Source organism: Chrysoperla carnea, chromosome 2, assembly GCF_905475395.1.
Source record: "Chrysoperla carnea chromosome 2, inChrCarn1.1, whole genome shotgun sequence".
Classification (NCBI taxonomy): domain Eukaryota; kingdom Metazoa; phylum Arthropoda; class Insecta; order Neuroptera; family Chrysopidae; genus Chrysoperla; species Chrysoperla carnea.
Window position 1 is genome coordinate 52,806,406 of NC_058338.1, and position 1,095,364 is coordinate 53,901,769.

Consider the following 1,095,364-nt stretch of genomic DNA (forward strand, 5'->3'; position numbering starts at 1 on the left):
AACAATAAAATGTTTAAACTTTTCGCACTTTATATCTCGAAATAAAAATCCTGCTGAATAAAATCCGTGTTTATGATCCGAACTTTAAGTTTATCTCGAGTAAGAGACGGTCAATCGACTTCTTTGTATGGTAAATGTTCTATATTAACAACCATAAATCTCATGGTGCAAAATTAAAATGTAATGTTTGGATTTTGAAACTATACCTATTTTTTCTTTATAGAAGTCAAAGTCCGCCATACTTGATACTTAATATACTTTGCTATCTCAACACATTATACCACTTAAAATTTGAAGATGAGTCTACACAATTCAATGGGAAACGCACATTGCGTAATTTCTTTTGAACAAATACATAGTATTGTATTACACTTCGATTTGTAAAACGAATGTAACGATACATTAATTATCGAAATCCATCCAGCCGTTTGGAAGATACGAGATAATAAAGAAATTTTCAAATGATAATAGGGTAACAAATATGCATACATACATTCAAGGTACACGCGAATAGCATAACCACTCCTTGACATTCGGGTAAAAACGATCAGCTGATCAATACTGATTGGCTAACATAAATCATTGACAATGTAAACAACAACAACAAAGTTGACATCTAGTAAATAATAAAGAAAAATAGACACAAGGTTTTCCGTATGTATAAATATACTTAGGCAGTTCATAACGATGAAGATGGCTTTGTGATTGTAATCGAAAAATATAAAATCTGAGAAATTGGAGAATTTTACGTTTCAGTTTAATTTATTCTTCTATATAAATTCACAAAAAAATAATGGAACAAAAAAAAGTAAAACATTCGGTAAAATAATGTACCTGAAATATTTTTAAAAAGCGTAGAGAGATTTTAAAATCACACCCTACATTCAATCAACATAAAAAAAAATCACAAGAAAAAAACTTACCTCTAAATATAATTAGTAATAATTATAGTGAAAACATGCTATCAAAAAAACACATATTGACACATTTTCACACACAGTTACCCCTGCTGTCGTAAATTTAGGTAGGTGCTGAGTGAATAGAAACAATTTTATATAAAAGAAAAAATTAATCAAAATCGCCGCCGACTGTTAAAATTACTTTAATGGGCAAACAAACGAAAAATAAATAAAACGAGAAAATAAATAATAATTTAAAAAACGCGACACTTAGCTAAGAAAAACACGCACACTTTTCAAATCACACTTTCTTATTATTTAGTGTCTCCAGAGGGAAGTAAATAAATGTTTATTTTTATTTCTGTTTAATTACCCGTCAGTTGATATGAAGGGTGCAAGAACGAACACTGACCATTACACTTTTATAAATATGCAATGCAATAAATTAATATTACGTAGCACTCGAAGAATGAACTTCGTTTACAAACGAATGAACAATTTCGCAATGCTATCGAGAAAGTTGAAAGCTCTAGGATGCTTTTTAGTTACTTCTTCATTACTACACGGTAAAGTAGTCGGTTAGTTTAACGTTATTCAAAAAACGAATAACGTGTGTTTATAACAGCGATGTGTATATTGATAATACAAAACATGCGCGATTATGGACGAGTTTTAGCGATATTGTACGAATGATTTCAATATTTAGGTGAAAAACTTGACATATATTTAGCCTTATTATCCAATTGTACTGTTTTTTTTTTTTTTTTTTTTTTGAATGCGGTTAACGGTTTTTTTTACGTAAAGGAAATTGGTTTCGTATATATACATAAAATTTTTTGATTATAATCGATAGATGTTATCTCATAATTTATAAATAAATACATTTTCTATGTGAAGTACCTATGGGAAACAGTTTTATTTTGACATTGGAAAATAGAAAATAACATGTATATAGAATTTTTCTCCATTTTCGAATTAGAAAAAATTTACCCGAAAAAAATTTCTTAATCTTGTTACTTTTGCAAATGCTTATCCTTAAATAAGATTACTGTTTTTTATATAATATCTCCTTATGGATTCTGTTTATGGAAAAGATTTTAACAATACGTTAGGTTTTCAAAAAAATATTTCGAGCGAAAGTTGTTGGTATTTTTGTGAGAAACCATTCAGTTTCGAAACGTTTTGCTTTATTTTCAAAACAGCTATTGAGTTTGTTAAATAAGAAAACAAGTATTGTTATATCCTTAAAAGTTTACTTACAAAAAAAAGGAACAACAATGCTAGAAACATTTTTTCGCTGCAATCTTGATCGATGAGAGAGCACAAATGATTCAAAATTATAATATTAACTAAAATATTTTTAATTCAACTTCGTGAGAAGTACTGATTCTTGAATTCTGGCTTCTTCCAAAACTATTTTTTAATAATTATTTCTCCAAAATAATTTCTTCAGGAACTTTTAATTTTGATCCTTGGATTCATTAATAAAAACTGAATTTAATATTTATGTGTATCAAAAATTGACCCTTTTTAAATAATTTTACAGGGTGCTGTCAAGGTGAGTTGTCTCTCGGAGCACCCGGAAAATATTTAATAAAAACACAAGTTTTACACGGATGAAATCCACTATTCGAAAACAAAGAACATTTTACTTAAAATTTGAATTGTTTCAGATTTCAACTAAAAGTATTCATTTTTAGAAAAAATAGTTTCGGGCAAAAATTGAAGGCCTTATTAAGACGACTTTCTAATTTAAACTATTCTTCTATCTCTTGCCAGTAATGACTAAGAGTTGACTTTTACAAAGCCTCGTAAATTTAGGTCAATCGCATAAGGTCAATACTAATACAACAGTTGCAGTTCAGTCTCAAGTTAAACGGGTCACACTGTATCCTCTGATACATTTAAAAATAATGCAAATGTATTATTTGACCATAAATACGGAAATTTGTTCAAACAATAGAGGTAAGTAATAAGAAGCTTTTCTAATGGTATAAACTTTCAATTGAAATTCAGCACACAATATAAATAACCATAATATATTTAGTTCATTGGAAAGCTAATTTTATCTAATTTTAACTCTCAAACTAAAAAAAAAAGAGGTGTTAAAAGTTTGACCACTATGTGTGTGTGTCTGTCTGTCTGAGGCATCCTAGCGCCCAAATGGATGAACCGATTTTATTTTTTTTGGTTTTATTTGAAAAAAAACTAACGGAGAGTGTTCTTAGCTATGAGTTTAGTGTTTCGCACCCGGAAAATTTGTCGGGAGCTATTTAAATCATGTTAATTACACTTGTTAATTAAATGTGATTTACAAGAACACACCGTGACTATATCTCAATTAAAACGAAGAAAACAAAATATTTGCTATACCTGCAACAGTGAGGTGATATTAGGAAGAAAACAAAATTAACTTTATGAAATTTATGCTAGTAAAAGAATTCGAAAAATGAGGTAGGTAAAAAAACAATTCTCCGTGAAACATTGCTTCAAAAACATACACACAGGTACCAGCATCGTTACCTTTTATTCGCAAAATGTGTACAATAGATAGATATAACCTTAAATCAACTAAAAAGTTTTTAAAAATTTTCTTTTAAAAAAAAAATATATTTTCAATAATTTTTCAATTTTCATGTAAATTTTTCGGCTTAAACTTTAATCAAACATCGTAAAATACTTTTATCAAAAAACACTAATTCGTCATTTCATGTAGAAATTTAAAAGAAAAAAAAAAGTAAATTTTTATGTAGGTACATTTTTTCATCAAACATACTAAAATGATTACGCAGCCCCTATGTTCTCGTGTATTTTGTAGGTATAAGGTATAAGTAAGGAAGGGATGTAAATAAACTTTTAGAAAGTTTTCTATATGCGACATCATTAGATATTAAAATGTGAAAGTTTTTTTTCTACATGCTTCTTCCTTTTTTTAGTAATCCGCATATCAAAACGGTTTTCATTATTATGTGATCCAGGGTATAGTTTTTCAAGACAAAATTTTGTCAAATTAAAGATTATTACGAAATATATTTAGCAAGGATTGCGCACATGATGTATACGATAGGGACAATAAAATCGATGCCAGCGCTTCCAGAGAAAAATTTTGGCGTTAAAGGAGGCTGTTATGACTAATTTGCAATTCTTTACATGTTAATGTTATAGAAAATGTCCAATTAAAATTATTGAAAAACACTTATTAATTAAACTTAATGCATTAAAAATTGTGAAAATAAGAAATCAAATTGCACAAATATTATTTTTCAAATATAAATTATAATAATTATTTATTTAAATATGTGAGACAATAATATGAAATTTTCAATGTAAGTCATAACTGCAATCCATACAATTATATATGCATCCATACAATTCTATAATTAAAGTAGTGTACCGTTGTCATGGAAAGGAAACTCGTGTACGGTGCGAATAGATTTATACCTAAGGTAAGTGTACATTATTACGGGTTAGTACGTTATTCCGGGAGTTTTTTATTTTAATCAAAAAATAAGAAACACTAAATAAATTTTTAATTTTAAAAAATAACAGAGCCTCTAGCACTAAAATATGAACAAAAAATATCGACTTTTGAACAAATCAAATCACACTTAAATACTAATATCAATCGAAAAATTGATCGATCGGTTAACATCTGGTTTTATAACAAATATGTTGTCTGTAAACGTAAGATGACAGTGTTAGATTGTTAAGCTTTTTTTGGTTTATTGGTAAGTTTATCATTTTTAAATATGTAAAAATATTGATTAGAATGAATAAATAAATCGTTTTAAAGCTTTTTCAAATTATTTTAATTAATTATTTTCTTTAAATTATGATTCCCGGAATTATGTTCTTAAATCGGTGATAGTGCACCATGTATCGGGAGTCTACCGTAATTAGGGAAAATAAGAAGTAATTATTTTTATCTCTCATTTAAAATTGGTGTTATAATCATTAAAATATTCTTTACTGATTGAAGTGAATACCGTAGATTTTTGTGAGGTAATTACGGGATATGTTTTTTTTTTTTAAATTTGGCATAATTTATACCTACTTAAATACTTGACTTTATGATAAGTATATAAGGTGTTCTAAACTCCCGGAATAATGAGCAGAGTTTTTACTTATGTATACAATTCCGGGAGTATCACATTGTAAAGGAGAAAATTGAAACTTGATTTTATTTTATTATTTAAATTAATTTTTGATGATGATTAATGTTAAAATAACTTTTACTAATATAAAACAAATTTAAAAAAATAACAATTCTACTAACTTCTTATATGATAATACTCAATAATCTTAATGACATTAAACAAAACAATTTTTTAATTTACCTATGTTAAGTGTGTATCCCGGAATTATGTACTTTCATTCCCGGAATCAGGTTCAAAGCCAAATTTTATCACGGAATTAGAGACAAACTCGAAGTCCAGAAAATTAACGTTTAATACTATAAATTAAAGACTTTGGAGTGAAAAAATGATCAAAACTAATTCTCAATAAATCATTTTATACGACAAACCAATTTTTTTAGTGGAAATATTTATATTTATTTCAATAATCAACTTCAAAGTGCATTATGCCTAAACATCCCGCAGTATTTAATTGAATATTGCGGTAAATATGTATATCTTGTTTGGTATTGGTACATTTGCATTTTTGTGCAAAGTGCATTTTTTGTGCAATTAAGTATACCTATTATGGTACATTTACTATGCACCAACGCTTTAAAAAGCGCAATAAAAGTAATAAACGAGGTTAACAAAAAATCATATTGTCAATTGTTGTGAAATCAAAATCCCCAGTGCTCCCATTTGCCAGTCCCAATGTCAAAACTAATCGACTGTAGGATCTATGCAATGTAATCTGTGGGAGAGTTTAATTATGAAATCCATTTTACCATCACATTTCGGTTTTATTATTTATTTTTTACAGAACAATCAGTCCAGAACCTTTTTTTATCTCAGTTCATTACACACTCACCCGAATTTCCGACTTTTCTTTTAGAATTGAATTTTACGGAAGGCAAACGAATATTAAATAGAATGTAATAAGTAGATACATATATGTAATTCGGTTTGTTTATACTTTTCATAAAACGCCTACAATTCCAAACGACCAGATCATGAGTCCTAGTTGATCGATGCTTCTGTACAACAGTTAATATAATCTGAAAAAAATATTTTTGTACACAGGTAAGAATGTATTGCCAAGGATCAAAATTTACATTGTTTGTGTTTTGTTAAACTATTTTTCGAAATACAACAATGGAAAATGTCCCCCCTTATAGCAATAAAATTATAAAAATATATGTCCATAAAAACTAGCGATTCATGGTAAAATATCATAATGAACAATGATTTACACCTTAATGTGCATTGAACTGTTACAGACAGCATCACACAATGTATATGAATGAATCATTGAAAATCTGAAAGTTTCTTTTTTCTAGAACAATTGCTGTTTCTAGGGCTGGCTAGACAATCTCTGTGACGAACTTAGACCAGTTTTTCTATTCACTACACTAACTAGAGCTAGATTAATCTACATAGAACATATTAATCCATTTTGTAAAAGAAACCAGTGTTTTACTCTACGCTCTCTACTCTACAGCGAAGATCTACTTAGTCACCTCTATGTGCTAAAGCCAATCTAGCTCTAGATCAAATCTATACCAATAAGGACAAATAATTGTAAAATTTAGTTCGGGCCTATTATTATTTATCAATGGTACTGCACGTTTTTTGCTCGAAGTTACTACGTTATAAACAAAATACCCACCAATAAGTTATGATTTAGGTGGAAATTTATTTCCACGATAAAATATAATAATCAACTTTTAAAGAAAGAATCGTAGAATCTACATGTTTTACTTTACACTAAAAAATGTTATTTCATTGCTTGTCTAGTAACTAAACTTTATCTTCATATGCCTCATTGATAGCAATTGTTTCCGAGGTTCCATATTTTACCCTATAGCATTCTGGTATTTTAGTTACTTTTTTTAGGCAATATAAATTTTATAAAAATAAACTTTTAAATTAAGTTTTTTGACTTTGTATAGAAGCAAGATAAGAAGCTTTTAGGTTTGCGACACGGTTTATGATAACTCTAGATTACACTTTTGTTTACTTCAATTCGTGTTAGGTGTTATTTATTAAAAAGAATATCTTCCATTAACGTAGGACTTTGACAGAGGAAAATATATGTAAGAAATTTATTATTAAACCTCTACCACAGCAAGTTTTTCTTTCTTCAAGTCAAAAATTATTTAATTATTAATAATCCATTGTATGGTATTGAAAAGACTCTAAAATTGTTTTACAGTTCTTCGAAGTATCTAGAAGCAATGGTTTCTTTAATACATTTCCCAATCTTGTATTATCTTCTATGCATGTGTATTTTTTTCATAAATTATAGTTATTTTTCAACATTTTGTTTCAGAAACTCATTAAATTCGTTTAGTTTAACCCATTACTTCAATGATATTCTTAGATAGCGTTTTTCGTCTTAGTAGGATCACTTATATGTATATTTTCACAGAAGTTGCTTGCGGCTAATAATGAATAAGTAAAAAGATAGACTAGATTGCCATTTTTTAGGAAAATTTATTATATCTGTGTCCAGCATACGATGTCATTGATAAATATATCCCTGAAAATCATTGAATCGCTTAATGAGTGGCGCGTTTTTTTGTCAAAAATTTCTGGCTGTCGATTTATTCCAAATTATAGCTAGTTTTTTTTTTCCAACATTTATTATTAAATTAAATGTTATCATTGTTTTGATGAAAATAAAATCACTCAAAGCTAAACTCAACGATTGCTACATTTTTTATTTAATTAAACCACTTTTGCTCGCTGTCAATATTTATTATGAACCATACTTCTACACTAAACAACTCATTCAATAATTATTGAAACCGTTGAAAAACTTAAAAAAAGCACTTTGTTTTGAAAAAAAAAAAAATACTGGTCCAATTTTTCTTTTAAATGCCTTTAATTAAATAAAAGTCGAGACCTTCTCCGCTGATCCACTAGGCTTGAGCAGATCGTATAGCATGCCCGGTATAATATAGACTCAATATCTTTACTATATATTAAAACGTTATTGCGAACGAATGGAACTCTGATGCTTAAGAACTTCCGTTTTATTTTCCAACCTTTGGAGATGATACTCATGATAAGTGAAAGTTGTGGCCAAGAGGTCTGAAGTATATTAAGTGATCATTATCAATCGCTTTAACTTTCGGGAATGAAGATTAAGACCAAATTAGTTCAGAAACACTAAAGTGCACAGTTTTTGTTTATAATAATAACAATAATAGGGAAACCAAAAGTAATTCTAGTAGAAAAAAAATCACAAATTTAAAGAGACATTCGGTACAAAATATGTTTGTTTGAGTGAGAAGAAATACATTAAATAGAGAAAAATATTACAAAAAGAACAAAGAGGATCACAGGAGGATAACCATGTTGACTATTCTGTTTGATTTTTTTTTGTTTTTTGTATATTGTCTAGTAGTGAATGTGAACCTAATTTTATAATACAAAATCATATTATACCTACACGTGTATGAATCTGCCTGTTTTACAATGGTAGTTCGAGCTGAAACGCGTTAAACCAATGACAACAATATTTTCTTAATGAATTTTCCTGTTTCAATAAAATTGTATGTACTGATAAATAGATAAATAAAGTCTATGCACTTCACTCATTCAAAAGTGTTTTTTTTTTTTCTAAGAGTGTAGTATTATGCTGTACAATTATAATGTATAAAATTTTTTTTCTGTTTTTCAGCTCGATCTACCAACGATATTTTGTAGAAAATTGGGTCTGATTTCATAATTGTATATAATGGTCTCCAATGAAAACTTTAGAACTGTGAGTGTAGAACTAAAGCATAAATTCAGTAATATTAATACATTCGAGCGAAATCCTACTTTTCTTTGGTACTAAAGTCGTAGGTACTTTTTTAAGTACATTAACTGTATTTTAATAAAATAAAAAATTAAAATAATTAATATAATGTGCCCCGGTTTTAATAGGCCCCGACTATTAAAGTTGCTATGTAACTACTGGACTTGTTTCTTTCTTAATTATTCCTCCAGAAAATCCTCTAATTATACCATATTAAACCTTTTTAAACAAATTTATTATTCCTACTTCAATTTAAACGTTTTTTTTTCTTCAAATACTTATATAAGGACACTTGAGATTTGAATACGAATATAATAATTGGCGAAATCCATCGAGCCTTTTGGAAGATACTAGGTAATAAAATTTGACGTAAATATACATAGATTCAAGATACGCCCGAAAAACATCTCTTTGACAGTCAAACGTAATAATAGACAAACGTTTCAAATCAAAGCATGAAAATTAAAAAAAAAAAATAAAAAAAAAAAAAACCAAAATTAATATGAAAGGTTTGATTGTATTCTAAGCTGCTATTTTGTAATCATAGTGGTATAACGTAAATAGTTGAGTAACGATTTCTAATAGAAATTACTTCAATATAGCAGCTCGTTTTCTTATAATTTTAAAAACATTGAAATCGAAAACATTAATGGACGGCAGAATCAAAAAACCTAATAATTCAAATTGGAAAATCAGTAGAATGAATACTACTGAGTGGAAATTTAAGCTTCTGTAAACTTAAATTTTCTCATTTCTTATCAAACACCCTGTAAATGAATTGACACTTAGCATATTAGCTTAGCATATTACGGGCTAGAAATTAATTTAATATGTGCGTCAAACAATCATTGTAAATAGGACTTAGGTATTTACTGTGTACCTTCACACTCTCATGCATACATAAAACAACTAAACAAAATTATTTTGCCTCGATAATTCACAAAAGAAAATGATCAACAAAAAGTTTTCCAAGAAATGTATGTTCAAAAATTTTCTTAATTATGTATTATTATTGCTTATTTTCTTCTCTTATTGCCAACCGTGTACTAAATCGATTTCAACTTAGGATCGGGGAGTTAGTTAGTTAGTTAAGAAATCTGGAATTTCCCGAGGTTCTCGGAAACTTTCGAAATTTTTGGTGGCTGGTTCTTGGTTTTCCCGAGGTTGGATCTGGGTGTTTTTGGAAATTCCCGGAGTTTGTTCCATGGTTTTCAGCGTTGGTTCCAGAAATTTCAGAGTATTCAGAGTTTTAAGATTTTCCAGAATTAGTTATAGCCCTAGAGCCAAGACAGATAAACTTTATTTTCTAAAAGACAAATTGTTAGGCCTTGAGTAGTGTTCATATGTCAGTAGTACTGGGCTGAGACGGGCTAAACCAGTCAGAACAATACTTTCTTAATTGAATGTCAACATACCTGTCAATTTGTCAATGTTTAGTATTGTATTGTAAGAATATTTTATGGAACACTTTCTAGGTCCTACATTTTGTGTTTTAGAAAATAAAATATGTTTTGGAGCTCGGACAATAAGACTGACTGGCCAGTTAGAAGCCTATATATAACTAAAAATAATTGATATCTTTATTAAATAATTTAAGCCACCTGCGAGCTAATGATGAGTCAGTTTTAAAAAAAATATATCTAAGCGACTAAAAAGAAAATTTCGCTTTACAATTTTTGTATACTCAAATAAAACCAATACAGCGCTTTGCCTACAGGTCGCAACCTTCTTCAAAATCTTCGTAACATGGCCAATAATTTTACTTAAGCACAACATACTTAATTATGTGACACTAATTATTTTAAATTTTTATTCATATTTTCCCCGAAAATATAAACTTATATATCTTCTGCTTATACAAAGCCCTCCTACTAAAATTTCCTAGCTAGAGATGTTCGTTTTAAAAGGCTAAAAAATTTTCTTCTGGTTCTTAAAGAATTGTTGCTAATGGCTACTGGGGCCATTTTAAATAAAATTCGGATTATTGGACGTATCGATCTATTGAAGTGCCGACTTAGCGAGATTGTATGAATGTAATACTGTTTATGTATTTCCATGTAGTTAAGCTTTCAAAATGTTAGAATGACAAAAAATTTTACTGTTTATTTTTCATTTATGTCTTATCAAAGAACCACTGTGCCTTCACCCCAAATTGCGTAACGGAGTTGAAAATATGTGTGTTAGTTGAGTTAGAGTCAAAGAAGTTTCTTTCGAGTGTTTCAACTTCCCAGCCCATTTCCCCCTTTTTTATGTCGAAATGTCGATGGTTAAAAAGTTGTGTTAGAATTTGTCTTAGAATTGTGTCGTATTCCCCACCTTATCATATGAATAAATAAATGGTTCAAAAACATGAAATGACAAAAATCTCATTTCAATAAAAAGCATCTAATAATAAGCAGCATTTAATAAGAAGGAAATTTAACCTTAGGGATGGAGCTGTAGGTACTGTTTGCGAGTTTTTTTTTACATTTTTGTTGTATAATTTAGTATGTTTTGTTATGGTAATAAATCGTTGACTTACCTTTTTTTATTTAATTCATAAAAGCCATTTATTCTCATTAAATAAATATGTATTATTCTTTTAAAAAACAACACTAATATTAACCCTTCTTTTTCTAAACAGAAAGATAATAATTAATGTCTTGTGACGGATTATATACTTACTGTAACCTTAAATACCAGCACATATAATATGGATTAGTTTTAAAGATCCTTACTTAAAGCAGGACAACAGATTCAAAATTATAAATATATGTATGCATATATTTATATTCTACAACGTTTTCGACTGAAAATGTTATTTTTATTACTAATTTAAGTACGCGATGAACATAGTCTTGGTTTTGCAACTACAAAGCTGTCAGGTAGACGATTGTAAAAGCAGGCTTAACATTATGTTTGTATAATCCAGTCACCAAAACGATTTCACCTGTTAAATCTCAAAACGGATTTTCATGATTCTCAGATTTTCATGAATCTTTTTTTTACATTGCATGTAATCGGTAACATTATAATTGGGTATGCAAATTTTTGGCGTTTTCTGCTGTAAAAATGCATGAGAAATGAACAGTTTTTTTGCATTTTATACTGACACAAATTTTTGTTGACCTAAATAGTATATACAGTATAAAGGCGCAATTCTACTCTTTAGGCATCATCTATCCAACAGTCAACGGATCGGTGTGGCTTTTTGCATGCAATATGGAATGGACAAACGATAAAACTACGTCTTTTAGGTTACCATAATTCCCACGAATTAGGGAATAATAAAATCGCCGAATGCAAAGATAAAAGGATTAAAAACGAAGTTGTAACAAGTATCGGGTAAATATAATTATAGTACGGTGATGGATGTAAAAATGGTTTATTTAATAATTGTTAATTTATTTAAATAAGAACATGAATCCAAGAAGTCCAGGTTCGAGTGCTGGTTCGAGTGTATTTTTTTCAATTCTCTTTAATTAAGATTACTAGACAAGATATTTGTCAATATTTAGTTTACGCCTGTATGTATCATATTAAAAACATCAATTATAATCGAGAGACCATGATGTAAATAAATATCGTATGCATAATTAAAGTAAACAAAAACAAAAAAGTAATAATAATAAATAAGTGGATACACAAAGTAAAAATTCAATGAGTTGAAAAAATTTCACTCTGTGCCTAGCCTAACTCGAATAGCCTAATTGGTAGGGCGCTTGACATGAATGCAAGAAGATCAGATTCGAGTGTATTTTTTTCAATTCTCTTTAATTATTTAAATAAGAAATTGAACAGTGATGAAGGTAAAAAAATCAAGAATTTGCTTTTAGCATTTCATCGCGAGCGCAAAAAGCTTCAGCCTAATACATAAAAACGATGGATATTATATTAATGTGTTCATCGCTAACAATCTCACGCGAGTTGTTATTGCTACCCGAAAGTTGGTATCATATTTTTTTTATCAAATTGAGATTTTTCTAGTAATAAGTACCTACTGAAAATCTTCTTTAAAATCCGTTTGGAATTTCGAAATAAAGCATCATCGTCAACAACCAACTTGTTGAACAAATTATACTGAATTTCTTGATTATCGACATAAAACTCCCTTCTCCAATATCGTAACGTTTTTATTTTCCTTTTACGATTTTAAAGTGATTGCTCAATAAGCAGCTGCCGCGATTTGTGTAATAAAGTGATGTAACAAACTGTAGTTGCCTACATGAAATTGCTTAAGCCGCATGCGACACTCATGTACGACAAAGCGCATGCCACATGGGACAACAATTCCGCATGCGACATTTAATTGAATTTGTTGCAACATTATCGCACTCCTACAATAGGCAATACTTGGCATCAAATATCGAGCTACATGTCGTTCAGTGTTGCCTCAGTGGAATTGCAGCATTAGAACTAAATGATTTCACAGTTTATTTTTAATTACAATAACCCTACTATTCCATTTAAAAAACGTGCTAATGCAAATATGTACTAGGAACTACAAGTTTCAATATAATATACTTTTAGTGTGAAATATTTGGCTAATCAGAAACATTTGTGAGTATCTTCTAATGGTATTTAACAGTAAAAAGTATTTAAAAACATATGCCCGAAGATTCGTAAGTTAAAATATACCTCTCGGGCCTTTTTTAATAAAATATTCTATACAGAATCTCTTGTATAATAAATGTTTTCAATGTGTAAAATAATTTCTTGCACTATGTATAAGTCGTTTTCGCATTGTTTCTAATACAACAACTTAGAATAATATATATAATGTACACAGTTTATAAAACCGAATGTATCAGTACGATTTTTTTTTACATATATAAAATAATCAAAAATTTGTCGATTTTTTTCTATTTTTTACAATAATTGTACTCTTAGGCTGATTGCCGGAAAACCACATTTCAGTCTAGAAAATTAGTAATTTAATAGTAGGAGATTTTCATTTTCCGAGTTTTCTAGTTTTATTATAATATGCTGCTACATGGTACAGTTTGTCGAAAACTTTCGCCCCAGATTACAATTTTTCCAATTATATTGGTCTCTTATATTTAAAGACCATGCTTCCAATGGGGTCGAGTTAGCGCATATCGTCGAGTTTTTTAATCGTCGCGTTAACTCTGCTATTAAAATGATCCGGTGTTCTTCGTAAAAGTGATGCTTTTAATGAGGTCGAGTTAACACGAGTCTGTGTGTTTAAGGCAGTTTAGTTCCCTAGTGACTTTTAGGTGTTAACTTTATGATTTAAGCATCATTGCTGTGCATATAATCGCAGGATTTAGACGGAAAGACAAAACAATCTGCAGACTTGTGCTATCTCAACTCAATAGAACATTAATTTAAAATTGAAAAACTCGAAAAATTATTTTTGTTCCCGAAAACTGGAAATTTTATTTCCATCGCTAGATAAATTTCAAGAAAATATAGCATATTGAGACGTTTAGAAAAACACAACTTTTTCCAACACAATTGTGCGGAAATTTTCCTAGAAATCTATGGGCATTAGCCAAAATTAAGTAAGTTCGAGTTAACTTTTAAGATCAGAATCAAATTCAAAGTCTTTCATCAATGTCCCACTATAATCTCAACAACTTTTGTTTGAAAGATTTTTCTTTTCTAAGATGGCTGCTTTCTAAGACGTCAGAACTCTGTTTTTCAAGAAATATTAAGCTCCTCGTCCTAACAAGAACTTTATTCAGAATATGCTATAAAATATGAATCTATGTACTTGAAACATACGGTAATAATAGAATAAAATATTAATAATATTGAGAATAATGGTAACAAAACAACACTACTGTATTTTGGAGTAACACCGCACCATAACTGACTATCAAAAGTAACTTCGACTTTACTGTATATACTCATAACACTAATACTGCGACATTTTATAATAATACCTGGTGTACTGTAACCAAAACAATAAGGCCACGTTTACAAAATAACTATACAAATGTGTTATTCTCTAAGAGAGAAACGAACTGTGTGAGAATAAAGTAATAGGATAAGTTTAAATCTACACGAAAATTAAATATATACATACCATACATACATATTTAAAGTTTATGTCGTTTTAGAAAAATACAATATGAAACAGAAGCTGAATCATGTTTCATAGACCTGTGAACAATTGCGAGGCCAAATACAAAAAAAAAATTGATGCAAACAAAAAATGTATGAGTCATTGAACGCACGCTAAAAAAAATTTAAAATTTAGTTAAAATTTTGACCATTACCGAAAATCTACGCTACAAAATACAATATGTTCCATAGACTCCTAACCAATCAAAAAATAACAAAAGTTGTAGAGGGGACAGCATGTTCTGACATCAGATTAGTTTTTCGAGTTTCTTCAATAGCCAATTTAGATCCTTAACGTTAAGAGATAGAATAAAACTTTAAATTAGAAAGTTGATCTTCATAAAAAAACTAACATCATCTAAACAATTATATCGAAAATCGTCAGCTTTCGCAGGATATGTGATTTATAAATATTTTATTCTTACATCGAAAAAAAAACACTAACTGCGGAAAAATGCCAAAAATTGTCAAGGGCAATTTTGGCTATTCCCCTGGGTTCATGGCTTTAACATATAATTGTCGATAAACTTTAAACGTTTTTTCTTTCTATTAAATGCAATAATGACATTTTTTTAAGTCGAATTTCCTCCCAGTTAACGTTTTTCGTAAAAATGTTTTGAACAATAATTGTTAGTTTTTTCATGAGGATCAACTTTCTAATTTTAACTGTCTTGCTATCTCTTACCGTTTAGAATCTAAATTGGCAAACACTGATGTCAGAATATGATGTTCTCCATCAAACTCTACAATTTTTGTTTAAATTATTATTTGATTGGTTAACTACAAAACGAACTATTTGCCATTACAGATTAAAATGACCCACCCTGTTTAAAATATATTCGTTCAGCTCTTTGGTACATTCTATGAGAAAATTTTTAAACTAGTACATAATTATCTCAATAATCTCAACCAGATCTTGAAAGTGTGTGTAACAATTTCAAAATAAAACGGCTCATTGTTGCTGTCTCACGCTGTTTGTCTTGTTTTTATTTCACAATGTGCATATACACACCTTGAAGCTTTGATTGTAACAGGTTTAGCTTTATGTGACATAATGTAAAACATAATGTTTTTATATTCTGTTAGTTTTAGAAATTAAAAAGCCTCTAAGCAGATGAGAGCCTTAATTTGGGGATTTTAACAGGCGAAAACAAATAACTGACTTAGATAATTGTTGAAATACCATGTAGAGACAGTTTTACGTCATGTAAGTAAAGAAAAATAACCACTCTTACACACCAAGTATCTTACACATAAGAGTATCTTTCTTTTCACTTCCTCAGTGAACATATTATATGCTAAACAATGAATTCAGTAGTTTAGAGCCTTGGCTGTGTGCGTGAATTAAAAATTTATAATATAAAAATAATAATTTAATGAAAATAAGTTTTTAATTTTCCGAATTTAAAAAGTATGTTTAAAAATATCGTATTATTCAGTATCTAGATACATTTAAAAATTTACTGTAAGTATCTGCATCTATATATGGATACACTTTCAAAGTATCTATTACTGCAGCACTATCGTTTAGGTTCTTAATTTCTGACTACGGAGCTAGTAATACTGAAGTAAAAACCATACCTTCATTTATTAAGCAAGCCGTGGCCGTGGGGTGGGTCTGGTACGTCCCTTGAGATTCACAAGAATAACTTCCCTGTTAAATAAAGAATAAATAAAAAATAAAATAAACAACTCGACCGACTCGATAACTCGACGAATGTTACGAAATTATTTTCGTATCATAGGCCGTTAATACGCTTCGATCGACATCTTAATGAAGTCAATACCATTTTTAGTTTACGATCAGGAAAAAAATTACCACAAGCGTACACACACACACACGTACTTCTTCTAAAAATTGATGTTAATGCCTTGTCCTGACTATCAAACATAAAGATATGCAGAAAATTTTGATTTCGAAAGACGGGCCCATTACAATAGCTTTCTATACTGAGAAGTTAATAAATCGATTTAATTAACTAGGAATATATGAACTTGAAATGGTTATTAAATACCTAATATTTTTTATCGATTAGTTGTATAATACATTAATTCGAAAAATATTTAAAAGAACATACTCTAAAGTTTATTTTGCTCAGATTAAAATATTCCGTGAATTTGAATTTGAATTGTATAAATAAAATTAAATATTAGATAATTTCTTAATGATTGTTTTTTATGATAGGTGTACTTAGTCCATTGGGAATTTATTTTTTGGCCTTACAAAAAAAACGGTTTTAAAACATATAAAAAAAATGACAGTTTGTTAATTCATTTCAATTAATTATTTACGTCAGAATATTATTAAATTCGATTCTAAATATCGTTGGAGTTTTTATTTTTCTATTAAATTATGTTACAAAAACTTTTCACAAAAATAGAATGAAACTCATGACCTTAAAAATAATTTTATTAACTTTAATAACTTCTATGTTCAAGCAAGATAGCAAACAAAGTCTGATCGATTTCATCTGATTTTAAAATTTGTTTGTAATAATCAAAATTTATATTCAGAAAGGCAGCAAACAGGGTGACTAGTTTTAAACGTTCCTCCGCCTTTTTTTAGGATGCGTTTTGTTGTCCTTCTTTTTAGGAGATCGAGTATCCAACTTTTAATTTTTAAAAAGGCCACTATTTTTTTGTAGTTTTTAAAAATTGTTGAGCTCCTGTATAAACAACAACAAATTTTTTTCAATATCCCGTATGATTAAAAGTTATTGCACTATTGAATGTGAAAACAAAATTTCAAACTAACTCAGTTAAATCGTATTTTTTTTAAAACTGTTCAAGCTGAGCTCTATTCACGCGTAGCCTTGTCTTAAATCTAAGCTCCCACGCTCGAAGAAAGAGATTTTCAAATAAAGTAGTGATGAACAAATGACCGATCTAATGGCCGTGGCGTAGTTTTATGAGGATGTCTAAAAACTTTGGCATTTAGATCTACGAAAAACTCAAGCTTATCTAGAACATGATGTAGCAGCCATGAGTGCTGTTACAAATCGAACGTGGTAATCCAGACCTAAGAGTTTCCTAAGCCTGGTTTGAGATCAATTTGAACAGTTTCTTTAAGAAAATGAGGTAATTTTGATATTTAACTGAGTTAGATTGAATATTGTTTTTCATATTTAAAATTACGTCAGTATTGATTTGGAAAACAATATAGGGATAGAGTTTTCAAAATCTTTTTTTTTATGTTAACAGGAGCTAAAATAGTATAGTGGTCCATTTGATTGGTAATCAAAAGTTGGATGCTGTATATCCTAAGATGATGGATCAAACAAAATTTTTCATTTAAAATGAATTACAATAAAATCAATTAAATACGTTTATTTGATTTTTGAATAATTTCGCACTCAAAGAAGAAAAAGGGAGTGGAGTGTTAAAGTGCGCTTAGAATGTAGAAAAGTAGTTTAAGTAGTTTAGACACAATGAGAGAAAGACTTCAATCATTTTTAATGCATATACACTTTTCAAACTTAACAAAAATAATTTTTCTAAATATAACAATACAACATTATATACACATATATATATATTCCATATGGAAGTCCTGAACATATTACATATACCATATAGAATTTTAGTACAACACAATAATAATCCTGTAGGAACAACATGTTATGGGCGTGTTGACAATACAAAAGCGATAATATATATGATTTGTTAGTAGAACATTGTTGTATGGTTTTGGTTTCGTACTTTTATTTCCCATAACACCCACATGAAGAACAAAACCACTTTACTCTGAAACTCAAACAATAAGATACAGGGTGTTGTTTGGCCTATTTCAGAACAGGATTTCCGAAATCATAAATCCTCTAAAAATATACAAACAAAATGACCAACTTTATCATTTTAAAATCGGTTAACAAATCTTATGTATTTTTATCCGACTACGTGTCGCAAAGGAGAGTTAAATGTTTATCAGCCTATGTCTGTATGTATGTATGTATGTATGTATATATGTATGTATGTTTGTTTGTTTGTTTTGTTCCTTTGTGGTGCTCTAGAGACCAAACACGTAGACCGATTTTGATGATTCTTACGTCAATTGATTTGTCTTAACCGTGCGAGTTTCACTAAAGGAAATGGAGCTATTACTTTTGTACTGATGATGGAATTATCAAATTTCTTCAAATGTTCATCGATCCTACCAAATAGATGTCAGAATAAAAAATATTTTTGTATTTTTTGTTGTTACAGTTTCAAACAAAAAAATAATCTTGTGATTTTTTCTCTAGACGCTTAGTTTTTGAAATAAGAATTCTTGAAAAATTAAAAATGAAATATTCGATTTTCAGAAAAATGTGTTATTTTTGGTCAATCTCTGAGGGAATTCGCTTAGCTAACGCAGCTCCTGCGCTACGAACTTTTTTTGTGAATCATTGAAGGGATATTAAAAATTTTCCTAATTATATTTGTAAAAAGTGTTAAATAAAAAAGTAAATTTAAAAAATCAAAAAACCCTCTTGCGTAAAAAAGTAATTTTTTGTGGAGTTTGAATTCTTATTGAAAGTTTACTTTTACATTTAATTTTTTTAGTTTAATTTATAAACAAGTGAAATTTACAAAATTTAAAAAACCTCCGACAAATTTTTCGGGTACGAAACCCTAAACTCGCACTTGAAACATAGCCAAGAACAAGTAAAATTGGTTCATCCGCTTAGGCGCTACGATGCCACAGACAGACAGACACACTCAAATAGCGGTCAAACTTATAACACCCCTTTTTTTAGTTCGTGGGTTAAAAATATAGATTTCATTCATGATTGATTCACTTTCTCCCTTTCTAATTATTTATTTTCTTATTTTTGTGAAATATATCTAAAAATCCGTAACGTTTTTTATAAAAAAAAATTGCAACATGTTTTATGTTCTTCGTATTTTGAGATGTTTTGATCAAAAAGCAGCAAGATTTTTTTATTACCTTGATGAGTTATAAAAGTTTTAAATATTCCCAGGTGTAAAACAGATAGATCTTTTTGAAACGTGTACTACATTGTGTGGATATAAGTACATTATTCATGTACATTTATTTCTACTTTTCAGGGTATTTATTTTGCACTGTGTGCAGTGCGGGCCTAAAAGAAACAAACATTACTCCTAACCCCAAAGTGCAATAGTTTTATACTTCTTACTGGCCTAGTTTAAAAAAAATTAAAAAGAAAAATATGAATATTATTGAAGTAGAAACTCCTTTATGATGGTCATCGAATTACAAATCACTCTGTTTATATAACTGAATTATATATTATTTGAAGCTCACGAAAATTTTGAGTACTTTGACATGAACTTATTATTGTCTGAAACGAAGTTTTAAAGGTGTGAAAGCTGGCAGACACATAGATGAAGTTAAAACAAATACAAAACTAAAATGTTATATATGGTACAACTATAAATGGTTAGTTTTCAAGATTGTCAAAGTGTTCTCAAACTACACTTCGCACAAAGCAAAACGTGATACTTTTTTTAATCAAAAATACTTAGGTAGTAGTTATTGAAATAAATACCACGATACTCGAAATAAAATTGTATATTAAGAAATTCTATTTAAAAAATACAATTAAAAAACATATAACGGACTTACTTGTCACTAAAACCAAAAATAGGTAAAACATACCCCAAAAGCGACATGTTAATCCGTTGTATATTTTTTAATTGTATTTTTTAAATAGAATTTCTTAATATACAATTTTATTTCGAGTATCGTGGTATTTATTTCAATAACTATGTCTCAACTCGAAGTTAAAAAGAATTCATCCTTATACTTTAGGTAGTATTTGCTGTATAACTGTGTTGTCTTTCTGAATTCTAAATAAATGTTCTTGAATATTCGCTGGACTTGCTCTAAAACTCGGCCTTTTGTCGTGACAATCAGAAATACAAAACCTTTTGTAAAGAGAAAACAAAAAATATTTTAATTTTTATTTAAACATACGGCTCCTTTTAAAAAAACTGTTAAAACCATTTAGAAAACCTATTTTTAACCGCCGAACCAAAGAACGATTGTTATAAGTTTGATGGATATGTGTGTCTGTGTCTGTCGGTGGAATCGTATCGCCTAAACGGTTGAACCGATTTGAATTTTTTTTTTTGTTTCATTTGAAAGGTAATTTAATGGAGAGTGTTCTTAGTTATGTTTCAATTGCGAGTTTAGGGTTCCGTATCCGGTACAACTTAAAAAATAGGCGATGATCCTTAAAATCGGTTCAGTTTGGAGAAGGCTCGAAGCAGAATGGTAATTTAATGGAGAGTGTTCTTAGATACGTTTCAAATGCAAGTTTAGTGTCTCCTTCTATTTGACGTGAATTTTAAAAGCGCATAATTTTTCGTTCTGAAGATATGAGATATGAATCCTTCTGCAAAAAAAAATTGTTTCTATTTGAATTGTGTATAGACAATTGTCACATGCGATCGAATGTTTATCAAAGTTCGACGCAATTTGTCTCATATTCACCAAAATGAGCTGAATTCAAAACGGTTTTGAATAAAAAAAAATAATTTACTATAACTTTATTCTCCTATCTCCCCACACTTATCGAAATTAAAAGTGCATTGAATTTAAATGAATTCTAGAAATTCGTAGGAAGGCTTCGAATTTTCTTAATTTTCCTAATTTTTTATGATTTTTATGGTTTCACGATTTTTTTCTGACTATTAACGTCTTCAGCAATAAGTGAAGAAAACTGAGGTAAAATAATTAATTTAAAAACGTGGCTAAAAGGTACAAGAAATAAAAACGGATAAAAACCGTCGCGGCACAATAACAGCCAAGGAAAAATATATTTAACATTGGAGGCAATCCGCTGGAGTGAAGGGAACCTCAATATATTCGTCTTAGATTGCCATGGTTTATGTGTATATTGAATGCCAATTTTAACGTTGACCTTGGAGTATTTCCAAGGCTGGTTGGCATTTCAAACGTGATGATAACACTTGCACGATAATAAAACTGAATCGTGAAAGTTCCTTTCTCTTAAATATAACATAGAAGAGACGTGTGGTACCTGATGAGGGCGATGAAAAGCAACAATACTATAAAATAACAATTGCAGAAACTTACGAAACACATCGAGAGAACTGAAGTTAGTTTGTCTTCGAACATGCTTATGCAATCTGTAGTGTTGCATGGTATAAACAAAAGTTGTATATGATAAAATTATATATATTTTTCAATTGAAAGGGAATTAGAGAATTGTAAGACAGGTGAGGTTACTTGCAGATAATGTACAACGAAAATCCTGGAGATATAGTGATATAAATTTTTTATATCTTTATCCTGCTTTTATTTACCTTTGGAGCAATTATATTACTGTTCGTTAACCTTATTTGAAGGTATGTATTTAGAAGACTGTTGTACCTTGATTTATATATAATTTACTTTACATTTTTTAAGATATTTTTATATATCAACATAAAAAATACCAGAACTGTGTTAAAAGTTACACTACATTATACGCTATAGAAAACCAACAAAACCGAACCATGTTTTTCGAGCAAAAATAGACTGAGTTGTAGACAACGAAAAATTTAGGTGGTATTTAAGGTCTGTCAGGAAACAAAAATTTCTTCCAACATATCTTCGATAATCCTGTGTATATGGTCTCTGCTTATAGCACAATAGTAGGTTATTTAAATATATTTTTCATTATAATAAACTCACAATAAATTTTTCCTTATTGTTAAAAACGATTCTACCTTATGCATGATTTAGCTTAATGATTATTACACAATTTACAAATTTGAACATATTTGAAATACATTTTAAAATTATCTTCAGATTTCTTCTAACAAATTCTATGATATTTGTATTAGTTATTGGGATAAATCAAGCTTTAGATTAATATAAAAAAGATTGTTTCATTATTTATTTGAATAAATGTTATAATTATCACACAGTTACTATTTCAAAGTCGCCCTATTAGCTCAGTTGATTAAGGTGTAACCAATTCCGTCCGCGGTATGCTAAGGGTAGCGGGTTCGATTCCTGCCATCGCAACAAAATTAATTTAATTAATAGGGCTGGTGTAGTGTATGGTATATGCATAAAGGAGGTGCACTGAATTTGAGGAGCTTAGAAATGCAATTATCAGCGGAAAGATGGTAAAACACATATATGGTATCACAATGGGCTCTATAGCCTAAGTGTGTCTTTTTTGGAAAACCAATATAATGTAACCTAACCTAACCTACTATTTCAAAAGCCCGCATATGTGAAACGTTAGATCATGTTTGTACATTGGGAGCAACACCTGAATCAATAATATGCGAATACTATTGTTACACTTTCCAAACCATGAATTAGCTAAGAAATCACAATACAAATCTATGAAATCGCGAATAATCTTGGTTCAAATATTATTATTTTTACTAAATATTTTTTTCTTAAAATAATAATTTCTGTGAAAACTTTCTTTAAAATGACATTAAAATTTATATTAATAAATAATATATATATGTTGTTAAATTAAATTAAATACTATATATATTTTTGACATAAATCAAACAAAATTTGATTTGATTATATATTTCAACAAAATTGTTGTATTTTATTTCTCTAAGTATATCTTCAACACAGACTACTGACTACACCTACAAAATTAAATTTAACAACTTTTCTTCGCTCTTACAAGAAAGTAAATATTAGTAAAGTGAGTATATTTTTAGTTTTTTTTGTTTTTATTATATTATTATAACGAGAGAGAGAAGAGTTATTTAAACATTTTATTAAAAGAAAAACTTTTTGGAGTTATGCCATATGAGGATTCTCTTTAACTTAAATTAGTGTTAAAAACACATTTAATTTGTGAATTACATTTGAGAATCTTTTATAAATATTTCAAATGTGGAGTTGTTGCATAAATAAGATGGTGATAAAATAATTTTATAATTGGTAAAGAAGTTTTCTCTATTTTACTGCTAAATATAATTCAATTTTTTCTAAAAATTTGTGTATCTCAACGAAAATTTTTAATTATATTTTAAAATAACTAACGGGCAATTCACTAGATGCAGATTGCAGCTGGCACCATGGACAACGACTAAATTCCATCAGCTATTTTCTTCACTTTTTCCTAAAAGAAAACTGGATGGATCCCAATTTTAAAGATTGAATCAAATAAATAAATCCTTTATAAACGTTAGAAAATTGCCATAAATTCGTAGAAATTGACGCTTCTAGGAATGTTTTGAACCTTCCCGGTTTTCAATGTGATCTATGGTTCTAAAAGCCATCTTCACAACCTAGATAGCAACCACTTTTGCCGCTTTGAGTCTATCGACTTACTAGAGAGACTGCGAAAACAAGTCCAACTTTAGACAAACTACGCATTTGTGTTCATTTTTCATAGATATTCTTTCTTTATTGGATCCTAGTGAATAAGAGTTGATAAAGATACCTGGCAAATGCGGCGTGTAGAAATTGGAGCGTTGAAGTTTTGATGAAAAATAAAGTATCAAAATTTTCAGTTTCTTAATGTGAACAAAAAACTTGGTTTATTTTTTATCATTAGAAAAATTGTACAAAATTAATTAAACAATAATTTATACTCAAATTATTTATGAATGTGTATAATAATATTTAATTTAATTTAAGTGTCGGATAGTTCTTGTACGGAAAGTTCGTATTTAGTATCAAACCTAGACATATACTTTTTGTATCTGGGTGCATTTTAAGAGACTTTTGGTTTAAATTTTAATGACTCACCTTGTATATGTCGTTTATACACATACATCTTTCGCTACCGTAGTTTAAAAAACTGTAAGAACAAAAGTTATTTAACACGATTATTTGCATATTAGGCAAGGAACTTCCAACAAGTTTTTCTAATTAAGCGAGGGCTAGAATTTTCATATTCTAGAGGTATATCATATGTAAATAATCATTTTACAAATTTGTTCGTTTAAAAATTTTTTCATTTAAATTAATTTATTTTGTGTTGATATATTTAGCCCTTTCAAATAAAGTGTTCCGTATATAGATTTTACGCAATCTCATTTTAGGCATTTTAGAATAGGTTTTAGGCAATTTTACCAGAACAAATCAATTTTCATTCCTATTTATTGTACTAAAAAAGAATATAATAATTTTGAAATATAAATCGCTAATTATAACCTTGGTTTTATTGAACGATATAACCTAATAATCGCCTAATTATCTATAATGTTCTTATCTACCTGGTATTTGTTAATTTGCTGTTAAATAGACATTTAAAAATAAATTTAAGCTGATAAATACCGATTTCTTTGGATATGAACGAACAGTTTATAATCTGTGTTATTAGAAAATGTGCTTTTCTAAATTCACTATGGCAGGTCCGATATGATCATCAAAGAAAAATTATTTTGTTTTACGAAAATTAAAGAAGAATGTCAACAAAAAATATTATCACGGGAGTTTTATAGCCTGCTGAATATGATTTTGTTATAGAAATTGGAAAACTGAAAATGGCGAATTTTTTACGAACAATAATTGTTTTTAACGAAAGTAAACAACAAAAGTGGACTAAAATCTTCACCTGGGAAGTTTTAAAGGTACCTGATCACTATTTTAATGTGAAATATCCAAGACTGCGTTATTGAAACCGCCATTAGAATTTCAAATTTTTACATCCAAATCGTGATCAGTGACCACAAAAACTCGTGAGGATACATTTAATTCTACTCTCGTTACAAATAGAAATTCTTTGTTATTTTCAATTTTGACAATTTCAAAAATTTTGAAATTTAGGTAGATATGTTAGGAACCTATATCCTTAATTTTTATGGTTATTTTTATGGATATAGATTCTGAACTAAAGTTTGTCACAAATATTTTAAGATCAAAATCAAATTCCCACAAAATCAGTGCAGAAATCTAAATTTGAAGAGAGTAAATAAAATTAAAAATCCTAAGGGAAATTTTCAAGACAGTAATTCGTTTGCTTATAATGTTTTCTCTCCGTTTTTGTGACCAGAATATCTAAGCAGATAATGTATTATAGTACTTTACGTAACATTTTATTAATTGAATTCCATAATATTATGAAAAAAAAAATTATGTGCAGACATTATGACGACATAACGCGACAACTTGTAAACAACAAACAAAACAAAAATAAGAACGAAGTGAAATGGATATGAGAAGTGTAGATACACGAAATAATATAATCCTAATAAGATAAAACTCCCCATTACCTCCTACAGGAAGTTATAGATAAGGAAAAGGCACATACATTTATAGATAGCATGCATGCCGCGTTGTTGATGGTGATGCTTTACCGCCTACCGTCTTGTCTTGCCTTCTTAGTTTACGTAGTTAATTAGTTAAATGTTAACGTCATTTAAATGAATGTATTTCTAAGTACAATTCAATTCAAAATCATTTGAATCGATGTACATATAATTTATAGCCATGGAAACGAAGAAATTCGAAGTTCGAAAATTTGAACAGTAAGACAGAGTTGAATGTGGTATTCTGCATTCGATTCTTTAGCTCGTCAAAAAATTTTGTAACCTAAATTGATTGATAAGAAATTCAGAATATGCAATTTGCATAAATAATATGCAATTTTATAATTGCATTTTAAATTGACCGTAAATATACTAAATTCACAATTCGGTTAAAAGTGATAAAATGATTTCAAACTTGTTACTCTAAGGTTTTTGAGGTCGCTCATCACGAAGGTACTTGGTGTCCAGGGTGAACGATATCTCCGTCGTCCCTTCGAGTTTTCTGAAAATTTGTTATATGGCCAGTCCAAAATTATTACTCGGGGGCTTTTGGGATCGTTAAACACGAATAACGCGACAGAATTGGTCTCCGAGGTATCTGGTGTACAGGGTGAACAGGGAATACCATTTACTATAGGTGCCAGATAATTAATTCTAAGCCTCCTCTGGCGTACGTGCTTGTGTTTTCCTTGGGCTTAATATAAAAAAAAATAACCAAAATCAACTACTTTTAATTTATCGTAAATCCGCCACAAATTCATTGTATTCTTTCGAAAAACTCATTTAAATAACGCAATACTCGACACCCATTTCATTTTTCAAAAATACGTATTTTGCTTACCGCTGACTTTCTTAAGGAGGCTACCTTGAACCGTTTGAAATTAATTTGAAGGTTGTCGAACTTTTTCTTCTCACTGTGGTTCACTAAATAATGGGTGGAAACGCAAAAAAATTTTATCCATAGTAATTTTTTCGTATACATTGTACTTATTTGCGCTTCCACCATAATCATTATATAAATAAGTTATAAGTAAAATGTTACTAAAAAACTACAAACTGATTCATTAATATCGGTCAACGAGACAATATCCAGCTGTTAAGATAAAAACTATAAAAAAAGAGCTTGATTAAACATCAAAAAACTAAACCACGGGACATTAAATAACTTTAACTCAGAAAGACCATAAACTCACAAATACGTATCAAATTAGGTACTTCATATTGAGTACTCTTAAGTTTAGTACCCAAGGAATCAGATATGTAAAAACGGGATATAATGTATTTTTTGCTAAAATGACTCTCTGAATTTTATAAACTCACTTTTTTAGACTCACGTTGTCAAACCATAAACTCACTAATACATATTAAACTAGGTTTTTAGGTTTTTAGACATTCATATTTATGATACCTTAAAGTTTAGCTCAAAAGTGTGTAAATATACAATAGACTGGATACAATATACTTTCAGCTAAGAATTAGTGTTTAACTTCAGTAGTTTTATTTTTTTTTAATTTTAAAGTTTAGGAATTTATTCGATTCGAACTTATAAGTTCTCAAAACGCATATTCAGGATATTAATTTGTTTTTCCATCATTTATTTAAGAGAACCTGGATGACCGACCTCGATATTAATTTTAAATGAAACCCCTGCATACTAATTGTTGGAGGCGTTTCTCATTTCCCCTTCTAATGTACACGTCATGCTCTTTTATTAGATACCCCTCTTGGGTATATTTGAAAATATTTGTGATTATTCATCCCCACTTTCTCGCACCACATTTCCACCCCTCGAAGGTTAAAAATAGATAAAAACAATCCTAGAAGCTGGTTTTATATCTTGTTAATATTTTAGCTTAATGGATGCACAACTTTTTGAAGCACTTACTCTACTGTAGTATGCATGTATTATACATAAAACCCTTCCTCTTGTATCACTCTATCTATTAAAAAACACCGTATCAAAAACCATTGCGTAGTTTTAAAGATCTAAGCATACTTTAATACATATAATACAATATGGATTAGGGATTGGCAGGCGGATTGAATCGACTTTGTTTTATACTATATATTGATATTGATTAAGGCGAACACATACACAAAATAGATTAGAAATTAATTAATTTTTTTCACTCATTGAGGTTGAATTTTTTTAATCGAATGTGTACTTAAAAGATTCAAGAATATAATATGTGTACTTTACTTAATACATACAAGCTTTAACAAACTCGTATCAACGAAACTGTTATGTAAGTAATTGGCTGTAAGTTAATTAGTTCATTGAATGTTAATTAGGTTTTCGAGTGAATTGTAATGCTAACAACAAATTGGCAAATATATATATATAGATATATATTAAATAATACACATTTATACGATATATTTTCCTAATGGGCTTTGTTGTTATGCATTTATTTATATTGAGGTTGTACTGTATTAATAAATTAATGATTATTAATAGCTTTGAATGTATCCAAAACATGATCATATAGGTAAAAAAAATTAATGTTAGAAGTATAATATCCACTGTTAAAGGAGTTCTCAGACTATGATAGAACTCTCTTTCACTGACGACTATTGCAATCCTGAACAGTATGACAAAATACTTCCATCGCAATGTAAATTATGCCAGATTGAAAACCTTTATCAGCAGCCAGTCTGATACTTGCTCAGAGGCTTTTGGTCCATGCGATATTGCTATTTTGATCCAATTTCGTAACGTTAAAACCCACCTTTCCTGTGATAGTTCCAGTAGTTATTTAGACCAGCTTGTACTTATGAATTATTCCTTACCATTATAAACAACATTAACTGTTAAATTTTCACAACACTCCACATCAATTAAAGAAATTTTTTCAAAAAACATTTCTAGCCTAGTCTGGTAATTTCTATTCTGAGTGCCATCTATGTCAACACTTGCATTTATTTAATAGCGTTCCTTGTCTTAAATACATAAAAATCTTGACTCAATGTATCAGGTTTTTTTTCGGATAGTACAAACGGCGTCCAAAACCAATTTGCGGAAAAAACAATGGTTAAAATCATTATTTTTCGAAGTAAAGATAAATGTTTTTAGAGGTATTCTAACAATTTAAATGAGAGGAATTCAGATCAGAGTCTCTTTTTTCGGAACTTATCACACTTAACAATGATATGATGGCCACCTCCGAATCTCTTCAATTTTGAAATATTTTGTGTTAAAAATTGTAAGTGCAAAGGAAAAGTATGAAAAAATTGTACATACAAAGAAAAATTTTATTTTGTTTATGGGCAAAATCCATCAACAGGGTAAATTAAACTTACGTAGGTAATATACATTACATACAAGGCTACGTTTGTTTTCTTGTTACTTCAAAAAAATTTATGGTGCTTTTAACCGTACCGATTATCCTTAAAGGGGTTCCCCTGTGTAATAGATTAATAAAAATCGATTTTTTGTGTTTATAAATTGATTCTTTAAGTGTAAAATATGTTTGTAAAGTTTTTTTTTTAAATCCGTAGTCTTTATAAAGATACAGCAGTTAGAATAAACAGATGTTGGCAAGGTCAGATCAGTATTTCAAACATATTTTTCTCAAAATTGTGTTTTATAAACTTTCCTCCATCATTACTCCAGAACGGTTCAACCAATTCACTTATAAGGTAGACACAGTACATGTAAACGTACGGAATGAACTAGAATAATCAAGTAGTTCCCAGTATTTATATTTTTTTTCGTAACAATTAAGTTAAATCATGACCTTTGAAATTTTATTTTTTCAGAAGTCAACCAAAAGTCTAATTTTCAATATTTTCAAAGTGGGTGTCTGCATTGTGGCACACAACAACTAATGTTTGAAATTTGTCTTAAAATAATAATAAACAAATGATAAAAACCTCAAATTTCTATCTTTCATTGTTCGTCAAAAACAATTCCCAAAAACTGCTTGGGCCGTTACATAGGGTGAATCCTTAAATTAAAATAAAAGCACTTAATATTTTTAAATTAAAAGCAGCCAAAAACTATACATTTTTTTTACCCATGCAAAACAGGAGTGTTATAAGTTTAACATGCCTGTGTGTCTGTCTGGGGCATTGTAGATTCTTAACGGTTGAACCGAATATTATTTTTTTATCCAAATTACACAGTCTCTACTATTTTCAGTTCTTTTTTTCATCGGAGAGTACGGTAATAACACAAGATTCGATTTGAAAGTCAGATGGACAAATGAATCAACTTAAATAAAAAATAAAGATGCAAAGAATTTAATAAACTATATATTTCTTGTGCTGAAAGCTCCATTTAAATTCTCCCCTCATAAAAACACATTTGTTGTTTTAAAATATTCAATTTGAAAAAAAAATTATATTATCATCAATCATGTTACTAGAATACTAACCATGTAGCATGTACTAAACTGACAAACATCCTTAATATGTATTTACTATTTACTTCCTTTACTTATAATAACTGCACATGTCAAAATCAGAAAATTTATTTTGCGTTTTGTCATATATGTAAGTTAGCATTAGACCGTGAGTCCATACTCAAATGAAAATTTTATGGTTATTTTTGTATTGATTCTTTTGAAAGCATCATAAAAGTAAATTTCGTAATTATGTGATATTAACCGTCACCAAATTTTTCGATTTTCGAGTTTTGCGACGGTAGATTTTTGTCTTTTGTTTTAATCGAAAAAGAGCTGTTCTTTGTTTATAGAGTTTTAAAAAGAAAAAAAAAACTATCTTGCATTCACACTTTAGTTAGCCAAGAGTTGGTGGAAAATGTTTCGTTAATTTTTGAAAGTTTTTAATATGGGTGTGCACGCACTCTATTAAACCAAATAAACCGCTGAATTACGGAGGACATGTTGTCCATATGACCACGGCCCGATCAAAGGCCTTGTTAGGGCACTAAAGTGTTGTTACTAAAGCACATGGCCTATTGATTTCACAAAGGTTTATAATAAATGCGCCGTTATTGCAAGTCTGGGGTATATAATCAAATCGAGAGAATTCCAACTCCAAATTTGTTATTCCGTAACCAAATAGACAGCATATATTTTTCCCAAAAAAATTTAAGCATTTAAAATATAAATTTAAAAATTTAAGGAAATCACCGACATTTAAGCAGGTCTGAAAGAACTCGATTGTAAGGTTCCGGATCCAATAATAACTGAAAAAAGGGTGATGCTCTTCAAACGGCTGAGAACATTTTCTTGAAACGTAGCTGAGATCAATATCAAATTATCTAAAACCAAAAAAAAAAATTAAAATTGGTTCATGATACAAAGATACACAGCCACTTTAAACTTATAACACCCTTCTTTGTTGGTCAAGGATGAAAATAGAAGCCTTTTCAATTATCAATAATAATTCTAGTTTTTTCAAATAGTTCAAATTTTGACGAATTATTTGAATTTCATCCTGGCTTTTAATATTATTTTTATTAAACTCACAAACATGTCCAAAACCACTATAATTCAAAAAGTTGAGTACCATGAATTCGATGCACAGACTATGGTTAAAGACTGAATTTTAGTTGTTATCCAACTTACCTTTAACTGTCCAAAAAACAGGCGAAAAAACAATCATAGAATTTATGCTTCATCATGTGGTAAAGGTCTATATGAAAGTTTGCTTCTCCTTATTTCGTCTCTATATTTCTAATACACTTGTTCGCGTGTTTAAAATGATTGTTATTCTTTCGTCTTCCTTTTAACAGTATGATGAAGTAGGTTACAACTTATGATTTAATGGTAACGATGCTTTCAACAGACACGGATTCATAAGGAGGATTGCAAAAATACATGGGGGCTAAGGCCTAAGACTTCATGTCTTTATAATTGAAAAATAATCTATATGAGAAGTAAGTTTTTTTTTATTGATGCCTTGACCGATTGTAATAAGGTGGTGTTGAAAAGATCATCAAAAGCTACATGTAGAAGCTTAACAGTTGAGTGGTAGTTGAAGGGAATAAACTATACTATAATTTATGATTAATCATTTTTTGTGATAAGGACTTGCTAATCACAACGCCAATAAAATCTTACAAAAACAACTAAAATCGCAAAACAGAATGTAAAACTGTTTTTTTGATATTGTGAGATTTTGAAATTAGTTGAATATCATTTTGAAAGTATATTAAATTTGAAAAAATTCAGTAATGTTAAAATTTTGCTTACTAGAATGTCAAATAGAATTTTTTCGTAAAATCCATTTTCACTGTAAATATAGATTTAAATTAAAAAATTTTACGGGAAATTTTTGTTTGAATCATTTACCGAAATTCTGATTATTAAAAAGGGAAGAAGAAGATGTGAAAAATTATAATCGTAAATCCAAAAAAAAGTTTTTGCGAAGTTTTCGAATTAATCATTTTTATGTAAAATAATACGGAGATGATTGCTTGCACTAAAATTCAGGAAAACGGTCCACCCTTTTTAATATATAATCGGATCGATAAAATTCAAATAGAGTATTCTAAGCTCCCCTTCCTACCATTAAAACTTGTTCGAATTTCGATTTAACGCAAACTTCGGTGTATGGTTTTACTACATACATTCTAATTCTTAAGGCGAGTTAAAAATATAAAATATTTAATTAAAGACAATTGAAAAAAATACACTCGAACCTTCTAGACACGAATTTCTGTCTATAACTTGAATAGCCGAATTGGTAGGGCGCTTGACATGAATTCAAGAAGTCAGGGTTCGAGTCCGGATTCGAGTGTATTTTTTCAATTCTCTTTAATTCAGATATATGCATGCATCTGTATATGCATCATGTTAAAATATCAATGATAATCGAATAGATCATGATGTAAATAAATATCGTATGCATGATTAAAAGTAAACAACAAAAACATAAATGTATAATAAAATATTTATATTTGAGATAAAATCTATTTTCTACGTTAGCTCTAGGCTAGGTCTAATAGAGGTAAAAACCAAATAGAAGTATGCGACAGTATTATAGAATCTTCATTCGCTAAAACTATCGTTTAAAAGCTATGATTATAATATATAAGATCCAAATATTCTAGAATATGTGTTCTATTTATCTTTTCTAAGACAAAGTATTACTTACAGTAATTGTATGATATGAACACTTTTAGCACCAACTTAGACAGTAATAATAGTATTGTAGTATTGTAGAACTTCCTTTATCAATTATTTACAAATGTTCATACAATTTATCATACAACTTATAAACATTAATCTTTTTGGTAAAGACATAAAACGTAACTTCTTTCCTGCTATAACTTTTTTGTTGTTTGACAAACAACATATTTGAAGCAAAAAAAAACTTGATTCCGTTTTATTTTACAAAATGACTACCGTTATGGTCTAAGAGACGACATAAGGTCGATCTTCACCCATCTGATAATGAGACATATTTTTTATGAAATTTTATAGACTTTTAAATATGCCTATCATAGTTTTTCTATCAAAAAGTGTTCATGCCTATTTTTAATTTAATTTTATTCAATTTTTTCTATGAACGATTTTTTTCAGGTAAGCCTATACCATTAATTTTGTAATTAAATTATCTTTCTTCTGATAGGTACTAATTTCGATTAGTCAACAGATTGGTGAAGTTAACTCATCAAGTACGAACTGATAAGTCAATATAAGTAACTACACCTATCTGTTAGCCAATCGAAATTGGTATCAGAAGAAAGATAATTTTATAACGAAAATAATGGTAAAAGCTTGTCTGAAAAAATCCGTTCCTGGAAAAAATTAATTAAAATTAATGAATTTAAAAATAGCCATGAACACTCTTCGATAGAAAAAATATGATAGGCATGTTTAAAAATCAATAAAATTTCGTAAAAAATATGTCCCAACTGATTATCAAATGGTTGAAGATCGACCTTATACCGTCTCTTGTTCTATTATATTAGATGGTAGATCGATGTATAACCACACATGCTAGCGAAATATTCATACATCATTTGTGTCACGTACACATATTCATTAACACAGTTACCTAAAAAATTACACGCTTTTTAATAAGAACTATTGCCCGCGACCGTGTACTAAACTTTTGTTACAGCAATTTAATTTACTTTACAAAAAGTCTTTGTCTATGAAAATTTAAAATATACTTGCACATTTGTCGGTTAATGACTCCTTCTTTCCAATTTCTGTGTCGAACAGGATCGAGATTATTATCGTTTGTTCATATTCACTCTTAAAGTTAGAAACTACACCTTTCAAATCAGTAGATAAAGAATACACTGTGCGGTTTATTCTTGACGACTTTCAATATTTATATGTTTCGAATACAATTTTTCGATATCTGCCTTGGTTTACGAAATATCGAAAGCTAAATAATTAAACAAAATTTTCGATATTTTTTACTCCAGATATCGAAAAATTCTTACTTTTCGTCTTATATTGTCAAATTATAACATAACTCACCACCAAAATTGAAATAAAAATATTTTTTTATTAATTTGTTTTAACACTACCGTACTCATACATTCTTAATTAGTCGAGCATAACTGCTTTTTTTTTCTTCAATAATTCACTAGTTTTGGATAAATCTAGGAAAACATGTCATCCATCTACCGTGTTCCCATAAGACCAATGTTAAATATGCCTAGATTTGAAGTCATTTATTTATTTAATTAATCGGGCAACCTCCCCTAAAATTTTCAGAATGAATTTAGACTTAGTCCAACTTCATTAAAAAAAAAGTAAAGCCTTTTATCCAAAATTGCCCTGACGCTCGTACATAAACTTAAAAATTTCAAAATTGACTTTGAATAAACACATAAACACATAAACGTATATACACTCACGGGTACAGAACTTCGTCACAATAAAATTATCAAAAAAATTGTCGTAATTTCAGATACTGTCAAAATTTCAGCCTGTGGAAAAGCTGGAATAAATTTTTCTATTAATTTTTATGTTCTTAAAAAGTAAACGAGTTCAAAAATGATTTAGCGCGAAAATCGATATTAATTTTGATAAGATGTTCGATTTTTTAAAGTGCCATTCAGCGTTGTCGTACGAGCGTCTTTGAGCGACTTACTCATTGTCACAGCGAAATTGGCAGTTTTTTTGTGAAAGTACCGTATCATCTAAAATGAAATTAGAAAATAAATGACAGAATTGTATCCAAACATAAACAATTTCCCTATTGGGTTCGTGTTTATATGACTTAAAAATGATGATAGCTCACAGTATGTCGTTCATTTTGGTTTTTTCATATTTTTCTAGAAGAAAAATTATCGAGAAATTAATGTTTGAATTACCTGATGCACGAATTACCTGATAGTGTGGTTTAGAAAATTTTTTAATTGGCAATTTTGAATAAAAACCACATTCAAACTATTCTATTGACCTACCTACTAATTTTAATGTTTTTATAAATATTTTAGATAGAATATTTGCTATATTATTATTAATGATGGAATTAATATAACCAAAATAAAAATAATTAGTATAAAATACTATTAAATAATTCAATAAAATTACCAAATAAAATAAAAATTACTCAACAAACTGTGTTTACAATAAATGTTCAATAATTAATATTACTGTTGATTCGATTGATAGTTGTATGTTATATGGATTGGTCTATAATTCGTAAAAAAAAGTTATATATGGTAACATATATGTGTATGTACAGGGTGTTCCAGTTAACTACAGACAAAAGGACAGTAGCAATTCTAAATACAATTTTCATGCAAAAAATACCTTTCTAATTTTGGAACCGATGTACCATTATCGAGATGTCGTTTCGTTAATTGCTATGTTTTATTTTGCCAATATCTCGATTAATATTTAAAAAGATTGTGTTGAGATTAAAGTAGGCTTGCAAATAAAAAGTCTTTAACTGGTCCCAATCTTTTCAAGGTTCATTGGCTTTAAACATACTATTGTTCACCAAATTTCATGTTGCTGATTTGATGTTTCAACATATCACTAGATGCTTGAATTTATCTCAACGAGTTTTTTTCAAAGTAATTCGTCACACATCTAACACCACGTTACCTATTCCAGAAAAATAACCCTCTCCATAATATAATTTTTATCAAAATATTTTGGAAAATAATATTAAAATTCGTTGCTTGTCTTGACTATTTTTTGATAATGAACTAATATAAAATTCTTTCAGCTATTTGTGGAGCATATACGAGCGTCCGTTGAAGAAATATTTTAAGTCTATTTTTTTTTTTGCACATGCTCGTGAAACCCGCCCATAAGAAGGATGAGCCCCTGCAACTCCGCCGCGGCATTTGCCTTCCAAATTTTACTTTTTTTTTTAATCCCTCTCGAATAATTTAAATTTTTACTAGGCCAACTTCCAGAAAATAAATTAAAAGTTCGTTAATATTCATTTTCAGATGTCCCTCGAAAAAATCTCAAGTTTCTTACTTAGAAATTTTAAAAGATTCTAAGCGACCTTCGAATATCAACTTGAAATTGTAAGGGTCTGCTTCATTTTTATTGCAGAAAATAGTGCCACAAAGAGAAAAAAGAAATTTTTTTTTTAATCGATTTTCGTCAATTTTGGTACTATAAAATTTTGAGCGACTTCTTAAAAATTTTTTTTTTAGCTGTCCTACGCAGGGGGATCTTAAAATATTATAAACTAATATATTTCGATAAGAGACTGATAAACAATACAACTGACATTTAACACTGTCAATATAGAGTATTTCAATAATTAACTCAGTCACTTGTTTATTTTCATTTGTAATCGTTTTTTTTTTGTAATTTTATAATGTGCAAATTAAAATTAATCTTTAAGTAGCAGACAATCGCTTTATTTCCCCATTGTTTAAATATAATGTGTCTAATTAAGACGCATTTTTGATGTTTTGTTCAAATGAGTATATTAGCCAGTGATGAATAAGTTCGCTCGGTTACAGTTCGGGTACTGTCTCAATTGAATTAAGCATTACAGAAACTTTATGCCTACTTAAATGTCCATCTAGTCACTATTATGAAATAAAATATTTACAATTCGGAATAAATTATATCTTATATATTTAAACGAGCAATTCTTGTATATATATATATATATATCAACGATCTTGGAAATGGCTCCAACGATTTTCATGAAAATGAGTATGTAGGAGTTTTTTGGGGCGATAAGTCGATCTAACAATTTATCATCATTTATCAGAAATGTCGTTTTATCCGTCTTTTCATGAAAAACAGAAACATACAATGTAAAATAGGACTGTTGCTGACATCTATTGGTGTACCAAGGGATTCAAATTAGTAGTTATGTGGAGTTTTAAACGGTTCTTACATACAATGTAAAATAGGACTGTTGCTGACATCTATTGGTGTACCAAGGGATTCAAATTGGTAGTTATGTGGAGTTTTAAACGGTTCTTATGAAATTTGTCTTTTTAAGTAAAAAAACACCGAGCAAAGCTCGGTCATCCAGATATTTTCATTTAGTTATACAAATTTCAATTTGATTACTATTCTTTCAAAATTATTGCAAGGGAACTTTTTGAACAGAAAATACATTGTAGAATTGCTAGGCCATTCTGTACAAATAAAAGACATAAATTGTTTTTGTGAAAATAAAAAATAAATAAATAACAAGTGAAAAGAAACAATTGACTTAGTTAATTGTTGAAATACCATGCATAGTCAGTGTTGATTTCTTTATCACATAACACATACAAAAATGTATAGACAGTGTTGATGCGCAATTGTTTTTATTGACGTCACGTAAATAACAAAAGATATTCACTTTTAAATATACACACACACACACACTGATATACACCTATATTAATGCATACTATAAAATTTGCACCTAATTAACGCCCTCGTGGGTAAACAGTGATGTTTACAAAAAAATGTTTCAAACAAAAGTCTTTTATTTTTTTATTAGGAACATTTTTTACATTTAAACTTTTGTTCTATCTCTAACGGTTTACAAGATGGGTCGCACGGACCCAAGACCCAATTGACCTATGATGCTCATTTACGAACTTGACCTCACTTTTTACGTCCTGAGTACGCTGTAAAAATTTCAGCTCGATATCTTTTTTCGTTTTTGAGTTATCGTGACCACAGACGGACGGACGGACGGCCGGACGGACGGCCGGACGGACGGACGGACAACCGGAAATGGACTAATTAGGTGATTTTATGAACAGCTATGATAAAATTTTTTTCCTAGCATCATTATTTTTAAGCGTTACAAACTTGGGACTAAACTTAATATACTATGTATATTTCATATATGCATGGTATAAAAATAATTATAAATAAATACTAAAAATGTTATTTATATACATTATACGTATGTACGTATATATAATGGTTCCTATATAATATATAAATGTTGGATATGTATATAAAATAAATTTACAATTCTGTTAAAAACATTATATAAAACATGATTTGTTTGTAATGATACATCACGTGTACTACTCCCATAAACTTATATACTTCTGTGGCTTCATCAAAAAATCATATAATTGCCCTAAATGCCCTTAAAAAACCGGAAATATATTCAACATTCCATTTATACAAGAGAGTTGAATTCAGAGACGGCAAAAGATCGATCTTCACCCGTCCGATAACTAGATAAGACATATTTTTTATGAAATTTTATTGATTTTTAAAAATGGCTATTTAATTAATTTTTTCCATGAACTGTTTTTTTCAGCAAGCCTATATACCATTAATTTCAAAATTAAATTATCTTTCTTCCGAAAGGTACTAATTTCGATTAGCTAACAGATTGGTGAAGTTACCTCATTAAGTATGAACAGATAAGTCAGCATAAGTAACTACACCGACCTGTTAGCCAATCGAAATTGGTTTCAAAAGAAAGAGAAATTTATATCGAAAATAATGGTATAGGCTTGCCTGAAAAAAATCGTTCAGGGAAAAAAATAATTAAAATTAATGAAATTAAAAATAATTAAAATTAATGAAATAAAATTTCATAAAAAATATGTCCCAACTGGTTATCAAATGGGTGAAGATCGACCTTATAATGTCTCTTGTACTATATGGAAGGCATGTGGACCTACTTTAAAGAGAAGCAAGTGTAAACGGTCCATTGTTTTAAGATTTTCCGATGTATGGCTGTCTTTATCAGTTAATTTAACAAAGTTAAATATAAAAAATTATTTAGATTAGCATCTCTCTCGAAAGTTTCGATATTTCTACATAAAAGGAACCCCTCTATAAGAAATTTATAATTGAAAGCTGGAAATTCCAAATTGGAAAGAAAAATTCGATAATTCTACATAAAGGGTCAGTATTAAAGGAGATCATTCCTATGGTGGTATTAGATGTACCATTATGGGAGTGTGCAAAATAAAAAATTAACTGAATTTTTTGTGTACATGTAAAATATAATGTATAAACCAAATGTTGATATATTCATTGAAAAAACATTTTTAAATTTATTCGTATATATAATTCAACTCAATCAAATGTGTGTAACAAATATGTATCTAGCTAGCTATCTATGTATCTATTTTTATTGTACACAGTTAAATACATTTATGTTATTATGTAGTTATCATATGTTTCCGATGTCTTTTATCCGTTACAATATAATAGTGAATAATCCTGATGTCGAATTGGCCATATTACCCATAAAAATTTAAAATTAGACTTGATACCATGACAAAATTTGAAATTCGATACATTCGATTTGTTAAGATGTTCTCTTTTCGAAATTTACGGCATCCAGTACACATAATTTAAAGAAAAAAACAAGATAACTTTGTAAAAACTTTTATTTTAGTCATTTAAAAATAAAAATAACATTAAAACTAAAGAACTTTTACCTTTTTTTTTTAAAAAAAAATCTTCTTCTGGAGGATCTTGTTCGTTTGTAATTGCCCTATGTCTAATTATTAAATTCAAAAGGTGCCTTTCGATATTATTTCTGTAAACGCCATGATGTTGACAATACAGTGTGTTCATTTAAAAAGCACCTACCCTTAATAGCTCTAGGCCTGATGTTATAATTGTTTTGATTTAGATACCGGAGGGGAAGTTCAAAAATGGTACCTAGAGCTACTCCAACTTTGAAATTTCAAATAGCATCCCCTGCTTTGTGATACATCAAGTCAAGTATCAGGTGATTGGCTATAAGGAACACGAACAATTTATAGAAAGCTTAGTAGATTTTTATATTCAAGTAAGCATATTAGAGATTATATTGCTTTAACAGACTATAACGGAAAATCAAGCAATCCTTGCACGATTTCCCACACATCCTTGCCATTGAATGGAATTTTGTCCTCGATATCTTCTTTAATTTTACCCATCATCTAAATTACTTAATATTTCAAATATTTTGATGATAAGCCGTTTAGTGCGTGGCTCTGAAAGGCCTCTGCTCCATCCAATTTTTAACGAGCTTCAACCAGTATGTGCATATGTATACTTATGTATATTCGTTGTGTGCGTAGTCATGGTAGGGATAATAAAATCGATGCCAGCGCTTTAAGTGAAAAATTTTGGAGATAAAGTGGGCTGTTATGACTAATTTGCAATTATTTACATGTTAATGATATAGAAACTGTCAAATTAAAATGATTGAAAAACACTAATTAATTAAACTTAATGCATTAAAAATTGTGAAAATAAGAAATCAAATTGTACAAATATTATTTTTCAAATGTTAATTATCGTAATTATTTATTTAAATTTGTGAAACAAGAATATTAAATTTTAAATGTAAGTTTTCAATGCAATCCACACAATTATATATGCATCCATTAATTCTATAATTAAAGTAGTGTATCGTTGTCATGGAAACGAAATTCACGCTCGGAGCGAATAGACTATGCATAAATATATTATTAAAGCTACATGTAATGTATATTACAACTCTCACTAAAAATTTAATATACCAGGAAACATAAGTTGATTCAGAAAGTGCATGATAAAAAATTAGATTTTCCACTTACAAAAATTATATTGAGAATATTTCCTAGAATCCTAGAATTTAATAGAAAATATACATGTATAAAATAAGTTTTATAATTTCCGGTTAACTAAAACTTAAAATTAACGAAACCCTAACCTATTAACAGTGCATCAGATTGAAAAACGCCAGAGAACATTTCGTCTTAAAATTTCATTCCTTATTCGCCATTTTTCTAATATCCACCATTTTTTTGCACCCTGTATAAATACTTTTGGCTGAAAAGCATAATTTTTGTATTGTATTGCAAATCATTTTATTTGATCAATTTTAAGAAGAACTTTTTGTCTCAAAAACTCTTTAAAATACTGCATTAGTGTGCTTTATGGATTTATTGTGTCTAAGTCTAATGTTTATAAACTTTCGTAGTAAAATCAGGTCTAAAATTTCAGTTTTGAGTTTCGAAAATATACTCATTCATTATTTCAACTTAAAATAAACAAAATAAAATAAACAAAAATATTTCAATTTTAGACAGTAATACAATTCTAAGAAGAAATAAGTGTGCCATTCCTGGACAAAAACTTCAGTTTTGAAAAAAAGCACATTTTAATATGACTTAAACTCTTTTCTAAAATTGAGTAATAAATAGCATACGAAGAGCTACTCACTCTGGAATTGATCACAAAATCACATAGAAGTCTATAAGGTAAAACGGTGATCCTGGCAACCACTTTTCACCAAATTGTGTCCATCTAGCTTGAACTGAAGGCGAGGTATAGGTAAAAAAATCCCGTGTTTTTGGTAGAAAATTGATCCAGGCCAACAAAGCCTTTCCGGAATTATTACAATATTGGAAGTTTGAAAATACAATACAATACCCGTCCTTTATTTTGTTACGAAATCGAATCTTGGTGCATAGGTCGATATCTTTCTATTTTCAAAGTTGTTTCAATTTACTTTTTTGCAATGTATAGTTGGATTCGATATGTTCTAGAACAAATCAATTAAAAATCATCTGTATCTGTATTTGAGTAAATTCAAAATTTTATATCGACAAATGTAAACATATACACGGAAAATACACCACCGCTGCATTAAAGTGCATGATAGCATATTTATTTGTACATAAAAGCTATTATATTTTGTGCCTATTGCAATACACAACTAGTTTTTTTTTTTTTTTTGTAAAATTTTAGAAAAATATAAATGACGATGGTAGAGTATGCACATCTATGTACAATAAAAGCTCAACGACTATACATTTACGAGACAATGTTCGTAAAAGCTTGAAATGTTAGTAAGTTGATGTGTTTTGCCTCCACACATGTTGAACCTGTGCTAGACTCATGTGACAATCTAGAAATTGGATTATAGATTAAATCAAAAAGTAATAGTCTTAATAAGAACAAAAATATTGAAAAACTTGAAGAACAATAGTCAAAATCACATTTTTGAGAACTTAATACTCTCGGTAGAAATTGAACTAGAAATTATTGATGTTGCATTAGGTTTATATTTAACATAATCAGTTTTCGGAAAAAGGTTTCCAACAAAAGATTTATAAAAGTACTATTACTGATTTACTAGTGGGCTTAATGGTTGACCTTAACCATGTTCATTATTCAGTGAAACTCAAACTTTTTTCTAGCACCATTCGTTTTAACACTGTATTATTATACTATGCCCTCAAAAGGGGAATTTTATATCTTATGCGCATACCTGTCAAGATTCGCTATCTAACGTAACTGTCAATATTTCTATTTGACTCACATTTTTCAAATCAGCCGTACATAGTATAGACAGACTGTTGATTTTAGAATTCAGCCGAAATGAGTTTTCAAATGTTGCTTAGACTGCTTGTTTTCAGACAGTTCTTCACTAATACTTTCACTTACAGTATTTCACTACCCTACTATAACCCTCACGAGATCAATATAAAATCCATAGACCACGACAAATTTGGTTCAGATCCATTTGATCGGAAAAGATCCATTTCATCGGAGTCAAAGCTTAAAGCTTATCCAAATATTTAACATTACTCAAAGTCTATTTGCAATGGGAGATTTTTGAGATGGACACAACCATGTAATGGAGAGATTCTCTTCTGGAGACGAAATCAAACCGACAAGTAATCAATTAAAATTTTCTTTACGAAGAATTGTATTTGAGGTAAATTTTTCATGAATATTCCCACTCATCAAATAATGAAAATTTTATTTTCATGCGCGGCTATGTTCGACTCTACGATATCAGAGAATCAATCATAGAATATCTGGATGAAGTAATTATTTGGTCTCATATTAAATTTAAAAACCAATACAATTATGGCGAATTTTTCTTTTTCGCGAATCTTTCACAAGATCACTTTTCAAAATGGGTACACCAATATAGTTAAAAACCTGTTAATTTTATTTTAAAAGATTTATTCGAATTTTCCTTGACTGTTTTTACAACAAATTTATTTAAATTTTTTGGATCTATTTCTTTTATTGTTAATATGACTGACATTCGGACTGTTATCGTAAAGCAAAGTTACACTACACTTTCATGTTTTTGTTATACTAGAAGGATCCTTTTTTATACCATGCATATATGTAATATGCAAGGTATACTAAGATTAGTCCCAAGTTTGTAACGCTTCAAAATATTGACGCTACAGACAAAATTTTGGTATAGGTGTTTATAAAATCACCTAATTAGTCCATTTTCGGTTTCTGTCCGTCTGTCCATCTGTCCGTCTGTCCGTCTATCTGTCAACACGATAATTCAAAAACGAACAAAAATATCAAGCTGAAATTTTTACAGCGTACTCAGGTCGTAAATAGTGAGGTCGAGTTCGTAAATGAGCAACATAGGTCAATTGAGTATTGGGTCCGCAGGACCCATCTTGTAAACCGTTATAGATCGAACAAAAGTTTAAATGTAAAATATTCCTTATAAAAAAATAACCAACTTTTTGTTTGAAACATTTTTTCGTAAGCATCATTGTTTAACCGTAAGGGCGCAAATTAGGAGTAAATTGTATAGTATGTATTATATGGGATATCAGTTATGCATGTGTGACATGTATGTATGTGTAATGTGATGGAGTAATCAACACTGTCTATGCATGGTAATTCAACAATTAACTCAGTTTATTGTTTGTTTTCACTTGTTTTATAAATACTTTTTCGAATAAAACATCATTTTTTGATCAATAAAATTTGATTATACAAAATGTTTTTTTTCCATTAAAACTCAATTATTTGTTGAAATGCTGATATTAAATTCATATCGCGATATAATAATTATTACCTCTGAATCCATTTTGACTAATTTCGGTATGACGTATATACTTGTCGAATAATGTTGATATTTTGGATCAAAGACTGTTGGACACCTCCACTTTCAAGACATCTTGTATTAAAGGGGGATTTGTAATAAGACACAAAAGATCGCGGAAAATGATTTTCAAATAAGGATTTTTTTGTAATAAGCAGATAGCAAGAAAATATTTCAAACTATAATTAATTCTATCATCATTAGTGATAATACCATTAGTGATAAGCACAAAAGACCACGCCAAGACCAATTTGGATTTATTTATCTTACACAATTAGACTTGTACTTTGTTCGTTGACTTTCCTTTGCATTCACACATTACTTAAACCAAACAAGATCAAGCGTGACAAGCATAACAGTCAAATAAATTAAGCTTTTACTTGACTGTCAAGGAGTGGTTGATGTTTTTTGCGCATATCTTTTGTATATGTATTTACTATATTTGTTTATAAATTTCTTTATTACCGCGTATCTTCCAAAAGGTTCAATGGATTTCAACATTTAAGGTATCATTATATTTGGCTCAAAAACACAAATAGCCCTAGATAGGTGTTAAAAACAAAATGAGCGAAAGAGTAATACGTTCATTAAAAAAAATTACTATAACAAAAAAAAACAAGTGAAAACAAACAATTGACTGAGTTAACTGTTGAAATACCATGCATAGTCAGTGTTGATTTCTTTATCACATTACACATACAAACATGTGACGCATACATAACTGATAATCAAGTATAGTACATATTATAAAATTTCCGCCTAACTGGCGCCCTCACGGGTAAACAGTGATGTTTACGAAAAAATGTTTCAAAAAAAAGTTGTTTCATTTTTGATAAGGAACATTTTTTACATTTAAATTTTTGTTCTATCTCTAACGTTTTACAAGATGGGTCCTACGGGCCCAAGACCCAATTGACCTATGATGCTCATTTAGGAACTTGACCTCACTGTTTACGTCCTGAGTACGCTGTAAAAATTTCAGCTCGATATCTTTTTTCGTTTTTGAGTTATCGTGTCCACAGACGGACGGACGGACGAACGGACAACCGGAAATGGACTAATTAGGTGATTCTATGAACACCTATGACAAAATTTTTTTCCTAGCATCATTATTTTTAAGCGTTACAAACTTGGGACTAAACTTAATACACCATGTATATTTCATATATACATGGTATAATAATAAATTGATTTACAAGTTTTAATATAGTATAGTTAGAGGGTTTTTTAATTGTTAGGACACTAAAAAGTCTTAAATAAAATAAATAATTAAAAAGAATAAAAAAACTTCACTGCGTTAAATAAAATCTGAAAAGAAAGAAACAAGTCCAGTATTTTGTGTATTTTATGAAAGAGCCCAAAGATTAAAAATTATATATATATCGATATGTTTTTTGGAATGTAACATCCTTGGAATCAAATTTTGACCTAAACCTAAGTTTTTCTTTCCTTTTGAAACAAATTATGGCAGATACCTATTTTCGTTGAAAACCGAAATTTGGCCAAACAAATTTCGAAAAAGTGTTTTTGGATTAATTTATTTCCGACTTCCGAAGATATCATATTAATAAAATGAAGAACAATATGAAACGTTGCCATACTCCTTACAAGAAAGAAACAATCTATGATCATATGAATGTAATTCTAATACTCGTAATTTATTTTTAGAACAAAATTTTGTTCTGTTTAATCATCTTTTAAAGTTATTTATAAACTGTCATAAACAGGAGTGCTCATTAGCTTTCTTCTTCCACATCATTTGCTTAAAACAATACAATATAATTATGATCACAAAATAGAAGTTAATAATTATTTTACTTCAATAATTCATTAAATATTAAAAACTATTTTTGTCAGTAGCATTAAACATAAAATTTAATAGATCTCACAACTTAAAATTTACCAGGTCTCGATTCTTGGTATGAAATACATGTTTTCGGAAACAACTCTATTTGGAGCTATATATTAATCAGAAATTATTGTTCTATTCTATTCATGCTTGTGGCCAATGAGTTGATTTCCAAAAAATGTTTCGAACAAAAGTCCTTGATCAAGGACTTTGACAAGGGCATGAATAGAATAGAACAATAATTTCTGATTAATATATAGCTCCAAATAGAGTTGTTTCCGAAAACATGTATTTCATACCAAGAATCGAGACCTGGTAAATTTTAAGTTGTGAGATCTATTAAATTTTATGTTTAATGCTACTGACAAAAATAGTTTTTAATATTTAATGAATTATTGAAGTAAAATAATTATTAACTTCTATTTTGTGATGCAATTAAACGTTTTGCTCTATCTCTATAACGCTTATCGAATAATTTTCGTAATAAACAGATAGCATAATTGGAAAGAAAAGATTCAAAACCATTCGCTATATCCTATCATTTAAGAGTTTACAGAATGTAGTATATAGCAGATAAATTTAATTTTTCCCCGAGGGACGATATCCGAAGAGAAATTTTTAATTTTAATTTTTTTCACTTTTAGGGGTGATTTTCATGGAAATGCAACCACATTTAGTTGCTTTTTGACCTCAGATTCATGATAAGCGACTCCGAAAAACGCTGAGAGATTATTTCTGAGGGAAAATTCAGAATTTTCTACATTTTTTTATCATTGAAAACGTACAAATAAGAATCCTTGAAATCGGAGCTGTTCCACCACTTTTCTAGATTTTCCGGCTTTTTAAGTGGGTATATATGTATAATAATATTAAATTAAAAATTAAAGGAAAACCCTAATACAAAATCAGGTCTGATCGACTCGTTTGTGACATCGTAGCTCCTAAACGGATAATCCGATTTTGATTTTTTTTAATTGAATGGTAATTTGATCGAAATTATTCTTTGTGTAAAAAAAATCTGCTCATCCGTTAGATCGTCATCACTTCTTTTCCAGTTGTTATCAGGTACGAAACCCTAAACTCCTTAAAACATAGCAAAGATTACCCTCGATCCGATAGCCTTTCAAACAAACAAAATCAAATTAGGTTCATCCATTGAGGAACTACTATGCCACAGACATACACACAGATACACATATTCGCAGACACGTTAAACTAACACCCCTTTTTTTAGTTAGAAAAAGCGGTTCATAATGAAAAGTCAAAATTTGAGTATTAATTTATTATTATTTACCGCTTCCAACCTCCTCTATTTTAATTAATCGTTTACATTTTTCCTATTACCCAAATAAGCGTAGTTTGAAAGGGATTACATTAAAATTGCAATGATTCTCGAATAAATTCTCATTTATTTGAGCGGTACAAATTGGCACAAATTCAGATGATTATCTTAGTTTTTCATTTTAAATTTATAGTGATGTTTAGATTAGGGCCTTTGAGACTAATATGAAGCCAGCAGCACACATAATTTTTTTCGGGATAGATTCCACTGAAATGGTTTAGCTATAATAGAGGTTGGAGGTTAGAAGAGATTAGATAAATATCAGAAAGTCAAAAATAAATTAAATGGACAATATCATTTATACGCATGAAAATGTTAAGACGTGTGAATAATAACACAATTTAAAATTTGAAATAAAAAAATTTTTATTGATTGTTAAAAAATGAAAACGTTTATTATATTTTCCACATTTATTTATTTATATATATATATATATTAAATACCAACAATATTAGTTTTATCCTTTTTTTTTCTTAGGAGCCTGTTTTAATGATTTTTTCATCATATTCAAAGGATCTTTATTATATTTGGCAAATATTTCACGTTTAAATGTTTCAAATTGTTTTGCATTTAATGAATTTTGTCGTTCTCGCCAGTGTGGACGTGATTTTTTCTGTTGTAAGCCCCAATGACATGTAAATACTGGTGATAGAACATAAAATACAAATCCACGAACAAACATTTCATAAACCTAAAAATATATAAAATTTCAGTAAAAAAATAACTTTATTTTTCTTTTCTTTTTTGTACGGTCTTTTTGTCTTCTATAGAGGATAAGGCGTATTGGTGTACATGACAGAAAAAGTGAGTGTAATCAAAATCTATGCTATTTATTATAAGAAACATTCATACAGTCTCGAAAAGCGGAAACCTTCAGCTTTGAGAACACATTTCGTCTACCCGCATTTTCTGAACCGCTCTCCTCCAATCGCTCTAAATTGATATTGTTTGTTTGTATATATATACATTCATTGTTATGATTCTAAACACAGAATAGCATCTGTGCGGATAGTCTCACCTAAATACATTCAATACATTCAGTCCAATCCTATTTTGCTAGCTTTATTTTATATAATATAATAAATTTTTTCAAACAATACTAGTAATCAGAAGAAATCCGGTAATCGGGACACCCCTGATTTTTATTGAGTCCGGATTATCGAGACTCTACTTTATATGCATATCTTAAGACGGTTTTCTATTTTTGATAGCGTAGATTTTGATGCTACTATTTTTTTTCTATCATCTACAACACGTATTTTAAATTTATGAAGGTAGTGGAGGTTATTTTTTGGATTCTTCAAAAATTAATCTAGGTGTACTACTCGTAGTCCATAGGTAGTAATCCTAGATAGTTTAACAACACGTCCCTATATTCTTTTAATAAATGTATTTTTTTTTATAAATGTCTCTAACCGACCCAAAATGAAAGTATTTTTTGTATTCGCTCTATAAAAAAAAGTTGAAATGCTACAGAAAATGTAACATTTTGTACAAAATTACAGTGGAGCTAGTTTTTTTTTCTTAATATATATTATTTCATTAGGCACACAGTTTCCTCTCAGAATATATAAAGAAATCATCATATCATAGGATTTTTCGCCATTCGCGAAAATTTGGCCTTATCGATAACCTTCCTTTGTTTGTTATTTTTTACAGGATAACTTTCGAATTAAAAATTCCTCTTTCCACTAACGATTATAAGCTAATTGTACAATTTTATGTGTTGTTACGTGACAATCGATTCATAAACCCTAAAAGACACAACATTAAAACTCCTTTGACTCCACCCTCTACAATTTCACAGTTTCATTCGCTGTGTACCATTGTTCATAACAAGAGGCAAAAGAAAATTTTTGGGGGAAATTACCTGAGTGTTTCTTGTAAAACCATAGCCTAAAAATCTTTCATCGTGTAGAGGAGCTGTATCTGGTGCGACGTAGAATGGTTCGTAAAAAAATTCAAAATTTGTAACCTCATGGCTAATGTGTACGTCTTGTTTGCCGTTTTCGTTGATCATATCCGTATGTTCTTGCCATCTAAAATCATAAACAACATAATGGTCGTTTAATTTTTAATGAATCAATTTTTAAATTATAATTTATATACACTTTCAAGTTTAGGATTTCCAAACAATAAACTAGAAGATTTCGCAAATTTTTATAATTGTCTTAAACGTTAAACAAATCTTCTTCAGCTTCTAGTGGAATGAAATGGGAAAAAAATGTTTATATGCAATTTTTTACCAAAAAAATTTTCGTTCTTTTGTAGGATGCTATCAGTTTTTTAAGAAAAAAATATTTTTCTTTGGGAGATATTAGACAAAAACGGTGAATAACTGACAAAAAGCACGACTGGAATACACGGAAGCATTGTTTATAACTTTTAATTTGTTGTTCATCACATTCTAAGAGTTATATCTGCCCCAAATTTTTCCTGAGTAAAATTTTAGTTTTTTAGAATTTGGCTAGTAACTTCTTTTTTAACACGCCCAAAAAACATACGCTTCCAACCTCCCGAGAGTCTATAAGGCTGAATTCTTAGACTTTCTTTAGTGATGGGTTAATTTTTGTCGTTTTTCAAAAAGCAAGACCATTTTCACAAAGGAGGTCAAAAATTTCTGCCAAGAAATATAAAAACTTGTAATCTATGTCCCAAAAAACATAAAAATCAATGGTTTCCCCGACTAATACAGAGAATATATTTTACTGATATAGTCTCTGACTAATATATGGCTTATATACGATCGTTTTAGACAGCTTTATACTTGTGATAACTTCTTTTTTTAGATAATGTATAGATAGGATGGTTGTATTTTTTTTATCATTTTAAACAGTTACATAAAAAACATTCATAAAAATAATTAATTAAATTTTAAGTTTTAAAATTGACTCCAGTTAGACTCATTCAATCTAAACAAAATTCTTGGCAAGTCTTATTACACTACACTATTCAGGAAGTAAATTACACTTTACTATTCAGATGACACCCTAGACAAATTCGCATTTTTTTAACCCCCGAACTAAAAATAGGGGTGTTATAAGTTCGACCGGTTTGTGTGTGTGTCTGTCTGTGGCACTGTAGCACCTTAACGGATTAACGGATTTTGATTTTTTTCTTATTGTTTGAAAGGTAATTTAATGGCGAGTGTTCTTAACTATGTTTCAAGTGCAAATTTAGGGCTCCGTAGCCAAAAATTTTTTCCATAGAAGCCATTCGTTTCTAGTCCATTAATTTGTTTCAAGGACCCCGCTCATGCGACTCACAAAATTCTTCTTTTTTTTTTTGTTATTAAATATCGTTACCCTTACTTATGTTTTTTCAATTTTATTTTTCCAGTTTTTTTAGCAGAAACTAGCCAAAACCGAGCCTTCGGTTGGACACAAATTTCAAGTCCGTTTCTCTTTACGTTATACGAAGTATGTTTTTTTAAAATATCTGTTCCTCCGACTAAACTATTCTTAGTTCCGAGAATACTACAAGTAAACAAAAATTTTTTATTAAAAAACTTACTTTGAAATATTTGAAGCAAATTGGTTATAAATAAAAATTTTTTCATGAAAAGGTCTAGCTAATCCTTTGCTAACCAATCGTAACAAATCACTTTTATTAGTTGGAAAACTCACACGTTCATCCAATTCAAATGTTGGAATTACATATGCGCATAAGTTATTTTTACATTGTGCGATCTTCAAAAATTGATTCAAACCTTCAGCCAATCCATAACTTGGAATTATATCAATATCCGTTAAAAAGACATTATCAGTTTGACAATTTTTTCGTGCCAAATTCCGTAAATGGTTTTGTGGATATGGATTACGTGTGCGCCATTTAATTGTATTCGGTGTCCGTTGCTTGAGCAAAAATTTTAACGTTAAATCCGGATTCGTACAATCCAATACTGATAAATATGTGAAATTTATATTAATTCTGGTTGGTGCTCGATCTTTTGGATATGCCAAATGAAATAATACTCGATCATGAATTTGTGTAAAACATTTTTGTAAATAATATAAATATAGCAAAAGAATATTCAGTTCTTCATCACCGGCAGCGAATAAGCCAACCGATATTGGTCCACTCCACTGAAAGGCAACTTGGACCAATGACGATAATCGTTCCAATGAACTTTGTGTTGCCAAACAGACGTTATATGTTTGCGATAATGAAATATATTTCTGTCCAATAATTACATTATCGTATAATTTATACATTCGTGTTGCATCCCATCGCCCTAAATTTAGATCGAAATTTTTTAGAAAATTTGATCCATTCGATTGGAAAAAATTATCCATGTATACAGTTTCTTTTTTCGTCGTGTCTTCCAATTCTTGGATTGCTTGTTGTGGTATACAATTTTCCAATTTCTCCAGCTTTTCTCTAGCGACAACCACATGATCATTTTGATTCGATATTTGAGCGGCGGCAAGTGTTTGCTCTGAACTCGCTCGTATTTCAGAATTATTTAATAGTCGTATGGTTAATAATATATTTGAAAATGTTAATAGTAATATACTGGCTAAACTTAAGTTCCGTAAACGACATCGAACTTGATGATGTGTTCCAGTATTGATCATTGATAATATTTCCCCAATTATTATTTTGCAACCAAATTATTTTGTATGTGTAGACGATTCGGATCACAGTAAGTGTTGTTTTGATACTAAAAATATATACATAAAAAAATTAAATTGGTTCTCGATTAAAATAAACATTTTAGTGTCAGAATGCGTCGTGATTTACACAGAGTTATGCAAGTCAGTTTTCAGTCAGTCAAATTTATTATATTTAGGATATCTTTATTTACATTTACCTGCCTACAACAAACAATTCTGCCTGCTATATTACCGTACAGATTCGTACATGGAATATGCTAAAAGGTATATGCGACAAAATTAAACTTTTGGTGAAGTTACAACCAAATAATTAAGGCGATTGGGATGTGCTAACGGCCTTAATTATTTAACCATTTAGTCCAAGACTTTTATCTATTTACTTTTGTATTGTAAAGAATGTTTTATTATAAAGGTATCATCTTTAAATCGAAATTAAACACTTAAGAATATTCTCAATCTTCATGATATTTGTTCTTTGGATCATTGAAGTTCCGTACCATTTATGTTTCAACGTTTTAAATTATAAGAAACCAACTAAGAAATTAAATCTAAAAGCCGTATTTTTAACTTTTTACCAAGATACTAGAATACTTCCAATATCAATATCCCAAATGAAAATATTAAAATAGAACAGAATGCGGTTAAGTAGTGAACAAAAAAATGACGATTTCATTTTTTATTGGATTTTTACTTTTGGAGCAGAACCCTTATTTTTTTGAAAATAAAAGATTTTCTGAATATAAATTCAACACTTTCAATTATTTATCTCCAAGATCGTACAAATGCGGAAGGATTAAAACCTAAAAACTCCACGTTCTATGCATTTTGCGTTTGGAGTTAGATTATCTACAAACAACTTTTTTATAATTTTAACTTTAAAACCACTTAGCTCCCAAGCGAAGCAACTTGGTATAAAGCAAGTTTAGCTAAATCGGCTTAATTTGAGTTTTAGGTACACCCTGTATATCCATGCAATGCCTCCTGTCGATTTGCATCGTTTTTGAATTTTTTGGTTGACGCCGGCACCGAATTTGCGGATTATCAAATAAAAATACCATCTAGTTACGATCTGATCTTACTCTATAATTTAGCAAACACTATGGTCTAGGCGTTGGACAAATGAATCGTAAAAAGTATAAATAGAACAACCCTGTCAGAGATGAATTATATATTAGTTTTATTTTAAATACATACCCATATTAAATTTTTCTAAATTCCCATTTCTTAAAGATAATTCGTGTTACAACATTTTTTTTTTAATATAAAATTATTTTCTTGCATAAATTTTTGTTACATTTTTAGGTAATAAAAATATAAAAATATTCAACATTCTATAAATTATATGTATTAAAAACTATAGTCAATAAAATTTTCACCATTTCCCATTACATAAAAATAATTTTCACATTCAATTCATAATAAATATACACTAATAATTCAACACATTACGATAGAAAAATCATTTTTTATATGTGTATTTTTCTTTGAAAAATAATATTTGTTGTAAAATATACGCATGCGTATTATATAAATATGCGCTCATAGCACGTTTTGAAATAAATACGCATATGAAAATTGTATGTTTATAGTATGTAGAAAATCGATTAAATTTTACACCTGTTTTCAATTCTACTATACATCTGTTTTTTCATGGATGCAATACAAGTTGCCTAATATACAATTAGTACACATACAGAATGTATCAAAAAAAAGGAAAATAATTCTGTTGAGTAGCATCGTAACTATTTATATGAAGCTGATAACTACTATTACGGGTGGGGGTTAAATTTATGAGGGTAAAAGTACTCTCAAATAATTTCCAATCTTTTAAAAAAATTACTAAACTGGAGAAAAAAGTATAAAAATTACCCTCGATGCACCCTCAATAATGCAATATCCTCTACTTTAAAACTTCTCTTAATCAACTGAGACATTTCAATTGTATTTTTTAGTAGTAAATATATATGATTTATTTTTTAATACCTTTTTATTTAATTTTCGTTTTTATACAATTTATAATTAAATCATTTCATGGTAATTGATAAATCTCTATCTCTATATATTATAAATGCCAAAGTAAGCATGTTTGTTTGTTAGCTTGTTTGTTTGTTACGCTTTCACGCTAAAACTAGCGAATAGTTTTTAATGAAACTGTACAGCAATATAGCTGATATATCAGAATAATACATGAGATATAATTTATAAAGATACATTTTAAAAAAAATTAATTTAATTTGACATTACCATAAATTACAGATTTCTAGAAAAAGAAAACCACACATATATTTTACCTGTGTAAAACAATCCTTACCATAATTTCGAGTGTTATAGAAAGGGGATAATCGACAGCAATCTTTACTTTTAAACCCAGCGAAGCGGGTGGGTATTACTCTAGTAAAAAATATATTTTAACTCTAATTTTGATATTATCAAAAAACAATTGAAATAATACTACTTATAGAGGACCCATTATACTTCAAACACTCCTCCTGATAACGTAAAAATTGAACAAAATCAATTAAACAATTTATTTTATTTGAGTATTTATGTAAAGAAATGCATTTCTTTAATTAATTACCCCAGCGCTCACTTGACCGCGGGTTGGTATGTTCGTATGTTAATTGTTGTTACTATAGATTTGCTTTTGTATACATCATAATAAAAACTAGATATAATTTGATAACTCGAGAGGGAATAAATGTCATTGTGAGAATTGACATTATTGTCGTTTCTCTTTTCAGGTAATTAAATAATTAATTCCTTTATGTAATTAGTATTAAGATTATTCATGTAATTAATTTATAAAAATAAACTCTTTTCAGAGCAACACAAGTGTTTATTCAAAAACTGTCATTTATTTCCAAGATTCACATTATAAAACGACAATTTCGTCAAGAAAAAAATAGATAAACAAGAAGAAAGAAATATATTTATATATATACATTAAAACAATGGAAAAATTACAATTCACTTTCAAGCTTTTACCGAGCTCAGATAATAAGTCAAATATTATATGTGTAACTTCAATTGCGACTCCAGATGGGCGGAATTTCGAAGTGCCTGATGACTTAAAACCAGCAAAAAATCACACTTATGTTATTGCAACAAATACTTTTGAGAAAGTCAAAAACTCTTTAAAAAGAAGAAATCAATACAGAAAGGTATGGATTGCATTAGATGAAAATTTAAGGAGTACCTATTTAGATGATGAAGAAAATATTCAATTTGGAAATACCTACTTGGAAGAGACAATCATAGAAAATTCAGTGCAAAACATTTCAACCAATAATGGTGGTGATAATGAAAGCAAATTAAAAAATTTAGCTAAAGTAGCTGAGAGATTCACAATTAATAAATTTTCTAACAGAACATCAAACGCCTCACAGTGGTTGAAGGAGTTTGAACAAGAATGCACAAGGTTTGGTATAAATCAAGAAGGAAAAAAAATAGAAATCTTGAAGTTCTTATTAGAAAAACAATGTCACGATTGGTATAGCAGCATGCTAATAAAATATACCGTAGAGTCCAATTGGAACACATGGACTGCAAAATTTCTTGAAACTTATGAAATTAAAGGTTGGTCACAAGTTAAATATGCCTTTAATTTTAGATACCAGACAGGCCCAATATTAGAATATGCAACAAAGAAGGAGAGGTTGATTCTTGAAGTGAATAGAAACATAGATGATTCTACAATGATATACTTAATAGTAATGGGATTACCGGACAATATTATGAATAAAATAAAAAAAGAATCACTAAAGACAACCACAGATTTATTTAAAGAGATTAGCCAGTATGAGTTCTTAGCAAGGAAGAGAGAAACAGAGAAACAAAAAACAACAAAATCAGATTATAAAGAACCAGGTCAGAGAACTCCGTGCTCTATATGCAATAGATTAAAAAAAGGAGTACGTTATCACCCAGAGAATAAATGTTACTACAAAGAAAATGATTATACAAAAAGAGTTCAAACAGTAAACAATGCTATTGATGCAGAATTAATTGAAGAAGAACAAAAAAACGAATAATGCCATTAATTGCAGTCAAACTACTAATTAATGATATAACAGAGGTGCTAGGAGTATATGATTCAGGTGCCAATATTTCATTAATTAATTCAAAATTATTAAAAATAAAAGAAAATAAAAATAATAATAATCAGATTAATTTAAAGACAATTAATGGTAATCAAAAAACTTGTGGTTTGACTAAATTAAAAATTAAAATATTTAACATAGAAAAATTAGTTTGTTGTCATATTATTGATAATGAAGATTTCAAATACGATTTTTTAATCGGATTAGATTTAATAAAAGAGTTTCATTTAACTCAAGATGAAAACCTTGAAATAAAACAAGGAAGAGAAAAAGATGATGTAAAGAAAATTGATAATAAAGATATTACATCAAATTTTGAGAAAATAGAAAAAGAGTGTTTTAAAAGAAGTTCAGTGAACTTTAACGAGCACATAGAAAATACAGAATATAATATTGACAAAAATTTATCAGAAGATGAAGAAAGAGAAATAAAACTTCTAATCGATAAAAATAAAAGTTTGTTTGCAAAAGATAAATATGATATAGGCACAGTTAAAGAATACGAAGCCAGAATTGACCTAACGGTAGAAAAATATTGCAGCAAAAGACCCTACAGATGTTCGATTGAAGATAGAAAAGAAATTGAAACACAGATATCAAGATTGCTAGAGAGAGGACTAATAGAAGAATCGTACAGTCCCTTTGCGGCTCCGGTAACACTAGCAGAAAAAAAAGGTGAAGGTAAAACAAGAATGTGCATAGATTTCAGGGATTTAAATAAAATAATTGTTCCTCAAGCACAACCGTTTCCGATAATAGAAGATCTTATGGTAAAGACAAGAAATTGCAAATATTTCTCAAGTTTAGACATAAACTCTGCTTTTTGGTCTATACCATTACGAGTTGGGGATAGGAAAAAAACGGGATTTGTGACTCAAGAAGGACATTATCAATGGACAGTGATGCCATTCGGTCTAAAGACTTCTCCAGCTATCTTCCAAAGGATACTAAGTAATATTTTAAGGAAATACAAGCTGACAGAATTTGCAGTTAACTATATAGATGATATTTTGGTGTTTTCAAAATCCTTTAATGACCATAGGCAACATTTAGAGAAATTGTTTAATGCAATTAAAATAGAAGGGTTTAGACTAAAATTCGTAAAATGCCATTTTGCAGCAAGCTGGGCAAAATATCTTGGTCACATAATAGAAAATAATACAGTTAGACCATTAAAAGATAACCTAATAGCAATAAAGAATTTTCCAATACCAAAAACGCAAAAAAATGTAAGACAATTTTTGGGGAAAATAAATTTCTACAACGAATACATACCGAAGAACGCAATTCTTCTGGATCCATTGCATAATTTATTAAGGAAAAACATAAAATTTATCTGGTCAGATAAATGTCAAGAAACATTTGATAAGGTAAAGGAAATGTTATGCTCGCAACCAATTCTGGAAATCTTTGATAATGAACTGCCAATAAAAATCTACACAGATGCAAGTCTACTAGGTGTTGGAGCAACACTTAAACAGATACAACAGAATGGTGAAGAAAAGCCTGTAGCTTACTTCTCAAAGAAATTAAATGAAGCTCAAAAGAAAAAAAAAGCTATCTATTTGGAATGTTTAGCCATAAAAGAAGCTTTGCGTTACTGGCAATACTGGTTGATCGGAAAACAGTTTTTGGTAATCACAGACCATAAACCTCTAGAGGATCTAAACATAAGATCAAGACCAGACGAAGAACTGGGAGATATGACGTACTATTTATCACAGTATGATTTCAAAATAAAATATGCACCTGGAAAAAGTAACGTAGAAGCTGATTGCCTTAGCAGAAACCCAGTATTAGAAGCTAATGCGAATGAAGATGAACAACTTAAAGTTGTAAATTTAATAACATTAAATGAAATAATAATAGATCAAGAACAAAATGGCGATCTACAACAAAAAAAAGAAAAATTAATATTAAGAAATAATGTATATTACAAGATAAATAACAAAACAGAAAAAATAATAATATCGGAAGATTTTAGTAAGAAATTAATAAAACAGATCCATGAAGAGATGTGTCACATAGGCATTAAACAAACCCAAAGAAAAATTGGTACAACATATACAGCAAGGAATTTGACAACAAATATTAAAAAAATAATAAACAACTGCGAGATCTGTATAAAAAATAAGTCAAGAGGCGCAAAAAAGTATGGTTTAATGTCACATCTGGGACCGGCAACCAGACCTTTTGAAATAGTATCAATTGATACAATAGGGGGTTTTGGTGGATCTAGATCAACAAAGAAATACTTGCATCTTTTAGTGGATCACTTTACAAGGTATGCATTTATAGTGACATCAAAAACCCAAATGTCAAATGACTTTATAAAACTAATTAAAAATACTAATGAAACCGAAAAAATAGAAACACTCCTTACGGATCAATATCCAGGAATAAATTCAAAAGAATTTAAGAAATTCTTAAAAGAAAACAATACAACTATAATATTTACGGCAGTAAACTCACCATTTTCAAACGGATTAAACGAAAGATTAAATCAAACATTAGTAAACAAAATAAGGTGTAAAATAAATGAGAAAGGAAAAAAATTAGCATGGACATCAATCGCACAGGAATGCGTAAAAAGGTACAATGAAACAGAGCATACAGTTACAGGATTTGCCCCCAAATACCTGTTGAATGGCACAGATGTATCGATATTACCAGATGAACTTAAACATAATAAATCAAAACAAGAGTGGATATCAGATAGATTGATAGCATTAAAAAATACAATTCGGTCACATAAATATAACAAACAACAATTTGATAAACATAGAAAGCAACATGTATTTGAGAAGGGAGATTTGGTCTACATAGAAAATGGAAACAAACTAAACAGAAAAAAATTAGATGAACTGAAAATAGGACCATTCCAAATACTGGAAAAAATATCTGATTCCATTTACAAAATAAACACAGGGCGTGGAAAATTAGAATCTAATTTTTTTCACATAACTAAACTAATACCAAAAGATGTAGAATATGAAGAAGATGAAAAGAAAAATTAAGAATCAATAGAAGATAGTATTATATATTGAAATATCTTAAAATTTTACTAAATACGTAAAATTTTACCCAAAGGGGGGAGATGTAAAGAAATGCATTTCTTTAATTAATTACCCCAGCGCTCACTTGACCGCGGGTTGGTATGTTCGTATGTTAATTGTTGTTACTATAGATTTGCTTTTGTATACATCATAATAAAAACTAGATATAATTTGATAACTCGAGAGGGAATAAATGTCATTGTGAGAATTGACATTATTGTCGTTTCTCTTTTCAGGTAATTAAATAATTAATTCCTTTATGTAATTAGTATTAAGATTATTCATGTAATTAATTTATAAAAATAAACTCTTTTCAGAGCAACACAAGTGTTTATTCAAAAACTGTCATTTATTTCCAAGATTCACATTATATTTATAAAAAATATAGGTATTTTGAAGTTTGCCCGATTTAGGTTGAGTAATTTTGAAAATGAAATAATCTTAAGTATGGATTTAAACGTTAAAGCTTCACATGAGAAATTTTGAATATATCAAAAGTGGAAAAAGTAGGTACTTCTTCTAAAATGTGATAATATTTCAGGAAATTTTTATACTAAAAAGGCGTAAAAAACCAAAAGGTGCAAATTTACGGTAAACAAACAAACTACAAAAATTTTGAATATAATTTACAATTTGTTTGTGAAAAGTAATTTTTATTGTTCATTATTCTCTACTATTCCATACATTTCCCATGAAAGCAACTTGATAGGTTATTAAACTTCTAATGAACTATATTTTGCTCGAAATCGCTATTGCTTATACTATTTACAATAAATTTGTTTTTGTCAAACATAAAAATGTATTAAGTAATAAACTAATTCAATAAAATTAAATTAAACAAGTGAAAACAAACAATTGACTGAGTTAATTGTTGAAATACCATGTATAGTCAGTGTTGATTTCTTTATCACATTACACACACAAACATGTGACACATACATAACTGATAATCAAGTATAGTACATATTATAAAATTTCCGCCTAATTGGCGCCCTCACGGGTAAACAGTGATGTTTACGAAAAAATGTTTCAAACAAAAGTTGTTTAATTTTTGATAAGGAACAATTTAATTTTTTTTAATTTTTTTACACTTAAACTTTTGTTCTATCTCTAACGGTTTACAAGATGGGTCCTACGGACCCAAGACCCAATTGACCTATGATGCTCATTTACGAACTTGACCTCACTTTTTACGTCCTGAGTACGCTGTAAAAATTTCAGCACGATTTCTTTTTATGAACACCTATGACAAAATTTTTTTCCTAGCATCATTATTTTTAAGCGTTACAAACTTGGGACTAAACTTAATATACTATGTATATTTCATATATACATGGTATAAAAATGTCATTGTATTTACAATGAGTTCGCAAATAATAGCAACAGTTTTGAACATTTTAATTACACATAACAGCTAATTTAATTACAAGGGCATCCGAAGAATTAAAAATTTTTATATCCGAATAATATAAGGAATGTATTTATACAGGAATGTAGGAATGTATTGAATATTCCAGTTAGATTGGATCAAATTTGCCAGTGTTATCAAAAAAATCAAATTTTTTAACTTTATGACGCCATTAAAATCCAAAAATTTAATTTTGCTCTATCACATCCAAATTTTATCCAATTTTGATCAACCAGTATGTTATCCTCCTAAATTTGAGTCAAACTTCTCGAATTTGTAATCAAAATTAACCTGGCTTCAGTAGGTTTCAAGAATGTGGACTCCTGGTCCCTTAATTAAGCACAATGTGAGAGCTATCGAAAAACTGGCATTACAGCTGAAAAGAATGAGCCAAAATTACTGGTTTCAAAAAAAACTCCAATAAGATCAGATCAAATTTGAAAAAAATCGAATATTTTTACTTTATGACGTCATCACAACCGAAAATCGAATTTTACAAAATTCCTTGTATTTAATAATTGTATTTAATAAAGGTTGGTAAAATAGATATTTTTCATACAAAAACATAACTTAGGTATTCTTCTTTTTAGGATAACAATTCCTTCCAGGAAAATTTTAAGTCCTATAATCTAGATATACAGGATTGCAATAAGCACAGCAAGAAAAGCCACAAGAAAATTATAATAACACTAATGTTCCAAAGGATTATGTAATATTATCAGCTTATTATACAATTTACATATGAAATATATCAAGGTATACTAAGTTTAGTCCCAAATTTGTAACGCTTAAAAATATTGATGATACCTACATTACTTTGGTATAGGTGTTCATAAAATTTACTTCCGGTTGCCCTTTCGTCTGCCCGTCTGTCTGTGAACATGATTACTCACAGTGCTCAGGACGTAAAAAGTGAGGCTTAGTTCGTAAATAAGCAGCATAAATCAAGGTCTTGGGTCCGTAAGACCCATCTTGTAAACCGTTAGAGACAGAACAAAAGTTTAAATGTAATAAATATTCCTTTTAAAAAAATTAACAACTTTTGCTCGAAATATTTTTACGTAAACATCACTGTTTCCCTGTGCGGGCGCAAATTAGTTTAGAAACATTATATAGTATGTATATATACAGATACCTATTGTTTATATTTTTATACCATGCATATATGAAATATACATAGTATATTAAGTTTAGTCCCAAGTTTGTAACGCTTAAAAATAATGATGCTAGGAAAAAAATTTTGTCATAGCTGTTCATAAAATCACCTAATTAGTCCATTTTTAAATGTAAAAAATGTTCCTTATAAAAAAATAAAAAACTTTTGTTTGAAACTTTTTTTCGTAAACATCACTGTTTACCCACGAGGGCGTTAATTAGGTGCAAATTTTATAGTATGTATTAATATAGGAATATCAGTTGTGTGTGTGTCTATTTAAAAGTGAATATCTTTTGTTATTTACGTGACGTCAAAAAAACAAACGATTGCGCATCAACACTGTCTATACATTTTTGTATGTGTTATGTGATAAAGAAATCAACACTGACTATGCATGGTATTTCAACAATTAACTCAGTCAATTGTTTCTTTTCACTTGTATATTTATAAATTACATGTATTATGTATGTGTTTGTTTCTTTATCTTTCTTTACTTACATGATGTAAAAAAATAAAAACGAATGCGTAATCAACACTGTCTATACATGATATTTCAACAATTTACTCAGTCACTTGTTTTCGTTTGATTTCTGCACCATATATCTGAGATACAAATTTATTAACATTTCGAAATATTCTAGAAAACTATAAATATTCAGACTTACTCTGAAGTTTTACATTCATTAACTTAAACTCAACTGAAACACACCAACGAGTGTTCTTGCTTTATCGCAATTAAAACGGGTGTTAACTTGCTTTATCGCAATTAAAAAATTTTTTAAAAATAACATAACATACATAATTTTGTTCAATATCCTCAGTGTGTTGGCCCGAACCTAGGTTTTTTTTACTTAAAACTCTTGAGGGCTAGAAACATTAACAAGATATCCTTTTGTTTATACATGATGATTCATAAATACAATAAAAAACTGTAGATATTAGTTCCTTACATCAATGAAAAAAATAGCTCTTACATATGATCAAAGACTTCCCATTTTCCTGATACTCGAAGATAAAGTATTGAAACAATATGAAAATGGCCAGTTTATGATTTTTTAAACTTGATTTTAGATTCCTACATAAACATAAAAAACTAAGTTGCTAAATTCATTTTTTAGTGATTTCTAAAATTAATGGATTTATTCCGATTATTGGGATTTTAAGGAAAAAAATCATTAAAAAAAAAAATAAAACAGCATAACAATAAATCTTATATAGTTGTATGTATACACACACAAACTATAGCATTTTTGAGTGATTGCTTGAGCGGTGTGGAAAGTGCGAATGGATGGAAAATGTTCCGATTATTGAACGTTTCCGATTATCGAGTGTTCCAATTATCGCGGCTATTCTGTCATTCGCTGGTCTATCGCAATACGGCTCTCTACTGAAATTTACACAAAAGTAGTATAAAGCGATGAAAAGTCAAAACCATAAACTAGTTAGCGCCAACTATTAATATGTTAAAAATTATTATGTATAAACAAATTGCTCCTGAAATTCTCCTTCTGAATAAATTAGATGACAAGTTAATTTGACGTTTAAAACGTCAAATATTTTTAATAATAAATAACTAATTAACTATTAATTATTTAACTAAATATTTTTTAATTTTTTGATCAGTTTTAAGTAAAAAATTACTCTAGTGACTTTTTCTCTAGACGCTTAGTTTTCGAAATAGAAGTTCTTGGAAAACTAAAAATGCATTATTCCATTTTAAGAAAAATGTGTTTTTTGCAATCTCTGAGGGAATTCGCTTAGCTAACGCAGCTCCTGTGCTAGGAATTTTTTTAAGTTTTAAAAAAAAAAGCTTGATTAATTATTTAATTGATAAAAATTTATTTAATTAATATTAATTTCATTAATTTACAAAATAAAAATCTTAATAATTAATAAATATACAAAAATATTATGCTTTTGCTAAATATCGAATACGATTAAGCATCGTCAACAATGGTCTTAATAATACAATAATATGTACATAAATTAATAATGTTATACACAAATATTGCATAAACTTTGCACTATGTTGCACTGTAAAACCACTATAAAAACTTAATATAAATGCAACAGCACCAATAATCAAAGTACCAATACCGAATATCGAATGTACAAATTTATAAAATACTGTATTTTTAAAAAAATTTGTATAAACTCCACCGGATATTGTTAATGCTGCTAAAATGAAGAATGCTAAACCATATTGAGAATGATATGTCTGAAAATGATAGCCATCACGCTTAAATTTATTTACAATTATTATGATAAATCCACATAATAACGATAATGCTCCAACTGATTGTAAAATCCAGTGTAGGGTTACACGCCATTTATGTGATAAATCCCTAGTAACAATGTTTTCTCGTGGAAAAATTAGGATACCTTGTAATAGGAACACCCACTGAAATAAAATAATAATAAACAGAAATTAGTAATGGTTTTTTTACCGGTTATATATGAAATTTACTCCCAAGTTTGTAACGTTTAGGAATATTGTTGATGCAAACAAAACTTTGGTATAGGTGTACATAAAATCACCTAATTAGTCTATTTCCGTTTCTTCATCCGTCTGTCCGTCTATCAGCACGATATCCCAAAAAAAAACCCTGTCAGCCATTTTGGTGACGTAATATTGGTAAAAGCAATGCATTATTAATTAATGCATCTTATTTTAGCCTATATAATGTCTCATCATGGCGGCTCGTGTTTTAGGTCATGTGAAATACATATTAATAATTACAACTTTTAATTTTAATATAATAAAACAATAATGTGCTTTTATGACTTAAAATCAGAATATTTAAATATATTTCTACATAAATTTTAACATTTATCAAATTTCATAATTTATTTTTCACTACCGAAAGTACCCCATTGGTATTAAAAATTATCAACAGACCCTTGAGATTAGTCAATACGTCATATAAAATTTTTCCATTCAGCTAATGAGTCATTCTTAACAATGTAATTTAAATGGGCATCGAATTTATGTTCGTAAAGTAAATTTACTAATCAAAAAACTAAAATCAACTCCATTTTTTCTTATATACAAAATATGCATGCGTAAGAAATTATACAGTTGTTGAGTCGAATATCGAATCCAGATTCTGCAGGTACCCAACCGTGTAGAGTAGTGGTGAGGCTTAGACACCAAACAACTACGCCGAATATTCAGAGAACCCAGTTCAATACCCGGCTACTGTGTAAAGTTCTTTCTATTTGAAACATGAAAAACCTACAAAAAAGTTTTTTTTTTTTAAACTATATTTTTATTACATTTTATGATTTTTCTAATTAATTCGGGCCCATAAATTTCTAAATTAGCTAAACTTACTTAGATTATTTTAATTTAATGATGGTAGCATCATAAAAACCGATCATTATCGACTTCAAAATAAACTCTATAAATCAAAAGTATTCTAAACTTATAATAAATAAGTAAACACGTATGGAATTAAAATTAATATTTTAAAAATCCCGCGTCAACATATCATATTTCAATGTATCACATATCCGACTGTCATTTGATTAAATTATTATTCATATGTTTTATAAAAAAGTTAAATGTTAATAAGAATATGATATTTTTACAAATATAAAATAAAATACTTACACCAATTGTCAGCAAAATTGGATGCCAGGTAAACAAAGTAACCGTACTTGTAAAACAGATTACGAATATGAAACCCACAACAAATAATAAACACCCATGTGCTATCAATATCGATATATTAAATGCACGACTCAATTTTTTTTTATCGATCATATTTTATAATTTAAATACTGTTCATAGGCAATTTGTAAAAGGGACTCGAATTATTTAGTCGATTTAATTACATATTTCGTGTAATCCATACCACCAGGCATCTTTTTGATAAGTTAAGTATTTTTTATATCCACTGTACAGGTTCGGCTTCATTATTTTTAGAATTGAATTCATTTTTCTAGTTAGTTTTACATTCAAGCTAGAAACGTTAACATAATAAAGAACTTGGGTAAATTTGGGAGAAACAGATATTGATCAGAACTCAATTTTACTTTTTCTAGTGGGTATGGATATGGTTTCTAATAATTAAAATCACTTATTCGTTTTCTTTCTGAAATAATTTTAGGTACTGTTAAAATTTTTCTATTGTGACTATTTATAGCAAGCATGCAATATTCTGCCAAACAAAATTTTTAACGACAGCATTATAATATATCGCCCAAATAAAATACAATAAGCGGACATGGCCTATTACATTCAATTGAGATGGTAGAAAAATTAGTTACGTTTGCGCTCCATATTTCGCTCCGTTGATCACGATCGTACATTATTATAATACAGGTTACGCCTAATAATAGAACATAAAACAGGCCCCTAATAATTAAAATTAAAAAGATTGTTAATGTGTTTAAGAATCTGTAGTGGACACCATTTTACTTACCTGAACGAAAAATACTAATAGCATAACATTAAATAGTAGAAGTTTTTTTTAAATACGAGACAAGAAAACAGATAAGAAAAATGTATACGTTGTGTTATTCCATTTGACTAATATTTAGCGAAATATTCAAAATTTTATTCTTTAGCCTCTTGAAAACTTTTTTTGTATACGATTATGCAAAAGAGAAGAGAGACCCAACTAGTTGTTACAACAATCAAAAATTATCGGTCGGCGGCTCATCATTTTTCAGCTATGCGAGTACATACATGAGTATGATACGTCGTACTAACCTAACACCAAAATTAGATATGAATTCTCTGCGAAAGAGAGCAGATATTTCAAAATCCAAGTTTTTCATAATTACCTGCAATACCTTATTTAGTAACACTTCCAAAAATGGAAGCAAAAACTGTGCATTAGCTTGTTACGCCCCTGAAAATTTTTGGGGAAGTACATAAAAAATATGCCTATTATATTTTCAATAATGGCTAATTTTAGAATTTTCTTATGTAATGTAAAATGTTTACCTCTATATACGAAAAAGTAGAGGTTATATTTTCCATCTAAAAAATATTAATTTTGATTCTTCGGCGAATTGAGGGTGATTTATACTAAAAATACAAAATTCAAATTTATGCTTTATTAAAGCTTGAATAAATATTTCCTAGCTTTCTTTGAGACCCAAGCAATATCCAAATAAGAATAGAAAACTGGGAATGGACTTAAAGACTGTGAAAAGTGAGATATAGAAACAATAAGTCAAAACTGTAGAATGGAATTATCTACTACTCAAGGTAATTCCTCAAAATTGAATGTATGATTATACCTGAGACATTCTGTTTCGAATTTTATTTATAAATTCTGTTAGAACTCGGGAATAAATTAAGAGTAAAATTTTTCGATTTATACCATAGTTTTTGAAATATTTATGCCTATCACTTCTAGATTGATAACACAAAAATACATGCAATTTCAACACTTTAAATGTACTTTATAGGAAAATATTTGTCATAATTTTAACTAATAAATATTAGTTTTCCAAATTTTTCTTACAAAAAGTAGCCTTTTAACAGTCAATGCAAGTTTAAATTTAACACCGTAAAGGGATATTAAACAATTTACCTGCTGATAAATTGTTAATTAGCGCATTAATGAGAATGCATATATAGGTACACGATTTTTTTTTTGAATTTTTCTAAGAAAACACGCTTTTTTTGCCCTGCCCGAGGAACGTCTTTAAAGCACACATATGCACAAAATCAGGCTACAGATAAAAATCCCCAGCTTTCTTTTTTAGCCCTATTTTCTTGAAAATATAGACTTATTTATTTAGGTAGTTGAGTAATATATAAATAAAACTACATTCAAGTACAGATCTGGCAAATGCTATCGTATTTATCGAATCACTTTACAATATGATAACAAATTAATCTAATATAGATTAGGATCGTAATATTTTAATTTCAATTTACGTGCATGTTTAAATTTAGCATTATCTTGCCCAGGTGAATCATTCACACGACATTTACCCAATAAATGTTAATTTTAATTGTATTATTCAACCCGTCTTTTTTCTGGAATTGGGGAGTAATGTAGATAAAGAGCATGTTTAACCTTGAACTAAAAAAATTGAATAGCAGAAATTATAAAAGAAATATAAAAGTGATGCTCTAAATTATTGTGAAAACAAGAGTTGTTAAATGTTAAATTATTAATGAGGATAAAAGTTATAAAAATAAAAATACATAAATTATTTCCAAGGACATATTTTAAATATTGATGATAATATAGAAATCTGCATTGGCATTTTAAATATTTTAATAACAGATGGCATTAGTTGTTGATATAATTTCTACATTCAAACAGCTGTATAAAATATGTTTTTTTGTAATCGAACAACTTCAATGTCAAGCTTGTGAACTAGGCATTCTCAGTAGCTATACATATTAATATATTCTTTATAAAAATTTTTATACATTTTTGATTGGTGTTTATTAAAGAAATAATATATTTTTAATCAAAAAATTAATTAATTAACCTGACAGGCATTGCTTGTAAGGATTTAAAAATGTTGACTTGCAAGTGTTTAAATATTGTCATAAATAATATAAGTTCAGATATTGAAAAAATTGATTCAATAAATCTTTCTGATACGGAAAAGAATGAATTATTCTTTCAACAGGTATTTATTTTTAATCAGCATAATCATTTATATTTACATATTATTCAAATAACATGCCAAAGTTAGATACATAAAATTTTTTGCATTATTTTTGTATTTGTTGTTTTTGTATGAAGAACAAAGGAATTTGTTTTTTGGGGAGCTATTGAAATCATTTGTTTCTTTTTGTAAAATAGGAAATTGGCAAGGTGAATTTAGGTAATATTACAAAAGAACAACCGAGTCTAGTATCAACAAAAACAGTCGGCGACTGGATAATTCATCAGTGTTTAAATTGCCGATTATTCACTCATGCTTTACAAAAGGATAAGGGTGCATCGAATGTTTTGGTCAATCTAAAACTCTTGGTAATATAAACAAATTTCATGTTGCTGGAAAGAGATTTATAATCGGTTTTCAAATTTTAGGCAAACGATAATCAAATTCAAGCTTTAAGAAACAGTGAAAATTATTCAATTGCGTTTCGAATTGTTATCAATCGTAACGACATTGACTTAAATAATTCAGGTATTTTTATTTCATTTGTTTGTCTAACACAATATAATTTTCTATTTTGTTTTTGAAAGTTATTAATTTGTTTTATGAGAGTATATATATTTAACTAAGAGTATTAGCCATTAAGCAGCTTTTCGAAAAATACAAAATAAATTTTATACAAAAACTTGAGATTGTATATTTTAAATAGAGACAAAACTTTGAAGCTTAATTTCGTAAATCACTTCAATCATGCTCTAATCTAATTATTTATTAATAAAATTCCTTAAAATATCGTGGTTCATTTTGAATGCAAGTACGGGCAAATGATTTATTCCGTGATTATCATCTTGTAGGAGGCAAGTATTAAATTTTAGAAAACCTAAAGATCTAACCTTAGAGGTATATTGTTGTAAATTATTGCAGTACCGTCTCTTATATAATGCCTTTAAACTCAATTCTGAGATTTAATGCAGTCAGCACCTGAATAGTCAAGTACGATTTCCTTTTCTGTTAAAAACCAGTAAGCCCGGTGTTAATTTCAATATTTTCATTTTCCTTAGTTTGATTAAAAATCTCTGAAAATGGGCAGGTATTTTTATTATAATACCCTGGTGGAAAAAATATTTGAAAAAATAATAAGTCTTAGGAAACTCTGAAAAAGTTTTAGAAAATTTAGAAAAGTATTAAGAACTCTGAATAACTCTGAATTAGACTAGTCCGAAAACGTTGAGAAATTCAAAGCTCCTAAGACTTTTTCAGAATTTCTTATTCTTTCTTCAAATATTTTTTCTACCAGGGTAACGTAAAGATAAATGCGTGTTGAATATGAAAAAATTCTAAACATCTTCTAATCGATACAAAAGCTGAACGATTAATTAAAGGAGCCCAGATTTCTGAAACTTGCTGCCACGAATATTATGCCCTAATAACTTACAGCTAAGAGAGTTTTTGGCAAATAAGTTTCAGAAATTTATTTTCATTGGGATGTTATAAAGGAATCTGAAAGATCGAATCTTCAGTTACTAGTTTTATGCAGTGCCAAAACCAATACAACGTATTATATCTAAAATTAAGGCCCATATCGATTTTTTTTTCACATTAGTATAGGGACTGACATGCATTTTTATGTAAAAAACCTAAACGTTTGATGCCTGATTGGTTGGTAGTTGGTCATAAGATTTTTGTTTCCAGTATATTCTGCTGAGAATCCAGCAAAATTTTTCGGGATACTTGATCTAGTTTGGAAAACTGAAAGAAGTTAAATTTTTGCATCACTCTTAACTTTGTGTTATAGTATATGAAATTTAAAAAACAGGGTATTTCCCAGTCAAATGTAGAGGAAACAAAAATCTTGTCTTAGAGACCATCTATAAATTACGTTGCACATTAAGGGGGGAGGGTGGAGGTACTCAACAAAGTGTGACATCGACTGACAAGAGTCGAGGGGGGGGACTTTGCGACGTCACATGTTAAAATTTATAATATTAAAATGCGAAATTTATATGTAAACAAAAAATATATGCTCGCTGTCCTACCGTTCCGTTGTCTGTGAAACTTTAGACAAGAGACATCTTACGCGCCATTTGACTATGTAAATTTTATGAAAGATTATTTTGACTGAAAAAAATTTGAAACTATTGCTTTAAAGGCGAGGGGACAAATGTGACAAGGACTGAAGAGGGGGGGGCGTGAAAAGTATAAAATATGTTTGACGTAATTTATGGATGGCACCTCATCACTAAATATACTTTATTAAAGGATACCTAATTCTTTGAGGATAAATGATTCATCAATTTATCAATATCTTCACTACTTCTGATAAAAACCGTATATTTTTTATTCGATTTCAAATAAATTTTTTTGTAATGTTAATACAAATTAAAATATTTTTTCAGTTGATTCTTCACCAGCGCGTGTTTCTAGTGATAATTTAGCGTTTTGTAATTTACAACAAAAATTAAATGAAGTATTAAGATTAGAAACACAAGCAACAGAAGATCGGATTCGAAAATATTCAGAACAACAATATCTTTATCTTGATAATTTTAAAGAACGTGCGAAACAAGAACATCAGATTCTTACCAGGTGAGATATTTATCGAAGGTATTATTTAAATTTAAGCAAAATTTAAATTGTTTTATATTACGTCTCGAATTATAAAACCCTCACAATCCTTATAAAAAAATTTATTTAATGTTTAAGAATCAGTGGTCAAAGTTGGCATATACTGCTCTTATTAAGAAGTGGTCCTTTTGACGTTTTCTGAGTTCTTCTCATCCAATTTATTATAAATTTTTTACTTAGTAAAATTGTTAAATTTTTGTTTGGATAAGTTCATTACAATAATTGCAATACTTTTACCTGTAATTCCATGTAAATTAGGGTTACCAAATAATTTCGCTCAAAAAGCTGTATTTAAAAATTTGAGAACTCATCAAAATAATATTATAAATAAAATATAAGCGGAAAGTATTTATTACTAAAATAAATGTAGATTTGTAGTTTTACGATTTTGCTTGCAGTTTTTTATCGGTTGTCCGTAAACTAAACAATTGGAAAAATCGAAACAAATTTTATCTCTGTTTATAGATTTTCTATAATAATTAGAAATCAAAAGTAAGGAAAATCCAATTTATTTACGTATTAAAAGAAATATTTAAGAAATTGTTTGGAATCGGTCCGAGAAATTTGTGTCGATATTATCTAATATACTGAGTTTTATGGCAATCAGAATTTACGATTGTATGTGTAGTTCCGAGATATTGCTTAAAATCTTAGGATTTTAACCCGTAGCTCAGAAGCTACTCTCCCAATCGTGGAATGGTTCCAATTTTTGTATTTTTAGGGTCAAAATTAACGTATACACAGAGTTTAATCAAAATTAGAGACGAAACAATTTTTCTCGACATTTTCCAATTTTTTTAAGTGATAAGGGTATTTCTTTTTAAAATCACAAACAATTTTTTGTATCGGCATTTGATAAAACTTAGTATATAGAGCAAACTGATATCGAAATTTGAGAGAATCAATTTTTCTAGGGTAGAGTATATGTAGAGCCCTTAATTGACGTTAAAGATGTTACAGTTTTTTGCATCATTTTAATAAGTGGTTCGACTAATTTTTATGCAGTAATCAGAGCTCCCATATTTTTCTATTAGTGACATTGCATTAGTAAGGCTTATTCATTAAAACGTAAATAACATTCAGAACATTATTTAAAGCACTAAACTTTTACCAGATTGTAGTCAGGTACAAGGTTTTCAATTTTGTATAGGACTCAACTGATTCAACATGCCATGATTTTTATAGGACTCAACACGCCAATTCTTTTTGACAAAATAATAGGATCTTATCAGTTGAAAGCTCAAATAAAAAATATTTGTTAAATATAGTATTTTAGTCAGGGTATATTGTTCAAGAAAAAGGTTTGTCTAGAAAAATTGATTCCTATTAAAATTGAAAACCTTGTATCTGATAAAATTTAGTGCTTTTATACAGTATTTGAAAAGTTCTTAGCCAAGAAATTTGTAATATTAACTAGTTTGTTTTAAAGTAGGATATCTCAAAAATACTTAAAATGATCTTCAAATTAACTTGAGCTTCGTAATTTATAGAAAAGGAAGACAATTTCAAATAAAAAAATGTTCTTTATGACATAACTAATGTTTTTTCGCGAAACATTCTTTCGTCAAAAGTTAGATTTTTTATCAAACAAATTTTCGAAACTAAAATAGTAATATAATATATAAATAATCTTATTAAACTCGAATAATAATCTCCCGGTTAGACTAAATAGTCAAGACATAAAAGCTAGTGTAACCTACCATAAATATTGAAAAATACCCTTGAAATATGTGACGATGTAGATTTATAAACATTCAAACCCGAAATTGTTATCAAAACGGCCTTGAGTTTATTATTAAGCATTTATAATAAAAATATTGATAACGGAAAAAATTATGACATATAATGTTATTTTTGAATGATTTACAGATTAATATTAAGCCCAAAAAATAATGAAAATATAAATCGAATGGACACAAATAATAAACATTCAAACGATTTTGTCGAAATGTATAATACATCGTCTCCAGTGTCAATTTCAAATCATAAACATGTTTTAAAACCAAAAAATAATGTTGTAAATGTAAGTATTGATTTATTTCACTTATTTTTAAAAATATCGTGGACCACCCGGTAACCCGGCAAAAATTTCGTAGGGCAGTGTCGGACTATCGAATTTGTCGGATTATAGAGTACTGCCTAAGTTCCTTTATAGTTCGAAATTTTTTACAAAAGAATTCCTTGTAATTCGACAAATCACAAATCTAATAATAAGATTCTATATGTTGTTCTCTGAAATACAAATCATACTTAAATACAAAAACAATAGTCGGATTACCGGGGATCCACTGTAGTACAGTTACTGAATAATTTCATGTCTAACTAATGTTATATCTTATTCAAATTAAGATGAGCATTTCTGTGGGCTGTATTATGCATTTTGTTAAAATATATCCCCTTAAGGACCCACAATAAAATATTTAGCTAGATTATAAAATTATTAATTAGCTATAAATTATATATTATCTAATTAATAATTTTATAATCTAGCTAAATATTTTATTGTGGGTCCTTAAGGGGATATATTTTAACAAAATGAATTTTATATCTGATTTAAATTTAACCTTTTTTTGATATTTTGGTTTGAAATTGTCTCGAAGTCATTTACCAATTAATAACATTCTATTTTTCATTGGTTCCGAGAAATCTTCTGAAAAATTAATTACCAAATGTAGTGCATTAAGCTCTTTCTAATTATTATAAAGCTTCAAGTTATTGGTTTATTGTGCCTAATTTCGTACCAAACCGTTCTGATAATATGAAGGGGGAAAGGTGTTTTTTTCTAACCTGGAATTCCCACCTGTAAGCCTCATAATATTAACAAATGGAGCTGGTATAAAATTATGTCCTATGGATCAACATCTAGAAGCCACATACCAATTAGTAATAAGTATATTAAAACTACGCAATTTTGGAATCCCTGAGTTGTACGAAATCATTAACTATCATTAACGAAAAAGCACACATTGTTCTCTATATTTTATAGTTGACTCTTATATTTTTTATATTTTATATTTCAAATCAAATTAGCAAAAAAATTCCATATTATTCTTGATAATATTTGATTGAAGTTAATTACCTAAATTTTAAGATACTGTAAAAAAATAATAATATAATAATAATAAAATTTATTTCATAAAAACTATCTATACAGTTGTGAAATATGTACAATAAAAAGTTTGTTGCATTTAAGTTGAAGACACCCTCACACTTTCGTTCGATCGATATGAAAATTTGCACAGCAATATATGGGGAGTGGGTTATATCTTCTAAGATAGTTAACAGAAACCTGAACTTTAAACTCAGCCTACTACAAATAGACAAATAGGGCAAATTCTTAAAATTTTGCTTAACGCATGAGATGGTTAGAAATATCGAAAAAAAAAGTTTATTTTTTAATTTTATAACTATGGAATGTAAAAACTAGACAAATTGATAATTTAATAGTGTTATGTATTCAAATTTTTCAATAAACTTGTAATAATTTTAAGTGAAGACCCAAAATAATGAAAAAATTATAAATGCTAATTTTGGCATGAAACTCGGTATATAGATATAAAATAATATTCTAAGCTACTTTTTCTAATAATTTTTTTCGATATCTCTAACCATCTCTGGCGCTAGGCAAAATTTTAAGAATTTGCCCTATTTGTCTATTTGTTGTAGGCTGAGTTTAAGGTTCAGGTTTCGGTTAAGTATCTTAAAAAATGTGACCCATTCCCTTGTATGATTGTACAAATTTTCAAATCGATATTCCTATAAATGACGAAAGTGTGAGGGTGTCCTCATCTTATATGCGACACCCTTTATATTTGTATAGAATGAGTTTGAAAGTTAATTAGTTTGTTATCCAATGAAATATATTAAAATGTTTCATCGAAATTATTTTATATTTTGTGTAGAGTTTATCATCAAAATTAAAGCGGGATTCATCTCGAATATCATCTAGTAAATTAACAAATTCACTTCGTGCTGAATCATTTGATTCAGAAGGATTATTTCAATTAGAAGGTGTGATAGATGAAACCTTTTCATCAAATAAAACACAATCAGATATTGAAAGTGATACAGATGGTAAGTACAAAAAAAAAAGCTGAAACCAAATTTATTTTTGATTGCTAGATATCAGTATAACATCAATTAAGAAGTATTTCATCTTTTATTATATGATCCGGCCTCAAAAACGCACGACATAGCTTACCAGTTATCCACTGACTACCTCTATAGTTGAAATTAAATATTTTTACAGCTATCATTCAAGTAGCGGCTTACGTAACATGTGTTTACCAAATTTACATAAACAGCTGGTTTTTGTATTTTAAGAAAAGGTAAATTTTCTCCTTTTCAGCGCAGGCTTCTCTTATACTGAAAGTATAAGAGTAAATGGCGAAATTACAGCGTTTCTTAAAATACAGTAAATCGGTCGCCTACTAACTTTGTTTTTCTTATGCGTTTATCTCAAAATTACAATATTTAAAACGTTTGATTCCAAAAACTTGAAGACTTTTCTAATATACAAAATTTGTTGTTCTTAAAATGTTGGCCATACCCATCAAAAAAACTGAACGTGGGTGATTTTCAAAATTTAACTTTTACTGTATTTATTGATTTCTAATGACGAAAAATGAAAAAAAAAATCGTCTACATAAATGTTCAATTCGTCGCTATTTTGTCAAATAAAAAACGAAATGTTCGTACAACGATAAAAACATTTATTTTTCAATAAGTTATCTGGCATAATAAAAGTTTGGTATAAATTTTGAGTATATATATATATATATATATATATATATATATATATATACTAAAATTTTCTTTATCCCACCATTTAATAATAGTTCTTTCCGAGAAAAACTCTCATATCTAGACAGTTTTTAACTTGTCACAGAGCCTTCCTTCTCAGCAAGATTAAATATTCTATTAATTTTGGAAGTTACGGAAACAATGACAGTATCGTCGACAAAGGGTTAAATATCTAATCCAGCAAATGAACTTTTTGTAGATTCACAAGGAGGCTTTGATGATAACGGTCCACCTAGACAAAGAACGTACTCAACAAATTTAGCAAAGTCGCTGCCAATGAATGTCCCAACATTTATGTCACCATATAGCCGAAATGCAATTGACATCGATGATGATCAGGTACGATTTGAAATTTATTTTCTAATCATTTCATAATTTTTTCAAATAATATTGTTTTCTAGCAAGCAATCGAGGATCCGTTAGATATTGCAGCTAGCATTAAAGCAATTGCAAAAAGTGTCCACGGTGATGCTGTGTTTGGTGATCTTCCTCGACCAAGATTTAGCAGCCAAATTTAATAATTGTGTTCTTTTTACATATAAAAAAAATTAAAATTTAAGGCTTTCAGTCAAGAGCAGCGATTTTTTTTTTATTCAATTTTTTCTTAAAATGATGTATCAATTATTTTTTTAATCAATTTCGGCGCTTCATTGAGAGGATATTTACACAAATATGGAAGTACTGAGCAGCAATGGCCATACTTTTATTGTAAAATAAAAATAAATATAACTGCCAACATTATTATAAATACTCAAATTTTAGGATCCCGAAAGGAACGTAATATTTTGTGCCATCTATATATGGTTCTGATTTCTTACTTTAATGCTGCATGGATTAGAAATGGACTCATTCAATTTTCTGTAAGATATTTAATTGATGAAACAAGAAACTAATTAAATTTTAATCTTGTTATACAGTTACCTGATGTTTAAAACCTCCCAAACTACGAACTAATTCAATTTTTTTTTATTAATTTTTAAAATTATTAACTTGAAATATCCTGTTAGTCTAGGCGAGCCATTAGTTTTAAAATTTAATACTCTGATTACGAATATTGTGTAAGAATTTTAAAATTATTTATTACTCCCTTTATATGGCCCATGAAAGTGGGAATACAATGGAGAAAACAGCTTTATTAGATCAGGGATTTGAAAATATTGATTTTTCTATTACATTGTAAAAAAATATAATAAAGGTATTACACTTAATAAAGTGGGGCGATTTTTATTTACAAATTTAAAAGAATCAGATTCGAATCTTCTTTAGTAATAGATGGGTCAACGAGCGCTATGGCAAGTTTAGACTTGTGGTTGTAATTATTTGTACCTTATTTTAAACTTTGATGATGAATTTGGTTATAACTTCATGAATATAGACGAAAAATAAGAATACAATTTTTCGATATCTGCCTTGATTTTCGAAATATCGAAAGCTAAATAATTAAACAAAATTTTCAACTTTCGATATTTTAAAGATTACTCCAGATATCGAAAAATTTTACTCTTACTTTTTGACTTATATTGTCAAGTTATAACATAATTCACCATCAAATTGAAAAAATAAATTTTTTTTTGTTTTCAATTATTTATTAGTTTTAACTTTAATTTAAATAGTTTTTTTTTTTTTAAATTTCCACCGACTAATTTTGAAAAAAATTATGAAAACAAATCCACCTACCGTTTTCCCATAAGACCAATGTTAATTATGCCTACTTTTGAAGTCGTTTATTTATTTAAATAATCGGGCAAAGCTTTTAAAATTTTCAAAATTGATATAGATTTAGTCCAACTTCTTATTAAAATAAACGCTTTTTCCCGAATTGCCCTGGCGCTCGTACATCCTTAAGCTAGTACCTTAATGTTTTTATTTTGTTATTCAGTCAAGATTTTTTCCTACTGAAGCTTTGAAGTCAAAAAAATTCAAGTTAGAAACAAATATCAGTAACTTTTTTAAATAAAAAACTAAAAATTTTTTTATTTTTTTTTTATTTTGTTTTATCGATGAGTTTGTGTGCATACCAAAATTCAAGATACTGTAATAAGCTTTCATTTGATTCGAGATATTTGTAAAAATGTTTTTTAAATCTAAAATAAGACTGATTGAAGGGCAAAATTTTTCGAACATTTGATCATCTTTGCTTAAATTATTGAAAATGAGATTTTAAACAAATTTTTAATCCGCTGTAATTTGAAAATCTACACGTTACAACAACAGTCTTTGTTTATTCCTCGAAATCCGAAATCCTTGAATTTCTACTCAACTCAGTCCCAATAAGAAAACAATCTTACTTATTTTCAATATTTATACTTGATTTGTTTTAAATCAAACAATCTAAAAATCTTTGAGTTTAAAAATTAAGTAGAATTAGTTCGGAGTAAATAGTGAATGCGGTTGCGTTCAATGGGACTTTATAATAAATAATAAAATCGCATTGATTAATTTTTTTGATATGAATGAGTCTCTAGTAGATGTGATATTGATCGATTTTTAACAAGTAGAGTTGGTTTTCAGATAAATGTGCTTTAAAATTGGAGAAATAGTCATATTTTTATAATAAAATTAAGAATTGTACCCGAATAATGGTGATATACACGGGTGACGCATACGTCTTTATAAATAACGGGTATTTCTTCAGTAATTGGTTTATGCTTTTATTAATAATACTTAATGATATGTGGTATTTAAAATAATTAATTTTAAGTACACACATTTGTGTGGGGGTAGACAGCTTTGTATGAGAATATCCTACCAATTTTCGAAAAAAAAACAACCTGATTAAAAAAAATTTTATTTTTAAAATTTTGAATTTTTTTTTTTGTTTATTCAAAAGTAGTTGATAAGTCATTTTTTCCTGTTTTTTTTTTTTTGTTTTTTTTTTTTGTTTTTTTTTTTTTAAATTCGTAAATTGAAATGTTTGAAGTCAAACATATAATGGTGATAGTTTTCGTATGTCTCAATATCATTATACAGACGATTTGGTGATTGAAATCCTATGCTTATGGTAAATTACTGGATCTTTTAAAGTTAATAAGAATAATTTTATAAGATTGATATAAAAATATAGTCAATTGAATGAATTTTGATTATTGGGTAGCTTATAAGATTTTGTACAAAAGTTATGTACTCAGTCCAAAAAATGAAATTTTTCCAATTTCCAAAAATTTGCCAGTGCTAACTGATCAATTTTGTATAGAATCTCAAACACTACAAGCTCAAAAAAATAGTTATCAATTGATAGTACCTGTAAAAAAATCATTTTTTTCTGTATCTTTTTAAAAGATTGTTTGAAATGGTGGTACAAGGTTATGTTTCATTACTTGGACCATACCAGAAAAGATTAGGTGTTTGATACTAGTGGATAACAGGGCAAAAAAATTCTTGAATTTACTACAGCTGATCATTCGAGGATTGGTTTTAGTAGTTGAGTACACACACATACTGTGGTCAGTCAAGCGAACGATAGAACATGGGTCAGATATACGAATCGTTCAGTTTACATCTAGGCCTAGACGTGTATCACGAGTATGACAGTACATGCGTTAAGCAATGTATCTTAGTAAGAGGTCTTACAATTAACTCAACGCGTATCTAAGCTTCAACACATTTCTATAACACCTCTTTCTTCGATGCATTGCTTAGCGCATGTATTTTGTCATACTCGTGGTAGGCCTATGCCTAGATGTAAATTGAACACTAGGTATACTATCGACACGGTTATGATATGATGAACAATTTTGAGATTTAGTAAATTCATTTAAATACCACGGAAAACATAACTGTTTCGATAGCATATATCTGACCCCTGTTCTATCGTTCGCTTGACTAACCGAAATATGTGTGTGTACAAAACTACTATAACCAATCCTTAAATGATCAACTTTAGTTCAAAGAATTTTTTTGGCCTGCTCTTAATCCATATGAAAGTGAGTTTTGTATTTTAATAAATTACGTGACAATATCTAGTAAAATATCGGTCGGAATTGCCTGGACATTTGATATTTTGTGCGTTACACTATAAAGAATAAGTGATGAATAAAAATGAAAATTTCATTTCCATAAAAACTATCTTTATTATTTTTATTGCAAGTTTATTTTCTAATAGTTGCAATAAAGAACGTTTTTCAAAGTGGCTTCTTCTTACACTTAATTACAAATCTAGAAAACAAAAAAAATTTGTCTATTGGGTGGGCTATTTTCTGGAGCTGCATTTTGAAAATAAAGTACCTATTATCAATACAGATTCATTTCCAGTGTTTTTCATCATGCGTGTATATGTATGACTCAACATTCCAATTAATTACGAAAATAAAAACAGTGGTCACGAAAAATAAACCCTTTTTTTTAATAAAGTAGAATTATTATTTGAGAAATGTACAAAGAATTCTTCACTAATAATTACAAAACTAATTATTAATTATTATTAGTCTATAATTTATAAGTGTAATTAATAAATATTTTGTATTGCTATAAAAAAAGAAATTTAAAAAAAAAAAAAATTCAAACAAAATTCGAATTGTTATTTTGAGTTTATTATATTACTTGATAAGGTGTATTTTATTTCGGTTCATATTTTATTTTAAAAAAATTGTAAAAATTTATCATAAGGCTACATTTTTGATACGATTTTGTTGTGTTTCAAATATTATATTCTGGTTAGCAAAGAAACTGGAACAATGCTCTTCCAAAATACTTTATGAAGATAAATCGTGAATTTTATTATTAATAATACGCGTTTTAAAATAATATTCTTAATGGTAGAAAAACTGTATAAGGTCTTACACAAGTAGAGATGCATCTTGGTAAGGTGACGTTATCCAGTTTTATGCAGAAAAAGGTCAGTGGAAAACGGTGGTTTATGCATAGTGGGCTTCATATTGCTTTCTGTACAGTGAAGTTACGTTATAGTTTTTACACTGTGATTAAATAAAAATTCATGGAGTACGAATCGCGTCACATATTACCTCTATCTACGTAAAACTGTACCTTACCAAGCTGTCTTAATTTACGCCCAACCTAAATGTTTGATTTTTTTAATAATCTCTTAACTTGAAAGCCCAATACCTTAATATTGAAGTAGTCGGGTTTTTAAAATTCAGAAATATAACAATTCAGATAAAGTTCATGGTCTGTTTTTTTAATATTAATAAAATGGTCTGTGCAACGTTTTAAACTTGCCTTAGCATTAAGTGCTTTGATAACTAAACGGTTTAAGTTTAAATTTTAAAATGATTTTTTGTAACCTAATTCTAAACGAAAATGTTATTTTGCTAAAATTAGTTATGTTGACATTGCTTTATTCAAACTATCACGGTAATTTTGTGGCACATTGTTGAATTATTCTTAGCATACATTGGAGAATTTTGTTGTTCCATTTTCTACACGACTCAGTATATAAAAAATAGTTTTTAAGTGCCTTGTAAGTACTGTTATAATAATAAGATCGTGCTATTAATACAAAATTAACACTAGTCCAACCTGGCAATTATGTAATTAAAGGAGCCTGCACAATTCATATGGCAAATCAACTCCGGTCAAATTGGCTAGAAACGGATAAGCTGTTCTTTCTGCTTTTCTGATCAAAATATTTTGCGGATAAAATACAAAGTTTTCAAGTTAGAGTGCTTTGAAATTCGAGAAACGAGGACAATTTATCTACCTCACAAATGCTTTTTAACAAGCTAATATTATCTTCACTTGTAATCAAATAATGATGTAATCAAATCTTGGAAGTCAAACTTAACCTACTTCTAATGGACGGGTAATTTGATAATTTGCCCACAATTCAAGGTCCGATGGCAATACTATAATAATTTTATCCTAGTATACTGTCCAGGATCAATAATATTATCCTTTTTACTTTAATAATATCTTGAAATATTAAATTAATAACAACTTTAACGGCCAGATGGTGTGGTATCTGCTCTACATGCGGAAGGTTGTCATGTCGAAACCTAGTCACGGTAATAGGCTTTTTTTAAATACTATTTTGTTACGCAAAGTGTACATAATTTATAACAGAGCGAGACTAAAAAACTAAAAACTAAAATAACACGCTTTATTGGACTTTAGAATTAAAAAAGGTAGCATTTTATTCGCAAAACTAAGAAATACAAATTTTTATTCATTTATAATCCATTGTGTGATATATTTGAACGTATCTTGGACAAATGGGAAAAAAATTACGTAAAAATTTTTATTCCATTTTCAAAAACGTGGCAACAAATTCACATAATGGGTTGTAGTGCAATAAAAAACTGATACGCGGAATATATTTCCCCCTTTAAATGTATCTTTTTGTATTTTGAGCAGTGCAACCCTGAGAAAAATTGCCTGTTTCATTTAAAATTAACACCGCGTGATTTAAAAAACACAGGGTACATAACCAAATAATTTTATGTTTCTCGAATTCTTCATCGCTGTTATTTCGTTCATGAGAACATGAGAAAAAAATCCCATGTTTAACCAATGTGACCAGAGCCAGTTTTCTCGAACCATTGTGTCGGCTGCATTACGGATCTGGTTTCTGGCTTGATAGAACGGCTGAGTTTAATTATTTCGTAAGATTTAACTGCCTAGATTTGAGCTTCCTTTGTAAACCCCCTCTCAGTATTAGCAACTCGGTGCCAAATTACGTAAATGGAAGATCCATAATCAAATATTTGGTTAGTGTTACTTAATTTTCAACCACAAATTTTTTTATTTTACTAAATTTGGTAAACAAAATTCGTCCGTTTCAAATAAATGTTTCATTTGCATACATTTTACAAAAAATTTTGACCGTAAAAATATATAATTTAAACCGTCCCAAAACAACCTAAAATCATTTTTAATCGTCCTTGTTAAGATTTTGGATTTTAGAAGCATGATCATACAAAAAAGAAAGGACGCAATTTTAAGGCCGAGAAAAATTTTTATAATACGAGAAAAAACTGTTTTGTTGAAAAATAATGTGAAATATTTTGGTTTTACATGAAAATATTGATTTTAAGTGACATCGAAAATAATTCAAAATTTATTTTTATAATAAATGTGGCCGATAAATTTTGTACTATATCAGTGATAAATGGAATGATTTTACTTGAGAAAAAAAATGTACAAAAAATGTTATAAAAAGTAATAAAATATTAAATGTTTTTATGTTTTGTAATTTTTTCTTTTATATTTGTAAAATTTTAAAAAAAAAACCAATATTTCAGTATTCGCATTTGATCTAAACTGAACATATAAGTCGCGAACGCTCTCGTTATTTTCTTATACAGGTTGATCCATTTTAATCGGGAATTTTTCTTCTTTTAATCGAGCATGTCATATTTATATTTCTGCCACTGACGTTAAAAAAAGAGCGGCCATAGTAGGATTAATTAAAGAATTTGTTACAGGTGTAATTTTATTCGTTACTGACTAAGTTTTTGTGAATATGATAACTGATAATTTTCTTCCTTTTATTCACGAAAATCATCGCATACTTTTCACGACGATTGAAAATATACGTCTTTGGGGCTGTAAGGCAGCTATTTGGAATCGTCGAAAAGGTATAGTATGATGATTTTCGTGAATATAGAAAGAAAGTAATTAGTTATGAAAAAAATTAGCATTCTTTTAATCATTCTGCAATGACACCACTACGACCAATCCTGAGACCATGATTTTTTTTAAATAATTAAGTAAATCAACCTAAATAACGCCGTTGTCATACTGTTGTAAATTATCCGGAAATTTTATGTCTACAAGTCTATGGGTTCGGGAAATATATGTGTGTCGATATTTTAAGACTAGTCAAATAAGATTAAATCACATAAACTCAATCAAGAAGGAGACATAGACTTCCTAAATTGAAAAAAATGCATCGTGAAATGTAGACAGGTAGGTAGCGATAGACGAGTTGTCTTCCACTGCATCAAATTGCGTTCATATGCCTTCATCAAACTTGATAATTTTTTAAAATTTATTCTCTGATTGAAGGCAGATGGACGAAATTCGTCTTTATAACTCTGCCCATGTTCTCACCTAATTTGTGCCCCCCTCACGCGTAAAGAATGTAATTTTATGCAAAAATATTCAAACAAAAGTTATTTATTTAATTATAAGAAACATTTTTTAAATTTTTGTTCTATCTCTAACGGTTTACAAGATGGGTCCTACGGATCCAAGACTCAATTGACCTATGTTGCTCATTTACGAACTTAAACTCGTCACTTTTTACGTTCTGAGTGCCCTATAAAAGTTTCAGCTTGATAACTATTTCCTTTTGGAGTTATCGTTTTCGCAGGCATTCGTACTCAAAATCGAAATCGCAAAAAATCGCTTTTAACACCTTAAAATCAACAAAATCAACTCCCATTTCACCATTTCGAAGGTTCTCAAGTTTAATTGGTTTTTACTATGTTAGTTACACCTGAAACTAACAATTCGACCTAATCGCTGCAAGTTTTGTCAACAACTTTGGTCGGTACAATCGATAGTTTCCGAGTTAAAAAGATTTGAACAGTTAAATTGTTAACTTTTTGTTTGCACCACTTTACGAAAAATCTAACACATAACACATATTTGTAATCAGCGACCTAAAAGCCTTCAGAAAACTGCTCATACTCATCCCGATTTTACTTCCTACGAAACCCTCATCCCGCGTAAAGACTACAGGAACAAAGGAACATATGTAAAATGGACACATCATACTGTGATATCATCTTAAATTATATTAGGACACAAACAATTACAAAACATTATTTATTGACTTATGAAATCAAAATTATAAAGAAAGCAGCTAGGGGTAGCGATAAGACCTTATTTTCGCCCCATCTCTTATATGAATTCTTATAAACAAACATGTTTGTGTCGTGGTGGGCACTTCATTAAATTTATTTTATGCATTAATGCAATTAATTATAATCAATTTTTTAATCGTGAAAATCAATTTATTTATATTTATCTATGAGTGCATGATGGAAGCAATTTAATTTTTAAATATATTGTGAACTAGTAACATAAGAACTCTAAAATAAATTTAAAAAAAAGTGCATGCGCGAAATGAGGTGAAAATAAAGTCTTATCGATACCTCTCCTTTAATGAAATTATAAAAAGTTAAATATTCAATCCATAAAAAAGTGATGCCAAAATTTTATATTGACTTTAATAAACAAAAATTAAATTAAGTACGATTCCAAAAAACAAAAAATTTTATTTGATCACTGGACTTATCTTTGCTAGAAAATATCGCCATTCAACTTAAAAATTATAAAATGTGACAAAAAATTCACTTTTATTTTTTAATTATTTATAAAATTATAGTGCAAGAACAAATTTTATACTTTTTATTTAAAAACTTTTAAAATTAAAAAAATTGTATACGCATGCTCATTACGTGTATAATTAATTACCAAAATTTGTCTTTGCACTACACCCTTTTATCGTGGTCGAAGTAAGATTTTTTCCCTTTTTCTTTTGCAAAATTTACAAAAAAGGTGAAAAATGATGTATTCATACAAAATAGTAAAAATTTAATTAAAACATGGTTAAGCGGGAAACAAGGTTGAATAGAAACAGTGAAATATTTAGCAATAACTTCGTAAATGTGTTGGCTAAAAACCTTTGAAGTTTTACTGATGCTTATCACTTTTTTTGTTAAACCCCGCAATTTCCGATTCACCCGAAATTGTCCAGTAATAAATTGAAATGCAAACTCTTTATCAAATTAATTTAGTTAACGGTAGTATTTTTGTAAATTGTTGTTAAAAGTACCTACTTTTTAATATGGAAATCAAGAAAAATCGTTTATAACTACTTAAAACTTGGACTATTACTTAAATAACTACAATAATGAAATACCTGCCGTTTTAAATTTAATTTGTAGGCTAAATTGATTCCTATAGCAACCCTACGTGGGCAACGGGTTTTTTTTTTCGATTTTGTCAGTAAATTTCATTTTTAACGTTATAACGTTGACAATAATGATAGGTATAATCAAATTCCGTCAAAAATTATTATAAAAAATATTTTATGTCTAATAGAAAATTAAAATGTGCAAAAGTGAATGTGCCTTAAACTCCCTATTTTTGCTAAACAAGCTCATTATAAGACAAAAAACAAATTCAAGCCCGCTTGGTCAATTTTTTATTAAATTCGATTATTTGGGTCATTTTTTTAATTAATTTTTAATTAAAATTTTTATTCTGGATTAATACAATTAAGCCCACGATGGCTATAACATTTAATTTCTGCAGTGATAAACATAATTTTTCTAGCTTATTTTTCGTAGGCTTGTTATTATTTGTATTTTAAAATGTAAGGTGTTTTGGTACAGGTATTCGATATAATACACGATTATTTGAAGCTTGCATCCCTTTCTCTGTTTGTTCTTTACTTTTATAAATCATATAACCAGAATCACTGCAATATGGAATACATTTTAATAAATTTTTACCATATTCCAATACTTTAAATTTATCAGTTGCTGGACCACAATAAAAAAATATTACGTGTCCAGAACGGGATGGATACTCACGACCGGTGGAGCAAATTAAAGATAAAATTCCATTTAACTTACCTTCTTGATATAATTTGCAACAATGCTTCCATTTTTCATTAAAACCTTCCGTGTCCTTAAAAAACATGATCCATTTACCCCTTAAGTTTGTGAAGTTTGTGTATAGATCAGTATATAAATTCGAAATATTAATATTTTGATGATATAAATATAAATAATCCTGTATTTCAGTCGGTTTTATATCCTTGTCAACTTCAATAGGAGGCATATCTATTTTTCCCGCTTCCTCTTCGGAAAATACAAAAAATCGGTTTCCATTCAATTCTTCTTCAAATTCTTCATGCCTTGGAACAGTTATTCGGTATAAAAAATGAGTATATTGAATATTTTTTCCAGATTTATCCTGGCTTTTATAAGGTATAGATTGCGTATATTTTTCAGTTTGTTCCCTGCTTTTATACGACATATATCCATAATCAACACAGTAAGGAATATATTTTAACAAATTTTTTCCAAATTCCAACATTTTATCTCTATCGGACGCTGGACCACAATGAAAGAATATTGCGCTGCTAGTGATTTCAGAATAGGTTGGGTCCGTTAAACGATACCCGGTAGAGCACGTTAAATATCGTATTCCACTTAGTTTATTTTCATCGTAAAATTTGCAACAATCTTTCCATTTTTGGTCAATATCTTCATTCTTAATAAACATCATCCATTTACCTCTTTTGTTGGGAATTAGATAAGGAAACGTATTTTCAGTTTCCTTATTAACATGGTATAAATAAGGGTAATCCAATATTTCAGTTGGTTTCACATTCTCATCAATTTCAATAAATCCATTTTCATTTTCAGATTTAACAAAATATTGACTCAGTTTTGGTTTTTCCTCAACTGATTTATTTAAATTTTCACTCATTTTTTTTATATTACCAATTTGCCAATAAATTTAAAATAGTTTCATTCGTTAATCGTAATTTCAAAATATAAATAGTAACTAATTATTAAATATATTTATCGATAATAGTTATGTATATATGTTGTGTGTACTTTTTTTTATATGTTTGTCGCTTGATGGCATGTCCGGAGACTGCGCAAATTAAATGCATATAAATGTTTTTAATTTTTAAATAAAAGGAAGTCAATTGAAGATAAATATATTCACTAAAATCTTTGTAACTAAAAATAAATAGGGGCTGCATAAGTTTAGTACATCCTTCTTCAGTAAATCCACGGCCACTTTATTTGTTAATACTACTACATTCCATATCTTAGTTGTTTTTGTTTAGTTATTTATAGGTACTCTGCATATAACAGTCAATATGAAGGTGGCTCCCTAAGATTTAAGTTTTTTTAGCAACAATTCTTTTGCACTATGTACTAAAATTGAGTTTTACTACCGCAAAGTTAGATTGTGCAAATGGCTACTGATTTGTTGCAATTGATTGTAAAAATTTTTAAAATTCGAGTCTTGAAGGACAATAAAAAATTAAAAAAATGTTTTTGTAATTAACTTGCATATTTAAGGACTTAAATTAAATCAAAAAGCCAGACCAATAAGGCGAATCTAATTGTTAATCAGACTGTTGCAAAATTTTTTTTTAAACAAATGCAAAAAAAGTTCTTGGGACATTTTAGGATTTTTGGAGAGTAATACAGGTACTTAAAGACAAATAATCCCAAAAAGTCAAAATAATTTGATGAAACTTTTTCATCGGCCTTTCTCGAGTAGATCGAGAAAGGCCGGGTCAACAGCACTATATGCATGTAATTCCTTAAATATGCAACTTAAAGATATCAAAATTTCATATTGTCTCAAAAACTTTTTTTATAAAGAAATTTCCCTTAAAAAAATTTCAAGGGTTGATAGGGCGCCGCTACCCTTTAGCCAGGCCTCGACTATCTTATTTAGGGATCCTTCAAGGACAATTACAAAATTGTCCGTAGTGCCCCAAGAGCCTACTCCAAATTGTTTTCCACCTCTTTTACTATAAGTACCTACTTAAAATAAATATTTTTTATTCTTAATATAGTTAAGTATTTTTATATATTTATTAATAAATACTTCACAAAAATTATACCTACTTTAAAATGATCTAAACATATAAATATAAAAAAAATAAATAAAAACTAAATCTAAACATATAAATACAAAAATTATACCTACTTTAAAATGATCTAAACATATAAATATAAACAAGTGAAAACAAACAATTGACTGAGTTAATTGTTGAAATACCATGTATAGACAGTGTTGATGCGATAATAGACACACACACAACTGATATTCCTATATTAATACCACAGATATTTATTCATTAAATAGTCCAATAAAAAAAGTATATACTAATACCAATTACTAATTAACTAAACTATGGGACGTACCCCCATCCCTCACCAACACTTTTGGTAGTACCTAAAGTGGGTACTAATTTAAGCTTACATTTATGCTGGTTAGATTGCTTAGGTTCCGTTTGCTTTAGTTTTCAAAAAAATTTTGAAGTGGTATATTCTAAAAAAAAAACTATTCTTTTTCGAAAATCTTTTACAAAACTTTAAAGTCAAAGCTACCTAAAAATTTTTCAATCCATCTTTGTACTTTGCACCAAAGTTTGCTCCCTCACGGAAAAACAATGATATTTATAAACAAATATGCTTTTAACAAAAGTTGTTTATTTTTTTGAGGAATAACTTTTATATTTAAAGTTTTCAAGATTAGTCTTACGGACCCAAGACTCAAATGACCTATGCTGCCTATTTGTAAACTCAAACACTTTTTACGTCCTGAGCTCGCTATAAAATATTTCAGCTACATATCTCTTTTCACTTTTGAGTTATAGTGTGAAGACGGACAAACGGAAATGGAATAATTAGGTCATTTTATGAACATCTGTACCATAAACTTGGGACTTCATTGAATATACCTTTATATATATTTCATTTATACAGCCGGGTATAAAAAGTATATTTAGCTTAAACAATCCTAATCCCCTTTTTTATTTGGACTAAATAATTAATAGTTATTCTAAGTAATTGATAATGAATGTTTATTTATATATCTTTATTAATTATATTAGTTTATAAAGAGTTATTCTAAGTAATTGATAATGAATGTTTATTTATATATCTTTATTAATTATATTAAGTTTATATGGTATAACTAGCCGTTACATATATGCATCGCCGGACGATTAAAATTTTCCTAGAAAATAATTATCAAAATAATGAAAAAATGATATGGGAAACCCCTACAAAACTATAAACAAATAAAACTTTGTCCTATATTATTGACGATTCTACATACAATGACACTCTTTTTCACTCAATCCATTCTTTCGATCCAAACTATCCACTTTCAATTTTTGACGAGGTTGTACGCTCGGAAGTTGGACTGCAGTCTCAATGCTCACTTTCCTCGTTATATAGAATAAAGGGAGAAAAATCCCAGAACAATAGCCAAACTTAGAAATTAATGGCTTTAGAAAAATTTCATGTAAAAGCTGTAAAGCTAATGGATTTATGTAAATTGCGACTTTGAGAGTGCCCTTAAGGTAACAGTTAGAGGACAGTCTTAAATTAGAAAATTATTCCTCTTTAAAAATTAAACAACTTTTAATCGAAATATTCTTGTGGAAAATACTTTTTAACATTGAGATTCTCACAATAAAAGTAGAGAAAATTTTTAAATTACAAACAGTGTACCTTAATGTAAGACAAAAATGTAAAGTGACTTTTTCGTCCATACAAATTTTTTATAAATTTCTGGGAAGTTTTTCTTGGGTAAAAATTTTCCTACATTGTTTTTAAAGAATTTTTACAATAACACCCTTAGCAAAAGCAAAAATTTTCAAAATTAGTAGTAAAAGTTACGTATTAAGTTTAAAACAAATGTTGGTTGTCTTTGACTTGTAATTTCACCGAATGAGGGATCAACGGTGATGGGATTCAGTTTAATTCACCAATAGGAAGGTTGTATCTATAATTTATTATATTTATGGTGGAAACATTTGGAACTTGTTTTAAAATCAGAAAGTATTCAAAAGTGAAGTAAAAATATTTATGAAATTTCCTCCATAGTCTTTGCAATCAAACTATCGCAATATCCAGATTAAGAAAAGCGATTTAAAACAATTCAAAACCATTAAAATTTTAACGTAATTTTCATAATTTTTTAATAACGTCACTTTTCTGAGAGGATTCAAAAAGTATCTAGATGTAATTCGAAGATAATGTTTTATTAAGGTATGAAATTTATTTATAAAATAATTACAAAATTTAATGTTTGATTAATTCCAGTTGAGCTTTTGATACTTTTTTCATACCAGTTTGTATACCAGATAAATTTTGTTTCCATAAATATAACAAATCACGTAATTGCTGCCATTGCGCACGCCCAAATGTACGATGCATTGTGCTTGAAATGAATACTTTACGTGCTGCTTGATCCATACGTGCACGCACTAATTTTGTTTTTAATACATCGATAATGAATGCTTCCACTTCATTCTCAGTAATTTGTAATTCTTCTTGTATCAAATCAAAACTCATTTCAGATTGTGTTTCAGCCAATTGCATGAATGTTAATAAGCGCATTTTCTTTAAGTTTTGTTCATGATTCAAACCTTGTGATGTCACAAACACCTTATGTTTTTCATAGAAAGAAATGTATGCTGGAAGTTTTTCCGATACGAATACTGATAACAAATCGTGAATGAGTTCACCTTCTAAAAATCGTACAGGTTTCAATGAGAGCAAAGGGTCCAGCAAAAATGTTTGAGGATCAGCTAGAGCAGATGCAATACATCTAATAGCGTCTTCACGAGCATGTGATGCATTCTCAGCAGTGTATGTACCTAATAATTCGTACATTACTTTTGCAGCTTGTTCACTGTAAAAAAGGTAATGAAATTTTGTAATTAAGGCGAAACTAGCGGGTTAAAGAATTTGGCTATTTGTTATCTTTTGATCTGTGGTCACCGTAAATAGCAGCAAAAACTTTTATTTTAGAAACTTTATCAAGTCATTATGTATTGTTTTGTAAAAATTTATTTTTATTGCCGGAAATTCTTTGGAAAATAAAAAAAACTTTTGAGGACCTTCCTGATGATTATACATAAACCGACCAACCGTCCCGCAAAATGACTAATACGTCACATTATTTGCATAATATAATTCTATTTTCTGCTATTCCTATGTTATACGAAAAATATAGTGTGTTGACTTGATTCGTATGATGATAACCCTCGTTTTGCTCGAGCAGACAACTTTACCTTCGTTTGAAAATAATTTTATTTCATCCCTTGCCACACAATATACTATTAACGTTTAAAAGTACGTTGAAAAATAAATATAATGAAATATTTCCTGTTGCTCAAGCATTAATTGTTACTAAAGCAGCTAAAAAAGAAGCTTTTTTTTATGTAATTAAAAAAAATTAGACTTCTTAAAACGTCATATGGTGCGGGAGCACCATTCAACACTATGACCACCTGCAATTTTTAATAAAAACTATTTTCTTTATTTTCAATGGTTAAGCAGTTATGAAACAAATCTATTTTCGGACACTATTTCCTAAATTATTGGCCATTTTTAGTGACTTTTAATTTGCTCATTAGGAAGGAATACTACACAACATTTATACAAAAATATGCAGTGGTACTATTACTTTTTTTTTGCAAATCTCATTTTTCTTCTACTAAAATATAAATTTTTATTTTAAGTAACTTAGTTTCAGTTAAAAGACTTTGGCACATTGTTTGAACATTCATTTTGAGACAGTTTAATTACGTAAATTATAAGCATCACGTATTTATTCAACAAATGAAACAGATTCATCATAATATGAAGTTTAAACGTAACTTTTTAGCATTGAAATTTAAATTTTTACCGGCAATTAAAACTACAAACTTTTCAGATAAGTTAATATTTATACTGGTAGTTTGCTTAATTAAGTACAAAACTTCCGAATAGTCCGATTATAATCATTGTGCAAGCAAATAGTTTTAAAAACAATTTTATATTTACTTTATGTAAAAACTTACCTTTGTCCGCTAGCTAAAAGCACCTCATGCAATAATCGATATAATTTTTGCATTTGTTCAATTGATGGAGGACATGTAGCAAATTGTTGTTTTAAATTATCTACATCCTTGAATACAGCTCGAACTTGATCGGTTTGTTTCGCCACTTGAACCAAATGATAATACACATGATACCGCATTGGCGATTTATCATCTAATGATTGGTATAACAGCCATAATCTATAAAACAATTTTCGATTATCATCTTATTAATATTAAGGCCTTCATGAAAAGAATTTTAACGGGACGGAATTTAGTCGGAGCATCATAACGACATGTAAATGATCGAAATCGATTCCAACGGAAATCTTCATAACTATGACGCCTTTATTAAGTAATACACAATTACAAAAGTTTATACTTAAAATGCAATTCCATATCGTTAAAATTTTCTCAATGAAATGAAGTTTTGAAAGTATGGTGTATTTAAACTCACGCTCTTAGGGTAACCATTCCCAATCTGGTACCTGGAGCTTTTGTTAATTTCTCACAAAATGCAAGAATTATATTTTCTGCGCGTTCTAATGGAATCTAAAATATGAAATAGAGTAAATACTAAGTAAACGATTACGATATTAAAAACGATGAAGTACTTACAACAACCATAATGGAAACAATATCATTTAAAACTTTTTCGACTTCTTGTTCGGAACCTTCTTTGAAACACGCATCACACACTCCAATAATTTTATGGAGATCATCTTCAATACCTTTCGGTGATTTTTCTTCTGTGATTTCAGCACCCAATTCTTTCAAATATACACGCAATTCTTGAACCTAAAACAGTAACATATTTTTTTAATGAAATTTAACCTACAAATTTTCCAATATTTTGAACACAAAATAATTAATACCTGGTCTTCGAGGGCCAAGTCCATAAACACCGGAGGGCCTTGCATGTTGGAACTTTTTAATTTTAGAAAATTTTAGCAAAGAATATGACAATACGGCAGTTTTTTGTAATTAAAACTTTCTTATAAAGGAGTGCTTTTTAATCCAGCAACACCTCAATGTACATGGGGTGAGTTCATAATTTTTACCGGTCAAGAAAGTTTTTAAAACTTGGAAAATCTGTTTTAATTGTGTGGGGAAAAAAATTATAAAATCAATAGAGCAGTAGATTCTGACTAATCGGAAAGAAATGATCTTTATTCATAAAAAGGTAAATTCTAAATTCTAGGTAAATGAAAGTTAATATTTTTGGAAATACCATAGACGTATATCATATATAGACCGATAACAGCAAATTTTTATTAGACCGATTAAGTGCTCAAAAGTTAGGAACCTATTCTCAAATGGAATCTACTTTTTTACATTGAATAAATTTAATTCCAGATTTCTAAAGTGTAAGCTTCCGAAACTCTTGTAACTAAATTTATCTGAATTTGGCTTTATCTCTTATTTTATTCTCAATAGATAAATTCGATCAAACGTCAAATTGTATCGGGTAGCACGGCTCATATAGAATTCAATTTCTAAAAGGAAGCTTAGTAATTTAACATAATTTTACGAAAATTTAGTAATGAACTATAAAAGTAGTACCTTCGATAATAATATGAACGATATCAGCTGAAATTACACCAATCAGTAAAATCAGCCGTTAACCCAGACCAACAATTTCATGGTAATTTATGTAGCGCTTTTATTGATAAATTATCGTAAATTTTATTAATATCTACAACTTTGGTAATAGTAAAATTTACTATTTAAATAAAATTACCGACAAATTCCATATTTTTCATTTCTTCTACTTCAAGTTTCACTTTCCTTTTTAATAACGCAAAATTTGATTGAAAATTTTTTGAAATTGGGTTCTTTAATTGTCCTGACACCGAACAAAGTTTCAAAATGTTCTCACGGTTTATTCGAAAAGGATGACGAGTAAAATATTTCCCAAACACGCAGCCATTCGCATGTTAAGGAGTTCTTTCGGAATTATTTAAGAGTGTGAAGAACGCCGCAACCTTTTAATGATGTCATTCTGTCATTTGTTACACATTATTTGCACATGTCTACTCTAACCTTTAATTTTAATATGAATTGACGTGTCTTTAAGTGCCACATACGAAATTAATGAATTAATGATAACATTTTAATTACTTTTATATTACTTATTAGGCAAATTTGCATAATTATTGGTAAGTTTTCAATCAAAACTTTTAAATACAGGTTATAAATATGATTTAACTTTTAGAAAAAATATGTCAAAACGAAGTCAGCCTAAGTGGATTCCCCCGTCCCCATCTAAACAACCGGTACTTAAATTATACAATAGTTTAACAAGACAGAAAGAAGTATTTATTCCGAAGAATGGTCGACAAATTACATGGTACAGTTGTGGGCCCACAGTCTATGATATTTCTCATATGGGGCATGCAAGGTAATTTTCAATATTTCCTAAAATTTTCAAATGTTTTAAATTTATTTCTCGTTTTAGGTCTTATATCTCGTTTGATATTTTACGAAGGGTTTTAAGTCAATATTTCAAATACGATGTACTTTACGTGATGAATATCACTGATATTGATGATAAAATTATTAAAAGAGCCCGTCAGCAGTATTTATTTAATAATTATTTAGAAAAATCGCATTCGTTAGAGCAAGTTTTAAGTGATGCCCAAGAAGTTTTATCACATTATTCATCGATTATTAAAGTGAATACAGATGCTGATAAGAAAATTATGTTAGAAAATATGCTATCTAGGTATGTACAAATCTTATTACAACTTGAGATCCCAATACATTAAATAGGCGTTATATTTTGCATAGACATTCTTGCTGTTTGATTAAGATACAGGCAAAATTTTCTTTTATCGATCTTAAATAAAACTAAGCTTCGACTGAAATGAAATTCTACTTGAAAATGTAGAAAATCCTTAAAAATTTCAAATTTTCGAAGATATATTGAAGCGATTAAGTAACTTACTTAAGAATGTTCCTCTAAAATCGCGTTTTGTTTGTATCATTATATTGTTTACATAGTAGACCATAGCCATAAAATAATTTCTTTAATTCATTGGTCTCGCGTTTCTGAATTAAATTGAGTCAGTTAATGAAAACAGAAGGCCGATATATTTTCAGTCTTCTATAATAATTACGTGCGAGTAATTTGATTCGAGTTAATCTAATTTTTCTTGTCTAGCCCGGTACAATTATTCTTGAGAGAAGTTGGTCTCAAGCTTAGTTAGGTTAAGTATTTGTAGCGGAAAATTCTTCGGATAAAATTTTTATATAATTAACGATTGTAATTTTCACGACCGATTCTTTAATATTTTAATTACCTTTTTAGGTTATCAAATTGTATTGACGAATTACAGACAGCAGTTAAGAAAAATGATAATGAGTTCATAAATGATGCGAAAAATAAATTTTTAAATGAAGCGAAAGATCCATTTTCTGAGTGGTTGGATTTTAAAAATGGCTCCACTGTTAAAGATAATTCAATATTTGTTGGATTACCTAGGCATTGGGAACAGGAATTTCATAAAGATATGGATGCATTAAATGTAAGTTTTTTCTCTGGCTTTATTTTAATCGACTACCGCCAATATTTCAATATGTGATGACCTTCAGAGTCATTTAAAAGTTAGAAGTGGATTCGAAATTTATAAGAAACAGAAACACTTCAAATTATAAAGATGCTCCTGTACAAACAGTATTGCCAGGTCATTTCGCCCACCTTCAAAAGCGTTAGATTTGATAAAAAGCAGTAGATTCGTATTTTTAAATAAAAATTTTATAGTTGGCTATAAATTTTCCTGAAATATTTGATACCATTACCAGAGAAATTACCAAGTTTTCCTACTCATTGGGATGCGAATAATGCTTCATTCTCCAATTATTGAAAGAAGTGGTTTTTCTACTTGTAATCCAGTAGAAGCTAAAGCTAAATATAGTCTCGTATGCATGTTCTGGTCCTGGGTCTTAACGGTAAATTTTTAATGCTTTTTGGATCGCTTAGTTTTGGTTAAAAAAATACATCAGATAATACTTTAAGACTAAAAAATCCAAAGTGGGTTGGAGTACGATCTAAAAACTCTTAATTTTGACATAATTCGTTAGTTACCAGCTCGACAACCACATTTTGGCCTCGGGGATGGATTAATTGTAATAAATACGTCAGAAAAGAACTTAATACTAACAAATTTTCATTTTTTTTCTGCGAACAATTACAATTTTCCCCTATTCTCTTATATCGCACTTCCACATTAACATTTTATATGCAATAATTAAAAGTGTTCTTCCGCCATCAATTATGTTTATAGTAGACCCTGAAGAATTTATAGTCTAAACAACATTTTTTGATTGATGACCGCTCTTAAAAAATATTGGCGGTTGTAAATTTAAAGTGATACACCCTAATTTCTAATATAATTTCTTTAAATTTAGATATTACGACCTAATGTTTTAACGCGTGTTAGTGAATATATCCCCGAAATTATTGCATTTATTCAAAAAATTATCGAAAACGGCTTTGGTTACGTAGCAAATGGGTCTGTTTACTTTGATGTAGCTGCATTTGACAAAAGTGATAAACACCACTACGCGAAATTAGTACCCGAAGCTTATGGAGATACATCGTCTCTTCTAGATGGGGAAGGTGATTTAAGTTGTGGCCAAACTAATGAAAAAAAATCCGCAAATGATTTTGCCTTGTGGAAATGTAGTAAAGCTGGAGAACCGTCATGGGAATCTCCATGGAGCTTAGGTAGACCTGGCTGGCATATTGAATGTTCGGCTATGGCTTCAGAAATATGTGGAGATTCTTTGGATATTCATACTGGTGGAGTTGATTTAAAATTTCCGCATCATGATAATGAAATTGCTCAAAGTGAGGTAAGATTATTCTAACCTAAATTTTATTACACTACTCGACTGCGTAAAAAAATGACGTATTTTACACTGAATTTTCAATTATACAGGAGGTAATTGTTTTAATGTTTCAGCCTTAAAATTTTAAAAACGGAATGGAAAATCAAAAAACGCAAAAACACGCATCCGTTCGTTTTTAGGGGTAATGAAAATATATTTTATAGTTTTTATATACGGGAATATCTTTATGATGAAGCAAAAGACAAACGTTTACTCTTAGTCTTTGATACAAAAGATGCAATTGTTGTTTGAAAATGTTTTTTTCTTAGACTTCAATTTTCGGCACCTGATTTTACCTAATTGTATGGTTAAAAAAGAATTTTAAGTAATGATAGGGTTAAAGCAAATATTTAAAGCGATACTTTTGGTTAAAAATTCTTATTCTTTGACGAAAAAAAATCACCTTTGTTTGAAAAATTTCTTATACTATTCCTACATTTTTTAGCTGCATTAAGCCTTAAAATTAACATTTAGGGGGAAAATTTGCTTTTTTCGTGACATAAAAATACTTTACTTTCATTCCTCCTAAAAATGAGCATATATTAGGTTTTTTTGATTTTCATTCTATTTTTGAAATTTTAGGATGGAAACTTTTAAAATTTGATAATAGACGATGACAAAACCAAGAATAAAATCAAAAATTTAAAGAAATCCTAAAATTAGATAAAAATTTCAGAAAACAAAAGAACTTGTGCTACTTAAAAAATCTTCCAAGACAGTTAAAAATCGATTCCGTAAGTTGATAACTAAATGAAATTGCATGCGTCACGCACACGAACAGTTGATGTGATTAGCTTGTAGCTCGAAGATAACAGCCTTTAGTTTTTGAGGAATGGTCTTATCAACTTTTCTGTAAGGTTTTAATTCATATCCACTCATTGAAATATTGTGTAATAGCTACGACTTCTGATAAACTGTCACTATTGTCTACATGTGAAGAGTTCTCAAGCAAATTCAAAATTGTCTTTACAGTGAAGGAATTGGTTCTGATCTTTATCAATTTTCTGCCAATGTATTGTTACACTTTCTGAAGACGTTGAGTAAAACAAACTCTTCGATTCGGAGTTACGTATTCAGCTCATAGCACAAAGAATTTCAAAATTTTCATTGTAAATTTAGTTCCACTCAAAATTACTGAAAGTATGGAGTCTAATAGTTTTTGTATCACAGGCACGGCCTTAAGAATACAGGTATTTAAAATGTAAGGGGGAGAGAGTACATGCCTCAAAACGACAATACAAGCTGAAATAATTTTACTAGAAAACCAGCCAATTGTTTTTTTAAACAGTGTATTGTTTCTATCTTATTAAAAATTTATTTTCGACAGGCATATTTTGGTCGTTCAGATTGGGTGAAATATTTCCTACATTCGGGTCATTTAACAATAGCTGGTTGTAAAATGTCCAAATCATTAAAAAACTTTGTTACAATACAAGAGGCCTTAAAAAAACATACAAATCGCCAATTGCGACTAGCATTTTTATTACATTCATGGAAAGATACTTTAGATTATAGTGATAATATTATGGATATGGCTGTACAATATGAACGTACTTTAAATGTAAGTTGAAAAACTTTCTTACATGATGATGCTTAAAAACTGTATTATTTGATAATGCAAATAACATTGGTATTTTTGGTAAATCAATAATTATTTTTTAGGAATTTTTCTTGAATATTAAATGTCTAACTCGATCCATGTGCGGGGAAACAACATTGAATATGTTTACAAAATGGGGGAAACCAGAATTGGATTTATTAGGAAAGTTAATAGAAGCAAAGGATAATGTTAATGAAGCGTTATGTGGTAAGTAAAAAATTTATTTTAAATTAATTCAATTGTCAAATACAGTTAATTAATTAAAAATTAAGTTGTTCTCTATTTTTTATCGGACTTTTTTCTGATAAAGAAAAAATCACTCCTAAATTTCCCAGTAGCATGAGTCGGATCTTTCCTTATTGAAGCTAAAATTTATTTCAATTTTTAGATAACATTGATACTCGAACGGCGCTAGACGTAATACGTGAATTAGTTACGACTACAAATATATATTTACGTGAACGAAAACCACCAGCCTTTACTTTATTGCATGATGTAGCCGAGTATATTACATACATTTTACAAATATTTGGAGCTGTGGAAATTAAAACTGAACTTGGTTTCCCAGTATCGAAAAATAAAGTTGGTGAAAATGTGAGTAATATAAGTGTTAAATCATTAGGCTTTGATTTTAATGTATATACATAATAATTTCAGATTGAATGCGTGATTCTTCCATATTTAACAATTTTATCTGAATTCCGAGATAAAATTCGAACACATGCAAGAGACATTAAAGCTTTGGATATTCTTAAAGAATGTGATAAATTAAGAGATGATATATTACCTAATGTTGGCGTCCGTTTAGAAGATAAAGAAGGTAAAAAATATTTGGTTCATGTAATATTCTACTCGGGGCGTTTGAAAAATATATAATCTTTTGAACCTTTTTAAAGAAAAACTATGAGAGCTTTAGGAAATAACTAAATTGAAAAAAGCAGAAATAAAGCCTTTGTCAAATGCAAGTCTTGATTATAGAAAATAAATTTTGTGTTTCTTTATGTGGGTTACTATGTTAAAATAGTAATGACATAGACCATTTAAAAAAATTGCCACCATTTTATGGGCCCCCATCAAGTCAAAATGGCACACAAAGATTATTGAGAATTAAATAATTTTGTTTGGTCAAAAAATTGTTGAAAAAAAAGTTTTCTTAAAATTTTCGCTCAATTGTTATTTTATATTTAATTAAAAATACGAGACATTTTTTTAGATTTATATATTATTTATATGTTCTCAAGTTACGATAATGCGCGAATGCGCAATTTAAAAACGTAGTTATTTCAGGAGAACATTTTTAAGATATTTTATCACCACTATATGAAAAAAAATTATTAAAAATCCCTAGAGTAGAAGGTTACCTTAAATAAATTTTAATGTCAGGTAACTTGATTAGTGTATATTTATTTTAATTTTTGTAGGTGAATCCAGTTTAGTTAAAATTGTTGATCGAGAAACATTATTACGTGAACGTGAATTAAAGAAAAAATTGGAGATGGAAAAAGCAGCCGAAAAAGAACGTAAAAAAGCTGAACAATTAGCAATACAACAGGCAAAAGAAGCTCAACGTAAAATACCACCAACTGAAATGTTTAAACACGAAACTGATAAGTATTCGAAATTTGATGCGAATGGTTTACCCACGCATGATCAAGAGGGTAAAGAATTAAGTAAAGGTTTAATAAAAAAATTACAAAAATTACAAACTGCACAAGAAAAGAAATACAATGAATATTTAGCAACGTTAAATTCAAATTAAATTGACGTGTGAAATGAACAGTGTATAAATTGAAAAGATACGCGTTTCTTGAAGTTTTCTTATATGGTCACTACATCGCCATTTATCTATTATCTAAATTTTTAACTTCTTTACTACATAACAGGGTTAGGGGGCGCGGGTGCCAACTCCCTGATGTGATTTCATCGTTGACTAACATAATTCAAATTCAACATAACTGAACTTTTGTGTAGTTAAAATGGGTATTGATTAATATCGATTTTGGCTGCGACATTATATATAATTAAGAAAATTTTAATAATTTTAAACGCGTTTGTTAAGCTTTCATTTCAAAATGCAGCAGAACATTAATGACAAAAATTTGCTTACATTATTTAATATATCATTAGCCCGCTAACCATCCATCAGTGATAAAATCTTTATTAATAAATACCCGACCGAAGTTGGCTACAAATGGAAAACTTTTTTATTATAAGCTTTAGGAAAAAAAGTTATTATTTATAAAAGTCTCTACTTTTAAAAATATTAACATTAAGCTATTAATTTTTGGCATCGAATGTACAGGGTGGCAACTAATTGAGAAAGTTCGATAGAAATGTTAATGGTCGTTTAGAAATGTAGACCATTTTGAACAGATAATAAGGGAAAGGGTTCAAGATATCACTCTCGAAGTATGTAGGAGTGTATTTAAACAATTTTGTAAAAGAACAATTACATGTATGGAACACGAAGGTGTATACGTTGAGGCAAAAACGAACTGAAGATAACTATTTAGGAATGAATTGTCAACGATGGGAAATTTTTGACCATTTCACTTTTAAATTAATCGCACTAATCGTGCGATGTACTACGTCGTTATCGTACTTAAAATGTTTATTTGCTAATTTGAAACATTTATAACAAAATAATTTACAAAACATTTATTTTTCATAGATTACGTTACAATTTTTATTGTTGATGTATCCACCTTCGCGTTCCATACATTATTTTATAAATTTGTTCAAACTCCTGCATATCTCGGGAGTGATTCTTCGTCTTGAATCGTTTCCTTTTTATCTATTCAAAATGGTCTACATTTTTAAACGACCATGAACATTTCTATCGAACATTCTGTACATTCGATGTCAAAAGTGAATAGCTGAATATTAATATTTTCAAAATCAGAGATTTTTATAAATAATAATTTTTTTTTTCGTTAAACTTATGATAAAAAAGTTTTTCATATGTAGCCAACCTAAGTAGTCATCACAGGGAAATGGTTTAACGGAGTCAATTATTTTATTGTATGGCAAGGATTGGAAAATAAATTAATGTTGTTTAGCGAGCACGTACTATTTATTATTTAAGACATTCATGTTTTTGAAGCGTTTGGTTAAAAAATTATCTATCCCTGCCATAGAAAAAAAATTTAATTATTTTTCGAAAATGTATTTTTTATTCTTTAAAAAAAATGTTTCATTTAATAACTGTAATTTGTTTCGGCCTGTATTATTAATTTATTTAACTTTTACATATAATATTTAAATTATTTAAAAAAATTATTTCTTATTTTAAAATAAATTGATGATAATCATTATTAATTTTTGTCAATTATTTGTGTTCCTAATTTTTATTTTTGTTACTGTGAAAATGTGTATCATTGATGGTTTTTCAATACAAGGAAGAATGAAAAATAAACAAACTTTCGAATGGTTTTGTTGAAAAATAATTAAACAAATTATTGTACGCTTTTACATTTCTCACCATTTCAACCCTCAGTACAAAGCGGCTGGGGGATATAAAAATTTTTGAGCAATAGATTCAAAAACTAGAAAGTACAAGTTTTCTAATGAACGTGATAAGGTTTTAGATGATGCCTTTTTTTATAAAATGCGGCCAGAAGAATAAAACGCCTAAAATATGCAAAATTATGTTTTTTGACGTGTTTTAAAAACGAAAAGTGGGAGAGTTTTTACAAAACAATATGCCAGGGCTTAAAAGAAGACATATTAATTTTTTGTACGATACGAGAAAAATTTTAGTGCGATGATTATTCCAGAAGATACAGTTTTAAGTCCATTAGGGTCAATTTTGTTTGGAAAGCAAATATCTTGGTCCAAAAAGCTCGTACGGGAATTTTTTATAGCTCATTTGCAAGAGAAATAAATAAGTTTTCAAATGTTCTTAACAAATTTGTTGCAAAAATAATTTTTAAAATTTGTTACGCTTCTAAACTTCAAATAAAATTTAGGGATAACATTTCTCACTTTTTCAAACCTACTAAAACTAGAAATAACAAGTTTTCAAATGAGCTGTTTCGGGTCCAAATTCAATGATTTTTCGCAGAGATACAGCTGTTTGAAATTTAGGTAAAATTTTGTGTAAAATTTGTGTTATAAATATTTGATTGTGTATATTCAATAATATTATAGTAGTTTTTTTTTACACGTTTATACTTATTGAAAATCAGTAAAATATGTGCGATTGTCTCAACTTGGATCAATTTTTTATTCAGGCAATCATTTCTCTTGGATAATACTTTGAACTCTACAATTTGGCATTGGTTTGATCACTATAACATATGGACCAAGTAAAATTGTGAATTTTGCAATAAAAGATTATTTCCCCCTCTCTTGGGGTCATACGGAATCTAAAAAATCATGGCGCTTATTCTTTACAAACGTGAATATACCATCATGCCTGAGGGCTTTCATCAATATAACAGATACCCTGGAAATTTTGCAGTGGATCACAGGCATAATCTATTTTATATCATTTACAGTTCTAGTTCGTAAGTCAATTAGTATAAATTATCTTTTTACTTCATCTTATTATTAGACGAATCATTTTAGATCAAAAAAGGCTAAAATGAAGAATTTTTATGTACCTCAACCTATCGGGCCAGTTTTTTTTTTAATGTAGGGGGAAGTCCATATATCAAAATCTAGATCTAACTTCTTGCCGTTAGAAAGTTTGGCCGATGCTATGGGCCAAAAAAGCCCATTATTATAATCCATTTTTGAGGTGATTTTTGAAAATTTCAAAACCTTGAAAATATGCAACAAAATGGGCCAGAAACGTACATTCGGCAGGTTTTCGGGATCGCTGATCACTATTCTGAAGTCAGAATTTCGATATATAAATTTTCAGCCAGTATTACTTTTATAGTTACAATATATCATAAACTATTTAATATATTAAAATGCAACGAAAATATTGCTTGATCAGTGGAGAAAATGGTGGAAAATTTGGAAAAACTCCAAAACTGTTCCTTATTTTTCTTTGTGCCCATTGAATCATTTATTCAGAATGCTTAAAACTACAACATATAGAAAATTGGCGCCATTCTTTATATTAATTTTTCAGCAAAAAAGTTGCTTAGAATATTTTTTTATATCCATACATCGCTTTTCATGACAAAATTCGCACTTAAAATTTTTTACATGTGTATTGAAATTTTGAATACATAACACTATTAAATTATCAATTTGTCCAGTTTTTACATTCCATAACACACTATAAGTTATAAACCTTTATTTTTTAATAACTTTCTCTATTAAGAAATAAAATTCTGCAATTACCTTTACTAGCAAAGTTTTTAAGTTCAAAAGAAGATGTACAAACTCGAATCAACTACAATTTGAAAAATTTGCATCTTTGGGGCTCTTTGGAGGGTATTAATAAATAAGTAATATTTGGACACTTTAAGAACTTTTATTTTGCCTTGAAAAAAAAGGCGTTAAACCGTAAAAATCATAAGAGTATCTTTTCGGTTAAAATTAGTTCATAATCAAAATAGGCGAGACGATGGAACATTTGAGATCGATTTTTTTCGGGCAAGACAGATCGAGATTTTTTGCATTCGATTCGGGAAGTCAGTTATAATCTTTGAATTGTTGTAAAATACAACGTGAAGGTCATAGTACCCTGGTTTCAGAGCTTATCTCCAGGATTTTTCACAAAATTTGTCACTAAGAAATTTTTTTGTAGAGATAACTTCTACAACTGGAATATTCTGATTCCCAGATACACGAAGGAGTATTTTTAACATCATATTCGTGACCAGCAACCTTGAAAACCCTCAAGTACATATTTTGGATACATTTTGTAATTTCTTTTTGTAAAAAATCCTGGATATGAACTCTGCACCCCTGGTCGAAAGCTCCCGAATAGTTACATTGACTGCATTTTATAACAATTTCAGAGCTGCAAAACAATGAATTCGTTCTACCGCTTGCCCACTGTTTTATTTCTGTTAAAGACTTTTGAATCCAGGACTATATACTTGCCAGTTAGTAAGGGATGTTTTTATATAAAAATGTCCACTGTTCTTTATCGTTTCTAATTTTTGCATCCAGCTCTCTATATATGTGTGGTTGCTATATTCCAGAAAAAAATAACAATGTTGATATGCGGTAGAAGCTGCAAGGTATAGGTTCTAACAAATCGAAGAGCTTGAAGAAGATAAGAAAAGAATTCACTCGGTTCACATATAAACTTGTAAAGGGGTGTCGTTTTAAGACATCACACATATGTGTACACATACGATATACATATATAAATTCTCTTATTTACTGTTTTCACAAGCGCGGCGTGTTATGCTGTAGTAATCCGGATGCTATTGACCTAGGTCGTTGTTATGTAGTAAATATATTGGGAAATGACGTCACATACATGTGTATACGCAGGAATACACATGTATGTGAATATATGCAACACATTCTTAGATAATATGGTATATTTTTATTTCAACTCGTAAATATATAAGAAATGTGTATATGTATATCATATGGTCATACGAGTTCATGGTTATATATTTTTATTCAAATATTATGAGATAAGAAACGATTCAATGATATATGCAACTTACTTAAATGCAGGGCTCGATCTAGCTATTTAGCCGCTTCGGGAAAAAATAATATTTGCCGCCCTTTACACTCATACCATATACAGTGTGTCATTTTTAAGTTGACATATGCTTGAAACTCCATAAATAAATTTGATCGAGGAAAATGCTTCTAACGAAAAATTTAGTTTCAACGCGACACATTTTATACCGGCATCGAATTCGAAGTTTTCAGGTTAACTTAAAACCTCACTCTGATTCATGATTGACAAACATTAGATGAACACTTTAAATAAGAAAGTTGTTCTTTATAAATACGCAAACATTTTTTGTTTGAAAATTTGTTTGTAAAGCGAATAGTTTAGACAGTATTTGATAGAAAAATCTAGCTTTTTGTGGGTTTGTTCATTCAATTAGAACTAAAATGGTCTTTATAGAAAAACGAAACACTTTTATTGGATTTATTGTAAAATTTTTTTCGAAGAGTACCTAGTTTTCGCAAAAACAATTATACAAATAACAATTTCGATACGAAAAAACAATTTTGGGTAATACTTTTCAATCCGTTTTAGCCTCAACTGTACGGTTTATGGAAAAATGTTTCGGGCATAAAATGTTACTTTTTTAACCAATAACAACTTTCTAAAGTATTCATCTATCGATTACTAGTTATGGAGTAGAGTGAGCTTGAAAACCTAGAAGTTTAATGTTTGCGTAATATGTGCGCCTACACACCCAACATTTGGCGCTTGAAACACTTTTATCGATAAAAATTATTTTTCGCGTTTCATGCATAAGCTAACTTAAAAAAGCATCCTGTATACATGGTAAATGTATTATATGTACAGTTTCGCATAAATACATAAATTTCAATGGGGTTTTTTTCAGTGTATTATTTTATTTATAATTTCCCCAAACAATCCCAGCTGATTTAATTACAAGTTCATTTTTATGGTTAATCGAAGGCATAAGCATCAAAGCTAAAAAGACCTTTACCTTTGCTGGAGATAGGAAAGACATAATCTGTTTCGCTTAAAGAGCCTCTGAAAAAAGTATTCTGTTTATGCACAAACGCCATTTATTTAATATTTAAATTTAGCGGAAAAAGTTATTTATAATAATTATCTTATACTTTTACGAGATGACTATGTAAATATTGGGGAAAAATTTTGTTTTCCGCGTTTTTGGTATATTCAAGGTATACTAAGGGATATCACCAATCTAATAAAATTTTTTATGTTAAATACTATCAGTACCTATACGAATTTTCATCAAAATTGTTTGAGCCCATCTCGATAAATATAAGACGCAACCTAAATACTTATCACCGGCGCTATATACCCTCGGTACGGCCCTGTACAATGTCATACCTAGATATTATCATGTCAAAAATGCGTTCGTTGTCATAACAAGCCATACATAAAAACATAAAATTTATACAAAGTTTAAAAATTAAAATATACATTTTTTTAAATTGCATGCCAACTATTAAAAATTGTTTGCCCAGAAAAACTGACGATTCAGGTCTAACGGCAATTTAGCTCTTTAGTTAAGGGTACACTGCTGATAATGACTCTGTTTTAACATTATATAGATGAAAATAAATCGTCCAAAAACACAAATATAAAAAACCCCATTTTTACTAACGCAACACTTAATCACGATTAAAACTCAATTTTCTAAATAACCAAATTTATCTTTATCAATTCTCAAAAGGCAGGTACTAGAAAGCATACATTTTTCACTGAGTAACGAGTTCACGATCTGAAAATTTTTACAATGCAGTACATTTTTAATGTGAATTATATTTAAATTAGCAGACTCCTCGTTTTATCTTAGCGCCGTTGTATGGCCAGGTTAATAATATATTGGCCAGGTTAATAATACATTGTACACATAGTTATTTGCGCTTCCACCATATTTTTTCAATTTTATTTGTTTGAATTAATACAGTGATGGAGTTTTAAATATTTAGATTTAGTGGAATTTTTTAGTTATGTTTTATGTGTTAATGTTGTGAGACTGAGACGAATACGGCTGATAGGCAGACAGGTTTTTATACCCTGTATATATGTAATATATATCAAGGTATGTTGGTATAGGTCATAAAATCACTCAATTCCGGTTGTCCGTCTGTCTATCCGTAAACACAATAACTCTATAGCGTGCTCACTACGTAAAAAAATAGGACGTAAAGACTTCGTATATGAGCAACGTAGGTCAATTGGGTCTCTAGTCCCTACGGACTCGAAAAACTCGGACTTGAAATTAAAATTGTTTAAAATTTAGGATTTCTTAAACCACTTTAAGAAAAGTGTAGCTACTTATTTTCTGGTAATATTTTCTGAAAAATTTATTCATCCAGGGCTTTTGAATTTCAAACAGATCCAATCTCTAAAACAATATAATTGCCAATTTTTGCATATAACTATATTTAGACATTAGTAACACGTCGAAAAAATGTCAAGAAAATCAGTTATTTGCAAAGATCTCGCTTTTTAATGACATACTGGTTGTACAATTTAAAAAAAAAACCGCTACATTTTCAATATACTAATTTTCTTGATTCTGATTTCTGACTTCTTGATTGAATAATTTGCGATTCGAACAATATTTTGAGTTCGTTTTTTGAGTAAATTATTTGTAGGTAGTGGCTAAATAAAGGTAGATACAAAATAAGTGAAAATAAACAATTGACTGGGTTAATTGTTGAAATACCATGTATAGACAGTGTTGATTATGCAATCGTTTATTTTTTTACGTCATGTGAGTAAAGAAAGATATCCACTCCTCTTATACACAAAATTCAATACGTGCATACATACTGTATGTTCCTAACCTAATTTGCGCCCACGCCCACGCGGGTAAACAGTTATGTTTACGAAAAAATGTTTCAAAAAAAAATTTTCAAAGTTTTTTTAAGGTTTACAAGATGGATCCAACGGATCCAAGTCCCAATTGACCTATGTTGCTCATTTCGAACTCGACCTCACTTAATTACGTTTTAAGCACGCCATAAAAATTTCAGCTCAACATCTCTTTACGTTTTTGAGTTATCGTGTTGACACTCGGATAGACAGATGGGGAGAGAGGCCGACAGACTTAGTATACCTTGATATATTTCATATGTACATGGTATAAAAATCGACTAACTTGTATTCTTTTAGAATTTTTCCCTAAGAGCATTTTTCTGTTGTTACATTATGTAGATATAGTACAAAAAAAGAAAAATAAAAAATATCCGCCTTCACATTTGTACGACAAGAACGATTTTTTTTTTAATAAAAAAAGATTGTTTATTGAAAATCATTGAAGTGCAATCTCATATTTACAAAATATTTACAAAAATATTAACAATCCTTTCTGTGTCGTTTGAAAACACTAACGCTCAGTTAAATTTATACAATATATTAAGAAACAATTTAACACTTTATGTCAATGAGTACAATAGCTTTAACAATATGCTTGCTTTGGTGTTTGCTTGCTATTCCTTAAAGATATATTTGTTTTGTTATAAATATCATAAAATCTGTTTAATCTCCTTGTTTCTTTACGTAGGTACATGTTTCTTATAAGAATAAAAGAGTTTTATGCTGAACAGTAGTTTGTATTATCGATTAAAATATATAATGCTAACGCCACACAACCCCTGTATACAGGCTTCGAGTGAAATCTGTGTTTTTTGGCGTATTGAAAATTTGCAGATGACGGAATTACCCGCCAGGCTTATATTTTAATGTTCATAGAGCAGGTTTAGGGTTTCTCATTTCTGGACCTTTTTTGTTTCCTGAGGCACGATAATTTAGATTTCTCGAGTTTCTCAAGTATCTTGAGAAATTTTGAAAGAGAATGGGTATGGATTAGCATGAGCAGTGTTTTCGTGGTCTTCAGTTGAACTGTAATTTACAAAAAATAAAAAAAAACACTAAAAATTAATTATTTTCGCGTTAGATGCTCGATATCTTGTTAAATAGTTTAATTATGAGAATGTATGAACCCCAAGTTCTTTAACATTGAATTTTGTATGATCATATTTGTAAGCAGCGATTGTATAATTTTACTAAAAGTTAACTGCCAAAAATTATTGATAAATAAAAGTTCGCTAAATCCGTTTCGCTCAGTTCTTGTGAAAAATACGAAAGGTTTTTTTTCGTATTAATTATCATTTTTTGCAGTGAATGTTGCGTTTTTCAAATCCATTTTCTACAATTTTTTTTCATACTTTGATAATTTTTGACGATATTTAGATATATTTATATTTTAGGGTATATTTTTTAGTTATCGCTTACAAAAACACTGATATAATACGCATCAAATTCCAGGGAAAATAGTGCTTTCTTAAGATCTTTTTCAAATGGATCTAAACTTCACCATTGCCTTCACGACAATTCCGGTATTGAAGGAACGTCTCTTTAAGGCCATTACATGTTTACCTTTAAAATGAATCCCGGATTCAAAAATGATCAGGAACAACAAAGTTACATGTGAATCAGTGTTTTACCTAGTGTTTTATAACCTCTGTACTAATATTCTCGTACATAGAGGTTAGTACATCCATATAATAGAGATAAAAGTATAATCTCTATGTAAGATTAATGTCGCTTTTTTACTTTGGCCTTACTTAGCCTTTGTTTACTGAAAAAAACTATTGTGAAAATTGAGTTAAGTAACACGATCAAATCTAGTCATGCAAAACAATTTATCAGAAGTGTTAAACTGAAAATAAAAAGAATTGCAGATAGGTATACTTACTTATTGTATAATAATCATTACTACAGAAATATGTCAGGTCCAACAGGTTCGAAAAGACGAATAAAAAGTAATTGTTAAAATAGTAATTAGAGTAAAAAACCGCTGCTGCATGAAGGTGCATTTATTTGATGCTACAAAGTAGTTTACACAAAGGTATCAAAAGAAAAATATAAGACAAGTTGCGTTAGAATTAAATATTACCTATTTTTAAAAATATATTAATTTTTTAAAATAGTGATGGATCAGATCTATCTATTAATGAGAAAATAAGAACTATTGTGGCCAGATAAGCATTGTGAACAAATGAATCAAATTTATTAGGTATATACAGGATCTGTAGTAATTAATTTTATTTTCGTCTTTATAAGACACAAAATAATTGTTCTTTCCTCCTAGGTTTAGTAATTAAAATTTGAAAATTTTTAGAAATTAGAAGAATCGAAACTTTTCAAAATTTCGATTATAGCCATACCTAAATTTCTTGGATCAACAATAGATGTTGGTACAAATACCTTTATATAATTATATCTTTCCTCTATCTCGAAAATGGCCGTTCTGATGCCTTTAATATGTCCCATGATAGAAAATACTCCACATCGACTTAAGAACTTACTTACTACACGCCAGAAAGTCAGGGTAATCCTAGAATGTAAAGTTTCTGTATTACTGTGGAATAAAATCTGGAGCGAGGTACAATCGACTTTAGCTCATACTCTTGGCCTAATAAATTAAAGTAATTTTCAAAATATCGAAACCTGTAGTAATTTTCAAAATATCGAAAATTGAAAATTTTGTTTAATTATTTAGTTTTTCCATATAAAAAAATTCATCATCAAAGTTGAAAATAGGGTACAAGTAATTTCAACCACAATTTGAAACATATCTTGGCGCTCGTACCATTAGTACAATAAATAAGCCGGAAAATGTGGAAAAGTGGTGGAACAGTTTCGATTTTAAAAATTTTTTGTGTACGTGTTCCTTAGACCTTTATGAACATTCAGCCGCACTAACCTTGGCATAACAGAAGCAATTGAGGAAATTAGGGTAGTTTTCTCATCCCCAGAGCATTCCAAATAGTAACAGAGAAAATAAATCAATATTTAAACTCGAAGATCATCTCTTGAGGGTTTTTGAGGTCGCTGATCATGAATTCAAGGTTAAAAATCAACTGAAAACGGTTGCAACCCCATTAAAACTACCGTGAACTGACAGAGACAAAAAATTTATTTAATTCAAAATTTTGTCTCAGAAATTGTCTCTCGTCGGTTTTTGAAGTCTTTGATAATGATTTTGAGGGCAAGAAGCAACTCAATGTAGCTCCAAGCCACCCCTAAAAGTGACAGAGAAAATATTTTTAATTTTGCCTTGAATATCGTCTTTTGGAGGGGTCATCAAAATTCAAAATATTTAATTTTGCTCTATTACATCGAAATTTTATCCAATTTTGATAAACCAAGAACCAAATTTGTGGTCAAAATTAACCTAGCTCTAATAGGTTTCAAGAATGTGGAGGTCTGCTTTCGGAATTAGGCACATAGGTGGTAACTAGTGGAAAACTGACATCACAGCTGAAAAGAATGATCCAAAATTAGTGGATTTCATAAAAAATTCCAATAAGATCGGATCAAAATTGCCTGTGTTATTAAAAAAAATCGAATTTTTGAACTTGATGACGTCATCAAAATTCAAAATATTTAATTTTGCTCTATCACATCCAAATTTTATCCAATTTTGATAAACCAAGTATGTAATCCTACTAAATTTGGGCCATACTTTTCAAATTTGTGGTCAAAATTAACCTAGCTCTAATAGATTTCAAGAATGTGGAGGTCTGGTTTCGGAATTAAGCACATAAGTGGTAACTAGCGAAAAACTGGCATCACAGCTGAAAAGAATGACCCAAAATTGGTGGGTTTCATAAAAAATTCCAATAAGATCGGATCAAAATTGCCTGTGTTATTAAAAAAATCGAATTTTTGAACTTAATGACGTCATCAAAATTTTGATAAACCAAGTATGTAATCCTACTAAATTTGGGCCATATTTTTCAAATTTATGATCAATATTAACCTAGCACTAATAGTTGTCAAGAACCACAGAGAGACAATTTCTGAGGTGAAATTCAGAATTTTCAATTTTTTTTATCATTGACACTTCTAGGGGTAGTTTAAATGGGGTTGAAACCATTCTCAATTGCTTTTTGACCTTAAATTAATGAACAGCGAACCTTAAAGCTTCACAAGAGACGATTTCTGAAGCAAAATTTTGAATATAGTAAAGTTTTTGTTTATCACTTCTAGGGGTTGTTTTAGTGGGATTGCAACCGTATTGAGTTGCTTTTTAGCCTTGAATTCATGATCAGCGACCTCAAAAACCCTCGAGAGACGATTTTCGAGTAGAAATATTGATTTGTTTTCGCTGTTACTATTTGGAACGCTCTGGGGATGAGAAAACTACCCTAATTTCCTCATTATTTTCTGTTATGCCAAGGTTAGTGCGGCTGAATGTTCCTAAAGGTCTAAGGAACACGTACACAAAAAATTTTTAAAATCGGAGCTGTTCCACCACTTTGCCACATTTGATGGTATTTTCTGGCTTATTTACTACACTACATATTAAAAAGAAAAATGAGAAAAAAATTGGTTTCAAAAGATCTCAAAACCTGAAACTCCAAATCTTTTGTCGATGATCGAATTAAATTTTATTTATCACTTCATATGAAAAATTTTTTTACTAATTTTTACTAGTATGCAAGATATGAACGTTTAAAATTCCTTATTAAACAAAGAGAAAGATACCCACTAGTGACGTCATGCGTGGGTATTGCCATAGAAATTACATATAAATCTTTGTTTTTCTAAAAGAAGACGGGCAACCTTTGAATGTAATCTTTGATTTGTTACTTTGATTACATCAAAATAGAAAAAGTTTAACAGGGGTCCTTAAAATTATTTTTACTATACTTAAAGTAATATAATATAAGGTAAAGTAAAAAGTTAAAGTCTTAACGTCAAATTATCCACAATCGTGAATATCCTCATATGAAAATAAATCGTTCTGAACATTCCTAATCTATAAATTTTCATTAGTATTCGCGCCAAATACAAAATCTAAAAATATACCTACATCAATTATAATTATCCATAACAGATTTAATGTGTGGCCTAAATCAAGTTAGTGTAGAACGTACTTTTTCATAAATTTAACCCACTTTAAATATTACCAAACTTTTTATCTTTAAAGGTGATCATTTAGTCAATTGTTAAGGCGCTTTGCTCATATAATAATATAACTGGACATAAAGAGTCAAACCAAAAAAAAAAAAAAAGAACATAAATTTCATTTTTCAAAAAAAATTCGGTAGCTCTGCATTGAATATTGAACACAAAAAGTCATTATTGTTACAATAGAACGAAAACTGAACTATTAATGATTTTTAACCAAATGTATTTTGTTCAGTCCATAAGTCACCCTTTTTTTTTCCTTGCAGTCAGCCATATCAGATATTATACAAAAAAAAAAACATATAACTTATGATATTAATGTCCAGTTTGAAAAAAATTTATGACCTTCCAAATAAATTTTTTGAAATGTGTGTAAAGAGTTCTTTCTTTAAAAAAAAGAACCCTTGCTTTTAGTGTTTTTTTTTCTTGCTATTTGTATGTATATGCATGCAGAAGAGTAAAAAAAACTTATGTAATAATTGTGACACATTTTGTAAAATTCTTTAATATATGATTATTTCTTTGGTTCGAGCATATGTGAAGGGATAAATAGGTAAAAATTGAGATGAATGGATGATAAATGGCTACCGGTTTATAGTTTAGCAATGTCCACTTTTTTTTCTTACAAAATCGATAAGTAACTCCTTTGTCAAAGGTTGAAATTCATTTATCATTAGATGCATCTTAAAAGTATCATTTACATAATTATACCATGCATATATGTAATATGCAAGGTATACTAAGTTTTGTCCCAAGTTTGTAATGCTTAAAAATATTGATGCTACCAACAAAATTTTGGTATAGGTGTTCATAAAATCACCTACTTAGTCCATTTCCGGTTGTCCGTCCGTCTGTGGGCACGATAACTCAAAAACGAAAAAAGATATCAAACTGAAATTTTACAGCGTACTCAGGACGTATAAAGTGAAGCCGAGTTCGTAAATGAGCAACATAGGTCAATTGAGTCTTGACCTATGGGTCTTAACGTTAAGTTGTAGGTTTTTAAGTTCTAAACAGGATTTTTGGGACCCGTACTCTCCCAGGACCTGGCAACCCCTCTCCCTATAATGAGACTTTTGAACCAAAATTAATATATTTTGATTAAATATTGGTTATAAGAGTTTTCGAGGGCAAGAATTACGAATTATGCAACTCAAAAATAATTTGAAAATATGGTGAGGTTGGATGTAAAGTTCGATCATGTTTCTAACATCTCGTATGTTTCGTAAAATCAATTAACAGAAATACAGCAGAGTGGCGCTAATCATATATAATATTTGAACATACCGAAAAGAGACAAATTAAAATTAACATCGACCAAGAAATACGAATAATATAAGCATTTAACTGCTAGTTTGACGTCATTTATTAAGCTTACCAAAAAAAATCCATGCTTAATTTTGTTTTGCAAGAATGAGATACAAATAAATATTTGATGGCTTTTATCTTTGCTGTTTTTATACATTTATTCGAAAAATAATTTTCCTCTGTTGCTTGTTTAAAGCCAATAAAGTTTTATCCTTATCGCGGAATTTCTTCTTTTTTTTTAATTTGTTCGTTTTAATTCTATTTTCGAAATATCTCAGTGTGACAGCTCAAAACTTGACCAAAATATCTGTCACAAAAGTAAAACATAAATAAATGCCGGAATTCTACCAGAATAAACCCTGGCACACTTAGTCCATATTGTACCTATCGTTAAATAGTATTGATTCATATGCGAAATTTCGAAGTGCAGTCCGTGTAAGTGCAGTTTTACTGTCACGGGCTCCAGGGATATATTTTAGAGTATGGATCATACGATTTCAGTCAATTTTTTTTATAGGATTTTGTTTGAATTTCTTAAAATCTTATTTCAAGATACGAAGGTATGAATTGTATTGTCTAATAAGGTTTTTTTTTAAAGTTAGGTAAATTTGCATACTAAAAAGTCATTTTTTACATTCAAAAGATCTAATATATATTTTGTTATAACCAAAATAGAATGACCTTGTTATTTAAAAATATGCAAAATAACTCACTACCAAAAAAATGGAGCATCATAAAATTATATGAAAATTAAATGTTTTTATTGCAAAAACATCAAGGCTACCCGGAAAAGGTTTACTTTTGGTTAAATATAACAATTGAAGTCATAAAGAAGGGTTTTTTGTGACTATTTTATTACCACAGAGAAAGTTTTTAAAAATTTTGTATTTATTTATGTTTTTTCTTGTTTGCTAAAGTTTTACGATCGTATATTTTGCATACTGTTTATTTTCTAATAGAAAGTTCTTGTTTGAATCCCGACAATTCATAATACACAAATGATACATTAATGGTTTGGCGTCTGCAAGCATTCATAGATTATATGTACATTTAAAAAATGTATGTGTTTGAATATCCACCAATCAAGAGAGAAATGTATGTTGGCCTATGATTGTCCTCAAATAATGATGTAATCGATTTACAAATTTAATGTCTGTGCTGTTTGAAACCTTTAATGCTATCAATTGGAAAATTGGGTTTCAGGAAAAAGGAATATAATAAAACCTAAAATATAGTATAGAATTTAGAATTTTTCGGTAGCCTACTGCTGATCAAATGAAAATATTGATCAGAAACAAAGTTGTAGAAAATAAATTGTCCTAGAAGTATAATTAACATTTGACTCTCTTTCCTTCAACTCTAATATTTACGATTTGTGGCTGTATTGCTTCTAGGTATAACAATTTACAAAATTAATTGTTCTTTTTAGTGTTTACTACGGTATCTAAGTATAAAATTTTTTTTAACGAATTATAAACGAATTATAAAATTAATTTATGCAGTTTTTGTATTTTTAAAATTTCAAAACAAATAAATTCTGAAACTTTTAAGAGTAGAGGCATTTCTACACATATGCTATATGGTTAATAAAAGGGAGGGATTATGGGTAAAATAGGAGAAAGTTGTTGTGCCTTCTAAAGCTAATTGATTGGAGTAGAAAATCCCATTCAGTTGGTCAATATAGGTATATTCGTATATGGTGATTGTTACAATTCGATGAAAGAATGGTTTCATTTTTGCAATTATTTCGGGGAAAACAAATTATTTACTTAATGAGAATTTTATTGATCCGTTCTCTAAGGATCATATCTACCACAATTTGTTACTTCCATTATAACTATAAAAGACTTATTTAAATTTGTTTGGTGGTGCTTCGTTGGAGTGTCCAATTTGTTATCAAAATTCTCATTTTTATAAATAGAAACTCAAATTGTAATTTGAAATCTATAGCTGTGTTAAATTATGATAACAAAAAGTTGTTATTAAGTATTATAAGATAAATTTTTAATAATGGAAGTCGAATGATGTAATATAAGCCGCTCGTGTGGAGTCAATTTTTACTACATTTTTGAATTAAATTTCTTTATTACATAACTGAATTTTTTATGATCTAAAATAAAAATTTGTTCTTACTACATACTTTTTAAGGCAATTAATTTTTTACATATATTTATTACACTAGTCCTTTTTAAGGATTAACCATCAAAAATATAAAATTACAGAGACAATTTTTCAAGTCTGAAGTAATTTAAATTTAAAATTATTTTTGCAAAAAGTATGAATTATACAAAAAAATTCGTTACTGAATAGAATTAATAAATGCATTTTAGTTTAACCCCTATCATACAATAGTTCGCAAAGAAGAAAAAAATGAAAACCCATTAAAAATCCAAAAACGAGGAAGTTACTTTTAAACCAACTGAAATGCCCCTCGATCGATCAACCAATTCTATTGAATAAATTTGTTTTAAATATGTTGATTTGGTTTTTAGGGTTTTGTAGAAAAAAATTATTTGTCCAAATCAAAGAAAAATGAGGTTCTGATTAAAATTGCGAAAAATGTATGTGAATTTACGCTCTCTCTCGAATTTCTTATATTTTAAATATTTTTACGGGAACACGGTGGCAAGATCTTTCGTTTTTATGACACAAGTTTTTGATCACCTTGAAGTTCGATTATAGTAAACCGAACTTAACTAATATCCTAGTATGTTTCAAATAATTTTGAAATATTAAGAAAGAATTTGAATTTTGATGAAAATCGTTTAATTTTAATATGCCATATGTAAACCAAAACGATTTGATCATTAAAATTGGTGTTGAATACTCCCAAAAAAAAAAAAAACAAACAAAAACAATTATTACCCCAGTAAGTATTTAGTATGATTTTTAACTTTGGTTTTGCTGAAGTTCATGATATTAATCTAATTGTCAAAAAAAATTAATTTTTATGGCTTTTTTTCTCAATTTGTCCCAGAAACTTTCATTACTTTTTGATAAAAAATTATTTAATAAGGTGAATCGAATGTAAAATGACATTGCATCAAATTTTTCCAAATTACTTTACCACCTTAAAATACATAAAAAAGCTCTATGGAAAATTCAGTATTACATTGACAAAAATTAATTGTTTTTTTAAGCAAATTAAATCGTGTTTTTAAGTCAATTACGTAATCAATCAGTAGGTCAAGTTTTTCACTTTCGTCTTTCACGTTTCTGATTCATTCAGTCTTAATAGAGCGGTGAATATTTTATCATTGCAAATACGCTGTGAAAACGTCTTATCAAAACAATTTTGAAGTACTCAAACAGCAGATCTGGAAAAAGTAGTTCGATATGTGTTGAATAAAATTCCTAAATTTAATTAAAAACACAACAATATAATTAAATAAAAATTTAAATTAAAAATACTTTTTAGAGCACAAGGCTTTTATTGTACTAAAAAGTAAAAAAAATTTTTTTTTATGAGTCGGTCATACATGTCTATTCGTAAAAGCTTAAGGCGTTCAATATAAAATATCAATAATGATTTGGAGTACCTCAATGTATGTATGTTCGGAGTACCTCAATGGACTATGTTTGTTCGTGTGAAATCTTGCAACTTAGATTTATATTGAGTGTCTCAAGCTTTTACGAATAGTCATATATGAGTAACGCATAGAAAAAATTATTTTCTACTTTTTAGTACAATAAAAGCTTGTGCTCTAAAAAGTAGTTTTTATTTAAATTTTTAATTTAAGACTTAATCTTTGAAACCCCAAAACCTCATGTATATCAAATATGGTGGAAGCGATGGGAAAATCAGGACGTCACTTATCTACAGCCCTACAGCTCAATCGGTTGACGATAACTGCTTCAAAATTGAGTTGCAAGATTCAATCCGGACTAACATACATACATACTTACATTGCAAGTTAAATAAAAGCTTGAAAAATATAATTAATTTTCTTAAATGCTCTTTTACTAGTTCAAGGTGCTCTGCCTGACCCTGCACTTTTGATCCACTTCCAAGACAGAATCGAGGAGATGGTGGACTATACACAATATACATAAACATTTCGGTTCTTAGTAAATATATAATGGTATTCTGAATCATTATTTTGTACAACATCCACACACTTGATCAAAATGAATATAATTTTTTTCTAAAAATTACGTAAAACCTTGCCTGTATGGTGCAGTAGTGTGTCATACAAAAATTGGCATAATAATACAGAAAAAAGGATACTATGTATTAGGTCAGTGTACATTTTTATTATATTATATACCTAAAAACGTATTTTATAGGGGTTAAATTTTAAAACAGCAGATGTATAACATTATAACCCTGGCTGGCTGCACGGATGACTATGGCTCTCCTCTAGCCCTGGACGAACGGATGGTCAACAAATGAATGGTTTTAATATGTGTGTTGTATATACTGGACGTTTTTATTTATTTATTTTTTTTTGTGAATTTATATGCAACAAATAAATTTTACTTACGCATAAACGGTCTGAAAGATACACTGACCGATGCAGAAAATGAAACAAGATAACGAAATATTATCCTTAATTTCTGATTCTTCAATCGGCCTGTTAATTTAGTTTTATTATATCATGTATATATAAAATATATCAAGGTATACCTACTAAGTTTAATCCCAAGTTTGTAACGCAAAAAAATATTGATGCTACGAACAAAATTTTGATGTAGGTGTCCATAAAATTCATTTCCGGTTGTCCATTTTGAATGTCTGTCCGTCTGTTCGTGGATATGATAACCCTAAAACGAAAACAGATATTAAGCGGAAATTTAGCATGCTTAGGACGTAAAGGGGACGTTAGGGGATAAGTTAAAAGTCGGACAATTCAGTCTTGAGTTCGTAGGACCCATCTTGTAAATCGTTAGAGATATAATAAAAGTTTAAATGTAAAAAAGCTTCTTTACATAAAAAAAGTTTTGTTTGAGACATTTTTTCCTAAACATCACTGTTTACTCGTGAGGGCGCAAATTAGATTAGGACAAATATTGTATGTGAACGTGGATTGTATTGTATCAAGTACACATGTTTTGTATATATGTATGTGTTTGTTTATTACTATGAACATTGAGGAAGTGAGAAGAAAAATACTCTTATTACTGTGTGTAAAAGTGAACACTGTCTATACATGGTATTTCAATTATTAATTCAGTCAATGTTTTATTTCACTTGTTTTAATATACGTTTAGGGTATAAATTGACAAAACGTATTCTCAATAAAAGGCAGTTCAAAATAAATCCGTGGGAAAAATTATCGTTTTCCATACAAATTGGTTTATATGATCTGGTTTAACTGGATCAGGTGAATACATATTTTAAATATTTGAATGGAATTTTTTTCATTTAATTTAGTAACTTTTTTTGCAAATTTGTTACTAGAGCAATCTGTCGGCCCGTTAATATTTACGTACATTTTTCTTTGATACGTATATATTTCGGTGTGAATGTCGTTATACATTAACATTCAACTATCCCAGTGCTTCCACAATTTAAATGAAATCTAAAAACAATTGTGTTGTACTGTACTTAAAAATCGAAGCCAATATCGCACTATGCAGTTTTATTTTGTACTTGTTTCTAGGGTTTAGCATGGTTTAAAAAAAAATCAAAAACAAACAATAAATTTGAGAATAAACCAAATATTGAATTTAAAATAATTTAGTCTTTTTAAATTTTGTTTCAATTTTTTGTACCGGTCAGTGTATATCGGATATAATCGGTTTTGCACAAATTTTTGTATTTTTTTTTACAAAATTGTATCCATTTTAGAGGACAAGCAACAAAAAAAATTAGGGTAATTTTTTTTTCATTGTGTTACAAATTTTATTATCAAAAAAATTATTTTTTGTTATAAATATACGATTTTTAATTCGATGGAATATAAATTACTTTTTTTCATTATAATTTTTATTTAAATTTATGTACTATCCTTTTTAGGGATTTTTAAATGGGTGATATTACAAAACGAAAAGTTAAGAATGAAGCGAAATTTCCATTCTATTGTTTGCCTTTTTGATAATTTCAAAAATTGTTTTCTATTTTTCATTTAAAATGAATTTTTATAATAAGTTTAACATCATCGTTAAATAAAGCATTTTGCTTGCCAATTTATTTTGCCAGCCAACGTTTTGTTTCATCATTGTATTCTTTTTAAGTACATGTACCATTTTCAAGTAAAAATATTTGATCTATCTACTTTTTTCTGCAGTGTTTTGGGTTTAAAATTAAAACGAATTTCAATATTATGTATATTAAAAAAATAATGTTACCACAAATGAACTAGCTGTAAGTTAAAATTGCTATACATGTATAAATGAGATCTTTATGCATTGATTGGTATTATCAAGTTTCTTTATATGCGATTTAGCTCATAGACTGTGCACCAAATTTCACAGCTTTGACTGAATTGAAATTCAGTTGAACGAGTTGAAATTGCATTTGTAAGACAGACATACAAAGCATTTATTTAACTTGTATTTTTATAAAAAAAATTTCATCTATGTAACAATTTTGCCTATATTTTTATATAAAATACTATTTATTTGAAAATATAGGCAATATTATTACATAAACGTGATTACAATTTGAATATAACTTATAAAGAAGGAGGTTATAAATATTTCCGGGTGTGGTGCTTTATTTCGTTGTACCAGCAACAAATGGGCTTAAAATCTAAAAATGGAAAACTTTTTGACAAAACCTTGTATAATGATGTAAATTGGTAATTCCAGAACTGAAGGACTATCAAAATTCCACATTAAATTATTTAAATCTTAATAGACTACAAATGGTTTCTAAAATTTTGCTATAATTTACCATTCTGTGTTATTTATTATTCGAAGTATCGTGAAAATAATAATTATAGGCCACACGGTAAAATGAAAACACAATACATATTCCCATATAAGTTACCATAATAATCATATCAAAAGTAAAATAAATATTCATGAATATCCCATGTTTATTGTTCTGAAATTCTGAGCTTGGAATTTTATGATGAAATAAATTTACAGAAATGTATACCTTTGTGTCTATACACCAATCTATATGATATTTATTCTATCTCTATACAAAGAAAGATGTTTTATCACAAAATTCCAAAGAAAATCCAAAACGATTTCGCTGAAATGCTGAATAATGAACATAGAATATTCATGAAAATTTTGCTTTTGATATGATTATTATGGTAATTTCTATGAGAATACGTATTGCGTTTTTATTTTATTGTGTGGTCTAGAAAGATTGTTTTTCTATATGCTGCACTTAACTTTACTAAGAGAAAGTCTATAAACTACGTAGCTCAATTCCTGTCTATTTGGATGCTCTTCCTTTCTCCATGAAGCCTACAGTATCCGTTACTATAACCCCCTCCCCCGGATGGATCGTAGTTTTTATTATCAAGCCAGGAAGACATTTTGTATTTTTGACACACTGTTATTACGACGTTGTAAGAAAATCGCGTGCATAAAATAAAAAAAGTCTTAAACGTAACTTGACTTTATTGCTACCCTCTACTGACGTAGCTGAACGTAGTTTTTGTACTAACCCAAAAGGGGTAAAGAATGGATGCTTTCAAATTTTAATAGCTTAACACCGCGAAAAAAAGTAGGAAAAGATACGAAATAAAATTTTTCAGATAAAGCGGTGGCCAGTGAAGCCAGTGAAGCATCAAAACTCTGGGAGATCAAAAATGTAAGAGGTTGCTCTTACAGGCTAAAATTTAAAGTTTTAAAAATTTAAAACTCTTACGATGGTGAAAAAGAGGATGAAAGTTTATGGGTATATTATAATAGATTGACTGAAAAACTACGTGACCGATTTTAATAATTATTTCACATATAGAAAGCTACATTATCAACGAAAAACAGGGAATGTTTCAAAAATATTAGGGTTCAACACCAAAAACTAAAACCAACAAAATTGTGAACAAAAGAGGAAAAAGTGACGGCAAATGAAGTTATGTCAAGCGAAGTGCTTGGTTAACAGCTAGTATGGTATATATAATATATTTCTGCATATCATTTCAAGTCAAGAAAGTTCAATTAAAGTCAAGAAAACAAATTTTATATTATTTGCACAAAAGTTTTTTGTTTTTGTATTCAATGAGGACATGCTGCGAACTTGTATTGATGAATTTTCAACGACTTTCACTTAATTGTTATGTAGTCATTGTTGATCGTACAGAAATCAATACGGATATAAATTTTTATCATATGTACTATAAAAGGCATTAGGCATCGTCAAAAAATATAATAATAATCAAGCGGTTTATTATATTTTAAGGTTTTTTTTTTTGTTTGATCATATTATATTGAGAAAATGAAATGATAATAATATTATTACTATACCTACAGCAGACCTATATCTATAGAAAAATCAGGATGATGGCTTACCAATTTTCTATTGTAGATATATTAAAACTTTATTAATAATAATAATATTATTATTTTGGTAATAATAATAATAATAATATAATAATACGAATTATACAATAAAAAATAAAGTCGCTAAAGTAGATATTATATATACCGATTGAAGTAATGCGTACGGTGTACGTGGTTTAGATTGATACTGGTTTGATGCGATATAGAGTGTTACAGGAAATCAGATTTGGCCAAGTATATAAAATATAACTGCACTGAATGTGACACTTTTTGTTTGCACACTATGCAAATACACCCACAACGAAATTTCCCGCAACAAATCATCCAAAAACAATACACTCGCAAATTTAAATATTTCATGCTATTAACTTAATTATTTAGCTGAATTAATTTTTTCAAATAGTTCTATTCTAAATTGAATGTTACAGGTTCGAGGTAATAGGTTTTCTTCAATTTGCCCATGCTTTTAATAGGGTTGAGGTAACACAGGATTTCGGGGTTTTTGGCCTTTGCGTTAAGTGAAAAATAGTAATAGGTATTCAATGGGTTGACAATATTTTTAATGGGGTCGAGTTAGCTCAGGTCTGTTGATTTTTGCGTAAATCTTGTGATTCAACCCACTCTTTATTTCGCGAGTCAACTTTTAATTAGCCTGCTCTGTATTTATTCCCACTGCAACTGTCAGCCATTGGCACACCAAACTTTTTGACCATACCTTAAATGGTGTCGAGATAGCACGGGTCTGTGTTTTTTATGACTCTTGGTTAAACTCTGTGATTCAATCCACTCTCTGTTTCACGAGTCAACTTTTAATCAGTCTGCTACGTATTTATTCCCACTGTTACCGTCTGCCATTGGCACACCGAACTCTTTTGTGCTTTATCTACCTAATTTACTATTTTTATCCCTACACTTAGTTTTGATTTTTGTTTGAAAATTTATACAGCTTCCTTATTATCCGTATCTAGTTTGGCAGATTGGTGCCCATGTGTAGTTTATATTTAACTTTAAACATTAAATTTCTGCACAGGCTATTACTACACCTAATTAATATCTCTTGGACTATAAACTAAATCAGTAAATAAAAATTAATAAGTCTCTTTTTTGGTATCAATATTCAAAGTTAAATTACACAAAGAAACTTACACAAAATTTAATTTAGAATTATAAACGTTTTAATTTCAATTTAAAACAAGTGAAAACAAACAATTGACTGAGTTAATTGTTGAAATACCATGCATACAGACAGTATTGATTACTCTATCACATTACACATACATGCATGTCACACATACATAACTGATGTTCCCATATAATACATACTATAAAATTGACGCCTAATTTACGCCCTCACGGGTAAACAGTGATGTTTACGAAAAAATGTATCAAACAAAAGTTGTTTTCTTTTTTATAAGGAACAATTTTTACATATAAACTTTTGTTCTATCTCTAACGGCTTACAAGATTATAAGGACCCAATTGACCTATGTTGCTCATTTACAAACTCAACCTCACGATTTACGTCGTGAGTACACTATAAAAATTTCATCTTGATATCTCTTTTCGTTTTTGAGTAATCGTGATGACAGACAGACAGATAACCGGAAATGGACTAATTAGGTGATTCTGTGAATACCTATTGGGAACTGACATGGAGGCGTGGCTTAAAAAAATGTCGGAAAGTAACTTACACTTTTAAATGTTTAACCCATGTGATAGTCAAAAAACGTTAAAAAAAACCTTTTTCGTTTTCTATTCGTCGTTTGTTGATAAAAATTTATTTATAATTAATATAGACTTTAATGAAAATTACGTAAAAATTATGCTCAAAGCTTTAAAGTTGGCGTTTTTTGAACGATTATTACATGAGGCGTGTTTACTCAAAAACAAAAATCCATCAATTTCAGAATAATTATAATAACCAGATAATACCTGGCAGTTACATTGAATGTTATGTAAGCGGCAGACAAAATTAGTTGCGAAATAAAATATAAACCAAAGTGTTTGCAGTCTGGAAACTGGAAAAACAAAGATTTTTATAGATCTTACTAATGCCCAAAGTATTACAATGTCGATAAAATATTTAATTAATTTATTATTATTATTATTATTATTATACAAATTTAACTTCAAAATAATTATTATAATATTTGTAGTAATAAAAAATTGTTATTAAAAAAATTTTCTAATAACACTGTACGATCGCTTGCTTTTGGAAATTTATGGAAAACTACGTATAAATTTGTATTTGCTTTACTCTTACAATCTCTAACTGCACAAGGTACTCTATTTTTTGTTTTAACACGTTCTGTAAAAATTCCAACTTCCATTTAAATTTTATTTATCGATAATTTATTATAAACAATTTATTGCTAATATAAAGAGTATGTATTTACTCGACAATTGTAACCCACTAATAGATTATATTTCTACCACCAGACTGCGTGCCTCGATTTGTCAGTTCCCAATACCAAAATTTTGTTCGTAGCATCAATATTTTTAAGCGTTACAAACTTGGGACTAAACTTAATATACTATGTATATTTCATATATACATGGTATAAAAAATAAGAATCATTTCTGATAAAAACAGCTTCAACGCCAATGCTAGGCGCATTTCACCCAACAATAATTATCCAAAATGATCTCACAACATACAGAATATAATACTTATGTAATAAAGAAACAACACAACAGAATACAGGATTGCAGAGGTTTGTATAGTACAAAGTGGAATGGTTGGTGGGTAAAGATAAAAAAGGGCATCTTTCTAAATTGAAAATTGATATCAAAGAAGTTCGTTTCTTCCTTTTTTGTCAAAACAGATAATTAAAATAGCAAAAAAATGTATAATATAAAAGTGAGTTATTCCTCCTTCGATGAGAATTTATTTATTTATATTTTTTTAATTAATAAAATTTATATAAAAAAGTTACGAGAGGAAAATGAGAATTTTCTTTTTCATTATTTTTAAATATTCCTGGTAAGAAGAGAAAAAATTAATCAAATTTTCCTTTTCTATGTGTTTTATATAAAAATATAGAAAACTGATCTCTGAGATAGATACAGTACCGTTCAATAAATTTGAGCATAGTTTTTACCTTTAATTTTGTTAAACAGATGTGAAATAGTTTTGTTACCGTACAGTTCAATTATTTTCAATTTTAAGCAATCAAATGAGATTTACCATATTAAGTGATATTATTGTATGATATGTTGCAGCTATATCACTTAGAATGGTAAAACTTGTGTAGCTTTTGTAACGTACCAATCACTTAGCTCCTACGATGCTGTTTTCTAGATGGAATCGTTAGGCTTATAAAGGGCGACCCTTGGCACCATCAGTGGAGGGATCGGTGTGGGTGATATAGTTTATGTTTTTAGGAATAGTGCTTTCAAAAAATATGCATTTTCACTTTAAGATTTGTAGGCCAAACACATTTTGTCACTGTAGTTTAAATTTTATTACTGATCAAAAGGGTGGTTTTCTATGGACAGACCTAGAGCTGCTCTATGAACAGCAAAGGTTGTTTTGTGGTCTTGGAGGATTTTCTGCTCCTGTACACTTTGCAAAATAGTAAGTATATTATACAGTTATATAGGCAAGAAGAGAAATAGCCAGGATCATAATCAACAAATAGGTCACGCATCATTTACTCAGATAGTCAGGCTGAAAATACAGCGTTAAATGGTTTCCATTCTGTTTTCTGTTTTGAGGAATGTGAAGAGTACAACGAAATGTTTGAATCGAATGTTTGAAGAGTAAAACGAAATCTGCAGTGTCGATATCCCGAACTAGAGTAATAAAATTTATGTTCTAAAATCTTAAGAAAATAATTTCTGAATGTATTGGAGCGGTGATTCGAGAAAATAAGCTTTGCTAAAAGCTACAAATATTTCAAACACAAAGATTCTTATTCCTACGAGTTGGAGTCAGCACTGTCTTTCTTACCAACTAGCTTATGGACTTTCAAGCTTTACTTAATTATCTTTGAATATAAATTTTTGAATTTGATTATACATAGTATGTATTTTACATATTAATGAAATTTATAATTTTTGCATATGATTTAATGTTTTTATGTAGTCAGTTAAATGGATAGATAATTTTCTCTTTGAGATGCTGATTATGACATAAAATTTTTTTTTTGTATGTGATTTTTTTTGTTCATTTATATTAAGGTAGATAAAAAGCAATTTTCTATACTTTTAATTTAATGTTAATAACTTTTCTAAGTGTAAAATATAAAAAAACCTTCGAATTTTTTGAAAATGAATTAAAATGTTATTTTTATTATATCCATAGCTATTATAGAAGCGCCACTTTTATTTGGTTTCCAAGCAGAGCTTTATTCTAGTTTCGTAGAAACTGTTCAATTTTTTTATAGGTAACATTCTTCATTTGTACTGTCAATTATTATTCAAACTTCTTTGAAAAAATATATCTGGTTACCTATATTTATTAAGTGGAGTAGATATGCGGTTTTAAATTCCCGGGTGAATACAAATATACAGGTATTTAGCGCGAAAATCGATTTGAGACTCTAATACTGATGTGATTCTTACCTAAAGACAGAATTACGCAAAAAAACATTTCTAGTCACCTTTGATAATTTTCATTGATATTTACTTCGAGTAATAAGGATTTACAGAGGACAAGAGTAGCTTATCTTCTATATAACCTGTACATTTTCCAGTATAATAACAAATTTACTTTTTTTTTATAGAATCGTATTATCCTGATAAAACATTAAAAAATTTCTGTTTTTTTCGCTAATATTTTTAGTGTTAAACCGGTACACATTTATGAAATATCATTATAAACCACCGTTACATGGTTAAAAATTTTAAAATAAAGTTGCATGTTTCACAAATTTAGAGAAACGAACGACAGATGTTGAATGCAACGGAAAAAAAAAATATTGCCAAAAACTATACACCAATTTAAATTTATATTTTTATTCTTTTATAGACAAAGGGTAAAATGAAATACATCAAAAGTTCTGTGTTCTATATATTTTTTTAATGGAAAAAATCAGTTTTTTTCAGAAAAAAACACGAGCGTTACTAATGTCCATATATACTAAAAATAAAATAGACATCCAATCCGTTATATTCGATAATGTATCGCGCGCACATATATCGAAAAGTAACCCCTCTTGTTGTAATGTTTAATTTATATAGATTTCTTCATTTCTACATCCCCTTCTTTTAGTTTTTATCCCAAAAATAATAATAATGATAACATTGTCCTCTCAAAACATGTCCGCCATTCTTGGTAGTAGAAGTAATAATAATACCGCCAAAATAATATCACGTTAGGTCCAGTCTTCTCTCCTTCAGTGTTTTTGTTGTCCAATTCATTCATTCAATTCATCATCAAGCATCCCCCTTTTTATCTTTTTATCCCTTACAATTTATATAAAATAGAAAGGGTAGCTGTTGAATTTTATGCGAACAATACAATATATATATTAGGGTGTCCCTTAAATTTCAAGTTCGAAATATTTTTACGCATACCCTCTTAAAACTTTAGAAATGACCCATTATTGCCTAGAAAAAAATATTAGCCAGTTTTATAAACGGTAACCCGTGCCGACTTGCGATTGAAACTTGTCCATACAAGTTACACTGGTAATGCGATGTGACCTGTAAATGCGTGTTTATTTTGCCATTTCATCAGTGATTTTTAAGATTAGTAGAGCGCTATTGTTTATTGCATAAAGATGTCGGTTGAATTACGGAGTGATAAACAAAATATTTTCCTTATCGGACTGCCTTGCCATCAAATAAATGGTGCAAAATTACCATCTAATCGACAAGTTCTCGCTGTCTTATTTTACAATATTCGCGAAGTCAAACTAACTGTCAGTGAAAGTGCAAATCTTGTGATTAGGGAGTGTATTATATTTTGGGAAAAAGCAAGAATTCCTACAAAGGCTTTTCCAAACTGTGTGAAGAAACTTGTTGATTTATATCATGTTTGGAGAGAAATGCAAAAAAATTGTAAGAAAACTCAAATTACGTTCAAAAGCCGTGAAAATAATTTTAAAATTGACCTCGATAACTTATTTGATTTTGCACATGCTGATGCCTTTGAGAGAATGAAAATAGAGGACAAAGTATTTTTAAAGAAACAAAGAGAGCCAGGTCGACCGGGATGTTTAGGTGGTATAGACAAAAAATTGGCGGATAAAGAAGAAAGAGCTAGGCAAAGACAATTAGAAGAAGAGGAAAGGAGTGTAAGACAAAGAGAGTTATTAGATGTGGCATCTACTTCCGCTACCAATAACTTGGAATGTCTAAAAGATACGGACGAAGAACAGATTTCGATTTCTGAACTCAACTTGCCAGACGTTCCCTGCCCTGAAAAAAGTTCAAAAAGAGGTAGAAAGAATCTCATAACACCTAAACTTGTCGCAGCTTTAGATCGATGCCAGTTAAACATAAGAGATTCCGTTTACATTCTTCATGCGGTCGTAGAAGCGCTTGGTCTGAGCAGCGATGATTTCCCTATTAACAAATCTTCGATTTAGCGAATTCGTACTCAGACGAGAAAATCCAGGGCAGAAGCAATAAAAACTGACTTTCAAAACAATATACCTGACGTAGTCACTGTCCATTGGGATGGAAAACTATTACCCGGAATGAATGTACGAAGTTCAAAAGAAGAACGTTTGCCAATTATTGCTTCATTTGACGATAGAGAACAGCTTCTTGCAGGGCCAAAACTAGAGAGTTCTTCTGGAAAACATCAAGCTAATGCTGTATCAACTGCTCTCTTTGACTGGAACCTTCATAATAAAGTACAAATAATGTGCTGCGACACAATAGCTTCGAATACTGGCCGTTTCAATGGAGCTTGTGCTGTTTTGGAGCAGACTTTAGAAAGAGAAGAGTTTTTTGTTATTTAACTTGTTTTTTATCTTTCAGATAAAACGCTGGATGATTTTGTATCAGAAAAGAGCAATTACTATCCCGACTGCAGATCGACGACAGTTTTCTTCAGGAAGATGTATCTTCCTGGGATGATAATGCTGCTTTTCTGGAAGCATAAAAAGGAATAAGTCGTTTGAAGGTTGTAAATGACACTGCCGAAAGGGCTGTCAAATTAATGCAAGATTTTAACGGACTTATCACGGCTGAAGAAGAGCAAAAACAATTCTTGTTGCGCTGTGTCCAGGAACATAGAAATTTGTATCCGGAGTGTAAAAAATCTACGCTTAAGAGAAGTTACCCTAGCTGATTTTTATTATTTTATGTTTTTAAATTAAAATTAATGTTTATCTTATTATATTTTAACTTTTATTCACTCAATTTGTTACATTTATATTAGTTTTACAGCAGACCGAAATATTCGGACAGAACATAATTTTTAATAAACTTTGTAGCTCGGTCGGCACGGGTTGCGATCATGCTAGAAAGATGAAATTTCATATTTGAGTATGTTTTAGCATTTATAAAAAATATAGAGGGTATGCATTTCAAATTTTGAAAAAATAAAAAAATATGTCATATAAGGGACACCCTAATATATATATATATATATATATATATATATATATATATATATATATATATATATATATACATCTTTTCTCTCATGTCCAACATTTATTTTATTTTTATATATGAGAATGAATTGTTTGTTAGTTGTTACTCACAACTCACAACTCCATTTAGGAAATTTACTAAATGTTCTTAGTTCAAAGATTTTCTAATATGGCCTTTCATTAAATATTTAGTAATATATTACTGACGCGTCCCATGAAGAATTTCGTAGTACAATACCTGTGTCTAAAAACAGGCTAGAGAAAAAATATATAATTGAGTAATTTAACTTCATTTTATTTATAGGCAAGTCTATTACAGATATGATATACAAATTTCATAATGAACAAAATTAAATGTTGATATTATTTCTCTAGTCTGTTTTTTTCCTAAGCGGAGCATTTTTAGACCATAAGATAAGCATAAGAATATTGCCATTTCTATTGGTTAACTCTGTTTTGCTATACTTACGAAAAGAAATTTTCTTTGTAAATATTTCTGGTATTTTCGTTAGTACTTTACCAATTTGATTAAATATTCACCAATATTTTGTTAATAAGTCAAACATTATTCGTTTTGTCTATAAACAATTAACGACGCTTGTACAGAAAATAAATTACACGAAATATTTTCCATTTCTCTTTTCCGAAAAATAAGATATTATAAAATGCCCTCTGTGTATTTAACAGTAAAATCGTGGTTGAAAGACAGGTGAATTCGCTTTTTAAGACTTAATTGCTTAAAGGAAATCACATGGGCCGTTTAAAAATCATTCAATCTTTCCTGTGTTAAATAAAAATTTGATAAAAGTTCTGGGATTAATAAAAAATTTGATTCTTTCCTCCATATTGGCTAGTTTTACATCGAGAGTATTCGAAATTCGTCACATAGTAATAAAAATGAAAACCAATAGAATCTAGTAATACGAAAAGCATTTATTTTATTTAAAAAAGCGCATATTAAAAAATCAACAATCCACGATAATTATAAAATAAGTTTTCTGTATAAATAAAAAATCTCTTCAAACATCATGAAACTTGTTTGAAGTTTTTAAAAAAACGGGGATAAAGATTAGTTTTTCTATCATAACAATCCATAGTCGATCTTACGAATCTTCACCAAAAGACTATTAAACCCTCATTGATGATAAAATGTTTAAAAAAATTTAAAAATAGAAATATTGTCATCTTATTTTAAATATGATAATAAATTTTATTATTCCCGTGCCACAGCGCACGTGATATCTATTTAAGAAGATCAAATAGTTCCCAAAAAATACATATTAAAAATAATTGATTTCTATTGTAGTTTTTTAAAGAGTATCAAACCAAAGTAAACTCGTGCCCAAAAAAAAAAAAAAAACTATATTTACAGTTAGTTTTTTACTTGACAAGGTTCATGAACTTAAGTGAGAGTGAGTATACATGTTTTTTAATCTTATAACAAACACATTACCACTACTATCCCCTAAATAATAAAAAGATGCTACTATGCCTCTTTTTTTAAAAAAACTAGTTAATACTATAGAAATAATATTTTTTTGGGAAATAAAAAAAAAACGAGGAACACGCGTTTAAAAATACGAGGTGTATTTACAGTACACAGTCTCGTCTTTAAACCCCTCTGATATACCGTAAGTGAAATCTAAATAAAAAAGTAATTTTTCAAAAAATTTTATACCATACGGCTACGCAGCTTACTCACAGGGTAAGTAACACGAAATATGATTATGTTGCGCACAAGCCACTAAAATAATATGAGAAAAAAATCCCTTTAATTTATTGTTTTTTATGGGTGCAGTAAAGTTAGTTAATATCCCTAATATTTAAGTTTTTTTTAAAGAACATTATAATACTTTTTACAAAAATAATTAAAACAAAGAGTGAAATAAATAATCGGTGGATGTATTAATAATAATAAAAGTAATAATTCAATTTCGGAGAAAAAAATTCCTTTTCTTAACAAATCTACATTTTGAGCATAGTAAAAGATTTAATTAAGCCATTTTTTAAATAATTTTACCCAGTATATGAAATAAATAAACCAATGTATATTAATTTTATCCCAAGTTTGTAATGCCTATAAAATATTGGTGGCACAAACAAAATTTTGGTATAGGTGTTCATAAAGTCAATTAATTAATCCACGCTATTATGTCCGTCACTCAAAAATGAAAAAAAGATGTAGAGCTGAAAGAGCTGTTAATCTGTAAGACTCATAAATGTAAAAAGCATTCCATGTGAAAATATAACCAATTTTTGTCTGAATTATTTTTTCGTAACTATCATTGGTTTCCTGTCAGGTCATAAATTAGGACAAAACTTCAGTCTTCAAATTCCCCAAAACTGTAAAAATTTGAGAGTTGAAAATGTACGTAGCTTTAAAAGAATCAAAAAGGTTAATTTTCTAAAAAAAATTTTTATGTTTTTAAAATTTGAGTGAAAGCATTTTTATTCGAAAAAAAAGTTTATAAAATAGCTCGAAAAATTACCGAAATTTTGAAATGGCGGCAAATTTGCTATTTTCAATTTTTAACAATTATGTTCTCAAAAACTAACATCGAAAAGGAAAACCTAAAACATTAATTTTGAAGCAAAAGTTGTACCAAAGGCATTCATGACGGAAACATAGAATGAAATTAGTTTAATAGGAACTTTGGGGTGTTAAGGTTTCTGCTTTGATTTCATGTCTTTTACTATAGATTGTGTAGGGTAGAATTATATTATAGATTTGAAGGAGGTATGGAATGAAATTAGTTTAACAGGAACTTTTGGGTATTAGGGTTTCTGTCATGATTCTATTTTTTTACTAGATTGTGTTAGATAAAATGAAGTTAAAATTTATGTTTAGGCATATAAATAGTCCAGAAGTATATTACGTATAACAATTTTTGATATTGAAATCAACTTTTTTAGGACTTTGATTATCTTCCAAATTGTGTAAATATCTAGTGTACTTTAAATAGTGAAGTAACAAAAAAAATTATTGAATTGGTCAACAAATTGTTTTAAAAGGTAGGAGAAACAAGCTTGAAGTATTTTGCAATAGTCAAAAATATGGCTCAAAGATAATGCTTACAGTCTGACATAAGGTTTTATTATAATCTATATCGAAAATTATAAGGGAGTTCATATCATTGGAAAGCTGTGTCGAACTCCAGTCAAATCATTTTTTGTCAATTACATGTCTAATTGTAATTGACTGACGAACATATGTTAGCTCCAGTAAAAACGAACTGTAATTACTTTCTATTTCATACAGGTAAATTGTAATTACAGATTACACTATTGAGAATGGGTACCTATTTATCTTTTAATTTGTTTTTTATTGTATTTCTCGATAAACCAATAATTAATAAATTTACTTATATTATTTAAGCCATTTTTGTGACTTCCATTAAAACTCTTTGTAAATGTTTATATATAATTTAGAAGGTATACAGATATTTTTAATGCCTTCTGCTTATTCTAATTGCAAAAAATTCGATAAGTCGCTTTGACGTTTATCAGTACGTTTGTATTTTATATATGAATCAAAAAAGCATTTAGTTGTATAGGTCGTTCAAAATGAAATGAAATATTATTAAACTTACACTGCCTATACAATGTGAAATTTTGGATTAAGAAGTATTGTAAAATCTACTTATTAAATAGTTTTCAGGAACGTCTTTAGCCCTTTAGAGGCCCTGAGATCCAAAAGGACAAAGTCGCGGGACAAAGCGATCACGGGGTCCTTGTGTATAAAAACATAAGGGTACATAAGTTAAATTTGAAAATGATTGAACAATTGTGTGTCTATTACTGATACGTTCACTTTTTGTGTCAGAGTGTATAAAAAAATGGATATCTTAAAAAATTTTCTGTCATAAAATACAAAATATTAGCATTTAGTGTAATCTGTGAAAATAACAAATTCAGATATCAAAAGTGTAGTGGTATTTATTTGTAAAATCGGTATTGTCATCATGAACCGATTAAATTATTAGTTGATATATATTCTTTTTACTGGGGACGCAGAAAGGTCTCTTTTACTACGCACTTTATAGTGAGAATTTCAAATGGTTTCAAATTCTACAATTAGCATTTATGTTTAATAAATTTGGTGGAAGCGCAAGTAAATGCTATGTACATAGTGAAAATAATTGACACACAGCATAATTCAACGGCATTTATTTCGTTGTTTTACTGTTTCTTTTTGATTGGACTGCAACTATCACTACTAACGAGACTCGGAATTTTCGATACTTATTGCGATCGTGTAAGAAAAGTCATATTAAATAAGATAACGAAGTAATTATTTATACCATACTCAAGAAAGATATAGAAAGATGTAATAATGGAAGTAAATAATTGAAGGTAATGACGAGACGCATACGGTGGTCAGGTCATTTAATACGACTTTGAACGGTTTTGTTCAAAGCAAACAAACGTCACCACACATACACAAGACAAAACAAAAAAAAAACTTGCATACAACTGATATAGGAACTTCTTAGAGAAAATAAAAAATAATTACACGTTTAAAGGCTATTTAGTACATGAGTTGCTTATACTTATTAATTTGTCGTCTACACCCATTTCCGTATTATTTTTTATTTTTTATACTGATAAATATAGGTTATATTTTGTGTATTGTGTGTGCAACGAAATAAAAATATAACATAAAATAGTGCAACGATCAACAAATCGATCGATCTCTTCAGAGACTTTTATATATACTTTTGAGGGTATTTCTAAGAAATGTTAAATAGTTAGATATTTTTGGTAACTTCTATTATTGTATGAATCTAAACGACTGTGACGATAGGCATTTTTGAGTCTGTTTTCTACATACTTGATTTTGATTTTTTTCATTTTAGGAATTAAGGATGTATGAGCACGGTAGTGAGGGCACAAATTTAAAAAATATATATTTTCAATTTTGATTTCTTTAAATTTTTTTTGCATTCATTCCAAGGTAAAATTATCAAAAACTCTCCATAAGAGTCAATATATATTACATTACGATTTTTAATGATTTTTTTCTTAAAAATTTGCGTGGTTACCTATACTGAAATTTTAACCACATATTCTTTGAGTAAAAGTCTACCTATACAAAAATTTGAGCCTTTAAATTAAACATTGTTGCCATGCTCATACATCCTTAAAGGCTAATAATTGGTTTTACCTGATTACTTCTGAAGAATGAAATATCAGATTTTAAGAAAATTTTTATGCTTTACATATTTATTATATATGAAAATTAAATAAACTTAAGTTTCGAAAATAAATCAACATTATTTAGGAAAGAAAAATTGAAAATAAAGTACTTACTTGAAAAAAGCGTTATTGAAGGTGTCACGCTTTTTAAATTCTACTGTGTAAGTAAGATTGAAATCTTATCGGGATACAAATAGTTTGCTTTGTTGAGTGTCGGAAAAATGTTGAAAGTATAGTAGAGTATTATTTTCTTATTAGCTTAAAACTAGTTTTCCATTGCTCCTAGAGAGTTGCAAAAATTTCCATCTCGCCTCCAAAAATTTTAATTTCGGGTTAAAATGTAAATCGTACTTTATCGGAAAATATGCAGTTCAGAAAATTTTTTGAAATACAAAAATTGGCATTTGAAAATACGACAAAATCTCGGGGATGATTTTAGAAATTAAAAAATGGAAAGTACTATGTAAAAATTGATATTTTATCGTTCTATTCAATCAATATCGATACATCAAATTCTTGTCGCTCTAGATACGTGCCTGCTCTTCCTGAATTATAAATACGGGCCTGCAATAAGTATAACTTAGTACAAAGTAAAATGTGATATGTGGAGAAGGCAACAAGAATTCATTTTAACTTTGTTTGAGAAAACTGTTTAAATCTCTCTTAAAAATATTTTTAAAAAAAATTAAGGTAAAAAATACTTATAAACAAGCTTTTATTGCAATCAAAAGAAAAAAATAAATTTTTTGCCAGAAGCCACCTAAGGCTAAAAATGATCAAGAAAATGTAATCGTATTTTTGTTGTTGTATTTTATCTGTACCTTATATCCTTTATTACAGTCATTTATCTAGAAGTCTCGGGAAGAAAGTCGTTTTTATTTTTCCGAACAATAAAGATTGTATGTTAAAAAGTAGTTTTTTACTCATAGGTTTTTGGTTGACTCTTGCCTGTTAAATACCTTCTTCAAGTTCCTTCAACGAATATTAACTGATTTTATATTCAATGAGTTCCTTTTTGCAGTTTTATCACATACATACTTTATACTAATAGTAAGGTCGCTTAGTTATGGAATGGAAGTGATTTGATGTATTTGAACATAGATTATTTTCTAAAAATAAAAAATAGTTGGTTTTAATGTATTATTTTTAAATTCGTTGTCCTACACAACAACTATTATGATTATTGCAATATCAAATTTCGTATCTTGTAATATTGTGTGTAGATTCTGTAGGTTCATATAATTCGGACGGAGAAATTCACTATTTTGACAGCAGCTGATTGTATGTATGAACAATATTATTAAAAATATTTTCAAAATGAATATACAAAAATACAATTAATTTCATAAATTTGTAAATAATATCTTTTTTATTTTTAGCACAAAACAGATGGTCGCAGCCCGTTTATAATATACCAGTTTTTGGATAAAATTTAATATTTTTTGTTTTGTGGTATCGTATCTGAATGATGTTTTGAAAACTAAAGTTTTTATCTATATACGTTAAGAAAATATTTTAAAAAGATATATATAGATCTTTTTCTTATTTCGTGTCTTTAGAAAGGACAAATGTTTTTCAGTTTCATCATGCGTCTTAATTTAGTAATAAAAAATCATGAAAATGATTTCAACAACTTTTTAAAATCAATTCTTGGTAAATAAATATCTTGGGATTTATGAATGTTAATTGGAAAGTTGAAACACTGTGTTTGTTTAAATTCCTTTAACTCATAATTGGGATTTTGAAACAAATTTTTTAAGTTTTGTAACAAAACTGTTTTTATTTTTTTTATGATAATTTTATGGTTACAGTTTTAAATAGCATACACTGTATACAATGATTAATTGACATTATGACGTTACACGATCTTTTACGAACATTTTTTTTCGTTTCTCTTTTGAAAAGTTCTTTTAAAACTGCCTGTAACTTTTATAAATTAATTATTCAAAATTAAAAGTATTAGTTAAACTTACATTGTTCCTCAAATTACATGTAAAGAAAATCAAGGGAAGGAGAAGTTCAGGAACTATTTAAATATGGCGGTATTCATTTTTATGATGATCGGATTCATAGTTTATTAATTATAAATAATTTTGTTTAATGAATGCACAGGAATAATGTGTATTTTTGGTGTTGGCGCAAGGAAGTTGTCAAATTAACTTCCAAATTGAACTGATATATCTCTCTCACCAGGTTATGAAGTTTAGATTGTATTTATTATATTTTGTATTCTTAATTCATTGTTCTTTTAAACTAATGCTGAAAAATTAGTAAGTAACTACGTAGCTAATATTTTAGTGCCTACCGACTTGAATGCTGTTAATAGTAGTGAAATTGAAGTAACCTTCGTATTTTACCGAAGAGATTGACGCGAAGAATAAGGGATCGGACTATATTTTTTTTTCACTTCAGATGAAGAATTCTCACTTCATGAATAGAAAAGTGAAGTTGGTTTTTAAAAATCTTTATTGTATGCAAGTTATGACTGTTTAAAATTCCCAATTAATCAAAGAGGAGGATACCCACTAGTGACGTCATACGTCGGTATCGCCATAGGGATTACATATAAAACTTTGTTTTGCTAAAAGTAGATGGGAAAACTTTGAATGCAATCTTTGTTTGCTTAAAACTTCTGCGTTTTTTAATAAATTTTAATTTCACTTTCAAATTTTGTTATGGTATAAAGTCCTGTTTTACATTTTTATAGGTAGTATGAACAATACGGTAATATGGGTAATATGGGTTCATTTTGACATCAGAATATCTCCTATTATTGGTCACCAATGTTTTTTTAAGTAGATAATCGAATAAGTTTACCCATTGCTCATTTTAAACAAACCAGTTAAACACGTCTTCAGATAAAAGTTTTTTGTAAAAATGGCTCAGAGATATATCAAACTTTGAGCTGTTTGTTATTTTATAAAGTGTAAATCTCTAATTTAAACATTTACTGTGTTTCAAACCATTTACAAAAATTAGTTGAATTTTCAAACTTCTTGAAAGGCCCGGTTTCTGTGAAACTGCTAGTAACTTACAACTTTCCATAATACCTTTTCCAATTGTAATAGTGACTGTCAATGATTGTGGTACATACTTCCACGAGGTCGACTTTGTATATAAAGGAAGAGAAACAAATATCCGTGGTATAAGTTTGTAAAGAAATATCCCTTTGAAAAAAATCCGATGAAAGCAGATATGTATGTGGTGCAAAAATGGATAGTTATATGTTTAACTTCTGGGCCATTTAGACTAAAATCGTGAAAGGAGGCATAAAATTAAAATTTTGTACTTAAAAATAAAACAGACAGTGCTCGCGGATTGAAATCGAAATTACAAAAACAATATTACAATTTAATTCTTTGCAATTAATTTCGTGAGTTTAAAACAACATAAAAACCGTTCGAATATATTATTTTAACCCCTTGAGATCACCTTGCAACCACTTAAAAATTGTTGCAAATGCAGGTGTGTTGTATGTGCAGTTTGGAATATACCATATATATATAAATGTTTATATTTTTGTACAAATTTCAGTATATATAAGTGGATAAAACATCATTAGATATGTAAGGCTTAAAATTTTTAAAAGGATATTAACCCCTTATGGTGTTTGTGGATTATACCTTAAAAGTGGCATTTATTATTTAAAAATAGCAGGTGTATGAAGTATTACAGTCAGTTATTTTTGCGTAATAAAAAATATGTTAACCCATTTTTTATTAATATAGGTTTTATATTTTGAATAAAAAACCGATAAAATTTCAACAAAAAACATTTGAGTAATTTTAATATCAATTAAATTAAGTTTATTCATTGGCTCACCCAAGATGAAATATTTTTTTGGTATGTAATTATCGCAATAACTAAAAGGATATAAAACTGTTGCAGTAACCAGAAATAAAAATAGAAAAAACTTTATACTGTCTTAAACTGGGTTTAAAAGTGATAAAATTAGCGAGTAGATAAAATCCCACCAAAAAAACATTTATTAGAGATTGAAATTGTAGAAAATATCTCTAGCGTGCTATGGTCGGGTTGTAGAACATATAGGATAAGACAGGGAACAAAGTTATAGTTTAAATTCCAAAACAAAAACCATGTTAAGTTGAATTGAGTTCAAATTTTGAAGTTTTTTAACCTGAAAAAGATTCTCATACTATTAAGTGCGACTATATATAAATTTTTAATTTAGTTTTGTTCAAAATCAAATCAAATGCAAAATGTGTTATAAAACATGGCATCAGAGTTTATTTCCATAAAAAACTTCTCCCCATTTTTATGGGAGTAAACATTAATTAATGTATTAAATCCCAGATATTAACCCTAAAATTTCTCCCTTAACAAAATTTTATAACAAATTAATAAACACCAAAAATAAACCCTTTTTGTAATAATATTTTTCTACCTAATAAATTTCTAACAAAAAGAATACACAAACAACTTTTTTAGCAAGTGAAAATTTAACTCTTTCAAAATAAGGGTTACGCAAAAGGTCTAAAATAACAATGAACCAGGTAAAATTTTTTTTTTCAGTTTCGATTTAACTCTTTAGCAAAAAACGAATAAAAAATGTAATTATTACTAGAAGGGTAAAAAAATAATTTGTCTATTTTTTAAAGGGTAAAAAACTAACTCTAATAAAAAAATGGAGGAAACAGGTAGTTAACTTTTTTTTCAAGTCTATTTACCCCTTTTCAATTATTATTAGTTTTTTAATAGTTGGCACACGACTTGGGTAATAATTTGACGAACCCTAATTTTTATAAATGGTTGGATTGCTGCGAGATCTGTTTTTTATTATTATAAAGAAATGCTCCTAAGATGAATAGATATGTATCTATGTGTGTTTTTTTGGCTCGCGTTCATTGATATACCACCGTTGGCGTTTTTTTATATTAAATTACTACCTATAATGTCGTTATAGATCTTTATTTTTATACCTGGAAACTTGAGATATTTCTGCTATAATAAAAACAACAAATGTTTAGTGTTTTTATTAATCAATTATATGCCAAAAATGTGTACCTTAATTTCTTAATTAAATTAATTTCAAAATTTCAAAATTTTTATGACGGTATTTATAAATGAGGAAATTTAACACAAAAAACGTCAAAACCGCGAAAATTTCTAAAGTAAGGTGGATCGAGATGCGGTTTTTTGCGTTAGATTCCAGAAGGTATTTATAAATTTTGGGAACAATATAAATTATGTAGAGATAATTTTCCTCGTTTGTGCATTAGCAAAATGCATGTTTTGTGATGCACTATTTTAAGCAATTGAAAAAAATTATTATTCCGCCAAATGTACTAAATGAATTGAAAATGGTTATTCAGGGGTTTTTGGCGACACGGAACACGAATTCTATGTAAAAAAATAATTTTTTGGAGTACTTAGGGACCTGGGCAACCTGATTTCAAAAGCAGAACTTCAAATTAAATATTTTTTTATTTCATAAAATGCTTGTAAGAATGAAACGTTAAGTTATTAAACAAAATTTTGAAAAAAATTCATTTTCTAATCATTATTTATTATTATGTTATATGTACAAAAAAAATTGTAGAAAAAATGCATTTTTTAATGCACAAACGAGGAAAATTATCTCCCCATAATTTGCAATGTTACCAAAGTTTATAAATACCTTCTAGAACCTAATCTATCTTAATTTAGAAATTTTCGCGGTAAAATATTATATTTCCTCGTCTATTAAATACCGCATTCAATTTCAATTTTATTTGATCATCGCATTGCATAAAATAGAACAGGCGCAAGATAGAGTTCTTGTAATTTTTTCCTAAAGTTCACCGTTTTTGGAAAGATTATTTTCAAAGCTGAAAATTAATGCAAGTAAATAAAATTTTTGAGCTTTTTTAAAACTTAAAATCATCTTTGAACATTTTTTTATAAAGTTCTGGAGAGTAATTACAGATTGTTTGATTCTAAAGCCTAAATTTTCAATTGTTAAAAATTGTTTAGAAGATAACAGTTCTCTCGACGTTCGTTTAAAAACAAGCATAATATTTTCTCTCAGTTTCTCATTTTATATGACGTATCTCTATTTTTTATTCCATTCAGTCAAAATGAATGAAACTAGATATTTGGCTATTCCAAGATATGGTAAGATGCGGTAAAAGTCTTCATTTTCTATTGCAGCCGTTCAAACTTTGGCATAACTAGGATCAAGACCAATACTAGATATGGTATTTATTATCTGGCATTTATTCTATTATGGATTAGTGCAGTAGTAAATACCTAAGAAAATACATCAGGTTTTAAAATAATTCTCCCGTCCGGTTTTTCAACGGAAAAATTTAGGAAAATCTGTTCTGATATCAAATTTTTGCACTTAATGATATCTTTTTGTAAATATTTTTGTTGCAAAATAAAATAAGGTTTTCGCATAATTTCGAAAATGCAAAAATAGGTGCTTCGGAAAAGCCGTGCGCTATCAGTAAGGAAGAATACTCCGAAATTTTTTCGTATTAAAACCGTATTTTCTCGTAAAGTTTCGAAGGGATTTGACGTTATCTAGGCTCACATTTGGGTTTTTTTTAGCTTTAGAACCCTCTATTTTTTGTTTTTTTTGTTTTTATCAAAATCCGTTTTCCGTTTTTTACAAAATAACGTTTATTGCACCTTTACGATTTTTTCCAAAGTATGTTTTCTAATAAGATACTATTTTTCTCCTAAGTATACCGTTGAATAACCAGACAGGGGAATTATTTTAAATTTTAAATTCTTTGGCTGATATCAAAGAGGTATTTTGGTTATGTAGAGTCTTAGATAACCGAGGCTAATTGTATTTTAAGATGGGCTTAAATTTTTTTTAACCGTTTTATTTAAAAACGTAGCAATAAAAATAACCTTAAACGAGTTATCACAAAGGATTTTATCAAATATAAGTTTATACAATATTTACACTAACCAAAATTATATGATTTTTTTGGGGGTAGTTCTAATATTTGCTAAAAACCAAATTCTCACTACGATAAGATATAATTCGTTATCTAACATATACTTTACTTTTAAAGGTAACGTTTATAATCATTTCCAAAAAAGAACTTAAACAAAATAAAATAAATTATATAACCAAGTTAAACCAAATGGGGGATGGATGTTTGATAATAATATTCACTGGTATGATGCATTTAATATTTGCATTAGAGTAAATTTATTTTTTCGGGTTTTTATTATTAGTTGAGGGTTATAAAACAGGCGCGTTGCGTTTGTTAGTTGATTACAAACAATGTTGATTACTTATACGTAGGTTTGTGTTATATGATTTAATATGTATTTTTATAATCTGGCAAACTAACATTGTTCGTCTTATAAATTTGATTATACCGAGAGATAAAAAGTAGGGATACCCAAAATTTCTCAAGTGGGATACTCTTAAAAAAAAAACGAGAAAAGTCGTGGGACACTCGGTAGGAACTATATTCCTATCACATCTTCGTAAATTATAAATGTAGCGCTTACTTTTTTACTTACAATTAGATTTGCTTTGATTTTTTTGCTAGTTGGAATGATTGATTATGTACATGTTAAATTTTGTAAGATCATTTTGTGCTTTTTTCTTCTGTCTATATTTTTAATAATATTCAGCGCGACTTGTATTCTATTTGTTTGTATATCTGTGCATTGGTAATTCTGAAAATTTAATGTATTCATTAAAAAAAGTCAAATACATGTTTTATTGTTTAAGGAATTGAATATTAAAGCTACTTTAACTGTATATATATTTCTGGTTTATTGTCAACCCAATATGTGAGATTGTGAGTACATTACCCACAATTTGTTTGATCAGGATATTTAATATGACATAATATAAAATTTCCTTTAGGTACTTAATTTAAATTATCTCTATTTTGTTTAACTTCTGACAACTCACAACTCATTTTATTGGATGAAAAAACATTAATTTTGGACAAAAATACAAATTGACAGATTGTAAAATATTTTTGCATTTTGTCAAAGTTCATGACAAGCTGAATCGATAAAAAAAGTTTCAGTTTCGTAGGTAACCTACATGTCGGATTTTGGGGTCGTTTTTATTTGTTGCACTTAGTTTTACCTCCCAACCAGCAAACAAGTATAGCATATGTAATATGCATAGATTTACATACTTTATTATTAGCTATAATTTATTATAATTACAAAATTTAACTTCCTCTCCTAAAATTATTTTTTTAGAAAAAACTCTGTAGATAGTAATGTGAAATTTATAAATACAATCAAAATATACCTAATCCAATTTTTGAAAATGTTTCCGAGACAACAAGATAATGTAACTAATTTGTCTTTACTGGATAATGAGCTTTGTTAATTACCATGCCTTAGGATTTCATAGGATTTCAATGCTTTTTCGTTATTTTCAAGAGCTTCTGAACGCTTAAAATTTTCATAAATTATGTAATATTGTATGCATACCAGCTGAGTCGTCGACGAAGGAAATAGAAATTAAGAAAATTTGTATCTTTTAATTTGTGTGTTCATTGTGTAAGAAAATAAGGGTATTAAAAGTGATACGTGTGAGCACCGTTGGGATCTAAAAAATTAAAACCAAATGTACCCATTTCCAATATCTATCATCATGATTTTCTTTGAGTCAATAATTTTTAAACACTTTGCATTATCAAAAGCCATTTAAAATACGCACATTTTTAGTATTTCATTTATCATCAAATGTAAATTGCAGATATTGTAGTAGATTTATTTGATTAAAATAACGACAAGAAATGATTTAATACTGGCAGCAATCGTTTTACTACAATGAAATGGTAACATTTCAATGTTGAATTATTATTATTTATTCAGTGTTTGGGATGATAATAATTTAGTTTGTTAGTAAGCTGGCATACTTAAGCGTAAAAAAAAAACATAGAAGGTATGCATATCATTCTATTTCACTGAAATTCATTAGTTGCTCAATGTTTTTAGCCATTATTTTTGATAGACATTGTGAGATTTATTATAGTGCGTAGATAATAATGTGCATAAATACATCAAGCTGACTTCTATTATACTAATTGAAAGCCTTTTTAAGCTTGATTGTAGAAAGCTATAAGCGGAATTTCTTGAAATAAGAGAGGGAGTAGAAAGATAAAAAGTAATAAACTTCTAGTGTCCAAGCTGTAACATGAGGATTATAAGTCAAAATGTATAAAAATATGCCAGGAGTCTTCAATGCTACAACATTGGCAACAACTCATTTTTAGAGATTACATCCGCGTGAAGGTAATTTTTAATAGCTGGAGAGCTGAGTGGCTTTTTTGAGTACATATTTGAGGCACATTGAAAAAGTTGATAACTTGCGAATGTGTGGATGGTGAAATCGACAACCTGGCTGGGAGGTTGGGGGGCGTTAGTGACTCATGTAATTTTTAATTTGCAATTTTTCCTATGCAAAAAATGTTCTTGATGCACTTTGAAACTTACACCATTTTAAAGTCTAATATTCAATCATACGAAATATCATCGCCTGGCATGATTTGGTGGGGGCTAAAATAACCTGACAGATGATTTTAATTTGCAATTTTTCCTATGCAAAAAATGTTTTTAAGACACTTTGAAACTTACATCATTTTAAAGCCTTATATTCAATTAGACGAGCTATCATCGCCTGGTATGATTTGGTGGGGCTAAAATACCCCGGCAGATGATTTAATAGTGCAGTTAATGAATGTAAATTCAGAGTCGACTACCTAAGTCTGGCAGGTGATTTTAATTTGCAATCAAAATGCAATTATTTTTCTTAGGTGTATTACAATTCTTATACTTTTAAAAGAATGGTACGGGAAATTCATTTTGCTGGAATGATTCAATAGATCAACGTTGTTGTGTTACAAATTTGTTGTTGATTAAGAACTCTTTGAAACTTTTATCTTATGGAAGTTAACAATTTAATAATGAAACTAATTTCTAGATTACTACAATCCTATTTTTTTCGTAAATTAAAATGACATCGACCTTTTATAAAATTCTTAATACAAAACTTTTTTTGAAATAAATGTTTGACATACAATATTTTCTAAATAGATAAATTTTTCAAAATATTAAATTCAAAATTTCTTTAACCACTTTAAAAATGAGTAATGTTCGTGGAATGACGAATCTGATTTTTGTATTATATCACAAGAGGTAAACCAAAATAATATAAGATATAATAAAATAAAAATCACTTCTTTAATTCAAATAATAATTCTTCTTATATTGTAACGGAAAAAAAAAACTTGAAGGTGTCACACACATCTTCTAAAACGATATATGAAAAACAAAAACATTATGTACCTATGTGTGTATAATAATAAAATAATATTTTCCTTTCTTACCAGAAAAAAACATTGTCAAGGTGCAAAATAGTATTATGATAAAAATGGTAACAAAATCAAAAAACAAGATACAAAAAATTATGTAGTTAAATATATAATATTTACCTTACCTAAAATAGAAACGGAAACGACAGCACGATCCAAAATTTATTTAACACTTAGACCGTGAGTCTCGCTAAGTAACCCGATCATCTTAGTCAAGATAAGTGGTCAACCACTTCTGTTATGGCTGTCTATAACAGAAAATAAGATGAGACAGAGTTGATTCACCAAAATTAAGCGCCATTGACACAAGAACCCATTTCGGAATAACATCCTTTGGCTGTGTTAAAGCAAACGGTATTCTTTATTCAATAGTAGGCAAACTTTTATTTTATTTCAAATCGACCTCGGCTAATTGTGTTTCTTATTATTCATTATTTGACTGGATATAAAAACTATGTATTTCACGTCGCCTCCACCATATTTTATTATTTTATTTGTTGAAATAAGATTAATTTGCAAAAACAGCATTGGAATGTTGGACGAAAAGTGCAGTTTCGATTACTGGATGTTTTAGATTATAGAAAGTTCCAAATATCGTATTACTCTCCTGTAATGATGAAAATATTGCGCATTAACTCTTAAAAAGAGTAAAAATATCTGTCTTTTCAGATTCCAACTTATTTCGCAGTTGCTCAAACATTAAATTCTCGCCATTGAACGATTGGTCACTAGGAACCTTGCCTTGGCTGATGGAGGCGACAATATTTGTGTTTTTAAGATTGACGCCCCATCAGTTTAATGGAATCTCAAATCATATGCTTTTTATTCCAATACAAAAGCAATTTTTTGAACAGAACCGACGTATTCTGATATTTCATCCTCAGAACACCTGGTGAATTGATGCGAATATACGTAACAATCCTAGTGTGATATTAATAATCACCATGTATAACATTTATACAAAAATACAAACACGATTTCACTATCATTCGGTTACGAAAAAGATAAAATTTGAATACAGTGAGGGGGTGGTGTTATGCGTTATTTTTTGTGAACCAGTATTTCAGATCTAATTGAAAACTACACAAGGTTGGTTGTGTTTTTTATGTAAAAATTTTGATACGAATTATATAAAAAAATAAACCGTGATGTATATGACTTTTAGATCACAGATAAATAACTTTCTGTAAATAAAAACATTCATTGATGAATTATAGTAAAATTTATTTTCTTAAATTTTGCTTTATTATTATTCAATATTGTAAAGAATGATTGCATTTTCAAAGCTACACAGTAAAAAAGATTTACTTTCTTACCTCCCACCCTGTGATTTTATATCATGCGTCTCATTTTAAACATTTCAGCTAAAACCTACTCCAACATCAGGTTTTTCGGAAATATGGTCCAAGCAAACGGAATTCTACTTCAATAGAAGTGTCTCACAAAGGACTTTTGACTATACACTTGCAAAGCCAAGTAAAAATCAGCTCTCGCTCGCTACTGATTTGGGTGATGGGGGAAAATTTTTAATGAGACTGTTATTCTTTATAAATTGTCATATAACTTTTGTTCGAAACATTTTTTCGTAAACCTTATAATTTTGGCAGAAATAAAAAAAATATATCTGCATAGACTAGTAAGAAAGTTGGTATGACGCATTCAAGTTTTGGTAATGAAAAGAAATAGGAAAAAACTTCAGAACAGAGTTTATCTTTATAAAACGACTAACAACTTTTGTAGGAAATATTTTTTGCATTCATTGTGATGTTCCAATATTCGATTTTGTAAACATTATGGATGTGTTTTGATAATAACATTCACAAAAACTTACGTGAATAAATTGGCGAATTTGTTTATCTATAAACAATTTTCTAATCATACTGCAAAATAGTAATTTTATACATAATAGTCTTATGTTTGTTTTTTCATGGGAACGCGAACTAATGTCTAAATGTGGGGCTGCTGGGGGTTGATTTTGGAATAAGCACACAAAGTGGGTCTTTGTGACATAATTGGCCTTTTAAATTTAATGATTTAATTTCATTTAATGATAATTTTGATAAAATAGTGTGTTTAAGTTCTACAGTTATGATTTCCCGACACTTCCACCATTTCTATTTCATATAGTATTTTCGAGAATAATATAATAATTTACTATCAGAAAGTTAAAACGGCCACATATTATATAAATCTGGTGCGCATATAAGTTAGTGAATGGTCTGAGTGAATTTAAGGTAGAGAAGTGTTTAAAATAGATTATATTATTTTTGTGATGTATATTCAGCAGGAACAGGAAGGGTCTTCTACTGTTGCTTTTGCTTACGAGAACTTGCTACATTATATAATAATAATAATAGTTATATTTGCTTGAGGATGTTGACCCAAGCCAAAGCAGCACGAATATAAAGAGGAATAGCTGCATATACAGAGAGAGAATGATGATGAATCTCTCAGGTAGTTGGTAGGTACTATGTTAAAATTTAAATAGAAGATGATTTTATAATATGATATAACGTATATTTACTTTATAATGTTACACAAACAAAAATTTAATGTCAACCCTCATATCCGTGGTTCTCCTGGATCTGTTATTCACTTTGTATTATACAAAATTCGAAATGTCTACTTGTGTATTTTCTGTCTATTGATTGTGACATACTCTTATTACCGTGAGTTTACTATATATTGAAAGTTGTATTCAATTCTTATTCTTTACCTTGCAGGTACAGAGTGTTTCATAAATACCCCGATCAAGTTCTAGATGTATCAAAACAAACATTTTTAGCCAAAAAATTTAGTTGACAAAACACTTCGTTTTAAGGAATTCCAAGAAAATAATTTACTTACCATTGTCATATTTTTGTGTCAAAACTTTGCCACATTGTATTTCGCAAACGAAAGTAAAATGTGATATCATGATAAGAAAAATACTTTTTTTGGAAGTAGAGAGAACTTACTCGTTTTTGGAAAATTTAAAGCATATACAAAGGTTCTCAAAGGGAGATGGAAATACACATTCGAAATATAATTCTGCTCTGGTTAATACTGCTTTTTTTAGCAGTCACATAGTTTCGTTGAGCTTATAAAAACTCTTTTCGTTTTTGAGTGAGCGCATAGACGGGACAAATGGAAATGGACGAATTCAGTGATTTTATGAACACCTGTCCCAAAATTTTGGTTATAGCATCAATTTTTGTAAGCAACCAACACATTTTTGTTCCGTGTACGTAATATAATAATACTATTTTGAACCTTATTAAGGCAGTACGAGCGCCAAGGCAATTTTAGACTTTAGAGTTTGCGATGAATTTTGTTATAACTTTATGATTGTATAAAACAAGCGCTCGTACATCCTTAAGTTTATTTCGAGCATTATTAACTTTGTTTAGGACCTTATTAACTCATATAGCGGCCATAACGACCAATTGTCTTAAGAATTAATCAGCAATAAGGATCAACATGTGTACATAGGCATATGCTTCTACTTTAATATAAAATGTACATATCGCTTATAACGACTATCTTGTTAAAACGACCAAAATTGTTGGTTGTATCAATGTCATTATAACCTATTTTGACTATATTTCTATTTTTAGTAGGTGTTCAAAAATACAGCAATCTGTAAATAATAAAACTAGAATACAATTTTATTAAAAATTTTTTGCATTTTGATACCAAATTATTGATTTGGTTTAAAAATATTAAATAAAAAGGCACCAAATAATACGTCATGTACTAAAGTATAGGCGTAAATTGCTATACCTACGTTTTTTGTTAAACAATAAAATAAATGAGCCTTAACTCCATACCTTATGTCTACATAAATTTTTAAGTGCGTTTAAATAAACGAATTCTATGAATTTATATTACTTGTATTATTTATATAAAAAAATGAAATATTTGCATATTTAATGACTACACATAAGAACCTATGGAATACATCTTGTAACTTCCATCACTGATATACTAAAAGAAAGAATTTGTTAGCAAAAGGTTATTGATCGCTGTGAAAATTGTAATTTCTTGACTAAATTATCGCAATCAAAATTTAAAATATCTTGTAAGCTACATCTCAATGAATATATACTTTTAAGAAACGTTCTTTTGATTTTTGAAATGTTATTGCCAGAGGAGGAAATGCATTTCGATTGTTATCAAAATACGGTACCTACTACCCAAATTGGAAATACAAAGCTCAGCGTTGAAATCCAAGGGTTATAATCCAGTATTTGTTTGCTAACCCGTATCCAAGTCTTGAGTAATGAACTAATGTTTTTTAATATTGTATGATAGTAGCGAGAATGGCGTCACCATTCGTGCCGTGAGAGTAAAGGCGTCAAATTTACAGCTATAACAAATACTGGTTAAAGTCCTAATATCGATGGCTAACCTGTTTGTTGAATATAGTACATATAAAACTAAAAGCGAATTAGTACGCGTAAAATCATAAAGCATACTGTAGATCATAATTATCAGATTATAAGATTTGATCAAAAATTAAATTTTTATCACAATTAACACTACCACCTGTTGTTGTTGAAAATTTTTATTTGTTTGTATCAAGGTCTGGATTAATATCTGACGCACAAAGTTGAGACGAAATTAATTCAAGAATGAGCCAGTCTTGATAATTTTCTTTGTCTTCTATTAATCACCCTTGGCTCGGATGTTATTTCTTCTATCGGTAGCTGCCAGGCAAACGTTGTATGTCGGTCTGTACTTATATTTTTGTTATTAATTTCCTTTAACATGCTGTTTATAAAAATAGTAATACGTTAATCGACATCAGCAGATATTTTAGAAATAATTTCAAAACTGAATCCTTAATCTTTGAATTTCAGTCTCCCTCGTATAACTTCAAAGTATCACGATAAAAAAAGAAAACAATATGGCCCTGAAGATACTTGCAATAACACATAATATAAAAAAAAATACAATTATCAACAAAATGGTTGTTATTGCAATTGTAAGCTGGACTGCACATACAATTCGAATGTTGACAATTCCTTCCCTCCTACATACCCCTCGAGGATCTCTATACTCATTACCATTATAAAAAATTGAGTAAAACACAAAATTCCCCTAGTATCATCAAACCACTGCACGCACATAAAAACAATACCAAAAAAAAAAAAATTGTTGTCAAGACTAGATAAGGATAATATTTTTAGGGTGCAAAAAGAGTAAAGAGTAACTTGCTGTGTTTTCGATGACCATTATTCTATTTATTGTTTAGAGAAGCGGTGATGAACATAAGCAGAGCAATCCAATAAGATCTATGTATATATACCTTCAGCTTTAAGCTTTGTGTATGTATGTATGTATGTATGTATGTGACGGGTTTAAAGATAGGGTGAAATGTTGTTAGATGTTTTTAGTTGCCATTCCCACAGGAACTTGATGACTGTACCTATGTACTATACTACTGTCCAGACATTTTATCATATTTGTTATTTGTTGACCCGTGAGTTATTGAGTTGGTAAAATTATAAAAAAATCTAAAACGTCATATTATTCATTTTTGGAATTTTTTAATCACCAGAGCAATTTTGGATAAAAATTTTGATTTTTTTTATATGAATTTCGACAAAGTCCTAATCATATCTGAACAATTTAGGGGGAGGGGTTCTGGAGTAATTTTCTAGATATAGAAAATTGAAAATTTTGCTAATTACTTAGCTTTCGGTATTTCGAAAACCAAGGCAGATACAAAAAATTGTATTCTTATTTTTCGTCTACATTCATGAAGTCATAACAAAATTAATTATCAAAGTTCGTTACTCGTTTATAAAATAAATATTCATGTGTAGTTTTTCAGTCATAGTTTTTCTATCGAAAAGTGTTCATGGCTATTTTTAATTTAATTAATTTTGTCATGAACGGTTTTTTTCAGACAAGTCTATACCGTTATTTCGTAATTAAATTATCTTCTGATACTAATTTCGATTAGATAACAGATTGCTGAAATTACCTCATCAAGTATGAACAGATAAGTCAATTTTAGTAACTACACCGATCTGTTAGCCAATCGAAATTGATATCAGAAGAAAAATAATTTTATAGCGAACAAAATGGTACAAGCTTGTCTGAAAAATACCGTTCATGGAAAAAATAAATTAAAATTAATGAAATTAAAAATAGCCATGAACACTTTTCGATAGAAAAAATATAATAGGCATGTTTAAAAATCGATGAAATTTCATCAAAACTATGTTTAATCTGGGTATCAGATTGGTGAAGATCGACCTTATCTCTTGTACTATTCTTGTACCAGTCTCTTGTACTACTTAGTCTTATTATGGAAATACAAACTTGACAATATGATTATTGCATATATCACATACATAAAATAATATATAATACATATAGATGGACATAATATTTAGCAGAACGGGTATAAGTCTAACAACTGAATGTTATTTAGGGATTAATAATGTGAGTGAGGTCTTTTTTCTTTCCCCTTTTTTTATACTTTCTATCCACATTCACATATATGTGTAACTGATGTAGAATTGTATAATGACCAATACTATATAACAATAATACACATAGAACAAGAAGAGCCACCACCATTATGAAAGTGTAGAGAGATGAGGGTTAGGGTTATACTACCATACAATCAATATAATGACCAAGAATTTGTACACGAAAAACTCAAATATAGGGTAAAATGTGGTTCCTAGAGCCAAATATACCTTCCATCTTGTGTATTTTCTCGGCAAATATTGCCACTTATTAGACAGTGTTTGTAAATGTATGTATTTGTATTGAAATGAGGGTATTTTATGAAAATGCAGGTAGGCTGAACACTGATTGTTAATATTGTTCTGTTTACGAATAAATTAAAAACAAAATTTTTTTGCAAAAAATCAAAATTTTTATTTATTTCGACTGTCTATTTCCAAGCTGAAAGCTCAAAGCTTTACAAGCTTATATTGTATATTGGTGATTGGCGAGAAATTTGTTATACAATATTCCATTGATGAACATAACGTGAAATTTCGAGGAGGTAAAGTTTCAAATACTGCAAGTCTAATAAATGTTAGACTTGCATCCTAATGTTTTATAGACTTGTATGCTAAAGTATAAGTAAGCGAAGTATATAATTGGGAAAAAAATCTGTAGAGTCTTCAATGTTTTAATGATGCTTCTGTCCAGAGTGAACCGTAATGATTAGGTACATGTGAAAAATAGTTCTTTCAGGTACAATCATTGGGGATTCAGGTACAATAGAGAAATTGCTTTAATTTTTTTTTGTCACAAATTCATATATAAATGAAATAATAATTTATCTAAAGTATATATTTTAGTAGTGACGTATTAACCTCCTTTAAGACTTTGAACCAATCGGTTTCTATGGAAATTTGCGTTATGATATAGTGAAATCCAGTTGAAAGACAAACCATTTATCATTACTCATTTTATCATTTCTCCGTGCGATGGCGTTATGAAAGCGAGGTGTTGGCGTCACAGGCGAAAAAGAAAAAAATTTTTCAATTGTAAAATTACATAAAAAACCAATTTAAAAAAATAATTTTTTTAAATTTTAATTTTAGGTACTACAACTTTCCTTACTACTAAAATTTTGCCCGACGTATTTTGATAATGTTCATATATGTATGTACAGTTTAATATAGTTTTTTTTTTTTACTATTTATAGAGCAAGAGGAAGAGATAAATGGCCATGTCATCAAAAAAAATAAAATTACTTCTAAGTCACTTCAAAAGAATGAAAATGTGTTAGAAATGGAAATGAATTTGAAAATATTTTTTTATACATTATATTAGTATATCATAGTTAAAAAATGTAAAAACTAACACAGTTTCAAAGGGTTTAAAAGCCGAAAAAACGATTAAAAATTTTTCTTGGTTGTAGAATGTTAATAGGGTCTAATATTTTTAAGCATAGTACGTAAATAGAAATTGCAGGAAGAAAATGGTGCGTGAATTTAAGGAACAAGTAAATGATATATTAATCCTTTTTTACACATCTGTTGAAAATGTCTTCCGTTCAACATGTTCAACAGGCAAAAAAACGATAAAATACGAAAACCGCCGAAAAACTGGTAAATGAGTTTGTTTAACATCACAATTTTGGCCAATCTCGAATCTGGACCTAAAAGGGATTAGTTGATCAATCGAAAGAGAAATTACTGCCATAATGAATGACATAGGCTTTTAAAGATGATACCTGTAAGTGCGTGCTCTTGAAGGGAAATATAAAAATACTTATTATACATAGAGTACGTCATGGCCCAAATTTGCGATATGTTGAATGAGAGAGAAGCCTGCCACTTAGTTTCTATGTGTCCTTGTTTAATCTGTATGTCATTGGCTACATATTGTTTACATTACACAAAATCTCTATGCATCATATGATTATGACATATGACTATGACAAGGACACATAGGAACTAACTGAAAGTCTTCTCTCTAATTCATCATATCGCATCCACTTACAGGCTAGCATATCCTTCGCGTTATCTATGTGTTATATTCTATGCTTTAAACACTTATTAGTCAGGGCTTTCATTATTTACCTAATATCGATGCTCCTAAATTATTGATCTCGTTAAAAACATTGAAAAGATTCTATAAATGAGCCATAAAGCAAATTGTAATGCCTACGCAGTAAACAGAATTCATCACCATGCGTACTGCACAATTTTTCTCAGAGTATCTTATATTGTGCTACATAAAATATCTGATCTTAGGTTCCATTCATCATCATCTATTTCAGTGACCTAAAATAATAGAGCTATTTCGATCAAATTTTGCTTAAAATTTGTCGAGCTATGTTTTTTTTTTATAAATGAAATTTTTATCGAAAAGTAATTTCACTTGCTCATATCTATCTCCAAAACAAGGTAATTTTATGAAAAAAAGGTAAGAGAACATTATTTTGTTTAAAATCAGTTTTTCAGACGATTCCAGATATAAAAAAGTTAATCATTGGAAAGGGGGGATACTCGTCCGCAGTAGCTTACCGGATAGTAAGCTTTATAGTTTATAGCTTTTTATCTTCAGCTACATCAAGGTGATAGCAAAAGTTACCTACTAGTAAAAGTTGAAATTCATTTGAGAAGGTTAACTTATCTTAAATCATTCATTTCATGGGTGGCTAAAAAGTAAATTGGTTCTGTATAGCCAAAATAATATTTTTGAAACCACTATCAGTCAAAGAATTATTTCAACTTGGAAATTTCAAATGACACCCGGTATTTAAAATACAAACTAATTTTTTCCGTTCCTTTTTTTTTTCAAAAAACGTAACGATATTCTTTTACGTACATCCTGATTAATCTTTCGTGCTGAGAATCGTTTTTGGCATATAAACCATGATCATTGGATAAAAAGAAGGGTGATATTACAAATGTATGTATAGGGTAGGGTTTAGTATATTTGATGGTTAGTTTGAAACTTGAATTTACTACAGAAAAAAAAATTGGAGGAAAAACTGCATCATCAAAAACATGTGCGAATAATGACTATTATTCAGCGTGAATAATATATATTTTATGTGTTTGCGATGGACGAAAGGGCATTTTATACATTCGTCTCTCATTGGTGATAAATGGTCAATTATTTTATTTTTATTTTTTTGGATACAATGTGTGTGTGTGAATTGATGTATTTCTTTTATTATGCAAATATATTATTAATTTTTTGATCCGAAAAATAAATTGTGTAACTAAAAATATTATTGAAATTATAATATTCTCATATTATTATAATTTTAATAATATTTTATTATGTATTTGTAGCGTTATAATCGTAATTAATGGCCATAACAGTCGATGAATTGTATAGAATAGTTAAAATTATTAAATGAACCAAAATATCAATTACCTACTGAGAGTTCTAATTCTAACTAACTAACAATTACCATATTTATTTCAGTTTATTCTACTGTTACAAATGAAATAATGACAAAATATTTAAGGCAGTTCAATCGTATATGTAATGGTCTTTCTTAGGAATGTGATAAAATTGAAATATAAGATTATTAATAAATAAAAAAGGAAATTTTTTCACCGTCTGTGGAATAATGTTGTTGAAAATGAAAACAGAAATATGAATCACCAGGTCGTTACAAATTCAAATCCATAACTTTCCAGTTTTAAGCAACCAAAATTTAAAACGTCTTAGCGTTTTCTATTAATTAAAAAAAAATTAATAAATCTCGAATTAGATGTTAACGATTATGCATAATATTAATTAATCCGTTCAAAACTTTTAATAATCAAATTTTATGTGTACCTTCAGAAAGAAAGAAAACATTAAAAATAACAAATGTTTAAAAAGAATATGCACGATGCCATTTAACCCACCAATATCGCGACGATTGTAGCTGTTCAAACTAAAACAAGTGAAAACAAACAGTTGACTGAGTTAATTGTTCAAATACCATGCATAGACAGTGTTGATTACTCTATCACATTACACATAAATACATGTCATCCATACTTAAGTGATATTTCCATATAATGCACACCATTCAATTTACGCTTAATTTGGGCCCTCACGGTTAAACAGTGACGTTTACAAAAAAATGTTTCAAACAAAAGTTGGTTATTTTTTATAAGGAATATTTTTTACATTTAAACTTTTGTTCTATCTCTAACGGTTTACAAGATGGATCCTACGTACTCAAGACTCTCGACCTCACTTTCTCCTTCCTGAGTACGCTGTAATAATTTCAGCTTGATTTATTTTTTCGTTTTTGAGTTATCGTGTTGAAAGATAGACGGACAGACAACCGAAAATGGACTAATTAGGTGATTTTATAAACACCTATACCAAAATTTTGTTCGTAGCAATAATATTTTTTAGCGTTACAAACTTGGGACTAAATTTAGTATACCTTGCATACTAAATATATGTATGGTATAAAAAAACATAAATAAAGAACACACAATATAAAAATATCATCTACGCGCAAGATATAAATGTTACAGAGTGTTCCCCAAATTGTACTGTGTAGACTATAGGGGATATAAACCGTTGACTCACTGCAGCTACTCGCTTCGAATAAATAATGTGCTAAAGAATTCATTGAATTATTTCACCCCTTTCATTTAATTCCAACGCCATTTTGTTAAATTAAAAAACTAAGTAAAAACAAACTCACACTACATTGTTATGGTAAAATTAATTACAATAACATTTTAATAAATAATAATATTAAATAAACCACGCCTTTATGAATTCATACGATTTGTTACGCGCATGGCGACGCCCTGACGAGAGATGATCATCATCAAAAATAAAAGGGTTAATAAATATACAACTCTATACTACTACCTTGTACTATATACATCACAAACCCTTTCCCTTTCAATTATTACATAACAGAAGGGTTGAAAAAAATAAACGTATTACCATAGCAACACAGGGTACTGTATGTGTTTACTATCTCTCTTTTTATCTGGTCTCATTTTCTGCTTGTCAATAATAATGTATAATATGAAAAGGGTTGTAAGGGGTAACAAAACAACCCTTTATGAAAGAGTTATACAGATTCATACATATATACACACACATAAAAATACCTGTTTTGTTAGGTTTAGATAATAATGATCCTTATAATCCTTTTGGTAAATATTATTTTTGTAATAGTATAGTAAAATGTGGAAGAATTTTATTTTTTTTAACAAAGGGTTGATATTTTTTGTGTGTGTTATTGTATGCATTGCAATGGTAACAGGTACTTCCAATTAATCATACTTATTTTTAGGCACATAAAAGCGAAAGTTCAATTATTATTAATAATTATTATTATTGTACATTATTTCCTTTTTATCCTTTTTTTTTGTATTATATTTTATTCCTGTTAAATTAGGTGCAAATATTTTATTATGTTAAGGGTTAAATTTATTTATTTTTAATTGGATTTCGGATATTTTTAAAGAAATTATAGGCTTTGAAAATCGTAGTTTATTTATTTATTTTTATATGATTAATCTTTTGGAATTGATACCATAAAAATTTCAACTTCCGGCTGGTTTCAATACTTTTCCTACAGTTAGATGTCTTTTCGCATGCTTTTGCTTAGTAAAGTTTCTTATGATAGAATTATATACAATGGTCTTATAAGTAGAAAATAGTGAAAAAATTACACGGCAATCGAGCGTCCTGGTCCTCGGTGTCTTACTTAAAGCATAAGAAAAACAATATAGGCTATAAGTAATGATAAATTCATATATAAATTCAGGAAAATGGGACAGTTACAGCGTTTCCAAAGTAATGAGAATGACATACAATTTAATTAATCAAATTATATACATGATCATATAGGCCTATGAATTATAATTAACAATCGATCCAGACTGGCGTTTATCGTTATAGCTGATGTAATTATAACCGTTTTTACTGTAATTTTTTGGAACTGTGCTCCTTATTGCACGTTTTGATTTGTTTGCTGGTTTGGGAGGTAAAATCACAAAAAGGGCAACAGACACCCAAATCCGATATGTAGGTTAGCTAGGAAACTAAAACTTTTTTAGTCTATTCAGCTTGCCATGAATTTTGAGAAAATGAAAAAGCATTCTCATTCAAAAAATGAGTTGTTAGTTATCAGAAGTTAAACAAAATAGAGAGAATTTAAAGTAAGTACAACGAAATTTTATTAACCAGCTAACCAATTAAATTGTGGATAATGTACCCACATATTGGGTTGACTACTAAATCAGAAGTATGTCTTTTTTAATCTAATATTACAATTACTTCATGAAGTATTAAAGTAGTTGCAATATTTAATTCTTTAAACAATAAAACAAGTATTTGACTTCTTAAATTAATACTTTAAATTTTCAGAATTGCCAATGCATAGATATGCAAACAGTATTGTGCAAGAACAAATGAAAAAAAAACAAACAAATTAAACCTAAAATTACCAACGCACAGAAACAAAAAGTATCGAGAGAGAAAAAATGCAAGTTAGCGTACCACAAAACGAATATTTATAATTAATTACAAATACAGTTATTTGTACGAAAGGGACATAGTTCCTACCGGGTATTTCATGACACCTGTCGCTTTAAAAAAAATTTACTATTCGTAAACATGTAAACATTTACAGAATATAATCATATTTTATTTAAAATGAATAATTTTTTGCAGAATGCCTCATCTCGTGTTTATGGAGGCCCTTAGTACAATGACTTTGCATTGATAATATAAGAGTATAGAAGTAGGAGCATTTGTCGTAGGTGAATGAGTGTGTGATATAGTATGTGTATAATTATATTAACTTCGAAAAACTTCTAGAATGAAGTGAATGGATTTACGTTCTATTTAATTTGACTGGGTCTGAGAGGAAGTGATGGAGAAAATCTCTTCATAATACGTTGGTTTCTGAAGAGAATTTCCAAAATATTTCTGAATATTATAAAAAGGACTCACTAATTCGGAAACAAAATATGCTAGGAAGAAAATTTTAAAACATACGTGGAAACACAGCATTAGAGTCAGTTAATGTATCAAACTATCCGTACATTTCAGAAAACGTTTCCCATCAAATCGAATCTTTAACGTATAAAACCACTCTTTATAAAATACGTTAAAAAGTCCCTGGCCATCAATAAATTGGATAATATCAATAGCACTTTAAACGGTATTCTATTCAAAGACGTCTTTAAAAGACAGGAAATAGTCATGACTGTAACGAACTCGAACAAGTTTCAAATCACAGATATAGGCCTTATAAATATTATATCATCAAAAGTCCTATTTTAAAACCTGAAATAGTACGCGGAAATATATTTAAAGGATATTGATCGACATAACCCTTGTCCTATTTCTTATAAAAAGTCACACTAAGGATAAATTAACAGTTTATACATAAAACGGATATTCAGATCTTGGTTAGAAAGGTTATTAATTTGCGTTTAAGGGTTATATCACTGTTGATTTTTTAAGCAAGGGAATTTATTGTATAAATAAAATACATCGCGGTTTTTAAAATTCATTTAAAGGGTATTGATCTGTTTGAGAATGACTGGTTTTACGCAAGGTAAGTTGATTCTTCAAACAAGGGACTTCGGGGTCAAAAAATAATACATCGCGGTTTTTTTTTAAGTATGAAAGGGTATCTATTGATTTGTGACAACTTACCGTTGCTTTACTTATAACTGGATCTTACGCGATAAAAATATCGTTGGTATAAATCAATAGATATATATTTTATAGAAAAAAAACAAGCCTTTGAACCTTTATCAATTCAAATAGAAACGAACTGATTAATACAATATGTGAATAATTCTAAACTTGAATTTATTTATTTGAAATCAAAGTATTATTTTCAATAAACAAGTTTCGATTACTTGATCAGGATATTTATTCATTATTAGAAACTGGTCGTTCCAGTTCATATAAAAATAAGGTTTATTTAACGTGAAGGATAATACTTAAGCATAACTTCCTATAACTTTTTCTATCAATTGATTGAGAAAATATTTTACAAAGTCAAAATTATTTAAAATTAAATGTAACGAACTGATCGACAGTACGTAAGCGATTATAAGATGTCGCATTTAAGATGTAGACACCCTCACATTTTCGTTATATATAAGAATATCGATTTGAAATTTTTCACAGTCATATTCGCACCGAGCGTGAGTTTTATTGGAGGTGTTTCCATGGTAACGTTATACTTTAATTATAGAATTGTATGGATGCATATATAAGTGTATGGAATGCATTTATGACTTGCATTGAAAATTTAATATAATTGTCTCACAAATTTAAATAAATAATTATGATAATTTACATTTGAAAAATAATATTTGTGCGATTTGATTTCTTATTTTCACAATTTTTAATTCATTAAGTTTAATTAATTAGTCTTTTTCAATAATTTTAATTTGATATTTTCTATAACATTAACATGTAAAGAACTGCAAATTAGTCATAACAGCCCCCTTTTATCACCAAATTTTTCACTGGAAGCGCTTGCATCGATTTTGTTGTCCCTACCATGACCACGAAAACAGCGAATAGGGTGATTGGTCATATTTTATATGTTCCTTACCGAAATCTGAACTTAAACTTTCTTAATATTTTGCCTAGCGTTATCAATTGTTTTAGTATGTGATCTTGATTAATTTATGGAAGACTTTTATTGGTATAGGTAAAGTTTTAAAAATAACTTATCCAAACTATCCTTATAATTGAAAAAAATGTTGTTAAGTATTATTTAACAAAAATATTCCCATAAAATCAATTAATACCTGTTAGGTACTATCGGTATTCTTAAATATTTATAAAAACGACGAACCCTTTTCTATATTATTTTGACATTTTAAAAATTGTATGGGTCATTTTTGAATTCACTTTCGTTCAAATCTATCTATTTATAAGCAAAAGTAAGAGTTAAATAGTCAGAGTAAATGCGCAAAAATATTTTTCATATAACTACCTGTTTTGTGTGTGTGAGGGGGTTTAGTTCAATCGGATCCATATGGGTTTTTGTAAATTTTGATGAATTATAAAAATAATATTTACGTATATGAGATTGAATTACATATTGGTTCCCACGGAATACAACACAAATAAATTTTTTGGTCAAAATATTACTTATTTTTGTGTAATATTTTGTTACGTTTGAATCTATTTGTTTCCTTATTGTAGGTGTACAAAAAAAAAAAGGATTTTAACCCAAAATAATGAAATCGGTATGTTATTTGTATTATGAAGAAAAATTTCATTCAAATTACGTATATTTAAATATTATTTTGAAGTCATGGGAAAAAAAATTGTATCATAGCTTGGGTAATAATATTTTTATATAAAAATGAATTTTTGAAAAGACAAATTTCCCATAATATCTTCCGGGTAGTTTTAAACAGGTGAAAGTTGATGTTTAGTAATATATTTGTTTAATGTATTCTATAAAATACAAAGATAACAAAATTGCAAATATATATTTTAAAAATTGATGACTGACATTTATTATAGATTACTTTGCCTGATTCATAATAAGAACGACTTGCAAGTTGTTTCAAACACTCAATAAGACACATCAAGGACATATTATGAGTTTTAAAAAATTCACAAATCAGAATTGGAATTTTTAACCAGTTATTTGTTGCAAATTGATCAAAAACTTTAAACAGTGTTGAATATATCAATGTTATTGATATGGTTCAATTGAATATAGCTATTTATTGTGCTTTTGTAGGTATCCTCAAATTTTGATTCAATCTACACCTTTTTTGATTTATTTTGGTGGTAGAAATTTTATCATTATTTTTCCAAAGAATTTTTTTTTTAAACTGTGCAAAGGTTTTAAGCAAATAATTTTTCATTTTGAATCTTTTATTGAGGAGAAAATTTAAATTTTGATCACCATAAAATTTTGTATCTAACTGTATCTTATCAAAGAGGTGGACTAAAGTTATTCCACTAGTATTTAGTTTTATGACAATGGAATGCTTAAAACAGCGCGTGAAATCATTATTGTACCAATGAAGAAACAAAATGTGAAAGTAAGGTTGTTCGTTTGTCTGTACTGAATGGATTTGAACGAAACTTTACAATGTTATAGCTCATACTTTATTAAAATAAATTAATTTAAAAAAATTAAATTTTTCTTTGACATTTCACTGCGCTATCTATGAACATCGTTTGCGGTTTCTGTAAGAACGGTGGACGTGATACAATTTATGGCCATCTGTTCTAATATACTTAATGACTATTTTAAATTTAAAAAAGAAATTGAAAACTATACATATATTTGACTGTGTAAAACAAACCCTGTCTCTATTTCCAGTATTATTAAGAGCAAGAGATTGAAATTAATTAATTGGGTAAATATTTTTTTTTCAAAATTTTTCCACTCTACTAATAATGGTGGATTTTCAAGGTTTTTTTCAGCTTTTTTGATTAACCCATTTTGTTGGTAATTTTCGGAGTGTTGGCAATTTCATACTTGTTTTTCTAGAAAATTATAGAAATGGTAGTTTGGAACTTTTATTTTATTAAAACTTCTCAATTAATCACCTCAAATTAACACTATAGAAGAAAATCTATCGTCTTATACACTGACAATTACGTGTAAAGGTTTTGGCACAATTTTAAAAGTATTTAAAAAGTAATAATTTTAATATCGATCGTGATACATATTGATTCTTAAAGATTTAAGTAATACATTTAAGTTTAACAAATTAACACCAACGATTACATGTCATTCGTTACAAATTTATAGAAAAAATGTTTAGTTAATAAAGACATATGTTACAAATAAATTGATCATTAATAACAATTTGGTTATAACTAAAGTTATTACCTATTCAAATTGATATGTATTTGGTTTTATTTCTATTATTGTTGAAATTATAACAATAAAATTATTACATATGTTTCCATATTGAATAACATTTTTATTACTTAAGTAACATAAAAATTTTGACAAAAAATAAGTGTATTGGGTTGACATGTTAATAATAATCAAAGCCTTTTATTGTAACACACGTTTTGCGTGTATTCAAAATGTTGTTTGTGGCTTGCGAAAAGCTGTCCCTAAATTTAGTCAAATTTGGAATGAATGTAAGTTATAACAGTATTTTGTTCACAGAAAAATAGGCAAGTACCAAACAAATAATACAATTTCTAAATGAATACAATCCATTTTTATGAGATATTTTAGCTCATTTTACACTAAAATATTAGATTTTGTACTGATGATTGAAAAATTCTTTTGTACTTTGCGCACTCTTCCATCCCTTGTTTATCTGTCGATTATTCTCATTATTAAACTTGACCTTTCAAATACCGACACAATTTATGATACTAAATTTTATTCAAATTGGACTTAAATTCTTATAGTTACTAGATTGCTATAGTTATTATGATTACTAGATTCTTCTCTCAGTCTCGAGACATTAGTAAGTAGCCTTCGATGGTTTTTCAAGTTGCAAGTGAAATGCCTCTCAAATATATTCACGGCTAAATTGAAAGATACAATAACTTCTAGATAAAAATGAAATTAAAAAGAACTGCCAATGCTTAATTTGAGTCTATACTAATGTGTTTGTAATGCCTCTAGACATTTTCTATACTATCTACAGAATTTGAGACTGATTTATCTTATCTTATCTTATCGACTGAACAATTTTAGCAGCTCTACTTCACAACACAATATGAAGTATGCTCATTTTAATACTTTGAGGCGCTTGGTGAGATGACTTGTTGCAATTTTATTTAATTGAAGATCAGTAGGTATTGTTGGTTTATGTATAGCGGGGGCTTCTATCTTATATAGAGCTTGATGAACCAATCATGAATGAATAGAATAAACAACCGAGTTCTGATTTTGCGGTTATGATCCGGAGATCAGATAGAATGTTAATAAACAAACTTTTCCGAAGAAAATCATTTGACATGTCAAATTAAGGGACTCGTTATATGAGTAATACAAACATATAGTATTGTTTTCCCAAAATGTATGAATTGGTGGGTCTAAATATTTTTGGACAAATACATTGTGTATTCTGTTTAATTCGGGGAAAATACCCCCCAAGTTAAACCTTAATACACAATATACCATCATATAACCGCAATAAAAGAAAATACCATATGGGGCTACTTTCTTAGGCTTAGTGAAACTTTTCAAATTATAAATACCATCTGTTAGAGTTTAATTAGGAACACTAATATATATTATAAATATAAATTTGTGAAAATTGACAAATCTGCCCCTTTTGAGATGAAACTACTATGAAAATACTGAGATGATGCAGTTTCTGTACAATAACTACATAAAAACTGGCGGAATACAAACTGCGTCACCGCAGTGTACAAAAAAACTATCTGTAACTCACCGTATAAAAATCTGCGTTTTCTTTTAGCCTCCATCAACATAAAACTGCGTTATGTTATCTAACCGAGCCGAATCTCAATTTACGCTAGACCAACTATAATAAATAACGTGCATGGATATAATGCATGGTATTATACAAACTTATTTCACAGTTTTTTTTCAGATAATTTGTATTCCATTATTGAAAATTTTTAATTATTTAATATAACCAATAATATCGAAATTTTTTGAATAAAACATCCAAGACGTATCCGAATATCAAAAAGGATTTATATTTTTAAAGTATTGTCCTTTACAATACAAGTAATCATTTATTGAAAAAATTTAGGGAAACATGTGTAGAATAAAAAAAAAATTATACATACTCCAAAAAATTAAAATCAGAGAACAATTGGGTGAAATTTTACTACATTTTATGTACCTATTACGATTACAGTATTACACAATTCATGCAAAAATATATTACACACAAAAAGAAAAAAAAATCTCAAATTTTTAGTGAACAGGTAACCATCCAAAACCAAAAACAGACTGTTATGTATAAATTGATAAATTTTTAGTGAAAAGAAATAGCCCTATTATTTTGAATATTCAACAAGAATAAGAAAAGTGTATTCTTACATGCAAAAAACTTTTTTTTTTTTGTAAAAAGAATAAATATAATATATATCTTTAAGTAAATGAACGTTGCAATAATTCTTAATATATTATCGAAATGACGTGAAAGTATTAAAACCTATTCAGGTATCTAATTTATCTAAATATTTTATAGGTACATAAGGATTTTTGTCTGTTAAGGGTAGTTTAGGATAGGATTCTTTACATTTTACTTTGAAAGTGTAAAGTGTTTTATTATTCTAAGACTTTGCTTTTTGTGAAAAATACATATACATCGATTACTAAATAGGTAATGACCTCTCGTTAATTTTTTTGTTACCATTTCTATTTTAGCCAAATGTCTTTACTAAATAGGTAATGCAATCTGCTGCAGGAGGGAAAAAGTAAACGAGCGAAGCTCGGTTGCCTAGAAATATTAAGGTTTAAAGTAAGTAGTAGATTAGTACTTGCATATTTGTTAATTTGCAATTTTTATTTTACAAGTTAAAATTATTTAGTACAAAACAATGTTTTAACAATTTGACTATTATTAGAATTTTAGCTAACGAACCGCGGAGATGTAAGTTTCCCATTCAGATTGACTGATCACTCCGCCATATGCCATGTGGAAATTACGGCCATTTCGATAAGATGGGCCGATCTAGCATGCATTAATATCTTCTGTTATAGACACTCTTCTGCAATAAGATGTCGCTCTATGAGCATACTGGACCTGTTCCACTTCGAACCTGGACTGACCATACATTTAGCTGGTTAAGTAAGTATTTATGATTAGATTGGATTTGGAACAAAAATTTCAGATTGGACCAAAATCTGATTGAGCCCAGTCTTTTAAAGTAACAGAGGACAGCTGATCATCTCTGATGCAACTTTTAACGAGTGAAAAAGTCTGAATATTTTAGCGAGCCGCAAAACCATGGAGAAGAAACATTAAGAAATAATCAGATGTAACCCGTGCTATTTTCATACTACTGCTATATTTCAACCAGGGTATCACTATCACTGAGCGTGACACAATGAGAAGAAAGAGAAAACCTTGACTCACCTTCTCTGTCACTTCTCAGCTTTTGAGTTTTGTATAAGAAGAACGCCAACCACTGTTTAGCTTTTTTTACGAACTATCGAAGTTTCAATGTGCTGATGACTAATCATATGTGATTTTCCGTCAATTCCAAATAGTTTAAGATATAGGTAACATAATAGACGGTATAGTTTAAGAGTGCACCGTTAGTCCATTATAACCTAAATAATTCAGTTGCTTAAAGCTGCTCAAGAAATAGATTCTATTCCTATTAAACTTTTTATAATAAATTTTTTAATAATTAATTTTACTGTTTTAAAAACATATTAGTACAAGATATGAATTAGGGTGAACCTTCCTTCACATGATATGTAAAATATTAACAAATATCCTTGATATGGGTTGCTTAAAAATTATGGCCAAGATTACTTTTAATAAAAATATTAAAACTTGGAATGCTTTATTTAGATATGCGAGTCAATGAATTAACAGATGAACGTACCTAATTGCTATTATCAACTTGAATATATGCGATAATAGTGAACGAAAAGCTTTTCGTGTATTTATCTGCCTCGAGGCAGATAAATCAGTTGCTTCAAATTCCTTATGGTTTTTACTTTCGAGAAGACCAAAATTCGTTAGATATGCAAGTCAGTGAAAATATATTTGTTAACATTGTATATATCATAAAAAATAACTTTCATTCGGTAAGCAGATGGGTGAAGGTCGATCCTAATTCAGACCTTAAAGTATATCGACAAAAATGAGAATTATGATAAGCTGAAGACTATAAATTGGAAAAATTCTTTTTACGACTGCGGTTGGTTATTTTGCAATAGTTGTGAATCCTAATCTTAAAAAAAAGACAAATATATAATAATCATAATGTATAACGTTTTAGTTTAGTGTTACATGTCCGTTTATTTTTTCTGTAAAGATGATGATACACACAATGGGTTACGAAAATACAGGTTATTATTATATTATATTGTATTTGTGTTGTATTATATATTTAAAAAGAACTATATTTTGGAATGGATTGGAATGGAATGGAATGCATGGTCATCGTTATTAATAATAGTTTTACACTTTTAATATAACTGGCAGAAATGCAATTATTCATAATAAAAAAGGTATTTTTAATACACACACACACACACACAATTTATACTCCTTTACTAAAAAGAAATTTTTTTCAAATTTATCATACATTTTTCGGTAATATTTTTATACCTTGGAGAATACTATATAAACTTTTTAACAAAACAAAATTATGTAATTAAATATATGTATTATTATACAATCTATATAATGTAAATAACTATAATATTTTGGTCGATTTTTATAAACAAAATTTATTATTAAATATTGATTTAGGTTTTGCAAAATTTTAAAAAGAGTAAAATTGTATTATTAAAAGACTTTCAGCAAAAATGATTGATCTTATTTAAAAAAATAAACCAGTATAAAATAATCAACACAACTATTCCTTTTATTTCCTTAATACATTTTTAAAAGTGTTATACATAAATACCGCTAAATAAATAATTCAATAACTAGGTATCCGTCTATTTAGTTGCAGAAAAGTAAGCGACAGATTAATATCCTAAATAGGAAATAACAAACGGTCCAATATCTTTTCAAGAGATTGTTGGGTATTGGGCCAAGCTTGAAAGAGAGTAAGAAATGGCCTAAGATTGGATTCCATTCTTGTCTAAAAAAGAGTTCGTCAGAGAAGGGGCTTGAACTACTGTATATTCTGGATGTACAGTCAAGGACTCTTGCTCACACGCCCAATCTTTCTACTAGCACAACTGCATCAGAATAAATATAAATTAATGACAAATTGGATCATTAGCGTTACAAAGCTTGGGCAAGGGTTGCTCTCTCAAAACTAACCAATGCTGGCCTTTTCTTGGAAAAGCTTTGGGCAAGGATTCGGAAACCAAAGCTAGATCAACTAGCCTAGGCTTAGACCAGGGCAGGCAAACCAAGGCTTGTAAGCTAAGGCTGGTAAACCAAGACTTTGCAAACCAAAGCTGGCTCAACCTCAATTTAATCGTCAAGTAAGGCATTTATTACATTGAATGTTAGATATTTATCATTTATAACTATTTAGTCATATTCTATAAAGTCATGTTGAGGCTACTAAATAACACTGTTAAAATGGACGGGAAATTAAAATACAGTTTGGGAACTCCGTGAATTTTTTCAGGTGATCCAAATTATCAAATGAACACAAAAAGTAGTGACTGTCCGAAAGAGAAACGAGTAAGATATTCAATGTGTGCATTAAGATGCAAGCCATGGCACATTACGATATTGTGCGACGTCATATGCTGTGGTTTACACTGCTTTATCGATAGTTGTTTAATATATAAAATTGCTAGAAGAATTACATAGTATTGAGGAATAACAGCGCTCTAAATAGAATTCTTATTGTGACATTTTATTGCAAAGCCTTAAAAGTAACATAAATGTAAATTTTGAATCTAGGTACTACAATAAACAAATATACTTGTCAGTACTAACAAAAACAAAATTTCTATGTGTTCTTCTATGTATTATCGACCATTAACAGGATTAAAAATAATCTTTTCAAGCGATTCTGAAGTCCAAAGTAAGGATTAATTGATGTCATCTATAAGCTATGCAAATGCTACCTTCATATATGTATATTAACTTGTCTTTGGATAATGCTTTTTAGATAATGATAAAAATTTTAAATAGAAAAAATTCTGCAAGATAATCTGAGCACGATATTTTTTTAATTTTGTTGTTAAAAAATCAAAGTTATAAAACTCTCTCAAGAAGTCTAATGGAATCGCACATAATCAAAATTAAAAAACCATTATTTTTTTTAAATTTCATACTTCCTCTCTGCTGTTAATAAACCAGATGGTGGTCAAAACATTCAATAATTAAACAATTATTAAAAATTAATTAAAATATAATTTGATTGATAACATCCATTACAATTCGATATGCAGCAACAAATGGGAAGCCAAACTTATTTCGTCATAATGACCAAGTATTGACATAACTTCCTAGAAATTGATGAATAGGAACCAAAAAAACAACGAAGATTTAATATAAAATAAAATATCAAATACCATATTGAATCCATCATCAATTCATTGCAATACTTTTTACTTCTATTATACACGGAGATGGAAGAGATCAGAGGAAAAAATTCATAGGATTGGGCAACGATATTTTTTATTGATGTTTTTCAAAGTTGTAAAAAATAATTAATAAACTTAGTTTAAGATATACATCCTACCAAGACTCGAAATTCTTACAAAAAGCACAATTTTGTGAAAAATTCAAACAAACACACATTAAAATCGGTATGGTAGCTAGGAATATTAAGGGACAGTTAAAATGAAAATAAAATACAGTTTTGGCGGAAGATTTGGGAACTTTATTTTTTGTTTCAAATAAATATGTTTAATAAACTTATTTGCGTTTCCACCTTTATGAGAAATTTATTTCAAGCTAGATAATTATAAAATTTTTCAACGCAAGATAAAATAACAAGTCAAATGGGAGTTAAAAGTATCAATTTTGATTAAAATGAGGAGGAATTTGCAAGGTTTCCTCGTTGCTAACATATTGAAAAATTAGTTTTTCATTTTTCGAAACATTTACGTCTTTCTCAACTTTGTCATATTTACCGAATGAACAATAGAACTTAACTTTGGATAACGATTTTCATCCACCCTAGAGTGGCAAGTGATAAACAGTTTAAATAAAGACCGGAAATTGAAAGAAACATGGCAATTTGCTATGTTTAAGATGTGAAATATGGAAGTGGATTCCATAAATTTTGCCAAAAAGTATACTAAAAGGTCGAACTAATATTGTAAGAGCTTTAAAAAGAGAATACGAGTTTTTACTTAGTTATCCATGCTGTCTATTCTTAATTTCCCTTCATTTTTATCAATACTGAAACTGTTTTCATTCACTCCGAGCTAGAATCAAAAAAACCTGCCACTACTTCTAGTCTATTTAGCTGGACAAATTTTCATCAAATGCAGCTAAGAATACCAAATGAGCCTCACAAAAAGATTTTAAACTTAGCTCTTCTTTGGATTTGCCAACCAACCTCAAGCTAAGCGTACTATTTTTTTTTGAGGAAATGGGTTTTTGAGAAAATTTTGAATACTTAATATCTTGGATAAATCAGCTTTGCAAAGTTTTTCTGTAGAGCAGCTATATGGTGAATGTTTTCAGAGAAATAGCTTGATTAAAAGGCTAGTAGTTTCTTAATAGCTGTGTCTTTTTAAAATAGTTAGAAAATATTTCAAGGGAAAAAGGTTTGCGTTTATATCTTGGGTGTCGTTTGAGCCCTTAAGCCCTTATTCTTCAAGTACTCAATCAAATATCGATAAAAACTTTTAAAAATGACCAAAAGAGTTTTTTCGATGAGTCAATACTTTTTGAGAATTTTTTATTGAAAATGGCGTTTGAAACTTTTTCGATAGCCTAATTTGCTCTGTACGAGTATACTGCGATTATTTACTATATTTTTGTGACTATGGTACTTTTAAATTTTCTTTAAAGTAAAAAAAATCATTTATAGATTTGAATTTACTTCACTTTTGTGAAATATTTCAATATAGCGAAGACATTTAAGATAAAAACTTATGGAAGTAATAAGAGAAGATTTTAAGTGTATTAATGGATAGTTCATCTCATATTTAAAACGAAAATACAAAACTATATTGAATATGAAAGTGTGTACCTGAGGTGTGTAATATTAGAACATTTTTAGTTCCAAAAACATAATTTTTTTCCCAAAAAAACAATTTGCAAATACAGAAAAATAATATATAACCAAATTAAATTTCATTTCACACGCTCATAGACTATACTACCGCTTTTAAAATATCGTTGTTCTTGTTGAATAACATATGTAGGTGTATTTATCTATCCTTTATCAATAATTTTTGGTCATTCTTTTTATTTCATTTTTTTGTTGAAAATAGTTTTATTTGCAAATGGGTTTATATAAGGTTAAGGTACCTGATATGAGATAGTTAAAAGGTTTTGTAAACTGAATTTCATATATTATTATACAAAACAATTTTTATGTTTCTGAAGTGTTGTGTAATATTTATCTCATTTTTCACTTTCATATTCATGTGTGGGTGAACTATGAACGTATTCAGTTTTTTTAGAGCCCTGATTGTGTAAAGAACTTTTAGTATGATATATAGCTTGATATTCAATTTCGAAATATTCCTATTAATTAAATCCTATATTCGAATTTGAACGTCAATAAAATAATGAAGGTTGCGAATAATGGTACGAAAATTTATCATATCTTTTATTGTGAAATCATAATGACTAGTTATGCAGAAGAAACTTTTAGTTTAGTACTTGAAATTAAATATACACTGAAGTTAATTTTTCAACCCTGTTTACATTTGACGTAAACATGGTAGTATTTTAAGATCAATTTCATATCTGATTAATGAATTCTGAAAATTTACTAAATTTTGAAATAGACACTTACTCAATAGATGATGTCGACATTCTTACGTACGATATCGAATTGATATCCTACGATACGATATCTTACAATATCAGAAAATAATCTTAAATTGCTTAAGAGGGTCTTTAATACGGAAACTATCATTACTCTAAACAATTGCTAAGTCTCAACATACTAAAAATACCGAAATGTTAATATAAGAAATATTCCATTTTTCTCAAAAGGGCATGCTTTTGGTGTTAATTTCTTTCATTTTTGCTTCTACTATCGAGGTAATAAGTGACGATAAAAATAAATTTTAAAGCAACATTTAAGAATTATTTAATACTTTAAAAAAATACTTTATACTAAACCCAACCCTGATTTTAAATTTCTAGAAATTATAAAAAATGTTTTTTTTTTAACAAAAAACAGCTTCCAGGTTATATCTAATTTTAGCCTTTTAAAGTATAATTTTTTAAATAACTACTCACCACCGTGAAATATTGTACCATATTGTTATAGGTAGGATATTAAAAAAAAAAAAAAGAAAGGGAATTCGGCGGTCAGCTTTACATTTAAAAAAATAAAAAATAGACAAAAACTTTTGCTTTCATTAAAAATATAAAATACGAAACTGCTGTGGTGCATTGACCTTTTTTATGTGTATATTTATTAATTTTCGAGTAAAAAATACGATTTTTTTTCTTCTAATATTTGATTTGATTATTTTAGAAATGCTTTGCAAATACTTTAAGTACCTAACATCTGTTGTTGATCAATATATAATCATTGTAAAACGTACTTCTTATAAGTGAAAATTCCAAAATTATTTGTTTAAAGCCTTGAAATGAATTTTCGTGAATCTTTCAACATTATTATAAATAACTAACTTAAAAAAGGTTTTCTGAAATGTATGAATTTTTAAAATTTGTTCGAATAAAGAAAAAATTTCAAATGATTTGTGCCTTCTTTTTAATAAAATAAGGTCAACTGTTAAGAATTGAGCTTACTACAGTTAAATTCCAAGATTTGGGACTAAATACGAGATGACAAATTTAAAAAATTTGCCAATCAGTAATACCTACTTTAATCGAGAAATTAATATTTCAATGTTAGAGAGATGGTCTATTTAACAAAAAAATTCAATGAGATCTTCTGATAGGGGCAAAATTAGTGTATTTTAAATTTAACAAAATTAATTCATTTCGAATTAAAATTATTTTTTATTTGCTGCGATGGAAAGCTGCCCAGAACCGATGGAAACATTGAAACCAAAATACATTATTCGTAGAGATCTAGAACCTGAAAATATTTTATTGGATGGACATTTTAATATTTTAATCATGGATATTGAATTAACTAAAATTTTGAAAAAGAACCATTAATCAACAATACGAATCAAATTCAGAACAGCTACCAAAGCATAGTCTTGTGGGAACTGTAAACTATGTTAATTCAGAATTGTTAACAGGCAAGTTTATCACTCATGATTGTGTCATATATCAAATTCTAATCGGTAAATTATGATTTTTAGGCGGAAAGGGATCATTTAATATTCAAAGTACTACTCTAAGAGGATCTAAATGATATTACCTAACCAGGGTAATGTGGAAAACAACGGTTAATGGTAACAAGGTTAATAAAGGAAACAAATCGTTCGGAAATTAAATAAAACATTATTGAATTATTGAGTAAAAATTAAATTACAGTAAATTTGACAGTCTTATCTTTGAAAGCATTTTGGTAAAATCTTAAAATGCTAAATGGAAAAATATTTTCTAATGCTGCAATTGGAAACCATATGTTTACAATAAATGAACAAACAGTCCTCTCGAATCTATACGATCACCTTTACTAAATATAATATAATTTGTATAAGATAATAAGATAGGAGCAATCATTGTTATTTGTATACATAATACACATTTAAAGTTGATTTTTTATCGAGAACAGAAATAAAATATTAAAAAATTTGGAAAATTAAAAAAAAACTTCTTACAGTATATGTACGTATTCACTCATTCATATCGGATGGAATAAGAATAAAATAAATAAGAATTTTTGTTAAGTGCTGTACATTAAAGGTCTCTCTTCCGGGATAGTGAATATTGTCGTTCATATCTAAACTAATAACTCTTATGGCATGGTGGACGGACGCCTTCCCCTTGCATAATATAACAAACAACTTGCATAATATCATCATATCGTCATCATAACCAAATATTAACACTTCTCTAATTTAATATATTCCTTTTCCTGTATCTCCAAAGACCTTTTTTTTTTTTGTTCAATGTGTTTGTTCTTGAATACATAACATATATTTATTTAAGCAGTTTTTATTTTGCCAAAAAATCACTTGAATATATGATAGTATCAGTCTGAATTTTATAGTTTTTGTAATTTTTAAATTACCCATTCCAAATATAATTTAGGGTACTTATTCATAATAAAAGTTATATGATGTCTTCTTTAGTTAATAAAAAATAGAGAAGGATTCGGATGTATATATATTTTTTATAGAAACCACATTTCTGTATTTGTTTACAGATTTCATTAATTGGTACGATATAAATTTTGTCTGGAACTATGACATTACTTGAATTTTATATTGTTTTTAAATTACAAACATATTTACAATTACATTTTTGATGTGGGTGGAGTCGGTTACTTCGTTCTTATCCAAGCGATGACAATGTGATCAATTCTAAACTCCCATTAATTATAAATTGTTCACACTGCCGCTGCCTGGATTCGAACCCGCAACCTAAGTCTATAGTAATAATAGTCAAACGTTTTAAAACTAGCGCCTTAGACCGCTCGGCCATTTAGGCTCTTGACCACTCACAATGATGTGGGTGGCCTCTGTGATTAGACATTCGTCGCAAAAACGGAGGTTAAACCCCCATTATTATTATATATTGTTTTTAACCTTAATTATGGGAAACAGTACAACTTTAGTTTAAAAAATAAATGGAAAAGAATAATAGAAATATTGTCTTATTATTTAAATAAATAAATTACTGCAAAAGTAGGTGTATTTTTAACATTAGTCTTATGTGAAAACGGTAGATTGGTGATATGTTTTTATAGATTTCTCCAAAACTGTTGGTGGAAATTAAACAAAAACTATTTAAATTAAAGTCAAAACCTTAATATATTATTGAAAACAAACAAAAAGCTGTTGTGCTCGATAAATTAAGAATGTATGAATTCGGTACTGGGGACACAAATTAAAAAAAATGTATTTTTTCAGTTTGGATGATGAATTATGTTATAACTTTACATAGTAACTTGACAATATAAGACGAAAAATAATAATAAAATTTTTCGATATCTAGAGTAATTTTCAAAATATCGAAAATTGAAAATTTTGTTTAATTAGTTATCTGTTGATATTTCGAAAACCAAGACAGGTATCGAAAAATTGAATTCATATTTTTCGTCTACGTTCATGAAGTTATAACCAAATTCATCATCAAAGTTGAAAATAAGGTACAAATAATTTCAACCACAAGTCTAAGAACAACTTACTAATAAATTACAGCAGTACGATTTTTCTTTTTCGCGAAATAAGAAAGTTGATTTTGCCCAACGTTAAATGTTACATTTCAAATTAAAAATAGGTGCTTAAATTGAGGTATTCTCATTCATATTCAAATAAATTCGACAATTCTGAGCAGCTTTTAATTATAGAAAAAATTGAGTACCTACACAAAATATCAAAATCGAATATCAAATATCGAACAGTATTATAATTCGGTGGTATAATTTGATTAATTTCACTATCTCCCGACTTTTTGGTTTATCTTCCGATTTCCCGGAATTTTGAGGTAGCAACCCTATTAACATTTTACAAAATCTTAATTCTCAATGACTCAGTTTTTACTATTACGTTTTGGTTATTTTGTTGTGTTGCTATTTTTTTGCAAATAAAAATACACCTCAATTTGTTTCGATTTGCATTATTATAAGTATTATCCACAAAAAAATAACCACTTTCAATCAATTTAACGAATCCTGTTGTCTACTTAAGATCCCAAAAAAAAAAAAATTAAATAAATGTCAACAACCCAACACACTGAGACGATAATACAAATAAATGAATAGAAATTGTAGGGGGATCAAAAAATATTAAAAATCTTCGAATTAAAAGTGCAAAACGTAGAGAAAAAAACATACAAATCACTTTATTGAAATATAAAAATTGTTATTTACAAAGACCATTTCTGTGAATAGAAACAGAATTTATGATAAATAATAATAAAAACAAGTGAAAAGAAACAATTGACTGAGTTAATTGTTGAAATACCATGCATAGTCAGTGTTGATTTCTTTATCACATAACACATACAAAAATGTATAGACAGTGTTGATGCGCAATCGTTTGTTTTTATGACGTCACGTAAATAACAAAAGATATATACCTATATTAAATACATACTATAAAATTTGCACCTAATTAACGCCCTCGTGAGTAAACAGTGATGTTTACAAAAAAATGTTTCAAACAAAAGTTTTTTATTTTTTTATAAGGAACATTTTTTACATTTAAACTTTTGTTCTATCTCTAACGGTTTACAAGATGGGTCCTACGGACCCAAGACCCAATTGATCTATGATGCTCATTTACAAACTTGACCTCACTTTTTACGTCCTGAGTACGCTGTAAAAATTTCAGCTCGATATCTTTTTTCGTTTTTGAGTTATCGTGTCCACAGACGGACGGACGGACGGACGGACAGCCGGAAATGGACTAATTAGGTGATTTTATGAACAGCTATGACAAAATTTTTTTCCTAGCATCATTATTTTTAAGCGTTACAAACTTGGGACTAAACTGAATATACTATGTATATTTCATATATGCATGGTATAATATATAAAATGATAAAAATATAAATAATTATGAATGTTCGAATACCATAACGAAACTACAAGAAGTTGTGTGTGCACCTTTTCTTTGGTAAAGTTAACCACTTATATCAGTTTTTTTATTTACAAGAAGTTAAAATCAATTACGCATAAGAAATTTGTTAAATTTTTTTGCTTAATAATAAATGTCACTTTTTAAAAGTATTGTTTGTAGGTGTTTGTATCCTCAATCCGTATGCTTAAGATTGTGTCTGGTACACTAACTAAACCTGTATTAAGTCCAGGTGTGTCTGTTTTGACTTTTAATTCGTGGATTTTGTGTATGATTACGAGTATATTATAGCAGTGTTTGAACAGGACAGAGCAAAGTGCCTCATTTCCTCGCTTAAATCTTAAAATGTATTATAGTTTTAAGAAGAATAAAGCAAAATTTCAAAACGCTTCCATGTGAATGTATTGAATAATGCGTATCCTATTTTTCGAAATGCTAAGATAATGTTAACTCTGCCATATTTTTTGAATGATCTTTATGATAGAACCTGTAGTACGGAAAACAATAGACATGGAGCATTGCATGTAGTAAAAAGGTTAAAATAAAAAATTGGTTCTCGAAGAAATTTTTAACTTTCTACGTTTAAGAAGTATACTATCAACCGAGTAGTACGAAAGCGGATGTCCTGAGCCTGGGTGTCTGTTACTATCTTACAATCTTGTATATGATATACATTAATAGTGTTGCTTTTTAGCGAATTTGTGGAAGGAAATGGAGCTATTGCTTTTGTACTGATGATGGAATTTTGAAAAAATTTCTTTAAATGTTCATCGATTCTATATAATAGATGTCAAAATTGACCATCGTTAAAATTTATATATATAATATATATATATATATATACAAAGCATCTATACGTTTATGTGTTTTGGAATTTGAAAGGTCCAGTTCGATATTGAGAAAAATCGACCGATAAACAGGGGGTGGGGGATGTGCAAAGTACAAAATTTGGAATATTTTCAAAATGAAAATATTTGTTTATCAGTCTTAAGCTAAAAATTCTTAAAAAATTAAAAATGCAATATTCGATTTTAAGAAAAATGTGTTATTATTTCAATTTATGAGGGAATTCGCTTAGCTTATTCAGCTTCTACACTGTTATTTTTTAATTCAAATCTGATTTTTGATCTAAGAAGAAACACGAAATAAATAGACTAAATGAAAAAACTTCTAAGAACTTTTTTTACTAAAACTGTAACATTTCATATGTATTATTTATTTGCGCTCCCACCATATTTACTAACTTTGATTTATATAGCGTTTGGAACAGACAATTAATGAATAAAAAGGGTAAAAATCGTTAGAGAAAAGCAAGTTTCAATTTTTAGGTTTAGGTGTTGAAACAGACACCTATCATAAAGTGTGTTTGATCCAGGTATACCATCGATACATCAAAATGAAGTATTTCGATTCATTAAATTTATAAGTCACGTTAAATGTTCATAAGATGCATTATTAAGATAGATCACATTTTTTAAGCAATTAAATCGTTTCGATTTAGTTATCCTTTTCTAAATCTTTAAAATTTTGATTAATTTTGTAAAACGTATAAAATGATTACGCACGAAAATATGAAAAGTATTTATACACCTTTAAGATGGATTTTTTTAAATGTAATTGAAGTGAAAAGAATCTATTTAAAGGGATAAAAAACATCCTGTTTGGACATTTCTAGTATTGCTATTATAAGATTTGATATAATCGGATATTCTTATTATCCTGACAAAACTAAACTTCAAATTCAAAATATATTAAACGTAAAAAATCAAAATTATATACTGCAAAATTACAAGGTAAGCATGCAACAAAGCTTTGGGGTAAAAGGTTCTATTTGAATAAGCCTTAAAATAAACTCAAAGATGACCAAATCACTGCGTGAACTACAAAAATGAAATTTTTTTAAATATCCACTTAATAGGTACTTGAAAATGTCGAAGAATTGACTTACTGGAATAGCCTTTCAAAGAAAAAATATTTTTAAGAAAAATGTAATGCTAATCACCTGCGCCTACTCAGAAAATATTAAAATATCAACACTCTGAGCATTCAAATAAGATTTCTAGTAGATTACAAGTTTATATTAATAATGACTGAAAAAATTTCTTAAAATAATGTAGGATATATAAGTATTTGGTCATGAAAATGAGGCGAAAAAACAGTAGTAACAACAAATTAACCAAAATTATGATGAAAATTCCAAAATCTCTAGCCAGAACATACTAATATAATAATGGCAATGATATTCTATTTTCAATTCCATGCATGAATCACAATAGGAGTTCTCCAAAATTAAATTCAAAACCGTGAGTCATTGAGGTTTTTCAGATGGACTATCCAGATAGACAGTCAGATGGACTATCACGTGAATAAAGATTATTAAAAAAGAACTAATGGAGAAATCTACTAATGGAGAAAGTTACATTGAAAGATTCCCTGACATTCATATATTCACACAAGCATTATATATATCTGTTTAACAGTACGCTCGGACTAAAATGTACAAAAAATCTTTACCTATAACTTTTACCAATTTTTGCTCAGTTTTGTGTACTATTGCGGATATAAGCGATATACAAGTTCAATTTGCTAATCAAAATCATTTGAATCGTTAATAATCGTGAATGAAAATAATCGGAGTAAACTAAAGGTATTATTTGAAGAATCCTAACAATTGATATTAATCGAGTACAGGTCAGCGTTCCGATTAATTTTCCGTTTAAAAAACTCGTTCTATTAGTTTGCGTTTAACTTTTATATTCATAAAGACATTTTCCTTACAAAAATATTTTTCGTTGGTAATTTTTATAATTAATTTATATATCCTCGATTTTTAGCCACATGCCAAATCAACCGGAAAAATAAACATATCATATACAATAAAATGCCTATTTTTTTTCAATCTTAAAAAATATTGAAAAAAAAATAGAGTTCAACACCATATACACAAAAAAAAAAATATGGAGAAAAAAATTCAATATTATACGTAGGTACATCCATTGACCAATTGTCAAAAGACTGTCACAAACAGAAAATAATTTTTTTTTCTCTTCTTAGAAAATAATAATATTTTTGGCGTATACACCCCGCAAACAAGGAAATATACAACCTATTTGATTCTATATGAGGGTTCTCAACATTTATACACAAATTTGAAAATCATCATACATTTTTTGACAACGTTTTTCTATGAAAATGAAATTGATTTGGAAAATTGTTTTTGACCATCACAACCTAATGATTAGAAAATATTTTAAATACCTACTTGTATGATGGAAATATAATATTGTGAGGGAGTTTCGATTTATTTGTCTACTTGAATGACATTCATGTTTTTAGTGTGTCATGAACATGTAATTCTACTTCTAAGGCTATGCATTTTTTTTATAGTAATCTTCAACTTTACTCATCCTTCTTGATTTTAGGAGCAATATTCATTAAAAATAAATTTATTTCAAAAGTTCAAAAATTAAGGTAAATGTACCATATTACGGGATGTTTAGGCAAAATGTACTTTGAAGCTGTTATTGATATTAATATAAATATTTCGACAATAAAAAATTGATTCGTCGTACAAAATACTTTATTAAGAATTAGTTTTGATTATTTTTTCACGCATAAATGTTTAATTTATAGCATTGAACGTTAATTTCTGGACTTCATGTTTGTCTCTAATTCCGTGATAAAATTTGGCTTTACACATGATTCCGGGAATGGAAGTATTTAATTCCGGGATACACACTTAATATTGGTAAATTAAAAATAATTGTTTTGTTTAACGTTATTAAGTTTATTGAGCATTTTTGTATAAAAATTTTTTTAAAAACAAAAAATTTAATTAGAGATAATTGAAAAAAATACACTCGAGCCGGGACTTTTTGGATTCATGTCAAGCGCCAAACCAATTAGGCTATTCAAGGTTCAAGTACTGGTTCGAGTTTATTTTTTTCAAGAGACCATGATGTAAATAATAAAGTATACATGATTAAAAGTAAACAAAAACAAAAAGTAACAAAAATTTCTAATTTTTATTAAATAAAAAATTTAAAAAAATCATTACATATTATACTGCTGAATACTAATGGTAATAAATCACAGGTATTAATGAATATATTCGATATTAAATTAATTAAGTTAATAGAAACTATTATTATCTTCTTTTAATAATATTGAAAGTAAAAATTATTATTCAATAGCTTAGAACTTTTAAGACAAAAAAAATGTATCTATTAAGCGGAGAGATTAAATGAGAATAAATATTAAATTGGAGATATTCTCAAAATTACAGACGATAAGTAACTAATAATAAATCTTATCTCGTTAATCAGACCTAAAAACCGCAAAGTAATTTTTAATACGATAAGGCACTTTATATAACATACCAATAAGGTTGTCTTTAATCTACTGAGAGCTCTGGGGCACTTTTTCAATGAATCTTCACTACATGGGATCCTTTTTTTCTGGCCCAGTCAATTTGCAATACACCGTGATTTTTTTTAGTGTATTGGAAGCAATTAGAGGGCACCATAGATCGCAGAGCTCTGGACAAGTACCTAATGGAAAAATGGGGCTCGTATACCTAGTCCATATTTATCGATAACATTTATTCTTTTGACATTATAAAATACTGTTGCACACATTATGTATTGAGCATTGGATTTCCAGTATTTTGATTAAAAATTATAACAGTATTTATAATATAAAATCTATTCATTCATTCACTTCAAATCAAATATAATCTAATTCAACTGTTTATTATTATTTGTTCATCACAGTCAGTCCACAAGAATATTATGTTTAGTTTATAGGGAGTGATTTTAAAGATACGGTTGTCCGTATAGTGAAGAAGTGATTGGAAAACGGTCAAATTGTATATAATACTATTTAATATCTCTGTGTATGGATGTATGTTTTTCTTTTGTATTTCACCTTTATATGTCCATCAAAAAAAAAAAAAGATATATATATATATAAAGATATGGGCACAGTTGTACAAGAATATACTTCGTTTTGACAAAGATATCTGCTACAATTATTGTTGTTATATATAACGAATTTATTGAGTACTATATGTATTCTATATCTTCGTTACAGCAGGTGAAATACATCCTACAATACTTCCATTAGTGTTTCGTTTGTATTCTCACCTATACTTGAGTTTTTTTTATCGAGGACACTTTTTAAACTTCAAAGTGTGTTTTCGAGCTAATGGTACAACTTAATTGATTCAAATTTATATTTTAAAAATTAAAAGATCGAACTGCTTAAATTAAACTGTATAATTCAAAAATATACTTTGCTTTTTTAAATGTTGGCCTCGATAAAAGAACTCAAGTATAAATTTCTTGTAAATCAAGCTACGATATATTTTTAAAAAAATGACCTGCAGATGGAGACAAACTTTAGTGGACCACTTCTGTCGTTAAAGATGCTCAAGAGTAGTCATCTATAGTATATCGAAAAATGTATTTTTAATTTTTAGTCCTTTAATCTTCCTTGACCAATCACATCTCTATACCAACATTTCTTATGGGCCTTAGGCTGTCTCCATGAATTCTTTCGATTGGCGAATATCTCTAAAATTCAGAAAATTTCTAGGTGTGCATGTTTATTAGTAGGTTTGCATTTTAAAAAACCAGGTCCACATATCAACCCTTATGCCAATTAAGGATTTTATAATTAACTTCATTCAGTTAAGTCGGTAGGGCAGCCAAAATTGGGCTGTTTTGAAAATCGAAACTAATTTTTCCAACACTCGGTAGTTTTTATAGTTCAATAACAAAATTGATTAACTTTGCGTTATTATTTCTCAACAATGAAACGGTTTATAATTTTGTTTTTTTTAACATAGAATAATTACATCATTGTTCAGTTAGTTTTTTGAAAATACCTGAGGATTAATAAAACACACTACTACGCTCTATTAAATTTAGCTCGAGTTAGAGAAGGTCAATCGACTTCAAATTTTTATGGTGATTACAATATAATATCCCTAATATTAAACTTGTAATTTTAGAATTTGTTGACACTAGACCCAGCGCTAGGGAACAGTCTCAATAACAAAAAATAAGAGAAATAATGTATTTCTTACAAACCACCTTTTTAAGCTAAAATTCCCATAAAAAAATTGACTTGGATCCACAAACAATTATGGAAGTATCCTGTATATTTCATTATATTTACTTTTTTTTGTTAAATCTAGTGGTCAAACTCACCCCTAATTCATATTACACAATCCCTTTTGAAGTTTTTATACGAAAAAATAAAAAAGAGGAAAAAATCTGTTTGTTTTCTTCTTTTAACATATAAACTATAACCTATCTCTCACTACAAAATATTCCTGAATCTTTTAAGAAAGCATGTGTGAGTCTTATAATATTGAAAGGTATAAAGAATTATTCAAAAATATATATTTTTTTGAGGGCTTAAACTTTCATATATAGATCAGAAAAAATAAATACAAATCTTACACTTTGATCTAAATCGTATGTATGTAAGAAGTATTGAATAATAAAATATTTATTGTAAAAATATATGCAATGATCAATCCTACAGGACGTAGTAGCCAGCCTGCTTACCTTTGGGTATAAGTAAGAGGGGTACTCTTTATTAAAAAATTTTTTTTTTAATATTATATTTTTAGTATGACCATTATAAATCCAAAAAAGGTTTTGTTGTTGTACTATTATTGTGTCAAAAAAAGATTATTTTTTATCAAAAATCGCGTGCTATGATTTTTTTTCTCCTGAATCTATAATTAACGCTTGAATTGCCAATTGAATTTCTTTCTGTCGGTCACCAATAATAATATTTTTACAAACATCTGTTCAATATTTTTTTGGTAAAAAATTATTATTCAAAAATAAAAAAAATTGATACACATTTTAAAAATATAAGGCGAGTAGTTTTGAATTGATTTATGTTAAGGATATTTTTAATCGTTTTTGATTTTATCGATTGAAATAGTCGAAGGGTCAGAGTAAGGGTAATTCATTCATTTATTATAGGTTTTACCCCTGTCCACCAAGATTTCCGTTAAGTTACTTAAGACAAGTTTTAGAAATGAAAGTTGTCTATTTGTAAGAAGGAAACTATTTGATTTTTTTACTATTAACACGTAGTTAGTAAAAAGACAACTTTTCTGACGTAGCTGTCTAAAGTTCATGTTTCCTTCAAGAAAAAATAGTCTCTGGGCGGTAACCAAATAGCGTATTGTGAAGAGACATATGAAGCAAGCATGTTATGAGATTAAACAAACCTAGGATAAAGCAAAGTTAGGGGAGAAAAAAAAATACGCATGGAATAATCTGAGTAAAACAAAGACGATTGCCATGTAGCTCGAACAATTTTGCAAGGAAATGTATTAGAGAAAATTTAGCATTTGACATCTACAATTTCCGAAGTAAGATGGATAGAGATGCGGTTTTTTTATATAGTTTTTACCTTTTTCTTTGAATTAAAATATTTAGTCTAATAGGCTCGAAACTAATCTATATTCTTGATTGAAATATCTTCTTTATTGAAATATCTAGTGTTTCTATTATAGCTATTTAATCCTTTAAAAGAATTAGTTTTTAAACTTACTCAAACAAAACCTGTAACTTAACCTGTAAGAAAGTAAATATAAAAAGAAAGAATATGAACATCTTCTGAGCTTTTATGATCTTCAACAAATCTTTCATTAACAGAAAGATTATCTATGACACTTCTTTCTACATCACCTGCAGCTCTATATGTTAAATGTTAGCAATCATCAAAATAAATAAAAAAAAATCAATCTTACTAATTGGTTTAGACTTAGAAACACTAACATAATATTTAGAGTCGAATTATTTGATTGTTGAAAAAAGTTACCTAGTCACAAAGCTAAAAGTCGGAGCGCAATGATAGGGCGATTAATCGAAAAACATCATATCGTACTTTTTCCCTATGCTAAAAAGCTGTCATACCGTTAAAAAGTTAAGTGTTGGCTGCAGTATTCTGACTATTTGAAGCCATATGGTATGATGGTTTTCACGAACGACTATTCGAAAAGTAATCAGTTAAAAAACTTGCCTCCAACATATGCTATGAACATCATTCTCTCTTCAATTATTGCGTGATTGTTCCTTTCAAGTTTGTCATATACAGGATTGCAAATATGTTTTATAAGTAACCCTTTATTAAGGAAATATATGTTTTTTTTAAATGTCTCTTTATAACCGTGATTAATCAACTAAAATTACTTACGACTTATGAGACATATTTGTCTTTAAACATGTCAAGAATTACTATACAACATTAATTAATTATCATATGTTAATTGAACATACAAATACTAATTAATTTCAAATATTATTTGAGAAAGTTTACTTATCAAAATCTGAAGGACTACCACAACAAATTAGGGGTACATAAAGACATGTTAAAGTATTAATTTAATAATTATTACACCTGGACACAAAATCACCTTGAAATATGATTGTATAAATCTAATTAATGTAATGTAATAACTGTGTCAATACCTTCACTAATTTCTATTTATAAACTATAGAACTGTTATCTGATTACTTGATTTTAGATTACATGGGGTAAAAATTATATTATTCAATGCTATTATTTTAGAATTAACATTCAGCGATCAGTGGTTGTTTATTCCCCATACTAATCAATTTGGTTACAAAAATTCAGCCAAAATCGATTTTGAATTTGTAATTGAATATAAGCGGACTATACAAGGTTGTGATAGGTTTAGTTTGAAATGGAAAATGTTGTAAACGCCAGTTGTGGAACAAAAAGTGTGGGATCTTAAAAAGATCTTGAAATTAACTTTGGTACTCAAGATCTTCTAAAAGTCAACGCAAGCTTGAAAGGGGCAAGAAGGATAAATAATAAAGTTGTTCATTATAAGCAGACTTATATTTTATGTTTAAATTTTTTTCTTAATCAATTACGTTCAGTAATAATTAGAGAAAAGTTCAGCAAAAATTAAATTAATAAAGAGACTGAATTCAGGACACATACTACCCGACTCCTCCACCAAATTTTACTTTGCAAAAGTTTTAGCAAATGGTAGTTAAAGTAAAAATAAACCAAATGACTCTAAGGTAATTTAAACTAGATGAAAATTTAGTCGTTAATACCCTTCTAAAAATAATGTCTTTAGCGAAACGTTTTTTCCAAACATCTATTAAAAAAATTTTTTGAATGTATGCCAAACAAAATGAATGAAAAACAAATACAGGCAGTTTTTACGTACCATTCGAAAAAAGTATTTCCTTCCCAAATTGTGAGCATTATTTTACGAATAGTAATTAATCTTAAATTTCCATTTACGGATAGCTTTAAGAACCTTTACATTTATTAGCATTTAGATTAATATTACTGACGGAGTATTATACCAATGGCTTTCTATATGCAAATAGGATAATAATAATTTTAATCCTTTGCTTACACACCTAAAAATGGGCGGTTTATTTTGAATTTTTGTAATTATTTTATTATGGATTAAAAATCCTCTACTGCCATCTAATATTTTACAAATAACTCACCATTCAGGGTTGCCAGGTTGTGCTACTTATCGCAGAATTAGGCTACTTTCGACATACAAACATACAATTGCTATGAAATTTTTTTTGTATTTTACTAGTTTTTTAGGCTATTTTTGAGCATTTGAAATAAAAAATACAAACACTAAAAAAAAGTATCACATTAGGCTCTTTTGAACGTAGTTGGAGCAGCTGAATATTTTTCTAGCAACCCTGCACCATTAAATATGGTATGAATAATTGAAATTTTAAAATCGAAATTATTAACATACAAGCTTAACTTGGTCATTTTTCGCTTTGGCTTTGCCTGATGTTAATTAGTAGGAAGTAAACAAAAATAGCCTAGAAATATATTTGACATTTACATCACTTTCATCTCTTTTTTCAGGTATTTTTTAATATTCGTTCCCGTGAGTACTTTGGGATGTAAATTAGTATGAATAAAAACTTTTAGGTATAAATGCAACGGCTTGTCAAAGTTTCTAGTCAATTTATCGAAAGATTTTCGAGTTTTGTGGTCATAAACATACGGAAGCTAAATTTTTATTTATAAGATATACTATGATTATAAAAAACGGTTATATATAATAAAAAGACAACAGCACATAATGCTCTAAAGCGGTCGCAACCTTTTCGACGTAGTATGTATGTCATTATAATAAAATCGCCCAAGGCGGTTAAAGAAGGTTTCACTTTGAAAACTTTGAAAGAAGTTTTCACTTTGAAAAGAACTATAAGCGTTGAAATGCTTTTGATGTTTTACTAATTTGTGCTTACAAGATTTTACTATCTTTAAAAGTAAAAAATAATTTATTTTCCCAATCACCAGTAAATGACAATATATTATGTATATACATAACAGCTTTCTTGAACTGTAATTGACTCATACAAAAATTTAGTTTTTTCATTTTATTCCAATAAAATATTTTTTATTAAAATTTTTTCAACCCAAAATTATATTATTGTTAAACATTTAAATTTTGCAAAAAATTGAAGAAAAGAGTTCAACTTCTATTGCAAAAGTTGAGTTTTAATTACCTATGAAAAATTAGACCGTCATATTACAATAAATACCTTTATATTGTAAATTACCAAAAGTCGGTAAAAGCTACAAAGATCAAAACTGCCTATATATAGTATATTATATGCCTATACCTAGGAGTACTCTCTATATCTAATTTTAAACTTTTAAACTTTTAAAGGATAAAAGTGAAAGGTTTACATTTTTAATCCATAATAAAATAATTATAAAAATGCAAAATAAACCGCCCATTTTTAGGTATGTAGGCAAAGGATTAAAATTATTATTATCCTATTTGCATATAGAGAGGCATTGATTGAATCCTCCGGCGGTATTATTGATCCAGTTGTCAATAAATGTATCGACTCGGCTTTCTTTTGATCTTTTAACCTAGTAAATTTTTAGGGTTAAAAAAATCAAATAAAATGTAGGATAGTAGTATTTTTAAAAATTATGTAATGACTGGTTTTTACATTTTATATACCCTGTGTTTATTTAATTATCATAAATTTAATATACATACCTATTTCTAACCCCGACTAAAAAGGAGGTTTATAAGTTTAACGCTCTATTTGTATCGGTGTATCTATGTGCTTGTCTGTGGCCTCGTAGCTCCTAAACGGGTGAATCGATTTGATTATATGTTTTATTTGAAAGGTAATTTGATCAACAGTGTTCCCAGCTATGGTTCAAGAAAATCCAAATATGTCTGGGAGATCACGGGCTTAAATTTTACGAAACAAATAATCCGTTATCAAATTGGTACGATAATGGTCGCCAGTGACAGCTAGGTTTTACCGGATGTCTTTTTTGAAGAAATATGGAGATAACAGCAAGCATACCAAACCGTTGTTTTGTCTGGGTGTAATGGCTGCTCTTTGGTATATCCAGAAATTAGTAAGAGTAGGAATGAGCCTCATCACTAAACAAAATTTTTATCGAAAATAACAGCTTTCGTCAAGCTTTCAAGGAATAATTTTTAAAAATAAATGTCAGAAACGGTTCTTTTATATTATAATAAAAAAAATTCGATAAATTTGTCTTGTTTTGTTTTTTCGTTTTGATAAAAGTACCTGTAAAGAAATCACTCATTCATTACAAACTTTCTAGTTATCATGACCATTAATAAAAGACGTTCATTTATCAACCTGTTTTGCTATGTGCATTCATAGGAAAACAAGAAAAATTTTTTTAAATACTGATAAAAGTTTAAAAAATTATTAACTGCCAAAAGCTTTAAGTATAGTTATCGATAATATTTCTGAGAAATATCGATTTATATTTTCCATCTTATCCGAGTAAACTGTGGAAAATTAGCATGAATATTCCATTTTTGGTATCGGTCAGTTGGTCCACAAAAAATGCAAAATAATGTTAATTGAAAGAGTAAAATAATTTGGGGTGGTTTCTATCGACATTCTCATAATTAGTCTACCTTTTTGGCATTAAATTTTTCATAACAATTATAATCATAGTATAATTCTTAGCTCACATTTAAATAAAAATGTGTTTCACAGTTCTTTAATATTGTTTATAAATATTTGTAAAAAAAAGAACGAGCCATCTATTATTGACGTAATACGGACAGTAAAAGTTCACCTTATTTTACACCTTAATGTTATCATACCTAATAAAATACTTTCGATTTTTCTGAAGCCATATACATTGGTAATAGAGGTAGATATTGCCAACTTTAAAAATATATTGTAGTTTATGATATAGTAACAAGTTCTAATAAATATAAATATCAGTTTTTAGTTTATTGATTAAAATCAGTAGACATAAAAACAACTATATACATTTTATATATATATTTATAGTGACAGCCATGTCTCGTGTCTGGTATTTCCTTTCGTCCCTTTCATTATTTAAAACTAAAAACATTCACTTTTGTTTTTTCTGATAAAAGTTTTCAACAACACAAAACTTTGTTATTATTGGTTAACCAAACATTTAAATTATATGCGATATTAAATTTTAAATATCATTATTCTATTTTTCAAATAATATTATAAAGGCGATTTTTAAAATTAGGTCACTGGAAAACGAATTAAACTTGAGCTACAGAATTTGAGACGCATCGATTCAAGAATATTTATTTGTTTAAAGGAAAGAAACGTTGGAAATATAAGTGATTGTCGTAGCACTCTAGAACGCAATTAAGTGAATTATCGTAGCACAGAGAAGAACTTGTAATATATGATAACTTATTAAACATTGTTAAGCTTCCAATGAGTAAAAAAAAAATTTAAATAACAAAATACTTTTAAAAGCACAAGCTTTTTATTGTACTAAGAAGCAGAAAATAATATTTCCTATGAGTCCCTCATACATCGCTATTCGTAAAAGCTTGAGGCGCTCAATAAAAATAATAACAATGATTCGGAGCACCACAATGTATGTTTGTTCGGGTGGAATCTTGCAACTTAATTTTATATTAAGCGTCCTAAGCTTTTACGAATAGTCATGTATGAGTAACTGATAGAAAAAAGTATTTTCTACTTATTAATTCAATAAAAGCTTGTGCTTAAAAAACTATTTTTTATTTAAATTTTTAATTTAAAGAACAATATGTATATAAAATATGATGGAAGCGATGGGAAATCAGGACTTCACTTATCTTATCACGCATTGTCATCCAAATTAACCGTGCATGTAAAATTTCAGCTCAATCGGTTGACGATAACTACTTCAAAATTGAGTTGCAAGATTCTACTAGAACAAACATACATACTTACATTGCAAGTTAAATAAAAGCTTGTAAAAATCATAATTATTTGAAAAATACATTCTTTACATAAATTCTATAAAATCAATTTCTGAAAATTAAGATTCGATGATTCTACTCTGTTTTATTAAAATATCCAGCAAATATACTACTTACGATTAAAAGTGAAAAAATATCAACCTATAGTAAGCATAATAAATTTTGTTAACAAGGTCACCTAACTCGATTAACGTTATTTATGGCGAAATGTTTGCTAGATGATTTCGAAAATGTCATATATAGCCCTACTAAGTACATAATTAATATTAAGGTTTTCAATGCTTTGTATCGATTGGAAATTAGTTATTTTCAAACAACAAAAAGCTAACTTTAAAAAGAGGATTACAAATTAACTAATTTCCTAGCTTTTCTATTTGCTATATCGAAAAATTAGAATGCTTATATAATAAGAAGAAAATCAAGGCAATACACTTCTGGTATTTATTTATTCACTAGTGTACATAGTATATAACAAAATATAACGAAAATAGTAGCTTGTAAATATCCTAAGTAGATCAATTTGGTAAGAATAGTAGAATGAAATAATGATAAATCTTGCAAAAAATCGAAAATTGTCAAAAAATAAACCAAACCGACTTGATTATCTTAATTTTAGTGAATAAAATTTGAGCCATAAAGAACGGTGAAATCCTACAAGGTCGTTAGCCGTACAATACTGATGATAAATATAATTCCTATAACTGCCTACATAATGAAAAGTACAAAATAGAGATGATATTTTAAAACACGAATTAAAAATCAAGCTATGCATAAAAAGTACAAAATAGATTTTATAATATACATTAAAATTAAAATGTGAATTTTATGTGCAACAACAAATATAAATTACAAAAATATAATAATACCCTTAAAATCAATATAAAGTGCTTTTAAAAGTTATAGTATTTTCATAAAACAATTTCCATTTTTAATAGAGATGCATATCAAATCTTTTTACTACAGAAAATTATGGAAAGTATTTGAAAATCACAGGCAAGAATTGAGTTTTTCAATTGCCTAAGAAAAAATTTGTTGGAAAATTTGTTAGTTCAAAAACTAAGTTAAAAAGTTTTTGACGAAACATCAATGTTGTTAGTTGCGACATATTTGAGATATAACAATAAGAAAATTGAAAAGTAGCTAATGTCTTGTCACTTCTAGTACATATTTTTATCATGTAAAAATCTCGGATACTACTTATTTTAGGACATGATTCGATAAGAAATGTTTGGTTCATGGAATGGAAATAAGTTGTAACTTTTCTGATAGTTGAACCGTAGGAAAGAAGATTTGTTACAGCATTCCCATCCCCTTCATTGTGGCGAATCTTCGAAGAGAATACTATGTAAAATTTCTGACCATAACAAGAGTAGTTTGCTATTCGGGAAGAGTTCATCGAAAATTTTGTGTCATTTTCTGACAAAATCATCAGCTTTAAATTCATTGGAATATTTTATTTAGAAACGATCTAGAGACCTATGCTATCCTAGAAGACAAAGAAACCGAGCCTAGAGATTTTATAGCAGCTTATAAATACGTCTTTATTGAATGGATACTATTATAGTATTTTCTCTGCCCATTATATTGGTATTATACAGAAATATTCGTGTATTAAATCCTGCACTTCTTCGATTACTACATTTACTCGCACATTTAGAGCGATTTCCTCAATCGCTCCATTCAAGTACTTTGCTCTTAGATTGTTTCGTATGACGGTCTCATGCTTGCCAATAATGGCATGGCATGTTAAGAAAGGAAATCATCTTTTATTTACATAGAATTGTCAACTGTATAGCAACCTAGTTAACCGATAAATTAAGTCCTCTGGCATTAAAAATAACCAAGATCTTTTTGGCCCGTTTTCAATTTGATTGCAAGCACTGAGCACAATGCATTGAGAGTCGAATATTGTAAAATGCTTTATGCTGGCTTTTTCTGGCTAGCTCGCGAACAAAAATTACAAAATAAACATTGAAAAAAAGTAAATATTTTTAAATCCAACTCTGTCTTTTTATGTAGATGAATTTTAATACAATAATTATAATGAGTCTCGAAAAGTATGTTTAATAATTCATATTAGAAAATGTTCAATGTACGAAGCTTGAGAGTTACTAAAAACGTCCCCTAATTATTCGATACATATTTTATGAGCCACTATTTACACTTTTTGTTCGATAGATAGTTTTTGGGACTTTTAGATTTTTTTTTCTTTGTAATACTTTATTTCTCATTTAATTGACAATTAATTCTTAATAGTAATTATAAATTGAAGTATATATTTACTTTATTCTTGACCTATTGATTGATTATGATTAAAAGTTAACTTATTTAATAAAATAGTTTTATCAACAATACAAATAAATATAACATTTGATAATTTCGAACAAAGGTTCAAATAATACTAAATAAATATATAAGTATTTATTAATTTTAAAGTAAAATTATTCAAGTATTATATAATTAGTTGTTAAAGGTTTAGTTAAAAAAAAAACTAATGGACAATAATATTTTAACTTTATAATATTCAATAATTTTACCATTGATTTTGTTTAAATTCAGTATTTTCAACAAAAATGGATGGCCTTTTCTTAGAAAATTTATGCAAACACGTTTAATGAGAAGATAAACAGAAATGTATTTCTATGATATGTAAGGCACGTTCTAATTTAGGCATTTGCGAACCCTTATCCGTTTTAATATGAAATATGAAAACCTAAATAAACAAGAACGAGAGTTTCCGTTGGACACCCGGTAGGAAACAATGCTCAATTCTTTATAAATTATGACTTCTGATAACTCACTTACACCACTCATTTTCTTTTCTTTTTTATTGTTCATTATGCATTTAATAAAAAATGATTACAAAAAAAATCATAGCGTATAAAAATAGTTTTACTTAAACCTGATCAAAAGTACTTTTCACAAGAGTACTTTTTTTGTTTAAACCTGATAAAAAAATACAAAAATATTTTGTATTTTGAAAAAATTCAAAATTTTGTAATTTGTGAATCACTCCTCTCACCCCTTGTTTAACGGTCGATTTTTCTCATTAACGAAATTTACCTTTCAAATACCAAAACTCTTCTTAAAACCAAATTTTATTCAAATCGGACTTAAATTGCGACCGCTGGAGACTTTACAGACACATAAACACAAAGATACATATGTATATACATATATGCATACTAGCTGTTACCCGCCCGCTTTGCGTGGCGTAAAATATACCCGCTTTGCTGGGCAACATCCCCACTTGCACCCCTCCCTCCACATTTCCTCGCGTTGGATAACATTTTTGTAATGTACACGTCATGCTCTTTTATTTGATACCCCACTTAGGTATATTTGTAAATATTCGATATTTCCTTCCCACTTTCTCGCTACACCTTTCTACCCTCCGAAGGTTAAAAAAATTTCTAAATGTAATTTAAAACATTCTGACCAAGTTTTGAACTATTAAAAGTCATAATTTAAAAATATGAATTTTTTATTCATGAACACCCCCGCAACCCCCCTTGTGGGTGGAATTTCGTAAAATCCGTTCTTAGCTGACCTCTACTTGGCAAAAGGAATATTCCTGCCAAATTTCAAGTCTCTAGGTCTTATAGTTCCAGAGATATCGTGATGAGTGACTATCTATCTATATAGATCTATAGAAAGTCTCCTATATATTTATAGATTACTAGCTGTTACCCGCCCGCTTTGCGTGGCGTAAAATATACCCGCTTTGCTGGGCAACATCCCCACTTGCACCCCTCCCTCCACATTTCCTCGCGTTGGATAACATTTTTGTAATGTACACGTCATGCTATTTTATTTGATACCCCACTTAGGTATATTTGTAAATATTCGATATTTCCTTCCCACTTTCTCGCTACACCTTTCTACCCTCCGAAGGTTAAAAAAATTTCTAAATGTAATTTAAAACATTCTGACCAAGTTTTGAACTATTAAAAGCCATAATTGAAAAATATGAATTTTTTATTCATGAACACCCCCGCAACCCCCCTTGTGGGTGGAATTTCGTAAAATCCGTTCTTAGCTGACCTCTACTTGGCAAAAGGAATATTCCTCCCAAATTTCAAGTCTCTAGGTCTTATAGTTCCAGAGATATCGTGATGAGTGACTATCCATATAGATCTATAGAAAGTCTCCTTATATTTATAGATTATATATAAAAAAAATTAACGATGGTCATTTTTGACATCTAGTAGGTAGGATTGATGAGCATTTGAAGAAATTTTTCCAAAATTCCACCATCAATACAAAAGCAATAGATCCATTTCCTTTGGCAATTCGCTAAAAATATTTTTGCATATTTTCAATATTGGCAGCAAACTAAATCGATTCAAAAAAGTTTTTGTTTCCTAGATTGCGATGTTATGCTTTTCTGTTACACAACTTTTTTGCTACGCATTTTTGTTTTAGCCTCCCAACCCAAAAAGAAATCAAACGAAACGTGCTGTAAGGAACATAGTTTCAAAAAGTATTAAACATTAGTTAATAAAATTCTTATGTTTTTAAATCGAAATTCCGAGTGATTTATCACATTGATGACAAATAGAATAATATTTGCTAATCAACAATAAAAATTTATTATCAAATATTTTACCACAAAAATAGAAAAACTACTTCAAAAAACCATTGATATAAAATATCACTTTTTTATAGAAAAAAAATACGTTTCAACCCTTGCTAAATATATCAATTCTGCCTAATTCATAACTATGATTATTATCAGGGTTGGTACACCCTTTCCTTTTTTTTGTAAAAAATACGTAAATCTAGAATGAAATAAACATTTGTTATTATAAAAAAATAATAAAGAGTTCGTGGGCAAGTTTACCTAAATAATAGAAAAAATATATATAATTTATTATATCTAGACTAGATAGATTATTTTGTAACAAATTTCACTATTGTTGTTGTGAATTTCTACTAATCGGTAGATTTTTTTAGTTTATAAAAAGCTTTATTATTTTTACTTCGGATTGTATTTATTATCTCAAATTACAAATCTAAATTCATAACTTCTTGTTCGAATATTGCGATGATAGTTAAATTAAATATTTTATCATTAATTTGAAAATTTATTGATATACGTTCGAGTCGTACTTTTTAATAAATCGTGATTAATGTTAAATTACTGATTACAGTCTTTAAAATATCAAAGAAACGGAACAATTACTTCTAATCTAGTAGAAACGTACTTTTTACCTGGAAAATATTTAATTACCGAAGTTAATGCAATTTTTACAGGCTATTTGGGGTACTCTAAGATGTCTATTCAAAGTTTTAGACCACGAGAACCCTGTGCTAACTGGAGGGGAGCCAAAAACGAACTATGCATGAGAAAATAAGTGAGATTGTCCATCGAAGTAGGCAAGTTTATGGTAGGGGAATTAATAAAGTTAATATCAAAATATAATCGAATTTAAAACCTGTATAAAAAAAATTCTGCGTTGGATATGCATTTACACGATGTTCTTGAAAATAAAATTTTACTATTAAATAGACCGAATATATAGTACTATACTTGAGTTGTTTTATCTAGGCCAACATTTAAAAAAACGAAGTACATTTATAAAGCACATAGTTTAATTTAAGTAGTTCCATCTTATAATTCTGATTTAAAATAACTTATATTTAGCAAAAATATAAATTCGAGTCAATTAAATTGTACTATTAGGCTCGAAAACACACTTTAAAGTTAAAAAAGTTGGCCTAGATAAAACAACTCAAGTATACAAACAAATTTGGTGGAAGCGCAAGTAAGAAAAATGAGATAAGTTCAAATGTTTCAAACTTGTACACTAAAAAAACCGCTATACACTGATCAGATCAGAGATTGGTAATAAAAGCAAAATTTTTGAACAAATTATTTTGCTTAAAAACGATATGTTTTCTCAGTGTGTGATGAGATCTAAGAAAATAGATTTATTAAATATTTTGTTTTTATAACTTCCGTAAAGTTTATTTTTATTTGCGACCGTAGGTAGCATTATGTTTTAGTCGACAAAATATCTTTAATAAAACTTTTTGTATGAAGATTGATGACGATTTTCCTTGACCAGTATTTTGATATATCGACGAAAAATGAGGAGGGCAATATATAGATTAATATAATTTGAAAGTCAATTTTCCATCATTTTTCCACATGGAATTTAACCACGATAATCAAATTAAATTGTTAATAATCTCAGTATTTGTTTTAATTTTCTTATTTTCTTTAGGCTATCTTTCAGTTGTTTTATTCAGTCATATTTTTAGGCGAAATTTTATATCTTTTTCTTTTCTCTGCCGTTGATATTAAATGAAATTAAATGAATTGTGGATTAACCTAACATGTAAAAATATTATTTTCGTGTTGTAACTCGTAACCAACACGAATTTTCTAATCTAATCAAACTAATTATAATTCACCATTTATTAATATTCTAATAGATACTAAAAGAATCATAAAAATATAAATATAAATTTTTATTTCAAACGAGTTCACGGATCTATAAAGTAATAACGTGTATGTATCTAAGAAAATTTATAAGTATTTTCGAAGAAATGTGCTAAGACTATGCAGCTTTAGTCTTATATCCGTTCTTCTAATCCAGCCAATGTAAGCGAAAATAAAATTGATTAAATCTTTCCAAGACAAAAAATTGTTATAAAAAGAATAAACTTTTGTTATTCAATACGAGAGCTGAATAAATTTTTAAAATTTGCACCCAATAGAACAATAAAATTGTTTATATACACATATTAAGTATTATTACCGTAGTCACACGGGGACAGTGAAAATCACTACTAACCAAAATTTATACATAATACATAAAAAACCCAACAACCCATTTAAATTGGTACAGATTGATTCCATCTTATTCTAATCTTAAAAAAAAACAACAACCATACACTTAAAATAGAATATGTTTATATTTACTATCCCATTTATGTATTATTTATATGTCGTACAAATAGTAAAACAGGACCATATAGATACTCTTAAGAGATGCCACCTTAATAAAATAAAAAACTATAAACCTCTAAACAGATTCACTTCACTATAAAAAACATATACACACGCATATATAACTACACTGTCACAAACTAAACAAAGACAGATGATAGTAAATTGGGCACACTTATGGCTTGTGTCTTGTGGAATATATTCGTCGTTAAAAAATTAAAGGCAGGTGGCAACCATTCTCTCATTTATATAAACTTACTGTGTGTTTTTTATGGGGCGCAAAAAATAATAGTTTATTTTTTTAGTAAAAAATGCAAAATTTATAGATTTTGAGAGAGGGTAGTATGTGGTAATACCTACCCCGATTGACATCGGAGTAGAACACAGTTCGAATAACATAACAGCAGTAATTTTTGGAGAGGGTGTTTTTTTTCATGTTTTACGTATTTTTGGATTTTTTTTAAGTAAAAACTGCACGGGTTTTTTTTAATATTCTTTATTTTTAGTAAACAATTATTACTGTTGTCATCATGATGACAATGATGACGTATTTGAGGGGTGGATAATTTTTAACTTTCATGTATATGTTTTGATATAGAATGTTAAATAACTCCTAAATTTTAGAACAGGGCCAAATTCGAATTTTTTTTAAACAAAGGATCCTGCATTTCACTTATGACAGGAAAAGGCTTTCAGTCAAACTTCCTGAAACAATGAATTCTGGTAGTCCTTTATAAGTAGAGCATGAAAAGTGTCTACATACGTAAAACTTTAAAAATTGGAGGGGATTCAATCAATAGCAATAATACCCGCCTTGGGAAGTGTCTGTCTGAGCAAAAATGTAAGGACATCCAACGTCTTTGCGAATTAAAAAACTTCCTGAAAATTGACGGAAATTTTCATCCGTCCATTTTATGTTGGAATCTTCTTTTCTTGTACGAATAAAATTGAAGTATAAAACATTTTTTACTCACCTTATTGTTTAGGCTATTTTCGATTAGGACTTTAAAAATACACAATCGCCTTCCAGTGACTTGTCTTCTCAAGCTAATCTTGCCCCAAATACACTCTGTCAGTGGAGATTTTCTATCTAATCAAGAGCCATCAAAATAAATAGTTTCAGATAAATTTACTTAATCACAATTCGCATGTAAAAGTGGATATTTGTTATGCTTTCACGCAAAAACTAACGGTTTTGTTCAAACTTCGCAATATTATAACTTGTACATCAAAATAGAGCGTAGGCTATAATCTTGCTACGATAACAGTGACCGGAGGTGTAACGATAAAACCACATTTATCACAATACCTACGTAGATATTATACTTATATATTCTAAACTAATGCATATACTACATTGCGTTTAATTATCGAAGAGATTATTAAAAAACGGGCTAAGCGGAGACAAGTGGGTTGCAAGATAGCATGTGGTGAATTTGCGAAGTCGGCATTGTCTAAATTGCTAGTAAAGTTGAAATTTGCAAGGATAATGACGGGTAACTGTTAGTTTTGACCAATTTCAAATATGCATTAATACTGGGCGATCGAAAAAGATGATGCCTGTCAGGTAAACATGTAGTGTTTTGCATTATCAATCACGTACGTTAAACGATGTTGCTCCCAAGAGTGAACTGTAAAAATTTCATGTTATCTTCAGGTTTAATAACTGCCATGTGATCTTAGGAAAATTGGAATGTGAACAACGGTACATTCGGGTATAATATAATAATATTTAAATTCTTAAAAATTATTTAGTCCAGTATTATACAGTAATAAAAGTTATTGAAGGAGAGATTTCCATTGCAATATAAAATATATAAAAAAAAATGGCTTAAGACAGCATATTATATGTAAATGTTGATCTCTGGTACTTCACTTTCCTTTATTATTTAAAAATATGCCTTTCGCTTCTAAATAGTTAACTCTAAGTGCACGCATTTCATAGAAAGAATAAGTTAATGAGTTATAAATACAATTTCTAATAAGTATACTGTTAAAGATGAAAGTAACATGAGTTTTTGTAACTTTTTTTTTGCTTTGTAATGAATTTCAAATGTACTCAATGAGTTATAGGAGGCAGGGTGCTTTGATTGGATAGATTTAGAATTTTTTGTACTAAAATATCAAATGAGTCTGTTCGTTAAAAATTTAAGAGTTATTTAGTTATGTTAAAATTAGGGAGTTTTATATTGTTTTTTAAATTGTGCATAAATATAATTGTTAAAAAAGTTCTCACTTCCGTAAATCTTCCACATTTTTACATACGATTTGCTAGACTGAAATTTTGACCAGATTTTCTAGTTATTTAAGTAATGCATAGTATGTATCTGACTAAAGTGATTCAACAACATTTTTGGAAAAGTAATCTGAAAGATTATTAATAATAAAATTATGCAAAAACTTGAAAGAAAAATAATTATAATTAATTTTACAAAATTCGAGTTGGTCTAATAAGTTTCTCAAATATCCGGGGAATTCTTGGAGGTTATGGCTCTACTGAGCTATATTAATATCGAAATTAAACACATGAAAATAATGTCAATGATTAGTTTCACCCAAAAACTAATTTTATATCATTTTAAACATGATTTTGGGCCAAAGCGCACCATGGCTGGCCAGAATTCAAACAATACATGATTACACTGATTTTTCACAATTTTTAATGCATTAAGTTTAATTAATTAGTATTTTTCAATAATTTTAATTTGACATTTTCTATAACATTAACATGTAAAGCATTGCCAATTAGTCATAACAGCCTCCTTTAACGTCAAAATTTTTTCACTGGAAGCGCTGGCATCAATTTGATTGTCCCTACCATGACTACGCACACAACAAATAAGTATATACCAATATATCAAAAAGGGTAGCGGGTTCGATTCCCGCCGTCGCAACAAAATTAATTTAATTAATAGTTGTGATGGGCTGGTGTAGTGCATGGTATATGCTTTGAGGAGGTGCACTCAGCCTCTGAAATTGAGGAGCTAATAAATGAAATTATCAGCGGAAAGGTGGTAAAACACATATATGATATCACAATGGGCTATATAGCCTAAGTGTGTCCTTAGTGGACACCCAATATAACTTAACCTAACCTATTGTTGAAAATGCTTTTTAATTTGAAATTTGTCAGAATTTTAACAAATTCAAACTAGTTGTTACGGAAGTTATATTTTATGCAATATATTAATCGTATAAGTATTAAAAATGGTAACCAGACTTTTTTTAAATTTGTTGTATTATATTAAAAAAAAAAACAGCTTTTTTCTTTTGTTTTTTATTGAGCGAAACATAAAATAAGTTTATTTTAAACTGAATGTTTTCCTGAATATACTGCAATTTTTATTGGTGTAACGAAAATAATGATTACCTGACGTAAATACAACTTTAATCAAGTTGTATTAAAAATTCTTTCTCAAAAAAATTGTCAATTTAACCAATGTCATTTTTTTTAACTATTTCCCAGAACTTTGCTCACAGTTGCTTAACTTAATTTTATATAAATTAAAAAAGAAGTTTATAATTATAATATTATTTCCTATTGAATACATATTGAAATGACATAATTGAAATCTAATCGTTTGAATTAAAATTGGGAATAAACTGTGCAAAACTTCAACTTCCTATCCTTAAAAAAAATACAGTTTCCGCTTTTTATCAGAATTTTTTTTAAATATTGAATTATTTAAGATTTTGATAAAGTGATAGAGATGATAGGAACTCATTAAAATGGGTAAAAGAAATTTTAATGCAAGAGATAGTTGTTGTTAGTGGGTTAAACTGTCTGCCTATCTTAACCAAAAGTTCTTTTTGTGAAAGAGGTAATTGAAGAAAATTTTTCATGATTTTGTTTTTGGGCTATTTATAAACAAAAACTTATTTTATTACTACAAAACGTAAAGTCGAGATACAATTTATACTTGAAAATGATCACATTCACTGAAAAATAAATCACATTGTAATTCGATAAAATGATATCAATTAGGCAATCAAATTTTGATAAAATTTGTATTAGTTTTTTAATAATCTTGACCTCCGAAAATAAAATACTTTTAACACTTCTTACATTGTAATAAACGATGTCAGTGTGAAATTCATTTAAAAAATCCTATTTAAATGCTTGCTTAAAATCCATATCTTTGTTATGCCAAAGCTGAAAACTCCATCGAATTTCCAGGTATATTTTTGAAATGAAGGCCTTACTTTGGAAAAGTTTATAAGTTTATGATATTATTTCATGAATCCTACCATAATCAAACTAAGACACGTAATTTTTTAATACCATGATTATTATTAGTTGTAGTAAAAATTATTTAGAGATTTCGGGAAGTAACCTGTATTCTGAATATATATTCTAATATCCGTCAATTTTGAATATTTAACTGACTAAACAACATGTATTAATTTTTTTTTCGGTAAAATTTTGTCTACAAGATATCATCCCTAAAATATATAGGAAATCCCTTATCCCTTAACAACACCCCTTTTTAATTTATTAATGAAGTATCCAGCACATATGTTTTTCAAAAATATGTAAATTATAACTTACAAAAACAAAAAAAACAAAAATAAATAAAATATTTAGTATTTAAATTTTAAGGATAAATTTAGTTAACTAGAAGGAAGTAAAAGTGTTTTAAATATAAAGAATAAAAAGAGATAGTTAGATACAATTTAGGGGTAGTTTTTTATATAATAGAGTAAGATAAAATATATTATTATGCTCCAATTCTCCCCGCTACAAAATATATGTTATATACACATATTATAATACACACAAGTAGGGGTTTGTGAAACATTGTCAGTGTCGGACACTATACTACATACAGGGTAGTTTATGATGTAGTGGGGATGAAAAAAAATATTTTTAACAAACAATATAGAAGCGTTGGGTTAGGTCATACAGTATTAAATGGGATGTTATCCATAAAACATCTCGAAAATCATCTTCCACATGGTGACAACAAATGTATTCGATAATCAGATCGCAATGACATAACATCGCATGTTCTGATTGTTCAAAATTTTAAATCAAAATTCCAAATTTTTTGCAAAACACGTTTTTGAAAGTATATATTTATCGGACATTATCATTTCTTTGAGTTTTGGCGTTTTCTTTTGGGCAGTGATTTTTAAGTGATTTATTTTTAAATTTTAAGAGTGCACGGTTTTTATGTTTTTCTATTTTGGAACTGTTATTTTTTGAAAAGTGATTTTATTTATTAATTTTCTTCTCAAATGACAACAATGCCGTTACTACAAGAAAGTCAACCTGGACGAGGTTTGTATTTGTTTACTTATTTTTATCTCAACTTGTTGCGTACGAAAAATTTAAATGTGTCTAATTTAACCACTTTTTGAAGCGATAGGTTTATTGACTCCATAAGTATGTTTTTTATATTTTTTAAAGGTCATTTTTTGTTATTGTAAAGTCGATAATTTTTTATAACCCTTATTATTGTGTGGTTAAGAACCCTTATTAAAGAAATTATTATATTCTTGTTAATTTCCTGATTTTTTTAAAAGATACCAAAATCATAAAGCTAATAGACTTATAAACGATGTTAATATCTTTTTTGATTGTATTTTAAAGACTTTTTAATCAAAGGGTTGTCATGTTTAAGATGTAAATTATAAAAATCGTTGTATAATTTGCTTTAAAATTTGGAATAATTTCTCCAATAAAAACCGTTAGGAAATCAATGTTATGAATACGAGTAAAGCAATAATTTTAATTGGTTTTGAAAAACTTATTCACGAAAAACTATGTTCCTTCTTTTTAATTGGATTTACATAATTCAAGCTTATAATTCAATTTAAATAAGCCATTTCCTTGAGTTTTCTTATAAATGTTAGATAGAAACTAGTCGAAATATTATTATTGGTAATTACTTCCTTGTTATGAATGTTTATATTTGTACATAAACATTATTTTTTTCGTCCACATTTGCATATGTTTGTTTTACTTCTTCCCGGCGGATCACAAGCCGGGTAAGCAAGCAAGATATATATGTTTTTTAATGGTTTCTTTTCAATTTATCTACTTTGTTTACTAATTAGACAGATATATAATATAATAAAAAATTTTTCGACTAATCCCAAAGATTTTCACCATATCCATATGAATTTTAGAACCTATAAATATGCTTGACGTTAATTTTTTTTAAATTAACGTACCATAATTCGATTTTTATTAACAAAAGACCGCCAAATATTTCACTTAATCACATGCTGTAAAATTTTTTATAAAATTTCATTAAACATTTGATTCTTACTAACATTTTCTTAATAAGCTGTGTTTTATGCCGATTTAAAAAAAAAAACAAAGCCACAATTTTTGTTAATTTTAATAATTTCTGAATTCGACCTAGGCATAAAAATAATCTAAGCTTTATTAAGATTGAGACACAATTTCAACTGGATGCAAATGTGCGGCAAGCCGTGAAAGCAATATTGTATTATATAGATACAGGAATTGTTGAAATCGTACCTTTCTTTAAAACTATAGACTTGCATAAAATACCTATATGAAAATAATCCAAGAGTGAATCACTTATTCCAAAGGGATTGGAAGCTTGAAGCAGTTGTTTTTATTATAAGAATGATTTAATTGGATTGGAATCTATTTTGGCGAAAATTAGACTAGTCGTTTTAAAATCAGCATTTCTTTTTATAGTTTATTTAGTAGGTATATAATGACTGGTAAAAAGATGAAAGCGTTTGGAAAAATAAACTGGTTATTTTTTATTCCTTCCCGGCGCTTCCATAATAAAAATATAAAAAATTATAAGGCTTAAGCAGAAAGATTTGCTGTTTTTTCCTCTCAGTATTTTTATTTTTGCAAATTTAATCGGTATGCAAGGGTTGCATACTCATAGCATTTTTTTCAAGCAAACATGTAGTCTGTTAAAATCTTTTTGGCAAGTTCTCAAAAATTGCAATCGTTATCATCAATTATTTTCTATTAAGAGGTTAACTCTTATGGGTTAGGTAAGTCAATCAATACCAATTTTTTGATTATTCTCTTGGGCTCTCAATGAAAGGGCTGGCCAATATTACACGTTAACGAACTTTTAAATATCATAATAAAATCGGAAATCGAAATTTTGAAAGGAAATAATCATATAAAAGTCAGTAGCCGGAAGACTACTGACTGTCATCATTTTCGCCGCTCAAAGTTTCTTTTTCTTGTATAATTAATTTCTTTAATACAAAGTATAAAATAGTCTGTGGAAGTTTGTAGACTACTGGCTCTTTGACTATGAGACATTTCACTTTTTAAATAGAATCATTTTCATTTGAGTAAAAAAAAATCATTAAATTTTTTTCATTGAAGATAATTTCTTTAGCTAGATATCATAGAAAGTATATCTTAATCTTCTTGGAAAAAATTTAATGATAGGTTTAATTTACATATTTTTTACTTGTTTTTCATTTCAATTACGATTTTAAAAAATAATATCATAATTGAACAAAGATAGGGCTACACACATCTACAAAATTTATTCAATAATTTAAGTGAAAAATTTACATAGCATACAACAACATACCTTGTGCTTGTAAAAAGAAAAGCGAGCGAGAAACAAATGACCATATTAAAGAAAGATACAAACACCATTCTGTATATATTAAATAAACATTAACAAAGTGGAACAAAGATAGATAGCTTTTAGAATTTTCACAATTATAATATTATCATCATCCAGTATCCACTCATGTTTCAACCCTTAGAGTTGCGTAGCACTAATTATTACCAGAAACTACGTCATTATATCAAGACTACTACAACAGAATTATATTTTATGAATGCTACGAAAAACGCATGCGTTTTAAAACTATACTATCGAGAATTTACCTTCAAAGTGAAAATATTTTCAATGTGTGAGAGCACAAGCAAAGCTTTATGTTTCACCACGACGATGCTTGTTTAATAAAAGCGGCGGGCGTCGCGTGACAAAGATAGGAATAATATTTGTGTATATATTTTTAATTGATGGTACAAATAAAAAAAACGAAGAAGTACTTTGTTTAATTAGAATAATGAAGGGGGCGGTATCTTATTTGAATTGCGTCAAGATTATTTTTTTGTAAGTTCGCGCGCGCTTTTATTATATATTATTATATATTTTATAATTAGTTTGCTTATTCTAATTTCCCAAGTGATTTTGTCATGATGATACTACTAACTGGTAACTGCTAACAGTTGTACCTCTTACCATTTTTTTTTATTCGTTGATAATAATATTTGGCCACCTTCAATCCCTTGGAATTTATTCTTAAGATAAATATTTACGTATATTGTTCTTTAGAATAGGAAAATTATTCGAAAAATTTTGTATTTAAATTATTTCATAATTTCTGAGATTTTAATTTAATTTGTTTAAGGAAATTAAATAGGGTGGAAAAGTTAAGTAAATTTCAAGATATAATCTATTCAATTTATGTTAAGAATTTCTGTTAATTTTCTTTTTTTTGCCAAAATATTTTTACAACCTATATATATATATATATTTTTACAACATCTATACAACCATTTTTTGAGTTTTGATAATCGAATCTATATTTCTTTGAGAAATGAAAATTCTTTGGTATCCAAACAAATAATCTTGAATAACTTACTTTTTAAATGCCAAGCTTTTACTAAATGACGAAAATTTTAATTAATGAACTACAAATTTGAGTATAATTTTTTCATTTTGCTTTTCCATGGTCTGTATTTATTTTGCTAAAATATATCTCTTTCGGGACCCACAATTAAATTTTATAACTTATGATCGATACCGGCTTCCTACATGAAGGTGGTTACCAAACGAAATATATATAAACAAAGGGAATATATTTTAGCAAATGGCATAGCTTTTTCTTTTAAATGTGCCATGTAGTTAAGGTTTCAACGTTCAATGTTTTTTTAAGCGGCAATTCCTAATTCAATCCTTAGCATTTTAAATGTTTACGCTTCCTTTCTTGCATTTATAACTGTACAGTTTAATATTGACGAAAATATTAATGAAAATTAATTTTCAATTTTTTTAGTACACAAATCGTAACATTTCATAATTTTGCATTTTCATGACAATCAAAATTAGTAAATCTGGCTTCTAAGAAACTCAATTTTGATTTCTTTGTAACAGTAAATAAACAAAGTGTAATAATGAAAGAAAATATGCTGCATGCTATCTAATGATAAAATAAATCTCATTTTCTAAAATAAATTTGATCCTATTAAAATAATTTCTAAATTACTTTTTGATAGACTTGGTATAAAATATAGGATAAATCATTTCTGATGTCTAATTGATGCCATAATTTATCAATCAATTTTAAAAATAAATGGAGTTAATAAATTTTTATAATTTTTGCTAGTACAGTACCCGTTAAAAGCACAGTGGAGTTGAACAAAAGACAATTTTAACATGTTGCAAATAATTCTAAAAACGATATTTAAACAATTAACTATGATGGTTATTATATTTTTATCAATATTAATTTGTTGTTGTATTTGTTACAGGTTTCAACAAAATGAAAGTAGAACCTGACGATTCAATGCCAATGTCATCTAGTCCAGTAAACAGTCCATTCTCTGGACTACATCATCATGCGAGTTCATTGCTAACACCTAGTCAATTATTAGCAGCAAGTCAAACGGCTGCCTTAATGGCAGCATCAGGATTGCCAGTAAGTCTACATGCTACCTTATCTTCTAATCCAGGTTTATTTCATCCAAGTTTATTTGGCCACGTATGGTCAACAAACGCTAGTAACAATGTAATGCCACCAATTCAAACACCACCCACACCAACGGGTGGACGTGAAGGTGGTCTTGTATCTCCAATATCACCCAACTCAAAAGCACGTAAGCACAATAATAATAACATCGTAAGCAGCAGTAGTGGTGACTTAATTGGGCACAAAGCTGAGAGGTCAAGAAAAACTGCCAGAAAACTGCAAGATATTATTGATCGGTCTCCAATTATGACTGATATCACACCATCATCTGGGCAATTATCACCACCGACTAGTGGATCATCACCTCCTAGTAGTACTGGCGAGATTAGTATAATCAAAGATAATGGTGCTAATCGAGGCGATAAACAATTTATCTGTGGCGTGTGTAATCGATCGTTTGGCTACAAACATGTCTTACAGAACCATGAACGTACCCATACCGGAGAGAAACCATTCGAATGTCCCGAATGTCATAAACGTTTCACACGCGATCACCATCTTAAAACTCATATGCGGTTACATACTGGGGAGCGTCCTTATCACTGTGACCATTGTGACCGACATTTTGTTCAAGTGGCAAATTTACGGAGGCACTTACGTGTACATACCGGGGAAAGACCGTACAGTTGTAAAGAATGTTCTGCACGATTTTCCGATTCCAATCAATTGAAAGCACATGTACTGATCCATAAAGGTGAGAAACCATTCCGTTGTGATCGATGCCAAGGACGATTCCGTCGAAGGCATCATTTGATGCATCATAAGTGTGGATCTACAGATCCAATTTTAAGTCCTACATCCGATGTAACGGAATTGATGCCATCTCCACAACAAGATGATATTAAAATTGAACGCCGTATGAGTTTAGATGACGAAAGCCCTGAAGATTTATCACGAAAGTCACGTGATGTGCGACGAGTTGTATCGCGTATGTTACCCTCTTCAATAGTACCACCAATAATCACACTACCCTTACATGTTACACTTCCGGAACAAACGGAACCAGAAGATTTATCAATGAGTACTGGACATAACCATTCATCGAGTAGTTCCCCGTCCGCTTGTACATCCCCATGTTCGGTAGCAGATACCCATCATGAGGATGATGATATGGAGGATGAATTAGATGATGAACTGGATGAAGCTGCAACCTTATTTTTAAAAAGACAACAACAGATAAATGCCACTGACAGTAGACGAAGGGAAAATTTACAGAATTCACACCATCGTATGACGTCATAAAGACATATTTTTTAAAAACATAGAATTTATTTTATTATTTATTATTAATAATAACAGCATCTAAATATTGATTTGATGTACGGCAACCAACCCCCTCAATTCCCTATAAATACCACCCCCAATAAACTGTTTTTCTTTCTTTTATATTTTCATATCATAAATTTCATTTTGATTTTTTTAAATTAAATTAAAAGAAATTTTTCATATCGAAAGTCTTTTCGAGATAATAAATTTTTTACCCGATTAACTTGGTAACGATGAAGAATACAAAGAGTTGTAAAATTATTGAAGGTGGATTTTTTTACTTAAAGTAAATATTAATGTATTCTCATTTAATTGGCAAGAGATCGTGTAAGTATGATATAAGAGACAAATTTTTCAAATTGAATATTGCAGCCAGTTTTTTGCTCTCAGTTTACTATAGATTTATTCTAAATAGGCCCTATTTTACACATTAACATTAGAAAATTCATGTACTTCTGAAGCGGCGCGTTTCAATTCAAATATTTTAAAAATATCTCGAGAATCTGTTCTTCATCTTTTCTGAGGGCTTATATTATTGTCGATTAGAGCTAACAATAAGTTTACTTTCAGTAATTTGTTAACTCTTACTATTTAAGAAAATCAAGCTATAATTTCTCAAAATGTTTTTATAGAGGTATTGAAGCCTTGTTTCTTATTTAAATGTGGTAGAGCTATTTACGAACACCCAAATCGGTTGAGGATATTTGGGGGTTGGTCTAAAAGATATCTGGTATATTTATTATTTTTAGTTACCGAAAAAATCTTATTTTGGATTTTTTTATGATTATCTCAGATGGTACTTGTTTTATTTTGAACATAAGAAATATTTTTTATATCAACAAGCTACGGGTATGTGCCAGAAAAAGGCATATAGTCATTAATTTTTAAGTATATTTATATTTAATATTGTATTAATTATTATAGTGAAAAACCTTAGAAGGAGACACACAAACAGACCAAATATCAAAAAAATTTCCCTCAAACATATCAAACTTTTACAGTGAGTACCAGAAAAAAACTGAATATTTTTTATCGGGTCTGTAAATAAATAATTGTGCCAAATTATTATAAAACGTCTTTTTGGCGAAAAGTTTAATCTCTGTAACTGGATGACAGTATTGCGGGAAAATTTTCCAAAAAAAGAGCTTACAAAAATTTGTATATTTAGTATAACCAAAAAAAAAAAAATATTTTCATGGAAAAATAAAATTAAGGTAAAATCGATTTCTATAAAATTAAGATAAATGTTTGAAACTAATTTATGTTCTTCAAAAAATTGTGCTCTAAGACTCTTTGGTAATTTCTTTTTTTTTTGTATAGTCCGGTATGCAAGTTCCTCTAACTATTAGTAATCACCAAAAATTTTTAGCTTAATATTTTTAAGTTGCAATCAACCAAAAATCAGTCTGTTTTCATAGGACGAATGAGATTGTGGTATGAATGAGTGAAAAATTTTTATTATTGTTGTATGTTTTTTTTTCTTCAAAATTCTTCGGCCTCTTTGTATATATTTGATAGGTATGCTATTGGATATGAAAACAGATTTTTAGTTTATTGGAAAGATAAAATTTTATGTTGGACCTCCTGGCTACTTTTTTGTTTTGTAAAACTGCTGTCTAAAAACTTCCTTGTACGTTTCATGGAATTCGGTATTGTTATTTGCAAAAATTTATTATTTGAAACGACCTCAAAAATTAACAAATTTGCATATACCTGTAATACAAAGAAACACATGCAAATTTTTATGAGTTTGGTTATAATTGTTACGGTTTAAATCACTTCGACGACCTTGTTTTTTATTCACAAAAACCTTTAAAAATTTAAATAATAATTTGTACTTTCACATAAATTGATTTTTTGACTTCAGTTTATTTATGACCGATCCTAATTGTTTTTTACCGTTATCATAAAAAATGGTTTTATTCAAATTTTTTTTTTTTTGCAAATACCAATTTGTATAATGTGCCAAAAATATTTGAAAATAAATTATGCCAATGTAATTTATCCCAAAAAAAACGATACCAAAATTATTGTTACCAACTTAGAATTAATGAAAAAATAAACTTTTGTAAATAATTATATGTTATCAAAAAATTTTGTCTGGATATTTATTTCGGATAACTTTTTTCTGGTGCTTTCTTCATGTAGATACAAATTAACATAATGTTTGGATGATTAATTTTTAAGCTGTGCCAAATAGTTTAGTCTCCATCTTCAAAAAAGTGTTTGTAAAACGCATTTCATTCTAAACCGGATGTTTACCTATACGAAGATTAAATTTCGAATAAAAAAAGAAAATCAAAAGATAGAAAATAGTTTTTCCGCGTAGGTTTTATAAAATTTTTTCCTTATTTGTGAAAAATTCATCTTAAATTTTGCAATATTAAAAACTGTTTTAATGTTCATTTTAACTGCGAATACAAAGTTTTTGAAGGTGATGACCAAACTAAAACAATTATTTGCAGATTTTTAAATCTGTAATCAAAATTTGTCAAAATTAGTTTAAACAAAATTCAAAATTATTACAACAAATCTACCTCTTTAAAGAGTTTGTTTAAGACTCGAACCGCGTTTGGATCTTGAATGTGATCCAAAAATAACTCGTAAAGATAAAATAAAAATACCTCTTAACTGTCTACTATCAAAGAATCAAAATAAATAAATTAGATTAGAAATGAAAAGATTTTTTTTTATTATTAAAAGTAATATTATTCATTTTGTAAATAGTTTAAGAACAAAGTTGTTATTTAGTTACAATAATTTTTATACGGGTATGGTTTCCTATTAGTTATTTAAGTTGAATTTTTTTTTATGAATTAATATGATTCTTTTCAGAATTTTTTGATTTTTATTATTTAATTTTTCGACAAAAAAATGTATTTAATGATATATTTTTTATTTGATATTAAATTAATTAAAACATAACAGGGTTATCCAAATAAATAGTTTTATTTTATATTTCTTTTGTAATTTAATTTATATTTTTAACAGAAACTTTTAATAGATTTTTTTTTTTAAATAAACTATTTTAACAAAATTTTGAGGAATTCTAATATTTTCTATACTACGTCCCTATGCATGTCTCATGAATCCATGCTACCAGTTTAAATATACGTTTCCATCTGTACAATAATATTCATCTCAAAGTAATCTTTACTTATTATTTTTTCATAAAATAAATCCCCAATTTGTTAATTTACATATATCTAGTTTTTTTTACAAAGTAATTGTCTGTAGCCAAAACGCGAACTTAAAATGTTCAAAAATGTTTCCTGTATATGAATTCCTATCCTGTACATGTTAAATATCAACAACTTTGAAAATTTATAACACCTAACAAAGACGTATGGCTCTAAATAATGTTTACATCTTGATGGCGTACAAAACCACATCTTTGTAATTTTTCCTGTGAAAATATTAATAGTTGCGTGTCGTTAAAAATACTTTAAACTAAAAGTAAATATTATGATTAATACATCAAATGATCTCAGAAAAAGTTCCTTAATTTTTTGCTGGAATAGTTTGTTTATTAACTAATTTCTTTATAATTTTCTGACGCAAACAATGGTACAAAATGCTAACATAAATAAAAGATTTATATACAAATCAAATCTACCTCAACGCAGTTTATCAAGAAAAACAATTAATACATGAACAATTAATTAATTATTACATTAAAATTAATGTAATTAATCAAATGTAAAAAATAAATATTAAAAGATAAATTATATATATTATATTTAAAATATTTTCCAAAAAGAAAAAAGAAATTTTTGTAACAAGACTGATTTTCAAATAGTAATTTTTACGCAATTAGAAAAAAAATTGATAAACATTATTACAATGTTTATTGTAACTTATAAAAAATACAATAAATTGAGAAAAAACAATATTTATTAAAAAATAATGGATCGTCCTCATTCCTTCAAAGAACCCTTTTTTTTTAAAACCTAAAATCGAATAGTATACCTTAAGAATTTTAATCTTGAAAATGCGATCTTTAATAAACTATACTGATCTCATTATCCCTTAACAGGTCTAACTGTCATTGAAAAGTAACCAGCCTTTTCATGTTTTTATCCTTTAAATGAGATGTAAAAATGATAAAAATTAAATCTTAAATAAAATAAATTCTGATTCAAGAGTTATGCTAGCCTAGTCTCATTTTTATAACCCCCTCTCCCCAGCCTCCTAAACTGTTGATATAAATCCAAGTAACGTCACGTAATAACGATCTAGAATCAATAAAATTTCTTTTATTGAATCTTATTTTAAAAAATATCGGTTTGTGGACGATACCATTGTACAATATCATTTATTTTAATGCAATAAAGTTTACTCATCTGTTTTATAATTATTTATTTAATTTTTTCAAATAAATACTTATAAAAATCTCAACAAATATCAAAATTGAAAAAAAACAAAAAAAATTGTAAATAACTTTATATTTGAAAAAATTGTTAATGTGATTTTGTTTGGTTCGAAAAAGACGCTACTCCTTAAAAAAAAAAAATATAAAAATTGGGTGTTTATTTACCATAAAAGGTAGCGAATTTTTATCAGAAAAACTAATTAAAAGTTTTACATTAAAGTTGTATGAGTTCCAGATAAATATGAAAAAATTTTCTTTATCCTGTATTAAGTACAAAATTATTGCTTTCTGAGGAATTTTTTCAAAAATTTTAATCAATCTGAATTAAATAAAATTACTATTTGTAAAATTTTTTAATTACTATAGAAAAAGTTTTTTTTTATATATTTGTCTGATAAAAATTCATACCGTTTTATACCGAACACCATAATCATAAACGCGGCAACATTTCTCAAAATTTTTAATTTGAATTGTACTTTTCTGTCTCTATCTAAATTATTATAAATAATTTAATAAAATATTAAAGACGAAAATTTTTAATGTAAAATTGTTAATACAAAATTTTTCATGTTAAAAAAAAAAACACAAAATTATAAAGCCCCAAAAAATTTTGATGATAATGTTTAGGTATATAATGATATATAATATAAATATGAACATATTTACATTTCCAATGTGATTTTTCTAAGCCCTCACACAAAAATGTCAATGAAACACCCCCCACTCCAATCTTTTGAAAATATTATGGTCTTAAAATTTAAAAAGATAACAAAATTAAATGTAACCCAATTTTTAGGAATAATTAATTATATTATTGTATCACAATATTTGAAATCTATGGCTATTTTTCTTATTAAAAATGTTCGTTTACAAAACCATAAATTAACAGTTGTTTTTATTTATGCTAATACCTGCCCCTAAATTAAAAATTGCAATTAATTTGTCAAAATGGCATCAAAGATGAATCATTTGCAGTTTGGTGTAAAGAGGTAAGTAGTGATTTTAGTTATAATTTGCATGCAAAACAAAACTAAAAAACATTTTGTGTAGGTAAGTTTGCACATTGTTACGCCTGTAGATAACGAGAGTCGCTATTTGGCCAAGATCACCATCGTTTGCCAATATTTGGATAACAGGAGTCTTGTACAGGTTATTAATAATGCTACTTATCCCACTAGTATCGTAAATTACTATTCACTTATGTATATTTTCCTCCCTTTTTTAAAATACTTTTAAAATATTCAAATTTCAATCAACTGTTTAGGAATAATATATTGTAGTGTTATTATTATTTGTTATCAATAAAAACATCGAATAATATTAACAATTGGAACGGAGATGGATTGGAGATATGTGATAAAATTAAAAATTAGCCTGGAATAAAGACTTTTGTGACATATTTCACTATTTTATTTTTATGTGAGCCAATTTTGGAGTTTTGATAAAGATAAGTTTAATAACTACCAAAATTGAGGATTTCTGATTTATTTATGCATTGTCTATTTATAAAATCGTTCTCACTCTACGTAAATACGTAAAAATATCGAACAAAATTGTCGAAAGAATTAAAAATGAAATCAAATAGTAAAAAAAAAAAAATTACAAGCTTTTTTCAGTAATTGTAAACTTTTTTTTTAGTATTGTTTGTGATTTTTTTTGTACATCAATCCTCCAAAAAATAAAAAAACGATTTTCATAAATACAACTCTCGAGTTAAAGTCAACTAAACACTCAATATTCTTTATTACAAACCTTTACCGATTCTCTAGAAGATAGGTATAAATTTAGATAATTTTGCGATAATGTTGCGTGAAATTTCCATGCAGCTATTCAAGAATCAGTTGCATTTAGTATAAACGGGCAGTCATTGTGAATAACCTAAAGAAAAGAGTCCAGGATGTTTATACGATATAATCTGAGGATATGATAAAAGCCACCACCAACAAAACGCAAAATGATTGACATCTAGTGACCGAATATGTTATTAAACCGTAATTAAAATCTATATCGATATACATTATACATTGTTAATGAAACAGTTAATAAATACAATATATAAATAAGTGATTTAAAAAAATTTTTAAATGAAATCTTTGATGGCATTGTTTTGTGAGGGCATTCGATTATTTGCTGTGCCAGTTGGTTAAAGTTATTTTCAAACAAGTGAAAACAAACAATTGACTGAGTTAATTGTTGAAATATCATATATAGACAGTGTTGAATACATACATTTCACACATATATAACTGATATTCCCATATAATACATTCTATACCATTTGTGTATAATTTGCGCTCTCACGGGTAAACAGTGAGGTTTACGAAAAAAAATGTCTCGTACAAAAGTTGTTTATTTTTTTATAAGGAACTTTTTTTACATTTAAACTAACGGTTTAAAATATGGGTCCTACGGAGCTTAATATCTCTTTTCTTTTTTGAGTTATCGTGACAGACAGACGACAGACAGACAGACAACCGGAAATGCACTCATTAGGTGATTTTATGCACACCTATACCAAAATTTTGTTCACAGTATCAATATTTTTAAGCGATACAAACTTGGGACTAAACTTTGTATACCTTGGTATATTTCATATACATATATGGTATAAAAATGTTCATTTACATAGAATTCGCTGAATAATATTATTATAGAATACAAATATTGAAACCCGTATCATCTTCAATCACACTATTTTTCATCCGAATCAAAACAAGCTCCCAAATTCATCTAACATTAATTATTTAATAATATTAATTTTTTATTTAATATCAGAACCATCTCGCTTAATGCAATAATTCATAGTTTAAAATATAAAAAAAATAATATAATAAATTATAAAGTAACATTTATTTTTCAACGACATTAATATGTAAATTTAGATAAAAAAAATAAATTAAAAATAACAATGACTCAGACCGAATAAATTTAAATATGAACATTTATCAAATGCAAAGATATTCAGAATGAGTTAGAGAGTAGTTCGTTTACTGTGCACAGAGCTAGGCCAGCTACTACCTTCTACAACAGTATGGCGCAAAAAAAAGTAAATACCTGTAAAAGTAAATGCGGCTTAAACCTTTGTCTAAAGTTCAATAGTTAAAATAGTTGCCCTTTTCTTAATTTTTTGTCTCGCTAAATTACAAACCTAAGAATAGTTAAAAAGCTAGAAGTAAAATTAAATTCAATCATATATTTATCGAACTGGCGGTGACAGACAAAGCGTGCTTTATTGCCCTTTTCTTAATTTTTCGTCTCGCTAAGTTACAGATTATGTACTTTTTGAGAAAGAAAGTAGAATTTAAAAATCTATTAACGTCTGTGTTTCGACCTGACGATCATCTGCATGTTGAGCGGGTATCTATTAATACTTCAAAATAATATTATTCACGTAATAAAGATAAGATCGTTTATTCTGGTGATTTTGGTTAGCATACTATTGTATTGACGTCGGATCTTGATATGTGTGTAAATTAAGCTAACCGCATAATAGGAAGTTAGTTAAATTTGACTTCTAAGATTTTAATACATTGTTTGCTAGTTACAAGTGAATAAGTCATATTTAAAATATAAAAGGGAAAAAACCTTATTAATATTTTAGTGAAAATTTTTGTTTGGGATTGTTGAACATAAAAAAACTTTTAACAAAAAGAAAAACAACTACAAAAGAAAAACTTTTCCAAAACAAATTGATATGCACTAAAAAGTAAAAAAAATAACGATAATATAATGTAGTTAAAATAACAATAATTTTATTTTTTTAACTATATTATATTATGGTTATTTTTTTACTTTTTAGTGCATATTAATTTGTTTTGGAAAAGTTTTTCTTTTGAAGTCGGTTTTCTTTTTGTTAAAAGTTTTTGTTTATTTTTGGTTTTAGTGAATCTGAAGTACACTAAGTAATTTATCACTAAAAAAACAATAATCGAAATCGGTTGGCGTTATATTGTGTTAATCGTTCTCTAGTCGTGCGTACTTAATGCAAATTTAATACTTTTATGGTTTTCTCATGAATACCGTAGTCAGAACTGCACCAAAATGGGACCACACGGGAAGCACCAGCTTTCAAATAAATAAAGAAATCATCGGTTCACCCAGTCGAAAGTTCTGAGGTAACACACATAAAAATAATACAGTCGAATTGATAACCTCCTTTCTGTTTGAAGTCGTAAGTTTTTTTGTTTGAAGTAAGTTTGTTTAAAAAGGAAAAAAAACTTTATTAATATTTTGGTGAAAATCTTTATTTGGGATTTTTGAACAAAAGATTAAAGACTTTTTTTTAAAATATACCTACATAAAATAGCCATTTTTTGATAATTTAGAAATTTATCGTGGAAATTGCATTTTAATTGCATATTTGAACACTATAATATTTGTACACTATAATAAAGTACGGAAGTTTTTACCGAAAAATAGATTGTATTCGTAATTTGTATACTCTGATTCTATACTGTCTCTGAAAAATTGAGAAAACGATACCGTATATCAATTTTGTTAAAATTTGGTATCTTAACAGATATTCTAGTTAATAGTATTCATTCATTAGCGTAGAATGTAAAAAATTTTTCTTTTTTGTAACATTTTGTAACTGTATACATTTGCCATATTAATGATGAAATTTCCTTATACTGAAGGAAATAGAGAAGCCTGTTACTCTTGTCTATAATGCACCCCGAAAAATTACTCGGTTTTTTCTTTCAATTTTGTAAATTTCACTTGTTTATAATTGTCTCTAGATTAATCGACTTGTGTAATAGGTAATCAAAATTTAAAATAATGATTTGTTTATATTTTTGAAATTTATATATATATATATATATATATATATATATATATATATATATATATATATATATATATATATATATATATATATATATATATATATATTAACGTACTTCATATAAAGAGCAAGAAGAAAAAATTTTTCATTGGGGGAGAAAAAAAATCACCTTTATTAATAAGTACTAAATCGTAGAATAAGTTATTTTCTTAGTAGTTCAAATAGTGACACGTATTTTTGAGACATTCTGTTTATAAGTCTGTGTATATGTGTTTGTATGTACGTGTATGTCTGCTATCTTGTTAATATATAAAAAAAAAAATAAGGGTAAAAAAAAACGCGAGGGTAACCCTATCACCCCGTAAGACATCACAGTTGTGAGGGGTGATGTAACAGTACCATTCTCAGAGAATACAATAAAAAAATAATGTTTTTATCTTTTTTTAACTCACGATTCAATGATATTATTTAACTTTTTTTCGAGCTTGTAATTAGAGTGAAGAATTTTGTCTCATTTTTTTTAGAATCGATATAATACACCCGAGCACCAACACAACTCTTCTTTCTTATTACGGTTCGGTAGTAAAGAGTGTGGGGTGGTAAAATGTGGGTGATTATGTGAAAGTGGGTGGTTGGGTTGGGTGATTGGGGGTGGTTGAAGGATTTTAAACAGGGTAGCCGTAAGTTTTTTTTTCTTTACGTTAGGGTTAAAAGGATGAGAAATATTTTTTTATATTTTTTTTCTTTAAAAAGAATTTTAATCAAAATGTAGTGAATTGAGAGAGTGTATGCGTGTAGCAAGGCACCAGCTATGCTCTGAAGGAGATGGTTATGAGAAAAAATATTTAAATCATTTGTTGTAGAATGTGTATCTGTATATAGTTAGTTGTATCTTACTCTTTCTGTTTTCTTTATTTTAAACGATTATTATCATTCAAAGGAGTGTAAGATAAAAATTGTAATTTTTTTCTTGTGATGTGAAATATTCGAATTTCTAACTAGCTCTGTACAACCAACAAACCTTCCACCCAGCCTTCGGAAATATTTTATTAACGTACTGTTCCACCATTTAAAAGAAAGTGTTCACATTGATTTGCATTAAATCCAGTGGATTAAGAAATAAACTATTGAAATTGAATTAATTGAAATTATAAATGATTTCGCATATTTAACATTGGATTGGTTAAGTTTCTTGAAACTCTAGATACAAGACAACATTGTTATCCTGATCAAAAGTTCAAATGAGTGGAGTTCTCTAAAACTATTCGTTTCGGAATCACTAAATATTGCATTATTGTAGCTGAATGCATGCAAACTTAGGCATTTAATTTTCAGTAGGTAATAACGTAGATTTAGGAAAGGACAAAAACTTTCTCAAACCATTCTTTTAAGGGTTTATTACAAAAAATACGGCAAAAATAAGTTTTACGTATTTTCACATGAATATGGAGATAATTTTTAATAAAATGTGTTTAGTTATACAAATCAACATTTTTTAGTAAAATCCGACTTTATTTTACTATCAACATTGATAAATTTTTAATTTATTATGGTTTGTGTATTAAATTTTGATTATTAATTAATGTTTATATAACGATTCAACGGCATACACTACCTTTCCCATATTTTACTAGCATCTTCACCACATAAATAAATCCAGAGTAGGTACTTGAGAAATCCAAACTTTGTGTTTTGGATCATTAAAGTCATATCTAAATATCTGAAGAATATATTTGGTAGTACATTTCATTGCCTTTGTGGTAAAATATGTAACTAGATTTATATAACCAACGGATATTCACTCGTAATTTTATTAATAACTGGATGACCCAGAGAACTTCGTTTCGCCTACAATTTATTAAGATGTAACTATTGTTAAGCAATTATAAATATTATCCTGTATATTACAAATTATAAACCTTATTAGCCCGCGAAGTCCATTAAGACCATCCAAAAGCCCGCCCGCTAAACAAGAACTTTAGTACTATCTCTTGGACAGGCCTTCTGACTTCGGCCTGGCTGAAGTCTTCGACAGTGGCGTTCACTATTCTCGCATATAACTCATAGTATTGTATGCAAATGTATCAATAGTATTCAAATACCTGTTCACAATTCTAGATAAATATGGTGGGAGCGCAAATAAATACATATTACATATTAAGATGTGATGTAAAGCATAATTTATATGCGTTTCCACCATTTATTGCATTTAATGTTATATCTTAAATTTTCTAATGTTCCGCTCAACTTTCTTAATTTTTTCTTTCATGCAAGCCTTCCTCTGACAACAATTAACACAACAAAAAAAGAACTAGCGAAATTGTTCCATCCGTTCACGCGTGATTCCATTATCTGAAAAAATAGAAACTATGTTAAATTGAAAACGTCTAATATATTATTGTAGATACGAAGAATCCGAAATACGAAGAAAAGAGTTGTATAAGTCTTTTAAGTATATAAGAGACTATTGTATAAGTCATTTTTTAATTCCTGATCGCTCTTCGAAAATATGCCCTAGGCCATTTATATCACTCTTTGTAATTTTGAAGTTATATTTAGATACTTTTTTAAAAAGAAGTTTTGGCTGATTTTTTTCGTGAAAATATCAAAACATCTTTTTCAATTTAACACGATTGTTCATTTCTTACACATAATTCAAAAACCCATAAAATCCAAATATATTAAAAGGGTTTGTTTTATTCGCTAATTTAAACATGATATCCATAACTAATAATTTTTGGATCTTTGTAATTTCCGTTCAAACATTTGTATTACTTTTTTCTTGTAGGAGGTAAAATATTTGATATCCGAATTTTAAATCGTATTAATAGCGTAAAATTATCTATTCAAAAGAGAAATTATTAATATAATTGAATTTAAAATTCCAAAAAAAAAAAATCAATGTCTCCTAAAAATTTTTTCCTTTAAAAATGTCTTTAAAGACATGTTTTTGTTAACAATAGAACTTTCAATAATATTGTGTACTCTTGATTCAAAATTGACAGACGTAAAATAAATAAATAAGTAAATAAATTTTATACAGAATGAACGTAGAAAATTGCAGAATATGTCTGTACACGAAATATTATTTTATTACGTTTATACATGTACGTAATTTCTTTAAGCGAACACTCTCTCTCTGTAAGTTAAGTGCCTCGAACATTGCTAATCTATTTTAATTTTATTAATGTTGAATTTAAAGAAGCAGCTTACGCTTAAAAAAGGAGTGGGATATTGCATAACCACATAGAATAAATTATAGTTAAATAAAACACGATTTATTGCACTAAATTCTAAGTAAAACGAATTGTTGCGCCATAGCCACAGTGCCATTCAATCGTTGAAATTACTATCTTATATTCCAAATAATATTATAAGTTATTATCGATCGTTTACCCTGATGATCCTCGTCAGGATACTGGGATAAAATTATTAAATTATTTTCTTATTGTAGTCATTACGTGATTAAAATTGGCTTCTAAAATATTAAAAAGGCCTTTACACAAGAAATTTTTGTTGAACCAAAAATTTAAGCGAACTAAAAAAAATATTCTTGAGGTAAGATGAAACTTACCCGTGACAAGAAAAATTTCAACAAGAAAGTTTTTTCTTGCTTGAAGAAATATTTGCTTATCTTTTAATATTCTTGTGGGAAGAAAACCATGGCCTATTATTTATTTAAACAAAAATTAGCTTTTCGCAGTACCTTCAAAGTAGAATAAAGTCAGTTAAGTTTTCGATAAGCATACTGTACGTATCTATATACTCTAAAAAATAACCTATGTTTACATGTCTATAGTTTTTGTATGTATTTTGTATTATATTATCCTTTTAATATGTAACAAAAGGATAAAACGAAGATGCTATATGTTACATTAAATTTTTTCAATGTTCCGTATCCAAAAAGAAATTTTTTCTCAAACATCGTTCAGTGCCTTTTGATAATAGTGGTTTTGTACATATGAATAATTATGCCCTGTATATTTGTAATGTATATCAAGGTATATAAAGTTTAGTCCGCCTGTTTATGGACACGATAACTCAAAAACGAAATGAGATATAAAGCTGAAATTTTATAGCGTGCTCAGCAACATAGGTCAATTGGGTCTTGGGTCCGTAGGACCCATCTTGTAAACCGATAGAGATAGAACAAAAGTTTAAATGTGAAAAATGTTCCTTATAAAAAAACAACATTTATTTGAAACATTTTGTCGTAAACTTCACTATTTATCCGCGGGGGCGCAAATTAGGACAAAACTTTAGTGTCCATTTTCTCTAAAACTATAAAAGGCAGAGAGTTGAAAATTTGCAGACAGCTTCAACTAGTGGTCTTGTGAAACATTCTTGAAAACCAAAAAAATTCTAGAAAATACTTTCGATAATTTTCCGCTTAGCCAGTCTCCTGTAATAACCGCAACGTTTTTGCCTATCTTCGGAACTCCTACCAAAGTATTCTGGCCATATGCGTCTTGTAGTAACACATGTTCCTCAAGACTTTATTTATGATTAATGAATGTGAGTATTTTTGTCCATGTGAACCACTTACAGTGTGGTTGTTTAATGGAAAAATTTGTATTTATTTATATTTTTATATTTGTTTAATCATTCATAAAAAACGAATTGTATCGATTGACTTGAAGAAGGTACAACTTAGACACTAAACTATTCAATCTATGTTGGAACATAATATACGTTTGAATAGATTCTTTCTTGTGAAGGAGTATGCCAAGACATTATTCAGCTGTACTTGTATATCTTGTACGGACAACTGAAGTCTGACTATTTAATACACTACCTCCTTAGTAAATGGAAACACTAAAATTTAAATATATGGGCAAAATAGCATATCAAAATATATGCTAAAACGCTCATTTCACCATTTGTACAGTTTTGTAGTTTTTGGCCTTTTCGACTTTTCTTCTACTCTTCAAGAACTAACTTGATTTACAATCTTTCCAAACAGATTCCAAAATCGTTTTCCATAACCAACAGGATAATGTATGATTTTAAAATGTATTAGCCGTAATCTGGCAAAAATAATAGATTATGTATTCAAAAAAATCTAGACAGTTCAAATGAGGAAATTTTATAAGAATGCAGGTAAACTAAAGACTGATTGTCATGTGGTTTTGTTTTCAAATAAATTGAAAATAAAATTTTTTGCGAAAAATTCATCAAATACTTTGAATTTTCTATTTACAAGCTGGGAATTACATATTGGTTTTAATTTTACAACATTATGTACCATGGGCACATGCTAATATACCTGCGCTATATGTATATTACAATTGTTATCTTGTGTTTAATACATTTTCAAATAATGAGTAAACGAAGTATAAGTGGGACAAATAAGTCTCATCCCCCATGAGTCATAAAAAATACCAGTTAAAGCTATTACTGAACGCTTAGAACGCTTCTATTTCTTCTATTTTTTAATCACGTAAATTTTATGATGCTATTCTCTAGAGTGAACTGTAACGATTACATGTTGAAACGAGCGTCTTCAGGTACAATCGCTTGGTGTGATACATTGTAACATAGTTCACACATCATGTGCCATAATTGACAGATGTTTATCGATAGTTAAGTAATTAAATTCTCAAAAAAATATATATAGTATTGAGGAATAAAAGTGCTATAGATAGAGACCATTTCCATTGTGATATTTTAATGCAAGGCTATAAAAAACACATAAATGTAAATTTTGATTCTAGATACTACAACTTCCCTAATATTTCATAAAAAACAAAATATTTTTGTATTTGAAGATACAGTAAATAAATGGTGAAAGCGCAGTTAAAATATATGTTACATATATTCTCCATATATACTAAACATTTACTTGCGCTTCCAACATATTTTATTTTTAATAGAAGTTTCAGCTATTCGATTTTTAGCTATATTCTGTGTAATAGATACTCCTTCCCATAATACGTATTTCAATTTAAATATTACGTCTAAATTGGTTTAATAGCTTAGATTAAATAAGCGAACATACTAAAAGGGTTTGCTACCAAAGATATAACGGCAGAATTACAATCAATGATAGATTACTTTTAAATAATGACAATTTCCCAATACCTACACTTATAGCCGAGAAAGCTTCCTTTTTTAGAAATTTTGGGTAAAAAATATTCTTTTATGAATACTGCGAAAATATTTTCTTAGAAAAATCGAAATTGGACTGTATAAGCTACAGATTCCTCATAATTAAAATATTATGATGATAAATTGCGAAAATCAGCTGTCATATCATACCGTTTTGAGAAAAGCTAAAATGAAACAACGTGTCAAATTTCTAACTCTTTCTAAGGAGTCAGTTTAAGAATATAAATTCACAATAATATCCTTTGTTTCTATCATTTTTGAATCTAGTATAAATACTCTGACCGTCGATTATATTTCCAGTTTCGATGGAGAAGAAAATAGAACCCTTATGATTTTAGAATTTAAAGATTCAAAAAACTTTCGAAATGTAAAATGAAACAATCTTAGCTAAACTGAGTGGTTGTATATAAAAATGAAAAACATACGTTATTGTTATGCAGAAAAAATCATATCAATATTATTTGTAAATGAAGGACGATGATTCAACGACCGATATTTTTCATTCATTCATATATTCAGTGATTCTATATGTGTTTTTTAAGCCAGTGTTAGTACAAACTGTGTATTAGATACTTAGGCATTATTGTATGAAGACTTCAAGTTTAAAAACCGATCATCAATATCTTCTTGGGTCTCTTTATTCATTTAAATTTATTAAAAGTGTATATTTGCTACCATTCCAGTGGCCAAATAGCTCCCAAGCCGATTAATCGATTTCGACTTTCGATGAATCGGTTTCTTAATAGGTTTTCAGTTTGTTTAATCTTGAATTTTTGTATTATTTCATGTGTTTAAAGCTCGTAATTACAATCACTTCTAAAAAGTTAACAGCTAAAACATGAGGAAATATATGGCTTATTATATGGTCCAGGTATGGCTGACTAATGGTAAGCATATTAATAATATACATTAAAAAAATATTTAAACGTGATATTACAAAACGGTTCTCACGGCTATAAAAAAACAACTATTTGATTTGTGGAACTTGTCGAAAATAGCTAAAACCAGTCTCCAAATGTTAAAAATCAATCTGAAAAAAAAATTTGTTTATTGCTATTTTTATATCAATTTTTTTACCAAAAAACCCGTTTTTTTAATTTTTACCACAAAAACATTTCCATTTTTTTATTATGACTAATTTGTGAAATTTAAGGTCTAGAAGATGATATTAAATAAGAAAATGTTTTTTGGTTTTTTAGTTTCCGACTACTAAAAGTGATGCTAGGGACCCGATTTGCGTCTCCTTTTTAGAACTATCAAAGTGTGGTAAACATGTGTTTTTATGTTATACTCTTTAATACTTACATGATATTATGTAATAATTTTTTTGCCATTTATTAATAGTGTTTCTCCAAAAAAAAAAAAAACCAAAAAACTAAAAAGGCCCCATAATTATGAAACATATTTGGAGAAAGTGACGCTATTGTACCTTAAATGGACCAAGTTTTTTTGTAGTTTGTGCAAGAGTAGAGTGCGTGAAAATATCTTCAGTACGTTCATGGGCGTATTGAGTTTTGGGCTAAAGGTATACCAAACAGGAATTTTTAGCGTAAAAAGAGGTAAATAATAAATGAATATTTCATTAATTCAATATTATTTTGGCATAAAAAGCGCAAGCAACAAAATCTATAGTAAGTTCACATCTAAGAGAAAGGGATCAATCCTGGCATATCACCTATCTCCACTCGGGGCGACCATTAGTAAATCTTTATCACTGCGGTATAGATATACATATAGATAATGAACTGGTGAAATGGTAGGTTTAATAGTGAGAAGAGGCGCAAAATCGTCGAGTTTTACTACTTTAATGTTTGAAGTGTCTTAATTAGAAAGTTGAATCCGTGAACCATAACTATCTTATCCGCAAAAACAACTTCTCATTTACACTTAGATATTTCAAATACACAACCTATACAGTGTAGATAGATATAGGATTGTTGTAATGATACATATAATAAAAATTGAATGGAAGAATGTTTTCTAACTCACATAGAAGAGTTTTTTTACGTATATGTGATGTCAAGTCTCTTCTCCATGACTGACTGAGTGAACTAACTATACATGCCAATAAATTGTGTTCTTTAGCATACATACATACATAAAAAAGGTTGTGAATATCATTCATTCTATTTATTAATATTATCTATTTTGATGCGTGTTTCATGTTTAGTCAAACAGTTCTGTACAGCGTGATTCAGACTTGGAGATATTGACAAAAGATTTCAAACCATTTGTTACATTGTGCAACAAATATGTGGTGATCCGCAAAGTAGATAATACCGGAAAGAAAATAAACAAACGATTGCAGCGCTGGTTGTCGGAGCTCAGACGAAGGGGCAACATTTTCCTTTCAAAAATTTCGTAGTTCGTCCTTTCAAAAGCTATATTGTAAAAAATGGTTTTAAATTTTTCGCCGGAGTCATTCGAATCTAGGAAGTTTTTGTTTTTGACTACTTGTCCGTTCTAAAATTTGAAAAATTAATAAAAATTGTATACTCAAATTGCCAAATCTCTTTTTGTAGCCGAAACTAAAAAAAATTCCTATAAACAAAAAATTTGGCTAGAATATTTTAGGGTTCCGTCAACAATTCGAAGATGAAAAAAGAAACACTTATAATTTCGTAATGATGGTCTGCGACGGACCTTTATAACTTCTATTTCTTCTTCAATTTTATAAATAGCACGCCGTTGGATTGCTTGCTCTTTCAGAGAAGAATAGAAAGATTCAAATACTTTTTTTTTCAAATTAACAAAACACCAGAGACAAAGATTTAGAAATCTAAAAATGAGTAGATATTAGTGATCAATTTTCAACGAAAATTATTACAAATATTATACGCGAAAAATTTCAAGATAGTATGGACGATGTAGATTTTTGAGTGAAACAAACTGGCGCAGAGACGGAGTTAAATTTGTTGTTCCTTATTGATATCTTTTTGACATTCCAGAAGTCACTGAGCGTTTGTAACATTCATTTCTTTACATTTTCTACCACAGTTTTCAAACAATGTCATAATTTTCTAAAATGTCAACCCAAAAACGTGTCACACTTTTCTAGCCCCTGTTATATCATTTGATACGAATATCCTAGTCTTATCAAACGTGAAATTTTTGTAATTTGATAAACTAAAAAAAAAAATTTAAGATAGTGACCAAAAAACTTTGTCACACGGATTTTCTTATGTCTATAGAATGCCAATAAGGGAAAAAAATTCAATCCCCGTTTCTGTACCGATTAGTTTGACCTAATGACTTTTTTTTGAGACTTAATATATCTATTCTTCTGAGAATTTATTTAATTATTCTAATCTTGTGATTTATTTTGCTGAAGTAAAATTTGCAAACACTGAATACGTGTACATTCTTTGAATATTTTCAAGTAATGGTTTGTCTTTTATTAGGTAACTGAAAAAATAATCAAATAAAAGTAGTAGGTGGCAAAATTTGTTACATTTTCATTTTATTATACAACTTTCCACCATTTAAATTATCAAAATCGTTCGCAAGATTAATGTCTTTGCTACATCACATTATACTTTTAAAACTTAATCATTGATCAAAATTTGATCTATATTAATCAAAAAATGGCAACGATATCATCAACAATTTGACAAAAAAATTGCCTTATAATATAACCGCGCTGTATGTACTAACGGAACATATGCGTGTAGTGTTTTGTTACCTTCTCACAAAACGTAACACTCGATAAAGAGCAGACAGAGTCTTTTTTTAAGAGTTATGTAATAGTATAAATATAAATGGTTTTGTTATATAAATACCATATATGTTCTTTCAACCTATTATGTATATATAAATATATATGTTATACACATGAATTTATTTATTGTTTTTTTCATATAAATTGATCATAGATAATTTTGTTCGTATCGGAATACAAGTGAAATTTGCAAAATTTAAAAAACCCCCGACAAATTTCTCGGGTACGAAATTCTAAACTTGCACATGAAACATATATAAGAACACTCTCCATTAAATTAAAATTTTCCTTAAGCATTTTGAAGATCGTCGCCAATTTTTTTGTTTTTTTCAGGTACGGAACTCTAACCCGCACCTGGCTAAGAACACTCTTCGTTAAATTACCTTCCAAATGAAACCAAAAAAAATTAAAATCGGTTCATCTTTTTAGGCGCTATGATGCCACAGACAGACACACACACATAACGGTTAAACTTATAACACTCCTTTTTTTTTAGTTGGGGGGCTTAAAATGTTCTCAATCAAGTTCGGTTCGACCGTTTAGGGACTACGATACCTCTGAGAAACACACAGACGCAGAGATTAACACTTTAAACTTATAACACTCCTTCTTCAATCAATATCAAAGTGATGGTCAAGGACATCAGATGAAATGAAAGGATACTTAGAGAGCTATCATTTTTCGGGGGTTAAAAATAAAGTACTTCAATAAAAGTTTTTGCAAATACAATAAAAACAAATCTCTAAAGTTATAGACGCGCTCAATGTTTTATTTGATAAATTTTTTGAATAATTCACAGGACCAATTGCACTAAACTAACTGAATTTTATCTGGAATTTTTAAGGCAGTAATTTTTTTTAGCTTTTATATTCTTGGTATCAAAGTTTATTAACACAAATAATTAGTTTCTCGTAACTTCAGTAGATGATGTCAAATAAAATTTCCACCTGTTTGATCACAATGTTCATTGTATCTGAAAAATACTTTACATAATATCAAAATGTCTATAGATTCAAATAAAAAGTAAAGCATGCATTTATTTAACATAAACTTTTACGTAAAAGAAATAAAACAGACTTCTTACTAAGTATTGCCAATTCTTACTTTAAAATTTTGATATTCTGATTTTTGAGACAAAGAAGTTTAGGGTATAAATCGAATCGCAATAGAAATGAAGTAAATAGATGAGAAGAAGTCGTGTAGTAAATTTCAAGTAATTTCTCTTTTTCGATCTATGTCATATACCATTTTAAAGATCTACCGTTCGAAATTTGAAAATTGATTTAACTTTTTTATATGACAAGTAAGAAAAATGCTTCAAAATAATGAAATTTGTTTAAATTGTATTTCTTATTATGGCTCGGGGGTTTAATGGGAAAAAATCTTTCTGAGATGCTTGAGTGAAAAATTTAGAAACCAAATAAAAATATTATCCTATTTCGTGGCCCCAATAGAAGGTACCTTTTAAAACCAAGGCAAAAGATACTCAAACATAAGCCTTCCCATATCGTCTACCATTTCTTTCATTTTCTTTTAACAACAAAATAATGATAATAATAAATTGAGAGATTGAATTTGAAAGACGAAAATTGATAAATTAGATTTTACGTTATGTGTTTCAACAGTATGACTTAATATACCCCAATCATTAAGTTTGTGGCTGCACTTCGTTAAATGTATCAATGTTTATCGCAGAGAATCCCAACAATGTTATTGCGAAATAAATTTCGATTTATGCCACAATTTCCTATATCAATTTTTTGTATGATATAAATTCGTATTTCGACAACGAAGTAGTCATCATTACTGATGATGATCCTAGAGTTCTCATTTATTATCTTTGATAATATCTATAATGATATTGCCAATTGATTCTTAGAGTTAATAGCCACTTTTTAGTCAAAAGAGAACACAAACAATTGGGGGAAATTGAAATTATATTTTATAAATCAAGAACTCTCATTGATTATCGATCATATAATCCTTATGTCAGAAAATATTAAATCCAAAAAATGAATTTTTAGGTCAAATTTAATAAGTATTGACACAAAGTGATGAATCAAAAATGTAAAGAAACATGCACCGTACAACATGCACCTTGATATCAAGGTACCCAACAACAACAAAAATGCACAACGGGTTCTTTATAATAAATTTGTAAAAAAAAATCGAAATTATTCACACACGAGCAACAACACTCCAACAATAATAAAATAAAAAAAAGGATCTTTTCGTTATCTCACTGCATTTTTTTTTTGTTAAATAAAAAATTGCCTGCACACTTCAAGTTAAACCAAATAAATATTGTATATAATTTTTAAATATATTATAAATTGAATATTTCATATGGTTGTTTGGAGATGATATTTCACCCCCGCTGCTGTTACTGTTAGTATGTGCTGCATTAATATGCGAACGACATATAACATACGGTGGTTGTTTTTTTTGTTCAAAATATATAGGCCAAGTTTGCAGTTTCCTGAATACCGCCGCGCAACATATGTGCATCATTATATTTACAAAAAGTATACATGTATAGGTATAGACTTTTAGTATTTCAAGGACTTATCCTTTATTTATAAGTTTTTATCTTTCCTTTTCTATTTAAGAGTAGTTTTTATAATGTATTATTAATGTTAACAAAAAAAAATGTGAATTCCAAATAAATTATCAAAAAATTAAAATAAAAAACAAATTAATTTCTTTAAGTTATACATGTATACTGTGCCCAAAAAATAAGGTGACTATGTATTTATTTTGAAAATTCTTTATTTATTCTTCCAAATCAATTTCATCCCCTTCAAAGTAATCTCCTCCCGATGCAATGCACTTATGCCAACGGATTTTCCAATCTTCGAAACACTAGTTGTAGTCACTTTCCGGGATTGCCTTCAGTTCCGTCTTCGCTGCGGCTTGAATCTCGTCTATCGTATTAAAACAGTGTCCCCGGAACGTTCTTTTAAGCTTGCTGAACAGCCAGAAGTTGCACGGTGCCACATCAGGTGAACACGGTGGTTGCGGAACGATATGGGTTGAGTTTTTGACAAAATGATCACGAATTATGATTGCAGTATGGGATGGTGCATTATCGTGGTGTAAAAAGCATGAATTGTTTTTCCACATTCCGGCCTTTTTAGGCGGATAGCGTTACACAAATGACGCATAACATTCAAATACTATTCCTTGTTGACTGTTTGGCCGGGCGGAAGGAATTCATAATGCACAACAAACGCGCACAGTTTAAATTCAAATGTCACCTTATTTTTTTGGACACAGTATGTATATCTGATTCCGAACTTTCAGCTTTGCAGATTTGATTATTTTATAGTTTTCAATTTCTTTTATTTGTTGATGATAGTAAAGTAGTCAAATTTCAAATTTATTGAAATTATATTCTTTAATGATAAATCATTTGCTATTGGGTTTAATTGTAACCACACACAGGCAGGCCATTTCGATCGCAAGCTTTTACATTTAGTAGGCTATACTTTGTATAGTTTAATATAAATCAACCGCAATCAGTCTCGAAAAAATTTTGAGACAAAGTTAATATCTACCCCATGTTTTTTCATTTTGCTCTTTTAATTTAAATTTCATTCGTGCATTCATTTCTTATAGATTTTGAAGCAACATTTCTTATAAATTTTATCTTCTCGTGAATTTTTACTTTAATAATGAAAACAACCCATTTTTCGTTCCCATCACCTTCCATTATGAATGATCGTTACTAAAAAAACTATTCTTCTCTTCCAGAGAAATTAATACTGGTAATATAGAAGCTCGTTACTCTTGTCCATAATGCACTAAATTATAGGAGTAATTTTTTGTTTAAATAGGTTCAGTATCAAGTAAATAATGTAAATCCTTAAAATCCTTACAAAAAAGAGGGCAAAAGAGCTTCCATTTTAAGAAAAACCTCAAAAACATTAATTTTAGAAAAAAAGTACGAAGGAAAAATTGTAAGAAATTTCATTTTATTCTTTAAACAAGTATTAGAAGAGATATCGGCCAAATAGTGTTAATAAGTAAATCGTCATAGTCGCACAAGTCATAAACGCTTATTGATACAAAAAAAAATGATTCCCGTGATGTCCCAGAAAAATAGAGGCAGCTATCAAACAAATCTAGAATATAGAGCTACACTCACAGATGATTATGTTCATTCTTTATAAAAATGAACGATCATTAATAGAAACAAAAAATTCAGCGTGTCTTGTTAATCTGAAAACATTTAGATATATTAATCTCAAATTTGTTTGATTTGCACGTGCTTAAAATACAAGTCAAAGAATTAAAATAAACTGAGTATAATCACTGCAAAATTATGGGATGATTGATCCCGATTTTGTGACTAGTGGCTACAACATATCATACTTACAAAATTTTTCTTATTTTTTGGTGATTTTAAGAATAAACAATATATAACATATTCTAAGTATATCTTCCACAGTTGATAAGAAATTGCCATATTAACTTAATAGATTTTCATAAAAATGATGTATATCCATTTTTTAATTCTTATTTTGAATAATGGATGCAAAAATTCTTTTCTGGATACTAGACAATACGGCGCGGGCGTTTCTGACGTCCAAGGCAGCGAAAATTGGGTGTCAGATAACAGACATTCTGTCTTGTGGTTAAGAGATTTATTTATTCTATACTTCGTTTTACAATAACAAAAAAAAAGGATATTAATCAATTTTAAGCTCGTGGTGCAATTAAAAATTTGTCTCACATTAGAAGTTCTGCTTTTTCTATAGCACGCTTGCTCTTGACTGTAAGAAGTGATTATGTTTTTCACGCGTATTTTGTATATATGTACATTTTTTGTAAATTTCTTTATTATCTTGAATCTTTCAAACGTCGCGATAGGTTTCGACAGTTAGGGTATCGTTATATTAGTCTAAAAAACTCAAGTGTCCTTGGATTCCAAGACCAAACTTCTAAAACTGAAAATTAAAAGGTGATTACAATAATTAAATATTTCAGGGTGGGTTAGAAAAATATAAATAAGTTGGTATAATATTTTAAAACAATTTAGTAAGTACATTATGATCTTTTGCCAGAAAAAATTAAAATCCTACTTTTTTAAAAGTAATTCCTGTACGATATAACTCTCAGTAAATTTATGACTCCGATACATTTACAACTAGTCTTTTCCTACAGAAAAAGTACATAAAGGGTGCTACATTTTCTAGGGAGTATCCGCAAGGAGAATCAGGTAACCAAGCTCTAAGCTCAGTTATATAAATTATTAAAATAAACAATTTCAAAACTCAGCCCGTCTAGTTGCCTTATTATATCTACATTATCAAACTTACATTTAATTACTAAGCATAAATGACCCGAACCTTGTTACTTGTTGCCACAGACATAATAGCACTATGATGATGACTTATGACTTTTTTTAGCGAACAAATGTAGGCGTTAAATGTGGAAACTAAATTCATGTCTAATAATTTTGATGCATAAATTTTGATAAGTGTTTTTTATTAAAACCTAACTTTTTTTTGCATCTTTTGTAAAAAAAAAAATCATAATTATACTGCATAAAAGTTGATGATATATCTGCTTCATAAAAATACCCCCATGCTCGAATTCATCATATAATAAGAGTTTTGATAAAATATGCATACAATAATTTTTCATAACGTAATTTAGTTTAAAAAAAAATTGTAATATCAAATAAAAACTGAAAGCATGCCAAGAATAAGGATTAAATACATTTCCATTAAGTTAAGAATAAAAAAAAAGTATAGTCGTCTATAAAGAGGGAACGGGGTACACGGGAGTGGTTTTTTATGCATTGAATATACACTGATAGGTAAATAAATATATGCAATAAAAGCTTTTTATTAAAAAACCATAAAAAAAATTTAATACTGAAAATAAATAAAATAAAATTGTTGGAACCATGTGCCTTATCACTCTTTATCGTTCTGATTTGTTTGCTGGTTGGGAAATAAAACCAAAAAAGTGCAAAAAAAAAACGAAACCAAAAACCGACTATTTTCATCTAGGTTATCTAGGAAAATAAAACTTTTCCAATCGATTCAACTTGCCACGATTTTTGAGCAAATGCAAAAATATTATTATAATTTGTATTTTTTGCCAAATTTTTTTTATTTAATAAAATGGAGTTGTGATAGTTATCAGAAGTTAAAGATAACAGAAATAATTTAAAGTAAGTACAATGAAATTATTATGTAATGTCATAATAAACATCCTGGTACGAAAGGATTATAGTTCCTATCGGGTGTCCCACGACACCTCTGGTTCTTTTTTTTAATGTTATAGTTTTGTTTAATATAAAAAGCATGGCGTGGTCGATAATCTTTACAATAATTTTTCTTCGATTTGAATTTTGGTTAAAATCTGTTAGAGTATAAGTGATTATGAGGACTCAAAGACGAAAAAGAGTACTAATGCTTACCCATTTTGAGATCATAAGAAATCTTTACTGAAATTAGATTTAGGTAAAATGGATAGACTTATTTTAACGGATGTAAAATTTTGGTAAATGCCAGCAAGATTTATGAATTTGACATGAACCTGATAATCTGAGCCTAATGAATCGAATAACTTGAAATTTTACTATTTCCCTGTGAGATTTGAACTATCAACTTTTTTGTGTAAGGACACTTTACTGCAATAGCCACGCTAATTTTTTGTCAATGTTGACTCACTTCCATTACCGGTTAGTGTACGTATATATACATTTGTCATCAGTGTACACATATAGTAGGTTACATATACACTGGCCCATGATGATGATGGGTAAAATCGTGGAGTATGAGAAGACACTACTGTTGTGTGATGTGAGGGTTGTGAAAAAGAGTTAATATTGATCCGTTTTTTTTTTTATTTGAGTCACCCCCACGATTTTTTTTTTACCCTCGCGTTTTTTTTTCATCCCCGGATGAATGTTTCTATAGCAACACTGTGTATAGAGAGTACAGCAGGTGCCAGGGAACACGCAACACTATAATATACGAATATTATTCTTTTTATATTATTATGAGTCTGTTCGTTTGTTGTCTGGTTCGTTGTATATGTGCGTCTGTATGTATATGTGTCTGTTTGTCTGTCTGTCTGTGTGTGCATGTGAATGTAGTATATTATTTTGGTTGTTTCGTACTGTTATTCGCGTATCCTTTTTTTTAAAATAATGTATTATTTATTAAATATTTATTTATATTTTATTTATTTACAAGGATCATAATAATGAACCAATTTTTTTGTTTTATTCTTTTAGAATGAATTTGATTTTTGAAAATGTTTCGCGGCAATTTCTAAAAATTATTACACAGTCCTGTAACTAAAAAACTGCAAAGAAATCTTTAACTGCTGCTTAAATCATTTTTAGCCACTGAAACTGGTTTACATATTAAAAAAGTAATAGGTATAAGTTACTTTGTAAAGCTTATTTGAAAAATAGAAAATTCGGGGAAGTCAGGGGTTTAATATAGAGGTGATGACTAAGGAGGGAATCACGCAGTCTGAGGAATTATCTGCCCATCATATTCCATCAAATTAACCATACCTGATTAGTTATAGATAGCCCAAATGAAAAAAGAATATGCATCAAGAAAACAAAATTTCAAAGATAAAAATTGGTAAACTTGTTTCAAAGACAAAAAAGACAAGCTGAAAATGCAATTTCAGGGATTGGTATCATCCCTGTTAGCCCTCTCTATTAATCACTGTTGTTGTTACACCAAGCAATAAACTTTACTTTCTGTTTTCCGCGATAAAAAGTAAAAAATGAACAAATAGATGCAAAAATCTATACAAAAAATAATTGAATAAATACGACCTTTTTTGAACATAACATATTAATATGTAGATTATATACCGATTAAAACTCTTTCCTTATATTTCCAAAACAGACGGAAAAATCCTAAACCGCAAAAACATGTATGGACTCATTTTCAACAGGAATGAATGGTCAAACAGGGTCATATTTTTTGTAGCGGATTATTTGTGTTTGCCGCGGGAAAAAATGCGATAGTTGATTTACGGTTATTTAAAGCTACAAACTGTATAAATAGCAAAGGAAAAAATTTTTGTAAACAATTGTAACTTGTTATGATAAGAATCTGAAAAGGGAAAGTTAAATTTTCTTTTTTCGCCAAAAAATAAGAAACTGCTACAAAAAATGTGACTTTTATTTAACAAAACAAAGTTGATCTCCGTTTAACCATGAAGTCGTCTCCACACAAAATAAATTAAATAGTATGTCTTTATTTCCACTAAAAATGGGCCGATATATGTCTTTGTTCTTTCTTTTTCCGTTCCGTTTACGAAATATGAGGGTAGAAACTTTTTAAAATATCCCCGCACAAATTTATTTTAAAAATGACAAGAATGGAAATTACAGGAAAATGCAGCCAAATATTCATCCAAATAATATTCAGCCAAATAATATTAAAATGGACCTGGGTTGTAAGAGCGACTTTAAATAAACACACATCTATTGATAGACACACATCACTCCCATCGCTTAAAAGTTAACCTTGCAGGAACTATTTACTTACTGACAATTAATGACTAGAATTTTATAAACTAATTAACAAACTTCTGAATTTATATTAAAATTCAACCATATTTGCGAAATAAATCCAAATAATAGAGGAGGAATACAATTATAAAATTTTTCTAATAAATATCATATAAAATGCAATTGAAAATGATTTATCAAAAATATACTAAAATTATACTATGAATAATGATTGTATAGATGTATATTTACTACCCTTATGAGTATTAAAGGGATGTTTTTTATGTTTAAAAAGTTATTATGCTATTCGTTTATAACATATCAGAGGTATTATTCTTCCGATACTTAAAATAATTGTTTTGCGTAGCTTGAGTAATATCGCTGTTAAAACGAACCTTTCATTTATAATAATAATAATTGATCAGAAAAAATTATGCCAAATAAAACACATTTACATTTTGTAACTTATAGAATAACTATGTTGGCTTTTCTGATAATTCAAAGAAAATGAAAATTGCAACAATCATTAAATAAGATTTCAAAGGCTGCGTAAACTATCGAGAACCGTGATCAAGAGAGCATCCTTCAAGTCACAATCTTTTTGAATTTTTCACATGTTTTTTTCTTTTTTCTTTTCATCATCCATAGGAATCAGAGCTTCTTTTTTTATTTAATTTTAGTACGGGCACTTTCTTTCATCCCATATAACTAAGAATAGAATGCCAAAAGTGGCCAGATAATCATTTTACTGTAATCACCTCCTGCAGCAAATGAGCCCAAGCTTGAATAAAAATGATCTCCTTTTTGCTAAACTCATTTCGGAAATATAGCTCGAAATTCAGAAAAAATGATCTTACTATCGCTGTCATACTTCTAGTTCTTGTATAAGTTACAGTAAGAGTTGATTTTCCAGTGAGAGTTGACTCCTAGGTCGACTGTTACTGGTCTTTCTAGTAAAAGTTGGCAAGATATTAGGATTGACACATGTATAGCTAGGTAGACTGGTCTGTCTTGAGATAGCAAAAGATAACTTTTTACAAGGAAACGGTCTACCAGTTAATAAAAAACAAATAATATAGCCAAAATACCCTTTATTAATAAGTGTACATGGAATAGTTTAAAAAATAACTAATAAAAATTAGTATATGTATGAAAAAAAAAAAAAGGGTGAGGCTTTACGAACACTATCATGTGTTTAACTCCAGGATCACGTTAATATAATTTGGAGTAGATTATTAATGTTAAGAGAATATTTTTTGATCTTTTTTCAGATTTTTCGAGAATCAGAGAATAAACAAGGGATTTACCAATAACTTAAAAAATCCGCAGTTCCGTGCTAACTCGACCCCATTAAAGGCATGGCCAACCCGTGAATCAGGGAATTAACGCAATTACACAAAAAAGGTATTAGTTTTTCTTCAAAAAACTTAGATAATATTCTGTTTAGGCTAATTATCTACTCCAAATTACCTTAACAAAAGAATAACGTGATAGTGTCCGTACATTCTTACCGTAAAAAAATAAATAAACCAATAGAAGTGTAAACTTATTTGATATAACAAGGAATCTGTCATAATTATCACACTTACACTAAATTTTACTTTCATCAACTTTTACTAACCCACTGCAGTCACAGTTAACTCTTTGTAGGAAAAGTGTGTTTATTCATTATTAATCAACTGATGTTTTTAATGAGAATTTACTCTGCCTAGGTAAAGAGTCCATTCTTACTAACAATCGACTTCTCCTGTAAAATATATACTTATTTAATTGCTTGAAAACAATTTGTAAAGAATAATACTCGATAGATTAGACTTTATATAGAAGACAAAATTGAAATTATTTAGAGAGTGTTCGATTTTTTTTGCCCAACGTTGACTAAAGAAAACAAAACAGCAAATTGACAAAAATCTCAAACAATTTAATAAAACTAGAGTAAATATATTTGTTCATGCTTTAACATCATTTACCCAAATTTTTAAAATGTAATTAACGTTTATTCACCTTCTTCCCCCAACTGACTAAAATAATTAAAATGATGATGTGATGTGTATATAACACCAAAAATATAAATCCTTTAATTAATTTTAAAATATTAAAATAAACACTTCATGGATTGTTTGATGACATTCACATTGCATGACAATCTCCTGTGATTTTTACTTACCCAGTTTGTTCATCATGAATTTAACAAACAAATTAAGGGTTAGGCATTCAAATACTAATTAGATAATTAACAAAAAAATTTATTATAAATATTTTATTTAAATAACTGATGGTATAAGTGAACGAAAACTAATGCAAAAAAAATTGATTTTACAGCACAAAAAAAAGATCAGAGGAATCCACTTTTGTATAAACAACATTTGATTTGTTTTTGGGGAAAAGCAATTTTAAGTAATAGCCAAACCATTGACCTAGTTTTGTGATTACAGTAAAAAAACATTTATTAAATATTTGTCCATATTCTTTGAACGAAGTTTTTCGAAGCATTGAACCGTTTTCTTTTCTTTTACAAAAATTTATCGACAAGCGCTAACTCGTTTGCTAAATGAAGCGAATATTACTCCACCGAATATTACTCTAGAAAAAGAAAACATCTTTCATTATACCGGGTCTCTCTTAAAGATCTGTACAACGCGAAAAACTTTTGGAAGTAAAGCAGTCCTATAGTTCAATTATATTTGTTAAAATTGGATATTTAACCTATTATCAATGCATTGAAGTAGAACGGGGGGTTTTTAGATTTTAAACTCCTCTGTTTCTACGTCCACGGAGATAACAGATTGGAAGTGTTAAATTTAAATTCAATCAGTTGTGGCACTACAAGAAGGGCACTCTTATTAATAATCGTATATACTTTTGGTTTACTCGAAATCAGCAATATCAGCCCTTGAGCTCGTAAATGAGCAATACATGTCAATTGGGTTTTGGTTCCGTTGGATTCATCTTATACATATTATAAATCGTAAAAGATAGAACAAAAGTAAGTCATAAAATAAGTATGTAATAAGTAAAGAATCAAATAGTAAATCTGTTGATTCTGATTATATTTGAATATACAGTAGAACCTCGATAACTTAAACCTCGGTAACATAAAAACCTCTGTTACTTCAAAAAATACTATGTTCCCTTCCCATCAGAGCCCAAAACCTATATAACTTAAAATACGCAACCTCTATAACTTAAATAAATAATCTCTGTATAGGCCCTCAGTAACTACATAGAAACATGTACATACCTCTATATTAACTAGGGTACATAGAAACATGTACATACCTCTATATTAACCTTTACCTAACATAGACCCTTGATAACTTAAAACCTCTATAACTTAAAATATTTTGTGTTTCCCTTGGACTTTAACTTATCGAAGTTCTACTGTATTAAGGGAATCATAGAGTTAAATTTTCGATAAACATTCAGCACTGTTTATAAAAGGTTTTTAAACAATTAACTCAGTCAATTACATTATTTTCACTAGTTTAAACCTAAAAATTATGTTTGCACATGTAAATATGCAAATAGACCTGTAATGGATTCAGATTTTAGTTAAGAGAATTGTTAAGAATTGAAAACGCAATGATTTCACCTCTGTGTATTATGTGGTTTTTTAAGTACTCTTTAAAAGATGTTTTTAAATGTATCCATCTCTGTGTCACAAGAAACGCACTTTATAATATATATACTTTATGTAAAGTCGTGCATATTTTTTGACACAAAAATACAGAATACATTCGAAATAATTGAACTGTTTTTTTACGATGATTTTAATGCTTTCGAGTCAACCATAGAGATATATATACCATTCTTACAAAGAGAACTTTTTTTTGTACTACACAAGTATACCTACTGATATTAAAATTTCCGTTAAAAATAAAACCATGGACAACTATTACAATGAAATTAAACATGCAAAAGAATATATGGAAAATCAGTTGCCCGAATAAGTTAAACCCATGGCTGGCATAAAAATAATATAAAGATGCATATCAATTTAATATCTCACCTTATCTATTCTAGATCCATTAAAATCAGTTCTATCATTAAACATTTAAAAAAAAAATATAATTTGTATTTGTATAAAACGATTTAATTATTTATAAATCTACATACCAGTCATCAGTCCTTGTTGTTTTTGATATTTTTCAATTTCGTCTTATCTTTTTAAAATGAAAATGAGGAACAAAAAAAAGGAAAATTAAAAAAAAAAACTGAAGAAGGAAACATACATACATACATACACACAACGTAAAAATTCTCATTTACAGCGTTTATCTTTCACTTGTTATTATTATTATTAAAATTAAAATACAAGAAAAATATAAAAATACAAGAAAAATGTTTTCACTACAAAGAGTTAATGATATATTTTTTAATTTGTTTTCCATCTTACATGAACATGAAGAAGAAGAAGAACTCAGCAGCACACTTCTTGAATGTCTTTGACATTTACTTTAAAATATCTCTCATGTTTCTTCAATAAAAAAAAAAAAACTTAAATGTTCTTCGTTTTTCTTAGCATACCGTATCCAAATTATGCATAATTAATTCCAAGAATTGACCAATATATTTGAAACAACTTTCTGCTCAGTAATCACACAATTACATTGTTTGATATGTAGGTTTGAAAATGGTAAAAGTTATTATCTATTTTTACCCCGACTATATAATGGCGAGGGCTATGTTTGACCCATATGTATGTATGTTCATCTGTTCTCACCTAGCTTCTAAACTAATTATCATAATTTGACAAATGAGGTATCGTTAGAAGCGTGTTGATCGCCCGCTGATTATAGGCTAGTTATTAAAGTCATTACAGTCGCTGGACCTCTAATATTAGACAGTTTTCCACACGAGCGAAAAGAGGTACCCCGACTGTAATGACGATTTTACTTATCATAACAATTTCAGATGAACAGCTTTTATTGTTTTCATACTTTTAAAAGCGCGATTCTGTAACTGTTGGGGTTTTAGTTTTCGAACTTTATTTTATTGGATTTTGGCTAATTTGGAGGCTTTATTTTTGAAGTGAAAACTTCTTTAGGCGCGTTGAGCACTTTTTTGGGTGAACAAAAATCATAGAACTCGCGTCATCTTCACGCGTCACACGTTGCACTCCACCACATTAAAAGCAACGCCTATCACTCGATCACTGAAGTAACTACATTGACCACACTTAGTTCAAGGATTGGGTGACCGCTTGAAAATACTGTATGGTTGCTTTTTTTTAATATTTATAATAGTTTTGTATACTAATAATTTCTATTTACAAATTATGAAACTTTAATTATTTATACTAAAATTATTTAAAAAAAAGTTATTTCAAAGTTTTAAGTTTCCACTTCCGTCGACAGTCCCCATGTCTGGCTATCTTTTTTATTATTTATTTGGATGTTTATTTTGGAAGATCTTATATATTCGGTATAAATTAAAATTTTTTGAATCGAATTGAACAGTTTGAATGCACCAAAAATCAAGACAAATTAATGCCCATACTACAACAAACCGATGATATACTTTACAATACTTTTAAGCAGATTTTGGAATTGGATATTAACTAATCGATGTAGCTATGAACATGGTAAATTTCGAAATTATGTTTTGCAATATTGAGAGTCTATATATTGATTTACATTTTTTGACGGGAAAAAACAATGCATAGGTATTTAAATTAAAAATTATACAAAAATAAAAACGAAAAAAATGTCTACGAGCGTAAGTACGTACGTTCATATACAAACACACACACACAAACATATATCTTCTCCAAATTGATGTGAATACTTTGTCCTAACTATGAAACGCAAAGATATGTTGAAAATTTCGATTTCGAAAATCGCATCTAGTACAATTACTTTCTATTCTGCGAAATTCAAAATGATTCAATGTAAATTATTGCCGCTAACTTCAAATCATCAATATGGTAAAAGTTTTCCGAATTAAACATCTACAACATCTTCGATTAATTGCAACAGAGTTAAGTATCCAGTAAAGACTTGACCGACACTATATACAGATATATGTATATTGTATATAGTGAACTACAAAAAAGCTTTTTAATTTTAATTTCCTCCTTTCCACTTTGTTAACATGAAAGGTAAAACAAAATATATATTATATCTTGTATAAAATATAAATTAAAAACAACTTCACTTGTATTTTCTACTATATAAGTATATACATGTATATGTTTTTAACAGTTTGTGTGTTGGTAATATTATTATGTTGATCATACTTCCATCTAAATCTCTCATTCTATTCTTGGCCATTATCAACAAGAAAAAGAAAGAGCGAATATGATGGAAGGCGAAAAAATGTGTGGTGATGTTCTTCTGTTTTGAAAATGGTTGTATGTGTGACGTAAATACAGTTGTATTCTAAAAAATTGGTACCGCTTTTTCAAAAGAGTTAATAGAGCTTTTACTTCAATATAATAGTAATTTTCTTCTAGGGACTGTTTAGTAAATCAACACGATTTGGTATCCCTTCTTCGGTACCCAAAATACTATCTTTATCTCTTTTACCTCTCGGACATAGTATAATGGTCCAGTACACTAGCGTAAATCGTAGAGGGGTAGTGAAAAACTCACGAAAAAATTTGTGATATTGAACACGAACAACTTTTTTATCAATCGTACCGTATACATTAACATGGGTTTGAAGATAAAAAGCAGGCAAGTCCAACAACATCAAAATCATCAAAATTGAATGAATAAAACGCAAGATATGGGTCAAAACCCGCAAAATAAGATTTAATGTCTCCAAACAACTCCCTATTGAATGAATGAATAAAAAAACCTAGTGTCAAAACTTTTGGTTCAGTCCGTAAGTGCACTGGACCATAGATTAAACTTACACAGTACTTTTGATCAGCTGGAATAATAACTAAATTCCAAACAATTTTATTCAAAACTTCTTATTAATTTATTTTTGATAAACTTTTAGAGACTAAGCTTTGAACGATTGTCAAATAGAGAAAGACTGCTTCCAACCCTTGGAATATTACTAGGCTTAATTATAATTAATATTGGATTTTTTAGTAAAGCTGGTAACGTTTAGGACAGTTAATTTTAAGACAGCTGAATTTTATCGTCCTCAAATGCCTGGTATTCTTCTTGTCCTCTCAATTTCAATCAAAAAGAAGTATCCAAAATCTAGTCGTCTAAAAATCAAATTTTTCATGACTCGCAAAAAAAAACAAAACCTAAAATAACCTACAGACGACACCGTTTAAAATCCTGTTGCACTCATTTTGAAAAAGTTAAAAACAAAATGTATTATCATGGATTGTTAGTGAAGCTATTTAATATATATGAGAAATTATTTTTTCTTCTTAATACAAGCTCATATTCAAGGAATTATTTAAAGAGTAAAATTTGTAGTAAAATAAATTCTTATTCTTTAAAGAATATTTTTCAATTTTTATTCTTTAAAGAGTAAAATTTGTAGTAAAATCAATTTAGTTTTTATGCTATTTCTTGTGAAAATATGGAAAAAAAAAACCTTTATTTTACAAATACACCAAATAGAACCAATTATTTTTTAGAACGCGTCCATTATAAGAAATATGTTATTATTTCATTCGGAATTTTGAATTGTCATCCAAATTTCGGAATTAGAACAGGAAAGACAGGCGGACATGAAAGAAATTGAAATAAAAACTTTTAAAAAGAATTTTTTTTTTGTTTCAGTTCAAATTTAATGAACCCAACCATACAGCTTTTCGCTTAGTTCTTGCAAACTCATTTTACTTATGAATTAATAATGTTTTTTTTTTTTTTTTTGTTAATTTATTCTGTTTTTCTTTATATTTAATTAAACATTTTTTTAAACAGTTGTTTTGAAAATTCTCATCAACAACATGATCATCAGTTTTGTGTGAAAGAAATATACATTTTCTTAAACAAGTTCATCAACCATCTTACCTTACTTTACTTGAACATTTTACTTGAAAGCTGCTAAATAACTTATGTTTTATATGTTATGTAGCTAGCTGGTAGGAACGTACCTCTCTCATCAAAGAAAAGTCACCGTTTTCTGTGTTAATTCACGTAAATTTCATTTTGTTTTAATAGAAATTAAATTTTTATTTTCTTAAATTAAAAATTGTGTTTCGTCATACATATTTTTGAACAATTAATTTTTCTTTGTATGAATACATTTTTTGATATGATGTTTTAATTATGTTTTCTTTTTCATCTTTTTTAAAATGGAAATTAGTTGTTTAATTTGTTTTTAAAATGTTTTTTCTTATCAGTAGAAAATTCAATTTCATCAAGCTTTAGAAAGGTGAATACATAGTTTCTGATGAGAAGGAACATTTATGCCATTATATATAATGCCATTATATTATCTGAACTTGCTTTCAAAGAAATAAAAGCTCAGCTTGGCAAGGAGCTCAAATTCGACTTATCAAGGTATTATCAATCTAATAGTACAATACATAGGTCTTTTTCATTCCAATTCAGAGTTCTTGTATTATCGGACTACCAATAATAAGTTCGATTAAGAAAGAGGATACTTGTTATCCATTTTATCACATTGATTATCAATTCTTTAGTTCAAAACAAAAGTAAATGGTAATTTTCATATGAAATGGACGAGTTCATATCAATCTAATTCTTCTTAGTTTTTAGTTGACTGTTTTTGCAATAAAACATTTTGTACATGTTTTTATTTAACTTGCAATGTTTGAATGTTGTTTGAAAATTATCAACCAGACAAGTTACTTTAGTTTCTTTAAAAATCCAAGAGGGTGTTGTGAAGTTCATTTTCATTAGAAAATCATTAATAACAAAAGGTATGTCCGAGTGGCAAAATAAGGACTTTGTTGTGAATATTAAAAGTAAAGGATGCTTAGCTTAAACTGACAAATTTTCAATTTTTCTAAGTAGATGTTTATGAAATATTTACAATAACATCCTCTTTTCCCCAAAATTTCAACACAAAATCTAAAAAAAAAGCCACTTTATCATCCTTAAATGTCATGGATGAGGTGGAACTACTATATGACCAGCAATGGGTAGAAAATTTTGGTACTTGTATCCAGTATGGTCATTTAAATATAGGTATTACTTATAATAAAAGAAATCACGCATATTGTACTCACAAATTGATGTTTAGTTAAATAATACCTTGTTAATTCTAAAAATAAAATTTCCAAGGATGTTTCTTGGGATGAGTGCCGACAAAGAAATTCTGTGCATACTATCTAATCGTTCGTTCAATTTCTACAATTTTTACAAAATTAAAAAAACCCACAAAAAATTAAAAACACTTTCCATTAAATTACCTTTTTTCTTAGAGCCTTCTCCAAACAGAACCGATTTCAGGATCATCGCATATTGTTTAGTTATTTCGGGGGTTAAAAATTTGTTACACCCCTTTCTTTTGTTTCGGGGGTTAAAAATTTGTCACTAATAGCGTATTATCTCTCTAGAAAAATACTCTCCCAATTATTTTCTTTTAATACATAGCTTAAACAGTTTCTGGAATGTTTTTGTGGGACCTTTAGGACCAGAAAAAAATGCCATAAACCAATTATAACTCCAATGAAAAAATTGTAACGTAGATTAGAAAATAATAAATTTCCACCGACTAATGATGAAATCATATCATCCACCTACCGTTTTGCCATAAGACCAATGATAAATATGCCTACTTTTGAAGTCATTTATTTTTATAAATAATCGGGAAACTCCCCTAAAATTTTCAGAATTGGCTTAGACTTAGTCCAACTTCATATAAAAAGAATCAAGTCTTTTATCCAAAATTGCCCTGGCGCTCGTACATCCTTAAAATCATGTGTAATAAAAATCAATTTTCCAATACTCTTTTTAAGATTTAGTTATTCAAAATCACTGTTGAGAGAATTTGTTTGGCTACGTTTATGAATTTGATAATTTTTTTAGACTTCTTAAATTCAAATCAGTTTTAAGAGATTCGTTATGTCAATTAACTGTCAATGTTCTGAGTTACGAATGAGTAGTTTCATAAGGTAGCCAAGTCTAGTATCAACTAAAACCGTTGAGAAAATCTTTAAAAACTTTCACGGTCGAATAAATTTTATAAAATAAGTAGATGCTAAATAGATTCTTCAACTGTCACAAAATCTTTTTACATATTCGATTTTTTAAATTTAAAAAAATTATCCTGGTCAAGTTATTTTTTATAACATATTATACACACAAAAGATATATTCGACTTTTATTCACATTTAAAAATTTCATCCCCGTTAGTAAGTATTAACGGACCACATCTATATGAAGATAACATCTCAAAATGAAGTACCCTACTGTTTAATATTTAAAGCTACTTATTTATGCAAAACTTATAGTATGATTTTAATTTAATTTAAGTAATTTACATTATTAAAAAAATTATTTTTTTTCAGATGATTGGCACAGTGAACTTGTCAAATCTCAAAAGAATATGCTTAGAAAAAAAAAAACGATATTGATTGTCACCCAAGTATCAAAAAAAAAAAAGTGAATATATTGTCGCTTCATTAATTGTGCTGATCAGATAAAAATATTTTAAATACAATTAATTTTATTTACATAAAAATATATATTTTTATTTATATAAAAAATATAATATTACAGGATGAAAATTTTAAAGTGACCGTTGTGAAATTAAGATTAAAATTAATGATAACATATTGTTTATCGAACCTTGTACCAAATTCCAATTAATTTTGATACCTTTATGCAGCTTACAGAAAATTCGAGTTTTCAAATTAAACTAAATATAGGTAAGTTGGACTTTTCGAAATAAATCTATTTATGGTCGATTTTGTTGCGAAAAGATTAAATTTTATTTGTGTTAACTGTTTGACACAAGTAGGACTCGAATTTTGTTTAATGATGTAAATCATTGATAATATATAAAGAGAGCAGATGAGAAAATAGGCAAAACCTTATATACCCTGATAAGTCTTAATCGGTTTGTCAGTCACCTTTATTGTCCACTTTTGTACCAAATTATTTTATCTATCTCCTACCTTACTTTAACTTTTGTAAGTTAATATTAAAAAATTGCAGCTATTTAATTTTCAATTTCTGAACATTTTTACATTTTGTGGAAGTTTTGCGAGAGCTCTAACTTCAAAGGGAGGAGAGTAAGACTTTGTTATGAATTTCTTATAAAATCAGCAAAAAAAAAAAAACAAGTGAAAACAACCAATTGACTGAGTTCATGATTGAAATACCAAATATAGACAGTGTTGATGACGCAATCGTTTCTTTTTTGACGACACGTAAGTAAAGAAAGATATCCACTTTTAGATAGCCACACATTCATAACTGATTTTCCCATATAATACATACTATAAAATTTGAATATAATTTGTGCTCTCGTGGATAAACCGTGATGTTTACAAAAAAATGTTTTAAACAAAAGTTGTTTGATTTTTTTTATAAGGTATATTTTTTATCTAAACTTTTGTTCTATCTCTTTTAATGGTTTACAAGATGGGTCCTACAGACCCAAGACCCAATTGACCTATGTTGCTCATTTACGAACTCGACCTCAATTTTTACTTCCTGAGTACGCTGTTAAGTTTTCAACTTGATATGTTTTTCGTTTTTGAGTTATCGCGATGACAGACCGACAAACGACAGACAAGTAGACAGACAGACAACCGGAAATGGACTAATTAGGTGATTTTATGAACACTATTGAAAATTGAAAATATTGTTCGTGGCATCATTATTTTTAAGCGTTATAAACTTGGGACTAACCTTAGTATACATTAATATATTTCATAAACATGGTATAAAAACAAAAAAATGTGTTTTTGACTTCTGCTTTAAAGGACAACGAAGTTCTAAATTCTTATATTTTCCATACGAAATGTTTTGAATTAGCAATCGTGTATACAGTAAAAATAAAACTTCACCTGTCCATCCAAATGATTACAATAACAAAAAAAAAAAACGCACAAAATGAAAGTGAGTGATTGAAGGTGGAGGCATAAAATGAAAAGGAGATGACGATTTTCTTATAAAAAATATATAAAATAAGCAAAAGAAAAACAGGGCCGTTTTGCTGTCAGCAGCAACAAACATTGAAACATCTTCACCTCTCCATTTCAAAAAATACATAAAATGTGATTCTCATTTTTTAATGCTACATATTATTATATAGCATTCATTTTGTTGAGAAAAGTCCATGATTTTCTTTCATTTCACTTTTCACAGATTTTCTTTTAATGTTTGCCTTTTAATAAATTAGATACCCATGATGGAACTAAAGTATTCATCCATATACATATATAGTTCAACATTTACTGCGTGCATCAAAGTTTTATCTACTATTTTTATACCATGTATATATGAAGTATACAAAGTATATTAAGTTTAGTCCCAAGTTTGTAACGCTTAAAAATATTGATTGTCCGAACAAAATTTTGTTATAGGTGTTCATAGAATCACCTTATTAGTCCATTTCCGTTTGTTTGTCCCTCTGCCCGTCTGTCCGTCTGTTCGTCTCTCTATCAACACGATAACTCAAAAACGAAAAGAGATATCAAGAAGTTTTTATAGCGTACTCAGGACGTAAAAAGTGAGGTCGAGTTCGTAAATGAGCAATATAGGTCAATTGGGTCTTGGGTCCGTAGGACCCATCTTGTAAACCGTTAGAGATAGAACAAAAATTTAAATGTAAAAAATGTTCCTTATAAGAAAATATAGACCTGTTTACCCACGAGGGCGCTAATTAGGTGCAAATTTTATAGAATGTATTAGTATGGGAATATCAGTCATGTGTGTGTGTGGCTATTTAAAAGTGGATATCTTTTTTTATTTACGTGACGTCAAAAAACAAACGATTGCGTCTTCAACACTGTCTATACATGATATTTCAACAATTAACTCATTCAACTGTTTGTTTTCAATTGTTTATACTAATTTTAAATTATTTGATTCAAATTTATTGTTTAATTTTCTGTTTTAAATAGTTCACTTTCGTGGTTTCATATTTTTTATTGTACCGAATACAGTCGCAAAAACCTTAATCTAAAATTGAATATTAAGATACTGGGCAGCTAGTTAAATATTTTTTATTGTTTGACAATTTCAAAAGAGCTAGAGAGTTTATACTTTAAGAACGCTATTGTAATCAGATTGAGAGTTGCCAACATGAAGTAAGAGTTAATAAATGTGATATAATACCAAATTACTTACTTGATAAATATAAATAAATTGAATTCAAATCACTAAAATGTTTAAATGTTTAGTCACTTTTTAAACGTTTCAGTTATACTTCAGCAGTATGAAGAGGATTTCTCGAAGAGAAAGCGCTTTTTCAATATTTTCAAAATTATGTTTAACCCACAGCCTTTCCAAAATGAGCAAGAGGATTGAAAATCGATATGCAGTGTTTTAATGTCAAGGATGTGCCTTTTGGGTGTGTCATCTTAGCCTCTTCTCCCTTTTATGTGTTACAAAATCATGATTTTCCTGGTTTTTAATGCTTTGCTCACCTACTAAGCTCACGCAAATTCACAAATAGGTTGCAAATTTATTTGAGAATTGAGTTAATATGTTAAGGTACTGTCATTTGAATGATAAAAAAAAAAACAATTTTTATTCAAAATTTAATTTACTTTTAACAGCAGCTGAGTCACAAAGCTTCACATCGGAGAGAGGATTCAGTGTTAGCATCCCACGGTCTTCGGTGTCTAGAATACATAGAATATATATGGCGTAGTGTTATAATTTCTACGCCAAACCGAATGGCTCATATTTTTAAAGTGCAGCATCTCAAACTTTCCGTCGCTCGAAATAATTGAGGAGTGAGGAGTCAAGAAAATCGATAAACTGATTTGATTAGAATTTTTTTATCGTTTTTTTCTATGACTTCTACTTAAAGTTAAAAAAATGAATAAGGATAAACCTAAGATTTTTTTTTTTTTGACACACCCTGTAAAAATTTATAGAAATGAATGAGAAAAACAAACCTCTTAGTATTATCAAACCATGCAAACGTATAAATACAAGAAGCGAAAAGGTACAATACATACCCTACACCTTACATATAGACCATTTACATACACTTGAATACAACGAATTGAAGGTACAACTAAACTGTGTAGATACACACAGACTTCCGGTTGTCACAACTTTTCCAAGACGCATCATCATCATGATTTTATATTATTATGAAAAGTTAAAATGTCAGTTGTAACAAATGATAATAATAACGAACAAAAGGGCACCACCAACCAATGTAACAGCGACGAGGTAAAGAGATGGATGCTTTTTGTAAGTCCATTTTCATCTGAATTAATATTATTTATAATAATCATCATAACAATAACATATCACTTTCACTATAGTGACTAGGTGATTCTTTATTTGTGAACGTACCGTACATTCAGAGTGAAAGTATATACGTAGAAAGTTGTTTGGGTAAGGAAGGAAGAAGTACCCATCACTTGAACGTAAGTAATACCTATATAGGTATATATTTGATATGGGATCGGATCGGTCTGACTTTGTTGTGTATATTACATATATTTTATTGTTTGTTCATCAAAACTATGTTATAAATTTAAAGCCATTTTAGTGAATGATAATAAATAAATATACGATTCAATAAATTTTGATAAGAAATGAAATGATCATTTACATATTATTGAAAATATGATTTTGGTGCTTCATCTTATTATTTGTGAAAGAATTGTACAGGAAGTTTTGTAAATATTGAAAATATGATCGTCTATTTAGATACCTATCAACATAATAACATTATAATGTTTCCATTTATAAATACCTACTTCTCAGAAATTATTGTACAGGAGGCCTTTTTCCCAAAAGTCTTAATTTACTTTCTTGCTTTAAAGTAGTACGAGCGTCATGGCAAGTTTAGACTTGTGGTTGAAAGTATTTGTACCTTATTTTCAACTTTGACGATGAATTTTGTTATGATTTCATGAATGTAGACGAAAATTAAGAATTCAATTTTTTAATATCTGCCTTGGTTTTCGAAATATTGAAAGTCAAATAATTAAACAAAATTTTCAATTTTCGATATTTTGAAAATTACTCCAGAAATCGACAGATTTTATTCTTACTTTTCGTCTTAAATTGTTAAGTAATAACATAATTCACCTTCAAAAGTAAAAATACATCTTGTTTTTTAATTTATGTCCCCACAACCGTGGTCTTACATCCTTAATTAATCGTGCACTACGGGTTTTTTTTGTTTTCAATAATTTATTAAGGCTTTAGCATTAATTTTAATAGTTTTTTATTTTAATTTCCACCGACTAGTTTTGGAGAAATTTGTGAAAATATATCATCCACTTATCATTTTCCCAGAAGACCAATTTACAAAATTTTGGTATAGTTTTTCATAAAATCATCTATTAATTTGTTCATTTCCGTTTGTCCGTCCGTTATCATGATAACTCAAAAACGAAAAGACATATGAAGCTAAAATTTATACCGAGCCTAGGACGTGAAAAGTGAGTTTCAGTTCGTAAATGAACACTATAGGTCAATTAGATCTTGGGTCCGTGGAACCCATCTTGTACACCGATAGAGATACAACAACAATTTAAATGTTAAAAATGTTCCTTATAAAAAAGTAAAAACTTTCTTAGAAATATTCTTTCGTAAACATGATTGTTCACCTAGGCGCAAATTAAAACAAAATTTTTGTGTCCATTTTCTCCAAAACTATAAAAAATACAGGAATTTGAAAATTTGCTGGTAGCTTCAACTAGTGGTATTGTGAAAGGTTCGCGAAAAACGAAGAAGGTTTCTAGAAAATTCTTTCAAAAACTATCGGAATTTTCGAAAGCCAAAACAAATAATTGTGTTGGTTCTTATTTATTAATAATGCAAGCACAGACATACGTATTTCAACAATTAGCTCAATTGTTGTTTTTCACTGATTATGTACTATTTTCTATATCAATATTCGCGTATTTTCTATATTTTAACAATCTTAACCAGAATAAGAAAGACGAATTTAATTAATTAACTTGAGAAATAGATTACCACAGATTAAGGCTCAAAGTATCAATTTAAATTAAGTTCGAGGACCTAGTTATTGCACCAAATTAAATGAAATTTTGGTCTATTTTTTCTTATTTAATTATGTCTTAACAAATAAGTAAGCAAAAATTATACTGTTTCATTATAAATCCTTCATTAAAATTGTAATTGAAGTAATATTAATCTCGTTCGTGTATTTAAACTTGTCTACACGGTATTTAACAAATAACTCTGTTAATTGTTATATTTCTTGACTACAGATGTAATGTCTCAATGAATTCATAAACTAACATAATTTTTCTTGGCTATATTAAAAATTCAAACAATAAAATATACTATTTTTTCTCTTTGTAAATATCATCAAAAACTTTACATATATATACATCGCGAGATTAAACATTACTAACTAAAAATACACAAAATTTCGTCTACCTTTATAACAAAAAAAAAAATAGTTGCCGGTAGCTATAAAGCTATAAAAAACATACCTAAAGCACAGTCGACATTTCTTTTCTGTGCTAAGATCACGAATTTCATCCTTTTTAAATGCCCATAGTATTTTTTCATTCTCTTTATTTTTTTATTTTATTTTATTTTTTTGTATAAGGAAGATAAATTAAAAAATATAATTACGCCAGCGCCTCCCTTTTAAAATACATTACCCTGCTCTACACTGTTAACTCATTTCGCCAACTCATTCCAGTACATTCTAAGATGCCTGCCACCTATCTCCCATAGCCCCAAACCTCCTGTATATATCCAAAACAACAATGTGTATATGTCTCGACTCGGCGTGGTACTTTAAAATGTTAACCTGCCACCCAATTCTTTTTTATTTTTTATAATATAGAATCAGTGGTCCTGAACTTTTATTTTATGATTCTATTATGCTTTTGTTTCATTTCAAATAGTTGAGAATGTTGGTGGTCATGTGCATTACTAATATAATTTTCGCTTAGCGACAGTTAATGTTTAGAATAAACATGATAGAAAAACATTCTATCATAATAATACTTCAAAAATGATCTTTGACCATATGTTTATATAAATTTTTTCTTATTTTTTTTATAAAGAATATCCTAGAAACTAGTTTTTGTGGTTATCGCATTATTGTTTTGAAGCTTACATCTTGAAAATGAAAATTTTAACATCATGTTCATGAACTTTTTTGCGTTTTTTGAAGCAAGGAAGCCATAAATAGTATCTGCTTCAAGTTTTTGTTCATCCCCGTAAACAATGACAAAAGAGACAAAAAACATTTTACAATTTTACTTTCTTAAATTTTACATAATTTTTAATTCTACAACTAAAAAAATTTTTTGCGCAGGAGCTGCGTTAACTAATTGAATTCCCTCAAATATTGAAAAAATAACTCATTTCTCTTAAAATCGAATATTGCACTTTTAATCTTTTTAAAATTTGTATTTCGAAAACTAACAGTCTGGAATTACAAGAGTACTTTTTTGCTTAAAACTGATGAAAAATTCAAAAATATTCGTTATTTTGAAAAATTCAAAATTTTGTACTTTGCGCTATAAGAAGCGCGTTAATTAGGCGTTTAGGCGAAAAACTACAAATTCAACAACCATAACCTAGCATGTTAAAGATTATTCCTACATATTTTGCAGTGTAGTCAATTATATGAACCAAAACTGTATATAAGATTTCAATGCTCTAACTGAATTTTTTTAACTCAAATTTTTAACTCGCTTTTCCCTTTAAGGAGGATCAAGAATTTTGGTTTTTATGAAATCGATAATTTCATAGTACGTAATGTACATGTTCTCCATAAAAGTTGGAAATTTGCTCTCGATGTAAGCTTACAAATGAAAAAACATGTAAACTTGCCTATATTTGTAAACTTCCATATGCAAAAATGATTGGTCGTCACGATTTGATATCATTCAAGACGCCATGACACTCTACACTGTTTAAGAAGTAAATTTGAATTGGTTTTTATAATGAAAAATACACCAGTAAAATTTACAAAATTTAAAAAACCTCGAAAAATTTTGGAGTACGGAACCCTAAACTCGACTTGAAACCTATCTAAAAACACTCTTCATTAAATTACCTTTTCCTTAAAGCCTTTTCCAAACTGAGCCGATTTTGAAGATCATCGCCAGTTTTGTTCGGGTACAGAACCCTAAGCTCGAACTTGAAATATAGCTAAGAACACTCTCCATTAAATTACTTTTCCAACGAAACAAAAAAAATTAAAATCGGTTCATCCGTTTAGACCATACGATGTCACAGACAGACAGACAGACACGCACATAGCGGTTAAACTTATAACACCCCTATTTTTAGTTCGGGGGTTAATATGGCAAATAGTATTTTTTTTAAATAATACTTTCTTGGTGTAAATCTAATGTAACGTATAAACCAATTTCTTCAAAATTAGGACAAAAGCCTATTTTAAGAAATACAATTTTCGTGAGATATAACCACCATACATACAACATAATTTATAAAAATTAAAACGATTTTAAAAGCTTCGTACAAAATTTTAAAATTATAAATTATTTTTCTACACTCTACCTATATTGATTCAATTTAAACCAAGTACTTAACAAAAAAAATAGAAACAAATTAATATTTTAATTAGACGACAATTAGATGAAACAAAAATTTCTACAATTATTATAAAAATATTTTTTATAATTAATTACTAACGAAAAAAAAATGAAGAAAATAACATTCTTAAAAATATGCGAAAAAATTTAAACTAATTAAACAATAATTATGTGTATAAAAATACATTTATTTTTTTCTAAATATAATAATTAATGCTTTATATATTCATTTAAATTTACAAATTAAAAATTTTTACATAACAATTAATTGAATATAATTATAATATTTAAAAAAAAAAATCTAACCGTTATTAAAACTCTGTTTTTTTTGTTTATTACTTTTTTTTTACAAAAAAAAATTATAAATAAACTATGGTAGTTGAGTAAAAAAAAAATATTTTAGCCTCCTTCAAAATTTGGAATTGTACATTTCAACGGCAGTAAAATCAAATTCAATAAGCATATATTTAAAGTAAACTGTTTTGTTCCCAAAATTTATTGCTTTTTTCTTATGGTTTGGAGTTCTACTTTGTGGAACATGTTTTAATTAAATCAAAAAACGCAATACTTTGCTTATTTATTCCACTGATTTTATATATATTTATCTTGTGAAATCAGTGGAATAAATAAGCAGAGTATTGTGTTGTTAATTTTAATTATTCCTTTCTATTTTTGAAATCAATAAACGTAGCAGAAAAATCGTTTAGTTACCCTTTTATGCGGCACTTACGCAAATTAAGTATTTATACATTGTTCGCCAATTATAATACCAATTTTGACAAATCTATTGACATTCCCGGTGGCATAAACAAAGTAATCGTTAAGTGAAATCTCCCAAAGTATCAATTAATGACGGAATTTCTAAATGTTATTTTCGGATCGTAAATAGTCATGACAGAAAAAGTTCTCTTTTAGAAGACTCAGCGAAGATTGGAATGTATCATCTTCTTTCAAATCTTCTTTAACACTTTTTCATATCGGTAGACATTAATCCTTCGAAGCTTTTTGGTCACTAGTTTCGAGTCAATAATGTCTACAGTCGTAATAAAAAATATAAAAACATAATAATAAACTTTTGTTTAAGCATTTACAAGTTTTTTTTAATAGGTAAAGTATAAGAAAAAAAATGTTCACATAAAAATGCAAAAGCTGCCTGCCTCAGCATAGCATCATTGTACAAGGAACGCGCGCGACTACTATACATACATACCACTGTATAAAAAAAAAGCAAGTATAATATTAAATAGAAGGGGTAGCAGCAGCCAAAGCATATAGCACACAGTGTAGTAATGGTACACAAGACCGGTAGTAGGCGAATCGGCACCCCAGGGATGTTAAAATAAAAAAACTCTTACCCCTAATATCTGGACTGTGAATTGTAAGGATTCTTAATTTTTATTATGTTAAAAAAAGTCATTTCATTTTTAATTGAATATATAATAGTAGAATATTTTTCGATAATAGCTATTATTTTTGACGATTTTTACAGTGAGTTTCTAGATATCGTATTATTTTTGGAGATAAATCGCGAACGGAATTTTTACCTACCTAAAAATTTTCGAACAAGATAAAAAGGGACTAAATAATAAAATAAGGACTAAATTTTCACTCCTCCAAATCCATTACAAGAGCAGAATTTTTACTTTACTTACAAGTAAGTGAAGTTGGTTATGGAAAAATCCTTTAAAATACGAAATTTTTGAACGTGTAAGACTGCTATTTAAACAAAGAGGGCGGTGCATAGAAGTAGCATTTAAGCCTATATATGACAATAATTTATTTTTAGGTTGTTCAAATTGGAAGAGATTTCTGTTCTTCGATTTCCAGAAAAAAGATGTTCAAGTAAGTTTAAGACGCAACTAGTTTAAGACGCGATATTACGTATTGTATTATAGGGAAACGGCAAAAAACACACTAATTTAAGTCAAATATAACTCGGAAACGACAGTATAACCAAAAACTAATAGTCTTTAAGTTTTATAAATAACTGTGCTCGTTATACTATTAATTTAGAAAAAAGATAGTCATTCATGAGAACTGTCGACGAATGAAAACTTAAAACTTTGTAATAACTGGAGCCTTCGGCAGTGGAGCTCACTGCGCTCGTATATAGCTCTAATAAATACCTATTCACAATACCTGAATAATAATCAATAATACCTGAATACTATTCAAATAGCTGCTCGTAATTCTAGATAAATATGGTGGAAGCGCAAATAAATATATATAAATAGTATGATACAATGAAATATTTTATTGATATGCGTTTCCACCATTTGCTTCATGGGCTTGAATATTTTTGTGCGGAACTCTGAAAAACATTTTGTAGTGGACCGAATTGTAAATCTAAACCATAATTGCATCCACTTGAACACACACACAAAATTTCATCAAAATCAGTACATCCCTTTAGGAGAAATTTGGTGGAAAGTTAGGAGTGGGTCAAAATGAGAGTGATAATAAGCCATTCCACTTTCATAACAACCTTATTCTGCCTTGAAATAATAATACATATTCTGTCTTGAAATAATAATAATAATAGCAATGAAAATAAGACCAACGTTAGAGCAATTGTTCTAAGTGAAACTAATATTCTGAACGGTATGTCATCTTGGCTATATTGGTCAACGATAGATCCTAAGACGAGCATCCATTTTAGGGTGTGAATTAAAAATTATTTTTTAATTATTGTACGGGTTACGATTGTGATTTACTTATAAAACTTGTTTAAATGCCTTTGAGTTAAAATCATTTAAATAAATAACGACATAATTCATATAATTCATAATTCATTTTAGTAATTCATATATACAAGAATTAGCATTATACAAGAATTCATCATATTTTGTTTGAGAGCTAGGATTTAAAAATATGCTTCAGGCGGCTTTAATTAATTTGTCAAAATAGCATACACCTTAGCTTCTTGAAATAAATTAACTGGTATCATTGTTTGTGAGTATTGCAGACTATAAGTATGACACCAAAATAACTTTATTAAAATACTTATGATGGCTTGTTGCTTAAATAATAAATTATGATAAATGTTCGCACTTTATGCATCGGTAGCTGACCAAGTGAAAACAGCAAACATAATGAAATATATTTTCGTACAATAAAAGCTTAACTTTAAAGACTATTCTATACTTAAACTTTTAACTTAATATTAAAAAATTTGTCAAATCAATTTAGTTTTACAATACTTCCACCATGACTGTCATAATATTTGTCGTCTAATTTATATGTTCTCAGATTGTCAGTTCTCTGCTATTACGTCGAAATATAAATTGATTTTCAAATAATTAATTTGATCCTAACAAACAAATATACAGGCAAGAAATCAAATGTGAATAGAAAATTATTCTGTACTATATACAAAAAAAAAATGTAAATAATCCAACCACACACAACCCAGCCACACGGTTAATGCGGAAAAAAAATCTACATAAAAAAGCGTAGGCAATTTCTGAAAACGGCTTCCATTAGCGGGACGTGGCCATTGTTTAGCGCGCCAAATTAATTTAACCCGAGGGGGTGTGTTGTGTATAAGAAACGTAGCAGTAGCAAGCAAGCAACAACACAAGAATATGATGAAGCAGAAGAAGACAATGTTCGTACAAAACGAAGGACATCTCTTCGTTTTTTTTTCTTCTACTAACTCCTACACCCCCATTCTATTCTTGCTTGTTGAGAGGGTATTAGATACTAGATAGATAGATGGATGGTTGCTGAATGAATGAATGTGTACCTACCAAAGGGGGTGTTGTGTAAAAGAGTAGTATTACTAATAGTAATGTTTTCAGTGAACATCATCTCCAAGGTGGTGGATAAAAATAAACGAATTCAACGAACAACGAGAACGTTCAGTTTCCTTATACACCATATTAGTCGTCACATCGCTTACTTGTTTTTAATTTTCTAATAGAAAGTTATTGTTTGGACACTGAAAATCAAAATTGTTTGTTATCTATATATTTAAGACGTTTCAAGCAATTATAAAATCACAAGCAATTATGTATAGATAGAAGTGCTCATGATTTTGACTTATGGATGGCATTGTATCAAATTCCGTTCATATTAGATTTCATATCAAAATATAAAAGTAAGAAACGAAAAATTTGGAATATCGGTTAATACTAGTGAAGTGTTCATTTTCCTGCAAGTCTTAAATTTATTTTTCTCCACTCCGAGCGAAAAGTGTCAAGTTTCCTGTCGCTGTGTAAAACGAAGTTGCCGATTTCCACCTCCACCTAGCAGAAAAATAGTATACATACCACGGGAGCAAGAAAATAATGTCTTAGATCTCATGACAATAAACATGAGAGATTCATTGCTAACCTCTTTCAGGGATACTGGAAAATTTTCCATTTTCCATTGTTAATTCAAATGGAAGTATAATTGATTATCAAGTTACAATGTTTAAAAAGTCGGATTACAGTAACTCTGTTATTTGAAGTTTCGAGCAAAATGATTGTCTTAGTTGGACAACAAATCTCTCATTTTCGTGAGATTTTTTTTGAGATATTCTAAGGATAATTTCTCCTGGAATCGTGAAGTATTGAAATATTGTACCTTTGTTTGAATTTTTTCCTCCTGAATATTAAAACGTCAAATTTTAAAACCTTTGTGGACAGTGTTGAGGTGCAAATTAGAAACCATAATTATAAAAAGGAGAAATTCTTTGATCATTTTGCAATTATTTCAGAATGTATTGCAGGTTATTGTACTTAAATATTAGGTCATATTCACGACGGCTTGTTTTTGCTTAACGAGGAGAGAAGGGGATGTTCAACTATTTACTGTCTTCTTCCTTCGTTTATTCTGCATCTTTTCTGGATCCGATCCCGATGATGAGAATGATGAACACTACGACTTTTCTCCGGTTATTTTTTTTCTTACCTTTAATATGTATATAATTTTATTTAAGTATATTATTATACAGAATTTTAGTATTTATGTTATGTTGTACCTCTAGCTCTTCCTTGTGCTGGTGCTGCATGATACACAAAGAAATTACACCACTGAGAGAAAATTCTATGACCTAAGAATGTATTTCCGGAATCTTTTATTACAATAATTTATACAGTTTTGTTCTCAATTGAAAAGGTTATTTATTACGTACTTGTAATTAAAGTTTTGGTGGCCTTGTAAAAAACAAATAAACGCTACCAATAACTTTTACCTTGAATATGGCTTTAAATTTTTCATGAGGGAAAGTTGACGAATTTTAAAGTCTAGAGTTAGATATAAACTTTTGTTGTCAAAAATCTCAAAGAATAAGATAGCAAAAAGAGGTTTTAACTTTCAAAAAATGGATGACATTAGAAAAATACCTTTGAACTGGATCCTGAAGGATCGCAAAGTTGAATAAAAATCAATATGCAGAAAACTACGAAAAAGTTGAATATAAACTTTTGTTGTGTATAAATTCACAGTGTTAAAATTAATTTTTGCAATAAGTTCGCCTTTACTTATGGTATTAATTTGCTGTATTATAATTTAGCGACACGGTCCGGTCTAGATGTATGGATGCTCGGATGACGTTTGTGTGTATACAGTGTGATCATTGCAATGAATTTGATCTATTGGTTCTTAGAATAGATTACCCAGAAGGTTGAATTCATACCCTTCATCTTCTGTGCAGTCTATCTTCAAAACCAACATATCGATTAGATTTTTTTATCACAGTTAAAGAGACAATTTTAAGCCCTTTGAATAAGGTATCACAAAGTAGGAAGGGCCATTTTAAATTTCAAAGTTGGGGTTGGTTGGAGTGGAGAAATGAAACCTACAATTTTCTAGGTACCATTTTTGAACTTCCTCGTCGATACCTAAATCAACATGTTTTCACTCAAAACAATATTCTCATCAGGTCAAGAGGTATTAAGGGTGGATACTTTTGAAATGATCACACTGTATGTATGTATAGAGCTTTAGAATTTATTATTTACACAATTAATGAAAATTTAATTAATATGTACCTACTATACATAAAAACCATTTCGGAAAAAATTATCCACACGATTGTAAAAAGCGTTTCAAAATTCGTTGCATGGTTTAGAAGCAATTTGCAATCTTACATAAAAAATTATTTCCACAGTTTCTCACATTCAGGTTCGAAGTGGAACATTGTGCCTTATTAAGACAATAACTATATTTGGATTTTAAAAACACTAAACTTGAGTGCTATCAAGGAGAGTTGAACACGGTTACACCTTGGTAAGGTTTGAATAATTATGGAATATTTTAAAATAGTTGGTAACTTTAAACTTTTGCATGTGACTGTATAATTACTGCATCATATTATTTTATATATTAAGTATATAAAAAATAGCAAGATAACTAAATTTATAAAAAAATAATGATTTCAATTAAATTTAATTTTTTGGAAAATCTTTTATATCATGAAAGTAAATTTATTACATTAATAATATAAATATAGACATATTACATTAAGTCTTATATAGGATGTCCCAAATAACTACAGACAGTAAAAGACCAACAATTCCAAATTAAATTTCAACCAAATAGCTCCTTTACAGATTTTGGATCCAATGTACCATTAACGAGATATGGCTCCGTTAATGTTCATTTTAATCTAAAAATTTTCTCGATTATCATTAGGTTTGGCTAGGTTATATTAGTTGCACACGAAGTACACACACAAGTATTTATGTTTTATCACCTTTTCCGCTGATAACTTCATTTAACAGCTCCTCAATTATTTTGAGAGATTGAGAGCACCTACTTCATGCATATACCATTCACTAGGGCGACCTACTGGGGTCGACTCGGTTAATATTAGTTATATTATAATAGTTATTTTTTTAATAAAATAAAGTTGCAGAAAATAAAATTTAGTACAATTTATTTCCCAAAAACATTTTTTCTTTCATTTTTTCGGAGATGATATTAACGTTTAAAGTTCTAAAATACAATATTTCAAATTTTTCGACAAAAAATCGAATTTTAGTTTTAAGATCGAACATAAATGTATTTAAAATCGAAACTATCTCGAATATATTTTCATATAAGTCATATCTCGATAGGAAATGGTTAATCGGATACAAGCTGTAAAGGAATTTTGATGTGTAAATTCGATGTAGACCATCTTGTTCTACCTGCAGTTATTTTAAAGTCTGGAACACGCAGTATAATATATTGACTATGTAATGTAAATAAATATGGTTACTTCTTCACTTTTAAGTATCATTAACAACTAATTAATAAATATATCAATAAACATCAAGTTTTGAAAGTGATATTCTTACCTACATCTTTTTAATTAAGTATCATTAAAAATTAATTTACTAAGAAATTAATTACATATTTTTAATTAATTAGACAGTGGTTACAAAACTAACTGTTGAACGACTAATAAAAATAACTCCTCAATATTATCAAGCTGTACGAGTTTTCTGTATTTCTCTCGAATTTAACAGCATAAAATATGAAATTTTTAATTTTTTTTTAAATTGTTTAAGCACATAAATTTTTCAAAGCTAGAGCTGTTTAACCCTGGCAAATTTTCTTCAGCAAAATGTGTAACAGGATTACTAATTTTAATTTATTTAGTAACGTTTGTTAATAAAGCATTTATTAAAAATTAGTTTTCTAAGATGTGCAATTTTTTAAAATTCTCGGTCTACATTTCAAAATTTTCTTTAACCAAGTAAACATTTTGTTCTGTCGAAGAGTGGTTCCAGTAGCCCAAAACTAAATATCTCAAAACACCTGAATTTCGTAGTCAAGTTTAGAGGAAACAATAGCTTTGTCATTTCCTCAACTATGTACCTACGACACTTAGAAAGTTCTTAAGGTATTTGTCTTTGTACAATATTGTAAAAATATTGCACTATATATCATACAGCAGTGGTATGTACGTATAGATATGCTTAGCACACTCAAATAAGTATTAATTTTATCATGCTTATAACTCGACTGTCCATTTATCACGTATTCTGTATGATAATAGCATGATAATAAACATCTATAATTCTGTATATAATAGACATCTCTCTTACACTACTTATACTCTGAATATATTTGTTTCTGTTATACAAAAAATTTAAATAACTTTGAGTGACTATATCTCAAGAATGAAGCGGTCACTAGTTTTGGTTTTTTTCACTCATATGCACAAATTCATGAATGTTCAGTTAGTTTTTTGAAAATATTTTAAATCTAGTTTTTTTCTAGAATTAAAAAACTTGTTAAAAACACAACAAGACGCAACCTATCCTATGCTCTCCATGTTAATGATCCGAACTTTTATTGTATTTAACTCGAGTTAGAGACGGTTAATCGACTACAAATTTTTTTGGTTAATGTATTATTATATTCCTAATAAGTTTTTTAACTTTTTAATTAAAAGCATTTTGACCAAAAAAGGTAATATATTTGAAATGTATTATTATATGAATTGAAATTTGTTATATCCCACACACAAAAATTTTCGTTGGGGAAAAGCTGTTGTGCTAAACACAATTAAGAATTTCTAGAGGTGTAGTTTTCGATATTATTGAATGCTTACAGGCATAGGGACTATTATCAAAATTTTCTCATTAAAATTCAAGAAAATAAATAATTTTTATGAACAATTTTCTTTTCATTTTACACAAGTACAACCCCTTTTACACATTTTAAAAATATATTCGAAAATTAATGTAAACATGTAATTGATAAAATATAATAATTTGGTATAAGATATTTAATACAAAACAAAGATAATTATTTACGTTAATAAGTGCTTGTGAACATTTTTGATTGCAATAACATGAATAAATAAAATAAAATAATATAAAATATACAGATAGATACTACATAGCGAAAAACATGATATTAATTGACGAAGGGGAGAATTCAAATATAAACCCAAGAAATACGATCAAAAAAATTGAACAAATCAGAGAAACAAGTTGCAGTAAAAGAAATCAGTAGATGAGGAAATTTAACACAAAAATCTTTTTCATCTTTAAAGTAAGATGGATCGAAATGTGGTTTTTTGTATTAAGTTCTAGAAGGTGTTTATAAACTTTATGTGATTGCAGATTATTGGGAGATAATTTCCTTCGTTTGTGCATTAAAAAATGCATTTTTTGTGCTGCAAATTAACTGCAATGGTACCTGGTGTGCCCAGGTCACTGATATCAAAAACAGAACTTAGACAAAAATTTTGAAAAAATTCAAAATTTTTTTTATTCCATAAAAAGCTTGTAAAATACTCATAAAATGTAAGGTATTAAAACTTTTTAAAAAATTCATTCTGTTATCATTTTTTACTATGTTTTATATACATTTTATAAAAGTAGGACTTATACTTATGCTTGTGTTAATGCACATAACGAGGGAAATTATCTAGAAGCTAATGCAAAAAACTGCAACCCATCTTGCTTTGGAAATTTTAGACGTAAAATCTCCTCGTCTATCAGTAACGAATTAATAAAGACATGTAAACAATATTAAATATGTTTAGATAATATTATTTAAAATTCAGTGAAAACTAATAATTGACTAAGTTAATTGTTGAAATACCATGTATAGACAGTGTTGATTACGGAATCGTTTGTTTTTTTCAATCATGTAAGTAAAGATAGATAGCCAGTCACACATACATGGCACACACACATGGCTGGTATGTATTATGTATAATATAGTATACAAAGTTCGAACATAATTTGCAGCCTCACGGGTTAATAGTGATGTTTTCGAACAAAAGTTGTTTATTTTTTTATAAGAAACATTTCTTACATTATACTTTTGTTCTATCCCTAACGGTTTACAAGATGACCTATGTTGCTCATTTGCGAACTCGACCTCATTTTTTACGTCCTGAACACGTTGAGAAAATTTCAACTTGATATATTTTTTCGGTTTTGAGTTGCCAGGCGGACAGATAGACAACCGGAAAAGGAATATTAAGTTGATTTTATGTGCACCTATATAAAAATTTTGTTCATAGCATGTATATTTTAAAGAGTTACAAACTTGGGACTAAACTTAGTATACCTTGATATATTTCATATACATGGTATAAAAATTAAATCCAAAAATGTTTAAATCCACGATAAGTTTGCAATATAATCCACATAGATGATACAGAGTATTTTTTTTTTTTAATTTACAGGCTTATATTTCGAAAACGAAATAGAAAATTTAAAAACGCAAAAATATGTATCATATTATTCATAGTTTTTAAATGAACCTTTAAATTGAAATTGTCTTGAAACTTTTAACGGTGGTAGTTTCAAGACAATTAAAGTATACTATGCAAACAAAAACTACAGCTTTCAACAACAGTTCATTTCAGATTAGTTCAATTTTGTTCAGTATGATTTCGAAAATAAATATGAATAAAAAAGGATAAAACATTTTAGAATTTTAAAATGAGAAAACATTTTTCATTGATTAGAGTTGATTGCCACAGTGCTAACTAACTAAATAAAATGTATAGATTCTATTATATGTTATTACCGTTCATAATATTTGCAAATAAGAATTTAAATGATGATCTTTATGTATATAGAGAGAAAAACCCTATTTATTTAAAATTTATTCTACGACCCCTTCTTTCTTACATAAGTAAATCTCCGAAACACGAAATAGAATTTATCAATATCTTCTTTATACCATCGTATGCGTACAATTTATTTAGTAACAATGTGTTAATAATAATAAATTTATATAAATAATAAATTTTATTTGATTCAAGACTTTACAATCTTTTTACAAAGAGTTCCTACATTAATTAACGAAAACAAAAATTATTCGATATAGTAAGAAAATAATAATAACTCAGTCATAACTTTCTAATTGCACATAAACAAATCATAAGACTTTAAAAATTAAAGTACACTTACAGCATTAACCTGTTTATTCATTTAGAAGGAACGACCTAATCATCAGAATTGTTCGAAGGTAATAAAAAACCTTTTTAATATGGGAAATATTCTCACCGTGTAGCACCGTGTAAGTCACACAAGTTACACTTATTTTGCTGCTCACGATACGTAAAATAGGGTTGTTATCTCTAGCGGTTTACTAGACCCAACTGATCTATGTTGCGTCCTGAACACGCTATAAAAAAATTCAACTTGATGTCTCTTTTCGTTTTATAGTTATCGTGTCGAAAGACGAACGGATAGCCGGAAATGGGTTAATAAGGTGATTTTATTAATACCTATACCCAAATTTTGATCTTAGCATCAATATTTGTATGCGTTACAAACTTGTGAGTAAACTTAGAATATCTTGATATATATTTCATATTATACATGGTATAAAAACTATATATTACCAATGAAAACTCCCAACATTTAATACTAGAAAGCCTAAGGACATTCACCCCCCCCCCCTTTAATTACTTAGGTGGAAAATTTTAAGGACATGCCGTTTAACTATTTTAACTCCGTATCATATGATCAGCTAATCATATTTTTTAAATTCGGCTAAAGGCTCAAAAAAGCTTCAAAAAGTTAAAAAGGCTCCAAACAAAGGCATTGCCTGACAAAGTACTGGCCAATCGTTCTTTACCAAAAAAAAAGAATTTCCCCACCAAATATAAATCACTAGCACCTCAAAGACTTAGTGCGAGGATACTACAGGTAAGCATTCCATATGAAATCATCCTTAACGGTAGACATATGAAAGTATAATATGAGTATTTCTGTTTATGAATAAAGACTCGTATTTATCGTAAAATGGATCAAGAACGTATTTATGCATATATTTTACATTTTAAATGAACTTGTGTTTTCTCTATTCATATTAATTACTTCATTAATATTTACACCAGTAATTGTTTATACAAATACATTTAATTTATATTGTAATTTGTGACTTAACTCAAGTTTTTTTTTTAATTCATTCATATACAAATCTTCTTCCTTAGTCATTTATGTAAATCTCCATTCTAAATGTATTGAATCTGTTATTCATATCCAACATACATATAAATTTTTTTTTGTACTCGAATTTTAACTTCCCAGTAGAGAAAATTATTGTGATGAATCCGATTTTCAAAATCGAAATTTTCTACAAATCTTTACGTTTCATGGTCAAGACAAGGCATTGACACCAATTTAGAGAAGACGTATATACAAACGTACGTATGTTTGTAGTCATTTTTTTCCTGAGCGATATCGCGCGAACAAAAAATGCTATCGACTTCCTTGAGGTGTCGATTAAAGCGTATTAACGGTAAAATGATCCGAAAAGAATTTCATGACATTTTTGGAATGTTATGAAATTAACGCGGCTTCCCATGGTAACCAAACTGGCAGAATTCATCACGTAACAGTGTGTGATATGCTTTGTGTGTGTGTTTGTGTGTAGTACATGAATTTTGCATTTTTATACTATTTGCGTCCAAAACTAGTAATGAATATTATGAATATGCATAACTAGTTTTGAATGTAAAGGAACTTCGTTCCTAAGGGAGGTCACACGACCGCAATCTTTTTTTTTAAACTCTTTATTATACTGGGAAGTTGTTCGTGTGGGCCATCAGACCAACCTCACGGTTTGTTTGAATATAGAGTCACATGACCGTTTTTGCAATAAAAAAGAATGGGCAAGCATAATGGTAAACAACAACATTTTAAATTTTGAACCTCTAATCAATTGGTATTTTCAATGCTTTCTTTAGTGATGATTCGAAAATACAAATTTTGCTAATTAGTTCGTCATATAACTCCACCAAGACAGAATTTCAATTTGTAGAAATTTCCACTTCCAAAGGATAGAAAAACCAGGACTGTTTGCTTGAAAATACGATAGGCAGAGAATACTAAATGAAAATACTTACAAAATTGATAGCACTTCGGGTACATTAAGTTTTTTTTTTTTTGTCAAGATTAAAAAGGATAAAAATAAGGTATTCGTAGGCTGATGGTTTAAAATTATATTCAACTAATATCGATCTCTGGATCGGAAATCTTTTGGGTTCAAAGAAGTATACACCTTGAACATTGATTTTAGAATCTCTAAAATCACCATCAAAACAAAAAGTTGTTTCTTATAAAAAACAAACTTGAAGGCTGACAAATTTCTTCGAATTTCGCTTATATCAAAGATGGCATAACTTTCAAAGCTATTATGTGTGGACATTCAATAAAGTTTTTATTGCCTGCTCTTGAATGTGCTAATGCAAGAAATCAAGTTCACGATCAAAATTTAGTAGTCTTGGCTCTTAAAGGATTATTTTCAGTGAAAATGTTGTAAAATTTTTCTATTTTAAATGGTGAAACATTTTTTATAAAGATATTTCTAGAAAATTTAATAAGAAAATTTGAATATTCCTTTAAAAAATTCATATTAATAATGACGATGCTTTAAATATCTTTAATATGATGAAAATATATAATATAGGTACATTAATATCAAATTACCAAAAAAATATATGGAGTTTAATACATAAAAAAAAGTTTCTTCATTACATTGGTGAACGAATGAATTCTTTTCTTATCCTAAACCGACTGCCGCCGCCCTAATGATTGATCACTTGTAATGAGTAAAGTTTTTGAGGAAGGTATATTATTTTACTAATTGTTTTTGCTGCCTATATATATAACATTAAAAAGTTTATGGTTGGAACTTGGAACAACATTAGGTATGATATAATGTAATCTAATATTTGTTTATAGAATTACAATGAAATGGAAAGTTTATCATTGTATTTTCATAAAACTTTTTAATAATTTCTTTAAATATTTATTAAAGCATCAAAAATTTACTATCAAATTCTAGTATTTGAAGAAAAGGTAATTTTTTGCTATTTGTTGACCTACACCTGCCATCCGTAAGTCAGTGGCTAACTTTGATTTTAATCGATAAATTATTTAATTATTAAATCTAAAATATTTAGACAATATTGTAGCTTATAATAATACGATAAAAATATAAGGTTGTCGATGATATAAAAAAAATTTTTTTATTTAATTATGAGTTCATCGAAGGTCCATTTGATGAACAGAGACGATTATAGTTAGAGTATTGATGATTAAAGAGCGATATTTATAATATCAAATTTATAAGCATCACTTGCACACAATATATTATCTATTTTTATAGCAAAAAATAACTCATTACTTGACTTAAAAGCATGTATTTGGTTAATATATGTACCGTTCAATAAACCACAACTTTTTTACAATACTGTAGGTTTACAATCACCTCAAACATCTATCGATAAAACGTGTGACCCATGGTACAAGATGATTGTTCCATGGTATGAGATCGTAATGTATTACACCCCTATATACCAAGAATTATCCAAACTGATTTTACCTGATGAACGTCCTTCCAAATGTAATCTCTTACACTACAGGCATTATCTTCTCTGCTTAGTAAGAGATTAAATGATAATTTTATTAATTTGGAATGAATGAGACTTCTTTTTTACTACTTGCACTGTGAAAGCATGGCAAAGGAGACAATAATTTTAAAATTTAGTGTGTATCTGTTAGCATCAATCTGTGGTACAACGCGTTGGTTGATCTAAGGTACAAGATGATGACTGTTTTCAAAGTTTGCCTTCTCAACATTTTATTTTATGTTTAAAACAGAAATATAGTACCAATGAGTAGTGATTAAGGTGGAATGTTTTGACAAATTACAATATCAACTTACCTTACATGATTTAAACGAAATTAACTAGGATTTATACTTGTTTACAATCTAAAATCTAAATACATTCTTTTTTTTCGTCCTGAGCTTGTCATTTTTGAACTGCTCTATTTTAGTTTTAAAAATGAAATTTTTGAATGTGCCAGATTACTCCATTCCAAAGCCCTTATTTATAGCGATAGAAGTTGCCAGCCCGCTTCGTTGGACGCAGATAAAGTTGCGCGGGTCAGCTAATATTGGATAAAATTGCATAAATTCAGATGCATCTAATACAACGGATTCGAGTAAACCCCATTGTATCACTATACTCATTAGTCCAAAATTTTGTGTACTTGACAGCTGTTAAATCCCAATCGCGTTCAAGTAAACAATTCTATCCACTCAAATTTGAAACGACAAGTGAACTATATCATATCTTAAAATACTATTAGTAAAGAATACAATCCTTTATTAATTGATCGATCGACAAGATAAGAGTGAAAGTAATAAAATTGTACAAGAAATATCGAATAGATTTTTAACGATATCACACACACATTCATTCATCGTTTAACGGAGAGTGAGTTTTTTAATTCTTTTTTTTTTTTATAAGGCTTTAATAATACCATCAGCGTATACACTTTTTAAAAAACATTCACCCCACAACAGATAACTTCTCTGTCTAATACTAATAACACATTTGATATAAAATATTTAGTAAGGTATGGGTTACATATAGCGGTAGTATGTATGTATGATTATCATAACTACAATCGCTGTCTCTTTTTTAACCCCTCACATCATATAGCAGAATGTCACTAACTTAAAAAAAAAACTGGTTAGTGAGAGCTAGCGAGAGACGGGCACGTGACTCCCTTAGTTTTTTTTTCTACATGCGTAAGTTTTTTTTCTGATGAGATATTTATTATACAGGATGGTTTGAGTGTTGGGTTTTTTTAATCCTTTTAGTTAGTAAAGGATTTTGGGCGAACTCTTTTTTTGTAATAAAAAAATATATAGCAATTACTCCACTTTCTGTGTTTCTTAAATAAAACTAGGAGCTACTATGATTCGGTTTACTTTGAAAATAGTACTTTTCTTTGTTGATCTGGTTGTATTTCTAACTGTAAACAGATATTTGGATGTGTATGTAATCCATTTTCGACAGCTTTCAGTAAATTATTTTTACTTTTTTTTAATTTACAATCTTGTTACTTAAATTTCTACTTAAATATATTCGATCTAGTGTTAAGCGAGGTTATTTATGATCTAAACTTCTCATTGTAGCAACTGTAATTTTGGTCGAGTTTCCTAAATAAATATGCACTGATTTTGTTCTAACAAGAGTAAATATTGCATCTGAATTTATCTTATTCTAAACTAATTAGCTTGAACAAGATTTCAGCGTAGCCCAGTGTGATTTTTATTTAAGACAAATCAAGAGTGAGGTCTGTCAATGTCTACATAGAGGATATCGACTTTTAAAAATGGGGAAAGAATTATGTACAGTAGAGGTAAAACCTTACGCAAGAAAAGAAATAGTGATTCTTGACTTTTTAAAACGACTTAAGGTTGCTCTTAACTAGAAGAGGAATGTTGTAATATAGTCGCAGAAACAAAGCACTGAAGTTGGAAAATTTGAAAAGTAAGACGGATTTGAATGCGCTTTTCTGCATTCGATTCGTTAAAGCGTTCTTCCGTAAATATACTAAATTCACGATGCATATTTTTAATTTCTTATAAATCAATTTAGGTCACAAAATTTCCAGACGCTCTATATGGAATCGAATTCAGAAAACTGCATCCAAATTCATCTTACTGTTCAAACTTTTCGAACTATAACTGTTTTTAGTGTTTTGTTACCGGGACTAATATACTGAAACACTCACGCACGAATCAAAGCTTAAAAAATAACAAGATCATGGGCGGTGATAAATTGTCTTGGTTCAGTTTTCAACCAAAGCAATTTGAAGGGAAACATGGAAGTAGTAATACTAATAATGTTAGCAATGGGAAAACAGCGTATAGCACCGATTAAATCACTATAAAAATTATAAAAAAAGCCCGAACAGATACCATGGATGATTTTGTAGCTAACATTAAAATCAAGTTCATAGTGAATAATAAAGAGAACGCAACTTGCAATAATACATGTGAAACTATAGGAATTTATGCTGACAGGATAAATTTCAAAGAATAATAGTGTATCGTAGGTCCTTCAACAAAACCCAGCCAAACCAACTTAGACTCATGCTCAAATTTAGTCATTTTAAGTTTAGTCATTATAATCAAATTGTGTAAAATAAAATCAAACTGTCACATCCTGTATATAATAATGAATTCATATAAAAAATATATTCTTTTTTTTTTCGTGTATGTCACATTTTAACCCTATACAACCCTTTCGGGATACGTTTTTTTGTTTATTGATTTTTACAGATGACGACACAAATAGTTTTGTTATTCAGTATTTTTTTTTTCATGTTTAATAATATAGCAAACGAGCAAAGGACTAAATAATTTTAGGGTTTATTTACTGCGGTGAAAGAGTTTTTTTTATACCAAATGTTTTATAATCCAAAGAATTGATAGAGTGTCTTTGACAAATAAATTGTGGAAATGACATAAATTTGACCCTTGCAAAATTAAATTTATATTTTGCAAATACGACAACAAGTGACTCAGCAATTAAACCGATATTGTCATTAAAAAACTTATAAAAGATTTCACAAAGGTTTATTATTATTTTTTTAACTAAATAAGGATTTCTTGCTAGTTTCATATTATTTTCGGAAAGTATTTGAATCATTAAAGTTATTATTAAAAGCAACAACGCCAAGAAAAAGTTAATATTATTTATTACTTATAGAGTAAAACATTTTATCTTGCGACAACCATTAAAAATTAAACAACAATAACTGGCTTAAAACTGAATTTCATCAGACATTGAATAAATAAATAGATATTAAGAAACCATAGTAATTTACAATAATAATATGCAATTATACGAATGAAATGTTTAATAAAGGGTAGTCCTTTCTTTTTATTTCAAAGGTAAAGTCATTCTATAGACCATTGCTTTTTTTTAAGATTAAGGGGTTCCTATAACTGTCATATCGACTTCTTTACGTCTTTTTCCCACAATGACAAAGATTCCTAGGATTAATTTGAAAAACTAATATTCATCGTCTAAAGAATTGATATAGAATATTTTCCATATAGAAATTTGTCTTATCTTTTTTGTCAAAATTGTTAATGTATTTGGATTTTTTGATATCTTCGTTATAAATATTGATTTATGATGAATTGATTATAATTTGTTCCATTGAAATATCTAGTTTTTTTTTCTAAACAATAATTTCTTCTAAATCTTCAGAATTCAATACACAGGAAACTAAAATAGGTTTTTTTTTTAAATTTACTCTTAATTTTTACCAAATTCTAAGAGATTTCTTCACCAAAATTGAAAACCGTTAAATATTATCAAATGCTAACCGAAAAACATAATAAGAAGTTCATTTCTGGTACTGTGTTGCGGATGGTTTGTATGATCGATAAATTGTACTTTTCAATCTTTTGCCATTCGAAAATCAGGAAACAGACAACAGTACTTTAATTATTTCTTTTGTGAAAGTACACACAAATATTAATTAGACTTGTTTTTAATATATAGATATATTTAAAATAAATAATATTATTTTATTCGACGAAAGATTACAATATTATTGAACATGACTTTACGATACAAAATTCTAATTTTCCAAAATAATTAACAAGGTATTTATACAAAAATTTTGTGTGTCCACACACAAAAAATGGAGTATTATTTTGATAAATTAAATTAAAAATGCTTTCTTGAAAATAAGCATTTTTTAAATATTAAATACACTTTAATAATAGGATATTGTGAAATATTTTATTGAAATTATAAAGCAATATTCGATCGGGTCATTGCATTCTAAATTATAATTGTTGGACAATTTATATTGTAAATTTTAGGGATAATTTTGGGGTTATGGGTGATGGCCTAACATTTTAAGGGCACAACAGTACCCTCATTAATAGATTCTTTTCAAAAAGAGTAATCTAAAATTAAAAATCAAACCAACTCAATCACATGATACTCATTAATATATTCATATATAAAAATTTCTTTCTATTTATGAAATTTAAAAATATAAAAGAGAAAAAAAAATGTTACACTTTTAAGGCATTAAAAGATGAAAATATATCTTTTAGAAGAAAAAAAAAGTGCTCTATATGCCCATAATATGTTATGCAACCCTCCTATACATCCATCCATACGTTCTACCGTCAGTCATATCAATAAAAAGCACTGTTACATAATGTCATTATTTATTTATATATTGTACGTAAAAACTTTTTCTTAGTTCTTATATTTTTCCCCTAATAATAATCAAACCTTCCTTCGCTGTGTACTGGCCTTACCCCGGTACTCCGCGTATATATAATATGCATTTTCTTCGAGTCCATTATAAAACGGTCCTCCGGGCTTAGAAATTGTTCCAAGATTATATTATTTTTACTTATTGAAAAAAATTATATTCTTCTTCAAATGTGGAATTTAGCATCCTTAGCTATAGTTGCATGATACATAATAGAGATCCTAAGCTGAGACATATTTCAAGAAATGTTTAAAAACTTTTTTTGTAAACTTAATTTAAGAAATGTTTTCTTGAACAAAGAATATTTTTGCATTTTAACTTACCATAACAATTTCAGATGAAAATTTATTATTGTTTTCATACTTTTTAGAGCCTGATTTGGTTTTCGTGGGGGTTTTAAATTATTTTGAGATTATAATTTCGTGATAAAGTATAAGAAATTATATATATTAGAAAAGTGTTAATTCCGCCTTTTCAATTTAATGTGACGTCATATATCCTATAACTAGCAGAAGATCAAGACGCTTTCAACGATACCCCATTTATCAAACTATGATAACTGGTTTAGAAGCTATGAGGGAACTGATGAACAACACATACATACCGATCAAACACATAGCCCTCGCTATCATCGGGGACTTAATATTTTCTATTAACAGAACGTTAAAACTTAACGAAACTGAAACAAGTTTTGAATCAGAGATATGTATTTTATTGAAAGATTCTAGGCATTCAGAAAAAGGAGTATACTTAGGTATATACATGAAATATATCTTTTATATTGTATCTGCATTTCTCTGTTCACTCTAATAAAAATTTTTAAACGGTAATCTCATTAAGATAGTCTATGACACTTTCTACAAAGGCAAAATAGTAAAATTTTCCCGCTGACAGAAGTCTTTATATTCACATATTTGTAACTTCTTTTTGGAGCAAAAGATGTTTTCGTGTTTAGTAAAAAATTTCGAGCGTAATAGGAACCTTACACAAAAATTGAATTTTATCAGTTTTTGAAACTGCTGCGCCATGTAATTCTGCACTAAAAGTACCTACCGTAACATGTATATGGGTATAACTATAATGCTTTATACATTATCTTAAAAGTAATGTGAAATATATGGCAAAGATGAGATGCTGCTAGCCAAACTTTTGATGACTTATGAACTACAAACAAATCTGTTCAAACCTTGGTACTACAATGTTAAGGATTGGCAACTTTTTTAATATTCTTCTTCAAATAAATTTTTAACTCTCTAAAATTTCTTTCTATAAATATGCAACTTGCAAAACGCTTACTAAGCCCTATCTCTCATAGCTAAACCCGTCCTAAAAAGTACTGAAAAATACTAAAACTAAACGAGAATTTATAAGTGAAAATAAAATTTGAAAAAACTTATGAAGCTTCTGGGTACGATTGTAAAAATTTATGACAAAATCACCAAAAGAGGAACGAGAAGTGTCGTGAAACACCCGGTAAGAACTATATTCCTTTCGTTATAAATTAAGAGATTTTATGTCAAAAGCCATATACAACGTGTTCTGTTATTAACTGCAGAAACCTAACTTCTCAAAATAAGCTCATCAAGAGCAACAAAAAAACTCTTTTCCAAATTTCGATCTGAGCCTTAATTTGGGAGCTACAGGTATGACAAAAATTGATAAATTTGATTATTCACTGACTGTCATTGGATAACCAGTAGCCAATGATAATCAAAAGATATTAGTAAATTTTTTTTAAATAATATTCAACTGAGGAAGGGATTTTTAGAAATTATAACATGATTTGATTCGATTATATTATTTTGCAAAAACATTAAATTATTGTACTTAAACAAACAAACTATGTGACAATGGGTGTGGTTTGCTTGTTTACGTCCAATGATAAATTGTTTACTTATAAGTATTATTATTTTCTCAGAATAATAAAAAACAAAAAATGTATAAAATTATTAAATTGTCCCACTTTTTATAATTTAAATATTTTTATTCTATTATTCTGAGAAAATAATAATAATTATAAGTAAACAACTTATCATTGGACCTAAGCAAGCAAACCACACCCATTGACACATAGTTTATTTGTTTAAGTACAATAATTTAATGTTTTTGCAAAATAATATAATCGAATCAAATCATGTTATAATTTCTAAAAATCCCTACCTCAATTGAATATTATTTACAAAAAATTTACTAATATCTTTTGATTATCATTGGCTACTGGTTATCCAATGACAGTCAGTGAATAATCAAATTTATCAATTTTTGTCATACCTGTAGCTCCCTAATTAAGGCTCAGATCGAAATTTGGAAAAGAGTTTTTTTGTTGCTCTTGATGAGCTTATTTTGAGGAGTTAGGTTTCTGCAGTTAATAACAGAACACGTTGTATACACAGTAATCAGAAGTTATTTAACGAATCTATAAAACAAATTAAGCTTTAAAACAAATCTATGGACATGGATGCAAGAGTAGCGAGCACCGTATTCACAAGACTATGGCCTCATTGAGAATAATATTCATATTTCAAAGTAGTATTAAACTATAAAAACGAGTCGAAAAGTGTGTTTTCGTCTGGCCTCCATCCGCCGAACGCATAATTAGGTATATATTTCTAAAAATCTTCAATTTTCTTTATTTCCATTTTTAACCTTAATTATAAACAAATATGTAACATAGTTATCCCTTCGCTGTTATATATACAAAGGTTTGAAAAACATGGCACGAAAATGGTTCAGCTGGAATATCAGACACATCTTACAAAAAGGGATAAATTTTCCACCTTAAATATATTTTATTAAGGATTCATTGAATGCATTAGTTATAGGCTCATTGCTGGTTGGTTAAAAGGGATTGCAGATTGTTTTACGTTAATCATTATATTTTTAAGAACGAAAAAAACATTAAAATGATTGCCAATATGCGAGCGAGTAAGAAATGTATTTCCCATTTAATAGGTGTATCGTAAGCATTTTTATTTCACCCCCTCTTTAAATATATAATTAGTACAAGAAAATGATATCGAATATTATATTGGATAGGGACAAGTTGTGTACCTTTCAACATTTAACAAATATTTTACTTTGAGAGTCTTTTTACCCGACTGCGCGGCGAAAAGGAGTGGTAATAATGTTTATCAATCTATATATATGTATGTATGTGTGCCCCTTTCAGGCACCCTAGAGATCAAAGGACGTGGGCCGATCTTGATGATTTTAACGTCAATCGATTTTTATTAATATTGCGAGTTTTCTTGAAAATATGGCACTAATGAAAATTCAATATGGCAATAACCTGACGTCATATTGTGAAAAAGAAATAAATGAAATTCGACGAGCCATGTTTAGCGGGGTATCATTGAATAGTTTAAATAGACAAATCGATCGTTTTAATAAATAAGACAAATCGTTTGAATAGATAAGAATCATTAAAATTGGCAAGCAAGTTTGGTCTCTAGAGCGCCACAAAGGACCGAATATACAAATATGAAACTGAAAATGAAAGTCGACGAACTATGGTAAGTGAGGTATCATTGAAGAAGTATTTGAAAATCCTAACTAAAAAGTTTAAAAGAAAAAAAGCAAAAATCCGATTCAGTTTAATATAAACTGAAAAGAATAAAACAAGTCCTGAAGTTTATTTAGTGATATAATAGTCCGGGTCCATTAAAATATTGACGGGCTAAAATTTTCTGAATATTGGGTAACTGTTAAGTCGCTATGTAAACTACCATATTTGTTTTTTCTTTTCAGTTTTTATTTAACACAGTCGGGTTGTTTCTATTTTCTAGAATTTTACCTTTTTTTTTTTAAACAAGATTTTTTATATCCCAGTGTTTTTGTTCAAAGTTACAATGCATATATGCAGTATGTACCTTTGGTTTAGGCATGCGTAATTGTATCTAATAAGACAACAAGGCAAATAGTGTATAAACTTTTTTGTAAGAACTATTCTATATACATTTTTGATTGGAGAAAAATCATTCTTCGATTAGCGTGAAACTTTATATTTTTTTTAAGAATCCTCTTAAATAGTCAATGGTGGAAAAAAAATTAATAAAGAATGAACGCTAATTAAAGTACAACTTAAATTGTATTATGGTATTAACTTGAACAGAAGTAATTGTGTTGAAATTTGGAAATAATACTGCCGTTATTGCTTTCCAAATGTCAGAGACAGTAATCGATTTCAAGATATGCTTACTTAAAAAAAAAAAAAAACCATGTTTCATCTTGTTAAAATGACTCTGCAGTAAGGAGGACTTCTCTGATATTTTGAATCGAGGTAGCGTACTTAGTCTCTAGACCAGAAAAAGTTTACTTGGCGGAGAGTTGGTAACATTCTCCACTGTAGTTCTGTAACCCAAATTATATTTAATCGTGGTAGTAAAGTAATTATGAAATGTTAATAGTAGTAATCGTGTTGAAATTAGGAAATAATATTCCTGTTAATACTTTCCAAATGCCAGAGAAAGTAATCGATTTAAAGTTTTGAATACTGTTCAAAGGTATAATCATCCAAAGGTACACAATTTTCCCCCATACTTAGCATCATTTAGGGTTTGCATATTCAATATAAGTATACACTTTATATACTATGAATGAAAATTCTTAAATAAAAAAGGAATATTTGACACAGTATACATTATATTGCCATGTTAAAAAAGAACATTAAAATTTATTTTCCATGTTAATATTGGCAACGTTAAACTATTAATATTGATACAAACCTATTAAATTATTATATTTGGTTTTTATTCTATTTTTTTACTTTTTGTTACAGAATGGCAATAATAAAAACAGGTCTGGTAGGCAGTTTGTTATATCAACGATCTTGGAAATATTTTCATTCTACAGGCTTTCTAAGCTTTTCCATCCGTAATGATTTTCCAAGTTTTTGAACGTGGCTTTTTAATTATGACAAGCACAATACATTGACTAAGAACTGGAAGCATAAATTACAAAAAAACTATATGTAAAATAAAAAACTTAAATGACAAAATTAACGGATTTAAGATGCAGTTGATTCAATGTGAACCAAATTCCTTTATACTATGGCTCCTTGATTAATATTAACGATTAAAGAATTGTAAGATGTGAATCTCTTAAAAAAAAGTAGTCAGTCATAAGGACTGCTGACGAAAGTGAAAACTTAAAAATTTGGAATAACAGACTTTTTCTCTTGTCTTCGGCCTGGATGGAGCCTTCGGCAGAGGCGGTCGCTACACTCGCATATGGCTCTAATAATTACCTATTCACAACACCTGAATAATAATAAATAGTACATCAATACTATTCAAATAGTTTACAATTCTAGACAAATATGGTGGAAGCGCAAATAAATACATTTGAATAGTAAGATGTAATGTTATATTTGATTTATATGCGTTTCCACCTTAAAAACTTTGAAACTTTCTTTATATTATAGCTCCCTTAATTTTCATACAAATGACTTGAAACTTTCAAATATCGTCTCATTTTTCAGTTATTTAACGTTAAATACGGATTGCAATCGCCAATAACTCGTAAATATTGACTTTTCGAAAGTATTGACTTTTCGAAATATATTAAATTATTTATTTGTTTGAATTTCATCGTTTTATTTCTTTTTTCAACATATATTTTTCGACTCTTTAGAAGGGGTGGTTATCACCTCCTGGGCAAAAGCATCACTAGGCACCATATTACTTTTGATCTAAAGGGTGAAAAATGGTTAATCCCAAATTTTCATCGAAATCGGTGCTATTGGTTAAAGTTTAGAGATTTCGTCTTTTATACCATGTTTATATGAAATATACATAGTATATTAAGTTTAGACCCAAGTTTGTAACGCTTAAAAATATTGATGCTACGAAAAAAATTTTCGTATAGTTTTTCATAAAATCACCTAATTAGACCATTTCCGGTTGTCTGTCCGTCTGTCCGTCTGCCCGTCAACACGAAAACAGATTTCAAACTTTTTATAGCATACAGGACGTAAAAAGTGAGGTCGGGGTCGTAAATGAGCAATATAGGTCAATTTGGTCTTGGGTCCGTAGGACCCATCTTGTAAACCGTTAGAGATAGAACAAAAGTTTAAATGTAAGAAATGTTTCTTATAAAAAAAAAAAAAAAAACTTTTGTTTAAAACATTTTTTTGTAAACATCACTGTTTACCCACAATAACGCTAATTAGGTGCAAATTTTATAGTATGTATTAATATGGGATTATCAGTTATGTGTGTGTGGCTATTTAAAAGTGGATACCTTTTTTATTTACGTGACGTCAAAAAACAAACGATTGCGTCTTCAACACTGTCTATACATGGTATTTCAACAATTAACTCAGTTAATTGTTTGTTTTCATTTGTTTTCTCCTCGTTTATTAGAGTATAAACCATTCTGCGTTCTACACCTCATCCATCGCTGCCTAAAATTCTACATCGATCATATTTTTATATTATAATAATATAATTTCATATATAATATATTTACACACATTATTATTATTATTAAATATAAAAATAAAAGCACGTTTAGATCATATAAAATAAGTGTATTTTATATTTATAGTTAGATACCTTTAAAATAATAACAATAATTTATTATTATATATACGTATATGAGGTATTTGGTCAAAAAAACACAACATAATATACCTACCAAAAACCGATAGCGATACCGTTGACAGAGTACTTGGAGTGATGTACTCACCAAGGAGAAAAGAAGAGCTCTGAGGATGGTGGTGGCTGTTTGCTACTTTCTTTTTTTCTGTAAATAAAAGTCAAACGTCATAAATCAAAATCTATAAAAATAAAAATTATTATTATATAGACATTATATATGTTTGTAGCTACATTCAGATAGGTCACCTATGTATGTGAGGTTTTCTCTTGTATTTTTCTAAACGGACCATACACACAACGGTTTCAGAAGTTAATATAGTTTAAGACGGTTCTTCACACATTTTTCAATGGCGTGTAATCTTTATTTTTATTGGCGTGAAACATTATAATTTTTTTAAGACTCCTCTTAAACATTCGTAGGTGGAAAATAATATTTATAAAGAAAAGCGGTTTTCCAGATAAGAATGGTTAAAGTTTCAATTGAATTTCAAGCACTACAATTATATCCTTTACTCTATTGATTTGAAATTTGGTTATTTTAGAGATACTCATATTCTATCTGCCCTGGTTACTTTTATTTTTCAAAAATCCTGTTAATTTTCACAATTTTCATTGTTTGTACTTAAGTACTTTTTCGTATTTCACTATATATAGATGTGAACAAAAAAATTGTGAAACTTACCAGGATTTTCGAAAATTAAAAGGGCAGATAGAATATGAGTACCTATATAACATATCCAAATTTCAAATCGATGGAGTAAAAGGTATAATCGCAGTGCTTGAAATTCAATTGAAACTTTAACCATTCTTATCTAGAAAGCCGCTTTTATTTATAAATATTTTTTTCCAAAAACGAATGTTTAAAAGGAGTCTTAAAAAAATTATAAAGTTTTACGCCTATCAAATAATGATTTCACGCCGTTGAAAAATGTGTAAAGAACCGTCTTAAATGTCCTGTATATAGCTAGTTGAATCTTAACTTTCGATTTCTAAGTTGTGAAATTGTAGGTACTCACCTAGAATAGTTTTATAAAGTCCTTTTTTGGAATTATCATAATGTAACTTGTCTCCGTTTATAGTACTGTCATTCCTCAACTAATATGTATTTTTTTCAATAATTTAAACATTAAAAAACTATCGATAAAAATAGGTGAACCATAGTACGTGAAGTGTGACCCATGGCACAATGTCATAATGTACCATGGTTCACACTCGAATATATACTCAATGTTACAAAAAATGTACGGATTACGTATAGTATTACATGAAATCCGTTCATTTTTGGTGACACTGAGAATACCTAGGATTATTATCACTAAATCATTGGATCTGAAGGCACTCTCTACTTCAAATAACCATTACAGTTCACTTTAGAAAATTGGTTCATAGAATATATGTGCTTAAAATAAAAATATTATGCTTTAAAAAATTGCATCGCTTGCTAACATGTTTAATATTTTTAGAACAAAACTACTTTAAAACAAATGAAAACAATAATTGACTGAGTTAGTTGTTGAAATACCATGTATAGACAGTGTTGATTACTCAATCGTTTGTTTTTTTCCGTCATACAAGTAAAGATAGATAGCCACACATACATACAAGTCACACAAATATTTATTAGCGCCTAATTTTACGCTATCACGGGTAAACAGTGATGTTTAAGAAAAACTGTTTCAAACAAAAGTTGTTAATTTTTTTACAAAGAACATTTTTTATGTTTAAACTTTTATTCTGTCTCTAAAGATTTACAAGATTGGCCTATTTTGCTCATTTACAAGCTCGACCTCACTTTTATGTCCTGAGCACGCTTTAAAAATTTCAGCTCAATATCTCTTTTCGTTTTTGAGTTATCGTGGTAATGGACGGACGGACAACCGGAAATGGATTAATTAGGTGATTTTATGAACGCCTATTCCAAAATTTTGTTGGTAGTATCAATATTTTTAAGCGTTACAAACTTGGGACTAAACTTAGTATACCTAATATATTTAATATATATACACGATATAAAAATTCACTTGAAAGTTTTATTTTATTTCTATGCATTTTTCAAGTTTTTACTTTATAAATATTATTAATTTATATTATTTTTAAACGATGTCAAAAGCAACAGACTTTTTGTGGGGTGCTCAGACAAAAGGTGAGTTCCAAAACTATAAAAAATTGTTAGTCGAAAATTTGCAGGTAGCTTCAATTAGTGTTCAAAAAAGGATTCTCGAAAAAAGAAAAGAAATTGAAGAAAATTTTTTCCAAAATCCATACAAATAAATGCTTTGGATTTTTAAACATTTCTAATTAATTAAAAATAATGCACTGACATCCCGCACTTTCTACACAGGTTATTTCAACAATTAACTCAGTCAATTATTTTTTCACTTGTTTTTAATTCTCTTTGCTTAAAAATAACTGGAAAAGCTATTTGTCTTCATAAGTTCCCATTTTATCATAAACATTAATAATAATCAAAAATCGATAAATAAATTAATGCTTTTGATTTGATAACTAAGTTAATGCTGGCAAATAAAAAAAAACAAAATCGTTGAATTGGAAAAACTGCACAGTATACGTAAAATATACACGACTCAGTTGGTAAAGACACTTTGCATGAATCCAAGAGACACGGGTTCGATTCCTGATATATGTGTATTATTTCCCTTTAGGTATTTAAAATTGAATCAATTTTCAATCGAGATGCTTCTCAAAAACTAAGAATATAAGCCTAAGTACAGTATTGCTACGAAATGTTTTTATATTTTGCTTATTTTGCATAATAAGGTTCTTGTTAATTGCTTTATTTCCGACAATGATATTGAAATTGAAATATTTTCGAAAAATAATGATTAACTATTTTCCCAAAATCACAAAGTGTAAAGTAGATACCCTTATTTGATGTAACCAAACTTTGTAGTACGGATAATAAATCCAGAAGGTGAATGAATGGACCATTTTAAATAATCGTCATCAAGATGATGTTTTTAACAGTAAAAAGCATCATTTGATGACGGGCAATAATATAACGGTCTATAAGCACTCAATAATATAGCTAGGTATAGGTACGTTTATCACATAGGCTTTTTGTATATTTGTGTGATGTGTGGTAAAACTGAGTGTTTTTCGGTGCTAAAAAAGTTACAACCAGTTGACGATTACAATTCGTCCAAATAACTCCAATAAATACATAACACCCAAAATATTCTTAGCCCGCTCTATTACTCTCTTCACTCAGTCTTCCTCCCTATGTCTCAAAGGTTCAAGTTTTTAAAACTTGTTTCTATATGAAAATATCACTCCCAAATACGAATTTTCATAAAGTTCTGATTGAAAGTTATGGTACAGTTAAAAATTTTCACATCAGCACCCCTAGATGCAAATTTCCATGCAAAGTCCAGATGTCTTTTCGTTTGAAAATATTTTTTCGACGTTTAAATTTTTGTTTGTGCATCTTCCAATTTTAAGTTATGAGGAAATTAAAATTTACTTCAACACCTCCAAATTCGAATTTTCACAAATTTGCAGATGCCATTCGTTTGGCAATGGTTTGTTCACATTTTTCCATCCAAAATTTTTGTTTACCAACCCGTTAAAATGGCAAATGTATGACAAAAATAAACTTTTACTCCAGCATTCACAAATTTTAATTTTTCTTCATGACAAATGTAGACAAATGATGGACAAACCAATCCAACCAACATTTTATGAATATTCCCATTTGGGGGTACTATTTCCACAGGGGTCTGTAGATGCTTTTAATTTACTTATCGTAGATTAATAAAATACAAATTAATTTGAATAGGAACCGTGTAAAGTCAACGTTCGTAATTCAGTCACAAAACAAACTTAAAATATTAAAATCTAGAGACTTAGGAAATTCTTGCATTTTCGTCACGCCATATTCTATCGACTCCAAAAAAGGGAACGGTTATGGAAGTAAAGTAGATACGACACATACCACCAAAAAAAAAACAAAACACGATCGGCATGATCATGTCATAAAATAACAAATATAAACCATACTACTAAATGAAATAAAGATAGCTATATATAGTATATATACTTAAAATCAAAAGTGATTGGATATATATGTTTACATACAATATTTCAATGTGAAAAATTCCAAGAGTTCGTAAAATATTGAAGCTACTTATTATACCATGTATATATGGAATATACATAGTATATTAAGTTTAGTCCCAAGTTTGTAACGCTTAAAAATAATGATGCTAGGAAACAAATTTTGTCATAGGTGTTCATAAAATCACCTAATTAGTCCATTTCCGGTTGTCCGTCCGTCCGTCCGCCTGTGGACACGATAACTCAAAAACGAAAAAGGATATCGAGCTGAAATTTTTACAGCGTACTCAGGACGTAAAAAGTGAGGTCAAGTTCGTAAATGAGCATCATAGGTCAATTGGGTCTTGGGTCCGTATCATCCATTTTGTAAACCGTTAGAGATAGAACAAAAGTTTAAATGTAAAAAATGTTCCTTATCAAAAATTAAACAACTTTTGTTTGAAACATTTTTTCGTAAACATCACTGTTTACCCGCGAGGGTGCCAATTAGGCGGAAATTTTATAATATGTACTATACTTGATTATCAGTTATGTATGTGTCACATGTTTGTATGTGTAATGTGATAAAGAAATCAACACTGACTATGCATGGTATTTCAGCAATTGACTCAGTCAATTGTTTGTTTTCACTTGTAATTATTATAAGGTTTGACAATTCTAAAAAATTATTGGAATTATAACGATGACACATTGCATTGAATACCATTCCACATTAAACTATACTCGTCTACTGGAAACTGGAGAGCTACGAGCTCAAACTTCAACAGTGGCAATTTTTATATTTTCAATAATGGAGCAGCTAACTTTTCACTTCGGTTACTTTAGACTATTAACATCGACAATACACCAATATGATATACCTACATACGATACAATAATTTAAAAAAAATATATAAAAAAAATTAGGGTAGTATGCGTCAAATTTGGTATTTCTGATTTTTTTGTAGACTTGTATATAATCTTGGTTCAATGAATAGCCCATGTTTGTGACCTCGAGCGCCGAACGCAACTTTGCCAAAAATCGACTTCGCAACTTTTTTTTAAACCCTGAAACTATTGGATTTGATGCAATCTCTGATGTATAAAGTTACTGAACTGTTCGGGATGCTATCACTTTTAACATTTCTAGATGCACATCACGCAATATTTATTCGATGTGTTACAGCAAAGATTACGACTGTTGAATCTGGTATAGCAATGAAATCTCATTTAAATGGTGGTCAAACTTAGGTAATACTACGCTACGCAAATATGTGGAAAATGCATACTTTCGGGCTGTGGCACTTTAACTGGTTGATATCAAAGAAAACAAGTGAAAACAAACAATTGACTGAGTTAATTATTGAAATACCATGTATAGACAGTGTTGATGAAACAATCGTTTGCTTTTTGACGTCACGTAAGTAAAGAAAGATATCCACACTTAGATAGTAAAACATTCTATAAAATTTGCACCTAATTTGCGCACTCGTGTGTAAAAAGTGAGGTCCGAAATGGACTAATTAGGTGAATCTATGAACAGCTTAGCCAAAATTTTTTTCGTAGCATCAATATTTTTAAGCGTTACAAACTTGGGACTAAACTTAATATACTATGATATATTTCATATATACATGGTATAAAAGAAGCGAAGTATTTTCTAAATTGTAAATTATTGTTAAAAACTGACAACAGGTTCATCGAAAATAGAAAAAAGGGAAAAATCACAAGAAATAATTTAGTCTTATCGGATGGGCTGTTGCTATGGGGAGAGTTGCACAATAATACACATTCAACATTTTCCAAACTCCATGTGTTTTTGCTGCTATTATATTATTATTATATATAGGAAATTCATTGCCTCGTAAACTGTGCGGTTGATGGTTAGCAAATGGGTAGTAATATGAGGTATACCCATCATCTAACAGTACTATAGTACTATATAGTCATCGATATATTTTACAATGTAATAATATTCTCTGTTCTTTTTTTCGTTCAGAGTATAAAAAAAGGACATTTTCGGTTATGGCCACATAAAATTAGTTTAATACATGATGCCTTCCTTTGTGTATGATATGGATGTGTGTATGTATGTTGGTTGTATTAAAAACATCACCACTCAACACTCTTCTTCACAAGTGAAAACAAAAAGAAAATTTGTCGTTAAGCATTGTAGTAATATTATCCCTTAAATGGTTCTGATTCCTTAAGCTCTTAAAAAATGTAAACTCATTAAAATAGTGAATAAGAGAAATAAAAAATCTAATTTTCTCATATATTCTGTGGTCCCTTTATGTTAAAATATTGATTGAAATCGACAATTTGATATGGCTTAGCGATCTTAAAGAAGTTCTTAACGTCACTGGATCTACATCAAAGATTATAAACATGAAAATCGAAAAAGATTTTTTGGTGGAAAATTCATTTATTAATAATCGTTAATTCAGTAGCATTTTCTGGATGCCGCTCCAAAGAGAGGGGGAGAAGCAAATTAATCATACCTACGTCAAAATCCGGCCATGCGAATCTTCCCTTCTGTCTGGTAGCCCCGGTTTCATTCCTTGGTCATTCGTGCTATGTCAGTGGTAGGATTTCGTGTTACCTAGCCAATTTGATTTCCTGTGACATGGCACTCTGAACGTTTATGTGAATGTAAACTCTATAGCGGTTGCAATTTAAGCCCGATTTGAATGAAATTTGATATCAAGAAACGTTTTGGAATGTAAAAGATCAAGGTAACAGATAAACAAGTGGTAGAGGGCTACGCAAAGTACAAATTTTTGAATTTTTTCAACAACAAAAATATTTTTGTATTTTTTGATCATTTTTAAGCAAAAAAGTACTATTGGAATTTTTTTTCTAGACGCTTAGTACTCAAAATAAAATTTTTTGAAAAGATAAAAAAGCAATATACGACTTGAAGAAAAATGCTAACGCAGCTCTTGTGCTACGAACTTTTTTGTAGCTGAGTTAGTTAAATTACGACAAAATGTTTCCCGAAACTATTAACTATTATAAACTATGATAAAAATTAGTCCATGTCACTGATTTGTTTTGAGACACACTTTATAATTTATAATTTGAATTTTATGAATTTATGGTTCCTAGACCTATTTCAAATTACGAAAATCATGTGTGAAAATATTTCCCGAGAAAAAATAAAATCATTCGAAAGTCTTCTGTTTTTTTTTTTTTTTTTTTTTTTCGCAACAGAACCCATATACCCGTAAAATTAAGTGAGTGTTATATTAGGTATCTAAAAACATATTGTATTAACGCACAAAATTCACGTAAAAGTATATATAAAGTATATTTTAATGGTTTACGAACACATATAGAAAATTTATTTGGGTAATGTTTAGTGGTTTTATTAGAACGTTTTTACTTTAATTGGTCATTATATTTCGAGATAAATATTCTTCGATTTAAAATAAAAAACTTTATTTTTACATACATATAACTTTTTTACGCATTAGGGAAATATTTCCCAAACCTTTTGGCAAGATATCTTTCTATAGGATAAAAAGGATATCCGTCCGTTCGGGCATATTAATAACAAACAAAATATATATTGCCTTTATACAAAAACTAGCTTGATACCCGCCCGCTTCACTGGGTTTAAAAGAAAAAATCACCGCGTTATAGCCTCCACTTCTCTTGATCTCACTTATTCCCCTTCCATAACACTCGAAGGAATTGCTTTACACAGCTAAAATATTTGGGCAATTTTCAATTTTTTAAGTGTAAAATAGTCATAATTCATTCAGTATATTTGAAAAACAGGTCATGAATTCTTTGACATTTACTATCATAAATTTTTAATTGATTATCACAGATGAAGCAGTCAAATGTCAGAATAAATTTAATTTTTCTAATTTTTATTTTTAAATATATTTTTATAAATCATAGCTCATGTGTTATTCTGATGTATGAGCTATATTGTTGTACAGTTTCATTCAAATCCATTCGTTAGTTTTTGCGTGAAAGCGTAACAAACAAACAAACAATCAAACATCCTTACTTTCAAATTTATAATATATAGGGATCATAATGACAGCTACATTGTGCTATTGATAAATACACTTTTGCTTTGGTGGAGGACGCTTTTCCAAGTTGGACGTTCTCTTCCGAGAATTTTAAATTTTCGGAAATTTTAAAAATGTATGTATGTCGGTTTTGCTAATTTGCTAATAGAAAAATATTTAATTACAATTGCAAACAAATTTGTGTAGAGCAATTTTTGAAATTTTAATTTGCTATACTTTTCGTACAAGAGGCATCCTTTGCATCCTTTCTTCCAGGGCAAATCGAGATCTTTTCTTTCAGAAGCCTTTTATTTCATATAAACAAAATCATATTTCATAAAAATGCACGTCTAAAAATTTGTGTGTGACTTTATTATGCTTAGCCAAACATTATTTTACTCAACGTAAAATTTTTTAGGCCAGAAACAGTTTAAATAAATAAACAAAATCTTACTTCATGAGAACGAAGACGAGGCGTCTTCGGGTTGGATGCGCTCTTAAAATCAGATGAAGCTAATGAATTCTGTCGAAGCCAGACGCCACACAGAAGGTCCACAGCTTTTCCATCGGGATCTCTCTCACGATAGATGAAGCCAAGGTTTCGGACCCAAACATTCTGAATCTAACGTCCTTCAGATTTCTGCAGGTGCAAATATCATGTATGGAGGTTTCGTTATCCTCCATACAGGCTCTCCAAGTGGGATCATTAGAGAGCCCCATATTGTGAAGGTGATAGTTCAATCGGCAGTGCCCTGTCAAGAGTCCAACCACCGCTCCTATAAGTCTATATTTTCGTGGAAATGGATTACTAAAAACGAAAAGAAAATCATAAATCAAAAAAATTGAATTAAAATCATCATTTAAAATAAAATTTAACAAATTTAGACGAATGTAAAATTCAAGGTTATAAGCTATGCTGCACTGTATATTACAATTTAATATTTATAAATCAGAGGGTATAAAATTGAGCACAAATTGTTGTTCATTCAAATGATTAAATAATAAAAGGATTTTTTTTTTGTTAAATTCAATTTTTTTACAAAAAAAAAAACTAGAGTAACACGCGCCTAATGCCTTTCAAATAAATAACCTATCCCGCTATATGTGAGTGAGTATAACTGTATATATGTGTAAATAGCGGGGCTTAGTTTTTTAAGGGTAGGTTCTTTTTTTTTACTTAAAACTGGAAAAAATAACGTGTACACACCCGTGTTGTCAAATTTGGAGTGTGTTTATGAGATGGAATCAATGTAAGTTTTTTTTTATATAAAAAAAATAGGCCTTTTATTATGATGAGTGTATTGTTTGGTTTTGGTGAACAGTTATTTTTATAAAGGTTTTTTTTGTTGTTGTAGAATTTGATATTTATAAGTGAAATGTTTTGAACTATTACAAACATTGACTGCATCAAAGAAACTGGGACAGCATTAAATATGAATGAAAACAAAAAATATTGGGTTCATTTTTTATGAGCAAAATTGTTTTAATAATTAATAATTTTATACGAAGCTAAATTCTGTCTGACATCTTCTTATAATTATTATCTTTCATCTGTAAAGGTGTAGTTACCTATTTTGACTTACCTGTTAATATGACATGAAAAGATTTACATCGATCTGTTAACCAATCGAAATTGATATCAAAAGAAGGATAATTTAATTACGAAAATAACGTTATAGGCTTGCCTAAAGAAACCACTCATGGAAAAAAATTGATTAAAATTAATTTAATTAAAAATAGCCATGAAAATAACCGTGATAAACACTATAACAGTTTTTCTATTTTTGGTAGAAAAACTGTGAAATTTAAAAATCAATAAAAGTTCATAAAAAATACGTCTCAGTTCCGAATTAGCCACGTAGCAAGAGTAGCAAATGCTACGGGCAAAGATCTTAATAGTAATTAAGATCTTAGCGTAAAATATCAAACACCTGGACAGCGTTTCGAAGTTCAGGTGTTCTCATTATTGATAACGTAATGTCTGCTTTAACTAAACGTATAAATGCATAATATATATAGATTACTAGTGTTTTTGAGGTATTTCGACAGCTAAAATCTCTTTCAACAGAAGAGATTTCCAAACTTAGAAATTGCCTTGCGCATATACTTGTCTCTCATGATCTGGCTAACGTCCTTTTTCAACATTAAAATGAATTAAGGAACACGATGGGCAAAGCACAACTTAATCTTAAGAATATAGAGCATGATTTACTTAAAGAAGTCGATATTGAAAGTGTTATTCCTAAATTTTCCCATATTAATTCCAGAAAAGTTTATTTGTAACAGTTTTGTTTTATTTAATACCCTAAACTTGAGAACCTAAAGCAAACCAAGGGCCCCTTGACAGATTTTGTTACAGGCCCCGCGGTAGCTTGATCCGGCACTGTAGATGAGTGAATTGTTCGACCTTATACCGTCCTTTGAACTATTCTGCAAATAAATCCCCAAATCTACAGTTTTTTCACACAATCAAATAAAATTTGTAATTAATAAATAACATAAAGTAATTTTTATTTAGACATTGCAACAAAAAGCATTTTGAACTATACACCTTTTTTTTTAATTAAAAATCATATTGTATGATAAAAATTATTAATTTCAGGGTAAAATTTCTATTTTAACAATAAAATATGTTAATTAAGCTTATACCCAATTTGGGGTATGAGTAACGACATTATTAATTGATGGTATTGAATAACACAATTAAAAATTCTTTTAATCGTATAAATTTTAAATGAAATACAGAAATTTCTTAAAAAAATTTGACATGAAAAAAATATTGAAATTCTTTTTTTAAGACTTTTTTTTTAAAAAAATTAATGTAAAATTTTTTCCTATAAATAGACCCAACTTCATAAAAGTGCACAACAAAGAAAAATTAATTTTTTTTTAAAATTCATACGCCCATATACAATTTTTCGTCGATACGCCCATAAACAATTTTCCGATCGATTTATAAGTGTCGATCGATTAGTACGCTCACAATGAAATTAATGGCTTGCGATGAAGAATTATTATATTTTTACGTGTTTGTGAATTTTTCTCTGTTTTCTTTCTATTTTTCGGGGATTTTATTAATTTTTTTATTTATTAATATACAATATGACTTCAATGAGGTACATATAGAGAAAGCACAGAACCTTTGTTTTCTGAATCTTCTGGTAAGATTATTTTAATGAAAGAACCGTAAAAATCTGTCAGTATTTTCTAAATCTAATCGTGCATACAAACATGTAGGGAAAATGATCGTGAAAAGCAAAACCTCGTTTTTATATCGGTTAATTTTGTAACAAAATCTTCCCATAAATACAATACTTGCAAATAATCCTCTTTTTTTAGTCGGTTAACTAATTTAAATTATTAATTTCAGGGTAAGATACCGACCCTAACAATAAAATATGTTAATTATTGTTATACGTGAAATTGCCTTTTTATTGTAACTAAAATTCGAAAAATATTAATTGATAGTATTGAATAACAATTTTTTTAATTTTAATTGAAATAAGTAGATAAATTGACATATATTTGACGTTTTGAAATTTATTTGTTAAGACATTAGTGTATGAAAAACTATGTACAGGATGTTCCCGAGATACAAAGCCAAACTTGTAGTACGTTTTATTCGCTCAAACTTATCCTGTAAAAACGTCGGCTGACAAATTTTTTTCAGATCTAGTTTTGACATTCTGCAAGTGACAAAGATCTGAGTTGATTGATCAATTTACCCTACTATTAGAGCAAGTTGAGCAAGAGTATGGAGTAAGTTGATAGCAAGACAAGAAAGGAGGGGTATCGTTGAATACTCATTTCCACCCCAGTAATACGAAAAATTGATGTTTTCTTTATACAATGTGTCGCATTTCAGATGAAGACACCTTCATATTTTCGTTATTTATGTTAATATTAATTTGAAATTTTGCACAATCATACACGGGGATGAATCACTTTTTTTAAGATACTTAAACGAAATCAGAACTTTAAACTCAGCTTACTACAAATTGACAAATATGTCCGATTTTTAATATTTTTCCTAGCGTCAGAGACAATCGAAAAAAAAAACTATCAGAAAAAGTTGCTTGGAACATTTTTTTTATACCCATATACCGATTTTCATGACAAAATTCGCATTTTAAATTTTTTCATTATTTTGGTCTTAACTCTAATTATTACAAGTTTATTGAAATATTTGAATACATAACACTATTAAATTATCAATGTCCAGTTTTTACATTCCATAGCACTCTAATTATAAAAGTTTATTTTTTAATTTTATAACTAGTGTGTTATGGAATGTAAAATAGTCTTAAAGGTGCTCAAGTTGTCTCTGATGGTGTATCATTACACTAAGTATTTTAATTGGTTTGTCAAGCAAAATCAATTTAAATTGTCAAATTTTTTACGAAAATACTATTATTTCTGCACCTGAACTATGTTAAACGAACTTATTATTTGAAATATTTAATTAAATAAAGTATTCCTGTACAGTGATATTGATTTCCTTTTCCTTCACGAAAGTTTTGCATAACTTCTTTTTCCAGAGTTTAACTTTGATTTATTGTGCCGTCAAAAAAGTTTACTGGAAAATTGAAGAAAACATACAACTTTCGTCGTGGCATCGAAACACTTTTTAAAGACGCTTCTGTGCTTGAACATATTTTCCTTTATGGATTCGATGCCGTCAATCAGCTATTTGTCAGGCGGAAAAAAATATTAGGAATCATCCATTAATTACGTTACAAGTTAAAGGAGGGAGGGGGGTCAACAAAATGTGACATTGTGTGATAAGAGATAGGGGATCAAAAGCTTTGTGACGTCCTGTCACACGTTAAAATTTAAAATATAATTGCAAAATTTAAATGTAAAAGCAAAAAAAACTAGCCCATAACTGTGAAGTAATTTATGGATGGCCTCTTACACGAGTAAAGAAAATGATATTTTTTTAACGATCATTTCAAATAACAAATCTTCAGTTATTTCATATATATACAATACTGTATTTTGTGTATGTTTTTAATTGAGTGCCGTTAAATTTTGTGTAAATTCAAAATCAGAATCGCAAAAAATTTAAAAGGTAAGTATTAGAAAAAATAATTAACAAGAATATAAGGACATTTTTTTGTAATCTTTATGTAACAAAGTCAATCAATTTTGTATTTAAAGTATATCAAAAGGTGGCAAATGTCAATCAAACATTGACGACAAAGAATACTTACCGGAAATCAGTATTGTGTTTAGCCAGTATTCATTTTAGTGTAAATTGCAACATTTCTTTTTATAATTATATGCACAAATATTATATTTTTGCAAAAAAGTGGGTTTTTCTAAATTTTTTTTTATTTGAAATAATTAGATTTCTTTAAATACCGTTACAGAAATTATTTTAAAGAATAATTTTGCATATATTTTTGAAGAAATTTTTTTCTAGATTAAAATCGAGGACCACTACAATCTATTTCTCTGTGTTCTTTCCTTCCAAAAAAAATTTGCATCTATTGTTTGTCCATATGCTTGTTTTCTAAAAACAATAGCAAAATTTTTAAAGACAATTATTATATTTGTTAATGAGAATTAAGAAGGTCTTTTCACTTTCCATCTTAATTAAAAAATATTAGATTAGAAGGAAAATAATTTTTTTATTATAGTTTAAGTCTTTATCTATCATATAGTAAACTTTCAATCATACCTTACCGTGTAAATTTTTGTGAAAAAATTGTTCAAAAATGTTAACATTTGTTGACAGTCTTAGGAGAAAGTAAGGCCCTACCAACTTTTCTTGAAATTCTACTACTAGTTATCGATTAGATGGAGTGAAAGAAAAACTGAATATTAGTTTTTCGATATATTCAGGTTTCTGTTTTTGCTCTAAAATATATATGTTGCCGTGATATTTATTGAGAAATAAATAATAAATTGAAAAAAAGTACTTGCAGGAAAAGTACCCGCTATATCAGATTGGAAAATGGTTTATTATGAAACTTTTTTAAACCACCCCCAAAATGTTCTTCAGATCGTTGTGATCAAAAACTCTTACGGCCACAAAACTTTTTTACAAGTAGTTTTCGAGCTACGGGCGATTAAAGCTACAAATATATTATATTTATGGTACCTATATCACTAGGCAAATGGCTTTCTGTGAAACTTTTACAAATCAACCCCAAAATGTTCTTCGGGTCGTTTTGATCAAATCTATCACAACCACAAAATTTTTTAACGGGTAGTTTTCGAGCTACGGGCGATCAAAGCTACAAATACATTATAGTTATATAACCCGTGCTCGAAAACTACTCGTTAAAAATTTTCTGACTGTGAGAGCTTTTGACCAGAACAATCCGAAGAACATTTTAGGGGCGATTTGAAAAAGTTTCTCAGAACTTCATTTTCCTAGTCATACATAGGTATTATAAATATATGTGTAGCTTTGATCGGCCGTAGCTCGAATACGTAAATTTGATTGAAATCAATTTAACAGATTTTGTCTCGAACCTACGACACCTCATACACAGTGGTATAAAATCATAATCACACACATATTGTAGGTACCTTATATATGCACTAATAAATAGATTTTTAATATACTTGAATAAATAATGACTTCAAAAAACTATATTTTTAAATTTTGACAATTAATGTCACAATACAGGAACATGTCAAACTTTTTTTTTTGTTTCCAAATGAATAGATATATTTAGTTACAATTATTATTTTCAAGTATATAGATTTTTTTTAGAATACTTATCCACAAAAAAACATTTTTAAATAAAAGTTTAGGTTTAGAATCTAATCACTATGAGCATAGCGTGGTGTGGAACCTCAAAATCTGCATTTCTTTTGTTATATTTGATTTTGATTTTTGATTGCATATAATTGTAAGGGTCACTATTTTTTTGGTTTAAATTTTTAACGACTGTAGTAATTATATTTTTTATAACAAATATAACAATTTAATTTAGTATCAAGTAACTGTTCGTCTTTGTAAACGGTAATTTCGGTAAATAAATTTTTCCCTTATGAATCGGATTTTAACTTTTTTTTAACTTTGTTATTAAAAACGGTCAAAGTGAACTTTATTAATATAGTCATTCTTCAACTATTTCTATACAAACATATCAGCCTTACCGTTAATATATTTCCAAAGTCGCAATTAAACAAAAGAAAACAAACAATTGACTGAGTTAATTGTTGAAATACCATGTACAGACATGATGACACAATCGTTTGTTTTTTACGTGACGTAAGTAAAGATAGACATCCACTCTTAGATAGCCACACACACATAGCTGATATTCCCATATAATACATACAGTAAAATTTGCACTTAAAAAAGTTGTGTATTTTTTATTAATAAAATTTTTTTACATTTAAATTTTTGTTCTATATCTAACGATTTATTCCCTAACGATACAAGATGGGTCCTACAGACCAAAGACCCAATTGACCTATATTGCTCACTTGAGAGCTCGACGTCCTAAGCACGCTAGCTTGATATCTCTTTTAATTTTTGAGTCATCGTGTCGACAGATGACGGACAGAAGGACAGCCGAAAAAGGTCCAATGAGGTGATTATATGAAAACCTGTACCAAAATTTAGTTCGTAACATCAATATTTTTACTAAACTCAGTATACCGTTTATACATTTCCAAAGTCACAATTTAAAAATTTTAGTTTGGATAAAGTACAAAAGATTCTTTAGGCTTTGTTTCAATCTTTACCAAATATTTACTTATACTTTTCTCCTGTTTTCGAGAATTTTGTTGAATACAACAAAAGATTTGAAATGTTACTTTTTGTATCTTACATATTTTATTCATATTTTTTCATAGTTTGCGTCCTTTAAATCAATTTATTATTATACCATGTATATATGAAATGTATCAAGGTATACTAAGTTTAGTCCGAAGTTTGTTACGCTTAAAAATATTGATGCTGTCAGCAAAATTATTTTTAGTTTATTTGCAAACAAAGCCGCGCTGACAACCAGTTTTCAGCCTACCTACATTTTAATAAAATATCCCATTCCAATATAAATTATGCGCAGTAGATTTAAATATCTGCCAAAATACTACAGAATGATTCAAGGCACATCGTATTCTAGATACTATATCTCACCCTACAGAACAAAAAGTTTGTAAATATATTTTATAACTGATACTTAAAAATCAATTGAAATTCATTTAACCATAATTTAATTTTCAATAAAAATCCAAATGATATCAAAACTGACCAATATTAATCAGATGTTATCAGTGTATCTATGTCCCAAATTTTTAAGATTAAGCTGATACGAAAAAGATCTTAATTTTAATACGGTATCGATTTTAACGGTTCACGAACAAAATTCGTTCTCATGACCGTCGTTTTGTAATGAATTGAAACTTTAACAAAAATATTATTAAAGAATTTATTCTCTGTTCGTTAGAGAATCAAAATTAAAACTTCGAGAAAAACGAGAGGATAAAACTTAGGACAAAACTTTGATGACCCTTTCTTCAAAACTATAAAAGATAGGGAGTTGAAAATTTGCAAGTAGTTTCAGTTAATATTCAAACCATAATTGTGTTGTTAATCATCCCTAGTAACATCCAATTTTATTTCAGGAGCTGGTATCAGCCTTAAATGCTGATTTAGCTCCCTTATAAACATATAATCTACCAAAAATATGAAGTTGAAAACAAAAATTAATTAAAGAGATAGAGAAGTAGGTACTTTAAATTAGAAAATTTTTCATTTCAAAAAGCAATATTTATATAAAAACAGGTTAAATTTGTAACATATCTTATGTAGAATCAGAAAATTTTTTTAATTAATTAATTTTAGACGCTTAATTAATTTCACAGCAAAGGCGAGACATAAAAACGGGAAATTAATTTGTTTTTAGGAATATTTGTGAAAAAAATACCAAAATCTCTTAACAAAATATAAAAAAATTAATTTTATTTTATTGATAACATTAATGACTATTCTTAAAATATAACATTAAACCAAATCCTCACTCTTCATCCGTCATATTTTTTCTCAAAACTTTATTCTTTGATGGATTCGGTCGATGATGAAAATCATTTTTTTTAAATGTATTGAAAAATATAAAATAGATCGAGTAAATATAAAATGAAAATAGGAAATATTAATGTATTTTTTTTATATTTTTAATTCATTGTTTACACCGTTATAACAAAGTAAAAAATATAAATACTGCTGAAAAATGCTGTATTTAAGTGTAAAAAATATTTAAAATACATTATAATTTTGAGATATTTAAACGCAGTTTTTTGGCGCTCTTTGTTGATGATGTATAAGTACGTGATCTGTCAATTGGTGACAGTTCAATGTATAATTTACACTTTAAGAAAATGAATTTACAACACATAATTTATACTCGTTATTATTAAGTTTTCTAATAAAAAGTCGTAGAATAGTATAATTTAATGAAATATCATGTAAGTAATTAATATCATACAGTATGTCAACAAATTTGACAAGCCCGTACTTTGATGTCACGTCCGTATAAAAATTTGAATTTCCGTTTGAGAAATTTTTAAATGCCCTCACTGAATTTGTACTTTTGTTAATTAATTTTAAGTAATTAAAAAGATCTAAAATAATGGTTTAGTTAAAATGTCCAGTCATTAAAGTTACGGGAGAAAAATATTTGAACCAAATTTAAATTTCATGAATATTCTCTATTGTATGATGCTCTTTACTTGTCTTTTCGAGGACTAATAAACGGAGGTAAGTTTGGAAATAGAGAAAGTTTTGATTTTAACTATATATACTTATAACTTTATTTATCTAGTATTGATTATAATAGAACATGAATGGAGATCGATACTATCGATACACTAGAAAATTTAAAAAAAAAAACAATTGACTGAGTTAATTGTTTAAATACCAAGTATAGTCAGTGTTGATTACGGAATCGTAGGTTTTTTACGTCATGTAAGTAAAGAAAGATAGCCGAACGTAGATAACGACAGAGAACTGATAGATTTTATAAAGAACAATTTGTACATTTAAACTTTTGTTCTATCTCTAATAGTTTAAAGTTGACCTATGTTGTTTATTTACGAACTCGACCTCAATTTTTACGTCCTGAGCACGCTATAAAAATTTTCAAATAGATAAACTTTTTTCAAACCCAAGACACAATCGTTATACACCAGATTCTTAAACTGCATTATTAATAAGTCGTTATAATGAAAACTTCGTAATCGTACTAATTTTTGTGTTTATTATTACATTTTTCCTTAATTATAATTAAAAATTAAATGAAGTTTTAATTTTTTTTTTAATAGATCCTTAGTTAAAATATTTTACCACATCATTGATTGTGCTTGTAAATCTGATAAATTATAAACACCGCGCCTTGATCGACCGAATCCACCAATTTTTAAATGTCATTGTTTATCCACCGACGAATTACTTTTCATATGGTAATTCTGACGAAAACTTTTACTTAATGTGTACGCATCCAAACCATTATTATTATTACTGCGTGGTAAATTAAATCGATTTCCAGGTTTTTCATTTTCATAAATATTTTCAGCAATGTTATGCGTTGATCGTGAATCATTTGAATTTGAATTATGATCATTTAATCGTGAACGATTTACTCGTGTACAAGCTAATAAAATTATTAATAGCACAAAAAATTCTATCAATATAACAAATATTCCGGCGATAAAAAATGATCCATATTGTTTTTCATACCATTTTTTTAATTTATTCGAACATCCCTACACATAAACGAGAATTTTATTAGAAAAATAAAAAAATAATATCAATTAAGACACTCTTAAGGATGCACGAGCGCCAGGGCAATGTTGGATAAAAGGCTTGATTTTTTTTATATATAGTTAGACCAAAGAGTATAGGGTAGAGGAGAAGCAGCCCATATGAGCTAATATAAAATCGTAGTATACGAGTTTCAGCGCCTCTACCGAGTAAGGCTTTTAAACTTAATAGATAGTAGTCGCCCCCGCAAAGTAGTCAAACTAAAAGTCATACCCGCAAAGGCCTACAAACTTAATAGTTGATCGCCACAGACTCCAGATGTCACTTAAAATTATATTCCTGCTTCTTCTCTACCCTATACTCTTTGAGTTAGACTAAGTCTAATTTAATTCTGAAAATTTTAGGGGAGTTGCCCGATTATTCAAATAAATAAATGACTTCAAAAGTAGACATATTAACATTGATCTTATGGGAAAACGGTTTAGATGGATGATATATTTTGATAGATTTCTACAAAACGAGTCGGTGGGAATTAAAAAAATAAAATATTTAAATTAATTTATTTAAGTTAAAACCTTAATAAATAATTTAAATATTTTTAAATTTTGATGGTGAATTATAGTATAACTTGACAATATGAGACGAAAATTAAGGATAAATTTTTTCGATATCTGGAATAATTTTCAAAAAATCAAAAATTGAAATTATTAGATAATTATTTAGCTTTCAATATTTCGAAAACCAAGGCAGATAGGCATTAAGTTATATCAAAATCCATCATCAAAGTTGAAAATAAGGTACAAAAATTTCAACCACAAGTCTAAACTTGCTATGGAGCTAGTACTAATTGATTAAATGCCATTCAAAAATTTTATCCAATAATCAAAATATTTTACTAAAAAATAATTTGTAATATTGGGTATTGGGTATTGAAAATCAAACGAGGAAAATGCAGTAACATGTGTAATAAAAAAATCGTAGCACAGGAGCTGCGTTAGCTGGGCGAATCCCCAGATAGAATCAAAAAAATTGTTCTTAAAATCGAATATTGCATTTTTAATTTTTCAAGAATTTTTATTTCAAAACTAAGCATCTAGAGAAAAAATCACAAGAGTATTTTTTTGCTTAAAACTGATCAAAAAATACAAAAAAAAATTTCTTTTTTAAAATTACTCTATAACTTGAAAACAAATTAAAATCGGATAATAACACTTCTGGAGTTCGGTGCATTCTTCACGACTCACCCTGTATATACTTCTGAATAACTATTAAAAATTGTTTTATATCATCAAACTACACTTGCAAAGGCGAGGATTAATATTTTGCTCAGTGCGATCATTCATTAATTATGTCTATATTAACATCAATCAAAAATTTCAATATGTTTGCGTTTTACTTTGGGTACACCGAAACCAATGAAGGGCGAACAAAAGCTCCAATACATTGATAATAGGTAAACACGCAAATAACATAACAGTGAATAAAAATGTTACAAAACCTACTTCTTGATGTCTAAACCCAACATTTTTCTGCGCTTCAGAAATCTGACATTTAGTTTGATTCAATGGTAATGGTCTCATATAAGCCATTGGATCATGAATATTTGTTATAATGCAACAAGTCATAGGAACACCATTTTCCATTTTTGCTACACCATGTAATTTCCATATGGATGCATCATAATCCAAACTCGATGTGATACCACAACAATTTAGCTACAAGTACAAATGTATATGTTTTAATAAGAGAGAAGTAGATTTCCCCCAATTTTAATACTTACGTTAGTTTGAGCATAATCCACAGCGGCTGTATATTGTTCAAACCCCGTTTTGCCATAATTTCTTTGTAATGTTCTTGCTAAATACGTTGGAGATACAGTTAACCCAATACATCCAGGCCATAGCCACAACATTCCATAAATTATACATTCGCTTAGTAATAATATTAAAACTAATAAAAACGCCTAAAAATATCCAAAAATTAATACATGAACCAAAATAGTATTAGTTTTGGTGTTATACATGAACCGCACTCAACACAATAAGCATATGCACAAAATCAATCTAACAGGAAACGATCTCTACAAATTTTGAGATTCATGAATAGATCCAACTGATCGCCGTACAAAAAATCTTCTAAGACTTACTCCTAACTCAAACCTATTGCAAAAACTATTAGGTAGAAAAGTAAGTCATATATGTGCCGTAAGCTCATATTAAGCAAAACTTCTATGAGTATTGTCAGCCATTTGTGAGAATCTTTTTCTATGAGTATTATTGTCATCTCTTAGTATCAAATTTAAAAAAAAAAAAATTCATGCTAAAGAAAGTTATTGAAAACATAATAAAAGGGTTGAAAACCCATTTCGAAAAAACTCGAAAAATTACATTCTATTTTTCAACTCCTTCGACAGTTTCAAATATCCTGCCCTTTGTTTCTACGTATTATACTACAACAAATAAAAATAAAAAACAAAAATAGGTATCAAATTTTCAATTTTATCCCATTATCGTTTTAAAATGTGAATAGTTAAGGCAATGTACAGCTGGTTTCGGACACAAGAACACAGAATTAGTTTCATTATTACGCTTCTTAATTTTCCGTTTTCTGTCTCAGTATCATCCATTAAGCTTTCTTCGCCTTGAGTTTTTTTTTTTTTTTTTGCTCTTTGCTGTCACTAAGCTGCTAAGCTTTTGGCTTCTACTGGTATAACAAGCTAATCACCAACAAATACAAAAAAAATTGCGAATTTTACGACCATTGTAAGATAATCGATAAGATAAGATAATAGGAGGTTGACGCTAGCTTCAAATCAATTGTGCTTACCAACCTCGCATCGCAACAATAGATTGTAAAGTTATAAGGATCACATTCTCATATGGCTGTTTGACTCAAAAGGTGTCCACAAAATAGCATTAAATAAAGGGTTTGGAATGGCGCTCGTTTAGCTGAGAGTATGAACTGTATGTAATTGTATGCATGGTCTTCTGGTACAGCATCATCATTTTAATTTAAGACTATTTTGGTGCCACTTTTTGTTACACAGAGATTGTACTCCTTATCTCTACCCTCCATAATCCCAACTTGCCATACATCTTGCACCATTTTTCCTTTTTCTTTCCTATCCCATGTTTTTGTAATTCCTTTGTAAAAGAGGATTAATTAGTTATTTGAATTTTTTTTAAGCTTGAAGTGGGAGATTTCAAATTTAATTGATACATATAGCTAAGTAAGCATATACCTAAATTTGCTTAGATTTACTGTTTACTGTACTTTTTATGGTTTTTGGAATTTGTTAATGGAAAAATAGATGATTTTTAAATTTTAACTTTCTTTTTTAATTCGATAGAGATTTAGACCCATTTATGATTTATTCAGTGCGATTAATGTATACATCCAAACTTAATTGTAACTTACAATCGTTAAAATAAAATAATTAAAAATACAAGCAGACCAACATCCCAATACGGCTGCTGAACATATTATCAATCCAGTACCAAGCAGCACTAAGGCTGCATAATATAATGGTGGTTGCGGTAAATTTTGTGAACCCACAATCGGTAAAATTAATCGTGATAATAATACTTTTGGCCAATCGCATAATATCAAAAATCCAGATATTATTAATGAAATTCCACACAGCTGCAAAAGATATATAATTACTTTATATAAAAAGCACATTTAAAAAGGAAGATGTAGGTCATTCATTTAGAGAGACTTTTTGGTTGGAAATTTGATGCACAATTGAATCGTAGTTAAAAATTTAAAGCTTTGAATGGAAACATTTAAAATTAGAGACAAAAATGCTTAGAGGATAAATTGCACTAAATTTAATTTCCTACAACTTTACTTATTAAAAAATTTGGATATGGTTAAAGTATTAGTCCAGTTTTTTTCAAATTCCAATCAAGGGATTAGTAACGAAATCATATCTCATTAATGCCATTTCGATATCAAAAATTGCAAAGGAACTTTTTAGATGAAAAGCTCGGTATTCTTCAATTTTGTTGTTATCTATTACTTTCAAATTTTTTTATCTAATGATTATTTGTTTTCTTGAAATATTAAAACTAACAGATGAATGCTGTAATGGTAAAATTAGCAAAAGACATATGGTACCTAACGGTACGATTTATGCTATAAATGATCGTGGTGTAAGAATTTTTCAAAGAAATTGGATTTTTGAATTTGAAAACATTTTCTTAACATATTTTAAACAAAAATATTGTTTGTAAAATTGTTCTAAAACCATTATTTTCACCGAAAGAAAATTCGCAAAGATCAATTTTTGGTTTGATTTTGTATATTTTTATTAACATATTATAAGAAGTAAGTAATATTTTTCGAAAAATTTAAACCTTTTGTAAGCATCCAAATCAAAACAGTTGAGTAGCCACTGAATAATAACAGATAAAATGTCTACTTTATTTTGTTATACATAATTAAATATACCTAAGTCAAAGAATCTAAACATTTTTCTGTTAAAAAATCCATAAAATTGAATTTTTCCCGAAAAATTTGGAAAGAAATTTTTGAATGGTTTTCAAGAATCAATTTTCGAAATTCAAGAAACCCTCTGACGACCATGGAAACATTTCTATGAACTAGAACAACATCACGAAAACAACAAAAATACTCTTCAGTTAAGTATGTTATGATTTTATTCGGTATAATATTATGCTGAATTCACATTCGCACTTTGTTGTTGAACAATTGAAATTTGAATTCGATTTCAACAGGAAGGAGTCGGAAAATCTTATTGGTTTTTCCGATTGAGACTCATTTCAAAGTTTCAATTTTAAATAGAATTCAAAAAGAGTTGAAATTTTGCGATCAATTCATTTTAATAGGAAACCAATTCAAGATCCAAAAACCCAATAGATATGCCAAAATATTAAATTCCATAGTTTATAAGAAACAATAATCGCCTGTTTAAATAATTAAGTATTAACAATTACTTAACAACACTCACCATGAGCATAAAATTACATGTTAACAGAAGTACTCTCGTACTTATAAAAAAAGACAGCTTCATTTTTGAAATACACTTTTCCAAAACACAAAAGCACTCAACAATATGAAAATAAAAAATCCACGAATAAAATCAAATTATTAACTCATATGTTTTCAGGAGTAAAATTTAGTAAACAAGTTATTGGTCATGGATGTTGACAAAAGTGTTGTCGCTTAACCAGTTATATTTTTTCGTAAATTATATTCTAATATTACCGTGCGTAAATAAAAAATTAAAATTGGAAACAGGAAGGAAATAGTATGCATTCAACTATAAAATGTTCAGTGGGAGTGTTTGGCTTGTTAGTTCACATTCTATTATTTGAATTTTATTACAAAACAATGGATTCAACATTGCTTTTTTAAATTCATTGTTTAATTTAATTGTTTTAGAATAATTTGTCTGGGGGAATAATAAATTTCTCATAAGAGGACAAATCAACGGAATATATTGTTAATATTGTTATTTATATGACAAAATTTACAGAAAATTTATTCTTTTCAATTATAGTCGAGAAATTTCAACGTTTTTACGTTTACCGTATAATAAAAAACTTTAATTAATTGTAAAATGATTAATGGAAATTTTCAATTTTAATTTATATGGAGGAAGTACAATCATCTAACTTGCATGTATTGAAATTTGACCGGCATTTTAGACTGTGCGTAGACATCTGTTATCAGTATAATAAAGCTATAAATATTCTTTGCGTATACTTTTGATAACCACGTGTCAAACCAAAACATTGTTGTTTGGGTAGTAGTTACTTGTTTTAGGCATAGATGGTCATTTTGAAGAATATATTTGTTTTTTTTATACCATGTATATATGAAATATATCAAGGTATACTAATTTAGTTCCAAGTTTGTAACCCCAAAAATCCCCTTATACGTCATTAAAAGTCTGAATTTGCAAAAAAAATGGTCTTTTTCAGAAACTTTCAGAAAAGTGCCATTTTTGACGCCATTTTGTTGGTTAAAGTTTCGCTACCCGAACTTTTTATCCATATAACAACCTTTTTTTCTTAATTTTATCCCACTAGAAGGAACCTGATATTAATTTCATAACTCAATTTTGTTTTTGATATTTAAACTAATAATTAACGCATTTAAGACAATTAATATAAATAAAATTTTTGAAAGGGCCAAAATTAATATAAATATTAGTTGTATAAAAATATTGGCCCATGGGAGGATCGAACTCACGACCTTCGCGTTATTAGCACGACGCTCTAACCAACTGAGCTAATGGGCCACTGAAATTTGACCACCAATTTATGCATAATAAAATTAATTACTCGTATTGCAATATTATATGCCACCTAATGATCGTCTTTTGTTTGATGAGCACGTAAAATCCTAATATATCACTTTTAAAAGCAAATCCGACAACGATATCGATATAAAAATAACGAAACGATAAAGATATCGGTATCAATTCTATCAGAATCAAACAAATGAACCATTTATTTAACGCCCATAATACTTATTCCTTATTTGAACGCCCTGAATTTTCCTCCGAAAAGGTTGAATCTATCAGAATTTATCCGTAACTTATATGCGTGTATTATGTGCTTACGATTTTTAGAATCTACAGGATATACCATTTGAATATATTATGGCTAATAGCTCGTTTCGTAGTTAACCAATCAAAAAATAACTTTAAAAAAAGTTGATGTAGAACATCATGTTCTGACATCAGATTGGTCCTAGTTCTCTGGGATGTTTTAATAGTCAAATTAGATCTTAAAAGGTAAGAGATAGAAAAAACACTTTAAAAATCGTTTTTTTTCAAGCACTTTTATAAGTACCAAAAAACATCTAGAACTAAGTACCAATTTTTTTTAAACCATTCGATAGCAATATTGACAAGGAATACAAAGTTTGTAATTATTTTTAGTAGTTTGCCAATTACTCATCCAAAAATACTAGTTTCGGTAGGCTCTATCAAACTTTACTTTTTAAAATAGCTAGAATGATCGGGAGAACAAGCCCTACGAACTTTGGATTTTTATGAATAAACATTGTATTTATAATGTAATTAAATATTTATACACGATTTTATGGTTGAAATTAATGGTGATTCACACATACGGATAAATATATCATCAAAATTTCGAAACTAATTTCTTAAAACTATGACGCAAAAAAACTTTTAGAAATTGATTTGTGTGATTATTTACCCTAATCTTTCCAGAGTCGTAGAATCGTTTTCCACGATTTTTCAGATTGCTGCCAACTCTGGGTGAATAAGCAATATTGTAAAACTTGCATATCTCTATGAATATTCCCTGTAAGTATCAAGTAGGAGTCTCAGTAGTTTGGGTACCATAAATAAACACTTAAAAAATTAAAAAAAAAAAAAAAAAAACATAACGTTATAAAAAAAATTTATTTTTGTACATAAAAAGAAACAATACAAAAATATACACAAAACAAAACAAATTTAATTTCCTTTTTTGTAAATTTCATATCTTCATCGATCACAGTTAGAAATCTAACTTCGATTGTTTTGAGAAACTTCCACAACCAAAACTTGGTGTGCTGTCATCTTGTTCACGCTGTCTTGATTCTGCTAATTCTATAATTGTTAATATTGATAAAAACCAAATTATTAAATCGAAATAAGTAAAACTTTTTAAGGTTGTACGAGCATTACCATCACATTTATTTAAAATGTACAAACTAAAATACTGATGTTGATTATTGCTAGCAAGTGCTAAAATGTCAATTTTTTGATAAACCAAATATTAAAATATGTTTTTGCTGCATTTTGACCACAATGTTTTTAATTTAAAATAGTTTCTAAAACCTCTGAAAAATAATTTTTTTGCCCTGAAGTACTGAAGTAGTTACAATTACTCCTTTTAACAAGGTGCAAATATTTGAGCATATTCTATTAAAAATGAAATCAAAATAGCATATTAAAATAGTCAGCATATTTTAATATGCTGACTTTATAAAAATTTAAAAACGCAATATTATGTCGGCCTAGCGAAGCTTTTTTATCGAAAAGCCCCATTATTTTAAAAATGTTAACGTCTAAAATCCTAGCATAGTCTATGTCGACAGCCTGGTCCAATGAATTTACTAAAATATTACGTAATTTTTTAAATATTACGTAAAAGAACGAGCTAAATTAAGAGATGAAACGTACCTTTAATCTAACTTTCTATCTAACAATTATAAAGCAGAGACATAACAAAATTTCTTTTAATTTAGATAATATAGAATTTCGAAAAAAGTCGGACATATTTTTACAATATATGTAGATTCCAAAAAACTATAATAAGAATACTAGCGTTTAGGATTCCACTTTTTTGTACTTTTGAATGAGTAACTCTTACTTTCCGTAGGAAATAAAGTTTTTAAAATAGTGTTAAGAACTTTTAGAAGACATTGGAAAAGAATATAAATCTAAAACGGTGCAGCCAAAATGTGAGCAAACATTTCTTATGCTATATTTGATTTATGAAAAATGATATTTTGTTGTGTCAAAATGATGTTTTGACACTTACAGATAATAATTACTACAGTACAACCACGTAACTTCTTCAACTTACGGGAACACATATCGAACCCGTAGGTGCTATCAAATTGTTGTCTTTTTACTTGGCCCCCTTTTAATATGATTACTGATAATAATGAAGTGTGTACATTTGTTATGCCTTGATAAGAAGTAATGATAAATGCACATTGCACACGATTAGCGACGAGCGAATATTGAAAGATTATCTATTGAACTCTATGAAATTATGATTGAGCTATAGATTTGCTCAATCATTAATCATAATTTTAGCGAGTTTAGTGGACAATCTGTCAATATTCGCTTATCGCCCGTCTTCCATCGTGATCAGTGTGAATTCACCATAAGAACAAGTCTGAATATTTCCTTTATAGGAAAGTAAGTTATGCGGACGGACAGTTCTTTGTATATCGAAATAAGGTATAGTTTCTTTTTCTAAAAAAGGAATTTGAATTACAAATTTTTTAATATTGAAATAAGGTATATTTTTTCCTAGAAAAAGAATTTAGAAATATATTTTCAGAATATTTTTAAAAGTTTACCTTTGAAAATATTTTGTTTATAATTGTTCAATAATCTACGACGGCAATGCCTCTATAACCTTAAGTATTAAAAAATTTATTTACCTGGAGGTAAATGTAACTTTTCAATTACAAACTTTTTTCTACGTAACTTAAATGCCAAATCCAAACTAGCTGGCTGTATTTGTTCAACAGTATTAATTGAGGGTAATTTTGTTAAATTTAAAAAGCCATTGTAATCCGATAGTGCTGGGTTTTTTTCATTTGGCGTTCCCATAAATGTTTCTAATCGAATAGCTGTGTCAACATTATGAACGCATCGTGCCATACAATCCTAAAAAATATAATGCAAGTTCAAATATATTCAATATTAAAGTCTATCTATATTGTTCATTAGAAAAGCGCTAGTGGTACAGATAGATGCAACCAGCATTTAATGCCCAAAACAACAAAATATTTAAGCTGGAATTTCATCAACATTGTCTATACATATAACATGGTATTTCAACAGTTAACTCAGTCAATTGTTTGATTTCACTGTTTTTTCAATAGTTTGTGTTAAAAATTAAATTACACTCATACATTTATTCAAAGGAATAACACCTAGTTAAGACACAGTAAGTAATCACTTGAAGTTGAGTAATGAATGTACATGGATTCTACTTGAACTCCAGCGAAGATGGTGTCATCTAGTTCTTAATTATCCGAGCGAAAAAGATCCATTATTAAGGAAAAATTACAAATTCTTTAACGTAGACAGGATTTAATTCCACTATTTTAATAAAATAACCGACAGACGCGCTATTATTTTTTCAAAAATTTTTTGATTAATTTTCATTTCAAAACGCAACAAAATATATAATCAGCATACATTTTTTGTACAGTTAAATTTTGTTAATTGAACGTTGAAATTATTAAATAATAAATTTTTAACACAACCCTTGACTCTCTGCTAACTATTTTATTTCTACTTACTTCTGTTATCATACCCGTGGGTACAGTAATAACAGCAACAGCATAAGCGGATCTCATTAAAGCTTTCAAACAAAACATAAACATATCCAAATCACGATTGCGACTTATTGGTCGTATAGTTTCATTAGGCGGTGGAATTGGAATCCAAAACGGTGAACCCAAACTATGTAAAGCAACACGTAAAATTGTACGTTTTTCAGGTTTTGCATTTGTTTCAAATTCAAATTTTTTCAGCACATTTTTTATATCTTGCAATAGTTCGTGGTAAATAGGATTTGAAAACGTATTTGGAGCTGAAAAATACAATATAAATTAAGAAAATATTAGAAGCAAAATAGTGTTTTTGAAAAAATTGAGACAGAAAAGTTTTTTGTAAACTGAAATAGAAATATGGGTCGATTATAAAAGTAAAAAGTTGGATGTGTACCTGCCTGCTGACTATCTACGAAAATTTAAATGGCGTTATATTACCATCCTGGACCTCTTTTTAAAATAATTTTATAGAATAAAAGTTGTAGAAATATTATGCATGAGTTTTTTATTTCAATACATAGTATAAAACAAAGTCGCTTTCTCTGCCCCTATGTCCCTATGTTTCTTTGTATGCTTAAATCTTTGAAACTACGCAACGGATTTTGATGCGGTTTTTTTTAATAGATAGAGTGATTCAAGAGGAAGGTTTTATGTATAATACATCCATATTATAGTAGAGTAAGGGGTTGAAATAGGGGTTGAAAGGGATATGCTTCAAAAACTAAAAAAGTTGTGCATCGATTAAGCTGAAATATTGACACGATATACAACCAGCTTCAAAGATCTATTGTTTTTATCTACTTTTAACCTTCGGAGGGTAGAAAGGTGTAGCGAGAAAGTGGGAAGGAATTATCGAATATTTACAAATATACCTAAGTGGGGTATCAAATAAAAGAGCATGACGTGTACATTACAAAACTGTTATCCCACGCAAGGAAATGTGGAGGGAGGGGTGCAAGTGGGGATGTTGCCCAGCAAAGCGGGTAGTTCACAGCTAGTATTTTATATTTAGCATTGTATTTAACATTGTAAAAGATTATGTTTTAAATCTATATTAATAAAAGAGCGCAAGAGCTACATCATTCATATGTAAAATGATGACATATCATGATAATCAGTTTTCTCGCCGATAATTTATCACTTTTAATTAGATAAACGAGAAAATTTTCTTGATTTCCACGTGCTAAAATATTGATAAATACATCTTTAATTTTTCGAAACCGCTACAATAGTCAGACCTGCCTTGTTTTACTGATTGAATTAATTCTATGATTAAACCTAGAATCGGAAAATGATTGACAAAAATAATTGAAATAGAGATCGGAGAAAATAGAAGTTTCTGTCAATGAAAAGAATTTTTTGCCAACTTCTTTACTTCTTGCTTAGTATATACTGTGAGGCACACAAAATTTGGGATAGTCAGCGAATGATCCAGTAATATTATGAACTCGAAAAATAAAATACGAATTTCTCGACATGATAATCGGTGGTTCACTGCCGACGAAAATTCTCCATCATTTTTGTCGGCTTACGGTCAATTTTTATTTTAAAATTTTTTTCTATAAAACTAAGGCTATGTAACAAAATATTGAACATTTTGAAAATAAGCTTTTGCCTTTTTTCGTCTACTAAAGACTAAAAATGAATAATTCAAAGATGTTCTGCAAATTTTTGAACCTGAAGTTTTTCGAAAACGAATAGGAATGGTAATATATCGCCATTTATTTTTTTCTAAATGGATAATAAATTCAAATTTGATTTTTTTTATTTTACCCTTAAAAATGGCCTTTTTTCAATATAGAAAAATATCTCCTGTCTTTATAACTTTTTCTTAATCAAAACATTACACTAAAAAAAATTGTAAAAATTGAATAGAAGGCAAAAGAACAACGGAAAGTTCATTTTAAACCTTTATTTATTTTAATCCACTAAAAATACGTGCAAATAGTGAGTAACGCAACGCAAAGAACCTTCTCACAAATTATAACTTTCCGATAAAAGTATTCCTAACAATTGATTACAAACACCATTTTCAAGATACTTCAGAAAAATCGAATTTCATTTGCTTTACAATTAATCTCGCGCCACTTGGATTTGGATGGATGTAGACACAGATTACAGTTTTAAATTTAAAACAGATCTGCAACTCCCTGTAAAATGTTTAGTATTTTCGTTCTCTGAAGGTTCCTTTCTCTAGGTGGCTGTACACGTTATATTCGTATAGGGGCATCTATTAGTTTTGTTTATAATTTATCCAATTCAATAGTTGTTGGGGAAACAATATTTTATATATTTTTAAATAAACAATACGTCTTTCAAAATTTGTTTGCTTGTCATTGAAATTCGTTAAATTTCTTTGTGTGTATTCTCAATTGATTGTCTTTATTAACATTTTGTGGATTTATTAACATTTTGTGGATTATTTGAATAGTGACATTATTTAAGTATTTTGGCCGTTTTCATTATGCCCCTGTTCATCACAGCCCACAGAAATGCTCATCTTAATTTGAATAGTGTAATTTAGTCGTTTTAGGTGTGTTTATTTTATTTTTCGATTTTTTTATGGTATCTACTGAGTTTATTTTAGCGCTTAAGTCTTGTTAATCGTGTTGATTACATTTAGGTAGTGTTTAATTGTGATTATAATTAACTATTAACGAAATATAGTGGTTTTACATTGCATTTAACTTACATCATACTAATAATTAATTGTTATTAATAATGTTAATTTTAAAATATTATTTCAATTATTGCAATAAATTATTATTTTATTAATATTTGTTTTTTTATTTAAAAAACTTCACTTTATTTAGTTAGAAGACAAATAAATACAAAAAAATTTAATAAAAAATGATAAACTGAATAGAAATATTACAAATGGTACCTAATTCCCGCCATTTTTTTAAAATAGTTTACTGTAAGTGTCTTTTTCCAGGGGCTTTTTGGACAACATTTCATGTATAGTAGAGTTGCCTATCTATTTTTGTAATAAATTATAATCTGTGGATGTAGATTTTTGACATAACCCTTCAACAGTAATGTTAAGCGTAAACTAAATTTCTATCCTGTATCTATTTTTTCAATATTAGCGTCTAATTTCTTAAATTTTTGGATACAAGGTAAAATTAGAATTTGGAAAAAAAAATGCTCTAAGTTAAAAGTTATTTTCTTACGCGTATTGTTTATTAATTTTTCATTATCCCAATGATGAATAACAGTATCTTTAAGGAAGCTTTGATCCATTGTTTTTGATAAATCATAATAATGACTAAAAGTTAATTTCTTTTGCTCTGTTGTCGACAAATGTTGGTATCTCCATGCTATCGACATTTTTATATCTTTGTTTTTATCCTTCGTTTCATTTTCAATATCCTCATCATTAATCAAAGCTGGTAGTTCTGATACCTATAATTTATTAAGTTTTGTAGAACTTATACATTGTAAATTAGCGAAATATGTACCAATTTTGTTGTTCTGATATCTTTACTTGCAACATATAATGTTTGTTTAGAAGCAACACCTTCAGCCAAGAAATATTTAAGAAAAACATCGCCATAACAACCATAAGCGTCATCCTCTAAAAAAATTAATAATTCTTTTAAAAATACATGTTAACTTTAAGGTATTCTAAACATACCAATAAGCATTACTGTTCCTACTGCAAGTCCTCCACCTGAAAGTAATGAAGAGTATGTTTAAAATTTTAGAAAATGAAGACTGGTTTCTTAATATATACCTATTAAAAGATCCAACGAAGGAATTCCTGTCGATATTAAAAGTTGTGCATTTTGTACATTGGGTTTAGTTCCAGGTATACTTAATACTCTAGATTTAACTACCTTTTCCGTGTTACTTTCATTTTTTGTACTATCCATAACTTTTTAGAAAAGATATAGATATAAATTAGTAACAATTGAAATGAATATTTAGTTAAATTTTGAATAAATTAGGTTAAGTTTATGTTACTTTTGTTTCTCGTGTTGTATACAAAACTTGAGATCATATATTTTAATACAAAACAGACATTTAGACTTATACATAATCATGGAGGTATCTACCTCCATATACATCATCTCCATGTATAATATATAATTCATGTTATAACAAGTGAAAACAAACAATTGACTGAATTAACTGTTGAAACACCATGTATAGACAGTGTTGATTACGTAATCGTTTGTTTTTTATGTCATGTAAGTAAAAAAAAGATAGCCATTCTTAGATAGTCACACATACATACAAGGCACACAAACATAATTGATATTCCCATATAACCATAGAGATATGTCCTTGTCTAATACATATCACATATGATTATGACAAGGACACAGGGGAACTCTCTGATAGTCTTTTCTTTCATTCAACATATCGCATCCATTTTCAGGCTAGCAGATCCCTCGCATTCTCTATTTATAATATATTCTATGCATATAGCACGTACTATATACCGTGTGTTTTTGAAGCATCTAGGGATAGAACTATGTCTGTAGTATGACTGAATACAGAATACATTCATTAAGTAATGCATCTAAAAGAGAGGTATTATATGCATGCATTGGATTACTTGGAAGACACTTGGAGGTGGGAGTTATTTAGTTACAGATAACTAGTAAGTTTGTCAATCATCAGTGCTACTGACTTGTCCTATCGTATCTGTTTATCGTATCTGTAGTCCTTACTCTTTTAGATGCATTACTAAACGAATGTATTCTGTATTCAGTCATACTACAGACATAATTCTATCCCTAGATGCTTCAAACACACACAGTATATAATTTGCACCCTCTCATGGGTACATAGTTATGTTTACAAAGAAAAATTTCAAAAAAAGTTGTTTATTATTTTAAAAGGAGGACATCTTTTACGTTTTAACTTTTGTTTTGTCTCTAACGATTTACAAGATGGGGCCTATAAGGATCAAAGACGCCATTGGCCTATGTTGCTCATTTGCGAACTCGACCTCACTTTTACGTCCTAAGCACGTTATAAAAATTTCAGCTTGATATCTCTTTTTCGGTTTTGAGTTATTGACGTTATCGTGTTTACAGACGGAACAACAGACTGACAACCGGAAATGGAATAATTAAGTGATTTTATGAACACCTGTAGCAAATTTTTGTTTGTAGGATCAATTTTTTTTAAGCGTTACAAACTTGTGACTAAACTTAGTATACCCTGATATATTTCATATATGCATGGTATAAAAGTATTCTGTTAGTAGGTGGCGTACAAAACAAATACAAAAATATTATTATATATGTCAAAAAATTGGTTCTAATTTTTAAGTAAAAATCAAGTAAAAACATTCGATTAATTTATTCAAATATGAATTTTCCTCAAGTGTTGATAATAAATGATAGCCTTACTGGCTACGAATTAAAAAATTCATTTAGCGAAAAATTCGTAAGTAAAACTAACCTTATTACAATTTCAAAGTTTTACATGAAGTGGTTATTTTTTAGAATATATCAGAAAATGATTTTTATCTTTTGCAAAATGGTAAAATAGTAAAAAGTGACACATTGGTAAGACCAGAATGCAACATTCATGTAATATTACGATTAATTGGTGGCAAAGGTGGGTTTGGTTCTATGTTACGTGCGATTGGGGCTCAAATTGAAAAGACTACAAATCGTGAGGCATGTCGTGATTTAAGTGGACGCCGTTTACGTGATATAAACGAAGAAAAACGGTAAGTTCAATCGCAAAGCAATTGTAAGTCTTTTATTTACATTTTTGTATTTACATTCTAGATTAAAAAATTGGATTGCATCACAAGCCGAACGAGAACAAGAGGCTTTAGATCGTAAACAAAAAAAATTGGAACGTTTATGCTATCAACCAAAACATAAATTTGAGGATGCTGAATATGATAAATTACGTTCACAACTGCCAGAAAAAGTATCCGATGCCGTCGAAGAAGGATTCAAAGCAGCTGCTTCAACTGTTAGTAATACTAATGTTGTATTAAAACGTAAAGCTGATAATAATAAAACAAATACCACCAAAAATAAGAAAAAGAAATTATGGTATGCTTTTTATTTTCAAAAATCTGAATAACTTCAGAGAACAAGAAATTTTATCTTTTATGTATTTTCTGTTATTTACAGGGTTGATGCAGATTTGAGTTGTTCGGAAGATTCTGATTTGGATTCTGATGACGATTGTGAAAAAGCAACAAAAAATGAGAATACAGTGAAGCCTATTCAAAAATTAGAAAAATGTGAAACAGTTACATCAGCTACTTGCTAAAAAGTATTATTCGGTAATTAACATAAAATGCATGTAATTTATGTTATTTAAATAAAATATTATTTTTTATTATAAGAGGATATTAAATTTAATATTGAAGCGTGGCTTACAAAGCTGTTCGAATTCTTTTAAACGAACGCGTTAAATTAATTGAAAGAGTACAATTAGTAACTTACTAAAACAACTAAACATAAAAAAATTAAAGAAGAAAATAGTAATTACGTGAAAACTTAATTGTTCTACAATAAAGTCAAAATCACATAAAAATATAAGAGAGCTTGCTGTAGAAAATTTCTAAAAAATTTTTATTACACCTTCAACTCTGAAAAACTTGTGACTACTTTCTTGACATTTAACTCTGAAATGCGACGGGATCAAAATCCAAATAAATAGCTTCCAAAAAATGTTCAATGAAAAATTAGTAATAACCTTGGTAGAACTAGACAAGGTATGCTCGATGTAGGACGAGTTTTGGTTCAGTAGGTATGTACCCAGTCGAAGCCATTTTAGCTTTTACCCGCTTCCTGATTCAAATATTGTAAAAAACATGAATACGTTTGTGTGAAAAATAGTTCCTGACAATGAATAATTAATGATTAATGAACTTTTTCCGCCTCAGATTTTTTCAATTGCTTGAGAACATGCACTATAAATAAATAAGCAATATGGCGCTGACTGGGTTTCGTGCAAAAGAGTGAATGTCCCCATCCTACTCCTACCTACAAAAGATCATACCTTGTCTAGTTCTATCAAGGTAATAACAAATGGGTAGTTTATTCACTGAAATAATTTATTTATAAGTTGTATTGCTTTGTATTTTACTGTTTCTGTTCAATCCAATGTTCCTTCGAGGCTAACGTATTTAGAATGGCACATTTGATACTTACGTACGGCGACGTGGCTTACAATAGTTGTCATATTCTTTTACTCATTATCGCTGCAGCAAATTTACATGCATTAGAAAGTAAAGACAACTAATAATTATTCGAACAAAAAAAGGCTATTAATCTCGCGCAGATTGTCGGTTTTATGATACTCTCTTTGTTCTTGTTTCTAATTACATATATTTAATTAAATAATTTAGTTATTAATTTAATTATTTACTCATTGAAAAGAATATTTTATAAAAAGAATACATTGACGGTTATTAAAAATTTTGTTAACAAAAGATGTGATAAATAGAACTCCATTAACATGGTTTATTACATATAAATTCATAGCCAATGAATTCTCTAGCAAGTTTTAAACCAATTAAAAAAAATACAACACTCTTTACAGTCGTCCATTGATAATTGTTATTATACATGCATTCAAACCAATTCGTTTTAGCTGGTGGATGATGAGGGGTGTGTCGTTCCATTTTCAATATTTAAAATTTTCCTAATAATTTGATTTTAGATATGTATGCGATATACTGCAGTTGTTATCTGTAATATGTAAATGTTTAAATATATTTATTTATTCATTGATGTTATTCTTATTTTTGGGTGACTGTTGAAATTTTTCTCTTAATTAAAAGAAAATCGATCGGATATTGTTAATACAGAATTTCATTGAGTGAATCAGAATAAGGAAACTAAAAATAGTTTTCATACGGCACTTTAGTCAAAGTGGCAAAACACGATTTTTCATTAATCAAATTTTCATACATTAACATACATAAAAAATATATTAAATTAAATAAAAATTATATAAAATATTCGATATAATCATAAAAAATGAAAAAAATTATTTTTTAAATAACAAACTTTAAAAAAAAAATAACAAACTTGTTAAAAATAATAGAAAATTGAAAATAGAAATGAGGATACATTGACACTAGGATGTAATACACGGAATTGAGGAAGCCACTACTGAGACCCATCTAAGCTAGGAAAAGTTCACAAAAATACATATTGGTCATGGATTGTTAAACAATAGAAAAAAATTAGTGTGACATTTAATACAGACAGCACAGTGTATTTTAGAGGGGGATTTAGACAGCGATGTTCGAAGATTTAAGGAATATGTATTAAAGCATAGCTATTTGCTGGGAAAGTAGGGGACACTCAAGGAGTTCGCAATTTTCAACACAACAATCGTGACCGCATGTACAATTATCATTATTTTTTATTTTTATTTTATGTAAATGCGTTAGTAAACCGTTGTGTCCACTGTCCAGTACGTAGTCTACCAAAATTCACGATTGTGTGGCGGTTGTACTGGAGGCCGTTGAACCAAGGTTTAAGAATGGGTGCAGATCGTAATGCGGCTATTGCAGCGCCTTTTATTTTGCTGTTATAATCCCATTCTCTTTTCCACTTCTCTATAATCTGAGCTCGACACTCTGTATACGCTGTATGATGGTGAATACACGCTGTTTTCTCCATTGAGCCCCATCTTTACCTAATAAATCCACCGTTTCAATTCTTCGTACGCTGATATGAGAGGGACATCAAATAAAACAAAAAGAAGTGTAATTTATTGAAAATCAAAATACATGTTTTTTCGTTTTTTGATTTTTTTGTTTTTTCAAAAGTTATTTAGGTGTATCCAAACTTTTAGCATACTCCGTATATTTAAACATACAAACAAACTGCTGAAAAGTCCGTGAACCCTTTATGAGGTAAAAATTAGAATTTGTAAAAATCCAGTTCCTCGACAATTATTTTGAAAAAAAGTCAGTACGTATTGACAAAATGGCAACACAATACGGTCAAAGATGGCAGGCCCCGATAATCTTACAATAAAAATGAGGAAAATTTCAAAGACTAATTGAGTTTTTCGGATTTAAACTTATATCTCTACAATCTGACAGCATGGTAGTACGAAAGCCAAATTTCTTAATTAAAGATTAGATAACACTTTATACTATGTAAAAAAGTTCTTACATGAATTTTTCAAAATGGAACATCTACAGCCTAATAAAAACAGTATTTCACGTTTAATACAGCACTCATTTTGAACTCAAATTTTTTTAAATTAATTTGTTAATTATTTTTCCAAGCATTCTTAGATTTAATATCATTAAGATAATTTTTTGAGCAGTTGCTTGTCTTTCGTACAACATTTAATTTTTTTTATAGGTACTCAATAATGGTTGATATTTATCGTAAGGTAATCTACCATTAATCTTCTCTTTTTTCTTACATTTAGAATTTGTTACAAAAATTGTTAATAGTTTGCCAAATATGGCCATCAATGTTTTATGGATGGTAAAAAAGATGTTATTTGGAAAAAATACCCAAAGAATAATTTTTACTCGAAATTTTTACGGGCTTTATTTCGCTTAATATCGGTGTCGGATTCAATTGTATATGAAATAAAAACATCTCTATTACGAAGTCATGCAGCTGTTCAAAATGAGAAGAAACGTCATTTAAATGAATATAAAACCATAATACACCCTTACAGTATCGCAAGGTAGAGTAAAACTTTCGTTGATTTTATAATTTTTAATTTGCGATTTTCTGGTCTCTCTCAAGTTTAAGCGTAATGGAAAGCTAATTTTCCCAAGTTTGAAAATTAACATAAATTAACCTAATTATAGTCCATTCCCGTTTGTCCGCCCGTCTGTCGAGACAATAACTAAAAAAAAGAAAAGAGATATCAAGCTGAAGCTTTTATAGCGTACTCAGGACATAAAAAGTGAGTTTGAGTTCGTAAATGAGCAACATAGGTCAATAGCGTTATGGGTCTATTGGACACATCTTGTAAACCGTTATAGATAGAACAAAAGTTTAAATTTAAAAAATAAACAACTTTTGTTTGAAACATTTTTTCGTCAACATCACTGTAAGGTCGTAAATAGGGCTTTTCATTTACAAAATGATTCTTTTTTGTTTCGGACTGTTTTCAATCAAGTAAAGACATATCTTATATCTTCTATCCTTGTCAATAAGCGCTGATTGAAAAATATATAATATATTTAACTTTCTTAGGTTGAATAGTTTTTTGACAACTGTCCGAAACAAAAGCAAATCGATGAAAAGGTCTATTAGATTAGAACATTACATGTATTGTATGTATTTTAAATTTATACGTTAGGAAAAATGGCGACAGGCAGGCCACCATAAATGTGTTTATTTTAAAAGCTGAACTAATTTATTTAAAATAATGCAAGCACTGATATCCAACATTGTCTATATAGGGTATTTCAACTATTAATTCAGCCAATTGTTTATTTTCACTTGTTATACCATGTATATATGAAATATACATACTATATTAAGTTTAGTCCCAAGTTTGTAACGCTTAATAACATTGATGCTACGAAAAAAAATTTGGTATAGGTGTTCATAGAATCACTTAATTAGTACATTTCCGGTTGTCTGTCAGTCTGTGTGTCCGTAAGCACGATAACTCAAAAACGAAAAGACATATCAAGTTGAAATTTTTATAGCGTGCTTAGGACGTAAATAGTGAGGTCGAGTTCGTAAATGAGCAACATAGGTTAATTAGGTCTTGTAAACCGTTAGAGATAGAACAAAAGTTTAAATGTAAAAATTGTTCCTCATAAAAAATAAAAAACTTTTTTTTGTAAACATCACTGTTTACACACGAGGGCGCTAATTAGGTGCAAATTTTATAGTATGTATTAATATGAGAATATGAGTTTTGTGTGTGTGGCTATTTAAGAGTGGATATCTTTCTTTATTTACGTGACGTCAAAAAACAAACGATTGCCTCATCAACACTGTCTATACATGGTATTTCAACAATTAACTCAGTCAATTGTTTGTTTTTACTTGTTTTTATTTACAGTCAATTATGGATGATAATTATGATCATTGTGTATAATATATACTTTTGGACATTACCTTATCAAATTTTTGTATTAAAAGATAACACGTACATTTTTGAAAAATATTATATTTATATATTTTTAATATTTTCTTGGATGGATGTAATAGTCACTTTTAATTCTGGTTTTATAACATCAACCCAACAAATAATATTAAATCGTTGTAAAATTGCTAAGTAAGTACCTAATATCCGACCTTATATTATCTGCGTAGACAATCAAAGTAAGACCTGTTATCTCATAGATATTTCGATTCCAATAAATAACATGCAGAAAACACACTCGTTTTAAGAACAACGATTTAAAACAATTCAAAATCATTAAAATTTTATTAATATTAAACGGTTTGAAATCGTTTGTCGATTTTCGAAATGTTTTTAAAAGAAATAATTTTTGATCGTTTCGTATAGTTCAGAAAAACAAGATATTACCGATTAAAACTATTCAAAAATTTATTATCATTATAGAAGGATTAGCAACACTCGCGATAAACGAACACATCTCAAGACTGACAACCTCCTTATATTTTTTATACTGTTTTGGTGCGAGGTCACCTGAGCGTAATACTTCACATAATAGAGACTAGTAATTATTGTTGAGTATATCGTGGAAATTTACAGTTAGGAGTTGAAAAACGCGTACAAACAAGCCTTGCATTAGTAATATACATACTATACTCCATAGATGCAAGTACAGGAAACAGATATAGATCGATGCCAAATCTTCTCTCTCAGAAAAAACTTTCTTTTGAATTTTGTCATTTCCGTAGTAGTAGTATCGATCTTGCAGTTCTTGCAAGGCAACCAGAAGGTCAAAGCCAAGACAGATTTTGCTCACACTACTTGAACAATAAATTAGAAAATATTGAAGGTTAATGTAGTCATTTAACTGTAAAATTTATTTAAATTTTTGCAGGCATTACTTAAAAACTTTTTTTGTTTTTGATGTAATCTTATATCTAGCACTTACTTTTCCCGAAATATATCCAAGATTTCATTTGGAGTATTCAGATTTAGTATTTCGTGTAACAAGAATGATATTTGTATCCAAATACTTGTGTGTTACATTAAATAATGATTATAAAAGTAATGCTATTTTTAAGGTAAGTCTACAGTTATGAAGGGTTTGTTGATAGATATCCAAAATAGTAATGTGCTGGATTAGCAAAAATAAAGATCCGCGGATATGGATAAAATTCCATCTACATATATGAATAGGATACTGATAATCAGTGTGAAGATCCATGGATACGGATCTACCTTAAGAGCTAAAAATTTTGTTTTCTTTTTGCATGTTGTTATATGTCGAGTGTTATTGATTTATACACTCGCACATGATATAAAATCCCAAAAAATTATACAAAATATTCATATGAGATTCGCTAAAAAAGAAACGGATATAGATCTTTTATTTATGGCGAATATCCGAGGATACGGGTACAGATATCCGACACATCACCAATCGAAACTAAAACTTTAAAAAAGCATTCAAATAAAGGAGCCAAAAGCTAGTCACAAAAATTGATAGTAAAAAATTAGAAAGGCCGCATTCTAGCCAAACCTGCGATGATTATGATTGGCGATATTTTGAAGAGTTTTTTAAGGTATGTTTTATGGTTGTGGATATATCGTTTTTTATGAAATGTAATTTATTCTCCTCATCAGAAAGGCCGCAAATAGTACATTCGTGTAGGAAAATTTACTACTGAAAGTGTTATTCAACGGTTCTCTCAGATGACTGGAAGAGGGAGAAAAACATAATAAAAAAACTTTTTTGCTGATCCGTGCTTTCTAATTTTCGACTGCCATTTTTTGCAATAGCTCTTGTCTGTAATGATTTATTCTAATAATCTATTTAGGGAGTTTTTTAAGAAAATTTTCTTTATTGTATCCAACATATTTTGAAAACTAATGTGTTCTATTAATTTAATAGAAATTTTATGAAGGTTCAGCTGCGAATGTATTTTTTATGGTATATGCATATCTCATTTTTATTCATTCAGTGATATGTGTATGTTACATTCTCCATAAGCATTATGAAACATATTATGGTCTAAGAATGCCAGCTTATAATTCATTTACTAAGTAAGAAGCGTAAGAATTTATTTTGTTTACTCAAAATTGAATTATCTCGGAAATTAATAATATAGTTCTCACATCTGTAACACATTACGTCATAAAACATCTAAAGATGAAAAAGATAAAACTGCATGTAATTGAACTAAAATTATTTTAGGTATTTTATGAGAGCATTTGTTACTACTCTGGGAGATAAAAGGGATGAGGGGGTTCATAATATAAGTTGAACTAAATACAGTTAATTTAACATGAAAACAAGCTAATTTTATGTTCTACGAAATAGCTGTTAGATTCAACGTGATGTTAAATTATTCAAAAATTGATCGTTAATATACTTTAATTATTTGGAGATAATTTCTCTCCACCAGATTTGTTTTTGAGAGCTCTCACATTAGATCACTGCACCTGGTGAATAGTGTTTCTTAAACAACTTCTTAGATATTCTAAAATTTTTCAACCTGATAATAATCAACAATTTTTGTTGATAATTTTTTTAACAATATAGATCCTGGGAATTAAGGCAAACGCCAGATGCAAACATTGGAATGCAATATGTATATTTTTTGTACGTAGCGCTGGTACTGATTACAAAAAGAGGCGACTTAAATGAGTATTATGAGTATTCTACATTTTCTTTCTTTTCATCTATTGTGTGGGTATTTTCTGAAATTATGAATATAATTTATATTGGTAAGTTACACATTTGTAATTATAATTTAATAATTTAGCCTTCTTTTTAAAATTTTTCGACATAAAGGGATTGAACGTTGTATAACTTCAAAAATAATTCTTTAACTATATATGTGTAATCATTTGTGTTATTGGTTAAATTTTATAATACACACAATTTTTTAACTATAAGGCTTAAAAAAAAAGTATACAAGGCACTTTCGACTTAAATTTATCAAAAGAATGCACTCTTAAACCACGAGACACCCTGCATATTCGTTCTTCGGGCGGTTTGTAATCGACGTTTATTGATGAACTTTCGATATAAAAAATCAATTTTTTTTAAAGTGTCACTGATCAAATATTTTCGAGGATTAACATCATCACAATCCAAATACAATCGTATGATTCATCAAGTACATCAATATATATGCCATGAACAATATCCAAAAGGACTCGATGATCGCATATCAGAATATTATGATTATAAATTTCAGAGACGTTATTTTCGTGAAGATGAGATAATACGTTTAATTTCAGGGCAATTGAAGCAGGTTAGCAAATAAAAAGCTTCTTTTTGTATAACAAACATATATATTTTAATATCTACACTAATTAGATAAAGAGAAGACTTTTGATTGTTTGTTTTTTGTTTGTAAGGGATAAATTCCAATAAAACTACTGGATCGATATTAAAAATTCATTCACCAATATAAAGCTGTATATCATCAGCGAGATACTGAAAAACTATTTTTTTTTAAACAATGTTATTTACCCCAAAAATTCAAACGACTGTAGTTACATCAATTATTGAGATTTCGGAGCGAATAAAAAATCTATTGAAGACCGAAAAAAATTTATGATTCTTAGCTTTAGCTATGAAGCATGCTTTTCGCTACAGTAGAAAATTGACCAAATATCACAGATTTTCTGCCCGATCATTCTTCGTTTATATTGTTTTGCGATATCAAATATTGCACTAATTTTCAGATATAATCAAACCTAACCGATTCGAATTATTTATTCGCAGATTTAAATAAACGAATATTTTTGTACTAAATGATTTATTAGAAATTTTATAGGAAATAATATTTCATACTTGTCGGCATTTGGTTGAAGGCGTGGAGATATTTAGAGATTTATCGCTTCCAATATTAATTCGAATTATTTCATGTTTGAAATCTGAAATATTTTTAGCAAATGATATTATAATGCTCGTAAACACTCCAGGTGATATCATGTATTTTATTGCACATGGTACCGTGGCAATATTTGCCGCAAATGGTATGTATTTTATATAATTTAATCTGATAGTGTCAAGATTGGAGTTCGTAGATTATACTCCCCTGATTTTTTAAATAAATTGTTTGAATCGTTCTATCGAGTACTTTAATAGGATTTTAAGATTTTATAATGATTCTCGAGTTATCTGAAAAAGTAAAAAAAATAGCCTGAATATTTGCTACAAATGCATTTTTGCTACATCCAATTGTCCAATTTTTTCGGAGCCAATTTCGTGTTAGAATTCAATAACAATTTGACATTATCTGTAAACGAATTACATGCAACATTTCTTTTATATTACTACATTTTCTACTTTTAGAGCCTCGTAGGCAAGGAATTTCATTTTATACATTGAAAAGATATCCTCAGCCTGAGTACAAGTTATATTAATGCGTAATTCAGCAAAGAGCTTTTGGAAATTGGGATTGATAATTTTTATTTGAATTTTCAAAAGCGCTACATTAAATTGCGCAAACCCCTAGACCTCAGGATATTTTCAGCCTGGAGACTATAGAGAGAACGCGACTTTATGTTCGCACATTTGTAATATTGGTCGCGTTTTTTGTCCGCAACGATCCCGCTACTAACTCAACTTACAATAACTACCACCCTCTATTATATATGCTCAATCAATTCAGAAGTTCGGCTCTGTCAAATTTTAATGGGAGTCCTTATTGAATTGTTTATTATTATTAATATTATTTCTTATTTGAATTTTTTCGTTAAACTTTAGGCAAAGAGATTTGTCATTTGAGTGATGGTGACCATTTTGGTGAGATTGCATTAATAATGGATGACGGTAAGCGTAGTGCATCTGTTTTAGCAGTTGAAAACTGTGAATTATACAAATTACGACGCAAAGATTTTATGCGTGCCATTCTACCATATCCAGAAATAGTAGAACGTATTGAGCGTATTGCAAGTGAACGAATGTTTCAAAATACTCGAATTCTTGAAACAGAAGAAGAAGAACTGTAAAATAAATAATTTAATAAATAAAACATTTAATTTTACCATATTTGTTAATTTTTGAAGAACACTTTTTATAAATGTTTCGGCAGTTGAGTAAATAGTTTGAGATGAGCTGGGAAACTTGATCAGCATATTTTTGATTTGCGGGGTTGATAATTAAAATTTCGAGTATACTTAACAAATATCTGGTCCAGTTTTGAATGTTTATTCTTGTATATCGCAAAATTTTCTATCGCAGGAAATACTTTAAACGACTTTTATTTTTAAATACTTATTCAAGAAGTCTGACAAAAGATTATTAAAAACATTATACTTTTAAACAATTTAAACAGTCAAAAATTATCCAATATCTCGTACAAATGGATCTGGGAAAATTTTCGCCATTTTTGATTAATGGCAAAGGATGGCGCACAAACCTTATGGAAATTGGTTCCCAGATAAATTTTCTAAGTTTTGATATGCTGTTCTAAGCATTCTGAATAAATGTCTCAATGGACACAAAATCATTTTGGAATTAAGCATTTTTCTCCGTTTACCAAGCAATATTTTATTCTCATTTCAATATAAGTAGTTAATTCTCTTTTCAAAATGTATAGCAAGTGGTCCTAGTGCCCAGAAAATTCTCTGCTGCGTTTTCAGACCGATAGCTTAAATATGACGTTATCATGCTAAATTGAAAATGCACCATTTTCGAAAAAATCGTAGACAGAGAGAAAGTTTAGTAGTAGTTTAGTTCTCGCCAAAAGGAAGCCACTTGCTAAGTTTCTATAGTATTTATTGATCATTTAAAGCAAAAATGGTGCTGTCCCGAGAACTATAGGTCGCATTAATATAAGGGGATGCATGTGGCGGCACATACAACTTTAATATAATATATCAGGACTCTTTGAATGAAACACTCAAAAACGAGAAAATTATAAGAAAATATGGGTGTGCCACAACCCCGTTTTGAAAAGCATCACTGGCTTTATTACAAATACAATAACCTTTTGCAATGTCTCATACTTAAGAATATCTTTTTTCTCATATTTCAACAGCCTGTATCCAGAAAGGCATTTTCCCTGCTAAAAGTGCATTGAGATATAGTTTGGTAACCATAGAAAGTAGTATTTCCAACACATCATTATGCATATAGTTGCAAATATTTCAAAATTAGGTACTATTGTGCCAATTTAATTAAATTTTATAATAAATACTATAATAAAATAATGATCTATACAAAAATTAATAAAGTTATGTTAATATTATTAATATTATTGGAAATCAAAAATAGCTTTGAATATCCAAAATTATTTCGTAAATATGATATAGCTTCAACAGAAATCATCGATAACAAAAACATTAAACATTATAAAAAATTAATAGAAGAATACAAAAAATTAGAACCAATAAATAAATATGATCAATGTATATATTTAACATTTACATTATTTAGAAAACGGCATTTATTTTGTTTGATACCGAATCAAAAAATGAGTAATATTAAAATATCAGTTGTTATGGACAATAAAAATGTTAACGAAACAATGTTAAAACATGGTGGAACATTTGTCGAAGGTTTTGATATGAGAAATCCATTTACAAGTTTTGTAAACGGTTATATATATTGTAACTGTTTTTATGGTCGAATTCAACTTGAGCTTCATAATTATTATGTGGAACGTTTACATAAGTTTCCTTCTATTATGAAACACAGTAAAATTTCAGATACAAATTTAAGGAAAAATTCGAGGTACAGCACAGAATATTTATTTAGTTTGGGGGAGAAATTACGATATCCGCGGCGCCACGATTTGACGATGAAATATTGTTAGCAAAACCATAGTAAAACAAATCGAAAATGAGTAAAAATTTTTAAGTTTCGGCTTAGTTTTCGAGTTATTGACTCTTAAAGTTTACATTTGAAATTACACATGCTTTAATTTTTATATAATTTTATATAGTTGTTTGGGGGTATCAGAACTTTTAGTTCGGACAAATAGCAAAATGCCTCGTCATCTAATTAGTGACGCACATGAATGGATTAAAATTGGATTTTGTTAAAATGCATATAAAGTGGAAAAAGATGATTTTATTAAAATTGCATAACTCTGCATTAATCAAATATAAAATATCCATTCTTAATAACTTTTGATCTGATGTGATTATTTTTTTGAGTGAAAACACGTCGATTTAGATATCGAATTTTAGGTTTCATCCCTTCACCACTAGTCACCCCAACTTTGAAATTTCAAATGGCACTCCCTACCTTGTTACACTTCATTTTAAAGGGCATATAGTTACCCATTCAACCATGATAAGAAAAAGAAATAGATCGATTGGTTCTTAAGTTAGTCCATTTTAAGAACCAATATCGATTTACTTTTTTTAGCATGGTAGAAAGAGAGAATTTTATGACCTTTGAAATGAGGTTTTGCAAGGTAGGGAGTGCCATATGAAATTTAAAAGATAGAATACATAGAAGATGGAAGGTATGAAGTGTACTTATCTTCGAAAATACTGATGCCGTGTGTATATACACTGACTTCTTATTTTGAGTCTCTTTTACTACACTCATGTGTTCCTTGGGCCTTCTTTTCACACTACAATCCAGAGTTTCTAATGAAAAAGTTATTTCTAAGCCACCCTCAGTCAGGGAGAAATTTGAGTTTCAAATTTCGACTGTTTCCTCAAAAGATCCAGTGTACGCACGCAGGGTTAACGAACCATTTGTGTGTTCTGAAATTCAAATCGTCATAAATCAGATAGTGGATTAAATTGAAATACTATCATGCGATTGACTGAAGAAAAAATTTGATCGGCGTGCTGGATTGGATTTTAGAACAGATTAAGTTATATTTTCGTTATTTACTCTTTTAAGGTACATACATATTCATTATAATTTCGTTTACACGCTCTACCCGCCCCGATGACCGACGGTGGCTTCCTTCGTAAGTCGAATTTGCTATTATTCAACTAATTTATTAACAGATAACATGTAAACGTATCTTTTAAATGTTATTAGAGCAGCCCTAGCTGTAATAGCTGTCCATAAAAATAATAAAGATTCATAAGTCTAACGGTAGCCGATGATTCCCCATACACTCTCTCAAGTTAGAAAGGTATATATAGCTCGGTATATTATTGATCTTTCTTTAATATTTCCTATTTTAGGTGTAATTGTTCTTTAAGTATTATATATGATGAACAGGATTATATTGGTCCTAGAGGACAATATTATGAAGGAAATATACCGCTGAAAACGTTAATAGAAGTAGATCAATTTGAATTAGTTAATGATTCAATTTCAACTGAACTGTATCAAAGACGTCGTGTTACCAGAAAATTAAATCAAGCGCCTGTCGGGTGAAGTAAAATTTTTATTTCTTTAATTTAAATTCATTGCTACTATAACAACATTATTGCCAATATTTATAAGTTCAACCAATCTACACAACCAGCATTCTTAATATAAATCATTTATAGATAGTCTCATGGGATGAGCGATAAAACTCATAGAGAAAATGTTCCGTGATTATAATCCTAAAATATTCATATAATATAGAAATCATACGAAGTCTATTCGAGAATCTATATATAAGTGAAACTGCTTTTTACCCTAAACCTTTATAACTATAATCGCCTTGCAGCTAGTAACTATCCGTAAACGTATATATAACATTAATCTTCAAGAGATCCTTATAAGTAAGCTTGTCTTTAAATGTCTGTCAGTATTATTTAACGTTTGTGCAGTCGTTATTGAAATTATTTGGCAAGCGGCAGAAATTCTTTTCAGTTTTTACTCACTTCGTTTTACAGCAATTTTCAGGAACTATCCCGCGTTTGATTTCAAAAATCGCACTTGAGTTTATCCGGTTAGGATTTACTTTTTTCCGATTTAATTCAACCGCCCCCCCCCCCCCCGAAACAGCTATAAAGTTTTGTCTGCCGCTATTTTTCCCTGTTTATGAAAAATGAATGCTTTGACCTACCGTTGCTTCCAGACGGTTAGGATCCACTTTTTTCCCAGATTTCTACATCCTCCTCTATATGGCCGAAATATGGCCGTTCCGCCATATATATGTTCTATGAGATTAAATGTTCCACATCGACTCAGGGACTTATTTATCACGGGGCAGAAAGTTTGGGTTCATGGATTTGACACGCCACGCCATATCCTAGAATAATTGTTTTTCATCTCGATCCAGATTTATCAATATAAATTAATTTTAATTTTAGGAAAGTTTGTAGTGTTTTATTAATGGGCGACAATACATTTTTATACAGAATTGCACAAGGAGATATAAGTTTGGCAACACTTGAAATGATATCATATTTACAAGAGGCTGAAACAATATTTCGATGTACTGATTTCAATGGGGATGGTATTAGTGATAACATTGGTTTTAAAATAAAGTATATCAATGTTTTAAACAATGTGGGTCCAAATGACCCAAACTTAAAAACAAAAGCACTATTACATCCAAATAATTATTTGTTATCTTTAACTCACTTAACAATATTAGAAGATGTTTGTTTAGGGATTACATTCACAGCTAGATCATTTATGAATCATGTAATTGGAGTCAGCTTTACAGCTGCGGATCGTGTATCTCAAAGTGAACAACTTCATGCTGGTGGTATTTGTGAACGGCCTACAATTGAAGGCAGTCACTTGAATTTATTGGCCATTTCAACTGTTTTGGATTCTGAAACTAGATTAACACAAGTAAGTTAAAAACATTACAAAAAGTCTACCAACTTGACACAAAACATTATTATATTATTGTGCCTATTTAAAAATCAACCCCTGTACTTCTTCAATAAACTTATTTGGTCGGTTTACCATGAAAAACCAACATTTAGAAGTTACCAAAACATTATCAACGTTCTGTCGCACGCCGTCCTGTGATTACACTAATATGTTAGAGGTCTTGTATTTTAACAGTTGCATAATTTTTTAACAGTTATATATTTCTGTCACCCTATTAACTCAGTTGGTTAAGGCGTAACCAATTCCGTCCGCGGTATGTTTAGGGTAGCGGGTTCGATTCCCGCCGTCGAAACAAAATTAATTTAATTAATAGTTTTGATGGACTGGTGTAGTGCATGGTATATGAATGAAAGAGGTGCACTCAGCCTCTGAAATTGAGGAGCTGATGAATGAAATTATCAGCGGAAAGGTGGTAAAACACATATATGGTATCACAATGGGCTCTATAGCCTAAGTGTGTCCTTCGTGGACAGCCCAACGACGTGTAACCTAACCTATATATTTCTGGAGACTTTAGATAGATTAATTATCAGGCTTATGTCTCCACTCTTTCACACCACTTCCACTACCAGGCAGGGGCAATTAAATAAATAATGGTATTATACATTTTTCACTATTATCTCATTAAAATAAATAAAAAAATTTGAGAAAGCCAGAATCCGTAATTAATTTTCAATAAGATAATTTTATTTAGAGACTAATACAAATAGCACTTGCCCATGAAATTGGTCATAGTTTTGGAAGTTTTCATGATCCAGACACATCAGAATGTGCAAATTTTTTAATGTCAGCAAGCAGTAAACCGGGATATAACCCATCAAATTTCAAATTTTCATCATGCAGTCGCAGAAATATTGCACCAATCATATCTAAGAAATCCTATGGTTGTTTGGAGCCCGATGATGAACCGTATTGTGGAAATGGTAAATGTCAAATTTTTATAGTAATTATGATTTTGGAATATTAATATAATTTTTTTTTTCCGAAACTTAAACACCAAAATTCTTGTAGTACAGTAAGTCAAGCTTTTCAAGCATACTCGAATTAAAGGGAATGTTTTTTTATATTCTCTTTAAATCAAAAGCGAGGAAAACTATCATAGATATTATTTTTTTTAGATTTTATTAGAATTTTTTAACTTTTGAAAATTTGTCATAATTCGTGAACATTTAATTTTTGTTGTTGTAGAAATTATTGATATAAATGAAGATTGCGATTGTGGGCTTTATACTAACTGTGTAGAAAAAGATCCTTGCTGTTATCCACGTGGTTCAGTGTATCAATGTCACGTCAAAATTGATAAACAATGTCATCCATCACAAGGCTTATGTTGTTTACCAACTTGCATTTATCGCGACTTGAAATATATGGGAATAGACTGTGGAATATCGACATCGCCAAAACGATGTCCTTGCAATCATACGAATACCAAACGTTGTGCTTGTGGATACTTTGGACAATGTTTGGGCGATGAATGCCATAGTATTGAATGTACACGGATTGGTTTAACTGAATGTGCTTGTTTGGAACCAGAAACATCATGTCGAGTTTGCTGTTACTTAAACCATACCCATAAATGTGTTCCAGCTAATGAAGCTACATATTATATTTACAAAAATTTAACACTTTTACAAATTTTACAAAGTCGCGAATGGTATAATACATCAGAAAATTTATTACACGATCAATCACTAATACAAGAAAGACAGTATTGTGTCGATATTGATAAAAAAGATTGTTATCACTTTGAAAATCACTTTTGGCCAATTGATGATTTTTGTGTGTATAAAGGTAATTTAGGGGAATGCTCTGCCGAGGGTAAATGTTTAACTGTGCCCTCTTACAAACAAATTTCACCAAGATTTGCAATGTTAAATCTTCAAAATGATACACATAATCGTGGCAGAATGTTACATTCTCATTATTATTATACTATTTTTAATATTATTTTATTCATTTTATGTTTTAAAAATGTCGCTATATAATTATTGAAATGATATGTTTCAAACTTCTACAATATTATTATTTTAATAAAGTAAAATAAGTATTATTATGTAAAATAGCCAAAATGTTGGATAACAAGTGAAAACAAATAACTGGCTGAGATAATTGTTGAAATACCATGTATAGACAGTGTTGATTACGCACTCGTTTGTTTCTTGACGTCATGTAATTAATGGCATACATACATATGTCGCACACACATGACTGATATTCCCATATAATACATACTATAAAATTTGCACCCACACGTGTAAATAGTGATGTTTACGAAAAAATGTTTCAAACAAAAGTTGTTTATTTTTTTTAAGGGACATTTTTGACATTTAAACTTTGTTATATATCTCTAAAGGTATACATAAGATGGGTCCTACGAACCTTAGACCCAATTGACCTATGTTGCTCATTTACGAACTCGTCACTTTAAATGTCCTGAGCACGCTGTAAAAATTTTATGAACACCTATACCAAAATTTTATTCTTTACAAACTTAGGACTAAACTTACTATACCTTGATATTTTTCATATATACATGGTATAAAAATAGTACAAAAATGGGTTAGTAGTAAGTTTATGAATAGAGTTGATAAAGTTTTGTCTGAGTGTATTTGCAGATTGGGTTCCTGGATGGTTTAGATTGACAATTGGTTTTAAAATTTAAAAAACGGTGTTACAAAAGATAACAGTCTATTTTTAACATTCGGCAAAAAAGACGATATGTCGATGAGTACTTTGGGGGAGAAGACTGAAGGATTCTTGAATATTTCGCGGTCGCCTGAGATTTTACTACTTCTTTGCACTTAGAGCAAACTGAAGTTCAACGATTAGTCCATCGATATTTGGATTATCAAAGCTCTGATTATGCTATCAGGTCTGATATTTTTGAGGATTTCTTCAATATCTAAAAATACTATCAAATATATTATGGTACAGAGATTATTAAAATAAACGTTTTAATAATCAGGTATTAATCCGAAAAAAAGGTTTGTATCAAATCGCATTTTCCCGAGATGGTGATTGAATCGGTCTAATCATAATTTTATCAAAAATTCCCTAATTGTTTTTAAGTCTCATAATTATACGAAAAATACAGAAATAATCTATTTTCTTCATACTCTGATAAAAAAATTCAGTAATCGAATTCAAAAAAATTTACTATTAATATTTGAGATATTGGTAAAGAATGGCTTTATATAATTCTCACTCAGAGACCCTCAGAATATGTATTTTTATCATTTTCCCTGGCCGAGACAAAATGAATTCTTTTATAATCCATAATGAAATTTCCCTGGCATTTAGAGGTTTTCCACATCAGTGCTTCGTTATTATCTATTTTCTGGTCCAAATCGGCTTCGTTTTGTCTCTATTCATCTCATCTAACAATTCTATCAACTTCGGGCATCCATCTTAACTTAAATTATTTCATTTAACCGTGTTTCATTCTCGAGATTTAAAATTTAAAAAATTGGCCTTACTCGCTGAAGTCTGGAAAGTCTATTTACGTGTAAACACTCAATGGTCCAAAATTTTGTCCAACGGAGTATCAAACCGAACAACTCGAGTTAGTGTTCGCCTGATAATTTGCGATGTAAGCAAGGTATGAGTCGCAGGTGCCTACCTATTGCTAAATATTAACAAAAAAACTCAAAAGACCTTAAAATTGGTTAATTTTAAGGACGCTTTGATTTCGGGCGTCACTTACATTAATTGGATTATATATGGATACATTTTGACAATTTTACAATCTAGAGCCTAGGTTTTTGACCATTTTTGACATTTCCCTAATCATGTGTCATAGTCATACAAAATGTCCAACATAACAAAATTATTAAAATTAATAAACAAATTTTAAGCTTAGTAATTTTAATGAATCATTATTAAAATTATTCTTAAAACATTTAAACATAAAATTCAAAAGAAAAAAATTAAATTTTTATTCGAATATTTTTGCTATATTTTTCCTATAATTTTAAATTCTTCTAAAAATTTTAATGATTCGAGATAGAATTAATTTTTGTAATTTCAAAATAGTTATTGTAAGAATTAAAATATTAATTTAAAAAATAAATAGTGGATAATTTTTATTTCAAAAATTTCGCTTAATTACAATCAATGTTTGCAATGCGTCGTTTATCGATAATTATGGCATCTACATCTTCTTAACCATTTGATAAATAGAGATAAGTAATTGAAAATCAATGAGTTAAACAAGCAAAATAACACATATTTATTACTGTCTAAGTTTATTTAGTTTGAACTTTAAACATTGGAGCCACTACTTATATTACCTACTATTGAGTAAAGTTTAACTAAATAAATTCAACGTGAACGTAATTACTTATTCAGTTACTATAGTAACTCTTAATTTCCTCTTTTTCTCAAAGAAATCATAACAAATTTGAAATAATAATTATCGTTAATTTTTACATTTTGGAGGCATAGATAAAGTTTTGTACAATATACGTTGTGCAAATTTCGCTGGCGTACGTTAATAATGCTGTTATCCCACTCGTAAATAGTTATTAACACATTATCGCTCGTCAAAGTGTGCGTGTAGCTTAAAAGAACGTTTAGAAGTTCTGAATTTAGTCTTGTAACCATGTTTTTTTTTGAAATGATAAAATCATCAGATTGCGCAATTTAAAAACTATGAAAATTTAAAATAAATTGAAAATTTTTTATGTAATAATTTTAAAATAATTTAGTCAATATTTTAACACAATCAATATACTCAAATTATTATACACAATTCAAAGAATATTTCGAATGAAAAATATTGAATTCCAAATCCATTAAAATATTCAAAGTCGACTATATTATTTTCATAGTATTAGTAGAAGAAAGAAGCTATTTTCGTATATGATATGCTTTTAATGTGGACAGTGTCGACCTCGCACAGAGCGTTGTTATGAATCCAATATGGCGATAATGAATGTTTTGTTCAATTGAATAAGCAAAAATGTAATGTACGTCAATATCTAATATTGAAAATAAATAGATAACTACACCATTAAACTGTTGAAAGTGAATTAAAAATGTTTGATCAAATATTTATAATCAATAGTATCAAATATATCATATATTTATGTGCATAATGTGTGCATTTACGAGAAGGAATTAACAGAACAACTCTTTGATTTGATTTGTTGTGTGTGAATATTTGTGAACTCATATTTGTGTGACTATCGCGATTTACTTTATTGAACATTTTTTTTATCATATTCATTATTTTTATCTCCTGAGATTTTCATTTTTATTTATTTATTTTTTATTTTTTTCTTGGATATTTATGTTATTTGACATACAAATAAATATTTTAGAAAGGTCAGGAAAAGTAAAAGTGAATAATCAGAAAAAATTGTTTTTATTTAGTACCGGTTTTCAAAATTGAAAACCATCGTAAATTTCAAATGTAAGTATTTCTTTTTGCACTTAATTTTTAATATAAACGTTTCCAGTTATGGATTTACAGAGCAGATTTATTCACTGAAAGTAGAGTCTCGAAAAAGGGGGACGAACCTTTAAAATATCTATATCGTGAAGAATATTTGGAAAGTAACATTTTAAGAAGAATTAATATTTTGTATAATAAGGAATAGTGAAAACAAACTCTCTCTGTAGAAAAAATGTACTCTATCGGACAAATATTGGATTTTTCCAGTTAGACATTTGCAAAACAGCCTAAGAACTTTATTTAAGTCGTGTTCATCGCTTTGAAATCGAATATACTGACGTTTTCACATTGATTTTGAAATAACCTTTATTTGTTGATAAAAGATTTTCAATGAAATTGAATATTGGCAAATAACTTACAAACTTATCTATAACCTTAAATAATACCCCTCAAATGACAACGGCTAAATTCAAAAATCGATAATACTCTCCAAGTAAATAGCCTAAAGTATTTTTAATTACAACCTTTTGTAAGATAATTGAAATTGAATCTTGGTGACTATCGCAAAACGTAATTATTGTATATTTTCCAAGGTTTATTATCAAATTATTTACTAAGATTTTTCAGCCGCTATATTTCAAAATTAACTTTATTTCTAATTTTTTTAAACAATAATTTTTGTTTTTTTTATAACCTTATTTTGACATGAATCTGCTTTCGAAGAGAATAAATGCTCAATATTTTAATGGAAACTGAAATAATAAAATTGAGTATTAGTGTTTTAGGTTAACATTTTGAAAATGGTCTGATTTTAGGGACCATATAACCATCATCAATTTTGTTTAAGAACGAGAAAAAGTGTGTTAAAACATAAAGAATGACTGACACGCGACGACGCGTAAAATTATACGCGTTAAATGCAGATCGACAATGGGACGATAGAGGTACAGGACATGTATCATCGTCGTTTGTAGACCGTCTGAAGGGTATCTCACTATTAGTTCGAGCAGAGTCCGATGGAACATTATTACTAGAATCCAAAATTCAATTAGATACAGCATATCAAAAGCAGCAAGATACATTAATTGTATGGTCCGAAGGTGATAATTTTGATTTAGCGTTAAGTTTTCAAGAAAAAGCCGGTTGTGATGAAATCTGGGAGAAAATTTGTCAAGTGCAAGGTAAAGATCCGTCTGTGGAGATCACCCAGGATATTGTGGAAGAATCTGAAGATGAGCGATTCGATGATATGTCAGATAGTGCCCCACCAATTGAATTACCAAGTTGTGAACTAAGTCGTTTAGAGGATATCAATGAATTATTTAGTAGTAGCCTAACTTCACCGATGCGTAAGGAAAAACTCGCAACAGCTATCGAAAATGAAGGTTATATACGAAAATTATTAAATTTATTCCATATGTGCGAAGATCTCGAAAATCATGATGGCTTACATCATCTATACGAGATTTTTAAAAATATATTTCTGTTAAATAAAAATGCATTGTTTGAGGTGATGTTTAGCGAGGATATCATTTTTGATGTGGTGGGATGTTTAGAGTATGATCCCTCTCAAAGTACTCCAAAACGACATCGACAATATTTAAAACAACAAGCACGTTTTAAAGAAGCAATACCAATTCGCAACAAGGAGTTATTATCAAAAATCCATCAAACATTTCGTGTACAATATATACAAGATGTTGTTTTACCAACCCCTTCAGTATTTGAAGATAACATGTTATCAACTCTGTCAAGTTTTATATTTTTTAATAAAGTAGAGATTGTAACACTTCTACAAGACGATGAAAAATTTTTAACAGAATTATTTAGTTTATTAACCGATGAGACAACACCAGATACAAAACGTCGTGATTTGGTATTATTTTTAAAAGAATTTTGTAATTATTCACAAAATTTACAACCACAAGCGAAAGAACAATTTTATAAAACGTTAACCAGTCTAGGAATTTTATCAGCATTGGAGATTACATTGGGTATTGATGACCCTCGAACTAAAGCTGCCTCTATTGATATATTAACATATATTGTAGAGTATTCACCGTCTGTTGTACGAGAGTACACGTTACAGCAAGCTAATACTACGGATGAGGTAAGATATTTTTCTAAAACTTTATAATTTTTAAAATAAAGTTTTTTTTTCTGAAGTATTGACTTTGAAATAAAACACATAAAAATTGTTAATTGGCTTTAAAAACAATTTTCTCTCTTTAGAGTGTTTTGTTATCTAATACGTATCGCGGATAGTTCGAACGAAGTGTAATCTGAAATTACAATTTTATATTGTCTATCAGTAATTTAACACCCCGAATGTTAACTTCAAAATGATCCATCTTCTATCATTTATATCCTCAAAGAAAATAATCCATAGGTGTGAGATAACATGCTAAATTTCACAACCTATGATCGTTGTTCTATCCAAGATAGATTAGTGAAACACACCTTTCCGAGTACCGAGTACGAACTAAATGTCAAATTAAGTGTTTCTTGTCCACGCACACTTTGAGCCACATCCAGTCTTTTAAATCAATAGAACTGAACTGCCTCTTTAACTTCTGCGAGGGGAAATTTTATCTTGGATTGAATCGTGTAATCATCCTCAAGCCTTCCATAATTGCACACTATCTACTGAGTTCTATTGACCACGTATACTCTTATGTCATTGAAGTCGTATCAGTTGTAACATTGTAAGTGTTATTACTGTAACTTTACTTTATGTGATGGGTTCCCATATACCTTGTTTTAATTTAGAAAAGAATATAGGTCAAAATTGTGTGTTAAGAAATGTATCTTTTTTTTTTTTTAAATACATTCTTTAACTGTAAATACAAAATGGTTGTAATAAAAAAAATTTAATAGTTCTTAACATTTAAATGGGCTATTACTGCCCCTTTTTTTTATTGAAAATAGCCATTTAACCTATATTATTTTTTAAATTAAGTATAGAATGCTTTAACTGATGTGATTTTGATGACATAGAATATATTTTGTTCTCTCTACCAACTTTGGGAATAAGTTTTGAATAAAAATATGTACTAGGAATCAAGAAAAGGACTGAGTGTTTGTTCGATCGAATGGTATGGTAGTTCAAACTGATATTATTAGAAGGAAGTGACAACCATTGTTAGGTATATGAAAATACATATGTCCTACCGACTGCCGATTTCCTTTGAATGATTTGTGGATAATCGTTAAAATTTAATAATGGTGCCGAGTACTCGGCATATTAGAAGGAATTATAATGTCAGCAAGCTACAAATATGGTACAAAGCTACCTGAATCAAAAAATCATTAAGAATCTTGATATCTATATATTCTTTACAAATTACAAATTATTAGTGACATTTTACCTTAAATAAATGCAGCGTGGAAGCCCTTAACTATCAATCATTAATTAATGTACGAAAAACCATTGATTGTCACATGTTTGCAGCTTCGTTTTTCATGGAATAATTCTGCGCACTTTGGCGCGCTAAATTGTTACTAAACATGCCCTGTTTTATAGACCACAAGCCCATGCTGAAGTTTTTCGGGTGAAATGACCCACCAGGAATCATGTTGAAAAAGAGGCTACTATATGTAAAGTTTAAGCACAACGGCGTTATTTTTACGCGGTACAAGTAAGAATAGGAATGTCACACCCCTTGCTGTCTCTCAGCTGCACTACTAAATATGTACGGCGTTGCTGGATACTAAACTAAAATTTAAACTTATTTTTAAATATAGGAGCATCTTTTTCAACATGATTCCTGGTGGATCATTTCAACCGAAAAACTTCATCATGGGCTTGTGGTCTTTTAATGATAGTCCAGTATTTGGCCCGGAAAATGGATCTGAAATCTGTTTGCACTGATAATGTTTACTTCGAAAAATAAAGATCAAAGCACCGACCCATTTTTCAGGATAAATACCGGTCTATAAATATTAATATTAATTGAAGAGACAATTAGACCAATGATCTGATTTTTTTTTTGGTTATAAGTTGAACATTTAAATCCGATGCTGAGTATTATATTCGTATAGATTTATTTTTTAAAACGATACTTAAGTATACTCTCATTTAATTAAATGTAATTCACTTTGGTGATAATCTTATATATTTAAACGAGCAATTCTTGTTTATATATCTATATATAAAAGAGATCTAGCTAGGTTTCATTTTAAGAATACGTTGTTTTCTTACGGAAACGGCTCTAACGATTTTCATGACATTTAGTATGCATTAGATTTCGGGGTCGAAAATTCAATCTAGCTAGGTTTATTCAGAATAAATAACGAGCAAAGCTCGATCATCCAGATACTATTAATAACTGCGTTAACGGTTGCACGAACCTGTAAACACTAAATCAAAATTTACATTTAATATGCGAAAGTCAATTGATTATATAATTTCTTTTTCTTTAGGATCAAATGTTATTAAATGTAATAATGGAACAGATGATATGTGACACCGATCCAGAATTAGGTGGTGCAATGCAATTAATGGGTGTATTGCGTATATTGTTAGACCCAGAAAATATGTTATCTGCAATAAATAAATCTGAAAAAACAGATTTTTTAAATTTTTTCTATAAACACAGCTTTCAAATAATGATCGGTAAGTTTTAAAAAAGTTTTTCACTTATCCCTTTAAAACAATTAAGCGAAAAATAAGTTTAGTGGAATTTGTATAAGCAACAATATGTCTCATTAACTGCTATTTTCCTCCTCGGGCTACAAATCAAGTATATTTTTCAGAAAATGTTCAAAATTTTACAATGTTATAATTTTATTTTATGTATGTCTGTTTATACAACTTTTGACCTTATTTTACCGCTGAAATAGTTTTCAACCTCCTGTCAGACAAAAGCGTCAAAATATTCACCGAAATTTGTTACAAATTTTACAGTATAAGGAGAATATTCAAGCTTAATTTAAAAGAAATCTTTTTAGGCTATTTGCAAAATTTTGATATTCAATATATTTGATTTATTTTTTTTTTTATTTATAGCACCATTGTTAGCAAATACAGCACATGGAGAACCAGAAAAAGAAGATTATCAAACAGTACAACTATTAGGATTGATCTTAGAATTATTATCATTTTGTGTTGAACATCATACATATCATATAAAGAATTGCATTTTAAATAAAGATCTGTTACGTCGTATACTTGTATTAATGAAATCAACACATAAATTTTTAGTATTATGTGCATTACGTTTTATGCGTAAATTGATTGCATTAAAAGATGAATTCTATAATCGTTATATAATAAAAGGCAATTTATTTGCACCTGTTATTGATACATTTGTACGAAATAATGGACGATATAATTTATTAGATTCAGCTATATTAGAAATGTTTGAATTTATTAAATTGGAGGATATTAAAACATTGTGCACACATGTTGTGGAGAATTTTGGACGATTTTTAAATGATATTGAATATGTACAAACATTTAAAGCATTAAAAACACGATACGAACAGCATCAAGATAAGTTTAAGGATCGTGAACGTACTACATCTTTAGAAAGGTATGTATGTTTATGATTATTTTGTTGACTTGGGATAATCCAATAGACGTTTTGCAAGACGGTCGATTAATAACTTTTAGAAATTCAGTTATATGATAGTCCACAAAATACATATGAAAGGAAGAAAGTATTGCTTAGCGTAATAAGAGGCCATTCATTAGTTACGTAAGAATAATTTTGACGATTTTTGAAGTAGCCCTCCTCTCTCCCATCTTACGAAAGATTCAATCTCGTTTAACCGAATAATAAAACGTTGTTAGAAAAGGATCAGTTATACTAAAACTCACAGTTTGATGTAAATTATGATAATTTTTGTACCTGATTTGTTAAAATTTTTACAAGTACGAATGTCATAAATAATGGATGCGTCAAGAATTACACGAAGGAATAACTTTTCTTTTGTTTCTCTATTTTAGTGTACCATCAATATTACGTAGTGGCCGTTATAGACGTGACCAACGACAACTTGAAGAAGAAGAAGAGATGTGGTTTAATGAAGACGAAGATTTTGAAGATGGTGAAGCTGTTGTACCAGCTGCAAATACGGGTGGTGCCACTACAGATAACATCAACACAAATACACCACCAGGTGGGCATAACCATTTAACATCATCACCAACAAAATCAACTAAACTAGATGCAGAATTCGATACAGCTATTGGTAAAATAATAGATACAAATAAAGTGAAGACTGAATCAACAAATGGACCCAAAAATATCTCAACAGGTAACAACAATAATAACAATAACAATGGCGGTCAAGGTGCTCCAAGTCTGTTATTATCGGGAATTAATACTACGGGTTCAGAAAAAGAAATTGATGCTCAAAGTGTAGATGATGTTGCAACAACCACCGTAACTAGTTCAGTGCAAGTAACACCATCGTCAACAATAGCATCAACTCCGGGTGCGGGTGAATGTCCTCCATTAAGTCCACCAACTAGTCTGTCAATCACAACATCCTCGTCATCTTCATCGGTTGTTGGTAGCGGAGATGTAGGTACTGCAGCTGTAACCGTTTCATCAACAACTTCTGTGAATGCTATAAATACGTCTACGGCGGCTGCCATTGGTAAAACTTCATCATTATTTAAGAAGGTATGATTTTAATTGTTTTCTATGTCCTCGAATATTTCGTTTTCGCTTGCATATATTTAGGTAAACATTTAATGTTTAGTATTCCAAGAAAATATGGAAACATTGGCTAAATTTTTTTTCTAGGTTAGGTTAGTTTATAGTAGTTGTTCACGAGGGACACCGCTGATAATTTTAGCTCCTTATTATTATTATTTAGCTTTTTACACTTTTTTGCATATATTAAGCAATACGCCAATCCATCACAACTATTTATAATCGGTAACCGAAAACGCTATCGCAAGCATGCGGCGTAAGGACTTGGTTATGCCTTAACCAACTGATTCACTAAGGTTGACTTTTTTTCTATGTAAAGAAACATGGTTCTTACAGAGATTATTCATTGTTTCCGAATCAAATTCAGCATCACACGCAGCAAATTCTATATCTTTCTATAATATTAAAAATATTAGTTTTTAACAAATAAGTTCTAAATTTAAAGTTGTACCCACAAACCGCTGTCATCGGGAATTATTAGAGAATATAATTGACCCAATATTGTTCTTATAGATAATTTTTTCAGTAATAAAAATATATTCTACAGGGTCTTGTCGATTACGAGGGTGATTCCGATGAAGAAGAAGAAGACGGTGAAGTTGTATCACAGTCACCAAAACGCCAACGACTTTCATAGTGTTCACATCATCACCAAGTTCATTATTATTATAATAATCATCGTCATCAACATCATCAGGTTCACTACTTTTTCTAGTGTTAATGTTGTGTGATTTTTACATAGTGTTCACAAAATGAAACATTTTCTTTTTGAACACTAACCGAAAGACTCTTGAATATGAAAAACAAAACTTTATAATATTGTTCGTTGTCCTTCTGCTGTTTTGATTTATTTCTTTTAAAAGAATAATAATGATGGTAAGTCCAAAATAATTACGTAACGTAAAACAAAAAAAAAGTCCCTCACGTAAAAAGAAATCCGTAAACGAATTTTTTAAAACAAATACGCAACAAGTGTGATCTCAAAGTGTTTTTAAATAGGAAAAACAATTGAATAACTACAATACGCGTCGTTTTCTCGTTATTCATTTTTTTTTTTTGCATATATTAATGATTCATTCAAGTCAATACCGAGTGATTTATTAACTTTATATAATTATATATATAAATAGTAATATTCTAATCTCATTTCTTAAAATATATATATATATATATATAGACTTATAAAATATATACTAGATAGAATTCTCTTTCATATTTTAGAATCATAGACGAGAAAACATTTCGTTCATTTCTATGCTAATGAATTAAATGAGGTAGATAGATTTATAATAGAGCGAGAGCAAGAATGAGACAGGCAAAATGGTAGAATTTTTCTTTAATTCATAATACCCACGAGTCGTACATTATTTGTAAAGAAAAAAAACCCTTTCAAATTTATTAAGAAGTTTCAATATGCAAATTATATGATATTTAAGAAGTATTTAACCCAATAATATTTTTTATTATCTCAAACTTTTAACAACAGCGTGTACCAAAAATATTTAAACAGATGTGAGGGTCAATATTTTTACATCAAAATGAGGAAAAAATTACTTTGACTTTTAGTTTATTTTTAATACCCAGAAGTTTTCAATATATCTTCTTTCATTTCTAACCATAAGCTTTTTTATGGAGCTGCCACTTTTCTAACCCTTGATTTGGAAATATTTCAAATGTTAATCTCGAAAACAGTATTTTTGATTATTCAAACGAATTTACAAAAATAAAATGAATTTGAGTTGGTTTCCAGTTGAGACATGATTTTCAAAAGACATATACAATAACCGATACAAATTTGTTATTAGAAATTTTTTAAATTCAGAATTTGGTTCAGTATTTGATCTATCTATAACACAAGTTTATAGTAGTAGAATCACTTGAATTTATTAGTTTATTTCATAAATTTTAACATTTCCATGAGCCGTAAACGGTTGAACCCTGAAACCTTACTAGCTTGAATTTATTTTGAAAATGAGAACATTTTCCACTACTTTGCATTTAAAAATAGATGTGCTTGGGAGGAATGCGGTGGTTTTTTTTTTCATTTCAAAATAAATTCACTATCAATAAGGAAATTGTATGAAGACATGTACAATAATTTTTTTAACGAGTGTTTTCGAAATTTTTTAGCTATAACATTTGCTTTTTTACTGTGGATCTATCTACTTCAAAAACTATTCGTTGTAGCCTATTATTATTCATAAAAAGGAACATATCTTGTAAAATTCATAATTAATTTAGTTGGTAAACGGTTCGCTAATGCTTTTAACATATTTTCATTACATGCAGAAAATTTCAACGAGATCCCTTCCATTATCTCGATTCTTTTTACCTTGAATCCCTTTTTCTTAAAAACAACATTTAAATACACAGTTATATTCTTGAATCTTTGTTGAGGGTTTTCTGATTTTTTTTCTTAAGATTCTTCAATTCTTACACAAAATGATCAAATAGTCAATAGTTAGTGTACGTTTGCTAAGATCTAATTCAATACTGCCATGTGAAAATTGAAATTGCCAATTAGACGATTCTGTTCTCATTTTTACTTTATTTTGATGTGAAATCGCTCAATATTTTTGAAACACTCTATATGCAATAAATTATGTTTTAATCTAGTTTGATGTAAAATGTCAACAGAGTTTGGGGGATAATAATTTTTAAATAAATGGGTGAAATATTTTTTTTTTTTTTGAAACTGCTTAATATATTTAATATAATACGCATAATAATAATAAAATCAGGTTATTTATTAATTAATTATAATTAATGAATATTAAATATACAAAAATATACACTTTTAAACATACAAATTTTCTATTTTGTTGGGTCAAATATATTTTATTTATATATATTTAAAATAACTAATATAAAATATGCATATACCAGCGTAAGTAATAACTTTAATGAAAAAATAATTGGTACATCCCGTACTTACTGTGATGTTACACAGGAGATTTAAAATGTCGAAATTGATATCAAGATTCATAAAATTTAAACTTTTTCTCCGTTATAATAGAAAGTTAACCAAAAAAAAATAACGACTGTGGATCCGATGAATGTGGTTATAAAAACTATTTCAAATTTAATAACAACAATTGAATCATGTTTGTCGAATGCATAATCTCTCCCGAAAATACATTTTTTCGGAGCAAAAATTTGCAACGATCATATATTTTTCCAATATTTCCGTGATAGAATGGATGTTAATTGTTTATTTATTAAATCCATAATTCCTATTCGACAGGATAATGGATATTCTGTTGTTTTGTGCGATTAACTTTGTTTAAAAATTAAGAAACAATCATTATTTTACTACCAATATTAAATCACGCCATAAGTACCGGTGGTGCAAATATTACGACGGGCATTATGAGTACGAACTTCCAGCTATTCTTTACTTCAGTACATTCTTGTAAAAATGTCATTTGGCTCTGAAATTACATGAAATGGATTTTGTAGATTCTCACTTTTGTTCGTTTTGAAAAATCGAGTAACAAAATGCCAAATTAGTTATTTTTTACAATCTTGTCGAAATTTTTGCACCACTCTGTAATATTCAAAATAAAAGGTGTATTAAAAAATTATATATTATGTAAAAATAACAACTCGTGTAATTGTTTTAAATTACACGTTAATCAATTTAGTTTGATCTAAGATTTTCAATATTTTTCTTACCTTCAGTTTCTTACACGTGTACGCTCGATAAAATACTTTTTATCATAATTCACACACGTAACCGTATCGCCATTTTATTAATACAGACTCACACATAATTTTGCAAAAATCAATTTTTATTTTTCATAATTCGATTTGAGGTAATTAGATTGCTAATGTTGACAGTGTTCCTATTTAGTTTCAAAATGTTACAATAAAGTAAGCGAAGTTCAATCACGAACTATTTTCCTCTAAGTCTTGCGCCTAACCAGTTTTTTAGCCAATTTTATCTTATTCAAGTTATTGAAAATTTAATTCTGTGACAAACCATTTAATAACTCGATTATCACACGCTGAGAAGATTATTAGGACGAGAACGTTAAAAACGTCAAAACTGATGACCGTTGTTAAGATCAATGTCTATCAATCTGTTAAATACAAAAAACTCACAAATGAGTTTTATTGAGTTTATTTATTAAATCTAGAAATTTAAAAAACGGGGGTTTTTACGTTTGTCCAGACAGATTGGGAAAATGAAAACTTCATGCGTCCAAAATGCACCTGGTTAGAAAAAATATCATTAAATTATCATACCATGTTCTCAATTCTTAAATATAAAATCGTGTTTCTTTTTATAATGGTTGTGATATTTTAAATTAATCGACAGATGTAGTTGAACTGATTGTATTATTGAAGGAGAGGCATTTAAACAAGTTGCCATTTTTAAATATTTGTCCAAAAAAAATTATTTTATCAAAAAAAATATAATCAAAAAAATTCACATTCATGGGTTTAAATCATGAGTTAGACCCGTCCAAAACGAACTATTCTAAACTCGTGGTATGGGAATACCTAGTTCTTTTTTTTTTGATAAAATAAAGTTTCAATAAAATTTTATGTGTGTGGATTGAATTGTGCGCATGCATGTGCATTGAATTGAGCGTTCCGTATATATATTTTGTATACATTCTGCGCACATATTTTTAAACAATAAGATTGACGAAATGTTGAGATGAGTAGTAAAATTTTATTCAAATAACTTAATGTAAATATTAAATAATAATTTAAACAAAAAACTATTAATTAGTATAAGGCAGCGTGTGTTTTAATCATTTAGGTGGAAATGCACATTTTTCTTCAGTGTTTTTATTTTTATTTTAACGTTAACAGTGATTTATTGAATTAATTGCATTGTCTTGTTTTAATAGTATGTCTAGCGATTACCTATTTTTGTAGTGACGAATATAATAGTAATTTTCTTTTTGTTTTTCTTCTTAAAGTTTAAATGTTTACAAGAGGAACCATTTATTTGTATTAATACACCAGGTCGCAGACCACAAACCAGAAACTATAAAAACTCGGAAGGGTTTTGGAAATCTAAGAAGTATAAAAAAATCCTGAAAATAATCCAACAATAAAATGTATCTTTGTTTTTTTTCTGTTATAATTACGTTAGCAAATAATTTTTATTCAAATCACGAACAAATCGATTTTACAGATTTTGTTTTTGGACTTTTTCGCTTAAAAAAGTACCAAGAAATTTAAATATTTTGTTGTCTATATTTTTGAACTTTGGCGCTTAAAAAAGTATCAAGAAATTTAAATATTTTGTTGTCTATATTTTTGGAAAAGTAGATAAAAAATGACACAAAAATTCAGTTCAGTTTACGATGAGATGAGTAATTATTTATCGCCGAAAAGTCTGTATAAAATATAGAACTTCATAAAATATTTCGATAATGTTCAAAATACTCAACCAATCGGCAAACCAACTTCATTTTTATATTTTTTTGGATCAAAATACGATATTTATCGAAGTTTATCATATTAGTAAACAAAATTTTTAAACGGATGTTGCTTAAGAAAATATATAAAAATTGTTTTACTCTGATTTCGATAAAAAGTACACATAGTAATTTTGACCCACAAATTGAGTTCATTTGATTATTGGATGTATAGTGTCCGAGATATTGTGCAAATTGACATACGAAGAGTGATTTTTCGAATATATTTCAGACAATTTCGTATTGTTTAAAAATTAAATGTAAAGAATTTGTTTGTCAAATATTGTTGGGTTATTACTCTGAAAATTCATAATTCGCCCATGTGTCCATATTATTTTTCTACCTTCTAATGACGTTAAGCGTCAATGTAGGTCTAACCTGTACGAATTTCTATGAAATTAAGAAATAAAACTTGTAAAAATCGAATCAAAATACATTAAAAAAAACAAAACATCCAAATAATGTTGGCCATTCTTTTTTTTTTCATTCTAAAGCGTAAATTTATTGCTTATAAATATATTAAGATACTTGAATAATTAGGATTAGTGATTAACCCGTCGATTATCTAGAAACGCTGGACATTCTGTTAAACAACTTTTTACTTATCAATTTTATGAAAGTAATGAATTAATTTAATTTTTTTTAAATTTTGATAAATCACTTTTAATTACGATTAATTAATATAAAATTGTTGTATAATTTTTACCAACTACATAATAATATAAAATAGATTATAATATAATTAATAAAACTGTAATTAAACCTATAAAAAATAAACTATATAAATTAGTACAAAACTGAAATATTTTATAAAATCATTTTTATAACAAATTTTTTTACATAGATTTATTCATAGCTAATAAAGTAGTTTGAATGTTTGTCTGCTGAGACTTCCAGTTCTTCAAGACGAACAAATATTTCATTCAACTAAAACAAAATACATTTTCACAAAAGTTAGACAACAATTTTATATTTTTGAAGAGAAAAATAAATGTAAAATAGTGCATCGAGAATTTTACACTCATTAAAAGTTTATTTGATTCATATACACGACTTTTATGGTTTGATTTTGGGAAAGAAATTTAGGATAAAGGAATATTTGGTGAATTTGTTAAGATTCATTAAGATTTGTTAAGATATTAAGGTAATCTATAAATGTTATCAAGAATCGGCGCTACTAGTACCGAAAACTTTGTTCGCTCGTTCACTTAGAAACATTATTTTCAATTTTAAACTAAGTATAAACCAGAAATGTAGTAGTACAAGTTTTGCCTAAAAAAAGTCCTCTGAAATTTTAATGCATCACTTCGTCTAAGTTTGTATCTTTAAAATCCAGAAAGTGCACCAACCTGAATTTAAGGCGTGAAGTTAATAATCTCGCTAAATATTAGTTTTACGTTAAAAATGATGGTGGAAAAAATCGTTAAGAATAACATTCTTAACAACTTTTGTTTGAAAATGTAAACATAAAGTTGATTTCGTCAATTACTGACTTATGTTTTTGGATTAGCAGTCTTTTTTTTAGTTTTATTTCGAAACTATCAATCCGAGGCGAAAAAAACAGAACTGTACCCTGTAACGTAAATCACTTTTGTGGTATTTTTGGTACAACCTCAGGTAGGCAGCGTATAAAGTCGTTCTATACTGTAAAAGATAATTTCTTAAAACCATAATTTATAAAATTATAATTTTGAAAACAAGTGTCAATTTTTTGGAAAAACTGTTCTCAACATTTTAGTCGCATCAATGAATGTTTTTACTCAAGAGTCCTCAATAACAGCTCCGATTTGGATGATTTTTTTTTCATCAGGCGTCGATATATCAGTCGCGACATTGCCCATTTCACCTCCAGATTACTTTCCCCCCTCTGAAATGTTTCTGATTTTAAATAATATACAAAAAGATTCATTTTGAAAAAAAATTCATCAAAATCAGAGCTGTTATTGAGGACTGCCTAAGAAAGGCTATTTTATGCATTCCTTTATCCGACTATTTAGAGAGATTTCTAAAATCAAGATGGGAGACATCGTTTGTGGAACAAAAAGGGAAACTTGTTTAATTAGGACGGTAATAGCGAGTTGGTACAGGTAGAGAATTTTACATAAAGGCCCCTTACTTATCATTAAAATTACGTCGAACTTTATTAAGTTTCAAAGCCCTCAAATTATTGATTTTAGCTCTCATTTTGTACTTAATAGCCGTTTCAGCGGTTTATAAAACGCTTATTTTTTGCTGAAACGGATTTCTTTATTAAAGTTTAAAAAAGGCTTGACAAATTTATTTATAAATCTCAAAATATAAGAATAAATAATTTTCCTCGGGAAACTTTGAAATTACAAGAGAATATCATGTTTTGGTAAACAGTAAATAGCAGGCGAGAATTAGGGATTTACTTTCTAATGCATAAAATATTGACGTAAAAGTCGTATGTTTTTATTATTTTGATACTGTCTTAATTATTTTACTAACAAACTAAATAAAAGCGAAAAAATAAACATTTTTTCAAGTTTAGTGCCCTTGTTTTAGAAATCAAAATCGTATGAATGCAAGAAACACAACATTGAATTATGGTGACGTCGTATGTAATTTCTGTGGATCCATCCAATAAAATAAAATATACATGTTGGTGAATCAACGTTCTACACACATGGACGAAAAATAATCATTTATATGTTTTAAAATAATTTATTTTGAACAAAAAAAAAAAACTGTTTATTAAAAAAAAAATAATACTAATAATAATTTGTGTTTTTAGTTAGTGCTTTTATCAACAACAAAAATTATATATTATATGAATATAAAGAACATCTTTTTATTAAAAAAAAATGTGTGTGTAAAATATTTGAAAATGGTTACGTAATTTTACATAGAATAATTATTCTACGTATCTAAATTTTGAACTGATACAAAAAATATAAATATTTGTAATTTTTAGTATTTTAAATAGAACAGGAAAAGATAAATTTATATTAACTATGCTACTATGAATATCCGAACTTATTCGAAGAACTATAGTACCTTGTACAGCTTAGAAAATTTTCTACAGATTTATGTTGAAATACTTCAAATTCTTTGTTTCATATTTGTATTTTTTGCTAGTTGCTTGACATGACGGCATTGTTGCTTGTTTGGTTACAAGCGGGAGATAAAGTGTTCATCATTATCACACGAGTCGATGAACACCTGTGTGTATTTAGTCACTATTTTCAATGATGGCAGTAACTCTTTTATTATATTTATTTCTGCTCAATGAAATTTGAAATTTTGGAAACCTTGTATTATGATTTTTCACTGAATGCGTACTTTGAACAATATGATAAATCCAACTCATTAGGCTGCCAAATTCAATCTATCATGAAAATTCTTTGAATATCGCACACTAGGCAGTAAAAGGCTCTGCTGCCAAAATGAAACAATTTAAAGCTTCCTAAACGATCTTCTCGCTCATTTCGTATGACACAACGATCATGACTGATCATATTTTCTGGCTATTTAAACCATGCCACGAAATGGACGTTGGCTCTTGAAATATTATCGTCGGATATTCATGGTACCATAAACATTTATGGGATATTTAAATTTTATTTTTAATTAATTAAACAAAGATGTAAGTAAATTAAAGCCTGTAACTTCAAAAGTAACTTTAGGAAACCTAAATACATGTGATATATAAAATTATTGTATCGTATTTGTATCTCAATCGATGCTATAATTGATTTATTAGAACATTTTCTATCTCAAATCCCAATTTATTGATATTTCATGATTTTAGAATGTTTTCAAAACACATCACTTCAAAATATTAACGTATAATCATTTTGGGATTATAGATGGAATTCGGAACTTATGAAAAAAAAATACTCTGTAGTTGTTAAGATTTAAATTCCTAAAGTTAATTTTAGCAAATGAAAGGTAAATCCTTTGAATTACTTATATATTTGTTTAATGTATGTATTTTTATTTTGAAAACATTTAAGACACAATACAAATTTTTTAAATTCAGTCATATTATCTCAATTTATAATTGGGTATGACTGATACTGAATTCCATTGTCGATCTTCTTGCGAAACGTCGTTTTATATGAAATGTATGGCAATACATAGAAGTGACGTCATTTCTAAGTATCGCTCTCTTTGTTTAAATAATATTTTAATTTTTATATTTTATGTATTTTTCTGAGATTTTCATAAACCATCTTCATTCTCCTGTACATGAAGTAAAATTCTTCACTTGGGCTGATAATAAAAATAAATAATTTATCTATCATCCCCATTGTTAAGAGGGTATTCATAACAACGGCCAATCAATAACAAAGACGGAAATAGATCCCTTTGCTGTTTTTTTTATTTAGAATAAGAGATCCATCTAGTGGATTCTCGATAACAAATAATGCGATCTGTCTATCACAACTTTTTGCCTGCTTAAAACACCTGGTTTAAGTTTGCCAAATGCAGGCTTTCTATGTCTTAAATGTTCTCAAAATTTTTAGAAAAAACGAAACATCTTGAATAATTTATAATTCAGAATATATTTTATCCATCTACTGATAAACTATATACCTATTAATTTTTATTTAACAATTCATGTTTGTGAAAATTTTTCATTTATGAAAGATTCTTTCATGGAAGTAGCTGCCATTTTTTTCCTTACTTTGTGTTATTTGTAAATGACAATATTCTTATTGATTATTAATGCCGAAAATAAAGTATTTGTCAACTTAACCTGCTAGAATTAGTTGCAAACGTCAAAATTCTTAGGCTATCAGATTTATCATTAAAAACTTTAATATCTTCGATCTTAGAAAATAGCCAATCATAGAGAAATAGTAATTATGCTTTTTTAGGCCCTCGTGTCCTATATCCTTAATTTATTCCATTTCTGCTCGGTTCCTAGGCAGCTACCTTTGTTTTCATAGGTGCAAATACAGCATACATTTTAAAACATCTTTGTAACTCATAAAAAGGGAAATTAGACTTGCCTTTAAGCAGTTGGAACCCTAGGCAGCTACTTAGTTTGCCAAGGTATAAATTCGGCGCTGATAATAACTTTGCGCTATCTTCGTAAGCATATATTCTATATACTAAATATGTCTATGTAAATTTTTTTTTAATTTCCTGTAAATTTTTTTTATATAATTGTATAATTAATTAAATCTTCTTTTCCTAATTAGAATTTTTTTAATGAAAATGTGCATTTCCATTTATAGACAAGAACAACACTAAATTTTGTATGTATAATGAGAATAAATTATATAATAATGATGTAATACACACCTTTAAGAAAAACCATCTCCCCCACTACCATTACCAACCAATCAGCCCCTTCAATTGTATCTACAGAGTGCTCAACAAAAATGTTACGCTTGAAATTTATGCTAAAATTAGATTGTATATGTGTCGTTGTAAAATTGTAACTTTTCTTCTAAAAAAATTCCAAAAACTACTCCAACCCGTACTAACTCAACCCAATATAGTTAGATGGATTTAGTTAATAAAGGTTGGGATTGGTACTTCGTGTGTAATCGTATTACATTTGAACTACGACATGCATACACGTAGAGGTATGAAATTTGTTTTAATCTAAATTTGACTTTTTCTTCTAAATTAAACAAATGCCAAATATATTATTTAAAAATTATTTTTATTAACCTTTAAAATACAATAATGTTTAAAATAATTAAAATTTAATATCAATTTTTAATTTTCTCTTAAATTGAGAACGAAAAAAGCATTGTCGATGAAATTGATTAGACTTTTATAAATTAATCAATATCTAAATAATTTAAAGATTGCGCTTTCGAATACTCAAAATAGAGACAGTTTTTAATGCGAAATTTTTTGCGATTCTAGGTGTTCGATAATCCAGGGGTCCTAAAAAAACCTCATGCTCGAAACTGAGTTAAAATTTAACTATTAGGACGTTATAGTTTATAAAAGAACAAACTACTTGTTCGAAACATTTTCCCGTAAACATGATAAATTCGGCGGAAAATGTTTCAAAGAACAGTCGTTTTTTATTTTATAAAGAATAACGTAATATAAATTTTCCTTCATTTTTACCAGTTCGAAAAAGGGCTTTTATATAACCTGGCCGCATAAAATTTCACATTTTATGCGCATTAAATTTCGCAAAATTTTGAGTCGAATTTTAGTTATAACGGTTAACAACACATATTAGTTATATTGTTGGGAAGGTTATAAAAGATTTATAACAACATAGAAAAATGTCGTGATTTTATTTTGGAAAAGAGGAACATTTTTGGTGGCCGCCTGTATGTTATATTATACATAATATATATAAAATATATGACTGTAATCATAGATTAACAAAATAATCATTGTTCGATTTACCTTTTGATTAAAACGGATAATGCAAATAATTGTAAAATATAAGTCTATGGTTTACGTTATATATTATAAAATTGTTTTGTAGTTACGTTTAAAGAAAATAAAATAAAAATTAATGATGTGAGATTACAGTGAAATTGAATGATTGTGAAAAAATGGATGAAATTGTATAAGCTATTAAAAATAATTAAATAAAAATACAATAAAATGTATTTATGATTAAAAACAAATTTCAATTTTTTTTTAAATTATAAGAATTACCTGTGCAATCTTAGGATTGTTTTTAGAGGAAATTTTCAAGAAAACATTTGAAACGATGACATTTTCTTCATGGAATTAAAGACCCTCAGTCTAGAAGGCATCCAAAGTATCGAGAAGATGGAGTATTCCAATGTACTCTTCTCCCCATGTCTATTTAATGAATTTTTTGAACAATTTGTTGAAATATCAAATATTTACACAAGTATCAAGTTTGCGCTGAAAACTTTAATGGTCTTTGTGGTTTTAAAAATAATTAAAACATTTTTGAAATTGCACAAAAAATATTTTCTTTATTAATTAAACATTAGGTGTGCTGGACCGATAACACGTGGGTATCAGCGGTAAGTTTAACCCGCATTATATGGAATTTGTTTCTGATTGTATTGTGAATTTATATCCGTATAATACGAGCTTTACTTGAACAAACGCCCGTATTAACATTGTTAATTATATATTAAATAATATTTCATATTTAATCAACTGAAAATGAATTATAAAATTAGTGATATCCAAAAAAACTAAAATCTATTACCAAAAAACTTAAAGAACTGTATTATAAATTAATCTTTATGACTGACAACTTCAGTACGAAGTCGTTCAGCTAATGCTCGTCGTATTTGTAATGATTGTGTATCAATTTTACTACCAACACTTGTAGCCAAAACTGCTTCAGCAACTTTAGCTGATTTTGGACGTTTCTCTTTACTGGTCTCGCCATCTAAACTTGTTTTTAATTGTTTTTCACGTGCTTGTTTTTTTAGTGCTACCAATTTATCACGTTGTGCTTTTAAATATTCCTGTCGTTTTTTTAATTCCAACTCGTCGATCTGTCAAATTAAAACAACAAAACTACTTTACATTTGAAATCTATTGAAGAAACTTAGGTATACCGAAACTTATTGGTCCTAGGCCATACAACGAAAACTTAAAAATCTTTAAAAAAAAAAAAGCTAGTACTACCATTGATCTCACCAGAAGTAGTATTTATAACGGTTCCGCATGCACCAGAAGAGATTAGTTTATGCATTATCTTAACAGGTAAGTATACCTATCTCTTGAAAATTGTCATAGAAAAATATAACCTTGCAGAACCATTGTTAAAGAAGATTGATTACAAAATAACTACTACTACCTATCTATTGATAAGAGGGGGGGGGGTAGTGGAGGTCAGTGATTAAGAAGCATCAATAGCGTTGCTTACATTTACTATTCTATTTAGAAGTGAATATAATATTATACACATATTATCTACTAATTTATTCTTTACATTTATTTCAATTATTAATAACATTCTTTACATTTATTTCCATTATTAATCATTTACATGAATTTGATTTTAAGTTGTATTTAATGGCATAAAGTATACAGACCACGAGTCCTTTGCAACTTGCATTGGCAGTGGAAAATAATGTGTATAAAGATCTATAGGTTTGAAATTATTCAGCAAAGTATTAATACATTTTAAGGTGGACAAATTTTAAAATTTTTTTGTGGGTCCTGAAGAGAATATATTTTAACAATATTCATAATACAGCTCACAGAAATGCTCATCTAAATTTGAAGAATAACCAATATTCGTTGATAGATTTTTAATTCATGCACTATTTTTAAAGCGCCGTGAATACACAACAAACGGACAAAATTTTGTTTTTTCTTACTTTTTTAAACTTAATTGTGTTGTCAGGAAGTGGTACTGCTGTAGTTGTTTGTGGTGGAGTTGTTGGCTCATTATTTGCTTCTTCAGATTCAATTGGCGATGGAGGTTTTTCTGTTGTATAATTTGAGGCTGATTCTGAGGAAAAATTTAATATTCAAGGCAAATGAAAGTATTCAAGTATCTATACATAGGCATGGTTCGTCCGGTGGCAGAAGAAAGTAATACCTTAAGGTAACCTTTTAAACAAGTTGATATTTAAGGACTGTTTTAAAATAAACTTTATCAAAAATTATAAGCAATTTGTACATATTGATAAGTATAGTTAAAACACTCATTTTGTAACATGTTAGCTTTTTGCAAACCAACTGACTCTAGATCAGTTTAATATCCAGTTAAACTGGGATTTTACACTGAAAAAATTAAAACAATTTTTTCGCAGTAATCAAAACAAACAATTCGAACCTTATAAAAAGTTAACTTGTATTATAAAATACCTGCAATAGCTGACTCTAATGCACTATCAAGCTCCTGTTTCTTAATATTTAATTCAATTTGTAAATTCTTTTCAAAATCTGTAGATATTTGATTCAATTCTTCATCGTTAATATTTGGTTGTGATTCTCGTTGTTCTGCAGCTACTTGTCTAGATAAAAAACATAATAGTTCAGTAACAGAAACGCTGCGTTGGAACTAGGATCATTGGCGCACAAGACGAGATTCCGATTTAGCGCCCTTTTAATATTAATAAATATACGCATTGCAATGAGTATATTTACGCTTACAATGTGCTAGACAAATGGAGGGTTTGAGTCCTAGACGCTAGTTTCAGCTAGCTTCATTTCTGAAATGCCGAAACTAATTTCTGGCTAGTCCTGCAGCCAGAAATTAGTTTCGGCATTTCAGAATTGCTTTAGAAAAATCATTCTTTAATTTTAGGGATAATCAATCAACAATCGTAGCAGAGTGGCCGTAGTAGAAGATGGTTTTTCTAAAATAAATCCCGATTTCTGCTGATGCATGGGCTAAGAGCTAATAAATATTTTACAATCAAAAGTCGAAAAACACATTTTTTAATTTAACCTTCCTTTTGTTAAAAATCTAAAAAATCCACAAATAATATATTCTTGTAGATGATGTAAAGTTTTGACAAGAAAATTCTAATAGGCCTTTTCATCGATTTGCTTTTGTTTCGGACAGTTGTTTGTCAAAAAACTATTCAATCTAAGAAAATCTAATTTATTTTATCTTTATCAAACAGCGCTTTTTGACTAGGATAGAAAATATGTGATATATCTTTACTTGATTGAAATCTGTCCGAAACAAAAAAGAATCATTTTGTAAATGCTAAGTCCTATTGCGATCACCTCAAACCGGAGGATTGGGGGGAGGGGGTCCATAGTAACATAAAACAACGTACTTTTTAATTTCGTTTAAGATGAATGTGTTTTCGGCATCATCGATTTCATTTGTGTCAGCTGTTGTTGTATTAATTAATGCTTCTGATTTAAATAAATTATCAAATGTTAGCCCATGTTTTGTTTTTATCAATTCTAAAGCCTGTAATTGTAATTCAATATTTTTCTGACACATCATTCGTACAAACACATTGTAATCATTTGCTGCCCATATTTGTTCGAATAAATTCTGAAATATTAAAAAAAAATTATTAAGATCTATTCAAAATTTCCGAAATAACTATTATATTAGGTTTGGTTTCTTTATTTCGACTTTTCTATGTCTGAAAGACGCTTGGCGCATATGCTCCAATCGTATACAAGGAATTAATGATACTCGGATAATACAATGTACCTAATTTGAATGAAATATTTATCCCTTGTAAATATCCTGTTTATTTCCAGAATACTCAACCGGCATTATAACGTTTGATTGGTCTGATGAATAGTGTTTTTAAATTATGAAAAGAAAATCCAAACATAAGATAATCACTGTGTGAAATGTCCAAACATTAAAAAAATCATTGTGGTCTCGATATTTACAGCGTGCAATGATTGTGGAATTAAGATTAAAGTGCAGTAAATTCCTAATTACCTATGCGGTAGTGAGTGCATATCTAGATACACACTATAAATTTAGTTTATGCTATAAAAAATTATACTATATGTAAGCGTGCAAACACCGTGCAAAGATTGTATAAATTACGTGTAAAATCAACTCTCCTTTTATATATATATATATATATATATATATATATATATATATATATACAGTAGAACTCCAATTATCCGAACTCCGACTATCCGAATCGCCGATTATCCGAATCACTTTCAGAAAAAAATTTGTCCAAAAAAAGTCTAAGTGCGCTATTATTCTTCCCCCCGCGAAGCCAGTGTTTGCGCGTTCGCTCACTATTGTCCTTCCCTCCGCGAAGTCAGTGTAGGCACAACACGTGGTATGAATTACATATTTAAAACATGTGAAAATATCATGTTTCTTTCATTTAATTCAATAAAAAAATAGTGCAATATCAAAACGTAGCTTTTTTTCTCTCCAATGGCAATTGTTTTAAAAAAAATCCGATTATTCGAATATTTGATTATCCGAATGGGTCCCGGTCCCCATTAATTCGGATAATTGGAGTTCTACTGTATATATATATATATATATATATATATATATATATATATATATATATATATATCCTATAAAATTCTCAACGACGTAAATTCGCATGAAAAAAAATCCCCAAAGCCACAAGTCAAAGAAATACAAAATGCAAGGTTTTAAGATTAAAAACCCGATTAACCTGCGACGCGACGGAAATTGCAATAAAAGCAATAAATTTAAACAGCGACGAAATCATCAAAAGACTATTATAATTATATATAAAGAACATTTTAATTATTTGTCAATACTATGCTAAACAAAAAGATTCAAAAACAGACAAAAAAAATTTTTAAAACGCCATTAAATATAAAAAAAAAAATATTAATTAAATAGCTGTTTAAAAAATCAAACTGCAAAATCCAATTAAGCTCGCGTTGAATAAAAAATTAAGTATTTAAAAAAAAAACAGGATTCCGATAACTCATCAGTTAGACTAACTTGATTTAAAAAGAAAAAATTTTAGGGAGCGACGGTAATCGTAATAAAACTAATACAGCAATGAAATCAGCACATTTTTTCCAATACTTTACTGAAGCTGTTCTGTACATTTTAAGTAAAAGACTTACCTTATGAAACTGTACCGGTAATTCACTTGTATACTGTTTACTACAAGCGGTTTCAAATTGTTCTGGGGTAATACCAATATCTTCCATATATGTGCCTAACATTAAATCAACTAAGTTTTGAAACTCTTCAAAAACAATTTTATATTCCAGATTATTCTGATCATTACTTAATTCAAATACTAGAAAAAAAAATGTCGGTCAATTAAAAATGTCGAAAACTATATGCCGACTCATTTTCGATATTTACTTAATGATTTTTCTTCAATAAATGATTTTAACGGTGCTGTCCATACAGGACCATTTAAAAAACAAACTAACGAATCAAATATCCATGAACTATCATCTGTATCCATTTTTGTAAACCGATGAGATTTATGATTCCCAATTTTTAATGCACAAAAAAAACAACAATTATTCTGGTAATATTTGTTATCGGTAAACAATATTGGTCTATCGTATAGTATCGAATGTCGATGGACGATGGTTTCTTCGTGCTTTTGACCAATAGAACATATTAATGGATTTTTTAATCAACATACCAGCACATGAAGGGGCTGCGGTATTTTCAAATATACAAACACAATGGTTGCCATAGGATACCGACAATAACATGTTAATTTCTTGGTAAATGGTGCAGTACTTTTGAATAATATAAGGGTTGAATCCTACATACTTCAATTATTATTGTAAATATTTATTAATTTGAAATTATTTTGCAATTTATTGAATGATAGATATTCAAATTAGCCAAATAAATTATCCACAAATAGAACAATATTTATGTATAGATGTACTAGTGTAAATAATGCTATTTTAGTTGATCTTATCAAATTTTGAAATATAGGAAGTATGATATGGGAATCTTTACAAATTGTTTAAACTGTACCAAATATTCCTGTTATTATTGTTATCTGATTTGACGAAATTAGCGAGAATCGAATATTCGCCCTATTATGTTTAGTATGTATATTCAGTATGTTTGCGTATTCAGTATTCATAAAATGCCCGGAAATGAACAATTAACTCGAGAAAATCACTTCGTTTCGAAAATGTTCAGCATTTGAAGATACTGACTGATATCAAGGGACAATAAAATCACAAATTACTTTTGGAATTTTGGACAAAATATGACTACGGGATAATGACAAATCATAAAGTATGATTTCATTCTTTTCTCTTGCTCTTTTCGAGCATTCAATGATTCAATGGCTATAATTTTAATCTCCCTCCTGTATCCATTTATTTATCTCTCCGCATACAAATAAATCTTGAACCTGCAATAACTTAATATATGGTTTCTCAGTATAATTTCCTACATAATATCCTATATGCAGTGATAACGGTAGGTATCAAATTTATTTTCTCTCTCCTGACAATGCCATGATATTCTAACAAAAAAATTGAACTTAGTATTTTCGCATGATGAAGTGTAAAAATATAGAGAGACTTAACATCGAGAGTCGAGTTTATAAATCCAGCTCTGCCACAACAACTTAATTGTTAAAATAAAAAGGTCATATTTTCATTATGGAATGAAGAATCTAAATAAAACAGTATAATTAACAATTTAGGTAATTCGTGCTTGTTTATACATTATACAAATAAAGCTAAATGTTATTCTCTAAAGACAAATAAATAAAATTTTGTTGTAATATATACCTACATTTAATTGCCATTGTTGTTATTTAGATTTTAATTATTACATATACAAAATTTTCATGCAAAGTAATGAATTTAAATTATGCTATGACCTTTTTGGGTACATTATAATATCAAGTTCATGGTCGAATATTTAGAGCTTTTGTTAAATAAGTATATTAACGATAAATGATAAGTTATTAGAGCTTTTATATAGCAGTATATGATGCGTTTTAAGTATTGAAAATTCAACGGCGCCGTGGCTTAGTTGGTTAAAGCGCCTGTCTAGTAAACAGGAGATCGTGAGTTCGAATCTCGCCGGGGCCTAAGATATATTTTTTTTAAATCACAATATTATAAAATATTTATTAATTACTAGCTGTTACCTGGCGCTTCGCTGGACGATTTCGATAAATACTGAATGGATTTTAATGAAACTTTACAATAATACAACTAATACATCCGAATAACACATACTATATATTATTATAATGGACTATATATTATAATGGTGAAAAAATTTTCTTATAATATATAGAAGATTTATATTTATTTGCAATTAAATGTGATCGCAAGTTTTTCAAATTAAGCCCCCCATAAATACGCTAATAATATAGCTGTATTCACTTTCACGCCATATTGAATACAGTTACAACTTCGAAAATTGAAGGAAAAGTGTCGCTAAATGCGTGGTGAGAGTACAAGAAACATGAGAGTGCAAAAACTAATTAAAATGACGCCCTTCAACTCGCTTCCCTTCAAAAATTGAACATACACAAATTTTTTTGGATCTTTCTTTACAAAATTTGTATCAAGAAAACCATAAGAAACAAGTGAAAACAAACAATTGACTGAGTTAATTGTTGAAATACCATGCATAGTCAGTGTTGATTTCTTTATCACATAACACATACAAACATGTGGCACATACATAACTGATAATCAAGTATAGTACATATTATAAAATTTCCGCCTAATTGGCGCCCTCACGGGTAAACAGTGATGTTTACGAAAAAATGTTTCAAACAAAAGTTGTTTAATTTTTGATAAGGAACATTTTTTACATTTAAACTTTTGTTCTATCTGTAACGGTTTACAAGATGGGTCCTACGGACCCAGGACCCAATTGACCTATGATGCTCATTTACGAACTTAACCTAAGTTTTTACGTCCTGAGTACGCTGTAAAAATTTCAGCTCGATATCTTTTTTCGTTTTTTTCGTGTCCACAGACGGACGGACGGACGGACGGACAACCGGAAATGGACTAATTAGGTGATTTTATGAACACCTATGACAAAATTTTTTTCCTAGCATCATTATTTTTAAGCGTTACAAACTTGGGACTAAACTTAATATACTATGTATATTTCATATATGCATGGTATAAAAATACTTTTTAAAGTACAAGTACCCCGTAACATTGGAAAAGCGACGACACAAAAAGTTAATTTACAGGTAAGCCATCATATTGTTTAAGCAAAAAAAAAAAGCTGTCTCCGATAACAGATATCGTGTTATCGATGATCTTTAGTTCAACTAATATTAGAGACCCTCAAGTAATAAGAATCTGGCACTCTGATATTCGTAAAAATAAAATAAGACAATTTGGATTTTGAAAAAAAAGTTTAAGATATTGATATTCGCAACGTGGATATCGTATCGTCTCAAAAATAAAGAATTAAAATTTTTTATGATTGTTGTTGTTTTTGATATATAGAAATTATAAAAAATATTTTTATACCATGTATATAAGAAATATACATAGTATATTAAGTTTAGTTCCAAGTTTGTAACGCCTAAAATATTGATGTTACGAAAAAAATTTTGATATAGGTGTTCATAGAATCACCTAATTATACCATTTCGGGTTGTCTGTAAGTCGGTCCGTCTGTCTGTCAACGCGATAACTCAAAAACGAAAAGAGATATCAAGTTGAAATTTTTATAGCGTACTCAGAATGTAAAAAGTGAGGTCGAGTTCGTAAATGAGCAATATAGGTCAATTGGGTCTTGGGTCCGTAGGACCCATCTTGTAAACCGTTAAGGATAGAACAAAATTTTAAATGTAAAAAATGTTCCTCATATACACTTGTTTGAAACATTTTTTTGTAAACATCACTGTTTACCCACGACTGCGCTAATTAGGTGCAAAATTTATACAGTATGTATTAATATGGGAATATCAGTTGTGTATGTGGCTATTTAAAAGTGGATATCTTTTTTTATTTACGTGACGTCAAAAAACAAACGATTGCGTCATCAACATTGTCTATACATGGTACTTCAACAATTAACTCATTCAATTGTTTGTTTACACTTGTTTTTTTATTGAGTAGAGTACCAAGGCTGGAATTTCATAGTAAAATAACAGTAACATTTATTGTATTATTGTTTTTGCGTACTGTAAAACAGGCTTTACATAGCACTGTTAGTAGAGTTAAAGCAAACTGTATAATATTATCTATGAAGCAAACGCAAAGTGAGCTATCAAAGTGCCATCTGCATAAAATGTTATTGAATTATAATTTGCTGTGCATTTTTATTTTGATTAAATATTTATAAAAACTTTTAAAAAGTCTGAGTAAAGTTTAAGAAATCTGTTAATAATAATAAAGTTTAATATCAATTAAAGTAAAATATAATTATTTCTTAAGAAAATTAATTAATATAAATTTAAAGTTTTTTCATGATGTTTAATGTATTGACATTATAATATTGACATGTTTATGATAGTGTTATGGCCTTAGAGATTATGGCTGAAATCTAACTAAATTAATAAAAATAGGTAAAATATGTATTAATAAAGTGATTTAACGACCCAAAAAATAAAAAAATAAATAAAAATAATAATAGACAGTGTTTTCTAGAGTCGTAATTCAGGTTTGTTTTGTTTTCTAAACTTATTAGCTCTTTAAAAATTGATTTTGTTTTTCGAGCCTATTTTAATTTTTACAAAAAATCGCTTCATTTTAGAATAGAAAATAAAATGACTAAAAATCCAGTTGAACAATTAACATCAGAGTTTGATATAAACGATGCACCATTAAGTGCTCGTAATCTGTTAACTAGAGGACACATTCAAGATGAAATTACACAGATATCAGGATGTGCAGTGACAACTCGTGGTCGTTATATGACTCCGGTGGAACGATTAAAAAATACGAATGAACGAGCTCTTTATCTGTATATACAAGGTCCAAATAAAGCCAGTTTAGACAGTAAGTTGTAAAAATAAATTAACATCGAAATTCTACATGTTCTCTGTAAAATAGATTCAAAACTATTGTTTAACGAAGACCCGGATTTTTTTATAAACTTCAAGCCAATGATAACTCCAAAACATTTCGACCAAATTCAATCCGCCAAGTTGCGGAAAACACATTTAAAGTGTTTTAAGATATTTTATAATTTTTCAATGAATTTTATAATTTATTTATTTATTTTATAAGCAAAAATTGATTTTTTTGTTCACATCGGGAAATTATGTTTTTAGTTTGCCTAGCCTGACCTTAAAACACCGATCTTAAGATAAGGTTTATTATAAAAATTACAGCCTTGGGCCAAAACTAGCTTTGGGCAAGATTTTGATAATATGTGGCTTTTTAGAGCCCCATTCATGAATGTAATAAAAGGAGTTTTATTAAAGGATACTGCTACTGCCACCAGCCACGGATATCCGTGCCTTTAAGAATCATAGAGTGGACGAAACCACAGAGTGAACGAAAGGTCCAAAAACACGCAGACCTGTGTTAACTCGATCCCATTAAAGCCATGTCCATGGATCATGGGTGGTAATAGATACTCCATTTATTAAATGTCAATGACGAATTCTAGCGCTAAAAATAATACCAATCGTACGCTAAATTGACCATTTAGTTACGCTATCAACCTCTAAAAATGATATTTTTTTCAGTTGCAATACAAAAAATTGATGAAATTATTCGCACTGAACAAATGAACACAAATAATGGCCCCAACAATAGTAACACCATGAAACAATATCGTAACAGTAATCAATCACATTACCAAATGCCTACACCACCGACGGTAACATCCGTTGAAAAAGTTTATGTAGGAATTGAAAATGTATCACCGGGTTTTGATTTACGAGGCAAATTGATTGGAGTACGTGGTACAAATTTAAACTACATCCGTAATGAAACTGGCGCAATTGTTACGTTGCGTGGAAAAGGTTCATTATTTATTGATCCACATTTAGGTACAGAATCCACTGAACCGTTACACTTATACATTGAACATTCAAAGTATGAAGGGCTTACCGTTGCTAAACAATTAGCACTGAATTTAATTGAAACTTTACAACAGGAAGTAGCTCAACTCCAACCTCAAGTTGTTATTCAACCTCAAACGCAGTTACAGATTTATTCAAATCAACAAATATATCCAGGAGCTCAACAAAATACAACATCACCGAATATTATTAATTTTAAACCAAATGCACCCCCTCCACAGTTAAATATACCACCTCCAGGTGTTCATATTCCACAAGGTCCGTTAATTACTCAAACACCACCGATTACTCTGTTAAATACTACTGATATGGTTGGAAATGGAGGTCTAGGTATTACTGGCGGTAACAACATGATTATTACAAATACAGGCGGACAATTAATGCAAACCACAAATCAATCATCAATGATCTATAATAATGGTAACAATCCATACCAAACGTTACAATTTCAAATACCAACGAGTTCAGCGCAAACGCAATTACGACCACAACAATTTGATCAACAGCAACAGCAGCATATTGAACAAGGACAACAGCATAATTTTAATCAACAGAATAATCAGTTAATTACGCAATTAATACCAACTCAACAGATGATACAAAGTGTGCCGCCCCCACCGAATACGGGGACACAACAAATAATCGGTGGAAGTAATGGTGCAGTTGGGCAGCAACACGGCACAGTTGTTACAGTTCCAATGCATTCACAATTCCAAATTCAACAGCCTGGTACTACAACAACACAATTACAGGTGAGTTTTAAATACTAGATTCAGTACGATAATTTGTTTATTAGAATTAGCAGGACACTCGAGAGAACGTGGCAGTGGTTTCAGTTGTAAGGGCGCTTCTTAAAACTTTACTTTTACGTATACTTGAAAATTACTTAGGGTAATTAGGACGCCAAAAACATTAAAATCGGTCTCACGACGATTAGATGTGATGAGAGATATATTTAGAATCGATCAGAAATAAAAGCTTTTCGTACAGGATATTAGCTGATATCTCAAAAACAACTCTCTCATTCGTTAAATGAATTCGATTCAGTCAAAATCACGCTTCGTCAACAAATTCCGAAACAAATTTTTTTATCTTCAATTTTGATAAAAATCAGTAATTTTGACAGAAAAAAAATCGGGTTTCTTTGACAACTGAGCAAAATCATATACGAAGACGATATCTCGGACAAATTTCTTGTTAATTAAAAATGTATGCTATTTTTATTACTGATATGGAAATATTGTTACCATGATTTATTGTAGGTGAATCCTCAAACCGGTCAACTGCAACAAATTAACACAACAATGATACCAACATCACAACATCATCAAGTTGCATTTCAAATACCAATACAACAACAACAACAAAATGGTGGACAACAATACATTCAACAACAATCACAATTATTATTACAATCAACAAATCAACAACCACAACAAACAATTCAGTTACAACAAACAAATCAACAACAAATTCATCAGATACCAATACAAACAACTGGCGGCGCTACTGTTGCCAATACAGCCACCATACAACAACCAATGACAATACAACAGCATCAACAGCAAAATCAACAATATATGACGCAAGGTGGTGGACATCATCAAATTTATGCAACACAACAAGGTTTAGTTTTATTACAACAAAATTCAACAGTGCAGCAACAAAGTATATCGAATTATACGACCACTATACAACAAGATCAACATACACATGGTACACATCAAATACCAATTGTTACAGCAAATATTAATCAACAACCGTCAACAATTAATCAACAATCAACAACAATTAATTGTATACAACAGTCACAGCATGATCCTACCGGTGTGACTACAATACAACAACAAAAGACATCGTCTACAGATCATTTAATATTGGAACAAATGAATCAACAGCATCATACTGTTATGAGTGCTGGGGCGAACCATCATCATCAAGGAAGTGGGGGGATTATACAACATAATCAAACAGGACAATTAACATTGACTGCTGCGGATCATCACACAAATCAAACAGTTGCAACAGGAACGTTTGGTGGAAATAATCAGTTGGTAAGTCTTTTATAGTTTAGTTCTCCCGAACGTTAGATAGGTTCCGTTAAGTTGAAGAGATCGGTTGGTACTGCCTACGTCCATTCGGAGAACTGTGAAGTATTTTCAACAATATTTTTCTTTAGCCATTTCCTCCGCCCCATTCAGATCAGACACAAAATATTGCTCCAACATTTAAGAATGTCTTTTTTCCGACATTCGCTTTCAACATCGACACAGAAAATATCCAATTGTTTCTTCTTCCTCATCGCATTGCCCTTATTTTTGAGATTCAGCTTGTATATTTTTTGCCCGGTTGAGATAATTTTGGAAGCCTGAAATAAATATTATAATTTCATATAATGAAAAAAAAATCGACGAGGATGGGATTCGAACCCACGCGTGCAGAGCACATTGGATTAGCAGTCCAACGCCTTAACCACTCGGCCACCTCGTCTTCTACAATATAACTATTTTTTACAAAAATTACCTACTCGATCCGTTAATGAGAAATAATACATTTTTACAGATAAAAATTCAAACAAAAATACGCGAAAGCTTATTAACAATTTTTTAAAGATCTTATTCTTTTGATTACTATACTATAGATTGCAGTTTCGATCTTTTATTGGTAACAATCAATGCATATTTTTAGATATATTTCGAAATTTTTATCGTTCGCGTTTGGAACAAGTAAAGAATAAAGAAAACTAATTCAAATTTCTGTTTATGTAGCAATTATTTCAACAATCCCAACAGCATATTTTATGCGATCAAAATACGACACAAAATCAACATCAAGATTTACAACAATCAACTAATATTCAACAGCAACATAATTCAATACAATTTATCAATCAAAACCTTCAACAAATACATCAACAGCAGAACGATTTACAAAAACAAAATGTACAACATCAACAATCGTATTTATTTATGCAGCCCACAATACAAACAAACAATCAGCAACAACATCAAATTACAGGCCTGACTACATCCGGTGACGGTCATCCAGCTGATCAACAACACCAAATTACATTTATCCAGAGTGGTACACCGTTGACATCAGCAAATGGCCAACAAATACAATTTCAATCAACATTCCCAATTTCCATTCAACAAATACCGTCATCTTCGATAGGTGGCGGAATCATAAATACTTCGAATACAATTACGACAGCAACATCTTCGATAGCATCTGGTGAACAATTAGATAATGCTACGCTAATACAACAACCTATTGATAATAATATGATACAAATAAAAGAAGAGACAGTGATACCTCCATCTGCGCCTTCCACTGGTAAGAAAAGAAAATTGTCTGAAACAGATAATAATACATCATCTTCAGCTGGTAGTGGCGGTGAAATGATGACAGGCAATGGTATTACGAAAAATAATTTGATATCGTCGGCAGCATCTTCAACGGCAGAATTATCATCATCGTCTTCGCCAACTATGAAAAAATCTGGTGTTGGGTAAGTTTATTTATTTACTTTTTTTTAAATAATATTTTAAAATTATTATTAATTCACCTTGTAAGTATGGATAATTACCAAGTCATTTATGTTTTTTTTTTTCATATTTGTAGTATCGAGTTAGGACTGATTTTACGTTTAATTCAATTTAAGTGATTTTTGGCTAGGTACACTTTTCTAATTTGGTTTAGTGTGATTTATAAAATGATATGTAGTTATAAAATAAATAAAATAAGTTAGTAAATTAGTTTTAGCCCTAGTTAAAAGCCCGCACACCGCATTATTACAGAGATAAGTATAGAAGTTTTCCAATAGATCCATACCAATCATGAATTCAGAATCGTACATGCACCTCTTAATTAGGAATAGTAAAAAAATATCGATATTTGAAAATAGGAACTCCAATTAACTCAAAGTCGATATTTCTTAAACAATATCGGTACTTGTCATCCCTACTTATAATCAGTGTCTATTGAACAAAAAAAAAAAAAAAAAAAAAAAAAAAAAAAAAATAAATATATATATATATATATATATATATATATATATATATATTTCTCTATAAATGTCAATAAGTCATATTTCGGAAATCGATTTTACGCAGACTGGAATTTCTTGACTAATAAAAACACAAATTTAATCTCCCCTAATTTATAGTTAAAATATCATTACTTCTTTTTCAAAAGTATTTTATAGCTGAAATAATATTTTATTGTATTTCTAAATATATGTCTAACGATACCTGGCACATTAGTATGCACGAAAAAAATGTTAACTCTCAGTTTTATGGATGAAAAACTACATTTTTATGACACGCACTTTAAAATTTTTATTTATTTCCAAAGGAAAATATTTTTATGAGATATTTTGGAATACAATTTTTATATTAAGCTTGTCATTTTCAAAGTCATTGTGGTTCTAAAGTTTTAAAAATTTTTAAGTAACAAAATAACAATGTAATTTTTTATGATTATTTTATTATGTCGATTTTTCGTAAAATGAAATAAATCTAAATCAATCCAAAACGTCCCATTCTTTCGATAAATCAGCAAATATTCGATAAATCTTTTAGTCAAATATCATTAGTTAGAAACTCTTTTATGTCAACTATAAACACTCAATTTGTGTTTTATTTCATAGAATTATATATAAGGAGCGCACTCAATGGCGTAGAATATCAAAATTACCGTTTAGAAATTAAAATCGATGAATTGAAAGTGTGATTATTTGTATATATATAATAAATTATTAAATAATTAAAACATAATAAAAATTTTTTAGATCGCCTATTAATGGCTCGTTAGGTCTATTAGCCCATTTTCAAATTGGTGTACGTTTACATGTATATATGTGTGTATGTGTGTTCTTGGGAAGTATGTCTGTTGCACATTCACTAGTATGTTATTATTTTAATTTCTCAAAACTAGAAATTAGATTATAAAAATAATTAATCACATTTCTTTATAGGTAATTTTGTTGTTGTTATTGAATCTTGTTTTTATTTAAACAATCAAACAAAATAAAACAACAAAATCTAAATAAAACGCAAAAAAAAAACCATTTGTTTTTGTAATTTCTTCTTATTTTAGCATTGATCAAATGCACACAGGAAAACCGCAGCAGGCGACATCAAATAATAATTATAATAATCAACAAAAAGGGAATTTAACACAATGTTCTTCTTCAACAAATACTAGTAGCATAACATCGTCATCGACAGTGGCTGTTGCTGCAGGTATCGTATTATCACACACTCGGTAGATTTTTTTCTTATGTATTGTATAAAAAAAATTTTAGGTGTCCTAAATATCAAATCAGTATTTAAATAGCTACATACAAAATGAGTATTAGGTTACATAGCGGTCCATGAATGGAATATCTGATCGTTTTTATTTTACTAGATTATAGCTTATTTTATGACTATTTAAATCAAAGATATCGCGCTAAGAATTTCGAATCGATTATTACGAGAAATTAGCAGAACTGAACTGAATCCCAATAAATTATCTATATAAGAATACTGCTACCTATACCAAGATCGGATATAGCAATAAATCATGTCGGAATTCTCCGGATATAACAACTGGCGATAATTCTTTCTTACTAAAACAAAACATGATATTTAACATAAGATAATAAAGTATAATACTTATGAGGTTAGTTACAGAAAACTTCAATTTGAATCTGACGGGTTCAGCTTTAGTTCACTTAACCTTCATGTCCTAAGATTACTTTTAAGAAGCTGCTAGTGCTGCCACTGCGATAACACTGGTAGAATACGGTGAAGTAGAGTTTAAGGATTTACCCCGAAAACATTTGGTTTGAAACATTTTTGAAAATATGCAAAATACAAAAAGTCGTAGAAAACAAATATCTCTACAAAAAAAAAAGTTGTTAACAAAATGTTCGTTTTTTTTTTCAAAGGAATCGAATAAAACGCGATTGAAAAGTTGTTTGTTGTATGTATAAGATTCCCGTCTTAAAGTTTTTACTTTAATTTTGCATTAATGGTTTACTAAACCACGGATACTAAATTGGAACGAAAAAACAAAGCTTTTCATAAATATAAATTACTATCTTCACTATTAAATAATTTTACTTGAATATTCTCGATTTTTTCACATGAAAAAACATTTTCTCCAAATTAGATATTTACTATTGATTTGATAAAAACCATTTTTACATAATTCCCCTGAATGGAGTTAGCTGTTTTAATTCTATATTGGCAATAATTTTCCAAAGCTGGTAACTAAGCTGAAGACGAGGAAATGGAGGAGGTTAATTGGAAATTATTTAAAAATGTGTTCACTTCTTTTATACTTTTCGATTTTAGGTAAGAAGCTGTTGTTGGAGGAAAGGAATCCTGATCTCAAGGAAAAAATGGCTATTAAATTAAAACTATATGCATGTAAACAATTTTTTTTACTTCATTTTTAAGGTTACTTTAGAGCTATTTCGTGAGACCCACCGGAGCTGTTTTGGATTTCGAATACAAAATTAATGTAGAATAATTTTAATTTTTTCTGAAAAAATATTTGAAGGGTTATACTAATTTTTATGAAAATTTAGGTAATCAAAAAAGTCAAGAGAAATCATCACCTCAAAGGCATCTCTCAAATCAACAATGGTCTCAATCGAATAATGGGAATAATAAACCTCCATCACAAATATCCTCTGGCGTTGGAGGTATTATGTTACAAGATGGTAATAAATGGCAAAATAATCAACAATGGATGTCACTTACAACAATGGCGGTAACAACGACTTCCACATCGCAGCCAACAAATACAAATGGGGGACGCCAACAAAATATGGCAAATCCACCACAAGTACAACAAATTAGACCAAATTTTAATCAACAGAAATATCAACAATATCTGCCTGGTAACCAATTAGCTCCAACTACACCTGGTCTTAATACAGGTATATTTAATAACACTAAGGTTTTTTAAGAGTTTTTGTTTTCTCAAAACAAAGGATTGGACTTTGTTGATAAGTTGAAGTCAATCTCGAATCCTGTAAGATATTTTGTTACCATGTATATTGCTTGCAAAGACGCTCTAAGAACAGCACGTGGATTTGTCCAATTTATATTAAGTTATTTGTTATTTTAGTGGTGAGAATAATAGCTTGATACTTTCTTGACAAAAAGCACACCATAAAAACAGCATAATTTGACTATAACTGGCTCGATACAAACCACTTTCTTTTTTCTTTTTTTTTTGCCAAAAAGCACACTTTTCGAATAATACAATTTGACAACAATAATTAGTTTTTGATTAACAATGATTGATGTTCTTGCTGCTGAGATTTAAACTTTAAAACAAAATATGATAGATACCACCGTTTCCCATAAATCGTACAAATGTAATAATCATAAATTTCTTTGGCAATAACTTCCTATTTACCATAAACATATCAATACAGAATCTTGAAAATGAGACCCATATTCGTACTTGGCCTTTTTTTTGTGTTATAATTTGTATGAATCTGGCTCCTTATAAATAATTTTGATTTTATTAGGATACCAACAAAAAAATAATCAACAAAGAATGCACTATAACAACAATCAAATTAACATGCAACAAGTACCAACAACTTTAGCATCGTCGAGGGTCGCACCGTATCCTAGTGCAACAATTGCTGGGAACGTAAATACAAATCAACATTATTTACAAACAATGAATTCTAGGGCACAGCAGCAACAACAAGGCAATTGGCAACAGCAGCAACAACATCCAAATTCCCAATTTAATAATCCATCTCAACAAACTGGCGGATGGATGTAAAATAAAATATAACATTGAAAAGATTTGCTTAGTCCAACAATGGAAATTCCACAAGTGAGATCGCTATTTACAAATTTTAAGTATGTTCGAAAAAATATCAGGTTTACGTCCACGCATTAAGAGCTTATTATAAAATGCTGTTTTTAAATGTTTAAAAAATATGTTTTTTTTTAATTTTAAATTTAAAAATGAGTTTGTTTTATATAATGAAAGGATAGAAATTTGGCTAAAAATTACTGGACGAATTAATTTTTCTTAAATGGTCTCGCACATTCATGTTGATTTAATATTTAAATGTATGAATAAGTTAAATTTGAATGATGGTCTCACTTATATAAATCACCCCACATTTAAAATGGAATAGCAATATTTTGAAAAAAACTGTATATAATTGTAAAAAGAGTTGTTTTTAATTTGTAAAAAATATTCTAATTTATCGGGTTATACTTGTTGAACAATTTGAGAATGATTATTTTTAAATTAGAACGACGATCTTTAAGATAATTAGAATTAAGAAGAAATAATGTAAATATTATTTATAATTAATATTATAAGAAAATGTTTTTTTTTTTTTCGATGATAAATAAAAATATATTTAATTTTATGTGATAAATTTTATGTATTTCCCAAAAATTAATCTTTTGGAAGTCTTTAATTGGATAAATTTAATTTATTTTTTAATAGCAGCTATTATATTAATAGGTAATGTGGGGATAAAAAATGAAGATTTTGAAACAATAGCTTCTAAACGAAATGAATAGGTTGCCTAAATTCTCAAGACCGTAAAAATTAAAAAGGCCATTCATTCATTACGTAAGGGTCGCAAAGAGGGGGGTTAAAAAATCACTAGATGCTCTTATCCTGGAGGGTGGGGTTAACGTAATATTTTGTAGATCGAAATTTAATATTAGAAATATGGTTACATTTCGGAAGCCAATTGGTTTTCAGCATTCTATAATGTACACTTCGATTCACATCTTATTTTATAAAGTTTTGCGGTTCGAGAAATCTTATGTACCCTTATAATGGATGGGTCAAAAATCGCCAAAATCATCCTTACGTATTTAATGAATAAGAGAACATTTACTTTTTGGTCGAATTTAACACAACGCATGGATATAGGTTATCTGGCCTACGAAGCTGCAATAGTGCATGCAATATCGCGATGTTAATCATTCAATTTGTTTTTGTTGATAACAAATTGGATTGTCTTTAATCAAAACTTTTTTCATGTGTATGCGTGTTTTCGTAAACATCAAAAAAATTTTTAGTGACCATTACCTGCATCATAATTTTTTTGCTCCGGGTCAAAATCAACAAAAATATTATTTTTAAGAAAACATTTACGCCAACCGATTTCGATGATTCTTTTTTTAGTGAAAAATTAGTTAGTGTACCACAGATTCACTCAAAATCACAAAAAAAAAAAAATTGTAACAAAAAGAAAAGCGACTTGAAAAGAAAAACTATTCCAAAACAAATTAATATGAACTAAAAAGTTTAAAAATAACTAAAATATATAAAAAGAAAGATTTATTAAAAAACTTATCAAAATATGTATATATGGCATAGTTCGTATAATAGGAACTGATAATTGTTAAGAAATAAAAATCACAGATGCCTTAGTTATCACAAATAGCGATTAATGAAGTGCCATGTACAGAATTTCTTATTTCACGACACACGATACAGATTTAATGAAGACATCCAATATAACAGCACAGTAGAAAGTTGCTAAATAACTTTCATATTATTTTCAAATAAAACGCTTTTTAATCGATCTGTTAATTGTAATGATATACGATTTAACGATTGGTAGTTTTCCTCAACATTTTTATCCAAATTCCTTTTTTGTGACATTAAATAACTAAGAATATCTATTTGTTCTGTTGATCGAGGTGTTATTGTTTCTTTAGTGGATTTTTTTGGCACACACACATGTCGTTGAATATTTAACGAATGGAAATTTGATAAATGTGTTTTAATTAGATCATTTTCTTTTTTTACCAGTAACGGTGGTGGTTTGTGTACTTCTAATTTCAAGAGTTTTATAAAATTTTGTAATTCTTCTCTGTGATGTATTTGGATTGAATGTGATGTTTTATCGTTTACCTTTTCATCAAGTACTGTGTTCTGAAAAAGGATAAAATTTTGTTAATTTTTTAACACATAACTTCATAGCTGAGCATGCTGAATAGTGTTAATTTCAACTGGTAATTTCAGTTGGCCATTGTCTGAGGTATAAGGCGAAATAGACCGTGAGTTCTAGTAATTTCTCACTTCTGCTTCATAGAGAATTGAAGAATGTATCAGTTTTGGCTCAATAAATATTTTTTAAAGGGAACTAGATTACTAGATTAACGGGAATGTTATTCGTGAATATAAGTTGGCTATTTTTTATGTTTTCGATTTTATATCAAAACATTGCTGTCTAACTACATATTATTAAATTTCAAATTTTTGTGATATTGTTAATGGCTTTTGCTATCTCAATGCCTATGAGGATGAGACTGTACACTTCGCTAAACGATATAGAATAAAGACACTAACAAATTACATATAATTTGAGTCACTCAGATAAAACAGGAGTGAGGAGTGATTTCTTTCTATTTGTTCAAATGAAAGTATGTAACGTGATAGCAATGAAACTTACCATCCATTTCCAAAATGATCCCTGGCATTCCTCCCATTTGTTTCTAATTTCAAGTAAATTTATGGCATCTTGATTATCATTTAAAAATTGTTTTTGTCTGTTGGGCAGGTCATTCAGTGTTACGTCATGTATTGATAAATGTGGAATATCAATATCATACTTTGTAGCACCATGAATCTAAATAAAAAAGAATCCTTGAACTTTTGTCTTAGAATATAAATTAGTATGTTCCATAAGCCCTTAATCACTCCTTAATGATAACATGTTGGGCAGAGGTTAGATACAGAAAAATGTTATAAATATAAGTTGTTGGGCTCGAAAGAGAGTTTGAGCCCCAAACTCACTGATATGAGATCACTTTTTAAATCAGAAAGTTGTTCGTTATAAAAAAACAAATAAACAGAACTTGAATACCAAATTATCCTTTAAAATCAAATTAGAACTTTCTTTGATTTATGAAAAATTGTTTCAAACTAAGAAACTAAAAAATAAATAAATATGGTAATCAAAAATATTGATATACATCAATTTCATAAGTCTTTTTGATTATTCGGAATTTTTAAAATTTTTTTATTCATTTCAACGGTTTGTTATCGAATATCGATTTAATTCAAATACTAAACTTAAGTCGGTCTAATTTGAAAGTAATTTTAAATATAGTAGAAAAAATTCACCTTTTTCATGTTATGTATAGTTTTTCTATCACAATCATTTATCACACGTAAATTATTATTAATTTTTCCCATTAATAATGAAATGTATCGTAGTGCGTCCTTTTCATTTGATAAATTCATTTTTGATTCAATTTCCTTTGGAAATTGTTTTTCGGGAAACTCGTAATTAATTGTGCAGTTTGATAATTTCTGTTCAACCAATTTTGATAAAACATTTGTATTTGAAATCAACCATGCTAATGCAATTAATAATTCACGGCTACTTGAACTGTAATCTTGGGGCAACGCATAAAATTCCACACATTTATAATTATTTACAGCAAAATTTAATTTTACACTTTCAACTAGTGTTAATGTGTTTACATGATTTAGTTTCGGATGTTCTAAATGGGATAAAATCTGCCATAATTTATACACCTAAAAAAAATAAATAATTTAACCAGAAATATGGTATTTATATTATACAAATAATTAAAAATAGAAATAAATTGGCACTCAGTTACTAGTATATAATTGTAAATTTTTGATATAGTTTCGTATATCCTCCAGATTACCCAAAATATTTACAAACAAAATAGATACGTTTGTCTCTGTGAGGGTAGTTTAATGTTTTTTCCCAAAAAGGTTGATGATTATTCCTCTTGATTCCAAAAATAACGTTTTTAGCTTTTGTATGTATAGGTAAATGTATGTATAGCACCAGATTTATTCTTAGCAAAAAGTGCTAGAATATTCAAATTTGCATAAGACACAAGTGCGGATTCAGAGTGACAACATCGGAGCAGTTATCCCTTCCGAAAAGAAAGTTAACTATTTTAAGAAATTAATACCTGATAGCCCCGGACCTAGCCATTATATGTAGGTACAGTAAAATTTTTCAAAAAAATTTTGGGAACGAATATGCTTGCGTTTTAGGTCAAAAACTAAAAATCATTACTAGAATAATTCTGACTCAAAAATACAACAAATTAAGTTTTCTTTTTTTGAAAATTAGGTGAGCAGTTTCTGAGATATCGACTTAATTGTAAACAAGGAGTGATATTCCGGAGCGATTTCTTCAGTCGATATCTTAGAAATTTGTCATTCCATTGCAAAATCAATCAGATATTTGTGTCTATCGATTATTTAGGTTAATCAGGACTCAAAACACATAAAACATAGCTCGTTTAAAGTTTAAATGAGTATTTTTTTTAGATATTTTCAAAATTACCCTGAAATAAAAGCGTTTCGCAATGGATCTTTGGGAGATATATCAAAACCAACTCACTCGATCGTTACATGAATGATTTTTGAATTTTTTGGACCAAAATTACCCTAAATAACAAGTTTTGTGAAATTCCGAAACAAAATGTTTTTTGTAATTTTCTAAATTTTTTTAAAGGGACTCATTACGCAAATTGTAAAGAATCAGGAAAAAATGTTTTTTTCTTTTATTCTGATTTGGATAAAAATCACCTTCTAGAGTTATTTTGACCCAAAAAACAAAAAATCCGATATGAGCAGTATGAAATATAGAATAAATTGCATCCAAGGAATGATTTTTTATCAATGCATCAGAAACTTTTTGTTTATTTTTCTGCCGATAGCACAAATTATTAGAATCCAAAAAGCATAAAAATAAACTTAATTAGACGCTTATTTGACGATTAGAAAATTTTATTATGCTTCAAATTCCTTATTTCATTTGGTATAAAAGTGTAGGGGAATATTGATACTAATGATAATTTGATTGGTGGTACCATGATATTTGATTTTTCGCTCGATAAAAGTGTTAAACGAGGAATAATGAGCACCTAAACTGTATATTACATTTTTAAAGCCTTTAACTACTCAATATTTTTTTTACTCATACTATAAAACTTTTTTTTGAGTTCACTATCATTGTTAACGAAGTTACTTTTTAGTTCAAGAAGATGTAGAATTTTAGGATAGCTGCTATCGCTTTTAGTTATTTTATAGAATTATATTACGTATTGGTTTATTATTTAAACTTTTAAAATATTTAAATTATAATTTTGACGTAAACAGTACAGCTCTAATATATAATTTATTTTTTCGATGTTATACCTTTAGTAATGCTACGCTCTATTTCTAGTACGTATAAATTCTAGAGCCTTTCAACCATTATAAAAAGTATTGGCATAACTAAACTATTAAATAAATTAAAAAATAAACTTGAGAGCTGTTATCCAGCCAAATTACACTTTGAAGGTTACAAAAATTCCCATAGAGCTAAAAATTGATAGGAATGTTCAGAATACTATTATAAATGAATTGTGAAAAGTCCCCATCAATCCCCCTTGTGCAAAAAATTTTATTGAGGGGGGAAGTTTGCAAAAATAGGTTTTTCGCATTTTTCAGCAAAACGGTGAGTCTAACAGCAAAAATTGTAGATCATTCAATTTGCTACAAAATGTGTGTGTGCACCTTTTTTTATAAGTGCTGTCATTTTCGTTATATAGCGGTTCAAAGAATTGAAAAAATTATTTTATTCTTAATATGCACGTTTATATACACTTTTGAACCGTTATACGAGTAAAAATGGTGCCAATATCTTATACATACAAATTTTAAAATTTTTAGAATATAAATAAACGTCAAGAACTCCGTGCCTATTTTTATTTAGTAGAATGGCCTGAGTAACATCTGTCTTCCATTCAATTGTCAGCGTGGTGATGCTCGTATACCTGCCTCGTTTCAAAGGTCCATACTTCACAAAATACTATTAGTCGTAAGTATTGAAAGAGGTGGTGAATTTTCGGAGTACCTGAAAGACCAGACATCTTTAACAATTCATGTGCAGTGTTGAAAAAATTATACTCAAAAGAGTAGCATTGACGCCAAGAAGATGAAGCTGGTTTATCAAAAATATGCCTCATATTTTTACTCGTATAACGGTTCAAAAATGTATTGCGAAAAAAATAATTTGTTCAATTCTTTGAACCCCTTTATCACGAAAATGGCAATACTTATAAAAAAAGGTTTAGAGACACTTTTGGTAGAGAATCGGGCTATCTATAATTTTTGTCTGAACTTTTTTTGCTGTGAAACTCATCGTTTTGCTGAAAAACGCGAAAAATCTATTTTTACAAACTTCCCGCAGAATAACATTTTTTGCACAAGGGGGATTGATGGGGACTTTTCACAATTCATTTATAATAGTATTCTGAACATTTATACCAATTTTTAGCTCTATGGGAATTTTTGTAACTTTACTTTTATTTTATCGACTAATTTGACTGGATAACTGTGGGTTTAAATAACGTTTTAATTATAGTGTATACAGCGTGTTTCCATGCAGTTTCCTTGAACTAAAATTATTATTATTAGGAAATAGTAGATATTGTAAAATTTATGGCCATTTAGTTTCGAAAAAATTGATTCATTCGCTTATATTTGTTGCATAATATTTTTGCTTATTTCGGGTTTTGAAACTAGACAAATTTTAAACTGTACGTACTATATCATAATCCGTTTTGTTATGTTTTGCCAATCGTAAATATTCCGGCTTTAACAAATCCTCAGTATTCCAATCAAAGATACAATTTATATATTTACAAAAATACCCAATGACATTTTTTATATCACCCATAACTCATAAATTTTCTAACAAAATATGACCCACGTAATAATTCGGAAAATTGGAACTGTCACATTAATTTTCAAAACGAAAACTGTATTGACTGTACTGTTTTTGTAAGGTTATGTGTGTGGTGTTTTTTTTTTTTTAATTTTAAAATGAGTTATCTATTTATAGTTTTAGGGCTGAATTGAAAAATAAATAATAATAGTAAATATTCACATTGTACCATATATACAATGAATAAAAAATCCACACTGAATTGTAAAAAATGTTTCAAATAACTTTTATAATTGCATTAATTCATGTTATTTATTGTCCATTCACCAAAGTGGAAGAAAGTTTTAACCTACAAGCAATACATGATTTGTTATATTTAAGGGAAAATTTTACACAGGTAAAGGCACACTTTTTCATAATTTTCTTTATTTGCAAAATTAAAATATAATATTCTTTTGTCTAGTATGATCACCATGAATTCCCGGGTGTTGTTCCTAGATCGTTTATCGGTCCATTATTTATATCATTTTTATGTGGACCAATTGTTTGGGGTATTGAATTATTAGATTTAAGCAAATTTTGGTCTCAATATATCGGTAAGTAGTCTTTTATTGTTGAATATGTACTTTTAAAATGTGAAATATGTGAATGTGTGGCAAATTAATGATCTATTATGAGTAGTACAGACATCTGTCGGCAGATCTAATTAGTTATGGCATGTTTATCTTTTGGTTGTTTTCTGTGCTCAATAAAAACAAATGAAAATGCAATATTTTTTGTTTTCCCTAATTATTAACAATTTGTAGAACAAAATTAGTTAAAATTAGTTTAAATGACCCATTTAAAGAACTCGAAACTAGTATTGGTAATTTGATTAGATACAAATATTTATTACTTCCGAGCAGGGGCGGATTTACGAATTTGCCGCCCATAGGCAGGCATCAAAGTGCCGCCTTTTTTTTATAAACAAAGATCTGTTTTATTTATTTGGAAATTGAAAAATATTTAATATGCTTTACAAAACAAAAAACAATTCATTTTTCAATTATTTCAATGTACATTTTTACGCCAGACTTTTTCAACAGCAAATGTATCGATGATTTTGTTCAGATCAACTTGTAGCAAAGTTTCAAGTTCAATACACATTATAGCCAAAGAATTTAGTCGGTTCTCTTTCATCGTGGAACGCAAATAAGTTTTGATACGTTTCAAGCATGAAAATGAACGTTCCGCAGCACAATTTGCTACTGCAATGCAAGTATACATTCTAACAGCGATATCGATCGTCGGATACACCTGGTGCAAGGTCTGTTCGCGCAACCATTTGCCTAGTGAAACAGGATTGGTTGGTTTCACTTTTGGATCAAGAGTTACAAAGTGAGACTTCAGACTTAAAAAAAACAATTTTAATAATTGAAACGAATTTTTTGTCGCCCCATTTTTTTTGCCGCCATAGGCACAGGCCTACTTTGCCTACGCATAAATCCGCCCCTGCTTCCGGGCAGATTGGACAATATATATGGCAGGATAAAACTGAATGTATACATTTTTATGAATGTATACATTTTTATCTTTTTGAAAATACATAATGACTTCGCCTGGCCGTAACCAACGCTCAACGATCTCTAGACATGTTGTATAACATGTGTCGTTAATTTATGAAATAATAGATTATCGATATTTATGGTGCTAAATATCTCGAGATGGCTTAGTAAATTAACTGAGTGCTCGTATTAGAATAAGCTCGAATATTTTGCTAATAGCGCTATTTTGTTAATAAGTCAAAATAAGCCGTTTTCTCTATAAATATTTGTTTTTTAAGTCATAGTAGCGCTAAGATTTTAACTTTAAAAGACAATATTCGATGAATACTACGAGTTAAACGGCAATAAACAAATGAGTTTTGGATAGTAATGATAAATTATGTACAAAGATTGCTGCTAAGTTTTTTAATTTGAACAAGGCGAGTTATTTCGAAAACTATGCGGCTGCCCCTATTATTTTTTCGTTTTCAGCGAGGCTTTTATATTACTTTCTCTGTAATTTTTGTAAACAGAGATTTTGAATAAATGTTTAACACTTTCATTTGTAACTAATAATTAATGTGTTTCAGTACGTTTAACATTGGCCTGTTGTGTTCTTGCATCATTATATATATTCCTACGTACATTAAAAAATATTTTTGGACAGAAATGGGTAAATTGGTTCCTTACAATTACTGTGACTCAGTACCATTTTATGTACTACTTAAGTCGACCACTGCCAAATATAATGGTATTACCATTAGGTAAATATGCTTGTATTTTGTAATTAAATTGAAAATCTAAGCAAATTGCCTAAGCTTGTATTTCCGAATTCATATGTTTTATTTTTCATATTATAATTATTACTACATCCACTTTTCGTAGATATACATCAGTTCAAAGCTATTGGATTTTTTGCAAAGTAAATAAACTTTCAAATTGGAAATTGGCATATTCCCAAAATGTATACATATATCTATTTCATTTTGAATTAAAATTTTTGTTTTTCATATAAATTTTATTTGTTTTTGATATTAAATACATTAATAGCCAACCTGTTGGAAAAAAATATTTAAAGAAAGAATAAGTCTTAAAAACTCGTAAAAAGTCTTACGAACTCTGAATAACTCTCAATTTCTAAACGTTTTTGGGCTGTCTAATTCAGACTGAATATGTCTGGATAATTCTGAATTAGACAGTCCGTTAAAAACATTAAAAAATTCAGAGTTATTCTTTAAAAAGTCTTAGAAACTCTGAAAAAGTCTGAGGAACTCTGAATAACTCTTAACTTCTAAACGTTTTTGGACTGTCTAATTCAGAGTTATCCAGACATATTCAGTCTGAATTATACAGTCCAAAAAGGTTTAAAAATTTAGAGTTATTTAGAGTTCCTAAGACTTTTTCAGAGTTTCTAAAACTTTTAAAGAGTTTTTAAGACTTATCAAGACTTATTCTTTCTTCTAATATTTTTTCCAACAGGGCACTTCTGATATCTAGTGTCGAAATAAAAACAAATGTGTGAATTTCGATGTTAAAATCACTGAAGGCACTGTATTCTTTGCTTAAGGCTTCAATTTGCTTAAATTATCAAAACTACCATTATTTTCTAAATTACAATTTTTACTTTATATTTTAAATTCTAAATTTTTCTAGTTCTATTGGCTGCAAGTAGTTGGATGAATCGTCAACAGGCACGGTTTATATTTTTCTCAGGCGCAGCAATTATTATTTTCCGTGCAGAATTAGCAATGTTTTTAGGTTTTTTACTTTTACATGACATATATTTTAAATCAATGTCCATTAAACGGTAAGTATTTTTATAAAATCTGGTAATATCTCGACTTACGTGAATTCAGAGGTATGCGAAGTCTAAATCTTCCTGATATATCTGTGTAAGTTATAAGGTTTCACTCCACTCATAAAAAAACCTAAACTACCTAATTTAATCTGATTATTCAGTAAAAAAAAAACGCATTTTTCTAAAATGTGAATTAAATTTTTGGATGAAAAGAATCTATCCGTCGCGTGACATGCGTAAAAAAAATAGAGAGCACAATCTTAACGGAATAATGGAATCATAATATTAGCATTACCATATACTAAATATTTTTTTTCGTTACTAATTGAAAATTTATTTACAGACTGCTTGAGTTAACGATTCCAGCTGGTATTTTATTTTTATCAATAACTGTTATCATTGATTCATTTTTTTGGCAACGTTTACTATGGCCAGAAGGTGAAGTATTTTGGTTTAATACCATATTGAATAAAAGTTCGGAATGGGGTGTATCCTTTTTGTTTAATTATTTTTAATTAAATTGTAAAATTTTTGAAAGTTTTCCTGAATAAAATTTGTAGACTCAACCATTTTTATGGTATTTCTATTCAGCTATACCTCGAGGATTGGCTACATCTGTCTTCCTAGTTCCAATAGGTTTTTTCCTCGATTTAAGAGTACGGCGATTGGTATGGCCTGGTGTGGTTTATATATTTTTATTTTCATTTTTACCACACAAAGAACTTCGGTTTATAATTTATATTTTTCCATTACTTAATATTGGGGCTGCATCTGCTTGTCATCGATTGTAAGTAAATACTTTCTGTTGCAACATTGGGATTTTTTTTTTGCTGAGTTTCTATCAATTTATCTCAAATGAAGCGGAATAACTGTATTTTGTTTCTAGGTGGGAAAATCGTGGAAAAAGTACATTAAATACATTTTTAGCAGTAGGAGTATTAGGTCATATTGTTGCTAATATATGTTTTACATTATTTTTAATGTGTGTATCTAGTACAAATTATCCGGGAGGTGCAGCTATGTCTAGGTTACATCGAATTGCAGCAAATGATCAGAATATTAGCGTGCACATAGACGTGCTGACAGCTCAAACGGGGGTATCAAGATTTACACAAATTCGATCAGATTGGGTGTACGTATAAAAAATGCTTTTCTTTTTCGCCCGAATTACAAATTCAAAACTTTCGTTTATAGGTATAATAAAAGTGAAACCCTCGAGCCAGCAACTCCTGATATTTTACAATTTACCTACTTACTAACAGAGGCTAGAAGTAAATACTCTCCAAATTTAAAACCATATTTACAAACACACGAAATTATCGAATCCATCGATGGATTCTCACATATTTCATTGAACTACAATTTTCTATCACCAATAAAAATTAAAACAAAGCCAATGATTTTCATTTTAAAACGTAAAGAAAACGCCACGATAAATCTGAACGATAAATTTAATTTGGAAATTGATGAGTCTGTTGAAATAAATTCAAAGGATTTTGAGGATAAATCGGACAGAATAATTATTGAGTCACCAAGTTCCCAAGAATCGAAAGAATCCGAATTAATTAAAATTGAAGAAGTAGACCAAAACAAATCTGAAGTTGATAAAGAAGAAGGACCGCCGGATTCGATTGAAGAAATTTTAATACGTGAAATGAAAAGGCAGGAACAGAATGAAGAAAATCCAATAGAAGAAGTTCGATATGAAGTGCCATCCAACATTCCTGTAAAGAAACCGAAAAAATTGGATAAAACTAAGCGACCTGAAGCTAAATCACAAATTAATTTTGAGGTAGAGTCAATTGAACGAAGCTTAACGAAGGAAAACAAAGTAAAAGAAAGTAAAATAAAACGAGAGAAAAAAAAACGCACTGAAACAAAAATAAATACGCCTTCAAATGATTTTCCAGAAATAAATCAGACTAAAATTTCAGAAAATTCTGAACTAAATATTTCCCAAGAACTCAATGCTTCAAAGATAGAAATAGTGGATAATTTTGATAGCGAAGAAGTTTCAATCCAAGATGACACGTCTGAAGAGATAATTGAAACTGAAGAAAATGCTGAGGAAATTGAGACTATTGAAGAATATATAGAAGAAGTATTAACTGAAAAAACAGACCAAGTTTCAACAAAAACTGATAAAAAACCTAAAATAGATAAACAAAAAATTAAGAAATATTTAGAATTAAAAATAAAAAAGAATAAAGATAGAAAACTTCCAAAAACTTCTAGTGTATCAACAAAGGAAAATATTACAGGTTTTACCAATAAAACTACAGTGGAAGAAATTGTCCATGAAAATGATCTCGAACAACAGTTAAATAATCTCTTACCATTAGATCAGCGGAAATTAAAAAAATATTTAGAATTAAAGAAGAAAATTAAACAAACCAATGATATTCCTATAATCGAAGCAGATGAAGTAGCTCAATCAAGTCATTCAAATTCAACGAATAAAGACAATTTAGAAGTTTCAGATTTAGAAGTTACGGAGGATGAGTTAAATCGACTAGATGCTAATGATCAATTAAAATTACGAGAGTTTCTTGAAGCCATGGGTAGAAAATTGATCTTGAAAGAGTTAAAAAATATCAATCGTGAAAAACTTTTAGACGATTTACAAACGAATGAAATTAAGTCTGAAAAACACAAGACGAACGAGACTGTTAAAATTTAATGAGAATATAAATAAAGTAGTTATTTTTTTGGCTTTGATAAAGATGATTTTTGATCTAAGAACATTTCGTTTATAAGATGAGATTCAAAAATAAAAAAATCGTTTTTATCAATCTCCCTTAAATTTGTAATTGTGTGTTTTTATTAAATAAAATCGTTTTTATTATCAACATTTTATTTACACTGAATACTTTTTGCGAACTAAAATCAATGTCAGTATTTTACTTTTAGTTTATGCCCTAAAATTTTCCTATATACTTAAAAATTTTACGTTTATAAAGGGTTATTCATAGGAAAACTCAATATTTTCCACACTTTGTTACAATATTCCCTATTTAAAAAATAATCTCTGTGAAAGTTATTTAGTTAAAAGGGAACTGCTGATGGTGCAAAACTTAAATGCAGAAGTTATTTCTTATAAAATAACTAAAAAGTTTTGATCGATTTAATTTTTCGAAACCTGAATAAAAAGTTGTCATACTCATTTAAAAGATAAGTAACTGGATAATCGGGCTTTGCTCGGTATTTTTTGAAGACACAAAAACCCTCTGCATATTAAATTTCATGAAAATCGTAAAATATATATATATACAAGAATTGCTCGTTTAAATATATAAGGAGACCAATTTATAAAGTTATAGAGCAATTTAAGTTAAATTATCATATCTTGAACACTATAGGCAATATGTATTACATTATTGTAAACCGATCAAAATGTATGATTTTTATGCCCATAAAGTAATGAATTTTCTTTATAATTTTCTTATGTTTGATAATTATAATTTGATAATATTGCACAGAGATGGGAGATTCTCCTGTTGACAAGTGCCGTTATAGTTAAGTGTTCCCAGAAATTCTTCTCTCAGAAAAGGATTGAAGTATCAAATCCACATATTTTATGCGTGAATATTGACCTAAATCTAGATCAGCCACACTATTATTTAGTGCCAGACGGTTCAGTTCCTCGAAACATTCAGATAATACTCTATTGGAACGCTCCTCTATCTTTCTAAAACTCAAGTTGTGCGGGCACAGGTACCATTTATAAAAGTGAAGGTACAGTTTCACAGCCTCCTCAGTACAGTCGCATCCCTTGTTTTTGCATCACTGTTAAAAACTCCGATATGTTTTCATTGCTTGCTTAGAGTTGCTTTTATGACTCCATGGACTTGAAGGAATACAACTCTGAGCTGAAAATTCCTCAGAAATGGATTCCAATAATTGGCTTATTTGGCAAATAGTAATGGCCAAACTTTCTAGAGGCACCATGTGTAGATTTTGATCTGTGCGCACTTTCCAGAATATTAAAAAAAAAAAAATTGGCTCGATAGGACGGGGTACAAAAAAATTGCATTTGAAATGCTAAAATGACAGGACTAGGTATTAACCTACTGGTTGGCGTCTCCTGGTATAAACACGACACACCTTATTTTCGTCTGGGTGTAACAATACCTAACTAATTGATTATTAGTTGGCCCTTTATATTAAACATCATAGAAGACTGTCGAAGAATTTATTTTATGAAATTGGTAAATAAAAAATTACAAAAATTATATAAAGAACTAATATTTTGGTGGCGTACTTTCTTCGACGGGCGGGGGTGGTTCCTCTGGAGTATCTAAAGTGTATTGATACTCATTCTGTGGAACGTCATAAGCCATACAATAAATCGTATAAAAACTCATTACAGTTCCAATTGCAGCTAACACATTAGTTAATTGGAACAACAGTTTATCTGCTGATCCTTTTTTTATAAACACAGGATTACCATCATTTACCTATAAATCAATTTTAAATATTAGTTATTTCAGTTAAAAAACTCTTTTTTGGAGATTACTCATGTATACAAAGGCCTTCCAGCCAAAGATAATAAGCTACAATTTGTATCTGCCATTCAATGAGATCTGGAAGGAATTTTAAATTTTTATAATATTTTTGAAGAGGTACTCAGTGTCACAAAAAATGTACGGATTACATATAGTATTATATGTAATATGTGCATTTTTTCTCAGAATACTTGGGAAAAAGAAAAAAAATTTTGTTTTAAAGACGTGTTTTCCAAATTATATTCTTATTAACCGAACCAAAAAAGGGGGTTTTATAAGTTTGACCGCTATGTGTGTCTTTCTGTGTGTCTGTGTGTTTCGTTTGAAGAGTAATTTAATGGGGGGTGCTCTTAGCTATGTTTTAAGTGTGAGTTTAGGGTTCTGGACCCGGAACAACTAAAAAATAGCTGATGATCCTTGAAATTGGTTCAGTTTGTAGAAGGCTCTAATAAAAAAGTTAATTTAATGGAGAGTGTTCTTAGATACGTTACAATACCCAATTCTCGGGGGTTTTTTGAATTTTGTAAAATTTACATTTCGGATTAATTTGAAAAACTATGATGCATTATTAAAAATATGAAAAATATTTTACTGTAGAAAAGTTATACAAGCGGAACTCGTTTTTTCTTAAAATATGTTTAAAATGTTTGCTTTATCTTTTTATCAAATTGATAATAAAAATCTTGTTTTTTTGGGTTTGTGTTCCTACATTATTGATTAGAGTAATATTTTTATCATAAATTTCAAAACGGCAGTATCAAATATATTAAAATGGCGATTGAAGAGAGTGTAAGCATTATCTTAGAACATAAAATTAAATGACCAAAGAAGAAAATTACTACGAATTGACTTTGGAATTAAATTATTAACGTACGTATTGTAATTATTAACGTACGCGTACGAAATTTACACTACGAGAGTGTAGATAGAGTTGGGCGATCATAGTGGTTAATAATGCGTTGAAATTGTTTTTTTATCTCGATGTTCTAAGATGATTTTTAAGAAAAGTGGTTAAACTGAACTATTACCGTTTTTTTGAATATTTCTATCAGGGACAGAAATTAAAAAAATTGTACCTGGTCTGTATGCCTCAAATCTCGATGGTGGTTACAATTTTTCGAATAAAATAAACAAACCTGAAATCTTTCTTGTAAATTTTTTAATCTTTGAAGTTTAGCTGCTTCTTTTGAAAGTAGATCGGTTACTTTGGGTGCAGTCTCTTTACAGTCTCCTGTAGGATCAAAACCTTTATTACCCAAGTTTTTAACAAAATTTAAATTGATATTTCGAATATATTTCAATAACTAAAATAAAAATTAAATTTCATTTTATTATGGAATTAAAATTTTCAAAAATTAATCTTACAGTTGATCCATTCATTTTCGATATTTTAAATATTATATACCTATATTTAAATATATACCTATATTTTGATTTCAATCAGCTTTTTTGTCAAAATGAATAATTTTTTGTTTTTTTATTTGATACAAAATATTTTCAGAGCTCACTTCAAATTTTACAAATTCGAATCTTCATAGTAAATACTGAATGCTCTAAAAAAGACATTTATAAGTTAATTTATTACTAAGCTATTATATATTTTTAAGTTTGGCGACTTAATTGATAGAAATAATTATTTCAATCAATAGGACGTTTAAAAAAACTTGAAGCAGACATCATTTCGAACAGTCATTCACGAAAATCATCATATCGTACTTTTCCGACGGTTTGAAATATGTAGGCATCATTCATGAAAATCGTAAAGTCATACACTTTCGACGGTTTCAAATAACTGTCTATTTGGAACCACCGGAAAAGTTTGTGAAAAAAAAACAAGCAATTTTCTGAAAAAATTTTAAGAGCTTTTTATTATGTGAGAGATCTAAAAATTTGAATTTTTGATATCTTGTATTTTGTTCGTTTACCGTTTTTGATTAAGTTACTGATATACACGAAAATATATATGTGTTCTCGATGGAATAAACGTCTTCTAGAATTATTTAGTGTTTTAATTAAGTTACTTACACGATAGCAAAGAAGTGTCTTATCGAATTATTTAATTTGGGCGAAATTTTTTATCGAGAAATGTATTTGATTTATACAGGGTGTTTCCTAAGTACAAACAATTGGGTAGATGACTGATACGAATGTGCCATATTGCCTATAAAAATGTAAAAGAAGAGATGATACAATAACAAAATTTGAAAGTTAAATTTTAACTGATTATAAAAATACGAAGTTATAAACTTTCAAAGATTGTTGCCTGCCTCTTTCTTACAAAACTGAGTTTTGTATCGATCGCTCTGGCGATATTCAACAATGACGTCAGTTTTTAAATATCTTTCTCTTTGTTTAATTAGGAATAATTTTACTTTTCTTTTTCGGTGCTGTGAGAAATATTCACCTTAAGTGATAAAAAAAAATTTAGTTAGCGTCCCCACCAATTTTATGAAATAAAGTTCATGCAAGGATCAAATGCTATGTCCACAAATGCTTTGTTTCCAAGATAAAGGGTTATAATAAGTTTTAAGAAAAATATCACAGTGAATATTCTTGTGAAATTTGGTACCTACACATATTCATCCGGAGGTGTATATGCATTTGGAGGTATTTTTCGGTGTACATAAACTTTTTATATTTTTGCTAGTGATTTCTGACAATCGGTAACGAGAGCAGACATACTCAAGTCAAGACTCCTAAATTTTTATACTTACTTCCTAGAAACATCCTGTGTACTGTGTTAATTTTCCATAAAAGTAATTCAAATAAAATACCTTTAAATTGGATGGAAGTTCTTGGAAATTTGAGATGATTCCAAAACGAAATGACATCAAATTTTACAAAAATATTTACTGTTTTTTTTATTTTTATATTCATTTTAAAATTTTAAAGCTTTATAGAACCGTTACATAAAGACGAATTAATTTCCGTGAAGCCTCTAGCTTACAAATTACTCAGTATATTTAATTCTACGAAATATTTAACAGGAATGGCTATAAAATTGAAGTTGGAAAAAATAAATACTTAATTGAAACATATTTCAAATGCCGGTATTTTCATATCTAAGAAATTCAATAAAAGTTTATCAGGAAGACGCATAAAAACTAAAAATAATTAGATTCTAGCAAATAATTTTATTTCCTCTAAACGTGAATAAAATAATTTTTAGAAATCCGTTCACCAAACCATCGGAACATTTACCATCGGTACTTTTTTTTAATTCAAAAGGAAAATTCTATAATTTTTTATTTTTTCAAATAAAGAATTATTTTAATTAAATAATGAGATAAAAAAATTGTTCAGTACAAAATTTTATAATTAGATCAGCGTTTCAACATGACATGATTAAATAAGACATAATGAGGCCCCCATTTAGTAACGGATTCCTCTCCTTTGTGGAAATAGATAAAATAAAAAAAAATCATATATCCTGTCTCGATATCAACACAAAAATGAGTGAATATTGTAGGTTGAATTCTATAGAGTGTCCTTCAGCTATCCGTTCAGATATTTGAAAGATGAAAATATTTTAATAACATTTAATAATTAATAACAAATTTTATGTAGGAAGTAGCTATTAATTTCTTTAGTGAAAACAGGAAACACTAACAGACATATGGTAGCAAGTATAGGTAGTTATTTTTTTAAAACAATATTTCCCCCCTTGAATTTATATAATTTGGAAAATACGATTTCACAACTTGAGATATATTTTTATTATCAATTTAATTGAAATTTTCTTTTCTATTATTTTTGTCTTACCACTATTTGAAAAAATGTCTTCACCAAGATCTCCCTGATATCCGAAATTTCCAAATATTACACGTTTCGCCTTTTTTGAAAATGAACGGAAAAGCGAGCTTATTTTTATTACCACTAAATATATTTATGTCTCTTCCCATTTTTTTGACAATCCTTAAGGTCCTTATAAATGCTGAAATGGTCCTTATAACAAAATGTAGCTATATAGAATAATTTTATATAAACATTTTTTTAGATAAAAATTGTTATCCTTGACTTTTAACACACCGGTAGTCAATGGACACTCTGTACAAAAACCGGATCCTTCTTCAACTCATCAAAACGGCAGCGTCGTCAAACGAAATTTAACATAAATCGAGGATAAAAATTGACTTTGGTCAATTATTTTTGTACCCTGTGTAATTTTTCGGTAACTTTTGTGTCAAGGATGGACGCATGTATTAATTTCTCAATCAATTTTTGTTAAAGCGTTAAAATCTTTGAAGTACGCTGTAGTTTGAGCAGAATTTATTTTTTATTCAGTTTTTATTATTAATTCTAACGAGCGTTTAAATCAACGTGTGTTAAAATCGACGCTCGTGTCACATGAAAATTACTGGGTGTAAAATCTGGAAACTTTCAAAGTGACTACTTTTTTTTATTGATTAACGTTAATTAACAGTTTGTTGGCGATTAACTTACAATGTGTTCTTAACGTAATTATCTCTGCATCAGGTGATTTTGAACATCAAGGTCAGAGCTTATGATTTTTCAGATAAGATAAAGTATTTAGAAAAAAAGTTGAATTAAAAAAAATCTACAATTCGAGGATAGAGCGTTTAGTATACGAAATGAGAACCCATGGATGTGTCCAAACGTTAAAACGTTAATTCTAGTCTCCGTTATAATTAAGAAGTATTTCTTTTTGATATACGAATTTTGTAGCCGTAAACTTGAAAAATTATTTTTAAAGTAGGTACAATATTGTCAAATATAACTACAAGAGGTGCTCAATTATATTTAATTTAATGTAGTCTTTATAGTATAAGCGCCTCAAGCTTTTAGTATCATATCATATATGAGTGAAAAATTATCATATAGGTATGGGTATCGTGGTGTTTATTTCAATAACTAGACTTTAAACACTTTAGAGTACTTTCTACAAAAATTTTTACTTAAAACTAAAAAACGTATGCGCACCTAAATTTGCTGAAAGCAATGAGAAAAAAAGAAATTTGGTTTTACAGTGCTCCCACTATATTTATAATATTTTTATGTCATATTGTTTAATTTTCTACACCTGTTTTGCGATTAAAAGATATCTAAAAATTAATAGAAGGAGAATTAATAAAATGCTTGCTATTCAAAACCATATTAAACAAGGAATTGTTTTTTATTCTTCGGATCATATAAAAATCTTTAGGACTTAAGGACTTTAAGTTTTAAGCTAAATCAGGCAAGAAAAATAGAAAAAATTTTACAAGTTTCCAGCAGTTTAAACTTCATGAAGTTATAATAAATAAACCTCAAATCGCGTTTTTAATAATTTTCAATTTGCTTTAACAGAACTTAAAAGCTCTTCTAGCTATCTTTGTAATGGATGCTATTGGTGTACATATTTAAGTTAAAAATGAAATTTTGGCAGGCTTTCACCACGGTTGCCGTTTTGATTGTCATGGTTCAGAAAGTTTGAGGGTACTTTTCCAAAATATTTTATTACATAATACATTGTATTATTTTTTACCCGACTGTTAAGGAGTAGTTATGTTTTTCGCACGTATCTTCTATGAATGTATGCATGTATGCAAGGTATCATTATAGTTGTCTCAAAAATCCAAGTGTTCTTAGATAGGTGTTCTAAAAAAACAAAACAAAATAGCGGATTTTTGGAGCGAAATAGTAATATGTTAATAAAAAAAATTAACAAAACCTATCGAGTAGGGTATAAAAATAAAGGAAATTAAAAGGGGCTTACAAAAATATATATAAGTTGTATATTAAAATTTAATTAGGAATAATAAATTGGTTTAAAATTTTAATATAGTATAGTAAGAGGATTTTTTTAGTCTTGGGACACTAAAATATCTAAAATAAAATAAATAATTAAAAAAGTTACAAATCCGACTGCGTTAAATAAAATCTGAAAAAAATGAAAAAATTCACGTACCCATGAAAACCTAAATCGAATCAAATTTTCCCATTAATGGACCCCGACTGTTAAAGTCGGTATGTAAACTACTGGACTTGTTTCTTTTTTCAGATTTTATTTAACGCATTCGGATTTTTTATTTTTTAAATTATTTACTATACACAGGGTATATAAAAAAATCAAATCATTTATTAGTATTGTTTTAACAAAATATTTTTAGAATATAATAAATACATAGTGGAGTCTCTCTAACTAACATACTCTGAGATCTGATAGATCTCTTAGTTCAGTTTGGTGGTGGTAAAAACTTAAAGTCTTCAGAGAGTTGCTAGGTCCATTATAGACTCCAGATTCATTAAGCGTACGGTGGTGTGTTCGTTTACGTTTATAACAAACGTTTGGTTTTTTCTTCTTCAACAAACATTTTATTTTATTTCTGTTGTGTGCTCGTCAAAACTTTTTTTTCGCTACAGACAATAATTCAATTGTTTCGATGTAATTTTTTTTTTTTTTGCAACGCGTCTGAATTGTGACTGAATTTGTGTTTATATTATTGTGAATTTTTTTTCAAATTTTAAATGGATCTACATCGATTGTTAAGGTGAGAATAAATTTTGCCGGCCGGTATTATATGTTCAATAAATTTATTTTTGCTGATTTAAATTTAAACAGTTTTTTAATGCTTATTTAATCAGTTAATTATATAGTGTAGTTATAATTTTTATAATTTAATCTGTAATTACAAGGCACGAGCGCATTTTTTAAAATAAAATTAATAAATTGTAATTTATTTTTAAATGTATATAATTATTGAATGAATTAACTACATTTTGAAATTTAATTGTGATGATTTTAAATCTTTGAATGCAAAAATTTTTGTCGTTGAATTAATTTTATCATTTTGTCGTTTTCATAGAAATGGTTGTATCTAATTTTAGTATTATAGGAAAAATTTCTTTGCCATAAATACACTGCTATTACAAATAAAAAGTTAGCTATTTATTTTTTGTGAGCGTGAGTTCTCAAAAGGAACATTTGACCTAAAATGTGATGGGTAGAAAATTTATTTTCTTGGAAAATGGTTGGGTTTTTTTTCTGTAATCTCTCACTTCCTGCCTGGGAAATAATCAATAATTGTGTCGATCACATTATATTTTAAAACAATTTTATGAATGTTTTTTTAGATAAACATTTACAAACTTAGTTAATTAGAGAGTGTTGACTGTAAAAACTAAGGAAAATAATGTTTGTGTTTTGTGGCTGGGTTCGGCTGTAAAACCATTCAATTTTGACCCACGATTATTTTGTGTGAGATGTTATATTTTTCTTGGAATGCGACCTTTGGAGCCATGTCGAGTATGGAGATCATACTATTAAGCACATATAATGTTTCTTATAAAAGTAAAGTTTTCCAGAAATCAAAGAAAAATCAGAAATTAGAATTTAGGAACTTTGTTCCAAGTTTTTTGTTCTTCGTTTAGTCCTTAATGTTAGGTATTTGCGACTGCGTATGTCCGTCTTTAATTCACATAATTTTCGTAGTTATAGTCAATGATTGATTATTGATTAACAAGAAAACATTGAAAAATGAATTGGAATCGTCAAAATCGAAATAAATTAAATATAAGTTATTTACAAAGATTTACAATTTTTTATTGTATTAAAAATTGAATATGTAAACATTTTGCTATTTGTTAAACAGTAATTTTTATGAAAAAATAGTAAATAAATTAATATAATCATCAATTATTTAAAAAGATTGAATAATTTAATTAATCGTCACTTTTTTATGTATTTTTTTGTAAACGAATCAGAAAAATTTATTATTTAAAGCTTAAATCCATTTTATTCATAAAAAATAAAAATAATTATTAAATATAATTACGAAACATGTATATTAAAATAATATACGTAAATAATATTACTTAAATGAAGACAACAGCAGGTGATTTAGAAAAATTTATTTAAGTATAATAATAATAATAATAATAATAATAAAATATTTAATTAATTTTGATATGTTTATTACAATTTAAATATTTATTTGATATTATTTAAAGATTTTTAACTAAACAAATAATATTTATAAAATAATTATTTAATAATTTTTTTCAAGTATTTAATAATTGTAGGATTTTTATCTTATAAAATTGGGATTATAAAAATATTCTTTATTTCTTAAATTTAAAAGTTTTTGTAAATTACCTCATTGTTCTGAATAATTTTGCAAATAACAATTTATTATTAACTAATGCCACGGAATTCAGTAAAAAATGTGGGAGACCGTACCTAATGCTTAAATTGTAGGGAAATTTTTTCCTTTATTTTTTATAATTAATTGTTTTAAAAAAAATTAGAAAGAAATCTTTTATTGAAATTTTCAAAATAAAATAAAATTTGTTATTTTTTGATCAGTTTTAAGCAAAAAAGTACTGAGTAAAGTAAAAGTAAAAGTAAAAGTATGATTTTTTCTCTTTTTAAGAAATATGTATAATTTTTTTTTTTTCTATCTCTGAGGGAATTCGCTTAGCTAACGCAGCTCCTGCGCCACGAACTTTTTTAAGGATATAATGTATTTCTCCCCGTCATTTTCACCACCATTTTTTAAACTTATATAAATTTGTTTTAGATATTATAAATTATGAGAAATATTTCTTGTAAATAAATGTATAGCAATCGCAACTTCGCCTGTCTGTGGCATCATTGCGCCTTAACGGATGAACCGATTTTAATTTTTTTTTGTCTCGTTTGAAAGGTAATTTAATGGAGAGTGTTCTTAGCTATGTTTCAAGTGCAAGTTTAGGGTTCCGTACCCGAAAATTTATCGGGGTTTTTTTAAATTTTGCAAATTTAACTTGTGGACTTTTTAGCTCGTATGTCTATTAATAAAGTATGTTTTTTAAAACTATATTTTCTCATTGATTGCTCGAATACACCACATTAAAATTGATTTCAATAAACTATTAAAGTAATAAATTAATTCTACATATAAAAGTTTAATTAATATCGAATACATTTTAATTGAAATTTGACTGTCAATATCATTCAAAATAAAAATACAATCAATCTATTCATAATACTACTTTAGCACGCCTTGTATACTATTGCTAAATTTTTAAAGCTAATAAAACAACCTTATTGTCAGATATTACAAATTAATAACTATAATAATAAAAAAGTAAAGTTGTTTATTTATTTTTAATTAATTGTATTTCAATTTTATTTAATATAATGCAGACTAATTTGCTATTTAAGAAAAAAACTATTTTATTGAAGATGTATCTTTTAGCATCAATTCTCTCAATTGGATAGGAAGCGACAGAAGGTTCAGAGCCAGGCTATGGGGATAATTTAAAAAAAATATACATCTTCAATAGAGATATGATAAAGGTTAGGTAACGAAAGTAATAGGTTGATATATTTTCGAAATCATGCCAGAGGAATGGAATTTTTGGCATTCGATGTGAAATAATTGGGTTTTTTATGAAATAAAATAAAAAACTATAACTTTCACTATAATTTTCCAAGGAAAATCGTCCTTTTTCCGGAGATGAAAAAAACTTCACGTAATTTTTTTTCTTTGCAAATTTCAACCCATTTACAGTCATGGTAGATGGATGCCGTTTACATTCGACGCGGAATACTATATTTTAGAAATGTCAGGCTACTTAAATTTTCCCAATATAAGGAAAAACGCCAATAAAACGTAGTAATTCACTTAATTCAAGATTACTAAACAAGGTTAAGAAAATTATCTCATAATACTGGAAAATACAGTAAACTTATTTGTGCTAAGTTTATAAAATTATTTTTGGTGGAAGCGCAATGAAATTAAACATTATGAAAATGAACAATGACAAGTGAAATTTACAAAATTGAAAAAACCCCCGACAAATGCGATTTAATTCTTGGAAACCGATTTTTGGAAACTTAGTTATAAAATGTTCTCAATCAAGTCTGTTCGACAGTTTAGGGCCTACGATGCCACTGAGAAACACATAGACGCACAGATAAACACTTTAAATTTATAACACTCCTTCTTAAATCAATATCAAAGTGATGGTCAAGGACATTAGATGATATGAAAAAGATACTTAGAGAGCTATCATTTTTTGGAACAAATTTTTTGAAATATTTCAATTGAATATTTGAGTTGATTTTGTTCTTTTGAATTATTGTTTTAAATTTCCTAATTATTTTACCATTTCAATTTTCGAAATGAATTGAATTAGGTTTATTTGACAATTCATTTCCATAGTAATTATTTATAGGCCATGCCTTTTTCCTAACTGAATCGATTTAGAAGATCATCGCCAATTTTTTAATTTTTTCGGGTACAGAAATATAAGCTATCACTTGATACATAGCTAAGAAGACTCTCCGTTAAATTACCTTTTTAATAAAACAAAAAAAAATTAAAATCGGTTCATCCGTTCAGGCACTACGATGCCACAGACAGACAAACACACAGACAGGCACACATGGTGGTCAAACTTACTAATTTTTTTAGTTTGTGGGTTAAAAAACATAATATTTTTACTATTCCCTGCGCTTCTAAATTGTATTAAAATTTTTAATTTGTGGATAAATATTGACAGTAGGCAGAGCAACAAACTTATAGATAATTTATTTTTCGGGGATCTAAAAATGATGCAAGACCTATCGATCGAAATATTATTAAATGTTTCATCAGAATTCCTTCTATTTAAAACCGTGGTTTCTGAAATCTAAGTAAATGAATAAAATTAGTACTTTCGAGTATTTATTTGTGTATTATTAATTCTGAGAATTTTTTTGAATCTTTTCCGTTTTCGAGCATTGCTGTCTACTTATTGTATGCCAACGTATTGTTTTTTTTTTTTTTTTTTTTTTTTTTTTTTTTTTTATAGTTGACTAGACACGATTATTAATTGCCATTAAATTATCATCATTCATCATATAAAAATGTCTCCACTTATTATTTATTTATAGTGTTTATTGGTTTGAACAAAAAAAAAAATTATGATATAAAACAGTCACACAAATTAATTTCTTATTTATGGCCTTAAAAATTATCCCTAGGGTCTGTATGTCTCGACTCTGGATATTAAATGTTTGTTTTCAGTTAAATAATATAAAAATTTTCAAATTAAATAGATGGAAATTGATTATAAAATTTGGAATACAAACATTTGACCCAAAGTACCCAAATGTTGTCGTACCCAAAGACAGATATAGGTTAGATGTCGCTTTTAGCCTACTTCAAAAGGCATTTTAGCCTCTGTTTGATACACACGTACATGTTCAATAAGTCTGAAATCAATCCAATCCTCGTCTTAATTTTAATTTTGCGGTTGATTTTTGTTTCTAATTGAATTTAAAGGTACTAGATCGTGGAATAGAAGACTTCTTTTTGGCAAGTCTACCGTACTTTGCTTCTATGACTTTCCAAAAGTGCTGCGTTTTCACATGAGCGCGATAACGGCATATTTAAGCTATAGTTCTGAAATAGCGCGACAGGGAATTTGTCGGACACTATGACGCACACTTGATAACATTAATAATTATTATAAAATAAAACATTTAGTCCGATAAAAAGACTGCACCGATGTCTACCACATAGCTTGTCTACCACATAGAATATGCCGTACTTAAGTATTTTTCTTTTTGAATACATATGTAGTTCGCTTTTGCTGAATAATTATTAATGTTATCGAGTGGTGACCGACAAATTCTCTGCTGCGTTTTTTCAGACCGATAGCTTAAATTATCCGTTATCTTGTTCATGTAAAATCGCAACACTTTCGAAAAAGTCGTAGAGAGAAGTTAGATAGACTCGCTAAAACGAAGCTACTCACGAAGTTTTAAGAAAGTATTAATCATTATACAAAGCACCCTTTCTGTCTCACGGTCTAAACGTAGGTTTGTACATTATTCAGGAATATGATTTCACTAAAATCTGTAAATCTAAAATCTGTCATTTTAGGCCTTGACCTATTTGGTCTGCACATAAATTTGACTCTGACTGAACGTAAAAATAGTTTTTAACTTTAATACGGGCGGGTATTTAAATTATATAATTTTATTATAATACCTGGGTAAGATCATATAAATTCCATTCTTAAAAAGTGATAATAAAGTTTATCATTTTTTATCTTTGTTGAATATACTTTATTATATAAAATAAAAACTATTGGATTATTATAATATTAAGAGTTGAATATAAAATAAAAAAATGTTAAACAGGGTGACTCGAGTTGAATGAGCCTATCAGTTCAGTTTTTTATGCAAAAAAATAGAAGACAATGAGTTTGTTTATATTGTTATTAAATCATTATATCTATCACAATAATGTCTACTTCTTTTGGTAAAATTGTTTTTTTTAAGAAGTATTTACCTATTTATGTAAATAAAATTAAATATTGTTCATTAAATTTATAATTTGAAAACTAAGTAAATACTTGTTGATTAGTTAAAAATGTGTGAACATTTGACAAATTTAAATAAACAAACTGATTTTTATACCCTGTTATTTATGTAATATATATCAAGGTATACTAGGTTTAGTCTCAAATTTTTATACTCTGTTATATATGTAATACAGTAGAAACTCGATAGCTCGAACTTCGTTAAGGCTTAATCCTCAGTAAGTCGGAAAAAAACGGCGATTAATAAATCAAATTTCCAATTTTTTTGTAGTCTTGCCTTTACGAAACTATTATATTCTATACAGAATGTTAGATTTACACCTAGGCATATAGATATCATGAGTATGATAGAGTAAATGCGTTAAGCAATGCATTTAAGTAAGAGGTATTATAGGTGTTATATGAAATTGCAAAAGTGACTTGCATCGTGGCTTATCTATTGCAGTTCATCTATTCAGCTAATAAACTCCCACTCTCTAAGCGTCTTACAACTATCTCAACGCATATCAAAGCTTCAACACATGTATACCTCTCACTTAGATGCATTGCTAAACGCATGTATTCTGTCCTACTCGTGATATTTATATGCCTAGATGTAAATCGAACATTCTGTATATTATATATCATGTATACGTGAAAGAAAACATAAATTAAGCTAATAATCAATATAATAAAAATAATAGAATTAAAATTAATAAAATTAATATTGATTGTAATTGATTGTAGAAAAAAAAATTAAAATTAATATTATTAATTATTATTATTATTATTAATAAATAAAAAATGACAAAGTGTGGACAAGGACATTCACCTTGAAACAAAATATATATAAGAATACTACTATACAATACATAGGTACCTCACATATAGCATAGGTGTGTTAATTATAATTTGCATTTACTAACATTGCAAGTAAGTACATTAAATGCAGTTAATAAAATAATGCATTTAGACCGTGAGCTCATAATGAAGCTAAATTTTAATGATTGTTTTTGTCTGCCTTCTTGAGTACTGATTTTGAGTTTTGTCAATATATAGTATAAAACAAAGTCGCTTCCATCTATCTGTCTCTTATCCCTATGAATGCTTAGATCTTTAAATCTACGTAACATATTTTGATGCGACTTTTTCTAATAAAGTGATTCGAGAGGAAGGTTATTATGTATAATACATGCATTAAATAGTAAAGAAACACTGATTATTTTAGAAGTTAATCGAAATTATGAACAAAAGGAGGGTAGGTGACGGCATATGAAGTGAATGTAATAACACAATAATTATTCTATTTAAAATTGAAGTTGCCCAGCAAAGTGGGTAATTCACAGCTAGTAACTAATAAAATTTTTATGGTTACATAAAGTTTTTCAATTTTCGTGTTTTTCTACAAATTTTTTTTGTCGGTAAAAAATATTTTATTGGAGTGACATGTGATAAAATGGTAGATAGTTTGTCGAAATGGTCTAAAAATGGTTTTGTTCATTCTTCTTCATTACTAAACTTAATTTCAAGCCTCTAAAAGGCAGGCAAAAAGAATAATGGAAATTTCACTTCATTGTGGGCTTAGGATCTGTAATACCTATATATTTTATATTTATACAAATAACCACACATAAATACGTGGATTATTTTGTCTGGAACATAGTATAAATTCATGGAAAATTAATTGTATAAAATTTATATTACATTAAACTTAAAGACGACTCGTATTTATTATACCTAAAGTTGAATATTTTTTAAAATTATTTTGTATTGCAAAAATCATTTGTTTATGCAAAAAACCCGGGGGATTAAAATAGAACCACAAGCGTTAAATTGGTTTTAATAAGGAGTTGAATACAAAGATGGATGTTAAAAACCATAGTAACTTACAGCAATATCATTCAACTACTTAAAAAACTCTGCTACTTTTTTTTAAGATTTAAGCCGTATTGACTGCTTGAAGTCATCAGTGATTTTCCCAATAATCAATACAAACTTTAAGGTAGTGAAAGAACAAATTTTTTGACTACTATCTCGAAAAAAAACTGAAAAGTATTTCAGTCTTGGCTAAAGTGAGGAAAAATTTACGTTTGATACGTGTACATAGCTTAGCCAGAAATTTGTTCATTTTTTGAAACAGTAATGATTTTGTATGTCTGCTTTATTCATATGATTTTGTTTTTTAACTTTATTCACTCAAAGAATTCGATCGATCTGTCTATGATTCTATTTACGATTAGAAAACAAAGAAACGAATGAACATATCTATAATAAAATTGTATAGAGAAGAACAGTATTATAGGCTAAATTAATTCATAATCTTACCTTAGATAATATATTTTAAATAGATAAGCCCAGTGTATACCAAGTATATATATTTTGGCATCACAGAGTAGATTAACAAAGACGAAAATACAATATTCAAACAGGTGACGGAGAAACACGATTTTGGAAGCCTGGTATTCAATGCGCATGATCGTATAACCGGAATCAGCTGCTTCAATGATGTGTTTATATTTCACATTCACATGTGCTTGAAATAAATAAATAAAATTTTATTTTGTTTTAACGTTCAAACGAGTAATATTGTTAGATAATTTTGTGTTAATTCTATGAAAAAAAATTTTAAAAATGGTAAAATGGTAATTTGTTCAAAATATACTGTTTTAACTTTATTTAAAAGTGGTATAATCTTATTTTAAATACGCGCCAGGATATTATGTTGTATATTAAGACATGCGTATTATGACCAGGCCTCGACATTTATTATCCTTGTCAATCTACTTTGAGACGTGGTTCTCACTCTGTTGGCAACTCCAGTAGTGAATTTTCAAAGAATCTTACGAATGGTTAATTTACAATTATTATTTATTTCTGAACAAAACTATAAGTAAACCACCCCAATATGAAATTGCTAACCGCTGTGAGTGATAAAACAAAACATTGTTTTCAGTTAAAATACCGCTTGTAAAATGTCAAATAAATCTATCAACACTTACGTAACAAGACCAAAATAAAAACTACCCTTAAGTTATAAAACAAAAATAAACCACTAGTTTCAAATTTCAAGTAGTGTTAGGTTAGTTATAATGTCAGTGCAATAAAATTAATGTAGTTTTTAATGGTTTAAATTTTTTTTAATTTCAATTTGGAATATATCAAATTTGTCAAGTAGTTTTTTATTTATTGGATCGACCCTAATAATAATGACCGTAATTTGTATTTTTATAAAAATAATAATAAATTTCCCATGATGGGAAAGTAATAATCTCATAATAGTTGATGTAGTTTTTGGATCCCTTCTGCTACGTTATCAGAATATTGGAAAAATGGTTGTAGTATACCTTGCAAAGAACAATGCAAGTTCCGTTTCAAAAGGCGATTGACTCAGTTCATCCCATAGTTATACATTTTCCCAACTTATTTGGGTTGGTTAATATGGATTTGTCGCATTAGAAATGCGATTTGGTAACTAGTATTTAAAGTGTGATATACAAAAATATTTTTTATAATAGCTCAATCATGAGGCGAAGAAATGGATAAGGATGAATCACTTTGGAAGTTTTTAAAGTCATTTATCAAATATTTGAAATTAAATTAAAACAAACGAAAACAAATAATTGACTGAGTTAATTGTTGAAATACCATGTAAAGACAGTGCGGATTACGCAATCTTTTGTTTTTTTACGTCTTATAAGTATAGAAAGATAGCCACACAGATATACATACATGTCACACACACTTGACTGATATTCCCACATAATACATACTATATAATGCGCCCTCACGGGTAAATAGTGATGTTTACGAAAAAATGTTTTAAACAAAACTTGTTTATTTTTTTATAAGGAACAGGTTTTTTACTTGTATAAAGTACTATTGTTCTATCTCTTACGGTTTACAAGACCCAATTGACCCAGCTTGATATCTTTTTTCGTTTTTGAGGTATCGTGATGACAGACAGACAGGCGGACAAACAACCGAGAAGGGACTAATTATGTGATTTTAGGAACACCTATACCAAAATTTTGTTCGTAGCGTCAATATTTTAAAATAAAAACTTGGGACTAAAGTATACCTTGATAAATTTCATATGCATGGAATAATTAACTTGTTGAGAATATTAAAATCAAAATATATATATAAACTGCAAATGAAAGTGAAATGAAATATTTCAGTCAAAGTAACAACATTCTATTTTTCTTTTGATCAATGGATTTTTGATATAATTAATCCAGTTTATATATTTTGTTTAAAAATCAAAAACATTTTGAATATAAACATTTATTTTAAACTCATATAACGAATTGTTATTACAGTGATAGGCATTGGAAGTGAAACGATAAATTTGACGTTAAGAAGCTAAAATTCGTGATAACGAGTAAAACGACCTCCCAGGATTCATATAGCGAATGACATTCTTCCAAATTTGTTAAAAGAAACTATCAAAATTCTGATTTAAAGTGTCAATTCTGAAGAATGCCTCTGTCTACCTGTGAAGTAGATTTTCAAGCTATGTGGTTGAATTAATTCCTCTACAGCGCCGGTAGAGTTGAGTTTTCGGAAACAACATGTTTTATAGGGGTTCAAGAAAAATTATTATTCAAGGGGTGAATGATAGGGTGAAATGTAATCTTATTTATCGAAGATAAATCATTAACTCAAGAATAGCTTTCAGTATCATTGGAAATGAAAAATATTCAACCGACCAAGTGATGATTTCAGATATGAAGGCACCTTTTAGAATTCTGAGATCTCGTATTACTGAAAATTAATAAAGTTGAACTGATAGCGAAATTTGGAACATAATATATTCCAATAATTTCTTTACCTCCTAATCTTAATATTTATGATTTTCAGTTTATGTTTGTTTATATTAGTCTACATAAATCTTATAATTACAATTAATAATATTATTGTAGGCATATTTTTGTTTCAATTTAGAATCTAATAATAATTTAATTATTACTTTTATAAATTATAAATGCAAAAAGTTTATTTGCAATAACAAAATAGAATATATCTGTTTAATGTTTGATTATGTGTTTAATATAATAAACACTTAGACTTACTTCATAGATATAATAATTAAATTTAAAATTCAATTTCCTCTTTCTAAAAATTTGATTTATGGTTTATGGTTAAAAATGTGACTACACTTTTTGATGCGAATAATAAACATATTTAAGAACATTTAGGTTTTAATAATTTCATACTAACGACGCTTTTTAAAAACCTAATCGTGGTTTATGAAAAATTTTCTTTTTAAAATCATTCCTGTTTCAGATTACTTTTTAAAATCATCAAGTTAATTTTTAATTTGAATATCTCCATCTCAATTTTATTTTAGTTAGGCTTAGGTTTTAGGTTTAAAGTTGTTATAACTATAAGTATACTTTAGTAAACAAACGAATAGATAAATTTTGTATTCCGGCATTATTTACACAAACAAAAATTATGTTACACAAATAAAAATGATAATCTATAAAAAGTTAAAAGTTAGTTAGCTAAATAAATTATTTGCTGAATTATTTGATGTTTTCAAAAGTGACTGTGAATTTGATTTAATTCAAAAATATCTGTAGCACTTAGGTACTTATTTCTTTATATAAGCACAAAATTTTTAATAACAATAGTTTCAAAAATTTCATATAATATCTTTGAAGTGTTTTATAATATTTTTTGAAAGCCTTTTTTGAATTACTATATAATGATATAAATAATATAAATTAAGGGGAGTTTTTAGAATATAATAATACCAAATTAGAACCAGTTATATTAGAATAAATCTTTTTTAAAAGATAAATATTATATGCCAGATTTATATCCAAGCATCTCACTAGATTTCACACTTAAAGATTTCAATCAAAATATTTATGAATAAAAAAAAAAATGTATCTTATAAAAATATTACCTACTTATAGAAGAAAGAAAGGTATGTAGCCTATAATTAAGGACCGTTTCTTTTACTCACCATTATAAACAGTGTTGGCTTAATTCTAAAAAAAAGCATTTGGATTGCTTAGAAAAATAACACCTACTTCTAGAACTTAAAAATGAAATAGTTAATTTCTGTAGATATTATTAAAAGAAGCGGAAAGTAAATTAAAAACTGTGATCAAATACAACAAACCACTGATGCTATCACCTCCGAAATATCCATCGAAATTTGCAAATATTTCTCAAGATAATAATTTGTTAGTTTTTATATGCAAATAAATATATCTTTGTCAATAGGCAATATTTTTGATTGAAACAAATCGTGACTTTTGATATCCCGAATACATTAAATCAGTATGCTATTAGGCAGAAATTGCTTAGCGTTGTTTAATTGTATATACAAAGGTAATAATTTTTCCAAAATGTGTTTCGAACCAAATATGTCTTAACTATATTATTTTACTTCAATGAGGCTTTCCATGATACGGTGTTACTAATCCCAATCTATTTCGCCCCATATTAGGTTGTTATTAGAAAAGTCCAAGGAATATTCGGATTGATGGCAATGACCAAATCAAAATGAGCAAGTAGTTACTCAGACCTAAATGATTTTCCGCCTTTAGGTAGTGTGTTATTAGACCATTTTTCACTTATAATGTTGATACTCTTACTAACGAAATAAGCCAGAAATTTAATTCCCACGAATAAAACAAGTTTTCAAAATTTGCCGCGTTTCTGTTCTTTCCTCCCCAGATACGTGCCTACTCTGCTTGTACTCTAAATTCGGGCTTGTACTTATTATATAGAAGTAAAGTATACTAAATTAGATAGTAATGTTTGGAATTTCTGAGATTGAACCTGATTGATAGCCTGAGAGCCATATCTACAGATTTGTCGAGTATAGTGTAGTGTAATTGTAGTATGTTGGAAACAAATTGACCAATGGCGTGGCATATAGAATTAAAGACTGATTTCTATTACCTACGACCAAGGACTTTCTAATGTAAGATTAATGTATACGGTAAGAAATATATGGCGTTTACTACAATGCTGGTATGGTATAGAGACAGATATTATAGAATCTATGGGCTTGACGCCCATACTGCATTGACTCGTCCACCATAAATATTACCAATGTTATTATTCCCTCAATGGTCAAATCAGCATGGCATTCACACCGATATTGACATAGTGATATCCACAAAAAAAATTCTTACCGTGAATTAAATTAAATTGTGGATAGAAACATCCTTTTAGGAAAATTTTAGGTATTTTTGATTGAAAATCTTACCCGTTATATTACCTACTTTGCTTTCCTAATGAAACCGCTTTGGAACGTTCCACATATGCTGACGTTGAAAGAAGAAAGACTCATATTTTAAAAACTGTATTTATCTACATAAAAACAATTACTATTTAAAAAAAAATATCAACTTCTCTTGATATTGATTATTGAAAATTGATATAAAATAATTTCTTAAGGCCATTTTATATACATTTTATTCAATAAAACTTTTATTATTATTATTTTTTTAATAAAAAAATATTATATTCTATTGTTCTGTGATATAAATAATTGTAATATCCGATTTTGTTATCAAAAAATTATAATAACTACAGTATTGTTATATTTTTTTTTCTTAATTTAATAAAATAATATTTTATCAGATTTACTGCATAGTTAGATCACCACCCCATAAAAGTATCTTACTTTTTTAAGTTTTATGTATTTATCCCTTGAGGTTAAAGCACACTTCAAAACAATAACAAAACAATAATGCACTTTTAAAATATGTTGTTATTGTTCGGTCGGATGAAGTCACTTGTTTTAATAAAAGCCAGTGATTTTTTTCCAAAGATTAGAATACAGAGTTATTATAGAGTAAAGAAGGCTTGGCAATTGATTTCTTAACTTTGGATTTTATCTGAAGAGGTAATACAAATTGTAAGAAAAGTGAACAATTTTAAAATTTTTTTTAAAGTCATAGATTCTAGATAAATAATCTAAAACTTATTAAGAAATGTTCTAAAAACATACTGATATTCACTGTTAACCATCTTAATCCAAAATGGAACACCTAATGTTTAAAAGAAAATAGTTTGAGAATCGAAACTCAACCTGTCTTCTTAGGTTTTGCTGCTATCAAATTTAATCTTCAAAAGTGAACAGTGTCGAAAAATGCAGGGATGAATTGTGTAAAATTGGAACTTCATTATGAGCTCAAGGTCCAATAGATTTAGTTTATTGACGGAATTATTGTTTCTCTCAGTTGATTGGATAAAATATGAAAATAATTTAAAGTGTAACTCGAAATCCCTGTTTGCGAGTATCATAGCATCTAACAAGTAGAACTTGACTATTTGTAAAAATTGGAGGCGCTCAATTTAAAATATCAAGGATGATTTGGAGCCTCAAGCCTTCACTAATAGTCAATTATGAGTGACCCATAGGAAAATTTATTTGTTACTTTTAGTATTATAAAAGCTTGTTTCTTAAAAAGTATTTTTTGTTTAAGTTTTTTTAGATCTTTAGAATATTCATAATCTGCTCCTGTCTTGAAGAAATTACAGTCCTGGTGCATATGACTTGTATATTAAAACTGATATATTTATATTATTTATTGTTTAAAAGAACTGACCTATTTATGATAATACTCGTAAAATCTTATATTAATGTTAAAGTTAGTCATTCAACTTGAAGTAAATCTCATGCATAAAGTTATATCACTATTGTAAATTAAATAAATTTTTAATTGGAATTTTATTTAAAACAGGCAGTTACCAGTCCGCTCATAAACAAATATCACCATATCACCATATTATATTTACTCTCTAACCCCCATTAGACCTGATTTCGATCTTCGGCTTCAGGGGATAGTTTGGTGGAAATATGGTAAAATGAAAAAATAATTTACTTGTTACCTTTAAAGGAAGGTCGAAAAGGAAAGAGGTAGGCAATGAGTTCATGCTCAGAGCTCTCGCTCCCAAGTTTACCACACTATCCGGAAGGGGCTGATTAATAAAGCAAAGGATCATCGTGTCTACAATGAATTTGATTTCAATCGGCCTCAATCGCAAACAGGCTGACACCAACGATTATTTTATAAGTATATAGAGATTTTATGTATATAGAGATGTGGTAAGAATTTTTTAAAATTAAATTTTATTATTTTTATTGCTTCAATCGACATTCGTTATCGAGGCAAAATACCATGTGTAATCAATTTTTGGATAACATATCACAGAAAGAGATTGAAATAACACGAGGTGATGTCGCATATCTTAATTATCCCCTGTTAGCAACGCAAAGGAGTGGTAATGTGTTTATTAGTTTATGTATGTGTGTTCCTATATTGCACACTGGAGGCTAATCGCGTCGGCCCATTTTGAAGATTCGCACGTCAGTCGATTTTTCTTAACAGTGAGAGTGCATCTAAAGCTGTGGTGGTAATGAAAATTCAATATTGTGGCCACTAGACCCCATATTGTGAAAATGATGTATGTGTGCCCATGTGGCGCACTAGAGATAAAACGCGTGGGCCGATTTTGGTGATTCTTTGGTCAATCAATTTGTTTGTATATGGCAATAATGAAGATTCAATATGGCGACCATCAGATGCCAAAAAAATGAAAGTCGGCGAAATATGTCAAGTGTGGTATCATTGAATAGCTATTATATAGACAAATCGATTAACGAAATAATCATTAAAAACGTTTCACTCGTTTGGTCTCAAAGGACCAAACATACATTCATAGGCTAAAAATGAAAGTCGACAAACTATGGTAACTGGGATATCGTTGAATAGGAATTTGTAAATCCTAACTAAAAGAACTATTCGGACCCATTAAAATCAACACCAGCTCAAATCTTCCCAATAATGGGTCGCGACTGTTAAAATCGTTATGAAAACTGCTGGACTTGTTTTTTCCTTTTGAGTGTATATTGAACTTAGTCGGGTTTTTTTATTTTTCAAATAATTCTTAGAGATAGGTTAACTTAAATTTAATGAATACTTACGTGTAAAGTTGATTTATATCTCTTACTCTTGCCAACAACACTGTAGGCAATTTTCTTGATGACATGCTAAAATCATACAACATCTTATTTATTATTTAGGAGTTATTAACTTTGCGAAATTTTTTTGTGGATGATGATTGAACAATTTTAATGATTTTATGAATGAAATATGACACAACTGTTGAGCACATGTCTATAACTATAACTAAATAAATAAAAAAAATCTTAGAAATAAATCATAAAATTTAAATGAAGTTATTGAAAAGCATATCTCTGTGTGTTTGTGTTGTCCGCATTGTTTAAAATATATCAGTCGGTGGTATTTTTATATTTTTTTGTTTAAATTCAAATCTTTAATATTTGAAAAAGCCTAGACATTGGAAATCACGTAAATTCATTCAACGATATATATATAACCAAACCATCTGTGTGTGTGGTTAAGTCTTCTAAGTCTAGGCTTAACGGTATAATATCAAATATAAATTATCTTAACCATTTGTATAAAGATGTTCAAATATTTGTATGTTATATAAATGTATATCTAGGTGTAATATTTATATATTACACAAGTTTTGTTTATCGATATCAAAATAGAAAAAGGGTTCTTCTTCGAATTCTTTTTGATTTGTGGTAAGGAACATGATACAGATATAGATAATAAAATTTTAAGAAGAACAGAGTAGCCATCTGGCAATATCCTTCCAAATTGAGGACTATCTGTAAAAAAAAAACTATAGATAAATGGGTCTTCAACTTCTAGGCCAGGGTAAGTTTTTGTAGTTGATTTGAATATAGAATTGAGTAATAATAAAACTACTAGTGGCTTGAATTTCTAATGACCAATAGACCCTGGGAAAAAAGGGTGCTATGTAAAAAGATTATGATCTTTGTAAAACGATCTTGAGTCGCTTCCTTTTGGCGAGTCTACCAAACTTCTTTCCCCGACTTTTTTCGGAAGTGCTGCGTTCTCAAATAAGTACGATGACGTCATATTTAAACTATCGGTCTGAAAAAACGCAGCAAGACAAAAATACAGCACCGATGGGCTTGCCGACGGCCTCGCACATGCCCAGTATTTTTGTCGTACGTAATTAATACGTACGTAATTCATTTTTGCTGAATTGTATAATAATTATTAATGTTATCAAGTGGTAATAGTGTCCGATAAATTTCTCGATGCGTTTTCTTGACCAATAGCTTAAATATGACGCCATAGTGCTCATTTGAGAACGCAGTGCTTTCAAAAAAAGTCGTAGAGAGAAGTTTGGTAGACTCGCCAAACTTCTTTTGCTCGCCAAAGTATCATTTTACAAAGCATTCTTTCTGTCCTACGGTCTACAAATAAACTACAGTTGTATTCAAGTTTGATTTGAACTACTTACCCTAGTCTTTATAAAAACTGAATGTTCGAAAATCGATTTTTGGGAAGAAAACATAAAATTATCAATTAACAATAATGGTAGTGTAAAATTATAATTTTACAGTACAATAATCTATAAATATATAGGAGACTTTCTATAGATATAGATAGTCACTCATCACGATATCTCTGGAACTATAAGACCTAGAGACTTGAAATTTGGCAGGAATATTCCTTTTGCCAAGTAAAGGTCAGCTAAGAACGGATTTTACGAAATTCCACCCACAAGGGGGGTTGCGGGGGTGTTCATGAATAAAAAATTCATATTTTTCAATTATGGCTTTTAATAGTTCAAAACTTGGTCAGAATGTTTTAAATTACATTTAGAAATTTTTTTAACCTTCGGAGGGTAGAAAGGTGTAGCGAGAAAGTGGGAAGGAAATATCGAATATTTACAAATATACCTAAGTGGGGTAGCAAATAAAAGAGCATGACGTGTACATTACAAAACTGTTATCCAACGCAAGGAAATGTGGAGGGAGGGGTGCAAGTGGGGATGTTGCCCCGCAAAGCGGGTAGTTCCCAGCTAGTAATATTATATAATTATAAAAATTTTGAACAATGTTATCTAAGATTTAAGAGTATTTTTTCCATTATTTATAAAAAAAAAAAGGTTTTTTAAATGTTTACTGAGTGAGTAAGCGTTTTTTCTGTCTGTTTTTTGTCTACTTATTTCCTTTGTTAATTCTATCTATATATTCATTAAGTTTTTAGAACAAATAATCAAAGATCATCCCCTTGTAAGAATTATAATAATAAAGATGTTACCATTGTGTTTCTTTTGTTGTTAAAGAAAACAATTAATTGTCTATTTTTGTAAACATTTTGTTGATTTGTGTTTTTATTTCTTAAAATATTTTAAATCCCTTTTAATACTAAAAAGAAACATCGATAATGTGTAAGCTATGCTTCACTCCGGGATTTCTATATTCGATTTATGTATTCCGTAAAATATATAATCGGGATTATTATATTTGTTTTTAGACCCAAAAAATCTAGATCAATTTCCATTTTCAAATTGATTTGAAGATAGAGCGCTGCTCTGTGAGCTTTCCACTTTTTCGGTCCCTACTTTTTCGAAAAACAACTGCGAATTGCGTGGACTCTTATTAGAGATATCTTTAAAATCAGAATAAAATTTGCTACTCCTTACCTCCTCGGGTGAGCATTTTACCAGTTATACATTTCCGAAGCCGTGTAAAATTGTTTCTTTTAATTTTTAATTTTTGGAAAGTATTTTATAAACAAATTATCAAACTTTCTGGGGTATAAAAGTATTCAAGCTTATTTTAGACAAGCTATCAAAGAAAGCAGATGACACTAGATCAGAATCAACGGAGTTTTCTTGGATTTCTTTTATTTTCCTGGCTATGATTGGAATCACGATATGAATAGTTTTTAGACTTGAATTAATGAACCTGGTTATTTCGATATTTTGTGGCATAGTATGTGTCATTCCGTTTTTTTCATTGATTTTATGATGATGATTAATATGCTCTAATTTCATAGTTCAATTGCAACATGCTTTTTGAAAGTTTCAATTGATCAATATTTTCAATTGGAAAGTATTGTGATAATTTACAATATTGTAGATTATCAATAAATAATTTAAATATATTTCATTCGACAGAACAATTGTAAAAACATTTAACATTTAGTACAAAGTATATTATGTATATACATGGCTTTCAGCAAAATAAAAAATAATTTTAATGTTCATCTTTTTTATGCATGGGGAGTATTGACAGTAATTGTCTTGGTCCAAATCATGTACATATCAGAGATAGCTTAAGTCATTACCTTGTTATCTCGGTCATACTTTTGGTTGCTGAATATTTGAGACATAAAATATGTCAACTGTTTAATATCAATATTTCAAGCTTTGTTTTCAAAACCGGTGTTATTTTTGAATTTATATTCGGGAAGTTATTTTATGCGTTTTGAATAATTTCTGGGATAGTCCTTGTTCATTTCATTTCATTCCATTTCTTTGTTCAAATTCATTAATTATTTCGTTTTCTTTTTAGTTCAAGACACATAGGTAATAAAAGCTTCATTTCCCGAACTTTTATTCGTTATTTATTGAATTTAGTTTCATTGAGTAGCCTCATTTCTCAAGTTTAAATTAATGGACAGAAATATACTTCTCTATAACTGATTTTAAATGTAAACTTAATTTTTTTGGTATCCAAATCTTTTTAGTATGGGTATTTTAATTACACTCGAATTTTTTTTTTAATTCAACCGTTTGAGGCTTATCATCATTTGACGCAGCTTTGTAAGGTAAAGTAACGTATTTTTATGTAGATAGACGTCAACGGCTCGTCAATTGATCAAGCTGCGCCCCCCTTCCCATTTGTGCTCGGATTGAAACATATAAAAGATGAATAAGTATCTGATTAGCCTCGTGTAAATTAATAAAGCCGATACTGTTGTAAAATTATTTGAACTTTTGCACCTACAACTTTTTAAAATACAAAACAATTTACCTCCTGCGATCGTAGACTGGTTATTTTCATTTACCTATACGACCAATTTTATTGCAAATAGTTTAAACCGACAGACATTTAACACCAATTTAATGTAATTTCACTACAATATCGATAAAAATAATATGAATTACATAAAAATCGTAAGCGTAAATTAAGTTTGATATTTTAATTTATTTAGTGTCAACATTATGATATTATTTTAATGTATTTACATTATGAAAAGGCAATTAAAAATAAAACTAAAAGGTTATTATCTTTACCTAATGTTACTTATATTAAGATTTATTTTAAGGCACTTGGATTGGCATTATCTATGAAGTTAATTAGTTTTATATTGAAAGAATATATACGATTTAAAAAACAAATTCTATTTATACCTTTAATTATAGTTACTTAACCGAAGTCAACGGGTCAATCTGCGTTTATTATCATTTGGAGTTTAATAAAATATATTTTTGGCAGCTTATTTCAATTAATGAATATACAGAAAGGAAAAAAATTATTTCCTTGGTTGCTATCTATTTTTCAATAAAATATAATTTTAAAAGCTAAGAAAAATACTTAATACAATTTAAAATATTTTTTATTGTTTTTGACTTTAGTCTAAACTAATTCGTGAGATTGTGGCTACTAATTGGCTTCTTGGAAAATTGTACTTCAGAAGCATGGATATTTATTATAGCCTGCCTGCTGACCCAAAAGCATCGTGAGTATTTTGAAGTCCCCACAAACCATCTATTGAGAGTCCTGGCATTTGATTCTTTCCAGGGTAATGGCCAAATTGTTGTAGTTAGTTTTCTTCCATACGCACAGAATAACCCTTCGCGCTAATTTATTGTGCAATGATACTACTTTAAGACTAGTTTTATAAATTATTACTATAAAATACTATATAATACTACTTTAAGACTAGTTTATGTTGTTACTAATATCTATGAAAACCTATGTGATAGAATGTTTTGAATAGTTTTCCTGTTTTTGGGAGGTCAAAATCTATAAGAAAATGTAAAAAATCTTATGCAGTTTTTTAGTCGCAGACCTGTGTAATGCTACAGGGTAAAAAGTATACTAATTTTGTTGAATACTTTTTTTCTTTTTAGAACTAATTTTCGCATGTCATAAATTGATCAGTAATCCATTTTAACACCCAAGTAGTATATGAATTTAATTAATGAAAAAAAAAAAAAAAACACGTGATTATTCATTCTATTAAAAAATAATTTAATAATTATATTAAGTAACGTTAATGGTTCGTATTTTAGTTTTATAAGAAATATTTAACTAGTCACGCACTTAAAACACACCACTCGGGTTGTAAAAAAAAACCATCTTGCATGTTAAATAAGATATGTACGTTTTTTTGTTTCGTAAATATTGCCGTGGAGAACTGATCAGATATCATTATAAAAAATCTTTACCGCGTTTTAACAAAAGTGTATTTAATCACCAAAATATTTATCATATAATAATTATTTTACGGAAATCACATTCTCGACAATAATTTTGATCGTGTTAATAAACTTTTAAATCCTTTCCCCTTTTGTTGGAATTCCAAAAGAAAACGGGACTTTTTTTTATTCTTATAATAGAAACAATTTGTCTAGTTAAAAATTTTATATTTTGTTAAAATACGTAAATAAGAAATCTGTGTATTTTCTTATTAATGTTAGTGAGTCAACGAAAAGGGGTTTGATCTCCAAATCCCAATCGAAAGTAATTTATTGTCTCAAATCCATATACACGGTGATGTTTTAAGAATTTTGTACCCTTGTATTTCGAAAACGGAATGGAAAATAAAAAAAACCTATCGAAAATAGGTACGTATCAGCTCATTTTTAGGGAGAATGAAAATTTGTTTTTTTATATAGAGACGTCTTCATGGTCAAACATGGGTTTTTAAAATAGAACAGTATATTTTTGTTTAAGAATTTTTTTTATAGACTTTTAATTTTAGCACTCGATTTTACAGTTTTGTAGCTCAGAATTGTATAAAAATTGTATGCCAAAAAATTGGTTCGGGTGAAAAGTTGTTTTTTGATTAAAAATAAGAATCTGTATGAAAAGTTTTTTTTAAAGACATGAAAAATTTCCTTGTGAAAACGTTTTAAGAAAATAAAAAAAGTTGATCTTGATTTGACCATAAAGACGTTCCCGTATGAAAAAGAAAATGTTTTATTCGCCCCTAAAAATGAGCTGATACATGTTTTTTTATTTTACATTCCGTTTTCGAAATGCACTACTATTTCCAAAAATTTATCTTGTATATTCTGCACCATAGCAATTGAATAATACCAGTTTAAAAGCAACAACATAGATTGTTACTAACCCATATCTCCTATAAAAGAGGAGTATCTCCTATGTTAAAGTATGTTGCTTTTTAACTAGAATCTTCAAAAAATACGCTTTTTACGGGAAAAATTTATAGAACATCTTTACTAAAAATAAATTATTACATAGATCTTATTAGATTTGCTTTCCTTATTTTTTTGCCTATATCCCACATATTTTTCCAGATGTATGAAACCCCCTCTCTCTAATACCAGAGTGTCTATTGATTGAACAAATATTTTAGAAATAATTCTTAACAAAACAAGGCAGGTACTTTAACATTTTTTATGATGTCTTTACAAGTGTCTATAAAAATCGATTGTATATTATGATTTTTGTCCGCGCGCGATCGTTAAACAGTCTTCTTGTGGTCAATATTATAGCGTATAACACACAATGCTCACTATTATTTAATGTCACGAACGAACGAAAATATTTTTTTTTTTCAGATAGGTTTCTTTTATACAATCGTTAAGTTGTCTAATAATATTACACAGTCAGATTAGATGTTACACGTTTAAATAAAATATTTAAACAATTTTTTATCATTACTGTAACTCTAAAAGCCTTTAAATTATTATTTAAATTTTATGACAAAAAAAAATTCTGGTGTAAATAGCTACACAACTTTTATATAAAGACCAAAGGTTTCTGTGCTAGGAAATAATGAAATTATTTATTTCAGGTTTTCGTTTCATTTGCATTCAAAAATAGCATGTTCAATTAATTTAGAACAAAAAAATAGAGTCAATCATGGTGACTGTCGACGGAAAACTTAATAAATACCTTTTCACAATACCTGAATAATAATAAATAATACCTCAATACTATTTAAATAGCTGTTCACAATTCTAGGTAAATATGGTGGGAGCGCAAATAAATACATTTGAATAGTAAGATGTAATGTTATATAAGATTTATATGCGTTGCCACCATTTATTTCATATGTTTATTTTCATTTTTTTAGTGGATCCAATTTAAACAATCCTCGCTTTCACTTGAACACTCACAAAAAATTTCATCAAAATCGATTCATCGGCTTAGGAGTAGTTCAATTACAAACACACGCAATGACGGTATTACATGGCGATTTTTTTTATGAATGCTTGGAAAAAATGAGACAGTTGTAATATAATTTGTGGGACTAAATTTAGACACCTTCGATCTAATTTGGACGCCAGTAATAAATTTGCTTGCAATATCATATAGATACTGAGCTTTAAACTAGTTCAGGGGGACAAATTAAAGAGGTTTGTGGCTTACTGCAATTCCTGAATTTGTAATACTCCAGATTATTTACTTTGATTTGGTCTTAGAACGCAGGTTATTAACAAGAAACAGCTACTTGTAAACTAATCAGCAAGACGAATTTAAAATTAAATTTGACACAAAAATATTTTCACGTATGAAAGGAGCCAAACAGAAAACAAACAAAAAAAAAAAAAAAAAAAAAAAAAAAATTGAACTCTTAAATAAAATTGGCGCCCACTTATTAAAAAACCGCATATATAACTTAAAATATAGTTTCGTATGCATTAAAAAAAACTTAGATAAGTTGTTGCCGACGTTGCCGAACAAAAGAATAATATTACATAAATTATACAGTTTGTTCACAATACTAAAGCTCCAGTCAAACTATCCATCCATCAAAAATGAAATACTCTTTGAAATAAATATAAATTGCCAGATATTTTTTTGTTTTAGTTAGTATACATATTAAATACTATATTTACTATCGATAGTAAAAAACCTGTATTTCTATTGTGTTACAGTTTCGTTTTTTTATTTAGTTTTTACGAAGTGTACCAACTATAAAATTGAACATTGAAAAAAGATTGACTTGTTCCTGGTTTTTGCATTCTTGGGCTGAGCAATTACTTTATTACTATCTTCATTTTAAAATATTTATCTTTAACCAATATAGGTTAGGTTACATTGGCTGCCCACAAAGGATACACATAGGCTATAGAGCCCATTCAAGCCAACATAATATTCGAGGAAATAAATCCGGAAAATATTTGCCTGAGTGTACTCAATAAAATCGTGAAAATTGCTACGAGTCAAAAAATACTTTTGTAAATCTAATAAGAATTTCCCAAAATATAATATCTAATGGCTTTCAAACAAAATTTTTGCCCTTAACCATAAAATAATGCTTATTTTCTTCAATGACGAGTTTTGGCAAAAGCCGAATTTTTTTTAAACGCATATATCCCGAAAACAATGAGGTTAGGTAAAAAATGTCAGAAATTAAAAATTCTGGGAATATTGTCCATAATATAAAATACAATTACTTTTTTAAATGTAAAATAAAGAGAATGTGGTGTCCGGAAGTAGGGTATTTCTATCTCAACCTATGGGGGTTAATCGAAAAAGCAAAAGTTCGCATGAATATGCTTTTTTAAAGTACACTTAGGCAAACATTTTCAAACGGCCCTCATAGAAATCGCTTATAGCTTGAAAAAAGCTTATACTTGAAAACGAAAAACAACATCCCGTACAGATTATTGTTATTAACAATGCTGGAAAATTAGCAGCTTCAATCTAGTAAAATCTTCGTTTATACATAAAAGTAGCTGGGCTGTTTTTGTATTTGTGCAGATCAATGAACGATAAATTTCCTAACCTATCCAATTTTGTGAATGAAAATTTTCATTTGCTTCTAATGAAAGACTTAGTGATTTTTCAGTGATCGTTACATCATCAACATTTGAAGGAAGGGTTAGAGGGGCCGATAGTCAAGTACTGAATCTTGGAACAATTGTTTTTTAAATACTTGATATAAACTAAAATTTTTTTTCTGTAGCCTATAACGCTAATGATGGAAAGATATATTCATTCTTATTATTTTTATGGTGGAAGTGCAAGGAAGTAATATTTATTATTAATTAATATTGTTTTACTTTTCTCTTTTATAATATATTTGGAAGTTTTATATAGTACTCTTTGAATATAAATTGTATGTTTTTTCTCTCCCAAAAACATGAATTGAACGACCTAAAAATATATGTATGTATCGATAGATATTCGATTGTGTAAATTTTACACACATCCATGTTATTTTTAAGGGATCATTAAAAAACAATATCTTTGTGTTGTTACAATATTATAAACAATGATGTTTTTTTTTTATTTAGTAGCACAGGCAGGTAGTTTGATGTAAGATAACTTTTTGAGTCTTGCCCTTTTTTTGTCTCTAATTAGAAGGTATAACAACATCTTCTCATACAAATTATCGGATTACTTTAAATACATATGAAACGAATATCTTTAAAACTAAATTCTTCCAATTCTTTAATGTTATGTGTATAAAGCCTATTTTATATAATAAAAAGTCTACCGAAAGGTATTTATGATTAAGGGTTGAGGACTTATAAAGTATTACTTTATTAACACCCTTATGAATTTGAATATATTTAAGATAAAATCAATGGAATTTGTAAGTATGCGAAAGCTTAAATTTTTACAACAATTATTCTTTTGGATATTGAACCGAATTTTATTTTTATACATATTGTAACGTGTTATCCCGTAGGTTCGATGCATGAAAAATACCACTGGATGAATTCTTTGAAAACTTTGATATATTTTACTGCTCAAAAATGGTATATTTAATTCTTAACAAAAATCTTGATTTGTAATCTTGATTTCCACAAATAATTTAATAATTTCAACTTTTCAGGATGTTTGCCTGAACTTCATATTGAGTAAGAACAGCCTTTTCCTGCCCATTTGTAGTTTATTCTTTATTGTACAAATTAAATAATAGATATTTCGTTCTCGAATTTAAAAGTCAAGTTTAGACTAAAGTTTGAAATGAATAGTATAAAAAATTGGATGAAGTTTATGAAATGACGTAGTTATAGTTATAGCTCCGTTTTACATATCCGCTCAAAAATATGGAAAACGAGGAGAGAGAGAGATAAAATAGTTCGTAAGCAACCAAAATTGAGGTTTGCTTTGGTGGTCCAAAATTCACTACAAATATCGATCGATCTGCAAGTAAGAAAACGCAGCCTCAAATATTCTCATAATATACGTCTTTCGTACTGTAATTTTTTTCTAGATAATTTGCCCTTACGATCAAATAAATTTTGAAAAAAAAAATTGAATCGTAAGCTAAAGTTCTATGTTTGATAACACAAACATAGAACTTTATCGATGTTTATCGATTCCATTCGAAATATTTTTTGATAAACACAGTTTTAACGAGTTTAAGAAATCAAAACAAGCGTGGTAATTTCATGAAGACCAAAACATTAGTTTTTGACTTTCTGGAAAAAAATTCTCATAAATTATAGAAAAATTATAATAATTGTTCAAGTACTTTAAGTAAATAGCGCACACGACCTTTTTTAACATAAAATAATAAAATAATGCTTTAAAAAATCCATTTTATTATTATACAATTCCATTACGTCGTTTTTTGAATAAAATAATAATATTCTTCCCTGGAATGAAATAGAACAGGTTTTATTTTATAAAGTGAACACTGTGACTACAAGAAGACACAGGTGTATGTTGGAGGTTTCTTTTTTTTTGTAGTAGTAGTTTTTTTATTACCTCCATGCACCTACTAATTGTAATACAGAGATAACGTTTAAGGAGATATGCAAGGATTAATAAAACTTTATAAATACATATTTTGATTAACAAAGTTTCCAAAAATCATAAAAATTTCCTAAGTCATCTGGCTTTTTATTATTGTTTTATCGTTCAAAGTTGGCTGGAAAAATAATTAATCATATAGGTTATCCTTTTCAATTAGATATTTTTATATCAACAAATTTAGAGAGTGTGTTAAAAAAACTATCTAAAATATTTAGACAATCTTGTAGTTTATAATAATACCATAAAAATATAAAGTAGTTGTTAATTTAATTATGGTAGTTGTTAGTTCATCGAAGATCCATCATTTGATGAACAGAGACGACTATAGTGAGAGTATTGATGATTGAAGAGTGATATCTATATTATCAAATTTATAAGCAGCACTTGCACACAATATATTATATATTTTTGTAGTTGCGTAGTATTGCAAAGCTAAAAGTAACACACTATTTGACTACAAAGCATGTATTTGGTTTATATTTATGTACCGTGCAATAAACTAAATTTTTTTTATAATATTGTAATAAAAATGAATGAATTACGTTTTAGATGTCAAAAATGAATGAATGGCTTTCACTAAATTTTTTCCAAACGATGGAAGCTAGTTCATTTAAGTTTATTTAAGTATTAAGTATGAAAAAAACTAGTGCATTTAAGTATTTTGCATTTAAGTTAACTATAGAGCAGAACAGAACATAGAAGAGTATTTTTGTGGATAAGGTTTTTGAAATCTACAAGTTTACAAAAAAACACCTTTCAAAACAAGTTTTTCTCTGGTAAAAAGTAGGTATTTAGGAGTTTTTGTTTTTAAGGATCGACATCGTTTAAAAACGAATTATTACAATTATAATATTTCATCTACTAAATTTTATTTCATCTCTTGGATTTAAAAAAATATTGAATATGTTTTTCCTACCCAAATATATTTAGTTAATGCTAACGTATACGTTATCCGTATATGGAGGTCGTGTGGTGTTCACACCAGATTTTTTTGAGAAGCGATCAAGATCATATTTATTGTTTGGTTAATGGTTCCTTTAATATGTATAAATACAATATTCAAACAGTGTTATTACAAAGACATTAAAACAAAAAAGATTTTTATAATATCAGAAAGAATCTTGGGATTCAAATTTTTAAAAGTTCATTTGAGTACAATAACAGGCATGAGACTGAAGAAAGGTAATATACAAAGATATATGACTCAAATCTGTACACATAGAATTGAAGTAGTTGAATTGCTGAGATTTGAACCTGCACTCCAGCCTTTTTAAGCTTTTGTTTGTTTTTCGGATCGAATTATTTCATAAAAACTAGACATTTCTTCATCGAATTCATGTAGTCAATTTGCCATGATTTTGACCTGCAACCTGCTATCTGGCCTTTTTAAACACCGTTTTTATCTTTTGGCTGACATTTCTTCATTTCTTTGAAAAACTTATCATTACTTACTTAATTTACTTAAAAATTTATTAATTCTACAATGAAAATATTTGTGATTAAAATCGTACCCATTTTCAAATTTTATAATTTTTAATCTTACTTCTTAAATTCTTTTACCAAAAGTAAAAAAAAAAATGGAATTTAAAAAATGGAAGCGTAAGTACATAAGTACGTAAGTATTTGCCACAAAAAAATATTCAATTTGAGTTGGTTTGGTAAAGCTCTGTGGCAAGCTTTTGCAATTAAATTTTTTAAAGTCTAGGTTAGGCAAGGTTAGGTAATATTGGCTGTCCACGAGGAACACACGTAGTCCATGGGGAACCCATTGTGATACCATTATGTGTTTTACTATGCTTCCGCTGATAATTTCATTTGTCAGCTCTTCAATTATTTTATATTCTGAGTACACATACCATACCTCACCAGCTCATCACAGCTATTAATTAAATTAATTTATTAATTTTTATTGTGACAGCAGGAATCGAACCCGCTACCCAAGAGAAACTATAACCAATTGAGTCACTAGGGTTGAAAGACCAGATATATCTACTTTTGAATGGTACAATTATATTTACACCTAAAATTGCTTGACACTGAGACGATTTTTATTGGTTAAAAATTTTACATATAATATTACGAATTAAATTAATTTTTTATTAATGTTCTAAGTGGCATTAAAGTATTTAATAAGGCAATTTGAAGAACCGGCTAATTTAAATATATAGTCAAGAAAAGTTAGTAACGACAAAAATATTCAGATTATTTCCATTTCTATTATAATACTTAATCTGCAATAGTGCATAGGTTTAAAGTGTCAAATATAACTACAATTTATAATTTTATCGTCTATTAACTTTGACATTAATGTATTTGTACATATATATCGATTGAAAATATATCGATTCACATAAACACACTTACATAAATACACATATACACATTGTTATAGATATTTTATAATAAATTTATTACTATTTATTCATATTTTATTTATATATTATTTAAAATCATTGAGCCATGTATACCTAGTTTAGTTACACATTTTAATATTTATACATTTTTATATACATTAACTGGCTTGATACCGGCCCGCTTCACTGGGCTTAAAAGTAAATACCACCGCTTTATAGCCTCCACCTCTCTTGATCTCACTTATCCCTCTTCACTTGAAAGGATTATTTTATACAGCTAAAATATATGCACAGTTTAAAATTTTTTTTAGTGTAAAATAGTCATAATTCATTGAGTATATCAGAAAAGATGATAATTAAGTATGTCAGAAAAGACGGCTATGAATTGTTTGACATTTACTATTATAAATTTTTACATAAATCTTTAATTTGTAGTTCAAAATGATGATCATAGATGGAGCAGTAAAATGTCAGGTTAAATTTATTTTTTTTAAAAATATATCTTTATAATATATATACATGAGCTAAAAAATTATAGCTCATGTGTTATTCTGGTGTATGGGCTATATTGTTCAGTTTCATTCAAATCCATTCGCTAGTTTTTGCGTGAAAGCGTAACAAACAAACAAACAAACATTCTTACTTTCACATTTATAATATATAGGGATACTAAAAATCTTTATTATAAATTAATGTAGTGCGAGTGCCAAGGCAAGTTTAGACTTGTGGTTGAAATTATGTGTACCTTATTTTCAACTTTGATGATGAATTTTGTTATAACTTCATGAAGGTAGACGAAAAATAAGAAAAACATTTTTCGATATCTGCTTTGGTTTTGAAATATCGAAAGTTAAATAATTAAAAAAAAATTTTCAATTTTCGATATTTTGAAAAATTACTCCAGATATTGAAAAATTATATTCTTACTTTTCGTCTTATATTGTCAAGTTATAACATAATTTACAATAAAGAAAAAAAAACAAATTTTTTAATTTGTGTCACTATCGTGCTCAAACATTCTCAATTAGATGAACTGTAATTTAAATAGTGTTTTTTTTTAATTTCCACCTACTAGTTCTGGGGAAATCTATGAAAACATATCATCGATCTACCGTTTTCCCATAAGACCAATGTTAAATATACCTACTTTTGAATTTATTTATTTACTTAAATAATCGAGCAACCCCTCTACCCTCATAAATTTTCATAATATATTTAGACTTAGTACAACTTCATACAAACAAAAATTTGTTATCCGTAATTACCCTGGCGTTCGTACACTAGAGATTGTTGAAAGATGCAAAACTTTGTAGATATTAAGTACCTACACTTCTAATAAACTGTAAAATCCACGTCTAATAAATATTATTTTCTGTTACAGGTATGTTTGAATTATAATGCTGCTAAAGTTATGCAATGATAAGGTAACTTAATTTTATAAGCAAACGACAAATCTTCAATAAATTAACAATATGATAACACTTCTGCATAAAAAAATTTACAATGGCAATCTCATAGCTTTCAACTAGTATTTTCGTTGGTTGCATAATGTATAGCAATGTTTTTAGTAAAGCGGTACATAAACACTATTCAAATATTAATGTATTAAATGTTTAAAAAGTTAATGCAGACTTTTATGCCGTCTATGTTTCGTGAGTGCTATGAATTCAGAACTATGTTAAAAATTGTGATTAATATTAATGATTTACAATTTTAGTTTTCTTCTCAAGGAAATTATCTTAATTAAGACTTGCCTTTAAAAAGGTATTTCTAATTGGAATTTTTTTATTACAATTTTTTGTTTAGTGACATTAACAAAATGTCATTAATTTTTTTTTAATGGTTTAAAAGATTTTAAAATAAATCGCTTGGATAATATTTAATATTACGAAGCAAAAAGTAATTGAACCATTATTATTTATAAAAAGTAAGATAAATAGTTTCAACAATGAAATTAATATTGTCAGGTAGATACAACAGCTTATACTTAGATACAATAATTCAAAGTGACTAAATCATTTGATTGGACATTAACTCTGCGGGTAGCCTTATGATCAATAATAAATATTGTAGATATTTCTTAATCATGAATCTAGAAAAAATTCGTATACAGTGTTATTTATTTAGATTTAGACAGTTACCGAGAGTCAAGTACATCGAGCCCTCTTAATAGTTTAATATACATATGAACAAAGTAAAAGTTTTTCAAATTTAAGGGCCGCAACCCCAGGCGATCTAATAAAATGAAATTGTATTCAATTTAAACAAAATATCGGTTGTTGCGTAAAATTTTCATTAAACTCAGAGTGACATCAAATACTTTTGACGAGTTGTGATACTGATGATCCACATCATCAACTTTTCAGTGATCATCGAACATTCTTGTAAAACAAATTTTCTACAACTTAGAGATAGTGAAAAAATAAAAATTTAGTGTTTTTACAGGATTGTGTACGTGTCGTTTTGCTAGTAACTTCAGCATTCGTTTTGCTCAAATAATCTCTTCAAGAGAGTTATATAATTGATATTGTGTTTAAGGTATTTCGAGCATGGCATTTGCAGTTTCTTTGCTAAAACTATGGTAAAATGCACTTTTCGACATAATTTAGCGAATTTTCACATTCTAAGAATAAGGTTACTAATAACTCCCAAAATTTCAGAAATTTTGACCGTTTAAAACACGAGATAATTAATGCCTACGTTCTCAATTTGATGGCTATGTCTAAGTTAATAATATCTCGAAAACAAAACGATGTGGTGCTATTTTTTTTTTCAACTCTCCTACTTTTTTTCCAATCCTATCAAAATAATTTTTTATATCGTAGAAAATAGCAGGGTGGACATTGAGTTTTACATGCTTGATCCTCGAAATCCCGAAATTTGTAGCTCATTAGGCCTAATCTGTCGACAAGTGTTTTTATGCTGGAATTACCTTATAAGGTAGTGATGGACAGCTATTTTTATCTTCTACGAAAAAATACATTAAAACATTTTTAATTTTATGTTCTGGGTAGTTGGTGGTGTAGACCGTAAGGGTTACAATCACAAGAATGGCATGTTTATTTAATAAATTCACTTGTAATAGGCCAACAAGGAATTGTTAGCTCATCTTTTTATGTTATCCCTTTTTATGGATCTTGGGTATTGTAAAACAATACGGGGTCTATACTATACTATATTTTTGAGTTAAATGAATAAATAATCCTATACATTTAAAAAATATTTTAACAACTTTAGTGAATACCTTTTAACAACCATCGATGCGATGGTTTAAAAATATTTATTATATTGTTCGCTCTCATACTTATTATTACATACTTACAAAGTAAGATAATGGAGCATTTTCAGACCCGCACTCGTACAGACCTACACACAGACAGCATGTTTAGCTTAATGTTCATTATTATTATTGTTATTATTATATGATTATTGTAATTTTTATGTCTTGTTTCTTGTTAATAAATTGATACAATATTAACATCTCTGGTTAACGAACAAAAAATAATAATAAATACTTATACACATTTTTATAAACATGATTTTATTGTTCTTAAAAAATAAAGTATTCGTTTTTAAAACGTTCGTTTCAACTTTTCGATGATACAGAATTCTTCATACTTAATTTTTGAATTAAAGCAAATTGAAAAGAACGTCCACTTTCTTAATAGAAAATGTTTCTTGATTTTAGTAGTTCTTGATGAAAAGGTAAATAGTTATTCTCCACAGGAGAGAAGTTTAAATAAATCGTGTTTCAGAGGAGTCAAAGGCACTATTACCTTCGAGAGCCTCAACCTGGCAACATTTCTGGCTCTTAGAGAGGAAATTAACTGGAACATTTCTATTCTATTTTTAAAAACCTGGACAACAAGCCAATTTTATAGAATTTTCTTACATAAAATTTAAGGTTTGAAAATAATAATGAGTACAATGCCACAATGACCGGGATTGATATAACAAACAAATTTAGAACATTTCTTATTTTTGATCCAAAATTTAAAAGAAATGCACATTGTAATCTGTTCTGTTTCGAGAAATAAGAATTGCTGAAAAGTCTGAAAATAATATAATAATATCTGAAAAATTATCAATATTTATTAATAATTTATTAATATTAATTTAAATACCATGTCTATATGTAATATATCATGGTATACTTAGTTTATTCCCAAGCTTATTTTGCTTAAAAATATTGATGCTACAACAAAATTTTGATATAGGGGCTCTTAAAATCACCTAAAGAGTCCGTTTTCAGTTATTCGTCTGCCCGCCTGCCCGTCTGTTTGTCCTTCTATAAACACGATAACTCAAAAATCCAGCTGACATTTTTATAGCATGCTTAGGACGTCAAAAGTAAGGCCAAGTTCGTAAATGAGCAACATAGGCATAGGTCAATTGCATCTTGTAAAGTTAGAGATATTTTTCGTAAACGTCATTGTTTCCGTGAGGGAGCAAATTATGACAAAACTTTGTAGTCCAATTTCTCTAAAACTATAAACGTAAAAGCTCAAAATTTGCAGGTAGCTTCAACTATTGTTTTTTGAAACACCGTCATTATTGTGTTGGTTTTTTAAACTCTTTTAATTAAAAAAAAAAATAATGCAAGGACTGATATTCAACACTTTCTATAAATGGTTTCTATTTCAACAATTAGCTCAATTGTTTGATTTCACTAAGTCAATTGCTTGATTTCACTTGTTACAGTTATCTTGAATATCGAAGTATCCAAGATAATTGTAAAAATTAATCTAGTTTACAAAATGAAACCAAGATTACGCTTTTCAAAGTTGTTGCCATTAATTTCTAATTTTTTTGTTTGCAGTGCTGAATTTACTTTTTCTTGAGTTCCCCACCAACGACTAAATTAAACAAACACTTCATTTCATGCGTTTTGCAGATTTTCTCTCTATAAAATTGCATAATAGATTTTCATGATTGGATAAAACAAAAATAAGTTTTTTTTATTTTTATTAAAATGTTTTTAACTGCAATTAGAGAATTCATCGTATACTTATTTATGATAAACTAGTTTGATAAGTACCTATAGATACATTTTTACCATCATTATCGAAAACAGGCTGAAAAATATCGAATTATTATTATCCCATAGCACGTTTAATATATACAGGTTGTTTTGTTTAAGTTGATATATGCTTGAAATTCAATAAATAAGTTTTATTGATAAAAATGCTGAAAGCAAAAAGTGTTAGGTGTATAGGTGTATAGGTGCACATTTAACGCAGACATTTAACTTGACCTAGATTTTCAAGCTCAATGAAAAACTCAGTCTACTCTATAAATGGTAATAAATAGATGAACACTTTAAATTAGAAAGTTGTTATTGTTTAAAAAAGAAACATTTTTTGTTCGAAACATTTTTCCGCAAACCGTACAGTTTAGTCAAAAACAGACAAGTTTTACCCAAAATTGTTGTTTCATGTGATTGTTGTTGCGCTATGTAGGCACTATTCGAAAAAATTCCAATAAAAGTGGTTCGTTTTTGATCAAGTTGAATGAAGAAACGCGCAATTAGGTAGAGTTTTGCTATCAATTAGTGTCAAAACTATTTGGTTTACAAAAAAATGATGCAAACAAAAAATTTTTGCATTATTATAAAGTACAACTTTCTAATTTAAAGCGATCGTTTAAAGTTTGCCAACCATGAATCAGAGTGAGGTTTTAATTGAAACTGAAATCTTAGATCGAATTCAATACATGTATCAGATGTGTTCCCTTGAAACTAAGCTTTATAGTTTTAAGCACTTTCCTCGATTAAACTTATTTTTCGAGTTTCACGTATATGCCAAGTTAAAGAAAACATTCTATATATTCATCTTGTTGATCATATACAGATGTTTCGTAGAACTACGTCATTTTTTGTTCAACGTTGATTAAATTTTGTAGAAACCACAAGCGTTGATGAATTTTCAAAAAGTTTAGAGATTTTGTTGATTTTTAAATGCCATATTAAAATCATAGTATGGCTTAAATAACCATCGTTTCATTTTATTTGTAAATTAAGATTGAAATAATAGTCTGTTTTCATATTTTATGGGCTACAACTTACAATAAAGATTGTATACTAAATTGAATATCCTGCCAAGATTTAATAAAAAGAAAACACTTTTATCTTTAGATCATTTTTTTCTTCTAGTTCACCCGTTATGTTATATTTGATTTACTTCTAATTTAGGACTATTATCACCTGTTTTAAGACGAATCTATTGAAAAATTAAGTAAAATTTATTTTTTAAACGAAAAAACGTACCTAGCACTTATTTCCTAGAAGCTCAAGTTATTTAATATGAGATAATGAATAGTACGCAATATACTTAATAATTTCAAGAATATTAAATTTTAAAAATTGGGTTGGTTAAACAAATCGTATCCTCTTGAAAATCAAAAGTAAACACTTTTTAATGTTTTTGTAATAAAAATTTTGCATACACAATTGCGTGATCATTTTATTATTAATAAACAATAAGACACTCCTCTAATTCATTTATTAACTAACATTGCAAGTGATTATAAGAAATTCAGGAAAAATCTTTTTTTATAAATTTGAGTAAAATGAATATTTTTATATGAATCCACTCATCTTAGTCAAAAAGGGGTCAATCTCGGAAAGACCTTATTAAAACTGAAGTGAAGAATTTAATTTGAACAATATGATATTCTAAACAATTTTGGAAATTACCCGAGCAACGCAGGAAACAGATTATTTATTAACATTGTATAAAAGAACCAAAATATTTTTGCATACGTTTGTTTTACCAGTTTAAACAATTTAAAAATGAAATACTTAAGTATTCTTAAAATATTAAATTAAATATCTTTTCCTTGATGGATCATAGTCGGAATAAGATGAAAAGTAAATGTTTTAACAAGGCTTACATATAATTAGAGCAACTTTTCAAAATATTAGACAACATTTATGTTATACACATGAGTGTTTGGATCATAAGATCAAGTCATTTATTAAATTATTATTACCTACAAAGAGCCCATCGGAGGTGTCCATATAGGACAATAACCTGTTTTATTTTAATTTTTGATCAAATACACTTCTCAACAAAAGTTGAAATTTAAACTTTTTTTTCAAAATGAATTCAATCCATGATTTTGGAAAAATTGATTTGAGCCCTCCTTTTAGACGAATATTATCGGAGGAATGATTTTCAATAGCTTTTTCGTGAATGCCAATAAATGCACACATTTCGCTTAAAGAAGAGACATGCATACATAAATACATAAATTTAGCAAACTACTCTATACCCTAAATATTTACTAGCTTATTAAGATTTTTATAAAAGCCTATTAAAACTCTAGCCATAAATTTTTAGTAAATGTTAGGCACTAAACAACAGAAAATATGAAGATTAGACATCTGAAAAGACATACTAGTGTTGAAAAGTTGATTTTGTAAAAAAATCCTCAAGAAAAGTAAAGAAATCGGCGAGAAAAACCAATCTTCAGAAGGATGAAGAAATACATAATGTGTTCACTCAGTTGGTTAAGGCGTAACCAATTCCGTCCGCGGTATGCTTAGTGTAGCGGGTTCGATTCCCGCCGTCGCAACAAAATTAATTTATTTAATAGTTGTAACGGGCTGGCTTAGTGCATGGTATATCCATGAAGGAGGTGCACTCAGCCTCTGAAAATGAGGAGCTGATAAATGAAATTATCAGCGGAAAGGTGGTAAAACTCATATATGGTATTACAATAGGCTCTATAGCCTAAGTGTGTCCTTCGTGGACAACCAACCTGAGATTGGTTTTGATAAATGATACTGGGGAAGCAGCATAATAGATGTCGGATCTAATGATTAAATAATCACAGAATTGAATTTTTATTGTATTGATAAAAGATTGATTTTTAATTTTGGACTACAGAAATATGTCCAAAGGTTAATATACTGTTAAAATTTTGTCACATAAAACATGCTTAGTCACTTAAAAAGACGATCATGAATCTAAGATAACAAAAGAATACTATATATATATAAAATCGTGTTTTATTACAGAGAGTTATTATCTAGAAGTTTGTATTTAGTATCAAATTATTCTTCTAATTTGTTCTTCTTGTATTTATTAAAGGGAACAATTAAAATCATTGTATTCAGGAGGTTTATAGCTTTTATTTCGTTTTTAAGATCTTTTGTCCTCTATGTACAAACTACAACATTAGCTACCAGTAAATAAAGGAGGGCATTCGAGGGGATTCGATGTTGACTTAGAACTTTCAATTTAATTTGTTTCTACGTTAAATTTATATGGAATCTTTCTTCGAGAATCTTTCTACTTTCTTTTTGTTTTTAATATTTTTCACCACCTTTTCTGTTCCAGTGTCTACCTTTCAATGCTTTGAGGTGCCCTTTTATATTATGTATTACCCATCGCATTTTCTATGTTTTATTTAGATTTCTTATTAGTCTACAGATCTATCTATTAAGTATCTTTTGTGTAAAAACTCGGTAGTCTATTTTTTGTTGTATTTCAAACGAATTAGAACAGTTCTTCCAACGCACAGATGCGAAAGCGATCTACAGAAAGAAAAGTGAAAGTTTAAAATTAAGTTATGGGTTATTAATGTTTTCAATTCTCACACTGTATTGGAAATTTTTGGAATTTTTTCAAGGTATTCTTAATAATGATCTTAGCAAAATATGCTCAGTAATTTTAACATTTTGAGGTTTACATATTATTGTAGGCTTAAAAGAAGCAATGAATTTTTTATTTCTATGAAATTAAATTTAAGAATACGGTGAGTCACACAGAATTTGCTTAATTAAGACATTAAAATTACCCCAGATACCAACAGCTCTCTTCGGACAGCATAACGAATGTGGAATTGTATCTACGTGTTTATTAAACTGTTGAACCAGAAAATATACTTCGAAAAAAATGTATTTTACCGTAGCATCTATAATTATGGTACGATGTGTATTTACCAATAAATAATATTTCTTAAAGTTTGGGTGGTGTAACATTTTTTATGAGTATAAAATAATCTTTGTAACAAAATCATCTCATAACATGCATAAAGAGTATTAAAAAAATGGATATATTAGTGCACGCAAGGTATACTTGACTATATACACGAGCCTGCAAATAAAGACTATATTGCTTTTGATAATTTGTAAAGATGTGACGATGCAAAATATAGAAAAAAATATCGGTTAAGAGTTAATCGGACTGGCTCAGTTGAGGTTCCATTTTCATAAACGGAAAGTCTATATAATGTTAAACCATAAGTCTTACACATGGTTTAAGATTTTACATTTTTCTACATATATTACCAAATTTTTTTTCAGGATTTTTTTTTTTCAGTCAAAATTTGAATTTTAACGTGAAAACTAAATTGTAATTTTTGAGTTTTAAATTCTAATGATTTTGTGTTATATATGTCTTCAGCCCAGTATTTTTTTATGTTATACAAAATTCTTTAAAGATTTAGACTTTTTAGAAGTTGTTTAGATTTAGAAGTTTTTTTTGGGATATTTTTGAATAAAGTTTATAACTATTAATACCTGGTATCACACTTAATCGAAGTTAATAACTTGGTAATAAGAATTTCATTGCAAAGGATTTTAATTTTCAGGTACAGGATCCTAAAAACGAGCTAAAATGGGCATTAATGCTTTGTACAATACCTACCTATATATTGGTTTATTTGATTGTTCCAGACAGTATGTAGATTTTTATGCATGCAAAGCGAATTGTGTGCATATTGAGAAACATTGTGGAATATTTAAGATGTATACAAGAATGTTCAAAATTTTTTATATAATTTTCACTGTCTTCTCAAAAAAGTTTTCTTACACTCATTTCAAGCGTGAATATAAATGGTGTACCAAAAACAACGACCTATTCAGTAAGAGTCAGTTTTCAGTAAGAAATAAGTTGCAGGGCGTTGTCCTAGTAGCTCACTTGGCTAAGACGTTATCAATTCCGTCCGTTGTATACGGGTTCAATTCCCGTCGTCGCAACAAAAATTAATTTGATTAATAGTTGTGATGGGCTGGTGTCGTGCATGGTATATGCATGAAGGAGGAATTGAGGAGCTGATAAACGAAATTATCAGCGAAAAAGGTGGTAAAAAACATATCTGGTATCACAATGGTCTCTATAGCCTAAGTGTGTCCTTCGTGGACAGCCAATATAACATAACCTAACCTAAGTTGTCAGGGTGCGATATTCATTAAATCAAAGCCCTGCTGACCAAGCAAGTACAGTTTACCGCGGTACCTTTTGTTCATGGTGGACGCTGAGATATAGACGAGAAACATGCGATTACCTGTCGCAAGTGCTTACAAAAAATTGAATAGAAATGAATGAATACACGCCATAGAAAATACTATGGCGTGGAAGTTTTTTTTATAATTCACATCAAACTCTCATAAAATATTTCTGAGAATCTTTTATATTTAGGGGATATTATTTTTTAAAATAAGTGTAAAAATATCATATGTATCTTACGTATATTCATTTATTTATCATAGTAAACGATCCAATATTCAAACGTTTAACATTTTATAGCAATATTCTCATATGATCAAACAAAATATTTTCGCATGTTTTTTTTTTTTTTGAACTAAACTGAATTCTTTTTCGAAAAAGGCTTTTGATACTTTGTAAAAAAGATCCCATAAAATAAAAAAGCAATATAATAATATATTTTGACGTGAAACAAGATAAGTGAATTATAAGCTGTAGAAGAATTAAGCGTTTAATAAATACATTTACAAAAGTCGTAGATTTATCGAATATTTTGACCAATGGTATTTATTTCAGCTCGTGACTCAAAAATTTTAATTTTAGAGAATTAAGAAAACATGCTTGTTTGGAATGTAGACTGCAAAGAGTAATTTCAAAGGTCACGTAAATTTGAATGCTTTTGAAATTTTTTTCCTTTTTAGGCACGAAAAAGTTGATGGCTGTATTTTGAATATTTATTTCTTTCAATAGTGAAACTAGGTAAGAATGAAGTTCGTTTTGCATCTAAAAGCGGTTTACACTGCGTTTACCGGTTTAGATGCTTAGTATGCATTCCTGAAAAAAGTGGACTACTGATTTTAAAGTCAATTTAAGAAAAATTTTTGAAACCATTTCGCATATATTTGCATTTGCCAGCTCTTGTATTATTAGTTCAAGTTTTTTACATTCAAAGTGTAAATAAATGATGTTTTCTGAGCTTTTAAAAATTATAATTTTTAATTCTAAGGCTAAATGCCAGTGCTATCGTATACGTTATTTATGTCTTCTCGTTCCCTCCACCATATTCATATTTCGTATCATATATATTACACCATGTATATATGCCATATATCAAGGTATACGAAGATTAGTGCCAAGTTTGAAACACTTACAAATTCTGATGCTACGAACAAAATTTTGTTATATGTGTTCATAAAACAATCTAAAGATTCCATTTCCGATTGTCCGCCCGTCCGTAAACCGATAACTCAAAAACCATAAGAGGTATGGAGCTGAAATTTTTATTGAGTACACGAACAGAACGTAAAAAGTGAGGTCAAGTTCTAAATATTCGAATTAAAGAAAATTTAAAGAAAAATGTGTTTTTTTCAATCTCTGAGACAATTCGATTAACTAACGCAGCTCCTGCCCTACTTTTTTATTACTATGTTCACTGAGAAATTGAGAAGAAAGATACTCTTATTACTTTATGGTGTAAAAGTGGCAATCTTTCTTTACTGGCGAAAAAAAATTAACAATTACGTAATCAAGACTATCTACATCCGGTATTTCAACAATTAACTCAATTGTTTGTTTTCACCTGTTTTAAATTTATTTTGATATAAGATGAATGGATAATATTATTGTAATGAGATGGATTCTTGATGGGTGAAAGCTGAAGATAAAATATTACATTTACTCATAAAAGCCAAAAACACTTTTAAAACAACAAAAGCTTGTTAAAACCACATTACCTGCAAATAAGGCCGTAGAACGTATTCTTACTTTTATGGTGCTATTTTCTAGGCATAGAAGTAGGATGAGTGTAACCCATATTGAATGATTGAGGATGAGAAATGAGAAAAAGTTTCTCATTCAAGTCGCTGACGTTAAGTAGAATTTATATATTTAAAGTTTTCACTTTAAACTAAATAACTGAATTATTACAATTTAATTAAATTTGCATATGCATGGACATAACTAAACAATAAATAAAATTTCAAGTCAAGTACTTCTAATTATTTATTATTTTAGTTATTATCATTAAGATTAATTAAGAGATGGATATTTGTGATTATTATAGATGTAATAATTATGATAAGAATTATATGTTTTTGGCACACCTAAACTGACGAATAGGAAATACAATATGTTGCTATTGTTTTAAATTTGTTTATAAAATTATTTCTATTACAACTAAATATTCTTTAACTATTTATTTTTGTAGGTGTGATGGATAAGCCCACTTTATTTGAAAAATGTTGCTACCAAATTGTTTAACAATAGACAATCAAATCTTTTTATAAAATTCTGTCTCTCATTGAATAAAACAAAATTGGTATTTCTTGTGGCTGTGATGGACAAATATCAAGAGTAAATTTTTAGTTTCCAGCGAAAATTAAAGACTTTATTCTTTTTACGCGAATATCAGAAGTTTCTCGGAGTCGATCTTTTGTCTGGCTGTGTTGCTGCAGTTCACAGCGTTATTCAAAACGCGGACCCTTGATTAAAATTGTTCTCGCTGCGAGTGTATATAACAAGAAAACGCTGGAAAATAAGAAAACGATGATGATAACTTATTCCGGAAATTAATGTCGTATTGGGATAAGTTCCCCTCGATCAATTTCCGTAACTTTTCTCATAGCTATTGAAAAATACACATATTAAATAAATTCACTGGTATTCGAGTGGAAAGTTTCTTTAGTCGATTTTCGTTTAAATTGATTCAATTATCTTACATTTGTTGTTGCAAATAATTTTATTTCAATTTTTCCAAATACTGCGATACTGTTAGGAAAACTGGCAGATTGAATTGCATCCGGAGAAAATCTTTTAAGTTAATAATTATAAAAATATATTTATTACCAACAATACATAAAAAAATATTAATTACATAATTAATAAATTAATTACGTACTAAAAACACATAGATAGTTTGAAATGGGAAATTATTAGCAGATTTTGCAAATATCAGTTTAATTAGTGTAGGTACTAATTATCATTTTATAACTTAAAAAAGAGATAAATATATTTTATTGGTTTTTTTGACGTTAAAATAATACTCTTCTGCTTCTTTATTCTTCTGCTTCTGGTTTGATCTACGCCTTTGCACGTATAAATAATGTGTGGCAACATCTTTAAAAATTATTTCTATTTTTTTTGCTACGCTTTCACGCTAAAACTAGCGAATGGTTTTTAATGAAACTGTAGAGCAATATAGCTTATACTTCAGAAAAACACATGAGATATAATTTATAGAGATATTAATAAAAAATTAAAAAAATTTTAAAAGGAATTTAATTTGACATTACCATAAATTACAGATTTCTGTAAGAGTAGTCAATATAAAACTTCACGGCAATCTTCTCTCTGATATACTCAAGGAAAAATTACGACTATTATACATTTAAAAAAATAGAAAACCAAACATATATTTTACCTGTGTAAAACAATCCTTACCGTTATTTCGAGTGTTATAGAAAGGGGATAAGCGAGAGCAATCTTTATCAATCTTAATTTTTAAACCCAGCGAAGCGGGTAGGTATCACTATAGTGTCTACGTATAACCTAGATAAGAACGTATCGTCTACTTCACAAGTTTTAACTAAACCACAATAGACAAAAATTACAAATAATTATAACAATCATATAAAAAATTAATGACCCGGAAACTTTATCGTAAATAAATAATTCAAAAAAGTTCAATAAACGATCATGTTTTATTCGAGCTACTACACCTTTAGAAATTCCTTTTACACTGTTTATTAGACATTAAAATAACGCCCACAAAAGTTTTTTTCTGCTATTTTGAATGTCTACACATTATAAATTATTTTAAATAAATACTATTAATTTATTTTTTTTTCAAAATGTATAAATTGAAAATATTTCAGAAAAAAATGATAATTTAATAATACTATTTTATTTTTTTAGAATAATAATTATAACGATGCATTTCAAATAGATCAACTTGATCTTGCTTGAATATCAAAGTGTTTCATCTTTAATATAAACTAGTAATATTACTCACGGGGATAGTTTAATTAATATCAAAGAAATAAATATTTTATTATTTTTAATAATGTGGTTTTTTTTTAATTACATATATTTTTTAAGCTTTGAAATAGCGCTGTTAACAAGTTTCATCGCATTATTTTATTATTGTATACCTAATGATTTGTTATTAATTCGACGTTTAATTGAAGTTTAACGGCGTTCTCATGAAAAATTAGTGCAAAGAAAAATTTTAAATTATTATGATTTATATTATTTAAGTTGCACATAAATAGTCAGTGGCGATCGATCTTGAGAGTATCAAAAAAACAATAAGATAGATTGTTTTTACATCTACGTTTATCTCTGAAAAATAGTTGAATTCATTATTCCATCCCCTTTTCTTTTAGAATAGTGGCATCCATAATTTAAATGGCGTCTTTAATAGTGAAAGGATTAGAAACGTTAAATAAGTCGTTGTATATTCCGTAAAATTGGCAAAACTTCGCTTTATGAAACGAGCTTCGCATTAACCAATTAAGCTGTGAACACATAATAATTTTTATATGAAAATTTTCAAAACTTTTAGCATATATAGCTAATATTTCATTGTTTTATCTTTAATGCGTATATTGAACTATATTCACTGAAATAAAGAATTTGAAAGCGCTTTTTCTGAATCGAAAAAAGAGTTTTTACTAATCCGTTTATAATAATCTACTCAACCAATTTTCCCACTTTTCTTTGGAGTAACGACATGTATTTTTGTAATGTAGTCACTTATTGAAGCTACTAAAAAAATTATATTTCAACGGTTATGATTTTGATACTTAAGCGCGGCTCGTATCACCTATTTTGTTTGTTTCATAGTCAAGTTATGATATTATTAGTATCACATTTCATTTAATTACTGTAAAGATTTTAATAAGTTGCAAGCAATTAAAATTAGTAAAAAACGATATTTTACAAAATAATTAAATTTTATGTTGTTTAGAGTTTAAAAATAATTATTTATTTAACACAATTAAGTAAACTTTTAATGAAGTTTTTAATTAAAAAAAAGGAATAATGTGCTAATATATTTTGCAAAAAGTACACGATAACTTTTCATTATCTATTTAGAAAACCTATAATCACGCGATGCATATAAAACAGCGGAATAGTATGCGATTTTGATACAAAAACAGTTAAGTAGGTAAATATACAAAACTAACATGATGACGTAGGAAACTACACGCTTACTTCTTCATTTTACATTGTAATAGTTTAATTTTGATAGATAATTATCAACTTGTAAGGGTTACCTCGTGGGAAACTTTTTTAAACCTAAGAGGATTTGTTATAGGTAAGGAGTATTTAATTCCTAAAGTAAAACATTTACAGCCAGCCCTGCAACTGATATGATGTTGATTATTGTAAATTTGTATACAGGTTTTTATTCCAACCGAATTAGATAAATTTCGCTAATTTTGAGAGGTGGGATGTGTTTTTGGAATAAGTAGTTATTCTCCTTTTTGTCAAAAATTTGTTAATGAATTTGAAACTCAAATAGTAACATTACATTAAATAAATGCCTTCTGCGATAAAAACAGTTACACATATCACATTTTTACTACATTTTAACTACGATCTTTAGGAACATAAGTAAAAATTTTAATCACCCTTTTACTTGTAGCAACTTAAATCACCTGCATATTTGTAGGAAGTTTAAAAATTTTCCGTAAATATGGTTTTGTTAATTTCGTATTATGAGTATACAATGATTTCAGAATATTCTTTTTGCAATTAAGTTCCACTGGTCAGTAAAATATCACAGAATTCATATTGTCTTTGGTACAGATCTTCTCAAACTCAATGAAGAACTATTAGTACTAACATAGATATTATTGTATCGTTCTATTATTACAAGAACATTCACCATAGTTTAAGTTATATAAGATATATTGATTTTAAAATCTAACAAAATTTTAATGGTCGGGATATGAAATATTGAAGTTTTTTGATTCTATCAAACTTAGGCAACTAAAAAATCGACTGGGTCAAATGAATTCTGCTGAAATCTCAAAATTTTATTTGTAATTTTTAGAAGATATTGAGTCTTGTAATTTTTAGTTAAATAAAAAGTCTGAAAAGCGGAATTCACTTCTCAGTTAAACAGGATGTGGCGAATCGAAAGTGATGAAAGTACCAAGCGAAAAATCACTTTATTATTCTTTTCACGGTGCTGGAGGAGAAAATTTAAGAATTTAAAACTGGGTTATAAATTGGCACTTTACCTACCACTCTTGATCAAGATGGTAACTTGGAAGTGTGGATCCTTTTCTCTTTTGAGACCCTTAAAGCTATGGAGTTGCTATAATACATATTATTGTGCAGATGTAAAAATTATATTATAGTTTAACTGTTAAACTTTAACAGTAATAACCATATAAAATATCTTTGTATAACTTTTCAATTATATTTTACAATCTTCAATATGTATTTTTAATGTCTGTTTTTTATTAGTTTTATAAAACCTGAGCATATATACGTATACAGTTTACAATGTTCAAACATATGAGACATTGTTGAGTTTAAAGTAAATATTAAATGCATACCTAACAAGTGAAAATAAACAATAAACTGAGTTAATTGTTGAAATACCATGTATAGACAGTGTTGACGACCCAATCGTTTGTTTATTTACGTCATGTAAATATAGAAAAATATCATCCACTTTTAGATAGAAAGACACATGTAACTGATATTCCCATATAATACATACTAAGAAATTTGAGACCTCGCGAGTAATCAGTGATGTTTAAGAAAAAATGTTTTAAACAAAGGTTACACAAAGGTTACATTAAACTTTTGTTCTGTCTCTAACGGTTTACAAGATGGATCCTACGGATCCAAGACCCAATTGACTCTTGATACTCCTTTACGAACTCCGAAGCACGCTATAAATTTCTACTTGATATCTTTTTTCGTTTTTGAGTTATCGTGTTGACAGACAGACGGACAGATAACCGAAAACGAACTAATTAGGTGATTTTATGAACACGTGGACCAAAGTTTTGTTGGTAGTATCAATATTTTCAAGCGTTATAAACTTGGAATTAAACTTAATATACCTTGCATATATTTCATATACATGGTATAATAATATTCTATTTTATAGATATACAAACAAGTGTTTTATAAATGTAATGTTTAAAAAATTTTTTAAATAAAATATAATATTTGAATATTTTTATAGCAATACAAACTATTAACTTTGGCACGAAATATATTGTAAAATTTTCTATGCCTTAGAAAATTGGATACAGTATTAAAAAATCGAAAGTTTAACCCAAGTCTTCGGTAGTATAGTGGTCAGTATCCCCGCCTGTCACGCGGGAGACCGGGGTTCGATTCCCCGCCGGAGAGAGATATTTTTTTGATTAATTGAAACAAAATTTACATTAAGTTTTGTGTAGCTAATTCTCAATTACCAATACTAAAAAATTTTACTTATTGATATACTAATAGTTTAGAGAAAAACTGGAATATGATATAATAAATAGTAGGACCAAATACTATATGATTTATTTAATGAGCGAAGAATTATGTTGTTAATAGTAAATCGGAAGCAACAAGATCCCATACGAGTTTTTAAAGATATGAACATAAAAAGCTGATATTTTAAAAGTATTAAATTAGTCATTAAATTAGTTCATGAATCGTCGATGAAACATTTTAATAACTAGAAACAAACTGATAATCTTTAAAAGTTCGTTCGAAGGGAAACAAGTTATTTCATTTTGCCATCATGTCACGTTAAAGTTATAATGCACGAGAAAGGAGATTAAATTAAACGTCTTGCTGAGAAAAAATTATTTATTTAGTTCATAGAACCAATTGCAGTACATTTCTGTCATGCTTTTAGAAATTTATAATAATGACCTCGAATTCAATAAATAATAATGTGATAATGAATATATGTGCTAATTTAGTTATTTATTTTTAGCATATATATTTTTATCTAATACTAATTTTGTTTAAAACATAATACTCATCAAAACGCTTAATCATTTTATTCATTCATGAGTGAATTTAAGTTTAAATTTAACTCAAGGCCATTTTAAAAATTTAATAAAAAAAAAAAATTTTCTCGCATATTTGTAATAATTCATTAGGTAGGCGTAAATTATTATATAATAAAGTTTCATTATCATCCAAACCAAAAAATTTAGTTCACCGGAAGTAAATAAGTGTTTCCTTCTTCATGTCAGTTTTTTTTTCTGTTGATACACGCATCTATATTATACAAGGATACTTCATTTGACTTCCATTATTTAAATGATATGTATCGAAGTTACCTAGGATATTAGTTTTGTGAAAACATTTTTATTCAGATTATAGAACTTTGAGTTCGAATATATCTATTTACAATTGTTATACAACTAAATTTATTTAATTGAACAAGCCTTGGAATGTAAGACACTTCGAGACTAACCTTTTCATTGAGAAATCGAATAAAATTTTATTTTGTAGAACTTCCCAAAATTTTATTTTGTGATATACTGAGTTGTTCAATAAGATGTTACCACCTACATGGTTGTACACAATTTTTAATTTTTTTTTCGTTATAAACTATAAATGGTTACCCAATTGACTTTGGAAGTGAGAAGGAAAGAAGCAGATTGGAAGCTATTTTGCTTCTCTCCTTCATATTTAATCAGGTAGCTATATTAAGTATGTAACGATAGAAATAACGATAATTATGAAAACGATAAAATTATATCGCTGTATATTATATCGCTGTTATTGTCCATGTTTAATAACATCATAGAAAGTACGTATCAATATGTCATGTCTATAAATGTTCGGTAATCTTTAGTCACGCGATAAAAGATTTGCTTGCTCGTTTTGCGTCTAAATGCGTCGAATACTTTGCGCGTAAAATATTCTTTAACTTTGTAAATCATAACCTCTGCATAATATTATATAAATATTATTATATTATTTTTTAATGCCCTCGCTAATTAAAAATAGCTTGACTACGTGATTATTGAATAATGTTTGAGAGTGAAAATATTAGAGCAGAGAAGTGTTTATAGTTCACTGAGCAAAACTTATATTAAACTAACGAAAATACACGAACAGATCCGAAAATTTCCGAAGTTAATATTTTTTAACACTTTAACTCTTGTGATGAGAGAAGTTCTCACAATTTCTGAAGAACTTTAAGAAAATTAACTTTTAAAAACTCTAGATAGGTTAAAAAAAATTGGAAAATTGGAAAATAGATAAAATTATATGAAAATAGAAATAGTTTCTATCAACCACATATGTATACCACTTGAAAAATAAAAGTCTTAAATCGAGCGTGAAAAAAATACTAGATAATTTCTGACGAATTAAGCAAAAATTTATTTACGTTATATTGCTGCATATATACTCAATTATACAAATTCCAAAAAGAAGCAAATATTTAGTTTTTAAGTTCATGGAAGTACGTATTAAAATTATCATGTAAGCTCCCCGCTATGATTCAACAATTTTCATTAAAATATTTGTTCATCATAAAATTAATTTTTTAACTTTTTTATAACATTCATCTATTTCGTAAGTTGATTGCGTAAGTTTTAAAGTCAAATATTTAAACTACAATTAAGATAAAATTATACATACAAAATTTTATCAAATAATATGATCGAGTTAAAATAAAATTTTACAGTGTCAATGTCCTATGGAAAATTTCGTTCCTGTAATAAAATTAAACTAATTACCTATTAAAGCGTGTATATCGTTCGGTCGATTTTGGGGAAACGAATAATAAATAAAAGCCTTAAGTTTGTGTGAGCGATTATATTTTTGAATATGCATTTTTCATGATTAAAACTTTAAAAAATATCATGCAGCTATTTATTAGCTGCAGTTAAAATAACCTAAACAGATATTTTATCATTGTAAATTTATCAAACACAAATTCAAACATAATACGGTCGTTGTCCGATGTCGAATTTGCCATATTACGCATAAATAAATAAAACTAGACTTGATACCATGACAAAATTTGAAATTAAAATTGATTAAACAACGAAGAAGCTATAAGCATTCAAAGATGATTGCCCATCTCCTTTTAGAAAAGCAAAGTTTTATATGTATTTCATATGTATCTCTATGGTGATATCCGGCAATGGCGTCACTAACCTATATCTTCCTCATATATTTCGTTCATATTTCGCGTACTTCTAAAAATTTTTATAAACGAACTTCACTTTTTAACTGTGCAGTGAGAATTATTCACCTGAAGTAAATCAGGCTTAGCTTTGAACCCTTTTCCACCACAAAATTGAAGTTTATTGTTATAAAATGTATAGGAAAATGTTCAGTCCTGTTAAAATTTTGATAGGCTATATGATCAGATGCACTACTTTGCAACTTTTCAGATAGCGTTGCTTTTTTTTCACATAATAGCAAACGAATACTAATATCAGTAATTTCGATGTTCAAATGGCTTCAATACTCTAAATACTCCAATATTTTACTAGATAGAAATTTTTGCTATAATGAAACATGGTGTTTTTATAGTCATATATGTATGTATTTCTCCGTATACAGATAAGTTAAACAATAAATTAAAATGGCAAATATTTTATAAAATAATCGTTTGCGGCATTTTAATTGACCAGATAATGAGAAATAATTAAATATAAATCATAATTATAAATTATAAATTAAGTTATTAATAAAGATTTTTAGTACCATTCATTTATTAAGAATATCGTTTTATTTAAATTTATGAATGAAATATATTTTATCTGTAACAGCATTTCCTTTCCTCTAGAAATGTAAAAAAAAAAGAAATAATGAGAATATGTTTAAAATGTCGATAATGTAGAGGTCATCGAACAAATTCCCTTTTCAGAACGTGGGTATCATTTGTTTATTGTAATGAATAATTGAATTGAGATCATTGATATTTCTAGGCTTGTATGATTAACTTCAACTATGATCATTTTCTAATCAATTGTCATAAATACAATTTTGTTGTCTACAAACGAATAAAATTATTTAAGTCAGGAAATAGTTCAAATAATATGAAAGGTTTTGTTTGGTAATTATACGTGCCAAAGTGGCTCATATCTATATATTTTGAGGTACGGACATAAACTCACACGTAAAGGTCTCGAAAGGGGTGAAAATCACAAAAAATTATTTTTCGAATATATATCAAAAGTTCTGGGTCCTGAACTCGGGTTGAGTTAATGCACTTTTTCTTGTTTTCATCTGACATATATTTGGTAGTTGTGAGTAAAGGTACACGTAATATTGAAATTTTGTGAAATTCAGAAATTTATCACGAGGTCATGGTATTCTGGTTCAGTTGACTTGGTACATTGGTTAGAAGTCTCAATGGCTGTTTTCTTAAAGTATGTGTTAAAGCCTTTTTAATTTAAATTTGGTTTCACAATTCATAAATATCATTTTAAAATTTTTTTTGTCCATTTTGAACCTTAATTTTGTAAACCCAAAACCTATAAATTTCAAGAATGTTCACATAAAAAGGACAAAAAAGCGACAGATTGATAACATGTTGTATAATTAGGACTGGCAACGGAGCCCTAAATAGTATTTCATATTTAACAAGTTAATTGTGTAGAAGGTTAATTAAAATCTGAAATTGCCTTAGTTTAAATTTTTATTTTGGATTGCGTATGTCAAAAGATCAGATGGCAAAACAAAATTTAAATTGTTTTTTTACGCAACGTATCTGCAGTCAATAAATTGATTAAAAAAATTTAATTGTTTTTATCGTAAAATAAATTATTTCTGTTTATGTAAAAAATAATTGAAATGCCAAAATTATAAATTGATGAAGTTAGCGATAAATTATTATGATAAACAGAAAAGATACTTTGCTTGAATAAATTTCAGTTCATTGACTATCGAAACTTCAGTCAGTTGCATAAATATTTATGACTATAAGCGATATCTTTGATCAAAATCACAAGAGGCAATCGAAATGTAATAAAAATATATTGTTTTTGAATTTGAAAATAAATGAAGGCTTGATGCAGTGTATATTGATGATGTATGGATTAATTCAAAGTAATAATTCAGCTAGGATTTGTTGCTAAGTTGCTGTTAGAACTTTTGCTAAAGTTTAAAAAATTAAAACGTTCTTAGGATCGCTATCATTTAATTTTCTAGGACTCTTGGACATTTTTCTATACAGTTTTAGATACAGTTAAAGATATACTTCATAAAGGAAAAAACAATCACATTCTGTTTCAATTTCAGAAAATAGTTTAAAACTCCTTTATTTTCAGGTGTTTTCCCATCGCCTGCACCAAAAATAAACTTTATCTACAAACCCCGCCACAAAATTGTTAATAAATAATTATTAATAACATTTATAAAAAAATGAAACAAATGAACAGGTTATATTCAGATAGTTTACGAAGCGATCAAGTTCAGAAGAGCTAGAAATCGGTAACTAATGAAACAGAAACTAATGATATAAGAGCTGGCATCATCACATAAAAATTGATTCTAAGACGGATAGATTTTAAATATTTCTTAACTTATTGTAGTTAAATGTGAAGTACATCTGGCACCTTTTTGAGTCCTTTTAGTAATAAATAATAATTGCGAGATAATTTCTCTGTTGCTCACACTGCGCCCAATATTATTCGAATAAAGAAGTATCCGTTCTCGAATCAATTAATTGTGATTGTAAAAATGATTTAGTTTTAGTATAATTAAATTTAATTTTAATTTGCTAGACAGGCTACTTGAAAGTGACTGCGTTAGTAAACTCAGCCTCCTTCTATTAAGACACTTACTTTGTTTAGCAACAATTTTTGTTTAGCAAAGAAAGAAATATGATGAAGGTTTCCATAACTTTATATGACTTAAATAGTAGGAAAAATCGATAATTTTTTCCGCTTTTTTTTTAATAAAATGTGAAATGCCGTAAAAGAGATGACAAAAAGTGAAATTAAAATTTAAATCAGCCAAGAAAAACGGATAATAGGTATCAGCATTTTAAACTACTACTTAAACACATATTAGACAGAGAAATCGGATATAGTATTTCACGTCATATACTATGTATGCTTTAGGACTCATAAATGCTAAATTCTGTTTTACTAAAAAGAGATAATCTTTGATCTGTTTTATCTTTATTCTTTTTACAGTTATTCGAAAAACAATTTTTCTCTGCTCTTTTCTTCATTGAATGAGCTTTAAACAATAATGGATATTCCCTATTATGCCTTTCGTGTTGCTTTCAAGTGATGTAAATAATTCAGATGAGGATGTATGTATTATCAGTAGCTATCCTTTTATGGTGGATATATGTCTTTTAAAGATAAATATTGAATTCCATATCCCACCTAAAATGGCGGAGAGATCAGTGTTGTTCATTCACTTACTACAGAGAATTGTTTTGTTCAAACAAAATCATTTTTCATTTAAATTAATTGAAAAGATATTGAAAGTGATTTGTTGTGGTTTTCAAAGGTTAGGAAACAAAGTAACTGAACATGTTATAAGATATATTAAATTGAATATACAATATGACTTAAGTATATTAAATTTTTAATAAATAAAATAAATAATAATGTATATATATGTTTGTTTGTTTGTTTTTTTTTTTATCATGCTGAGTATGTTTACATAAATGGGATATCAATAACTTAACTCAAAACGAATGATATTATTCTAGTTTTGTTGTTTTATTTCATGCGGTTTCCTCATCAATGTTTTTTTTAGTATTTTTTTTTTTTATATTTATAATATATGGTTTGAAACTAATCAATAAGGCTATTTTTTTATATTTCGAAATTATAAATTGTATGGTAGATAATTCATAAAAGTAGCTCAATATACATTGGTTATATATATTTTGGTAAGGGAAATACAAAAGAACTTTTAACAAAAAGAAAACCGACTTCATAAGAAAAACGAATAACTCAATTGGCTGTTTGAGTTATGGCAGTATTGGCAGTTTGCTACATTGGCTGACATCGACTCCAAAAATAACATTAATTTTAACTACATTATATTATCGTTATTTTTTTACTTTTTAGTGTATATTAATTTGTTTTAGAAAAGTTTTTATTCAAAATAGTCGGTTTTCTTTTAGTTAAAAGTTTTATTTTATTTTGTGACTTTTAGTGAATCTGAAGTACACTAACTAATTTGTCACTAAAAAAGAGTCATCGAAATCGGTTTGCGTGATATTGAGTTATTCGTCCTCTTGTTGTGTATACCTAATGTAAATTTAAGACTTTTATGGTTTTCTCATGAATACCGAAGTCAGAACTGGACTAAAATAAAATGGGACCACACGGCAAGCACCAATTTCAAATAGATAAAAAATCACCCAAATCAGTTCATCCAGTCGAAAGTTCTGAGGTAACAAACATTAAAAAAAAAAATACAGTCGAATTGAAAACCTCCTTCTTTTTTGTTTGAAGTCTGTTTAAAATTGAATGAACAGAATGAAATTTTATTTGTTCACGCTATATAGCCCCAGTCCTTATGCTTATTTATAATACATTTTTATAAAATATGCATTTAAAAATAAATATATAAAAATGCTGAGGCCTTAATTTATTTTTAGACTAATTAACTGGAAAGAGTTTTTGTTCCATTCGTAAACTATCTAGATATAAACATATTGATTTTCATCATAATCGAGCTAATATTTTAAATTTTTACTAATTTTCATAACACTTTCCTTGTGAAATTTGCAGAAACAATGACTTGGTTTTCCGTTGGGAAGAAATCTTTACCAAAATTTTGTTCGTATTATTAAAATTTCTAAGCGTTACAAACTTGGAACTAAAATTAGTATTTCTAGTTATATATTTCATATATACAGGCTTTAATTATTTTCTAGACCAAGTTTTCAAATTTCTCTTGTTATGAGGTTTGAAATTTAAAATATGCATTCTAAAGAATTATAAATTAGTATATTGTGTTTTCGGAGCATGCATTGCTTCTAATATCGTTCTGTCTTTTTATAGGCTAATCAAGCTTCATACGATGTTTTTGATAAATCTTGATTGCAACTATATTCATTTTGAAAAGAAGTAATGAAATAACAGCAAAAAATTAAATATTTTCAAAACATCGCAGGGTTTTGAATTGGAAGTGTTTTATGAATGAATGTTTAAATATGGTCTTTGAAAATAAAACTTGTATTTTATTTAAAAAAATTATATGAACAGTAACTGTAAGAACGTTCATTGAATATTTTATTTGAATTTTTACAAACCAACATGATTTTTTCATGAATAATGCCATAACGTATTCAATTACGTGATTGAAATTTATTCTTTGTGTAATTTATGAACAAGATTCACCAATAAAAATTGTCCACAAAAATTGGTTTGAAGGTAAACAATTTTAACTGTGGTTTTTTTGTAGGATTACCATCCAAATATCTTAAGAATAACGATATAATTAAACGTAGAATGTAGAAAATAGAATATGAAGAGAATTATCTTTGACAAAATAAAGGAATATTATTATTTGAAAAATTGATTCAAGACCCTCGCCAAGACCCAGGTTTTTGGTTTGAAGTACTCGACTCAAAAACAAAGTCAAAGCAGATACCGAGCTGAAAATATGTATGGTAATCTGATTCGTTAATGGAAATGCGCCTCATAAATGGGTGTATTCACAGGACTATATTGCTAGTTCAAAATTACATCTATGTAGACAGATTCTCAATGGGATGAACCCTCAAAACCCCTCCCTTCTGCACGGATCTGCAATACTTAGAAAAAAGTTTCAAAAAATGGATCGTACTTAATTTCAGAAAATTCCATGAGGTAATTAATTGCCTCATTAACAATAATAAATCTCAGTTTGAACTACAAACAATTAAAATTATTAAATTTTCAAAATGAATCAAGGTTTATGACTTTGAGGAATGTTTCCAGGGAGTGATTTTTTTTTGCAAAAAAATAATTAATAAAATATTTTATTTTTGTTTCAGGTATGTTTTTGATTCAAATTTCGTGTCTTTAATTATCATCCTGTCAAAATTGATATGACAAGGTAATCTAGTTTAAAATTCAAATTCTATTTCATGCATGTGTATTTTTAAATTAAATTATACTAAAAAATGTAAAAATTATTCCAGTTCAGGGACTTTTAAGTTCAGTTAAGTTGAACATTCTCGCTACAAGATATATCAGCTTGTATAATAGCTTTAAAGTTTTAATTTACATTTCAATGCGCAAATAATTAACATTTGTTGTGATATGAAAGCTTTCGTTAACGTTATTAATGTGAAGCGGACGTTAATGTTGGATATTCCGGGCTGAGTCTATCAGATTTATTTTGGATACTTCTGCACTCTGCTTCGGGAATGTTATTCGTTGTGTACAAGGTATACAGCCTTTTGAAACGTAGCTCTCGCGTACAATTGGTTTCAAAAGAAATTTTACTGTAAAATTATTATTATATTTTTAATCAAAAGTTTAATTAAAAAATTACAAACAGTTTTGTAATGATAGCTGGTTGTTTATCATGTCAATATTTGAGCTTAACCGATGAACAACTTTTTAAGTTTTCGAAGCACATCCCTTTCAACTCCTATTTCAACCCCTTACTATATTATGCATGTATTATAAATAATAACCTTTCTCTTGAATCACTCTATCTATTAGAAAAACTTCATCAAAATCCGTTGCGTAATTTTAATGATCCAAGCATACATAGGGATTAGGGGCAGACAGACGGAAGCGACTTTGTTTTATACTATGTATTGACGATTATACCCATATCATTGGCAATTGGTGGATAAAAAAATTTAATTTCTTTTGGAATGAATGAGTCAAATGGAATACATTTTTCCCTTGTTTGAATTTTAACCTTTAAAGTGCATGGAACTCTATGTCAGTGATGACTCTTGATCTTCTTCAAAACTAAATCTGTTTCCTAGGCTGTCCCTATATAATATCTACCAGAAAGAATTTACTCGGATCGAGTAGTACAATTCTTTTGATAGTTTGTGGTATTGTCTTCTAGACTTTAAGTTATTCACCGCAATTATTATTAAAAATTTTTTATTATAAATATGTGTTTACAATTATTATATTTCGTTCTGAATCTATAAAAATTCCATGATGGTTTTAATTATTGGTAAAATGATATCATCGAAATTATTAAATTATTTTGAATATCAAGGCTTTAAATTAATTTTATTCCATTTTTTTACATATCACTAAAAATAATTTTAATGTATTCGTTGTGTGCGTAGTCATGGTAGGGACAATAAAATCGATGCCAGCGCTTCCAGTAAAAAATTTTGGCGATAAAGGATTCTGTTATAACTAATTTGCAGTTCTTTACATGTTAATCTTATAGAATGTGTCAAATTAAAATTATTGAAAAACACTAATTAATTAAACTTAATGCATTAAAAATTCTGAAAATAAGAAATCAAATTGCACAAATATTATTTTTCAAATGTAAATTATCATAATTATTTATTTAAATTTGTGAGACAATAATATTAAATTTTCAAGTCATAAATGCAATCCATACAATTATATATGCATCTACACAATTCTATAATTAAAATAGTGTATCGTTACCACGGAAACGCCTCCTATAAAACTCACACACGGTGCGAATACATACAAATGAATGCAGAAAATAATTGATGTATTAAAATATTTTTGTTTGATAAAATTAATTAAATATTTAAAATCAATCAAGTTGTTGACTCAAATCAATTATTTAATTATCATTTTTTTCATTAAATATATAAAAAGTCGTTTTTGTTTCTTGACCACCACTATATAAACTTAAAAAACATTGACATGAATTTTCAAACAATTATTTTAGCAATTTTGTTCATAGGTCGAATTATTGATTAGTCGCCGAGGAGTAATCGAAGGTGAATTGAAATAATTAAATTGTTCTAGGCGAAATTATAGTTGCTTCACGCTAATCATTCAATTATCCTTCTCCAATTAAAATTTATCCCTCCGAAAAGGAGTAATTTTGTGGTAGAATAGAAAAATAACGGTCATAGGCCAAAATAGCGACAAGTTCAGGTTCCAGGGAACCAAAAAACATGGGATCATTTCAATTGAGATAGAGCAGATATTGTATTTTAATTGCTATATTTATTTAAGTGAATATTTTGTGCCATAGAAGCTTGTAATAGAATGAGAATTGACGCTGGGCTTTATGACTAAAGTCAGTCCCGCGCTATTTATTTTAACTAATAATTCTTTTGTAGTATATTTCTTTCAAATATTTATTCAACCACAGGTTAACTAAACTTACAAAAAAATTTAATTATTATTTAAAAAAAATAAATTGTTCAATAAATTATGGTGTAAATGTAGTAATAATTATACATTTTATAAGAATGTTAAACAACATAAATTATCGATCAGAAATATTGAGTAATTTATTGCTTCTGTGCGTAAAACATTTATAAACATACGATTATTTAATTGATATGCATGCTTTTTATACCGTGCATACAGGGTGAATCATTTTAATTTTTTATGGCTAATAACTTGTTTGGTAGTTAACTCATTAAATATTAACTAAAAGTTACAGAGTTTGATGGGAGACATCATGCTTGGGTATCAGTTTGGACCTAGTTATCTATGTTGCTTTAATAGTTAAGTTAGATCTTAAAAGGTAAGGCATAAAAAAACAGTTTAAATTATAAAGTTGATCTTCATAAAAAAACTGGCATTTTTATTTAAAATATTTTTTCGAAAATCGTCAGCTTTCGGAGGCAATGCGAAAAGCACAAGCTTTAGAAAAAATCTTTTGAAGATCAAGTTCAAACGACCTTAAAACTCGAGCTTCAGGACAAAGTCATGGATACAGGCGAATGCCCTGTATTTAAAACTGTTTGCTGAATAATTTTTCTGTATCTTGCGTGTTTTTTTCAGTCAATTTCTGATTTCCGTATAATATATTTTTAATAGCGTGCTCAGGACGAAAAATGTGAGTTAGCGCACTTTTGTATACTTCCTCTAATTTGCACTACTCTTTTCGTTTATATATATCGTTAATTCATTCGTATAATATGCAAATAACTTGAAAAACGATTGGAGCAGAAGAATGAAACTTTTAATTTAGAACATTTGGTTTGTAATATTTAGCTTTGCACCACCCATTTTTTACTTTTCTGTTTGTAGCGATATCAAAAATTTTCGATTTCAAAATGTTTACTAGCTCTGGTTTCATTTTGATGGGTTCAATATTTTTTGGTTCGAACATAATTTATATGTTTATAACTCTAACATACGACAGCAAATATAAAAGACTTCCGTCATCCGTGTGTCTATTATTATGTATCTTTCTAAAACTAAAAATAAGCACATCACAGCTATTACGAAATCATAATTGTTTATTTTTATAATCTAGTTAATGTGTAAAAAGAACTGATAGATTGAATCATATCTATTATTGATTATGTAAATATACAACATATAATAATATACATACAATGTATTATGTACAAGATCATCCAGTGTAAATGATAGGTATGTATGAAGATGAATTTTCACCTCATTAATAAATTCATTCTAAACTTTTTATGACATAAAATTAAGGTACAACAGTTTCATTTAATCAGGGGTTCATTTCAGTTAGGGATTCAAATTGATGGATGGTTTTCATCTGTCAAATATTTGGTTTAAACTTAGAGAGCGAATTAAAGGATCCGTTACTTTAATCAAAATGAAAAAGTAGGACTTGTCAATCATTTGTGAAAAAATAAAGATTATGTTAAGTTCAAACCAAATTTTAAACCTGGAGGTAAGCAACGGAAAAATAGAGATGCTACCTCTTAGTGGAAGGCCGTCATCTAGGTTTAAGTTTGTTTTTTGCAATAACTGCTACACTATTGAATTTAGTGAAAAAAGTACCCAGAGAACTTTTAGAGAGAGAAGAATAAAACTACTCTACAAGAAAGGGCCTATGCATTTTTTGCGTAAGTCAAATATTAAACAACACCCGTCTTTTCAAATTTAAACTTACCTTTGACTATCCTAACCGTTACCAAAAATTTTGGCTTCTTCCCAAAAATTCGATTTACTATATAACATTTTGGCTTGGATTACTGTAATATTAGTGTTTTACACTTGTATCATCCAAGTTCTGCTGAGGACTTCATTTTGTACATTTTCACCTGTCAATAGTGAATTAAAAGTATGTCAAGCAAACATTTATCGGAACTGTTTAAACATTAATTTCTAAAAAATCCGTTGTAATACGGCTAGAAAAAACAAAAGGAAAGTTATTAAATCCATAGCGAATATCTGAAACGAAATGGCTTTGTAAAAGGTAGACTATGTACAATCACAAGAAGACAAGAAATCACTTATAAATAAAATAACGCCTGCCGATTTGATTCATTTTCTCGTTGGCGGAACAGCTACCGGAAAGTTGTTTAGACCCGCTCATATAGCTGATCAAATAGTTTGAAGTAAACAAAGATATATGAATAAAATTAATGTCGTTTTGCATTTTAAAGATTTCTTTAAATTATACTTGGGTTTTTCAGAATACTGTTACGCAATATAATATAATTCCAAAAAATAAAACCTGACGTCATGTTCCAAAAATTTTGTTAAGTAAATTATATTTGAGAAATTATATTTGAAGATTTACTGTGTTTTTAATAAACAAATAATACATTTTGTTTACATTATTTATATAAATCATTATTATTATAATCATATTATGAATAATAAAACACATATACGTATATGTATAAGAAACTCAGAACACTGTACAGAAGCAGGTCCTTTTACTGTCACGTACACCCAAAAAATACAAACAAAATTAATTGTACAAATATTCATTCTAAAGTGTTTTAAATATTATTTTTACTATCAAAATCTTCTTTGATGTTTACTGAATCTTATACAGAGTGTTAGATGAAGTATGTATAAACATTAATAAAAATATTAATAAATTAACAAATCCAGTGGAATTGTTAATTTTTCGTCGGGTGCTGATTTTTATTTTGGGTTATATCGATGACCTTAAACTAAATTTATTTTAAAAGCGATTTGTACGCAAGCTAAGTGTTTTTTACATCTGTAGTATTCGTAAGTAAATTTTTCATGGAAAGTATTTTAGTTTTTTGCAGATAGTTCCTGGATCTATAAAAACAATTCCTTTTAAACTTGGTTAAAGCTTCTGATCTGTAGAGTGTTAATAAGCTAACTGTATTGAGTAAAAAGTAAACTATAACCTCCGTTTCTCGGACCACGTCTATAACAGAGAGCACCCACATAATTATTTTTATTCTTAATTTATTTGTTGAACTACCTAGTCAAAGCAAGTAAAGACGCCTTAACTCGCTCGGGGACTGAGCCGGTTCTAAACTTCTAAACATGAACCATCATTTCACTTTATCTAGTCTTAGTTGCATTTCATTTTGAGCATAGGTCACAAATTTTATGGCAAACCATGTGCAAGTACTTTTACAATACAATACGAGTTAATAAAAACAATTAAACTATACAAATAAATATTATTTTATTTATGTACAATAAAAATTAATAAAAATTTTATTATCCAGAATAAAACTTCCTTATACTGCACAGTTTAATTAAAAGTTACTATCATTATTCTAAACAATCGTCGAAGTTAAAGTGCGGAGATTTACATAATAAAGTTCGAGCACAATATTATATATATATCGATATTTTTAGTTTCGACAAAAAAGTATAATGTTAGCAGTTTCAACCTTTGGATGTCTTTGTCTGACATATTGTCAACACGTGTAAAGGACTAATTTGAATCAGATTATTTATAATTAATTTGAGGGTACTTGTAGATAAGTACGTTTGATTAAAAGATTCAATGGTTTAAATATTTTCTACCTTTCCTAAGTTAATATGTGACTTTTCATACAAGTTAAGTGTAACGAAATTGAACGTATCTAGAACTTCCACAAAAATTTTATTTAATCTGTGTGTTTCAGTTTAAAGCTTCATAGAAAAAAATATCGGGGTGGTGTTTCTGTATAATTTGTGGAAAACCCTTCAGACATTTAAAAATCAAATTTATCATCAGCTACTTAGTTTAAGGGTGGGTTCACCCCTTCCCCATGGCACTACAGTTCGTGAAGAACTTCTTCTGTCCTCCATTCTCCTAAAGTTCTTTTTCTGGTCATCGTTCAACCCGTTCGTTTCCTTCTTCTCCCCTCTGGTTTGACAATGAACACTCTCTTACATGCCCTATTGTCCGGTATATGATCTGCATGTTAAGCCTAACCTATTCTTTTAGCGAATTGCCGAAAGAAATGGAGCTATTGCTTTTGTAAAAATTGCGCTATTGCGCAAAGTACAAAATTTTGAATTTTTTCAAAATAAAAAATTTTTGTATATTTTTTTATCAGTTTTAATCAAAAAGTTAGTTTTCGTAATAAAAATTCTTTGAAAACTAATAATGCAATATTCAATTTTAAGAAAAATGTGTTTTTTTTTCAATCTCTGAAAGAATTCGCTTTCTTTACATCGACCACGTACTTTGTCATTTAGATGGTAGAGCGTATTATTCCTTCTGTCATGTGTCAAGCTTCATATTCGAAAAATGAACCGAAGATATTCGTTAAGATGGGAGTATCTTAAATATTGTGGATTTCATCTAATTTTAAGCTAATGCCGATTTGATAGAATCATGAACTTGGGCCCTTTATGTATGTTATATTTTTACTTTGTAAACTTGTTACTGCTGAATTTAATATTCTGTAAGATATGGATGTGTCAGATGGAAATCTGGTTAGCTAGAAGTGTCTTATAAGAGATAACTAGTTGTATCTAAGTTGTGATGTATTTAGATATTAAAATTAGTGATGCAGTTCAAAACTATAATAAACCTATTTTACAATTATTAATAATAATTTTAAATTATTATTTCTCCGCTAACCGTTTAGATTAAAAGTATTAAAAATTATAAATTTCGTAGAATATAAATAAAATAATTAAAATAAATAGATTTTATATTTTATATTCTACTATTTTATGGATTTTTTTCGAAGCTCTCAAAATTCAGCTTTTTTAAATTTTATAGAAATGTTTAAAACTCTTTATTTTACCGCTGGAGAGATTTGTTTGAGATTTGTATGTTGCGATTCCCTATATTCTTCTGAGGCACCTATTGTAACACAATTTTTTGTCTAATCCATCCTTATTTTGCGAGAAAGTCTTCTAATGAAAATGGCTCTGAAATAGGGACAGATTGCGAACTTGAACTTCTTATTTCTGCACCATCTTCAAACCTTTGAAAAGTTCCAAAATACCTGTCGTTTTTCTTACGTTTTAAGTAGTCAATTATTTACAAACAAAAGCCATGGAAAAGCGAAAAGAGAACTTGTTTTTAATAAATTTGTCACTTGAGGCGAAGCTAAAATTTCAATTTACTTCATCTTTCATTCAGAAGGCTGGCAAGAAGCATCATAGAATTTTTGATTGATTAGGCTCGTTGATCATCCAGAATGCTCATGATTTAAGAGTGGATATTAAAGTATATCTAAAGTTTCTTGTTTGTAAAAACCTCTATAGGTATTTTTCAAGTAGATTTTGAAACACTGCAACTTCTTTATCAACTCTAAAATTATCATCTTTAACAAATGTTTCAAATATGTGTAAAATAGAATACATAAAAATGCATATTTCATTTTTAAAAATTCCAAAATGTCACTGACTGTAGTTTGTTTCACTTCTTTATAATATTCAAATTATATATTTTTTCACTTTGGATTTATAATATATTGTCGTTTTTAGTTCGTGTGAGGTTTTCATACGAATGTTTCTTTTTAATTTGAAGTTGTTGACTGCTATAATTAAAACATATTTTGTTTGATATTATTATGTAACGCATACTTGACACTTAGCTTATGCAAAATTGTAATTTGAGAAATAACTCTCCCAGAATGCAAATACATTTGCATATGTTCGATTGATTATTTCATAAAATTGTACATTGGCAGTAATAGAGCAAAACGTTTCGTTGGATGTAAATCATTCAAGCGCTGCCAAATAAAATTATTTTGATAATTTTAAAATGCAGAATGAAATATAAAATTTTTAAATCTATCTTAACAAAGGTGTGATTCAAAGATCTTTAAATTAAAATAGGACGTCTTAATAAAGCGTTTCGATATCAAAACGAAAGTGTTTCCAAAAAACTGAAATTGACACACCAATTATTAAGTATTTTAACTGCCTTCTGTATAAATTTCAAGTTGATTCTCTGTACGGTTTACGATAAATTAACTATTAAAAAGAGCCCTTTTCACATTATGGTATAAGAAGTAATAAATTTTGGCTTTTAGTCAATAAGTGCTTTTAAAAATGTTACCATTATCATAAAAACCTTTTATCAATATTCCTCAAGTTTTAAGCTTTATAATCATACCAAAATTAGGAACTGTTCATAAACCGTACAGAAAGTCGATATGAATTTTTCATAGAAGATTTTCAAATTTGTGGTAGCAGTTTTACTTTTACGTTATCGAAATACTATTCCTTGTCCAATTAGCAATTAAGGGATTAGATTTTTCTTTTCGCATCTTCAAAGGGACCTCACTTATCTAGAAAATAAATTTGAATCCAAATCGTAAATAAATTTATTTTTTCGATCTATGGAAAAAGAAGGAAAATTGCTCCGAGATACGGGAACAGTAGTAAAAAGTTATTATTTTCACTGAACTGCTCATGTAAAATGTATTATAATACCACATTTGCTTCTAGAGTGCCATGAAACAAATCAATATGATAAATTACAAACTATTAATATTATGTTATAATGTTTCATGGAAGTTATGTGTGATGTATTTACATAAATGATAAATAAATTATTATGTGATAATAATTTAAACATAATTTATAATATTGTCGGAACAAAGATTATAAAACATATAACTATAGTAATATTTTGTTTTTTATATCACAATACTTCTTACTCAGTATGCATGTACACATTTGACGAATGATGATGCTTTCCATACAGATAAATTGATGAAGACGAACACGCTGAAGGAATAGACAGACTTTTAGTATTGATAATATCATATGCGAGATGATAAATGATCTGCATCATTCATGAGAGTTAAATCTGCATCTCATATATACTAATTGCTTGTATCATTATCATCTTCATATCATATTTATAAAACTCAGCATCAACAGATGCACAATATAATTATTCTTAAAATTCATTGCACTTTGTAATCTTATATGAAGTGTATGTCATAGAAATATATTATGTAATGCAATAAATTAGCTGAAATATCCGGGTATTATTAGTTGGTTGCCCTAGCATCGTTTCTCGTTGCGTCTGCTTTGTCGGGATAAACTATAGGATGCCTGGAGATCAAGGTTGAATACGAATATTCATAAAAAAAAAACGCTTTCCATCCATTGTGATAAAGAGCGCAAGTACCACTTTTCAAGTAAATTTGTCTATATTTTCCATCCAAACTTTGCCTCCCTAATTCATTTTTTATTGTTGTTTTTCTAAAAGTTAATCCACTCGAACTTTCAAAAAAATGGTGAAATACGTTTAAATACACGTATTTCATTAATTTTGTGGAAGACTGCGGAAACAACTTTGCTATCCCTTTTTTTCTTCAAGGGATCAATTTAAAAAAAATCCTTTTTGAAATGGTACCTACACAATAAAAACAAAGAAAGCCTCCAAATGATGTTATTGTATATATATTTATTCGATCTGATCTATAACAGTTATTTTTCTGGCTGCGGTTTTTATTAGTCTTGGATATTAATTCAAATTTCAAACACAGGTGTATCAGTTTTAAGAAATACAAATTAAATATTTGTAGCTAATTTTTCAAGAAGTAACCATTAATATACACCATTTTGGAAAACGAACCATTTACTCTCTCAAATATACTTACGATTTCCTTCAATTTAAATCATTTAATATTTATCATAATCTTCTAATTTTAATATTCCGTAATATTATTATTCAAAACTAAAGAATCCATTACCCTCCTCGATCATTAGTCTATATTAAAACTTCAGGAATTGCAAACTGTTAGCTTACACAGTTTAAGGATTGAAAACTGTTGCTTGTATTTCTTAGCCGATCTTCCATTGATTCGTTAAGAATTTGAGTTTAAACCTATAACTAACTTTTTACAATTGAGTTTAAACCTATACCTAATTTTTTAAATAAAAAATATTTGTAGTTTTACAGATTTTCTACAGATTTTGGTGTTGGCGCATGGAAGTTTTTGGTGTTTTAACTTGCTGATATCTATTCTGAATAGCCTAAAATTGTTTCTGAGGTGTTTTCGAGTATCATTTACTTCGAATCCTACGAGAAAAGTTAAAATTGGCAGGTTTATATACAAAAATACTTATTCCAACAACGATGAATTGGCCTATTCTATAATTTCATGAGTATTAAGTATGAAAACATAATGTAGAAACAACACACCTGTAGTAAAAAGTAAAAACATTCAAAATCAAGCTGAATTGGCTGTTTTATATTTAATTAAAATTCATTGTTTGATTTAATGGTAATTTAAAAAGATACTTTTATATTAAAATCATTTAATATAGGTGTCAAACTATCAATCACACCACAAAATATATTGACATTTTAATGTTGAAGATGTTTATTGACTGTACAATCAGTGAATCAGAAATAATTTTATAAATTTTCCCTGTCAATTGTTATATGTATATGCTATTATAATTATTTTAAATTATTATTAAATTGCAATTTAAAATAAATTACAATTTAAATACGATCGAATTTATTTATTATTTTATCATCATTAAAGCATTTACAAATCTTTAGGCATTATACGTTCAAATATAGGCGTTCACTTGCGATAATTAAGTTACATATTCGAATTCAACTTGTTTTTTGTCCGCAAGTGCTGATTATTTATTTTCTTTATATATTTGATAATATATTCGATAAATATATTTGATAAAGAAACTTATCAGATTTGGCAAATTTTCGTTTTGTACTGGACACATTGAATTATTATATAGTGATATCGCAAACGGCATACACCATTAATGAATTTAATGAATTTAAACATTGGCTTAGTTTCGAATCTCGGTATTTCTTCGTCTTAAGAAACCCAGTAATTTCAAAAGCATCTTGCGCAGAAAAATTTTAGCGACATAATTTTAAATAGTGGTCATAATCTCTAATACCAATATCTCTAGAAGAGGGTTGAAATTTTTTAAAACAAAATAAATTCTGACATGTCTCAGACCACGTCTATAGCAGAGGCCATCCAGATTATTATTTTTTAATCTTTATTTATTTGTTAAACTACATTCGATCATACAATTAATTTTATGATGTGAGCGAAGTCTGTAACTTCGTTCTTATCCAAGTGACGACAATGTGATCAATTTACCGCCCCCTTAACAAGTTTTGTTCACTCTGTCGCTGCCTGGATTCAAATCCGGAATATCCCAGCCACTAGTCAAAGCAAGTAAAGACGTCTTAACTCGCTCAGCTACTGAGCCAACCGGCTACTTTTATGTATCTTTATCCGTTGAGTTGAACTTCTTAAAACGAAAATAAAGTATTGCAAAGCCAACATTTAGCTTGAAAACTAAAAAGATTTCTAGCTGTAGTAAAATAGACTTTTCGGTTTTTACTAATAAAATTTGGCAGGTTCGTTTCTTTTTGTATTAGAAACTAATTATTCACATGCTAATAAAATATATAGGTTATCAATTTTGTTTTATTATCTCCTTTCTACTCTTGAATGGCCGTGAATGATTTTCGAGATCGATACAGAAATCTGGCTCATCATTTGAAGCGATATAAAGAAAATCATTCATTTTCCGGTTCCATCACCACAAAATAAAATATTAAATCCTGTAGAACAACACTTATTTGTTATAATTTTTGTTTCTAGATTATAATAATACGCTATACATGTTTAAACAAATAATTAATTTGTAACCTTTAACTGGAGTTGTCGTGGTCTATAAAATAATTGTGTAAAATTGCTATAACTTAACCGTCTCTAACTAATCGTGATTAAAAAATATATTCCACTGAATTTCTCATCTAATAAAAGTACTCAACATAAAACTGAAATGAATCATATAATAAAATATAAAATTACATTTTTTTGAAGATTAAATAACGTAGATAAATTTATATAAATAGTTGCAGTTTTATAATTAAACTTTACGTACGATATGCTTATACTATAAGTTTATTAACCTTTAGACCATTTGTCAAGGTTGCTACATTGAAATATAAATATTTTTACTGTATAATTAGTTTTAAAATTTTAAATTAAAATATGATTTTTTTTTTTTTGAAATATCAAATAGAAAAATTTAGAAATATGAGGTTTTGATTTTGTAGAGCATTTTGTCTTTGCCCTACACCAAGTTTTCGAAAACTGTTTAAAAATTTTTAGTTTTGAAATGAATTTCATGCGATGTGTTTTTGAAATCTAATTAGATTTGTATTTTAATATTTAAAAATCCTCGAGTTTGTTTCTTTAAGTAGAAGAAAATTTTAATTATCCTTAGATTTGGTTTCAGGGTTCAAGTCCCGAGACAAGAGTGGCTCGCTGTGGTCCAAAATTATACAGAGATCGCGTGGTCGGTCTATTCTGTGAGAGTGATGTCTTATTCAGCAATTCTTCCCGTTGCTTCCACCATTAAAGATATTTTTAGTAGAGCTATTATATTTTAGTTCAAAGCTGATTATTATTTACTGTCATGGCCTTATTTAAACTTCTCTTATATTTTTAGACCCATCGGCTCTAAAGGCTCATAACGAACGAAATTACTATGATTGCTTTTGTCATACGGTTTTTCCTATCTCATACATTAAAAGCCTAAATATTTTACTAAACTAAAAAAATTACTTTTAAAAGTAATCTACTAAGGCTAATCTTTTACATTGATAAACGAGAAAATTTAACATTTTATCGCGAAAATTTCTAAAGTAAGATGGAGCTTGATTTTTTTCCATTAGTTTCTAGAAGGTATTTATAATCTTTGCGAACATTGTAAATTACGGGAGGATAATTTTCCTCGTTTGTGCATTAAAAAATAAATTTTAATAACCATTAATCTTTATTCCCAGGTCCCCAGATACTCCAAGAAATTTTATAAATAATCGAATTCGTGTACAGCGATCCCAAAAACCCCTGAACTTTTTTCAATTGCCTATAATAGTGCATTTTAAGAAATAAATTTTTTAATGTGCAAAGGAGGAAAATTATCTCCCCATAATTTTCAATGTTCAAAAGATCTTATAGAACCTAATGCAAAAACCGTATTTTAATCCATCTTACTTTAGAAATTTTCGCGACTTAGACCTTTTTTGTGAAAAATTTCACATTTCTAAAGAAGGAACAACTTTAACAAAACTTTAGCAAAATATTGTACATAAATCATTTTTAAGCATGTGAATTTCCTTGTAAATGTCTCATTTTAAAATAAAGTGCACAATTTTACCGATTACTATCTAATATATTAGACAATACTATTATATAAAAAAAACAACTGTTGTTTATTCATTGTATGGGCTATTGACATGTTTAAAATATAAATATAAATAACTCGCGCCATGCAGTCTATAAGGTTCGCGTAGCTTACTTACATTATTTTTACTTAATTTAAATCACATATGTGATATTATTATTGTATAGTAGTTGAGTAGGTATACAACGAAACCAGTTCGTATATTAAGTAATGCTTTTATCTTATTCTTGTATAAATAATATTTTTAATACACTTTACTTTCATATATGGAATGTAATAAATTTCTGGTTTTCTGAAAAGTAAAATATATTTCAGTTTACTTGAACTTGATTTAGTCGATTTACATAATTCAGTGACAAATATCAATCTCCTCTCTAGAATCGGTAATTTAGCTAGTATAATGGTTATCGCATTAGTTGATAATCGGCGCGTAAACGATCCAACGTGTTTAACTATTATTCTTTAAGACTAAAAAAGCAACCCACTATAGTAATTCTTCCCAACATTTCCCCTATAACTTCGAAATTTATATTGGTTCATTTCTTTTTTAACCCCTCATTCAAAAATAATAGTACAGTCGAATCTGGATAACTGAAAATTTCTGACACTGCAATCTCTTTTTCGCTGATGGAGATTTTTCACTAAACCAGTTGTTAGCTTAAACAGATACGCGAAGGGTTTTTCTCTCTTATAGAGGTTTTAGACACAAACAATGTAAGTTAGTTCCACGAAATTGAAGAACAAATAGTAGGGAAGTAACAGTCTTAATAATAGTGGTTTAAGAGAGATGGGGGAAAAACGACTTTCTGTGAAACAGGTTCCTAATTCTCAATTACAGAGGTCTCAGGAGGTTAAAATATCGGGATCCGACAAGTGCATCACTCGTAGAGTTTTTTTTCTCACTTTCCAAGTTTTGTACTAAGGTGGATTGTATAGGTATGTATGAGTAAGAAGTGTATATCTGCCTGTCTCTAACTGCGATATTGTAATTTATTTGAAATTACAATACCAATTTAGCCAGATTTGAAATCAAGGTAACATTTATCCAGATTTCTAAATAATCTGATCAATCGTATAGAATCTCAGATTCTCGGCATTTTCAGAATCTCAAATGTTCATACTAAGAACTAGTGAAATTGCAGATGTACGACCTTTTGAGTCTTATGGTGGCGAAATGTCAATTTTATCATATTGAACCTAAAATACAAATTAAAGAAAGTCTAAATATTTAATTATTTTACGATTTAAAAGCATTTGTCTACGAATTTTTCCTCTTCTATTAAACTAGTGGAAATAATATTAAACATTTAGCAGCCTTTTCTACTCCGCTGATGGTTTGTCTAATTTTTTGTAAAAAGAAAATTTTTGAGTACTTGGTATTGCTATTTTTGTTCGCTTTAACATATTAAATTTTTATTCATTCAAGTTTAAGGTCTAATTTTTTAAGTTAACTACTTTGCAACAGAGATAAAAAACTAATGGGAGTACCTAAATGAAAAGTTTGTGATTTTCTAGGAAGAAATTACATAAATCTAACTTATACTTATGTGAAAAACTAAAACTATTACAAAATAAATTTGTTTGTTTAATTGCGATTACAAATTGCACTAATTGCTTCTCCGTCACAAATCAGCAAGAATGCCTTCTTACAAAACCAAAAGTTTTAATTCATTTTATGTAGGTACACTTGCTTTTACGAGTGTTGTATTTCTGCTGTTCTTTGATATCTCTCCTTTTATAAAGTCTAATTAATTAGGGCTATCACTTTTTAGGTTTATATTTCTATAGTTAATAAATGGAATAAAATTTACTTTTTAATTTGAAATTATCGATTAGCTCAAAAAACTAGACACTAATTGACTCTTTTCTGTCAATCGAATGTAAATGTGATTTGATATCACACTAAATCAATTGTTTTTAAAATACATGTTTAATACATGACTGAATTACATTTATAAACAGACATCGATTCCTAACTTATCTTATTTCAAACAGATCAATTGAAACAGAAATTATTATTATCGCACAAAAATAAAATAAATCTATATTGAAGGCTGTGTCTAAAATTTAGTTTAAACCGTTACTGAATGGTTTTGATTTAATCCTATTTCAATTTTTAAATCAGAGAGAGTGATCGATAAGGCCCTTTGTAATACCTTATGGGAAGAAACCTCACGAGTAATAACTTATGGGAAGAAACTTTGTTCATTTTTCATTTTTATCTAGAAAGTTAAAGGTTTTCTCCGGGTGACTCCGAAAATTTTGATTGCGGCAATCATAAAATTGATAAAAAAATTTAATCTTTAATCGTTACTCTAACATAATTAAAAAGTAAATAATAAAGGGAAGGGTTTTGATAAATTAAAAACAAGGTCCCATCGACCGATATTCAAATTTTTAGTTTGTTGATTGACGGACTCTTTTATTATTAAATGTCAAACCTCTTTTATTATTTAATTATTTCTTATTAGAATAACAATAAAAACGGTCTTTTACTGTTTTTTGGGTTTAACTTACAATAGTCGTTTCGTGACAATATCATGAAATTATATTTTCTAATATGAGTACTACTAAATTGCCAGTTCTACCATATTGTGTATTCGATAATTAAATGATTGAAAATTGTTTGGAAATATAGCAACAATATTATATAAAAGAAACGATTGCTTTATTGAATTATTTATTCCTATCATGATTTGAGCCACAGCCATTAATATATTCAAGTAATTCTTATTTCTTTTGGTTTTTATTCAAAACGGATTCAATTTCATTTTGATTGATCAATATAAATAAAATCATTAAATTGAATGAGAATGTAAAATAAGTCAATCAAATAAACTCTGTAGAATTTTAAGAACTGTATTTTACACCCACTTTTGAGCATTTTTATGTTTAACTTGGGAAAGCTTTTTTTACGCTTTTTGGGATCATTGGTTTTGGTCAACATATGATAATCCACAAAAAAACGTGACACTTTCAAAAACAGTTTTCATTTGTGATTTTCTCAATATTTTAAATATTTTTGTAAGATTTGGAGAACAAAAATAAACTGAAAACTTTTATTTTTAAGTTTATATGAACAAACTATCTATGTAAGCAAAGAAAGGCCTGTAAGAAGTGTTTTTGTACAGTAGCTAAAGAGTCAAATTTCATAGTAATATTTCAAGAAAGTTTTGAAATATTCAAGTTCATGTTTTATAAAAGCCGGTTTTCATTAAAATATACCTTTCCCTTTCTCTATAGGTACTAAGCAAAATTAAAAGGTTATCATTTTTATAACTACCATCTATCTATGAAATATATAAAGGTATAAGTTTGTAATTAACTTTTTGTTTTGTTCTAACTTTTTGTTTTGTTAATAAAGTCATCTAATTAGTCCAGTTCCGGTAGCCCCCCTGTCTGTAAAAAAAAAAAAAACGATTGCGTAATCAACACTGTCTATACATGGTATTTAAACAATTAACTCAGCCAATTGTCCAGTCAATTGCTTTTTATAAACTATTTTTTTTAATGTATGTTAACGAATCGAGCAAATTCTAAAAGTTTTAATTTTTAAACTCATGTATTGAGAAATATCTATTCACAATACATGAATATTAAGTACCTGAATGACCTGAATAAACTACCTGAATCCTGGCTAGATCGAGATTCCACCCCCAAAACCTCCTGTATAATAAATTTCATGAAAATCGTTGAAGCCATTTCCGAAATTAGACGACCTTAACTAAAAATGAAACTTAGATAGATCGATTTTTCGCCCTAAAAATCCCCTTCATACTAAATTTAATGAAAAACTAAAATTTAATGATAATTGTTGTCGTTTCCGAAATTTCAGAATTATATATATACAATAATTGCTCGTAAAAGATAAGATATTACCTCAATACAATTCAAATACCTGTTCACAAATCTAGATAAATATGGTGGGAGCGCAAATAAATACATAAGTGCGTAGTAAGATAAAATAATGAATTAGGTATATATTTCATTGGTTTCCACCATTTATTGTATTTAATATTTTGTCTTAAATTTTCTAATGTTCGCTCAACTATTTAAATTTTTTTTTCTTTCATAAAAACCTTCTCCCGACTCTAAAATTTGCATTTATAAAAAGTGTTTAAAAATGGTATTTAGAAAAAAGGCTGTTTCAATTTATTATAAGATGATAGATAACCAATGGTTTTTGGAATATTACGTTTAAAAAATAACAAGTACAAACAAACAATTGACTGAGCTAATTGTTGAAATACCATGTATTGACATTGTTGATTACTCTATCACATTATACATACATGTCACACATGCATAACTGATTCTAATATTTATTCATACTATAAAATTTGCATTTAATGTGTGACCTCGTGAGTAAACAGTGATGTTTACAAAAAAATGTTTCAAGCAAAGGTTGTTTATTTTGTGTTAAGGAACATTTTTTTTATTTAGACTTTTATTCTATCTCTAACGGTTTACAAGATAGGTCCTACGGAATCAAGACCCAATTGACCCATGTTGCTCATTTACGAACTCGTCCTCATTGAGTCCTGAGTACGCTGTAAAAATTTCAGCTTGATATATTTTTCCGGTTTGAGTTATCGTGTTAACAGACAGACGGACGGACAACCGAAAATGGACTAATTAGATGATTCTATGGACACCTATACCAAATTTATTTTCGTAGCAACAATATTTTTAAGCGCTACAAACTTGGAACTAAACTTAATATACTATGTATATTTCATTTATACATGGTATAAAAATATTACAACGGAGCATCAAAAATATTTAGTTGTGCACCTGAATCATTCAAGAATCTAAGATTTATATCAACATTGGATTGAGAATAATAATAATTTAAATAATTTATAATACAAACATTTTAAAAGTAAATAAACCGTTTTTGAAACATCTTGTAGTTGAAGTTAAGTACAGTAAACTCGTTTTATATATAACGCACAATGTTACTCAGTAAAACGTTAAGTGTGTGTAACTATTGCTGAAGTAACTATAACTCAGTCTTTGAATTGTATATGCACACATAATAATGTAATTCCACCATCTCACATGAATCATTTTTTTTAAAATATATAAGACGATATAAACTATCCCACGCTTAAAATAATTATTCAATATTCTTACCAGTGAAAGTTCAATGCCATAACAATTTTGACGTTTTGTTTATTTTATATACCTAAATGCTTATTCGAAAACAATAAAGTATAATTTAATTAAATAATTTTTTGTTGATATGGATCGGTGAAACTTAATTATTTTATACTTAATAGAATTATTAATGAGAAAATGCGTTATTAATTGATTTCTTTTTTGCATTACTGGCTTTATCTCAAAGCTTGTACAAAATTTTGTATTGTGAATATATCGAGTATAATGTAGTCATCATCAGTAGATATGATAAGCATTGTTAATTTGGCGAAACTTTATTATACGTATTTTTGATAAAAAAATTTACGTACGCATTGATATAGATTTGAACATACAGGGTGGAACCTCATGATTCTAAACGGTAACAACTAGAATAACACTTTAAAATAGAAAGTTGATCCTCATAAAAAAACTAACAATTCTTGTTTAAAACATTTTTTCGAAAAATATTAGCTTTCGGAGGAAATGCGGCTTAAAAATATATCATTATTGCATTTAATCGAAAGAAAATACGTTTGAGGTTTATCGATAATGTAGGCCAAAGTCATGGACACATCGAAATGTCCTCTATTGCCCCTGAAATTTTTTGGATATAGTAAATTTTTCCGTAATTAGCCTGTTTTCTTTCAATAAAATGCAATAATGACATATTTTTAAGCAGCTTGTCCTCCGAAAGCTAGAATGTAATTTTGCTATTAAAGAACCCGAATAACTAGGTCCAACTTGCTGCCAAAACATGATCAAGTTGGACCTAGTTCCCATCAAACTCTGCAATTTTTGGTTAAGTAATTTTTGATTGGTTAACTAAAAAACGAGCTATGTAGCTGTGAACCATTACAGTTTAAAATGACCCATCTTGGATAGGACGCTATAAGAAATTTTAACAGGTATGTGCATGACTTAGATTTCGTGGTATCCAATTTTGCATATCAATAATATTGATTTCAGGAATGTTATATTTAGAAATTTTAATGTTTTTGAATTCTTTTTTGGTTTTAAAATAATTTAATCCCATAAGAAAAAAATTATGGATAACCGCAAAAATATTTGTCCAAACATCATACGATATTCTTGATATACTTCGGTAAAAAAAAAACACGTGCACAGCAGAGCTCCACCATTAAGGTCGTATTTTTCCCTCATTAGACGTTTCTAAGTTACTGAACAAATGAAAAGGAGAGACAGGTAGTCGAAATTAATAAAAGGCAATTTTTTTAACATTAACTCAATTTTAAGAAAATTTTTTATCTCTCTACCGTAATTTAGTGAAGTTGTAGAGCTTCAAAGTCTTAAAAACCGAAAAAAAACAATACTATGATATAAAAAGGGGTAGGCTTTCTGGGAAAAATGTAGAAGGAGATGTTGGGCTGTAACAGCCTCAAATGGCACTTTTATGTCATTAACTGAACCTACATACCGATTTTGAAAGCCGTTACCTCATTATGGAGGATGCGTAAAGCCTATATTAGAAATCTCCAAAGCCCTATAAGAGTTATAAGAGTTATATAACAAATTTATGACACACAGTCTCGCCTCTCCGTTGACCTTCGTAACGGTGTATAAGTCTTTATTTTCAGGAATAATATGATTATAAATTATATAGACTAATTTTTAACAGAAAAAATTACGAAATTTGATACTTTCATTGATAGATGCAAACGATAAAAATTATATACTAGAGTCATCTCTCACTGATTGCTTTATTATATAGGTACATTGAATCTGTCAAAGTTAAAAATAAACATTGGTTTGATTTTAATTTCATACCTGAAAAATTGAAATATGCACTTTATATAATACCTTTACGATATTTTTGTATTGATATTTTGACCTCAAATTAAATTACAATATTACAGTTACAAACTACGATCAAATTACTAACAAGTTTTTTTCTCGTATTTCTTTCAGCAAATAAATAATCAATTTTTAGGGTTTCGTAACAGATTATTTAACGAATTTTACTAAATACTAAACTATAATTTTACTTTGGAATAAATCTTCGACCAGTACCATCCCTCTTTGGAACGGATGACGATTCCAAGTGGCGAAATTAATCTCAAATCAATCCCGAATCAACTGTTTTTTGTTTTCTCAAAAATTTTGTTTTCTCTTTTAAGATAAAAATCACCATATTAGGTAATTTAGACCTAGAAAAACTTGTGTTAGTTTCACAAGTAAATGATTAGGATTTGTGGTATTTTGTCACAAATCATTCCAGAATTTCGCTTTTCGAATATTTTCAAAAATGATTCACTCAATTATTAAATGAATCCAATTTTACTTTTTTTTTGATCATACAAATTAGTAAATAAGGCGTTTTTGGTCCGGATTAACCTACTTCGAAGTTTCTTCTTACCGAGCTTCCATTCTTATTACTCCGAGCTTTATTACTAATCGAATTATTCAGATTTTTCTCAAGTCAAAAGTTAATTTTTGGCTTGAATTCTAGACTTCCTGAAAACTTGTTTCTGATTGCTATTTCAAATATCCGAGTACCGATAATATTGTACATGTTTTTTTGTATTTTTTATTATTTTATCCTCTAAATATTTTATTCAGGAATATTATATTAGATTATCAAATTAATTTCGTCTCTTGGAAGTTAACTCTTTCTTTGCTTTATCAAGTAATGAGTTATTTTTGGTTTTACAATATCACGCAACTACAAAAATATATAATATATTGTGTGCAAGTGATGCTTATAAATTTGACAATATCGATATCGCTCTTCAATCAGCAATAGTCGTCTCTGTTCATCAAATGATGGATCTTCGAATTTTAATAATTGAATTAAAATTTTGTTATTATATCATCGCCAACCTTATATTTTTATGGTATTATTATATACTACAAGATCTTCTTAATATTATAGATAGTTTTTTATCACACTCTCTAGATTTTTTGATATAGAAATATCCAATTGAAAAGGATAAACTATATGATTCATCATTTTTTCAGCCAACTTTGAAGGATAAAATAATAATAAAAAGCCCGATGACCTAGGAATTTTTTGTGATTTTTGGAAACTTTGTTAATCAAAAAATATATCTATAAGGGTTTATTCCTTGCATATCTCCTTAAGTTAAAGTATCTAAAGCATATAGGAATGTATTATTTATATTCTAGCATTACTTACATAAAAAAACAAAAAATGTTTAAAACAATTGTTTGTAACTATAAATTAAGCTTTTTCCCAATCGTTTTTAGGACATCATTAAATGTTGAAGTATAAATTAAATATAAATAAAAAGCAAAATACAAATTATAAAGAGAATTGACTGAATGAACGAACACAACGGATGTAATGTTCATTAGTATGATTCACTTAACAAACTCAAATGTCAAATGTGAATGAAAAACAATAAAAATTGTTAAATAAACTGTGAAAGAAAATGATTTTAAAAAAATGAAATAAAAAACATGTTTTACTTCTTGTACAAAAAGATCATGATGGTATGCATTTGTATATACTATATGGTACTATGGTACACATAAGCATTCAACAATAAAACATGTGTTTATTGTTTTTATTGTAATGATTGTAAATAGACAGAATGTACCATAAACACGAACCAATTTTTTAAATACGTTGAATACGGAGATTGTTGGCAAACCAACTGAAATTCAAGGAAATTTTCATACGAATATGTACAGACAGAATTCTGATGAAACTTCCAACAAGTGAAATTTACAAAATTTAAAAAACCCCCGACAAATTTTTTGGCTACGGAACCCTAAGCTCACACTTGAAACACATCTAAGAACACTCTCCATTAATTTACCTTTTTCCTTAAAGCTTTTTCCAAATTGAGTCGATTTTGAAGATCATCGCTTATTTTTTCGGGTACGAAACCCTTAACTCGCATTTGTAGTTAGTTGGAATATATAATCGTGTAAATAAAATGAACCGATGAGTTAAAAAAAAATTTCCTGCGTTTGCTTTAAATAGAGGATTTGTTTATGATGATCGCATATCTATCATGTCCAGTCCATATGTGATTGAGCCAACTACATGAAGATGTTGTTACTAACTTACAGAAAGTTTGAATAAACTTATTGAACATTTTTATAATATATACTATTTTTGTAATTAATAGTAATCCATATGTTGCTGGTTCAAATCTGTCTCGAAGAAATCTAATTTTTTTTAAATAAATCTATTAGCAGTATAAACCTTTTATTTTGTACCTGCTCATGTAGTTGTGACAATCACATCACTATTTTGTTATAATATTTATAAGTAGTACACTCAATCAAAAAAGATTGTTTGAAACTATGTTGCATTTCAAAACACAATATTTGAAATTTTTTGGGCAGTATATTACTTTTATACAAACAACTCATGTCTTTATGTCAATTTCACCACTAAACCCCGTACGGTATTTGTGTCATGTTCGTGGCACTATTTGTCATTTTACATACTTGATCTCGTGATGAGCTTGAGACAACCTCATATCAATTGATATTAAGAATTTTTTTTCAGTGTACGCTTACAAAATTTATTGATTACCTCACCGTTGAGACTTTTTATATGTTCTTTATCGACACTCAAAAAATTGCAATTTTCAAGCTTCAGTTTTTCATCATTAAGCTCGCAAGGCATCTGTTTGTGGTCTATATTTAATTGATCCATTCTGTACTTTTTAATATTCATTACAAGAAATATTTTATTGTGTGATATACTGCATAATGCACATACATACATATTATAAGAATATATGAGTACAATAAACATTTACAATTGTATTTCTGTTGTAAGATCTCCTACATATGAATAATTTCTGGTTGAGAACAAAATGTTTATATGGATGCAAAAAATGAATAAAAAACTTAGCGTGCAAAATTATTTTATGATACCTGTGGAAGTGACAATTTTCTATGGTTTTTATAATTTACACGTAATTTGTACAATTTATATATCTTATCGTTTTTTAATGGTAATTTAATTCGATAAATATACCAGGCGCTTTTTGGAAAAAAAATCAGCACAAATTTTCTATGATTTATGAATAAAGGAACAAAGAAAACATTTCCAGTTCCAGAAAGTGAGAGATTGATATTTTTAGTTTGGACAAAATTTCTCAGAATTAAATTTTTTATATAAAATTATGAGACTCTTGAATATCTTCAATAAAAAGGAGAAAGAAGAAGTAAAAAAGCTAGATTCAATATTTTTGTTTTTAACACGCTTTTATTAGGTTCATACGAATGTTAGTATGTTAGTATGTAACGGAAAATTTGAACATGATCATCTTCAAAACGTCGAATAAATTTGAAATTTGGCAAGATTTTCAGGATTAATTAACGATTTCAATATCTGAAAATATATACATTTATTTGCGCTCCCACCATATTTATTTTTTGATAAAAAAATCTAAAAAACACACAAAAACGCGTTATTTTCAAAATTTTTCAAATCTCTATTTAAAATTGTGCAATAAAATAGATGGCCTTTATATTAAAGACATGATGAACAATTTATGCTCCAGATCTAACCTTGATATCTAAAAATATTTGCAATTAAAATCGTAAGTGTTAAATTTTTTCTGGAATGTAATAATATAAACAAATATATATTTATTTAGTTTAATCATATAACAGATGCTCTTAAAATTTCCTGGTAACAGAAATCTTAAGAAATAGTATATTAACGTAGGCAGTAGTTTGATCAAGCTATTCAATACTGATTCTTCGAAGATTTCGTTTCATTATTAAAGGATCATAAAACGAACCAAATAAAATGAAACAAGGGCTAGTTTGCATGAAAACAAGGTTGAATTTTTACTCTTTTCTTGGATATCGGATTGGCAAGAAACCAATGGTGAAGAGGTGTATTTTTATAAAATTTGCAAAATATCATGCGTTTTATGTAAAACAGGACTTATTTTCAATTGTTTAAATGTAAATGCTATAGTAAATGTAAAACTAAAATTTTTTAATGCAAATTAACATAATTGCTTATTTCATCATGTCCATCCATACAATTGTATTAATAAAGTAGTGTGTCGTTACTTTGGTAAGTTCCTGTACTCTGCAAAAATCAGTAGTTGCAAGAAAATATGTCATGAACATGAGCCACAAAGATTTTCTTGGTTCAAGAACTTTTTTAAATCAAGTATTGATGTCGTTGAAATATTTACTTGTTATTTGAAGTTAAAATTTCAGCTCACCTAACTAAATAAATTTTTCTAAACAATGTTTGGGCTACAGATAGTCAACTTTTCAAAAATTAGAAAAATAAAGAATTCAAAGTTCAAATTATTAAATAAGAGATCTTAGATATTAGTCATTTAAGATGATTAAATTGAAACAAAACCCTAAAAATATTTAAATATATAATCATATAAATGCCTAATTTAAACAATTTTTTTTTTTAAATAAATGATTTTTCAATAATGTAAACAAAACTTATTCTTTTTAAACAAGAACTGCTTAAATGATTTTATTATTTAAATATTTGTTTAAAGAAAAGTTAAAATTAATGACGATTCATATTCTAATAAATGTACCCATATTTTATTACGAAAACTTATTCCACCTACTATATAAATGGTATGGTCCAAGAGCCAGTGACCAGCAGATACGATTAAATCAAATAAAAAAATGGATAGTAATGTGTTTAGGGTTCATGTATTTATATGATTTTCTTTGTGCCACCATAACTTCTAAATGACGGAATAGATTTGGATGTATGGATTATCATTAGAATCCTTAAATCATGCTATAAATTGAAATAGACTATAAATATACTCGAATAATTTAAAAAATTAAAAAACACCTCCATCCTGCCAAAAAATTAACTAAAAAGTAAAAAACAAGAAAGTAAAAGCGAAAAGACTAATTTTAGCCTTACCTTCAATAATCTTTAATTCTCTCTACTCATCACAAACGGGCTATCGCAAAAGTAACCAAATTTACGTATCTATGAATTATTAGGAGTAATTAGTGCAAAAAAAAAAAAAAAAAAATGAAAATCTATTTCATTTGACGGTTAAATGTGTATTTTTCGAAAAAATTGGATCGTTCTCAGAGGGGAAAATCTTTTGGGAAGGTAAAATAATTCCTTCATCAATTTCCTGTTCTTTTTTATTTTTATATCTTTTCAAAATATGATAAAAGATTCAAAATTAAAAACCAAACAACCTCACACCCAAACATGTTATTATGAAGTAAAGTATGTATATATCTCATTGAACAAAACACCATACAAAATTGTATTCTCATGGTACTTAACCGTTAAAGTACCTTCTCAATACCTATCATCGTTTTTTTTGTCTGCTATAGCCAGCCACACCGTGTATTTAAAGGCCACCTACGTTGGTTAATAGATGCACATATACAAAAAATAAAAAACAATTTTTTAATTTAAAGAAAAAGACTTTCTTTAATTTATTAGACAATTATTTTTATAATAAAATAAATGGATAACAAATAGACATAATTGTATTAGTTGAAACTCGTTGAAAAGTTAAGCATATAAGTATAAGATATGATGAGAGTCAGTATTGAGTTTATCGAGTGTATCAAATTCAACTTTCTTTTAATATGTACGGTAAAAATCATGATTATCGAAAAACTCGATTGAAACCTCGCTTTTATTTGTAACCAAACTTCTTTTTTCATCTCCAAATGGCAGACAATAAGGATTATAGAAATTTCACTGTATTAATGAACTTAAATCATCAGAGAGTCAGTCTATAATGAAAAATTGCAACTTTCTAGTTAAGTTTTTTCTAGAAAGGTCAAGAAACTTGAGATTGACAAGAATAAAATTTGTATTACCTATACTTTTATTGAAATAACATATTTATACTACAACTACAAATAGTATTTTAAATATATTTTTACTCTTACCAAAACTTAATTTTATCAATCACCCCTATTTAATACAAAAGAATAAATACATTTCAAACATCAATTCGATTAGTATTAAGTAAAACTAAAACAATTCAAATTAAAATAGACTTTGAAATTTCAAAAATCAAAAATGAAAATTTTAGCATAAAAGTGTAGTATAAAGCAAGAAAGTAGACTATTTTAACGAAAATTCTATGATTCGCTTTACCTGGAATTTGAAGAATTGATAAAGGCAAGTGTGGGGAATTGCGGGACTAAAGATTTTAAACACAGTGAGTGTGCCACTTTTATGGTTACCTATTACCTCTGTTTGTGGCATATATTAAAAGAAATTAATTAACCTCAACAATGAGTAAAACTATGGCAGAAAGATTGCAAGTGAAAAACGAATAGGGTGCATTAGTATATTAAGGTAAATTTTTCGACTCTATCGCCAAGATTTCTTCCATTTTTTAATCTACGACTTTCTTTAATAGCAGTAAGAAAAGAGTCAAATCATTGATAACAAAAAAATTGATAAACTCGATTTCTATTAACGTTTAACTTCATGCATGTATATTAACAGAAAAACAGAATTTTCATTTCATTTTAGGTTTATTGGTCTATTTGTAATCATAACAGATTCTTATGGTTGAAACTATATCTTGGATATATAAGATATGATTTTATTTCTATGAAAAATTTTCTATAATTTATTAATAAGTTTCAAGTGATTTATGAATAAATTATAACTTAAAATGTTATGAATTATTCTGAATTTAATAATAAACGAACAATTTAATCTATATAATATTTACACGATGATCACACAATAATTATACATGCATTTCATGATCAATGATCATCCTCTAAGAGTCAATAATCAATCATTTCTGGCCCATAAATCTTAGCTGATATCTACTTTTATAGATACTATAGATATACCTAACTATCAAATTGATATAAATCAAAAGCTATCGTTTACGTTTATAATAAAACTGTGGTGACCAACTGCTATTGAAATCACGATTTTAATTTTTACTGCATTATTCGAGTAAGATGATAATTTATTTGAATTTTTTATGATAATTTTCGTAATAAATTATACCTACCAATCAAGTAGCAATCGTAGCTTCGCTGAGTAGCCTGATGTTATTTTTGCTGGGAAAATTATCATGTAATATTAATATTACATGCAATGTTGAACAAGAGCTTCTTTCTTTGAGCTTCGCATCGTGTACCACATTCAACAAGAGATGACTATTCATTGTTTTTCATTTGGTAAATAACTGGTTCAATAAATATTCAGACATAATGCGTAAAAGTAAGCGGTACCTTTAATAGTAAGCACAAACAATAGAATCGTTAATATGCAGTTGAATTATGCAGCTGATGCAAGCAAATAATATAATTTAATAATCCCTTCAAAAAATTACATTTCAGCAGTCCCAAAGGAAAAATCTTTATTTGAGCGGAAGGATTGAGTAGTAATATGTTCTGCGTTTTAGGCAGGATGCGAATCTGAATTTGGATTTTTCGAAATACGAACCCGATTTGAATTCAAGGATTAAAAACTGTCAACCGTTCAAGGTATTCCATTTAGAGACCGAGGTAAGACTATCATTTAGAACTCGAGCGAGGTGGTGAACTTGTGAAAAAAAACAACATAATAAAAAATATAAGGGCACTGTAAGTGCAAGTTGTAAGAGAAATTTTTACTATACATTTGAGACAAAGCTAGCTTTATATTCAGCCATGAATATTAAATTTATAGGATTAATATAACATTAATATTATTGTTATAAAATTTAATAAATAAAATTTTATTATTTAATATTTGAAACATATCTATCATAAACCTATACGTATATGAAATGATTTAATACTTAATTTTAATATTTATTATACATAAATATTAGTTTAAAACATTTAATACTTGTATTAATAGTTTCTTTTACATATTAGGTGTTATTATAATGCGATTTGACATTTTATTTTTACGTCCATGTTCACGATAACATATTATCATATTTCAAAAATCGTGTAGCCTCTCCCAACTTCTGATATTACCATAAATCCTCTTTTGCAAATAAAAAGAGTTGTTGATTATATGTCTCATATTCAGGTAAATTTGACAGTTCTTAGCATCTTTTATTTCGAATTTTATATAGAAACAAAAAATTTATATAAAAAATAATTTTTAAGCAAGCTTTTATTGTACTAAAAAGTATAAAATAATTTTGTAGGCGTCGCTCATCCATATGAGTATTTGTAAAAGCTTAGGACGCTCAATATAAAAATTGAGTTGCAAGATTCTACCGAAGAAAACATAGTTACATATATACATTGAAGTGCTCCGAATAATTATTGATATTTAAGTCATGTATGATTAACTCATACAAATATGGTGGAAGCGATGGAAAAATGAGGACACTACTTTACCATGCATTGCCACCAAAATACTTTACCATGCATTGCATATATGTGACCACAAAATTTCAGCAAAATTGGTTGAAGATATCTGCTTTAAAATTAAGTAGTAAGATTCCACCTATGTATATCAACGCATTGTCATCCAAAATAAACATGTATACAAAATTTCAGCTCAATTGGTTTCGAAAGGTTCCACCCAAACAAACATTGTTACATACATTGCATACATACAAGTTAAATAAAACCTTGTAAAAAAATATATTACTTAATAGTGTTCGGGATTTTCTTATTGAACATCACTTAAGAACTTTTCCATTTTTGTATTTTTTCAAATATTAAACTGCCGAGTCAAATTTATAACCAGTTTTCTGTTGTCAAAACTTTAGTCTTTATTTTTCCCGAGTATATAGAGATCGTGTGATGCTCATGATCATTGCAGTTTATTTCAAAATTGCATTATATTTACATGAAATTTTTATGTCAAATCTTAAGATTATAATTTGTTTTCTAAGAAATATGTCGCGATATATATTTTAACCGATATAAAATATACCGATAAATAATTATATTGCATTATATTAAATAACACTAATTACTTGTGTTGTGTATAATGCCTTTTAAAATGAAAATAAATTTATGATGTACCAATAATCTATTTTAAATGGTATTTTGGATTAAAGATGATTATATATTTATTTATTATATAATTTTTGAGACATATTTGAAATTTGAAGAAGCTTTATCTTATTTATATATCACTTTCTAATATGATGGCAAGCAGGAACACGCCAATTAGGAAACAAAATGTGTGGAAATTGTTGAGATCAATTCTGATTGTAACAGTGAACTCAATCTTAATTTTTAGAATTTTTTTTGCCAACTGATGCTCGTGTGAACATAGAGAATCACTTCACATTACAAAGTTTCCCCTTATAATATACATAAGGGGAAACTTTGTAATACTTTTTCGAAACCTTTTAATAATAAGAAACAGCAGTATTTTGTCAGCTTTTCCTCTTTTCTTCTAGATTTATAAATAAGAAAAAGCATTATTTTGTTAAATTTTCCTCTATGTTTTCTCATTATCACAAACTTGAAACAATACCATAGGTCCATAAACCATAGAAGCAAATAAACTTTTATATTCGATTTTTGTCAAATCCAATATGTGTTGATGGGTTTCAAACAAATTCTGTTAGTTTTTAGGAGCAGACTTTCATAGGATCCTATATCAGGAGCAGAATTTATTGAAATCTACCACTTTCTCAGTTTTTTGAATATGCTAACTTTAATATACGGTTTTTCATCAAATTTAAATAAATGATATGTGATCTTATTGAATAAATTTTTCTCTTTTGATTAGCTAAGTAACTACTTTAAAAAACACCAATATATGATATTAATTCTATTTTAAATTAAATTTTTTTTATACAAATATGATTTCTTGCAATTTATATGCCAAACATCTAATAAAATTCGTTACGTTATGAATACTTATTAATATCAAAGTTGATATTATACATTAAATGAGCTAATGGAATGTCCAAAAAGGGTATGTGTAGTGTCTAAATTCTTCTCATATAACTAAATACCCAAATATTCGAAAATAAAACCCAAAAGAAAAACTGTGTTGTCTTTGGCCTTTAAAGACCCAAACTGTGGCCTTTAAAAACTCAAAAGAAAAACAAAAGACGAACCTACAAGTTTAAAGAAGGACGGAGTTATTTTCCACCTAAGGAATATTTTTTGTTAATATACCTGCATCAATTGACTAATTATGTTTGTGTTTCATTACAGCTGCTCTGTTTCCAATTTCAATAAAAAATTCTCCATTCCAAATGGGGATAAGAAATTCGTTTTCAAATTGATCGTTGATGGTCTTTAACCTTCCTTCATTTTTTATCCCTTAAATGAAATAAAAAATAAAAAGTAAAGTATAGTACCTATCACGAACGATGCAAGCACATTTTGAACAAGCAAGAAAAAATAAACAAATGACAAATGTATAAAAATAAATTGAATCTGGTGCGACCCTCGAGGTCCACACGAAAAATTTCCTAGTATAATAAAAAGTTATAAAAAGGTCTTGTTAACATTTATAGATCATGTTTCGAACATGTTTTGCAGCTTATGCTGGAACGATCATTATCTCCATCGATAAATGATGAGTTTCCACTTTTCAGATTCTGTTTATCGAGTTTTTTCAAGTTTTTTATTACCATTAAAAAACGGCTCAACCAATTCTGCTGAAAACTCTTAAATACGCGATGAACTTTATTTTATGAACTTATTTCAATAAAAGCTCTGTCTTCTCTATTGTTTGGTAACTGAAATTTTTTACTTTAAGACATTATACTTCCTTTAACATTCTACATTTTTCACGACGCTTCCACCAGATTGTTTGCTATTTCGATTTATTGAATTTCATAATGATTTAAATATTTTGTTAAGCTCTTTTGTTTTATTATTAATAATTATATTGTTAAAAGAATTTCAAATATATTTTTCCATTTTGTTCTTTGATTTTCAACGAGTTTTCGGTCGCTTACATGTATACCCTCTAATTTAATAAATAATAATACTATTTAATATTATTTGTAAAGATAATAATATAGATTTTGCATAATATATTTTTACTGCAATGTATAAATATATATTATTGATTAGATCATACTTTATTTCATTGTAAAAAATAAACAACACCCAACAACAGTTAATGTCGTTTTGCATATCAAAATAAATAAAAAATCAAAATGCAAATCAAGATTTATGATGCATATTTTGATTCATATGCTATCTGCATATTATGTGCTTTGCATATTTGTTAATCATTTAGCAAAATAATTTTGGACAGGTTTTGTATTAAGTCTTAGCCAAAAATTATAATTATGCAAAATTTTAGAATAGTTAAAAAAAATGACAACTGGCTGATGTGAGTCACTTGCAGCGCTGATGAGTAAGCACAGTTTTATTTGTCGTTGATTTCCTGATCAACAATTATTAAACTGACGAGAAATTGTGAGACAATATTAATATATTTACGGGCGAATAAACGTTAAATATAGTTTTATTGTGAAACTAAATGTAAATACATTTGTTTCAAATTTTTTGTGTAATTTTCCTATAGTTTCAAGTTCTTTTACTTGTATAAAAAGTACAAAAAAAATTAAAACAAATATACGTTTAATTTCATAATAAAAAAAAAGTGAAAACAAACAATTGACTGAGTTAATTGTTGAAATACCATGCATAGACATTACACTATCACATTACATATACATACATGTCACACATACATAACTGATGTTCTCATATAATACATACTATACAATTTACGCCTAATTTGCGCTCTCACGGATATAAACAGTGATATTTACAAAAAAATGTTTCAAACAAAAGTTGTTTATTTTTTTATAAGGAACATTTGACATTTAAACTTTTGTTCTAACTCTAACGGTTTACAAGATGGGTCCATCGAACCCAAGACCCAATTGACTTATGTTGCTCATTTACGAACTCGACATCACTTTTTTCGTCCTCAGTACGCTGTAAAAATTTTAGCTTGATATCTTTTTCTCGTTTTTGAGTTATCTCGTTGACAGACGGGCGGAAAGCCGAAAATGGACTAATTAGGTGATTTTATGAACACCTATGCCAAAATATTGTAGCATCAATATTTTTAAGCGTTACCAACTTGGGACTAAATTTAGTAAACTTTACATATTACATATATTCATGGTATAATATGAAGTTTGTATTACCTAAATCACTTACTTATAACAGAAGAGATTTAGAGGCTACCTTCTGGACCGGATACTTAAGAGATCCCGGTTCGATTCCAATTTCTGTGTAACTTTTTCATTTCTTTTAATTTATTTAAATAATTAGTTAGATTTAATGAATTAAAATAATATTAAAACCCTTAAAAAACAATTTTTTGCAAGTCACTACATGGTTATAGTACCTACAAAAAAAAAACATTATAATAATATGAAACTAGCGTAAAAAACCACAAAGATATAGCTTTGTGTTATAAAATTGTGATTACATTTGTATTACATTGAAGCGTTCGCTGTTGATTAAGATGATGAGTGAGAATCATCAAGTGATGAACAGCTTCTGTCCGCTTAATGTGTGGTCCTTTTGTTATTAATGATGAAGTGGTCTTACGTACGATGGACAAGAAGACCACAAGCATAGAAGAATAACGAATATTATCCAGTAAAAAAAATACGGATAAAACGGATGAAGGTTTGAACAATGGTTGATGTTATAAATCAAAATATATAAAAATTATTATTATTTATTTCTAGTAAATTATTGCTTTTTGAAGGATGTAGTAAGTAATATCTTTTGTTCTTAAAAATAAGTTTTCAATTTTTTAACTGAAGTGAATATTTATTCACTTTATATAGAAAGGGCACGGAGTAGCTTTTACAGTGTAAAAGTATTTAAAAATAACTGGTAATTTTAAATGAAGCTATCAGATTGATTGATTTTTATGTATATGTAAAGGGAAACCGTGTAATGGCTGGCTGACTGACTGACTCATTTTGAACAAATAGTTCTAAACGGATCACCTCTAAACGAACTGAGCTCTGAAATTCAGTTATTATGAAGTAGACATCCGATAAAAATCCATCCAATTTATAAAATTCAACCGCAAAAGTAACAATGAGGTATTTAATTGCCTAAAAATCAACATAAGTGTCATTTTCCAAATTTGTCGAGACGTTGATCACTTAATTTTGTTTGTTTGTTTTTTTTTTTTTTTTTTTTTTTTGTAGATACTAATTCCTGATTTGAAGAATATTATCTATAGAGAAATTTTGTAGATGATATTTTTTATTAGTAATATTCTTTGAATCTAAATTAAAACGCTAAACTTAAAACTTATCAATAAGAATTAAACTTGGTGCAACCAAATCCGCGGACAAAGGCTAGTAAATATATTCTTCATTAATTTTAAATAGAGTAGTTTTCATAAATAGAAAACATCAACCTTTTCTAATATCGTAGTAATTTTTATTGACAGACAAATCCAAAGTTTGGAGACAAATATAATTATTTATAATTTCTTTCTTATATAAGTAGAAACTGAGAGGTATATGCAAAGTTTCTCGATTTCATAGAATATAACTACTGCCAGGCTAGAAAGCTTCTATGGGTAGAAGTATTGAATTTGGGTATGTTTTGAACGCCATCTTAATTGTGTGCATGTAATCCTGGATAAGAAGAGCATGTTCGGGGCACGAGATATAGAAAAAGCTGTTAAAAATATATCTGAGACGATTTCGAGGACAGGTAAATGGTTCCCTGTATTGATAAAATCCTAAAACTACTGTGAGAGTATATTGCATGGGAAATTAATATTAACGTAGTGCCTTTTAGATTATTTAACTGCGAAGTATACGGCTTCACCTTGAATATAATTGTTTCATTTCTATACAGTTAAAATTTCAGTACAAAATAATACCTTATTTTATACTCTAATGTGAAAACTCTCCCATTAAAATCACATAAAATTATAATCTTAAACTTATAGCCGACTATGGACAAGGCGTTCGTAAATAAAGTCTTTATTATAAACTTTACTTATAACTCCATAATAACTTATAACTCCATAATACAAAATTATAAAAATTTTTTTATACATGCATTCTTGTAAAATCAGAATCTGCTTTCCTTTGACACTAGATCTCAGTTCAAATGATTTAAGTTTAGATAATATCTCGATGTAGGTAGACATTGTTTGAAATGAATTGAGATAGAGAGATAATCGGATATCAAAGGCTCGTGCTTTCTCGAATCATGGCTCTTTTTCCAAGTTTGCTGAGCCTTGCAAATTTGAAAATAAAACTTAAGAGAAGCAAATATAAGCTTGAATAATTTTAAGGTATTACAATATTTTTTTAATTGCATGTGATTTCTTTTACCTCGTGCCCTTAATTTCAATACTGGTACCTAAGTCATCAAACGGTATAAAATAACTTTAAAAGTAATTACAAATTGTGGGTTGATATTTTCTCAACTATGTAAGTGTAATACTGCTCACTGGCTTTCAGTGAATTCCGAACAACTCTTTCCCAAAATGATCTAGAGATCGAAAGATCTTCACAAGAAGACATGGAAACATGGAAAAGCCTGTGTACCTTACTGTTTTTGTCTTTAAAACATTTTCTGGTGCTGCTTGTTACTCCTCCAAACACGCTTTCGTTTCTCATCTGCGGTTTCTCACAATCAGGTATCGTTAATTTGTTTGGATATGATTCATTAACAATTTCCAAGACTGTGAAGTTCTCTCTTGAATCAGAATCTCCTTTGAATTTTCGAATTTTGACGAAAGTTTGTTAATATATTACCCAGTTTTAATGGATAAAAATCTATAAGCAGCTTTTTAAAAAATCCTTTACAGATTTTTTTAGCTGTAGATCTATATTTAACGACATCATCATAATAAATAATCGTTACACACAGTAGATCTTACGAAGATCTCGAATTTCATAGAATGACACACTTTTTTTGTGTCTTTCTCTTCGAGTATTGTAAGGAGCAATCTTTAAATTCAAATCTTCGACTCATATTTAGCGATTATTAAATGTAAAAGGAAATCGTCTAGTTATAACATTGTAATAATATTATTTAATGATTTTTTTAAAATTATTGTGTGTGCAAAGTGTTTTGTGAATGAATTAAAATGTCATAAATTTTATGAATAATACCAATAAACTGATTTGTATACACGTCAAAATTCTTGAAAAATTATTACGTCTAGATATTTGTCTGCGTTATTATTGTTGTTGTTTTTTAAATATAATTAACATATTTATTATACGTAGAAATACTCATTAAAATATGTACTTAGGTTTTTATTATAATTTATTTTAAATGCTTTACAGCTGGAATAATAGTCTGTATAAACGGGTCATTTCATCAGAAATTTTTCGATTGATCTGATTGATAAAAAATATGATAAAACATTAGTTATAAATCAAATTTTCCTGAATTAACATGCGTTAATTCAGAACATCATGACACGAGTTCCATTTTTAATTTGGATACTTTACCGACCCTGATGCGCATCTTAAATTAAATTTATCCGTCGTTTATCCAGTTTGTGTCTTGCAAAGTCTGGAATCATCTTTTTTTTTTAAATGATACAATAATTTCGTATATAATGCGTTTTAGATATTTAACATTTACTCGAAATGCTTTCAATTCCTATTTTCATACAATGTTTGTTGGCGAAATTATGTATATTGTATATATTTTATGATTTAGTAAGAATTTCGTAGATTCAATTAATTAGAAGATTAAAGTATCCTATTATTTATTGTAAAATTAGATAAACAATAACTTTCTCTTAAAGACATTTTTATTTCTGATTTAAGGATGAAAACATTGTTTTGCATCTATTGGAACATTGTTTCTTTGCCACTTAAATGTTTTGTGGGAAAAATAGTGAAAACTTAATCACGCTTTCCGAAAATCTTCACAAACTTTCGATTTGTTTTTCTTAAAGTTTATGTCAAGGTTAAATCATTTCATATTAAACATGAAGATATTTTTAATAAAATTTAGTCCTCTTGGACGAACGGTCAACTTCAGTTCTAACAAATTCGTATCAAAGTTTTTAAGTAAGTAAAATTCAACAGGATAACCCACTACGTGTACCGAATCTTTTACAGTTTCAGAAAAATATTTTGCCAACAAATATTATATAACTCCCTGAAAGTTTTGAGTAACGTTAAGATCTAAACAGTGAAATTATAATCAAATGTATCAAAGTGCCATCATATCCATCAAATCAGTTTTTAAACATAAAATAAAACCAGTTTATGTCGATATATTTGTTTAGAATTATGCAGTAGTGCAGATTTATTCAATGCACTACTGGTTTGCGCTTCCACCAATACGTCACTAAATAAATCTTAATGTCGAATCCTACGTTAAAACATTTTGTCTCAAGCTACATTTTATCCTTCAATAATTGAAATCTTTAAATCAATTTTTAAGTAACTAAATTAATTAAAAATTTTATAAAAACCTTTTCTCAAAGTATCTTCTTCTATTTTATTACATAATTTGTTTATTTTATTTGTATTTAATTAGATATAAAGACGACATATAGGCCTGCTACAAATTTAAATAACGATTTTTAATGATGATAATTCGTTTACCTTGACTTGTTTTATTACAGCCTAATAGAAGATATGTAAGTGGTATACGTGTCCATATGCTTTTTAAAAACGAAGATATAATAAAACTTCAAAAACATTTATTTGATAAACTCATAATTATGTAACTATATTAACAAAAACTGAAGGAAAAAACTTTCTAAAAAGACTCGTTTTCTTTGAAATTTATTTCAAATAATTTTTTGAAAAAGAATTTTTAAGTTTAGAACGTTAAGGTTGTACAAATTATATTGGCCATATTCATTAAATATGTACCTAATAATTATTACAATCGTGCTACTACAGAAACAAAGCTGGAAATGAATTTTCGTCTCTCAAAACGTCTCTAAAATCAAACTTTACAATAGAAATATTTACTTTTAATTCATTTTTCTATAATCTACGGCAGTCAGAAATGAAAAACTTTAAAATTTTTACATACATACACCTGTGGTTAAATTTGTTGAAAAAAGTAGGTATGTCTAAAGCACGAACTTTCCAGTTAACTTCGACACGGATGCAAAAAAGTACATTATCGTGATGCAATGGAGATCTTCCCTGCATCAAAATCAAAAATTCACTTTTTTTGTTATAAAATAAAGAAGAAAAAGGTTTTGGGATATAATTTTCACCATGAAAATCTATTGTGTAAAGATTCCATTGCGATTTGTAAGACGAAAAAATAAGTGAAGAAAATCAAGAATAATATTTGGCGAGAACTGACTTAGTTTCCAAGATATCGACAATGGAAATTTAGTTATCATTTTACAGATAACGACGATAAAAACAAAAAAACTTTGGGAATTTTGTTTTATTAATTTCCCAGTATAGGAAGGAAGTTATTGTAATGGGTCCGATTATCGAAATTTTCAACATACCATTACCTTTCAAGATCAGGATAAGGCATGCGTGTGTTTACGTTCGTACGTACGTTCCTGGTCATTATGGTTCCTGGTCACTATAAGTTGGTCGAGTTTTTTTTTATTTTTTGTATAATTTATTATTATACTGGGAAGTTATTCGTGTGGATCTCAAGGGTCGCATCAGACCCACCCATGGTTTTTTTTTGTCTTGATTTTGGTCTTATCACTTACCACTTAATAGAATTGTTAAAACAATATTCTTGACCAGATTTTTATACTACTCTATGTACAGTGGATGAAATGCATAATGCACGACTTCAACGCTAGTTGAAGAAATCGAAGTTTTACTATAGTACATCCAACAATAAATTTAATTAAAAATTCATTCAATAAATAACAATAAATTAATTAAAATTAAATAATTTATGAGACACAACAAAATAATAGAATAGAAAATTAATTAATTAATCATATTATTTATAGTTTTTTATTAATAGTATCTCATCTATGTATGTAGATAATTTGTTTATAACATTAATAAAAGATACACCATGTTATAATATTATAATGTATGTTGTTATCTTATTAAAGATCTATTATTATTAGCTATTATACAATGTTAGTTAATAATTGTGCTATAATGCTAGTCGGCTAGTCAGTCACTTGACCATACATACGCACGCACTGACTGCACTGCACATTGTTTTACAAAATATGTCTAAAGTAATAAAATGCCACTAGTTATTTGTATTATTTTAAAGGTAATGTATACAGTGGTTTCAAGTAACCACTGTAGCAGTAGAGAGGTATATTCTGGTTTCCAAAATTTTGAAAAGATATTGTGATTTTGAAAACTAACTTTTACTTAATTCTGATTATCAGTGTATAAAATAATAAGAATATAATATATAATATATAATGAAACAATCTAATTATCCATGAAAAGAGGGTGAACCTTTTATCAAATCACGTATGTATGTTTTTTTGATATGGTATGTAAAAGAAATGTTAAAAGTTTTCGACCTCGGCAAAAGCTCGGATCATGCCGAAAAATAAGAAAAATCTCAATAATTTTGATCTTATTTCAGTTTTTTTAAATTTTGACCTAGATGGACTATTTTTTTCATCAAAAACTGTAGTATTTATTTTTAAAGAAAGTTAAATTTGCAACAATTTTTGTAGAACCAATAGTTTCGGAGCTACAGCTTTTCGAAGTTCGTCTATTTTTTCAAGCTTTACGATGTTTCGCAAAATTTCATCTTGTAAAGAAAATTTAAACATAAAATATATTCCTTATATAAAAATAAACAACTTTTGTTTGAAACTTTTTTCGTAAAGATCACTGTTAACCCGTCTTTTTTCTCCCAAACTATAAAAGATAGGGAGTAGAAACATTTAGGAAAAATAAAAAAAATTATAGAAAGAAAAAAATTTTCGAAAATCTGAACAAAATTCAACATTTTGCCCGAAATTTCCATTCGACTTTTTGTTGAAGGAAAAAAATCGTATACCATCGTGCTGAATGAGATTTTAGTACAAGAATCATTGTTAAAAACGATGTTTTGTTTTTAGCCGATTTTTTTCTTAAACAAAAAGTAGTTTGGATACTTTGGTCAAAATATTGAATTTTGCCCACAGAATTGACAGTTTTTGTGTGCATGTTTACTAAATATTCAAACAATTAAACAAATGAACGTGTCTATTAGGGACAAAGAAAAGTTTCCATTGCCAGCCTTTTGTTAATCAAATTGTATAAGAATTTAAAATTTTACCATCAATCTCTTAGAAATTTAAACTAATATATGATAGTCTATAGTAGATGGGTAATAAAGCAAGTTAAGCTGCAAGCTTTTAAATAAGTTATACAGAATACATACACTCGCCAGTGACTTAAATCTATGTAATTTTAATATATTTTTAGAAATCATCTTGTATGGGTTTCTTTTACTATCATTTTTAATCCAAGAATATTGAAGCCACTATACTTTCATTCATCTTAACTTCAATACTGTTCTATTAATATATAACATATATAAATGCATTTAAGAATTTATATTTAAAATTCCATTTCATTATTTAATAAATAATAAGTATTACATATTCTATGTAATAAATATGTTTGGTTATTTGACACGCAACAATCATGATGAACTGCGATTGAAATAATAGTAATAATAATAATATTGTATATTAACTTATACAAAGATATAAATAATAATTGTTTTAACATAACTTATAACACATGGATCATGGAGGACATACAGAACTTATAAGACCACCAATTTAATCACGATAAGATTGAAGGTATTATTTGTCTATATTAGGTCGGTCATTAGAGCCAAAAATACGCTATAATGTGGATGTTGTTATATTTACACGGACATTTTTCACTACTGTAAGGGAAATTGAATAGTTTCATATAAAGGAATGAAGTTTTGTAAATTGCCATATTGGATTTTCGAAGCAAATATTTTTATTTCAAGAAAATATTTTTTTTCGTTTGAATTCAAGATAAAAATTTACTTGGATTAAAATGAAATTTACTTTAATTTTTTTTCTATGTACACCTTTATTTAGTTTGTCTAAACTTTATTTTATATGTTATAACTGAATTTTGGAAAGATTTCAATTTGATCGGACTAATGGGGCATTAAAATTTCGAAATCTAAGCCGTCTTTTATCACTTTTATCACTTAAAAAAGATTTAGAAAGGTTATTATGGATTAACGAAGTAATAAATGTTTCAATTCCTTTTATTCCCTGAATAAATTAAATTTCATTTTCAAAACTTTGTTTACGGTCTTGCTTAGAAAGTTTAGATAAAATTGCTCGGTAAGGCGAAAGGGATCGTATATAATAAAATATACTATTTTTAAATCAGTTTCATTCCATAACTTCCTTTCTCGGAAAAGATGATTTAATTTATTATGATTTGATTTGATAATTAAAGAATGCTATAGAATTAGTTTACTATGCAAGAGCGCAAACAATTTTTCGAAAACTTTGCCAGCTTGCGTTCCTACCATTTGCCTTGAACGATAATATTTTTTGACTGGACTAAAGTACAATTATTTTAACATAAATTATAACACATGGATTATAGAACTTAAGACCACCAATCTAATCACGATACAATCGAACTTCACGATTGAAGCTATTAATAATTAATATGAGTGCGTGTGTAGATATTCAATAATAATTAAAAGAGACAATCAATTTTATCCATAGGGGTCTCAAATCCATTCTTATATTTACAATTAGGTCATTAAATTATGTAATATAATGAAAGTTTTTGAAAAATTTCATTAACACTTTCACAATTTATTTCAATGAAATGGAATTTTAAAAACTTCTATTAATTTTTTAATAGATTTTTCTTAGAAAATAAAATTTTTTTATGAAACTTTCTAGCTCTTTGATAAATTTTTCTGATTAAAAAATAAATTTTAAGTATAAAGGTTTGTTAATTTCTAAATTTACCCTGTTTAAACTTTCAATAAGTTGAAAAATTTCGAGAAACAGTTTATTTCAAATCAGTAGCATTTATTGTTTTGTTTTTTTACAATTAATGTTGATTGATTAAAAACTACATTAACTAAAATTTAATTGTCAATTTCCCATTTTCTTTACAAAAGGTAACGTAACTTTAATTTAAATGTTTATTTTGATTATGAATTAAATAAAACTTATGATATATATTATTAATATTTGATGGCATTTCATTATAGTACAATTCATAAACAGGTTATATGTAATCTAAGGAATTTTTACAATTCAAATTTGTGCGCATAATGCTTTTTAATATTTCCTGTTAACAGAGACAAAAGATTGATTTGTCTATTAGAAATAGTTTTTTAGAATCAATTGTGCTAAGTTTTCACAGAATAATAAATAATTTTCTTAATAAAAATAATCTCTTGGGAGTGACTATAATCAGATGTTGTTCATTGAATTTTATATATTTTAAATTCTCTAAAATAAATCACTACCGGAGGGACGCTCTTATCTAATAAAATGTTGAACAGTCAGTATTAAATTCCTCATTACACCTACACACTTCCCATAAATTATAAAAATTTTTCATGGCAAATTTGGTTACATAATATTTGCAAATCCTATTTTAAACGAACCGTTTGAATAGTCACTGATTTACGAGTATGAAGCCTAGCATACATACGATAAAATTTGTATAAAACGGAAACAACAATAAAATTTTGTGGTGAAAAAAAGGCGATATAAATTCTATATTTTATTCCTCCCACTTGTTTCTATATTTATATATTGTTCGAAAAATTTTTAACTGGAAGAGAGTTGATATCAATTTAAGAAATTTTCTTCAAATGTAGCTAGGTCAAGACATGAAAAAAAAAAACAAAACAAATTTTGATTCGTTTGGGATATCGCTGCCTTTCATATCAAACGAACTGTAAATTCGGTCTATTTATAATAAGCTTTTATTTAGATTCACCTGTCCCGATGTCTGTCTGTCAAACATTTAGTTTGGATGACAATACATGTTTAGGTTGTGGCGTTCTGATTTTCCCATCGCTTCCACAATATTTGATAAGTATACATTTTTTTTAGTCTTAAATTGCAAATTTTAATAAAAAATTCTTTTTAAGGGACTAGCTTTTATTGTACTAAAAAGTAGAAAATAATTTTATCTATGAGCCACTCATACCCGACTATTTGTAAAAGCTTGAGGAGCTTAATATCAAGAATGAATCGAATATTAATTAGGCATGTGGAGTAGATGAGGCGTTCCGATTCATTTTTGATATTTTAAATTGAGCGCCTGAAGCATTTACTAAAAGTCGGGCATGAGTGACTCATAGATAAAATTATATTTGCTACTTTTTAGTAGGTACAATAATAGCTTGTCCCTTAAAAAGTATTTTTTTTGAATTTTTTTTTTTTTCTGATAAGAATACAATAAAGTATACAGAAAGATGTAATGTATACAAAAATAAATTATGATTAATCAAAGTTTCGTTAATTATCAAATTTAATATAAAAAATAAAAGTAATAATCCTTTTTCCCCCGTAATACCTTTTTTCACACTTATAAATTCAAGAAGGTATTTTTGAAGATACCCTTTGTATTAGGCAAACATATTATATTCATGTAAATGGGGTTGCAATATTTAAAATACCATACCTAAAATAGTATTACAGCGTCGAATCTAAAATGTTTTCATATCGATTTTAACCAGAGCAGGCTTTGAAAGAATTTGTTAATTTGGTATATAATTTATAAAGTCATATGTTGTATCAAAAAATGGATTAACGTTATTAATTATTGTAAAAATGTATATAAATTTAAAAATTGAAACTCAGTGTCCGATCGAAATGAAATTGAATGCATTAATTTGGTTCTTAGGTTAGGTTAGGCTATATTGGCTGTCCTAAAAGGGCACACTTAGGCTATAGACCCATTGTGATATCATATGTGTTTTACCACCTTTCCGCTGATAATTTCATTTATCAGCTCCTCAATTTTAGAGGCTGAGTGCCCCTCCTGCATGCATATACCATGCACTACACCAGCCCATCACAACAATTATTGAATTAATTTTGTTACGACGGCGGAAATCGAACCCGCTACCCTAAGCATTCCGCAGACGGAATTGGTTACGCCTTAACCAACTGAGCTAACAGGGCGACAAATTTGGTTCTTATGCCAGTACAAAATTATTGCACCATTTATTTGATTGTTAAATGGAATTCGAAAATACTCTATGCAGCAGTAACATGGTAGCGGTGTCGAAAAGATTATTCAAAAGTTCGAGCTTGGTTTTTTAAACGAACGATTTTAAATATACATTGTTTACCATATTCTGACATCAACCAGAAATTGACTGACCAGATTTCCATCAAACTTCACTTCCAAATCAGGCCTTTAAACGAGCCGCATACAAGAAACCATATTGAAATCGTTGTATCTATTTTAGAGATACGATGCAGACAGATAAGGCTCCAAACTTAAAACACCCTCCGTTTGAATTGAATTTTGTGAAATACAACACTGATTGAACATAAAATATGCACCCCTAACGTAAGTTTATAACTATCGTACACCAACGAATCACATCAAACCAATTAAGCCCTATATATATATAGGTATGAAAATATAAGGGGAATTAACATAGATAATGATTAGTCACTAATCAGATGGGTGTACCTTTTATAGGCATGTTTTTAATCCGCCTCTTAAACCTCCTGATAAACTAAAAGGATAATGTAGTTAAAAGGTTAAGGATAGCATTGGTCGAATTTGTATGTTATACATATTTTCCTAATAATTCACATGTTACTTTAGTATATTTTGTGACCCGATACAAGGTTATTTATTACCGTATTAAAATATATTTTTTCATAAATAACATTTTCCTATTTTCCTTCCTGATCTGCGTGCGCATACCACTGGGTGCCACATACTGTAGGCAGCAAAAATAAGGTAGACTTTTCAAATTTCCAATTAATTTGTATTAAATTGTTTCGGCCTTCTAAAAAATTTTTTAAAATAGAAGCATCTATAACAAAATTAATTTTGCAGTAGATAATTTGCCGAAAACTTATTCGAATGGAAATACTTATGAATTATAAATATTTTAAAGTGTGCATCACTTTTGTTGCCTACAGTAGAATTAATATAGTATACATGAAGAAAATCAATAAGACTTAGTGTTTCTATTCTCTTCGAAAAACTTAGAAGAGAAATATAGTTGTGAATAAAGTAAAAGATATTTACGCAAGGAAATGATCGTAAATTTTTGCGCTTATCTCTTGATAAAACGCGGTGCAACTTACTTCTATTTTTAAAATAACATTGAATTTCCTTACAGTTATTTTTCAATTGTATTTTCAGAATACAGACTTCTACAAGGAATGTACAGAATAGGTACTATATTATCATTTACGCTCGATTATTTATCATGCAAATATACCAAAAGTTAGTAATTTTGTTACACACATGATAAATAACACTTGAAAACAATTACGATATCAAAACACTTAACCGAATCATGTTATGTGTAAACGACAATGCGTTATAAAAGTAGAAACATCAAAGGAAGTGATTTTTTTACACACAAATAAAAATTATTCTAAGAAAATATGTGGTGTGTTCTAAAATAACTCACGATTACATAGGTACTTGTTTCCACAGTCTATCATTCTTGATTAAAAAATCTTAATAAAAAATAATTTAATAGTATTTGATCAACCAATTAATGGAAAGCAGTTCTAGCAGTTTGGGATATATATTTTTTGAAATACTGCAATTTAAATTCAAAAATTGTTTTCCAAAAATACCAAAAAAATGGCATTATCGATAAATAACTCGAAAAATAATAAAGTTTAAACAGAAAAAATTTAGCTTTTTTCAGCAAAATATTTTACCTTCTTAACTTTATTTATTTTTTTTCGAAATATTTTTTTGCATTTCAATTGCAACATTTTAAAAAATGTAGGTATATCTGAATTTGCTCAAACTTTTTGAGCATATTGTCAGTACCCATATAAAGTTATTTGGAAAGCGACAAGCATTAATTTTAGATCCCGTGGTATTATTCAGCAATTTTTGTATTGAATAAAACAAAAATAAACAGATAGGTACGAGCAACTTTGTTTTCATTATAACTTCGTCAATTTTCATACAAATGACTTGAAAATTTTCATTTTCATAGCATTTTATACTGTATTAAATAATGCATGATATATTTTTTCCAAAAAACGTTTACAAATTTTTCAGTTATTTGATGTTAAATACTCCGAATTTCAATCGAAAATAACTTGACTTTTCGAAATATATTTCAATGTCTCTTTTTGCTTAGACTTCACCCCTCTATTGATCCTCATTGTCATTCCCAACATAAATTTTCCAACTCCCGAGTAGCCACCTCCCGACAAAATGGTGGCTAATATCCACTGGTTGTGATCGAAAAAAGAATTTTTTTTTCATTTGTAAACAATGTGCTAGAGCAGCTTTTGATAAAGATAAATTAACTGACTTTGGATTCGGAAATTCGAAGATATTTAAGCTTTACGAATCTCTATTAAATGTGAATATTTGCATGCAAATGGATAACCCTTGCCTGAAAATAGAAAAGAAATGGTTCATTATTTATTGAGATCTCTGGCTCAAGATAGAACATAGTTCATGTCTCTTTAGTGCTTACTAAATATAATAGTCTAAGAGCTGAGTAGCTTTTTTGAGTACATATTTGTGAAATCGAAAACCTAGCTGAGAGGTTGGGGGCGTTAGTGACCTATGAACCAGCCAGGTTGTCGAGTTCACCATACACACATTCGCAAATTATCAACTTTAATATTTTCAATGTGCCTCAAATTTGTACTCAAAAAAGCCACTCAGCTCTCCAGCTATAACGTAGATAAATTTCTGATTTCGAATTTATTATAAATCGCGCAAGCATGCTTTTTTCTAATTATTCGACCATGAATTATCCGCCCATGTTCTGAATCGTGAGATTGGTCTTTTACTGTTCATCTATCTGAATAATTTAATTTGTCTTTTCAGTCCCGTGAGATGAAAAGCGTTATTATGAAGTCCTAACAAGATACATAACTATATAAATTCATAAGCTTGTAAGATAGATGCTCTTTATAAAAATATTTTTACATTATCTGAGCTCAACAATAATCTCGTTTTGAACATTTTGTCAAAATTAGAAAGTCAAATTTACAAAAAAATACATGAAAAAAACATCTTCAATTAAATATGAAATAAAAATATTTTTGATATCATTTTTTGTCATCTAAATTAGGTCAATAAAACAATAAGAAAAAACAACTTTATTATTTCTAACGAAGTAAGTAACTGGGTACCTATCTAATAACCGCCGGAACAAATTTAAATTAGATAAAATTATGGTTCTTTTTACATGCATGTTATAAAATTAACCTATGATTTCTATTTTTATATAACTTAGCCAAAAGGTAAACCAATTATTAAAATGTTAAGGTTATTCGGACATTACCGTTTAATTATATCGGTATAATTATATTAAACTTCTTAAAAGTAAATATTATTGAATAAATACTTAAATACTAAGCACTATATTATTATTCGCCAATAACTCAAGATAAATGTTAATCAATTGTTGGGATTCCTTGCAGCAACAACTCTAGATAATTCTGAAAATTAAAAATTTCGATAGACCTGTCTTAGGTTTTCTTGGTTCTTAAGATAGGCTACACAGAAGATGGAAGATATGAAATCCATAGTTATTAGCAAGATATATAAAATACATTCTTTTTTCGAAAGGTGTGTTTTTGTCTAGCAAAATAATGGTCGCCTTTTCGAACATGTCATAAAATAATTTTTTATGACTGTAATTTAAGTCAACAGTATATCCAATCCACAATGTTTGCTAATAATAATAGATTTACTATCTTCCATTTTTTGTGAAGTTTATCTTAAGAATAAATCGATCGATTTCATTTTTATATCATGGTTGAATAGAGACTGCTGTGCCCTTTCAAATAATTCGAAGTATCGCAATTTTGGGCCATTTGAAAATTGAAAATGGCGGAGGCTGAAGAGATGAAACATAAAACTCCCTAAATACCATTTTTGAACTTCCCCGCCTATATCTAAATCGAATTGTTTTCACACAAAACACTAATCACTGGTCAAAATTTATTAAAGGTGGATAGTTTTGAAATGTACTGTATGGAATTTAAGATTTTGCATTAGATTCGTAATTATATGGAAAATTAATAGCGCGTGTTAAAGCTATAAGCCCTAAATTAATCTTAGAACCATTTTTATCAATAAAACACTGAGAGATCCTGATTAGCGGTCTATTAAATGGATTGTTGATCTGTCACTAAATTATTTTACAATCCACCCAAAATACGTACAAATTTTGACGGTTTTTATAAATTTGTGCTCTTTATCGTTGATTTGAAGAGAGAATCTTGAATGATTCTATAAAGAGAGATAAAGAATCTGAAGAAATCCACACTACTGATACTTAGATCAGATTTCCAACCCTTTTTTGGACTGAATACCGACCTATCAGTATTAAACATATTTTCTAAATACTAATTTCATTTTTGTTGCATTCGAGTATAACGTCTGTGATATATTTTTGTCACAGTTCATCAAACTTTCTTTTAAACAATAAAAGTATATTTTATTTATTTTGTTTTATTTTTTTTAAATAAATAATTTAAGCATTGTCGATCGAGAATGTCTCCTTTATTTATCTATTATTAAAACTAAACTATATATTATTTTAAATTGATTTTATTTAGGTTTCTTCGATGATTTATTAATACACATTTCTATATGCTCGGTATTTAATAATAATCATTGTGTAGGATTGGAGACAAAGAAAATATTTATCAGAAGAAAAGGGTACTTACTTCTACTTCTAGATGTCTGCATACATACAAAGACATTTGTTTTGATTCAGATTTTTAAAACCTAAAAGGAAGTTAATGTTTAAATCGAAATAAAATATATTTTAATGATTTCAATATTTATAGAACTTTTATACGCTATACATACTGTTGGGTTCACTTAGAAAGAAAGATCCACACTTGATCCGTTATTTAAATACAACAATACAATATCAACTGATTATCATTGGATACGGGTTATCGAATCATAGTCAGTGAATGAACAAATGTATCAATTTTTTCCATACCCGTACCTCCCAAATTAGGCCTCAGATCCAAATTTGGAAAAGAGATTTTTTTGTTTCTTTGACGTTGTATATATATTTATGTTTTTATGTGTACCCTCTCTAGCGGTCGCAATTTAAGTCCGATTTGAATAAAATTTGGTATCAAGAAGGGTTTTGGTATTTAAAACGTCTCAAGTACGTTAATGAGAAAAATTGACAGATAAACAAAGGGCGGGGAGGTGCCCAAAGTACAAAATTTTGAATTTTTTCAAAATAAAAATAATTTTTTTTTTTTTTTTGGTCAGTTTTAAGCAAAAAAGTACTCTTGTAATTTTTTATCTAGATGCTTAGTTTTTTAAATAAAAATGCAATATTCGATTTAAAAAAAATGTGTTATTTTTTCACTCTTTGAGGGAATTTGCTTAACGCAGCTCCTGCGCTACGAATTTTTTTTAGGTATATGAATTTTTTAACATATAGTTTTGCATCTGTCTTTTAGAACTTGCTTGTAGTTACGTACCTGATGATTTCAAAAAATTTCGATTTTCTATAGAAAATGTCCATTTTATAACTAATTGTACAAGAAAATTGTATGATGTCGTCATCATGTTTTTAATATTCATTTGTTTTAAATTTTACTTAAAACAATTCTTTTTCATTTCGAGTATTACAATTTCTGCAAGAAAATAGTACAAGCTATTCATAACAATTGAGAAATTGAAGTTTTTCCTGTTTCCCTGATAAATGTTTTTCACATTTCTTACTCGTGTATAGCAAAAGTAACATGACTATAAAGAAAAACATTAGAAGAAAAGTGAAAGTAAATCAATATTTTTTACATTATGGTTTATAAAATAGATGTCTCTGCTGTTGTTTAACTTAAGGTAGTACCAGCATGAAATCACTTTTCGACAGATTTGGCCGAATTTTTTTTCTCGGGTTTATAATAGCTTTATTTATGAATTCCTAAAATTTCATAATTTTTGACCGTTTAGATCGCGAGATATTTAAAGACAAAGTTCGCGATTTTGAGGGTCATGTCCCATTTAAAGCATGTAAAATGTCCGGTCTCTCCAACTATTTTTTATGATATTATTATATATTGAAGAAAAAGTAGAAAAAAATGTTTATACAATAAAATTCTAAAAAAAAAATTTAGAAATTAATTTTCACTTTCGAGATATTAATTTTGACGTAAATTAATCGAAATTGGGACGTTGGCATAATTATTTCCCATTTTAAACGGTCAAAATTTCTGAAACTTTGGGAATTAATAGTAAGCATTATTAAATTCTTAAATTTAATTTTTCGTTAAATTCTGTCGAAAAAAAAATTGTACCATTGCTTTAACATAGAAACTGCAAATACCATGCTGGAACATCCTTAATAGAGCGAGATACTTATAATAACTATGAAGGTTAAACGATATAATTATTCATTTTGGGGGAGCGTAATGTATAATCGTTAGATCCAAATTTTGTTTAAGTTGTCCTTACCCTGATCGAGGAAAAACATGAATGTCTACAATATTTATGCTATAATATTCAAATAAGAGTACAAATTTATCCAAAACAATTTATCCAAAACTATAAAATATGAAAAGTTGAAAATTTAAATAGTTCACCTTATTCTCTCTTTATTTTATGAAAATTTGTTAAACGTGTACCTAAAAGAGGAAATACTTTTTATTCTACTTTTAAGATATTATTTTTTAACTAAATTTAAACATTTTTAAAATAATGCAAGCACTGATATCAATTCCTTAACAGGGTATTTCAATAATTGTTTATTTCTACTTGTTTAATTAGTAATTTTATTTGGGCAAAATTTTGACTTTGAATTTAATAAGAATTTCTATACGTTTTCCCACACTAATACATAATTTTGTTGTATAAAATATCCAATTAACTAATATTTTTTATCGTAATTAATAATATTTTAATGAATTTTTATTAATAATTTATTTTATTTTATTACAGATCACTGGCCCTGCTTACATTTGTATTAACAACATACTTTAGTACAGTATTATCCAGACATTATTTTATAAACGTAAGTACAAAAATTATAATATCAAATTCTAATAATTTAATATATATAATTTTATTAATTATTATTATAAAATTAATATGCATAATTTTTAATTTGATTTAGTTTATAATTTTATGTAAGAATTGCGGTGGTCACTGGGATATAGTTTCATATCGCATTAAATAGATTTATTATAATCGCTATACAACCAGCGCCCAAAAAATACTTTTTTTTTTTAAATCCATACAATAATAAATTTATTGCGGAATGCTTTTTTCTGCCATTTAGCGCCGCATAATTGTGCGTTTAGTACCAATATTATCATAAACCACTTGCTAGCCTTGTTAGTGCCTGTTTATATAGATAGTGCACTAGTTATTTAAAAATAATAGTTTAAAAACACGTAACAAGGTTTTGTAACAAGCTGAACCAAAAAGTAGAAAACAATTTCTATTAGTAAAGGAATGGAATGAATGAGAAAAGAAAACTTTATCGTAAAAAAAGGTGGGGTGCTATATTTCAATTATTGTTAATATTTTATTGGCAATTTTGGTAAAAGTAGAGTTTTTTTCTTAATCACTCTATTTCTTTAAAACTTTTTTTGTGTTTTTGAACTATTATTTATTAATATTATGGAATGTTATCTGCGCTTCCACCATTAAAGATTTTTTTTAGTTGAACGTTAATCCTGATGATCCTGATCAGAATAATCGGACAGACTTATTATATTATTGTATTTTCATATCGGCCTTTTATAGGTGTGTACAGTTTCAATTCAATCCGACGTTTCAAAGAGGTTGGAAATCACGTTCAAAGATTCTATTATATCAATAAATAGATGCATAAATAAAAGCGTGTTAAAAATTGATGGATATCAAAATAAGTTTAATTTAAAATTAGGAAAAAAAATTCATATATTGTATTACGCATCTCTGAAAAATTAATTAAAATGTTTTGGATACAAATACCTTTATTATAATAAGTAAGTCAAGTGCAAATAGAATATCCGCTATGAAGTTCTTTAGTTTTTTTTATAGGAAGTGTGTGGGTTTATTTCTATTCCCTGAGTAGAATACGAAATATATCTAATAATCTGATACACAGCCTTAAATGAGAGAAAGGAATAGTAAACAATGTCACCAAGTTTAATAAGGCGGCACCCAGAGAGGGGTATATAAATCCTATTGATCTCTCAAAAATATAAAGATATCAACTTTTTAAATAATAAGCAAATAACTCGCGTACCGAATCCACATAAGACAGTCGGGGAGCCCAGAAGCCGATTTTATATCATGAGCATCCTAGGCAAACACTTCATTGGCACCCGGGTAGCGGCCATATAGTCTAAATTTTATCTAATACTTATATAATAACAAGCATCTTTCTTAAAAAAACTTCTACACGGGGGTCCGTTGTAACCTCGCATTGCTAAGCACGTACCTAGTTTGCCTTACAGATAATCCATCCTTGGGATAGCCGATTACTCGAATGTAGTCGCTAGTAATCAAGTTTAATTCTAGTAACCAGGCATAGAATCTGGATCAGTAAGAAACGAAACAAACTAAAAAGTCAATCCCGAAATTTATAAAATTATTAAATACTCAAGATACGTTTTTTAGGCAGAAGATTTCAAAAAGATAGTAATTTAAGTAAATCAAACAGTAAGTTTTTTCTTTCAATAATTTTTTCTGCATTTCAAATCACAGTCTATCATAATTGCTAAAAATTGTGACGGTTATATTTATAAACAATACTAGAAGGTAACCGTCGAGTTATATTGTGTGTTCCCTCCATTTAAGAATATTTGGCGATGTAGTGATTAGATTACTTTTTTAATTGCTCTACAAAATTTGAAGAAAAACTTGCTGTTGTAGTTGTAATTCTTGCATTTGCATCCTTTTAAAGAATAAGAAGACTTGAACTTTAGCTTGCTATTTAGACAATATTTAAATTAACATGCCAGTCATTTTGAAAGACTCTGTACAAACATGTCTATCATAATAATATTTTGTATAATCATTAATTATTATAATTTGTCATAATAAGCGCGCGTATACTCCGCAATTCTATTGTAAATGTGCTATAATATTGTCGGCACTCGACATGTCTCTTCAACAACATCGCAACATAAGTATTTAATTTATAAAGATGTAATAATTCATAGTCATACGTCATACAAATGTCAACCAAATAATTTATCAACCTATTAAATTGGGTTTTATTGTTTTCCTTCACTTAATTCATGAATCACATATTGTAAATTATTGCAAAAATATTGTTTGTTTCAAAAGTATACAGTTGTGTTTTGATCTTTAACCACAGAAACAGAAAAATTTATACCCATCAAAAAATATCTCCTGATTCTTGGCTACTAGACTATCTTAAATCATAGCTCTTAAAACAATGGCCGTTTTAAGTCGGCACTAAAAATTAACTTGCTGGCTCCGACTTCAAAAGATCATAAAAAAATTATTAGGTAAATTTGGTTATTGAGTTTCATTATTTTTGTTTATATTTTTACGATCCACAAACAATTAACGGTTAATTCCAAACAAATTTGATGTAAATTTGATCAGTCATGTTTCATGAACGTTTTATCAGCCGTGGATCATCATCTTTTTTCTAAGTTGGAAAGAAATGTTACACGTGGCTGTGTAATGTAGGGAAGCGAAAATATAAATCTTTGTAGATATAATAATCTCTTGACGCCAGGCTGAAACAAGTTAAGTTAGTTAGCCCCTTTCACTATAGAAACCACCATATTTCTCACCCCCGAACTAAAAAAAGGGGGTGTTATAAGTTTGACCGCTATGTGTGTGTGTCTTCTGTCTGTCTGTGACATTTTTTGGTTTCGTTTGCAAGGTGATTTAACGGAGAGTGTTCTTAGCTATGTTTCAAATGCGACTTTAGGGTTTCGTACCCGAAAAATTTGTCGAAGGTTTTTTAAATTTTTAAAATTTCACTTCAAATAGAGATGTTAAACTTTTGACGAAATTGAGTGATTTTGTTGCATATTGTAGTTATTCGTTTTTTGTACTTATAATATTTTATACTGACTGACGCACTCTCGTTACTCAGTTAATCTAAACAAATGATAACAATTTTCAATATTATGGTATATACATTATTACATGAGATCGGGCAATGACATTTTACGCTATAAAATTACCGAACACTCTTATTTTACATACGTTCAAACAGGAGAAAGTAAATTAGACACTTTTAACCTCTGCATTAAATTCTGAGACTAATTTTTCTCATAACCTATCACTTTTACCCACAGCTTCGCAGATTTTGTCAATCAATTCAGGCTGTCCGTCGACACATGAAAAAATGAAAAAACAACGATTAACTTATTTAATTCAGGTCCTTGGTCAATACAGATAGAGATAGAGATAATTTTTAAGACAAACCTACGACAATCTATCCTTCTACCCTCTTCCTCTGGTTATCCCACTTCTAAGCACCAACATTACATCAATCCAATTAAGTATAGGCCGTAGTTTAGAATATATATTTATATAATCCCTGTAACTACATTAAAGCTCATAAGCTATTCCGATGAATCCTTTAAGCTATAATACTGTGATGTTTCATCAAAATTCATTCAATGGGTGTTGTATGAAATGGTAACAAACAATCAATCAAACAAAGTCACACTGGGATTTATAAGAGTTAAGGTATCTATGTTGTAGACCACTTTCTTTGTATACGTAAGAATTTTAACTTTTTACTATACTTTTGAGACTTTGTAGTAGCCTCGTTAAGGCTGGTTCTCAAAAATTCTCTACTTTCTCGGGTGTTTTTGTTTGATAAATACGTATTTCGACTACAATATTCATCAACTCAGCAACAGTGTGAACCTAAGTCTTAATTTATACTCTCTTGTAACAATCTTATATTTTTTCAAGAGAGATATGTTACTTGTTGCTCATTTAGGCTTTCTTCAGTGATGATAATTTTTTAATACTGTAAATCTGTTTTCTGTGGTATACAATTCCATAACAGTACTCTCCATAGGCTGGCATTCTAATAAAGTCAACACCAACGAAAACACTTTCAATTGTATCAACAATTGTTGTAAACTTTCAACAAAAAAATATCTGCTGCTATCGTAATATTTTCAACAGTTAAAGTGTAATAGAGAACATAATAATTATCAGTTACTACAAAAATTAGTTATTGGCTGACATCTTCCAACAAAATAATAAATCACAATTAATTAAAACTATTTAAAATTTTATTAAATTATTATTTATTGTATTTATAAATACTAGAAATTGGTAACGTTTTTTCTGGTAATTGTTAACTTTGATGTATCAAAAATTTTTCTTTCAAAATAACCCAATAAAATTGGTCTATTTTCTCTCAGTTCAATACTGTTAGTATGGATTTTAAACTTGAGTTTTGATTGAAACTGACTTGCAAAAGCTCCTCGAAAAATATTCAAACGGTCAATCTCACAGAAAAGACACTTCGTGTCTAAAATAATGATAACTTAAAATTAAAATACAGATTTTAAATAAGCATTTTACATTAAAGTAGTATTTCATTTCGTGAGTCATGTATTTATTTTTTGCATAATAAAATAATTTTTTAATTTATTTAATGGATTTTATTAATGAAGTAATCATTTAATTAATGAATCAACACACAACACTTCTGGTTGACAAAACATGTCAATTGCATTCAACAAAAATATTATTTTATTACAGTTTATTTTACTGTTTTAAATATATAAAATAATAAATATTTATTTTATTAAATAATGTTTTGTAAATATCAATTTTTTTTTTGTAATACACGCAATATTATTGTATTATAATTTCCTTAAATTATTTAGAGCTGAGTGCGAGATTTCTACATCCTTTAGCGAAACACAATTCGTCAAATTTTTATAAACTAAAATTTACAAAATATTAAAATAAATTTTGTCCATTTTTCAACAAACATTTAAAAAGGCAAGATATTTATCCCTAATAAGGGATCGAGCTAAATTTTTTTTCTCACTTCGCGAATAGAAAAGTGAAGTTGATTTTTAAAAATCTTATGTTTAAAATTTCTAATTAAACAAAGAGGAAGAATATACCCACAAGTGACGTCCTACCTGGTAAACACCATATAGATTACATATAAACTTACTTTTTGCTAAAAGGAAATGGGCAACCTATGAATGCAATCTTTGGTTGCTTTTCTTCGTTTTTTAATCAATTTGAATTTCACTTTCAAATTTTGGCATGGTATCAAGTCCAGTTTTACATTGTTATGGGTAATATGGCCAATTCGACTTCTGGATTACCCCCTATCAGTTAATGTAGTAAATAACTTTTTTTTACCTTCTTCTTCTAATTCTATTTCTAATACAATTTATACAATTATGGTGGGAGCGGAGAGCAGATTTAAGCTAAGAGTAAAACAATTTGTTCGATGTTATGAATTGAAAATGCTTAATCATCGCGTCAACATTTCTAAATTTTCCAGAGTGTAAAAAGCCGCTATACATTCTTTAGTACAAAATGTACTGGAAGTTTTTGATAGACGTCTGAATAATATATTCATGTTCAGACAAATTTTATTTATAAGTGAGACACTCATTTGCACTTTTTCTAATTTAATACAATTAAATTAGTTTAAAACCACGATGAACATTAAAGTTAATAACCATATAAATATCATATTAAATAAAGTTTTACAATTCCGCATTCCAATAATACTTATACGTTAAAATAATTTTATTATTTCTTATATTCGATTTAACGGGTTGCATTACAGAAATTTAAGGCTAATCGATTATTTACTGTTTTAAGTATTGACGAATGGTTGTAGAAAAAAAGATTAAAATGAAATAGTCATTGTATTTGTCAAACTAAAAAGGAGCTTCGAATGATAATCTAATTATAAAACCGTTAGAATAATTTTTGTTAAAAATATAGCTAACATGTATCTCATTATCCATTTTATCAATATTCCTCAACTTTGAAACTTTAAAATCATACCAAAATTAAGAACTGTGCATAAAAATGAAAACCTTTTTGGTAAAAACACTAACTATGATAGTTAATTTAATGAGATTTATTTAATATTCAACTAAATTTCAATATTTGAGGTTCCTAGGATCTTTCTTTACTGATTACGTATTTTTCTTTGTTACAGAATATAACAGATGAGAATCTTATTGAAGCGAATCGATTTAAATCGCTACATTTAAGATTCAAAAGACAACAAGGTGCAGGATTATACTTACCAGATAGCTATGTAACTGACACGGGTAGAGATGAGCGCGAAGAAGGGCCATGGGGGCCATGGAGTGGACCTAGTGAATGTTCTCGAACATGTGGTGGTGGGGTATCAACACAACGACGTGAATGTACACCTGGATATCGGTGTACGGGACCAAGTAAAAAACATTTTTCATGTAATACACAAGTAAGTACATCAATAAACTATCTATAATTTTGAAACTCACCGCATGAAGAGACTAATTTTTCGAAAATATCAAAACATTACGTGAAGGAATTTTCCGAAAATAATTTTTTAATCTTTTCCGCTTTAATAAAAATTGTTAAGCTTAGCCATAAAAATAATCAGGTATACTGGCGAGAGACAGCACAAGGACCAAGACAGTAAAGTATTCAAAATAATCAGAATGAGATCTGTGAATTGAATAGTATCCTTGAGACTCCCAGGAATCGTACAACTCATCTGTCCAATTTAAAATCGTGGCTACTCCCAATACTTCTTACGGTGCTGTATCAATATTGAAAATTTCAATAAGTAATTTTTTTACTCAAGTCAGGAGTATTATTTTTTGCTGTCTAAGTCAAAATTGTCAAACTCAAGTCGAATGTATTATTTTTTGAACTCTAGGCTGTACAAACTTTAGAATAGCATGACGAAAAGAAAAAAATTCGTCCTACGAATTTTCAAAGATTACTTAAAGTCTACTTTTACATACAGGGTGGGCCATTTGAATCCCCCAAAGTGTACTTTCTTACACGTCATATACTTTAACTTTAGAAAAATTTATATCCTCGTGCCTTAATACATATAGGTAATAAAGCCTCTATTCATTTTTAAAATACGTAATTAAATAAATATAGGCTTGGCTACATATTCTATTTTTTAACCTAATAATATAACCTACTTAAATTCTTTTATGTCTAATAATAATAAATCTTTTATTAAATCATAAAAATATGTAATAATGAATATTTCTTTTATTTTATAACAAGATATTCAAATAACCTAAAGCACACACCATATATCTACATACTCATGGCTGTCTATAACAGAAATTAAGATGATACAGAGTTGATTCACCAAAATTAAACGCACTTTTCCATAGACACAAGAACCCATTCCGGAATTACATCCTTTGGCTGTGTTAAAGCAAACGGTATTCTATATTTAATAGTAACAGTGGACAAACTTTTTTTATTTCAAATCGACCTCGGCTAATCTTGTTTTTTCTTATTCTTTATTTGACTGGATATAAAAACTATGTATTTCACGTCGCCTCCACCATATTTTATTATTTTATTTGTTGAATAAGATTAATTAATATTAATTAATCAAAAAACTTTGGCAATTTTGGTATTCGAGGAGGAAAGTAGTTAATTTCAATGTTATAATTTAGTTATACAATAATGTAACTGTCTAAAACTGTCGAGACTTCACTTACAAAAGCAATACCCGCAAAATTATTTATAAAAAAGATGTATTCCTATTTTTGGAGTTATTATCTTCATAATCTCGTTATGTACATCCTTTTGTTTGTTTAAAAATAAAATAAAGTAGAGATCTTCAATTATAAAATATTTGCACACTATGTGTCCTTTTAACCACACGATTCTAAAATCTGGAAAAATCAAAAACACTAGCAGTTCACACATATCTCTAAGTCAAAATAACCGCAAGGTGTAAAAGATTCTAAGTGTCATTACTATGATTCACATATAATTTTATAGTTATAGTACTCAAAATGGTATAACACGTGCATTTTTTGTGACACCGTGGTACTTACGTACTTTCAATGACATGGTGGCACTTACGTACTTTCAAGGAAAATTATTTTGAAGATATATTCACGCACTATATTGTACGAGGTATTGAACACATCTATGAACAAGAAGTAAAAGCTTTCACAGTTCCGAATTACTCGTACCTTAAAAGAGACTCATTTTGCATAAAAATGAAACAAATTTGTATTTTTGTTTTGCATAACTTACAATTTGTGATCTTCTCTGATTGGTCACTTCGTTTTTTTAACTTTTGCGATCATAAAAGGCGTTCATTCTAATATTGACTAGCCCTCAATCCTTTTCACAAAGAAATAATAACAATGAGAGATTTCGTTTATACTTTCGTTATACTAAAACCTAAAATATTTCTTACTTGGTACAATTTACGAAAATTTAAGGTTTTAATAAAACATTTATAAAATATTCTTTCCCTGTTATAGCGCCTACTCTCCTCGTCAGTAATCACTTGTAAAAAAGGGCCTTGTACTGAGTACTGGAACTGTTTTTATTATGATTTTAGCGATATGATTTTTAGAGGATCACCCTATATGTATATATTACATGGATCATCTATTATAATTACAATGAAAAGACTTTCTTGAACGAAATGATAATTATAAATATTATCTAATTTATATTGTAAACAAAATATTAGTTTACATATTTTTATACCATGTATATATGAAATATACATAGTATTATAAGTTTAGTCCCAAGTTTGTAACGCCTAAAAATATTGATGCTACAAAAAAAAAATTGGTATAGGTGTTCATAAAATCACCTAATTAATCCATTTCCGATTGTCCGTCCGTCCGTCCGGCCGTCCGTCCGTCCGTCTGTGGTCACGATTACTCAAAAACGAAAAGAGATATCAAGTTGAAATTTTTACAATGTGCTTAGGACGTAAAAAGTGAGGTCAAGTTCGTAAATGAGCAACATGGGTCACTTGGGTCATGGGTCCGTAGTACCCATCTTGTAAACCGTTAGAGATAGAATAAAAGTTTAAATGTAAAAAATGTTCCTTATCAAAAATTAAACAACTTTAGTTTGAAACATTTTTTCGTAAACATCACTGTTTACCCGTGAGGGCGACAATTAGGGCGGAAATTTTATAATATGTACTATTCTTGATTATCAGTTATGTATGTGTCACATGTTGGTATATGTAATGTGATAAAGAAATCAATACTGACTATACATGGTATTTCAACAATTAACTCAGTCAATTGTTTGTTTTCACTTGTTTTTAATAAAAATTATTACCCATAAATAATAATTATTTAAAGTGTAATAATAAATGAATTTTAAATTAAGTTGTAATTTATTGCTTATAAATTTAAATGGGATATACTCGGATATTCTAAACACATAATGACACACGTAAATGATCACAAAAAAATATTTTTTGAAAAACGAATGCCTGAGCTTTTGTACATTTTTAATTATTTTTTTTCTAAACCGATCTACTTTATTTGAGGCTTCCAAAAAATCATTTTTGTTAGAAAAAATACATATTACCAACGAGATAAAGACTATTTAAAAATGAAAACATTGGGTTAAATTCTATTTTATATGTATATCTATTTAGCTCTGGAGATATGACATAAACTAAATTTCTTCAGTCGATATTTCAGAAAGTTGTCACTCCATCAAAAAGATCCAAATTTTTGTGTCTTAAGATTATTCAAGGTAATTGGAATCCAAAAACTTAAACATTCAGCTCATCGGAATATTAAATTAATAATTTTGGAAATATCTCCAAATCCCCAGAATCGCTCCTTATAACAAATTTTCAACAAATTATCCCATATAAGGAAATATTCAGCAAAATTCTTTCAATGGGGAATTTGTTCCTTACTTGGATAAAAACATTTACTAGAGTACTTTTGATCCAATAAATACAAAAATCGGGAAAATTCGGGCGAGTTTCGGAGCAATTCTCCAGTCGATACTTCAGAAACAGGAAATTTTTACACGAAGGCTATCTATGGCTTTAACGAATTTAAAAAAACTTCACTTTTACAATGACCATAGAGTAAAAATCAGTTCAGGTGCTTAAGGTTTGGGGCTCAGTGCCTGCACTAAAAAATAAATTATATAAAATAATATTTAGTTAGGGTTGTAATAACGCGGCGTTTGAATATTTATTTGATTACTAAATAACACCTCTTGTTTATAAAAACAATGTTTATTAATGTCCTGTAAGTTTTTCAATTATTTGAAGACGCGACGCGCTACATTATAATAAAATACCTGCTGTGTATTTTATTTAAATTTAAAACAAAAGTCAAACTTAATCGTATGCGTTTCATAAATAAAACGTCTTTTGTCTTAATAAATTTGTTTTAGAACCTACTAACTATTATCTTTGAAAAAATTCCAACCGAGTCCAAATTGACTACAGTGTTACTCGTTGATGATCATTTTGATAGGTATAGCATATTAAAGTTTAAATTTTATTAACCCTTACTTCCTTGGTACTTTTAATTTTAAGTTAATTGTAGGGTTGACCACGTTATACGACACGGAGAATTGTGGCTGAACGGCTGGATTTTGGCAAGCTTTTCTTTCAGGGCTGGATGGAGAGTTATTGACTGTACATTTTAGGGTTGTTTTCGTGATATGCAGAATAACCGGAGGCGCGGAATGAATCGGGGTTGTGTTTTTTTGGTTATAACAACCTGTTTATAATATTTTCGTTTTCAAATTCTGCGATCAGAATAGGAGTGTTTTCGTTGGGATTTGCCTCTCTAAACTTCATGGGTTTCGAAATATTCGGTATTTTCTGAAATTGTGATGGCAATTTTGGGGTATAATTTCTCAAGACTTATATTATTTTTTCGGGTCAGGTTTGGCTTGGAGTCTGCTTATGGATTGCGTTTCTGTCGTAGTTGTGGATGGTTGAGTTGCGTACACAGGTTGTCACAAGGTTGTGATTGGGGAGTTGCAGGTTTTGAATGATAGTAGCTTTTTTGGCTAGGGTGCTCCACATGGTTTGTGTCAGTAGCAAGTGTGAATTGTGGCTGTTGACTAAGGGGCGCACATTTTTTGATTCGAACTGATTTTGACAGATTTTATTTTCATAAAGTTTGACTAAAGTATTTCAAGTTTTCAACGGTGATGGACTCATGTAATATTACATCATACAGGTGATATAGAAATCCTTCATTGTACCGACTTTAGTTGGGAATAGAATTTTCTACGAGCTTCTATTATTAGTAATACGGACTTTTGCACAGGTTTAGATTAGTCGTAGAAGAGATATAAACAAGATAGAAAGCCTGCACAGGCAAAATATAATTGAATCTCTATTAAAGTCTTTTTAGTGCGGACTAATCATTACTTACTCAATTTTTCGGCTTCTGTAAAAAATTTTCTAAAGTAACGAAATTTCAATTGACCAAAATATATTTTTTCAAATGAGAGTAGCACATATAACAGCAAATTAACTACAAACGAAACATCTCGTGCAGGCCTGAAGCAATTGCATGAAAATAAAAAGAATTAAAAGTATTTCCATTGAATTTTGATAAAATCAAACGATGCACATTCAAAATTCTTTGAAGTTATATCACAAACTGATTTTAAAAAAAATATAAATTTCAGGCGGCTTATTATTTTAATAAAAAGATACATAAAAGTCTCATATTTAATACGAATCGTCAACGTTATCCATATATGATAATTAATGTGATATTTTTAATAAAATATTTGATACTATAAAATTATAAAATAACAACGCCTCTTATAAAATACTATCTCCATACAAAATTCAAAATATATTTAGAAAGTTTTGAGGCACAAATCTTTTCTAACATGCACCTACTTGTTAATTTTAGCCTTCGCTACAAATATGCCGAATTAACGAAAAAACGACGTCGTTGAAGTTGTAAAAATTTAAGCTCTCAGGATATTCGTTGTAAAAAAAAAAAAAAAAAATTGGCAAAATGTATTAACAATGTACGAGCCAGAGCAATTTTGGATAAAATGCTTGATTTTTTTATATGAAGTTGGACTAAGTCTAAATCAATTCTGAAAATTTAAAGGGAAGTAACCATGAAGTCATAACAAAATTGAAAATAAGGTACAAATAATTTCAACCCCAAGTCTTAACTTGCCTTGGCGCTTTTGTTAATAAAAATTAGCCTGGCAAATGATTTTTATTCAAATCGGCGACAAAAAGTTTCTTGCTCGTTTCTTAAGGAATGGTTAAATCGCTTTATTTTGCTTGCGTCCAACGTCCGTCAGCCACAAGACGGCTTACGGCATTCATTGCCGTAGATTGGGTTAAATACTGATTTTCTAACTTATAAAATTTAACAACAAAAACAATTTTCATTGTTTGTAAAAATAACTTAGGTTAGTTGGTGGTGGCGCAGAGCAGTAAACAAAAATTTTAAGTGAGCAATTCTGGTATTTATTAACGAATTTTTGAATCATTATTTAAGAATATAGTATACTTTTAAAAATATCCAGAACAATATTTTTATTTATTTTTTTTTTTTTTTAATAAAATATTTCGATATTTTAATCTTGATAAAAATAAATAATAGGGCCGTTTAAAAATATTATTTTAAACAGAGGGATGTCCCTAATTGTTAATAACTGAAAGCTACTTATTGTTTAGGTATAACAATACTTGTGCAGGTATTCGAAGAAGCTAAAAACAATAGATCGCACGCTTATAAACGTTTTATGGTTTATAATTAATATTTTGGTTAATAAATCATACACTTAAAACACATTCTTTGAAAGGGAATAAATCACTTTAGGCAAATTATTCACTAGAATTTATGAAATAAATTAACTCAAAATATTTTTACTTAATCCTTTAACTACTCTTATTAGCCACCCAAAGAATGTTAAGTATTATGTTCGACTTCCCTCAATTTCAAGTGTCTTCTTTCTAATAATATTCCCTACTATAGTACAATTTAAGATTAACTTTTTAAAGACTTAATAATTTGTTTTTGGTGATATAACTCGAACCGTATTGCAACTCGAAAATTTGTGTACCGTCATACTACCCTAACTTTCACCAATTAATGGCCTCTTTTCTATTCCTACGGTTTCAATCATTTCCCACTTCGCCCAAACATCATAACTCTTTTCATTATCTTCGCTAAATACTCTCTGTTCAAAAATCTTCTTTTATTCGGGTGTTTATTTTCCAACGCTGTAAGATGGAGTAAACTCAGTTTACAGCTTGCTCTCATTATTGCTATCATTGTGCAAAAATAACCGACCCTCTGTTTTGCCTGTTGATTACATTTGTCTCTTTCATCACGCACCACAATTTCGAATTGTGCGGTAATCTCGTGTTTCTGCCATATATGGTGTTTCGCAGAAATATAGCCTAAAAAACCCATTCAAAAATTTTTCGGGTGATATAACCCACCAGGGATCATGTCGAAAAAGATGCTCCTATATGTAAAAGTAAGTTTAAGCATCATAACGTCAGTTGTGTGCGATACAGGGTTAGTACAGGTAAAAATTGAATGTCACACCCCTTGATGTCCCACCGCTGCACCAGCAAACATGTACGGCTTTGCTGGATACAAAATTTGCATAAATAGTTGAACGAATTACATAAATACCCTACAGAAATAAGCACGTAGGGCTTCGAAAATTGACGGGAGATCAAAATTGACGGTACTACTTACGGTAATTTACTCCGAATACTTATGCGGAGTTAGTATCCAGAAACGCCGTACATATTTGCTGGGGTAAAAGACATCAATGGATGTGACATTCAATTCTCACCTGTACTCACCCTGTACTTAGCAAAATTGACGCTATGGTAGTTAAACTGACTTTTACATGTGGAATAAAATTATTTTACAAGCATGGGCTTGTGGTCTAATATTCTACTGGTCTTCTGTTCTGGTCGGGGAAAGTAAGAAGTCGATTTCTCCGTATACTTGTCTCTGCTAAAAGCTTTGCTAGTCCATCTAATTTAATGTTCTTCAGTTCTTCTCATTGCTTCTAAGCAGTTATCACTCAAAATTTGATATATTACAGAAGTGGAAATCATTATATTTTATCAAAACAATTAATACATTTTATCAATTATGATTGAATGATTTGGAAAAACCTTATGGTTTTGTGCTACAAAATATTAATTCTAATTGTAAGAACATTCTTTGGTAATTGGCTTTGCAATTTTCAGAAATTCTGTCTAGATAGTACGTGAGAGACTATGTTCTATTACTAGTCCTTAAGTTTATTGCCTAGTTAGTGATAGATTTTGAAACGTTACAAGAAATCTATTTTAATAATTTAATGGATAGATAGTATAGTTACATAAACACAAATACCTAGACACAGAGTTCGATAAAAAAAAAATTAATGTGGGCGTTTTAAACAACTAAATCCATATATGGTAAAAGCATGTTAGATGAAGTCGTTCTTTTTAAATAATTATTATAACACCAAAAATCAATCACTTTCAAATAAAGAAGATATACATTTGATAAAATTTATTCTATTATTATTTCGAGGAAGTTAATTGTGTGATACATAAGTTTTTATTTAATATGTAGAACACACGCCCACACTCTTTAATTAGATATTGTTTGTGGACATTTAAATTTTGTGAACTAGCCGGTTTGGAGTATGAGCACTTTTTGATCGTTTTAAAAATTATATAAAACTAGCTGTATCCCGTCCACTTCACTGTGGGACATTATGGTTGTACGGAAATAGATGAAAATTTTATGAAATTTGATAAATCACCGATAAAAGAGAGCTCACTACGTTTCTTGTTACACTTACTTTACTTTAAGCGCTTTTCTTTTTGTTTGCATAGGATTTTTAAAATTGATAACGTATCTCAATAAACAAATAATGAAACACTTACAAAGAGTGGGTTTTGCATACTTTGGAGGCCTCTTAAAAGAAAACAAAAATAAAAACGGACATTGGTTTACACTCATTGAATTTTTATTCAATATCTAACAAAATTTTAAAAATTATTTAACAAATTTTGTTACTAAACTACTGTCCATTTCATAAATTAAATTCTTTGTTCTAGGATTGTCCAGATGACGCAGATTTTCGGGAACAACAATGTGCAAAATTTAATTCAGTACCTTTTGAAGGAGTAACATATGAGTAAGTAATACATATTTTGACCCTTCGCACTACATAATTTCTTACAGTTTGACTTTTTTTTGAAGCAGAAATGTAAAAATTCGTTTGCAATGTGATCCGCCTATAAAAAATTGTTTTTGAGACCAAAAGTCGTTTTAGATATAAATTTTAACGAATTATATCGTTTCATAGCATGTAAATTTTAATCAAATTTTATATTTTTTTCTAAATGCATTTTTTTTATAATCTCCATATTTTGAAAATAGTTTTCAAATTGTTTTTACCTTAAAAAACAAATTTAACCCCCTTTTTCAGCTTTTTCAAATTATATGTGCTTTGAAATGTAAAACCCCCTATTATGAGAAAGGATCAATTTTTTCCCACACTGCAACAGGATTACAATTAGGAATCTAAATATATCATAATAGATCTTAAAAAAATTACTGAAGAAGAAAAAGGCCTATTGAGTAACAAAAAGTAAGAAAATAAATAATACAATTTCTTGTTTGATTGCATAGTTGGATACCATATACGAAGGCGCCGAACAAGTGTGAACTAAATTGTATGCCTCGCGGTGAACGTTTTTACTACAGACACAGTATGCAAGTCATTGACGGGACCCGATGTGATGATGCTTCACTCAATGTCTGCGTTGAGGGTCAATGTCAGGTATTATACGAGAGAGATTTTTTATTATAATACAGTTTATTTGCTGCATAAATCATTTTGTGTTTTTTTATTCAACCTTTTTTTTTTATTATTCAACCACTATCCTATTTATTTGCCGCATAAATTATATTTTATTATGTCTCCTTCACTACATTTTGCTTACAAAATTTCAAAATTTCTGTAAATGGTCTGTTAATCTATTGGCAAAGTTCCCTAATTACTTAATGAAATTAATAAACCACCTCCTGGCCCGAAAAATGGCTAGGTACTTTGATCCGGGCGCCATTCACAACAATTACCTACTATAAAAAACAATTCTTGCCCACTCCGATAATTTTCACTCACGCTTACTTCGAAATATAACTATTTAAATTTGTTGTCTTAGATCTGGGCGCCGTGTATGTCAATACAAAGCTGAAAATGTTTGATAAGTAGCAATAACTTATTAAACTTAAAATTAAAACCGATTCGAAAAAGGACTTAACCATAATTTTTTATATACATTGACTTTTGCTTAATAGTATCACCCTAAAAAAATTAGGAGTGCAGGATCTACGTGAGCTAAGCGACTTTCCCCAGAGATTGAAAAAATAACACTTTTTTTTTAAATCGAATTGCATTTTTCAAGGATTTTATTTCGAAATCTAAGCGTCTAAAAAAATCATAAGGTTATTTTTTTGTTTAAAATTGACCAAAAAATTCAAAATATTTTTCATTTTGAAAAAATTTAAAATTTTGTACTTCGCACCTCTCACCCCTTGTTTATCTGTCGATTTTTCTCATTAACGAACTTGACCTTTCAAGCAACAAAATCCTTCTTGATACCAAATTTTATTCAAATCAAACTTAAATTGCGACCGCTTTATATACCTATATAAATTTTAACGATGGTCATTTTTCACATATATCAGGTAGGATCGATGAACATTTGAAGAAATTTTTTCAATATTCCATCATCCGTACAAAAGCAATAGCTCCATTTCCTGCGGAAATTCGCGAATATGAAAAACCCTGCTATATCATTTAATCATTTATTCATTTTGTTTTACTTTTGCACAATCATTCAATCGTTATATTTCGAAGTAAACGTGAATTAGAAATATCAAAATAAACTTTAAATGTTTTTTGGAGTGGTTCTAACAAATGATGTGAGTGGCGTCTAACTCCCGACTTATTTTTCAGACCAAAAACTTGTCTATAATATTTGTTTTTAATTTTCTTTCTTTCCCAAAATTACAAATAGGTAATTATTTAGAATAAACACCCCAGCGATCTCAAAAAGCTTGTAATTACACTATTTTCCTTTTTAAATTTTGCTTATTTTAAGAAAGCTTTTTTTCAATAAAGCTGTTGAATAATATAAATATTTCTCCTCTAGCCAGTTGGATGTGACATGATGTTAGGTTCACCAGCTCGAGAAGACAAATGTAGGCAATGTGTGGGAGATGGATCATCTTGTAACACCGTAACAGGACTCTTAGATTCTCAAGACTTACAGGCTGGTCAGTTGAACTAAAATTAATTCTAACTTAAAACTAAAGCGATACATAATTTAATATTTTTCCCATTCAAGGTTACAATGATATTTTGCTAATACCAGCAGGAGCAACAAATATTCATGTATATGAAGTACGACCATCAAACAATTATTTAGCAATTCGAAATGCAACCGGTCATTATTATTTAAATGGTAATTGGCGCATAGATTTTCCAAAAACCATGCGATTTGCTGGTACCTTATTTTTATATGAACGAAATTCACATGGTTTCCCAGCACCAGATATTATATCATGTGTAGGGCCCACCACCGAAGCGCTTTACATAGTTGTAAGTAATTTAAATTAATTTTTCAAACATAAAATCACAATTTTTTTAATCTATTTGCTGATAAATTTGGAACCTATAATTCGAGGTAAACTTTTCAAAAGACACACAATTTAAAGATGTGGAGAAAATTTAAGGGATAAGCAAATAACTAAATAAATAAATAGGCTTTTATTTTAGCTGGGATTCGAGCTCGCACGTTTGAATATTGCATCATACACCTTAGCCGTCTGAACTATTCACTTTCCCATACTTCATAATCTGAGTATTTATCGTTTATTCAATAAGAAAGTGACCTAATGCGGATTTTATAATAATCATTCATCAAAGTATATTCGTAGCCTAAACTTTCCCTGTAATACAAGATCTCAAGAATCATTTGAGCATTGTGCAATATTTACGTGGGTGGGTGTTTACCCTGCTAAATTATTCTCGAATCAAAACGTATTTTGGCGATCTGTGCCTACTTTGGTCTTTATATTACATTACAGGATTTCCTCTAATTCTTCATTAATAAAGCTACTAATTGTTTCGCTAGTATTTAAATTACCCATTCTAAATGTATTCGTTTAAATAAACGACAAACGGAATCAACCACAAATTTATCAATTTTAGCTATTACTATCAGATGTGAACGTTGGAGTCAAATATGAATATAGCATTCCAAAGGATATTTCAAGTAGTCCAATTTCTGATACGTACAATTGGATCTTCGATTCATATTCTGATTGCAGTGCCTCGTGCGGGGGAGGTAATTTTTGGAAATATTTAATCATTAAGAAGAGTATTTCACAATAATAATAACTGGAATTTCTTAAAGGTACTCAATCACGACGAGTTTACTGTGTATCACGTCAATCATTAAAACCAGTCGATGATAAACTATGTGATGCTGGGAGTCGTTATCCAGAAACTCAAGCATGTAATACCGAAGCATGCCCAGCAACATGGCGCGAAGGGCCATGGTCAAATTGTACAGAAATTTGTGGATCAGCAGGTACACAAACTCGAGAAGTTGTATGTGAACGAGTTATAGCCGATGGTATAGCAAGTGTGGTTGATGACAAACAGTGCTCAGAGCTTGGATTAAAACCGAAAACGGCACAAGAATGTAATCGAGAAGTAGAATGTCCTAAATGGCATATTGCACCATGGAAGGCGGTAAGTAAAAATCAAAATCAATTTAATTGGAATTTTATTGGCATACATTTTTTTAGTGCGATCAATTATGTGGCAAAGGAAAAGAAACGCGAGCAGTAACCTGCTATAGAAAATTAGAAAATGGACGTATTGAAATATTGGAAGATTCAGCTTGTGAATCAACTGAAGCTGGTAAAAAACCTGAATCTGAAAAAGAATGTGAACTAAAACCATGTAAAGGTTTAGATTGGATAACAAGTGAATGGTCAAATGTAAGTATTAGATTTTTATATTCAAAGTTTTAATGCCAAAAATTTGTTCATATTATAATAATTTTATGTAAAAACCTAAATATTTAGTGTGATTCAAAATGTGGACCAGCTCAACAAACACGCAGAGCATATTGTGCAACTAATGACGGCGAAGTTTACCCAGATGATTTATGTACGAATCCAAAACCAGAACTTGTTCAAGACTGCCCGACGGAACCAACTTGTGATGAATTTTTATGGTTCAGTTCTGACTGGAGTGAGGTATTTATTTTAATAAGCTTCACCATAATTTTGTATATAAGGTATTAACATTGTCACTTGGTTAGTGTTCAGCAAAATGTGGTCAAGGTAAACAAACGAGAATTGTATTTTGTGGATCCAAAGATGAAGATACAGTAAAACAAGTTGAAGCTGACAAATGTGATCAAACCAAAAAGTTGGAAACTGTTAAAAATTGTACCGCAGAAGTAGATAAATGTACGGGTGAATGGTTTGCTGGACCATGGTCAACGGTGAGTGTTTTTTTATACTGCCTATTAAAAAAGTTTCTACTTAGCGTTTCTTTTTACTCTCTAGTGTTCTAAAGAATGTGGAGGAGGGTTACGAGAACGTAAAGTTTTATGCAAATCAGAAAACAAGACTGTACATGTAAAGGAATGTAATTCTGTGGAAATTTTATACTCCACCGAAAGTTGTAATACACAAAGCTGTGATGAAGGTTTGTGTCTGAGCAAAAACTCGTCCTAATTTTTACTTTAACAATTTTGTAAATCCTATTTCAGATGAAATAATATCAGTGGATGTTACAAAATCGATTGCGTCTACGACAGAACCTCAACCGGATGAATACGAAGTAGATATTAATGAGGAATGTGATGAAGGCTATGAAAGTGATGAAGACGAGAGTTCTGAAGAATCTGTAAGTTCTTTTATTTACATATTTTCGCAGTTATTGTAAAAGTTTTAATTTCAGGAAGATGATGACTACATTATCACAGTTACTAGTCCAGTTATTGAATCAAGTAGTGAAACACCATTCGATACTTTATCATCATTGGCTTCCGAACAAATGTTCAGTGACGCTGCATATTCTTCCAGTGTAGATGATGAGGAAACTAGTACTGAAACGAATATAAGTGATTATGATTTCAGTGACTATGAAGGATCTGGTGAAGAAACAACTGAAAGTTTAGATAAAACATCTGAAATTGAATCATCCACATTAGAATCTGAATTAACGAGTGAAAAGTCTTCAGAAAGCTCATCAGAATCATCAATTTCTAGTGAAAGTAGTTCACTATCCGGCAGTGAAGTCTCAACCGAAAGTGTGAGTGAAAAATCATCTGAAAGTTCCGAGTCATCAGCGATCACCCCCTTAGACAGTTCAACACTAGCAGTAAGTGAAATTTCATCTGAATCAGCCAGTGAAAGTTCATCTTTGTCAATCAGTGAATCATCATCAGAAACCGTTAGTGAAAGTTCGTCAGAATCTGTTAGTGAGAGCTCGTCAGAGTCTGTTAGCAAGAGTTCACCAGAGTCTAGTAGTGAAAGTGCATCAGAATCTGTTAGTGAAAGTTCATCAGAATCGGCTAGTGAAAGTTCATCCGAAGCTATGAGTGAAAGTTCCTCACTCAGTAGTGAAAGTACATCGGAATCAAGTAGTGAAAGCTCAACGGAAACTTCCGTTACAGAAAGTACGTCTGACATTACTACGGATAGTTCGTCCAGTGATTCTTCAAGTCCGTCATCAATCGACAGTTCAGATTTGACTACAACTAGTGACATATCATCCACGTCTGATTCAATTTCCAGTACTACTGATTCGAGTATTGATATTTCAACTGAAACTAGTAAGTATAACGCTTCCCAAGCAAATAATTTTTTCGTTGTTATTAAATGCATTGTTTACAGAAATTCCCGGTGCTGATGCTGAATTAGATCCAGAAGATATAGCTGAAATTCTAGAAAAATACAAAAAAGGTTTAACAACTGAATCATCAAGTGATGGAACAGGTTCTACAGAAACATCAATTACATCAGAAAGTGAAAGCTCTTCGCCTTCATCAGAAACAACAGATAGTTCTCTATCGACAGATAGTTCCATTTCTTCAGAAAGTTCTGTGCCATCGGAAAGCTCAGTTTCATCTGAAAGTTCAACATTGGAAGTATCCAGTATCTCGGCAGAAACTTCATCAGAACAATCCAGTTCTGTGGAAAGTTCCTCTGAAGTTTCAACAGAAAGTTCGCCAATGGAAACATCTACCTTGTTAGAAAGTTCTAGCGTTTCTTCAATTAGTAGTGAAATTTCATCCGAAACAACTGAAAGCACATCAGAAAGTTCTTCCTTGAGTAGTGAATCTAGTTCGGAAACCGTTTCTTCGGAATCAGTACCAACTAGCAGCGAATTTACATCAGAATCAAGTTCGGAATCTAGTGAAATTACATCTGAAACCGTATCACAATCATGGGAATCGACAATATTATCAATTACCAAAAAACTTACTAAAATTTGCCGTAAAAAGAAATCACCTTGCAAAAATACTAAATTTGGGTGCTGTTCAGATAAAGAGACACCGGCAGCAGGACCATTCCAAGCTGGATGTCCAACACCTAAAACATGTAACGAAACGAAACATGGTTGTTGTCCAGATGGTGTTTCTGTTGCTAAAGGATCTAAAAATAAGGGATGTCCAAAAATTAAATGTGCCGAAACATTATTTGGTTGTTGTCCTGATAATGTCACTGCTGCTGAAGGCAATGATAACGAAGGCTGTAAGAAAGAACCACCTCCACCAGAATGCGCTAGTTCAAAGTAAATAAATTTGAAAGTAATTTATAGGTCGTAAGATGATGACAGTTCAGATTTCATTTTCTCGCTTCCACAAGCTTTTATCAATTTTAACTAAAATAAAGCAAAGTTTGAGTTCCGCGTTAATAATTTAACAATAAATTTATTAGCCATTTTTCGAAAAAATTACGACTGAATTCTACGATGTTACAGCTCTGATATGTTTACTGAAGGAATTGTACGAATGAAAAGCTTAAAATTAAGATCAATCGAAATTATGAAAGTGGGTACGATGAGGCTCCCAAAAAATGGGTACTTTGGTAGAGCAAGATGATTCAAATAAGTAGCGAGAAAATACTTACCGCAATCTGCCTATATCATACGATCTATTAATAAAAAAAACCCAAATATTAAATTTAATTTAATTTCCAGATTCGGTTGTTGTTCTGACAATGTCACAAAAGCTTCCGGACCTGACGAAGAAGGCTGTCCAACGAACTGTTCTACAAGTGAATTTGGTTGTTGCCCAGATGGAATACAAGCAGCTATTGGTGAAAATCAAGAAGGTTGCTATGAAGAAGGTAGTTCTACCACTGAGTCTGGTGTGTCAGAAACTCCATGTGATGCTACACCATTTGGATGTTGTCCTGACGGTGGAAGTGCTGCTACAGGTGAAAACTATGATGGTTGTGGAATCATTAATCATGAAAATTGTACAATATCTTATTACGGATGTTGTCCAGATAACAAAACCGCAGGTAACTTTAATTAAAAATATCAATTTGTCATTTTATTAAAACGATCTGTGTCAAATTTAGCGTTGGGAGTTAAAATGGAAGGGTGTAAAGTTGCATGCGATGATTCACCATTTGGTTGCTGTCCAGATCTCGTTAATCCAGCTCATGGTCATAATCAAGAAGGCTGTTGCCTTAGCTCTCCGTTCGGATGTTGCCCAGACAACACATCTCCAGCTCGTGGACCAAACCAAGAGGGTAAACTTTGAAACTATGAACAATTTCCATATATTCTTATGGCTTTTTTAAATGTAACCCTTTGTACAATTTTTTTTATAGTAAACTAGCATATCTTAGAGTTAGTCACCATTACGATAGAATCATATACTAATGCATTTATTAAATCTAGGATGCGATTGCGAATACAGTCGATTTGGTTGCTGTCCTGACAATACTACAGCTGCTATTGGGCCAAATAACGAAGGATGTGGTTGTGAACAAACACGATTTGGATGTTGCCCTGATACATTTACTGAAGCAACTGGTCCCAACTTTGAAGGGTGTCCTTGTCATAGTTTCCAATTTGGTTGCTGCGATGATGGTGTTACAGTTGCCAGTGGACCCAGAAAACAAGGTTGTGGATGCCTTACTACAGAATTTAAATGCTGTCCCGATGAAAAAACACCAGCAAGTGGTCCAAACTTTGAAGGATGTGATTGTACAGCATCTAAATTTGGTTGTTGTCCAGATGGTGTAACAAATGCTGAAGGTGACAACTTTGAGGGTTGTACGGATGTGCCAGTCAATCGACAAGAAGCTTGTAAATTGAGCAAAGATCGTGGAAATGGACGCAATTATACAGTGAAATGGTATTATGATATGGAATATGGTGGTTGTTCAAGATTTTGGTACGGTGGTGAAGATGGTAACGATAATCGATTTGTATCACAAGAAGAATGTCGAAGTGTTTGTGTCGAGCCACAAGGAAAAGATGTATGTAACTTACCAAAAGTAGCTGGTGCATGCGAAGGATATTATCCTACTTGGTACTATGACAAAGAACGAAAACAATGTACACAATTTATTTATGGTGGATGCCTGGGTAATAATAATCGATTCAAAACACGTGAAGAATGTTTGGAGCTGTGTGCTCCTGCTGATATTAAAGATGTTTGCCAATTACCTAAAGAAGAAGGTCCTTGTAATGGACGTCATGAACGATGGTATTACAATGCGGAATCCGATAAATGTGATCGATTCCTTTACGGAGGTTGTAAAGGAAATGGTAATAACTTTAACACTGAAGATGCTTGTAGCCAAAAATGTTTGAAACCTGGTGAACAAAAAGGTAAGACTTCTTTTTAAAAAATTTTAAACACATTGTTAAAAATGCATGCGGATGGTTTTTGGTAAAATTAAGATTCATTTCATTATCGGAAAAGTAGATTTCATATCATTATTTAAAATAACATTAATCAGATCTGTAAAAATTCACAAAATTTATTATTGTATACCTCCAAACAATAATATCACGCAGAGATGAAACTAAAATTTGCGACGATAACTTACACGAAAAAGCAACTAGCGGCTTGAATTTGTGTATAAAAAAGGAATATTACTAAGCCTCACAGTTTATCAACATTTTTCATGATTATAATGATAAAATAATTCAGTGAAATAATCAGTCCTCAGTCTGCTAAATACTAAAATTTCTAAATCTAAAATTTAATTTACAATTCTAAAAATTTATGAAAGGCTAGTTGGTAAACATGCAAATATGCCAATTTCCATACCCAATCTTCATTTAAGATTTTCTACAAAAACAAAACGCCTTCCTGTGAAAAAGTGTGATAGAATCATTTGGCACATTACTCTTGTATAATATATTTTTGTGGTCAAATTTTCTCAAGTCTGCAGGAAAACATGTTTGTCTTCATTCTTTCCTTTCTGCAGGAATGAATGCCCATGTATGTCCGATTGTAGTATTATTTTAATTTCATATCATAATTTCATATCATGTTTAAAAAATTAATAAAAAAACATTTGCATGTTATACAAAAAAACTTTATTTGGGTTACAATTAATTTGGTGAATGGTGTATGCCTTTATTTTTATTTTGCATGAACTAAACAGCTAAATGTCAACTACCAAACGAACAGGGTAATTGTACAGAAAAATTACCTCGTTGGTACTTTAATACTAAGGACAATCGATGCATGCCATTCTATTATTCTGGATGTAGTGGAAACGATAACAACTTTGTGGATAGAACGTATTGTGAAAAAGATTGTCCACCAAAAATACGTAAGTAATTCGAGTACTGAAGTTCATATTTTTATATTTTTTTAAAACTAATGTAGCTAATTTGTAAATATATTCGAATTTTCAATTCAAAAAATTGGTAACAAAATTGGCTAATTTTTTTGCTTAGCTTCATTCGGTCGAAATATAAGAACAATTTTTCAATAATAATTTTACTCCAACAGAATTGGATCTCTGTCATTTACCTGCGGAAACTGGAGAATGCTACCAATACACACCTCGATGGTATTATGATACAAAAGAACGTAATTGCAGACAATTCTACTACGGAGGTTGTGGAGGTAATGAAAATAATTTCCAAACACAGCAAGAATGTGAGGGACGTTGTGAATTCATACCTACAGAGCCACCAGCAGTTACAACTTCTGGACCATTCAAAACTGGTACTTTTTAAAATTCCGCAATGTTCTCAAATTTTTTTAAATCTATTTATACTATTATTTCATAGAATTTTGCTTCCTGCCCAGCGTTAGTGGATCATGTTCAAATCAAACTAGACGCTTTTACTACGATAGTCGTGTTGGAGTATGTCAGCAATTTTTGTACACTGGTTGTGAGGGCAATCAAAACAACTTTGAAACAATTGAGGAATGCCACCGAAATTGTGCTAATTCTCAAGGTAAATAAATAATTAATTATAGCTAGAGACATAATTTAATTCCGAATAGCGAGAAAACAAATTCTTATTAGAATCAGTCTATAAGTAAGTCTTATTGTTCTACAGATCTTTGCACTTTACCCAAAGTGGAAGGACCATGCGATGCATCATACGATCAATGGTATTATAATAAGGGCACAGACCAATGTGAACCATTTGTCTACGGTGGGTGCGCAGGAAATACTAATCGTTTCAATGATCAACAATCATGTGAGCAACGATGTCAACGGCGTCGGGCTCCAGACAGCCCTATTGAAACTACAACAAGAGGCTTATTATCAACTTTAAGACCTAGACCTGAACCACAACCACAAATAAATAGGACAGTAGAAGCATTATGCTATTCTAGAGCTGATCCAGGTCAATGTTCGGATAATATTTCAGCGTGGTTCTATAATCCATCAGCCCAAAGGTGTGACCAGTTTGTATATACAGGATGTGGTGGAAATGAAAATCGATATGAAAGCGAAGAAGCTTGTGAACGAAGTTGTGGACGCTTTAGAGGTCAAGGTAATGGATTTAAACAGATTGTATTAGGCCCCAAAATTATTGAATGATCAGTGTTATAAATATTTATGTTGTTTACAGATGTATGTAGATATCCTAAAGATACAGGAACTTGTAGAGCTCTGATACCTAAATATTATTTCGATTATGCCACGAGTTCTTGCCAACAATTTAACTATGGTGGATGTGGAGGGAATGGTAACCGATTTAGCAGTCTCGCTGAATGTGAATCAATATGCAGCGCTCCAAAACAAGAAGTTCGTCCTCCAGTCACACAAGGGCCAGCACTTAGCCGCGAAGGTAACATAATTATTAATTCTTATTTAAAATTTATATACTTAATCACATTAATATGGCCGGAATCGAAGTTATTCAACAGAAATTCCGGCTGATTTTTACGTTATATACATTTAATAATCATTTAAAAATAATAAATAGTCCTATGTACGATGCCACTGGCCCAAGGAAATTGTGGAGGAGGCTATAAACGTTGGTTCTATGATGATGAACGTGGCAATTGTATTCCATTCATTTATACTGGCTGTTCTGGCAACGAAAATAGATTTAGAAGTTTTGAAGATTGTATAAATTATTGTGTAAACTTCACGCAAGTGAATGCACCAACACGTAAGTTTAAATTCAACGTTGTAAATTGCGCACCAAAATAATATTCACGCACAAAATATGCACAAATATTCGTTGCACACCTTGCACTTTATACTCATACTTTATTTTCAGGGAGACAATTTTTCTGCACAAGGTCCTTCAAAATTTCGAACTTCAATCTCAACAAAGACATTGTTTTTATTTTTACAGAGGTTTTAACAACCGAATCACCATGCAGAGCTCAAACAGCACATTGTGAGTCATTAAAATGTCCTTATGGTGTTGAACGGCGTATCGATGAAATTGGATGCGAAGAATGTTTATGTTACGACCCTTGCCGTGAACAAGTTTGTCCATCGGGTAGTCGATGCGTTGTAGACTTAAAATACGAAAATCGAACAACAATACCAATGCCACAATGTCGATTGGAAAGCAAACCAGGACAGTGTCCTTTATTATCTGCTCGATCATCAATAGCATGCGAACAAGAATGTTATACAGATGCTGATTGCCGTGATGAGGATAAATGTTGTGCAAATGATTGTGGATCGGCGTGTGTTAGCCCGACTGCCCCAGAATTTGCAATATCAACTGAAGCTCAACCAGCATACACTGAACCACCAGTATTAAGCGGCGGTAAGCACTTTTTATAATAGTCCGGGAGGTAACGTTGCAAATATAAAAGCCATAGTATGCCGGCTGATATTGACACGTAAAGTATAGTAAGCCGGATAAAATTTAACTAAGTGATTATTTAAATAAATAAAAGTTCGAAAACAATAATCAACTGCGTATTTAGCGGTAGAAAGACCGTTAGCTGACGCAGTAAAAGACTTACAGAAGACTTACAGTATGCCGGCTAAAACTTTTTTCATAAATAGTTTACATCATACTGCTTGGTTCACATATTACTCATTCAAGATCTATTGGCAACGCTACCACCCAGACTATAATTACCTCTAATTGAAAAAAATTTTAAGTACTATTTCATTTTGAACAGTTCAAGCTCCAACATTTGAGGAAACGGAACCACAACTTGAAGCAGAAGAAGGATATTATGTAACAATACGTTGTGTTGCTCATGGATTCCCTATACCACGAATCACTTGGAGAAAAGGTGCTTTTGTAGTAAGTGTGAAAAACATGCATCGATCTTATATTTCTTATCATTAAAAAAATTTATTTGTTAGTTTGACAGACCAATGGCTCGTATACGACTTTTGCCTGATGGCTCTCTACAAATTGTTAATGTACTTCGATCGGATGCTGGTGTTTATATTTGTGTAGCTAATAATGGCGTAGGACATCCATTACAAAAAGAATTCGAATTGCGAGTAATCGGTAATTATATAGTTCTTTACTTTGAATGTGTTTTTATGGGTTTGTGGTGTATGTACTAAATTAATGAATTCACAAAATTTTAGATTAACATTGCTAATCAATATTGCTGGCATTTTAAGAATAAATGAAAGAATTATACATCTAAAGTATATTTAAGTAAAATTTTTTTAAATTAATTTTATTAATCATTAATAAAAAATAGTTTTTTTTAATAAAAAAAACAAAAAAAAAACGGTAGTGACGTAAATTTACACCCCTTGACGCAGTGAGCCAAACAGAATCACGCTAAATTTACATTTTTCTGCTTGTTTCTATGGAATATTACGTTATAATATATTGAAAGCAAGCTTAGAAACAAACCATTAATGATTCTGCATGTTATTTTATCATTTCTCCGCGCGGTAGCGTTATTAAAAACGATGTGTTTTCGTCACTGGCGTTTAAATTTATAATTAGAAAAACCATTTTCAATTGTAAAATTACATGAAAATAAATTTGTGAAAAAAAAATTTAAAAGTTTTTGAATTAGCAAAACCGTAGGTCTAAAATTTTATGATTTTATTGTAAATATTGCATTTTTTCGAAGTTTGTTCGAAAATCTTTGGTTTAAAAACTATCTTAAAATATGTTTTTGTTTATGTATTCTATTGAATGTTTTCTTGCATGTTTCTATGTTTTCTTCTGTGATGTTCTCTAGCTCCAACCCAACCACGACCAGCTAGAATCTTTGGTGATGAAGGTACACAACCTGTAGCAAACTTAGGCTCTCCTTATACTCTATACTGTTATGCAATGGGTTGGCCAACACCGCATGTACAATGGTGGCATGGTGATCGAATCCTTCCATTAGATAGAAGTCCTTATGAACAATCCCGATATTTCTCATTAACAATTAATCCTGTTGAATTACATAACCTTGGTACCTATACCTGCCATGCTTATAATGGTTTTGATAGAGCATCATCGTGGGATACGACATTATTTGCTTTGGGTCCAGTTTATTCTAATAATCCTAACGATATTAACTTCTTCCAATATATTAAAAATCCTCCAGACACTACTAACCAAAATGAAACCACTGCTATTCCTACACAATCCACAATTGAGCCAACCACTAATGCTACGAAACCTCCACGAAGAGTGTATAAAGGTAATTTAGAAAGCACTTTTTTTTTCATTATATATTTACTAACCAAATGCTTTTCTTTAAATTTTTTTCAATATTTTTAACTAACAACTTATGAAATATTTACTAAACAAAACTACTTATTTATTTCTCTATAAACATGGAGCAGTAATATTAACATTTTATAAGATTAATAGTATTTTTTTTAATTAAATGCCCTTAAAATAATTTTTATGCTTTAAAAACCGGCCAACTTTTAGTCGGACACGAAGGATTCCGTACTATCGTACAAGATATAACACTGTGTACTTGGTAAGTACTTTTGTAAAAGAAACAAGAGAGGCGCTATGATAATATGTAACTATTCATATAATGTAATATGTTTACTTATGCAACACACACTACAAGTATGCATTATAAATAAGCTACCATATATAATTATTGTAATATATGTATAATGGTCGAAACTTTCAATTTGTATGGCGGTCATTCTGGAATTCTTCCCTTTTATTTGTCGCTGTAGTGGCAATAGACACACTCTATCAAAATTTCAACGGTCTATCAATTGCGTTTATGAGGTACAGCTCACTAACAGACGGGCGAACAGTGCCATCTTACTAATAGGTTCTTCATGGTTATTCATCGTGCATGGAACCATAAAAATTAATAAATAAAATGTTTAAAAAAAATATAATTTTACCATTAATTTTGTCCACACTCATAATTATTACAAATGTATTAAAATATTTGAATACATAGCACTATAAAATTATCAATCTGTCCAGTTTTTACATTCCATAGCACACTAGTTAAATAAGCTTTAATAACTAGTGTGCCATGACATGCAAAAACTGGAAAAATTGATAATTGTAGTGTTATGTATTCAAATATTTCAATCAACTTGTAATAATTTTGAGTGTAGGTCAAAATAATTAAAAAATTCAATATGCGCATTTTGTCATGAAAAGTATACGGGTATAAAAAAATATTCTAAGCAACTTTTTCTAATAGTTTTTTTTCGATATCTATTACCATATTTGACGCTAGGCAAAATATTACGAATCGGCTCTAGTTGTCAACTTGTAGTAGATTGTGTTTAAAGTTTAAAGTTCAGATTTAAAAGCTTAAGAAATTCCATTTAAATTCCAAATTATATTTAATTTTTTTAATTACTACAGAAATCGAAAATATAATACTTCTTTAAATTAAACGATTATAAAAAAAAATTCTTTTACATAATATTTCTCGCTAATTAACAATCTATCTGATTTATAGTACCAGTACGAACGAACATTACATTAACGAAGATAACGTACGCTGTTGGTGAAGAAATTTCGATACCATGCAACGTTGACGGTTATCCGATCCCACGTGTACAATGGTTTAAAGATAATCGACGAATCGAACCATCAACTCGATTTAACATTACTGGTAATTTTTTTGAACTGGAAAAATGAATTTTTACTTCAATTAAATTTTTAATATAATTTTTACTTTTTCACAGAGGGAAATCGATTAATGATAATTGATGCAAAAGTGAGTGACTCGGGTGAATATCGGTGTGAAGCCGAAAATCAATATAGTAGAAATTCTAGTTCTGTTGACATTCGAGTACAAGGTAAATATTACAATTTTATGGTAGAATTAAGGATAATTACTGTCTGTAGCTAAGAATTATAAGTAGCGTTCAGGGCAATTTCATTTCAATTTCCTAACTTTTTTATATTTGAATGCATCTATTTATTTTGGTTTGAAAGACATATCCATAGATAAAAATCGATTCAATGACGTTCTCTTAAGAAATAATTAATTACTCACAAAGAAGTTATTAATAGAGCAACGATAAGGACGCCCCAAAATAATTTTGACATAAAATTTATAGCATATCAGATAAATTTCAAAGATTTGATGGCACAAGTTTTTTTTTACGAAATTTTCCTTGACCATTTTACATGAATGTAACTGAATAGTGGTGAATTTTCTCCCTTAAGGCGTGAGTGGTCGCAGACTTGTTGTCAGAAACTTCAGACTTCAAAAAACTCCATGAAAAAAACCAGATAATGTTAAACTCTTAGACCATTAAATACATGGCCTGACCGTCAAACGATTTAAATTGTGCCAACAACTGAGGTAATTGCTTGGGTCAAATCTATCATGGCGGCGATATGGAAATGTCAAAATAAAGTGTTGTTGTCATAAAAAAAATGTAAAATGATACGTGATAAGTATTTTTTTTAAGTCAAAAAGCGAAAATGCTCCTATATTCTATAGATAAATGTCCCAGCTGACCCAAGCAATTACCTCAGATGTTAACACACCTCTTACTGTACGGAAATATAGGCGATGCTCAGTCCATGTACTTAATGGTCTAAGGTTATCCTTTTTTATAAAATTTATATTTTCACGCTTGATAAAGCTAAATCACCTTTTCAACCATTATTTTATGAAAATCGCGAGCTGTAGCTGCTTAAAAATTGTTATATTTTTTTCAAAATATTTGATACAAAAATTATTTGACTAAATTTTTTATTTTTTTATTTTACAGGTATATATGTACCACCAGGTTGTAAGGATAATCCATTCTTAGCAAACTGTACATTAATTGTAAAAGCAAATTATTGTAGTCATAAATATTATCAACGTTTCTGTTGTGAATCTTGTGTCTTAGCTGGACAATTATGGTTACCACCAAAAGAAGCCACGGCCAGTAAACGTGACGATATTACGAATATCATCTAGTATGAATGTTTTCAACTCATTTTGTACACCACACCACTGCCTAGTCGATAAAAAATTTTCATTTATTATGATGAATTGTTACTTAATATAAAAAGAGAGAGTATTTTGAGAACACTGAAATCAAAATTTTTTTAATTTTATTCTAATCGAATCAATGAAGTTTAAAATAATTAAAATTTTTTATGAATCTGATGTATACTCAATGTCAAAAAAAATGCTCGTTTTAAAACATTCTAAGTGTTACTATTATAACATAACATATGATGAGTACGCTTAGAATGTTTTAACGGTGGCATTTTTTTTGACAGTGAGTATACATTCACTTTACAAGGCTGGACACTACCAACGAAGGGTATAGACATATACCTATTTCGAAATTCAGGTAATATTACTCACCTAAGAAAATTGGTAGAGGATATGTCAAGACGTATTACTTAAGTCAAGTCATCATCCCCGTTAAAGGTTTTATTAACAAGATTGGATAAAGGTGAAGCTTACATTATAATTTAAATCTTTTATTGTACTAAAAAGTAAAATACAATGTTTTCTATGTGTCACTTATACACAACTATTCATAAATGCTTGAGGAGCTCAATTTAAAATATTAAGAATGAATCGGAGCGCCACATCCACTCCACATACCTACTTATTTTCCGATTCATTCATGATATTGAGCGCCTCAAGCTTTTACAAATAGTCGTGTATGAGTGACTCGTAAAAAAAATTATTTTCTACTTTTTAGTACAATAAAAGTTTGTCCTTTAAAAAGTATTTTTTATAAAAAATTTTAATTTAAAACTAAAAAAATATATATGTATAACAAATATAGAGGAAGTGATGGGAAAATCAGAACGCCAAAGTTTCTGCTCAATCGGTTGACGATCACTGCTTCAAAATTGAGTTGTAAGATTCCATCCGGACAAACATACATACATACATACATTGCAAATTAAATAAAAGCTTGTAAAATACAAAAGCTAAAAAAGTTCAGAACGCCAAAGTTTCTGCTCAATCGGTTGACGATCACTGCTTCAAAATTGAGTTGTAAGATTCCATACGGACAAACATACATACATACATACATTGCAAATTAAATAAAAGCTTGTAAAATAGAAAAGCTAAAAAAGTTCAGAAATATAAATCCTTGGCTTTAGACTATCATACGGTGGGTTAGATTGGCGTGAATAAGTCCGATATGCAAGAATAGTTTGATTCCGGTTCAAATTATAAGTTTTTTTAAATCAGATATGGATGTCGGCTAACTTTAAAAATTATCAGAAACATAAGTGAAATTTTAAAAGTAGGTATTGTTAAAATTTGAAAACCTTCCGGATAGAGAAAGCAATAAACATTTGAAATCAAAATGCGCACCTTACCAGACACACAGTAGCCATTTATTTGTAAAAATTTAAATCCAGGCCAAAAAAATTTTTTTATTCATCCCACAATAAACGATTTTGTTGTCGATTATAAAGATATAAAACTCTTCATTGATTCGATCATTCAAATTAATTTATGTATTTTGTACAATTTTTTAGCAAGTTTATTTTCAGTGATTTCTCAATAACTGCCAACTTTGTGTCATAAAAATTTTTAATATTTAATTTTTTTTTACAAACATGTGGCATTAGTTTAATATTTTTTAATTTACAAAAAATGATGGTTCTATAATCATATTTTAGAAAAATACATACTCAAACACAGCAATTTTTATATTTAAGGTAAATTAAAGCGAAATTGGAATTAAAATCAAAGCACCGAGATTTTTTTTGTAAATATGCTTCTAGAACCATATAAAAAAAATAATTTAATATTTAGACAAACAAAAACTGTACATATAAATAAAAAATTATTTAAAATATTATAATTATAAATATTTTCCTACCATTTGTGATGTCGTAATCTGAAAGAAATCCTTTTATACTTACCATATTATAATCCAATTTTAATCAAATATAAAGATATAGTGATTGAATATATACCAAGATACGATTTAATTTTATATCTACAAAAAATATTAAAAATAGATTTTTATAATCTATGAGTTTTTAAAAGAATTATTCGATTAATACTTACACATTAATTTACACACAAAAATTGCAAATATTAATTATCGTAATAGCTTTTTTTATTTCCAAAGTTAAATCTTGAGAAGCTGCAACCCGGATGAACAAAAATAAACCATAAACTAGTTACCGTAAAATATTAATATTCGAAAAAAAAATTATATATCAAAACATTGCTCCTGAAATGCTCCTTCAGAATATAGGTACAATTTCTCCACTTAAATAATTAATAGTTAATTAGTTATTCATATTTAATAATTTTTGAATCCCGATTGTCTCTATTTCATATTTTAATTGTTAATATTTAAAAAAAAATCAAAATGACGTTAGTGGGGATTTAATGACAAATTAATTTGATGTTTGAAATATGTAATGTAATAAATAATTAAAATAATAAAAATTAATTTTATTATTAGTGTTTTATTTATTTATTTATTATAATATAGTATGTACTACCAAAAACCTAATATAAATTCAATCAATGTAATGTAAATTGAGATAATTGGGAATTCATATTTTTTAATCATGAATAACTAATTATAAGTATTAATTATAGGAGCAATTTTTGGATATATAATTTTTTTAAATATCAACATTTGGCGTTAACTAGTTTATGGTAAAAAATAATCATAAATGGTGTTTGGAGGCGGAGAGGATACAATTGCAGAATTTCCAATCATTAAATCAGAGATTATTTTAAAATAATGAATCAATATATAAAGAAAAACTTATCGAACATTTAAAATTTCCCACTAGGTTTGTCGAAACCACAAAATAATGTATTTCTACTGTCACTCAAAGATTTATTTGCTATAAATAAAAATTATTGAAAAATTCTAATATTTTTGCCGAAGATTTGCCGCTTTTGGGTGACTTAAAACAGACATAAGTACCTATACAACTTTTTATTTGTATATTGAACTATTTCAAATACATCTACCAAGCATTCTCATTAAAGATTTTAAAATTGAAAAGAATAATATTTTTATTTAAAAAAAAAAAATATTTTGATATCTTTTCTTCGCTCCGTTAAACAAAGTTTTTACCCGGTATTGGAAAAAAGCTACACTTAATTTATCAAATCTGTTTTTACGGAGGCAAAAATGACCTATCAAGAATATTGATCACTATATTGACTATTTTACAAAATTCCAAAAACAATGTTTAATTTTGTTTCGATTACGATATCCTAAAATATATTTACGCAATAAAACCAATATTTTAAAATATTAAATATACTCATTAGAACTTATTTTACAGAGTTAGTTTAAATTTTCAACCCATATAAACCCTTAAATGTTTACTTTGCATTTATATACTTAAAACCAAAAAAAAAATGATTTTGTTTTTTCAAAATAAAAAAGATTTTATTTTTAACAGTTGTACACAATTTTTAAAACAACTATAAAAAATACTTTGAATATAAGTATACGAAATAAGTTACATAAATAAAAAGTTCCCAAAAATAATTGTATTTTTGTACCGTTTGTAAATATATTCAAAATACCTATTATTATTTTTTTTTAAAACAACATGACAATTAATTATATATTTGATTTTAATAAAAATATTTTCAATTAGTATGTTAATTTGTTTCTTTTTTCCTAGCTTTTATTATTACGTACCAGAGTAATTCCGTACAACAAGTACAAATAACTTGTAGACTTTTACTTGCAAAATTGAAAAAAACTTAATGTAAGACTCTCATTCATCTCTGTCGAGTCAAGCCCGCTAGCCAATTTGTGGCAATCCATGATTTGTCTGGCGAATCGCAATGTTGGTTGCATATAAAAATAAACTTTTAATATCCTTTAAATGTCTACCTGTCTTATAATAAGTATTTACATTAGGTACATATTAAAGTAGTCCGGCTGTTGTGTAGTTAACTGTCTATAGTCAAGTAGTGTAGTTAACTGTATGTAGTAACCGTCTGTTGTGTAAACAAGTAGGTAATTTGTAGGTCGTAAATGTATAAAATGCTCTAAAAGTATCTTAAACTAGGCAATTTGGATGACGTTAATATAATTAATGTAAAAGTATCGTAAACTAGGCAATTTGTATGACGTAAATATAATAAATGTAAAAGTATCCTAAACTAGGCAATTTGTATGACGTAAATATAATAAATGTTAAAGTATCGTAAATCGTAAACTAGGCAATTTGTATGACGTAAATATAATAAATGTAAAAGTATCGTAAACTAGGCAATTTGTATGACGGAAATGTAATAAAATGCTCTAAAAATATCGTTAAAATTTCAAAAACCAAAGTTTTTTTACGTTTTTTTTTTTTTTTTTGGAAAGCGCCGTAAGGTAATGTTTTTTTTTGCATAAACAGAATCTGTCATAAATTGTTTTCATGATGAAAACTTTTTTGAAGCTCAATCACCGATTAAGTTTTGTACAATTACTTAGTACTTCCACAAGGTACTTTGTTAAAAATCACAATTTTTAAATGAAATAATTCAAAATTTTGCCTCGCAAGAGGTTTCAAAACTGTGTTTATTGTGATCAAGGGACTTTGAAATATCATCAACCGCAAAAAAATGAACATTCATCGAATTTGCTCAAACAGCCGAACTACCTTAAAATAATATACAGTAGTGAACGTGACTATTTATGAACTTGACTTACCCACCAGTTTAAAATAATAATGTAAAAATTAAAATCGATAACTTTTTGCAATAAACATAATAACAAGTCGTAAAATATGCAAATTTGTAACAAAATTATATTTTTCATATTATTTTTTATCAAATAATATTGGGTACAGTAGGTAATAATCGGCGCATGAATACAAACAACTACTCCACCTTATTTTTTTATACGATTTTTCTTCAAATTGTCCTAATGATGATATAAATGGATGTTTCCAAGCCAGAAAAGTGGTCGGAAAATTTTTTAATAATTTTCCTTACTACAGTTGTGACAATTATTTATTATGCCAGAGTTATTGGACGATTTTGTACGTAAAAGGTCTCTTACAAATTTTCTCTACACCTGTTACGAAAAAATGGTGTTTGTTATTTTATAAAGAATAACTTTCTAAATTAAAGGTAAGATCTCTTTATGATCGATGATTTTTAAAACATCTTGCAAGTTATAAAATTTAAGGCCTTTGTGATATGCTCCCCTCATAGCAGAAAAAATTATTTATTTCTTTATTTTATTTAAGGTCGCTTTTTAACAACAGTACAACTTTTATTTAGGTCCTTTTGTAATAATTCCTTCGTAAAAAAAATTTCCAGGTGTATTAGTCTAATTTATACAATCATTATTACATGGATTGTATGATAATTGCCTGAGTAATATTGAGAAACACTTCTTGTTTTAAGTAATTCGCCCCTCTTTTAGGATTTTAGCATGGCCAAAATAAAATATTTCCACGTGAAGTCGCGGGTAACAGCCAATAAATATAACTAACTAATTATTTGTTGACATAATTACACATCATAATACTTTCATTTTTTGTTTGTTATCATTAAAATTTATAATATAAGCACTTTAGAAAATATTCAACTATAATTCATTTGATGTTTATAATACTCTCCAGAATAATGGAGAGCTACTGCTCTTGTAAATGTATAGATATTGAAATCGAACTTTAGATATACAAATTTTATCAATACACAGATAATATACGTTTAGATACATTTAGTTATTTATTAGTCACAGGAATCGAAAAAGTTCTGAGTAAACTGAGCACTTTTATCAGTAAATAAATATGAGAACAAGTTAAGAATAAAAATAAGCCTTTATAGCAGGCATGTGCTAGTTATTTTAAGTCAAAGCCACCATTGTTATAACTTTATTGGGTGCCATAAACTTTATTGTATGTCCCTTTATCCAAGACCGCATTGCTCATAGAGGAGGAAGCGAGACGGGTATACGACTCGTCTACCTATCTCAGTTTCTCTTATAGTAATGTGATAGGTAGAAAAAAAATGTTGTCTCTTTGTCTTACTTGTATTTTTGGTTGTAACTGGTTAGATTGTCACTGTCTTACTCGTATTTTTGATACAGAAGTATGAGTGTCTTCTCTAAGGCACGTTTGCCCATGCATGCTTTATAGTCGCACAAACTAAAAACGGTCAAAGTTCGAAAAATTTGAACAGTAAGTCTGATTTGAATGCGGTTTTCGGCTTTCTTTCGATTCGTTAGAGCGTCAGGAAGTTTTGTGACAAATTGATTTATATGAAATTAAAATTACGCAATTTGCATTTTATAATTGCATTTTAAATTAACTGTAAATATACGAAATTCACAATTCACAATTCACAATTAGTGATGAATTCACAATTCACAATTATTGGTGATGAAAATGATTCCAAACTTGTTACTTGAAGATTTTTGGGGTCGCCGAACACCAATATTGCATCAGAACTTATCTCCGAGGTACATATTGCTCAAGCTCTCCGTTGTCTCCTGGAGTTTTCAGAAAATTCGTTATATAATCGGTCCAAACTCGTTACTCGGAGGTTTTTGGGGTCGTTGAGCACGAATATCGCGACAGAATTGTTCTTCGAGACATCTGTTAGCCGATTCCGTCGCAATATTCGTGTTCAGCGTCCCCCGAGTAACAAGTTCGGAATCATTTTCATCACTATTAATCATTGGTTAATTTAGACATATTTTTTAGGCAAATTGCATATTTTTAATTTCTTATAATTAATTTAGGTCACCGCAAGAAAACCACATTCAAATCTCACTTACTGTTCAAATTCTTCGAACTTCAATGCTTCGTTTCTACGAATAAAAATATTTTAATAAAATGGGGTTTATATATTTGAAGATGTAAAGTTTCATAAAAAAATTATAATTTCAATAAGTTTCAAAAAAAATCATTTCTATATTTTAGGTATCTGCCTTTTAACAAAAACACTCGGGAGTGAAGATTGATACAAAAGCGGTCAGATAAAATTTTGTTAATGAGCTTTTAATTTGTGATGGTATTTTCAAATAATTTAGGGCCATTTCAGTTTTAAATGAAAATGAACACATCTTTGGTTATTTCAATGATAACCTTTATATATTGTGGCATTTTCAAGTTTCTATTTTTTTTAGTTAAATTTTTTATGCGCCTGATGTCTTCTTAACATTTTTTATGAAAGATTTTTAGATTGGAGTATTTTTTCGATGATTATTGCAAAATTTTTTGAATTAGACGAGGTCAGATTCATGCATTTGTATAGGTATTTGTCTCACAATCAAAATGCTTAAATCGTCAAAGTTCTTTTAACGGCACTTATTGAGTTTTGTTGGACTTACTTACATTTTATTTTATTAGTTTTGGGCCCTTTTTTAATGAAAAATAGCTGGATTCTTCAAAACCATTTTTGATCGAAGTTTTTATTCTTACAAGTGTAGGTGATAATAAGACCGTTGTGTTACTGTAGATATTTACAGCTTTATACACTGTAGACATTTACAGCAAACAGCCTGACTTTTTATCACGATCGCCCAGTGAATTTATTGCTCTTAATTAAAATAATAAAGGTACCTGTATTACACATATATACGCATTATAGGCTGTCCATATTGAAGTGAAAATTCTATGATGAATTATATTTTTGTCAGCCATTTGGATTCTTAAAAAGTTAAGTTTGTTAATAATAGAAAATGAGGTAATAATCTTGGGTGTTTTGTTGTTTTTCACGAAAAATTCGTCCAAATTCGCCCCAATGCGTAGATAAATTTTCGTATTTTAAATAGGAATTTCAACTACGATATATTTATCACCAGCAGTTACCTACTGGCTTCGCATGGGTAACTTCAACTTTAAATACACACAAGGGTTTAAAATATAACGAAGATTCATATAAAATTGCATCCCCTAATTTATTCCCTGAAATAATAAATATTCATATAAAATAAACTATTTTCTCAAACCATGAACACGAATATCAGATTTAACATTTCTAACTTCAAAAATGTCAAAGTTTCATATAAACTATCCTCCCTATTTTACCCACTTGGGGAATGAATTTTTTGAAAATAGTCATGCAGTAAATTTTTGTTTTGAATCATGAACTCATTTTTTTTCACATTTCTACATTCAAAATTGACCAAGTTTCATTCAAACTTTTTATCCTCATTTTAACCCCTTAGAAGATGAATTTATTTAAGCAACTTTTGTATAAAATTTCAGGCTTCTAGACCAAGCGGTTTCAGCTGTGCGTTAATCGATCAGTCAGTCAGTTTTTTCTTCTATATATGTAGATTAGAATGAGTTACCTAATAATAATTTTTAATGAGTAGAAAGTTTAAAATTACCGAAAGGTCTAAAACTGATTTTGCTTATAATTGCAATCAATTTTTCAACCTTAAAGCACGAAAAGTCGTCTCAATGGCAAACAAAAATGAATAATAGAAATATCACTTCGTTATGGGCTTACGGTCTAATAGGATACCCTTGTTATTATTATTATAATGGACAGTATTAAATTTTGTAATGTTTACAATTTATAAAACATTGTTTACTTATTAATTGAAACATAATTAAAAAGGATTTTTTTTAATAGCCGGACTTTTTTAGTTTTTAACATTATGCCTACTATTATCTATGAACGTTATTAATAATTTTGTGTAATAAGTGGATATATGTTTCACTTCTGGAAAAACCTTTTTGGAAAAAGTTTAAAACTTATTAAACGAAAATTATGAAATTAAAAAATTCTCGATGTAAATGATATACCTACACTTACTGTGGTAAAAGCGTTAAACCAATGCATTTTAAAAATTTTCATCAAACTACAGCTAAGAACGAGTTAGTTCAAAATAACTGCAATTCGAATTATTAAAACTGCATTACAACCGATCTGTACAATAAAGAAATACAATGCCATCAGCTTTATGATAAATAGATATATTTAATCCACTCACTGACTTGTGGCCTCATTCTTATAAAGAGGCTTAGCGAACTCGAACAACAAACCAATTCCGTAATCAGGAGTACGCCAGGGCAACGTCCCCTGGAAAATTTAGAGCCTGCCCTAAGGGAAGTTTGCAAATAAATAAAACTTTCTTTGGAAAAGATTTAATTTTTGGAACTATTCGTAATTATTACTTATTGTTGTTGTTTACTTTTAATTATGCATACGATATTTACATCATGGTCTACTAGATTATTTTGTTCAATTCTCTTTAATATTCGTAATTAGTTGCGTAATCAAAATTCAAAAAAGTCTATCTTACTTTTTAGTAAACAAATTTTATCTAGTCTCAATAAGTTTAGTACTGAATTTAGCCTCTGAGTATACCTTAAACGATTCTCCAATAATCAAATGGTTGAATTATTTTGTAAAACATAATATAATGAATTTTTGCCAGTAAATAAAATCAAAAGAAAAAAATTTCTATTTATCCACTATCTAATTATTATTTTTAATTGAATATTTTTTTCATAACATGTTTTCGAGGAAATCACATTAAATAATTTTTATTCTGTAGCATAATTTCAAATTATAGATATATTTCATTCGTGAATTCTACTTTTGATTCTAAAACTAGAATCTTGGTATCGTGTATTTGAGAAAGTATTCTATATGTTTATAAAATTAAGAAAAAGAAAATTCCGTAATTTCCTAATTTTTAAGCGATTATATCAATTTCGTTAATATTACTAGTATTGGCATTTACAATGCCAGACAATAAAATTTAATCTTCCTAACTGATTACTACAAGCTTCCTGTTTTATCATCGTATCAGTCAAATGTACATGTTTCTTTTTTGATTTAAGTAAATTCACCAATCTAAAGTCTAAAATTGTCTCAGAGCAAAGGAAATTATTATTGAGATTTCTAATATACCATCGCACAGAAAGGGTTAACAAAAATTACGAACGGAGTCAAAAAAATTAACCTGAATGAAATAAATTTACGCCTGTAACAAATGCTTTCGATCACCCTTCGATAATACCCCGTCGACTAACACTATGCCCATCATCATCTTTCAATAATCTAATTCGACCTATTAATGGATCACCACACTATCAACCGGTTAAAAGTTTGTGCCGATGTCTCCAAGTCTACGGTACTACAATAATCACAGATTTGTTTTTTTTTTTTGAGTTTACTAAGAAATATAAAAAATTATCTAACATAAAAATATAGAAGTGATATGTTTAATTAGTCATAGATATATCTATCCCTAATTACAATTTCATTACATTAAAATTCGTCGAGTGCATTTTTAACAGGAAAAACTTCTATTCCACACAAAATTATTAACAGGAAAGAAGCAAGATAAAAAAATGTATATTGTGATAAGAAAATGCTTGTTATAAAAATTTCTAAGTAATTCAAGTACTCATATTGACTTTCATATAATGTACAAATAATATACGAATATTGTGAGGAAAAGAAAAATTATATTCTGGCGCCAGTACAGCTGTAATAAATGTTTTGTATGTATAAAGACATCAATAAATAATCATAAATATATTATCAAATGTCTTTATTAAAGGATCTATGACCTATCTAGTAAATGACACACATTTTTAATTTACATTAATTTTAGATCTTCACATTCCGTACCATACGCAAGTTTTAAAAAATGTTGCATTTTATAAATTTATTGAATACTTACTCAAACCCAGTAGTTTAATTACTTCAATTATCTCATACAAGTCAGTTATATGCTTAATTATTTAAGCATATTTCTTGTCTGATAAAGGTAATGATAATATTATTTACCCTTTATTCATTTTCAAGCTCTGTGTTGAAAAAGTAAGTATAGAGCTTTAATCGTCTACTTGAACTTATATCCTACTCATTTTCCTGTATAATTACTAGGTTATAAAAAAATCATTTCTATATTTTAGGTATCTGCCTTTTAACAAAAACACTCGGGAGTGAAGATTGATACAAAAGCGGTCAGATAAAATTTTGTTAATGAGCTTTTAATTTGTGATGGTATTTTCAAATAATTTAGGGCCATTTCAGTTTTAAATGAAAATGAACACATCTTTGGTTATTTCAATGATAACCTTTATATATTGTGGCATTTTCAAGTTTCTATTTTTTTTAGTTAAATTTTTTATGCGCCTGATGTCTTCTTAACATTTTTTATGAAAGATTTTTAGATTGGAGTATTTTTTCGATGATTATTGCAAAATTTTTTGAATTAGACGAGGTCAGATTCATGCATTTGTATAGGTATTTGTCTCACAATCAAAATGCTTAAATCGTCAAAGTTCTTTTAACGGCACTTATTGAGTTTTGTTGGACTTACTTACATTTTATTTTATTAGTTTTGGGCCCTTTTTTAATGAAAAATAGCTGGATTCTTCAAAACCATTTTTGATCGAAGTTTTTATTCTTACAAGTGTAGGTGATAATAAGACCGTTGTGTTACTGTAGATATTTACAGCTTTATACACTGTAGACATTTACAGCAAACAGCCTGACTTTTTATCACGATCGCCCAGTGAATTTATTGCTCTTAATTAAAATAATAAAGGTACCTGTATTACACATATATACGCATTATAGGCTGTCCATATTGAAGTGAAAATTCTATGATGAATTATATTTTTGTCAGCCATTTGGATTCTTAAAAAGTTAAGTTTGTTAATAATAGAAAATGAGGTAATAATCTTGGGTGTTTTGTTGTTTTTCACGAAAAATTCGTCCAAATTCGCCCCAATGCGTAGATAAATTTTCGTATTTTAAATAGGAATTTCAACTACGATATATTTATCACCAGCAGTTACCTACTGGCTTCGCATGGGTAACTTCAACTTTAAATACACACAAGGGTTTAAAATATAACGAAGATTCATATAAAATTGCATCCCCTAATTTATTCCCTGAAATAATAAATATTCATATAAAATAAACTATTTTCTCAAACCATGAACACGAATATCAGATTTAACATTTCTAACTTCAAAAATGTCAAAGTTTCATATAAACTATCCTCCCTATTTTACCCACTTGGGGAATGAATTTTTTGAAAATAGTCATGCAGTAAATTTTTGTTTTGAATCATGAACTCATTTTTTTTCACATTTCTACATTCAAAATTGACCAAGTTTCATTCAAACTTTTTATCCTCATTTTAACCCCTTAGAAGATGAATTTATTTAAGCAACTTTTGTATAAAATTTCAGGCTTCTAGACCAAGCGGTTTCAGCTGTGCGTTAATCGATCAGTCAGTCAGTTTTTTCTTCTATATATGTAGATTAGAATGAGTTACCTAATAATAATTTTTAATGAGTAGAAAGTTTAAAATTACCGAAAGGTCTAAAACTGATTTTGCTTATAATTGCAATCAATTTTTCAACCTTAAAGCACGAAAAGTCGTCTCAATGGCAAACAAAAATGAATAATAGAAATATCACTTCGTTATGGGCTTACGGTCTAATAGGATACCCTTGTTATTATTATTATAATGGACAGTATTAAATTTTGTAATGTTTACAATTTATAAAACATTGTTTACTTATTAATTGAAACATAATTAAAAAGGATTTTTTTTAATAGCCGGACTTTTTTAGTTTTTAACATTATGCCTACTATTATCTATGAACGTTATTAATAATTTTGTGTAATAAGTGGATATATGTTTCACTTCTGGAAAAACCTTTTTGGAAAAAGTTTAAAACTTATTAAACGAAAATTATGAAATTAAAAAATTCTCGATGTAAATGATATACCTACACTTACTGTGGTAAAAGCGTTAAACCAATGCATTTTAAAAATTTTCATCAAACTACAGCTAAGAACGAGTTAGTTCAAAATAACTGCAATTCGAATTATTAAAACTGCATTACAACCGATCTGTACAATAAAGAAATACAATGCCATCAGCTTTATGATAAATAGATATATTTAATCCACTCACTGACTTGTGGCCTCATTCTTATAAAGAGGCTTAGCGAACTCGAACAACAAACCAATTCCGTAATCAGGAGTACGCCAGGGCAACGTCCCCTGGAAAATTTAGAGCCTGCCCTAAGGGAAGTTTGCAAATAAATAAAACTTTCTTTGGAAAAGATTTAATTTTTGGAACTATTCGTAATTATTACTTATTGTTGTTGTTTACTTTTAATTATGCATACGATATTTACATCATGGTCTACTAGATTATTTTGTTCAATTCTCTTTAATATTCGTAATTAGTTGCGTAATCAAAATTCAAAAAAGTCTATCTTACTTTTTAGTAAACAAATTTTATCTAGTCTCAATAAGTTTAGTACTGAATTTAGCCTCTGAGTATACCTTAAACGATTCTCCAATAATCAAATGGTTGAATTATTTTGTAAAACATAATATAATGAATTTTTGCCAGTAAATAAAATCAAAAGAAAAAAATTTCTATTTATCCACTATCTAATTATTATTTTTAATTGAATATTTTTTTCATAACATGTTTTCGAGGAAATCACATTAAATAATTTTTATTCTGTAGCATAATTTCAAATTATAGATATATTTCATTCGTGAATTCTACTTTTGATTCTAAAACTAGAATCTTGGTATCGTGTATTTGAGAAAGTATTCTATATGTTTATAAAATTAAGAAAAAGAAAATTCCGTAATTTCCTAATTTTTAAGCGATTATATCAATTTCGTTAATATTACTAGTATTGGCATTTACAATGCCAGACAATAAAATTTAATCTTCCTAACTGATTACTACAAGCTTCCTGTTTTATCATCGTATCAGTCAAATGTACATGTTTCTTTTTTGATTTAAGTAAATTCACCAATCTAAAGTCTAAAATTGTCTCAGAGCAAAGGAAATTATTATTGAGATTTCTAATATACCATCGCACAGAAAGGGTTAACAAAAATTACGAACGGAGTCAAAAAAATTAACCTGAATGAAATAAATTTACGCCTGTAACAAATGCTTTCGATCACCCTTCGATAATACCCCGTCGACTAACACTATGCCCATCATCATCTTTCAATAATCTAATTCGACCTATTAATGGATCACCACACTATCAACCGGTTAAAAGTTTGTGCCGATGTCTCCAAGTCTACGGTACTACAATAATCACAGATTTGTTTTTTTTTTTTGAGTTTACTAAGAAATATAAAAAATTATCTAACATAAAAATATAGAAGTGATATGTTTAATTAGTCATAGATATATCTATCCCTAATTACAATTTCATTACATTAAAATTCGTCGAGTGCATTTTTAACAGGAAAAACTTCTATTCCACACAAAATTATTAACAGGAAAGAAGCAAGATAAAAAAATGTATATTGTGATAAGAAAATGCTTGTTATAAAAATTTCTAAGTAATTCAAGTACTCATATTGACTTTCATATAATGTACAAATAATATACGAATATTGTGAGGAAAAGAAAAATTATATTCTGGCGCCAGTACAGCTGTAATAAATGTTTTGTATGTATAAAGACATCAATAAATAATCATAAATATATTATCAAATGTCTTTATTAAAGGATCTATGACCTATCTAGTAAATGACACACATTTTTAATTTACATTAATTTTAGATCTTCACATTCCGTACCATACGCAAGTTTTAAAAAATGTTGCATTTTATAAATTTATTGAATACTTACTCAAACCCAGTAGTTTAATTACTTCAATTATCTCATACAAGTCAGTTATATGCTTAATTATTTAAGCATATTTCTTGTCTGATAAAGGTAATGATAATATTATTTACCCTTTATTCATTTTCAAGCTCTGTGTTGAAAAAGTAAGTATAGAGCTTTAATCGTCTACTTGAACTTATATCCTACTCATTTTCCTGTATAATTACTAGGTTATTATTGAAACGGTATTTCCATGAATTTTTCCCCAATGCTCTTGTACTTAATTGTAAACAATGATTTTATCATTTTTATGTAATAATATTGTCTATATTCTTCAGAAATGGTTTTTTTTATAGTGAGAAGTTGGTAAATCATCTCCACCTCTGGCACTAGTCCTATTCTGTACCCAACGAATACGGTAGCTGTGTAACATTCTTCCAAACCTTAAGGCCATGAATTTTACTTCCTTTATCAGCACTGCTGTCAAAATTATTGGCTTATTATCTATGCTATACGTATATACACAACTATAGGCTACAACCAAGTTTTGTTTACTTCTTACTGTAGTATCACTACTACTAATGAATACAATACAAGTAAGAAATGCATATATATAATAGGATGAAATGATGAATAATTTTCATTTTTGCTAATGATTCGAAATATAATATTCTTTCAAATATAAGTTATTTTCATGTACTAAAAAAGCCATTTTTAATTGCAATTATCTCATATTAGGCTTTGTAAATTGTCTAGAAAATTTTAACAGCGTATGCATTTAGCTATTCATTACTTATATTAAAAGTTTTGAAGTTTTTTTTTTTTTTTAATATTTTGCTTGCGTGCCTCTTCTACCTTAATACCCATTCTTAATTATATTTTAAACTAACATCTATCCATGTTATTGTTAAATAGTTCTTAGAGAGTTTAGTAAAAATAGTTCTTACAGGGTGTACTTTTGAGATAATTGTCGGGATCAAATCCGTCTTCATTGGCAAAAATATAACTTTGTTAAACATTTACTAACAAGAGGCGAACAAACGTTAGATTGTGAGGATCCTAGTTCAACCCAAAATGTATCGCTAACTAATCCTCAATCCTTTATCAACTGTATCCTAGTTAGTTTTATCTTAACACAGTTAAAGATCATATAGGTAGGTATAGTTATGCCTTACCCTGTCTTGATTGATTTTGAAATAAAATCAACATTAGCTTTTGTCTCTGGAATGTAAAGAGCAATTTTTATGGCTAGATTGCAATAAAAATGCAGATATATGCTCCGTTGTAGCTGTTTTTGCTACTCAGACATCTCGGAACAGAGCTAAAATTTCTGCTTGGTAAATCGTCATGTACCTAGTAACAAAAAGAAGTTTCCCACACCGTTCAATTGATTTCAAAATCATAATATCTAAATGCATTTCTGGTAATTGAAAATGGGAAAGGATTTTAAGAAATATTTCGCACTATTATAGGAGCATACTACAATGTGTGCAAGACGGCGGTCATTCTTTTTAGCAGCAACCTTATACTTTTGTCTCAAAATGAAGTGAAATACATTTTTCAGCTGCTTTTTCCAATTATTATGAACATTTAGTACATAACAAAGTATCCGGTAAAATTTTGAAATCCTTTGGAAGATTTCAGTATTCAATTCTTCTGTGATATATCTGAAAAAGTTAACTTTAATTATAGAACTGATATAAGTTAGCAAAATTGTTTTTAACGTAAATTATAAATGACTTTTGGTATATTAAGAAATCTATAGCTAAAATAATAATTACTTAGCGTAATGGAAGTGGCATGATGTAATTAACTCCTGCGCTTATAATAAAACAATATGATTACAATAATAATCAAAATAAAGTCACATATGAGAAATATATACAGCTTAACACAAAACACTACACAAAATTCCTACAAAAAATTATAATATATACAAAATTTATAACAATGAACTAAAAATTTATCTATCAACATAAAATGCGATTAGTACCTATTGGACTGATAAATTATTGAACTAAAAAACACAATTAATTATTATTATTATTATTAGTTATTAAAATGATATCAAAATATGTCTTATACAATATTATGTAAAATACCTACTAGTTATTTAACATAAATATTATTTTATTATATCCAAAAAAAAATCGGATTTTTAACAAAAAAAAAGTGTGCGATATGTGGTGAAGTTTTTATTTTAAATAAATATGATTTTTAAATGGAAAATAATATTTTTTTATAATCATGCAAAAGTTTGATGAATGGCCATAATGTTTCATAGAAGGTTTCATAATCAAACACTTCAAATTTTGCTAATATTTTTCGTAATATTGAATTTTTATCAATATATTGTTTTTATTCAATGTGCTACTACTGATAATGATTCTAATAATGCAGTGACAACTACAATTGAAAATCTTTCGACAACAATATTAGCAGGTTTGTTTCAAATTCCATTCTATTTATTTTAATTCTAATACTGAAATTTAATTTTTAAAAATTAACGAATAAACGACAAATTGTATTCGCCAGAATCACATTTCTCAATTGTTTTTTCTACATACGAATTATATAATACACAAAAAAGAAACTCTTCTTACTTTTCGAGTCTTTTCTGAATTATAGAGGTACCTACAGTTGAATATACAAAATTTAATACAAAACGGCGTCGCCAAGAAGGAGGAAGCGATGTAACCAAATGCCATATCGAATCATTTTTCGCCTTCAGAAGAGCAATACGATGAATTTGGTTTTTATATTATACATTTTACAAATTTTATCTGTTTACCATTCTGGCATTCCCTGAGCTACTAGCTGAAGACAACCTTGTTTGAAGATCTTTTAACAAACCTTTGAAAAGAAATTACAGATTTATTCTAGAGATTCAATTTAAAAACGTAAGTAAATTAGCATCTAACTCGTAAAAAGTAAACTTTACGAAAAAATAACGCGATAACTTTTAGTTGTTGAAATCGTACAAAAAACAATGGTACAGAAAAACTAAAATTTATAATGTGGTGAAAATTTCTATTTGCAATTTAATTTTATCCATACAGCAATGTGATTTTGTGTATTTCTTACCGCTAAAATACCGCAAAATAAATTTTATGTTTGATTCAATATTATCAAATTTGCGAAATTTGACATGAAATTATACTTATATACCGGGTGTTCAAGATAATCCGTACAATTGCCAGTTTTTACATTCACATTCTGTTGAATATATTTGCTGAAAAAATGTTTACAACATTAATAATTTTAAAAGGCACAAGTTTCGAATTTAAAGTATTCCTCTATCAATTCCTGGTTATGGAAACGAAACCGAAGAATACCTCCGCGATACCTCCTATTGGAACCGAAAGTTAAAAACATGTCTAAATGATTCCACATTGTCGATTTACTAATTAAAATTTTCACTTCAAGACGAGTGGTCTTAGATATACGGGTGGTCTTAGACTGTATTCGTTTTAGACTCTCATACGTTTTACACTCATTGTCAGTGAAAATAGAAGAAGGATAGTGCTATCTATCATTTATTAATTACATTGAGTATAAAACAAATCAATCCAAAGCGTTAAAAACAAATACAGTTTAATAATATACTTTTTGTATTATTACCACATGGAAAGTACACCTTACAAAAGATTTACAATTTCACTGCACAAACACCAAAATACAAATTATTATTGCACACAATTTTTATACCATGTATATATGTAATATATATCAAAGTATACCAAGTTTAGTCCCAAGTTTGTAACGCTTAAAAATATTGATGCTACGAAATTTTGGTATAGATGTTCATAAAATCACCTAGTTAGTCCATTTCCGGTTGCCTGTCTGTCCGTCTGTGTACACGATAACGATTTTATAGCGTGCTCAGGGCATTAAAAGTGACGTCGAGTTCGTAAATGAGCAACATAGGGTCAATGGGCAATTGGATCTTGGGTCCGTAGGACTCATCTTGTAAACCGTTAGAGATAGAAAAAAAGTTTAATGTAAAAAATGTTCCTTATAAAAAAGTAAACAACTTTTGTTTGAAACATTTTTTCGTAAGTTACTGTTTACTCATGAGGGTACACACATATTGAGTTCGATAATCATGAAAATTAAATAGGATTCTTTGATAGTTTACTTTTCAAATCGATGTAATTAAGTACAAATCGTCATCCAATTGCAGTGGTACTAGTTATTTATTTATCCATATTTCTTCTTATGCACCCCACTATGTTAATTATTACTATTATATTAAGTTTGACTAGTACCGACTTTTTAAACAAATCACCTAGTCTTAGATGGAAAATGTTAAAGCAAAACAACCTTTCCGTGCTGCTTTGTATAAACTACATAAAAGGATAGTAACAACAGAGGGCATCTTTGCTCTCCTTGAGAACGTCTCGTTACCGACGAAGTGCGTTTACAAGTAGAATGTGACTTTTCAAGCAACGAAGCAATATGATTTTGAATTCCGAAGGCAGCACTGAAAGCTCACAGCTTTTTTACCGGAGTTGTCCCTAGTTCAATGTATCCAAAATTATGGATCCAAACATTTTAGAATTTTCGACTCCCTGCAGGCTTATACAAGTACAAATAATACGTCTGTATATGGAGGATTCACCTTCATTCATACAAGTGAAATTGTCTGAGATTCTCAAATCATGAGTATGGCAGCTCAATCGACAATGCCGTGTCAAACCGTGCTCTATTCCAGTCAGTTCAATCGACTGCAGTCAAATGGATTAGCTGTGGTTATGCACTTTGAATATGTCGTATACCTTTCAAAAAATTCCATTAATCAAGATCCGTTTACCGTAACCAGTTCAGTTTTTCCAAGCAATAAGTTCTTCCATTAATCAAGATCCGTTTACCGTATCCACTGTCTCGTTCTCAATTACCCAGTTCCCTTCTCATACGCAGATCAACCTGACTATGTTATTCATTGCCAAGCAGGTCAGTTCTTCTAAGCATTTATAGTAAATCCCCAATTGGTTTTCTAGGCCACAATGGTGCAAAGTGGGATTTAACTATCTATTTATAAAGGTTTTAATTTAATTGCTATAAAATATTAAATGAAAGTTGAAAAATAAATGACGCATTTACTACCAATATTCTTGACAGTGCCAAAAAATACTATAGTCATTCCTTGAAAGAGGTTTCTACTCTATTGTAACCAAAATATTACAGTTTTTAAACAAATATATTTCGAATATTTCATTTTCAGAACGTTTCAGTACGACCATTGCATCTTCAACCTCAGACAATGGTACAATTTATTCTACATCGCTAACTGAAGGTATTACAAATACTGAATCGACGAGTAAAGAAACTACTGAAATATCAACGACAACTGAACTTGACAATGGAACAACAAACCCGCAAATATCTACACCATCTTCAAAGAATCCAGAAGAAAACAGCACCCCAGTAGAACCAACCACCACAACTTCTGAAAAACCAGAGACAACCACTGCGTTTGAACTTTCTGAAGAGAATTGTAAAGATAAAGTTAAAATAGAAAAATTTAACGTTACAAGCTCTACATCAGAATCATTATTCGTTGAATGGAAAACCAGTAAAAATTATAAAAATTGTGTTGAAACAGTGAATATAACATGGGTAGATGACGATGATAATGAAAAATTCCATGATTCTAATTTTAAACCAGGAGGTGGATCATGGAATATAACCGATTTATGGCCGTGTCGCCGGTACACCATAATAATAAAATTAATTGGTGGAGAAGAAAATTTTATTGTAGATCAAGCAACTAAAGAAAAGGGAACCGAAAGTGTTGGTGAGTTTAACATTTAAGGCTACAGTCAACCGAGAAAATTTTTGATACCATTTGATTCCATTATTTATTTATCATTGTTTATCTCTCCTGGATTTTAGTTCTAGAATACGCTATAAAATTTCTTTTAATTAGATAATTTTAGGAACACCCATACCAAATAGTTTCTATACCTTAAATATTTCTATGCCTTCTGCGAAACTTTTTCTAACCCACCCTTAAATGTTCTTTGGATCATTCTGATCAAAAGCTCTCACGTCCTTAAAAATTTTTAACTAATAGTTTTCGAACTACGAGCGATCAAAGCAACGATGATATTATAGTTTTGGTATATGACTAAGAAAATGGCTTTCTGAGAGACATTTTCAAACCACCTCAAAAATGTTTTTCAGATCGTCCTGATCAAAAACTCTCACGGACACAAAACTTTTTAGCGAGTAGATTTGAGCTACGAGCGATCAAAGCAGGAAACTCATTGAGTGAGGTTTATAATTTTTAATAGCAGGATCTAAATAAATAAAGAATTTTTTCTGAAGGTCGCTCAGGTCATACGGTATAATTTAATTTGAATTAATTTTTGCTGGTAAAGATGCTAAAAAACTGTAAAAGATTTTCTGTACTTTATATTATAATTTTGTATGTAAAATAATGAATATTAGTCTCTACTCCAAATCTGGGACACAGTGAAACAAAAATTTGATAATGAAAGAGAACCGATGACTATAGTTAGGAAACATATTTATTAAGTTTGATATTACGATTTTTAACGAAAATGCCAACTTTTAATTTGTAACACCAGTTTTTAATCAGGATTAAAATTTCGTTTTTAAAAGACCAAACACTTTTTCCATGCTACTCTACAATTGGCCATTAAAAATTGTATTTCAACCTTTTCTACATAAAACCAATAGCTAATTTTCCTCATAAATGAAATTCGCTAATGAAAACCCACTTCATTAGTTTGCTATAAATAAATCCAAGCTTACACATTTAATAGTCGTCTATCTTATCTAGTAGAGAAAAGTATCGATTTTAAATTAAACACCGTTTTATTTAAATTTATAGTTCCAAAAGCTGTTGAGCTAATTACACACGATCCCACCGTAAATTCAATTGAATTATCATGGAAATCTACTACTGAAAAAGATAAGTATTGCTTAACTGGTTATAATATAACTTATCATCAAACTGGAGATCCGGAACATACAATAGAACCAATAAACTTACTGCCTAATACAACAAAATATTCCATTGAAAATTTACGTCCATGCACTCAATATGAAATTACTATTACGTCAATTGGAATTGACAATAGAAAGGGTGGCGAAACTTCTGAAGATGCTCAAACATCATCAGTAGGTAAGTAATACTCCACTTTTTTTCGTGGTTTGATGTTTTGAGCGAATGAGCTTGTCTACAAAATTTTATTGGGTTTAAGTATCAGTCAAGTCATTTTTTCATGTTTTACTTTTAAATAGTGGACAGGCTCGTTCAATTTCATGTTGGCATACTATTTTGAAAGTAGTTATTTTATTTTGTGGGATTGACAGCTTTTGACTGATGTTTTTTCTCATTTTAAATCAATTTGTTGGTGAGTTAATCAAGTAAATACGTACAGTTATAATAGACAGTTAAAGTTTTCATCGCTTCCTTTTTATTTGTGTTACTATTTTATATTGTAACTTTTACTTCAATTTTTCTCAAAAATTTTAACTTGAAACAACGGATTTAGTTGCAGATTTATTTCCTACTATCGAGATCATTTAAATTTAATTTCTAATTAAGTGTATAGGTAGGTACCATCCTTCAAGTTATTACTAAAGTGCATCGTTAGCAAATATACAGACTTTAAATTCTAAAACTTTTCATTTTCACGATACATATTGATAAAGTTTTAAAATACAAGTGAAATTTATAAAATTAAAAAAACCCCGAAAAATTTTTCGAGTACGGAACCCTAAACTCGCACTTGAAACATATATAAGAACACTCTCCAATAAGTTACCTTTTTCCTTAAAGCATTTTGAAGATCATCGCCAATTTTTTGTTTTTTCGGGTACGAAACCCTAAACTCGCATTTGAAATATAGCTAAGAACACTCGTACTCCCTACTTCTTCTACCCTACTTCTTCGAAAAACTTTCAGATCACACGATCATATGAACTTGAAAAATAGTATCGTCCAATGAAAAGAATAGTATGACCTAGCGTCAATTAGTCCGAGAAAAATTTTACAATATTATTTGTCCACAGCCCCAGCTACTGTCAAGCTGAAGTTGACACCCACAGAGAATACAATAATTATGGAATGGACTTCTGATTCCCAAAAAGGAGTGGAATGTTTAAAAGGATATCAAATTTCATATAAGTTGCACACAGAAGGAAATTATCAAATTATTGATGGACTTGTAGACAAAACTGAAAATAGGTATTTGCTAGACGATTTACTGTATTGCAACGAGTACGATATTGAAATTCTACCAGTTGGTGAAGAGAAAAATGGAACAGTGGCTAAAGAATCGACTACAACTGATTTTACAGGTTTGATGATTTGATTTTATAACAAATTAGTATGCCAATGTGAAATTTTCTTAAAATTAAATTGAACAAACTATAGTATTCGTTGAGTATAGTATAACAGGCGTCATGGTTAGAAAATTAAAACTTAATACATTCATAAGATTTTTAAAAATTATATTTAAAATACAAGTTACATAAATGATATAACTTTTTTTCTCGGAAAAAACACAACTAAGCTACATCACTTATGTAATATACAAGTGAAATTTACAAAATTTAAAAAACCCCTGACAAATTTTAAAACCCTCTAATAAGTTTAATTATGTACATAGCACAATGTCCCTAAAATTTAAATCAGGCATAGACGAGTTATTTTAAGTCAAAACCACCATTGTTAAAACTTTATTGGGTGCCATAAACTTTATTGTATGTCCTTTTATCCAAGACCGCATTCCTCGTAGAGGAGGAAGCGAAATGGGTATACGACTCGTCTGCCTATCTCAGTCTCTCCTATAGTAATGAGATAGGTAGAAAAGGAATGTTGTCTCTCTGTCTTACTCGTATTATTGGTTGACACTGGTTAGGTTGTCACTGTCTTACTCTAATTTTAGATACAGAAGTCTAAGTGGCTTCTCTAAGCCACGTTTGCCCATGCATGCCCTAAATAACGTTTGTAATCTGTGAATTTTTTTATGTATTCTAGTCATTTTAATTAATACATAGCTTTTAAAAAGTTTTCTTGGCGAAGTTCAATATTATTTATGTTAAAGAATCAAAATAAAATAAAATAAATTGATTATAATTTTGTTTAACAGCTTAATTATATGTTTATGCCAACAAACCATTGAATATATGAAATTTATAGTCTAAAATTAATTATTTGCCTCCAATTAAACGAGAATTTTTTGCCTTGCTTCCATATTGATCCAAAAGCAAGTTAACGCCATGGTCCATCAAACTTATAACTGTTAAGAGATAAAAATACATTATAATTTGTAAAAGTAAATTCATGATTTTTATTAAAAATAATTAAATTTAAGATAAACTGATTTCATTTAAAATAAATATTTTTATTTTTAGCCCCATCTGCAGTCCAGAATTTTAGATTAAGTACTGAAAAAGATACTATTACAGTTAAATGGGAAGCACCTATAAATGCTTCCGAATGCGTTGTTGAATACCAAATAAGTTGTCATCTTGAAAGTCCTGAAGGAAATTCGGAAACAATAATTTATAATTCAAAAAAATTTTCACACACATTTGAAAATTTAAATTATTGTTCTACATACACAATTGAAATTAAGCCTTTAGGTCAGGAAGGGCAGAGTGGTAATAGCACTTCAAATAGCATTGAAACTGAATCCATAGGTATTATTTTTATTTGTGGCTTTCAATTTAATTTCTGGTGATTAAAACATTAACAAAAATCATTTTTTTAGATATGGTTGATGAAGTAGGTGATTTAAAATCGACCCCTCATCCCAATTCAATATTTGTAGAATGGGAAGCTCCATCACATTCTGCGTGCGTTGAAGGATACAAGATTTCGTATCTAGCTAAAAATATTGTTACTCCAATTGAAGATAATACCACAGACTTAAATTTTAAAATATCAGATTTAGAGCCATGCATTGAGTACAATATTACTGTTCAGCCAATACCAAAATCTGAGATAGGATCAAAACCTAGAAGTACGGTGTCCACAACGTCAGCAATTAGTGAGTATTTCACAAGACATATTTAACAGTTCTCAGATTTATCATTATGACACCAAATCGGAACTAACTTCGAGTATTAACTTGATCCGCCCTCTTTATTGTTCCGCTTAGAAACTGAAACAAGTGCTTCCAGTTTCAATAATTTAATATAACTCGGATCAACATTACCATAAAATAATCTACTTCAATTTGTAAAATAAAATTACAGTTTTATAATTGTAATTTATACAAGTAACATATTAACACCACCTTCCCCTCCCCCTTGATACATTTTATAGAGTGAAATATCAAATACATTATGTTTAAAAAATTTCAGAACCATCGGAAGTAACTGATATACAGATAGATCCACAACAATACGCGTTGAATATATCTTGGAACCCACCAGAAACTGCTAGACACTGTGTAAAAAAATATGGTGTTAAAATTGACGATACCACGGAGGAATTCACGGAAACTGTAACTAAAATGATGCGAAATTTAAATGCATGCGCTGAATACAATGTTACAATAACGCCAATTTATGAAAAAGACCAGAGAGGAGAAGCATCATCGCCCAAAAAAGAAAAAACATTACCCTCAGGTATTTTTTTTTTCACTTTATAATCACAAAAAATAAATAATATAAAAAAATTACCTAATTTTAGTAACGAATGCTCCAACTTTAATAGAAGCAATTGTTGACAGAAAATCCGCAACATTACACTACTCCCTTGACTTAGGAAAGAATTTCTGTAAATTAGAAACTGCTACAACTATTTGTAATAATGGAAAACAACCAATAACAAATTATACTTCACTTAATAACACTTGGACAGAAATATATACATTTGAAGTAGAAATCACAGGGATGACAGCATTCACCGAATATACGTGTTCAACAAATATTAAGAATGCTGCTGATGGAAAATCAGAGGAAGATACCACATATATTAAAACCAAAGCAGATGGTAAGTCAAAAAATTTCAAAAAGAAATGAACCATCCTTTAAAATGGTATTGTGAACAAGGCGCACTATATCGCTTTAGGTCTTTAGCTTCAAAAAGATTATATGGCTTAATTTACGTTTTATACGTGGGTACATACATATTTTAAATAATTTTTATGTTAAAATATTAAAATTTGAATTTTAATACAATGCCCTAATGAAGAAACCTACCTACCAGACCTTGCACACAAATCTTTTTATACTTCCGTTTCATATCTAAAATCTTCGCTTCTTTCATTTTTGTGTAGATTGGAAACTGAATTCAAATGAATTATAAAATAAGCCTTGGAAATATGTAATAAGTACAGTTGAAAAATGTGTTTCCTCATGGAGTGTGTTTCGTAGGTATCAAATATCCTTAGTATGGCGAAAATGTTTCTATTTGTTAATAAACAAAAAATTTTTAATTTAATAAAACGGTAAATGTTAAAGTTGACTTAAAAAATTAATAAATAGGCAACTTGAATTACGAATACGTTATACATGTATAAGAGTTTATTTTTAGTTTAACATTTACGCCATACAAGTTGCCTATTTATTAATTTTTTAAGTGTACCTGAACATTGGTCGTTTCATAGATTTAAAAATTGTTTACATTTACGACTCTAACTCATGCCTCACTAATGATATTTGACAAATAAGAAACATATTCCATGAATTTTTAGCAAAATGCGAACAGTTTCTTTCATTTTCCTTTATTAGCCGATTTTTTTAACATATTTTACTGTACTATAAATGCTAATGATCTCTAAATACGGAATGATAAGATGCCGTTGGAGGTCTACCTTATGTTTTTATAGTTTAAGAAGAGATTCGAAAACCCTTCGATTACATTAGTAACGTCTGTCAAGGAGGGTGGCCAAGGGAGAGGAGATGATTATTATTGTCAAGTAAAGACTCATAAGATTTTTATTAACATTGATTAATGTAACAGTGGCCCCGGAGATTCCTGCATCTCTGTCCTTATGCCGTTGCATAAGGACAGGGAGTGTATAAAACAGACAAAGTAACAGTCTGTTTTTTCTTATTTTTTAAATTTATGTAGGTATTGTATTTGAATCCGGTTATCTTTAATCCTAACGAATAAAAATTAATTAATGGACTATACCATTCCAAAAGATTATATTTTCAATAAAATTTTTGTTTTCAGTTCCAAGCGAACCACTTATCGAAGATGTAATTGAAATAAATTCAAACTCGTTTAAAATCATCTGGCAAAATCCGGAAAGTATTCCTGGTGAAAATTATTCAGAAACTTTGGAAATTATTGAAATTGGTCCGAAATTTTATATACCTTCTGATTGTAATACGTCAACACAAAACAATACCATTATTCCTGAACTTGAAAAAGGCCAAAAATCCTATTACTACGACCAGGCAAAACCATATACAGAGTATACCATAAAAATATTTGGAACTACAGAAGCTGGAAATGGACCTCCTACGTATAAAACTATAGTGACCAACCCAAGTGGTAAGTCAATTTACTACAATTATAATAATAATAATAATATGATATTGTAGCGGGCTTAACGAAAACAAATTTGTGTAATGAAAAATTGAACTGTCTATACTCAAATAATTATACGAATTTTTATTGTTAAGCTTTTTTTTTACTACATACAAATATAATACAATTCACAACACTTTTATTTTAATGTTATTATGATAGATCAGTTCTTCACTCGTTCTGTAGTTAACTTGAAGAGTGTGTATTGTAATCTAACTTATTGTAATCTGTGTCGACGTTATTGCAGTCGTATCGTCTAGCAAATTCTAGAACTGCCACGAATGTTCAATTTCATATATGTTACTAGTAATTGTTACCATACAGTCTAGCAAATTCTAGAACTGACACGTATGTTCTATTGCATATATTTGACTTGTTTGTTTCTTTTTAGAATTGTCTAGATTACATTTGTTTATAATATAGTATTACTTACACGCATGTACTCTGTCATACTCGCGGGAGATACCTATGCCAAAATGTAAATTAAACGCATGGTATATTGTTTGGTAATTCCCTATTTTCGTTGCTGTTTGGTGTTTGCCTTCGTATCTGACCGTATCATAATAAATAAAATAAATTTGAGTATTTATTATTAAAATGTACACTTTCTAGCTTCTGAGCCAGTACGAGACTTGAATGTTTCAATCATTTACAATAAAGACAAAAATTATTCGTATCCATACGATATACAAGTTAAATGGCAAAGCCCATGTAATTCATCGGGTAAATTGCAAAGCTTTTTTGTACAAGTGGGTGAGAATGAAGAATTTTCTATAGACGCTGTAGAAAATAAAACATCATACAGTACATCCTTAGAAGATCTGAAACCAGAAACAAATTATATGATACAAGTTTATGCTCAAACATTCAACAGCCCTGTTTCTTCTCCGGCGCCATGGGATTTTATAACTCCAGCTGGAGGTAAATATTATTTTGTTTTAATGCAAATGTATTTAATGTCCATTCAAGTAAAAAAAGTGTATACAAACAAAAAATTCATCTACAAAAATTCGCTTGTGATTGTGAGTGAAAATTTTTATACATTAAGATGTTACTACAAGTGAGAGAGAATGCGATACCTTAAAGACAGAGAAAAGATAGCTCTCTGAACAGTAGTTGTATTAGTGAAGTAAATCTGGCAACACGCTAACATATTGATTATCTGTGCACACCACCCACAATTAGCACATGCCACAGAAGTGAATGATACAACGTTGCCGCTTGTACAATTTACTTTTGGATTCGACTAAATATTCGTCAAAAATTAACCTTTGTTTATTGTTTTTTCGTAAACGATAAGGTAAATTAATTACGCTTGCAAAATTTCAAAGTTTGCATTAATTTTGTTTGCAAAGTTTCTCTCTATAGCAAAAAATCGAACTAACAATGTTCGAAAATTTCTGCTAAACACTATGGATTCTTATCTAAATGCTTCTACAATTTTTTTGAAACTTTTTGTCGTTGTAAACTACCTGTTTTCAAAATTTCGTGCAAACTACTTGTAGTCTCAAGTTTTTAGAAGTACCTTAATGTGCCTTTGCGATAAACATTACCAAAGTTTTCAAAAATTTCACCTAAAAGGGGTTTATATTATATAGAACCTCTAGGGGTTGAATATGTTTATATAATAATAAGTTTTTGCTATTTTTGTGTAAGTAATGCCAAAAAAATTTGCTTAATGCCATTATCATTTTTTTCTTTTAAAACTTTCATCACTCTGTATCACGAAAGTGAAACGTTTTGGTACCTGAATTTTCGGTGACAAAAGTTGTTTTTGATGTCCACTTAACCACTAGAACACTTCTGTACATTTAATGACTATAATTTTATAAAAAATATTTTTTAGTACCTAGTTTTACAAAAGATTACTTGAATATATCAGTGGATCCACATAAAACAAATAGTCCAGAACATAAAGCTGAAATACAATTTCCTCAAAGTATATTTGGCAACGAAATGGGTACTATAAACTTTTATTCAATAATTATATCAAAAGCTGGATTTGAAGGACCTCAAAAATTTGAAAGTTGGAATGATACGGGGGATAATTGGGTAAACGATGTGGAAAAATGGCCAAATAATCGATATCAAGCTACGCTAGTACGATGGAAACCCTTATGTAGAGGTTAGACATTATTAATATTAAACGTATGATTTTAAAAACTAAAATCACATATTTTTCAGTCGGAATGCCTTGCAATTTCATAATCGGTGTCGACGATTGTAAAGATCTAAATGTCAAAGAACAATACTGTAATGGGCCATTAGATCCAAACACTAATTATTCTGTACGTATACGAGGTTTCACAAGTAAAGGTTTCTGTGAAACCCCATCGATTTATTTCCAAACAGGTATAATCCAAATATAAATGAAATGAAGTGCAACACAGAACGGTGCACAAATGTGGAAAATATTCTTACAAAACTTTTATTTGGATTTTCTTGAGGATAGTCAGTAAAGTAAATAAAAATCGATTCGAAAAATCATTTCCAAATGATGCTTCGGGTGTAACTGACAGATTGAACAGGTTACTTCTTCATCCTAAAATTTTCGGTGGATTATAAGTTATTAATACTTCTGTTTTATTCTAATGATCCGCGATGTAGATAGTAATATTATATTGTAATAAGATAACATCGAGTTAAAAAGAGATCCAAAATTGAGTAGCATGAAAATTAATCTAAAAACATTAAAATATTTTTCATTGAAGGTGTGTTCGATTAATATTAATCTATCAAATCTGAAGTTTTTAATTTTCTGAAAAAATAACAGTCGGAATATTTTTCAAACTAGTGCGCTGCTTCATATCAAGCTTTTAACCAAATTTAATCTAAATGAATTTACGCTTTCAGCTGTTTCATTCAATGTAGGAATTATAATTGCTGTTATAATAAGCCTTTTTATATTTGGAACTTGTTTATCATTTGCGATATACTTTAAGAATGGAAATGCGTCAGTTTGGTAAGTATGCCAGTTAAAAAGATTTGATTAAAAATATCAAAAATTTTTGTAGCCAGAAATTTAAAAATATTATATAAAAAAAATTTAAATGATTATATTTAGAAATAAATGCGAAAGAAAATTTTTGGAGTAGACTAGAAACGTTGTTTACTCGGTGGAAAAAATATTTGAACAAATTTAAGTCTTAGAAACTCTGAAAAAGTGTTAGGAACTCAATTAGACAGTCCAAAAAGGTAGAGAAGTTCAGAGTTATTCAGTGTTCCTAAGACCTATTAAGACTCCTTCAAATATTTTTTCTACCATAATTAATAAGAAATAAGAAGAACATTTTTTTACTAGATTATAGTTTATTTAATGGAAATTTTCGGGACAAAAGCTACATTTGGGTACAAAATTTTATCCTCTTTCTGATTTAAGACTCTTTTTAAATAAAGATCATTTCAATATGACTATTTATGAGTATGTTACTATTTTCTTCTTTCTATATCAGGGTGAAATCAATTTTCCTTTGCAAGGATATAAGTACAAGTGCATCACAGAATACAGTAATGCCGCCAAGGATTTCAGTACAAAATTTCCCAGCACATTGTATAATGTTACGATCAAATGCAAATCAATTAAGTAGTGAATTTTCATTATTGGAAACACTGAGTGATGATATTGCGTTGTTAACATATATAGGAGATTTACCACATAATCGTGTGAAAAATCGGTATCCAAATATCAAACCATGTAAGATTTCTTTCTTTTTTTTCAATTTTTAGCTTTATAACAGGAAAATTTTTCACCCCGAAAACTAAATCGAGACTTTTTTTATTTATGTTAGCCTATATGCTTGTAATATATGCCTTTCGTCGACTGTGTGTGTGTGTGTGTTTTTAACCCCCGAACTAAAAAAAAGGGAGTGTTATAAGTTTGACAGCTATGTGTGTGTCTGTCTATCTGCCTGTATGTCTTTCTGTCTGTCTGTGGCATTGTAGCGCTTAAATGGAGGAACCGATTTTGATTTGCCTATATGCTTGTAATATATGCCTTTCGTCGACTGTGTGTGTGTGTTTTTAACCCCCGAAACAAAAAAAGGGAGTGTTATAAGTTTGACAGCTATGTGTGTGTCTATCTGCCTGTCTGTCTGTCTGTGGCATCGTAGCGCTAAAATGGAGGATCCGATTTTGATTCTTTTTGTTTCGTTTGAAAGATAATTTAATGGAATGTGTTCTTAGCTATGTTTCAAGTGCGAGTTTAGGGTTCCGTACCCGACAAATTTGTCTGTGGATTTTTAAATATTGTAAATTTCACTTGTTATCGATAATTCTTAGAATCGTTTTGGAATACATACAATAATTGGATTTTTCAGGAAGTTATTGACCTGCAGACCAGTAAATACACAGCTTTTCATTTAAGTGATTGTGTTTTTTTATTTTAGATGATGTTACGCGGGTCAAACTACGTGTAGTTCCAGATGAATTTTCGGATTACATAAATGCATCATATATCAAGGTAAAAGCACAAAAACTAATTGTTTGGTTTCCAATAACTACCTACCAAATTTAAGAAATAATATATGTTGGGTTTTTTCCAACTTCATTCTTTGTCATAGGCAGTTTAAATTCAGAGAGTAGTATTAAGTCGTCTAGAAGTTTTTCCGAAATATTGTAAGTCGTACCGTAATGTTATCGAATTTGTTCGCCGTCACAATACTTCCTCTACATTGTACAAGGAAGAAGTAAATACTAAATAAAATGTACAGAAAATTGAACTTATAGTTTAATAATATATAGTTTAAAAATGAGCGCTCTAAACTTTTTATGCTAAGAAAATCCATTTTTTAAGCAAAAAAATTGTATTATACTCACTTAAGGTTTCGAGTCCATTTTTTAGGGTTACAGCAGTGATGTTGAGTATATAGCAACACAAGGTCCTAAAGAGGAAACAATTGATGATTTTTGGCAAATGGTGTATGAAAATGACGTAAAACAAATTGTAATGGTTACAAATTTAACGGAAAAAGGGAAGGTAAAGTAAAATATACTAGAAATTTCATTCAAACTTTTATAATTTCTAATGGATTATTTTCACTTTCCAGAGTAAATGCTATAAATATTACCCTGAAGAATTAGATCCGGTAACATGTAATAACGGAATTGAATTAGAATGTGAATTTATAGAATTTAGGCAAGCATTTACCATACGTCACATATGCTTAAAGAAGGTAAATAAAACTATATTTATCTAATACGCCGCAATTTTTTTAATTAGAGTATAATATTTGTAGAAAAGTAATCCATATTTAATTGAAAGGAAATTAATACATTTACAATTTCATGAGTGGCCTGATTTTGGTGTACCTCAAAGTACAGATTCAGTATTAAAATTATGTCGAGAAATTCGATCTCATCAAGCTCACAATTACGGAGTAGTTGTTGTTCATTGTAGGTAAGTAATAAATTATAAATCTTATTCCGAAGTAACCGGAATATTGTCAAATGCACTATTATTTAAGTCGCTTTGCTCGCAAGGGGGCTCCAACCCTTCACTCCCGCAGCGGTTTTCGGCCTTGGCTCCGCGTCACAGAAAATAACATTCAATGAATTTTAATGTCGGCAAAAAATGCCTTATTTTTTCGATAAAAAAATCGAATTTTGAAAGTCTACGAGATTCCGTATCATTTTTCGTCTAGGACATCGCCGGAGGGAGGGAGATATAATCGAATTTTGTAAGTCCGAAGGGTTCTGCCTCACTTTTCGGTTTCTTGAGTCCTTAAAATTATTTTTTACTAAAAAATATTCCAAATTTTACAAGTATAAATTTTAAATCTGTTCGCCATCCAGCCTCTCCCCCTAGCCAACTGGCTGACGACGCTCTTGAGAACTTATAATTTTTTAATATTCTTCAAATATTGATTTGAGCAATAATATTTTGATTTTAGTGCTGGAGTCGGAAGAACAGGAACTATAATTGCAATTGACATTTTGGTGCAAGCAATTCACGCTAATCGTAAAATCGACGTATTTGGAACTGTACATAATTTACGAAAACAAAGACAGCATATGGTAAAAAATGAGGTAAACTTATCTTAAATAAAAATTGATACAAAAATTTTTAACAGTTTTACTTTACAGGGGCAATACGCATTCATCTATAGTTGTTTACGTGACGAAATATTAAATCCCCGTGTGTTTCAAGGTAATATCAATAGAAATATAGTTATGAGTGGACAACAATCCACTCTTACACCAAGTAAATATTTTAGGTACAGACCGACATAGCAGCAGTTATACATCATTCTATGAACGTGGATATTATAATTTTTACGATGATGGTGATTTACGGAAGTTATCGATTGAAAGTGCTATGTAAATAATCCCAATAAGCGAAGAGACTATCATACAAATATCTTAAGAAAAAAGTAAATGAAAAATTTCTTGAAAATGTATTTTACGACTAGAGAAGATGAATGAACATGAAATCTAAATTATTTTTAATTTTTTTCGCCGCCTGCTTACTCGTATTGCGTTTGAACGTCAAATTTATCAGATATCGACTAAAAAAATTACTCCGGAATATCACGTTTCGTAAAAAAAAATTGTTTCAGAATTTGCTGAAACTTATTGTAAAGAGTAATTTTGATCGAAAAAATTACAAAAATCGAATTTAGTCTCATCTAATTGTCAAGTGAACAAGTGTTTTGGGTTCTGGTTATCCTAGTACCCTACTATTAATCAAAAGATAAAAAATTTTGGTTATTTTGAATAGGAAATAGATATATAAGAATTTAACATAAATATATTGTCTATGAAGGAAACCCTCATTTTTTTGGCAGAAAAGGGAGAAGTTTTATAATTTATATCCATAATTTTTTCTAAAATACATAATACAGTAAGTTAAACTTAGAAAATTTTTCATTTACATTCTTCATCAGATATTAAATCTATAATTGTCGCCTGACCATTAATATAAAATGAAACTAAACCAAATATTGTTGTGATACCAAGAAATAAATCGCGATTCTCTTGCATTGCTGGCTGTTGCAGTCATATATATTTTTTAGTTCTATTAAATTAAGCCAGCAACAACAATTTCTGCACACACAAAATCGAACAGTGTATTAAATTGATGCTAATTTAGAACATCAAAAAAATTTTATTACTTTCATTTTCTTTAAGATATGAGTATGTGTGCTGTGCTAGCTTAATATTAAGCTAGCACATATGATATAACAAATTTTAGCATACAAAAAATTGAAAAGTGTATTAAAATCAAGCATATTTAGTGCTCATTTAGTACATAGAAAAAAAAAATGTATAACTTTAATATTCTTAAAATTATCGGCATATTATGTTATGTAGATGCTAACTTAATATTAAGGTAGCTTTTCAATTGTTTAATTGCTAAAATTTGTATGCCATGTTTGCTTAATATTAAGCTAGCACACACACTCATGATTTTAAAACCATTAAAATTATAAATTTATTTTTGATGTACTAAATTAGCACAAACTAGACTTGATTTAGCTTAATATTTAGCTAACACCTTCATTCTCATATCTTAAAGAAAATGAAAGCAATTAATTTTTTTTTTTGATGTGCTAAATTATAGCGTTAACTGTGTTTAAATTTATTTAATTCACTATCCGATTTTGTGTGTGCAGGAATTGTTGTGCTAGCTTAATAGACCAATTTTTATTTTTAAATTATTTATATAATACAGTAAGCACTGAGAAGATTATAGGCTAAAAAAGCTGAATATACGTACGTGTAAAATGTCAAAAATTTTATTAATTTATTTGAATTTATTTATTTCAAAAGTTTATTATATATGTACTTAAAAACAAATAAAATTTTTAAATATAAAAAAAGTATATATTTCATAATCCATTTGCATTATTAGAAGCGGAGAAACCGCCGCACTATGATACCATTGGCTGCAATGATATGGCACTCAGCACTGGAACTGGAACCCGTAAGGTTATATATTCTATCACTGGAACCCCTACTATAGAATTATTCTACTATAGGATTCAATAAATGTAGGCAGAGAATATATCGGTAAATTTACTGATATAGTCTCTGATGTAAGTAACTAATCAACAACTAAACATAAACATCAAAATAAAAATAATAAAATCGACGACAGTGATTCAATTAAACAAAAAATTACAAAGTAAGTTAAACTAAATGGGGAATTTATTGAAGAACACATTAAATTTTAATAGCAAATAGACCTTTATCACATTTTTTTTCTTTTTTTTTTTTTAAATGGAAGTAAATGTCTTGGTAAATGAGCTAATTTTTTTCCCCGATTTTTTTGAAGCCATATGACCGAGAAAACAGACAATGAAAATCATTAAAATTCAAATTGGCGAAAACGATCCGGAAACACACGATGTTACACGAAGATTGGTCATTTAAAGTTGATAATAATGATATATTATTACAACTGTTGACACTGTTTTATTGTCATTGCTTGTCGGATTGACATCACAGATCACGTGTGCGGTGGAGCCAAAAAAAATCGTTTTAAAATATTTCAAATATTGTGACTTTTGAATAATTTTTTTCATAATGTTTTTATTGTTAAAAATGCGTAATTTTTGAGTTACAGGCTCTACTCGACCTATATTTTCATAAAAAATTATCAAAAAGCATTTCTGTTTTTCATGAAAAAGGTCTATTGCACATAGAAGTAATTATTAAAGAAGTAAATATTAGGTCAAAATGATATAAATAAATGTAGGTAAAGTAGAACGCTAATTTTTAGTTTACTTCGTTCCTCCTTAACTGTGACTCTCGATACTGCCATACTACCTTAACATGATTCAAATAATCAAATTAAACATAGTAACATATAAACATACAAAAAAGTGACAATTAAAAACAAATTATAAATCGACAACAGTGATTTAAATAAACTTTAAATTAAAATGGAGTAGTCTCTCACAATTTTTTACTGTTGAGTATGTTTTTGAAACCTCAATAAAAGCATCCAATTAACTGTTAAACATATTTTAAGTGACTCATCACATCAACAGACTAATCTGAAAAAATTGTATTTTTTGTGATTTGAATAAAAAAAATGGACCGTAGTAAACATAAACATCAAACAGAAATGACTATTAAAAATAAAATCGGCGACAGTGATTCAAATGAACAAAAAATTAAAACGGAGATTCAACTAAATAGGGAGCATATCAAATTTGAACAGCAATTACACACAGAATTAATTATTAAAGAAGAAATATTAGATGTAAATGATATAAATAAAGAAAAGCAAACAGAGAAAAAATTATGTCATGATGTTGGCGAGAAAGGGATTAATATCAAAAAACAATTACACACACAAGTTAAAGATGAACAACCAGAAAATCAAACCGAGGAAACATTCGATTGCTTTAATGATGACGAACACATTAAAAAAATACGAACTAAATCTGCGAGAAATAAATTAACAAGGCATAAACGAATTCATTCCGGAGAGAAACCTTTTACATGTGACGTTTGTCATAAAACATTTAACAAACAGTTCGGTTTAGAACGTCACAAACGAACACATACTGGAAAGAAACTTTATTCATGCGACGTATGTGATAAAACATTTAATTATCAAAATAACTTGCGTGTCCATAAAAGAAGACATACTGGAGAGAAACCTTATTCATGTGGTGTATGTGATAAATCATTTAGTCAGAAAAATAGTTTACTTATCCATAAACGAATACATACTGGAGAGAAACCTTATGCTTGTGATGTTTGTGGTAAAACATATAACAATCAAATCGGTTTAAATTTTCACGGACGAATACATGCTGGAGAGAAACATTCATGCGATGTCTGTAATAAAACATTTAACTGCGAAAGTTACTTAATTGTCCATAAACGAATGCATACTGGAGAAAAACCGTATTCATGCAACGTATGTGATAAAAGGTTTAGCCGGGCACATAGTTTAGTTAGCCACAAACGAGTACATACTGCCGACAAGCCTTATACATGTAACGTTTGTGATAAATCATTTAAAATCGAATTGAATCTACGAAACCATAAACGAATTCATACCGGAGAGAAACCTTATACATGTGACGTCTGTAATCAAAAATTCAGGCTACAAAGTAGTCTACATAGCCATAAACGAATACATACTGGAGAGAAACCTTTTTCATGTGATTTCTGTGGTAAATCATTTGGCCAAAAACATAGTTTACGAATTCATGAACGAATACATACCGGAGAGAAACCTTTTTCATGCGACGCTTGTGATAAAACATTTATCAACAACGACCAGTTACGTCTTCATAAACGAACTCATACTGGAGAGAAACCTTACTCATGCGACGTATGTGATAAAACTTTTGGCCGACGAAATCATTTAATTTGTCATAAACGAGTACATACTGGAGAGAAACCTTATTCATGTAACGTTTGTAATAAAACATTTAGTCGTCAAAATAATTTGCGTTTCCATAAAGAAATACATACAGAGGAAAAACCATATTCGTGCGACGTATGTAAAAAATCATTTTCCTGGCAAAGTAATTTACTTTTCCATAAACACATACATACTGGAACGAAACCTTATTCATGTGAAGTTTGTTATAAAACATTCAACCAGGAAGATAGTTTACTACGCCATAAACGAATACATAATTTAAAGAAACCTTATTCATGTGATGTTTGTGATAAATCATTTACCCAGAAATACAACTTAAAATATCATATACAATTGCATGCTGGAAAGAAACCTTATTCATGTAACGTTTGTGATAGAACATTTTCCCAAAAATATAACTTAATTCGCCATGAAAATCTACATAGCGGGGAGAAACCTTATTCATGTGACGTTTGTGATAAATCATTTGCCCAGAAAACTTATTTAGCTAAACATAAACTAATTCATTCAAATGTCTAACCATTTTCGTTTTTAACTCACTCACACCCACTTGATAACTAAAACAAACCCAGAAGCATGCCCAAATTCTGGAGCAATACTGACCGCCCAACATATAATGGTGGAATGCGAGAGCCTCCAACAGCAATGAAGAATCTACCGTCTGTCAAAAATTTTGAAAATATTTATTAATCAGGCGCAGTGTCTTTGAACCATCTTATTGAATAATATTTAATTTATTATAGTTTTGTAAATAGTAATTGATGTTTAAAAAAGATTTAAATTAAATAAATAATCAGTCAATCAATAAATTTAAAAAATAAAAAATTAAGTTTATAAAATAATAATAGATGGTATAACAAAAATTGTATATGTATATAATCATAGAGAGCAATTTTGGAATTAAGCTTTGTTCACTCTCTAGTTCAAAAGTTATATGGTGGCTAATGGTGCTTTTGACCAGGGAGTGGGAAAATATATATTTGAAAATGGCAACGGGAATCGATAGAGCGATGAAATCTGAAAAAAGTATAACATACACTTTTTAAAGTACTACCCTTGAAAATGAAAAAAGTTTCAAGCCATTTGCCCGATATTTATACTTAAACTTACATATTTACATATTAAAATCTACATACTACATATTTAAACTTTTGTTCTATCTCTAACGGTTTACAAGATGGGTCGTACGGGCCCAAGACCCAATTGACATATGCTGCTCATTTAATAACTCGACCACTCTTTTTACGCCCTGAACACGCTAGCTTCATATCTCTTTTCGTTTTTGAGTTATCGTGTCTACAGGCAGACGGACAACAGAAGCTGGGCTAATAAGGTGATTTTATGAACACCTATGCCAGAGTTATTTAGTAACATTAATATTTTTAAGCGTTACAAACTTGAGACTAAACTTAGTTTATCTTGATATATTTCATATATACATGGTATAAAAATACATATAGTTCCATATCTGATATGATGGTACGGAACCATTTGTGTGCGAATCTGAATGGCACTTGACCAAGTAGAGATAAAGAGGACCATCTTTGTATATAAAAAGTGTCCACGAAAATCAGAGTAAAATATATGATCTAATACATATCAAACCTTTTGCTAATAAGTGTCATTTTGACCAATTTTAGAAGTGTTATTTTGGACACTTTTTACTTTAAGGGTCTTTTTTGATGATGACGCTTGACGCTGAGGATAAAAAAAAACTTTAACGATTTGACGCTGCTGAAGTGACTTCTTTTTCCCAGACACGTATACTCGGGTGTTTTCGAGTTCGCTGATCAGTATTCCAAAGTCAGAATTCCGATATAATCCCGCTGGTCCGAAATAGCAATATTCCGTAAATATTCAACAAATTAGGCCAAACAAGTTTTCTCGGGGAATTTTGGGGTCGCTGATCATAGTTCCGAAGTCAGAATTTTGTAATACTTCCTCTCTTTTGGGATAAATTGTCCCCGCTGCTTCAAAACATCGGCTTAAATATTCGACAAAATTAAGAATAATGCCAGAGATTAAAATACTCAAAAACAACCCCAGAAATGGATACCTATATTTGGCCTATTTGGCCAATAGCAATGGCCAAACCTTCTAACGGCACCAAGTTAGATGTAGATTTTGACCTATGCAATTTCAAGAACATTTTTTTAAAAGATTGACTTAATAGGTTGAAGTACTAAAAATTCTCATTTTATAATTTTTTCGTCTATTATGGATATAGTTGGTTATCATCACGTTATCATTACCATGTGTCTTATTAAAAATGAGGTTATGGATTAATAAACTTTGTCGCTGCTTTTTACAATTTGACGGTGGGCATAGTTCTAGTTGACGCTCAAAGTTAGCGTCAAGACTCATGAATTTACATCTTAAATATCGTCCTTAATTCACTTAATTTGTTTGTATTTATTTGTTCTTCACTGATAAATAAATCAGTATTAACGTTTTGAAATGTATTACTCGCCATTTTGTTTATATTAATAGAAGATTCTTAGATGTAACCACAGCAGGTTATAATTTATTACATAAATCTTAGATCATATATTTTAAATAGATAAGCCCATTTGGCGTCACAGAGTAGATTAACAAAAATGAAAACACAATATACAAACAGCTGACGGAGAAACACCATTTTGGAGGCCTGGTATCCAATGCGCATGATCGTATAACCGGAATCAGCTGCTTCAATGATGTGTTTATATTTCAAATTCACATGTGCAAAATAAATAAATTAAATTTTATTTTGTTTTAACGTTCAAACGAGTAATATTATTAAATACCACTTATTTTAAATACGCGTCAGAATATTATTTTGTATATTAAGACACGCGTATTATGACCAGGCCTCGGCATTTATTATCCTTGTCAATATACTTTGAGACGTGGTTCTCACTCTGTTGACTATTCCAGTCATGAAGGTTATAAGGAAGGAGAACGATCGCAATAGAAAATATTGTCCCCAATATTTTGAAAAAATAAGTGAGGCGCTGGGATCGCTAAGTTGTATTATTAAATGCGGGCTGTTGTGCGTTAATACACTACTTACCGACGACAGCACGACTGGTGGCTGAAAATGAACTATAAATTCTACAAATTTTCAGGGACAGGTGCGCTAATGCTTTAGTACATAGCGATCGTTCTCCTTCTTTATAACCTTCATGATTCCAGTAGTGAATTTTCAAAGATCTTTATTCATTATATAGTATTTCTATTGGTCGAAATTTCAAAAAACATGGCTGCTTTAAAATAAAATTATAAATGAGTAAGATATATAGATATTATATTGAACCAAAAGAGACAAGTATATTAGTAATATCAATACTGCCAACCCACCGACATTAAAACTAAATATACCAACCTAACATTATAAATGAATTTTGTATCATATTCTCATTGATAAAAATTCTTATGAAATTTTTTTTATCTGACAATGAGATATTCGCTCCGTGCGTGAGTTTCGTTTCCATAATTGTATGGATTGCATTTAAGGCTTACATTGAAAATATAATATTATTGTCTCACAAATTTAAATAAATAATTATGATAATTTACATTTGAAAAATAATATTTGTGCATTTTGATTTCTTATTTTCACAATTTTTAATGCGTTAAGTTTAATTAATTCGTGTTTTACAATAATTTTAATTAGACATTTCTATAACATTAACATGTAAAGAACTGCAAATTAGTAATAACAGCCTCCTTTAAAGCCAAAATTTTTCACTGGAAGCGCTGGCATCGATTTTATTGTCCCTACCATGACTACGCACACAACGAATAGACGATTCTGATGTTATAACCAACCGCATTTATGACACTCACTCATGATAATCAGAATAGAACTATTACTTCCCATAAACTCAGAGAGCTGTAATTTGGTACAAAGATAGGGTTTAATGGGCAAACTATAAAAACTAGGATAATCGAAGATCTGGAGTACATGGTGACCCTGATTAGAAAACACAAGAGCCCAACCAAACTATTAGAGATCGACATACTGCCTTTACAAAGGTGTAAATATAGAACCCTCCGGATATAAAGCACGTAGGCGTAAATACCTATAAAAATAGTTGCTTCTGTACAAGAATCAGAACCGGAAAATCGTGCCAAGTCTAAGGTTCCTTACTACTACTCTGATTTCTTTATTATTTAGTTAATGTTGTGTGACTGAGCCGTTGAAGGGCACACAAGGGTACAAAACTTGGCTCGCTTATACATAAGTATTATTGAAATACTAAGCTTTATCAAGCCTACAATTGACTGCTTATTGAATCCAAGTGGCAATTTTCCATCGTTAATGGTTAGCGGTTCTGGCGACAGATTGGTGCAATGGTGTCATGGAGTACCTGGTTTTGTATCCTTGTGTACCCTTCAACGGCCAAGTCACACAACATTAACTATAATAATAAAGAAATCGCAGTAAGGAACCTTAGACTTGGCACGACTTCGTCTAGATTTCATTACTTTTTAGAGATAAACAAGCAGCTCCATCGAGACTTGGCTAGTTTTTAACAGAATGTTTTTGGTGGAATAAATTTTATTTATATTATGTAATAGGAGAACATGATTTTTTTTCCACCCCCTGACAGAGTACTAAATAGTTAATTAATTGATAATATTGTTAAATCCTTGAAAAATTAATTGATAATATCCTGAAAGAAAAATTAGGATAGGAAAATTTAAAAAATAATACAAAATTTACAATATCTAACGATTTTTATTTATTTATAACAAAAGTAAACGTTTTAAATTTTCATGGAAAAGGTTTTTCACCTATATGAATTCGTTCATGATGAATTAAACTGTTTTTTTGTGTAAATGTTTTATCACACAGTTCACAGGAAAATGGTTTTTCCCCAGTATGAGTTCGTTCATGATAAATTAAACTGTTTTTTTGTGTAAATGTTTTATCACACATGTCACATGAAAAAGGTTTTTCCCCAGTATGAATTCGTTCATGTACAATTAAATCGAGTTTTCTTTTAAATGATTTATCACACAATTCACATGAAAAAGGTTTTTCACCTGTATGAATTCGTTTATGTTGAATTAAACTAGAATTCCGCGTAAATGTTTTATCACACATGTCACATGAAAAAGGTTTTTCCCCAGTATGAATTCGTTCATGTACAATTAAATCGATTTTTCTAGTAAATGATTTATCACACACTTCACATGAAAAAGGTTTTTCACCTGTATGAATTCGTTTATGTTGAATTAAATTACTGATCTGTGCAAATGTTTTATCACACATGTCACATGAAAATGGTTTTTCACCTGTATGAATTCGTTCATGATGAATTAAACTGTTTTTTTGTGTAAATGTTTTATCACACATGTCACATGAAAAAGGTTTTTCCCCAGTATGAATTCGTTCATGCCGAATTAAATCGAGTTTTCTTTTAAATGATTTATCACACAATTCACATGAAAAAGGTTTTTCACCTGTATGAATTCGTTTATGTTGAATTAAACTAGAATTCCGCGTAAATGTTTTATCACACATGTCACATGAAAAAGGTTTTTCACCAGTATGAATTCGTTTATGTTGAATTAAACGAGAATTCCGCGTAAATGTTTTATCACACATGTCACATGAAAAAGGTTTTTCGCCTGTATGAGTTCGTTCATGCCGAATTAAGTCGATTTTATAATTAAATGATTTAACACACACTTCACATGAAAAACGTTTTTTATCAGTATGAGTTCGTTTATGGCTAGTTAAATGGTGTTTTTTATTAAAAGTTTTATCACACACTTCACACGTCAAAGATGTTTCTTCATTTTCAATATTATGAAATTCTAAATCATTTTCATTAAATATTTCATCTTTAATAATTAATTCAGTATTTAATTGCTGTTCAAGTTTAATTCGTTCATTCTCCATTTTAATATCAGTTTCTTCAAGTATTCCTTCTTCTTTAATTCCTTCTTGTCCACCTTTGAATGGTTCTTTATAATCTATTGAATCACTTTCACTCACATCAAATATTTCATTTTTAATAATCACTTCTGTATTTAATTCACTTAATTTGTTTGTATTTATTTGTTCTTCACTGATAAATAAATCAGTATTAACGTTTTGAAATGTATTACTCGCCATTTTGTTTATATGAATAGAAGATGCTTAGATGTAACCACTGATCACATGTTAATTCTCTCTCCTACTGTGATGTAGGCTTTATATATTATTTTGTTTTGTCTGAGGCTTTATACACGCTTGAAAGAATAATATCTACAGTAACTATTATTGACAAATGCAGTAACTGCGGCTACTCACACTGTTTAAAAACGTGTTTGTTGATTTAGTTATTGACAAAACTAGGAACTAAACAACGAAAATTTGTTCAATACTTTATTGAAATATATTAGCCAGAATGAAGATTGAAGAAGTGAAAAGTACGGCGAAAATTCAACGAATTAGTGCACACAGTCATGTAAAAGGTCTTGGTTTAGAAGAAAGTGGTTTTGCTATTCAATCCGCTGCCGGTCTTGTGGGACAAGAAGCCGCCAGAGAAGTAATTATTATATCTTTTAAAAATATTTTGTCTAACCAAAATCTTTTGTTTTTCTTTTTGAACTAGCTAAAACTTTTTTTAAGATAAGTTGCTTTCTAATACCTTGTTTTATAAGGCTGCAGGTATTGTCGTTGATATGATTAAAAGTAAGAAAATGGCTGGACGTGCTGTGCTGCTCGCAGGACCACCCGGTACAGGGAAAACTGCTATTGCTTTGGCTATATCACATGAATTGGGCTCCAAAGTACCATTTTGCCCGATGGTTGGCTCCGAAGTGTACAGTGCCGAGATTAAGAAAACTGAAGTATTAATGGAAAACTTTCGACGTGCTATAGGTTTACGGATAAAAGAAATTAAAGAGGTTTATGAAGGCGAAGTTACAGAATTGACACCAGTAGAAACAGAAAATCCTATTGGAGGTTAGTAATTAAATGACATCCCAATTAAATTTTAAACAATCCAACTTAATGTTTTACTTTGTTTCACAATACGATATACTCACAATACAATATTTTTACTGTAAATCACTTTGTTTCGTAAAAAAAGAAATTATTTTCGAGTATGTCCTGCCCTTTAAAGACAATAAGTACACTTTCAATATTTCACCTTGTGATTATTCCTCCTACTTTCTTTATTTTGTTATAATTACTCATTAATTTTATCAAATTAGGCTACGCCAAAACCGTAAGTCACGTTATAATTGGCTTAAAAACCGCAAAAGGAACAAAACAGTTAAAACTAGATCCAACTATTTATGAATCATTACAAAAAGAAAAAGTTGAACCTGGTGATGTTATCTACATTGAAGCAAACAGTGGAGCTGTAAAACGTCAAGGACGTTCTGATACATACGCTACCGAATTTGATTTGGAAGCCGAAGAGTATGTACCTTTACCCAAAGGTGATGTACATAAGAAAAAAGAAGTTGTACAAGATGTAACTTTACATGATCTGGACGTAGCAAATGCAAAACCACAAGGTGGTCAAGATATTCTCTCAATGATGGGTTCTTTAATGAAACCTAAGAAAACTGAAATCACTGATAAATTACGTGTAGAAATTAACAAAATCGTAAATAAGTATATTGATCAAGGTGTTGCTGAGTTAGTACCGGGTGTACTATTTATTGATGAAGTTCATATGCTAGATATTGAAACATTTACGTATTTGCATCGTGCATTGGAAAGTGCGATTGCTCCAATTGTTATATTTGCAAGTAACCGTGGACAAACTACAATTCGAGGAACGGGTGATATTATTTCACCTCATGGAATTCCATTGGATTTAATTGATCGTTTGTTGATTATTCGTACTTTACCATATTCCAAATCAGAAATTGAACAAATCGTAAAATTGCGTGCACAAACTGAAAGCTTGATTTTAGAACCAGATGCTTTGACTACACTTAGTGAACTTGGATCAAAAACTACTTTAAGGTAGGTTTATATACAAAGATACGAAAATTAGAAGCTAAAAATTCAATTTTTAGTATACTAAGACATTCCATTAATAAAAATATGCAAAGTGAGATCACAAACTTGGAAATAATGGGAAATATACGATTGTTCGGGAATTATTATAGAAATGGGATAATCCTAAGAAAAAAAATTTTAAGAAACTATCTTATGAATTTAAAAAAATTAATTTATGTTGTCTTTTTATACCATGTATATATGAAATATACATAGTATATTAAGTTTAGTCCCAAGTTTGTAACGCTTAAAAATAATGATGCTAGGAAAAAAATTTTGTCATAGGTGGTTCATAAAATCACCTAATCAGTCCATTTCCGGTTGTCCGTCCGTCTGTGGACACGATAACTGAAAAACGAAAAAAGATATCGAGCTGAAATTTTTACAGCGTACTCAGGACGTAAAAAGTAAGGTCAAGTTCGTAAATGAGCATCATAGGTCAATTGGGTCTTGGGTCCGTAGAACCCATCTTGTAAACCGTTAGAGATAGAACAAAAGTTTAAATGTAAAAAATGTTCCTTATCAAAAATTAAACAACTTTTGTTTGAAACATTTTTTCGTAAACATCACTGTTTACCCGTGAGGGCGCCAATTAGGCGGAAATTTTATAGTATGTACTATACTTGAATATCAGTTATGTATGTGTCACATGTTTGTATGTGTTATGTGATAAAGAAATCAACACTGACTATGCATGGTATTTCAACAATTAACTCAGTCAATTGTTTGTTTCACTTGTTTAAATTAAAGATTGTTTCTTTTTCAAAGCCGTTAGTGCTAGCAAATCAATTTAATAAAATTTCTTCATAAATGCAAATATAAATATGTCAAAAACTACTAAAAAATTTCATTCGAATTATTATTTCTGGAGTAATAGTCTCTCAAAAATTAAAAGATCTTCTATTAGGGATGCCATCTCTCCGATTTTGGAGTTATATTTATTTGTTTTTTTTATAACAATATTATTTAATTTAATACTGTGATAATATAAATGATTTGTCAGGAATATAAATAATTAAATAAAAAATTGCATAATTTATCCTTCGTATATTTGCGAAGACCAAAAAAGAGTCTTATTTTCTATTTAAGTCTGTCTCATATGGCGGCTGATTTATATTAGCTCTTAAATTTTATTTAAATATTCAAACTACCTTATGAAAACAAAATTTTAGTAATAGACATTTGTCTTAATATTTTCTGTAAGAAAATTTTTTATTTTAAAGATACGTGGTGCAATTGATGACTCCAGCTGCAATTACAGCTAAAATAAATGGACGTACAAGTATTGTGAAAGAAGATGTGGATGAGGTTGCATCATTGTTTTTGGATGCTAAATCTTCAGCGGAAATATTATCACAATTTAAGGATAAATACATGTCGTAAAAATTAGTCATTAAAATTATACTCTTTCCATTTAAGTTTAATGTTATTTTTTTTAAATGTAAATAAATCTTTTCCTTTCTAAATTTTCGTTTCTTTATTTTTGGTTTGGTTTTTAATATTTAAGATGCCTGTCGTTCATTTTCGAAAATATGATTTTGAAGTAAGTTAAATAATCCCAAAAATAATCTTTCGAAAATTAGTAACGCGTTGGTAGATGACGGCAAATCAATTAGAAGACATATTTTCTTATCACAGTACTATATTTACCTGATTCTCTATTAGCGAGAATTTTTAGCTAAAATAACAATACACATTGACTTTTATGAGGGTATCCAAAAAAATAAGCGTTCGCTTTATTACAGCTTGACTTCTTTCTTCCGAGGATGAGGATTATAAATAATTAATATTTTTTAATCATTATTGTGTTTTTTTTTAATAAAAAATATATTTTAAATAAATACTTTTTGAAAAATAGTAAAATTTTTATAATATAGCAATACAAATTATTAAATATATTTGTTATTAAGGCAGTGTGAAATTACTATCTAATATTAATTTTGCAAGTTGTATTTTCGAACCTAAACGTATGGTTTCAGAATTATCACGACATACATCATGGTATTTAATTTTAAGACTTGGTTCAATTGCTCGAAAATAATGCAAATTTTCATTATTTTTTAACATATATTCGAATATATTACGAAATTCTGAATAATTCCCTTTCATCATATTCGAAATATCTTTGTCAGATCGTACAATCGGTACTAATTTTTCAGTTTTCCGCCGTGCTGAAACAATTAAAAAATGGTGTTTAATACGAAACTCTAATTAATAATTAGTTTGGAACAATACTCTAATTTATTGTGAATTTGTGAATTCGAATGCTTGGTGATTTGCTTTTCAACTTGATCTTCAAACATCGCAATAAATGTATTGGCACATTTCTGTGTCAAATGTCCGCTGTAAACTGTATTTATACATATTTAGACATATTACAAGCCAAAAATGTTTGGCAATGTTTGAAAAATCATTTATGTTTGGCATTAATGTTTCCCATAATAAGAATTCAGATGTCACGTTCTAGTAGTAGCGGTTAAGTGCTTTTTCTATTATAAAAAAGCCGTGAAGAATGGTAGTGCTTTAAAAAGATTATGTCCTTTACTTACTTTTTACGTAATCCCGTCCATAAAATGAAAAATAATTATATTCATTTGTATCAAATTGGCCAACATTTTTATTTACATCGAAATCATCTCGTTCTGAAATTTTTGGATTGAATTGTACAAATGGTATTGGAAAGAATGTTTGATACTCTGATATGGTGTTCATACGAACCTAGAATTATTTTTGAAAAATCACACAAAATGATTATAAAATCTAAATTAAGGATCTTACTCGATTTAAAAAATCAAAACGAACATCTGCAAAAACATCCAAATACAAAACTAAAGCATCCAAACCAATTTTACGTAAACTTAAATCCAAAATTGTAAATATTGTTCGTTTATCATAACGATTAATTTCATTTGATGGAAATTTAATTGATACCCAAGCAATACCAGACAAAGTTGTTTTCGATTTTTCGCTAATTTTTAGTGCTGCTTTTTTAACATCCGCAAATATATCTTCATTTCCTTTGCTGGGCGCATCAATTCCATATAGAAACACTAGCATTAAATAAGTTTTCTCGCGCCGTGGCATAATATTTTCCATATACATATTTATAAAATTTTCCGCGGATAATCTTTCACTTTCTAATATGGGTAAGATAATTGTGACTCTTGTGTTTTCCGTTACGTATGGTACAGGCAAAATTTCAGTTTGACCTAAAGTTTTGACAACTTCCATTCTAAAGTATGAAAATTAAATAAATAAACGTGTTAGAAATTTTGATTTTTTTTTAAAACGAACCGTTTAATGATTTCTTTTCCATTGCTTGAATTTTTTAATCCCAAATCGACGATGTAATTTAGACCTTGACTCGGATCAAATAAGCGATACATATTCACTAGTCGTCGATACTTTAATTGATTTCCATATTTGAAATTTACTCTTGAAATAACGGCATCCATTATTCCCTAAAAATAGTATCGGAAATTTCCTAAGCTTACAATCACTAATTAATCCTATCGTATTCGGCGAAATTGGTATATTTTGCCTCTACCTATCCGATATACCTAAAGTGATTTGGATACAAATAATTATCTGAATGATTAAAACTAAAAAATCAGAAAAATTAATTTTATTGCTGTATTGTTCTTAAAATTTCTTGATACTGCTTAAATTTTTGTAATAATTCTTGGCCAAGCGTTTACAGCAAAGTTTTAATTAGTCAATGATTTTGATCCAAATCACAAATAATCAACCCTCTTTATTAATTTTTTTTTTTAATTTTCACGATCGCTGACGGTTATTATCTATACTCTAAAAAAGTACCAAAAAATGTTGGTTCTATTTTTGTAATATATTGACAAAGAGACTTAAACCCAAAAATCTAAATTAATCTAACTAATTAATCAAGCAAATTCAAAAGAGCAAATTAAAGTAAAAATCAGCTAAATTTTCTATTTAACTTGAATAAAAATCAATATTAAGGGTAATTAGTACCCAAAAACACGATCATTTTACCATTTAATATTAAGTTTTCGAAATACCTTTTACTTTCTCAACACGTTAAATTTCAGGGTGGCTTTAAGCTGCATGAGTTTCTAAAATATCAGGGGAATTTTAAAAGTTGATGGCAATTCGAAAAGAAATCTTTCAAAAGTATGTTGCATATGTTAGCGAAAAAATGGTGAAATGAGTACAAGCAGTGTTGTATTAAGTCGTAATTTTAATAAAATGATTATTACTTTAACATCTTGTTTTTCCGATGGATTTAATTCAATAACACTTTGAAAATCATCGCGCATAAACGTATGCGTCATATTAATTAAATCGTATCGAATTAAATCATATCGACTCAAGGGTTTCGCTCTTTTTTTATCTCCAATTGGCCATGATATTTCTGAAAATTCTGGTGGATGCAAATTTGATGTTTGTAAAATACTTTGTCGTAAATCATTGATTTGTTGCTGAACATCGATTAAAGTTTGCTGCAAAAAAATATTAAAATTAGTAAAAATTCGATTTACTTGGATTTATGGTTACAACCTTGGAAAAGAAACTATGCAAAATATAAATATCTTCTGCATTTACAACTGGATACACAGATACAGCTTCGATTAATTCTGGTTTTTCTACTAAGTCCTTTAAATGTTTCTTAAAACTGAAAAATTTTGCTTTGTAACTTTTAAATTGTTGTCCCTTAAAAAAATTGAACAAAAAAATAAAACTTCGAAATCAAAATGAAAAGTACAACCAAAAAGTCTTACTTGAACACTTTCTTGGCATTCTTTGTCTATAGCATAAACGGTACATCTCCCAATATTATCAGTATGTTCATTCGAAACAGCATTTTTGATACACCATTCAAGATTGTTCTTAATTTTTCGAACAACACTATTACTGAACAGAATTCCAGCATCTAAAGAGAGAATTGTAAAATATTAAGATACTCAAAAATGATTTAAGCTCGGAAATAAAACGAACCTAGCGAACAATAACTACTCTCCTCAACTTTTACGCCCGTGTAAATATCCTGTGTTACACTGATTTTACTAAGCATATTTTTTAATTTATTTCCATTAATGTAAGCTTTATCAGGCATTAAAAAGAAAAAATCGTAATCTTGAATAAAATTATCGACAATATATTTAAATATATGAAAGGGGCGATGCGTTTCTCGAGGATCAGTAAAACCAACGACATTATTTAATGAAATATCTCTTGCTTGGTTGTGTAAGGCTTGTACGAAATATTTTATCTAAAAAATTCAAAGTAAAATAAAAAATTTATTTAGTTTTGATCTGAAATAATTAAATTTAAAAGAAAAATAAAGTAAGATTCAACTTGGAAAAGATAATATACGGAATCAAAAATTAAACATTTATATAATAATTTACGAGTCGGGGATGTAATAAAATTTTCTGTTTTCTTGTTTCTCAAAATGATTGCCTTTTGTATCGTTTCTGATTATTTAATCTAATTCAATATTTCTGTTAGCTATACCCATCTAGCACTTTAATATGACCCATAGACAAAATAAGGTTTTGTCTAGGAAATGTTTTCTACCAGGCATATTTCACCTACAGGCAGTCACTAACTATCAGGAACCTTACACATCTGAATTCATCAGAGTCATAATTCGGCTTCTGATGCAAGCTGGACGCATAATTAACGGGATTTCAGAAATATTTTGATTAGAATACTGAATGGAGACTGACTGGAGACACCATCAGATTTCTGTTTAGATCTTAGATAACGGCAGAAGGTTCTCATTTTGTGTACTGGCATGCTTTCTGCCTCTTTTCGGAACTTTTAAGATAAAAATTCCTATTAGTGTATTACTAAAACTTAACGATTAATAATTGGGATTTTAGAACTGAATAAACGATGATTTCACAACCTTACGTTCTTGAAGTTCTGGTACCGATTATATACGTCGTCTCAAGCGAACTTTGAGGCATAAGTTTCCAAGCAGTTTAATGGAGAAATGCTAAAGATAGATTTTATTCAAACGATCCACAAACAATTTAGGACCTTAAAAGGCTGAAATTTGTGAAAAAGTACTTAGAACATAATAATTTATTGAAAAATTGAAATAAAAGAATGTTCTATACCCCCAAAACAATTAGCTAGCTTATCTTTTCCTAAATAATCGTCACAAGCTTACTGTAAACCAGGTTTAGATGGTCAAAATTAAATTGTATACATTAAATACAGTCCTCCGTCATGAATAAATAAGAAAACAAGTTTATTAACTGCTTAATTCTTAATGACATGCAACAATTTGTTAGTGTAGTTTGAATTTTATTCCGAAAAAAGTTTACCTTATTTACATATTGTCCAATTGAAACATTAATTGAAATACCAACAGAATCAAGATTCTCGAAAGATGTTAAAACACCAACAAATAATTTTTCACGAATACCCAATTCTGTTGAATAGTATCGTGGTCGGACAATCGGTTTTACCAGTTTTTTTGGTATTAATGGTTTTTTAGCTAAATTAACTTTGGTTTCAATAGGAAATTCAATTTTATTTTCACCAATACTATCAACATTAATATAATCCATACATGACGATGAGTTATCATCATCCGTAGAAAAATTTAAAGATATTAATATTCCAATTATAATTCCGAACCAAAAAAATGATTTTGTTTTTAAATGTATATATATGTAACTGTACAGAAACATTTTATACAACTTTTATGTAAATCTTATTTTGTGTAACAAATTATGTAAAATAAATTTAAAAATATCATTTCAATATCATTATAAAATCATTTAAGTAAAAATTTGAAGTTACTTAATTAATTAAGTAAATTTTTTTTATGTCCAATGGTCGTCAAATTTAAGATGCCTTAAATCTTCATATAGCTGTGACATCTATTGTAAAACTTATATAAATTAACTTGATTTTTAAAATTTAAACTTTTTGAAGACAATTTTAACAATACAACTTTTGAAAAAAACGTAAATGGTAAATTGTAAAGATGACAAAGTTCTTTGAATTAAAAAAAAAGAAGATTAATTCAACTTATTATTATATTTAGTATGCTTTATATGTACTGCTTTCAATGATGATACAAATTAACTATTTAATTAAAATAGAACAAATTCAAAAAATAAATGGAAACATTCAAACAAACGACAATTTCTGTATCTATTTCAACAATTTCTGTTAATAATTAGAAGTGGATAAAGGAATAAAATTGGAAAATATTTCGGATTTAAGAAATTGCTCTTGCTTCGAAAACCTTGAGGATTTTTAAGACTTGTAGGTTTAACAATACAGTGCATTGATCAGTTATCATTCGCGCTAATTTAAAATTTGTAGATCAGATAAAAATTGTACCAACTTGGAATAATCATTTATGCAAAGATATCGCAAGTATAACAAAATTATGTTATATATAAAATTATATTACTTAGAATCGCAGTAAAGATTTTTATTTTAGTTTATTAAAAAGGCCATAAAAATAATAAGTTGCTATCATCAAATTAATGGTAATATTTTTCTTTAACTTCTTCTTAACTTAGTTTCGATAGTATAATGTACAGTTACAAGACGGTAAGGAAAAGTTTTAAAATCATTTTCCGTTAATCGACTTTTGGGTACCTTCTCAAATCAGGAAGCGTCTGGACTAACATAAATCTATTAATTTATTAGTTTTTTATAGAGCGATCGCGGTTGGGCATGATATTTTAAAATTTGTATAATTTTATTTTTGACATTTTCGTAATTTATTTTGGTTTTATATTTTAAATGTGTTTTTCGTTGTTTCTTAACACAACTTTTGAATGAATTGCACACAGATGTAGACACTGTTCAATCAGTTGCAGTTCCATCCGTGTCAAGTTTTTCTCGTGAGAACTAAATTGAAAATATCACACAAGAAAAACTAAATAAATTATCATGTTCAGAATATCAGGGGCAGAACGGCCAGATTTGGCATTAGAAAAGAAGAAAATTCGAGAAGCTGTTATTAGTAATGTAATAATTTTTGCAGCTTTAATTATCTCATATCGTATTGGTGAGTAAATCTAAAACTAACCTAAAAATTATTTTGCATTAGAATTGATATTAAATTTTTTCTATTTTTAGCGCCGGTGTTACTAAACTGATATACAATTCATCCATTCGAAATTTTGAATTTCAATGTCCAACATCGAATTGTTATTGATTGATGTAATAATTACATTTATAAAATTATTTTGTGAACGACTGATATTAAAGTAAAAATGATGCCCCCAATTTATAATTACATGGAGACAGAACGTGCTCGTTATTTAAAATATTTTGTTATTTAGTTTTTTATTATAGAATCATTTTCAATGTAAAAATGTTCCTTTATTCGAAAAATTTTCAAATGTCTTGAAATAAAATTTTAATAATTTCTATGAAAATTGTTTTATTTTTTTTCAACTGAAAAATTAATGTTAATTGAATAATGAATTTCATGGATAACAAATGTTTTCATAGAAGTTTCATTGTATTGATTACGCTGATTCTTTCGCATTTTGATATTTATATCTTAAAAATCGAATACATAAATGTAAGTATAGAAAGAAAAATGCGACTATGAAGGTTAAGTTTATTTTAACCACAAAATGCTAGTAAAATCCTCAACAAGAAATATAAGTTTTGTATGCACAGACAATATTTTACCAAAAAGTTTTTAAATATATAGGCTTTTGTTTTATACAAATCAAAGGGGATAGAAAATGTTTCTTAAAATTTTTAAATATTGGTTTTTCGTCTCAAATACAAATTTTTTTCCTTTTATATTATTTTTCTGAGGAAAAAGTGAATATTTTCGTGAAAATGATATTACTCTCATCAAACTTGATGAAGTATTAAAAGAGCAAAACAATATGGAGATCACAGGCCTAAATAAGCCGCAATAAGGGTTCAAAAAACCCATTTGATGATTTTATTTGGTATTTTGTGATAAAAATAATACATGAACTATATATTTAATAAGAACATAAACTATATATTTATATCAGGTTTCATAATTTTTTAAAAAAACGCATATATACAAGCTTGTCGTATTTTTTTCCGAAAAACCATGTAATTTTTTAATTTTAAACCCACTTTTTTCTATGTGATTTCTGGATAGAAAAGAACAAACAAATAAATAGCGATCGAAAAAAAATTATAACTGCCTAACATGCTTTTTTATAGGAATACGTTTAACCGCCGATAATTTTTTGTTGGAATGGAATAAAACACGAATAATTGGATATTAGAAATGTTAAACGAGCCTGAAGCTTCTTACTTTTAATTTTGAATTTTTATTTTAAGTGATAATAATTTAACTTAAACTTTAATAAAAACTGAAATTTATAAATTAGTGTACTCACGAATTACTATATAATAAAGTTTAGTATAGTCAGATGAATAGAGATGGCAGAGTTCTTGTATTAATTAAGAATCTTGAGTTTAAATATTTGTTGGGTTGACTCTTTCTTATTAATTGCAGCTTTAAATTCCGATTTTTATAAAAAGAAAGCATTCAAGTAATGATCGAGTTAGAAGAAATAATTTTTAGCAATTTTGTACAATTTTATGCGTCAGATTCAAACGGAAAAATTTGTAAATTATCAAGAAAATTATGGATACTTTCATGTTCAGGACAAAAAATTAAATTCTAATTTTTGTGAAATAATGATTTTTAATAAAGAAAAATATTAAAGTGAAATAAAAATTTTGGGTATAAATAAGGCAATAAGTAATGTTTACAATTCTTGTTGTAAATCAGGCTAGTAAAACTGGAAAAAAGTCTCAAACGCTAGACGGTTATATCATTATTCTATGGTTATATCTTATCACTGAATTATGACTAGGATTTATGAGTGTGTACATAGGGTGGGAGAGCTATATTTTCATCGTGTAAAAACAATAGTTATCATCGACCGTGACAGGACTCGAACCTGCAATCTTCGGATCCGAAGTCCGACGCCTTATCCATTAGGCCACACGGTCTTATGATTGATATGTTAAAAAATCAGATGGATTGTCCAGACCAAAATCAACATGTAGAACTAGAAAGAAACTAATTAGAAGAAATCTAAATTACAAATCGAAAACAAATCTTATATATAATAAATATAATTTGTTATTATTAAATTTTATTTTTGTTTGTTTTAAAAATTGGAGCCTTGTAGGTATTAGAAATATCAAAATTTACAGTTTTATAAAATTAAGAACATAATTTATTCAAAGTGCTATAAAATATATATAATAATTGTGCGGGGGTTTATATAAATCATTATAAGAAACATTATTAAATTGAAAGCTAATCGAAATTTTATTAAAATGGTGTAGGTGATCATTACTCAAAGTTCATAGAAACCCAAATGAAAGTTATATTCCGATTTTAAGGGCTAATTTATGTGGTGGGGGGCTATGTGGTTTATTTATTAAGGGCATTTTTTCAAAGTGTATCATGTGACATATTATCAAGTGAATAACTCTTAATGAGGACCAGAAATATATATTTTTTTCAAATAATTATAAAATAAATAGTTTTGAAAATTTTAAAATCAAATGTGAGCATTCTGTTCATTATTATCGAAACGGAAGTACTAAGTCCTTAAACTTTCCAGGAATGGAAAATTGTCGTGAAAGTTTGTTTATTATACTTAACAGAAGTTAAGTTTTCTAATACTAAAGCCTATATAAAGCATAGCTATAGCTTATGCTTAGTCTCGACAAAGTAGAATTAAAAAACAGACATAATGTGCAGGCGCAATTTTTCATTACAGTGTAGTTCCATTCACACTTTGTTTTTGTTACACTAAAAAAATTGAGCCAGATTTACAATGGCTTATGTGGTTATGGTAGTTTATAATTCGTGGCAGAACCTTCACCATGCGAGTTCAACTCGCATCAGTGTTTTTAAAAATAAAATAAAGTTTTGGTAAAGCCAAACTGTACCAAGTATAATTAATTATGCATGCATTAATTAATCATTCAGCACGCATTATTGATTACCAAATAGTATTATTTATTTGTAAACATTAAACATCCCCCAATATTATAACATCGAAAAAAAATTAAACTTTTTTTTTTTATATGCGTGCTAATGTCATAAGATACAAAACGCACATAAAAACTGATTGACACGAAGGTGTAAGAAATGTGTAAATGAACAATACCCCTCATAAGAAAAAAATATTCGTCACGCAACACATGTTTTACACGAAGAACGGGACAGTATATTTATTAACATTTCTGACAGAAAGCAATTGTTTTTACTCCAAAAATGGAACTTAAAAAATATGTTATTTTTTTTTTACATTTTCTAATACTTTCTCCCATGTGCAGTGACATTACTATCTACACCGACAGATAAGCAGCGCTAAAATCTTTCAGCTCAGCCTACCTAACTTCAAAGGTAGCAATGGACTGCCGAATGTCCTTAAACTAGCTGGCGGAACAAATGAATGGTAACCCGGTATTTGTACCTGGACACTGGGATACTCTGGGAAATTATGAAGCATAATGCTGCCGGGAAAAATCATCAATAGACATCCGAGAGTTCCATTTACGAACTGCAAGTTGCTCCTCAAAGAGGATACTTTAAAAAAGGCCAATCTTAAATGGAGGGAAGAACGTACTTGTTGTACTACAAGGCAGATATGGTCTGAGTATAATCGTAGGCATTCCGAATAAAGCAAAATGGTTGCGGATATTACAGGACACCGCCGGAGCTGTCACAGTGAGGAGGAGTAAAAAACGATATCTCATCTTCTCTGTCACTGTCCAGTCATATTTTTAATTTCGAATTTAAAAAAAAACACCTCTTTGTTGCTGTGTCAGACAAAAGTCGACAGTGTGGAAGAGTCGATTATGTTTTTATTAGAGAATGGAAGAAGACAGATATATATCTATTGTACGTTGGGAAGGCCTGAATATTTGCCTAGAACTTAAAAAAGCGCAGCTTTTCAACATCTCCCTTAATCAAAAATATAACATCATAAAACCAAAAAAGCATTCCCTGAATATTGATCTGTTGCGGAAAAGGTAATAGTTTTTACATCTTCCCTGCGCCAACACCACCGATACATATATTATTTTTGCAAATACTGATAAAAAATTGTCTAAAAAAATTTGAACAAAGGAATGAGAACTTTTCTAACAATGGAATTGTTAAAAATCGACATCCAATTTCGATTTTTTTCAATTTTTTTGCACTACCCTTGTACTTAATATAAGCGACGTTAAAGTGGAAACTTTAATAATGTACATAATACTTGGCTTAATCAAAAATTTATTGATCTGGCTTCTGAAGGTCATATTCACTTCGATTGGTTCATGTAGAAAACAAAACAGAAGGGGTTGGTTTTTTTGTTTGTAAAATTTTTTAAAAATATATAAAACTTAAAAACATATACACAAATCGACGCGTCGCTTGTCGACATTACTTCGTATATACTACACATATGAATGGAAGCAAAATACAAGCAGAGTGGGGATAGTGTATTCAGTGAGCCAGACACACGTTGGAAAGTTTGAAACCATCAACGAGTAATATATTATTATTAAGCGCAAACGACGAAACGAATTCACAACAAACAGAAGAGGACGCGCGTCGTATTTGAACGCGGGAACGATATATAATCATATATTATTTTAAATTTTCGTTTTTCATTAAACTTTGTATTGTGTATAGTTTTGAGTTTATGAAGATTGTGTGAATTTGTTTTGAATTTTGAAAGTTTGATTGAGTTTGAGAACTGTGTCTGGGAATTATTTAAATGTTGGCCATAAATATTTTAAAGAATTTTCGGACTTTTAAATTTATTAGAGATTTCAACGATAGTAGTGCTGTTTAAATAATTAAAATATAAGTGTATGTTTTTGAGTTTTGTAAATAGTCTGTATGGGGATTAATACTATTTCGAAGGTAAATTTTCTAAATAAAATTTTTCTAATTTTTAAAAATTTATAAGTTTTTCTATTCGAAAAAATTTCATAGTTTTTATTTAATTAAATAAGTGTGTATGTACATGAAAATCATAAAAGTTTATAATTTTATTTAATGAAACTCGTTGAAAAATTAACTTAAAAATTTATCTGAATGTAAAATTATATTTATTATTTATTTTACGTATATGTTCGTAATCAATTATATATTAATTTAATTAATAAAACTAATTTTAATAATAAGCTTAATTATTGATTATAGTTAATTAATAACGGATGAAAGATTATGCATCTTTTCGAGACTAGAATCACCGAGCGAGCTATCGATAGCCAGGCAGAAAAAATTGTTTGAATGTGCGTCAAAGTCTGAATAAGTAAGCAAAATATTAAGTTCTTTCAAAATATTTGCTATGGTAAATAGCGAACTAAATTCTGCATTGAACGCTAATTTATAATGATGAAAAAATTATATACCTATCCCCAGAACTCGTATACGTCGATTATAAATTATAGGTTATTTGCATATTATAATAGTAATATTTCCTCTTAAAAAGTAAAGAAAAAGTATTCTTCTCATTATAGTGAAGGAGACAAATTTTTTTGAACCCATTACCACTTGTTGCCTGGAAATGGCTAAATCAAAAATGCTCCATTTTCACAAAACCTTATGTATATTTTACATCATGTAAGTAAACAAAAATAGCCACTCTTACACACAAAGTAATAAGAGTATCTTTTTTCTCACTTCCTTGGTGAATATAATAATAAACAAACAAACACATACATAATATATGTACGTATAAATTTAAAATATTTAAAATACCTGTGTATTATTTTTGACCTAATTTGCGCCCTCGCGGGTTAACAGTGATGTTTTGATATTTACGAAAAAATGTTTCGAACAAAAGTAATTTATTTTTTTATAACGAACATTTTTTACACTCAAACTTTTGCCCATTTACGAAATCAACTTCACTTGCTACGTTCTGAGTGCGCTATAAAAATTTCAGCTTGATATTTGTTTTCGTTTTTGAGTTATCGTGCTTATAGACTGGCAGATGGACGGATGGACATGCAACTGGAAATGGACTAATTTGGTGATTTTATGAACACCTAAACCAAAATTTTGTTCGTAACATCAATATTTTTAAGCGTTAAAAACTTGGGACTAAACTTTGGATACCTTGTTATATTTTATATACACATGGTATAATAACAGAAGAAAAAGGGGAAACTTTTACCACATACTATTACTTATCCACATATATTGCTTTCAGAAAAATTTAAACGTGAAGTATTACTTTCTCCTCCTAAGTTTTTTAATCAGTAAATAAATATATTTATACTTTCTTTATTTACCTTCGCTTCCACCATTTTAATAAAAAATAAAATTTCTTCATTCACTCCCCCTTATGTACATACATTACTACAAAAACTTCTTATTATCAAGATGAAACCAAGAACTACCATCCAATTATCTATCAAAACCGTGAATCGTAGCAATAAGAAGTTGTGAGGAAGTCACGCCAAGGGAAGAATTTTTTTTTTTCCAACAAAACATTTTGCTTGGCTTTTTATTTCCTTTATTTACAAAGACTCAAATAAATAATTTTCAGTTTGACTAAAATAATATATTTTTACATTTTGGCCCCGATACAATTTGGACCTTTATGCTCTGCAAACTCTTGTCCAAACATGCATGTATCAATAATTGAATGGGAAATTATTATCCAACGAATGCGATTATATCTTCTGGTCTATATAGTCCCGGAAAATTCCGTCAATGAGCATGATTATTTTTCGCATGGAAAATTTTTGCTGGTAACTAACCCAGTAGGATATTGTTTAAACTAATTTTTTTTAAACAAATAAGTTGACCGAATGTTGACCGAATCACTTCGGAAGAAAGATGGGATTTTCGCCAATCTAAATAAAATCAAATTAACAGAAAAGTATGAAAAATTGAATTTTCCAAAACGAAACTCCCGGAAAATTGGAAAAACGGTTTTTCAAACTTTCCGAGGGGTTGCGTTGTTGAAAATGTTAATTTTTGAACTTTTCTGTTAATTTGATTTTATTTCAACTCGATTGGTGAAAATCCCATCTTTATAGCTTGAATAAAACAGAAAATCGTTATTTTGGGGTGGTTTTTCGAGCGCTTTTTTTAACAATTAACAATCAAGCACTTAAAATGCAAGTACGCCAAAATTTTTGCAGATTGTTGTTGATTAAGCTGCACACACTACAAATAAAAGTTTAACATTAAAAATCAGATTTTTTCATGCTTTTTTGAGGGATGAAAACCGTAAAAATCATGCATATGCATGCTCTATGACAGATTTTGCTGGGACTAATATATTAATAACCAAAATAATATTTTCTGTTTGTTCTTTGGAGGTCTTTAAAACAAAACAAAACAAAAAAAAAAAGAAAAGATTTTTAAGTAAATAATTTCCATTTTTTTAAAAAGTATTTTTATTTTATTTATTTTTGAATGTGTTGTTTGTTGAATAAAGCAAGGTAATCGCTCACTGTGTTGTGTTGTAAGTGTAATCAATTGATATTCTGGGAAGTATTCATTAATACTTTTGCCGCTAAACTATTAATATTCAATAGATAACGTCTTCTAATACCTTCATAATGTATACCTTTGACTGTGCTGGCCTGTGCCTGTGCTCTTTTACACAGTATTGTTGTACAATATAGTTTTATTCAATAATACAAAAGTTATTTTTTTTTTACATTATCAATAATTTTATATGATGGCTTTAACCGTGTGAAATTTTCTAGCCAATTATCTATTTGATAAACATTACTTACGGAATAACCGAGATTATTTAGAAAATATATTTTTCCCTACGCTTCCACCATATTTTAAATTTCTATTTCGTATCGATTTTTTGAATTCCATTATAGGTGAACCGTAAGATGGGGAGAAATCGGGTTGCCCTATTATATCAATTCTTCCTCGGAGGATGTTGGAAAGTATTTCAGAATAATTTGGCTTCTATTTTTCGAAACAGCTACCATTTCGCCGCCTCTATACTATGATGCATTTCAGTATCGCAAAATGATAGGGATGAAGAGGGTGAAAGTCACAAAAATTTGAGCAAAAGTCTGCGATTGAGGTTCGAAATTAAGTGCTTGAAAAATGGACGATGAATTTTCGATTCGTTATTCATTCGATTTGTTTGCAAATTTCCCTTAAATTCAGCTTTCTCCGAAGCAAAAGCGGGAAAATAGAGTCTTACAATGTGATGTTCTAATATTAAGTAAATAGTATCTGGAAATTTTTTTCAGTAAGTGAATTTGTTGACTAACCTTTTGTTTTTTTTTTTCTGAATAAGCTGAGAAAAAAGAAGGAAATCTTCTTTACCAAATTTGGATCTGAGGCCTAATTTACGATAAAACCTACTCTTATATTATTATTCTTCATACGAAAGTTCTGTAGTCAATTATATAGAACACCCTGTATACTACAAAGAAAAATTTATTTTTCTTTTGGGCAAATAATCTCCCTAAATTGCGTTTCAGTAGTCGTTGAATAAATAGATGGATATTAAAAAACCAAAATAACTTACAACTATACTATTCAAATATATGAATGAACTGTCTAATAAAAATTTACCCACTCTTTTGCTTCAAATACATTTATTCACGCTCTCAAAATATTTTTTTCTTGCTTTCAAAACGCAAAAATATTTTTGGTTCTAGGATGGAAATTCCTTGGTTCAAGAAAAAAATCTGTGTGTTTTACTGTGTGCGGTGATTCTAGATAAAATTATAATTTTTTTAAGTAGGTATAACTGATATGTCTTATGTGTCTACTGGCTGATGTAGTGCACCTGTTTTAAGATGATGCCTTGTCATAATTTACTAGTTTACAATTTTTGTGTGTTGATAAAATACACTACGGAAGTAACAAAAATATTAAAAAGTAACATCCAAAATAAGTAACAAGAATTCTTGGTATTTGGAATAATTATATATTAAAAACATATCCAAATAAAGGATGTTCCAGTGTATATAAATATACACTTGTACACATTTAGGTAGTTAGGTACCATCACCATTCAAGATAATTTGTGCGTAAGCGTAACTATTGTACGCATAATACATACATAATGTAAATTAATTAATTTACGGTGTTTTTTAATTGATAAATTAATCCAAATTTTTACAGACTCCCAAAAATAGATATCGCTTATATTAGTCTAGTCAACAAGTTCAAATTGGGGGAAAAAATGGGCCTTAAAATGCTTGTAATGCGTCGTTGGATTCAGAATGATGTGTAGAAAAATGTGCCAAAAGCGTTTTTCAGCACATAAAAATTTATAAACAACACTTCGTAGAATTTTTAAAACCAACAGAAGCACCACCCGTACGTGCGCTTGATTCTCGATGGCCATTACAGTCATACCAAAAATATATTAATTTAATAATAAAAAGTGCGCAATTATCAAAGAAAAAAGGCGAATATAATTTGGAATAATATATTCCAAATAACCTGGAGCCTAAGTAGGTAGATTCACGCTTTTGGAGATTTTTTGTTTGATGATATTTTTGTGAAGGTTCCTAATTTTTGCTTTTTTTATTGTTTGTATTATCAAAGCTAAGTAATTTTCCAAAAATTTTATGCTTTTTTTATTGGGATAACTTTTTTTCTTTTCTAGTAATTAAAAAAAAACTGGTATTCCAAATATACTTCACATCCTCTACTATCCTTCCGAAATTTTTAATGTTCAGGAAACATTTCCAATGATAGTTTGTCTACCGAAAAGTGTCCATGCCTTTTTATAATTAAAAAAATTTTAATCATTTCCACGAACGGTTTTTTTTTTACAAAAAACCAGGCCTATGATTTAGTATTACAAGAAAAGGTGTTTTATAAATTTTCACGATGTTAAATTAATACCCTACAATGTTTGAAATCTCTTCTGTTGGAGGTAAAAAATTTTTCTTCAAATTTGATTCAATTAATATTGGTAATTTATTGACATTGTCAAAATCAAGCATATATATCATGTCTTTTGAAAAACAATTGCCTGCATTTCCGATTATGGTAACAAGGAGTGCCCAAAAAAAAAATGAAGTTGTTTATAACCAAAACGGTTTATTCAATTTATCAAGTTTTATTTGATTTGCTTTTACGTAAAATGAGATGAACTTTACGGATAACTCATATATTTAGGTAATGGATTTATTATATATTGTTTTTGAAACTAGTTTTACTGTATATGGATTCGTCTGTATAAAGCGAATATACCAAATTTAGTAAATAAATAATATTAATAATAATTTTTCTGTGAAACGACTAAATATGCTATTTTTCTATATGTAGAGTATACAATAATACTAAAAATATTATTATACTCTTAAAATAATCAAGGGGATAACAAATCTCATATTACGAAGATTTAATTGAAGAATCACCTGCGTTTCAATTGAAGGAAATTTTTGTTTTTATAAATATTTTCAACGTTTTATCTGAAGGACTGAATTAATTCGTAATTATCTAATCTGTTAATTTGAATTCGTATTAACTAAGACAATGATCACTTTGAAATTGAGTATAGTCCCTACGAAATTGGTTACATTTTAACTGGTCCACTTGGAGCGACTCCTCCTAACTTGATAATAGTTTCTTTTTTATAGTTTATGCAATCATAAATAAAACGTAAAAGCCTCCAGGACAGAAATTTGTGTCGATGTCAAAATATGATAATCAATTTTCCGAAAAGAAGAAAAAATTGTACTGTTTGGCATAATCTTATAGTATCAAAAATTCCACTCCAGTGAGTGTGGAAAGCAAATTTAAAGGAAAGTATATAATAATATTTTTAGTTTATTTTTATATTGATTAATATTATTAATGAGCCATCTGTGTGTTTTTTTTTTGCTGATTTAATTAATATATCAATATTGATTAGATAATTACTTAACCCACATTTGAAGCCATTATTATTGTAAGTATCGTTTTATTGACGTCATAGTAATTGAGTAAATGAATTTGAAAGTGCATTTTAAAATGTTGCAATTAATTTTTATTAATTAGCGACTAGGTGTATACACGATACTACTTTTACAAATTATAATTATATTTATATGTTTTTAAATTAAAACATGAAAAATATTTTCGCGTATTCGGTTGTATAATGTGACTAAGTACTAGTGCTGTAAAAGTAACAAGAAATTGAGAACCCGTATGTATTAGTTACAATACTTAGTACCCGTTACTATCGTATCGTTACGTTACTCGTTACTTTTGATACATATTACCAAAAAAAAAATTTCAATTGGTAAGATTTTATGTTAGTTATGGTTCAACTGGATAAGTTAAAATGTATATATTCTGAATAAGAAATTTGAGCTAAACTAAAAACTCGAGTAATGAGACAAATTCTTAAGTAACATTTCAGTACTCGGTACTAGATGGCGTACCTGTTACTCAGTATTCGGTACATATGGTTTGTTACAACCCGACTAAGTACAACAATGCATCATCGGAATAATGTGCTATTTTAGCTGAAAATCGTGTTCGAACTAAAATTATTTATTTTACTACACTTATTTATTATTTATTTAAAAAAAATACATTAAATACGTTTTAGAAGGGTTAGATATTTGGAAAAATTCAAAAACAACTTGTAACGATAAAAAGAATGTGTTACGAACTCTTATTTTGAGTCTAAATTTCAAATAATTTCCTTTAAAATTTCATTTCAGCTTCCAAGGTAATCATACTAACGACCAAAAAATTTATAAAACCATGGTATTTATTTTATTATATTTATTATAAACAAATTTTGTATAAATTCATTTAATCTCTTGGGAATGAACGCAAGTTCGAAAATTTTTGAGATAAAATAAAAAAACTTGTAGTCATATACCAATAATAAAATTATTTTTTATTATTTTAATTATTCATTGTAATATAGTATGTACTACCAAAAACCTGATATAAATTCAATTAATAAAGAAGATAATTAAAATAATTGTTAATACATTATTATTTTTTATTTATTTATTAAATAATAAATAATTCCTTCCTTTCACCTATAATATAATAATGATACTACGGAACAATTATTATTATTATTATAATACGTTCGCATACATAATATTATAATTCTATTATTCGATGTGGGTTTTAATAGCATTAAAATATATATTTATTATCGTACGCTACACCTATAGTTAGTTATAGATAGGTAGGTGGTATGTGTTAGTAATATATTATTGGTATTTTAATTATTGATTTCTTTGCAAAAATACTTTCGCATATTAATTTAATTATATACACATATCATTGTTAATAAAATTTATTATTATTGTCAAATGTGTCTTTTAAAAACATTTTTAATGGAGCTCTGAGTAAAAAAAACCGCTCGAAATATATTGAATAACAATAAAAATAATAATAATCTCTGTTGTATGTATAGAGTGTTTTTATAATTAAAATTTCCCATCGGCGAGGATGGATGCTAGTGATTACATAAAATGTTTCATAGTTATGGGTTTGGTTGAGCTTCTGGTCATGATCTAGAAGCACCAAAAGTAATCAATATCATCTCCAAATAAATTGAATTCCAAAAGATAGGTATACTTTTAGAAATGAATATTTTACAATAAATGCTTTTAAAATATAAAATATAATAAAGAAAAAATTCTGTCAATCAAAAAATTTAATTATATTAAAATATTATATACGTAAAAAATAAATATAAAAAATATTAAACACATTTTAATTTGCATGAATATGAGATGTAATATATTTTAACTTGTCAATTTTTATTTAATATTATTCATAATTTAATTTTTTAAATTACAATTTGTTTTAAACATAAACCAATCATAATCTGATTATACAAATCATATTTTATACTCGAGCCAGGCAATTAATGAAAATTCCAGTCTAGTCGACAATAATCTTCTAGTCTTCTTTTGTAATCTTCTAGTAATTTACGAGTCTGTTTATCTGCCAATTCCTTCTAAAGCACGCAACAGATTTTGAAACGGTTTTCACCATCATGTAGATATTTTTTTGGGAGCTGGAGCAAAGCCGGGAGCAAACTCGTTCTGAAAATACCTATTGGAATGACATACAGGGTGAACTATTTTAATCTATACACCTAAATATTCCGTTTTGTGGCTAACCAATTAAAAAATAACTTAAACAAAAGTTGGAGAGTTTGATGAAGGAGATCATGTTCTGACATCATGGGACCTAGTTATTCGGATTTCTTTAATAGACAATTTAGATCCTAATCGATAAGAGGTAGAATAATACTTTTAATTAGAAAGTTGACCCTCATAAAAAAACTAACAATTTTTGAACAAAACATTTTTTTCGCAAAAACGTTAGCTTTCGGAGGAACTACGATTTAAAATTATGTCATTATTGAATTTCATCGAAAATACGCTTAAAGTTTATCGATATTTATAGGCGAAAGTTATTGACACTAGCGAATGTCCTCTATTGCCCTTGACAAAGTTTGGCTTTAGCATTTTTCCGTAGTTTGCGTGTTTTTTTCCGATTAAATGCAATGATGACGATGCGATTTTAAACGTATTTCTTCCGAAAGCAAACGTTTTTCGAAAAAATTTTTTAAACAAAAATTGTTAGTTTTTTATGAGGACCAACTTTCTAGTTACGAGTGTTATCTCTTACCGTTTAGCATCTAAATTGGCAACCTAAAGAACAATGTCTCATCTTCTGTCCCTTATTGATTTGTAAAATAACTCAAGGCTATTAATTGTGTAATTTAGTTACTAGACGTTATCTCCGAAACTATAAAGAATAGAAGGTTGCTAATTAGTATAGAAGGTAATTAATTGGTAGCTTCTTTGAAAATCCTTTTGGTCATATTTTAATTTGATTATGCAAATGCCATGTACAAGCAGTTCGTTTAATCCGAAAGATTTTATAGCTTAGTACTGCTTAGTTAGCTTATTAAATCAGACCTTACAAAAAATTTCTTTAGGGATCTTTTTACTTTTGGAAAAAACGAAAATATCTTTTTTTGTATGTATACCTACTAGCGATAAATATTCACTTATGCAATTTCACACGTTTGAACTATTTGAATTACCTATCATTTAATTTGGTAGTGGATTTATTAGTTAACATGACTAACAGCAAATAATTTTGTGGCTAATTAAAAAACCATCAATACTCGTCTCTTTGAAATATCAATTGATTTATTGTATTTAAATATATCCATTTATAATAGTGAAGAACATTTATAGTATTGTGCTTGCTTAATTCCCGTTGTTAACAACTATTTATTATACAGAAATTGTCTCGTTGAATAATAAAGTAAACACTGCGCAGATTATTTAATCCAAACATTCATGCACTTTCTTGCGAAAAACAGATGGCATGTAGTTTATTAGTTTATTGGATGTAATAACAAATTTATGAAAATAATGGCTTTAATTAAAGATATAGGAGCAGATTAGTAACTTTCAGTAAAAGCCACACTATAAAAAAATATATTTTTTGATGGTGAAGCATGTTGTACCTTGACAAAAGTTTTGGATATCTGGCGTAATTTTCAAATTAAGGAAAAATGTTGTTCTAACAAAAAGTATCATCAAAGTTAAAAATAAGATAAAAGTAATTTCACTAAACACTAAATCTACCATTGCTAATATTAATTAATGCATAATATCTATTAAAAAGTTTTTTTTTATTCGCGTTTTTTAATTCTAAGTGAATATTATCACAAACTTTCTAAATATTTTGTTTTTTGAGATTTCTCCATGAGAGCATGAAAATTAAGAATAAATAAAGAATCCGATGAGCCTCCTTTGATAATTGATTTATATATATGTACCCTGCTACGAAATCCAAATTAAATAAATCTTAATAGGTCCATAGATTTTTTTAATGGCTATTGGTTACGATAATTCGTTACATATTGGTGGAAGCGACGGGAAAAGTATGTTAAAGTAGATGCGTAACTTAAATTAATTTTCTAGTTTTTTATTTAAAAGAATAACATTTAATAGAATAACCTTGTTGGCTTTAAAAGTAATTTTATAATGTGAAATAAAAATTAATGTAAAAATAAGAAATTTTCCCATGGTTATCTCATTTAAAAAAAATTAAATCATCAAAAATTTAGGGAAGAAGTTGAGGAGGGAAAACAAAAACGCAAAAAAAACTATCTTAAAATACATCAAATAGCAATTTACAAAATTAAATTAATTTGTATTTTAAGTTAATTATAAATAGTATTTTTTCAACTTAAATTGTTTTTGACATAAAAAAATATTCAAGAAAATTACCTAAATGTAACTGAGGTAACTGAGTTCAAAAAATAACTCCGGTAAGATGTACATGCCTTTATATATTACCTTCATGTACATAAGACCGAAGATATAGTACATCGGACATTTATCGAAATGGTTTGTGATCAGTAAATTGTCGTCTTGTTCCAAGTAACAATACCAAAGTTGTAATAGTTTTGATGTAAATGAGACAGACAACAGCATCAAAATGTACATAATTATAAATTTTGTGGTCTTGTTCGAACTATTATTGTTATTGTAATTTTAACTGTCACCCATGATTATGTTAATCTAGTTATTGTCATAATTTGTGGTTTTGTTTAATCATTTATTGAATATTGATTTAAAAAAATGATGTTCGAGTGGTGGTAATAATTACGGTACCAAAGTTGGCTATAGTGTGATAAAAAACTATCTCAAATATTTAGACAATCTTATAGTTTATAATAATACCATAAAAATAAAAGGTTCTCGATGATATCAAAACAAAGTTTTAATTTAATTATGATTATAATGAACAGAGACGACTGTAGTTAGAGTATTGATGATTGAAGAGCGATATCTATATTATCAAATTTATAAGCATCACTTGCACACAATATATTATATATTTTTGTAGTTGCGTGGTATTGTAAAGACAAAAATAACTCATTACTTGACTACAAAGCATGTATTTGATTTATATGTATGTATCGTGCAATTAACCAAAACTTTTTTACAATACTAAGTTTACATTCACCTTAATATTTGCATGATACTATGTAATCTTTTTTTGACCATAAATAATAAAGCTTCTAAAAAAAAATCCAAGAAACGTCGACTTTTTGTTTAAAAAACTAAGAAGATCCCTAAAGGCCTTCATTTTTACGTTTTGTTTGGTAATGCTCTGTTATACCTTTTTTCTTTCTAGTTCATATGATAACCGTTTTTGTCACCAATTCGTCTGGAATAGGTAGAGTATAAAATTTACAAGAATACACAAAAACCTTGTAGAGAAGAAACCTACTATTAAATATTGTGTATTGTTTATTATCTATATGGATATATTCAATTTGTTGGTTATAAGAATCATGAGATGAATTTAAAATTATAAATAAATAAAAAAATAAAAATATATTATGAATGCCACAAAATCCTCCATATCCGATGCTTCTTTTTAGAAAAAATATTAATCACATATGATCGAACTGAACTTTTATTGATAGTGACTTTTATCAACTGCAAATGATAGAAGTGAACTTCATTTATAGATAGAAATATTAACGCACTTCGAACCAAAATACGTAAGCGAAAGTATCCGAGCAAAATACATTTGCAACAATATTTTATCGTGTTATACTTCCAAAAATATTTTGTTTAAAAATATTTCCCGTTAAAAAATTTAAAATACTCATATGTAAGGAGAATTTTTCTACACAATTGCCGTAATATAGTTATCGATAAGCTTTGCTCTTTACGAATATTTTAACAAAGATGTTTTGCCTGGCAACAAATTTTTCTAAAATAGATCAGATTCTTAATGAAGATGTTATATTAACAAGGTAAATTTTTATTTATTATGATATATTTGCATGGTGGGCCAAAAGTCGATACTTATTGAAAACATTTAGGTAATTTTGATTGTGAATCAAAATATTAGACTTTTTTCATAGAATTATAATACCCTAACGATGCGTGTGTTTAATATGGGCAGTGACTTTAGGCCAACCCAACATAGGCCCATCCATAGTAAAATACAAAATTTCAAATAAATCGATAAATTTCAAATTTTATATTTAAGAATCTGGAATTTAATTATATTCAAGGACAAGAAGCTTCTCAAACCGTTCATTTAAGGGTTATCCTTAAAAAAGTCAAAAATAAATTTTGCGTCAAAAATAGTAGTGGGTATATTTTAATAAATACAAGTGTGGAACTACGTTTGACTGAATTTTCTCGTTTTTCTTGGGTTCAAACTACCTATTTAAATTATTCTTACCAGATTCAGTTACAAACTAATTTTCTCAGTTTTTTAACGTCTAGGAAGCCTTTTAAAATATTTGATAATTTCGAATACTATAATTTTTCACCGGCTATAATAATAATTGGTGTTTTTATGTTCAATCTGATTCGAAAATAACTGATTTATTTGTATTATAGTTAAATTAAGGAAAATTACTATTGAATAATGATTTTCAAAATTATTGACTAAATAACTAGTCGTATTCACGTATTCAAGTAGTTGAATTCATACTTGCCAGTTTTTAGGCGAAGATGTAGAAAACATATCTTAAAAACTACAATTCTAGCGTTATTTTTAACTGTTAACTTTCTTTTTTCTTAGGTTAGGTAGTTACCCAAACTAATTTTTTTTTTCTTGGGTTAAATCTTATCCAATTCAGAAAACAAACACATATTCCCGATTTTTTCGAAATTTCTTCTGGGTCTCTTAAAAATTCTTCGATTTTTATATAAATTAATTTTTAGGATTATTTTGATCAAAAAATTGCAAAGCTTTTCAAAATAATTTATTCTATACGCATCCAAATCCGCTCGCTTTGATTTTTAATCTAGATAACATTAACGTCCTGTATCTAGAGCTTCAAGAAATTTTGTACTAAAAGAAAAATTCAATGTTAAATGTTGGTATCTTTTATTATTTTCTCAGTTATGACATTGGTCGGTCAAAGGCGATCATTGCGGGATATCCTATTTGTTAGTATATACAGACGTTATTATTATAAAAAGACGTTATTATTTTACTTATTCAAAAATATACTGATAAAAATAATATTCCTATATAATATTATGTATATGTGCTACATACAACTACTGTGGCTGTTTCTTTTCTATTGCTATCAACAAAATAATACAACAAATCATTGGCTTGATTGACTCGATTCACTGACTGAATTGACTCTTTGAGATGTTTATGTGTATATTGTTCGCTATGAGTCGTGTTGAGAACAGTAGTAGATACTTCAATTACGATTCATGATTATTTTTATTAAAAGAGACTATCTTATTAACAATTACTGTTATTGTTTATATTTATATGAACTAATTCTGGGACGCGTTTTTTATGGGGTAAGTTACTTTTAAACTTAAGATTTTTGAGTTTCAGTGAAGAATTTAGGACTTACTGGATCTAGCGATGACAAAAGTCAAAAGTTCTAAAATTAGTATTAGCGTCTAATTAGAAAAAAAGCAGTTTCATAATGCAATTTACTGCAGAATTTGTTTTCGTATTGGAATATGTTTAGGGGTATCCTCCGAGTGTAAATACAACTTGGCGAGACGCAGGGGCGTGAGCTTCAACCACCATCTTGGAAAACACATTTTATCAAATATCTCATGAACCGGTCACCGTACAACAAAAATGGTAGGGATCATTTTCATAGAAAATAACATTTTCTATAAGTTACATACACAATAAAAGTAATTACGATTAGCTAATTCATACTGATGATGACCATTTTGTAGTCGAAATACGTATTTATATATAATATTTAACACTTTCTAAATTATTTGATTGAAAAATTTAGATGATTTTATGTATACGTTTGTCCATAATATCTGTGGGACTATTTCCCCTATATAATCTTACGAGTGAATTGTATGAGATGAGATGAGATCACCATCGTTAGTTAGTTCTAATGAATATACTTGGTTAGACATTTGTGGTGTATAATAAGTTAATGTGTAGTATTATTCGTGTGGATTTACTTCAATTATCTCAGTATTTCTTAATCATGATGATGTTATATTATCTTCTTTGATTTAATGCGTCAAGTTATATTATCTCTACATTGTCTGACAAATCAAATGAAACAAGAATAAAAATATTTAAGTATATATTTAAACGAGCAATTCTTGTATATTATACATATATTATATATCAGCAATCTCGGTGCTTATATGTATTAGTGATAAAATTTGTGCCTAACCCAAAAAATACCGAGTAAAGCTCGGTCATCCAGGTACTTAAAGGTTAACAGCAACGTGGTGAAGAAAAAATACGAAGGACCTAATTTCAATGAATGAAATGTTAAAAATGGGAAAAATAAAGCATATGTGTGGCAATCGTTTACAATCCGATTTCAGGCAATCAGCCAGCTAATTATTGCCTTTACTAGAGTATCCACTACAAAACCGTTTTTGTTTAAACTATTGTCAAAACAGAATTGAAATGTGCCAAATATGACATTTATAATAGAACTAGCTTGATACCCGAGCGCTGCGTTGGGTTTGAAAGTAAAGACTGGCAAAGATCACCGCGTTATAGCCTTCATCTCCCTTGTTCTCACTTATTGCCTCTTCCCTAAAACTTGAAAAAGGACTTGGCCATAAATTGTGTTTTTACATTTTAACGTTTTAACTTTTACCAAAAGAATAAATGTCAGACTAAATTTAATTTTTTTAATGTTATAAAAAATATATATATTTTTAATATAAATTATAGCTTATGTGTTATTCTGATGTATGAGCTATATTATTGTAGAATTTCAATCAAATCCATTAAGTAGTTTTTACGTGAAAGCGTCACAAATAAACAAACAAACAACTTTACTTTCACATTTACATAGTATAAGACAAAGTCACTTCCGCCTGTCTGTCCCTAATCCCTACGTAGATTTTTAAAACTAAGCAACGGATTTTGATGTGGTTTTTTATAATAGATAAAGTGATTCAAGAGGAAGGTTTTTATGTAAATTGTATGCATAATTTACTAGAAAAACAGTGAGAATTTTAGAGGTTAAAAGAAATTGTGAACAAAAGGAGGATAAGTGACGGCATTTGAAGTGAAGGTTATAACATAGTAATCTTTGAATTTAAAATTGAAGTTGCCCAGCGGAGCGGATAGTTTACAGCTAGTATACGGATAAAAGAAGAGCTGAAGTGAATTATTGCAAGCTAATAAACAAAAAAACTATAACAAAATATTTCAAGATACTATATTGAAACATATATAAATTGAAAGTGCTGCTTCTCTCTCTCTTTTATACTGAACCATTAGCTTTAAAAGGTATTATACTATAAACATAGGGTTGTCGCCCTGGTAACTCAGTTGGTTAAGGCGTAACCATTTCCATCCGCGGTATGCCCAAGTTAGCGGGTTCGATTCCCGCCGTCGCAAAAATAATTAATTAAATAGTTGTGATGGGCTGGTGTAGTGCATGGTATATGCATGAAGGAGGTCCACTCAGCCTCTGAAATTGAGGAGCTGATAAATGAAATTATCAGCGGAAAAGGTGGTAAAGCACATATATGATATCACAATGGGCTCTATAGCCTAAGTGTGTCCTTCGTGGACAGCCAATATCACCTAACCTAATCTAACCTAACCTAACCTAATCTGACCTAAACATAGGGTTTATATATAACATTAGGTTTATTCATTGTCCTTACCTTGCTTGGAGTAGCAAGGATTAACTTCGATTAACAATTAACGAAAAGAGTATCTTAAGTCATTTTCATAATGCTCTTATAACGTTTCAAAATCAGTATATTTCTTAATTCCTGCTGTTTTAATTTCTTTGCTCGTCAGTGTATATTATTATTTAAAGATAGTAAATGGACTGGCTTTATTTAAATAACAAAATTAGTGAATTAAATTAAAATGGTTTTAATATTGTATCTGTCTCGAGGAACATACTTATGTTGATAACGGTATAATATTAACGTATAATTCCATTATTTTTTGGTAGATTATTCTCTATTATATTATTTTAAAAACTAAGTTATATATGTATTTATGAAATTAACTGAATTAACTGAAACTTTATTCTTTATTTCCTTTGCAGAAAAATGAATTTATATCATTATTTTTATCAATATCTCGAAAATTCGAATGAATCGTCATAGTTTATTCCCCTTTCCTTCATTATATTTTTTTAATTTTTAAACTTATAAATACTTAAAAATCTTTTTATCTATAATAATGCTAAACAATGGTTGATGAATGATAAATATGTCGACATGCTGGGAAGAGGTAAAGAGATTTAAATTTCTAGATTGCTAATTCGAATGTCTTCAAAATTTCGCTTTTCTGATTTACGTGAAGTTTCTTCTTAGATTAATTCTTCATGCGTACTTCAGTATATACTTTCTAGCGCCAACATGGTAACGATATGGTAACGAAAATATTCAATTTTAAGTATTTAAAAAAACGATTTGAATTTTTTTTATCTTACCGCAGATACATTGACTTATCTTTAATAGCCTCAATCATCCAAAAACATATAAAAAATCAGAAATCTATTTTTGATTATGTTTTGATAAAAATGAGGATAAATCGTTATTTTTTTTAAACAATCGTGAATCAGAATTTTCGAAGTATTCAACCAATGTGTTCTAATGGAACTGCAAAAATTGGTGTTAGTGGCAGCCGGATTAGTCTCGAACCCTTTTTTCGGGGTAAATATAAGGAGTTTTTATCTTTTTATACATAAAATAAAGTTATGAAAATTTTATCAGTGATTTTGTTACACAATTAATTTTTAAGAAATGTTTTTTAAGAAACCTTGTGTGTTGAAATAAATTATATTTATGAACACGAGAAATTATTACGAAATAGAATCATGATTGACACCAAGAGAAAAAATACAAAAATAAATCTATTATCGTCATGTTGTAAAAAAAAAAAACAAACCAAACAAACAAGTGGAAACATACAATTGACTGAGTTAAATGTTGAAATACCATGTATAGACAGTGTTGATTCCTCTATCACATTACACATATATGTCACACATACATAATTAATATTTCCATATAATACATACTACAAAATTTGCATCTAATGTGTGCCCTCGTGAGTAAACAGTGATGTTTACAAAAGAATGTTACGAACAAAAGTTGTTTATTTTTATTGAGGAAAATTTTGTTCTATCTCTAACAGTTTACAAAATGGGTACTACGGACCCAAGACCCAATTGACCTATGTTGCTTATTTACGAACTCGACCTCACTTTTTACGTCCTGAGTGCCCTGTAATTTCAGCTTAATATCTTTTTTCGTTTTTGAGTTATCGTGTTCACAGACGGACGGGCGGACGGACGGGCGGACGGACGGATAACCGAGAAAGGACTAATTAGATGATTCTATGAACACCCATACCAAAATTCTTTTCGTAGCATCAATATTTTTAAGCGTTACAAACTTGGGACTAAACTTAATATACTATGATATATTTCATATATACATGGTATAAAAATATTATATCACGATATATACAGTGTTTTCGAAAACAATAATGCTATACACCATAACACAAACAAAAACAAACGACCCAAAGAAAAGTATAAGAAAAAAAGTACAATTTTTTCTTTCAATTTGGCACGAAATGTGAAAAACATATAAACAAAATCTTTACAATAATAAGAAACTTGAAAAATATAATGTGTTTCAGACATTTAGTTTTTAATAATCAATCGTAAATGGGTGGATATGGGGAAAAGAAGTTTAGGAACCCAGAAGTCAAAGAGAGATATTCAAAAGAAATTTGAGAGAAATAAAGTGGGTTAAAGATTGAAGGGTTGGTGACATAGAATAATGTTTTGTTTATTATTTAGTTCTGTATATCTTCTTATTCATTTTTTTTAAATTTTATCCCGAAAAAAGTATTTACTTGTTATTTTATTTTGAGGGTGATTTATTCAGTTTAAAGGATTATGTTTAGATACTTAATTTTTGTCCTTAATTCCCTAATGTTTTTTTTGCCTTTTCCTCATAGCGTCAAGATAAGAATTAATAAACAGAGCAACAAAATGAATATCGTTTCTTTACTGACACCATTGGTTGAATTTCCGCTATAGGCAATACTTGTGCTGTATTTTGTATATATCTTATTAGCCCTTACTGGGGAAGATATATCTCGCATAGCTCACTTTATCAAGGAAACTGTGAAAACAACCACTATATTTTAGAATCATTAAATATACTATATAAAATTCTCGAAATAAGAACTTCTCGAAATTTTGATTGCAATTAATTTCTTTCATTTATTGGAAATTATTTTTCTTGAAACATATTGTACATGAATTGAAATCATATGTGTTGATTTTGGCAAAGAATTCGATTTTTTTCTGTTCAACTATTTTATAAACCTCACTACACCATTAAGTAAGGCCATGGTCTCAATTTTTTAATTAATGAAAAAAAATTTTAATAAAAGTATTCAACTAAATTTCCAAAATATTAATACAGAAATAGCAAAAAATTAGTTTAAAAATCTTATACAGTATTTCACAGAAGTCCTTTGTCACCCTTTAATAGGATCTTTGCTTTGAGTTCAGTCGAATATAAAAAAAAACGAGTGGATCTCATGAACACCTTGGATTATCTTCGACCTTTATAATCAGTTAAAGGTCAATTTGTTTTCTTTATTGGTAACAAATAGAAGAAGGATTTTTTGGGTAAAAGATTAATATCTTTTGTTTTAAACATATTTTTGAATTATAAATAGAGTAGGCTAAAATTGAAATAAAAATTCATCCAATTACCTTGGAATTTTAAAACTCTGTTTAGTTATGCAATAAAGTTTATGGGATGCTCTTTTGAATGGCAACGTGCTTGTTTTCTAAAACTTCCCCAAAATCCAAATAGGAGCCATAATTTAAAATTTAGAACCTATATTTAACAGGTTAAGTAGATTTCCACATTCAGTTTTTGGCGAATCTTTTGTTTATATTAAGAAAAAATCATTTAAATAAAAAACTCTAGTTTTTGTCTATATAGAACAATTTTTTCTATTTTAAAATGCACCCGTTTATCTTTTCCTGTAACAAAAATGAGTCGACCTTTTATTTACGTTGAAGGTTAATTTCCAATCTTATCTGAAAAGAAAGATCTCATTAATTAGTGACTAAGGACTTGTGAGACATGCTAAATTACTCACATGCATATTTTTAAAACCATAGAGCGTATTATGGAAACTTATAAAAACTCTTATTCGCACCGTGCGTGAGTTTTTTTGGAGGCGTTTCCATAGTAACGATACACTACTTTAATTATAGAATTGTATGGATTCATATATAATTGTATGGATTTCATTTATGACTTACCTTGAAAATTTAATATTATTGTCTCACAAATTTAAATAAATAATTATGATAATTTACATTTGAAAAATAATATTTGTGCAATTTGATTTCTTATTTTCACAATTTTTAATGCATTAAATTTAATTAATTCGTGTTTTCAATAATTTTAATTTGACATTTTCTATAAGATTAACATGTAAAGTATTGCAAATTAGTCATAACAGCCTCCTTTATCGCCAAAATTTTTCACTGGAAGCGCTAGCATCGATTTTATTGTCCCTACCATGACTACGCACACAACGAATAGAAACATATTAATATTTTGATATTTTGAATAGATAATCATACGAAAATTTTTAAATAATCATTTTTTATAATAATAAACTTTGCTATAATTATTTATTTTAAATAGCTTAAAGCCATTTTTGTGATTGAATAACGGCAAATTGACTATAAATGTATATTTTTAAAATTTTATTATCTTAATTTTGTTATACCAAGATTATATTTAGTATGTAAATAAATGTATTATTTCATAGACTTCGTGATATTTATCTTATATAGGATGTTTCAATTTTACTATACATTAAAAGGCTTTTAAAGGAAATTAATTTCTGAACAAAAGCTTATTCCAAACTGAATTTTTTTCCCAATTCTTTGGTACATTGAATTGTAACACTAGAAATATTGCTAGCGGAATCATTTCGCTCAAATTGTGGCAGGGAACATTTTAAAAGCAAATAAGTCTTATTTTTATATTTTTTGGGTGAAGACCAACCTTATATATTGAACCCGATTTTTGAAGGTACAATTTAATTCATATAATATAGAGTTTTATCAAAATTGAAGACAACAAATTTTCTCGATTTTTTCCAAATTTCTTAAGAATCTTCCCGTAAATCCCTTTGAAAATGACAAAAAAATCGCAAACAACTTTCTCTTTAAGAATTCTTAAAAACTTGGAATAAAGAGTAATTTTAAAATTTTAAGTAATTTTTAAAATAACAAAAAAGGGTTTAAACGACCGTGACAGGACTCGAACCTGCAATCTTCGGATCCGAAGTCCGACGCCTTATCCATTAGGCCACACGGTCTTGTATATTTTATGTAAAAAGTTACATCCAAACTAAGAGTGTTAGCAAAGTTTTTGGTGTTACAATAGTACTCCTACAATCTGAACAGTATATACAAAAATAGAGTTTAAAAAAATTTAACGCGTATGGGACTACAACTCCTTGCTTTTAGAAATATTCTTTTTTTTATTCATCTTCTTTCGCAGAAGCAATTTTATAAAAATTTAAGCAAGCGTTGAGAATCTACCATTAGCTTTTCTTCATTATAGGTATATGTGAAATTTCATAGTGGGGGTGGCCAACCTTATCAAAGCCAAAATCTGTTTACTGACGAAACTTGAAAATCGATCAATAAAGATCGTTTTCCTTTTTGTTTAGTTGTGGTGAAACTACCGTCGCCATTTTTTGTTTATGGTCGCTCTTTACAAAAAAAATTTGTTTTTGCGCTTACTCTTTTCTGCCTGGCAGTGTATCACGACTACTGCAGGAGCTGTCATAGTGGTGAGGAGGAGGAGATAATGCCTCATCTTCTCTGCAACTGCTCAGCTCTTGTCATGAGTGTCATGAGGAGATGGATTTACTTGAGCCAGCCTCTCTTTGGACAACCTCTCCGACCTAAAGTTCGTCGACGTCAAAGTTCTCCTGCTGTTCTTAAACAGCTCCAAATGGTTCATGGAATAGTGGCCAGGGCCAACCCTTTTTCGGTATCACAACGGACCCTATGGTCTAAGTGTGTCCCACCCCAGGACAGCCACTGTAACCTAGCCTAACCTTACCGTTTTCTAAGCCAACGAGTATTTCATGACTATTTTTTTTACCCGTCGTTTATCCGTTGCCTGTTTCTTTTATCGACGCCGCATCAAAAATTTTACCTTAACTTAATATATTTAAAGGTTTGAATTACTGTACAGACTTCCATTACACTTAGATTTTAAAAAATTTCTGATATTATTTCTCAGTCATATATAGAAGCATGCAGTATGGGTACTTACTATTTTATAGACATCATTATATTTATATTTATATTTGTATTATATGAGGAGAGTGTACGTACGTAGTATATTAATAATAACATTAATTTATTTATAGAATAAATATAAACAAAAAGATACAATTGATTAAACAAACAAGGATAATAAATTATAAATTTTAAACATATAAAATAAATAAATTTATAGTATATTATATTATTATTAAGTGTAGTTTTTATTTTTATCATGTAATTATCATTGTTTTAAAAACATTTATTAATAATATTTATTTATTTATTTATTTATTTCATATTATTTTATTTATCTATAATTGCATTAAATCAATGATTTACTTTTGTTATTAAAAATAATAAATAACATATAAATACTGATAATCAAAATAACAGATGGAAAAATTATTAAAAATTTTATATGAATTCACTCAATGAATTGCAGCAATCATTAAAAAAATAACAACAAAAAAAACCCTTTCCATGAGTTTGGGGCTGTATTGAAACATTTCAATTTGTATCCATTTTCCATCATCAAAAAACGTTTTGCATTTTGTAGTATATTACTAAATAGTCCCCGGGTGATCGAGCATATGAAAACATCTACTTATAATTAAAACATATTTTTGAAAAAATTACTTTAGATTAATTAACCCATAAATTAACTCCATAAAATTTTTCCCAGGAAGGTGTTTAAATTGTTAGGAGGTGTTCTTTGATGGTCGGTCGCCCACGTTGTTTTTTATAATATACTTCAAAATGGAGAAGTTGTTGGAAATGGAAATTGGATTCAAATTAAAAATGAGTAAAGATAGATTACGATCAGAATATTTCTCCGAATAGGTTTATCAAAGATTGCAAAATTAAAAGCAACTTATAGTGAACGAGGGCTTTTTATATACATTGGTATATGTACATTAAATATAGCAAAAATAAAAGAACATATATTGTCGACCGTGACAGGACTCGAACCTGCAATCTTCGGATCCGAAGTCCGACGCCTTATCCATTAGGCCACACGGTCCGCTATTAAGCGAAAGATTCTGGAGTCTGTATAAACTCATAAAGATTTATAAACAAATTTCCTAACATAAGAATAATTTATTTTTAATTTTCTTTAAGTGATTTTCTACAACTATTCGTATATGAGTTTTATTGGACGCGTTTCCCTGGTAACGAAACACCAATTTATTAATATAATTGTATAGATGGGCATTGGACATATAATTCTATAGATTGCATATATGTATAACATTAAATATTTAATATTATTAATAATATCGCCCTTTAACGCCAAAATTATTCACTGGAAGCACTGGCCTCGATTTGATTAAAGTAAATGCTCGAGACGGTCCGATTAATTATTGATATTTTAAATTGAGCACCTTCAGCTTTTACAAATAGTCAAATAGTCGTGTATGAGTGACTTTTTGATACAACTTTTTATTAAAATTTTTAATTTAAAACCAAACCAAAAATAATAGGTGTATCAAATATGGTGGAAGGCGATGAGAAAATCTTTTTATGCTTGCCATAAAAATGCATTTTTCTATCGGTTGAAGATATCTGTTCCAAAATTGAGCTGCAAGATTCCACCCGAACAATAACATATACAATATACATTGCAAGTTAAATAAATGCTTGTAATATTTTCCAATTTTCTATTATATACATATTTTGAGAGATTAGATGGGAATTAGATGGGAACTTAAATGTTTACTAAATATAATAAAAATGACATGTACAATTTTGCAAGAAAATAAAAAATCAGTTTTATTTATTTTCTAAAACTTACACAAGTTAAAAGTTAATTATAACAAATGGTTAAGAATATAAGTAAAAGCAAGCGTGAAGCGTTATAGACATGCATACATCAGTTTTTTCATTGATAAAAATTATTTATTTATATTTCTACTTACTTACACTTGAAGTTATTTAAAGAATGTTCTACTATATTTATTTATGTTATTATTTATTGTTCAATGCACAACACACAACATACAAATACATTGAATTAAACATACTGCATACTGAAACTTCAAAAGTTGACTCAACTTGACTAATTTATTATCAAGAAATCTATATTTTTTTAAAATATTATGGTTGGAATTAGACTTAAGTTCCATATATAGCAATTATTGAAATTTTCAAAGTGTTGGAGGATACACATGCAGTTTTGTGATAAATGTCCGAGATTCGATTATGCTCCTATTAAAAAAAAAGATATTTATCAATATAGAAAAGGTAAATTTTAACTGGGTTCAATAATAAAATTGCAACTTACCTGGCCCATAACTTTAAAAAGGTAACTCTCTCAATACCGCACTTACTCAGTTGTTTTAGATTACCCCAAGTGAAAATGAAAAAATGAAAGTCCAAAAAAATGGAAGGTAGATATCTTTTTATCCTTTATTTTTTTAAGTTTTTTCGAACTTTTTAATAATGGGAATACCCTCTTTTAATGTGTTTAAGGTAGTATGAGCGCCAACGCAAGTTTACACTTATGGTTGCAATTATTTGTAACTTTTTCGATACCTGCCTTGGTTTTGGAAATATCGAAAGCTTAATGATTAAAAACAATTTACTACAGATATTGAAAAATGTTATTATTACTTTTCGTCTTATATTGTCAAGTTATAACATAATTCACATCAAAATTGAGTATATATATTTTTTTAATTTGAGTTCCCACTCTCGTGTTCATACATACTTAATTAGTGGGACACAAAGGATATTCATTTGTTTTCAATAATTTATTAAGGTTTTAACTTTAATTGAAATAGTTTTTTATTTATTTCATTTCCACCGACTACTTTTGGAGAAATCTATGAAAACATATCATTCATCTATCGACTTCCCATAGGACCAATGTTAAATATGCCTAGTTTTGAAGTCATTTATTTATTTAAATAATCGGAAACCCGCTCTTAAATTTTTAGAATTGATTTAGACTTAGTCTAACTTCATATAAAAAAAATCAAGAATTTGCCAGCGCTTCCAGTGGAAAATTTTTGCGATAAAGGAGGCTGTTATGTTAATGTTTTAGAAAATGTCAAATTAAAGTTAATGAAAAACACTAATTAATTAAACTTAATGCATTAAAAATTGTGAAATTAAGAAATCCAATTGCACAAATATTATTTTTCAAATGTAAATTATCATAATTACTTATTTTTTGTGAGACAATAAATTAAATTTTCAATGTAGGTCATAAATACAATCCATACAATTAAATATGCATCCATACGATTCTATAATGAAAGTAGTTTATCGTTACCATGGAAACGCCTCCAATAAAACTCACACACGGTGCGAATTCAATTATGTTCATTTTAAATTATTATGATAAACTTCACAGCTTTTTGCTTGGAAATAAGTATCAACTTTTTTTGAATACAAGCATACTCTACACAATAAAATAAATAAAAAAAGGTGTACATAATACGTTTGTGTGTTTTGCTTTAGCAAATACTACGTACGTTTTGTATAATACTTATTCAGCAGGTACGTATTTTTACATAACAACTCGTAAATGAAAACGGTACAATATTATTAAAATAATATTCATAGTTCTTTCTACTTTTTACTTTAACTTTAAGTATTTAAAATTAAAATGACATTAAATCACATAATGTACAATATTATTTTATATATTTAGTGTTTATCAAACATATTTTAATATTATTATGACACCATCAAAACTTGAATACATTCCATATGAAACCTGTTGAAAAATCAATGCTCAATCGCAAAGAGCGTCTTATATGTTATCTATATTATGAGTCCGAATACCGTTAAATACCTCTACCAATAAGGTTGAATTTTTGTTCACACAAAATTTCTACTTTTAGACTATAAGTCCATAATGTCAGGTGAATTGTTTATGATTTCTTTTAACTGTCTTTTGTAAAATTGATAAAGGAAAATTTGGTTACAAAAGCTGATTAATATCATAGCGATATTAAATAATACGACACACAACATAAATTTGGTGGGAGCGATGGGAAGAAGTATGTTTGGTTGATATATACAAACCTAGAAATTTTTCGACGGTTTTTTTTTGTGGTTTTCGACAAGGAGTTTGTAAATGTGCGTTAAAAAATTGAGATATAATTATTATAAAAGAACCTTTCATTTTTCTTATATATAATATGCTAATAGTTTTCGTTTACCTTATACGGCAGACATAAAACCAATAGTCGAAAAACAATGAAAATACGAAAACTCGATTTCTATGTATTCGACACTCGAGTAACAGTTAATTTCTTTATTCACAAACTTACCTTTATCAGTCCTCCAAATGACAGACAAAAATAATTTAAGCAAAACTAATATCCCATGGCAAAAAGTCGATAATATTTCATTTGTCTTTTGGAATATTGATAAAGTTTTGAGTGATTTTTTATTTGATTTTTGTCTTATCATGATTACTTTTTATCAATCCTCTAAAAGTCTAAAAGATAGTTTTTCAAATATTTTGTGTCGCAGGACATCGGACATTGAATAGTTAAAAATGTTTATGAATGATGTGAAGGTATCCAATGGTCTGATGGTCCTGACTTAGAGTACTTTTTTGTTTATATATGTGATCACGTTTGTAGAATTTTTAATTTTGAATTTTTATTCTTTATTTCTATAAAGTTAACAAAACGTATGAAAAAAATTGATTTGAAATTTCTTCAAAATTGTATTTCAAAATTGTAGTTGCACTGTCATGTAGTTTTACAATAAAATTATCCGATAATTCGAGTCTTTGTAATTAAAAGTCAATTTCCTTCGATGTATTGTCCCCCGTTACTAATGTAATACGTGCTGAAAAAGAATCAGCTCACCGAAATTAAATTTTCGGAAACAAATTTCTTAATAACATGATTTTCTAATAATTAAGATAAAATATTTTATAAAATATATGTTGAATTGAATAATTGCATTTTTTTTGTTGAAAACCTCAACAACAATCAACTTCTTATTCTATACATTTGAAATAAAAGACTTAAAAGTTTATGACTAGAAGAATCTTCTTATACTGTGGAGGAAAACGTTTTTAACTCACCATATATGTGGACCATCTTTGGGTGGATCTTTTAAAATAAATTATGGATTCCCATGTGGCTTTTCACCTCAGATGAACATTATGGCAAATATACGCTCCCAAAGGTGCGTGTATTATAGCTTCTGATTGTACTCTGACTCCAGAAAATGTTTTTAACTTTATGTATACCTCTACTTAAGACCCACAGTTCCAGAAATCTTGAGAGAAAGATATTCCATTCATAGAGATGGTTGGGGATTCTCTATCATAAAAAATGATAAATAATTGAACTTATTCTCTTATTAAGTTTTCGCTTCTCTAATAAGCTTTCATATAATATTTTGTTAATCTATCTTTTTTTTCTTGAGGATCAGAAATTATCATATTAAAGTAATAACTTTTTTTTATTGATCTTTCGTGATTTTTTCAAGGTAAAACGTTTCGGTTGGTCATATTTTTTAAAAACAATAATAAAATCAAACAAAAAACACTTTATATATGATTTTATAATAAGTTGCTCCAAATGCATCTGTCGAGACACGTGGCAAAACTTGTTTTTTTAAATGGTTAATACTTAAACCATTTAATATTCAATAAAATATAATTAAATGTTCACAACGCGTGATTTTTGTCTCAATTTCTTTATTTAAACAATCTTTTATTTATTCAATATTGTTATAACATAATGGAATGGCCACCATATGTTTTTTTTTGTTCATAAAGAAAATCATGCGTAAATTTATTATTACATAATCTGAAAATAAAAATCTTTCATTAAATCATAAATTTTTTTACGTTTATACAAACTACCAGAGAATATGGTAAGTACCGCTTTCAACGCCATTTCGTTTTTATTAGACTTTTATACGCACATCAAGAAATTCAACTAATCCTAAAACTAAACTCATTTAGATCATCATTAAGATCCTCAAATTTTTTGAATTTTTATGACAAATTTTAAAGATATGCCATGATAAATCATTTTAATAATAAATTTTTTACAAAAGGTTTGATAAAAGAAATGCCAACATTTTGGTTTTTTATACAGCCTGAAAGATTAATTAAAAAATGGTGAAAAAATTGTGTTAGTTTACGCATTTTTTAAATTGTAACAAAACAAATTGTTCCCAATATACCCAGGTTTCATATGTATTACCTAAGAGATCACATCTTTAGAAAATAGAAACCACCTATTAAATAAGTGAAAACAAGCAATTTACTGAGTTAATTGTTGAAATACCATGCATAGACAGTATTGATTACTCTATCACATTACACATACACGCATGCCACACATACATAACTGATATTCCCATATAATACATGCTATAAAATTTACGCCCTCATGGGTAAACAGTGATGTTTACAAAAAAATTTATCAAACAAAAGTTGTTTTGTTTTTTATAAGGGACATTTTTTATATTTGAACTTTCGTTCTATCTCTAACGGTTTACAAGATGAGTCCTACGGACCCAGGACCCAATTGACCTTTGTTGCTCATTTGCGAACTCGATCTCACTTTTTACGTCGTGAGTACGCTATAAAAATTTCATCTTGATATTTCTTTTCGTTTTTAAGTTATCGTGTTGGCAGACGACAGAGATGGACAAATAACCGGAAATGGACTAATTAGGTGATTCTATGAACACATACACCAAAATTTTTTTCGTAGCATCAATATTTTTAAGCGTTACAAACTTAGGACTAAACTTAGTATACCTTGCATATTATATGCATGGTATAAAAAACGATAGCTCATTAATTGAAATTGAAAATAAAAATTGTTACCTACAGGTCATGTTAGTGACCTTCGATTCTAATTCTTCGTATTCTAAAACACTTCTCCTTTTTTCTAACGTTTTTTTTTGTTTTTACTCGATTTGTTTCAACAAAAAAATAAAAAAATTAATCAATCGACAATCCAATAATATAAATCGAAAATGATGAAATTTGATGCCAAAATGAACCGGTTACAATGCAGACAAATTAATTATGAATAATTACCAGTTACTTTTTTTTTACTGTAAAATTTCCTACAATTTTATAATGTTTAGCCCTGAGACATTTCCTTTAAAAAAAAAGATGATCAAAGTATTTTTGTAGTCATTAAAAATGAATCTTGCATTTTGACACGAACTAATTAAAAAAAAAAATATACATACAATTTTTTTATGAACAGGAAAAACGATATAAAATAAAAAATACAAAATTATATATAAAGACTTGCTGGGTTAGCATGAAATAAAGTTAAAGAACGAAGTATGTGATAAATTAAAAAAGTTTAAAATTAATTAATCTATTTATAAATTATTACTGTAGCAGTTAATCGTTTTGTATATTAAAAAAAATAATAAATATAATTATTTTTATTGTAAAGTTTTCAAAGAGTTTATAGTTTCAATTCAATTGACTTTGTATATGTTTTCAAGTTTATAAATAAAACTTTTTTTATTGAATGGCTGCCTCATCAATTGAATTTGGAATTTATATAATAAAAAATGCTCAGAACTAGTAACTCTATATTAATTAATATTAAAAACGAACGTAGTGAATCTTAACACTTTAGGGGAATTATTTGAAAAATAGTTGTATAGGGATAGTCCTTAGACCGGAGCTAAAATACCGGCGACCAAGAGGGAGAGCTTCTTATGATCGGTGATACAAAAACGACCAACAAGCTACATGAAATCACCATTTTTGATTAAAAAATTTTTTATGTTGCTCGACCAAATCATATTTTCAATCCGCAAATATTTAATTTCACCGTGAACTGTAAATTGATTAAAATCTTTTTTTTTCTTTATCTAATTAGAAGATAATTGGAATTTTAAACCAATATTTTTTCTTAATAAAAATGGAAAGATCATATATAAGTTTTATAACAAAACTGTTTTAATTTTTTATTTTTTCATGATAATTTTAAAGTAGTTTAAAAGAGAAACGAAAACGCCTGACAAAAAAAATGTTTGTAAAACATCGTTGTGACGTAATAATGTTAATTGAATGGTATCCACTGTATAAAATTATTAATTAACATTATGACGTTACAAGAACTTTTACGAATGTTTATTTTGTCTGGCGTTTTCGTTTCTATTTTGAAAAGTTCTTTTAAAACTTGAAATAGCTCGCTAATAAGATTCAAATTTTTGATTTGTTGCAGATAATATTAAAAAATGTACGCTATTTTCTTAATTATACGCAATTTTATTGTTTTACCACTAGTTCTGATCGTCTATTCTCCGAGAAGGAACTGAATTCGCGTTTTGGCACTATATTGTATATATGAGTTGCATTAAAATCAATTGAATGAAGTTCACTGTTGTAACAGTTGAAGAGTTTTTATATGAAAATAGATTTTACTGTGTAATCCATTTAAAATTTATTTTATTAAATTTATAGTATTCATTTAAAAAATAACTCTTTTTTCCTAAAACTCCAGTAGAATAATGTTTACTTTCTATCAAAGAATTTTGAATGAAAATTATCGGCGAAGAATTATGTACTGTTGTATAGGGTCGAAACGATTTTGTTTTATTCCTTATTTAAAATGAAATATACAATCGTCAAAAATAATACAAAGGACAACAAACGCAATTTCTGTGAATTTCAAAATTTCTGAAGCTATGAATTCTTGATTGATAATTCTTAAATCTCCCTAAAATGGGTTTTTTATATATGAGATGTCGAAGTTCAAATAAAATTAATGTTGTCATCGGGAAATTATGTATTATCAATATAAAAGAAAAGTCACCAGAATATTATTGAAGTGGAAACTTCTTTAGTACCGTTATTTTATTTTAGTAGACCTGACGCCCACACTTCATTGGCTCGTCCGCCATAACTATTTCTAATGCTACTATTCCCTCAATGTGTTAGTTACCGTGGACGATTAACTGAAAATTTTTGATGGTGGAAGCGCAGATAACTTTCTATAATATTAATAAATAATAGTTTAAATGACCAAAAAACACGCTGCTGTAACCAGCTGAACTAAAAAGTAGAAAATAATTTCTAGAAATTAAAAAAAAAAGAATGATTAGGAAAAAAAAAAGTTATCGTAACAAAGCGTGGGGTGCTTTTTAAGATATTTTATAATGGCTTGCCTTTTTCCACTACTGACATTAAATGACTAATGATAATATGAAATTACTTCTTTCTTAATTCATTGTTTTTAACTTATAGAAATTGGTTCCTACTGTTTAGTTCAGCTGGTTAAAAGAACTTGTTTTTTAAGTTGTTAAAACTATTATTTATTTTTATTCTATTTTTGAAGGACTATTCCAACCATGGGAAAACACAAATTTTGAGTGAAATATTTATATTTATATACATATTTTATTTATAAATGCATTGGTAGAAGCCTTATAGATCAGACGAAATAAACATAAACCGTAAATTTCATTTGGTACAACAAGTAATGTTTACTTTTTTCTCAATCACATTTTATCGACAACGAAAAACTGCTTAACAAGCAAAATGTTCAAACAAAAATCGAACAAGGATAGAAATGTTTCTTTTCTATTCGTATTTGTGTGATAGATGTAATATATGGTCTTATAATGACTTTTTGTATGTACATTATTCATAATATCAAATACTCACATAAAATTCAATTCAAAATGGACTTGTATAGTATAGCAAGCTATATACCTTACTTTTTCTAACACCTACAATTGTATGTAATACAATAAAGTTCAGAGTCGAATTAAGACATAAATTCAAGAAGTTGATCTGAACTTTATACAGATATTGTATATACAAAACTTTCTGGAGCTCTAATCGAAAAACTACTCAAAATTTTAGCTGAAATGTTGTTATGAGTTAATACATCTTGTGGCTTCTCATAAGAAACTAATTGTGTTAAAATGAATTATCAACACAAAACAAAACAATTATTACTCCGATTGGAATAATTCAGACGTGAAACATTACTTAATTTAAAGTGCAAGGTGGGATAGAAAAATGTGCGCTTTAGAAGAAAAAAAAAACCAAAATACAATTAATAATTCACCTGAAAATACAATTTATATAATTTTCATTAATGCTTTTTTATGATGTTAAAAATATTTATTTGAAAATATTGATGTGCTTTTGTTTCTTTTCTTCTAAATCGCACAATCTTCTATCCCACCTTGCACTTTAAAATTAAGTAATGCTTCACGTCTGAGTTATTCCAAACGGATTTTATTGTTTTGTTGATAATTCATTTTAACACAATTAGTTTCTTATGAGAAGCCACAAGATATTCGTGTTTTATTTCTAGAAATAGTTTCGTCGAAGATTGAGATAATAATTATTTGCTCCAAATTACAGGTCTAATACTTTTTTACTTGTTTATTGATTAATACGATCCTGGTATAAAGTGAAATATTGTATTTAAAATTTTTCAATTCTAAATCAATCAGTCCGTCTACTACAAGAAAGACACTATTATTAAACTCAAAGCAGCATTAAATAACTTAAGATATAAATCATTGAATAATATTACTTAAGTTTGTTTCTTATTATCGTTTTAAAATAGGTCACATTTATCGATGATGATTATCCATCATAAATCACATAAATTATCACTAAAGTAGTCATTAAAGAGACAATAAGGCTTCAAATAATTCGATAAAGTGGGAATCGAATGTAAAAATTATCATTTTATCTGTCTTTGAAAGAAAATTACATAAAAAATATCAAATTAATAATTTTCGTTAATTCCCTTATGAATTTGTTCTACAAAAAATTTTTTTCATTTTGAAATTGAAAATGTAAATTTTTTTTGGAACCTGTTTTGTTACTTAAGATTTTTCTGAGTAGTTTAGGAGAAATTAACTATCAAAGTCAGTTTTTATTTATCAAAAAAGGGCACATTTCTCATAAATCGTATAGAGAATTGATATCCAACTTTTAAAAGATTTCGATACAGTAAATTGAAAATGATAAAAAAAATTGAAATTTTGTTAATCAATTAATCATCATTTTATATGTCTTTAGTGGAAAATTCATATGGATTCTCTAGCGTACGGTTTAGGAGAAATTAACTTTCAAAGTCAGTGTTTTTATAAAAAATAGTTTTTAATTTTTATGCACAGTTCTTAATTTTGGTATGATTTAAAGCTTAAAACTTGAGGAATATTGATAAGTTTTTTATTGTAAATGGTAAAACATTTTTAAAAGCTCTCATTGACTAAAAAAATCAAAATTTATTAAAACTTTATATACCACCATGTTAAAAGGGCTCTTTTTAATAATTAATTTATCGTAAATCGTACAGAAAATCGATTTGAAATTTATACAGAAGGCGTGTTAAATACTCATTAATTGACAAACAAAATTTCAATTTTTTGGTAACATTAGTGTTTTGGAATCGAAACATCTTAAAAAGAACAAACTTAACTTTAATACTTTATAAATAAATCGTTCGTTTATTTAGGGCAGTAGCACAGAAGAATTAATAATAATCACTTTTATAAATTATGATTTGTAGATTTTTTTTGTTTCACAGAAAAATAATAATTTTTTCGTGATGATTAAAAAAGGTTATAAATAACTTGTTTGCCATGTAAGAATTAATTTTTTTTCATACTACCCATACTCAGAATCAGTATCAATCGACCTTCAGATTTTATAATGCATATTGAAAAATTGGTTATTCTTATTTAAAAAATTTATGGGGCATGTACCATAATTTAATGTGTAGGAGATAAGAAATTTTTTAGGTTTTATAACTGATAAGAAAATTTATGTAGGTAATAAAAAAGTGTGCCCGTTAGAATAATAAAAACTTTCAGAAACAAACAATTATCTGGACAATTTTGGGACAAAACGTTTTTTTGTAGAAATGTACAAAAAGTCCAAAAATTAAGCGACCCGTTTTTGGAACTATCATCCCTGATCAGGAACATAATATTTATATTTTCTATAATGAGCACTGTCGAAGACAGGGCCGGATTTAAATTTCTGCCGCCCTGGGGCACTTTAGAAAATGCCGCCCTATGACTGAAATTTTATTTTAATAGTTTTGATATCTTATTTTAAAAAAAATAGAATAACTAATTAATTGCAGAAAATTTATTATGTATTACATATTATTTATTACTGTTCTTTTAAATTAAAATTAATTAGTATTATTTGATAATTCTCCAATTTTAGGAAAATTCATTGATCAATTAAAGTTTCTGTTATCAAAAAGACATACATAATTTGAAAATATTTTTAATTCTTCAAAAAAAGTATATTAATTTATCAATTCCAGAAAATAAAAATATCAAATTTTATTTTTGCAAACCTTTATGGAAATAAATTAATTAAACTATTTTAATAGTTTTCACTTAAATTTCCCATATTATAATATACAAAATTTTGATTTGATACATAATGCATAAATTATATTTCTTGAAAAATAAAATGTTTATTTAAAAGAATTAGTTAATTATATATAGTATAGAAAATATTTTCTCACATTCCAAATTTTGCCGCCCTAGAAAATTTGCCGCCCTAGAAAATTTGCCGCCCTGGGCACTAGCCCCGACTGCCCCTAGTGTAAATCCACCACTGGTCGAAGAGAGAAGTACTAACTATCATTTATTATTTTACCCAAAATGTCTAGGCCACAAATCTGTTAGAATAAACCCTGACAACAATTGTTTAATTGGCTATAAATATTTTTATGCTTATAGCTAAGTAGTTCCACTTCTAAGTTACAGACTTTAGGATCATACGTAAAATTAGGAATTGGGGTTTATTTTAAGTTTTAAGCAAACTTCTTCAATCAAATGGTAGTTATAAAAACGAGGGGCTTAATTTTTTACCTTTAAACAACAAAATTTCTTAATCCAAAATTGTTCAAATAATTACTGCAACTCCTACTTTTCGTTCTAAGTATAATACCTACCTTATTTATATTTTCCAAACACCAACAAAAAAGTATTTTCGGATACAGTTTCAATACAAAATTTGTATTTTCCATTAAATACACAATCAAAAGGTAAATTTTCTTTTCTGAATTTAATATCATCAAAAAGTAATTAAAAATAAGTTTTGTTCAATTCATGAATAAATAAAATTAATGCTAATTAGTTAATTAACGCCTTAAAATAAACGAATATATTTTCCAAATAAAATGTAGTTCTGAGAATTCTTTTCTCGCCAAGATTAAAATACATTTTTAAAATGATGATCTTAAAATAGTAAGAAAAATGTTTTTGGTTGAACAATGAATAAACTATAAAAAGAAGGTCTGGGAAGGTTTTTTCAGCATAAAAAAAGTCAAACGAAAATTTTATATAATAAAAATCCTATAGACCGTGGGACCGGTTGTTTTTAATGATGAATACATACTTGGAATTTCGTGAGTGGATTCTTTTTGTCGAGTCTACAAAACTTTTTTCTACGAATTTTTTTTCGAAAAGGCTTCATTTTTAAATGAACAGGATGATGTCATATTTGAGTAATCTATTTGAATTCAATTCAATTCAGTAAAAGTGAGCAAAAATACATAAGTACGGCATGTTCGAGGTGGTAGCTCATGGGCGCCGTATTTTTTGTCGGACAAAATATTTTATTGTTTAATAATTATAAATGTTATCAAATGTTCATAGTGCCCGATAAATTTCCTGTTGCGTTTTTTCAGAACGATTACTCAAATATAACGCCATCACGCTCATTTTAAAACACGCGGTAACCAGTAACAGTATATTTCGATCAGTTTTCAAGTAGATGTGGACCCCCGTTTCAAGTAATATACATTTCTGCAAGAATAAAGTGATTAATTTGATTAAATTTTAAGTCCATTGTAAACTAAGGGACCTATTGCGCTACTTGTCTTCTTATCTACTCATCCAGCTTTGATCGACAATTTAAATTTTATTTGGATATCACTTTATATTAAATTTACATACAGACTGACTTTTAAAAAGTTTCCGCCGTTACATTTCGAAACCAAATCGCAAAAATATGCATCAGCCAAGTGAAACTACATATATTTTATAGCAAGTTTTTCTTCTATTCTGTAAAAAAACAATTTTGTTAGGAAAATATTTTTTTTCTAGAGGTCAATTTTCGGTACCTGATTTTACGTTTTTTAGGATAGAAATTTTGAAAAAATTTTTCCGTGGAGATATTTGAACCATAAATATAGCTGAAACCTAAATGCAAAAACCTGAGATAGGAAAAAAATTAGTGGTTCCAAAAAAATAAAAATTGACTCCTGTTTGACTATTCCCATTAAAAGAAGACTTCCTCATATAAAAAAAATAATCATTATATTTTCATGATCTTCCAAAAGAACTCTTTAACTTAAGTCACTGCATGTTTTATAGTTTTTTATTTATTTTCATCTTGTTTCGAAATATAAAGGTGGAAACTTTTTAAAAATTCACTCTGTACAATCAATATATCATTTACGAAAATAAATCATATAACGCTAAATTATGTATACATATATATAGATAGCTATGTGAAACAATGTTAATGAAAATGATGAAAACTGACATTTTTCTCATGGAAAATTATAAATTAATGATACATGTGTATCATCAACGAGGGTAATTATAGATATATAATGATTTTATATACGCATTCATTATTGTAACAACGGTTTTAATATTAATTACCCTTTTTTGTAGATAAATACTAATTGCAAAATAATATCAGTATCATTTCCTGTGGATATCATTATTATACCTGAAGGGAAATAATTTATGTGTTCCATGTTCAGTTCTTTTTTTTTTTTGAATGTTTGTTTCTTTGTGAAAATTTATTACATTTAAAATAAAAATTCATTTATTCCATCATTGATATGCTGGGAGTTTGTGAAGTTTTTCTTTCATTAAAATAAAATTAACATTTATAAATGGGGTTTTTGATTTTATTAAATTAAGGTATACAATAGGGTATTCTACTATATTTGAAAAAGTACTTCAAATTGTTGATTTTGCCAAAAAAAAGCCATCAAAAATTTATTTCGGAAAAATACACACGCATTCTTGCCAAAAACTTAAATTAAATTTTAAACCTTTTTTAATCTGTCGCATCCAATTTGGTGACGTAATATCGATATCATTGTACGAAATAACACAGATAAGTTTGACAGATATATTCACAGACAACTAATTATAATAAATATAATATTTATTATCTACTAATATATTATACCCACCTGTCTACACTGAACTAACTGATGGTGTATGGTTAATACCGATATGATATCACATCAGGGCTTGTCCGCGTTTTAGATGACGTGATATACAGTTTAAAAATTACGATTTTTAATTTTAATATTATAAAAGAAAAATGTGATTTTATGACTCGAAATCAGAACATAAATTAACTTTTTTCAAATTTCATAATTTATTTTTCACTACCGAAAGTACCCTATTATAAATGGGGCTTTTTGATTTTATAAAATTTAGGTATACAATTCTCTTATTGGACCTCCGATGATCTTATTGGAATTAAATCTCGCTCTTTGCTCATATTGTAAGGCCTTGTAGACCTTGGCATTTTAATGTGACATATGTATGATTTTGTACTTTGCCCTTGATCAGCAACTACTCAAAATTCAATTAAATAATTAGTTGGAGTTATTTCTGTGTCTATTAGAGAAATTTATAGGTTTTTATTACTGTCTCAGAAAGACTTAAAAAAAATTAAAATGTATAATATCGGGGATTCAAATGAATTTCTTATTACAATCTTTTTAAATATTTTTATGTAAGAGAGGTATGCAGAACATCAAGTAGACAAACGAACGAACAATTTTCAGTGTATTTTCTTTAACAACAGAATAAGAAAGAAAAGCATACTCAAGTAAAAAAAAATCGCAGATAGCAGATATGTAAAAATTTATGACGTGAATATGTACTACAATAGAGCAGAAAATACATTAACCAAAAACTGTCACATACGAAAAATTAATGGTTCTTAATTGTCATACACATTATAAAGTAAAATACCAATTATTCATATTTCAAAAGTATTATGTGTTTATATTTATTTAGACGTTTGTGATCATAAAAAATAGAACCTATCTAAATTAAAAAAAGAAAAAGTGAAAACAAAAAATTGACTGAGGTAATTGTTGAAATACCATGTATAGACAGTGTTGATTGCTCTGTCACATTACACATACATACATGTCACACATATATATCTGATATTCACATATAGTACATACTATACAATTTGCGCATAATTTTCGCTCTCACGTGTAACGAGTGATGTTTACGAAAAAATGTTTTAAACAAAGGTTGTTGATTTTTTTTAAAAGGAACATTATTTGCATATAAATTTTTGTTCTATCTCTAGCGGTTTACAAGATGGATCAGACCCAAGACCCAATTGACCTATGTTGCTCATGCAACGCTGTAAAAATTTCAGCTTGATATCACAGACAACAGACAGACAGACAACCGAAAATGGACTAATCAGATGATTTTATGAACTTATTTTATGAGCTTTGAGATTTGTAGCCAATGGCTATTTTGATCCACTTGTAAAGTATTACTAGTAATACTATTTCGACTGAGATGCCATCTACAATTTAGTTATTTCCACCTATTTATTGTAATGTAGAAACATACATTTATCGACTTCCAGCAACTTACGAGCTAGAGTTTGGTTTGGAAGTCCTCTTGTTTTGCTTTTGCTACAAGAAGCCTTAAGGGTAAACTAAAGCTTGGACCGAGAGGATGGTTTTATTTAACTTACCAAAGTCGAAAAACTTGAAGTTTATGTCTCGCATGACAGATATCTCACATGATTAATTTACCTAACGAAGTGTCTCCATACTTATCGATTTTATTCAACTCACTTTACTATATGTAAGTTTCAAAGCTGTACCCAAAAGTACAGTATCCAAAAGTGTACCGATCGCAGTTATATCCATTTCGGGGGAAAAATTAGGAATATTTCATTTTATTGAGTTTCTGAAAATTGGATGCAAAGTTTCAGAGCTGAATAGTATCTAAAACCGAACAGATGACACTTATAAAAGATTGATTCAATATTTAACTTTCGAGTTTACTTGTATTATTTTTGTTGCTACCTTTAGAGTAGATGTACCTACTATTATTAGCTACCTTAAAAGTTTACGTATATATTATTGACTAAAGTTTTTATGTTTCATACACAAAAGTTCTAATTCTTTGAATAAACAGATACAAATTGTTTATCTGTATGTAGAAGCTTTGTGTAAATAATACAAATCATTTTGGTGTTAAATGTCCGTCCATCCAATGACGATGTCCAAAGTATTAAAAGGTCTAAAATTTTGACATACATATTAAATGGCTACAGTAATACAAAATACAAATACAGTAGTATTAAATAGCTTTGAAAAAGGTGGCATTATTGTATTTAATGTTCTTGTGATTGATTGACATTTTGAATTTAGTAAAAACATGTGTAGAAAATAATTTTATTAATATCTGAGGATTAATAAACTAAATAACGAATAAGAACTTTACATTTTTGTTATACCGGGTCTTCAAAAAATGTTATGTCATATTGATAGGATAATCGATCAATGGAACCTTGAAATAGAAATCCCATGGATAAAAGAGAAAAAAAAGTGTAATTTTCAAAATTAAAAATTCCCCCAACATAGATTCTTCTAAAATATAAAATATAACACTGCTTTGAAATTGTATCTTGTATTTGAGATTTTCGATTCTACAGAGGCACGCTAGGAGGTCCACGCTGTCTCCAATTAAAAACAGTATTCGAAATAAATTACGTTGAAAGCATTTACGAAAGACTTTTGTGCATATTTTTTGAAAGACTTTTGTGCGTTATCTTGCCCATTAGAATTTGGGTGAGATTTAATAGTTTCAGACTTCTATTGAATTTGGGATACCATATATTACTGAATTGCACCACATAAGATAGTTTTTATGGTTTATTTTTATTAATAGCAATTTTTTCATACCACGAGATTGAAGTATTAATAATGTTTTATTTTTTTCCAGGTGATGCCTATGGGCTTCCCATTCACGGCCACAAGATTTTTTACGGTTTCATCATATTATTGTATATTCACATTAATTATATTACAACAAATCAGTGCATTACGATGTCCACCCGGTATCCAGTATTGGAATAGTGAATTAGACACATGTTTAAATTGTACAAAATGTAGTGAATTAGCGCCAAAAGGTTATTTGGTTGTACTGCGTCCATGCCAGGTACATCGCGATACACAGTGTGGACCAATATCAAAACTAAGAACAATCTTTAATTCTGAATCTTCGGCTGCATCACACTCATTATCATCGGACACAGTACATCGACGCCATCATAATCATCGATTTACGGTCGATGATGAGAATGATTCGAAATCAACAACACAACACGATGCTGAGGCTGCAGTGCAACCGCATCGACGACATCGTTTAAGTAAACATCATCGATATCGTCAACATCATAATAAACATGGCGATGAAAATTGGCGACATGCCAATAACAATACACGACATCATACTGAATTGGATCGCGAACAAAATAGCATTGTGACAGTATCATCTTCAACAAGTAGTTATCCTAGTGATATGAATGAAAGTGTTGAAAGTAATAGTGTGCGTGGTAGTGATCTACTTACTGTGAATCATCAAAAATTGATTTGGACACAACAAGTTGATCAAACACCGTTTTCGAATGTGGAAACATTAGTTTGGGACTGGCAAGCGATTGTATTAGCTATGGCCGTATGTGCATGTATATTATTTTTTGTTGTGGCCGCTGTGTATTCAGTACATCATGCAAGGCAATGGAAACGACTGAAAGATAATTTTGAAGCAGGTAAGGGATCATAACTGTATTTTGATTTTAATGTTCTTTGATATTTAATAGGTAAAAAAGCTGGTCTACATTTTTTGACTTATTTCAAAAGTTTATAATATTTGTGTGGTAAGATTATCCTTAGATAATCTTACAACACTGAGTAAGAGCGATATAGAAAATGAGCAATATTTTAGTGAAAAGGTAATCAAATTAACAAAGGCACGGTGGATTGACACGCAAGACACTGGTAGGACACTAAAAATGCATTTTTAAAAATTTCAAACTTTACAGTGTCAAACTATGGACACGTCGCTTTGTTCAGTGTCGGATGAAAGCGGATTGGAGAGTCGGTTATCTTCTTATTAGAATAAGAACTACAAAAAATATTCGACAATTTTACTTTGGGGAGAAAAGCGTATGCTCTCTTAATATTAGCTTTTCTGAAAGTTGCTTGACTATCACTCTGGCGTGTTTACTGAATTAATTCGTTGTAGAACCAGCATTGGAAACTTAAAAAGGTGCAAATGAAAAAAGTTTCGAAATGCAGACTAACTCTTTAAGCAAACATGAAAATTTTTGCAGTTTAGAAGATTTTTTAGAAGATTCTGCTTTAACTGTTTTAAAAATCTGAAATAAATTGCCTTTGGGAGTGGAAGGTCGCTGCGCTTGTATATACCTATAATAAATATCTATTCACAATACCTGATTACCGCAAATAAATACATTTGAATACTAAGATGTAATGTACTATATGCGTTTCCACCATTTATTTCATGGGTTTTAATTTTTTGGTGCAACCCACAAAAACATTTTGTAGGGGACCGAATATTGAATGTAAACCATCCTCTCATCCACTGAAACAAAATTTCATCAAAATCGGTCCATATGGAGGAGTTTAATTACAATCACCGATGACGCAAGTTTTACGAACCAGCGGCAATTGATTTTATTGCAATAGATTTTATTTCGATTGAAAGGTTATTTTCTTAAAAGCAAAGCTCTTTGATATTTAAGCTGCCATGCAAGATCTTAAAAATAAAAGTGTGAATGTAATTAAAAATCACCTGACTTTTTAATTACAGCGTACGTATTAAACGTACTTATAGTGAGTTTTGCGGGTAGATCAAAATGTTTCATATTTATACTATTCTTTATGTATACTATATAGTAAATAGGGGGAACCATTGACTATTCAATTAAAATCACCTTTAATTATCTAATTTTGTGCTGATTTTGTAACTGTAATTAAAAGGCGGACTTTAATGAATATTAATGACTATTTGCTGATGGCGGTCGATGGATTTTGTAGCCAATTACGGTTATAAATAACATTTATTGTTATTTGTGAAAATAAACTCATTCATTGTAGTAGGTATATCCTTATAAAGGGTATACGCAAAAAACAACGATAGTTAAATGAATATTGAGAAAAGTGTAATACAAATTCCTGCTATAATCTTTTTGTAAATAACTTTTTTAACTCATACGATAGGCAAAAAAAAAGTCATAAAATACGAAAATCGATTAAATTGATTTCAATAAATTTGTAGTTCGAGCCACGATTGATCTTCGGTAATAATTATCATAATATTCATTGTTAATTCACGGTCTATATAATATCTCAATTGCATAAATAAGCAATAAAACACAGTTCTGTAAGATCCTATCGAGGTTGAATACTCGCTTTCTAAGCTGGAGGTACTGGGATCAAACATCAGAACTTTAATACTGTTATACAAATTCACAAAATAAATTATTGTAAATGTTAGTTTTATAGAAAAAACTTCCACTTTTTCCACTTTTGGTGGCACGCAGAAAAAATGCCCCATAAACACATTCATTTTTCTCTTTGCTATTCAAAATTCTTCTTATTAAAATGAGAAAAAATCTAAGTCATCAATTCACAAATTGATGCATTTGTGATCGCTTCAAACATAAAAAAGCTGGATAATTAAAAATTTTCTCGAATAAAAGTGTTTCAGTTTCGTCTAAACGTAGTTGCGTACAGAGTTAAATATCCATTGCCAGGCAAAATTGATTTAATCAATAATAGGGACTATATAAATACATATAAGATTAAAATAAGACTCATTCTTAGTTTTAAACGTGTGGCCTTTCCATTGTCAACGTAACGTGTATATTAGAACAATGTTTAATTAAAATTTTCACTTCATAAAACAATTTCTATGTTATACATGAACATCTATTGGAAAATTCTCAATTTTCATCACTAATCAACAGTGTTATCGTCACTTTCATCACTAATCAAGTTTTGTGTGGGTATATGTAAGGAAAAGTCAATTTTAATTGAAATTATGAGGTTTTCTGTCACGTAATAATATAACGGAGATATGGATACAAGTTTTAATTAGTGAATGCATTAAATGTTGTATATTTTAAAATATCCAGTTAACTAATTAATAAAATTTTGCACTTCTTTGTCAAGTGAAGAGCTAACCTCCACTTATCTCAAGACATATCTACTTTAGTCAGTTATAAAAATTCTATATCAAAAAGAATCAAAAATTTAGGAGTGGTTTCGTGAAATGTAGTATTTTTTCGAAAGTGTTTCTGTCGAAATCGCCTGTTGAAATATTTATTATATTGATTAAAAAATTTATTTTCCTACAAAATTCTTATAAAAATTTTACATTTTCGCATCTGTCTATTTGTCACACAGAAAAAAACGATATTATTTAATCGATATATTCGGATATCTGTCGGAAGAAAGTACGTACGGCTCGCGAAATAGAAAAAAATCTTTTGTGTTTTTAAAAATTAAAATTGCTCAGCGAAGCGGGAGGGTAACTGCTCGTTTACTATATAATGATATACTTTTTAAAATACAATAAGACTTGAAGATATTATTTATTGTTCGAAATTAATCTAGTCAAGAGACATTATTTTATTGTTTCATTTGTTTGTGGGAAACAATTTATTATTCTTGATGAAAAATCATCAAAATACTAATAAACATAACAATCACTTGCTTGTCCATTCTTCTACAGACTGGCCCATCGTACACGGTAGGAATTATCACCAGAAACACACACAAGTCTATGCATGCAATTAGTCTTTACAAAATTTTTTTAACGAAAGCCTTTTATGTCGATTATTAAATACTATCATATTATTATTTTGCAAGGGTTAAAAATTAGTACTCAGAGTTTTTTTTATTCATTAACCCCCGAAACTAAAAAAAGGAATGTTATAAATTTGACCCCTATGTGCGTGTGTCTGTCTGTGGCATGGTAGCGCCTAAACGAATGAACCGATTTTAATTTTTTTTGGTGTCATTAGAAAGGTAATTTTACGGAGAGTGTAATGCTGTGTCAAGTGCCAGCTTAGAGTTCCGTACTTGAAAAAACTAAAAAATTGGCGATGATCTTCAAATTCGATTCAGCTTGGAAAAGGCATGACGTATAATTTCAACATATAAATAATTAGGTACTATGGAGGTGAATGGTCAAATAAACCTGGCTCAATTCATTTTGAAAAGTGAAATGGTAAAATAATTAGGTAATTCAAAACAATAATTCTAAAGAACAAAGTCAATTCAAATATTTCAATTGCAATTAAAATATTTCAAATTGTCCCAAAAAATGATAGCTCTCTAAGTATCATCTATTTCATCTCATCTGATGTCCTTGATTCCTACAAAACTGGAACACTAGATCGAGTAATATTTTTTTATGCTTTATTATTATAGTAGACTAAGTTGATTGTCAAATTTTAGAAAATTTTAGGTTTTTTGTCATATAAACAAATAATGACGAAATTGCAATTTTTAAATATTAAACAATGTTTAGCAAAATTAATTTGTCTTTTTTAGAAATTCATTTAATGAAATGATGGGCCGCCCTGTAAAAGAACTATAATGTTCAAGAATTAACTGTCTTACTTGACACTGTTGATGTGAAATATCTTTCAAGAAAAAAAGTAACAAGAAATACGAAAATTGTTTGTTATGTAGAAAAACTTATTAACTCAGCTTGTCAACACGATTTGTATAGAAGATTTGATCGATGCTTCATATTTTTCCACCCAAAAAATTAGTTTTTGGTTAGAGAATTCATTATATAAATTTGCGCTCTCGTTTATATGCATGGAACATTATTAAAAATGAATACGCGTTTAGATCTAAGCCCCTATCTATATATGATGCGGGGGTATCTAGAATAAAGGAATTGATTCCTCTTGGTCAATATGCATCAGTTTTTCAATCAGAAATTTTCGTAAAGCTAGAAGGTACGCAGATCTGCAACACAAAAGGTTATAGTGAAACACATATCAATATCTTCTCAGAAAGCACTAAATAATACAGTCAGACTGATCTTTATATCGCTAATGGGAACGTAGCAGCGGACTTGCTGACACGAAAAGGGTCGTCACAAACGTCCCATTCACCTGAGCCAGTCATTTTTCTTAGCAAGATGTTCCGTTATTTACCAAACCAAGTAATGTCTACGCCAAGCCCATCTTGAGTACTGGGACTTTGCGTAGGGTATGCGACAGTCCAAGTTGTGTATAATCACAGCTAGACCATTCAGCTGAAACTCACTAAAACACAGTTGAGAAAGATGGTGGGACTCTTAACAGAACACTGCCGATTCAATTACCACCTTCATAACATGGAGATACTTCTGGCCTGGACATAAATCTATACCTTTATCTACTAAAAAAAAAAAAAGCCTTGCATCACTTAAAGAATGAGAAAAAATTACAACATACAAATTTCTTGAATAGGGTTTCACATGAGACGAGATTCTATTGATAATGAATCGTCTCGTTCACGTAAAATTTATAATTTTAAAATTACTTAAAAATATAATTTTAACATCTCTTCTATTTAAAAGTATCAGTTTCATTTCAAAACCAACTCATGAAATTATGGATAAAACCATCCTATCGGGTGTGTAATTTTAATTTCAGGGGGGCTAACACACAGTGTCATTCCTAATTCTCTTTTTTTTTTTTTAATGAAAACAATAAATTTGTTTCTCCTTTTTCGAACTCCCAGTCCAATTTTATTAATTGTGTATAAGTCAAGAATTAATAGACAAACTTTAACCACTGGATATATACATATTTGTAGTAGTCATATTTATATCACAATTTTTTAATAGGTTAATGCAGCACATGCTTTAGAGAATAGAACAGGAGAACATTTTAATTAAATCAGTTTTATAGTATGACTTGAAATTAAGAGAGATTAGGTTATAAGATATGTACCTACAACTGTGTTTAACTCTAAAACTAATTCAAATATGTGTTTGTAGCTATTAGTATAGAGGTACATACATAACTACATACATAATAAGTGTACTGCATGTAATACCTACATACAAAACGCTGAAATACACGGGTAATTTGATTATTGTTCTATGACCCCGAAACACATATATATATGGAAGTACAAAATATTACCTTTTATACCGAGAGTTTGTGAACGATTCAAGATTAATACCATTTCTTAGTTATAGCTCGCTGAGTTTAGTCAGGAAATATGTTTAAAAATGGTTTTTGATGTATTGATGCCTAAAGATTTAGAATCTATAGAAGAAATGACATACAAGTGCCATTAATTGCATCACTTTAAACGTATTATATGGACAAATGAGTGCCGCTTGTTATAATTTTCTTTACAGGAAAATATTTATCGTGCCTTCAACTAAAAAAATGTTAGTTTTTTAATTAATCGTAAGAAAATTAGCTTTGTTACGTAATAAAACATACCTACCTTTAAAAGGGTTTATATGTTAAAACGCAAACTTTTTCAGCTCAAATCAAAAAATTTAACACCGTAAGGGGTATTAAAAAATTTACGTGCTTATATAAGGGCATTAATGAGAATGCATATACACGATGTAAAAATGATTCTCAAAAAAAGTGATTTTTTGAGAGCGTCCTTAATAAAATGGCAAATATCCAGTTTATTTGACAAATCGATGATTAAATCTCGATCTATCGCTTAAAGGATGAAAAATATTCAACCTACCGCCACCTTTGTATTTTTTCTGGAGTTTTATCGAAATTCGAAATAAAATGTTTTTGTGATTTTTTCAATACAGAAAGAAAATTGAGAAAAGGTCGCGAAAAATTTGTCTACCTCAATTTTGGTACAGCACAAAACCAAAACCAAAATCGGATTCATAAGACCATTAAATGCATAAGGATCTATTAAAATTTCTTAAACAAAATGCTTATCGGACCCATTTCAGACAATTTCTTAGAAAATATTTGTTTAATTTTTTAACTTTGTTTTAACAATTTTTTACGAATTTATTTACTTGCTTTTTATATTTTATTTTCGTTTAGAATGAAAATTAACACTAACTGTATTTATTATCCAGAAAATATGACTATTTGACCATCCATAGTGCCTGGAATTCTAAGAAGAAAAATATAAAACTCAACCTTATTTGATCACTCTGAAAGGTTAACTTCTTTGAAATACACAGAAATTAAATGACATTAAGCATTCCTTTGTATTACTTTCTTTACTCCAAAGCAATATGTTTCCTGCGCCAACACCAACAAAATATGATATTTATGTTCCAAAATAACACATAAAATTTGCCAAATTTTAATTTATATTTAATAGACATTCAACTTATTACCAAATAAAATTGGATTGTGCTAAAACAAATCTTCCACGCTTTGAATAAAACTGTATTGTGCTACGACAAATCTTCCACTCTGAATATTTTCAGAACTTTCTGTAAAATAATACCTACGAATGCCAGACCATAGCATAGCTAATCCATACCACAATGAATAAAATACATTGTTTTGTTTAATCTTTAAGTCTCTCTAAATCTTAGTCCATAGATTAGAGATATCACATGTTTGTATATATTTGGGTTAATATCAATTTTATAGTATATGTACATTAGGGCTTTAGATTAAAATATCTTAGAAGATTTAGAAATGGCTTTTTTTCTATTTTAATCTTTTTTTTTGTCGTTTTGAAAGAAGTGCTTACATAGTGTTTTTGGCCGAAGGTCGTTAAGAAATGTATGGGAAAATTTTTCAGTATAGTAATTCCAAAAATGCTAAAATTACTTTTCTGTGAACATAAAAATTGGGTGCAAAACGAATAAGAAAATCTATTAAATTAGTAGAAATAAGTGTATAGAAAAATGCTGGCGAATTCCTGTCTTTTACGGCACTTTGAATTGTAATTTCATATTTTTTTGGAACCTTTCAACTAAGTTTTATATAAAAAAATTTTATTATTCGATACAATTTATTAATTAATTCAATAAAATTATTTAAAATGTTTATTTTTCAAATATACTTTTAAATCCAGAAAATTAATGGCTTTTCCAAATTCCTTTATTGTTTGGATGTATGAAACATAAATGAAAAATGTTGGATTTCAAACATTTTTAAATCAAGTTGCAATACAAATGTGCAAACAATAGTTCATGTGTGCCATATGCAAAAATATTTAAAAAAAAGTAGTAGTACGGTGGAGTTCAAAAAGAAAGACCCGATCTCTATGAAAATCACACGAAAGTTAACCAGTTGAAATTAATTGTATTCTATCAAGAAATAGAACCGACAAAAAATGCATAAACTAGTAAACAAGTGAAATTTACGAAATTTAAAAAACCCTCGACAAATTTTTCGGGTACGAAACCGTAATCTCTCACTTGGAACATATCTAAGAACACTTTCCAATAAATTACCTTTCAAACGAAAAAAAAATCAAAATAGGTTCATCCGTTTAAATTGTACGATGCTACAGACAGACAGACATACACACATAGCGATCAAACTTATAATACCCCAATTGGTTCGGGGGTTAAAAATAGTTAATAATACCGACTCCAATTTATAATTTTCTTGTGAGCAATTACGTTTTGAACTCGACGCTAGCCATATCCTTAGCTAAAAAAAATCGATTCATTGACGTCCACTACGTCCTCTTCAATTGCTCACAAGGGAATAATTGATTGGAGTCGTGACTTTAAAATTAATTTTTAGTTCCCAAAAACAATTTCTAATTATTCATTAGAACTTTATATAATATTGTTCAAACATCATTTTAGGATTTTGTTAAGGTCAAAAATTAAATTTTTAACATTCAAAATGACATTTTTGGAATTTTCCCAAACGTTAAACTGTCAATAACGTAGCTTTAATTGGTTCAAAATATAGATATATTTGAATGTTTCTTTGGAATGGGAGAGGGTATACAAAAATTGGAACAATAGGTTTTTTTAACACATACGAAATATAAATCTGTAAGATTTTCTGTACAAGATACAATTTGCAAAATAAAATACCTCTGACTCCAGGGATATGAAGGGAGGAGTCTAATTTATAATATGTGTTTTAGCAGAATAGCGTAATAATAATCGAAAAAGGTGGTAATAATTTGATAATTAAATAAAGAAAAAAAATTAAATCATTTTAAAGTCTCTTTCATAGTTTCATGTTATTAAGTGACTCTTACTACGGTCTACTGACGATCATTGGTGTTGTGAATGAACAAATTTTGCCATACACATATCTTCCGAATAAGCCCTCAGACCGAAATTTGGTCAGGAGCATTTTCTCTCTTTTTTCTTCAGCTCTTTCCGAAAATGAAGAAATCTGCAGTCAATTATAGAACAGCCTGTATACATATAATAATAACAATTATATTTTTATGTTTAACTTAAGGCTTCCGATTGATGAATGATAATCAGTGATGTTATTATTTTTCTAGCCTTGATTTTATTTTAATGAACATTTGTGTACTATAAGAACCAAATATTTTAATTTAAAATTTATCGATATTTTGAAAATAAATCGGTATAAAGTTTATTTATCTAAATCTATATATATACATATTTTTTTTACATGTTAATTTTTACCATATTGCAGCTTCTGAGTGTGCTTTCTCAATTATAAATTTATTATTTTAAATTAAACAAAATTTTCGATTTTATCAAAATATTGTTTTAAATAAATTATTACCATAGTTTATATGCAATTTTCAGAAATAATTTTGCTTTTATATATTATATTGCTCCTGTGTTATGGTTGCTATATTTAACTATTATATGTTGAACATCTCTTCTCTATATATTATAAATGCGAAAGTAAGCATGTTTGTTTGTTGGTTTGTTAGTTCTTTTGTTTGTTTGTTACGCTTTCACGCTTAAACTAGCGAATGTTTTTTAATGAAACTATACAGCAATATAGCTGATATATCAGAATAACACATGAACTATAATTTATAAAGATATATTTAAAAAAAATTGAAAAAATTAAATTTAATTTGGCATTTGAAATTACCATAAATTACAGATTTTTGTAAAAATAGTCAATATAAAATATTTCAAGGCCATCTTCTCTGATATACTCAATAAATAATTACTATTATACATTTAAAAAAATTATGTATTTTACCTTTTTAAAACACTAAACCATTATTTAGTGTTATAGAAAAGGGATAAGCGGGAGCAATCTTTATCAATCTTGACTTTTAAACCCAGCGAAGCGGGTGGGTATCACTCTAGTAATTAATAAATTTTCATTTGTGATTGTTATTATATTTCCAATTATTTTAAATAATAACTTTATTATTATAATATTTTCAAATATTTTTAATTGATTTTGAATTTGTAATAATTATTTTTTATTTTAAACAAACTCAACTGGGCCTCTCAGCCCACTCTAATATATAAATAGTTTTGAGTTGTAAATTAAAATTTTAATTTTCAACTGACGAAACAATAAAATTGTGTTTTCATTTCAATGATCATTAAAACAATCGTTTTAATTGCGGGGAGACATAAGATTCATATTAAATATTATTGTAGGTCTCCCGATCAACGACTCTTGCCTGCACAGTTTCGTGTGGTCGCTCATTTGATATTATAGGCTAGGTTTTTCTTCTGATTATTAATGGGCCTTTGCCCTAAAATTTTTTTATTGCTTCTAAGTTCGTTATCGAGCCAAAATATCGTGCGAAATCAATTTTTGGAAAACATCAATAACCACGAAAATATGATGGATTTAAATGTACAAATAGAAAGAAAAAAAATAACAATTGGTGACATCCAAACCCGCAAATGCCATATAGATTATATATCAAAAGTTGTTTTGCAAGAATAAAATAAAAAAACTTATTTAATTGCTGAAGTCTCTTATGTTATCAATCGATGTTTATTTTGATTCCAGGTCTTGTCATAAACATTTTGAAAGGGCAGTTTATATTGTAGGTCAGGCATGGGCAAACGTGGCTTAGAGAAGTCCCTGAGACTTCTGTATCTAAAATACGAGTAAGACAGTGAACCTAACCAGTGATAACCAAAAATACGGGTAAGACAGAGAGACAACATTTTTTTCTACCTATCTCCTTACTATAAGAGAGACTGAGATAGGTAGAAGAGTCATATACACGTCTCGCTTCCTCTTCAATGAGCAATGAAGACTTGGATAAAGAGACACACAATAAAGTTTATGGCACACAATGAAGTTGTAACAATGGTGACTTCGATTTAAAATAATTCGCCCATGTCTGCTTTGGGTACTATTTAAAAAAAGGTCATGTCTGAATTTTATCTCCATTCCAAGATTCTCTAATTTATTATTTCGATCAGTTATGCACTGTGAAGTACCTCATTCTACGAAAATAATTAAGTAAATTGTTTATATTTTAACTCGATATTAATTTTCTAACAATAAAATTTAAATAGAATGAAAGCATTAATAATTATTATTTATTAATAAATAAAATAATTATTATGATTTTAAAAAGTAAAAGCAAAACAACGTAGGTAAATAATTATTGTTTGTATATTACTATTAAAACGAAGGCATTGTATTTAAAAATCATAAGATGCGTGGAAGAGTGAGTACATTCACATTTGAATAAAATTAAATAAATAAATAAATATAAATAATAAAATAAAATATGTAGTATTTATCGGAACAATTGAGAAGATGCCAGAATTGTAGAAGAAAACTATAAGAATATAATAATGAACAACTAACAGCAACTACACAAAATACATATAATAAATATTATGTGTTTTTTTATTAATATTTATAATACTACAAATCTATACGATTGGACAATATCATTTATTACTAAATGAATCGTGTGTATCCCTAGATATATTTTATAAATGTGAAAGTAATGATGTTTGTTTGTTTGTTTGTTAGGCTTTCACGCTAAAACTAGCGAATGGTTTTTTATGAAACTGTACAGCAATATAGCTCACATATTAGAATAACACATGAGCTATAAATTAAAAAGATATAAATACTATAAAAGAAAATTTTGTTTAAATAAATTTAATCTGTCATTTACTATTTTAAATTTTTACAGAAGTCTTTAGTATATGGTTCAAAATGATTATCACAGATGGAGCAGAGTTATGATTATCATTTTGAACCATAAAATTAAGATTTCTGTAAAAATTGTTAATTGTAAATGTTCATTCATGGCTATCTTTTCTGATATACTCAATGAATTATGAAAACTTTGCAATTTAAAAAATTGAAAACTGTGCATATCTTTTAGCTGCGAAAACAATCCCTTCAAGTGTTACGGAACGTTGATAAGTCAGATCAAAAGAGGTGGAGGGTATAAAGCGGTGGCTTTTACTTTTAACTCAGTGAAGCGGGCTGATATCAAGTTAGTTTGATTATATGTCAAGCTGCTTAAAAATATGACATGACTTTTCATAAATGAATAGTAAAAATTTTATGAAAAGTTGAAAAGTCAGTCAATAGTGAAGTGTTTCTTTGATCCTATGGATTTTTCAACAAGAGTATCTATTTCAAAGATATGGGGTTTCGGAAAGGCGCCAAATTTAAGTGAGATTTTTAACTTTTCCGGTTTTTAACTTTTGATTTCGACTATACCACTAAACCAAATTTTAAGTTTTATATGTTTATTCGACGCAGAATTTGATCGTCTTTAATATTCAAAGGATGGCATTTTCCGATCGTCGTACCGTTTTGTGCTACAACTACAAATTAAAAAAAGGCAAAAATTTTGCGGTTATTTTGTGCAAAATTTTAAATCAATACTCCTATAAATAACGACAATATGAAGGTGTCTTCATCTTAAATGCGACACACTGTATCTTATAAATGTTTTACTCTAGTTATATAGATGGTTCACTTTTTTAACCAAAATATGAACTTTAAATTCAACCTACCACAAATTGACAAATGAGGTCGATCCTTAATATTTCGTCTAGCGTCAGAGATGGTTAGGGATATCGAACAAAATTATAAGAAAAAGTTGCTTAGAATATTTTTTTATACTCATATACCGATTTTCATGACAAAATTCGAAATTTTAATTTTTTCATTATTATGATCTTTACTCAAAATTATTAAAGTTTATTGAAGTATTTGAATACATAACAATATGAAATTATCAATTTTTCCAGTTTTTACATTCTGTAGCACACTAGTTGTAAATTTAAAACATAAACTTTTAAACTTGTGTGGTAGGGAATGGTAAAACTGGACAAATTCATAATTTAATAGTGTTATATGGATTCAAATATTTCAATAAATCTGTAATAATTTTGAGTAAAGACCACAATAATGGAAAAATTAAAATCCCGAATTTTGTCATGAAAATCGGTATGTGGGTATAAAAGAATATTCTAAGCAACTTTTTCGATATCTCTAACCATCTCGGACGCTAAGCAAAATATTAAGAATCGACCCTATTGGTCAATTTGTAGTAGGTGGTGGAAATTAAGGTAGAGGCGCATATAAAGTGGATTGATTATAAAATTTACATATTTTATACTACGTTCTACAATAAAATAAAATACGATTCATTATTAATAAATTGAAATAAATATAAATAAATTTTATACAATATTTATTGCTATCAATATAAATATGTTTTAATAATCAACTCACGAAAAGCAAACCTTGACTTCCGAGCTGCCTCTCAGGAAGTGACGTACATGTAGCATGATAGTTCTTCGTATACAGGTACAAATAAAAAATATTATGCTTAGGTATATAACTTACTATATAAATATTACTACTATACGCGTAGTATAGTAGTTTTTAGCTTCATAACTTTCCTATGTTCGTACGCATATATTTACTTACTAAACGAAACCCATCGAAAGATTAATGGGACAATAACTATCCATTTATTAAAAGGTTATCTTTTAAAAAAGGTATACTTGATCAATCGAAAATCAATGGTATAATTATATTTTTTTGACAAAATAGTTTAGTCGCAGAAACGAAACACTAAAAACGGTAAAAGTTCGAAAAATTTGAACAGTAAGTCGGGTTTTAATGCGGTTTTCGGCATTCGATTCGTTAGAGCGATAGGAAATTTTGTGGCTTAAATTGATTTATAAGAAATTTTAAATATGCAATTTGTATAAATAATATGAATTTTAAAATTGCATTTTAAATTAACCGTAAATATACTAATTTCACAATTCAGTTATTATACCATGTATATATGAAATATACATAGTATATTAAGTTTCGTCCCAAGTTTGTAACGCTTAAAAATATTGATGCTACGAAAAAAATTTTGGTATAGGTGTTCATAGAATCACCTAATTAATCCATTTCCGGTTGTCCGTCCGTCCGTCTGTGGACACGATAACTCAAAAACGAAAAAAGATATCGAGCTGAAATTTTTTCAGCGTACTCAGGACGTAAAAAGTGAGGTCAAGTTCGTAAATGAGCATCATAGGTCAATTGGGTCTTGGGTCCGTAGGACCCATCTTGTAAACCGTTAGAGATAGAACAAAAGTTTAAATGTAAAAAATGTTCCTTATAAAAAAATAAAAAACTTTGGTTTGAAACATTTTTTTGTAAACATCATTGTTTACCCACGAAGGCGTTAATTAGGTGCAAATTTTATAGTATGTATTAATATAGGAATATCAGTTGTGTGTGTGTCTATTTAAAAGTGAATATCTTTTGTTAATTACGTGACGACAAAAAAACAAACGACTGCGCATAAACACTGTCTATACATGGTATTTCTACAATTAACTCAGTCAATTATTTGTTTTCACTTTTTAGTGATGAAAATGATTCCAAACTTGTTACACGGAGTTCTTTGGGGCGCTGAACACGAATATCGCGCCTAGGTATCCGATGTACCTAGGGCCCAGAGTAAACGGTATCTCCGTTGTCTCCTGGAGTTTTCGGGAAATTCGCTATATAGTCCAGGTACCTAGGATATTAATTCTCCCACGATATTCAAATCCCAAAAAACACCGAGTAACAAGTGCAACAAATTTGGAATCATTTTTATCACTGTTAGCCAAATTGTGAATTTAGTATATTTACGGTTAATTTAAAATGCAATTATGAAATGCATATTATTTATGCATATTGCTTATAAATCAATTTAGGGCTAAAATTTCCTGATGCTCTAACGAATCGAATGCCGAAAACCGCATTCAAATCCGGCTTACTGTTCAAATTTTTCAAACTTCATTGCTTAGTTTCTGCGACTTGTTAGTATCTATAAGAGATGTCATACCACATTAAACGACAGGTGAGACAATTAGAGAGAAAATGAAACATCGCTTCGTTTTTTTTATTGTAGTATTTTCTTCAATAGCCGCGACGCATTGGTACGGACAAACGTTCTGCATGTTTGCCTCCGCACAAGTGTCATATAATAGCTTAGATACTTCCTAGATCTTTCAAAGGCATAGACATTTCATTTTCGCAACACTAATAAAGTATCGATAGAATGTACTGACCATTTGTAGCTAGCAATATCACAAATACATTACTCTCTCCAACTAATAAAGACCTTTTTTTATATCGGATTGTTTGTAGTTTTAACGATCCTACTGGCTTTGCAATTGTCTGAAATTTCTTCGATTATTGTTCAACTTATTATCAATATTTTACCTGGATGATATCTAGGAGACCCGGGGTCATTTCTCGGTACCGAAATCAATTATAGGGGCTCTATACATATTAACATAAATTGTAGAGAAACAAATAAAACAACCAGAATAAGATACACAATCGGAGAGTTGTTGGCGTAGCTAAAGTAATCTATCGGATATGGTAACCATAGATCTAATTGATCTTGTTAAGATTAATTAGAAATAAAAATCACTAGGTCGTTACAAATCAAACCAAGGGGCATTGAACAGATAATAGTCAAGACAATTGTTAATAAAACAAAAAAAAATTAACACACAATATCATCCTACCCTCTTACATCCCCCGTTTTAAAGATTTATTGTTCATTTGTTTAACCTTACTGGTGTTTGTAAATATTTTATGTACTTGTATACAAAGAGGACGTACCTTTACATTAAAGTAAGGGTCAAGTTTATTTTTTACTTCTTCAATTCATCTGGGGAATTTTTCCAAGGTGTATGTGGGTTTTTTATTTTTATATTACAGTTACACGCTATGCTGTACAAAAGAAAAAATTGTTGTATATTCTCAGGGGTAGATTAACATCTTTTATTCATTAATTTTGGTTGTTTGAAAAATAAAATTGAATAATTAATTTTAAATGTTGGTTGATTGTAAAAATAAAATAAATTTTTGCTTGATTATCAAGAGATTTTATGGTGAAAAAAGGTTTCATGAAAAATTGATATTCTAGTCAGTGACGAATATCCGATGCTTTTCGAATTATTTCATAATCCCAACAGATTTAGGTTATGTTGTTCGATATTTGCTGCGTATATTCCGTTTAAAATGATAATAAAGGTTATCTGTAAAGGTAACAGATTTTCCAAAGCCCCTCGGAGAAAACAGATATTTGTTGTGTTTTGAAAATTTGTGATTTAATATCCTTAAGGTGTACTTTTATGATGAAATAGTTTCCGCTCAACCAAGAAATAGCTTTTTGTTTTATAAAAATTCATTGAGCTACTAGAATTTTTTTCTAGATTCTGAATTTGTATTTAAAGATTCTCAAGAGAGATAATATTCAAAAATAAAACATATCCTTAAAACTTTCTTTAAATTTTCCTACGGAAATGAGTTTCCATAAATAGTGAAAATTAAGTGGAGATAGATTTTTAGTTTAAAAAAGTTTAAATAAAAAACACACTTCCGTCAGGAATTAAGCCCCCTCCCCTTCCCGGTGGTTCTTCTTATCGCGGTAAATATCTTTCCGTTTGCCAACGGATGCAAGTAATATAATAATGAGGACCAGCCTGAGCAATCTAGTTAGTATAAATTATAATAAAACCAGTCAAGTGCGAGTCGGACTCACACGTGATGGGTTCCGTAGTCCCCTCATACTCAATACCAGCATGATATTTTTTTTAAAATTTGCTTGGTGTCGTTTTTAATTTTCCACTTTAGTTTTACTATTATAGCGTTATTATTATTTTTGTTATAGCGGCAATAGTTTAATATACACTCCACTGAAGGGTTTCGTCGGTTACCCTTCGGATGTAAAACTTCAAAATTGTGAATAACAGTTAAAAATATAGAATTGTGCACATCCATCGTACTTCTCAATGATTTTTTTAGTAGGAAACTGATCCGGAAAGAAAGAAGTTGTGGATTCGATCTTTGCTTGAGTGTTCTGTTCACTATGTCAGTAATAGAACCTAAATTCTGCTATTATCCATCAATGAATTTCGTCCCTATTTTTTATCTTCCGATGCAAAAAGATGGGTGTTTGACCACTGTGTGTGTACGGCATCGTAACTTCTAAATGCATGAACTGATTTCGATATTTTTAAAGGATAATTTAGTGGAGAGTGTCCTTAGCTATTTTTTCTAGAAAATTTGCAAGTTAGGGGAGGGCTACAGGTTTTTTTTTGTTTTCATTAACTTTTCTTATTATACCCAGCTGTTATTTAGTTTTTTCTCAAATAAATAAACAATCGCTCTCAAATATTGATACAAATTAAAAACGTTTGTTATGCAACTTTAATAGAAAAACAAATTGACCATTCTACTCACTTCTGCAAAAAAAAAAAAAAAAAAAAAAAAATGTCACACACACAAACTCTTTGATCATTTTCAAACCAATAAAATTGCACACCCACTCATATTTTGTAACAAAAATACTTTTTATAATATTTTTAATTCATAGATATGTGTCGACATAAATGATTACTGACAACTTGTTTATAAATTTTTCAAACAAAATATATAATTGACAGGCTTTAATGTATTATGGAATAGAAATTTTCATTTCAATTTTCAAAATAATTTATTCACGTCTCTATAAAAACATGCTGGTTCAGATGATTATTTTTTATTTAAATTTTAACTATCTCAATGTCACAAAAAATGCACGGATTACATATAATACTAAATATAATCCGTGAATTTTTTGTCACACAGTATACATGCTTCCGAAAATTCTTGGTTTAGAGAATTATCTTATTTTGTTTAAATTTTCCGTTGCCTAACAATTAGGAAGCCTTGGAGAAAAACTTATACTGGAACTTAGTGTAATTAATTCAAGAATTACTCCTACAGTAAGTTTCGATTTTTTATTAGCACAAATAAAGTATCTCACTCATTTTGTTAAAATAAATTCCCTTCAGGACTTAATAAAACAAAAACGAGAGGGGTCGTCGGACACCTGGTAGGATCTATATTCTTTTCGTACGCTGGTACATTAAAATGTAGTGCTTACTATTTTTTTTAATACAAAATATTTTTCTGAAAATTTAAGGTATTGATTTTAGAAGTCAAATACTTGTTTGATTAGTTAAAAAATTTAATTATATAGCTACTTTTACTTTATATTGTATGAATTAATTGTAATATTAGTTTAAAAAAGACATTCTGCTGATTAAGTAGTCAACCCAATATGTGCGTACGTTTAGTTTGGTCAGGATATTTATTATGACATAACATAAAAATTTCTTTGTACTTACTTTAAATTATCTCTGTTATCTTTAACTTTCACAGCTCAATTTTTAAATGATAAAATATAAAACTTTGACAAAAAGTTACAATTTGACAAATTATAAAAAAAGTTTTGCATTTTCTCAAAACTCATGGCAAGTTGATTGAAAAAGTTTTAGTTTCCTAGGTAACATAAAAGAAAATAGTCAGTTTGGTGTGTCGTTTTTTTTGTGGCACTTTTTTGATTTTACCTCTAATCTCTTACCTTCTTAACAAATCAGAACGATAACGTGCAATGAAGAACATAGTTCCAAAAGGGAAATCTTTTAATAAAATGCATAATACAGAGCCCAAATAAATGCTCATTTTAAATTGAATAATAAATATCACTCATATTCCTTTTTTCCCGATTTCGGTCTTACTCCACCTTAAGGAATATCTTTTGGCGTGCATGGCTGCTTATTCCGCATACGAATGGCTACTTAACCTCAATGGGGTTTCTCTGACATATGCCTTAACAGAGGCCAGCCACATCATTATTTGTTCATCTTTATTTATTTAACTACATTCGTATATATACAATTCCATTTTATGATGTGGGTGGAATCGGTTACTTCGTTACGACAATGTTATCAATTCTGCACCCCCATTAATTATAATTGTTCACACTGCCGCTGCCTGAACTCGAACCTCCCAGTCAGTAGCCAAACGGTCAAAGACTAACGCTTTAGTCCGCTCGACCACTGAGCCGGTGTATATTTAGATGCGAATAGGTATCAAAATTTTTGTGAACCATCCATTTTGAGAATATTAATATCTATTGAATTCTACATAAAATATTATTGGGCAGATTTTCAAATAATCCAGGAAACGTAAACACATATGTACAAATGATTTCCTTTCAGAAAATATTAAAAGTTTTTTTTTTATTAGAAAAAAAGCAAAATTTTCATATTTAATTTTATGAATGACGTCAAATAGTCGTTAACAAATTGCCATCTTCTTCGTTTTAAAATTAATTATTTCCACAAAATTATTTCAGTTTTTTTTTAAACAAATATTGTAAATGTAAAAACACCCACATTAAAAATTATAATTTTAAATCCGGTGATGTCCTAGTTACATAAAAATTTTAATCATGACAGTCATTCAATAAATAGGATTAAATAACTCACTTTATTTTTATATACGCAAATAATTATTTAGGAGTATGAAGAGGGAACAAACTCTCAACTCAGAAATAAGGAGACTTCATAAGATGGCGTATGTATCATTTTATCTACTTCCTATTTTGTTTGAACCATAAAAATGTCTCTTTTTAATTTTCGTTCCTGGGTTCAAAATTAGTATTTTTATGAAAACCTTTAGTTTAATTAACTTTATAATTTCAGAAATGAAACACTAAATCAAAACTTGATTTGTTACTCGATTAATTATTTGGTAAATCTTCAAACAATGAAAAAAGAGATTTTACTTCGAAAATCGAGTGAATGAATTTTAAAAACACTATTTTTAAAATACGATTTATCATTCTAGTACTGTGGGCTACTTTTTATACAAATCACCGCCTCAAAGGAATTAAACTATGGTTTAGACTTTAGAGGAAGTACACTTTTTTATTGAAAATAAAGTGTTTTGTTTCGAGTCTGAAAACAAGGAAGGTATTTGTATGTATCAGGTGGGCCTAAAAGAAAATTTTTTCTGTTTCATAAGATCTTAGAAGAAAAGTTTGTTATAAAAGTCCAGAAAAGTGAAATTTCGTATGACCTTTGATAATATCGTATTCGCACCGTGTATGAGTTTTATTGGAGGCGTTTCCATGGTACCGATACACTACTTTAATTATGGAACTGTATGGATGCATATACAATTGTATGGATTGCATTTGTGACTTACATTGAAAATTTAATATTATTGTCTCACAAATTTAAATAAATAATTATGATAATTTACTTTTGAAAAATAATATTTGTGCAATTTGATTTCTTATTTTCACAATTTTTAATGCATTAAGTTTAATTAATTAGTGTTTTTCAATAATTTTAATTTGACATTTACTATAACATTAACATGTAAAGAATTGCAAATTAGTCATAACAGCCTCCTTTAATGCCAAAATATTTCACTGGAAGCGCTGGCATCGATTTTATTGTCCCTACCATGACTACGCACACAACGAATAAATAAGAATGAATTATAAATTTTTCGAATAAAATTGAATGATCGACTCAATCTAAAGTATTCTCATCTTTCCTTTTATTGAATTAGTTTCGAGTAATTTGTATAAATATAAATATTCTCTTTCAATTCAAAAAAATTTATATATATATTTTGTTTAATGTAATTTACAAGAAACGTATCCCAATCATTTTCATTAAAAAACATTTCCAAAAATCAAACATTGTATTCAGACGCATTAATCGCTTAAAATAATTAACACGTTTATATATTTACGGAAGTTATTAAATTTAAACGTGCCTGTATGATCTTTAACAGTAATTAATTAAAATTAATGAACAAATATGTGTTATTTTAAATAAATATTTTTTTGTTTGTACAGTAAAATGAATGATAGGAACAATCGAATTGACACCCACGCTTCCAGTGGATAATTTTGGGGTTGAAAGGCGCTGTTATGACTAATTTTTAATTGTTTACATGCAAATATTATAGTAAATGTGTAATAAAAAATATTGACAATTATTAAACTTGTTGCATTAGAAATTGTGAAAATAAGAGGCGAAATTGAAAATATAATTTTTTTGATGTAAATTAATATAATTACTTACTTATTTAAATTTGTTAGAAAATAATATTAAATTTTCAATCTAAACCATACATGCAATCTATATAATTATATGTTCATCCATAGAATTATATAAATAATGTAGTGTATCGTTACAATGTAAACGCTAACAATAATACACATACACGAAGCAAATAAACACAGACTTCTCCAGGAATCTTTCTTTAAGAGACAAATAAGTTTCTATATTATAATAATTATTGAGTCGAAAAAATAATTATCCAAATTTAACAAAAAATATGCATCTATAGAAATTAGTAAAGATAAATGACCCTCGATTTATCATTTTCATTATACTTACCAAAATAATTACCATTATTTGGAGGTCATGGAAATCGGATGGGATTTTCAAGAACACAGACAGAAAAATAGATATTGCTCCCTGAAACAGATACCTTATTTTATCAGAGAAACAAAAAATTCAGTTAATAAAGCAATATATTTCAGTTTAAATTATGCAAAAATATTTCTGTGTACTTTAAAATTTAATTTTCGATATTTTTATTCACACACTGGTATTTACTTGAGAGCCAACCTATACTTGAAATTTACGTATTAATTTAGTGAAAACAATTTGTTATGTCAAATGGTTAAGTACAATTTATATTCATCTCAATTGAAAAGGGTTTGAAATTATGTGACGTATAACTTTAGAAGGAAAAGGATGATTCTTCTCAGGTGTGATAAATACATAGTTTAATCCATTTGTGATTGGAGTATTTGTTGTCAAAGAATATACGGTTGATTGATATTTTTGTTTCATTATACCATGTATAAATGAAATATACATAGTATATTAAGTTTAGTCCCAAGTTTGTAACGCTCAAAAATAATGATACTAGGAAAAAAATTTTGTCATAGGTGTTCATAAAATCACCTAATTAGTCCATTTCCGGTTGTCCGTCCGTCCGAAAAATTTGAACAGTAAGTCGGGTTTTAATGCGGTTTTCGGCATTCGATTCGTTAGAGCGATAGGAAATTTTGTGGCTTAAATTGATTTATAAGAAATTTTAAATATGCAATTTGTATAAATAATATGAATTTTAAAATTGCATTTTAAATTAACCGTAAATATACTAATTTCACAATTCAGTTATTATACCATGTATATATGAAATATACATAGTATATTAAGTTTCGTCCCAAGTTTGTAACGCTTAAAAATATTGATGCTACGAAAAAAATTTTGGTATAGGTGTTCATAGAATCACCTAATTAATCCATTTCCGGTTGTCCGTCCGTCCGTCCGTCCGTCTGTGGACACGATAACTCAAAAACGAAAAAAGATATCGAGCTGAAATTTTTACAGCGTACTCAGGACGTAAAAAGTGAGGTCAAGTTCGTAAATGAGCATCATAGGTCAATTGGGTCTTGGGTCCGTAGGACCCATCTTATAAACCGTTAGAGATAGAACAAAAGTTTAAATGTAAAAAATGTTCCTTATCAAAAATTAAACAACTTTTGTTTGAAATATTTTTTCGTAAACATCACTGTTTACCCGTGAGGGCGCCAATTAGGCGGAAATTTTATAATATGTGTACAAACGTACAAACTATACACTAAATGTCGGTCGGTAATGCAGAAACCTATAAAGTCACATGTTTGTATGTGTAATGTGATAAAGAAATCAACACTGACTATGCATGGTATTTCAACAATTAACTAAGTCAATTGTTTGTTTTCACTTGTTTTAATACTACGTTTAGAATAGTATTGATTCCAGAAAATAATATTTTAACTTATATACGAGTGAAACAGTCCGGGTTCACGTTAATTAGTGTCATTCAATATGTGATACTCTATGATGTTTTACACCAAGATTAAATCTCGTACACCCAATCAGAAAGCAGATTTGAATCCCTGAAATTGACATAAGTTCGAGGATGTTTTTTTGAGACATGACTGCATTGTGAAACATGAAGAAATAGGTATTGATAGACATATACTCTACCTTGCACCAAATTTCGACCACCCATCTTCATTCGAGCCCCGATAATATTACCAAAATTCATTGGAGCCTTGTAGATGAAATTTTGGATTTCATCAGTGAAGGTGGATGAAATTTAAGTGACTGATTGGTCTGTCGATAGGTACCTACGTATCTGTCTCCCCAGAATTATTTCAATTTTGCGAGATTATATTTCCAGGGCTACTAGATCGCGCCTTGGTCTGAAAAACAGCTGAAATGATGTATGTTTTACTGGCATTAATCTGAGTTCTGGAATTAATCAACAGTTTTCAAAAATCAAAAAGATCGGCTTAATTAGTATAAGAAACAATTCAGCAATATAAAAAGCCGTGTGCTTCAAAAAAATATTTTTATTGAGAAGAAAATAAGATATTTCATTTCGACATTTCGTTTTTTGTATTCCCTTATAGTGTTATTACATTTTGAAACCATTTCAATATTGAATAGTGTTAATAAATTTTAAAAATAATTGAAATTATAGAAAGAAAAAATTTAAATGTAATAAATGTTAATAAATTTTAAAAATAATTGAAATTATAGAAAGAAAAAATTTAAATGTAATAAATGTTAATAAATTTTAAAAATAATTGAAATTATAGAAAGAAAAAATTTAAATGTAATAAGAAACTTAAAATAATTATTATTTTAAAATATGAAATACCTTGTAAGCGAGTAAATTTGAGTGTATCTATATTTTTCTGGATAATGAGCAGGTAATATAAAACACTTTGTAAAATGTATATAAAATTTAATTAGTAACAAAAGAATATTTCCTTTTATATTTAATATAGGAAACTTCTACATATTAGACTTTAATAAACTTCAATATATTCTAATAGGAACAAAGTAAGTACTGCGTTTCAACATAACGAAAATATACAGAATACATAAAAATATTATTATACATTAAATTCTATCTATGTGAAATTCATAATCGTACGTTTAAAATACAATTTAGGCACAGTGCCAGATTTAATTAGTGTTTACGTAATTTAAAATGTAGCTCTAATGTGCATTGAAACCGTTGGATATGTGCAGGCCTAACGAACGAGACTCGGCTTTTCCTAGAAAAAGGCCTGTAAATCGGAGCCACGAAACTTTTGTTTTTTTGTTTTTTACTATGAAAAAACAAGTGGTTTGATAAATTTTTTCTAATTGCGTAAGTTTCAAACGCATAGTTAGTTTCAAAGTTGAAAGTCAATTTTTATTAAGTAAAAGCAAATTTATATCAAGCATATTACAATAATTACTATGTTATAACAACATATTGGCGATTCATAATAAGAAATTAACTTTTATTTAATAATAATTGTAAAGTAGCATCATCAATTTTTGGTAGTTAAGACTTCCTGTTTCAAGTTCAGTCGATAGCATAATAAAAATTGCTAGATTTGGGCTGATATTTCTCTCTTTATAATTTTTTAAAATTTATGGCCACGCAAAACTTTTTACGAGTTGTTCAATTTCGAGAATTCTTAAATTATTGGATAGGTTGTACTTTGAAGTTGGTATCATATAAAAAGCACCCTACGCATTTTTTAGAAATTATTTTGTATTTTTGATGTATAAAAATTATTTTCTACTTTTTAGTTCAGCTAATTACAAAAGCATGTTTTTTTATTATTTATACATTATAGTTATTATTGCGATAATAGTGGGATAATAGCATTATAAAGAAACGCCTGCGAAATTTGCACAAAGAGGGCGTAGCACAAGTTGGACAATCGCAGAAGTACGTTAAGAATGCGTTATCACACGTATATTGAACAAAACTTTAGCTACGCCTCTAAAATATGAAAAAATCGACAATTATTATTTAAAACTTGTCATGGCTTATTGAGAAAAATAGAAAATTAAAAAAGTTACTATAGTATTACGCCCTATTCATGTGCAATAATATTTGTATAAAAGTTGTATAGTCTTGAAGATCATATGAATAAACGTTTCATTGAAATATATCTTCCCTACATGTACCGTCGTAATAGAGAGTGATAGACGTAATATTTTACAGTATTATCCTTCAATTTTATACTATGTAAGGAAATAATGAACATGTAAAGTATACAGTTAATGTAATCAGTTCGACTTTTTATCAATTTTTTTATCTTAAAGAATACCTACTCCGTACCGTCAAATTTGAAAAAATTATAATGTAGAGCTTTATTAATTGTAGAGAGCTTTACTTTGTGAAACTTCATAATTTAGCATTTGAAGAAAATTGGTTTTTTCTTCCTCCTAAAAATAGTATAGAGCTTATTAATATTGAAAGAGACTTCGTCATATGCTCTGAAAATAAATATTTGTATACAATTTTTTACCCGACATCAAGGAGTGTGGCTTTGTTTTTTGCGTTTTGTTTGTAAATTTTTTGTTTTAAACTTTATTACTTCGTATCTTCACAACGGCTCAATAGATTTCAACATTTAAGGTATCACTATATTAAAAATCTAAGTGTTCTAGATAGGTGTTCAAAAAAACTAAACAAAATGACGGATTTTTGAAGAGAAATAGTAATACGCATAAAAAATTAACAAAACCGAGTAGAATATCAAAATATTGAAAATTAAAAGGGAATTACAAAAATATATATAAATAATAAATTGGTTTTAAAGTTTTAATAGAATATAATAAGATGTTTTTATTAGTGCTGGGACATAAAAATGTTTATAGGAAAGTAAATAATCAACAAAATTCAAAAACCCGACTGCGTTAAATAAAATCGGAAAAGAAAGAAAAAAGTCCAGCACCTAGTTTACAAAACACAAATTTTGCCATTCATGGGCCGCGTCTGTAAAATACTGGACTTGTTTGTTTCTTTTTAGATATTATTTAACGAGGTCGGGTTTTTTATTTTTAATTGTTCTGTTGTTGAATTTTTTCTCTTATCCTAGCTGCTTTTAATAAAAAACTATCTTTCAAAAGTTTTGGAAGTCCTTTTCTACCTCTATATTAAATTACCTAACATCGTTAAACATGAAAAATAATATTGAGAAAATAAAAATACAAAATAGCTCATTTAAAAAGAAACAGTACCTTTTAAGACAGTTTTATTTCTAATATTGAATTTAAAATAATGAGTGTGAAATTATTGTTAGATAGAAATAATGATGCATGTATCACTTACACAATGCTTTTCCCTGATGTAAATTGTGTTTATTTTTAAAAGAAAAAGAAAAAACTTTGAAAATCAAAGAACCCTTTGTTAAATACATTTTGTTCACACTTGACTGATTTTATTATATTGAAAATGTTTTATGAAAATTACAACATATGATGTAAATGTAATATAATATTATACAGTGAAAAGCTTTTATTATATAATGTTGGTTTATGAAATTATAACAAAAAGATTTTTGTAATAAAACTTTTCTATAGTTCGAACCTGTATTGTTTTTTTTAACCTTATATTCAGAAAAATTATTTAAAAATTAATTGAATACATCAATCCGCGTAAAAATCATCCCTCATAATTTTAAGTTTTTTTCTTACGATATGAACGAGCTATTGTTAAACTTAAAGAACCCCGTACAGTTAACATTGGATGTGCAAGCTCTTTTGATTAAAATTTCTTGAAACTCTTGATACAAGACATTATAGTTAATGTTATCCTGATCAAAAGTTCCGGGAAGTGCCCGGATTTGCCTACTTAAATTGTAATTCAGATAAAAATTTTTGTTTCTATTCAATTTTGCGATCAATTTGACCTTAAAAAAATTTTTCGATTTTCTAAAATTTTTGAAATTGGTACCCCCTTTCTTACAAAAATCATTTAAATAGTTAATTTGAATCTGAAAAAAACGAAAAATTGAATCAAAGGTATGAAACTATATATTGTCAGGCTTATACAGTTTCTACGATATATATTTTTTACAACTTGGCCTAGGCAGGGAAATACAAAATCGGGTAAGTATACCTATAGCCAATTATTTTGGATAACCATAATTCAAATCTAACTTTTAAATGTATATTCAAATCTAACTTTTAAGTATATTTTTTGGGCCAAGATGATCTTTAAATTTATTATGATTCAAATCAGAAAAAAACATTATTTTTCGATTCTCTCGAATTTTGTAAGGCGCACTTAAGAAATTTCGACAAATCGAGAGAGAACATTCAAATATTGAAGGCTTTTTCATACCTTGTTATATCATATTTTTTCGAATTCATTGGTAATATTCGAATATGATCTAGAAATTTCTTCTCTTAAACATTTTCGTGAAATAAAAAAGTTTATACTACAAGAAAATTCTTTTTAATAAAAACATTAACAAAGTAATTTAAAATAATGATGTACATAATGTGTGAATGCAAAAAAAACATTTTGAAACATCATTAATAGGCTGGAGACCACACACATAATAATTTAAACAATTTATTAATTTATAATAATGTAATGGTTATGCTTGTCTATAGTCCTGAGTAAAATTGATAAAAATGGGATTCATATCAAAAAGTTCCCCCATTTGACCCCTTTTTTAGTTATCACTGAAGCTTGAACATACACTGCTTAGACTACAAACGCTTTATGAAGAAACATTCTCCCTCGGTTGATAAAAACTACTCTCAAAGCCTACTGCGTAGAAGGATTCTCGAAGTCTAAGAGATTCATATCGATGGGATTGTTAAATTTTATGGAATTTTGGCTTCTTGCAGAAAATTTATTGGCTGTTTGGCGTTTCCATTAGTTATAATATTTTTTAGGAACAAAGGAATCATACACAGTGATATCATATTGCAACTTATGTGATTCCAAATTATAAATAGATTTATTCTAGTATATGGCACGTAAAAAAATCCATGAACCCTAACTTTTTGCACGCGGTAAATAAGATCCGGAGCCGCTGTGGAGATTTTTCTCGCAAAGGACACATATATGGCAGAGCAAGCATTTTCTAAATAGAGGGACAGGGAGACATAAAATGAGTAAAAATTAAAAAATTTTCTTCTTCTTGCCAAATAAGTTCTCTAACGACCGCACAAAATTTTGATAATGCTAGTAGACATATCCCTCTTTCCTTCGCGACTAATATCCTTGTTAAAATCATGTTACCCTTTTTGAGGAGGAGAAATTTCTGCCAGCAGTAAGGGGCAGAATTTTGCTCAATTCTATTAATTTACAACTCGGTAGAAAGGTATAGTTCATGGATTTTTTTTACGTGTGATATCCTAGAATAACTTTCTAGAGTGCTTTACTTAATCCAGTAATAATACTTATCCAGTAATAATATAGTCTAGGATCTTTCCCTGTACACAAATAATAATCTATTAAATGTTTTAATTAGTAACTGTACTTGTATGTGAACATTATAAACTTTTATGTGATAGTAATATATGTTGTATAATAATTGCATACCAACTAAGGTACAAAATAATTGTTATTACTTATTAGAATATAATTATTTTATTAAAATATAAATATGAAAGCATTCATTATCTTCGATATGAGAAATGAAACTTGAGAAATGTTAACCATCATATAGGGTGATTTATTATCTCTGTGACAAACCTTGAAGAATGATATAAACTTGAACATATAATTAAATCAGCCTATCACGTTTCCCCGTTTTCTTGTTTTTGCTTTGGAAGAGACTGGAAAATCTACTAGTTTTAATTAAATTGAGGGGATTTGATAAGGTTGTATGAAGTACAATCGAAAATTTCATTTCATTTTAGTCGACAAGAAAATACTATGTAGTTTTGTTTGGGACAATTGAAGTAGGGAGAAAATAAGATACAGTGTAATATTATATACCACTTTCTTACGGTGTTATTTTATTAATTTTAAAAGTTTCTATGTGTCGTGTAATTAACCGATAATTATTTTTAATGAAAGCATTATAATTACAATTTTTTCTTTTAAACAGAGCTACAATTGGCCAATTTTTGTGACGGAACTAAATCAAACAAGTCGTCTATATGAAGTGCAACCTCCCAAAATATGGAGACAAAAAATTAAATATGTTTTTAAATTATTATTTCGCAGATTATGAAAACAGTTTTCCATAACTGCCTTAAACACAGCAATTATAATTATTAAATTGTAACCACGATGTAAATGCTTAGAGACTAAACACGCCCTTTCTATGCAAGAGTATAACATGCTTGCGTACATGTAGACATACAGGCATCAAGCTACATTGTCCTGAATATTAAAAGTAAAGATTTGTTGAAAATTTTAATTCGAATCCATTACAATGACTCTCTTGCACTGGGAAGTGCTCTTTAAAAAAATCACTCTGTATAATCGTGATTTTATGCAATTAATTTGATGGAATTGTATAAGAAAGATATTATTGTTAATACCTATGTGTGATTAAACAAATTTATTATCTTTGTTTAATCTATTCATTAAAATTCATTTTATGTTATACTTAATAATAATATTAATATCTTTTATTAAAAATAAAATGACTTTCTGCAAGAAATATTTAACTCATGTATCATTTTTTCGCGAAGAATATAAAATTTTAATAGAATATAACTCTGAATAGAAAAGATAAAATGAGATAAATCTGAATTGAAAAAAGATTTATAACGTCTGAATACATTTTCATAAAATATAGCTAAGATAATTTTCGTTTGGTTGCCGTAAAGTCGATCGAATTTTTAATCAAAACAAAATACGGATTTAACAATAAAATTATCTTTGAAAATTGCCTACGCGGTTCTGAAAATGAATCTCAACAAAATTACTTTCTCAAATCATGTAATCTAAAAAAAAGAAAGGAACATTAATCTTGTCAGTTTTCCTTTAAATTGATTGTGTAAATGTATGTGTATTTATTTTTTTTTGTGGTTTCCCAAAAAAACTGGTGAACGCAAGCTAATAATAATAAAAACCATTATTCAAACCCAATAAAACAACATAAAATTGTTTCTATACCAATTGTACATAAATATTTATAGAAAATTTACATTCAATATAAATAAATAACAATCGGCGCGGACTAGATGTACATTGTATATGTGAGAGAAATCTTCTTGACATGGGTGATTCTAAAAAACGTGTACGAAAATGTCACGAGAAATAATTTTGAATAATTTTTTAAGTGAAAACTTCTTTTTATAATTGAACTTCTCCTAAACGGAAGGATCGATTTTTTGTGTATGTTCAAGTGTACGCGAGGATGATTTAGATTCACAACTCGATCCACTGCAAAATTTTTTCGTGCAAAATTAAAACCCATGAAATTAATGGTGTAAGCGCATATAAATAATATATTACATTACATCTTACTATTCAAATGTATTTATTTACGCTCCCACCATAATTATCTAGAATTGTGAACAGCTATTTGAATAGTTTTGAGAAATTATTCATTATTTTTCGGGTATTGTGAATAGGTATTTATTAGAGCTATATACGAACGCAGCGAGCTTCACTGCCAAAGGCTCCAGCTAGGACAAAGGCCTAATGCCAGGCTAAGGTCAAAGTCCAGGCCAAAGGCCAATTTATCCAAAGTTTTAAGATTTCACTTCCGTCGATAGTCCCCATGACTGACTATCTTGCTTTTTTAATCATTCTTCATACTTGCAATAAGTCAAAAGCTCAGTGGTATTTACCAAAAAGGAAAATATTTATAAACAATAACAAATAATCGTCAATATATCCCATGTAGGAACCGCCATAGTTGAACGACGGGGCCTAGCCTGGTCCAGTACTGGGGATCCCAGCTTTGGCGCCCCGATATTGGCCCATGCTTGAGCCAAGATGAAATAATTAGCATTGGCCGACCCAACGATTGCCCGAGCCTGGGACAAGGCTGGGTTGGCCTGCCTTGGCCGATCCAATGATTATCCAAGCCTGGGCCAACATGGGTTTGCCATAGAACGGCCAACGCAAGGGAGCCCAGTCTTGGGCCAAGACTAGGCATCCTAGCCTTGGCCAATCCAATGATTATCTAAGCCTGGGCCAACATTGGTTTGCCATAACACGGCCAACGCAAGGGGGCCCAGTCTTGGGCCAAGACTAGGCATCCTAGCCTTGGCCAATCCAATGATTATCCAAGCCTGGGCCAACATTGGTTTGCCATAGAACGGCCAACGCAAGGGAGCCCAGTCTTGGGCCAAGACTAGGCATCCTAGCCTTGGCCAATTCAATGATTATCCAAGCCTGGGCCAACATTGGTTTGCCATAGAACGGCCAACGCAAGGGAGCCCAGTCTTCGGCCAATACTAGGCATCCTAGCCTTGGCCAATCCAATGATTATCCAAGCCTGGGCCAACATTGGTTTGCCATAGAACGGCCAACGCAAGGGAGCCCAGTCCTGGGCCAAGACTTGGCATCCTAGCCTTGGCCAATGCAATGATTATCCAAGCCTGGGCCAACATTGTTTTGCCATAGAACGGCCAACGCAAGAGAGTCCAGTCTTGGGCCAAGACTAGGCATCCTAGCCTTGGCCAATCCAATGATTATTAAAGCTTGGGCCAACATTGGTTTGCCATAGAACGGCCAACGCAAGGGGGCCCAGTCTTGGGCCAAGACTAGGCATCCTAGCCTTGGCTGACAATATTCAATTATTGAAGGGAAATCGCAGAATAAATCGTCATATTATTATTATTATTATTATTATTATTATTATTATTAAATTAATTAAAATAAAATAAATTTTAAATACCTAACAAAAAATTGCATATACAACCAAAAGGTATACAATGCGCATGTGTAATACTGTTTATGGAGTAGGTACATGTACTTACAATAACTTCCTCCTTCTCTGTCTTTTAGTCACTATCCTTTTTACAAAATAATATTTATTTTTAAAACCTCTCACTAGTAAGATGTTCTAGTAAGGTGTATATAAACATACAATGTAATCGCTTCTCGGCTTAGTGAGCTAAGATCAACGTGTAGTTGATCTTATCAACTCAATATCTGATACGCCTCGCATTGCGAGACCAGTATATTAAACTATTATTTGGAACACGGTAGATTGTTAGGAGCTTGCTCCTCTTCTACCGCGGGTTGACTCAGTGTTGCAGTACAGCTGGGATTGGCCCTGTCAAATAAATCACAAAATAGAATTCTTCATAAAATAATCTTAAAACTTAACTATGACCTAGCCCTGCCAACCAGGCATGGGCCAGACTTAAAACTTAACTATGGCCCAGCCCTGCCAGCCAGGCATAGGCCAGACCTAAAACTTAACTATGGCCCAGCCCTGCCAACCAGGCATGGGCCAAACTTAAAAATTAACTATGGCCCAGCCCTGCCAACCAGGCGAGGGCCAGTCGGGGTAACCAGTCTTGGGCCAGCATTATCATTCCAGACTTTACCCCAGTCTGGGCCAAGTCTGGCTTACAAGTCTGGCCCAGAGTTCTGCATAGTTGGATCAAGCCTGGGCCAAGCCTGGGCCCGCCATACTTTCCTACATGGGATTCTCAAAGAAGAACTTAAATAAACTACACTCAAAGAGTGATTTTGAAATTAATATTCAGCTTCGGTGTCATTTGAGAATCAGATCATTTCCTTAGCTTGGATTTTTTCATAATATTCATCTAAAATTAATTATTTTTAGACATTTTTTTGTTTATTACTGCGGACTTCTTTAGTGAAAATGGGTTAAATACTCTAGTGCATTCACGGACTGACCCAAAAGTTTTGACACTAGATTTTTTTATTCATTCCATAGGGGGTTGTTTGGAGATTTTAAATCAGATTTTGCAACTTTGGAAAATTAACCCTTTTGCCGCCATCTTGGAAGATGACTTTTTACGGTTTGGACCATACCTTGCGTTCTATTAATTCAAATTTGGTAATTTTGATGAAACTCACGAAACAATTTTTGACTTTGAACTCGAATAATTTTTTTTTTATCAATCATAGCGTGTACCCCTCTATGATTTACATGAGGGCACTGGACCATTTTAAACACGTTGCGATATGTTGTTAAATTAAAGCTTTACAAGGACAATTTTTTTAAATTGATATCTATAAGGATTCACAGATGGAGCACGTTATTCTGGCACCTCATATTGCGAATCATGCTGTTTATAACATATAGCTCAGAGCGTTTACAAATGTTATATACTGATGATGATAGTATTATTGTGGGTATTGTAAATATAAATTCGAAAGAGATAATGTAGCAAAGTGAAGTTGTCGTATATATATAAATAAATAAATACCAGAAAAAAGGAAAAACGAAATAAAACCATATAAATGAAATTTACAAAGAATGAGTACTAAATCAGACTTATTATTTTAAACCACTACTATTTTACCGGGTTTGAATATTTTTTCTATGTATTTTTTAACATTACAATTTATTTATTTATTTATCATTTTTTGTTGTTGCAGTGTTATTTTTATTCGTTCATTTCATAGAAATCTCTCGCATTTGAATTAAGCTATTTTTCTAAATACTTTATAAGCGAAAATGGGATTTAAAAAAATACATTATCATATCTTTCAAATTCATTCGTTTTTTTTTTTAAAATTCATCTTAATTTTCTATTTATTTTGGGATTTATACTCAGTAAGTAGAATTCGCGATAGAATGAATTTTATTCAACCTGTGATGTTTGATCAAAAATCGGGTTTTTGTGTTTGGTGACCTTTCAGAAATTTGATCACCATCTTATAAATATGTATGTGAAATCTCGATGTATTGAACCCACAAAACAAGAAACACTAACCTTTTTATATTTTTTCTTCATCTATATCTGAGTATTGATTTAATGATTTCCAATCTTTGTAAATATTCTCAGGACTAAAAATTAATAGAGGATATGTTATTTTAACATACAGGATTGTTCGATAAGAGGTTGCCACTTATATGATACATAATTTTTAATTTTCTATCGATGAAGACTAAATATGGCCACTAGACTGATTTTGGAAGGAAGATGCAAGGAAAAATCTTGGCCGATATATTATTTTTCTCTTCCAAGGTCAGTCAAGTGGCCATACTTAAAAGTCTGCAACAAAAGAAAATTTAAAATTATGTAATCCTATAAGGATGAATTTTACTTGACTTCTAGTTGGGACATAGTTATTAAAATAAATACCGCAATACTCGAAATAAAATAGTATATTAAGAAATTTTATTTAATAAATAAAATTAAAAAACATACAACAGATTTACATTTCGCTAAATATCCATATTTCGATTGCAATGCAGCCATCGTCAGTATTTTACACATATAAGACCAATTAAGAGTTTATATACATAGAGAACGCGAGGGATCTGCTAGCCTGTAAGTGGATGCGATATGATGAATGAGAGAGAAGACTGTCAGTGAGTTCCCCTGTGTCCTTGTCACAGTCATAGGTCATAATCATATGATGCATAGAGATTTGCATATTCTCATATATGCGGCCACAGTTTTAAAAAGTAAGTAATAAAATAATACCTGTCGATACGTTATATATAATAGCAATAATGTAAACAATATGTAGCCATTGACATATAGATTAAACAAGGACACAGGGAAACATACTGGCAGTCTTCTCTCTCATTCATCATATTGCAAGTTTTGGGCCCTGGCGTTCTCTAGTTGTATAAACTCTTTGTATAAAACATTTCAAACATTTTTTACAAACTTTGTAAAAAGCCTCTACTATTTTGTAAGAACCCCTACGCTGCGACTCTGGACAGATTTGATAGCTAAAACAACCAAAACGCAACTTGTCTACGAAAACTAAGATATCGCCGTATCAAACGTGAATATAATACTGGTACAAACAATATTTTTTACATCTGCATACGTTATTCCACATGTACGAACAAGTGTAAGCTCGTATTTTGTATCGTTTGTAACATAAAATGGCTTCTTTGTTGTGTAATTGGTTCATATAAATTTTAAAACAATAGATGTAAAATATAAAAATTGTATACCTTATTTGAATAATATATTCAAAGTAAGTAATAATACCACCAATACGATATATTTATTTAATTCCTATTTCTTTTTTGTAAATTTATTTACGATTTACACTTCATTTTAATATATTACTTACTTTTTAAAATAAATGAAAATAGTATGAGATTTTATCGATTTCATTCCTACTAGAATAAAAACATTTGTTCTCATTCCTATTGAAATGGTAAATACAATAAGTGAAACAAATAAGTGACTCAAGTTGAGCTTCATAACTTAACTAAAATTATTATTTAATTCAAAGTATTTTATTTATTTTACACTATTATTTTAATATAGTGTAAAGATATTGGCTCTTTCGTGAATACTTGGTCAACTTTAAGGTGTTGACTGTTTATTCATTTTAGCCTAAAATAACTTCTACACTTTTTGCCAAAACTCAATTGTCAAGATGCTGTGAGACATATAATTCCAAAGTAAATATATCAATTAGACATTGACTGGTATACAAATACACCATTTTACATTATATTTGTTTACTATTATTATATTGTATTTGGATCAAGTTCAGTGTACTGGCAGCGTAGTATTAATTACTCAACAGTTTTCTTGGCCATTTGAAATAAATGTGGGAAGTGATTATATCACTTTACCTGTAATATCATACACAATTAAAGGTAACATCTCATAATTATAACATCAGCAGAAGGTGTTGAATTGCAAACTTTTTTTTATATTCATTTGTGGCCCTTCTTCAAATGAGTTGAGTACTATGTTATAAAAACAGAAATGATTATTGTGGTCGTTATATAAATAAGTTACATGATTATTATTATTACACTTTCTGTTACTTTCGAGTATTCTTATTATTGTATGAAACTTGCATTAATAAAATTTGAAAACTGTTAAGTGTGAGTAATCAAAACTGTAAATGAGATAAGAAGTCGTTATATTAAAAATTAAAAATTAGAATATTATTATGTATTATTTTTAAAAACTGCAAATTTTTAAAAAAAAAGCTAAAAAAGCTGATAAATGCTTGTTTTTTTGTGCAAATATTAAGGTATTTCGATATAAATAAAATGATTCAAAAAATTTGAAATTTATTTTATCAATTAATATCATCCTTTTATACGTCTTTGGTGATAAATTCATCAAAAACAGTTTTGTTACCGAAAAAAGGCCACATTTTTCATAAACCAGAGAATCTATATGCATTTTTTTACAAAAGACCTATCTAAGGATGATTAATTGATAAATAAAATTTAAAATTTTTGTTACCATTTTCATTTTACCTCTTTAAGGTATTTCGATACCGTAAAATAAAAAAGATACGACTTTGGCGAAATTAACTTCATTGTTTTACCATATTTCTTCATCAATAATAGTACAAGAGACGGTATAAGGTTTAACTTCACTCATCTGATAACCTGACGACATATTTTCTGTGAAATTTTATTGATTTTTAAACACTCCTATTATAGGTTTTCTATCGAAAAGTGTTCATGGTTATATTTAATTAAACCTATAACATTGTTTTCGTAATTAAATTTTCTTTCTTCTGATATCAGTTTCGATTGTTTAACACATCGGTGTAGATCTGTGCATATCATATGAAGAGGTATGCATACATTTTAAATTAAGTTTTTCATTTAAAGCTTAAAACTTGAGGAATATTGATTAAAAAAAAGTCGATTTGAAAGCAATTTTCACCTTAATGTTGACCCATTAATTGAATAATAATAATTTTTTAATGGTAAAGGCATTGGGTATTATATAGGCATTTCGGAAACTATGTTGGCAATACTAGAAAACTGAAATTTCTGATTTTTCTCGCAATGTGAAAGAACTAGGATATATAAACAGTTGGTGCAAAACCCATCGTACCAGTCTTTCGCTTTTAAATCAGAAAATAGCCTTATGTTTCAAAACCCGATGTTGATCAAATACTTGTATTTTACAAAGAGTCTTAAACAAAATATCAACTCAATTGGCATTTCAAATTTTCAAAAAGTTCATGCGATCAGACTCTCTAAATAATAGTTTTCTTAAAATATTCTGTGTCTACATTTGTAATTTTGACTGTTTCATGAGTCGTTTTGATTCAACGATACGATCAATATTTTACATTTTCGAAATGGTATACTTTCCTTTTTCTTTCGATGTCTAAAACAAAAAGATAAATAAATTTAAACATCCGTAAGGTATGCATGTATCTCTAGAATCGTAGTTCCCAAACGGAAGCGGAAGTTTGGTGTTTTACTTTGGTGTCTTTGTAGATTTTGAGAATTACATTTGCTTAAAACAGAAAGAAAAGAATTTTTTTGTTTCAGTAAAAGAATCCTTTATTATAATCATGTTTTCAAATACATATTTCTCTGGTAAAAAATATCCGGTTTTATTTTGTATAATACTTCAGAGGAAATTCTTTGACGTACACGAATATGAAGTACGGTATATATTCATAGAAAAATCTTTTTAAAAGTATAAAATAACAAGTACAAAGCTCAATAGGTTGTCGCCTTCAACTACTGGAGTACCTAATTGGAGTATGTCATTTCTATATATATAAGAAAGATATAATATACACACAAAGATTTCATAAAAATAAATATATATTCAAAATTTTTGTGATTGCCTTTAGGGCGTTAAATATGTTCTGATTACAACAAAAATGTTATACATAAATATATTACATACTCTTTTATTCAAAATTATTTTTTTGTTTTTTACATTTTAGTTTCACAATTTACATTTGGATTAAATTTTTTTTATATTAAGGTTGTTCGATACAATTTGACAAAGGCAAAACCACAAGATATTTTTATGCTTTTACCTACTCTGAATGCTAAAAATTACTTATATGCTTAATTCTATATTTAAAGGAAAGGATATTAGTTTAATATGATAATAAAAACTTTTAACGCTCTTTTAATCGATGGGGAAGAAAATTTAATTACCTGAGAGAAATGTGATGTTCAGTTTTGTGAAATTGACGTTTAAAAATTGAGTAGATATTTAACAAGTTAACCACAGGGATAAACTTGCAGGCAATGTTTATGAAAAGAATGCTCCAAGAAAGTTTAACCTAAAAAAAAGGGAAGCAGGAAATAAAGTCTCAATTAAAAAAATTCGAGAACCTATGTTTGTTTCATTTTAGTAAAATTATATAACTTAAAATAAAAAATATCTTATCTTAAGGCCGTAGATCTTGGTTAATGTTGACTTTAATCTAAATATTTTGAGGATCATTTGAAAAGCTGTTTAGATGAGGACAGATATTGGGATTGAAATATAAATACATTTAAGCAATAATAAATGAACAATTATTGTAATTTCAAAAATTACTAGTACCTAGTGATTGATAGATTTGTACAAATCATATTTCATTTCGTCAAAATGTATTAAACATCCTTAAGATAAATAAATCTTAAATCTGAGTTATTATTATCATTTATATTTAATTTTTTTGAAATGCAAAAAATTCCCTAAAACTATAAAATAATAATTATAATAATCACTACATTGTTGATTTTTTAATATGCTATGGCTCTTAGTAATATTCTTAATAAAATGTTTTAGTTTATTTGATAACTTTCCATTTAATTAGTTATGTTAATTAAATTAATTATATTATTATTATTTACAAATTGTTTTCAAACGTTTAAAAATAATTACAGACAACTATTGTGGTCAAAAAAATTTTCCCAAATCGTGTTTTTAAATATTTAATGCTTGTCACTCCTATTGCTATTTAGAATCGGATCTTTTTCTTAACCTTAAAACTTTTAACTCACCCTCAAATATATACCTTGTTATTCGTAGCAATTTCATCAAGCGATTTTTTATTTCATCATACGATCAGGTCTGTAATGGTTAACTGTTATTGTAATTTAATCGGAAATGAATTAAATCGTCATAAATATAGTAGAATCTCGACAGCTTAAACCTTGTCGATAAAAAATGTAAAACCCTTGCATTACTTTGTAAAAATCTTGTCTCTCAGAAACTAAAATCTCTTTTACATAATATACAAAGAAATATAATTAAATATTTTGATTTGAGTCATAAAAGCATATAATTATTTTATTAAAATTAAGACTGTAATTTTTAAACTGTATCTCATGTGACTTAAAACACATGTGATGTCATATCGGCATTAACCATAGAATATTATACATTGATAACGCGAGGGATATGCTAACCTGTAAGTGGATGCGATATAATGAATGAGAGAGATGATAATTGCCAGTTAGTTCCTATGTGTGCTTGTCATAGTCATATGTCATAATTATATGATGCAATATCTGGCCAATGACATATAGATTAGACAAGGATTAGACATATTAACTAATTGGCAGTCTTCTCTCTCATGGCAAATTTTGGAGCATGGCGTTCTCTATGTATAATATTCCATGGCATTAACTGCCAGTTCAGTGTAAGCATATCTGGGTACATATCTACCAAATTTAACTGTATTCTTTCGTCAGTGCATTTCATTTGTACCTATTTATTTATTAAAATGCTAATAATAACCACTAAGGATATGATAAAAAAGAAGGTAAAAATTGATGAAGGCAAAAGTACTGATACAGAACAGAAAAAATAAAAGTTACTAATATCAATACTTAAAACATGAAAATGATTTTGTTTGCAAAAAAATTAATATGCTTTCATTATATTACCTAATGTGTAGTAAAAAAAAGCAATGATTGTGATAAATTTTTGACACAAATAGCACATTTTTTTAATGACGTAAATATAAGAAAAGTAGAAAAAAAGAGACCAAGAATCAACATAGAAGTGGATTATGGTACGAGTTCAGCTATAGGGAGAATGAATTACTGTTTCGAAATGTTTTGATGTAATGACTGTTGATAATACCAAAATTACGTCACCAAAATAGGTGGCACCGTTTTTGACAGAGCAAAAAAGGTTTAATTTAATTTTATGGCAAGAAAACGTATTAATTTTGCCAGAATATAATTTTTTGTGGTTTTGTCTTAGATAACACGGGTTAATTTTTTCAAGATTATATGTTCTACTTTTATGGACCTTTTTGTTTATTTAAAATAAAATTTGTAATAATTCGTTTATGTTGGAAATATTTACATAATTTTGCATATAAAACCTAACCCTTTATATAACATCATAATGGTGCTATTATTGCTAACTGGCAGTAGGTGAAATGAATAATATTAGCTAGTTGTAGCAAAATGTATTAAAGTAGTACGAACACTGAATTTTTACTAAACAAATGAAAACAAACAATTGACTGAGTTAATTGTTGAAATACCGTGTATAGACAGATAGATGACGCAATCGTTTGTTTTTTGACATCACATAAATAAAAAAAATCTCCACTTTTAAATAGCCACAGACACTAACTGTGATGTTTAAAAAAAATGTTTCGAACAAAAGTTGTTTATTTTTTTATGAGGAACATTTTTTACATTTAAACTTTTGTTCTATCTCTAACGATTAACAAGATGGGTCTTACGGACCCAAGACCCAATTGGCCTATATTGTTCAGTTATGAACTCGATCTCACTTTTTGCGATCTGAGTACGCTATGAAAATTTCAGCTTGATATCTCTTTTCGTTTTTGAGTTATCGTGTTGAGAGACAGACGGACAGATGGACAGACAACCGGAAATGGACTAATTAGGTGATTCTATGAACACCTATACCAAAATGTTTTCGTAGCATCAATATTTTTAAGCGTTACATACTTGGGACTACTCTCAATATACTATGTATATTTCATATATACATGATATAAAAATTAAAGCATGATCCTTAGATGAAAGTGTTCAGTGGAATTAAACCCGAATTGATTTTTTTTAGAGAAATATTTATTTTAAGAGTTTTTATTTCTAGAACACAATTAGGCATAACTTAATGTACGTCCTTATAGGTACAAAATAAGGCATCCCCAAAAGGCATTTTGTCTAGATACGAATATGTAAAACCTATATTGCATACGAAAAAGTCTTCTAATAGTCTTCTATTCCCAAATAGTATTAGACTAGGAATTCTGTACAAATATTCTTCTTGCACAAATCCTGAATTTATTTTGATCAGTTTATAAGCGTATCAGAGAAGCCATGTGGTATTCTTCGGTAATAATTCGTCAATTTTTGTTTTTAAAATAATGATAATATTGATTTGCATTGTTTTAGTTTTTAGTTTTATAAGGCATGCGAAAATAAACATGCGTATTGTGTAGTATTGACACCTTTCCTCTGTTTCTGTGTACAACTGTCATCAATTGGTATGGCACGGTGTCATAAATCTACCTTTGTACAATGTTTATTGATGTGTATAGAAATAGAGAGATGTCAATTAGAATGGATGTCATACAAGATTAGAGAATCCAGTCTCTCATAAGTACCGTGTGGGTACTACCCTAACTAAAACATTACTTTACAGCGTATGTCAGCAACTTTTCATTGTACACTATATACAGAGTGACCGTTTGTAAAAGGCTGTTGTTAGGGTTTCAAATCTACCATTAATAATTTTTTTTTCAGATTTTAAGAATATTTGGGCTCCTAGCACGAACAAAAACATTCAAAATATTTTATGTTTTTCTAAAGTAAGAGTTATTTAAATGAGAAAATATTCACACTAGCTTGTTTTAATCTCAGAATTACCTTATTTTATTTAAAGAATCTGTTTAAACAGAGCTTCACCCACCCTTAAGCAAGCGTTAGGCCTGAAATTCCAAGCTCGATTTGTTACAGCTCGTATAGCGGCCTCATCAAGATCTAAATAAGCTACTAGTAGTTCCTAGCAAAAAAAAAAAACTGCTTCAAAAAAAGACTATTCCAAAACAAATTAATTTGCACTAAAAAGTAAAAAAATAACGATAATGTAATGTAGTTGCAATTATTGTTATTTTTGGAGTCGGTGTCAGCCAAGGAAAAAAACTGTGACAAAACAGTTTGCTACATTAACTTGGCTGACATCGACTCCAAAAATAACAATTTATGTAACTACATTATATATATTATCGTTATTTTTGTACTTTTTAGTGCATATTAATTTGTTTTGGAATAGTTTTTTTTGAAGTCGGTTTTTTTTTTTATTAAAAGATTTTGTATTTTGTGTTTTTTAATGAATCTGAAATACACTAACTAATTTGTCACTAAAAAAAGAATCATCGAAATAGATTGTCGTGATATTGAGTTATTCGTACTTAATTGTCGCGCACATACTTAATGCAAATTTAAATGGCTTTCTCTTGGATACTATTGCCGAGACTGGACTAAATTTAAATGGAACCACGTGGGTTCCATTTCAATTTAGTCCAGTCCCAGTGGTGTCGAAACACCACCTTTCAAATAAAAATCGAATCGTCAAAATCGGTTCTCTCAGTCGAAAGTTCTGAAATAATACATATTGAAACAAAACATACAGTCGAATTGAGAACCTTCTCTTTTTTTGACGTCGGTTAAAATAGTCCTCATCCTCCCAAAAAATAGTCCCTTGGGTCCTTTGGGCTAAGTTCGGAGATGAAAGTGTCACCTGGATTGCACCATGGATAAGTAAGCCTTGCTAAGTATGGATGAAGCTCAATCTGAATAAATTCCTTGTAGTTTCTGAGTTAGTTTGAATCGGAAATAAAATATAGTGATCAATTTGAAAATCAAGTTGGATGCTGTATAGGACTAAAACATAGTTTTTTCGCTTTAAATGAAAAAACTTTAATTAAATTTTTTCCAAATTTTCACAACCTAAGACAAAAAAGAAATGGATCATTAAAAATTGGTCAGTCTGTATATATTTCATATGCTAAATAACCGTATAGTGTTTGGAGCTAGTAGTGTTATTATTAAGGTAGTTCCTCCGCGACCGTCCAGTCAAAAAGTTTTGGACTAATACTATCATTCAGTGCATTAACTGTGCTATGACTATTATACATATACCATATATTATTTTCACAAGACTGTAGTTCCTCACTACTGTTTCTAGTATACATATAAACACACACACTATGACATATGCCTTTAACATTAGTCTTCATATCTTTTCCACAAAAATCATCGCTAAAACGAGTTATTTATTTAAGTTTTTTATCGAAACTATATGGTAAATAATTTTTATTTTTATTTATATATTTTCTAAATATAGTATTCTACATTATATTAGTTTTTCATAGAGATGGTGGACGTCATTCATTGGTAAATAAATATAATATTTGTAAATTTGTGTATTTTTATACACTTCTCCCATGTACACGTACAAATTGCGTCACTTTTAATTGCTAATATCTCATGTATGGCATGGTAAATCATCTTCTAATTTTAACAGCAAGTGTATTATGAATTAAATATTTTATATTCTGAGTTTTGAGAAATTCTTGGAATATCACTTTCGTGTAGGTACTACCTTAATATTATTATTACTAAATGAACTGAAAATATTTTAAGTTCATTCCACTTCTTATATTATTATTTATACATGTATAGATAGATATACATTCACACAATGTATGTATGTGTGTGTATGGAAGTCAATTCAAGTGGAAAATTGTTATTACATATATGTTTCATAATAAATATTTGTAAGTACGGTCTTACTATACTACAATATGTAAGTATACATTCTTGATGGTTTACAAAAATATTCAATGAATTTTGTTGTTAAAAGTCAAAAGTTTATACACAATTAATTTTATTATAGAGGGAGTTTCAACGGGTATGTTAGGTGTAATTTTTTTTTGAACACTATAAATTAATGCATAATTTAGACGTTTTTACTAACTTGGCATATGCTTGTAAACCATATCTTTAGCCATTTATGTTAAATGCAGTAAGAAATTTTGTTACGGACGTTCTTATGTATAAAACAAAGAGACATTGAATATATGTATACAGCCTGTGTTTGAAGCATCTTGGGATATAAATATGTCTGTAGTATGACTGAATACAGAATACATTCGTTTAGTAATGCATCTAAAAGAGAGGTATTATTCATGTATTGTAACACTACAGATACGATAAACAGATACGATAGGACAAGCTGTTGCGTTGTATGCATGCAGAGAGTGGGAGATTTGTTGCATACTAACTTACTAGTTATCTGTAACTAAAAAACTCCCACCTCCAAGTGTCTTCCAAGTAATTCAACGCATGTATATAATACCTCTCTTTTAGATGCATTACTAAACGAATGTATTCTGTATTCAGTCATACTACAGACATATTTATATCCCAAGATGCTTCAAACACACACTGTATATGAATCCAGCCAGATAGATTTACTACTTGAAGTTGTACAAATACAATACCCATCACTCTCAGTAACACATAACCATAATACACCATACACACAATACACATTCCTTCTTTGTCTTATATGTGAGAAAGGCCTTTAAAAACTCTTCTTATTTCATATATTTTATATGGCTAATGAGATAGCTTGCAATCGGTATGTATCTTTGTATCTATATGTATCTATATAACGGAATCTTTGAACGTCATTTCCACTTATTGCCAAATGTCGGACTGAATTGAAACTTCACACACTTATCAAGAAGGTAAAGATGACAATACAATTTAATAATTTTGTCCGATTGTCCTGACTTTGATCTTCAGGATTTACGAATAACTAAAAAATATTTGATGGTGGAAGCGCAAATAACATTCCATTATATATATAATACATATGCTTGCCAAAACAAATAATGAATATGATCATGATTCAATAATATGTTTTACAATTTTCCATGTTTCCTTTATTTAACATTAATTAGTTATTCTTTTTGTTCCAGGTATGTCTGTGATAATTTCCTCACCAATTCAGGAAATATTAGTAAGTCTTACTCTAGATTTGAACTATATTTATAATAAATCAGGACATAATTATATTTTCATTATAAAAATTCATTCTCCTTGTTTATGGTACGATTGTGACCCAATTATTTATCAACTCTAAGTTTTGTGGTACAGATTTGCATATATATTTTCAAGAACTGCTTCAATTTACATAATGACTTTTTTAATTATTTAATTTATAAGTAAACTGAAATATAGAAAAAAAAAATTAAAAAATATAAAACTTAAGAGCTCAAGTAAATTATACTAAATAACGACGAAATATTAATTTTTTGTTTTTAAATTGGACAATTTCTTTTAGTAAAATATTTTTATTTTGTTCAACAAAATATATTTATAACGTAATAATAGGGTAATGTAATTTATGTAATTAAATACTTCATAAACTTCGAGTAGGTATAATATTAATTTAAAAATAAGAACACTTTTTTATGCTAGGTATTTACTAAAAATATAGAACTTTTTTCTTTACAAAAAATGCAAAACCATAACATGCATATATACTAACATATATAAGTTGGGTAAATCTACCCGATTTTGATAATCAATTCCGAAAATTTTGTGGTAAGGTTAATTTTTTCTAAATAGGTTTCTTCCGTTGTCAAAAACACAGAAAAAGAGTTTTCCGGTTCCGGAACGATTCTGCACGTGGTTTTTGGACAGTTAATCTCTATATTATTTTCTTTGATGCTGCTTCTATTGCCGGATTAAGACGAATAACAAAAGAATTGTTTGTTATGGAATTTTGCATCGACTTTGCTTGCTACTGACTCCTAAACATAGCAAATTAACCTCCAAATGCCGAAGTAACCGCAGTAACCTCAAGACGCCCGCAGTAACCTCATATTTTTAACTTTCTCTGATAACTTTTTGAAATATGAAAGAACTGAGTTGCAATTCTGAAAAAAATGTAACTTACGATCATAAAAAAGGGTGGAAAATTTTGACCCGATACATAATTCAGGCTTCTAATTGAAAAAAATGTATCGAAACCGTGCAATTTATTATGTTTGTTCCATAAATTAAAGTGTAAAAGCAAAATTATCTGCTTAAAATTATCGTGAAGAAATTGAATCGTATTAAAATTGTTCATTGCTTTTTTTTTTAATTTTCTTCGAAAAAAGATCTTATTTACAAAATTGTATTTAAGATATTTCGTTTTACTTTCGTGTGGTATTAATGATTGAAGTTGATTGACATCTTGGTTTTATGAAAGTCATTTCAACAAAAGTATACGCGTCATATTGTATCTACGTACCAGAACGGTACGATAAAAATAAATTGAAATATCTTAGCTATTATATTATTATATTCTGTAGGAAAGAACCGATTGTATTCAAAAGGTTCATTGACGGATGGTGCGGCATAATGTTTTTTTCTACGTATTCTAATTATGAAAAAAATCTCATAATAAAAATATAATAATAATTATTACAGAATGGCTCGTAAAAATATTATACACACATCTAATTATTACCATCTTTAATACAACAAATAAATTTACCCCAGGCATACACATAAATAACGCGTGGATTTTTTATTACCTAAAATGTCCACTTAATTTTTGTTACTAATGTTTTGTTCATAATGAGTTAAATCTGTTTAATTTTTTACTACAATTTTGGCCTTTATAGTACAATTAAACTAAATATCTAAAAGGAAAAAAATTCATGCATCTTTGAAATATCCCACAGTTGTTTATTATTAGGTTTTAAAAATTTCGAAAAAAAAGTCGACCTGTAAGAGGCGTACCTAACTCCCATTTTTGGGGAGTAGTTCGGGGAGTTAGGTACGCCCCTTATACAACAAATTATAAAAAAACTGTGCATTAGAAAAAATTCAAATAAAAATTCAAGCTGAAGCTCAAGCTCCTGAGGAGTCGACTCTTTTTACGAAGTTTTTACAACCTATTTGACAGGCCGAGCTAGAAGGGACTCTTGTAGGACTCTCGAAGGGATTTTAATCGGGAATTTCTTAAAAGTTTAGAGTGTTGTTTTTATTTAAGTTGAAATTTTTTTTTTACCAGAAACTATTGAAAAACTACTCGCCATTACTAAAAAAATAGTTTTAGAACTAATCATACAAGAAAATTTGATCTTAACAAGATATTCTTGTAGCAAGTAAATATAAATTATCTTGGTTCAAAAAAACTCTTCAACAGTCAAATACTGATATTTTCGATTCTTAAGCTTTGAAATATTTACTTTTTAGTAAAATCGTTTTCTCCAATCCAGTAGTTTGATTTTAGTGTGATAAAACCTTCTATTTCCATCAAATTTTATAATGATTCGTAACTCCCTTTAAACGTTAGAAAAGTCGTTTGGTGAACTAGTCTTATGTAAGATCACAAGCTTACGAGTAACATTTTCGAAAACCATTGAATCGGAACTTAAAATCTATGTCAAAATCACTCAAAGGGTAATGTGATTTTCATGATTGCCATCCATAATTAATCAGCTTGATTTGGCTGCTTTATACAAAAAGTGTACCTATCTAGGTGCTTCAATGAACGGCAAAAAGTTAATTTCTAGTCGGTTGGGCAAGAAACGATTATACGAACGTAAATACTTCTATCCTTGATCTCCGCAGCGCCCCCAACTGTACAAAAAGTATTATTGTTGAATAAAAGCCGGCTTCGTATCATTAAATTTTTGTTACACAAGTTTCTATGGAGATTTTAGATTCAAATGCAGCTGAAAGAAAAAATTGTGGTGGTATTAGTTACTAATCCACCCGGCATATTTTCATTGTGATACACACAAAGCAAAAAAGAAAATAAATATTTTTGTGTAAAAGTTCCGTAAATACAACACATTCTTAAACGATGTTTATTATATATATTTAATAAAATGGTACAAAATTAGTTTCATGTTCATCATCTTTAATATTAAATATATAATTTTTGTTTATAAATAAATATAAATACATACATTTTTTTGCTTTATATAAAAATATAATACTGTTATTGAACTACTCGTGAAGTTCATTCTATGGACATTGGCCTCGGCAAGTGATTTTTTTTAATCTCAACCTCAACTATAAATGATTTGTGTATTCATACACAAAAAATTCTCTTATTTTTATTAAAATTTAGTTTATTTAGTTTATTTTTTCATATATAATAAATATTAAATCGATCCGTTGATTGATTGACGCGGTTATTGAACGTTTTAATTAATTTTTTTTAGTTAGTTTAGTATAAATAATAATTTTTAATAACTACAAGTGCTATCTTAGAAATTTTAATAGGTCAATAGACGGAGAAAAATGTATGCTTATATATAAAAGAATGTACCTATACAATTATGAGATTATTTCAAGTTGTTGACTCCGTCCGCGGTATGCTTAGGGTAGCGGGTTCGATTCCCGTCGTCGCAACACAATTAATTTAATTAATAGTTATGATGGGCTGGTGTAGTGCATGGTATATGCATGAAAGAGATGCACTCAGCCTCTGAAATTGAGGAGCTGAGGAAATTATCAGCGGAAAAGTGGTAAAACACATATATGGTATCACTATGGACTTTAGAGCCTAAGTGTGTCCTTCGTGGGCAGCCAATATAATCAATCAACCAACCAAGTGGTTGATTGATACCTACGTCATTAATTCCCCCAAATTTTGTCAATGGGATTCATCCTTATCATCAAAAAATAATAGCAGAGAAAGTGCAAAAATTATTCAGTCGATAGGAATCAAGCATTGGACCTCTCATTTTTGCGACGAGCAAAAGGGAAGAGTGAATAAGTTACAGTAAACCATAGCTGTAATTTAAGAACATAGTAAAATTGAAATCGATTTCCACAAATTTGCCACTCGGGATACGGTTAAAGCTTCATTTTTAACCCCAGAATTAAAAAAGGGGTGTTTTAAGTTTGACCGCTATGTGTGTATGTCTGTGTGTTTGTCTGTCTGTGAGATCATAGCGCCTAAACGGATGAACCGATTTTAATTAATTTTTGGTTCGTTTGAAAGGTAATTTAACGAAAAGTGTTCTTAGCAATGTTTCCATAGAGTTCTGTTCTCGAAAAATTTTAAATATTGGTGATGACCTTCAAAGTAGATTTAGTTTGGAAAAGGGATGACGTACAATTTTAACATATAAATTATTAGTTAGGAAATGAATGGTCAAACAAACCTGGCTCAATTTATTTTGAAAAGTAAAATAATTAGGTAATTCAAAACAATAATTCAAAAGAACAAAGTCAACTCAAATATTTCAATTTCAATTAAAATATTTCCAAAAATTTGTCCCAAAAAATGATAGCTCTCTAAGTGTCCTTTTCATCTCATCTGTCCATCATGTCCTTGACCATCACTTTGATATTGATTTCAGAAGGAGTGCTATAAGTTTAAAGTGTTTATCTGTGCGTCTGTGTGTTTCTCAGTGGCATCATAGACCCTAAACGATCGAACTGCCTTGATTGAGAACATTTTATATCTAAGTTTCCAAAAATCGGTTTACAAGGAATAAATTGCATTTGTTGGGGATTTATTAAATTTTGTAAATTTCACTTGTTCATATGGTCGATAAAAAGAATCATATAAACTCAAACTAATTAATCAGAGAGAGAAATATTCATTTTATTTTATCTGCATGAATAGTTAATAAAACAATGCATATTTGCAATGAAAATTAATTAATTAATTATAGCGATGAATCCATCGGTTATCCAAGTATTAAAATACATTTTTAAAATAATATTAATTACGTATTATTATCGCAATAAATTTTATTTAATGAATAACGAATCATACGATACAGGTTGGCAAAAAAAGCAAAACTGTAGAATTATCTCCAAATGTGTTATTGTGCACTTTGAGCAGGCTGTATTTTGAGCATAATAAAATATACAGGTTGAAATAATAAATAAATGTCCAAGTATTATTAAAAATATTTGGTAGATGATAAATAATGGTCTTGTGACAATGTATAATAGATCAGGCATGGGCGAGTTATTAAAGTTATAAAGTCGAAGTCATCATTGTTATAACTTTATTGAGTGCCATAAACTTTATCGTGTGCCTCTTTATCCAAGTCCGCTTTGCTCATAGAGGAGGAAGCGAAACGTGTGTACGATTCTTCTACCTTTCTCAGCTTCTCTAATAGTAATGAAATAAGTAGAAAAAAATGTTGCCTCTCTGTCTTACTCGTATTTTTCGTTTCAAATACGAGTATAAGAAGATTAATATTATTTACTATTCTTTTGTAAGCAGTCTAGCGAGTGACAGTCCGTGTACTTTTATTTTCGAGAAAAAAAATGTATAAAAAATGAAAAATGATCTTGCTATTTGTCAATTTGTCAACTTAAAATTCAACAAAACTAATTTGATAACAGTATATTTTATATTTCTTAAATCATTTAAATTTTTACATTATCATAATTTTTTTTATTACTTTTTGTTTTTGTTTACTTTTAATCATGCATACGATATTTATTTACATCATGTCTCTCGATTATAATTGATGATTTTTAATATGATACATACTGCGTAAACTAAATATTGACAAATGTCTTGTCTAGTAATCTTAATTAAAGAGAATTGAAAAAAATACACTCGATATAATTTTTTTTTTTGACTATTAACAAGTCTCAAGAATGTACGTCTTTAATTAAGTTAAAAATCACTATAATTTGTTATGCTAGTATTCAGTTTTAAGCATAACATAAAACTTTGAGCAGATAAGGTTTGAAAATGCACTGTCATAAACGAAGGATCAAAACAATATCCTGTATCCCCGATCAATGACAAGCACTTAGTGTGGCAGTTAATTGGCCCTTTGTTATGAGTCGGCCTGCTGACCTACTCCAAATCAATGAAATATATTTATTTGAGACTATTATACTGATCGATTCACCAATAAGACAAATTTGTAGATTGATCTGTAAAAAATGCATATTGAAGAGAACGCTCCCAGGTTCAATCGTTAGTGATGATCAATGGTGCATGATGGTCTTGTCCCTTACCTAAAACACATACTACAAAAATGTAAATACTTGTATCGTTTATCCAAAATAAATTTTTAAGATGTGATTAGAGTTTAAAATTTTATTCCACTCGTATTTTTCTTAGAGAACAGTAAGACCACTTAATTAACACCATGGAACTATATTTTATGTTTCAACTTATACATTCAAAAACATGACAATATAGGTACAGTAAATCCAATTTTATTTACATAAATGATAGCTTGAACATTGTTGAATAATGAATTACAATATATAGCCCAACCAAACACCCTCCATTCATTCCTCGAATTAATAATAATGTATATTTACTGATGTAATAATTAGGTTGGTTTATACAATAGTCTAGTCGACAAGTTCAAATTGATGAAATATAGAAATGCTGGTTATAAAAAAAATTTGAATAAAAAATACCTTATAAGGAACAAGCTTTTATTGTACTAAAAAGTAGAAAATAATTTTATCTGAGTCACTCATACCCGACTATTCGTAAAAGCTTGAGCTTTCTTGAGATATTAAGCGCTTCAAGCTTTTACAAATAGTCGGGTATGAGTGACTCATAGATAAAATTATTTTCTACTTTTTAGTAAAATAAAAGCTTGTCCCTTAAAAAGTATTTTTTATTAAAATTTTTAATTTAAGGCTAAAATATATATATATGTATATATATATATATATATATATATATATATATATATATATATATATATATATACATATATATATATACATATATATATATATATATTTTAGCCTTAAATTAAAAATTATAAATATATATATATCAAATATGGTTTAAGCGATGGGAAAATAAGAACCTTACCATGCATTGTCATCCAAACTAAATGTAGGTACATGCAAAATTTGAGTTCATTCGAAAACCGGGAAGTGGACCAAATTTTGCTTGCAAGATTTGAGTACAAACAGGCAATGGGACAGGTGAAACTAAATAATAACTTGTAAAATACGTGTGATAGCGCGTTGGATTCGGAATGATGTCTAAAAAAATGTGCCAGAAGCGTTTTTCAGCATATTAAAAGTTGCAAAAGTTATACCTACAAAAAAAAAGTATTCCGTTTTCGATAATATTTCATAAAATATTAATATTTAAGAAATTGAAAAAAAAAAGATTCTTAAAGAAGTGAAAATTTCCATTATTTATAATTTTAATTTAACTCTCACACTAAATAATTTATTTAAGATATTAAAAATTAATTAAAAAATTTGAAAAAGTTTCAAGCAAATTTAAAGTTTTGGTGTGTTCTACATACATTAAATTCCCATTGGGAATTTATCTTTGAGTTAAATTTTTCAACAAGTTAGGCAGTGTTCAATTAAAATTATTAATAAAGAAGATGGACTTCTTGGAGTGGGAGTTTTTTATTGGAAATTTTCTCCTCTTTAGAACTCTATTGGCGAAAAACGAAATAACTTTTTTTCATCTTTAATTGTTTATAACTTTTGCAATTTTTTATGTGCTGAAAAACGCTTATGGCAGATCTTAAGTGTCATCATCATCATTACGAACCCAAACAGTTATCACTCGTATTTTTAAGACTAGTATTCCTATATTTCACCAATTTGAACTTGTTGACCAGACTACAGATCATATACTATGTGCAGGTACCTATACCACATTAACAAATATATTATTATATCATGTAATATCCATGAAGCTATCTATCTATGGGCACCTTTTGTTATTTTACAACTTTTCTGCAGAATTGATATAATAAATTATTTCTGTATCCATAGTGTGGATATACGATGGCTTTATACCATACTTATTTACTTGATACATAGCCAATATTTTTCGAAGGATAGGATTGGATATAGATCTCTTAAATAAAGGGGAATTCTCTGCGGAAAAATATTCATTTTTTATTATTAACAAATTTTGATAGTTGTTTGAGCTAATAACTTGAAACTATCTAAATATTAACAACTTCTTGTGTTTTATAGTTTCGAAAAGAAGTTGATTCGTTTTTTCGTGTTACCTTTTCCTGTGTAAAATTTCTACTTCTGCAATTTCGACAAATAGCCAATAATGGAGTGAAAATTCTTGCATTCTATTTGTCCGCTATTTGGAGGGTTGAATTGGAAATCGAGTTTTTCGTTTTTGTCTTTCGACGTGCTTTGTTTTACGACCATTTTTTTGCATGCCTTTTATGAAAGTCATTGATAGCATATTACGTAGAAATAAACGTCAAGAAGTTTCTAACCGTTGAGAGCGTTGAAAAATCTTAAATTATACATTTCGTTTATCAAACCTTTCTACATTTGCAAACTTTCTACCATTTGATTTTATGTATTGTGTTTTAAATAACTTTAACTTGAACGTTAGACAATATTAAAATCAACGAAAAATAAAAACTCGGCTTCCATATATTTGACACTCAAGCCACGATAACAACAAAATTTTTCTTATTACTATACTTACTTTTATCAATTCTCCAAATGTCCGATAAAAAAAATCATGGAAATCTAAATGCAAAATGTGCTCTCTGTGCTTTTTGTATATGTTACAGTTTTTCGATGTATACTAACTTAACTCAACAACACCTAAATCAACAAATTTCTTACAACTTATACTTTATACTTTTTTTTCTAAAATTAATTATTATGAAATTATTACGTGTTCAATGTTGATAGTCTATGATCAATAATTTTCACAATAGATCCAAAACTAATATTCTCCTAAACTAGTCGAATAATATTTTTAATAATCATGACACATATACTGTAGTTAATATGGTTGACATTATAACAGTGACAGTATAGTGTTGTAAAGTAACTTTTATAATATGCATTGTTGTGTTGTTATATTGTTGTAACATCAAATTAATGTTGTTTGGTGTCATTATATAAGCTTATGATTTTATAATGATAAATATTATTTATTATTCAACTATACACCATCAACAGCAATGAGAAATTTTGATTGTTATTCATTAGTGTTCCATATTACACTAGTTACATGGTTTAGTAGTACATGGTTTTTATCCTTTACGTTTAAAGGAATAGTGTTTTTCCTTAACAATTGAGGTACACTAAGTTTTAGCAAAATTATGAAAAAAATCTAGTATGTAACGTTTCCAAAATATTTATTATTTTTGTTTTACAAAAAAAAAAAAAAAAAAAATCGGCGCCTTAAAATTTAAAAAAATATTAAATATGTATCTCCTTAGCATTTTCTTGTATTTTATTTATGTCTCTTCAAATAGACCAGCAATTTTTCCTTGTGTCTTTTAAGCTAGACCAGCAATAATCATCTAATGTGGTCTGTTCCCAGTATCTTTCAGAAAGGTTTGGAAAAATGGAGCTTAAATGCTTAAAAGTTTTGCTATACCTATCTTTCAGAAAGGTTAGGAAAAATGGAGCGTAAATCTATACTATACTAAAATGCTTAAGAACTATGCTAGTATTATCTAAAACATTGACAAAATTTAAAAATAAACATTAATTAAACTAAAGTCTAAAAATAATATTATGTGATGATAGCTTTGATTCTTTGACGTAATAAAAATTAAACAAATATGTATTTACATTTAGTTATTGCCACTAAATAAAACAGTATGAAATTCACTGGAAGAATATGACTTAAAGTTTATTATTTCAATCAGTTAGTACTTTCTTAAATCCAAGCGGAACTTTTGGTCTAAAAAAGGGATAAGGTTGATCTTTACCCATCTGATGAGACCCATTTTTTATGAAATATTATTGATTTTTAAACACTTTTATCATAGTTTTTCTGTCGAAAAGCCTCCGTGGCTGTTTATTTCAATTAATTTTAATGAATTTTGTCCATGAACGATTTAACTGTATTTACTTTCCTGTTCATATGTTATGAAGAAATCTGTTAATCAAAAATGATATCAGAAGAAAGATAATTTAATTACGAAAACAATGGTATATTATTGCCTAAAAAGCCGTTCATGGAAAAACTTGATTAAAATTATTTTAATCAAAACTAAGTATGAACACTTTTCGATTAAAAAAAACTATGATAGGAGTGTTGAAAAATCAATAAAATTTCATAAAAAATATGTCTCATCTGATTTTGAAGATGGGCGATGATCGACCGTCTTTTGTATTTAAACAACTTATTATCGAATTTTTGAAGTAATACTTGTATACTTGTAGTAAAATTTCGTTAAAGAATACTTAAACTCATCACATTTGTACCCTTTTTAAATAAGGAACAACATTCTTTGACGTAACTGTCAGAATTATATTCTTGATTTTATTTGCTGTATAATTTTATTTGGAACACATTACAATGGTGGGATAGTTTTAAGAGGAAGCCTTTTTTAATATACGAAAACCATACTCCAATTTATTATTACAGCTCATGATATATAAATAATAATAAAAAAACCTCACTATGTATACTCTTACAATGGTAAAAATTTTAGATTTCAGAACATGCCCAAACCAAACCCTGATAGTACGGAGGCCATAGAAAATTACATTTGATCCTATTATCTAAAAAGATTAAAAAAATTTTTAAATAAGCAATTTGTTGAAATTTGATTATACCTTTTACACTTTTACCAAAAAAGATGTATAATTGATGGTTGAACTTGCATGTGGGATATATTAATTTATTCATACATCAATTCTTATCAATATTAAGATTTTTTTTGGATTTTATTACTGAGAAAGGCTCTCTCTAGCGATAATAAAAAGTACTTAAGTTTACAACGTCCATAGACACATAATATTTAACAGAAATGTTTGTTTAAAATCTCGTAAACCATACGCACATACACATATAAAAGACGTTAATGTAACAATTTTTACACCACAAATTATGTGTAAAAAATTAAGATAACAAAACAAACTACATACTTTATATAAATAGTAGGAAAACTATCACAATTATAAAAGACTCGGAGAGCAAATATGGCACAGCAAATTCAGATGTATAATGAAGTAGGCATCTTTAGTCTTTTTATTCAATGAAATAATCAGCTGAGTGTTTAAAGTATGGTTTGCATTTATCTTAAAATCGAAGTAAATTTGAAATAATTTTTAGAGTTTTGAAAATAAATATACTCATGGACTCCACTATAATTATTAAGTTAGAATAATTATGTAAAGATAGCGTAAATTTTTTAATTAACTTAAATAAGGACACGTACAACATGACACTTATATTCGAAATTTTAAAATTACAAATCGAACATGAGGCTTAAATTCAGATTTGTGCAGATTTAAGCCACGGAGATCTGTTCTATATGTAAGCTATTTTTTATTTAATTTTTACGATCTAATAAACTCAATAATTAATTAATACCTTTATAACCAAGTACAAAACCAGGACGCTTGACACCATAATTTTGATACCAGCTGCCGGTCTAAATATAAGTACAAACTCCTAAAACAATAAAATACAAATAAAAATCTGATTTTCATCTGACTTTTATCTACAAAAATTAATACTTTAGTATTTTCAGCATGTAATACGATAAAATTTTATTTTTATTTTTCGTTCATGCCTCATAAATTTTTGTGGAATAAAATTTCGCATCCTTTTAAAAAATAATATGTAACCCTTTTTTTTTTTTGTTCTTTTAAAACCAATTTTAAATGGTTTGAAAAAGATCTTCTTAAAAGATTATTTCTATAAAATGGAAATAAAATAGAATGGTCATTTTTATTATTTCGGTGTGTTCATTGTAATTGATTATAAAATTTGTCTATAGGACTTTTTATAATTTTTTGTTTGTTTTTGTTTTGTGTTGTCTTTCTTTAATTAGCTTGAAGTTACTTATTTAAAAAATCAAGGGACTCAAATTTTCACCATTTAAACAAGCAGTTCCCATACTATCTTTTGTTTGCCACCAATGTGGTTTTTCATTAAAAAAATCTTTGGTTAAAAATCAACAATTGGTTAAATATCATCAGCTTTTCTTCTAGATTTTCTAAACAAAACGAAAAACTGAATGTTCATGACTCCACTAAAATTTTGATTTATCAATCTATGCATTTTTTATATTTATCTATTCTATGCATCTATCAAATTATCTTTGTTCGTATACCCATACAAAGAATGATTATCGGCTGGATATTGGGCCATGAATGGCGGCCAATGTTCCATAATCGGCCTAGGATTGGTTCACATAAGTGGCCAAGGACTTGCTGATGATTCTAGGCTCACGCTTGGCTCGGATCCTAGGCCAATGCTTGGCTTACATTTTAGCCCCATGCTTGGATGGTATCTTGGGCCCTTGTTTTGCCAATTAACGACCGTTGATTGGATAACATTTATTGGCCAATGATCAGTCGTAATTGCATGCCAATCATCAACCAATTTACGGAAGTTAATTGTACGCTAATCTAAATACGGATAAATAGGCATTGATCCACCGGATATGGCCCAGTTTAAAATATTGTGATCGGCCGATTATTGTTAACCAGGCATGGGCCAATATACGGAAATTTTTCGATGGTTGTCGATTTTGTTTTGGTTTTGAACTCTGAATTTTTGGGTACCTACTGAATAATACATACTATTCAATTTGCGCTCTCACGGGTAAAATGTTTCAAACAAAAGTTGTTAAGTTTTTTATAAGAAACATTTTTTACTTTTAAACTTTTGTTCTATATCTCTAACGGACGGATTACAATATGGATCCTACGGGCCCAAGACCCAATTGACCTATGTTGCTCATTCACGAACTCAACCTCACTTTTTACGTCCTCAGCACGCTATAAAAATTTCAGCTTGATATCTCTTTTCGCTTTTGAGCAGTCGTGATGACAGACGACAGACGACAGACGTCAGACAACAGACAGACAGGCAACCGGAAATGGACTAATTAGGTAATTTTATGAACACCTATACCAAAATTTTGTATACCATAGTATCATGATTTTTAAGCGTTACAAACTTGGGACTACACTTAGTATACCTTGGTATATTTTCATATACATGATAATATATATCTTTTTAGGAAAAACCTTTAAAATTATAAATATGAATCAATTTACAGGTTTAAAAATAAGTACATTAACCTATCTTGTTTTTACAGAATTTAAGTATCACTTGAATTTGCAACAATTTCATTTTATTGGTAGCACGTAAGAAAAGAGAAATTCATCAAGTGTGTTTGTTTATCATTTTATCCAGCAAATAAATTTCTGAATCACGCGAAGTAAATTTAAACGTATGTATAGAACCCTTGATGGATGGTTTTAAATTGACATTTTTATCATTTTTTATTTATATTTATTTTAAATCAAATCACGCATTAAAACTCATCAACTGTAACAAATATCTTACCTATTTGAAAGTGATTGAATTTCAAATGATATTTTTTATAATACTTTATTTGAATAATTCAAGTATTTTGTAAAACATTGATTTGGCTCGACAATAAAATATTCAATTTATTTCTTATCGATTGAATAAAAAGTCTATTTTTATAACTATAAGAAAATGATTTGTTTATGATTATTTTTGCTTTCTTGAATTATTATTAAAACAGAAGTATTGGATACAAATAGTATAAGGGAAAGCAGTGCAAGGCAGATGCGTATGGGTAAAAATTTACCTTCGTCATTGAGAGTATTAGTGCAATTTTGTATCGCGATTTATTATGGACAATCTTTTCTGGCAAATATAGTAAAATAGTCAGAAATATATAGTAAAATAGTCCAAAATTATATAATTTTTGTATAATTAATTTAGGTACTTAAATTTTCTAATTATTAAATTTTGTTTTATTCGAATTTTCACAAGAAACTATTTTAACTAAAAAACTAACCTGTGTGTGAAAATTAATAATAGTTGCGTACTAAAAACAGTCAAGATTCGTAAAATTTGAACAGTAGGACGGGTTTGAATGCGGTTTTCTGCATTCGATTCGTTAGAGTGTCAGGAAATTTTGTGACCTAAATTGATTTATAAGAAATTAACAATATGCAATTTGCATAAATAATATGCATTTTATAATTGCATTTTAAATTGACCGTAAATATATCTACTAAATTCCCAATTCGGTTAATAGTGATAAAAATAATATCAAATTTGTTTTTTGGGGGTTTTTGTTTCCGCTGAACATGAATATCGCGCAAAATCGTGCACCAGGGTATCTCGGGTAAGTACCCAGGGTATTTCGGGTAGTTTGGACTGCTTTTATAGAACGAATTTCCCGAAAACTCCAAGGGACGTCGGGGATACCGCTCACTGTGGGCACCAGGTACCTCATAGACTTAGGATCACTAGGTCACTTTCCGGGATTGCCTTTAGTTCCGTCTTCGCTGCGACATGAATCCCCTCTATCGTATCGAAACGGTGTCTACGGAGCGGTCTTTTGAGCTTGCTGAACAGTCAGAAGTCGCACGGCGCCAGATCAGGTGAAAATGGTGGTTGCGGAACGACATGGGTTGAGTTTTTGACGAAATCATCATGAATTAAGAGTACAGTATGGGATGGTGCATTATCGTGGTGTAAAATCAATGAATTGTCTTTCCACAATTCCGGCCTTTTAAGACAGATAGCGTTACGCAAATGACGCATAACGTTCAAATATTATTCCTTGTTGACTGTTGGCCGGGCGGAAGGAATTCATAATGCACAACAAACACGCGCAGTTTAAATTCAATGTCACCTTATTTTTTGGACACAGTATGTATATAAAATTACTTAATGGTTTGATAAAGATGTTATTCCATTTTTATCAATGATTTATATTTTTTCCTATCGTATATTTTGAACTGTTGTACAAAGCCATAATTTGTAATAAAATAAACTTCGCATGTATGCATATAAAAACTTTGAAAAGAAAAACAATTAACTGATTAAAACATCCATGAAATATTCGTATAATTGTGAGAACAGTAAAAGTGTAGAGATACGGTTTCTCTACAGTCTACTACGGTGTAAATTTAACTTACTAACAATGAAAGAATGAATTCAATAATTGCATTACATTAGTAAAGTTCTACTACGAGTACGATATTTCTAGAAACTTCAACTAAAAGTAAATATTTTTCTATTGTAAATGCTGTTATGTAGAAAATTTTTATTTCCTAGATTGTTCTTTTTATATTTTTCCATTTTCATATTATATATAGTTTTTATTAGTTCATATTAAAGTAGACTTCGTCTGTGAAAGCCAACGTTCGAAGAGCATCAGACGTACGAGTAAGATGGGCGTAGTAATTCATCGTGTTTAACTACATATACGTACAGAGTGGAAGTTAAACAAAGTTGTAGTGACGTGGGTCATTTAATCTTGGTCTTTTTTTCAGGGATTGTAGCCCTCTTTCATATTATATCAATTTTAATGACGAAATTCGTATTTTTAATTTTTGCATTACTGTGGTCTGCACTCAAAATTATTAAAGGTTATTGAAATATTTGAATACATAACATAAAATTATCAATTTGTCTAGTTTTTACATTCCATAGCACACTGGTTATAAAAATTAAAAAATAAACTTTTATAAATGGTGTACTGTGGAATGTAAAAACTGGACAAATATTTCAATAAACTTATCGAAATGAGTACCTAAAGACAGACGTAGTGCTTTATTTAAAAAAGATTAAGATATGAAAGCAAAGTATAGTTTTGTGTCCTATTTGATAGTTAACTGATAGCTAGTTGAAATAAATTTTCTAAATTATGTGGGTCAGACGTTGATGGACACCAAATAATCCCAGGTTACATTTCAAATGATAAGAGAAAATTGACTTCTATATAAGAAGGCGTTATTAACTTTGAATATATTGTAACGATGTAAGAAGGCTTTGCTAACTTTTTTTTTTAAAAAAAAGCACTCTGTATAATGGTATTTATGTGCAACTTACCTTCTATCTTTTTCTAAGCTTTTTCTAATCCGTTTCTATTTTTATTTATAAAGACTTTTATCTGTATTATTAGTCGCATCAATGAATGTTTTTACTCGGGAGTCCTCAATTACAGCTCCAATTTTGATGATTTTTTTTTTCAAAATGATTCTTTTTGTTTATTATTTAAAATCAGAATCATTCCAGAGAAGGGAAATAATCTGGAGGGGGAATAGGGGTATGTCGAGACTGATATATCAACGCCCAGCCTAAATCGTTAATGATAGAATTTTTGAGGATTTTTCGAAATTCATCCTCTAAAAGGGTGAAATAAGGGATGAAAGTTTGTATGAAGTCATTTTTGAGTTCACTAATTATGTTAAAAATCGGTTTAGTGAAGAACTCAAAAATGAAGATTTGTATATATTTTCATACAAAATTTTTTCCCTATTTGACCCTTTTAGGGGATGAATTTCGAATAATGATTTCTTATGTGACACCTACTGTAAAAAAAACTTCTATCAATAGCGATTTAGGCTGGGCGTTGATGTACTAGTTGGGACATTGCCTATTCCCCCTCCAGATTATTTCCCCCCTCTGAAATGTTTCTGATTTTAAATAATATACTAAAAGAATCCTTTTGAAAAAAAAAATCATAAAAATCGGTAAACTGTTATTGAGGACTCCCTAAGAATAGCTATTTTATCTATTCCTTTATCCGACTATATATAGAAAAGAATTTAATATATTTATAACAAATTGTTCTATAACTTTTCTAAATACCTTCGAATATACGAATATATATCGAATATTTACGAATTATAAAAATACTTGTAGTAATCATTGACAAGTTAAAAGTCAATAATTCTTACGATTTTATGTCAATGAAAAATGATGACTAATATTATTTTCATCACTTCAGGTGAATACTTCTCAATGCATGGACATAATAGTGAAGTTGGTTTTTGAAAATCATTAGATGGACACAAATTATGAAAATCTTAATTAAGTAGGAAGACACTTTAAAAGTGACATGACCATCATTTAAATTTTACTTTCCAATATTAACATTAATTTTAAGGTGCTTGTATATTGGGATCGATTACTAAATAATTAGATAGAAAAAGTTCTTAATTTCGTTATCATAATGAAACTCACGACCAAAAAAATATAAATTAAACTTTTCCATATAAGTGGAAACGTTTTTAAATGTACTTACTGACTTAAAACCGTCATTTTTTACCATTCCTCAATAAACTAGCATGTAAAAACAGTTTTTTAAATCAATATCTCGTAAACCATACAGAGAATAGACTTGAAATTTTATCAGATAAGCACAATTTAGAAATCTCTCCAGTTTAGTCTCGAAACTTCTTAAATTAATTGAGATGTAGTAATATTATATTAGATACCTAGTGTTTATCATATTTTATTATTTTAAACTGTAGTAGGTATAGTTTTTAAAACGAAGGACATAAAAAATGTTATGAAAAAATTTAATAATGCTTTATCTAAGAATACCATTTTCACTTCGTAGTTAAACCATTAAAACTTCGTACTGTAAGTAATTGTCTATCATTCTTCATTAGAGGCGACACGATGATAAAAGGACGTCTCGATGTTAAGTTTTCATTCCCTTCTTAACTCCTTGGGAGATGAATTTCCAAAAATCCATTTTTAGTGCACACTTGCGTTATTTAAGGAACGTGCATACAAAATTTTCTTCTTTTATATATTTATAAATTTGTGTAAAAAGTTGTTCAATCAGAATGAATTAAAGTAAGCGTTTAAAATCTTTTTAAGTTTTATGCAGTGTATAAATTCAGCTTTATGTATAAACAGTTTTCGTTTAAACAACTGACTTTTCACAGTGAAAATGTATTATTATTATTTTCCATCGTGCTTTTAGTAATTTTTTTTTACTCCAATAATAACCATAATAAAGGAACTAAAAGTATTACTACACAGGTAAATTAAATAATAGCAACCAGAAGCTTTACTCCACGTAGAGAAAGCTTTTCCACATATATAAATACATACAATTTTCATAATTTTCCTTTTTCTAATGTATACATATACTAGCTTTTACCCGCAGCTACGCCTGCGTTTTTATCTGTAAATAACTGGCAAGATCTTTAAAAAATGAAAAATAGCGAAATTTATTTTATTTGCTGAAAGGTGGCATAAAAATGGAAAAGGGCATATATTGTTTCTTTCATGTTTTATGAAATGCAAATAACTAGTCAGTTTTCAATTTTTTTTTTAAATGTAAAAAGTATGTCTAATAGCCTTGATTGGCAGATGTCCCCTTCAAGTTGTCTCCTTCATCCCTATTTATGAAATGTGCAAAAAATAAATTTAAATATTTTTATTTTGTTTTAAAAATATATCTTTATAAATTATAGCTCGTGTGTTATTCTGATGTATGAGCTATATTATTATAATGTTTCATTCAAATTAATTCGCTAGTTTTTGAGTGAAAGCGTAACAAACAAACATCGTAACTTTCACATTTATAATATATAGGGATACATAAAAATACAGGATGAATAATATCATAATTATATTTTTTCTTAAGAATCTTAATTATTGTACTTAGTAAATTTTTCGCTTATTGCAAACAATTATAACCGTGGAAGTCACTAACTTTAAGACACAATTTGATAATTGCTTATGGAGGAGAACGATATAACATAATTATTAACTTGAAAAGCAACAAAAAAGTAAAAATGATCAATTTTTTAAGTTATTAACAATCAAGTATTTGTCGAAAAAAAATCAATCTCACATCGAAGTTATTAACTAAAAGAATTGTACTAAAAAAAACTACCCAAGAAAGTAGTTATGCAATTGACATAAATTGATGTTTTTGAAAAAGATCTAATGAACTGGTAAAGTAAAAATATATTTTTAATTCTCTGAGCCAAAGAGATCAAAGCGGGGTCATTTCTCTAGATATTGTACAAATACTAATATTTCAACAAATATTTTATTTTAGTCGAGATTTCACCAATTTTCCGTTTAAGTTTCAGCATTGTAATGGATATTTATTTCATTTACACCGCTCTTGAAAGATACCCCGTTTAAATTAAAGATATAACAAGTTTGTTATAATAAATTTAGGATATTCCTTCAGCAGGCAGGTTTATTTCTATATTTTCAGAATGAAGTGCACAGAGTGAATGAACGAAAGTCCGAAAAAAGCAGCCAACGAAGCTTCTTGTTACACCTTGTATTTATATTATATGAAAAATATATTCTCATTTTAATTTGTTAAAACGATTTTATTAACCGGAAATTACATTTACTTTTAATGCAAATAACTTAAATCCGTTTTGTTTTTATAGAATGCGATGATGGTATGTACTAAGTTGACGGAAATCAATTTTTTATTTTCTTAATATGATGGAAAGAAAATTGTGTGTATTGCTCAACGTTGCCTGACAATTTCATTACTAGACATTACATTAAAAACTCATTAGTAACAACACTGCTCTTAGGAAATTTACTTTATAAAACGGGAACGTATCAAGTTGGAATATCTGTTTAAATAAAAGCTATTTTGATATACGCCCGATTTTTAGACGACGAGTTGCTAGAAATTATAGATAAGTAAACCTTTTTCCGTGAAGTAAAATAAAGAACATTGTTCAAATTTCCATTAAACGTAATATTTTCCAAGGAATAAATATAAATTTGATGGCGGCGTTAGAAAAAAATCAACCAAACAAGTTTATTTATCTCAAAATAAAATTGTCTTATTATAATTTTCTAACAATTTTCCGGTGAATAATTTTGACCAATAGGTATAATTATAAAAAAAAATGAAAATAATATGCTTATTCTCATATATTGATAATTTGGATAATCTATAATTCTGACAATTTTCGGTTCTAATGCTTCCCTTCTCTATTTATTTTCATAACAAGATTAGTGATTGGACTATGGATTTTAGTAATAGCACATGGAACATAAAATACAGTAAAAAAGGTCAATTAAAAATTTCACACTAAAATGGTTTTTGAAATAATTTAAAACGATTTTTTTTGGCCCCACCGCACACGTGATCTGTGACGTCAATTCGACAAGCAATGACAATAAAACAGTGTCAACAGTCGTATTAATATATCGTTCATATCAACTTTAAAGGGGGTATTGTCTATATTATATCATTTCTGAAAGTGAAGAATAAAATGCCACCAAAAATCGACCAAGGATTTTCAAAGGCAGATCAAGGAAATCTACCGAAAATAAGTATTTTTATGGTATGGGAGTTTTTAGTGCAAGATGACAGGTTCAATGCACCCGAAGTTCGTGAAGTAAAAGCAACTTTGCTTGTATTAATTTTAATAAGAAAATGAGTAATTGTTAGGTCTTCGATGGAGAACTATGGGGACTTTTGTAGCATGATGAATTTTGGTTAATTTCGTCATGTATAGTAAAAGCAATGACAATATTCGTACTGTACTTACTACAAAATGATCTTCGCAACAATAATAATTTTCCAATCGGACCCTTGCGATGAGCACAATCAAACCACTTTTTTCTAATAGCCCTATCCATTGGAAACGGAAAAATAGAGTTTTTCTGGCTGTTTCGAATTAGTGTTTTGGCACAAAAAGCACAAAACACGCCCGATATATTTTTATGCGCGATTTTTCATCGTTAATATTGATCGATTTATCTGTCATTGCCGGTTTATTTCATTCGCAATTCCTATATTCGTAAAACTTCGTGTGTTTCTGGATCGTTGTCGCCAATTTGAATTTTAATGATTTTCATTGTCTGTTTCCTCGGTCATATGGCTCCTAAAAATCGGAGAAAAAATTAGCGTATTTATCAAGACATTTACTTTCATTTAAAAAAAAGAAAAAACAATGTGAAAAAGTCTATTTTTCCTTAAAATAATGTTCGATTCCATTTATTTCAAACAATACAATAAGCAAATTTTCTGTCTAGTGTAAATAAATTTTGTGCTTTCTACTTCTACAACTGTCTTATATTTCCTAACATTATGTTCGTTTACATTTGTGTCACACGAACAGACAATTTAATTGAAAAAAAAATCTATGAATGAATAACATGAAAAATAGTATTAAAAGTAGTCATTCATATGACTGGCACAGTCTCTCTGTTCATCTGTCCGCTCCGCTCACATTTCAGTTCATATAGGTCGCTAGTGATGTGAGTTTTTGTGAGTGTATTAACGGATTACAAATATAACATTTTTCATCTAAATTTTTGTATGTTCATAAATTTAATTTATTATCCTCTTTTACAGTTATTTTCTTGTATTTTTCATTTTTTTTATTATGTTTAATAACATGATGTCTGGAGATTTTTACAAGGTGACGCAAAAATAATCACCGCACTTTGGGCCGTAGTATCTCATTGCTATTAGAATAAACTATTAGTAGAAGAGTCGTATTTTGTCACTGGGTAGGTTACCACTGTCTTACTCGTATATTAATTACAGAAGTCTGAAGGACTTCTCTAAGCCACGTTTGCCCATGCCCGATCTATATCCCTCTTCTAACGTGTGTCATAAAATTTTAACCCGTAATAACTCACCTCTATATAGTTCAATTCTTTTCACAAAGATATTTTCAGTGCATTTTCATTCCTCGGATAATTTTTCTTGCAAGTAAATTGTAAAGTTTTTTGGATAATAACTTTTACGTTGCTTTGTAAGTGTATGCAGCTCTTATCAAACTGACTTATATAACAGCTGCATTATTAAGGATTACTTAATTATTTATGTTTTTAATATCATGTTTTTATTCCCATATTTGTTATTAATTTTTTTATCTTTTAGTTTTTACGTCCACAAGAAATTTCAACGAATTTAACCTAGTACCAGAAAATGTTTTTACTTTCCACATGTCTAATTTTACCCTACAATATAAAAATTTGAAAATAGAAATAATTTTTATACTCTTATTATATTAGACTTCCTTTTTGTGGATAAATGAAGGTTTAATAATCAAGAAAATCACAAGTTTTATTGTACCAGCGACTCAAATGTCGAATGTATCGAAATCGAGATTTCCGTTGTTTGTGGGTTTCGACAATTTGTTTTTGGTAAATATTAAAAGAAAGCCATTTACGACACAATAATAAAAAATGACAGGGAGACCTTTCGTAGTCTTTCGAAACTTGCAAGATTGAAAACTTTCGCCTCGTATTGTGTTGTCAATTGCTTTCTGGTAACATATATCCTAGCAGACAAAAACAAACGATTTCTATAAATTTAACACGCAAGTCACGCAAGCAAACTTGCCTTTACATATCTTCAAAAGGGAAGATACAAAGACTTAAGGAAATTTTTTGCTGATTTGCCTTAAAAAACGGGTTCTTAATAGATTAACGAGATTTTGAAATTTAAACGAGATTTTAATATTGGAAATATTTATGACAAGTTGACTATGGGTAATAACAAAAGCAATAAAACTAGATTTGAACAAATTGAACGTTTTGTTTTTTTATATGGTAACCCAAAAAAAGTAAGTACCTACCTAAGTTTAATATTAACTATGTTCTAATAATATAATACAGTTTTATGACTCCAAATATCATATAAAGTATAGCACCTTGTGCTTTCAGCATAACAGTTTTTCTAACTAATACTAAATATTTTTACGACCTAAGTAATTGTTTTTTTACGCAAGGTTGAATAAATATTTCATCAAAAAATATCGTAATGTTTTTGATAATGAATTTTATAATTTTTAGGCTTAAGTCGAGCAAGATAATATTCTGTTTTTATTTTATGAAAACATTTTTATTAACTTTTTTTAGATTAAAAATCAAATCGTGAAGTTTGCGGCTCAATATCAGCCTCAAATCTCAATCCTTCGAAAAATTGGGTAGCCTTTCTACACAGATCTCTGAATAACTATATATTGTTGAATTCACATTATGGTTTGAAAATTTACCTCAAATAATCTTCGCTCAACTATTAAAAAGTTCACTGTTATAGTATTTCCGTTCTCAATACATTTGGGTTCCAATGCAATTCATACAGAATTAATTTTCAAATCAACAAACGCATAATTTATTTAGAACACTACTTTTAGACATGAAAATGACGTAAGGCAATTAAAATTTAGTTTTGATTACAGACAAATAAAAATTAACATATTAATTTAAAATGGGGAAAAAATTTAGAGGCACTTCATCGCATTGTTCCCTAAAATATACACACATGTATTCATGTTTGCAATGATGAATGAGAGAAAAATTGGTATGTTTTATACAATATGCATAAAGCAATTATTAAATTCTTACGTTATCATACATTGTAAGCCAAACACTACAGTTTGTAATAAAACGGTGTAACATACCTCCACCATTTTGAGTGTTCTGTTTGTATGAAATTTAAGACTCGGCTAGATGAAAACCTGTTGAGAAATCAATAATCAAATCAATTAATTTTATTTATTCAAGTTTTCGTTACTTATTAAAAAGGGCAAATAATTATTAAAATAGGGTTCACTTAACGAAAATGGGATTATTTTGTGAAATATTGCCTAAAATACTAAAAGAATTTTTTTTCGCGTGATTCAGAAAATACTTCGAACTATACTGTAATTATGAAATCAGTTGAATGCCAATGTTTTTATACGATAGATCCAATTTTTTAAATCCAAATTACCCTGAATAATCCATAGACATACAAATGTGGTTAATGTTTTGTGATTGAACGATTGTTGAAGTTGCTAAAGTATTAATTTGAGAAATTAATTGAGGATAAACAAGTTTAGTCTCGTTCGTAGAAGAAAACCTTTGAAGAATTGAACAAGTAGCCGTCCAATTATCAAAGATTTTTACTGGATTAATTCCGATTTTAGTTTTTTCTTGAAAAAAATTGCTCGAGACATGATTTTAGTTCAAAATTTTTTTTAATAATTTGATATTTTTTGAAAAAATTTATAAAATCAAGAACAAATTTTTATTTCGAAACAGCAAACAGTATACACGGAAAATTTAGACTAAAAGACGATAATTGGTTTTATGTTACGATTGAGCTAGTACTTAATGAGATATTCTCTTAAACTCTGTACGAAAAGCTTTTATTTCAGAGCGATTATTGCAAAAAGAAAGAAAGAAATCATTGAATCGTTAAATGCGCTATATGTTTATGTTTTTGGGTATTAATTACCCAAAAGAATCCAAAAACACGAAACATTGGGTGATTTTGCGATTAAACGGTCAAGTTTCTGAGGTGTCGACTAAATATTGCTTCGGAATATCGACCTTTGTATAAGATTTTAGTCATTATCTCAGAAATTCAGAAGATAATTTTTTGAAGTATCACCTAAAACCATGTGTGAAAAACTATTTTTACAGGAAACCAAGCTGTTACCAATATTTCTCCAGGATATCACTCCTTTCTTACGAGTCTATAGTCGATATCTGAGAAAACTTTCGCCCAATCGTAGAATGGAACTGATTTTTGTATATTCTAGGTCAAAATTATTCTCGTTACTTCATTATAGGCTCTCCGCCTATTAGATTTTTTCATATATGAACGAATAACTTGTTCGTTCGAAACAACGGATATTAAAGACAATTCTATGAATTGATTGTTTAATGATTGTTTGAGTATGTGTGGTGCAATAAAAGTGTTGTTGATTTTAATTAATTACAAATTGATGACACGAATTGATTGAATTTATTTTTGTATTATTTTAATAAATAAATAAATGCAGCCAGCCATTTAATATGGCAGATGTACAAACGTGTACAAATAATTAATATATATTGAGAATTGTATTTTACTTGAAGGTCATTTTACAATTACATCCATCCATTTATGTGATGGAATAACATACATCATCATCATATTACTTCCATTATTTTTATCATGTGCAAGGAAATGATAAAGAATAATTTTGTGGTAGTTTCCATATGCATCGAAAACGGAATTTAACGCCAATTAAAAGAATTTGTTCCTTCTACGCAAGTTAATAGACAACTAGTTGTAAGACGTATTTCCTGAATTATAGATGCATTGATAAACTTATGGAAAGTTTCCTTTCCAATCTTAGGTGGAGTAGCATCCTCGATTTATTTTAAAATTTATATACATAATACTTAGTTTCCGTTACTTGAAACGAAGTTTGTTCAGTGAATGACGTTTTTGTAATCAAAATAGAATTAACTAATTTTTTTGTTTTTCGTTTCAGGTACGTTTTTGGGGGTAACTTTTATTATCAATGCTGAAGAAACAGTGAGTTTTGTCAAAAATTAAAAAGTAGTTAAAAGTAAGAAAAGTAAATCTAAAATTTGGTTACCAATCTCGAAATTTTGCTAGATATACAAAAATTTTACTCTCAAATTTCGTCAAGTTTTAACGAAATTCATCATCAAAGTTGAAAATGCTCGTACAATCTCCGTATGAATAATAAGATAACTAAAACATAGGTAAGTTATTTAAAAAATCTAAAATTCCATGTTTAAATATTCAATATACAGTAAAGACTCGATAATCGAAAACGTCCAGCAAATGGAACATTTTTCCACAACGATCTTTTCTAATCACTCAAAAATGATATTGTTTGTTTGTATATACATGATATATGAGTCATGTTTAATGCTGTGTGTACAATTTGCTAAATTATATATACTCTATTCATATCTACATCGATTTACTGAGAGCGTAAGAATCTAATTTTTAAAGTTTGTTAGACGATTTTTTATAAAAAATTAATGGAGGGCTTTAAGTTGTATAATTATTTCGTATCGCTGATTAATTCGTATTAATTTACCGATGTATGAGTATAAACACTAAATAATTTTAATATATTTATTTGACACAAAGAACTTATTATAGAATATGAGGAAATATCTCAAAATTTAAAATGGCTAAAAATTACCACAAATTTTCATATAATTCCTTAAAACTGTGTTTCGGAAAGTGAATGATTAACGCAAAAAATCATTATGCAGTAATCAATTGTTGATAAAATACCTACTATGAGAAATAATCGTTAGAGATTTTGAAAGTGGTTCGGATAAAAAAGGGATATTTCAAATTTTCAGAGACAATAATCATAGAATGAAAACAGACTTTATGTATTTGTTCAAATATGTACCGATACAAAATAAACCGTACATCTATTGGTTCATGATCACTAATGAGTGTTTGGAATGCAATTGGTAACCATATATTACAACATTTTAAATGAATTCACTAGCACAAACACCTGAACAAAAAGTTTTTTTAAATCATTATACAATATTTTTAATTTATACGGGACGATAATTAATTAAGAAAATATTCTTCATTTTATTAAGAATAATTAATATAAAAGAAAAAATTGTCTGCGATTAAAAGCATCCGGCTTTTAGCGCGAAAATTTCAGTAATTCGGTAATAAACAAGGGGTGGGGTGGTGCGCTAAATACAAAAATTAGAATCTAAAAAAAAATTGTTTTCGTTATTTTTTGATTTGAAGCAAAAAAGTGCTCTAATGATTTTTTCTCTAAGCGGTTAATTTTCGAAATAAAAATTCTTGAAAAATTAAAAATACATAATATTCGATTATATGAAAAATATGTTTTTTTTTTTCAATTTCTGAGGGAATTCGCTTATCTAACGCAGCTCCGGTGCTACGAATTTTTAATAAATTTGCCTCATATACCTACATCGACGTTTACTACGAAGTTTCCAGAATATGTTAAAAATTTTGATAAAAACTGGATAATGAGACCAAAGATATTTTGAAGACGCGATATGTTCTTAGAACGATGTGCTACCGTAAAGTCATCTTTTGTCATCTATAATCTAGTGTATGATGACTAGTTTCATGTGTTTTTCTACTAGATTTTATTAAAATATGCATTTTATCAATTGGTAGAGATTCAATTGAATTCGAATCCTACACAAATATTGTATTTCCGAGATTATTAAATTTTTATTTGTTCAAATAATTATTTGTTGTAAAATTAAATTTTCAAATAATAACGACTGTACATTCCATTGTATTCGAAATTATATTTAAGAATTATTTAATATATTTATTATTTCTAACACTAAATACAAGTAATAAAAGTGTATTAATTTATTTTTAATTGTTCATATGTTGTTATGATGTTTAGAACGTGTCGAACCGTTCAATTCCCAAAAATTTATAATTATGTATTTACCGTTGAAAAGAAAATATTATTAAATCATAAACTTTATGAGTATGTCGTAAATATTATAATTAGATATTATTAAATCATTTTCTAAAACAGCTCAAAACGAAATTTATATCCTCTATACTTAAACAAAAGAATGGAATTTTTGGTTTGTTTTGCTATTGTAGATGTTAATTCGTGTGTAGAGAAATTACATCTAATATGTATTCAGTGAAAAATTTTAAAAGATGATGAAAAAAAAAATAAAAAAATAAGATCGAGAGGTATATCGTGGGACACCCAATAGGTACTATATCCCGTTCGTACCTTGGTACACATTTTTCTGAAAATTTAAGGTATTTATTTTAGAAGTCAAATAATTTAATTGTATATCTACTTTTAGTGTTTACTGAATAAAGTAATTGTAGTTTTAGTTTAAAAAGACATACTTCTGAGGTAGTAGCCAATCCAATATGTTTGCACATTACGTTTGGTTTGATTAGGATATTTATTATGACATGACATAAAAATTGCATTTTACCTACTTACTTTAAATTATCTCTGTTTTAAATTATCTCTGTTGTCTTTAACTTCCCTGTTTACTTTAAAAATACAAATTGTTAGTTATAAAAAGATTTTTGCATTTTCTCATAATTCATGACAACCTGAATCGATTGAAAAAGCAAATAAATAATGTTGTGATTTATTCTCTAGACGCTTATTAGATGCAATATTCGATTTTAAGAAAAATATGTAATTTTTCTCTGAGGAAATTCGCTTAGCTGACGCAGCTCCTGCGCAAATTTTTTTTGTATGGAAATACCTCAAATAAAACTCTCTAATTTTTTCTCAGTAAATATTAAAACAGATCTTTTGATGACCATGAATTTAATCAGAAGAATATGTACAATATTTTTAAATTATATTATTGATTTACCCATTAATATATTTGTTGGAGTAAATTAACAGTACCATTTTTTATATAGATATACTCTAAAATAAAGACCTATATACTCTTAAAAAAAAAGTAATATCTGCCTTTTGTTTACTTTTTAGTCCACCTATTAATAAATCCATCCCTTTGAACGGGAATCATAAAATAGGAATAATTGTATCAGGGAACGGGTATTTACAAACTGGCTTTACTCACACCTTACATAAGAACAAATACATATTTTTTTTCATACAAAGAATATTTATTACAAATATAATCACTTGATTAATTGAGTAGGTTGTTACCAGGAATAATAAAATATATAAATCATACTCATTTTAAATTTTTTATGATGAAAAATATAATTATTTCTATGAATTTAAAGTACAACAGCTATAATAAAAAAAGAACAAAACAAAACAAAACACTTACATATCAATTAAATATCAAAATATGATTTATCTGTATTACTACAGTCATTTTGAACACAGTTTATTTAACTTACCTTTAAAAAATAAAAAAAAACCTTTAAAAAAAAGAAAACCAACTTCAAAAGAAAAACTTTTCCAAAACAAATTAATATGCGCTGAAGAGTAAAAAAATAACGATAATATAATGTAGTTAAAATTATTGTTATTTTTGGAGTCGGTTTCAGCCTCAACTCAGGAAACAACTGTGACTAGAATAGTTTGCTACATTAGCTTGGCTGACACCGACTCCAAAAATAACAACAATTATAACTACATTATATTATCGTTATTTTTTTACTCTTCAGTGCAAATTAATTTGTTTTGGAAAAGTTTTTCTTTTGAAGTCGGTTTTCTTTTTGTTAAAAGTTTTTTTTTTATTTTGTGATTTTTAGTGAATCTGAAGTATAATAACTAATTTGTCACTAAAAAAAGAATTATTGAAATCGGTTGGTGTGAAATTGAGTTATTCGTCCTCTTGTCGTGCATACTTAATGCAAATTTAAGACTTTTATGGTTTTCTCATGGATACCGTTGTCAGAACTGGACCAAAATGAAATGGGACCACACGGAAAGCACCAGCTTTCAAATAGATAAAAAAACATCAAAATCACCCAGTCGAAAGTACTGAGGTAACAAACATAAAAAAATAATACAGTCGAATTGAGAAGCTTTTTTTTTTTGTTGAAGTCGGTTAATAAGTTTAAAATGATAAGGGCATGTGGATGTTACCAAAAAAAAAATTTATTTTTTTCTGTTCATAAAAGTAAAATTGTACCAAGAACGATGGAAGATAAAGAATGACTCGTATAATTAAGCTCATTAGATTTTGCTGCTTACACAAGACCGCCGCCTTAATTATAAAACTTTATGACCGTCATTGTTGTCAAACATAAGCTAAATAAAAGAAGAAAAAACGAGGCTTTTGTACGTATTTAATTTAGTTTAAATGTTTTCATTGGGTAACTAAAGACAAATATTTTATCAGACTGAAAAAAATTTGAATTAAAACATTTTTTGCATTATTTATGTTTTCCAGATAGTAAATGTTTGTATAATCGGTGATCGCGCAATTTAAGTGCAAAATATAAGACGGGGATACCCACATTATTCATATACAGGGTGTCCTATAAATACCGTACGCTTTTGTTACATCAGGTAGGAAATACAACGCTAAGACGAAAAGTCCTCTTCCATTCTTTGATCCGATGCACGGATAGTTAGCTCTTAATTAAAATAGGCAGTCAATCAGAAACATTGTAACTAAAAATTAAAACCATTCGACTGACTAATTAATTATTTTTGATGGATTAAAAATAAATTATCAAATAATTATTATTGTTATCTAAAAAAAAAAATAAGTATTCAGTTTGAGTGTCGAAAGCTTTAAATTTATTGCTATCAAAATTAATTACGCAATACATAATAAATTTTTAATTAAAACAAGTATTTTTTGAGATACAAAAAGCCAGAATGATTGTAGTTTTTGTTTGATTTAATTGCATAACAAGAGGAGAGAAGTACAAGGTTTTATTTTTTATTTGGTTTTAGATAACTAGCAAGCTACCAAATAATAAAACAATGTGATATTAATTACAGTGCTAAATAAAAAGTGAACTACCTTGAAATATGGGAAAAGGAAGATGTTATTTATTGGCAGATATATAATTCGTTTAAATACATAATTTAATTCAAATCTCATAAAAACTTTTATATAATGAGCTCCAATCCGTTCATAAAATAGGCATTTTCAAAGTCAGTGAATTAATTAAATGAAAATTGAATAAAAACAAAAGAAAATATAGTTATACATCAATTTCTTTTATCTAAAAAAATTATATTTAAATTTTTATGAGTAAATTTAAAATTTGGCCATGTAGTGAAAAGTATTTTCTTTTATTTGACCACTAAGCTACCTTGCGATAAAAAAATTGTTACGTTGACAATCGATAATTAGTAATAAATAATTAAAATTATGGAATTTGTCAATTTCCATTCAATATACAATATATATTTCCATTCTAATCAAAAAATTTTCACATGATAAATTTATTACGTATTCCTCCCCTCCCCCTACTTATTATCCTCGAAAATTATTAAAAGCTTTTTTTGTGGCTTGTAGTTTTTTAAAGGGGCTTTAACAAAATGTTGTCCACCCCGTCATCTAAAATTTATTTGTTTATTGATACTTGATCTGAAAGAGTTTGTATTCGTTTTACGTTCCTTGAACTTACCAAGGTTTTAGATAATTATAAGCTAAATGTCGTCAAACGATTCAATTAGAGCGTCTTGCGGGAAGTCGCTCCCTGCCGTGACTGTGAAGGTTATAACATTTTTTTGACTGGCAAATTCTAATGATCTATTCATAATTTAAATATTGAAATTATCAGATGTAATATAGCTAAAATCAATTATTTGTATAAATAGTTATTCAATCATTTGATTAGCTATTTATTATTATAACTAATTATAAGGCATATTGATAAGTTCATAGCCAATAAACATACAAATATGGTTATATGACATTGAAATATTTTTCCAAATTAAATTTTAAGTGTATGGACATAAATTCATTTTTTAAATTCAAGCCACTGTGTCAAATTATTTTAAATTATAGATAACATTCAGTATATTGTTTTATAGAAATTATTCTTCGGTATTGAAAATAATTATTTACTTACAATAAGTCGTATTAACATATTTTTTCTTAAATTTATTAATTCTCAAAATTATTTATTTTATATCATATACTTTGACTGATTATTTATAAATATTTATAAAAAAAATTTAACAAAATACGGTCAAATTTTTTTGTTAATTTGAATTTGAACCATACGGATAACTGCGGTGGTAAAACCAAGTAGTTATACCTAATTTTGCTTAAAATAAGAATTTTTGCATGGGGGGGGGGGGGGTTGGAATAAAATAAATTTTTCATAAGCATGCTAACCAAGTGCCGATTGACAGTATTTTCACCGAGAAATTCCAACCTTTTACTCTAATATAAATAATTGCACACATAAAGAATTATCCCCAGATATTATGAAAAATTATTTAGAATAATATTGCATGTTTGAAAAAAATTGACCGATTGGTCTTGCTCTTACGGCTTAAAATTTTGTGTGTCCATTAGGTTTGACGTCATAAATTTTATTTTGCTTCGCTGTCTTTATTTAATAATATTTACTGACAGATATACATGTGAAAATAGACAAAAAGGTGATTTTATAAACTTCTGTACCAAAATTTTGTTTTTACTGTCCATATGTCTTAGCGTTACAAAAAAATTACTTAGAGTTAAAAATCAATCTTTTGCAAGTTTTATTTCTAATTCTAAGAATAATATTTCCTTCACTTGAACTTTTTTCTATGATTTTTCGTAGAATTAAAAAATTAATCACACAAACAATTTCATTAAAATTTTCCCTCAAGATAATTGCAACATAAAAATATTAAAAAAAAAAAAATTAATTTTATTATAACTCCCCGGGAAAATTGACGTAATACAATTTATGCGGTAGTTTTTATACCATGTATATATGAAATATACATAGTATATTAAGTTTAGTCCCAAGTTCGTAACGTTAAAATATAGATGACACGAAAAAAAATTTGATATAAAAATCACCTAATTAGTCCATTTTCGGTTGTCTAACTGCCTGTCTGTCCATCGGTCTGTCTGTCTGTTAACACGATAACTAAAAAACGAAAAATGATTTCAAACTGAAAGATTTACAGCGTGCTCAGGACAAAAAAAATGAGATCGAGTTCGTACATGGGAACCATGGGTGAAATGGGTCTAGGACCCATTTTGTAAACCGTTAGAGATATAACAAAAGTTTAAATGTAAAAAATGTTTTTTATAAAAAAACAAACGTAGAAACATTTTTTCGTACACATCGGTGTTTACCCGTGAGAGCGCAAATTAGACACAACTTATAAAGTATGTTATATATGGGAATATCAGTTATGTATGTGTGACATCTATGTATGTTTAATGTGACAGTGTAATCAACACAGTCTATAGATGGTATTTTAACAATTAACTAGTCAATTGTTTGTTTTCACTTCATTGAAAACAATACATAAAAAATCCATTAATAAAATTTGTTTAATAATATGAGTTTTTAAAATATATATATTTTTTTTTTATAATTTATATACAAAAATATTAATTTAAAAATAGAAATAAATAGTCTGCAAATGATGAGACATAATTGACGGTTTGTTGGCTGGGCTGGGCGTAAGTGCAAACAAAAACATTAAACAAAATTAACGAGAATATAAAAACAAAATAATGGTGGAGTTAATTTGGTGCAAAAATATATCGCATCAAAATTTTATCGTTTAATATAAAATGTAGAAAAAAAAAATTTATTCACTGTGTGCTGTTCATAAATTTTCTAATTTCATTGTTTTGTAAATAAACGTTTCGGTTTGATTTATAATGTTATTGGTTGTATTAAAATTACATTAAACAGTTTATATTGTAAATAATGAATGTAAATCAATTCGATTTTTAAGTTTTAAATATTTATGTCTGCTCCACACAATTTAACGTCTGTTTTCTGTGCTTTAAAAGCAAAAAAAGTATCCCTATCCCTATACATTATGAAAATAAGCATGTTTGTTTGTTTGCTTGTTACGCTTTCACTTTAAAACTAGCGAATGGTTTTTGATGAAACTGCAGTACAGCAATATAGCTGATATATATCAGAATAACACATAGATATATTAAAAAAAAATTTAATTAGACATTTACCATTTTTCAAACTTTGACATTTACTATTTTGACAGAATTATTTAATTTATGGTTCATAATAATGATTATAGATGTACAAGATCTATAATTTTGAACCATAAATAAAAGAATTCTGTAAAATTTAAAATAATAAATGTCAAACAGATCAGGGCCAACTTTTCTGATATACTCAATGAATTATGACTAATTTTATTTAACAAAACGGAAAACTGTGTATATCAAGAGAGGAAGAAGCTTAGTTTTCGAAACAAAATTTCTTGAAAAATTAACAATGCAATATCCAATTTTAATAAAAATGCATTATTTTATGCCACCACTGATGGAATTCGATTAACCAACGTAGCTCCTGCGCTAATAATTATGCATGTGGAGTAGATGAGGTGTTCCGATTCATTTTTGATATTTTAAATTGATCGCCTAAAGCTTTTAAAAATAGTCGGGTATGAGTGGTTCATAGATAATATTATTTTCTACTTTTTTGTCCAATAAAAGCTTATTCCTTAAAAAGTATTCTTCATTAAAATGTTTTTTTCATTGCAATATATGGATCAGGCAGATGGTTATTGACTTGATTAACATATCTGGTTTATATTAAAATAAATCTTCTTTTTTCTTTTCAATGTTTCGAGAATATATTACAGATGCAATTGAATAATAAAAATCGGTTGCAAAATTTATTTATAAACTTGTATTTTACGATTATTTGAAATATACAATAAATATACTAATTATTACTTTTATTTATTTTTAAATATAATTATATTTTATTTATAAATTATTATTAGCATTATATTTGCCAAAGAATACGAATATTTGCTTAATATGCATTTTATAATTTATATGCGAATTATATTTGGATTATTTAATTAAAAAGGTTCATAACGATTCAAGTTGATTGGCTGACGTAAATCATTATTATATTGTTCTTAATATAATATTTTTGGGATGCAGATATTTATATAGTAATTATATGAAGTCGACGCCAAAAATAATGCTTCTATTACCATCGGGTACTTTTTTTTATTCTACATTTATATTATATGATAAACTAGCAGTTACACGGTAGCTTCGCTGGGTAATTTTAACTTTAACTACTGCGTTATATAGCTTTTACTGGGTTTTAGCTTTATTTCGTGGTTTATATTTTATCCATTACAAACAAACAAAAAATCAGAATTTACTTCTTTATATATTCAGTGTAGATAAGAACTCTATGCAGAAAGTTACAGAAGGTAGTCTAAGGGAACTGGAAATGGGCTTGGAAATTTTTTGTTGTTTATTTTTTTATAAGGAACATTTACACTTTTTACATTTAAACTTTTGTTCTATCTCTAACGGTTTACAAGATGGGTCCTACGGACCCAAGACCCAATTGATCTACGTTGCTCACTTACGAACTCGACCTCATTTTTTACGTCGTAAGCACGCTATAAATAAATTTCAGCTTGATACCTCTTTTCGTTTTTGAGTAATCTTGATGACGAACAGACAGACGACAGACAGACAGTATGAACACCTATACGAAAATTTTGTTCATAGTGTCAATATTTTTAAGCGTTACAAACTTGGGACTAAACGTTGTATACCTTTGTATATTTCATATACATGGTATAAAACTGACTAAAATTGAAAAAAATGTTTTATGAAACTTTTTAGCAAAAAAAAGTTAGTACTATTCTACACACAAGGTAGGTTAGAGTGGTTGTCCTGGGATGGGACACACTTGGACCATAGGACCCGTTGTGATAAATACTTTACACACAAGTAACTGTACTAAATTTTTTGTACAACATGGTTCATAAAATAGAAGATAATGTTTGAAAACTGTACAAATTTTGTGTCAAAATATATTAGTTTTAGGATTTGTAAACTTTACTAATATTTTTTGAAGTTTTTTCGGTTTATTATTATAAATCTTTATTGGATAGAAGAAAACTAATATTTTGGATTTAAAATATAATTTTTCCAAAATTACTGTTATCAGCGTTCTATATACAAGAAAATTGTGGTGACAAAATTAAATATACGTTCGAAATTTGTATCCGGATTGAATGGTAACCATTCGGTAAAAATGAAACATCATTAAACTAGACTGATGGGTACCAGAAAGAAACATAAATACCCCCGTGTACAACGTAACAAACACATTTCTGATGTTGTAGTCTGCAGTGTTAAATAGTTTTTGTAACAGTACAACTATTTACTCATCGAAAAAGTTTGTGAAAAAGTTTCTGAACAAAGTTTTTTTTTGCACAACTTTTTTATTGTATTCTAGTTTTGTTCGAATACTCTTTCATAAGAATTCCGTACCATTTTTCAAATGCCTACATATCAAATAAAAACCATTTTGCGTATTAAATCAAAAAATTTTATATTATGTATTTAAATATTAAAATCTCTTTCATTTAACTAAGGTGTAAATAAAAGATCAATTTAAAAAAATTTTGGATTCAACAAAATCATAAATTTACTTCGAACAGAACAGCTGCATTCTGCCGTTTAAAAACATGGTGGAAGCGCAAGTTATTTATAATAAAATTAAATTTATACAGTGCTTTCACCAGAATTATGTTGTACAGTAGCGTCTCGTTAGTCGGGACTCAATAAAAACCAGGGATGTTTCAATTACTAGATTTGTTCCGATTACTGAGATCATATGGAAAATAACAAATAGAAAATGTAGTTAGGCTTACCAAGCTTAATTCGAATCTTACTGATTTGGTTGTGATCACGGAAGATTTCGTAATTGACGTTCGGAATTGGAAACCTTAGCATAACGTTGGAATTCTTAACTATGCACCTAGCAATGAAAATCCCGGCTAGAAATTTGATTCAGGCCTTTGAGGAAGGCATTCCGAGGTCTTGAATGAAGCGTTCCGAATTCCCCGTTTGATCCATCACCTGTCTAAATTGGAACCTCAACTTAGTCGGGGTTAAGTTCATGTTTCTATTATTTACTTTTGGCTTTCTAGTTCTCTTTGTCACGAAAATAAATGTCAGTGAGGCATTGGTTCGGCTTAAAAAGAGCATACCGATTTCCAAACTTACGGTAAGAGCCAAACTGCTGCCTAATCAGGAAGCCAAAATAGGGGAACTCGCATCTGAGCTATTTCACAAACGTGGGCCTGTTTTGAATGCCTAACTACGTTTAACATTTGATATCTGCCTTGGTTTTTGAAATATCGAAAGCTAAATAATTAAACAAAATTTTCAATTTTCAATTATTTGAAAATTAATCCAGGCATCCAAAAAATTTACTCCTACTTATCGCCTTATATTGTTAAGTTATAACATAATTCACATACATCCTTAATTAGTCGGGCACAACAGGTTTTTTCTGTTTTAAATTATTTATTAAGGTTTTAACTTTAATAAAAGTTGTTTTCTTTTCTAATTTCCATTGACTAGCTTTGGAGAAAACTGTTAAAATATCTCATTAATCTATCATTTTACCATCAAACCAATGTTATCGGGCAACCCCCTGTAAAATTTTAAGAACTAATTTAGACTTATTCCAAAAAAATCAAGCTTTTTATTTAAATTGTCCTGGTGCTCGTACATCCTTAATCTTAGCGACTGTGGTAGATTATCTACAACTAACCTTTCAGCAAGTTATTGTCAACAGATCCCTTACAATTTAGTACAACACTTAACTACACCTAAGAATATAAGTGTAATAAAACATTTAAAAAATAAATTGTTTTTACAAGGGAAGGAACGCAAAAAAAAAAATAAACACCAACCACAAACATTGGTAAGAAAGAAAATAATACAAACAGTACAAAAAGCATATCATGCCTACTTAACTTAGAACAACTTACAGACAAGACAAGAAGAGAACAACAGCAAAATAACATACAACCTTAAAATTCGTGGGAGCGTTCAACCGTTGCAATACTCAAAACACGTTTTTTACATATTCAAAAAAAATAAAATAAAACTATGCAATGAAATATTGGCTTTGTCGTATTGTTTGTGTTTGTCTGTATTATTAAGTGCACAAATATTATTTATCTAGATAGTATAATTGAAAAGTAAATAAATTCAAGTAGCTGTTTTAGTCCTTTTTAGTGAGAAAGAATTTAAAAAAAATTAAACCCACATGTGGGGCGGAGATTTTGAACTTGATACAGGATAGACCATTTTAATCGACACGAAAATTATTTTAGGGAAGCTGATATATAGAAAAAATTATCATCTAAAAAATGTTGCGCTCCAAGAGGCAAATTTTTCAAAGAGGCAATGGACTCGTTACTGAAAACAGATAGAAGAACACCATAATTAAAATGCTCAAAAAAAGCACAAACATAATATTTTATTCAAATCTTTCTTCGAGGATAAAATAATCATTGCAGAAATGTGGATATTTATTACTTATCTCTGTTTTCTTTAACTTCTGATAACTTTCACAACTCAATTTTTTATACCATAAGTTTAGTCCCGAGTTTGTAACGCTTAAAAATATTGATGAGTCGAACAAAATTTTGGTAAAGGTGTTCATAAAATTACCTGATTAGTCCATTTCCGGCTCCGTCGGTTTGTCCGTCCGTCTGTTAACACGATAACTCAAAAACGAAAAAAGATGATCGAGTTTCGATGGTCGAAAAGTGAGGTCGAGTTCGTAAATGATCAACATAGATCAATTGGGTCAATTGCGGAGGGTCTTGTAAATCGTTAGAGATAGAACAAAAGTTTAAATATTAAAAATGTTCCATATAAAAAAATAAAAAACTTTTGTTTGAAAAATTTTTTCGTAAATATCACTGTTTACCGGCGAGGGCGCAAATTGTATAGTATGTATTATATGGGAATATCAGTTATGTATGTGTGACTTAAAGACATTGTTTATTTCACGGATTTAGATAAAAATATTTACGTGAGAATCATTTACGCCAAACAAAAAACAACAGAATTTTTATTATTGTGTCCATAATTAAATTGCATCAACATTTTAATGAATCTTTTTTTCACTTGACGTCTCAAATTTTTTATTTAAATTTAATATAATAAAAAGTACAATTATATATTTTAATGATTCCACGAAATAAAAACTATATTTTAACATATTTTTAAATGTCCGTACATATAAAACACGGACCTTTATAGCGAGCCTGTTCTTATACACAACATCAAGTAATATCATCAGTATCATATTACAAGTGTTTTTCATTCTGCGAGTGTCAAGTGACTATTCGATATTGCTTTACGAATTATTAAGTTAGTCAAAAGTGTTCATATGAAAACAGACTTCCGAGTGCTTTATTTGGATTAAGGTACATTACTTGCAAAATAATGTTTGGGGCCTACGCTTTTACATTCATAAAAAATTAAAAACCAATTTTCATGCTTTCTGCCCTGCACACAAAATGGAGTTGACAAAAACTTTTAAGCTATTGAATGTACCTTCAAAAAGTAAGAAGGGTATGCTTTCGAATAAGCTGTAGGTGATCCAAATTTGATCATTTATAACAGATATTTTTAATAATTACAAGCGATCAAATCCTGTCTATAAACATTGGAAGCGGTGGAAAAAAGTATATTAACGTGAAAGCCTTCATAATTTTTTTTTTTCAAAAAAGAATAAAATAAATAGTAAAACTATTTAGGATAGCAAAAAACATCCACCATTTAATTACATGAAATTAAGATTAAAGCCTTAATTCATTAATTTACAGAACCATTAAAACCTAAACATTCATGTTCATCAAAATATTTGTTTTTTTTTTAATCTGTCAACATTCGAATGAAAAAAACCTATCAAATTCAACTAACTATCTACTAATATGTGAGAATATTCATTTATTTTAAATGTTAATACAAATTAATGTGAAAGGTGTCAGTTTTTAGTAGACATCCGGTGGATAGAAACATATTGTATGTCTTTGTAATCAATGCAAAAACTTAAATAATTAAAGATACCAGTCTTTTTAAATATTTATAGTACTCTGTTTTTGACTGAAAATGAATTAAAAATTAGGTAAGATTAGGTTAGGTTATATTGGCTGTCCACGAAGGACACACTTAGCCTGTATAGCTTATTGTGATACCGTATATGTGTTTTACCACCTTTCCGCTGATAATTTCATTTACTAGCTCCTCAATTTCAGAGGCTGAGTGCACCTCTTTCATGCATATACCATGCACTACACCAGCCCATCACAACTATTAAATAAATTAATTTTGTTGCGACGGCGAGAATCGAATCGCGAAAGGAATTGGTTATGCCTTAACCAACTGAGCTAATAGGGCGACAAAAATTAGGCTATATCGAATATTTGAAACAAGCGTAAGTTTATTTTCTTAACAAAAATGTGAAGTTTATATCACTTAAATGGGAAATGTGAAGTTGTACACGAAACATACCGATAGTATAAGACACGAAGATATTACTCAAATAACTTAGTCCATACTACGTATAACAGTAGTGAGAGTGAGGTAACGTTCTAGACCAGATATCTAGAAGTTCGATTCCCAGACACTGTGTAATTTTTTCATATCTTTCTGTTTGAACACGTAATGAGAGAATTTTAAATAACTTTTATTTAGAAAATTAGTTCATAAATAAAAATGTTTATCATCTCGTTTTTATGAATGCAAACAGATACTTCTGAAAACATTTAATAAACTTCCCCTTGATTTTATATTCAGCTTCAAAATCTGTATATTATCTGATGCATACAAAACTGTATTTCATTAAAAATTTAAACAAAAACTATAATGCTCTTTTGAATAAAAAAAAACTTTGCATAAAAAATACATATTTTTGTTTCATTTTTTAGGAGTCCGTACGTTCATCATTTTTTTCTATTAAAGTTGCCTCCTATAAATTTGCCTAGAACCGAAAATAGAAAAAAAAGATTTTTTCACGCAGAACCAGATTTGAAGTTCCTTAAGGCGAAAGCCAGAATGAAATTAACAATCTAGGCCCCAAGCAATGTAGGATAAACAAGTGAAAACAAGCAATTGACTGAGTTAATTGTTGAAATATCATGTATAGACAGTGTTGATTACTCTGTCACATTAAACATACATACATGCCACACACATATAACTGATATACCCATATAATACATACTTTACAATTTGCGCATAATTTGCGCTCTCACGGGTAAACAGTATTGTTTACAAAAAACGTTTTAAACAAAAGTTGTTTTTTTTTTATCAGGAACATTTTTTACATTGAAACTTTTGTTCTATCTCTAACGGTTTACAAGATCGATCCTGCAGACCAAAGACCTAATTGACCTATGTTGCTCGTTAACGAACTCGACCTCACTTTTTATGTCCTCAGCACGCTATAAAAATTTGATATCCCTTTTCGTTTTTAAGTTATCGTGATGACAGCCGGACAGACGACAGATGACAGACAAACAGACAACCGGACTAATTAGGTGATTTTATGAACACCAATACCAAAATTTTGTTCATTTGTATACCTTGGTATATTTCATATACATGGTATAAAAGTATTCAATTTGAGTGAATCTTTTTGAGAAGGAATCATGGGATAATTACAGAGTAAGTTCGTAAGCTCTTTTGAATTCACTGCATATAAGGTATTAATATAATTATTTACACACCAGGTAAATATCAGCAAAATACGGTTTTGTATGCATCTATTTGACACGTGATATGTAACAGATTCCTAGACTATGAACTCTTAGAAGTATAAGTTAAACTCTTGCTTGGTAGTATTTTACACTTGCAGTTAAAAGGAAAGAATATTTATTTAAAAAATATCGTTTATGTGGTTTGGAAGGGTTCTAAAAAAATAAAATTCACGTAAAATGCATTTTATTTATTTCATAGAATTTTCCATTTAGATACATAGTAATAGGGATGCGTACAATCCGATTCAAAAACAGTCATTCGATTAGTAAATTAATGTAACTGTAACTGTTATTAATGTGTGTTTTTTTCAATTCTCTCTTATTAAGATTACTAGAAAAGATATTTGTCAATATTTAGTTTACGCTGTTTGTATCATATCAAAAATCATCAATTATAATCGAGAGACCATGATATACATAAATATCGTATACATGATTAAAAGTAAACAAAAACAAAAAGTCATAATGTAACCATGTTTGAATCGGCTGTGAAATTTAATTTATTATAATTTTTTATTTGTTTTAATGTAATTTATGAAATGAATAAGTGTTAATTTAATTCGTTTCGCTTTTTGTACTAGAATTAGAGGCATTCTCAGGTTTGTGAAACAGATAATTACATATAACCATCAGATAATGAATAATACTTTTGTTATTTGTATATTTAAAGAATTTTTTTAGCTCAATTCGATGGATTTTGATGATATTTTTATTTTTCTTAGTCGTATAAATGGAGGTTATAGTAATACATGTGCAGATCCAACATTAACGTTTAATAAAGATACAAGTTTTCTTAAAATATTTAAAAATTATCCGTGAAATTAAGTCTGTGAGAAAAAGAATGTTTTCTTTTTACCCACATTCAATTTTTTTGAACTAAAGTGTTTAAATATGAACAATTTTTCAAGCTAAATACATTTCTAGAAATGTATTTTATAAACACACATCAAATAATAAAAAAAAATTTCACATTTACATAAAAATAGAAATCTGTTGAATTTTTAATGAATACTCAATTTCGTGACCAGTTGACTATGGATAAAATTCTTTTTACATACTGTTACATAGAAAATTCTTTTAAACATGTTTTTTCCTCATTTAAATTATTTTGAACATTTTTCCTGGTAGTTTTTGAAAAATAAACAAAATTAATTTTCAACATACATACTCAAAACAATGATAGGTCACTCATATGGAGACTGTCCACAGAAGTGAAAACTTAAAACTTTGGTATAACTGGGGTTTTGATTTTGGTATTTTTTAATTAATTACAAAAATGAACAATTAAAATTTCATAATTTGTAAATTGAAATTATTAACGTGGATAATGAAAACTATTATAAATATAAATAGTTTGACTGGGTTGAGTTTCGAATGAAGGATTTTTGGATGGTAGTCCATCAGTGATACCACTTATTCCGAAAGTGCCCAAACTCCTAAATTAAGTTTTCACTTCTAAATTAAGAAAAAACAATTTAAAATTAACTTGTCTCTACTTAAATAAATTTTTCTTTTTGTTATAGGTGGGTGTCAATATTCTGCATTTATTTTTCCCTTCAAGGGCTATATTTCCTAGTAAGTTTTTTTCTATTTCTGAATAAAAATGTTGGATTTCGACATCAAGAAGTAGGTTTTTTAACATTTTTGTTCTTTGTTGTGTTATTTGTGTGTTTACCTATTATCAATGTGCTGGAGCTTTTCTTTGCCCTTCATTGGTTTCGGTGTACCCAAAGTACAACGCGATCATATTGATATTTTTGATTGATTATAATATAGACATAATTCATTTATGCTTAAGTGAAGGAGTAGACTCAGCAAAATATTAACCCTCAGTTTTTCAAGTATAGTTTGATGGTTTAAAACAATTTTTGATAATTATGCAGAAGTTTATATAGGGTGAGTTGTGCACCGAACTCTAGGAATTTTGCTATCTGATTTTAATTTGTTTGATCAGTTTTAATCACAAAAGTAGTCTATTTTTAGCTCTAGATGCTTAGTTTTCGAAATAAAATCAAATCAATGTGTTATTTTTTCAATCTCTTAAGAGGGAATTCACTTAGCTAACGCATCTCCGGCGCTACACATTTTTATGTTTTATCTCTTTCCTCATCGATAAATCGGTAATAAGACCTGATCACTACGCTGTCTACAGTACTTTTTAACTCCCGAACCAAAAAAAGGGTTGCTATAAGTTTGACTGATATGTGTGTGTGTATCTGTCTATGGCATTATAGTACCTAAACGGATGAACCGATTTTTATTTTTTTGTCATGTTTGAAAGGTAATTTAATGGAGAGTGTTCTTAGCTATGTTTCAAGTGTGAATTTAGGGTTCCGTACTCGGAACAAATAAAAAATAGGCCATGATCTTCAAATTCGGTTCAGTTTGGAGAAGGCTTTAAGAAAAAAGGTAATTTTGAAGAGTAATCTTAGTTATGGTTCAAGTTCAATTTAAGGGTTTCGTACCCGAAAAATTTATCAAGGGCTTTTAAAATTTTTTAAATTTCACTTATTTATTGTAGTGATCAAATACATTACCAGAATTATTATTAAAATTAATGGAACCGTTTTTGGAATGGAAAAAACTGTTGAAACTGCTGATTCTGATAAACAAAACAAATTTCGATAAAAAAATACATGCAAATTAAATAAACAATAATAATTTTATTATTAACATAAATATTTTGATAATTTACTGCAATGCAGCTATGATTATAGGTAAACCTATTTGGTTTCTCATCAAATATGAATGAAATTATGTTATGTATAAGAGTTTACACATATGTGAAACTCAACTATATTTCAAAGCATCTATAGAGATGTATATAATCATGTATCAAGGAACATTTGAACAGTTCCTTTTTGTAATCGTATAAAGGTATATATAATGAACGGTGGAATTAAATCATGTCCGTCTGAAAATTCAAAAAGTTATTCAAACAACTAACTAGATTTAATGGTAAAACGTTTAAGTATTGAAATTATTAGCATTAAGTTATTAGACCTCCAGCAATGGGGTTGGGATTTGTTAATAAATATTTAATTCAAAGTTATTTTTCCATGTTCATGACTGCATAAAATCATAGAATATACTTGATAATTGTTAGAGAAATCATCATTCCTTCTAATCGTCCAGGCTAAAAGTTTCACCAATAGTTTACAACTGTCGAAATGAATTAAAAATGGAGTACAATTATAAAAAACCGAAATCATTTTCAACCCTTTCGGTTGTTGCAAATTACCTCTCATTTTTTCAAGTATTTTGTAGTCAATAACTTTCTCAACATATACTGTAGGAAATAAAATAATTATCTTTGACTTTTTAGAGTGCCAGCACTAAACAAAATCTCTTATTATACTATATTACAGTTAAAACTATTTTCAAACGAAGAAAATTTTCGTTCATCTTTTTTGTCAATTTAAGTGCCATATGTGAGCGAAATCTGGGGTTCATTCAATTATAATTTCTCATCATATTTTAAACATCAACAGCTATGCACATTTTCCATTCGGATGTAAAAACATAGATGTAAGATCATATCAATGTCTACAGCATTAGTTCATTGTTTTAATTGAATATCATCACAGTACAATAAACATTAATTCTAAGCAACAATTATTATAAACATAAATAAACGAAAGTATATGTTACAGAAACAGTTGATTCTCCAGTAAAAGGTGACACTTTCTAGGTAAAGTCGACTGTTTCTTGTCTTTTCAGTAAAAATTGATTAAAACCAAAATGTGTTTAAATTTGATTATAATTGATTGGCATATACTAGTCAAAGTTAACTGTAGCTAGGTAAAGTATACTCTCTCTGTCTTGAGATAGTAAAATTTGACTTTTTACAAAGAAACGGTCTATCGACTAATAAGAAAAAAGATGGGCAAAACCATTATTAATAAGTGTGCATGGAAAAATAACTAAAAAGTACTGTAAATTTTTCGGGTACGGAACCCTAAACTCGCACTTGAAACATAACTAATAACACTCTCCATTAAATTACCTTTTAAACAAAACAAGATCAATATAGGTTCATCCGTATAGGCGCTACGATGCAACAGACAGACACAAAAACATAGATGTAACTCATTTTTGTAGTTCGGAGGTTAAAAAAAAGTAATGAAAACTATAACATCCCTTTTTTTTAATTCGGGGCTTAAAAAAAGTAATAAAAATTACTTTATAATAGATAAAAGCATGAGGTCCTACAGCCACTATGGTGTGTTTAACTTCAGTCTCACGCTAATATAATTTAGAGTAGATGATTCGCGTGAAGAGAATATTATTAAGTTTTTTGAATTTTTCTCAGATTTCCTGGGGATTAGTGAATGATCGTAATCAGAGTGTTAACTAATAAGTTAAAAAATCCGCAGACCCGTGCTGATCCCATTAAAAGCATGGTCAATCTGTGGATCAGTCAATTAACGCAATGGCACTCAAAAAACTTAGATCATACTCAGTTTACACTAATTATCCACTCCAAATTATCTTAACATGAGAATCACCCTAAACACACGATAGTGTCCGTAAATCCTTACCGTAAATAACAAAAACCAATACAAATGTAGACTATCATTTGTTACCACAAGGAATCTGACATAATTATTTCATTTAAACTAAATTACTTTAAACAACTATTTCTAATTCACAGCAGGCATAGTTAGGAAATAACTAGGGAAAGTGTGTTTACTCATTTTTAATAAACTGTTGCTAATTTTTTTTGTTTACTCTGCCTAGGAAGAGTCAACTCTTAAAAATAATCAACTTTTCCTGTAACCTATACATATATCAGTAAATGTTTAGACTTTCAACATTTGCATCAAGCCGCTTGTGTCAAATTCAATGTCTCAGCAGTGAGCTTTAAAATTTCACAGTGAATATATAGAACATATTCTGATAGATTTTAAGTATATGTGGTATTATAATATCAACAACATCGGTTTGGTTATTGAAATGAGAATTTAGTTGAAAGCTCTCTTGTGAATAGGAGTATCCACTTATAGTATTTGAAATGTAATGGTTGTTATATACACGAATTAACAATGATCGTGTATATCTATTGGAAATTGTTCAAATAAAGTTTTGAATAACTAAAGTTTTAAGTACACGTTTTGTAGAAACAAACTATAGTATTCAAAAAAAAGCTCTAAATCAAGAAGAAAGGACATTAAAGAAATTAAATTCAATGAGTTCAAATATATCTAGTAAAATACCGATAAATGATAATAGATCTTCGAGAAATCGATAATTTATTAAAAAAATTTTACTGACAAAATTTTAATAATTATATTTTCAAACTCAATATAGAGGAAAATAGCCCATTCTGTAGTGATACATACTTCATGTCAAACATTTTTTCCCTAGTGTTTTTTATCACTGGTGCTAAATGTGCTTTATAATGGGGTTAGGTTTTAAAAAATAAAAGCATTTATAAGATCAATTTTATATAATAGTTTTAAGATACTCCGATACCAAAACGAAATTGTGATAAAAAGACTGAAACTTTGCGTATCAATGAATGAGTTTTTAATACGGCCTTCTGTATAAATGTAAAATCGATTCTCTGTAAACGATAAATTAATTATAATTAATTTATCAATTACAGAGAATCCACTTCTTTCCAAACATCATTCCAAATAACTGGTCATAATTACCATTTGTTTAATTTCTGGGCATTGTATCTTTTATAATTAAATATATAAAGAATAGTTGAATAAATTTACTCAAAAAAATATTTAATATCAGACTTTCAAATTAAACATTTATTACCTACATTAAGTATATTTAGTCTGGAAACATTTAAAATTATACATATAATAATTTCTTTGAATATATATATCTTTTTACTTTTTATTAAAATCTTTTACATTCTAGTTGTACAGTCAGAGTAGAGTATTGTGCCTTGATGATAATGTTCTTTGGATGACTCTTCAATTTCTTTAAGTATTTATTGATTTACTATTCTACCTACATGTGCTTATTTCAAACATTTTGTTGCAAACCTTTGGTTAAAACATAGATTTAGTACGAAATACATAAAAAATGTAAGAATGGTTATAAGATGTACAGATTCGAAAACATGTGCATTTTCATTTCCAATGTACAAGATATACATTTGGAATAAGTTTGGAGTTGGGGCCTCTTAGCCTATCAGAGCTGTTTAATTTTTTTTCCTTGAGTCAACTGTAAAGACTATATATTAAAAAAAGTACCCCTGTATTGAATAATTGCCAATGATCCTAGATACACAGAGTATGATCCATAGTACATTATGGTCTTGTACCATATATAAAATATTAATAATAGTTTTATTGATATCTCTTCAGTCTTTTTCGAAAAATTTCTAGAGGATAGAAATAATCACGCAGTAAGTTTCAATTATGATATTTTAAAAAAAGCTCTAAAATACGCACAAATGTAAATTGTGATCCAAGGTACAGTTCTTCTCCACATACGCAGAAGATGACATCTGTGCAGAAGGTAAAAAGATTTTTTTTAATACTCTTTATATACATTCAAAATATGAAATACAAATATTAAAATAAATATATATGTATATAAAATGATATTTTTAGAAAATGTTCATTAGTTTTATTTTCTTTAACTGTGTACATATACAACAAACAGTAGGTACAGCCTTTAGTGTTTAAGTATGTTTCTATTTAAAATTTGTATACAAAATAATCATGAAAATATACAAACAAAACGTTATATTAACATCCAGAGTAAACTTTAACATGTTAGAAAAAATAATGCAGTGTTTGTAGATATATGAATATATGCAACCTCACGTTTTAATGTTTTTTAAAATGCTATAAAATAAATATTACTATCATACATAGACAAGTTATGTAAGTGCTGGAATAAACTTAAGATAACTTTTATTCTATTTAATTTCAACGAAACCCATCAATTTTTCTCATTTTTATATGGTCTCCAGAGCTATATATTTTACAGTAGAGGGCATATTTTATCAGTAAAGGGCATATTCAACATAGTCATTTCAAGTAGACACATTTAAAAATTACTTGTTAGTCACATCATACTTCTTGAACCAAAAATTCTCAATTTTTAAATAAAAACCTACAGTGGATGTCAAAGGTTTTCGATCCCTTCTAAAACCCGATGGAAAACAATTTTGAAATAGTTTCGTAACCGTAAAGCTGCTTTTTGGTATGTTATTTGGCCCCCTTAAAGGAGTGTGAAACTACGTTTTACTAACAAAAAAAGGTTGTTTTACCTTTGTAATACGTGAAAACTCCAAATTTTTCAAGTAGCGCAACTTTTTTTTCTTGCAAAACGTAGTTTCACACTCCTTAAGAGGTCCAAGTAACAATCTTTTTACCATAAAAGCAGCTTTACGATTACGAAACAATTCCAAAATTGTTTTCCATCGGGTTTTAGAAAGGTAAATTTACTTACTAGATGAAGTTATCTACAAGTTTTCGCCTCTCGATTTTTTTGTATTTTTGGAGAAAATGAAATTTCTTCCCGAGTTTTCTCTCTCACGAGAAATCAATGATGTTAACGAAAAATTGTTTCAAACAAAAGTGGTTTATCATTTTATGAGGAACATTTTATACATTAAAAATTTTGGTTTTATATATGTAAATAAAAACTGAAAAAAGTCCGAAAATTTTGCAGTTTTTTTTACGTATTACGCAGGTAGCACAACTTTTTTTTGCTTGCAAAACAATTTTTTTAGTTTCTTTAATTTTAATCGAAAGAAAGAATAAAAACAATAGCTTTTTATCTGAAATCCTTTTTTGCTATATCTTTAATAAAAAATGTTTTTAAGTAATTTTTGGCAAGTCTGTGTTCATGCAGATAAAATTTGTGTATCATACATTGATATTTTAGCTTGATTTTTCATTCAAAATTAACCAAATCTCGACTTTAATTTAATTATAAATATAATTTACATTAATAAAATAATGAATGCATTTGTAACATCGTCTTCACGATATTATTTACGTAAAATAGATGTTTGAAATGCATTGGAAACGAAGCAATGAACGATATGCATTACAAGACTACAAACCCGTTGAAATAAATTTACTTTTCTTAACTTTTTCCTAACCTATAGTTTTCGTTACCCGACCAACACAATCTGTTATGCAATGAATTTCATGCAGTGCCTGACATAATTTAAATGTATTACTTCAATGCGCTTCCACCATCAAAATATTAAAATATTGCCAATTAAGATCCTTAAAAGTAAGTGATAGAATAACAATATAAATTAGAAAATTGACCCTCATAAAAAATCAACATTTGTTATTTAGAACATTTTTTCGAAAATTGTTAGCTTATGGAGGAAATGCTTAAAAATATGTCATTATTGCATTTAATCAAAAGAAAACCCTCTAGCTTTATAGAAATGTTTAAGGTAAAAGTTGCCAAGGGCAATAGAGGGCATTCGCCTGTGTGTCCATAACTTTGACCTACAATTATCGATATATTTTAAGCGTATTTTATTTCAATTACATAAAATAATTAAATCATGGAATTTTAGTTGCATTTCCTCCGAAAGCTAACGATTAACAAAAAAATGTTTTAAATAAAAAATGTTGGTTTTTTATGATGATCAACTTTCTTAACAAGTGTTATTCTAAGTCTTACTGTTTAGGATCTAAACTGACTATTAAAGCAACCTAAAGAACTAAGTCCAATCTGATGTCAGAACATGTTGTCCTCTGCCAAACTCTTTAACTTTTATTCATGTTATAAAATCGTGCATGTATCGTGCAATATATCATGTATATATCGTGCTTAATCCTCTGGTTCTGAAATTTAATAGATAACGCTCTTATTTGAGAGTTTTAAATAACCCTTAACTTTAGAGACATTCATCAAAATTCAGATATGCAGGATATCCAAGACAGTTTTAAATCGGATGATTATGGCAACCAGTCAAATCAAATAAAATGAAAATAAAGTCACTCATTTAGATCGGCCAGCTGTGTGTACATTCAAACAAACTTATAAACTTGCTTTTTGTTTTATGATTATTTTAAAAGTTTTACATATGTGTGTTTGTGTTTGTGTTTACTGTATGTGTGTTTCGAAAACATTTTAAAATGCCTAAACGACATGATATTATATGAAACGAAAATGTTATATATAATTTATGAGGTAAATATACTTTGTACAATTTGTAAATAAATACAATAAAAAGGTTTAGTTAGGTATTTAATGCAGGTGATTTCATGCTGTCCAGAGTTTAAGACTTTGAGACATTTGAAGGTATTATATTCAAAAGAAGCTAAAAAAATAACAATTATCTAAAGGGTTTTCCATTAAGAGTGTTTAAACTTAAAACTTTAAAAAAAAAAACTTTAAACTTTTAAACAATTATTGTATATGCTATGATTTTCTAAGTGAATTTTATGTTCATTTGTGTGATATGACACCAGACAAATGAATAGGTAATTCGTTCCGTAAGAAATTTTAATTCAACTGTTTCGGTTCATAAACAGATAAAATGAGAAAGTGATTGAAACTTAAGGTTTGCTCGAATAGTAAATTCCATTCTATTTTGCACACACGTGTTTTGCAGCAAAACTGCATTTCATTTAGTTGATTTTCTAATCTACACTTTCTATAAAATATTCATCCAAATAAAAAATTTGCATACAAAAGTTGTTTAATTTAAGTTCTATTTCTCTTAGTTACTATTGATTTTTTAATTCTATATAAAGTTTTGGTTTTTGCACAAAAAATTATTTCTTAAAAAAGTTTTCGCTATTGACATTGAAAGAAGGGGAAAATATGCTTAAAATTTGGATTTACAAACATCTCAAAATAAATGAAAGATTTTCTAAAACCATTGTTCGCATAACATTAAGTACATTGGTTTTATTGCAAGAATAGTCTTGAAAACCACATTTAACTAAAAAAACAACGACAGGTATTGTGCAACACCCGGTATGAACTATAATCCTTTCGTAGCTTGGTACATTATAAATGTAACGCTTACTTTTTTTATTTACAAGATTTTGTAAACATTTAAGGCATTAATTTTAGAAGTCAAATACTTGTTTGTTTGAGTTTAAAGAATTTAATTTTGTAGCTACTTTTAATTTTTTCTGTATGAATTAATTGTAATATTAGTTTAAAAAAGACATACTTCTGATTTAGTAATCAACCCAATATGTACGTACAATACGTTTAGTTTGATCAGGATATTTACTATGACATAAAAATTTCATTGTACTTACTTTAAATTATCTCTGTTACCTTTAACATCTGATTACTTTCACAAATCAATTTTTTTAAATGATAAAACATAAAATTTTGACAAAAAGTTGACAAAATTACACAAATATTTTTGCATTTGCAAAATTCATGGCAAGCTGAATCGATTTAAAAAGTTTTAGTTTCCTTGGTTACTTAGACGAAAATGGTCGGTTTTTTTGTTCCCCTTTTTTTGGTTTTACATTCCAATCAGCAAACAAATCGGAATATAGTTCCAATAGTTCCAATTTTACAAATAGATCTAATTCCGGAATGGAAATTTTGGTGGTGATGAAATTATAGTTGAGGGACCTATAATCAAATAATATTACACTTAACAAACAACTAAATACACGGAAGGTGAGGCAAAAAATCAAATCTATCTTATCGAAAAGCCATAAGTTATTAGATACTTCCTTTGTTACTACTCTTTAATAAGTTGAGTCATTCAAGTTGACTTGTTGAACTTAAGAAATTGACTTATGTTTAATGTTGTGTAATGCATTTTTATTATATCAATAAAATTAATTTGTAATTCATTTTAAATTGAGTTTAATTATTTGTTATGTCAATGTTAATCAAACAATTAATTTTATCGCTATTTCATGCATGCTTTAAAGAATATTTGCAATCATTCTCATGCATGAAAAATAAATTTTTAATTATTATTATTAGTACACACAAAAATATTTTTGTAAATTATTTAAAATAAATTGTTTATTGTACATTTTTGTTTGCGGTCCATCATTTCTTTTCGTCCCTTTCTAAATGGAATTTGTAATTTAATTATATTATAATACGGTTATTATAAATTTTCATTAAAATATTTTACTAAAATTTATGAAATATTTAGAAGAAGTCAAGAAGGTTATTCTCGAACGTAAAATATTTAAAACAGTAGGTCACAATAAACTGTACGTATTATAATTAATTATATATATATCTTAATATATATATTTCTTGTGTGCGTGTGTATGTAATTGAACTCCTCCTAGACGGCTGGACCGATTTTGATGAAATTTTTTGTGTGTGTTCGTGGAGATTCGAGAATGGTTTAGATTTACAATTTGGTCCAGTACAACTGTTTTTGAGGGCTCCGTACCAAAAAAATGAAATTTCATTAAATGGTGGGAGCGCATATAAATCATATCACATTATGTATACTATGTGTACTATGTATTTTTAATAGTATTCAGGTATTGTCAATAGGCATTTATTAGAGCCATATGCGAGCGCAGCGAGCTCTACTATCAAAGGTCAGGCCAAAGGTCGAAGGTCAGGCCACTCCAATAAATAGGAGTTAAATTGGGGTTTAGCGGACAGGCTAAACGTAGTATAGGTATTCATGAATTGGAGTTACGTTTTTACGGGACAACGTCCGTCGGGGCCGCTAATATATATATATATATATATATATATATATATATATATATATATATATATATATATATATATATATAATTTTTGATTTTACTAAAATCATATTTAAAAACCCATTTTTTCAAAGAACGGGGTATCTCATTATTTTAAACAAAGTTTATGTAGGAAAATAGATCACCCGATGAACTTGGTTTTACCTAGAATTTATTTATTTATAACTATTGATCAGCCATTATTAATCTTAATTAACCAGCAGCTTCAATTCATTAATAACTACTACTAAGCTTAGCCAGCTTTACTCCTATCTCTTGGAGAATTAAATCTATCTCTTGGAGCTCGTTGCGGTCGCATTCAGCTCCAATTCAATAATTGCTGTTTTGTGGCTAGTCCCGCTAAGTTCACCCGCTATACACAAACTTTACTTTCATCTCTTAGTTAATTAGATTAATTAGATTCGTCCTGGCTAGCGCTCTAATAAATACCTATTCGTGATACCTGAATAATTAGAAATAATACCTCAATACTATTCAACTATACCTGTTCAAAATTTCATGTGTTTTATTTTTTTTTTAAACTTAACTGAATTTTGAATCTAAACCATTTTTGAATCCACTTGAACACACAAAAAACATTTTCAAAATTGGCCCAGCCGCTTAAGAGGAATTCAGTGACATACACACGCACAGACGAATTATATATAAGGATATGGAACTTCTTTCAAATCTAGAAATCCATGCACAATTTAATTAAAAAGTCCCATTTCTATACGTTTTTAAAATATCTTAATAAACAATTTTCGAAAAATAAACCCAGGGCAAATACAAAATGAATACCTATAACATATCCAAATTTCGAGTCGATAGAGTAAAGGGTATAACTTCAATGATTCTTATCTGGAAAACTGCTTTACTTTATAATTTTTTTTTTTTTCATTAATGAATATTTAAGAGGATTCTTACAAAAGTAATAAAGTTTCACGCCAATTAAAAATTTATACATGTCTCCAACTCTTATAGGCTTCCTATGTAATACTTTGATTTTGTCATAGACTCAACATGTGATTTATAATTTTTATTCGTTGTATAATTTAGCAAAGCAACAAAATAACCCTTATGTTTAAAGTATTAAAATATAAATATGATATCTTTCAGTCACAGTATGGCTTGCAGTCTCTGATGTATAAAATCGTTGACATAAGGACGGTAACAGATAGACACAAAAACGGACTTAAACATTGTCATATATTAAAATAAACAAAACAAAATTGTATTGTTTCAAGAAACATCTCCATAGAATTCTCTTTCAACAGAAAGGTATTTAGTTAAACAAAATTTAGACAATATGGTAATTTAAATAAATGGAATTTTATTATTGTATACGTACAGAATGCGTTAGGTTACTTTGTAACGAATTTTGTTAAATATTACAAATTAATTAAAGGATGTCTCAGTAAAAAATCGGTATTTAATTGTCATTATTTGAAAATGAAAGTTATTCATTTTCATGCTAATGAAAAATGAAATTGTGTTGGAGAGAATTAGATCATTTCCAACGCCAATATAGGTATTATAAATAAATTTCCAGTTTGTAGGATCGTGATTATAGGACGAAGGTCGTGAAACATTTTACAACTTATTTTAGCAAGAACAGAACTCCCTTTTCCTTCACGAAAATTCACAGAACCGGAAACTTCTTTTTCATGGGTTGCAATTTTTTTATTTCGCCTTAAATTAAAATTGATCTGCAGTTTAGGGCGATATCCAAATGAGAAGATTATTGTTTAGTAAATACAGAAACCTTTTTGCGTGACGTACCGTTCTGAATGACCATGGCATTATTTTTCAGTAATTTTCTTATTTGTGTATAGTTTTCAACGAATTTTCATCAATTTTCAGCTTAGAAAGGATAGCTCTAAGCAATGAGAATTTTCAAAAAGGAAGAAGTTATTAAGCGCGATTTTAAGAAAAACATTTCAAATCTCCGTTCACGCCAAAATGTCTTTGTATGAAAAATTAAATGTTTATTTTCTTCGATTCTATTTTACAAAATTTGGTTAGGCTTTACAAATACTTAGTACATCTATTATACATACATTATTTTACCTTCTTAAAACATGATGAAAAATTATTACTAAGTAACTAAAAAAAAGAAGAAAAAGTAAGTAGGTAATATACAAAGCCACCAAACATTAAAATAAACTTACAAAATAAAAAACAAAATTACATGAAATTTATGTTTCGTAATAAATTTAAACATGGTTTGTGTAGTTACTTATTTGTGGCTGACTTGGATGATGATAATATGACTTTTTCTTCAACGTTCAAAAACATAGCCACAATTTTTAACTTAAGGATGTGCGACCACTGGGGAAATTTTGGATAAAAGTCTTGATTTTTTTATATGACGTTGGATTCAGTCTAAATCAATTCTGATAATTACAGGGGGAGGGGGGTTCCCTAATTATATATACAAATAAATATGACTTCAAAAGTAGGCAAATTTAATATTGGTATTATGGGAAAACCGTAAATGGGTGATATATTTTCATAGATTTCTCCAAAACTAGTCAGTAGAAATTAAAAAAAACAACTATTTAAATTAAAGTTAAAACCTTAATAAATTTGAAAACAAAAAGGATCCGTTGTGCCCGACTAATTAGCTATCGTGCTCATACATCGCACGGTAGTGGGGACACAAATTTAAAAAAAGTATATTTTCAATTTTGATGATAAACTTTACTATAACTTGGCAATATAAGACGAAAAGTAAGAATAAAATTTTCGATATCTGAAATAATTTTCAAAATATCGAAAATTGAAAATTTTGTTTAATTATTTAGCGTTTGATATTTCGAAAACCAAGGCAAATATCGAAAAATTGTATTCTTATTTTTCGTCTACATTCATGAAATTATAACAAAGTTCATCATCCAAGTTGAAAATAAGATACAAATAATTTCAACCACATGTCTACACTTGCCTTGGCGTTCGTACTACCTTAACTAACTATATTCAACATTATAATAAAATGTCAGACTCATTTACAATCATAATTATCATATTGTGTATATAGAGACAGATATGAGTCTCCAGAGATTCATTAAAAATAGTTCTTAATGTACGTTAATAGATCTTATTAATGTTTTAAAATAAAAAATCATTCTGAAGTTATTATTTAATTTTAGTTATCTTGAATTATTTATTGTTTTACTTTACCCTTCAAAACGATGAAGATTTGCTTTTTCTAAAAATTTCTATTGTTTATTAACTTTTAGAAATTTTTTAAAAATTTGTTAAAATATTTCATATTTTATATTTGTTAAAACTACACTCTTTACGTAACATCGTTGTAAGTGTTACAGATATTGAAAAATCCACCAAGGCTCAATACCTTAATTTCTGCGAACTGAAATCGGATCAGATATATCAAAATATTATTTTTTAAGCATTAAATAACACAAGTCTCTAGAATGACGTATGTGAAACATAGTGACATTTTAATCTCAACGTGTTAAAATGTGCAATACTTTAAAAGCTGTCAAAATTATTTCTTGAAAAATATTTTACACTTTCGCAAGAAGCCTCAACCTAGACCGTCTAGTATTCCATTACAAAAAGAATGAACAATTTTTATTTTATCCAACTTTTCGAAATAGAATTTTACTCCAAAAGCCAACAAAAATCTTGGTCCCTTAAGGTAGTACTATCGGTAATAGACTTTGCATTCAGAATTTAATGAAACTTGGCATAGTTGTCCATTATTATATCAATTAACCAGTTAAATTTTTAGGGGCCTTCAGAGAACTGAAAAAAATATATTTTAACATTGATCCTTATGGGAAATCACAGATTTTATTTTATTTCACAAAACTGGACGTTCAGATTTTCAGTTTTCTGAAGGCCCCTAAAAATTTAACTGGTTAATATGATATAATAATGGACAACTATGCCAAGTTTCATTAAATTCTGAATGCAAAGTCTATTACCGATAGCACTACCTTAAGAAAATTTCTGAAAACAGTTTTTTATCCTGAAGTATAAAGTAGGAGGTTATAATTTATGATGCTAGAGGAACTTGAAAAATGAAAAGATACGGTGATACGCCAGAGATCGGCAAGAAGATAATATCGATGGGTATTCGAGTGACCGATAATATCCTTTTTAATCTCAATTAAATTCGGACCTTAGAAATAATTATTTAATCAGAAAATACCAAAGTTTGGTACAGTTTCAAAGCTCTTATATTTTTTACTCCCAATTCTTATTAAAATGTATCAGCCGACCGCATATAGTTACTCTTTTTACTGAAGTATAGTTAAAAGACTAAAGTTTTTCATTGCATTTGAAAATCTATAACAACTGAAGAGGCGAAACGATACGCAAAAAATTTTTCAATTATAGAAACGAGACGATAGTTTAATATTTACAACTCGAAACAACACTATTGAAACGCTAATTTCTTCACAACTTGCCTAACAGCAACATTGATGGTAGTGACGAATTCAAGTTTGAGGTGGTTTGTGGTCTCATCTCGAACCGAAATTTATTAACAATGATGTCGATTCAAAATCTTACAAGTAAATATTGGAACTATACGCCCGAACCTGACCAGAATTGAGTTTCAATTTCAAAAAAATAGAAAAAAAACATTATTTTTTGTTGATATTACTAACTATTTATTGTAGATAATTTTTTGTACTTGGCATTAGATCAAATAATATACTTGAACTTGTCTGACGAGAACCAAAATCGCAATTTTTCATTAAAATAATATATAATAAACATTTTTCGTACATAAGACATTTTAACAAATTGCTTTACTTGTTTCTGTGAAATGTATTATATTCCACTTATACTTTAAAGTTCTTGTAAAAGTGACCACATATCATGGATATATGTTTTAAAATTATTATTATAAACAAACATTTTATATTTTTGGAATTTTAAAATGAATTCTGCAACGAAAAACAAGTAAGTGTTTTTGTCTGTCATACGAAAAATTTTACATAAACATTTTCATAAATTTTCATGTCACAAATTAATCATCGTCAAACTATATTTAAAAGGTTTTTGTAAAATCACTAAAATATTTTCTATAATTGACTAATTTTATGAATTCTATATTTTATAAATGAAAGATGACATTCATACCAAGAGAAAATCGAAATGATTATCAAATAAATGATAATCTTAAAGCAAAAGAATTCGTGTTTAAAAATGGAATTACATATGATTTTGAATTTTATAAAATTTTATGATTCTTTCTAACAACCTTTTGGAGCAGACTCCGGAACGGAATGATTTCCTTAATCCCATAAATTAAACATTCGAGATTTGTCTTTTAACCATGTTAAAAATTGATGAGTTACGGCCTAATAGGACTCGGCTTTTATTCCAGGGCGGTAAAAGAAAAGTAAAAGTATATAACCGAGCTAGGCATAAATTTAATATCAAATTACATTAAATTATATTATTCCACTTTGAATTTTACAAAACACATATTGTGTTGTCTTTATATGATACACCCTCAGGACTATTTCTACACAATAAATGAAGAGACATTTATGATATGCTTCTAGGTTCGACCTAATTAATCACATTATATTTGTTCCTACAGGATAGACAACACACATCCATATATGTATAATACTTTAAGATGTGTTACAGTGCGGTACATCATAGATAGTAATTACAAAAATTGTTGGCCCTTGGCGTAGAATATGGCGAAAAAATGATTTGAGAGGGGGGTTTTATTTAATATCCAATAAAAATTAATGTATCATCCTTAAACTAGTAATAATCTATAAAATGAAAATGTTTTACGAAAAGGATGTACCTTGAGTTTTATGGCATTTATAGAAAAAATGGACAATTATTTTGTTATGTTTAGGAAAAGGATAAAACTAAAAATTTTCTATGGGTTAAAACTCTACATACAAATTAAAGCCCAATACACTTCCCTGGATAAATCTAGCAGATTTTGATAATAAACTCGATAAATTTTTACAAATGCCAATTTTTTTAATATGTTTCTTTTGTTGTAAAAAAATACAGAAAAAAGTTTTCCGGTTTCGGAGCGATCCGCGCGACATTCTGCACGCATATATATATATACATGTTCAGAGTTCGATAGCAGGCAAGGTCGATGCAGGAATTCTTCTTTTTATTCATCTCAATCCGATCAATAGAAGCAGAGATATTCAAGAAAACGTCACGAAAGAAAACAATGTTGGAGGAAAAAAACGCGTGCAGAAGGATCATTCCGAACCCGGTAAAAGGCTTTTTTGTATTTTTTACAACAAAAGAAACCTAAAAAAATTTATGAAATTCATTATTAAAATCCCCTAGATTTATTCAAATTACTGCAAAAGCCCAATAAACAAATTTTTTAAAACGTGTAAAAACTAAAAATGTGATGTGAGCTTAAAGCTCTAAATACAAACTACGGTCAAGCACACGAACCGATTTTATATAAAATGTTTACCTATCATAAAACGTTTATCAGTGCATGTGTCATCTTAACATTTTGTTTAGCAAGTTCAAAAAAATTTATTTCGTAAATTCACACAGACTTTTGTTATCATTTTTTTTTTGCTGGTTATTTTTCGTCAACCATACTGTTGATACATTTATAAAAGTATCTTATATCAACTACAAACGATACGATACGATATCTGTTGGTGTTGTTGTTAGGTCGTTATTATGTCAGTCAGTTAAGAGTTTCATTCATTCACTCACTTCAAAAAGTTTCCGCCGCCAAAACAAAAACAAACAAACAAATGAAATGATTGTTTGAAGATCACAACATCATCAGGAAATTATAAATAAAGTTGTTGAAAGTTACGCTGAGTGGAATTAAATTTTAGTTTGGAAACTCGTGGTTTTTGTTGTAAAAGTAATTATTCACAGAAATCTTACTCTTGAACAATCAGAAAATTAATTGTAGTGTATAAGTAAGTGAGTGGTAAAGTTAGGAGGTGCTTATGAAGGCAGTTTAGTTAAGATGTTTATTTAATGTATTATTGATTATTGTTTTATAGAATTAAAGCGGATTCTCGTTACCTCACCTACGTGGCTCATCATAATTCCAAAGTTATTTTCACTTTAAATGTTGTCAAATATTTTAAAAAGAAAACGTATATAAAAATCGTTGAAATCATGCATTAAAAATAAAACTTTTTGAAAACGTGTTCTTAATTAAATATCTGAATCATTCTTTCGTCAAAATTAGTTTTCTATACTTGAGAAATAGGTAGTAATATTTGTTTTTCCGCCATTTCCTGTTACAATTAATTAATTTCTGCTGCAGCATTAAGTTTAAGCATGTACGAGCACCAAGGCAATTTTAAATAAAAAGCTTGATTTTTTTGTATGAAGTTGGACTTTGTCTAAATCAATCCTGAAAATATAGGGGAAGGGGTGGGTTGTTCGATTTCGATTATTAAAAATAAATAAATGACTTCAAAAGTAGACAAATTTAACATTGGTTTCATGGTAAAACGGTAGATGGATGATATGTTCTCATAGATTTTTCTAAAACTAGTCGGTGGAAATTAAAAATAAAAACTTTTTAAATTAAAATTGAAATCTTAATAAATTATTGAAAACAAAAAATCCGTTGTGCCCAAATAATTAAGGATATATAAGCAGAGGTAGTGGGGACACAAATTTAAAAAAATATTTTTCAATTTTGATGGTGATCTATGTCATAACTTGACAATATCATACGAAAAGTAGGAACAAAATTGTTCCATATTGGTAGTTATCTTCAAAATATCAAAAATTGAAATTTTTTTAAATTATTTAGCTTTCGATATTTCGAAAACCATGGCAGATATCGAACAATTTTATTCTTATTTTTCGTCTCCATTCATAAAGTTATAACAAAATTCATTTCAAAGTTGAAAATATGGTACAAATAATTTCAACCCTAAATCTAAAATTTCCTTGACACTCGTACTACCCTAAGTTGGCTCACGTTGGCTCTGTGATTCTAGCTTCCCCATCAATACAAGATCCAACAATATTAATCCGAACACATGATTTGCCCAATATACGCTACTTTTCATCTTTTAACTATACATTCACTAATTGATTTGACCAATACGGTAGTTGCCTGATGTCGAATTTGCCATATTACGCATAAAAATGTAAAACTAAACTTGATACCATGGCAAAATTAGAAATTAAAATTAAAATTGATTAAAAAACGAATAAATTATAAGCATTCAAAGATGATTGTCCATCCCCTTTTAACAAAACAAAGTTTTATATGTATCTCTATGATGATATCTGATAATGACGTCACTATCCTATATCTTCCTCTTTATTTCATTAGGAATTTTAAACGTTCATATTTTGGTTACTTCTAAAAGTTTTCAAAAACCAACTTCTCTTTTCTGCTCGTGCACTGAAAATCGTTCACATGAAACGATAAAAAAAATTTTCTATAACACCCCATCTCAAAAGCTTTCAATTTGTTTGTAAGGTCGGATGTTATTTTTTGTATAGGTGAACATATTTCTACAAAAAATTGTTATGAAGTATTCGTATTACTTTTTATATACAGGCCTTCGTAATATTTTATAAATATTTCTGGATCACCAAGTCAAGCATTCATACTTTTATCACAAACGTCTGTCTATGAAAATAAATTTACGATCTACGCCAACATACCTCGAATTACTCTGTACACAAAATGAATATGAGTAAATGTATGTGTTATCATCAAAACCAAACACTATAAACTAAATAACCTTTTGTGATGTACTTATAGGACGGCGACGTATCCTAACAAATTTTATTGTGTCAAATTTAATCACAATTAAAATTATGAGAATCTTACAGTATAAGGTTGTGTTAATATTGTTGTTAAAAGGATGTCGCAAAAGGAAGTAATCGTTCATTTGTATATGTATGAACCAAGTACTGAGATACCCAAATACCATATTTGGAAAATTCATAGGGATGATGTTTGTATTTCCTTTCCATGGAGAGATAAAATAATATATACTTACAAGTATACATAATATTTTATAATAGTTAAAACTAGTAGAGTTTATGAGAATCTAACAAACTTGTTGTTCATAATAAGTTTTGAGTTAAAATCTGGGCTATTATACAATATATTATTAATTTAAAAAGCCATTTCTTTTATAAATTTGCAGCTATATAATATATTAATATCTTATCTAACAGACAAAAATACATATATGAGTTTAAGTCACAGTATTTGGCTGTACTGTGTGTTTTTAATTCATCATAAACTATAGTATACTTCACCATAACTCCAAATATTAATATTAAAAAAATGATATATCAAAAACTTGCTCCTGAAATGCTCCTTCAGAATATACAATTGTCCCACTTATTTAATTAATATTTAATTAGTTATTCATGATTAAAAAAATTTGATTTCCTAATAAACTCAATTTACATATTTAAATCGTTAATATTAAAAAAAAATTATATATCAATAAATTTTTGAATAACTTTTTTAGTACGAAACTGAACGGCTGCGATTGAATACCTAAATAAATACATATATGAATGTATTGGCTATAGCAACATCGATTATAACGACCTATCGGCTATATTGACCAATATTCATTGGAATAATAAGTCGAGGACACATCAGCTATAACGACCAACGCATGTATATACAAACACACCGTTTTTCATGTTAATAATTTTTCAGTTAAATCAGGTTTCCAAATTTTTTAATCTCATAGACCATGTGCTAGCTTTTTATTACTTAAATAAACTCTTTGCCACGCAATGGATTCGCCCCCCCCCCCCCAGAGATCGATATACACCACTATGGAAATGGCTAAGTTAAAGAAATCAATATCACAATCCTATTTTGCACTTAAAATTTCTTTTGAGTTTTATTAATTTTATTTTGGATCTTATTAACTCATATATCGGTTATAGCGACCAACTGTCTTTGGATTATTCGGCAATAAAAACCAATATGTATACATACGCAATTACATTCAGTTTAATATAAAAATGTACATATTATTTATAACGACTACCGGTTAAAAAGACCAAACTTCTTGATCCCTTTTATGACGTTATTACCGATATAGACTGTAAGTATAAATGCACTGGAATACCTATTTTTGCGTACAAAGTACATGCAGCATCAATAATTTTATAAAACTAAACAAAAAAAAACTCGCCTTGTAGATTCTTAAACTGTTGAGGATGTTGTATCGCGGAAGTATACTTGACATGGGCATTTAAACTATATCCTAATATTATTATGCATGCATAACTTGATCCTTCCTATTTTATCCTTATATTTTTATATAAAAAGTATTTATAACAGCCATACATCCTACTACTATACTAGTAAAACTAGACTTAACTAAACTATGAGAACTGCTGGTGGTGCTGTTGAATGATCATGTTTTAATCTTTGTGCTGGATGTGGATGTTGCATGCATTTTACCTAGGATATAATACCATCATATGGGTATTTTAACAAGTAAAACGTATAACTAACTATAATATTAAATTACACAAAAGACTATGTATGTTAGATACCTACCTACAATACTGCTTATAGTCGCAGAAACAAAACATTAAAAACGGTCAAAGTTCAAAAAATTTGAGGAATAAGTCGGATTTGAATGCGGTTTTCGACATTCGATTCATTGAGCATCAGTTTTTTTTGTGACGTAAATTGATTTATAAGAAATTAAAAATATGTAATTTGCACATAAATAATATGCATATTAAATTAACCTTAAATATACTAAATTCACAATTCGGTTAATAGTGATGAAAAAGATTTCAAACATGTTACTCGAGGGTTTTTGGGGTAGCTGAACACGCATATCGCGTCAAAATTGGTCCCCGAGGTACCTGGTACTCAAACTAAACGGCATCCCCGTCGTCTCCTAGTGTTTTCGGGAAATTTGTTATACAATCGGTTCAAACTTGTTACTCAAAGGTTTTTAGCGTCGCTGAACATGAATACTGAAATATCCTGGGCACCAGATACATCGGAGACTCAGCGACTTCAAAAACCCCCGAGTAACGAGTTTGGACCAATTAATAACGAATTTCCTGAAAATTCTACGACACGACGGTGTAACCTGTGGACCAGGTAGCTTTTAGACTAATTCTGCCCTATCCAGCGACCCCAAAAACCCCCGTGTAACAAGTTTGGATCCATTTCATCACTATTAAACGAATTGTGAATTTAGTATATTTACGGTTAATTTAAAATGCAATTATAAAATGCATATTATTTATGCAAATTGCTTTTTTCAATTTCCAATAAATCAATTCGCATCACATAATTTCCTGACTCTCTAACGAATCGAATGCCAAAGACCGCATTCAAATCCGACTTACTGTCCAAATATTTCGAATATCATTGCTTCATTTCTGCGACTATACTGCTTAGTGCTTATGTTACGGCTCGACTCGAGCCAAATACATCTGGTCTTGTATCGTAAGGTATAAATATTATAAAATGTTAACAGCTCCATATATGCTTTACAAAATATTATTACAATGTTTACATTACAGTATTTTTTTAGGGTCTTGTAGCATTATATTTGAACTGCATTTCCTTGAATTCTATTCAAGGAACATGATGATTGTTCTGCTCAGTAATATGCATAATACATTAGAATTCAGTATGAAAATGAGTCAGGCTGTCTTAGTAAATAGACTTTTTTCACATTTTCATATTACCGAGAAAACAGACAATGAAAATCATTTAAATTCAAATTGGCGAAAACGATACGGAAACACACGAAATTACACGAAGGTCGGTTTGACGTCATTTAAAGTTGATAATACGACTGTTGACACTGTTTTATTGTCATTGCTTGTCGGATTGACATCACAGATCACGTGATGCGGTGGAGCCATAAAAAATCGTTTTAAATTATTTCAAATGTTGTGACTTTTTAACAATTTATTTGATAGTGTTTTTATTGTTAAAAATGCGTAATTTTCGAGTTACAGGCTCTACTCCACCTATTTTTCATAAAAAATTAACAAAAAGCATTTCTGTTTTTCATGAAAAAGGTCTATTATTTCATCCCTCAGGATGAAATCATGCAAATTTCATCCCTCAGCTCCCCTACTCCCCTATTGTGCCTATTGTGGTATGCTAAAATCATTCTGCAGTTTAAACAACCCTTGAATGTTAACCGCATTTGATACTGTTGCCCTTTCCCAGTAGAACTTTAGTATATCGAACTTTTTTCACCACTTAACCGATTTAGTACAGTATTTTTTTAAATGTATGTATTTTTATCTCATATTACATTATTATTAAATATAGTATTTTCTTTATCTTCACATTGTGAACTAACTTACTGACTTACAATTTGTATAAAACAGAAGATGAGATGTAAACTCGTTCATAACTCTACTAGGTGGAACAAAAGTAACGAGCAAACCGATTTTCATGATCAACTATATTATTATAGTTCCAAAGTTATGACATTGAAATAAACCAACTTTTAGTCTCTCCTCGAATACATTTCTGCGCTTGAAGAAATATTAATGTAGAGCGAGTCAAACATTTTTTTTAAATTTGTTTAGCGGAAATCAGCGGTTTGATGTGATTACAGTCCCATGTAAAGCAATAATTTTGTTTAAAAAAATTCAGCGATCTTTTATATTCTGCTATATTAAGGTCGTATAAAAGTAAAGGCGAATCAATCCGCCTATTTCTGCTGCACAAGCTCAGCGACTATGATTTTTTAGTCTTGCGATAATTTCGAAGTGAGACATAGCTGCACACAGACCTACTTTAAATTGTGCATACGTACTCTTTGCAACGCGAAATTAAAATAAAGAAATTTTGTTTTCTTAAGGATTTTCGATAATAGGCTTGACTTTTTTTTAAATGAAGTTAGACAAAGTCTATATCAATTCTGAAAATTTTAGGAGGGGGGTTGCAACATAGTTCTTATGGGAAAACAGTAGATGGGTGATATGTTTTCATAGATTTCTACAAAACTAGTAGATGGAAATTAAAAAAAAAGAAGCTATTTAAATTAAAGTTAAAACCTTAATAAATAATTGAAAAAAAAAAAAAAACAAAGAAACCCGTTATGCCGACTAAAATGTATAAGCATGATAGTGGGGACACAAATTTAACTATATTATACACTATAACCTGACAATATAAGACGAAAAGTAAAAGTAAAATTTTTCGATATCTGGAGTAATTTTCAAAATATCGAAAGTTGAAAATTTTGTTTTGTTATTTAGCTTTCGATATTTCGAAAACAAGGCAGGTATCGAACCACAAGGCTAAACTTGCCTTGGCGTTCGTTCTACCTTAATCTATAACTGGTTTAAATTTTCTAAAATGACGCGAATTTCATATTTTATGACAGAAGGAGACCCAGCTACAGCGTGGGTCTACACGATAATTTTACACAGATTCCATTTCTTAAATTGATATTGAAACGGCATCGTATTGTCAGTTTTTGAGATGTTGAAGCTGTTTTTGTTGCCTAACTATTCGACTCCTTAGAATATTTGAAGCACTCGGTATACGAATGATATTTAAAAGTGAACCAACTATAAGTACTGTACTGTACTATAATACTAAAAACGATTTGTTTACATTATGACTTATGATGTTTTTTTATGAACTAATGACAAATTATTTTTAAACTTGTTATATTACATTTCTATGGTGGACAGATTTATTACATTCAATTATATTAATATCACACTTTTTTATTTATTATTTTATATTTTATTTATACGATTACATAAATGTTATTTTATAACATGATAATACAAACACCACCCATATCATTATTTTAATATTAATAATTTTATAAAATGCAATTTATTTATTTTTTTCTGCTATATTCTGTTTGTAATGTCATACATTAAGTTTATAAATTAATATTGTCGCTTTTTTCAATGCCGTGAAATAAATTTCTTGCTTTCCTAATTGTTTATCTTTTATTTTTGCGTTCAAAGTTTGCTTTTCTTATCCGTAAATTGGGCTGCCAACAGCTCCAAAATTGTATGCATTCTCTAATCTTTATTGTTGGAAGCCTTGGGTATATTAGAATAGTCGGCTCCCTATGGCAACCAAAAGCAAGCAAAACTTGGGGAATTATTCATCAAAACAAAGAAAAATTTTCATTTGAGTGTACGAAACTAGAACTATAGGGCCCTGGGCACTTTAGCTAATGGAATGATGGGATCTGGACCATCTTCGAATTTCAGGAAAATTTTCGTTCCAAAAATAGCTTAAATTGTTTTATATGATATGGCCAGCCACAATCACGATTTGTCGAACTTTAACTAAAAGATTTATATACTCTTTCATAGAGGGTACCTGGACTCGGTAAATAACGATGAAGTTGTTTAAAATGTAATTCAACTTCAATAATCTATCCGCCTAACTTTTTTTTCCTTAATCTGTGAAATATCGTGGTGAATTTTTATGATATTTTAATAATAGTCGTACCTTAAAGTGTCTTCCAGTTCGATTAGAAAAGAACCATTTACTATCTCTATATATATTTCAGCATGTTTTCTTTATCCAGTCCTTATCTTCCTAACCTTATCACCCCTCATTTTTAAGCTTATCATGTTGGCTTCTGATGAAAAAATATACTCACGGTCTAAAAAGTTCATATCCAAAAGCCAGGCTTCACAAATAATTTTTACGAAAAATATCAAAAGTTTAAATAATATGTGTATACGGCAAACATGATTCGAATGTAACAGTTTTCATAGATGTTCTCCTAATACTGAAGACATCATTAAGAAGTAAGTAAATAAATAAATCTGCAACTGTAAAGGATATTTCAAGTAAAACTATTTTTAAAACCTGTTCTCCTAATTCTTATTTAAGACCTTCTACGAAACTCTTATTCTCTCTTCTCTTGTTTGTTTTCTAGTCACGGATACAGGATATCCACGAGTTGCAGTATCAATGGGATCGAAATTCCTTACGGACCGAGCTAGTAAATCATTAATACAATTAATGTATTCATGTATTTTCGCATATTATCTGTTAGCAAACTTAATAATTATTTTAGCAGTTTAAAACTTAATTCTCAAGTATGTGCAAGATTTTTAAACAATCTATTTTGGTAGTTGTTATTTTTACTTTTTTACATTATCTGTTTAAATAAATTTTCTCTTTTAAAAAAATTATCGTATGTTGATTCCAAAAAAAAAGTTTTAACAGAATACAATAAAAAAAAAGTAAATAAATAGTATCAATAAGAATTCCAATCAATAATTTTCGAAATTAAAACATACACTCTGCTTTTCAAACAATTTTTAATTAAAATATATATTTTTCCATCTAAAAATGATAAACCTTAAACCCAGTAGACTAGTATTAAATTCCATGAACAGACTGCAATAACTCTAAAGTGCTATTGCACACCTGGGATCCTTATTCCTGTTGCTAGTTGGTATGGAGATTTTCTATGACCAACTATATTCATGTTGTTGATGTCTTTGACCTGCATTACACTACCATATGCATTTGTCGAAGGCGAAAAGCAATTCGGACAGATTTTTATCTGGCTATTGCACATAGATTACTGGTTTTTATACCATGCATATATGAAATATACATAGTATATTAAGTTTAGTCCCAAGTTTGTAACGCTTAAAAATAATGATGCTAGGAAAAAAATTTTGTCATAGGTGTTCATAGAATCACCTAATTAGTCCATTTCCGGTTGTCCGTCCGTCCGTCCGTCCGTCTGTGGACACGATAACTCAAAAACGAAAAAAGATATCGAGCTGAAATTTTTACAGCGTACTCAGGACGTAAAAAGTGAGGTCAAGTTCGTAAATGAGCATCATAGGTCAATTGGGTCATGGGTCCGTAGTACCCATCTTATAAACCGTTAGAGATAGAACAAAAGTTTAAATGTAAAAAATGTTCCTTATCAAAAATTGAACAACTTTTGTTTGAAACATTTTTTCGTAAACATCACTGTTTACCCGTGAGGGCGTCAATTAGGCGGAAATTTTATAATATGTGTACAAACACTAAATGTCGGTCGGTAATGCAGAAACCTATAAAGTCATTTACATATGTACTATACTTTATTAGTTATGTATGTGCCACATGTTTGTATGTGTAATGTGATAAAGAACAACACTGACTATGCATGGTATTTCAAAAATTAACTCAGTCAATTGTTTGTTTTCACTTGTTTTTTTTTTTTTTTTTTGTAACGACTAAAATCATGCCTATTGTACTATTTCTTTTTGCTTTTAAACAGAAATTTCTATAAGTAGCCAAAGTTTTACCACAAATTTTGCCTTCCTGTTTGAGTGTTATTAAACCAATTTCAATACGGCTTAAATGAATGAAATATTACTATAAAATTCGATAGTCTAATTAAAAGTCAGCATATAATTTAATTTCGTTTCGCAATTTACGAAATCGATAATTTATTTTGTTCACGAAACAATCTATGTCATCAGACAATTTTTTTCTCGAAGTAGTTTTTCTTGGGCATAAATAAACATCAAATTGTGAATATTTCCAAGTTTACTGAGTTTACAGGGTTGAAAAAAATCTAAAAATTTAAAAATGAAAACGCACTCGGTTAGCTTTAGGACAGTTGATGATATTTGACAGTTAACAGTTACAATTTACATTTGCTGTTGACATAAACCATGTGTTGTATTTAAGCCAAACAAGTTATTATCGTTTAAAACCTGTAAGTTTTTAATTTTGTGACAACCTATTTACGAAATTCAATTATTCACAGTTGCGACAAGAAACTCAATCGATTAGTAGACTCCAAGTTCAATTTGGTTTGAAAAACTGATATAAGCTTTGAGGAATTATATGTTAAAATTGCTATTATAATTTTAGAAAATCCATAGTATTTCGAAAACCGTGATTTAGACCTTGAAAACATCTTTATTTTGATCGTAGAATTTGAAAATGAAATAATCAGCAGAGTGTTTCATTTAAGGTTGTTGTTGCAATATTTGAGTAGCGTCAAAAATTCTAAATTTTTGTGCACTTACTAAAAACATGATTATACAATTACCCTTAAAATTTGAATCTGATTGACCGTCTAGAATCCGAGATAAATTTAATTAAAAGTTCGATATTTAACATGTATGGTATATACTCTTTATACTTTTGCACCAGTTATTAATTTATAAAAAACAAACTAACTGTCAGATATTTTCCAAAAACTAACAGTCTATTAATTGATTTGTTTCGATTTCAAAAAAAAAATAATAAAGCGAGTCAGACAGAAGAGTGTTAGGATTGGTGTTGTATACATACACATGAATATTGTATGTGTAACGTCTCCACGAGTACAGGCTTGCCTAAATATTATGGATCACTTAGCTACAAGCTCGTATACTTTTACAGCGCGTATGTTCCATAATATTTATATATATTGTACCACGACAACTACCTTAAAAAATATAATTTTGAAGCATTCGACCCTGTATATTACGAAAATAATTTTAAAATGCACAGTCAATAACCCTTCATCTAGCCTTGAAAGAAAATTTTTTTTAAATCAAGCCGTTTAGCCATAATCTACCGTGCCGGGTAGCGTGATCGTTCCTGTATGTATTGTTTGGGTAGTTTCTCGACATAGTTCTATGTATGATAAGAGTTTAGAATAGAATAGTGAGGTTGTTACTACACAGACACACATCAGGTGCAAGGTGCAACTACTAAAACCATGGGTAGGTTTTGTACTAGTACTCAGTAGTTGAATATAATAAATCCATACTCGGGAATACTCGCTGTACATGTATAGCTACTATATAAACGTATAACAAGTTAAAACCTCACCAACAATATGAATCCTCTAGGTGATTACATCACCAGCATATCATATGAACTAGGTGTGATATGACAGACAAATAGGTATGTCCGTCCACTTGTTAAGCATGTAAATAAAATTCATATAGGTGAAGCTGAAATTAGTCCGACGAAAATTTAATTATAATTATTTCAGATTTAGGGCAACAGATAAACTGATATATTGAAGCTCCGTTAGATTATAATATTATTCTAAAACTTATTCTTTTCTATTATGAAAGCGGCCGCCCAGCATTTTTATCGTTCATGAGATTCCTGAGCACCTATAGACTAATCGTAAAACAATTTATCGGAGATATGTATACCTAAATGAAAATGATTATTGGTCAACAATAATTTGACTTAAACAAATACAATTAATTGTAAATCAAGTTTTTTTCATCGTTGTCACATATACTTCCCGCCAGTCGGCACTGTGACCATTAGTTTCCTATTATTACGTAGTTCAAGATATTATATTGGTCGCCATACTTGAAATCCAAATGACTTGAAATTTTGCATCTCCAAGTTTTCGAGGATCCAATGATGATTTTGAAACTGCTGATTCGACCGACTTCCAAATAAATACAATTAAATTAACACAGGCGAAGGAAAGGAAAGGAAGGTTTTTGGCATTTTCTTGGAACTATGTTCTTTATCGCACGTTATCATTCTGATTTGTTTGCTGGTTGAGTGGTAAAACCAATATTACAATATTACAAACTAATATTACAAATATTTCATACAGTAAAAATTAAAAGTAGCTTTAGATTTAAATTCTTTAAAGAAAGTATTTGACTTCAAAAATTAATACTTTAAATTTTCAGAAAAATATCTTGTAAATAAAAAAAGTAATCGATAGATTTATAATGTCCCAAGGTACAAAAGAATTTAGTTCCTACCAGGTGTCCCACGTCACTACTTGTTCTTTCTTAAATACAGTCGAGCGTCTGTTACTCGAAAAGTTTTTTTTTCCACTACAAAACTGAAATTTTTGTATTTATCTTAGCTAGGAATACTAATTTTTATCTGTTTTGTTCCAGGTAAGAGAAATCAAAAGAGGATAACCCAAAGTTGGTAAGTTAAACACCAAAAAGCCACTATCCGGAAAAAATTCACTCAAACAAGAATATATCACGAGAATGGTTCCAAATTTCTCACGGTTAAAAAAATTAATGTAACTAAGTAATTCTAAAACAATTCTAATAATTAATTAATATAATTTAGGAATAGTTTTGAGTTTTCAGCAAAAAGGGAAGATTAATTCTGATGACTCAATCGGCATTTCAGTCGACTTTTTACAAGCTTGTAAGCTTAGCATGTTTGATGATGAATTTTGTTATAACTTCATTAATGAAGACGAAAAATAAGAATAAAATTTATACATATCTACCTACCTTAGTTTTGAAAACATCGAAAGCTAAATAATTGACCAAAATTTTCGATATTTTGAAAATTACTCCAGTTACCGAAAAATTTTGTTACTTTCACTTTTTTTCACTTAATTTTCGTCTTATATTGTCAAGTAATACCTAACATAATTCACCATCAAAATTGAAAATATATAGATATCTTTTTAAATTTATGTCCCGTTTTGTCTCTACCGTGCCCCTACAACCTTAATTAATCGAGCACAACGGGTTTTCTTTATTTTCAATAATTTATTAAGCTTTTAACTTTAATTTATATAGTTTTTTTTTAAGTTTACACTGACTAGTTTTGGAGAAAATCTATGAAAACATATCATTCAACTATCGTTTTACCATAAAATCAATGCTTGCTTTTGAAGTCATATATTTATTTAAATAATCACCCCCCCCCCCCTAAAATTTTCAGAATTAATTTAGACTTAGCCCAACTTCATTTTTTTAAAAATCAAGCTTTTTTTAAAATCGCCGTGGTGCTCGTACATTCTTAATGTTTACATGAACGAAAATTATCAATTTTGTGGTGATCTGAAATTATTTTTTGGAGATGTTTTCTTTCCCAACCAAATTTTCGGGCATGGATCTGGATAATTATAGAAGAAAATTATAATACCGATTCTACAGAAAAAAAACTTTTTAGATTAAAATCTAATTAAAGTTTATGTTATTGGATATCCATAACATTTAACCCGTGTTATAATATATTAAATACTATTTTGTTGAAGTCTGTAAAAGGACTCGACTATAAAATTTAATTTACGTTGATGTGTATACACTATATAATTCATTCACTTTTAATTTACATGTACAAAATTATATTTACATCAGTGTTGTAATTTGGTCTTTTAATGTAAATTACCTTGTTAAATATTTACACCTAGTTTGATTTAAATAATAATTTTTCTCTGGTTTAAATAATTTAATTTTTCTAATTAGTAAACTAATGGTTGATGCTATTAATTATTCAAAAATTAATTTTTATAATCAAATTGTTCTTTTATCCAGACATCATTTTATTTAAAACAGCGATAGTCAAACAGTCAAATAAAAAAGGAAGGCGTTGCTCGCATACAGAAAATTGAAATTTCTATTTTTAAATAATTCATTTTGAGATGTTTACATTTTTGTAAATTTGCACTGTAAAATAAAAATGACTGAATTGAAGTTTTACTGAAGCGTTTGCTTGGCTGATGATGTTCTTAAAACAAGCAATTATTTCTTTAGTCAACGATTTCAATACTTAATTAATTCAAGAAAATAAGTATTTGACCGATTAAAAATTATTTCAACTTGAAAGTATTTATGTAAAAAATATATTTTCTTTCAACTACTAATTTTTTCCCGACTGCGCGACGCAAAGGTAATATGTTTATCAGTCTATGTATGTATTCATGTATGTTTATTTGTTGGCGGCACTCTAGAAACTAAACATATAGACTTGATAATTCTTACGTCAATTGATTTGTCTTAATCCTGTGAATGTCACTAATGACATTGAGGTAACAAAAATTCTATATGATCACAGCCTGGTATCATACTGAGAAAAAGAAAAAAATTAAAATCGACGAAGTATGTTAAATGAAGTTTCATTGAATAGGTATTAAATAGGCAAATCGATTGACTTGAAGAGCATTTAGAATCGGCCCATGATTTGGTTTCTATTCGTTGCGTGCGTAGTCATGGCAGGGACTATAAAATCGATGCCAGCGTTTCCAGTGAAAAATTTTGGCGTTAAAGGAGTCTGTTATGACTAATTTGCAATTCTTTACATGTTAATGTTATAGAAAATGTCAAATTAAAATTATTGAAAAACACTAATTAATAAAACTTAATGCATTAAAAATAATGAAAATAAGAAATCAAATTGCACAAATATTATTTTTCAAATGTAAATTATCATAATTATTTATTTAAATTTATGAGACAATAATATTAAATTTTCAATGTAAATCATAAATGCAATTCATAATTATATATGCATCCATACAATTCTATAATTAAATAAGTGTATCGTTACCATGGAAACGCCTCTAATAAAACTCACTTTTTAAATACGTTTCATGAACTTACAGAAAATATTAGATACAATATTGAGTAATAGATAACATTGAAAACCTTTCAAAAAATTATTTTTGCATAAATAAAACATTTTATTTTCTTCCGAAAATAAAATCATCGTATTTTCATTTCTAATAATTTTAAAAGATATATTATTTCAATTTGACAATATTGAAAAAACATTTATACTATCGAAGAAAACAGTTTTTTACGTATTCGTTGGGTACGTATGGTTGGGACAATAAAATCGATGTCAACGCTTCCAGTGAAAAATTTTGGCGTTAAAGGAGTCTGTTATGACTAATTTGCAATTCCTTACATGTAAATGTTATAGTGAATGTCAAATTAAAATTATTGAAAAACACTTATTAATTAAACTTAATGCATTAAAAATGGTGAAAATAAGAAATCAAATTGCACAAATATTATTTTTCAAATGTAAATTATCATAATTATTTATTTTTTGTGAGACAATAATATTAAATTTTCAATGTAAGTTATAAATGCAATCCTTACAATTATATTTGAATCCATACAATTCCATAATTAAAGTAGTGTATCGTTACCATGGAATCGCCTCCAATAAAACTCACACACGGTGCGAATAAAATGCAAATCAATATTGCTATGTATATATCTATATGAAAAAATAAAGAAAATTATATTTATGCATATATTATATACTCTCAATATCTTTGTTCAGAATGATGTGGTTGTTGTGGGTTTCTTTATTAAATTACATTCAACGAATTGTAGGCGATATAACTACAGGCGGCATACACATATTACTTTACTTGAAAAAAATTGAACAAATAAACAAATAATTCAACGTATTAAAGTGAATTATGCTTTATTCGATGGTGTATTAGACATTGATGGTGTATTAGAGATTGAATTTTGTGCATAAAATATCGTTCAAATCACCACAGCAGTTTTAGAAGCACATAAATTTTAGTGTGGAATATTTTCAATTGCACCAATTCTATAGCACGAATTATACGTTTAATAATGTTGAATTTTAGTTTATTGTTTGAAATATACTCTGTAAGAGGTTACTCTTACATCTGAAAATGCTGAAATAAAATACGAAATAAAACCAAAAGAACTTTATTTGAGAATTTATTCCGCAATTATCTGGAGTACAAACAACCGGCGTTGCTAAGGTAATGTTTGTCTACAAAGCAAAGTCGTATCTATCGAATGTACATACAATCGATAGAAACGCAATTACAATGTCTTCACAACTCGCATCATATCCAATTATCAGATAAATTAAAAATTAAACCAATGCAAAACGCTCAATTAGTCTAATTTTTTCGTTAGGGATATTACACACAAAAAATTCAAATGAAGTTAATACGCCAATTCAATTCTACATCGCAATACGCGATGTGAAGCTCCTTTTTTGTTATGTTATTTGGATCCATTAAGGGAGTGTGAAACTACGTTTTGCAAGAATAAAAATTTTCTGCTCCAAATTTTCGGACTTTTTCCAGTTTTTCACCTTTTACACAGTTAGCACAACTTTTTTTGTTTGCAAAACGTAGTTTCAAACTTCCTTAAGGGGTCAAAATAACATACAAAAATTGCAGCTTTACATCGCCTTCCGAGACTGCCATTTGTACTAGTTTTCGAAAATTTTGAAAAATATTTTCTAAAAAAGTATTTTTCATAAGACTTCACTAGTTGAAGCTACCTACAAATTTTCATACATACCTATCTCTATGTTTTATATTTTTGGAGAAAATGGACACAAGAGTTTTGCCCCAATGAATGTTGTTTATTTTTTTATAAGGAAAATTTTTACATTTAAGCTTTTGCTCTATCTCTAACGGTATAAGCAAAACTCAAAATTTTAAAATTTCTGAAAATCATGTAAATATTTCAAGCATCGTATCTCAAAAACTGTTACACATACGGATCTGTGGATTGGCTTTAATTGTTTCAAATTCAATATACTTTCAAAATGATGGTAGCAACTAATGTCAAAGACTTTTAACTTTTGAATTGAAGATAGAATTGCAAAAACTGAAAAAAGTCCGAAAATTTTGAAGTTTTCACGTATTACACAGTGACACTCCTAAGGGGCCCAAATAACATACCAAAAAAGTAGCTTTACATTGAGTTTTGCGATTTTGGTTGAATTTTTTTGGATTTTACTGGGGCGTATAAAAAAAATCGTGGTCGACACTACATACATTTTCAAGATACTTTCACAATAAAACTTCAATGTCTAACTTCAAAATAAAATACAATTTAAGTTGATAAATTGGGTTGTTAGTTCAAATTCTAGAAAGTATCATTTTATTTGAAAGACCCATCCTATACAATTATGATTTAGTTGTGGTATTGCATGGCATAAAGTTTTGGATTAGCGTCTCAAAATGCAGTGATTGCCGATAGAACTCGCTGATATTCACTCAGCGTTTAGTTTACAACTAATTTCAAATTTTTTAGATTTGAGATCACAAAATAAAATTTTATTTCTTTAAGTTATAAAATGTCTCGATTAATATTTTTAAAAATTGGTGTGATTAACAGATTTTACTAAAATTAGAGAACTTTTCAATATGACGAATTCATTCGCTTAGCACCAGTATTAGTAAAAATATAATAATAATCATTTAGCATGTAAGATTTTTATGCGTCTTGTAATATTGTAAATATACACTACTTGGATTACAAAGGAACGAAAAATAAGAACATAATATAAGAAAGAATTAAGGTGTTTACTGTATACATTTAAAGTTACTGTATTTTTTTTCTCATTTTGGTTTGTTTTGTTGTATAAATATAGGTACCTTTACAAATTTGAAACTGTTTATATATTCAGTGCGTATCATACAAATAACTATTAAAATTTATTATTGGTGATGGTGTTTTTTTTTTTTTTGTTATTTATTCGTTGTATTCGATTAGGATTCCGTAAATAAAAATGTAGTTTCGTAGCCTGTAGAAATCTGCGCTAGTTGAGAAATTGGCAAACGTGGCCATACACAATTTTATCCTACCTCTACGACCTTTCTTATTATACCATGTATATGAAATATACCAAGGAATACTAAGTTTAGTCCCAAGTTTGTATCGCTTAAAAATATTGAGACTAGGTCGTCTGTCGTCTGTCGTCTGTCCGTCTGTCATCACGATTACTCAAAAACGAAAAGAGATATCAAGCGACGTAAAAAGTAAGGTCGTGTTCATTAGACCTATGAGCAACATAGGTCTTCTAAACCGTTACAGATCATCATCATCCTACGGACCCATCTTGTAAACCGTTAGAGATAGAACAAAAGTTTAAATGTAAAAATGTTCTTTATAAAAAAATAAACAACTTTTGTTTGAAACTTTGTTTCGTAAACATCACTATTTACCCCTGAGAGCGCAAATATTGTCAAATTGTATAGTATGTATTATATGGGAATGTCAGTTATATATGTGTGACATGTATGTATGTGTAATGTGACAGAGTAATCAACATTGTCTTTACATGGTATTTCAATAATTAACTCAGTCAATTGTTTGTTTTCACTTGTTTTTAAAGTGAATTTTCTCAAAGCTTTGAAAAATAAGACGAAATACTTGAAGATGTTTACAGAATCAGAAATATTTCAAACTGGAAACCTTAAAAGATAAATAACATGTAGAAAACCTCAAAACGGTCAAAAACATAATAAAAAAACAAAATACTACTACACCCAAGTTCAAGAATTCAATTTTGCACAGTAACACACTATTATCAATCTTCCACAAAAATGAAAATTTCCACCTGCAAAAAAGATTAAAGAATTATTCGTTCTTTGTAAAATCTGACAACGGATCCTCATTTTATGCGTGTTTTACTATACTTGTTACGAATTTGATTAAAGAAAGTTGTGGAGGTAGATTTTGTATTGTATATCCAATCCACTTAAATCTAAATGATATAAAACTTTTAAAATATAATCAAAGACATTTACAAAATTTATGGATCGCTTTTTTAGTTCCATAAAAACGTGTAGAAAATTAAATTAAGATGATTTTACTACTATAACGAAGATATACATTTTGGATCTATTTTGTTTTACATCGTAGACCTAAGATAAAAGTATCACAGGCTTCCGTAAGTTTTTTGTTCCGAACATACTTCTTAAAGCTTCAAAAAGGCATTTAAAAAAATTTTTTACACATAAAATTTTTAATTAGAAGAACGATTGAATAGAAACAAATTAAATTTTCTAATGCTCGCAATAATTTTTATATACCTTTACACCTCAAGCTTTTAACATAGTAATATATAAGTGGCTTTGGGAAAAACTTTTTTAATACTCTTACAAAATTGATAAAATCGTAATGTCCTCCTGGTGAGTCAAAGCACAACTTTGATCTTCTAATAAATAACATTATTAAATTCGTATTCGGTGTATCAAAAAACATTCATTCACCTTAACTCTTAAGTATTGAACTGAATAGATACATCACATTTTTTTTTCGTATGATATTTATGTTCTCAAACTACGAAAACATAAAAATCTCAGCATAGTGCCTAAATTACATAAGCACACAATTCTCTATCCAAAAATTTAGTTCTCTTTGAAATATAACTTATATCAAAATCAAACAAAAATTATTTAAAATTTATAATGAGAACGCAATATTTTTTACGCAATTTAAACATATTTACAACCTTCCGTGTTGCAATTTTAATTTTAAATTATTCAAGTTAAATCATATTTTGTTTATGTGTTCCTACTGTATACAAGATGATAATAATTTTAAAATAATCGTCACATCCTTGCAAGTGTTGAATTTTAATTTTGGTTCGTTTTATTTTTAATACATTGAAGTTTTTGATTAAAAACTTACAAACGAGACTTCATTTTTTTAACTTTTATATTTATATGGGTATATTTGAAAATATTCGATTATTCATCCCCACTTTCTCGCTCCACTTTACCAACCCACATTCAGAAGGTATAAATAAATAAAAATAATCCTTCAAGCTGGTTGTATATCTTGTCAATATTTAAGTTTAATCAATGCACAACTTTTTAAATGTTTGAAACACATCCCTTTCCACCCCTTTTTCAACCTCTTACTCTACTATATTATGAATCACTCTATCTCTTAAAAACAACTACATTAAAATCCGTTGCGTAGTTTTACAGATCTAAGCATACATAGGGACGTGATAGGTAAAAACAGCGGAAAGGGACTTTATTTTATACTATGTATTGATTGATATTCAACGTTGTATATACAGGTTATTTTAACAATTAACTCAGTTAATTGTTTATTTTCAGTTTTTAACTTCCCAGAGGGAGTTAATATAATGGGGCCGATTTTGAAAAGTTCTCCAGTTTTACATAATTCCGCGGTTTTAAGGAAGCAATATCCGAATCAAACCTTTTCAATGTGATGTCTGTGTGTGTGTGTGTGTGTGTGTGTGTGTGTGTGTGTGTGTGTGTACGTATGTGCGTATGTTCGTATGGTCGTTCGGATTCTTTCGCCTCGATTATCTCGCGAACCAGTTATGACATTAACACGTGACTGGACTTCGACGTGTAATCGCGTATTTAAGAACTGAAAGAGTTTTCAGCAGAATTAGTTGTGCCGTTTTTTATGGTAAAAAAAAAAATGGACAAACTGGAAACTGGAGAAAACTGAATAAACAGAATCTGAAAAGTGGAAAAAACACATCATTTATCTATGGAGATAATGATCGTTCCAGCATAAGCTGCAGTATATGTTTGAAGAATAAGATATGAAGACTACCTAACAAAGGCCTTTTTTTTAATGTTTTTTCCCCCTCTGGGAAGTTAGTCGTGTGGACTACAGGGGTCACACTCACACGACTTCAGTACCACACCGACTATGTACTGCCAATTTATTTTTTTAAATTTCTTACACCAATTTCGTATATTGTACAACAATTTTTGAAGTTTTCTAGTTAAATTGTAAATATATATTGTTCAGTTTATTTGAAAACACTACATGAAATAAAATACACTACTATTTGTCATATTTGAAGTTTTCCGTGAATCATGAATTGTTCATATAGAAAATATTGTAAAATTCATGTTTGAACTTTATAGTTTTAAAAACTATAATATACATAGAAACACTTGTGACAATAAGTAGTAAATTTTATCATTGAATCTACTCAAATATTTGTCACAATGCTATTATAATACAGTGCTAGCCAAAATTTTAACACTCTTAACACAATTATGTTACACGTTACATTTCAAGCCTGATTTATTTATTTTTTTATTAAATAAAAAAATTTTCAAACGCAATGATTCTGCAAAAAGGACCATCCCTCGGCAGTAATTTAAACAAAAAAATTAGTAGGGTACCTTACCGATCAATTAAGAGAGTAATTAACTAATTAAAAATACACTAAATAACATCCAAGTAATCACTAAAGCCATCCTCATAACAGGTTATGTTATTTTGTGTATTTTTAATTAATTAATTACTCTCTTAATTGATCGGTAATGTACCCAAATTTTTGTTTTATACAATAATATGTTTCATTAGCTATAACATGCTAAATTCGAATCGTTATCTATTAAGTTAATTTTTTCTATTACAGCCGAGTCATCTTCATTAAGGCACTGCGACTAAAACTTTAAAAACCCAATACCTAAGTAAAACCCACAATAGGAAAAGATTGAGAATATCAACGATTTTTCGCTTCTCCATTTATTTGAAGAAAGTATAAGTTTTTACGATATTTTTAACCCCCGAACTAAAAAAAGGGGTGTTATAAGTTTGACCGCTATGCGTGTGTGTCTGACTGTCTGTGACACCGTAGTGCCTAAACGGATGAACCGATTTTAATGTTTTTGGTACGTTTGAAAGCTAATTTAACGGAGAGTGTTCTTAGCTATGTTTCAAGTGTGATTTTAAATTTTGTAAATTACACTTGTTAGGGAACTGTGCAACTGTGCTTTCCGTTCAAACTTGACTTGAGGATTAGAGAGTTGAAAATTTTTCAGTGAATCGATTTGATGTCAATGAATTTATGTTGAGAGACTCAAGTTTTATTAGCCAATGACCTCCTTCGATTTTGACTGATGGAAAATTCAACAGCAGTGACGGATTAACCATTCATATATCATTTCTATCTTTTTTGTGTGCGTTATAGAATAGTTTACAAAAAGATTAAATATTTTATCTAATATTTGCAAGTTTTACAATTTAAATTTAATACAATTTTCACTTTCACAAGTTTTCAAATTCAAAAGTAGCAAACTATTGACTAACTCTGTACATGTATATATATATTATTATAAAAATATTATGAAGTTTATATCTATAAAAATATGACACTTTTATTACACAATGTCTGTACCTGAATAGAATGAATAATAACAGTCGTCAAATGCTTTTTAAAAGTTTTCTGGTCTGATATGTTAAAAATGTTTTAAAGGATCCAAATAATACAAACAAATTTCATATTGCATATAAAAATACAAAGCTCTATTAATTCTGTTTGCAAAACTTAAAATCCATACTAACACAGAAATAAGACGAACAATAAAATAAATAATTAAAAAAGAAATACCCAACTGTGTTAAATAAAATCTGAAAACGAAGATACGTCCAATAGTATACATAGCGACTTTAATAGTCGTGGCCCATTATTGGAAAGATTTGAGTCAGTCTAAATTTTAATGGGCCCCGATTGTTAAAGTCGCTATGTAAACTGGACTTGTTTCTTCCAGTTCAGATTTTATTTAACACAGTCGGGCATTTCATTTTTTTAATTATTTATTTTATATTAGATTTTTTAGTGTTCCGGCACTAAAAAAAGAACACTCTTATATTCTCTATTAAAACTTTGTAAACCAATTTATTATCCCTAATTAAATTTGAACATATTACTTATACATATTTTTATAATCCCTTTTTAATTTCCTTTATTTTGATATCCTATTTGATAGGTTTTGTTAATTTTTTTTTATTAACGTACAATTATTTTGCTCCAAAAATGCGCCTATTTGTTTTGTTTATTCAAAAACCTATCTATAAGAACACTTGGGTTTTTGAGACAAATATAAGGAAATGTTGAAATCCATTGAGCCGTTTGGAAGATACGAGGAAATTAAGACATTTACAAATATACATACATACATGCCACAAACGTGCGAAAACATAACCACTCCTTGACAGTCGGGTAACAATAGAAAAGTGAAGTACCTTTTTAGAATATTGAATCCAAAAGATAATATGGTGGAAACGCACGGCAGAAATATTTTAACAATAAACACGCATGTATTTCTGGGAATATATTTACATATACATATACAGTTACACTCTCTCTTATTCGGCCTTATTTCTTGTACGACCGATAATCATTTATAATTTTGGTTTTTTTTTTCAAGTTACTTTTGGCAATCGTTTAACGTTTAACTTTGACACCACAAATTTTACAAGTTTTCTTTTCAAATCGAAAAAAAAGTAAAAAAAATCAAATTATTAAAATAAATTTAAATGTTCTTTGCGATGTTTGCTAATAGTTAAACATTTTTTAATTAAATTGATTAATTTATATAGTATGCAATATATTAATATTTCATTAACAGCAGTAATTGTATTAAATAAATAATATTAACGTATGTAGTATATATGTACACGCATCAATAAAAAGCTTTTATACACCGATGAACTTTTCTGGTTGGCCATTTAAATTGCAATGTTGTATCTTGTATATACAGAAAACATGATTTTTTTTGTTGCCATATACAAGATGGGTCCCACGGAACCAAGACCCAATTGGCCTATGTTGATCATTCACGACCTTGACCTCAATTTTTACTTCCTAAACACGCTATAAAAGTTTCAGCTTGATATCTCTTTTCGATTTTGACTAATCGTGATAACGATTACCAAAATTTTGTTCATAGTATCAATATTTTTAAGCGTTAAAACTTGGGACTAAACTTAGTATACCTTGGTATATTTCATATAAATGGTATAAAAAATATTTTTTCTACACAAAAATGTTCCTTGGTGTTATAGGAATAGGAAAACTCTCCTAAAATTTTATGAAGAAATTAGAAATAGAAAGTTATAGTCATATGCGTCTAACGGTACCTGCGTATGATTCGAATCAGTTTCTTTAGATAGCGACGCGTCACTTTTTTTCATAAATAGTTACACGTCACGCGAAAGTGTTTTTCTCGAAACTACGTTTTTCAAAATGGTACGGCGCTTTCTCGTTTTTCTCGCTTCTCGACCTATCTTTAAAAACCAAATAGTTTTTGATTCGTTATAATAAAAACTAGACAATAACCTCTAAAAAGTTTGAAAACCACCCTTGCATTTTTTCTACAGAGATATATTTACCCCAAATAACGGCGTTTTTGAAATTTTAGGGAAAACGTATGTATAAAAACCATAAAAGGATAATAAATAACTTTTTTAAGATTTAAATTAAATGTATCTTTTGGGGGCGCTCTCTGCGTCGGTCAAATTGGACCAAAAATTTTTTTTATATACTATAAAACAGCTCAAAGCTAAACTAAACCATTAAGATATCCGAACATTTCTATACATGCTCGCCAAATAGATTACTAATATAATTAAAATATTAATAATTAAATTTTATTTATGACATTCTCTATGTACAAATTCGGATTAATGTTTAATTTAATAAAATATTAAATAATAAATTAATAATATATGTATATTCAAACTCATATACAGGGTAGGCCGCTAATACTAATCGTGATAAACATAGAATCGAAGATTTTTAATTTTCACATATACAATTAAAAATCTTGAACAAGTATGAAAATAGTTCTATTTTTGAATTTTTTACTTTTTGTTGAATTCCATATTTTGATCCGGAGCATTAAATATTTTTGAGATAGGATATTTCGAAATAAAAATTCATTCTTGGTATAACGTTTTTCTTATATTTGTTGAAGAGTGTCACCGGAATTTCCAGAAGTGGTCGATTTCGAAACTCACTTTGATGAAACTCAATCTAGCCTACATGAAACTACCTATTTTAAAGTCAAATTAAACTTACAAAAAGTAATTAAAAACATACGCAATTTACTCAAAATCAAGCATGGGCGAGTTATTTTAAGTCAAAGTCACCATTGTTATAGCTTGATTGTGTGCCATAAACTTTATTATGTATCTCTTTATCCAAGTCCACATTGCTCATAGAGGTGGAAGCGAGACGGGTATACGACTCTTCTATCTATCTCAGTTTTTCTTATAGTAATGAGATAGGTCGAAAAAAAATGTTGTCTCTCTGCCTTACTCATATTTTTGGTTGTCACTATCTTACTCGTATTTTAGATACAGAAGAATGATGGACATGAAGGACTTCTCTAAGTCACGTTTGCCCATGCCTGCTCAAAATATATTCTTTAAAACAAAATTCTAAAACCATTTTTATTTACGACTCCAATAATTTTTCTACTAATCACAATAATAGTTTTTATGGCATCATAAAAATCAACAAGATTCTAAGTCTTAAAACATTGTACACCCGGCAAGTCAGTCTCAGTCTGTAAGTAATCTACCTATTTTTAGACCAGAGATGTAGTATATTGACACATGCAAAATGCTATAAATTTGTAAATATTGTTTAAACATATAATAACAACTATGCAGGTCATTAAAAATGTTCCAATCAAATTAGAAAATACAATTTTTATAACTATGTTAAATTGAAAACAAACAAAGGGTCCATTAGTATATTGTTTGGTCCACAATGGCGTTAAATATTTTATCATGCTTAGTTCCGGATATAGCCATAGCTACGTATATACAGATATATTACAGACTTTAACCGGACATAGGAGTGGTTCTTTTTTCACACACAAGTAATCAAAATAGACGTTAATAATCAACTAAAAATATTCTAAATTTTATTATACGTACTGATTGAAAATTTACTTAAATAATATATTTTGAGCATAATGGAGCCGGTGATGGAAATTTTCGCAGAATTTAAGCAAGGTTAAGAACACATTTTAACCTAATACAATACATTGGGCTTCCAAGTATACGTTGCAGGGTTTAGCCGCTGGGCCCGAAATTCCGAAAAAAAAAATTTTAATGTACAATTTTCCAGGTGTTATGCATTGCAATAATAATTTTAAAATGTACAAATTGACCAAGGTTGAGCTTTTGTCAGTAGATGGTTGGCACAGTCTTCCATGAGCTTCAAGTCATTGTCTAGGCAAACAATATCCTGATGACCAACCTCGAATTGAACGACGGACACGTCATTTTGTGTGGTTGTATCTATAAATAATTCCGAGTAAAATTGGACATTTTAATCAACCCAGTTTCCTTCAAGAGTAATGCATTCAATCAAATCTTTCTAATTTTCCCTGACTTTTCAAAGCCTTTCTAATTCGTACCATTCAAGGTAGGCATTTGTTTTTCCTCGTAATTCACCAGTCGACGCAAATGTTTTTAGTATTCTTTAAAGTGTACATCAGGAAAATATGGTGAATAGTAATTCGATCTACAATTTTGGCAATTTTTAATAGAAGTACAAGTAATTTTGCTAAACTAACTATGAACTTGCGAAAAAAAACATCTGGATATGCTTCAAGGGCTGATTATAACCAGTGTTTCCGGATGAACAATTAAATCTCTTTAGTTAACTTACGATCGAATTGTTTTAAATTACAGAAAACATGTTTTTCCAACAAGAAAAACATTGTTGTAATTTAAATTTAATACCTTACTATCGTACGACTTGCCAAATGAAATGTAGCTAGGTAATTTACTAATTTTATTGTGTAACCCAATCATACTCACAAATTTTTTCAATTTTATTCTTCTTTTTATTTTATAAATAAAGAAATAAAAATCTAAATTATAAATTTAGATGTTAGTTCTCCACAAAAAATATAGGAAAAGTGATATACTTTCGTAATTTTAAAAGTAAATCAAAGAAGCTATTTAATTACTCTAAGCTATAAAATAAATGATCATTTTATTATGTTAGGTAGATATTTCGTAGTAGAAAAGTATGTTAAAACAATAACATAAAAATTTTGAATAAAAATACAAATGTTTTTAAAAAAAATAATCATATTACGTGAGTTATTTCGTTTAAAGCTTTTAAAATAATTATTACATGAAATGTATTAACATTATAAAAAACATGTTAAAATAAATGTTGATTTAAAGAGTTCAATGTATTTTAATGATGAATTTAATTGAATTATATTTCAAAAATAAAAAATATTTTTAAATAGGTAGTGAAAATGATTTTAAAAACAGTTGCTTCAATGGTCAATTGAAAAAATTTCCATGTATCAAAAGTTAATTTTTAGAGAAAACATGCAGCCATGGACTATGAAATGGCATGGACTAAATTTAAATTTTTTTATTTTTAAATATATTTTTATAAATTATAGCTCAAGAATTAGTATGATGTATGAGCTATATTATTTTACAGTTTCATTTAAATCCATTCGCTAATATTTTCGTGAAAGCGTAACAAACACACAAACATACAAACAAACATCCTTAGGTTAGGTAAGGTTACATTGGCTGTCCACGAATGACACACTTAGGCTATAGAACCCATTGCGATATCATATATGTGTTTTACCACCATTTGCAATATTATTTCCGCTGATAATATCATTTATCAGTTCCTCATTTCAGAGGCTGAGTGCACTTACTTCATGCATATACCATGCACTACTCCAGCAGCTATCACAACTATTAATTAAACTAATTTTGTTGCGACGGGGGGAATCGAGCCCGTTACGCCTTAACCAACTTAGCTAATATGGCGACAACAAACAAAAATCCTTACCTTCATATTTATAATATATAGGGATAGGGATAGGGATTACAAAATTTGAAATGAAAAATTTGAAGGTAAACAAAATCTATTCTACTCTAAACAGCATGATCCAAGTTATAAGAATTTTATAAAATCGTAGATAACCTTAAAATAATGATAATTTTTGATACACTTATAGCCGGAAAAGCGTCCTTATTTAGATACATTTTTATGAAATGGTCAAAAAGTTTGATTAGAAAAATTGGAAATTTGAAAGTATAAAAAGGATTATTAATTGTTGAGAGCTTTAATTTGTGAAACTTCATAATTTTAGGATTTGAAGAAAAACTTCCAATTTTCTTAGCTTAGCCCACTTATATTTTATTTTAATATTTTAATAATTTAAAACATGACATGTTTCGTCTAATATAGACATTTTTTAACTGTGAAAAGTATTCTTTATGATTAAAACTCATTTTGACTTTTTATCACGTTATGGAAGGATCCATACCAAATTTCCAATTTTTTTAACAGCCATTTGGGCAATTTTCACAATAATATCCTTTTATTCTTAAATTTCAACATTATAGGTCTAGAAAAGGATGATTTTCTGACTGTAAGTGTATTGAGAAATTATCATTATTTTAACTTTATCTATCACTGGATGAAGTCCTGCTTTAAAAACTTATACCACCCAATATACAATCCATAGGCAAAAGAGTCAAGAGCCAAAAAGAAAATTGTTAATTTGAACAGGGAAAACTATAAAAAAACAGATTTAACAAAACACATAATAAGAATTATTAATTAAATATCATGTCATTTTCATAACTTTCTCTCAATTTTCTTTTCTCAATATTTTAATACGTATTTTAAATAGTCTTTTTTTCATTTCGTAATGTATACATGTTTTTGACATATATTATCGACATTAAATTAATGTTTTTTAGGATTCTGTACCCAATTATCAACTTAATATGTCCCCAAAATTTAATTTCATAGCACTAAACCAGCTATCCACTTATCGATTAAAATGGTTTCCTCCGTATGAGTACGATTGTTTCATAATCACATTTATTCGTGAAAAATTATTGTTATTGCACTATAAACGTTAGTAGACAAAAAAAGGAATTAATTTCAAACTTATTTTCATATCACTGTCTTTACATGGTATTTAAACAATTAACAATTATTCCAATTCACTTGTTAGAAAAAAAATCAAGTACCACTATTTATGTAGCCTTCAATATAGCAGTCCAACTCACACTTCCCTACTGTTTTTATATTATTCGTTTTTTCAGCATTGTCGAAGAAAAGAGAACAAGTGTGTTGTTGATTATTCTCAATTTTGTGGGAGAGGCGAATTCTAATATCATCATCAATATGACAATCAATTCTTATTAGAATATTAATTGAATTTTTTTTAATATTTAATATTAAAAATGTCATTTACAATTTATGTAATTTAAAATTATTATTTTTAAATAATAGTAAATGAAACCCGTTAAAAAACTATCGATTAAACCACTAACCATATCTGCAATTTTTCTATGGAATTTTTTATATTTTTTAAGGGTATACTTCAATACATATATAATACTAATGAAGTCATAGTCGTAATGCGAATGAAGTCGTAAAAAACGAAGAGGAAGTGTCTCAAATTAGAATTACAAGTATATAAAACATTAACTACATTTTACAGCAAAATTTTCCATCATTTTTAATAACTTTAAACAACGATCATTTAAGAATATTATTATACCCATGATAAAAGTCTGCGCGTAACGTATATCGTAATGTGTTTATGATTCGATTCAATTTCAGTATCTATTTGGCATATAAAATGTACTAAAGCAGACCACATACACATGAATTAGGTATTCGATTATCTAACAGAATAGTTTGTATAAATGATTTAGCACAATTATCTATGATGTCCAAACAAAAATCTAAGTACTACGTTAGGTTAGGTTAGATTACATTTACTGTCCACGTAGGACATACTTAATCTATAGAGCCCATTGTGATACCATTTATGTGTTTTACCACCTTTCCGTTGATAATTTCAGAGTGCACTTCTTTCATGCATATAGCATGCACTACACCAGCCCATCACAATTATTAATTACATTAATTTTGTTGCGACGGTGGGAATCGAGCCCGCTATCCTAAGCATACCGCGGACGGAATTGGTAACACCATAACCAACTTAGCTAATAGGGCGAATCTAAGTACTAACTTGTCAGTATATAATCCAGCTAATTAAAAGCCTGTTGTTGCCTAGGTTGAACTGATAACTTTATTTATTTAACACTTAAAACTACCGCATAATACGCCGCCTGACTTCCGTAACCAATACAGCATATGACATGATAGGGAAATAATCCTATAATGATCCCACTAATAGAAAATGTAATTTATAAATCAAAGAAGGTACAGAGAAAAGATATTGGAAAATACCTAAAGAGTCCTAGACTTGACTGTATACATGTGTATGAGAACCTTTATAACTTATTGTAATAAAATTGTCATTACTATCAATTACATTTATTTTATTCTAATAGTAATACATAGACGACATTTCCTTGGTTCATAAATGACACTTTTATCTATCTCTTCTTAACCTCTTATCCTCGTTATAATATTGACTTTGTTTGTTCTGCGGTACAAAAAAATTTTTTGTATTTATTATATTTTGTCTATTGCATTTTTGTATAATATAGAATTTTCAAAGAAGACAAAAAACATCTACATTTGTGATTGAAATAACAACAATAATTATTTCTGAATTAAATTCTTACTGTGCCAAGTTTTATGCCAACTCTTGGCTGGCCATTGTTTTAGTTAATTCACAATTGAAAGTATTTATAAGTTCAATTAAAAATAGTTGTTACTGAGCATGGTGATTAAAATGAAATTGTTAGGGAATTCTTCTGTTAAACAAAGAAATTGTGTAAAGATTTTTGATTTTTTTTTTAAACATACATAAATTAATTTCATTGAAAATTGTGTTAAAATTTTTCGAAAAAATTTATTTGATTCAAACTTTTTCTGATTTATTTGAAATCTATCCTAGGATACAATAGTTACCAAAAGCATAATAGTATCTTCGGTCTATAATCTTGGGAAAACTTAATACTTAATGAAATTAATGTCGTTAAAAAAGTTTAAAATTAAAGATTCGCTGTTATGTACCAGAGTTTAGGTTTAAAAGTGGGCCTGTCTTTAACTCAGGCAGTTATTGGTAGGGAGCATAGTAGATGGAGGGAAGCAGCAAAGTCAACTGCAACGCTATCATCTTATAAAATTTGAAATGAATCATGTTTTATATTTTAAATATGACTAGTTTTCTGGAATTCTGGAAATATGAGACGAAATTGCATAAAAATTTTTAAATGTAAATTAACGAAATCATTTATTTAGATTTGTTAGAAAATAGTTTTATGTTTTCAACGTAAAACATATAAACAATCCATAGACTTATGTGTCCATCCATACAATTATATTAATAAAACTCATACACGGAGCGAATACATACATCGACTTAACAGTGGAGATGTCCTGTTTTTACCGATCGATCGTGAATCATACTAGCTATCTTTATTGGAGGTTTCACGCTGTCCTTGCCTGCCTTAACCTACAAAAATTTGATTTCACACGCTCAGCTCCATTGACACCATCAATTATCATATTTGATTTTGCTGTATTCCACAACTAATTACCACCTTGATCTTTTCAAAGAATATCAGACTATTTCAATTCAAATGAAATTTATTTGCTTTTAAAATTATTAAAAGACATCATTAGCAAAATGAAGAATCCACTTCATTTATCCCACTTAGATGCGCACTGTGCTATGTTTATTTTAAGGACTCTTCAAAAATTATAAAATCCTCCGACATATAATATGTATGTAGTATATGTGTTATGTATGCAAACACAATTTTAACTTGACTTTTTAAGATAGAATACCAACGAATAGAAAGAAATTTGTATAAAACATAGATATAGCATATTGTTATAAAAAATTTACTTGGTCAGGTTTTAATCTCTCCTCTAAAGGTGATATTCACCACACCTTGTAAAAAAAACTCTGATGTAAAAATAATTTGATCAAAATAATTCCATTCAACTTAATTAATTATTTAAAAAATAAACACGAACAATGCACGTTTTTAATAAAACTAATAATAGACTTTTTTAATTACAAAATGGTTGCCATTGAAATACAAATAAACGACCTTTAAATTGAATATTGAAATTGAAAAATAATATTTAAATTAAAAAATGAATATTATTTGCAGTAATTAGTTTACGTATATTAAAATATATATGTATAGAAGGTAGGAACACATTGGCAATGTATAATCAATTGTATCCTGTTTATTTTAACGTACCTACCATGTGTACATGATGTTCAAATCGTTATAAGATGTATGATTTTTCTGAGATAAAATATTCGTTGCCCAGAATTTTTAGGTTTTTCAATCCTTCAACTACCCTAAAACCAACAGCCAAATGCTAATAATTTTTATATGAAGCAGGTTAGGCTAGGTTAGGTTAGAGTGACTGTTCTGCGATGGGACACACTTAGACCATAGGGTTCGTTGTGATACCGAAAAATGGTTGGCCCATCCCCGGCCACTACTCCATGAATCATTGGGAGCTGTTTAAGAACAGCAGGAGTGCATTGACGTCGACGGACTCTAGGTCGGAGAGGTAGTTCAAAGAAGGGGTTGGCTCAAGTAAGTCCATCTCCTCATGGCAAGAGCTGGGCACTGACAGAGATTATGAGACATTGTTTCCCCTTCCTCGCCACTGTGACAAGTCCTGCAGTGATCGTGATACACTGTCAGGCCCAGGCGTTCAGCATGCTTGCCGCCCAACCAGTGTCCTGTAATAGAAACAACAACTTGGCTAACAGAGGCCCTTAGAAGGGATATTAGATCTTAAGATATTCTCTTTAAGGAGCAGCTTGTAGTTCGCGAACGGAACTCCCAGATGCCTATTGATGCTTGTGTCCGACAGCATTGTGACATTTCTAGCAAGCTCGTCGACTTCATAATTTCCTGGAATGTCTCTGTGTCCTGGTACCCATACCAAGTTTACATTCTTTTGTTCCGCCAGCTAATTTAAGGACATTCGGCAGTCCTACGCTATAAAATTAGATAGACTGAGCTGAAGAATTTAAGGGCTGCTTGACTGTCGGTGAAGATAGTAATGTTACTGCACCTAAAAGTGTTCATTCTTATACATTCACATACCTCATGAATATACATCACTTCTGCTTGATACACGCTTCAGTGATTCGGTAGCCGAAATGATGGACGCAGATTGAGATTTTCAAAAAAGATACCACAACCCACCCTAATAATACTAATTATATGAAGTAAAACGGAGATAATAATAAATTTTTACCGTCAAATTCTGAACTAAAAGCGATTCCAAAAATCAGATTCATTTAACGATTTGGTGAGTAGTTTTTGTGATGTTGTCTATAATACATTCCAAATTATTTTATTTCGAAGCGATTCGGGGACTATTTCGAAAGTAAAAGTACTACAATACAAACTAGTAAACATTTTTCGTCCGTTAGTCATAATCAAAAAGTCGTATAATAATTACCTCTTGAATTGAGAGTATTTTGTTCTTATGAATGGAGACTTATTTACTACGTTGTGTCTATAAATTAACTTTAATAAAAGTAATCTATTTTAAAATCACTTTATTACAATTGATTTTCAAATATATATTTATTATTGATCGAAATAGATCGATAAACACTTAATAATATATGTTGATAATAAAATTTTACAAAAACATTTTACGAAAAATCAATTATTTCATCGGCAATGTAGTGTGAATTGATTGACTGATTGCAAATATGTTAATGTGTTTTACAAATATCCGGTTGTATTAAAATAAAAATTTTATTTTCATCGCAATTACTATACTTGAAAAACAGATATCCAAAGTAACAGTGAACGGTTGTTTGGAAGAACGCAATGGAAAACGAAATTTTGTTGTGTCGCAACAGCTTTTGTATTGGACCATGCTGTAACATCTAGCCGGAGGCAAATTTTCTTTTGCATAGAATATGGTTTTTGTTTGGTAGCAGAAGTCATATTAATTATACTATGCGACATAATTTTTACATCCAGAATAATATTGCTATTTTATATATATTATTAACTATTTTCAATGAAATATAACTCGCGGTGGCTACCGAATTCTTCTATGACATGATAAAAAAAAATAAACTAAACAAAACAAAACAACTTGTGGATCAGTTATGAAAATTAAACCGCTAAAGCTGTAACAGAAACCATTTAACATTTAAAGACGTCGAAAAATGAAAATATTAATTGCAAGGCGTTATCCATAATTAGAGTAAAGTCTTGAGTAAAGTCATGAAGAAATAAAAATTATGTCATGTTACAATTTTAGTTAGCTAAACCTTTTCCCGTTCGTTACCTTCTATAATAAATAATTGAGGATATTTGAAAATAAAAACTTCCTAGTTACCTTACCGATAGCTATAACACGCTGAGCCAGTTACATGTTTTTATGTTCAGAATTAAGCCTTGAGCCTAAAAGCAGCTCTTCTTTTTTGAGTACCTGCCATAGTATATGAATGAGGATACCTGGAACTCTAAATTTCCCAATGATTCACCCTGGCTTTGACATTCCTTTAAAAATATTTTTATGTTCAGATGCACTTGACTAAATTTTTATCGAACTTCGTTAGCTTAATGCAATAACGAATAATCGAATTATTATTATTTATATATATATTTTTTTTAAAATAATTTCTAAAACTGTAAAAAGAATATTGAACTGAACAATACGCATGACGATAAAATTTCTTTCCTGAAACATTGGAGACTCGATTCAAAACGGATTCATTCTCGGTGTGCTTTTTTCTGTGATTCCATTGTTTATTTTATTTTTTCGCGTATTTTCTTTCCCGACACAGGATGAATTAATTTGTAACACGCCCTTTTATAGCACAAAGTAAAAATAAAGAACTTGTTTAAAAAAATATTTACTCGAAAAATATTCTAATGGAACTTCCGATAAAAGTTTCTGCTTTTAGTCTATCACTTACAGAGTATAGAGTCTGGTTGTGGATTTTATGAAAATCATTCAAGAAAATTAAAAAGATTTTCATTGTTAGAAAATTTCTTTTGATGTACAAAAAGGCGATCAATAACATGTTTGAATGGCCATCCGTGTTCAAAATTAAATTAAAACATAAAAATAGAATAAAATAATACAAAAATAAAAAGAAAGAATACATTTATTAAAAATCATTGAAGCAAATAAATAAAATGTTTAGAGCAGAAACTTTCTCATAAAAGAATGATTTTGACAGTTTTATTTAGTGTTCACTTTTGTGTTGGTGTGTGATCGATTAACAAATACGGGAAACGAAAGTGTTCTTTCTACATAAACAGTTTTTATAAACAGTTAAATTTACTAAACTTTTTTTTATCATTTAAGGGTGTACGATCATAGTATTCGCTAGAGATGAGCGACATCGAATGAGTAAAAGTATAAAACGCCTTGTTTACAAATATAGAATGACATTTTACATTATTTTCAAAATTACACACTTATCATATTTTTCGATATAACAATTTTCAAACCATCCCAGAACGTCTAAATAAGTTTTTAAAATAAATTAATGTTACTTTTCTTAATTCTCATAACCTTTGTTTTGATTTTTCGTGAGATTGCTACAATGGGAATGACTTGAGACATTTATAAATAAAAGAAACCCAATTAAAAGAAACCCAATCGAAAGAAATGTAATTGAAAGAAACCTAATTGAAAGAAAACCTAAACCTATCATGTCTAGTCCAAATGTGGTTTAGCCAACTACAAGAAGATTGTTGTTACTAATAGACAGAGAATTTGAAATAAACTAATTGATTATTTTTATAATAAGTAGGATGTTTTTGTACTTTTATAACAACCATTGAAAGCGCAGTTGGTAGAGCAGTGGACTTAAGGCACCAAATTAAATAGTAAACCATATGTTGCCGATTCAAATCCGACTCGAAGAATGTAGTTGTGACAATCACATCACTTTTTTGTTATAATATTTATAAGTGGTAAAACCAATAAGAAAAAAATTGTTAAAACTACGTTGTATTTCAAAACAACAATATTTGAAATTTATATTAAACAGAATACATATTACTTTCATACAAGTCATGTGTTCGTGTCAACTTCAAAAATCAACGCCGTACGGTAGTTAAAAAAAACTGGTCAGATTTCTATGTTCTCAAACCTTGAAATTTTGGAACTTTTTATGAGGCTTGCAAAAAGTTTCTCAGAGATAGGATCGGATCACTGTAAAAGAAATAACTTAAACTGTGATCGTAGTTCTTTAAGACAGTTTTTATTGTATAACTCGATATGTTTTAATACAGTTCAACAGATTGGTAACAAATTAATTTAATCAATTCAAATGAAGAAAAAACTTTTATTCAACAAGAAAGTTTGTAATATTGATTACAATGTTTTTTTTACTAAAGATTATTCAATCGGGAAATTTTAAAGACAGTAGATAAAATCTAAAGGATAAATTAAACTTTTACGCCAGGGTTCATTAGTTATATTAATTAATTCTAAAATATTTACCAAATCATAAAAATGTTTCAACTTTAGTTTAAAACAAAATATCGAATGGAAAAAAAAAAAATTATAGTTTATTTTAAGTGATTAATAACAACGGTAATCAATGGCGTTTTCCTTCTCTCGACATTTCACAAATTCCCGCTGCTATATTAACTCACTTCGCATTGCAAGAACAAATTTACTTCTTTTATTGAAATGACTTTTTAAAGATGTGAGATGACTGCAGTCTGTGATCATATTATCTTTAAAATAAGTGAAAACAAACAATTGACTGAGTTAATTGTTGAAATACCATGTATAGACATTGTTATTGACGCAATCGTTTGTTTTTTAACGCCACGTAAATAAAGAAAGATATCCACTCTTAAATAGCCACACATAACTGATATTCCCATATTAATACACAATATAAAATTTGCACCTAATTAGCGCCCTCGTGGGTTAAGAATGATGTTTACAAAAAAATGTTTCAAACAAAAGTTGTTAATTTTTTTATAAGGGACATTTTTTACATTAAAACTTTTGTTCTATCTCTAACGGTTTACAAGATGGGTCCTACGGACCCAAGACCCAATTGACCTATGTTGCTCATTTACGAACTCGACCTCACTTTTTACGTCCTAAAAACGCTTGATATCTCTTTTCGTTGTTGAGTTATTGTTTTACGGACAAACAGATGGACAGACGGGCAGACGAACTGACGGACAGACAACCGGAAATGGACTAATAAGATGATTCTATGAACACCTTTACCAAAATTTTTTTAGTAGTATCAATATTTTTAAGCGTTACAATCTTGGGAATAAATTTAATATTCTATGTATATTTCATATATACATGGTATTGTACAAACGTTTATTGAAAGTTTTTATTTTAAACCACCGTACAAAATCCAAATAGAAGGGTTTTTTAATTTTAAACTGATCTCTCCTTTGTAATCAATTGTGTTAGTTTCCAATTCAAAGTTCTAGATGTAAATGTATCTCTAACAATATTTAATAATCTTTGTGTCTCCAACAATGTTTAATATAAAAACATTATTCCATTTTCTCAGCACCAAAATCAGAGAATATCATTAATTGATTCATATTAATATTTTTTATGTTTTCTTACAGATGTTGAGGAACTGTCAGCCAGATTAAATTTAATGGTAGCTTCTGGTGATATTGCTGATAATTTGGAACCAAATTTTCATTCGCCAATCAATGATGGAAATTATCATAATAATCGATGTGTTTATTTAGAACAGCTCCTTGGTAAGTATTCCGTTAATCCATTGAACCATATGCGACCTACACTCGTCATGTATCATTAACGGAAAAAAAAATTAATATAAAATCTGTTTTATTTCACTTCAAATATTATTAAAGTTTCGATTGTAAACAAAATTTTAATATTCGGTCAAGTACTTTATGGAAAATTGTTATTGCGAGTATTGTGTATACTGTTGTAATGACTGACATTTTTGAAAATGTAAAATACCAAATCAATTTGCTCATATTCAAATACTGTAGTGGTATACAGGGTGCTTAATTACTTTAACGATTGATCATTATACATAAACTAATATGATATGAATTACTGATTCGCTAATAACACTTAACGATTCTATAATGATACCTATAATTGCCCGATATTCCTAAATGGTATCCATTAAAAATTAACTGTATCGAAAAAAAAGTCAAAACAAACAATTGACTGAGTTAATTGTTGGAATACCATGTAAATACATTGTTGATTACTCTGTCACATTACACATATATACATGTCACACATATATAACGGATATTTCCATATAATACATACTATACAATTGGCGCTCTCACGGGTAAAAAGTGATGTATACGAAAAAATGTTTGAAACAAAAGTTGTTTATTTTTTATAAGAAACATTTTTTACATTTTAACTTTTGTTCTATCTCTAACAGTTTACAAGATGGGTCCTACGGATGCAAGACCCAATTGATCTATGATGTTATGTGTCCTAAATACGCTATAAATTTTCAGCTTGATGTCTCTTTTCGTTTTTGAGTAATCGTGATGACAAACGGACAGACGACAGACAGACAATCAGACAACCAGAAATGGAATAATTAGGTGATTTTATGAACACCTATACCAAAAATTTTGTTCATAGTATCAATATTTTTAAGCGTTACAAACTTGGGACTAAACTTAGTATACCTTGGTATATTTCATATACATGTTATAAATACAAACTTGGGACTAAACTTAGTATACCTTGGTATAACATGGTATAAAAATTAAGTAATAATTTTCCCGCAATAAAACATTATTTTGGCGAAATACTAGAATGGTTAGTTTATAAAGGAGCCCTAATGTCGTGAATTTTCTATTTCTTCTTAAAAAATACATTATATTTGGATTTAAATAAGTTTAGTGATGAACGTGTGATAGAGGTTTCGGAGCAGACGATGGTTTTTTAGCAGTGGTAGCCACTTTTTCACCTTTTAAAAAACTGGTATCAATATTCGGTATTTTCTATTTAAGGCAATTTCAATTCATAAAACATTAAAATTCATATTTATAAGTACTCATATTACACTAGGAAGAAAATTCGACCTTAGTATACTGCAAAGTATTTGTATAAGCTAACAAGTCGTTCAATACAGTAATCGTATTATGTTTTTCAATCCAAGCATACGACGGAAAGATTCCCGATGTGTCCAGCTGGATAAACTCCAATACAAACGTTATCTATTATATATATACTTACATTACACTTTCAATTCAAAATATCTATTGCTACACTTTTTTGTACATTGTACATTTTAGCTATAGGTCATTTTGAAAATTTCACAAACACTTTAAAATTGTGTATTATAATTTTCTTTGATGATGTAATGTAAAGTAAAACTTAGTTGCCGATGATGAAATCTTTTTTCGATCGAAACTTTTTTAATCTTTCAATGTTATGTATACAAGCCAATATAAATTCTGGCATTCCTTCTATGTAATAGAATTTCTACTAATCTCTCTTCTTGTACTTTAATGACGATTTCCGCCAATATTCTCTTCTGTTGGTTTTTTTATTTCAGTCCTTGACTTTGGCTTCGAGATAATTGAAATGCAATACATATCCATTCTTCAATCGAGAAGTCGTTTAGAAGTCTATCGTCAGTAATCTTAACCATTCTCATGTACTTATTTTTTGCGCATTCATTTCTATCATTATTTTAGCACATTTTTTATATATTATTTTCGCTGCTCGTTAGTCTCATACTATAACATTTATGATGAACATGTTATAAAAGTTTAAATTTTTTCCTTGGCTAAGCTAATCTTGTTTTTTTTTCACCCCCCGAACTAAAAAATGGGGTGTTTGACCAGTATGTGTGTGTGTGTCTGTCTATCTGTCTGTGGCATTGTAGCACCCAAATGAATGAACCGATTTTTTTTTGGGTTTCGTTTGAAAGATAATTTAATGGAAAGTGTTCTTAGCTATGTTTCACATGCGAGTTTAGGGTTCCGTACCCGGAAAACCTAAAAATTGGCGATGATCTTCAAAATTGGTTCAGTTTAGAAAAAGCATTAAGAAAAACGGTAATTAAATGAAAAGTCTTCTTTGAAATGTTTCACGTGCGAGTTTATAGTTCCGTACCGGAAAAATTTGCCGGGGGATTTTTAAATTTTGTAAATTTCACTTGTAAGTTTGCATGAAACTCTTTGTTACTTTAAATGTCTGATAATTATTGAAGTTTAATGCTACCAAGAAAGATTTACAACGATCAACTCTTTTACTATAACATGAAATTATGAATGAACAACATAGTATATCCTTTATTTAACCTTTGACTTTTACAGGACAACCCTTGATATTGATAACTTAATGTATAATTAACGTTAAATGACACATGTTTTGAAATTAATTAGTTTTTCATTATCGAAGGAATTACGATAATGAAATTTGACCTTAGGCTACTATAATATCAATAATAACGAAAAACACTTTCCATTGAATTTGAGTCGTTGTCGTAAATGATAATTTTTTATTGAAGGTATTCCAAATAAATATTGAAAATGAACACATATTGAATTTATTATTGTAGTCGTTCAATATAATATAATATGTTCATAGTTTACATCGTGATCCTCATAATGTTGGAAGGGATGCTAAGAGGGTTGAAGTATGTGAAAATAGCCTTAAACAATAATATGGAATAAAATATACTGACTGGGTGATACATGAGAATTAAATATTTATTTGGATTATGCAGCGAACAGTAAAAAATTAATTTTTATACCATATATATGAAATATACATAGTATATTAAGTTTAGTCCCAAGTTTGTAACGCTTAAAAATATTGATGCTACGAAAAAAATTTTGGTTTAGGTGTTCATAAAATCACCTAATTAGTCCATTTCCGGTTGTCTGTTTGTCTGTCGTCTGTCGTCTGTCGCCTGTCCGTCTGTCATCACAATTACTAAAAAACGAAAAGAGATATCAAGCTGAAATTTCTATAGTGTGCTTAAGTCGTAAAATGTGAGGTCGAGTTCGTAAATGAGCAACATAGGTCAATTGGGTCTTGGGTCAGTAGGATCCATCTTGTAAACCGTTAGAGATAAAACAAATGTTTAGTAAAAAATGCTCCTCATAAAAAAATAAACAACTTTTGTTTGAAACATTTTCTTGTAAACATCACTGTTTAAGCATGAGGGCGCTAATTAGGTGAAAATTTTGTAGTATGTATTAATATTGGAATATCAGTTATGTGTGTGTGGCTATTTAAGAGTGGAAATCTTTCTTTATTTACGTGACTTCAAAAAACAAACGTTTGCATCATCAAAACTGTCTATACATGGTATTTCAACCATTAACTCAATCAATTGTTTGTTTTCACTTGTTTTCAACACATTTTTAAAACATAACGATTTCTCCTTAGCACTGATATGCCTCAACACTATGTATTTTACTTTATAGAATTTACATATTCAACAACTTACGTTACAAACGTACGATCTATGGTACAACAACGTAATGTACCATGGACTATACCATTATATACCTAGAAATACTCCCAACCATTGTATCTGAAGGTGCTTTCTGCACCATGTACTCGCTCTTATAATCCCTCTCTCTTATCTGTACTTTTACTATTAGGAATGAACGATACTTACGATTCTAATATTTAGAAGAGGAAAATTTTTTTTATCTCTTGAGATGAAGTGCTAAAAATTCCTAATTAAGAAAAGAGGAAAATACTAGTGGAGCCATAGAGATTACATATAAAACTTTGTTTTGCTAAAAGGAGATAGATGGGCAACCTTTGAATGCCTCGGTATTTTCGAACTTTATATTCTCAATATTTTACACGTTTATTTTCAAGTCGACGTTTATCATTGAGCGAAATTCTGCAATTAAATCAATTTTGCACAAGGATACTTAGCACAAGCAATAGTTTTAAGTTTTAAAAGAAATCTTTTTACACAAAAGCATTTAACCATTTTTATCAGACCATCCTATAGTATGATTTTATGAGGTAAAAATAGTTATATTTTTAGTATACTCGCCTGTTCACAAACAATATTTTCGCATACATTTTTTCGATGTAATTCTAAACATTTGGGAATATTATTAAATTTTTTTTTTTTTTTTTGTAATAAAAAACATTTTTTTGTTACTCTGCTGTTTTTTATTGTAAATTATTGTATTTCACAAAACTTTTTTTGTGTTTTATTGAAAATGAAAAGGTTTGGTCAAGTAGTTATATTATTTATGCAGATTACGCATGACAATATATATTCGAAGCACAAACTATCGAATTTTATTCGATTACCATTAAAAAATCATAAAATATTTTGTATCATTCTTTCGTAAACATCACTGTAAGCGTCATGAGGGCGCAATTTAGGGTACTATTATTGCTGAAAATGCGAATCGATCAATTTGTTACTCAAAAAGTACCGAATTTTATGTTAACCCAATATTTTATAAACCGAATTTTAGACATACTTACACAAGCCATTCTTGCGTAACAATAATTTATACCATCAGAAGGGAGATTATTTCAAGGGCATAGTTATCATTGGTTATTGTTCTAAGAAAACCCACAAAATAACCTTGAACTGTAAAATTATAGCTAAGAAATGTATATAATCGCTTACATTCATCAGTAACTAAATATATTAATTAAAGATTTCCGTTTCTGTATGAAATAGTTTATCAGGATCACATTCGTATGAATTAGATTGAATCCCATAACGCAATCCGCAGCAGAATTCTGTTTTAATCAATTTATTACACACCATTTTCAAATTATTGCGATCTTGGTTTTAATATTCTTTTTAGTTTTTCAGACTGGTGCACGGTTTAAAAATATTAAATTGAAGTAAATGTTTCATTTAAAATTCACGTAAACTCCAAAGCTTCCAAATGAACATGTAAATTAAACTGTGCTATCGAAACCACTTGTTTCACATACTGATTATCAACGATATATAAAACTGAAAATGATCAATAAATAACAAGAATACCTTAAATGCATTTTATTTATCTCCAATGTAAGAAGCTCACTATATCTATACCATATGCATGAAAATGGTATGCATATTGAACATTTTTATACCCTATAAGTATGAAATAATATCAAGGTATATTAATTTAATTCCCAAGTTTGTAACACTTAGAAATATGGGTCATACAAAAAAACTTTGGTATAGGTGTTCATAAAATCATCTAATTACTTCATTTTCGTTTGTCCATCCGTCGATCCGTCTGTCTGTGAGCACGATAACTCATAAATGAAAAAAGATTTCGAGCTGAAATCATATCGTGCTCTGAACGTAAAAAGTGAGGCTGAATTCGTAAATTAGCAACATAGGTCAATTGGGTCTTGGATCCGTAAAACGCATCCTGTAACCGTAAGAGATAGAACAAAAGTTCAAATGTAAAACATGTTACCTATAAAAAAACTAAACAACTTTTGCTTGAAACATTTTTTCGTAAACATCTCTTTTTCCAAAACAATACAAGATAGAATGTTGAAAATTTATAAATAGTTTTAAATACTTTGTTTATTGATTTGAACTTCACACCAAACCTGTAGAAAAATATGAAGGAAGCAAATAGGATATTTTTCCGAAAGTTCGGAAGGGTGGCCAGAAGATTACCATTTTATTTGACATAAATGTTTTTATTTTTTTTAAACTTTTCTAATTTTTTAATAAATTCGTAGCGCAGGTTCCCTCAAAGATTAAAAAAAATAATATATTTTTCTTGAAAAATTAAAAACTCTTGCGAAAATTTTCTACTTGCCCCCTTCATCAATTTTTATTTCGAAAATTAAGCGTGCAGAGAAAAAATCACAAGAGTTCCTTTTTTGCTTAAAACTGATTAAAAAATACAAAAATATTTTTTATTTTGAAAAAATTCATAATTTTGTACTTTACGCACCCATTCCGCCAATCTTTGTTTATCTGTCGATGTTTTTCATTAACGAACTTGACCTTTGAAATACCAAAATCCTTCTTGAAAAGCAATGGCTACATTTCCTTCGAAAATTCGTTATCGATACAAGGTCTGATATTCAACACTATCTATACAGGGTATTTCAACAATTAACTCAGTCAATTGTTTATTTCCACTTATCTGTCTTACTATTCTGGTATCAGTCTGTACTGAGTATTCGTAAATTGTCGTATGCTTCAGGGGATTAAAGCTATCATTGTTACCTCAAAATATTTTACATAAATCATATGCTTTACACTTTACATAAACTTATTTAAGATATGCTTACGCTAATAGTCCGAAATGAACAGGTTAAACAACACTTTCATACAAAAGTATATTCGTAAAATACTTATCATTTATTAGCAGTTATCGTAATTAAATGTGATCTAAATACTTTATTATGATTGGTCATTTAACGTTTGTTTCGACCTATGAATTTTCTTCTTAGATAAGAAATTTATTAGAGTAGGAGTTCTCTTGTATTTTAAGAACTAATAAAGTGTGTACAAGTTCGTTCCTCATTTATAGAAGAACTTTGCACAAATGCACGAGGCACTAACGTATAAACGTTCACCTTTTTTCCCGTATATTTCTAATAGCTAATGCGTTTCTGTGTTTGTAGGTATAATAATTAGAAAGAAGATCAAGAGAAAATCTTGAGGTTTTGACCTTAGCCCTAAACATTTTGTTTTGGATATGGGCTTGCACTTTTAAAATATTGGTCTTCCCCTTCTTCTTGAGCTTAAATGCAAGACTTTTGAAAGTCTATTAACTTTATAAAGGAGATTAAAAGAACATATGACGCCCAATTCCAAAATTTGAACTTTCACATTTTCAAGGGCTATAATTCGAAAATAATAAAAACTTACTGTTAACGAAACGTACACCACTTAATATTTTCGTATAGCTTCATAAATTTTAATCAATTTCACAAAATTCCATATTCGTGATATTAATTTATTTTTGAAATTAACAATAGTCACTTCTTAAAAGTTCTAAAAATAAAGCTATTTCAATCTGAGATTTGCAGTTATTATTCTTGGCTAAGTCTTTCATACAAGAAAGAAGATTTGAATGAAATATTGAAAAATTACAGAACTCAAATAGACCCTGTCAAAAGAAATTTTCTCAGGTAGAAGATAATTCAAAATAAATTTTAAAAAATGTCAACAGTAATTTAATTTAGGACTCACCAGCTTTGTTCATTAACACGGAATAAAGCGAAAAAACTACAAACCACTTCGTTTTTAAAGAGACTATGTCATTTTCGAATTAGAGAATTCTTATATTATTTAATGGAGATGATTTCAACTAAAAAATAAATTTTAATCACAAGGGATGAATACAATTATTACTCTCTAAATTTTAACAATACAACTTACAAACACCCTGTAAAATATAACCAAGTCGATCGAACGAGAAGAGAATCGTATATATTGAAGTCTCCAGAGATATTTCTCTGTAAATTTTATATGAATACCGAATGACATTTTTTATTCAAACCATATCGACAAGCTGGATGGATGGACTGTATATCTAGAGAAAAAAAAAACTAATATAAAAATTACTTAATAAACTGAAAACCATCGTATTGTTAAATAAATTTAATTAACACAAAATGTTTTTGTACAATATATAGGGTAGTAAAGTATTTCGTTAGTTACTGTAATAAAAATACGGACAAATGCAATTTATAACACAGTCATTTGAAAAAGGTGAGGTACAACAAAGAGTTTTGTGACAAACATACCTTAGTTATCACTGTTACTGATAACAGTAATAATTTGTTGGATACTAAAACCAAGAAAACAAGTTTATCCAACCCCTGAAGTATTTTTCAAACTCTTGAATTTTTGGTAGTTACTCCATAGCAAGATGTTTCGTAATTTACCGAATCAAAGAATGACTACGACAAGCAAAGTCTTGATTACTGCACACACAGCTAGGCCATTCGATTGTGCTCGCCTGAAACTTATTAGAACACAGTAAAGAAGGGTGATGGGACTCTTGACAGGACAGGACAGTACAGTGCTGAAAGTGGGACTTTCAATTTTCTATAGGAATTTTTTTGTTCGAAGCAAACGTGTTTGGTAGCAGTTTTTGGAGTAAGATAGAATAGTTAATTGAAGAAATCACAACAATTGATGGAAATGGGATCTAGATATGGTATTCAAAACATTTTTTTGTAATAAATGCAAATCTATTGGGGACATTACACTCTTGGAATAATCATTATATATTATTGAATTAAGAGCCAAGGCAAATTGAATTGAATTTACTAAAGCTGATCATTTGAGGATTGGATATAGTAGTTGTGCACACAAACATACTGCGGCCAGTCAAGCGAATAGAACAGTGGTCAGATATACGTCAACGAAATCGAAAATGTTTTACGTGGTACTTAAATTAGCAGCATTAATAAATTCATTTAAATACCACGGAAATCATAAATGAATCTTATTTATTAATTGTACATAAATAAGGGCAGACTGGCCAGCCCTATTCTAACATTTAACTGATAGACTGTCATAACTGTTATCTGTATGCAATATATAAGCTGTATAACAATTTTCAGCTTTAATAAATTTATTTAAATATTACGGCAATCATAACTTAATCTTATTTATTTATTGTACATACATAAGGGCTGACTGACCAGCCCTGTTCTAACACTTAACTGAATGACAGTCATAACTGTTATTTATATGCAATATACAATCTGTATATCAATTTTCACCGTTTCGATAGCATATATCTGACCCCTGTTCTACCGTTCACTTGACTGACCGCAGTATATGTTGTACACAACTACTGTAACCAATCCTCAAATGATCAGCTTTAGTAAATTCAACGAATATTTTTTGGCCTGGATCTTCCATTATATGGTTCTAATATTGTTATACAGTATGGTTCTAATACTGTTTGTAAAAATGCTTTATTTCTTTGTACAGAAAAACGTATATTTTATATTATCATTAACTTCTATATACTTTGATTCTAAAGTCATATAAATATTTTATTTAATTGGCATATTATAGAACTAATGCCCTTCAAAAATTCCTAATTTATACCAATAAAATCTTACTTTTAACCATGTGCAAATAGTTCAAAGAAATAAATAATATCAAAAACACAAAGAAACGATGAACCGAGTGCAAATTTTAATATAAACTTTGAAATATATTCGCGAACACACCCAGGTCCTACTGACTTTATGAAATAAATAATAATTATTTATGTTCAACATTTTTATTTCTTCAATGTTTACAGTACCAAAAAGTTATAAATCATAAAAAAATATAATAATAATTTATGATGAAAATAATGTATTTAAAAAAAATTTGTTAGGTATCTGCTGTATGTTCAGTTTGTATATAAACAAGTGAAAATAAACAAACGACTGAGTTAATTGTTGAAATACTATGTATAGGCAGTGTTGATTACTCTGTCACATTACATTCATACATTTCACATATATATAACTGATATTCCCATATAATACATACTATACAATTTGCGCTCTCACGGTAAACAATGATGTTTGCGAAAAAAATGTTTCAAACAAAAGTTGGTTCTTTTTTATAGGAACATTTTTGACGTTTAAACTTTTATTTTATCTCTAACGGCTTACAAGATGAGTCCTAAGGGCCCAATTTCACTTTTTTCCTCCTAAGCTAAAAAAATATCAGCTTGATATTTCTTTTCGTTTTTGAGTAATCGTGATGACAGATGGACAGACAGACGACAGACAGACAACCGGAAATGGACTAATTAGGTGATTTAAAGAACACCTATACCAAAATTTTGCTCGTAGCTTCAATATTTTTAAGCGTTACAAACTTGGGACTAAACTTAGTATACCTTTCATATACATTTCAATACATGGTATAAACATTGAAAGAGTAGCATTCATACACAACCTCAAAAACTAATATTATTTTAATTACTAACGGAGTAAGTAAACTTAACTAACCACCGATGCTATTTTTTTTATTTATATTCTCTTTAAATTATTATTATTTCAAATAAAATTATTATTTTATGGTTGTGAAGTAATTTCATAATGTATTTAAGGGCTCTGTATCAAAATAGGGTTTCTTTTTTGTAATATTTGATGGTTTATCTCAAAAAAAGTTCAAATTTCCATATTGATCCTAAATTAATATTAATATTCTTACTCATCTTTCCTTTATTGTATACTATAAAGAAGATCTAAAATATTTTTAAGCACTATTTTAATCTTTGCCCGATTGCTCAAAATTCATGAAAAAGAGTATCCCCGTTTCAAAAACATTCAAGCACAAATCTTTTTTTGGTTTAGTTTTTCCACATTCAAAACAACAGATACAACTTATCTCTTGCAAACTACCAAATCTCAAGTTTTATTTTTAAGTTAGGTGACTGTCTACATTGAGGCACATGCTTGGTTGAATCAATACCTTGACCCACCCAAGTAGGAAATTCCATGCTTGACGATGGGGTCGAGATTGGTTGCAAGCAAACGTTTTCCAGGTCTTGGTTTGTATTTGCTCAAGCTCTAGCCAAGGTTAATAAAGTAATTCCTGGTGTGCCATAGTCCTGATCCAAAGACTAGCAAGGCCAAAATTTCACTCAGACCATAGAGTCGTAATTGGTTGCTAGTAATCGTTTTCCAGCTCTTGGTTTGTATTTGCTCTAGCTAAATAATGCCTGGTCTACTAATCCTGATCCAAGGATTAGCCCAGCTAATAAATACATTCAGGCTTGAGCCAATATCTAACATTTCAGCTTGACTTTATCGTTCAATGTTAATTCAACATTGGACTAGTCTTAGTTTCTAAGCTTAGTCAATCTTCTTTATTCCCTATCAATATTCATTTAGACTTAGTCTGGTTATTATTCCTCTAAGGGCGATATGATACTTAAAATCGGTATCAAGTGACGTCATTTACATCGAACTAATCTAGAAAGCGAGGCCCGGATTTTACTTCAATATTTTTTCTATAACCTTTTAATTTGTACCCGATAAATTTACAATATATACAACTACGTAATTACCTTAAATGGAAGCTACGCAAAAGGGGGAATTATATCCTTTCACTTTTAATAAAATATCTAAAATCAATCAATAACGGAAAATTGATAGCTAGATCAAGCTGGCAGTTTATTGTACGAACAATTTTCCAGAGCTACAGTAATTGAGAGCAATTTTTATCGAACCTTTTTTTTTATTACTTGTCATAAACCTTTTATTTATACCTTTCTCTATTACTTGTATACAGAACCTCTATCAAAAGAATACTTTCAAATTCCACTTAACATTTTTATGTTTGATTCTGTTCTTTAAACACTGTAATAATTTAAAGTAAATATTATTTTTTTGTTTTATTTGAAATTATATATTTCAATTTATTTCATTCTTCAGAAGTAGGTATATGATTAAAGTAATCATAATTTTTTCAGAAATAAAATAATATTATTTTCAAAATAATTTATATATTTATTCAGAAAAATTTAATTATAAGTTATGTAAAAAGTTTAGGTATTTACACAAGTTTGATTGAAATATTCTAATCAGGACATTATTTTGAATAAAAATTCGCTCAGACAAGATTTTAATAATATTCCTAAAATTATAAAGCCATAACAACACACCTCACCCGCTAAGTACGACTTAGATTTCATGAATATTGAAATAATATTGCATATGGATTTAGCGAAATTAAAATACTATTCTGGTGGTTTTATAACAAAATAGATGTTATGTTAAATTTACTACTCTGCGCTTCCACCATTATAAATATCCTTCAACTCTCTAGGTTAGGTTATATTGGCTATCCACGAAAAACAAAATTAAACTATATAGCCCATTGTGATACCATATATGTGTTTTACCACCTTTCCGCTGATAATTTCATTTATCAGGTCCTGAATTTCAGAGGCGACGGTGGGAATCGAACCCGCTACCCTAAGCATACTTACCGCGGACGGAATTGGATACGCCTTAACCAACTGAGCTAATACGGCGACTACGCCCCTGAGAAAAGAAGTACTTTTCTGACTCAGTATACGTGGAAAAAATAGTTCATTACCGCACTAGGGAATGAATTCAGTTACTATAGTAAATTTTTAAATTTTTATTTTTCTCAACAAGCCATGTCAAATTTATTTTTCTCGACAAGCCATGTCAAATTTTAAATAATAATTATCGTTTATTTTCACATTTTAAAGGCGTAGATAAAGTTTTGTACGATATGTGTTATCAAAACTATTAACGAACTTCTACGACTCTCCAACTCGTGCTACGAACTTGTGCAAATTTCGTAGGCGTACGTTAATAATGCTGTTAACCCACTAGTTACGTAAATAATCATTATCACACATAACTAAGAACCACTTCAAATAAACCGGCCATCAATTTAAAAAAACTCACATTGAAATCGACCAATTCTTTTCGACCCATAAACAAAAGTTTCATTCTAATAACATCCTTTTTTTTAAGAGAATTATGGCGTCGAAAATTTGAACGTATGTTCCAATAGATATGTGTAGTTTTTCTGTTTGGACGTTCGTCAGATAAAAGTTCTACATATTTAAATTTTTAAAACATTTTCTTTGATTTAAATTGAATATTTACATTCAAAACATGTATATTTGTATCAATGAAATAAACTAATCTTCCCGTCTTCTAAACGGCCACACATTCAATAAAAATGGGGATCGGATATAGATACGGGGAGGAGGACAAATACAAAGTTATATAGAAACACACAAACACCTAAAATAACATTCTCTTACATTCATAAAATCTATGAATAAATTTTAACTATTTATAAATTATATTTAATAAGAACGGATGTTGTTTTATATTAATAAAATTTCATTAATATTTTTAGGTTAGAAATATTTTCTCAAAATTGTATTTGAAAAAAATTTTCTAAATAAAAACTTTCCAACTTAAATACCGTAAAATTTGTTAGAATCAAATTTTAATTGATAAAATCTGGAAATTAATTTATTCATTTTATTTTTGTGATTATACTTGCAATAACATTAATTACAATTCAGGCCTTTCCTTCTTTTTTGCTTCCTCTTCTGATGTTCTAACTCCTTTATGTGATCTTAAGTTTTCGTAGATTTCCCCTAAAACCCTAATATTAAACTTTGTGTATTACGAATTTTACGACGTTTAATATTATGATTAAACCGATTGTGTATTACGAAAGATTTTTTGTAGATATAAACTGAAAAGGGTAAAGTTCCTATAGCAGTTACTCTCAAATTTTTCGGTTTTTAAACCCCCGAACCAAAAAGGGGTGTTATAAGTTTGACCGCTATGTGTGTATCTATCTGCCTGCCCGTCTATGGCATCATAGCGCCTAAAACAATGATCCGATTTTGATTTCTTGTTTCGTTTGAAAGGTAATTTAATGGAGAGTATTCTTAGTTATGTTTCAAGTGCAAGTTTAAGGTTCCGTATCCGAAACAATTAAAGAATAGGCGATGATCTTCAAAATTGGTTCAGTTTAGAGAAGGCTCGAAGGAAAAGGGTAATTTCATTAAGTGCGAGTTTAAGGTTCCGTACCCGAAAAAATTGTCGGAGGTTTTTCGGCCTTTGTAAATTTCACTTGTTAAATAAACATTTCCTGTAAAAGGTGGCTTTTACTAACTAATTACCATGTTTCCAATTAAAATGAGACTGTATTTCCAATTAAAGTGAGACTGTATTGCCATTGCGAAACTTTATCTAAAATTAATTGGCCCAATCTTAACATTCTTGGCTTAGTACCTCTTATCATCTTCTCAAGTTATTCACTGAGTTAATAAATCACCCTATGTAAGAAGTGACAGTAAACGAATTCTACTGTATTTTAAAATTGAAATAAATCTTCGGTTGTCCATCCTTTTTTATATCAAATATTTTATATGAATATTAACTAAAAGAAACAGAAAATACACACAAAATAGTAATAATAATAATAATAATAATATTCGAAGTTATTTTAAACTGAAACCGATGTGTTACATTTCCTGTTTATTTATCTTTACACATAATACGAGCTTCCGCAATATCAACACTGTACATAATAAATACATATAATAATATTTATTATATGCTAATAGTTTGGATCGACTTAAATATGACAATGGTTTCAAAAGGTATGGAACCATGTAAACGAATATTGTTAGACTTGTTAGACCCAAAAATAAAAAAACCTACCTATTCTAGCATCGTAAGTCCCAAAAGTATTGCTCGATTCTATGCGGTTTTTTAAGAACATCGGCTTTAGTCCATAAAACCACGTAGATACAAGATCAGAGGTTTTTTAGATTTCACAGAAATGTTCTAAACTTTAGACATTGTTTTTTTATCACATTATGAGAAAAGGATTTAAAAGTATGTGAATTAGGTACTTCATATCATACTTTTTAATTTCATGATAGAAAGTAACTGCAGTTTTCCAGTCGTAAATTCGAATCAAAATTGAGTGTTATTGAATAAAGTAGAATCTCGATAACTTAATCCTCGTTATCGTAAAAACCTCTATAAATTAATAAATTTTTTTGGATCCCTGAGAGCCTCAAACCTCTTTTACTCAAAATACAAAGCGTTTATAAGTTAAACGAATAATTTCGGCATTGGTCTCAGTATCTTTAATTAATCTTTTCACGACCTCAATAACTAAAACATCTATATTTTAGACAGGAAGTTAAAAACTTGTAGGTAGCTTTAATTAGTAGTCTTGTGAAAGATTTTCGAAAAATGAAAAAAAATCCTAAAAATTACTTTCAAAAATAAAAAGAAATGGAAGCCAAAAGAATGCCATAATTCTGTTGGTTTTTTTAAACTTTTCTAATTTATTAAAAATAATGCAAGTATACTGACATCCAATATTTTCTATACAGGGTTTTTCAACAACTGACTCAATTAGTTACTGTTTGTTTTCACTGTTTTTCATAATTTATCTTAGTCCTTGCGTAAATTTCTTTCGTTTAGTCCCATAAAAATGTAGTTTTCAGCTTAAACATCGTACTTTATAGTCTGGATAACTTGAATACACTCATCTATCAAAATTAGCTAATCCTTTTGAAGAAACCACGACCTTATATCTCAAGATCTGCCCATTTTTAAGAGCCTGAAGGCCATAAGCTATAACATTAAATAATTTTAGAGGTCTTCAGTAAGGTCCAAAATTCTTTCATTTTGCGCATGGCCTTTTGATAATCGGTTTAGTCAAAATGATTATATAAGCTGAAGACACCAGGATGATCTTCGAAAACTTAAACAAAAAGAAAAAGGATATGCGACAAATTATTGGCCAAAGGGCCTCCAGCCGGAAGTCCCAGGTAGATTTATAAAGCGCGAAAATAAAAACAAATTTTCAAAAACGCTGAAATTGACCTATAAAAGCGAAATCGAAAAACACTTCTCTGCAAAGTTTCGCGTATGTACGTAAATTCAAGCACAAAATTTGGTTTTTATATTTATTCAGTTATTTAAATAAATCAACATGCTATTCTTTTAAGTATATCGACTACAATTTTCCCCAGAATTATTTTCTCTTTTCATATCCAAATCATTCTGTTTACAAACAAAAACTATGAATAAAATATTTACTTTTTAAGTATGAATACCTTTTTATGTTTATGAAATGTTATGTCGTTCTATATATTCTTCTTACCTTTGTTTTATAAGTATTCTATCGCTTATTGTTATGTCAGACATTACACCTTTACAAATTTTTATGAAAAGCCTTGGCGATACAAATATAAAATAACAATTTTTCTACTCGTTAAAATCAGGATTTCTTTGTTAGATACAATAGAAACAACTACAATAAATTTCTACAAATGAAACTTAAAATCACATTCACTTACTTTCTTTGAGCTTTCGAAATTTTATATTCTTCTAAATAGTAAAAAAAATCTGTAACATCAACAACTGATGTCAGAAGGATTATTAAACTCCGTATAAAATTTTTTTTGTCAAACACAGTATAAAACAGAGTTAATAATTTTAGGTTGCTTCATACCTAGAATCGCACAATAACACATAATTTTCACTTTTCATAATCGAAATTTTCTTACAAATCTGATTACTTACATTGAAAACAAAATTAAAGTTTGTAACCATCACAAGACCAATACACTACAATTGATCTATACAGGGTGGACTGCTTAAATCTATTATGGATAATCGCTCGGTTTGTAGTTAATCAATCATAAAATAACTTAAAATAAAGTGGCAGAGATTGATGGGGGGCATCATGTTCTGACATTAGATTGGATTTTGTTCTCCAGATGGCTTTAATAGTCAATTTAGATTCGAAAAGGTAAGAGATATAATAACACTTTCAATTAGAAAGTTGATTCTCATTAAAAACCGAACATTTTTTATTTAAAACATTGTTTTCGAAAATCGTTAGCTTTCGGATGAAATGTGACTTAAAAGTATGTCGTTATTGCATTTAATCGAAAGAAGATATGTTAGCTATAGAAAAATGCTTTAGCCAAAAGTTATCAAGGGCATTCGTCTGTGTTAATAACTTTTAAGCCCTTTTACCTTAATAACTTTTATTTCGATAAATTTTCAAGATCATTTAATGATTAATGCCCTTGAAGCTAGAATTTCAGGTCAAAGTCATGGACACAGGCGAATTGCGTCTATTGCTCTTCAACTTTTGAATAAAGCATATTTTTAAGTCATATTTTCTAACGTTTTTCAAAAATAAAAAATATTTGTTTTTTTATGAGGATCAACTTTCTTATTTAAAGTGTTATTTTATTTCTTATCTTTTAGAATCTAAATTGATTCATATTGCAAGTCAAAGAACTAGGTTCAACCTGATGTCAGAACATGGTGTCTCTCACCAAACTCTGCAGCTTTTGTTTAAGTATTTTGATTGGATAACTACAAAACAAGCTACTAGCCATAATAGATTAAAATGGTTCACCCTGTATAAAACACAATGTTTATTATAGATCAATGCGAGCTACGCAGAAAATTGACATTAAAACTTTGCAAGACTAGATATCATTCTTCACTTTTTCAAAAATTTTAAATGATGTACATAAAATCGATACACTCTCTTAAGGTATTCTTCTGATAGCAAAGTGGAGTGTCCAGCAAAAATTTACATGCTCTACCAATTTCAAATTCAATATTCAGTTTTTTGATACTCTAATAAGAAAGTAAATAAAAAAAAACAGTGATGTTTCCGTAGTCTCACATCTCAAAAGTGTAATTTTCAGAAATTCAGAACTGATACCCTTAAACTGTCAGGTATCGGTCAATACCTATATTTCAAAACGATCTTCATAAAGCAACATATATGTAGGTAAAATTACTGGTTTAATCTTCTAATATATCATATTTACATAATTACTTTCATTAACGATTCAAAACTCAGATTAAAATAATAAGAATCATTAAACTCCTTCCTATTAGCCCGATAAAATTTTATCCAAGCAATCGATATTTTTATAAATTGGTCATTAACGTTTTTTGGCAACCTATTTAATTTTTAATATAGATCAATAAAAAATAGAAGACGTGTGATTTATTTTGTTGTCTTAATGATACATTAAATTTAAAAATTTTATACAGATTATTTCAAATTTATTAACCATACAACCATAATCTACTAATCGAGTATAACGTTGAAATAAATTTTTTAGGTTTTTAATTTCAAATTAACAATAATTAGTCTTGGTTTTCAAACGCTTATTCATAAAGCAAAATTTCCAACATAAGTTTACTAATACTGCTGCATCCTTCTATACAAGATTTTTTAATCAACTTTATTTGAAATGAAAATACACCTTTTATCGAGAGACGTTCTACCTGAAGGTGAAGAAATGTTTTCAAACGGGCACAGAATATTACTGTGGCAATAAAAATTACAATATTAACGCTTTTATTAGCTTCATACGTATTTTAGTATGTTAGTATGTAATGGAAACTTGGAACATGCTTTTGACCCACTTTAAAACGTCGGATTAACTCGAAATTTGGCGAACTTATCAAGGGCCGATGACAATATTATTTATCCAGATTATTTGATTATTCTGATCAGGATTTTCAGAATTAACGATTTCATAATTAACGGAAATATATAAATTTATTTGCGCTTCCACCATATTTATACTGAATTTTTGATAAATAAATAATAGTCTGAAAAAACACAAAATTATTAATAGTTTAAAAAACTAAAAAACACGCTTTTCCAACTAGCTGAACTAAAAAGTAGAAAACATTTTCTTTAAATTCAAAAAAATCACTTTATTTAAAAAAAGCGAGGGGTGCTTTTTAAGATATTTTATAATGATTTTACTTTTATCAATATCTATCTATAAAATATTTACAATAATTGAAATTTAGCACTCAACGCTTTTTTAGATAAAATGATTTTTTGGAATTTAAGGAAATTATTTTCTACCTTTTAGTTCAGCAAGTTAGAAAAGCGTGTTTTTTAGTTTTTTTTAACACCGAAATCGTAAACATATATTGTCTAGTTTTTGTATGGACTTTCACCATTCCACTCATAACAATTATACATTGGTCCTACAATGAGACTTACACTGAAAAATTTTATTTTATTTTTAATACTCACCGTAAATAAACCTACACCAAAATAAAGTTTCAAAAATTTTGAAAAATTGCTCCAATTGTAAATGTTATACTCGCACCTAGAAATTATTAACTGTGGGGATATGTGAAGTCCCTAAGTTTTTCGTCGATAAACCACATCTATAAAACCAATTGGAAACATACATTTGCCGTGGTATTGCACGTATACAGCCCAAACAGTTTAAGAGTGTGTATCATATGAGCCAGCCACGCTCTCGTTAGGCTCAAAACCATATTTAAACACAAATGACATAAAAATAACTTTCTAATGAATCCAATATCATGGCAAAGTAGAGAAAAAGAATTTTATACTTACCTTAAATGAAACCAGTCTTAACCTTTTTAATTAGTACTTTAAGCATAGAAAAAAGTTTTTCACTTTACTTGTGAAGACTGACTTATGTTTTTTTTTTGCTTTGTGAAGTATAGACTGATTTTGTAGACGTTTTTTTTCAGATTTAAACTTCTTTTTAATAAGTTAAGTTGTGTTTCATTTTCGTCATCTTTCTGACAAACGCTTAATTAAACGATTATAGTTAAAGGTTCATGAACTCCATTGTTATAATGTTACGAAGCGCAATAAAGAACTAATTTACAAGACTTTTTAAATACATTGTACATGTGTAAAATAATAGATATGTCACAGTGAACACGCATTTAAATACACACAAATGTCCATCAGTCTGTCGCTACTTTGGTCCGTGTCCGTACGTTCAATTCAGTTAGTTCAACAGTCAATTCTTTAACAACCAGACTTGATGGCCTGACGGACACATTTACTATATAATACGGTTTTTATACCATGTATATATGAAATATACATAGTATATTAAGTTTAGTCCAAAGTTTGTAACGCTTAAAAATATTGATGCTAGGAAAAAAATTTTGTCATAGGTGTTCATAAAATCACCTAATTAGTCCATTTCCGGTTGTCCGTCCGTCCGTCCGTCCGTCCGTCCGTCCGTCCGTCCGTCCGTCTGTGGACACGATAACTCAAAAACGAAAAAAGATATCGAGCTGAAATTTTTACAGCGTACTCAGGACGTAAAAGGACAGGTCAAGTTCGTAAATGAGCATCATGGGTCAATTGGGTCTTGGGTCCGTAGGGCCCATCTTTTAAACCATTAGAGATAGAACAAAAGTTTAAATGTAAAAAATGTTCCTTATCAAAAATTAAAAAACTTTTGTTTGAAACATTTTTTCGTAAACATCACTGTTTACCCACGAGGGCGTTAATTAGGTGCAAATTTTATAGTATATATTAATATAGGAATATCAGTTGCGTGTGTGTGTGTGTATTTAAAAGTGATTATCTTTTGTTATTTACCTGACGTCAAAAAAAAACAAACGAGTGCGCATCAACATGTATGTGTGTGTAATGTGTGTAATGAGAGTAATTGACACTGTCTATACATGGTATTTCAACAATTAACTCAGTCAATTGTTTGTTTTCACTTGTTATTTACTGCTTGCACCTTTTTCTCATTTATAAAATTTTATTCAATGAATTTTGAGTAAAATATTTTGTAATTCATTCAAAAATTTTATTATTTTATTCCATTCGAAAATTTATTTTAGAAATACATTATTTTAAAAATTTATTTTTAATTTTGGGAGTAATACACTGATTTGGAATTTAGAACAAATAAATTTTCCTGAATGTTATCATTTATGTGAATTAAGCTTTTATTATTAAACATTTTGGAAAAATTTATTTTCATTTTCATGAATGATATGATATTTTTATTTTAATAAATATATTTTAGTGGATTCATAAGTATGCAAGCCAAAGAGTTTGTATGTCTAACATGTCCCTATCTTTATTTATTATAAATGCGAAAGTAAGCATGTTTTTTTGTTTTATTTGTATGTTTGTTTGTTTGTTTGTTACGCTTTCACGGTAAAACTAGCGATGGTTTTTAATGAAACTCTACGGCAATATAGCTCATACTTCAGAATAACACATGAAATATAATTTATAAAGATATATTAATAAAAAATAAAAATTAATAATTAATTTTATTTGACATTGCCATAAATTACAGATTTCTGTAATAGTAGTCATTTGACATTACCATAAATTACAGATTTCTGATATACTATCTTTTCTGACATACTCAATGAATAATTACGACTGCATTTATGCATTTAAAAATATAGAAAACCATACATATATTTTACCTATGTAAAACAATCCTTACCATTGTTTCAAGTGTTATAGAAAGGGGATAAGCGAGAGCAATCTTTATCAATCTTTACTTTTAAACCCAGTGAAGCGGGTGGGTATCACTCAGTATATTATAAATGTGATAGTAAGGATGTTTTTTTGTTTGTGTGTTTGTTACGCTTTCACGCAAAAACTAATGAAAGGACTTGGAGGAAACTTAACAATAATAGACCTCATATATCAGTATAACACATGAGCTATAATTTATGAAGATATATATATTTTTTTTAATTAAATTTAGTCTAACATTTAACTTTGCTATCATTTACAATCCATGGCCATCTGCTCTGATATACTCAATGAATTATGACTATTTTATATTTTTTTTAAATTGAAAACTGTACGTATATTTTACCTGTGTACAACAATCCCTATTTTGAGTGTTATGGAAGGGGAATGAGTGAGAACAAGAGAGGTGAAGGCTATGCCACGGTTTTCTTTACCAATCTTTACATTTAAACCCAGCAAAGCGGGTGGATATCAAGCTGGAACAGTATAATACCAGCATAAAAAGTATTTTTAACTTTTTGATATTATATCTTTTTTAATCCTGTTGTGTGAGTATATATAAGGGCGTCGAAGCTGCGTATCGTGCGACGATACCTCATTCTTCAATTTATGATAAGCAGTTTAAAAGCTATGAGGGAACAGATGAACTTACATACATTCGGCTAAAACTAGCAGCCCTCGCTGTTGTCTGATTAATAATTTTGTTAGAAACAAACAATATTAAACTAGCAATTAAAGCGAATTTGCAAATATTAAATTTGATTAAATATACTTTTAGTCTTATTAATAGTATATTATAATGTTTCCTCGACCCTCCACCAAATTTCTAATTTCTTCTTGTAACATATTTTTTAACACCAATAATACTAAAAACTTATTAAATTGTACAAAGTTGATAATAATATTCTCTTTTTTCTGATTTCAGTGCGAAAAGATACCAAAATGGAACCAAAACGTGGCGTTGGAAATGTGTATATTGAAGAAAAGAATGGTTCAAATACAGGCGGATCAATTTTAAATACAACGTCCTCCACAGAAAAAAAATCGAACAATGATTGAAAATAGAAAAACAGAAGAAATTTAAAAATATTCATTTAATTTATATAACTTAAATTTTATGTAAATATTAAAAAATAGCAAAATGGAATATATAAAAAAAGAGTGGCTTGGCTACACACAAACAGCCAAAAAAATTTATAATATTTTATTTAAAAATAATAATAAAAAAGTTTGCTCTAAATTATTTTAAAAAGTTTTAATTTATTTGCTTAGGGATTTTTGTATCTGAGTAGAGATTGTAGAAATATTATTAAAATCACGAACGCTTTTTACAAAATAAATTAAGTATTCACACAATAATTAGAATATTTAGTCAAAAAAGGCTTTGAAATTCCTACTAAATTTGTTGCAAAACCAGAAAAAAGCTTTATTATTAGACGATAGATTTTAAAACTTGTCACAAAATCACAGTTGAATGTTGTTTTTTTAGTTTGTTGTGTATTAGATAGATGTCAGCAGCTTATTACAGCAGTGAAAATATTAAATGTATTTTATTTTAACCGCTACAATTTAAATAAAAAATATTTAATAAAAAAATGGGTCAAATGTGTATTCCAGTACAAAATAAAAATAAAATTAATTCAACCTTATGTTTCCTATACGTTATGTTCAAAATAGTATTTTGTAATAATTTTTTTTTAATGTAAAAATACAAATTTTCTTTTCCATTTTAAAATAAAATAAATGTAATTTGTATATTGTTTTTTGTTTGTTTGTTTAATTGTATACATTTTTCTCTTCGCATGCAGCCACTTTTACACTTTTGAATAAAAATTTTTCAGATATAATTCAAAAAATGTATTTATAGAAATTTAAAAACAAAAATTACATTAAGAATAATTTTAATGTAATAAGAAAAATGCCTACAGTTATTTTTTTTTCTTTTGTAATTTAAATAGTGTTTTATTCGTTTTATTTTTATTATATTTTTTTATGTGAAATATTCAGCCAAAACATTATATGTACTACTTATAATTTTAAGTTTAAAGTGAATTTAAATTTTTATGTAAATTATGTTCTTTATATCTGTATTTATTGAAAATATCGGATTTACTTCCTTGTTTTTTTTTTTGGCCTCTATAATTAAACTAATTTGTACCCCCTATTAAGATAATTTATTGAAATATTATAAAAATTTGTTGAACTAATAATAGCTAAAGTATAGAACAAAAGAAAATCCAAAATGTAACTTAATCTTGAGCTTAGTCTCCGAATTTATCATCTATAATTCAGCTCTACGTGCTCTTTTTCAAGGGAGTTTTTTGGTCGAGCTTAATGCTATTTTTCAATTTTGAAAATTCTTACAGCAGCGAATATTATGGAAAATTGATAGTTTGCACAAACACGACCGATTCTGCAAGCCATATATAACCATCAAATTATTTGCAATAGTGCAAGTGGTTTGATGTTTTCTTAAGTTTTATACTTATCTCTATTTTGTAAATAATAAAAGCTTGAAATTTTGAAAAATTATAAACAGATATGAAATTAATCGGTAACCATTTTCTGGTTATCACCCACACGTTCATATACTAAGAAATCAAGTGACTCTTAAGTATCTTTTTTCAAGACTAAAAAAGATTGCAAATGAGGAAAGGTCATAGCTTACATATACCTTTTTGTAAATGTAATACAACTTCAACGTCAAAATTGATTAAAAACTTTAATAGATATCAATAAATCATTCGAAAACTGACTTTATCTTTAACGTTTAAACGAATGCGAAAAACAATAATTTGTTAAAGAATTGAACAGTTTAATAAAAGATGATCTTATTTCAAAAATTAAAGTTTTTGAACAAAAAAAAACGATATTTTCAATAATGCCAACTTGCTAATTTTAAAAATTAAAATTGTTTTAAATATTACAGAAAAATAATAGATTTTAATATTATTTATATTTATTTTCAATAAAACTAAGTATCAAAATATTTGTGGTAAAATTTTTTTTCTCACACAAAATTTATTTAACCAAGCAATCAGCGCTACACCTTGTCTTGGTTGAATATATTTACCCATTTCCGTTTATCTTAGCACATAAATTGTTAATTTTTTGAGTTTAGAATTCAAACGAACTTCTTGAGTCTGTGGAAAATGATTGGGCGACCAACAAACCCAACTCATTATAAAGGTTCTGTATTTCAAAATGACACCTGCTTCTTCGTTTATTCTAGAACAAGTGCATATAATTATTACATGCTATGTAACATTTTCTTTTAAAATAAAAGAGCGAGATACAAATTTGAAGTTCAACTCTAATGAATACATTTTGCATAGTTTTTATCGTTACTGTGTATTAATCAACCCATCTTGAGAAAAATGGGCTAAAAATCTATTTACATTACTCTTTAAAAAACATGGTTCCTGTACGCGCCATCACATCGGAACCGTGCATTTTTCACTGCAAAACATTATGTCAATTCTTTGCTCTATGAAAAATTAAAACAAATCTATCCCACGAAATCATACATTTTACCGGGATAAAGCCTATGTGCTATTCCAGACTATAATCTATCTCTGTCCCAAATTTCATTCAAATCCGTTCGGTAGTTTTTGTGTGAAAGAGTAACAAACATTCAAACATACATCCATCTCAACACCATAAAATCCCAACAATCGATACAAATTCAGTAATCTTAACACCCCTGACTTTTGTTGTGTCTCTATAATCGGGACTCTGCTGTAATTTCAAACTTTGTTTTTTATTAGAGCAATTAACTTACCCACATGTCTCTATAAATATTAAGCTTATTATCTATAAAAACAAAATCGAGAAACTTTCAAAATTGTGTTTGTCCCTGTCTTAATATCCTTTATAAACTTTCCAATTTTGCTTTCAAATACCAAAAGTATCGAACTGCAATTATGGCCATATTACAGTCCGTATAATAATACCTACATATTTCTTAGCGAAAGTCGTTCAATATTGAAACATTTCCATCTTTTAGAAATTTCGCTAAGAACGGAAATTTATTTCAAATCGTATAAAAAAAATAGATTTTAATATAATATGTGTGTATTTATTTTTAATAAAATTAACTATCAAAACATGGTACATATTTTTTGGGTTGTCCTTACACAAATCCTTCACACAGATAATGAATTGCCAGATGTTTAGTTTATTATACCTACACAAAAAGGAATACAACAGTTATGCCTTTGTGAACGTTGAAACATTAAGACTATGTATCCTCCATTAGAACACTTAATTAGAAATAATTTAAACCAGGTGTGATACGATCTACATATGACATATAGTTTCCGTTCCTTCATAAAAGAAATAACTTCCTTCCGACTTGTGAAAATATAACAAGAACGCTATTGACTTATGTTACAACTTTATTTTTGGCTCAAATACATTTTTAAAAATAAATATATCTAAATTTTTGTGGTATTACAGTGAACATTATTCAAAATAAAATTTTAATCGGATTAGTGAACTAATCACATCCAAATTTTATCCAATTTTGATAAACCAAGTATGTAATCCTACTAAATTTGGGTCATAATTTTCAAATTTGTGATGAAATTTTCTCAAATTTTAGGCTTCGTTTTTATTGTTATAGTAAGAAATATTATAAAAAATAAATAAAAAAACTTTGTTTAGTTTTTTAGTTCAAAACCTACTTATTTCTCGAGAACTTAGTAACTATAAGTTTCACTGTAGATACTTAAAATTACATCATACTGAAATATTAAATTGTGAAATAAATGCAATATGAAAAATATCATTTATTTTAATATTTATTTTTCAATTTCTCAATATCAACAATTCAATTCGTATACCGTTGCAAATTCTGCTCTGTATTTAAAAATTAAATGTTTTTATGTAGGTATAAATAAACACAACCTGATGGAACTAAATGCAGGTATGCTTAAAGTTAAAAAGTTTGATGAAAAAGCTAACGAAGGAGGAAGAAAATTAAATTACCAGACAGAAATCTAGGTGCAGAAGCTGTAATTAAGAGAGTGTATACAAATCTGTCTACGAATATTTGCGACACTTCAGGAAAATAGCATATCTAAGCTATGAAATACCATGTTTCCAATTATTACATTTTTGGAGTACATAATTACTTTATATTAAAACAAAAAATGTATAAAAGTGAGGTCGAGTTCGTAAATGAGCAAGATAGGCCAATTGAATCTTGGGCCCATAGGGTCCATCTTGTAAACCGTTAGAGATAGAACAAAAGTTTAAATGTAAAAAATGTTCATTGTAAAAAAATAAACAACTTTTTTCGTAAACACCGCTGTTTACTTGGTATATTTCATATACATGGTATAATAAGATAGGATAAGTGGAAGCGAATATAAATGGCTTGGATTTATCTATTTATTATAAAACTAAAAGTACCTAACGCTTCCACCGTAATTAAGTATATTTTTCATTTGTCTGCCAGTATTTTTTCATGACATTTTAACATCGGATGGACTGGTTTAAATGACATTTATTATTTGGAGACACGTTAATGAAGGATATCTAAGTACATTTTCTGATAATGCCTCTTAAAGTTTAAGATAATAGCCAATCTTAACTAATTGTAAGTATATAATTTTAAGGCACAAAAATGATATTGATATTTCTTGCTTTTTAAAGAATTATATACGTTTTTTTTACTGAAAATTGAAGTATCGAACAACCTAGCACAATAATTTTCACTTTATTTTCAATTTGATGAATAATAATATTTTGTTTTTCGTTCTAGAAATAATATGCAAAAAAATGTATAAAAATAAAGAATTGATGTATATGTTTATAATAAATTTTGACACGCGTCAGATAACTATAATTCTTTTTTCTTGTTCTTAAATCTTTTAAATATTTACATTAATGTTTAATAAATATAGAAAATATGGTTTTATGATAACAGATGTTCATATAAATATTGTATAATTATTATTTTTACTTCAAATATACTCTATACATGTAGAAATACAGAAATGTTAAAATATAGAAATTGTTAAAACATAGAATACAGTTTGAGAATTATTTTTTAAAAATTAAGTTTATAATTATTATAGAATATTTCTACAGAAAGTTCATTCTGATTACAAATTAGGATTTATCAAATCTCAATTTTTTATAAAATGACAATTCCAAATTTTATGGATCTCAAAAATTATTTTGTATAGTTGCAGAGAAAACAAGATATATTTTTGTTTTCGTTATAAGGATATTGACACGTATTTTCAGTCAGAAATTCTAAAATTTTCTATTTTTACTACTTTTTCCTGGTCGTATTTCGAAACCAAAAAAGTGAAAAAGATTCAATAAACTTGAAATTTTATTTATTATTAATCATCTTTATATACGTCTTTTGTGAAAAATTCATATCGATTATCCGTACGGCTTAGGAGAAATGAGCTATCAAAAAAAGTTTTTCATTTGTATACAAAGTTCTTAATTTTGATATGATTATAAAGCTTAAAACTTGAGGAATAATATTGATAAAAGTTTTTTTATGCCAATGGTAACATTTTTAAAATAACTAATTGATTAAAAAACCATATTAACTAGAAATATTTTTTACGACTTCTTCGTATACCACCATATGGGCTGTTTTTTAATAATTAATTTATGGTAAATCGTACAGAGAATCGACTTGAAATTTATACAGAAGGCGTATTAAATAATCATAAATTAACACACAAAATTTCAGTTTTTTGGTAACACTTTCGTAAAAAATTTTTTTGTTCATTTGTTCATTGAATTATAAGAATTGCTTGAATAAAATTTGTAAAAGACCTCGCACAAATTATATGCAATCTGCATTTCGCTCAAACTTTTTCAAATTTTGGGGAATGAGTTTAAGTCATTCTGAATAAAAGTTCCCATGGTCACAAGTCATGAAAATGACAGGATTTCAAGTTATCGCTAAATTAAAATTGGAAAATGTACTCATTTATGTAAAAAAAATATTGTAATTTAATTGTAAAAAATCATGTACGTATACATATAGCTGAAAATATTGATCTTAACTGAACATTTAACACTACTTTTTCTTCGAATTTCGTAGCATATTCTTCAAAAAAGCAAGAATTAAAAAACAACATCCTTAGATTAAAAAACACACATATGCATGTATTTATCCATATCTGTATATGTATTTGCCTATACACACATAGTTATATATTATACAAATAAGTACATTTTCCAACTTTAATTTAGCTATAACATGAAATCCTGTCATTTCCATAACTTGTGACCATGGGAACTTTTCTTTAGAATGACTTTAACTATCATTTGCCAAAATCAGAAAAAGTTTGACCGAAATGCAGATTACATCTACTTTGTGCGAGGTCTTTTTCCAGAAGTATTTATTATTTACGATAAATTTAATAAACTTAGCTTACGTCAAACTCACAAATATTAATAAGTATGATTAAACAGGAAACTTAATGAAAATTAATACGTACAGGAAACTCTTATTTACATTACCCTTTGAACTGAATATTAATTCCAAGAAAACTACAAAAATAACAATAAATTATATCTGAAGTGATTTATTTATTTACACAAATCTTTAAAATTTTGTATAAAAAGAAATTTATACAGATTATATTAAGAAAATGTAATGATTAATGAAAAAAAATATAAAGGAAAATTATAATTTTTGCATAGAATTTTGAAGAATTTTCCAAAATGTAATGTTAAATTTTTGTAGTTGTAATGAAAACTTCCGTTCGCATATTAGGTAATGATTAGCTTTAAATTAAAATGAATTGATTAATATTAAATGTTTAATAAACAGGGACGGATCTACGGTCTACGCCTGGTCCGCAAAAAAAAAAATTAAATCAAATTATTTGATCGTACATTTTTGGTTTAAAGTGCACAGCCATACCACAATAATGCCATCTGTTTAGTTAACAATGTACTATTGAGTTCAACTTCAAAAAGGTATAAGTTCAAACTTTTAAATAGATGCCAATGCTGGCGAGTTAAATATGCTTGAACCAAAGTGTTTTATTTTCGAAAAGAAACTCGAACAAAAGTAACTATGTAGTATTTTTTATGAGGAACAATCTTGCAATGTAGATTTTATTTACATGTCCAATAATTTTGGTAGGTATAAAAATTAAACCTTTACGTAGATAGCGTCAAAATAGCTCTAATTTTATTCGAAAATTTGTTTTTTATGACCTTGATCACAAAAAGGATTTTGTTAAACAAATGTGCTCTTGCGGTATTTCCTCTAATTTGAAGGCATCCCAATATAACCATTGCTAGATCTATTTGAAAAAATTCATTATGAAATGGAAATTTAATCCTTTATGCGAAAACTAGCCGTAAACTACCCACTTTGCTTGGCAACATCCCCACAAAATATCAGATAATTCATCCCCACTTTCACCCACCTCCCCTGAAGGTTAAAAAAAGATAAAAACAATCCTTGAAGTTGGTTTTATATCTTGTCAATATTTGAACTTAATCGTAAATTTTTAAGTTTTTGAAGCACATCAATTTCAACCCCTATTTCAACCCTTTACTCTACTATATAATGCATGTATTAAACATAAAAACCTTCCTCTTGAATCACTCTATCATTGAATCGCATCAAAATCCGTTTCGTAGTTTTAAAGATCTAAGCATGCATAGGGATTAGGGACAGATAAATGGATTAAAGCGACTTTGTCTTATACTATGTATGATACTATACCTAAAGTGTACATTTCGTTTTATAATTAAATCTTGTTTCACGTTAAATCACATGTTTTTTGAAAGATAAAACGTTTTCCTCAAGTGAATTTTTCTTTTGGCTTCTTTTAATGTGCATCTTCTTTACAAACTTAGTCTTTTCATGTTATCTGTTTCGATTTTCTTTTCCTGTAAGAGAGTACCATTTTATTATAATCCAATCATTTTGCCTAATCTGCATTTAAAAAAATTAAATCAATCAAGATTTTAAAGTGCCAAAGTGCCAAAGATCGAGTCTAAAATTCACTGTCTATTATCATTGTTATTATTATGTAAAAGTTCAATTTATCTTCTATATTGTATATGTATACAAATTACCAAAGTTGCGGAGAGACTGCTTTTTAAACCTTTATGCAATCATTTTTGGGATCATTTTAAACCTTATTTAATGACAAAATTGTAACAAATAACAACAAATCACTCAAACTAGAAACAGCATAAAGGCATAAATATTATTTGCCAGTGTAGGCAATATGTAATACATGTAGATGTTGTTATGTAATTGCCTACCATAGGCCAAAAAGTTTTGGCTTACTTAAAATCAAAACAAGACTCTAGTGCATAAATAAAATCTATTTAAACCAACCGAAAAATGCATCTCTATGACCATGAATTCGTATATGAGCCTGTACTTCCAAACATAGGTGTCGCAAAGGAGGGGAGGGCAAGTTAGGACAACAGTACCCCTCTAAAGATGTAAAAGACACCCCTCTAAGAAAATGTAGGTAATATTCTATTGAATTCAAGATCTCATTTCAAACTTTTATTGATCAAATCGCATTTCAGGTAAATGGTACAATAGGTCTAATTTTAAAACACTACCATTTTCACATTTTTTCTATCCTATATTTTGACTTGAGTAACTTGTCGAAATACTATTCAATGTGCTAGTATGTTCGGTAAACGTTGCCCAGCCATTTTCATTGACAGTGCGCTACTTAAAAGCTAGTGTGCAAGTATTAATAGATGTAATAAATGATTAGTTTTAGAGTGTTTTGCGGTATAAAAACAGTCGGCCCGTCCGTCACTGTAATCGAAATACACGGCTATTGAAACTCGTTTCACATAAGATAACAAAGAAACATTTGTCAATAAATGTAAACTTCCAAAAATTTTTAGCATTTCTTTATCTAAATATACAAAGAATCATCAAGAATCAATTAAGCAAAATGAACCATCTCTAAATCTGTCAAATGAAGTCACATGCATAAGAAAAGCGCAAAAAGTAAATTCACCCTTTTAAGAATTAAAAGGGTAAATTTACTTTTTGCGCTTTTTGGTTGGCGACGCCCCTGCTGCCAAATGTAAAATGTGCAACATATTATAATTAGATATATCAGTCAATAAATAATTTATCGATTTATTTTATAATTATTGATGAACAATATTTTGAAATGCAAATAACAATTTTAATAATAGAATTATGATATTTCAAGGTTATTTGTTAATAAATTTGTCAAAAAAAATTATTTATCAATAGTAATTCTCTGGTTTCAATCAATAATTTATGAAATTTTCATTTATCACTCATTTATAATTTAACATTTGCAAAAAACAATTACTTAAAAGTAATTTGAATTAAGATTAACATACAATTGCCCTGTCATACGCGTCAAAATTTCCTCAAAAGTAAGCCTAAAAGCATAAATTGTAAAGTGCGAATCGAGAATATTTGTTGAGGGGGGGGGCTTTTTTTTAATGTCTATTGATCTGTACCTTTGGTTTATTGGAAACTATATAAAAATCTGGTGAAATTTTCCGATTAAGCAGCCAGTTTCTGAGATACGGACTAAAATTCTTGTCTTTAATCATCGAATGGATTTCTTTTTTTCGTTTGATTTTTGCATTTCTTTGGCCAGATTTAGATACTCTGGAAAATGAAAAATTGAGAAAATCTCTAAAAATTTTTAATTTCAGAATTGTATTCATTTCTTTTATTTAACAATTGGATTAATAGTTTTTGAAATATCACGTAGAATCCTGTACGAAAAACTTCTATTTACCAGCGATGTTGAGGATAATTGAAAAACTCTTTAATAATGGTCAAATGAAATCCTTTTCTTTTGTTTTTTTGGGTCCTAATAATCTAAAGTCAACAAAGTCTGATATATTTTGTGCCTTAAGCACAAGTTTCAGAGCTTTCGATTGAATAAATATCATTCTTCATATATGATTTTAGTTGATAGATATCTCAGCAACTATTCTTCCAAAAGTCAAAGGCCCCAAAGGCCTAAAAAAAGCATTTCTATCCAAATTTTTTGCTATTTTCTAAAAGGGTTCGTAAAAAATTTTTGTTTGGGAATTTGATGAAATTTGATATACATGGTAATTTCGATCCATGATTGGGATTGAGAGGGTAGTTTTTTAGTTTTTGAAATACCGGCCAAAATCGTTTACGAAAATTTTGAGGATATTTCTAAAACAATTTTTATCTTACATAATCAATAGAAACGAAAACATGTTTGATTTTCAAAGTAAATGACATGTTCCTGAGTTATTGTTTGAAGAATTTCGATTTATAAGTATGTAGTCTCCGATTATTCTCATTCCCTTTGAAACGTTACAAAAAGCAAAAAATTGATAACATTTGAAAGTAAACAAAGAGTTTTGAAGTACTTAAGAGTTTTAGAATCCACTCAAAAGTAAATTTTTAATACCTTCACGCGGGAAATTTGCTTACAAATAAGAAATTAGTAATTCCTCTTTAAAGCAAAAACTATACCAAAAATTTCTAACCGCGACAAAGATTAAAACTTTAAAACTGAAGTCATAACCTCCATATTAAATACTTAGCTAGAATCTATATACGTATTATAGTGGTCAAAACGATTATGTCTCATTGAATTTATAAAAATTACTGTTATAATATTTATGCCCAAAGCGTTATAATCAATTCAAATACCTTTCAATGATCAATCAAGTACCTAGTCTAATTCTTCAACTTTCAATCTAAATAGACTAATTTGTTTAAAGACCATAGAAATTAAAAAAAATTTTTTCCAATTAATTGAATTACATCGCTACTATACATGGAAGTCAAATGAATACTCGTAATAATTGGACTCAAAAAAGTAGCTTATTTTATTATTTTAAATTTACAAATACAGGAAGAAGTACAACTGCTTATTTTTTGCAATAAACTAAATTAGAAAGAACGATTATCATTCACTACTTGGGAAAAATTACAGATAAAATCACAAGATGAACTAATTTCCTAATTAAATTACATTATAGTAATATGGAAGTAGCGTGAGAAAATATATTCACTGGATCGATTAAAAAAAAGATTAGGTTTTTTTTATTATATTCTGTAACTGACTTTTAGGATAACTTTATATAAAGTAGGGGGAAGTCAAAGTGTTTTATTTTGCAACAAGGGAACAAAAAAAGGATCACCCTTCACTATTTTGAAAAAAAAAATACACCTGCATACAGGTAAAAAAGCAGGTGTATTTTTATTGTGAAACAAAATGAACACAGTAAATGTATAACAAAACGAATTAAAGCGACCTGTTCTCCGTGTCTGGTCGTCCGTCGTGGAAACCAACCACATAATCAAGGAACTAACAACTAACTTTAAAGTCGCCACTAGTCTATACCATGCGACCTACTCATGTCCCGTTTCTAGACATCCCAATGATACAGATTCCTTAGAACTGACTACGTTTATGTACACATTAAATAAAGACACCAACATACCATTCCCTATGTGGCACACATATATTGGTCTTTATCTAATTTATATCCAAGGCGCACATAATATTTTATTAACCACAACAGGTCAGACTGAAAACTTCAATGGCCGAAAAGCGGTCAAACATAACTAAAGACAAGTGTTATAGTTTTTTGTGTTTTTTGTTTGTTAATAATTTAAGTTATTTGAAAAATTTCAATTACATTCCATACTAAATTTTAAGTTGTTTTTCTTTTTTGTAAACATGTAAGTAACATGAAAATTGATTTTGTAAATATTTTTAATTGCATTTGTATAAGAAAGTGCACTCATTTTTTTAGGCCAACACTATATTTTACGATGTGTTTAGCCTAAATAATTATTGATACTAAATTTTTTGTTGACGTATGCGTTAAAATAATATATGAAATGTTTATTATTTTGCTGATTTGGCCTGAAAATTTTTATAAAATTCATTTTTTTTACATATGTTACACATTTCTTTTTTAAAACCTATTTTTCCATTTCTCAATTAGGCCACTGTCGTCAGTGGTATTTTGCAATATCCAATTTTTTGTGCACTACTTCTTTTGAAAGTTATTTTTAAATTACACAGGTAATTTGTTTTAATTATGAGGTGAAACAAATTATTATTAAATTCAACAGGTGTCAAAAAGTTAGGAAAATTTAGTAGATTTTAATTAAATTTCTTAAACAACATTTTAGTAATTAATCTAGGTCGTGTAAATAAATTAGCAAAAAGTGGTAATCAAATCGGTTGTATCTGATTGCTAATTTTGATTTTAGTAATGACACTAACGTCATTAATCAATAACCATCGTCATCAACAGGCCATCTCCTGGAGGTGATTCACATTGGAAAATAGAGATGGCGGATGTAGCCGGTGAAGCAGATTCTGGCGGGGCACGAATTGCTGATTCCGTACCAACAAGTGATTCAGTGATTTCAGTACCGATTGTAACAACTCGTAGTCGCCATTTAACTCGGGCGGTTAGTGCAGCGGCCATTGCTCGTGTTGAAGAACCACAGGACAACGATGATAAAGTAACAGCATCGAGTAACTATGATTCAGCTGATGGTGGAGTCACTCAAATTCACAGATGCGATCAGTGTGATATATATGAATCGGCTAGTCATTCAGCATTATTAGCTCATGTAGCGCAATGTCACAGTCGGGAAGCTGAAACAGTACCGGAAACGGTGGTTGTAACACCCACAGTAATACCGACAGTAGTTAAAAATGAAATCACAACTGCAGTTATACCTCCTGTTATCAAAAATGAAAACAATAATCAGCCGGCAGATCGACCACATCGAAAATTATTCGAATGTGACGTATGTAATATGAAATTCTCAAACGGCGCCAATATGCGACGACATCGAATGCGGCACACTGGCGTTAAACCGTATGAATGTCGTGTATGTCAAAAACGATTCTTTCGAAAAGATCATTTAGCTGAACACTTTACAACACATACCAAAACACTGCCTTATCATTGCCCAATATGTAATCGTGGCTTTCAACGACAAATCGCTATGCGTGCACATTTTCAGAACGAACATGTTGGTCAACACGATTTGGTGAAGTCATGCCCATTATGTAGTTACCGTGCTGGATCTATGAAAAGTCTTAGGGTTCACTTTTTCAATAGGTATGTTTTCAAAATCGGTTAAAATTTAAAGTAAATTTTTCTAATTGAATCATTTTCGTATTTGCAGACATGGCATAGATTTAGATAATCCAGGTCCTGCTGGTAGTCAAGCATCATTGTTAGCGGCCGCTGCAGCAGCTGGTCGTTTACCACAAATGGATCCGGCCACAATGAATGCACTTAGTAACTTATCAGTGAGCGTTCAAAATTATAGTGATTCTGGTGAATCGACAGGAGCTCGATCCGCTGATAATGCAACACCTCCTATGCATTTCTTAACACCACATGTGGAAATATCTATGGCTGATGCTCCTGCCTCATTTTCACCGTCACAGGTAATTGTATAGAAATACTGTTTTCTGTAAATGTGGTTCATCTTTTCATTGACACTAAATTAATTTTCTTTGCCTTGAGTCATTCTATTATACTTAGGTTAAGTAGACATTTGATTATCAAGAGCATTACTGCCATCTCAAATGAATATTGCCACTGTTATATGTTTATATCTTTTATATCGCATTAATGTTGACCTAAGACGAATTTACCGACGCAAATTTTCCAAAATAGAGCGAATTTTAGGTTCGCTATACACGCATAGCTACAGGAATGATATCTCCTCTAACTTTTGCTGTACTTTAAAGTATATTTTCACATAAAATTTGAGATAGGGGAATTCGTAAGTCATAAAGGTGGTTACTGATTTGAAAAAAAAACACTAAATTTCACATTATGCATGATTTGTACCAATAAGAATATTTTAATAAAGCAGTATCCTACTTTGCACACATCTACTCATCAAAATAAGAAACTTTATACAAAAATGCTTTTTTCCAAAAGGTGTAAAATTTATTTTCCTGATAAAAAATTTGCAGCTTTTTATCCCTTGTTTTTCTAAACTTTTCATCACCAATTTGTTTGAATTATGTGCATTTAAACTTTTTTAGTGTTATTTTACCTAAACACTTCAAGTATGGAAGTTTATTTCAAATATCATTTTCTCTAAAGCCTATTTTTGAAGTTGAAGCATATGTTTGTTTTTTCGGGTGTCATATGCTGGACGCATGTGCAATATAAGGCATATTTAACAATTATATGACAAATTCACTGACATCTTACAGCAATTTTTGAAATATTATTAAGTATTGACAAGTTCATCTATAAAATCCAATCTTGAACAATTTTCAGATTATTATATTTTTTGATATTTGTGACTACACCTATGCTTCATTTCTCAATAAATGTCAAATATGGCTTATATTGAGCATGCGTCTTATAAACGACAACCAAATACGACTTCAATTGTAGAATAGACTGACTTAAAGCCGGGTAAAATTTCTCAACAAAAAAATTGGTTAAACATAGATTTTATCGCATTCCTTCAACGTAACAAATAAAAATGTACTTTTTTGTAATTTACAGCAAGGAGGAGAAGCCTCACAACAACGCGTAAACGGTGAATGTCCAAATTCACCTCAATCCGCCGATTCCAATTCAAATGCTCCGTCCAGCAGTCTGATGCATTCCAATCAAAATCATGGTGGTCTCTCAGAGACATCAATCACACCATCGATTTCACTGATTCCAATCAAACAAGAACCACAATCTGAAGACAATATGCCAACATTTGATACAAGTAAATTACGTGGCATTACATTAAATGGTCCAGTAAACTTATCAACATCGACAGCCTCTGGAAGCGTACAACTACAAACAGCAACATCAAGCAGCCTATCATCACTAATAAAAGTATCACCATTAAAATCATTGCTACGTGAAGATTTAAAACGTAAAATGGCAACACGTAACACCTCGACGAGAAACCGTACAAATAACATGTCACCAAATCCAGGCACGGCAGAAAGTGGAGGAGGATCAAATAATGATCATCCTTCCTCAAATACAGCAACCACAACAACCACTAATGGTATTATTACTTCAACAGGTCCAGAACATCCATCGGATTCATCAACCGTATGGCGTTTTCTTAGTAAGCGTGGTTTAAATGGATTGAATTGTACATATTGTGGTATCGGTTTCCCCGATCAAACATTGTATTTTCTACACAAAGGATGCCATTCTGATGCAAATCCATGGAAATGTAATATTTGTGGTGAACAGTGCTCAAATGTTTACGAGTTTAATTCACATTTATTGAGTAAAAGTCATCAGTAGCAATCAAAGCATTTTAAAAAGTCTGTCGCATTTTATAAACGTAAATTTATGAAAATGTGAGAATTTTGTTTTGCATATTACAGGCTTTTTAAAAATTCACAAATTTAATAAATCGAAAAAATCGATTGTAAGAAGTAGTTATTATTATATTTTTGGTGCTTGGCACATAAGTTTTAAAATTTTGTTTCGTAATCAGAAAATTTGGGTGAATCAATGGTCATTTTTAAAAGGACAATGTAAAAAATAAAAACTGTGTTAATATTCGTAAAAATCGGAGGTTTTGTAGTTTGAGGTTGTGACTTAAAAGATGTGAAGACAATATTAGGAATTAAACTGATTTTTTGACAAACATAATCTCACTTGCTTATCATGGCAGACAATTTTTTTCTCTAGAGTTTACAACCATACACGTCACAATAGACCTGTACTTTTGTTACAAAATATCTAAAAAGTAACAACAACACTTTTGATCATTTTAAAGTGACCAAAAGAGTAATGAAAATCTTCATTTCTGTTAACATGATTAAATGTTTAAAAGGGGACAAAAAAGTGTCCGCGGGATTCGATACAATTCGCTCTGAATCAATCACCTCTACAAGATGCACTAAATGTTATAATACAATGTGAGTAAGTTGTTACAGTTTACAATACTCAGAAAATAAATGATTCCATCAGATTTTTAAATTTTCTCCACATCTGTAAGTTATATCCTAAAAATACCATTTTATGCCCTAATTTTATTTTTTTGCTTGATTAAAATTTTATTAAAAAAAACTAAAAACTTTACAAATGTGCAAATAACAGTGCCTGGACAATTTTTAAACAAAAGTGTTGTAAATTTTTATTATTATAATTATAAAATGCCTTACAAAAGTAAATTATTTAATTGTATAAAAATTAAGGCTTAGAACGAATTTTGAGCTGTGTGCATTTAAGTATGCTCTACACATTCCGTCCAAGAAAATCTTATAGTTACAAAAAATATATTATCTATATTATATATATATAATTATAAATATATAAATATTAAAATTTTAGGAATATAAAGAAACAAATTTATAAATAATAATATATTATTTACTATTACTAAAGAACAGCATTTAAAATTATAAGTTTAAAGAAAATAGTATTGTAAACTTTTCGCACATTTTTCAGAGTAATACATATAACAAGAATTGATTCGGAAATTCGATATTTGGATTACCCAAAACTCTCGCCTTATTATATCTTGCCTTCGATTAATGCATTTTATCAATCATTTTGGAAATTTTGGGTGTTAAAGACGATAATAAACAGCGATTTTTGATTACCGTTGCCGGCTGCCTGCATACCTATCGAAAAAATAAGAGCATTGTTGATAACGCACACTTCCTTGTTTTACTGTTGTTATATTTTTGTTATAAAAAACACCTGTTAACAAGTCAACGGATGTTAACACTTTTCATTGTAAATATGAAATGTGGTATAAATAAATATTTTAAAGTTAATAAGCGAGTCCAAAGATAGTGTGTGAAAAGAGTGCGTTGAAAATAATGAGCCTATTTAGCTTTTTGTTATTAAGAAAGGTCCGGTAACGCACGAACGTTGAACATTGTAGACGTTGAATTCAATACGTGAAGAATTCTGCACAGTTACGTACGTTAATTTATTTAACGTTTATATAACGCCGATATAAACGTCAGCTAGTTGCAATTATTGCTTTCAAACCCAACGAGCGTTTTTTTTTAAGTCGTTGCTAATATGAATTTGATTAAAAGTTGAAAGTGTTCAATTAGAAGAAAACTAACATTATTCTGTATTTTTTTTATGTAGGCTCAATTTTTGTTGTTGAGATCTGTGCGTAAGTTTTCAATATGTATTTCACTATTTGCATTTGTATTAACAAGATAGTGAAATTTATGAATAGCCACCCTCCCCCGTAATTGTAAATGTTTTTTTACACAAAATAATCAGCCTTGCGCAACTTAAAACGAGAATTTTGCATTTATAGAGAAACTTAATGTCATTTTTTTTAATTTTTTTTTAGTTTTAGTAATGTAATGTATAAAAAAACCAAGACTATGTCATGACTATTTTTTAAGAAATTTTTTTATTTTATTATTTCTTTTTAGAGTTTATTAAAAAAAACTTACTAACATTCCATTTCGAAATTGTAGATTGACAAGAAACTTAAAAAGGCTAGAAGTTATGAATTTTTAAATGTAGTAGATTTAAAATTTGGGTCGAATAAAAGTGACATGTGTTATTGTAAGGAATAAGATTTCAATTTAAATCGACAGAGTATTTTTAGGATCGTTTGACAATAAGTTAATTTCAATTATAATTACAAACTACTCTGTATGTGATATAATGACAAAATTGAGGCAATCAGAAAAAATTTTTAAAAGCCTTTTTAACGAATGTTACCGAAGTGTACTACAGTCAGTGAAAATTTGATATGTACTCCATTGTATCTTTCAGTGTTACAAATTTAGGAAAAATCCTAACAAAGTGAAAAATCCTTTTTGTTTAACTTTTTAAACTTCAGGTTTTATTTTTGAATTTTAATTTTAATGAAATGTTAAATTGCTTCCAACCAAATTTCGTAATATGAATAGTAAATTTCTGGTTGGTTGACGAATTCCTATAAAGGGTATCCGTAAAACAGTCACATGTCTAATATATATTTGTTGTAAAATGAGCTTGAGACCTGAAATTTTAAATGGGGAAGGGAAGTATCTAGTTTTAAAACTTAACAATTTATTAATTTTCATTTTAATATTTACTTCAATAGATTTCTAGTCTGTTATTTGAAATTGTTGTTATAGCAAAGAGTTGCACATGAGTTGATAACACCTTTAATTAGTTTTCGAATACATATAAGAAATGATATTTTTTTGAATATATTTTGACAAAAAAAAATGCGGCCTGATATTTTTGTATTTAGAATTTAAAAAAAGAAAAGAAACGAGAGTTATATATTTAAAAAAAAGAGTTTTGAAAAAAGTATCTATTCGTATAAAAAAAATTTATATTTTTAGCGCTTAAAAAAAATTTAAAAATATTCTTTTAAGAGCTACGGTACCTAGAATAGACGAAACAAAAGTGCTTATAAAATTTAAATAAAATAGGAATTTTATTTGTTGAATATTTATAATTCTGCCTTGTAGTAGGATCAGAAAGGGCATATTACAAAAATACGAAAATTCGTATAAAGAATACTCAATTTGATTGAAAAAATATTTATAAATAATTTATGCCCATATACAAACATTCCATTAAGATGCATTTTCAGTAAAATTGATTTTTTTCTTAGTAGATTTTAAGAATTGAAAGAAAAATGCTTTGTACAGTATTTATTTATATATTTTCAAGTAATTTAAAAAAAATCGATTAATTCGTAAGTCACAGATATCATACTAAAATTAGATAGCTATATTGGCCGTTATATTTCCTGTACAGTCCCTTATTAGTATATCTCGTTAACATGGGCATTTGACTTAAGTGGAAAAGTACTCGCAAATAAAAGGGTAACAACTCAAGTAAAAGTAAACGTACGAACAAGTTGGTATAAGAAATTGCTCTTTTTACTCCCTTTCTTTTAACTCGTAGTGTTTGCCTGTATGCCGAGAAAACTTTGGATCGATTTTTAACCCTTTTCCCGTGATCCAATTGAGCTGAAAGCAGGTAGACTCGCAACAATAAAAGTAAAATAATTTATTTTAAAAATTTTGAACAAAGAAAAGGAGTAAAATATAAACTTGGTTTTTATGGGTTAGAAGAATGCAGAAAATTTCAGTTCCCTTTAAGCATGCTTTTTTCGAGTAACGGCAAATAACTAATGGCTATCTCGTAAGTTAAATGTACTTGATTGTACACGCAAATAAATGCCTAATTATGGATACAAGATTTTCTGACATATTTGGCTCGCTAGGTTCGTTTCCATAGTTGTGTTTATTTATTCAAGCCAATGGCAGCGCTCCATAATCGTGTTAAAAATTAGAACCTTAGCAAACCAAATCAGGTTTTACGGAATAAATTTCGCCCAATTTGCAAGTGTTGTTATCGTATAAATCCATCCTTGGTGAAAATGTACATAGATTAAATTAGTTATCTGTAAGCTACAAAATTGATTGTTACTGGAAAAAGGATTGCGAATTCGAAAATCAAAAACCTATTTGAATGAATATCTAACAACTGGTTATTGTTGCTTTTTGCTCTGCAACAAAGAAATCGAAAGAAACTTGCACCGAAAAGCAACATAATTAAGTAAGAAGAATATTATTATGACAAATAATAAAATCTGACATTACCCTCTTATTGTTGACTATGTTGCTAGCTATCTAAGTTTAGTGTAAGAAATCTGTGAATAAAACAACAAAAATTAAAAAAAAAAAGCCAGTATTGTTTAATTACGTTTTTCTAAAATTGAAAATCTTGTGTGTGATTTATTATTTTTTGTTTAATGTGCAATAGGTACTCCTTGTAAATAATAATTAACATATTTTTGACAGTGCCTTATGCGTCAAATTTTCCCGTTACTAATTTTTTTTTTCTTTTGTAATGTTAGACTTTTCATATCTTTGGATAGAATAATTATTTGAAGTCTAGCACGAAATATTATTTTCAATTATTTTATGTATGTTTTTAAAAAAAATGAAAATCATTCCTTAGATTTATATATAATTTGACCTTACCGTGGACTAAATGTGATTTGATAATTCTGTCAAAGGGTATAATAATTTATTATCAATATAATATGTTATAATTATTGTTATGGTAAAAGGGTTTTATTTTTAGATTAAATAAATTTAACAAATCTCTAATTAATTTTAGTATGTTTGATCTTATTTTATCACTACCTTCCATCTACACAACGTGAGTATTGTATAGTGTGAACAGTAAAGCCTTTCTTTTCAATAGGATCTGTAATGGCGAATAACGATACCTATGGCCGGTAGGTTGCTTAGTTGTTAGCTCAAATCATTTTGTTGATAATTAAGCTAGGCATGGGTAAACAAGAGGTTTTTAGGCTTATAAATACATGTCTAGCCAACTAAATCTGTAATGTGTTAAACTGTTAATGCCTTTTCCCCTTAGTTCTAAGCTTTTCCCTCACTCGGTTCGCAAATGAAGCTAGATAATAAATATGGATGTAATAAATTATCGTAACAATAAAAAAAGGTTTACATATCACCAAATCTAAGCATAGCATTTTTATTTATTCGAAAATGAAAAGGATGCAAAGATTTCATACAACAAAACAGAACTTTGAATTTTTTGGAGTTTTGAAAAAGATCGCATTATGTGGTTAGATAATTCATTTATAGAGGGCAACGTAAATAACAAATGACATACTGTAATGGCAAGTTCACATAGGACCAAAAGGCGATGATATATTTTAATGAGCCCTATTAAATCATGATATAACCATAGATTTTTCAATCATATATCATAATTTCAATTTCCTATTGTTTATTAGACTCGTGTGTATTCTTATTTGTCATAAGGTGATCTAAAAGGTTGTGTTTAAAACATCGAAACTCAGTTTTATTTTGCTAAATATTTTCGTAAATAAGAGAAATGTTTTGTTTTTTATATATTCGCCTGTTTAAGCATAAAATTTAAGAATTGGTGAAGTGGAAGTTTAAATTTAATTATCTAATCTGTGTAGCTGATGATCTGAATCAGGCTTTACATTGATTTTTTTTGTTTACATTTCAATTATTTCAACATGTGCTGCCCCGCATGACTATTTCTAATACTACTTTTGACAAATGAAGTGATTATTAATTCTTATCAGGTTTTCCTATAAACTAAAACTCTTGTTTTTAATTTGTTTTTGATACAAATCATTTTGTACAGGATGCTATAGTAATTATAATTATAACAGGTAAATTAGTTTATGAAATATATAGTATTATTTTATAAAGCGCTCATGTTATTCATGTAAATTAACTTTTTTGCAGTGATATACAAAAAACACCTACATTTTTTATATTTTAAACGTAATTATATATTAAGTGCTTATTTGATAAGTTATGGGTAAAGTTGAGACGCGTAAAGAAGAGTCTATACCAGGGATATCACCACAATCAGAGGCCAGTAAAATGTTAGAAGCTGCTTTGCTTCAAATGGATGGGATCATTTCCGGTAAGTATTTTAATATGTAAACAAAATATTATCATAGTTGAATGATGATTCAAAATAAATTAGAGCAGGAGTCCATCGTTTCAATTTTTGTAATTTCTATCACTACTTGAAAATAACACTTAAATGTAGTTTTTCCAGCTGTTCAGGATGACACTGTTAGGTGATTAATAACACCTGAAAACATGATTTCATTCGTTTAACTTTCCAAGCTTATAAGCTACGAATTTTTAGGAAAAATAGTGATTTTTAAAAGCAAAATACAGGCTTGTCACCTATTTTGGTTCAAAATTTTAATCATACGTTTCGCTTATTTAAAAGTCATTAAAATAATCATCATGAAAACTGTAGTATTTATTTTTTATCTTCCGAATATAATACGAAAAAAATGAATATCCTTCGAATCGGTCCACTTAAAGGAATTTTCAAAGATAAAAAGTTGTTAGGCTAAGCAAAATAAGCTACACAATAATTTCTAGAGGTATACTATCAATGAGAGTGTGTGCTGGTGGGTACCGGGACTATTATAATAATACATTTTTGGCTCCGAATTTTACGTCCAGTTATAAAGTATACCCTAAAAACCCTTTTCCACTATTTATAGAGAAATGTAGGATAAGTTAGGTATAGAAAAATGTTCCAAACCAAAGTTGTTGAGCTTAAAGTGGAATATCTCAAACGTCTTGAATTTGACATTGACTTCCATGGTCGACAAAAATCCATCCGAGTTTGTAACTGTTAAGAAATTGATAAACGCTTTAAATTCAAAAGTTGTTCCTTATAAAATAACAAAAATTATTTGCTAGAATATTATTTTGAAATATGAACACATTCTTTTTATACTTAACGAATAACTATCTGATTTAAAGTGGTCCTCTATCTCTTAATCGTTTACAAATCATCGTTAATTTTTAAGTAACCTTGGATATTATAGTCAAATGCAACATTTGAGCATTAAAAATTTTCTTTGGAACATTTTTTGTGTGCTTATCTTAACCTAAAATATTGCTAAATATTTTTGAGATGCACTAATTAAGACCAGTTAGTTAAGTAATAAAAACTATATTAGAGGTGGACAAACAATAAAATTAGATATTTATTCTAAATAATTAATTAATAATTGATTATTGTCACAAGCTGCAAGGATTAATGGATGACATTCGATTATACCCGAAATCCAAAAGGTATAGTTTGATGTTAGCGTTGTTTGAATGCACAATTAATATTAGTTATCAATATTTTTTAATATGCACAATTAATATTAGTTATCAATAACTCATACATTTACTTTACATAAATCACCTGTTAATAAATCATTTTCATGCAAATTATAATCAAATATGCTTTTTAATATCTAAAATTGACTTATTTTTTACAGTTTAATAATTTCGGCACTGCTACTGTTAAAGTTAACCAAATGAAATAGTTATGCTGTCTTGAGGTGCAAATGTCAGCCAAATATCCTCCTATATAATCCACAATTCGTATTAGTGGTATTTTTTATTGATTACCATACATTTAAATTACCTGTTTGGCAAATCAGATACATTTTTGATAATTTAAGGAAAGCGGCTTTTTATCTCAGCTGTTAAGATTGTATTTTCCTAAATAAAAAATGTGTGTCAATCCCTAGTAGCTCATTTGTTTAAAGCCTAACCAATTCCGTTCGTGGTATGCCTAGGATAGCGGGTTCGATTCCCGCCTTCACAAAAAAATAATTTAATTTAAGAGGGAATGGTAAATGAAATCACCAGTGGAAAAGGTGGTAAAACACATATATGGTATCACAGTAGGCTTTATAGCCTAAGTGTGTTCTTCGTGGACAGCCAATATAACCTAACCTAACTAAATAAAAAATATTCTAACCAAAACGAATTCATGTATGAAGTTTCGAATGTTTGACAATCGATAAAAATGATCACTAATGCTCACAGTGGTTTGTGAATCACAAAAACCATAAAAAGTGAACTAAAATTTAAAAAAATTGAAACCTTACAAAAGAAAAATAATTTTTGTTACAATTTTGAGTTGTTCTCAATGAAGGAATTTTTTTAAGCAATCATATAATTTGGTTTTTAGTTAACTTTAATGGCTACTTGGCAAATTATTAAACTTAAGGAAATAAGTGTCCTCGTTATAGGCATGATTAATTTAGCTTGCACTTTTTTGCTAATAAACGGAAAAAAGTATAAAATTACAGATCATGAAATTCTGTAAAATTATTTTCTATTGAAGATTTAGTGTCGTGGACTTTAAATATTTTTAATCTGGTTTTACTGTTAATGGTTAAGGAAATATGGCGGGATCGAAGGCATACATAATATTCTAGTCAAATCAGCAATAATTTTTTTTTCAATCTATTGTATAATTTTTTCCGTATTATTTGTTTTTAATTTATAATACTAATTTATAAGTTGAATCTAAAGCATTAATCTAGAATCTGGTTGAGTTCTTTTGTTTAAGACATTTTTTCGTATATATCTTTATTTTCCCTGAGAGTCAAATTTAGAGCAAAACTTAAGTTTCCATTTTCTCAAAAACTATAAACGTTTGAGAGTTGAAAATTTGTAGGTAGCTTCAAAAAGTTTGTTTAATGTTTTTTATTTCATATTAAACCCATCGGAAATATAAAGGCTTTGCTCGGAATTTTTTTTAGTTAAATTTTATCACTAATATAAGACCCTCTAGAATGTTTCCACACAAATACCAATTTGAATGTCCCGCTAATGTATTCTATTTCGTTAACTACGACATACACCAATAGATGTCAGGAAGAGTCATATTTTGCAGTGTATGTTTTATTTTTTCATGAAAAGACGGATAAAACAGCGTTTTTTAAAAATGAATCCTGGCTAGATCGACTTTTGCCCCCAAAAAACTTCTCTATACTCATTTAGATGAAAATCGTTATAAGATAAAAATATGGTTTCATCCAAAAAACCCTCACATATTTTGTTCAGAACTATATCTGCATTTCTTAAAACTACTAACAATAACGCCCAAGGTTACAGTGGCCTAAATTGATTCCAGTAGTTTTTCGAAATACCAGCGAAAAAACCGCCAAGTTTACATTTTTAAATTATATGAAACTTAATATTTTTGTTACAAAGTTTTATTCTTTTATTATCCCATCAAAACTTACTTCCTATCCAATTCTAAATACCTACTTGGTTTATGTTCTATAAAATATAGTCCTCTAATAAATAATTAATTTCTTATTAAAAGTATTAAAAAAAGCTAATAAAAAAAACTTTATGAACATTAAGTTAAATAATTTTTTTAATAGCAACAATCTTTATGTTTCAAGTTTTTATATAATCATTAAAATTAAAAATAATGAATATTAAGTGTTCTTGTAATACTACTCCGGGGAATGTACGAAAAAACATTATCTATGCTATCGGGAAGCAAAAAATTTGGCCGAATAGAAGAAAAATATCTTTTTTCAACTGGTGCAAAACATGAACTAAAAAAATTTGCAAAGACGAAAAAAAAAACAAAGCAATAAGCAATCTACAACAAATGTTAAATTAGGAAGTTTGTAGAGATTAAAAAAAATCTATCGAATGACAAACGGTACGATTTCTTTGGCTATTCTGTATTCTGTTTGTATTTAAAAAATTGAAAAATGCGCCTCTTACAGCGAATTTCTGATAAAAGTCTTTGTAAATTATTCATTGCTCAGGATTTGGATGGCCTAGAGAAACGATGAGGGGCTTAAATTCTCTGTAAAAGATTGTACTATTATGTGCGGCTGGAAATTCTGTAAGCTTAAATAAATACAATAAAAATCAAGATGATTACGAAAATGCCATTTTTCGTCATGTGGGATCAATCATTATTAATTTTAAATTCAATGTATTATACTATAATAAAATTTTGAAATCATCCTCATTTTTATTCGTTTTATTTAAGGTTATAAAATGATATAAAAACATTTTTCTAGCTGCACATGATAATACAATCCATTGCGAAAAATTTTAGCCCCGAATCGTTCTAGGCCATCCTAATTCTGGGCAATAATCACTTTAAAAATGACCTATTTCAGGAAATTCGTTGTAAAAGTTGCAATTTTCAATTTTAATTAAATTAATTAAAAATGCTCGTTTTTAATTCGGTAGAGGTAACACTTTGTTAATTGCAAATAATTATAATAAAAATTGAGCCGTTCACAGCTAAAACAAAAAACGACGATTTTACAATGAAATTCCGTGATTTTCTCGGGGAATAATAAACGAAATTGTATCTAGCCTATGTCATTCCATAGGTTATTTTATTCTCTATAATTTTCTCTTTTATTTTCAGTTGTTTTTTTTGTTTTTATTCCAATATTTCTTAGGTTATGTTCTACACCAGCTGAAAAAAATGCAAAAAGCTCTATCTTTCTTAGAATTTTTTCTTTTACCCGACTAAATTTTTTGCTTCTCTCATGCTTTATAATTGGGTCATTCATAGATTTCCTGGACTATACATAAAACTTATTGTTGATGGACACAAAACTTTAATATAAGTTATTATACCATGCATACATGTAATATCCAAGGTATACTAAGTTTAGTCCCAAGTTTGTAACGCTTAAAAATATTGATGCTAGGAAAAAAGTTTTAGTATATGGTGTTCATAGAATCACCTAATTAGTCCATTTCCGGTTGTCTGTCCGTCTGTCCGGCTATCCGTCTGTCTGCCAACACGATAACTAAAAAACGAAAAGAGATATCAAGATACAATTTTTACAACGTACTCAGGGCGTAAAAAGTGAGGTCAAGTTCCCAAATGAGCAACATTGGTCAATTGGGTCTTGGGTCCGTAGGACCCATCTTATAAACCATTAGAGATAGAACAAAAGTTTAAATATAAAAAATGTTCCTTATAAAAAAATAAACAACTTTTGTTAGAAACATTTGTTCATAAACATCAATATTTACTCGTGATTACGCAAATTAGGCTTAAATTGCATAGTATGTATTATATGGGAATATCAGTTATATTAGTTATGTATGTGTGACATGTATGTATGTGTAATGTGATAGAGTAATCAACACTGTTTATGCGTGGTATTTCAACAGTTAACTCAGTCAATTGTTTGTTTTCACTTGTTTTTATTAATGTTACTATACTTTTAATTCATTCGAACTTTTAAACCAGGTAATAATTAATAATGTCTTATATTACTTTGTAATTTAGCAGATAAAGCATCATTCTCTCTTCCACCACTCTCTACCAACTGCCGTTTAGTATAAATAAGCTTCCGAGGCTATTTCTAGCATTTTTCCAATAATATGTATAGAATGTTTAATAAATCGAAACCAATTGTGAAGGAGGTTATAATAGGGCTTATATGCAAGATATTTGACTAAGAAACCAGATATCGAAATGTACGGTTCTCAAGCCGGTGCAATTTTTTACTTGTTCGCCGCAACGTTGGTTATTCAGACAAATTGAGGCCACATTCTCTATCAAAGTACTCTGTAATAAATTTATTGATTTAGTAAAATAATTTTTAATTCATCTTGATAAGCTGAATAGGGTATTCTACTATTTTTGAAAAAGTACTTCAAAATGTTGATTTTGCTAATAAAAAGACACCAACAATTTATTTCTGAAAAATGCACACGCTTTCTTGCCAAAAACTTAAATTTTAAACCTTTTTTAAACTCGCAAAAACGCGGGCATCCAATTTGATGACGTAATATCGCTATCATTACACGAAATAACACAAATAAGTTTGACAGATATATTCATAGACATCTGATTATAATAAATATAAATACTTATTATCTGTGGATATATTATACCCAGCTGTCTGCACTGAACTAATTGATGGTCTATGGCTCATATCGATATGACATCACAGCAAGGCTTGCCCGCGTTTTAGATCTCGTGATATACAGTTTAAAAATTACGATTTCTATTTTAATATTTTAAAAGAAAAATGTCATTTATAATATTTAAGTATATTTTTACATAAATTTTAACTTTTTTCAAATTTCATTATTTATTTTTGACTAACGATAATACCCTATTCAGTAGTGTACTTTTCTGCTATCAAATCATTGAACATCCCGTATATATCTAGTTTTAGAAGATAACTTCGAATTTCAAGTAGCCTATGACATCTAAATCGAGTTGTCTATATACTTACGTCAAATTTATATGGATTAACTGAGTAGATTTTACTAAAAACGTGGCCAAACTTTGAATGTTATGTAAAAAAATATATTGATCATCCTTGGTTTATCACATATGTTAAATATAGTGATGCCTACATATCACGATCTGTAAGTGATATGCCAACTAAATTTTCACATTACAATTGAATGAAACAATAGACAGTCGGAACGAGATGTGTATATGTTTAAGTATTATTTTGTATGTGATATCTTTCCCTAAACAATATAAATTTCATTAAAACATTTTCTTTTATATTCGTCACACTATGAAAATGAAATGCTTTTTGTTGTTCCAACACATTCTATCATGTCCATATTATTTAGACAGTTTGAAGATACATCTGTACTAAAAATATTAATTTAATCTAATTTTAAACAAAAAAATAATTATTTTACAAAAGAGATACCTTTTATTAGAAATGATCTAGAAAGCTTTATAAAATATTCGATAATTTAGCATTTTTGTCATCGGATTCATTAAATGCAAAACGAATCAGAAGTAAAAAATTGAACTATATATAGTCTCTTCAAATAGCCAATTTTTTTAAAATAGGCTGTGCCGACATAGCTAATTTAAAAAAAATTCAATGTGACAAATCGGAAAAATGAAGAATTATCAGAGATTATGTTTAAAATCTTGGGAACTATTTAACAATAAAATAACCTTTTTTATGATTTTTAGGATTAAATTATTTTAGACGATATTTTTATCTAGACAACAAACAAAGTATTAGTTGATTTTTGGAATTTTTTCCGTACGATTATAAAAAACGTCAAAATGTTTGTTATTTCTATTTATAGATTACAGAGAGCAAAGAGTATCTCAAAAAATCAAAAATACACTTCATTTGACTACTGAATGACGCGATATCATCGAAAATACTGGTCTTATCATTAAATGATTTTCCTTGCTTTTGTATCAAAATTACTCGATGAATACAGAGTCTATCATATTCCAAAACAAAAAGTTATTCGTTATTTTTCAAAGTAATTGCTTAAAAAAACATAATTTTTACCCAAAATACAAAAATCGAATTTATTTAATGATTGTATGATGCATAATAATTTCTCAAGGAAAAAAGATTTAATCCTGTGCATATTTATTTTTGGTAATCCTGTAGTTGTACAATAATATTGTTGAAGAAGAATGAATAATAATGTTTTATTTGGTGTGTGTTTAGTATCCATCTTATTTTCATTAAATTTATTCATGTTATATGTCCTAGTTTTAATTTTTGAAATGCTTCAACAAAATATATTTTTAATATAAACAAAAGTTAAATTTTATTTTGGACAAAATACATTTTATAGTTCTAAGAGTACAAAGCAGAGTTATTAAAAAGTATACCATATGTGTACGCCATATAAAGAAAAAAAAAACAAATTTTATTATCCTTGCATGTAAAATTGGAAACATATACCATTGTTTATGCAATATATCGACATGAATGTGATCGAAAGTCGAAAAATTCAATCAAAATGGATTCTAAAATCTATTTGCCGTTATCTAACAAAATGAATTATTTATTTAAAAAAAAGGAAATTTTTTAAAGATGTTAATAGGCGATGGAAACGGCTTTTGACTGTCATTATTTGACTACAACATGATTGGCTGCCGTTGTGACGAAATAAAAAATTAATAAATACTAGAGTTAGAGTTAAGCTAATACTGTTTAATTTTTGGTTAGATTATATTTTTTTGGGATTTCGAAAATATGACGTGTTGAAGCAGTTTGCGCTCATATTCATATTCAGCACGATTCTATGACAAAATTTGTGTTAACCAGTGTAATATGAGATGCTTTCCAGAAACCACTCTATACTCTATTCAGAGAATGTTCGAGTTTTATTACGTTTTCCTAATTTATAAAGGTTAAAATACCCGAACTTTGAGAGAAGAAAATTAAAAATCCGCTCTCCTTTTGTATACGCAACTTCGATTACAATTAGTTTTATTTATCTGAGGAGAAAAAATTAAAATATTTTGTGGCATTCGTTTTTGTGATGACCGTTGAAAATAAAATGTTGTTAAATCAGTGGCATTTTTTTTTATTTGTTTGTTTACTAAACAATATCTGATGACGAGATATTTGTCTCTTATTTATCGCCCCTAGCACTAGCAGCATATGTTCAGATGACTATCATCACATGCATATTTTTGCAATATATACTGAATAACCCACTGATGAAAATCGTTTCGTGTATCTCTTTGAATTTCAATTTCAAATATATATATTATGCATACAGGGTGAGTTGCTAGCCGTAAAGTTATTTTTAAAAGGTGGCTAGGAGATGAAATTGTAAGAAAAATGTTATTGGACATTTTTTCACCAAGCCCACCGTTAATTAGACATTAATTAAATACATTAACCAATTACAGGAGCGTGCTAATGGAATAAAAATGGTGGGGATTGAACGCAGCGACAGTAGTGATACGTGAGATATGATTGCGTTCATTTTCCATCCGTTTTCTTATTCCGTTATAGCTTTTCTGTAATAAGGAATATTCATGTATTTTTTTAAATTTTTTAAATCATTGTTTACACCGTTATAACATAGTAAAAAATATAAATACTGTTTAAAAATGCTGTAATTAAGTACCTATAAAAAAATATTTAAAAAAAAGAATAATTTTGAGATGTTTAAACGCAGTCCTTTTGGTGCTCTCTGTTGATGACGTAGTAATATGTGATCTATCAATTGCACTATTTACTAGAAGTGTAATACCTACGTATGTAGTAATTATAGTATATATCCATGGTAATATCATACGAAATATAAGTAATTAATACCATATTGTATGTCAACAAGTCTGACAAGCCACATACTATGACGTGACATCCGGTTTAAAATTAAAATTTCCGTTTTAGAAATTTGAATTTCTCTCACTGAATTTGTACTTTTATTAATTAATTTTAAGTAATTAAAAAGATATTAATTACTAAAATAATAGTTTAGTTCAAATCCAGCCAATAAAATTACGGAAAAAAATTATTTGAACCAAATTTTAATTTCATGAATATTCTCTATTGAGTACTTTATTTAATTTATATCTAATTAAGGCTAGGTTAGGTGCAAAAATTTCCAGGGCTGTTCGTCATAGAATTTAACCCCTACCCACCGTTTCTTAAAACTCCATGACTTAAAACTCATCCTGTACAACAAACACTAATATTCATGTGCAACAACTACAACGCTGTTCAAAATAATATGTATGCAATTTTTTGCTGGAGTGAATGATAAATATAAAGTTTGTGGGAGCTTGAACACTTTTCTTTCTTATATTACACTTCAATAGTTCAGGACTTCTGTCCCTACTCAAGTGCCGGACCATATGTCATGTAAATTGAAACACGGATCTAGAAAATTTTTTGCGAAGCCCTTATAAACTTTTCATGAGCATTTTTTGAGTAGTCAAATTATTTTATCATTACTCAATTACCTTTGGCTTTCAGCCATTTTGAGATTGAACGACAAGCTCCAGTACATCATATCTCGTATACGATTTTAGTCGATATCTCAGAAACTATTTTTCCACTATCGAATGAACCCAATTTCTCTATTTTTGTGGTCAAAATTACTGTAAATAAGTGAAATTTGTAAAATTTAAAAAACCCCTGTTAAATTTTTCGGGTACGGAACCCTAAACTCGCACTTGAAACATATGTAAGAACAATCTCCATTAAATTACCTTTTTCCTGAAAGTCTTTTCCATACTGATCAGATTTCGAAGATCATCGCCAATTTTTTTGTTTTTGCGGGTACGGAACCCTAAACTTGCACTTGAAACATAAGCAAGAACACTCTCTATTAAATTAATGATTTTGTCATTAATGTACAAATTAGTGACTGAAAATAGCTTCGGCATATCACTCCTCGGATACGATTTTAGCCGATATCTCAGAAACTGTCAAAGGAACTCGGCTTTTCAATTTTTCGGGTCAAAAATATAATCAAAAATTGAACGTTCTACGATTTCAAAATAAAGATAATAATTTCATTCAATAATTTTTTTTTTTAAATAGTCCAAATTCATTTTTAATAGACTTCTTGATTAAACAAGGAACTACTTTGTTTTTTTTTTCAGACAGACAGAAAGACAGACATACGCACATAGCGGTCAAACTTATAACACCCCTTTTTTTAATTCGAGAGTTAAAAATTAGACTCTTCAAGTTGCGAGAAAGAGTGATTGACTCTAGAAATGCTGAAGGGGGACAGAGAAAAAAGATTTGGAAAAAAATACAGCGAAATAAGCGAAACACCAAATTCTTATGTTTTATCAAATTAAAAATAATTTTCCATATAATATTTATCCTATACTACTATTTTTCAAGTTTTAAGTTTTAGAAAACCGTAAAATCAATTGTTAATTAAATTCTAAAAAAATTTTTCAAACAAAATTTTGCTTTTTTGCAGCAAAGACTAAGAATTTGGTACAAAAAATATGTAATTCCATTTAGAAAAACAAAGCTGGACCCTATTTGACCATCAATATGTATAAAGAAAACCAAACACTATATTTTCTTTCCTTTTAAAAATGACCCGATACATTAATTCATTTTGATAATTTTTCATCTCGTTTTTGAAATATATGGGTGGAAATAAAAAAAAATCAGCTTGTATATACTAAAGACACAAAATCCTATGTACAATAGGGCGGTGCCGCATCAGCGTCCTGACGCCAGTTATCCTAGTTACATTCATCCCATTCTGTATATACATATGATTATGATGCTGATGATAGTATGAATGTTTTTTTCATCCTTTATTTGATCACAAATAGTTGAGTATAACTATCTTCTTTTCACACTATCATATGTGTGCCTTTTATTTCTTTTTTTGATATACTTGGGCTCATTTTCAACTTAATACTCCATTACATTTAACAATGAAAATAGGGATCACAAAAATAGTGTACTTTGTATGTGCATGCACGCTTAGTTGGTAATGTAGGGTGTCTGTAATGTGGCCCGTTTGTTATTTATTAGTAGGCTTTGTGTGCAGCTTCACTTTATGTATTGCAAAATTTCTATTTCATCAAGTTTTGTAGTTAATTCGATATACTCGACAAACATTCTAGCTATAAAAATTCATCTGTATAAAGTTTTTACCATTGATATCAATATTTTTTCTCCACCTAGGCTCAACGCCCACGTCCAGTAGTTTACATTGTGACTTTAAAGGCCCATTATTGTTGTTTGAAGATTTGAGTCGGTCTAGATTTTAATGGGCCTCGACGGTTAAAGTCGCTATGTTAATTACTGGACTTTTTTCTCTCTTTTCAGATGTTATTTAAAGCAGTTGGCTTTTTTTAATTATTTATTTTATTTTAGACTTATTATACTAATTAAAATTTTATACTAATTATGATTATTCCTAATTCAATGTAAACATATATCTTATATATATTTTTGTAATCTCCTTTAATTTCTTTTAGTTTGATATCCTACTCGATAGGTTTTGTTTATTTTTTTTTAAATTAATGTATTACTATTTCCAATCGAAAATCCGCCCTTTTGTTTTGTTTTTTCAAACACCTATCTAAGATCACTTAGGTTTTTGAGGCAATTATTATCATACTTTAAGTGTTAAAAGTGTTTACAAACAAATATACATACATACGTACAAGATAGGCACGAAAAACATGACTACTCCTTGACAGTCGGGTAAAAATTAGTTAGGAATATTACGCATCATGAAAATCAAAATAATTCCGAAATTAATACACAATTCTGGCATTCGTCAATGTTCAAGGAGGCAAAATGGAGAAGAAAAAATTGCCTAAAACTTACTGGAGCTTTACATAAATGACCGTATAAGGACTAGACATACTTTTAGTGAAAACTCAGACGAAAATTTATGGTAGTTTTGGTACGTAATGGTTTCAAAAATCGATGAAAAAAATTTTACTAGAACTGAATTGAACTTTATTAAACTTTTTTCTGTACCTATTTTTACACGTATTGACACTATTTACTTTCATTTCACCGAAATCTCAATCGGATCTATAAAAATTTTGTCCTCGTATTTCCCTTATTTATTCTCTCTCTCGAAGTCAAGTTGCCATCAATTGCCAAGTATCATGTACATATGTCCGAAATAAACAATTTCAAAATAAATTCAGCTTCTTAATTTATACTAACAGAACAGTTGCGTTTAATACCCTTAACTCAATTTGTCAAAGTGTTGGATGTTTGCCTACTTTGATTAGACTACGTTTATTTCATCACAAATTGATCCAACTTTTTGTAAACACATACAATATTTTGTTCAAAAAATGCAGTCTTTGGCTTCATTGTTGCGTCAATGTACACATTTTCTGTACGATTTATGTTCCTAGAAAATTTAAATATATCTGATTGGCTAGTTACTTAAAAAAGAATTTCAACACACGATCTGAAACAAATCGCTGTATTTTCAGCATGCGATTCGGAGCACCCTGTATATACATTTACTATTGTATTTCCTTCGAAGGAATTGAGATACAACTATTTATTTTCTGCCGAGGATTAAATAAAAGTAGATACCTAACAATTTTTTTTTTTTTGAATATTTCACTAAAATATTTTCATTTTCTTTTAAGTATTTCCTTTTGTGACCTTTTTTTTATAATGGTATTTTTTTTTCAAAAATTTTCTTTCCTTGATTTTTCTTGGTAGTCAATAGGTCATTATAAGAAAACTTTTTTATAATAAAATTTTATTTTTATAGCGCTAAGCATTTCTTTTCATAGTTGTTGAAAGCATCTTTTCCAGGTATATAGAGTGCTTCAGAATTGTAGGGTACTATTTTTGGTTTGTGTACTCAAACACAAAGTAAACAAAACATTTCATATAAACGTCGTGTCTCAAATTGATTATTTTCCGAGATAAGGAAGGATATTTAAAGTTATTACTTTGACAATAATTCGGAGTAATTTTTATTACAGCTTCCACGGTTCGATATATTACATTTTTCCGACCATTCAACAGGCCCAAAGGCATAAATTTTTATTAACTTTTTTAATTTCTTGGTGGAGAACAGAAACCTAGAAATGTACTTTGAAATTTTAAGGTATTTCTTTTGGAGTGAGAGATAACGTAATATCTGAGAAAGAAAAAAAGGCAGGCCTTTCATTTGGCAAAGCCACTTTCTCACATATTGCTTGTCTGCGCACGCATCATAGCCCAAAAGTAAATTGGTTAACATTGCCGCTTGTACAATTTACCTCTGGATTAGACTAAATATTCGTCTAAAAGTGATCTTTGTTTATTGTTTTCTCAGAAAAGATAGGGTAAATAAATTCTACTTAAATTTGAAATAATTAGTTTTTGTTAATTCTGGTTCACCACTGTGAGCTAAAATTTATTATCAGTGGGTAAACTAAGTCACGTAGGCAGTCTACCGCCTCCAATTTTATTCCGATCAAAATAAATTTTGATGTTTGACGTGCTGGGATTATCTTCAGAGACGGGAAGCCAAAATTAATAATTAATTGTAAATATTAAAATCAAGAATGTATATAATAAGAACATAAAACTCCTATGCCGAGCTATAAGCGCCGGAGGCTGAATTTGGTGTCTGCCTGGGCGGAGTCTATTCATCGGTCGTTGCGTACTTTGTACTGCGCATCAGGCTGTCTAAGTGATTGAACACATGTTTTCAATCACTTTCATTTGATTGAAAAAGACAAAAACCTATTATACCCTTAATACATATGTTCTTAATTAAAATAATTATAAATTCTGTAGTTGAAACTGATCGATTTTCGAGTTCTTTTTCTAATGCGTACTACGTCAGGAAAATAAGACACTGTATAACAGAACATTAGTAGAAATCGAAGAAGATGTTTAAACTAAATAATTCATTTCATCTTTATTCGGTTTCTTTTTATACCTTTTGCCACTATTAAATCGAAATAATAATATCAATAAATCAAATATATATTCATATGCTTATTGCTTGTATGCGTACGATTATTTATGAATACTTTCATTTTATTATCATGTACGTTTCGACTTTTCTGTCCGATGTCTGGATGACAATATCTTTAAAAAAAAGGTAGAGAAAATTGAAATTTGTTTTCAAGCCAAAGGAAAGTATTTTACAGAAAAATATTAAAACTATTTTCTTAGGCAATACTTAGACACAAAAAATTTAATAGTTAAATTTGGACTTTTTGTTCCGAGATTTTGAAAAATTCTTCTTGTTTCAATAGTCTAGTTTAACTTGTTCTAAATAAAATCAGAATAAGTTTAAGGATTTGGTCCGGAATACGTTTTATTCTCATTTGGGAATCTATCTTTTGTTATGATATGGGAACATTTCTATTGCCGTTCGTTTTTTATTTTCTTTTATCTGGTTTCTTTGAGTTGCTAATGCTTGAGAGTCACATTTTCTTTTTGTTTTGTAGGTATTTTTGTGTTTTAAAAGCTTTTCTAAGGGGCAAACCAAGTTATTACAATATTGTTGACAAAGGCAACTTTGGGTTGTCGGAAGACAGTGCTAGGTTGCATATTGACCCTATGTTGTCTGCATTCTAACATGGTAAAAATTAATCATTTTTACTTATAAAAAACTTTAAAAAAAAAGAAAACCGTCTTCAAAAGAAAAACTCTTCCAAAACAAACTAATATGCACTAAAAAGTAAAAAAATAACGATAATATATTGTAGTTAAAATTATTCTTGTTTTTGGAGTCGGTGTCAGCTAAGGAAACAACGGACAGAACAGTTTGCTACATTTGGCTGACACCGACTTCAAAAATCACAATAATTTTAACTACTATTATATTATCGTTATTTTTTTACTTTTTAGTGCATATTAATTTGTTTTGAATGTTCTGATTTTTAGTGAATCTGAAGTACACTAACTAATTTGTCACTAAAAAAAGAATCATCGAAATCGTTTTTCGTGATATTGAGTTAGTCGTCTTCTTGTCGTACATACTTAATGCAATTTTAAGACTTTTATGGTTTTCTCATAGATGTCGTTGTCAGAACTGGACAAAAAATGGGACCACACGTGAAGCACCAGTTTTCAAATAGATAAAGAATCATCACAATTGGTTCACCGAAAGTTCTGAGGTTACACAAAAAATATAGTCGAATTGATAACCTCCTCCTTTTTTTGAAGTCGGTTAAAGCAATGGAATGTTCTCATATAAACAGAATATTATCTTTCCGGGTGACACTGCAAATTTAATTTTTCGAGAAAATCAGCAGTTTGGGCCCGATTGTGATAAAAGCTTGATTACCCATTATTATCACACGCTAAGAAATGAACTTCTCTGTATTTTTTTTGACATCTTGAGAGTTCCAATTTCAATGATTTTGAAAACTGCAAATTAATATGTAGTTTTCGATTTATACCTCTTTTATCTATCTTTGAGGAATAATTTTTCGTTGTTCCGTTATACTACTTTTTCTATCAGTCAGATAATTTCATATGTTGCCGTTTTTAGCTCATAGATAGATGAAAGTGAAGAATCTGTTGTCTCCATGTTGTCAGAGACGATAGAATCGACCTTTCCTTGCTAACCCGTGGTTATGAGTGCATATTAGAGGCAACATCTGTGAGTTGAAATATGGTAACCTGATGAAGAGCAAAGACTTTTTAAAAAAAGTTTGTGCTTTTATCATTAATACTTTTAACGGGTTTCAACAAGTTTACTAATAATATAATATTTCAATGCATACACACTTTTATAATCGAAAATAAATATAATAAAATTTCTTTAACTCTGTTACCCTTAATGTAAATATAAAAATTTTTATATTCATATCACAATCTATGTGGAAGCCACCCCAAGACAGTGGCAGGGTAAAAATAGGAAATGTAAAGCGACTTTATAACTTATTATCGAGGGTGAGAAAGCACTATTGGAATATAAAATTAGATCTTATAGCTAAAGGTATAATAAATGCTTATAAAATGCAATTTTATACGATTCTAATTCACTTTTTTTTAGAAATTTTATTCTATTTTATTATGGAGAAATATTGGTTTTGTGATGATTGATTGAGGTATAATTTAAAAAAAAAAAAAGAAGATTTTATTGGTTTTGAATGTGGTTGTACGATTTATTGTTCAAATTGAATCCAAGCACTTAACAAATATTACTTGATCTCATAATGAAGCAAAACTTCTATGAGAGGTAAGTTTGTTACTAAAAAAAAACGAGATATTATTTCGACCATGTTTCTATCTCACCCCTTTATGGTAAAAGAAAATTGGACGACAACACAATAAGTACAAATAAATGATAGAAAGTTTGCGATTTTTTAAATATACACACAATGGTTTTCGTTTAATATTAATGGTAGATTAAAAAACATTCTCGAAATACGAAAACCGAAACACGAAAATTGCCAATCTTCATTTTTCTTTATTAACAAACTCACAAAAATAGCACTCAAAGTAATCAAAAAAATTTGGCTTTATTATGAGATAACGGTCTAACGGTTTACAAGATGGGTCCGTAGGAAAACTCAATTGACCTATTTTGCTCATTTATGAACTCGACCTCACTTTTTAAGTCCTAAACAAGCTATAAAAATTTCAGCTTGATATCTCTTTTCGTTTTTAAGTTATCGTGATCACAGACGGATAACCGAAAATGGACTTTTTGGTTGATTTTATGAATACCTATACCAAAATTTTGTTCGTAGCATCAATATTTTTAAGCGTTACAAATTTATAACTAAATTTAGTATACCTTGATATATATATATATATATATATATTACATATATATATGGTATAAAAATAAAAACTTAAATTTGTGTAATGGTTATTTGGAACATGTAAGATTCCAGTCCAAAACTGTTTTTAACTTCTTGCCTGAGAAAATCCACTTGACAGAGAAAAACCTGGTCAATTTTTAGTCCCCTAATTAAACAAAGAGGAAGATATATATTAGTGACGTCCTTGCACGGTATCACTAGACATTATATAAAACTCTGTTTGGCTTGAAAGAGAAAGGCATTTCTTTAATCAATTTTAATTTAACTTCAAATTTTGTTATGGTATCAAGTCTATTTTTATATTTTTATGGGTAATGTGGCAAATTCGATATCAGTCATCTATCATATTGCTTGAGTGAGTAAACCTAGCGTAAAAAGGAAATGATGTGTCCATATCAGGTTTTTGTTTCCGGTAGATTTATGTTCTTGATGGAAATAATTTTTCACATTGCAACTAGACCGTAGGGCACCACGGTTTTTTTAAAATGATAAATACATACTTGAAACTTTTTGAGTGGCTTCCTTTTGATGAATCTACCAAACTTTCCTCTACGATTTTTTTTCGAAAAGGATGCGTTTTCAAATCATTATGACGACGTCATATTTGAGTTATCCTTCTGAAAAAACGCAGCAGTGCACTGCGGACACTATGAGCACTTGATAATATTAAAAGTTATTAAAAAATAAAATATTTTGTCCGACACAAATAACTTCGATCATGCCGTACAAGTATTTTTGTTTTTGAGTACATTGTTCATTTTTGGTGAATTGTTTAATAATTATTTATGTTACCCAGTGGTCCTAGTGTCCGACAAATACCCTGCTGTGCTTTTTCCTTTTTGTCAAAAGGAAGCCAATCACGAAGTTTCAAGTATGTATTTATCATTTAAAGAAAAACCTTGATGTCCCACGGTCTAAATATTCAATTTCACGTTTTATGAATGCACCCATTAGAATCAAAATTTGTGTAGGTAACTATATCCGCTATGATTTTATAAGCGTACCACAATGTAGGAAGTTAGTTTAGTAATAACATACCTATTGGATACGTTGTACGTCCCTTTTTAAACGTGCACATGCTCCGCTTTCCAGATTTTCATCATATAATATACATTTTCCCTATATACATATCACAACTTGTTTATATTATTATGTTACTATAATATCGTGTTTCGAGAGAATCAGTTGACTAGCTAGTTCGGTTCGTTTGGTTAGTTTAGTCGTCGACAAGAACGTCGCGACGTCTCATAATATTATCATCATTATTCGGTTTACATATATTTTAACTGATAAATCAACTCAACTCTGTTCGTTCTCAACAGGTGTGTGACACGGTGTTCGTGTATCTGACAGTGTAATAAAAAAAGTGATATTATGAGTTTTTATAAAAATTGTGGTTTTATATAGTGATTTATTTTTCTTTAATTAAAAATAGTTTAATTAATTTTTAATAAATATATTTTTGGTAAATACCGGCCAAAATGTTGTATCGGTTTTATTTGTGCGAAAATTTTTATTTAGAATATTTATAACGGTAAAATAAATTTATGAATTGGTAAAATTTTTAAATGGAATTGTTGAAAAAATACTCACAAAACTATTGTACCGTTTTGTTGTAGATAGTTTTCTTATTTGTGTTTAAATTTTTACTTAAGGTTTACGAGCGCCAGGCCAATTTTTGGGAAAATGCATGATTTTTTTTATATGAAGTTGGATTAAGTTCTAATCAATTCCGACAATTTTAGGGGGGTTACCTGGTTATTTAAATAAATAAATAACTTTAAAAGTAGGCATTTTTAACTTTGGTGTTATGGAAAAACGGTAGATCGATGATATGTTTTCATAGATTTCTGCAAAACTAGTCGGTGGAAATTGAAAAAAAGACTATTTAAATTTAAGTTAAAACCTTAATAAATTATTGAAAAAAAAAAGAAAACGTTGTGCCCGACTAATTAAGGATGTATGAGCACGGTAGTGAGGACAATATGAGACGAAAAGTAGGAACAAAATTTTTCGATATCTGGAATAATTTTCAAAATATCGAAAATTTTGCTTAATTTTTAACCCAGTTATTACAAAATGCATTATCAAAGTTGAAAATAAAATACAAATAATTTCAACCACAAATATAAACTTTCCTTGGCGTTCGTACTACCTTAAATTGTTTCGAAATGTTAAATAGAAATTTCCAAAAGTGTGAAAAAATAGTAAAATATTGTTAAACCAAAATCGTCATATTTTTGTAGGCTTGGTTTACATAATACATAAGCAGGTTGTTGACCTATATGTATAGTTAAACTTTGATTAGCTCGAATCTGAGAAGTTTGAGTTACTGACCTTTTTACACGAAACTTCAATTTATAATATAGTAAATATGTCGGAAAAAAAGTGTCGATAATGGAAAAGTTGGGAAACCACCGATTTTAGTGAAATATTTTGTAACGTGTTTATGGGACCCCAAGGAATATTTAGCCAACTTAACCTAATCACAGAGGGGGGTTAAATTTCCCCAGCGGGAGAGATATGTAGTCCAATTTTTTTTGAAGTGCTTATTTTAGCTTAAAATTGTCATCTAGTACCTATTCTTTTAGGTAGTAGTTTCCAATTTAGACTTTTAAAATTTTGTGTCTATGATTCAATAACTATTTAACGTTTTCATGAATTGATCGAGGTTCTACTGTATTTGAAAATTGTCAACAACTCAAGGCGTTTCATTCATTTAGAAGTCCTCGATGGTTTTCTATATTAATAATTGTACGTTGTACTATAAACACAATACCAATTAAAATATTAGTTTAGCATATGTGAACTAATGTTTAAGATTGAAAGGAGAAATGCTTATTAAGGAACATTATACGAAATCTTATACAACTTAATTACTTCAATATAATTTACTTGTATTGAAATTTCTGGTTTGATAGTTTCTAACAAATCCAGGCAACCAACCAATTAAATTACGACACGTGTTTAAATAATATAAAACTACTCGTTATAGTATGTCGTCGCATAGTAACCCTTTATTTTCTTTCAATTAAATCCTTGTGAAAGGATTTGCAAATAAGATGAAAATTTTTTTAGCAAATTGCCGAAGGAAATGGTGCTATTGCTTTTGTAAAGGAATTTTGGGAAATTTCTTCAAATGTTCATCGATCCTTCCTACCAGATGTCAAATATATATATCAAGAAGGGTTTTGTTGGTATTTGAAAGATGAAGTTCGTTACTGAGAAAATTGACCTATAAAGGGGTGGGTGGATGCGCAAAGAACAAAATTTTTGCTGTTTTTTAATATAAAAAATATGTTTTTTTTTTTTTATCAGTTTTAAGTAAAAAAATACTCGTGTGATTCTTTCTCTAGACGCTTCGATTTCGAAATAAAAATTCTTAAAAAATTAAAAATGCAATATTCGATTTTAAGAAAAATGTGTAATTTTTTCAATTTCTGAAGGAATTCGCTTAACTAACGCAGCTCCTGTGCTACGAATTTTTGTTCCTTGGAGCACCCGACCCGTACACTCGCTCCTGTAATCCAGAATTTATCGTTGATTGTGAATTTTGAGGACTTTATTCAATAAGTCAAACATGCCTAATCAATTGAACATGTTTTCAGCTTAAGTTATTTCGAAACACGAACACATTTGGTAAAAATCGATGGTGTAAAATTTGATAAGAGTAAGCTTGTACTTTCGATTCACTATCGAGTGTATTCGTTTTTCGATAAATTGTTTTCATCAAAGGTCTATTATATAAGAACCAAATTTGTGACGTTAAGTATTTATTTATCTCTTCGACCGTCCATGAGAATACATCTGAATAAGCCACTTCGGGTCAGTATCGGAAGTTGAAAACATTTGAAATGGATAGAGCATGGCCGGTAAACCGCTATGAATTAAATGACGTATTTTAGATGAATGTACGGGACGGGAAGTTTAAGAAATTAAAAATAACTAATGTTCGGGTTATTTTTAATAATATAATTATGTACCGTCAATTTTTCTTTAACAAAATGGAAAAGATAAACAATTTTGATGTAGGGTTTTAATTTTTACCGAATTTTAGACTGCAAATTGCGTAACATCTATGATGTTGATTTAAAATTGTTTCAAATTTCATATAAAACTATTATTTCTCTGATCCATTTAGATCTATTTAGAAACTCGTGATATTCCCAAATAATACATATTATACAATTTTCGCCTAATTTGCGCCCTCGCGGGTAAAGTTCAAATTTTTAATTTGTTCATTATTTTAGCCCACACTCATAATTATTACAAGTTTATTGAAATATAATATTTGAATACATAATATTAGTCGAGTTTTTACATTCCATAGCACACAAGTTAAAGTTTATTTTTTAATTATATATTTAATGAGCTATGGACTGTAAAAACTGGACAAATTGATATATTAATGGTGTTATGCATTCAAATATTTCAATAAACTTGTAATAATTTCGAGTAAAAACCAAAATAATGAACAAATTAAGAATTTTGTTATGTAAATCGGTGTATGGGAATACAAAAATATTTTAAGCAACTTTTTCGAATAATTTTTTTCGATATCTCTAACCATCTTTGATGCTAGACAAAATATTAAGAATCTGCCCTATTTGTCAATTTGTGGTAGGCTGAGTTTAAAGCTTTGATTAAGTGTCTTAAAAAATGTGACGCATCATTTTGTAAGACTGTGCCAAATTTCAAGTCTATATTCCTATAAATAACGAAAGTATGAGGGTGTCTTCAACGCACTGTATAATTAATTTGATAAATGGTTTGTTTCTTTAAAGATAGAGAAATGAAAAAAAAAACTTTAACGGCCATGAAAACATTTATTGTTTTCACAATATATATGTTTCGCAATTGTGAGCGTAGTGTATACGTTAAACGTTTTAAAGGCTGTGCATTTTTTTTTTAATTTACACCAGTCCCACTTACTCTTTATTAGTGCATTGTTTATTATTAAGATGTTTCGAATAATATTTGCTCATAAAAAAAGTAAAAAAGGTATACATTTAACATAATTTCACGCTTACAAGAACAATTATCTGAAATGAAACTAAAATTGAAATAAAAAATTATTGTTTGTATTTGATATAAATTATTTCTATTTTAATGAATATTAATCAAATATTAATTGAAATTGTAATGCATTTGGAAAGTAACTACTCTACTATACTATACTGTGTACTGTGTACTTCAATTAATTATTAAAATATTCATGTAATACAATATAAATACAGAATGTTTCAGTACAGATGTTGTAGTAGCGGTATTAGCATAATATAAGTCGTTTTGGTTGTGTTATTGTACATGTCTTAAAGTTTAGAAAATAATTTTGTATGGCAACTTTGACTGATCCGGAGATTGTCTTTCAAAAAGTGAATTTCAATTGATTAGTTACAAAAATTTAAGGTTCCACATCAAAAAATTATAACCCATAAAATTATGAACAGGTATTCGAATAGTATTGAGGTATTTCTTACTAATTCAGGTTTAAATCCGATTTAATCAAGTTTAAATCCGATTTTGAGCTATATGTGAGGGAACCGACCTCCAAGGTCGAAAGCTACAGTCAGGCCGAAAGCCGAAGGTTTGTGCAAGAGATGTACGGGTGGGTTTAACGTTTTTAGCGGGCGGGCTAAGCATAGTATAGCTATTAATGAATTGGAGCTATTAAATAAATTGTAAGTGAAACGAAGTCACTGGATAATCTAGTCTTATATATAAAAATTTAGCTCCCGTAGGTTTATGACCAGAATGTTTATGACTCGAGAAGGAGTCGATGACGGAGCCTATCAAAGCGCGAATGTTAATATTTTGAATTATTGTATAAACATATGCATGTCTGTGTATTTTAAGGTAATACTACTGTGCCCAAAAAATAAGGTGACATTGTATTTATTTTGAAAATTCTTTATTTATTCTTCCAATTCAATTTCATCCCCTTCAAAGTAATCGCCTCCCGATGCAATGCACTTATGCCAACGGATTTTCCAATCTTCGAAACCTTGGTTGTATTCACTTTCCGGGATTCCCTTTAGTTCCGTCTTCGCTGGGGCTTGAATCTCCTCTATCGTATCAAAACGGTGTCCCCGGAGCGGTCTTTTGAGCTTGCTGAACAGACAAGTACGGAGCCAGATCAGGTGAATAAGGTGGTTGCGGAACGATATGGGTTGAGTTTTTGACGAAATAACCACCAATTATGAGTGCAGTATATGGGATGGTGCATTATCGTGGTGTAAAAATCATGAATTGTCTTTCCACAATTCCGGCCTTTTTAGGCGGATAGCGTTACGCAAATGACGCATAACGTTCAAATAATATTCCTTGTTGACTGTTTGGCCGGACGGAAGGAATTCATAATGCACAACAAACGCGCGCAGTTTAAATTCAAATGTCACCTTATTTTTTGGACACAGTATTTAAGACAGATGAAGACAGCTATACGCGTACTTTTTTCTATGTTATTACTTCTATGGTAAATTGTGATATTATTTGTATACCTATATCACTGGAACACTTTATATCATTACCTTTCACATATATCATAAAATGGATACTATTTGAAATAATTAACACATTTAACTCCCCAAAATAAAATAATAAAATCATGCTAATGTTTATTATATAGATTTATATTATATTCATAGTTAGAACATAAACTATAATTAATTTATATATTTCATTAATTAGTACATACATTTCTATTTATATTTTTTGTAATGTGATACAGGGATATTTGCGCGATAAATTAATAAGTGAATCATATTATCTGCGTAGGTATTATTGAAATATTATTGTAAACAACAAAACATCTATTATTTATACCTAAATCATAAAATAATATCTGTTGTTTAACATGTGTCTCTAAAATTTAATGAATATTGTGATTAAAACAATTATTCAAATGTGTTTTAAAAATGAATTTAATTAGAAGTTCCGTGTGAAAATTTTTGAAAATATTAAGGTTTGATGATACGTGATTAAAGTTTTAGGGAATGAATTATTTGTATTTTTGTTTATATTTGTGTTCATAAGTGGTTAATTGTTAGATTTTTTCATACGATGTGTACGAAATAAAAAGATTCAATCAAAATTGTTTTTATAAAAACAGTATTTCAGGTTTTTTTTTTTTTAACTTGACGTTTACAAAAAATTTATAAATATATAAAATACATGTTTTTTCGAACAAAAGTTTGATCATTTGGAAGTCTCGACCAATTCCAGTTTATTTTTAGGTGGATAGGGTCTTGGTTCAGTCAAATTAAATGGGGATCAATTTCATTTTTTCAAAGGTACCCCTATTTGTTTTGTACATGGGTACCCCTATTTGTTTGTACATGATTCGCATTTAATAGGGGAAAAATCATTTAAAACTTATTTGAGATTATATATATTTTCATACCAACTTTCATTCCCTATTTCACTCTTTTAGGGGATGAATTTCGTAAAATCCTTTCTTATGGGACATCTACAATATAAAATCAATATCTTCTCGAAATTCCAAATTTCAATCATAAGCGATTCAGGCTGGGCGTCGATATATCATTCGTGACATTGCCTATTCCCCCTCCAGATTATTTCCCCCATCTGAAATATTTCTGATTTTAAATAATATACAAAAAGATTTATTTTGAAAAAAAAAAATCATCAAAATCGGAGCTGTCATTGAGGACTCCTGACTAAAAAACATTCATTGATGCGAACCCAGTTACTCTAAATATTTTGTCTAAGACGTAGCCTACTCCCTTACGTCTGTTCTATGTAAGTGACTCAAATTATGTGTAACTTCTTCGTGCCTTTATTCTATTTGTATGTTTTTGTATACTCGTACAGAAAACACAAAAATTTCCAACTGCTACATGAGTGATACAAGTTACATATTTTTATAATGAAACTAAATTTTCATTTGATTCAAATTTTTGTGTACTTTATATGAGTCCAAGTTCCTCGTACAATATACTTTTAATAGCTTTTTCTATTTCAATACATTATACCACTTAACATAAGAGGGCGGAATTGTCATTTTTTGATCATTCTGTATTTAAAATATTTAGAAGACTAGGATTAGGGAAATATCAGTTTTTTCTCAAATAAACTGTATCTAAATCATGTAGAAATGCCTTAATGGAATTTTAGTGTTAATATTTAGAAACTATTGAATAAATATTTTAAAGGGTGCAAAAACGTAAATAATATATTCAGAAAAGTACTTTTAATGTGTAAGTTTTGTAAATATTTTATGTTTATACTTTCTAAACATTGTTGGGTTTGTTGCTTTAGATTTTTTAGTTCGATAGATTCAAAATTATTTTGTTTTCGATATCTATTATTGCTTTTTGATTCATTCAATTTTGTTCTAATATTTTAAGAAAAAGAAATAAATATCTAAAGCAGTCCAATAACTTTCTTTTTAAGTGTATTTAAATTGTTATTTTCATGAATAAAGTATAGTAAAGTATAATTAATATGAATCCATTTGTGCTTTCCTCTGTGGTGCCGAGCCTATGAATATAACTTCTTGAATCCTTCAGGTACGAGATTTTAAATTATTAATTCAACTAATTATTTTTCTTCCAACTGCTCTTTTTGTTCAAATCTAACTAATTAAAGCGGTTTTTATCAAATTATAATTGTTTGAACGCATTATATGACCAAAATAGGTTAATTATCTTTTTTTTTTATGATTTTTAATAATTCTTGAGTTTTTCCGATAATTTCTGTCACCTTGCTATTGGTCGTATAACTTTCACAGCCCCACATTTCGGTATGAAATATAAAAAAGATAATATGTATATGAGATATTATACATCTCGGTATACTAATTTTAGTCCCAAGTTTGTACCGCTTGAATGAACGATCAAAATTTTGGCACAGTTGTTATAAAATATTATATTATTCCATTGCCGATTAATAAAATTATTTCATTATTCCATTGCCGTTTATTCGTTCGTCCGTCCGCCTGTTTATATATTCCAAATATCTAAAACGAATAGAGATGTCGAGCCAAAATTTTTTTAGCTTACTCAAAACGTAAAGGGATTTGGTGTTCGTAAATGAGCAACAATGAGTAAGATAATCTCTCTTTCATCTGTAGGACCAATTTTGTAAACCGTAAGAGATAGAACAAAAGTTTAATGTAAAAAAAGGACCAACTTTTGTCTGAAATATTTTTTCGTAAATATTGTAATATATGTTTTTAACGTCGAAAACGTTTCTGGATTATCTTTAGAAGCCACTGTAAATCGCTCGAATATTTAAACTGAGAATACAGGAAAATAATTAACAAAAGTTTGATTAAAATATGTCCAGTGGCGTTCATGGTACGTAAGTTAACTTCCAGACAGTTTCAGTTACATTATTTGTACCTACATATAATTCTATATTATACATAAGTTTGAATGTGCTATGTTCGATGTGGAAGGAATAAACGTGGCAGTTTTAGAGTGATATATGTTTTCGAGAAAACAAAATATTCATTTCAATTTAAGGAAAATTAAAATTAATTAAAACATTTTTAGAATATAAAAGAAATATATCATTATTTGTTAACTAATTTGAAAAATAATTTCCTTATAATTTAAATTATTTATTCTCTTTTATTATTAATTCTCAGTTTCGGAGTCTTCTCAGTTTTAAAGTTTCATGTATTTTGTTTTATAACCCAATGAAAGTGCAGATATCTTAGAACACTAATTGTTAAATTTTGAACATGTACTGTTTAGTTTTGAACAGGTTTTCCGTCCCGTTTTATAAATATATGCAAAAACATACCTAATTAAAACTTTAAATTATAAATATAACACATTTTATGTCATCATTTTAGTAATTTTAAAACTTGAGAGTATGAAAGAGCTCTTAATGTGGTTTGAAATAACTTTCACGTATGCATAATCTTAGCCTAAGGGCTGATGATACAGTTTTGATTTCATATTTCAAGCTGTCTATAGTCTTCTATAGTTTATCTTCTTCTCGCCCGAACAGAATGTAAGCCTCATATTTGGTATGAAAATTTAGCAACGTCACAAAAAGTCGATTTCAAAACAGCTGATTTTAGATATTACTTTTCTAATAGGTAAAATGCATGATTTCTTTAATAAAAGCTCATTCATGTAACAAAATGCTGAGAAAAGTTACTTTTCGAATAACTATAACAACAACCAAGATAAAAAGCCATCAAAAATTTATTTGTATCTCTTTCTAGCAAAACAGAATTTAGAATGGAGTAGTTAAGCAATATGGCCATAGTAGACTATGACGTCACAGTTTATATCTGCTGTCTCTGTCCAATATCTGTTTAATTAGTAGTTTAAAATGCTTAAATCATCCGAATTTCTAGATCAAATTTTATTTTTATTTCTCTTTTGTCATCTTTGTTTATTTTGAAATCACTTTAAAACAATTTTCCACGTTTTTTTAAGCAATAATTACCAGACAATTTGCCGTTGTTAACATCGCGCCAGATACTATTCTAACAATTGCAAATAGACGTTTTCTATCATTTTAGTGTAGATGTTAATATAATTTAGTTTTATAATTAAAGTAATGTGAATTTGTCAGACAGAAATTAGTTTGTTTACTAGTTCGCATTTGGCGTAAGCTAACGCAATCGATTTCTGTTACTAGATGTACTTACTTCATACTTACTGAAATTCAATATAGAAAGAAATATTCGAAATGCAGCCGTTTTGAAATAAGCTCTCGAAAAGGTGGCCAGTTGTCGTACCAATTGTAAAGTCTCAATGTGTACTTTTCCTTATATCTCAGATTGAGGTAAAAAATATTTATATTGTTCAGACGTATTACTGAAATGTCAAACTAAGTAAGCGCTAATTCCCTCTGTGGGTAACGGTATACCCTATAAGAGTTGCAGTTCGATTTTCGCTCCTGACGTAACTATTTCATATATAAAATTGATTTAAAAAATGTTAAAGTTTGTTACACATACTTGAGGGTTCTTAAAATTTTGGCAACTTTGCTTATGGATCAGTCACCAACCAAAGAAAGATAGGATAACAAAGATTCGTGTTTTGATTACAAACATCGATTTTTTTGTAGCGAAGTATGAACCAAACCTAAAACTTTTTACTAGCTCTTGATCTATATTATTCTTGGGGAGGGTAGAGACAATGAACAAACCTCTAGAGCTTTCATTCTAGTGCATGTACCTCTAAAAGATATAATGACTTGCATCTCGTTATGATTGTAATTACACATAAGTTGTGGGTAAATTTTCAAGTTGTCTTTCGAAAGCTTTTTGTCTTCTATCTATATTATATTCTTTAAGCTTTTAACTATAAAATGTAAATGGTAACTTGTACATTGTAAGTATTTAATATTACCTCATTTACAATAATTTGTGATAACAAGTTTTAGATGAGATACTTTCTAATGTACAGTAGAAACATATTGTAAAGTTTTCTGTTTTTTCTCTACAAAAACTCTTGGATATGATCAACTGCGGATACAAGACTGTATATGTTAGTTTTTGGTTACATCGATATTTTCTAAATATTCAGCGAATCTTTATGTTTTATCGCCTGGTCAATGTATTAAGACCGCTTTTAGATTGGTTTCTGTGTGTATGTACTTGTGTGGGTCTTTGTGTGTTCGGGGATATTATTTCGTTCAAGATTTCACGTGAATGAAAGTTTATAACGATCTCGGATTTGTACCGTTGGTAACGATCTCGGATTTGTTCCATTTGTAATCGTTGAGTAGTAACATCAAAATTCTGAAAAGATTACCAAAAGTATCGTGAATAAAAGTTGGGGCGGTGGAATTGGGGTTAGGAGAAAAATAAAACTTGAATTTTTTGTGTGAAACTAATCGGCTCGTAGCCGTGCGAGTTAAGTGCAATTCACTTTACTCGTTCGGCTACTGGGTGTGTGGGTCATATGGGTTTGCTTATATCTAAGTACCTGCAAAAAAATGTTATTCTGAGTAGGGAAGTAAAAAAGCAGTTAATAATGCCACCTACTGAAGAAAATGCCACCATGAGAGGAAGCTAGATTGTCCCTTATTAGACGTTGATGTTTGAGAAATCGTTCAAATGAATACGGTAAAGCTCTTCATTTTCGAGCTCATTACAACTTAAACAATTTGTACCAATAACCAATTGAAAGAGAAAATTCTTTCTTTTTTGTTTTGTAATAGCCTGCCTAGGCGCTTACCAGATGGCAGGGTGGTAATATTTTTCAAAATGAAGAATGAACATTATAAATTTATATGATCTAGTTGTGTTTTTCACTGTATGGTAATTCACCCTACATGGTAGAGAAGGAATCAGTCGAACTTTATTTTTCACATACTGCAATCACACAAAATGCTTTTTGATTTTTGAATTGTTGGTTGTGTCCCGTCGAAGTGAGCTGTACTAAGCGGAAAGGTAGTACTGGCTCCACATATATATTATGAAAAAACTGGAGGAACTTACTCAGAGCTTAACTAAGCGCTTACCTAAGCTAGACGCAGCCATTTTTCTGCCACTTGGTGAATAAAGAGGGCAATTAAATATGTATCGCACGAAAAGGCGTGCGACTACTTTTTCAGAATAATAATAAAAGCAAATTTAATAATTTATACAGAAAAATTTATAAATAATAAAAATATGAAATTTTAATAAATTTAATGTACAAAGACTTTCAATAAAATTAATAAAAAAGAAAATGTAAAATAATTGTTTAAAATACTAAGAAAAAAAAACCATATATTTAAAATTTTAAATACTGGGTGGTTTTTGTTAGTGGTGTTATGACCCGTTGGTGGTGGTTTAATGTGTGTAACACAGGTCGTGGACTACGTGGTACCACTGTACCAACATCTAACAACAATGATGGAAGTGGGGGTACGAATAATGAGACCAGTGCACTTACTACACAACAACAATCAAATAATGTTACAACAGATGGTGGTAAGTAATATTTATGTGAGAAAATATGGGTATAATATTATTGCCAAGAAAATAATAACTTGCCTTACCCGCGCCACTCATTATTTTTTTGGTTTAGCTCTCTTGTACAAGCCGTAGAGTTTGTCTAGGCTCCACTCTAGGATTTTACGAAATTATCGCTTCATTCATCGCGTGGATTGCCTAGAAAAATTCATTTGCTTATGGTTCCAATATGTTAGTACTCTGAATGAATTATGTGAATGCTACTTCTTAAATTGTAGACACAAAATTTCACTTCCGATTTGTTCTATTCTCTCTTCACTTTTGCAAGCCATTGACATGGAGCATAGTAGGTGGAAGCGACAGCTAAATAGACCGAAGCGTTGTTACAAAATTTGCAATAAATCATGAATTTTATTTAAAATATGGCTAATGTGCAATTGTTCACATGTAAATGATATAGTAAATATCAAATTAAAATTATTGAAAAATAATAATTAATTAAACTAGAAATTGTGAAAATAAGAACGAAATTGCATAAACAATATTTTTTAAATGTAAATTAACATAAATACTTATTTAAATTTGTTAGAAAATAGTATTAAATTTTCAATGTAAATAATATATACAAATCATAAAATTATATGCCCACCCATACAATTATATTATTAAAGTAGTTTATGGTTACCCTGGAAATTAAAACTCATGCCATAGCCATAGCCAATTCGCTCCGTGCATGAGTTTTATTTCAGGGAATTACCATAGTAACAACAAACTACTTTATTAATATAGTTGTATGGATGCACAAATGTATTGCATATATGCTTTACATTTAATACTATTTTCTAACTAATTTAAATAAGTAATTATCAATTTACATTTAAAAATCATTATTTATGCAATTTCGTCTCGTTATTTTCACATTTCTAATAAGTTTAATTCAGTGTTATTTTTCATTAATTTTAATTTGAAATTGACTAAGAAAGTCATGCCTTTTAACATCATTCTAGAAATAAAATAAATGCAATCAATATAAGTACAGTTTTTTGATCATTAAGTCGAAATTTCTAAAACTTTTAACATAGTGAACATAAATACGATTTATATACTAGCATGCATACGTCTTTCCTCTCTATTATGTGAAATCAATTAGAAATTGGTGAAAATTACAGCATTTTATACAAAAACATTAGTTCGTAACACATTTTCATGATATTTAAGCGGAGAAGCCGAAAATTACTTAGTTTCTACCCATATATTAATATGATCGGATGTCCAAATCCAAATACCTTTTATAATAATTTGAATGCATTCGTTTAAATTCATATGTTTAATTAAAATTAAAGCCTTTGTATATTCAGTGATGTGAACAAACTATGCTGTATGTTACTGCTTGTAACTAGAAAGTGCATTGATTTACTTCTATTCAATAAGTATCCTCAATCATTCTGTACATGTAATAAATTCTCATATTATTTATGGTTGTTCCATAGGGAACCAATAGATAGATGTACCTGTACAGTATTTTAATACAACAACACAAACAACACTAAACACTGTATCCAGAATATTATTCAACATTCAATGAATAATGAGTCAATGATGCATAAAATACTTAGTTGTACAGTGTGAATTTGATAAAGGGGTGATTTAGTGATTACAAAGTTTGAAAGGATTTTGTAATTTAATGCGTTTAACACTAGTGGTTTTGCTAGTAGCTGTCACATCCATATACCTGACCACCTGTTAACGCCGGAGGGCGCAAATGGCGCTATACGTGCTAGTAAAAAATTCAAAAACTTTCCATTCTCGTTTTATAAACTAACCACCTGAGATATACTCCTTATATTATACATAATACTAGCTGTGAACTACCCGCTTTGCTGGACAACGAATTTCAACCAGTTTTGTAATGTACACGCAATGCTCTTTTATTTGACACCCCTCTTGGGTAAATTTGAAAATATTTGATTATTCATCCCCACTTCCTCGCTCTACTTTTCCAATCTTCGAAAGTTATAAATGGATAAAAACAATCCTTGAAGCTGGTTGTACATCTTGTCAATATTTGAGCTTAATCGATGCACAACTTTTTAAGTTTTTGAAGGACATCCCTTTCAACTCTTTACTCTGCTATATTATGCATGTATCTTCTATAAATATATAGGAGACTTTCTATAGATATAGATAGATAGATAGATAGATAGATAGTCACTCATCACGATATCTCTGGAACTATAAGACCTAGAGACTTGAAATTTGGGAGGAATATTCCTTTTGCCAAGTAGAGGTCAGCTAAGAACGGATTTTACGAAATTCCACCCACAAGGGGGGTTGCGGGGGTGTTCATGAATAAAAAATTCATATTTTTCAATTATGGCTTTTAATAGTTCAAAACTTGGTCAGAATGTTTTAAATTACATTTAGAAATTTTTTTAACCTTCGGAGGGTAGAAAGGTGTAGCGAGAAAGTGGGAAGGAAATATCGAATATTTACAAATATACCTAAGTGGGGTATCAAATAAAAGAGCATGACATGTACATTACAAAACTGTTATCCAACGAAAGGAAATGTGGAGGGAGGGGTGCAAGTGGGGATGTTGCCCAGCAAAGCGGGCGGGTAACAGCTAGTTATACATAAAAATCTAAGAAATCTAATTTAAAGATCTAAGTATACATAATGATTAGGGGCAGACAGACGGATTGAAGCGACTTTTTTTACTGTATTGATGAAGTATTGATTTTTGAATTTCTTTTTTGTCAGAAATGAAAAAATGTCACAAAAAATTTTATATTCAAAATATTGATTCAAACGTAAGATATAAATTACAAAAATCATATTTTTCGGCAGAAATATTTTTTGTGGATTTCAAGAGTTTCTTAAAAAAATTATTTTTTGAAGTTTTCTTGAAATATTTTTCATATTATTAACTTTTGGACTCCGTTTCCACCATTTAAAATTATAGGATGGGATTGGTATTAAATTAGGATCAATAAACATACAAGTGCTATGGTACGGAAGGGAGGGGGCCCTTCACCAATTGTACGTAAATTATCGAAACAATATTTTAATATTTTGGGTGTTTTAAAAAAAAAGTAAAGAAAATTTTTACAAAATTTTTCGCGAATTTGACTTCCCTGTAGCCAATCTTTTAATATTCTGAAAATAATATTATATATCAATATTTAATTTCATCCAGTAAAAGTTAATAATTCCTGAGAAGAAAATAAATTAAGAGAATGGGGGAGGGGGAGAGCTAAGCTATAACCTCAACTGCCAATCTCCTTTTAGAAACGAATAAAAAAGTTAACAATTTTTTTAAAATTTCACATTAAGTGAGAATTTTTTTAAATTAAGTAGTTAGCGTTATTATCTACCTATAGCCAAAAATTTATATATTTATATAAAACTTGATATAAATATATAAATTGATGAAAATTCGTTGAAGGATGATTTCTTGAAATTTACAATATAATAAAACTATTGAGACGTTCTTTTACATTTTATTTCTCTTAAAAGATTGTAGACAAACAAAGAATGAGAGTAATTTATGTATTTTTTAAACACCCTGGTACACATGAAAATTCACTCTACTTTTCAATGACTTCACTTTTCAACAAGGAAAATCATGTATGGATAAGCGTTTATTGATGTGGTTTGTAGATACATTATAATATATAGTAGAGTTACTCTAACTACTAAACCATTCATCCTCTCTTCTCCAATTCTTTGTACAACTAACACCTCATCAGTATGAATGCCTGCATTAGGAATAAATAACGCTTGATATACGCTTTTTTACAAAATTATAGTTACATGAAGTTAGTTTTATATGTAGTTGAATGATGGTTGAATATATTACAGATTCCTATATGAATGAAATTTTATAAATCTATCTCTTTTTAACTTGTTCGTTCATTGATCCCTATTTTTAAAATAGAGAAAATAGTATACAAGGTCCTCAAAAATTTTCGAAATGTCTATTAAGACCCAAAAAATCTTTCTTTTTCGCGAGTTTGACTTGCCTGTAGCCGACCTTTTAATATTCTGAAAATAAATATATATCGTGCCATTACAGTGGACTCGCGGTAATCCGACAAACGGTTTTCAAAGTGATATCGAATTATCGAATTTGTCGAGCTATAGAGTTCTGCCACAAACCCGCTGTATTCCGGAACTTTTTGAAAAGATTACCTTGTAATCCGACAAATTACATATCAAAGTGGTAAGTGGAGATTTTGAGTACAGTACAGTACAGTACAGTCTATTTCCTGGAGCACTCGGGAAAAAAGTGCTTTAATTTTGTGTTCAATATCAATTTAAGGATGTACGAGTACCAGGACAATTTTCGATAAAAGGTTTGCTTTTTTGTACTTGAATTTGGACTAAGTCTAAATCAATTCCGAAAATTTTGGGAAGGGTTGCCCAATTATTGAAACAAATAAATGACTTCAAAAGTAGGCATATTTAACATTAGTCTTATGGGAAAATGGTAGATGGATGATATGTTTTCATAGATTTCTTCAAAATTAGTCGGTGGAAAACAAAAAAAATCTATTTAAATTACAGTTAGAACCTTAATAAATTATTGAAAACAAAAAAACCCGCCTTGCCCGACTAATTAAGTATGTATGAGCACGGTAGTGGGGACACAAATTAAAAAAATTATATATTTTAATGGTGAATTATGTTATGACTTAAACGTTATAAGACGAAAAGCGAGAATAAAATTTTTCGATATCTGGAGTAATTTTCAAAATATCGAAAATTGAAAATTTTGTTTAATTATTTAGCTTTCGATATTTCGAAAACCAAGGCAGATATCGAAAACTTTTATTGTTATTTTTCGTCTACATTCATGAAGTTATAACAAAATTCATCATCAAAGTTGAAAATAAGGTACAAATAGTTTTAACCATAAGTCTTAACTTGCCTTGGCGCTCGTACTACCTTAAGTTATACAAAATAGAAGAAAGAAGAAGAGGTTTTTTAAAATCGATAAGTAAGTGTTCTCAAACTTCTGTCTATTGATATGTTAACCACATAATAATAAATACAAAACTTTTGGAATACCTTGTAATAAAAATAAATTTTAATATCATCATGTAATAATATATGAATAATGTCTTTTTATTGTAAAAAAAATTTTATATTATAGAAATGTTATTATTTGTTTTATCTCGTTTAAATAATCTTCAATATCTGATAAAATTTATTATTATTATGTCAACCGCAAGTACAATTTATAACTACCATAAATTTAAATCGAAATTTTATAACCCAATTTATAAAAATCCATTAGAATTTTGTATTTAGTTAATATGGGAAAAATTTATTAAAAGTAGTCTATTTTGGGTATCTTAACTTTTTTTGGTCATAAGTACGCTCGCTATTCGATTGTTTATAGGATTCTTATTTCAACGTTCATAAGGTGGAAGCGAGGAAGAAAACAGAGTATTACATTTTTTTTATTTGAGCATAAGAAATAAGTACTTCTCACGTTTGATTTCTTTGAAATGGGGTTCTCATCCGCCCGGATGGGATATACATACTATAAGGTCCACTATGCACTACTATTTCTTCAAGAATCGCATATTAGATTTGATGATTAATTTGAACTATATACGATAGGTCGTCAAAGAATGGTTGATTTAAATTAGATCGCCTTTCTTAGCAAGAAGTCGCCCTATTAGCTCAGTTGGTTAAGGCGTAACCAATTCCGTCCGGGGTATGCTTAGGGTAGCGGGTTCGATTCCCGCCGTCGCAACAGAATTAATTTAATTAATAGTTGTGATGGGATGGTTTTTATAGTGCATGGTATATGCATGAAGAAGGTGTCAACCTCTGAAATTGAAGAGCTGTTAAATGTAATTATCAGCGGAGAGGTGGTAAAACACATATATGCTGTCGTGGACAGCCAATATAACCTAACCTAACCTTAGCAAAAACTAGGCTGTGACAAAAGAGTTTGAATTCCATTCCATGGTGCTATAGAGTATAGAGAGTACTCTATTGGAAAATTAGTATGTTTCGATTACTTAAATAGCCGACCCTGATTCATTAAAAACATATAATGTGGAGGAAGGTTTAGTACCTTGGATCCAAATTTTCATTTGTGTGTTTTTTTACGTTCTTCGCAAAAAAAAAAAATATTTTTAATTTATTCGAATACATTGTCAATCAGTCTTCAGCCTATCTTCGTTCTCATTTAATACTCTTATAAATAGAAATATTTGCCGAGAAACTACAATAGATGCATTTTGTAGACAATGCATCCTACCTTTTTCGTAGAAATCTCGATATTTGAAAATTCGCAGTGTTTAAACATTTGAATAATTTTTTTAAGTAAGTGGTATATGAAACTCAACAACATATACGCCTGTATACTCTCTACTGCAACACTGCACCTGACGAAAAATTATCAATGATAGATTAAATTTTGTACACTTTGTACATTGTGTATAATCAGAGGATAATAAATTTCACTTAATTTGTCGAAAATTAATCTTAAGACATAAGAACATATGTCATCAACATAACACATGGTATTATACAAATGTCATACTTTTAGAAGATTGTGGTAAATATGAATTTCCACAAGAACAAAATATTTCATATTTATTATGAATATATAGGGCATTAAAGATTTTTCCCATAAAAAACAAAAAAAATCAGAAGATTAATGATTGAAAATGGGGGATTTACGTTACATATTTGAAGCAGTATTAACACACTTGAATATGTGTTAAGTAGTTTATACGATCATTTATCAAAGTCTCATTCTCAGAGTAAGATATTATTATACATATAAATTATGAGGCTTTAAATGGTATGAAAGATCGGACTTTTTTAATAACTGATGTATTAGTTCAAATATACAGTAATACAGTGAAAACTTTAAAAAGCAAAATTTAATGGGAATTTTATTTTAAGTTTAGTTTCAGTATATTGACCAAGCTTGAATTACTGGGAAAATAACTGATTCTTGTCCGTTGGGTCCTTATCTTATCGGTTTTTCAGAAAAATAAACCATTTTTCTATAAAGTTAGTGCATATCTCTAAAGCGTGAACTCTAAACCTATTTATGTTGAAAACCATAAACCACTAGAACCAAACCTTTTTGCTCATGGAGACTTTTGTTCGGGAGTAAGAACTTAAGCATATTCAAATTTCAGAAAAATTAACTGAAACCAGTTTAAAAAGGTGGAGGCAAATTAAGATTTCAACAAGCCTAAGCCACTCTCCAGTCTTCCAATTGTATATACAGAAAAAGTTGATCCTCCAGTAAGAGTTGACTCTTCCTAGGTAAAGTCGACTAATACTGGTCTTTTTAATAAAAGTTTATTAAAACCGAAAAGTGAAATTTGATCAACATGTATTAGTCAGAGTTAACTATAGCTAGGTTAAGTATACTCTACATTGTCTTGAGAGAGTTGACTTGTAAGGAAACGGTCTACCAGCTAATAAAATACAAATTAGAAAGGTAATACCCTTGTTAAAAAAGTGTTCATGGAAAAGTTTGAAAAATTAACAAAAACTACTGCCTGCGTAATCCTAATACGCAGGCATAAAAATTACTATATTATAAAAGACTGGTCAAATTATACGGACACTACCATGTGTTTAGCGTGAGTCTCGCGTTAACATAATTTACAGTAAACAGAATATTATAGAATATTAGTTTTTCGAGTTTTTCTAAAATTTTCTGAGGATTAGTGAATGAACGCTATTACAGAGTTAACAAAAAAAACTAACACTAAACACACGGTAGTGTCCGTTAATCCTAACTGTAAAAAAAATAAACTGATAGAAATGTAGACTATCATGCTACAACAAGGAATCTGGCGTAATTATTGCACTTAAACTAAAATAAATTTGTTTTAATCAACTTTTACTAAACCACAGCAGGCATAGTAAACTCTTCTTAGGAATAGTGTGTTTACTCATTTTGAATAAACTGTTATTGATGCTTTTAGTAAGAGTTTACTCAGGAAGAATTATCTCTAACTAACAATCGACTTTTCCTGTAACGTATATATTTATTAATTTTCAACGAGTTTTGTATTTTGTTTTATCAATACATTTTTCAACTTGAAGCCTTATCAAAAGTTGTTTTTTTATCACATAACTATAAATGATGTTGGTACAAAATAAATAACTCCTGTCTTTTTTTTCCTGGTTACTTACAAATTTAAGATTTTTTTTTTTCATGAAAATAAAAGTTTCTCGTTCTTTATGAAAAATATTATGTCAGAATGAAGAAAATTGTCCTTGTAATGTTCGTACACGAAATAGCCTGTGAGTTCATAATGAAATGTTTCTGTGGTTCTTTATGTAGACAAAAGTTAGATAAAAGAAAAATGAGGTTTTAATCGTGGCTTAACTTTATGGAAATCACGTTTTTTGATTTTTGTGACTCGGGATATTTGTATTTCTACGGTTTTTCTTAATACGCAGTAAGAAACAGCAGGAAGTTTGCAGCTACCGAAACTTCTTGGTTTTTGTTTCTACGTATTGTATAGCCAACAAATTTCTCTTAGCATAAACGTAAATACATGCAAACAAATTTGGCACATACTTACCCTTAACTACCCTAAGACAACCAAACAAACAAATTATAGAAATTTCGCTTAATTATAGGCTCACGGTCTAAAACATACAAATACAATTGGATGTAGCAACATATACGTATACAATTCTACTGTGTTTGGCATATAAATGTTGGAAATATTATAAGATTATTATCATCACATATGTGACATATTTTCTCTATGATATATCCGTCTAGTCGACTAGAAAAATTGCATATCATGTTAAAAAAGGTAATCTTTATCCATTTTTTAAAATGTAATTTTCAAATACCGACACTTTGTTCTTTTTTTTTTCTTGAAAATTATCAAATCGGTTGTAATTACTGAGAATCAAATGGAATGGACATGATTTTCGCGTTTTCAGTTGAATTTGCATGCATATATGTCGCAACCAAATAGCTTAAATATCCGCCCCGTTAACAACCAAGCTTTAACATTAAACGGCGCCGTTCACAAGCGGCCTGAATGTTATTCAGCCGTAACGTCTACTAAAAACATTTAATGAATCGGCTGGCTGATACTTATGCCATTCATACTATGAAGTGACCATTTGACAAAACAAGATGGAATATCTGGCATTAGAAGTTGTTTATTTATGTAATTTAAAATCTCCTTATATTATAAATGCGAAAGTAAGGATGTTTGTTTTTTTGTTTGTTTGTTGCGCTTTCACGCTAAAACTAGCGAATGGTTTTAATGAAATTGTACAGCAATATAGCTCATACTTCAGAATAACACATGGGCTATAATTTATAAAGATATATTTTTAAAATAAAAAAATAAAATTTAATCTGACATTTACTATTTTAAATTTTTACAGAAATCTGTAATTTATGGTTCGAAATGATGATTATAGATGAAGCAGATCTATAATCATCATTTTGAACCATAAATGAAAGTATTCTGTAAAAAATTAAAATTGTAAATGTCAAACCATTCATGGCAAACTTTTCTGATATAATCAATGAATTATGACTATTTTACATTTAACAAAATTGAAAACTGTGCACATCAAGAGAGGTGGAGGCCATAAAGCGGTGTTTTTTACTTTAAAGCCCAGTAAAACGAGCGAGTATCCGGCTAGTATAACATATTGTTATTTGGTAACCATCAGATCAAATAGCCTAACTCAATAACAAAACATTTGTTAACGCAAGTTAAACTCCACGGCAGAGGAGTATACGTATTAGATGGTCTGAGCTGGAGCTATCATTTTATAAGTTAAGCATTTTTTTATTTCGAAAACTGATTGCATAAACTGTTTGTTCATGTCTCATTCGTTCAATTATTAAGTTTCATAAAAAATTATACACCAGATGTCGCTTAAATTGAGTATAATCGAAGGTAAACAGTTAGTAAAAATTTTAAGCTGACCTTAAAATGTTAATTAACAAAAGTTGTTTATTTTTGTTAAAGGGAACATTATATCTGTAACGGATTACAAGATGGATCCTACGGATCCTAGACCCAATTGACCTATGTTGCTCATTTACGAACTCAACATCACATTTTATGTTCTGAGCACGCTATCACAAGACAACACCTATACAAAATGAACTACTTAGGTGATTTTATGAACACCTATACAAAAATTTTGTTGGTAGCATCAATATTTTTAAGCGTTATAAACCTGGGAAATGGAACTTCCCAGTATACCTCCGTATACCTTGATATATTCCATATATACATGGTATAAAAACTGTGTTTGCCATCAAAATTACTTCTTGCGTTAATTTTGGACATTTTTACTTCTATGATTTTTGCAATGTATAATTTCAGATCTCTCTACTCCAAAATACGAGGGCGATTTCACTCAAAGTGTGACACACTGTACATATATATTTACTTATTTCCAAAATAGTTTATTATTAACAATACTGCAAATATTTTCTAGTTGATGAACATTTACGAGTGTACCGTTTATAAATATAAATAATGCTTTGTTCAAGAGAAATATTATTGTTTTCCTTGCTTTTTACTTCATCTTACATTTTTTTTCTTATTTTTATCGCATTCTTAGAATTTTCTTTATAAAACATAATATCAATCAATAAATATTTTTCTATACAAGTGAATAATGTAGTCTGGGTAACAACCTTTTCAGAGTTAACAAAGAACTACAATTTTCTTTGCACAAATAATCAAGTTTATATATTTGTATATACAACAAACTCCTTTTTTTAGCAAACCATGATGAATATGGACTCTATTTCCCACACCATGACCTTTAGATTCAGTTACACCATGACCTTTAGATCCAATTAATGATTTCTTTGATCATTTAATTATTGATTTTGTGATTAGTTAAACAATATTCTGCGAGTTTTCAAGGATTGATATCTAGTCCCATTTAGTGTATGACAAGGTACGAGGCCAGCGAGGTTTTGGTATCACCTCGCCTCGCCTCGCTTTCTTTATAACTCTTAAAATGTTGATTAGCCTCGACTTGACCGAAGTAAAATTTGGTATCACACCTTTGGCTTCCGAATGAGTGTCGGCGTCGAACCTGACCTTCGACCTACCTAGCTGATAACTTTTTTTATACATTTAGTTTTGGTTACTTATATCTAGCTAACTTTATTCAAATTCCTTCATGTACACTCTAAAATAGAGTTTTTTGTAGATAGGTTTTAGGTTGTCGCATTTTTTAACGATATATAGATTCATTCCCTTTTATTCTGACCTTTCCAGTAGAAATCACGCAAGCTTGATTCGTGCCAATGTAGTCATGCCATCTCAATATACGCTTAGAGTGATTGCTATTTGTTCACTTTAAAAGCTCGGTAAAATAAATTTAACATTAGAATATCGCATGTTTAGAGATAAAGATATTTAAAGATGTCCTCCGATTAGTATCTTTAGATCAACGGAAATATCTTAATTTTCAAATATAAATTTGTACCCGAGAAACAGTCAGGCAAACCTTTCTTGAAAAACCCAACAATTATGGCAGAAATTTAATGCCAAAATAAAGTAGTTTTTCTAGCAAGTTAATGGCCATAAGTTAGCTAAAGGTCGTTGAAACAAAAGTGGCACCGAATACGAGAGAGTGCTGATATATATGTTTGTGCACTCATTAGTACACTCTCTTTTGTTCGGTGCAACTTTGGTTTGAACGACCTGTACAACAAAGTTTTTTAGTTTTTTGTCACCGGCTGTTTTCTACCTTCTCTGTACCTCTTCTTGTACCAGAAATTGAAAAAAATTATACTTCAAGTAAATTATTATTTTCACAATCAATTTTTGTCTACCACTAACGGATAAATGTTTTGAATAAAAAAGATACTTATGTTATTTTCTTAATGTTTTTTATAAGTAGCAACATTCTAATAAAATCGTTATTTTTTTTTAAATATTCTTTTATATCTTATCAGTAACGAGCTCGATGTGACTTTAGGACGACCCTGAAGGTCCATGTCAAATTCAAGATGTCTTAAAGGTGCCTCCCTTTGAACCCATCATTTTGCGTATGAAATATTTTTCTGTTTTTTAATTATTCAACGAAAATTTTCCATTTATGGATTAGAATAGTCATTTTGCAAAAAAAAAGTTTATTTTTTATAGTATGCAGCCTTTTCTACAGCCAATGGGCGAAATACTCCTAAGCGAAATACTCCAAATTTTATATAAGGGAACATTACAATCTTAAAATATCTTTGTAAATAGTAGCTATACAGAAACGCGATCATAACTTTAATTTTTAGTCAAATTTATTATCTACAGCTTATGATAAATATTTCGATTTAATATTAAACGTAAAATGTCCACTATATAAAAGTTAATTTAATTTTTGTATCTTTATTTTTTGTTTTTGTTTTCGTTTAAAGATACAGAGCTTCATTATTCTTATTCTACTTTCTAGAAAAGATTTGGGTGGATGCCATTCCACTGATAATTGCTAGCATTATATAATTTTAATCGTATTGCTAGAAAAATCACATCCAGACATAAAAATGATTTACTACTTAAATTTAAGATTATACGTTTTTTATGTTTCAAACATTTCAATTCTTTTCAAGTAAAAAGTATATGATATAGAAAAATATAAAACCTAAGCAAATATTGGGTATGACATAAAAATTTATTCCATTGTAAAAGACAAAGACAGGAAGATTACTTTTATACTCTAAAATCCAATAACAAATGTTAACATTGTCAGTTTTTAATTCTGAATTTATAGTACCTATGCCTTTCGCATGTTTCAGAGTTGAAACTAATGAAGAGAAAATCATCGTGTCCGAATTAATTTTGAGTGTTTATGAATTTATTTTTATTTATAGAAAAATTACTTCTTTTCGATAAATTTTTGTTTAAATTCTGAAATATCAAATTTTGATACGGAGATCTGATATTTCAGATAACATATACAGTAGAGTTCCACTAATCCGAGTATATTACAAACCAGGGAGTTCTGGATTTGTCGGATTGCTGGCACTGTATAGAAAAATTCATGTATATATATTTTCACAGACATGTAGGGGCTGGTGGGAAAAAGGCAAAATTGTCGGATTACTGGATTTAACGAACCACTGAATGATCGGATTACTGACATTAGCCAGAACCCAGATGTGACTAAAATTCGTAATTTTAAATGACTTCACCAGAAGTAGTATTGCAAATTACCGAAAATGATCCCATTAATAGAACTACTAAATTATGTAATTTATAAAATTAAGGCTAACTAAATAGTGTTGAATTAAAAAAATTTAGGTTAAATTGTAAAACGGAGCATTTGTGTAATTACCTCGGTGTTAGCTGCTTGTAATTCATAGATGTTTTTCTAAGAAACTTTCTAGGAGATATTTGATATAGAAGTAGATGATTGAAAAAACCTAGCACAAATCATGTTTGAATTTCGTTACAATTTTTATAACCTTGATTATCTAAATGTATCTAGATATATCTGATTTTAGGCTCTTGGATTATAAATAAGTATATAAAAACCAATTTCTAAAAATTATACTTTATAATAAAAATAGAGTTAGCAAATGCATGGAAAAACTATGAAATAAATGATAATCCTTTTAACGTTTCTGTGAAAAAACTTCATAGAATTTATAGGAAACCAACTATGTATGTATGACAAGTGTAACAACAGTAGTGTAGTGGTTTTAAAACCACTACATAAATGGCTCAAATAATGTTATAACTTTATATATTAGTGGTTTGCTTTTCTTTTTTATGCTTTTTGTTGTTAAAGTTTCATTGAACTAACTATAAAAAAAGGGTTTTGTTAGATAAAATATTTATCATCAAATGAGTTAGTTAATTTTATACACGGAGACAATTAGCCTTTTTCCTCTGAAGATTAAAAAAGATCCACTAGATGGCAACACTATCAGGTAGGTACATTTGTGGTGATTTCCCTATAACAGTAATCTTAAACGCATGTTTTATTTAAACGCATCTTTAAGCGTATCAAATGAGTAGATATGTGTAAGTACCTATAAATTTATAAAAGCTTATCTTTCAAATTTTTATATTTTAACGAAAAGATATAGATCAGAGTTTAAGAAGACAAAATTTATAAGAAATTATTAATTTGATCTTTGAATTCAGATTTTCAACTTTGAAACTAAACTTTAATCTGACCCATGCTTTTGCGAAAAACGGGAAATTTTATGTAGTAAATAAATGAAATGAAAAATAACCATTCAGTTTTTAATTCAGTTACAAAAAAATGAAATAATTAATTTAACGTGTAATTGACTTGACATTTTTTTCTTTTCCAAGGTTTTTTATAGTACTTTAAAAAGTTTATCATATACTTTCAAAAATTATTGACTTTTTGAAATATACTTGGATGAAACTTTTTGCTTAGATTTCATCGCTCTATCGATCTCCGTTGCCTTTTTCAACACATATTTTTCCATCTCCTGGAAGGGGTGAGTACCACCTCCTGGACAAAAGCACTACACGGCACCATATTAGGCACTTTTGATATAGAGTGTGGATAAAGCTGAATCCCAAATTTGCAAGTCAATCGGACCTATAGAGATTTAACCCTCGTTGGAGTAACATTTCATTAATGAGCGATTCCTGTTTTGGAGGATATATTTTTGAAGGTCTAACTTTTGAAATTGTACCACACACAAAATTTAATTTTTTCAATTTTTATTGTAAACACTCCTAATTTATATTTCGACAATAACTCTTCTGAGGAAATCACATTGTACTACTTTGGATGCCAGATTAGTTTTCCTTTAAAAATAATAGTAACAATTTGTCTAGAGCAGGCATGGGCAAACGTGACTTACAGAAGTTCCTCGGACCCCTAACTTAACATACGAGTAAGACAGTGATAACCTACCTCATTACTTTTAGAGAAACTGAGATAGGTAGAAGAGTCGTATACCCGTCTCGCTTCCTCCTCTATGATCAATGAGGAACTAGATAAAGAAACACACAATAGAGTTTATGACACACAATAAACTTATAACAATGGTGACTTCGACTTAAAATAACTCGCCCATGCCTGGTCTATTGCATCCATTTGCAAACGTGGCTTAGAGAAGCCACTCTGACTTCTGTATCTAACATACGAGTAAGACAGTGATACCCTAACCAGTGTCAACCAATAATACGAGTAAGACAGAGAGACAACATTTTTTTTCTACCTATCTCATTGCTAATAGCGAAACTGAGATAGGTAGAAGTGTCGTATACCTGCCTCGCTCCCTCCTCTATGAGCAATGCGGACTTGCATAAAGAGACACGCAATAAACTTTATGGCACGCAATAAACTTACAACAATGGTGGCTTTGACTTAAAATAACTCGCCCACGCCTGGTCTAGAGCTAAAATCTAATAAAAAATAATCTTTTTTTGCAGATTGATTTTTGTATTGATATGTCTACTATTGTCATTCGTCGCATATCGACATATAATGTTTACGACATGTATTATTATTATTTTCCTAAATATTCTAAATAAATTTTATTTACTTTTCTTAAAGTAAATATATTTGATTTTATATATAGCATATAATATATGTTTACTGAGATAAAGTAAGATTTTTATCTTATTGAAGATGACACTTAATATGATACATACATCATTATTACTATTGGAAATGTCGTAAGAAAAAGATAAATAATTGTAAAAGAAAACAATTTTTGAATAGAAAATGTTTCTTTAGTATATATCATTCTACGTTTTACCATTGTCTGAGATAGTACATGTCATATAGAGAGATATATTTTTCCGTTAGAAAGATGAATATCAGTTGATTTTATATAGTTAATTAAATTTATTTCAGTTATTGTCCAAGTAGTTTTGCTAGCGACAGATTTAAATCAATTTTCCGTTATGTTCATTTGTCAGTATTATCACATTCACTCTCATAGTAACATATTTTAGTTTAGTTTAGCTCTTAAAAGTAACTAGTTGTGCACGATGCGCTGAAAAATTCGAAATTTTTAAACTGCACACAGGCTGTAAGGTCATGGATTTTTTATAATTCATATATTTACTTACTTGAAAAATTGAAAGCTGTGATAATTTCCCAATGCTGTTGCTTACACACACAAAAATTTATGCATTTTCTTGTGTCGAAGATTTAATATTTTTTCTAAAAATTTCTATCGATTTTAAGGGAGACATGCCCTCTAATTTCAATTTTAATTAAATGCGGGGGGTGGTATCTACATGCATTCTTTAAATTAACTGATTGGCAGATATCGATCATTCCGCGCTTTGAATTTTACATTACGATTAAATTATTATCCACTTTTGAGTGCAATAAAGCGTGTTTTTTTTAGTTTGATTAACTATAATTCATGCTATTAGATTTTAGTCTCGGTAAGTTAAAAATGAAGTACTCTTTAACAAAATAGAATTTAAGAAAAAAAAGTTAATTGACGTCGATAGATTTCAACCTGCTGATCCCTCGCATTAGAAGCGAGTGTCAAATTCGCTACACTCTCAAAAACAAAATTGACTTCTAAAATTTGATTACATTGTTTGTTAATTACAAGCAAAATTAAACTACATTACGAGGTATGCAGTGCCATATTCTACACCTAGAAATATGTTCAAAACGTTCAGTAAAATTTAATGTCACTGACTCTTGCACTATAAAGATGCAGTGGAGAGGTAAAAGGTTATTTATTCTTCATTAAATGTAGAAGTACACATATCAAAATAGTAAGTTTATATTTTGAAAAGATTTTGCTTTGATTATCGTTAAAAGGATTTTTTTTAAATGCTGTTTTTGATTTAATACAAAACATCGTAGTTTAAATTATTTTTTTTTTTTCTAAAAAATCTTTCTAAACTTCGCTTTTGCTTTTATAAATTTCTTGTTTTCTTTTATAAATGTATAAAATAAATTGTCTTACTACTAGAAATCGTATTATTTCTGTAGAGAATTTAGACTTTCGATATAGTTTTGAGAAAAACGAGTGTCGACTTTATGTTGAATTGGAGGACTGATTTCATATACACATATCTAAATGTATGTGGGAAGGTGTAATACCTATAATCAAAATTGACATTTATGTGATTTGTGTTTCTTCTTCCGCTTATACTTTGCATACATTTTACCATGTATCAATCCGATATATCAAAGTATATCATGTTGTTAGATTCAAGGTACATCACTTTGCGTATTTTTGAAAAAATTTTACGTTGAAAACTGGATTATCGTATAACAACTTATTCACCACTAACCGTTGATTTACGTTGAGTGTTGCAATATGCAAAGTTCAGCTTGTAAATAAATAGTCAGGAGAATAGAAATTTTTACATTTTTCTTTATAGTTTATTCACATTGACAATCAGTCTTCAGCCTACCTACATTATTATAAAATATCCTCACATCAACACAAAAGCTGTTCAGTTAATATCAATATCTACCAAGAAACACAGAATGATTCAAAGTTCATTTGACTCTATAGGTTAGGTACTACAACTTATCTTACATTTTATGTTGTTAAAATGTAACAAGTTTTCATGGCATTTTGCCAAGTTTAAATAACAGAAATGAGTCTGAGTTTTACAACACTAGTTTTGTAACTAAATTTTATTATATTGTTATAATATATGCATATGAATTTTACTATGTACAAAATAGTATTACATGCTAAGGTAGCTTTTATGCCATAAAAACCTTTTGAATTTATTAATAACTTTTTATACGTTGGGTTAGATTTCATGTATACGAATAAATAAATGTCTGATAGAGTTTTTAAAATTATTTATATTTCATTTTTAAATAACTTCTAAATAAGAAGAAAAAATGTTTCTCAATTCTTATATACTCACGTCATGGCAATCAGGATTCAGGCCGGTGAAACCAATAATTTTTAATTCTCAATAGATGGAAACTGGAAAACTGACACACTCCCGATAATTTCAATTTTCGATGTATGATTAAACCCTACTTCAATACGTAAAATCACTATTAATTTTAGAAAGAACCCTTCACTTTACGCTGGGGAATTGGCTTTCGATTTAACTCTGTGAAACCAAGAACACTGACAATCCTTATCTTTTAGGACAGAACATAAGGGAGAAAGTTCTAAAATATCAAAAAATCAGAAATTATCAACAAATTTTCCTACAACAGTAATTATCAAGGAAATTCAAAAAGTTTACTGAAATGATGTAATATTGATTGCAGTTGAATAATGTCGCACATAATTAAAATTTTTTTTACTCTCATTAATTAAAAAGAAAATGAAGCTATAAATTATTCTATAAATTATCAAAAAAATTATCAAGGAATTTTTGTCTTTACCCTCATTTATTATTCAAATTCCAGATAATCTTTAAGCCTTACAAAGCGCAATTATATAATAAGCCTTATTGCGGCTACTCAAAAGTGAATCCAGTGTACAATTTGAGAATTTTTGTAAAACTTACATTCAGTTGTTTTTAAATTGGCCTTGGAATTCTATTAAATAGTGTACAAGAGGTCAAAGAGATTATTGCAAAAACAACAATGTTTAAAATTTTGAATCAGTTTTACTGTAAAACATTTTATACCATAGTGATTTATCATAAAAAAATAAAATGAATATTTAAGCAATTTATTAAAGGTGTTCAACATTCATTGATTTTCTTTTTTATTTATTCTTGAATTTGTTGCAGGTGCTACCCAACCAGATGTGACGTCGAAAGTTTCAACAAATAATGTTCATCATTTCAATAGTTACCCAGATAATTTAAATGAGGCAGCTCAACATTTAGTCTATTTATTAAATAAATCAACACAAAAACATACACCACCAAATAATGAAGTACGATCTGCGTTAATTCAGTGGCTAGATCTTGTTGAGGTAAGTCAAATATTTTAAAACTTTTTTGTAAGTTTTTTTTATTTTATTTTATAAAATACTTTACGATAAAGGAATGCAGATCTCTTATAGAAAAAACGTTGCATATTGTCTATTAAGTGAGACTATATTTTATTTACAAAGTAGATTATCAACTTCCTCCAAAAGGATGTAATATTAAATACTAGCTTGATAACTGACCGCTTCGCTAGGATTAAAAGAAAAACCACCGCGTTATTGCCTTCACCTCCCTTGCTCCCTCTGACTTACCCCTCTTCCATAGAAATCAAAGTAGTCATAGTGACAGTTTTACACAGGTAAAATGTATGGACAGTTTTCATTATTTTTTTTTTCAAATGAAAAATAATCAAAATTTATTAACAGAACAGATGGCCATAAATTGTATTTCGTTTATCATGTTCACAGAAATTGAGTTTTAAATTGATGATCATAGATGGCGCAGTGAAATGTCAAAGACAAATTTAAAATTTAAAAATTTAACTCTTTTTAAAAATATATTTTTATAAATTAACACTCGTGTGTTATTATGATGTATGAGCTATATTATTGTAAAATTTCATTAATATCCATTCAGTAGTTTTTGCTTGAAAGTATAACAAACAAACAACTTTACTTTCATATATATAATATATAAGGATTATTGATAAATGGGAAGTAACCTGGTAGTCTTAATTGAATTAGTACGAATTTTTATCGCAAATTGGCGGATTTATCTGATTTTATTTCGAATATTTTGATTTTTCTTTAAAGGTTGTAAGTACTAGAATTGCCATCTGGAAATCTACATTTGAACTACAGAAATCCCCACTTCTTGTTGTAATTAGTACGAATTATATTATCGCCAGTTGGCGGTTTGCAACTCGCAATTAATAAAAATAATTTCAACCCTTAATCTACCCTGCTCTTACATCCCTTATATGGACGGTGACACTTAGTTTTTTTCTTTTCTAATTCATTGCTAATATGTTTACTTTCTATTAAAAAGTTTTTTTTTTTAAATTTGTTTTCATTCATTCCAAATGAAAATTATCAAAAACTTCCAAAATATGTCGTTTTTTGAGATTCCTCCATAAGAGCCAATGTATTTTATATCGATTTTTAATGACTTTTTTCTTAAAAATTTGCACGGATACCTAAGCTGAAATTTTAACCACATATTCTTTGAGTAAAAGACTACCTACAAACAAATTTTGAGCCTTTAAATCAAACATTGTTGTCATGCTCATACATCCTTAATATAAAAATGATAAAAAAATTAAATAAATAAATTTGAAAATTTGAAGGGAGAAAAATACTCCCATAAAGTAATTTTGTATTTCTGTAAGTGAGACTAATTTTTATGTGCGTGGAATATATTGGTAAATAAATGACTGACAATAAATCAGCTAGTTGATCAGTATAAGGTAAGTAAAAATAATTTATTTTTTATTTATTTTGTAAGCCAAGTTTATCTGCATTTATATATTTAAAAATCAAAAAAAAGATTAAAATAATTTTTTTACGGTAGAGTTTCGAATATATTTTGTGTTATTCAATTAACAAATGTCCAATCCATGGATGTTAATATAATTTGATTTATCGATTATCGTGTCCACTTGACTAATCAAATCAATCTCATTTCCTCATATACGATGATGGTACACACTTCACTTTGTTACCGCTTCGGGACAGTTATTAATGATTCGATGATAATATGAAAGTCAATTAACAAAATACAAAATAATTTCTGTTTAAATAATACAGTCAAATGTCTCAAAAAAATGTTTTTGCTTTCATTTTTGCTTGAATATTTGTTTAAATACCAAAATTAATAGTTTTTATCAATATTCATAAAAAATTTGACTTAACAACTTTTGAACGAAGACCAGTAGTGGTCTTCGAAGAACATATTTCAATTTATATTTTTTAAAGACAACTCCTGCGTCTTTAAAAAGTAAAAATTGAATTATGCTCTGTCTACAACACACATCCCACCGACTCTTGCTTCCAAAGGCCAGAATAGAGAGACATGCAAATCAAATTTGTTTGAATACATTGGCCCAAAATTTTAAATAACTTTTTCAAAATTAATAAGTTCTGTTATAAAATTAAGAATTTTTACTGTAAAATAAAAACCTAATTTCCAATCAGTTTAATAGACAATTTACTAAAATACAATATACTGGAAAAAGTGACAAATATGGATGGGTAATATTAACTCAATAGCGAAATGAGTTACTCAATTATTATTATCTGTTTTGTAATATGCATATTTTATGAATTTCATGAATTATGTAAACATAATATTACAGTGTAATCTACTAACACAATTGTGTTTTTCAATAACAATGTTATTATTAGTTTTTACTGTAATATATTAATTTTGTTTATGAATATACCGCTTTTTGAACATATTTGATTGTTAAGTTCTAAAAAGTTTTTGGGTAAAGTGTTGCAATTAAGCTTGCAATACATTTTCAACGAATACTAATCATTTTCGTACATTCTGTAGTCTGTAATGATGTCTTTTTCATATTGGGCGTTTATCTTCCGAGTATGAAGAAAATTAAACTAAAACAAAAATATGCATAAATAAAAAAGTTACTCACGTTTTTAATCGGAAATGCTCATGTTGTGTTATCATTAGCTTATGATTCATATAGGTTTATTATTTTCCAATTACAGTTTATCTGATTTAAAAGCAATAGTTTGATAGTTATGTTTTCGTTTTATACAGCTAATGAGAATATAATGAGATAAAAATACTCTTAAAATACATTAAACTTCACGGGAGCGAGATAATATAGCGTTTTTATAAGAATGTTTATTTAAAATTAAATGGTACCTATTACAATTTTATTATACATTAAATTAAAATGTACAAGATAGGTATTTTTTTCCCAGATAATCTGTACATACTAACATTGTAATTTAAAGTTTTTGCTCTATTTTTTTTTATTTTTACATAACCTAACATAACCTAAAAAAATCGGTAAAGTTGCAAAAAACGGTTTTTCGCATTTATAAACAAAACAATAAAAGTTAAATGAGAAAGAAATGTAGACAATAAAAAAGGTGGATAAGATATTGTTAAAAATTATTTGTAAATAACAACAAATTTTACCTTTGCGGAGTAGAAACATTTTTGAAAATTGAAAACAATTGAAAATTGCGCGTTTTATAGCGAATTTTTGATGAAAGTCTTTTTTTTTTATATCGGCCATTGCCCGGAATTACATGATCTAGAGAATTCGAATATTTTCTTCTACCCGACCTAATTTTTTGATTCTTGATAGCATGCTTAAGGGCCTTATCATTGGGTCATTCATAGACTTCCTGGACTAAAGCATCTAAATTGAAATATTTGCAAATTTGTTTGAGATTTTCTTGATACTTTTACTTTTTTAAAGGATATATTACTTGTAAACTGCAAAAAATTGAGCAAATTTTTTTGTGTCTGAAAAAATAGCAACATCGAGTCCCTTTGACGTTTAGACGAGTTTTTTTCTCAAATATCGATTATAATTGTATACGGGTCTCTTTGATGATAAGTAATTTTTGAGATATCGACTTAAATCCCATGGATGTTGTGAAATCCCGGATCAATTTGGGATATCTCAGATACTTAAATCGTTAAATGAACCATATTTTTAGCTAAAATCATGCAGTTTATGAAACTATAATGACTCGAAAAATACGAACTAAATGTTCCGATTACCCCTTCAAAAATTTTTAAAGGGGTCTAAAACAACGGTTTCATAACCAACAAAGTTTAATAAACTCTTTCAGAAATATGGCTTAAACTAAGAACATTTTCCGAGATCTCGCATAGTTTTTAAAGAATCTTGAAATTTGATGGCATATTTATTTTAGATTAATTTTATTGATGATCAAATTTTTTAATTTTCAAGATTTTATGTCTCGAAAGCTATACTAAATTTATTCATAATATCTCTCAAACGAACCGTTCAAATAATTTTAATTTGAAATTGTATTCCGGATATGTATACTCAAGTTAAATGACAATAATGCCAATCCTTATGTAAACTCAAGTATGTTATGCTAAACATCCAATAATTATATTTGGGTTAATGTTATATGTTGTTACATAACGGGCACAAGATGGCGGGTAGTAGTAATAGAGGAACCACTATGAAATTCTATAACCTGTGTGTTTGTTTTGAATGTATTTCGGTAATACACATAATATTATTATACCTCTGAATATTTACCCACAATATTTAGGTTTACTAATACTATTTTAGGGTTAATTACTACGAATATTTGCTAAAATATGCAAGGTTGTTGTAATATTCTTAATACTAATGAAACACAATTATCCAAAATTATGCTGGGAAAGTGAAAATAGAGTATAGTCAGTTTAATTAATTGAGTATAATACGAAATATAATATCCAAACTTTGTATGCACTATGCACTGAATTTAATAAGTAAACAAAGAATAAGTTGTTTATATATACTGCGTAATCGCCCAGCTGTTCGACAATATTCGAAGAAATAAATCAAGGAAGGAATTTTTGTATTCGAATCTTGAGGGCGTCTACAAGCTTTGTGAACAAAAGTGGCGTGGGAGAAATGAAAAACTAGAAACTAAATATCGATGGAAATGATTCTTATTTCGTTATTCGGGTGTTTTTGGGGCGGCTGAGCTTCAAAAACACCAAAATCACTACAAAAAATGTCCCCGATTTATCTGATACCCAGGACGGGCAGTATACCCCTCGTCTCGTGGAGTTTTACGAGAATATATAACATGTTTCGTTACTCAGGAGTTTTCTGAACCCTCGAACACGAATAACACAACAAAAACTGCGTCCGAGATACCGGTTGCCCAGGGCAGACGAAAGAACGACGCCCAGGGTAGCTTCGAAAACTCCCGACAAACGAGTTTCAACGAAGACGACAAGAGACAAGGTGTATACTATCCGCCCTGAGCACCTGGTAGTATCTTAGGGGTAATTTTTGTAATAATGCAACTGTGGAGTGGTATACCTATAGGTGATACACGAGTTCAGCGGTCTTAAAAAACCCACGAGTATTAAAATTAGACTCATTTCCATGCTAATTAAAATGTTGTATGGTGTAAAATATTGAAATATTATAACGATATTTCTGAATCAAGTTGCCAAAAAATTTACTTTCAAGGCTAACGTAAGCTAAATCTAAATTACACACGTGCGAAACCGGACTTATTCGCTGGTTTATTTTTTCTAGTTTATCAATAAATGCAGTATTTTCTAAATTAATTTCCGTCCGGAAGTATAGTATATTCGTTGATATTTAGTAAAGGAATCTTATATTTAACCAAAATAAATCTTTTTATTGGGATGATGAAATGAAATTAATGAGCTTTTTTTTCAAAATCGTTCATTCTCTTGTAATGAAATTTTAATACAATGTAAAACCACATCTATAGAACCAAACCCATTTCATTATAAATTATTAAAAGTGGGTGTAGTCTCTCTCTCCTTCCCTAGAAGTATAATAGTATGATACTGATTCTAATTATGATTTCATTGTCAACATCACCACTGTTATTTACTAGTGTAGATGATATTGTGTGCTTCAAAAGTAAGAGTGCTCAGTGTCAGTATGAAAGTATGAATACATGAGTATTAAAATTTTTTCTAGCTTATTAGAAAGTAACACTTATTTTTTCTAAGCACAAAAAAGTTAAACTTATTTTCGAGAAAATAACAAGGGAGTTAAAATAGAATAATCACCTTGTTTTTTGAAAACATTGTCGAAGAAATTCCGTGAATAACTGGCTTTCGGTACGTTTTTTAATGCTATTTTATCAATCTATAATAAAATAAAGTCTGTTTATCAATTGAGAACTGCGATATCGTCGATGGGCAATTAAATTTCCGATTATATAGTAAAAATAGCGAGTTTCATTGAGCTGTCGCTTATTTTGTGCTATTCTCGTGTTGTTTTGTTATTATTTTGTTATCTTAGCAGATAAACGTATTTTGGTATTCCAAATTTTGCATGCGTATCTATTAATTGGAATAATAGCAAATTACTGCCAGAGATGACTTCCGAATTGCTTTATTTGAGTAGTTAATCTTTAAAATTGCTATCTTTAAAACATTATGGGCTACAATGGGCTGTACAATTTTTGGTTGCATTTTGTGGAACCTCAATAACTCTAACCTGAAGGGAAATACATAAAAATTCGCGTTAATGAGGTTTCGACTCAGCAAGTATATAGTTCGAGATACAGAGTATTTAATTGCTCAAACTTCGACTTACAGTTTTTTTTTTTTTTTAATTCGATTTACGGAGAATAAATATGTACTTTCAATACCTCGCTAAGAAATAACATTTTATTTGAGTTTCAAAGTCTAAATAATTCAAGATACTGCATATTTAGGGGCTCAGCGGGGGAAAGGGCATTTTTTTTGACTTCCTAATAATTACGACTGAACGAGATTCGAGTAATCGAGGTTTCACTGTATAAATTTAATATATTATTTTATCCAATTCGATGAATGCTCAGTCCCAAAAAATTTTCTAAAATAAATAGAAGAAAAGGATGAATGAAAAATGTAAAATGAGAAAAAAATTTTATGGAATTGAATCTTGTGTAGGACTTTTAAAACTGAATTCAATTATATTATTGAATTAAATAATAAACTTTTGGAATAATTTGTATCTTATGGTTGATATTCATGCAACAGTAAGAATAATTATATAACCTAGTTATATTTAAATTAAAGTAATAATGATAAAGTACTTTACTTAACTTTAATTTACTTACTTTAGTAAGTTTATGAATGTTTTCGTCTGAGTTAGTAGTGACATCATAAACTTCGAATGTGACCTCTTCAACCACTACATTGTACATAATCATCTATCTAATATTACTAATGAATTGAATTGGAGTAAACTACTATACTACTAGATATACGTCATACCCATGCATAACATATCCAGTTCTATTATCTTTGTGACACAGTCTTAAAGTTTGAACACTACCACCGACAAATTATGTGAGACAGATAGAATAACAATTTGGATTATATGCAGAAAAAGTTTTGCATACTTAATTTACAAAATAACTTGGTCTAGTTTTTGTTACAAACTTTCGAATAAGGAAAAGTTCTTCACTTCATTTCGTAAAAGGTTTAATATCATTTAACAAAGATTTAAAAAAAAATTTAAGCCAAATTTGAATCAAATTTTGTGAAGATTTAAAAAAAAATTTAAGCATCTGTTTCTAAATAGATGTTACGTGGGATAATATCACTAAGGTAATTAATAATTTATATATTCAATGTTTATTGTTTACATGACATGGCACGTAAAAAAATCCATGAACCCTAGCTTTCTTCCGCGTAGGAAATAAGCTCCTGAGTTGATGTGAAGCGTTTTCTCTCATAGAACATATATATGGCAGAATTTCGATTTTCGAGATAGAGGGAAATGTCTAAATCTGGTTATCAGCTTTTATCACAACTGAAAAGAATGACCTAAAATTAGGGGGTTTCAAAAAAAATTCCAAAAAGATCGGATCAAATTAACCAGGGTTACCAAAAAAATCGAATTTTTTAACTTTATGACGTCATCAGAATAAAAAAATTGGATGTGACAGAACTTTAATTTTGCTCTATCACATCCAATTTTTATAAACCAAGTATGTAATCCTTCTAAACTTGGGTCATACTTTTCAAATTTGTGATCAAAATTAACCTAGCTCTAGGTTTGAAGAATGTGGAATCTCGGTTCCGGAATTAAGCACATTAGTAATAGATAGCGAAAAACTGACATCATAACTGAAAAGCATGACCCAAAATTAGTGGGTTTCAAAAAAAAAATCCAAAAAGATCGGAACAAATTTGCATGTATTACCAAAAAAATATAATTTTTTAACTTTACGACGTCATCAGAATACAAAAAATTGAATTTTGCTTTATAACATCCAAATTTTATCCAATTTGGATAAACCAAGTATGCAATCCTACTATATTTGAGTCATACTTTTCAAATTTGTAATCAAAACTAACCTAGCTATAATAGCTTTCAAAATTGTGGAGTCCTGGTCCCGGAATTAAGCACATAGAGGATAGCTTGCGAAAAAATGAACTCACAGCTGAAAAGAACGATCAAAATTAGTGGGTTTCAAAAAAATTCCAATAAGATCGGATCAAACTTGCCTGTGTTTTGGTATTTTTTAACTTTATGACGTCATCAGAATTCAAAAAATTCAATTTTGATCTTGTAGTTAAAACATCAGCATATTCTTTATGCCATTCCATTTGAAACTTGTATGTAATGAACACCATAAATAAATATTAGTTAAAATATGATACCTATATTAATTTTGGAACACTTTGTATTTTACATTTACTATTTCTACACTACACTTAATAAATCATAGTTCTCTCTTGCTACGAGAATGTTTTGATGAATTAAATGTTATCTATACGAACCATGCAGTCAGCCCTGGTTTTGGGTATGAGTAGCGAGTAAGCAAGGATACATAGATGGTGTAATATCATTTTAATGAACATGTGTTATTAAGTTGAGTGGCATTATTTTAGTAAATTATTTTAAAAAATTTCATTGTAATATTATAAAATTATTATTGTTTATTACCATTGAAATTTATTAATCTAGTTAATTATGGAATTATGTAATTCCATTATTATTACGATCGATTACGATCATGAATTGGTGGTTAAATTTTATAATACAGTCAAAATTTATAGACACAGAATTATAAAAACAAATCGTAAATTATAAAATTTAAATGCATTCCTCTTTTCTTCTTTAGAGTCATTTTAATTGTTACAGTTGCTATCTCCGAAAAGTGTGGAATGCACACCTCGTAACGATTCTCATCTTAGATAATAAATTTTTGATATAGATCACTATTTATTGTCTCGTAGTGAGTATGCGCATACGTATAATTGCCTTGTTTTACCTCTACCATACTTCTTAATAAATGAAATCCAATTGGTTTGTTATTGTATGAGTTCTCAACCTGTCAGCTTATTTATTAAGCGGGTGCTTTTAGATAACATATAAATAACTACAGTATCCAATTGCTTCAAAAAAGGATGATGCCTAGCTACAATTTGGTTACTTGCCACTTTCATTGTGAACTTTTAAGGAGTAAAGTTTTTATTTTAACGTTTTGTTTCGTTGATTGTATTTTCACACATTTAAAAGGCAAGTTTTATGCCTACAATTCTTTTAAATTAAAATCTCTAAAAATCTATCGGCATATAACGCGTCTTAGAAAAAGCTCGACGCGATAAACGTAGGTTAAATCATGTTAAATAAAGTTGTTTATACAGAAGCCATGTACGCCAGAGATCCCTGAAATTACAATTTAAACATACGTTTTAAATAACATTCGTTCGAAAAAAGGGTATTGAAATTGATGCTCCTGCGAAGCCTTAAAGTTAGATAAACTTAAATGGGTTTTAGAACAAATTTTTATTATCCAATTTTGTAATACTTTTTCTTGTCCATTAATTTTCTAGTTAAACAACTTCGTCACCACTCTAGTGAAACTAGAATTGGTAAATAAAATATATGATGCGATAAACTACCTATCTTTTTAACCAACTTCAAAACAGGAAGGAGATGACACTGATTTAGTTATTAGTTTTGTCAAATTTGATAGAAGAGAAAGCGAAAAAAGTTCAGGTTCTAATTTCTTAAGGTGTCTCGAAACCAAAAAACTGAAATTTCCTGTGTCAATTAATGAGTATTTATTACGCCTTCTGTATAAATTTCAATGTTTAAAAGCGTGAAGTCCTCGATATATTTATCTTTCTCGTCGAATACTCGATAAATGGACTGATTATATGTAAGTTTTCTTGCATCCAGAAAATGTTTGTTTTTTTAAATAAAAAAAAATCGATTGTGCAAGAAAATCATTTTTCTGTTCAATTATTTTCTTTCAATTCCCATTCTTTATTGAATTCTTGGTGCAGAATGTTTCATAAATTTTCTACGGAAAAATTTTCATATGTAAATTTTTTTTATTCATCATTGAAGTCGGTTTTTTAACCGACTTCAAACAAAAAAGGAGGAGGTTATGCATCATTGAAGTCGGGTTTTTAACCGACTTTAAACAAAAAAGGAGGAGGTTATCAATTCGACTGTATTTTTTTTTAAATGTGTGTTACCTCAGAACTTAGAACTGGGTTAACCGATTTTGACGATTCTTTATCTATTTGAAAACTGATGTTTCCCGTGTGGTCCCATTTCATTTAAGTCCAGTTCTGACAACGGCATCCATGAGAAAATCAAGTCTTTAATTTGCATTAAGTATGCACGGCAAGAGGACGAATAACTCAATATCACGCCAACCGATTTCGATGATTCCTTTTTTTTGTGACAAATTAGTTAGTGTACTTCAGATCACTAAAAATCAGGAAAAAAAAAACTTTTAACAAAAGAAAAACCGGCTTCAAAAGAAAAACTTTGCCAAAGCAAATTAATATGCACTAAAAAGTAAAAAAATAACGATAATATAATGTAGTTAAAATTATTGTTATTTTTGGAGACGGTGTCAGCCAACCTAATGTAGCAAACTGTTCTATCCAAAAATAATAATAATTTTAACTACATTATACTATCGTTATTTTTTTCCTTTTTAGTGCATATTAATTTGCTTTGGCAAAGTTTTTCTTTTGAAGTCGGTTTTCTTTTGTTAAAAGTTGTTTTTTTTTTTCTAAAATATTCATTTCCCAACTAAAGTTAGTTCATGTAGGTATACAAAAACATTATTTGTTGTTTTTTTTTTTTCAAAAATAAACCCAGTTAAAACCAATTGCAGTATACAAAATTGAGATATCATACAAAAACATATACGTTTAGAAGATATTTATGCTCGTTGACTGTTGAGTTCGTTGGTACTCGACTCGACACATGTAGATCTCATTTTGAAATAAAAACATTTGTTATTGTAATTTATGTATTGTAAAGAAAATAAAAATACATTTCATTTGAGAGAATATATCCAACGCTTCTATTTATACTATAGACTACATACACTAACTATACAGTATACATACGATACGGCTCATTTATACCGCATGTATCATGCAAACGTATGTGATTAATAATTATATTCGTATCATCTTTTAGATCAATTGGACGTATAATTAATTATTATCAACACCAATGGCGATATTTATGATTGAGTATCAGTTTATAGAATTTTTATTGTACACTGTAATAAAAAGTTTTTATAGGAAGAAAATTTTTTCAATGTGGCTTAGTTGTACAATCGAGTATAATGCATTCCTTTATTATAATCTCCCTGCTTTTGTAGTGTGCTGTATTTTGTGATGAGCTAACCGGCTCAGTTGCCGAGCGAGGAAAAGCCCCATCTCCTCCGACCGTTTGACTACCGTTAGCGGTAGTCTGATCAATTATAATTAATGGGGTGGTAAATTAAATGATGTGGGTGGACTCTTTTATAGATTTATGTCAGAAAACCGGAGGTGACACCCTATTTTGGATGTTAACCACAACATTAAGATACTTGTGAAATAAGGTGAGAGTATGGCAATGAGGGCTTCACTTTGGCTAACTTTCAGCGAGGATACTCTGCAAAAGTGTCGATGCGAGGAAAGATAAAATCATTAAAAAATTAAAAATTAATGTGTCGGAAATTATTCATTCAATCGTAAAATTTTTGATGAACTTTTAGTGTAGTACAGTGTAGTATATGCATGAAGAAGGTGCACTCAGCCTCTGAATGTGAGTAGTTGATAAATGAAATTATCAGCGGAAAGGTGGTAAAACACATATGGTATCACAATGGGGTCTATAGCCTAAGTGTGCCCTTCGTGGACAGCCACTATAACCTAACCTAACCTAGAATCTTTAAAATATTGCTAACTACATTTATCTAAAAAAAAAGTCACTATAATATGAAACCTCACTATAGCTTCGACAAGTTTGGTTCTTCTGGTTTGTAAATGATTTTCGTTCATTTTGACAGCAAACTTCAATGGTCTCTTAATTTAATAAAGTGTTTTATATCCTGAAGCTTTTAACAAATTCATAATGAATAAATTGTCGCACCATGTTTATAATCATTCTGTACTCTCAAAATTGTAATGTACTAAACACAATACAAACATCACAAAAAAACTGTGAATTGTATTTGTTTGTAGCGAAACTTCAATTTGTTCCTTCGTTATCTTCATGTCACGCTAGGCTCTACTACGCAACAAACATAATATTATGTACAATGTCTGTTATGTATTTAATAATTCCAATATACTACCAAAAATAAGTATATACAGGGTGGACCACAGATTTTTGTAGACTTTATTGGTAGTATTGTATTTGAATTTTTTTTTAAAGTATGATTTGGTGTCCCCATCTGATGGATATACCAACACAACGCACAACTTCCTTTAACGCAAACAAACAAAATATTATCATAAAAACATTATAATCTTAACCCGACTGGAAATTGATTCTAGAATTTGAACCGAATGTGCCTATTTTAGCAATAGTTTAAGTACCTGGTTGACCAAGCTTTGCACGTTATTTTTTCGTTGAAGCAGTTTCCGAAATAAAAAGATGTTTTATAAAAATGAAACATAGCTTGGTCGATTTTTTGCCCCAAAAATCCTATGCTTACCTAATTTCATGAAAATCATTGGGGGCGTTTCCGAGATTAAAGTTTACATATAAGATACTATATATAAGATACGAGTTGGATCAGGAGTTCAAATCCAATTTTTGTTAGACATAATGCGCCAATAAGAAGTAATGTGCCAATTGATTTTCCTGGGGGAAGCGTCTCAATCGATCTGCCTCTAGAAAGGTTATCGCAAATGCTCATGAATGAATTATTGTAAGAAATGTAACTCTTAATGCAAGCTGAATCTAGGATCCTAGATAGGATCCTAATCAGAAATCATGTCAAGGTTGTATCTGATATTATCAGCTTCAGCTTTAGGTAGGGATATCAATGGATCCAGCTCTTATCAGAAAAGTAACAACGAATTCGAATCGTTAACGATACTGTTAAAAACTTTAACCAAGTGCAGATCAGAGTCAATAGTAGGTACCCACTTCGAAAGTATTTTTCGAACTTAACTCTTCTTCGAGATGGCCTCTAAGAATTCAAAGACTATCTTGCTGTATTTTCGTCAGAATTATCAGAGTTAAATTAATTTTACTTACAATGCCCATTCAACTTTTTTGTTTTAAATATTTTAATATTCTTAAAAATTTTGTGTCAGCTGAAAGCATGCTACCCTATTCATATTATATTTTTGTTTAAAATACATTTCAAAACGTAGGCAGGGGATAATATTTCTCCCATTTATTCCATACTATTAAGAATAATAATGCATGAGAATTTATATTGAATATTCATTGTACAATATGCTCTTGTTCTGTAGAGTAGCACGTGGTACATATCACAATAATATTGAATATTTGAAGGATACTGCACCCGAAAATCACATTACACACAGGTACAATTTTCAAAATTTAAAAAACCTCCGACGATTTTTTCGGATACGGAACCCTAAACTCGTACTTAAAACATATTTAAGAACACTCCCCATTAAATTACCTTTTTCCTAAGAGCCTTCTCCAAACGGAACCGATTTTGAGGAACATTACCTATTTTTTAGTTGTTCCGGATACGGAACCCTAAACTCGAACTTTAAACGTAGCTAAGAACACTCTCCATTAAATTACTAACAGTCAAACTTAACGTTCTTTTTTAAAGTTCGGATGTTAAAAACAACTGAAATTGCACGAAAGATTTCAAATTAAAATTCTCATTTTTCTTGCTCTAAAAACACTTAATATTTTCTGAGAAAAAAAATTTTCCAAATAAGATAATATGATCCAGAATTTTGCCGAGTCAAATTATGATTCTGATCAAATGTGGGTTGAAAAATCCATTATTCAGATACGAAATCTACGTGGTGAATGTTTAGAAACCAAAAATTCGAAAAAACGAAAAACGAAATCATTCTTCATTGGCATGTTCTAGATGTGCTTGCGGTAAATAGAAACGTAAATTTGGAAACGATATAGCGAAAAGTAGGAAAATCTTTTTAAGACATTAGCAATGAACGTAGGTCAACTACAGAAGTTCGAAATGCGTTTTTCATACCACAAATTTTTCTTAAAATTTTATGTTTACGAATATTAATGGTCCGAATTAAAAACAAAAACCATTAGATAGATTGAATTTCAGATAATTTAATTTGAACAAATCCGAACCTTATTTTATGCCATACTTTACATACTTGATCGATGTTTCTTCGGGAAGAAAAAGTATCAATGCAGATGGTAACAATAAAATTTTGTATTTTATATAAATATTCATAAAAAAAAGAGAGGAATAATTCGTATTTTTGTCTTCTTCAATTTTTTTTAAAGGTAGAAAAATGTGTTGATGGAGAAATTGTGTCAGATAAAATATATGTTATCTTTTCCTGTTGGAAAAAAAGGTGTTACAAAATTTTTTTGTTCGTATAAAAATTTTTTTTTCTAATTTTCATAAAAAAATTTTTGTTATTATTTTTATAAAAGTTGACAATATGACACGTAAACAGAATTTTTTCACAGAAAATAAATATCTGACAAATTATTTTAGGGGTTTCATTGAAGAAAATATGCTTTCAAAATGAATGAAAAATATTATGTTTATGATAAAAACCATAGAAATTGAAAAATAAATGATGGAAAAAATACTGGATGTAGTAAACTTAAAGAGAAACACAACCTATTTCTTTCGTGTTAGAAACGGTGTCCATAAAAAATGGCTCTTAGTCAAATATTTTTGGTATCTAGTAGTATTTTATAATTGAATCAAAAGTCTTCAAAATTCATATTTTTGATGGGGTTGTATTTTGACCTAGGGTTTTGGTGGGATGTGATATTTCCTATGCTTCAATTTGACCCCCATGCACCTTGTCTGCTAAGTACAATTTCCGTATAAAGCTAGCTATTATACCACCTTGTAACCGATTTTTCGTCTTTTAAAAATATCGAAATATAATAGATTTATAAAGTTTAAAGAAACAAAATAAATGTCCAACGGTTTCTGGTTGAAAACAGTTTATAAAAAATTTTGTAATTCTCTATAAAAAATTCTTAATTGTAACCTATGATAGCTGGTATTTGCGGTTTTTATTATGAAGTTATTTATCTTAAAAAGCCTTAAACGTAATTGATTTTATCTGTCCTTTCATCAAATTTTGTAAATAGTTGTAAGTTCCTGTGTACGGTCCAGGTGTTAAAAAGGGATTCAATATTTTTTAAATTGAATTGTCCATAAAAATTTCCTTTGTTCAATTCCAGTCGAATTGCCACATTTTAAAGTTGATGTAATTTTCAGCGTGGTTATATAGGACACTATTTTCAAATTAACATGGATCAGATTTTAGTTTGCTAGGTATCCGAATTTTGAGAGTATCTTCACTGAAAACTGTTGCAGTGCCGTTCACCGATAAGTATCCATGAAATAAATAAATCACTTCTGTTATATTATTCTATTTTTTTTCCTTATTAGATGTATTGTCCGGCTTAATGTAGGTGTTCATTAGTGTTCATTTACTTCCTAGAAACATGAACACAATACTAGAACCGAACCGGTATCAATAAGTATAGAATAAATTTTTATAAAAGAAATTGAATCTCGTTTCCTTCTCATGAATACATCACGCAAAAATTTATTTAAACTTTGTTAATGTAACTTGACTTCTGACTTCATGACTTCTGCCCATAAAACAGAAGGAACTATTTCCTGACTGAGGCTAAGGTCAAGCGAACGTCGCTTTTAACGCAGGATTTTTCCTAGACACGTTTATTTAAATTCATATTTGCTAAAATTACATGTAACTAACAGAACTCGCAAGTTAAAGAGAACACACGTCTGACATTTTTCGTTTGGCGGACATTTTTTCGTTCATACTATAATTTTGACTTATAACACACAAACATCAATCTAAAAGTGTTATTAATAATACATTGAACGTAAAAATGCATGAAACGTAAAGGTATTCACGGAAATATCGATTTGGATTGTCGGAATTAAGTGATGAGCGAGACAAAGAACAAGAGTTCTTGTTCTTGAACATTGTATCTTGGTCTTGATCTTGATCAACGTATCTTGCATTATTAGTTTTAGTCTTGGTCTTGCAAAATTTATCTCAATCTTAGTCTGCCATCCAAACTGTCTTATACCGAAAGTTAGTATATCAGTTATTGTTTTTTCTTTATTTCTCTGGTTTACTTAAAATGCGAAAGAAAATTTACTCAGATATAATAAAAAAGCACATAGAAAAACTCTAGGCGGTTCATTCATTATTTTCAACGATAAGTTTGGTAAAAGTCTTGCAATGAGTCTTGGTCTTGCCCAAATAAGTTTTGGTCTTGTAGAGTTAGATAGATCTCGGTCTTGCAGAGTTGCGTCTCGCTCTTGATTCTTGGTTTCTTGGCAATGGTCTTGTGTAAGTGATAACTATGTTTGTCTTGGTCTTGGTTTTATAAAAAGACCAAGACTAATTTTGCTCATCACTAAGCCGATTACAACTTTTTTAAACCGGGAAGTTAAAAAATATTTATTATTAGTATTAAATTTCAATTTAAAAAATCTTTGTATGTTCTGAACTGTACTCAAATAATTTCTTATTTTCTCTAAAAAAAAAAAATGTTAATTGTAAAATGTAATTATTTTAAAGGCGTATATACTTACCATTATTTTTTTTTTAAATTCTTCTGTTTTTATTACAAAACTGTGTAAACCACACATACTGAACACATAGCCACCACGCATCTTAAACAATTGTAATGTCATACTAATGTGTGGTACCTAATTTCCTTCCTAAAAAAAATTATAGTGCCGTTAAGAAAACGAAATAATCACATTTAAAAACATAGTTTTTATTTTTTTATTTTTAAAATTAGATGAACTGAGTGTTAAATAGAGGCATTCAATAACATAATGGTGAGAGATTATTTTAACACACTTTAAAAATCTTAATATACATTCAAACAAAAAAAAATTTTATATTTCATTTTGTATCTAACTCTGATGAGATCAGATAAGAAGATTTTGTTTTACATAAAAATTTTAAGTTTCTTGTGTTTAGCTAAATATTTCTTGTGTGATCTAATTTTTGTCTTCGATTGCGTATTAAAAAAAAGTTGTCATCAACATCTGTGATTATCGTTTCAAAGTTCTGTGTTTTAAATCATACTCTATTTGTTTCTTGCAGTTTTAAAGATTTGGTGGAAAAGTTTTTGCAGTGTCATAGTGTTTTTAAGTGTAAATTTTGTTAATTAAATGTTTTCTTTATCATATTTCTGAAGGATTAGTAGGTTACTGTAATGTGTTTGTTGAAAATTTCATTTTCCTTTTGATATATGAGCTTAAAGCTCACAAATGTATCTAAAAATAATTTCTAGGTCGATTAAAAGTAAACCTTTAATCAACCTAGGGTAACTGGAGAAACTGTTGCATTTACAATACATAGAGAAACTAAAGTACTAACTTATTCTATTTCTTACCTTTTAGATTCGAAAAGTTAAGAAATAAATAGTTGAACTTTAGTTTAGTTTTAGTTGAACACTTTAAATAAGATAGTTGATCCTTTCGGAGGAAATGCGACCTAAAAATATGTCATGATTGAATTTTATCGAAAGAAAACACGCTTACTACAGAAAAATGCTTTAGTCAAAACTTGTCAAGGGCAATGCGGGATATTCGCCTGTATCAATTACTTTGACCTACAATTATCAATAGACTAAGCGCATTTTCTTTCGATTAAATGCAATAATGATCTCCGAAAGCTACTAACATTGTTCAACAAATAATTTTAAATAAAAATAGTTTTTTAGGAGGTTCAACTTTCAAAGTGTTATTCTATCTCTTACCGAATCCAAATTGGTTATTAAAGCAACCCCAAGAACTAGGTTCAATCTGATGTCAGAACATAATGTGCCTCATCAAACTCTACTATTTGTGTTTAGGTCATTTTTTCATATAGGTGGCACCTCTGGCGATATATTCAGATGCATAGATTAAAATGGCCCACCCTGTAATAGTGTTATATAATTCAGCGCAAGATAGATACATTTCTACGCTCTCACCATGTTTATTAAATAGACTTCTTTGACAGAGGCAAACATTTACTGTCTTGCCTTTTGGGATTGGTTTAAAAAAAAAGTTTATAAGCCGGCAAGCAATTTTATAACGTACATACTGGGAAACGTATTAGTAGGTTAAATGTCATAAAAGGTATTCGTATCTCTTTCATTAACTTCATTTTTAATTACTATTAATTTTATGGTAACTTATTTGATTATTAATTTTATATGCAATCGAATTTATCAATCTTTAGGATTATCAGACTCATAATTTGGTATTGCCAGTTTTCTTTTGAAGTTTACAAGAATAATAGGTACTGTTATTAAAATTTATTATTGTCAATGCTGGTATGATATAGAGGCAGTATGTTAGCATAAATAAAATTACAGATTTTAATAGGACTATCCACCAGAAGTATTGCGGGTATCGCCAAAAGCATTTGGCGATTGTCAACTTTAATCAACTGCATTGACTCATCCGTCAAAACTATTGCTAATATTACAGTTCCTCAATACAGTATACAATAGTTCACACCGATACTGACATAGAAATACCCACAAAAAATTTCTTACCGGGTTTTACGATGTTTAATCCTCTTATTGTTTTGTATTTTAAATTCATTACATGTGAACTGATATATATACAAACAGAGCAATATCTATAAAAAAAAACGATTTTTATTTAAAAATTATTAAACTTTAAATAACAATCAGGGTTACCGTGAGGCGCCGCCAAAGCAGTATGTCTCTTGTATTATCTATATCTTCTGTAAAACCCGTTTCGTCTTATCTGGTTTATAAAAGTTTCTATCGTCTAATTTCATCTAGCAATTGGATCCAGACTATTTTAATTGCTAAATCAGGATGTTGACTACATAATTAATTATATCTATTAATTACATTATTAAAATAATGATTCACGAACTCGACTACTGTTTTAACTGTAATAATATAAATCCATTAAAATATCTCATATAATACATTAACTCGTCTAGATAAATTCACAAAGAGTTAATTGTATGGAAATTTTTATTTTAACATTTGATAATTAATAAATTTTCAAAAAAAACGTGTGTTAAAATGATTCATGGTTAAAAGTATATGTTCACAATATAAAAATATTATTATAAAATTTATAATATCGTTATTATTTTTTGTTTACACAAAATTTGGTGCCAACTCAAATAAAATATTATGATAAATTTTTTGATACAATAATATTATTTTAAAGTATATTTTTTTACGAAGACACAAATATTCGTTCCTAGAGTAATTTTAACGTAAAATATATGAAAATCGCATACTTTGGAAACTTGGATCATTATGTTCTCAGATATTATCGAAAATCGTATGTTAATATTATCAACAAAATTTTTCTATTTATTATTAAGGTTGATTTATACCTAAAAAAATATAAAGCTCTTCTCATTCGACGATAGATTAGTATATTTAAGTCGCGGAAACGAAACACTTAAAAAGGCCAAGTTCGAAAAACTTGAACAGTAAGGCGAATTTGAATGCGGTTTTTGAATTTAGTATATCTACGGTCAATTTTAAAATGCAATTATAAAATGCATAGTATTTCCACAAATTGCATATTTTTAATTTCTTATAAACCATTTATTTTAACAAAATTTTCTGACGCTCTAATGAATTGCATGCAGAAAACTACATTCAATTTCCTCTTACTGTTGAAATTTTCGTGGTTCGTTTCCGCGACTATTTGGAGATATCTCCATAATCGTTTTTCATACATACTTTTAAGAGATACCTCAAAAATTGTTAATAAACAAAATAAAAAATACGTTAATAAATTTCGAAATAATATATGTTTGTTTGATTCTGCCAATTTTTCAAAGTCCCTTAAGAAAATTACAAAAAAAAAAAAACAGACAATTTAGAACTCTGATTTGGAAAAACAATCATTTTCTAGAGTTATTTGCACTTAAAAAATGTAAACGTTTCGTTTTAATGGTCCATGATTTCATTCTACGAATCCCATTCTCGAATATAAAAGGAAAACTAAATTATGATGTTTGTAAAAAATAATGTTTTTTTTTTAAGAGACTACTGTACTCGTAATTGATAAGACTATATATAAGTAACTTAAGTTGTATTTTATTTTTATACATATCGTAAATTTCGCGGCCAATTACCTTTAAATTACATTTTATTATGTTTACAAAGATCCTCCTTCATATATGCTATTTTATATACAGAAATGTCAATTTTTACAATGTAAGCTGATGCTCTTACAACATACATATGGATACATTACATAATAGAATTGATAGATAGATTCTTTTCAGTTTTAAATTGATATTTAACACAAAATCAAAGCACTTTGTTACCGGGAGCTCCAAGAAATATATTATACTGTTCAAAATCACCTTAGTAACGTAGCGTTTGTAAGTGCTTTTTGGGTTGCTGAACGGACCCCGCAATATAAGATAGGACAATGGCTTTCTGTGAAACTTTTTCCAACTCATCTTAAAATCATTCTGACCAAACGCTCTCACGACCACAAAAATTTTACTTTGATCGCCCATAGGTGATCAAAGCTACGAATGAATATATTATAGTTTTAGTATATGACTAAGAAAATGTCTTTCTGTAAAACTTTTTCAAACAAAAAAATCCCGAAAATATTCTTCAGATTGTATTGATCAAAAACTCTCCCGACCACAAAACTTTTTAACGAGTGGTTTTTGAGCAAAGGGCAATCAAAGCTACACATATATTTATAGTATCTATACGACGACGAAAATGGTTTTCTGTGAATTTTTTTCAAACCACCCTCAAAATATTTTTTGAATCGTTCTGATCAAAAACTCTACCGGCCACAAAACTTTTTAACGAGTAGTTTTCGAGCAAAGAGCAATCAAAGGTATACATATATATAATTATAGTACCTATACGACGAGGAAAATGGCTTTCTGTGAAACTTTTCAAAGTACCCCCAAAATGTTCTTTGAATCGTTCTGATCAAAAACTCTCCCGGTCGACAAAAAAAAAAATCATTAAAAATTTAATTTAAGTTAATTCGACCTCGAACCACAATTAAAACTTCAAATTTCTTTATTACCAATTTTTACGTTTATTAATGAACAAATAGACGGAGGAAAAGAGTCATCGAAATTTCGCTTGATTATTGGTTGAGGGACTAAACTATAAATTGTTGTTAAAACTGTTTTAAGTAAATGTGGAATGTTAAAGATTTGGCTGTATTCAAGTTAACACAGTGTATATAAAGTAAAAACATATGTATAGTGAACATTTTATATGACATGTTTTTATTTGATGTATCAATTTCAATTTCGTACACAATATAATACCGTGTTTTAACTTAATTGAAGTGACATATAATTAAATTAGAGCCTATAAAATATTTAATACAATGTATAACATGGGTTTAAAACATCTTGTTTATTGAATTTTCAAATTTTCTTTTGATTTTATATTTCGTAGGCTATTTTAAGAACCAGTAACAGAAGCACAAAACACATTATATTATGTTTTGGAATTAAAATCAATAATATCTGTATCTAAAAAGATTCATTTTTAAATGATTTTTTGATTGTAGTCCTTTGGTAACTCCTGTGGGTATGCAATCATAGTTCCACTTATAATTTATGCCAGTAGATTGCTTGGTTCTGCTGCTATCAGTCTTTGGATAAATTTTGAGCTCGATGGAATATTCTAATTTTTTGCATTTCTTCCTCTTCTAAATTTATGTATAATTCATGAGATTCATCACGATATCACAGTAATGCCCTGCTAAAAGTATAAAAAACTAGACGTGTCGGTAGGAACTATGCTTCTTTCGTACAAATAACTGTGTTAGTAATTAATTATAAATATTCGTTTTGTGGTACGCTATCCTGCAGGTTTAGTGTAATTAGTTTATTTTAATTTTTTTTTCTATCGATACTTTTTGTATTTTTGTGCGTTGGTAATTTTAGGTTAATTTGTTTTTTTTTTTTTCGTTTTTTTCTTGCACGATACTGGCTGCATATCTGTGCATGGGTAATTCTGCAAAAAAGTATTAATTTAAGAAGTCAAATATTTGTTTTATTGTTTAAAGAATTTAATATTATAGCCACTTTAACTCTATACTTTATGAATTAATTGTAGAATTAGATTAAAAAAGACATACTTCTGATTTAATAGACTACCCAATATGTGCGTACATTATCCACAATTTGTTTGATCAGGATATTTAATATGATATAAAATTTCCTTGTACTTACTTTAAATTATCGCTATTATGTTTAACTTCTGATAACTCACAATTAATTTTTTTGAATAAAAAAACATAAATTTTGGACAAAATTTACAAATTGACTGCGATATCAAAGACAGTTATAAGAACAAAAATTCCTTCCATTAAACACATATTTTCGTAAAGATATTACGGATACTAACTGTACTAGGAAAAATGCTTTGATTGCGTTTCCATGTCCTTTTTTTTAAATGATAAGATTTAATTTTTATTTTAATGGCATCAATATTAATTAAAACGAGGGTACACAGATGTTTTTATTAAAAATAATTTTGTAACTGTAAAAAAATGTTATGACAGTCGGTAATCTAATAAATTTTTCTGTTTTGTTTATTTATTTTTTTCACCAGTATTGTAAAATGTTTGTATTTTTTTGTGACATTTTGTTTTTTTGACAGTTGTATACCTACTGATTAAATGAAGATTATACTTTAATATGTGATAAATTTTAATTAGTTTGCATTATTAAAATATCAGTTTTCTGTTAACGAATACATGAATATAGAATGCTCTATTTTCGTTTAACCAGGAAACCAGTAAAAAACAAATCTTTATATACTTTTGAGTTAAAAATTAAATCTTTCATGGTAGGAACAATATAATAGTTGTGTATTTTTTGATATATCAAACTTATTTAAAACAATATTTAATATTTCCTTCCTCTAAATAACACTATATAGACATTCAGATTGAGTTTCCCTCCAGTGCAATATTATGTAACTTCACACGGTGGTTGGATGAACTTTTTGACGTTATGACTATGCTCAGTATTTTCGAATCTTATGAGAAAATTGTTACGTGCTACTAATTCTTAACCTACCCCTCTACTTGTTATACTATATAGGCAAAAATAACTATTTAATGGACTAACTCTCTCTTACCAAACACAGTTACGTGGTTTATGAACTTAACTTATTATACCGTTGTACAAAATCTTAAAGTATTCTATAGAATGCAATGGCCCAAAACGTCTAGGCAATGAAACTAAGATATCGAACTAGGTATTCTATTCGCACCGTGCGCGAGTTTCGTTTCCATGACAACGATACACTACTTTAATTATAGAATTGTATGGATGCATATATAATTGTATGGATTGCATTTGTGACTTACATTGAAAATTCAATATTATTGTCTCACAAATTTAAATAAATAATTATGATAATTTACATTTAAAAAATAATATTTGTGCAATTTGATTTCTTATTTTCACAATTTTTAATGCATTATGTTTAATTAATTAGTGTTTTTCAATAATTTTAATTTGACATTTTCTATAGCATTAACATGTAAAGAACTGCAAATTAGTCATAACAGCGCTGGTATCGATTTTATTGTCCATATCGTGACGCACACAACGAATAAATCTGTACAATTTAACACACACTTGGCACTAGAACGAATAGTAATACTTATTTTCATCAATATGAATTCCTATGTTGTTTCTATTAATTTATTTCTAACTGAAAATTGAATCAATTCAATTTAAAGATCGATTCAGATTTAAAAAATCTCATCAAAATAAATATGAAAATACCAAACTTTTCTAGAATACGTAATATGTTGGTATTTTTTAGTGTTTTTTTTGTTTGTTTTCTATATAGTTCAAAAGTTAACTTCACACATTTTTTTAGTGGATTTCTCCTCTGGGAACTCTAAAAAAAACTATAAAAAGAACCATTTCAAAGTTAAACATGAAGAGTTAAGTTTAAAAAAAATAAAAGGGCAAAAGTTCCATAATCAACCCTCAATTTAATGCCCTGTCATCTGACACCTTGGTTGATTTTAAAAGAAACTAATAAAAATGCTAAAAGTAAACTTCTTGTTTTGATACATAGAGATAATAATACTTACTTCATCATGCATCTTTGGTTTTAATTTCAACACTCTAATATTAAGAAATATTTTCGTTGAAATACAACGTAGTATTTTCATTATCTACATTGTTTTCCATAAGTTAATAATATATACACCGACTGTATACGTACGGTTTAAAGTTACTTAACAGTTTGTTCATGTAAAAAAGTCTACAAACTAGGCATATATATTAAAGGATGGCTCGTTTGTTGTCCTTCAAAATATATCAAACTAGTTTTATGAAGTCTGATAGCTTTAGATCTTGAGACTTTAATGAAGCAACGGTCCTATGATTATTTTTGTTTAAAAGATTGGTAAAAATAAATTTGTAATAAACGAGAATGAGTTTTCAACTGTGGCCCATATGTCGAGTTTATGGAAATGGCTCTATCGATTTTTGTGTTTCAACAAGTTTTTATGTCTGTTTTTTGTTATATAAGAGAGTCATTTACAGCTCAATACCCAAAACAAGTGATACGTTTTTTCAACGCCAACGTTTTTTCAACTCTTTCACAATTGCAAACTTAGTATTTTTTACGTATTATTTTTTTAATTTCTTTGTTTTAACGTTAGCGGCGTGGAAAACTGAAACGTTAAAAATCGAAACTGTTAAAATCTCATTTTCTTTATAAGCAAATTTATCTTTATCAAACCTCAAAGTGGTAGAAAAAATATGGAAAAGGGGACTCAAAGTTCAAACATTGACAATAATAAATTCTCATGTAATGTTCGTATGAGGGGAAAAGTCACAGAAAGACTATATTTTTTTAAAATCTTCATTCCGAAGAGAATTTTATTTAAGTGATTGTCTGGTCTCGTTGGTTTGGTTCTTTAAAAATCTTCCTGTGACTTCTATCTTCAAGCGAATATTACGGCAAATGTACGCTCCTGAATCAGTGTTTTATTGGCTATATTTAAACTTTAAATTCTTCTATAGTAAAATTTTTACCCGTCACCTATACCATGACAAAGTAGTTTTTAATTTAGTTTTCATATGATGTAAAGAGGAAAAAGATTAAAAAAATGGAGAAAAAAAATGGTTTTGTCACCAACTATTCTAATAATTTTTGGGAATTTTATCCCTAAGTATATTTAAAGACATCCTGTACATACTGTATACAATCCTTAGCAAGAAATAGCTATTTATTATATATTCAGCTTCTTTTATTTACTCAATATTTGTTTACATTTTCTTCAAAAACATAGGGAACGAAAATTCTGGAGTATATTATAACATTGGATTAACTTATTATAGTATATATATACTTTCTTATTTTATTTAGAATAAAACGTAATTTTGAATTTTATTGAAAATATATATAGTTAGTGAAATATATTTTAATACTATACATTATCGTATATTTCCGCATATTACGAGTTTTCCATTTTTGAAGTAAATTGTTTTTTTCTGTTTTGTTTTCAAAGAAAATACGTGTTTAATCAGTTTGTTGTAAAATGCGAACAATTTTGAAAGTTTATAAAAAGTAGATGCAAGGTAATTTGTTTAAGAGTTTTGGGAAACATAATATTCTGAAAAATGCAGCTTTAAAAATTCAAGTTTTTTAGTTAGTCAAAATATATAAGAAGAAACATATGTTATGCAATAGAACTAGAAAAACTTTAAATACGAAAAATAATTATTGTGTAATGATATGAAACTTATCTGATACCTGAAAACTATTTTATTATACAACTTCTCATCGCTTCCACTATTATGTTAAGAAACAAAAATATTTACAGAAAGAGAAAAAACTGCTGCAATTAAACTCCCTTGTTGTTAATGGAAGACCAAGATCTTCTCATCAAAATAACTGCAAATATGCGGGAGTCTTAACGAATAACTAACACGAAGATACAATATGACTTTAATATGTTAGACATAAAGCCAATTTTTTTTACCGAAAGCTCAACAAACTATTCCACTTCTAATTGTGTAATAGTTTCTCCAACTTAAGATTGACTACTATCTGTCTGTCTATGTTATTCTAATGAGATAAAAGAATATTTGGTCTAGCATTCGATAAATAAGTCCGTTTATGATCTGAAATGAACAAATATAATTCCTTACAATACGAAAAATCTTGCATTCATATTATTTATCAGTATTTGAGATTCCAGTTAAATTAATCTACGTATAACTTTTCTCTGCATTTCCCAACAAGCCACGTGCTACCGAGAAAAATTCATTAGATTATATTTTTACTGGATTAAGAAAATATCTGCAAACACTTGAAAAAAAGACGCATAATGTAAAATAAATTAACCATAACCGGAAAACTGCTTTCAAAACTTTTTTTAAATACATAAATGATAAATTATTTTCAATTTAGGTTGTATACTTGTATTCTTTTATTTAATAATATAAAAATATACTATGAACGCCATCCGACCTCTATATACACATTTAATACTGGATATATATGCTGCTGCTGGTTAGAAGATACGCTTAGAGAATTTTTGAACGATCACTTCACTAGCCGGGTTTTTATGAACAAATATTATTGGTTAAACGCTGATGAAACGCAGCTTGCTGATCGATCAATACTGCGGATGTATCCTAATTTAAACAAATTCCTACTTCGCTTTACTAAATAGAAAGTAAATAAGATCAAGTTAAGTCAGGGCAGAGTTCAAGTTAAGTTTTTAAACCATATTTTTACTACAGCCAGATTGATGTATTGTTTCTCCTATCCTTCAAAGGTAATCCAGAATTCCTGTAATCTTTATAAACATATCTCATAACTTCATGTGTTTCATCCGATTAAAGAACTTTGCATCCAAATTAGAAAATGCAGGTATCAAAATATCATAAAAATTACTTTCACTCAAGAACTCGATTTTAGTTTTGTCCCGAACAGAAGTTTTTGCAACAGTATTTTAAAAGGAAATAAACTTTAAAATCAACCTCATGAAAGTTATATTATTTGCCATGATATTGGTTTCATTGGAAAGCCAATTTTATAGTATTTATATTTAAATACACATTCTCCACGGAAAATAATCTGCTGGTGTGAGATCACACAAATAGGGCATTTTTTCAAATTTTTGAAGCGTAAGTTTTACATTGCTCTAGTTACGGTGAAATAAAAACACATATTGAGAACAACTCATTTTTAAGCTGCACATTTTATGCTTCATTCGATCAAAAAATGGCAATTGGTATTGTTTGTATTGTATATGTTTATTTTCGATTTTTATTGTAAAATTTCCCTTTAAAAAATTAGCCTTTACATAGAGGTTAAAATCAAATACAAACTTGGGCACTTTTTCAAGTTTAATAAATAACATATAAAAATTAATATGTCATGCAATGTATAGAGAAAAATTTTTTATTATTATATAAAGAAACTTTTCAATTCCTTTCCATATTATGACTTTGTTAGCTTACTTTTTATCTAAATTGACACAGTTTCAAGTATTATTTAACATAGTCTGGAATCCTGGATGCACGAGTCTTTCCAAATTTAAAATAAAATTTCTAGAAGGATAAAATTAAATATTTAAAAAACTATTATGAATCAATGTCCAATATTCTATTCTTTTTTTTTTGAGCTTAAAAAATGGCAAAGTATTTATTCTTAAATGTTGTTTGGTTAAAATTTTTAGTATATTTACAAAACAGACTTTTTACTTGATCGTTGTGTATCATTGCTTTTATCGTTGTTTTTCTTATTCAAACTTGGAAGATATTTCTTATTGAGAAATTTCAGCAAAATTAGCTGAGCCGTTTTTAATGGTAATAAAAAAACTGGAAAAAACTGAATAAACAGAATCTGAAAAGTGGATAAAACACATCATTTATCTCTAGAGAAAATGATCGTTCCAGCATAAGCTGCAGTACTTGTTCGAAGAATAATTTATGAAGGCTAAAAACACCTTTTTTAAAATGTTTTTTCCTCTCTGGGAAGTTAGTAGTGGGGACTAAAGGGATCGCACTCACACGACTTCAGTACCACACCGACTATGTACTGCCAATTTATATATTTGTCCAAAACCCTATAGTTGTTCTTCTAGTAATTGAAGACGTAGCTTTCATAAGAGTGTCCTGATCGTCTCGTATGGATGCAGCAGTAATATTCCAGAGATGAGCTAATTCAAAATATTATGGCTGCAACTGCACTCGTATTAGACGATCCAGATGATTTTCAGAGAGCTACGTCTTTAATAACTAGAAGAGCAATCATGAGCTGTCAGGCAGCGGGGAGACATTTTGATTACATTTTGTGTTAGCAATATAAAAATTTTTAATTAGTAAAACTTTAAACTACTTAACTCAACAATGTCTTTACTAATTGTTGGTTAAATTTAATAATGCATATAACTTCTTAACTATTGGGTTTTGGGGAAAAATATATAAGGCACTTTTGACTTAAAATTGTTCAAAGAACACGCTCTTAAACTATGTTCTTCGAGTTACGAGACACCCTGTATATTTAGTTTTCTTATGATTCCGCTTACATACGGAAGAAAAAAGGTTTCACACTTGTTTTAGTAATATTATAAATAAATAAGACAACTCTGTACATTTTCAACAAATACATTTCTCGTAACAACTGCCTTCGTAAAAACATCTTACAAAAGAAATCCAACTAATTTTATTGTGTAGAGAGAAAACAGTGAACTTCAATTAAAAACATAAAACAAAAGACGTTCACCATAAAAAGCAGTAACACGGAAATTAATGAATAAAAAAATAAAATGATAAAAGAAAATAAAAGAAAATTAATACAGAAAAAATATGAATACAACAAAAGACTATCGACACCCATCCACCAATTCTACTGATAAAATTGATACCGCACACAAATGTTATCAATATTGCCAACATGAAAATAAAAATGAAGGTATAACAAGATCTTTGTCTTCATCAAAAATATTGGAACACCAAACTATGTCTGATGAGTACTATTTAGATGAAAATGATGAAGTTACTTTTTTACTTCGATTAAGACCATCTCCTTCACCACCAAGTGTACGAAAATTTCGTCGAAATAGTGTTGATGTTATACCAATAAGACGTGTAAATAATGCAACAACATCCGTTTCCGGTGTGTTAGAAAACACAGATAGTTGTTATTCTGCAAATATTAATTCACCATCTCCGTTACCTGCATCATCCCCATATGGATGGGATATTATAGTTGAACAGCATCATCATGATGGAATTGGGAATATATTTCGAGCATCATCGCCAACACGTTCTTCTTTTGTTTATTCACCACCTCCGCCACCGTTACCACCTAGATCATCTATACAACCATCTGCTCCACCAGCTCCGGTGGAGATTATGAAACCATTTGGTGAGGATATAGTATGTTAAATATAGCGTTGTTTAAATCTCATTGTATATATAGTAAACCTTGGTTTATACCTCACGTATACTTTGGGAATACTCAAGGGTATTATGTCCCTAGGTTTCTTTGTTTAACCAACCTTAGTAATCATGATCGTTGAAAAGTATGATGATACCAAAATGGATAAGTTTTAAAACTGAACTACCCAAATTGTATTTCGCAAAATTTCTCAAAAACAAGCTAATTTGAAAAGGAATATGTTTGTATATTCTCTAAAAAGCAGATAAGAATTACACCGTACAATAGCTCTGCTGTAAAACTCAAATATTTACTTGCCTTGATGAAAGGATTTTTTATGAATCGTGAAGTGCTGCTAAATCCTTAAATCCTAAAAGATATAGTTCATTCGAGAATATTTCGTTAAATAATCATTTTAGTTGGGGTTAACATTTTGAGCCAATACTACATTTTCATACATTTTCAAAATCTCGAAACTAAACAAATGAGAGAGAATTGCCTCACAAGCTAAAACTTACTACTTGTGTAATTTCTAAGAATTAAGAGAATAAAACATTTTTTATCAAATTTGTTAGATTTACACAAATCTACGCAAATTATATAAACGCAATCGGGAACGATTTATACTTTGGTTCACTTTCGATCCCGCGATGCTCAACGTCGTGGTTCTAACTCAGTTCTAATCACGGTTCTAACTAATTTTATATTGGCCAAATAAGTCCCGGAAATGTTATTTCAACAGATGTAATTGTATTTTTCCTCTTCGTTGGTTGAAGAACATACCTGATGCCAGATATTTTATAAAATATACATAAATGGTTTTTTTAGTATCGTATACAAAACGTATTGCATAAATGATATAACTTTAACCACAGTTTTAAAAATAGAACAAAGTTATACATATTATTGTACTGTGTGTCGCATTTAAGATGAAGACACCCACACATTTTCGTTATTTATAGAAATATCGATTTCAAATTTTGCGCAATGATACAGGGTGATGGGACGCATTTTATACGATACTTAGCCTAAATCTGGACTTTAAACTCAGCCTGTTACAAACTGATAAACAGGGCCGATTGTTAATATTTCGTCAAGCGTCAAAGATGATTAGAGATACCGAAAAATATTATTAGAAAAAGTTGCTTAGAATATTTATCTATACCCATATACCGACAAATTTCACATTTTTAATTTTTCATTATTCTGGTCCACACTCATAATTTTTACAAAATTTATTAAAATATTTGAGTACATAACACTATTAAATTCTCAATTTGTCCAGCTTTTTACATTCCATAACACACTGTTAGAACATAGTTCGCTATGGAATGTAAAAAAATGGACAAATTTATAAATAAATATTGTTATATTCAAATATTTCAATAAACTTGTAGCAATTTTGAGCAAAGACCAAAATAATTAAAAAATTAAAAATGCGAATTTGTCATGCAATTGGTATATGGGTATAAAAAAATATTCCAAGCAACTTTCTCTAATAGTTTTTTCGATATCTCCTATTTGCCAATTTGTAGCAGGCTGAGTTTACATTTCTGATTTCGGTTGGGTATTATAAAGAATGTGACCCATCAGCATGTATATTACAAAATTTCAAATCGATATTCTTATAAATAAGGAAAATATGAGGGTGTCTTTATCTTAAATGCGACACTCTGTATAATATATATTGCTTATACTATTTTTAAAAATTATATAATTTAGAGATGCTCAATTTGCCACTTCGGGAGCCAGTTTTGTTTTTCACAGAAATATCTATCCTATACGTATGACTTAAAATATCCGGTAACTTGCTCTAATAGTTAAGAGTACGTCGCACTCAAGACACTGTTAATAGTTTGGAAGCACACCCCGCTCAAGTTTGAGTTTTTTACGTTCTTGAGATGAGGTACCCACGATAGGACCTGAAAATAATAGATTTTCAATACAATGAATTAATTAATATGTATAAAAAGTATTCGATTGGAAAATAAAATGAATTTTTATTAATTAAAACAGGAAATATAAACAACATTATTGAATGGCAATCAACGTCATCAGATCGACCATTTGAACAACAATCACAACCATATTTAAACAAACAAGATGCATATTATAAACCATTTGAAGAATATAAAAATATTGAATCATTATACGATTTAAAATTAAATGAAGTTTCACCTCTTGGTGGTACAACAACAGCAACAAACTGTAAACGAAGTAGCATAGATTTAATAGAACAACAACGCAATTCAATAGGTACAGATGTTACACCAAGTTACATGTTTACAAAACCGATTAGTTCACCAAAAATGACACCAAAATATAAACATAGTGGTGGATTTAATAGTGGTTCAATATCGAAGTTAAATAGTGCTATTTTACCAATATCACAACAATCTAATATCATGAATTATGGGCAGTATAATAGTGGTAAGTGGAATGGAAAGTTTCTTACAGTTTTGGATATTGTCTTTTGAAATTACGAATTAAGTTCAAAATCAGGCAATTGTTCAGAATGTTATAAAATCATTATTCCTTAGACCACTTAGATAGGATGTTTTCAGTCCGGAGAGTGGTACCCTGACCTAGGCGTCACTCAAATCAATACCTTAAAACAACATACCTACCCAAATAATTTTCATTCGAAAAATAATTCCGCTCATTTAACTCGTTGGGTTTTTTTCGAGAAACCTATGAAATGACTCAAGCATAAAAAAATTAAAATATGTTCGTACAGTATTTTATTTTATTTATATCTTAAAAATGACTCACCTAATCGTTGAATAAATTCGATTTTTGTATTTTTTGAGTGCAAATTACTCTTTTTAAGTAATTTTCCTCCGAAGCAAAAAAAGGGGTGTTATAAGTTTGACCGCTATATGTGTGTATTTGTCCGTGTGTCTGTGGAATCGTAGCCCCTAAACGGATAGACCGATTTCCATTTTTTTGTTTCGTTTGAAAGGTAATTTAATGGGGAATGTTCTTAGCTATGTTTCAAGTAGGAGCTTAGGGTTCCGTACTCGCAAATTTACCGGGAGTTTTTTTAAACTGTATAAATTTCCCTTGCAAGTTCTATCAAATTTCGTTAAAATTGCAAAAAGTCGGAAAAATTTTTTCGTCTCCGGTTTGGACATAAATCATTTTCTAGCCAAAATGTTTTTGAGCCAAAAATTTCAAAAATCGTATCAATCCTTTAGGAGCATTGCCCAGGAGCAATTTCTTCAATCTGTACCTCGCTTCTGATATATCGACCAAAATTGGATACGAAGTGTCCTTATATCCTTTAAACCGGGGTTGGATAGCTGGTCGATTGGGTTTATTTGTCTAGCCAATCGCAGCAAGGTTAAAAAATATAGGCTCTGATCATTGTGGAGGGCGTTTCATCCTCGGTACGGTGGATAAACGAAGATAAGCGATTCAGAAAAGTATTTTGTAAAAGGCCTCCATAACGCCCTTCGAGGCTTATCAAAGTTATATTACAATTTTGTATGATAGTGATGAAGACCCTGTTATCCTACCAAAATCGAATATAAATTATTTGAAAGATTAAATAAACAGAAATACAAAATAAAAACTTAAGAAATGTTTTATCATATAATAGATACAAATTATGATCAATGCGGATTACCTGCATTACCACCTCGATCATCAGCACAACAACAATATCATAACAATGTACCACAACAGCATTATAATATAATGAAACCACCTAAAAGTTCATCACCAAAACCAATTCGACCACCAAAACCATTCAATTTAATGCAAAATAGTATGAATAATTCAAAACAAACATATCAACAACTGATGTTTGACGAAACTACATCGTCAGTGGTAGAAGGAACTAATATTCATAATGTAACTAGCCAAAATAATTGTGGTAAGTGTTGAAAATTCAGTATAAAATTTTGTTGAATATAATATTCAAATAAAATTTTAAAACAGTGATGTAGTTAACTCGTTTGTCCAAATAATAATAATGTTAGCTGTTACCGGCCCGCTTTGCTGTAGAAGTTCATGTAGGAGTTGAAAAATGAGAATATTTTTATCTAATCTAGTAAATGGTGAAGTTAGTATTCTTAAAATTATTCTAAACAGATATGTACTCTTTCAAGAAAATCGGTGTAGTTTGGAGAGAGTAACAAGGAAAAAACCGTATTTGTATTTGTTTATCCATCGATATCGTAAAACTTAAAAGAAAAGCTTACTTAGGGAACCGCGAAATGAATTCACCCTAGCATTCACTCTCATTCCAAAAAAGGCATTTTATTGAATTGCGTTTAAAATTTGTAGGCATGAAAATTTCTCTCTATCTTTTATATTTTTGAAAAAGGGCATAAAACTTTTGTCCGAGTTTTCCCCTCACGAAAACAATGATGGTTACGAAAAAGAATTCATGAATAATAACAAGATGCTTAAGAAAATTGCATATTTTTTGGTGACCTCGCGTTATTGAGTTAATGGGCCTAAATTCATAGCACATCCTATAATATTAAAAGGAATAAAAAATTACCGTTTTTTTACAAATTTTTAATCTTATAAATCCAGTACTTTGTGAGACTGAAAAGATCATCATTTTTCAAGATTTCAAAACTTTACTTTTTCGAAACTATAATTGATGAACTGCGTGTAATGTTTTGACGCCATGTTCTTGGTTTATTGATTCTAAAATTGGTGGCCAAATTTTCTTTTTCCAATATTTTGGAGGGTTTCACAATTATTTTACCATTAAGCAAGGTAAAGGATCGCAATATTATTTACACTTACTTTCCGCAATATTCGCACACACTTTAAAAGTCTATTAGGAATATTCATTAAAAAAAGTTGTTAACTACGCCACTGTTATTTGTAATAATCCATCAATTGATTATTACGTAATATATACTAATATACGTATTATATAACATTTAATATTCTCTTTGTACGATTATTATTATACAACAGCTATGAATAATAATAATAACAACAAAATGATTGGACCAAACTCAAGTAATAATATACAAAGATATGTTACACATGACTACAACTACAATAATGTACATCAAGTTGCCGATACTACAAATAATAAAAATGGTATTGTTGTTGGCAAAGGCGTTGTCTCATCAACATCAGCACCATCAGTATCATCAGGATCGTTGTTAACGGAAGAGACCGTTGTAACAACAGCAGTACCAGCTTCCTTGAACAATATTATTGGGGTCAGTACACTACTCTTGTTTTATATGTACAGGCACTGTATGTGCAATACTTGAATATTGTTATTGTGTGTTCCAAATAAAATTATGATTCTTTTCTTTTTAAATCCAAACCTTTTAGGTGTTTGTCTTCCTACATTATTGTAAAAAAGTTTTGAATTATATGCCCGGTAATAGTAAAACATCCTTGTAGTGAAATAATGTCTAATTTTTATCTATACTGTAACACCCGACTGTTAAGGCGGTCTTCCACTAAACAGACAATTGAGTTTATGTTGTGTTTGGTTTTTCTAGAACTTCAAAAACAAAAATATAACTGAAACAAACTCAAAATAATAATTTAAAAAACTCATACTCATGTTTGATTAATTTTAATATTATTAAATCACGCCAGTCTTTAAAAAGTTTGCGAAAATTTATTCTTTGTGTTTTGTTTTTATTTATTCGTTTAGTGGAAAAACCCGCATTACAATACATACAATATCAATGTACGATGTGTTTCAAAGTCTTGTTCATATAGTTACTTCTCTTTAACTACAATACTCTAACTATAGGTATTTCTGTTCAACAATAAAATTGTTTAAAACTTTGCGATAAAATATCTCAACATTTCTTAAATTTCAGTCAGTATTTTCTAGAATTAAAAACTTGTTAAAAACACAACCTCCCTTACGCTCTCCGTGTTAATAATCTGAACTTTAATTAAATTTATCTCGAGCTAGAGACGGTCAATCGACTTCAAATTTTTATGGTAATTTCATTACATTATCCTTAATAAGTATAAACAATTTAAAATTTTCTGATACTACGCCCATAGCGAGACAACAACCTTGAAACCGGTACACACGAGCTAATAGTTTCTATAATATCATTATTAATGTTATCAAATGGTCATAGTGTCCGGCAAATTCCCTACTGCGCTTTTTTAGACCGATAGCTTTAATATGACGTTATCATGCTCATTCGAAAACGCAGCATTTTCGAAAAAAGTCGTAGTGTAGCAATTTGTTAGACTCGCCAACAACAAGCCAATCACGAAGTTTCAAGTTTTTATTAATCATTTAGCAAAAATAGTGCTGCCCTGCGAACTAAAAGAAAGTATTTTAGCATTAGGTTTGAAACATAAACTTGCATATTTTCCATATCTAATCAAAAATGGATACAGAACTAATCGTTGCACACCTCACGGCGACGTTGACCAATTTTCTTTAATATTTCTATAGCTAACCTTGGCTACCTATCCTTGGCGCCTTGAACAAGCATTAACTCATCTTCGACCTCAATTAACCTTCAAAGAATTGGAAGAGGGCTTCCGAAGTGTCTTCCCAATTTACCAGAGGGAAAATAAAATACCGATATATGTGCTCGATTCTAAAGGGGCAGTAAAGAGACAGACTACCTATAAAAACCAGTAAACAAAATTTTAGATTTATCGATGTTACCATAAAGACAACAAGTATTTAAAGAACAAATGGGTCGCATCGTCGCAAAACTTTCTTTGAATATCTAAACCATAAGAGGCCATAATTTCAAAATTCCGTAGATAATACCATTCCAGATAAAATAGAACCACGTCGTTTTGTTTCCGAGATATTAATTTGGACGTAAATTGTCAAAACTAGGAGCATGGGCATTAATTATCTCGTGTTCTAAACGGTCAAAATTTCTGAAACTTTGTCGAAAATTTCTGTCGAAAAGTGAGTTTTACCATAGTTTTTGCAAAGGAATTACAAATACCATGTTGGAAATGGTTGCAACTAAAATAATTTATTATTTGAAACACACAATACTTCATAATAAATTCTATTTATTAAATTGAGGGTATAAATTACATAGAAAATTAACTTTGCATGCGATTGTTATCAGTTTTAAAACAAAAAAGCTCTTAATATACTTTTTCATTTATAAAAATGTTTGATATGATTGTTTTTTTACTTTTTTTTTAAAATATCTAATTAATTTTAATTATTTCATATTTAAAAATAACAACTTTTTATCTTAATGAAAATTTGTACGTTATTATTTGTTAATTATAATTTATTGATTTTTCAATATTATTATTATTATTATTGAGTACCTATCATCTGTGGTTTTAAAATACTAGCTGGGAACTACCCGCTTTGCTGGGCAACATCCCCACTTGCACCCCTCCCTCCACATTTCCTTGCGTTGGATAGCAGTTTTGTAATGTACACGTCATGCTCTTTTATTTGATACCCCACTTAGGTATATTTGTAAATATTCGATAATTCCTTCCCACACGTTTCTACCCTCCGAAGGTTAAAAAAATTTCTAAATGTAATTTAAAACATTCTGACCAAGTTTTGAACTATTAAAAGCCATAATTGAAAAATATGAATTTTTTATTCATGAACACCCCCGCAACCCCCTTGTGGGTGGAATTTCGTAAAATCCGTTCTTAGCTGACCTCTACTTGGCACAAGGAATATTCCTGCCAAATTTCAAGTCTCTAGGTCTTATAGTTCCAGAGATATCGTGATGAGTGACTATCTATATCTATAGAAAGTCTCCTATATATTTATAGATAAAACCCCCCATATTATACAATTTTTATTTATTTTATAATTTATATTAATAAAAAAATAACCGTGATGATATTTTTATATAATAGTATAATAACATTTTTTATTTTTATAAAATATAATAATATAATTTATTGACAGTATAAAATTTACATTTTTACGCTTCGTGGTAGCAGCCTTCGTATTCTATTTTTAGCGACACCTCTTTGGAACTTGTATTATTTTTTTGGTGTTGCAAAATTAATTGGGCAGGGATTTATTTCAAATTGGAGACTTGGATTTAAAAGTTTGTTATATTTTATTCTAGTTATGAGCTGTCCGACTGTATTCTGTACTATGGAAAGGAACTTCAAGTTATTTTTTAATTACTTGCTTAGTTTCTTAACCCATCAGCACTCGCATTATGAGCATTTTGCTAACATTCTATTTAAATAATAAATAAATTTTATTTTTCAAATGATATGAATTAATATATGTGGTTGAAACTTTTTCTATCTTCATATTACTTTATCTATTTTCGAATTATGAATTTTGTTGATGTACTTTCGTTAGTTTTATATCAGTAATACTCAGTAAATTAAAAAAACTTCTGATAGAAATATGGTGAAATTAATAAAATTGAATTTAATTATTTAGATTATTTCTCTGTTCTAATATTTTCGCTTTCAAACATCATTCAATAATCACGTAATCAAAGTATTTTTAATTAGCTTGTGCATTAAAAAAATGAATTTATATAAAATTATGTAGAGACTAGAGGTTATGATTCACAAAATTAAAGAAAATTTAAACGCGCAGTATTTGACGTATATGCAGAAAATTTGAGCAAATCTCTCATCACGTGACTAAAAATTACCGAACGGTTGACGTGAGTGTTATCGGGTTAATAGTTGCTCAATTTTTATGGAAGGCAATTGACCCTAATTTCCCGCTCTGGATCCTTTGAATGTGGAACCATTGGCTCAGAGACTTTTTGTGAATTTTCGTGATAAAAGATAACAAAAATTATTTCTAAACTTCATCATCTATATTAAAATTGATAAATTTTTGGCTATATTAAAATTGATAAATGTTTATATGAACTTTTTGACTTATTTTTATACATACAATCTCGTTCAAAATTTTTTGCAATATTAATTATACACCCTGTTTTTGAACATTTATTCCTATCCCTATTTCCATCCCTATATTTTATGAATGTGAAGTGAAAGTAAGAATGTTTGTTTAAATCTGTGTTTGTTACGCTTTCGCCCAAAAACTAATGAATGAATTTTAATAAAACTTGACAATAATATAGCTCATACATCAGAATAACACAAGAGGTATAATTTATAAAGATATATTTAAAAAAAAAATAAACTTAGTCTGTGATATTTCACTACGCCATCTATGGTCATTATTTTGAATCGTAAATTAAAGGTTTCTTTCTGTAAAAATGTTGAACTAGATACAATTCATGCCACCTTCTCTGATACACTCAATAAATCAAGACAATAAACCATTTCAAAAAAATTAAGATCTTTACATATATTTTACCCGTTTAAAACAATCCCTACCCCTATTTCGACTGTTAAGGAAGGGGGATAAATGAGAGCAATAGAGGTAGAGGTTATAACAAGGTAGTCTTTATTTTTAAGCCCAGTGAAGCGAGCGGGTTTGAAGCTAGTTTTGAATAAAACTATTAACATTTATTTTTCATAAAATTTTATTTAATTTAACATTTATTTAATGTTAAAGAAGAAAATTCTATTAATATTACATATCGTGACTATTCGCAAACTAACTTATATTTTTTAATTTACTACAGTCTCAATCACTTTTTTTCGTGTTTGTAGAATTTTTTCGTGTAAATGTCCTAGGATTGTTTCCGTTTATAGAAGTTTAATTCATAAAATGTACATTTATTAGAACTTATTTTTACAGGAAATTTATGGTATTTATTTCTATAAATCACTATAGCTAGATTTATTAAAGTAGATTCATTTATGATCGATATTCCAGAAACTTATGGTAAGAAATGTATGACGTTTACTATAATGCTGGTATGGTATAGAGACAGATACATATAGTATCTATCTTAGCATAGGTAATTTTACAGAATTGAATAGGGATGTCCGCCAGAAATATTTTAGGTCTCACCAACCAGTATGGTCCTGACGCCCATATTGTATGGCCCCGTTCGCCTTAACTATTGCGAATGTTATTCCCTCAATGCAGTATACAGTAAGGCATTCACGATCATTAACATAGTGATTTCCACAAAAAATTTCTAACCATGTAGAATATTATGTCTAAAGATGTTGAAATTAGAATTTTGACAACATAGACAATGACAAGTTCATCAGTTTTTTTTTATTAATTGTTGAAGGGCTGAAAAATATAATTACTCTTTTGGTTATTTTAATTTATATTTTTTTTTTTTTGCTTTTGGTATTTTAAATTATATCATTTCTGAGTGCTCCCATCATTATAATTTGATACTATTCAATATTGGGTAATGCATTGTTTTGTCTATTCCCATTACAAACTGTTTGTAAAATTTCGTTGTTCGTCGAACGCGTATAATAAATTTTAAGTCTATAAGACTAACAATTGGCATCGCATTATCTGGATCACTTTGTATGTCAGTAATTCTTTAAAACAAGACCTCTCATAATTAATAATAAATTATAACAATAATTTATGACATTAAAATTATAATTTTAAGTAGTATGTATAATATATACATTATAATATTGTATAATTCATATAATTAGCATTATTATATTTTAGTAATTCAAGTTCTTCTTATATTCTGATATGTTGGAGCACAATATAATACTTTACTTTATGCAAGTAATACCATATCATTGGTATTACTTGCATAAATTGGATCAGTGATTATAATTTTTTATTTTCAAAAGTATATAATTAAAATTCCTATTTTCCTGCTAAGATATAGAAGCAAGTTTAGTCTATTTTGCTACAGTCGACCTTCCTCGATAACTTGAATGTCATGGAGAACTGCATTAAGTAATAATAAATACATGATTTATTGAATTTTTCCGATACTCAGGATTTTAGGTTTTGAGGTTAGAAATAAAACTTTTCAATATGTAAACTTCCATGTAATTGATACTTTTTCACCTTCCAAATTTTTTTAGTTTTTGATAACTTTACAATGATTTTAATTAGTTGCATTTATGTTTAAAATAATATCGCAAAAATTTTTACCAAAAGTGGTTTTATAGTCAGGTCCGAAACTACACAAGGGCAATTGGCCCACCTGGCAGAAGATAGATAGAATAAATTGTAACCCGTTCAAAACATCGAATGTTTAGTCCTTAACAATAAAGAAATTATTTGCTGTCGATACAGTAGGTTAAATTTAAATTTAGCGGCCATAGCGTTTGCGAACCAAACTGTATTTAAATTGGAGGGTAAAGCTCCCGTGTAACATATGGCAACAATAGTAAACAACAGCTAATAAGCATTAGCGGGGCAAATAAGCATTCGACGTGACGCGTGTATAGCATGCTACAAGAACAAAAGTAGTACAACTCGTTTTATATCTGTGTATTATATAACATGTTTGTTTTATATTATACATTATATTTTAGTGCTCATTAACTTTATAACAGAAAGTTATTGATTTCACCCTAAAAATAAATTACAACATTAAATATTTTATAACATCTTCTTGTTTATAAATTTCTACAGTATTTTAATAGCATTTAAAATAATTTTTAATCGATATTATCAGAATATTAAATATCTTGCATAGTTTCAAAACGATAATTTGAGTAAAGAAAACTTTTCGGCTTCACACAAAACTTGCCAATCTTAGACGAAAAGAAGATGTGGACAAAATGTTAGGCATAAAACTACTGAAACTGTTATTTTGAAAAGTATGAAACTTTTAAAAAATCCAATGTTTGGGAATTAAAGCAGTTTTTTTTCACAAATAACATGTGCAATTTTTCTTTGTTTTTTATTATGACTAATTTTGACATTCAGGCACTAGAAGACGATATAAATAGCCAAATTTTTTTTTAAACCACTAGAAGCGATACCATAGTGGAAATCGATTCGCACCTCATTAAACTATCCTTGTCAACATGTTGAAAAAGTTGTTTTGAATCGAAAAAAGTGTTTATATCCAGTTGCGAGCGCAAAAAAACACGTGTTTTTTTGGGAAGACCATTTATTCTACATAAATATAAAAAACGTATACGTATAGGACATTTCTTTAATTTTAAGATCCCGTTGTCCGATTTAAAAAATTTGATATGGTACTGCTCCTGTGGGAGATCTCCTGAAGGTTCTCCAAAAAAGGTCCCCGGTGGTGAATACCATATCTCTGCTTTGGATTCTTTCAAAAGAAAAAATCCAGAAAATTTCTTAAGATGATAGAGGAATACAAGTTTTAATCGAAGGAATAATCAAAATTTTGATTTTTGACAAAATGGCGGCTTCCAAAATTTAAAATCAAAATTTATCAAAAATTTTTCTACTTCAAAGTGGCTTAAAAGATTAGAAATAATTATCAGAAATCATATTCCTTCGATTAATACTTGGGGAAAATATCGAAGATGATTGTATAAAAATTTGAAACCGATCGGTCGATTCGTTTCGGAGAAATCTTGCTCACCAACTTTGAAAACTATGTTTTGAGATAGACGCATTTAAAGTTTCAAAAGACGTCTGCACTCAATTAAAATTACTATTTTTTTGATGCGTTTATCTTCGTGAATATTTTTCGGATCAACTTGAAATATTCAGAGAATATACTTAAATATATGTATATAAATAAATATATGTAAAATCGATTTTTTGAAAATTCTAACTGGGTATAATCCCTTAATTGCATAAGATTATGTAATTATTTTTATTTTTCTATAAATAATAAAGTTTTTCAAAAAACAATCCAAAATGTCTTAAAAATAAAAAAAAACCCTCAAGAAGCTATTGGTCTAGCTTTAAGACTCATACCTACCATGATTTATATTTTATGTACCTAGTTCAGTTATATATGAATGCTTCTTCCCACAGGGCTGTACTACTCGAATCATACATACCTGCATAGATATTATATATACAAAATACTTAAGTACTTAGAAAGAATGGTTTATATTATATAATACTCAACTTTTAGTTCACGTATGATTATTATTATTATATTGTTTTGTTAGTTTGTAAAAGTATGAGGAGTAATGAATCTCTGTTTTCTATTCATAAAATGTAAGAATGCAATATAATGTCTGTACCAAATAAATCAGACGATTATATAGATTAAAAAAATTTACTCTTTACTTAACACCTTAAGACCACTTTGATGCCCTGTGTTAAAAATCACATAAGCCTTCGCTTTGAAACATTTTATTCTCCTGAAGTTCATTTTCAACGCCTGTTACAAATTATCCTGCTTTTGATATTCTTTGTTTTAAAATTTTATAGCCCCGATTTTCAGATTTTGGACATCGACGACGGTTCACCAGATAGTCAATCGTTCTAATTTTCTCATCGCGTGTCCTGGAATATGTAGACGTCATTTGCGATTTTCATTTATTAATATTTTATAATAAACTAGATGTAACTGTCCCGCTTCGGTGGACGATCTTACTTAAGCCTCTAACATAACATTCGAATTATGTGTTACTTTTTATTATGAAACCAAATTATCTTATTTTATTAATCGGAATCGTCCAGCGAAGTGAGCTTATAATTATAAAGCCTATAGCCTTCCACAATAAATAAGCTATCCAATATTTTTAAAAAAATTTGGGTGGTCATAGGAGCAGATCAGAGCAGCTGCCCCTCTCCTTGGATTTGATTTAGTTGGATAAGTACATGCTCCTGCCAAAATACCTACTATTGAATTTATGACATTGTTTGTATAAAAATCCGAAGTTTGACTAATTTATTTCTATTTGTGAGCTTTAAGTAATAAATATCGAAATTATAGACACTTCTGAGCAAAAATCAAAAGCACACCGAAATGCAATTTCGCAATTTCCATATTAACCATTTGTATAATTATCTTTGAAAATAGCACTATATTATATTACCTGTTAATGTAGATTCTTAAAACGTTACCCGAATGCATACACAAATTCCTAAATCTGGTCCAGTTTTTGTTATGAATAATTGAATAATTATTACAAAGCAGTGTTTTTAGTATAAATATTATCAAAGGTAATAAGTTGGAATTCTAAGATATTTTGAATTAAATTTCGATATTGCCTCAATTTCCTAGATACATTTGTGTGCTATGTAAATACGGATTTCGACTACCATGTAGTCAGCATCAGTGTGGATCAACTAATCGTAATTATTATTATGGTATGTTACTCTGATCTGACTCAAAACGAATTTTATTTTTGGATAGAATGAGTAAAAGGATATTTAAAAACTAGAACAATAGTATTCCAGTAACTTCTCCACTTAGACGAATCTTTTGCCAGATATAAGCTACCTGAAATAGATTTTGGTATAATCTCGAAATTCCAAAACTTACTCTGTGTACTGTCACCAGTTCGCTTAGGATTATACATCAGAACAAAATACTAGGAAAATATATAACATTCGTAGATTAATTTGTAATTTTTAAATAATACTTCATTGCATACATAATCAGGTAACAATCGGTTACAATGCAATATCCCGTGTTATTTTACAATATTTTAATAGTGTTCGATTTCCTGAACAGCATATTCCCTTGCCTGCCTTCTTCCTCCCAGTTCGCTCTCAATATCCATATAATGTGTACTCTGTAGTTTATACATGCTATTTATTTTATAAAATAATATTTTACCCGGGATATTTTGATTATATGTTTAGTACAATTATATTGAATAAAACTGAACGAGTTAAATGCAGGTTAATGAAAAATTGCACGAGTTAAATGCTCCATTTTCGATGTTATTTATAGATGTGCCAGCGTACTTTCTCTTGTCTTTTAAATCTAAAAATGGGAGAAACATCAATGTTTACTTCTTTAGGACATTTATTCATCGTGCCTGGCGATGAATTGATGAGCGTCGTGTTTAAATTTTCAAAACAACTTCTATTTGCGTTTCGAAAAAACTGTGAGATTTAAGTTTCAAAAGATCCATTTATAGCCTATTTCTGTAATACAATACAAATTATTCTCAAAAGACATTGTTATCTTAAAATTTAAATATTTGTCATTCTAAACGAAGGAGTCTGAATTAATTGACTTGGCGGACCCAAATCAAACCAGGTTGTTTCTCTATGTCCTTTGAAATCCTTTTATGACGAATATGTAGCCAACTAATCCAGAATTACCTTACGTATTGTTAAATTGCATAAAAGTATCTCTATCTCTATTTCTATATATTATAAATGCAAAAGTAAGCATGTTTGTTTGTTTGTTTGTTACGATTTCAGGCTTAAACTAGCGAATGCTTTTTAATGAAATTGTGCAGCAATATAGCTGATATATCAGAATAACACATGAGATATAATTTATAAAGATATATTTAAAAAAAAAATAAAAAATTTAATTAAATTTAGCATTTGAAATTACCATAAATTACAGATTTCTGTAAAAATAGTCAATATAAAATATTTCACGGCCATCTTTTCTTATATATGAATAATTACGACTATTAAAAAATAGAAAACTATACATATATTTTACCTGTGTAAAACAATCCTTACTATTATTTCGAGTGTTATAGAAAGGGGATAAGCGAGAGCAATTTTTACCAATATTTACTTCTAAACTCAGCTAAGCGGGTGGATAACCACTAGAGTGATAGTGGTTAATAAATATTGCATAGCAGTGTATTTATGTTGTGTTGCGGTCAATTCTATTGTATATTCATATATAGATTATAGTTTTATGATTTTTTTTAACTACAAAATGCAAAATAAATTCCCGAATGCTTTTTAATATTTTGTAAAAGCTTTTATTTCCATACTCCCTTTCAGTTAGTAAGCCAGAGGTTTTAGAGATTGGTCTGTTGTTATTGATTAATCAATCATCAATAGATGGAAACTAAATAATGTGTATATTGAAATGTTTTTAATTATTTTAGGCGTCATTACTATTCCAAAAGAAAAATTTACGTGAAATTATTTGTATAAAAATCAGAAGAAAGTTTATATATAATCCATTGTCAACATTTCTGTAAGTCAACAGCCTTATTGGTATTACAATTTGCATGAAAATGTTTCTAATTTATGTTCTAACTACGTTCACATAAAAATGACGGCAGCATTTTCTGCCTCGATAAGTGCCATTTTCTGATTATGTGGACCGTAAAAATAATCAATTTCAAGAAATACGTGTTGTTCTAGAAATACTTCCTCGCTTGTAAGGCATTGTGCAAGCTAAAAATGTAGAACTTTTTCGCAAATGACACCTTCGACTTTCTCATGCATCTACCCCGTTTTTGCGCCTGTTTCATTCAAATTGTTGGCTGTTTTCATCATGTACTACATTTTCAAGCTTTTTGTTTAAAGTTTATTTCAAAAATGACACGTTTCAATTAACTGTTGAAACGAGAATTGGGGTTTTGAACCAAATTTTTTTGTTGTTGACAAAAAATGGAAAGATCATTTATAAGTATTATAGCAAAACTGTTTTTATGTTTATTTTTTCATAAAAAAAGTTTTCAAAAGACAAACGAAAACAACCGACAAAAAAATGTAAAACATCGTTGTGAATGTTCGTGAAACATCGTTTTTTTGTCGAGCGTTTTGTTTTCTCTTTTGAAAAAAAAATTTATTATTTATTATAAAACTTGTATATCTTTCCATTTTTGTCAAAAAAAAAAAGAAAAAATTTTTTTTTTTCAAAATCCCACATCATATCTTTCTTTTTTGGATTGTATTGTCTGTCCCTTTCTATTAATACATCGGACTGGATAATAAAAGTAGCCGCAAAACACAAAATTTGATAAATTTGTTTTTTATAAATTCGACTTGATTGAAAGCTCAATTTTTTCCCATTACCAATCCGCCAAAAGGCAAATAAAACGAATTAACGCATATAGAATTTTCGCTTGATTATGAGCTATTGATCTATACTCTTTTCATGCCTGTATTAATAAAAATTCAGTCCAATTTTCTTTACTGGCGAATATTTTTCATTCAACCAAAGATTTTTTACGAATTTTATTCATAAATAACTAGGCTATCAAAAGTAAAACAGTACACGGAGAACTTGTAAACCAAGCTTCCATAAAACGTGTCGTACGGATTTTATTTTCGAACTGAATACAAAAATCAACTTATAAAGAAAGAGAATTTATTTATAGAGCTTGCAGATGATTTTATCATGGTTCATTATATTGCATATATGTTATTTGTTCTAACCAAGTTAAGTATGTAGATCTATTTAAGCTCCTGAATAAAAGATAGAAGAGTACCACCTCGAAACTAAATAGATGATTATGATTGTGATGTTGATAAGATACTTTAACATTTTCTGAATTCTAAAGAAGATAACTATCGTACATGGCATGTATATTCAAAGTGATGTGCATGCAAGGTAAAGTGGTGTGCATGCGGTTTTATATAGAAAAATAGTCAATAATATGGTACAGACAAAACTCAATATATGAAGCTGGTACGTATAATTTTTTATTAAGGGGCTATAAGCAGTTGTAAGCGCAAAAAGACACGAGCTTTCATGAGTTTTCTTTGGGAAGACCATTTATTTTATATAAATATAAAAACGTATACATATAGGACATTTCTTTAATCCAGTCCGATCCCGTTGTCCAATTTCATAAATTTGATATGGTATTACTCCTGTAGGCGTTCTCCTGGAGGTTTTCCAAAAAAAGGTGTCTGGCGGTGAGCTTAATATCTCTGGTTTGGACTGTTCAAAAGGACAAATTTTATAAAATTTTTTGATTCGATAGATGAATACAGTTGTTAATCGAATTAATAGTCAAAATTATAATTTTTGACAAAATAACGGCTTCCAAAAATTATTCAAAAAATTCCAACTTCAAAGTGGTTTAAAATATCGAAGCAATTTTCAGAAATATTATTACTTCGATCAATACCTGGGGAAAATACCTAAGAAGATTGTGTAAAAATTCGAAAACGATCGGTCCAACCGTTTCGGAGAAATCTTGCTCGTCGACTTTAAAAATGTTGTTTCGAGAAAAACGCGTTTAAAGTTTCAAAAGACGTTTATAGTAGTATCTTCGTGAATATTTATCGGTTCAACTTGAAATTTTCAGTGAATATACTTTAATATGTGTACATTCCCGAAATTGTAACTGGATATAATGCCTTAATAATATATTAATTTTAACGTATTTTGAAGTGAAAACTTCTTTAAACGCGTTGGCCACTTTTGGGATGGGGAAAAAAGTTGACTCGCGTGACGTTAAACGTTCGAAGCTTAAGGTTAACAAATTAAATTTGAATTTAACCTGCCTAGTAATTCAGCTGCTGGACTGTCAATTAAAAAAACATTCGTTTGAAACGAATGACGTAAGAGTAATTAAAAACGGCCCACGATTTTAGTCTATAGGCTACAAAGGAACAAACATGCCACATAGCCTCTTATGTGCATATATATATATATATATATATATATATATATATATATATATATATTTTTATTATCATTTGTGCAAAACTCTCTTTCAACGCTTTCAAGAAAGAAGTAATAATGGTGGAAGCGCAATTAAATTATGTAACATATAAATTCGTTAACTGTTTCATGTATTTATTTGCGCTCCCATCATATTCAAGTCAATACAATACACAGTTATTATTTTTGTTTGGAACACATTTTAATAATGGTCTTTGATAAATGAACAACAGAATTGAAATATTTGTATTTGATTTCAAACTATTCAATATAATTAATATCATATTTCAAATTATAAGACCTTTTGTTTTTAAATAATCAATTGTTATTGTTATTATTGTTTCTCAATAAGATTCAATTTTATTATATTGATTTGATTTGATTGGATCTCTCAATTATTTATTTTAAATGTCACTATGGTATACGAAAAAACTATTGTTATACTACTTGATTAAACAACCGACGTACAAAGGTTAGTTTCGTTTGAAAATTAAATTAAATTTTAGGAAATTTATTAGAATAACCAATATTGATGATGACAACATGTTAGTCGAAAGACGTGTTTATGTAATACAAAAAGAGATTCAGAGATTGAAAATGATAACGACATTTTTATTAAAATTCAAATTAAAATTACATTTTTAATTTTTAAGAATTTTTATTTCGAAAATTAAGCATCTAGAGAACTACTTTTTTGTTTAAAACTGGTCAAAAAATCCAAAAATATTTTTACTTTATAAAGTTTATACTTTGCGCACCATAAAATGATGATGATGATATAAGATGATGCGAACCCGATAATTTTATTATTTTAACATAAAATATTTATTTATTTTTTTTTTGTTTCAGGTGAGTTTTAACTACATTTTCATTTTTTGGCGTATTGGTATGTTAGTTTTTCTTAAATAATTTCTAAAAAAAAGGAGAGATATCGTGGAGCAGATGGTAGAAATTGTGTTTTTTTCGTATAATTTATGTAGTTTAAATTAAAATATTTTTATTATTTAATTTAAACAAAATCTAGGCACGTGGCAACGCGCCTTATCAAGAGCCGGTACGGTATCCACAATGCCACGACCTCATTGAGAGTACTATTTATATTTCAAGATAATAAACTATAATAAAAGTATTTTCCCAATAGTTTTTATTCCAGTATGTATTATCTTGGTAGATCTACAGAACTATCTGCATCTCACAGGTATTTCTTAGACATTGACTCGTTCCACACTCTCTCTGCAGCAGGTGTCAAAAATACGTTTTTATTTAAAAAAAAAGCATGTTATAAGTCTTTTTTTTTTTTATTATACTCCCCTATTAAAAAAGAGGTGTTATAGGTTTGAACGGTATGTGAGTGTGCCTGCCTGTCTGTGGCACCGTAGCGCCTATACGGATGAACTGATTTTGATTTTTTGGTTTCGTTTTAAATGTAATTTAATGGAGAGTAGTCTTAGCTATGTATGAAGTGCGAGTTTAGGGTTTTCCATACTCGGAACAACTAAAAAATAGGCTATGATCTTCAAAATTGGTTCAGTTTCGAGAAGGTTCTAAAGAAGAAAATAATTTAATGGGGAGTGTTCTTAAACATATTTAAAACGCGAGCTTAAGGTTCCGTAACCTTAAACTTAAATTTTGTAAATTTCTCTTGTTACACATTGAATATGTTTAAAAAATTTGGCAAATGGGTTTATTCGGTTAATGCTAACCATATGCATTAGCAATGTATTTGATTATAGACGTTGAAAAGCGGTCCTTTATAAAGATATAACATGTGCATGATATATTGTTTTATTGAAATATTCCAAAATTCCATGTGTTTTCATTCTATTTATATTCCATGAATATAAATAGAGGCTTTTTGTCCTCCTTTGATTGTTTAAAAGCATATGGTTAGTTAATCATAATGGTTTTTCATAATATACTTACAGAATGTTTTCATTTAGTTTAATAAGCCCCAAAAGACTCGTTTAGAAAACTTTCTCTTAAACCAAGCTGTTCGTGTGATTGCGATTTTTATAGACCACGCATTTAATTTTCCAGATGATCCAAATACTTATCTAAACAAATCTTTGGTAGCTTTACAAATTCAAAAATCCATTATCGTAAATATTTCTGTAAATATTAGTTTTATAGAAAAAGTTTTCACGGAAAAAAAATTGGTTTAAGTGATTTTCCTTTTTATCGATATTTCCAGTTTTTCTCCTCGTCCAATTTCTACTCGACGTTTTTGAAAATCTTTTCAGTACATATCTTGATGTTATTATGCAAAGACAACAAAAATTTCAGTGCGATGATTATTTCAAAAGAAACAGGTTTTTAAATCCAGAAGAGTCAATTTTGCTTGGAAAGCGAATATTGTGCGGAAAAAGCTAGTACGGGAATTTGTTTACAGCTCATTATCAAGAAAAATAAACAAGCCCTTTTTCAAAATATTTGTTAATAATTTTTAAAATTTTGATTCGCTTCTAAATTTTAAATAAAATTTAGGGATATCATGTCCTATCCACTCAATCCAGCGTGCAAAGCTACTAGGGGTGATAAACATTTTGAACACTCTTTTCCACAACTTTAAAGTACAAGTTTTCAAACGGATTATTGAGGTTCCAAATTCGATTATTTTTCGTAGAGATACATCTGTTTGAAATTTAGATACAACATTGAGCTAAAATTTTGTTCCGTTAATATTTTGGTTGTATACAATATCTTTTTGTAGTTTATTCCATTATAGATTGATTGTTCTATGTAAAAAACGGTACTGAACTTTCTGTTGAGTAACAAGTATATACTTGTTTGAGAAACAAGGGATAGTTATACCCATTCTAATTTTTAATGATGCCTTTAAAAAAATTTCTGTTTGGTAATTTAACCTCCAATTTTGCGATACAACTCATAATAAAAGAGACTTAGATAGTTGCAAACAAAACAAATTTTTTAAACCTCATTCAATAAAAATACGAACTCTTTAACAAACAGATTTACTCTAGAGAAAATGTTGACCATCATACGTTAGGTTTCCCACAACAATGTGTATACCGTCACAGTCTCTTGGCTAGTAAAATAATAATCATAGTCAGAAGCGTATTCAAATATTTCATATAGATAAAGGTTGTATCAGTGTTTCTCAAACTGTCTACGGACGAATTCATTTTAAAAGGTTAATAAGTTTGGCTGCTATGTGCTTGTGTGTCTGTCTGCCTTTCTGTGTGTCTGCCTGGAATGGCTCAGATGTTTGGGCCACCCAGTTTCTTTGTGTTTAGTCACGGGATTGCTTGGAGTCGCGCTTGAATGTCGCGTGACCAGCGGTTCGTGTCCGACACCATCAATCGAGCCATAGTCTGCGTATCCTTTGATCCTATTCTCAAAGATTTCGCAAAACCGTAGCTCTAACCTAGTCAGGAGGGAAGAAAAAGAATGGCTTCCAATTTCTATATGAGAAAAGATTTACTTAGTGGTGTTACGGAATTTCGAATCTAACCGAAAAACGAACTTTTCCCTTTAAGTAAAAATATTTCCAAATATGTTAGAAAAATTCTGAAGCCGTATTCGAATTCAGCACTCTAAAACTATACAAAATAATCTATCGCATCAAGGATATAAAAAAAATCAAATTTTGTTAACCAGTATAATCTTAGATTCCAGAACCAGCCAAATACCTTATTTACATTTGAAGAGTCACTGTTTTACATGACCTGAAACGTGTATATAATATTGCTTACACATATTTAAACGTCTACTAGCCTCCATGTCCTCCAATATTATGAGATGTACATGTATTCTCACAACCAGTATAATATGTGGTTACTCTCATTCAAAATATTCGTACAATGTAATGTAAAACTCATTTTCTCTAGTAGCAGAGAGGAAATTCATTTCCTTCAATTTCATTATTATTTTCTCTTCATGTCGTTTTGTTTTGTTGCAGATATGTGTAATGCAATTAAATTTTCATCTTTTTTCTACACTAGATGTTCTATCTTTTTTTAAGTGAAATGATGAAAATAATTTTTATTATTTTTATACCATGTATATATTATATGAAGTATATCAAGGTATCCTAAGTTTAGTCTCAAGTTTGCAACGTTTAAAAATATTGATGCTACGAGCAAAATTTTGGTATGTGTTCATAAAATACATTGCTGGTTGACCGTTGGAATATCCATCCATACGTCTGTCCGACGATAACTCAAAAACGAAAAGACATATCAAGTTGAAATTTATAGTGTGCTTACGCCGTGAAAAATAGGGTTCAGTTCGTGAATGAGTAATATAGGTCAATTGGGTCTTGAGTCAATGGATCCGTAGGACTCATCTTGTAAACCAACCATTAGAGATAGAATAAAAATTTAAATGTAAAAAATGTTCCTTATAAAAAAATAAACAACTTTCGTTCGAAACATTTTTTCGTAAACATCACTGTTTACCCGTGAGTGCGCAAATTATATAGTACGTATTATATGGATATATCAGCTATCTAAGAATGGTTATCTTTCTTAACTTACAACATTATCTATACATGGTATTTTAACAATTAACTCTGTCAATTGTTTGTTTTCACTTGTTTAAAATGATTTCGATTTTTAATGTTTTTTTTGTGTGGGTTATATATACAACTAGCTGTAATCGCAACTTAGCGTGCGTGGAATACATTCTCACAAGACTGGCATAAATAATAGCTAATATCAGTTTTACTAAGAAAAGGTAGTAATTAGGATACAGAAATATTGCCGCAATTTTATATTAGTGTAAAAATAAAACAATAAATATATATAAATTAAGTGTTTCACACCCACGGAATGCACAGTTATCTCCTTTCTGAATTATCTTTAAACCGAGCCAGTAATTATGCTCTGAAAAGATAACAAGCGCAATAACTAAGTATTTCTAAAAGAAATAGTAGAAACTAGGAACTTAGAAAAAGTAAGTTTAAATCTAATTAATTTAATTTAATGTAATTTTGGTTGTTTTATGTTTTATCCAAACCAAATATTTTTGAATCTTTTTCATTTTAATTCACTTAGGTTGTAGTTCAGTAAAATAATACATTGTGGTATGCAAAAGGTCGGGTAGTTTTGATTTTTTCCTATGTTGTTAGTGTTAGGCCCATGACTTAAAATCCAAGTTTTCCACCTCGGGGTGCCAAGGCGCGCCGCGGGGCGCGCCACTTTTTAATGAAATATCGAAAATTTGACCAATCCTAAGTGAAATCTCGCGAACGGTTTATTTTACAGAAAATATTATTTTAATAAATTAAAGGGTAATAAATTTGTGACAGTTTAAGCCCAACACCAGGTTTGTAGCGTAAATAATGGCTGAAATACAAACCTTCAAAATAAACCAATTTTTCAAAGATTTGTGAAAATCGTGATTTTTTAAAAATATTTCCACAATATAATTGTTTAAATCAAACGCCGTATAATTTAATTGTGTATGTTAGTTTATTTGCTATAAAAGAATAAAAGAAAGTATTAATAAAATTATGAAAGAAAGAATGAAAAGTGTGTTTGTAGGAGTTATATATTAACATTTTTTTATCAATGAATGTCCTATTTAGTTAAAACAATACAGTACACTTTGGAAGTATTTGTTACAAATAACGATAACAGTATCTATTTAAAGTTTTCGCATTTTTGATGGGCCAGGATGGAAATGCTCAAGCTCTGCCTGATGCTCCTTGTTCTCTTCATCCAGTGGAAAATTTAACTCTCCTATATCTTCATGTTTAGAGTTATTTATTGACGCCAGCATGTCGTCTTCGTCTTCAAAGCTCCCCTCAAACGGATTTATTTCCGAAACGTTTTCGCAAGATTCTCCTAGAGAACAGGTGCATAGAGAAGAACATATAAGACCAGCTTTACGGCAACCACATGAGTTCTTGCACGCTTTCTTACAATTGCAAGATATCATTTTAAGAAGGGATTCAGGAGCTGCATCTCTGTCCATTTTGAGGGGAGAGAGCCCAAATCTGGTAGATACCCAGCCCCATTCAAGAGGGTTTTTCTCTTGACATAGCCACTTCTGTATCTTAAAAATGATACTTTTAAGCAATAACCATGCACGAACTTTCAGATCATTTTAAACAACAAATCTGACAATAACATGACAATAGAATTAATTTGTTTTTACTAAACTACTAACACTCAGCTGATCAATTAATAATGCAGGTTTACCAACCTATATCATTGATCCCAATTATCTTAGTTAATTTAGATTTCACTTAGGAATGGTCAAATTTTCGATATTTCATTAAAAAGTGGCGCGCCCCGCGGCGCGCCTTGGCACCCCGATGTGGAAAACTTGGATTTTAAGTCATGGGCTCAACACTAACAACATATCTAAAAATCAAAACTACCCGACCTTTTGCACAGCAACCCCATATTTTCATACATATTTACTGGACAATTGGTATACGTTATATGCTTTGAAAAGTGCTGACAGGCTTAATATTTTAATGTCCCAAATTGTGGTACGGAATCCTCTCAATTCCAGCAGAGTACACATTGTTTGTATGTTTTTTTAATTAATTTACCACACAGTAAAAATGGAATGTGTTTTTAAATTCTTTTTTTAATTTATTAAAATTAGTATTTTAAAAATTAATAAGAGGAATGAATTAATTTCAGTTATTATATTTAGTATGAAATTGTTATTGTAGACAATTCAAATGAGAATAAAAATTTTATTCATTACTTTTTGCTTCAAATAAATTAGCAAATGCACCACAGACATACATATGAGTACATTATCAATAGAATAAAAACTCGGTTTTGTATCTATTCAAACTGCTATAAAATGATTGATAACAAGTGAAAAAAACAATTGACTGAATTAATTGTTGAAATACCCTGTATAGTGAATGCCACAGCAGTGTATACATTTTTTTTTTTTTGGAAGTGAACACTTCTTTAGCGGCGTTGTACACTTTTTTGTAATGGGTAAAAAATGTTAAACTCGCGCCAGGGCACGTGCCCTGATCGAAAATTCTTGAGACCATGTCACAGTCAGTACACCGGTTCCCGCCCCCACGGCTAATAGCCTGGAATATCATATAAATATATAAATGAAATATACACATTGTTATAATCTTTTGCATTGTAATTAATTGTTGTATAATGTATTGTTATTTTTGTGAAAATAAAGTTTATTTTAAAGGTCAAAAGGTTCTCACCCGATCACCGAAATTAAACATTGGGCACAGTCAGAACTTGGATGGGTGACCGCTTGGGAACACTGCGGTCACCCATTTGCGGTTGCCTTTTTATTAAAAATATAATTTTTTTTTGTTATTGTTTTTTTTTTTTGAAGTGAAATCTTCTTTAGCGGCATTGTACACTTTTTTTGTAATGGGTAAAAAATGTTCATTCATGAAATTGTCATGTTTGTGTACGATAGCACAATAAATATATATTGTATTCTACCACATAAATGATAGTACTTTTATACTGATAATTAAAGCAATTCGTGCAAAATTATTCCCTTACCATTCCAAAATATCAAAAATTCACAACGTTAATATTCAAAGTTTTCACTTCTGCCGGCACTCCCGGAGTGCAACCCGTCGTTTTTTTATAAATTAGACAAGTTTAAAAAACTAAAAGAATTTACTTGGTTTTCGAAAATTTTCGAAATATTTTCTATTTCATTTAATCGCTCAGTAATTTTCCGATGAGACAACTGTTTAAATCTTTCAATTATTTTAAACATAGAATATGATTCATTCTACCCAGAAATTCTATTTCAGAAACATAGAATTATTTTTATTAGAACAATCTATATGAAGAATAATTAATTAACGGTATTACTTTAATTACTTTTAAATCAACTAAACAATATTCGTTATTGTTTCTTCTAAAATGTTTATGAAATTAAAATAATTGTGTATAAAACAATGCTTGTTATTGTTGTATCTCAAATTTTAAAATAATATATATGTAACTACATAAAATTATACGGTGCATTTTACTTATAAGATTGAATTATTTATATGTCAGTAACTTCCGTATAATTTAATTATTAATGTACTTTTTATTTTTATTTAAAAAAAAAAAGCCTTTTATTCTCTTTTATTGAGCTCCCATAGTGCACACGACATAAATATAATTTTTTCAATCCATTTTATTCAATATACAACAACCTACACATCATTTAAAATTCTAGAAATAATAAATGTAAAAAAATATAATCAAAAGTATACAAACCTGCACTTACAAGGATGTGGAAGTAATATAGCTACATGGTTATATGGTTGGAATATACCTAATACTGTAGGAAATGAAGCATTTGACCCAAGAATTGTCTCCTCGTCAGTAGATTTTCATGGGAGCCGATGGAAATGTTTGCCTGACTGTACTCAAAAATGTCATATACATGAGTGCTTGTGCTTTTTCGGTTTACACCCATGGGGTGAGGCAGAAGTTCCCTACTCCCGGATACATTTTCCACCGGCTCCCATCAAATTCTACTGACGAGGAGACAATTCCACAGTTAGACGTTTTGTATGTTTTCATTTCTTCGATTATAACGGTGATGACTTTCGAAATTAGAATTATATTTCCAAAGCTATTTTTGTCTGTTGGAATGAATATTCCCACGACTAATTGTAGCGGTAAAGATAGATAGTATTTACCTCTTCAAATCTCATTTTTAATGAATCTGCTTTAGAATCCTTTGGTTCTAATAATCACTTCCAAACAAAAATGTTAAATTATTCAAATTTTGTTTAGCATAAGGGAATGGTACGAAAGGCAACTATTTTTTTTTTATATTGAACTTTGTTAGGGATGAAGTATATCTTGCACCTGAGACCTGTTTAGCTAATTAACCCATTATATGCTCTAGTAAACAACCTAGTTAACAATGTCTGTCTCCATTACATCCACATATAAATGATTTGAAACCATACGGCCAAACTGTCTGACAATTATAATTTATATTACAAAAATACCAGTAAACATAACTGCCATAGATGCCAGATAAGGTCATGAATGTACTTCATTCCTTCCTGATTTCAATATCCAAAATCCAGCTCCTATTCCATAATTATAATGTGGTTATATAAAAATAATCCATACAGTTTCCACTCCTTGAAGCTTTATGGAAATCGACTAACCGACAAGCTTTTCGAGTATCATTATTTCTACGGATCCTCAAAGAGAGGAAATATTTATTTTTCATAAAAAAATTATTTAATTAAAAATCGTTAGTGAATTGAAAAGGTTTTGGAAAAATTTTGATAATAAACAAATAATACGATATTATTTTTTAAATTATTAAAGTTTGTGAAACTATAAATCTGTATCATTTTTCGAATCGAAATGTGACTCTATTATTATTAGAAAGCTGATCGTACCCATCGTAAGTTCTCTGAAGTGAATCAAAGTCTTAAAATAAATTATAGTTTAAAAAACGCACAAGCACATTGATAAAAAAAAAAAATTGGCGGGGTTAGGTTTCGACCTGAAAATCTTTCGAATGCGGAGCACATATTATAGACACTACTCCCCTGACGCGTTATAGTTATAGTAAATATTTTAAGAGAATATTACTAAATTTATCGATCCTGGATAAAATCAAATTATTGTATTGTTATCGGACCTTGATAGGTGTGTAAATTTTCAAGTTAAGATTTTACTACATTCTACAGGCTCGTAGCCATGTGCGGACATGTACGACGTACTAGCGGTTTGTTAGCCCGTACGGCATGTGACCGAAGAAAAATGAAAAATTACAATTTATTATTAATTATAAATGGTTTAAAAAGTCGCAAAAGTGAGAAGTTATGTTGGTATTGCAGAAGTGTCAATGGATTTGTGCGGTGACTTAAAAGTCTAAGTTCCAAATATCAAAAATCCATTGACAATTCCCCCAAAAATCATGAAAATGATTTCTATTTTAGACTCCTTTGATTTTAGGAGAAAATAGTTTTTTTTTCAAATTTATCCTGATAACAAACATGTTATGAAATAAAAATAAACACAAAATCAATAGATCTTTTCATCGATTTGCTTTTGTTTTGGACAGTTGTCAAAAAACTATTCAATCTAAGAAAGTTAAATATATTTTATCTTTTCCAAGGAGCGCTTTTTGACAAGGATAGAAGATATAAGATATGTCTATACTTGCTTGAAAACAGTCCGAAACAAAAAAGAATCATTTTGTAAATGAAAACCCCTATAAAGTTTTTTTAATTTTAGTTGATGCGTAAAAAAATTTATAAAAAATAAAAATTTTTAATCTGTCATATTTATTTAAGCATCAAACAATTCTTGTAAAATTTAAAATTAAAGAGGATTTGTGTAAGTACAATGCTTTTACATATGTATTGCATGTTTTATGTGGTATGCTTTACATTTACTCTATAAAATAATTGCAATTTTTTTCAAATATTTTTCAAACAAAATTGTATTTTAAAATATACTTACAAAACAAATATTTTAAATCCACAATGCAGCAATGAAGGTATTCGAATGTAACATTTACAGCATGTGTATTCAATACATGGATCGTCTCTTCAATGAGATAACTTAATATATAACGTGTTCTGTTATTCACTGTAGAAACCTAACTCCCCAAAATTAGCTCATCAAGAGCAACAAAAAACTCTTTTCCAAATTTGGATCTGAGGCTTAATTTGGGAAATACGGGTATGGCAAAAATTGATAAATTTGTTCATTCACTGACTATCGATCGACGATCATTCGATAACCAGTAGCCAATGATAATCAGTAGATATAAGTAAATTTCACTTTACTAATATCTAATATCATTAATATCTTTACTAACATCATTAAGCCTAATAATGAAAGAGATTTTAAAAAAAGTTATTAAACTGTCCCACTTTTTATACTTTTATTCTTTTATTGTGAGAAAATAATAATAATTACATTTTATCATTGGATGTAAACAAACAAACCACACCCATGGTTTGTTTGTTTACGAGAAATATCGAAGTGAAAAAAATTTTGAATATTTTTTCTAGCCGTATGTATTTATAAAAATTATTATTTCTTTAGAACTATTGAATAATTATATTCAATCTATCCATACAGTATTTACATATAAAATGCTTTGTCCTGAATGATTGACTGACGGATCATTGCACAGCTTAAACCGCTGAATGTAGAGACCTGAAACGTGGAGGGTGTGTTATTTGTGTGACGTAGGCATCCGATAAGAAAGAATTATCCGAAATTCTACCCCTAAGGTGTTATTAATTTTATAAACAAATACGTTTGCATGTTTGTCATGTTACTATAGTGACTTCATGAGGTTTATAATATTTACAGAAAATTTTAATTATTGTTCTCACAAGCGGTATGCATAAGTTCGAACCGGCAGAACAAGTCGAGATCAAAACCAATGAAGAGAAAAATTTGAATTTTTTAATGGATTTCTAAAGAAAAAACACGATTTCTTACAATATAAAAAATCTTAGAAAGAATATTTAATACAAAACTACTTATTTTTTAAAACTGCTACTTTTCTATAAAATATCTACTAAATTATTTGTTTCCTTTCATGAATATTTTGTTTTATTCGAAAATTTCGGTATCGTAAACTTACGGTATCCAAAATTTTGGTATCGTAACTTTACGGTATGAATTTTGATTTTTCTAACGAGAATGAAAAGGAAATCAAAAATTGAAAAGGAAAGTATATTTGCAATTTTTGACTAAATTTCAATTAGAAATTTCAAACCTACTTTGTTTACAACGAATCGAAGTGTCATCATCAAAAAGAACGTTGAAATTTAATTCTAATTTATTTTTCATATATAGTAAATAAAATAATATTTATACCTATTGCTGTGATTAAAATTTACTGATTTCAGCACTTTTTCTTATGTGGAACATTTGTTCCGCCACACACATTGTATAATAATGTAGACAAAAAACGTTGGAAAAGAAATATGAACAAGAGACTGTGTTGTTCGAGGATTTTTATAAGATAAAATAAACAAAATAATCATATCCCGTCTAGAGTCTTAGTATTACCTTTGTGAAAAGTTTCAGATGATTTTTAACTTGATTTATTTAAAATTAAATGCGTGGAGCACTATTTGTTTGACAAAATATATTTTGAAAACAATGTAAAATATTGAAAACAAGTTCGCCGTTATTCTTTTTACAAGCTTTTATTTAGTTTCACTTGTCCCGTTGTCTGTCTGTAATCAAATCTTACAAGTCACATTTGATCTACTTTCCAGTTTCCGATTGAGCTGAAATTATGCATGCACATTTAGTTTGGAAGACAATGCATGGTAAGGTTGTGGCATTCTGATTTTCCCATCGCTTCCACCATATTTGATACATATACATTTTTTTAGTCTTAAATTAAAAATTTTAATAAATAATACTTTTTAAGGGACAAGCTTTTACTGTACTAAAAAGTAGAAAATAATTTTATTTATGAGTCACTCATACCCGACTATTTGTAAAAGCTTGAGGTACTAAATATCAAGAATGAATCGAAAAATAATGAGACATGTGGAGTAGATGAGACGTACCGATTCATTTATAATATTTTAAATTGAGCGCCTCAAGCTTTTACAAGTAGTCGAGTATGAGTGACTCATAGATAAAATTATTTTCTATTTTATAGTATAATAAAAGCTTGTCCCTTAAAAAGTATTTTTATTAAAATTTTTTTTTCAAGAGACTTCAAAAGTTAATTATTTTGAAATAAATTATTTACAGGAGTGTTTCATTAAATTTTTTTCTTGATTATTTCGTTTAAATTCGATTTAAATATACAAGGTGTGGGTCTAAATAAAATTATAATGCGTAATATAATATTTTACAGTTGAATAATTCACATTTAAAATAAACAAAAGATCCCCTAATGTATATATAACTCTTTATCCAAAAATGATTCCCATTAGAGTGGTTACATAAAATGGACTATTAATTATTAATGTTTATGAACAAACTAAAATGACCAATGGTGATTTTACCATTTTTAAAGGGACTACAACATACTTTGCCTAGACATTTTGCACATACATAAAATTTCAAGTTCCGTCACAAAGGATATTTGTTGCCTAGTCGGTTGATTAAATTTTAATACAATTTATTTTCTTCTACTTGGACTTTAAAATTCTGTTTCTGCCTTTGTCTTATCTCTTTTATATACGTTTCAAACGATATCTATTAACGAACATAACCTTTCAAATACTAAAATTTCCCCTTTTTTCCTCCTTTTGTAAAAATATCGCTGTTAATTCATATGATTTTGGTAAGATAAATTCAAATAGAGTATTTTGATTTTGGAATACTGAAATACTTTGAATACTGAAAATAGAGAAAGGTTTTATACAGTCGTAGATGTTAAATATTGCGAATTAGCTCTCTCTTACCCAGAATCAACGCAGACCAAAAACTATACTTGAGACAGAACCGTGACGTATTCGGTATAAGGATTCTACCTACTACATGCACCCACTTACGATTGCTACAATAATAAGTACGATTGATATAACGTACTTATTGAAATGGCGAAACGATAAAATAAGCAATCATTCTATTAAACACGAAATTAATTGATAATAGTAATACTAATAAATATTCTGATTAATCAATATATTGATTACAACTTACAAATTTTTCGGGCTAAGCTGTGCAGGGGAATGCTAGTTTTACTCCCTTTCATTCTTTAAATTTATTGAAACAACAATTTTTTTTATCTTTTTTATCGTTACCACGAATGTCCCGACAAAGTTTCAGGTTTCAGCTAGATTGGATCACGGGAAAAGGGAGACAAATCATCTACTCTCATGCAAAAAATTTGAATCAATTAAAAATAAACTGCAAATTACACCAGAAATTCGAGTTGCTCTAGGCAACGACCAAACACAGTATAACACTTTTATTTACACTGCTTAAAGACCTAGATGTTAGAAACGCAGTATAATTCTAATAAAAATGGTTAAAAATCTATCTATCCAAAGTTTATTCGGCAGATGAGCAGGCACTACGAGTAATAAGAAAGGGAGTAAAAAGAAAGAATTACATAATCTAAAAAAATGACAAAGTAACAAAAAGACAAATTTTTCTATATTAACTAAAAAGGAAAATGTTATAGAAAAATTATATGGAACACTCACTCAATTTATATCCGGTATTAAAGTAAAGCCCCAGGAAATCTTAAAAAAAAGAAATCTTCTTGTATGCACATCCCTACATTATTTCTTGTCTAAGACTAATACCCACCGCACTACAATTTCAATCTGTAACAAAGTATCTCTACCTGTATATACGGTGTATCAAAATTGCGCTATTTTGGATGCGTATTTTCTAACTCAAAATCAGTATAAAATTAATATAAACATATATATGCCGAAAATAATTTATTACCGAGGCATTAGAGCAAAAAATAATTTATTGTTCACTTGGCACAGAAGGATTCTCGATAGTTACAGTTTTCATTTTTTGCCCAGCTCCTCAAGTTGACGAACTTACACGAAGTATTAGTAAAATTCATAACTTGCTTAAGCAGTGTTCATCAATACTAGTCGGCAGATTCTTAATCATAGCCATACAAGTCATTATAATGAAGCTTCGAATATCCGGGGTACTTGATTTCGCACTTAATTAAAAATCTGACTTAAGAAGGTAAACTTCTTTGCCTAGGTAATAAATTATTTTGGGCCATAAGTTTTATATGAACTTATTACTTATTTTGAATATAGTGCGTTCAATTTTGAAACGCTCTGTATAAGTAGAATCTGTAACATAATATGTTAAGAATATTTATGGAAAATGGTTAGGAGAATGTGTACCTCGAATGATATAATTTTATCAAACTTTAATACCGCATCTTAGATACGAAATATACCTCCTTTATTAAGATATTCAGTTGTTCTTTTCTTTGCATTTCTTTATGTGTAAAATAATATTGAGTGTCCCACGACTAGATGCAATCAATCTTTAAATCTTACGTGTTCTTATTACTTTAAGAAAACTCCTTTGCAGTCATTACGCCACACATTAAGGAGGTTATCTAAAATTTGTGAGATGAGATTTGAAGAGATTTTAAATATTGATATAAAGTTGAGGAAAAAAAAGTGCGCTAATGCCTTATTTCTGGCTTTGACCTTCAGAATATTGTATTTTTATTCTTTAAACATTATTTGGTAACTTAAATATTCTTTAATCAAAGAAAAATATTTCTTAACCAGTATTGGTATGATCTATCCGTGAGTAGCACCTGTTAACAAAATGCCATATTTAAGCTGAAACTAGGACTTTTAATCTATAATATGGCGTTTGGGTGTTTGGATGTTTTGATATGTGAAAATGTGAAAAAAGATTTGAGAGTGTCTTATTTGTTAGGGCATTACAAATTAAAAAAAAAAAAAAAAAAAAACAAACGAGAGGTGTCGTGGGCACTCGATACGAACTATATTCCTTTCGTACCTTGGTACATTATAAATGTAGCTCTTACTTTTTTTATTTACTAGATATTTTTCTGAAAATTTGAGGTATTAATTTTAGAAGTCTAATACTTGTTTGATTCTTCTTCTGAAGAATTTAATTTTATAGCTACTTAGGATAATAATAGGATATTTATTATGACATATAACATAAAAATTTCCTTACACTTACTTTAAATTATCTCTGTTATCTTTAACTTCTAATAACTTTCATAACTCAATTTTTTGAAAAGATAATTTTGACATAAAATACACATTAACAAATTAGAAAAATATTTCTGCATTTTCTCAAAGTTCATGACAAGCTGAATCCATTGAAAAAAATTTAGTAACCTAGGTGACTAAGATGAAAATGGTTGATATTTTGTGTCCTTTATTATGTTGCACGTTTTTTGGTTTTACCTCCCAACCAGCAAACAAATCAGGAACGATAACGTGCGACAAGAACTTAGTTCCAAAAATTGCTTAATTTGTTCGTGCGAATATTATAAAGCCTAACAAATAATTATATGCATCGATTTTTCTGAATAGTATAATTAAGTTAAAATGACTTGCGTGTAGTTAATATCTTTCATATTATATTGTTTCATTAATTGCAAGTCTATTTGTCTTAAGAATAATGAACAATACACAGTAGACCTTCGCCTTTAACAGGATGTTGAAATCTTATTAAAATATCACAATTTTGTCATTTATAAATGGGGTGGAATCTTGAACACCTGGAGGAATTTGGAGGAGTCGCGGTTCAATAGAATATTTAATTATGTATTTATATTTTTTTAATCTTATAGTTGTTCCCTCTTTAACAATCCATGAAAACTAATTTTTCTCTTTGTTTTTCTTTTTTCTTCTGACAACAAAATTTTCAAAAATAATTAACTTTTGTTTCAATGAAAATTATTGCTTAAACCTAAATTGAACAGATGCAAAAATTTGTGTTTGAGCCATATTTTTAAGCCAAACAGATGAATAACCATCCATACAATTAGGACCAACTTTATAAAAATAATTGTACTTTTTTTTCCGATTTATCTGACTAACTGTGTTAAAAGTATAAAACATATGAAGAATTTTCGATACTTTCAATTTTTTTATAAAATCATAATCATGGAGTTTTATCTCGAATATCTAACATTTTCATTTGTGAAAATTTTTTCTCCCTTAATATCGTTCATACTAGTTGAAATGTATATTTTATTAAAAACCGAATTTGATTTTTTTAAACCATATATAACATAATTAAATTACCCTCAAAATAATGAGTTTTGTTTTGTTTACCGGTATACTTTTAATTGACAATGAATACATTTCTGAATCCTATTCCAATGAATACATTTCTGTGAGTTGGAATAAAAAAACTTTTAACAAAAAGAAAACCGACTTCAACAGTAAAACTTTTCCAAAACAAATTAATGTGCACTAAAAAGTAAAAAAATAACGATAATATAATTGTTATTTTTGAAGTCGGTGCCAGCCAAGGAAACAACTCTGACAGAAAAGTTTGCTACATTAGCTTGACTGACACCGACTCCAAAACTAATAATAATTTTAACTACATTATATTATCGTTATTTTTTCAGTGCATTTTAATTTGTTTTGGAAAAGTTTTTCTTTTGAAGTCGGTTTTCTTTTTGTTTTTTTATTTTGTGATTTTTAGTGAATCTGAAGTACACTAACTAATTTGTCACTAAAAGAAGAATCATCGAAATCGATTGGCGTGATATTCAGTTATTTGTCCTCTTGCCGTGCATACTTAATGCAAATTTAAGACTTTTATGGTTTTCTCATGGATGCCTTTGTCAGAAATTGAGCAAAATGAAAGGAGAACACACGGGAAGCAACAGTTTTCAAATAAATAAAGAATCATCAAAATCGGCTTACCCAGTCGAAAGTTCAGAGGTAACACACATAAAAAAAATACAGTCGAATTGATAACCTCCTCCTTTTTGTTTGAAATCGGTTAAAAAGTAAACTTGTATATATTTTTAAATAATTTAATTTGTTTTTAAATTGTACAAAATGTACTCTTTTTTATTCGCATGTAATATAAACATACAGAATGAATAAAATTATTATTTTTATCTCGACGACGGAGGAGTTATATATTATTTGATCGGCATGTATATGTAGGTTCATCGGTTCCTTAATAACTTCTAAACTGCTTCTCATAATTTGACAAATGAGGAATCGTTGTAAGTGCCTTGATCGTCTGCTGGTTATAGGCTATGTGAAGTCACATTAAATTGAATGTGGCGCCCTCATAAGGACATAAAGTCATGAACTAAGAACAAATTTTAATTTAATGATCCCGTTTTAGGTATCAAATAATTGTAACTTTGTGCTCGTACTGTTTGTTAGGTCTGTCTACGAGCCTGTACGAAGTGGGAACAAAAATATTCCGCAGCTCATGTAATTAAAAATCCATTAGTTGCTAAATGAATGTTAAATTTTTTTATTTTCTTCTAGTTGCCCTTTCGTTTTACACTTCAAAAATATAAAAATTCATTTTGTTTAGTTTAAAAGCGTATAAAAAAATTTACACGGTGTCTACTGGAACTTTTAATAATAATCAAATTTTGTTTTTCTTTTCAGGTGAGTAAAACAAATTTTTTTAAAACTACAAATAAATCGCACATGTAAGCTTTTTTTTAAATATTTTCTATATAATTAATTAGTGAGCACCCTTAGACCTTCATAAAGAGTGATATTTTTATCCTGAAATCGCAAGAAGTATCCACACTATTCTACAGCATAAAAACTACCTTCATCTTGTTTAATAATATTTTTTTGACTACTGTATTGGAATTTAGTAATCTCAACCATGTCGTATCGCTTCAGTTTCGTATCAATCATTTGACGTAAATTCGATACGATTTGAATATCAACGCTCAGAGTTCGTCTTTTTCATTTCTTTGATTATTTTTTACGATTGATTTATTGGATTTTTGTTATTATTCTGATCCTGGTATGTTATAAATATGAAATTATGTGAAGATGTATGGATGATTTGTATCAACTAATACTGTTTACAACTCATACGTAGGTATATGTTCCTATATATTAAACATATAGGAACATGTCACATTTGAGAGTTACAATAATTATATACTGGCCATGGTTTCTTAATACATAATTTAGCGGGTTGTTAAATCATTCTAACCAATTTGCTATCCCTGTATATTTTATATGTTTCTACAAGCCAATACTATAAGTCAATTATACTGCAGGAATTATTGAAAGTTTAATTATTTTAAGTCAAAATAAATTTTCAAATGTAAACAGTTCCAAGTCAATTATTCAAGAATTATTCATTGTACTATATATGTTGTTGTATCAAAAACAAATTTATTCATTCAATTCATATTTAGTGGACTCAACTACACCTAAAACTTAACTTCAATTCCCTCGCGCAGTTGCTTTAAAAGAAGCTACATACTTTGATTCGGGCAGACTTGTGTGAATCATAACTCTATTAGCTCAACTTCGAATTTGTCAACTACGCGCGGAGTTGTCACTATTTCAAAAATTTTTCTCAGCGTATAAAATCCTGTTAATTTTCCCAATTATCAATTTTCAAACACATGCTTGAGCATAGTTTCGTTTATGAAAACCATGCTCAAACGAAACAAAATTTTGTAATTTTTCTTTCGCATTTCAATGAGAATCTTAAGTAAAATGATATAGCAAAATAGTTTTTTGAAAAATGTCAACGATAAATAACTGTTGTTTTCGCTCCTTCCGTCTTTTAAATTATTACACAAATATTCGGTAAAAATTGTCATCGTTTAGTAATTAATTGGTATCAAACGTTTTCTGTTTTTCTTTTCTTTTTTTTTTTAATTAATAATCTTGTTTCGAAAAAATCACTTTCAGAGTTAAATGAAATACAATCTAATTTTTTTTTTTTTCGCGAACATGATAAACAATTTTATAAAAATTGTATCAGGATACCCAAAGTAAAACCCCTGCAAGATGATACATAATTTTCACATCATTTTTCAGTTTACAAAAGAAAAAAGAAACAAGTGTATAGTTTTTTCTTAAAGTTTTTGACTATGCTATAAAAACTTCTTGTTGAAAAGTACTTTGAGATTAAAAAAAACTAAACTAAAAACATTTTCGTCAGTTAATCAATCGTTAAGTAAAACAACTTTTTTTCGTACTAAAAGAAGTGGATACTTTTTTAAAGTAGTCCCATGAATACAGAAAAAAACTGGTGAGCAGCACAGCTCTATCACAAAAGTCAAATTTATCTTATATAAAAATGGAATGAGATTTCCGCCTTTTTCACTTTATGAAAACATGCAATATCTTGGCACTAACCCAAATTACAAACCGACTTTTAACCCTGTTATTTAATTTGAAGCGGCTGTACAGATGTTCAAAGCCACAATAAAAACATCGAAAAAAAACATAAAATTTTGGAAAATGAGAGAAGAGGAACTGAGAAGTTAGTATATATCGAATTTCAACTCCTTGGAATTCAAGGGGTTGGCAGGGGATGTCCAAAAGTTGTGGAAAACAAATGTATATTATAGACAACTCCAAAACCGCATAAACTGTGTTCTAGGAGTATGAAACAGGTTTATTACACACCCCCGCCTTCTCCGTTGACTTTCAATATAGTGCATGAGTCTATATTTTCACAGAAAATATGACTAAAAATATATAGAAATTTGAACAAACATTTCATTAAAAAGTTACGTTCTTCGTTTTCTTTGGTAAATACTATTTCGCATTTATTTTGTAAACATTGTAAATAAATACAAAGTCTTTGTAAAACTAACGAATCATTGACTGAATCTAAGTTATAGGAAAACTTTGAAGAGTTAATAGTTTCTACAATTTTTCATCAGTGGTTTTATTTTCTAAGAAACATACCGAGTGTCGACCCGGCCCTAGCCCGAAAAATAATGCGAGATTCTGATTTGGAAGCCACTATATCAATTATTAGAAATTCTCAACAACAACAAAAAACACATTTTTACCTTACTCCGATAATGTTTACTACGAAAAATTGGCGAACACTAGTTAAAGATTTTTTTTTATTATGCAAATTGGATCTCAAATTCTCAACGCCGTTTATGCTATCGATTAAAAATGCAAAATTGAAACAAAACGGGTCAATAGCATCGAAATTTTTATTTCAGCTAGAGGAGCGAGAATATGATTCAGTAAAAGTCTATTTAAGTTAAATAACTAACATACGATTTATCAAGCACAATTTTCAATCGACATAAATTGTGGTCCGATTTAAGAAAAAATAAATCGTTTTAGATCAAAGAAAGCGTCAATGATAAATTTCGGAGTGGTATAGAAATGTTTTTTGAAGCATTTATAACGATTGGAGTCCGAGTCCCCACCATTTTTCGGGCTAGGGCAAGAGCACTAATAAAATTTCATTAAAAATTAAAAAATATAATAGTCAAGAAAAAAGTTTTTTAATAAGACCTAAACCCACTCTGTACTGAAGTTTCTGGTTCGCCACTCCGAATCATTCTCGAATATGCGTTCTTCTATCGTCCATGATGATGATAACTCCATAATGACAATTAAAAAGCAATGTTTTCATCTAATTAAAAATAATTCGTTATTATATCACCCTGTACAATAGTCATATTTTCTTATGTGACACTTTGTAAGGTGAGCTACTTTGAAATAAAACATACTGTAGGTATAACATGGCTATCAATATTTTCATTTTGTGCGATAGTTTTCCAATATCTCGCTTTTTGTTATTTAATATTAAAAACATGCAATAAATTAACTCTTCACCATAAAAAATGGGTTGAATTAAAACATGTTTTGAATAAATTTAATATTTAAATAATATTTCTACACTTTTACATAGTTTTTCACATATCCACCAGATGTATATTTCATTTTTTATTAGTTTCTGTGTAGAGTGAAAAGTTTCGATGGCTCAATATTGTTGAGTCATTTGCTTCCAAAATTTAAAAGTTTTTAAAGATTTTTCGTTATCAAGCTATGAGCGATTTTGTAACATGGGATTATAAATAAAATATGCCATGCAATTTCTTCGAAATATTTTCGAAAATATACTGAATTCGAAAAAAAAGATATATAAAATTATATATCAATAAAGATAGTTAATTTCGCTTAAAAAATGTGTTATATTTTTGACAGTAATCGAGTAAAATGCATTTGAATACTTATACGGATATCGTAAGTTTTATTTAGACGATTTAACTAAAGTTATACGGTTTTCGGTTACAAATATGGCGAGAATTTTATTAAATGATTGTGACATATCCGGACAAACATTGACCTTTTTTAACACGCTTTTATTATCTTGATAGACACGTATGTTTCTATCAAGATAATAAAATTTCAAATCTACTTGAATTGAAATTTCGCACACTTAACAAGGGCCGATGATAATACAATAATTTAATAAGTTTGTCCGATATGATTAAAGATTAATTAAAAAAATTTTGATGATAGAAACGCAGATATCATTCCAAAATTAATTAATAAAAATGATATCGTTTAAAAAATTAAAAACAACGCTTTTGCAGCTAGCTGAACTAAAAAGTAAACAATAATTTCTACAAATTAAAAACAATAGAGTGAAGGAGAACGAAATCAGTTTTTCGTAAAAAAAAACGTAGGGTTCTTTTTAAGATATTTTATAATGATATAACTTTTACCAGTTAATAAAATATTTACAATAATTGAAATCTAGCACCCCACGCTTTTTTACTTTAATCACTATAATTTTTAACTTGTAGAAATTATTTTTCCTTGTACAAATGGTTTTGAATTTCTGATTTCCGTCCTAGTCTTGGAGTAAATTGAAGTAGCGCATCGTTAAGTTCACTTTTTTTACCTTAAATAGAGCTCTAGTAGAGCATAAAAGTCTCAACAAAGTTGCATGCCTGTACACATTATGTATTTTTAACGAAACAAAAATTGTCGCATTTTTTTTTTGCGGAGTGTATTATATTGATTTAAATAAACAAATATGAATATTACTAGACTTATTGAATAAATTTTAATATTCATAACATATGGTTGTCCCAGAATAAAGTTAAAACGGTGGATTTCATGATATTTAATATTGTAAAAATGTTTATGTGTATTTTATATGTCGCTATTAAATCCGACCGTTATTTACTTATTTCATGTGCTTTGTGTGTTAATTTTCCCTAACTTGCTTTTATTTATTAAGGAATAATATCTTTTAATTAGAAGTATTTCAGAAAACGTGCAATGATTTTTCATTTTAATTTAATTTCCTTTTTCTTTATTTTTATACCGATATTTTTTTATACCGAAGCTTAGCCTAGCTAAAATGTGTATTGTAAAAAATATGACAATCCGGTCTAAAAGCTTCATATATCTCAATTCGAATAAGAAAAATGCAAAATTATGAAAGATTCACTTTAATATCATTAAAATTATATCCAAATGTTGTAGAAACCACGAATTTCTTTGTAATTTTTCTGGTGGTTGCGGAGAAGTATAAAATATTATTAAGTGATAAAATATTAAAACATGAAATCAGCACTTCACTAAAATTCATTGCTTTTATAATATACTATTTGATCCGCAGAGCTCCGGTTCGATCGTTAATCTTAATTAGTTTGCAGCTTCCAATTCATTATAACTATACTATGCTTGGCCCCGTTTTGGCCGCCCGATAAACACAAATTTTACTGCCATCTCTTGGTCAGTTAGACTGTCTTTAACCTGGCTTGGGTGTTGAGCTACCGTCGCTCGCAATTTTCATACAGAATTACCAATTTTTACAAACATTTTCGTAAAATTTCATAATAAAATAAAAAAGGCAACAGCACAAAGCGATCTCCCATCCAAGGACTGACTGTTTCAAATGTTGCTTAATTTCAATGAGAGGACGTACAAACCTCACCCTATTTATATAGAAATGTTTACAGGTTTATAATTCATGTTCTCAAAGCGTTTTTCTTGTAATTACAATTCAAAGCCTGAATCACAGCTAATAAATGTCCGGTTGTTCTTGCGGTTTATTTCAAATTTTAAAATAAAATTAGGTATTATTAAAGTTATGTATGTTTAGTAAGACAGTTTCAAAATACTTTTATGAAGACGATAAAATTTTATTTATATTTCAAATTAACAAAATTTATTATTTTATCTTTGGTTTCCTGTGTTTAATTTAAATTTTACATATTACAAAAATTCACATTTAGCAATTAAAACACTGTCTTTGATGTTTTATCGGATATATAATTATTTGGTTAAATAAAATATTCAATATCTAAAGCTAAACGAATTACTAAAGAATTATCGAATAAAATAGGACATTTGATAACATTTATACTTAAATGATAGCAGTACATAAATCTGCTGTATACACCAAACAATCAGCCCCTGAGCCCTAAATACTCAATTTTAAAATTATATGATGGTTATGATTTAAAATCAATTAAGTTCAATGCAATTTTTTTAGATTCATAAACTAGACTGCGTATGAAGAAATTGTAAGCTTTCCAAAATTGTTGTCCTACTCTTTCTTGCAAATTGGAGTTTTACATCAAGTCTATAGGAATTCATATAGAAAGGACGTTTAAATTTGTATTTATTCAATTCGAACAGATCATTTAAATGCAATATATCAAAAAATTTAGATACAAATGGTAAAAAGTTAACGTAGTATATTTTTCAAAGATATTTTTATATAATCTCGTATTTCAAAGCTGATACTATTATATTTCAAAATCAAAAACTGTAATATAACTGGGTTATCTATCTATTGAATGTTAGAAAACTACAAAGGATATTTATTTGTGTGATTTTATACAATAGATTCAAATAGGTTAGTTTTCTCTTATATAATACGAATCATAGAGAAAAATTTCTTTTAATTATTTTATTCGAATAACTGATCTGAATACGTTAACATTTTTGGTGTTGACTATTGACCAAATTTTTTCGCCAGTCATAATTCGATAGCGGTCTATACTTTAAAACCGAGATTAGTATCAATTTATTCAGACTTTTCCAAAAGCAAAACATTTTCGTGAAAAAGCATCAATATCTCTGTTTATAGAAATAATTCAAGATAAATAACACAAAATAAAGAGCATAGCAAGGAATATTCACATCGCGAATGAGTTTTATTTCAGATGTTTCCATGGTAACGATACGCTACTTTATTAATATAGGTTTATGCATGGACATATAAGTCTATGGTTTATATATAAGGTTTACATTGAAAATTTAATAATATTTTCTAACAAATAATAAGTAATTATGTTAATTTACATTTGAAAAATATTATTTATAAAATTTGGTCTCTTATTTTCACAATTTCTAATACAACAAGTTGATTTAATTGTTATTTTTCAATAATTTTAATTAGAAAAAAGTCATATTTTAAATAAAACAAATGTTTTTTTGTAAATTTTATAAGATGACAGCGCTACAATCGATCAATTGTACCCTCCACCTACTACGCACCCAACGAATAGGAATGAAATCAAAGGATATGGTTCCTTCAATAGATAACCAAGTTTAAATCCTATGCTCTTTAATAAAAATCAAAACAGACCTTATCCTAGATTTAATAAATAGTATGTATGGTAAATTTATATCTCGTGGAATCAACTTTTGACGTTTCAAGATTCATTATCCTTACATTAAACCTATAGGATATACTATAATAACTATTACTCAGGAAGAACTATTGTCGTAATCACTATTAGTCTAAGAGCTCCGACTAACCTGTTTCCCACAAAGCTGATTTTTTATTATCGGTGAATGAATGACATCATCATCATTTAAATGTATGAAAATTAAAATAAAATTTTTTTAACCATATCCCACAAGGCTACAATTTTAATATGTTGTAACTTACGTTTGTTTTCACTTATTTAGTTCAAATTTAGCTTTGTGAGAAACGGGTTAGGCGGATGGTTCACTAGCTCTCCTACTATATCTAACTAAATGATAATAATTATTCATTATTCTACTAACTATGGAAAGCCATATACACATACACACACACTAAGTTTGTGCTATTTTTACTCCGAATGAAATGTAAGAATGGATTCTGTGTGTACGTGCATACATTTCATTGAAAATGCGACCAGTATTTTTTTATTTAAATTTATTTTGCCTGAAGCCACGCATTTTATTTTGTAAACTGACCTATTTTTTTCTATTAAATTGTTTTTCATTGTGAAAATGGAAAACAATTGTTGAATATGTAAATTTTTTAATTATTTTTAACATATTTTGCTAAAATGATAGGCGAAACTTTCTTGTTTCGAATCAAAAAATCTCGAACAAAATTTTTGAAAAAGTACAATATTTTTGTTTTTTGGAATTTAAAAAAAATCGTTTATGGAAAAAATTTATTTAATATTTATTTATTTAAAAATCAATAAAATTTCATAAAAAATATGTCAACTACCAATCTACTTCCTTGAGTACAATTATGCATTTTAAATAGTAATCGAGAACATAAATTAAAAATTTTAATTTTCTAAATATTAGAATATTATAAAAATGAGTGTAGACGTTAAGAGTGTGGGTCGGTTATCTTCTTATTAGAATAAGAAAACACGTAGATAATCATCAAGTTTAAAATGGCGCAGTATTTAAAAGTTTACTGGGCCCAGGCCTAATCTACATCCATACAAATTTTTTACTTGTTACAAATAATTTAAAAAATTTGCTACCTATTTGCCTTATTATTAAAAACATGTTATTTGTCCACTAGATTTGTAGCAAATATGGCTGTGACAGACAGATAAGCAGATAGATGAACTGCAGACACGAGTGTGATACAATATATCAAGGTTTAACTGTAATAATTATTGTTATTAATAATAGTTTTGTGTATTGTGGACAGGAAATATTTAAATAATAATAATTACAATTACTATTATTATTATTCAAAATTTATGTTGCATGCAGTATTACTATATTTATTTATTTATTTATTTGCAATGTACATTGACTTTTAGTACTTGCTAACATATACAGTGTGTCGCGTCGCGTCGTCTAAGATGAAGACACCCTCATATTTTCGTTATTTATAGTAATATCGATTTTAAAATTTTGCACAGTAATACAAGATGATGGGTCACATTTTTAAGATACTTAACCAAAATCCGAACTTGAAACTCAACCTACTACAAATTGACAAATAGGGCTGATTCTTAATATTTTACCTAGCGTCAGAGATGATTAGAGATACCGAAAAAAATTAGTAGAAAAAACTACTTAGAATATTTTTTTATATCCATTTACCGAAATATTTGAATGCATAACACTATAAAATTATCAATTTGTCCAGTTTTTACTATTCATAGCACACTAGATATAAAATTTTATTTTTTAATTTTATATCTAGTGTGCTATGGAATGTAAAAACTGGTCAAAATAAAAAATATATTCTAAGCAACTTTTTCTATTAATTTTTTCCGATACCTCTAAATATCTCTGACACTAGACAAAATATTAAGAATCAGCCCTATATGAGATTTTGGTTAAGTATCTTAAAAAATGTGTCTCATCGCCCTGTACGCTTGTGCAAAATTTCAAATCGATATTCCTATAAATAACGAAAATATTTGGGTGTCTTCATCTTAAATGCGACACACTGTATAATTTGTGTACCTATACGACGAGATCAGACCGGACCGGATGGTTATCAATTATATTTATTGTCATAAATTTTAAATGTTCAGTAACATTGTTAATCGATATTTGTTAATTTTTATTATAGAAATTAAATTAAATTGTAAATAAAAATTTTTAATGTTTAGAAGAGCATATAATATAATAATTTAAACAAATACATATTTTAAACAAATATGTTAAATTTATAACCACTTAACTTAAAACAGCAAATATTTTATCGTTTTGTGGTCAAACAACAAACTTTTTATACCCTGTATATATGTAATATGTATCAAGGTATACTAAGTTTAGTCCCAAGTTTGTTACACTTAAAAATATGGATGTTAAGAACAAAATTTTGGTATAAGTATTCATAAAATCACCTAATTAGTCCATTTTCGGTTGTCCGTCTATCTGTTCGCAAGCAAGATAACTCAAAAACGAAAACAGATATTGAGCTTAAATTCTTATAGCGTGCTCAGGGCGTAAAAAAGAGGTTGAGTTCGTAAATGATCAACATAGGTCAATTGGGTCTTGGGTCCGTAGGACCCATCTTGAAAATCGTTAGAGATAGAGCAAAAATAAAGTATAAACAATGTTCCTTTTAAATTAATAATATTTGATTCGGTTTAATATTTTTGTGCATTTTCGGGAATCGGGAGTTTTATTCAACTTCGATCTAAATTTGTTGAAATGATATTTCGATCGCTAATTTATATCATTTCCTTAGATTGGCGACAATTTCCGTTCTTAAAAAAATAGGGTCTAAAGGGTGAAATGTCATTTTATAGTTTTTGAAAACTATATGTAAAGATATGTACTCTTAAGGTGCAATATCAAAAACCGTACCAATCGTACCAGATTTAGATATAATGTCATCTAATCGACCTATGGGAATTAAAAGTTAGAAAAGTGACAATATTTTAGAATAGTGTAATAATTATAAGGTTCATTTGATGTATATTTTTATTGATAACTTTGCTGATGAAGCCTAGAATGAACTAAAAGATTTGTGATCTTCCTATTTTGTATCTTGAGAAACCGTCATTTCTATTATTTGTAAAATGGAATAAACTTAAAAAAACGAATTTTGAACAAAAGGCAGTTATTTGGAATAACTTGATTAATTTTTATTCAAATTCGATTAAGAGGAGTAATTTCATTCGGCGTATAAGTTTAGTTTAACTCGTTCTAATGAAGCTTTTTGTGGACAATCGTCGATTTGAATTCAATGTCTTTTAAAGAATATTTTACGATTATTTGCAAATAAATTTTTTCTATTTTACCTTTTAAGTAAAACAACTTTATAAAATGTAAATATTTTTTATGACCATTAGTTGAAAAACTCAGAGTGAATTTTTTAGACGTTATTATCGTCTAGACATTAAATATTTTAAGAACTAATAAGGAAACGTTTATAATAAAAATGTTTTTAAATTTATCTTTTTTTCATGTTGAAATTTTTCAATACTTAATTAGTTAATAAAATAACAACTTTAATTAACAAATTTATTCAAGGTTAAACGATAATTATCCTATGTTTAAAAGAGACATGCATATTTTTTGAATTATTTTAACTTCAAAACGGTGAATATATATTACTAGCTGTGAACTACCTGCTTCGCTGGGGAAATTCAATTTTAAATACAAAGATTATTGTACAAAGATTGCACGCCTTTTGTACACAATTTCGTTTAACCTCTAAAATTATTAATTTGAATCTCAGAAAACCTAATCAAAATCCGTTGCGTAGAAAGATCCAAGCATACATAGGGACAGACAGCAAGAGGCTACTTGGTTTTATACTAGGTATTGATTCTTTATTCATGTCTATGAGTAAAAGTTATTTTTTATGCTCTAATGAAATTCCTAGGATTTAAATATATTGCTTAACAACGACAAAGAACAGTGGGTAGGGCCTAGATAAGGTATTGATGACTACAAAATTTTGGCATTTTTGAAAGTTACAGGTAAATATATTTCGATAATTGTATTCAAAAAGGTCCGTATAATCCTCCACCCGATTTGGTTTGTACATAGTGTCTCCGTTTGAGCGCTAAACAAAATACAGAGTACGCTATTTTGCTAAAATTTGGGATAGCGACATTGCTTTATCAGATACATAAAACCCATATAACAATTATTATTAATATCAATGCATTGGTCTAGAATTTAATGCTCAAATTTCTCCTACCAGGAGTGTCATTATCTGATAATGAAGTATCATTATACTTTTGAATAAAATCGTGTACTCCGTTTTCAGTTCCTAATATATAAAAATGAAAAATGACGGATTTTCATAAAAATTTGTATCACCTTTTTCACCAATTTCGGAGTCAAATTCCCAAAAATTCTTAGTGATTGTCTACATCGCGAAATGAGTAAGTAGTCAGTGAGTAGTATTTCGCTTATATATATTATTAAGATATACCTATAAATTGAAAAATGTATAAATCAGAACTACATTTACTCTCTGAGAGTACTTACTTTAGTGTCATTGATGGCTTCTTGCCTTGCAGCAATTAAGTGATTCAATACTTGAAGTTTATGTACGATATAAAATAACAACTATAACATTGATGAGATAATTACCATATCCGATGATCGGATAATAATGTCATATAAGTATATTGTACATTCTATATATTAAACATGTCTGCGACAGGAACAGCATTGCCTATATTTATGTTGGGGTACAATAATTTTACTCACCTGTTTCGCTCATAGCTACAGACATATTATTTTCAGTTCAATGCGTTGTTTCATTATTGATTTGCAATTATATATTTTATAATTTTTCATATTAAAAATAAAATTTTAATCATATGGAAATATGTAAACAACACACTAAAACGAAATAATTTTTTAATAAAAACGAATGATTCTTGGAAACATATTGGGCAGGTGATAGATATTGAAGAAAACAAGTAAATGTGTTTGTTTATTTACCCGACTTCAAACCAAAACGGAGGAGGTTATCAATTCGACTGTATTTATTTTTATGTGTATTATCTCAGAACTTTCGACTGGGTGAACCAATTTTGATGATTCTTTATCTATTTGAAAGCTGGTGCTTCTCGTGTGGTCCCATTTCATTTTGGTTCAGTTCTGACAACGGCATCCATGAGAAAACCACAAAAGTCTTAAATTTCCATTAAGTATGCACGACAAGAGGACGAATAACTCAATATCACGCCAATCGATTTCGATGATTCTTTTTTTAGTGACAAATTAGTTAGTGTACTTCAGATTCACTAAAAGTCACAAAATAAAAAAAACTTTTAACAAAAAGAAAACCTACTTCAAAAGAGAAACTTTTCCAAAACAAATTAATATGCACTAAAAAGTAAAAAAATAACGATAATATGTAGTTAAAATTATTGTTATTTTTGGAGTCGGTGTCAGCCAAGCTAATGTAGCAAACTGTTCTGTCAGAGTTGTTCCCTTGGCTGACACCGACTCCAAAAATAACAATAATTTTAACTACATTATATTATCGTTTTTTTTATACTTTTTAGTGCATATTAATTTGTTTTGGAAAAGTTTTTCTTTTGAAGTCAATTTATCTTATTTACTCAAGCATAGCGCAAGACTCACTTAAAGGGGAGTCCTGAATATGAATAAATTATAAAAAATCTAATATAGACACATGATTGTCTTGTTCGTTTGTAATCTAATGAAAGGAGGTTTTTCTTTCGGATCTTTTTATTTCTCCAAAAAAAATTTATACTTCGGAAAAATGAAAAAGGTCCCGTTGTACATGACTTCAAATATTTGTAGAACACCGTATATCAGCTTTGAAAATTACCTTTTTGGACTTTTCCAATCGTTAAACTATCAATAACTTGAAAAGGTGAACTTCACAAGAATTGAAAAAGGAAAAAACCACAAGGGTCCTTTTTGACCCAAAGAACCTAGAGTAGCTTTACTTGATTCAACAAATTCACATTTGACTGTTTTTTGGAGAGGGGGTATACAAAAATTAAAGCAATAGGGTTTCTGACAAAATGCGGAATACTATATAAATAAGCCTTTCTGAAGAAGAATCAATTGACAAAATGCTCTGTTAAAGGAGGTGGCTTATTTACAATAAAAGCTAGTGTCTGCTAGATTCCCAAAAATTGTAACTTGTTATTGAATTGTTTAATTTTTCAATTAACAACATGTAAAAAGTTAGGCCTCAGATCAAAATTTGGTAAAGAGCTTTTTCGTTTCGTTGATGAACTTATTCAAGAAATACAGCACCTTATACCCTGTACCCAGACATCCTGTATAGTAGAAAAGTGGTTGTTTTCCATATTAAGTTTTCTTGGCAAAAAAAACATCAAATGTAATAATAAAATCAAATTAATTAAACACTGTTTAATTTAAATAATGAAATATAAATAAAATTATATATTTGATAAAATTCCCTAGTAAATGGGGCACTTAACACCTATGTTTTATGACGTGAAATATTAATTACGTTTATTTAAATAATAAGGATATATGTTTACATATAAATATTTCATAACCCCACCTCGTTAAATTAACTTACTTTTATTCTACCATCCATTTATCAAGGATTAAAAAAATTATGATGAGAGGAGCACTTGTGCTAATTTGTTATTACTGTAAATACTGTATATAAATTCTCTAAAGATTTAAATAAACAAATTTATTTTATAGTGCCTAGGTACTTACATATTTAAATATACTAAACAAAACATTTCCTAACTGATTCAAACTAAGGCACGGTTCCGATATAGATAACATATATCTGCATATGTATTTGCCTATACACACATAGACATATATTATACAAATAAGTACATTTTCCAACTTTAATTTAGCTATAACATGAAATCCTGACATTTTCATGACTTGTGAGCATGGGAACTTTTCTTTAAAATGACTCAAACTACCATTTGCCAAAATTTGGCCGAAATTCAGATTACATCTAATTTGTGCGAGGCCCTAGAAAATTGAGAAGATAGTGTGTAATACGAAAAAAAATCGTTAAGGTTTCTGAGATTGATTGTTAAAATAATTCTAAAATACTTGTTAAAAGCAGAAATTGTCAAGTTTTACTTATCGGAGTTTTATTTCATCCCTTTTACCACTTGTAACTCTAATACCAATTGTTTTCCAATGTCTAGGTACTATCAAAGAATTTATATAGTAAACATGACATAGGCGACAAAATTCTAAACAAGTTTTCGATATACTAGTTTTCGCACGAAAAGAGATATTTGGCTTTTTGTAATTTCAAAAATCAATTCTTGTAATGTTTATATCATAAATATATATATTACAAAATAATTTTGGCTACAAATCTCCCAAACGAATTTCTATTTATGAAATTAGAGAAATAAGGCTTGGTAAATGTTACTTATTTGGGTAGGGTGAATTATAATGATATAACCTTCACAAATTATACTCGCTGACACAGAAAATGTACAAAACAAATCAAGAATAGACAACTAAGCTGTTGATGAGAGAATCATTACTCAAGTACCATTTAGTGAGGGTATACCCAATTCACTTGTGTTAGAAGGTCCTGAAAGAGTCTTAGATAAAATTTTGAATAATAGATCAAGCAGTCATAATACAAAACCATGTGGAAGAGTTTAGACATTGTGACCTTCTGCATGAGGAGCGGCCACCGTACCACAAGACCACGGCCTCATTGGGAATACAATAATATTTCAAAATGATAAACTCTAAAAAAGTTTCGATCGGTATTGATCACTTTTTTTGTCTTACCCCCTTCCACCAACCGCATAAGGAACATAATTCCAAAAGTACGAAAACTGATAATTTTTCATTTAAATTTTCGTTCTTTGGTTAGATTGGTTAGACTGAAGACACTCTTCTACAAAAGAAGTGAAATTAATTTCCCGCATCAGAATAAAAGTTGATCGAAAAGTTTTAAATCTTTTAATGCTATAAAAAGGAAGTCAGTGGTTGTCCCTTTTTGTATTTCCACCACTCTATTATATATTTTTCTAAATCTGTAGATTTAGAATTATTTTTACTGATTTAATTTTTTTGTCCATGAGTATACAATCTAATATTGTTCAAATGAAACGTAAATAGCATATTAATGATTGTCATTCATATGTCACGCTTCAATTAAGACGGAAACTATTTCTCCCAGAATCTGTCACACGTTACATCCTTTTGCTCTAATTCATTTGTTTTGTTTACATATATGCTGAAATAACTCACTCATGTAGCATGTAGTGAATGGACCCTTATATGGACAGACAACATGGACGGACTCCATATCCAATCATTCTTCTCCGATGCGAATTCTCTTACTTTTACAAAACAAACAACATATAATAAATACACTCACTCATGACTGGAAATCATTAAATTATATAAGTAGAATATAGTATTCAGAATATTTCTACAAGCAGTAGAGAAATCTTAACTGATCATGAACCGTTCGGTAGTATCTATTTGTTAGTAACATTTTCAAGGTCGCTACTAATATTTCCACCTGACTACAACGCTAATTGAATTTGATTCGAATTTTTTTTTAATTGTAGAATGCGAATATTTTTAAAAAAATATATTATCTAATAAAACACTACAATCATCCAAATCAAGGAATCATTTTACACGTAACGACATATTTGAATATCGTTATAAAAACTAACCTTAAAATTCATTATGCGCCTATCAAAATATGTTATAATATTATTAAAAGTCAACAGAAACCAAAAGTAAAAATTACCATAGATCATAAGCAGTAAAATTAATATTTTTGCTACGAAACATCAAATCTCCTCTTAAAGAAGGATCATTTTACCTTGAGGAATCATTTGGTAACACTTTCCCCTACTTGTCTGTTTCATCCAATTTCCAACAGCAAAGGCATACATCTCTTCATCTTTTTATCTTCAGCACTCTAGAACGCTTGGAATTATATAAGATCCCATAGGATAGGATAAAAATTAAAATACGTGTCTAATGTCTATATACATTAAATTGGGAAAATTACAAAACATTTTAAGACTGTAACAATTTTTGTAAAACTTTGGGCATTTTTATTCAAATACTTTGTAAATTTACAATTTTTTTTATTCGAAGAAATGGAAAATTTGTTCTAAAAATAATAGTAGAGTGTCACCACTGTATACAAAGAACTATGAATAATATAATTCTATGGTAAATTGTGAACAATATTATATTTTGAACACAAAATTCCAGTGAATTGAACAGCATCAATGTTGAATGATTTTGTTATATGAGTATGAAATAAAACAATTTTACGAATCGATTATATTCAATTTAATGCTTAAGGCTAATGCACTCTTGTTCAAATAAAAAAATAACATCACATTTAAATGTTACTAAAATCAATAAAATTCATTCTATAATCAAAGCAGCGTGTTAAACCTTTTTTTAATTAAACAAAGTAAATAAAATTTTTGATTCATTGGTTGCGAATAAAATTTGATGGGAGCGCCACACACCACTACTTGTACACTTTTAAACTAGCCAAAATTAATTAGCGTAAAGAGATAGTTTCCATGTAAGATACATACGTTCATAATTCAAAAACCATTAATCGTAGAATGATAAAATTTTTGATTTCGAATTATTGAAATATGCAGTTGTGCACACCTCTGTATTAGTTTTTAACCAAACCGTTAAGGGGGGGGGGGGGTTATATTTCGTTATTACCTCGTATATTCCAAACGGCTCAATGGATTTCGACAGTTATGATATCGTTATATTCGTCTTAAAAACCCAAGGGTCCTTAGATAGGTGTTTGAAAAAAATGGAGAACTTGTGGCCCGAAATAGTAATGCGTTAATAAAACAAATTAACCAACCCTAACGAGTAAGGTATCAAAATAAAAGAAATAAATTAAAAGAGGATTTCAAAAATAACTATAAGTGTTTATAAAATAATTTCTACTGCGTTGAATGAAATCTGAAAAGAAAGAAACCAGTCCAGTACTGTACACATCGACTTCGACAGTCGGGGTCCATTAAAATCTAGAACGCAGTCTTCCCAATAATGGGCTTCGATTGTTAAAGTCGCTATGTAAATTTCTGGACTTGTTTCTTTATTTTCAGATTTCATTTAATGCAGTCAGGTTTTTGATTTTTTTTTCTAATTCCTTTCTATACCCTACTATAAAGAGAAGATTTCGCTCATATTTATGCGTCTGATCGTATTTATGTACATATTTTTTAATTCATTCGAGAAAGTTATCTCATTTCAAAATGGGTTCTTAAATTTTGAGTCATCTTATAAAAAGAAAACCATCATGGTTCTCACAAACTTTTATTTTAGCTATAACAATATTCTTTAGTGGCAGTTTATGGTGCTGCAAAACTTTTAAAAAATGTGTCATCTGATATTAAAAAAATTTTCCGTTTAATTGTCATATTTTGTAACTAAGATCGAATTACTATTTATTACATTATGTTTTACTGTTCTTGAACAAATATCCAAATGCAATTATTATCTATTGATATTCAATATTTGTTATAAATTTGATACGTGTGGTAAAATTCTCAAAAATAATAATCATATCTTAATCAATTATATAAAAGTGACATTTTATCAATCATTTTCAATGTAATTCAACTGTTGGAAACTGTTAAACAAACTTTAAAAATAATTTGTGATTTGAAGATATGGTTCGTGTTCGCACTTTTTTTAAATTTCTTCAAGGCAACCAAAGCAAAAATTTAAATATATTAAACGTAAGCATTCTTAATTCTCATTGTCGAAATATATCTCAGTTATTACACTAGAAAAATCCTATATTAAAATCGCAAAACGCGATGTAACGCTGCTTTTTTGGTATGTTATTTGAACCTCTTAGAGGAGTGTGAAACTACGTTTTGTAAGCAAAACAAATTGTGCTACCTGCGTAATCCGTGAAAATTGCAAAATTTTCAGACTTTTTTCAGTTTTTGTAGCTCAAATCAAAAAATTTTAGCTTTTGGCATAAGTTGCTACTATCATTTTGAAAGTATTTTAAATTTGAAACAATTCAAGCCAACCTACAGCTCCGAACAGTTTTTGATATATGATGCTTGAAAAATTACCATGGTTTTCAGAAATGTTAAAATTTTGAGTTTTACTAGTGAGCTTTATGGAAAATTTTTGAAAAAAACGAAAATGAACTTTTCTAGAAAATACTTCGAAAAATGTTCAAAAACTAGTTTAAATGGTGGCTGGAAGGCTATGGCTAATCAGTACATAAAAAGTTGGGCTACCTGCGTAATACGTGAAAATATTTTTACATCTTTAACGCAGGTAGCACAACTTTTTCATAGTCCCTTAAGGGGTCCAAATAACATACCAAAAAAGCAGCGTTACATCGCGTTTTGCGATTTTAGATGGTTTTTTTTTGTGAATTTTACTGTCGTATATAGCAATTCCTCTCCATGTAGTCTATTATCTCTTGAATTACCAACACCGGACTTCTCGAATTCGTGTGTATATATAACGCACACGGTTTATACTTACTTTACACCATATCAATATACTTACTTTACATCATTTTGTTAGAAAAGGTATTGTCGAGCAATTTCATTCCTTCTTTGAAAATTCGGACTTCTTAAATCGAAAAGAGTCACAAAGCCAGTCACCCTTACGACCTATCTGGTTAATATAGTATTGCCTTCGATTTATACTAAAATAAGAAGTCCAACGCCTATCGAAAAGAAGTTATTTATGACGAATCTCCGTTAAACTTTCTGGAATTACAGGCTTCAATACTTTTTTATGAATAGATATCTTAAAAAGTTTTGAAATATGTGGGAGCGATCAATAAGGTTCAAACACAGTCAATTAACACACGCATTGGGAGGTTAAATCTGGCGTTATATTCGCCTGAGAAGAAAATTCAACAAAATAGATTTATTCTATTTTCAAAGATCTAATCAAAAATAACCCACACTATGTGAGTGAAAAAGTTTCATCCTTCAGATTTAGTAGGAGATGATGCTATCCGTAAAATTGGCAGATGGAAATTGTTAGTTTCGTGCACCGTATTAACTGATGTTTTTCGAATAAGTTTTAGCATTATTAACGGCCGCATGCGACATTTGCACAACGAGTGCGTGGCTCTGGTTGGGCAATCGCATTTATCTCATGCAAATTGAGTAGGCTAAGTAGTTCTTATCTCACGGGTGTAGTTAAAATTAAATAAGCTTCCTATAATTTTTCTCTTCAGATAATATATTGCACTTAAAGAATTGCATGTTTGAGCCCCTCATAACGTGAATTTTACGTTACAACTCTCATGTTTTATAAAATTTTTAGGACTCAAAAAGTTTAGGCGAAATTCATTCCCCATAAAGTCTTTTCCCAGGTCTGACTCTTGATAAATCTAAAATATCTCTATTTTTTTCACCTTAAATCAATGAATAGACCAATATAACTAAATCTTTTATCTATAGAATAGACCTTATTGTTGCATAAAGTTTATAAACAAAACTATTTGGTTGTTATCAGAAACATAAAATTTAATTGAATAATTTGTTTTGGTTAAACATGTTTTTTAGTCTGCAACGAACGCTATAAAATAAAACTATTTGTTGATATCCAATGTATTTAAACATTTTATTTCGTGCAAACATAGTGAATGCGATTCGACCTAGTCAAATACATATTAAACACCAACCAATGATACAATAGTAATAAATATGTTAAACATTTTAAATAAATATATTTGCATACATAAAAATAATCATATTTATTTATACATATTTAATTATTTATTTATTTGCGTCACTTCCTTTTAGTTTGGTTTTTTGTGATATTTAATAAGTTTGTTTAAAAAAGTTTTATAATTTAATAACTAAATTATGTATATTTTAAATTCGTAATATCCAATAATATATTATTAGAGAGTAGTTGACCCGTTTGACTTCGTCCAACATAATTTTTATTCATTACATAGACCAGTTTTTATTAACTTCCCAGTATAGGAAGTCATTGTAAAGGGTCCGATTTTCGAAATCGAAATTTTAAGCATATATTTACGTTTCAGGGTTAGGACAAGGGTTTAACACATTTTGAGAAGAAGTATGTGTATGTGTGTGTGTACGTTTGTAGACATTTTTTTTCGTCGTCGATATCAATAGAAATATGATCCGAAATCAATTTCAGAAAGTTCGGTCGAATCGTTTCGAGTCAAGCCAGTTTTAAAAAAATTTCCTACCTGATCAATATCGCGAGAACAAAAAATGATATCGACTTCGCTGAGGTGTCGGTGGAAGGGTATTAACGGCAATATGAACCGAAAATAATTTCTTAACATTCGGTCGAGGCGTTTCAAATCGGGCGAGTTTTTTTAAAAAATTTTTCTTGTTCGATTTCGGGCGAATACAAAATGATATCGACTTCGCCACTTCGTTAAGGTGTCTGAACGAAGCGTTATAATGGCAATATGATTCGAAAAGGATTTCATGTTCAGTCGAGTAGGTTGGATTCGGTCGAATTTTTATTCTTTTTTTTTTTTTTTTAAACTATTTATTATATTGGAAAGTTATTCGTGTGGACCTCAAGAGTCGCACCACATACTTTTCCAAGTGAATGCGACCTTACTATGCCTTCTAAATTTTACCTATATTTTCTAAACATAGCATTTTTTGCGTGTTATTTCGACTAACCTCAGATTTTTGTATTTTTGTTCTAACTACATAAATTATTGGGTTTTCTCTTAGAAAAAGTACATTTTCAGGAAGTTAAAATCTTTAATTTTAAATATTTCAGTTTAATGCCTGCATGGTTTAGTATGTTCTTTTCCCTGTGCCTTTCATTTAGTTTCCCAAATGAATTTCGACAGTCTAAGAATGGCACCTTTTAAAGTTGTTAGCTATAAAGTAGAAAAGCATTGAGAATGTCCACATGTATTTCATCAAAATTTTTAAGGGCCTATTGTTGTATGCTTCAAAACCTTACAGAGAAATGACTAAAAGTAACCGCTCATTATTGTTAAATATTCTTCTTCTTAAATTTTATGTAATTAGCTCTAATTAGAGATTTTATACTCTAAACCATATAATTTTCGGTAATTTATAAAAATAATGAACTTATCGTGTTTGAATTATTCTTAACAATCATTCCATAAATACGTTTTTTTTTTTTTTTAATTTGTTTAATATCCTCTGATCACTTGTAATCTAAAAATTGTTTTTCAAAATATAAATTTTATTTTATATTTTAGAAATAAATTGAACATAGCAAAACTGCAAGATTAAATTAAGAGTATAAATTAAAATTATTTTCAAAGGTTCTTAATTTCAGGTACTTAAAAAATAAGCTTGCAATTATATTTCTAAAATATATGTTATTGTAATCTATATGGCTTTTTTTTGCTGGTTTATCCAAAAGTTAAGATTGTGCCATTGATTTTTAAACGGGATTAATTCAATATATAAAAAATATATCAAATTAATTGATTAATTATATTTTTTAAATCACGTCGAAACTTAAGTACTGTATAAAAAATAAATACTGTAATTTATTACCAAAATATATTTTTACCAACATTATTGAAGGTTGTTCTTATTACGAAAGAAATAACCCATAGATAAATTTACAATACACAAAAAGGGTAATCTATGCAGAAAACCTATTATTTATTTCTTATAAGTTGGTACGAAACAGCAAATATATTATTTGTTATGGTTAGCCCTATAAATGAAAATCTTTTTTATCCAAAAATTTTTCATTTCTAGTTACTAAATTTTGTTTAAATTAGGTTTCATATAATGCCTTGTTATTAAAACGACTAACAAATGTATGAATCAAATCAACTTTAAGATTTTGTAATTTTTAATGACCGTTGCATACACGACATCGGACAAAGATGTATGAAGAAGAAATTTAAGCAGTATATAATTATATGGTATTTTCATGTTTTTTTAAATTGTATAAAAAAAAGTTTGCACACATCTGTGAAATTTTTGTATGTGGATAATAACAAATTTGGATCAAGGCCAAAAATATTATTATTTGAAATGTTGTTTTGTATGTTAATACCGATATAATTCGAAAAAACTTATTGATTTACGCATCTTATGTTCGCTATCTTGAGTTGTTATTGCAAAACAGTTTTGGCAAAAATGTATAAAGCAATTCAAAATAAGTTATTCATTAATTGAATTTTTATATTCGACTCATAATAATTCGAATTATTTGGGAATAATTCAATTTTTGATAAATTGTTCCAATTTAGAAAAATTACAATTACTTTCAGGTTCTCTTAAATGGTGCTAATACCTAAACCTACTAAAACCCCGACGACTATAAAATCACGCTCTAAAAATTATGAAAACAAGAAAATATTTTCATCTGAAATTTTTTATGATAAGTAAAATCGTCATTACAGTTGGGGCACCTCCGAGATAAAATTTTTTACAGGAGGGAAAAGATACCCCCCTCCGACTGTAATGACGATTTAATTTATCATAGCAATTTCAGATACAAATATTTTCTTGTTTTCATACTTTTTACAGAGTGATTGAGCAGTCGTCAGGGTTTTAGTTTTTGAACTTTATTTATATAAACTATTTTGGGGCTATAATTTCGTGATAAAGTATAATACCTAACACGGTATCATTAAATTTAAATTTATTTCTAGTTCATGACTTTATGTCCTCTAGAGAGCGCCATATTCAATTTAATGTGACATCACATAGCTTATAACCAGCGGACGATCAAGACACTTTCAACGAAACCTCATTTGTCAAATTATGGTTAGTAGTTTGAAAGTTAGGAGGGGACAAACGAAAATACACACATATAGGTCAAACACATAATCCTCGTCTTCGGAGTAAAAGAAGATCTAACGCACTAAATTCAAAATTCCAGATACCGTGTTCGATAAATTGGCAGATTAAGTCTTTATTGCTGCTGGTACCAAAAACTGTGCTTATTTTTTATTAACGTGTATTTTGCTTCTTACGTGTGAAATTTGAACTATTAAGCTATTTTGACTAGCGAGAAATTGTACACGTCCGTTCATACTAATGGCTAAGAATGGTATTTTTGGAACCAGGTGACTTTAAAGGCAATGACTTTAACAGTGATTTTTGCTTTTTTTTTGTGTTTGGTCTTACACGATTTATTAACGATGAAATTCTATTAAACAGATTGTTATAAAACGTTGACCATTTCCAGAAAACAATGTACAAAATTTTACATATAAGTAAAGTTTCCTTTCAGAATAAAAATATTTTTTTAAATAAATTTTTTGCTTATCGAAGAATGAATCAAAAAATTTATTTCTTCTAACAAATATGTCACCGTACATAGCGTATGCGTGAAAAAACACACGTATATGAATTGTGTGAATGATTAAAATTGTTTTTATAATTTTTTTTTTTTTGTGTTATACCAAACAGATGTGCTGTTTCTATACCTTTTGGGTGTTCAGTGTTGTTTATAATATGCTCGAGATAAAACCTTTTTTTTGATGTGTATTTTTAAACAACCCTAATTTTAGGGAAATGTACATTTGTCATCAGCATTTTTTTCAGCTGACAATATTCATAAACATCGCGTTAATGAACACAGGCATGTGTACCAAGTGTTCTCTATTTAATGTGTTAGATTTTGGTAAATTATTCGACGCATAATCGCGTATTTAAGACAAGCATAATCGTGTAACTGCAAGAGTTTTCTGCAGAATAAGTTGAGCCGTTTTTTAATGGTAATAAAAAAAACTGGAAAAACTGAATAAACAGAATCTAAAAAGTGGGTAAAACACCTCATTTATCTATGGAGATAATGATCTTTCCAGCATAAGCTGCTGTACATGTTCTAAGAATAGTGTATGAAGTCTAAAAAGACCTTTTATTTAATGGGTTTCCACCCTCTAGGAAGTTAGTCGTGTAGACTACAGGGGTCGCACTCACACGACTTCACTACCACACCGACTATGGAATACTAATTTATCTTTCTTAGAGATCCTGTCTTCGTTCGATACTGTTCTCAGATAAAACAAAACTTTAATACTTCAATAACTTTGAATTTGAATAGGAAAATTATTTTTATTTCTAATTCAAATGCAAATCATCATCTAAGGAATTTTTAATCAAAACATTAGAAAAATCAGGTTAAAATCGACATATGAATTACGACTTTCAAATTATGGCGTGACTGATTGATTTATACCCAGAACTTTAATATTTTCTCAATAAAATGTTATTTATGTAAAATAAAAACAAATTTTTAAATTTTTCGTAAATTTTATTTTCGCCAATTGTTTTGAAATTATATGCAGTCTCTTCTTCATGGCAAAATTATTAATGTAAAAATATTTAATAATTTTACCTTTAATGTAAAAATCGTTAATAATTTTGCCATGATGAAGTGACTGTTATCTCGAAACAATTGTATCAAATAAATACTTAATCTTAGAAATAAGTAATTTTCGTCAGTTATGGGTCCAATAAAAAAATAAGTAATATAGTTATTAAAAATAAGTGATAAAGTTGTGTGAAATAATCACTAGGGTTGATCAGAAAATACGAAAATATTTTCTATTTTGTTAAAAAAGACATATTTCTCGAATTAAAATAAAATTCCGACAAACTTGAATTGAGAACAATAATATAGTAATTTTTTTTAAATTAATAATTCCATTTTGTTATTAATTATTAATAAAAAGATTAATAAAATGTTTTTGAATCAAAACACGGTAGTGTCGTATTTACACTCGTTGAGGCTGTGAGCCAATCGGAATCACGCTATATTTGCATTTTTCAGTTTGTTTCTATGGAAAATTACGTTTAATTAGAGACAAACCATTTATCATTCTGCATGTGGCGTTGCTAAAACGATGTGTTGACGTCACTGAATTTACAATTTAGAAAAACCATTTTCAAGTGCAAAATTATATGAAAAATCAATTAAAAAATTTTTTTTTAATTTTTCTTAGTAATTTTTAGTAAACTTTTGAAAAATAAAATTAAATTAAAAAACATGCAACTTCTCTATTCGTGTTCAGTAAGACAAAATGCATTAAAACTTGAGTGGATCTATCAAAATAATGTTGGCCGTTGGGATTTGTGCTAGCATTATTGCCATCGTATCTTGAATTTGAACCATTCTGTAATGTTGAATGATAATAATAGACTACAACGAAAATATATTGTGGAATAAAAATTCAAAATTAATTTTTGTTTGCTGATGACTCAAGTAATTGATATTCAGGAAGGCATATATTTTAATGTTAAAATGTACTGGCGTTGTGCGTTGTTCTTGTTTTTTAATCGAGTATTTGTCGTGAGAATGTGAGAGCCAAATAGAATATATACGTACGACCATTGTGATGTACTCGAAGAGTCTCGACTCGACATCATTGCATTACAAGCAAGTAAATAAAATACACGTATTGAGAGTTTGTCAATGATATTTTTAGAATCTACGTGCAATTAGTACGTATATACTACATACGATGATTTAATATTACAGAGACGGAATCAAAATCAACCAAATACTTGATGTGAAATATAAAGGTCGACGACGTCGATGGTCCATTTGCCTATAAAACATAATTTAGATCAAATAGTAAATAGAGTGTATTTGGAAAAAAAGGGTAGATATAGAATAGATTTTATTGATAAAGAATTCTTTAAACATATAAATTATTACGGAAAGTGTGATCCCTATCCATTATATATAGTACTAGCTGTGAACTATCCGCTTTGCTGGGGAACATCCCAACTTTACCCCCTTCTGAAGGGGTTACGGTTTTGTAATGTACAAGTCATGCTCTTTTATTTGATACCCCACTTGGTTATATTTGAAAATACTCGATTATTCATCTCCACTTTCTTTCTCCACCTTTCCACCCCTCGAAGGTTAAAAATAGATAAAAACAATCCTTGAAACTGGTTGTATATCTATTTGAGCTTAATCGATGCACAACATTTTTAAGCTTTTGAAGCACATCTCTTTCAACCCCTTACTCTATCTAGTAGAAAAATCCGTTGCGTAGTTCCAAGTATTAATATAAAAATTAGTCAACAATATTTTTCTTTATACAAGTGAAATTTACAAAATTTAAAAAAACCCCGACAAATGCGATTTATTTCTTGTAAACCGATTTTTGGAACTTTGCTATAATCTGTTCTTATTCGAGTCGATTCGACCATTTAGGAGCTACAATACCACTGAGAAACACACAGACGCACAGATAAACACTTTAAATTTATAACACTCCTTCTTAAATCAATATCAAAGTGATGGTCACGGACATCAGATGAGATGAAAAGAATACTTAGAGAGCTATCATTTATGAGGATTTTGATTGAAATCGAAATATTTGAGTTGACTTTTTTTTATAAAATGTTATACGGCGTGTTTAACTACTATGGTCATATACGCAGTGTCAGCAGGTAATATATTGTCGAAGTTCTTTTGAATTATTGTTTTAAATTACCTAATTATTTTACCATTTCACTTTTCGAAATGAAATGAACCAGGTTTATTTGAACATTCATTTCCATAGTAATTAATTATTTATATGTCATGTCTTTTCCAAACTGAATCGATTTTGAATATCATCGCCAATGTTTTAATTTTTTCGGATACGGAAACCTAAGCTCGCACTTGAAACATAGCTAAGAACACTCTCCCTTAAATTACCTTTCAAATGAAAACAAATTAAAACCGGTTCATCCGTTCAGGCGCTACGATGCCACAGACAGACAAACACACAGACACATACATATAGCGGTCAAACTTATAACACCCCCTATTTACACATAGAATTTATGTTCTCAAAACAATTTGGTCAAAAATGAAAAAAATTTCGTCACCATTGACATTCGGTTCTGAGAACTTAAAAAAAGATAATTATGAAATCAATAAAATACGTTTCTGTTTTAACGAAACATGGTGATGAACGATAAAACATTAAATTCCCCAAATCCTGTGTGTAATATCACACATATTGTAAACTGATGTTTTTAAGTTACATTCAAATATTTTCAATACAGAAATGTGATTTCATTACCCGTTATCTATTATTGCTGCTTGCATGTATATTTTTAGGGACTGAAATTCTTTGCATGCTTCAATCTTCGATGTGTGCAATTTTTAGAAATAAATTTATGTCTTTCTCTACTGTAAAAAATCTCCGATTTAAATTGAAATTTCCTTTATACAAAGTCAGTCGTTCTCTAAAATAGAATAACTTTTTTTTGGGATACGTCCTTCCATCAAAACACGGCAGAGTTATCAAATTTTATCCCTCCTCTTCGAAAGACTTGCTGCTCTAACTCTCTCCCCTTCCAAAATTAGTAAAATTTTATGGAATTTCCTCTTATTTTTTTGTGTAGAAAAATCTCTTTAAAAAATAAACCAATGAAGCCAATGTTTTGAAAAGTAATGTGAGGTAGATGTTTACACAGAATGAACATAGAATTAGTCTCAACTGATTGTTTTAGAATTTTGCATCTAAACTGCACTATAAGATTTCTTAACCATAAATTCCGTTTTAACGGATCGGCTCAGGGTTATGCACCCAAACATTTTAATCATTTAGAGCAGGCGTGGGGGAGTTATTTTAAGTAAAAGCCACCATTGTTATAAGTTTATTGTGTGCCATAAAGTTTATTGTGTCTCTCTTTATGCAAGTACGCATTGCTCATAGAGGAGGAAGCGTGGCAGGTATACGATTCTTCTACCTATCTCAGTTTCTCTAATAGTAATGAGATAGGTAGAAAAAAATGTTGTCTCTCTGTCTTACTTGTATTATTGGTTGACACTGGTTGGGGTATCACTCTCTTACTCGTTGTTAGTTACAGAAGTCTGAGTGGCTTCTCTAAGCCACGTTTGCCCATGGATGCTTTAGAGTAGGCATGTGGGATTTATTTTAAGTCGAAGTCACCATTGTAATAACTTTATTGTGTGCCATAAACTTTATTGTCTGTCGCTTTATCCAAGTCTGCATTGTTCAAAGAGGAGGAAGCGAGATGGGTATACGACTCTTCTACTTATCTCAGTTCCTATAATAGTAATGAGATAGGTAGAAAAAAAATGTTGTCTCTCTATCTTATTCGTATTTTTGGTTGTCACTGGTTAGGTTGTCACTGTCTTAATCGTATTTTAGATACACAAGTATGAGGGACTTCTTTAAGCCACGTTTGCCCATGTCTGCTTTAGAGTAATTTTAGTCTACAATGACTGGTGTATTTATTTATTGCACTTCACTACTCCAGTATATCCTAACCTGTACTTCTAACCGAAATCAACCAATTTAATTGTATAGCTGTGATTTTGTATGTATTTACCTGTCACCAACTCTCCACAAAATTCCAATAACCGAGGTAAGCTAATTACTAAAACATAATTACTGCATTTTACAATTTAAATTTATTTCGATAATAATTTTTAAAAGTTTCAAATAATAAACCGTAATATACGTATTTTCTATACATTTAATTTACTTTTCATTTAAAGTTAGAAATTTCTAAATTTAATTTTCAAATTCAATGATTATATTCAAAACTTTTTAATGAAACGTGATTTTCATCCCGTTTCATAAATAGTAAGGTATAGAAATCTAAAAACAAAGTTAGAAAATTTACGTAGTTTCATTTATTATAATACAATCTTCACATTCCAATACTCATTGAAAATCCTTAATTACCTACAATGTAATTTTCAACTCATAATATATCCGGTCATTAAAAATATTTATTTGTAAAGAAACCACCACATTTGAAGAAATTATTTTAACCATTCTCTCCGTGATTTTAAATTATGTTTAAAAATCTTGTTCTAACGACGGGATGCTAATAGTACATGGGAAGACATTGGTTGAAAACTTGCACAGCCGTCCTTTAAGGATTTCTTTAATTACTATAAAAATTATAAAATAAAACAAGTGAAAACATACAATTGACTGAGTTAATTGTTTAAATACCATGTATAGACAGTGTTGATTACTCTATCACACATACATAACTGATATTTCCATATAATACATACTATATAATTTGCGCCCTCACGGGTTAAAAGTGATGTTTATGGAAAAATGTTGCAAACAAAAGTTGTTTATTTTTTGATAAGGAACATTTTTTACACTTAAACTTTTGTTCTATCTCTAACGGTTTACAAAATGGGTACAACGGACCCAAGACCCAATTGACCTATGTTGCCCATTTACGAACTCGACCTCACTTTTTATATCCTGAGTACGCTATAAAATTATTATTGTATTTCAGCTTGATATCATTTTTCGTTTTTGAGTTATCGAGTTGACAGACAGACGGACTAACGGACAACCGAAAATGGGCTAATTAGATGATTCTATCAACACCCATACCAAAATTTTGTTCGTAGCGTCAATATTTTAAGCGTTACAAACTTGGGAAACTAAACTTAATATACTATGTATATTTCATATATGCATGGTATAATAAGAATTTTAGTGTTTTCAGGCAGTACTTACTAGAATCAGATTGCTTTATATTTTTCCCAAAATTCAACCTAACGGTAGTCGGTCGAAGTTATTCCATAATGAAAACATAACAGTTTTTATTACGGAACGGGTTATTGATTTGCCCTGGGAATTTATTAAATTTTAATTCACTTAAAATACCTATGTGTTTTTTGGACACCGGTACCTAAATAAAAGTCAGACAACTGTTTCATTCCAATTTTTTTTAAATCTTAACACGAATTCCAATTTTTTTTAAATCTTAACTTTCGAAAAATATATTATATAAAAGAAATGAACAATAAATCCCATTAAAGTCATTTAAGATTAAAACTACCAAATTTATTAAATTTGGAGAAATTATTTTTTCGCAAATATCTCTTTTACATCATTAATGAAATCATTAAAAAAAAATTGTTTTTCAAGAAATTTTGTTACCATAATAATACAAATGAGACAGGTAATAATTATAAATAAAAAAAGATCGAATAAGTAATAATTATAAGTAAAAAAAGAAAGAATTCTTACTTATTATGGCGCCATTTTAAAAAGTGGATACTTTCTTATTAAATGAATACATATTATAAATGTATACAGATTTACAGATATAAATATACTCGTGACTGATGATTCATTATTAGAGATCCGTATCAAAAAAACACGTCTCTTCCATTTCCTGATCATTAATCATTGTGTACCTCAAACTTAGACTATCTTTTGAGTAAAAACTTTTCTTACACCAAGTATGTGTGAAAAAATGGACATTCTGCAAGGAGTCGAGCCGTGGGAACCGCCCAGAAATATGCTCTAACCATTGAACTACAAGGGTTTGGAAGCAAGAGTGGGTAGTAGTCCTAAGTTTGAAATCGTATTTCCGGGGAAAATCAACAAAAGTTTGATAGTTCTTACACAACTATGAAACTGAGAATTTTACTACGGATACTAAATGTCACTTTACTTTTCATGTTGTAATTCAAATAAAAGTAAATTATGTAAATAAAAATAATTAGCAAATTACTTTTAATTTATATTTTTATGAAGTTTTGATTTTCAAGTTGTTAGAATTACAAAAAAATCTATCGATTTTATATTTTTCTCCTTTGATGGAACCACTGTGGGTCGGAACCAACTAAAAATCATATGGATATGACAATTGTGTCGCCATCATTATCAGGAGTTTTCGAATCACCAAAAATATTAGTTTAAATAAAGATATCAAGATTTGATCGTGTTTTGGTATGAATCACCTGGTACTGGTATATTGTCTGCAATTTTAATTAATGATATTAACACAAGTAATTTAAAACATATTCACTTAGGTAGGTACTAAAGTACAACAAAAGACCAGTTTTCCAAATATGGCTAAGAATATCACATATCACCATAATAAAATACAAATATACAATCAATGTATTTTATATATGGCATAATAATGTTTATATGTATTGTATGTTCTTTTTTAAACATAATAATTAAAATTGAACTTTAAAAACGCTGCAAAGCATTACACAAGAACTTTCATGGACTTATTACATAGTTTTTAACTCCCGAACTAAAAAAAGGGGTGTTATAAGTTTGACCGCTATGTGTGTTTGTCTGTCTGTGTGTGGATCGTAGCGCCCAAACAGATGAACCGATTTTAATTTTTTTGGTTTCGTTTAAAAGTAATTTAATGGAGAGTGTTCTTAGCTATGTTTCACATGCGAGTTTAGGGTAAATTACTCGAAAAAAAAATTGGCGATGATCTTCAAAATTGGTTCAGTTTAGAAAAAGGTAAGGTAAACGGTAATTTAATGAGGACTCTTCTGAGGTATGTTTCAAGTGCAAGTTTAGATTTCAGTACCCGAAAAATTTGCGGGGGTTTTTAAAATTTTGTAAATGTCACTTGTTCTTAAGAGAAATTTCTTGGTTTTCTGTGGAAAATTTTGTTTTGTTTTTTGGAATGAACATGTTTTGATACAGATTTTTAACCAAAACTGGGATTGGTATGCAATTCGGATCAAAATACTTTCTATTCAAAGCTACTACAAATATACAACTTTCTATCTATTATAGTTTTGAAATCTATTTTTTTTCAAAATGTTGAAATACATTATTTGCCGATGAATTTTCTCAGTAAATATAAAACCAAAAACAATCAAAATCAGAATAATACTTCGAGATGGTGCCGAGTTTTCCGAAACTTCTGATTCTGATCTTTGGTAACTTCTGATTACTGTTCACAGGCTTTTGGCATAAAAATTGAAAAACATATTCGTCTCACTATTTTTAGTAATCAAAAGAAAATCAGTCTCTTGGTAATTTATTGATAAAATTAAAAAGACACCCATAAATAATTTTATACCAAGATGTGTACCACACATGTAAAAATGTATGTTTTCATAACTTAATACGAAAACTTACTTCATTGTGCTTGTATTTCAATAGTCAGTACATAATTTATAAAAATGGAACTCCTATCAGAGGTATCCCACGATACCTCTTGTTCTTCGTTATTTTGGAAACTGCATACTTTTGAACGAATTTTTAATAAAAAATGTAGTTGGTATAAAATTAAAATCAATATACTTTCTTTTCGAAGTTTTGCATAAATGTGCAACATTCAATCTCTTACAGTTTCGGGGAGAAACTTGTGACAAGTACCTTAATTTCTCTGGATTCTGAAACCTAGGAGAACGAAATTGATAATAGTATTGATAATACTATTTACCAATTTTTATCCAAATCGGAATATTTTTCATAGAAGTTCATGCCACAGAAATAGGGTAAGGCGTTCGCACCAGACAGGCTACTTTAGAATTTTCAAATTCCTATCACACAAAAAACGATTTCTTAACTCAAAAAATACCTGAATATATACACAAATATTTCTTTAGTGAAGAAATCCTTTTTTGTGTGATAGGAATTAGAAAATTCTTAAGTAGCCTAAAATATATATATATATATATTTAAATAATAATTTTTTTATTGTCTTAAGTAAATTTTGGATTTATTTTTAATAGCTAAAGACAAGAATTTTTTCTGCACGTGTATGAAACATAATATCCCAAATTTTGAGGAATAGTACCTATAATTTTTTACTTCGATTACACTTACTTCTTGTATATTTTTTGTTCTTTGCAAAATGGGAATACAAGTTAAATGAAGTAAAAAAATAGCATGAAAACTTGTAACTTATTTTTTTATTTATTTATCAATCCACACACAATTAGTTTGTGATAAACTAATAATTAATTATTAACCGTTTATTTAAAAAAAAAAAAAAATAGGCTAACATATGTGACGAGGTAACCAGAAAAATGTTCACACAGGAATAGATAATTTATTTATTTACAATCCAGCTATTTTAATTTATGAATTCTTTGTTATAAAAAAAATTATTGAATTTTTCTCTTTCTGGATAGAATCGATAAAGTTACGTGAGAAAAAATCAATACGAAGAAATATCATATCTCTCCATCTTCATCCAATTTGAATAATTCAGTGAGAGTTGAGTTTTTAAATCAACAGTTAAAGTTTTTGATAGTTTTTTTAAATGATTTGTTTAAGTACATGTATGAGGAAGGTCGTCAAGGTCAATCGTAAAAAATTGATAGGAAAATTAAACGTATTATATGCTAGCACGATTGAAAATTATGTGGAAAATTGTTAAATTTGTTGCATTTTCCTGCTCTCATTTCTCCAAACCATCATCAAACTCATTATGGCAATGAATCACCGAGTTAACATATTTTTAAACATGAGCCCCCTGGCTAGACTTTTCGCTAAAATTTGTTGTTCACATTCACAACACTAAGCATGATGTTTCTGTTTCAAAAATATGCCCACTCGAATAAAAATTGTGTCTTAAATTTAAATACCACTGATGACAATACACTCAATAGTGCAAATTTTCCATTAGAAGACAAAATTCGTAGCGCAGGAGCTGCGTTAGCTAAAATTTTTTATTTTGAGCAGCAACTTCCCTATATATATATATATATATATATATATATATATATATATATATATATATATATATATATATATATATATATATGTGTGTGTGTGTGTGTGTGTGTGTGTGTGTGTGTGTGTGTGTACATATGGGTAGAATGAGAGAGACTTCATTTCCTTCGGAAATTCGCAAAATAAAATGGCAAACAAATTTCTTTGTTATACGAAATTTTATAAATTAATTTCCTTACATATTTTTCCTCTGATCATCTTTTGTGTAAAACTAATATTTACAGAAATATTTACAAATATTGAATTTTATGAATATTTATAATTAAAAAAAAAATATTTTTGCAAATGCTGGGTGTTGATATCAAAACTTCTTGCATATCAAGACTTGCGCATGTTTGGGTAGCCTTTATGCTATACACATCTTGGCTATAATAAAATAATTAATATTGCCGTTTTTATGACAATTATGGCAAGTTATTTTCGCCACTTGGAAACTTGGAAAGTTTGGAATACAATTTGCACTCGCAAGAACAGGTTGTTATAATTAAATCGAGTTTTAATTGTGGCATATACGTAAACATACGATATCGATTTTGCCTTAGAAAATTTTTTTCAATTATTTCATGTGTTAGTACACGTAATTGAAAGACGTAAACTCCTACACTATAATTGGATAAATATTTTATTATATTATCAATATTATATTTTATTAGATTGATGAAAACTGATAGTTTTTTATTACATCTATGTATATACATTGTACGTAAATACATACATAATATTTAAAAATAAATACCATAAATTGTATATTATATGTATTTATACAATGTATATATGAAATATACCAAGGTATATTAAGTTTAGTCCCAAGTTTGTAACATAGAATCACCTAATTAGTTCATTTCCGATAGTTTTTCTGTCTGTCTGTCTATCTGTCTGTCTGTCTGTCAACACGATTACTCAAAAACGAGAAGAGATATCAAGCTGAAATTTTCATAGCTTGCTTAGGAGGTTAAAAGTGAGGTCAAGTTCGTAAATGAGCAACATAGGTCAATTGAGTCTTGGGTCCGTAAGACCTATTTTGTAAACCGTTAGAGATAGAACAAGAGTTTAAGTGTAAAAAATGTTCCTTATAAAAAAATAAACAATTTCTGTTTGAAATTTTTTTTTGGAAACGACACTGTTTACCCGTGAGAGCGCAAATTATGCGCAAATTATATAGTATGTATTATACGGGAATATCAGTTATATATGTGTGACATGGATGTATGTGTAATGTGCAAGAGTAATCAACACTGTCTTTACATGGTATTTCTACAATTAACTCAGTCAATTGTTTGTTTTCGCTTGTTAATTCTAAACAGTGAATGGTAGTGTTAAGTATTATACCAGCCAGTTTAGTTTTTTTTAATCAAGGTTATTTATAATTTCTATTTATATATAAAATAAAATAAATTTTATTATTATACATTACACATATATTATTTTTATAAATTGTTTGAATTATTTATGTTTAAAAAACATATATCCGTTTAAAAATCTTATCTTTATTCATGAAAATTGAAAACGTTGACAGTAACAAATAATTTCAAGTAGTACAGCTTTGGAGATGCAAGTTTAAGGGAATAGTACTAAAATGTGTTATGAACAGATTAAATGAACTTTGGTACAGAGATAGTCTAGAGTCTGAGAAAGGACATAGGCTAATTTTTAATTCGAAAAAAGTGCTGTAAGGAGTTGAAATAAAAGGGCCTGTCAGGGATAGAAAAAAAAAACATGTATATATTTATACTTTCTACATGTGTTATGCATTATATATATATATAGCGATTTTTGTGACACAGAGATATCATCTACCTTTCTTCAAAGTACTTAAATCATTTCCAGCTTTTAGCATTCATTATTTTCCCGATCTCTATTTCCGACACTCCTTCAAGTCCATTTAGAAAAGATTATTACCAACTTCGGCAGAGCATAACGATAGCGCAGTTTCTTGCAATCTGACTTCATGTCGATCTTATCATATCTCCCTGCCTTTTCTTTGAAATATCATTCGTAATATTTTTTAGCGATTTGATCAAGAGCTTGTCATTTGTTGATTATTGATAAAGGCTTGTCAAAAATTTCTACATGGTCTTCTTTCTATTTAACCTTTTCCAATCTATGTGATTCAATAAGATAAGAGAATACATAGAAACTAGAGTCTTAACATAAGAGCAAACCTAAGCAATTAATTAATTATTTGACCTATCAATTTTTTTTAATAAAACCAAAAAATTTTCCTATTTTCCAATAAAATTGAATAAATTTTTGTATTAAATTAAATAGAGGATATATAATGCATCAAAATATTTCAAGTTAAAATTTAATTAGTATTTCATCAAGTTTTAATTGTAAATCCCATTGTCTGTTTTATCGAAATGAATGTTAGCCTCGATAAAAATGTTTTTTCAGGGAAATAAAATTATCATATTTTTATGTTCTATCAGTTTTTTTTTTTAGTTCACTTGTTTAATACAAACGATAAAAAATTTAATTTATTTCACTGTAAACATATGCATTAGCTAGTTGTTTATTCAATTTTGCAAAAAATGTATCTCTGCGTCACAAAATGTACACAGGTTTTACTATTCTAAGTGATATAGCTGTAATATATCACTTAGAATGGTAAAAACTGTTCACATTTTGTGACGCAGAGATACGTGTTAACAAGTTTTTTATTTCATTTTTTCTTTTTAACGGTATAACTAATAATCTTAGGGATCATTCATTTATTACATGAGGAGTATTTTGCCGATTTTTTACTCCCTCTACCTCCATGTAAGGATACATAAGACTTTTCGAACACTCCTTTTACTTGCGTAAGATTCTATCTCGTTTTTTAAAATAATGTTGTAGTATCATACTTATTAAACCTCACAGTTTAAAATCAAAGATAATTTTAGGTTTAAGATGTAATTCGAAGTGTACATTATAGAATGAAGAAAGCCGTTCGACATCCGAAATGGAAGTACATTTCTATTATTAAATTTCGATTTACAAAATATAACCAAAAGGATTTTATTCCCTTATCCCAGATAAGTAATCCAAATTTGTCACTTACAATTTAGATCTTCTTCAAAAATAGCTTTTTGGGATACGACATTTTGAACAAAACGATTTCAGAAAATTATTCCTAAATAATTTTCATTTGTTAACACCCGACCTAAAAAAAAGGAGGTGTTATAAGTTTGACAGCTATGTGTGTGTGTCTGTCTGTCTGTGGCATCGTAGCGCAAACGGATGAACCAATTTTGATTTTTTTGGTTTATTTTGAAATGTAATTTAATATAGAGTGTTCTTAGCCATATTTAAAGTGCGAACTTAGGGTGCCGTACCGGAAAAAAAAATAGTTTCAATGTCGCTCAAGGCTTTAAGGAAAAAGGTAATTTAATGCAGAATGCAAAAACATTTGTCGGGGGTTTTTTAATTTTGTAAATTTCACTTGTTAAATTTATTTTATTAGTTTATAATATTAATCTATGAAAAACTTTTAATAATTTTCACATTGTTTACTGAAAAATAAAATGAAGCATTTAGGAAGGGAAGTAAATAATATTGACATTTATAATAATAATTTTCCAAATGAATTATTAATATTAAAATTATACTTGAAGGGTTCGTATAAAAGTTTGACATGCTTCTTAAAACTTTGTAGTATTAATATTATTATATACTACATTACATCCCAGATATCAAAAGCTTACATGTACATTCTTTCTGTATGACAGTTTAGATACTACTCTACAGGGTGTTCCGTAAGTACCGCACGCTTTATTGCATCAGGTAGAAAATAATATTATAAGACGAAAACTCCTCTTCCATTTTTTGATCGGATGCACGGATTGTTAGCTTTTAATTAAAATAGGCAGACAATCAGAAGCATTAATAATTGTGTTAGTTTTTTAAACTATTATCTAATTTATAGAAAAATAATGCAAGCACTCAACCCATTTTATACATGACATTTCAACAATTAACCAAGTCAATTGCTTGTTTTCACTTATTTATTAAAAATTTAATGCTGTTATGTACAATTGGCGTGAATCTTTATAATTTTCTTAAGAATCCTTAAATATTTATTGACTATTTTCTTTAAAAAAATTTATAAAGAAAAGCGGAAAAGTTTTACAAGAAATCAATGACTGTTTAAAATTTGTACATAACAGCCTTAATTTTAATTTTTCAAGCCGAGAACTTCCACGATCTAATAATTCTGCAATGAGCCTATAATTTGAATCAGATTTACTTATGAATCTCTAGTATTTTATATCGTTAAATTTAAAATATATTATTATTTTGATAATTGTTTAAGCAATTATACAAAATAAATAATAATACATTATACATAATCTTTGAAAATCATTTAATATTATAAAGTATGTTTTATTTACATTTTAAAGTTATGTCTATATATATTATAAATGCGAAAGTAAGCATGTTTGTTTGTTTGTTTGTTACGCTTTCACGCTAAAACTAGCGAATGGTTTTTAATGAAACTGTACAGTAATATAGCTCATACTTCAGATTAACACATGAGATATAATTTATAAAAATAGAAAACCGTACATATAATTTACCTGTGTAAAACAATCCTTACAATTATTTCGAGTGTATAGAAAGAGGATAAGCGAGAGCAATCTTTATCAATCTTTTCTTTTAAACCCAGCGAAGCGGGTGGATATCACTCTAGTACTAAATATATAGAACAAGATAGTTTATTGATATTTGTTTGATTTAAGTCAAACCTCATTTACATGAATAAACAATAAGGCCTTTTAAAATAAGTCAATCAACACTACTAAATGTGTGTTTGTATATTATTCATACATTTAAATTTATTATTTATGATTATAATTAAAAGAATATATTCATGTCGATAAACAGAAATAATATGAAGGATAATAAAATTTTATCAAGAACAGTTGTCAAATTTTGTCAGTTGACCGAAAAAATAAATCATTTCTGATAAAGGCATAAAAATGTGATAAGGCTTTACAAAAAAAAAAAAAAAATAGAATCTGTTATTTTATATCATTGAAAAATAATGTCTGTTCCATTTTCATAAAAACTGGATTTGGTTTTGACAAAGTTGATTTAATTTATTAACAAGCAAAATTAGTATCTAGATAAGCCCAGAAAATTGAAGGATCCGGGTTGCCAGAAAGGCGAAGCACTTATAAAAAATTGTAAAAAATCATTACTTCCAATTTTCTAATATTTTATTTTATTAATTTTATTATAACCTGATGACTATTTTCCGAAATATCTCCAGAATCGCTCCGAAATAAAGGACTATATTTTATTTCGCCCTTACCCAATCATAAAGATATAATGTTTGTTATATTCAGGTTCATAAAAATCATGCTGCTAGTCGTATACTATTTTTGTATACATATACAAATTATACACACACAGCTACATATTTTTAATTTGTTTTTAGTGTTTATCTTTTTAACAAGACGGACAAGAACCTTTTTCTTGGTACCAAAAATTCGTCATAAATTATAAGGTATTACTAAATTAATTATTTTTTGAACAAAAACTGTAAACAAGTTTTTAAATTATGATTTAAAATCTCTCATTTTAGTCATCAAGGGAACGATTATTCTTAACATCTACTGAAAATTTTATTTCATTCTGTAAACGGATCGATTTTGTCAAAATTACCCAACATTTCATTTTCACCAATTCCGAAATAACGTAAAACTTTAAAAATCTTATATCTTATCTTATTTCTAGCGTATTTTTAATCCAAAAAAATACAAAAATCGGATCTATTTGATGATTTCTTAGGTGTCATGCCACCCAAAATTGTATACGAGGTGCGATATTTCGGGGAAATTTCAATCGATATTTCAGAATCTTTTTGCTCAATCGAACAATCGAAAATATCAGATTTTGTAAATTGTAAATCAAAAATCTAGTGTCAACGAAATAATAATCACCAAGATGGTAGTGGCCGTATAACTTTAAAATGATGAACTAACTATCCACTTCCTGAATTAAAAACCGTTGATAACTATTTGTTTTCAAATATACAAATTTCATAATAACAAAATCTTTTTTTATACCACATCATATGATTCGTATTCGTCCCCGCAACCACAACACTGATGCCTTATTATTTATTTTTAATACTACGCGACAAACGATAATAGCTTATCATATAGTTGAATCATGTCCCAGAGACAAGTAGCACAAACATAAACTACAACAAACTTCATCAAAATACTAACTTTTAAGGTAGTACGAGCGCCAAAGCATGTTTAGACATGTGGTTGAAATTTTTTGTACCTTATTTTCAAGTTTGATGATCTGCCTTGGTTTTCGAAATATCGAGAGCTAAATAATTAAACAAAATTTTCGATATTTTGAAAATTATTCCAGGTATTGAAAAATTTTATTCTTATTTTTTGTCTTATATTGTCAAATTATTACATAATTCAGCATGAAATTGAAAATATATTACCGTGCTCATACATCCTTAATTAGTCAAGCACAACGGATTATTTTGTTTTCAATAATTTAATAGTTTTAACTTTAATTTAAATAGCTTTCACGACTAGTTTTGGAGAAATCTATGAAAACATATCCAACTACCGTTTTCTCATAAGATCAATGTTAAATATGGCTACTTTTGAAGTCATTTATTAATTTAAATAATCAGGCAACCCCTCCCTCACCTAAAATTTTCAGGATTGATTTAGATTAAGTCCAACTTCATATTAAAAAAATCAAACCTTTTATCCAAAACTTCCCTGGCGCTGATATTCCCAATAATATAAATAACATACTTTTTTACCATGATAGTAGTAAAGTTAATAATTTAAATTTTGCCGAATTTGAAGTAACATTTTTTTTTATTTTGTTTCAGGTGAGTTATTATTTATTTGATTAATTCGAATGCTGGTAAGTTTTGATTAATTATTTTGGACTAACAATTTGAATTCGAAGTCCCCAAATCCTCAGAACAGCATTTTTTTGCGCAAAAAAAAAATCAAAATGTTGATTTTTAAGCTTTTCTTGGTTTTTCTTCAAGCATGTGATCTTTAAATAATTTATTGGTCTTTTTAGCGATTGTTTGAACGATTGTAGATAATATTTACATGAATCATAAGTCACTTTTTGTGAATTTAAAAAAAGTAAAAGCGTCCTACCTTTTAATTTGCATTCGAGTGAAATTTCGAGTGTTAGTACTTGTCAAGTTAAAACAAAAAATCAGTTCCTTTAATACTCACAAAATTCCTTACTTTATTTTTATCTACTGCCAAAATACGTCGTTTATGCGTAACTTTCACTTTGGAATATTTTTTGCAATTAAAGACTCATTCATGTAGGTACTTATTCTCTTTTCGCACCATTTTCCATGGGAAAAGAATTAAATGCTCCTTACATGCGCCCAAACTTTCATTTATGTTCGCTATTTATCTTTGTGCTGAAAATCGTGCAGAAACAAAGAAGTAATCCAGTCGTTAAAAAAATCGTATTTGAATCCCACACGGCGGAATTTCTTTTGTCCACTTGTGTGTCAAAAGGACCACTAAATCCATTACTGTGTGTAAATGACTATTTTCATAATCGTTGTACATTATGCTGTACTCAGTTTCTATATAACATGTAGTAACTCGCCGCGTCCGCATGGCGGTTCCCCCCTTGAACCCCAGGACCGACTTCGTCCTTGGCTTATATCATCTTTCTGGCTTAAAAAGAAGAGAGGGGTTTTTTTTCCATTTCAGAGGGTAGTGGTGTAAGGAATGAAGTATTTTGTAAATGTGATTTTATTTCAAGTCGATTAGAGAAAATTCCATCCTTCTAGCACGTATAGAGCAAACGTAATTTTAAGGGATTTTTAGTATTCCTGGGGGGGGGGGATGTTAGATTTTTCGTTGATTTCAAGCAAGTCCCTTAAAATTTATATACATCATTCAGCTTCACTTTTGGCTCTATAGTATTATTATAGATACTGTTTTTGTGTTGTATAAATCGATTCGACTATAGATATATTCCAATCAACAATACTAAGTCATACCGATTTCAATACGTGCATCATAGTGCGTCGCTATCGCGCAACTGAATAATGTCATATTGAAAATAATTCATAATATTCATTATATTTTACTAAGTACCCTAGTCGGTACAACCAGTGAATTGACTTAGTGAGTGGATTTTACTCAGTACAGTCAGAGTCGACGCAATTTCAGATAAAAATTGTAAATACTGTTGAAAATATTTGAGTGGCATTGTTATTTTAGTTACGAAAATTTTTCAAACGTGGCGCTGTTGTTTAAAATCGTTTTTCAATTTTTTGTGTTTTCTTTTAAGAAGAGTTTATTATTAACTGAGACACGCGTTTAAATGTCTTAAGTAGTGGTGTTTTTGTGAGTGATAATCATCGATTATTTGTGTGAAGAAGAATTTAAAGTGATTTTATAGTGTTTTTTTTTGTTCTACGTTGAGTGATTGTGATAAATTTTTATTTAATAGAATAGTTTTGTTTAGTGTTTTTTAAATATTTTAAATTGTTTTTGATTTCATTTAAACTATTTTTTTCAATTTATTATTATTTTTATTTGTTGTTTACTATTTAAACGTAAGAAGTTTATAATTTAATATTTGAAAGGGTTGAAAATATTGATTGTGCAATTATTGGAAAAATGCGTATTTCAGTCTTTTTTATTAAGCTTTCGTGAAAGTCAGAAAATAGTGAAATTTATCTAATTATATCACCGAATTATAATACTGTACAAAACCTTAGAAGTTTTGTTTATCCGATTTTTCCATAGTCAAACCTTTTAAGTAATATCCTTCAAATAAAACCTACTCACAACTGCCGAATTTACCCGAATATGAAACAAATAATCAATCTCTTTATTTTCTGAACTCTGAAGGATTTTAGTTGATATCGGGAGCTGAGAGAAAAACTTGATTTCTGGAGTTTCTCGATCAAACCTAGAGAGGGGAAGAGAGATTAAATTTTACTGAAATATTTCTTACTGTATGTCTACTTAAATCAGGAATTATATATTTCCATGGTCTTGTTTACACAATAGCCGTGAGCAGTTTCAGATTTCTATGAATATGCCTAACACTTATTCTCTTGAAAACATACATTGGCATACATATTTTCTTTATTGATAGGAATATCAATTTAAAATTTTGTATAAGATAAATATTTTTGTGACGATCATGCGACTTCGTTTTCAAAAGACTAAATTTTGATTGAATAAACTATCATGCCATAAACAGAAAAGTCCCGAAGAGCGACTTCCGTTTATACTATGTATGAATGAGCAACCAGGCATTTTAAAAGTTATTCTTCATTGTTTAGGTACACGAAAGTATACTTTTTCGAAAAATTTGTAAAGCATAAAATAAATTGAGGTAATATAAGGTATAATTATATTTTTAGTAAAGCGGTACATCTAAGAAAAAATTGAATATACCACTGAGACATTAATACATTCTTTAAAGATCTTTATCGATTATCTCCGATAATCTCCAAATTTTATACCTTATTTAATGTTTTTTAATATTTCTTACACAAAAACTTTCTTCTTTGGAATTTCTTAAAAAGAATTATGTTAAAAATTAATAAATTATTTAACATTATTATAGAATTTTATTATTAATTTGATAATATGTTGAAATATTCATTCACTTGGTCAATAAATAAACAAATACATTTCGTATAAATTTTTTTATTAAATAACAAAAAGAATTTGATGTTAAAAAATTGCTCAAACGCTATAAAGATATGTCACGGACTTGACTTGTTAACATCTTTGAAAACATTTCTACTATTTTTTTTTTTTTTTTTTTTGACGCAAATAACCAAAACCTATTTGTCGAAAATAGCGTTTCTCTTAGTAGTTTCGATTTTTCAGTTTTTCATTTGTCATCGTTAGTCTCACTCTTATGAAAATGGAGAATATTCAAACACGTTTTTTAGCTTCGTATTTTTTTATGTAAAACCACTCATTCTACGAAAAAAAAGAAACATAAATCAATTTTTTCTAATGAGAAAAAAACTACTTTTATTAATGTCTTTTGTTAATTAAATTATAACACATATTTATTAAAATCGAATATTGCATTTTTAGTTTCCCAACAATTTTTATTTCGAAAACTAAAAGTCTAGAGAAAAAAACACTACTATTTGTACTTTTTTGCTTAAAACTGATCAAAAAATACAAAAATATTTTTTATTTAAAAAAAATTAAAATGTTTGTACACCCCCCCCCCACCTCCCTTGTATATCTGTCGATTTTTCTCATTAACGAACTTGACCTTTCAAATACCACAACCCTTCTTGATACCAAATTTTATTTAAATCGGACTTCAATTGCGACCGCTAGAGAGGTTACAGATACATAAACGTAGAGATACATATAATATATATAAATATATATAAATTTTAACGATGGTCATTTTTAACATCTATTAGGTAGGATCGATGAACACTTGGAGAAATTTTTTTTAAATTCCACCATCAGTACAAAAGCAATAGTTCCAGTTCCTCCGGCAATTCGCTAATTAAGTAGACAAATATAGGTTTACGGCTGAATTGGATTATTAAGATATGGCGCGAGTTTCCAAATTAAGATTGATTGAAGCCTGAATATCTCTCTGCGTTCTCGTCTGGTTACAAATGATTTGTACAGATTTAGATTTATGCTTGCTAGATATATTTATCAACGGTATATACTTAGCCGGTAAGATTTGAGTAAAGTCTAACTGAATCAATCTTCGTGGTTTTGGTAAACTTGCAAATCAAGAAGCTACTAAGCCGAATCTCTCAAGACCTCGTAACTCTTTGTATACATAATCTATATGGGATTAAAGCAACTTCTTAAGTTTCAATGCTTAAGGCAAGTTTAACATTTCCTCACCTTCATTTTCTTTACCATCGATATTTTAAAATGTCCATGGAATTTTATTTTTTTCTGTGTACATAAAATAAATAAAATAAATGCATTAAAGGAATGTATAAAAATAATTTTTTTTTATAAATAATTTCATGCTAATTAGCTAGATAACTTGAAATTGATAGACGGACTGACACTGCGAGTGGATAAACAAAAAGCAGAATGTATAAAATAATAATAAAATATGTAAATATGCTGATGGTTTATAAACAATTAAATGAATCACAACAGTGAAATAGCTTTAGTAAATATAAAAAATATAAGCTATTAGCGATTATAATTTTTTTTTATCATTTCTTTTTGTAATATTTTATTGTATTTATTTGTTTGAACAAGTTTAAGTCATTTTACTTAGAAAATATAATTTTATTGTTTACATGAAAATTATATTTAGTTCAAGTGCGGAAATGCCACACTACAAACATCAATACAATGTCCAACCCCTGGTTTGCTTATTTTAGTAATATCTTAAGGTATCTATTGAAGAAGTTTCTGAAGTAAGAATCAAAAGATTCTAGGTTCGTTTATTGTACTATTTGACCTGTATACTATTCTATAATTGAATGCTCATATAGCAAGATCTTGAAGTATTTGCGTTCACAAAATATGAGGACCGGATTTCCTTCAATTGATTATTGTTCAGAAAACCATAGAAACCTTATTGGTCGAATTTTTGTAACCCCACTCCCCCTTTCACAGAAACAGTCAAATATAAATTTTTTGAACCAAGTACAGTTGTCCTAGCTTTTTTGGGTCATTTAACTATAATCCTCGGTTTTTTTAGTAAATTTCAGCGTTTTCGAGAAAACTCAAAAAAGACCATTTTCAAAGCTGAAAACGGAAGCTAAAAAATAAATTTTGAAGCTTATCGAAATCCTAAAAATAATCTTTGAATATCTTTTAGTAAAGTTCTATAGAGTATTATAGACTACTTTGTTTAACGTTGAACTAGATTTTTATCGTCTAAAAAGTTTTTATATGAGCATTTTATTTCTATTAAAAAAATCAATTAAGCGTTACCATTTAAAAAAAGCTAATCTTTTAAGTATTAAATAAAGTGTATTTAATTCTATACTAATTAACAAAATAGTTTACACTTTCTTCGATTTAATATTATTACAAATACAATAATATGTATAGTAAATATTAATTATTACGGCGTGTGGGATCCCTTATTTCATTTATACATAAAAAAAATAAGCCTAATAATACTATAATTTTTATCCGGAATAACAAAATTTTGAAAGGTCAACATTTTCTTTCAAAACTGCCGGCTGAATTAAAACGTATTATAAATGTATCACATAAAAACTTTAAGAATTACAAAATTACAAGCCTTTCTACAAACAATTCCTTTTAGGCGAAGAATCACTGGAAGGCCTTTAAATGAAAGATCATCGGAACTCGGAATCGGAAAAATAGTTGAAACTTTCATTACGAAACTTATAGGCATTCTCAATGGAAGCTCACATACCATCAAAATGAATTCGCTAATCGTAATTATCTCTCGACTTTTGATCTTCAGAAGGATGTTACTTGTAGCTAAAGTGGTGAAAACTTCATCAAATTAGCGACATCATATTTCTTCTGAGACTAAGCAATACTCCTGAGAATAAAAGGTATTTTTATCTTTTATAAATTCAAAACTTGTGTTGTTGAAGATTTCGTTTATTGTTGTCTAGAATTCTATAGATTCAACTTTAAACTATACGTTCAAACATTAAAGCCCTCGCTTTTTTTATTTTAATAAATAGGGTATTTACAAATACACTAAGCAAATAAATTTTCATTTTTGAAAATCGAACAGTAAACGGCAAAATAAATAAATATACAAATTTATAATTCCGAAATAATTTATAACATTCAAATTTATTTACTTTACAAATTTCCTTGTTCTTATTGATGTTATGTTTATTTACATTTTATTAGTAACGAAAAACACATGATCATAAGAAACACACAAACGAACGTCAAGTATTATTATAAAGACGCGAAACGTAGCCCGTTGAAAATAAACAGTTTTCTTTTAACAAAGGACCCCGCACAAAATGTATGTAAATTGAGTCGCGTTCGAATCCAGTCTTTTAAGGTATCATCTTTTTTCAGTTTGATCTTGAAATGACCTTGAATTAACCTCAAATGACGTTACATAAAAGCAATCTTAAGATACGGGTGTTGCATTTCCAAAACCTCATTCCAAAATCATTACAACCTTCAATAGATTAACCTTGATACGACCTTGACTTGACCTCTAAATACCAGGGCATAAGTGATTTTGATTGGAACACTTTGAACTCTTTTGAGTACTAATAAAAGAGACTCGGTAACTCGGTAAGGAAACGGTAACTCAAGCCCATAGCCAATATCACACACTTCCCTCTGTACATCTCTGGAACTATCAATAGGATCATTTTGGGCCAATGATAACTTTTGATCAGAATGTCAAGAATTAGAATATTTCATAATTTCAGCAAAATCGAACGGTACACAATTTACATTCATTTTAAATATACCCTTCCCCCGTGTATATCTCTGAAACTATCCATAGGATCACTTTAGGCCAATGATAACTTTTGATCAGAATTCCGAGAACTATAACATTTCACAATATCCGCAAAATTGAGAGGGACTCAATTTACATTCATTTTGTGCGGAGTCCTTTTCTTTCAGAAAATGTAAATTTGGTTTTACACTGATAATGACATTTTATTTTCTGGTACATCGGACATTTAACGAAATCATTAAAATGATAAATATTTGAGTGTATTATGTCTTTGCCTCGTGTGTTGTGTTTAGTTTTAGTAATGTAAATGTTCCTTCGACGGTCGTGTCGTTTTGTTTCACTGTTTTAAATTTAGATCTTAGGGTGTGGTGGGTGGATGTACATGCATAACATATATATCCACACCACGTCTATGTTTTTAAAAGAGGGGAAAATTATGTAGAAACATAGTTCACCGCCGCGATTTAAACATTATTTGTATATATTCATAGTTTATGTATACAATGGAACTAAATAATATATTTATTTACTTTTAAAAATAGTAGTAGACGTACAAAGCAGTTCATAAATTGAGGTATTACATAAAATGATATTTATAATAGCACATAGTGTACAAAAATAAGTCAAGAAAATTTACAAACTAAATTCCAAAAATGTGTGAGGTGATTTTAGCCAGAAAACAAAAACTTTAAAGTTTTTTAAAACTAAACTTTTAAAATAAAGTCAAGTGATACACTTGAGCTATGGCGTACATAGATAAATGATAAAATAAGCAAGAAGAAAAAACAGATATATTATTTTGTGTTTTATGCTAAATGTCCTTTAAACCAGTCATGGGCGAGTTATTTTAAGCCAAAGTCACCATTGTTATAACTTTATTGTGTGCCATAAACTTTATTATGTGTCTCTTTATCCAAGTCCTCATTGCTCATAGAGGAGGAAGCGAGACGTGTATACGACTCTTTTACCTAATTCAGTTTCTCTAATAGTAATAACATAGATAGAAAAAAAATGTTTTCCTCTGTCTTATTCGTATTTTTGTCATTGTCTTACTCGTATGTTAGTTACAGAAGTCTGAGGGACTTCTCTAAGCCATGTGTGCCCATGCCTGCTTTAAACCCTTATCCATCGTAACTAATCAAAGTAATACTTGTATTGCTCTAAGATAAAATAAACGCAAAAGTTTAACCATTCTAAGTAATATTACTAAAACATTACATGTAATTCAAATATAATGTTATAACTATAGCACTTAAATTTTTATTAAAATTAACAGTTTTAAGTTTTCCATTAAAACTTCCGAATCTAATAATTGGAATGTTTTTACAGTAATTTGTATTGATTAATGCAGGTTTTGGCTAAAATGGCTAAGCCTTCCTTAGTGGCTCAAATTAATCAAGTACACAGAATAGAATTATAATTGTGTAATATTAGTATAAGAAAGATGGAAATTATTAGTTAATGAATTTTAGGAGGTGGCACGAAGGTCTAGGTTAGGAAACCCTATAGCCATACAGCTTTCAACCGTGCTAATGTTGTAAGAGTTTTTTTACACCATGTATATATGAAATATACATAGTATATTAAGTTTAGTCCCAAGTTTGTAACGCTTAAAAATATTGATGCTACGAAAAAAATTGTGTATAGGTGTTCATAGAATCATCTAATTAGTTCATTTTCGGTTGTTCGTCCGCCCGCCCGTCCGTCTGTCAACACCATAACTCAAAAACGAAAAAAGATATCAAGCTGAAATTTTTACGGCGCACCCAGGACGTAAAAAGTGAGGTCGAGTTCGTAAATGAGCAACATAGGTCAATTGGGTCTTGGGTCCGTAGGATCCATCTTCTAAACCGTAAGAAATAGAACAAAAGTTTAAATATAAAAAATGATTTGTTTGAAACATTTTTTTATAAACACCACTGTTTATCCGTGAGGACACAAATTAGGCGCAATGTCTATACATGGTATTTCAACAATTAACTCAGTCAATTGTTTGTTTTCACGTGTTTATTGATATATTTACTATTGCGATATAGCATGCACTCGCGTCACTGCGTTCTTGAAACCGAGTCACTATAAACACCAATGGTGCTCAGTTTCAAATAACAATATATAGGCTTTACATTTAAAGCTGAGTAAAAAAATTAGTAATTCAGGCTCTTGATTACAATTCATTGTAGTTCGAAGGAATTTCATTCATCTTTAGAACGATAGGTCAGTCATCTACTAAATTTTCAAACACTACATAATACTGAAGATAATAAAATGCCTGTGTACTGTATAATTGTTATATCAACAATAATTATGATAATGGATGCATTTAGATGTACAAAACACAGCTATTATTACATTTATAATTTAAAATGCAATCAAATAATCATATTTTATTTTATTAGACAATTATTATATAATAATAATAATTTCTAGATAATTTTAATAAATCTTACAAGCTTTGGAATCGTAAAAATATTTATTTATTATACGTTGAAGAAAAATATTATAAAAATATTCCTCTAAGTAAATATTATATTAATAACATTTAAAATATTAATATTTAATTTATGTAATACTGGCAGTTACCCGCGATGTTTGCTGGACAATTTCAACTTTTAATACAAATAATACCGCGTTATTTCTTTCACCTCCAGTCGCAATAAGGATAATTCATTTCGAAGACAAATACACCACATGATATCCTTCAACCTACTTTTTCCCACTTAGCTCATCTCCTTACTTCCGCAACTTTACTTTACTTCCAAACAGCCATGTGGATCGCTGCGCTTGCAATATGGTATAAGCATTATTTTAAATTCTATAATTACGAACTCAACCTCATATTTTACGACCTGAACATGCTAAAAAAATTTCAGCTTGATTTCTCTTTTCGTTTTTCACCCGAAAAGTTTTAGCATGTGCTTGTAAATCTATAAGTTCTATGAATTTTCTATAGATACAGGAGTGGGAGTTTTTCTCGAAACTACTTTTTCAACACGATTGTCAATTATATTCGAGTTTTAATGAACCAATTTATTTGAATTTTGGTACAGATCTTCTTTATATACGCTCTATTGTCCTCAATAGATTTATCTCTTTCTTTTTTGTGGCTATAATGAAGACTTTTAAATACTTTTTTTAAATGGATTGTAAAGAATTAAAAGGATCTGACCAAAAATTCCAGTTTCAACATAGACTGTAACATGATTTAGTAATCATCTGTGTTTAGGAAATATATTTTTTTATTTGTGGTTACATTAATTTGTTCTCTTAATTATAATTTGCATAATATGACTTTTTTTTAACAATATTATGGACGATTAAATTAATTTACACAAAAGCGTATAAAAATTAATTTTTATTTTAAAATTTCATGACCGTAAAACTATAACAATTGTTGTTTGTTTGACTGAATAAATATTTATATATATTTTTATTTTTTATTAACTTTAATTCAATAATTTTATGCTATTTTTCTTGTTTAAATATAATTTAATTTTGGTTCATAGTTTTAACATTCTATTGAACCGCCTGCATTAATATTAATAAACACAGATTAAAAAGATACCATGTAACACCCTTTTCGATAAAGTATTATACAATTTATATATTTATTAATCCAAAATTTGAACGAGCTTATCAAAAATCCATTACAAACAATAATAGTAATTCGTCTAAACTTTACTTTTCATAATAAAATATTTTATCTATAAAATGATTGCATAATACCTTCCCTTATCAATGTTACTAATTCGAACCAACCCCAACGTTTGTGTACATAAATTCGTTTAAATTCTATCTAGTCTACCTATAGAGCGAATTATTAAGAGCATTTGAGTAATTATTATTATCTTTCGTATAAACTAACATTAACTGTATATCTGTATATAATACTAAATAAACTAACAATTTCAATAATGGTAAGTAATCTAAAATCCAAAAAAAATGAATCGCTGATACCATTTTTGTTCATTCGCACCTTCGCGCCTCGTGGAGGATCATCGCCGAGTATATTCACCAAAGTTAGCCGAAGTAAAGCACTCATCACTGCATGTATCTCCAGGGTAGCAACCTTACGATAGTCTACTTTCAACGTATCTCTGTGGCACAAAAAATGAATGGATTACATATAATATTATATGTGATTCGTGCATTGTTTGTGACACTGAGATACATCGTACATTTATTTCTGAGAAAAACAAGAGTTTGGCAAAAAGTTAAAATGTTTACCATGATTTATTTATTCATTAAAGGAGTTATTTTGATATGTACGATAATTCTGCTTTATGTGCGATAGTTTTAAAGCCATCTCTCTATGCGTTATATTATAAGAGATATATTTGAAATGAATTAAAGGTATGATTCCTATGCTGCGGTTGACGCAAGCGTCAGACCCGGGTAATGCTATTATGAACTGCAGCTGGAAGGAGCCGTGTGGCTATACCTCTTTTCGAGCAGTACTGACGCAGACGCAACCACATAAAAACATGTATATAATTTTTTTATACAATACAAATACACTTAATTTATTAGTTAACAAAAATGGTTACCAAAGTAGTGGTTTTAAGTTTTGATGATTGGCATTTAAAAAATTTTCGGGACTTTTGTCATTCTGTAGTAAGTGTGAATGATAAGTTTTGCAAAGAAACCTTCATCTTTCCTTGTTTTATACAAGTATGGACTTCAGTATTACCCTCAAGCATCATTTGTTCCGATATAATTTCTTCTTCTTCAATTTCTTCGAGCATAATAGTATATCGCGTTCACTCATTTTACTTCAGTTTTGTTAACTTTGCCTTGAAGGGCCGCACTCAGGTGACGATTCAGAAGAAACAGTCATATACTTGTCAACATAGGGAATCGTTCCTTAAGAGAGACATTTGAAAGGAACTACAAAAGTAATCTCACGATGTAATGTCGAGATAATATTCGCGTAGATGAATTTGTATACCTTCTCCACGCCGGATCTTGATATATCAGAACCTCTTGTATAGAAAGCGCTTACTTATTTAACCTCTAAGCTACTCATCTATGTTTGAATACAATAATTAATATTGCAGTGTTTAAGACATAAGGGACGCAAATAAACAGCACTCATATAAACAGCTTGGTTTGAATATGTCATTTGATTTCTTTTTACTGAACAAAATTGTACATGAAAAGATATTTACCATCATTCTTGCAGCTACAGCTCACTAAAATATAATGCCAGACAGTTTTTGTTTTAATTTATTGGAGAGGATAGTAGTAGACTTGAAACTATTATTTCTATACTAACAATTATTATGCTATGAATAGCATAGTTTTAGTAAGTTTAGTTAGGGTGTATATCTACTAACATTGTGACATTTTTAACATTATTTTAAAAGAGATCTATATTACTTTATGTAATTGTAAATACATTTGTATGTACGGTTTATTTCTTACTAAATTTATGGTCTAAACTTGTATCAGTACTGTAATTCGTTTAAAAAAAACTACCCTCAAATGAGCCAGTAGGTATTCAATATATTTATATTGTTTAAAATTCAACTAATACGAATTTGTCATTGTTTTTTCGCTGTTCGTTTCGAATATGTTGTGCTCTAAAAATATTCATTTCGGACAGACTTTTTCAATTTTGGGAATATTATAGTTTACGTCATTTTGAATGAAAGTTCCCATGGTCATGAAAATGACAGGATTTCAAGTTATCGCTAAATTAAAGTTGGAAAATAACTCATTTGTACTCATTTGTATAAAAAAATTATTGTAATTTAATTGTCAAAAATCATGTACGTGTATATATGTAGCTGAATATATTGATCTTAACACTTCATATTATTGATCCACTGAAAATTTAACACTGCTTCTTCTTTGAATTTCGTAACATATTCTTTAAAAAAACAAGAATTAAAAAACAAGACCATTACATTAAAAAACATACGTATGCATGTAGTTATACATATCTGTATATGTATTTGCCTATACACACATAGGCATGAAATTTTGTTATTTTCATGACTTGTGACCATGGGAACTTTTTTTTAGAATGACTTAAACTATCAATTTCCAAAATTTGAAAAAGTTTGACCGAAATGCAGATTACATCTAATTTGTGCGAGATCCTTTTGATGTAGAACCTGGCAGATTTGATTTGAAATCACATGAGCGTAGTTATTTCTCTCACTTTTACTATTGGGCATATTTGACTGACTTTTAATCTCTGTAATCTCTGTATTGATTACTACTCAGTCATCGAAAAATATAAAATTCTTGTTATTTCACACTGAAAAAATTTTATTTCGAGTTTACTAAAGTACTAACTTACTAACCCAACTAAAATGTATTCGTTGAAATTATATTTCTTTGTTCCATAATAACAATTTGTGTACGTTTTATCTCATTTTAACATACATCGTATAAATAGTAATTTAAAATAAACACATTTTGTTGTTTTATAACAAAATTTGAGGTTAAATTAATTGATATGTAAGGTCATTTTAATTAAATGTATTTAAAATGTGTGTATTTTATTAAAATTGTTCTTTTTCTATTGAATTTCATAGAAATGTTTTAAATTTTTTTACTTTTATAAAAAAAAATTGCAATTATTAATTTTATTGTTTTTGTTTATCCGATGTACCCTACGCCTTGCATATGGCCATATTATATTAATAACATAATTATATAAAACAAAATGGAAGCATATAAAAATTCTTTTTGATATAATCCCTTCCCTTCCTCTAAAAACTGGAAAAAAATAAATCAAATGCCTCCGATTTATAATGCTCGTTCTAAATATCCAATTTTGTTAATCTTCAGGATATCGAATTATTTTTCGCCATCTCGAATCGCTTGAATTTGAAATTTGTTATTTTTAAAATTTTTATATTCTACATTTTACAGCTAGAAATTCAATCTTGCCCACTGGCTAGCGATGCTTTTGGAAAAGACCTAGAAAGATAGACAGTAATAAAAGCTACAGAAAAATAAACATCACGCTATAAAAAACAAAAACTTTAAAAAATTTTAATTGTGACTTCTTAACTTATTTAAGAACAATTTCTCAAAATTTCAAGTTTATGGTGTTTTTTGTTGTTCTACCGCCTGAACAAACTCAATATCAAGGGATGATAAAATTCGGGACAATTCAAAAAGCAAGAAAAATTATGAACATTCCAGAAAGCTTCAGAATTTTTTCTTTCTAGTATTTTAAGTTGGAAATCCATTTTTCTAGCCTCTGTAGGCAGAAATATACTATTTTTTTCAGTTGTATGGCTTATGTTAAATTTGTTTTATAAGTCCCCCTGTAAACGCTTGTTCTTTTCACAACGAAAATACAGAAGTCCTGAAATATAACGACAGGTTATCAGTAATTTTTCAACAAGGTTTCTGTTTTGTAAATAATAATACCCATTATAATATAAATATGTAATCTTATTGAAGCGGCTCGGCGCGGCCTAGATTAATATTATATGTGGCATTTCATGGTCAGTTCATTTTAATGATTGATATATAATTTTTTTTTTATAAATATATTCATGGGAAGAGTTTTATTTATCATTTGATGATGATTTATCTAAAATTCTTCTTTTTTTTTTTTGATAAAATTTTTTTGAAATTAGAACAGTGATTTAAAAAAATTGTCCCTCATAATTCAGAAGTCAAAAACGTTTCACTAATAAAATATCTTTGATATAAAACTTCGAAAATGAGAATGTCACTGTTTGAACTCTCGTAAAAATTGTTATCGTTATGTAATGTATCAAAATTGTCATCTTATTGGTATATTATTTAGATATCAACAATACCTGTAGTTATAAAAACTCAATACTGAATTGATATTATGATATTTACGATATTCAATATTAATCAGGAAACAATATTCTTATAAGTTTATTTAGCAAAATTCGAAGCATAAATATATCGCTTCTCGAATTAACGTTTTTTCAATTAATTTTTAGAGATTTCATGGCAATGTATCACTTTGTTTCATAATTTACTAAATTGTGAAATTTTAACATAGAGCCAAAATACTTTTTGACTAAATTTTACGCCGTTTTTATCTATTTTGCGTCATTACCTATCGGTATCCACAAAATATCGCTTTGTGGTTCATACTTCATGATCGCATGCATTTTTTTTTTTTTTAATAATTTAAGTAAGAGAGTTATAATTAGTTACTTGACTTTTTGGGATTAATTACAATTTAGTCAACTTGAAAGGTTAAGAAAATTAATACATAATTTATATTTTAAATTTTTGAAGAGTAAGATGATAAGTTAAATAAGCTAAACTAGTCTTGGCTATTAAGATTAGTCCAATCCAAAACAATTTCCTTCCAGGCTTGAACCAATATTGACTCATTTTTTATTCCCTATATATGTCATACTCTTTGTCATGAAAGCATGGAAACATTTCTGGGAGAAGCATGTATAGAATAATAATAATAATATTGATAAGAGGAGTGTCCCAAATGGATCCCTTACACCGAGAATAAGGAGTGGTCTGTGACTCCCTTAACAGCCTATCGCCTGGAGGAAAAGCTTTGAGGGAAGACGTGCTATATTTAACAGATGAAGCTATAGGATTCTGTTGAGGCCAGGGCCCGCACAAAAAGCTCCCTGCTACTCCCATGGATTCACTCCCAGGATTAATGGGTCCAAAGTTTCAAAACCAAATATTCTATATCTGACTCTCTGTTGGTGCAAATATGTTAAACAAAAATGGATATTTATGAAGATGTTAGTTCAATCGACAGTGTTCTGTAAGAGTCACACCACCATTTCAAACTGCATACTAGAGACTTTCAACAGAACAGACTTTCAAACTTAGCGTGTCGCATGCCATGCGCAAAATTGTCGTAGCCACTCCTTGATTCAATAAATTACGGAGCATGTTGCTAAGAAAATGACTGACCCAAATGAAAGGAGCGTTTGGGGCCACCCCTCTCTTACCAACGAGTGTGCTACCTCGTTCCCTTTAATGCCAGAGTGACCTGGTAACTATATAAATATGTTATTTGATTGTTCCTCCTTTCCTCGATTGGAATCTTGAAAGACATGTTTACACGTTACCTGAATTTGAATGAGTGACTTTATAAATATTAAGATATCCTTGTACATGTGGCTATTGAACAGATTATAAATTAATACTTGTTAAGTTCTAATAAAACACCTTAAAACAGGTATATTATTTTATTACATGTTATTTTTACTACCTATTAGGTATTTAGTTCTTAACACAGTGTTAATCAACAAAATTAGATTTATTTTAATGTTTTAAAATTAACATTTTCTTACTTATAAATATTATCGAAGATAATAAATTTCTAGATCAATTTTTTGTGTTAAATAAATACATATTTCGACTACCAAGTAGTCATCATCAGTATGAATTAGCTAATCGTAATTACTGTTATTGCATTTGCAACGAGTAACATACATAATAAGAGTAATTACGAATAGCTAATTCATACTGATGATGACTACTTGGTATTCGAAATATGTATTTATTTAACACAAAAAATTGATCTAGAAAATTGGGGCAAAAATCGAAATTTATTTCGAAATACCATTTATTATCTTCGATGGTAATCGAAATACGTATTTATTTAACACAAAAAATTGATCTAGGAAATTGGGGCAAAAATCGAAATTTATTTTCTCACTTGATCATTTTAAAGCAAAAAGTTATAAAGATAGGTAAAACAAACAAAAACTTCTTTCACGGGCAGTTTCAGTATTTTATTACATAACTTAGGCTCCTTTTCACTTAGTAATTCAAAAGGAAACCTTGGTTACAAAGTTGCAAATGGAAGCGATTAAGCAATTAAATTGGCGACTCTTTTCTTTTACAAATACATCCTATTTTCTTCTTCAATCTTATCATATTAAATTATTTAAATTAATTATTCTTCAATTTTCAAACTGTTAGAACCCTCCCATCGGTTAAAAATTGATTGGTTGCAGGAACAATCCATTTTAAAGCTATAAAGCTGCAAAATGTAGTAAAGCTGCAGATCATTGTAATAACCCCGTACATTTGGAAAATCATACGTCTATTCTTATAATATAAAATATTAAATTTTAATGCACACAGGAAATTTTCCAATAATTGCACACAATTTTAATTAAGCATAAAATGGAAAATTTTAATAGAAAATACGTGTCTATGAATACAATTATTTTCAACCCTTATTTAACTAACTATATCACTTATTTTAAATCCCTTACAGATTCTATTGCCAACAGAAAATTATTGGTGTTCAGTAATACTCAAAAAAAAGTCGGTATACTATTAAACAGTGTAGCTAGAAACTAAATAAAAATTTTATCAAACATGAATCAAACGTTAGAAAATTTATGTGGTACGAAATTAAATACTTAAAAATAGTTTTATTGCCATTTTCATTTTAAAAATAAAATAACACACATAATATTATGCCATTACGTAGTGCTTGTGGAGTAGGGAATAATACAACTGCTACCATGGTGGGAGGTGGTGCTTTAGTCGCGTCAACAGTAGCAATGTTAGAACAAAAGAGTAACAATAATAGTTCAAATATAATTCGTTCAAAAACTCCACCGCGTCGTTTTCAACATTCAACAGTATCCCGATTGACGTATTTTAATAAAAATTGTGAAAAACCATCTAGTCAAAATAATAGTTTTAGTAATTTACCACCAGATGTCTCTACAAACAATAATTTAAATGATAAAAACTGTCGTTCGCCTGATATCTTACCAAAAAAATCGTCAGATAATACTACTACACCAAAAATCATTGATAGTCTACCAAAAAAATCTATCGAACCAGAAGTTGTTTTACATGTGGACGAAGAAAATGACATAGTTCAAACAAACTCTTCGACAACGATGTCTAAGTCCAATACAAATTCATCATCTAGTTCTACATGTACTGTTATTAATAACAAAGAAATTCCATCACCAGATCATGATACTCAAAAATTACGTCCATTAAGTTCTTCATCATCAGATGGAGGAGGAAGTAGCACCACGTGCTCAGAGACTGCGGTTGTTAATGTTTGTGGAGATGATGATGATGATAGTTCTGAGGATGACAGCTCAGATGAATGCTCTGATGATTCGGATATGACATCTGATGATGAGTCATCTAGTGGGCGGGAGTTTACTGTTATGGAAGACAGAGGTGGGGGATATGGAAGTAGTAATAATCAGCGAGGCTTAGAACCAATTACTGAAGAAGAACGGCCAGTAACATCGAGCAGTATTAATACACTTGAAGAAGGTTTTTATTTATATGTATTTTACTATTTTTATCATATATTTGTCCAGTTTTGAAAATTTTAGGGAAATTTATATTTAACCGAGAAAAATGCACAAATTGTTTTTGGTTTTAATATAGAAATTATCATTATAAATTTCGTCCGAAAATGCTTTTTACATATTTTTCGTTGATTTTAAATAAGAAAGCCCTTGGAAATGCTGAAAAATATTTTTTATAAATTTTTCACATAGGACAACAAATAAAGGAAAAAGTTTCAGATCAAATTATATTCATATCAAATTAAACCATTCTAAATGTTATTACTATAACATTATATATGATTCACATATAATGCTACAGTTATAACACTTGGACAGAATGGTTAAAAATTGCATTTTTTGTGACACAGAATTTATACATAATAAAAAATAATATTTGCATAAAAAGTTTCTTTGGCGCTTAAATTAAATTTTCTATGCTTAGAAAAACACTTAAATGCAAAATTTTTTAATAAAAACTTAAAATATAATCTCAAAAATTCAATCTAATTAACTAGGTACATGTATAAAAAAAAGTTTAAATTTTTTCACGAAGGAACAAAACTGATAAATTGTGTAAAAGAGTTTAGGAGACATCTTATAAACTGTAACAGATTTACGAAAAGCTTCGATTCAAGAAATATACATTTTAAAAAAAGCGAGCAACATTTATTATAAATAAAAGTGTTTAAAGTTGTTGTATCGCTATCGGTATAATGTCAAAAAATTCTAATTTTTATACTTATTTAGGATATAATAATACAACTACTGCAAAAATTTGAGGTCGATTGACCCTCTCTAATTCGAGATAAATTAAATTAAATTTCGGGTAATTAACATAATAATAACAGTAATTAACATAGAAGATATTGTGTTTTTAACAAGTTTTATATTTCTAGAAAAGAACTAACCGTCAGATATTTTCAAAAATAAACTGCACATTCATGTATTTGTTTCATTGTTGAGATATAATAACGCAAAGTTAATCAATTTTTTTGTTGAATAGAAATAACTATAGTATTGGCGGTTGCAGAGAGCTATCTATATAAACAAAATTATAAACAGCATTTTTACCGTTCATATAAATCAAAATTTTTTTTACAATACTGTAGGGAGGCAAACACCTTAAATATATGAATTAATAATTATTTATAACATTGGTATTCAAAATCTAACTATATAGACGCAGAATATTCAAACATTTAATTAACTCACTTAATTGTTATCTTGACTTGTTATACCATGCATATATGTAATATGCAAGGTATACTTAGTTTAGTCCCAAGTTTGTAACGCTTAGAAATATTGATGCTATGCACAAAATTTTGGTATATGTGTTCATAGAATCACCTAACTAGTCCATTTCCGGTTGTTTGTCCGTCTGTCCGTCTGTCTGCTAAAACGTTAACTCAAAAACGAAAAGAGATATGAAGATGAAAGCGTTCTCAGGATGTAAAAAGTGAGGTCGAGTTCGTAAATGAGCAATATAGGTCAATTGGGTGAGTCATCTTGTAAGCCGTTAGAGATAGAACAAAAGTTTAAATGTAAAAAATATTCCTTTATAAAAAATAATCAACTTTTGTTTAAAACTTTTTTTCGTAAACATGACTTTTTACCCGTGAGTTAGGCGTAAATTAGGCGTAAATTGTATAGTATATATTACATAGGAATATCAGTTATGTATATGTGACATGTATGTATGTGTAATGTGATAGAGTAATCAACACTGTCTATGCATGGTATTTCAACAATTAACTCAGTCAATTGTTTGTTTTCACTTGTTTTTTCTGTAAGATGAAGAAAAGTCAAGAGACTCTCTTAGAACGTTTGATAATAACGTTGATTTTTCAATAGAGTTTCATAGTACTTCTTTGAAATGAGTTCATTAAAAATCATATTATTCAAATATATTGAACACTTGAAATGTTTGTTTGTCTCTTATCTCGTTGTCTTCTCTATTGAATTTTAATGTATGATAGCATACATTTTTAATGATTGTTTTTAAATTTTTCGAATATCCTACGAGAAATATTAATCCCTGAATAAGTTTTCCAAGTACACTTTTTTTTAGATATCATTTCAAAATGAATAATAATGTACAGTTTTCCGAATGAATTTGTGTCCCAAGTGGATCATTACGAAAATCCATTATGAGAAATTTAAAAAAAAATGAATGAAACCATATATCAGGTGCATCAAACAGCATGGAAAACACAAATAACTTTGCAAAATCGAGCCATGTATATAAATAAAGCAAGCGCTAGATAGATTTGAGTGTGCAAAAGTTGAGGATCTCATTTTGTCAATTGATTCTTGTTCAGAAAAGCTTATAGATTAATATTTCGGATGGTGCAAAAATCCTATTGGTCCAATTTTTGTATATCCCTCCCCCATAAACAGTCAAATGTCAATTTTTTTAACCAAATAAAGCTACCCGTTTTTTTTTTTTGGGTAATTTTACGTCAAAAAGGCTTCTTGGGATTTTTCCCCGTTTTTGAGTTATTAACAGTATAATGTTTGCAAAAACTCCAAAAAGATTATTTTCAAAGCTGAAAATTAATGAAAGTAACATACATAAATTTTTGAGCTTTTGAAAATCTTAAAATTATTACATTATTTTTTATAAAGTTCTGAAGAGTAATTACAGATTGTTTGATTCTAAAGCCTCAATTTTCATATCTTAAAAATTGTTTAATCCACTCGAGACAACAAATTCATTCGAAAAAATAAATTTTTCCTTAAATATTTTTTTAAATGTTTTCAAGGTAATAACGAACATATATGTAGATATTAATACTATTTTCAAAGAAGCTTTATTATTAGTTTGATATTTTGGATATATTTTAGATAGCTAACTATAATCAAAATATAGTCAGTGAAATTGCTCCGGTCATTTCAGAAATTGCTGAAATTGCTTAGGCCATTTCAGCTTGAACTAGCTGATACAAATCTTTACGCCATTACTCCACTAAATTTGTAACTACTCAACGCCTGTCAATTTTGTTTATGAAAATTTAGGACACTATAACGTGTTTTGCAAAATTTATCTGCTCTTTATATAAAAGCCTGGTAATTTCTTCTCTCTTTCCTACATGACAAAATAAAAAATTCAATATGAATCCTAGAAAATATAAAAATGTAACGCATTTAACGGTCAAACAATTAGTCGAGTGATATGTCCAGAATCACTCGAAATAAAAGCTTTTTATACCTAATTTTAGACGACATCTCCAAAACAAGTCACCCAATCGTTAAATGAACTCGGTTTTTGTACTTTATGGGTCCAAGTTACTCTATATAGTTAAACGAACAAAAAATGAAAACGCTACATTTTCAAAAAATTTTCCAAAAATGTGTAAATATTAAAAAAAAAAGGTAAATTAAATTTTTGAAAATTCAGGAAATATGGGAAGTTCCGCGATTGTATTTTCCAAAATAACTAAAAGTGGGTGGGCAACTGTAAAAACTGCAGAAAAAAACAAGAATTGAACACTTAAAAAAATTAAAATAATAATTAAATTAAAGTTTCGTAAATTAAATGATATGAATTTTATTTAGTTTGTTAACAAGAAAATAAATAGTGTAATAACAGCATACATAGACATTGAAGCTGAATAGAGATGAAAGACCTTTTTAACATAACATATTATACAAATTTTAATTGGATGTCTGAAGAGGGAAGTTTTTCATTTGATAGTAATTATACAATGCACAAAAGAAGTGAAGATAGAATCTACTACCGTGATGAAGCTGCATTAAAAAAAAAGCTCTTTATACTGGTTGGACCACTATTTCTATTTTAAACATAATTTTAATAATAAATTTATAAAAAATTCACTTTTCAATTTTTAAGATATGAATGGAAAAAATCCCGAAAATCGAAACCCAAAATTTGGAATTTACGATTTTAGCAAAATTTTTGATGCGCGATAACTCCCTTTACAATCTAATTGGGGTATAACAAGGGAGAGTTTACATTATACAATTTTTCTAGACTTTAACATCAAATCTTGTTTTTATATGTCTAATATTTACCGAAGATTTAGATTTTAGTTAACAGAAAGTTAATTTATCATAAGCAAAGTTGTAAGCTTTTCTAAAAGCTTTTTATACCCTGTTTATATGAAATATATATCAAATTTTACTAACTTTAGTCCCAAGTTTGTAACTCTAAGAAATATTGATGTTACGAACAAAATTTTAGTAGGTATAGGTGTTCATAAAATCACCGAATTAAGCCATTTCCGTTGGTCAACATGATAACTTAAAAATGAAAATGAAGCAACTAATAAGTCAAGTGGGTCTTGGGTCCGTAGGACCCATCTTGTAAAGATTTAGAAATAATACAAAAGTTTAAATATAAAAAATATTTCCTTTAAAAAAATAAACAACTTAATTAATTATATTTTAAACATTTTTTCGTAAGCAACATTGTTTTCCCGTGGGGAGCAAAATTAGAGCAAAAACTTGGTGTCCATTTTTTCCAAAACTATAAAAGATAGAGAGATAAAAATTTGTTGGTAGCTTCAACTAATAAGCTTTATGAAAAATTTAAAATTTCTAAAAAATACTTTTTAAAATTTATTTAAACAAAGTTTGTTTTTTCAACTTTTCTCATTTATTAAAAATTATGCATGCACTGATATTCAACATTGTCTATATAGGATATTTCAACAATTTACTCACTTAATTGTTGGTTCCACTTCTAACTCAATAGTTTGCATTTAATGGGACATCGTATATATTGCATATATTAAATAAATAGGTCTTCTACACATCACTTAACTGTACAACTATACTGTATATTAGCAAATTCTTATGTTTAAAGCAGTATTATTATTTATCATTATAAGTATAAGAACATTTCTTCATATTTTTAATTCTCTTATAATGATAGAAGAGCTTATATGCATGTTATGTCAAAATACCTTCAAGTCAGATATAATTAGTTCAAAGGCATGCTTAAATCAGTGAAATTGTTAACTTTTGGACGAACTTAAGTTGTCAGTAAATCTATTTTAAAAATGGCCAAAAACTGTTTTTTTCGTTTTTAAAATGCATCCGATGAAAAAAAGTAATCAATCTTATGTAAAACAAGTGAAAAAAAAAACAATTGACTGAATTGTTGAAATACCATGTATAGACAGTGTTGATTACTCTGTTACATTTCACATACATACATGTCACACATATATAACTGATATTCTCATATAATACATACTATATAATTTGTGCCCTCACGGGTAGACAGTGATGTTTACGAAAAAATGTTTCAAACAAAAGTTGTATAATTTTATTAATTTGTTCATTCGGGGATCCCTGGAAATGAACATGCCGACAAAACAGCAGACGAAGCGCATGAAACAGGAACTATGACAGGTAAATCTACAAAAGACGATGTTCTCAATCTCATAAAACAGAAACTGGAAGAAAAGCGCAACAATGACTGGAAAAACATCACCAATAACAAGCTTAGGAAAATAAAAAGTGACGCAAACCTATGGAAAACATCAACCCAACTCGTCCGACAAGAGCAAGTGATACTAACACGACTGAGACTTGGACATACGAAACTCACACATCAACACCTCATCAAAAAAGAGCCAATTCCAATATGCCCAATCTGCAAAGAACCTGTCACCACAGAACACATCTTATTAACATGTAAAAAGTTAAATAACCAACGAACGAAAAATAACGTAATAGGCCATATCAAAGACATCCTATCCGATAATACCGAAAACACTAAGAAAGTGCTCAACTTCATTCAAAACACAGGACTCACAAATCAAATATAACCAATGTGTATCAATACAATTACTCGATTTTATTAAGATTACTGTATAAATAACATTATCTGTTGAAAATACAGTATAATAAATATATTAAAAAAAAAAAAAAAAAGTTGTATATTTTTTTATAAGGAATATTTTACGTTTAAACTTTTGTTCTATCCCTGACGGTTTACAAGACCCAATTGACCTATGTTTCTCATTTACGAACTCGACCTCACTTTTTACGTCCTTAGCACGCTATAAAAATTTCAGTTTGATATCTCTTTTCGTTTTTGAGTTATCGTGATGACAGATGGACAGACGACAGACAGACAGATAGACAGATAGACAACCGAAAATGAACTAATTAGGTGATTTTATGAACACCTATACCAAAATTTTGTTCATAGCATCAATATTTTTAAGCGTTACAAACTTGGGACTTAGTATACCTTGGTATATTTCATATACATGGTACAAAAATGCGCATTAAAAGGACGAATCAGAGTGATTTCTTGAACCGTTTCCCAATTATTATCTGTTCAAAATGGTCTATATTTCTAAACGATCATTAACATTGCTATCGAACTTTTTCAATTTGTGGCACCCTGTACATTCGATGTCAAAAGTGGAATGTTAATATTCTTGAAAGCAGAGATTTTTATAAATAATAACTTTTTCTCGTAAACCTTATAATAAAAAAGTTTTCAAAATGTAGCCAACTTAAGTAGACACTCTGTATAGTTCAAAATTTCTAAAGCATCTTTCAACACATGCCTTTGTAAATTTTAAATAATGGAAGTGATACAACTGTTCAAGTTCGTTCATTATTCTCAATTCATGACGTTTTAACATCTTCGTCTTCCATTATCAAAATTTAAACTATTTAACCAATAAAAAAGACGTTAATGAATTAATGAATTCTAAAAATTAAAAAGTGTGCTCCGTATAATCAATATAATTAAATTAACACGAAAATTAATCATTAATTTTTATTTTCTCCAATTAAATTGACTTATATTCGATTATTATCACAAAAAATAAATATACCCGCATATTTCGCTCTTTAGCGGCGCCAAACATGAAATAAAATCTTTGAACAAAAAAATTTCATATAAACAATTTCAATTATTAAATTAAATTAATCTAAATTTAGATTTTTTTAATTAAATATTAAATAACAATAGACATACAGTTAGTTGAGTGGTCAGAAAGTCTGACTTAAGTCTCAACTTTTATGAACTATAATTGACACCCATAATTTTAAATTAAGAACTATAAAAATAATATTAAATGAATTCACATTTGTCAGACATAAATATTTTTTATTTCTTAAATGCCAACTCAAATTATAAAATTAGTCTAATGAGCAATCATCTTCATATACATTTCGAAAAATTTTATGAATGATTATTCCTTATACAGAGTGGAGCAAAAGTAATTCAGTTGTGTGAGGGCCGAACCAATAACTTTCTAGTTCAGTAAACTTTTGTTTTCGTTTTACTTCAGGAAAACAAAAAATAGCGCATTCGACATTCCAAAAATGTCGAAAAAAAAAACAAAACTCTCTACAAATAAAATTTATGTAGAAAGATGTAGAGAATCCAGCTTAAACAGATTTTGCGTTGCGTATTCAGGACTACGCGTCTCGGGAGCTCATGGATAGCGTCTAACTTTAGATATATAACTACCATTCAAACTTTGTAGTACGTCTATATAACATACAATTCACAATTTAATAAAATTATGTTAATATTTTTAATAAATTATTATCAATAAAAATGGGTTCAATTTATATTATTACTGCGGTCAAATATTTTATCTATAATTATTAATTATCACATAAAAAAAGCATTCTAATAAAATAAAAAATATGTCAATGAACTTTTTATTATTCATTCATAATAAATGTAAATTTTATTGAATTTTATTATAAAAATGCACATCTTATATTTCATGACGTAAAGTATAGTAACTTTAAAGTGGAACCTAATTCTCGGCGTCCTGCTTCGATATTTAGCACACAATATTGACACCCTCTCTTGCTCTTAGCTTCTTCTGACTCCCTTTGACTTCGTACTCCCGGCTTCTTAGAAGGTCTTCGGCCTTTGATAAATATCAGTTTATTTAGTACAATCTTCCATACATAATGCGTATCTATTTTACTTTTTTCGTTTCGCCTGCCTTTACGACAACACATAAACCACCTTTTTTTTTATTTATCTCACAGTGTCTTTCGAATGATACCACTTTTATCGCCCACTCACCTTAAATTCTACCCTTGTGTACTACCCTAAATACTACCCTTAATTTGATTAAAATTAATTAAATTCAAAATAGTCATAAACACTTTTCGGTAGAAAAACTATGATATTAGGGTTTAAAAATCAATAAAATTTCATAAAAAATATGTCTCATCTGATTCAGATGATATCAGATGGATAAAAGTCGACCTTCTAAGAGTGATAGGAAATATAAAATTCTAAGAAGAAAATCTTTATCAATTTGTGAATCTGATGTACCATTAATAGATAATCAACGAAGATTATCGTTTGCAATTTTTATTGTATGACCGTGTTAGAGGAACGGTAATGAGTACAATATGATCCAATGGACTCAAAAACTTTAACACTGATTCATCCTCTTTATCACTATGTTCTTTATATGTCATAGTTTTCTCCATCCTACTTGCACAAATCTGCAAGGCGTCAGACTTAGAATGTTCAAGTCCGAATCCTTGGATCCATCAATCCTGAAAGAGATTCCGATGGAGAAGCTGTTAGTTTTCTGCGTGACGACTGGCCTCGACAGAATTAAATACCCTCAACCGATTTAATAGCGCCTTTTACCCGAAGACGTCTCGTCTTTGGGTAATAGATTGTTCTCAAGGAGTGCACAGAGGACTCATGGTCTAGGTTCTAGGGACCCATTTGCGGTACTCCTTTTTTCTATTATTATTATTTATTTTTTTTTTTTTTTTCATTAGTCTTATAAACCCTGCTTGAAATTAGAGAACATTAATTAACAATTAAAATAGTTTAAAAAAATGGAAATTTTGTGAATTAATAAATCAGTTCTATCAACGTAAAATACCAATCTACAAACAAACAAATTGTATCCAAAAAAGGTATAAATTTTTCGTTAATTTATCGTTCCCATTTGTGATTTTTAAATTAGACAAATTAACAAAAAACTTAGTTCATTAAAATATCCATATATTAAATTTGTAAATAATTATCATACAAATACATACGCACACTTGAATGCATTAAAATTAAGCACTTACTAAAAACTAATCAAAAAGTTGCCATCTTGTATATTTTCATAATAATAATATAATATAAAAGCATTTATACATAAAAAATTGGCTTTAAGCCAATTATAATGCTAAATAATCAACTTTGAAAATAAAAGAACATATGTAAAATAAATATACAATAATATACATTAGTACTGAGTGTTTAAAGTTTTAAGTTTGTACGGTCGCATCAGTAATGAAGATACATCATACACTTGTAACACTTTATATGGTCTGAATTTTTACGAACTAGCAACTAGAATCATATACATAATACTAGCGGACCCGACAGACGTTGTCCTGTGAAAACGTAACACCAATTCATTAAAACCTATACTATGCTTAGCCTAATAATGTAATATATGATTTATATGCGCTCCCACCATTTTATGAAATTTAATTTTTTTTTTTTTGGTGCAGAGTCCTCAAAAACAGTTATAGTGAACCGAATAGTAAATCTAAACCATCATCGGATCCACTTGAACACACACACACACACACACACACAATCTCATCAAAATCGGTCCGTCCATTTAAGAGGAGTACAACATCTACATACTCGAAATATACATAATAGATGTACCCGTTAGAAAATATTTCACTCTGGATTCTGGCTGTCAGCTAGAATACTTTCCGAAATCTAGATAACCTGCGTGTGTATAATAATTTATGTGAAAGATTGGAAACAAACAAAATATACGGATCGGTTGGAAATTTTATGCTCAACAACTATTTTTTCCTTAAAATGCACAGATCGATCGGAAATTTCATGCCCCATAACTTTGGACCTTTTCTTTAAAATTTCACGCCCCGTAACTTTTGATCTTTTCTCTAAAATGCATAGTTTTCGAGTAAACTGCAAAAAATTGTTGGAAAACGTGGGAAATCGTTTATTTTTCCGAAATCACCCATTTTTCTGCACATATGACAATTTTTATTCTACAGGTAAAAAGCTAAAAATTGGCATTGCTTCACCCAAAACTTCGGTAAATCCTATGAAATTTTATCTAATTTGATGGGACTTATGAGTCCTAATTTATAAATATCATATAGTAAATTTTTGCACAGTCTTTTTACCCGACTGTGTCAAGGAGCGGTTGTTTTTCGCACGTATCTTCTATGAAAATTTCTTTATTACCTTGTGTCTTCCAAACGGCTCCATGGATTTCAACATTTAAGGTATTATTATATTTGTTTTAAAAACCCAAGTGTTCTTAGATGGGTGTTTAAAAAAAACAAAATGGTGGGTTTTTGGAGCGAAATAGTTAATAGAAATGCGTTAATAAAAAAAATTAATCAAACCTATCGAATATGGTATCAAAATAAAAGTAATTCTTTGTTACCTCGTATCTTCCAAATGACTCAATGGATTTCAACATTTAAGGTTTTATTATATTTGTCTCAAAAAACCCAAATATTCTTAGATGGGTGTTTAAAAAAAACAAAATGGCGGGATTTTGGAGCGAAATAGTAATACGCTAATAAAAAAAATTATCAAACCTATCGAGTATGGTATCAAAATAAAAGTAATTCAAGACTCATGACTAACAATTTTCGAAGAAATATCGATATCTAAACTCTAATATATTTACCATCATAATTTTAGTAGAGTATGTGTAATTTTTATGATATTTAGCTTTATTGTGGAATAATTTACTTTTCATTTAAGGCTGCTGAAACTTTTTAATTAATTTAACTCGGTCATTTTTAATAACCCATTAGGGCCATAACGGATATTTCATGATAATTTCTGATCATAAACTGTTATTACTCGAGTTAAAGCTACATATAAAATAAAGTTTTATTCTTATACGAATATTAAGTTCTTAAAATTATGTTCTACCGCCTCTTGGCACCTTATGTAAACGTTTCGATTTTGCCTATTAACTTTATTATTTTAATTCGATTAAATATTAAAAATATAACTTCAAGTTGTCCACACTGAATCATTCTTCCAGCGCAGCTACTTCGACTACTTAACTTATGTTGCAAGTCTACACAAGTAATGTATTACCTTATATATAAAACCCACACTATCCATACACGTCTTAACTTTTAGACCACCCTGTATATAAAAAAGGACATTAACAATTATATTATTTTATTTTTGTCTAAACTCCACAGTACATAAATTAAGTCAGTTTTATATATAACACTTTTCCTTGCGTAGTACAACAAACCGATTGACTGAACTAAGAGGACTGGCGATGTTTGGGATTCTTTAAATAACTTTTTTTTCTGTAACTCTCTTGACTTCTTTAAATAATTATTGTTATTACGTCTTTCATATATCCCAGTTGTGTAGTGATTTCTTGTGTCGTGTGAGCATTTAAAATATCTGTTTTGTTTAATTAGTTTCTTAAACCATAAAAAAAACAATTTGTGCTTTTTTCTCGAGTTTATATTACAAAAAGTGAATTATTATGTTTCAAATATGACTTGTTGTGTACCCCATTGCGTTAAGAATAATCTTAAGAATAATCACAATAATAAGTCAAATATGGCTACATTAAATAATCAAAATTATTATTCAAATAATACTTATAGTAATACAATCTCAAATGGACATATTCATCCAGCTGTACAATCTTTCATGTATACACAAATTGGTTAGTGTTATTGCGCATGATTATACGATACAATTTCATGTTAATACGCATATATTTTATTTTAGTGGGAAATTTAAATTACTAAACATATTGCATACTTGTTTTACATATATAATACAAGAACAAGTAAAGTTATACCAAGGATTTGGATAATTCAATCAAATAATTCTTTAAAATAAGGTACTCAAACGCTTTGGTTTAAAATTTATTAAATTATTAGTGTTTAAATATATAACTAAGAATAGCAGATAAACATGTTATCTGGAAATTAGTTAATTGTTTCTTAATCAATTCCTTCCACACTTTAGATATTATCTCCAAATAAATTAAAAATTCTATGATTAATCTTGCAAAAATAAAAATAATATTTAATAAAAATCTATTATTAAAACGTAAGCCTGTATCGATTTTATATATGTTTGAATAATTGGACTAAAATTAAAATCTCTAACCCAATTATTTGTTCTACTATCTAGAAGTTATTTTCAGATCCCTTGATTATATTGACTAGTAAGAAATTTTAGTTTTTATATTAATCAATTCAATAATAAAATCGGTAAATTGATTCTAATCCTCCTTGATTAAAATAGCGTTGCTAAATGGCTGTTATCTCGATGAGGTAATATGTACATGCAAACTTACTAACAGTAAATAGCTACATAATTTATTTTTTATGTCAATAATAAAAAATACGTAATCGATTATTCAAAACATCAATTATTTTAACATCGATTTATTTTCTTAACATCTCCCATCCCTCTTGTGAACCTTCTTATTGACCGTATCAAAAATCTCCTAAAATTTCCTAATTTTGTAATAGCGAAATAGAATATAGCATCCAAAGCGAATGACTTTTAAGAACATTATAATAATTTTTTGTTTCTCTTCTTGCCAATCTTATTTTCTAGTTTTGCTTTTTCTAGAACCGATTATAGATTTTTAAGATTTGTTACCTTCTTTTCATCCAATGGTATTAAAAAAATTTTTTATCATCTTAAAGAATAGATTTCTTTGGCGCGACCGGAAACCCATTCAGAACATTTAAGTTATATCCATGTTCATTTGTTACTCAGGCTTCCATTGTAGGATTAATCTCGGCTTTAGTTAACTTCAATTAAATAATTTAATTCATTTCTTATTCATAGATTTGTTCACCTAACCATCGAAGGCGAATAAAAAGCTTTTCTGCACCCTAGTACCTGGCAAAGTCGCGATCTTCTCTCCTGAGCCAGTTAATATAAATAATATCTTTCATTTCGATTTGTAACATGGCCAATCAAATACTTTACTTAAAGGACAGCAAATATCAATACTACTGAAAGAGCTAAAACTTGAACGTTACTAATTACTAATTAGTCCACGATACTAATTTTTTATGTCGTGGTTCTTAAGTTTTTCTTTAAGATGGTGGTGCTTAAATTCTACAATTTTTGGCTGCGAAAATCACCCAAGAAAAAAAAATTTACCTTAACCATTTGTAGCCTAGACTGTATACTGACTACCTACTTTTTGTTTACCTATATCGAAAGGGAATTAAAATTGGAGAGATCATTTTAAATTTGAATGAATTCATTGAAATGCTTTTTGTCAAAAACTATGGTATGCAATATTTTTAGTATGGAATTTCCTGTCAAAAATAATAAAAATCATAAATTTCAAATTGAAAAAAGAGAAATATATTTCTATATACCCCAGGTGATGATAATAGCTCAGCAGATGATGACTCAACATTGAAATCGTCGTTAAATATTGACGAGTCAAATTCTAATAGTAATAGTAATAACACTGTAATAAAATCAAAAGATAATTCTGGTACTACTACTTCAACAACAATTTCTACTCCTATGGCAACATCTTCGTCATCATTATCCATTTCATCATCTTCTAATGTTGTTAAGTCACATACTTCATCGGATAAAATAAAATCATCTAAATCACATTCAGGTCACATAATAGATGTCGCTTTTAAGCTTGCTGGCCTTATTTATTTCTATTTATTCTAATTTTTATTTATATTTTTGCTCGCCCTAGATGTATTTTTCAAGGAAAAAAAAGTTTACAAAAGTTTGCAGGATACGCTTAATTTTGTCGAAATATTCACGATCTACGCAGTCGATATAGCCGAATTTTCCACGTCCGTCGCGAGCTGGAGAGTCATAATGGACTTCATTTCGAAGTAGACTTTATTTCATTTCCTTTTCGTCAAATTTTAAACAATTTTGTTTGAGTTATAGAAAAGGAAAAAGAAACTTGAAATAAATGCAAGAAGAAAGATATTCGTCGAGTTTTGCAGACGTTTTGCGAACTAAATAGAAAAAAAAAAATTTTAATGGTTTCTCGAATCTATAAAAATCTCTACCGTGATGTCAAAAAATGTACCAACATATTTGTTTTTTGTCAGAAATTTTTATTTTTTGTGATTATTAAATCGATCCAAGGTAGAGAGGCGAAAATATTTCTTATAGCACCTGTGTTGGTCGCGGTTACATCCGAATATATGTACCCCTTGCAGTCCAATCTCGTGCGTTGGCATAGATTGCAGACCATTGATGCATAGGAATACACGTATCGTTGACTTGTTTTCTTTCATGGTATCGCCGTAGTTATATCCGAATATATGCACCCCTTGCTATTTACACTAATGCGCTGTCATAGTTTGCACTCTGGAACAAGAGATTAAAATGTTACGTAGACTGATCGGTTTTTTTTGTGTGTGGATCCTTAACATGACAGCAGATTATATCATCATCTAAAACTTGTTTAAAAAAAAAGAACCTTATATTTTTTTATTCGTTATTGTCACATCACATGTTTTGTGACAATGAACTATATGTCACATGTCAACTGTCCTTGGAAACATATTAAACGTTTTGCGGAAAACAAACTTTTTGATGAATCATAAAATATCTTTTACTAAATTGGCAAAGTACCAACGTATGCCAAATTTTCATTGATTATTAAGCAAGGGAAATTGTAATATTTATTTACGATGTAAAAAAAATCAAGACAACGTACCTATTTTGCAAACTTTTTTTTCCCAAAAAAATTATTAAACGTTTCGCACCTATTATAAATTTAGAAATAAAAAAAAAAAACAATACAGAAGTTGTACTATTTCTTCACTTAAAAAAACAAAAAACCTAACCAAATGTAGTCTTGCGCACTTGTGTCAATGTTGACTAAAAATCTTGTTGATGTCTACCTTGAGTTCAAAATAACGAAAACGGTAATGGATAAATCCATACTTTTTTGTGTTCTTGTCTGCTACTTCTAATATAATAGTTGAATCTTTTTTCTGTTTAATTTTTTAAAAAGCGATCGTTTATGAATTGATTCTTATATGTATAGAAAACATTCGGGCTGAGCACAATGGTGGAATACAAAAATTAGTAAATCCCTCGCTTGATTGTTATATACAAGGATTTTCTTTGCTATTAGCCAAATTTTTAGTTTGTTTTTGCTTTAAAAAAACGACAGGTCAGGCTAAATTGAGCGACCCTTTATATATTCAATAAATTCTTCTAAACAATTATTAATACAGGGAATAAATACATTTCGCTGGATTTTTGCATGAACATTCTATTAGTGGCTAAACAAAATCCCAAAAGTCCTCATCAATTCAAATACCGCTCCAGAAGTTACCCGGGATCAAAGGTCACAAAATACGATTTTATATATTTTGAATATTTCATTAACGATCACTGTTTTCGAAAAAATAGTAGTTATCAAATTTGCAGAGTAAGAAATTGTCTAAGAAAAACATAAAATACTTTTTTTAAGAAATAATTTTTGTAGCGGCATTCTGATCGATGGGGACTTTTGGGATTGTGTTTAGAACTACAAATAGAAGGTTCATGCATAAATCAACCTTTCCGGAAATTTTTCCAAAGTTCGATCTTTATTTATTTTTTATTCCCTGGATAATTTCATTCGTACATGGTCTTCCTCAAAATATTTTACACGATTGCGTTTTTTACTAGTAGATATAGAATTGGACGGGTTTGCTTACTAAAGAAGTGGCAATAAAGCAACGAAAGTTGAAATAATTGCATATCGTTTTCGTTTTTTGACCTTAATATCTACACAGAAAATAATAACTAGTTTACTATTTATTCTTCACAAACAAAACAACACAAACAAAAACTGAAAACGTTTTTAAAATAATGTAAATAAAATCCTTAATCTAGATGATTCAACATGTTGTGATGAAGATTTTCAATGGATAAGCAGTTCACGTACAGAAGAACATTCCCCAACGCCAAATGGCTCCTCATATAATAGTACGCCACCAGAGGAGCAACGACTTTCTAGTACACAGTATCAAAAACCAGCACCCCGTAGCACACAGCATAATCCTCATCGATTACGAACGGATAATTCACCTCGACGATCGGTAGAACGCTCTGCACCAGGTAGCTTAGATCGCCGACGTCCACATCACAATCATTCAAATCGACAAGATCGGGATAGTAAATCGAAATCAACGCATACACCACTACAACGTGGTGAAAAAGAATATCGACATCAATCACCGTCATCCGCGTATCCAGAATTTCATTTTCCACCGCCACCACCTCGATGTGAATTATACAATAATAATGGCTTACCTCCAAGACATTGGAATTATGCCTCATCGCCTTCTGCATGCGATGAACAAACACAATGGAATGGTGGAAGTACAGAATATTGCAACGATTACGATTGCTTTCATAAACATCATGAACGAAACGATCCAAAACGATATGGGAGCTCATCGCTGCTAGTAGAATATCCATCTCCAGGTGGCCCTGGAGGTGGAAACACACACCAATATCATCATCGTCTTGGTAGTCAACCTGATTTGTATGGAACTCCAGAAGTAGATCGGGGCGGGCGTGGACTCATGTCACCGTTACATTCTTGGCGTGGTTTACCCCCATCTCAACATATGTGTTGTGCGGCATATCATACGTTGCCACCAATGCCATGTTGCCATCATGGACCTCCTACAGGATGTTATGATTCTGATGTACGTAATTATAGCACATGGAATAATTATCATAAGGTATAAATTTTTTTTACAGGCTGTGTCGAAAAGCAAGTTGTTTTTGAAAATTGTTTCTCGATGTTAAACTAACTTTCCCCTAACTTTTTACCGATCTATATACAGATTATTTCAGTGAAGAGATTATAAATTTCTAAGTTAGACAGCAATCATCAAAATAAGAACATAGTTCGTGTAAGGATATAGAACAAAGAATTTTCTAAATATTTTCCATATGCTAAACATATTCTTATTCTGATGAATTCTATCTCCCAAGTCTGTGTTTTCTTCATGGTACAATTTGTACTTAATTCAAACTTTGCAAGTATTTTAGATATTTTTTATTTTAAATACTTCAGCGAAGAACAAATTGAATATTAGAAACTGTTATGAAAAGCAGAAAAATATGATTCTGCATGCTGTTTTTTTTGCATGACAATGGTTGCTTTTTAATCTTAATTTAACGATTGTAAATTATATTAATTAAATAAATATTTTAAGGGGATATTTGATATTTTCCAAACATGGTTTCTTTCCCGTTTTATATATTACTAGCATGATACCCGACCGCTTCGCTGAGCAATTTTCATTTTAAAAATAAAGACCACCGCGTTATGACCTTCATCTCCCTTGCTCTCACTTCTCTCCCTTCCATTACACTAAAATACATTTTATTATAAATCCAAAGTATTTAGTTCTTGCTTTTAAAATAGAAATTTTTCGGCGAAGTGGAGGTTAACTGCCAGAATCTTTATTGACTATACCCCTATGTGTTATTCTAATGTATGAGCTAAATTATTGTAAAGTTTCATTAAAATTCATTCAGTAGTTTTCAAAATAAGCTGGTGGTAACTGCAATCTTAAATTATAGGATAGGTGTTATTCTGATGTATGAGCTATATATTGTAAAGTTTCATTAAAATCCATTCGGTAGTTTTCAAAATACGCTAGCGGGTACTTTCTATCTTAAATTATAGACTATGTGTTATTTTGAAGTAAAATTTCATTCAAATTCAGTAGTTTTTGCGTGAAAGCGTAACAAACAAACAAAGTCACTTTCGCATTTATAATTTATAGACATAGGGATTAGCAATTTTTTTTAAATTTACAAAAACAAAGTAGCTTTGTTGTTTTTTATCCTACTGAAAAATAGCATTTTCAACGTACGAGTGAAGTAGCATTTTCAACTTCTGCAAGCCATCGAGTTTATTCCTTTTACCTAAGATATAGAAACCTTATTAAAAGATATTTTTAAAGAAAAATTAAAAATTTCATCCTTAAACAAACCATTTTCCCCTAAATAATGATCATTCTTGAAAGTTATTAAATATTTATAAAAAGAACAAATTAATAATTAATTGTATGAATTTTTTTTGTTACAGTCTGGCGAACAAGATGAGAAAATTAAACGATTGGAAAATGATAAAGACACATTACAAATGCAAGTACAAGTATTAACGGAACAAATTGAAACACAATCGGATAAAATTGCTGAATTAGAGAAATTATTAAGTGAAAAGAAACAACTGCTCGGCAATGCAGAGGATCTCTTGCAGAGAGTAAGGACACTCGCTACTTACATAGCCAGCCACATTGATAAGCAAAAAGTATTTTCTTTTAATCGTGACCAAATATTTTTTTAAGTACAAATTCATATAATGATTTTGTTTTTTTTTTTATTTTTCTTATTTATTTATTTATTTGTTGATGAAAATGCACGTATTTTATTTCCTTTGTTATACTTTTGTTTAATTTATTACTTTTTTGCACGAAACTTCTTTTTCCTAATGAGTATCAAAGAATATTATTATCAAATTCAAGAATAGAATCATCACTTTGTATTATATTATGCAAATCTAACAGTAATACGGCGAAAACGAGGTACTGGAAGGTTATTCTTTTTTAAACATAAGTAAACCAGCATCTACGGTTAGGTTAGGTTAGATTAGAGTGACTCTCCTGGGGACACACTTAGACCATAGGGTCCGTTGTGATACCGAAAAAAGGGTTGGCCCATCCCCTGCAACTAATCCATGAACCATTTGGAGCTGTTTAAGAACAGCAGGAGGGCTTTGACGTCGACGGACTTTAGGTCGGAGAGGTCGTCAAAGCCAACATCTACGATCGCATAAAATTAAGAATTCCGCATTTTAGAACTATGTCTATGTATGTCTACTTTCTGTAGTTACTAGGGCAGTCTGTGTAGAGTTTTTATACCATGTATGTATGAAATATATCAAGGTATCCTAAGTTTAGTCTCATGTTTGTAACGCTTAAAAATATTGATCCTACAAACAAAATGTTGGTATAGGTGTTCATAAATTCACCTAATTTGTCCATTTTCGATTGTCTGCCCGTCTGTCTGTCTGTCTGTCGGCATGAGAACTCAGAAACTAGAAGAGATATCAAGCTGAAATTTTTATAGCGTGAGCAACAAAGGTCCATTGGGTCTTGGGTCCAAAGGACCCATCTTGTTAACCGTTAGAGATAGAACAAAATTAATATGCTCACTGAAGAAGTGAGATGAAAAATACTGTTATTAATATGTGTGTAAGAGTGGCTATCTTTCTTTACTTACGTAAAAAAAACGATTGCCTAATAAACACTGTCTATACATGGTATTTCAACAATTACTCAGTCAATTGTTTGCTTTCAACTGTCCATTTTAATTTACGATTCGTTTTTGATGTCAGAAAACTACTCAAATATAAAATACGAAATATCTTTTACCTTTGTTAAATAGCAAAGATAAAAGATATTTAATATTTTTTACTTTCATAATCGCTGCGTCTATTTATTACCCATTCACGATCTGAATTGGATTTTAATATTCTTTGCTAAATATGAAATTTTATAAGCAACTTATAGGAACTACAGGTAATGTGTTAATCAGTCTACGTATGCATGTATGTGTGTATGTTTGTTCCTTTGCGATACTCTAGAGACCAAGCACGTGGGTCGATTTGAATAATTCTTATGTCAATCGATTTTTTTTAATCTTGCGAGTGTCAATAATGACAAGGCAGTAATGAAATATTGATATGGCGACAACCAAAAATGCCACATTATGAAAAAGAAAAAATAGATGTCGACAGGCTATGTTAAATGAGATATCATTGAATAGGTATTTGAAAATCCTAGCTAAAAGTAAAAAAAAAAAAAAAATTTAATCAAAAAACCCGACTGCGTTAAATAAAAACTGAAAACTTCATACAGCTTTGAATTTGCTCTCTTAAGGCGTGAGTGATCGCGAACTTGTTGCCAACCACAGATTTAAAAAAAAAATCCGATAAATATCATGATTTGGGCGGTCTTGTATGGTTTAATCTCTATGAATTTTTTTAAATTTTAATTTCACATTTGATGAAGCTAAATCACGGTTCCAAACCATTAGTAATTTTAAAACCTTGCCCAATAGTGAAAACGCATTCTATTTTTGTCTATTCATTTTTAAATAAAACTGTCGGTTATTACGCTTTCTTTGCTTTTTGATTGTCAATACTTTACCACGCAAATGGCGAAACCTTAAACGATTTAATTGGGATTATGGTTTAACAAAAAGCTTACTATGTTACGCGAAATCTAAAAAAAATTGAGGTTTACTAATTTTTTCCTCTTCACGCTAATCTTGATGAGCTATAATGGTCTACGCGCTGTGAACAATATATCGCGTGTATTATTAGTACTTAACTACTTTTAAAAAAAGTTGCTTATTCAATTTTATATAAATTTTCGTACTGTCCCCTCTTTTCTATTTATTTCAAAACCAGATTTTTTTTCATTTATTATCTTGAAAAGTATTGTTTTTGTTAAAAATTAATTGTGCATTGTTTTAGGGCATGATGTCACACGTTGGAAAGGGTCAGTCACCATTAAAAATAAACACTATAATAATGCAAACGCAAATTTTCATGTTTATTTATTGTTTTATTTTTGTAATTAATAATGGCATGTAAAATTTCTATTTTTGTTTTTAAAAGATAATACTTTTTTCTTGTATTGTTGTTCAATGTCATTGTAGAGCACATCATTTTTTCAAAATTGTTTTGAAGCCCCAATATGAAAACGGTTTTAAGAAAAATTTTAAGAGAAAATTCAATTTAAATGTCACAAAAGAAATGGAAAAGATACTTCAGCTGACTGATTTTATAATATGTTTTAGTTTTGGTCATTTTGAACAAAATCGTTAAATTAATGAGAATCAGAACTACAACATGTCCAAAGATTGGCCAAATTTAACTGGAATCTTTTTTTATTTCTTTTTTTATTATCTTAATAAATGTTATTAACAAATTTAACCCAATGAATAAAAGTTTTTGACACCTCAAAATCGCGTTCAGTGTCGTTTTAGGCCCAAAGTCGAGGCAAAAATCTTGAATACGGTGTACCACGCCAGGACAACTCTCGAGATTCATTGAATTATTTTAAACTATTCAACAAGTGAAAAACAAAATAAGAAACAAAAAAATTTTTAATTTTTACTTTTTTTTTCAACAATTTTATAAAATTTAAAAAACCCCTCGACAAATTTTTCGGGTACAGAACGTTAAACTCGCACATGAAACATAGCTAAGAACACTCTCCATTTATTACCTTTTAAACGAAACAAAAAAAAAATCGGTTCATCCGTTTAGGTGCTATGATGCCACAGACAGACTTTCAGAAACACACACACACATAGCGGTCAAATTTATAACACTCCCTTTTGGTTCGGGGGTTAAAACAGAAATTTACCTGGCTGTTAAAATTTATTTGTTAAAAAGTTTGACCGTTATGTGTGTGTGTTTGTTTCTGTATGTCTGTCTGTGGCATCGTAGCGCTTAAACGGATGAACTGATTTTGATTTTTTTTATTCGTTTGAAAAGTAATTTAATGGAGAGTGTTCTTAGCTATGTTTCAAGTGCAAGTTTAGGGTTCCGTACACGAAATAACTAAAAAATAGGCGATGATCTCCAAAATCGGTTCAGTTTGGAGAAGTCTCTAAGAAAAAAGGTAATTTAACGGAGAGTGATCTTAGACATGTTTAAAGTGCCAGTTTAGGGTTCCGTAGCCCGAAAAATTTCAAATCAAGAGGTCTTTCAGTTTTTTGCTTGAGCTTTAGTAAGTCACAGGCATACAAAGTTTCAAAAAGGTCGATTATTTGACTGTTTTCAGTTGTATTGAGATCAGTGTCATATTACATTTTAATCGTGTTCCATGAAAAGTTTTAAAAATCAGAAAACTCGTGTCAAAAATATGCTGTATACGTAATTCTGGGTGTACCTTTGTTTATTTTTATTCATTGAGTTAAAATTAGTTTAACAAATTTAAAAAAGTTTGTTGTAGTTGATATTAGTAGAAAACCTTTTTTTTAATTTATAGCAAATAAGCATGAATTTTTTTTTTTAATTTTTTTGTGGCTCAAAATATATTTATTTGAATTTTTACAGTATTCCGAAATAATCCAGAAATATAAAAATGGTTTTCTTTATTTTATTTCTTTTATTTTTTGGTTTGTTTTATTTTATATATTTTTGTTGTTTAAAATCAAAATAATAATTTATTTAAAAAAATTAGATAATTTTCCTCTGAAATGATTTAAAGAAAATACAAAACGCATCACTCTATCTTTTTACACAAAATAATATCGCTTTATCACTTTATATTTGTGATAACAATATTTATTTCATCATCATTATTAAAATCAGAGGTTCTCAATCTGTTAACAATAATCCCGTGCCTTCATCCCGTGTAAATTTTATACCGAATATCAAAAAATTCATTTTAATGTTCTGTCAAACGTGCCGAGAATTATAAAATAAAACACAGAATTTTTGTTTAATCTTCAATATGGATTTTATGAATTTCAATGTAGTCGCGAATTCTGTCAATTCAAAACGTTTACCCTCTAATGGAATATCAGTTTGAGGGAACACAAAGAAGTTAGTTAAAGCCCAATTTGCTGAATACATAAGTCAATCTTAATATTACGGTTTTGACTTTTGGACATTTTCTTAACTAGAACGAATTCATATTGAACAAAACACGAATATTAAAACACTTACTTTTTATAGATCTGTATGAACGCCGTATGCTCTTATTAGCTTTTAAGCGATTCCGCAAAGATATTCCGTTCATAACACAAAAAGAAGCAAACTTTTATTCCTTCGTTTAGTTCATTGTGCTTTAAGTAGTCCAATAAAACCAAACAGGATAAATTTTTTTTTTTTGCTATTTTACCCTAGTAAATTTTTCGGGATTTTACTCGAATTTATTGAGTGTGTTCCCCTAAAGTTTGTGCTGGTCCTTCAAAAAGAATACGGATATAAATAGTATATTACACATTTAGGAAGCAAAAGTAAAGAATGTGAAAGCAATGAATATGAGATCTGAGACATTCTTTGCTTGCTCTCGTGGTGTGTATACTATTTTTTCCCCGACAGAGGCAGAAAGCTGCAACTTCGTTTTGCACAGCGAGACGAAATTGACACTATCTGCTCGGTGAAAAAACGTTTGCGTGAGAAAACCTTATTTATAGTACATTACACACCTATTCGTTAATTTTATGTCTCTGCCTTTGATTATTACCTATGGGATTATTTGAGTCAAAGAAGAAGAAAATTGGGAACAACTGATTTTTAAATGCACATACTTTTACACAACCTTTTTAAGTCTTGGTTAAATCTATTTCTAAAATATTTTTAAGAATAATAAATTAAAAATTTATAAATATATGTAAAAATGGTATAAATAAAATTATTCCCTAGCATTTAAAATGTAGACCGAGATATGGTGGCAGATTTCGCCCCACATTTATCTCGCTTATGTCACTGAGAATATTAAAATATATATATAAAACAAGTATTATTGGCCGAAAATTTGAGAAGCCCCAACGTGAACATCATATTGAAAGAATTCAGCTGGTTAAATTTTCCCCTTAATCATTTTATATAACGATTCGTTTTGCTACATTTTTATAATGATAGTAATTTACATACTTTTTATAAAACAAAAAAAATATTAAAGAAATAGATAATCACACGACTTTAGTCTCATATTTCAAAGGTAAATCCATTCACATTCAATCATTAAATATAAATTTGGAATCTCTTTTTTGTAGGAAATGTTATCACGTTCCTCGTTAGAAACACAAAAATTGGAATTAATGTCAGCTATGTCTGAATTAAAATTACAACAAGCAGCATTAGAACGTGAAAATATTGAATTGCGCACTAGTCATTATGCATCGCAATTAAATGGTAATCATGTGATTACAAATCAATCAGCAACGTTAACAAATATTAATAAAAAACCACCATTAATACCAAGAACATCTCCCATACCACAGCATACTTCCACGCCAGTACACCATTCAACAAATACAAATCAAGTAAGCAAACAAAAATATGACATTAGCGTGATTAGTTATTTTATGTTAGAAATTTATTCAAAGATTCGTGCAAGGTTATACCTTTACTTAATATCTCGTTTTGTAGTTAACCAATTAAAAAATAGCTTAATCAAAAGTTGTAGAATTTCAGGGGGGACATCATGTTCTGATATCAGATTGTACCTACTTCAACGAAAAACGTTAGCTTTCGGAGGAAATAAGACTTAAAATTATGTCATTATGGTATTTAATCGAAAGAAAACCATTTGGCCAAGAATGAGACGATAACTTCGTTAAATCAAAAGGACCAGTTTCTGTACCGCCAGATCTAAGCTTAAAACGGAAAGTAAGCCTGAACCTAAATCTAAGGTTATCATTTCGACTGCCAAATCACTGCACTGCATATAAAGTGGAAGTGCTGGTCATTAACGAAGTATATCCATAGATGAGAATGAACACTTTAACGACAGTCAAACTTATCCTTAAATATATTCTTAAAACCAGCACCGGGCTGTGATGCTTCTTAATCCCGAAACGTTCAGTGTGTTTACTTCTTAACTAACGCTCTGTGATAGTTGCAAAGAAATTTTTTCTCATCTTTTTTCCATACTTTTTTTTATGCCTCACAATGGCAAAGACTGATTTCAATAAATTAAAATTTTGATTTTGCGGAAAAAAATTTTATTCAACCAAAAACATTTTGTAGATATCTTCCACAATATTATCATCAACGCCTAGTCCAATATCAGGAAATACAACCAGTAATACACCGTTGTCAACTCGTAATGATGATAATCAACCGAGGGTAAGGAAAAAATTTAAACGAATTTATTTAAAAATAAAAATTAAATTTATCGCTCCCCGTATTTATTGCAGACACCACCACCAAATTATCGACGCACTGTGGATTTGCATTATGGCAGTTTACCACGTCAAACGTATTTATCAACAAATGGTCTAATAATGGATAATAATGCAAATAGTTCACAAACAAATTTAACAGGAGTTCCTAATTCAGCGAGTGTGCCATCTAGAAAAGGTGTTGCATTTGGTAAAGGAATATCTTCACTACTTGGGGGGGCTAGAGGTCGTGGGCATTCAGTACCGAATTTAGGTGACAACAAATTATTATACGTTTGCTTGTTTGTTTGTTGCCTGGTGCCTGCGCATTGAACATAAACTATAATCTATTTATATTAGCCACAACACAGTAGCCTAACTTTAGAAGAATTACGATAAAGCTGAAAATGTCTCATTGATCCAAATCACGCTTTAAATTTTGTGCGGAATTGTAGGCTATTAGAAACTGTTAGGTAAAAATTTTCTCAAAACAAATCTAATTATAAAGAACATGCTTTTTCGTAATTTTTTTTAATGGAGAGTCTTCTATAAGTGGAAAATTTGTAGATTTAACAATTCAAAATATGGTAACGTGTCGCGCATGATACAATCCTAAATGTAAATTTTTTTCCTGATATAATTTTGCACGTATTATTAACTACGATTTAAAATTCAATCCCGAAAATTTATCTTTTTCGGCAATTATGTAATTTTTAGTTTTCAGAAATATGACATTCAAAAGAAATGTGCATGCTTTAGCACTGAGTATAAGAACTAATTTTTATTTAATTTAATAAGAACATTCCTAAATTAAGTAACAAAATTCACCCGATTAAATTTTATATCTAATTGATTAATTGTTGCATGAATACATTCTGATTCCCAAAAATAATTATAAAAATTCAGCATGAAATAATTTGATAATTTGCTTGTAGTTAAGATTTGGAGAATTGTACTAGATTCAAACTATTTAACTTCCTTTTTAAATATTTTGTAGCGGAAACAGAAAAAGTAGTTATTGAAGATTCAAACGATGGGGTTAATAGTTTTTCACCGCAAGCATCGCCATCATTGAATAAAAATAAAGGTATTAAAAAAATATTTGGAAAAATGAAACGATCAGGATCAGGCAATTTAGATGATTTATCAGGTGATGGTGAATTTCGTCGTGGTGGTGTGCGTGCAACTGCTGGTCCGCGTTTATGTTGGAGCCAACCACCAGATTCGAAAAGGTACGCTCAAAAAATGAACATCAACCTTTTTTTTCGAACGTCAATATAAATCTTGTATATCCGTAAAACTTCAAGGCCCTTTAAATTTTACTACGCAGTGTTTTACTTCACTGTGCTCAAGATTCCAGAAAATTATACTGAATCCTTAAAGTGTATTGAAATATTTGTTGGTTTACAGACCAGATAAACCATTCCATGAATGGGATATCGAAAACATATGTGATTGGCTACAAGAATTAGGATTAGAAGCGTATTTAACTGAAGCGAAACGTTGGGTTAAAGATGGTGCACAATTGCAAGCTGCTACTGGTCATGAATTTGAAAAGGAATTGGGCATTAAAAATCCATTACATCGAAAGAAATTGCAATTAGCAATTTTAGATTTAACTGATAATGGAACAAATGATACGTTGCTAGCGTCAGCAGGACGGTTGGATACGGCATGGGTGCTACGATGGCTAGATGATACAGGGTTACCACAACACAAAGATGCATTTTTACAAGCACGTATTGATGGACGATTACTACATCGTTTAACAGTGGATGATTTAGCTACACTTCATGTGACGTCTTTATTACATGCTACAAGTATACGTCGTGGTATTCAAGTTTTGAGAGAACATGATTTTGATCCCGGATGTTTAATACGGCGATCGTTACCTGGTGAGTACCAAAGAGAAAACACTTCGAAGAATTCGTATTGAATATGGCACTATAAAATTTGGAAATGTTAGTTCTTGAAAAGTAAAACTAAAGTCGCAATGGTCACAAAGCTCAAAGTTCTTAGTTAACGAGATATTTAACCTAAGAGTTAACGATTTAAATGTTCCAATTTAACCAAGTTTCTTATATATTAAATGGCAACTTTGAAAATTGTCTCACACATTTAGTATCTAAGGCGGCATTAGGAAAAAACTTTTAAGGTAGGCCAAACAAAAATATAATGAAATGGGGATACACATTTTAGGAATTTAAAATGTCAAAACGTGAATTTTTCGCTCTTTTCAAAAAACTGATTGCTTTATTTATACTTTTCAAGAACTAAGATCTTCCAATTTTTCAGAAAATATGATCAAAAGACATTTTTCATAATGATATCGCTGAGTACTTTTAAAAAACTTAAACAATTCTGTGTTTTAACAAAAAAATTTAATCAATAGATGAATCACTGCCAGAGACAAAAGATATAGCGTTATGGACAGCACATCGTGTCATGGAATGGTTACGTGTTGTAGATTTAGCTGAATATGCACCAAATTTACGTGGTGCTGGTGTACATGGGGCATTAATGGTATATGAACCAAAATTTACAGCCGAATTAATGGCAACATTATTAAATATACCACCTAGTAAAACATTATTACGACGGCATTTAAGCACTCACTTCAAAGAATTACTTGGACGTGATGTGATACAAGAGAAACGTGAAGCTGAAACTGTATTAGGTTATATACCATTGACACCAGCTACCAAATTAAAAGTAAGCCTTAATTGTTTTTGTAATGTTAAAAAGTAATAATTAGTTCTATCATATTTGCTTTAGTAGGATTAAATAGCCCATTATTTTTCTTTCTATAATCATTGCAACCCTTAAAAATTTGAATTTCTGCACATTCAAAAATGCTAAAAAATTTAACAGTTGGTCTAATCATCCTAATTTATATTCGATCCAATTTCATGATATTTAGAGAATTAAAGAGAATTAAGGTTATAAAACTTTTTGGTCCCTTTATTAACTTGAACCATCGAATATCATCGGTAAAAATTTAAAAAAAAATTAAGTTCAAAGAAATTATAATTTTAACTTTGTTTTTTTATTTTTTATTTTAGATTGTTAAGAAATCACAATTTTCTTTAAAACGTAAGAAAAGTAAAGGTGAATTAGACTTTGGCGATTTGGTGTGTCCAATGAAAACTGGACAATCATCATCCCAGTCAGGTGAAATTATTGCCAATAATAATGGCACTTCTACACATGGGGATGCTATTAGTAGTGGTGTAAGTCTGTTCTAATCACTAACGTAACTAACTATTTTCTTTTCCATTTTATTTTCAAATTCATTATATTATTTTAAGCGCTTTTTTCTATTTATTTTTAATTGGTGTATTTTTTTGTAGTAAGTATTCATCAAAAAGTATTTTAAAATTTATTTTTATGATTGTTTGTAAAATAACATTGTTGTAAGTGATGATATCAATTAATTAAGGTGGATTTGTTCGCTTCAATATTGGCTCATAGTCTATTTACTTGATTCGAATTTAACATAACGTAATGTTTGCAGTATAAAGCCACCGAAGCGACTTTTTTAACGAGAACGTTTCTCGCCAAAAAATGGAATGAATATTATTTCTTAGAACAATGTTTATAGGCTAAGTAGTAACATGGGGTTGAGTGTACAGCTGCTTATTGTTTGACCTAAATGTATGGTTATTGAAAAATATAGACAAAATGGAACCGTTTTTCATCTCTCTATTCAAGCCTCTCAAGCTAAAGCTGCTTATCGACTAAATGCGTAGGTTATATAACAGTCGTTTGGTCAGAAAAATCCCACGAGCCGTTTTCGCGAAAGAAGATTTCGAAGGTAAGTGTTAAAAATGTTGGCTGCAGCCACCGTAATAATTATACCGATATAAATAATTTCATGTGGCAGTTTTCTAAGACAGGTATATTTTCGAAAACCAAACTAATTTTTATATATAAATAGATATACGAAATTACGATAATTGGCTTCAGTCGGTAAGCAGCTGTCTAATAATTTTCTGCAACCAGAGGTCACTCAACCAGAAACTGTAAAGTCAATCAAGTGTCGCTGCTCGGACTATTATGTAGAATTCACAAATTTAAATAACAATATATTAATCAATTTGACTAATATCGAAATCTAATAAATTAGTTATAAGTGATATAAATAATATCATACTTTAGAGCACCGCTAAATATTCACAGCTAAATGTCAATAATGCAAATTCTAATTCCAACCCCATTCAAATACCATTTATGTGTTAAGAATCATATCGCCATGTCATTAGAAAATATGTTCAATAATATAAGCAAAGTTTTGAAATTTTTTAATCGTATTACACCAAGAAGTAGTAAGTGTAAATCGATTAAAAAAAATTAAATTGAAAGCAAAACTTGAACAGAATAATATCATTATTATGTTATATGACTTTGAAATTCCATTAAACTATAAAACTTAATGCTTTTTACAATAGTCAAATACCTTATAATTTTTTAGAATTGATTTAGACTTAGTCCAACTTTTAATAATCACAAAAAAAAACATAAAATTTCTCACTGAGATTCAAGATATCCACAAGTACGCTTTGCTCGGTTAAAATGAATACGAGTCGTTGTGTAAAAAGCATCAATGACGCCCGTCATATGAAAACTATGCCAATCGTGTGATTGACATAGCATTAGACACTAGGCACAGGTTAGCTAATATTTGGAACTTTCACAATATTACGCAAAATTTATAAATACTTTCTCCCGAAATTGTATTCCATCCACTAATTTTAAGTATTGATTTTTCCCTTAAATAGACGATGAAGAAAACACCAGGCGAAAAGGACATGGCTGTTTATCATCTCGTTAATGATGGTGGTACAGATGATGTATTCCATGCACATCGATCATCCCCATTACCACAACGGCTAAAAGATTCCATTCTTGTCTAATAAAAATGTTTTGTTTTTATAAAATTAACAAAAAAGAAAAAATAATTAGCAAGATGTGAAATATTACTATTTTCCAAAAAAAAAAAAAAAATATATATTAAATATTTTTTTAAGTATTTATTTTAATTGAATTTTTTATATAATCATATATTTGTCTTTTTGTTCAAACATTTTTTATACTTTATGTCTCTTTTGCTCTTAAATAATTAATTCATCTATCTCTTTCTTATAACATCTTCAAAAATATCAATTTATAACCGATTTCTTCACAGTGAGTAACAACATGAATGTAGTTAAACGACGCATATCCATATAGTTTTATTGGTGGATTAGACGGTTGACGTTGATATTATAATGTAAAAAAATCCAAAATTTACTTAAAACTTAGTTAAGATTGTAATGTGGACTTTTATTAGCCAATCAAACGTATTTCAATTCGTCCACTCATGGGCGTCTTGCCGAGGAATGGTTGATACAATTGAAAAAATATTATTCTTTAGGAAATAAAAAATCGTAAATATAAATTATTTTATTCATATTATTTTTTTAAAGAATCACAAACACAATTAAAAATGATGTTGCACTGTGACCTCATTAAAATTTATGTAATTATGTAAAGGAATGCTTCTCTTTCGTGAAGAAATCGGACATTCAAAAAGTTTTGTTTATCATAAATATAATTGTCTTCCCCTTTAATGGAAAACACCAATTGCCTTAACAAAAAATTTACATTTTTTGAATTTACGTTTTACCTATTCAACAAGCAAACCAAAAAAGTATTACCAAGTTAACAAATTTTATAAAAATATTTAAACTATTTATAAATAGTTGAAAAATAATACACAAAATATTAAAGACCCAAAACCATGATACTAAAAACTTAATTTTTTTTTAATTTTTATGCATAAAATACGTTGATGTTAATGTAATCACTTAACATTTGACCCTTTATCATGTTACGTGTCAGGCGTGAATACAATAAGCGCAAACCAAACACAAGTTTCTCCAGCAATGTATGCGGTTGGTATCAAATATGTATCTTCATTAATTTGATTGCCTGCCTGTCCAAATATTCGGTATATTGAAACAACAGCCTTAAAATTATACAGTGAATAAATAAAAAACTAGAATTTTGCAGCCTCGACTATAATGATTTTTTTATCGTCATATAAATTGGCAGCTCAGTCATTTTTCGGTTAACAAAAAATAAGGATAAAAATTTTTTGAAGTCTGTAGAATTTCGTATAATCTGTAAGATGGGAATAACTGGAAGCATTCTTCCTCCGTCCATTGTCGTTTCTATATCATCATTACTACAAATTGGCGATCATATAAAATTGAATGTGCTTCGTGTGATTTCAATGCAATTGTAATTTTATGTGTCTGTTATTCCGAATTGATCTCGTTATCGGTTAATTTGATTTCGATTTGTTTCTTCTTTGTTATATTTTGAGCTATGTTTTTCTCTCGAGTATTTGGCGCACATGGTAGAGGAAAATAATTCCTCCTACATAAGACCTACAAGCTTAGAGTTTCTCAGCAAAACGGCGCATTGTTTTGTGTCCTTTATAAAAACATACGACAGCCTACTATGGTATATACCCCATATTTATACAGATAGCCGTTTTTAGAAACTCTGTATATTCCGTTTGTCTCATCCATTCTGTTTTCTCAAAATTCCTGTATTGTTTTTGATGTATTGCTTCGAGTTCGATTTACAAGAAGAAGAGCATTCAGCATTTTAAGTACAATAAAAAAGGTTCTAAAGGTCTTTACTATTCATGTATATTATTTATTGTTTAGGTAAAAATAATAATAGTAAATTATCCCTATGAAAAATGATAAAATACGTAGAATTTCAGAACTGATATAAAAATTTTTTTATTAACTTGACAAAAACAATTAATTTCGAATACTTCGTTCCTTTCATTCATTCTTACATTTTCACCAAATCACGATATTAATTATGCACAAAACCTGTTACGACCATTTTACAAATTTAAATGTTAAACCTTTTACCATTAAAAAAATGAAATCACCAATCTTTCTTCAATTTATTGTTGAATATTTAAATAATTGTAATAATTAATTAAAAAAATTATATTATATATATACATATATAAAAATAAATCTATAAAACTGTCAACAACAAAAAAATAAAGTAACAAACATCTCTTTCAAAATAATTTTGTGTGTGTTTTAAACCTACATACTACTGGCCACAATTAAAGGGACACTTTTTTATCTTCTTCTCTACAGCATAGTAATTTCCCTAGAGACGAATCTTGGCCAGCACATTGTATGTTGGCGGTTCAATCACATAATGAGTAGGAGGCCTTCAAATTTTAGAGAGTTATAGGTATTTGAAAAGAGCCTATTTTATAAGAATAGTGTTATCTTAATTGTGGCCAGTAGTAAATATTCTGCCACTTACAACCTACAAATTTATATTCCTCCATCAATGGACATGCATAAAAAGTTGTCGGCCCAAAAATAAAAGAACAAGTGTATCTTTCAAACTGCATTTGTATGCTGTTTAAAAAAATATTATTGAATCATTAATTCCGCTTTAATTTGATTCCATCAAGTCCATCTTCAATATTGACACTTTCATCAGTCTGCTTTGATTCCTCTGGTCTAATCATCTGATACTGACTAAATAAAGTAAAAATGGATTAAAACACTTACTTAAGTTATGGGTCAATTTTGAGCGTTATATAGATCATCCAAAGATAGCCTGTGCTTTTAGTAAGTTTTTGTTTCTAACATATAATTTAATAACCTTGATTCAAAAAGTGAAATATAGATCAGTGAATATCTCACCCGAGCTACCCCAATTTTGTCTATTTTAAGGAATGATATTTTCGATAAAATAAATTGGGGGGGGGGGGGGGGGAGGAGAAAATGCTTGTCTGAAAATTTATCTCGTCTTTTCGGTGGTTTTTTGAAAGTGAAGCTCAACTTGGTAACTGTTGCAATCTCTAACTCTTATTTCGAAAGCTGAAAGTGGATTCAAAAAATCATTTCAAGTTTGGTATTATTTTTCAGAAATAAAAAAGTCTTATTTGTCTATGTAATACTCTTATTATAAATATAAACTCTTTGTTGAAGGAAAGACCATTGAAATAATTAAATTATTATTCAAACTAATAGATGGCCCTACACAATTATAACGTGAAGAGCCACCTGGAGTAAAGCACCTTCAGAGAACTAAAATAGTAAAAAATTTTCAGGGGGTTGCAGATATATTTTAAATAAAAACTTTAATCTGTGCTCTTATACACTTTTAAGATAGTACTATCGATAATAGACTTTGCATTCAGAATTTAATGAAACTTGGCATAGTTGTCCATTATTATATCATAATTAAGCTGTTAAATTTTTAGGGGCCTTCAGAGAACTGACAATCTGAACGTCCAGTTTTGTGAAATAAAATAAAATGATATAATAATGGACAACTATGCCAAGTTTCTGAAATGAATGAAAATTCTGAATGCAAAGTCTATTACCGATAGTACTATCTTAAACAGCTAAGGCAGTGCCACCTATAAATCCTTGGAGTCACGAATTATTCATGGAGAAAATATTGCAAATAAAATAACAAAATTATCTATCAAAATGCATTTTTATTGCGCTTTATATCTATTTTATTGAATAATCCGCCCCAATTTTATTCCATCTGATTCATCATCGACACTTTCTCTGTGATTATTCTGCTTTGATTCTTTTGATGTGAGGTTGTCCGATAGAAGCTAAATAAAAATAGAATATAATTAACTTTTCAAGTCTAAATAGAATAAAAATAAGGTGTTGAAACTTAAGAGGGGAGTACATAACAAAAGTTTTGTGAGTATCTTCCAAACAAACCTGGTTTTGTGACACAGGCATGTCGAACATAGTCTCCCAAATAATCGTATTTTTGGAGGGTAGACTTCTTTTCCTATTGCATTCATAGAGTTTATCATGGTGCAAATTGGCAAAAAACGCAACAATCACCTCCCTCCACGAAAATAATTTAAATTTCTTGATATCAATCTCTGATTGAGGATAAGTGATCGAAATTTGATGCACTTTTCTGAAAAAAGCTATTCGTATCTGCTATGTGCTCTTCTATTGAAAATAGGAGTCGTGATACAAAATGACAAACTGGGTGAATTTATGACTAACGAAGCTATTACGGATGGATTTTACCCGCGTAAAGAGATATCAGGCCAATTTGTTGATTATTTATTTGAAATTATTTTAAATAGATGTAAATCTAAAAGTAAATATTTCTCAAGATGCAAGTCATAATACAGTTGGGCTTAAGATTGAAAGCTTACCTTTCTCAAACAACGTTTTGAGAAAGGAGAAGATTAAAGATTCTTTTTGAAAAAGGGAAAATGGTGACTTTATATAAAAAGTAACTTTAAAATTAAAACGTGCCAGCTGGAAAATTCTTATTAAAAACTTAAAAAAAACAGATTTGAAATGTTTAAAAAAATCGCTCCTCGCGCATAGAAACAAAATTTGCATTAATATTTTTCTGATAATCATAAATATTTTTCTGATAATCATAACTGACAACATTTTATTGGTTCTCTATTAATCAAGATTTCTAAAAAATTTGTTTTGTAGACTTTCTTGAAAATATTAATCATGTCTTATAACTCTAATCTACACTTGAATTTTCTGCCAAGTTTTGTTGAAACTTTTTTTTTGGGTGTACTTAGATGTAGAACTTATCATACAAATTTTTTGATTTTTTAAATTTTGTCAAAAACTACGCTCTTCTCAAAATCTTTTTAAGTATTTATTTATTTGAAGTACTTTTTTGAGTCCTACTTTTCTTCAAAAATAATTTTCAAAATTAATGTTTGCTCTTTAGTTGATATATTAAAACTATGAAGCTACTGAGAAGTTTCAACGAAAGTTGAGCGAAAATAAACATTTAGCTTTTAAAGCTTCAGTTTAGCATTTGATTGCCATACCTTACTCATATTTTGGCGTTCTGAGAGTATCATTCGTTCTTCTTCTTTCGGCTTAGGAAGAGGGCGCGATGGCTTAGAAACTTTTGGCTAAATAATAATCATAATGGTTCAATAAAATAGTATGAAATGTAATAAAAATATCTTTAAACAAAATGTTAAAATGCATTATAAAAATATAGCTAAAGCAAATATCATTTTTATAATTAATTAAATCCTTGATTTTATCTGCATGATGTTTTGAAATTTTTAAAATTCGTCTGAGTTCATTCTACCTAAGAAACTTTCTAAAACAAAGAGACGAAGACATTTCATTCTGCATTCTCGCGCGAAAAGCGTTGATTGCACTATAAAGTTTTTGAATATTTGTTTTAAATTCAATAGGAACAACTCTTATCAGTTTAAACATGACCTCTTTTCGATTTAAATGCAGATTACTTAACCCTCCAGAGTTTCGATAATTATTCTGTTGTTTTTGGTAAAATATGGTAAGGATTAAAAAAAATTAAAATCAATCACCCTCTACTAGTTTGTTTGGTCTACTAAACGAAATATAAATGTAAAATAACGATCATATTTTATGTAAACAGAACGGAAATGATGCGGGATGTACAAAAAATTTGCTTATCGCAATTTCCTTTTGATTATAAAAACTTCCACTTGAGGGTATTATACTTGATACAAAAGAAACACTGATTTTGGTCAGAAAAATGTATTACTCTGTCAGAAAGAGGCTCAATACGTTGTTTATTTTCCTCTTCGGCTTGAGCAATTGCACTCTGTTCCGCTGGGCTTAATTTCTGTAACCTCAGATCCATTGCTAACCACTCACATGCAATAATTTGTTCGATACGATAACGACGTTTTATATCTGGTTCCAACATTGCTGTTACTAACTTTTTCACCTCAACACTCAATATATCAATGACTTTGGCTCGAAATCGCCATTTCCGATTATTTTGCTGTTCAAATAATCTTTTAATATTTGTGTCATCAAATGGCATTGCTTTATTTAACATAATAAATAATACAACACCTAGTGACCATATATCCGCCAATTTAGGTCCATACGGTTGTCCACGTAATATTTCTGGAGCAGCGTACGATAATGAACCACAATATGTTTCACTTGGAATACTTTTACCAGATACATCGATTACGGAACGAGCAAATCCAAAATCAGCAATTTTTACATTAAAATTATTCGTAATTAAAATATTCTCACATTTTAAATCACGATGAGCCAATTCTAGTGTGTGCAAATATTGTATGGCTAATGCCATTTGGCGTAACCAAACGCGCGCTTGATTTTCGGCAACACCTCCATGTTTTAATATAAATTCTAACAGATCACCGTTTTCAGCAAAACGCATAAATATGAAATATTTGGCTTTACGTTGAAATATGCTGTGGACATGAATGATATGCGGGTGATTTAATTTTATTAATATATTTAATTCACGAGGTAAAAATTTACGGACAAAATCTTTAGGGGCTCGCGATGTATCAATTAATTTACACGCCAAAACCGTTGTTTTAGTGTCACTTGATGCATCAATGGGTATATATTCAGACAAATAAACTTTTGCATATGAACCTTCTCCCATTTTTTTCAATAGTTTGTATCCACGACTAGACAGGGTTGCTGTTTCTGAAGCTGTAGTTTGGACATCATTTGAACTCATTGAAATTTATTTCTTGGTCTATGTTTATATCTTGCCTGAATCATAACGGGGCTGAACCTACACAAAAGTTAAAGTGTTACTAGTGTGAGATAGGGTTAACAGAATTGGAGCCCTCCAATTTGCTTCAAATTGATACGTATATGCTTCATCTGAAGATTAGGAAAATAATTTTAGTAACTCAAACCGAAAGGGGGTGAAAGAAGAATTGAAGTTATACTGTGCAAAATTACAACTCATCAAAATCATCAACTTGAAGCAAATCTTCATAAAATATTAATTTGAAGCCAAATTTTTACAAACGTTTTTCTATGATTCCTAGAAAGATTTTATGGAAGCAATAAAATTAAATTATCTGATTACCTATTTCAACAAAGTGCATTTTGACAGATTCATTTTATAAAACAACAAAAATTCATTCAAACAAATGTCTTGACTTCCTTCATAATAGAAAGAGATAAAGAAATAAAATAATAAATTTGAAAAAAAAAAAAAAAAAACCGACTGTATTAAAAATGAACTGAAAAGGTGAAACCATTAAAACTGAGGAAAACACTAAGTAATATAGACACATATGAAATTTGAATAGTCATCCTTAAATGATAACATTAAGACGAAAATTTGCATAAGTTGTTCGTTCATTTATAAAGAATAACGTTCTATAGTAGATATTTGCCTCTATTTTATACAAGAAAAAACTCAGCTACAGAACATGAGATATCTTTCAGCTTTCTGAGATATGTTTTATCTAACACCAACGACCCCATAAAATTTTCGCATTCCGTATTAGTAACTATCTCTATTTTCAGTATTCAAAAAAAACACTCGATGTATATAATCTGTGCTTGTTCGGAGTTCCTTATTTGGGCCACTTACTATTTATTCCCGAAACGTATAGTAAAGACAACGCAAACATTTTTGCATTAATTTTTTCGATGCATGTGTTACCAGTATATCTTTGAACAAGTTCTGGTATGATCTGCATTAAATTACTTATCACTTTATTTGAACGAATAGTACAAAATAATTAATGTCAGTGTGTAGAGGGGAAGTACTTGCTGCGCAGACTTTAATATTCTGTGATATTACGCGCCTGGACATGAAGCTGCAACTCTTTACAACCAGTTTTTTCTCATCAATTTATAACAATATTAATATCAATTAAAAGTTTAAAGAAAGCTCTAACACAAAATCAAGTCTGATCGATTCGTCTGTGGCATCGTAGAGCTTAAATTGGTGGGACGATTTTGATTTTTTTTATTTGAAAGGTAATCGAGAATGTTCTTAGTTAGTTTCAAGAAAAATTGCCCGGCCTTTTGAAGATCACCAAATCTTTTCTAATTGTTTAGGGTACGAAACCTTAAATTCGCACTTGAAACGTAGCTATAAGGACACTCTTGATTAAATTACGTTTGAAACAAAAACAAAAATCAAAATCGGTAAAAAATTTTGAAAAATGCCTATTACGTAATCTCTAGTCACAAAATGACGATTTCGACATAACTGTCGACATTTTCTATGCCATCTCCCAAACAAAGCAGTGCTGTTGCTGTAATGGTTAAATCAACACGATGTATATAATATATATCGATATATAAATCGTAAAAATAAAAAAGTATTCGCTAGAGAACCTACCCAAGTGTAAACTGTACTCTATACAAGGATTAGTGAACTCTGCAGTTCACTCGTATTTTTATTTTTACATTTTAAATAACAATTTAACAACAACAATTCCCATTGTTAATATATTTAAATTAAAAATATTACACTTAAATCAAAGACATAAAAATAGTTAATTATATTTGAGAATAATGGCTTGTAGAATCCATGCTCTTTTTATCTAACGACGTCCAAAAAAGCTTGAATTATTGTTTGTATGTAAGGGGAGAACTAGAACATTGAAATTTACGTTTAAATTCTATAGAAATAAATGTTACATTTTTTTTTTACTACTATGATTAGACTTAAAACAATTTAATGGGAGGGGGATTTATGTTTTAATTATGAAATGAATAATTAATAAACATTAAGAAAAAACCTTTTCAACTCAAAATTTATATTTGCATCTTTTGGCGGTTTAAAATTCATTTTAAAATTTAAATGCTCTGTAGTTTAATTCTTTCTTACACTATAAGAGAATAATTTAGTCGAACATTAACAGAAATAACCTGAAATCGAAAATTATCACCTCCAATACTCTTTTACGATTGCCTAAGTAACTTACTAGGAGAGAATTTTTTTATTATGATAACGAGATTCACTATCACAAATCATGATAAATCTTCATTTAGGTTGAAAACTTGCCTTATGGCTGTCCTTGTAGGGAGGATGAAGCACAAAATACAAAAAATTGGAAACAAAACGACGATTTAAAATAAATGTTTTTTTTTTATCATTTTATATTCTTTTATCTGTTTTCAGAAGGTTCCGCATTTTCACCAGATGTTTTAGTGTCTTTCAGTCCATAATTATCTGATTCGAGCTAAATAAAGTAATAACAAAAGAAATTCAAAATAATTCATTGTAAACAGTTCTCGAGATACAAGTCATGATAAAGAGTAAATCTAGAATGAACAAATAAAAACAAACAATCGACTGAGTTAATTGTTGAAATATAATAGTATAGACAGTGTTGATTAAGCAATCGTTTGTTTTTTTACGTCCTGTGTTTTTCGGCGAATATCTGAGAAATTGCTTTCTAAAAACCACAACATCTCAAATGGTAAAATTATACCCCATCTGCTCAGCAGACATCTTTTATTCTCAAAAATGACTTCTCGAATAGATATTAAAGAAATCAATAAATATTTATCAGTAATTTAAAACATAATGATTGGATTCGCTCTTACCTTGCACTGAGGATATCGTCAGCCTGAATACAAAGAGTTTGTACATTTCAGGCTGACGTTTTAGAAATTGGTAATTTTAATGTAGTATGTATATTATGGTTGTCCAAGTGGTGACATATACAATCATAATATACATTTGACATTAAAACTATCAATTTCCAAAACCGCCATACTGAATTACGCAAACTACTTTTCCTAAGCATAAGAGCGAATGCTACTCATATTCTGTTGACTTTGTAGAAGATGTTTATCATGCCTTGTAATTCACATTAATTAATTGCATTCACACCTATACTTTAAACTAGCTTTGTTTGATGAATGCGTTTAAATTTTCTCACAAGTTTTGCTGAAACTGTGTAAGGAGATTTAAAAATGATTGATGTTCGGTCTTCACTTGAAAAGTATAAAATCTACTTCGATTAGCAAACAATAAAAGAAATTTTAATTCAAGTTAGTTTTTGTGTATATAAAATTTTGTAAAATATTTTTCGTGTTAAAAACGAGTTTATGAAATATGAGATGGCTCAAGTATCAAAGATTTACGGGTTAGGTATCTTGTTTTATTTACTTACCTACATTAAAATAGATAAAGAGAGAGGGAATTTTGCATTTTTTAGAAAATATTATTTACATTTAGAACTGCAGTTAGGGGCCATTCATAAATTACGTCACACCTGTTTTACGATTTCAAACCCCTCCCTCCTCCTTGTCACTGATGGTCACATTTTTGAAGCCCCCCTTCTTCGTGTGACGTCACATATTTTATTATTTAATAGAAATAGTTAAAATCAAACAGCAGTTAATTTACTTATTATAATACAACAGTTAAAAAATTTTGGTTTTTATGGGTAAGTTTTTTTAAACTTATTTTTGCGTTTAAGTATATTTTAAATTTTAACATACCCCTTTTCACACAATGTCCTATTTCATTGACACCCATCTCCCCCCGTTAACGCGTGACGTAATTATATGAATGATCCCTTAGGTTATATTGAAACCACTGAACTTACACGTAAAATATTTTTGTGAACTTCCAGTGAAAATTGGGGGAAAATAAACGTTTATTTTGTAAAATTAAAAGTTCATTATTGCGTTGCTTTACCTTATTCATAGTATGGGGTTCTTGGAAAAGAAATCCTTCCTTCGGTTTCGGCGGCTTTGGCAACGGTCTTGGCTAAAGAATAATTAAATGGTTCAATAAAATAAATTGAAACAGAATAAAATAAATAAAGTAAAAATATTAGAAGTGATTGGGTGGGTACAATATAATATAGCATACTATCAAATTTGAATCGGTTTAATGCTTACTTTTATGGGTCTTTCATCGATTCACTTTCGTCGTAAAGGTGAGCAGAGTAATTTTTTTAAATAATATTAAACATACAAACATTTTTAAAGTGAGGTGATTTGCATATAAAAAAGAAGAAAACTGCGACAAGGTCAATGGTAAGTTCAGGTCGAGAGGGGGGGGGATGCTTCCTGGATCTGCCTCCCTCGTTAAGCTGATGTGAATAAATGCAATAGCGAACCGATAAAATGACGTTTCATTCGTTTAAATGTTTTCAAAAATTCATTTTGCATGTTGTCCGGAAAAGTAATTTTAAGATAATTCACTTCGAAATATATGTGTATATATTAGTTTTTTTCAAATAATTTCCTTTCCGTTTACAAATTTATATTTAAAATCTTTTTAACAGGTTTTCAAAAATATAGGATCTATCCTTTATGTAGGAAACATTTCTAACATAAGGAAAGTAACAAATATTCAAAGCAAAAATCATTTTTCCCTTCAGAAGTCCATAACTTCTGAAATTAAAGGAGATACTTTTTGAAAACCATGTAAATTTACTTGGAATGATATTTTTAATCAGGGGGCGGGGGTATGTCATGGATGGAAACAAAATGTAAATTGTTTTTCTTATTGCAATATTATCCTGATTTCAAAATCTTATAGTTCAGTCTCATTCCCGACAAGAATAAAACACTGAATATTATATGAAAAATTATTACTTCAGGTTCAATACGCTGTCTTTGTTGGTCTTCAGCTGTACTAATCGCATCTTGTTCTGCTTGACTTAATTTCAATAATCTCAGGTCCATTGCTAACCATTCAGAAGTAACAATTTGTTCAACGCGATAACGACGTTTTATATCCGGCTCCAACATTGCGGTTACTAACTTTTTCACTTCAGTACTCAATATATCAATGACTTTGGCACGAAAGCGCCATTTTCGACTATTTTGTTGTTCAAATAATCGTTTTATATTTGTATCATCAAATGGCATTGCCTTATTCAACATAATGAATAATACAACACCTAATGACCATATATCCGCCACTTTAGGTGCATATGGTTGTCCACGTAATATTTCTGGAGCGGCATACGATAAGGAACCACAATATGTTTCACTTGAAAGAACTTTGCCAGATCCATCGATTACGGAACGTGCAAATCCAAAATCGGCAATTTTTACATTAAAATTATTCGTAATTAAAATATTCTCACATTTTAAATCACGATGAGCCAATTCTAGTGTATGCATATATTGTAAGGCTAATGCCAGTTGACGTAACCAAACACGTGCTTGGCTTTCAGCAATGGCACCATGTTTTAAAATAAAATCTAACAAATCACCGTTTTCAGCCAAACGCATAAATATAAAATATTTGGCTTTTCGTTGAAATATGCTGTGGACATGAATGATATGCGGGTGGTTTAATTTTATTAATATATTTAATTCACGAGGTAAAAATTTACGGACAAAATCTTTAGGAGCTCGCGCTGTATCAATTACTTTACAAGCCAAAATTGCTTTTTTACTATCAATTGGTGCATCGACGGGTTTATATTCGGATAAATAGACTTTTGCATATGAACCTTCTCCCATTTTTTTTAATAGTTTGTATCCCCGAGTGGAAAGAGTGGCTGTTTCTGAAGCTGTGGTTTGTACATCACTTGAACTCATTGAAATTTAAATCTTGGTTTATGTTTATATCGTGTCATTTCGGTGCTGAACCTGTGTAAGAGTTAAAACAAGTTCATTTGAAATTATTAGTATTGCAAAGACAAAGCTAATTTGAAAGAAATTTATTAACTATAGATTTGTGAAAATGTGTAATAGGAAAAATTCAAATACTAGATTGTATTTAATTCAGTTACTGTTGCTAGTGTGTTGTGTAGACAGTATTAGAACTTGGAAGAACAAATTTTATTTACCCCATTTTGAAAAAAACTTTCCGTAAAATTTTCTGAAATTTAAATTTCATTGGTAAGTGGTTTTTCTGCAATTGTCGTTAACAAATGTGAAAAATAGAAGCAAGTAATTTGACAGAATTATTTTTTATTTGTTTGTTCACATACCTTTTTGGAATATTCTATGAATTTTTACGTAAATTTTGGCTAAGATTAATTGAATATCAAGTAATAAAATAACAAAAATGCATTAAAAATATGTCATTTTATTTTCTTTATATTGCAAAGATATTAAAAAAATAATCAAAAAATTCACCTAACAACGATAATGTTCGCTGTAAATAAATCTGTGCCTCATAGATCGACAACGAATAATTTACCTGCCACGAATTATTTTTGGGTATTTATTCTCGAAACGTTTACGCGATTAATAACGTTTTCGCATCGAATTTTTTCAAAAATAATTATAAATATATTTTTTTACAAATTCTGGTATTTGCGATTAAAATTTACCACGATGTCGCTGGTGGTCACCGCTAAAAGCTTTGAGATAGATAGATAGGGATAGTTTCATTCAAAGGAGAGGTAGGATAATGTCACCATTTTCAGCCATGTGTTTAGTATTTATAGTAACATAAAAGCTACAGCCAACCCATAGACTTATGATCAAGATGTTCCTGTTACATAATATGATCGAGCCAAAAATTGCAGTGCATAGACAATTAGCTCTACCTTGAGTAACTTTAGACTGGGATGGGGAGCAGTAGCATCTATAGCGAACTTTAATCGCAAACAATTTTCAGTGGCGGTTTCAGGTGTGGCAAATTTGGGCCACCGTCCAGGACCTCGCGCTTGTAAATTGAAAAAATCCATACATTTGATCAATTTATTGATGTGCATTTAATAATATTTGCATGGACGTTTCAATGCGTCTCAGTTTCATTTAAAACGATTTTCAAATATAATCGAATGTCGAAAGACGTGTGTATCGGTAACAATACATCGATACTCCCACATTTATGCCAGTAATTTATGCATAAACTTTTTACACTCGGTGTAAATAGAAATGGATAGTGCTTAAGATTATCTTTTTATACTTACACTGAGTGTAAGAAGTGTATGTCACCATATTTTTATATCGACGTTATACACTGAGTGTTTGCAAAAATAACAGCTGTATTGTTTTGACAAAACTCTACATGTACTTTTAATCTTGTTAAAGCCACCCACCTCTGGATAATATATCTACATCTATCGAGTTGACATAAAAATTAAAAAATTCAATTATTTTCCAAAAAAGATTTTTTTCTTTGTTGTTCTTCAATCACCGAGATTCCCTTGACGAATTTCACCTATTTTATCATTTCAAATATTTGTGAGTTTTTTCAGTTTGCTTTAACTTTATCTCTTTTTGTGATAACAATTTGAAAATCAATGATAATAGCAAAAAATAAACTTTATTAAATATACGTAAATACATTTCAAAAATAAACAATATAAATATTAGTGCGTGTTACACTTATAGACTAAGAGAGACATGCAAATTTTACTATCGAACAGGTACGTGAGTTTTCTGTTGCGGAAAGTAAAGATTTAAGATTACTTTAACAAATGTCGAAACATCAGCCAGGCAACCGGGGACACGTACTTATTCGATAGAAAAACATGCATGTCCCTCTTGCTCTATTATAATACCTACAATCGATATTATATGGTCGATTTAAAAAGCGTAAATTTAAAGCTTTGAACATTTGTAATAATATACACCAGAAAATGATATACGCGTGAAAATTTAAAGTTTGAAAAATTTTTAATAAAAAGTTAATTTATTAATAAAAATTGAATTCCATATAAATAAAGCTCGCAGCCAATTAAAATTAATCGGAATGAATCGAAAATGATTCATTCCGATTGACATTTTGATTAATTTTCGATTCCTTTGAATAGGAAATCAATCGAACTTTAATAAAAAAAAATATTAATCGAAATTAATAAAAATGACATTAATTAAAACAACCATGGTTATGCTCATATCGATCAATGGCCTCGTTTTCTAAGCGTTCTAGATTAGCTGTTGCAATTTTCCGTTGTTTGTTATCTTCCATTTGTAGACGTAAATCGTGAAGATATTCTTCATTTTTACGTTTCTTTTCATCTTGTTCCCAGATTTCTCTATTAATTTGTGCATCATTTTCTGTTATCTGATCTGTTATGTGCAGCGGTATATTGGCTTCATCTTCTAACTGTTCACGATTAGCCTTTTCAGAACCCAGTTGTTTATTATCTGCCACTTGTTCATTTAATTGTGCATAGTATTCTTCACATTGGCGTCTCTTTTCGTCGTATTCGTTTCGTAAAGTAGTCTTTCTTTGAATTTGTGTATAATTTTCATCAGTCTGGTAGTACGATGGGGCATTGGCTTCATCTTCTACTCGTTCACGATTAGCCTTCACAATGTTGTATTGTTTTTTGTCTGCAATTTGTTGGCTTAATTCTTGAGAATATTGCTCATGTTGTCGTCTCCTTTCATCTTGAAAATTTTGTAAATTATTTTCTCTGTTCATTTGTATTTTAGCTTCCTCTATCTGATTATGAAGTGGTGAATATGTCCATAACTGCTGTTTATTATCATCAATTTTTTGTTCAAAATTAGATAAATTTAAGCTTCCAGAAGTTGAAATAGAAGCTTGTTCTAACGAATTTTGTAATTTTTCAATAGTAGTTTCTCTACTATCGTTTAAATTTACATTCTTACGACCATGAGTACCATGGGTAGGTTTTTTAGCGCCTTCTCCAAACCCAAGGAACGAATCTGAATTCACTGTCTCAAAATATTCATCTGGTTTAGAAAAATGATAATCAGTTTTCGATAAATATGTTTGGTACTCTTGTTTTCTTTCATTATCTAATTGTTCATGTGCTATTTGTCTCTTCTCTTCTAAAATTACATTTTTATGACGTTCATGCCTATCTTGGGTTTCACCAAAACCAAGAAATGTATCTGGATTCACTTTCTCAAAATATTCATCTGGTTTGGAAAAATTATCATTCTTTTCTGATAAATAATCTTTGTAATCTGCTTTTCGTTCATCATCTAATTGATCATGTGCTATTTGTCTCTTCTCTTCTAAAATTACATTCTTATGACGTTCATGCCTATCTTGGGTTTCACCAAAACCAAGAAATGTATCTGGATTCACTTTCTCAAAATAATCATCTGGTTTGGAAAAATTATCATTCTTTTTTGATAAATAATCCTTGTAATCTGCTTTTCGTTCATCATCTAATTGTTCATGTGCTATTTGTCTCTTCTCTTCTAAAATTACATTCTTATGACGTTCATGCCTATCTTGAGTTTCACCAAAACCAAGAAATGTATCTGAATTCAATTTCTCAAAATATTCATCTGGTTTGGAAAAATTATCATTCTTTTTTGATAAATATTCTTTGTAATCTTGTTTCCGTTCGTCACTTAATTTTATACGATGATTCTCTGAATCATCGTTATCATTTGTTTCCTCATCGGATTTTTCTTCATCTTCATCCTTCAACCCAAATTTTTGTTTTTCATCAGAAATTTTTTTTTTTGTATCATTTAGTGTTTGTGAGTTATTTTCATTTTGGACAGACATACTTAAATGTTTTAAAAGATAATTTTCAAAATAAATAATTTACTCAAATATAATGCGAAGTATTTAGTTTATATCAATATGTATTATGTATCATCGATGTTATACACAGTAGTTTGCACCTTTGATTGCACTTATTGATGCAACAACTAAAATGAACTCGTCAAATATGGGTAGGGGCCAGAACTCTATATATGTAGTTACTCCTCCTACACAGCGTACGTCTTTATATGTAATTACAATATATATTACCTCTACAAATCTACAACTATTTCGTATGAGCTACAAGGTGTAACAGAAAAAATGTTACTATATAAAGATTAAAAAGGAGAAAAGTTTGGGGTGAGGGTGTCAGATGCGGTAAGAAGTGGGTTAGGTCAGGAAATGTATCTTAAGATAGGAATTCGGGGGCTGTGATTATGAAGGGAGGTGTTGATTCAGGATCATCTAGAGTTCGACTAGAACTCGTACTGAATTAATCATCGTAATGAAAATCTTTAACAGGTTGGTTTCAAACACGATGTAGGACAAAAAATGATGCCTCTCTGTATCGTATTGTTGAAGTTTGTATTCGAAATCAAATATTTTTGACACGTATCTATTTCCTAAAAACATTAACATTAATACATTATCTGCTAATTTAATCGTTTTAACTTCTCAAGTTTTGGTGTTATATTTTCTAAACGTTGTTTTATATATTTTTCCATATTTTTAAAAAGCTTTTTAATACAAATCATATATATTCAAACGAAATATTTTCGAAACATTCTCAGTTGACATTTGTCAATATTTTTTAAAGTTTAACCTCGTTTTTTTTTTTTTTTTTTTTAAATCCGTTAACTACTAGAAGGGTACCGCAATGAAAGGGTAAGTTCTGTCCTGGAGCGGTAAGTAATTTAGCTACAATTTAAGCCTAAGAGGGAAATACAAGTTTTACTCGCAGGCACCTGAATTTTCTATTATAGATAATCAAGTTTCAAGGTTATTCAAACAAATGCCGGAACATCAGATAGGCAACCGGGGGCGGGGATCTTTGAAAATTTAAAATATATGATATCTAAGGCGGGGTAATAATTTGTGATATATTTTAGATATATACTAGCGCCACCAAATGACTGACTAGAACATATAACATATACGTTGAATGGTTTTATTTAGTTCCCAGCCACTTTACTGATGCGCTGTTTTATGCCACATAGATCCTCTATCTGTATCTGTATGTTATATATCTATGATTTGAATAGAGAGTGAAATATCTATACAAAAATTTGTTTTTAAATGTAATGTTAAAAACCATCGATATATACTTAAAGGATGATTTTATGTCTATGTTAAAAACAGTTTGCTAAAACTCTGAGGACAATAGTCCAGAAAAATGTTATTCCTTAAAGCCTAGTGCGGATCAAACTATTATTTTTTACATCAAGTACGTGGCTGATAATTGCCAGAATATTAAAAGTAATGTTAAAAACGATTTGGCAAAATATCAGCCAAAAATTCGGGGACGCCTGCGATCCAAGCCACCCCCAAGTGGAAGGGTTGATCGAATAAAAACATCGATCTAATACGTCGCTGAAGTTATATCGATTGAAGTTATCGATTAACCCATCCATCTGGGAGTTTCGGGGATCGTAGGTATCCCCAAAAATTCACCTCAATGGAGTAGGGGCTAAGATGAATTTATTCTAAAATTATTAAAGATACAATCAGAATGTCATGTTGTTCATGTACATAAAGTTTCAAGAAATGGAACCATCAAAATTTTCCAGGCCTAGAGACCATATATCTGCCACTTTAGGTGCATATGGTTGTACACGTAATATTTCTGGAGCGGCATACGATAAGGAATCACAATATGTTTCACTTGAAAGAGCTTTACCAGATCCATCGATTACAGAACGTGCAAATCCAAAATCGGCAATTTTTACATTAAAATTATTCGTGATTAAAATATTTTCACATTTTAAATCACGATGAGCCAATTCTAGTGTATGCATATATTGTAAGGCTAATGCCAGTTGACGTAACCAAACACGAGCTTGTGTTTGTATATATATTGTGTTAATATATTTAATTCACGAAAATTTACGGACAAAATTTTTAGGTGCTCGTGCTGTGTCAATTAATTTGCATACCAAATTAACTCTTAACTTTTTTTTATCATTCGATGTATCGACTGGTTTATATTCAGATACATAGACTTTTGCTTATGAACCTTCTCCACTTTTTTGAAATAGTTTGTTTCCATGAATGGCTAATGCTGTTTCTGAAGTTGATTTTTGTATATCATGTGAACTCAATAAAGTTTATATTTTGCATGAGTCATTTCGAGGTCATTTCTAAGCTTAAGACGTGGATCAAATTATGTTTTTGATTGCTCTATATTACAGTATATACGAATTTAGACGAATTATATAATTAATAATTTTTCGAACACTTAAAATTTTTGCGTTAATTTTTGCTAAGCTTAAAAATTGAATCAAATAATAAAACAATAAAACTTCATTTAAAAAAATGTCTTTTATTTTCTTCATATTAGAAAGAGATCAAAAAAGTAAAAATAAATTAATCAAAAAATTCTCCTAACAACGATATTCGCTGTAAATAAGGTTGTGCCCTACAACTCAACAACGAATAATTTATCTCCCACGAACTATTCTTGGGATATTTGTTCTCAAAACGTATACGTTCCAAAAACATTTTCGCATCGAATTTTTTCGATACGGGTGTTATGTATTTTTGTACAAATTCGGGTATAATTTGCATAAAATTATTTGTTTCTTCATTTAGTGATGTATTTAAATTTCTCAATGTATTATTAGCCACAGATTCTTTTTCATTGCCATTTTGTGTTTCTGAAGAAGTCGTTAAATCTGTTGTACTTTGACTAGAAATTTGTTTATCATCTTCTAATTCATGCTCTCCTAAGCGAACTACTTCCACGGTACCTTCAAATGATTTTTCTTCTGCTATAATTTCTTCAGTGATGGTTTCTTCATCTTCCATTTTGTCTTCTGAAGATTCATCATCAATTTTTGTCGAATTTGATGACGTTGTATCAGTAGTTTGTTTCAATTTTTCTAAAGATTCACCTTCTAATATTTTTAATTTACCTCGATAATATTTAATATTTGCTAAATTTTCGTTTGGTAAATCATGGCAACAATGCAAGGCTGCTGGATCAATTGGATGAGCTTCTGTGTTAAAGATATAACCCCCAGCATCAATAACACATTCACCATGGGGCGTGTTAATTATCGTGCCATGTTGGCCTCGGTTATGTATAAAATTTTCTGTATCAAATAATAGGTACAAATATTTCGTTGTTTCGGATAAGAAAAATGATTCCATACGATCCTCTTTTCGATGATCGCGAACATCTTTAATCTAAAAAATTATCATGTGTTAGTTAAGGGCATAAATATCTCTAGCGAATCTTTACCAGCTGTATTATTTTGTGTGGCGTAAAATTACCGAAATCGTCAACGTGTCGTCACAAAAAAGCACACAGCTACCACCAATAACAAGTGAAATAAATATAGGTATGTTAGCCTATTTAAATGAATACAAAAAGCGTATTCGTTTTTATCTCAATAATGCCGAAAGAAATAATATTCTAAAACTATTTGCATTACTTTTAAAAGTTTTAGAATTTTATGGTTTTTATTTATCTGAAAATGAGTTAGGAATCTAGGACGTATCTGAAAAATACATACCGTAGCATAGCCACACGGAGTTCTAGAACTGTGTTGTATACTTCGTAAAATATCGACACCCACTTCAAGTAAATATGGATTTCCAGTAGCACGATATAAATACATAACGGATTCAATTAATTCTGGCCGCAATGGGTAACTTTCTCGTTGTGAACCAGCCTCACCTTGTGGAATGTTGAAAAATTCCGGTGTGAAACCATATTGTTTCCATACTTGATGATAATTATGGATTGACTTCATTGCTTTACTAGTATCTCCTTTAAAAAAATTTACAAATTTGCTTTTCATTGAGGACAGGCTAGGGCTATATAATTATACAGGGTGGTCAAAGCTATAACAGCAGGACTTCAGCAAATGGTATATAATGTTAAAATAATGATAATTTGTTAATACATTTCTTTTCTAGAAACAGTGTGCTGAAATTTTGGAAAAAAAAAGGAAATTTTTCAAACCTAAGACCCTCCCCCTTGCACATAGTCCATAATAATCATTATATTAACGCTATATACCTATGCGCTATATTTGCTGAAGGTCTGCTGTTATAACTTGGGAAATCCTTTTTATATATGTAACACAAATAAAACTCGAAAATTATATCAAAACAAGGAAAAATTTTGTGATCACTGAAACAGTATTATAAATCTAAAGTAAATCTATTCTAAATTTAAATAAATTTTAATGATAGTCGTTTTTGACGTCTACCAAATCGAATCAATAAACATAAAAGTATTTGCATTTCTTTGAAGAAGAAATGCGCTAATGTAAAAAAATAAATAATACTTCAAATTTGCTCCCCAATGCCTAAACAATTTTTGTTGTATAGAAAGAGTCTTAAACTAATAATATTAATTATTTTAATCGCTAGAGTATTCCTTAGTTGGAGCCCAATTTAAATTCGTATTTGGATGTAAATTAGAATCTTTTCATCGAAATTATCCTTTTTAGGAAATTAAGCCTTTTCTAGGGAATTGAATCTTTTTAGTCACTTTTAAATTTGGTTAAGCCTTGTGTTCGCTATTAGTACAATTATCAGAAGAGTTTACTACAATTAGTTCTACTATTATTAGTTTTTTAGTCATTGTCGATAAGGCCCTTTTTTTAAATTTTCATTATTAAATATTGGAAAGAAAAAAAAACTCACCTATTAAACTAAGTACTCCTGGCCAATATGCTTCTAGTGATTGAAATACGGGTAATGTAACTTGACCTTTACTCATCGATACCCACATATGCCAATCGTCACGTGTCATATATTTATCAATTGGTTTTCGGGCTTCATTAAACATTTCCATTAATTCAGGTTTTTGAAATAGTATCGAACCTTTAACTAAATATTCATAGTATGAATCTACTCCAGCCCCAATACCAGCATCTTGTGCTGTCCATCGACCTGTGGCAATATCAATATGATTTCCCAATAATCCAATACTGGATCGATGATTATGTAATGCATATAAGGCATTCATTGCAACCTAAAAATTTTATATTTATTTAACATAATCCAAAATGTTGTAATTTAAGAATGGTTGCATAGGCTATAAATTATTTTATTGGGCGTCTAATAAAACTTTGGATATTACTCAATTGAGAAATCAAATGGAGTGCATTAGACGAGGAAATTTAACATTTTACCGCGAAAATTTCTAAAGTAAGATGGATCGAGGTGCCACAAACAGTTTGGTTATAAAATACGATCTTCCCATTTTTGCCCAAAAAAATTTTGTTCAACAACTCAATTATAGCAACTTTTTAATTTTGTAAAATGTATAGTTTGAATTTCCAACTATATTCTTTATTATTCTGAAAATAGTTGCTATAAGTGCAACTTATTTTTTTAACACCCTTTTATAACTAACCTTTTCAAACAAAAACAATTTTTAAAAACAATAACAAAGAATTTAGATGGATGAAAAGAACTCTCACTTCAAGCAAAGGATAATCTAGAGGCTTGTATGGAAATTGGATTAATTTTAACATGAGCAAAAATTGAAATTTTAGTTATTTTGATCTATTATTAACATTTGCTTACCTCTTCAAATACAGGATCACCAGTTAGGCGACTTAAAGTTCCAAATTCCAAGATAAAAGTACCCACACCAGCGGTACATGTAACAGTTGTTTCCCCAATAGGTACTCCATATCGTAAATTCACCGTTCCATATGGCATATGAGTTTTTGTATCGAATGCTACAATTAAACGCCGTGCTACATCTTCGGCCAATCGTAATAAAGGTCCGTTACAAGGCCACCCTGGTTCTAATTCAACTCCAGCCCTTAATTTTCATATACATTTTAGAGAACAGTTTCAATTATCAAATAGCCGAATTATTAAAATACCTGTGAGATAATAGATGTGCACTTAACAATCCCCCAATGATTCGAATATTCGTTTCGAACACGGATACATTAATATTCGCATCAAAATTTGCATTTGTAGTTAAAATATTGACCACTCGTTGAAATTCGGTATGATTACCCATCACAGCCAGCGTATCCAGAGCATCGATTAAAGTTAAGGAATAACTACCCCATGTATCTACCCCATCACAACTTAATGGACGTAATTCATCGTAGGGATACGCATATTTTAAGTAACTGTCATACGCATGTTGAAACATTTCCCGTACTTCTTCTCTAAAAGATAAATAAACCAGTAAAAATTGGGGTAAATGTTAAATCACTTTTGCTAAAAATGACTTTTTTATTCTTGCGTCCACTCTATGATCTACGGGTTGGCCATGCCTTTAATGTAGTCGATTCAGCACGGGACTGCAGGTTTTTTTTGCCTTTACTTTCATCCTGTGATGGCGTACACCCCATGTAATATATGTAATTTTAAAAGTGAGTTAAGTAAACATTTACCAAAATTGGTTTTTGCTCAAACAGGGAAAACTAAAGTTATCTCTGCAAACCAGTTCATTTGGTCAATATGAACACATTTTCGCCCAAGTTTAACAATAAACAGTGAATTAAACGAAAGCATATTGGGTTGCTCTCAAGAAGATAGTGACGTGGCCTTATCGCCGATACTCGAATTGGTGTAGCAAAAGGAATCTCACGAGACAAATCATTATCTGTGTATACTTAAATTCGTTAAGTGAATAATAAATGATACATAATTTAAACTTTTAAACTTAGCCGGAACTTTTTCAATGCCCTAACCATTATTAACTAAAAAATTGCATTATAAAAATTTACTTAAAATTCTGAACTAACCTCAACGCCAACAAATCTTTTTTATCATAATGTCGAATTCCATACAATGGATAAAAGAATATAACAAATATCCATATTATTTTATATTTGTCTTTTAAAAATACCATGGCATGTTATTCCGTACAATACCAACTAAAAATTTTTGACAATAGATGACAATTTACTCTGACATTTTAGTAACTTAATTTTAAAGATGGTAGTGATGGAACATAAAAGGTTGGTAATAAATAGTAATTACAAATATTTGTGTAGAAAAATTGAAAAGAAAATCATAACAAACTTTTCATGAATGAAAATGTACAAATAAAGTTAACGAAATGTCTTCGGAGAAGGTAAGATGATTTGCAGTTACATATTATTATTTTACTGAAACGAATTTTTTTATAGTTAATATATAGGGTAGATCAACCCCATGGGCCGGGTGAAGTATATGTTTCATGGCAACGGGGCTCAGGAAATTATCTTGCAATGACTGGATATGATCAGACTGTTTCAATTATTGATCGTTATGGCCAACAACAAGCACGAATTAAATTACCTGGGTATGTAGTGGAATCAATCTACATTGAATAAGGCTGATGTTAAAAAATAATCTATCTCGTACTTTTTAATGTTACGACTTAAACACACAAATTTTCAAAAGTTCATTCGACACGTCTCTTTAAAAGAATGGAAATAGGCCCATTGGGAATTTTTTTTCAATAAGAAGAGTAAAGACATTTATCACAGATTTCCCTACCGAGCACTGCCTTTTAGTTACGACGTGATTGTCCGTAACGGCATGCTTATAAGCTTTAAATATATTATTCTTTAGTCTCAGAGGTGGACTATGGCCAACGTCAACAACGCCATGGCGTAGGGGTGGCAGTATAACAAAAGGGCAAAAAGGTTTTTTTTGGTCATAAAAGTTCCAAATTGAAAATTCTTTTTACTTTCAAAACTTTTTTTTACTACTAAAAATCAGAAATTATTTGTAGTCTAAAAAAAACCCTGTTTAAGTATTTCAGTTAAATAATCCTGCTTTTTTGGTACAATAAAACCCATAAAGAAGCTCGGAAACAAGCCTCGGCTTTGTGTAGCCTAAACCACCTTACCCAATTTTCTTTTACGTGCTTCATATGATGATGCTATAAAGCCAGTTGGGCGTCAAATACGGTACTTTAAGTAGATAATTCATAAACTTAAGCTGATAATTTATCGAGTTATAGATTGGTAATTTTTTTATACGACGTACTTAACCAATAAATCAAAATCAGACGTTTTCAAAAGACTGTCCAAAATCCATCACTGGCTCTTGGACTGTTATATTTTTGCAACATGCAGTGGCTCTGCAAAATTTAGTTTGAAACATAATTTTACAAAAATTTTACTTTTAGATTATGTAGTGGATTGGGCTGGGATATTGACGGTGATATTTTAGCAGTTATTGCGGCTGGTTCATCCCAATTATTTCTTTGGGATGCGAACTCTCGACGTCAACAAGTCATCGATGTAGGTTTACGTGATTCCATGAGTTGGATTGGTTGGACTAAAACTGGCACAGTTTTAGCTGCGGCTACCGTTCGAGGGAATTTAGCTATTTACAATCATCATACATCAAAGTATGACATTAAATTTTGTTTATTTATATTTTGCTAAATGTCAAACGATTTAATTCAATTTAATTTTAGACGCATTCCAATTTTTGGCAAACACACTAAGAAAGTAACATGTGGCAGTTGGAATTCAGAAAATTTACTTGCATTAGGGTCAGAGGATCGTACATTATCGATTAGTAATGTAGATGGAGATACACTACGTGTGATTTCGTTACGTTCAGATCCAGCTGATATACAATTTTCAGAAATGAAAGGTGACGAACGTGTGGGCGCCGAAAATACAGTAAGTTTTTTTTTTTCCAGATTAAAAAGTTATCTTTTCAAAAATTTTTTTATCAGCATCATAATTTTAAAAGTAATAAGAGTAAGATAAAGATCTAAACAAGTTGTATTGTCTATTTTGGTGGGTTTTGAGTTATAATATGCTACTTACCGCTGGACATTTTCAATTTGTTCCTCATACAAGATCTATCTCCTTAGCTTTACCCTCCATAGTATGGTGAGTTATGTCCACACTCAGAGAGTCGGAGACAAAGTGAAATACTTTAACGAACATTTATACAGGTTCCCGTAACTTTTCCTCCTGACTATTTTGCTTACTTGTTCTTAATTATCTCTTTTTATGCATACATTAAATTTTATACATTAAATGATCATCTAAAGTTTGTAACACTTAGAAATAGTAACATTAGAAAAAAATGTTGGCATATTTAGATCCTGTCATTTTATTAGTACGTTTTTATTAATCCGCCTGGTCGTGAACATGATAACTTAAAAACGAAAACATGTTCGCCACAATTTCATTTATGTACTTAAAGTACATAAATACATGTAAAAAATTTGACACCTCCTCAAAACATTTTTGATTTGCTGATCTGAACGTCTATCTAGCTAGTATAATGTCCATGGTTCGATTCTCGACCGGATGTATGGTTTTTTTTAACTTACTCTTCATGTATTATAATCTCGTATTCTTATAATTGACGTATTGTGTGTAATTTAACAATTTTAATAATTTTGAATACGTCAAACACTGAAAACTAAACCTTTACAGAGTATTTAAGGACCTAAACCTGTAATTGTTATCTTCATTTATTAATTCGTTTTTTTAGGTGAGCTTAATCGTTGGAAAGAAAACGTTATATTTGTATAATTTATTAGATCCCGATAATCCAATTGAACTCGCATTTCAATCACATTATGGAACAATTGTTTCTTATAAATGGTTTGGTGATGGTTATATAATCATTGGTTTTAGTGTTGGATATTTTATTGCAATATCAACGCATATAAAAGAAGTTGGGCAAGAATTATTTCAAATACGTAATCATAAAACGAGTTTAAATGATGTTGCGATATGTACTAAATTAAATAAAGTGGCTTCCTGTGGCGATAATAAGTAAGTGAAACTCCCTATTAGTATCAAATTGAATCAAGTGCAAATCTAATTCAATCTTGCTGTTACGAGTTCAGTTTGTTATACTTATCTACAAGACAAAGTTAATTGTTCAGTTTTTTTTTTAATTTGATAATAATTTTTTGTATTTAAATAAAACTTCGAGCTCGTTAAAAATTGGCCAATGGATTTGTGGGTTTTATGAATCCCACAAAATTGTATCTTTTAAAACGTAAGATATAAAATTAGTGGTCGTTAAAAAGTGGTCGTTTATCTTTGGCAAACAATTGCATATGCAGGATATTTAAACAATCAATTCAAATGCTTGAAAAAACATTTTCAATAATAAGATTACAAGAAAAATCAATTCTTTTTAAAAATTATTTTTTATTTTTCTTAGTAATTTTTAGTAAACTCTTAAAAAATGCGACTTCTCTATTTTATATTTCTTCCTTTTTTCGTTTGTTTGATATTTAAACAATCAACTCAGTTAGGTATTATATTTCTTCGTTTTTTTTTTTATTGTTTCAGTATAAAAATATATGATACAAATAATTTACAAAATAGTACAGGCATTGTAATAAATGTTGAGCATGAAATTGAAACCGAACATATAGAATGGTCAGATGATGGACAAATATTAGCTGTATGTGGTCGAAGTGGCTCTGTTTATTTATATTTAACGCAAATACAATCAATGTCAGCGGTTTACGGTACCCGTGTTGCGTTATTAATTGGTTTAATTGATATTGCATTATATCAATATGTTAAAAATGAAAAGGTATGTATGTATGTATAATTAAGCAATTTTCACACCAGCTAATTATGTCAATCCTGTATTGACATATGTTAATGGAGGGTATTGTTGTCCATCCTACAACGAGCCTAAAATATTTTATCGTATCCAGAAATTAAAATTAACAACTTTTTTTTTAAACTTGTAGCAAATAAAAAAATTATCACTATCGATAAAATCAGAAATCGAACCAAGTTATATATCACTTGGTCCGTATCATTTAGTATGTGGTATGAATAATCATGCATGGTTCTATGATTTAACAAAACAACAACAATCACAATTACAACAAATAACAAATAATAATATGTTATTGTTATTAAATAATAACAATAATAATAATAATTTATTACAAGATGAACCACAACCATTACTAATCAAAGATCGTGAATATTTATCAGCAATTAAAAGTATTAAATTAAATGTGGAATATGCATCAGCACTGTATGATGGTAAAATACAGTTGCATTTGGTAAGTTCTTTGTTCGTTAATACAATACCCGATACTTTAGGTGATGGTAAGTTTATAATAAAGGCCGCTTTAGATAAAAACTACGTACAATTAAATATAAATTAATTGAAAATAAAAAAAATATTCATAGATTACAAACATTTCATAAGCGTAATAACTCAAAATACAAAGACTTTAAAATATAAATATGCACATTAATGTTATCTTGTTCGTTATAATTATGATTGTGATATGTAAGTCACTGTGTTACTGTAACCCCATCTGTTTAATAATGTGGATGTTACCCTGATTATTATTTCTGAAATGTAATTCGCCGTGTTATTCTGAATCCATTTGTTTATATATTATAGTTTGACCGCTATGTGTGTGTGTGTCTGTCTGTGGCATCGTAGCGCCTAAACGGATGGATGGATCAATTTTGATTTTGTTTATATCGTTTGAAAGGTAATTTAATGGAGAGTGTTCTTAGCGAATTTAGGGTTCCGTAACGAAAAAACTAAAAAATTGTCGATGATCTTCAAAATCGGCTCTACTTGAAAAGTCTTTAAGAAAAAGATAATTTAATGGAGAGTGTTCTTAGATATGTTTCAAGTGCGAGTTTAGAGTTCCGTACTCGAAGAATTTGTCGGGGATTTTTAAAATTTTGTAAATTTCACTTGTTTTTATAAACAGCATAATACGTCCTTTATCTATTGAAATGTACAATAGTCTCGTTTACGTATAATTTGATTAATTTATTCTTATTCATAATTTGATGAATTTATTTATCACTGTAAGTGTTTTTTGTATTTTTCTTACTGGAAATATATTATTTATTTATTTATTTATTGATGTAATAAAAATGATTAAAACATGAAATTGTATTTCTTGACACCAAAGTTAAAATACTTAAATAAATGTTTGCTTTTATAATAAATATATTAATAAAAATTATTATTTTAAGTATAATGAAAGAGTATAGATTTTCTTTCGTTTGATTTCCTACAGATTGAACAAAATGATACATCAAATGATCGGGATAGTAAAATATTTCCAGAATCAACGAAACAAAATATTATGATTACCGACCATGCATTAACGCCAGAATTTTTAATATATTGTTCGGATGTAAGTAAAAATCGATCGTAACATCTTATTTATTAATAATTTGTATGAAAATTTGTTTTCTTTTTAAATTTTAGATGGGACATATAAATTATTTCTTTTTGGAAGATTGGAAAATGAGTATTGAATACAAGCATGTAATAGGTATAAAAAATATATTTATTGATCCTGGTGGTACACGATTAGTATTTATTGATGATAAAAGTCAAGGATATTTATATAATCCGGTAAATATTTAAAAAAGTTGATTTAAATAGACGATTCGATTTTAATTGAATATAATTTTTTTAGGTGATAAATCAAGTTACCATAATTAATGAACTAGCACCAACAGTATTAGGAATTATTTGGGATAGTTATCCATTAAATAGGAATATATTTATATCATATGACGAAAATGAAATTTGTACATTTATTTATACAAAACAGTCGGTTATCGGTAAGTTTATCATAGAAAAATTTCGAATTCCTATCAATGAATAGAATTAATATTTAAATTAGGCTATGGCCATTATCACATACAAAAAAACTTTAATACTAATGTTAAGACGAAATATTGAAAAGTCATAAGTCATGGTCTAAGTGTGTTCCACCCCAGGACAGCCACTCTAATCTAACCTAACCTAACCTAAGTCATAATACTAGGTAAGAAAATAGAAATTGATCCCACGTTTGATTTTTCTAGAGATAAAATGACGAATGTAACAATATTAGCAATCATTATTATATAAGTTTAATTTTTCAAATTTTATTTTGTCTAGGGTCTACCGTGGAAAAAGTAGGATCAATGCGTATAGTAAGCCAACAAGTACCTTTACTATTATTAAACGATGAAATAACTGCGACCAATTCAAATGGACAATTAATAACGTTTCCATTATGCACCTCCGATAACGCATCGAATATAAAACAAGAAGGTGCATTACCAAGTTTAGAACAAACACTAGACAAACAATTAAAATTACAAAAATATGATGAAGCATGGCAAACTTGTGTGACATTAAATCGTAAAAATTGTTGGATACAATTAGCTGACGCAGCAATGAATAATTTAGAAATTGAATTAGCTATACGAGTCTATGCGCACATTGAAAATGTTGGAATGGTTTGGACTTTAACGGAATTGTTAGATATTGATAATTGGTATGAATTAGCTGGACATGTTTGTTTAATATTAGGTGATTATGATGCGGCCCAAAGATGGTTTTTAATGGTTACAACGGGTGGAAGTGGAGGTATAAATCATGGGGCAAAAATTGCACTAAATATGCGTCGTGATTTATTACAATGGGATGAAGCATTACGTTTAGCTAGACAGTATGCACCGGATGAAGTACCAGCTATTGCAAGGGAATTTGCATTACAATTGGAATTTACGTGAGTGTATTTTTTGTACACTTAAATTCATAAAAAAACTGATTCGATGTGTAACGTATTATGATTTATGACCAAACAGTAATTTATCGCTTCTTGATATGTTATAAAATAAAATACCTTTCATAAAAAAGAGAGCACTTATTTGTTTCCATGCATATTTTTTGAATTTAACCCTTTATACATAGTTCATATCTTTTTTAAAATAATTTAATTTGGAAAGTTTTTCCATTCTTGTAAATAAAATGTTTAATAAATTTTTTTTCCACAGAGGAAATTATGCAGAAGCCTTAAATCATTACGAAAAAGGTATCCAAGATTACAAACTAAATCATTCACCAATAACATCTACTGAACATATCACTCAATGTATGAATGGTATTGCTCGAAATTCAATTCGATGCGGTAATTATACCAAAGGATTTAATATTGCTGTTGAAAATGACAATCAACAATTACAAAAAGAATGTGCTGATATATTAGAACAAAAGAAACAATATCCAGAAGCAGCTATATTATATGAAAAATGTAAACAATTCGATAAGGCTGCATCAATGTATATCAAATTAAAAAATTGGAAAAAGGTTGGCGAATTTATGGAATATGTCCAATCACCAAAAATACATTTATTGTATGCAAAAGCCAAAGAATCTGAAGGGAAATATGAGGATGCTGTGCAAGCATATCAATTAGCAAAGGATTATACATCAGTTGTACGATTACAATTGGAAAAATTAAATAATCCTGAGGTAGCTGTGGAAATCGTTCAAGAAACTAAGAGTACTGAAGGTGCTAAAATGGTTGCAGAGTATGTATTTAGTTTTAGATTTATTTTTTACCTAGAAAGTTATCCAACGGATTTATTTTAAAAACTTATGATCTTATAAAAGATTATGCCAAGTGATATAATACATTTTGTGCTCTATATTGAAACTATTATACTGCCCTAATTTTCTTTCAATCATCCATAATAGGCCTTTGTCCTGATGTCGATTTCAATGTATCTTTCGTTAAAATTTGAAAATGTGTGAGCATAGATGACAAGATCTGAAATCAAAATTAAAATTGATTGATAAACATAAAAAGAAGATATAAGCAATTAAATAATTTTTTCTATCTTATTCTTGCAAAACAACTTTTGATATGTAGTCTCTATGGCAATTGCTGATTATGACGTCACCAAGTGTTTTTTCCTTTCTTTCTATTTGTACATTTAAATCATTCATATATTCGTAGTTATGGATGTTATCCAAAAATTGATTTCACACGATGTTTTGGCTCGATAACGAACGTCTATTGAAGCAATCAAATACTTTTTGGACAAAGACCCATTATTTTGTAAGTCTCAAAGTTTCACATATGACGCATGGTTCCAGTACGTACTTAAACCGTATTTAATTTTTATCCTAGCTTTCAAAACACCATTTATGGGCGCTTTCCGATAGAGATTTCAGGTTCTTCAAATATTCTATAACATCGACTCATAACTAGTACCAAGGGTGCAGATTGCGTGGAGATTTTATTTCGGAAATTTCAAAGTTGGTGAATACTTTGGGTAATAAATGAAATTTTTCGCATTTTTGGCCTTTGGAAAGATGGTTTTAATTGCTAGCCTATGCGATAGTTTCTATTGCGGTTGTCAATATTTTTGGATTGTCACTCGGCAATCCAAGAATTGTTATTTCGCAATTCATTCCTTTTTAAGTCCTTTCGAAAGAAACTCATGATGGACCAAGCCACAAATATCGAAAAATGCTTACGGCTGTACCAAAAGCTTTTTCCGAAAAAAGAATCCGTTTTATCTAAGAAATTCTCTAAATTATTTTCTGAAATTAAAAAATTATTAACAAGTTTGTTGGAATTTCATTTAAACTCCCATATTTAATAGATTATTTTATTCTACAGATTCTTCCAAAGATTAAATGAATACTCATCAGCAATACGGTTCCTAGTATTATCCGGTTGTTTTGATGAAGCCTTCCAAATGGCACGGAAACATAACAAATTAGAAATGTATGGAGATATATTAATACAAACTTTAGACACCGACCACAAACGTCAAGATGATTTTAAAAGTTTAGCATTATATTTTGAAAATGAGCGAAATTATCTACTAGCTGGAAAATATTTTTATCATGCAAGATTATTCGATAAATCAATGCAATATTTACTTAAAGCAGCAAAATCATTAAACGATGAAGCTGAAGCATTAAACTTAGCCATAGATGTTGTAGCTACGTCAAATAATGATAATTTATCAAATGAATTGATTGAATTTTTGTTAGGTGAACATGATGGTTTACCAAAAGATCCAAAGTTTTTGTTTCGTTTATATATGGCACGTAAACAATATCGTGAAGCAGCAAAGACAGCAATAATAATTGCAAACGAAGAACAAATGAATGGAAATTATCGTAATGCACACGATGTTCTGTTTAGTATGTATCAAGAATTGAAAAGGAACAAGATTAAAATACCTTTAGAAATGCAAAATAATTTGATGTTGTTACATTCTTATATTTTGGTGCGGATTCATGTACGACGTGGAGATCATCTTAAAGGTGCTCGAATGTTAATTCGCGTGGCGAATAATATATCCAAATTTCCATCACGTGAGTATTTACTTTTTATATCTTACATATATGTAATAAATGACGAAGAACAAAATTTTGAAACAATAGTAAGCTAAAATTTTAAAAGTATTTTCTACACATCAAAAGTTCGTAATCGAGCAAAGCCGGACGATGGGTCATAAATATTTATCCATAGAAACTCAATGAAAAAAATTCCTTATTAAAAAAATAGATAACTTATTTGACATTTTTTTCGTAAACTTTCTAAATTCGCTACAATTTCAGTTCAAAGTAGATAAATGCATATACATATAATACAAAAAAAAATTTTACATCGTGTTTAGGACATAAAAAGAGAGGCCAATTGGGTCTTGGGTTCGTAGAATCCATCTTGTAAGCCGTAAGAGATAGAAAAAAAGTTTAAATGTAAAAAATGTTCCTTATAAAAAAATAAACAACTTTTGTTGGAAACATTTTTTCATCAACAACACTGTCTATCCGTTAGGGCGCAAATATATTTTAAATTTATACGTTACGTATATTATGTATGTGATTGTTTGTTTATTACTATTGATAACTGCGAGTCGCAACTCGTAAACTGGCGATAATAATTCGTACTAGTTAAAATCAGAAATAGACTTTAATAAGACCGAATTAAATAGTTACAGGGCCAATAACAATATTCAAATTCAAATTACATAAATCCCGCCAACTGGCGATAAAAATTTAATTAAGCAGGAAGTGAACCGCTTTATCAGTAGTTCCAATTTAGACCACCTGATTACGTACCATTTATCAATATCCACTGAAGAAGTGAGAGGAAAGATACTCGTATTACTTTGTGTGTAAGAGTGGCTATCTTTCGTTACTTACGTGACGTAAAAAAAAAAACGATTGCGTAATCAACACTGTCTATACATGGTATCTCAACAATTAAATCAGTTAATTGTTTGTTTTCGCTTGTTATACCTGTAATTTGTTCTTAAATAAATAAAAAATTATTATTATTGTTATTATACATTAGTTTTCTCCATTTTCAGATATTGTTCCAATATTAACATCAACGGTAATTGAATGTCATCGATCTAACATGAAAAAATATGCATTTGAGTATGCAACAATGTTAATGGGCTCACAATATAGAGCACAAATCGATCCAAAATATGTGAAAAAAATTGAAGCAGTTGTACGTAAACCTCCAAAAGGTACATATGATGAAGAACGTGAACCCACATCCCCTTGTCCATATTGTGATTATAAAATAATAGAAACGGAAATTAATTGTACACAATGTAAAAGTGTGATACCATTTTGCATTGCTACCGGAAAACATATTGTCAAAGATGATTTAACAGCATGTCCAAACTGTGATTTTCCAGCAATTCGAACAGAATTAATACAGTAAGTTGAATTACGTTATTCATAGTGGAGACCTTTAATTTGTGGTATTCCATTTTATTATATTAAATATATTATGTGATTAAATAAATTTAAAAACACTTATTTTATTGCTTAACCAATTTAATATAATTTTATAAAGACATGTTTCGGATTTTACAGTTGAAAATGGAGTAAAATCCGAAACATGTCTTTATAAAATTATAATAAAGTGGTTAAGCAATAAAATAAGCTTTTTTAAATTTATTTAATCACATAATATATTTAATATTGAATTACGTTAATAGAATTTTTTAAATTTTATTAAATTATAGAAATTAGAAAAATTTTATATTAATTTTAGATTAATTGAATCTGAAGGTGTTTGCCCAATGTGCTCAGAAAAAGTTGATCCACGAAGTTTGAGAAAAATTGATGATGATGAAGAATACTTAAATTTAAATGATGTACCGTCCTAGTGTAGTATTTATTAAAATTAGGCAAAAAAAAATATTTATTGAAATCTATTTACGAAAAAAAAATTGTAGTTTAGCGAAGCGCAACTAAAAGTGTACTTACTATTATTATAGAAGAAATTATTTAAATAAACACGTTTTTGCACAATAAATAGATTTTATTATTATTATCATTATTTTTTTTTTTTTGCTCTGGAAAATTGTACCTGAAAATTGGTGTTATTATTAGTATCACTTGTAGACCGGTGTTTAGAAGCTAGAGTGGCATAGCCCCGTCACTAAAATCATATTTTCTCTCATTACATGCAACATGCTTCTTATTATTAGGTCCTTTTTATTTTTACGGTATTTTTGTCTTTTGGGCATCAACTTCCACCCTCATTAATTGTAAATTTCCCCCACGCATTTTTACCATCTTTGTTGGTTACTCAAAGAACCGCAAGCATCATTGTTTTGAACGAGGTTTTATTAAACATAAATGAAATGAACAAATGCTTTTCAAAGTCATACTATTTTCGCAAACCTTAAGTTTTCAAGCCAACAAAATGTTAAATTCAAGGAGCCAATAAGTAAGTATTACTTTTACAGGAACGAAATGCATACTGACCTGTTTATCATTATTTTATGTTTTCCATACATTCTTTCCGATAAAATGTATGGTTTTCATGTTATTTTAAACGGGGACTTCACCATAATTTGGTTAAAAGTACAAAATGATCTACGGCCTTATCTACAGGATTAATCAGTAAGCCATATCATAGACATAAAGAAAGAGAAGAAGCTACTCTACGACCAATACTTGTCTTTTTTCCGTAAATCTATAGCAAAACATATAAAAATATCAACTGGTCGCCAGATTCTTTTCTTTATCTCTCTTACACATAAAGAGATAAAGAAATTTTTCTACCCGTATTTACTTTACAACCATAGATAAAAAATATTTATATTATACTATAGATACGCATCTCTATCATCATCTCGGAAACTTGTAGATTTTGTTGTCACTCAAGACACGGCATAGTGCTTTAATCAATTGACCGCCTTTTTTAAATTAATTCCAAATTCTAAATAAAATTTAAGTTTTTTTAACCACTGATTGCGCTGACGTCGAATCAGTTTTCCCCTACCACGACTTCGCACTGAACGAATACCGAGTCAGTAACGAGTGTCTCTAAACAGATTTTTTTGGACAAACTTTAGCCTGTTGAAAAAAATTTTGTGTTTTGTTCTCGTGCTATTTCCATTAGTGCACACACTACTACTATGTTTTATCTTTGCACACACTCTTGTGTTTCAAAAACAAACAAACAAAAAATATTAAAAAATTTGTATAAAAATATAATTAATTAAAAATGAAATACAATAAATAAATAAATGAAAACATAAAAGAAATATTCATATGTGAAATACTGTTTCGTAAACCGCTATTTATCAGATTTACTGAAATAGTTGCAGCTTCTTCTGGAATAATATTATGTTCAATTCTTGTTTCTAATTCAATTTTTACATCATTATTCATATCTAAAATATATAAATCCAATGTTATTGTTTAAAACATAGAGAATTAAAACATGAGAGAACTTACCAGCTCCTTCAGTGGCAAAAATAAATATAGGTGATGCTTTTGACCACCCATAACGATTTCTGGAACTCAAAACTGCTTCATAAATTGTTTTTTCATTTAACCCAGTGATTGTAAATGATTTAGAATGTAATGGACCTAAAGTTAAAATTTTCAAATTAAAATACTAAAAAGTAACTCTTTTTATCATTAAAGGTTAAATAATAAATTATTTTTTTGTAAAAATGTGTAAAATTTCCGAAAATATTCGAATGAAATCTTTTATTTCGCTTTTATTTTTTTAACTCCTGAACTAAGAAAAAGGGGTTTTAACGGTCGACCGCTATGCATGTGTGACTGTCTGTCTGCCTGTCTGTGGCATTGTAGCGCCTAAACGGATGTTCTTAGCTATGTTTCAAGTGTGAGTTTAGGGTCCCGTATCCAAAAAAACTAAAAAATTGATGGCTTTTCAAAATTATTTCAGTTTGGCAAATGATTTGAGGAAAAAGGCAATTTAAACGGGTTCCGTACCCGAAAAATGTTAACGGAGTTTTAAATTTTGTAAATTTCACTTGTTAGAATTAATCTACTGATATTCGAGTCGTATCATGCCGACATTTCACATTTTGGTTGTTATACATATGTCTTCCCACTTACCAGTACTTCGCTCAGCTGGTATAACAATTGTTTTCCATTCTGGTGTTGTAGCCGTATTATGTTTTTGATATGGTCGAAACCATAATTTATACTCGAAAACAGGACTGTAACTATCAACTTCCCAAATAATTGTATATTCGTTAGTATTTCTGGTCTCATTTGCCGTATCATCATCGTAAAATAATTCTATTTCTTTGAAGACAGCTGGATTTGGTGTACCAGACAATTGAATGGGTAATTCAACTTCACCAAAATCATTCGTTGCTCGGCATGTATAGTTTCCAAAATCATTTGAATGCATTTGACGTATCACTAACGAATATTTATCCCGATTCACTAATGGTACAATTCTACTATCGGATCGTACTGGTAAATCATTTTTAAACCAAGAAACTTTAGCTGGTGGATTTGCATCAACATAACATTCTAGTTCGGCACGTAATCCAACTGATGTATGTAACCAGGATTTGGGTGTATATAATTCTGGAGGATCTAATTTTAAAAAAAAAAAAGGAAGAATTAATAAGATTTAAGTAATATTATAAATAGAGAAAAATAGTTATATGCTTTTTGAAAACGATCTAATTGAGTATTATACTTAGTGAATGAACACAATTCCTTATCTTTTTGATGTTATTTTTAACGAAAGCGTGATTTTAATTTAATAATTGAAGCCTAGTACACCGAAAAATACTTAAATCTAATAGTTAATCAAGGTATTAGCCGAGTCGTATTGAATTCGAAATTATCGATTTCCGTCAGAAAATTAAAAAGGCCAGTTTATTGAATATTGCCAAATATATAAATATTTAGCTATAGCCAACAAAATTATTTAATCGTAGGTAATTACTAGAAAAAGTATATAATTAACAGTCATAATTATGGCGAAACATTACATCTGTATAACGTTTTATGTCTATAAAGTGATCTGTAAAAAGGGTCCAATTAAAATTGGTAGATAGATTCTCCCTTAGCAGATCTTAGATTATCGAATTATTATCTACCGTATTTTGCAATTGTTTAAACAAATTAACTTATTGGTTTTAAGAGATTTGCGACTTTCTGTGACATTTTTTGAACTTCCCATTCCGAATGAGCATAAATATCAATAAAAAACAAGGTTTTTTTCACCCCACTTCCATCGCTCGGAAAATAAATGGATAATAAACAAATTGAATATCTCGGCTAAGAATGAAAAATAAGAAAAATTTTAAGCCTAAGTTGATCTCAATCCGACCGACAGAAGCGGAAATGCGTTTGGCCATCTCAATTGTTTATTAATTAATTGTTTTTAAAAAAAGAAAAAGTTTATAAGATTCGTCTATATTCAGAGCTAGGCTCTAGGAGTATTTTTGTGAATGATTACAAGATTTGAAAAGTGGTGGAGAAAAAATATTTCAATCGTCATACGGAAACTATAAGCAATTTCAGAGATAAAATTTTTAATAAAATAGACGGAAAAAACTACTTTTTAAATAATTTTTTTTCTAAATTTATTGCCATAAAAAAACCAACATATTATTTTATAGAAAGAAATGACTTAATAGGAAGTATTTAGTATTAACGCCTTGTACATAAATAAAATACTTAGACTAAATAATCACTTCCTACGTGAATTAATAATTATTAAAATTTATTTTTATTTTAATTATAATGATTTAACACAAAAAATCAGCATTTTTTATAATGCGTGTGGCTAAGAAAAACGTTACACACTATACTCTATTAAAGAAAACAAACCAATATACTATTCATAATTCATCTGCCCATTTGTTCATAAATTATTTTTGTATTTTTAACACATTATTGTATTTTAATATCTCAAAATTTCAGATTTTTAGTTTTGAAGCACATAGAATTCGAAAATGCTAAACTAAAAATAATCATAGTACTAAAAATTTTTCTCATATCATTCGAAAACTTACTGTCGTCTTTTTAACCTCCGACCCAAAAAAGGGGTGTAATAGGTTTGACCGCTATATGTGCGTGTGTGTCTGTTTGTGTGGCAGATTTGATTCTTTTGGTTTCGTTTGAAAGGTAATTTAATGGTGTGTGTTTTTAGTTATTATGTGCGAGTTTTGGGTTCCGTACCCGGACAACTAAATAATAGGCGTTGATCCTCAAAATCAGTTCAGTTTGGAGAAGAAGAATTATTTTCTACCTTTTAGTTCATCTAGTTGCAAAAGCGTGTTTTTTATTTTTTTTTAACATTTATTTATTTATTTTATTTATATGATTTTTGGAATATACATGTTTTGAAACGAATTTTTTTACTAATGAATTTTGAGACTTTAGTTTAAAAGTAAAAAAATATGCATATACGGAGGTTGTATATTAGGCAGATAATTTATGAAAACTTGCGTGACACAAGTGGAACGGTTTTTTTTTTAAATTTAAGTTTCTATGGTGCTACATTTATTATAACCATTTTGTACAATTTAAATTAATTAAAATAAAAAATTTATCTATTCTTACATACATGTTACAGTTAAATGAAATTGTGCTACAGCTGGTTCACCCACACCATTAACAGCATGACACTCGTATAATCCAGCTAAATTTTTGGTAGTCACATTAAAACGTAATCGTGGACGATTATCTAATAAACGTATTTCTGTTTCATTTGAATACCATTTAATTACAGGATATGGTACGCCATCACCTTTACATACAATATCCACTTCATCACCCAAATTTACAGTTAATTCACCTGATTCAGGTTGCGAAGTTACACTTGGTGGATCTGTAAATTTCATAATAAAAAAAAAATTGTTATTCACATGACAAAATTTATACGACCATACTCGAAACATATAAATTTCAGAATAGGTATTAGATGTAATAATAAGGTTCGTTCTCGACCCAATTTAACGCTCGTCTAAGAAAATTTTTTGTTAATTTTGACCCCAATTATATGAATTTCCGAAGCGATTCGGTAAATATTATATTAATTTGTTAAAAAAAAATTAGTTTTAACAATATCCTACCGGGTTACCCACCGGCAAACTTTTACGTTCAGGAGCATGTTTTAAACAGGATCCAGCAAAAATTTTCCATGCGAAAATTAATAATGCTCTATCGCGGATTTTGTCGGGACTATAGGCAGTTATTGTATAAAAATATCGACAAAAAAAAATGTAGGTACCAAAAAGTTTTGTTTTCGAGTAGGACTACCAACTCTCTGTCTCCGGTTTTCGAAGAATAAATTCCGAATTTTTATTAGAAAAAAAATCAATAATCCAAAATTACATTTACTTAAGTATGATTATACGACAAAAGGGCCACAGGTAGATTTCAAAAGACTATAAAAAAGGATAATCTTTGAATTTATTGGAACGATTTCCGTATTTTCTAAAATTTTGATTTGGCAGGCCTATTTTCAAAAGAAAGTCATCTAAAAGTATGCTCAAAAACTTTTCATTTTCGAGTTGTAAATAGTTTTGGAACACAATTGCTTGAGAATAAAACCGGGTAAAATTTGTTTATTGTATATTATTTTAGGCGAAGATTTTAAAAACAAATTTTTGAACGATATGTACTTTGTATTGCATTTTCAATTAAAGTTTGCTAAAAAACCTCCAACAATTTCAAATTATAATTAATTATAAAATATCGCTCATGATTTTAAAAAAAATATATGATGGGTCTTTTTTAATTAACTACTAATTCTTACTCTGTAGTATTTAATTAATTAATGTGTCTACAGTCTCGTACCAGATCCATTAATTAAGTACATATAAAATAAATATATATTGCTTGCTATTCATTAAGTTATTAATTAATTTATATTGGTAATTATTAATTTTAAAAAAAAAGGGTTTATTACTGCATATGAGAAAATTACAAAAAAAAAAAAAAAAAAAATTATAAAAAAATGAAAAAATTATTAAATATAAATTGATCATATACAGGGTACCCAATTTATCTGTATTCGCCACACATTATAAATTATCCATAATATTATTGCCTATGAAAAAGTCAACATATGATTTATGGATACTTACAAATTTTTAGTCATATTTTTCTTAAAAATATGCCAAGCATTTTTGAGACTTACATTTTTTGATATCTTTAAAGTTTTACTTCTCAATCAAAAAAATACTTGCTATTTTTACCTTGTAGATCGGTACCAAGGTAACAATTACAATAACATTGCTTGCTAGTTTTTTAATAATTTAGTTTTTTATAGCCAGTGTATTAGTGTTTTTATTTTTTAATAAAAAAGATTCAACGTTAGTTTTTATTATTCCGTACCAAAAATGTATTAGTGGCCATTCCGAGAGGGACAATTGTCCCCTCCATTGTGTCCACAAAGTAAGAAAGTTGGTTATTATAAGTAATAAGCAAATAACTTACAGCTCCAGTCATGGCCATAATTAATTGGTAGTACATTTGGATAGCCAGCAGGTAACTAAGAAGAAAAATCTGTTTTTTTTAATATATATATATATTTATTTATTTAGTATTTCAAATAAGTCTTAGGTCTTAGGAATATTGCAAAAATCGAGAAAATTTTTTTTGTCTCTTTTTTTATTTGAGTTCAACGAAAGGACTTTTTAAAATAAAATAGTTATCAACTGCATATTTCTTGCTATTGACGATGTTACCTTTTCTTACACATCCGAACAATCAATTTCTTCCCGCTTGACAACCTTTTAGAACAATATTAATAATACAACACTATTAAATTAATTTAAAAAATCAATTATTATTAATTAATATTGATATGTCACTGCGGTTCCTTGCGTAGGTTCGTGACTTTTAACATTTTTGTAATATCTTTTAAATAAATATGGGCGTAAAATTATTGAAAAAATGTTTTTATATCAATTATAAATAGCCGGAATGACGGATCGCAAACGCATAAATTTTGAGTGACAAAACATGAACAAATCTAAAAAATTTGTACACTTCGATATTCCGAAGAAAAAAGTGAGGTATCGAAAACTTTACAGTTACTTACAACCAAAAATACCTTTGAATCCTATTTGTACAATATAGTACACTTCCTGTCTATTTTTTCAAACTTTGGTGAATAGATTGATTTTTTGTGAAATACCATAATTTTCAGTGCCGTATTTACCATTTAGGCAAACTGGACGTCCGGTAGGATCCTCCACCAAAAAAAATTTTTTTTTGTGTAACTAAACCAAAACGATCCAGTTTGTATGCATATATTGGAGCTTGAAAGGTTATTACATGAGTACCCACTGCTCTGTCTTAAAATCGTAAAAAATAATAAAAATAGTTACTTACACATAACTTCAATTGCATGTAATTGTGCCATACTAGTTGCAGGATCATTACGTGTGACACGGCATTCATATTCACCTGTATCCGAATTACGTAAATCACTGACCTCTAAACTACCATTTTGCCACATACGAAAACGCTCTGGAGATGTTAATCCAATTAATGAGGACGATGCAATTAATATGTCATCCTTATACCAATCAATGGATCGTATTGTTTCTAGAATAATAAAATCTATTTCAGAATCATATAAAATATATATCTACAACAAAATTTCTATGCTATTTCAGCTACCATTCTCATTTTGCATGTTTTTTCCTAACAAAATGTTTTGAAACAAATTTTTAAACCGAAAAATTATTATGATTTTTTTTTTAAAAGTATTTCTCCTTTTTTGAAATCAGCATGTTTTGAAATAAAATTATTTTGGAATTTACCTACATATTTTGAAACGAACTTATAGGAAATAGATATCGAACTTATAGGAAATAGAGAATTGCTGAAATTAAAAATTTTTGCATACTGGAAGGAGGGAAGGATTATCAAATTCCTAGGAAATTGCGAGACATTATTTTTCACAAGAAAAGTGTGGCGCGCATTGTTCTTTCCTAATTAGGAAATAGTGCCCGCCCGCGTTTATCCTACACTTACATAAATCTAAACTCTATTAGTACAGGCATTTAAGGATGTACGAGAACTAAAACAATTTTAAATAAAAAGCTTGATTTTTTTATATGAATTTGGACTATGTCTAAATCAATTCTAAAAATTTTAGGGGGATTTGTCCGATTATTTAAATAAATAAATGACTTCAAAAGAAGCTATATTTAAGATTGGTTTTATTGTAAAACGGTAGCTGGCTCATTTGTTTTTATAGATTTCTCCAACACTAGTCTATGGCAAGATATCGACACATTGTATTCTTATTTTTCGTCTACATTCATGAAATTATAACAAAATTCATCATCAAAGTTGAAAATAAAAAGAAAAACTTGGATTGCAAATATCTTCCAAGATATTCAATACAAAGTTATAAATTCGATACGTTAAAGATTTAATTTTTTTTTTATTGGATCCTAGTTATCAAACACTATTTTCACCGTGCATGAGTTTTCAGTTTTATTTCAGTAGTTTTTATAGTAATAACACACTGGTTTATTAATCTAATTTTATGCATGGACATATAAGAAGTCTATGAGTCTATGGTTTGTAAATATGGTTTACATTGGAAATTTAATACTATTTTTTAATGCTAATTTACATTTAAAAAATATTATTTAGGTAATTTCGTCTATTCGTCGTTCGTCTATTTTCACAATTTCTAATGCAACAAATTTAATTAATTTTTATTATTCAATAATTTTTATTTTACATTTGCTATACCAATTTCATTTAAACAATTGAAAAATAGTCATAATTTAAATAAATGTGTATTGCAAATTTCAAAAGAGATCGGCGCGGTTATCAATTCAGTTCCCCCTCCACCTATTTTGCACACAACGATTATATCTCCAAAAATTTACCTTGATTGTATGATTTGAGAGCTAAAAACCCAAGATGATTGTGCTATATCTATTTATAAAATTAATTAATGAAAAAAAAGAAATGGTTAATTATAATTAGAAAATTACACTGTGGGAATATAAAATTATAAATTAAAACATAAAAAAAATTATTTATAAAAAAATGGTCCCAAAAAATAAAGTGTGATTTTTTAAATGAAATAATTATCAGTATTATTGTAGTCTTGTGTATATTGTGTATATATAATCATTTTCTATAAATGACCCGCATTTATTTATTTTTATATTTGTTACAATACTAAAAGTCAATTACTATGTCTAGGATGTATAAAAGTTAAATTCCGTATACAATGATATCTATAATCGTAAAATACATTTATATTATGTCAATTTTAATATATCTTTGACAAAATAATAACAGGATTTATTATAAAAATTTATCCTGAATCAAAATTTATAAAGGAAATTCATGTAGAAATTACATTATTGTTGTTTATGTACAGGGTTGTTCAATATGATGTTACCACTTCTAACGTAGTACATAATTTTTAATTTTATATCGTTTTTATTTAAATACGCCAACGTACAGGCTATGGAACAGAAAAGGAAAGTACCAGCTTTATTATCTTTTTTTTTCCTAATATTTACTCTCTATTATAGAGTCTATATTAATAGAAAATTAAAAATTGTGTATTACTATATAAGTGGTCAGATCTTATTTAGCAACCCTATGCAAACTACAAGATTTATGGGCAATATCTAAATAAAGGTTTATAATTTATATCTATACTCATAATAAATTTTTATTATTGGCAGGGCCGAATTCGGTGGTCCTAAGGCCAAAATTGGGTGGAGGCCTTTTTTCGTATATAGCGGAGTATACTCAAGTAAAATAATATGATTTCGTATAGGATATGAAAAAGTTTATTCTTGTATTATTATTTGCACATTGACAATCGTTTATTAATTCTAATTAAGGTAGTACCAGCATGAAATCACTTTTCGACAGATTTGGCCGAATTTTTTTTCTCGGGTTTATAATAGCTTTATTTATGAATTCCTAAAATTTCATAATTTTTGACCGTTTAGATCGCGAGATATTTAAAGACAAAGTTCGCTATTTTGAGGGTCATGTCCCATTTAAAGCATGTAAAATGTCCGGTCTCTCCAACTATTTTTTATGATATTATTATATATTGAAGAAAAAGTAGAAAAAAATGTTTATACAATAAAATTCTAAAAAAAAAATTTAGAAATTAATTTTCACTTTCGAGATATTAATTTTGACGTAAATTGATCGAAATTGGGACGTTGGCATAATTATTTCCCATTTTAAACGGTCAAAATTTCTGAAACTTTGGGAATTAATAGTAAGCATTATTAAATTCTTAAATTTAATTTTTCGTTAAATTCTGTCGAAAAAAAAATTGTACCATTGCTTTAACATAGAAACTGCAAATACCATGCTGGAACATCCTTAAATAAAAACTTTGCGCGATTCATGTCGCGGAGAATTTCGCTTTCCAAACTGAGATTGCTATGACTCTGGCAGTGATGGTACCAGATCATTTGTACGAGTGCTGTCCTCACTCTAAGCGTTCTTGTAATAAGGCGTTGGAAATGAAAAAATCTTATTTTATGAGAATTTGACAACTTTTTTGGTTGTTTTATCAACAATTAAGAGGCCGATCTATTTAGACATGTAATCATAAACATGGCATAGAAAGGAGCGCCACAATGAAATCTCGCACCATGCTTAAAATTCGCTAGGATCACTTCTAATTATTGGTAGCTATTTTGAAATTTTGGAGAATTAATATTGTTATTTAAATACTAATTAATTAAGATATGAAAAATCGAGTAAAATTATATGAGAAAATAACCCCGCAATATTGGATAGGAAAATAGATTTCTGTGCAACTTTTTCTAACCCACCCTAAAATGTTCTTTGAATCAAATGTTCTAATCAAAAGCTCTCACGGCTACACAAATTTTAAATAAGATGTTACGGGCGTTATAAAAAAAAGAAACTTTTTTTTCTGCTTATTTATGATCGTTTTCATCTAAATTTCTTGCAAGTACCTAATTAGCACTTAATTACCACGCTTAATTTTTACCTGACTAAGCATTCCCCTGAGTTTTAGAGAGATCTGATTTTTAGATCCGTTATTTTGCGAAATTTGAGGCTTTCGTTTATAAATTAAATACCTCATTGTGTTTCCCATTTATTATTTGATTATTATTTTCATTGTGTTTTTCATTATTATTTTCATTTAAATTTCTGACTTTGGTATCTAATTAGCACCTAAAAAGTATCTTTCAGAGCCGGACATAAGTTTTCTTCTCTCTCCCGTTTTTTGCGATTAGCACTTAATTGTGTTTATTTAACATTTCATTTCAATTTCTGACTTTGGTACCTAATTAGCACCTAAAAAGTATCTTACAGAGCCTGACATAAGTTTTCTTCTCTCTCTTCAGAACCGGTCCTGTGTGAAGGCAAATATAAATTTATTGTAAGAAAATATAACTAATTATAAAATTCGTAATATATACGCTAAATAATTTAAATAGTGCAAATTTAGCAAAAATGACGTAAGATCTAAAGTAAGCCAATAACTTGTAAACTTATTTACAAACTAATTAACATTGTTGCACTTGGTAAAATTTTATTAAGTTTAATTAGATGCCTTATTAATTTTAAAAAGACAAAATATTAAAGAAAAAAATCAACTTAAACTGATAATTAATTGATCTAAAATATATTCTCAAATTTTTTTAATAAAATTAATTTATGGAGTTAAATTTTCTCAGTTTCTCATAGAATAACCGTGTGCTGTTATCGATCCTAAAACAAACTTTTATGCATTATGTGTAAATTTGAATTATCCTTTTGAGTAAAAATTTTCTTTCGCATGGATCCACATAGACTTTTTACAGTTTCATAAAATATCCAAAAAAAAGTTTTTTACCAAAATCTAGCTTTCCCAGTATTGTCTGAAGTTTTTGTTATGATCATCATTACTGATCAATTTATTTCAAATACATTTTATTTTGGAGATTTTACATTTAAGGATGTTCGAGCGCCAGGACAATTTTGGATAAATGGCTTGATTTTTTTTTTTTTTTTTGGTATGAAGTTGGGCTAAGTCTAAATCAATTCTGAAAATTTTTGGGGAGGGTTGCCCGATTTTTTAAATAAATAAATGACTTTAAAAGTAAACATATTTAACATTGGTCTTTCTCCAAGACTAGTCGGTGGAAATTGTTAAAAAAACTATGTAAATTAAAGTTAAAATCTTAATAAATTATTGAAAACAAAAAAAAAACGGTTGTTTTTGTTAAAACTAGACAATATAAGACGAAAAGTAAGAATAAAATTTTCGATATCTGGAGTAATTTTCAAAATATCGAAAATTTTGTTTAATTATTTAGTTTTCTATATTTCGAAAACCAAAACAAATATCGAAAAATTTTACTCTTATTTTTCGCCTACATTAATGAAGTTATAACAAAATTCAAAATCAAAGTTGAAAATAAGGTACAAATATTTTCAACCATAAGTCTAAACTTGCCTTGGCGCTTGTACTACCTTAAAAATTCCCTAAAAAAGCGTAAAGTTTATGTAGCAAATAAAAATCTCTCATTAATCCAATAAATGAAAGCAAAAAAAAAAAACCATGTACTTCCACTTTCGCTTCTAAAGTTGATCTTAGGATTTCAGAAGGCTGAGGAACCCGAAAAGTCCCGGTTTTTCTATTAAAACTATTAATATCGATGATAACATGCATTAGAAAGTGACTAGGTAATTTGCATCAACTTTGATCGCGAAACTGAAGTACAAAATTTGGTATTGATTGGTGTACATTGGTAATAACGGAACAAAATAGTTTACCTCTTTGATCGACATAGCATGGTAATAAAACCGTATCATTTTCACGAGTTTTCACTGTTGTTGGTATACTTTTAAATTTGGTTTGTGGTGCACAAAAAATATTATTGAAAAATATTAATATTATAATTATAAAAATATGATTTATAAAACAATTCATTCTTAAATTATATTAAATTATAATTTTTTTAAATAAAAATATGTATTAACAAAAAAGAATCAAATTTTAACACTCAAAATTAACAGGAAATTAAATAACTATATAATTAAATTAGGTATTTTTTTATTGTTGCAGTATGTTATAACACCGCATCAGGATCGTGCGTCAATAACAACAATTACATGACAAAAACGTATATATTATGATTAAATAAGATGTGATCTCATAAAGATCATAAACAATTATTAGGTAGTATACTACTGTCCAGGGATTCAACTGAATGCCTTGTTGTGTTTTAATAAATGCTCCTTTACGTTTGATTTAATAATAATAATATTCTTGAATAGACATTTAAAGTTATTTTATGGTTCTGTAATCAAAAAACAAACTAATATGGTACTTTCGGTAAATATATGTTTCGAGTGGATTTTGAGTCATAAAAGCATATAATTGTTTTATTTTTTTAAATTAAAAATCGTAATTTTTAAACTGTATATAATTTGACCTAAAACACGAGTGAGCCCTGGCGTGATGTCATAAAGGTATTAACCATAGAATAATATACATAGATAACGCGAGGGATATGCTAGCCTGTAAGTGGATGCGATATGATGAATGAGAGAGAAAATTGCCAGTTATTTCCTATGTGTCCTTGTCCTAGTCATGTGTCATAATCATATGATGCATCTAACGTAATTTGGCCCCCCACAAAATTATTTTTCGGGTTAATTAATTATAAACCAATTTTAATCCATTGTTCTCTGGCAGAGTCAAAAGACAATTATTTATTATTTTTATTAATTAAATAACACCACCCTGCGCTCTTGAAACCATCTACAGTGAAAGCAGAATTATCTGTACACAGCCTCTGAATACTTATTTTTTCATACTTAACAGAATTTTATTTTATGAATTAAAATGATCTACGATTTGTGTAATAACTGTGTAAAAGTATCTGCAGGAGGGCATTCGCGTCATTTTTTAAAATAAATATATGTACTTACAAATTGATTAAGCCGGGCTTGATTTTGTGACCAATATGTATAGGATCGAGCGTCTTATTAACTATACTCGAAATGACAGGTAATTTGATAAAGTAGAAATCAAAAATATTTCGACGTTATACGGTCGATCGGTTTTCACCAAAAGAATTTTTTTTGATGAAGGGGAGCATAAACCAATAATATTTTTAAAATTAGAGAAAACAAATCTTTATCGAATTTTGATTTTTTAATGAGATACCATTAAATGGCAGAAGGCATTTATTTTGCTTTTTATTATTTTATATATATTAATTTTTATGTAACATATTATATGGGACCGGAGGTCCTTTATCGTCCAGGACCCGATACAGGTAAATCGAAAATTTCTCCTCATCGCCTGTTTAAATATATATAAAATATACTTTTCAAAATCGATCTAAGATAATGAACTGCTTAGTTTACAGGGAAATTCCGAGCTACAGACAAATTTTCATCTAAAACAAAAATTTGCTTATCCTTGAGAACAAAGGAGGGAAATCCATTCGTACTCACCGTCAATGTGAGTACTCATATATCTACATCGTACACAACAAATAATCTAGGCATGTCTACTCTCTACCCAATGGGTAACGTCATCGTATCACCTTAAGAAGACACTATCCCCTTCATATTAACTTTGGTCTAAAAGTATTACTAATAAGAAACATAATTAACATATAAAAGACCTTTTTTATTCCATTCAATACATTCGAAAAAAAAGTCACTGTAATTTATTAATTCAACCATAATGGAGCCACTAGAAAAATGGACAAATTATTATGTCTAAAGATTATAAAAGAAGCATAGTTGTTATTATAGACTCACAATAATACGATATAATAACATATTTTTATGGTCTCTATTATAATATTTTTTTTAGAACTCATGACCAGCAGAGCTCAATCACTAAAGTTGTATTTTCCCCTCATTTTGATTGTTAATTATAAGATTATAGTCTTAAGGAATCCTCAATAACACCTCCGATTTTGATGATTTTATTAAAAGCTTTTATTTAACTTGCAATGTATGTATGTATGTTACGGTGGATTCTTTGAACTCTATTTTGAAGAAGATATCTTCAACCGATTGAGCTTTAATTTTGCATGCACATTTAGTTTGGATGACAATGCATGGTAAGGTTGCGCCATCCTGATTTTCCCATCGCTTCCACCATATTTTATATAAATACATTTTTTTAGTCTTAAATTAAAAATTTTAATAAAAAATACTTTTTAAGGGACAAGCTTTTACTGTACTAAAAAGTAGAAAATAATTTTATCTATAAGTCACTCATACCCGACCATTTGTAAAACCTTGAGGTGCTTAATATCAAGGATGAATCAGAAAGTAATTAGGCATGTGGAGTAGATTAGGCGTACCGATTAATTTTTCATATTTTAAATTAACCGCCTCAAGCTTTTACAAATAGTCGGATATGAGTGACTTATAGATACAATTATTTTCTACTTTTTAGTACAATAAAAGCTTGTCCCTTAAAAAGTATTTTTTATTAAAAATTTTTTTTTAATGTTTTTTTTTTATATATTGTTTAAAATCGGAAATCTTTCTGAGAGGAAAATAATCTACAGGAAAACGCAATGTACCGACTGATACTGTATCAATCATCACCCCCTTTATCAGACAAATTTTCTATTAAATTTAAAATGTGACAAACCTTAAAAACTGTGAAAAAATACATAAGACTGCGGAATAAAAAAGAGAGTAGGAGTGCTAATGCGTTAATACTTCCTCTAGCTCAATTCGAAGGAGCATTTTTTATCCTGGGATTTGCCTACAAATTTCTGAAATCAACCCTCCCCCCTCTACCTTTTATAACATCGATTCGCCTAAAAATAATCTCTGCATATCAAAATTCAACTTATTTGAAATAAAAGGGGCCGCCATCAGTAATCGTCTTCTGAAAGTTATAAAACGAATTAACAACGTGATCTATTCGGTACTGCATATATTGCATATGTCTATATTTTCGGAGAAAATATGACTAAAAATACTCCACATTAGGCGCATAAAATAAACCTTTTGTTATATAATTGTCGTTAATTTAAGGTCATGAACTAAAAATGACAGAAAGATTAACCCGTGTTTTAATAATTAAAAGTGTTATTTTCTATTTGTAATTCTTAGCAAAAGTGTTTTAATTAATAATAATAAAAAATTATCTCCTTCCGGTGTATATTTAACAAATTTTTTTTTTTGGAAAATGATGGCCTACGCTAATAAGATTTTTTGATTTTTTTAACTTAGAAAATTTTTGTGCCTAGCCAAATATTTTTCACTCCAATTTCGATTTTTGATTAAAAATTTTATAATAATGATTAAATTTGTTTCAAAGTGTAGATAATAACATATTCATATCCAAAAACAAGTTTTTATAGTTTTATTTTTTATTTAAAAAAATTTGAAACCTTCCGAACATATTTGGAACCTTTCGAACATTTTGGTTTTAGATCAAGAATTTTGTATGTAAAAATTCGTTTCAAAAATGACATTTTTTTGTTTCTTCCTCAAATTATTTAAAAATTATTTTTGAACAATAGACCAAACCCCCAATTTTTATTTCCGGTTTCACTCCCAAAATATCAACGAGCTATAGATGCTATCAATAATCTAACAACTCGAAATTTTCTACAAAATTGCAATAATCAACGTTTCATAATTTCGAAAAATCCTCCTGGAAACCTAGTTATACATTATATAGAAGCTTGAGCAAATAGAAACAATTGCGTACGTCATTTCCATTTTTTAATTATATTTTCCATTTCTCCGTCTTTTGAATTTATCAGATGGTAAATTTATTTTCTATAACTTGATAAATATTTCGAATTTATTACGTATTATTGTCTACTGAAAAATATCAAAAATTGTGTACGCGAAACTAAAATTTGTTATCTAATTTCGAATTATTTATTTAAATATTCACCCAAAATTAACGCAAGAAATTCGAATCAGCCGTTAATCTTGGGACACACTTTATATTATTAATATTATAATTATATAAAAGTGATAGAATTTTACTTATTTTGTAAAAAAACTTTAATAAGAAAAGAAGAATCTCTGTTAATTTTTTTTATGAAAATGTACAATATGATTTTTCATGAAAACTTTTTTTTTTAATAAATAAATAAAAATCGTTATACATTTTAAATTTTCTTTTTTTTATCCTATTCTTTCTTTCAGAAAAAAATTATCAATTAGTTAATTATTTAGTAAAGCTAAGTATTAAATTAATTATATTATTTATGATAACGCAGGCAGCTGTGTGGTTATAGCACTTGCCTATGAAATCGAGGTACGCTGGTTCGTATACTGGTGAGGGTTAACATATTTACTTTAAAATTAAATGAATTTTTTCTGATCTTAGAAATTTTCCACTCTTTTATAGTAAAATTTTCTATATAACCCGCCTCTTGCTATAAATAACGCCAGTTATACATATGTCATAAATCACTAATCTGTCAGGGGGTGGGAATTTAAATAATCATAAATATATCTCACTCTTTAAAGTCATATTCTCCTGTTATAAAATATAAAAATATGTACAAAAATGGCTTGTAATGCTCAAATTTGAAATTAATTGTTGTGAGCTTTAATTTGTGGAAGTTCATTTTTAAATAATTAATTTATAAAATTTTATTTTTCTAAAACTAAATTCAAATTTGAAACTTTTTAATGTCAATAGTTTGTGTCACTCATATTCTCCTATTACAAAACATTAAAATTAGTTAGTATAAGCAAGCAAAATAAGTAGTATTTTTTTAAATATTTTGTAATAGGCGAATATGTTATAAAAAAAAAAATGAGATAAATTATATAACAAACATGTTTTCCTCTTACAAAATTTCAAATTTTAGTCTTAATGAGCGAAGCTCCGCGATCTTAGCACCTCATGTGCGGAATTTCGATTGACCAATTATACCATCTGAAAGGTCAGAAATTGGTCATAAAAGGTCAGTTGATCTCATTAATTGGTCAGCATCAGAAAATTTTTTATTAAAGATTGAAAAAACTCCACCTATGCGCGATCGGGAAGCATTCGCTGATAATTGGTCAGCTAATATAAATAATTGGTCAGTTTAATTATTCAAAAAATAATATAATTTCGAAAAAATTTTCAATTTTTTCAACATTTGTACTAGGAGAACATAAGTGGGAATTAGTAGTTCCTGATAAGGAGAAAGGTGAGTAAGTGTTTTCACCCCGAAAGTCTAAAATTTTATTTTGGCAGAAAGTTATTGGTCTGCCCACTAGAGGTCACACTCACCAAACATGGGTGTGCAGACCACTAACTTTCTGACTTACGAGGTGACAACAATTACCTTGCTATCAGGTACTACTTATTCCGTCCGTCCTTGATGTTCTCCTAGTAGAAATGTGAAAAAAATTGAAGTTTTTGAACGAAAAAAAACTCATTTTTTCATCATTTACTAGGCAAACATGCTGTGGTGGAAATTTGAAAAAAAATGAAAATAAAAATCAGATTTTGCTTAAGAGATTTAATGAACTTTTTTTTAATATATGTCCTCACCTAGTTTCGAACCAACGGACTATTTATTCGAAGTCAGATACGCTAACCATTACACCATTAGGGCTCTGTTATTCGTATTAATAAATAATTATATTCATATTTTCGACTTTCTTAAATTATAACAAAAAGTAAAGCTCATTTTCGGAAAATTTTGAGTAGTATTATTACAAAAAAAAATTGCAAACGAAGTTTGAAATACTTACCTATCGTGAAGTTCGAAATACTCACCTATTTTTAACTGAAATAATATTGTATAGCTACAGAGAGATGGGGAAAAATAAAATAAAAACAAGGTTTGAGTTTTCAACTTTATTTAAATGAAATCAAAATACATAAAAACTATTTACGAATTACTTGCACATAATTCCATATAATTAATTTCATCTTAAAAAAATTTTTTTGCATCAACTTTTTTTTTTACAAACCAAATACCACACAAAAATAAAATGAAAATCCAAAAAGAATATTACGTATTTACAATCCAACTTCTTTATCTCACCTATATTTTATAAGAATTTGTTTGTACCTTTACTAAAAAAAAATTAATTAGTTAATTAATAATTTTGTTCTGAAAGGAAAAATGGGATAGAATAAAATAAAACAAAATTTAAAATATATAACGATATTTATTTATTTATATTAATTTGAAAACGTTATCCCGAAAATTGATTTTTTACTATACAAAATAACCATTATTATTATTCATTCAAATTTTTTATTGGTGACATATGTACAAATATATATAATACAAGTGAAAACAAACAATTGACTGAGTTAATTGTTGAAATACCATGCATAGTCAGTGTTGATTTATTTATCACATTACACATACAAACATGTGACACATACATAACTGATAATCAAGTATAGTACCTATTATAAAATTTCCGCCTAATTGCATAAAATTCGATCTCTAACGGTTTACAAGATGGGTCCTACGGACCCAAGACCCAATTCACCTATGATGCTCATTTACGAACTTGACCTCACTTTTTACGTCCTGAGTACGCTGTAAAAATTTCAGCTCGATATCTTTTTTCGTTTTTGAGTTATCGTGTCCACAGACGGACGGATGGACGGACGGACAACCGGAAATGGACTAATTAGGTGATTTTATGAACACCTATGACAAAATTTTTATACTAACATCATTATTTTTAAGCGTTACAAATTTGGGACTAAACTTAATATACTATGTATATTTCATATATATATGGTATAAAAAGAGTGAAAAATTTAAATAAAAGGAAAAATTCATTTTTTTAAAAGTAAAAATTTTATCCATTTTTTTTTTTTTTTTGATATGTACTACTATCAAATATACTAGTAGTACATATAAAAAAAAAAAAATTATAAAAAAAATATTTCCCCTACTCTGTCTGGTTTATAGTGCAGAGCTGTGCGTAAGTACTCACTGCCCTGATAAAACCATCCGGCTCAAAGCATGCGCGTTACGACAGAGACAACTTTTTTAATTTTTTTTATTAAATTAAACTGACCAATTATTTATATTAGCTGACCAATTATCAGCGAATGCTTCCCGATCGCGCATAGGTGGAGTTTTTTATTTTTTCTGCGAATGAGGTGCTAAACTTATTAATTGACCTTGAAAAACTTTAATCTTTAATAAAAAATTTTCTGATGCTGACCAATTAATGAGACCAACTGACCTTTTATGACCAATTTCTGACCTTTCAGATGGTATAATTGGTCAATCGAAATTCCGCACATGAGGTGCTAAGATCGCGGAGCTAATGAGCGATTTTTTAATTTTTAAATACTAATTTTAATATTTTGTAATAGGAGAATATGAGTGAGATAAACTATATAACATGCTCTCCTATTAAAAAGTTTCAAATTTGAGCATTACAAGCCATTTTTTACATATTTTTATATTTTATAACAGGAGAATATGAATTTAAAAGAGTGAGATATATTTACGATTATTTAAATTCCCACCCCCTGACAGATTAGTGATTTATGACATATGTATAACAGGCGTTATTTATAGCAAGAGGGCGGGTTATATAGATAATTCAAACTATAAAAAGAGTGGAAAATTTTTAAGATCAGAAAAAAATTAATTTAATTTAAATGTAAAAATTTTAGCCCTTACCAGTATACGAACCAGCATTTCTTGGTTTCATAGGCAAGTACTATAACCACACAACTACTTGGCTTATTAATAAATAATTAATGAATTGAATATCATACATAAAATTAGTTAACGCAGCATTGCAACTAAAATGGCTTTGTTTGTTATATTTGCATTTTCAAGAGAAGTTGTAAATATTTAAAGGAGTGGAGATTTAAAGTTCATAAAAGGTGAGCCCAAATATGCTTTCTATGAAGATTTTAAAAAAGTAGGCTAGCTACTCCACTGGATTATTGACCATTTTTTCGGGTAGGTATATATTCTATAAACAAATGAAACGACCCGGTTTCTCTACACTTTTAATTTGGGTGATCAAAACTTTTTTTTAAACTTCCGGTCGAAATTACCGTATTTATTTCTGTACAGCATTTATGTATTTCGAATACTTATGCAGAGTTAGTATCCAGCAACGCCGTACACATTTGCTGGTGCAGGGGCGAGTCGCCAAGGGGTGTGATCACATCCCTAAATTGGATATCACACCGTGTGATATTCATTCTCATCTGTACTCACCTGTACCGCGCAAAATTCACGCCATGGTTTTAAACTCACATTATTTTACCCGAAAATTTTGGCATGGACTTGTAGTCTATTATTATGTATTATAATTTACCCTTCATTTAATATTCGTCCAGCAAATCCACGCGGCATATTAACCAAATGTCAGACGACTGACAGCATTTCGTTGCTGATCAGTATGCAGTTAATTGATCCACAGTTTTATCTATGGATGCAAGGAAAGGAACATTTAAATTGATTACACAATACACATGTATTGTAAAAACTATAACAATGGATACTGCCGAAAATACGGAAAATGTAATTATTTTATCACCTGATGATTTCCAAAATATATGTCGTACTTGTTTATCACAAGCCCAGTTGGAATCAATTTATTTTGATGATACAGAATTTTCGGTTGTTAATATGCTAATGGCAATTGCAGATGTAGAAGTAAGTTAATTTTACAATAAAAAAAAGGGACCTTTTTTTTTTAATATTTGATGAGGTATTTTAAGATTTCAGACACAGATAATTTACCATCAAAAATATGTACATCATGTATAAAAACATTAAATTTAGCTTTCCGTTTCAAAAAACAGTGTGAGGAAGCCGAATATAAATTAAAAGAATTTTTAAACACGTATAAAATTTTAAATCGATCTACTGATGATGTAGAACATGTCGAAGTTATATCATCCGTTAAAGAAGAAGAAACATTTGCTAACTACTTACACGTCGATCATTTTGAAAGTACCAATGATTTAATATTTCCCCAGTTAACTGATACGGATGTTATAGTTGAAAGCTTTGTTGGTATTTATGAGGACGAAAAAGATGAAAATTCATGTCAGAAAATCGTTGAAGAGTGTGAAGATATTCAAACAAGCAATGAAACTCATAAACAAAATGAAGAAAAAGCGGAAGAAAAGCATATTCGAATGAAAGAATGTTCGGTTTGTAAAAAATTAATAAATGCAAAGCATTTAAAAGAACATATGCAAGGTGTACATTCAATAGAGAAATCTTTACAGTGTAAAGAATGTGACAAAAAATTTTCGTTTCGGTCAAATTTTATACGACATGTACAATTACATGCCGGCGTTCGAAAAAATGTAGAAAAACCAATTGTATTCAAAACATGTCCTACTTGTGGAAAATTAATTAAATCAGATCGTTTAGCTTACCACATAAAACTACATTCAACAAAAAAATTTCAGTGTGAATTATGTCACTATACGTTTTCAATTCGTTCAAATTACTTCCGGCATTTAAAAATACATAATGGTGAAAAACCCAACGTATGTCAAATTTGTGGTAAAGGATTTATACAAACTCATTCGCTGAAAGAACACATGCGTGTACATACTCAAGAAAGACCGTACAAGTGCAATTTATGTGAAAAAACATTTATCCAGAAAACTCCATTAAATAAGCATCTAAAAAAAGTGCACGATTTCAAAATTTCTATCGAAAATCATAAGCAATTTACATGCCATGTGTGTAACGAAATTTTTACGTCTAGTAAAGCATTAAACGGACATTCTAGAGTGCACATTCCTAAACCGTTTCATTGCGATAAATGTGAGAAACTATTTACAACTCAAACAACTTTAAACGAGCATAACTGTGCTCCTAATGGATCGGTTAATGGTATCGGACAAATAAATTCAGGTGAATTTATTTGTGAAGTTTGTGGTAAAAGATATCCATATAAATCTTCGTTATCTCTCCATAAAAGTCATCATCATTCGAATGAATCACATTTATGCAATTTTTGTGGTAAAAATTGTGTTACAAGTGCAAGACTTAAAGAACACTTAAAAGTTCATTCCGAGGAAAGGCCATTTACGTGTGAATTTTGTACCAAAACATTCAAAACAAAAGCAGTATTAAAAATTCATCTTGTTCAACATACGGGAGAACGGAAATTTTCTTGCTCGCAATGTGATAAAACATTTAATCAGGGTACACACTTAAGGCAACATATGCGTGTGCATACAGGAGAAAGGCCTTACAATTGCATAATTTGTAATAAAAGTTTTGCTAATAAAATTAATTATATTGTGCATACGAGAATACATTCAGGCGAGAGGCCATACGTATGTAAAATTTGTAATAAGGGTTTTCATCATTCAACGGCAAGAAAAAAACACGAAAGAACTCATAGGAATGAAAACGAGATACAATGAATCATTTTTTATACAATTCGTTCCGTGATCTTAAAATGAACATTGGATGAATATTGAAAAAAAAAAAACTATATATCGTGACACCCATAAAAAAATCGGTATATGGCCTACGGATGTTGAAATAATATTCAAAGGACCGGAAAAGGAAACTTATGCAATATGGGGATACCTAAGAGATAAAAGATAATTCTTTTTTTACGAAAACAAAGTGTTTGTGGGTCGAGAAAGCAAGGTTGCCAATATACCAAATTTTGATCAGGCTACAGGATTTCCGTTAATTAGTAGTATGTACTGTAGCACTAGAAAACTGGATACTTTTAAAAAATAAGAAAACTGTCAATATTTTTCGATATAATTTTAATAAATAAACAATTAAAAACTTCTTTGTCTGCTTTGTCTGCTGTTAAAGATAATAAATATTTAAGGTAGAGTGAAAGAGAGTTAGCGCGTAACATCATTTGTCAGACGAGGACAGCGATTGCCGGCTGTGCGACGCTTTTAAGCCATTGCGCATGCGTCGAACGTTAGTGTTCTCAACCACCGGGGAGTAATAGAGACGACTTATAATAAATACTCCAAAAAATATGTAATGCGTCGCACAGCCGGCAATCGCTGTCCTCGTCTGACAAATGATGTTACGCGCTAACTCTCTTTCACTCTACCTTAAATATTTATTATCTTTAACAGCCAGCAACCCTTATTTGCGGCCAGATTTAATTAAGCAACTTTATATGATAATTAATAGAAAAAAATTAGCTTCAATTTGACATATAATTAATAAAAATAGGTTATAAGGGTATAAATTTATCGAAATCATATCTGTTTACACCTGGCTGCAAAGAGGTGCGGCCAGGTGCGCAACGGCAACCGTGATTTTTTAGAATCTTCATATTAATTACCGTGATGTAGACGTTATTTTATTTAAAAAATAAATAGGGGAAATTTTTTACCAAAAATCAATTAAAAATAATTTAATTAAAAATAATGGCGGCCAAATTTTGATAGGCACCCTAGTAAATATATATTCTCTTAACTATAAATAAACATAAAAATTTGGTTTTAAACAAAAAGTCGATGAGCACACCAATCTGCAGCGGGATCTCGTACTATAACGTCAAAGGTAGCACAGGACTGCCGTACGTCCTTAAATGACTGGCGGAACGAATGAATGTAGATCTGGTATGGGTACCGGGACACAGGCATTCCAGGAAATTGTGAAGCCGACGAGCTTGCCAGAAATGGTACGATGCTGCCGGACACAAGCATCAATAAATACCCGGGAGTTCCATTTGCGAACTGCAAGTTACTCCTGAAAGAGGATATTCTGAAAAAGGCCAATCGTAGATGGAGGGAAGAACATTACTTGTGGTACTACAAGACAGATATGGTCTGAGTACAATCGCAGGCGTTCCGAAGTTCTCATATCACTTACAAGGGCCTCTGTTCGCAAAGTTGTTGCGGCTATCACAGGACACTGGCTGGGCTGCAAGCATGCTGAACGCTTAGGCCTGGAAGTGTATCACGACTACTGCAGGAGCTGTCACAGTGGTGACGAGGAGGAGACAATGTCTCATCTTCTCTGTCACGCCCAGCTCTTGTCATGAGGAGATGGACTTACTTGAGCCAGCCTCTCTTTGACGACCTCTCCGACCTAAAGTCAGTCGACGTCAAAGCCCTCCTGCTGTTCTTAAACAGCTCCAAATGGTTCATGGAGTAGTGGTCTGCCTCTTTCTACCTTTCTCCCAGCGGTCAAGAATTCACTTATTGATGCTTACTCTGTACAGCTCTATGGATTAATTTTTGTAAGCGGTGTAGTCACACTCTATTTTAACCATTTCGAATTTCCTGTCTGTAGTATTCCTGGATCTAAGCATATGACGGTTGCCCATTCCAATATTCCATTGTTAGGGTAATTTAATTACAAAGCCTCAGTTAAAAATTTTAAATCGATGGAATACGTAGAAAATATATTAATTTTATCAACGAATGATATTAAAAACATTTGCCGTACTTGTTTGTCTGGTGAAGAACTACAGTCAATTTTTTCTGAGGGTAATAGTTATTCAATTGTAAGTATGTTAATGGCAGTTGCTAATGTACAGGTAAATCGAAAACATCTGTAATCAATTGGGCGGCAAATATTTAATTGTTATCTATATATATAATAAAACTAAGTCGATAAAATGTGCGTGCCGATAAAACTTAAAAAGGAGTCCCGACACGATAAAGGGACTTATGTGGTGTGATAGCCCTTTATCCCTCCTCGAACAAGAAAGTTCCCGTTTTAATCTAAAGGGCATGTTTTTAAAGATATAAGGGACTTTCCGACCCTTCAACTTGGAAATTAAGTGCAGTGGCGCCATCTGTTATCGAATATTTGAACTTCGTTCAAGAGTGTCATAGTGTATAGTCTCCATAGTTGTGAGCCATTGCAGCATGTGTAGTAGTGGCGCGAAATTTAAAATTCCAATTTCAATAAAATCTTAAATTTCATTTGTTAATATAATAAAGTTGTTAAATTTTGTGTATTTATACGTCATTATTTAACGTATATTTTGGAGTTAAAGCGACATAATTTTAGTTATCCAAATTAGTTCTCAAAATATTTAAAAATTTAGGTTTTTAAATTTCGCGCCTTTACTATATACGCTACCGCTACAGAAGCTAGAAAGTTCCCGTTTTAATCTAAAGGGCGTGTTTCTAAAGATATAAGGAACTTTCCAACCCTACAACTTGGAAATTAAGTATAGTGGCGCCATCTGTTATCGAATATTTGAACTTCATTCAGGACAACGATTGTTTGGGTTGCATTTCCAAAAGCGTTGCGAGCAATTGTAGCATGTGTAGTAGTGGCGTGAAATTTAAAATTCCAATTTCAATAAAGTCTTAAATTTAATTTGTTGCTATAATAAAGTTATTAAATTTTGTGTATTTATACGTCATTAGCTAACTTATATTTTGGAGTTAAAGCGACATAATTTTAGTTATCCAAATTAGTTCTCAAAACATTAAAAAATTTAGGTTTTTAAATTTCGCGCTTTTACTACAAATGCTACCGCTATAGAACCTTTTATTAAATGACCAGAATACTCTAGAAGGTGTGAGAGAGAAAATATTTTCAAATTTTCTCGAATATTCTAGAGCCTAGCTCTCTGAATATATAAGAGCCCGGTGTCGCTCACCAGAGTTAGTTTAATTTGAACAGCGAAACGAGCGATTTCAAAACGAAAAGAAGAGAAGTTATCTGTGAGCCTTTATTTAGAAGTATCACGTGTGAGTATTTTTAATAGTGTGTTTAATTAACTCTCGATTTTGAAACGAAATAGAAAAAAGTTATTTGTGGGTTTTTATCGTGAAATTTCAAATGTGAGTATTTTTAATAGTGTTTAATTAATTCTAATGGTTTTTTTTTCTTTAAATTGTAATTTTCTTAACCTTCAAAAAGTCGCGCGGCGTCGAATTGATGCCTTCTATATACTTTTGGCCGTAAACAAAATATCGCTCGACCGCTTGAAGGTTAAATATATTTTTTTTTGTCTCAACGTACCCCACGTTTCCGTTACAAAATAATTATCTATAAAATGTTTATTTAATTTATATTTTATAGAATACAATGCCCAGACGTAAGAGAGGAGGAGATTTGGCCAGTTCTGCAGCGAAACGGCGGAAACAAAAAGAATCTCGAAGAAAGGAAAAGGAAGAAGAGCACGAAGCACGTTTACAGAATCAACGGACCAGAATGAGTAACCTGAGAAGCAGAAGAAGCGAAGAAAGAACAGCAAATAAAAGTACTGAAGAGTCGAGAATTTTAAAAGATAATCTAACAAAGGAAGCATTCCACTACGAACCGACGAAAAAATATTACAATCATATCAACTCCCGGGCGAAGCCGGGTTTTTTAGCTAGTTATTTATAGATTTCAGATGCGGATAATTTACCAACAAAAATATGTGATGCTTGTATAAAAACCTTAAATTTAGCATTCTGTTTTAAACAGCGTTGTGAAGATACCGAAAAAAAATTAAAAAATTTTCTAAACGCACACAAAGTAATTAATGAGGATGTCGATGTCGATATTAAGACTGAAATCATAGTGGAAAATTTCGCTTATAATGATGAGGATTCTATTGATAAAAGTAACGAAATAGAAAATATCTTGTATGAAGAAAATGCCAATGATACGATTCAATCCCCTAGGTTTAACAACGACTATAAAAATACAATAGAGGAAAGTTCTCAATATCATCCAGAAAACGACGAAATTAAGGAAATTAGTCCCAGTGACAAGGGATTAGGTATTAGCCTAATTAAAAATTTACAAATTTCAATGTCTAAAAATTTAATGACGACATGTACAATATGTTCAAGAGAAATACAATCTAGACGTTTAAAAGATCACATACGTACTATGCATACACTATCCAAACAATATCAATGCGAAACATGTGACCGAAAATTTCAGTTAAAATCAAATTATGTAAGACATTTAAAAATCCATACTGGCGAACGTCCTTACAAGTGTGAAATTTGTGATAAAGGGTTTATACAAGCGTTTGGATTGAAGGAACATATGCGCGTACATACAAAAGAAAGGCCATATGTGTGTAAATTTTGTGATAAAACATTTACACAATCGGGTAAATTAAACAAACATCAAAAAAGCCACTTGACAGAAAATGATAACGAAAGTAATGCTTTTAAATGCCAAACATGTAATAAAAGTTTTAATAGTAATCTTGGGTTAAGTGCGCATTCACGTGCGCATGCAAATGGTGAATTTTATTGTACAGAATGCGATAAGCCGTTTACATCACAGCAATATTTAGACGATCATTTTTATTTTGAACATACAGTAAAAAGTGAAAATGGTTACAATTGCCTTGATTGTTCGAAAGAATTTTCAACCAAAGAATCTTTAACTACCCATAAATATAACTTTCATTCTGGTAAATTATTTTTATGTAATTATTGTGGTAAAAGTTTAACATCTAGCACTAGTCTTAATTTACACGTAATAAGTTTACACTCCAATGAGCGACCTTTCCAATGTGAATGTTGTTCGAAGACATTTAAAACGAAATCTACGCTAACAATACATAAACTAATTCATACAGGGGAAAGACCTTTTGCTTGTTCGAAATGTGATAAAAAATTTCACCAACGTGCCCATTTATTATCGCATTTGCGCACTCATTCGGGTGAAAAACCATTTAATTGTATTATGTGTGGAAAATATTTCTCTTCAAAAATTAATTACACTGTACATATGCGAATTCATTCTGGAGAAAGGCCATATGTGTGTCAAGTTTGTGACAAAGGTTTTTATCATTCAAGTACAATGAAGAAACATCAAAGAAGTCATAAATTACAATAAAAACAAGAGAAAACAAACAATTGACTGAGTTAATTGTTGAAATACCATGCATAGACAGTGTTGATTACTCTATCACATTACACATACATACATGTACACATACGTTACTGATATTCCCATATAATACATACTATACGCCTAATTTGCGCCCTCACGGGTAAACAGTGATGTTAACGAAAAAATGATTTTTTACATTTAAACTTTTGTTCTATCTCTAACGTTTTACTAACCCATAGGTCAAGACCCAATTGACCTATGTTGCTCATTTACGAACTTGACCTCACTTTTTACGTACGCTGCAAAAATTTCAGCTTGATATCTTTTTTCGTTTTTGAGTTATCGTGTTGGCAGACAGACGAACAGACGGACACACAACTGAAAATGGACTAATTAGTTGATTTTATAAACACCTATATCAAAATTTTGTTCATAGCATTAATATTTTTAAGCGTTACAAACTTGGGACTAAACTAGTATACCTTGCATATTACATATATGCATGGTATAAAAACTTATTTAATTAAGGCATATTATTTGAAATTAGAAATAAATTGTATCAGTTTTTATCACTAGATTTTATTTAATAAATACATATCCCAAATTCTCATTTTCAAATTGCGACTAGACTATAATTTAAAATTAGACAAATTCGTCGTTATAATTTGAGTAATTTTTAAAATGTTTATTATTTTATTAAAAAAATAAAAATTTTAATAAATATTAAAATTATTTTTGCTGCTTCCGCTTTCTTTGTTTTGCTAAGACATCACTTAAAGTCCATAACAAGCGATTTTTCGAAGTGATTTCAGGTAATATATTAGAAACTATTTGTTTATGGATTAAATAATGAATGTGCATTGTAGTTTTATAAATTATATCTTTTAAACAAAGGCATAAAAAATTTAAGTACAAAAAATTACTGGTGTGATTTTTACTACTTTTTCAAATGAATACACCTTATGAAAATTGAAAATAATCGACAAAAATTGATTGTTTTCAATTTTGATAAAACTTATATAACGTAATTTTGGCTAAAATCTACACAGAATCTACAGAAAAGCGATTTCTCGAATAGATTTCAGGTGATATATTTCAGAAACTTTGTGTTTGTGGATTAATAAACCCGTGTTTTATTTTTAGAATCAAAATTACGTTAGTATGGGAAATTTACAAAATTACGAACCAAAAACTTGATTGTAATTTTTCAATTTTTTATAAGGGTGTGTTCCTTAACAAACTTAGTATACAAGATAATTTTGATCCAAAAAATTTTAAAAAAAATTTTATTCGACGGTTCGAAGAGTAGTTACTTGCGGTATCGCTTAAAATCCATAGAAAAGGGATTTCTCGAAACGATTTGATCTTAATAACTATTTGTGATTAAATGAACCTGATTTTTACATTTTTTGACCAAAATAGATTATAATTTTTCTATAAAGCATGTTTTCATAATACCAACAATTATTCGAATTTTGGAAAAAACTATTTCGGTAGAGTATATTTACAACCCGGTATATATTAAAAATGAAAGTATGGTTGAATTATTTCGAAATTAATATTTTCTAGTTTTTATGTAAAACTTAATATTTTTCTTTATAAAATCAATATTTAATGGAAAATTCAGAAAATATATTATCTTTAAATGAATTTCAAAATATTTGCCGAACTTGTTTATCAAATGGCCAATTAGAATCAATATTTACTGAACAAGATAATTTTTCATTCGGTAATATGATAATGGCAATTGCTAATGTTCAGGTAAATAAGTCGAAAATACGAAAAGTGTATTCCGTACATTTTATTTTTTAAAGTTTTACCTTTTACAATAATTTTAGATAACAATCACGGATAATTTACCGTTGAAAATTTGTCCTTCATGTATAACGACATTAAATTTAGCATTCCGTTTCAAAAAACAATGCGAGGATACTGATTTGAAATTAAGGAGTTTATTGAATAATTATAATTTAACAATCATTCCTGTCGCAGAAATTATACCCGATAATGATAACAACTCAGTTAAAAATGATTCATTCGAAGAGGAAAATTTGGATCAAGAAAATAGAAAAAATGTTAAAATAAATATAATTAAATACACAAAAACGTGTCGAATTTGCTCGAAAATAATTCAAACAAAACATTTAAAAACGCATATGCGTATGCACTCGATAAAAAAACATTTCAATTGTGAAAATTGCGATCAAAAATTTCAATTTAAATCGAATTATTTACGCCATTTAAAAATTCATTCCGGGGTAAAGCCATTTAAATGTGATATTTGTAATAAAAGTTTCATACAAGCGTATGCATTAAAAGAACATTTACGTGTTCACACGCATGAAAGGCCGTATAAATGTAAATTTTGTGATAAGTCTTATAAACAGTCAGGTGCCTTACTTGTCCATCAAAGGCGTCACGCTTTACAAACTGATTGCATTGATAATAGTACAAATTATCGATGCAAAATTTGTAATCGAGGTTTTTCTAGTCAGTTAGGGTTAAATGCACATTCACGTACGCATACAGCTAAAACATTCGATTGTAACGATTGCCATAAACAGTTTAATTCGCAAACACGATTAGATGGACATATTTTAAGTCATGCAGCGAAAAAAGACGAGAAGCTTTATCATTGCATAGAATGCTTAAAAACTTTTAAAAATATTAACTCCATTAATGCGCATAAACGTTTACATTCGGGAAATGTATTTTTATGTAATTTTTGTGGGAAAGGATTTGTTTCTAAAAATACTCTAAATATGCATTTACGTGTGCATACCGGGGAAAGACCATTCTCATGTACAATCTGTGATAAAGCATTCAAAACAAAAAATTCATTACGTATTCATAAAATTTTACACACTGGTGAACGGCCGTTTGCTTGCTCTAAATGTAATAAAACATTTCATCAAAGTGGTCATTTATCAGCTCATGTGCGTACTCATACTGGGGAAAAACCACATACATGTCGTGTTTGTGGTAAAAATTTTGCATTCAAAACAAATTTAACTGTACATATGCGAATACATTCTGGTGAGACACCATACATTTGTCCAGATTGTGGAAAAGGCTTTTATTGTTCAAGTAGCATGAAAAAACATTGTCGAAATCATAAATTACAAAGCCCTAAATGATTTTTTAAGAAAGACATTTTTGCGATCTATTTAATTGAAATTTTAAGATTTAGATCACACGTTATATGGGTAATCTGAGTTTGTGTAACAGACTTTTTATACCATGTATATATGTAATATGCAAGGTATACTAAGTTTAGTCCCAAGTTTGTAACGCTTAAAAATATTAATGCTATGAACAAAATTTTGGTATAGGTGTTCATAAAATCACAATAAATTAGTCCGTCGGACCCATCTCGTAAACCGTTAGAGATAGAACAAAAGTTTAACTTAATAACGCCATCACTGTTTACCCGTGAGGGCGCAAATTAGGCGTAAATTGTATGTATGTATGTGTAATGTGATAGAGTAATCAACACTGTCTATGCATGGTATTTCAACAATTTCTCAGTCAATTGTTTGTTTTCACTTGTTTCTATTATTTTTCATATTTATAAATTAAAAAGTTGATTATTCGATTCTAAATTATGACTTTTATTTCAAATACCATTTGCTCAAATTATTTTATAAATTCAAAAATTTCAGAATTTTTCGTTATTTTATAATTTATTTTTAAGTCGGTACGTTTTAAAAAAACCAAAAGTCAGAGATCAATTTTGAGCTGAGGTTTCAAATACCTCTCCACTCGAATTTCACGTCCTTATATATGATCTTGCTCTAGGTGTTTACGCGGTAATTTATCAAGACTTATACCCAAATGCGATGAATTCTTTACCTTTTTTTCGATAATATACGAATTGATCAAAAAAAAAATTTTTTAATATTTTTAATAGATTATACTTTTCGTTCAAGACCGGCTTTTGATCTACGAGTGTAGGTATTTAATTCAAAAAATTAGATAAGTGGTTCAATTTAATTTATTATATCTAGGCTCTTGATAATCTAGTTACGCTATTCAAAATAATTCTAATTTGTATTGTTATCCGAAAGTTAAAATAGCATTTATGATATTCTGCCACCTTTTTTTCATGATAACAAGCTTAGAATACGGGAAAAGATAGTAATTATTATTAGTTTAAGAAAATAGTTTTTTAAATCTATTAATAAAAACTGTTTTTCTAAACTTATCCAGTCAAATTACACTTTGAAGGTTACAAAAATTCCCATAGAGCTAAAAATTGGTATGAATGTTCAGAATACTATTATAAATGAATTGTGAAAAGTCCCCATCAATCCCCTTTGTGCAAAAATTTTATTGAGGGGAGAAATTTGCAAAAATAGTTTTTTCGCGTTTTTCAGCAAAACGGTGAGTTTAACAGCAAAAATAGTTCAGACAAATTGTAGATCATTCAATTATCTACAAAATGTGTCTCTGCACCTTTTTACATAAGTGCTGCCGTTTTCGTGATGTAGCGGTTCAAAGAATTGAAAAATTATTTTATTCGTAATATGCACGTTTATATACATTTTTGAACCGTTATACGAGTAAAAATATGAATCCCTATATCTTATACATACAAATTTAAAAATTTTTAGAATATAAATCAAGAACTCCGTCCCTATTTTTATTTAGTAGCATGGTTTCAAAGGTCTCATACTCCACAAAATACTGTTAGTCGTAAGTATTGAAAGAGGTGGTGAATTTTCGGAGTACCTGAAAGACCAGACATCTGTAAAAATTCATGTGCAGTGTCGAAATAATTATACTCGAATGAGTAGCATTGATGTTGTGAAAAGACAGCGCCAAGAAGAAGAAGCTGGTTCATCAAAAATAAGTCCTCATATTTTTACTCGTATAACGGTTCAAAAATGTATTACGAAAAAAATAATTTTTCAATTCTTTGAACCGCTATATCACGAAAACGGCAGCACTTATGAAAAAAGGTGCAGAGACACATTTTGTAGATAATTGAATGATCTACAATTTTTGTCTGAACTATTTTTGCTGTGAAACTCATCGTTTTGCTGAAAAACGCGAAAAGCCTATTTTTGCAAACTTCCCCTCTCAATAAAATTTTTTGCACAAGGGGGATTGATGGGGACTTTTCACAATTCATTTATAATAGTATTCTGAACATTCATACCAATTTTTAGCTCTATGGAAATTTTTATAACCTTACTTATAATTTTAATGAATAATTTGACTGAATAAAACCAATTGAGTGTAGTTGAACTCCATTCATGTAAATTTGAAAATTTCACCGTTAACAATGTTTGAAAGCGTTGTCAAAAATAATTATTGGTAATAGGTATGCGCTCCTGATTGTGTAATTTTTACCCTGCATTTGTAAACATTACACGTGTTAATGTTTTCAAAAATGAACTTTTGCAATTTACCCTTTTTATGTAATATTAAAATTTTTTAAATGTTTGATGAAATAAATGTTTTTTAACCTTATGAAAAATGCGACGGCGTAAAGTTAATATCACAAAGATAAAAGAAATCGATGGATTTTCGAAATATGAAGAGGGATGTGTAGAAACTTCAAGTACAGGTGGTTTTTGTAAGTTAATTCAAAAATAAAATAAAAAACTTGTACATTAAACCATATATTTTTCTATTTTCAGTTACAATAATTAGTGTTTTATTAAGTTTGTGGCTAATTTATTCGGAATTGAATTATTGGCTTAGCAGTCAATTTATTTTTAAATTATCTGTGGATGATGATCCTAATGCCAAGCTTTTAATTAATATCGATATAACAGTTGCAATGCCATGTAACAGTACGTATAATTATCATTTAAAAAAAATTGTAAATCTAAAAACTTAATGAGTAAAAAATTTTAAGGTATTGGAGCTGATATACTGGATTCCACCAATCAAAATGTATTCAATTTTGGAACCTTGGAAGAGGAAAACACATACTTTGAATTAACACCAAAGCAACGACGACAATTTGATTCGATGGTGAATATTAACACTTATTTAAGGGAGGAATACCATGCCGTTCAAGTAAGTTGAATTTTAATACCTAATCACACCAAGAAAAACATTTGAATTTAGTTCGATTACATAAATAATAGATTAGGTTAGAGTGGCTGTCCTGGGGTGGGACACACTTAGACCATAGGGTCCGTTGTGATACCGTTAATGAGTTGGCCTATCCTCGGCCACTACTCCATGAACCAATTGGAGCTGTTTAAGAACAACAGGAGGGCTTTGACGTCGACTGACTTTAGGTTGGAGGGGTCGTCAAAGAGAGACTGGCTCAAGTAAGTCCATCTCCTCATGACAAGAGCTGGGCAGTGACAGAGAAGATGAGACATTGTTTCCCCCTCGTCACCACTGTGACAGTCGTGATACACTGCCAGGCCTAAGCTACATAAATAATAAAAAAGTATAATTCATGAATAGGAAATTTCTATCCATTTCGATTGGTTTTCGATACTTGAATAAAAAAAATTTCGATGCACTCAATCTGATCCCAATCGGAACAAATAGGAAATTCGATGTATTATTTCCAAATATTTACAGAACCGCCAATTTTCTTTTTTATACTAGATTTCAATCTAAATCGAACATTTAAAAAAAATTGTTAACGTTATTTTCTAGGAGTTATTATGGAGAACAAATCAACCAGCAATGAGCTTTAATCCCGCTAATTATGCTAAAGAAACTATTGATAAACCGTTTGATGCTTGTAGATTGTACGGCCAGTTAACTCTAAATAAAATTGCTGGAAATTTTCATATTACTGCCGGAAAAAGTTTAATTTTACCACGTGGACATATTCACATAAATACATTCTTCCAAGAAGATAATTACAATTTTACACATCGAATAAATCGATTAAGTTTTGGTGATCAAAGTCCTGGCATTTTACATCCCTTAGAGGGTGATGAAAAATTTGCAAGCGAAGGTAAGCTATTTTTAACATGTCTTATCCATTTGAATTTTAACTTGTTCGAAATTATTGCCAAATTTTAAAATTTCTTATATTGTTTTTTATTGTTTAAAGGCATGATGTTATATCAGTATTTTATCGAAGTGGTTCCAACGTCTGTACAAACATTTTTTAAGCAATACAACACTTATCAATATAGTGTTAAAGAACATACACGGCCTGTCGACCATGAAAAAGGAAGCCATGGAATTCCAGGAATCTTTTTCAAATATGATATATCACCCTTAAAAGTAACCGTTCGGCAAGAAAGGGATAATATATTTACGTTCATTGTCAGACTTTTTGCAACTGTTGGTGGAATTCATACAGGAATAGGTAATTCTGTTCATTTTATAAATAAATACAAAGTTATTAATATAAATTTTTTTAAATGCAACTGAAAATCCCAGAACTTATATTTTCAAAAGAAATTCGTGAGGGCTAGAAGGATTCTGCTCGACTAAGTACTTACTATACATTATTTTGTTCGTTGTGATGTCTAGAACAAAGTTATATGTATTTTAATCACTCATTAAAATAACCCAAGCGTAGGTATTTGATTAAAATAAAATAATTGTCTTCGCAACTTTTTTCCACATAAAATATTTCCAGATATCATAACGAACAAAATAACACATGATGGTAGATGTTTGGCATACCTGTATCACTGAAATTATTTCGATTTTCCATAATTTCTCGGATTAGTAATTTTAAGAAATTTTACAAATACATACATAATTTTTGTTTTAGGCATGTTGAATACTTTAACGCACATACTTTGGCAACCCATATTCAAAAATAAAAAAGCTGGAATTGTATCTGATATTAAGCAATGATTTTATCTTGGCGCACATTTTTAATGGTGTTTTTAGTGCAATTAATATTTTAGTATAATAAATTTTTTTATAATTTATTTTGTTTTATTGTGAAAATAAAGAAGGTTTTTACAGATTTGGAATTGAAATATTATTAGTTTTCCTTATCTTCAACATTTGATGTTCCTGACGATTTTAAAATAGCTTAATAAATAAGATAAAAATACTTTTTAAAAAGCGAGCTTTTATATGAGGCAAAAGCTCTTTTTACCTGAAAAAGTGTGAATCACAAAGCATTAAATAGCAGTTCAATAAGTGACTAGTTAAAATCCTAACAATCACAACTGTAGGTCGAATAATTTTTAGAAAATTTTTTATTCAATGTATATGTCGCAGCCAATTAGCTTAATTAGCCGTTAAATTAACAGCCTAGCCTTTTAACTAAATCGACCTTAATGATATTCAACCATTAATCAGGCAGCTAAGCAAATGAATTGGATCAATAACGTTTAACTACTTGCCTAGCTTAGTAATTTTAATTTCCATTTTTTCGTTTGCCCATTTGCGTATTAAAGTGTTGAGAATGGCAAAACAAAGACAACGTGACAGCTGGCAGTATATCCTTTTTAAAATGGAGGATTCGGAAAAAGAAGAACGTATTGTTTAAGCAACCACATCTCACGTTTTTCGTATAAACTATGGTTGAAATAGTGATGTAACATTATTGAATTTTTTTCCATGGAGTTTTTTGAAGCCTGATGTTTCTGACTACACGTCTACGACCACTCATGCCTTGAGGGAGAAAATTCAGACCTGTATCTATTCAGCTACATTTACCCAAAATGGTCAAAGAAAATTTCGAAAAAAAACTTCTATTTGCCATCAAGATCTTCTTATTTTACCAGATATGCTATAAAATAAATTACCGGATATTCTATTCTATACATAGCCTTATACTGCAAACTTTATGAATTAACAAAAAAATTTACAACTTTTAATTGAAATACTGTGTTTTCTATCAAAATACATCTTGCGCTAATTTAGGTACACCCTTTACCACGTATTTTAGGTAATGTTTATGAATGTTGAAATTGCAATTTTAATTACAAGTTAAACCTACGTATATTACGTATTTGTAATTAAAATTGTAATTTTCAATATTCATAATTTTTCCATAAAAAAGAGGCTGTGATTTTGAACCAATTGTCGCAAATAAAAGCAAATTTTTAAGAAAATTTCAAGTATATCGACCCAATCTATAAAAAAATATGTTAATTTCTGCTACTATAATGCTGCCACTACCAATCAACGAGTTTTTTCTACGGGAAAAAAGATATTTCTCAAAAAATATTATTTTGTAATATAATAGTTTATTTAAGATTTGATGTGTGTATGTGTATTTACAACATATGAAAAAACTCGATCAAATACATTTAATAAAAAAATTTATACATTTATATATAAATACGATATATTATAATATATAATATTTAATAATATTTTATTTAAAATAATTTTATTTTTTATATTTTTAAGACATATTTTGGCAAAATACATGCAAAATAGTAAAATATATTATTTAATATAATAATATGCTTCTTTTTTTTTTTATTTTATATATTTCTTTCTCAATCATTTTTTTCATTGCTTTGAATTTCTTTTAAAACATTTTACAGGTAGATTTTTTTTGTTTAATATTATTAACTTTTTTTTTTTAAATATTAATTTTAAATAATTTTATATTTTCATTAAATATATTTCGCGCATAAGAGGTGCGTTTTATTTTTATTTAATTTACAATTAATAAGCATTATTTTAATGTTTATTTCTTAAAAGGATGCTGCTATTTTAATATCTCACAGCAGTGGCCAAATTAGTCATAAAATATTTAAAAATAAATAAGTGACAATGTGTTAAAAACATAACAATGCCGTTTTTTTATGTTGCCAAATAATAAAAGATAGCGATGAAGAAAAATGAAACTAACAACATGCTTTACCTTCATTTCCACCTGTTTATGTTTTATGAATATATTAATTATTATAATGTAAACTATTTAACTATTAATAGGTCTACAATCAAGCGTAGTATTCGATAGTTATTTCAGAGTGGCTAAAAATTATAGAAGCTGTTTTGTCAAGATCGTAAGTGTCAACTTTTTCCTCTGGAGGCTTCTCTTTCACCTGAAAATTTTTTAATTGGGGGCAAGCTTAAAATTGATAAATATTCATTGTGGACGATATTCAACTAAGAAGATTATTTGCCTCACACCTCCATAAATAATCATTAATTTTAAACTTGCCGCATAATTACCGGCTCTCTCAAAAAAACCTCTACGAAAAATTTCGTTGAGGTAAAAATTGTTAGACACGACCTTGACAACACAGTCTCTCAAACAAATTTCTAACCGTTCTGACTGTCAACTATACCTGACCTTAGAGCCAATAAGTAGTTAAATAGTTTACACTTTAATCTAAACAAGAAGGAATCTGGCACCATTCTAAAAAATAAACACTAAATCTTTAAAGGCAATTAGAATATTTTGGCACTCATATTTTCATTAAGTATTTCTAAATAAAAAGTAAGTTTTGATGTATTGTACTAAACTGTTTGAAGCAATGATAGAAACTTATATCAAAGTCTGCACATAAGGTGTCCAAGAATAATCGCATTCGAATAATATAATGCTACAGAGAAAAAATTCTAAGCAGAATGACTTCGAACAATGTATTGATACATCTGTATTGTCCACATGAGATGATTCTGGATATCCTAGTTAACCCATTTACCATTACAAAAAAAAAACGCAAATGTTTTTTTTTTCAAAAAAGAAACATTTTATGGAAGCCTTAAATTTGTGTTTAGCCTTCAGGATCAACTGATGTTCGAGATTCGTAACTGATAAGAGATAGAGGATCACTTTGAAATAGAAAGTTCTTCTGTATGAAGAAAATAACATATTTTATTAGACACATTTTTTCGAAAATTGAAATTGAATGTAAAATTGTACCTAGAATATATTTTTCATTCGACTCTTGCAATATTCAGTCAGTTTTTTAAATTTGTTAGTTAAGGACGTTCATTTACTACCCTGCTTTGCTATGTGCGTTTATAGGGAAACAGTATGTAAATTTTAAATGATTTTAAATGATTATTAGATAATTAATCATTAAGTTTCAAGTATAGTTATCGATATTATTTTTGAGAAATATCAATTTATATTCTCCGTTTAGTCTCATGTAAAATCTTGCTTTTTGTCACTTTTTAAAATTAAAATTCAACGAAATTAATTCGTCAAAAGTATATTTTTTTCTTTCTTAAACCATTCAAAATCTTTTAAACTTTTATATTATCAAAATTTTTTTATTTCTCTAAGTCTCATGAATGTACGTCCTTCATACACCTCATATTCATCAGAATTTATGTAGCTATTCTATTTCGTGTCAGTTTCGAAACTTGAATATTATAGTTCATCTTAAGATGCGTTTTTCAGAAACTAAAACTCTTCTGTTTGAAACATGTTTATTGGATAAAATTAATCACCATGTATATCATCTGCCTCAAATAAGTAAAGAACAAAAGTCCATTGAATAGCAAATTATGACTATTTACAAAATTTGTTAAATGAAATAATATATTTACAAAGAAATGTTAACTACTATTTCAGTGCACACAGAAACAGAATTTTTAAGTAGATCTAATATAATTTCTTATTAAAATAAGAAGCTCGATGAAACCTTTTTATTGCTATATTGTGTGCTAATTCAATTAGAAATCAATTTTTTTTAAACGATATTGCTATGCCAATCTTATAATTTTAAAAATTAATACTTAATTCTTAAGCAACAGTATGCTTATTTGAATTTGATTTGATTTCATTGTAACCGAAATTAATTATAGACAAGTGCGGATTCAGAGAAATTTCCTACTCTGAAAAGTAATAAGTCAACAATTTTAAGAAAATTGAAGAACATCGTGAAAATATTTTCAGCAAGTATTTTTGATTAATTTTGACAAAAAAAAAAAAAAAAAAAAATTATGATTTCCTTCCAGATCGTTAAAGGGGGTCATAGTTTAATATTCTCGGAAAACCACTCTTCCAATCGTTAAATGAACCCGATGATTGTATTTTTTGGATCAAAAATACCCTATATACTAAATTTCATCAAATTCTGAAACAATTTTTCTTTTTTTTTGTGTGATTTTCTCGCTTTTACAAAGAAGTAACTTTAAGAAAATTGCAAAAAATCGGAAATTTTATTATACTACTATTGGATTAAAATTTTTTTTTTTACAATAATTCCACAAAGTACAAAAATTGGGTCCATTTGACGATTAGGCAAGTAATTTCTAAAATCAAGAGCTAGTAGTATCTGCGACAAAATAAACTAAAATGTAATAACATGAAATCAAAAAATTTTCTGGATTCGAACTTGATAGAGGCCAAATTTTATGATTTTTATCAATTACAATGATATAAAATCAAAGTAAGCTTATTTACTTAAAAACTATACGTATTATACTTAAACCTTTTATATTAAGACTACTACTTAAGTTACTTACACAGCATAAGGACACACAAATTGACCTTTAAATTCACATTAAATAATTGGCAATTTTAGATTTGAAATAAAAATTCTTAAAATAACTAAACAGTCTCAATTTTTAAAACATCTACAATTTTGATTTTTTTGGGAAAAATTTTACAAACAAAATCAGTGAAATTATGTGTGACTAAAACGTGACAAGAAATCGAAAAAGCTTGACTTGAAAAAAATGTAATTCTTTGATTGAATTTGCAAAAAGCAATTGTACTAGACCGCCTTATATGTAGTTAGTATAAACCACCATTTTGTTTTTTAATTAAATTCAATGATGGGTGTTCATTGTTTGGGATGGATGATAGAAAAAATTTCTTCAAGTTTCATAATTATAGAATTTCTCTTTTGAGTGTAAAGTGATCCAGATAGGATTAAAATGATTCGCTTACGTCTGCGCAAACAGAATTTACTGTTATTAAGTGTTCTTTGTGCCTGCTCAATCAGGTCACTTCTATCTCTCTTGGATATCTAAAAACGCAAAATAACACAGCCCATGTTTCAAGTTACACATTTAACTACTAAAAATCTTCAACACTGGATCTTTTTCTGTTATAGCCGAATAATCTTTAGTAAAACCAAAGAATATATTTTTTTAAATTATGAAATTGATATAACATTTGTTTATCGTGATAATGAAGCTAATGAATTACAAAAATTTATGATATGTTAAAATAGAGTAAATCTGGCACTGCCTCTTAGAAGTATTATTTAATTTTTTGCAACACAATGAAGCTCTTAAACAAAATATTACTCGGATTACATTTCTGCTTTATTTATAAATTGTTAACAGATAAATTTCTACTTAAAAAAATTTCGAAACTTTATTTCTCAAAAGAACCGTGAGAGAAGATTATCGGACTAGATTAGAATTATAACAAGCTTTTATTTAACTTTCAATGTATGTATGCATGTAACTAACTATATTTGTTCTATGGTGGAATCTTGCAACTCAATTTTGAATCAGATATCGTCAACCGATTGAGCTGAAATTTCGCATGCATATAACAATGCATTTTTATGGTAAGCATTACCTAATTTTTCCATCGCTTCCACCATATTTAGTATGCATATATTTTTATTAGTTTTTACAAATAGTCGAGTAACGCATAAACAAATTATTTTCTATTTTTGAGTACAATAAAAGCTTGTCACCTAAAAAGTATTTTTATTAAAATTTTTTTGTAAATAATCCAACAACCTGATATGCATCGAACATATACTATCTTCTTCCATAGTTACACCCGAATTAAAAACAAAATAGTGATTGATGATATTTCTACTTATAGTGCCGTTAATGGTACATAAAGATTGGGCGTTTGCTTTTTAAATGACATTACATCAACGCTACTACTCCAAATAATTTTTCTACAAACAATAGACATTATTTTATATATTTTCCTAGAATATAAATCTAAATTTTTCTCATTCGATGTTTTAGTTTCTAATTTGACGTTTTCATAAAAATAAAATAAAACCTACCAAAAAGAACTAAAATACTTTTAAAATATATACAAAAAATAATTATTCTATTTTATTAATAAAAAATATGGTTTGTAATTTCTCTACAGGGTAGTTTAAAAACCTGATGTGTTTCCGTTTCCGAATTCGCGACAACCATTTTTTGATGACCTTCGCTATCTCTATCGTTGGAGATTTGATTCAAACGGTAACGTTTCTTATGATAATTGATGTTATCACATGAGGTATTATAGAAGAGAAGATACAGTAACGTTGACTGAAACTAGTAATATTTTACTGAAAAAATTATGGATAAGTTTATTTGTTTCATGAATATTTAGTTACACATTTGTCGAGCAGTAGATTTCGTTATATGTAGAACTTGTTGAATATAACAACGTCTCTTTTATATAATACCTCCATGTGTTATCACAACAACATTAAATTATACAGAAGTAGGTGGCAATTTTTGGTAGACCATGGAAATGGAAACACTTTTTTAAAATAATCATTTAAATTAAATATAATTCTAAAAAATAAGAGTATTTTTTTTGATGATATGTTACTGTAAATCTCTTAATTAATTTTTATAGTGGTGGTATTATTAAAAAATTAATACAGATAAATAATTAATTAAAAGTAAAGATCACTCAAAATGTTAAAATTCGATACATGAAACGTGGCAACGTTGATAATATACATAATGAGCGCAGGCAAACAAAGTTCTTAGTAAATTAAATTAGACACTAGACTGAATATCTATGTGTCTAATTTAGTTTTTTTTCTCTTTCTTCACCCTTCGTTAATTTAATTCTGATTGTATAATTTAGCTTACTAAGAAATTTATTCACACAAATAAATAACTTTATTAATGTGATGAGTTAGAGAAACGGCGTTATATGGAGCAAAAAAACAGTGACAAAATAGCAATAGTTTGTTGACTGAAATTTAGCCATCTCTCACGCAAATTATTTTCTATTTCAATAACGGCATTAATAGAAATCAATTGTTTAATCTAAAGTGCTTGTAAAATTACTTAACAATATTTTTCCAATTTAATTAGATAGAATTTCTAACAAATAAAATTTATTTTAATTTTAAAGTAAAATTTTAAATTTTATATTGGAGCAATCTAAACGTCTCCACATATTATGTGATTGTCATGTTGCGGGCGAACATGTTAGCGAAACAATCCACAATCTTGCCGAACGAACAATCGCATAATGTGTGGAAGTCTGATCTATTATTTGAATTTTTAATATGTTAATATAGAATAATAGACTTGTCAATTAAAATGTTGGCGGATCAATTTCACTATTTTTGGCCAACTCTACCATGTCAGAATTGCAGCTCCAGTTGGGATACGAGGGCGAATGGAACACTTTATACAAGATTATACGAAACGTAAACAAAATACCACCATTATAAATTTTAAATTAAATAAGATGTACATTAAATAGTTCATGCATATATTTAGAGGGTAGCCCAAAAAATATGCAAACTATTATGTTGAGGACTATTATCAGAATTAATTTTTAACAAAAATTCTATAAAATGAATGAAAGGAGGAACAATTCGATAATCACATTTATCATTAAATATATAAAATATTTTTGTAACACCCTGTATATTAAAATCTATAGTTATCAACTTAAAACGAAGTAAAAAAATTAATCATTTAATTGAATAATCGTTTCTAACAACATTTTCTTTGGTTTAATGTTCGTAAGAAAATATTGCACGGATATAACCTATTAACCTCACTCTTAACTCAAAGTTATCAAATATTAGCCCAATAATTCCAAACAACATTTGCATGGTTCCTTTAAGTTATTTGGTAGCTGAAAACGTAAAATTAAAAACTTCTCTCCCAACAAGTTTAATATAGAACAAAATTGCTTTATCTTCTTCCAAATTTTTAGCAAAAAATACTGCAGTCCCTTGAAGAGAAAGACATAAAAACGTTTGCGAATGTTCTTTAATAACTTACCTAAATATGATGGTATGTAAGACGCTTTGTAACAATATTCGTCAATGTTTTTGCGCTTAAAATCATCAAAACAGTTCTCTACAACGTCTTCTGAATTTTTAATCGAA

General features: G+C 28.7%; 34 protein-coding genes and 7 non-coding genes across 61 annotated transcripts; 23 read left to right on the top strand and 18 right to left on the bottom strand.

Annotated features, from left to right (window-relative positions):
* Window positions 1-47,931: 47,931 nt before the first annotated feature.
* On the bottom strand, window positions 47,932-62,330 carry LOC123293703 (beta-1,4-glucuronyltransferase 1). Of its 2 annotated transcripts, none has more exons than XM_044874596.1 (4): window positions 62,317-62,330; window positions 50,996-52,145; window positions 49,353-49,521; window positions 47,932-48,173 (listed from the first exon to the last, which is right to left on the bottom strand). In XM_044874596.1, exons 2-4 carry the CDS (start codon window positions 52,057-52,059, stop codon window positions 47,940-47,942), a joined length of 1,467 nt encoding a protein of 488 aa, XP_044730531.1. In that variant the 5' UTR covers window positions 52,060-52,145; window positions 62,317-62,330; the 3' UTR covers window positions 47,932-47,939. The 2 variants fall into 2 exon arrangements, with proteins under 2 accessions (XP_044730531.1, XP_044730532.1); XM_044874597.1 differs by lacking the exon at window positions 62,317-62,330 and adding an exon at window positions 53,293-53,364.
* Window positions 62,331-63,727: 1,397 nt separating this feature from the next.
* Window positions 63,728-65,678, bottom strand: LOC123292758 (transmembrane reductase CYB561D2). Its single transcript, XM_044873471.1, has 2 exons — window positions 65,432-65,678; window positions 63,728-64,219 (listed from the first exon to the last, which is right to left on the bottom strand). The coding sequence occupies exons 1-2, from the start codon at window positions 65,582-65,584 to the stop codon at window positions 63,728-63,730; spliced, it is 645 nt and encodes a 214-aa protein (XP_044729406.1). The 5' UTR covers window positions 65,585-65,678.
* Window positions 65,679-68,245: 2,567 nt separating this feature from the next.
* On the top strand, window positions 68,246-76,370 carry LOC123292380. The gene is made up of 8 exons (XM_044873014.1): window positions 68,246-68,427; window positions 68,604-68,774; window positions 68,835-68,934; window positions 70,800-70,989; window positions 72,898-73,051; window positions 74,931-75,102; window positions 76,031-76,170; window positions 76,233-76,370. The coding sequence occupies exons 1-8, from the start codon at window positions 68,314-68,316 to the stop codon at window positions 76,347-76,349; spliced, it is 1,158 nt and encodes a 385-aa protein (XP_044728949.1). The 5' UTR covers window positions 68,246-68,313; the 3' UTR covers window positions 76,350-76,370.
* Window positions 76,371-90,570: 14,200 nt separating this feature from the next.
* LOC123291818 (eukaryotic translation initiation factor 3 subunit M) lies at window positions 90,571-93,431 on the bottom strand. Of its 2 annotated transcripts, XM_044872239.1 has the most exons (6): window positions 93,253-93,431; window positions 92,996-93,175; window positions 92,835-92,929; window positions 92,381-92,578; window positions 91,268-91,285; window positions 90,571-91,206 (listed from the first exon to the last, which is right to left on the bottom strand). In XM_044872239.1, exons 1-6 carry the CDS (start codon window positions 93,295-93,297, stop codon window positions 90,594-90,596), a joined length of 1,149 nt encoding a protein of 382 aa, XP_044728174.1. In that variant the 5' UTR covers window positions 93,298-93,431; the 3' UTR covers window positions 90,571-90,593. The 2 variants fall into 2 exon arrangements, with proteins under 2 accessions (XP_044728174.1, XP_044728173.1); XM_044872238.1 differs by lacking the exon at window positions 91,268-91,285 and having other exon boundaries at window positions 92,360-92,578; window positions 93,253-93,429.
* Window positions 93,432-94,400: 969 nt separating this feature from the next.
* LOC123294317 (cysteine--tRNA ligase, cytoplasmic) lies at window positions 94,401-101,482 on the top strand. Its single transcript, XM_044875465.1, has 10 exons — window positions 94,401-94,536; window positions 94,593-94,778; window positions 94,836-95,102; window positions 95,688-95,904; window positions 96,788-97,234; window positions 98,598-98,831; window positions 98,933-99,077; window positions 99,259-99,464; window positions 99,528-99,690; window positions 100,292-101,482. The coding sequence occupies exons 2-10, from the start codon at window positions 94,600-94,602 to the stop codon at window positions 100,627-100,629; spliced, it is 2,196 nt and encodes a 731-aa protein (XP_044731400.1). The 5' UTR covers window positions 94,401-94,536; window positions 94,593-94,599; the 3' UTR covers window positions 100,630-101,482.
* Window positions 101,483-206,867: 105,385 nt separating this feature from the next.
* LOC123292759 (protein krueppel-like) lies at window positions 206,868-208,288 on the top strand. The gene has a single exon (XM_044873473.1). It carries the CDS (start codon window positions 206,870-206,872, stop codon window positions 208,286-208,288), a length of 1,419 nt encoding a protein of 472 aa, XP_044729408.1. The 5' UTR covers window positions 206,868-206,869.
* A 90,083-nt stretch (window positions 208,289-298,371) lies between these two features.
* On the bottom strand, window positions 298,372-304,459 carry LOC123292760 (tetraspanin-36). Its single transcript, XM_044873474.1, has 6 exons — window positions 304,433-304,459; window positions 302,210-302,434; window positions 300,573-300,746; window positions 300,295-300,507; window positions 298,616-298,794; window positions 298,372-298,423 (listed from the first exon to the last, which is right to left on the bottom strand). The coding sequence occupies exons 1-6, from the start codon at window positions 304,457-304,459 to the stop codon at window positions 298,372-298,374; spliced, it is 870 nt and encodes a 289-aa protein (XP_044729409.1).
* A 527-nt stretch (window positions 304,460-304,986) lies between these two features.
* On the bottom strand, window positions 304,987-305,060 carry Trnai-aau. The gene has a single exon. It is a non-coding gene; the product is annotated as a tRNA-Ile (tRNA).
* A 1,197-nt stretch (window positions 305,061-306,257) lies between these two features.
* LOC123293234 (putative elongator complex protein 4) lies at window positions 306,258-312,860 on the bottom strand. The gene is made up of 7 exons (XM_044873984.1): window positions 312,597-312,860; window positions 312,498-312,533; window positions 312,322-312,437; window positions 312,034-312,265; window positions 308,828-309,120; window positions 307,958-308,186; window positions 306,258-306,386 (listed from the first exon to the last, which is right to left on the bottom strand). Exons 1-7 carry the CDS (start codon window positions 312,733-312,735, stop codon window positions 306,295-306,297), a joined length of 1,137 nt encoding a protein of 378 aa, XP_044729919.1. The 5' UTR covers window positions 312,736-312,860; the 3' UTR covers window positions 306,258-306,294.
* Window positions 312,861-314,127: 1,267 nt separating this feature from the next.
* On the top strand, window positions 314,128-315,234 carry LOC123292294 (replication stress response regulator SDE2). Its single transcript, XM_044872888.1, has 4 exons — window positions 314,128-314,263; window positions 314,323-314,552; window positions 314,614-314,889; window positions 314,971-315,234. The coding sequence occupies exons 1-4, from the start codon at window positions 314,186-314,188 to the stop codon at window positions 315,110-315,112; spliced, it is 726 nt and encodes a 241-aa protein (XP_044728823.1). The 5' UTR covers window positions 314,128-314,185; the 3' UTR covers window positions 315,113-315,234.
* A 6,676-nt stretch (window positions 315,235-321,910) lies between these two features.
* Window positions 321,911-324,904, top strand: LOC123292761 (potassium/sodium hyperpolarization-activated cyclic nucleotide-gated channel 2-like). The gene is made up of 5 exons (XM_044873475.1): window positions 321,911-321,979; window positions 322,479-322,663; window positions 322,991-323,196; window positions 323,725-323,926; window positions 324,660-324,904. The coding sequence occupies exons 1-5, from the start codon at window positions 321,954-321,956 to the stop codon at window positions 324,902-324,904; spliced, it is 864 nt and encodes a 287-aa protein (XP_044729410.1). The 5' UTR covers window positions 321,911-321,953.
* A 1,466-nt stretch (window positions 324,905-326,370) lies between these two features.
* Window positions 326,371-335,251, top strand: LOC123292762 (disintegrin and metalloproteinase domain-containing protein 10-like). Its single transcript, XM_044873476.1, has 7 exons — window positions 326,371-326,630; window positions 328,052-328,243; window positions 329,117-329,293; window positions 329,438-329,606; window positions 330,346-330,574; window positions 330,840-331,198; window positions 335,111-335,251. The coding sequence occupies exons 1-7, from the start codon at window positions 326,371-326,373 to the stop codon at window positions 335,249-335,251; spliced, it is 1,527 nt and encodes a 508-aa protein (XP_044729411.1).
* Window positions 334,940-349,845, top strand: LOC123292100 (serine/threonine-protein phosphatase 4 regulatory subunit 3A). Of its 3 annotated transcripts, XM_044872635.1 has the most exons (8): window positions 334,940-335,064; window positions 335,862-337,156; window positions 339,469-339,661; window positions 340,055-340,580; window positions 340,997-341,241; window positions 341,308-341,678; window positions 342,259-342,587; window positions 349,676-349,845. In XM_044872635.1, the coding sequence occupies exons 2-7, from the start codon at window positions 335,924-335,926 to the stop codon at window positions 342,346-342,348; spliced, it is 2,658 nt and encodes an 885-aa protein (XP_044728570.1). In that variant the 5' UTR covers window positions 334,940-335,064; window positions 335,862-335,923; the 3' UTR covers window positions 342,349-342,587; window positions 349,676-349,845. The 3 variants fall into 3 exon arrangements, with proteins under 3 accessions (XP_044728570.1, XP_044728568.1, XP_044728569.1); XM_044872633.1 differs by having other exon boundaries at window positions 340,997-341,678; window positions 349,676-349,844; XM_044872634.1 differs by having other exon boundaries at window positions 340,997-341,678; window positions 342,259-342,408; window positions 349,676-349,843.
* A 4,122-nt stretch (window positions 349,846-353,967) lies between these two features.
* Window positions 353,968-358,984, bottom strand: LOC123293495 (cilia- and flagella-associated protein 36). The gene is made up of 6 exons (XM_044874342.1): window positions 358,854-358,984; window positions 358,607-358,785; window positions 356,833-357,059; window positions 355,910-356,058; window positions 355,417-355,550; window positions 353,968-354,585 (listed from the first exon to the last, which is right to left on the bottom strand). The coding sequence occupies exons 1-6, from the start codon at window positions 358,957-358,959 to the stop codon at window positions 354,319-354,321; spliced, it is 1,062 nt and encodes a 353-aa protein (XP_044730277.1). The 5' UTR covers window positions 358,960-358,984; the 3' UTR covers window positions 353,968-354,318.
* A 1,513-nt stretch (window positions 358,985-360,497) lies between these two features.
* Window positions 360,498-360,571, top strand: Trnat-agu. Its single transcript has one exon. It is a non-coding gene; the product is annotated as a tRNA-Thr (tRNA).
* A 2,502-nt stretch (window positions 360,572-363,073) lies between these two features.
* LOC123292288 (protein kinase 4-like) lies at window positions 363,074-372,650 on the top strand. The gene is made up of 8 exons (XM_044872882.1): window positions 363,074-363,125; window positions 363,219-363,463; window positions 364,159-365,249; window positions 365,760-366,551; window positions 367,266-368,008; window positions 369,598-369,743; window positions 371,078-371,431; window positions 372,032-372,650. Exons 2-8 carry the CDS (start codon window positions 363,232-363,234, stop codon window positions 372,295-372,297), a joined length of 3,624 nt encoding a protein of 1,207 aa, XP_044728817.1. The 5' UTR covers window positions 363,074-363,125; window positions 363,219-363,231; the 3' UTR covers window positions 372,298-372,650.
* Trnas-gcu lies at window positions 366,906-366,987 on the bottom strand. The gene has a single exon. It is a non-coding gene; the product is annotated as a tRNA-Ser (tRNA).
* A 1,163-nt stretch (window positions 372,651-373,813) lies between the features above and the next one.
* LOC123293464 (tubulin epsilon and delta complex protein 1-like) lies at window positions 373,814-379,263 on the bottom strand. The gene is made up of 4 exons (XM_044874290.1): window positions 379,085-379,263; window positions 375,625-376,041; window positions 374,951-375,127; window positions 373,814-374,430 (listed from the first exon to the last, which is right to left on the bottom strand). Exons 1-4 carry the CDS (start codon window positions 379,214-379,216, stop codon window positions 374,032-374,034), a joined length of 1,125 nt encoding a protein of 374 aa, XP_044730225.1. The 5' UTR covers window positions 379,217-379,263; the 3' UTR covers window positions 373,814-374,031.
* A 174-nt stretch (window positions 379,264-379,437) lies between these two features.
* Window positions 379,438-385,374, top strand: LOC123293393 (dol-P-Man:Man(7)GlcNAc(2)-PP-Dol alpha-1,6-mannosyltransferase). Its single transcript, XM_044874204.1, has 8 exons — window positions 379,438-379,601; window positions 379,668-379,800; window positions 381,318-381,491; window positions 382,381-382,534; window positions 382,869-383,013; window positions 383,086-383,312; window positions 383,412-383,657; window positions 383,720-385,374. The coding sequence occupies exons 1-8, from the start codon at window positions 379,476-379,478 to the stop codon at window positions 385,203-385,205; spliced, it is 2,691 nt and encodes an 896-aa protein (XP_044730139.1). The 5' UTR covers window positions 379,438-379,475; the 3' UTR covers window positions 385,206-385,374.
* An 8,052-nt stretch (window positions 385,375-393,426) lies between these two features.
* On the top strand, window positions 393,427-531,308 carry LOC123293392 (papilin). Of its 4 annotated transcripts, XM_044874200.1 has the most exons (32): window positions 393,427-393,521; window positions 499,255-499,327; window positions 505,460-505,732; window positions 514,361-514,440; window positions 514,938-515,088; window positions 516,467-516,590; window positions 516,662-516,915; window positions 517,528-517,663; window positions 517,733-518,073; window positions 518,130-518,324; window positions 518,412-518,585; window positions 518,651-518,836; window positions 518,901-519,042; window positions 519,107-519,243; window positions 519,298-520,174; window positions 520,236-521,136; window positions 521,545-521,870; window positions 521,931-522,104; window positions 522,256-523,194; window positions 523,980-524,150; window positions 524,333-524,551; window positions 524,617-524,787; window positions 524,893-525,336; window positions 525,415-525,633; window positions 525,772-525,960; window positions 526,150-526,575; window positions 526,940-527,067; window positions 527,130-527,280; window positions 527,978-528,430; window positions 529,682-529,837; window positions 529,911-530,024; window positions 530,952-531,308. In XM_044874200.1, exons 1-32 carry the CDS (start codon window positions 393,499-393,501, stop codon window positions 531,143-531,145), a joined length of 8,541 nt encoding a protein of 2,846 aa, XP_044730135.1. In that variant the 5' UTR covers window positions 393,427-393,498; the 3' UTR covers window positions 531,146-531,308. The 4 variants fall into 4 exon arrangements, with proteins under 4 accessions (XP_044730135.1, XP_044730138.1, XP_044730137.1 ...); XM_044874203.1 differs by lacking the exon at window positions 527,978-528,430; XM_044874202.1 differs by lacking the exon at window positions 525,772-525,960.
* Window positions 531,309-548,008: 16,700 nt separating this feature from the next.
* On the top strand, window positions 548,009-564,795 carry LOC123292763 (phosphatidylinositol phosphatase PTPRQ). The gene is made up of 21 exons (XM_044873477.1): window positions 548,009-548,177; window positions 550,960-551,532; window positions 552,595-552,888; window positions 553,782-554,069; window positions 555,129-555,416; window positions 555,488-555,766; window positions 556,083-556,349; window positions 556,414-556,716; window positions 557,905-558,228; window positions 558,877-559,185; window positions 560,111-560,389; window positions 560,449-560,616; window positions 561,118-561,226; window positions 561,717-561,958; window positions 562,650-562,723; window positions 563,105-563,239; window positions 563,310-563,435; window positions 563,499-563,659; window positions 564,153-564,288; window positions 564,346-564,409; window positions 564,477-564,795. The coding sequence occupies exons 1-21, from the start codon at window positions 548,009-548,011 to the stop codon at window positions 564,581-564,583; spliced, it is 4,695 nt and encodes a 1,564-aa protein (XP_044729412.1). The 3' UTR covers window positions 564,584-564,795.
* Window positions 564,796-566,157: 1,362 nt separating this feature from the next.
* On the top strand, window positions 566,158-569,319 carry LOC123292764 (zinc finger protein OZF-like). The gene is made up of 2 exons (XM_044873478.1): window positions 566,158-566,185; window positions 567,489-569,319. Exons 1-2 carry the CDS (start codon window positions 566,158-566,160, stop codon window positions 569,126-569,128), a joined length of 1,668 nt encoding a protein of 555 aa, XP_044729413.1. The 3' UTR covers window positions 569,129-569,319.
* Window positions 569,320-574,880: 5,561 nt separating this feature from the next.
* On the top strand, window positions 574,881-578,071 carry LOC123291925 (ruvB-like 1). The gene is made up of 4 exons (XM_044872386.1): window positions 574,881-575,133; window positions 575,249-575,552; window positions 575,804-576,569; window positions 577,829-578,071. The coding sequence occupies exons 1-4, from the start codon at window positions 574,993-574,995 to the stop codon at window positions 577,986-577,988; spliced, it is 1,371 nt and encodes a 456-aa protein (XP_044728321.1). The 5' UTR covers window positions 574,881-574,992; the 3' UTR covers window positions 577,989-578,071.
* A 439-nt stretch (window positions 578,072-578,510) lies between these two features.
* On the bottom strand, window positions 578,511-583,213 carry LOC123292765 (chondroitin sulfate glucuronyltransferase). The gene is made up of 9 exons (XM_044873479.1): window positions 582,920-583,213; window positions 581,580-581,853; window positions 581,363-581,514; window positions 581,142-581,294; window positions 580,841-581,083; window positions 579,900-580,066; window positions 579,384-579,837; window positions 579,155-579,323; window positions 578,511-578,776 (listed from the first exon to the last, which is right to left on the bottom strand). Exons 1-9 carry the CDS (start codon window positions 583,163-583,165, stop codon window positions 578,511-578,513), a joined length of 2,124 nt encoding a protein of 707 aa, XP_044729414.1. The 5' UTR covers window positions 583,166-583,213.
* Window positions 583,214-586,510: 3,297 nt separating this feature from the next.
* Trnar-ucg lies at window positions 586,511-586,583 on the bottom strand. Its single transcript has one exon. It is a non-coding gene; the product is annotated as a tRNA-Arg (tRNA).
* A 2,505-nt stretch (window positions 586,584-589,088) lies between these two features.
* LOC123294101 (tumor necrosis factor receptor superfamily member wengen) lies at window positions 589,089-792,325 on the top strand. The gene is made up of 4 exons (XM_044875186.1): window positions 589,089-589,509; window positions 628,892-629,720; window positions 770,064-770,204; window positions 792,192-792,325. The coding sequence occupies exons 1-4, from the start codon at window positions 589,486-589,488 to the stop codon at window positions 792,323-792,325; spliced, it is 1,128 nt and encodes a 375-aa protein (XP_044731121.1). The 5' UTR covers window positions 589,089-589,485.
* Window positions 609,870-609,942, bottom strand: Trnar-ucg. Its single transcript has one exon. It is a non-coding gene; the product is annotated as a tRNA-Arg (tRNA).
* Window positions 611,855-611,927, bottom strand: Trnar-ucg. Its single transcript has one exon. It is a non-coding gene; the product is annotated as a tRNA-Arg (tRNA).
* On the top strand, window positions 661,108-661,298 carry LOC123294333. The gene has a single exon (XR_006535086.1). It is a non-coding gene; the product is annotated as a U2 spliceosomal RNA (small nuclear RNA).
* An 11,487-nt stretch (window positions 792,326-803,812) lies between the features above and the next one.
* On the top strand, window positions 803,813-807,632 carry LOC123294099 (zinc finger protein ztf-16). 4 transcript variants are annotated; one of them, XM_044875184.1, is made up of 5 exons: window positions 803,813-803,966; window positions 804,551-805,372; window positions 805,440-805,707; window positions 806,792-807,221; window positions 807,315-807,632. In XM_044875184.1, coding segments are annotated over exons 1-5 (1,752 nt in total). In that variant the 5' UTR covers window positions 803,813-803,964; the 3' UTR covers window positions 807,545-807,632. The 4 variants fall into 4 exon arrangements, with proteins under 4 accessions (XP_044731119.1, XP_044731120.1, XP_044731117.1 ...); XM_044875185.1 differs by having other exon boundaries at window positions 804,551-804,891; window positions 804,979-805,372; window positions 806,792-807,632; XM_044875182.1 differs by having other exon boundaries at window positions 806,792-807,631.
* An 83,635-nt stretch (window positions 807,633-891,267) lies between these two features.
* On the top strand, window positions 891,268-897,284 carry LOC123292767 (myb-like protein A). Its single transcript, XM_044873481.1, has 5 exons — window positions 891,268-891,887; window positions 893,916-894,329; window positions 895,501-895,776; window positions 896,841-897,094; window positions 897,213-897,284. Exons 1-5 carry the CDS (start codon window positions 891,326-891,328, stop codon window positions 897,282-897,284), a joined length of 1,578 nt encoding a protein of 525 aa, XP_044729416.1. The 5' UTR covers window positions 891,268-891,325.
* Window positions 897,285-985,343: 88,059 nt separating this feature from the next.
* Window positions 985,344-1,016,218, top strand: LOC123294152 (liprin-beta-2). Of its 9 annotated transcripts, none has more exons than XM_044875251.1 (12): window positions 985,344-986,340; window positions 1,002,226-1,003,082; window positions 1,004,444-1,004,668; window positions 1,010,161-1,010,430; window positions 1,011,137-1,011,235; window positions 1,011,307-1,011,544; window positions 1,012,268-1,012,357; window positions 1,012,421-1,012,502; window positions 1,012,681-1,013,165; window positions 1,013,663-1,013,982; window positions 1,014,333-1,014,500; window positions 1,016,049-1,016,218. In XM_044875251.1, the coding sequence occupies exons 1-12, from the start codon at window positions 985,512-985,514 to the stop codon at window positions 1,016,181-1,016,183; spliced, it is 3,798 nt and encodes a 1,265-aa protein (XP_044731186.1). In that variant the 5' UTR covers window positions 985,344-985,511; the 3' UTR covers window positions 1,016,184-1,016,218. The 9 variants fall into 9 exon arrangements, with proteins under 9 accessions (XP_044731186.1, XP_044731188.1, XP_044731181.1 ...); XM_044875253.1 differs by having other exon boundaries at window positions 1,011,307-1,011,481; XM_044875246.1 differs by having other exon boundaries at window positions 1,012,268-1,012,502.
* A 3,612-nt stretch (window positions 1,016,219-1,019,830) lies between these two features.
* On the bottom strand, window positions 1,019,831-1,023,249 carry LOC123292768 (testis-specific serine/threonine-protein kinase 3-like). The gene is made up of 4 exons (XM_044873482.1): window positions 1,023,196-1,023,249; window positions 1,021,870-1,022,892; window positions 1,021,154-1,021,240; window positions 1,019,831-1,019,935 (listed from the first exon to the last, which is right to left on the bottom strand). Exons 2-4 carry the CDS (start codon window positions 1,022,833-1,022,835, stop codon window positions 1,019,831-1,019,833), a joined length of 1,158 nt encoding a protein of 385 aa, XP_044729417.1. The 5' UTR covers window positions 1,022,836-1,022,892; window positions 1,023,196-1,023,249.
* Window positions 1,023,250-1,024,644: 1,395 nt separating this feature from the next.
* On the bottom strand, window positions 1,024,645-1,029,136 carry LOC123293499 (testis-specific serine/threonine-protein kinase 1-like). 3 transcript variants are annotated; one of them, XM_044874348.1, is made up of 4 exons: window positions 1,029,044-1,029,136; window positions 1,027,692-1,028,699; window positions 1,026,784-1,026,855; window positions 1,024,645-1,024,722 (listed from the first exon to the last, which is right to left on the bottom strand). In XM_044874348.1, the coding sequence occupies exons 2-4, from the start codon at window positions 1,028,646-1,028,648 to the stop codon at window positions 1,024,669-1,024,671; spliced, it is 1,083 nt and encodes a 360-aa protein (XP_044730283.1). In that variant the 5' UTR covers window positions 1,028,649-1,028,699; window positions 1,029,044-1,029,136; the 3' UTR covers window positions 1,024,645-1,024,668. The 3 variants fall into 3 exon arrangements, with proteins under 3 accessions (XP_044730283.1, XP_044730281.1, XP_044730282.1); XM_044874346.1 differs by lacking the exon at window positions 1,024,645-1,024,722 and adding an exon at window positions 1,025,143-1,025,314; XM_044874347.1 differs by lacking the exons at window positions 1,024,645-1,024,722; window positions 1,029,044-1,029,136 and adding exons at window positions 1,025,143-1,025,314; window positions 1,028,900-1,028,933.
* Window positions 1,029,137-1,030,878: 1,742 nt separating this feature from the next.
* LOC123292769 (probable serine/threonine-protein kinase MARK-C) lies at window positions 1,030,879-1,034,668 on the bottom strand. The gene is made up of 3 exons (XM_044873483.1): window positions 1,034,656-1,034,668; window positions 1,034,258-1,034,542; window positions 1,030,879-1,032,281 (listed from the first exon to the last, which is right to left on the bottom strand). Exons 1-3 carry the CDS (start codon window positions 1,034,666-1,034,668, stop codon window positions 1,030,879-1,030,881), a joined length of 1,701 nt encoding a protein of 566 aa, XP_044729418.1.
* Window positions 1,034,669-1,035,033: 365 nt separating this feature from the next.
* LOC123291718 (ER degradation-enhancing alpha-mannosidase-like protein 2) lies at window positions 1,035,034-1,039,589 on the bottom strand. The gene is made up of 6 exons (XM_044872110.1): window positions 1,039,437-1,039,589; window positions 1,038,558-1,038,854; window positions 1,038,250-1,038,493; window positions 1,037,362-1,037,692; window positions 1,036,221-1,036,477; window positions 1,035,034-1,035,891 (listed from the first exon to the last, which is right to left on the bottom strand). The coding sequence occupies exons 1-6, from the start codon at window positions 1,039,541-1,039,543 to the stop codon at window positions 1,035,070-1,035,072; spliced, it is 2,058 nt and encodes a 685-aa protein (XP_044728045.1). The 5' UTR covers window positions 1,039,544-1,039,589; the 3' UTR covers window positions 1,035,034-1,035,069.
* Window positions 1,039,590-1,039,635: 46 nt separating this feature from the next.
* On the top strand, window positions 1,039,636-1,050,631 carry LOC123291489 (WD repeat-containing protein 19). The gene is made up of 15 exons (XM_044871795.1): window positions 1,039,636-1,039,768; window positions 1,039,824-1,039,978; window positions 1,040,813-1,041,037; window positions 1,041,107-1,041,317; window positions 1,042,147-1,042,433; window positions 1,042,962-1,043,211; window positions 1,043,375-1,043,698; window positions 1,044,686-1,044,805; window positions 1,044,880-1,045,029; window positions 1,045,094-1,045,241; window positions 1,045,564-1,046,179; window positions 1,046,448-1,046,984; window positions 1,048,082-1,048,788; window positions 1,049,790-1,050,150; window positions 1,050,491-1,050,631. Exons 1-15 carry the CDS (start codon window positions 1,039,754-1,039,756, stop codon window positions 1,050,603-1,050,605), a joined length of 4,221 nt encoding a protein of 1,406 aa, XP_044727730.1. The 5' UTR covers window positions 1,039,636-1,039,753; the 3' UTR covers window positions 1,050,606-1,050,631.
* Window positions 1,050,632-1,051,388: 757 nt separating this feature from the next.
* On the bottom strand, window positions 1,051,389-1,065,199 carry LOC123292770 (opioid-binding protein/cell adhesion molecule homolog). Its single transcript, XM_044873485.1, has 8 exons — window positions 1,065,181-1,065,199; window positions 1,063,489-1,063,584; window positions 1,058,077-1,058,292; window positions 1,055,300-1,055,563; window positions 1,052,821-1,053,312; window positions 1,052,188-1,052,322; window positions 1,052,013-1,052,123; window positions 1,051,389-1,051,420 (listed from the first exon to the last, which is right to left on the bottom strand). Exons 1-8 carry the CDS (start codon window positions 1,065,197-1,065,199, stop codon window positions 1,051,389-1,051,391), a joined length of 1,365 nt encoding a protein of 454 aa, XP_044729420.1.
* A 6,829-nt stretch (window positions 1,065,200-1,072,028) lies between these two features.
* LOC123292491 (gastrula zinc finger protein XlCGF26.1-like) lies at window positions 1,072,029-1,074,390 on the top strand. The gene is made up of 2 exons (XM_044873194.1): window positions 1,072,029-1,072,322; window positions 1,072,388-1,074,390. The coding sequence occupies exons 1-2, from the start codon at window positions 1,072,095-1,072,097 to the stop codon at window positions 1,074,059-1,074,061; spliced, it is 1,902 nt and encodes a 633-aa protein (XP_044729129.1). The 5' UTR covers window positions 1,072,029-1,072,094; the 3' UTR covers window positions 1,074,062-1,074,390.
* A 1,668-nt stretch (window positions 1,074,391-1,076,058) lies between these two features.
* LOC123292771 (zinc finger protein 665-like) lies at window positions 1,076,059-1,082,703 on the top strand. Its single transcript, XM_044873486.1, has 5 exons — window positions 1,076,059-1,076,163; window positions 1,077,978-1,079,418; window positions 1,081,126-1,081,193; window positions 1,081,271-1,081,507; window positions 1,081,697-1,082,703. The coding sequence occupies exons 1-5, from the start codon at window positions 1,076,137-1,076,139 to the stop codon at window positions 1,082,567-1,082,569; spliced, it is 2,646 nt and encodes an 881-aa protein (XP_044729421.1). The 5' UTR covers window positions 1,076,059-1,076,136; the 3' UTR covers window positions 1,082,570-1,082,703.
* A 2,022-nt stretch (window positions 1,082,704-1,084,725) lies between these two features.
* On the top strand, window positions 1,084,726-1,087,265 carry LOC123292486 (endoplasmic reticulum-Golgi intermediate compartment protein 2). The gene is made up of 6 exons (XM_044873189.1): window positions 1,084,726-1,085,013; window positions 1,085,078-1,085,233; window positions 1,085,299-1,085,462; window positions 1,086,063-1,086,369; window positions 1,086,469-1,086,729; window positions 1,087,144-1,087,265. Exons 1-6 carry the CDS (start codon window positions 1,084,914-1,084,916, stop codon window positions 1,087,227-1,087,229), a joined length of 1,074 nt encoding a protein of 357 aa, XP_044729124.1. The 5' UTR covers window positions 1,084,726-1,084,913; the 3' UTR covers window positions 1,087,230-1,087,265.
* The last annotated feature ends 8,099 nt before the right edge of the window (window positions 1,087,266-1,095,364 follow it).

What these genes read in the sequence shown, in the direction of transcription:
- LOC123292486 (XM_044873189.1), top strand. Translation starts at nt 1,084,914, where the DNA reads ATGCGACGGCGTAAAGTTAATATCACAAAGATAAAAGAAATCGATGGA. An exon ending in TTCAAGTACAGGTGGTTTTT is followed by an intron (nt 1,085,014 to 1,085,077) that starts GTAAGTTAATTC and finishes TTCTATTTTCAG; the next exon opens with TTACAATAATTAGTGTTTTA. An exon ending in TGGAATTCATACAGGAATAG is followed by an intron (nt 1,086,730 to 1,087,143) that starts GTAATTCTGTTC and finishes TTTTTGTTTTAG; the next exon opens with GCATGTTGAATACTTTAACG.
- LOC123294101 (XM_044875186.1), top strand. Translation starts at nt 589,486, where the DNA reads ATGGGGATTAATACTATTTCGAAG. An exon ending in GGATTAATACTATTTCGAAG is followed by an intron (nt 589,510 to 628,891) that starts GTAAATTTTCTA and finishes ATTTTTTTCCAG; the next exon opens with GTGATGCCTATGGGCTTCCC. An exon ending in TTATTTAGAACAGCTCCTTG is followed by an intron (nt 770,205 to 792,191) that starts GTAAGTATTCCG and finishes TTCTGATTTCAG; the next exon opens with TGCGAAAAGATACCAAAATG.
- LOC123292771 (XM_044873486.1), top strand. Translation starts at nt 1,076,137, where the DNA reads ATGTTAATGGCAGTTGCTAATGTACAG. An exon ending in TGGCAGTTGCTAATGTACAG is followed by an intron (nt 1,076,164 to 1,077,977) that starts GTAAATCGAAAA and finishes AGTTATTTATAG; the next exon opens with ATTTCAGATGCGGATAATTT. An exon ending in AATGAAGAAACATCAAAGAA is followed by an intron (nt 1,079,419 to 1,081,125) that starts GTCATAAATTAC and finishes ATGGCCAATTAG; the next exon opens with AATCAATATTTACTGAACAA.
- LOC123292758 (XM_044873471.1), bottom strand. Translation starts at nt 65,584, where the DNA reads ATGATCGATAAAAAAAAATTGAGTCGTGCATTTAATATATCGATATTG. An exon ending in CAATTTTGCTGACAATTGGT is followed by an intron (nt 64,220 to 65,431) that starts GTAAGTATTTTA and finishes ATTTTATTTCAG; the next exon opens with TGGGTGTTCCTATTACAAGG.
- LOC123294099 (XM_044875182.1), top strand. An exon ending in AGGGTTCACTTTTTCAATAG is followed by an intron (nt 805,373 to 805,439) that starts GTATGTTTTCAA and finishes TCGTATTTGCAG; the next exon opens with ACATGGCATAGATTTAGATA. An exon ending in CCTCATTTTCACCGTCACAG is followed by an intron (nt 805,708 to 806,791) that starts GTAATTGTATAG and finishes TGTAATTTACAG; the next exon opens with CAAGGAGGAGAAGCCTCACA.
- LOC123293495 (XM_044874342.1), bottom strand. Translation starts at nt 358,959, where the DNA reads ATGGATACAGATGATAGTTCATGGATATTTGATTCGTTAGTTTGTTTT. An exon ending in ATTAGAGTCAGCTATTGCAG is followed by an intron (nt 355,551 to 355,909) that starts GTATTTTATAAT and finishes ATTTTTCCTCAG; the next exon opens with AATCAGCCTCAAATTATACA. An exon ending in ACACAATTAAGTTTAAAAAA is followed by an intron (nt 354,586 to 355,416) that starts GTAAGAAAAAAC and finishes TTAATTTGACAG; the next exon opens with ATCGACGAGTTGGAATTAAA.
- LOC123292762 (XM_044873476.1), top strand. Translation starts at nt 326,371, where the DNA reads ATGAGTAATATTAAAATATCAGTTGTTATGGACAATAAAAATGTTAAC. An exon ending in CTGAAACTAGATTAACACAA is followed by an intron (nt 329,607 to 330,345) that starts GTAAGTTAAAAA and finishes AATTTTATTTAG; the next exon opens with AGACTAATACAAATAGCACT. An exon ending in AACCAGAAACATCATGTCGA is followed by an intron (nt 331,199 to 335,110) that starts GTTTGCTGTTAC and finishes AAACGTTTCCAG; the next exon opens with TTATGGATTTACAGAGCAGA.
- LOC123292767 (XM_044873481.1), top strand. Translation starts at nt 891,326, where the DNA reads ATGAATACAACAAAAGACTATCGACACCCATCCACCAATTCTACTGAT. An exon ending in GGAGATTATGAAACCATTTG is followed by an intron (nt 891,888 to 893,915) that starts GTGAGGATATAG and finishes TAATTAAAACAG; the next exon opens with GAAATATAAACAACATTATT. An exon ending in TTATGGGCAGTATAATAGTG is followed by an intron (nt 894,330 to 895,500) that starts GTAAGTGGAATG and finishes ATCATATAATAG; the next exon opens with ATACAAATTATGATCAATGC.
- LOC123292491 (XM_044873194.1), top strand. Translation starts at nt 1,072,095, where the DNA reads ATGGATGCAAGGAAAGGAACATTTAAATTGATTACACAATACACATGT. An exon ending in TGGCAATTGCAGATGTAGAA is followed by an intron (nt 1,072,323 to 1,072,387) that starts GTAAGTTAATTT and finishes AGGTATTTTAAG; the next exon opens with ATTTCAGACACAGATAATTT.
- LOC123292759 (XM_044873473.1), top strand. Translation starts at nt 206,870, where the DNA reads ATGTCATCTAGTCCAGTAAACAGTCCATTCTCTGGACTACATCATCAT.
- LOC123293393 (XM_044874204.1), top strand. Translation starts at nt 379,476, where the DNA reads ATGTTTCAAATAACTTTTATAATTGCATTAATTCATGTTATTTATTGT. An exon ending in TATAATGGTATTACCATTAG is followed by an intron (nt 381,492 to 382,380) that starts GTAAATATGCTT and finishes AAATTTTTCTAG; the next exon opens with TTCTATTGGCTGCAAGTAGT. An exon ending in CAAATTCGATCAGATTGGGT is followed by an intron (nt 383,658 to 383,719) that starts GTACGTATAAAA and finishes TTTCGTTTATAG; the next exon opens with GTATAATAAAAGTGAAACCC.
- LOC123292769 (XM_044873483.1), bottom strand. An exon ending in AGGCCTGGAAAATTTTGATG is followed by an intron (nt 1,032,282 to 1,034,257) that starts GTTCCATTTCTT and finishes TTTCCAAACCAG; the next exon opens with ATGAATATTTTGAGAAATTG.
- LOC123292763 (XM_044873477.1), top strand. Translation starts at nt 548,009, where the DNA reads ATGTTTCATAGAAGGTTTCATAATCAAACACTTCAAATTTTGCTAATA. An exon ending in TATAGTGACCAACCCAAGTG is followed by an intron (nt 558,229 to 558,876) that starts GTAAGTCAATTT and finishes TACACTTTCTAG; the next exon opens with CTTCTGAGCCAGTACGAGAC. An exon ending in ATTTAACGGAAAAAGGGAAG is followed by an intron (nt 563,240 to 563,309) that starts GTAAAGTAAAAT and finishes TTCACTTTCCAG; the next exon opens with AGTAAATGCTATAAATATTA.
- LOC123291818 (XM_044872238.1), bottom strand. Translation starts at nt 93,297, where the DNA reads ATGCAAGGCCCTCCGGTGTTTATGGACTTGGCCCTCGAAGACCAG. An exon ending in ACTTGGCCCTCGAAGACCAG is followed by an intron (nt 93,176 to 93,252) that starts GTATTAATTATT and finishes TTACTGTTTTAG; the next exon opens with GTTCAAGAATTGCGTGTATA. An exon ending in TTGTTTCCATTATGGTTGTT is followed by an intron (nt 92,930 to 92,995) that starts GTAAGTACTTCA and finishes TTCATATTTTAG; the next exon opens with ATTCCATTAGAACGCGCAGA.
- LOC123293499 (XM_044874346.1), bottom strand. Translation starts at nt 1,028,648, where the DNA reads ATGAGTTCAAGTGATGTACAAACCACAGCTTCAGAAACAGCCACTCTT. An exon ending in GACAGCGTATTGAACCTGAA is followed by an intron (nt 1,026,856 to 1,027,691) that starts GTAATAATTTTT and finishes ATTATTCTTTAG; the next exon opens with CCAAGACCGTTGCCAAAGCC. An exon ending in AACCCCATACTATGAATAAG is followed by an intron (nt 1,025,315 to 1,026,783) that starts GTAAAGCAACGC and finishes TACTTTATTTAG; the next exon opens with CTCGAATCAGATAATTATGG.
- LOC123291925 (XM_044872386.1), top strand. Translation starts at nt 574,993, where the DNA reads ATGAAGATTGAAGAAGTGAAAAGTACGGCGAAAATTCAACGAATTAGT. An exon ending in AACAGAAAATCCTATTGGAG is followed by an intron (nt 575,553 to 575,803) that starts GTTAGTAATTAA and finishes TTATCAAATTAG; the next exon opens with GCTACGCCAAAACCGTAAGT. An exon ending in GGATCAAAAACTACTTTAAG is followed by an intron (nt 576,570 to 577,828) that starts GTAGGTTTATAT and finishes TTTATTTTAAAG; the next exon opens with ATACGTGGTGCAATTGATGA.
- LOC123293234 (XM_044873984.1), bottom strand. Translation starts at nt 312,735, where the DNA reads ATGGATAGTACAAAAAATGAAAGTAACACGGAAAAGGTAGTTAAATCT. An exon ending in AAAATTAATAAACAATACGC is followed by an intron (nt 309,121 to 312,033) that starts GTAAGAAAATAA and finishes TGTATTTTTCAG; the next exon opens with CTCCAAATACGTTTTCAAAT. An exon ending in CCACGGGTATGATAACAGAA is followed by an intron (nt 308,187 to 308,827) that starts GTAAGTAGAAAT and finishes TATATTTTTTAG; the next exon opens with GATTGTATGGCACGATGCGT.
- LOC123291489 (XM_044871795.1), top strand. An exon ending in GTGTGGGCGCCGAAAATACA is followed by an intron (nt 1,041,318 to 1,042,146) that starts GTAAGTTTTTTT and finishes TCGTTTTTTTAG; the next exon opens with GTGAGCTTAATCGTTGGAAA. An exon ending in AATATGTTAAAAATGAAAAG is followed by an intron (nt 1,043,212 to 1,043,374) that starts GTATGTATGTAT and finishes TTAAACTTGTAG; the next exon opens with CAAATAAAAAAATTATCACT.
- LOC123294317 (XM_044875465.1), top strand. Translation starts at nt 94,600, where the DNA reads ATGTCAAAACGAAGTCAGCCTAAGTGGATTCCCCCGTCCCCATCTAAA. An exon ending in TTAGAAAATATGCTATCTAG is followed by an intron (nt 95,103 to 95,687) that starts GTATGTACAAAT and finishes TTACCTTTTTAG; the next exon opens with GTTATCAAATTGTATTGACG. An exon ending in ATGAAATTGCTCAAAGTGAG is followed by an intron (nt 97,235 to 98,597) that starts GTAAGATTATTC and finishes TATTTTCGACAG; the next exon opens with GCATATTTTGGTCGTTCAGA.
- LOC123292100 (XM_044872633.1), top strand. Translation starts at nt 335,924, where the DNA reads ATGACTGACACGCGACGACGCGTAAAATTATACGCGTTAAATGCAGAT. An exon ending in CAGCTTTCAAATAATGATCG is followed by an intron (nt 339,662 to 340,054) that starts GTAAGTTTTAAA and finishes TTTTATTTATAG; the next exon opens with CACCATTGTTAGCAAATACA. An exon ending in CGTACTACATCTTTAGAAAG is followed by an intron (nt 340,581 to 340,996) that starts GTATGTATGTTT and finishes TCTCTATTTTAG; the next exon opens with TGTACCATCAATATTACGTA.
- LOC123293464 (XM_044874290.1), bottom strand. Translation starts at nt 379,216, where the DNA reads ATGGGTGATATAAAAAATGTCATTGGGTATTTTTGTAAATATATAAAT. An exon ending in ACAAAACGGATTATGATATA is followed by an intron (nt 376,042 to 379,084) that starts GTACGTACAGTT and finishes TATTTTTTTTAG; the next exon opens with GTGTATAAATTATGGCAGAT. An exon ending in CTATACATAACATGAAAAAG is followed by an intron (nt 375,128 to 375,624) that starts GTGAATTTTTTC and finishes TTTTTTATTTAG; the next exon opens with ATTCATGGTGCTACAAAGTA.
- LOC123292760 (XM_044873474.1), bottom strand. Translation starts at nt 304,459, where the DNA reads ATGCCGGTCAAATTTCAATACATGCAA. An exon ending in ATTATTTTATTTTAACGATT is followed by an intron (nt 300,747 to 302,209) that starts GTAAGTTACAAT and finishes TAGGCGTTTTTA; the next exon opens with TTAGTTTTAATATTATTACT. An exon ending in TTGGGTTTAGACATCAAGAA is followed by an intron (nt 298,795 to 300,294) that starts GTAGGTTTTGTA and finishes GTTTATGTGTAG; the next exon opens with GGATGTTCGAATAAATTAAA.
- LOC123292770 (XM_044873485.1), bottom strand. An exon ending in ACATGCAATTGAAGTTATGT is followed by an intron (nt 1,055,564 to 1,058,076) that starts GTAAGTAACTAT and finishes TGAAATTTACAG; the next exon opens with ATCCACCAAGTGTAACTTCG. An exon ending in ATTTCATTTAACTGTAACAT is followed by an intron (nt 1,053,313 to 1,055,299) that starts GTATGTAAGAAT and finishes TTTTAAAATTAG; the next exon opens with ATCCTCCAGAATTATATACA.
- LOC123292294 (XM_044872888.1), top strand. Translation starts at nt 314,186, where the DNA reads ATGAATTTTCCTCAAGTGTTGATAATAAATGATAGCCTTACTGGCTAC. An exon ending in GATATAAACGAAGAAAAACG is followed by an intron (nt 314,553 to 314,613) that starts GTAAGTTCAATC and finishes TTTACATTCTAG; the next exon opens with ATTAAAAAATTGGATTGCAT. An exon ending in AATAAGAAAAAGAAATTATG is followed by an intron (nt 314,890 to 314,970) that starts GTATGCTTTTTA and finishes TGTTATTTACAG; the next exon opens with GGTTGATGCAGATTTGAGTT.
- LOC123291718 (XM_044872110.1), bottom strand. Translation starts at nt 1,039,543, where the DNA reads ATGGTATTTTTAAAAGACAAATATAAAATAATATGGATATTTGTTATA. An exon ending in AGGAGTACTTAGTTTAATAG is followed by an intron (nt 1,036,478 to 1,037,361) that starts GTGAGTTTTTTT and finishes ATTTTTTTAAAG; the next exon opens with GAGATACTAGTAAAGCAATG. An exon ending in CTCCGTGTGGCTATGCTACG is followed by an intron (nt 1,035,892 to 1,036,220) that starts GTATGTATTTTT and finishes ATAATTTTTTAG; the next exon opens with ATTAAAGATGTTCGCGATCA.
- LOC123294152 (XM_044875246.1), top strand. Translation starts at nt 985,512, where the DNA reads ATGCCATTACGTAGTGCTTGTGGAGTAGGGAATAATACAACTGCTACC. An exon ending in CATGGAATAATTATCATAAG is followed by an intron (nt 1,003,083 to 1,004,443) that starts GTATAAATTTTT and finishes TTTTTGTTACAG; the next exon opens with TCTGGCGAACAAGATGAGAA. An exon ending in GCATTCAGTACCGAATTTAG is followed by an intron (nt 1,011,545 to 1,012,267) that starts GTGACAACAAAT and finishes AATATTTTGTAG; the next exon opens with CGGAAACAGAAAAAGTAGTT.
- LOC123292768 (XM_044873482.1), bottom strand. Translation starts at nt 1,022,835, where the DNA reads ATGAGTTCAAATGATGTCCAAACTACAGCTTCAGAAACAGCAACCCTG. An exon ending in TTGAGCCTCTTTCTGACAGA is followed by an intron (nt 1,021,241 to 1,021,869) that starts GTAATACATTTT and finishes ATTATTATTTAG; the next exon opens with CCAAAAGTTTCTAAGCCATC. An exon ending in AACGCCAAAATATGAGTAAG is followed by an intron (nt 1,019,936 to 1,021,153) that starts GTATGGCAATCA and finishes ATTTTTATTTAG; the next exon opens with CTTCTATCGGACAACCTCAC.
- LOC123292288 (XM_044872882.1), top strand. Translation starts at nt 363,232, where the DNA reads ATGACTAAAAATCCAGTTGAACAATTAACATCAGAGTTTGATATAAAC. An exon ending in TTGGTGGAAATAATCAGTTG is followed by an intron (nt 366,552 to 367,265) that starts GTAAGTCTTTTA and finishes CTGTTTATGTAG; the next exon opens with CAATTATTTCAACAATCCCA. An exon ending in ATGAAAAAATCTGGTGTTGG is followed by an intron (nt 368,009 to 369,597) that starts GTAAGTTTATTT and finishes TTCTTATTTTAG; the next exon opens with CATTGATCAAATGCACACAG.
- LOC123292765 (XM_044873479.1), bottom strand. Translation starts at nt 583,165, where the DNA reads ATGGATTATATTAATGTTGATAGTATTGGTGAAAATAAAATTGAATTT. An exon ending in CGGAAAAACAAGATGTTAAA is followed by an intron (nt 580,067 to 580,840) that starts GTAATAATCATT and finishes TACTATTTTTAG; the next exon opens with GGAATAATGGATGCCGTTAT. An exon ending in GTTTTGATTTTTTAAATCGA is followed by an intron (nt 579,324 to 579,383) that starts GTAAGATCCTTA and finishes AAATAATTCTAG; the next exon opens with GTTCGTATGAACACCATATC.
- LOC123292761 (XM_044873475.1), top strand. Translation starts at nt 321,954, where the DNA reads ATGCCAGCTTATAATTCATTTACTAA. An exon ending in GCTTATAATTCATTTACTAA is followed by an intron (nt 321,980 to 322,478) that starts GTAAGAAGCGTA and finishes TTAACAATATAG; the next exon opens with ATCCTGGGAATTAAGGCAAA. An exon ending in TTTCAGGGCAATTGAAGCAG is followed by an intron (nt 323,197 to 323,724) that starts GTTAGCAAATAA and finishes GAAATTTTATAG; the next exon opens with GAAATAATATTTCATACTTG.
- LOC123293392 (XM_044874200.1), top strand. Translation starts at nt 393,499, where the DNA reads ATGGATCTACATCGATTGTTAAG. An exon ending in TGATATTTCAACTGAAACTA is followed by an intron (nt 520,175 to 520,235) that starts GTAAGTATAACG and finishes CATTGTTTACAG; the next exon opens with AAATTCCCGGTGCTGATGCT. An exon ending in GCCAGCACTTAGCCGCGAAG is followed by an intron (nt 525,634 to 525,771) that starts GTAACATAATTA and finishes AATAATAAATAG; the next exon opens with TCCTATGTACGATGCCACTG.
- LOC123293703 (XM_044874596.1), bottom strand. Translation starts at nt 52,059, where the DNA reads ATGATCAATACTGGAACACATCATCAAGTTCGATGTCGTTTACGGAAC. An exon ending in TTTGCTTCAAATATTTCAAA is followed by an intron (nt 49,522 to 50,995) that starts GTAAGTTTTTTA and finishes TTATGATTTTAG; the next exon opens with ATGGCAAGAACATACGGATA. An exon ending in GTTTTACAAGAAACACTCAG is followed by an intron (nt 48,174 to 49,352) that starts GTAATTTCCCCC and finishes ATATATTTTTAG; the next exon opens with GTTTATGAAATGTTTGTTCG.
- LOC123292764 (XM_044873478.1), top strand. Translation starts at nt 566,158, where the DNA reads ATGGCACTCAGCACTGGAACTGGAACCC. An exon ending in CAGCACTGGAACTGGAACCC is followed by an intron (nt 566,186 to 567,488) that starts GTAAGGTTATAT and finishes ATATAAATAAAG; the next exon opens with AAAAGCAAACAGAGAAAAAA.
- LOC123292380 (XM_044873014.1), top strand. Translation starts at nt 68,314, where the DNA reads ATGTTGACTTGCAAGTGTTTAAATATTGTCATAAATAATATAAGTTCA. An exon ending in TGGTCAATCTAAAACTCTTG is followed by an intron (nt 68,775 to 68,834) that starts GTAATATAAACA and finishes TTCAAATTTTAG; the next exon opens with GCAAACGATAATCAAATTCA. An exon ending in TATTGAAAGTGATACAGATG is followed by an intron (nt 75,103 to 76,030) that starts GTAAGTACAAAA and finishes AACTTTTTGTAG; the next exon opens with ATTCACAAGGAGGCTTTGAT.